Source organism: Ambystoma mexicanum, chromosome 2q (assembly GCF_040938575.1).
Source record: "Ambystoma mexicanum isolate Mex_15411 chromosome 2q, UKY_AmexF1_1, whole genome shotgun sequence".
Taxonomy (NCBI): domain Eukaryota; kingdom Metazoa; phylum Chordata; class Amphibia; order Caudata; family Ambystomatidae; genus Ambystoma; species Ambystoma mexicanum.
This window is the reverse complement of record NC_090924.1, coordinates 817,861,291-819,014,723: the sequence shown is the minus strand read 5'-3', so window position 1 is coordinate 819,014,723 and position 1,153,433 is coordinate 817,861,291. Positions and strand designations below refer to the sequence as shown.

Genomic DNA, 1,153,433 nt, shown 5'->3' with positions numbered 1-1,153,433 from the left:
GCAGATCTAGAAAGTACCTAATAAAGATTATATACAGATTATTCACTAACTTCATTATGCGCAAACAGGGCACATGGTATTTGCCTTATATGTTGCATATAAGGCATACACCATGCCTTACAAGCATAATGCAGACACAACTTCAGTACTTCCCTATCAGGTAGGTAGGTCTAGATCAAAGTTTCAGGTGCGTACCAGAGCAGGTGATAGGCTTCTCAAGAGTTCCCCTGCACACGTTTTGGCAATGCCAGCAGGTTGGTCAACAAATGTATTTTTAAATCACCTTTGGAGTCAGAAGGTAGGTAAGGATTCTAGCGGTGCACTATCCATCCCACCACACTTAGGGTTACCCTGGGAGATCTTTAGCTAGAACTATACCCAAAACAGCTAGGCAAGAGAGCGTTAGGGAGTGGGCATTGTGCCCATGCAATCCCTATGGTGGGAGGGGAACACAAAAACAGGTAACTACTCCGGTACCCCTTATTCCTATACTCTGAGTGACCACTCCCAGGGTCTCAGAGCCACTGGGAATAATTACTTCTGCCATATGTCTACTTGATGAAGGTGTCGGAATCACAGGTGCAGTAGTAGAGGATGGTGTCGGTATTGGGTCTCGCTACACAGCAGTTCCAATCTCTGGTTCTGGGATGGCTCTGACACACCTGCAGCGGGATAGGCCAGATATCTCTGGACAACAGCTACAGTGGGATCCACAACGTGAAGATACCTCAAAGACACAGCAAGTCAGCAGTGAAGAAACCCCGGCCAGGGGTCAGCATGCAAGCTTCGTTATCGGAGGACGACCTTACCGTGCTCTTCTGCGTCCAACGAGCAGTGAAGAGGTAAAGCTGACCCCAGTCAGAAGCCACCCTGTTGCCCCTTGAATAGAAGCAAGGAGTTAAACAGAGGAAGTCGTCCCGATATGTGGGAGAAAGTGGTGATGTAAAAACCCTGGAAGGAGTTGGCCGTCTCCAGGGAGAAGACAGTAGCCGCATGGGACAATCCAGCCATCAGGACAGAAGGCAGGCAGCAGTAGCAGGGAGGGAGACCCAGCACGCAGTAAGTGAAAGCAATTTGGCAACAGGACGAGAGAGAGATACACAGGTAGAGATCTGTAATCAGAAAGATGTAAACAGGGAGGAGGCAAAGGCAGACAGAAGGAGACAGGGCGAGAACAGTGTCTTAGCCAGATGCGGTAAGAGTGCTTGGAACGTAATGTACACCATAACCGGCTAAATATGAGACAGCACAGCTATGTTCTTGGAGAATGTGATGGTCCCTCCATGGCAGATTGCAGAATGCCGAAGTAACCTCTGCCGCGGGGGCAGTCACCAACGATTCTGTCAGAGCGGTCCATGACATTTGTTGTGGCAGTAAAGATGCAGCTCCAAGAAGACCCCTCTTCATTCACGAGAGCTGCAGCTGTAGGCGAGACGATCTGGGCCATCAATAAACTACCTACCGAGTCCCAAGCTACAGCTCTTAACAGGGACAGCAGTGCAGAGGTCTTTGCAAAAGATGAGCAACCTCCAGGATGGTCCCAATCCAACATCCTGTGATTGTGGCCTTCTAGTGCACGGGTCTGGATGTATTCGTCCCACCAGCACAAGGGTTGAAGTGTGGTTCTTCTAGGTTTGCAGCAAGAGCAGTAGGGCTTCACCATGAGGTGGATTTGGCAATTCTGGTTGTCTGTAGCAGCAGTCATCCTGATCTTCAGCGCAGACACCTCTTGTTAGGCAGAAACCTGTGCAGTTCCCTTAGGGACCACTGCAAAAAGTTTAAGACTACAGGTGTTAGCAGTAAACCCAATTGGTAGCAGTCTGTACCACCCAGATTTACCTGGTAGCTGTGGCTGAGCAGTCGGACTTCTCTCAAGAAGAGTTAGGCAGTATGTAGAGTATACACAATAAGGCTCAAAATACAGTAGCACAAGCAAACACTGACCAGAGCTTTGGTATACAAGTATATAATTATTTATTTAAAAACACATTTGTAAAAATACACTGGCACTAATATGTCAAGCAAGTTCAAACACAGTCACTAGAAATATATACACCTCCCTAATTAATTATTTGACAAGTCTAGGTTAAGGCACCACTTATTTAGCAAAACAGAGGTGAGCGCGTAACCATAGATGGCACTCCAATAATGATTTAAAAAGGGAGAGAAAAGGCAGAAATAGGAAAACACACAATACCAACACTTTTAAAGAACCACAGCAAGTCAAGAAAGGCAGGGTCTACTGTAGAGCAAAAAGTTCATAGGCCAGGCCCACTCTGGGAGAGAGCAAGGCGAAATGTGCCCAAGATCACACAGTTGAAGTACACTTTAAAAGTCTTTGCAGATAGTTCAAAAAGGAGTTAGATCAGTTCAGAAAAGTTATTTAACAGGTCCGAGGTCACCCCAGGATAGAGAGTCAAGGGTTTGCGGGACACCTTGAACAGTCTGTTGCAAGGGAGTCGAGGCGGGACACAGTACCTGAAATGGCGAGAAAGCTCCAGTGGGGGCAGTTGTTCCTGGAAGCGGGTGGAAGTCAGGGCTTCATCCAGGGGAAGAGAAGATCTCGACGTGGAGGAAAGCTGGAGGTCGTTGCACTGCCAGGGAAGAAACCAGCCGCGGAGTTTCCCGGTTAAAAGGTACTACCCTTTTATTCGCGGTAGTGGTGAAGCGTGGCTATCCGGCTGCCAGGGTGCTTGGCACGGGCGATTCGACCACGAGACGATCCAGGAGGCAAAAAAGGCGCACTGGTTAACCCCACCAGCTCAAAGGAAGAAGACTCTCCTGGAAGAAGATCTTCTCGCTCGTTGGGAAGTGGTGATTTCGGTTCAGCAGGGCTCCACCGGTGGTGTAGTCGTTCCAGGTCGGCTCAGCTTCTCCCTCTTCGGATTCCTTAGGTCCTGTGGCGACTACTGAAGTTCCAGTCCCCAAAGCCCTGCTTTTATGCAGAAAACCCCCATTCACCAGTCCTAGCTGTCACTCAAACATGCTAAGTGGTGAGCCGGGCAGCTCACCACTGGGCCAATCACACAAGAGTATGACTTGAGTTGCCGAGGCAACTCAGTCGAGGGTGCCTATTACCCCCTCCCACACATCCTGTAGACCCAGACAGAGTGGCACCACTTTTGGAGGCTTCTGTGCAGAATCCCGCCAAAAGTGGAACAAAGGGCTCGACTTGGGTTGGAGTTACAGAGGCGAACACAAACGCCATTTTAAAACCGAGTCCTGGCAAAAAGACCCAACCGGGGAATAAATATTAAATAAATAACACAGCAGTATCTTTAACATTGCACCAAAAAAGTGGGGCGTTAAAATGAATGGGAAAATCCCATAGGAAATATTCCTGTGGAATATTTCGCATGGTAATCACTGCCACCAGCCAGAAACTCGACAAGGGGGGACTGGACAGTGCCCCCTTGAAAAACAGACCCAGGGGCAATCGAATTACCCCTACCAATATTTCCACAATATGATGGTTTGTACTGGTTCTGTCACAATTTAATACTAGTAAAGTCAATGGTGACTTTACATGCCCTGGGAGACAGTAGTCAGTCCCAGGGTATGGAGTTTATGTTTGGGGGCCACTATGACGCCCCTGTGTTACTGCACTGAGGGTGCTGTGTAACACACTTACCAAAAACACATGAAGCCCTATGGAGTAAAAGACCCCATAGCCCATAAAACACATTACAAAGTCAAAGGACATTCTCAAATCATGCATAAGAGTGGTATAAAAAGAGTCTCACTCTTCGCAGGAGAAAAAATTAAACTCCAAAAATCCAGCAAAGCTGCTGGGGGACTCTCTAGGTTTGGGAAATTAGCCTTTATAGAGAATTCTCCCTAACACCTCTTCATAGTGGCCTTGGCTCCAGTGGCTGAACTAATAAACAGCTGCAGGGCTGCTCTTCCTATCTGGAATGCCCCAGCCCACCAATTGCAAGGAACTGGATCAATCCAACAGGTAATGTCTGTCCAATTCTGGACATCCTCTAACACCATATCTGCCCAGCAAAAGACATGATCTTGCAGGGATAGTGATTGAGACTAGACAGCCCACACCTACATTTACGAGAGATCAGATACACACAGCACTTTACCCAGGAATCCAAGCCTGATCCCATGAACGTGCATATCTTACTGTGACTTCCCATTCACTTATGGCGCATGTGCGAGCCTCGTTTGGGCAGCGCTCATGCGCAGTTCAATAAAGTACGTCCGTGCGGGCAGTTGCTGCCGGGACGCGTAAGAGGCAACATCGCGTCCCGTGTCTCTGTGTGCGAATGCTTGTATGCATGCTGAGTGTGGCCCACCCGAGGCACGGGTGACTACACAACAACTGGCGACGAGGCGGGACACCAGCGGAGCGTTCGCTTGACAAGTGCTGCATGTCAACATTAGCAACGCTACACCGTGGCGAGTCAGGGACCCGGCGGGAGCAGAATCACGGTGTTTTAACATCCGGTATGAAGCAGTAGCGGCCTGAAAAGGTGCTTGTGCGCTACTCATACCACAAGCAAAAAATTTTTGGAACTTTGGCAGTCCTCACCATCCCAGAGGACAGCCCACAACTGGTAGCTACCACACAAAAGGTGGCTGGAAAGCAAAGCAGGCACAAGGGAAGACACTCAACATTGGAACATCCCAAGGGTATGCTGAATTCCACCGTACAGTGACTCAAGGTACGTGCACTGCCCACCCAAGTCAGGTTTGCGGCCTCTGAGCCACAAGGAGGTGCCTGTGCGACCTGTGAACATGGCGGAAAGTGACAGAGAGGCAGGAACAGCAACAGTGGTGGTAAAGGCACAACAGGGGGCTTTGCTACCCATGCAAGAATTTGAGACGTCAGGCCCCCCTTCGAAACTGGGCCCAAGATGGTTGCTGTGGATAAAAAAACTCGATATGTACTTTACGGCAACGGGGATAACCAACGACAATGCGAAGCGTGCCACCCTCCTGTACTCGGCTGGCATGGATGTTCTACGCATCTATGAGTCCCTTAACCTGCAGGTATTCACCTACGATGCTGTCAAGACTGCTTTAGAAAATCACTTTATACCGCTCTCCAACATTGATTATGAGAGGTTTCTGTTCTGTGGTGAAAAGCAGCGGGAAGAGGAGTCGCTTGATCAGTTTTGCGCTCGATTGCGACTAATGGCCACGACTTGTCGATGGGACAATGAAGAATCCATGATTAGGAATCAAGTAATTCAAGGGTGTGGCTCAGGCAAGCTACGTAGACAAGTGTTGAGGGAACCGGGCTGGACCCTGCAACAGATATTGGACAGTGGTAGAACTTATGAACTGGCGGAGTCGAGAGGTGCCAAAATGGACGCGGCAGTGCGTCTGGGAAAATCGGAGGAAGCGGTTGCGGTTGGTAAACAGATGACGTTGAAAGACAAGTGGGGTCAGAAATGGCAGGAAGCTCGTCCTCTGACTGGGACGGGGTCTATTTGCCAGTATTGCGGGTATGACTTGCCGCACTCTGAAAAATGTCCGGCCAAATCGAGGTCATGTGGCAGATGTAACGGACCCGGACACTACGCCCGGATGTGTCGTACCCCCGCTCCGGTGTCTGTGCAGAGGGGCCCGGCCAGGGTACGTGGTGGTGGTTCAAGGAGGCAGAGGAGCATTGCGGCGTTGGAACAGGAGATGCAGAGGCTTCAGATGGCTGAGGAGGAAGAGGAAGACGAAGTATTCTTCATTTCAAGCATCGCCACAGGGGTGAAGAGTAAGAGACAGCCCAAATGTGTCGTAGACATTCAAGGGGTGCCGACACAAGTGCTGATTGACACGGGGGCCTCAGTGTGCGTGCTTGCCTCTGAACATTACCAGAAGATTCCGGGACCACCCGCGCTGGACATTGCAACGGCGAAGATCTTTACTTTTGGCGGAGACACTCTGCTTCCCATCAAGGGCGTTTTTGTAGCGCCCGTGTCCATGAGGCGGAAAGACCATAAAGGCCCGATTTTTCGTCACAGACGTGAGCCCCCACTCTCCGCTCAGCTGTGCGGCATCGAGGCCTTGAGCCTAGTACACTTTGCGTTGGAGGTCTACCAGGTGGACATTGAGAAGCTGTTGGACAAGTTTTCTGGCATTTTTGTAGGAGTTGGAAAACTCCCCCGGTTTTTGTAGGAGTTGGGAAGGCTCCCCCTGGTTCGTCTGCACATTGATGACACAATCAGGCCCACGGCTCTCAAGCATCGGCGGATCCCATTTCACCTTCGAGAAAAGGTGGAGGAGGAGCCCCGTTCACTCGTTAGTATGGACATTATTGAGAGGGTGGAAGGCCCAACACCCTGGGTTTCACCCATCGTGGTTGCCCCCAAGCCAAAACAGCCTGGAGCGGTGCGCATTTGTGTAGATATGCGCCTCCCCAACGCCGCCATTAAAAGGGAGAGACACATTACCCCGACCCTTGATGATATCATAGGAGAACTGCAGGGTGCAGAAGTCTTCTCGAAATTAGATCTACGAGCAGGCTATCACCAGCTTCAGCTCCACCCGGACTCTACATTCATCACGACTTTCACAACGCATGAGGGCCTATATCAATTTAAGCGTCTGAGCTTTGGCATTTCATCGGCTGCCGAAGTCTTCCAGAACACTATAAGGGGGGCGCTGGCAGGTCTCAAAGGCGTTTTGAATATGAGTGACGACATTTTAGTGTTTGCCGACTCGGAAGCAGAGCACATGAAGAGACTCGAGGGCACGCTGAAAAGGCTGAACGATCTGGGACTTACCCTGCACCGTGAAAAGTGCGAATTTTTCAAAGACCGGATTTATTTTTCACACTGCCGGTGTGTCGCCTGACCTAAGATCAAGGACATTCGTGAGGCCGCGTCGCCACTGTCCCCCACGGAGGTAAGGAGCTTCCTGGGGATGGTGAATTACTGTGGGCGCTTCATCAAGGGTTTGGCTTCCTTGTCTGAACCCCTCAGGGCGTTGACCAGGAATGATGCCGTGTGGAGGTGGGAAAGTAAAGAACAGGAGGCATTTCAAGCCCTCAAGAATGCCCTGTCCGATGGGGACACCATGGCGTATTTTAACCCTTCAGTAGAATCGGAGATTGTTGTTGATGCCAGTCCCGTGGGTGTTGGGGCAGTGCTGCTGCAGCCAGATGAGAGGGGGGACTTATGCGAGTAAGGCTCTCCCCAATACCGAAATGCGATATTCGCAAATTGAAAGAGAGGCTCTGGCCATTTTGTGGGGCTGTCACCATTTTCATCTCTACATCCTGGGCAAGCCTGTTGTGGTAGTGACCGACCACAAGCCGCTGCTGCCCATACTGGCGGGCGTGTCTTCAAAGCCGCCGCCCAGAATTGAGAGATGGATGTTGGCCCTAATGGAATATGGGGTTCGGCTAATATATAGACCGGGAATCAACAACCCGGCGGACTATCTTTCACGACACCCCAATGCGGAGAACACGGACAAGGACGAGGAAGTGTCGGATTGTCAAGGGCTGCTCTGTCATGTGGTAGATGGGGCATTACCAGTGGCGCTATTGAGGCTTGCCATAGCAACTGAACCATCCAAGGATGAGGTTTTCCACATCATCAAAGCAGCGGTGAGAAGTGGCGATTGGAGGGAGGTACTGCAAAACAACTCCCGGCGACAGTCTGATGCCCAAAAGGACCTTCAGGCACTCTGGAGGGTAAGGGATGAGCTATCCGTCTCTGATGATGGACTAATTCTAAGAGGGCGGCAGATTGTGATCCCGCAGGCATTAAGGATTCGTGTCCTGGAACTGGCCCACATTGGGCATCAAGGGGTTGTTAAGACCAAAGCGAAACTCCGGCCCAAGGTATGGTTTCCTGATCTGGAGGGGATGGTAGAGCGTTTTGTGAGAAGGTGTTTGTCATGTCAAGCGGTAACTGCAGGGGACAAAGCCCCACCGTTAAGCTCCATGGAGCGGAGCGAAAAGCCATGGGGAACTGTCCATGTAGACTTTGGCTCGACTGGTCGGGGCACGTATTTCCTAGTTGCGGTGGACCAATGGTCAAGGTATTCCGAGGTGGAGGTGGTGGAATCCACAGCGACGGAGTTTGCCGCAAGAGCCCTGGACAAAATGTTTGGGACACATGGATTCCCGGAAGTAATTTGCTTGGACAACGGACCTCCGTTTACCGACAGCCAGTTTGCCCAATATCTCTGAGAAAGGGGGATCCATCACCGCAGAGTATCCCCGCTATGGCCTCGCGCCAACGGAGAGGCCGAAAGGCTAATGCGTACTTTAAACAAAGTGCAAAGGATTTCCGCCAATGGGGGTGAAGATCTTCTGAAGAAGCTCGTAGAATTCCTGCGAGAGTACCATACCACTCCACACCAGTCAACGGGGGTTGTCCCCGCGGAAGCACTGTTTGGGCGCTGCCCTCGGGGCCTAATACCGAAAATGGAAGGCCGGGAACCAGGAGTCATAGACAACGAAAAAGTTTGAGAGGAGCGCGCCATGCGCAATCAGAAGGAGAGAGACGAGGTCTGCAAGACAAGGAGGTGTGTGTTGGCGATTCAGTGTTAGTTCGGAACTGTCACCCAGAGGGCAAATTGACTTTGCCATACGAACCTCGCCCATGGACGGTCACCCACGTAAAAGGGACCATGGTGACGGCGGCCTGTGAACGTGGCACGGTCACCCGCAACAGGTCTTTCTTTAAAAAAGTGGACACGTCAACAGAGACCGTTGATCGGGAGGAGATACCCCACCATGAGGCGATTCCTGAAGTTCCAGTCGAGGCTACCACGAAGGCCGTCGTCCCTGCTGAAGACAGTCCCAGTAGAGCAATGCAAGGCACTTTTCGAGGTATCCAGTGCGAAGGGATCGTAGACTGCCTGGTCACCTCAAGGACCACGTTCTGTAATCAGGAGACTGAGTCGTGGTCACAACGGACCCTCATTTGTGTTGGGGTAATCAGTTTATGTTTACCAGTTTGCATTTTTGTTGCACCATAATGTTATGTTGTGTTGTTGATAAAGAAAAAAAGGGGATGTGACGTCCCAGTCACTTATGGCGCATGCGCGAGCCTCGTTTGGGCAGAGCGCATGCGCAGTTCAATAAAGTACGTCCGTGCGGGCAGTTGCCGCGGGGCGCGTAAGAGGCAACATTGTGTCCCGTTTCTCTGTGTGCGAATGCTTGTATGCATGCGTGAGTGTGGCCCACCCGAGGCACGGGTGACTACAAACACTTACATGGTCTTTCTGGACCTCAGAGGACAGGAAGAAGACCAAAGAAAAAGATTGTCAAAGGGCAGTGCTTAACCTGCGTGGCATGGCCATTTTGAGTATATGGTTCTCAAATTGGCCTTGTGGTGTAGAAAAGGATGGTACACAGAAGTGCACTAGAAAAAAAAACAACTAGAACACGGTTCACTACACCAGTCTATCCTAGGAATATCCCAAAAGGTAAAAATATGTTACAGAAAACAAAAGAAAAAGGAATACTAAGTACCTTTGAAGCACTCCAATGTTAGGTTATGTGTGGTATATTATAAAAACACAGGAATTGCGAAAGACGACACAATCCCTCAGCACTAGTAACCATAAGGGCAGACCAGTGCCCCCAAAATAAATGACCTGAGCAAGGTAAGTGAAGCAAAAAGGCTTTACTTACCTCAGTAGTCACATCAGGGTTCCAGGCATAGCAAAATAGCTGGGGTTCCATTAATGTCGATGGAAGGAAAGTTGCAAAAAGAAAAATCTGTCTTAACACGTATGTTTTGCCTATTTGTTTTTTGGTAGCACGCTCTCAAATTGTTTTTATGGCCTATTATTGGTCAAACAGGCTGTGAATCCGGCAGCTTTCTTCATGTGCCTAGAACATGGACGATTCGCCCATGCTTATATATTTCTCAGGTTGTTTATTTATTCAGTTTTCCAAGGTACAACATCAGTATACATGAAATCAAACATATTAAATCAGACTTCCCCAGCATCCTGGCACAACCCAAACTCTTTTCGAGAAAACAGAAAATGAAGAAAGAAAAGGTTTAATAAAGATGATTTTTCTTCCCTTGCACCCGGGTCCCTGCCAGCTCCCCCCCAAACCATACTCGAGGGCCTGTCAAAACACACTATGTGTTGTGAATATTCAATCACACTGTGTTGGGAATATTCAATCAATAGCATCACCATCGCTACTGATTATCAAATACCGTTGTTGACCGGCTACCCAGGCTTACACTATTCTTTTTTAGGGCCTTAAGGTATTACCTCCAGGGCATTCTCGTATCTATTCACTCCAAACACCAGACCCCAACAAGACCCACAAATTGTCTCCCCCAGAAACAATGATGGAATGAACAAGTAGAGTTGATCCTATGGGGGTCCTGGTTGGGCTAGAGCTTTATTTTGTCTATAATAAGACAAAAAAGGAAGCCATTTCATATCGATGCTGTTATGGCACTCTGAGAGCGCCACCATCAGGCTCTCCATGTCATAAATCTGATATGCTTTGTTAAGCCATTCCCTGTGTCTGGGTGGGCATGATCCCTTCCAATATATTGTTACACATGTCCTAGCTGCTAACAACAGATCAGCCTTCATGTGGGTAAATCTAGTGTCTGTCTCTCCATCCTCACTTAACCCAAAAAGAAGCAGTAATGGGGTCAGGGATCTCTCAATTCTATCGATGTCCTTCACCCAGGCCAGAAACTCTTTCCAAAATATCTGCATTGCCAGGCAGTCCCACCAGACATGCCAGTAAGTGCCAATAGTACCACATCCCCTCCAACATACAGGGCTTGTGCCCGGAAACATTCTGGCGAGCCGGTCCCGGGAAAACTGCCACTGTTGCAACAATATATAACCATGCATCTTGTATTGCACACCCATTGAGGCTGACCATGTTTATCGACATATGGCTGACCAGGGGTCCCTGTCGGCTGGGAAGGGACAGTCCCATGCCCAGTGCTGTCTGGCCATCTGTGGTTTCCGTGCCATGGCCTCTACTAAAGCTAAATAGAGTTTAGAAATGAGTCCTCTAGACCCTGTGTGTAAAATTAATAATCTGCTTGAATGCTGTCAATAGCAGATTCAAAACATTCTGCAAGGATTGATATATCAGGACTCCCTTCAATTGTGAGTACATACAATTGGACATTGGGTCTCCTCCCAACTTTTTGTCTAAGACAGGTCAGGCGAGAAAGGATCCATCATTCCTTAGTTGTCCAACCCTTGTCAGGCCGCTCTCATAAAACGGCTGAAATTGGAACGGCTTGTGGATCATATCCCTAATCGGAGGGGCCCACAGACAACTTAGGGGGGGAAGGCCAAGTCATTATCTCTTTGGGTAATAAGGTCTTTCCCCATAACGCCCACTGTGTCACCAAAACTTAGTGTCTCCTGACTCTTTTTTGGTAACTGCCTATTCGGCACCCATAACAACTCCCCTATAGTTACTGGGGTCATCAGATTATTTTCGAGAGCTACCCACTGTTTTTCCTGGCTTCCCCTGAGGTGATCCAAAAATATCCTCAGCTGTGCAGCCCTATAATATTCCCATAAATCTGCGAGGCCCGCCCCTGCCTGTCTTGCGGTAAAATCAAAGTGCTGTAGGCTACGTGTGGTTTCCTTCTTTCCTACAAGAAATTCCCAAAAATCCTTTGTATTTCTGAAAAGAAAGTTTGGGGTACCTCAATCAGCAGTTCCTGTATTAAAAACAACAAACGTGGGAGGACATTGATTTTGATAATGCAGTAAAGACGCCCACGAGGTAACCAATGTTTTCCATCTTACCAAGTCAATCTTAATAACAGACCACAAAGGGGAGTAGTTTGCAGTGTGTAGTTTTGCCAGATCCCTATGTAGACGCCAAGATATCTGAAACCCTTGGTTTGTGTATGAAATCTATTCTGTACTAGTCGTTCTATAAAATCCGGTGCTGGGTCAGTCAAGGCCAGAACCTCACATTTAGGGAGATTTATATTAAATTCCTGAGCACCAACCATATTCCTCCACTATTGCGACCAGCCCAGTGAGGGAGGTTTCCGGGCTAGTCACATATGCTAGTATATTTTTTATTTTATTGGTTTACATTCAAACCTTTAAAATACAAACAAAACAAACATTAATTCATTCATTCCGCTTCAATCCATCTCTTTGTGCTCTGCTTTGTTACTGGGTCCACTGCATCTGTGTGCCTGAGGAGTAATTAGCTATTACAGCCTTACTGTGAACACACCTTTAATGATTTCTCAGGATCCAATAGATATTTCGCGTCCTCACTTATTTGCATATACACTTGGAGGTGACAGTCGATTTTCAATTATCGCCAAAAAATGTGTTAAAGGTAGAACTAACTTCATGTCTTTCCCATTAAACATTTGTTGCCACCATTCTTCAGCATTAAGAGCCGGGTGCAAATCACTCCAGAAGCCCAGGAGACGCGTTCTTTCCGTGCGTAAACTACTGCAGAATAGCACCAAGTGTTTCAAAGTTTCGGTTTCTTGTGAGCAGCCACGACACAATGGGTTCAAGCTTGCAAATGTTGACCAGGCTCGTAGCCTCTCGAGGGTTTTAAACCCATTCAGTCTAAACTGCATAAACAGCCTTCGTGCGTTCGGGTCAGGGAATAAATTGATGTATTTTTGTGTGCTGTTATATGCCCAGGCTTCAGTGGGGCCTCGCACAAGGCCTTTAAGGACAGTCGTTCCGAGCATGTTAAATCCCAATCTTCTCGCCAGATTTTTATTTTTGCTGCATTCGGGTTACCTTGGAGCAGCTCAGGCCTGATATCATACTCAGACATTAGGTTTTCACAATGTTTCATCCACATTGACATGACGTCTGATCCAGATGAAGTAGCACCATGGAAGATTCCAAATTGCGGGACTCCTTCGCAAGCTTTTGTTTTGCGGTAAAGTGATAACAAGCTCCAGCAAACTCTCGCGTGGATTGAAATTAGAGATTATTCATATTTTATGGATGTCGTTGCGATTCCTTTCGGTAAGTTAAGTACTTTAGTCCAAAAGATATTCTCGGACACGGGCCACGCCTCCCATGTGCAGCCCAATGCATTTTCTGCCCCATACGTTGGTATGGGTATAACCTATTGTCATAAAATCGCAAGACTGCTTTCAAGGAGAATTTCCCATATCTATTTTTTATCACAAGAGCTTGGCATGCCAGTTGCTTACATTTCCGTTTGGTCTCTATCATCCACGGGCCGTCATTTAGACTGGAACTGACCGTCATTCCAAGATATTTCACACTAGGAGAAATTGTCAGTGTTTCTTGACCCACTCTTTAAAATCTGCAAGGAGCTGGCCAACCCTGCTGCAGTCTCTACCTCTCCTGTCCCCTCCCAGGCCCTTTGCACTGCACTGGCCTCGCACTTCATCTCAAAAACTCAGGACATCCTGTCCTCGCTCTCCTCCTCTCACCTCCCTCCCTCTCTTCCCGGCTCTTCCTCTTGCTCTCTTGCAGCCGCCCCTCCGCCCTCCTTCTCTGCTTTTCCACCTTTTTCTGCTGATGAGGTTTCCAGACAAGTCCGATCTATGAAAGCCTCGTCTAAACAGGTTCACCCCTGTTCCTCCAAAACCATCAAGGACCACATCGACTCCCTGGCTCCTGCCCTGGCTGACTTTTGCAACCACTCATTCGCCTCTGGAGTCTTCCCATCCCCCCTCAAGCACTCCCTTGTGCACCCCCTCCTCAAGAAACCCTCTTCCGACCCCTCCTGCCCGGCCAACTATCGCCCAATCTCCATTACTCCCTTCCTGGGCAAGCTCCTGGAGAAACTGGCCATCTCCCAGCTTAACCTCCATGCTGAATATGTTGGTAACCTTCATGACCATCAATCCGGCTTCAGAGCGGCCAGAAGCACGGAAACTGCTCTCCTGAACATCCGTGATGACCTGCTCCTGAACCTCGATTCCAACACTCCCTGTGTTCTCATTCTGCTCGATCTCTCCTCTGCCTTTGACACTGTCAACCATTCCATCCTGCTCAACCGTCTCCGTGATAACCTGGGTATCACTGGTCAGGCTCTGGCATGGCTGACCTCTTTCCTTTCCGGTCGACCCTCCCAGGTCCAAATGGGCTCCTTCCTCTCCGACATCTTTTTCTCCACCTGTGGTGTCCCCCAGGGATCCAAGCTCTCTCCCTGGCTTTTCAACCAGTATCTGGCACTCCTTGCCCACCGCATCGCCGCTCTCTGCCCCCACTTCCAGTGCTATGCGGACGATACCCAGCTCATTTTCAGGCTACCCTAGGCCTCCTCCTCTTCTTCCCTCATCTCCGACTGTCTGTCTGCTATCCAGGAATGGTGTGCCGCCAATGACCTCTGCCTTAACGCCAGTAAGACTGAGATTCTACTCATCGGCACACCCACTCCCTCCTTCCCTGCAGCTCTCTGGCCGGCCTCCCTTGGCCCCCTTCCTGCCCCTACCTGCAAGGCTAAAAACCTTGGGGTCATCTTCGACTCCACACTCTCCTTCTCTCCTCATATATCTGACGTCTCTAAGAAGTCACACTACCAGCTGCACCTCCTCAGAGGTATTCTTCCCTTCCTCTCCTTCCCCCAGAAGCTCACTGTCTCCCGAGCCCTGGTTCTCTCAAGGCTGGATTACTGTAACAGCCTCTATCTTAATCTGCCTGCCTCCACTCTCCGCCCTCTGCAACTTATCCAGAACAGAACTGCGAGACTTGTCCTTGGCCTCAAGCCCAGGGACCGTATCTCTCCAGGACTGAAATCTCTTCACTGGCTCCCAGTGGCTGCGAGGATTAAGTTCAAAACCCTCTGCATTGTCCACAAGGCCTTCTGCGGCCTGGGGCCTAAATACCTTCAACTCTCTCTTCCTAAATATCTTCCTTCACGAGCCCTTCGCTCATCCGTCTCCAACTCCCTCATGGTCAGCCGCTTCTCGAAGCAACGAGCTGGGGGTAGATCTCTCTCCGCAGCAGGGGCCTCCCTCTGGAACAGCCTTCCTGCCTCCCTGAAACTTGAGGAGAACCATCTCCGGTTCCGGAAGCACCTCAAAACCTACCTCTTCGCTTCTGCCTTCTCTCTCCCTCTCCCCTGCTAAACCTGCTTAACTCCCCACTGAAATTCTGCACTAAACCTGCATCTTGGCCACTCTCAGCGACCTCGGTCCAGGGCCCAGCCACTCTCCACTTGCACTGCCTCCCTGGCTCCCCCTGCACTGTGGGACTGTCACTGTATCCCTACAGCCCCCTTCCTAGCACTTGCTCTGCACTTACCTCGCACTTGCCACCAGCTGGCCCTTTTATTTATTATTTATTATTTTATTACGCTACTTACCGTGTACTGCACTTTCCCCCCCACCTCCTCCCCCTGCACTTTCTCCTTTTCCCCTTACCTCTGCACTTGCCCGATCTGAATGACACCTGGCCTAGTAGGATCGTTTGTCTGTCTTCCCCTTGTTTCCCTCCCTCCCTGCCTCGTCGCGCCTTGAAACACTTGTGTATAGGCGCGTTACAAATACCATATCATATCATATCATATCATGAACCATGCAACTCTTTTTGCATGTCTTGTCCTGCCGCTTTTCAGGTCTCTCAGAACCAAGATTTCGCATTTCTTTGTGTTGACAAGCAGCTGGTTTTCGGCCACATATTGTTGGATTGCATTGATTTTCCTTTGTAGGCCAATGGATGTTAAATCCAACAAAATCAGGTTGTCGGCGTAAAGAAGCCAACTCAGCCGTGATTTATGCATTTTCGGTGAAAAGGAATTTATTGCCTCAAGGGAATTCCCAACGTCAGAAATAAACAGGCTAAATATGGCAGCCGCCATTGGGAAGCCCTGCTTCACTCCCTTAAAAGTGTTGATCGGTCGGGATAGCGTGCCTGCTTGATCCAAACGCACTCTGATTGATGTTCCCGTGTGCAGTTCTTTTATTGCAGCCAGGAGATCTTTCGGGCAATCCCATGCACACATTTTGTCCCATAAGAGTGCGCGATCAATCGCGTCGAACGCGTAGGAGAAGTAAATGAAGGCGAGGTATACCACTGTTTGAAATCTAATTGCCTCCATTTTAAGTAAATTCAACAGCAACAAATTCAACGAGCAGCCAACCTGCTTAACAAAGCCTGATTGCCTTACGTCTACATGTTTTGATTGCATTGCCCATTTTACCAATTTGTGCTGTAGCACGGTTGCATACACTTTCCCTACTACGTCGAGCAGAGCAATGGGCCGATAATTTTTAGGGCATGATCTCTCCCCCTTTTTGAACACTGGGACAATTATAGCAGATTTCCACGATTGCGGGGTCTGTCGTTGTAGATTTATTCTCTTAAAGAGAGACACGCAGAAATCTGCCCACAGCTCCGGATGTTGCTTGATCGTAAAATTGGTCACGCCGTCAGGCCCAGGAGCTCTTCAGTTTTTGGCTTTATTGATTATATTCAGAATGTCATCTGTAGGAAATAATAATGACCAATTTAGCGTGTTATGGTTCTCTGAGATAGGAGGACTTCCACTTGCCTTGTATAGATCTTTAAAGTGGACTATCCATGCTGCTTCGGAAACCATTAAGGTTTGTAAAGCTGTCTGCGGTGCTTGTGTATCATTAATGATCTTCCAAAATTCTCTGGTGTTGTTGTTATGTAAGCTTTTTAACATACATTCTGAATCTCTTTGAAACATTATTCTTTTATGCGATTTAATCCAATTTCTGTATCGTTGCTTCGTCTCTCTTATCTTCAAACCACATGTCGCTATATCGGCTGTTCGAGCTCACCGAATTGAACTCCTCATTTGACATTTCTGTTTTAGTATGGCTAAGTCAAAACAATGAGTCCGTTTCATCATCATGTGTTTGGATCCACCATTCAGAATTTTGAAGTTAGCTAGTAGGTGAGCATAGTCTAGCGTCGTTGTGTCACTGTTGAATTGATGCACTATTTGCTCAACTTCGTTCTCCGCTACTCGTAGGCGGACCCTACTTGCTCCTACTTCAATCTTTAATTGCCATTTTGGTTTAAAGTCAACGGGAGTGATCGCAAATTCCATCTTTAGCATTTCATGGTCACTGTTGGAATTTTGCACTACTTTTAACGTTGTCACTCGTTGATGGAAATTCGCCGTTACAAATATATAATCTATGATGGACCCTTGATTTGCCCGGTTCCACGTCGGGGCAGGCGGTATATCTCCCGGCGTACAGCCATTGAGCAACTGTAGGTTTTTTAATTCCATTTCCTTCATCCATTGTGTTGCCAACTATTTTTTCTTAAGCGATTTTGTATTGAAGTAGTCTATGTTCAAATCGCCACAAAGTATTATTTTAGACCCGTCATGAGTAACCAATAGACGATCTATAATCCTTGAAACTGTGTCGATGAATGTATGTGTTCCCGCCCTCGAGTGGTTCCAATATAAGTTTAATATGGTCACTTGGTCTTTAAAGCTAGAGTGTTTCTCCAATTTAACAATTGTTGTTTCTTGAATGAAGGGTGAGTGATTTACCGAATTGAAGATGTTATAACCAGACGAATGTCGTACTAAAGTTATAAGGCCTGCCATTGGTCGACCCTTGTCTAGTTTTATGGCAGGGTTTAATGCTATCTCATAATCCGGTATAACAGGGGTATCACTTAGCCAAGTTTCTTGTAGACATGCAATGGCTAAGCCACCCAACCACTCAGTGTTCAACAAGTGAATAAAACCACGTGTGTTCCAGGATCCAAATACACAATGCTGCAAATCAGCATCCTTCTGGCATTATTGATGAGAGTTGTTATTTATAGTTTCGGCCAACCATTGCCAATCATGTGTTGACTCGTGAGTATGACTAGTTTTTTGCTGGTTTGGTGCCGCTACATCTGGTAGCATTTTACCCTGTATAGTTATGGTAAGTCTCTCACTCCCATCCATTAGTGCCGGGCTTTGTTCTTCAGCAAACGAGACCCGTTTCTTTCCATTTACCACTATTCTGTTTTTTGGACCATCTTTACTAGGCTTAATACATATTGTCGTCGTTTGACCTGTCAGCCACTTTGAGCCTTTTTCGGCTGATGGAACTGATTGGTTACGTAAAGTTGAGGGACCAGGTACAGAGTGGACATCGTCATTCTGGTCCGTAAGGGGAGGCACAGCCTGGCCAACGTTCAGTTTATAGACCTCAAAGCCCAATGAGAAGAGAGACACATTCACTTCTAGAATTGAAGCCGCAACTAAAGTAGAGGTGACGTGCAGTACCACTTTATCATTCTTGCATTCGTCAGGAAATTCGATGATCTTCAGGCCGTTGGTGGTAATAGCACGTAAACTAGGTACGTGGTGCAGTAGGTTAATGATGTTTCGCCTGTTTAAGATCAAGTTGTCAGATGAGTTTAACCGCTCGACCATTAGTCTGACCAGAGGACTGTGGGCGACTCCTTTAGAGGATTTAATCATTGGCTCTGTGTGGGGGGGCCCTTTGGCTGTCGTTTTGAATGATCATTCTTGTATTTGTCATTTTGGTTTGTACGCTGTGTGGCATCGAAATTAACACTTCCATGGATAAAATTCTCATGAGGGTCATTCGCACCCTGCACATCAGAGTCCTGCATTGCATGGGGCTCAGAACAGTTTCCACTTATCTTATTTCTTTTTTCCTGCAATGTCTGAAAGATCGGACTCATTGGGTTCTTGATCGTAAGCTCTGTTGGCGTTTGCCTTTCATGCTTTTCGAGTGAACGGGACAAACTTACAAGTGGCTGACTGTTTCAGTCGTACGTACGGCAGGAATACTTGTCTTCAGTGCTTGCTTGTCAAGAATGACAAGTCTAGCGTCAGTCCGACCCTTTCCCTCACCGTCTTCTTGTACTTTGAGTGTGTCCTCGCCAGCAGGAACAGGCTGGCCCTTTCCACCTTGTTGTACTTTAAGTGAATCTTCACTGACAGGGGAACTTGCCTTCTGTGCTTGCTTGTCAAGAACGACAAGTCTAGCATCAGTCCGACCCTTTCTCTCTTCTTGTACTTTGAATGTATCCCCTCTGATGTTTTGAGCTTCAGCGAGAGAGGCAGTGGACACAGCAATGTCCTCATACTCAAGGTCGTCGTAAGTTGACATATTTAGCAGTTCAGATGATATTTCAAGCGGCACTGTACTCTTGTTACTTAAACCTCCTGTTAAGTCAATTATAGACAAAGGATCTACAGGCAGGTTTTTTTTTGTTGTAGTAGGAACAGATTTAATCTTTTCATTGGCAATCACATGTACCACTTTAATATTCCGAAGGAATTTACGGGCACCATTCATTTTATTCCCCTTTTTTGCCGGTAGATTTTTTGTTTTTTTTGTTTTTCTTTCTTGCTGGGCATTTGGCTGTTCGGGAACAACGTTGGCACCGGATTTAAAGCAACTATTTCATCGCTTAAGTCGACACCCTTCAATTGAGTGTTACTATTTAACGTGGATTCAGCTTGAAATACACCAAAAGCCAAATTCGCAGAGCTTCGCGCTTGCTCAAAAGCTGTATGAAAGGACACGTCCGTGATTTCCACAATCGGCACTATCACAGGATTTAGATTTCCAGTATTTTCTGACGTGTTTAGAACCATTAGTTGACTATTACTTGGTTCATTAGTACTCGAACTCTGAACCAAGTGGGTCGTAAGTTGCAATTGAGAGTTGGATTTCACGGTTGCAGTCACTTATTTATTCATTTGTGGCATTGTACATGTCATTTGTGACAGGCAATTCGATACACCTATATTACCTTCAATTGAAGGCGTTCTTTGGGTGTTCCGATTTATGGACAACAGTGAGTTCTCGTCAAGTTTCGCACTTGGCTCAGCGTTTCCAGAATTTCGTCCATCCTTTTTAAACAGTGCGAGTGCTTCTTTGGTGACTTCGGCAAACAGTCTTTTGTCTATTATGTCATTTTTTCTTTGTTCATTTAACAGCTTGTAGGATTCGTCTAGTCTTTTAAATCCCTCATGTTGTTTGCTATTCGTGGTTCCACAAATTTGTTCTAACTTTGCCACTTTGGAGTTTAGTAGGGCCACCACAGCTGTCAAATCACTGGTTGCTTCGTTTAAGTGCTCATATAGTTTCATAAATGGTGCCAGAGAAATAGTTAATGATGATAGAAGCAACGCTTGTAGCTCCAATGAAGGCACGGCTATAACTGTCTCAGCTTCATTTGCCAATCCATTTGTGCATTTAGGCAATTTATCTGATCTACCTCTATTATGCCTAATTTTGGGAAACGGTCGTTCCATGAAAGACGAGTCGGTTGTCTCTTCCAAATCAGGGTCATCAATATTTGATAGTTGGGATCTATTACTATTAATGACACCACCATCTGCCTGGTGTTTTCTGCTGTTATTCAACCTTTTCTGCGATGAGATCGGTAAGCCGGAGATATCGCGTGAGTGAGGCTGCGACGCACCCTTTTCAGACATTTTTTATCATTTATGAGGCACATCAAGCATAGAACGCTCACAAGGATCATTTAGTGCGGTGTTAGTGCGCTTCAAAGTTGGTTTTGGACAGCCTTCACTATTTATAGGAGTAGTCACACTTACTTTCTTCTTACTGACGTTAGTCATTAAAAGTAAGTTCTGTAGCACATTGTTGGCGATTTCCAGCGAATCACGTCGCAGGTTGAAGCTTGTTATTACTGGCATCTGTGAAAAAACAGAGGGCATGACTTTGTTTGGAGCGGCAACAATTTCTTCACACCATCCTCCTAATATGGCGTCTATTGGTTTTGACTTATTTAATCCTTCAGGGGCATTGAAGACGCCAGTGAGCGACTCTGTTTCGATGCATTGGGAATGAGTCACTAAAGCGCAGGCACCAGGTGAGCTAGCACTTAGCGGATGCAAAGGACAAGAGACTGCATCGATTGTGCCGCTTTTTACCGTTTTAGTCTCAGAGACCAACATTTCTCGATTCGCAGCCCCCACAGCCCTCCGCGCATAATCCTGCAACGACGGAGGTAGCCCCCCATCCGCGATCCCCACGGCGGGACCACCCATCCCGTCGTTCCCCGAGGGCACCCCACGGACAATTGGCACCACAGTGTCAAACCCCTGCCCAGAACCTAAAGGTGAGTTGCCAATGTTGGCTGAGCGTCGGTTGACAGGCTTTGAAGTTTCTGTGTTTTGTGGAGAGATTATAAACTCATGGTGGGACCCATGCTGAGACTTTTCTACCTCTGTGTATGTCAGTGGTGGCATCCTGGGAAGCGTGGGCGATGCATTACAAGGATCATGCTCGCCATACAGGTCCATGTTATTAATACAGCTAGCGTTGCACTTTCTAGAATCATGCCAGACGGGGGTGTTAGAGTTATTGGGTAACGATCCTGTGGAAAAGACCTCGTCAGTCTCATTAACATTCTCAGCTCATGGCAATTGAGCTACTGTACTATAAGTTTGTAAAGCTGGCATTTGAGTAGACGACACAGTGATAGTATCACTTATGGAGTTACATGAAATATAAGTGCTTACTTTGTTAATCCGTATGCGTTTAGGCACAGCGATCGAAGAATTTTCTCCAGTACAATCACATCTCTTCTGTGCACGCGTTTTTGCAATTGACTGACTCGACATGTTATTTGGTTGACTTGATTGCATTGTACAGAGCCTAAGCTTGATTTCACAGCCAAAGTTTTTTTCGTCGCCAGTCGCCACACAGCCAAACAGCCCAACAGCAGTCGTGAGTCAGCCCTTCTCTCCTCAGGGCTTAGTGCCGCAAGGGCGGCGGAGGCGGCCTCTTGACCCTTGACCCAGCTGACCAAGCAGCTGCAAGGGTTAAAGGCGCAGGCGCACGCACCTCCCAGGAATCTCCGAGTCTTGGTAAGAAAAACGAACGGAAAAGATGCAATGCTTTTAAATCCAGCAGAAATGGGCAGAAATGGGCACTCGCCACAGCCACAGCCCAACAGCAGTCGTGAGTAAGCCCTTCTCTCCTCAGGGTTTATGCTAGTATATCATCAGCAAAGAGCACTACATTTGTATTCTCTCCCCCGTCTTACCAGACCACAGAGGTTTTGTCTCTGTGAATAAGTTCTGCAAGTGGTTCCAGGGTCAAGGCAAAGAGGGGGGAGAGAGATGACAGCTCTGTCTGGTACCTGTGAGGAGTCAGAAATGAAAGTCGGACACAAAGTTGCTATGTTTCTGATTAAAGACTTTTATTAACAGAAATGGGTTGGGAAAATGCTCTGTGACCCTGCTCTAAGAGGAACGTCCCTACCTAAAACAAAAAACTAAGGCTATGTCCATGTCAGGATGTCAAAATAGAAACTGCCCTTGTGCCCAAACATTCCATGAGGGATTCAGCCCGTCTCCTATGGGAGATGATGTTCTAGCTGATCGTATCTTCTCAGGAAAAGTCTATCTTCCCCATATGTAGTGGGAATATTGCTCAAAGCGGAAATTAGGACATTTTGGGATTGAGAAACTTCACAGTTTTCTGTCTCTGAGGGACAGGAAACTTTCCTAGTTGCTTGGGAATCAGGAAAGCTGTTATTTTCCTAGTCGTATATCCTGACTAAAGAGACCTCTACTGGCAGTTCAGAGGTTCTAATATTCTCTGGGGAAGATAACATAGTGACTGTAATTTCAGAAGTGTTATAATTTTCTGTTTTCAAGGGAAGAGGGATCTCCCGTGATATTTGGGTATCAGGAGCTGTTCTCTCTTCCCCTTGAGTCTTAACTCAGTCTGTTCGTAACTAGAGTCAGAGTTTTTCTCTACCTCCAGCTTTGAGCCATACAAAAACAAATCTTGTTCACAGCTCCCACCAGACTGCTTCCATGGGCTCTCTCCATCTCCCTTCCTAATGTCACACTTGGACAGAAGTTCCCATGGGGTATCATGCACCAAGAGTCCCACCAGCTCACCCCTCTTAATCTGCATCAGACTGTAAGACAAGTTCAACAGGGCTATTTATATCTTCTCCCCACTGGACAGGAGAGGCAATACCTTTAATCTTCCCTTTTACCTAGTTCCAGCCAGGGGCATAAGATAAATAAGCTATGGGGAAACTATTATTTTGTCCCTAAAGGGGATTTGGTATTCATGAGGCAAGAAAAGGTTATAAGTGTTAGCCTCCACATTTTTACTAGTGGGAAAAATGGCTTGGGAGGGCAAGGGGAGAAAGCAGACTCCTACTCTTTGGCCCAGATGGTGGAGGGACTCTCATGATCTTTCTATTGGTCCCAGCCCACTGGTAGAAAAGAGGACCTGTCTAGATCTCTCCCCAGGTACAACAGTAATGGAACGGCAACCTGGCTTGGTCTCGCTTGGGTGCATGATCCACTAGTGGGAGAGGGGATGTTAACCAACTCTTTCCCAGATGTAGACATTACAGGGCTATAGTTTACTATACTATATGTTATACTATACTATATACTATGCTGATGTAGGATCACCAGTTTATGTCAACTGAGCCCGATCCCACTTCTGACACCATATGGGAGGAGTCAGAAATGAAAGTTGGACACAAAGTTGCCATGTTAAAGACTTTTATTAAAAGTAATTGGTTGCGAAAAAGCCTCCCTGACCCTGCTCTAAGAGGAAATTCCCTAAAACCAAAAACAAAGTATCTGTCCGTGTCAAGACGTCAAAATCCAAACATTTCTTGTCTCCACACTTCTATCCTGACCCTCACACTACAAACCAAATCATAAGGTGAAAAGGGAAATGTCTTTAACCTGGTGATTGCAAAAAGAGTTCCTAAAGAAAAATAGAACAGCGCCAACATACATTTTCTCCAAGTTAAAATAACCTTGGCTCCAAAGGGTTATTCCCTTCCCCTGGATTATTCAACACTATGCCAATGTGTCTTTCTTGGTGTAAAACAATTCTTTTTGTTACAAAGTTCCTTACCGTTGTAGTTCTTTCTTTCAAAAGTTCCTTCTTTGATTTAACAAACACAGTGCTTTCTTGGGATTCCCTGTAGATTTGCAACTGCCTGGTCTACTCCCCTGCCAGGACTTCTTATACACTTTTGACTGCCTGGTGTACTTGCCTGCCAGGTCTTCTCACTCTCATGGGTAAACAGTTCCTGTTTTAATTCCACAATTGCTTATATCTTCTTTAGTTCTGTATATCTGGTTGTTTCAACATTGACCTTGGTTTCCCACAAATCTGCATTCCTACCCCTACGCTTGTTCCAGAGCTGGCCCACCACACAGCCCTCCACTACTGCCAGTGCCCATCATAAGATCACTGGACGCACGCATGGCAGTAGCTCGATGCGATGCGCCTGATGCAGGAATGCCTGCAGGGAGTCCAAAGGGTGCATGAGAGCAATGAGGTAGCCTCTGCCACAGCTGAGGCCAGAAATCACAGCATCTAATTGACCCTGCATTACATGCGGGTCAAGGATCTGACCCATTAACCTCCATTAACACCAATGAGGGCTCACAGCCTGGAGCCCCACGACGCCGCTCCCAAGCAAAGAGCCCTTCTGCGAACAGGCTCCATATGGACTGTACTGTCAGTGTGCATCACTCGGTGTGTGGAGAGGGCAGGGGGAGAGCAGTCTGTGAGCAGGGTTTGGGAGGTGGGTGGGGTTGGGAGGTGGGTTGGGAGGGAGAGAGAGGGTGTTTGGGGTGGTGAGGTGAGAAGCAGGAGGTGTGTGGGGAGGGGGATTGGGATTGCCACTGTTCATGTTACAATACAAACATTTCACTTGAAGCAATGACTGGACATTCCTATTTTCAAACAAGTGTTTACTGTAATGTTGCATGATATTTACAAAGGTGTAAGGGGTGTGCACAGTGGAGAGTAAACTCAAAAAGAAATTCTTGCCTCGCCATGCGTCCTCCATGCACGCAGTGTGCACATGCATGGGACCTGCTGGTGCTGCATCATCATCTTCTAGGGGAGGCATGTCCAGATCGGGGGCAGGGGTGTGTTGCGCCTGATGCAGATGTTATGCAACATTGCACAGGCCATGACTATCTGTCCAACCTTGTCTGGCCTGTACATCAGTGCAAATACCAGGGTAGTGAGGAGCACACTTAAATTGAATATGTGTAGGTATGGTTTATGGCTATAGAGGGTGCAAGAGAATTACAACCTTGGCAGTGCCCACAATCTGTGGGACAATTGCGTCTCCCGCACACCTTTTGCGACTGGGTACCAGTCAAGTGTTCAATAAGAAATGATGAATTTTAATTAAACATCAGTGCACCCCAAGACCAACGTAGGCATCTGAATCAGGCCTTCAAGAGGCTGAAGGTCTGCTCAATGGCCACCCTGGTCCTCACGTGGTCCCTGTTATGTGCCATTTCCTGCCGCGTCTGTGGATTCCTCAGAGGGGACATCAGCCATGGAAGCAGTGGGTATCCAGAGTCACCTACAGGGGGGAGAGATACATGTGTGACTCATGATGCCTGGCAGTGGTATTGCATGTCCCACAGCATCGCAATGGTCAATCTGTGCATGCATGTCCCATTTCACATTGTAGAAAGAGAGGGGCTTGTGGCCCTTCCCTGATCTCCCCAGGTCAGTCAAACTCTGTATAAACAATAGATCAGGGCGACCCGGTTGTACAAAAACACACACAATTATATAATGGTTTAGACATCAAAATCTTATTGTGTATTACAAATCAGCGAAAAGGTCACCACAGGTGATTGAACCCAGTACATCCCCTATAAAAGAAACAAATGCATCACTTTACATACAAATGAACAAATAATATCATTGTTATACATCCCCTTGTGTATTCTGTGGGGTTTAACATTGGTGTAGATACAGACCAGGGACTACTTGCCAAATGTCTTACACAAAACAAACTAGATATCATTAACCAGAGGAAGAAAAAACTGATCCAGACAGAAATGTACGGGAGGTTTATTTATTTATTTTATTTATTTGTATTTGTAAAGCGCACTAACAGCCCACAGGCATTGAGGTGCTGTTGCAGGGATTGTGCCTCATTACGAGTAGTGCGGTAAAAACGGGGTCATCACCAGCATGGCGGAATGAGCGGGTCTGTGCTCGTATGGCGCCGGTAATGGCCATACCGGCATGCTGCAAAAGGCCCTTCAACCCCCCAATAGCGCCATCACGGGACCTGCCGATACCGCCACCGCCTAGGAAGAACCCCTAAATACCGACCTGGTAATACCAACATGCTAATACCGGGCTCGTAAAACCGGACCCGGAAATAACGTGCTCTGTGCCAATACTTCAAGAATGTCTAAGGCTACCCGAAAGACCACCCCCCAGCTGCGGAAACAGCGCTTTTCCGATGCCGAATTAGAGATGCTAGCGGACACCCTTGCTTCACACGCTGATGTCATCAAGTCCCAGAACCTGAAGTGTGAGGTGCAGCAGCAGAAGAAGGACATCTGGCAGGAGGTAGCCTGCAAGGTGTCCACTGTGGGAACCACCCCACGCATTATCAAGGACTGCAGGAAGAGGTGGGACGACCTGTGCCTGAGGGTGCGTAACATCATTGCCAGGAACAGGAGGGAGGCCATGGCCACAGGCGGGGGGTTCCCACTCCCCTACCAAAATGACCACCTGGGAGGAGACCGCAGCAACCTTCATCAATCCAGAGTCCATCGAGGGATTTGGGGAGATGGAGATGGGTGCGGCATCATCACCAGAAGGAGGTGAGTTACCCTGCAGATCCCTGTAGGGGGAACCATGACATACCACAAGTGATGTGGAAGAGAGTCTAGGCAAGGCAATGCATTTTGCAACACCCACATGAACATATCCAAGTCCAGATGGAGGGCCAAACCGTGCCAGACAGAAATACATGCTGATTGCCAATCCCATAACCAACACACAGCCAGCACACTTGGACCGTGCTCATGTAATACATCACATAAACCCCAAATCAACAGCATGTCACCTGCCATGCAGCGAATGCCAAAATGCCCCCTCAGAATACCCTGTGTGACACACCTGTAAGACATGAATGCATGATTAAATGAATAATGAACAGCACCATTGTATGCTTCTGGCATGTAACACCATCACTGATGCCCTGCATCTCTTCTACCTCCCAGGTACCGATGAGGAAGATGCCAGCCAAGACACCAACGCGAGGGCATCCACGTCCCACCAAAAGAAAAGGGCTATCGCCACCACCACCTCTGTGGCAGCCAAGCAGACCACACCCACAGCCAGTGTGCCTGACCGAGCCGAGACACAGCCAACAACACCTGCTGCCAGTGTGCCTGACACACTTGAGACCCAGCAGCCCACACCCACACCAGTTGAAGGGGAGTCCCTACAAGCACTGGCCACCACTGAGGATGACTTGGAGGACAACGTGGACCAGGAGGGAGTCACGGAACTGACAAAGCCACCGACCCCAAGCCCCGTGTCCACCCCCCCGCCCCATATCCAGCTCTCAGCCACTTGCAGCAGTGCTGATCCCTGCCTCCATGATTCGGACCTGAGCCCCTTCCAGGAGGACAGCACCAAAAATGCAGGCCCGCAAGTGCACCACCCACCACTCCAGCTCCCACCAACACCCTCGAGTCACGTCTGTCGAGGGTGGAGGTCCGACAGGAGTCCATGTTGGAGCTCCTGCGGCAGTCCATTGCGGATGGAGAGGACACCAGGCGGGAAATCGCCACTGCCATTGCAGGGACCACAGCGGCCATTACAGCAAACACAGCCGCTGTGATGCCTCGGCTGTGTTGATGAGGGACTGTCTGGGGGCCATCACCCAGGTATTAACGTCCATCCTGCTGCACATGCAGCGTCTACGACTATCAGCAGCCGCTGAAATCCCCACAGACTCCTCATCAGCCACAACATCTGCTTCCTCAGTCCCCACAAGCCCTGTGCGTCAGACCAGAAGGAGTGCCAGGCACACAGAAATGCTGCCCGGACAGCAAAAAGTCCCACAAGTAGTGTGGGCAGACAATGGGAGTGGGACACATGGTTGTGGGTGAATGGGAGCATTTAGGGGCGTTAATTGGGTGGGTTAGGGAGTTCACTGGGGGGTTTTGGAGTTTATTATGGGGGTTTGTATTTAACTGGGGGGGGGGGTTTGGGAGTTCACTGGGGGTTTGGTGGGGGTTGTCACATTTTTGTTGTTTGAACCAATATACCCGTTCTGAGAAAAAACATAATGCCTGGACATTGTTCATTTAGTGTGTATCCATTTAATGCATGACGGTGTTCAATGCCCAAATCCCAACATTCCCTGTCTGCATGTCCACACGGACCCGGTGTACAATGTGTTACTGACACATATCTATCAACGTCCCTGTGGGTCAGAAGTATTCGTCAATTAGTGATTGGCGTACTGCACGGCCATCCTGTGCATCACATACTGGCAGGGGTGCTGCTTCTCCTCCATCTTCATCCTCATCATCCTCACCTGGTGCATGCATGTCAATGTCAGGTGGCAGTGGTACATTTCTCCAGACGCACATGTTGTGCAGCATGACACAGGCCATGGTGATCTTTGCCACCTTCTCAGGCCTATATAGGAGTGCTCCACCAGACCTGCTTAGGCAGCTGAACCGCGCCTTCAACAGGCCAAAGGTCTGCTCAATCACAACACAAGCACAGGTGTGTACCCAATTGTACTCCTCTTCATGGCTGTTCTGCGGGTTCCGCACAGGGGTTAGTAGCCACGCCTTCAAGGGATATCCTCCATCACCTGCAAGCAAATACAAATTGGTGTGTGTCACTGTGAGCTGCCACCTTCAGGAATCACACTCATGGCCGCAGCTATTTGGTGTGGACATGCACATGTCCCTGTACGTAGGCACAAATGTCATCTAGATGCATACTACACTGCTATGAGGTGTGGTAGTCCGGATGGCGTTCAATAAATGATGCAGGGTGAAATTATTCATTCTGAGGCAGATTTACTGTGGTTCTACGACAATGTTTAACCTCACATTTATGCTGTGTATACTACTCTGTGCATGGTCACACTAGCCACATTGGCACATTTGCAATCCTGTTTAGTCATGCATTGTTTGACATACACATGGTGGTCAGGTTGTGCATCTTACATGTGGTCATTGATATGCGTTAATGGTCAGATGTGTGGCAATGATGCGTCCTGTTGGGGTTGGGGGTGTTCAGGTCAGGTGTCATTAGTTCTGCGTGCATTCTCCACTCACCGTCCATTCCCACCCAAGTGGGGTATGCATCGCAACACATCCCTACCCCAATGCACTGGCATGGGCCATTCAGGCAACTCACCAAGCAGCCAGGCACATGGTCCGGCATGTCGCTCCATGTGACGGGGTAGCGTGGAGTTCCGCAGTACCATGGCATCATGTGTTGATCCGGAAAATCGGGTGCAGCAATGTGTGATGATCTTGCTGGAGTCACATACCATCTGCACATTGATGGAATGGTATTGCCTGCGATTGCGGTACACCGCCTCTATGGCATGGGGGACAACCAATTCGACATGGGTGCAGTCCAGGGCACCAACACAATTGGGTATGCCTGCCAGTGCATGGAAGCCTACTTTAGTGTTGGCTATCTCCTGGGCAGTCCATGGTAGGGATATGTGTGTGCTAGCGTGCTTCAGGAGGGCATCCAGCACTTGGGTCAGCATGCATGAAAATAGTGGTTGTGAAATGCCATGCAGCTGGCCCACTGTGTGCTGGTAGGTGCCTGTGGCCAGGAAGTGGAGCACAGACACCACCTTTAGAAGCGGGGTATGGCAGTGCGTATTTCTATGAGGCTGGCAATGTCGTTGCGTATCATGCCCAATATGGTGGTGATGGTGTCCCGGTCCAACCAGTACAGGGTGTGGATCTGCTCAGGGGTTAGATTGAATGGACTGGGTCTGGTGCGAGGGATTGGCGGCTGCCTACGAGGGACTACTGGGTGCACTGGTGGTAATAGCTGGGCCTGTGTCACTCTCCTTGTCCTCCTGCGTCTCCTCTGTACTGCCTGTTGTTGATGCTGTTGTTGTTGTTGCTGTAAATGTAGCAGTATAGACATGTCCTCCAGTGCCATGATTGCAACAGCTAGTGGTAGCACTTTGGTGTAGGAAGGGGTGTGGTGTGTGGGTGTACTCCTTTTATACTAGGCCAGACTATATTGGGTCCACATGTGGTGATTGTGTGCACCTGTGGCAGTTGGTTTGATTGCGGATTGCTGTTTCCGGGTGGTCCGCGATGCCTGTATGGCCGCCATCGTGCAGCCCCTGATTACCGCCTTCGGGATGCTGGTATTTGCATCTTCGCGTGGGTTGTGATGTCCTCCTATTATCGGCATGCCGGTATTTGCTCCCCGAAGGGGCGCGTGTACGTGCACATGCCGGTATGATGGGGCATGGTACGGGCGGTGCCGGTATTGGCGGGTTGTCGGGTCGGAATGCCCCGGACCCGTTAACGATGCCACTATTACCATTCCGCCTTCCCTTTTTCATTACCTCCATTCTCATAATGAGGCCCATTGTCTTGTTTGCACATATTTGTTTTAGTTACGTAGGTATGCTTGACTCTTGTTTACAGTGAGCATGAAAACAATATTGCCTTGGTTGCGTGGGGAGATCTTAGTACAGGAACATGATTTAGCTCTTGGTTACAGTGAGCTTGATATAGTTCTAGTGTACTGTACAAAGGTAGGCTGATATGAGAAACAGCAACATTCACAGGGTGAGGAGTTTTGGTGAACAGCAGGGCTTTGATTAGTTTCCTAAAAGCAAGGTGAGATTCAACCTTTCTGGCTTGGGGAGGCAGGGCATTCCAATGTGTCGCTGCCAGTACTGGATAGCTAGATCCTCCTGCACACACTCTCCTAGTTTTAGGAACAGAGATCCTGTTGGCATAGACCATTCTGGTGGGTCTGGTGGGTACCTGCTTGACAACCCTTTGAGCCAGGTATAGGGATGCACGGTTGTGAACACATTTGTGTGTTAGGGCGAGGGCTTTAAAGACTATCCTCTCTTTGATGGGGAGCCAATAATCTTGCTTTCTGGTCTCGGAAATGTGTTCCCTTTTGGAGATGCCAGTGGCTGCCCTAAGGGCATTATTCTGGACTGTCTGTAGTTTGGAGAAGTTTTTGTTGGAGGTCCCTAGGAAGAGGGCATTGCAGTAATCTAATCTGGATCCGATTGTGGCTCTTGCAATGGTAAGACAATTTAGCTTTAAGAGATATGGTCTTGCAGCGTTGATAAGTTTGGAGTGATAGGCAGAGGTCGAGGCAATGGCATTGACCTGCCTGTTCGTAGAAAGGTCCGAGTCTAGGTAGACACCCAAGGTCTTTACAGCTTGTAATACTGGGATAGACGAGTGGTCAATTTTAACCCATTAAGTGCCATGGGTATTTTTTACCCCCAGTGCCAGGGCCTTTTTTGGTGATTTTGGTATGTGGCCATTCAATGTTTTGTAACTTTTTTGTTACATGAGGTATCTCGACCAAATTTGGCTCCTTTTTTTTCCGACATGTAGGCGGTCGTAACGCCACCCAGGAATCTTAGGTTGCTGTAGGGGGGTGAGAGACAATAAGCAAAAAGGGGGAACATTTTGGGTTTTTTCAGAAAATGCCAATACAATGATGTACAAAGAAGCCTTTGTTTTTTTCCTTGTAAGAGCTAGGAACGAATGGTTTGCTGGGTTGAATTCCCCAGTTTCCTGGCTTTCAGGAAAAGGTTGAGTGGAAACGAAAATAAATTATTTTGATGTGGCTATCAACTGTTTTGTGAGAGGTAGGCGATTTTTGCCATTTTTGCCAATTGGACGTGCATGGACGGAATGGGAGAAAAGGGTAGGAAGCCGAATTGGAGTACAGAAAGGCATATATTTCTGAAAAGTAGATAAAATTCCAAGTTTAGGAAGGGGTGATTTGCGTAGGTCAGGCAAACACTAGGTAGGGGAAAATGCCATAGATTGGGGGAAAAGCGGGAAAATGACCGAAAAAAAGGTATGTGTTTGACATGGTTGGCTTGGTACAGCAATGCCTTCGATGAATTTTGAGAAAAGTAATGCTCTGCTACATTCCCCTGACTCTTGCAGTTAGGAAAGCACACATTTTTGTTGTAGTGTTTTACAAAACAAGCAATACCACAAGCCAAACACTGAGCCATGGTACACAGGAGTTTTACGCTCAAGGCATGAACAGACGCACTTAGCATGTGTAAATCGGGAAAACTGATGTGGTGAGGAATGGCAAGCACACATTTTTTGAAAGAGCACAGGCAGACCTTTTCAAGGGTAGGTGACATGTGCAGGTTACAAAAGTGCATGGTGTCTAAAGCAGCGGCTAAATGTAGGTCACATTTGGGAAATGAAAGGGTTGTGTGACAAAGGGCACCAGCAAATGGGTCAAAACGTTATGAAAACTACACAAACACAACAAATGTTATACCTTCCCGCGTTCCCACAGGTGTGCCGATGAAAACGGTACCTCACATGTGTGGGTGCACCTACCTGGGCGCCAAGGGAAAAGCCTAAAACACAACTAAACCCAAGTCTGTTTACACACCTGAATTTCACACTTTCTCCAGACAAGCGCAACATACAGATATGGGCCTCGGGTGCCCAAGCCACCAAGGAAAACAGGGATCCCCATGCATTTTCGAAAAGAGGACACCCGTGGGAATCTGCAGAGGTATGATTTGCGCAAATCGGCCCAGAATTTATTACCCAGACACCCAGCAAAGTCCGAAATGTGGGGAAAAAAACGCATTTTCCGCACATTTCACTCGGTGCACCCATCGAAACACACCACCAACAACACATGGCCTACCGTCCTGCATTCCCACAGGTGTCCCGATGAAAACGGTACCTCACATGTGTGGGTGCACCTACCTGGGCGCCAAGGGGAAAGCCTAAAACACAGCTAACCCCAAGTCTGTTTCGACACCTGAATTTGACACTTTCTCCTGACAAGCACAACATACAGATATGGGCCTCGGGTGTCCAAGTCACCAAGGAAAACAGGGAACCCCATTCATTTCTGAAAAGAGGACACCCGTGGGAATCCGCAGAGGTATGATTTGCGCAAATCGGCCCAGAATTTATTACCCAGACACCCTTGAAAAGTCCAAAATGTGGGGAAAAAAACGCATTTTCCGCACATTTCACTGGGTGCACCCATCGAAACACGCCGCCAACAACACATGGCCGACCGTCCTGGGTTCCCACAGGTGTCCCGATGAAAACTGTACCTCACATGTGTGGGTGCACCTACCTGGGCGCCAAGGGGAAAGCCTAAAACACAGGTAACCCCAAGTCTGTTTCGAAACCTGAATTTGAATTTTTTTTCCAGACAAGCACAACGTACATATATGGGCCTCGGGTGTCCAAGCCACCAAGCAAAACAGGGAACCCCATGCATTTCCGAAAAGAGGACACCCGTGCGAATCCGCAGATGTATGATTTGCGCAAATCGGCCCAGAATTTATTACCCAGACACCCTTGAAAAGTCTGAAATGTGGGGAAAAAACGCATTTTCCGCACATTTCACTCGGCTCACCCATCGTAACACGCCACCAACAACACATGGCCGACCGTCCTGCGTTCCCACAGGTGTCCCGATGAAAACAGTACCTCACATGTGTGGGTGCACCTACCTGGCCGCCAAGGGGAAAGCCTAAAACACAGGTAACCCAAAGTCTGTTTCGACACCTGAATTTGACACTTTCTCCAGACAAGCACAACATAGAGATATGGGCCTCGAGTGTCCAAGCCACCAAGGAAAACAGGGAACCCCATGCATTTCCCAAAAGAGGACACCCGTGGGAATCCACAGAGGTATGATTTGCGCAAATAGGCCAAGAATTTATTACCCAGACACCCTTGCAAAGTACGAAATGTGGGGAAAAAACACATTTTCAGCACATTTCACTCGGTGCACCCATCGAAACACGCCGCCAACAACACAAGGCTTACCGTCCTGCGTTCCCACAGGTGTCCTGATGAAAACTGTACCTCACATGTGTGGGTGCACCTACCTGGGCACCAAGGAGAAAGCCTAAAACACAGCTAACCCGAAGTCTGTTTCGAATTTGACACTTTCTCCAGACAAGCACAACATACAGATATGGGCCTCGGGTGTCCAAGCCACCAAGGAAAACAGGGAACCCCATGCATTTCCGAAAAGAGGACACGCGTGGGAATCCACAGAGGTATGATTTGCGCAAATCGGCCCAGAATTTATTACCCAGACATCCTTGCAAAGTCCGAATTGTGGGGAAGAAAACACATTTTCCGCACATTTCACTGGGTGCACCCATCGAAACACGCCGCCAACAACACAAGGCCTACCGTCCCACGTTCCCACAGGTGTCCCGATGAAAACTGTACCTAACATGTGTGGGTGCACCTACCTGGGCGCCAAGGGGAAAACCTAAAACACAGGTAACCCCAAGTCTGTTTCGACACCTGAATTTGACATTTTTTTCCAGACAAGCACAACATACAGATATGGGCCTCGGGTGTCCAAGCCACCAAGCAAAACAGGGAACCCCATGCATTTCCCGAAAGAGGACACCCATGGGAATCCACAGAGGTCTGCCTTGCGCAAATTGCTCCAGTTTTTATTAGCCACAATCCCTTACAAAGTGTGATATTTGGTGGGGAAAAAACACAATGTTCACTTTGTTTGGGGTTCTGGGTAATACATTCTGGGCCGCTTCGCGCAAGTCAGACCTCTGTGCATTCCCACGGGTGTCCTCTTTTGGGAAATGCATGGGGTTCCCTGTTTTCCTTGCTGGCTTCGACACCCCAGGCCCAAATCTGTAGGTTGCCCATAATAACAAATTGTGCTGTGGCGAAGGGCTTGGGGTTACCAGCGGGTTACCCTTTTCCTTCTGCGCCCCCGGTAGGTGCACCCACACATGTGAGGTACCTTTTTCGTTGGGACACCTGTGGGAATGCGAGAAGGTATGACATATGTTGTTGGCGACGTGTTTCGGTGAGTGGACACAGGGAAATGTCTCTGAAATTGTCTGGAAATGAAGACAATTCTCAGACATTTTGCTCTGGCCACCCACCGAAACACACTGCCATCAACACATGGCCTACCTTCCCGCGTCCCCACACGTGTACCGATGAAAACGATACCTCACGTGTGTGGATACACCTACCGGGGGCGCAAAAGGAAAAGGGTAACCCACTGGTAACCCCAAGCCTTTCGCCACTGACCATTTTGTTCATGTGGGCAACCTACAGATTTGGGCCTAGGGTGTCGAAGCCAGCAAGGAAAACAGGGAACCCCATGCATTTCCCAAAAGAGGACACCCGTGGGAATCCACAGAGGTCTGCCTTGCGCAAATTGCCCCAGTTTTTATTAGCCACAATCCCCGACTAAGTGTGATATTTGGTGGGGAAAATACACAATGTTCACTTTGTCTGGGGTTCTGGGTAATAAATTCTGGGCCGCTTCGCGCAAGTCAGACCTCTGTGCATTCCCACGGGTGTCCTCTGGGACAGATAAATTGGGGGGCTGTCCTGCACTCCTCCCTGGGCTCAGGCGTCCCTTCCTAGTAACAGATATCTGGTCCCAGGGAGGGCTGCATGGCATGGCACCCACTCCATTGCAGGTGGGGGAGACGGGGTCACTACCCCGTTCCATTAGAAAATTCCCCATCCCTTTGGGGGGCCCCACAGCCCCCCCTAAAATGCGTTCCACCATTTTCAATTTTTTTCTTTGTTTACGAAACTTGCCTTGCCGCAGAGGGGCCCCTTGGTGTGCCAACCTGGCCCTGGGGTGCCCAAACCTTACTGCCCCACCCACTGGGGGGCCTGTCCCACCATTTTTGGGGGCCCTCTCCCCCCTCACCCCAAATGGGTGGTGGGGGCACCTCATGCAGGCCTCCCTGGGCCTCCTACAAATGTCTGCGTGAGGTACACCCCCCTCCATTTGGGGTGGAGGGGAGAGGGCCCCATAAATGGTGGGACACGCCCCCCAGTCGGAGGGGCAGTAAGGTTTGGGCACCCCGGCACCAGATTGGCACACCAATGTGCCCCTCTGCGCCAAGGCAAGTTTCATAAACAAAAAAAAAATGGAAAAGGTACACTACACTTTAGGGTGGGCTGAGGGGCACCCTAAACCACCAGGTAATTTTCTAATGTACTGGGGGGTGACCCTCTTCCCCCCACACCAAATGCAGCAGGGGGCATCTCATTCATCCCTCCCTGGGGGCAGATAAGAGGGGGGCATCTCATGCAGCCCTCCCTGGAGTCAGATTCCCCTTCCTAGGAGCAGATATCTGCCCCCAGGGAGGGCTACAAGGGGTGCCCCCGTTTCCCCTTGGGGTGAGGGTGAGAGGGCCACCACCCATTTCTGTAAAATATATCCTTATGTACTCCTGCCTGGGGCCATAAATCTGCCCCCAGGGAGGGCTACGAGGGGTGCCCCCCTTTCCATTTGTGGGAGGGGGAGGGCCACCACCATTTCATGGGTGCAAAAAAATCCCAGGTCCACCACCTCCACCCCCCCATCTCCGTTTTTTATTTTTTGCCCCCCTTCCCTGGGGGCAGATGATCAGCCATCTGCCCCCAGGGTTGTGCACATATGTGCCCCCATGCTTTGGGGGCCAGATGGGGAGAGGGCTGCTTACTTGAAGCAGCCCTCCTCCCCCCACGTCACAAACATTTCCATGTTGGTTCAGTGGGTTGCTGATCACGGATCGGCCTCATGTAGATGGTGTCCTTGGAAAGGGGAGAATCTCCCCTTTCCAAGGACACCATTTTTTTCTATATCCCTGGTGGTCTAGTGGGCCCCAGGATCCCAAACCCCCTTCCACCTCCCCCTTCCCTCGACTTTTCTTTTTTCTTTCTTCTTTTTCACCCCTGGGTGCAGTGATCATCGGCCCCCAGGGGTCTCCAGCACTGTGGCCCCATGCTTTGGGGCCACGGGGGAAGGGGGCCACTTACCTAGTAAGCAGCTCCCCCTCCCCCGCGTCACAAACGGATCTGTATTGATCCTGTGACATTGCTGCTCACGAATCGCGCGCCCCGCGCCCTATCCGTGAAATGCCACATAATGGGTATCGTTGGAAAGGGGAGAATCTCCCCTTTCCAACGATACCCGCCTCGATATCCGGCTTGAAATACAGCCGGAGATCGACGCAAAGAAAGAAGGGCTCTTACCTTCTTTCTTCACTGCCGCAGTGATTTTACTTTCAGTTTCACGCCGACGTGCTTTACGCACACCGACGTAAGGTAATCCAGCCCCCTGGCAGTGGGGGGGACCGCCCCCTCACATAACCCGGGGGTTCGATTACAGTTTTGTGTGATCCCTTCTTTGCTTTGCACGGATCACACAAAACAAGGTGCCAAAAAGGACGAGCTATCTCGTCCTTGGCACTGCGTATGCACTTCCAAGGACGAGATATCTCATCCTTGGAACTAAAGAGGTTAAAGGAACTGTATTGTTTGTCCATTTTCTTGAGCGTGGCCGGTGATCCAATTATCAGAATCTCGGTTTTATCCCCATTGAGGCATAACCAGTTTTCTGCCATCCAGGTTTGGATAGTGGAGTAGCTGGACTCAAGGGTAGCTGAATCGGCTTCATAGTCTCCTGTAAGGGGGATGGGGACCTGTATGTCATCAGCATAGTTGGTGTATGTGATGCCCAAGGCATCCAGGATCTGGAACAAAGGTCTAGTAGACAGGTTATAGAGGGTGGGAGATATGCAGGATCCCTGTGGGACTCCACATTTAATGAAGCTTGGGTGGGCACAGGCTGAGTCAGAAAAGACTTTCATAACCCTTTCCTGAAGAAACGAGGTGATCCAAGCTATGGCAGTGGGGGAGAAGTTAGCGGCAGTGGAGAGGTGGTGACAGAGAGCATTGTGATCCACTAGGTCAAATGCCGCTGATAAATCAAGGAGCAGAAGGAGAGCGGGTTTGCCCGCATCTCTCAGATCGTCCATTTGATTTTTTAAATCTAGGAGAGCAGTTTCGGTGCCGTGCCCTGGACGGAATCCCGACTGCCTAAGGCCAAGCACATTGTTTGCCTCCAGGAACTTTTGGATTTGCAGGTAAGCTGCCTTGTCAAGAATTTTTAGAAGGAAAGGGACTGTCGTAATGGGTTTATAGTTTCCCGGGATAGTCGGATCAAGGGTAGGCTGTTTGAGGAGAGGGCGTACCCAAGCTTCCCTGAGACTAGTGGGGACATGGCCAGATTGGAAGGAGGCGTTAATGAACGCTGTGAGAAAAGGGGTAAGGGGGAGGGCACAATCTTTAATAAGTTGAGCTGGGCTGGCATCCCCCTTGAAAGCAGACAGTTAAATTGAATTCTGGAGAGTGATAACCTCTTGTTCGCTCATGTCCTTAAACTCAAATGATGGGGAGTCACTGCTAGCACTGGTCTGTGATTGGGATATCTGGTGACTAAGTGCTTGTTGATGGACTAGGATTCTGTCCTGGAGCATGTTAAGTTTGTCCATCATAGCCGTTTGGATTTTATTGCACCAGTCTTCATCCGTGTGGAGTGTTGGTAGAGGTCTGTTGGGTGTTTCCAACTCCCTGAAAATGGCAAAAATGGCCTTGGTATCGGATTTTGCATTTGCTATCCTTGAGTTGAACGAGGAAGCTTTTGCTTTAATGTTTGCTGTTTTATATTCTTTGGATACAGTCTTAAAAGTTGACTTAGTGGCGTCATTGGGGTTTGCTTCGCAATGGGAGAGCGCTGTCCTTTTCTTAGCCCTAAGGTCATAAAGTTCTTTGGAGAACCAGGCGTTAGAAAGCTTGGTCCGCTTGGCCTTTTTCAAGGTAAGAGGGGCGATAGCATCAACTGCCTGAGAGATGACTGTTTTTAACATTTCAGCAAGAGTTTCTGGGTCATTGGAACCGGGAGCCTGGAGGGCAGGTACTAACAGGTGAGGTGTAAGCCTTTCTTTAGTTAGTTGCCGGACACTTCTGTCCATAACTGCAGGTATGGGGATTTGTTTGAGTTGGCCCCAAACACCTTAATTTCAAACAGGATAGAGTGGTGATCAGACCAGGGGATAGGAGAAACGTCAGTGACTCTGATGGTGCAGTTATGGTGAGCAACCCAGTCGAGGGTGCAGCCTTTGCTATGGGTGGGTACTTTGATGACCTGAGTGAACCCTAGAGGGGATAATGCTTTACTGAGGGAGTCTGCCTGGGTATCATTAGGGTCGTTGAAGCCCAGATTCAGGTCTCCTAGGAGAATGGATTGGGAGGTTTTCTTTACATTATCCGAAAGAGCATGTATCAAGGCATCTTGGAAGTCTGACACTGGCCCAGGTGCTCTAGAGATGATATGGAGTGCAGTGGTAGAGTTATGCTTGAATACCTAAAAGCTGGGATAATTCCTGAGGCGCTACAAGTTATGAATTTACCAAGAATTTTCATAGATAATCCCAAATTTAAATTATATTTTAACAGAGTTGGGAATTGGTGCAGCAGAGATTGGTTGATCCTGGTGGTAGACATCGCAGAAGAAGAATGCAAATTGCAAGGAGAACAGCAGGCGGCACTAGAAAAACAATTCTTGGAAAACCTCACAATCAAAGATGCAAAAAAAGCTAGAAATCTTAGAGGAGGAAATCCTCAAATTCAAACAAATTACAGTAGACAAAAAGGTACTCAAACAAATAAAAATATCTATTTAACTACAAAGAAGAGAAAACACATCCCTATTTAAGAGAAGGGTACTATGCAGAACAGCAACAACAAGGAGGAAACAGCAGGCGGAATAGATTTGTCACTTTCTCACCCTCAGGTTCATCGAGCGACAGCGACCAGGGTGCCCAAACATCAAGAGGAACTTTTTTAGGCCCACCAATACAACTGCAATTGTTTTCAACGAGGAGGACACAGGGGATGCAGCAAAAGACAAACACAGCCCTCAGGACAGAGGATGAGAACCCGACGATGGTACTCCAACCAATAAGTGAGGAAACCATATCTATATTCAACCTGTCGTCCCACGCACTCACCAACATGGGGGTACAACTTTTAAATAAAGGGCTTTCCTTTGTACATGCTACAAAGGCAAAAGCCTTCAAAACTGAAATAGAACTGAAAAGGTTCTTCAGGAACATCGGACTTACATTTTTAAAAATGTTTATATACTTTAACACCAAGGAGAACGGGAAAGCATGGAGATGCCGAACAAAGAGAAGAACCTCACAGATTTTTAAATGAAATCCTCGTTTGATCCTCCACCTTACACCATTCCAGCAGAATTCCCGATCTTTGAGAACATGGCCACTAAAAAAGATCTAGATACCATCAAAAAGGAGAACTATTACCAGGATAATCTCACCAGGGAGGAAAGGAAAACCCTCACAACACTCAGTACAGATAACAACCTCACAATAAAACCAGCGGACAAAGGTGGTGGGATTGTCATCCTGGACACATGTGACTACAATACTGAATGCCTACGACTACTTTCCGAAACCAAGGCATACCGAGAATCAGACATTAACCCCACTGCCAGGCTCAAAGAAGATATAAGAGACCTCACTTCACATGCAGAAGCCCAGGGATGGATCTGCAGTGAGGAAATAGTTTTTCTCAATATAATCCGTCCCATGACACCAGCATTTTACATACTTCCAAAAGTACACAAAGACCCAAAGAAACCACTGGGACGTCCGATAGTATCGGCTTTCAATTCACTCCTTGAACCGTTATCACTTTAGACAGATTTCTTTTTAAAACTGTTTGTGACCCAGTTGGCCTCAGGCCTAAAAGACATGACGCAAACCTTAAACATACTCAAGACCATTAAAGTAGGTCAATCTTGTATTCTAGTGACAATGGATGTTGAAGCTTTATACACTTCTATACCCCAAAGAGAATGCCTGGAAGAAAAAAGAGAAGACACAATCTCTGTCCCAACAGCTTTTATTCTTGAATGCAGTAGACTTACAATGACAAAATGTATTCCTATTTAAGAACAAATACTTCAAACAAATAATCTCACCAGGGAGGAAAGGAAAACCCTCACAACACTCAGTACAGATAACAACCTCACAATAAAACCAGCGGACAAAGGTGGTGGGATTGTCATCCTGGACACATGTGACTACAATACTGAATGCCTACGACTACTTTCCGAAACCAAGGCATACCGAGAATCAGACATTAACCCCACTGCCAGGCTCAAAGAAGATATAAGAGACCTCACTTCACATGCAGAAGCCCAGGGATGGATCTGCAGTGAGGAAATAGTTTTTCTCAATATAATCCGTCCCATGACACCAGCATTTTACATACTTCCAAAAGTACACAAAGACCCAAAGAAACCACTGGGACGTCCAATAGTATCGGCTTTCAATTCACTCCTTGAACCGTTGTCACTTTAGACAGATTTCTTTTTAAAACTGTTTGTGACCCAGTTGGCCTCAGGCCTAAAAGACATGACGCAAACCTTAAACATACTCAAGACCATTAAAGTAGGTCAATCTTGTATTCTAGTGACAATGGATGTTGAAGCTTTATACACTTCTATACCCCAAAGAGAATGCCTGGAAGAAAAAAGAGAAGACACAATCTCTGTCCCAACAGCTTTTATTCTTGAATGCAGTAGACTTACAATGACAAAATGTATTCCTATTTAAGAACAAATACTTCAAACAAATAAAGGGAGTCAGCATGGGAGCTACTTTTACCCCGGATATTGCAAATTTGTTAATGGCAGATTATGAAACCAAGTACATCTACTCAGACACAAATCTATACAAACCATGGATAATAACACAGTGCCGATATATAGATGATGTCCTTTTGATTTGGACAGACACTGAAAACAAACTGATGGCATTCTTTGAGTGGCTCAACCAATAAGATACCAACATCACATTTACCATTACATGGCCCAACGACGCAGTAGACTTTTTGGATCTGCACATTTACAAATCAGGGGCTGGCCTCAAAACTGAACTATTTCGAAAAAGCCACAAATCGAAACAGTCTCCTGTATTTTGATAGCTACCATCCGGTAGGACTGAAACATAACCTCCCATACGGACAATTCCTTATCAGAAGAAACTGTGCAGATTAAGAAACATTCATAAAACATGCAGAAGGACTTTAACAACGACTGGTACAAAGAGAAAAGTTAAGCGCACACAGAAAAGAGCACCGAACACACCAACAGAAACCTGCCTCACCAAAAATCCCAAAGAACGCTTGCAAAGATTTGTCTGCATAACCACATTCAGCCCAATTAGCAACATTTTGAAGCGTACTATCAATAAACACTGGCACCTCATAAAACACACGTGCACCCTGTCCAAGAAACCAGTGTTTGCCTTTAAAAAGAATCGGAACATAAAAGACCATCTGGTACACACCTACCGAGGAACCAAACAACTAACCACAATTGAGAGGACCTGGAGTCTTCCCCCAGTGAAAGGACACCAAAAATGTGTTAAATGTGTGGCCTGTCAGTTCACAGAGAAGAGACTTACATTTGACCACAACAATATCCACTGGAATTTCAATCACCACACTAATTGTAACAGCAAAATGGTCATCTATGTCATCTAATGCCCCTGCGGATTGATCTATGTGGGCAAAACCAAAAGACCCATCAAACAAAGGATCTCTGAGCACCGCTCCTGTATGAGACATCTAGTAACAGATACAACGCTTGTTAAGCACTACAAAAAACTCAAACATGCAGACCGTGATCTACACTGGCTTGTGCTACAAATGATCAGTACAAACATCAGAGGAGGTGATAGTGAGAAATGACTCAGGGCACTGGAACAGCGTTGGATCTATAAACTAGACAGTGTGCGGCATGGTTTCAATGGTTTGGATATTGATATTTTATTTGTATCACGCTCATAAACAAGTGTTTCAGAGTGCGACGAGGCAAGGGAGGGAAACAAGGGAGAACAAACACAACAATCTTACTAGACCCAGTGACATTGAGAACATGCAAGTGCAGGGGAGAGTGAAGGGGGGAAAGTGCAGGGGAGAAGGAAGGGGGAAAGTGCTGAGCAAAGGAATAAAAAACAACAACAGTGGTAGTGCAGCCAGCAAGTGGCAAGTGCTAGGTTTAAGGCACATACAGGGGGTGTCTGTAGGGTTACAGATACACACCCAAGTGCGTGGGTTGGCAGGAAGCAGTCCGGGTGCGTAGCAGGGTGAGCAAATGCCTGGGCCCGAAATCAGAGGTTTACCAGGTATACGATGCCGAAGCAGAGCAGATCAGATCAGCAGGGGAGAGGAGGAGCGGAGGGCAATGTAGGAATTGAATGGAATGGTCTCATCAACCAATAACTCTGACATTTAAGATCAAGGTCCACCATGCGCCCTTACACGGAGTAATCACAGATATTATGCCTTTTTATCTAGACAACACAACAGTACTTTCCTGAACAAATGTTGCCATATACCGTGATGTTTTGCAAATTGATTTTGATGATTCTTGTGTTGCCTCTCCAAGAACTGTGGTTCAACTCACTTCCACAATACAAACGTATCTATTGCCATATATTATTGGTAGTGTTCCAATCAATATATGTATAACTCGTATGATCATTTGCTATGTGTAGCCAGTAGGTCACACCAATGGTTAAGTCCGCCCCTCGCTGAATAGACATCTGGGCTAAATGGATACATAATGTGATTGAATGTCCTTCACTTGTTTGATCAATTTTAAAAGCATTTTCTCGTTGAACTAATGCTCAACTTCTTTAACATGTATATAGGGGTAACATGGCACCTGCTGTGACAGAGATACAAGTGGTGCATCCAATCCACGTCACTCAGTCAAAAATCCTTAGACCTCTCCTCCCAGCTAGGAATCTGGGTAGGTGTGTACATACACACGTACTAGCAAGACGCAACACGTATACTGTTCCATTCACTCAATGATGAATCGATTCTAATTCACAAGTGGGAGGGCAATTGACATAAAGCATCTAAGAGCACATCAGATTGTGATTAACAAAGAGTAGGCACACAGTTGTTATTGACTCTGTCTCGTATGATACCTCAGACCCTAGCAGGTACACATATACATTATATCTTATGTATATTTAGAACCCTCCTGGAGCACCAAAAACCTTACTTAACAGAGGTATATGTACATAGGAACACTTTAGTTTGTTCCAAGATGGCAACTCCAAATAGCAGGCCCTCTAGACTTATTGTTCGCCGCTAGAACGTGTCGCCGTAGGAACAGACGCGGCAGCATTTTACTTCTAACTGCAACCCGCACAGCAGCCTTGTAACAGATGCAGAATGGGCCAGGACTAGCACCTCACACTTGATTAGCAAGGTAAGAGGAACTGCATACAATGTTCTTGCCACTAATATCATATGATCGCTTGATGAGATGAGTCGCACGCGATCCTGTGTCATTCGAAACAAGCCTCATGAAAACTATTTATACTTTCACAGGACCTATCCACGCCGTTCCGTGGGACCAGAGAGGACACAACCATCTCCTGTCCCGATATTCTGACTGGGGTAAGATTTGTTCCCTACACAAATCAAATGTTTAGTATTTTGACTGGAAACAAAAATAACTGGGCAGCACACACGAAGCGTTAACATACGAGGGGCAAGGCTCTCACGAGCGTGTGGCAAGGTTTGTTCTGTTCAAGGGAATTTCCCCCGAGAGGAGCTCTAGGGGACGCGTTCGTAGTGGACTGGGAGTTCCCACTCCTTTACGCGTTTCCACCAGTCCCTGTTATTCCTCAAATGATCAGGAGGTTGAGAAGATTCCGGAAAACCATGATCCATCCTAATTGCCCCGGACTGGGCCAGGAGAACGTGGTACCCGGACCTTCTAGATATGTCCATCTGTCCTCCAATCCGTCTTCCACTCAAAGAGAATCTTCTCTCACAGAAGGGAGGTCAGGTTCTCCATCCAGACATCAGAACCCTCAACCTTCACGCTTGGCTTCTGAAAGGATGAGGTACAAGGATTGGGACCTCCCTGATGACGTCATGGAGGTGTTGCTTTCGGCCAGAAGGCCAGCAACAAAGTCTTTATACCGCTGCCGTTGGAACACATTTTACAGCTGGTGTAGAGAAGAGAATATCGACCCTTTTTCATGTGGTACACCAACGGTGTTATCGTTTCTACTCTACTTGGCAAACTCAGGCCTTCAGGTTGGCACTGTAAAAGGCTATCTCGCAGCGCTATCAATCTTCAAGCGCACTGCGGAGGAACCATCGTATTTCAAACTACCCCTAGTAATACAATTTCTCAAGGGATTAACTAATGTTTATCCTCCAGGACCATTCCAAGTTCCCTTATGGGACTTAAATTTACTCTTAAATTTCTTAATGGATACTCCCTTCGAACCACTCCAGTCTTGTTCGCTGAGATTTCTCACTCTTAAAACTGTCCTATTGGTAGCACTAACATCTGCTAGGAGGGTGAAAGAATTACAAGCTATTTCTTGTAAACCCCCCCATACAATTTTCCATAAGGACAAAGTTGTCCTACAGGTGAAGCCTAATTTCCTCCCAAAGGTGGTTTCTGAATTTCACATCACTCAGAAAATTACCTTACCTTCGTTCTACCCTCCTCCCCATCCGGGGAAAGAGGAAGAAAGGCTACATAGGCTGGACACAAGGCGAGCTCTAAGCTTTTACATCAGCAGACTGGCTAGGATTAGGCAAGCAGACCAACTGTTTGTAGGATACTCAGGTCACAAGTTGGGACTACCCATAACAAAACAGACCATTTCCAGGTGGATTATTTTGGCCATTCTGGAATGTTACAAAATCTTAGGGCTCATTCAATCAGGGGTATCGCAGCCTCTTCGGCCCTCCAAAGAGGGGTACCGGTCCGAGACATATGTGCGGCTGCCACATGGTCGTCCGCACATACATTCACAAGATTTTACAACCTGGATTCCTCCACTAGTCAAGAGACCAGATTTGGCAAAGCCGTATTACATTCGGTTCATTCCTAAAAGGGATACATGACATTATTACTCCCACCTCCAATTACATGCCACTGCTATGGGAGTCTATCAAAGATAAGGAATATGTCGGAGGACACAATCCTTTCGAAGAACAAGTTACTTCTTACCTTGTAACGTTCTTTCGATGGGATGTTCCTCCGACGTATTCCTTATCGCCCCTCCCATCCATCCCCGCAGTAATACTTCCCTTGTGGTTGCAACCTACGCTCCTTCAAGGTCAATAACCAATTCAGGCATGACTTATCTTACGCTACAAAACGGAACTGAGCAACCGACACCGCGCGTGGCTATTTATGGGCATGGTGACGTCAGCGCCGATACAGTGGCTGTCAAGGGACATCGACTCGGCGGACGTCGACGCGCAGCGCCCTCTACAGAGAAAAAATTTCCGAGGCCAGCAAGCTGGAGACGAATTATCAAAGATAAGGAATACGTCGGAGGAACATCCCATCGAAACAACGTTACAAGGTAAGAAGTAACTTGTTCTTCTAATTGCTTGATAACAACTAAAACTATATGCATTAGTAGCAGAGACAGTGTGAATCCACACATGTGTTAAAGGCCTCCTGGTGTCTTTATTTGTCTCACAGGCACCACAACGATACCAGAGGTTATATCATACAGAGTCCAAGCTAAAGGGCCACATGGACAGAGCTTAAACATGACTGTGTCATGATAGACTGTGCCACTAAATTGAAGCATGGCAAGTCTCGCTATGGGGACACTTTCCCAGCTATTAATATAACTTCATACACATGTTCCCCCGGACATACACGCTAAATTGTTTCTATTTGATTTATGTTTTAGAGTCACACCACAGAAAATGGTGTCAAGAACCTGGAAAACAATTCCCAGGCCTGATGAAGGCTGTTGTTTGTAATAGCTTGTTTAACTGCTATAGGCCGAAACACAGACGTGTTGACTGTTTATGAATGTTTGTGTCCGCTGCAGACAGTGGATACAAACATTTCTACTGTTTAGTTCTACACCAATGTTAAACCCTACAGAATACACAAGGGGATATATATTGTCATTTATCTAACGTGATGTTATGTGTTCATTTGTATGTAAAGTAATGTATTTGTTTCTTTTATAGGCAATGTACTGGTTCAATCACCTGTGGCGACCTTTTTGCTGATTTGTAATACACAATAAGATTTTCATGTCTAAACCATTATATAATTGTGTGTGTTTTTGTACAACCGGCGTCGCCCTAATCTATTGTTTTTATACCATTTCACATCGTGCCACACTGTTTCACGTTCCAGTCCTTGCAGGCTTATTCCAATGCCAAGCGGGTTGTCCAATCTGACATGGAAATACTTGTACACTGTGCATGGCCAACAAACATTGCATTTTGGTATCTGACTGTGAGGACGCCATGTCATGGAGGGTTCGGGGGGGGTCTGGTCCTGTGCATTGCCACCATGTGTGGTACCTGATGGGCGTCTGGATCACATGTGAAGGTGGTCTGTCTGGCATCCATGATGGTGTGTGTCATTATTGTGTATGAAGTGTATGCCAGGTCTGATGGCAGGATAGTGACCCTCAGTATTTGTTTGGCAGTGTCTCATCCCATGTATTTGGGTGTCATTGGGTGGCACAAATTACAGCTTCGCCAGGGGCAACATTGTTGTTTGTGGACCCTGCACCTAGTCTTGGCTTGTACCCTAGAGCTGGTTTATGTGGGCCTGGGCCACCTGTTGTGGTTATGTGTATGTCATTGGATAGGCAGAGGTAATCTTGCATCACTGTAATGTGTTGTTCCGTGTGACTGTACGTAGACCTTGGCCTTTGCTGTTGTTGCTTTGTCATCTCCAGGCTTGACACCGGGCTATTGCGCGTGCCCCTGGATGCACATTTGATTCCCCTATGTAGCCATGTCAGTTTATTCAATGCCATAGCATGGGGGAGTGTTGCATTCTGGTACCTGTAGTTCATTGTGTCAGGTTGTCCTGTTGGGGTTGAATAGGCCTGGTCAGTGACTGATGCATTCCCACTCATGTGCTACTCCTGTGTGTTGTGACCTGTCATTTGAGGGGTGCGCTGGTGGGTCCTGCATGTACAGGGACCATTCCGGACATTCATTTGTGACATTGTTGCCCCCCACCCTATTCCTGTCACTCATGCTGCAAGGTAGAAGGGATTGGATTTGTATTCACCCAACCAGGTCCTTTGTCCTATGTGACACTCAATTTAGGCCAGCAACATTGTGTTGTGGTTTGATCCTGGGAATCAGTCACAGCAGTGCATGATGGTAAGGTTTGCATCACATTCAGGGAATGGAAATGCTTCTGGCTCCTTTTAGACCTCCTCTGAGGCGTGCGGTGGTACTAGCACTACGTGCATGCAGTTCAATGCTGCTACCACATTGGGCATGCCCACAATTGCATACAAGCGGGCGTTGGTAGTGCTAAGCTGTGCCTGGTTGGTGGACAAGAAGATGTGCTGGCCCACATAGTGCAGGAGGCACCTGCACGAGCACTCTGGAGAAGGCAAACTGCAAAATGCTGTGCAGCTGGCTCACAGAGTGCTGGAACGTGCTGCTGGCCAGGAAGTTGTTACGCTCACCTGGTCTCTGCGGAGGCATTGGGGCACGGTTGCAGTCCTCCCTGAACATGAATCACCCCCCTCAGGCCTCTCCCTCAGTAGAAAAGCTGTGAGCAGTGGTACGTGGTGATACTGCTCCTGCGTGGAGATAAGAGTGTGTCAGTGTGCCAATCTGTGATTCTTCACCCCAAAGTATGGTTTCGGTGAGCATACGCCGGTCCAAAAAGCTCACCTGTGAATTACGGAAGATAAGCTCTCCGTCCTGCTGCTTCTGGCAGGGGCGCGTTGAATGGGATCTAGTTCCTTCACTGATCCCTGATAAGGATTAGTCCAGTCCAGCTGTGACTATGCTTCTCCTTATGATTGGTAAGTCTTTCATGAGCTCTTGTGATGCTGTTCCTTCTGTTTAATGTCTTTATATGTTGCTCCTATTTATGCCCGCAATAATGTCGCTCTTCTTTTTTCTTCCCTTAGATGGAAATGCGGCCTCAATGCAGCTGCGAGACATGAAATGCGGCCAGATGGAAGATGGATGCTACTGCAATGTTCGACAGCAGGTAAGTGATGATTTAAGGAAAAGCGCAAAGTATGGGAAAGCACAACCTTAAACTGACTGTTTTTTCGATTTCTAACCTTGTCTTCTGTTTTTCCTTGCAGGCGCTGCTGTCGACGATGGAGCGTGTCGTGCTGCGGTGCCAAGATGAAGACTTCCGCGTTCCGGAAAGCGTCGAGATGAATACTTGGTTTGCCGAAGAGATGTACAGGTAAGAACAGCTTCCCCCAGTTGGTAAGTATGCTGGAAGGAAGCAGGATGTCCAGGAAGCAGGATCTTCAAAGGTAAGTCTGACCTCAGGCGACGGTGAGCGTTACTCTGCTTGCAAGTGCAGAATAACGTGAAGCGTCTGTCTTGAGGATCGAGGCAGCATATATAGGTGAGATCGTGGGCACTGTAAAGACTGATAGGGGGTGTCTGTACTTCCGCTCTCTGTGTGGTAGAGGAGAGGCACAGAGGACCCCATCCAAGATTCTCTATTATTGGTACGTGGTCGAGCAATCAAGGCCTAGCTTCTCAGGAGGTGATGCAGGCTGGTTCGTAAGTACAGTGTAGTCCCCGAACCCCCACAAAGGAATGTCCACACACTGTATACTGAAAACACAGTCTTTATATAATTAATATTCTCCAGCATTGGATCTTTCATGGATTCACATGCTTTGAATATTCCCCGTCGTCAGGCTGGGAATCCCCGGTACATTATATAGACCCTTTCCCGTAGGAAAACTTTTTCGACGCTTATGCGTCCTATCCACCTCGTTTTGTATCATGCGTGCCCGTGCCGTCAGGACGTCATGATATAAATACAGGCCCCGCCCCCGCGCTCCCTCAGATTTCAACCGTCTTTCAAAGCAGTGGGATCTTCGTGTTACTACTAGTGATAACTAGATTGTTTTTTTGTCTGTTTCGCGTAAGCGAAGTTCAAATCTGGAGAATTATGTCTGGAAAGGCGTTATTTCGCCCATGTGCAACCTGTGGCCTCAAAAAGGTTTATGAAGGAGACGGCCACATGGACTGTATCTACTGTCTCCACCCGCACCACGCGGCGGATACATGTGAGATATGCCAGGGTTTCTCCCAAAAAACCCTTAAGGACCGTAAAAGAAGGCTGGTCGACTGGCTTAATGACGGAGCGGGTGCCTACCCGGCTTCGGAAGTTGGCTCCACGGCCTCCAGGAGCAAGTCGGAGCCTCCATCGAAGAAGGTGCGGCCAGCAGAAATTCGCCCTGAGGACAAGCATAAGGGGAAACATGCTGGATCCTCCTCATCTCATAAAAAGCCCTCCTCCTCCTCATCATCTAAGACGGAGAGGCTGGCGCTGTCTAAATCCTCCTCAGGGGACCGTCCCAGGTCTTCCGTGAGTCGAGAAGCTTCAGCCGGGAAGTCGGCATCAAAATCGACAACGAAGTCTAAAGGCTCGACGACGACGACTTCCTCGTCGACCTCGGTGTCGTTGACGATGCCTATTACCGTTCAAGCAGCAGCGGTTGGGATTCCTTCGTCGACGGAAACTCAGTCTATGGCTTGGCTGCCTGAGGTCTATGACCCGATCCCCCCTGAGGTCTTACTGCAGCCAGACACGGCCTGCTCGGCGGAAGGGGAAGGTGACATGGTTCTGCAGCCATTGGATTTAGGCTTACGGCCTTCCACGTCGACGACGACGGCGACGAGTGCGAGCGGGGGTATGGTACCTATATCATCCACGTTGCTGAACCCCCAGACAGTTTTGTCTCTGGATGTGCTTAATACTCTTCAGAAGCTACTACAGCGGCTGGATACCCAGTTCCCTCAACCTGGGACGTCATCGTCACTTCTGTCTGTACCTTCCGTCGACGAGCAAACTTGTACGGCTCGCTCGTCGACGAATCACCCATCGGCTCCCCAGGCGGTAAAAGATCGTCCTCGAGCTCAGGAGGAGGGTGAGTTGTCGGAGTCCGACTCTATACATGATGACTCTGGGTCAGACATCTCCCTGTCACCGTCGAGGGACCCGACATGGAATTCGGATGTAGAATTGGAGTCTACGAGGAGCCAGACACAGCCATCTCCCCCTGATGATGTGGGAGCCTTCCATGCAATGATGGGGAAAGCGTGTTCCGAATTCGGCTTGATTCCTGAGGAGCAGAGGAAAGACTGTTTCCTTTTTGACCATATGGGTCAAAGGAGAAAATCGGTATTTGCCATCCCAATCCTTGACCACGTGTGGCAAGAAGGTCTCAAAACGATGCGCCATCCGTTCTCGGAACCAGCCATAAAGGGACGGATCGAGAAAAAGTTTAAAGCTCCTGAGTCCACTCCAAAATGTCTAACATCACAGCCTTTGTCTGACTCGGTGGTGTCGGCGGCAGCAGCTAGGAAGGCCAGGGTCCAGCAGAAATGTTCAACGCCACCGGAAAGCGAGGCTAGGAGGCAGGACGCATTTGGAAAGAAGGTGCTCTCGGTCGGAGCGACGACAGTAAGAGCAGCCAATTCCTTAGCGATCGTGTCACGATATGATAGGGAAATGTGGCACAAATTAGCCCCTATCCTAGAACACCTGCCAGACGAACACCGAAAAGCAGCTATGTTACTGGTGCGGGACGGCGAGGAGGCCTCGAACCACGCTATTAATATCGCAGTGGACCTAGCAGAGTCTGGTTTCAAACAAATCAACCATGGAGTAGTGCTTCGTCGACAAGCGTGGCTCAAATGTACTACTTTCCGTCCTGAAGTACAGTACAAAGTCCTGGACATGCCATGCGAAGGGGAGCACCTGTTTGGCGAAAAAGTTGATGAAGCGCTGAAAGGGATGAAAGAAGACACGGATACTGCTAGGTCCCTCGGCGCCCTTCAAACGGGTAGAAATTTTCGCTCTTTTCGCCCTTTCAGAGGTGCTTCTGGAAACTCCCGCTTTGGAGCCTCGAGGGACCGTGGATTTAACAGGCCCTCGTACTCTTCACAAGGGTTCAGACGAGCGTCCCAGTCGGCACGTGGAAGCAGGGACTATCAAGCCTCCAGGCGGCGAGGCTCAGGTCCGTCGTCAACGAAGAACAAGCAAACCAGCAACCAATGACGGCCTTCGGAACGTCCTGGGGGGTCGAGTCTCTCATCACTTCGACCGATGGAAATGCATCACCAAAGATCGATGGGTCCTAGACACGATTCGCATGGGTCATGCGCTGCAATTCAAAGACAAGCCTCCGCGTCTTCCTCCTTTATTCTCGACACAGCCCCACCTCCAAATCCTACGACAAGAGGCGGAGCTTATGTTGCGAAAAGGGGCGGTAGAGAGAGTTCCTGTGGCACAGGAAGGCCAAGGAGTTTATTCCAGGTTCTTTGTTGTCAAAAAGCCAAACGGCAAATGGAGGCCCATTCTCGACCTGAGGGTACTCAACAAGTGGCTAAAGAGCCAAAAATTCAAAATGCTAAAACTCCAAGAGGTTATCAGATCGGTGCAACCCATGGACTATCTCTCTTCACTAGACCTTCAGGATGCTTATTTTCACATCCCAATACGCCCACGACACAGGAGATATTTAAGATTCGTCGTCGGGAGAAAGCATTTTCAGTTCAAGGTCCTCCCGTTCGGGCTCAAGTCCTCCCCCAGGACGTTCACCAAGTGCTTGGCCCCTATAGCGGCCCATTTAAGGAAGGATGGTCATCATGTCTATCCATATCTAGACGACTGGCTAATCAGAGGGTCATCCAAGGAACAAACACGAGACAGTCTACGAGCCACAATGTCCATCTTACAGGAACTGGGCTTCGCAATAAACTTCAACAAGTCCTCAGTAGAGCCTTCGAGGACCTTGGTCTTTCTAGGAGCGGAGTTTCATACGCACACAAGCCTGGTGAAACCATCCAGCGAAAGAATTCAGAAACTTCAAAACAAGGCGTCGGAATGGAGCGGCGGTACCAGAGTCTCTGTGCGCAAGTACATGTCCCTGCTAGGGACCATGTCGTCCTGCATTCCGTTAATAAACAACTGCCGTCTGTTTATGAGGCCTTGCCAGGAATTTCTAGCGGACCGTTGGGCACAGAGCAGAGGTCGCTGGTCCGACAGACTGGTCGTCGACGAACAACTAGTTCAAGCACTCGGCTGGTGGAAAGTGTCTACTCACCTAACGAGAGGGATGCCTCTACTGGAACCAGAGTTCCAAAAGACGGTGGTGACGGATGCATCGCTGAGCGGATGGGGAGCTCATCTGGATATGTTACAGGTACAAGGCCAGTGGTCTTTGCAGGAGTCCTCCCTGCATATCAACCTGCTAGAACTGAGAGCAGTGCGATGGGCTCTGAAGTCTTTTCTTCCGCAACTGAGGGACTCGGTGGTGCGTGTCATGACGGACAACACCACTACGATGTTCTACTTGAGGAAACAAGGAGGGACACGTTCCAGGTCCCTATCGACAGAGGCACAGAAAATCTGGCATTGGGCCCTTCAACACAACATACAAATCTTAGCATTTCACCTACCAGGAGTGAAAAACGTGGAAGCCGATGCCCTCAGCAGAGAAATGAACGAAGTTCACGAATGGGTGCTGAACGACCAACAACTTCAACAAGTATTCAAGGAATGGGGACACCCTTCCATAGACCTGTTTGCAACGAAGAACAACAAGAAATGCCATCAGTACGCAAGCAGATGGCCTCAGCAGGGCTCACTGGGGGATGCGTTCTCATTCCCATGGACGAACAAATTCCTGTACGCATTTCCTCCTTTTCCCCTTGTCAGGAGGACGTTGCAATGGATCCTCAGGTACCCATGTCGGGTAATTCTGGTGGCCCCATACTGGGCCAGACAAGTGTGGTTTTCAGACCTACTACACTTAGCGGCGGCGGAACCGATGAGATTCCAGAAGACCCCCGACCTTCTGTCTCGACAGGAGGGTGTCGTTTGGCATCACGACCCGGACAGCCTCAAGTTGACGGCCTGGCTCCTGACTTCGCCGAATTTGGTCGGCTAACGATTCCGGAGGACTGTCGACGTATCCTGCAAGCGGCAAGAGCACCTTCCACAAACGCCTCATACGCGTACAAATGGAAAAGGTTCTGTCAATGGTGTGAGGATCAACCAGGTTTGGCCCCGCAATCGATTAGGCCGGAACAGCTCCTTCCATACTTGCTGTTATTAGCTCAAATGGGCCTGTCGGTGTCGTCAATAAAAGTACACCTAGCAGCCATTTCCAGGTTTACTCGTCGACGGCACTCGGCACCATTGTTCAGCGACCGCCTGATTAAGCACTTCCTTAAAGGCCTCTTTCGGAGTTTCCCTCCAGAGAAGAAATTTCCACCGGAGTGGAGCCTCAATCTGATCTTAACGTCTCTTATGAAACCTCCGTTTGAGCCAATGTCATCATCGTCTCTGAAGTTTCTGTCGTGGAAATTGGCCTTCCTGGTGGCCATCACTTCAGCCCGACGTATCTCAGAAGTTCAGGCTCTAATGGTGGACCCACCATACTTACGATTTTTCAAGACCAAGGTAGTCCTAGCCACTAACCCACAGTTCATACCAAAAGCTCCTTCGGTGTTTCATAAACACTCTTCTATCGTGTTGCCTACGTTTTTTCCGGAGCCATGCTCGGGAGCGGAGCGCATGCTACACACATTGGATGTAAAAAGGGCTCTCAAGTTTTATCTTCATCGTACGCAACCGTTCAGAGAAACGAGACAGCTGTTTGTGGCCTATGGGTTGGGTGCTAGAGGAAAAGCCATTTCAAAGCAAGGACTTTCAAGATGGGTGTCATCTACCATCTCGTACTGCCATTCCAAGGCAGGGAAGCCTCTTCTACGACGGCCAAGAGCTCATTCAACTAGAGCAGCGGCATCGTCGACGGCACTGTGGGCCGGAGTCCCTCTAGGGGACATCTGCATGGCGGCTACCTGGGCGACTACACACACCTTTACCCGCCATTACTGCCTGTCGCAGCAACATGCCGAAGACACCCGGATGGGACAGGCGGTGCTTCGACACCTATTCCAGTAAGGTAAGCCCCGGCTGCGGGGTGGCATCCTGTGGAATTTATGACTGTATGTGGTCCGTTTTTTCCCTATGTAAACTATTACTGATGTATACATAATCTTAGGGAACGGCCTTTTGCGAAGAATGTATAGGGGTTTGCATGCACACCTCCTCTTGGGGGTAGTACTGCTATGTAATCTATTCAAAGCATGTGAATCCATGAAAGATCCAATGCTGGAGAAGGGAATAGTTTCTTACCTGTAACTCCATTTCTCCAGCATTGGTATCTTTCATGGATTCACATGCGCCCACCTGCCTCCCCTGATCATGCAAACCGGTTCCCCCACTACTTTGGGGGCCGAAATCTGAGGGAGCGCGGGGGCGGGGCCTGTATTTATATCATGACGTCCTGACGGCACGGGCACGCATGATACAAAACGAGGTGGATAGGACGCATAAGCGTCGAAAAAGTTTTCCTACGGGAAAGGGTCTATATAATGTACCGGGGATTCCCAGCCTGACGACGGGGAATATTCAAAGCATGTGAATCCATGAAAGATACCAATGCTGGAGAAATGGAGTTACAGGTAAGAAACTATTCCCTTCAAGGGTATGTACACGATCACAATAACGCACTTTGTACTTGGAAGTCAATTATGATAAATATATACAATTCTAAAGTGGTACCACTAGTGTTATCGAATCTCATTAAAGTGCATCAACTGTACTGTTAAAATGTCACACAGATTAATAACAAGGAAACCAGCAATAGAGATAGGCAGGAACGTAAGATGGTTGGAACAATAGGCAGAATACTGACCCCTACCGCTAGGCGCAGTTCTGAGTGGAGATCCCCCCACCTGGGCAACCTGTAAATAAAGACATATAGTACAAGCCCTGTCCATATGCTCAATAGTCTTACTTCCTCCTATTAAGGTTTTACCCCCCCCAATGTACCTGGTGGAGTAGAGTTCTCCGACGATGCGTCGACCGATCCTTCTTGAGTGACTCCCTTTAAGGCAGGAGCCACGGATCATCGAGAGGTGTCGAGGAACTCGGCGTTCGGTGTCGGGGAATCGACGGCCCTTCTTGAGTGCCCTAACTTTAAGGCGGAGTCACGGGTCGTCGAACGTCCGACGGTGAACAGGTTGAATTATGGCCAAGAAGTGGCAGCTTCGTTCCTAGCGGTGCTCGTCGACGACAGAGCGTTGGCTTCCTGCAAGGAAGAGGCGTGCGGGGAACCTCAGTGACGATAGTTCTGGACCGCAAAAGAGATGATGAAGAACTGTGGCCCAGCAAGGGTGTCGAGTCGTCGGCGTCTCTGCGGTCCTTAGGTGGCGGGAAACCCTCCTTGGCGCGTCGACAGTCGGGCCTTCTCCAGCGGGAGACAAGCGGATGACGATGCAGGCGAGAGCGTCCGATGATCAATTGAAGTTCTTAGGCAAACGGGAGCACGGCGGCTCCGGTCGGCAACGGCGGTCGTCGACAGTGGCGGACCACAGTCCGAGTGCTTCTCCTTGGAGTTCCGCAGCGTATCGGGTCGGCAGCCTGTCGTAGGTCTGTCTACCAGGGAGCGTTGGCAAAGATCAGCTGTGCACGATGGTCCCTCGTAGCTCGGGAAGAGGGCGCCTTACCAGGTCCTCTCTGGGTCAGTCCTTGGAGGTGCAACAACTTTCAGATTGTGAAGCAGAGCAACAGCAATTCTTCTCGTCCAGCAGGGCTTCAAGGTCAAGCGTCACTTACTCCAGTTACTCGTCGTAGTGGACTTCAGCTTCTGAACACGTTTCCTAGCAGTGAGAGGTCCCCAGATATACTGTTGATCTCCCATTCATTCCGCTGGGTCACACTCAAGCATCCAATCACGACTACGGGCATTCATGCAGGCAAGCAGCCAATCAGGCACACGAGGTATTCAGGCCATTCACTTCTCTCCAGACACTCACAACAAGTTATGTGTATTGGGACAAGTACCGAGCCATTCAACACTCCAAGCTGCATTCATACCGGTTTCGGGCAGGGCTGTCTCAGTCATTGTGTCAACCACCAGATACTAGACATCCACAACACAGAATGCATATTCGTCACACACTCTATTCACCCGGGTCCCACCCACAGGAGGTACCCACAACATACATCACCGGGAAGGCTCCAGCTAGTCTGGCCGGGCCTTCACAACAACACCATATATGGAATTTCCACCCAACAGCCAGTCAGAGGGAAGGGACAGAGTCAGGGCTTCCCAGGACTTTGGGAAAACAAGGTAATGGGTAATAGAAAGCAAGAGGCCACCGGGGCCATCTTGTTTTCCATCAGGAATCAACTGATCCCAATGGCAGGGCCGGGGTATCCCAAAATGGAGGATACTCCGCGCACCTGTCAAATTCAGCATGGAGCTGCCACCATCCCATACCCTGCTCTGCGGGCCACCCAGAGGTGCCCAAAAACATACACTAGGGGCACAGGGTTGTACCCCCACCCATGGGTGCCATAAGGGTGTCCCACGGGTCCGTTCACCAAACCAAAAGAAAGAGAGCTGCACCGCCAGGAGTCCCACATGAACTCCTGCGCGGAAAACACGACAGAACACACGATAAAAAGCAGTAAAGACAACGATACGGAGGCCCTGTCCCTCCAATGCATTTCCAGCATCACAGGCACACCCATTAGGGCCGGCTTACCAGCCACACACCGCCACTCCTAGAGAGTGAGCACGTGCGAAGGCAATCCATTAGCAGCCACACCCAAGAATGCACTTGGGGCTGCTTAATGGATGGAATGTTCAAGGTTAATGCATCCTGCTTAATGGATGGAATGTTCAAGGTTAATGCATCTGAAATGCTATGTCTATAATAAAATCTTTTTGGTGTTAAACGGATGTTCTTGTTTACTTTTGTTCATGAGCCCAGGTCTCCTGTGCATGCGACCCCTGCATGCTGGTGCCCCTGACTTCTCCAGCATTGGATCTTTCATGGATTCACATGCTTTGAATATTCCCCGTCGTCAGGCTGGGAATCCCCGGTACATTATATAGACCCTTTCCCGTAGGAAAACTTTTTCGACGCTTATGCGTCCTATCCACCTCGTTTTGTATCATGCGTGCCCGTGCCGTCAGGACGTCATGATATAAATACAGGCCCCGCCCCCGCGCTCCCTCAGATTTCAACCGTCTTTCAAAGCAGTGGGATCTTCGTGTTACTACTAGTGATAACTAGATTGTTTTTTTGTCTGTTTCGCGTAAGCGAAGTTCAAATCTGGAGAATTATGTCTGGAAAGGCGTTATTTCGCCCATGTGCAACCTGTGGCCTCAAAAAGGTTTATGAAGGAGACGGCCACATGGACTGTATCTACTGTCTCCACCCGCACCACACGGCGGATACATGTGAGATATGCCAGGGTTTCTCCCAAAAAACCCTTAAGGACCGTAAAAGAAGGCTGGTCGACTGGCTTAATGACGGAGCGGGTGCCTACCCGGCTTCGGAAGTTGGCTCCACGGCCTCCAGGAGCAAGTCGGAGCCTCCATCGAAGAAGGTGCGGCCAGCAGAAATTCGCCCTGAGGACAAGCATAAGGGGAAACATGCTGGATCCTCCTCATCTCATAAAAAGCCCTCCTCCTCCTCATCATCTAAGACGGAGAGGCTGGCGCTGTCTAAATCCTCCTCAGGGGACCGTCCCAGGTCTTCCGTGAGTCGAGAAGCTTCAGCCGGGAAGTCGGCATCAAAATCGACAACGAAGTCTAAAGGCTCGACGACGACGACTTCCTCGTCGACCTCGGTGTCATTGACGATGCCTATTACCGTTCAAGCAGCAGCGGTTGGGATTCCTTCGTCGACGGAAACTCAGTCTATGGCTTGGCTGCCTGAGGTCTATGACCCGATCCCCCCTGAGGTCTTACTGCAGCCAGACACGGCCTGCTCGGCGGAAGGGGAAGGTGACATGGTTCTGCAGCCATTGGATTTAGGCTTACGGCCTTCCACGTCGACGACGACGGCGACGAGTGCGAGCGGGGGTATGGTACCTATATCATCCACGTTGCTGAACCCCCAGACAGTTTTGTCTCTGGATGTGCTTAATACTCTTCAGAAGCTACTACAGCGGCTGGATACCCAGTTCCCTCAACCTGGGACGTCATCGTCACTTCTGTCTGTACCTTCCGTCGACGAGCAAACTTGTACGGCTCGCTCGTCGACGAATCACCCATCGGCTCCCCAGGCGGTAAAAGATCGTCCTCGAGCTCAGGAGGAGGGTGAGTTGTCGGAGTCCGACTCTATACATGATGACTCTGGGTCAGACATCTCCCTGTCACCGTCGAGGGACCCGACATGGAATTCGGATGTAGAATTGGAGTCTACGAGGAGCCAGACACAGCCATCTCCCCCTGATGATGTGGGAGCCTTCCATGCAATGATGGGGAAAGCGTGTTCCGAATTCGGCTTGATTCCTGAGGAGCAGAGGAAAGACTGTTTCCTTTTTGACCATATGGGTCAAAGGAGAAAATCGGTATTTGCCATCCCAATCCTTGACCACGTGTGGCAAGAAGGTCTCAAAACGATGCGCCATCCGTTCTCGGAACCAGCCATAAAGGGACGGATCGAGAAAAAGTTTAAAGCTCCGGAGTCCACTCCAAAATGTCTAACATCACAGCCTTTGTCTGACTCGGTGGTGTCGGCGGCAGCAGCTAGGAAGGCCAGGGTCCAGCAAAAATGTTCAACGCCACCGGAAAGCGAGGCTAGGAGGCAGGACGCATTTGGAAAGAAGGTGCTCTCGGTCGGAGCGACGACAGTAAGAGCAGCCAATTCCTTAGCGATCGTGTCACGATATGATAGGGAAATGTGGCACAAATTAGCCCCTATCCTAGAACACCTGCCAGACGAACACCGAAAAGCAGCTATGTTACTGGTGCGGGACGGCGAGGAGGCCTCGAACCACGCTATTAATATCGCAGTGGACCTAGCAGAGTCTGGTTTCAAACAAATCAACCATGGAGTAGTGCTTCGTCGACAAGCGTGGCTCAAATGTACTACTTTCCGTCCTGAAGTACAGTACAAAGTCCTGGACATGCCATGCGAAGGGGAGCACCTGTTTGGCGAAAAGGTTGATGAAGCGCTGAAAGGGATGAAAGAAGACACGGATACTGCTAGGTCCCTCGGCGCCCTTCAAACGGGTAGAAATTTTCGCTCTTTTCGCCCTTTCAGAGGTGCTTCTGGAAACTCCCGCTTTGGAGCCTCGAGGGACCGTGGATTTAACAGGCCCTCGTACTCTTCACAAGGGTTCAGACGAGCGTCCCAGTCGGCACGTGGAAGCAGGGACTATCAAGCCTCCAGGCGGCGAGGCTCAGGTCCGTCGTCAACGAAGAACAAGCAAACCAGCAACCAATGACGGCCTTCGGAACGTCCTGGGGGGTCGAGTCTCTCATCACTTCGACCGATGGAAATGCATCACCAAAGATCGATGGGTCCTAGACACGATTCGCATGGGTCATGCGCTGCAATTCAAAGACAAGCCTCCGCGTCTTCCTCCTTTATTCTCGACACAGCCCCACCTCCAAATCCTACGACAAGAGGCGGAGCTTATGTTGCGAAAAGGGGCGGTAGAGAGAGTTCCTGTGGCACAGGAAGGCCAAGGAGTTTATTCCAGGTTCTTTGTTGTCAAAAAGCCAAACGGCAAATGGAGGCCCATTCTCGACCTGAGGGTACTCAACAAGTGGCTAAAGAGCCAAAAATTCAAAATGCTAAAACTCCAAGAGGTTATCAGATCGGTGCAACCCATGGACTATCTCTCTTCACTAGACCTTCAGGATGCTTATTTTCACATCCCAATACGCCCACGACACAGGAGATATTTAAGATTCGTCGTCGGGAGAAAGCATTTTCAGTTCAAGGTCCTCCCGTTCGGGCTCAAGTCCTCCCCCAGGACGTTCACCAAGTGCTTGGCCCCTATAGCGGCCCATTTAAGGAAGGATGGTCATCATGTCTATCCATATCTAGACGACTGGCTAATCAGAGGGTCATCCAAGGAACAAACACGAGACAGTCTACGAGCCACAATGTCCATCTTACAGGAACTGGGCTTCGCAAAAAACTTCAACAAGTCCTCAGTAGAGCCTTCGAGGACCTTGGTCTTTCTAGGAGCGGAGTTTCATACGCACACAAGCCTGGTGAAACCATCCAGCGAAAGAATTCAGAAACTTCAAAACAAGGCGTCGGAATGGAGCGGCGGTACCAGAGTCTCTGTGCGCAAGTACATGTCCCTGCTAGGGACCATGTCGTCCTGCATTCCGTTAATAAACAACTGCCGTCTGTTTATGAGGCCTTGCCAGGAATTTCTAGCGGACCGTTGGGCACAGAGCAGAGGTCGCTGGTCCGACAGACTGGTCGTCGACGAACAACTAGTTCAAGCACTCGGCTGGTGGAAAGTGTCTACTCACCTAACGAGAGGGATGCCTCTACTGGAACCAGAGTTCCAAAAGACGGTGGTGACGGATGCATCGCTGAGCGGATGGGGAGCTCATCTGGATATGTTACAGGTACAAGGCCAGTGGTCTTTGCAGGAGTCCTCCCTGCATATCAACCTGCTAGAACTGAGAGCAGTGCGATGGGCTCTGAAGTCTTTTCTTCCGCAACTGAGGGACTCGGTGGTGCGTGTCATGACGGACAACACCACTACGATGTTCTACTTGAGGAAACAAGGAGGGACACGTTCCAGGTCCCTATCGACAGAGGCACAGAAAATCTGGCATTGGGCCCTTCAACACAACATACAAATCTTAGCATTTCACCTACCAGGAGTGAAAAACGTGGAAGCCGATGCCCTCAGCAGAGAAATGAACGAAGTTCACGAATGGGTGCTGAACGACCAACAACTTCAACAAGTATTCAAGGAATGGGGACACCCTTCCATAGACCTGTTTGCAACGAAGAACAACAAGAAATGCCATCAGTACGCAAGCAGATGGCCTCAGCAGGGCTCACTGGGGGATGCGTTCTCATTCCCATGGACGAACAAATTCCTGTACGCATTTCCTCCTTTTCCCCTTGTCAGGAGGACGTTGCAATGGATCCTCAGGTACCCATGTCGGGTAATTCTGGTGGCCCCATACTGGGCCAGACAAGTGTGGTTTTCAGACCTACTACACTTAGCGGCGGCGGAACCGATGAGATTCCAGAAGACCCCCGACCTTCTGTCTCGACAGGAGGGTGTCGTTTGGCATCACGACCCGGACAGCCTCAAGTTGACGGCCTGGCTCCTGACTTCGCCGAATTTGGTCGGCTAACGATTCCGGAGGACTGTCGACGTATCCTGCAAGCGGCAAGAGCACCTTCCACAAACGCCTCATACGCGTACAAATGGAAAAGGTTCTGTCAATGGTGTGAGGATCAACCAGGTTTGGCCCCGCAATCGATTAGGCCGGAACAGCTCCTTCCATACTTGCTGTTATTAGCTCAAATGGGCCTGTCGGTGTCGTCAATAAAAGTACACCTAGCAGCCATTTCCAGGTTTACTCGTCGACGGCACTCGGCACCATTGTTCAGCGACCGCCTGATTAAGCACTTCCTTAAAGGCCTTTTTCGGAGTTTCCCTCCAGAGAAGAAATTTCCACCGGAGTGGAGCCTCAATCTGATCTTAACGTCTCTTATGAAACCTCCGTTTGAGCCAATGTCATCATCGTCTCTGAAGTTTCTGTCGTGGAAATTGGCCTTCCTGGTGGCCATCACTTCAGCCCGACGTATCTCAGAAGTTCAGGCTCTAATGGTGGACCCACCATACTTACGATTTTTCAAGACCAAGGTAGTCCTAGCCACTAACCCACAGTTCATACCAAAAGCTCCTTCGGTGTTTCATAAACACTCTTCTATCGTGTTGCCTACGTTTTTTCCGGAGCCATGCTCGGGAGCGGAGCGCATGCTACACACATTGGATGTAAAAAGGGCTCTCAAGTTTTATCTTCATCGTACGCAACCGTTCAGAGAAACGAGACAGCTGTTTGTGGCCTATGGGTTGGGTGCTAGAGGAAAAGCCATTTCAAAGCAAGGACTTTCAAGATGGGTGTCATCTACCATCTCGTACTGCCATTCCAAGGCAGGGAAGCCTCTTCTACGACGGCCAAGAGCTCATTCAACTAGAGCAGCGGCATCGTCGACGGCACTGTGGGCCGGAGTCCCTCTAGGGGACATCTGCATGGCGGCTACCTGGGCGACTACACACACCTTTACCCGCCATTACTGCCTGTCGCAGCAACATGCCGAAGACACCCGGATGGGACAGGCGGTGCTTCGACACCTATTCCAGTAAGGTAAGCCCCGGCTGCGGGGTGGCATCCTGTGGAATTTATGACTGTATGTGGTCCGTTTTTCCCTATGTAAACTATTACTGATGTATACATAATCTTAGGGAACGGCCTTTTGCGAAGAATGTATAGGGGTTTGCATGCACACCTCCTCTTGGGGGTAGTACTGCTATGTAATCTATTCAAAGCATGTGAATCCATGAAAGATCCAATGCTGGAGAAGGGAATAGTTTCTTACCTGTAACTCCATTTCTCCAGCATTGGTATCTTTCATGGATTCACATGCGCCCACCTGCCTCCCCTGATCATGCAAACCGGTTCCCCCACTACTTTGGGGGCCGAAATCTGAGGGAGCGCGGGGGCGGGGCCTGTATTTATATCATGACGTCCTGACGGCACGGGCACGCATGATACAAAACGAGGTGGATAGGACGCATAAGCGTCGAAAAAGTTTTCCTACGGGAAAGGGTCTATATAATGTACCGGGGATTCCCAGCCTGACGACGGGGAATATTCAAAGCATGTGAATCCATGAAAGATACCAATGCTGGAGAAATGGAGTTACAGGTAAGAAACTATTCCCTTCATGACCATGACAGAAGTACAGTACCGACACCAGCTTTCCAAACGGTCATATGGCTGACCTGATGCTGATCCTGCTACCAATGTCCACCTGAATGTGGGTCAGGAGGTCAAGTATGGTAACCCTGTTTAGTCACTACAGGGATAGTATCTGCCTGTAAGTGAGGGTCCAGGGTGTGGCCCTTGTGTGAGGGATCACTGCACACCTCTGCCTCGCCACCTGCACTCCCATCATCCTCATCCTCATTCTCCTCTTCCTGGACTCCTGTTACCTCTGCTGGTACTCAAGCCCCTGTAGCTGTAGATTGGTAAGCAGCGCCTCCAGCTCCATTTTTGCAACAATGACTGGCAGCCAGCCTGTGTTGTGAAGTGTTTTTTGGGAAGGTGTGGCCCTTTTGTACTCTTCCTGTGTGCATTGTGTGCACCTGGGTGGATTGGTTGAACCTGTGGCCTTATTTCCTTCACCTGTGTCCATTTACAGGCTGCTCTGCAGTGTTATCTCTGCCTTGGTTTTACCGGTAATACCGGCAGATCCATTCTCGTGATATACTGGTGATACCATTGTGCCGGTATTACCGGCACAGGTTTCCGGTCCGTCTGGTATTTTCGTTGCTGGTACACCGGTGCTGGTAATTCCGGATGCGGTGATACTGGTGCCGGTAATTCCAACACCTGTGTTCTGGCAAAATCGTACTTGGCCAGACCACCACATTTACTGTATACCGGCAAACTTGTAATGAGGGCCTATTACTGCTTTTAACCCTAAGCCTTTGTCACCAAAAAGAAAGAATCATTAGTAATAGCCATGAACAATGGAAGACATGTTAAAGGGAATTCCTCGCATTTCAAGAAGGTCTCAGAAATGTCTGTCAGAACAAACATGCAAGAGAATACAGATTCCAGTGATGAGGACTCTGATGTCTCTTACATGGGTGACAGTGAAGCTTCAGAATCTGAACATATTGACTTGTATAGACCAATGAAGGATGCGCACATACAAAAACCTTCCATAGAACGGCCAGGTCGACTAATTGAAGAGATAGAGTGAAGGAACTGTATATTTAAGAAAGGGGAAAGTTGTTATGTTGTTATATTACTGAATTACCAAGGCAGTACTCATTATGTTACAGACAGGACCATGTTTAGATTTTAAGGCGGTAGGGTGGAGACAAGAAGGAGGGGTTAGGGAAGGATTGGCAGTTGGAGAATGAACACAAATCTATTGTGAGAGATTATGTTCCATGATTCAATTAGTCACTGCATAACAGCTATGATTTCGACAAGACGCTTGAGCGGTGTGGCTCTGCTCTACTGTGTAATACTGACTTTGTCCCTCCATTGGTAAGTGCTTGTAGAGGTTTGGGTCAACTCCGTAGCACAACAGTTCATCCTGGATTGCTGTGTGCTGTGTGCCTATGGAGTTTTCGACTGGGATTTGGCCCTTTTATTTTTATTTATTTTATTTGTATTGGTTTTTTATAATGCGATTAATACCCGAGTTTGGTTTCTAAACGCGGATCCGGGATTAGAACCTCTGTTGCTCTGCTGGTCTTGCTTACAAGACCAGCACGTTGCCCCTGTGCTATCCTACATTCTCCATCCTCCATAATACGCCCAGCTCTGCTTATACACTAACCCGCTCTACCTGGCTGTGAGTCTCCTGATGTCCAGAATAATTAAATCAAAATACTCCACTACAGCAAGATAATTAATTTGCAACTGTTTGCTTATCAGGCGGAGGAAGCCCCAGGCAGGATGGCTGCACAGTCAGCTAATACCCGGGAGGGAGATGTTTAGCTGGCCAAGTTACATGAAATTCTAATCTGAGTTTGGGAGTAGTCACAAGAAACTGTTAAGCCTGGTTGAGCGCATTGAACTCAGAGTGGATAACACTCAAGCCAAGCTTGCTGAATTGTCTGAGCACACTAAGACGGCTGAAGGCCACATGGATGCAATAGTGGAAGATGTTACAAAACAAAGGACTGGAAAAGAAATTGAGCTTGAACAAAAAACATTTGTTGGCAAAGTTGAGGATTTGGAGGGGTGCTCGCGTAGATGCACTGTGCATATTATTGGGTCGAGGAAGGGTTGTTAGATTAGCAAAATGGAGGAAAACATTGAAAATCGTATACAATCAGTGTTTCGTAAAGCGCCCTTACTGAAATAATTTGTATTGTATTGTATTGAAACCTGTAGAGCACAAACTAAGGCCAGAGTCATCTAGGCTCTAAGAAGACTGCGGTAGAGACTGATACAGCCAGGAATTAGAACAAATGAGTCTTCAAAGTCTTCTGATGTGTTACAAAGATTTAGTGGAAGAGAGTTCTAGAGTGTTAAACCAGCACCGAGAATGATCTTCCTACAGCACGAGTCCCGCGAAACCTAGGAATGCTTAGAAGGAACTGAGAGGAAAAGCATAAAGATTTAGCAGGGTTGTAAAGAGTCAGCTTATACCTTAAAACCTCAGCGCCAGAGTTATGGATGGCACGGTGCACCAGGCAAAGAGTCTTGAACTTGACCCTACTCCTAATCGGAAGCCAGTGAAACTGGTGCAGCAGGTCTTGGGAGTGATGAAGTCTAGGAGCTCACAGAGCCAGGTGGGCGGTTGCGTTCTGGAAAATCTGAAGACGCTGCAACAGCATCTCAAGTTATCCAAGATAGATGCCGTTGCAGTAGTCCACAGAGCCCATAATAGAAGATGTAACCACCTTAATCCTGGACTCAGGATGGAGAAAAGATAAGATCTTTAGAACGTTTAGTTTCACAAAGCTGGATTTGCAAACTGAGGAAATGTGGGCTTCTCTATATCTGCTGGCCATTAGTTTAATACCTAGGCTTCTTACTGCAGAAACTGGCTCAGGACAAGAACCGATAGAGGTAGGCCAGAAGTAAGTAGTCCACAGTAGTCCAGAGTGTCCCATGGGGTGTGATCCAAGCAAAAGGACCTCCGATTTGTCTCCAATGAGTCTGAGCCAGTTCTTGGCCATCCATCTGCCAACTGAAGACAGTCCTTCAGTCTAGAGGGAGAGTCAGAAGCAGGCGAATTTAGACAAAAAAAAATCTGTGTGTCGTCGGCGTAGGAGTAAAATTGTACCCCGTGGTCAGCAATTAACTCAGCCAAAGATCGCATACATAGATTAAACAGGAGGGGGGACAGGGCCAACCCTTGAGGAACTCCATAGTCTGAGGTGATTGAACCACTAAATCTGATGCTCCCCTGGCCTTATATACTAAATATCTGAACTTCCATGACTGAGACACCAACGTGCAGCTGCCAACAAACAAGGGAAATTTACATTTCAGCACATGATCATGTAGTCTTTTCCGGATTGTAGTCTGTTTGCCCTGCGAGTAAATAAGTCCTTTTATGTCACTAAGAAATTCCTATATGACAAGAACATCACTTTCTAATGGATTGTATCCTACCATGAATTCCTCATCTTTGATATTTATTTATTTATGTATTTCCATTTATAAAGCGCACAACTGCCTTAGGGCCTCGTGGCGCTGTTACAGCATATTCACTTAGGTGCAGGCAAAATCAAGGGTACAGCTCTTAGGTACAAGTTCATTACAGCTTAGACAATATTCATGGTCCTTGGTTACAGTGGAACAGCAAAGTGGATACGAACTATTTGAACAGTATGGTTTTCAGAGCCTTTCTGAAGGATAAGAGGGAGGTTTCTTTTCAGAGTTTGGGTGGTAGCGAGTTCCATGATTCTGGTGCTAGCACTTCAAAGCTGACCACGCCGGCTTTGGCTCTGTTAAAGGCGGGAATTGTAAGTTGGTGAGAGTATAGGTCCCGCTTAGGTCTGAGTGATTGTACATGGTGTATTCGTTCAGCTAAGTAGGGGGGTGCTGATTCGGATAGACATCTGTGTGTGATTATGAGTACATTGAACAGTATGCGTTCTTTGATAGGGAGCCAATGGGCATCTTGTCTGGCCTGAGAGATATACTCTTTCCTGGGGATACTGAGAGCAGCTCAGAGAGCATTATCATGCGTGATTTGTAGCCTGTTAATGTTTTTGGCGGACCTACCTAGCAGGAGGACATTGCACAGTCCAATTTTGCACCTAGGGTAGCTCTAGCAATGTTGAAACAATTCTTGGAGGAGAGGTGGGGTTTTACAGCATTAATGATTGTTGTGGTGAGGGCTGCTGATGACGACATATAACTAACTTGTCTGTTCATAGAGAGGGTGGAGTCTAGAAAAACTCAGAGAGTTTTTACAGAAGCAGAGACTGTGATGACAGTGTTCTCGATGCTGAATTACTGTATTTGCTGTCTAGTTTTTTTAGGGTCTCCTTGGGGCCTACAAGTAGCATTTTCGATTTATCCCCATTGAGACAAAGGCCATTGGCCGCCATCCACGCCTGGATGATTGCATATATCTGCTGTAAAGTTTTGAGGTCCTCCTCATAGTCACCATATAGTGGTAGGAGAATTTGTGTGTCATCGGCATAATTGGTAAACGTAATGCCGAGACCTTCTAGGTCATTAAACAGTGATAAGGTGAAGAGGTTATAGAGGGTAGGGGAGGTGCACGAACCTTGTGACACCCCACAGATGATGGGAGATGGCGCGGCTGATGCCTGGTCTGAGAAGACCCTCATGGCTCAGCCCTCCAGGAAAGAGGTTATCCAGGTGGTAGCTTCTTGGGAAAAGTGGGCGGAGTCTGTAAGATGTTTCCCTCGAGTTTTGTGGTCGACCAAGTCGAATGCTGCCGACAGGTCGAGGAGCAAGAGAAGCGCAGATTTGCCCTTGTCCATGTTTTCTAGAAGCTGATATTTTATGTCTAGCAAGGCTGACTCTGTGCCGTGCCGAGGGAGAAAACAAGATTGCCCCTTGCCCAAGATGCTGTGCACTTCCAGGTAGTATCTGTAAGTAAGCAGCCTTGTCAAGAATTTTCAGCAAGAATGGCACAGTGATAATCAGTCTGTAATTGTTCGGGGAGTCTGGGTCCAGTGTGGGCTTTTTTAACAGACCCACGCTTCCTTAAGGGAAGATGGTACAGTGCCAGAGGTGAATGAAGCAATAACAAAGGCTGTAATGAAGGGGGCTAATGCTTCAGCACAATCTTTGATTATGCTTGCAAGGCAAATATCGCCCTTACACAGTGATGGTTTTATGTGCTTCATGATTGGTAGGACCTCAGGAATGGTTACTTCTCTGAAGGCAAAAGGTGTCAGGGGTCTTGAGTCTGGGGAGGTAGATGCATCTGGCTCAGCGCCAGTGTGTGTTGGGGCGCAGCCTTGGGCAGGCTATTGAAGTTGGCTTTAATTTTCTTCTCTTCGAGTAAGTTAATCTTGTCTAACGTAGCGTGTTGGATGTCGTTACACCATTTTTCATCCTTTACGGTCTGATGTGTAGACGTGGGGGGAACAACCAGTTTATTGAAAATGGCAAATCATTCCTTGGACTGGGATTTTGCATTGTCAATTCTGGAATTGTAGGCAGTGGCTTTTGCTGTGGCGATGGCATTTTTATATTGCTTAGCGATTGTGAGATATGACTCACATGTAGGGGCAGAGGGGCAAGATTGCCATTTATTCAGGGCTTGTCTTTTGAGAGCCTTTAAGTCAAGTAGGTCCTGGTTGTACCAGGAGTAGGAATGTTTGATGCTTTTGGCTCTTTTTATTTCTAGTGGGGCGATGGCGTCAACCACATCTTTGAAAACTGTGTTGTAGAGCTCAGCCAGTTCTGTGGGGTTGTTGGGAAGAGGTGGTGCTAGGGCTGATGCTTCTAGAAGGGGGAGAATTCTTTCTTTGGTGAGCAGTTCTTTTGAGCTGGCTAAAGTGGCAGGCATTGGAGGGTTTTTTTGCGCAGGTATTTTGGACGGCATGAGGAAGTGCAGAAGATGCTGGTCAGTCCATGGGCAAGGGGTGTGGGAACTGATGTGAACTCCACAGTTGTGATCGGCTAGCCAATCCAGTATACAACCTTTGATGTGGGTTGGGCTGTCCACTTTTTGAATAAAGCCCAAGTCCAGCAGAGACTTAGTGAAGGCTTTACTTTTTTTATCTTTATATATCGATATCCCGCTTGATGTCCCAGAAACTTTTTTGACAGCAGAGGATGCTGTGCGGCATCAAGTCGATGTTCCTTCAACAGTATCTATCCCTGGGCTTGGACATGATGTTAATGATGGTATAAATAGCACACACTGCACCCGTGTCCTCAGTTCCAGTTTTCTGCATGCAGAGCATGCTCTCGGAACGGTTCGACTCACCTCAGCGATTCCTTCTACGTATTCTTTGAATTCTTCTGCGATGGTCTATTCCAAAGACAGGTTTTAAGATGTGTACGACTGTGACTCGAAGATGTCGGTCACATATCCGCACAGATCATGCCTCTGTTGCCTTGGAGTCACTGAGTGTGGCTCCTGTCAGTCGATGACTACCAAGGCCTTGAAAGTGAGAAGCTCGAAACTTGCTCTAGGTCAGTCGGTTTTTAAGTTTCCATCCACTAGTCCTTTGAAGATGAAATCTTCTGAAGGCAGAAGTTCGTAAGGTGAGAAATCATCAGAGAGGCCTAAGAAACACTCCAAACACTTTCATCATTCTTTGTTCTCGTCTTTACCAAAAAGATCAAACAAGAGACACCATCGTTCTCCGTCTTCTGACTCCTCGCCCAACCAAGAGACAAGTACGTTTCCCAGGTAGGTTTGCCTCGGCAGCCCATTGGGAAAGGTTCAGTCAGAAAATGGACTGCCATTTTTTCAAACGTGGTCACTTGTGGTCCCTCGAAAGAGCCAAAAAAGGCTAACGACCCCACTGCGCCTTCAAAAGCGTGCAGGGAATCGTCGAATGATACGACCCGTGCGCCCAAAAGCCCGAGTCAGAAGGCCTTTGAGATGCTTAATCGAGTAGTGTTGACATTGTCGACCACAGGGATAGCATCTAAGCCAAAAGCTTCAGTCTCTTCAGTAGCGAAGTACTCAACATCAAAATCATCTACACCTGACATAACTGCTCATCCAAGTATGGCATACGGGGGGGGGCATGGCCTGGGCTCATGCAGTGAGGCGCAGCAGTTCAAAAGCTCCTGCTGAGATCCTGTATTAAGATCCTATCCGCAGCACTGAGTATAATTGTTTTGAAGTCGAAAGCTACCTCCAGACGGAAGACACTGGTGCCTACACACACAGCACAATACCAGCGAGAATCAGAGACAGGAAGGCCCCAAAAATAGTGCCTAAAGCTCTGAATGTGTGATTCCAAGATGACGGCCGTCCCAACTTCGGAGGATTCTACTCTCCTATTACGGCACGGGTAGGAGGGGGCGTTATGATCTCGGATTGCCCGGCTTCCCCCACTGACTACGACATGCCAGGCATTGCGATTGAGTAGCTGGCTGCATGGGAAGCACAGAGGACGGCACCTGCGAAGCCCTGTCCTCGACCTGATGGGCCCGGTGCGTGGACCGCGCACATCAAGGACCGCGCACATCAAGGTGAATGCTACTGCTGACTGGGAACATCTGCTGGGAACAGAGGGCCCCCGGATTTAATTTAGCAATCTCCTACCTACGCTTTCCCCTCCGCTAGATGCAGTGTGCTCTGTTGTGTACTGGACCCTGGAGGATGCCTGCATTACTACCCCGGATTATGGGCGCAATGAATCCTGGCCCATATTAAGGCTCTCGGCTGGTGGATTTGCTTGGGGGAACTGTGACTGCGAGTAAAGGGGGCTCCAGATGCGAATTTGGTTCCCCCTCTGGGTAACAACTGGCAGGGTTCTCCGTGACCTGCACTGAATCCACACTGCAAGTCCCCTGGCGCTCACAGATTCTGTACCGCAATGGGAAAACCTTATCCCTGCCTCTGCTTTCTTCGTACCGGCCCATGCTCACTGGGGGCTCCCCACTACGGACCCCCCCGTCTACTGGTCTGCATATCCGGCGTCCTCTCCTGACGTTGCTGCTTCATTGACACCTTGGCCAATATACTTGATGCAGTATTAGTGCACAGACACTGAGCACACTGCGACTGGCGAATGCGCCCTGCTGGAGTTCGGTGCCCCAATACTCTGAAAAACATTTTTTAAGCCAACCCCAACACTTGCTAAAGACCTTATTAGTAAGCGGTATTCCCTACGTTTTGACGACCCTGAAGTCGCCACCTCCCTGTGGGCATTACCCAACACTAGTGATTATAGCCAGTACCCACTGGATCCTTTGACACCTATTGGTTGAGTTGTTCAGGTTAGGCCCTCAAGACACTACAGCATACTCATTGTTTCTCTATCTGAACATGCTACCTGACATGTCACCCACAGGAAATACGAACAAGGGATCGATAATGGATTCCTTTGCGAATCAGGCCAAACATCAGGGTCCCACCCAGAGTCTGACTACTGATACAACAGACACTTTGCTGCAAAAATCAGACTCACAGGAGAACAAAGTCCTTGATGCTATTGCCGCCCTTAGAACCTCACTGCAACATAAGATCGATGAGGTCAAGGTAGGTGTAGGTCACCATAGAATCACTATTGAATGAGACCGCAACTACGACAGGGAAGCTCACAACGCGAATGAAGGCCCTAGAGGCGCGGAACGCAACCCTGGAATGGGTTGCTCAGGATATATCTCGTAAGAACAATATCCGGGTGCTCAGACTCCTGGAGGTCACGGAGGGCTTGGTCCCGACCGCCTATATTGAGAACTTGCTACTCCAGGAAATGGGCCCTAGTAAACCGTCACAGGGATCTGTGGTGGAGAGGGCCCATCGAGCACTTCAAACACCCCCACACCCCCAGGGATCGCACCCTAGACCAGTTATAGCCAGAATACTCAACTTTAGAGATAGGGAGGTAATCCTGCAATTCTGTAGAGATGGTGGTGTGATACGGAGGGGCACTTCAAAGATCGCTGTATATCCAGATTATACACCTGCTGTCCAGAGGGCGAGGAGCACATTTGTGCCTACTAGACTCAAGATAATTGAGGCTCAGATACATGCTCATATATCCAGCTAAGATGAAGGTTTTGTTTAACAGGAGATCCAGGGACTTCATTTAGGGGTTGCCAGGGGTCGCAAATGCGACACCTGAGGTCTCCCTTGCTACCCCTGTGGTCTCCTTGCTGCCCCTAAAAAAATTACAAAAAACACCATGGAAGCTCCTGGGCTGGGGCCAGCACCATGTGGCTCTTTCTTTCTGGAGTGGCTGGCTTTCTTGTCCAGGCCTCTTAAAAAAGAACGGGCTTTCCACAAGTGTACCACTTTGAGCCGTGACCCTAAATAAGAAAGAATAGGAATAACAAATAATTTGCCTTTCTGGAAATCTATGCAATAATTGCTATACTCATTAAAGGTTCATTTCAGGCACACTTCTGGGGGTGAGTCACTTATTTAGTCTGTTCTTAAACACCTCAAATTCACAATGCAGACAGAAGCTTCCAAAAAGCATTTAGATTAGAATAAGCATCCATTTCGGACTTAATATTTTGCTTTTTGTTCTTGTCTCTGTTATGATCATCACAGGACATTCCATTCCCGGTGTCCTTGGTCACTTGACAAAATCCTTGTGCCTAAAAGCTTGTCGACAGTGTAGAAATGTTTCACCATAGCACATAAAGTGACTCTTGATTTCATTGTGCAACAATGAATGCCTTGTTGTAATGTGTCTATCTTTCCTATGTGCATGGCATGCTGTTCAGGACGTTTGTTTGCATGTATGAGGTACCGAGGGCCCAGGGTACGGGATGCCGTGTGAGGCCAACATCTGAAGCCTGAAAAGTAGATCCTCGCAGGGTTCAACATGCAGCCACTTTGCACCAGACCTGTTAATGAACTGGCCTGCTGTTAAATCTGTTACCAGTTTAATGGTATCCACTACAGAGTGTAATTTCTTTCTGACTTTGAGAGCGATCAAACATGTAATTGCTCATTTTACTATAGCCGGTTAGATAGCTATAGCCGGTAAGATAGCTCAGTGGGTTGAGCGCTTGGTGCAGCAATGTGAGTGTTATAGGCAGGTTGCAGGTTCGAATCCCTGCAAGGCCAATTCGGCCTTTCCTCCTTCTGAGGTTGATAAATGAGTACCAACACAGGTTGGGTGATATTGTATGTATATTTGTTCTATATAAAGTGCATCCGTTTTTGCCTGAATGGGGAAAAACCGAGATCCTTCTAGTCAGTCCCACTCAATAGTCAATACACCTCCTTCACAATTGATAACACACAGATTCGTGTCTCATCCTCCGTTAAGACTCGTTGGGTCCACCTCGACGCCACGCTCTCAATGTTACGCCAAGTCAACGCTAAATCCTCTTCAGCGGCGTAGTCTACTAAGCTGATTAATGCAGCCAAACCTTTCCTTTCTACTGAGAACTGTTTCTCCATTGCCAGAGCTACAATAGGTGCACAACTGGACTACTGCAATGTCCTCTTCACTGGCACCTCAGAAAAAAACTTAAATAAACTCCAAATAATTCAAAAACAACACCCTCTGTGCTGCCCTCAACATACCCAAAAGAGAACACATCTCAGCAGCCAGACGCTCAGCTCACTGGCTCCCCATCAAAGAAAAAATCATATTCAAAACTCTTGCCATCACGCATAAGTGTCTCACTCACACAGCCCCCCATACCTTTCAGCGAAAATAGTTAGAGATGGCTCTTCCAGGCCTAACAGAACACCCTACCCCACCAACTCACCATCCCCATTGTGAAACGAGCCAAAGCAGGCGCTGCCAGGTTCCCTTTCATTGCTGCTAGACAATGGAACGTTCTGCCACCCACCCTCAGAAATGAACCGTCACACCTTGCATTCTGCAAAGCCCTCAGAACCAGGCTGTTTAACTAACCCACACGCCTGTCTCTGCTTTTTCCTCATATGTATGCGCGCTCTCTGTAACCTGAGGACCGTCATTTAGCGTTTTGTTCTATGTTTTGCTCATGATGTACCAGGTTCTACTGTAACCCCACGAACCTCGTACACTGTTGTGTCTCACCTCTGTAACTAAGTAACGTTCATACCTGTGTAACAGTGCCACGATGCCCACGGGCTGTTTGTGGATCATACAAATGAAAAAATAAATACATAATTATCAATTGGCCTTGGACGTCTACTTGCATTCACAGGAAATTGGTATTATAGGCCTATTCACACGGATATTAACGATACATATGGTGATCCATACTTGTATGAAATGTATATCACATTACAGTGATATTGTAACCATATTTTTCGTAGTGTACTTATGAACACTGATATGTGATGCCACTTCCTGTTTTGTAATGGTGTGAAAGATCATGTTCCATCGCTTCCTGTGATGTCACTTTGGGCTGGGGTCAAATGACATCATTTTCTGTGATGTCATCAGAGGTCAAGGGTCATGTAAGTCACTTCCACTACCCCTGGCATTTCGGTCAAATGACGTCCCTGGGCAGATCACACTTTTTTGATAGTCCGGAAGATACGAATATGTGGATTGAACACAATAACAACCAGTAAAGGTGACAGTGACACCCCGGAATATAAGGGTGTTGCCCCCTAGAATTTATATGAGGAGATATGACTTATGGTTTTGCTACTGTTTTGGAATCTACCAACACTTTCCTCCATTACAATGGTGCCTGGAAGTCGGCTTGCTGATTGAACTCTATATTATGTAGGCTGCTATGTTGCAACTAGCTGTCACACGAGTCTAGCGACGTATTGGTCCTGAGATTTCCTAGACGATGTTGTATTAAATACACAATGCTGCACATGACATTTCTTCACACTCAGTGAGGCTGAAGATCCGTTGTCCACTGAGTGGACTCAGCCAACCTCGACTTGGTGGTTACTTGGCACCAGCCTGTTGTTGGTGCTTTACCTGGTCCCCGTTGGCTATGGTGGCCTTCAGAGGTACGGGTTCGTCTATACAGAATAGCTCTGTTAGACCATGTTCTGTCCCCAGGCTCGGGGAATTGGTGTTTAGTTGTTATTTAGTTATTGTTGAAAGGTGTTAGGCAGAATTATATGCAGTACCCTTTGGGAACACTACACACAATTAAGACTACAAGTGACAGTACAAGTTCACCTTTGGTACAAGCCTGTACTACACAGTTATAGTGGTAGCAGTAGCGGAGCAGCCAGACTTATCTCAAGAGTAAGTGAGCAGTACAAGATAGTTACACAAAGGACAGCAATTACTATGTTTCAGGCAAACACTGACTCAAGGTTTCCAAGTAAAAGAATATATATTTATTTACTTATCAGTTGTATAACAGTTCACCTTTCTAAGCAAGTTAAAAATCACAATCATAAATACACCACACCACTTCCCTTTAATTCCAGACAAGTTAAGCTCACAAAATGAAGTGGGAGCAAATTGGCACTCCAGCAATTTAAAAGGGAGGGAAAGACAAAGTTATTAGAAATTAGGGAACACCAACAGGTAAGTAATCGTAGCAATTGAACAAGAGAGGCTACAAGGTTAAAATCAGATAGAAAAGGCTTAGGGCCAAAGTCATTGGTTCAAAAGTCTTTTTCTCAAGATAATAGGTTCAGTGTAGATCGCGGTAAAGTTTGTATCACAGATTCCGGACGAGGTTGGTTGGTTGGTAGGAAAGATAGTTCAAAGAGAAGAGAAGGACAAGCCCTCAGATTGGAGAAAGATTTCAAACACTTTCACCGCGGCTGAGCGAAACGCACAACCGGATTTGCACAGTACCTTAAAGCGGAGAGGGGGCTGTAGCTGAGGCAGACGTTCCTGGTAGTTCCTGCAGGCTCACGGTTCCTGAAGCGACTGTCGGACTGATCAGAACTATGAAGACTGGAGGGTCCTGCACTACCCAGGGATGAAACCAGCAGCAGCGACAAACAATGAATAAAAGGTGCGCTCCTTAAAACCCAAGCAGGGTCCGACCTTTCTGGCTATCCGGCCCACTGTAGCTCTGCACAGCGAATTCGACCAGAGGAGGGGTCCTGGCTTGTAGTTTGGGCAAACTGGTTGGTCCCACCAGCTCAAGGGAAGAAGTTTCTTGGAGCATCTTCTCTGTCGTCGGATTTGGAGATTTGGACCTGAGCCGGGCTTCACCGGGCGGTTCAGTCGTGGTAGGGGTCCTCTTCTTCCAGTTCTTTGTTGGTTCTTTCGTTCCAGTGGCAACTCTGCCTTTCCAGTCCCAGAGACCTGCTTTTTATGCAGTTTTCCCCCATTCATACAGCCTGGCTGTCAATCACACAGCAGGGTGGCTGGCCTGGCAAGGCCAGTCCCCTTAGCCAATCAGACAAGAGTGCGACTTGGGTTGCTAAGGTAACCCATGGCAGGGGTCCGAAGATCCCTCCCTCACATCCTGCTCCTCTAGACTACCAGGCGCCTTAAGGAGGGCTTCTGTGCAGAAGCCCGCGAAAAGACAGCAAACAAAGGAATCATCCCCGGTTTGGCGCGCAGAGTAAAACACGAGAAAGACTTTAACAAAAAGAAATGGTGAATAAACTCAGCCGGAACCAAAATAAAATGTATTTGGTCAAGCGGGTTTATGTTCGAGGCTAATATAATAGCCTAAAACTTTACCACGTTTATAGAAGATCATCGCGGTAGAAAAGTTAGGGTAGATACCACTGCCACCAGCCAAGTCAAAATGTTAAGGGAGCGAAACAAGGCTCCAATAGGCACAGACAAAAAGGGGTAATAGTTAACACTTTCCAATACTCCATGTAGGATGGGGTGTACTGGGTCTGTGGTTTAAAGTGACTATATAAAGTTACTGGCAACTTTACCTGTTTCTGGGGGACAGTAGTCAGCCCCAGAAAAATGGAGTCTGTGGGAAGTCTGAAAGACAACCCTGTGTCACTGCACTGAAGGTGCTGTGTAATACACACAAACAGTGGTGCACATGGAGTAGGTGAGGCTCCAGTGCCCAAGATCACACAAACAGTGAAATTACACACAATAAAACACATGTAAGAGTGGGAAAAAAGGCTCACACTCTTACCAGGTGGAAAAAATAAATCCTAGAAATCCAGCAAAGCTGCTGGGGGACTCACTAAGTAAGGGAAATCAACCATTTATGAGAATAAACAAAAGGCTTGATGGGGTAGATGCACTGGAGATGTGGCTATGTACTAAACATGCTTGCACCGTCCTGGTGGAAGGCTGATGTCTAGGATAAAAATGGAATCCCTTCGGGCTAACATGGTTGGGTGCGGGGTAGGCCACTTGGGAACCAGGGTGGCAGGAGGGAAGGCAATCAAATTATGCCACATGATAAGGTGTTGACTTGGAATGTGAGGGGGTTGGAGTCGTATATGCGTAGGAACAGGGTAAAGTCCTATCTGACCCAGAGGAAAATCTGTATAGCCTTACTGGCAGAAGACCAAGCTGCACTCATAAACCGCTGTGGGGGGATCGGGTTACGATGCTCCTTATTTTAAATTTGCACGAGGGGTACTATATGGGTAGACGGTAAATCACCATTTCAAGTGCTAGAGGTGGTAGGGGATGAGGAAGGGAGATATTTGATTCTTCGAAGTCACCTTAAACACAGGGAAAATGCATGGTGAACTCTTACTTTCAGAATTCGAGAGGACCAGATCTGTGTTTGCTTTGTGGTCATATTGCCTCCTGACGAGATGTCTTCTCTATATGGGGTGGTGATTTCTATTGTGTGAGGAATGCTGAGCTCGATAAACCTCTTTTCCTTGCTGTGGCCCTTCTCCAGCTACTAATGCCCTCAATGAGACGTTGTCCGAAATTGACTTGGTAGATGTGTGGAGGGAGCTGCACCCAGACACTAGGGCCTACTCCTTTTACTCTTCCCCGCACAAGTTGCACACTAGGGTTGATGACCTCTTTATTGGTACCGAAAAAATTGACTGAGTTTGTTAATGCAGAATATATGGGCCGCACAATATCGGATCATTCCCCCCTGGGGATTACATGGGTGGTCAGAAACCCCAGACCCCTATCCCGATGTGGCGTATGCCCACAGAGGCTTTGGGAGATGTTATATTCAGGGATAAACTCCAGGACGCTTTAGTTAACCTTTTGAAAGATATTGTTCGCAGTGTGAACAGCTGGGGTATTGTTTGGGAAGCTATGAAAATAGTGTTTAGGAGTGAAATTATAGCCAGTTGTTAAGGATTTCAATCAGGCGACACACATTGGTCTAAGCCTAGAATGTAGCGTACAACTGAGATGCCTTTCTCTTTACTTTATGCAGATTCAATTTGAGATGGTACACAACTCGTCTCACGCCCCGTTTTTCAAATACCCCGGGTCACAATGGACCATGAACCAGCCGGTTGGTGAAATTGCAATATTTATTTATTTTTAAAATTCAAAAGAAATCATACAATTTTTAATATGGGGCAGCAATCACCAATGGGGTGATAATTACAATGAAAATGGAAGCAATTACTTGGTTAAACTTTTAGTAGAACATATACAAAGCACAAGTGAATAGGAGCACTTTTTGAATTAGGATAGATAGCACCCAAGTTAGGATTTCACCCGGAATGTTCCCGCAACCCACAATTAATCAGATAGAAAGAAGCAGCAGGTAGTCAGGAATTAAAGGCAGCAAACAGAATCAAAATCCAACTTTCCCTTGCAAAATAAGAGGAAAATTCCCTTTGCAATAGCTTGAAATGACACTCGGAAATGGCAAATAAATAATTAATGTGCGATTAAAACTTTGAGGTAAATATGATTTCTCACAAAGGCAGTAATATATAAACACTAGCAATCACAAGGCATTGGATCACCAAGAGCATACAATTCGAAAACGAGTGAAAAGTTTAAACAACTGCAGCCGAATGACACATGGGAAAATTGCATTTAATTTCAATTCCCGTTTACAATGACCCACATTTTTTTTATAAAAACGGGGGAAATACTGAAAATCGCAATGCAGTGTTTGGTCTGGGGGATAGATGTATATCACAGGGACAATATCAAAGTGAAAAAATTGTGGTAGCTGAAGATTTGAATGACATTTTTCTGGGTGGAATGGGGTCCAGTTTTATGAAAAATAGAGCAGTTAAAATTAAAACTTTGGTTTTGGAAGAAAGGCAAATGTTACTTAAACTAAATTATCTAGACTATATTGTTAAAGAGGAACACAGTAAGCTCCAAGGTTGATATGCAAGGTCAACCTTATCTCCCCAGTTCTCAACTGTAACTGGGAATTAGTTTGATTACTCAAAATATAACTAAGGGATGGTGGAGGTTGGTGCACAGCATGCACCATTCTTGGGCACCATCTCAGTGACATGCCGATCCCCGCGCAGATCACTGCAGCGCTCTATCACTTTGGCGGCACTCTCGTCCTAGCAATGCCCCACTCACCTCCATAAGCAGTCTAGGGCGCACTCACATGCGCCATAACTGCACCCAGTAGGCACCAAACTCCACCATGCGATTATCCGACCAGTCATGTTATATCCACGGAGTCTTCACTCCATTTTAGACACACGGCACCACACAATACCACCCCAGTGGGACCGTGCTTTAGGTCTGTTCCAACTATCACAACAAGGACCTTCACTCTGACCTCCATCTGCCTAGCACTAACCACAGGCTTTAGAGGCACTACACTAATTTTGCACCCAAACCAGTCATTGAACCTTTCCTCATCCCTTGATAGGAACGACCGCGCTTTCTTCACAAGATGAAGATTCCTTCGTGGAGAAGTAGATTTTGACACTTCCCAGCCCTAGCGAATGTGCTCCTCGGATTCTGTAAGCTCCGGCATCCTCCTCTTATAGTATTTATTTACACATCTACTGCTAGATTCTGTCGACCTACTATATCCTGACACGCTCTCTGTCTGTTTCATTCCAACAGACGACATAGGATACTTCACTCCGAAGAAACTCTTGTCCTGATGAAGGCCTACACCACTAGAGCTCACCTAGCTCCACTCAAAATGGCTGAAACACTGTTGTGTTGACATGTTATATATGTTTTTGTACAACTCATGATTGTGCCCACACCTATTGGCCAATTTACCTGATTATGCGTCTACTAAATTCTCTAGCTTCCTTCCCAAGGAACCTCTAGAGTATGAACAAACATAAGAATTTGGTTGTTCAAATATTTACCATGTGATTGTTAAAACTCAGGTACTATACTGTGTACGTTTTAAATGTTGAATGTCCTATGTTCTTCAAAGTTACGGTGTATTACTACACCAACTGCACTCAAAATAAAACTGTAACTGCAGAACACAGATTTTGTGATAATTCTGTGTCCACCCACACATAGGGTGACCCACCCAGGATTGTAATGGTCGATTTGCAGCAGGTAGATTTACCTGACCTTGCTCACTGGCTTACTTGACACCCCCTCCAGCACCGGGGTGGGAGATCTTTGTACATCTTGGAGAGGCGCAGGGGGGTTGGGTGCCATTGCATCAAGATCCTACAGTTGTGCATCTTATATTGCACCGCAATGGAGGATTTCCATACTGCCCTGTATATGGCGTCCCACCCCTGTTGGTCACCCTCCAATACTAGTTCTGTGTCCCATTTCGCCATTACGCTTGGGGCGGGGAGGTGGCCTCTAGCGATGAGCGCATTATATGTACTGGATATTAGGCCTTTGGAACCCAATTGGGAATTCAATACCTGCTCAAAGGGAGTGAGAGCACGTTGTAATTGGCCTTTCCATTTCTTGTCCATTAGAACCCCTTTTTAACTGTAGATATGGTAGAGGGTGAATCCGGAGGCCCTCCTGAGTTTCCTATAACTCCTCCATGGTCAAAAACTGCCCATCTGTCCACATCTAATCCGCCCTCACCAGGCCCTGGTCATATTGGGGCTGGAACCGAAGCAGCTCCCAAATAGCGTTCCATATTCTCATGCCATATTTCCCTGAGGGCCGCTAAAACTGGATGCTGCCTAGCCCGACACAGAATAGCCTTCCGCGGCACCCAAAGCCACTCCCCAAGTGACACGGGAGGAAAGAGGCAGTTCTCCAAGTTGACCCACTGTTTTGACCTCGACTCTCTCAGGTGGTGTACCAAGACACGTAACTGGGCTGCTACGTAATACGCAGAGATGTCTGGATAGGCCACCCCCCCTTCTCTTTTGGAAGAATTAGAGTATTATAACCAATCCTTGGTCTCTTGTCTTCCCAGAGAAAGGCCAACAAGGCTTTTTTAGCCGTGGGCAGGAACTCCTTCGGTAAGACTATAGGGAAGGACTGAAACAAGAAAAGAAGGCGAGGCAGAACATTCATATTGATGGCCACTAGCCTGCCAGCCCATGACAGATTCAGCCTCTTCCATTTGTTTAGATCCCGTCTGATAGCGGACCACAGCGGTTTATAATTAGCTTGGTACAAGCTGCTAAGACTCCTGGTAATCGTTATCCCCAGGTATCGTAGTCTGAACTGCTCGATCTGTAGACCCCAGGTCTGAGGGGGCCCCTCCCCTTGGGAAATGTCTGCTCTAAGAGGGAGGACCACTGTTTTGTTCCAATTTATACACAACCGTGCCCTTCTACCATACTCCTCAAGCTCCGGCAACAGCGCTGGGATTGATTGTATTGGATGGGTGATGTAGGCTAGCACGTCGTCCGCAAATAATGCCAACTTATATTCGCCGCTCTGCCTAGAAAAGCCCTTAATCGCACTATTACCTCTAATACTCTGAGCCAAGGATTCCATGACTAAAACGTAAACGAGAGGAGAGAGGGGACACCCTTTCCATGTCCCCCTGGTCAGTTTAAATTGGGCAGAAGCTACCCCATTTACTACTACTTTGGCGCAGGTGTTTCGGTGCAGTTCTTGCACGCCCCTTACCCAGTCTGCACCCAAGCCCGCTTTGGCCAACACGTGTGCCATAAAGCTCCACTCAACCCTATCAAATGCCTTCTCGGCATCAACCGAGACCAGGATCGGGTCCACATCTTCATCTGATATAGAAGCCATTAAATCCAATGTTTTACGAACGTTGTCTGCCCCTTGCCTCTCAGTGATGTACCCAGCCTTGTCACTATGAACCAGCAACGGAAGAACCCCTCATAGCCTACTCGCCAGGATACTCGCATAGATCTTCGCGTCAACGTTTAACAAAGGATTGGCCTATAAGAGCTACATTCCGTTTTCTCCTTAACCTCTTTTGGAATGAAAACAATTCTAGCCTCTGTAAAGGTTGGCGGGGCCTCCCAGGTCTCTAAAATGTCATTAAAAAGGAGCGTTAAGAATGGCATCAGCGCCCCACTGAATCTTTTATAGAACGCTGACATGAATCCGTCCGACCCCGTAGCAGAGCCCGCTCTAAGCTTGGATATTGCAGACTTCACCTCTTCTGCACTGATTGGGCTATTCAATCGATCTCTGTCTGTCTCCGACAGAGCTGGGAAGGATATTTTAGTCAAGTATGGGTCTGTACTCTCCGTGGGGGGATGCGCATCTGCAGTGTACAACTGCTCATAATACTGGGCAAAGCAAGCTGTTATATCTACTGGGTTGACCAAAAGCTCATTGGTGGCCGATTTTATCTTGGGCACTGCCGTATCTGCCCTCTCCTTCCTGAGTTTGGCTGCCAACAATGTATGGGCTTTATCTCCCTTTTCAAACAAATTTTGTTTAACAAATCTCAAGTGGGATAGCGCCTTCTCCTTCCATATTTCCTTAAGCTCTGACCTCAGTTTTTGAATCTCTGCCCTGGCTTCTACCGCCCCTCTCCCCTTCCCCACCAACGCTGGTTCTTTAGCCTCTATAGCTCACCTTACTTGCTTCTCTTTCAGGAGTTTCAGCCTCTTTACTGAGGATCCCTGCGAGATTATGAGGCCCTTTATTGTCGCCTTCGTAGCATCTCACACTGTCTGGAGAGGGACCCCTCCTCCCCCACCTGATTTCTTTCAAAAAAGTCCCTGATCTCAGTATCCAGCGACTCTCTAAAGAGGGGGTCCTTAAATAGCGTGTCATTGCATATCCATCGTCTATCAGTTGGTATGCTTCGGCCCAGGTCAAGATCTAAGGTAACCATATCATGGACAGACCAACCCACTACTTCAGATGCTCCAATCCGCTTTCCAAAAAGATGTAATCTATCCTAGAATGAATTTGGTGCAGGGGAGAGTAGAACGTGTAAGCCTTGCTATGTGGGTGCATGGACCTCAAGGTATCTATTAGGTGGTGACCAGAGAATAGATTTTGGAAGGCATTGTTAACTGTAGGGCAGACTGCTCCCACCCTGTATGACTTCCAGTCACACACCGGGTTCACAATTTGATTAAAATCCCCTCCACAAATCATTGGCCCAGTTCGCAGACCTTCCAGGGTTGCAAATAGCTCTTGTGTAAATGACAACTGTTGAGATTTGGGGGCATATACTGAACACTACATAATCGACATCGGACCAATCGATCCCTGTAACACCAACGATCTCCCTGCAGGGTCTCTATTTATGTGTGATATTTTGAGACCTAATGAGGAGCGATACAAGATGCCCACACCTCCCTTCTTTTCCGACCCTGAAGCCCAGATTGCACCCCCTAAAATTCTGCCTCGCAAGTCAAATTCCTTGCCCTGTTTGAATTTTGTTTCCTGGACAAAAAGGATGTCCAGGTTCGCCTGCTTGAAGGTTTGAAATAACATGGATCTCTTCTGCGGTGAATTTAAACCCTTGACGTTCAGGGATCCGATTCTAACAGGTCTACCCCCATCCCTAGGACAAAGAAATCTTTCCTTTCTTAGCCGATGACCCAAAAAGGACTCTGTTCGTCCTAATAAGTGTGTCTCCTGCTCACTTTGCACATATGTCCCAAGCCTTTGCAAAACCCCAGGGAGACCACCCTCCCCCCCTCCCAAAAAGGAAAAAGAAGTAAGTAGGTCAGTGTTAAGCAGAAACCTGTGCAGTTCCCTCTGGGACCACTGCAAAAGATTTAAGACTACAGGTGTTGGCAGTAAACCCACTTGGTAGCAGTCTGTACCACACAGATTCACTGTGGTAGCTGTGGCTGAGCAGTCAGACTTCCCTCAAGGAGAGTTAGGCAGTATATAGAGGATACAGGATAGGTACAGAGGCACAGTAGTACAAGCAAACACTGACCAGAGCTAGGTGTAAAAGTATATACTTATTTATTTTAAAGGCACACTCATAAATTACACTAGCACAGAAAAAGGTAAGTAAGTCAAAACACAGTCACTATTACTTATATGTACATCCCTAGTCATTTGTTGGACAAGTCTAAGTTAACACCACTTATATCCAAACAGAGGTGAGTGCTTAACGTCAGATGGCACTCCAACAAGTTATTAGAAAAGGGAGGGAAAGAAACAGAAGTAATGAAAGCAGCAAGGTAAAACACTTTTCACATAAGGTTAGAAAAGGCAGTCAATTGTGGAACAAGGAGAATTGGTTTGTGGCCCGCTTTAGAGAGAGCCAGGCGAAAATATGCCCAAGATCACACAATGTCACAAGTCTTTGCAGGTGAGTAGAAAAGGTTTTACTGAATTTAGAAAAAGTTTAGTTAGGGTGTCCCAGGCTTACCCAGGTTCGAGAGCCGAGGGCTAAATCTACCCCGTACAATCGGTGGCAAGGGAAGCCGGGCGGAACACAGTACCTTTAAAAGTGGAAAGGATCCTCCAGCGGTGGTAGTTGTTCCTGGTAGTGGGTGCAAGTCGCGGCGTCGTCCAGAGGAAGAGGTGATCTCGACGTGGAGGAAAGCTGCAGGTCGTTGCACTACCAGGGATGAGACCAGCCGTGGAGTTTTCCGGTCACAAAGGATTTTACCCCTCTTTCGCGGTTGAGGTAAAAAGTGGTATCCCGGTTGCCGGGGTGCTTGGCACAGGCAAGGCGGCCACGAGATGCTTCGGGACGGCGAAAAGAAGGCAGCAACTGGTTGTCCCCACCAGTTAAGGGAAGGAGACTCTCCGGCGGGAGATCTCCTCTGTCGTCGGAAAAAGTGGTGAGACGGTTCTGCAGGGCTCCACCGGTGGTGTCGTCTTGGCAGGTCGGCTCGGCTTCTCCCTCTTCGGCTTCTTAGGTCCTGTGGCGACTTCTGAAGAACCAGTCCCAAAAACCCTGCTTTTATGCAGTAAACCCCCATTCATACAGCCGAGCTGTCACTCAAACATGCTAAGTGGTGAGCGGGGTGGCTCACCACTTGGGCCAATCACACCAGAGTGCGACATGAGTTGGCAAGGCAACCCAGTCCAGGGTGCCTAAACCCCCTCCCACACCCCCTGTGGTACCCAGACAGGATGGCACCACTGTGGAGGGCTTCTGTGCAGAAGCCCGCCAAAAGTGGAACAAAGGCTCGACTCGGGTTCAGGGTTACTGACGTGAACCTAGACGCCATTTTGGCGGCGAGTTCTGGCAAAAAATCCCAACCGGTGAATTTATATTAAATAAATAAACCGGCGGTATCTTTAACATTGCACCAAAAAGTGGTGCATTAAAAACAATGGGAAATCCCATTGGGGAATATTCCGGTGGAATATTTCCGTGGTATCCACTACCACCAGACAGAACTCGGCAAGGGGGGACGGGACAGTACCCCCTCGACAACAGACCCAGGGGCAATCTAATTGCCCCTACCAGTACTTCCACAGTAAGATGGTTTGTACTGGTTAAGTTCCTAAGTTAAGACTAGTAAAGACAATGGTGACTTTACAGACCCAGGGAGACAGTAGTCAGTCCCAGGGTGTGGAGCCTATGTTTGGGGGTCTCTATGACACCCCTGTGTTACTGCACTGAGGGTGCTGTGTAACACACATTCAAAAACCAATGATAGCCTATGGGGAAAAAATACCCCCTAGCCCATAAGCACATAGCAAGTCACAGAAACACTCTCAAGTCATGTCCAAGAGGGAGGGTAAAAGAGTCTCACTCTTGGCAGGAGAAAAAAAATAAACCCCAAAAATCCAGCAAAGCTGCTGGGGGACTCACTAGGTTAGGAAATTCAGCCTAAACAGAGAATTCTCCCTAACACTCGCCCCCCCAGACTAAGGGACAGGAGGATGTAATCCACTCCTGGATGAACCTCATACCTCTAGTCGATGACATACATCCTAGAGAGTCCATCAGCAGTTTGAATGTCACACCCTGACCTGTGCTCAGTGGTGAAATCAAACCCTTGGAGGAAGATTGACCATCTCAATAGTTTTGGATTTTCCCCTTTCATTTGCATTAACCATCTCAAGGGTTGGTGGTCAGTCTGAATGACAAAAGTAGAACCATACAAGTATGGCCTAAACTTCTTCAGTGCCCACACAATAGCAAAGCATTCTCCTTCGATTGTTGCCCACCTTGTTTCAGGGTCCTTCAGTTTTCTACTGATGAAGCAAATGGGGTGTTCCCTACCCTTCTCATCCAGTTGGCTAAGAACTGCACCTATACCTACATTGGAAGCATCAGTCTGTACAATGAAAGTTTGGTGGTAGTCAGGAGCTCTGAGTACTGGAGCTTTCTTCAGGTTTTCAAAGGCCTGATTGCATTCCTCATTCCATTTGACCTTTTTAGGGAATTTTGGAGAGGAGATCACATTCAGAGGAGAAGCTATGGTCCCATAGTTCTCAATGAAATTCCTGTAGTACCCAGTGAGGCCTAAGAAGGCTCTCACCTGGGTCTGAGTAGTAGGTGTTGTCCAATTTTGCACAGCTTCAATCTTGCTGAGCAAAGGCCTTATTTCTCCACCTCCTACCTCATGTCCAAGGTAGACCACTTTACTCTGTCCAATTTGGCATTTGCTTGCCTTTATGGTCAGATTGGCCTGCTCAAGAGCCTGCAAAACATGTCCTAAGTGGGTCACATGTTCCTCCCAGGAGTGGCTGAAGACTGCAATGTCATCCAAGTATGCCATGCAGAAGTCTTCCATCCCAGCTAGAACTTGGTTCACCATCCTTTGGAATGTTGCAGGTGCATTTTTCAGTCCAAAAGGCATAACCTTGAATTGGTATAGGCCAACTGGGGTAGAAAATGCAGTTTTCTCCTTGGCATGGTCTGTCAGAGTTATTTGCCAATAGCCTGACGTAAGGTCCAGTGTGCTGAGGTACTTGGCTGCACCAAGTTTATCCACCAACTCATCTGTCCTTGGCAAAGGGTGGGCATCAGTCTTGGTGACTGCATTAAGAGCTCTATAGTCCACACAGAATCCCAATTCTTTGGATCCTGCCTTTGGTACTAACACCACTGGGCTAGACCCTGGACTAGTAGAGGGCTCTATTACCCCGAGATCAAGCATCTTCTTGACCTCACCTTTGATGTGGGTTCTGACATGTTCTGACATTCTATATCCTCTGCTTTTGACTGGCAGACAGTCACCAGTGAGTATATCATGCTGTCCCAAGGGGTCAAGCCTGGTGAAAGTGAGAACAGGGGGGCAAACTGATTTAACATCGCTTTGCACTCCTCCTGTTGCTCAGGGGTCAGATCTGAAGAGAGATTAACTCCTTCAACCTTTTCGTCCAAAGGTAAGCCTCTCAGGAGGTCAGGTAGAGCTTCACTCTCCTCCTCCTCTTCTGATGAAGCTAGAAGCAAGGCTCCTACTTCTGGTCTAGAGACATAGGCTTTGAGGCGGTTGGTGTGGAAGACTCGGGGAGATTCCCTGGGTTTGCCCAGATCCACCAGATAGTTGACCTCTCCAAGTTTTCCCACAACCTTGAAGGGTCCCATCCATTTGTCTTGCAAGGCCCTCTGCCTCGTTGGAAGCATAACTAGAACTAGCTAGTCTTGAGTAAACTCAACCATGTTAGCCTTCTGATCATGCCAATGTTTGATCAGAGCTTGGCCAGCTTTCAAGTTGTCACTTGCTTCTGCCATCATGTGTGACATTCTCCTTCGGAGACCTATCAGATAGTCAGTCACTCTGACTGGCTTGGGGGAAGGAGCACTCTCCAACCCCTCCTTAATCAGGGCCAAGGGGCCTCTGACTGGATGGCCATAGAGAAGTTCAAAGGGAGAATAACCTACTCCCTCCTGAGGGACTTCCCTATAAGCAAATAGAAGGCATGGCAGTAGAAGGTCCCACTTCTTCTTAAGGGGTTCTTCTAAAGCACCTATCATGCTCTTCATAGTTCTGTTAAACCTTTCTACCAACCCGTTTGTCTGAGGGTGGTATGCGGTTGAGAACTTGTAGGTGACTCCGCAGGTTTTCCACATGGCTTTCATGTAGTTGGACATAAAATTTGACCCCCTGTCAGATATCACCTCCTTAGGAAACTCAACCCTGGTAAATATACCAAGGAGGGCCTTAGCCACAGCCTGAGCTGTAACAGTCCTCATAGGAATTGCCTTAGGGTACCTAGTAGCATGGTCTACTACAACAAGGATATACCTGTTGCCTGAGGAGGTTGGAGGATCAAGGGGACCAACAATGTCAATCCCTACCCTCTCAAATGGGACTCCCACAACTGGGAGAGGCACTAAAGGTGCCACATTCTTGGAACCAACCTTACCAGACGTCTGGCAGGTATGGCAGCTCCTGCAATATCTATCTACTTCAGCCCCCATCTTTGGCCAATAAAAGTAGAGGGAGAGCCTTTCCTTGGTCTTCTTGAAACTCAAGTGACCAGCCAAAGGAATCTCGTGGGCTAGTTGCAAGAACTGTTGTCTGTTCTCTTGGGGCACTACCAGGCGTTGGTAGGCTCCAGGTTCAGATTCAGTGGGTTCACTGTAGAAGAGGTCATCTTCCCAGTGTAACCTATACTTCCCAGGCTCTTGCCCATCAGCCTGAGAAGCGGCCTGTTGGCGGAGACCCTCCAGAGTTGGACATTCTCTTTGTCCCTTACGAAAAGCTGTCCTGCTGGGTCCACCTTCTGCCAGTAAAGACTGCAGCTCAGGATGGTCAGCCGGGTCCAGGTCTCCAATAAGTTCTGGGCCTCCTACTAGCTCTTCTTCAGAGTCTAGTTCAACCAGACAGGGTTGTACCTCCCTCTCAGCCTCAGCTGGAGGTGGAGTTACAGGTGTAACTTTGGACAACCTCGGGGAAGTCCTTGTTGGAAGCACTGGCGTGCTTGCTGTAGGCTTTTTCCTAGGAGTCTTGGGTTGCCCCTTTGGTCCTGATCTGGTAGTTACTGCAATAAGTTGCTCCAGTGGGAGAGGAGTAATTTCTGTCATCATCTCCTGAGATAAACCTCGCAGGGTTTTCTCTCTTGCAGGTTTGGTGAGCTCCTGTAACCTTTTACTAGGAGGTCTGGGGGTATGTGACACAACTCCAAGAGCTTTCAGGTAATTTCCCAACAGAACCCTTCCTGGCACTTCACATTGTATACTGACAGGTATCTTCACAGCCATATCATTACACTGGATGAGCACTGGTAACTGGGGACACATCTGCCAGGTCATTTCCCAACAGAACCCTTCCTGGCACTTCACATTGTATACTGACGGGTATCTTCACAGCCATATCATTACACTGGATGAGAACTGGTAACTGGGGACACATCTGCACAGGCCCTCCAGCTAACTTGGTGAGGCATTTGGGTGCCTTAGCAACATCCTCTGCCTTGAAAAATGATTCATCCACCACAGTTATGCTGGCCCCAGTGTCCCTGATGGCAGGAGTCTCCTGACCATTCACATGGACACTGCCCTTATAATACTCTTTAGTATTATCTGGGATAGAATTATACACATCTAAATTATGTTATTCCCACAACCCCAGAGAGACTAAAGAAACACTGGCTGAGACTCCAGTGGGTTCATCAGCCAGTAGTAGAAAGTTTCCACTTGCCATAGTGACTTCCTCCTCTGGAGCGAAGGCTAAGGAGACAAGCTGGACCCCTGAAGGTTTACCCTTACATCTGGGATCTCCTTTCACATGGTCAGTAGCCTTACAAACATAACAGGCCCCAAAGGTCCTTTGGAATGGAGGCTTGTTCTGACCTCCTTCTGGTTTAGCACCAGAAGGTATACTACTCTGCTGTGGTTTCCCGGGTGGCTTACCTTTATGGTTTGGTTTGGGGCCCTCTTTGGAATTAGAATTATTAGAATTCTCTTTGGAGTCTTTCTTAGGCTGTCTTCCCTCATCCTTCTTCTGAGTTACCCCAGAATCCTTGTGAGTAGCCCGGTTGGCAACCCACAAGTCAGCAGCCTTAGCTAGTTTCCTAGGATCTAATTCCCGTGAATCAGCCAAGTGCTGTCTGAGCTCAGGAGAGCAGGCATCATAAATTGACTCCATCATTACAAGATTCCTCATTCCTTCATAAGTGTTCACTTTGTAACCCTTAATCCATCCCTCTAAGTTTTTCAACCCTTCACACACCCAGGTAGCCCAAGGGGCACCATCATGCTTTTTGAGGCTCCTAAACCTCTTAAGATACTGGGAAGGGGTCTTCCCAAACCTAGCTATCAAAGCTAGTTTCACACATTCATACTCTTTCCTATCCTCCTCCCCCAACTCCATTACCGCATCAGTTGCAACAGGGGGAAGCCTAGAGAACAACCAGGTGAGTAACTCATTACCTGTGATGTTCTGGAGCCCATGATTATACTCAAACATAGACAACCAATCCAACACATCCAACTTAGGCTCATACATACCAATCAATTCCTTAGGCATCCGGGGTCTTTTAGGACTGGAACTTCTAGAGGAGCCAGAGAGAGAAGCATTCTCAACAGACAATTTTTTCATTTCTAGCTCATACTTGAGCTCCATTTCCCTTAGCCTTAGTTCTTTGTCAGTTTGAGCATTAAGTTTCTTGTACTCTAATTCAAGTTTCATTTTCTCCAGTTCAAAGTATTGAGGGTTAAATGTGGGACCTGGCAAAGGTCCAGTAGGTACAGCTGGTAGAGCAGACAGAGGCCTAGAGGGAACATCTACAACAGTTTCATCCTCCTCTTCTGGTTCTGACCCAAGATCATCAATACTTTGTTCAATATCAATATCATTGCTGTTCTCTACATTTGCTGGAGTGATAGGTTCCTCTGAACCATCATCCAGATTTTGGTTTTCTAACAACCTTTCTATTAGCTCCATTTTCTTTCCTTTAGTCATGAGATTCTTATGCTTACAGAGAAGTCTTAGACAATCAGCAGTTTTTGTAGCAAGGGATTCTTGACTATAACTTTCCATAGTAGACAGGTTAGAAAATGACTTTTTCTTTCTTGTGCTTAAGCTTTGTGGTTAGTGGCACTAAGGTATCTCAAAAGTACACTAAAGTGTATACTCAATACAAATCCCACCGCTGTACACCAGTGTTAAGCAGAAACATGTGCAGTTCCCTCTGGGACCACTGCAAAAGATTTAAGACTACATGTGTTGGCAGTAAACCCACTTGGTAGCAGTCTGTACCACACAGATTCACTGTGGTAGCTGTGGCCGAGCAGTCAGACCTCCCTCAAGAAGAGTTAGGCAGTATATAGAGGATACAGGATAGGTACAGAGGCACAGTAGTACAAGCAAACACTGACCAGAGCTAGGTGTAAAAGTATATACTTATTTATTTTAAAGGCACACTCATAAATTACACTAGCACAGAAAAAGGTAAGTAAGTCAAAACACAGTCACCATTACTTATATGTACATCCCTAGTCATTTGTTGGACAAGTCTAAGTTAACACCACTTATTTCCAAACAGAGGTGAGCGCTTAACGTCAGATGGCACTCCAACAAGTTATTCGAAAAGGGAGGGAAAGAAACAGAAGTAATGAAAGCAGCAAGGTAAAACACTTTTCACATAAGGTTAGAAAAGGCAGTCAATTGTGGAACAAGGAGAATTGGTTTGTGGCCCGCTTTAGAGAGAGCCAGGCGAAAATATGCCCAAGATCACACAATGTCACAAGTCTTTGCAGGTGAGTAGAAAAGGTTTTACTGAATTTAGAAAAAGTTTAGTTAGGGTGTCCCAGGCTTACCCAGGTTCGAGAGCCGAGGGCTAAATCTACCCCGTACAATCGGTGGCAAGGGAAGCCGGGCGGAACACAGTACCTTTAAAAGTGGAAAGGATCCTCCAGCGGTGGTAGTTGTTCCTGGTAGTGGGTGCAAGTCGCGGCGTCGTCCAGAGGAAGAGGTGATCTCGACGTGGAGGAAAGCTGCAGGTCGTTGCACTACCAGGGATGAGACCAGCCGTGGAGTTTTCCGGTCACAAAGGATTTTACCCCTCTTTCGCGGTTGAGGTAAAAAGTGGTAACCCGGTTGCCGGGGTGCTTGGCACAGGCAAGGCGGCCACGAGATGCTTCGGGACGGCGAAAAGAAGGCAGCAACTGGTTGTCCCCACCAGTTAAGGGAAGGAGACTCTCCGGCGGGAGATCTCCTCTGTCGTCGGAAAAAGTGGTGAGACGGTTCTGCAGGGCTCCACCGGTGGTGTCGTCTTGGCAGGTCGGCTCGGCTTCTCCCTCTTCGGCTTCTTAGGTCCTGTGGCGACTTCTGAAGAACTAGTCCCAAAAACCCTGCTTTTATGCAGTAAACCCCCATTCATACAGCCTAGCTGTCACTCAAACATGCTAAGGGGTGAGCGGGGTGGCTCACCACTTGGGCCAATCACACCAGAGTGCGACATGAGTTGGCAAGGCAACTCAGTCCAGGGTGCCTAAACCCCCTCCCACACCCCCTGTGGTACCCAGACAGGATGGCACCACTGTGGAGGGCTTCTGTGCAGAAGCCCTCCAAAAGTGGAACAAAGGCTCGACTCGGGTTCGGGGTTACTGACGTGAACCTAGACGCCATTTTGGCAGCGAGTTCTGGCAAAAAATCCCAACCGGTGAATTTATATTAAATAAATAAACCGGCGGTATCTTTAACATTGCACCAAAAAGTGGTGCATTAAAAACAATGGGAAATCCCATTGGGGAATATTCCGGTGGAATATTTCCGTGGTATCCACTACCACCAGCCAGAACTAGGCGAGGGGGGACGGGACAGTACCCCCTCGACAACAGACCCAGGGGCAATCTAATTGCCCCTACCAGTACTTCCACAGTAAGATGGTTTGTACTGGTTAAGTTCCTAAGTTAAGACTAGTAAAGTCAATGGTGACTTTACAGAACCAGGGAGATAGTAGTCAGTCCCAGGGTGTGGAGTCTATGTTTGGGGGTCTCTATGACACCCCTGTGTTACTGCACTGAGGGTGCTGTGTAACACACATTCAAAAACCAATGATAGCCTATGGGGAAAAAATACCCCCTAGCCCATAAGCACATAGCAAGTCACAGAAACACTCTCAAGTCATGTCCAAGAGGGAGGGTAAAAGAGTCTCACTCTTGCAGGAGAAAAAAAATAAACCCCAAAAATCCAGCAAAGCTGCTGGGGGACTCACTAGGTTAGGAAATTCAGCCTAAACAGAGAATTCTCCCTAACAGTCAGCACATAGGTAAAAGAAAATTTTGTGCGACCTTTCCCTTCCCCCCCTTCCCCTTCCCCCTGAAGAACAAAAGACAGGAAGAAAGTAGAACCGAGAAGAAAAGACTGTAACAGTCAAAAACATTTCCAAACATGGGAGAAGCCCTAGGTGTAAACATAGGGCCACTCAACAGGTGGGGCCCTGGAACCTAGTGCACAACTAAAGAAAAATCAACGCTCAATTTGGCTGATTGCTCAGAGACAACATATTTTTGTGCCCAACCTGGCTTGCTTTCCCAACAGCGAGCTGAATTGAGGAAAAACCATAGGGGCCAGTCAGGAAGGACTCCCATCAAGTTTCTAAGAAGTAAAGCCCCATTCTGCATCCTCTCAGTATTAACTACTGATCTACCCCAGGAAGCCTCAATTTCCTAGAACAGGTTAAACTAACAGTGGCTATCACAGAGTATTCAGTTTTGCAAATTTCCTCCCTTTCTTCGCACGGTTTTTGTGAAGCCACGGACCAGAAGGCTTCCTGCTAGGCTCCGACGATGATGGTGTATCTTCTCCTGCCTCGGATGTCTCTCCTCCTGCCTGTAAGCCTCGCAACACACTCGAGGCCTCTTCCGCCGTGACCACTCGATATTCAACCTCGTTATGAGCTAAGGTGAGAGCGAAGGGGTGGCGCCATCTGTAACAAATGTTTCGTTCCCTGAGCCAAGCAGTTAGCGGTCTGCATGCCCTTGTTTTTGCCAAGGTCTCTGCGGAGAGGTCCTGATAGATACAAACCTTTGAGCCTTCAAAGTCAATGGAATCTCGCTCTCTGGCCAGCCGTACTATTTCTATCTTATGTTTGAAGTAATGACACTTGGCCAATACTGATCGGGGTCCTCCCGGGGGACCTCCTGCCCGATGCACGCTTTCAAATACCAGCTCAGGGGACATCGGCTGTGGCAACAGGGTGCTTATCAAGGCTTTGACTCTACTCTCCAGAGTGGCAGGAGATTCGTTTGGGAGTTCCTTCATACCGTGTATCCGAATGTTCGCTCTCCTTTCTCTGTTCTCCAAGTCATCCAGTTTGGCCTCTAAGTCTAAGTTTCTCTGCTCCAAATCTTGCAGACAGCTCTCTGTCCTCATTTCTACCAGGTCAACTGACTGCTGATTATTTTCCAGGGCTTCCACCTTATACTCGATCCTGTGGACTTTCTCCTGAAGTGCTGATACCGTGGCAGTCATGCTCATATGAAATGCACAGATCTCATCCAAGAGGAGACAAATATCTGCCTTGGTCGAGATCTCCTCCTGGGACCAAAGTAGTATCTTGGAGGTGCGAGGCTGACATATTTGGTTGCAACCGTTGAAATCCTGTAGCTTCTGCGCGGTCCCTGGGTCCATACTCCCCTCCCCGCGCGTAGTGCCCTTCGGGGTGTCTCGACGTGTGTCACTTACTGCCTCCAAGCAAATGTGCCAAGCTCTGCAGCGACCCAACCCTAGGCCAAATCACTGACCCGCCAGGAGAGACGGGGGAGTTCCTTGCCCACCCGGCTTGACCAATGGTGAGGGGCACAGACCTCAAGACACGCCGGTACCAAAGTAGTATCTTGGAGGTGCGAGGCTGACATATTTGGTTGCAACCGTTGAAATCCTGTAGCTTCTGCACGGTCCCTGGGTCCATACTCCCCTCCCCGCGCGTAGTGCCCTTCGGGGTGTCTCGACGTGTGTCACTTACTGCCTCCAAGCAAATGTGCCAAGCTCTGCAGCGACCCAACCCTAGGCCAAATCACTGACCCGCCAGGAGAGACGGGGGAGTTCCTTGCCCACCCGGCTTGACCAATGGTGAGGGGCACAGACCTCAAGACACGCCGGTATCTCCTTAGCTGACTTTCCGCTGTGTCTTGCCCCCCACCCCTCTGTCCATTGGGGCCACGTTATCTGGACCCAGCATTCACCCTCACCCCAGTTCTACTTCGCCCCCCCAAGCCGGCACCAAAGAGTCTGTCTCGGGGGGAGGGGGGAGACCCAGCCGCGCCACCGCTCCTCTCGTGAGTTTCTTATTTCAGTCAGTCCTCAAATTGTTCTGTGCGCACTCAACAACGGGAGGGAGGCGCAGTGAACACCTCCCGTCTGATTTACAATTGCACTGTGGGAGAAGGGGCACTCCCAGCCTCCACCTGGGCCCCAGGCTATCAGTGCCTGGGGCTGGCCAAGCCACGCCAGGCCCCTTCTGTCTCTCTGTGGATGCCTGAGGAGTCAGGACAAGAGGGGGCCCAGCCACCGCTCTCAACCCCTCCACCTCACCAGAGCCCCAGAGGCCTCGCAACACTCCCTCCAGGGAATGGAGTTGGCCTCGCAAGGAGGGGGCGCGCACCTCCGCTCCTTACCTCCCTCCGGTATTGGCGCAAGCCCAAGGTGCCTCCGCTACTTGCGGTAGTCCGTAAGTGCCAGAGCAAAAGCCGAGACCACCCGAGCTCAGCAGTCCGCGGGGTAGTCGGCTCCACGCTCCACTGCAGACTACAGTCCACTCCCGCCGAATCTCCCCACCGCTCACGTCCGCCGCCACTCCAAGCTGGGGGAAGTTGTTCTCTCACCGCTCCCTCGCTCTGGCCGAAAGCACCAGCTCGCCGCCGAGAGTCACAACCACCATCAGGGACCTTCAGGCCCCACCGCTGAAGCTGCCGCCTCCTCTCGCTCCCGACCGTGCTGCGGCCTGCCAACACGTACCCGGTGGGGCAGAGGCGAAATCTTCCGGACAGTCTTCGACCACTTTCTCCCACCAGTTTTCACCAGTAAAGCACCAGCTGGGTCCCCCGACCCCGTCTACACTCCAGTACAACTTGGGACACTTGCGGGTTTGGGCAAGAAAAGTTTTTCTGCCACTTGCTGTCGGTCCCGACAGATCTCAATTGCTCAGGAGGCCATTTCGCCTGCGCCCCCTGGTGGTCTCCCATTTCGCCCCTCTAATACTTTGTAGTAATTTTGAGTATGAAATATTCGGCCTAAAATTCTGTAACTTTACACGTGTGTCTGGATTATCGTCAGGCATGTAAGTATTAAAATTCATAATGGCATCACGGATACTTCCCTTATAATACCCAATTCTCTGCCATTTCTATTCCCCATGTGTCAGTGAAGTCTATGACATCTTAAATTAAAGCCCAAAAAATCATATTCAAATGGTTAACTTTTCACATTTTTGGAAAGTCCTGATGCAGAGATAAAAGTCTAACATTTTTATTAATAAATAGTCCTTGGAGGCAAATGTCAGTCTGTTCCCCACATATGGGCATGCCTTTCCAAGGCTACCCCATCAAATCAGGGTTGTCACAGAGATTTCCTTTGAAGCTTCCTATAGGAGTCACGAGTAGGTGTGATTTTTCACTTCGCACATCTGTGTCCTAGAATTTCCATTGTAAAATGGCTCAGTCCAGACCCAAGTCTAATTAGTATGTGAAGTTTCTTTGTCTTGGTCAGTCAAAGTTTTCCAACCTAGCAATTATCAGCCAGGTGTCCTGGAAGTTTATGGTGGTTCCCTTTTGGGGGAAGTCTTAGCTTGACCAACTGGAATACCTTGTTTTGGGAGCTTGCAAAATCCAGCTCATGCAGTTTAACAGTTTTATTTGTATTTTATTTTGTCCTGAATCAAAACAAGCCTGTTGAATAAAACAGCCTATATATGTTTCCCCAGCAACAAACCCCTTTACATTGCTAGGCACGGACAAGCTTTCATTCAACATTGTACTTTTTAAAACAGGCATTTTTCTTCTCTGGTTTGTAAAAGCCCATTCTGACACATGTGGAGAAAGCTGGCATATTTCTTTCAAATTCGGTTTTGCTCTTCCATTTGGATTCCCACATGGTTTTGTAGCTGTAGTCAGCTTGTTTTACACAATAGTATGTACAAGGCAAAAGTCTTCATGAAATTGACATCTGCGCAGAGAGCTATGATTTTCTTTTCAAGCAGTGATTTTTGACATTTTGTAGCAATATTTAAGCGTTTATCTGAAGGAAAGCTTTTGTTGATTTTCTCAGGTTTGGCTGGCACAAACTGTCATTCAGGAATAAGGCTCTTTTCTGATAGAGCACACTGTGTATATGGCTGGGCATGACAGGGTCTTTTTGATAAAAGCAGTCTGATGAAAACGGGGAAAAATAGCATCAGCGCGGCATCATTATAAAGGTGAAATAGTCCCTTTTTCAATAGGAATTTTGGGCTTGCAGCAAAACAGCGCTGCTTTTTCACTGCTTTTTCACTCCATTTCTTTAAGACAAACAAGAACACACCTGTCATGATGCCTACCCCCGGGGACCCAGACCAAGTCCAGCAACCCCGGAAGCAGGCATCAAGTTACCCAGAGCAAGCCTAACAACCCCCGCTAGGGGCTATTTGTGTGCAGTCCTGGCGCCTATGGCGCCAGGCTCATGTGGAGTGTCAGTCCTGGCGCCATAGGTGCCAGGCTCATAGATTAAAACTTACCTGATGCAGACCATGCTGCAAACTTACCTGATGCAGACCATGCTGCAAGAGCTCCAAGCCAAACGAGGCTTGGAAGGGACTATTTTACCTAGCGACTATTTTTTTACTCGGGTGGGGCTGGGGAGGAATACTTACCTGGGACTACTTTGGAGGCCATTTAAACCACGCCCGAAGAGCAGCACACGCTTCGCGTTATTTTGCATCCAGCAGCGTAACGCTCACTGTGCCTGCAAGTCTGCATCCAGTCTTCTGCCACGCCCGCCTCGAGTTTGGAGCGCCTAGAAAAAGGGAGGAAGAAAGAGAAAAGGTTAGAACAAGAGCAATACCTTTGATCCTTACCTGAATTCCCAATCCATCGTGCCTTTGAGCTGGAAGAAAGAAGTTATTTTATGCGTGTCGTGTCGCCTGCTGCAGCGCCGCGCTGAACTCACCGGCCTTCGCAGCATCTTCACATTTCACCGCATCCTCCTGCATGTTACCGCCGCACTCTGGCACCTAAGGACAAGACAAGAGCAGCAAGGTGAGCCAAGGGAATAGACAGAGGAATACCCCCCATAGACTTACCTGATTTTACCACCGGGGTTACTATTCTTCTTCACGGGTCGGCGCAGCTTCCACTGCATCCTAGCTGAACCCCGGCCCCTAAGGGGAAACAAAAGGACAGCAAGGTGAAACAAGGGACTAACAAGGGAAACCCTCATCACCACAAAAGACACCTGATTTTACCGCCGGAGGCATTATTCCCCGAGATTTCATACTTTCTCTCAGCGCCTGAATAAGGGAGAAAGCAACAGGTTACATATGGACATTATTTTATCGAACTGTGTTGGATAATACAAATCCTTACCAGAACATTACCGGTTGCCACGAGGAACTCTTCAGTAGGATCAAGCTGCAACATGCAAGGAATCGGACAAGAGTGAAAGTCAGGCATTTGAACTCTTACGAACTACAAACTTACGGCGTCTTGCCTGGAATATCAGAGTTAATATTGTCCTGGAACTCACCAATTCCTTCGAGCCAGTGAAGCAACTAGTTATCTACGCGCCCCTGCGCTCAATGCAGGATGGAGAGCTCATCTTTTCAAATCATCAGATGAGACTATAAGAGGGAACATCCAAGGTGATCAGTGGGGAGAACAGCGGGGTGGGGGGATTTACGCTCAACTCCACGGGTGGTTAATTCCCTTTCTTCACTTGCAGAAGAATATTCCTACGGGCCAAGCAAACCGGGGTGCTCACCGTTCCATCTTGCCCAATGACGCTTGGCAAAACAGTGCAGCCATCCTTTTGTCGCTGCAAAATGCAGTTTGGGTGCAATGGTGCTCACAGGAGCCAGCACAGCCATTTTGCTGGTTCTGCTGAAGTGCAGCTTGGTGATGTGGAGAAGTACTGCTGAGTGGGTAATTATATCAGGAGGCATTTGCAGGCAACTGCAGGAAGATTTAGATGCCATGGAGAACAGTATAAATACACTGGAGGCCATGCACCCCGGACCAGGGTTGGTCGAGAGTGAACTAGCTCTAAAGCATTCTCAATGTCTGCTGGCATGGGAGAGATTGTCTAAATTCAATAACGCTACCAGTGTAACCCGCGCCCATACGGAGGGAGATAAATCTGGGAAGACTCTAGCTTGGTTGTGCAAGCGTGAGCGGCCAAGACTCTTGACTACTTTACTAGATGATGACTGCAGTGACCTGGGGCGCTCCCAGGCCACAATTAATGACGTCTTCACAACCTTTTATACTCGCTTATACAGTCATGATACTTTAGTGCCCCCAAACAGGATAGCCGAAGTACTTTCCTTGGTCTGACGCCCGAAACTTACTGCTTACCAGATTGCCTCCCTGATTAACCTATCACGGTGGACGAAATCAGTGAAGCAATCAGTGAAGCAATCACCTCTCTCTTCCACTAGTAAAACGCTGGGAAGTGATGGTTTCCCAGAAGAATATTATACAGAATTTGTATTTATATTTATTTATTTGTAGAGCGCAGCCTTGCCCTGAGGCATCTGGGTGCGTAGTTACAAGAAGGTGGTTACAAGCAGGCATAACCTGTTACGACAGTGGACCAGTCTTAACAAAGATAATACAATAAGGCTTAAACAGAACTTAAAACATCACGGTACAGGAAACACATAATTACTCCAAGAGCATACAAAGGAAACCGAAGCTGGCGTATGGATGAAAATTGGAAAGGTGAGCAGTGCTAATGTAGTTAATTTTGGTGCCTATGATGAAAGTGTAGTAGGCTCATCAAGCTTGTGAAGCCAGAGTTTGGTTTTGGTTTTGAAGGAGAGGAACATGGGTTCTGATCTGAGAGTAAAAGGGGTGGTATTCCAGAGTTTAGCTGCAAGGACTGGGAAACTTGATCCCCCAGCAGACTGCAGCTTAAATTTAGGTATGGCGAGTGTGTTGACATAGGCTGATCTCAGCGGTCTGTTTGTGGCATGCTGTGAAAAACGGCTAGTCAGATATGCTGGTGCTGGGTTGTTCTGAGCATTGTAAGTTAAGGCTAAGGTTTTGAGCGATATTCGCTGCACGACGGGGAGCCAGTGAAGGCTGCGTCTGATGTCTGAAATGTGAGATCTTCTAGGGATGTTGAGGGCCACCCTGATGGCGTTTATTCTTCCACCCCACCCCGATCCCAGCGTTATTAAAAGTCTTTGAGGAGGCATACGCAAGGGGAATTCTCCCAGCCAGCATGAAGGAAACATTAGTGATACCTATCCTTAAACCCAGAAAGCCGTTGGAGAGGTGTGACTCTTATCGCCCTCTAGCAATGTTGAATTGTGACGTGAAATTACTCACGATGGTCTTAGCTGCCAGGCTACGTGAGAATATTAATTCTATCATATGCACAGATCAAACTGGGTTTGTGCCAGGGCGTAATACAACCCTGAAACTTTGCCGTCTACAACATGTCATTGATCAAACTAATCTCTGAGATGACAGCTGTGTAATTGCATCTCTTGATGCTGTCAAGGCCCCCAATTCAGTTTACTGGAAGTGGGTGGTTGCTGTTTTAAGGAGCTTTGAGTTTGGGGATGGTTTTATTCGCTGGGTGACACTACTTTACTCTTCTCCAACGGCCAGGGTGAAATCGGGTAGGCAAATATCGGCCTCCTGGAGCATACATAAGGGTACTCACCAAGGATGCCCACTTTCTCCAATGTTGTACATACTTGCTTTGGAACCTATAGCTGTGTATCTACGTCAGGAATACCTGGAGGCTGGCATCAAGGCAGGCGGTCTCACGCATCTTATATCATTGTATGCTGACAACGTACTCCTTTACCTTTGTTAACCTCAACATAACTTGCCTATTGTTTCAGAGGTTTTGGGTGATCTTGCTGTGTTATCTGGGATCTCCTTTAATAAACAAAAGTCCTTTCTTTTCCCCCTGGCTGGGCTGCGTGGGAGGGATAGTGAGACTCTCCCTGGCCAGCACTTACAATGGGAGTTGCACTCCTTTAGATGCGTGGGCATTCACATCACACACATGCCACGGAAAATGCATAGGTGTAATACACTTAAAGCAGTAGATGGTATTAGGAACTCTATGGCCTTATGGTCTAGGCTCCCACTCTCCTTTATGGTTAGGGTTGCCACAGTCAAGATGATCATTCTCCCCAGGTTGTTGGTCTTTTTAACCAATGTCCACTATTGGAAGCTTTCTTCTGCTCTCTAAATGTCCTGCTGAGAGATTTCTTAAGGGGCTCCAGACGTCATAGACTGGCAATGAATGTGTTGTGCCTGTCTTACAAAGATGGCGGGGTGCAGTTACCAAAACTTGAACTTTATTATTTGGCAGCCCAGTTTAGCTTTGTTGCAAATGGTTGTCCAATAGTTTTACAACTGAGACTGAATTGCTCCAGACACTGGTGAGACCTTCCTGTCTTAAGGGGATTCTCTGGCTCCCGAGAGGATGTATCAATCCCTGCATTTATTTGTCAAATAAGGCATTTCGATCTGGACTAGGGTGTTGAAATTACTTGCAGTGAGTCATCCTTGTTCACCAAATGCCCCGATAGTTACGAGCAAGGGTACAAACGTGAGTGATCTGAACGCTGTAAGATGCTGGGAAGCTTTGGGTATATCCACCTGGGGGGATATGTATGACAACGGGACATTTAGGGATTTGGGCAGTCTGTTGTTGCTGGAAGATCTCCCTAAACTCTATATGTAATCAAGGAGCTCTGATGTGCCCTACTACACTGCCACATCCACTGGGATCCCCCATGCTACAATGATCACTGATAGACTGTACCGTACATGCAAGCCTAGCTGTCTGTTTAAGGTTTTTGTTAGCTGGCGTTGCTTATACTGAGATGATTGGATTGTACTATGATTTACTGTGATTGTTGAAATGCCAATACATGCATTTTAAAATTAAATCCAAGTGCAGCATATAGGACAGTTATGAATAGGGTTACCCTTTCATTCAGCTCCCAAGAACACCATCTCAGAGAACTGGCAAAAGGCTGACACCACTCCTGCTGTGAATAAGGAGTTGGTAAGGAAATGTAGACCCTCATCTGTTGACTCTGACTTCCTCTCCAGGCACCCTAGTCCAGAAAGTCTGGTGAAGCAGGCAGCTGCTTCCACTTCAAGGGCAGCTGCTTACCCAAACATCCCTCTTGATAGTGATGACAAAAGGTATGATGTGTTGCCAAAAGGGATGTTCTCTGCTGGGAGCATGGCCTTCAATGCCATTAATGCATCTTGTGCCTTGGTGAAACATACATAGTCTTTGTAATGTAATTTCCCACGCAGTAGAGAACATACCTGAAGGAAGGATGAGGGATGGTTTTAATAACATCATTAGTGATGGCAAGGAGGTAGCATGCCAGTCACTTCAATCAGGTCTTGATGCTTCGGACTGTGTTGTTCGTTCTATGGGCTCAAGTGCAGTCATCAGGAGATTTGCATGGCTGCGCAAGTTTGGATTCGCTCCGGATGTCCAGTCGAGGCCTTTGGACATGCCCTTTGATGGGTCCAATCTTTTTGGCTCAAAGGCTGATGATAGCTTAGAGAAGCTTCAGGCTTCTCAGGCGATGCAAAATCTTTGAGAGCAGCCATCCGTCAGCCACAACAGCATTTGCATCCACCTTCCCAGGCTTGGAGATGGCATTCCTTTCCCTTCTACTCTTCTTTTGGACAAAGAGGTAGAAGTAAGGCTGCCCAAAGAGGGCTAAGGAGATTTCCACTTGGCTATTGAGGAAGGACCGCTTAGGCAGTACCCTCCTCACTACCCTATGCTGTAGCCACAGCCCCAGAACCTGAGAGCGCTTTGCGCACTGGACTCTGGTGGGAGCAGGTTGACCCAGCATCTAAAAGAATGGTGTTACATTACTTCCGATGCTTGGGCACTTCAGACAGTGGCTCAAGAGTACAGTCTCCCATTTCTTAAAAGGCCCCCAGATGGTACCTGGACCCACCAATCTCTTGGGGAACCAGACCTGCTCCTTTTGCAGGAGATTCTCTCCCTGCTGGACAAAGGTGCAGTGGAAAGGGTACCTTAAGTGGAGCAATACCAAGGTTGGTACACCACCTATTTTCTGGTTCCCAAGAAAGACCGAGGACTGTGACCGATCTTGGACCTGAGACACTTGAACATGTTCCTCAGGAAGGACAGATTCAAGATGGTCATTCTTTCGCAGATCCCCCAGGCCCTTCAACTCCAGGATTGGATGCTGCCACTCAATCTTCAGGATCCTGTAAGGGTGTAGAAGTATGTAATACGTAAGCTTGACGCGCCAAAGAGCACACTTTAGTGTGAAGAGCAGTTCCCCAATCACGTCCGTCTAAAGCAGTATTAATCCATACCCCTAGATATTTCATCTTTTGTACTTGTGTCAACTTAGTTAGGCCCAAGTAAAGGGAAAAATGCTCTTTACGCTGCCCTTGACGGTTAGAGAAAGACATTGTTTGGGTTTTTGTGGAGTTGATGTTTAGCCCATTGATTCCCAAGTAGTGAACAAGTGCATTTAGACTGCATTGAAGACAAATCAGTGTTTTATCCAACAACACAAGGTCATCTGCATATCTCATCCAAGGCACAGCAGTGCCGTTTAGGATTGGTGTAAATGTTCGTACATCTAGTTGGGAAGTATTCAGATCAGAGATATAAAGTTGAAAAGAAATGCGGTGAGTAGGCAACCCTATTTTAGTCCATTACATGTGTTGATTGTCTTGGACAGTGCACCTTAGATAGCCTGACCTGAATTGACCTGGCAGAGTACAGTTCCACATCCCTACCTTCAGCCATAATCTCTGATGGTCGACACTGTTGAATGCTTGTTTTAAATCTATGAAAACAGCATAGATTTTCGTTTTCGCTCTCATTACTTCCAATTTTAGGAGATTTATTAGCAGGAGATTGATGTTGGTTCGTGTGCCTTTAACAAATACGGTCTGCCTAGGATCTGTTCTATTGGCTTGTTTTGCCCAGCGTGTTAGTTGTCTGAGCAGTACAGTAGCAAAGAGCTTTCTCAATGGATCTAACATGGCAAGCGGACAGTAGTTATTTGGTGAAGCTCTATCTCCTTGTTTGAATATAGGAATCAGTATCGCAGTTTTCCATGAAGATGGAATCTGGTTTGTGTCCATTATTGTGGAAAACAAGGAAGCGCAGAAGTCAGCCCGGGTTTAGCTTCAAGGTATTACTTGACAGTCCATCTGGCCAAGGTGCTTGTGAGGTATTGAGTTGTTTGATTTGCATCAGAATATCATCCTTATCCCATTCGATGTTCCATCTTGAGATTTTGTTCCTTTTCAGTAAGGGTTCCCGGCATGGGGGCTTGACAAACAGGGTGGCAAAATGCACAGTCCGCTTTGCTTCTGAAACTGCCGCTGTCAGTGCCGAGGCAATATCTTGCTGGTCATTCAGTAATGTCCAAAGTTCACAAGTGTTCTGTTTATTCAAAGATATGAGCATTTTTACTTCATCTAATTGGAGGCGTTAAACTCTTTACATCAAGATCCAGTTTTTATATTTCTGTTTTCGTGTCAGTGTTTCACGATCTAATGAAGGTACAGACTTGAGTTTTTTTAAGTCTGCTCTGTATCTTTTTCTATACTCGACCAACTTGAGATTAAATACATGGGTTCTAGAGGCGGTTGAGGCTTTATTTTGGGGTATATTAATGTTGAGTTTTGGTACCTTGTTGTCATTTCAAAAACATTGCTACTGCATATTCGCGATCAGATTATCTTGCTGTTCACCATCAAGGGCAGATGGTTGGTCAGCATTCGTCCCCCTTGTTTCTCTTTCCAGGTCAAAATGAGCAGCCGGTGGTCGCTTTTTAAAGTAGGCACCAATTTCAAGGTGTTTAGTTCCAAACACAATTCCTACGAAGCAAAGCGATCATCTAGGTAAGCCAGAGAATTCCCTTTATGTCACGTCGGAATCGGAGGCATGTCTTCTGTTAGTTGTCCATTTAGCAGCAAGCTGGATCTTTCTTCTAGTTCCTTAACCCAAATTTGGGATTTTGCCAGTAGGATCTTAGTTATTTTTCAGTAAGGGTTCTCAGGATGGGGGCTTGGCAAACAGGGTGGCAAAATGCACAGTCCACTTTGCTTCTGAAACTGCTGCAGTCAGTGCAGAGGCAATATCTTGATGGTCATTCAGTAATGTCCCAAGTTCACTAGTGTTCTGTTTATTCAATGATATGAGCATTTTTTCTGCATCTAATTGGAGGCGTTGAGCTCTTTACATCAAGATCCAGTTTTTATATGTCTGTTTTCGTTTTCGTGTCAGTGTTTCACAATCTAATGACGGTACAGACTTGAGATTTTTTAAGTCTGCTCGGTATCTTTCTCTGCTCGACCAACTTGAGATTAAATGATTAAATTCATGGGTTCTAGAGGTGGTAGCGGCTTTATTTTTGGTATCAGTGACTTGGCAAGGTATCAGCATCCAATCATAATTCAGCCTATCGTGGGCAGTTAATGTTGAGTTTTGATAACTTGTTGTCATTTCAAAAATATAGCTACTGCATATTCGTAATCTGGTTTCTTGCTGTTCACCGTCAAGGGCAGATGGTTGGTCAGCATTCGCCCCACCCTTGTTTCTCTTTCCAGGTCAAAATCAGCAGCCAGTAGTCGCTTTTTAAAGTAGGCCCCAATTTCAGGGTGTTTCATTCCAAAAACAACTCTGCCGAAGCAAAGATATAATCTATGTAGCCAGAGAATTCCCCTTATGCCACCTCGGAATCAGAGGCATGTCTTCTGTTAGTTGTCCATTTAGTTCCTTAACCCAAATTTGGGTTTTTGCAGGTAGGATCTTAGTTATTTTCAGTACTCCTTCCTTGTCAAATAGATGGCTAGTCAGATCACTGCAGATGATGGTTTGGATTTTTCTGAAGCAAAGCTGATACCCGTCAATTGCAACTAGTGTTGTATCAATCATCTGCGCCTCTGTGATGCCTGTGGGGTTCCAATATATGTTGCAAATCAGTAAAAGAGTAGTCAGATTTCCAATTTGGGCCATTCTCTTAATTAGCAAGATTTTCAGATAAGGATTTTGATTCAGCTCCTCAAGAACATCCAGGTTACGGGCAGGTTCTGTCAGAGTAAGGAGTCCTGAGAACGGGCCACCTGTTTTGCCTCTAAGGGCTGGATTTAGGTATGCAATGTATCCGTTGCATGCCGGTGGAGTCTGTAGCCAGGTTTCTTGAAGGCAAATTATGTTGCACGACTGCAGTTCTGATTCCGATTTCGAGAACAGATGAGATAATCCACAGGTATTCCAGCAGCAGAATCTAAAAGGGGACAAAGTCCAGGTTCCTGGTTGCTAATCTACAGAGTATGACAACGATCTTTGTTCAGCATATTTATAGTCATTTTTATCATTTCTACTAGCTGGATTTGTATCCGTTAACATCACAGACCTTCAGGACCCCCTGGTCAGTTGACTCCAGGTTCACTTGTAAGTTGACAGTCCCTTTGCTTTTGTTGCTCTGCTTCTTTAGTCGTGCATCACTTTGTGAACTGGGAGATTCTTCTTGAGAGGTCCGTTGTCTTGAGCATTTTCTCTTTTCTTTAATTTTTTCTTTTCTCCTTCCCCTTCCAGTTTCTGCAAGGATTATAGATTTCATCTGAGATGAATAAAGATGAACTATGACCCAGTCATGTTTGGATTATTCTACAAACTGGTTTCCCAATACTTTTCACAGTACCAGGAAGGATGACTTCCTTCTTCTGGCCTTTACAGTGCAGTTCACAATGTCAGGGGGAATGATTCCCTTCCCCTGGTCTTTCTTGTGATTCTCGCAATGCCAAGGAAATGACTCCATTCCCTCGGCTTCTGACACAATATTCACAAATACTAGGATGGTATGATTCACCTTTCCCTGACCTTTCTCTGACTCTTCACAAGGCCAAGAGAATGACCCCCTTCTCTTGGTTTCTTTCACACTGCCCATCAACACCAGGGGGTCCTCCCTTCCCTTGGCTTCTCTCACAGTGTTCATCAGCACCACAGGGAATGACTCCCATTGCCTGGCCTTTCTCAGGCTTTTCAATGACAAGAGAATGAGTCCCTTCTCTTGGCTTCTCTCACAATGTTCATCATTGAAAAAACACAAGTGTCTTGTATTCATAAATGTCCAGTTCACTAGTGTTAGGGACATGGCACCCTTCCCTAACCTTCTCGGGTTCTTCAACTTTTTTCACAATATCAGGGGTAATGACGTCCTTCCCCTGATTTCTTCTGGCTTTACCAAACACAGCTCTGAATGCCATGGGGGATGCATCTCTTCCCCTGTGCTTTTTAGACTTTCTTTCAGCAATTAAAAATGCCTGGAGTAATGGCTACTTTCCCTGGCCTTTCTCAGCTTTGGAGAATTCACCATGCCAGGGGGGTGGCTGCTTCCTCTGACCTTTCTCAGCTTTCTAGGCACAGTCGACCTGGTTTACTCCCCTGCCAGTTACTGTGACTATGAAAAACAAGGATGCTTCTTGTTACTTTTATGGGTGCGGGTCCCAGACTCCCACTTTATGCTTTCTCCTTCTATCTGATAGACTTGGTTCACTATCCTGCCAAGTACTACTGTGCTTTTCCCAATAGGCAAATGTTCCTTTCTCTCTATCAGGGTCTCGGGAGGATAGCTCAGGGGCAACATCTTCGCCTTGGAAGCATGATGACATGGAGCACCACAGGTTTGTTCCCGGAGTCTGCGCTTAGAAACCTCTGGGTATTAAGCGCGTTATAAATAACCTATCATATCATGTCACCTAGATTCTTGTCTTCTTAGTCCTCTCAGGTTCCTCAACCACTTTCTTGGGGCCCTGGCACCTCCCCTGCCACCCACAAACCTTTCCTCGCAGTCTGCGGTGGTCCTGGGTCTTTCTGGATGCCTGCACTCTGCCGTGGGGTTTCCCCATCTATCTGCGTCTCCATTCAGTCTGCGGCAGCTCTGCAGGGGAGACTGTCCTCTGGCTGCCGTAGCTCTAGCTTCCCATTCTTGCCAGACTACAGTGACACCAGGAGCTGCTTCTTCTCGGCTCGTCGAGCGGTCCATCCTCACTGGACCTGCTTCGCATCGGCTTACTCCTGCCTCAGCATCCCGGTCTCCCTCTTTCCTCGACCGTGCTGGCTTTCGCGGTTCCTCCAGGGAGGGCTCGATGCTACAATGAGCCCTTCCTCTCTTTATCTCAGATAGTTGCTTTCTGATCTTGAAGCAACTTGACAGTTCTTTCCAGTTCTGCATGGCCATCGGTATGGCTCTGTGCCTCTTCTTCATTCCAGTCCTCAATGGATCATCATCTCTTAAGGAGTCCACCTTTTTTGCCATCCCAGTACTTACTACCTTACTGGTTTTAATTAAACAGATAGGAATACTAGGGATGGTATTGGAGGGAGGTGGTGAGGAAGGTGCGTTAGGGTAAGGTGGGCTATGGGGATACTGCGTTCTCCCAAGGTTATCACTAATCCCATAGGGGCCTTCCCTCCCCATGAGATCCACCTGCTGAGTACCACGCCCAGGGGGACTATCGGGTAGCAGCCTCACCTCTCTGGCCTCATGGGAAGGGGCTCCCCATAGGGGAGAAGTGACGACATCTGGGTTGTCGTCACAATACTTACTTTCAGCTGCTCTACTCCTCTATCTCTTCTACTCTTGATGTTCTTGCCCCTGTCATGAGGATCCATTTGAAGTCCAAAGCCAAGTGTAATTCCTGGTATGACTCTGATCTATCTACACTCAAATGCAAGTTTAGGGCGGCTGAGAGGAAATGGAGGGCTTACTGCTCATCCTCTGACAAACTGGCCTGCCGCCTGCTCCAAAGGCAATACCGTCTCTCTGTCCGCTCAAAGAAGAGAGATCACATTCAAGCCTGCGTCTCTGCGGCATCTAACAATTCAGCCAAACTCTTTAAAATGTGCTGCAGTCTCCATCCCCCTCTTGCCTCCCAGGCTCTTTGCAATGCCCTTGCCTATCACTTTCATTCCAAAACCCAAGACATCTTGTCCACCATCTCCTACACCTCGCCTCCTTTCCACTCTCCCTCCTGGCTTGCTGACCCTCTTTCAGCCATCCCCCCTCCCTCTTTCTCCACCGTTCCCCTTTTCTCCCCAGATGAGGTTGCTAGACAAGTCCGATCTATAAAAGCCTGATCAAAACAGGTCCACCACTGTTCATCTAAAAAAATTAAGGACCACATTGATACCCTTGCTCCGGTCCTTGCCAATTTCTGCAACCATTCTTTTGCCTCTGGATCTTTCCATTCTCCCCTCAAGCACTCCCTTGGGTATCCCCTCCACAGCTGATCCAATTTCCATTACTCCCTTTCTGGGGAAGCTCCTGGAAAAACTGGCCATCTCCCAGCTTAACCTTCTTTCTGACTCGGTTGGCTCTCTCCATGACCACCAATCTGGATTCAGAGCTGCCAGAAGCACGGAAACTACTCTCCTGAACATCCGTGGAGACCTGGTCTCTAACCTTGACTCTAACATTCCCTCCGTCGTCATCCTTCTTGATCTCTCCTCTGCTTTCGACATGGTCAACCATACCATCCTGCTCAATCGTCTCCGTAACAACCTGGGTATCACTGATCAGGCTTTGGCCTGGCTGACCTCTGACCTCTTTCCTTTCTGATTGACCCTCCCAGGTAACACTTGGGTTCTTCCTATTTTTTTTTATTTTACTGTGTTTGATTCATCATAGAAACTTTACAATTTAAACATTCATTTAGAAAAAGTATATAAAATTTAATTTCTCTTTTTAAAATACTTGCTAAGTCATACACAAATTTACAGAACAAAAGATAAGTTTGATTAAAACAGATAAAACACTATAATAAAATCAGAAATTCAAATCATTTAGAGCTGCAATTCGTTGAGCTAACATTTTGAGAAAGTTCGTTACACCGATGAGTAGATTAATACTATTCCCCCACATGCATTTGTTCCATAGTGCAAGCCTCGAGAGTTCCGAGCCAGAATGCCAATGGCTCCCAAAATACTTAATTCTAAGCTCCTCAAAATAAGTACAATACATCACCACATGTTTCAGAGATTCAACTGTGCCTACATCATGACAGAAGCGACATTCCATGCCTGGGTCCCCAAATTTTTCCTTATATTCAGCCCAGCTACTAATACGTTCATATGTGCAAAACTGATTTAAACGAAATCGCATATATAGATTTCTTGCAGCCAAACACGGAAATTGAAGTATATATCTGGGCAAGTCACCCATTCTTCTTCTAAATACTGCATATTCCTTATAGGCTTTATAATTTCCTATGCGATCTGATTGCAAGCACCAGGTCAACAATTGGAATTTGCGCTTATTGGCAGGTAAACATAATATGAGATCTTCATTAGATATATTTGTCCCTTCAAGGATCAAGAATTAACGAATTTGGATAGATCAGGAAGAGATCTAAGATCAATCATTTTGTTCAGATCCACATAGAGAGAATTTCTGGGGGTGCTCAACATTTTCCTGTAATTATTTAGTTGCCTTCAATTACGTTTGGCCGAAAGAGGTAATAATCCCAATTTGTGCCGAATTATGTCGTTAGAAATAGATTTTGCTAGACCCAATACCTTTTTCCACAGTTTACCTTGAGTCATATCTAACATTTCATCCAGCTCTACAGTGCATATTACACAGCCACGGTTGTGTCTGTGTAGTTATGGTTAAGTTGCTGTTTCCATAGGAAGAGCACTTTTTGGGCGGTTTATAACTCCGCTCCCCCTGGACAAATCCTCACCAAACTTTGCAAAAAAAGTATATGGGCCACTGAATTGTTTTGCAAAGTTTGGTGATGTTTGGTCTGGGGGGGAAACGTATTTTTTCCCATAGACTGAATGGGGGAAAAACTTTGCGCATGCCTACAGGCCAAACCGCTGGATGGATTTTCACCAAATTTGTGGCAGCGGCAGGGGCGTGGTCCCGAAAGCGTGCTTTTGTAAATTTGGTGACAATCCGTCCAGTAGTTTCTTTTAAAACGACCAAAAAGTAGGCCTAAAAAAATTAGTGATATCTATGTCCGCTCTGTGGTCACACTGATAGCGATTGGCTAAGGGGCTGGCGTCATGACCGCAGACACACAGCATCTCCGCCGATTGGCTGCAGTGAGCCATGATGTGCGTCAGATTGTTTGGATGTGCCCGACATCTTGGATCCGCCGACAGCGCAGCAGCGACCAGAGGCGAAATGCTGTTTCGGAAACTTTTTTGGTGTGTCAGAGTGATTGGGGAGGTTCAGAGAGTAAGAGATGGGTGAAATACTGTATTTGGTTAGGCGGCAGGTGTTAATGATGTATTCCCTATGCCCGCCTTGTGCGGGATGTTTGTAAGTACTAAAAATGAGGGGTCTCATAAGGATAGTACTTCAGTCCGTGCTGTGCGCAGGCAACTTGAAACTGTTCCAAGGACACGCATGGTGTTAGCGAACATTAAAATTGAGTACATGCCGTAGTTAACATTTTTGTTTCTATGGGTGTGCTATTGATTTATACGCCGCCATGGGTGTGATATGCTGCAGTGGTTGTGGCCTAGGGCCTACAGCCAAAGGCCATGCACCCAAGAACAAAGTTATAAGCACTGGAGTTATAAGCCACTATGGTTTTTATATACTGCACACCCATACATTCAAATTTCAAAGGGATTGTGTCCTCCAACGTATTCCTTATCTTTGATAATACGTTTCCAGCTTGCTGGCCTCGGAAATTTTTTCTGTAGAGGATGCTGAGCGTCGACCTCCGCCGAGTCGATGTCCCTTGACGGCCACCGTATCGGCGCTGACGTCACCATGCCCATAAATAGCCACACGCTGCGTCCGTTGCTCAGTTCCGTATTTCCGCGCTTCGTGGGGCCTCGGAACGTCATTGCTCAGTTCAGTCAGGATAACCCTCTATATCTACTCAAATAAATACCAACTCGTTCTCGATGGCATCTTCATCGGAACCGACGACGCCGCGATCCGGCTTCAAGAAATGTCGAGACTGCGGTAAAAAAATGTTGATAACGGATCCACACAGGATCTGCTTGTGGTGCTTGGGAGCCGACCACCATTGTTCAGAGTGTGAGGACTGCATGTCCATGACGGCGAAAGCCTTGAAGGAGCGCTAGGGGAAGCTCGAGAGAGGTAAGTCAGTCAAAACCTCCTCGAAGGTTTCTTCAGCTGAGTCGAGGCATTCGTCTCCTCGCCGTCGAAAACATTCCCATTCTAGATCTCGAAGTAGCTCCCACCATTCGTCGAGATCAAGACACTCAAAGAAGAGAGGTCGAAGATCCCCTTCCTCGTCGTCTTCTGTTTCCCCGGAAAGGGTCTCCTGTCCCACAAAACACAGCTCTCAGGCTGAGTGGGAGGAATTCAGAAGGAAAATGTTAAGCGTCTTTGAGGAAGCGGCCTCGACCCCCTCGAAGACAGCTGAGGGTGATACCTTCGACGCATGGATCTGCGCCATCGACACCGTTGTCGAAGGGCTCTTCGACGCATCAGTCGATCGACTCGACGCCAACGTCGACGCCGACATTGACGCCGATGAAAGAAAAGACCAAGGCTACTCCACAACCAACGGTGATTCCAAGGGCCTCCGGCATGATGCCGAGACCGTCGTCGACATCCTTGAGTAGGATTCCGATCCTCTCGAGTTCTTCGAGACCTCTTCCAGTTTTCTCGACGCCGTTCTCGGCGCCTTCGAAGCCTGTCACATCGGCGTCGACAACATCGACGGTTTCTCGCCCAATAATGACGAGTTTGGCTCCTTATGCCTTAGAGATGGGTTTCACACCATTTCAGAGGTCAGAGTACCCTGAACTATCTTCAATTTATGAAGAGGGGGAAGATTCTGACCAGGAAACCTTTGGGTTGCAGAGGACCACACTGCCTGTTTCAGAGGATTTCACCTCTGAGGAAAGAAGGTTGAAGGACCTACAGGAGCCACTACATGAGGCAAGTGGGCTGGACACTTCCCCAGAAGTGGAATTTTTTTAAGCCAGACCCAGGGGAATTTGCCGAAACACCCTATAGAACCCTTATGGCAAGAATTATTGAATTTATGGGTTGGTCTGCGCCTTCGCCTGTTTTTCAACAGGATGACCTGACAGACATATTAGACAAAGGTCCACAGGAGGATCCTGTGGTCCCCTTCCATGCATCTTTACAAAGGAAAATTACATCTAATTGGGAAACTCCTGAGGTTATCCCTGCGGTCAATAAAAGATTGTAAGCCAAGTATAGGGTAGCGGCTGCTGACCCTAAATACTTATCAAAACACCCGACTCCAGAGAGCCTGGTGGTCCAAGCGGCAACTTCATCTAGCAGTAGGACCGCTTACCTTACTGTCCCAAAGGATAGAGATGACAACAGGTACGATTCTATGGCGAAGAAAGTCTTCTCTGCTTGTAGTATGGCATTGAAGTCCATCAACACCACCTGTGCGCTCGCCAGGTTCAGTCACACACTGTGGGAGTGTGCTTCATCAGCGGCTGACTGCATACCCGAAGGAGAGGAAAAAGAAGCCTTCCTTAACATTATTAAAGATGGCAAACATGCCATGTGCGAGTCACTTCAAACTGGCATCGATTCCGCTGACAGTATCAGCAGGGCCATGGCGGCAAGTACAACAATCCGCAGGCATGCGTGGTTGCGAAAGTCTGGCTTTGCTCCAGATGTACAGTCCAGACTTTTGAATATGCCCTTTGACGGCTCTTCATTATTCGGAAAGAAGGCTGATGACAGTCTGGAAAAGTTGCAAACATCTAAAGCAGCGGCAAAATCGTTAGGACCTGCAATCCGCCAAACTCCTTTTCGCCCCTCAGGAACCTCTGGAAGAGGAAATTCCTTTCGCTATTATTCCGCATTCGGGAAAGGCAGAGGACAGCCGGCTCAAAGAGGCCAAAGGAGATCCACCCGAGGTGGATGGGTCAAAAGTACTAAGGCTGCAGCAGAAGCAGGTGCCTCTTTATCCTCGGCATCTGCATCAGCCGGCCCCAAACCACTCTGAGGTCTTTCCAACCAAGACACCTGTAGGGGGCTGGTTAACTCACCATCTGACGGAATGGCAGGCTATAACGTCAGATGCTTGGGCATTGGAGACAGTTGCCCAGGGTTACTGCCTACCCTTTCTACACATCCCTCAGAGTCATCCACCAGAGCACAGCTCTCTAAAAGTTCTAGATCCGCTCCTCTTGCAGGAAATTATAGACCTGCTAGAGAAAAGTGCCATAGAACCAGTACCTGTAGCGGACAGGAACAAGGGCTGGTACTCCCCATACTTTCTCATACCAAAGAAGGACGGAGGACTGAGACCCATCCTGGATTTACGAGAATTGAACAAGTTCCTCAGGAAGGACAAGTTCAAGATGGTAACTCTCTCAGATCCTTCAGGCCCTCCAGCTCCAGGACTGGCTGCTATCCCTGGACCTTCAGGATGCTTATTTCCATGTGCCTATCCATCTCAAACACAGGAAATACCTGAGGTTCGCAATTGGCGACTCTCATTATCAATTTCGAGTTCTGCCATTTGGGCTGACCTCCGCCCCGAGGGTCTTCACCAAGCTAACGTCGGTCGTGGCTGTGAGTCTAAGGAGGGAAGGGATCCACGTCTATCCCTACCTGGACGATTGGCTGATCAGGGCTGTATCTTCGGAACAAGCTCAGATCCAGCTAAATTATGTCTGCCACTTCCTTCACAAACTGGGCTTCTCCCTCAATTTAAAGAAGTCACAGATGATACCATCACAGAGACTCCAATTCATCGGAGCAGTCCTGAACACTTCCCTGGGAAAAGCCTCGCCACCAGAGGTGAGGGCTCAAGATATTCTGCAGATGGTCAACAAGTTTCAAAATGCCCAATGTCTCCCAGCCTTCGACTTTTTGAGGTTGCTAGGCCTCATGGCATCCTGCATCTTCCTTGTGCCAGAGGCTTGTCTGAGAAAGAGATCCCTTCAGTGGGCACTGAGAACTCAGTGGTCGCAATTCTCAGGGAGAATGACAGATCTCCTCCGGATTCCGGACAAAGTAGCCCGCGACCTTCAATGGTGGGCCTATCCAGAGAACATCTTGAAAGGAGAACTGTTTTGGCAACCATGGTCGGAGATAACAGTATTCACAGATGCCTCACTCACGGAGTGGGGAGCCCATGCCAATGACTTGACCATCAGCGGTCGTTGGTCTCCATCGGAGTCCAGACTACACATCAACCTCTTGGAGCAGAGAGCGATCAGACTAGCGCTGAAAGCTTTCCTGCCATCAGTACAGGGGAGAAATGTCCTGATAATGACGGACAACACGGTGGCCATGCACTACCTCAACAAAAGAGGAGGCGTAGGATCACTGCCACTGTACAGAGAGGCAATGCAGCTCTGGTTTTGGGCAATTCGGGAAGGAATCTCTCTATCGGCAGTCCACCTAGCCGGAGAGAAGAACTTGACAGTGGATGCTCTGAGCAGGCAGAGCACAGTCTCCCACGATTGAGAGTTAGCTCAGGAAGTCCTTCAAGAGATTTTCACCCTTTGGGGAACCCCTCAGGTGGATCTGTTCGCCACAAGCACAAACAGGAAGTGCGATCTGTTCTGTTCAAAGGAATTTCCCCTGAGAGGAGCTCTAGGAGACGCGTTCGTAGTGGACTGGGAATTTCCACTCCTTTACGCGTTCCCACCAGTCCCTGTTATTCCTCAAATGATCAGGAGGTTGAGAAGATTCCGGAAAACCATGATCCTAATTGCCCCGGACTGGGCCAGGAGAACGTGGAACCCGGACCTTCTAGATATGTCCATCTGCCCTCCAATCCGTCTTCCACTCAAAGAGAATCTTCTCTCGCAGAAGGGAGGTCAGGTTCTCCATCCAGACACCAGAACCCTTAACCTTCACGCTTGGCTTCCGAAAGGGTGAGGTACAAGGATTGGGATCTCCCTGATGACGTCATGGAGGTGTTGCTTTCGGCCAGAAGGCCAGCAACAAAGTCTTTATACCGCTGCCGTTGGAACAAATTTTGCAGCTGGTGTAGGGAAGAGAATATCGACCCTTTTTCATGTGGTACACCAACGGTGTTATCGTTTCTACTCTACTTGGCAAACTCAGGCCTTCAAGTTGGCGCTGTAAAAGGCTATCTCGCAGCGCTTTCTATCTTCAAGCGCACTGCGGAGGAACCATTGTATTCCAAACTACCCATAGTGATACAATTTCTCAACGGATTAACTAATGTTTATCCTCCAAAACCATTCCAGGTTCCCTTATGGGACTTAAATTTAGTCTTAAACTTCCTAATGGGCACTCCATTCGAACCACTTCACTCTTTTTTGTTGAGATTTCTCACGCTTAAAACTGTCCTATTGGTAGCACTAACATCTGCTAGGAGGGTGAGCGAGCTACACGCTCTCTCCTGTAAACCCCCACATAGAATTTTCCACAAGGACAAAGTTGTCCTACAGGTGAAGCCTAATTTCCTCCCAAAGGTGGTTTTGGAATTTCAGAAAATTACCTTACCTTCATTCTACCCTCCCCCCATCCGGGGAAAGAGGAAGAAAGGCTACATAGGCTGGACCCAAGGCGAGCTCTCAGCTTTTACATCAGCAGAATGGCTAGGATCAGGCAAGCAGACCAACTGTTTGTAGGATACTCAGGTCACAAGTTGGGACTACCCATAACAAAACAAACCATTTCCAGGTGGATTATTTTGGCCATTCTGGAATGTTACAAACTGGCAGGGAAAGAGCCACCCCAAAATCTTAGGGCTCATTCAACCAGGGGTATCGCAGCCTCTTCGGCTCTCCAAAGAGGGGTACCGGTCCGAGACATATGTGCGGCTGCCACATGGTCGTCCGCACATACATTCACAACATTTTACAACCTGGATTCCTCCACTAGTCAAGAGACCAGATTTGGTAAGGCCGTATTACATTCAGTCCATATCTAAAGGGATACATAACATTCTTACTCCCACCTCCAATTACATGCCACTGCTATGGGAGTCTATCAAAGATAAGGAATATGTCGGAGGACACAATCCCTTCGAAGAACAAGTTACTTCTTACCTTGTAACGTTCTTTCGACGGGATGTTCCTCCTTATCACCCCTCCCATCCATCCCCGCAGTAATACTTCCCTTGTGGTTGCAGCTTACACTCCTTCAAGGTCAATAACCAATTCAGGCATGACTTTTCTTATGCTACAAAACGGAACTGAGCAACGGACACAGCGCATGGCTATTTATGAAATATTTATGATTATGGTGACGTTGGCGCCGATACGGTGGCCGTCAAGGGACATTGACTCGGCGGACGTCAACGCGCAGCGCCCTCTACAGAAAAAAATTCCGAGGCCAGCAAGCTGGAAACGTATTATCAAAGATAAGGAATACGTCGGAGGAACATCCCATCGAAAGAATGTTACAAGGTAAGAAGTAACTTGTTCATCTATGGCCTTACACCCAAGACTCTAGGCTCTGGCCACAACCACTGCAGCATTTCACAGCTATAGATACACCCGTAGTATCAAACATCAATCAGGTGGTTGTGGGGAGGGCCTAGAGTCTTGGGTGCATGGCTGAAAGCTGAAAGCCATGCACCCAAGACCACATTTATACGTAGTGAAGGTACAAGCCACAATGGGTGCGATATGCTGTGGTGGTTCTGGCCAGGACCTAGAGTCTTGGGTGCATGGCCGAAGGCTATGCACCCAAGAACAAAGTTATAAGCACTGAAGTTATAAGGCACCATGGGTTTTATATAGTGCGGTGGTTGTGGGCAGGACGTAGAGTTTTGGGTGCATGGCTGCAGGCCGTAGGCCATACACCCAAGAGTGTAGACCCTACCCACAACCACTGGAGCATATCACATTCGTACATCACACCCATACGATCGATTATGTATCTGGTAGGTGTGGGCATGGCCTACAGTCCTGGGTGCAAATTGAGTGTATGCTGCAGTTAAAATGTGTCATTCTATGGGTGTGCTATTGATTCATAAGCCACCATGCGTGTGATACACTGCAGTGGTTGTGGCCAGGGTCTAGAGTCTTGGGTGCTTGGCCGTAGGCCATACTCCCAAGACTCTAGGCCCTGGCCACAACCACCGCAGCATATAACAGCAATAGATACACCCATAGTATCGCATATTGATGAGGTGTTTGTGTGGAGGGCCTAGAGTCTTGGGTGCATGGCCGGATGCCATGCACCCAAGACCAAATTTATACATAGTGAAGTTTTTTAGCCACAATGGGTGTGATATGCTGTGGTGGTTGTGGCCAGGACCTAGAGTCTTGGGCGCATGGCCAAAGGCCATGCACCCAAGAGCAAACTTATAAGCACTGCAGTTATAAGCCACAATGGTTGTGATATGCTGCAGTGGTTGTGGCCAGGACCTAGAGTCTTGGGTGCATGGCCAAAGGCCATGCACCCAAGACTGAAGTTATAAGCACTGAGGTTATAAGTCAGCATGGGTGTGATGTGGTGCGGTAGTTGTGTGCACGACCTAGAGTCTTAGGTGCAGGGCTACAGACTATGCACCCAAGACCAAAGTTATAAGCAGTGAAGTTATAAGCCACCATGCTTTTGGACCTACAGTCTTGGTTGCTTGTCTGCAGGGGTAGTTCGTAGGTTATACTTCCAAGACTCTAGGCCCTGCCTACAACCACTAGACCATATTACTGCCATAGATCAGCCGTATGGATTCGAATATGCATGACATGTGTGAAATGATACTTACTGTTTACTTTGTTGAGATTCGATATATTTCTTACATGACTTTAGTACTTGGCGGACATATCTTTTTTAATTTCTGTAATAAAAGAAAAGAGCATGTTGGTGTTTGTATTTTCTAAAGACTTATTACATTGTACAATAGACATTTTAGCTTTTTCTTCCCTCATATTTAGTTTACAAACCAGTGTACTGTGCATTTTGCTCAGTTTCTGTGTTTGTTTTTCAAATCCTTGGGTCTGGGGGAAAAAATACTTGTCGGATTTAAAAAACCCTTTGTTTGCTATGCTACAAACTATGTCTTTGTTTCCTTTGAGTGTTTACTTGTTGTTTCTGATTAATGTTATGCATGTTGGCTTGTTACAGATTTTTTAAACAGTTAGATACCTGTTGGCGTATTCCAACTATGTAGTTTTTGTTACGGATCTGTGGTATTCATTTATCTGTGTGGTTGTTATACACTCTTGGGCAGTTAGATACCTGTTGGCGTATTCTAACTGTTTATAGTCTTTCACTTGAATTTTTGTTAATGTTGAAGTACCCATTAGTTATTAAATTTTGGCTTTAAGAAGATTAAATACGCGTTTGTAAGATTAGCTGGCAATCTCTGCTTTAGAGTAATGGTCCTATCATTACATTCGAACCATCCACATTTCTTTTTAATATATGCAGTGTAGTGACCTGCATTGGTTATGGCTCCTGCGTGGTAGATAATACCTATTGTTGTAAAGGTTTTCTTACCAAGTGACACTTGACTGTGGGTGAATCCAGTCAGCTTGCAGTTGTTTTTGGTACCATCTGCATTGTAACGTAGTGTTAAGCTGTGCGTCTCTGGAGCGCTGCGTACCTGAAGTTTCAGTTGCTGGTCTCGCCGGTGACGCCAGACTGGTAGACCGTCAAATAGAATGCAGAAGTTGAACCGCTAGGAAGCGACCCCGACCCAACCCTAATGGAACAGGGATGAATTGGAATGACCTCCCGACGCCACTGGCTCACCTCCCTGCGGATTAAAGTGACGCCGGGACAGTGCAAGCACTGACAGGGAGGTGATGAGGTGTTGAGCTGGTATGGTCCGGTAGAGGTTCACAAACTGGAGGATTGAGAAGGTCTTCAAAGATATCCAGGCACGATCCTCCAAGGCAGTTGATAATCAGGAGGGCTGGCACCCAGAGCCAAACAGACAAGGAAGATCCAGGCAAACAAGGAGATCAGTAAGAGAGTGGAACCCAGGGAACAGGAAGGCCCAAGGAGAGGGGAGAAAGCCAGGAGGGGGGACCCACAACCTCCTAAGGGCCACAGAGCCAAGGGAAACTAATCCCAACTGAAATGAACCCAGGAGGAGAGGGGAAACTGGAAGGCAGGAACCACAAGGAAGGGACCCAACAGGAGCTAAAGCAGCCCGAGAGGCCAGAGAACCGGACAAGGAAGCAGGAGCCAAGGAGCAGGAACCTGATGCAAGGGCACCAAGCGACGGTAAGTGGGGAACAAACCGCGTTAAGACGCGATCTGTAGAGGGCCGGACGCTATTTACAGCGTCCGTCACGAAAGCGAGGCTTGGAACGCTAGCGGGGCTGCGCATGCGTAGTGGCCGAGCGGGCACCAGAACGAGGCTTGGAACACAAGCTTGTCTGCCCGTTCCTGGTTACCCGCGAGGTTCGCGCATGCAAGCGAAGGTGTCGAGCGCCGTCCCGCTGCCCACAGCCACGCTTCCCAAGCCGGTAATATGGGTACAACTGCCACGTCCGGGGACGGATGCGACGAGAAGGCCAGGTAAGTGTCCTAACACGTAGAAGCATAAGTATTATGTAGTTACTCTGTGTTTGTATCAGTAAGGTGGAGCGATTATCTGAATTGCAGATACATAATCTGCCATGGTTTGCATTCTGTAGAAGTTGCTGAAATGGGATGGATTCACAATTAGGTATAGATACATACACAAATCGCTCATTTGGGATTTGTTCCTGTGTCACATTGTTACAGAGAGTGCATGTATGTTTCCACGTGTATGAAATCTGGAAGATTTCATTTATAGGTATGTTTTTGTTTTCCAGTACTTGTAGCAACTAGATTAGAAATTCTTGTGGATCTTCTTGTGAGTTTATAGTGAATCTCACCATTCCAGCACAGTAGTCCAATTCTTGTCATATTCCGTGAACACTATACGTGTTGTCAGGATTGTTTGCTGCATTTCTATGAAGGACTAACATTTGCAAACACAATTGGTCTGTACTGTGTAAGTAAATATTGTTAACAATTGGTTGCAATTGAAATAGAATATTCATTGCTACATTTGCGTAGCAACTTACACTAGTTTCATTTGAAAATTTGAATGGACCAGATAGTTCTGTCTCTGGGTGATTTTTTAGGAGTTTCTGTTCCTTCTTTGAAGAAGTACCTGATTTACTTTCCCTAATAGGTTCTTCTTTGCTTGTGGTAATTGATGAAGTTTTAGCTTCTTTTGTTTTCTTTGAAGGATTTGCCGTCAGATTCTGTTGCATTTCTGTTTCAATTAGTTTTCTTTGACCACGTTTTCATTTTTGTGGAACAATATATGATTTCAGATGGGGGGTGTAAAGTGAACGCAGTTTATTGCATTCTAAAATGCAAGGAATATCAGCATTCACTTGCATCAAAGTTGATTAGTAATAGACCGTCAAGTGTACGTAAGCGTGATAGTGCTACGTAGCTCATGCTTTCTTTAAAGACTGTGTTTCCTATATCTATCAATGCTTTGTCTAGGGTAAGACCTTGGGATTTATGAATGTGACTGCATATCCAAGAGTTAGAGAAAATTGTCCTCTACGTACATACATGCTTTGAAGAGAAGGATTCGAGCTGTTGAGCGCCCTATCCTTTTCACTTCTGAAAGTTTGTCAAAGCGAATATTGACAAACTGAATGTTGTCACGTGGGTATGTTTGAAAGCCAACAACTGTACCCAGTGCCCCATTAACTAGCTCTTGTTCCACGTCAAGGTTACGTTTAAGCATTACCCTACAATTTAAGGATCATTTTAATATTTTTTCCAACCCAGCTGTGTTGGAGATCTAATTTTCTAAGGTATTTAGTCTTGTTGTGGCTTGCTGACACATGGGTAGTGTCATACCATGTACGTCCAGTTTGTCTGTGGAGAAAATTTCCATTATTGGTTGCATTTCTTTTTTTAACTTGTTTCATTGAATTTGAAACAGCTTGCAAGAGTTGGCATTAAGGCCATACAATTGACATTTTTGTGCGCTAATTGTTCCATAACATCAGTAGCACATGCGTTATCGGCATAAAGTGCATGAATGTGCCTGTTTTTCAATATTGCTTGTGCTTCTTGAGATAGTACACCAACTCTAATACTTTTTAAAATGTTGGCTTAAGTGAGATCTGCAGATTGACGCATGTTTTCTGTTAATTCTCTGTTTTGGAAATGTTGCCAAAGGTTGACATTTCCTATGCTGCCAACAGTTTTACGGCAGAGTTTGTGTCCTAAGGTTTTCAAAATAGGTTCACCTTTCACTGGTGTCAATTGTAGAAGATCTCCGAAAAAGATAATGTGTTTCCCTGCAAAGAGTTCTTCATACTTTGTTTTAAGTACTTCTTGCAATCTAGGTGAATCAAAGCCAACACTAGGTGGGAGACCATGCTCACTTCATCTATTAGTAGCATTTTCATTTGTTTTAATACTCTGCGTAGTTCCATTGCAGCTTTTGCAGAAAGTTTGTAATAGTCTAATTTGTTTTGTGTTCTACTGAAAGGAGTAGTAATTAGTGTAAAGTGACACCACCTATGTTGTAGGCAGCTAAACCTGTGGGGGCAGTTACAACAGCTGACAGTTTGTTGTTTGTCAATTGTTGAAGGAACTTGCTGATGATTTTGATTAAGAATGCTTTTCCTGACCCAGCTTCACCACTGACATACAGCAGTGTAGGTTTTTTAATTTTGGCAGGTACATTCTTTAGTTTCGTGTTGTACACCATGTGCAATTTCTTTTGTTACTTCTTCAAAAATGGTGCGTTGATCTTTGTTAAGTTTTGATTGTAGTACAGTTAAGTCTTTTGTATCTTCTTCATAGTGACACATGGTGTTTTCCACTTCTGTCATATCTAATTCTGCCTCATTTTCTATTAGTGGCTGTCCTAGTGGTTATTGACTTCCTGTTACAGAAGGTTGACTACTGTTGGAAGTGTCCTTATCTAGTTGGGCCTGAAGTTCTTCTTCGTGTTGCTGTTCATTGTGCAACATTGTTTTGTACTGCGTAAATTTCACATCGGTAATAGTGCTTTCATTTGCTTTGAAAGCATCTTCATACCAGTCATACTTATCTAGTATCTCTTCTTCTGTTCTCCATGGTTTAAAAAGTTGTAGCAGGGACATGCAATATAGTTCTTTCTGTTGAGGAGTTTTTAATGACAATTTGACATGATTAATTAAGCTTTGTTTGGTAAGTTTCACTAAGCTGCCTTCGCAATCTGTCACTCTATATCCACCTTTGCTTTCATCGGGTTTCTTATTATTTTTGTATGCAAAGTTTTGAGCTATGTGGTATAGACACATGGTTTCCAAAGCGGTACTCCTGTTTGGAGGGCTTCATTCCGACTCAGGCGTTAAGGGGTTTACGGCGCCGTAAACGGCGCCGACCCTTAACGCCTGATTACAAGGTCCCTTAGTGCCATGGTGATTTTAACGCCTGCTTTTTGCAGGCGTTAAAATCCATGGCGCTAAGGGACCATGGAGCTAATTACGCCACCGTAATTTACGGTGGCATAATTAGCGCCTTCCCGACTCCCATTATGCCCTATGGGGCAAAAATGGGAATGGGGAAGGGTAAATGGGAAATGGGGATTTACCGCCCCACTCACCTCGGAATGGGGTGGTAAGTCCGCCAACCACCATGGCGTAAACGTAGTTTACGCCATGGTGGTAAAGGTACGACCCAGGTGGTAACTTACCGCCTGGGTCGTAATGAGGCCGTATGTGTCCAATAAATTGTTTTTTAAAATGTCTTGGCTGTTGGGATAATTTTTGGCAATTGTTTCTATGTCCTCATGTGATTTCAGAACTCTTTTTCTAGACTTAGCAGGACCAAGACTTAGCCATACTATGTTTTCTGATTTTCCATACAAAGCAGTACCAGTTAAACGATCTGCAGCTTCATAGGTGCCACATTCTCTATGAGACAGCATTTTTATTCCTAGGCTGTACAATTTCTGAGATAGTGTTTTGTCTGATGATAGCTCATTTCAGAGGTCTTGAAGCTCTGTTTTTTCTGCTTTTGTTAAGTAGGCTGTAACATATCGTGCAACTGCAGTGGAATTGTCTGCAATGTACTGCACATTTATGTGTGTATTCCATAAGAGGGCAATGATTTCATTGTAATCATTGATATATTTTGATTCTTCTTTTCTTTTTATGTAATACGTGTTTTTAGGTGATTTACCTTTAACACTATGTCGAACTGAAGACATGAAGTTGTTCACTTCACCTGTGTCAGGCTTTCTCAAATCTGATGTTGTCCCCGGAAGCTGCTGAACCCCCGCGGTCCCCTTTGGATGCTAACATCTTAACTGGTATCAAACAGTTCAGTTGAGAGCACCCCCAAGGGAAAGGGGGAAAATGGGACAAAATAATAAACTTCAGGTTTTGCTCAACAAATTCACTTTAGTCACTAACCTTTGAATTCCTTGGCTCTGACTTCTCTTTATAAATTTAAGTAAATAAACACGCCACCATACCTGATTATCCTCTGTGAATAACGTAGAGGACGTGTGTGAATTCTACTGAATTCTACTGAAGAAAACATAAAAATAGAGTCTCAGATGTTCTTACTAATTTCTTCAATTGGGTTTTGAAAAAACTGCTAATCTCTCTCAGTTTAATGAGTTAATCTTCAAGCAGTTCAAATGTCTTTTACCCAAACAACCCGCTGGAAATATTATACATGTAGTTTGTATTGGTTTCTAGCTTCAACACAAATTCCAAGAATGACACTCTGGCTATTCAATTTAAAATTGTTTGTTTCCTGAATATATAAAAGTGTTCATTAATTGGATCTTTTGCTTGCAAAGAAGATCGCTCATAAAAGAAGCGTTCCTTTAACCAGAATATGCACATGCGTGAAGATATTGTTTACTCCTTCTAAAATGGAAGCACACATGAACAAGGAATTGAGTTCAAAAATGAAACTGGCATGGGCGCATGCGTAAAGGAATAGTATTCCACTCTTCTTAATATAAATTGTTCAAACATGAAAGAAGAAATTCCTCAGTTCCGGACACTAATCCTTGAAGAGGCAGCCCAGTGATGATCATGCGCCAGGTTAGAATGTTAGTAAATTAAACATAACGCCTCGGAGACGCGTGGCTACCACACTGTCACTTGCGCAGACAGTGTAAGATTTCTAACGCTAGTCCGACGCTAAGAAAAGCACTGTTACCGTCAAATGGTACAATACTCAATAATCTTTTATACGGCCGAAAAAACACACAACGCTAAAATGATAAACAGACCTCCACACTCCAACTTGCCAGGTGCAAAAAATGTGACGCAGTTCAATAAATTTAAATACAGTTCTAGAGGTTCAAAAATAAATTCTTGAAAGAACGAAATGAACTACTATTTAAACAAAAACTAAGAAAAACAGGAACAAGTTAATTAATGGTATTGATATTTAACTCCTGCTTGAAAATCATGAAATTCCATAAAAGATAATGAACTCACTTAGCTTGCTTCTTTCTTTCACCGGAACGTTTTCTAAGTTTCTTCTTAATTCTCCAACACTTTCCTGGTCCAAATAACTAATTTTAGGCACAAAGGCCTAACTAAAGTTTTTAAATCTTAAGAGCTTCAAACATAAGACCTTCCAGCTGGGCTTCTGACAATGAAAGGCGGTTTAGAATGTTCCAACAATGCCTTTCTTTTACTTCTGACCAATCACTGATCCTTTTGTAATTCTCCATTTTGACTTGGGAAGCTCTCCACACTCTGCACAGAAAGTTAAGGCCCAAACCATACTTTATGTTAATCATATCCTCATTCCACCACATTCATCCAAATCCCACGAAACCTGACAACCTGTTTCTGTAACTGGTCTAGGGAAACCAAAGCAGCATTTGGTGTAGTATTTCCCTTTGCTTTTGTATTTGTGATGACAATATTTGCCACATTTGTGTCTTTGAAATTGTAAAATCTGTCTATGAAGGTCGCTATGTGTCCGTTGTGAAGGGATTTCACAAGTGACATATTTTTAGATAAACGGCAAAACAGTGGCATCACTGTCCTGACCAAATTTAGGTGCACCTTTGATCCATAAAAGCATGTGAATATGTGGTGCTCCTCTGGCTTGGTATTCTTTTCTCCAAAAGAAGTGTTGTACTTCTCTGAGGGGAGGAACAGTTCTATTACAAATAAAGTGTAGCATAGCAATGAAATGATGATGGAAATATCTTGACACATTAACAGGATCTAGAGAGCAAAGTTCTCCAGGTGTTAGTATATCTATGTTGGTTTTGTAGTTGTTTGATATGCTTAGGAAATCATGTAAATCTTCTCATGCATACTCTGCACAACTTAATGTAACAAACCAAGTGGGCAGTCCAAGGTTTCTGATCATACAACGTACATCTCCGTGCCGTCAGAACCAGTATGTTTTTTGTTTGCAAACAGATTTGTTATACTTGATTGTAAAACCTCATCTTTTTCTTGCACTTTTTGTATTAATTCCGTAGCTGACATATTTTGAAAGTGGGTTCCAGATTTCAATATGTATGCAACTCCGTAACATAGGGTTGCTAGTTCACTTTCAAAAAGTAGGTGGAATATGTATTCTACATTTTGTCTAAATCTGGGATCTTGAGAATACATTCGTAATTAGCTGTATTCTGATGCCGTAATCTGAGTGGGTCTATCATCGTATCTTCCACCTTTGCCAGTAGGAAATAGCAGTGGAAAAGCACGTGCTTCTATACTTTTTTCCCATATGCTCATTGGTGACCCTTTGGTTTGTCGCATTTGGTAAGTTTCTAGTGCATCATCTATGTTCTCATTAGAGTGCAATGGATGAATTGTGTAATGGTCCAAAATAGTGGATACTGCAGCAGGATCCAGAAGTTCCAATTGACCAGTTTCTGATGACTCTTGAATTATTTCAGTTGTTACCCTTAAGCTTTCTTCAATATTTATTTCTTTGTAGTATTCGTTATTGTCTTTTAGATATTGCAAGGCTTGTCTAATTTTATGTAAGTCCACCAGTTGTTGGCAAATATTTTTGTCTTTTGTTGGTACACCATTTACTTAAGACAATTAAAGAATGCTCTATTGGTGTTACGCTCACCTGGTTCCACGGGGACGCCACCCAGCAGTTGGGACTCAGGTATCCTTCTCTTCAGTTCCCAGGTGTGACCAGCAGGAGAGTTCTGCCTGGAATACAGGTGGGCAATGTTCAAGACTGGGCAACTGGGCTAAACAGTCCACCACCACCCTGTATACCCACGGCCTCACTGGACCTCTCCTCACCTTGTTTTCAATGCAGGTGTGTTCTCCGTCCTGCCTTCTTGGCAGGGGCACGTTGTGCTTGGTGGGCGTTTGCGATTGAGTTACTTCACTGATGCCGGCCCGCTTTGAGTCTTTCAGGTAGGTCCTATTGCTGTGCTATATTATTGTCTTTGCATGCCTTTCCCTAATGTCTCTTCTCTTCCTTAGGTGCACGGAAGTCCAATATGTGGCATAGACTGAATTGGGTCTCGCCGGTAAGTAATGGTGTTTTTAGAGCGCCTTGATGCAGTGAGTAGGCGCTAAGCGCAGCGCTTTGATGCCTTGCCTCTTGCTAACCTGTTGTCTTGTCTTCCCACAGGTCGCGGTGCTTACCCGGTGCATGGAATTCCTGAGGCGATGCTGGTCGAGGAGCGGCTTGCGAGGGAAGCTTTTCGGCACCATTCATTAAATTGTAAAAATGTCTAAAGCCTTGTTTCTTCCCTTTTTGCAGATCTGTTGGTTCGGGAGGAGCGCTGGTTCCAGGATGCTGATCTCAAGAGCCGTGGACAGCTAATGATGAAATTACAGGTAAGCTGCTGCTGTTAACGATGTCCTTTTTCTCCTTCACAGATGCTGTTCTTCCGAGGTTCACGGGTGCAGCTGAACACGGTGAGCGTCACGTTGCAGTATTGCAAAGTAACGCGAAGCGTGTTATCCCAGTCGGGTGTGGTTTAAATAGCTTCAAGAAAGTAGTCCAGGTAAAATAGTTCCTATGGTACCACACCCAAAAATACTATAACGCATAGCTTAGTTCCGAGGAGCCAAGCTATGTGGATGCCTCCATGTTGATTGACACTGAAATAAAGTAGTTCCCAATACAAGTCCTTTATCAAGTATGAGCCTGGCGCCAGAGGCGCCAGGACTGGCCCCAAGGAGGCCTAGGCCAAGGATGCCTGGTTTTAGTGGAGACCCTTCCTGGCCCATGGGCTTGCCATGGGGTCTTATAGATGGGGGTCGTGACAGTTGGATATTGCACTCCTAGAGTGTGTACATTTTCTGTCAGATCTAATGGCAAACAAACTACTTTGCCACAAATGCCTTTCACCAATTCAGAGGGAGGTAATTTTGCTGTTTTTGGTTGAAGGCGTATTATTGCTTGAAATGGGTGAACTGTTTGAATTATGATGCTCTCATACAAATTGAGTTATTGCAGGGGTTTTGGTAGTGGGAATAATTCCAAATTATTTGTGATAGCACGTGAAGGAGTTTGGTTGTTATCCAGTTTTGTAGTGCAGTAACTGCAACATATTAGGGATTCACTTATTTGGTATTTGTTTACTGCTAAAAGGTAGAGAGCAAATTCAAAACATTTGGAATCTTAATTGTCTTCTATTTTGTATGTTACGTCTATAGTTTTTGTGTTCCTTTTGTAAAACGTTCTGCGGCAACACACACACACATGGTTTAGTACTTCAGCCGGTGTACTAATTTTAGTATTTCTTTTTTGTATGTGTGTAATAGAAGGTTGCTATGTGCAGAATTGTTGCTAGTCTGCTCCAAATCTATTGCATTTTGTAAGTGGCTTTCACTTCCAAAATATTTTCTCTGGATACGGTTGATTTCTTCTTGTAGGTATTTGGGTGTACCATGCAGAAGAGTGTTATTTAAATTGGCTAATTCTAAAGCTGGACTTTTAGCATATTACAGTTTATACACTAGATTTCTTACATTTGAATGATGTATTGATATCCTTTTGATATCATGGAAGGTGCTTTTGCAAATAGGTCCTGAAATGCAGGCTAATGAATGTCCTTGTAGTCCTGTGGATTTGTGCACTGGACAGATAACCATATTTTGCAGCAGTTTCATTTTGATTTTGTCTTTACCTTTCACATACTGATTGAGGAACTGACATAAAGATTTGAAAGATTTGTTAGGAATGTCACACATTGACGTGTACGGCCATTTGTATACTGAACAGTCTGGTTCAGTCGAATGGAGAGGTAATTCTGAGTTTTCAGGGGATACTTTTGTAAGCAGTGTTTCTTGTTCCATGATGGTATTTTTCATACCCTCGTCCACTGCTGTGGATGGCAATTGTGTTTGTTTGATTTTGTTTGTATGCTTCTTCATTAAAATATGGTTCTGTGATTGTTGTGTGACTCCATTCACCTGCACAAATATTTAAGAAGTTATTTTTGTTGACATTCCGTTTATTGAGAAGTTTCTTTTATAGTTTAGCACTTCGTTTTGTTAGTGGTTTCATCCTATTTAACACTAAAATAAATAACTTCCTTTTGAGAAGGATTGCACTGTCTACGAGAGCTTGTAGGATTCATTTTCTACGGTAGGTTTTCAGGGATGAGGATGATTTTGCTCCTCTTCTTATTAGATTCTGAAGGACGCTGTGGTGAAACATTTTTGCTAAAATACTTTTTTTACTATGGGTTCTTGCTACTATATCAGGATTCATAGCAGCATTGTTAGCAGTATTGGTAGCCGATTTTTTGTAAAGCGTTTTCTTTTTCGTGCCACATTTTGATAAAGGAGCCAAATTTTCGGTAGTTGAAGCTTCCTTTGTTTCGCTAAATGACTGTATTAGCTGTTTTTTTTCAACGTTCTGTACAAACTCTGCTAGAGATGGATATTTACTTTGGACACTTTTATTTTCATTTGCTCTATTTCTGCGTTCCTTTCGATAGACTTGCTTTTTGGTAGGCATTCTTTGGGGTCTGTTGAAAAAAAAGAAGGCATGGTTTGGTCTGTTTTACAATGTATGTGTGCTGTGTGCATGCGTGCATGAGTTTGATGTGGAACCTGTTTGTGGTGGTGTGTGAATGTGCATTGGGCAGTTACAATGAGTTGGGAAGGCTATTTTTCTGTTTGTATATTTCTACACTGTGCTTCAGATGAGATTAGAAAGTGGACTAGTGGTGAGGAGAAGCATTAATAGTAAATGTAATGGTATAAAATTAAAACAGCTATTTGTTTTGTAGTACGAACATTCTAAGGCTTCTGTATGTTATTTGTGTTCCAAAAACACAGGGGTTCGTGTGCCATTCTGCCTGTTATTCTTGGTTTAATAAATGGGGATTTGTGGGTAAAATGGTTCAGAAATCAATGTTTTTTTTGGTGCGCAAATTACATAAATAACCCACACAGTCTCTTTGAGGAACAGTAAGACTATAAAGGTAGTACTGTGCTTACTTTTTTTGGTGGAATCACCAGGTTTCTTTGGATATGTTGTTCGCAGTCTAGATGCTGTTGATTTTCAGGAGAGTAGTCTTCACTGCAATTGTAAAAGGAAGAAGTTAGTAACGTTGTGTGTTTAACACAGTGATGTTAATGTACACGTTCATTTTGCATCTTTCGTCTGAGTATTCTCCTTTGATATCTCAACACAGTGCATGTGTGCATTTGATTTCCCTATGTGCAGCCTTTATGTGTTATTTGCAGTCTGTTAGTTGAACCTGCAATGCAAATGAGTACAGTTTTCAGTTCCTGAAATTCCCTTCTTTTTTTTAATCTGTGTTGTCCATAGCAGAGAGGTTTATAAGTGATAGGTCATTATAGTAGATGCGAAAAATGTGACTACTTTCATATTATAAGTACAAATGCGAAAAATCGGGAGAACCTCAGAGGGAGATGTCACCACAGCAATCGGGAACGTTTATTTTTCTCATACGATCGCATTGGAAGTAGCATTAATTTAGGCGGATGACAGTAAAAAATTGTGACATTTCCTAATTGAAAATCGAGTTTCCCACCTAAATCGGAAGGGTTGTTACGTATGTATATGTTATGCGGGAGACAGTAAGAAGTAGTGTGGTTTCACAATGGAATATCAGAAGTCTTGCACTTAAAGGGGGAGCGTCGGTATGTATTGGCTATGCAGATTTAGTGGCATTAATTTGTTTAAATTAAATCATAAGGGTTGCACATGTTTTCTGAATAAAATATGCATACCTGTACTTTGTACTCATGCATGTGCGTATGCATGTAGCTGTAAGTAGAAATCTGCGACACTTGCACAGTAATTTTTGAAGTAGGTGCTTTGCAATGATAGGGGACATGCATTCATAGTGATCAACAGTACATTTGAAGAGCGGAACTCTGATGACGGAGTTAGATTTAGAGATCTTGAATGTGATTGGTGGATGGTTGTGTGACTGCTTAGCTGTTTCCAATGAGGGAATGGATTCGCGAGTGATGTGGAAAGGGTAGAAGGACTGGCTAAGAGTTACGTGCTGCACAGACACAGCGCTTGTCCGCGGGTAGGGCGTGCCACATACAGGGTTCTACTGGAAATCCAGCATGGAAAGGGGACTGTAGACATCAGCCAATCAGATGTTCACATTGTTCATTTGTGTTGAAAGACAGTGCGTGTAGTGAAGATGGCAGAGGTGGAGACAGTCAGGGTGTTGGTGCTCGGAGAATGTGTGGGGGCCTACACCGTTCAATTCATAGTTCCATTGTTATACTGAGAAAGGCGGCTCTGAAAAGAGCCTTTTTTGTAATTTTAGTTGTTTTCCATTTTTTTATTTTTTTACACACGACACACTAGGAGAGGAGGGTAAAGTAGGGTAAGGAAGGGATACCAACCGCGGGGACAAAAAAGGGCAGGTGGAGTGAGAAAGATATAGGGTGGGCTTTACTTAGGTAGGGAGCAGTTCTTCTGGTGCTCCGTGGCCGTAGTCTCAAAAGCACTTCAAAGACTCTCCCCCCTGCAGAGTACTGCGTCGCAGTACATACACCATATTGTGACCCTCGCAAGGTAAGGGTCAACAGCATTGCGAATGGCCTGTGAGGCAGCTGGAGAGATGCGCTCTCCCACAGGAGTGCCTCTTGTGGTGAGAGGATCGGACACAGAGGATGCTGCGGAGGAACTCAACCTACTACGTTCTTCACATGGTACCACTGTGCGAATGTCCGCACTGTGGAACGAAGTTAGGTGTCGCTTAATGGTTGTCGTACCAAAGCTCTATGCACCGGGTCTCCCGCGACTCAACACCAACTTGCACTGGTTACACCTGACCTGGTTCGCACATGCTTTTGGTACGTTTCCAAAAACGGTAAACCGCAACACCCACGGCTCCCGGCGAGTGCTTGTACTGCGGAGTTCCTCCACCTCATTCTCTTCTTCCTCGCTCTCTACATCCTCACAAGTATTTCCCTCTGCAGGCCCTTGGGGAGGTGATGGCGGTGGAGGGTTTGGGGGTGGTGCTGAGGCTAATGAAGCAACAGCAGCCATGGATGCCATTAGGGTTGGTCGGCTAATCTTGGCTACAGCAGTAAAGACAGCAAAACTCAATCTGCTATAGCCAGACGTACAATGAAGATGAGCTTGGGGGTGTGGCCTTTTATAGCGGTGGAGGGGTGTGCCTCGTGACCATATCGATCACTCAAAAGCGTTGCAAAAATTCTAAACAATACGTTGAAAGGTAGGGCCATTGTATGGGACATGTGAAATGGTGATTTTATACTGTAAAATAATTTCCCATGTCTGTATAAGTTCTTTTGAAATGTTGCGGAAGCAGACAAACTGCACAAATTAGGCCACACGCTCAGCGTGGGTGCGGTCACATGATGATGTGAACACATCCGCGAAGGAAATGGGTGCCCGCTGGACACCAAATGCATAGTAACGGACGTGCGCATGCACGTAGGGGTTCTACGGACAGTGTTCGGGTCCTGAAACTAATTAAAAGTGCGACACAAGTGAGACGGACAGTTACGGAAAGGCGCGATGTTCGCAGTATTATGGGTGTGGAGCGCATGTGCGTAGATGTTCGGCTGACTGTACGGCCCGGTACAGTGTCCTTAGGACACCTCTATTTTGTTTGACTACGGAAATGCCGGCCACCGCGCCTGTTCTACGGACAGTTCCATCTTGGCTGCGGACGGTACGGACAGGAATAGTGTCCTTAGGACACTCCCATTCTGTTCATTTGCAGACATCCCGGGCACCTGGTGTGTTCTAAGAACATGATTTATCTTGGTTGTGACCAGTATGGAGAGGTATAATGGCCTTAGGACGCCCCCATTCTGTTCATTTACGGACAACTTGGACAGCTGGTGCATTCTAAGATCAGTTCCATCTTGGTTGCGAATGGTACGGGTAGTTGTATTGCCCTTAGAACATCCATATTATATTGATTACGGCCAGCTCGAACAGGTGCACTGTCCGTGGATATTTGAACTCTTTAAAAAATGTTTTTGATCCAAACCATTCCACTACAACTAACATAAAAAATGTTTTAATACACACACATACATAAATCAAGAGAAATACAGGGGAAGCAGATACTGAAACAAATATAGGGGGTTTAACATGGGCTGGTTGTGAGGGGATGAAGGGATGGATGTTTTCGTCAAAATGCTATGCTCTTCTGGAGGTTTTGGGGATGGTTCACTAGGAAATGGAGAAGGGGGACAGGTACAGGTTGGAAAGTGATATCTTATTTTTCCTCTCACGTATTCCTCCACAAATTGCCTTAACCCGTTAAAATTCTCATTTAATATGTCCATTTTCTCTTCTATCCGTTTGAGGCTGTCTTGCTCTGTGTCCTTTGGTGGACTTTGTTCTTTTTTTACCTGGTCTGTTAAAAATAAATATATAAATGTGAAATGCCCATAAAATACTGACTGTTAATTTGCTTATGCAGAGAAGTGTGTACCATTATTATCGCTATCTTCCGACATTTACCCATGCAGAAAATTCTCCTCCAGCCACTCCAAAGTACTGCACGCTTCTGTGTCAAAACAACAGAAATACATTATTTTTTCTGCACCTCATACAAAAAAGTACACACACATATAAGAAAAATGAAGTTCACTTACTATTTTCTTGTAATTTGTCTTTGTTGTGTGTGTGTGTCTACTGTCGCTCCTGGCTGCACAGTTTCTGTGAGGTAATTACGTTGGAGGCACATCTTTTTTTGTTATGGTATAATCCATTTCATTCTACATGGTAATTAAATGCATGGGTAATGTTTGAGACGTGTAGGTTCAATTGTTTACTTATTAGTACTTATAATGTGTTTATGTGTTCTTTTTTAAACTTGTGCATTTTTCATATGGCACAATAGTACAATTTCAGATACCCCCTGACTGTTTGGGTACTGCTGATCTCATCCGCGCCCGTCCGCAGACAGGCGCTCAGTCTGTGCCTTTCAAATATCATTAGCGAGGGGGTACCGTATGTTCTATGTTACATGTATATAAAGTAAGGGAATTATAGTACATATCTCCCAAATTCACTTGATGAAAGTGTTTATTCAGTAAAAAGACTTTGTTAACGGGATGTTATGATTAAGTTGCCCTACTAAAAAACTATGAAATTCAGTAAAAAAAACTTTGTTAAAGGGACGTTATGGTTAAGTTGCCCTACTAAAAACCCGTAAAATTCACTAAAAAAAACTTTGTTAAGGGGACGTTATGGTTAAATTGCGCTACTAAAAACCTGTGAAATTCACACAAAAAATCTTTATAAACGTCACATTATGGTTCGAAGTAAAACCGAAAACCCCCTGAAATTCGCCAGTTATGGTAGGCTAAGCAACCAAAACTGCCCGCACCACTGTGCACTGCGTTTATAAAGTTTTTTTGGGTGAAATTTACAGGTTTTTAGTAGCGTAACTTAACCATAATGTCCCCTTCACAAATTATTTTTAGTTTATCAAGTATATATAAAATACATGGTTCAATTTTTAACAGGTAGAATTGAATAATAGAGATTAAAGAAAAGGAACAATATTTTCTGTATAAAATACACATTTGCGATGTCAAAGGTTTCATTTTCGTCTCAAGAAGTCCACCAAGTTTTGGAATTCTGGTCGGTAAGTGTGTATCCAAGATAACGTATATCCTTGACTTCCATCCCAATTGACCAATTACATTTCTTAATTCTTTTCTTTCCATCAGCAAGGATTAAAATCTTAGATTTAGCCTGATTTATCTTTAAGTTATGATCCTCTGCAAAGAAATGGAAGGCATCCAACTTGTTCTGCAGCCCGAACAGAGTTCTATCAAAAAATAATAGATCATCCGCAAAGCTAATGTAGTTCAATTTGAGATGTCTGAGACCTGCAGGATAAGACATTAAGGGGCCGATTCATGGAACAAACGTGCGCCGAAAATATACGCGCAAGCAGGCGCAAGCAGGCGCAAGCAGGCGCAAGCGGAAAAAAACAGGCGCACGCGCACGCGTGCGATTCATGGAAGTCCCTGCGCATGTACACCCCGGGATGTGTGCCAAACCCGTGCATGGCGCACAAGTCACAGCAACATCCCGAAAGGCGTGCGCGACGCGCACAGTGAAAGCGCACAACCTTTTTCACGCGATCGGGCCTGGGGGAGCGGGCTACGTGTACTTCAGGGGTTCGCGTGAACTTTTTCACGCGATCGGGCCTGGGGGAGCGGGCTACGTGTACTTCAGGGGTTCGCGTGAACTTTTTCACGCGATCGGGCCTGGGGGAGCAGGCTACGTGTATTTCAGGGGTTCGCGTGAACTTTTTCACGCGATCGGGCCTGGGGGAGCGGGCTACGTGTATATCAGGGGTTCGCGTGAAGTTTTTCACGCGATCGGGCCTCGGGGAGAGGGGTACCACTCACCGTCTGCCTTGCGTGTAGAAGTACGCGTAGCCAACACCCGCTGTGAAGTAATAGTGTGTGAACCCCAACGGATGGAAAACACACGCACCGCACGAAAAGCACGTACAGAACAGTGTAAAGGCACGCGGGATCTCCAAGCCCTGCCAGGGCAACGCCCGTGCGCAAAACGTCACAGATGCGCTTACACTGTAAGGGCCTTTGGTCCAATGAAATCGCGTACGCGTGCTGACGCGCTTACGTGCTAAGGGCCTTTCCTCGATTTTCACGCTGACGTGCAGGATTTTCACGTGCCAAATCACTCCGTATCAAGCTGGCCACGCGAAAACACACGGAAGACCACGCTCCTGCCCAGAAGGCCGAATTACTGCCCCCCAGTGCCCCGAGCAGCCTCCCACGTGCCATCTGCTGCTGCCTGCCTGCCTGCCTGCTGCCACCGTGCCCTGCCATTTGGTGCCTGCACATCAGCAGGGTCCAGTTGCTGTGTCCACCCCTGCTGGAACAGAAGACTCCCGACTCAGATAACATCGCTCCACAGCCCAGCCCCAGGACCCAGTTGCCCACCCACTCCTGCCCCTGGGGTTGCCATGTCGGGCACATCCACATCTGGCACCAGTGGCAACCCCCGGCCAGAGGGGCAGAGGGGCACCAGCTTCACTGCCACCGAAGTTGGTGTCCTGGTGGAGCAAGTCCTGGGGCAGTATGATGCCCTCTTCGGATCGTCCCGCGCCAACAAGGAAGGACGGGAGAGGATCTGGCCCGACTGTGTGGTTGCCATCAACGCGGAGGGGGTGGCAACCCGCACCATCCTGAAGGTCAAAAAGCGCTGGGAAGACATGAGGTCCAGGACCCTCATGAAGGCCCGGCGCCTCGTGGAGGGGGGCCGGGGCCGCATGAGTTCCATCCAGATGGGGGTCCTGGAACGCGTACACCCAGCGCTCCACGCCCAGGTCCTTGAGAGGGAGCCCCGTCTGGAGTTGAGCGGTAAGTGGGCAAGCATTGCTGTGTGAGACAGGGCATGTTGCAGTGTGCTGGTTGTCTGATACTTGCCTGTATGTGTGACATAGGCCATGTACGCATGTATGTGTGCAGGGACATCATGGTAATGCATGTGCGACCAGTAATGTGTGAACCGCATGGTTGTTGCATGTGTTTAAATGCGACATGGGGAGCCCTATGCAGATTGTACACATGAGAGCATGGCAGTCTCTGTTCCTGGACATGGGTGGGGGTGAGGGATGGGTGCTGATGCCAGGTACATACATGGTGTCCATGTCTGTGTGCCTGACCTGCGTGTCTGTGACTTGTGGATGCCATGGATGCATGACACATGTCTGTGACAATGTACAGATTCACTGATGCAGCCTAGTCATCCTTGTATCCACTGTGATTGGGGTGTACGGGGCCAGATGGATGTGACTGAGATGAAGTGTGTGCATGTGATAGGCATGACCCATGATGCATGTGAGTTCCATTACATTGTATGTTTCGAGAGTCCATTGGACATGTATGGAAATGTCCATGGCATGCACCATGACTGTCACTGTGTGTGTTTTGCCTGGACTGACACATGTGTTGTGGAGGGACATGATGGAAGTGTACTTTGACAGTGGCACTCATCTGCTATTGCTTCCTGTCTAGGGGACCATTGTACAGTACCCTGATGCTTGTGTTCTATGTCTCCCTCTACGCAGCGGCTAGTGAAGAAGAGGGCGGAGACGGCGCTGTGGAGCAAGGCGGCGGGGATGCCCCCACCGCTGCAGCGGAAGGGGTGGGTGAGCCCCCACAGGGGCCTGCTACGGCGGAAGACGGTGAGGAGCCATCCAGGTTGGTGGTTTCCACAGAGGAGGAGGAGGCCTCCACTGAGGCGCACATGGGGCCTGGTGGGGGCATCCCTGCTGGTGCAAGTGGTGCAGTCCAGGGGCAGGGGCAGGAGGCAGCACAGGTCACCGTGGAGGGGCCTGTGCATGTCGCTGTCCCTGACCCTGTGGGTGCACCACCATGCACCAGCAGGGATGCCCCGTCCCAGGCTCGTTTGCAGGTAGAGGGGATGTCCATGTCATCTGACTCCCCTCCACCTGCGGACGAGGGGACCCCTGGCCGTATGGAGAAGGTCCTGATTGGGGTCGCGATGTGCATGGCTGTGATTCGTGATGCCGTGCGTGCTTCCCAGGAGGAGCACGCACGTCATCACGAAGAGCACCGTGCTGACGTGGCCCAATTGGGATCGTCCATGTTCGGGGGTTTCCTGCATGTGTCGGCCAATCTGTAACGCTCACCTGATTCCCGTAGAGGCGCCGGTCTTGACTGGGCGTATACCGTATCTTCAAAGGTGATGTTTAACACACGGCTGGCTCTTTGGGCTTGACCTCTGTGCTCTGTATGTCTGACTCGAAGGGTAAGATGTCTTAGGTAAGTGAACGCCGTGCTCTCCATCTGCCTCGGGGCAGGGTGCTGTAACCAGTTTCTTCACTGGATAAGGGGAGCAGGCCTCTTGACTTCAGAGGACTGCTGTCCGTCGTTTACTGCACGAACGGTAAGTTTCGAGTAATTCTAATGTCTTTAAAGTCTTTAGTAATGATGTTTCTTGTTTTGCAGGGTTCCGGCGATGGCGGATGACGGGCTGAAGTGAGTTGAAGATGGAGCCTGTGTGATGAATAGAAGTGCCTGGAAGCACGTAAGTAAGCGCTTGTTGCCTGCTTCACTATGCGCTCTAACTGTCTTTTTATTTTGCAGGTACAAGTTCGGAGCGGCTGCAGGGTGCCGGAATACCCACTGGGTTAGATGTGGAAAGGAGTAATGGCACGTGAGTATTAAAGTTCCCCAATGTCTTTAAACGCACCTTGTTTTGTCTTTCAGATGCGGGATGCAGCGCCGAAGGCCTCCGGAGCGTGCGAAGAGTTGGTAAGCCTTTGTCTTTCAGATGCCGGAATGCAGCGCGAGGCGTTGGTGACAGCCGATGGACCAGGTAGGTGAAGAGCTGTCACTGAAGACCGTAATGCTAACCTGTTCTTTCTTGTCTTTATAGGTGTTGCTGAAGACTGGATTCAGGATGGTAAGCCTTTTTCCTTAGGCCCAGGATCAGATGCAGAAGACACGATGAGCGTTCTGCTGCAGAGGATGCAGAATAACGCAAAGCAAGATTCATCCATCGGGTGTGGTTTAAATAGCCTCCTGTAGTGCTTAGGTGTCTCCTTCCACAGCCACGCCTAGGTAAGAAAAGAGTTCCTGCTTTCCAGAAGAGTTCCAGTGTTCTGAATCTAGGGAGTGGCTCCTGCCCCACCCAACAGGAAAAGTAGTTCCAAACAGAAGAGGGTCAGAGGCTCAACTGGCAGGCAAGTAAGCAGCATGGTCTGCTGCAGGTAAGTCCACCCAAGCATTATGAGCCCGGCGCTTCCAGCGCTGGGACTGGGCATATTTATGAGCCTGGTGCCACTGGCACCAGGACTGGGTCCAAAAGGTCCCAATTGGGACTGGTTGGCACTCGGAACCTGGGTTATGGATCTGCTTCCAAGGGAGTTGGGAAAACCCTGACCTTTTGGAAGCAGAGATCATGACACAATCTGGCGGCCCTCTCCTCCTCTGTGGAGACTATACGCCAGTCATTCTCCTTGCCGTCTTCCGGCCCAGATGCCACCAGGGCCCCCTGTGGACCTGCCCTGACCAATGCAGCCAGCTCGGTGGGGATCCCATCCCTGCCACAGTCGGGAGTCAGAGGTCCAGCAGGGGTGGACACCGCAGCAACTGTACCCCAGCAGATGGAGGATGTGCTGGCATCATCAGGCAGGGCACGTGCACGACGGCGTCGGTGGATTCCATCAGCCTGGATGCCGTCGTGCTGGCAGAGGCAGTGGCATCGGAGGCAGCAGCGGAGTCAACGTGGGAGGCATCATGGCTCGGGGCCATCAACATCGGAGGGGCAGGCATCGGCCGGAGGGCAGGAGGACCCAGGATGGGAAGTGTCTTCCGTGTGGCAGCGGTTGGGCCAGCATATAGGTGCGGAGCGGCGGCGGGCGGAAGAGGCGCGGCTCACAATGGTCAGGGCGGAGAACTCCATGCGGAGGGCCCTGAGGCGGGCCGAGTGCCTCGAGGCAATCCGCAGGGGGTTAGAAGAGCAGAAGGCGTCGTCCCTGCGGACCCTCGGGGCCATGGAACAGGATCGCCTCCGGGACATAGACGAGGAGTTTGATGATGCCCTGGCCCGGAACACCACGGAGTGAGCCGCTGGACTTGCCCGCCGCCTTTGTATATAGTTCTTTAGTTTTAGGTTTCATTTGTTTCTTCTTATGATTTGGAGTCGACGGACACAGCTTCACTTTTTGTATATAGTTGCATTTTAGTTAGGGTTTTTTGTAGGTTTCCTTTGTTCAGTTGGGCTCATGGACCCTTGGATGTTTTGTACATAGTTCTTCATTCAATTGATTTTATTTTTAATGTGACTTTGAACAACTTTTTTTTGGATTTGGATTTGTAGTTTTGATTTTTTTGGACGGACATGCAGCTTATCTTTTTTTCATTGCCATTGTAGTTTGTTTCATTTCATTCAATTTTTTTTAATACAATTTTGTTTTCATACTTCACTGTGTGGTATCGTCTCATTGGTTTCATGCATGTCATGTTGGGTGTTTTCCCATTCATTTGCAACCATTGTGTGTGACGGACATGGGTTCATTTGCTTTATGAACATTGGGGGTGTAACATGTAATTTCCATTTCCATGTGGGTGAATGGGTTACTTGGTAGGGCCTTTTGGCTGTGGAGGCTGACCATAACGCACATGATTGGGGATTGTGAGGACCTGGGTGCAGGGGGACATGAGTGGGGGCCTGGTGGAGGCTGCCCCTGGTGACTGGGGGGGTGGGGGTGGTGGGAGACATGGGTGGGGGCCTGGTGGCAGGTGCCCCACAGTGCTGGGGGGTCGGGGGGTGGGGAACATGAGTTGGACATGGGTGGGGGCCTGCTGGCAGGTGCCCCACAGTGCTGGGGGGTGGGGGGGTGGGGAACATGAGTTGGACATGGGTCGGGGCCTGCTGGCAGGTCCCCCACAGTGCTGGGGGGTGGGGGTGCTGGGAGACATGGGTGGGGGCCTGCTGGCAGGTGCTCCACAGTGCTGGGGGGTGGGGGTGCTGGGAGACATGGGTGGGGGCCTGCTGGCAGGTGCCCCACAGTGCATGGGGGTGGGGGTGCTGGGAGACATGGGTGGGGGCCTGGTGGAGGCTGCCCCTGGTGGCTGGGGGGTGGGGGTGATGGGAGACATGAGTGGGGGCCTGGCCTGGTGGAGGGTGCCCCTCAGTGCTGGGGGGGTGGGGAGTGGGAGACATGAGTGGGGGCCTGGTGGAGGGTGCCCCTGCACTGCTGGGGGGTGGGGGTGCTGGGAGACATGGGTGGGGGCCAGGTGGAGGCTGCCCCTGGTGGCTGGGGGGTGGGGGTGCTGGGAGACATGGGCGGGGGGCCTGGTGGAGGCTGCCCCTGGTGGCTGGGGGTGGGGGTGGTGGGAGACATGGGTAGGGGCCTGGTGGTGGGTGCCCCTGCACTGCTGGGGGGTGGGTGTGCTGGGAGACATGGGTGGGGGCCTGTGGAGGGTGCCCCTGGTGGCTGGGGGTGCAGGGGAACATGCGTTGGTGGGCAGTAGTGCAAGTTGACATGTGGGTTGGCTGGGGGGCATGGCCATGGTGGATGGGGTGCCTGCAGGACATGTGCAGGGTAGGCCCCTGTGGTGTGAGCCACCTGCAGGGGCCGTGGAGGGTGTAGAGGGAACACCTGGGAGGACCCACACGTGCAATTCACGTGTGGTGCTCCCCGCGCACCCCTGAAATACGCGTACCCTGCTCGCACGGGCCCAATCGCGTGTGGAAATTCCTGCGCACCCCTGAAATACACGTACCCTGCTGTAATCGCGTGTGAGACTTCCCCAGCACCATGAAATACACGTACCCTGCTGATATCGCGTGTGGAACTTCACGCGCACCCCGAAATAAACGTACCCTGATGGAATCGCATGTGGAACTTCCCGCACACCCCTGGTATACACGTACCCTGCTGATTTCGCGTGTGAGACTTCCCCCGCACCCCGTAATACACGTACCCTGATGGAATCGCGTGTGGAACTTCCCGCGCACCCCTGAGATACGCGTACCCTGCTCGCACGGGCCCAATCGCGTGTGGAAATTACTGCGCACCCCTGAAACACACGTACCCTGATGGAATCGCATGTGTAACTTCCCCTGCACCCTGAAATACACGTACCCTGCTGATATCGCGTGTGGAACTTCACGCGCACCCCTTAAATACACGTACCCTGCGGAAATCGCGCGTGTAACTTCCCATGCACCCTGAAATACACGTACCCTGCTGATATCGCGTGTGGAACTTCACGCGCACCCCGAAATACACGTACCCTGATGGAATCGCGTGAGGTACTTCCCGCGCACCCCAGTGATACACGTAGCCCACTTGCTGTGCTGGTACAGGGTTAGCACAGCCCTTTGCGCTGGATTGGGTATATTGATGGCTTTTCCCTGCACGAGAGGCGTTCTTGGGGGCGTAACTGGCACTGCTGCAGGGTCACTGCGCCACTGTGCGCCACGGCTGGTTTTGGTGGCTGGAATCCATGAATACGCTGTGCGCGGAATTGGATTTTAGCGCACGCGGCTGGCACAGGGATTCGCACGCGCACACTGTGCGCCAGCCGCGTGCGCCACTTGTGCGCTGGATTCTATGAATTACCCCCTAAATCCTTCCATAAGATATCTATGTTTGAAAGATATATATTAAATAAAACTGCAGCCAAAGAGCAGCCTTCTTTCAGCCCGATTTCTGTTGGAATCGGTTGCGTTAGGGTCCCTATTTTGTTGATACGCACCCTGTAGAACGTATTTGAGTGGAGTAATGCTATCAAAGCCACTAAATGCACAGTGAATCATTATCTTCCAAAGTTTACATCTTATTACAGTGTCAAAAGCAGCGCCATGATCAAGTGCAGCCATATATACTGCTCCTGTTCCCTTCCTTTTCGTTTGACACTGTAGAAACGATAGAATAGTGTCATTGAGAGTGCACCCCATAGCTTTCCCAAAACCGATCTGAAATTTGGACAGGATATCATTCATAAGAAGAAAATCCTGTAATTGCTTTAAGATTAACTGAGAGAAGATCTTAGAGGAGGCATCAGTTAGTGCTATAGGTCTAAAATTCTGGGGGTTATTCATTGGGCCCTTCTTATAAATGGGCACTATGGTGGCGGAACACCATGAACTAGGAATTTGTTTGGTGGTGAATATTGCGTCAAAGTTTAATGTGAAATCCTAGCCCATAAATGCGGATCTAGTTTTATTGCGCATGAGGGGATCCCATCTGGTCCAGATGCTTTAGATTCCCTTAGTTTCGCTATTGCATCAATAATGTCTTCGACAGACCAAGGACAATACTCCAAAATGACCTCTGAATACTCCACAGTAGATTCAATGTAAAATAATTTTGGTAATTCGAATTTTTTAGTAATGTAATCAACCCAAGTGGAAGCTAAAATAGATGGCTCATTTAAGGTATCAGGGGCATTCAGAGTTTTGATTAGAGTCCATATATTTCTTGTGTCATGAGCCAAGATGTTATGCATCATGCGTTGGTTGTCCTTGAGGGCAATAACATGCCTGAATTCTTTAATCCGATTTTCTTGTGTGCTCGAATATTACGCCTCTTTTCAGTACAATATGCATCTTGACCTAGATTCAATCTCGTTAGTTTCCTCAAATTGCAATTTTTTATGATTTTAAGATTGTGAATCCTTAGGTCAAATGCATGTTTATGCTCCTTTGAAGTTGGAATTGGCCTATTATCATGAGCAATTTCCAACAAATACGCCTGAATGTTGTTGCTTAGCTTTGCTTCAATTCCTGTGTTCATGTACAAGGGATTCCGACTGATAGATTCAAAGAGCGGATCCTCCTTAATTGTATTAATCAGTCTCTTACAGATGTGCCTGTTCCATCTTATTGACAGACCCGATCTGTCAATCTCTATTAGTTTATGCGCTGGCTCAGTGCCAAGACTCAAATTGCTGATATTTATACTAATGGAGATGGCAGAATGGTCCCCATACCCAAAGTTCGAAATTTCAGTAGGTTCACAAATATTACACATAAAAGTGGATATGAAAAAGTGATCAATATAGGAGCTAAGATCACCCCGCCTCCAAGCAGACAAGTGTAAACTTGGTTCGGGTGCCACCAATCGCATGTCCCATCCCAAAAGGTATCTCACCCACTTTTGTCCAAGTTTGATCGTCAAGGTACCTTATTCCTTTCCGTACACACTCTAGAGCACTTGTGCTTGTAGCAAGTGTTAGGCAGAAACCTGTGCAGTTCCCTTAGGGACCACTGCAAAAGATTTAAGACTACAGGTGTTTGGCAGTAATCCCACTTGGTAGCAGTCTGTACCACACAGATTCACTTGGTAGCTGTGGCTGAGCAGTCAGACTTCCCTCAAGAAGAGTTAGGCAGTATACAGAGCATACAAAGTAGGTACAGAAATACAGTAGTACAAGCAAACACTGACCAGAGCTTGGGTGTAAAAGTATATAATTATTTATTTAACACACACTTATGAAACACACTAGCACTAAATTGGTAAGATAAGTTCAAAACACAATCACTATTTTTGTTGGACAAGTCTTAGTTAACACCACTTATTTCCAGACAGAGGTGAGCGCTTAACGTTCAATGGCACGCCAACAAGTTAAATAAAAAGGGAGGGAAAAGCAGAATTATGGAAGCCTACACACTAAACACTTTTTAAAGTACCACAGCAAGTTAGGAAGGCACAGTCTACTGGTGAGCAAGGAAGTTTAGGGGCCAGGCCCACTTTCAAGGGAGCCAGGCGGAAGATGCCCAAGATCAGACAGTTACACAGTGTCTTCAAAGTTTGTGGAGGTAGTTCGAAAAAGGTTTAGTTCAGTGCAGGAAAGTTAGCTAAGGTGTCCCAGGCTAACCCAGGTTCGAGAGACAAGGATTTAATACACCCCATTCAAACGGTTGCAAGGGAAGCCAGGCGGAACACGGTACCTTAAATGGAGAGGATCCACCAGCGGGGGCAGTTGTTCCTGGCAGCGGGTGCAAGTTGCAGCGTCGTCCAGAGGAAGAGAAGATCTCGTCGTGGAGGAAGGATGAAGGTCGTTGCACTGCCAGGGAAGAAACCAGCCGCTGAGTTCTCCGGTACAAAGGTACTACCCTTTCGGTTTGCGGTAGTGGTGAAAACGTGGTAACCCGGCTGCCGGGGTGCTTGGCAAAGGCAGGGTGGCCACGAGATTCTCCAGGAAGGTGAAAAGAAGGTAGACTGGTTATCCCCACCAGTCGAAGGAAGAAGACTCTCCGGGCTGGAGATCTCCTCTGTCGTTGGGAAAAGTGGTGAGACGGTTCAGCAGGGCTCTACTGGTGGTGTCGTCGTTGCAGGCCGGCTCAGCTTCTCCCTCCTCGGATTCTTAGGTCCTGTGGCGACTTCTGAAGTTCCAGTCCCCAAAGCCCTGCTTTTATGCAGCAAACCCCCATTCATTCAGCCTAGCTGTCAATCAAACATGCTAAGTGGTGAGCCGGCCGGCTCACTACTTGGGCCAATCACACAAGAGTGCGACTTGAGTTACCAAGGCTACTCAGTCCAGGGTGCCTAAACCCCCTCCCACACCCCCTGTGGTACCCAGACTGTAACGCTCACCTGGTTCCCACGGGGGCGCTGGTCTAGTCTGGATTGCTGTGGCCTCTTCTAGCGTGATGCGCAGGACCCGGAACACCGATTGGACAGGACCTCCAAATCGTGCTTGCCTGGCCCGTAGGAATATCCTTCTGCAGATGAGAAAGGGGATTAACAGTCTGCAGAATAGTGTGCTAGCTCCCCCCTTTCCCCCTTCGTTCCTCTCTAACTTCCTCCAAACCCCGGTTTAAGCTCACCTTATGGTTTGGAAAGATGAACTCTCCATCCTGCTTCTGGTGCAGGGGCGCGCGTTCGTCCAGTTACTTCACTGGTTTTCAGAATGGCGCTGGCAAAATCCCCTTGACGTTCCTGAGCGATGCGCCGTAAGTATGAAAGTTCAAAGTTCAAGTGAGGCCCCCTTTATGTTGTCTTTCTAACCTGTGATCTGTCCTTTATTTCAGGTGCAGAATGAAGGCGATGCGTCGAGGGGTTAAACTGCCGAGGTGAGTAGTGATGAGGGCGATCCCTCTAAATTTCCTTATCATTCCCCAGAAATGTCTCTTGTCCTTTCCCCATAGGGGCCGGGGTACGGTACCTACCAACGGGGCGGCGCTGACCCGAAATGTGGAAGAAAAGCCGTTAAGTATTATGGCTGTTAATCAGGCTTTCCTTCTGTGTTCCTTCTGCTCACCTTTTGTTTCTTCCTCTCTCCCCTAGGCGCAGAGATGTGGCGTCCAATGCTGACAGCCGCGATGGAGCCGGGAGATGTCTCGAGGACAGGTGAGTGAAGCGTGGGGCTGCAGCGAGCAACGCAATGCTTTTAAATGGAAGTCTTTCTTCAGGGATGCTGGCGAGAAGATTCCGGATGCAGGTAAGAAGTTTGAAATAGTCCTTGGTTTTCACCTTTCTCTTCTCTTCCTTCCTTGCAGGTCTTCCAGGTTCAAGGCGGGCGTGGCTGGAGTCCAGGAGCAGGAGCAGACACGGTGAGCGTTAAGCTGCAGGAAGCAGAACAACGCGAAGCATGAGCTGCTGTCTGGGCGTGGCTTAAATAGCCTCCAAAGAAGTCCCAGGTATGTATCCTTCCCCAACTAGGTATGTGTCCTTCCCTGACCACGCCCGAGTGAAAAAATAGTCCCTATGAAAAAATAGCCCCTTTCAGGTCTCAGGGAGGCCTGAAGCGTGCAGCATGATCTGTATCAGGTAAGTGCACAAAACACCTCCCTTTATGAGCCTGGCGCCTATGGCGCCAGGACTGATGTCCAACATGAGCCTGGCGCCAAAGGCGCCAGGACTGAGTCCAAAGAGCCCCTATAAGGGGCCGCTGGGCTTTTACCCGAGGGCATGATGCCAGGGTGCTGGGCCTGGCCTGGTGCTCCAGGGGTAGGCATCATGACAGCACTCCCCCCCCCCCCCAAGGCCCCTCCCAAGGTCGTTCCTTCTGGAGGTTTCGGTTTGTTTGGGAAATTCCGATGGAACCTTTTTACCAGCCGATGTGCATGTACGTGATCACTGGGTTCCCAAGACCTTTCCTGAGGCCCGTACCCTTTCCAATCAATTAGATAGAAAAGTTTTGATTTTGAGCTCTTAGAATCCAAAATGTTCTTCACCTCGAATTCAGGCTCCCCATCTATCTGAATCGGTTCTGGTGGCTTTGTTAATCTGGTTCCTGGGTGCACTGGTTTCAAAAGTGACACATGAAAAACGGGGTGAATCCGCATGTTAGCTGGTAGATCGAGCTTGACTGCCACTGGGTTGATTATAGCTTTGATCGAGTAAGGGCCTAAATACCTTGGATTAAAAGTTCGAGGCCCCTTGAGTGATAGGGGATCAAGTATGGTTGGCTACCAAACACCTATTTGGTATGGAGGCGCCTCTCTTCGATGCAGATCCGCATTCTTTTTGTATTTCCCTTTCGCATGTTGCAAATGTGCAGTTGCATCCTTGAAGGCTTGAGTAATCGTAGAATGCAAATGGTCCACTGCGGGCATTTCAAGGCTCAGAGGTGAGTCCAAGTCTGAAGTACGAGGGTGATGTCCATATAGGGTATAAAAGGGGCTCTGACCAGTTCCAGAGTGTATCGAGTTATTGTATGCATATTCAGCCACCCATAAAATGTCCTTCCAATTACCCTCCGATTGGTGCAACATACATCGTAGATATTGTTCAAGGGTCTGGTTCGTTCTCTCCGTCTGACCATCGGTCTGTGGGTGGTGGCTGGTCGAGAGTCTTACGTCGATTTGTGCCAGTTGACAACACTTTTTCCAAAAATGAGAAATAAACTGGCTTCCCCGATCAGAGACTAGTATGGACGGGAATCCATGCAAACGGATGATATTTTCAAGGAATTCCTTGGCAAGAACAAAGGCTGAAGGTAATCCTTTCAACGGAATAAAGTGGGCCATTTTGGAAAATATATCCACCACGACCAGAATAGTATTGTAACCATTACAAGAGGGCAGGTCCATGATAAAATCTAGTGACAGGGTGTGCCAAGGTGCTGGTGGAATGTCTAAGGGCTGAAGAAGACCGGCGGGTCTTGTCTTTTGACCTTTGTTTTGGGCACAAACTCCACAGGACATCACAAAAGATTTAATATCCTTTCGCCAGGAAGGCCACCAGAATTGTCGTCTACCCTTTTCCTCTGTTTTGGCAATGCCAGGATGTCCTTCCATCAGGGTATCATGATGACGGGAAATAACCAGTTCTTGGAATTCCTTTTCTGGCAAAAATAAGCGTCCTTGGAAGTAAGGTAAGCCATCCTTGATTGAAAAGTTAGACCCCCTTTTGATCCAATCCTGCAAGGCTGAAGAGTCCAGGAATTGTTTCACTCGTGCTTGAATGTCTTCAAGGGTTTGTAAAGTGGTTATCCCCAAAATTCTTTGTTCGGGAATTATCGGCACAGGTTCTGAGTTTGTGTCTATTTCTTCCATTCCAATTCGGGATAGAGCGTCCGCCTTACCATTCTTATAGCCGGGGCGGTAGGTGATTACAAAATCGAACTCAGCAAAGAACAAAGCCCATCGGAGCTGTCGAGACGATCGAGCCTTGGAAGTTTTTAAATATTGTAAATTTCGGTGATCAGTGATCACGGTGATGGTATGCCGGGCGCCGAGGAGATAATGCTGCCAAGCCTTAAAGGCGGACTTAATGGCTAATAGTTCCTTATGGTTGATCGCATAATTTATCTCCGGCGGCGAGAACTTTCTGGACCAAAATGCTACGGGGTGCAGTTGGTTGGTTTCAGGGTCTCTGTGACAGGACAGCTCCCATGGCTAAGCTGGACGCGTCGGTTTCGACTATATATGGGAGATCGGGACGCGGGTGCTTCAAAATAGGTGCGGACGTGAACTTAGCTTTCAACTCCTGAAAGGCCTGTTCGGCTTCCTCGGTCCATTCAAAACGTTTATTTTTTCGCAAGAGTGCAGTGATGGGTTGCACCACACGTGAAAACTCCGGGATAAACCTGCGGTAAAAGTTGGCAAAACCAAGCATGCTTTGGACACCTTTCACCGAACTAGGTGATGGCCATTTGGGGATGGCATCCACTTTCCGTGAATCCATTCAGACCCCTTTAGGTGTCAGGATGAATCCGAGAAACTCAACTTTGTGGTATGGAAAACACATTTTTCCAGCTTGGCAAACAGTTTGTGCTGGCGCAGTTTCTCTAGGACGGCCCTGACATGCTTTCTGTGATCAGATTCCGAAGAGGAGTACACAAGAATGTCATCGATATACACGACAACACAGACATCGATGAGTTCCCGAAGGACATCGTTCATGAAGAATTGGAAGGCTGCTGGCGCGTTGCACAACCCGAAAGGCATCACCTGGTATTCGAATAGTCCATATTTTGTACGGAAGGCCGTTTTCCATTCGTCGCCTTCTTTTACTCGTACCAGATGATAAGCCCCCCGGAGATCTAACTTGGTGTATACGCAAGCGTCCTTCACCTGGTCAAGGAGTTCAGGGATCAGAGGCAGAGGGTAACGATTTTTAACAGTTATCTGGTTCAATGCGCGATAATCGATACAAGTTCTAAGGTCGCCTTCTTTTTTAGGCACGAAGAACAAAGCTGAGGATGCCGGGGACTTTGACGGGCGAAGGAAACCATTGGCGAGGTATTGATCTAAATATTGTCTCAAATGCAGATTCTCTGGTTCATTAAGGGTGTAAATCCTGCTACAAGGGGGTTGTGCACCGGGCACCAGATCGATTTGGAAATCGTATGATCTGTGGGGAGGTAACGTGTTGGCCTGTTCCTTTTGGAAGACGTCCTGAAAGTCTTGGTACTCTGGAGGTAGTTGCACGGGGACAGAGGTTACTGATGCTAGATTAATCTTTGGATTTTCTGGGTAGCAGGTTTGTGCACAATCCGGGAAGGTTATTCTCTTCGCTCGCCAATCAATTCGAGGATTATGTGTCTCTAACCAAGGGATTCCGAGAATAAGCTGAAACTGTGGAGCCTTGATTACATCAAACGCAACTGCCTCCCGATGGCCATCCGGACCTACAAGTGTCACCTCAGCTGTGGAATGTGTTACCGGTCCAGAGGCAATTTCGGTTCCATCTACTGTGGTGATGACATCTTTGTTGGTTTTAGGACGCAGAGGGAGGTTTATCCTAGAGACCAATTCTCGATCCACATAGTTTCCTATAGCCCCGGTATCGATGTATGCCTTTATAGCATGCAACTGTTTAGGCTGCTCACGATCTACGAGGACCATTGGCACAATGAAATGCGAGGTCTGAGAGTTAGTTTTCAAGCTCGGCAAGCGGACCCCTACGCTTGCCGGGCGTGGTCGTTTCCCGATACAGAGTTTCAATGGATTTTATCAGCGGCTCCTACCACCTTCTTTTGCGGCTTAACCGGGCAATCTCGTAGAAAGTGTCCAGAGGACCCACAATAAAGGCATAATTGCATCTGTCGTCTTCTTTCCCGTTCTTTTTGAGTTAGGGGTCCTTTAACCCCTCCGATTTGCATAGGCTCCGAGCCATCAGTCCCCTTGGGGTTAGCGTGGGTCTTGGCCAACACCCGGGTTTCAAACTTGGACCGATCTGCTTTTCTGTTTTGCAGCCTGTGATCCAATTGGACCACTAAGTCTATATATTCAGTGCATTCTTGGGGCGGATTTACAACCTGTGCCAGGACATCTTTAAGTTCTCCGCGTAGACCTCGATAGAATAACGTGATTCTTTTATCCTCTGGCCAACCAGTTTCCACAATTAGTCTATTGAAGGTTGCAATGTAGGATAGAAGGTCTTGATTGCCCTGTCGCAGAGATAAAAGTTCGTCATCCAGAGCCTGTCCCTGGGAGTGTCGAGCAAATAACCTTTCCATGCTTGTTTGAAATCCTTGAAAATCACGAAGAATCGGGTCATCTTGAGTTACCAGTGGGACTGACCAATCGGCAGCACAGCCGTTGAGATATGACAACACAAAGGCTACCTTGGTCTGATCATTAGGGAAGGCCCCCGGTCTGCATAAGAAGTGCAAACGACACTGATTCATGAATACGGCAAATCGTTTGGGGTCCCCAGCAAAGCGTTCAGGTGGGGCCAGCGGCATGTTTCCAGGTAGATTAATCTGCACCGGGTTACTGGAAACCACAGGAGCAGGGTTCCCCCGGAACCGGGTAAAGGAGTTTGTCCAGCTTGACCTTGCAAAAGCTGTCTAGCCAGGTCATCAGCTCTATCCTTTATTACAATCACTTCCCTCCTGAGGGCACTAGTCTCTTGACGAGCGGCGTGTACTTTGGCCCGTAATTCCCCCAGTAATTGGGCCAACTGGTCAGTTTCGGAAGTTTCCATAGCGCCTGGGTGGGAATTTGTAGGAAGGCTTTGCGTTCTGTAACGCTCACCTGGTTCCCACGGGGGCGCTGGTCTCGTCTGGATTGCTGTGGCCTCTTCTAGTGTGATGCGCAGGACCCGGAACACCGATTGGACAGGACCTCCAAATCGTGCTTGCCTGGCCCGTAGGAATATCCTTCTGCAGATGAGAAAGGGGATTAACAGTCTGCAGAATAGTGTGCTTGCTCCCCTCTTTCCCCCTTCGTTCCTCTCTAACTTCCTCCAAACCCCGGTTTAAGCTCACCTTATGGTTTGGAAGGATGAACTCTCCATCCTGCTTCTGGTGCAGGGGCGCGCGTTCGTCCAGTTACTTCACTGGTTTTCAGAATGGCGCTGGCAAAATCCACTTGACTTTCCTGAGCGATGCGCCGTAAGTATGAAAGTTCAAAGTTCAAGTGAGGCCCCCTTTATGTTGTCTTTCTAACCTGTGATCTGTCCTTTATTTCAGGTGCAGAATGAAGGCGATGCGTCGAGGGGTTAAACTGCCGAGGTGAGTAGTGATGAGGGCGATCCCTCTAAATGTCCTTATCATTCCCCAGAAATGTCTCTTGTCCTTTCCCCATAGGGGCCGGGGTACGGTACCTGCCAACGGGGCGGCGCTGACCCGAAATGTGGAAGAAAAGCTGTTAAGTATTATGGCTGTTAATCAGGCTTTCCTTCTGTGTTCCTTCTGCTCACCTTTTGTTTCTTCCTCTCTCCCCTAGGTGCAGAGATGTGGCGTCCGATGCTGACAGCCGCGATGGAGCCGGGAGATGTCTCGAGGACAGGTGAGTGAAGCGTGGGGCTGCAGCGAGCAACGCAATGCTTTTAAATGGAAGTCTTTCTTCAGGGATGCTGGCGAGAAGATTCCGGATGCAGGTAAGAAGTTTGAAATAGTCCTTGGTTTTCACCTTTCTCTTCTCTTCCTTCCTTGCAGGTCTTCCAGGTTCGAGGCAGGCGTGGCTGGAGTCCAGGAGCAGGAGCAGACACGGTGAGCGTTAAGCTGCAGGAAGCAGAACAACGCGAAGCATGAGCTGCTGTCTGGGCGTGGCTTAAATAGCCTCCAAAGAAGTCCCAGGTATGTATCCTTCCCCAACTAGGTATGTGTCCTTCCCTGGCCACGCCCGAGTGAAAAAATAGTCCCTATGAAAAAATAGTCCCTTTCAGGTCTCAGGGAGGCCTGAAGCGTGCAGCATGGTCTGCATCAGGTAAGTGCACAAAACACCTCCCTTTATGAGCCTGGTGCCTATGGCGCCAGGACTGATGTCCAACATGAGCCTGGCGCCAAAGGCACCAGGACTGAGTCCAAAGAGCCCCTATAAGGGGCCGCTGGGCTTTTACCCGAGGGCATGATGCCTGCTTCCGGGGGTGCTGGGCCTGGCCTGGTGCTCCGGGGGTAGGCATCATGACACAGACAGAGTGGCACCACTTTTGGAGGCTTCTGTGGAGAAGCCTGCAAAAAAGTGGAACAAAGGGCTCGACTTCGGTTGGAGTCACAGAAGAGAACACAAACGCCATTTTAGAATCGAGTGCTGGCAAAAAATACCAACCGGCGAATTAATATTAAATAAATAAACCGGCGGTATGTTCGAGGCTATAGGAATTAAATAATTAAAGTTGGTAGCCTCGAACAATGGGAAAATCCCATAGAGATATATTCGCGGTCGAATATAAAAAGTAGTATCCACTGCCACCAGCCAAAACTCGATCAGGGGGGACGGAGACGTGCCCCCTCGAACAACAGACCCCGGGGCAATCGAATTGCCCCGACCAGTCGAATTGCCCCGACCAGTGCGTCCACAATATGATGGTTTGTACTGGTTTCTGTTCATAATTTGGGACTAGCAAAGCCAATGGTGACTTTACATGCCCTGGGAGACAGTAGTCAGTCCCAGGGTATGGAGACTATGTTGGGGGGTCGCTACGACACCCCTGGGTTACGGAACGGAGGGTGCTGTGTAACCCACATCAAAAAAACACATGAGACCTTATGGAGTAAAAGACCCCATATCCCATAAAACACATGGAAAGTTAAAGGAACACCTCAAATCATGTCTAATAGTGGGAGCAAAAAATTTCACTCTTAGCAGGAGAGAAAAAAATAACCCCAAAAAATCCAGAAAAGCTGCTGGGGGACTCACTAGGTTTGGGAAATTAGCCTTACAGAGAATTCTCCCTAACAGCAAGAAAAATTAAAATCCCCACCTATTATAATCCCAACATGTTTAATACTTACAAATAATTCTTTCAGAATTCCATCTAGTATATTAACCATTTGGTCCCAAGTAGTTTGAACCTTGTTCCAATATATACATATGAATACCAAAACTAGATCATGTGTTTTGCATGAGTTCAATTGTAATACCATTAAACTTGCATCTTTATACAATAGCACAGCCTCAAATTTACATCTATTGCTTACAAGTATTGCTAAACCACCAGAGGGCCTACCCTTTAGCCCTCTAGTAGCATCCATCGAGTAGCAACTATATCCTGCAATATTGAAGGAAGACATATGCATCATCTCTTGGAGAAGAATGATTCCATGACATTTCACTGGATCTTTTTTACCAAACCACTGTAAGATATTCGCCAAGCCACAACAATTCCATGATGTGACTCTAAAAGGACCCTTGCTACGCTAACGCATCTTCATTAGTCTTCACAGTTTTACTTGCTGTTCCACTTGGACCTGGTGTAGCCCCATTCAATGCAACCACTAGTGCTAGCAATTGCTTCAGCGTATCTGCACTAATGTTAAGCTGTGGCACCGTTTGTAGAGTCACTTCTTTTTGCTTTCAATTATAGGGGGAGTTTCTAAAAATTCCTCTGCATCTTTTACATTCTTGAAAACAAATGGGACGAGACCAAGTGCTATAAAGTTCTCCCTTTGTTCCCAAACCATCTACATGATTATCATATACTGGAAACCACATAACATACAATGGTTACAATTATCAGCAAGTCTTATCCAATCCAGATCATCAGAGCGGAGGGTTCTTAATGGGGGAATCGCTTGGAAGGTTTGCAACATAAGTGTTCTATTGAAGCTAGTTCTACCATTCATTTGCACATTGCTTTCCCATCCCATAATAACCGGCATTCTTGAAACTAATTTCTCCTCATAGGTCTCTTTATTGATACCTGACTCCAATTTTTTTTTCCTCTTTATACACTTCTTGTTTTACTTCCTCCTCATCCTCTTTTGGTGTAGGATTGGGACTCATCATATCACTGAAGGGTTGCTTCCTTGACTTGTTTTTCGGTCTAATCCCTACCTCAGGGGATACCACCTCTTCTCCATCCACAGAACCCATCTTTTCTTCCTCTCCTTGATTATCTCTACCAACCATTCCTAACATTCCAGATTCATCCGTCAGCTCACTCCTGGCAACATTCTTGCTACAAGGATTGATGTTCTTAGATGGTTTTTCAATTTTTTTTTCCGTTTATTTATTATTTACTGGGTAGAATTGGTAGAATACCAAATGGTACAAGCTGTCCCTTTTTTGAGGCTGGGGATTACATTCATTACCAAGACTCTCGCCAACATGAACAGATCCTACATTCAGGTGTTTAGTCTTTTGTGTACATTTTTTCGGAGGCTGGGGAATTTTTTCACAACCCTCTGAGATCAGGTCCAAATGAACCTTAGACTCCTCATCCAGTTGGTGGCGATCAACACCATTCTCCTCATCGTGGTTATGTGCCACTGCTTTCCGTGAGTTCGTATGTACAGTCTCAAAGATATTTTTAAATTTTGCATTTGCTTTTTTTTCTCTTTTCTAGCCTTGTTATTCTTCACCTCGCTTTTCTGTGCACAAGCACAGTTCTTCTTTCTCTCCTTGTTAGCACCACAGTCCGCTTTTCACTCTCACTTTCAGGATCAGAACAACCAATTGTGCTTCCACACATACCTTCCTTTTGATCATCAGATAGATCAATCAGATCTAGAAGCACTGAGGGACTATCAGATTTTTTCTCTAAAGCATCAATTCCTGCTTCAGTGAATGTGGGCACTCAATCCCGTTCTTACTTTCACCCAAAATGGATTTCTTAACTACCTCAATGTCTAATTGTATCTGTTGAATAGCTCTGCCCAAAGCTCCTATTGATTCTAGAGCCTGATTATTAAATTGCATGACAGAGTTCGAATGACTGCCTAGGGGTACGTCCGCCATTTCAGCAACTGATTTTATTTCTACATTTACCATTCCCTCATCTCCAGGAGTCTGTGTAGAGCTGTCCTTAAGGGATACTCACATTTTATTGCCCACTATTAAAGTCGACACAGCATCACAAGTAAATAAAAGACCCTCTACTTTATTGATCTTACATAGTAGTTCGATCATATTTACTCTTAAGTCAGTTAATTCACAATGAGTTCTTTCATGGCCTTTATCGAGCAAGTCTAGGATCTTGGTTAGAAATGGAAAATCCACACCAAAACCCGGGGCATCCCAGGCACGTAGATCCAACTCCTCATCCTGCCTAGCATCTTCATGCACTTCCACTATGGGGCAGCTACCTAAATTTTGTGCAAATAGGTCAATCTGTTCAATAGGATTCGTAAAGGGATTATTAGTTGTTGGAGGAAGGGTAGAATTAGCCAACAACTTCTTTTCGTACATATATCCTTTTTTATTTTTATCATTGCATACCATATCCTCAGTCATATCTCCTGAAAAGGAATGAAAACTACAGTTATATTGAGCCGGTAGACTAAACATATGGACATCCTCTCTTCCAAACGCTCTTTTAGAGACTGGTGTGGAGTATGATATTTGTATCTCCAGCTTGCTGGCCTCGGAAATTTTTTTCCCAGTAGAGGGCGCTGTGCGTCGATGTCCGTCGAGTAGGTGTTCCTCGACAGCCACCGTATCGACGCCGACGTCATCATGCCTATAAATGGCCACGCGCAGCATCCGTTGCTCAGTTCCGTTTTTCCACGCTTCGTGTGCCTCGGAATACCGTTGCTCAGTTCGTCAGTCGAAATATATTCATATTGCCTCGAGAAAACCGATTCGTACTCGATGGCTTCCTCCTCCGACCTGACGACTCCTCGGTCTGGTTTCAAAAAATGCCGAGACTGTGGGAAGAAAATGTCGTTGACGGATCCTCACAGGATCTGTTTGTGGTGTCTGGGAATCGAACACCAGTGTTCAGAGTGTGAGGAATGCCTATCCATGACGGCGAAAGCCTTGAAGGAGCGTAAGGGGAAGCTCGAGAGAGGTAAGTCAGTTTTAACTTCCTCGAAAGTTTCCGCGGTAGAGTCGAGACATTCGTCTCCTCACCGTCGAAAGCATTCTCGGTCTAGGTCTCGAAGTGGCTCCCACCACTCGTCGAGGTCTAGACACTCAAAAATGAGACGTAGAAGATCTCCTTTGTCGTTGTCTTCTAGTTCCCCTGAAAGAGTAAATTGCCCCACAAAACACAGCTCTCAGGCTGAGTGGGAGGAATTCAGAAAAAAGATGCTAAGCGTCTTCGAGAAAGCGGCCTCGACCCCCTCGAAGTCAGCTGAGGGTGATACCCCCGAGCCGCGAGCCGACGCACCCGGCGAAAGAGTCGACCCGAAAGCGCCAGGAGCCATCGGGAAGTAAATCATCTCCGACGCCATCTTCGAAAGCCTCTTCAAAGCATAGATCGGCGCCATCGACGCCGTTATCGAAGGGTTCTTCGACGCATCCGTTGATCGAGTCGATAAAAGAAAAACCCACGGCTAATCCACAGCCAACGGTTACACCGAGAGCCTCCGACATGACGTCGAGAACGTCGTCGACATCCTCGAGCAGGATTCCGATCCTCTCGAGTTCTTTGAGGCCTCTTCCAGTTTTCTCGACGCCTTTGTCGGCGCCTTCGAGGATTTTTACATCGGCGTCCACGACATCGACTTTTTCAAGGCCACTGATGATGGCTCCCTCTGCTTTAGAGATGGATTTTATACCATTTCACAGGCCAGAGCATCCCCCCTTAACTTCAATTTATGAAGAAAGGGAAGATTCTGATCAAGAAAGGCCTTTTGGGCTGCAGAGGACCACATCACCTGAACCAGAGACTTTTGCCTCTGAGGAAAGAAGGTTGAAAGACCTTCAGGATGCATTACAGGAAGCAAGTGGCCTAGACACTTCCCCAGAAGTGGAATTTGTCAAACCAGACCCAGGGGAACATGCTGAAACCCCTTATAGAACCCTAATGTCAAGAATTATTGAGTTCATGGGTTGGTCTGCGCCTTCACCTGTTTTTCAACAGGATGACCTCACAGATATTCTGAATAAAGGTCCACAGGAGGATCTTGTGGTTCCCTTTCATTCTGCTTTACAAAGAAAGATTTTAACTAACTGGGAAACTCCTGAAGTTGTCCCTGCGGTTAACAAGAAGTTGTCAGCGAAATATAGGGTATCTGCTGCTGACCCTGAATACCTATCTAAGCACCCTACTCCAGAGAGTCTGGTGGTCCAGGCTGCAACTTCATTAGGCAGTACATCTGCATACCCCACTGCTCCACAGGATAGGGATGATAAAAAATATGATGCCATGGCTAAGAAAGTCTTCTCTGCCTGTAGCATGGCTTTAAAATCTATTAATGCGACTTGTACGCTTGCTAGGTTCAGCCACACTCTTTGGGAGTGTGCTTCATCAGCGGCTCACTGCCTCCAGGAAGGAGAAGAAAGGGACGCATTTTTAAATATCATCAGAGATGGTAAAGATGCAATGTGTGAGTCCCTTCAAACTGGCATTGATTCTGTTGACAGTATCAGCCGGGCCATGGCGGCAAGTACCACAATCCGCAGGCATGCGTGGTTGAGAAAGTCTGGCTTTGCTTCTGACGTACAGGCCAGACTTTTAAATATGCCCTTTGACGGCTCTTCCCTGTTTGGTAAAAAGGCGGATGACAGTTTGGAAAAACTGCAAACATCTAAAGCAGCTGCCAAGTCACTAGGAGCTGCAATCCGCCAAACTAATTTTCGTCCCTCAGGATCCTCTTGGAGAGGGAGGTCCTTTCGCTATTATTCCTCATACGGAAGAGGCAGAGGACGGCCGGCTCAAAGAGGCCAAGGAAAATTTACCCGTGGTGGACGGGGTAAAGGAAAGAAAGCCACATCAGCAGGAGCAGGAGCCGCTTTACCTTCGGCAACTGCATCAGCTGCTCCCAAACCACTCTGAGGTCTCCCATCACAAGACACCTGTAGGGAGCAGGTTAACTCACCATCTGACGGAATGGCTGGCTATTACGTCAGATGCTTGGGCATTGGAGACAGTTGCCCAAGGTTACTGCCTGCCTTTTCTACGCATCCCTCAGAGCCATCCACCGGGGAACAGCTCTCTGAAAGTGCCGGATCCGCTCCTCTTGCAGGAAATTGTAGACCTGCTAGAGAAAGGTGCCATAGAACCAGTACCAGTAGCGGACAGGAACAAGGGCTGGTACTCCCCCTACTTTCTCATACCAAAGAAAGACGGAGGACTGAGACCCATCCTGGACTTACGAGAATTGAACAAGCTCCTCAGGAAGGACAAGTTCAAGATGGTAACTCTCTCTCAGATCCGTCAGGCCCTCAAGCTTCAGGACTGGTTGGTATCTCTGGACCTTCAGGATGCTTATTTCCATGTGCCAATCCATCCCAAGCACAGGAAGTACCTGAGGTTTGCAATTGGCAACTCTTATTATCAATTTCGAGTTCTGCCATTTGGGCTGACCTCTGCCCCGAGGGTCTTCACCAAGCTAATGTCGGTTGTGGCTGCAAGTCTAAGGAGGGAAGGGATTCACGCCTACCCCTACCTGGACGATTGGTTGATCAGAGCAGTTTCTTCGGAACAAGCTCGGATCCAACTAGATTATGTCTGCCACTTCCTTCACAAGCTGGGCTTCTCCCTCAATTTAAAGAAGTCACAGATGATACCATCACAGAGACTCCAGTTCATTGGAGCAATCCTGGACACGTCCCTGGGAAAAGCCTCGCCACCAGAGGTGAGGGCTCAAGATTTTCTGCAGATGGTCAACAGGTTTCAAAATGCCCAACGTCTCCCAGCCTACGACTTTTTGAGGTTGCTAGGCCTCATGGCATCCTGCATATCCCTTGTGCCAGAGGCTCGTCTGAGAATGAGATCCCTTCAGTGGGCACTGAGGACTCAGTGGTCACAATTCTCAGGGAGGATGACAGATCTCCTCCGGATCCCGGACAAGGTAGCCCACGACCTTTAATGGTGGGCCTCTCCAGAGAACATCTTGAAAGGAGAACTGTTTTGGCAACCATGGCCGGAGATAACAGTAGTCACAGACGCCTCACTCACGGGGTGGGGAGCCCATGCCAACGACTTGACCATCAGCGGTCGGTCTCCATCAGAGTCCAGACTACACATCAACCTGTTGGAGCTGAGAGCCATCAGACTGGCACTGAAGGCTTTTCTGCCGTCTGTACGGGGGAGAAACATCCTGATTATGTCAGACAATACAGTGGCCAAGCACTACCTCAACAAAAGAGGAGGCGTAGGGTCACTGCCACTGTGCAGAGAGGCGATGCAGCTCTGGTTTTGGGCAATTCAGGAAGGAATCTCTCTATCGGCAATTCACCTAGCCGGGGAGAAGAACTTGACAGCGGACGCTCTGAGCAGGCAGAACACAGTCTCCCACGAGTGGGAGATAGCTCAGGAAGTCCTTCAAGAGATCTTCGCCCTCAAGTGGATCTGTTCGCCACCAGTATCAACAGGAAGTGCGACAGATTTTGCTCAAGAGAATTTCCCCCGAGAGGAGCTCTAGGAGACGCATTCGTAGTGGACTGGGAGTTCCCACTTCTGTACGTGTTTCCTCCGATCCCTGTCATTCCTCAAATGATCAGGAGGTTGAGAAGGTTTCGGAAGACCATGATCCTGATTGCCCCGGATTGGGCCAGGAGAACGTGGTACCCGGACCTTCTGGACATGTCCATCCATCCTCCAATTCGTCTACCGTACAGAGAGGATCTTCTCTCGCAGAAGGGAGGTCAGGTTCTCCATCCAGCCATCAAGACCCTCAACCTTCACGCTTGGTATCTGAAAGGTTGAGGTACAAGGATTGGGACCTTCCAGATGACGTCATGGAGGTGTTGCTTTCGGCCAGAAGGCCAGCAACTAAAACTCTATACCGCTGCCGTTGGAATAAATTTTGCAGCTGGTGCAGAGAAAAGAATATCGAACCCTTTTCATGTGGTACACCTGCGGTGTTATCCTTCTTAATTTATTTGGCAAATTCAGGCCTTCTCGTTGGCACTATTAAGGGCTATCTCGCAGCGCTATCGATCTTTAAGCGCACTGCAGAGGAGCCATTGTATTTCAAATTTCCATTGGTAATACAATAACTGAAAGGTCTAACTAATGTTTACCCTCCAAGACCATTCCAAGTTCCCTTATGGGACTTAAATCTAGTTTTAAACTTCCTAAAGGGTGCTCCTTTTGAACCACTCCACTCTTGTTCATTGAAGTTTCTCACCCTCAAAACTGTTTTATTGGTAGCATTAACATCTGCTAGAAGGGTTAGAGAGATACAAGCCCTATCTTGTAAACCTCCTCATACAATTTTTCACAAGGACAAAGTCGTTCTACAGGTGAAGCCTAACTTCCGCCCAAAGGTAGTTTCTGAATTTCACATTACTCAGAAGATTACTTTACCTTCATTCTATCCTCCTCCCCATCCGGGGAAAGAGGAAGAGAGACTACACAGGCTGGACCCTAAGCGAGCCTTGAGTTTTTATATCAGTAGACTTGCTAAAATTAGACAAGCAGACCAACTCTTTGTAGGTTACGCAGGACATAAGTTGGGATTACCAATAACCAAACAAACCATCTCCAGATGGATTATTTTAGCCATTCTGGAATGCTACAAACTGGCAGGGAAAGAGCCCCCTCAAAATCTAAGGGCTCATTCGACCAGGGGTATCGCAGCCTCCTCAGCTCTTCAAAGAGGGGTACCAATTAGAGACATATGTGCGGCTGCCACATGGTCGTCCGCACATACCTTTACCAAATTTTATAGCCTGGATTCCTCCTCTATTCAAGAGACTAGATTTGGCAAAGCTGTGTTACACTCTGTTCATTCTTAAAGAGTAATATTGCATCTCTTACTCCCGCCTCCAATCACATACCACTGCTATGGGAGTCGTCGGAGGACACAATCCCTTCGAAGAACAAGTTACTCCTTACCTGGTAACGTTCTTTCGATGGGATGTTCCTCCGACGTATTCCTTATAGCCCTTTCCATCCATCCCCTTGTGGTTGCAACTTACGCTCCTTCAAGGGTAGTAACCATTCATGCAATAACTACCTTACTCTACAAAACGGAACTGAGCGACGGACGCTGCGCGTGGCCATTTATAGGCATGATGACGTCAGCGTCGATACAGTGGCTGTCGAGGAACACCTACTCGATGGACGTCGACGCACAGCGCCCCCTACTGGGAAAACTTTTTCCGAGGCCAGCAAGCTGAAGATACAAATATCATAGATAAGGACTACGTCGGAGGAACATCCCATCGAAAGAACGTTACCAGGTAAGTAGTAACTTCTTCTCTTGCCCACTTCAGTTTCTATTGTGGGGCCGAGGATAGAACAATCATTCAAACCACCCATCGCACTTTTAGTAAAGTCCTCAGGGTCTAGCTTTTTCCTCATCCATTCATCGATCTCAACCTCGGTTTGATTCAGAGTAGCTGGTAAGGTGAAATCATTAACTTCTTTAACATTGTATTTAATAGGTGAGGATGCAAGAGTAATGGACGCCCTTCCATTTTGCTGTTCAATCTTTGTAGCATCCAAAATTACCTCTTCCTAATTAATACTCTGTAACAGGGGTACATTGCCAAGACTATGTTCACTACATTCAAATTTAACAACCTCATCATGTGAGGTGCTTTGATTCACTAGATCCTCATTAAGGGATCTTTCATTCAACAGCTCCATGGTCGCTGCAACTGGACTTAGCACCCCTGTAAGTTTCCTACCGCTCCTGAGTCCATTAACCATGTTACCTGGACTCACCTCGCAGACTCACTACAGTTGTAAACAGGTTAGCAACGTTATCAAGTTTCAAGGACAGATTCAGCAATTAAGCTCCCACAAGGAAATTAGTCGAGTAAGTAGAATTAACGAGCAGAGCCAACCATAATCGCATCAACACAAAATGCAAACGATATGCAGCTAAGCAGCAACTTGCGCCCCCGCCACCCTACCAAACAGCCTAACATACACTTCTGATGGCACTTCACGATGCGCGCGCGCGATGCGTGCGCAGCCCACAATTATAGGCTGTAACGTAAGGGAGGGGGCAGGCAGCGTGAGCGGCGTGCAGTGGAGGTGAAGGGGAGGAGCTGCAAGAGAAGACAAGTACGTGTGTGAGAGAATATTCACGAGTAATAATAGAGTATAGAATTGCCGCGACAGAGCCCTAGTGATTCAGTAACAGTTAAACACATAGTCCAATGAAATGATTGTTATTACTTTAGGCAATGTCCAATGTCCAAGTTACGGCTAAATCGGTCACGCAAGCTTCCTCTTGCCGACGCAGCCCTCTGCACTGTCCAGGGAACAGGAGGTTGAGGAGGTCGAGGTGCCCAGTCCTTCCAGCCTAACAGCCACTTCTGATGGCACTATCTGCTATCTCCCTCTCTACCTGTGGTGTTCCCCAGGGGTCTAACCTCCCGCCCTTGCTTTTCAACTAATACCTGGCAACTCTCGTCTACTGCATTTCCATTTTCTGCTCAAACTTCCAGTGCTATGCTAATGACACCCAACTCATTTTCATGCTTCCTTCAGCCACCTCCTCGCCTTCCCTCATCTCTGATTGCCTATCCGCCATTCAAAATTGGTGTGCTGCCAACGATCTTTGTCTAAATGCCAACAAAACTGAGATCCTCCTCATTGGGACACCTTCACCATCCTTTCCCCTCACTCTCTGGCCCGGCCTTCCTTGGCCCTCCTCCTACCCCTACTTGCGAGGCTAAGAACCTCGGGGTCATCTTTGACTCCACACTTTCCTTCTCCGCACACATCTCTGACATCTCTAAAAAGTCAAACTTCTTACTGAACCTCCTTAGAGGTACTCTGCCTTTCCTCTCCTTCCCCCAGAAGCTCACAGTCTCCCAAGCTCTGGTTCTCTCGAGGTTGGACTATTGTAACAGCCTCTTCCTAAATCTACCTGCCTCCACCCTCCGCCCTTTGCAACTTATCCAAAACAAGACTGCAAGATTTGTCCTCAGCCTCAAGCCCTGGGATCGTATCTCCCCAGCTCTGAAATCCCTTCATTGGCTCTCAGTGGATGCCAGGATTACATTTAAATCCCTCTGCATTGTCCACAGGCTTTCTGGGGCCTGGGACCGAAATACGTTCAACTATCCCTCCGTTAATACCTCCCTTCTCGAGCTCTTTGCTCCTCTACGTCTAATTCCCTTAGGAATGGGCGTTTTTCAAAGAAACGAGCTGGGGGCAGATCTGTCTTCGGCTGGGGCTTCCCTTTGGAACAGCCTCCCGGCCACCCTGAAACTTGAGGAGAACCATATCCGGTTCCGGAAGCACCGCAAGGCCTTCCTCTTCGCTTCTGCCTTTGCCCCTCTTCTCCCCAGTTGATTTGTTTCTCTCTCTCTCTCTCTGCACCGTGCACCTGGCCACCCTCTGTCCTTCGGGCCCAGGTACCTGCGCACCCTGCCTCCCTCCTGCACTGCCTCTGAGCCACCCCTGGCACTGGGATCTGTATCTGTACCCATACAGTCCCCTACTCTTCCTCTGAACTTATCAGATATACCCTATCTGACTAATCATGCACTTGCCACGTGTCTGGCTGCACTACCTTTTTGTCTGCATTTATTTATTTATCCCACTTAATATTTATTCTGTTCTCTCCTCTGTCCGCACTTTCCACTTCTCCCCCTCCACGCACTATCCCCCTTTTTCCCTTTTCCATGCACTTGCGCGTTCTTAATGTCACTGGGCCTAGTAAGATTGTATTTTTTTTCTCCCCTGTTCCCCTCCCTTTGCTTGGTCGCGCTCTGAAACACTTGTGTATGAGCGTGATATAAATAAAATACCATATCATATCATTCATGTACCTATGCATCCCAAGCACAGAAAGTACCTGATGTTCTCCAAGTTGTCACTATTAGTTTCGAGTACTATCATTCAGGCTAACCGCCGCCCGAGGATCTTCACCAAGTTGATGGCAGTGGTGGCACCGAATCCAAGGAAACGAGGGATTCACATATTTCCCTTACCAGGGGTAAGTAATTTGTTCTACTCAGTGATTTATATGACAGGGCCAAAGGTTTGACCCTGACAAGGTGGGCTAAGGACCCCCCCTATGCCTGGGATAGGTGGCCCACAAAGACAAGGCCAGAGCTAGACCTACACCAGCAGTCATGTGGGGAAGTTGAGGGGGATCCCTGTCCAAGGATCCCCAGTATGCATGGAGCCGTGTATGTACATTGCTGCCTCTGTCTCTTTCCCAATGCTTATCAGCCCTGTCCTTGCCAAGTATATTTTTCTACTCTTTCAGAAGGTTCTCAGGAAACTAAAATTACCAGCTTACACCAGTCTCTACAGACCACTGGGATGGACGATTGTTCCGGGGAAGCACTGCCGTCCAGAGTAAAACTACATGTACCACAATGCACAGGGATCCAACAAACAAGATCTGGCCTGGCACAGAAGTAACAGATTGTTTCCCCACGTGGGAATGATCTAGGCTTCCCTCTTCAGAAGCTGAATAGGGCACTAAACACCTACCTCCAAAACCCAAGACTGGCTATAGGAGAGCAGTGAAGCAGCAGTGGAGGAGCCTGGACCAGGGAGCTGCGTCAGAAGCGGCTGCTACAGTCACAGTGAGATTGCAGTGCGGCTTGATGTGTTTTCTGGGTCTTTTCCTCTGATCGTCCAACCCTAGGGGCATCGACTCGCTGAGGAACCCTGCGAGAGCATCTGAGGTGCTGTACAGGAAAGCCTTCTCGAGAAACTGATACTTTCTGGTCCAGGTGTCAACGTGCTGCGAGGTGCTCTGTGCAAGCATACTTTCTGGTCCAGGTGTCAACGTGCTGCGAGGTGCTCTGTGCAAGCAGGAACGTCATAGGAACAGGTGCAGAGGTAGGTGTGTTCCTGTACCCCCAGTGACTGGCCCGCTGCTTGTCCAAAGTTGCAGCGGCCTCTGTGTCCCTCTACACCCCCCTCCCCCTCCCTTTTGGCGGAAGGGAGAGGATTCTCTGCGTCCTCAGTAGAGTAGTGCATGGCGGTATGGTAGCTGATAAGGGTGTAAGGTGTACACGCTAGCTTGTGCCAATGTGGTTTTGGTTTTAGAACATACATACAGAGCTCCAATAGCACCGGTTGAGCCTGTTCTTTAAACCTTAAAACCTTAAAATATGCGGATTTCTCCTAAGCTCTGATTTCTCTCTAAGTGAGCCGAACGACTCAACTAACACCAACCCTGTCTGAGAGAGGAGACAGTCCAGTGTTTGCAGTTGTAAGGTGCAAGGTGCACTTGGAAGTGGGCTGCAGAAGTCCATTTTATCACATAGAGGCCGCATAGTCTGCTTAAGTTTATTTACGTGGGGCAACAGTATAACAGCAGTTTTCATTGCTGAACCCACTGCTGTTTGAGTTGCTGTTTTTCAGCTGGTATAACAGGTTGCCTGAAGCATAGCAACGTTAAGCTACGGCAAGCGTCAAGCAGCAAAATAAAGCAGGAGAGTACTTGTGCAACTCATAGTTAATGATGGGCAAAACAAGTGATGTAACCGGAACAAACAAGAAAGCCACGATACCAGCCAGGAATACAAAATGTCCTAGGTGCGCAAGGAGTGCCCTTAACCTGATTGGCAAACGAAGCGACATTTTAAAGCAGTCAATAATCAATTGGGCTTTACGGAGCAAGTCGGTCATTAATCCTGCTGCATCCCCTCAAAGGATTTTCATTTCCACGGCCACGTCAGCCTTTGCTGTCAACGGCTGAACTGCCGTTTATATCCGAGCGCGTGAATGAATCCCCTTCACCCTGTATTCAAGAACACCCCTCTTACCCATGGCTTTAAGCAATGCCCTAAATGTAGAATGGACCCAGTCTTTTGTAGGTGTGGGATTGGGCAGCAGCCCGGGTGGCCTGCAATCTGGGGCGTGGTCAAACGCCTAAAATATTTTAAATATTTCAGTACTCTATCCACCTCCTTCCTCAGAAAGGTCGGGCAGAGCTACTCTTGAGGCATCAATCGATCGTCACTACAGGAATTGTGTGCGTAGGCAGTCTAGAGACTTTACCAAGAATGTTTGCAGAGTAGGGGATGAGCGGCTAAATGCAGACTTTTGGCTTGGTTGACAATACTGCATTAACAACTTCCAGCAACGCAGCATCTCCATACTCCCCTTCCCTTACCTCTGGCCCTGCAGCATTGTCTGTGACTTCCCATAACAAGCCTCTAAATGTGTCAGCTGCTCTAGACTCTGCTCAGCCTCTAATGTTCATTACCTCTGTTTGCGAAAAAATGAACCGCTCTTTCCTGGTCCAACCGGAGCAGCTGGACCTTTGCACTGATAATTCTAGAGCACAGTTCGAGGTATCTGACTCTGCAAATTATAGTGGCCCGGCAAGAGTCTTGGGCAATTCCAGTTTTTTGGAAGACTGTGTTAATGTTTAATAAACGCCTAGTCTGAGATGAACAGCTCTTTACAAATGCTGGTTGATCAGAAAGTGAAAGATGTTGCACATATGGATAAATGTTTTGACATAATCGCCACATTGATTCACATTTTGGAGGGATCTTATAAGTATCTGATCCTGTGGGGCAGCTTGTGCCTCCGACAGTTCCTAAAGCTGTCGGGGCTAGTTCTATTTTCAATGCAAGGCAAAATGGCAGGACTGAGGGAGTTGGTTCCATCGTACCAGGCCCGCATGCAGGCTCTACTAGTGACCAGGGTGCTGTACTCAAGCCACATGTCTTGAATCATTCATTGTAAAAGCAGGTCGTTTCTCTACCCCCCTCTGATCATGGTGATTGGAAACACCAGGTGGATTCTGGCTCTCAGCTGGCACAAACCACAGTGCTGGAGTTGGCCTGGAGGAGTACCAGGATTCATCTTCCAAAGCCTAAGTGTGCATCGAATACTACTGGAACGATACAAGTTGAAGACCCTTTGACGGATTGGAGAGAGAACAATCTAATGTTGTTCTTCAAGGGTCTGTAAGGGAGGCATGGTATCAAAGCAAGACAGACACAAGTGATCACAGTTCAAGGGTGTTTATTAAACTCTAAAATGAGTGAAATAAACACCTAATCTAAACCTAAATCTAAGATGGGGGCAAGCTACGACCATCAAATCATAATAATACAGTCCTAGTGGAGTCTAGTCAACTAAAAAGGGCCTATACTAAAAAACCTATTGCCAATCCTTACCGCTATGTTACAAAATTGTGTGGGGTAAGGTTTCACAAGAAAAGAAAGAAGTGTTTACCAAATGATAAGTCAGGAGATTATGGCCGGGACCTCCCTTCCCCACGTTTTTAGCACGGGACAATGCGGGACTCTTGAGCACAGCACGCTCTTGGGATTCTCCAGCACGAGCGTATAGTTCCTTTTCCCTATATCTGGGCCATCTGCGTTTAAGTCTCTTCTCGTGCAAAGTCTCTTGTTTCAGAGGGCCTGATATGCCAAAAACAACATAACAAACAGTTTCTTCTGATAACCTTCATGTTGGGTGATTATTCTTCACCCTAGGATCCCCATCAGCCAGGCTCTGATCCTTCTTGCCATTCGTCAGCCCCCCTCAATCGGGCTCAGACCAACCATTCACTGTGGATATCCCTCAGTCTGGTTCATACTTGTCGTCACAATGTGGTTCACTTCACAACGTTTCTCTTGACGTCCCTCAGTCGGGTTCACTGTTGCCTTCCAATCACAATTTCCTTATTTGTAATATTCAAGAGTCTCAATGTCTTTTTAAACAACCACCTTTTAGTTAGGTCCCCTCATCGGGGCTCAGACCTTACACAGCATTTGCCAACCTTAAACAAAGACTTCTGATGGGCAATCACGTCTCGCTGGGTCACTCTGCCAGCCTATGGCAAGGGCATGTCCATTCACAATAACCAGTTTGTATGGCATTCCCCTCCACCGGGTGCAAACGCCTATTTCACAATTCCCTCAATCGGGTTATCCTAGTTATCCTACTGAACAGTATGGGGAAACGGTTTCATAAGGAGGGTGATACCGCGTCTCACCCTTCAGTGTGCCATTTCCACTCCCCGAAGACCCCCCATCCAGGTGATCCTCCTGCACTGGACCACCCCCAGGAACTGGATCCAATAGCGATGGCCATGTACTGGCCACCTGGATGCCAGATCCCCGGGGACTAGCAAGTGAGACGCCTTCAGGTTTCTCACAGGTCTTACACATGGAAACAAAAACTCCTATAAGAGAATGTTAGTCTGAGTTGTGTCAGATGTTCTAGGAGTTAACAACATTTCTTTTAAATTGTTTCTCTGTGTTCATATCCTCTCCTATTGTATGTATTGCAAGGGTTGTAATGTTTGTTTCTCCTTGCAAATGCATACCTTCGCTCGTGTATCTTAAACTGTCATGAGGTGTTGACAGGCAAAGGGATCGAGGTGCATTAAGATGTAAGGGCCCTAGTCTGCCCTAGTCTGCCACCTTCACAACTCCTGCCATACTTTTAGTGACCTGGTAAATCCTGTTGGCTGCTCCTTTTCCTTAAGGCCATAACTTAGTACACTCCAACTGCCCGAACGGTCTAATTATAGATCTGACAAGGAAAGAATTAAAGCACAGACTGGCTCATACATCTTCTGTAAAGATTAATATATCTAAACAAGCTAAGGAGAAAGTGTACAGCTTTGCACAACAGAGCATGCCTGTTGGGTCTCTTTAGCTGTGGCTAAATCAGTGCTGAGTTGAACTACTAAGGATGTGCTTAACCTTGCAGAGCCCAGTGCTAGTATTAGCAGGAGCAACTGCAATGCACTTTGCAAGAATAAAGGTCTGTCTAGTCTCTGTCCACCTGTAGTACACCTGCTTAGCTGTAATGTGCCTGGCGTTGGTAATAAATTAGATGATCCGGAATGGCTAAATTGGGTAAGAAACTACGATATATTGTGTTTTCAAGAGACAGTGGCTCTGCAACAGTTCTCTGCTGGTGAAATTCTTCCCCGAATCTTGGGTAATTATTTGCCTGGCCATCCGGGACGGGGTCGATAGGCCCCGCAAGGGCCTTTGTACTTTGGTCAGTAGGACTTGTGATTGGAGCCGAGTCCATATCCCTGTCCTCTCAGGCCAAATTCTATTAACGTCCATCACCCAGGGAAATAAGGCAGATGGCAGGCTCCTTATTATCAAATATCTACCTGCACCCAAAAGAGGATTAAAAAAATATATTAACTCCAAACGGGTGGCTGGCGGATCTTCTAATATCCGAGAGTGAGTCAAGTATAGCTATTGTGGGCAACTTCAATGCTAAACTGTCATGTCTCAGGGCACCCTCGGATAGGCTTCTTCTACAAGCAGCTTATGGGATCCCCAAGAGAAATCAAAATGTACTTACTGATGATCCATGGGGGGCTCTATTGGATTCTATTTTGCATGCTACTGCTCTTGTTGAACTGAATGAGAGATGTCTGGGAGACGATACTTCAAAATACACCTGTAGCCTAGTCGGCAGAAATTCCTGAATCGACTATTGTTTGGTCGATTGTTATTCCTTTTGGAGGGTGCAAAATTTCGAGATATGTCACTGCCCCGACAGTGGTCATAACCCCTTAATCATCTATGGCATTTTCACTTACTGGTTTAACTGATTTTTCCAATCGTGATATTTCGCTTATGGTACCCCGTCCGAGAAAGTTGCCTAAAGATAAGCTGGCAGACATGTTGGCAAATGCAGAGACTGTGAGAGTAAACTCTTTTGTCGCAGGCACTTGTAGAAGACATGTTGTCCATTTTAATGGCGAGCGAGAAACTAATTGGGATAATTTCTGAAAAGTGTATGCATCCCTGTATTCCCTCTTTTGGCAGTTGCACAGGAGTGCATAATGATGCTCCGTGGATTGATGCGGTATGTCACAGAGTAAAGTTTGGTTTGTGGTTTGCTGCTAGGATCAAAAAGAATACATCTGGGTTTAGGCATATGCTTAAGCGTGACTCTAAAAAACCCCTGAGATTGAAGAAAAGATTGTTCTTTGAATCACAGTGGGAAAGGCTAGAAGAGACTATACATGATAGAGATGTAAAAGGCTTTTGGAATTTTGTGGCAAGTTGTTTCCACAAGGGTGCCCAGGACGGCATCTGCCCAATTTCAGATCCAATTTTGCTTGAAGATGGTGCACCTTCTACTTTTTTTTATCTAAGTGTCCCTTTAATGATAATACAAACCTTATCTTCTCAGCAAGCAAGGTGTTGATGGCTATTACAGGTGCTAAGCCAGGCAAGGCACCAGGTCCGGGGCGGCATTAGACCATAAATATACAAGTGGTTTCCTGAATGGTGGAACCGGTCTTGCTAAGGGTGTTTAATTCTATTGCTGCATCTTTCACTATTCCAAGGTCCTGGACACTAAACATAATAAAACTGATTTTTGAAACGGGCTGTCGGTTGGATCCTCACTGTTACCGCCCTATATCATTACTGGACAGTATGTTAAAAATGTTTACTAATTGCCTGCTGGTCAGGCTAGAGACATGGGCCGGGGAAAGAAATATACTTCCCATATATCAGGCAGGGTTCAGAAAAGGCTTCTTTACATTGCAGTATGTTTTTGTGCTCATGACCATCATTGACAAATATGTGAGGTTAAGAGGGGGCATAGTATACTCAGGGCTTTCGATTTTAATAAAGGCCTTTGTTTCTATTGATCACCCCTTTCTCTGGAACAAACTCCAGAGAATGGGCATCCCAACCCCCCTTCTTCAACTCATTGTCTGCCTATACTCTAACACCAGGGCTTCTGGTAGCGGCCATTCTAGAGCGGGGCCTACTAGTGAGTGTTCAACTAATAAAGGCATGCGCCACGATTGTCCACTGGCTCCGCTGCTGTTTATCATCTTTCTATCAAACTTTGTCTGGCCCACTTCAAATAGGTAGAATTCCTCTGTGCTTGAATGCGGTCATGTACCCTGTACTGCCCTGAATCGCATTTATTAGATTTATCAGAGAAAGTTGTTGGGCTTCATTTCCAGCACCCCCTGGGCTTCCTCTTGCTTTTGAAGCCTGGGTTTTAAATATTGGTGTTCGGGCTGAACTTGGGTTCCTTGAGTATTTTTGAAAGCTACACGTGTGACCTTTGGCGATCCTAACATCATGAATGTGATGGAAGAGTTAGCAAAAGCCAAGACCTACGCCTTGTATAAGAAACTACATACTCCTGGTATAAGAAAAGCGCCATATTGCGTAGAAAGTGGGGGATATATTTTGACGAACTGACTGGGCTTGATGATAAAAAAAAACTGCTGAATATGAAAGCTAGAAGTAGAGATTTTGATCTTGCTATAAACAGGATGAAAAATCGTACATTCACTGGGACACTTAATAGTGACACGTCGCATCTACCACGAGAATTTCTCAGTGAATTCTATTCCTTCACCGGTGCAGAGGCGTATAATGGCTATGGTGTGACTGAATGTTTTACCATTAAGGCCCCGGATGTCGTGGCAGTTCAATACCAAGCTTTGTACGTGCGGTAGTGGGTCTGTAGAGGATTTAAATCACTTTCTATTTATCTGTGAACATTTTTTGGATTTGAGACGTCAGCGCTTGAGAAGACATTTTATTGCTAACAATATTAAGCTTGTCTCTGATGCATTGAATTTTGTTTTGTCTTTTGTTGATGCTTGGTTTGTTAACAATTTATGTTGATGCTCGCTTTGTTAACGATTTATGTGACTTGATTATCGCTTCTTTTAAGCACATGGCAAGGACATTTAAGTTTATATTCGTCTTCTTCTTATCAAGTCCCGCCCCCAATAGTTGTACTGTATATTTTAAACATGACTGTTTTAATAATGTATTTTATCTTGTTTGTAAATGGTGAGAACCGAAATAAAGTTTTATCTATCTGGTACTAAAGCTTCCCAATTGCATGTCAGCAGCCGTAATACGATGTGAGTTAGGAATTAGATCCCTCCAGGCACTGGCTAGATGGAGGTTGCTGTGTTTTCACAGAAAGATACTTGTTCCTGCAGCAGATTCCTTCTTCATAGATCTGACTGTAGTACTTCTCAATGTGAGGATGACCGCAGTTGTTAAATGTGCACACCACTGTGAGTCATTCCTAAAAAGCATACATTTATTCCAGGAGCAATTGATAAGTTATCCAAGTGTGCTAAAACAGTTTATGAAATGGATTGGATAGGCACAATGGATAAAAATGCATAGTTATTCTTTGTACAGCCAACTGCCGTTTCAAGATAAGAAATTAGGTGTTCTCGCCCCATATTTGAAGAAGTACCCTTTAAGAGCGATGGCTTCCGTTTTGATGAGAATTCGGTTCAACTTGATACAAACAAAAGAGATAGTATGTATTCGAAAGGCCATAATGTATAATCAAGCTTTTTGTTAATATTGTGGGAATAAGAATAAAGCGGAAACAATACAACATGTAATACTAGAATGCCCTGAACTGATACAACATTGTTTAGTATATTTTAGTAAATTCTTACATAGAGAGGATTGTGCAAATAATATGAACTTTTGGAATTGGTTATTGAGTGGATCATGTAATTCCTTAGATATAGCGGTTTTTAAATTTAAGGTACAAATTAATTTATTGTGAAGTCTGTTACAAACTTTTTTTTGTGTGAATTTATATTTTAGGATTTAATCAATGGATTTTATGTGGACAGATATTGAATATCTGAACTTTTTATGTGGATAATGGCCCTCATTACGAGTCCGGTGGTAACCCTGCCAGTGTTTCCAGCGGGTTGCAGCCGGACTCGTGACATTTTACTGGCACCAGTAAATGTTGTTCCCCATTCCTGTAGAGTCCCATTGCTAACAGTGTCGATGCTTCCTTGAAAAGTCTGCCTACCATAGCTGCCGTGCCCGGCAGGGCCAGACCTATCGGGGTAATTTGCCGGTCCAGAAACAAGGGAGCCGATAAGCCTACTGGCACCCTTGTTTCTGGACCGGGAAAGTCGTAATGAGGCCCAATGTGTTTAGTAATATGATGTTTTGTAATGCTTGTCAATTGGCATGTTTTAATATTTTGTAAAGTTTAACTTTTAACCAAAACCCATTTTTTAAAAAAAGTACTCTGTGATTTGATCACAATGTATACGGCGAAAACAAGTTCCATGAGATGTACGGACTGTGATTCGAACATGGCCATCACTGATCTGCATAGGACTTGCCTCGGCAAAGATCATTTAGTCATTGAATGCGGCTCCCACCAATCGATGACCAGTAAGGCTTTGAAGGAGAGAAGATCGAAGCTCACCGTAGGTTGGTTGGTTTCAAAATCTCCATGTTCCACACCTTCGAAAAGAAAATCTTCTGAATGTAGTAGTTCAGCAGGAGACATGTCTCCTGAAAGGTCAAAAAAATGCTATAAACATTCTAAACGATCGAGATCCAGGAGTGATTCCCATCACTCTTTTTCTTCGCCACGGAAGAAGAATAAGAAACTATGCCATAGTTTGTCATCTTCAAAGTCATTGCATGACCCACGTTAAGTATGTTTACCCAGAAATACTGCCCCAGCGGCTGAATGGGTAACTTTCCATGACAAAATGATGTACGTGTTTTCAAAGGCAGCCCCTCCTGGTCCCTTGAAAGAGCCGAAGAAGGCTATTGATCCCACTGCATCCTCCAAGACAGGCCAGGAAACAAGTAAGGCTTTGACCCGTGTGCCCAAAAGCCCTAGCCGTAAAGTCTCTGAGGTGTCTTCTCCAGTGGCATTGATAGCATTGACCGCTGAGATAGCAACAAAGCCAAAAGCTTCAGGGACTTCCTCCTCAAAGGAATTGAAGTGGAAGGGACCTTCGATGTTGACCTTGGAGTCGACTTCCAGATTCAACCCCAAGTCTGTCTAAAACAGATTTCTTCAAATCCTTTGGGTCCATTTTCAAGGAAGGTGATGAGGAAGACGACGTCATCCCCTTTGGAGATGAATGTTTTTGAACTACTAATGTTCCAGAGGAATTGATTTCAGATCAATCCCGTGTTTGAAGGATGTCAGTGCTGGTTTGGATATCACCTACCATGAGGTTGAATTATACACACCAGATGTCCACTGTCACCAGATGCAGCCAAATGACTGTCATGAAGAGGGTGATAGAATATTTGGGATGGGGCCGTCCTGCAAAGGACATTACCCAAGTTGATATGACAAACATCTTAGATAGAGGCTCTCCTAAGGAGCCTGTGCTGCCTTTCCATCCAGCACTAAAGAACCCAATTATGGAATAATAGAAAATATGAGACACCACTACGACTGTTAATAAAGAGTGGGTGAAGAAGTACAGAGCTTCTTCTGTGGGCCCCGATTTCCTTTCTAGGCATCCAACCCCAGAGAGCTTAGATGTACAGGTGGCAATCACAGCTTCAAAAGCTGCAGTTTATCCAACAGCCCCCTGGATAGGGACGATAAGCGTTATGATGCCCACGCAAAAAGAGTATTTTCTGCTGAAAGCATGGCTTTAAAAGTCATCCACGCAGCTTGTGCATTAGCAAAATAAAATACAGCTTTACATTGTGGAATGTGATTGCCCAAGTTGCGGAAAACATTCCTGAAGGTGAGATGCGAGAAAGGTTTAATAATTTGTATTAATGATGGAAAAGAGGCTTCCTGTCAGTCCCTTCAATCAAGCCTAGACACAGACTGTCGGCAGATGCATGGGGTCTAGCGCATTAGTCAGGAGGTTTGCTTCGCTACGAAAATCTGAGACTGCCCCCGATGTTGAGTCAAGGCTCCTGCCCTTTGATGGGTCCAATCTATTTGGCCCCAAGTCAGACAACAGCCTAGAGGATCTACAGGCTTCAAAGGCTGCAGCAAAATCTTTAGGATCAGCCATTCGTCAGTCGCAAAAACACCCACTATCACAGACCTGGAGAGGGCAGTCCTTTCACTATTACTTCTTCTTTAGCCAAAGGGGGAGAGGTAAAACAAGCCAGAGGCAAGGGCAAAGAAGGCTCTTACACATGCCCTTAGAGGCTGTGCAGGAGAAACTGCGCAGGCAGCAACCTCCTCCTTGCCCTCTCTGAGCTCGTTGACCCCAATGGGAGGCAGGCTGACCCAACATTTGCAAGAGTGGCATCTTATTACTTGAGATGCATGCGGTCTACAACAGTGGCTCAAGGGTACTGTCTCACATTTCTGCAAAGGCCCCCAGATTATCCCCTGAGTGAACAATTTCTTCCGGAATCCAGATCCGCTCCCCCTAGATGAGATTCTTTACCTGTTGGAGAAATGTGCTGTGGAGAATGCACCTATAGCAAAGCAAAACCATTGTTGGTACTCCACCTTTTTCTTGGTCCCCTAGAAAGATAGAGGACTGCGACCCATCCTGGACTTGAGGCGCTTGAACAAGTTCCTAAGGATGGACACATTCAAGATGGTCACTCTTTCACAGATCCTCCAGGCCCTTCAGCTCCAGGGCTGGATGGTGCCACTCGATCTACAAGATGCTTTCTTTCATGTGCCTATACATCCCAGACACAGGAAGTACCCAAGGTTCCCCAATGGCAGTTCTCTCTATCAAATTCAAGTACTGTCTTTCAGGCTCACCTCCGCCATGAGGGTCTTCACTAAGTTGATGTCGGTGGAGGTAGAAAATCTAAGGAGAAGGGAGGGATTCACATCTTTTTGCATCTAGAGGATTGGCTGATCAGAGCTCGTACTCCTGAACCATCCAGTGCTCTGTAACATCTCCAAAGATCCTGCCACTCCCTCCAAAACTGGGCTTCTCCCTCATTTTGAAGAAGTCCCATGTGACACCTTCGCAAACGCTGCAATTTATTGTAGCAGTCCTGGACTCAACTCTGGGGAAGGCTTCACCTCCCAGGTTAAGGGCTCAACATATCTTGCAGATGGTAATGAGATTTCAGGATGCCCAATATCTGCCGGCATTCTACTTTCTAAGGTTGCTGGGCCTCATGGCATCCTGCATTTTCCTTGTACCAGAGGCCCGCCTGAGTGTGAGGTCTCGCCATTGGGCCTCAGATCCCAGTGGTCACAGTTCTCAGGCAGCATGACTGACCTTCTTCAGGTCTCGAACAAGGTCTCATTAGATCTCCTGTGGTGGGCCTGCAAAGAGAACATGATGATATGGGAACCTTTTTGGCAACCCTGGCTGAGATAGCTGTAGTGACGGATGCTTCCGTCACTACAGCTATCACTCACAGGTTCGGGAGCTCACATGAGTGATCTGACAATGAGTGGGCATTGGTCCCCTGCAGAATCAAGCCTACACATAAGTCTTTTAGAGCGGAGGGCAATCAGACTAGTGGTGACAACCTTTTTCCCTTCTCTCTAGGGAAATAATGTCTTGATAATGTCAGACAACACAGTGGCCATGCAGTACCTCAACAAAAGATGAGGTGTAGGGTCACTACCACTGTGCAAGGAGGCAATGCCGCTCTGGTTTTGGGCTCTACACAACAGGATTTCTCTGTTGGCTGTTCATCTAGCTGGGGAACAGAATACAACAGCGGATGCTCTGAGCAGGCAGAGCACACTCCTCCACGAGTGGGAGTTGGCTTCCAAAGTCCTTCTAGAGATCTTTGTATTTTGGGAAACCCCTCAAGTGGATCTGTTCATGTCCCATATCAACAAGAAATGCAAACTATTCTGCTTCAGGAAATTTCCTCAGAGAGGAGCTCTGGTTGATGCGTTCAGAGTGGACTGGGAATTTCCACTCCTGTACACGTTCCCACCAGTCCCCGTCATCCCTCATGTCATCAGCAAGTTGAGAAAGTTTGGGAAATCTATGATCCTGATTGCCCTGGATTGGCCTAGGAGGACAAGTTACCTGGACCTTCTGGACATGTCCATCTGCCCTCCATTCCGACTTTCCCAGAGAGCAGATCTACTCTTCACCAAGGGATCAGAACACTAAACCTTCACGCTTGGTTTCTAAGAGGCTAAGATGCAAAGATTGGGACCCCCGGTAAGATGTTATGGAGGTGTTGCTTTCAGCTACAAGATGAGCAACAAAAGCCATATACTGCTGCCATTGGCCAGCACCTGTTTTGTGCCTGTTCGGTGCCGTGACTGACGTCTGCCAGACCCCCTGACCCTCCGCATACAAGGTACTCTTCCATCCCTTTTCAGACACTGCACTTCCACAGTAGCCCAAAAACTTGTCTCGGTGTACATACGTGTGACCACTCTTTTAACATCAACTGCCTATGCCTATGCAGCCGACCATGCCCTAACCTGAATCACCTACTCCCACTGCCAAATGTGTCTTGTGGGTGATCTCTCTGCATGTCTTGTTATAATGGTTTTCTCGCCCTACTGTTTCATTTAGTGCCTACTGCTCAGCAGTACTATTATACTATGTACTTTATCTAGGGTGTACTACGACATTCAATGGCTGCATCGCACCCAAATGTATCTATATTTAGCATCAACTAGCCTAGAGGTGCCCTGAATTGCATTTAGCCATTTTGTATCTGCATTGACTAGCCTAGAGGTGCCCTGCGCCCTGAATTGCATTTAGCCCTTTTGTATCTGCATTAACTAGCCTAGAGGTGCCCTGCGCCCTGAATTGCATTTAGCCCTTTTGTATCTGCATTGACTAGCCTAGAGGTGCCCTGCGCCCTGAATTGCATTTAGCCCTTTTGTATTTGCATTGACTAGCCTAGAGGTGCCCTGCACCCTGAATTGCATTTAGCCCTTTTGTATTTGCATTGACTAGCCTAGAGGTGCCCTGCGCCCTGAATTGCATTTAGCCCTTCTGTGGTGTGCTACTGCCCCTGCATTCATACTGTTGCTTTTCATACCCAGGTGCCTCACGGCTGTATGCTAACTCGCCAACAACCACCCTGCACCTATCCTATCCTATCTACGTACACAATGTATCTCCATACGCTCTATACTGTGATACTTAGATCACTTCTTTATACTATGAATATCTAATACCCGACCATGATACCAAACTCACCCACACACGAGTCCCCACCGAATTTCCACAGACCAACTGATATGATCTCTGCACCCTGCACTGTCCTCCAGAGGAACCTCAAACTATGTGCAAGGCTCCCAAGGCTTTATGACCCCTTAACCAAATCAGCCCACAGCAAGGCTATTACTAGCCCCCACAGACCCTCCCAGCACCCTCTTCAACTAAACAGCAGACTATCGTGAACCTATCCACACCCAGAAAGACACACATAAATCCTCACTACCACCTTTTAAAACCAGTACAACCCGAGACCAAGGGAGCACTGATAAACGCCCGCTCCATGGTAGCTCACGCTACAGACATTGCTGACCTACTCCACAATGAAGACTTGGACTTCTTAGCCGTAACTGAATCCTGGCTACATCCAACAGCAGGCCCCGCAATTATGTTAGCCATACCAGATGACTATACTCTACTAAGACTTGATCGTACCGCCTCTCGAGGCGGAGGTCTTGCCATTATAGCTAAAACTAAACTCCCTCTGACCATTGAGTCACCAGCCAACATAGGATCTTGTGAATCCTTAACTGCAAAGTTAACCTTATCTAATACACAATCCATCTCTATTCACCTTATTTACCGTCCACCTGGCCCCTTAGAACTCCTCACAAAGTATCGTATTAGGAGACTTTAACCTTGGTTTTAGTGACCCCGCAGATTCTAACGCCACAATAATTAATAATACCTTAGAGGAACTGGGCTTCACCCAGAGGATCACTGTGACCACTCATACCAAAGGTAGAACCCTGGACTGGCTAGCTGTACACAATTGCCCAGTCTTGATCTCTTCTATACTTCCACAGCCCTGGACAGACCATCACCTGATCTCATTCACCTTAGAGCCGACACCAGCGCAAATTGACAACATAGCTCCAGCTGTTCAGAGTAGAAATATAAAGAAAATCACCCCTGAAAATTTGATCCCATTAATCGTACCAACCTTGAATGCCATCCTGGACCACTTAGATCCCTTAATGATGGTAGACATATACAACAGAGTCATGCTCTCATCTCTTGATGTCATAGCCCCACTGAAGTCAAAAAAGAGCAAACCAAGAAAACACATCAACGCCTGGTTTTCTCCTCATCTTAAAGCCCTCAGACAGGAAAAGCGACGCTGTGAAAAAATTTGGAGCGCACTTCCCTCAGAAAAAAGAAGAAAAACTTGAGTAGACTAGCCTCTCATTATAAAAAAAGAAATCATCCTAGCCAAACATACGTCCTACAGCACTCGAATCTCACAAGCCAAATCCAACACCAGAGAGCTCTTTACAATACTAAAAGAGGTTGAATCTCCCATCCAAGCTCCTGACTCGTGTCTCAAGGACAAAAACTGGTGCACAGATATACAAAATGCCTTAGCTAACAAAATCTCCTCTCTCAAGACAAAGATAAACATTAAAAAGGGCTCCCTTCTCACTTCTACTAAACCCAACATCCCCACCCCTAAAAAGATACACCCAATTCAGACACACCCCCCTGTGCACATTCCCCATTTCAACTTCCACAGAGTATCCACCAAAGAGGTAGAAAAGTTCATTCTCACCCTCAAACCTTCGAACTGCCACGGGGACCTATGCCCTGCACAATTGATAAAGGATGCAGCTCGTGATCTCGCACCATTTATTACCAAACTAATAAATGCGTCATTCACATCAGGCAGCGTACCTAACAATCTGAAACAATCATGGGTCCTCCCCCTGCTCAAAAAAACGAATTTAGACCCCTCTACTCCAACTAATTACCGCCCCATCACCACAGTACCGTTCCTTCTTAAAATCCTCGACAAAATAGCATACCAACAAATCCAACATTACCTTGAGCACTTCCACCTCTTAGGAGTCAGACAATCGGGTTTAAGGCCTCAACACGGCACCGAAACCGCACTCATAGATCTTAAGGCACAGATAGATGAGCTGAGAGATCAGGGTAAGGTGGCACTACTGCTACTTCTTGATCTCTCGGCTGCCTTCGACCTGGTCGACCACGAGATCCTATGTGACCACCTTCAAAAAGCCGCGCACTTCTCTCAAGAGGCAACTGACTCGATCCAATCCTTTCTAAATAACCGCACGATGAGTCTTTTCCCTACTAGCAGCAGCCGACCCTACACCCATCACCTGTGGCGTGCCGCATGGATCTTGCGTCTCCCCGACCCTGTACAACATCTTCACAAAGCCCTTTTTGATGATCTAGATGGTCTGGGTATCACCTACACCAACTATGCCGATGATACCCAGATCCTCATCCCGTTGACGGGGGATTATGACAAGGATTTGGCCTTCGTCAACAAAGTATACCTCATTATCCAGGCATGGATGGCCTCACACGGTCTATGCCTGAATGACGACAAAACAGAACTCCTCATTCTAGGGTCCTCACATAACCTTAACAAACTAGACCAAAACTACTCCTCCTTCGTAATTGACAACAATAAAATCACGGTAGCCAAGGAGGTTAAAACCCTTGGTTTCTACCTAGACTCCACTCTCACCTTTAAAAACAAGTTAATGCTATGGCATCCGCCACATCTTATACATGCAAACTCATCAGAGCAGCCACACCTTTTCTCTCCCCGTCTAACTGTAACCCTAGCCAGGGCTCTGATCCTGTCCAAGCTGGACTATTGCAACGCACTTTATGTAGGATGCAACAAATATATTACAAACAAAATTCAGATCCTCCAAAACAACGCCCTAAGAGCGGCCCTCAGTATCCCAAAGAAAGTCCACATCTCTGATTTTAGAAGGTCTGTCAACTGGCTTTCTACCAACAAAATATTCCTCAAATCGGTTTCCCTGACCCACAAATGCCTCCACCAAGCAGCCCCTCAATACCTTATAACTAGATTCACCAGAACTACCTTCTCTCGCCCCTCTAGAATGGCCAACTCCAATCTCCTCCTGGTGCCCAGGTTTAAACGTTCTATGTCGGGTGGAAACAGCTTTCCTGTTAAAGCAGCACAATACTGGAACTCCCTTCCACCACCTTGCAGAGAGGACCTCCCCTACCGCCTATTCAGAACTAAGACAATCCATTGGCTCAAGACTCACGACACATAACAACCTCTTGCTCTCTTGCTACCCTAATGCTCCACCACTGTGATTGTAAATATGTACATTTAGGTTGTCAACTGCTCAGTGTAGTCGAGACAACAGCTTTCATGAGACAACCAATTTATTGTATATAGTATTACTTATATTGTATATTTCTGTAACTCATGCCTCATCGGCGTGCATTGTTTTTTTTTTACGCATCCTAACCTATGCCCTGCACAATTGATAAAGGATGCGTTTCGTGATCTTGCACCATTTATTACCAAACTAATAAATGCGTCATTCACATCAGGCAGCGTACCTAACAATCTGAAACAATCATGGGTCCTCCCCCTGCTCAAAAAAACGAATTTAGACCCCTCTACTCCAACTAATTACCGCCCCATCACCACAGTACCGTTCCTTCTTAAAATCCACGGCTGGACTTCATTCCTTGTATGTAACCAAGCTTTGCATTCCTCTTGTTGCCTCTGCGCCTTGCTACACCTCTATGGGTTAGGTGCTCAATATAAATAAATAAATAAATACTAAATAGGAACACGTTTTGCAGCAGGTGTAGAGCTAAAGATATCAATCGTTTCTCTTAAAATACACCTGCAGTGCTTTCTTATTTACTGCACCTAGCCCATCAGGGGCTGCAGGTGGATACCATTAAGGGATACTTGGCAGCGTTACTTTAAGATGCCTATTGTGACACAATTCTTGAAATGTCTTACGAATACATTTCCACCGGTCCCTTTTCTGGTTCCGTCATGGGATTTAAATCTGGTACTTACATTTTTAATGAGAGCGCCATTTGAGCCGCTTCCCTCCTGTCTTCTCAGGTTACTAGCATGGAAGACCATCTTTTTATTAGCTATAACTTCTGCTTGTAGGGTGAGTGAGCTACAAGCCTTATCATGCAAATCACCTTTTACTGTATTCTCGAGAGAGAAGGTAGTTTTGAGGGTTCCTCACTAATTCCTTCCAAAGTTGGTATATGAATTTCATCTAACACAAAGATGACATTGCCAGCTTTCAGCCCTCCTCCTCGCCCTTCTAAGGATGAAGAAAGGCTCCACAGGCTTCACCCAAAAAGGACTCTTAAATGTAAAAGCTAACGAATGTCAGCAATCAGACAGGATGACCAACTATTTATTGGCTACAGTGGTCACAAATTAGTCCAAGAAGTGACCAAGCAGACACAATGGATCATTTTGTGCATTTCAGAGTGGTACTACATTGCTGGAAATTATTTTCCTGAGTACGTAAAAGCCCATTCCACCCAGAGGAGTGGCAACTACTTCGGCTCTGCAAAGAGGTGTACCAGTGCAGGTCATTTTCAATGCCGCAATTTGGTCACTACTCCATACTTTTTCGAAGCATTACTGCTTAGACACTCTGTCGGGCCAGGACGTTCGCTTTGGAAGAGTGGTTCTGCACAATATTATGTGCTAATCAAAATTGTACAAAAATCCATTCTCCCACCTCCATCTCCAAAACTGCTCTGGGAGTCTATCTAAGATATTCCACCTGGCTGAGCGGGAGACCGCTGCTGCAGCTGCCCCTCCTGTGCTGGTGAGCCCCTCTTGGGGATTTTGTGCTTTTAGGGCTAATTCCTTGTTTGCAGGTGCCCGTCGGCCCGCTTGTTCTCCTTCCCTCCCCGATCCGTTGCTGTTGTTCCCCGCCCTCCCTCCTCCCGCCCTGCCCGCCCTCCACCGTGATTGGCCAGTGCCGTGGCCCTGCTTCCTGTAGCAGCTAGCGGTGCTCCACGCTCGCCATTTTCACCTGGCTGAGCGGGAGACCGCTGCTGCAGCTGCCCCTCCTGTGCTGGTGAGCCCCTCTTCGGGATTTTGTGCTTTTAGGGCTAATTCCTTGTTTGTAGGTGACCATCGGCCCGCTTGTTCTCCTTCCCTTCCCAATCCGTTGCTGTTGTTCCAAGCCCTCCCCTCTCCCGCCCTGCCCGCCCTCCACCGTGATTGGCCAGTGCCGTGGCCCTGCTTCCTGTATCAGCTAGCGGTACTCCACACTCACCATTTCCACCTGGCTGAGCGGGAGACTGCTGCTGCAGCTGCCCCTCCTGTGCTGTTGAGACTACCAATAGTCTCTCAAACTCAGGGTTTTTCCCCCTATTTGTATTTGTATAATATTCACTGGATCAGTATTTAAAATTGCATTGTGAAACCTAGGCCTTTTCTCCCTCCATTCAGGATTCTCAAACTTAGGTGTGTGTTAGGCAGAAACCTGTGCAGTTCCCTCTGGGACCACTGCAAAAGATTTAAGACTACAGATGTTTGGCAGTAAACCCACTTGGTAGCAGTCTGTACCACACAGATTCACTTGGTAGATGTGGCTGAGCAGTCAGACTTCCCTCAAGAAGAGTTAGGCAGTATGCAAAGTATACACAATAGGCACTCAGATACAATAGCACAAGCAAACACTGACCAGAGCTTTGGTATCAAGGTATATAATTATTTATTTAAAAACACACTGATTGAAACACTCTAGCACTATTATTGTAAATCACTCTCAACACAGTTACTATTATTATATATACATCCCTTATTCCTTATCAGACAAGTCTTAGTTAACACCACTTATTTCCAGACAGAGGTGAGCGCTTAACTATAGATGGCACTCCAAAAAGTTAACGAAAAAGGGAGGGAAAAAGGCAGAATGTAGGAAAATACACCACACTAATCTTTAGGAACTCTTAACCAAGGCAGAAGAGCAAAAGTCACTGGTGAGCCAAAGTCCATAGGCTGGGCCCACTCTTAGAGAGAGCAGAGCACAAATGTGCGCAAGATCACACAGTTACACTAGGCTTTGAAAGTCTTGCAGAGAGTTTGAAAAGAGTTTAGAGAGGCTCAGAAAAGTTTAGCCAGGGTGTCCCAGACTAACCCAGGTTCGAAAGCCGGGGGCTAAATCTACCCCCGTACAGTCGGTGGCAAGGGAAGCCAGGCAGAACACGGTACCTTAAGTGGGAAGGATCCTCCAGCGGTGGCAGTTGTTCCTGGCAGTGGGTGCAAGTCTTGGCGTCGACCAGAGGAAGAGAAGATCTCGACTTGGAGGAAAGATGAAGGTCGTTGCACTGCCAGGGAAGAAACCAGCCGATGAGTTTTCCGGTTAAAGGTATTACCCTTTATTTCGCGGTCGTGGTCAACCGTGGTATTCCGGTTGCCGGGGTGCTTGGCACGGCAAGGCGGCCACGAGATGCGTCGGGAAGGCGAAAAGACAGTGAAACTGGTTATCCCCACCAGGCAAAGGAAGAAGACTCTCCGGCGGGAGATCTCCTCTGTCGTTGGGAAAAGGGGTGAGACGGTCCAGCAGGGCTCCACCGGTGGTGTCGTCGTGGCAGGTCGGCTCAGCTTCTCCCTCGTCGGATTCTTAGGTCCTGTGGCGACTTCTGAAGTTCCAGTCCCCAAAGCCCTGCTTTTATGCAGAAAACCCCCATTCACTCAGCCTAGCTGTCACTGAAACATGCTAAGTGGTGAGCCGGCCGGCTCAACACTTGGGCCATTCAGGACGGAGTGCTACTTGAGTTGTCTAGGCAACTCAGTCCAGGGTGCCTAAATCCCCCTCCACCCCTCCTAAGTACCCCAGACAGAGTGGCACCACTTTGGAGGGCTTCTGTGGAGAAGCCCGCCAAAAAAGTGGAACAAAGGGCTCGACTTGGGTTGGAGTCACAGAAGAGAACACACGCCATTTTAGAACCGAGTTTTGGCAAAAAATACCAACCGGAGAATTAATAATAATTAAATAAACCGGCGGTATGTTCGAGGCTATCGTAATTAAATAAATAAAGATAGTAGCCTCGAACAATGGGAAAATCCCATAGAGAAATATTCGCGGTCGAATATAAAAAGTAGTATCCACTGCCACCAGCCAAAACTCGATCAGGGGGGACGGAGACGTGCCCCCTCGACTAACAGACCCCGGGGCAATCGAATTGCCCCGGCCAGTACGTCCACAATATGATGGTTTGTACTGGTTCTGTTCAGAATACAAGACTAGTAAAGTCAATGGTGACTTTACATGCTCTGGGAGACAGTAGTCAGTCCCATGGTATGGAGTCTATACTGGGGGGTCACTATGACACCGCTGTGTTACTGCACTGAGGGTGCTGTGTAACACCCATCACAAAAACACATGGAGCCCTATGGAGTAAAAGACCCCACAGCCCATTAAACACATCTAGAGTCAAAGGAATACACTCAAATCATGTCCAAGAGTGAGGGTAAAAGAGTCTCACTCTTGGCAGGAGAAAAACATAAACCCCAAAAATCCAGCAAAGCTGCTGGGGGACTCACTAGGTTAGGAAATTCAGCCTAAACAGATAATTCTCCCTAACAGGACACAATCCATTAGAAGAACAAATAACCTACTCCTGGTAATGTTCTTTCTGGTTGATGTTCCTCCCACGGATACCTCATCACCCTCTCAGCCTATCCCTCTGACGGTGAGCACATTTTTGTACTTCTCTCTCTTTACAATCATGTTGGTTATTAAACTCCTCAAGACAGCTGAGCAAAAAGAGGGGAAAAACTAGGAACTGAGACAACGGGCACGGTGTGCGCTATTTATACTATCATCAATGTCACATCCAGACGTGGGCAAGGTAACTGTCGAGGGACATTGACGGTGATGATGCACAACACCCCCATCTGTTTTTTTTTTTAGAGACTGCAAAGCAGGATACATATTATCGAAGATGAGGAATCCGAGAGAAGACCATCCATCAGAAAGAACATTACCAGGCACAAGTAGTTTGTTTTTTTATAGTAAAAACTCAAAAAGTAATGGGTTGTCTTGTGACTCATTGAGCACCTTGTCACATTTATCTGGCAAAACTACATATTTTTTGTAAGGGTAAGACACATTTCCATTTGGGCCAGGAAACTGTGATACAATTCAAAGAGTCCGCACCAAGACATGACTTGCCAAAACACTGACTTGCCCCTGATTAACATGACAAGTAATACCTGACCGACTCAGACCAGCACAATAACTTCTTAAGGCATGACTTGACGTGTATTGCAATGTGAAAGGTGATTTGTCACTATAAGTATGATGTAATACTGTGCTTACAGTTCCCTTTAGCACTTCATATCTGTAAGATTTAATACTATTTTTGTTATACTCACACTACAAAGATGATGCTAAGAAAGAAATACAGAGACAAACATGCTGAAAGCGGTGCCCTAAATGACTCTGATAAATTGATCTTGAGTTTTCGATGTTGATCATTTCAGATAATAATGCAGGGGTGGGGTTATATCTCTGAATAGTTGTTGTGGTCCTTATAGTTGGGGAGGTCATTTATGATGATTATGTTTAAAATAAAGAGAAGCCTTGTCACTCTGGCCTGTGCTTGTGTGCAAAATAGATGATTAACAGATACGCACATGACTTGATTGGCAATGAGCTTAGGTTGCTATGGTGGACTATACAAGGTCTAAATCATTTTCAGAAAATCAGAAATGTATAAACATTTGCGGCAGACATAACATCAATATTCTGTTTCTAGAGGAAACACATCACCTAAGGAATTGGGTGGAGAATGTTGTGATGGCCTGGTGGCCAGCATTTACTTTTGCCCTAATTTTAATTATTAGTTGGGCATGGTAATCCTCATTCATAAATCATTAAAATGTGTGCACACATGCTCAATTGCTGATCCTGACGGTCGATATATTTTTGTGATAGGTACAATAATTAACCTTGACATACAAAATTGAATATATTCTTGCCCCAAATACAGGCACATCTGATTTTTTTTTCAATGGTTGTTGATTTGTTGTTGTACAAGCTGTACACATTATCTATATGGGCTGGACATTTTTAACAATACATGAGACACATCTGCAGACTACATACATTGTGCCTCGTTACAAGTTCGGCTGTAATTCTGGGAAGGCTGCCACGTGGGCCACTTTCAGGGACAAGGTCTTGACAGTGGGCATTGGCCCACAGGACAGTGAAGACTGCCGCAAGAGGTGGAATAGCCTGAAGGCCAGGGTCCGCAGCCTCATCGCCAGGCACAGGTGAGCGGCATCAGCAGGAGGAGGTGGCACTGTGGAACCCCTCGGCCTGACTCCATGGGAGAAAAAGGCCAGCTCCATCCTCCACATGGAAGGGATAGAGGGGATCGGGAGCACCGAAGTCGGAGCAAGCAGTCAAGGGAATGGTGGTGAGTCTTTCAATTCCCACTCCCATATTTTTTGGAGGGGTCCCCCCAAACCTCCATTTCCCACCCCTAAAAACCCACCTCAACCGTTTCCCCATAAGATGTAACCATTTACCCTACCCCCACTAACATTTACGTTATGTTTTTCTTTATATCATTTTCGTTATACATTCATTCGTTATAACATTTTCATTATGAAGACTGTGGGCCTCATCACAAGTCTGACGGTAGGCGTGCCGGTAAATCCGGCAGGCTGCCGCCAGACTTGTGAATTTTTCCGGCGCCTGGCTTCACGAAAACACCAGGGGATTATGACCCCGGTGTTACTGGAAGTCAGGCGCCGGAAAATCCTATTTGAGTCCCAATGGGAATGAGGATGACGGAGGCACCGGCACCGTTTATAACGGTGCCGGTGCTTCCGTGAAGGTCTGCGGGCGTGTGCCGTCCTGCCCGCCAGATCAGATCTGGCGGGTGGGATGGCAGCCTCCCTCAGACTCGGAGTGTGCCGGTCTGGTAACAGTGCCGGTAAGACTACCGGCACTGTTGTTACCAGACCGGCACACTCGTAATGAAGCCCTGTATACCATATATGGGTGCACTGGTGAAACGCATGCGTCTCCCAGTATAGATGAGCACAATGGTCAAAGGAATGGGCAACCACATGGCAATCTAAACAAAGGCACAATGACGACATGCATGGGCCAGGGAAGGTGGGATACTATTGTATTGCACATGCACTGTCGGGGAAATGTTCATGTGATGCCATGGAACCATGTGAAGCACCCATGTGTGCCGTGACAAAGTTAACACCCTGCACCACCACAACAAGCCATACTGGCAGGCCAACAGGCAATTTGCACATGCATGTGCCGTGTACACCCGCAGGAGTAACTACTCCAACCTTGCATTAGCTGAACTCATTAGCCTGAAACCAACCCTGCCCATGATAAAAATAAATGTGTATAGGAAGATCAGACTTCCTTTTGCCTGAGTGTCTCGCTAGCCCACTTACTAGTATACTTGATGATGACAGCCTGTCATCCACCCAACAGGTTCACAGTCAACACACTGTGTGAGAGGCAGGGCCCTCCATTGCTCAGGGGACCTCAATTTCTGGCAGTGCATCTACTTCCACCCCTGCACAGGTCGGCCATGGGAGTAGCCGGAGAAAGAGCAGGAAGGAAGCACCACAGCCACATGATACCAGCACTGAGTCAGCCATACTAAGCGTGGAGACACCCAGTGTCCCCACATCTGTGCCTAGTGACACCTCTACCAGCTCTGCAGATGTAATAGGAGGTGCTACACATGCTGCTGTAGGTGCAGCACCCCTGCAGCTGTGACTGCCACACCACAGCCGGCCTCTGTGGAGATCACCAAGGAGTAACATGGTGCCACTCTCAAACCTCCACCCACCCATCTACCCCCAGAAGCCCATTTTTCATTGTGTCAGACAGGCATTACCAGCACCAGGCGGGGTCAGACACAGGTACTGATGACATTCCAGATGATGAGGAGGAAGCCATGGGGTTCGGTTGCCCTGCTCCAGCCTTGGCCTGCTACAAAGGCCCCAGGCTGTGCCACAACAGTCACTGGCTGCAACCTGGGTAAGGCTGCACGCCATGGAGCACCGCCGGTGACATTTACGAACCTTGTGGAGCTGCAGGTGCAGCACCTGCAGGCCATCGGGGACAGTGTCCAGGGATTGTCCAAGAGGATTTCCAGGTCCTTGGACCACCAGTGCCGGCAGCTGTCCATGTCGTCTGCTGCCATCACTACTGTTGGGGAGAGGTTGAGGGAGCAAACGAAGGGCCTGTCGGCCTTTGCCAAATCCATGCATTCATGTATTCTCCTCACACTGCAACACAGTCCGGGCCAGGAATCCAAGCCCTCCACCTACGTCACTCCCATGGAGGGGTAATTGCCTGGGACCCCAAGTCGAGCACTCATTTCAGAATCTGACCCGAACAGTGCCTAAGCAGACTGGCAAGGGCAAGAGGCCATGAAGGTGACATGACACTAATTTGCTAGGCACAAGGGAGGCAGAAGTATGATGCCTGTGGAAATTAAAGTTACTAGAAATAATGTTCAATGAGTTCCTGATACACCAGGCATCCATTCCTGGCTTCCTCGTGCTCACTGTGAGGTGGAGGTGCATCAGAAGGCAGTGCTTTGTCATCTGCTGGGGACATTACGCCTGAGGGATATGTTGTGCAGCAGGGCACAGGCACAAATATCTGGTCGACCTCCTCAGGCCTTTACGTGAGGGCCCCTCCGGTACGGATCATGCACCTGATTTACTACAGTGTTCCATATGCATTGTCACTTTGAGATACACTGTGAACACAGCTCACACACCAGTTGTGCCAGACATGGCCTGTGATGGTGTTTCCAATGTACATGTTGTTTCTATTGATGCTGCTCTGTGCTATCAAGCATGTGCCCTGCTGGGTGATTGTTTCTTTTTGTGCTTGTTTGTGTTGCCTGCGTTCCTGCCGCTGTAGAAACACATACATGGTTTGCAGTATAGATGCCTCACTGTCTGGCAGTGTCGCCTTTTCATTGTGCAATGGTGAACTGTTCCTTTGGCTGTGTAGGAATGTGTGCCCAATGCATTATGGTTCCCTGTATATCCATGTTTGGGTATGGTGAGTTGCTGTGGCAATATGCATTGCTTGTATTCTACTGCATAGTCCTGTTGGGCCTAGTCCTTTGGGTTGGTGGATGGCATGTGCTGGATGAGAGGGCAGGTCCTGCATGTACATGGCCTTGACAGGGCATGCATTGATCTGTATAGTGATGTACCCTCATTCACATACCATTCAACTTGAGCTGCAAGAGTGCATTGTGTAACCTAATTTGTACTCGCCCGGACTCATGTGCGTTGGCCTTCGTGCCTCTCCATGTACGCTGGCAGGGTGCTATTGTCCAGGATAATGGCGTTGTTGGTGGATCCAAGAAAGCGTGCACAGCAGTGTATGATGGTCAGGTCAGCATTGCACGTAACCTGCGCATTCAGGGAGTGTAAGTGCTTGTTGTTGCGGAATGCCTCTTCTGGTGCTTGTGGGACAACCAACGCCATATGGGTCCAGTGGAGTGCCGCACTTACATTGGTCATGTGGGCTGCTTCATAGAACCGTTCCTTTGTGGTTTTGATCTGTGCCAGGGTGGTGGGCAGGGAGGGGTGCCAGGATGCATGGCACAGGAGTGCCTCCAGCACCTGCCCAAGCACAATTGAGAAGACGGGTTGGGACATGCCATGCAGCATGCCCACAGTGTGCTGTAAGGTGCCATGGAACACGAAATGTAGCATTCACTAGCTTCAGCAGAGGAGGCTGGGAAGACCTGATATTGAGTCTGCTCGTTATGTTGTCATGGATCATGGGCAGTACCTCAGCTATTGTCTCTCTGTTCAGCCGGTACGGAGTAATTAGGTGGGCATCAGTCAATGTCCTAGGCAAGGAATTGACACAGGGAATGTGTGCTTGCCTTGCACAGCGTCTCCTCCTCCTCCTCCTCCTCCTCCTCCTCTCTGCACCATGTGCTGCTGTTCCTGCCTCTGCAGATCATTATAGAGCATGAGGTACAGCATCTCCCAATTTGGTCTGCTAGTGGCAGCATGGGTGGGAAAGTATTTGGGTGAGGTGTGGGCCTTATGTACTCCTGAGTGGGTTGGGTGCACCTGTGACTTGATTACCACCACCTGTATTCATTTACCTACACCTTTTAGGTAAGGGAAACTTCACTGTGTTTTTGGCGGGATTACTGTCCATTTTCTGCAATATTTCAACTTGTAATACCGCAAAAATACAATTTTGAATCTCTGTAATTCCGCCATGGAATTAGCGCTGATGCTAATTCCGCCTGATGTTGGCGTTCATTCCACCAGCAAGCATTACGCCAGGGCTAATTCCACCAGCGGAATTAGCACCAACTCCTAATTCATCGGTATGGTAAAAGTGGCGGTAATTCAGTTACTGGCATTTTTACTCGTAATGATGCCCATAGTCAGCTCCAAGCCACTTCTAGATCTATACATTCAATGAAAATGAAAAGTGATGTAGTCATTTATAATTTCACATATTTATGGAGAGCGGTGCACCTGATAAGAATTCACACATTACTCTTGTGTGAACAAATCCTCAACTAGAATAGATAATTTTTGTTGTAATCTGGGCAGTTTAGAACTTTTTTTATTAAAGCATCAAGAGAAAAAGATTTGATAATCAAATTGAAGAACTGCAAAGTCAGAGTTACGGAAGTCGTATATTTAGGCCACACTAATAGTCATGAAGGAATCAAACCAAAAATAAGATGAATTGAAACAATAGAAAAAAATACCAATTCCAAATAATAGAGATTAAACATGATTTTTTCTGGGTATTGCGGAATACTATTCAAAGTTCATACAGGATTTTACTGACAAAACAAAGAGATTTGATGAAAGAAACACTAAGGGCCCGATTCAGGGAAACCGGCGCACAAACGGTGCAAGGGCTGTGTATCCTGAGAAGGACCCTGCGCGAGCCGTGGCGCCGAAAATATATTGCGCACCATGCGTATTCATAGATTACAAGACGCATTACTGGCCGTCGCACAAGTCACAACAGCTGCGCGAGAAACGCCTACAACACGCCTCCACGCACACCTAAAAGCAAGCCAAAGGACTAACATGGCACAAGCCTCAGCGCCACCCCTGGCCCAGCATCCAGTACCCCAGCGAAATCGTGAGCATCACCTCGCAATTCCAGGCCGCATCCCAGAAAAAACACGTGCTCTCCCTCGCAAGCCCATGCTGCACCCCAGCAAAATCGCGCATCTCACCTCGCAATCCCAGGCCGCACCCCAGAGAATGCGTGGCCTCCCTCGCAAGCCCAGGCCGCACCCAAGCAAAATCGTGTGCCTCACCTCCCAATCCCAGGCTGCACCCCAGAGAAAATGCGTGCCCTACCTCGCAAGCCCAGCCCGTACCCCAGCGAAAACATGTGCCCCTCTTAAGTGTCGGCTACACCCCTTACAAAGACGTGATTCCCCCCTACATCCTCAGGACCCATCCTGTCCACATACCCCCCTACTGCACATGAACCACTGTAGTCCACTTCCCCAGCTCCCCTCAACCGGAGACATCACCCACAGGGAGCCCGCTCCAGACTGGACATCACCCACAGGCAGCCCACTCCAGACTGGACACCACCCCAACCCCCTCACCTGTGACACCCCCCACATCACAGGCAGCCCCCTCCACACTGGACACCCGCCACAGACAGCCCCCTCCGGATTGGACACCACCCCCAGCCCCCCTCACCGGTGACAGCACCCACAGACAGCCCCCTCGAGACTGGACACCACCTCCTAAACCCCCCTCACCTGTGATTCCCCTCACAGGAAGCCCCCTCCAGACTGGGCACGACCCCCAGGCCCCCTCAATTGTGATGCCCCCCACAGGCAGCCCCCTCCAAACTGAACACCCCCCACAGACAGCCCCCTCCAGACTGGACACCACCTCCTAAATCCCCCTCACCTGTGATTCCCCTCACAGGAAGCCCCCTCCAGACTGGGCACCGCCCCCCCAGTCCCCATCACCTGTGACGCCCCCACAGGCAGCCCCCTCCAGACTGGACACCACCTCCCAGCCCCCTCACCTGTGACACAACCCACAGGCAGACCCCTCCAAACTGGACAACACCCACAGGCAGCCCCCTCCAGACTGGACACCGCCCCCAGACCCTCTCACCTGTGACACCACCCACAGGCAGCACCATGACAGTATGACACATTACCAGTGCAATGCATGTCTGTTGCTCACCTGAACTTCCGTGGTCTGACAGGACCATGAATTGCAACACCAACATGTATTTCTGCAAATCCGACCAAATGGAATCACCAGAGGTCCATCCATAAGTGGAGCATCTGCTCACACACCCTTCCAGGTCTTAATCATCCCCCGCCCATAAACATGTGACAAGTGAGTGCAAAAATATGTGCATGCTGCCCATGCAACATTGCCAAGGCATCAAGACGCAGTGACAGAATGTGTGCCCACGGCAGAAGCAAACATACCAAAAATGGTTGCAAGATCCACAAACAATGGGCAGGCATGTCACAGCCTGAGCATGAGTGAGCTGGGTGGCAAAATACCTGTCAGGGAACAATCACATGACAGGTCCATGCATGGGTGATGGTACGGCAGTCAGAGAGAGCATGACTCACAGAGACTGGTGAATTGTGCAGCCAATCAGGAAGAACAAATATGGGTTACTACTGCATTCCAGTGGTAGAGGTTGAGCAACACATGAGAGAAGGCATTGTCACTACTGAAGAAGTAGCTGATATCATTGCTGGTCTGAAACCCTCGAGATGCCAGGGAGACACTTGCCTAGCCCCAATTATTAAGAAAGGAGCAAAAGAATTAGCGCCGTTCATCACCTCCCTGATTAACTCATCTTTCAAAAGCTGCTCAGTCCCTAACAATCTTAAAGAGGCATGGGTTATGCCTCTCCTCAAAAAAACAAACTTAGATCCAAACATACAGACTAATTGCATACCTATAACAACAGTCCCATCCCTCCTAAAAATACTAGATAGAGCGGCCTATCTCCAAATACAAAAACACCTAGTGGATAACAACCTCTTAGGCTTGCGTCAATCCGGTTTTCGACCTAGGCATGGCACTGAAACAGCCCTCCTTGATCTAAAAATTTAAATTGATGAGGCTTAAGACAAAGGCAACCTATCCATCCTCCTACTGCTGGACCTTTCAGGAGTATTTGATCTCGTTGACCACCAGATCCTTACCAAACATCTGACCACAGCTGCCTCGTTCTCTCCGAACTACGCTAGCTGGATTCAATCCTTTCTATCGAACAGAACAACCAGAGTTGTTGCACCCACAGCATCTGCCGATCCATTACCCATTACTTGTGGAGTCCCACAGGGCTCGTGTGTAGCACCCACTCTTTACAATATATTCACAAAGCTCCTCTTTGATCACCTTGATAGCTTGGGTGTCACCTACACGAATTATGCAGATGACACCCAAGTCCTCATCACTCTCACTGGCTCCTATGACAAAGACTCTAAAATGCTAAATGAAATCTACCTTCACATTCAGGCATGGATGGCCTCCCATAGCCTTTGTCTAAACAATGATAAGACTGAGCTACTTATCATAGGTTCCCAAGCTCACCTAAACAAACTAGACATACAGTACAAAGCATTCAACATTGATGGGAACATCATCAAAGTCGCCAGTGAGGTCAAGACACTTGGCGTTTATTTAGACTGCACTCTCTCCCTCAAAGGGCAAGTCAATGCCACAGCCTCAACCACAGAATATACCATCACATTCAGGCATGGATGGCCTCCCATAGCCTTTGTCTAAACAATGATAAGACTGAGCTACTTATCATAGGTTCCCAAGCTCACCTAAACAAACTAGACATACAGTACAAAGCATTCAACATTGATGGGAACATCATCAAAGTCGCCAGTGAGGTCAAGACACTTGGCGTTTATTTAGACTGCACTCTCTCCCTCAAAGGGCAAGTCAATGCCACAGCCTCAACCACAGAATATACCAATACATTTATCAATGCCTGCAAACCGTACCTATCTACCAATAGCTGCATTACACTCGCAAGGGCTTTGATTTTATCCAAGCTAGACTATTGCAACACTTTACTCAGAGGCTCCTCCGAAGTTCTACAGAATAATGCTCTCTGATCAGCCTTAAATATCCCACAATCCAACCACATCTCTGCCATAAGACGAGGTACACACTGGCTCCCAGTGCGCAATAGAATCTCTCTGCGCATGTTAGTAATCGCACACAAATGCCTTTCCAACTCAGCGCCCAAATATCTGGCTGACAAATTCTCCAGGAACCAATCCACGAGACCTACCAGATCCTTCTACTAACACTGCCTCAACATTCCTAAGTTCAACCTGAAAACTGCAGGTGGGGCCAGCTTCCCAGTGCTGGCAGCGAAGCTCTGGAACTCCCTTCCGATAGCTCTAAGGGCCGAACCTTCTTTCTGTGCCTTTAGATCCAAAGTAAAAGCATGGCTCTTCGCCCAGCAAAATTAAATTCAGCTCCGACCGTCTCCAAGTTTGGGAATTTTTTCCCACTTATAAATCTGACTGCTCTTCGTCTGTCTGTACTGATCGAAATTAATTGTAACTGTATAGATGTCCTATTCCTCTCTGTATACATTTCCTATGCCGGCTTGTTGACCAATATGTAACACATGTCATCGGCCAACTGTCAATTGCTCCTTTGTTATTGTACATGTAACAACTATCTAAGCTTAAGCGGCCAGATACCTCAGTGGTAGGTGCGCTCTACAAAAATAATAAACTAAACTAAACTAAACTGAAAATAGAATGAATAGAAAACAGAATTGGCAAACAGGCCGGCCCACAGATGAACTGCACGAAGCGTGGAATCTAACAAACAGAAGGATGTATATTAAATAAATATGTACAAAAATAAAAATAATTTCTTTAAGCCTAAACAACTATATACAATAAAAACGGGGAAGGAATGTCTGAAAAGTCTGGGTAAAATAATAAAGAAAGAAAGGAAACCTACACCTAAATAACTATGTACACAGGCAGTGGGCTAGTCCAACTCCTCCTCGCCAATCTCACCTAGGCTATCTACCAGGGCTGAGTCCAGCGCCACGTCCTCACTCAGGCCACTGTTCTTGCCTGGAAGGCTTGTAGGGTCTCCAGCATCTGTGTATCTATCACCTCGGCTTCCCTGCAAGTGGCCTCCAGGATGGCAGCCCGCCTCCTCACCCACGCTTCGCAATCCCAGCCCTGGCCAACACAATCCTCGCATCCCGAGCCTGCTGCCTCTCTGCTCCGATTTGCTGCCCATATCTCCGGAACACGGCAGACATCCTGTCCCTCAGGTCCACGTGTGCTTCCCGCCTCACACTGGGCATCTGCCCCCTTTGGATGTTCTGCCTTGAGAAATGTATCCTCCTCCTGGTTGCCAGCTGCGCCCGGTGCCTGCTTTGTGTGTACGCCCTCCGAGCTGATGACACTACCTGGGGGCGTACGGCCCATGCCCTGCTTCTGGGTGGCTGCTGTCCCTCCATTGTCAGTGACCCTGTTGGTGCCTGGGTACGCACAGTGACCACCTCAGCTAATTGACCTTGGACTCCCAACTCTGGGAGGGATGTTGGCTCCACCAGACTAGGCAATGTGGGTGAGACTGGTGCACAGGGGGCCCTAGTGGTATCTGGGCTGGAAGGCACCCCGGAGGATGACTGGCACACAGAGGTGGAAAACGAGGAGGGGGTCGCATCAGTGAACAGCCTATGCAGCACACCACGGAACAGGTATGTTGCAAGCCAGGTGATGAGACGGCATACTTCACTGTGATGATGTGCAAGCAGACTACGTGTGGCCTGCACATCATCACGGACGACGGCTGTACACCTCGCCACCCTGACCTGCAGGGATATCACATAGTCCCAGAAGGCAACACCAGATGGTAAGGGGGTGTTGGTCTGGGTGGACACATCAGCCGACACTCGGTGGTGGGTGTGGGTGGAGGCATCCCGACAGGGGCATACCGCTGCATCCGATGGCCCAGGGACTAGAATTTGCATAGGCACCTCCAGGGTGGCCTGCACAGCCTCATGCCCCTGGGACAAGACTGCAGTAGGCACGTCCACATCAACAACCCCACCAGACCCCATGGGCTGTGCTGCAATGGCCACCTCTGCCCCGCCAACCTGGATGACGCTGGGGCATCTTCCGCCATGGATAGCCCCTGTGTGGCTTCACCTGTCCTCAGTACTGCTGACCACTCTCACCTTCACCTTCTTGAACACACCCCCAGCAGCCATGGCCGATGTCACCGGCGTGGCCACAGTCACATTGCTCCCCGAATATGTGCTTTCATGGGGGTGTGGCTGGGCCTTGCACCTCTGCCTGGTGGCGGCATCCTTGCTGCCGTGCTCCACAGCACTGGTTCCGCCCTCTTCATCAGATGCAACTGTGGAAAAGTAGACACAGATTTGTGCGTGGCAGTACCAACATTCACATGAACATGACTAGTCAAGGGAACAACCATCAACCTCAACCCCCAAACACATGGACATGCAATCCACATCCATGCAGATACATGCCTGGCCATCACTCCAGACATTTACATCCGGCTACTTGCTACGGTCACGACCAATCAATTGTGTATGCTCCACAAACATGCATCATGTACACATGTACATGTCAGCATGCCACAGCAACAAGCACATACACATGTTATGGACACACATCAACTGCGAGGCCACAAGCAGTGTGGTGAGCAATCACATCAGAGTCTTGTTGACTGTAATCCCTCTACATGACTACGTCAGGCATCCAAATGCACGTGTTGCATCCAGACGTGAGTGATGGCCAGTCACACATTCACATCTTTGGCACATACACATGAACATCATGCATGCACATGACGCAGGCAACACTACCTCAACTGTCGCACTTGCCACACCGGCACGTCTCAGACACAAGTAACAGAACAAGTTGTTACAACACACAATGCAAGTAATATCTCATTCAAAATACATATTGTCTGAATGCACACATGGAGAGCAATGTCTGGGGCATGCATGCAGACATCTGTCTCAGAGGCATACTTACCGCAAGCCTAAGGGGCTCACTGCCAACAAGCAGCAACATGCACATGCACCGTAGAGCATAGCAACACATGCATACTCACCAGTTGACTCCAAACGTTCATGTAACTCGCAGACCTGAGTGTACAGCACCGGGTAAAACTTCTCCAGGACCCGCATGTTGGTATTTGACATGCGGCACCTGCGCGCATGTTGCCACTCCGCGGTGGCACCGGCCTGGATGTAGCACAGGGCCTTGCTGTGGGTCCTGGATTTCAGGTCCTCTCAGTGCTTGCGCACAGTTTTGAAGGTGCGGGATGCCACTCTCTCCACGTTGATGGCATCCATTAACCCGTCCCATATCTGCTAACGTCCTTCATTGCCGCCTGGCATCACTGGGTTGAAGAGGGCATCATAATTCTCCAGGACCTTCTCCACCGGGACGTCAACTTCCCTGGCAGTGAAGTTGACAGCCCTTTGCCCCACTGCCATGGGGTTGCCGCTCTGGTCTGAAGATGACAGTGCACAGATGGCAACCCCCGAGGCAGGTGTGGGCGGGGCAAGGTTGTCCTGGAGCTGGTATGTGGAGCAGTGGTGGTGGTATGGCATGGTGGGAGTCTGATGAAGCAGCTGAGGTGGTCACAGGGCCAAGGACAGGTGCATTGCCAATGGCTGGACTGCAGGCACTCCAAACGCAGTGCAGGTGGGCAGCAGGCACACACACTGGACAGGCAGCAGCAGATGGCTAAGTAGGAGGCAGCTCAGGGCATTAGGAGGCAGGTAAAAAAGGCACAGAGGCAGGAGCGTGGGTCTTCCGTGTATTAATCGGAGGGCAGCCGGAAACAGAATGACGGGACTTTGCATGAAAAAAATGAGCGTGGAAACGTGAAATCCGAGGAAAGGCCCTCAGCATGTAATTTACGTGGCACGCTCTGTGCGCTTGCGTTGTGTACGCCAGAATCAGGGATACATCAGTACACGTAGAAGCAACTCCGACCGTACGTGCGAAGGGGAGGAGACGGACTAGTGGAATACTGCGAATTTTGGGATGCCACGCAATTCGGTCACTTCAGGGATCGTATGAACTTATTTTGGTGGGGGATTTGTCTCAGCGCATATGCGTGTCTACTTTTGTATTTTCAGAGGCTAACGGAGAGTCGCGTATGCATTTTTCCTACTCTGGGTGCCCCTGTGTATCATAAACCTCTATTCTTACGCATTTTTTGTGTTGCTCGGTGCCACTGCGCCAATGCTTTTTCTTTTAATGAAAGCTATCCTGGTCTTGCATACGTAATTTGTCATTTTATGGGGTGCTTGTGCGTTACACATCCCGTATTTTTGTCACCTGGGGTACTTTTGTGCCTTGCTGAACCATAGAGGTACGTCTTCCATCACATACACTGCCCTCTCACTCTGCCCAGGACAATTGCTTGGTGTGCCTTGCATTGTTCACTGCATTGTTCACTTACACCTGGAACATGAGTGGGACTCCCTGCGGAAGCAGCTGTCCCAGTCCCAAGAGACCAGGGACGTCCTGTGGAAGCATCTGTCCCAGACCCAAGGGACCAGGGACCTCCTGCATACAATTCTGACTCTTTGGACTCCAGTATCTCTGATGCTGAACCGAATGTGAAGTTCTCAATGCTGGCGGAGGTGAGTGCAGCAATTGTTGGAGCAGTTGGGGCCTGTGAGTCTGCAGGGGTTCAGGTGCCGTCACAAGGCCTGTCAGTGCTGTCAGGGCTGTCTGTGATTGTTACGGATGCAAGGCTACGTTCCCATGTATTGGTATCTGGTCCTGGGGCAGATGTCCAAGGGAGGGTTGCAGTCCTGCAGCCAGAGACAGCGGCATCACTGCAAGGGCCATGCTCCCTTTGGTCATGCAGGCATAGGCCCCGCACATGTGGGAGGACGTGTGCAGCCTGGGCAGGCCGAGTGGGAGTAGCGGATGTTGCTTTCCGCACACCGACAGGGTGCTGCCTATGTTTGGCTGAGGGCATGGATAGGGTGGCCAGTTCCATGATTCCACCAGCAACACAGGTGGAGCAACAGCTGCAGGTGTGGTCCACATGCCACTCCCACAGGCTGCACATGGAAGCACAAAGGGAAGCCCTGAGGAAAGAGATGTTTGCCCACAGAGTCTCAATCCGTGAGGAAAAGCCAGCCACCAGGGGGCTGTTCCAACAGGAGATGCTAACATTGAGTCATAATATCTCGGAGGAACTCCCTACATACCGTGAGGTTGTGCATGGTGACCTCCAAGTCCTCAGTGTGCTGAGGAATATGAATGTCACGCATGGCCGCTGCCACTGAGGACCAGGCCAGGGCACTGCGTGGTCAGCCTCAAGCACCACTACCACCTTCTGATTTAACCCAGGATGGTGGTGCCAGCAGAGACATGCCTTCCGGTCCACCATAGCCATGTGGTCCATGAGCCCATGGAGGGTTGTTTCTATTTTCTTTTATTTTTTTACATCCACCTATGTGGAAGTAGACATGCACCCATCCACCTTCCCCTTCCCCCTCCTTGGTGGATCCCCCTCCACCCCCAGTCCATGATAGACCTTTTTTATTTTTTTGGGATACTTTTGTTCACCCCATGCCCAGATGTTAACATTTTATTTTTGAGTTGCCCTTTCCTGGTTTATTTTTTATTATTTTACTTATTTTCCTTGAGGTGTGCTGTTAACATATTGAGGACATGACGTTTGCATAGTGAGGTCAACTTGCATGTTTGCATGGTGGTGCACAGGATGGCATGTGCAGGTAACTTTGGTTTCTGCGTTCCCTCGCACATGTCTGCTGTGTGAATGGTAATTCACTATGCCTGTTGTAATGTCTTCTCCCATGTTGTTTCAGTATTCCATGATCTGGTGGTGACTGCTGTCTAGGGGGAGACACCCTGCGCCCTTTGCCGTCCATGCTCCCCATGCCCTCCACCAGGCACTGTCCCTCCTGTACCTAATTTGGAGACAAAGTTCAGGGTGAAGGTGATGTGGGATTCACACCAACGCATTCAGCTGGTAAGCATGAGCACTGTCTTGCATGTTGAACATGTGTGATTGGTCACCAATTTTGCTGCATGTGTTACTTAACTTATATGTGCTTTGCATGCTAACATGGTGGTGTGGTTATTTAAGTGGTACTCGTGTCACTGTGTTACCTACCCTGGTCTGTTCATCTATGGCTGCACCTACTTTGGTGTAGAGCATGTCATTGTCCATCTCCAATCCAGTCAGTGTAGTCCTTGATGTGGCATTTCCTTGGGCTTCCCTCTCAGTGTCACTCTCTCTCCCTCTCACTGTTGTGATACGCTGCACTCCTGGGCAGGTCACAATATATGTCCTGTCACTCTCTTGCAGTCTGTGGTGCTCCTGCAGTGGGTGCGCTCTATATATTTTCGGTATCAAATCATGTGTTTTCATGGATGTGCATGTTGTTTCTGTTGTTGTTACTATGCATGTGATTTCATTTAGGGTAAGTGTCTGCTGATGGTGTGCATTGTATGAAAGGTGGGTGGATAGCCTGTACAGGTAAGTGGAGGGCATTAGCAGACGCTTGTGTGGTGTTTTGCATGGGAGTCTTGCACTGTGTGTGATCACTTGGGAGTGACTTGTCTTGTGGGACGACAGTACTTCTTCATGGGTGCTTGTTTCACAGGGTGTGCTTCTGGTGATGGGTTTGGGCATGGTGTTGTTTCAATGGATTGGTGGGGCCACTGGTTTCATATTCTAAATTGTGGGCATTAAAACTGTGTGGGCCTTTCATAGGTGTTTGGGAGTGGGTTGCATGGCCGGCTGTTTGTGACCTGTGACAAGTGTTGATCATTGTGCTGCTGTGTTTTTCATGGCACTTTGAGCATGTGTAATGAGTGGCACTTCACATCCCTTGCAATGTTTGTGGGGTTATGGATCGATGGCACTTTTGGGCTGTCTTGATTATGGATCAACCATTACGGGGTGCAGCAGCAGTTAAGAGCAACACACATGTGGGTATTTATGCACATTTTTGGAATGCTATGTTGTGTCCAAGCACATTAGGGTTAGTGGTGTTGGTGCTTTCTCATGCATGTGCCATGCATGCTGCACCATGGTGTTTGCAGCTTCAACTTGACTACAGCTGGTTGCATGGTATTGCTACATTCGATTGAATGCAGTATTTGACCAATTCTATGCTGTGACAATGACGTCTGCATTGACCATGCAATTTTTGTGTGCATCTTACATTTTGCATGCATTTATCCTTGCTTGCTGTATCACATTGCTTTGTGTTGTCAGCTTATGTGTTCCATGGCAGTTGCCTCGGTGGCCAGCCTTCCATTGTGACATCGGTTTCTGTGAATGTATGCATCAAGCATGATCCTGCCGAGAGTGCAAGAGGTGAATATTTGTGTACTTGCATTCTTATGGTTTGCATCACGGCTACACTCTACAAAATGTAAAGCCAACTTGCCAACCCACCCGCAGTATCTTCTGCCCCTACTCCTTCCCAGTCCCGTAATGCACTCACATCTCACTTATTTTCGAAAAGCCGGGACATAGTGAACATCTGTGTGACATGCTCTTCCAACACAACCCTCCCCCCACTATCCCCTTAACACTCACCCTCCTCATTCCTCCTTCTCCTCCTTCACTCCTGTCTCCCCCTGAAGAAGTCACCAGAGTTGTCGACTCCATGAAAGTCTCTTCTAAAGAGGTAGGCCCATGCCCATCCAGAACCATCAAGGGCAACATCTCCTCTCTGGCCCCTGCTCTTGCTGATCTCTGTAACCACTCATATGCTGCTGATTCATCTCCATCCTCCCTCAAGCAGTCCCTTGTACGACCCTTCCTTACAATGCCATCTGCAGACCCTTCCTGCCCAGTCAACTAACACACCATCTCAATCACCCCCTTCCTGGGGAAAATGCTCGAGCAGTTGGTCCTCCCCCAAATCAACACCCATAATGTACTTGTTGGCAGTCTACATGTACACCAGTGTGGATTGAAAGCTTCCTGAAACATGGACACTGCACTCCTGAATACCAGTAAAGAACTGCTTGCATCCTTCCATTCCTAATCCCCTGCTGTCCTCATCCTCCTTGATATCTCCTCTGCATTTGACGCAGTGAACCATCCTATCCTCATAACAATGCTCCATGAAACACTTAATTATCTCAGAGCGGGCAGTGTAGTGGCCTAGCTCATTCCCAACCAACCATTCCTACAAAACCATTCTTGGCCCTTTCTCCTCCCCTACTTCCTCCTCCACCTGTGGGGTCCCTCAGGTCTCCATTATTTTGCCCTGCGCCTTTGACATATACATTTCCCTGCTGCAACGCTTCATTGCCCAACTCTCCCACAAATTCCAGTGCTATGCTGACGACACACAACTCTTCAGCAAAGTTCATACTGACACACTTGCACCTTCATTTATCTCTGACTGCAACTCTGCCATCCTGGCCTGGTGCACTGCAAATGACCTTGGCTTGTATGCCTTCAAAAACAAGTCTCTCCCTATTGGATCCCCTGCAGCCCACTCAGGGGAGTTGCTAGGTCTGGAAAATACCCGGGGCTAAGCTGATGTTGGAATTGTTTGGACTGGGGGCTAGCTAGTCTTTTGGCTGTAGCTCCTGAGATTCTATCCGGGGCTACAACCAAAAGATCAGGGGCTATAGCCCCCTTAAACCCCCCCTAGCAACGCCCCTGAGCCTACTTCTTCCCTTCACTCTGGCCTTCCTCCATGGGCTCACCCTCTGCCCCCTCCTACGAAGCCTGGAATCTTGGAGTCATCTTCAACTCCACCTTTTCCATCATCCCTCATATTCTGGACATTGTCAAGAAGTGCCTCATTCAGCTATTCCTTCTCAAAGTAACTGCACCCTTCCACACCTTCCCCCAGAGACTCAATGTTACCCATGCGCTGGTTCTCTCAGGCTACACTATTGCAACAGCCTCTTCCTTAATCTTCGTTGGTCAACCCTGCGACACCTCCAGTTTACCCAGAATAGGGCAGCAAGACTTATCCTTGGCCTCAGGCCCAGGGACTGCACCGCTCCTGCCCTACAAAGCCTTCACTGGCTCACGGTCTCAGCACGGATTAAATTGTAATCCCTCTGTATCATCCACAGAATTATCTGGGGTCGGGTACCACCCTATCTTCAACGCTTCCTAATCAAATACTCCCCTTCCAGACTCCTGCGTTCCTCTGGAAACAACTCCCTTTGTGTGAAGCACTTTGCCATAGAAAGGGGTGTTGGTCGATCTGTTTCCTCAGCAGGCTGCCTTCAGTGTAATAGCCTCGCTCTCCCTCTGCGTCTTGAGCAGGACCTCCTTTAGTTCCCAATAAACCTCAAGTCCTTTCTCTTCTCCTCTTTCTTCTCCTCCTCTCTTCCATGCTGATCATACAGTAGCTTGACAGATGTGCAGGGCCCTTATGTTTTCCCGGGGCCCTGACCCCCCACATCTATCATCCAATCCACTGTGTATATACTGCACTTGCTCACGCTCAGCCTCAACACAGGAGGTCGCACTTACGTTTATCTTTTCTTTTCTTAGCACTTCACCACAAGCAGTTCTCCATGAACAACTCAGAACCTTTCCCTTACCACCCTCCCCTGTACACTTGCACGTTGGGAACACTCACAAGGCATAGTAGGTTTGTCTCCCCTCCCAGTTATAGTTATGATTTGTTTGTAATATTGATTCCATTATTTCTCAAGCATTGGATCTTTCATGGATTCACATGCTTAGAATATTCCCCATCGACAGGCTGGGAACCCTTGGTACATTTATAAAGACGTTTCCCATAGGAAAAAATGACGACACTTTTGTGTCCTATATATGTCGTTTTGGGCCGCTTATGCCTGCGCCAATAGGAGGTAGCGGTATAAATATCCCCGTCCCCGCGGCTGCCTTCAGATTTCAACCGTCTTCCAAAGTAGTGTGATCACCTCGTGTTATCTGCTATTTTACAAAGTTGATTTTCGTTTTCTTTCCCAATGTCTGGGAAGGTGTTATTCCATCCGTGTGCTACATGCGGATTCAAAAAGGTTTCCGAGGGAGATGGGCATATGGACTGCCTGCATTGTCCCCATCCTCATCATTCGGCGGACAGTGGTGAAATTTGTAAAGGCTTCTCACAGAAGACCCTGAAAGACCGAAATAGACATCTGGTGACGTGGCTGAATGACGGAGCGGGAGCGTACCCTCCCTCGGAGGTAGGCTCTACACATAGTTTGGCCTTGAGAGCTAAATCTCCGGTGGTCACCCGCCGCTCTGTATTTGCGGAGCCGTGGCGAAGAAGCCACGTTCGACAGAGAAACGTTCCTCTGAGAAACATTCTATGAGGGAATCGTCATCAAAAGGAAAAGCTTTGTCTTCTTCCTCCTCATCAAAAAAGGAGAGAAAAGATCTGTTAAAGACCTCCTCAGGGGACCATCATAGGTCATCCTCGATTCGAGATTCGTCAAAGCATAAGTCAAGCTCAAAAAAGGCGGGAACGCCTCAGGATTCTGGGCCACAGCCGCAGTTTTCGTCGACGGGAGTTCTATCGTCGACGCCCTCATTACCATCAACGCAGGGGATTCCTGCAGTAGTTCTGTCGATTCAGTGCATGACGGTTGAGAAGTTGGCATCGTCGACAGTGGCCCCTCCAGAGGGCTGGCAGCCGGAGGTGTATGATCCGATCTTGCCAGAGACCCTGTTGCACCAGGAGACGGCTTTTTCCATATCATCCGTAGAAGATGATCGTGAACCAGTGGTTGGTCCAACAGAGCTTGGGTTACAGGAGGTCAACTCGTTGACAGTCTCGAGTGGGCGAAGTATTCCAGTTACAATGCCTTTACTGAATCCCCAGGCAGTGTTGTCCTTAGAAGTATTGTCCACATTGCAGACTCTAGTGAGCCGGTTGGACGCGAAGTTGCCTCACGTTGGTGCTCCGACAGTGGTACATGCTATGCCAGCCGACGAAGAGCCAGGTCCAGCCCCCTGGTAAATGGCCAGGGTACCAACGGCCCTTCCGGTTAATGAAGATCCTCCCTGCTCACACCCGGAGGAAGGAGAACTACCAGAGTCCGAGTCGAAACAAGGAGAGTCTTTTTCAGACATATCATCATCCCCTTCAAGAGACCCGACATGGGAGTCAGAGGCTGAGATGGAAGCTTCAAGCAGTCCGGCACAACCATCACCGCCGGATGACATTGGTTCCTTCCACACAATGATGGGTAAGGCATGTACCGAATTTGGCCTGGCCCAGGAGGAGGAAAAGAAAGACTGCTTCTTGTTTGATCGTATGGGGAAGAGGAGGACGTCAGTGTTTTCGGTCCCCATTTTAGACCACGTCTGGCAAGAAGGGTTACGAACCATGCGCCATCCGTTTTCGGAGCCTGCGGTTAAAGGTAGACTGGAAAAGAAATGTAAAGGTCCTGAGTCTACTCCACAATGTTTGTTTTCTCAGCATTCTCCAGAATCAGTGGTATCGACAGCTGCTGCAAGAAAGGCGAGGTGACAACATAAATGTACATCCCCCCCAGACAACGAGGCCAGGAGACAAGATGTCTTTGGCAAGAAGGTGTTGTCGATAGGAGCAACGACAGTAAAGGCAGCCAATTCTCTGACTATGATGGTGAAATACAACAGAGAGATGTGGCATCGTTTAACTCCCATACTGGAACATCTACCGGACGAGCACAGTAAATCTGCTATGTTGCTGGTGCGTGAGGTGGAAGAGGCGTCGAACCACTCAATTAATATCGCCATAGACCTGGCAGAATCAGGTTTTAAACAAATAAACAATGGAGTGGTTTTGAGGAGGCAAGCCTGGCTCAAATGTACGAACTTTCGACCAGAAGTACAATATAAAGTGCTCGATATGCCGTTTGAAGGAGAGCAATTATTTAGGGAGAAAGTGGATAAGGCCTTAAAAGGCATGAAAGAAGACTCGGACACAGCATGCTCTCTTGGAGCCCTTCAAAGTGGCAGAAGTTTTCGTTCTTTTCGTCCCTTAAAGGAGCATCAGGAAATTCCTGTTTTGTGTCATCCAGGAACCGGGGCTTCAGTAGGCCATTGTACTCCTCTCAAGGGTACAGGCGGGCTACCCAAACGGCTTGAAGAGGACGAGAATATCAAGCTTCAAGAAGAAGAAGAGGAGGTTATTCTTCGTCCACGAAAGACAAGCAATCAAAGACCCAACAATGACGAGCTTCAGGACGTCCTGGGAGGCAGAGTGTCTCACTGTGTCGACGAGTGGGAGAAAATGACATCAGACCGGTGGGTATTAGAGACAGTGAAACTAGGCCACTCGTTGCAGTTCAAAAGCATTCCACTGCACATTCCACCTGTGTTTTCGGTGCAACCCCATCTTCAAATATTACAACAAGAAGTGGTGCTTATGCTAGAGAAAGGGGCTATAGAATTGGTCCTGATGGCTGAGAGAGGTCAGTGAGTTTACTCCCGGTACTTCATTGTCAAAAAACCCAACGGCAAGTGGCGCCCCATTCTAGATCTTCGAGATCTCAACAAGACACTAAAAAATCTGAAGTTCAAGATGCTTATGCTTCAGGAAGTTATCCGATCTATCCAGCCGGGAGATTTTCTGGCATCGTTAGACCTGCAGGTCGCATATTTTCATATACCAATGCGTCGACGACACAGAAAATTTCTGAGGTTCGTAGTCGGACAAACCCACTACCAATTCAACCTACCAATTCAAAGTACTCCCATTCGGACCAAAGTCATCTCCCAGGACGTTCACAAAGTGTTTGGCTCCAGTAGCAGCTTGGTTAAGAAGACAAGGTCATCATGTTTACCCTTATCTGGACGATTGGTTGGTAAGGGGGTCGTCTCCAATAATAGCGCAAGCAAGTCTAAAGACCACCATGCAACTTCTGCAAAAGTTAGGCTTTGCAATCAACTTCGACAAGTCCTCCTTAACTCCCTCAAAGAACTTGGTGTTTTTGGGTGCGGAGTTCGAGACGCAGTCAGGATTGGTGAAGCCATCTGTGGAGAGAGTTCACAAACTCAGGCTCCAGGCAAAGGAGTGGAAAGTCAACACCAGGGTGTCGGTAAGGAAATATATGTCACTACTAGGGGCCATGGCGTCGTGTATCCCCTTAGTAAACAACTGTCATCTCTTCATGAGACTAATTCAAGAATTTCTGGCAGACCGATGGTCCCAGAGTCGGGGATCTTGGTCAGACAAATTGACTATCAACAACAAGCTTCTGCGAGTACTGCAATGGTGGCAACACTTCGAAGATCTATCGAGAGGGATGCCCTTGCAGGAACTGGAGTTTCAAATGACGGTGGTGACGGATGCTTCTCTGACGGGAAACAAGTGCATGGCTTGTGGTCGTCGGAAGAGGCAACCCTTCATATCAACGTACTGGAATTGAGGGCAGTATGTTGGGCCCTCAAGTCCTTTTTACCACACATAAAAGGATCGGTCGTAAGGGTATTGACGGACAATACGACGACAATGTTCTACCTGAGAAAGCAGGGAGGTACTCGTTCCTGGACTCTCTCCACCGAAGCTCAAGAAATATGGCATTGGGCTCTCGAACAGAAGATAAGTATATTGGCCTACCACCTGCCGGGAGTAAAAAATGTACAGGCGGACTCTCTCAGCAGAGAGATGAATCAACTTCACGAATGGGAGTTGAACGCCCAACAACTGGCGAATGTTTTCAGAAAATGGGGCCAACCTTCTCTGGATCTCTTTGTGACGAGAGAGAACAAGAAGTGCGCACAGTATGCGAGCAGGTGGCCAGAACCCGCTCACGGCGGAAGCATTCTCCTTCCCGTGGACTAGCAAGTTTGTGTACGCATTTCCCCCGTTTCCACTCATTTGATGAACTTCTACAATGGATTTACAAATACCCATGTCGGGTGATCCTAGTGACCCCTTATTGGGCGAGACAGTCGTGGTTCTCCGATCTGCTCCAGTTATCGATAGCGCTACCAGTGAGGTTCCAGAAGATTCAAACCTTCTATCTCAAAACAAGGGGGCAGTGTGGCATCACAATCCGGACGGACTCAGTCTGACAGCCTGGCTCCCGACTTCTCCTGGCTAACCATTTCATCGGACTGTCGTCAAATTTTACAAGCCACGCGGGCTCTGTCCACGAATACTTTGTATGCATGTAAGTGGAGGAGATTCTGCATGTGGTGTGAGGATCAACTAGTACTGGAACCCCTGCATATCGCGCCGGAACAGCTTCTTCCATACTTGCTGCACTTAGCGGAAAGGGGTTTATCTTTTTCTTCGATAAAAGTTCATCTGGCAGCCATTTCAAGATTCACCCGTAAAAGACATTCAACACTGCTGTTTAGTGATCGGTTAGTTAAACACTTCATGAAAGGCTTATTTCAAACTTTTCCCCCAACCAAAATGTTCCCACCGAACTGGAGTCTTAACCTGGTTCTGGCAGAACTAATGAAAGCTCCTTATGAGCCTATGTCATTGTCATCTTTAAAATTCTTATCGTGGAAATTGGCTTTTTTGGTGGCTATTACTTCGGCACTACAGGCGTTAGTCATTGATCCGCCATATTTGAGATTTTTCAAAGACAAAGTGGTATTGGCAACCAATCCTCATTTCATACCAAAAGTTCCAACTGTCTTCCATAAACATTTGTCTATTATACTGCCGACATTCTTCGCAACTCCTTCATCTGTCGCGGAAAAAGCTCTCCATACATTGGATGTGAAAAGAGACTTAAAGTTTTATCTCCTACGTATTCAATATTTTAGAGATACAAGACAACTATTTGTGGCTTATGGACCTTCGGCAAAGGGAAAAGCAATCTCAAAACAGGGACTGGCTTGTTGGGTTTCGTCGACGATTGCTTTTTGCTACACGAAGGCAGGGAAGCCGCTAGAAAAGCGTCCAAGAGCCCATTCAACGAGATCTATTTCGTCTTCAGCGGCATTATGGTCCGGGATCCCGCTGGGAGATATCTGTCAAGCGGCATCCTGGTCAGTGCCACATACATTTACCCGGCACTATTGCCTCGAGCGACAACATGCAGAAGATTTACAGATGGGACGAGCAATTCTACGTCATCTGTTTCAGTAAGGTAAGCCCCATGCAGGGGTATATCCTTCTATCAATGTATCTTAATGTGTGTTTTAATGTTAACGTACAACGACTAAATGTTTTTTCCATTGCAAAAGGCATGTGTGGCTATGATGGCATTGGTTTGCATTACACACCTCCAAATTAGGAGTACTGCTATACAATCTATTCTAAGCATGTGAATCCATGAAAGATCCAATACTGGAGAAGGGAATAGTTTCTTACCTGTAACTCCATTTCTCCAGCATTGGTATCTTTCATGGATTCACATGCGCCCGCTGGCCTCCCCTGTATGCAAGCAGTTATACCCCATACTACTTTGGGGGGTTAAAATCTGAAGGGAGCCGCGGGGGTGGGGATATTTATACCACTATGTCCTATTGGAGCAGGCGTAAGCGGCCCAAAACGACGTAGATAGGACACAAAAGTGTTGAAATTTTTTCCTATGGGAAACGACTTTATAAATGTACCGAGGGTTCCCAGCCTGTCGACGGGGAATATTCTAAGCATGTGAATCCATGAAAGATACCAATGCTCGAGAAATTGAGTTACAGGTAAGAAACTATTCCCTTCCTTCTGTTGTAATTCATTGTCTACCTTGCCTTGTCACCGCCCTGTTGCCCTGTGTGCACTTAGAGACATGGTGGGTAATTGTATGAGTGCCTAAAAAGTGACCAATGCATAGGTTGTAAAAAAAAGTGCTCCCATGACTGTGTTCTGTGTACTGTCCCAATACTACACAGGTGAGGACATGCCTTATCATGTCATTGGTAGTCTTCCAGAGGTGTTCCTGCTTTTTTGTGGCATCAATTATCTACATATGCAATGTCTTCTCATTTTCATGCAGCATGTGCACTGATACGTGCATTCTGTATGTGCCATCGTCTAGTGGTGGGACAAATGTTGATGGTTGTCTTGTGAGTTATTGTTTGCATGTGTTGTACCTCACTGAGGGGTGCCTGTGGGTCTTGAATTTTTTGGTGCAGGGATGTGTTAGCTGCACTATGTTTAATTGTGTTCAACTGTATGCTAAGGGAACAGGTAAGATGTTAATTTAGATTGATTGTTATGGGATGTTGAGGAACTTGTGGGGCAATACTGCACTGCTTTTCTACACACCACAATAGGGACATGTGTGTGCGCATCATGCACAATCTAGCACATGTGTGCAGATATTTCCAATTGTGCCTGTTGAATTTTGTGACCACGTAAATAGTTGAGACAATGTATGACTTGCAGGTCAGACATGAAGTGTCAGGATTTATCGATGCTTACACATGTGAACGGTATGTTAGTTACTCAGATCCACCAGAGCAGAAGGGGACCACTACAGTGGGTATGGTGCACGGTATACATATCCTTTTACATTACATATGGGATGGGTTTGGTGACACAGAGGTGATTGAATTGAATGGTTGGTATGGTGGTCGTGGTGTTCTCCTTCTTCAATGTGTTTCTTTTGGAAACACAAGATGAAATGTCTTTTAGTTCCAAGGGATGCACACAATTTAGCACTTCCAAGGGCACTTTCTCAGGGTGGTTTTGTGGGCACAGTGGATTGGCCTATTTTCATCATTCATTGAATGGCACCTGGGATGTAGCGGGATTGTGTGCACTCCACAGGGGAGGGATTTTAGCCGAAATACGATTGCACAAGCTGGGTACGTGGAGCCTCTCCAGTTGCCTTTAGCCCAGCCATACGTAAGCGGTGGGCCTGTGGGTGTGCATGGGGTGCCACCACCATGTCCACCGAGATATTGCGCTGTTTTGCAACATTGTGCAGGACACCTGCTGCCACAATGATCCTGCAGACTACTGGTGGTGCATATAGCAACACTCCACCAGTGTGGTCAAGGGAGCGGAAACGTGACTTGAGCACTCTGAATGTGCGCTCCACTATGCCCTGAGTTGCAAAAAAGGCAGTGTTGTATCTTACCTCGGCAGGTGTGTTGGGGTTGCATATGGGCGTCAGAGGGTAGGCACTGTCCCCTGTAGAGGTGAGAATGGTTGTCATTGTCATTTGTTGACAGTGTCTATTGGTCTGTGTGCAACATGTATACATGTTCATGGCCATTCATACTCACCAATGAGCCATGTGTTGCTATGCTCACCAGCTTCCAGGGCCCGGTGTATAGGGGACATCCCGAAGATGTAACTATCACGGTGCTGCCAGGATAGTTGGCATACACTTCAGTAATGATGCCCTTGGCATCACACACAACCTGAACATTGATGGAGTGCCAGTGTTTCCGGTTGCAGTAGATGCGCTCTGTTGCTCGAGGTGGACGTAGAGCAATCAATGGAACCTAGCATGTTTGGGAAGTGTGCCACCCCATACAAATCCTGGACCACTGATTGCCTTTCTGCAGGTGTTCTGGGCATATAGATATGCCGGCAGACAGAAGGACGTGCAGTTATTATTGCCAACACCTGGTGCAGGCAACGTGACTGTTTGGCCTGTGAGATGCCACCGACAATGGCGGTGGTCTGCTGGAATGAGCCTGTGGCCAAAAAATGCAGTACAATGAGCACCTTTTGCAAGGGGTTCAGTGCTTGAGAGCACATCGTGGGTGATGTGAGGCCATCTTCCCACTCCGTGACTAGGACTAGGAGAATATGGGGGGAACCTCTACCTATCATAGACCTGGTCGTCCGGCATCCCAAAAAGGCTGGTCCTTGGGTGGAAGATCCGGGCACTGGCCATCCTTCCCCTCCTGTGGTGTCCCAGGATATCTGCTGCAACAAATGGGGCATTCATTGTGCCTGTATACGTGTGTTTGTTGATTGTGCATGCTTTTTATGTATTTGTTTGTGTGCGCGTTGTTTGCGCCTGCTATCACGTTGCGTAGGTGTTTCGGTGATTGAGCATGGTTTTTCTCGCGCCAGCGATCCCTGTTCAATTCCATGAATACTGTTGTTTTGCGCGCATATGGGTGCTGCGATTGTTTGACGGTGGAACGTCCCTCGTAACACCCACATTTTCACTTGTTCTTCCTCATTCCATGTGTTCCGCACCCTTTTTAGGTGGCTGCGCTGGCCTGGCTGTCCCTTCCCTTGGAGTCTCGAGCAAGGTGTTTGTGGGGTCACAGTGACGTGTTAGACCGCTGCAGATTCCTCACAAGTCCCATGTAATCCCAGCACATTGTGTTCCAGGAATCGACAAACAAGGACTTGCATGCGATTTTGCGCACAAGTCCCGTTTTTGCAGCGCAGATTATTCCATGAATCGGGCCCTCTGTTTGAATGTCAGATGAGTGCAGAGAGTTTTCAAAAGAGTTAAATTGGATATCGAGCAAACCCCAACACTGAAATTGTTTAAACCAACTGCAGTCATTGTAATCACTGTAGATGCCAGTGATGTGGGTATAGATGGAGTATTAAACCAATTTCAAGATGGTAAGGAAATAACAACAGCCTTTGCTTCACGAACACTTCAGGGTTCAGAATTGAATTACTCTACAATAGAGAAAGGAGCTTTGGGAGTTTTTTTGGGGGGGCGTCAGACACTTCAACACATTGATTTGGGATTTACTAATAGAAATGTGAACTGACCACAAGCCCTTGATTCACGTAATGAGTACTGAAGGTTTAATTTTGGCATCACCAAGAATTGGTCAGTAGATGGTGGAGATGCAATGATAATCTTTAGGCCAGGAAAAAGAAATATAGTGGTTGATTGCTTATCCCGATTACAATGGCATGAAATACAAAGACAACGAGGACAAGGTAAAGTTCCAAACAGAAGAGGAACACAAATCCATAGCAGCTATTGTTCAACCAGGAATATCCAACTATGAATAGATATGAGGTGCCAAAGAGGACGAGGAAACAAGCATTTTACTTAAAGGTCTACAGGTTCAGTGGGATAATATTGCGCAAAAAGTACAAGAATATTCACAAAGGTTTCAAGAAATAATAGAAGACTCTGGATACATTCTTAGAGGACATTGTTTGATTTCATCATACTCATTGAGACATACGATTCTTCAATTGGCACATGAAGGACACTTGGGGAGAAGTTTAAAAAAAGGTTGCATCAAAGAAAGATATTGATTGCCGAAGGTGCTAATATAGGAGAACTTGTGAGAGATTGCCAACCTTGTGCACATAGTGCCAAGACAAAAAATATATACACAGCTCCTCTTCAACCAATGGAGATATGTGGGTCTGTATAGAGTAAACATTTAATGGATATAGTGGGCCCGTTTGAAACACTGGAGCCACAAAAATATATATTGTAGTCTAAATAGAATATAAATCCAAATAGGTAGAGGGGAGAGTAGTGCAAGCTACTGTATCAAGAAAGGTAGTTCCAATTATCAACACCATATTCAACAGAGAAATCATTGCCAAAGAGACTGTTAATCATAATGGTGTGCAATTCATCTCAGAAGGGATGCAAGAGTTTTCGAAAGACCACAGCATCCTACGCACATCATTATATCACCCAACATCAAACTGATTAGTAGTAAAAGGATGAAACACTTTATCAAAGGCACTATACTGCAATCTATAGAGTAGTGGTCTTCAAACTTTTTTGGCCTGGGCCCCCCTGAGCAAAATTTGGGCAGGCTGGGCCCCCCCAAAAGTGCCAGATGGACAGTATGTAGAAATCGCTATAAACTTTTGCGTGCCATCACTGCACCCTACTCCCAGTACAGACCCTGGGCTCTCCCCACCATGCTCCCACCACTATCCCAGTGCTCCCACCCATCTTGCTCCCACCACAGTTCTATAACACAAGCATACACGCATCCATACACATATTTAAATAAAAATTAAATCACCATAAACGTACCTTCTGCAGGGGCCTGTGCGTGGTTGCTAAAATGCCCCGCTCCAGGTTGCTCTGCCCGTATAGATGTGCGAGGAGGTGCAGGAGCACCCCCTCGCACATACATACATGCAGTGCCCCAGCCAGCATTTCCAATGAGCTATGCAAGGCTGGCGAAGCAAAACGCCCCCAGCGTTGCATGGCTCAGTGATCATGTGCGGCTGGGGCGCTGAACTGTCAAAGGCAAACAGTGTTTCCCTTTGACAGTTCAGCCAGCCCAGGAGCACTCCCTCAGCTGGAAAAAGCAGCTGAGGGAGTGCTCAGTGTTTCACTGGACTGGATCCTCTGCTCCTCCATAATGGGTGAGGGGGCCAGTGGGCGGACGCCCCTTCACCTATTATGGATGAGCCGCCAGTATAGAGAGACTCATTTAAGGAAACATTAGATGTATACAGACTCACTCCAGATTGAACTACTGAGGTGGAGGCATTTGTTCTGATGAGGGGCAAATTGGTATGTAATCATTTGAAACCACCACGGGTGAATAGGAACAAACCTATTCCACTGCTGCCAACATACCATCCCCCCTGAGCACTTATGTTTGGCAAGGGCATATGCACGCTATAAGAAATCATCCTGTGCCAATAAGCGACCCGGGTGGTGAACCGTTTGAAAGGAATAGGGCTGCAGAGAAAGAAACCATCTTAACATTCAGGGATTGGTATCCTTGTTTCTAGACAACCAGACCAATGGTGCATGGTCTGTCACCAAAGTGAAGTTTCTCCCCAGGTGATAGTACCTGAGAGGTTCCACCGCCCATTTGACAGCCAGACACTCCTTTTCAATGGTTGCATACCTTAGCTCATGAGGGAGTAACTTCCGACTGATAAACATGATGGGTCTCTCTGCTTTGCCCTGACTTTGGAATAAAACGCCCCCCAGTCCTGTCCCTGAGGCGTCTTTATGTAAAAAGAAGGGTTCACTATAATCAGGGCATTGTAGCATGGCTTGGTTGGAGAGAGCATTTTTAAGGGCATTGAAGGCTCCTTCTGTCTTCTCGTTTCGCCACTCCCTTTTTGGAGGGGCTGTTGACTTTAACATGTCTGTTAAAGGAGCTGCAAGCGTGGACAAATGAGGGATGAATCCCCGAGTACCCCACAAATCCTAGAAAAGCTTGAATCTGCCTGGTGTTAGCAGGGAACCGTAATCGTTGTATAGCTTCCACCTTCTCCCGTTGAGGCCTGATGATACCCTGTCCTACAAAATATCCCAGATGCTTTGTATGGAAATTCGCCAAATTAATATTCTTTGGGTTGATGTGTAAACCTGCTTGTTGTAGGGTCTTTAACACACACTCTAGATGAGTCATATGGACCAACCAAGTTTGACTGTAAACAATGATAATCAACCAAGTATGCTCCTACATATTGTTCGTGACCTTTGATTAAAGAGTTCATTAGCCTCTGAAAAGTAGCAGGGGCCCCGTGGGTTCCAACAGGGAGTACCGTGAATTGATAGAGGCACGTTGGCATTGCAAAGGCTGTCTTCTCCTTATCAGTAGGCCATAGGGGTATTTTCCAGTAACCCTTCGTAAGGTCGATAGTAGTTAGATATTCTGCCTTCCCCATCTTATCCAACAAGTCTTCAATCCGGTGCATAGGATATGCATCAAACTTAGACACTTCATTTAATTTCCTAAAGTCCATACAGAACCGGGAACTTCCGTCCGGTTTGGGCACTAGCACCACGGGAGAGCACTGTGCCTTGTGCGAAGGTTTGATCACCCCCAACCGGAGCATCTCTTGCAATTCCTTGTTGATAGTCTGTATCCTAGCCTCAGGTATCCTATAAGGGTGTAGGTGTACTGTAGTTCCCGGTGGAGTGTTTATGTGATGATATGCCAGAGTGGTCCTCCCGGGAATGGAGGAAAATACCTCTGCATAACTGTCAATCAACGACGAAAGTTCTGACCTTTGACCTGAACTCAAGTCTTTATTGATGTTTAACGCTTCTTTCCCAACATTCTCTGATCCCTGGGGTAAGTGTTCATTTGACACTTCTCAACTATTGATCATTGACATCGTAGGCGAAGGCTCAACCGACTTTTTTAATAGGTTCATGTGGTACGTGTGAAGAGGCACTTTTCTATCTGGTTGGCAGACCCTACAGGACACAGGACCCACAACATCTTCCACTGTATAGGGACCTCTCCATGTGGGCAGCATCTTAGTCTCAGAGGTGGGAAGAATAACCAGTATTTTGTCTCCTACTTGAAACGTTCGCATTCAGAAATGCAGATTATAATAACGTTCCTGACTTCCTTGTGCCTGCAATAGATTCTCTCGTGCTATCGAGCGAAGATTCTCCACTCTTTCTCTCAGTTGGGAAGCATACTTGGTAAGACTTATTTCTTGGTCTGGCTGTGCCTCCCATCCTTCTTTTAAGATGTCCAATAAAGTACGGACTGGTCTGCGAAAAAAAAGGAGTTCAAAGGGGGCAAACCCAGTCGATCACTGGGGTGTATTCCTGAGTGTCATCAATATCCAAGGTAGTAAGCGATCCCAGTTCCTTTCTCCTGGAGTGGTAGTTTTCCTTAACATTTGTTTGATAGTCTGGTTATACCACTCGACTAAACCGTCAGTTTGTGGATGATAGACGGCAGTCTTAAGATGTTCTATATGTTAGTGTCTCGCACACCTGTTTTATCACGCAGACATGACATTACTTCCTCGATCCGTCACAATTTCCTAGGGAATTCCCACTCAGGCAATGAAAGGAACTAACATGTCACATATCTGCTGTGCATTGGTAGATTTCAGCAGAAAAGCCTCGGGATAGCAGGTGGCGTAGTCGACTATCACTAATATGTATTTGTGTCCCCGACTTAGTGGGATCCAGGGGACCAACTATATCCATCCCTATTTGATGGAATGGTTCTACAATTAGAGGCATAGATTGCAAAGGTGCCTTGGGGACCACGGCCTTATTCTTCCTCTGACACTCTGAACACTGCTGACAGAATCTGGCCACTTGTCCATACACTCTGGGCCAATAGAATCGGGCCAAAATCTTTTGTGTTTTTTTTCTCTGCTCCTAAGTGCCCTTCGCCCACTTGCACATGAGCCACTTCCAAAACAGGTCTATAATATTTGCTGGGAACCAAAAGCTGCCTGACCGGTTCAACCCCTGAACCCTGTGTTACATGATAGTATAGTCTGCTATCCTTGATGAAACTCAGGCTCTTCCCATATTGACTCCCCCCCCCCCTACATTTTCTCGGGCATGTCTCAAAACAGGTTCCAACTCCTGAGCCACTCAGAAACTGTCCCCTTGCTCGTCCAGCCTCCAATATACTGCAACAGGGTACATATTTTGTTCAACCCACTCCTTCCTGTCTTTCCGGCGGTCCGCACTGCTTTTCTGCTCCTTTAGGGATGGGGCAACAATTTCCTGGTCATACAAGGGAGCAGTTTCCAACCAATTTTTCTCTATGGTTCGAATTAAGCGAGGGAGGTCAGGCACAACTGATGCGACCAGGAGGGATTCTGGTAACACCAGCATCACGGCAGCTCTCACACCAATTTGTTCACCCGCCACCTTAATCCTGATCTCTTTAGTGGGATACCTTTTCACATCCCCATGCACACACCTTATAGGAATGCTAACACTCAATTCAGGCACCTCACCTACCAGGTCAGCAGTGACTGCGGTTTTCAGGCTACCGGAGTCAATCATGGCCCGCGTTTGGTGACCCTCCACCTCGGCATCACATGTGTAAACATATGGAGATTTCGGGAGCTGATGCGCTTCAGTAACATCACCTTCTTTAGGGATTTCAAAAGTTCCAACGTCCATCGGCTCTGTTTTGCCTCGCTTGGGATAGAGCCGTGCCAGATGGCCCCACTCCCCACATTCAAAACATTGAGGGCCTTTGAAGTTCATGCTGGGTGGCCTCACTATGGTCGATCCGGGGATACCTTCACTGCCAGGACGGGATCTGACCCCTTCCCAATCCGACCTCCGCATCATTGAATTTGGCCATCTTGGGACATTCGCTGGTCTGCTGGCTGCGGCTGGGGTACCATTGGCATTCCTGCTGGCTCCAGAGTATGTCATCATTCTGCTTTGACCTGCCTTTTGGTATGCTGAGGCGATGGTTACTGCTTCCATTAAGCTAGGTCGATGGTGCTGTCTAACTCAGCGCTGTATGGGTAGCGGTAGTGCTTAGACAAACTGTTCTAACACAATCTTCTCAGCCATTTCTTGAGTCGAGGTAGTAACGGTGTGCAACCACTTATCCCTTAGCTCTTTCACTCGGTAATACAGTTGTCTGGGAGTTTCATCACTTTGTAGCTTGGTTTCTCTAAACTTAATCCGATAGGCTTCTTCATTGTGTCCCAGCCCCTCAAACACCACTCTCTTCATATCCACATAGTTGTTGTCACCCGTTGGATTGGCCGCTTGATATGCACTCTGCATTTCCCTTGTCATCAGGTGATCAATGTAATGACACCACCTATCGGTTTGCCACTGGGCGTTTCTTGCAACCCTTTCAAAATTTACAAAAGAAATGGACCGGATCTTCCCTAGGGCCATACTTCTGCAGAACGGAGGCAAGTACCTTTGAGTGCCTTCTTAGATTAGTTGCAACGATTAGCTGAGCTTGTTGTATTTGAAAAGCTTGTTGGAATGCTTGGCGGTCGGCTTGTGCCTGTTGGCTCTGTAACTGGAGCGCTTGTTGCAGAAGATGTTGCCCCTCGCTCAAAGTCTTGATTAAGGCTTCCATGGTGTTCTCCCTTATCCCACCGCTGCCACCAAATGTCAAAGTTCTAGGTGGGAATAAAGGCCAACACTCTTATCAGGAGGGCAAACTGTAACTTTTATTAAACAATTGGCTCAACAAAACAACAGGAGACTTGCAGCGCTCCGGGGTCTCTGGCGTTGTTCCTTCTCCAGGATTTTAATGAGAAAAGGCACTGGGTCAGTCTTGAACTGTTCCCAAATCGTGACCAGTCTCTTTATAAATGTTCCCAGGATTTTGGCTTTATTTGTTACTCAGGAAGCTCCCTGGGGGGCCAGAACAACATACTCCACTTCTTTTCTTTTACAGGGTTTCTCACTCTCTCATAGGCAGAGTAAAAAGCACTCTTGGGACCATGTTTACTTCTAACACCGTGGACAGGATTACGTCCTGTTTTCACAGCTGAAGACTCATGTAAATAGTTTCATATACCGAGGGTTTACCGGCATTTTCTTTTCCTACAGTACATTCAGGTTTTACAAACAGATATTATGGTCTTTCTACAACGTAACTTTCGTTCTGCTGATTGTCACTCAATCTCTTCCCTTCCTTTCAAGAGCGGTATTCTTACTTGCATTACAACCGTCTCTCCGGCAGAGGACCTCTCAGCTCTGCAGCCGCCGGTAGTTTGTATTACCAACAACTGATTCGGGCCCGGCTGACAGCGGCTGACGGCAGACAGCACAAGTAACGCCCCTTCAACGAGGATCTTGATCTTCGGAAGGCTGGAAACAACGAACCTCGTCAGTTTCAGAAGCGGTTTCTCTTATGACAATACGAAGAGTGCCTCTTCTCCGCTTTACTCGCCTCAGCTCTACAGTTCCATCGCTTACAGTCTCTCAACTTCAGGGACTTGTCACAACAGCGCTTTATCAGAAAATAACTTGTAACATTTCAATAAACTTCTTCACACACTGCTTGCTCTCATTACGCCCACTCGTAATGGATGTCTTCTTCCGCCTCAGCCGTTACCTGGCAACCAAAAACAAGGAAACCCAGCCAGCTTAGAATAAGGAACCTTCAGCAGAAACTCTTCTTCTGTTTGCTAGGCAATCTATCCCTCACATGCCCAGGGACCACCTCCTGACATTCATCCTTTAGGCCTTCCACTGCCGTGACACCTGATGTTAGCAGACAGACCCATCTGGCTTGCCTTCCTGGAGTCAACCCTTTCACATATGGACAATGTGTTAGAGAAGATAAGGCGTAAACAATTAAAATATAAAGAATACTATGACCTCAAAATGCCACATCTGCAGTAACAATAGCAGAAAGAGACTGGGTGAGATTAAAAAATCCTTGCAAGATGCTAAAGGGACTGTCAAAGTACAGATCACCACAGTGGGTTGTAAATGTAAGGAAGAAAAATATGACTTTAAAAAACGGTGAAAGATGGTCCTTGAATGATGAGGTGAAATCTAGAGATTTAATTTTATTGTTTCATAGTCAAAAGAAGACTGTTCACAAATACTTAAAACATTTTCTCCCCTTTAGTTCTTGCCATTATCCCCTTTATCTCCCTGGTAGGTATAACATTCATCCTAAATCTTAGGAATTCTGTTTACCACCTAGATTTAGGGATTCGGGATGGATAAGCCGGTAAGATGCCTCTATGCTTATCCTTAACGAGTGGGAGGGAGCAATAGTTGAGCGCATTATTTCTACAGTTCTCGCCCAATCACAGCCCAGGATTGCTTTCTTAACGCCCACTGGATTTACTTTAACATTCTCCAATGGCCTATTAATGTTAAGCAGTATCTTATTTACAATGTCCCGCAATTGGGTCAGCACAGAGGGAGTCCCCATCTGCACTTGCAGGGCTAGATCCTCATACAGGGACTCCCTCTCCGGTACTAATATATGCCTGTAGAATAGGATGAGTCTGCTATCCGAGTGTGCTGCTAGAGATGTTAGACCAACTCATAACGCAGACTGGCCATTGGAAGGGATGTGGCAGACTCAATACTCTTTTTTTTTAAGTGCGCCCCTCTATCGTCACCCAATCTACAGACCATGAGCGTGGATCTATCTCCAGGTCGTACAAGATTTTTGGTATAACTTTGAGCTATAAAATCTAATCGGGGGAAGTATAAAGAACCTACAGTATCAGATACTTAATTTCTTCATTTGGCAACAAAGCTGGTCTGCCATACGATCCATTCTCTCCACAAAAGGGACCATGGTAATGCTCAAAGTGAGCACAAATCCCAGGTGTTTAACCTCGGGGACCACAGGGACAGTTATTTCCGTTCATCTGCCAGTCAAATTTTGGGACGCATTTCCCTCACTGGTGTAATCTAACTACATTTGATTTAGTAGGGTTTATACTTAGTTTATTTTCAACTGCATATTGGCTAAAGGCATCCAACTGCCTATGCGAACCCAAAGGCTTATAGTCCGATAGGGCTATATCGTCCGCGTATGCCAGCCACAATATATTCCTATACCCAATCTCGAGGGTGGACAGAGCAGTTGTGGATAATGCCTGACCAACATCCGACAGGAACAGGTTAAAAAGACAGAGGGCCAATCTGCATCCCTGCCTTAGTCCCTTGCCCGTCAGAATTGGTCTTGATAGATGTCCCTCACCGTCCAGTCGTACCTGGATTTAAGAATTAGCGTGAAGATGAATCAAGATGGTTAACAAGCCCTGAGGAATGCTCCAGGACAGCAATTTGCTCCAAAGACACCCTCGATTTATTTTATCAAAGGCAAGGGAAAGATCCAACCATGCCTTGTAAAGAATTGGACCTCCCTTCTGCCATGATCTTCCTATAGCCAGATTCACGATCACGCCATTTAGTGAGGTAGAAAGGCCCATCCTAAAGCCTATTTGCTGTCTATGCAGGTTACCCCTTTCTTCCGCCCAGGCCTCAAGTTCCCCCAAGTACAACACCTGCAAACATTTTACTCTCTGCATCTAGCATAGCTATAGGCTGATAATTGACCAGCAAAGTTTGATCCTCTTGTTATAGATTGGGATAATTCGTGCTGTTTCCCACGAGACTGGGAACTCCCTACACTTTAAGATGTTATTAAACAAGTCACACAGAATCCCAGATCACAACGGTGCACCTGCCCTCATGGGTTTGTCAGCCCGTTAGGCCCTGGAGGAAGATGCCTTCCTTATCAGATCCTCAATGGTTTCCTGAGATAAAAAAAAGTAGAAAATATGAATGACATTTGGAATGGACCACAACATGATGCAAAAAGCATTGGATATACCATCAGTTTGGGCGTTTGTGTAGGCATAGGAAAGGCACTTACCAGAACTGCCATAGTGGTAATAACTGGCCAAAATGGTGCAAGTACCTAAGCATTTAATAGATGTGCCTGACATATGCCAAATACCTATACACAAGCCAAAACTGTTGGCTTAGCTAATGCTTGTTTTAACAGGACTTCAGTGAAGGACACACTTAGTGCTTATAAATCGAGTGGCTGAAGGCAGACCTGGTTATGACATTTGTATTACCCCAGTATCACATTTACAGCCCCAATTAAGTAATTAACTCTCAGAAGACTGCTTTGACAAAATCCTGGCAGGCACTTAAAGTTACAAGTTTGATAGTAAGGCTTGTTTAATCGAGCACAAAGAGTTCCCATGAGGAGGTGTTTTGGGCGGGGAGGGGCAGGAACTGCATGGGAGGCCATAGGGAGCATGGCCATTGGCAGTCACTGGTTGGGCTCAAAGCCAAACAACACCTGTAGACCGTGTGTCCTTCCTCATATGTCATTCCTGTTTCCCTCCTCATAAACTATTCCTCTCTGTCTGTACTCTATTGTAATAGTTTAGACTTATATGTGTCACAAGCGACACGTAATAGCCAAAGCTAAGTGTTAGACCTGAAGGCAATAATAGACTGCATACAGGAAGGTGGCAATTTAGAAGGAATACATGACGTATACCAAACATTAGAAATGAATTTGTATTAAGTTGAATTATCATGCTTAATCAACCATCCTCCTATCTTATTCCAATTTCCTGTCTTTGTGAAATGTTCACATCCCTATAAAGGGAGATGTTGTGTATTGTAACTTGGTTCTGCTTTTCAACCTTGCTTTTCTCTGGAGCGGATTCCGGAGCAGAATTGAGTTTGGAATGTGGTTGTGAAAATGATCTGTTGATGTAAGGGAAGACGAGAGGCAGCTCAGTGATGGCGTCTTCCAATAAATAAATGTACAGAAACCAAACGGTGTGAGTTGAGTCAAATCACTACATCCCCTTTGGATGTTATACCTAGAATACAAGATTCTTGCAAAAGTCAAGACGAAGAACTAATTGAGACTAGTACCTCCTCAGTCAATATATCCAGGCCAGTATGGATTTTTCCCGAGGTCAACTCAGCTAAACCTCTGTATGTTTTATGCCACAATAGCACCTTTGGATTAATCGCTGAATGTAGTGGCAACTGTTTTGGATGCCGAAAATGCCTTTAACTTCATATAGAGTGGGACTTTATTTTGAAAGTGTTAGCTAAAATGGCAATGTGCTGTGCTGCGATTTGTTGGATCAAGTTGATAAATATGTCCTGCAGATATGAGTCATCACAAACTCCGATATATCATCCAGTTTTAACATCATAAGAGTGCCCATTAATCCCTATGATATTCACTTGTGTCATTGAACCACTCGGGCAGAAACATAGGGCCTCATTACGACTCAGGCGGTAAGGGTTTTACGGCGGCGTAAACAGCGCCGACCCTTACCGCCTGAGTACGAGGTCCCTTAGCGCCATGGCGGATTTAACACCTGCTTTTAGCAGGTGTTAAAATCCATGGCGCTAAGGGACCATGGAGTTAATTACGCCACCGTAATTTACGGTGGCGTAATTAACGCCTTCCCCACTCCCATTATGCCCTATGGGGCAAAAATGGGAATGGGGAAGGGTAAATGGGGATTGGGGACTTACCGCCCCGCCAACCTCGGAATGGGGCGGTAAGTCCGCCAACCACCATGGCGTAAACGCAGTTTACGCCATGGTGGTAAAGTCACGGCCCAGGCGGTAACTTACCGCCTGGGTCGTAATGAGGCCCATAGTCTATTGTGGGCTAAACTGGTGTGTGATGTCACTTTATGCTGATGGCATGACATTATATGTCATTGACGCACAGCTCAATCTAAAGCCAATGTGTAACCATGTTATTCATTACTTGCATTAGGACTGGGGATAAATTGGGGTAAATCAAAGCTGATCCTTCTTATGAAGAAGGCTTCAGAGAACCCTATTTCGGGGTGAGATTAGGTGTGTTGTGCACAGATGGTTACGTACTTCGGAGTATATGTGGTATCTGGTCTTGATACATAAATATAACTGCACACCCATAACTACACAGCTGTAACAGAGAATTTGCCGATTGATCTCTTTGCCACTTTCTCTAGCTGGCAAAGCCTCCAAAGTTAAAACTATCATATTTTCGAAATGTGTGTACCTTTTCCAGGCGACCCCCATATATCTACCACCAATCCTATTTAAATGGCCGAAGACTTAGCTGGTTTTGGGATAAACAAATACGCCTACGCTCGGAATTCCTCTCTAAGACGTATGGCACATAGTAGTTCAAGCACACTTTGCTGTATATTGGTCTAAGGATGGATTCAGGAACAGATCCACACATATAACTTGAACAAATACTGTCAGGCTGAGCACCTTTGTCTAAACTGAGAAGACCCTTTGTCTCCTATGGACTAACCCTGATTCAAAGCACCCACTGGGCATGTCAGAAAATGAGCTTGCTGATGAATTACACTATGCTGTTTTCCCTCTGATTCCACTGTTGAGAGGTAAAATATCTAAATGCTCCACATGGCCCATGCATGTACAAAATGCGGAAGGGGCTGGTATTACAGAATGGGCAGAGATGATAACTAATGCAAAGGTTTCATTACCCGCATTTTTATCACTGTCTGGAAACTCCCACAGAAATGTATTTAGGTACTATGGAATGAACTCTGCTCTCGAAAAGCAAAGGATGCATGTCCCAGTAATAATTAATGGTCATTAGTTAGTACGAATCGTGGCTGACTCCGAGACCTTCTGAGCTTAATTTCCAGGATGTACTCATATATAGATCTAAAAGAATAGTTGCTTTACATTTAGTTTTTGTTAAATGGAATGCCTGATTAGCTGGCACTTTGGATACAGACAGAACATTGTGCCCAGATGGTTACATGTGTTAAAATCGCGACATAAATGGCCCTTTACACAAAAATCTGCGGCAAAAAGGCTGTGGTTTTGCCGCTGTAATCTATGTAATGGATGTGGGGGAGACCCCAGCAACCCCCGGACCCATTATACCATTTAACAGGAGCAGGGATACCCTCGCAACCCACGTGTTATATCCGCCCTACGTCCCGCAGCGCGGTGACGTAGGGCAGCTGAATAAAAGCCCCGCCCCCTCGAGTGGGAGGCAGTTCCGGGCAAAGCGAAACCAGCGTGTGTGTGTGTGTCTTTTCAGCGCTCCTGCCTAGGCCGCGCTCCAGCCCACGCGGCCTCCTGGACCGGAGCCAGCCCCTTCGTGCTGGGCCTCCGGAGAACGCAACAATGGCGACGAGGTGAGCGAGCATCCACGCGCTCCACCACGACCTTCCACGCGGAAGCCACACGGACGCTCCGTGTGAATTTTTGGACACCCGGAGGGGGCCCCCACGATCACGTGACCCCCACCCACAAAAAAAAAAATAACATTTTTTTTTTTTTTTTTTTCATTCCCCTCCCACACCTCATCCGCAGGGGGTGAAAATTTGTTTTTTTTTTCTCTGCTCTTCTCGTGTCATCCCGGTCACCACCTGCAAAACGTCTCCTGCATGGCACACAGGCCACGAAGCGTCAATCCATCGGAGTACAAGTGCCGGTAGGACACTGCCCTAACACAGGGCGCGCACGAACCCAGAAGGCAGTGAATCGGTGATCAAGCGCACGCCACACCATGGCGACTGGGTCATCGACCCCTGGACCCTCCACACCGTCCAGGATGGCTGCAAACCTGTCCATGGCGTCACCACCGCCCCGCACGCAGGGGAGTTCGTCGACGTTGATCCAACCATTCGACCCATTCACAGACCCATCGTCCAGTGGGCCCAGATGGCAGCTATGGCTACAGAAGTTTGAGATGGCCATGGAATGTAAGGACGTCCCGTCATCCAGAAAAATGAAAGCTCATCTACTCCTCAGTGTGGGCGACGAGGTGCTGCGCATTTTTAACTCTTTGGATGTGGATGACGGCCAAGATGCATACCAGAGTGCGAAGGACGCTCTAACAGCACATTTTCTCCTGCAACTAAATCCAGACTATGAAACCTTTATCTTTTGCACAACCATCCAGGCCACCGATGAGACTCTCGACGCCTACCACACGAGGCTGAGGAAGCTGGCCATGTCGTGTGAGTTTACGAACACTGAAAGGGAGATCAGGAGGCAAATCATAAATGGAATCCACTCGGAGAAGCTGAGGCGTCTCGTGCTCAGTGAAAAGGGCATCCCTCTACAACGCATCCTGGAACTGGGTCGACAGAGGGAGCTTGCCCACTCCAGGGCCGCCAACATGGAAGTGACCCTACAAAAACTCCAGCCGTCATTTTCCACAGGGATGGTTGCTCAAATCTCGGACAGACAATCAACGAGGAGCGAAAGTGGCAGCGGCTACACCCAGAACAGGGGGCAGCCTCGAGCACCAGGACCAACCGAATGTGGATGGTGTGGCGGTCAAAGGCACGGAAGGCGGAACTGCCCGGCGCAAGGCACCACGTGCGGAGCATGCAGCAGGAAGGATCACTACGCGAAAGTGTGCAGATATGTGAATACGCCGCTACAGCCTCCACAAGGACCCCAGGAAAAAGGGTCATCGAAAAAAAAGAAACAAGCCAGGGCGAGGAGGGTAGCGGTAGTCAACTCCTTGACGGAAGAAGAAGGGGATGACCTCTCAGCCCTACGACAAACAGCAGGCACTGAGAACGAAGGAAAGGGCCGAAAGGTATACTTAGTATCGACACTAAACCAAGGGCCAGCACCGTCGAAAAGAACCGCCAGGCGACGAAAATGCATGGTCAACATACAGGGCCAGGACATACAAATGACCATTGACACGGGGGCCTCGGTAAACGTCATGCCAACCACCGTTTTCCAAACCCTCGCACCACGACCCGAGCTAAAATCCACAGACACTCGGCTATTTGCCTATGGCAGTCGGAAACCTCTACCAGTCATCGGGAGGTTCCGCACCACTCTTGGGCATGGCGAACAGAAATTATGGTCGAAGATCTATGTTGTCAAGGCGAAAGCCTGCTGAGCGGAGATGCGGCTGAAGACCTGGGCGTGGTCAAATTCATATGCCACGTTGACGACACATCCGAGGTTGAGAACTTCCTCAGGCAACACCCCAAGCTACAGAGGGGGATAGGCTGTCTCAAAGGAAAGACCATCAAACTACATATTGATCAATCAGTCCAACCACGCGCGGTAAGACACCGAAGGACACCCTTCCACATGAGGGAACAAGTTGAGAAGGAGCTAAGGTCACTCGAAGCCGCTGGCATTATTGAAGAAGTCACGGGACCAACACCGTGGGTTTCCCCGATGGTGGTCACCCGGAAGCCCAAACAGCCGGGAAAAGTTCGGATCTGCATTGACATGCGCCTGCCCAATGCAGCCATCAAAAGAGAGCGACACATAACGCCTACAATTGATGAAATCATCACTGACCTCACTGGATCGTGTGTGTTCTCGAAGGTAGACCTAAAGGCGGGGTACCACCAGCTGAAGCTACACAGAGAGTCGCGCTATATCACCACGTTCTCAACCCACCTAGGTCTGAGGAGGTACAAGCGCCTGAGTTTCGGCATATCGTCGGCCGCGGAGGTTTTTCAATAGACCATCCAGGAGGTCATCAGAGGCATACCAGGAGTATTGAACGTGAGCGATGACATCCTAATACATGCACCGGACACCAAGGAACACATCATGAGACTCAAGACACTACTGGGCAGGCTGGAAAGCGCCGGACTCACAATCCATCGAGAGAAGTGCGAATTCCTAAAACCGGAAATAACTTTTTTTGGATACAGGTTCGACCGCACCGGCATATCACCGGATCCCCAGAAGGTGGCGGACATACAAGCTGCCAGCCCCCCCACGACTCCCACTGAGGTGCGCAGTTTCCTGGGGATGGCCACCTACTGTGGCAGATTCATTCGGAACTTAGCAACCCTATCCGAACCGCTGCGGGAACTAACAAAGGCCAGCACCAAGTGGGACTGGGGGCCCGAATGCCAGCAAGCATTTGAGAGCATAAAAGACTCCCTGTCGACTGATACAAAGATGGCCTACTACGACACGGACCTCCCGACCAAACTATTTGTGGACGCCAGCCCTGTCGGACTTGGAGCAATCCTGATGCAGATCACGAAGGAGGGCACTAAAAGGTCGATTGCATATGCATCCAGGGCGCTCACAGCAACGGAACAAAGGTACTCCCACATAGAAAAGGAGGCAATCGCCGTTCTATGGGGGTGTCGACACTTCCACATGTACCTATACGGGCGTAAGTTCACGGCGATCACCGACCACAAGCCCCTACTACCAATCTTCATTGGGTCATCGGCACACCCAGCAGCCAGAATCACCAAGTGGTTACTACACCTCCAGCAATATGATTTCGAACTTGTCTACCAACCGGGCAGTGGCAACCCCGCGGACTTCCTGTCGAGACACCCACGACCAGCCACCCAGCAGGAAGTGCTAGTCGCCGAAGAAACGGAGGAGCACATTTGTCAAGTAGTCCACACCATGAAGCCCAAAGCAATAAACATTGAGGACATTGCAACAGAAACCCAGAATGACCCCTGTTGCGATCTGGTAAAAGATGCCATCATGTCAGGGAACTGGAAAGACTTCATGTCGCACACACACAACAGAACCGAGAGGGCCAAGGAGTTCCTAGCAGGCATGTTCACGGTTCGGCAAGACCTCTCAATCACGGAGGGGGGGCTCCTGCTAAGGGGCGACCGCATCATCATACCCCCGAGGCTGCAGGACAGGATAGTGGCTCTAGCGCATGAAGGACACCAAGGGCTTGCAAGAACAAAGGCACGGATCAGACACAGGGTATGGTTCCCTCACATCGACGATCGTGTTGAGGACCTAGTGAACACATGTCTACCCTGCCAAATAACGAGTGGACCACCAGACCCAGAACCGATCCTATCGGCCGAGCGTGGCCGGGCACGATGGGAAGCCATCAGCATTGACTTTTGCAAAATCAGAGAGGGTCTACATCTACTGGTGGCAATCGATGACCACTCACGCTATCCAGAGGTCGAGATAGTGGAGTCCACCGCCGCGGAAGTGGTCATCCCGGCAATAGAAAAGATGTTTGCCACCCATGGCCTGCCCACGACCATTAAGAGTGACAATGGACCCCCATTCACAGGGGAGGAATTCAGGTCGTACCTACAGGAACTGGGCATCAAATATCATCACATCATGCCAAGGTGGCCACAAGCGAATGGGGACGTCGAGCGATTCATGAGGACCATCAACAAGGTACTCCGAGTATCAAAGGCAAACGCCAGCCCGTGGAGGGTCGACCTATTCCGGTTCCTAAGGAACTATCGGGTCACCCCCCACAGTACCACGGGCATACCACCTGCTGACCTTATGTTCGGAACTATCATCAACTCGTCGATCCCCCAACATCCAAACAGAACCCCTGACGACGTCGACCATGCACGCGTGGAAACGAGGAGAACACGTGCCAATGCTCACATGAGCGCCAAGAGAAGAGCAAGGCCCTCAAACCACAGAGTGGGCGACCAAGTCATCATGTTGCGAAATCCCACGAAATCCAAGTTAGACACCAGGTATGAGGAACTGCCATGGACTATCAGCAACCGGCGTGGGACCATGATAACTGTCACACGGGGAGGTCGGGAAGTGACAAGGAACGCCTCCTGGTTCAAGCCCGTGCCCCAGCACCTCTGGACGGACTGCGAGGGGCCTCACGACGACAACGAGCAACAAAGCAGTGACGTGCCGGCGCAAGACCCCGAGGAGGAACACACAGGGGATTGCAGCTGGCAATCACCGAGACTGCCCAGCAGTGAGGACACATGCAGCGAAGGTGAGCAGACTTACGAACCGAGCGGGGACAGCCCCCACGCGAAGCGGTACAGTCTGAGAAAGACCACGAGACCGCCTACGAGGCTGAATGACTATGTATGCTAAGCCAACAGCAGTGGCAGGAGTTTATAGTTGAGCATGTTGCTTATGTTTGTTTTGTTAGGTTATTTTGAAATAAAGGAGGAATGTTATATCCGCCCTACGTCCCGCAGCGCGGTGAGGTAGGGCAGCTGAATAAAAGCCCCGCCCCCTCGAGTGGGAGGCAGTTCCGGGCAAAGCGAAACCAGCGTGTGTGTGTGTGTGTCTTTTCAGCGCTCCTGCCTAGGCCGCGCTCCAGCCCACGCGGGCTCCTGGACCGGAGCCAGCCCTTTCGTGCTGGGCCTCCGGAGAACGCAACACCACGCTCCCCTTAAATTGTGTAATGGGTACACCTTTACTGTGTCAAACCACAGTGATTTTTTTTTTTTGACAGACAACTTTTTTGCTGCAATTTTATTACTGCACACCGCTGATACCCCTGGCTTTCCGGTTGCAGACTCTTTCACCTCCTTTGCAACCCCTAAAACACACAAACAGTCCAGAGCCAGTGCGAGCAGGAGAGACACAAATTGTCGTTGGGACAGGGCACAGAGCTGCATCTGAAACAGTAAAAGTGATGTGATGTGTTTTGTTTACTTGGAGCTGGAGTAAACTGGGGCCAGCCAAGCCATACTGAATTTTGAAAGGTATTCCCTCTCCTGCTCCGATTCTAGGGTGCACTTCTATGACCTGACAGAACAGCTGAAAAGGCAGGCTGGACTGGTTGAAAACATCTTGGTATATATTTATTTGAATCCTTTTTATTTGTTTTCAACCAAATGATACAATAATCGGAAATAAATTAATTCTAACTTCCTTCAATACAAATATACAAAACAATACACAACATTGCTTCAGTTGACTTCCTGCCACAGATTTTGTTGTCAATTCCACTCCATAGTTAACCTACGAACACATAGCACAAAACGGTTGTTGTTTCCCCATTATGGAGGCATCATATACCTAGTAACTAATCTCCCGGATATAGGCATCCTTCACAGTGGTAGATCGTCGAAAGGATAGAACAGGGATTTTAGCAATGCGTTCCAGGCCACCATATTATCATTGCATACGCATTTCTGTACCACATCTTAATTTCAACCATGGACCATCCTTTTAAAATCTTCCAACCATAAAACAAACTGCGGACCTGCAGCCTTCTGCCATGCCATGGTCACCCTTCGCTTTGCTAGCAAAGAGGCCATAGCAAATAATTTAGTCACAAGTCTCTTAGTCTTAGGTCAGGAATATACCTAGCCGGCATGTTTCTGGTACCCATTTAAGGCTAGTAACCCCAGCGGCTTCTATTTTCTGGCAAATATCTTCTCAGAACTGTTGCTTCAATGGACAAGTCCAAAACATGTTTATCAAGTCTGCTTTGTCACACATGCATTGGGGGAAACCCAGGGACATATAGGTCCTATGTAAAACATGTAGTTGGATAAGTTTGTGTCTGGAATTTCTGGAAACCTTCTGCACGTATATCGGTGCCTTATCCCAATCCTGATCTATTATGTTTCTGCCAAGATCATGTTCCCAGAGAACCTTCACTTTAAGTGTCCCCTTATGCAAACTCGATAACAAGGTCTTTTACAGCCTAGACACATGTTTTCTGCACTCCAACAGCTCGTACAATAATGCAAGTATCCCGTCAAACTCCGGCTCGCCCGGGAGTTCCAGCCACCAGTACTCCACAGATCGCACTAGCCTCATATACATCAAGAGGTGACCGGAGTGTAAACCATATTCAGAAATCAATTCTGTACATTGCAATAACACCCAATTCCTGAACATACCTCCAATATGGCAACTCTCCCCATATGTCTTCGCAACATCTCCTTATAAGGCAGAATGCTACAGTGCCATGACACAAAGCTGACGTCAACAGGATATTTGGTGAGTATGCAACCCCCTTTCCCGTTAATTTTAATGTCCTCCACGAGATTGTTTTACCAAGTTCCAAGGGGTAGGGGCAGCAAGGAAACCATTTATAATCAACCCATAAACATTCATTATGCATAATTGGATATATCACGGGTTGCAGCAATTCTGTATCTAAGGTAACCTCGTCCGATAGCCACCAATAGACAAACTGCATTGAACCCACCAGGTAGTATAGCTCAAACTGTGGCATTAGTATTCCACCATTCGCATAGCTTAAGCCGAGAGCGAAAATGACTTCGAATGGATTGTGTCCTTCCACATATTCCTCATCTTAGATATAGTCTTCAGCTTGCTGCTTCTTTCAGAAATTTTTTCGCCAGAGGGCGTTGTGCTCGAGGCCACGTTGCTTGGTCCCTCATAGGCCGCCGTCGAGCGTCGACATCATCCGTCGTATAAATGGCTTGAGCCACGCCCGTTGGTTCAGTTCTGTTTTTCGAGCTTCTGCTTCATGTATCAAAAACGGCACATCAGTTTTTCCTCATCGAGAAATGTCTTCTTCCTCAACCCCGACAACACCCAAGACGGGTTTTAAAAAGTGTCTCAGATGCGGAAGAAAGATGTCCATTACGGATGCTCACCGCAACTGTCTTTGGTGCGTTAGTCCTGATCACCGGGTCGACGAGTGCGGGTCGTGTCAGGTGATGTCGAACAAGGCTCTTAAGGAACGCCAAGGTAAGCTAGCGGTGGGGGAAGAGTCTTTCAAGTCTGCTAAAAGGCTAAAAGACTTGAGAGAATCGAGATCTAAATCTCGTCATGAGTCGAGGCGATCGAGGTCGAAAAGTCGCTCGAGGAAGTCCTCTTCCTTGTCATCGAAAAAATCAAAAAAGCAACGTCCTCTTCTTCCTCGCCCGACAGAAGGTTAATTTCTTGTCCTTCAAGGATGATCCCCCAAAGAATTGGGATGCCTTTAGAGCTTCAATGCTAGACATTTTTTAGAAGGCGGCCCCACCCCCTCAAAAAAGCTGCGTGAAGAGCATGCCCCTATCCACTCTATAGGTGACAGAGGGAAATCCAAAACATCTCACACTAAATCCGACAAAAAGTCGAGGGCGTCCTCGGACGATGATTCTCCAGCACCTGATGAGACTGTACAGAAACCTTTGGTGCATAAATCGAGGTTGTCTGAGGCGTCCTCATCGTCGAAGTCAGCTATCGACTTGACGCGTCCTTCGACGACACCATCGAAGCTAAAAATGGCGTCAATACCTTTGGCCTCGGCGTCGAAGCCTTACTCGACATCAAAGCCATCCTCGATGAACTCGGGGATTCCTTTGAGTATGTCGAAGCCGGTGTCGATTTCCGTCGACGCCGTCAACGCCTTTGTCTGGGAAATCTTTCATACTGGTTCCCAAGATGACAACTATGGCTTAGGCTAGGTCTGTTCCACCTTTACCAGAAAAAAATGTCCTCCCTCAGCCCAGGCAAGAATTATTTAAATCTATGCCTGCTATTTTTGAGGAACAAACCTCTGATGAGGAAATTAGCTGGTGTTCGATTTGGGACAAGAGAAGTCCCTGAGGAACTGGTAGATCCTAATTCAAAAATGTCAGATCTTTATGATTGCCTACAATCGGCCAGTGGCCTAGATACCTCACCTGAGGTAGATTTTGAAAGGCCTGACCCCACAGACCAGGCTGACCTGGGTTATAGGAACCTCATGGGAAGAGTGATAGATTTTATGGGGTAGAAGTCAGTGTCCCCAAGATATGACCAGGCTGACTTAACAGACATGATTGATGAAAGACCTCAGTGTTAGGGAGAATTCTCCTTCTAGGGCTAATTTCCCTCACCTAGTGAGGCCCCCACAGCTTTGCTGGATTTCTGGAGTTTATTTTTTCCACCTGGTAAGAGTGTACATCTTTTTCCACTCTTACATGTGTTTTGGCCTATGTGTTTTTACTCATTGTATGATCTTGGGCACTGGAGCACACCACTCCAGGTGCCCCTGTTCTTGTATGGATTACACCGCACCCTCAGTGTAGTAACCCAGGGTTGTCTTTTGGACTTCCCTCTGACTCCATTTCGCTGGGGCTGACTACTTTCCCCCGGAGAAAGGTAAAGGTGCCATTTACTTTACATAGTCATTTTTACCACAGACCCAGTACACCCCATCTTACATGGAGTACTGGAAAGGGCTAATCGGTACCCCTTTTCTGTCTGTACCTCCCTGAGCATTGTTTTGCTCTTTTAACATTTAGACTTGGCTGGTGGCAGTGGTATCTACCCTAACTTTTCTACCGCGATTATATTAGATAAATGTGGTACAGTTCTTGGCTACTATATTAGCCTCAAACATAAACCCGTTTGACCAAATTGTCTTTCTTTTGGCTCCGGTTGGGTTTATTCGCCATTTCTTTTTGTTAAAGTCCGTCTTGTGTTTTACTTTGCGCTGCAAACTAGGTTTGCCTTCTTTGTTCACCGTCTTTTTGGCGGGCTTCTGCAGAGAAGCCCTCAAGGCGCCTGGGTGTCTAGGCGGGCTGAATTTGAGGGTGGGGTGTAGTCACCCCCCTTTCACAGGGTATCCTAGGAAACCCAAGTTGCACTTTGCCATGATTGGCTGAGGTGGTTGTCCCGGCTGGACAACCCCCCCTGCTGCGTGATTGACAGCCAGGCTGTGTGAATGGGGGGTTTTGCGAATAAAAGGCAGGTCTCTTGGGCTAGACGTCAGTCGCCTCTGGAACTACAAGGAACCGAAGAGAAGCGGAGAGAATGACGGCTGCTGCAACTACCCCGTCCCGGTGAAGCCCTGCTGCAGTCCTGAGCTATCTACCCTTCGACGACTAAGAGAAGATCCAGTCCGGAGTCTTCTTCCCTTGAGCCTGGTGGGGATAACTAGCTCATCTTCTTCAGTCAGAGATCTCAGCCGTGGTCGAAATCTGCTGTAGTGGTCCGGATAGCCACCTGCTGAGCCTCTCCTGTTTTTAAGGAGCACACCTTTTCATTGTCTCTGCTGCCGGCTTCATCCCTGTGTGGTGCAGACCCCCTTAAGACGTCCTCCTTCACAACGAAGCTCCAGGAATCGTGGTTCTGTGGGAAACCAACAGGAACAACTGCCAGGGCTCCAGCTGCATCGTGGAAATAAGGTACTGTGTTCTACTCCAGAAAACTGGGTGAACCCCTTTTCTTCATCTCCAAGGCTCGTCCTTGTCTTCCCTCCTTCTTATAACTTTTGCCTCCGAAAATTGGCAATATTCAAGTACTCTTGGGCTATATGCAATTGTGAACTGTCTAACGGTGTGATTTTCGGCACAGGCCTCCGGCGTCATCTAAACCTGGCTCCGACCCTTTGACTTTTGAACTCCTTTTTCTGAGTGTTTTTCGATACTGTCTGCCTAACCTAAATATTGCCTGTGATTATTGCCTCCAATTCCCTCTGGGTATCTCAGGTGCTAAGTGTGTTTTTGCCCCGGTAGCATTTCATGTGACGGATACGCGTTTATTTAGTAGACCGAACTTTCAAAAAGTGATTATCGTGTTTTGTTCATAACACTGGTTCATTCAAACACAGGGTACTTACCTTGAGACTTACTGTACAAAGTGAATTGGTTAGTTGTAGTATATTTAACGTGTGGTTTTGTTTAAAGTTTATTAGAGATGTTGTGTTTATAACTGATGGTTTAAGAATAAATGTACTTATATGTTTTACCTGAAACCGTGAGTCAGTGTTTGCTTGAGTCACAGTAATTGTGGTCCCCTTGTGTAATCTCTGCTCATATACTCTTGAGATAAACCTGGCTGCTCTGCTACTGCTACCACTATAACTTAGTAGTACAGGCTTGTACCAAAGGTAAAACTTGTATTGCCACCTGTAGTCTTAATTGTGTATAGTGGTCCCTAAGGGCACTGCACAGGATTCTGCCCAACACTCAGAAAGACCCAGCCCTTCCCTTCCACAAAGCTCTTCAAAAGAGAATTATGACAAATTGGGAGACACCTGACTCTCTACCAGCTTTAAATAAGAAATTTGTAGGAAAGTATAGACCTGCGACCTCTGATCCAGAATATTTATCTAAGCATCCTTCGCCTGAAAGTTTGGTCATTTAAGCTGCGACTGTGAATAGACAGTCAGCTTATCCCTATATGCCCCCTGACAGGGACGATAAAAAGATTAATGCCTGGGCGAAGAAGGCTTTTACTTCTAGTAGTATGGCCCTTAAGTATGCTAATGTGACTTGTACATTAGCTTGGTTCACTTACACCCCGTGGAGCTGTTTAGATGCAGCGGCTGATCACATCCCGGAGGGTGAGGAGCGGGATGGTTTCCTGGCGATAGTAAAGAATGGGAAGGAGGCTATGGAGGAGTGCCTGAAGTCAGGTCTGGATACTGCAGAGAGTATAAGCAGATCCATGGCATCTAGCGCAGTCTTGCGTAGATTCGCATGGCTAAGAAAATCTGGTTTCGCATCTGATGTACAATTCATGTTACTTAATATGCCCTTTGACGGCTTGAGGTTGTTTGGCGGCAAGGCGGACGAGAACTTGGAGAAGCTGCAGACCTCAAAAGCGGCAGCAAAATCACTCAACACCGCTATAAGGCAACCTCAACAGCACTCTTACGCAGGGTCATCTTCCTGGAAGAGTCGCCCTTTTTGCTTCTATTACTCTTTTGGAAAAGGGAGAGGGCAGGCCAGTCAGAGGGGACAACAAAGAAAACCCTTTTGTGGTGGAAAAGGGAGAGGTGCTAGATCAGCCACAGCAGTGGTTACTACCTCCCCAGCCACTGCTGCAGCCCCTGCAAAGCCACTTTGAGGCCTTAACCCATAAGACCCCGGTGGGAGGCAGAATCACTCAGTATCTGAACGAATGGTGGGGCATTACATCGGATGCCTGGGCACTAGACATAGTGGCCCATGGTTACTGTTTTCCTTTTCATCAAAGGCCTCAAGATCATCCACCGGGAGCCAACTCTGTAAAAATTCCAGACCCGCTCCTTGTGCAGGAGATTTTAACCCTGCTAGAGAAAGGTGCAATATAACATGTACCTGTAGCGGAGAGGAACAAGAGTTGGTACTCCCCTTATTTTCTCATTCCCAAAAAGGACGGAGGATTGAGACCCATCTTGGATTTGAGAAATTTGAACAAATTCCTCAGGAAGGACAAGTTCAAGATGGTGACCCTTTCTCAGATCCTTCAGGCTCTTCAGCTTCAGGACTGGCTGTTTTCATTGGACCTTCAGGATTCATACTTTCATGTGCCAATCCATCTCAAACACAGAAAGTACCTGAGGTTCGCAATTGGCGGATCTCGCTATCAGTTTTGAGTTCTGCCATTTGGGCTGACCTCCGCCTGAGGGTCTTCACCAAACTAATGGCGGCAGTGGCAGCGAGTCTCAGGAGGGAGGGGATTCACATCTACCCTTATCTGGACGATTGGCTAATCAGGGCAAGTTCACCCAAACTGGCCCAGGGACATCTGGCCATGACCTGTCACTTCCTACACAATTTGGGCTTCTCCCTCAATTACAAGAAGTCACAAATGATTCGAAGCCAAAGACTCCAATTCATCAGAGCAGTCCTGCACACCACCTCAGGGAAAGCCTCGCCTCCGAGGAAAGAGCTCACCACATTCTGCAAATGGTAACAGAATTTCAGAATGCCCAACTTCTACCGGCGTTCAACTTCCTAAGGTTGCTAGGCTCATGGCATCCTGCATTTTTCTGGTGCCAGAGGCTCGACTGAGGATGAGATCCCTTCAATGGGCCCTCAGGACTCAGTGGTCCCAGTTTTCAGGGGAGATGTCAGATCTTCTACAAGTCCCGTCCAAAGTGGCTCAAGATCTCCTTTGGTGGGTTCACAAGGAAAATATCCTCAGAGAGGAACCTTTTTGGCAACCATGGCCGGAGATAACTGTAGTAACGGACGCCTCACTCACAGGGTGGGGAGCCCACACCAACAACCTGACAATCAGCGGTCGTTGGTCTCCATCGGAGTCCAAACTACACATCAACCTTTTGAAGCGGAGGGCAATCAGACTGGCGCTGAAGGCCTTTCTGCCCTCTGTACAGGGAAAGAATGTCCTGATAATGACGGACAACACAGTGGCCATGTACTACCTCATCAAACGAGGAGGCAGTGGATCACTCCCACTGTGCAGAGAGGCAATGCAGCTCTGGGCAATGCAAGAAGGAATCTCTCTGTCGGCAGTTCACATAGCCGGAGAGCTGAACACGGTGGCGGATGCTCTGAGCAGGCAGGGCACAGTCTCCCACGAGTGGGAGCTAGCTCAGGAAGTCCTTCAAGAGATCTTTGCCCTTTGAGGAACCCCTCAAGTGGATCTGTTCGCGACCAGTGCCAACCGGAAGTGAAAACTGTATTGCTCAAGGGAATTTCCCCCGAGAGGAGCTCTAGGGGACGCGTTTGTAGTGGACTGGATATTTCCACTCCTTTACGCGTTTCCTCCAGTTCCTGTGATTCCTCAAGTAATCAGGAGGTTGAGAAAGTTCAGGAAAACCATGATCTTCATTGCCCCGGATTCGGCCAGGAGAACGTGGTACCCGGAACTTCTGGACATGCCCATCTGCCCTCCAGCACGTCTTCCACAAAGAGAGGATCTTCTCTCGCAAGAGGAAGGTCGGGTTCTCCATCCAGCGGTCAAGACACTCAACCTTCACGCTTGGCTTCTGAGAGGGTGAGATATAAGGATTGGGACTTCCCGGATGACGTTATGGAGATTTTGCTTTCTGCCAGAAGGCTAGCAACAAAATCCTTATACCAGTGTTGTTGGAAGAAATTCAGTAACTGGTGCAGGGATAAGAATGTGGATCCTTTTCATTGTACCACTCCCATGGTGCTTTCCTTTCTATTACATTTAGCCAACTCAGGGCTCAAAGTTGGAACTATTAAAAGGATATTTGGCAGCGCTATCCATCTTCAAGCGCTCCTCAGAAGAAGTTTCATATTTCAAAATGCCTTTAGTTATCCAATTTCTTAAGGGTTAACAAATGTGTTCCCTCCTACACCTTTCCAAGTTCCCATTTGGGATTTAAATTTAGTTTTAAAGTTTATGTGTGCCCCTTTTGAGCCTTTACATCCTTGTCCTTTAAGGCTCCTAACTTTAAAAACGGTTCTACTAGTGGCTCTAGCTTCAGCCCGCAGGGTGAGTGAGTTGCAGGCGCTCTCTTGCAAGCCTCCTCACACGGTTTTCCATAAAGATAAAGTTGTTTCAAAGGTCAAGCCTTTTTTCCTACCTAAAATAGTTTCGGATTTCCATCTGTCACAGAAAATCACTTTACCGTCTTTTTATCCTCCTCCGCTCGCTAGTAAAGAGGAGGAAAGATTTCACAGACTAGACCCTAAAAGGGCTCTCAGTTTCTACATATTCAGACTGGAAAGTTTTAAACAAACAGATCAGTTGTTTGTCGGGTATACTGGACACAAATTGGGCCTTGGTGTGTCCAAACAAACTATATCTAGATGGATTATTCTAGCAATATCTGAATGTACAAATTGGCTGGGAAGGAGCCTCAAGATGGGTTAAGGGCCGATTCAACCAGGGACATAGCAACTTCCACGGCTCTTCAGAGCAGTGTCCCAGTGCAAGACATTTGTGCTGCGGCCACTTGATCATCAATGCACACTTTTGCAAAGCATTATTGTTTAGACACCACTTCTTACCAAGGAGATCTTTTTGCAAAAGCCGTCCTTCATTCTGTGCATAATTAAAGAATTATGGTACTCTCTATTCCTCTAAATTACAACTGCTATGGGAGTCTATTTAAGATGAGGAATACGTGGGAGGACACAATCCATTCGAAGAACAAGTTACTTACCAACTGTAACGTTCTTTCGACTGGATGTACCTCCCACGTATTCCTCATTGACCCTCCCAACCTACCCCTCCGTACAGTTCTTATGCTTGTTGCACTTGTACTTCCTTAAGAGCCTGACATCTGCCGACACAAAATACCACTGATGCAACCATTAACATCGAAAAAACAGAACTGAACCAACGGGCGCGGCTCCAGTCATTTATACGACGGATTATGTCGATGCTCGACGGCGGCCTTCGAGGGACCAAGCTACGCGGCCTCGAGCACAGCGCCCTCTGGCGAAAAAATTTCCGAAAGAAGCAGCAAGCTGACGAATATATCTAAGATGAAAAATATGTGGGAGGAACATCCAGTCGAAAGAATGTTACAGTTGGTAAGTAACTTATTCTTCTCTTGCAAAAAGGGTGCCCAGTCTTTTTAACTCACCCTGTACCAACTGGGAAATTATCATACACACAAAACAATAGAACCAGGTCAAAATTGCTCTCTGCCTCACAGAAAAATCTGTGCAAACGACCTTACAAATAGTCTAAAACACCTACTATAAATGTACAAATACTGATTTATGAAATATCCATTACAAAAAAACTATTAATATAAAAAACAGCCATCCATTCAATTATTACATCTAAATATACATTTACATTAACTTCATTTTCCCAACTGTGAAGGCATCATGAGTCATTACCCTTTAACCGTTGAAAAGGGCAAGTAACCATGTGTTATCAAAAAATACATATATTTTAATGTTTGATCAAAACCATTCACTGATCACAGTGCATTAATATAAAAACAGCCGCATCATGAGAATTCATTCTGACAATGACATATACGTGCAACTCGTATTATAGAAAAGAAGAATACATTTCTATTAGGCATCATCATTACCCGTAGACATATAAATACTTAAGAATATTTATTTATTCCAAACAATCTCAAGGGAGCCGCCATTGCTCTACACTTTGTAATTCTTTGTGTCATTTCACTGATTATTACTCTCAGACTTATGTTGCAAAGTACCTTAATCACTGCTCCTCGTGTTTTACAGGTACTGAAAATCACCTGTAATTTTCTTTATTCTTTTAAGGAACCTCCATCGGTACGAATCCCCTTGTTGCCAGCTTAGTTCTAAATATCGAAGGAAAACATATAAATATATTTTCCCGATATTATACACAAGAGGGCGGACTGTCTCTATTAGTACCTTTTTAATATGCCCCACATTTGTGCTTACCCAGCAGCACTTGCTTGAAACAAGATCCCTTCTCATGTTTCTCAGAGCGCATGGGGTGTTTGACTTTTCATGTCGCTGCAACTGTTCGCGGCCGCATCTAAACCTTCCCGCAGGCCTATTTAAATAACCATAGGGTAGGTGTCAGTCAAAGGGAACAGTATGGAACCCAACGTTTGCTCCCGTGAAAAACCAGCACTCGAATCTCACCTGGTGAATCGTGTCTCCTACAAGACTGTCTTTCTTTTTCTCAGCTCCGCGTAGCTTCGTTCTGTGAAAAACAGAATGTTTCCGGATCTCTCACGTGACACTTAAAAAGCGTCCTATGCGGTGACGTATAGTGTATCCAATTCAATCTGCACGTCTCTGCGGCCGCCATCTTAGAAGGTTGTACGAACACCTGACATTAATGGTATGCATTTGTTTCTATCTGATGATTAAGAAATAGAAACAATGGTTCAGCATACCCTGTGATCAAAACAAACTAATATTACACCGTGAATACTAAATCGGGGCACAAAGGCTCCACAATTATCTTGCCCTCAAATCGATTGAAAATTGCAGATGGCCTTGCACTTCCTTGTTTTCAATTGTTTGTTGATTATATGTGATCAACAAAAAGGGGCCCATTCAGAGGTGCCACAATTATCTTGCTGATTTCAGTGTATTTTTTTCTCAAGTCGATCCCAAATGGTATAGTTGAGAACTGCAGACGGCCTTGCATTTCCCTGTTTTCCATTATTTATTTATTTTTTGTGATGGACAAAAAGGGCCCATTCGATGGAGATATTTAAACCGTCTTTCACGATATTTAATGAATAAATCAATTTCTGTTCAGCCTGCCTCAGCTTGAGGTCTCTGTTGCCCCCTCTGGGTTGGGGAAGAATCATTTCGATGATAAACCAATGGATATCATCTACCCTATTATGTGCCGACTTGGAATGTGCCACCAGAGGCTTTTCTGCTACGCAGTTCTTCACAAAAGATCTGTGTTCACAGATCCTTTGCCATATGGGCCTCTTTGTTTTGCCTACATACAGCAATCCACATGGACATTTTATGCCATATACAACCCATTTCAAGTTACAGTTGGTAAAACTCTTTAAGTTCCAAATTCTGCCTTTCAGATCCACACTTTTCATATCTGTTGTTAATTTACATACGGAACATTTTCCACATCTGAAGTGGCCCACTACTGGTGGTAGATTGCAGAGTGTTGATTGATTATTGACCCTGGTCCCTTACACATGGTCCCTTACACATGTAAGGAAGAGAAAATTACATGTGTCTCCACATTTTCTCCCATAAGTAACGATCTGTGCAGATGCATACTTAAACACTGGAACATGATTAACACCGAAGATTTCACCCTAAATAAGCCACGTTTTGCATTCCGCCGAATGCCTAACTTGAGGGACAAATTGGTCCATACATGTAGAGCACCAGGGACCAGGGTCAATAATCAATCAACACTCTGGGATCTACCATATATCGGGAATATATATATATATATATATATATATATATATATATATATATATATATATATATATATATATATATATATATATATATATATATATATATATATATATATATATATATATATATATGTATATGTTTTCCTTTGATATTTAGAACTAAGCTGGCAACAAGGGGATTCGTACCGATGGAGGTTCCTTCAAAGAAAAAGAAAATTACAGGTGATTTGCAGTACCTGTAAAACATGAGGAGCAGTGATTAAGGTACTTTGCAACATAAGTCTGAGTGTAATAATCAGTGAAATGAATGACACATAAAGAATTAGAAAGTGTAGAGCAATGGCGGCTCCCTTGAGATTGTTTGGAATAAATAAATATTCTGAAGTATTTATAAGTCTACAGGTAATGACGATGCCTAATAGAAATGTATTCTTCTGTTTTGAAAGAGCTAAAGGTGAAGATGAATAGATTGCCAGAATAGACATGTCATGCGGAAAGTTGTAATAACCATGTTTTTAGGTAGAATTGTCTTTTTAAGGTAGAATTGTTTGTTTGTTCTTTTAGAAAAGTACGAATACGGCTAATACTATGTGAAGGCATACGAAGAAATGGGAACATAGGAAAAAGATTAAGTGCCCTGAAGAAAGCACCAAAAGGAAATGCAATTGAAATTGATTTATGTGCATTTCTTGTATAATCATCTTTGGTCCTAGAAACACATTTTGGAAGTGTAGGCACATGTTTTTTGCCCTCACAAACCAAGAGGGTATTACTAGAAGGGAGTGGTAGGGATAGAGATTATCCGCCCACTCTTGTACAAAAGAGCCTGAATTGTATGCTTTTTCTGTAATACGAGTGGCACATATATGTGTATATGTCATTTTCAGAATGCGTTTTCATTATGCGGTTGTTTTTATATTAATGCACTGTGATAAGTGAATGGTTTTGATCAAACATTATATTATATATTTTTTTTTATAACACATGGTTACTTGCCCTTTTTAATGGTTAAAGGGTAAATATGAATAGGTCTATTGGCATCTAAAAACTCACCATAACAGAGGAATAAAGGAAGCTGGTTTGTGGGTGTTTGTATATTTTGTGTCGACCAGTCCTCACCCACACAGCCCCTAAAAAGAGGACACATAAGATCTAGATAGCTGATGGCATCATGAGTCAGACACAGACAACAGGTTCAAGTTTCTTAACAAAGTTTTATTTAACTTAAAAGGAATGGTGGATGAATGCCTAACTTGCCCTCTGCTAAGGTGGGATTTCCCTACCTAAAGAAAACTGAGGATAGTCTACATCAGGAAGTACAAACTAAAACATCTGTGTCCGAAACCAATATTTGCCCTCACAACTAACTTCATATAATGTGTAGGGATTACAGCATCAAAAAGGAATAGTGTTCAAGTCAAGTTCAAAGCTTCACCTAGCTTGTTGGCTTGTAATCAGCTCCCCTTCCCCAAGTTCAAAGTAGTTAATCAAATACAGGGGTTCCTTTGCCAAAAGTTCAAATCTTCCAGCTTTCAAAACAATACTTGACTTAAATATCACAACAAGGTCTTTGCACAACGCAATCTTCTTCAGAGGTGTTTTCAGTGGCTTTTCCATTCAAGGGCACCCAGTCTAGGGACAGTTGTCGGACCACACGGTCGGCCCATTACAGATCACGCAACCAGTACCCTTCCTTGACTGCTTTTCCTTTGACACCAGTCCACTGCTTCTCCTCAGCAGTGAGGTTTTCCTCAGTCACATGTGTCACAATCTACTTACTCTGTATTGTGGCCTTTTTAACCGCCTTGAACCTCCTCATTTCCTTGGCTCTTGCCCTTGCTTGTTTCCTTATCATACACAGTTCTTTTCACTCTCTTGGCTGTGGCCAATGTTAGATTCCTCATATCCTGCATTGAACTCTTTGTGCTCTCCTGGCTTTGCTAGCACTTGTTGCAGTTAATGCAGTTTATTATTTCGATGCAGTTCAAAACTTTCCTTTCATTACAGTTCACAATCTTTCTTTCACTCTTTCAAGAAGCCAGAGTGTTGCCAACTTGCTTTCAATTTGTCCTGTAAATGCATTTCTTTCATTTCGTTCAATATTCATAACACATTACATCTACTTTAACTTCATTTCGTTCAGCATTCAAAATGCCTTGTCTTCCATCTTATTCAGTATTCAAAATCTGCTTTAATGTGCTTTAATTTTGTGTCTATCACTGCCTGCCAGCCCAGGTGTTCCCCCCCTTTCTGGTTTCACTCACCGGTCAGTGTTATGACTCCTAGCAAGGCCTGCCGCTGCCATGGTTTCTGTTTCTCTGTGCAGTCACTTGCGTCTTCTCCCGGTGGTATTCTTGCGTCTTGCGCACACCCAGCAGTGTTTCCTCAGTGCAGCAGGATACATACAACCGCTTCCCTCGGTCCTGCCGGCCTCCTTCTCACGGATTGCCACTGGCCTCGAGCTTCTTGTACATCTGATGCATACACTCTGCACTGCTTCACGGGTCTCCAGCACTCCTCCTGACATGCCACCTCATCGGAGAGGTCTCCCCCTGCACACACCGTTGACTGTGCTCCTGCAGCTAACACCATTCGTTCTGGGCTCCCAGCTTTTAAAGCTCCTGCCTCCATTTTCATTACAAAAAGGATTAGACCGCTCACCATCAAAGCGGTAGACCTGCTTTGCTCTTGTTGTCCTCTTCCTTGTCCCAGTATTTAGATGGGGCTGATAATTGTTTGTTTTCACAAAATGAAGATGTGTTATTCTAGTTGTCCTCTTCTTTGTCCCAGTACCACATTGTTGCAATTTGGGGACTATTTTAGGGGAATCACAGGGAAAGAGTTGACAAAAGGCTATGCAGGCTTGAGGGATGGAGGGTTTGTGGTGAAAGGGAAATGGGGGATGCCATGTCTCACCTAAGGTTGTCCTCTCCCCACTTCCCAAGTATCCTCTCCCAGGTGATCCTCCCTCGCATATCCACCCCCAGGGTAGGGATCCAAAAGCAATGGCCTTTCCCTGGACCCCTGAGAAGAGGATACCGGGGAAAAAGCAGTGAAGATGTGCCTCAGGTTCCTCACATACCCTTACCCTGTGCAGGTTTGACCTCAATGTTTCACAAGGAGACCGAACAGAAAGACGACGTTCCACTGGTCTCGACCCTTCCAGTGTTACACTGTGAAACAGTAAGGTTGGAGGTCTAAAAACCACTGCATAACCCTTGGGCTTGTTTCCTTCCATTGGCTGATCCACACTAAAGGGGAATGATCAGTGACTATTTGGAATTTGCGTCCCAGTTATTTTCTTTGGGAAGCAATTTTCTACTGATGTAGAGTATGGGGTGTTCCAGTCCATCATGATCGTGAGAGAGGACAGCTCCTAAACCCATTAAAGAGACATCTGTTTGCAGGATGAACTCTTTCGAGAAATGGCAAAGAATATCTTTTAAGGTTGTATAGCAAAGTTGATCTTTCTCATCCCACTTGATCTTTTGAGCCTCATTGCGTTTTTCAATTTATCCGTATGTTTGGCAATCTTGCTTGAGAAATTTGGGATGAATCAGCGATAGTAACCGATCAAACCTAAAAAGCCTCCAAGGTCTTTCTTTGTTCATGGTGTGGGGGGGGGGGCGTGCAAATACTATCTTAACCTTTTCCTGTTGGGGTTGTACACCCATTACCCACATAAAATCCTAAGAGGGTAATTCATAGAATTCCGCAGAAAAGTGTCGCAAGCGGCTGGCGCAGAGTGTCCACGTGCGATTGTCTGCGCCAGGCACGTGCGCCAAAACCGATTTCCGTGCACAGCGTATTCATGGATTTTAGGCTCCCAAACCAGCCGTGGCGCAGAGAATCGCAGCGACCCTGCAGCAGCGCCAGTAACGCCCCCAAGAACGCCCTCGCGCAAGGAAAAGCCATCAAAATCGCTAAATCAACGCAAAGGGCTGCGCTAACCCTGGACCAGTTCACCGGGCTGGCAAACAGCAAACGCCAAGCGGAGAACGTGTATTTCAGGGGTGCGCGGGAAGTTCCACACGCGTTTGGCCCCGTGCAAGCAGGGTATGTGTATTCCATGAGTGCGCGGGAAGTTCCACACGCGATTTCAGCAGGGTACGTGTATTCCAGGGGTGCGCGGGAAGTTCCACACACGATTTCAGCAGGGTACGTGTATTTCAGGGGTGCGCGGGAAGTTCCACACGCGATTTCAGCAGGGTACGTGTATTCCAGGGGTGCGCGGGAAGTTCCACACGCGATTACAGCAGGGTACGTGTATTTCAGGGGTGCGCGGGAAGTTCCACACGCGATTGGGCCAGTGCGAGCAGGGTACGTGTATTCCATGGGTGCGCGGGAAGTACCACACGCGATTTCAGCAGGGTACGTGTATTCCAGGGGTGCGCGGGAAGTTCCACACGCGATTCCAGCAGAGTACGTTTATTTCAGGGGTGCGCGGGAAGTTCCACACGCGATTGGCCCTGTGCGAGCAGGGTACGTGTATTCCATGGGTGCGCGGGAAGTTCCACACGCGATTTCAGCAGGGTACGTGTATTCCAGGGGTGCGCGGGAAGTTCCACATGCGATTTCTGCAGGGTACGTGTATTTCCGGGGTGCGTGGGAAGTTCCACACGCGATTGGCCCAGTGCGAGCAGGGTACGTGTATTCCATGGGTGTGCGGGAAGTTCCACACGCGATTTCAGCAGGGTACGTGTATTTCAGGGGTGCGCGGGAAGTTCCACACGCGATTTCAGCAGGGTACGTGTATTTCAGGGGTTCTGGGGAGTACTACACGTGAATTGGCCGTGTGGGTCCTCCCAGGTGTACGCTCCACAACCTCCACAGCCCCTGCAGGCAGCCCACACCACGGGGGACTACCCTGCACCCCTGCTCATGTCCTGCAGGCAGCCCATCCACCATGGGCATGCCCCCTAGCCAACCCACATGTCACCTTGCACTACTGACCAACAATGCATGTCTCCCACCACCCCCACCCCCCAGCAGTGCAGGGGCAGCCTCCACCAGGCCCCCACACATGTCTCCCACCACCCCCACCACCCAGCCACCAGGGGCACCCTCCACCAGGCCCCCACCCATGTCTCCCACCACCCCCACCCCCCAGCAGTGCAGGGGCACCCTCCACCAGGCCCCCACTCATGTCTCCCACCACCCCCACCCCCCAGCAGTGCAGGGGCAGCCTCCACCAGGCCCACACACATGTCTCTCACCACCCCCACCACCCAGCCACCAGGGGCAGCCTCCACCAGGCCCCCACTCATGTCTCCCACCACCCCCACCCCCCAGCCACCAGGGGCACCCTCCACCAGGCCCCCACTCATGTCTCCCACCACCCCCACCCCCCAGCAGTGCAGGGGCACCCTCCACCAGGCCCCCACTCATGTCTCCCACCACCCCCACCCCCCAGCAGTGCAGGGCACCCTCCACCAGGCCCCCACTCATGTCTCCCACCACCCCCACCCCCCAGCAGTGCAGGGGCAGCCTCCACCAGGCCCCCACTCATGTCTCCCACCACCCCCACCACCCAGCCACCAGGGGCACCCTCCACCAGGCCCCCAGTCATGTCTCCCACCACCCCCACCACCCAGCCACCAGGGGCCCCCTCCACCAGGCCCCCACTCATGTCTCCCACCACCCCCACCCCCCAGCCACCAGGGGCAGCCTCCAGCAGGCCCCCACTCATGTCTCCCACCACCCCCACCCCCCAGCCACCAGGGGCAGCCTCCACCAGGCCCACACTCATGTCTCCCACCACCCCCACCCCCCAGCCACCAGGGGCAGCCTCCACCAGGCCCCCCTCATGTCTCCCACCACCCCCACCCCCCAGCAATGCAGGGGCACCCTCCACCAGGCCCACACTCATGTCTCCCACCACCCCCACCACCCAGCCACCAGGGGCAGCCTCCACCAGGCCCCCACTCATGTCTCCCACCACCCCCACCCCCCAGCCACCAGGGGCAGCCTCCACCAGGCCCCCACTCATGTCACCCACCACCCCCACCCCCCAGCCACCAGGGGCACCCTCCACCAGGCCCCCACTCATGTCTCCCACCACCCCCACCCCCCAGCCACCAGGGGCAGCCTCCACCAGGCCCCCACTCATGTCTCCCACCACCCCCACCACCCAGCCACCAGGGGCACCCTCCACCAGGCCCCCACCCATGTCTCCCACCACCCCCACCCCCCAGCAGTGCAGGGGCACCCTCCACCAGGCCCCCACTCATGTCTCCCACCACCCCCACCCTCCAGCAGTGCAGGGGCACCCTCCACCAGGCCCCCACTCATGTCTCCCACCACCCCCACCCCCCAGCAGTGCAGGGGCACCCTCCACCAGGCCCACACTCATGTCTCCCACCACCCCTACCCCCCAGCAGTGCAGGGGCACCCTCCACCAGGCCCCCACTCATGTCTCCCACCACCCCCACCACCCAGCCACCAGGGGCACCCTCCACCAGGCCTCCACTCATGTCTCCCACCACCCCCAGCCACCAGGGGCAGCCTCCACCAGGCCCCCACTCATGTCTCCCACCCCCCAGCCACCAGGGGCAGCCTCCACCAGGCCCACACACATGTCTCCCACCACCCCCACCCTCCAGCAGTGCATGGGCACCCTCCACCAGGCCCCCACTCATGTCTCCCACCACCCCACCCCCCAGCAGTGCAGGGGCACCCTCCACCAGGCCCCCACTCATGTCTCCCACCACCCCCACCCCCCAGCCACCAGGGGAAGCCTCCACCAGGCCCCCACTCATGTCTCCCACCACCCCCACCCCCCAGCAGTGCAGGGGCACCCTCCACCAGGCCCCCACTCATGTCTCCCACCACCCCCACCCCCCAGCAGTGCAGGGGCAGCCTCCACCAGGCCCACACTCATGTCTCCCACCACCCCCACCACCCAGCCACCAGGGGCAGCCTCCACCAGGCCCCCACTCATGTCTCCCACCACCCCCACCCCCCAGCCACCAGGGGCAGCCTCCACCAGGCCCCCACTCATGTCTCCCACCACCCCCACCCCCCAGGGGCACCCTCCACCAGGCCCCCACTCATGTCTCCCACCACCCCCACCCCCCAGCCACCAGGGGCAGCCTCCACCAGGCCCCCACTCATGTCTCCCACCACCCCCACCACCCAGCCACCAGGGGCACCCTCCACCAGGCCCCCACCCATGTCTCCCACCACCCCCACCCCCCAGCAGTGCAGGGGCACCCTCCACCAGGCCCCCACTCATGTCTCCCACCACCCCCACCCCCCAGCAGTGCAGGGGCACCCTCCACCAGGCCCCCACTCATGTCTCCCACCACCTCCACCCCCCAGCCACCAGGGGCAGCCTCCACCAGGCCCCCACTCATGTCTCCCACCACCCCCACCCCCCAGGGGCACCCTCCACCAGGCCCCCACTCATGTCTCCCACCACCCCCACCCCCCAGCCACCAGGGGCAGCCTCCACCAGGCCCCCACTCATGTCTCCCACCACCCCCACCACCCAGCCACCAGGGGCACCCTCCACCAGGCCCCCACCCATGTCTCCCACCACCCCCACCCCCCAGCAGTGCAGGGGCACCCTCCACCAGGCCCCCACTCATGTCTCCCACCACCCCCACCCCCCAGCAGTGCAGGGGCACCCTCCACCAGGCCCCCACTCATGTCTCCCACCACCTCCACCCCCCAGCCACCAGGGGCAGCCTCCACCAGGCCCCCACTCATGTCTCCCACCACCCCCACCACCCAGCCACCAGGGGCACCCTCCACCAGGCCCCCACTCATGTCTCCCACCACCCCCACCCCCCAGCCACCAGGGGCAGCCTCCACCAGGACCCCACCCATGTCTCCCACCATCCCCACCCCCCAGCAGTGCAGGGGCACCCTCCACCAGGCCCCCACTCATGTCTCCCACCACCCCCAACCCCCAGCAGTGCAGGGGCACCCTCCACCAGGCCCCCACTCATGTCTCCCACCACCCCCACCCCCCAGCAGTGCAGGGGCACCCTCCACCAGGCCCCCACTCATGTCTCCCACCACCCCCACCCCCCAGCCACCAGGGGCAGCCTCCACCAGGCCCCCACTCATGTCTCCCACCACCCCCACCTCCCAGCAGTGCAGGGGCACCCTCCACCAGGCCCCCACTCATGTCTCCCACCACCCCCACCCCCCAGCAGTGCAGGGCCACCCTCCACCAGGCCCACACTCATGTCTCCCACCACCCCCACCCCCCAGCAGTGCAGGGGCACCCTCCACCAGGCCCCCACTCATGTCTCCCACCACCCCCACCCCCCAGCCACCAGGGGCCGCCTCCACCAGGGCCCCACTCATGTCTCCCACCACCCCCACCACCCAGCCACCAGGGGCACCCTCCACCAGGCCCCCACTCATGTCTCCCACCACCCCCACTCCCCAGCCACCAGGGGCAGCCTCCACCAGGCCCCCACCCATGTCTCCCACCACCCCCACCCCCCAGCAGTGCAGGGGCACCCTCCACCAGGCCCCCACTCATGTCTCCCACCACCCCCAACCCCCAGCAGTGCATGGGTACCCTCCACCAGGCCCCCACTCATGTCTCCCACCACCCCCACCCCCCAGCAGTGCAGGTGCACCCTCCACCAGGCCCCCACTCATGTCTCCCACCACCCCCACCCCCCAGCCACCAGGGGCAGCCTCCACCAGGCCCCCACTCATGTCTCCCACCACCCCCACCACCCAGCCACCAGGGGCACCCTCCACCAGGCCCCCACCCATGTCTTCCACCACCCCCACCCCCCAGCAGTGCAGGGGCAGCCTCCACCAGGTCCTCACAATCCCCAATCATGTGCGTTATGGTCAGCCTCCACAGCCAAAAAGCCCTACCAAGTAACCCATTCACCCACATGGAAATGGAAATTACATGTTACACCCCAATGTTCATAAAGCTAATGAACTCATGTCCGTCACACACAATGGTTGCAATTGAATGGGAAAACACCCAACATGACATGCATGAAACCAATGAGATGATACCACACAGTGAAGTATGAAAACAAAATTGTATTAAAACAAATAAGAATGCAAAAGAAGTGAAACAAACTACAATGGCAATGAAAAAAAGATAAGCTGCATGTCCGTTTAAAAAAATAAAAACACCAAATCCGAATCCAAAAAAAATGCTGTCCAAAGTCAAATGAAAAATAAAATCAATCCAATGAAGAACTATGTACAATACTTCCAAGGGTCCATGAGCCCAACTGAACAAAGGAAACCTACAAAAAACCCTAACTAAAATGCAACTATATACAAAAAGTGGAGCAGTGTCCGTCGACTCCAAATCATAAGAACAAACAAAGGAAACCTAAAACTAAAGAACTATATACAAAGGCGGCGGGCAAGTCCAGCGGCTCACTCCGTGGTGTTCCGGGCCAGGGCATCATCGAACTCCTGTTCGATGTCCCAGAGGCGGTCCTGTTCCATGGCCCCGAGGGTCCGCAGGGACGACGCCGTGTCCTCCTCCAACCCCCTGCGGATTGCCTCGAGGCACTCGGCCCGCCTCAGGGCCCTCCGCATGGAGTTCTCCGCCCTGACCATTGTGAGCCGCGCCTCTTCCGCCCGCCGCCGCTCCGCATCTATGGCGTGGCCCAACCGCTGCCACACGGAAGACACTCTCTGTCCTGGGTCCTCCTGCCCTCCGGCCGATGCCTGCCCCTCCGATGTCGAAGGCCCCGAGCCTTCATGGCTCCCACCATGTTGCTGCTGCTGCTCTGCCTCTGCCCGTGCACTGCCTCCTGCTGCCTGCACATCCTCTGCCGGCTGGGGTGCAGTCGTAGATGTGACCACCCCTGCTGGATGTCCAACTCCCGACTGTGGCAGGGATGCCTCCTCCACCAGCCTGGCCGCACCGTCAGAGGCAGCTCCACAGGGCACCCAGGTGACTGATGGGTGGGAAGATGGCACAGAGGACGACTGGCGCGTAGGGGGTCCAGTTGAGGAGGGGGTCGGAGCAAGCCCCATCAGACGGAGGAATCCGGCCTGGGTGACCTGTCCCAGCAGGCTGACGTGGCCAACGAGCCATTCGAGATGACGTGCAGTCTCTCCATGAAAAGACTGCAGGTCACCTTGCATGGCCCGTTGACGCAACGCCACACCAGCCAGGACAGGCTCAACCCGGACCTGGATAGCCACGTCCGCAGGCAGAGGAAGGCCAGTTGACGTCAGCTCATCCCCTGCCTGAAAATGGGTCTGGACGTAGGCATCCCTGCTGGTGCAGGATGATGCAGGGACAGGATCGAGGACAGGAATGCACACAGGCACCTCCGCGGCGGCCTGTGCTGCCTCCTGTCCCTGGTCCTGCACTGCACCACTAGCACCAGTGGGATCCCCACATCCAGACCCAGTCTCTGGTGCTTGCACGGCCTCCTCCTCCACCAAACCCCCCACCAACCTGGATGACTCTGTGCCATCTTCCCCTGTTGGGCCCTGTGGGGTCCCAGCTGCCCCTTCTGCTGCCGAGGAGTCCAACTCCAACCTCCGCCTCTTGGACCTCCCCCCGGCAGCTGCGGCCTGGGACGCGGCACCGGACTCCTCACTCCCCGACGAGATGACAACACGGGAGGGGAGCCGGGCCTTGCGTCTCCGGCTGGCGGTGGGATCCCCGCCGCTGTGCTCCACAGCACCTTCTCCGTCCTCTTCATCAGTTGACGCTGCAGACAGGGAGAAACAAAACACAGGCATCAGGGCACTGTACAATGGACACATACACACATGACAGTTGCACATGAGTGGCATTGGCAAACCTCAGACATGTCATCACAATCCCCAACACACATGTCATTACAACTCGCACACATGAGCCATACCACAGCCATATCGCAACTGCCACCACCATCCCTAGACATACAACAGCATGAGCAGCCAAAGGTGAGCCCGACATCACATGCAACACAGTGCATCTGGGGCAGCAAGGTCATCTGCTGCCCCAAGTAGGCAGGGCGGAGAGGCTGCAGGGGCAGCTGCGGCTCCATCCACCCCAGCTCTCACACACCCAGCCAGGACAGTGTCGGTCCTAGTCCATCCTGCTGACATTCCCCCTGACACCATTACACTTGAGCCAATGCCTTCACCAACTCCCATGCTGAGTGTGCAATCTCACACTCCTGATACAGAGTCCACCAGGGCTCCTACCCCTAGTGTCCAGAGCGGCGCAGGACACTCAGGATCACCACCACCTTCCAAGCGGAAGAGGAAGAGTGCTCGTCCGGCACAGGCTGATGCCCCAGACACGGCTACACAGTCCGGCCCGTCGAGGAAGCCCAGCTTCACGGATGACGAACTGAATGCACTTGTCGAGTATGTGTCCGCACATGATAACGAGATGGTCATTGTTGCAGGATCCAAGACCACACCTGCACAACGCCAGGCACACTGGCAGACCGTTGCGGACATCGTAAGTGCCCTTGGAATCGTGAGGCGCACAGCCAATGATTGCTATAAGCGCTGGAATGACCTAAAGCGCAGGGCAAAGAGTAAGCTGGCCTCAAGTCATGCCGCAACTCTAGTGACTGGAGGTGGGTCTCCAGTAGTAGACATGGAACTCACTCCACATGAGTCAGTCGCTGGGACCTACGTCACAGAGGAACAGATCCAAGGCGTGGGAGATCTGCCTGATTACGAGGCATTGTCCGGTGAGTGCACATGCATGTGTGTGTCATCCATGTGCATGGTGTGTGTGTGAGGGCTTCTGTTTGTGTGCCAGGTGAGAGTGTGTGCGCCTGAGTCGTATGGGTCAGCCATGTGCTTCATGCAATACATCCTGCGCAGCTGCATTTGGCCATAACAGTATCCCTTCTGCCAACAATAGACATCTAGCCCAACTGCACGCCAGTTGCCCTTGAAGTGTCACCTTGCCACAACATTGTTGCTTATTTTTCACTGTTCATTCAGTCAGATTGTTTGCATTCCACCACTTTTACTAGGCATTTCGCAGTCCTCTAGTCACATGTCTGACATGGCTATGGTAAAGTGGAGTGACTTTGTTACCTGGATATCAGTTGTTCACACATGTCCCTGTGCAATTGGACCAATTTGGACTGGCAGCTACAGGTGAAAAATCTGACCTGTTTGAATTAGAAAAGCTATTACATGCGGGAACTGGACTGAATGAATAGGTGCTGCCCTCCTCTCCATCTTCACTCAATAGCAATGGTACATGCCATCTGTATGATGGCATGTGTGTTTCACCTGGCAATCACAGGCCAATGTGTGATGCCACTGCCAGGCAGCATGCAGAAAATGTGTTCATCTTCCATCTTGGTGTCATCAATGTGTGCCATTTGCCTCCCCTTCATAGGCAGTGAGGGTGCATGCATGGGAGGGTTTTAGTCATGTGGGACATGTGTCAATCAAGTACTGGTTCTCTTGCTTCTCAGCCCTCATTGTGTGCCATGGTGCTAATGCCTGTTTCCATTTCTTTGTTTTTATGTCTTTGCAGGGGAAGACGCACCTGATACTGCTGGGGTTGTGGAGATGGTGCAGACCCAGGAGGGGTCCGAGGGCCGACCAACCATCAGTGAGGGACGTGGTGTGGTGGTGGGTGAGAACCCACAAGTGCTGCAGGTCATGCTCTCAAGGGGTGTCTCTGGCTGCACCTCCCCCGAGCTGTACTCAGGTGTTGATTCGGATGATGAGACCTATGTGCCGTCGCAGGTGAGTGTTCCAGGGAGGGATTCTGTTCTGTCCCACCCACCTGCACCAGGGTCAGAACCCTCAATGGGGATGTCAGTGTTGGCAGCTTTGGTGGTTACGGATGCACGGTCACACTCCGCGACATCTGATCCTGTTCCTGGGCCAGCAGATCAGAGGGGGAATGCAGTCCTGCAGCCTCAGGCAGTGCCGGCACAGCAAGGCGCAGTTCGCCTTGCCCCAGACAGGTGTGGTGCCCGCCGACGTGGTGGCCGTACGCCACCTGGCAATACCGCATGGGAGCAATCCATTTACGGTATGGCAACCCAACAGGCAGCATCATCCGAGAAGATGGCTCAGGCCATGGATAGGGTGGCCACTTCCATTGTCCCCCCTGAAAGGCTGATGGAGCGACTACAGCAGGCAACCGACTCCATCTGCCAGTCACACAGGGAGGACATGTTGGCGTCCAACAGGGACAGGCGGGCGGCACTGGCGACTCTGCAGGAGGCCATCTCCATAGAGTCCTAGGGCCACAGGGAAGCCCTGAGGCAGGAGCTCCTTCACCTCAGGACGACTCTTGTTGAGCTTGAGGCTTCAACACACCAAAGGACAGAACAGCAGCTGGAGCGTCTCACCCGTACGCTCTCAGCTGAGATGTAGGCAACGAGGGCGGAGGTCCGGGCATCCCGTGAGTTGTTGCATGGGGACCTCCGCACACTCATCCTCCAGAACGAGACCTACCACACCCGCATGCTTGCAGCCATGGAGAAGCAGACTAGGGCCTTGCGTGGGCTGCCTCCCATAGTGCAACCACCTCCGGATGCAGCTGCACAGGGTGATAATAGTGACAGCAGTGATACTCCCACAATAGGATAGCCATGTGGGCCATGAGCCCATGGAGGTGTTTTTTTTCCCAGGATCCACACAGGTGGGTTTTGGTGTGCACCCTGTCCTCGGACCTCCTGGGTGGCCTCCCCAACCCCCCCCGGGCCCATCAATGGCCATTTTTTATTTTTTTTTATTTTTATTTTTATTTTTCCCAATTTGTTTGGGACAATTTGTTGCCTTCCGTGGTTCCTGTGGGCATACGCTGCATTGTGGCTGGGCACATGCAGGCTTGTCATGTATTTGGTTCAGATGCTTGGGTTTGAGTCACACACACCCCTCCTGCTTCCCGTTTCCATGGGCTTGCAAAGGGTGTGCCCAAGTGACATTGACGTACATGGTGAGATTGGACTCCCACTACATGTGTGGGTAGTCTAGTCAATACTGTGTATACATTCCTAGTGCATATTGCTGTTGTGTTGTACACTGCATGTTGCATTGATGTGTAACTCATCATCTGTGTCTACCTCCCAATTTGCAGGCCCCTTCCTCATGTCTACACAAGGCCATCTAGTTTGGAGATGGGGTCCATGTTGGCAGCAGTGCACCTACAACTCTACATGGCTTCAACACTGCACAGTTGGTAGTGGTGGGAGTGCAGGCATTTCCAGGTGGTGAGACTACTAATTTATTACATTTGTGATGTCATGTTAATGGTAGTACCTGCTCAAGTTTGTTGTTGGTCCTGCATTACTGTGAGCATTTCAGGTGTTGCAAGTTTCAATTAGGGACACTGTACATTGTGACACTAGTGTCATGTTGTGGGGATTACTTTGTTTACCTGCAAATAGCATGACATGGCACGGTGTGTCGTGTGGCGGTGCTGGGGATGGGTTGGCTGACATGGCACTGTCCTCTTGTTGCATTTTGCAAGTGGGTATTCATTTTAGCTGCTTGAATGTGTTTCTTCACAAAACTGCATTGGTGGTGTCTGTGTGGGTAGGGATGCACACATTGTAACACTGCCAGGTGAACAATCTCAGGCTGATATGGTTTTCACGGTTGATTCTCCAGACATTCAGGATCAGTGTCAGGTTGAGTCATCATTGATTGTCAGATGGAATGTGCCAGGGCAGCGTGCACTCCACAGGGGTGTAATTTCTATGTGAAGTAATTAGCCACTAGCTGTGTACGGGCTGCCTCCCCCCGTGCCCTTTCCCCTCCCATGCGCAGCGGCTGTGCATGTGGTTGGGGATGTGGGGCCACCACCATGTCCACGGCCAGGCCCCGGCGTGTTGCAACGTTGTGCAGGACACATGCTGCCACTATGATCCTGCACACTACTGGGGGAGCGTACAACAGCTGCCCGCCAGAACGGTCAAGGGAGCGAAAGCGTGACTTTAGCACTCCGAATGTGCGCTCCACTATGCCCCGGGTTGTAATGTGGGCTGTGTTATATCTTACCTGGGGTGGCGTGGTGGGGTTCCGAATTGGCTTCATCATGTGGGGGCTGAGAGGGTAGGCACTGTCCCCTGTGGAGGTGGTGATTGGTATCATTGGTGGGGTTGTGACCTTGCTCAGTATCTGACATGCATGCATGTGCAGTGGCATTCATACTCACCAAGCAGCCATGTATCGCCATGCCGCCCAGCTTCTAGGTCCCGGCTTAGGGTGGACATTCGGTAAATGAAGCTGTCGTGGGTGGAGCCGGGATAGTTGGCATATACTGAGGTGATGATTCCCTTGGCATTACATACTACCTGCACGTTGATGGAATGCCAGTGCTTGCGGTTCCTATAGATGTGATCTGATGCCCTGGGGGGACGTAGAGCCACATGGGTGCAGTCGATGGCACCTAGCACTTTGGGGAATCGTGCCACACCGTAAAAATCCAGGGCGGCAGCATGCCTTTCTGCAGGTGTTCTGGGCAGGTATATGTGCCTGCGGACTGATGCGCGTGCAGTGATGATGTTCAAGACCTGGTGTAGGCAGCGTGACTGGGTGGCCTGTGATACCCCACCCACTATGGTACTTGTCCGCTGAAATGATCCAGTGGCTAAGAAGTGCAGTACATTGAGGACCTTCTCCAGGGGGCTGAGTGCTTGGGAGAACAGGGTGGGTGATGTGAGGTCATCCTCCCACTCACTCACCAGGTCCAGTATTATGTGTGGTGGAAACCTGTACCTCCCCTACACCTGGTCATCAGGCATCCCGAAAAGGCTGGTTCTGGGTGTGAATATTCTGCCTCTGACTATCCTCCTCCTCCTCCTTTGGTAGCCCACGGCCACTGCTGCTAGGAACGGTATGTTCATCCTGGGTCTGAGCTTGTTATTTTGTTAGCGCGCAAATTTATGCGTTGCGCGTGTTGTAGGCGAGCGTGTGACCCGCGCACCCCTGAAATCCAGTACCCAGTCCAATAGCGTGTGGAAATTCCCTCGCACCCCGGGATACAGGTGCGCTGACGTACTTGCGTGTGTAAGTGCCCGCGCACCCCTGATATACACGTACATAGGCCAATCGTGTGTACGCGCACTTTTGTCCAATTACACGCGATGACACTCTGACGTGCTGTCCAATTACACGCGATGACACTCTGACGTGCAGTCTTTCCACGTGTGCTCTGTCATCACGTGCTGTGTTGGAAACACCCGTGCGGGTCACATCACAGACGCGCTTACGCGCTGAGGGCCTTTGGTCCAATAGAACCGCGTATGCGTGCTGACGCGCTTACAGGCTAAGGGCCTTTCCTCAAATTTCACGCTGATGTGCAGGATTTTCACGTGCCAAATCACTCCGTATCAAGCTGGCCACGCGAAAACACACGGAAGACCACGCTCCTGTCCAGAAGGCTGAATTACCGCCCCCCAGTGCCCCGAGCAGCCTCCCACGTGCCATCTGCTGCTGCCTGCCTGCCTGCCTGCCTGCCTGCTGCCACCGTGCCCTGCCATTTGGTGCCTGCACATCCGCCATCTGCAGGGGTCCAGTTGCTGTGTCCACCCCTGCTGGAACTGAAGACTCCCGACTGGGATTACATCGCTCCACAGCCCAGCCCCAGGACCCAGTTGCCCACCCACACCTGCCTCTGGGGTTGCCATGTCGGGCACTTCCACATCTGGCACCAGTGGCAACCCCAGGCCAGAGGGGCAGAGGGGCACCAGCTTCACTGCCACTGAAGTTGGTGTCCTGGTGGAGCATGTCCTGGGGCAGTATGATGCCCTCTTTGGATCGTCCCGCGCCAGCAAGGAAGGACGGGAGAGGATCTGGGCCGACTGTGTGGTTGCCATCAACGCGGAGGGGGTGGCAACCCGCGCCGTCCAGAAGATCAAGAAGCGCTGGGAGGACTTGAGGTCCAGGACCCTCGTGAAGGCCCGGCGCCTCGTGGAGGGGGGCCGGGGCAGCATGAGTTCCATCCAGATGAGGGTCATGGAACGCGTACGCCCAGTGCTCCACGCCCAGATCCTTGAGAGGGAGACCCGTCTGGAGTTGAGCGGTAACTGTGAAGCATTGCTGTGTGAGACAGGGCATGTTGCGGTGTGCTGGTTGTCTGATACTTGCCTGTATGTGTGACATAGGCCATGTAGGCATGTATGTGTGCAGGGACATCATGGTAATGCATGTGCGACCAGTGATGTGTGAACCACATGGTTGTTGCATGTGTTTAAATGCCACATGGGGAGCCCTATGCAGATTTTAGACATGAGAGCATGCCAGTCTCTGTTCCTGGACATGGGTGGGGGTGAGGGATGGGTGCTGATGGCAGGTATATATATATGGTAGCCATGTCTGTGTGCCTGACCTGCGTGTCTGTGTCTTGTGCATGCCATGGATGCATGACACATGTGTGTGACAATGCGCAGATTCACTGATGCAGCCTAGTTACCCTTGTATCCGCTGTGTTTGGAGTGTATGGGGCCAGATGGATGTGACTAAGGTGAAGTGTGTGCATGTGATAGGCATGACCCATGATGCATGCGAGTTCCATATCATTGTATGTTTCAAGAGTCCATTGGACATGTATGGAAATGTCCATGGCATGCACCATGCCTGTTACTGTGTGTGTTTTGCCTGGACTGACCCATGTGTTGTGGAGGGACATGATGGAAGTGTACTTTGACAGTGGTACTCATCTGCTATTGCTTCCTGTCTAGTGGGCCATTGTACAGTACCCTGATGCTTGTGCTCTTTGTCTCCCTCTACACAGCGGCTAGTGAAGAAGAGGGCGGAGACGGCGCTGTGGAGCAAGGCGGCGGGGATGCCCCCACGGCTGCAGCGGAAGGGGTGGGTGAGCCCCCACAGGGGCCTGCTACGGTGGAAGACGGTGAGGAGCCATCCAGGTTGGTGGTTTCCACAGAGGAGGAGGCCGCCACAGGGGCACACATGGGGCCTGGTGGGGGCATCCCTGCTGGTGCAAGTGGTGCAGTCCAGGGCCAGGGGCAGGAGGCAGCACAGGTCACCGTGGAGGGGCCTTTGCATGTCGCTGTCCCTGACCCTGTGAGTGCACCACCATGCACCAGCAGGGTTGACCCGTCCCAGGCCCGTCCGCAGGTAGAGGGGATGTCCATGTCACCTGACTCCCCTCCACCTGCGGACGAGGGGACCCGTGTCCGTATGGAGAAGGTCCTGATTGGGGTTGCGATGCGCGCGGGTGCAATTCGTGATGACGTGCGTGCTTCCCGGGAGGAGACATGAGTGGGGGCCTGGTGGGGGCTGCCCATGGTGGCTGGGGGTGGGTGGGAGACATGAGTGGGGACCTGGTGGAGGGTGCCCCTGGATGCTGGGGGGTGGGGGTGCAGGGGGACATGAGTGGGGGCCTGGTGGAGGGTGCCCCTGCACTGCTGGGGGTGGTGGTGATAGGGGACATGAGTGGGGGCCTGGTGGGGGCTGCCCATGGTGGCTGGGGGGTGGGGGGGCAGGGGGGTATGAGTGGGGGCCTGGTGGGGGCTGCCCATGGTGGCTGGGGGGTGGGGGTGGTGGGAGACATGAGTGGGGGCCTGGTGGAGGGTGCCCCTGCACTGCTGGGGGGTGGGGGTGGTGGGAGACATGAGTGTGGGCCTGCTGGAGGGTGCCCCTGCACTGCTGGGGGGTGGGGGTGGTGGGAGACATGAGTGGGGGCCTGGTGGGGGCTGCCCATGGTGGCTGGGGGGTGGGTGGTAGACATGAGTGGGGGCCTGGTGGAGGGTGCCCCTGGATGCTGGGGGGTGGGGGTGCAGGGGGACATGAGTGGGGGCCTGGTGGAGGGTGCCCCTGCACTGCTGGGGGTGGTGGTGATAGGGGACATGAGTGGGGGCCTGGTGGGGGCTGCCCATGGTGGCTGGGGGGTGGGGGTGGGTGGGAGACATGAGTGGGGGCCTGGTGGAGGCTGCCCCTGGTGGCTGGGGGGTGGGGGTGGTGGGAGACATGAGTGGGGGCCTGGTGGGGGCTGCGCATGGTGGCTGGGGGGTGGGTGTGGGTGGGAGACATGGGTGGGTGCCTGGTGGAGGCTGCCCATGGTGGCTGGGGGTGGGGGTGGTGGGAGACATGAGTGGGGGCCTGGTCGAGGGTGCCCCTGCACTGCTGGGGGGTGGGGGTGGTGGGAGACATGAGTGTGGGCCTGCTGGAGGGTGCCCCTGCACTGCTGGGGGGTGGGGGTGGTGGGAGACATGAGTGGGGGCCTGGTGGGGGCTGCCCATCGTGGCTGGGGGGTGGGGGTGGGTGGGAGACATGAGTGGGGGCCTGGTGGGGGCTGCCCATGGTGGCTGGGGGGTGGGAGACATGAGTGGGGGCCTGGTGGGGGCTGCCCATGGTGGCTGGGGGGTGGGGGTGGGTGGGAGACATGAGTGGGGGCCTGGTGGAGGCTGCCCCTGGTGGCTGGGGGGTGGGGGTGGTGGGAGACATGAGTGTGGGCCTGCTGGAGGGTGCCCCTGCACTGCTGGGGGGTGGGGGTGGTGGGAGACATGAGTGGGGGCCTGGTGGGGGCTGCCCATGGTGGCTGGGGGGTGGGAGACATGAGTGGGGGCCTGGTGGGGGCTGCCCATGGTGGCTGGGGGGTGGGGGTGGGTGGGAGACATGGGTGGGGGCCTGGTGGAGGCTGCCCCTGGTGGCTGGGGGGTGGGGGGAGACATGAGTGGGGGCCTGGTGGAGGGTGCCCCTGCACTGCTGGGGGTGGGGGTGGTGGGAGACATGAGTGTGGGCCTGCTGGAGGGTGCCCCTGCACTGCTGGGGGGTGGGGGTGGTGGGAGACATGAGTGGGGGCCTGGTGGGGGCTGCCCATGGTGGCTGGGGGGTGGGGGTGGGTGGGAGACATGAGTGGGGGCCTGGTGGGGGCTGCCCATGGTGGCTGGGGGGTGGGAGACATGAGTGGGGGCCTGGTGGGGGCTGCCCATGGTGGCTGGGGGGTGGGTGTGGGTGGGAGACATGAGTGGGGGCCTGGTGGAGGCTGCCCCTGGTGGCTGGGGGGTGGGGGTGGTGGGAGACATGAGTGGGGGCCTGGTGGAGGGTGCCCCTGCACTGCTGGGGGGTGGGGGTGGTGGGCGACATGAGTTTGGGCCTGGTGGAGGGTGCCCCTGCACTGCTGGGGGGTGGGGGTGGTGGGAGACATGAGTGGGGGCCTGGTGGGGGCTGCCCATGGTGGCTGGGGGGTGGGGGTGTGTGGGAGACATGAGTGGGGGCCTGGTGGGGGCTGCCCATGGTGGCTGGGGGTGGTGAGAGACATGAGTGGGGGCCTGGTGGAGGGTGCCCCTGGTGGCTGGGGGGTGGGGGTGGTGGGAGACATGAGTGGGGGCCTGGTGGAGGGTGCCCCTGCAGTGCTGGGGGGTGGGGGTGGTGGGAGACATGAGTGGGGGTGGGGGCCTGGTGGAGGGTGCCCCTGCACTGCTGGGGGATGGGGGTGGTGGGAGACATGAGTGGGGGCCTGGTGGAGGGTGCCCCTGCACTGCTGGGAGGTGGGGGTGGTGGGAGACATGAGTGGGGGCCTGGTGGAGGCTGCCCCTGGTGGCTGGGGGGTGGGGGTGGTGGGAGACATGAGTGTGGGCCTGGTGGAGGGTGCCCCTGCACTGCTGGGGGGTGGGGGTGGTGGGAGACATGGGTGGGGGCCTGGTGGGGGCTGCCCATGGTGGCTGGGGGTGGGTGGGAGACATGAGTGGGGGCCTGGTGGGGGTGGGTGGGAGACATGAGTGGGGGCCTGGTGGGGGCTGCCCATGGTGGCTGGGGGGTGGGGGTGGGTGGGAGACATGAGTGGGGGCCTGGTGGAGGCTGCCCCGGGTGGCTGGGGGGTGGGGGTGGTGGGAGACATGAGTGGGGGCCTGGTGGAGGGTGCCCCTGCACTGCTGGGGGGTTGGGGTGGTGGGAGACATGAGTGGGGGCCTGGTGGAGGGTGCCCCTGCACTGCTGCGGGGTGGGGGTGGTGGGAGACATGAGTGTGGGCCTGGTGGAGGGTGCCCCTGCACTGCTGGGGGGTGGGGGTGGTGGGAGACATGAGTGGGGGCCTGGTGGGGGCTGCCCATGGTGGCTGGGGGGTGGGGTGGGTGGGAGACAAGAGTGGGGGCCTGGTGGGGGCTGCCCATGGTGGCTGGGGGGTGGGGGTGGTGGGAGACATGAGTGGGGGCCTGGTGGGGGCTGCCCATGGTGGCTGGGGGGTGGGGGTGCAGGGGGACATGAGTGGGGGCCTGGTGGAGGGTGCCCCTGGATGCTGGGGGGTGGGGTTGCTGGGTGACATGAGCAGGTGTGCAGGGTAGTCCCCTGTGGTGTGTGCTGCCTGCAGGGGCCATGGAGGGTGTACAGGGAATACCTGGGAGCACACAGCCAAATCGCGTGTGGGACTTCCCGCGCACCCCTGAAATCCACGTACACGGCCAAATCGCGTGTGGAACTTCCCGCGCACCCCTGAAATCCACATACCCTGACAAATCGCGTGTGGAACTTCCCGCGCACCCCTGAAATCCACGTACCCGGCCAAATCGCGTGTGGTACTTCCCGCGCACCCCTGAAATCCACGTACACGGCCAAATCGCGTGTGGAACTTCCCGCGCACCACTGAAATCCACGTACCATGACAAATCGCGTGTGGAACTTCCCGCGCACCCCTGAAATCCACTTACCCGGCCAAATCGCGTGTGGGACTTCCCGCGCACCCCTGAAATCCACGTACACGGCCAAATCGCGTGTGGAACTTCCCGCGCACCCCTGAAATCCACGTTCTCCAGCATGGGGTCTGGCATGGATTCACATGCTCATATTCCCCGTCGTCAGACTGGGAATCCTCGGTAAAGAAAAAACCAGTATCAGTTTCGTTTCTGATCTGTCTTTCGTAGTAGTAACCAATCACTGGTCTCTGCGTCATACTGACCACAGCCAATGACTGCCCTCTACCTAAGCAACCATCTTCAGATTTTTACCGCACGTTCATGTGTTGGGATCCTCGTGCTATTGCTCTCGAGCGTTAGTGCTATTTTTCACGTTTTCTGCTCAAAAACTTCGTTTTTTCGGTCAAAAGAGCCTCAAGCTCCACCGACTCTCCATCCGATCAACGGGGACCCGTGTCGGATTCGTCTGCGCCCCTCACGGGTGAAGATTTCGTCGAGCTACTCTTTGGAGGACTCCAGAAGCTTCTCAGGCCCAGACATGGCCCAGGAGAAGGGAAGCTCAACGCCCGGAAAGCTGTTCAGGGTCTGCCCTGGATGCCAGCTGCAGAACGTCTTTAAGGAGGACGAACACTCCTTTTGTCTCTACTGCCTACATGAGGACAAGACGCACGTGGAGAAGGACTGTGCGTCTTGCGGCATTATGTCGGAGCGGACCATGAAGGACCGCCATCAACGTCTCGCCAACTGGCTGGAAGGGAAGAGCCCGTCAGGCGAGAAGAAGAGGAAGAAATCCGAGCGGTCTTCTAAGACCTTTGAGGACGCCCCGGCGACGGGGGTCCAACACAAGGCCAAGCACCGTGAGTCCGCTGGCACTGGGAGCGCCGAATGGTCGGGCTCTACGGGCGCCAGGCAGGGCGCACCCTCCCCGGCACCTTCAACTACGAGCCAACGCTCTGGGTCGGGTAAGAGGAAGGGCGAGCACCCGGCGAAGCTCCTGGAGAGGCCCCGGTCGAGCTCGAAGGCCCCATCGGAGGGGGAGCGAGGCAGTGTCCTCCCCTCAAGGATAAGGCGGTGAGCGCACCTAAGGTGGTGAAGGCCTTAATCCATCCGGCCAAGCCCTCTATCGATACTGTCGCGGCGACCCTGGCTCAGCCTGTGGAGGCTACACCAGTGGTGGCGACCTCGGGGCTCAGAGTCTCCCTGCCACCTCGGAGGGAGTCCTCTTTTGTGCCCATCGATAGGACCCCCGTGAAATTCCCGGCGGGGAAGAAAAAGGGGGGGCAGGGCGTCGTCGTAGATTCGGCTTCAACCTCGGAGGAAGAGCTGATCGAGGTCTTAAGCCACGGCCTTGGCGTGGAAGAAGACCGGCCCGTCGGGATGGATCCCGACGTGGGTGACGACGACGTCGTCGAGGGTGCCGACGGGGCCACTGATCGTCCGTCGGGTTCCCCTCTGCCAGCGCCGCAAGACAACTCGACGGCCATTTTGTTGGCTATACAGTCCTTATGCACAGAGATAAGGACGAGACTACCGTTGCCGACGGAGGAACCTCTCCCGTCGGGGGATCCTGAACCGGGACCTTCTGGCGTTCCCCCGCCCAAGAAAAGAAGGATTCACCCTCCTCCTTCTTTTCAGCCGTCGCGCACCGTCCAGCCCTCCTCCCCGTCCACCCAAGGGGATGATACGGGGACTGACACGGCAGCGACGGGTATGGACGACGAGGTATACGACGAGGATCTACCGTCGTCACCTCCCACCAGGGCTTCTCCACCCGACGAGATTGGTTCGTTCCACTCCATGGTCGCCAGGGCATCAGAGCTTTTCCAACTCTGCCCTGAGGAGAAGAAAAAGGAAGGATTCCTTTATCAACGGCGCGAGGCCAAGAGGAAGACGGTCCTCGCGGTGCCTCTACTGGACGACATTTGGGATGAGGGCCTCGCCCTCCTCAAGAACCCTTCCACTACGCCAGCTAGAAGAGACCGGTACGAGAAGAAGTACCGGGTCCCGGACGCGGCCCCCCTGTGCCTCCGGGCGCAGCCTACCCCGGACTCCGTCGTCTCCGCGGCGGCCAGGAAGAAAGCGGGGGGGGTGCGGCCTCCACATCGACTTCCCCACCGGACGGCGAGGGAAAGAAATTGGACACTATGGGACGCAGGGTCATCTCGTCTGCAGCGACAACGATTAAAGCGGCCAACGCCTTGGCTATCGTGGCCCGCTACGACAGGGAGCTATGGTACAAGCTGGCTCCCCTGCTGGACTTTCTACCGAACGACAAGAGGGCGGATGCCCTGGAGATCCTACAGGAAGGTGAGGTGGCGTCGGACCACGCCATCACTATTGCGACGGACATCGCCGACACTGGGTTTCGCCAGCTGGGCAACGGCGTGTGCCTTAGGCGGCATGGATGGCTCAAGGCTACGGACTTCCGTCAAGACGTACAGACCAGAGTCCTGGACATGCCGTTCGACGGGAACAACCTGTTTGGGAAAACAGTGGACGATTCCCTCCAGGCCATTAAAGCGGACACTGAGACGGCCCGGGCCCTTGGGGTTCTGCAGCAAAGACGGACGCCCTTTCGGAGCAGCGGAGGCAAGGGCGCCTCCAAAGGTTCCGGCGGCGGTTTCTCCACCTACCATCAAGCGGCCCGCTCGTCGTCTCAGGAGGCCTACAGAGGACGAGGCAAGTCTGGCGGACCCCGCCGTCGTCGCCAAGGAGGTCAAGGCGGCAAAGCCTCGTCGAAACAGGATTGAACCGACCGTGGGGTCGGGCCCCCACCGATGCACCCCGGTGGGAGGCCGGCTGGCGAGCTTCGTCAGCGTGTGGGAGTCCATCTCCACCGACCGTTGGGTGCTGGACGCCTTAGCCCGGGGCCACGCGCTCGAGTTTCAAAGAAGGTGCCCGCGCGTCCCCCCCTTGGCCAGAAAAGAGCTTCACGTCCCTCAGCTTCTCCTGGAGGTAAGGGCGATGCTCAGGAAGGGCGCCATCAAACTCGTCCCAAAGAGGCTTCGGCTTTACTCGAGATACTTCCTCGTGAAGAAGAAGACGGGAGGATGGCGCCCCATCCTAGACCTGCGACGTCTGAACAAATTCATCAAGGCGCAGAAGTTCCGGATGGTCACCCTCCAGCACGTCCTGGGTCAGCTGGAGGAAGGAGACTTCCTGTCGTCGTTGGATTTGGAGGATGCCTACTTCCATATTCCCATCCTAAAGGGGCACCGAAAATTCCTCAGGTTTATGGTCCAAGGGCGTCACTACCAGTTCAAAGCCCTCCCCTTCGGACTACGGTCGGCACCCAGGGTATTCACCAAGTGCCTTGCACCGGTGGCGGCGCAGCTGCGCCGCGAGGGGATCCACGTCTCCCCCTACCTGGATGACTGGCTCATCCGGGCCAAGACGAGGGAGCTCGCCGTGGAGCACACGGCAAGGACCGTCCAACTTCTCACGGACCTGGGATTCTCCGTGAACTACGCCAAGTCCCACCTGGTACCCGCGCAAAACGCACTGTTTCTGGGAGCGAAGCTCGACACAGTGTCCCTTCGGGCCTCCCCGTCGGAGGAAAGGACCAGGTCCATCCTGGGCAAGGTACAGCGGATGTTGGCTTCCGACGCGGCCAAGGTGAGGTCCATCAAGTCCCTCCTCGGAATGATGTCTTCTTGCATCTACCTCATTCCCATGTGCAGGCTCCGGATGCGCCTGTTGCAGGAGTTCCTGGACGCGCGCTGGATCCAAACGACGGGCGGCTTCGAGGAGAGGATCACACTCGACGAGAGTTTCCGCCGCGCGGTCCGGTGGTGGGGCACCCGCGCGCATTTGACAGCGGGCATGGACTTCCAGACCCCAGACCACCAGGAGACAGTGACCACGGATGCCTCCCTGGAAGGGTGGGGAACGCACACCGAAAATCTACACGCGAAAGGCCTTTGGCTCCCGACGGAGAAGTCCCTCCATATCAACGTCCTGGAGCTCCGTGCAGTGTTCTGGGCCCTCAGGTCCTTCCTTCCGTCCCTCAAGGGCAAGGTGGTGAGGATCTTCACCGACAACACCACCACCATGTTTTACATCAGGAAACAGGGCGGAACCAGGTCCCCAGCACTGTCCAAGGAGGCGCAGGACCTGTGGCATTGGGCCGTCGCCCAAAGGATGTTTCTGGTGCCGTTTCATCTGGCAGGGATAAAAAACACCATCGCCGACTCACTCAGCAGGGAGCTGCGCTCGTGCCACGAGTGGGAACTACGGCAGGATCTAGTGGATCGCCTCTTCTGACGGTGGGGCACACCCCAGATCGACCTGTTCGCGACGGCGACGAACTCCAAGTGCCGGAGGTTCGCCAGCAGGTTTCCCCAGGCGAGGAGCATGGGCGATGCTTTCTCGTTCCCCTGGGAGGGCCTGTTCCTCTACGCGTTCCCTCCTTTGCCACTGCTAATCCGGCTCGTCAACCAGCTCAAGAGGTCACGGTGCAGGATGATCCTCGTAGCACTTGCGTGGCCGAGGCAGATATGGTTCCCGAACCTTCTGGACTTGTCAACGTCCCCGCCAATCAAGCTGCCAGTGGACGCGGATCTACTCTCCAGGGAAGGAGGTGCCATCCTCCACCACGACCCGAAATCGCTGAACTTGCAGGCCTGGCTCCTGCAGCGCTAGAGTTTGGAGGATACGACATACCGGCCGATTGCAGAGAGGTTCTTGCAAAGGCCAGGGCGTCCTTGACTCTTAAATGCTACGGACACAAATGGAAGAGGTTCTCTGTCTGGTGCCACGCACAGAAGATTAACCCTCTACGGATTACGGCTCCCCAGGTACTGCCGTACCTGCTGACGCTGGCCAAAGCTGGACTGGCACACGCGTCCATCAAGATTCATCTTGCTGCGATCTCCCGATACACCAGAACCACGGGGCGGACGTCCTTGTGGTCTCATCGTCTGGTGAAAGAGTTCATGAAGGGACTGTTCAGATCGTTCCCGCCGGTGAAGGCTCCGGCCCCAGCGTGGGAGCTCAACGTGGTGCTGACCAAGCTCATGGGACCTCCGTTCGAGCCTCTGCACTCGGCCCCATTGAAGTTTCTGTCGTGGAAAACAGCGTTTCTTGTGGCCATCACCTCCGCACGACGGGTGGGAGAGATCCAGGCCCTTTCCGGCAAGGCCCCGTACTTGACTTTTCACGACACGAGGGTAGTGCTCAGGACGCACCCCTCCTTCATGCCCAAGGTACCGTCGGACTTCCATCTCAACAAACCCTTGGTGTTGCCTGTGTTCTTCCCGTCGCCTTCGTCGCCGGCTGAGAGGACTTTGCACTCGCTGGATGTTGCTGGAGCGCTGAAGTTCTACGTGGACCGCACAAAGTGTTTTCGGAAGACGTCACAACTCTTTGTGAACTTTGGACCTGTCAATCAGGGGAAGGCTCTCTCGAAGGCTTCCATTTCCAGATGGCTCTCCGGCTGCATCATGTACTGTCATCGGTTGGCAAACCGACCGCTGCCTGGCCGTCCGAGAGCCCATTCCACCAGAGCGATCGCAGCTACCACGGCGTTCCTTTCTGGTGTGCCCCTGCTGGACATCTGCAGGGCTGCTACGTGGAGGTCGACGCACACCTTCACGAAATTCTACTGCGTCGATCGGGATTCCAGGGAGGAGTCCAGGGTCGGCCAAGCAGTGCTGCGCAACCTGTTCGCCTGAGGTGAGCCTGGTGAGGAGGTAAGATGCTTAATGTTGAGTTTGATGTAATGCTTAATGTTGAGCGTTTGCCACCTCCCGTGGTTGTGCATGTGTGTACTGCTATGTATTCTTTATTCATGAGCATGTGAATCCATGCCAGACCCCATGCTGGAGAAGGAACAAGTTACTTACCTGGAACTGTTGTTCTCCAGCATGGGTCTGGCATGGATTCACATGCGAACCCTCCCGCCTACCCCTCTGCGGCTCTTCACTTGCTCATACTGCCACTTCACGTGCTTCCAAATCTGAAGATGGCTGCCAGAGGCGGTGCTTAGGTAGAGGGCAGTCATTGGCTGTGGTCAGTATGACGCAGAGACCAGTGATTGGTTACTACTACGAAAGACAGATCAGAAACGAAACTGATACTGGTTTTTTCTTTACCGAGGATTCCCAGCCTGACGACGGGGAATATGAGCATGTGAATCCATGCCAGACCCATGCTGGAGAACAACAGTTACAGGTAAGTAACTTGTTCCGACCCTGACAAATCGCGTGTGGAACTTCTCGCGCACCCCTGAAATCCACGTACCCGGCCAAATCGCGTGTGGTACTTCCCGCGCACCCCTGAAAACCACGTACACGGCTAAATCCCGTGTGGAACTTCCCGCGCAGCACTGAAATCCACGTACCCGGCCAAATCGCGTGGGAACTTCCCGTGCACCCCTGGAATCCACATACACGGCCAAATCGCAGTTGGAACTTCCCGCGCACCCCTGTAATCCACGTACCCTGACAAATCGCGTGTGGAACTTCCCGCAAACCCCTGGAATTCACATGCCCTGCCAATTCGCGTGCGAGACTTCCCGCGCTCCCCGGTATACACGCACACGTATTTTTTGTCAGCGGGTGTCCGTGTTTGTGGGTACCCCTTTGCACGTCATTTGTCCTGGTGGGCCACAGTATGAGACATTCATTATGGCAGTATATAGGTGCTATTTGTTGGCGCACCTTTTGGCGCACATTTCTTCCAGGCGCAGAGACGCTACCGCCTGCTTTCTTGTGGCGGTCGTGTTTGTGCCTGTGCGCTGGTTTGAGCGTGCGCTTTTTTGCCCTATTCTATTCCATGAATACGTGTTGTAGGCGAGCGTGTGGGCGTTCCGCGCACTTGTACCCTGTACTTCCCCCGTGACGCCCACATTTTGGCAAGTTGTTCCCCATTCCGAGTGTTACGACCCCTGTTCCGCCTACTTTTGTAGCGTGCGCCGCGCTATGTGCGATCTTCGCTGTGGCCTGTGCGATTTTCGCTGTGACCTGGCGCACGCAGTTAGATGGCCTGTGCGCCAACGTGCGCCGCGCACTTTATTATCGCACATCCGATGGTTTTCTCGCGCGCGGCCTTCCATGAATCGATGTGCGCTGCTTTTCGTGCGATTTTCGCACTTGCACTGCGATTTTCGCTATTCCACTGCGATTCGCACGTTTTTGGCCACTTGCGCCGCGCTAATTATTCCATGAATCGGCCTGTCAATATCTGGACTGCTGACTCAGCCAATTTTTTTTTTTTTTGATTCGCTGTTAAGCCTGCATTTCTCAGTGTTCTCATGACTGCATAGAGATGATAGACGTGATCTTCCCAAGTTTTGGGACCCCATGTAGCCCAAACGGGAGTACTTTAAACTGCAACAGACCAATGGGTGTTGCAAAGGCAGTTTTTTCCTTGTCAGGACCATATAACAAAACATGCCAATAGCCTTTCGTAAGGTCTATGGTAGAGAGACAGACAGCGTTACCCAGTTGATCAATTAAATCATGAATGTGAGGCATTGGGTACGCATCAAAAGCAGAAATCGAATTAACTTTTCTAAAATCAATACAAAACCTCCATCTCTCATCAGGTTTTGCCACCAACATGATGGGGAGGAAAAGGGGCTAGTAGATGGTTCAATAATGTTGGCCTCAAGCATTTGATTGACTTCCCGGAGGTTGGTTGCCTTTTCTAGATTCCAATAATCTATATGGTTTAAACAAATGTACCACTGCCTTCCAGAGTGCGGATATGATGGTATATATCCTTCACTCTCCCTGGTTCTTCTCCAAATGCATCAGGAAACTGAATTATAAGGTCAAAGAGGTCTTGCTTTTGGTTATTTCTGAGTTCGGGTGGAATCAGGACCTTGTTATCAGAGTTGTCAGGTAACAGACAGGATAGAATAGTGGCAGTAGACTCTGTGGGGTTTTCCTTCCATTCTTTTAATAGATTCACATGATATACGTGTGTCTTTAATCGTCCGTCAGTTTGGGAAATGTTATAGTTCTAATACCTCATATGGTCCATGCCACTTAGAGATCAATTTATTTTCAGAAGTGGGCAACAATGCCAGGACTTTTTGGCCTATGGAGAAAGAGCATAAGGTAACCATTTTGTCATATGAGGTTTCTGCATTTCATGGGCCTTGGCCATGTGGGTTTAAACTAAGGACCTGACTACCTGCAGGTGTTCTTTTATGTCGGTTTGCAGTTCGGGAGAGTGGAATTGGGGCTTCTTCCCTTTCTTCCCAGGTTTCTCTCCACATATCTAGGATATCTCAGGGTCCCCACCCATAAATTAACTTGAACAGGGATAATCCTGTAGTAGCCTGGGGTGTCTTTCTTACCGCAAAGAGAGCCCAAGGTATCATCTGATCCCAATTTCCGCCATTCTGTTGTACTAGTTTTCTTAACATGGTTTTCTGGGTCTTGCTAAACCTTTCGACAAGGCCATCTGTTTGTGGGTGATAAACTAAGGTTCTTAGAGTGGTGATGTGTAGCAGTTCTTTCTCTTCCCCCATCAGTTTGCTCATGAATGTAGAGCCCCGATCTGTTAAGATTTCTTTGGGAAACCCTACTTGTGAAAAGAAAGGGAGCAGGTGTTTCAGAATATGTTGGGTGGCATTAGCTGTAAGGGGAAAGGCCTCCGCATAACGGGTTGCATAATCAACTATCACCAAGATGTACTTGTTCCCTAACTTTGATGTTTAATGTCCATGACAATCCTTGAGAATGGAACTTCAATGATTGGAAGTGGCTGTAAGGCGATTGGGTGGTTAATGTGTACTGGTCTTTTGACAGATTTCGCAGGACTGAACAAAGATCTTAATGTCAGCATAAATCCAACCCAGCAAAAGGTATTCAACATTTGGACTTGAGTTTTTGTCTGTACGAGAGGACGTCCTGTCAGATGGGAAAGCGCTATTTCTAGAACCACCTGCTTATGACTTTTAGGGATGACTAACTGGGTTTTTAGTATGCCCTCTGATGTGGTGTCTCCCCGTATAGTAATCCATGTTTCAAAAAGAAAAAAGGCCCTCTTTTTTCACGCCCCTCATGCTCAGGGACAATCTGCAACAAGGCTTCAGCCAACAATGCATCGTTCCTTTGGGCAAAGGCTAGGTCGGGATGGGTTTCTGTTTGCTCTTCTTTGACACTTCTGGGCTCAGGGTCTTTATTGGGTGTCAGGTGTTTTATCAGCCTTCCCAAAGCCTCTGGTACCTCGATCTGTTAACTCCTTCCCAGCCTCCTCTTTTACCCTTCGCAACACTGCTCTCTCGTGCACCCCTTGTACAATTGTATCCCCTTGGTGGATTTTGAAGGGATTCTTTCCATGATTCTGTAACAACACTTTAATGTCACCCCTGAAGTCTGGATCTATAACCCCTGCTAATACATCAATTCCGAACCTCCATGCAAGTCCTGATTTGAGAGCTAATCTGATGTAAGTATTATAGGGTGGAATCAGATCAGTGGGTATTAGTCTTCTTTCACCTGGGGGAATGATCTCTTCCCTACTGCTGCAGATATCACACCCAATAAAGCCCTTTGTGGGTACCGAAGGGTTTGACGTTCTGGGACTTAGCTTCTCAAATTTTAGGGATCCCAAACTTGTATCGGTTGAGCCACAACCCCCTCCTGACAGCATCATGAGTCATATACAGACAACAGGTTAAAGTTTCTCAACAACGTTTTATTTAACTTAAAAAGCAGGGTGGATGAATGCCTAACTTGCCCTATGTAAGGTGGTATTTCCCTACTTAAAGAAAACTAAGGATAGTCTATGTCAGGAAGACCAAAGTAAAACATCTGTCTGTGTCCGAAACCTATATTTGCCCTCAAAACTAACTGCATACAATGTGTAGGGATGTCAGCATGAAAAAGGAATAGTATTGAAAGTAAAGTTCAGAGCTTCTTCTAGCTCTTTGGCTTGCAAACAGCTCCCCTTCCCCAAGTTCAAAGTAGTTAATCAAATACAGGGGTTCCCTTCCCAAAGAGTTAAAACCTTCCAGCTTTCAAAACAATACTGAACTTAAGTATCACAACAAAAATGTCTTTACACAGGGGCGCTGTTGAGCAGCCCAGAAAATGGCTGCTTAGCCTGTGTGCTCCGTTCCTGCCCGATTGAATCTGCTGAGTATCAGCGCTAATCCTCATTTTCCCCCAACAATACTGCCACGATCCGTTTACTGATACCTTCCCCTCCGTTTGGCCGAAGTTTGGAACGGATTCAGTGCCTGGGGCTATTGGAGGGACACTTGGGCCCGCGACGGCCTGCAGATTCCCTTGCCGGGCCACCATTGCCATTTCGTTGCTGCCTGCTGCGTCCCGGCCGGGAGGTGCTACCCCGTTTCTAGCCCAGGCATCGCCTGCCGCAGGCTCCCAGCGGCGCTTCCTTGTCGGGGAGATCTGCTCTCCCGCTGGTGCCCGGTGTGGTGAGACCTCGAGCCATCCACCGCCCTGCCCGAGGACGTGCGGTGGGGCGGCCCGGTGCGGCTGCTCCGACGGCTGCGGTGACTGGCCCTGCGGCCTTCCGGCTCCTGCTGCCGCGGGCTGGGCTGGAACCCCTCCCCGCCCATACATGTACGCGGCCCCCTGATCTGGAGGTGCAGGAGGCATGCTTGTCCCGCGCCGGGGCGCCGCAATAACAACTTGCAGATCTGCGAACATCACGCATGTGGGGCCCCTCATCTCCCGGCAGCCCAACTACTCGAGCGGCTGCATCTGCGGCTGGCGGCAGCCGCGGGGCACGGGCGCTGCCCCCTGTGGCTCCCTGCATGCACAGGCCGCGGCCCCATCGAGGATCCTCCAGCTTGGCCCCCCAGCGTCGTGCCTGGGTTGGGAGGCACTGGGACAGCGACGTATCTTGCTGTTGTGGAGCCTGCGACGCTGCCCTGCGCTCAGCCGGGGCCTCCATGCCTCTTTGGCCCCAGCCTTGGCCTAAGGGAGTGGGGCGCTGACACCTGAGGGTGCAATCTCACGCCGGGACACACGGGTCCAGCCTACAAGGTGGGTGCTCTAAGCTACACTGTAACCCTCCGCTCCCCCCTGGTGGGGCCCCCTACCCTCCCCAATACTTGCATATCGACCAGCGTGCTTGGTACATCCAAGGGTGACTGCATACACAGGTGCCTGCTTTGCTCCCCCCAACCCTCGCTATCCACTGTTCCTGTGGCGGCCCACGTGACCACCTCTAAGGGTCCCGAGTCGACGTCTCCCTTAGCCCCCTCGCCTCAGTAGTATTCACGTAACTACGGACTGGGGATCTCCCACTGCGGAACTGAGACTTAGAGGGGACCATCTAAAGGAGGAATCACCCCACTCTATCAACGCACATAGCCGAGAATAGTGTCTCCTCCTCAACCTGCGGGGGGCCCCCCACTCAACCCACTAGCAGTTCTAAGCACAGCGGGCCCACCCGAACTCCAAAGTGACACTAACCACACAGGGCTCGCTCGACTCCCCCTGGCTCTCTCCACTCAGTGCCTACGGCCACCTCGAGGCACCTGCGAAGTCCAGTATTATACAGCCCCATCTGCTACTCTCCGCCCACGGCTTCTCCTCCATTACTGCCCAGCTGCAAACTGCCCTCCTCCATACCCGTGGGGAAGTACCAATACTGCTGTACTCAAGCTACTGACACGCCGCTCCCGTTGGTCTGCAGCCACCCCCTCTACGGGTGGCCGTCCTGTGGCCACCATTTACCCTACCAATTTGGAGTTCCCCCACCACAGCGATGCCCAGCAGGGCGGGGGTGCTAGCAAGGTAGGCGCCATGGATAAGTTCACCAAGGCGGCACCCAGGGCAGACCAGTCATCCTCCTCTGCAGCACAAGAAGATAGTGAGGCTCTACCGGACCCCCCGCACCCAGATTTAACCTCCATGATGGAGTCCATGGCTAAAAACTTTGCAGCTTTCCATGAAACGCTTGACGGCATCAACGCAAATGTAGCCTCCTTAATAGCTAAACTAGATCAACATGGGGCCAAAATCACTGAGGCAGAGCAAAGAATGGGAACCAATGAGGACAACGCCCACATTGAATCAAGGTCACGCAGGAATAACATGCATAGTGGGGGTTCCCGAATCTGCGCTAAAAGGTCGCATGGACGTCGCGGTTGAACAACTCCTCAGAGACCTCCTTAACAACCCTGAGCTCTCACCACTTTTCACAGTTGAAAGAGCACATCGCTCACTGCCACCCCCGGCCCAAACCAGGAGACTTCCCCAGACCAATAATTGCAAAAATATTAAGTTACAAGGACAGAGACCACATACTTCTACTGACCAGAGAGAAAGGGGAACTAAGGCTGGACTCACAAATCATCAGGATCTTCCCTGACTTTTCGGTGGGGGTGCAGTTGGAGAGACGCTGATTCGAAGGTGTGAAAAAAAAATGCTCAGGGACAGGAAAATCAAGTACGTGATGCTCTTCCCTGCTCGCCTAAAATTCACTCATCGCAATAAACTCTATTTTTTCACGCTCCCTGATGAGGCAGTCAAGTTCATCGTGGCACATATCCCACTGGTGGATCCTCCAGTGGAACCTATGGACGACAATTGATACAAGGGCCCTTGGCCCCCACTGTAGTCCCCAGCAGCTGTGGCCAACCTATGAACTGACCCCCGATGGGCTGATGGTCCCGCTCCCTTCGTCCCACTTCGGGCCCAACATAGCCCAGACAGCAGCTTATCAAGATCATAGCTTCTTGGAGGGGGTGCACCATGAATCCGCCCGACTATAACACCACACTCTGGGCCCGAACTTCGGTTGCCAGGCCTTACTGTCATACACTGGCCTAAGGAAGTATCAGCCTGGATCTCGCTATGCTAGATCATGTGTATCCTTTTTTCATAACCTGTGTTTTATCAGCCGTTCAAAAGATGAATGATGTTTCATCATAAAATATATTTATAAATGTGGGTCAGACGGCAGCGGCAGCCCCCACTGCAGCTGTAATGCCTTTTACGGCGAAGTGTTCACGTTCAAGCCCCGGTTGGGCTTTTGATCAGGCGTTGCCGTGGGGATGGCACATCGTGGCTTGTTCTGGGGGTGGGTATCATCACACTGCTAGTTTGTACCGGTGGGTGAGGAAGGGGGGAGGGGACGTTGGGGAATGTTTTACAAAAAATGGCAGGATGGTTGTGACTGGTCTTACGGAGAGGCATTTTCGCACCATCACGGCGCACATGGAGATGGTCAGAGACGGATTCTACACCCGGGATGTCCCATAAACTGTCCGCATGGCTATTAGAATAATGACATGGAATGTTCGGGGATTGACAAACTTTACTAAGTCTTGTAGGATCACGGCATATGCACAAAGACATGGGGTCAAGGTACTTCTATTGAAGGAGACACACGCTATGAAACTCCTATCATCAAACCTAGCGCAGACCTGGGGCCCCAACAGATAATATACCCAATACTCCACTCAAGCCAGGGGAGTTCTTACTCTCATCCACAAGTCGGTGAAGTTCGCACTCCACACATCCCACATCGACACAGAAGGTAGATATGTAATTCTCCATTGCTCTCTAGCCAACAAAGAATGCTTGCTGGTTAATTCATACGCACCCAACATCGATTCCCCCGAATTTATAGACGCAATGACCGCCATCCTTATGAGATATGTGGAAGTCCCCAATTTATGGGGAGGAGACATGAATCTTATACTTGACAACGTCCTAGATAGAACGACTACTACTCGCAGGCCCACAACTCGAGCTGCCAAGCGACTTCTGGAGCACACGAGTTCCCTAAATCTACACGATGTGTGGAGAACGCTCCATCCCCATGAACATGACTATACATTCTATTCTACGGTACATGACAGCTCCTCAAGAATTGATTTGTTCCTTCTGTCCGGGAACCGGGTGCGCAGGGTTTTGGATGTCAGGATCCTTCCACGCACGCTCTCTGACCACTCCCCGGTGCTACTGCAGATCCAACTGGGTACTACACTGGCGGCCCGACCCGCCTGCCGATTTAAATCTGGCGCTCTATCCGGCATCGTCTTTAAAGCCGAGATCCTAGCGGACATAAACACGTTCTTTGAAAATAACAAAACGCCCGACACACCTGAGGGGACCCGTTGGGAGGCATTTAAGGTATACATCAGAGGGATGTGCATTTCGAGGGAGGCCGGGGTCCTCAAAGCCATAAAACAAGCCATAGACAACTCCGAAACAAAGCTCAAAACCCTAGAAACAAAGTATGTTTCCACACCAGCTCCAGTGACCCTAGCAAAGATTAGAACAGAACTAGAATTATTTGAGTCTCACGCCCTAAGCGAGGTGCGGTACTATGCTTGTCCCATGGCTGCCCGAAGGTACGGTGAGGGAGACAGGCCTGGGAGAACCCTGGTCAAATTGGTGCGTGCGGAGGGAGGCAGGACCCGAATAGATAGCATTATTGATGAAAAGGGTTTGAGACACTGGTCAGACCAAGCCATCATTCACACCTTTGCTAGCTTCTATGCCAACCTATATGGCCCCCAGCCGGAACACACTGCCCAGGACCTGGACGACCGGCTAGAAAGCATTCCTATGACCCTCATCTCCCAGAACACCAAGGAGCAACTTGACGCTCGGTTCACATTGGTTGAGATAGTCCAGGTAATTTCCAACCTTCCTAAGAATAAAGCCCCGGGCCCCGATGGTCTCACATCTGAGTTCTACCAGGAACATGTTGCCATTTTAGCACCCGTATTGCACGGGGTCTGGACAGAATCACTCCGATTACACACCCTCCCTCCCTCCTTAAGAGAAGCCCTAATAACAGTACTCCCTAAACCAGGGAATCCCCCAGACGAATGTGGGTCCTACAGGCCCAAGTCCCTCATCAACACAGACATGAAAATCTTCGCCAAGATAATTGCTAACAGGTTCCTCCCATTCATGCCCCATCCGGTCCACGTGGACCAAAGTGGATTTGTTCCCGGTCGCTCTATCCATAAGGCATTTGACATGGTTTCTTGGCAATACCTATGGGCCGTGCTGGAAAAAATGGGTGTAGGACCAAATATGATCTCATATATTAAACTACTATATAGGACCACTGGCCAGGGTGCTAGTCAACTCTGTTACCTCCTCCTCCTTTGCGCTATACAGAAGTACCCGTCAGGGGTGTCCATTCTCCCCCATCCTGTTCGCGCTGGCCATTGAACCTATGGCTGATCATGTCAGGGATTGTCACATTCGCAAGGGCATTCGCCTACAGGACACGCCAGAAATCATCTCACTGTACGCAGATGATGTACTCCTATATGTCAGAAACCCCTTCATATACCTAGACCCGATCATCCGAGACATAACCAAAATAGGCACGTACTCCGGTTTCACCATCAACTATTCTAAGTCTGATATTTTCCCTCTCACTACAGCAACCCAGCAACCGGCATGCAAGTTCCCCCTACGCTGGTCCCCAGATGGCATTAAGTACATCGGTGTGCAAGTGTCTCTAACTAAAGCTTCCTTACTGGCGGACAACTACAAGACAACGGCACGGCTCATTGAATCCAAAATGCTTAAATGGTGCAATCTCCCACTGTCCCTCGCGGGTAGACTGTCCCTGATAAAAATGATAGCGGTCCCAAAGCTCCTCTATATCTTTGCCAATGTTCCGGTGTGGCCCGGAAAGCAATACTTCAAGAGGCTCCACTTGGCGTGCGCCCAATTTCTCTGGCACTCCGGAGCAGTCTGCAAGAAGTGGCAACATATGACATTACCCTTTAAAAAGGGGGTTCCACAGCCCCAGACCTAACTCTATACTGGAACGCGGCACAGGCCCAACATGCTACTCACTGGTACGCACACCTGAACCCGCCCCCTCACGTCAAATTTGAGAAACTGGCAGGTGATGGGACTAACATCATGACCTTACTATTGCACCGTACATTCCAGACGGACGCCACTGCAGACCCTGTGGCCACCACAATCAGGGCACGGAACAGTATTCTGCACTCTAACCAAGAGCAAGGCCCATACTATAAATGGCTTCCCATTTGGCAATTCCCTGGACTTACTCCCACATATGACCAGCACTTCTCGCAACACTGGGAAAACCTGGGTTACCGGGCTCTAACTGACCTATACCCTGCTGGCATATTGATCACCCCTCAAACATGGCGGCCCGAACACTCCAACTCCGCGCTTGAGCTACTACAATACTGCAGACTGAGAGCGGCGGTGCGGGTAATGTGGCCCGCGTACCCAGACAAACCCCCAGATTCACCTGAAGTTCAATACATGGCAAACTCTGCAAGGAGCAGGGGCATAATATCCTCTCTGTCTAAAATGCAGTTGGGAAAACTAGAGGATGTAGTCCTCAAACCACGGGAAGCATGGGCCAGGGAGCTTGAGATGGAAATCACTGACGAATTGTGGAGCAAAATGTGTGTACACACGCGTAAAGTCTCCCTTAGCGCCAGATTCCGCTGCATACCATACCAATTCCTCAACAGGCTTTATTACACACCGCACAGGGCAGCAAAATTCTCACATACCCCGGCTCACACATGCCCGAAATGTAAATCTGGAGAGGCAGATCATGTGCACGTTTTGGTCCTGTGCTGTACTAAATATGTTTTTGATGGAAGTGACAAAGGCGCTCTCAGAGATAATTGGGTCCCCAGTAGACTTGGACCCATTAGCCATGCTGTTCGGAATTTGGCTGATGAAAATGAAAGAAAAATGGCAAAATTTCTAAATGTAAGTGCGATTGTCGCCAAAAGATGTATATTGCAATGTTGGAAGCGCCACCCTTCCCCCACCCCTCGAGATGTGGCTGAAAGCCCTCACTTGGGTACAAATGTGTGAAGAAGAGTATATCGGATCCTTGCCCATACCATCCCGCCCCAAAAATGTATGGGTGGAATTCTGCAGCTATCTGAACAATAGAGACTAGGTTGAGTGGAGTTCCACCTCCCCATCAGGCCCGCCTAACTCGCCATAGGAACTGAGTAATTTGCAATCCTCTGGACTGTCCAAACCCGCCCCTCCCCAGTCTGTATTGCCTGAAATAACAATGACTTACTGCTGTCATGTGATACTGTGTTGTTAGCTTGTCTCTGTGCACTCTGTACTGTACCTGTCTTAACTTTCTGCCAATAAACAAAAGTTTTTTTTTAAAAAGTCTTTGCACAACACAAGCTTATTTATAGGTGTTTTCAGTGGCTTTTCCATTCAAGGGCACCCAGTCTAGACGCAGTTGTCGGACCACACAGTCCACCCATTGCAGGTCATGCAACCGGCACCCTTCCTTGACTGCTTTTTCTTTGACACCAGTCCACTGCTTCTCCTCAGCAGTGAGGTTTGCCCCAGTCACATATGTCACCCTCTCCTGACACTGTACTGTGGCTTGTTTAACCGCCTTGCACTTGTTACACCTCCTTAGATTTCCTTGGCTCTTGCCAATGCGTGTTTCCTTATTATACACACTTCTTTTCACTCTATTGTCTGTGGCCAATGTTCGATTCATCATATCCTGCATTCAACTCCTTGTGCTCTCCTGGCTTTGCTAGAACTTGTTTCAGTTAATGCAGTTCAAAGCGCTATATAAGATTAATAAATACAAATACAAATTATTTCAATGCAGTTCAACATTTTCCTTTCAGTAAAGTTCACAATCTTTCTTTCATTCATTTCCAGATGCCAGAGCATTTCCAACTTGTTTTCAATGTGTTTTGGTATTCAAAATGCCTTGCGTTCATTTCGTTCAATATTCAAAACACTTTATCTGTTTTGACTTGTTTTCATTTCGTTCAGTATTCAAAATGCCTTGCTTTCATCTTTTCGGTATTCAAAATGTGCTTTAACGTGCTTTCATTTCGTTTCTATCACCGCCTGTCAGCTCAGTGTTCCCCCTTTCTAGTTTCACTCACTGGTCGGTTTTACGCTCCTAGCGAGGTCTTCCGCTGCCACGGGTTTCCGTTTCTTTGTGCGGTCGCTCGTGTCTTCTCGCAGCGGTCTTCTTGTGGCTTGCGCACACAGAGCAGTGCTTCCTCAGCGAAGCAGGATGCATTCAACCGCTTCCCTTGGTCCCACTGGCTTCCTTCCCACAGCTTGCCACCAGCCTCCAGCTTCTTTTTCTTCCTCTTCCCACTGCATACACTCTGCACTGCTTCATGGGTCTCCAGCGCTCTTCCTGCCACGCCGCCTCGTCTGAGCAGTCTCCCTGCACACAGCTGATTGTGCTCACATAGCTGACACCATTTGTTTGGGACTTCCAGCTTTTTAGGCTCCTGCCTCCATTTTAATTACACAAAGGATTAGACCGCTTAACAGAAAAGTGGTAGTCCTGCATTGCTCTTGTTGTCCTCTTCCTCGTCCCAGTACTTAGCTGGGGCTGATAATTGTTCGTTTTCACAAAATGAGGATTTGTTAGTCTAGTTGTCCTCCTCTTCTTCCCAGTAGCATACTGCTGCAATTTAGGGGAATCACAAGTAAAGGGCTGGCAAAAGCCTATGAAGGCTTGAGGTATGGAATGTTTGTGGTGAAAGGGAAGTGGGGATACCATGCCTCACCTAAGGACGTCCTCTCCTCACTCCCCAAGTCTCATCTACCTAGGTGATCCTCCCTCGCATATCCACCCCCAGGATCGGGATCCAAAAGCGATGGCGTTTCCCTTGTAGAAATGGCAGTACCCATGTGTCCCTTGTTTACTGTGGGTTTTCATTTTACCAATGTATTGCAAGACTTTCATGTTTTCCAAATGTATTTTCCACCTTGCGCTTAATATGACTGTATATTCGGTGCACTGTTTATGCTCAATGTTTATTTTTGTCAAGTGCTTGCATGTTCCCCGGTGTGTCCCTTTTCGTTAAGTCCACTCTGTCCCCTGCACCTGTATGTGGGGGGCTTGTGGAATTCCTCCAGCCAAAGAAAACCAGTTAACCCAGTGTCGGGTCGCCGCTCGCTACCGCAAGCGGGCCGGCCCCTTGACTACTTCAATCACGGCGAGCGTGAATAACGGGCAGAGACGGAGTCGTGGTCTCACACGTCTTTTTTCATGCTCGTTCCCATCAATATTGCTTCTTTTATTTTACGTGGCCTCCCGCCCCCAGAACTGTATCTGTCAACATGACGTCCCACCCCCAAATTAAACAGTTGCATGAGTCTTGCACGATGCTCTCACCCCATCTCGCCAAAGAGTTGTCGTGGTGTGTTTCTGGCCCGCTGTGGCTGTTCTCTCTCCCTTTCTCCCTGCTCTGATAGTTCTGTATTCGTCGGACTCTCTTCAGCATCATTGGACTCTTCTCCATCCCCTTGGTAGGAGTCATCCAAAGAGTAGCAGTCACTTGGCTCGTGACTGAAATGCGTCCAGTGTTGTTTGTTAAGGGGTAGTCTTTTGAAATATGAGGATTTTCGTGTAATGTGTCGATTTTCTCGGCAGTAATCATCGACCCATTTCGGGCTGTTATGATAAGCAGGTCTTCACGGTACACGGCCAGGTGTTTGCTAGTCTGGGGCTGCTGTACTACCACCACTTCTCCCATCTCCAATGACGATTCCTTTGCTCTTGTTCTTGTGTCTGCTTAGTCCTTCATTTTCTGTTTGGCTTGCCTGTCCTTGCTCCTCATTTCCTCATCCCCCGGGTGGCCTTGCCTTGGGGGGCTCATACGGTGGCAGCCTCGTGCAAACATTCTTCCCGAACATAACTTCTGCAGGGCTTTTCCCGGTGGAGCTATGTGGGGTGCTCCTATAGTCCCACAGCAGTCGATGGAGCAATTGCTCGTAAGGTTGTCCAGTGAGGTGTGCCACCTGGAACGCTTGCTTTAGGTTGGCCATAAACCGTTCGATTATTCCGTTGGCCTGAGGCCAGAGGGGAGTTATCTTCCAATGCCGGAATCCCATGTATTCACCGAACCTCTTGAAGTATTGACACGTGAATGGTGGACCATTGTCAGTTTGCACTTGTCTTGGTATTCCGTACGCTGTGAATATGCGGTCAAATACCGGGAGGACGTGATGGGCAGCCGGGAGGTCACTAGTTGGGCCTCAGGGAAGCACAAGTATTCGTCCATTACTGCAAGCACGTATATCCCCCCCTTCAATGGGCCCGATGAAATCGGCTGCCACTAATTCCCAGACTTCTCCTAGCAATTCTGACATGTTCAGCGGTTCGGTATGCCTATTTGATGCAATGAGGCAACATGTGGGACATTCTCCGTAACATCTCTTCTACTACTGAGTCCAACTGCGGGAACCAGACTTTTCGCCTCTGCATCCATTTGGTGGAGACAACACTTCTGTGTCCTTCGTGTGCAATGTCCACCACCTTCCTTTTCATGGTGGTCGGAATCACGATTATGTGTCCCTTAAATAGTAATTGTTCCTCTGAGAGGGCCAGTTGTTCTTTCCCCTGTAGTAGTCTTTCCACCTCCTGTCTCACATCATCGCTCTCCAGTCTGCTCCTTTCCTTTGCTCTTCGCCACTGCCCAGCTCATAGCCCTTCAATGATGATTTGTCAGGCAAAGTATTTTTCAAACTCCTGTGTCAATATGGTAGAATCTATTCCTTGGGGGATGGCCTGTTGTACAAGATATCTGTATCGGCCCATCACCGATGGCTCGGGCGAATTCCCAGTTCTCGGGTCTCCTGATAGAAAATCTGCCGGGTTTTCCTCTTTCCCCGGTCCGTGAATGATGTTGAACGCATAGTCCTGTAATCCAAGTCCCCTCCGGGCTATGCAGTGTGGCATTTTGGCCTGGGGGTTGCCATATATGAAAAGTAAAGCCTGGTGATCAGTGATTATTTTGAATGGTTTGCCATACAGAAATAGGTGGAAATATTCCCAAGCCCATACGACCACTAGCATCTCCTTTTCGGCCTGCGAGTAAGCCTGCTCCATTGTCGACAGGCTCTGGCTTGCGTATACCACGATGTGCCTCTGGGTTGAGTTGTCCTTTTCTTTCTGCGCAAGGATCGCTCCAAGCGACACCAGGCTCGCATCATCCACCGTCAATTTCGACTCTCGCTCAGTGTCAAAGTAGGCCATGTTCTTCGCCTGGGCAACACGACTGCGGATGGTCATGAAGCCTTGCTGACATTCCTCCAACCAGTGAAAAGCTGTGTGCTGTTTGATCAGGGCTCGTAGTGGTAAACTAACAGTGGTAAAGTCCTTGATGTACCGGGTGCAGTAGCTTGTGAGCCGTAGGAAGGATCGGAGCTCCAAGATGCTTGATGGTGGCGGGATCTCGTTGAGTGCCATAACCTTGTCTGGGTCCTGGTCATGCCATTCTCCGAAAAGATATGTCCAAAGAATTTAAATATTATTTTTCTGAATTCACATTTGTCTTTAGTTAAAGTAAGTTTGGCTGCTTCAAGGGCCATGCACACTCTCGATAAGGTGTTGTCATGCTTTTCAACATCTGTGCCAAATACCAGAATGCCATTGCTGTAATTGATGCAGTTTGGAATATGCTTGATTACATTAAGTATCTCCGCCTGGAATATTTCCGCTGGGCACGACAAACCAAAGCTTAGTCTCTTATATCTGTACAAACCCAGATGCGTCACAAAGGTCACGAAGTTCCTGCTCTCTGGGCTCAGGACCAGTTGATGATATCCTTTTTATAAGTCCTGTTTGCAGGACACCTTAGCTCCGTTGATAAGGTGTATCATGTCCGTGATACGTGGCGCCACGTGTCTCACCCTTTTGATGGCCTGATTAGGCCTCCTCATGTTGATGCACAGTCGAATGGCGTCTGACCTGTTCTTGGGGAACAGATTGATGTGGGAAACCCACGTGGTGAGCCCGGTAGCAGGCTTGATGATATCCTTTTCAAGCAACGTGTGTAGTTCCTCTTCTACCTTCCCTTGTGTGTTGACAGGGATTCCTCTGTAATGTTGTACCACAGGTGGAATCTCCTCCCAATGTGTAGTTTCATTTGCCGGTTGCGTAGCTTACATATTCCTTTAAACAGAGTTGGATGTAGTTCTTTGATCATCTCTACGTGGTCTACGTATTTATGAACCATCAGCTTGTATAACACATGGATGAGCCCATTTTTCTTGCCATTGGAAGCTTAGAATGCACCCAATCTCGATATTGTGGAGATCACGTATATGGGAATCTTCTTCTTTTCCTGTGTTTTGTACCTACATTTGCCTTTGAATTGTCCTAGGCATTTTTCAGGGGTCTGGGCTCCATATGGGTACATGTCCACACTGGTTTGTCTGTGTTTGTGCATCAGCGGCAGTTCCTTGTAGATTTGTTCGCTAATGACATTTACTGTCACGCCGTGTCTATCAGGAATTTGGTCGGTCTCTCGTTCCGACCCATCATTAAGGTGGGACTAAGTTCGGTTGCCACTGTGTTTCCTAGTGCGTACAGGTATCCTTTTTTTCTTTGTTCTCCTTCTGACGAGCTCTACTCAGTCTCTGATGGGAATTGTTCTACTGGGTATCGGATGTGTCACTTGGATCATCATTCTGGTCTCGCTTGCACCACGTGGTATCTCCGTCTGTCTCTCCTTTCTCTACTTGGCTTCTCATTGCCTGATTCCGAGTCGCGTTCCCCACCTTTATTTGGCTTGCCGTGTATTTGAGCTGTCGCTTGGAATACTTGGGTTGCTGTGGTGCTGCCCCTTGGTTTGTATCTGCTTGCTGTCCCTCTTCCTCCATATCGTCCCCGTTCCCGGGCTATTAGACATGCTGACTTGAAGTGTCCTTCCTCTCCACACGCAAAACACTGTTGACTGATAGCAGGGCATGCCCCATATGTGGCAATTCATAACCACACTTGTAGCTGTAAGGTTCCCTGTGAGCGCTCTGCTCATTCTGTAACCTGTGAATCATTTCTGGGTGTGTTGCTGATCCCTTTTCGGTATTGACTGCTCGAGCTGGCATCAGAATTTCATCTAATGTCCTGGACATTTGTAGCAATTTTCATCGGGATGCTTGAGATTCGCACCCTGCTATAATTTGCAAACTTAATGCCTGTGTTCGAGTAACTTCCAAAATTGTAGTGTTTCATTTTTATTTGCCCCTGCATGACGAAGGCATCCATTGTTTCACCTTTGACCTTTTTCGTACTATGAAATATGTGTCTTTCATAATCTACGTTTGTGTACGGCATGAAATACGCAGCAAACGTCTTCATCAACCCTTGTTTAGTGTCAAGGGTGTCCGCAGTCAGTTTGTCTATGATGTCCCTTGTGGCGATTCACACTGCTAGTTTTAGCAGGCACTGCTGTCGTGCATCTTCCACGGGATCTGTGGCCCCCAAAATCCCGAATCCACCTCGCACACCATGGGCCCATGTTGCTAGTGTCTGATGCATCAAATGTTCCAGGCAGTTGAACCGCTAGGGAGTAAGGAATTCGATGTGCGCCTTGTGTCAGGGGCGTCACTGGCAGCGTGGCCGGAACATCCTCTTCTGACATGTTCGTTGTGTGGGATTCCCACCCTTATGTACTCTTTAACTTCCTTGGGTTACTCTTCTTCACCCTTTTTGTGCACCGTGGTACTGGGCATGGTGAGGCCCCTTGTGGAGCAATGCGGCCGCCTGAAGGGCATGAGCACCACAGTGTGTGTGTCCCTTGCTTTCTCCCCACTCACAGCTGCAGCCACTGGTTGTTTCCTGCATCGTCTTCCGGCTCAGGTCCTCCTTGCGCACTTCCGAGCTGGTGGTGCACCGTGCAACCCAGTGTACACGCTCTACATACAGCACACCAGCTGGTCCCTGAGGTCCTTCCCCTTTGTCGCCAGTGTCAGGTCACTGCTTGCTACCGCAAGCATGCTGGCATCTTGACTACTTTAATCATGCCAAGTTCGAATAATGGGCAGAGACGGAGTCGTGGTCTCTCACGTTTGTATTCATGCCTCTTCCCTTTTATGTCACTTCCCACCCCACTGAACTGTTTCTGTCAACTTAACGCCCAATCGTTAAACATGTGTCCCGTCCAGTGTCCCGTCCAGCTACCAGAGCCCTGCAAACCAGTTCCACTTGTGTCTCTCATGGGTGGGGTGGGGGCTATGGAAAGCTACCTGTACCACACTTGACAATTACCTCCCCTTGGGGACCCAACTGCTCTTCACTCTATAATTTCATCTCCCATACCCTACAATTAACCTCCCCTCTGGGCTCCAACTGCCAACCCCCCTGACCTGGGAATCAGACACCCTACACCTGCTGTACACTGCGCATGCTACTTCAACTGTGTGACTGCACCTACACTGCCCCTTGTTGTTATGCTTCTATCATATGTGGCTCCATGCCTATACAATTAGGTACCCTGCCTCTAGTGGTGGGGCACTACATCAACCTGTTCATACCTGCACCCCGCTAGCATCGGAACGCTACCATTCGGATACAGCGCACCTCCCTGCATCCCCAATCCACATAGTCAACTTAGTGCCCTAGCCGTGCTCTCCACCTCATCAGGCATTCCTCAACGATTGGCACACCCACTCGCATAGCCCAACTAAAATCGACGCTAGTTGCACCTCCTCACGGGCATACGCATCACACACCACCCGCTCGCATGTACCCATGTAGCCTATACTAATTACCTCTTCACCATACTCATTGCCATAGTCTTAACCCCGCCTATGGTGAGCTTATTCCACCTCCACGCAATACACAATATGCATCATACTGCTGGTACCTACGCTCCCCACCCCACCTTGCAGACTTGCGCACCTAAGCCGGCTCACCAGCCCGCGCTACACCTTGCCACACACCGACTCATCACTGTCCAAGTCCTAACCGTGTCACTGCTCGGCACTAACATCCTGCATTTACCCTCACTTAGGAACACAACATTAACCGACCAACTGCTTGCTAACACCATGATGGACCCCAACCCCTACTTTAACTCGCCAGCCCTTTGGATACGTCACTTCGCCACTAAACCCACCCCCAATAAGCCCTGCACTACCTGCGCTAGAAATTCGAGGTTCGGCTCACGCCTGCGCTACCCTCTTCAGCTTAAACCTATTTCTACCGTCAACACAGCCACCAACACTAGCCACCACACTTTGTGCAATGTTGGTCTACTGAATTCGACCGCAAGACATATCTCCAAGCGGTCACAGGCTCACACTACCACCCATTGCCTCACACACGCTCACCATAACATGCCACCTGCTACTATCCCCCCTAGCCTACCATGTGCATTAACGTTCAGGAACCTAAGACTAGCCTTCAGATGTAGTCATTGGTCCTATCACACCAACAGTCATACAACGCACAAAATCCTCAATATCAGCACTAGCACAACACAGCCACGCTTGGCTATATCGAACACCCAGCCACACGACAAAACCATTGCTTCTAAACTCAAAGGTGCGCTCACGAACGAATGCTCTGTCCCAGCTCATGCCCTCGACATTGCAGATCTCATTGTTTCTGAAAACCTAGACTTCCTTGCAGTTACAGAAACTTGGTTGCATGCAGCTTCCAGTCCTACACTAACACTGGCCATCCCAGACAACTATTCCTTAATTAGGTGTGACAGGATACCAACCAAACTAAAGGTGGCGGCCTAGCCGTCATATTCAAGAGCTCGCTTAATATTAGAATTGCTAATAGCCTTCAGCTACCTTCAGCTGAATCACTATCTCTCAAACTGCCTTTGTCTCCGAATCACACAGCCACAATCCATCTCATCTATAGGCCTCCTGGCCCAACCTCTTCATTCGTAGAAGACATCCACTCTAGCAACTAGCTCTAAGCCTGGCTCTCAAATCATTATTCTGGGAGACTTCCACTTGGGCTATCATGACAAGAACGATGTCAAAGCTGCTGACCTAGCTAATGTACTGTCGGACTTCGGCCTCACACAACATATCAATGAGCCCACCCATATCAAGGGTCGCACTCTTGACTGGGTCTCTGATATGAATTGTGATCTCAGCAATATCGTTATAACCCCTTGGCCTGGTCTGACCACCACATAATCTCATTCTCCATTAACTCTAGCCTACCTGTAGACAAACCTAGCCTCGCCCCTCCTACATACACATGGAACAAAAAAGACATCACAGCTGAGAAACTTCTACCTCTCATACTCCCTTTAATGAACTCAGCATCTGAGACTTGCTCTGACCCCACAGCGTTAGTAGATACCTACAACCGCATCATGTTAAAAGCTCTCAACACCATTGCCCCATTCAAATTGCGCAAACAAAAACCACAGACCCATCTGAATTCATGGTTCACGCCGCAACTACGCATCTTGCGCAAAGAAAAGCAAAAAGCTGATGCTCTTTGGAAAAGCTTGCCTTCCCTAGTAAATAAAAATTACCTTACTTTAGCATCACATACCTACAAAGAAGTCATTTTCAATGCTAAAAAGGAAGTATACAATAATAGAATCACCCAAGCACAATCCAACGCCAAGGAACTATTTAAGATACTCAAGGAACTTGAGTCTCCTATTGCTCCTCTCAACACGTGCACGCCGGACACTGTTTTGTGCGCTAATATTCAAAAAGCTTTGCTGGACAAAATTGCCATGCTCCAAGCCAAAATTAACGCAAAAAAAAAAAACTACCTCTCAGACGCCACTAGAGTCACCCAGAGCCATAAAATCCCCACTCCCAAACACAACTTTAAACCATTCAGCTTCTCACCCCTTACTATCAAGGAAGTTGAAAGCATCATAACCAAGCTTAAATCGTCCAACTGCCTCATAAAGGAGGCCGCACCTGAGCTCGCCCCATTCATCACAGCGTTCATAAATGCCTCCTTCTAGCACTGTGCCCGACAACCTCAAGGATGCGTGGGTTATATCTCTAATTAGAAAACCTAATCTTGACCCCAGTAATCCTTCCAACTACAGGCCCATCACTACGGTGCCCTATTTGCTCAAAATCCTCGATCGCGCGGCTTACCTCCGAATTCAGGAATATCTCGAACTCAACAATCTACTAGGGCTGAGACAATTTGGCTTCCGCCCCAGGCATGGCACAGAGACAGCATTACTAGATCTAAAAACCCACATCGAGGACCTGAAAGACAAGGGCAAACTGGCGCTCCTGCTCCTTCTGGATCTTTCAGCAGCCTTTGACTTGGTCGATCATCAAATCCTTTGCCACCATCTCAAAATTGCTGCCCACTTCTCTGACGCAGCAACTTCTTGGATCAGCTCATTCCTTGCCAAGAGAACCATGAGGGTTTTCTCTCCTCTAGCTGCAGCCGATCCAGCCCACGTCCCCTGTGGAGTCCCTCAAGGATCTTGTGTATCTCCCACTCTTTACAACATGTTCACAGAACCACTTTTTGATATCTTTGACTATCTGGGTGTCTCTTACACAAATTATGCGGATGATACCCAGATACTCATCCCTATCACTGGCGATTACGTAACTGATTCCAATTCTCTTAACACCATCTACACCGTTCCCAGGCTTGGATGGCTAATCATGGGCTCTGCCTCAATGATGATAAGACCGAGATAATCATCCTTGGCACGCAAACTAAACTCTCTAAACTTGATCCAACTATAAATCCTTCTCCATTGACGGTAATGATATTAAAGTGGCCAATGTAACTAAAACTCTAGGTATATACCTTGATTCCACGCTATCCCTCAATCGACAAACTAATGCAGTTGTATCTGCGTCATCCTACACTTGCAAATTTATTACAGCCTGCCGGCCTTTCCTGACGACGGACAACTGCCTGACACTCGCTAGAACCCTCATCATGACAAAAACGACTATTGCAATGCCCTATACTTAGGGACCAGCCAAAGAAACCTTGACAAACTCCAGATTACGCAAAACAACGCCATAAGGGCAGCACTCAACATACCTAGACAAAGTTACATATCCAATACCAAACGTAACCTACAGTGGTTACCCATCTCCCACCGCATCTCTCTCAAAGCTCTTGTACTTGCTCACAAGGCGCAGAATAACACAGCCCCTGCCTACCTAGCATCTCGCTTCACACAACATACGGCCTCAAGACCTCCAAGATCCGCCCAGGCATACACATTGGATATCCCTAGCTTCAAGCTCCGCTCACCTGGAGGATCAAGCTCCCCCATCCTGGCCGCCAAGCTGTGGAACTCCTTGCCCAATGTCCCAAGGAACATTCCGCTTTGCCACACATTTAAAGCCAACACTTAACTTTGGCAACGAAAACAGGATGCTTCTGCAGCAACCCCGGCATCTCTTAGCTGCTAGAGCCGCTGTGAGATTCCGACCGCACTCCGCTGACTTATCAAATGGCTATACTTATCTCAGATGTGCACGATCTGCACAGGTGCATCTCCCTAACTACCTCGATGTAAATATTGCCTGAAAATGGCAGCTGTAGTGCTTCTGTGTATATTTTATACCGTACCTGTATATGTACTCTGCTTGTTATCGTTATTCTTAACTATTAACCACTGATCTTGATGTTTTTATAACCTGCAATTGTATATTGTGCCATATTTGCTGCAACCTGTAACTTCCATAAACATGCGCCCGTAAGCCTTTGGGCAAGGTGCGCAATACAAATAAATAAATACAAATACAATACCTAAAGGTGTGTGCCCCATGTCCCCTGGAACCGCCTGGCAACAACCAAACAAACACTTGCCTGAGTGAGGGGACCTGGCCCTGGAAGGGTGGAGCAACAGAATGTGTCCTGGCAACAACCAAACAAACACTTGCCTGGGAGAGGAGGGCTGGCCCTGGAATGGGTGGAGCAACAGCCTTATATAACCTGTAGAGAGAGAGGGCTGCGTCTTCTTTTTGGCTGCTGGCCGTGTGGTGTGCTGACCGTGCGGGTTGGGAGCAGAGGCTACAGAGGCACTTTCCCTTCTAGCAGACACCCTTCCCCACTGTCTGGCCTTATCCTTCTCCCTGGTTCCTTTCCTCCCCAACCTGCTCTATTGTTCCTTCTCTGCTCTCACATGCTTCTCTCTCCTGGCCTCTTAGCCTCCGTCCCCCCCTGCCTGCCTCTCTGTGCCTTTCTCCCTCTCTGCTTCTCTGTCCCCCCTGTGTCTCTGTGTCTGTCTCCCTGTACCCCTGTCTCCCTCTTACTGTGCCTCTCTGCGCCTTCCTCTCTCTTTCCCCCACCCCACCATATCTACCGGCCCCCTGCCTCCAACTCCCCCTCTAACCCTTCGCTTTCTCCCTTGGGGTTATGTCTCCCCCATGCATTCAAGGGTACTCGGCAGGCCCCGGGTTCCATGCCATTGGGTGTGCCTAGCTAATCCAGTGTGTCTCATGTATCCTGCTGGCAATTAGTTTACTCCTCTTCCTGTAATAAATCTGTTCCTGGTTCCTACAAAGATTTTGGTGCCTTCATTGTGTTCCCACTTTTCAGTGCAGCCCAGAGGCGTTGCTAGGGGGGGGCTAAGGGGGCTTATGCCCCAGGACTTTTGGTTGTAGCCCCTGATAGCTTCCAAAATGCTAGCTATCACCGAGTCCCACCAGTGCCGACATTAGCGTAGCCCCTGATCTTTTCCAGACCTAGCAACACCCCTGACCACTGCAGCCTGCCTGTTATTGCCAGAAGGGAAACCCAGTCCGTCTACATATACCACCCCCCCACTAGGCGTGTTGACTCCCTGGTCCCAAAACAGTGGCTCTGATTGTTGTCTCCCACATGCCCTCCCCCATTTTGGCCTGCCTCCCACTTCCACACCCTGGCCACTTGAGAAGAGGATACCGGGGAAAAAGGAGTGAAGATGCCCTCAGGTTCCAAACACAACATATATAGGGCAAACTCTATCTTCAATTGTATGAATAGGTTTTCTAGTGTCCAGGGTAGTATTTGCTGTAGTACCACAGGATAAACCGCTTTTCCTATATCATAACTGGTAAGTATTAGTATTGTCTTTTTTTCCACACAGATCTGTTATGTCTGCCCCAAGTTGCGCATGTTTCTGTCCACTTGGCTAGTCAATACAGGACATTCTTCAGAGGGTATCGACAACGTTCTTTCCTCTCACTACAGTCCACTTTACCTACTAAAACTCTGCAAAAAACAAGTACACAAATGAATGCCTCCCAATGAGCTCTTATAATGCTTAAAGCTACTATTTTATTATTCGATTTATGTTTTTTATATTTTATTCACATCATTTTATCAAACAAGTAAAATAGTTCTACCTACCCTTACTCACTATGTGCCCCGACTAGTGGCTCCATTTCTAATTGTGTCCTACACGTTTTTGGTGACGCAGCGTCATCTTTTTTAATTGTGATCTCTGGCAGAAAAGAGAAGTATTCAGACTGATGCCTCAATGCATTTTCCTGCATACATAGAAAATAGAGAATGCTCTCTGTACTTACTGTTGCTCAACAGCTCACACATCAATCCTCTCTGTCTTCATGGGGTCTGTTTACTGGTTACTGCTCTGATTACTTACTGGTAATGTTCATTACTCCTAGCCCTACTCTTCCTCGTCAGAGTACTTACCTCTGAGGCCCGCCTACATGCAGGAACCCCTTTTCACGTTCTTTTTCCTCAGAGATATAATACCTTCCATGGGTCCAGATGCCCCAGTTCAAAATGTCCTGTGCTCGGCCATGTGTTCTCTTAGCTAACTGTGTGTGTGACTTGTCCGGGGAGTCATAAGGCAGTTAATTACAAAGTATACAATATTTTAAAGAAAGGGGTAACTGCCAGACACGCTTGGAGGACCTAGAGAAGGCCAATTATGAGCTAAGTTCCACGATTTTCTGGTCCTGCATTAGCATGGAGGATCAGAGGCTTCCCCATTACAGGCTATATTCAGATAGTGTTTGACACCCTGCAAAAGTATCTTGGGCAATACCTCTGTCAGATAAAGTATGTTAGACTGAAAAATGATAGACTCTAAATGCTGCTTTCCACTTGGTCAATAGAGTTTTGCTATGGTACTGGTGATGGTTGTCCTTTGATCCTTGCAGACGGGGACATTTGCATGAGTACGTTTGGAGCAGAAGAGGGCGACCATTACTGGCAACCTCTAAGCCAATAGAATGCTCAAAATGCAGTCAATACCTTCTAGAACTGACTTCTTACCAAACAATCAGATTTTAGAATCAGACAGGAAAACAACAGAATGCAGTTCACTGCATTCAAGAAACAGCAATGCAATGTCCCAGTGAGATTTCTGAAAGAAAAAACACTATCTGCAATATTTTCCACTGCACTTTTAACACCCCCAAAGTGATATGAAATGGCATTTCGAAGGGATTGTGTCCTCCGACGTATTCCTTATCTTGATAGGTTACTTCCAGCTTGCTGGTCCCGGAAATTTTTTTCAGTAGAGGGCGCTGCGCATCGAGGTCCCTCGAGTTGGTGTCCCTCGACAGCCTCCGTATTGGCCCCGACATCATCGTGTGTATAAATAGACTCACGCAGCGTCCGTTGCTCAGTTCCGTTTTTCTGCGCTTCGTGGGCCTCATAATCGTGTTGCTCAGTTCTTTATTCAAATATATTCTTATTATTCCTCGAAGAGATCTTCTTCATTCGATGGCTTCCTCTTCCGAACCATCGACCCCACGGTCCAGCTTCAAAAAGTGACGGCGAAAGCCTTGAAGGAGCATAATGGGAAGCTAGAAAGAGGTAAGACTCCTAAAACTTCTACTTCAAAAGTTTCCTCGGCAGAGTCGAGACACTCGTCTCCTCGCCGTCATAGGAAACATTCCCGTTTAAGGTCTCGAATCAGTCTTCGGGGATCTAAACACTCGAAAAAGAGGCGTCGTAGATCTCCCTCTTCTTTCTCTTCTTCCACATCCCCGGAAAGGGTCACCTGCCCCACGAAACACAGCTCTCCAGCTAAGTGGGAGGAATTCCACAAATAAATGCTTAGCGTCTTCAAGAAAGCGGCCTCGACCCCCTCAGAGACTGCTAAAGGTGATACCCTGGGTGAAAGACCCGAAAAATCAAAACGCCGCGAGTCGTTGCACCTGGCGAACGAAACTGCCCGAGAGTGTCATGAACCCTCGAGCAAAGGCAGTAAGACCGCGTCATCTACGCCGTCGCCGAAGGTTCCTTCGACTCATAAATCTGCGTCATCGACGCCTTTATCGAAGGGCCCGTCGACACACAAATCCGTTGAATCGACGCCGTCTTCGATGCCGATAAAGGACAGATCTACTGCTGTTACTACATCTCTGTCAGTAGACGTACCAAGGGCTTCGACCATTACCTCGAGGATGTCGTTGAAAACCTCGATGACTCTGAGTAGGATCCCGATCCTCTCGAGTTCTTCGAGGCCTCTTCATACTTTTTCGATGCCTTTTTCAGTTTCATCGAAGCCTTTCACTTCTGCGTCGAGAAATTCGACATTTTCTCAACCGGTGACTACAATTTTGGCCCCTTCTGCTTTAGAAATGGGTTTTAAACCATACCCAAGGTCAGATTATTTCAGATCTTTGTCCTTTATATTTGAGGAAGGGCAGGATTCTGACCATGAAAGACTCTTTGGGTTACAGAGGACCACTACACATATACCAGAGGAATTTATCTCTGAAGAGAATAGATTGAAGGACCTTCAAGACTCTTTGCATGAGGCAAGGGGTTTAGATACTTCTCCAGAAGTAGAATTCGCTAAACCAGACCCAGGGGAACATGCTGAGACCCCTTATAGGGTCTTAATGGCCAGAATAATAGAGTTCATGGGGTGGTCTACACCTTCACCTTCTTTTCAACAGGATGATTTTACAGACATTTTACTTAAAGGCCCACAGGAAGATCCTGTGGTTCCCTTTCATACTGTATTGCAGAGAAAAATATCTGTCAACTGGGAAACCCCTGAGGTTATCCCGGCAATTGACAAAAAACTATTTGCCAAATATAGGGTATCTGCTTCTGACCCTGAATATTTGAGCAAACATCCAGCCCCAGAGAGTTTGGTTGTACAAGCAGCAACTTCATCGAATAGTAGATCTGCATACCATACTATTCCACAAGACAGGGATGATAAAAGGTTTGACGCTATGTCAAAAAAGGTCTTCTCGGCATGTAGCATGGCACTTAAATCCATTAATGCTACTTGTACGCTCGCAAGATTCAGCCATACACTTTGGCAGTGTGCTTCATCTGGGGCTGACTATCTCCCGGAAGGAGAGGAAAGGGAAGCATTTCTCAACATCATTAAAGATGGTAAAGACGCAATGTGTGAGTCCCTTCAAACTGGCATTGATTCTGCTGACAGTATCAGCCGGGCAATGGCGGCAAGTACTACAATCCGCAGATTTGCGTGGTTGCGAAAGTCTGGTTTTGCTCCAGATGTACAGGCCAGACTTTTGAATATGCCCTTTGACGGCACTTCTTTGTTTGGTAAGAAGACTGATGACAGTCTAGAGAAGTTACAAACATCCAAGGCAGCAGTGAAATCTCTTGGAGCTGCAATCCGTCAAACTCTGTATCGCACCTCAGGAACCTCTCGGAGAGGTAAGTCCTTTTGCTTTTATTCAGCGTTTGGAAAAGGCAGAGGACAGGGGCCAAAAACGATTCACCCGCGGTGGACAGGTTAAAAGTACAAAAACCGCAGCAGCAGCAGGTGCCTCCTTGCCCTCGGCATCTGCGTCAGCTGCCTCTAAACCACTCTGAGGTCTCTCCTCTCAAGACACCAGTATGGGGCAGGTTAACTCAACATCTGACGGAATGGCAGGCTATTATGTCAGATGCTTCGGCATTAGAGACAGTTGCCCAAGGTTACTGCCGGCCTTTTCTACACACCCCTCAGTCATCCACCGGGGAACAACTCTTTGAAGTTTCCAGATCCGCTCCTTTCGCAGGAGATTCTAGACCTGCTAGAGAAAGGTGCCATAGAACCGCTACCTGTAGCAGAGAGGAACAAGGGTTGGTATTCCCCCTATTTCCTAGTACCGAAGAAGGACAGAGAACTGAGACCCATCTTGGACTTATGAGAATTGAACAAATTCCTCAGGAAGGACAAGGTCAAGATGGTGACTCTCTCTCTGATCCTTCAGGCCCTCCAGCTTCAGGACTTGCTGGTATCTCTAGACCTTCAGGATGCTTATTTCCATGTGCCAATCCATCTCAAACACAGGAAATACCTGAGGTTCGCAATTGGCAACTCTCGCTATCAATTTCGAGTTCTGCCATTTGGGCTGACCTCCGTCCTGAGGGTCTTCACCAAGCTAATGTCGGTAGTGGCTGTAAGTCTAAGGAGGGAAGGGATCCACGTCTACCCCTACCTAGACGATTGATTGATCAGAGCAGTATCTTCGGAACAAGCTCAGATCCTGAAGGGGCCCCTGAGGGACCCTCGCGTATAGAAACAAGGCACAATCACCACACACAAACTGATACGCCAGACACAAGGTTGCATTCCCAAAATCTAGGGTTTATTGCAAAGCAAATGGTCTCAGTTGACCAACTGGTCCCACGCTCCGTGACGTGTGTCTACCAGACCTCGGGGGACGCAAGAGAGAGAAATTTGTACAACAGTTACATATATACAAAACAAGCATCTAGTAATCAGTAGTGTCACAACTTATACCGCCCCTATTGCATTTCCTTTGAATTAGGCACGATGATTGACAATGGTGACGAGTTTGACACCTTCAAAAATTAATTTTGTAACAGTTTGCAATTTTGTAAGCCCACAGAGATAAGGATGTGTTTTAAAGAACACAATGCTTCTGTTTCTGCAAGCAAGCTGTGCGTAGGGAGAGACACATTCCAGGCCTTGCTATCTCCTAGTTTCTATTCGTGTGCCGGGGGGGGTCAACTTGCTCTCCAGGACTCTACCGGGCTCAGGGAAGGGGGGCCGCAAAGAAGAGCATAATTCAAGTCTTTTAATGTTCGCTCTAGTATTTCTACTGTGCTTACCGAGACTAGCTGGCACCTGCTGTACTGATTAGAATGCCTTGCTGCTCACTCTACAAGGATATGCGAGGGAGGGGACCGGGCATTTCTGTCTGGGTTACTGCGTTATGTTTCAACATGCCACTCGCGGCCTTGCATTGTGTACCAGTGAAGCAGAATAATATTTCAGCAAAGCAGTTTTACATGAGGCAAAAAGGCAACGTTAGAGAAAACAAGATGGCGATTTCAGTCGCTTTAAAATGGCCGCACCTTAGTCAAGCTTATGGCTATATATTTCTAATACTAAATGCATGAGACGGTTGGTCTTCGGCCAACATAATGCATAGCCTTCTGATCGAGGGGTGTCTATTTTTCAGATCCAACTAGATTATGTCTGCCACTTCCTTCACAAACTGGGCTTCTCCCTCAATTTAAAGAAGTCACAGATGATACCATCACAGAGACTCCAGTGTATCGGAGCGGTCCTGGACACTTCCCTGGGGAAAGCCTTGCCACAAGAAGTGAGGGCTCAAGATATTCTGCAGATGATCACCAAGTTTCAAAATGCCCAACGTCTCCCAGCCTTCGACTTTTTGAGGTTGCTAGGCCTCATGGCATTCTGCATCTTCCTTGTGCCAGAGGCTCGCCTGAGAATGAGATCTCTCCAGTGGGCACTAAGAACCCAGTGGTCGCAATTCTCAGGAAGAATGACAGATCTCCTTCAGGTCCCGGACAAAGTGGCTTGAGACCTTCAGTGGTGGGCCTGTCGGGAGAACATTTTGAAAGCAGAACTGTTTTGGCAACCATGGTCGGACATAACAGTAGTCACGGATGCCTCACTCACGGGGTGGGGAGCCCATGCCAATGACTTGACCATCAGCAGTCGTTGGTCTCCATCGGAGTCCAGACTACATATCAACCTGTTGGAGCTGAGAGCTATCAGACTAGCGCTGAAGGCTTTTCTGCCATCTGTACAAGGTAAAAATTTCCTAATAATGACGGACAACACAGTGGCCATGCACTACCTCATCAAAAGAGGAGGCGTAGGATCACTGCCACTGTGCAGAGAGGCGATGCAGCTATGGTTTTGGGCAATTCAAGAAGGAATCTCTCTATCGGCAGTTCACTTAGCCGGAGAGAAGAACTTGACAGCGGACGCTCTGAGCAGGCAGTGCACAGTCTCCCATGAGTGGGAGATAGCTCAGGAAGTCCTTCAAGAGATCTTCACCCTTTGGGGAACCCCTCAAGTGGATCTGTTCGCCATCAGTATCAACAGGAAGTGCGATCAGTTTTGTTCAAGGGAATTTCCCCCGAGAGGAGCTCTAGGGGACGCGTTCGTAGTGGACTGGGAGTTTCCACTTCTGTTCGCGTTTCCTCCAGTCCCTGTCATTCCTCAGATGATTAGGAGGTTGAGAAGATTCCGGAAGACTATGATCCTAATTGCACCAGACTGGGACAGGAGAACGTGGTACCTGTACCTTCTGGACATGTCCATCTGCCCTCCGATTCGTCTTCCACACAGGGAGGATCTTCTCTCGCAGAAGGGAGGTCAGGTTCTCCATCCAGACATCAGAACCCTCAACCTTCACGCTTTGTTTTCTGAAAGGTTGAGAAACAAAGATTGGGACCTCCCAGATGACGTCATGGAGGTGTTGCTTTCGGCTAGAAGGCCAGCAACAAAGACTTTATACCGCTGCCGTTGGAACAAGTTTTGCAGCTGGTGTAGAGAAAAGAATATCAAACCCTTTTCATGTGGTACACCAATGGTGTTATCTTTTTTGCTCTATTTGGCGAATTCAGGTCTTCAAGTTGGTACGATCAAGGGCTACCTCGCAGCGCTGTCGACCTTCAAGCGCACTGCAGAGGAGCCATAATATTTCAAATTACCCCTAGTAATCTAATTTCTGAAGGGGTTGAGTAATGTCTATCCCCCAAAGCCGTTCCAAGTTCCCTTGAGGGACTTAAAGCTAGTCTTAAATTTCCTGATGGGTACTCCCTTTGAACCACTCCATTCTTGTTCATTAAGATTTCTCACCCTTAAAACAGTCTTACTAGTGGCTTTGACATCTGCCAAAAGAGTGAGCGAATTACAAGCTCTATCTTGCAAACCTCCTCATAAAATTTTTCACAAAGACAAAGTTGTCCTACAAGTGAAACCCAATTTCCTCCCAAAGGTAGTCTCTGAATTCCACATCACTCAGAAGATAACCTTACCTTCATTCTATCCTCCTCCCCATCCTGGGAAAGAGGAAGAGAGGCTACATAGGCTGGATTCAAGGCGAGCCTTAAGTTTTTATATCAGCAGACTTGCTAGGATTAGGCAAGCAGACCAACTGTTTATAGGTTATGCAGGACACAAATTAGGATTGCAAAACAGACCATTTCCAGATGGATTATTTTAGCCATTCTAGAATACTACAAATTGGCTGGGAAAGAGTCCCCTCAACACCTTAGGGCTCATTCAACCAGGGGTATCGCAGCCTCTTCGGCCCTCCAAAGAGGGGTACCGATTCGAGACATATGTGCGGCTGCCACATGCTCGTCCGCACATACCTTTACAAAATTCTACAATCTGGATTCCTCCTCTAGCCAGGAGACAAGATTTGGCAAAGTTGTGTTACACTCTGTTCATTCTTAAAGGGAAATATTTCAATTTTTACTACCACCTCCATTTGCACACCACTGCTATGGGAGTCTATCAAGATAAGGAATACGTCAGAAGACACAATCCCTTCGAAGAACAAGTTACTTCTTACCTTGTAACGCGCTCTTTCGATGGGATGTTCCTCCGACGTATTCCTTATCGCCCCTCCATCCATCCCCTTAGTAAAAATGTCTGTTGTAGTTGCAGCTCCTTCAAGGTCCATAACCAATTCATGTAAAACAACTGTTAACGTCAAATACGATATAGAGGTCGTCGAGGGACATCGACTCGAGGGACGTGGACGCGCAGCGCCCTCTACTGAAAAAAGAATTCTGAGGCCAGCAAGCTGGAGATGATCTATCAAGATAAGGAATACGTCAGAGGAACATCCCATCGAAAGAACGTTACCAGTTAAAAAGTAACATGTTCTTCTAACGCGCCTGTACACAAGTGTTTCTTGGGGCTACAAGACAAGCAGGGAAACTGAGAGGACAAAACAACGATCTTACTTTGCCTTATGTCATTCAGATTGTGCAAGTGCAGGGAAGTGGAAGAGGAGAAGGGCTGTGGGAGGTAAGGGGTGAAGTGCAGGTAACTCAATAAGTGCAGCCAGCGAGTGGCTCATAAGTGCAAAGAGAAGGGACTATAAGGTTGCAGAAACAGACCATAAGTGCTGGGGGTGCCCGGAGGCAGTGCAAGGGCAACTGGACATGCAGGAGCCTGGGCCCGAATTCAGAGGGTAGCAAGGTGACCTGTGCGTGGAGACATCCGGACATCAGCAGGGGAGATGAATAGACAAAGCTGAAGTGAAAAGGAAGGTATTGAGTTGCTTTCATAACCAGAGGTGGTTCTGCTCAAGTTTGAGAGATGCCGGGAGGCTGTTCCAGAGGGAGGCCCCAGCCCAAGAGAGAGGCCTGCCCCCAAATCTCTGATTGGAAAAGCGTCTGACCCTCAGAGAGTTGGAAGTGGATGAGCAGAGAGCTCAGGAACTGAGATGTTTAGGAAGAGAGAGTTGGAGGTAGTGCGGTCCCAGGCCCCAGAAAGCCTTGTGGATGACCAAAGGCTCTTGAACTTGATTCTTGCTGCCAAAGGGAGACAGTGAAGAGATTTCAGAGCTGGAGAGATCCGATCCCTGGGCCAAGGAAAAGTCTTGTCCTGTTCTGGATAAGGTGTGGAGATTGGAGAGTAGAGGCAGGCAGGTTTAGAAAGAGGCTGTTGCAGTAGCCCAGCCTTGAGAGGACCAGAGCTCAGGAGACAGTGAGCTTCTGGGGGGAAAGTGAGGAAAGGAAGAATCCCTCTGAGGAGGTGCAGCTGATAGTTTGACTTCTTAGAGACGTCAGACATGTAAGGAGAGAAGGACAGGGTGGAGACGAAGATGACACCAAGTTTCTTAGCCTCACAGGTAGGGTCAGGAAGAGGGCCCAGAGTGGGCAGCCAGAGAGTGAGAGGAAAGGAGGGAGCTGGTGTTACGATGAGGAGGATCTCAGACTTACTGGCATTAAGGCAGAGATTATTAGCGGCACACCATTCCTGAATTGCGGCCAGACAGTCTGGTATGAGAGAAGGGGAAGAGGCGGCTGAGGGGAGCCTGAAAGAGAGCTGGGTGTTATCTGCATAACACTGAAAGTTGGAGCAGGAAGTAGCAATGCAGTGGGCAAGAGGTGCCAGGTAGTGGTTGAAAAGTTAGACCCCTGGGGAACACCACAAGTAGAGAGAGAGATAGAAGAGAGTTCTCATTGATGTGCCCCTCCCAACTATCAGTCCCTTTCTCCATGACCGCACACGAAAGAACCAACTCACAGGAATGGTAATATCCTCAACCTCATCATCACCACACTGCCCACCCTTCATCACAGCTCTCTTATTCCGCTTGACTAGTCGGACCATCTGCCAATCCCCTTTGAGATTAGTCACACCACTTCTTTCAAGCAAACCCATTGCAAACCAAGCAATCAAGCTTTCAGATCCTTGAAAAACTTCCCACTGGGGGCTCTCACAGAAGAAACTCCACCTCACATGGGCTGATGTACCTCTGACGGACCAGGACTGCAACTCGCTTCTCCACAAACTCAAACCCACCCTCACAAACAACATCAACCACGATGACCCAGTGAAGCAGGGCACCCTCAAGCCTAGACCTTCAGCACCCTGGAACACTCAAGAACTCAACTTCAACAAATGAAACATCAGAAAAAAAGAAAATAATTGGCGAAACTCCTGCAGCGCATCAGACCTCGCCATGCTCAAGGAACTCCATGCTACAAACAGGCGACTCATCAACACTGCCATGAGCAACCTCTACTAAAATACCATAGCCAAGGCCAACAATGAAAGCAGAGCCCTCTTCAAAGACATCAAGCATTGCATCAACCCACCTATAGCACATTCCATCCAAAAATCCACTGCCATCAACTCTTTCTTCAACAAGATCACCATGATCTGCCAAACACATAGACCAATGCCACAACTGACAGCACACTACACACTCCTCCCTTACCTGACAATCGTCAATAGCTCCCTAACTCAAGGAACTTTCCCCTTGACCCTCAAGACTGGACAAATCCTCCAACTTCTTAAGAAACCAATACTGCATCCTGGCGATATCAGCAACTACAGCCCCATTACCCATCTTCCCTTTCTAGGTAAGACCCTTCAGAAAGCAGTAGCCACACTACTCCTCCAACACATCGAAGCCAATAATCTCCTTTAGTCCTACCAATATGGCTTCAGACCCAGATGCTGCATAGGAATGGTTACCATCAAGGTTATTGACGATGCCCTTCAAATCCTTGATGATGGCCATCCTTGCCACCTAGTTCTCCTTGACCTCTCAGCAGCATTTGACACAGTAGACCACCAGACACTGACAATCTACATCGCTGCATGGAGATCAACAAGATCGTCCTCAGGAGGTTCAAATCCTACCTTGCGGGCTGCAAACAGTTCATACAAATGGATTCTTCCAGATCACCAACTCTACCCATCACTGGTGGCGTCCCGCAAGGATCCACCCTGTCCCCTGTGATCTTTAATATTTACATGGAACGGCTCGGAAACCCTGCTCTCTCCACACAACATCAACATTCAGCAATACGCAGATGACATGCAGATCTACCTCAAGATATCCTTCATCGAAGACATCCACAGGCTCAAGGCCTGCCTCACATTGATCCATTCCTGGATGTCCAGTGGTTACCTGAAGCTCATTCTCTCCAAGACTGAATTCCTACTGCTGACCAACAACTCCGAACACCCTGACATCTAGACCTGGATCTCTGCAATGACCTCGAGGGATTCACACCCCAGCTGGCCCCCTGTGCCAAGTCCCTCGGGTTCGACTTTCGACAGACACCTCACGTTCAAACAGCACATATCAAGGAAGACACAAACGGTCTGGTACCAACATTCTCTCCTGCAGAAAATCAAGCCCTTATCATAGAAAACAACTTCAGATCTGCTCTCTAATCCTTGGCCCTCTCCCTTCTGGAAGGCTTTCCGGCGACTAGCCTGGCACTCCTGAAATGTGTCCTGCATGCTGCAGCAAGACTCATTAAAGAACTCTGCAAATTCCACCATATCACCCCGACCCTCATCAAACTGCACTGACTCCCACTGCAAGCCTGTGTCATCTTCAAATCCTATTGCATCATCTACATGACTGTCATCCAGAAGTACCCAAGCTACAACACTGAGAAACTCAGCATCTCCTGAGGTCTGCGATCCACCAGAAGTAAGGACATGTGCAGACTTGAATTACGACAGTGCAGGAAGGAAAGAACCAGAAGACAGGCCTTTTCTGTCTACACTACAAGACTCTGAAACCTCCTCTCCTTTAACAATAGACTTGCCCCATTACTTCTACAGTTAAGGGAAGAGCTCAAGACTTTCCTCTTCAAGGAATGGTTCCTCCTTAACAACTAGGTCCACACACCCTGAACTCCCCACCCTACCTGAGATTTGGTGCTCTGCTCTCCACTGTCTCCCCCATACTGCCAATTGCCCACCCTCTCCTGTTAGCTCACTAGTTCTTTTTTCTCTGCTTCCATCACTGTGTTCTTCCCCATTTGATTGTAAAGCACTAGCTTCCCAAAGCTAGTTCCACGCTCAATAAATACCGTAATAATAAAAATACTAGTAATAATAATGACAGACTCTTCAAATTGTCTACGCCTATGCCCAACGGCTTCAAACATTGTGCAGGTTGCCCTCAGAGGTTTTCCTCTGCTGAGCCATAAAACCTATGTTTTTTTGTACTGGGAGTCTCACATGCATGGCGACTTTGCATTGCATGTGACTCTCTTTCAGGTCTTTCGCCAGAGGCTTGTGCAGTGTCCTTCACAGTAAACCTGTGACTTTATTGCATCACAATCAAAGGTTATTGAATGTCTTTATGCAAGAGTTACTCGTGGGGATATCTTGAAAGATCTCCATCTGCAATAAAAGGGGTTTCTTTGACAGTTTCCTTTCCATACAGGTAGAAAACACTGAAATCTGGTGTGAGGTGCCACCTGGACGTGTGCTCCCGTGCTTCATTGAGTCTTTAGCTTGGAGCAATTGAACATTGTAACTAAGATAGACCAAAGGAACTTACCCCCTGCAGCAGCCACAGGATTCTGAGGGCGAACAATTCCTCAAAAGGCTTATTCCTCAGTGCCCCTTCACATAGGCAACCAGGAAAGACTACACCCTGTGGCGACTCCTGTAAATCCACATGACCCTCTGAGGGAAGTACCGAGCAGTCACGTCCACATACCATGCAATATGGCAGAGCAGTGCAGGAGTAGGCCATGGAAAGTACAGAGCATGTTTTCGGCTGCTTAGGTATTTTGGATGGACTTGCAAGAGCTGGCTAGACACCCTCAAGATCTGGTAGTAAGGAAACTCCAGTGCAACCAGAGCGAAACCTACAAAACAGCACTGGCGGTGCCGGTGGGGAGGCCATGTATGCCATAGAAAGGAACATTATTGCCAATAGTGCTTTACATCTGTGTCCGGCCAATTCTGATAACATCTTTGCTGCCTGCAACAGTAAATTCTGGAGAAACGTTGCAGACTTTGCAACATATTTTAGCGGTCAATACAGATAACTATTTTGTGCAGGTCTGATGGACGCAAAGACAATAAAACAGGGCATGCTTAAATCGGCTGCGGGCCATGTACATTGCAATGACTTTAATCTATAGAATATATCTTGAGGTTTGAAGATTCTTTTTCTGCATAAACATCCTCCCATCTAACATCCCCACCACGACTATTCCGTGCAAATATCTGGGACAAGAAACAGGCTGTTTTTAATCTGAATGCTCTGTTTCATTTAAAATAATAAATCACTATTGAAGGTGGCCCCCTAACTTTGAATGCTGTGGAAGTCTTCCATGATATTCTGCACAAATACAGGCAGTTTGTTTACAGAAAAGAAACACAACCTGCCTGCTATTATCTCGCTAAAGTTTACATTGACAATGCACACACACATACATTCATATGAAATCAAAACGGGATAACTATTCTGGACAAAAATATACCCCAATATGAACATTCAAATTATCAACACTTCTCAGCATCTCATTTCAAAGAAAACACAAAAAGTTCTGATGATAACTTTACAATATATAATTTTCTCTGACACCATCGACATGTAACTGCATCAAAGAAAAACAGTGGACCCACAAATAACTTTCTTATTCTAGGGTGGATTCGACTCTTAATGTTGGGCATTCTTGGGTTCCAGTGTAAGGAACTCATGGTGGCAACGGAAAGACAGACAGAAGTGATCATAGTTCAAGGGTGTTTATTAAACTGTATGAAAAACGCCTAATCTAAACCTAAAGCTAAGCTGGGAGCAAGCTACGACCATCAATTTATAATAAGGCAGTCCTAGTGGCGTCTTGTGAAATAAAAAGGGCCTATACTAAAAAAGACTATTGCCGTTCCTTACCTCTAAGTTACAAAATAGTGTGGGATAATGTTCACCAGAAAAGAAAGACGTGTTCACCAAATAATAAGTCAGGATGGTATGCTTGGGTATGCTTCCCCACGTTTTTAGCACGGGACAAGGCAGGACTCTTGAGCACAGCACACTCCTGGGCCTTGCCGGCACGAGGCTACAGTTCCTTTCAGCAATATTAGGGCCTTCAGTGGTTAAGTCTCTTTTCTACAAAGTCTCTTGCCTCCGAGGGCCTGATGTGTCCAAAATAACAAAACATTGCCCTGGCACATTTCTGAAAGTATGGGGCAGATGGTCCGGCACTATATGACTCAGGATGTCTCACTGCCTGCCTTGAATCTATTGTATGTGTTTCTTGCCCCACCCCCCGGGGGAGCTTCCCTCCCGTCAGCCCACCTCTCCCAGCGAACTGGCTCACGGCCACCCAATTCATGATGACCCGGCCCTTTTGACCACTGTCGATAAACACGTAATGTTTTTGTTAATTTTGGTTGATCGACTCTGTCTGAATGTGTTAATCCTGTTTATGAATGTTGTTGGACGACGGGTATGCCCGCCTTGTTGCTGTAAACCAATAAAAAGAATTTCTCAAAATAACAAAACAAAAAGTTCCTTTCTGTATGCACGTTGGGTGATGACTCTTCACCCTTAGAACCCCCATCTTACGGGCTCAGACCCTTCTCGAATGTTAGCCTCCCTCCGTCGGGTTCACTATGGCCTTTTACTCAGAATATCTCACTTGTTGTATTCACGAGTTTCAATGTATTTTGAAACAATCTTTCACCGTGGACATCCCTCAGCCGGGGACACTTTTGTCAACACAATGTTCACAGGGTTATCGTACTTCACCCCGTTTTGCAGGCATCCCTCAGCCAGGTGCACACTTGCCAGTTACACAGTACCCTTTGCTTCACACAGTGCAGGATTTACTTTCTTTAGCTTTCCTCTTGGTTACGATACTCTCCCTCTTTTGGGCTCAGACCATCAATTCACTGTAGACATCCCCCGGTCGAGTTCATTCTTGTCATTCTCTTGTGAGAGCTCCTAGGTTCATTTCTCACCTAAGTCCGGGTTTTGGCCCCCAGTCTGGCTTCACGTATTTCAATATTCTTGGGGTGTTAGTGATCCCCCTAATTCGCAGGCATCCCTCTGTTGGATTCCCATTTGCCACACATACAGTTCATTTGGTATCTACAATGGGTGAAAGACTTCTGATTGTACAAGGGGTTTTACTCAGTCATTGTATGGCCACTTTGACCGCTTGCATCGGCTCTCTTAGGGCTTGCTGGGATCTGTAGTTTCAACAACAGGGGGACCAGTCAGAGTCTTTCCAATGGGCGCTCCCATGTGGCGCCAGACCATTCTGCATCTGGTCTTTCCTTATGCTATTAAAGTTCAGTAACACACCAGGTCTTTGTTCACAGGTTCTTTCATATCATTTTGCCATTTGCAACCTTCGCTCAACACAGTTCGGTTTACTATCGGCTCTCCCTCCGACTCACCGGCTGTGATGAACCGCTTGGCTTTTCTTGTCTCTGGAGTCAAGGACAGTTGCATGGTAGCAAGTGTCTCTACCCTCCTTGGTTATCAGTATGGGAGGGCCCTGTGCACCATTGACATCTGTTTCACCACATCTACCACACGCTAGCTGTAGTACCCGGTCTTATGATTCCTTTCACAGAGGCTTTGCGGACCTGGGTCGAAAAGGGCAAGGGCACTTCCCTCCTTGTCGTCCTTTTAGCTCTTGCCGCCTTTCTCCTCCTTTTGAACTGCAGTCCTGGAATAGCTGCTTCCTCGTGCGGTTTGCCTTGCTCAAAGTGTGCTCTCGTGCTCCACCTTTTAACCCTGTGGAGAAGGGAAAGGGCAGTCAGGTGTGTGTAGTTATTGTCAATTGCCTGACTCTGACTAACCCTTGTGTTGGGACATTTCAGGTAAACAGCTCTGGTGTTAGTCCGTTGTATTTCACGGTGTAAGAAAGTGTTCCTGTCAGAAAGGAGGGGGTGTAGGGCTTCAAAATATCCTACAGGGTAGGATGGGGAAAAGGTGTTATAAGTAAGGGGGTACAGCGTCTCAACCTTTGGTGTCCCACTTCCACTCCAAGAGGACCCCTCATCCAGGTGATCCTCCTGCAGGAACTGGATCCTATAGCGATGGCTGTGTCCTGGCGACCTTGATGATAGATCTCCAGGGACTAGTAAGTGAGACACCTTCAGGTTTCTCACACCAGTTTGAACATAGATAAAGAATACTGGGTAGGGCATGTTTGGCTACTTTGTCTACAGGCTTGTTTTTAGGATAGATGCTTTTACTTGGAGAACGAGATATCTAGATTTATTTAAAGGATGATACAAGCATGAGAGTAGACATCCGAGCTAGAAAGGTAATCAGCACTTCATTTCAATTGGCAGTAGGGGTCCAACTAAGGCAGATTTCTTTCTTTTCTGGGCAGTGTTAATTTGAGAAATGACATTGGTTATTTAAATTGAAATTATATTCTTGAGACTAAAGGGAGGACAATAGCCTCCTTCCTATTCCACTTTAAGGGGTATAAGGCTCTGTTCAGGATTATATTATGGAAACTATGGTTTTCATGGGTAAAGAGGTCTTATCAATTCCTGCACATCTATCAATCATGTTGTAACCCATGGTCACAAACCCAGATATAAATTGCCCCTGTCAAAACTCAGGGATTAATTAATATTTGAGAATAAAATGCCCTGTGCATTCATACATGTTAGGGCATTCTTTTTTAACTATACTTCCACTGAGTGTCCCTTACAGGCCGAGTCTCCATTTAGTGGCATGGCTTGTACAGGGTTCCCACAAAAGACTACATTTCTAGCTGGGGTATAACTAATTCTTGGGAAATATAATCAAAATGCACAGGCGTTGTTGTACTCGCTTTTGGTTTGGCTGTTAAAGGCTTAGGACAGATAGGAACATCAACAGGTACAGGCAGCTCCAGTAGGTAAACTTTGCTCTCAATCAGTCCCATGCTTCTAAAATCCCTCTCAGGCAATCTGGTTCAGTCTTGGGAAAGGCTTCTGTATTTTGCTCCCTCTGGAAAAGGCTTTCTTAAGAAGAATTTCCATCAGCATTGCCCAGGTAGAACCCCAATCAGCATGTCTCCTATCGGACTAGCTCCTTATCTCTGCAGTTTTGCAAAGAACTCTCCAAACTCCCTGCAGTTTTGACCTGAAATATTTGACTAACCCCATTCATGCAGCATCATTTGATGAAGCAATTCCTGATTGGACGGGGCATATGATAGCTTCCTTTTATAAGATAACACACCCAACAATACTCCCCTTTGATTTGATTGGCCCAATGTTTTCTCCAAGTGCTGAGGGGATGTATTAATCCCCTCCCCTATGGAACTATGACCGAATTGGGCTGAAATATATTTTTCTTTTATAATGTATTGGATGGACCTGTACCGTTATTGGGACCTATATATTCAGAATCACAAGAAAATACTGACTTCGTAGACATCCTTCATATTCCATATGCACATGGCAGTCCCTTCCACCTGTATGTAGAATTGCCCCAAAAATTGGCAAAAAGGCATTGCTCACTGTCTTCACGTTGTAACAAGGTTTCCTCCACAACTTCCAAAGTCGCTATACGAATATCCCTCAACGAGCCACTTTGGAAGTTGTGGAGGAAATCTTGTTACAACGTGAAGACAATCACCCTGTGAGCAATGCCTTTATTCTATGGTGTGCTGAAACAGCCTTGGTCAATACGTTTTTGGGGCAAATCTACATACACGTGGAAGTGATTGCCATGGGCGCAGCCATGGCCCCGAATCTGGCTAATTTGTATGTTGATATGGTGGAACAAACTGTGACTTATTCTGGCATTAATCCATTTAAACATCAAAAAATACAATGGTTGAGATACATCGACAACGTCTTCTTGGTGTTGCATGGGTCGATGGATGAAGCAAACAACTTTTTGGTGTGGTTGAACAATCAGAATATATACCTAAAATGTACGGCGTCCATGAGGTCCATTGAAGTTAACTATCTGGATTTGACTATATGGATTTGACGTTCTATCACAAAGATAACCAACTGTGGGTCAAATCATTTGTAAAAAGTACTGACAGGAATGCACTTCTTCATTATAAGAGCCACCATGGCAAGCATGTACGCAACAACTTGCCTTTTGCACAATTTTTACGTCTTAAACGTAATAGTAGTACAAGACATGATTATGAAGAAGGTGCTAATATACTAATGGACAAATTGATTGATAGAGGTTACCCTGCTAAAATTGTTAAGCAATCGGCAAAGCTAGCATTTAATAACAACTGTGAAGCGCTCTTCGAAAGGAAAAGTAAAGACAAACAAGAGATTCCCTTGGTATTTATTAATACTTTTAGCAATCGGTTTTACAAAGTCAAGAATATCATTTGGAGTAACTGGAAAAAGATCATGACTACTTCGCCACCATTAGTGGCTTTCAAAAAAAGTACCAACATTCGCAATCTGGTAATGAAAAATGACATACAAAAGATGGTCAATTCGGATGTCACACAAAGTACATTGTGGGGCTTACCTCGAGTAGTGGGACATCATCTTTGCGGTGAATATGTAATGTGCCCTTTAACACGCAAAATGACTTCTGTGAATCTTGGTTTGAATTCAGAGTGGTCATTGACGGAACATACTAACTGTAAAACAGAAAATGTAATTTACATGATTAGATGCCCTTGTGCCAGGTTGTGTATAGGAAAAACTAACAGGAAGTGCAAGACCTGCATGATTGAACAGCAACACAACGGATGGGTTACCCCTTACTCGCTGACAGAGGGGAAGCAATAGACAATATTCAAATGGGGGTCATGTCAGCGGAATGTAGCAGTACTCGATCAAAGAGACATAACCGACAAAAAATGAAAAGAAAGGACCCCCAAGTCCACACCACAGATCAACCTTACATAGAATCCAAATTCATTATAAAAAACATTGTTTAATTTTTCATCAATATTAAAATGCATATTAAATCATCATGACCTCATATTCAATATGAACTTGATATGTCAAGAAATAAAGTACATAATCATGAAGTGCTAATTTAAATAAAAAAACAAGAGAAAGGGCCATTTAATTGGTCCATGTCGCTAGTCCACAGGTGCAATGTCGGGAACCCCGAATGAGTGAAGGAGATCACTCAAAGGGGGGACCGGCAGTCACCTGTGGAATATTTAGTGAAAGGACAATATAAAACAGTCTCACAGTATTCAAAAACACACAAAGGCTAACCATGGGATGCCGTGCGTCAACTACTAGAGTGTCAAGGCAGTAAAATACATGCAATAAGCCTGGCACTATTTAGAAAATAGTAGATTTGATGGTGTAGTGCATCTAACTTTATTGTAGTTGATGCCTATCTTCTACAGGACGAAGCATTCCCTTAAGCGTCATGGTCCCTTGACATTTCATCTGTGCCTTTGTTGCAAAGATTTAAAAACTAACAATATAGACTTGCATATTAAAAGCAGTAGTCATACCTAGAACAAAAGCAAACAAGAAGAAAAAGAGGAACAAAACGAACAATCAGTAACAAGTTAAAAAATGATGATCTGTGCGTGTAAAGTGGGGGAGCTTCTATCATACTCTTAAGTTCAGATAAGTCATGAGACATAAATGGGGACAAATGTAAATTACCGTTATCTCAACCCGAAAGGCTGGTCCCAGAGGCCTGTAAATGAATCAAGGAATGTATATATGGGCAGTGCCAGAAAAAGATCGCAATGACTTTGATCTACAAAAACAGCAAGGACATGCACTTAAATTATATGACCATGAATAACATAGTCAAAAACATCTCCAAAATGTAAAGCCGGAGAGCCCAAAGGGCCACCAATACCAACAGTCCCAATAGCCCAAGACCTTGGGACATTCAAACCATTAAATGCAAGCCGCAAGGTACCAGAATAACAGTACCATATAAGCTGCACAAAATCTAGATGGCGACTCACCTGTAGACAGTTACTAGAAGGTGCCAAAGGTGGAACACTTCCATCGTTTAGGTATGGACAATATAAGCGGTACTGGAGTTGTTAGCCCACTATCAATGGTCAAATTTTGCCAGCAAAATATTGCCAGAGAAGTTAAAGCGCTGTTTCCAAGTCAAGAAGTACCGCGCCGTTCGGGCAACCACATAAACTAGAACAGCGCAGAACTATATGAAGGGAAGAAGAAAGATGAGAAACACTTCATTAGAATAGCTTGACATAACTAACCCCTTTTCTTGCATATATGAATAACAATCATATATTGCATCGTGAATAGTGTTCAATGCTCAGCAGAGCGATGTCTATTAATCAACAATCAAATCACTTGGAACGTGTTCACAGGCTCATGAATACGTTCACATAACCGCAGTATAACCCGTTCTGTGTGGCTTAGCTCGCCTAAAGTGGCGACTCTCCCGAACTTGCAATGCTTTAAATTGGCAAGTTGCTAAAAGCAATGAAAGGAGGTTCCTAAAGTATTCCCAAAGCAGGTATAGCAAAAATAAACATAAATCAAAGAACCTAGCTATTGCCATTCCTGCAACAGATTGTCCTTCCAGAGCAAATCCCAACCATACGTCCGCAATATTCAGGAAAGCTTCTGTGTTGAGAACGACATAAAGAAATAACGTGCCCCTGGCTTACCTTCCGTACACAATGCCAAACCGCACATGGAGAAATGCAGAGCAGCAGACCCAAACGCACATCAGTGTGTCAAGTTTAAATACACACACTGTGCGTGATACGTGCTGAGTTATGCTTACAGTCTGAGAGCTGAAATGCTCACCCTGCGTCAGACGGTGCGTAATGGCAATCCGGCCATCTTAATGGGCGAAAGCGTGAAAATAATTACAATTGCCTAGCGCTCATTGAATGCATCGTTTGTAGACGCAGCTGTGCCTTATCTTTGCCGAACAGGTTGTTAAAAGATTCAAAGGTCATGCATGCGGCCTACGGGCTAAAGTGCTTTCCCTGCATAGGACGTAATAGCAGTCCGGCCATCTTTATGGTCCACAGGGCGAAGGCAATTACGATTGCCTAGCGCTCGTTGTGAACATCACTTGTTTACACAGCTGTACTTGATCTTATCCGAGCAGGCTATCATAACATTTCCTCAAAGCACTGCCATGGTCACAAGATGCTATAGAAGGGATAGGTAGCTAACAAACCAATTTGTAAAAGCATAGAACATGTGCAGCAATAAAATGCTGTTTAAAGCAGCAAGAAAACGCAAATAGAAAGCGCCTTCACTGAAAGACATACGCAAGATCACAAAGGCATAATGTGTGTAGGACTACAGAGCCAGGGTACCCAATACATAAAGGCCCAAGTGCACTAAATAAGCAAAACCTGGCATAGCATGGCAGTCTCTATTCTGAAGAAAATATGTATATATAAATGTGTATAAACAATGTATACACATTTAAAGAGTAGAGCAATGGAAACGAACCAAGCCATCAAAAGCACCTATAGAGGTTAAAGACTGTTTTCCATTCGTCCTGGGCATTCAGACCCACCATGTGGCTTTGGGTGTTATAAATCCACCAATGTTCTCGTGTGGAAAGTCTGTTGGCAACGGCATACTGATCCGACCCTCCTACGCGTTCAAGGGCCCACCACCGTAAGTCATCACAACTATGGTTATGTACTATGAAATGAGCAACTAAAGGCGAGGACAAGTTACAAGTCCTAATCCTGGATTTGTGTTCAGTGATCCTTAACTTTATAGGTCTAGATGTTTTTCCTATATAAGTCATTTCACATGGACACCTCACAGAATATATGACGTTCTTAGAGTTGCATGTGGTGTGCTCCCTGAGATTCCAGGGCTTGTTGTTAATAGAGACAATACTGGTGGCAGTTGTCGACCCGCACTGGCATCAGTAGCCGCATGGAAAGTGGCCAGTAACCTTATCCATCCCCCACATTTCGGTGATGGTTTTGGGTGCCTTTTTGGCTTGTGACCTATCTGCCTTGGGTAGCCAGTTCTTAAGATTCTTTCCCTTTTTAAATGCATACATAGGACGGTCCAAGTCCATATTATTCAGTTGTAACAGATGCCAGTGTTTGCTGATGGCCTTCTAGATCTCCGAATGATATGTGCTGTAAGTCATCGCACAGACCATGCGTGACTTATTCGAACTCTCGCGAATATTTTTGGACAGAAGCACCTGATGATGTTGGTGACGCGCCCTTTTACGAGACTGTCTCAATATATGATGGGGATACCATCTATGAGACAATCTGTTCACTACGGTGTCCGCCTGTGCTGAAAAGTCTTTTTTGTCTGTACAGTTGCGCCTAGACCTTAGAAATTGAACGTAAGGGATACTCTCCCTTAAGGATTGGGGATGAAAGCTATCAAAATGCAGGATCGTATTTCGATCAGTAGTTTTCCGATATAGGTCTACCACGATGGACCCATCCTTAACCTTCAACAAAAGATCCAAAAACGGAATAGACGTATTATCGGCGGATATAGTAAACAGCAGATGTTCGTTTAAGGAGTAAATCCATGTCAAAAATTGCTCATGGTCTCCTTTGGTTTTGTCCCAAATAATGATGATATCGTCTATGTATCTTTTGTAAAAAGTAATGGATTGCAAGAAAGGATTAGATTCATCAAAAATGGAAACTTTCTCGAATGCCCACATGAATAAGGTGGCGTAATTCGGGGCAAAGGAGGCACCCATTGCAGTGCCCTTTATTTGTAAATCAAAGTCTTCTTTGAACCTAAAATATTTCTTTGTTAAAGCGATCTCCAAAAGGTCAATAAAAAAATCGCTAGTAACTAGTTGCGGGTCGCTTCTAAGGTCCAAGAAGAATTTGATAATGGGCAGAGATTCTGACTGTGGAATGTTAAAGTATAAAGATTCCATGTCTGAAGTGATGAAAAGATTAATCGTGGGGTCAAAGGGTAGACCTTCCAGATGTACGATGGCATCTGTAGTATCTGCCAGGTAGATAGGAGTGTAGGCAGCCAAAGGTTTAAGAATAAAATCAAGATATTGACCCACAGGCTCCAAGATGGAACGACATAAAGACACTATTGGTCTGCCTGGAGGATTAGACGTGTTCTTATGCACTTTAGGGAGAATATAAAATAAGGGAACTCTCGTCCCAATGGTAGCAAGGAATTGAAATTCTTTGTGACTCAAGATATCAATGTCTGGTGCCTGTGTGGCAAGGGCCAGAATCTCATTTCGTATACCCTCTGTGGGGTCCCCTCTAAGCTTGAGGTAAAAAGTGGTATTGTCTAACTGTCTCAACACCTCAGAGTCGTAATGGGTGGAGTCACAAACAACAACCCCTCCGCCTTTATCGGCCTTTTTGATAATGATAGAGGGATCTCCCTTAAGGTTTTTTAGGCATTCCCATTCCCTTCTGGAAAAGTTGTGACACTGGTTGTGTTAAGCATCTGCTGAGGCAGCAAAGATGGAATGAAAATCTCAAAGGACAGCCCGCTCAAGACCATTTGAGAAGTTGGTGTAAATGTAGACTTCAATTTGAACGGTGTGTTTTCTTTGTCTAGATCAATACTGTTAGTCCCGAAATGATCTCGTAAACGTACTTTACGGAAACAATTCTCCATTTCCAGTGCCATTTGCCTAGGATCTCACATGGGAATAAATGAGAAGCCTTTCTCCAGGATAGAGGTCTCATCTTGGGTAAGTGTTGATAAAGCAGTTATCGCCGGTACGCCGGTATGCTCTCCTCCTGGTCTGAAATATGTTTTCTTTTTGTGGTGGTCCTGCATCAGCTGGAGGAAAAGGAAGATTGGGCGGAGGAAACGCCGGGTACGGGCCCTGAGGTACGTACATTGACATCTGCATGTACTGTTGATAATGCCAATTTTGGCGTCCTCTCCTCCCGCTGTGTTGGCCTCTGTTCCATTAGCGGCCTCTTTGACCATATGTATTTTGGTTGGGGAATGACCCGCTCCCGTCAGAAGAACTATCCGAAAAGGTAACCCTTTTCCTGAAGTTCTGTTGGCCGGGGTTGGAGTGTGAAGGATCATTCCATTGGCCCGGGCCAGCATAATCTGGGCTCAAGTAGGAATAAGCATTCTCTTTAGAGAAGGCAGCAATGTCTTTTTAATGTTTTTCCATCTATTTAGTCGTAGTTAGCTTAATAAACTCTTTAGTATGTTTGTCTATAAGATCAAGCTTTTCTTTAATGTTTAAGATGGTAGTATTAAGCACAAAGACAGCCTCTGCTTCATCTATCTCATTGCCGACTAACATGCTTATTTTTAGGGCGGTGTTGATGGTAAGTAACAACCAATCCTTACTGCATTTAGTGCCTACACCAGAAAAAGCTGTTTTGTATTCTAAATCGTCAATAAACAGACAAGGTTCATTCCTGACCAGGAGTCCTTGTGGGATAATGTTTTTCTTGAGATATTCTGTAAGCAGTTGTCCGTGCATCTCGGTTCTAAATTTCTTTTTCCTCAACTTGAGGATGCCTTCACTAGTAAAACCTGAACTTGACTCATCTCCAGATGTCTGCGTGAGAGAGTCAAAGAAGGAAGGAACACGAATCGCCTCAGCCAGTTGTTCTTCACTGAAGGAATAAATCAGAATCAGCCATGTTCAATAGCTGTTAGGCAAGTATCAATGTTGCAAGACTAATTGCAAATGTTGGATCAAACCAAAGGTAGCCACAAAAGGCTCTCTCTGCTTCACAAAACCCAATTAAGTTTGGAGAGATTTTGTAAAGACCTTGCACAAAAATGTATATAACCCATGCAGTGAAACACTGCACTAATACAACAACACGACGGATGGGTTACCCCTTCCTCGCTGACAGAGAGGAAGCAATAGACAATATTCAAACGGGGGTCATGTCAGCGGAATGTAGCAGTACTCAATCAAAGAGACATAACCAACCCGCATGATTGAGCATAAGAGATGTTTAAAGAAACATATAGATAAAGCACCGCTAGTAAAACACTATGATGAGATGGGTCATTCTTTCATGGAATTTGAATGGTGTATCCTAAAGAAGGTGAAGGGGAGAACACAGGAAGAAATCAATAGAAAACTAATTAATTTGAAGCAAAAACCTATCTTTTTAACAAACAGCCGTGTGGCAGGGCTTAATGAAAACATCGAGTGGCATAATATTAAATAAGTACTGTAATGTTAGCCCGTTGCTCTTTGGTAGACGGATTTTTGCACTTCCTGTCATGATAATCTAATTAACTAGACATCATTATGTTGCCAGTGATGAGAGCTAATGGACAATATATTGTAACGGCACAACATTTATTTACATTCTGTACTCGGGTATTTTTCTGTGTGCAACAATTTGTGGCTGTTGCTGGTGTTAACGATTTGAAATAAGAGAAATAGGAGGTTTATGACCAGTATTCCTCTGCTCTGAATCTGGGCACTTAGTAGGCTAGACTAAGATAATGCCCCCAATGTATTTTGTTTGTTTATTTAGTATTGCGCGCCAAACCCTTGGGTAGCTGGGCGCAGAAGGATAAGATAACTTAAGCTTAGTTTACAGAATGTATACAAAGAATGCATATACATATACAAACAGATGAAATAGAGTTACTGCCAGTCCGGTTACAGTGGAGTGGTACATTACAGTTTTGTATATAAATATGACAAGATGCAGACAATGAGGCATGGTTAGGGACGAACAAAAAGAAAACAGTGGTAGTGCAAGGTGCAGATGTGGCAAGCTATCGATCATTAGTTTGTAGCCATTTAAGTACATTAAGTCTAAATTTGGGATACAGTTCCTTTCTGAGGTCAGGCGGGAGTGCATTCCAAGTTTGTGCCACTATAACTGGGAAACTAGATCTACCAGCTGTGACTCATTTAAATCTAGGCGTCTCTAGAGTGTGGGCATTGGCCGCTCTCATTGGACGGGTGGTGGATCTTCTGTTTATCCTTTCGGCAAGGCAGCGGGGTGCTAAGTTGTTCAGGCATTTGGAGGTAAGAGAGACTGTTTTCAAGAGGATCCTGTTAATGGTTAGGGCGTGATTGAGCAGCCCCTAACAATACCTGAGGGCAGGTTTTGCTTATTTGTGTAGTAATAACTTACTTGGGGTGGATAAATGAGGCGTGACGTCATCGCGTAACGTACAAGGCAATGACGTCATTGCGTTGCGTGATGACACAATGCGCTCGTTTTTGTGACCGCAGCTGCTGGTCACATATAGTTACATACTGGCGGATTAGTGGAGATGCGTTTTAGATTCCTGCATCCACTTATGAAAGGTAAGAGAGAGGCTAGAGCTAGTCTGGAACTAGCATCGCTTTTTTGGAGTTAATGATATTTTCTTGATGGATGCCATGTGATGGCTAATATATCCTTTTGGGGTATGTCTTTCTGGACTTTCAGGCTGAGTTAGTGAAAGTCTTGGCCTGTATTTATCTACATGGAGTGAAAGGCATTTGAGACAGTCTGCCCCTGAGTGGTGTCATTTCTTTATGACTGAAAGAGAACAGTCAGTACGAGCAAGGTAAGGGATTGGGGGTTACAGAGGATGTAGGTGTATCATCTGACATAGACTTTGAATTTATCAAGTGCCTTGTTGTCCCTCCCCATTCCCCCCCTCTCTCTTAGAAATCAAAACGTCTGTCACTGAGGGATGGCAGCTTACACTTGAAGACTCCCCAGTTACTTTTCTCTACGAGAAGAGACACCTTTACGTTTACGGGTGAGGTTAAAGTGTGTGTGTTTTTTGTTCCTAATGGGTTGGTCTAATTTATGAAGGAAATGGGAAGTATATACCATTTTCTTTACTAAGGTTAGTTTCTTGCAATTGATTTCAGGTACCCGTCTCATAGAGTGAACCCTCTAATCTACTGAAAAAGTGAAGAGCAGGAATTGGAATTGCTAGGAAGTTTGAAGATATTAATTTCTACAGACTTATGGTTCAGGTATATTATTAACTGTATACCTTTCCACCCTATTGGTGATTAGGGTTTGGCTGGGTTGAATAAGTAGACCTATAATGCCCATTCAGTAATGTGTCTGTCTTTATATGTACTCTTAGATACAGGAATCTGGTGTGTAGAGGAATGAAAAAGATCTACCAGAAGCACAAGAGAAATGTCTTCCCCTGAAGAATGTCCAGTTATTTGCAACATTAAGGACAGCAACTTATATAAGTTGGGCTATGTTTGGCTATGTTGACACAGTGGGGAACAAGAGAAATTAAGTTGCCACTGGGTTGTTATATCAAGCATTTGTGAACTTGATTTGTTGAAGTGGAATAATGTTATTATTGTATACTGCTATGTCGTGTATATGTGTTTTTATTGTTATTTGTGCTTGAATAAGGAAATGATTTAAATTATGAATGAAAACTATGAATTTTTAGGAAATATCTTGTTTGTTATTGATTACACGGCACGCAGCCCATATTTGTTAAGTGTTGTCGTCAGTGCTCCAGATAAGAAGGTGGGAGTATTTTACGCATGATTTTTCAAATTAGAGAGTAAGTGCAATTTCAAGAGAGTAAAAATGAGTTTTCTCCTCTGCAAGAGAGTAAAACGTATCCCACATAAACCCAATGCATATATAAAATCAGACCTGTGGACCAAAGGAGTTGTAGATCAAAGTTGGCTGGCTTGCCTTTAACCATTTTATTACACTTTTGGAAAATATTCTGCCATAAAATAACTTGTAAGTATGTGTTGCATACACAGCTTCATTTTCAAAATTCTGGACCCTAGAAACTCTGTTAAGAACTACTATTGATAGAGACTAATGTATAGCTTGCAGAGGCAACGTGAGTAAGGAAGTGTTAGCATATGATTTAATTACAGGAACTTGGACACATAATATCAGCAACAGTCACAACCTGCTAAGCTACCTTCCCTGATGTCTGCTGCAGGAAATTAATGTGGATCCCCACATTGTGTACAAAACCAAAAACATGATTCTGGCAATTAAAGTTGGGAAGACATGCAGACAAGTGCATAACTTGCAGACTGGTCCCAAATCCCTGCTTCAATACTAAAGTGTGTGATCCTGGGCAACTAATGTTGCCACTGTGCCTTTTTAGCAAAAACAGAAATGTCTATAACAAGTGATTTATTGCCAACTAGGTACTACTCAAAAAAGCCTGACTGACCCCCCCCTTCCACTGTTTGAACTATACCATAAATAATAGTGACCATTTATATAATGCACATGACAAAGGGCCTAATTCATTGAGCGTTTTCCAATGGGGTGTTGCCATTATAAAAGGTTTCTGTAAATTAGGCCCAAAGTGGATATGTCTCGTGGCTTACTCCTTGCTGCTTCTTTAATATAAATTCACATGAACTCCTCGAGTATTAATAACTCGCCTGTACCTTCCCCCATCTTCTACTTCCATCATAGGTGAGCAGTCTTGATTGCCCGATAGGTTTCTTCCAAGATAGTCAAGAATCTGCATCTCTGGCATGGCGCACATCACAGCCAATTTAGCCCGTAATCGCTAATCACATCAGGGGGATTAAAGAGTGGTGGAAGTGGAAAAAAATGAACTACTGGTACTCTGGCTGCATCCAAAAAGGAGGGAGTGGGGTGGCCAGACAGGTGGGGCTGGTAGGCTAGGGGGGAGTGTGGGACGGGACCAGCATCACAAACCTTGCCTGAACTGTGACGCAGGGATTTTAATCCACTATGCAAATTTGACTGCATAGCTTCCAAGGTTTACTTGGTACAAATAGTTTGGATTTCAAGGCCAACAGTAATGATGTTTTATAGAGTTTACTTACAAAAAACACAAATTGCATAATAACGCCACATGATAACATGTAAATCCTTACAGCTACGTGTTAAGCCAAAAGAATATCATTGTGGCTTTAATGTTCACATCCTGAATGGTATACTATAAGTACCAGAATGCAAGATAATGTCACCCTGAAAGATCTAGTTAACCCCACAGTACTTTCAGTGATTTAAGACATGTAATAAAAGATGTTGTATAGTAAACTCAGATGTGGAGATTATTTGCAACAAACCTCCAGCTCATTGTTATTCATGATGTTGAAAACATTTGATTAGTGACTTAAAGCAACTTTGTTTTTTCCGTGTCAATCTAGCAGACATCATAGATATATAAATCACCCATTTAATGAAGTGTTAATACAAACACATAATTAAATGGGCGCTTTGGGTTGCTCACTTTAACTATCAATCATATGAAATGCTCTGCCACTGATAAAAGAAATGTGTTTGCTGGTGCAGATCCAAGACACCTTTTGCACTCTGGTGCCATCTAGTGGAGGAAAGTATGCTTTTTAATGAAAATAAATAAAGCGTAAACGGTACGCAGAAGAAAATTAAATGCTCTGTAATGGCCATAATTACATGTGTAAAATGGCCCTACACGCAGATAATCTGGAAGGCTGGGTGTCGTAAAATTACTTGTTATCTTAGGGTATATTGTTGTGTGTCATTTATAGTATGTGTATCCCTTCCTTTGGCTGGGTGTATTTACATGAACAAGCAGCAGGGAACAAAGTCCCGCTCTCACTGTTATATGAACCTGGAGATTGGAGTCTGGATGACTCTATTTCCAGATATTTTCACACCTGGCATGGCTGAAGAATGTGATGGTAGATATCTGAGCAGACAATCCCATGCCTCACATAAATGGAAAGTTCACATGGAGGTTCTGGAGCCTATTTTCAAAACCCCTGCATTCTTTTTAGCAAGCAAGTTAATAGAATAAGAAATGTATCCCAGGGGGACAGACAGACACTGAATGAATTTCCCCTTCCTCTCTTGACAAATGTTTTGCACAAACTGAAACGATATCTGGGCTGTCACCTCATTCTGGTAGCACCAAATTGGCCAAGGAGAATTTGGTGCTTGGATATCCAGAACCTGAAGAGCAGACTGTCCTAACTCTACCCAATACAGAATAACCTACTCTGACAGCATGGGGGGCGGGTCTACTACCCTTTCCTCTATTGCTTGCTGTCCTTAGCAGCCTGGTCTGTAAACACTTGGGTTTTTATAGACAACTCTAGACATTGTCATGGTCTCAAGAAGGAAATCCACCATGTTGCAGTATACAAGAAAATTGACCAGTTTCTGCCATTGATCTCTTGACATGGTCATCAACCCACTGTAGGCGTCAATGGATAACGTGCTGTCCTTCATTCCCAACAGGAGAGGGTTTCTATTGATACTTGCAGAACTTATTTATCTGGTATCAAGGCATGCTTGAATGCAAGGTTATGATCAATCTCACTTTCAAACCCAATTGTCTGAAGACTCTTCGATGGCCTTAGGAGGCTATTCCTTCCAAGAAGGAAACACCATCCTCCTTGAGATTTTAATGGTGTCATTTCTGTTTAATGCAACAACCCTTTCAACAAATTTCTTCTTTGGACCTCAGGTGCCCCTCCCCCTTAAAACAACTTTCCTTGTGGGCATCACCTCACCTCAGCCCACAGGATATGTGAGATACAGGCCCTCTGCTCTGATGAGCCCTTTATGATTTTCAACAGGGAGAATGTTGTACTTAGGATGCATAATTCCTTCCTTCAAAAGCTAGTGATACATTTTAACATTAACTAGAGATGTTGTTGTCTGTTTTTTCAAATCTTACGTCAGAGGCTGACAGGGGGCTACATTCCCTATATCTCAAGTACTGAGGTTTTATCTTCAAAGAACAAGAGGAATTGGGAAATTCACACATCTTTTATTATGTTTGGAAGGGCCTTGCCAAATTCGGCGGTGTTGAAGGCATTGAAGGTGACAATAGCCCACTGGCCGATAACTACCATCCTAGAAGTCTATAAATTATAGAAAAAGACGCCTGCAGTGGGCCTTCATGACCATTTATTGAGGGAAAAATCGGCATCTGTTGCCTTTCAAAGGCACATGCCATTAGAGTAGATTTTCAAAGTGGCTACCTGGGTCATACCTTCTTCAGACACTATGCTCTAGATTTCAGCTCAAGAGCAGATGCAGAGTTCGGGCAGGCAATATTGGGAAAACCTTTTTTGGCAGATCATTCGCCATCTAACCACCATTCTCTGATGAGAGATGCTTAGGAATCTTTCATGAATAAGGAGGCAATGAGATTGGATGTAAGAGTAACAAAACGTCACTCTCCATAGTTACTACTGTACTCTTTTTCTATATTTCCCTTTCCTCAATACACCCATCCATCATCCCCACTTAAAAAGTCAAAGTCCAATTCGACAAAGGGAGTGGTGGTTAGGAGGGGCATGTGATGTGGACCCGAAAAGAGCATTGCCATGCATCTATGTGAGGGAAATTCTAGAGCATTTATTTTCTACTGATTGGCAAAAGGCTCCTTTCGACCCCTGTTCCTTAGACATCTCATGATTTAAAAGTAGAGAAGTCACTATAGTGAGAAACTGTCTTTTTACTTCACTGACACAACTCCAAAACCTATATTGCTTTCGCCACTTTCTGCAAGCAGCCTTCTAGACCTTGGGAGGGGTAATAACTCTTCCTCAACCTATGGCCCTCAGCCTCACCTCGGCCCATAACTTGAAAGTGGGTCATTATCTATGGATAATGACCCCTCCAAGCGCTAAAAGGCTACATTATTTCCCCATCACAAAGGGCAGTGGGCAAAGGTGTATAAAAGACCTTATACTGTTTAACAAGTTTAACGATTTCAACAGGGCTTTAATGGAAATGGATGCAGACGTTCCAAGTATGAAAGAATCTTCCCATTCCCATAGGCTTATTCAAAGATGATATGATATTTGTCCCCAAAATGACACTCTAATGTCAGAGCTATTGAACAGATTTATTGGTTATATATTCTCGTGTCATGATGGCAACATCACAGTTCGGGTTAAAAGTAACTTAACATTCAAGATGGCTGCCCGTGGGAGTTAGACGTTCCTGCGGAGCTCCCAGTTACCAACACGGGAGGCGGCCCACCACCCGATGTTTGCAGCGTGATTTGGAGGTGAAATCTGGGCTCCGTGGTGCCGCTGAGATAGGAGAACCACTCGTTTTGCAAACGGAGGAGACCGTGAGCCCTCGGCAAGTGCGGAGGCTTGGTGGCGGCAGGCGCCGGAGCCGTGGGGTCTGCCGCGTGAGCTGCAGAGCATTGGCGGGTTAGTCGGAGACCCGTGAGGAGGGCAGTCGCCTCTGAGAAAGGGCCCATCAGGAGGAGGCCTGCCCCGGATTGAGGAGCAGAGAGGCGGCGGGTTGAGTGCCCCGCCTCGGGCCCGCTCAGCGCAGAAGCCTTGAGTAGTCTGGCGTGCGCCGACCGAAGGAGGAAGAGTGTCGGAGAGCGGCTCGGGCGGAGCGGAGGCGGAGTGGAGCTTGGGCGGCCCCGGCGCACGGGCAGCGTGAGCCCGGCGGGTGCCGTGTGCACAGCGCTTGACCCAGCCTGAGGGGCTGCGCGGCACTCCCTGTGCCGGAGGCGGAACTGCGGGGAGTGGCAGAGCGGGCCCCGTGCGGGGGCGGTGGGTGGCTTGCGGTTAACTGGGCTTTGCCGGTTCGGTGCCTGCCCTCAGTGGAGGGGGGTGCGGCCCAGAAGAGGGCCCTACATCGACCAGAGGACAGTCCCGCTTGGGGGCTGGGTAGCATAGTCCCCCTGGCATTGAGAGGAGTGCCCCCGAGTGGGGGAGGAGGCACCTGCGGCAGGGTCTCTTTTGGAGGAAGTGTAAGGGGATCAGGTCAACGAGAGAAGACTCTGGCTCCCCGGCCCCGGGGGATCGAGAAAGGAGCTGTTCTCCTGGGCTGGACGTGTGCAAGTGCTCAGCACAAGTTGGAGAGGCCTCCCCCTCACTACCACTGCTGCTGGTGAGTCCCCATATAAATCACAGGAGGTGGAATGGCACCTTAGTAGGCAACAAGATCACGACATTGGAGGACAGAATTTAAGGTACGCTGTGTCCCCTGTGTGTGTGCATCTGGTGGTGTGCTACGCTCTCAACCCCCCCCCCCGTTAATATGTCCATGTGTCAGTCTAGAAAAATGGATACCTCTACTATGTGACCGCAAACGTATTTGATGGCCGTGGGCCAACCGTCTCATGCATGATGTGACAAAATATAGGTTTCCGAGTTTGCCAATGAACGGCCATTTTGATGTAACAAGAATCGCCATTTTGTTTTCTAACCATTGCTCATTGCTTTCTGTTCTTATTGCTTCGCAGTACATTTTTCTGCTTACACTGCTCGACTGTAAAACATTGTTGTCTGCACGTAAAAGGACAGGGCCGCGAGGATAACAAGAGTTCGTTGAAACACAACGTAGTCAGCGCCAGGAAGAATGTCCGGCTCCCTCCCGAATGTCGCCTTGAAGCAGAGCTACAGAGTATTTAATAATTTTGCAGCTGCCAGCCAGTCTTGTTACATGGTAGAATATGTTAGAATAAAGCAGCTAAAGGCTTGAATTATGCTCTTCTTACGGCCCCCTTTGCTGAGCCCCGTTAGAGCGTGTCGGCTCCCAGGACACGAATAGCACCTCATAGATAGCAAGGTCTGGAATGCAACTCTCCCCCTGTATGAAGCTTGCTTCCAAGAACAGAAGCTCTGTGTTCTGTTCAACAACTGAAAGATGCCTCCGCACTCACAAATTGCAAATTGTTACTAGAATAGATGTTTGAAGGTGTCATAGTTGTCGAAAATGTCCATCATCACACCAAGTTCAAAGAAACCCAAAAAGGGGGGTGTTAAACATGTCATAGCTGATTGTTTGATATGCATTTTGTATATATGTAACTGATGTACATAATTCACTCTCTTGCGTCCCTCGAGGTCTAGAGATACACGTCGCGGGGCGTGAGACCGAGTTGGCCAACTGAGACTTTTGCTTTGCAATAAAACCTAGCTTTGGGAATACAACCTCGTGTCTGGCGTATCTATCGTGTGTGGTGACTCGCCTTGTTTCCATAGACGTAAGGGACCCCTAGGGGCCCCTTTCACATGAAGAATAAAGGCAAAAGAGGGAGAGTGCAGTCAGAGCTCGGCGAGGCCCGGGAGACTCTTCCTAACATCTGGTCGGTGCAGGAGGCGAGGGGCTCGACTAGGTCCTCTGGGGAGGACCTGTCCAGGAGTGTCTCTCCGTCAGAAGAGGATGGCGCAGCTACAATTTCGAGGCAAGATTTCAGGGGGGAGATGCACTCTTTACACACTAGTTTAACAAAAACCTTTTAGGGACAATTCCAGCTCCTCAGGTCTGACCTGAACGTGGCTATGGGGGAAATAAAGCAGGAGCTGCGGCAACAGGATGAGAGGACGGATCTTCTGGAGAGAGGCCTGCAAGACTTGGCTAACGAGGTGACGGCCAGTGGTGAAGCTATTGAGAGGCTCGACACAGCCATGCACAACCTGGAGATACAAATGGAGGATATGGAAAATAGATCTTGTCGAGTCAACATCAGAATCAAAATGCTTCCTGAATCGGCCCAGGACAGAGACTTAAAAGGAGTAGTCCAATCCATCTTTGCAGAGATTTTGGGGATTGCGCCCCCGGAGGAGATTGAGCTCGACAGCGTCCACAGGGTGGGCAGGGGCAACGCAGGGTCTCAATCAAGGCCCAGGGATGTTTTGGCAGCATTTACTAGGTATGCCCAAAAGGAAGCAGTCCTCCGGGAGGCAAGGAGACAAGAACCAATTAAATACCAGGGGGAGTGTATAACCCTGTTCCAGGATCTGGCGAGCTGGACGCTCACGAAGAGACGGCAAATGGGTCCGGTCCTCAAAGCTTTGAATGGGAAAGGCATTAAGTATAGATGGACCGGCCCATTTGGTCTTGTGTTCGAGTGGGAAGGAGCTCAGAGGCGCATAACGTCCTTGCAGGAAGGAGCAAGCATATTGCGCCTGGACCTAGAGGACGCTCCTACTGGATCGGGGAGGAGGGGGGCAGTATCTGGCCCGGAACCAAGGCCTTGGGCCTGGTCAACGGCGGGAGAGAAGAGGAGGAGAGCAAAGCTAAGTCATAAACCACCCGCGGGGAGCGGCGGGCAGCCCCCTGGGAAGGTGGGAGGGTCTGTACAAGAAGGATCCTAATCCCCCGTTTGCTTTAAGGGTGGTGGGCCACTGACGGGTGAAATTGGCGGGGGGAGGGAGCATCCATCCTTGGGGGGGGTGGATTGGGAGGAGGGCGAGGGAGGGGGAAAGGGCAGCGGAGGAGAGGAGCATGAATCATGGCTAAGTGAGCAGAGGCTCTGCTTATCGATGAGCGAGGTGAAGGGGATGCAGGAGGGCCGGCTGCAAGGCATCGGCCCCCGACGACGCAGGCGGATGGTGCTGCGGGTGACCGCAGTGTACTCAGCTTACCGAAATATTGTTCCCCATGATAAAGTGGCTAACGCATAACGTCAAGGGGTTTGAATACCCCCCTTAAGAGTAAAAAGTTAGAATAATTTACAAAAAAGGAAAATCCTGACATTTTGGGGCTGCAAGAGAGACATCTTAGACCTAAGGATCAGGGGCGCCTTAAATTACGGGGTTTTGAACAGATTTTCCATGCCTCGGGCGGGACTAGGGCAGGGGGAGTGGCACTGGCTATCAAATCCTCAGTGGGTGTTAGGATCGCTGAGGTTATACGGGACAAGGAGGGCAGGTACATAATTGCTAGAGGGTTGCATCAGGGTAGCCCTTATACCGTAGCAGTGGTCTACGTGCCCAACGTGGGCCAAGAACACTTTTTGAAGCGTGTCCTGGTTAAGCTTGAGGACCATGCCCAGGGCCCAATCATCTGATTAGGTGACCTCAAATAGCCTGGAAAAAAGGCCGGGACCGGCCTGGACACTTGGATAAGGGAGGGAGGGCAGTGATGTCCTCGGATTTAATAAATAGGATTCGTGGAGCAGGGTTGAGGGACGTCTGGCAGGAGATCAAGGGGGAGAAGGAAGGGTACACTTTCCTGTCAGGGGTCCATGGATCCCAATCTAGAATTGACTACATCTGGGCATCTTCGAGCCTGATAGGTCGGGTGCAGGAGGTGGTGACGGCCCCAATTGGCCTAGCGGACCATAAGGTGGTTTCTATGATTATGGATTTAGGGCCCAGGGAGAGAGGGGTCTGGACGTGGAGGTATCTAGGACACTTACTCAGAGACCCGGTATTCAGGCAGGAGATCGAGGAGAAGATTAGGGACTTCTTCCTCTTAAACCAAAGGGGGGATACAAGAGAAGAGGTCAGATGGGACGCCTTCAAGGCCACACTGAGGGGGGAATTAATAGCAGCAGCGACGCATAGAGAGAAGCAATTGAAAGCGTTGGAGGCCCACCTGGAAGAGGAAGTCGAATTGGCGAGGCAGAAGGCGGGAACAACCCCGTCTAGGCTTGCTATGAGGGAATATCGCAGAGCACTGGGCCAGTTGGAGTTACTTAGGACCAAGAGGGCTGAGGGAGCTCTCTTGCGGGTGCGCCAACATTTTTATGCCAAGGCAAATAAGGTAGATACTCTCCTTGCGAGGCTGCTCAGGGGCGCGAGATCCAAAAACGTGATCACGGCCTTACTTACCGATTCGGGGAAGAGAGTAACAGAGGAGGGGGAGATTCGGGAGGCCTTGGTGTCTTTCTACAAAACCCTGTACACGTCGCAAACCCCTCGGGACAGTTTTCAGGAAGAGTTCCTAAGTAAAGTTGAGTTGGAGCGGTTGGGGAAGGAGGCTGCAGAGAGGTTGGATGGGGAGATCAGGGAAGAAGAGGTACTAAAAGTGATTAGGGGTTTTCCTATGACTAAAGCCCCAGGCCTGGACGGCTATACTGCGGCGTTTTACAAAACCTTTGCAAACGTTTTGGTCCCACATTTAACTACCCTTTTTAATACGTTTGGGGCCACAGGGACAATAACCCCCTCCATGGAAGAGGCCAGGCTTTCCCTTATCTTGAAACCCAACAAGAACCCGGAGGAGTGGACGTCCTACAGGCCTATCGCGTTGATTAATATCGACGCCAAGATTTTCACGAAGGTGCTGGCAGCTAGGCTGGAGGGCTTCCTGCCGGAACTGATCAATCCGGACCAGGTGGGGTTTATAAAGGGTCGGCAGACCGCAGATAACATACGGAGGGTGGCCCATCTGGTGGAAAAGTCTCATAGAACGAACACTCCCGCGGTCCTTTTATTTCTGGATGCCGAGAAGGCTTTTGACCGTGTGGAGTGGTCCTTTCTGTTCAAAGTGATGAGGAAGATGGGTATTGGGGGGGGGGGGGGTTTGCGTATGGTACAAGCTAATTATCAGACTCCTAGCATGAGGATAGCAGTGAACGGAGCTATGTCCACGTCATTCAGAGTGGGCAGGGGTACTAAGCATGGTTGCCCCCTGCCCCCTTTGCTTTATGCAATTTATCTCGAACCCCTCTTGCAGGCTATTAGGGAAGCGGAGGGGATTAAGGGTATCCCATTTGGGGGGGTGGACCAAAAAGTAGCAGCATTTGCAGATGATCCCTTGCTAACCTTACCGGACCCAGTGGAGTCCATCCGAGTGAGTAGGGAACTGCTGGAGGCCTTTGGTGAGGCCTCTGGTCTCAAAATTAATCTTACCAAATTGGAACTTTTGAACCTAACTATGAAGGAGGTAAAGCACAAAATGCTAAGGGGGGCTACCCCTTTTCTGTGGAGTCCGGGGGGAATCCAATACCTAGGAGTGAGAATTACTCCGACCCTGGCAGGGTGGTATCGAGCTAATTACCTACCTTTGCTAAAGGACATCGGACGGGACTTCCGCAGGTGGAGGAGCCTCCCGATCTCGTGGCTGGGCAGGGTGGTGACAACTAAAATCGTAACTCTCCCGCGCCTGTTGTATCTTTTCCAGGCAATACCACAGGCAGTCCCCATGATCTTCTTTAAGAAACTAGAATTTGTGTGGAATGGGAAAAAAACGCGGGTTAGTAGGCAATTGTTGATGGCTCCGAAACGGGAGGGGGGCTTGGCCCTACCTAATTTTTTACGTTATTACAAGGCGACGCAACTACGGGTCGTCCGGGATTGGTTACGGTAGGGGGAGGTCACACAGTCTAAGCATTGGGTGGCAATGGACAGAGCAGTGGCGCACCGCAGTCTGGCTGAGGTCCTATGGCTCCCGAAACAGCATAGACCCAGGCATCTGTATGAAAGTACCATCACATCATTAAGGGCAGAGAACTAGTGAAGGCTAAGGGTATCACGACCTTTCCCTCTCCCTTCACGCCTTTGTTTGGCAACGGGGAGTTTACCCCAGGGATGGAGCGAGGTGCCTTTAAGCAATGGCAGGAGGGTGGATGTAGATGGTTGGGAGATCTGTTTCGGGGGGGGGGGGAGATTCTCTCCTTTGAGGAGCGCAAGGGGGAATTTGGTGTAGGGGATGGGGAGAGGATACGATATGCGCAGTTACGCCACTGGGTTCTACACTCTGGCCTGCGAACAAACAAGCCGCAACGAGGGAGAAAACAGGGGTTTGAGAAGTTTCTTCTCTCGAATGACAGATTCAAAGGTCTGATTTCCAACCTATACAGGATCTTGGGCGAAACGCCTGACAGGCGCCCATGGAAATACATGCTTAGTTGGGAACAGATCCTGGGTAGGTCGATTGGGCGGGAGGAATGGGACAGATTATGGAAGAAAATCCCCAAACTGGTTAAAGCCTCCCAGCTGCAGGAGATGTGGTATAAGGTTCTGTTTGGGTGGCATTACACTCCGGCCCGTCTAAAGGAGATACACCCCAATACCTCTGGGGTCTGCTGGAGAGGGTGTGGGGAAGAGGGAACAGCGCAGCATATCTGGTGGTCCAGCCCAAAAATTCGGTCTTTTTGGATGGAGGTCCACAGGGCTCAGGAACAAGCGTTTTCTTTGTTGTATATTGGTCACTTGGGAGTTTTGATTAATGGTTTAAATGAACTACGGACACGTCGGAGCTGCCTCTGGGAGGGTTGGAGGGGTGGGGGGGAGTTGGAGAATGTTCTTTATTTCTTTCTATGTTGTAAAACCAATAAAAAGAAGTTACAAAAAAGAAAATACCAAAAAAAAGTAACTTTACATTGGAGCATTTGACCACACCCATGAGCATTTACTATATTTGGCAAGAAAGTGGATTGGCAACCTCTGAACACACATGTCAAATTCTGTGAAATGTATTGAATGCGATATTGAAAAGGAGGATGTAACAAAAGGTATTTATGCCAATGAGTTTTCAATAGGTCAAAGAAAAATGCAATTCTGGGTCCTATATCCAGATGAATGCTTTGATTTTCAGGATTTTTGGTATATCCCTAAGCCTTTTGTGTAATAGGTACATTCCACATAAGCATGCAAAATCTTGTGAGGCAAATTCAACATATTCAATTTTGTGAGATTATGGAAATGTATCTGTCAGCCATGAACAGTGAAGCTGCATACACACAAACAAGTATGAGTATAGATGAGAAAAGCACAATTATACACAAACGTATGACTGAGGCTATGCACACATGCACAGATATTGCATATGCAAAACACACACATTGTCACAGATGGCAAAAGAATGACTCCAAGCCTTTAGTGATGGTTCAATTGTTTTTATTGATTTCATAATGGGCCCTATGGCCATCCCTCTATCTCGTCTTTAAAAGCACCGCCTCCATAATTCAGGTGTCCCGTATCCCAGGTTTGTAGATAGTGAATATTGACCCCTGCTGCCTAAGGTCTATATTGCACTGGATATGAGGATCTACAGGTAGGATGCCTTCTCTAACTAAACTCCTTCACAGACTTCCTAAAACTATCCATGCTCCATCCAGTGGTTAGTGTTCTACAGAGGTAGGGGGTTGTACCTTGCAGACACCCTGCTTATTTTGATATTCCATCAACCATCCTCACTTTCGCCACTCCCTCTTTTTTTATCTTTCACTATATTCCTCCAACATTCCTTCTAGACCTCGCCTCCACATTTTGATGTTACTCCTCCCTCCTGCGCACTTCTACACCTCCTCCGCACTACTACTTCCTCCTCCGCACACCACTCCCTTCTCCACACTACAAGTCCTTCCTCCACACCAAATCCACCAACCTCCTAATCAGACACCCTCTTTTCACTCAGTCCCAAACACTTCACATTCACTCACAATACAGTAACATTTGCACTCAAAAACCAATACCTCACCTTCTCAGGAAATTACCTCCACACTCTTCTGTTCCTTCCTTCCTCCTGTTGGTCTCTTGGTCTGTTACCCCCCTGCTGGGGCCTCATCTGAAAAACCCACACCTTCCTGTATCTTGCTGCTCTTTTTATCCCCCCTCCTACAATTGGTTTACTTGCCCAGGGCAATCCACCCCTCCCTTCCCAACCCATGAGGCGCTTCAAAGCTTTTAAATAGGGGTTTAAGCTCTCCCCCTTTCTCTGCGTGGGTTTACGGCAGAGCAGTGATGGCGATGTTGGGAACAGAATGCCAAAGTCCATATTAGGGAGCCTTGCCCTTCCCTGGATTAAGTGCAGTTTGTGTAGGGGGTCAGTACCCTGTTGATTTATTCGCTGCAGTTCTGGGGTGCTGACCACCGGCTACTGGCATTTGTTGCCAGCGTCAGGAAGGATACTGTGACTTATCCTGAAGCCAAGTAGTGTTTATATTGCTGGATCCATGGGCCAATGAGAGCGGTCCCATCCCCTCTTGACAATGCCCGATTACTGGCTTTGTCACACCATACAACCAAGCAACAGATTATACAGGGCATGTACCTGGATAAAACACACACAGAAACACCAACAGGGTTTGTTCAGACATATGGGTACATTGGTAATACAACTGCAAATCACACACATACAAGCAACCACTGGATTTATTTGGGCATGCACACAAATAAAGATAGTGGACCTCGTTACAAGTGTGGCGCCTGGAAACAAGGGTGCCGGTAAGCTTACCAGCACCCTTGTTTCCGGACTGCCACATTACAAGTCTGCCTCCTGGGGGCGCTCTGCCTTACAGGTGTGACCCTGCCAGGGGCTGCCGCATCGGCCCCGGAAGGCACAGTCATCACCGAAGCACCGGCACTCTTAGCAACAGTGTCAGCGCTTCCTCCTCCGACTCTGAATGGGGAATTACAAAATCTGGTGCCTGACCGGGAAGTCAGGTGCTGGATTCGGTGTTACGGGGTTAGTTGCAACACGCCGGTTACCGCCAACCTTGTAATGAGGGCCAATGCATCTGCAAAATACAAACACATACCACCAACAGCTATCTGCATTTGGTTATGCTCACAGATGCAAATAACACACACACACACACACACTCACACACACACACACACACACACACACACACACACCACCGCCCCCCCGCACACACACCCCCCCACCCAGACACCCTCCTTTCACTCAGTCCCAAATACTTCAAATTCACTCCATCCGGACATTTTCGAACTTAGGCACAAGTACGGATAATGGATATGCTATTAAGCACAGCATGCTGAAGAGTTGGCAAGTCATACATACCTATACGAACATGGATACAGTGTGACTGGATCAGAGACCCCTCTCAGCTTGGGCTAGGATGCCTACCAGGTTTTTCACCAGTGCCGTCCTGCCCCGGAGGTGAGATGTGGGGTTTGGGAGGGCCCCAGTCCCTGTCCCTTCTACATGTGCCTGCATGTATAAAATTGCCCCATGCCTGTACTGCACAATGCTGGCCAGTATCGTTCTTGTCCTGCAGTACTTCAACATTCAGCATGCCTACTGCTGGAAGAGCAGGCAAGCAGCCTGACCAGGAGAGCGACAACAAGGAACCGCCATACCACACAGCAACCCCAAATGCAGAACAACTGGCAAACCCTCTACGTGACTCAGACCAGTGTGAGAGATGTGAAGGTGACGACGAAAAGCGCCACAAAAATGGAGGAGGCGCCCCCGATAACCCGGGCAGTGTCTCTGGCATGTCCTCTCCCCCTCGCTGGAGAAGGGGGAGGCGCCGTGCTCAGCGCGGCAAACGGGGGAAAAGCCCGCAAATCTGGCAAGCGCGGCAAAACGCTAACGAAGCCCGCGAAAGGGCAAACAAAGGGAAGTGGGAGAGGTCTTTCCCTTTATAATGGACAGGATCTGCAAAGGAAAGCAGCATCCAGACTCGGCACGAGGACTCGCGACCAGGGGTTTCAGGAAGGAATTTTCGTTTGGAGAGAGCCGAGCAGGAGGAGTTGCCCGGGACGCCTAGCAGCTGGGAGCGGCACCACGGCGAGGTGAGAAACTTCGGAAGGTTCGTCCAAAGGCAGGCAGAGCTGAGGAGATCGGGCGGAGCTCTACGGAAGAGCAGCCAACGGACCCGGAACAGCGACGCTGGGCTGATCGGCAAGGGTGAGAACGAGACGGAGAGGACGCGTCGGAAGGCAGGCGTGAGCTGAGGAGATAGAGCAGGGCGCAGGGGAAGACCCGCAGCAGCCACCAGATGGACCGGAACAGCGACGCAGTGCTGATCGAAGGGGGCAGAGCTGGCGGTGAAGAGGACACGAAGCAGCCGGTACGTGCTGGGAGGGGCGAAGCCTGAGAGGGTGCAAGTTTGAAAAAGCATACAAGGAGGCACACCTCCTCCATCGCAAGGAGCGGGGGGCACTCGAATAGTGACGCCCACACTTTGAAACATTTGGGATACTACCACGCCGCCAACCGAACAAAGGACTAGGGCACTGGGTGCTCGCTGTGCTATTGTGCCGCGCGGAGTTTGCGGGGAGCCAAGGCACGTATGAACTTTGGGACAGTTGGCCTGTTGTTGTCTGGCGAACCGAACGGAACTTAAAGAGCGCTGGAACGCTTCGCGTGATAGCCGCTTAGGCATTGGGAGCGGTGACTGAAGGGCGGCACGATAGTCGGAGAGTGCCCCTGGGTGAACACGTGTGCACTGAATCATAACAACCTCACACAGCAGCGAGCATGGACATGGAAGCATTCATCGCAATGGCCGAACTGGCGGTGGCCAAACATGGGAGCAAGTGGATGGAGTCACTGTCTAGTCAGCCAGAAGAAGAGCAACCGGGTACAAGTGAATGCCTGGAATCGCCGCTGATGTTTCAAAATGAAGAGGACATTCAGGATCTGGAAGGAGAAGGACAAGAGGAAGAGGAAGAGGAGCCATCCGGGAAGAGGAAGCGAGTGATGACTCAAAAGGCTTTGGCAAGCAAGGAACAGGCAACCAGGAACAAGAAGGCCAAAGTGACTGGGGCAAAAAGCAAGGGAAGGACACAGGAGGTTGTGGCCGTACCGGCACCTGAACCTGTGGAAGCACCTAAGAAGCAGGGAACACCCAGCAGGCCTGCAACCAGACCGGTGGCTGCGAGGGAAGAGGGTCCCACGTCTATGGAGGCGTTTAAAGGTATGGTGATGCAATGTATGCAGGCCTGGGGGAGTGGGGCTAATGGTCAAGTGTTAAGCGGGAATGTTAATGCGTTTAACCAATTGGGGAATGGGGCAGCGGTATTGCAACAGAATGGTGTGGCTACAGGGACGGGGCTGGGAACCCGGGGGGTATCAGCAACCGTGCAACCTTTATAGCGGGGGGGTTCTGGGGCCAGGGAACCAAGGGCGGGGAGTATGGGCAGCACAGGTGTGTCCCTCTACATTGGGAGTGCTGGTGTCTGGGAGCCAAGGGATGGCCTTGTGGGCAATGCCAACAGCGGTGAATGCGGGAACACAGCAGCCAAATAGTCAAGGGGGTGGCATGGTGGTGAATACCAGTACTGGAGATCCCAATGCAATGCAGGTTGCACAGATACAACAGCCCATATCACCAACGGGCATGGTTACAGCAGGCGGGGGGCCCCCGGGGTGTCAGCCAGGGTTAGCGGCAGGGGGGGGCAGTACAGCCCGCAACATGGTGGGTACAAGGTATGGCTAACACAGGGGTACTTCCAGGGTCCGGTCATAGTCCAATGGTCAACCAGGATGGAATGTGGGGGACAATGACACAGTATGGAAGGGTTATGCCAGGGTTTGCACCAGTTAGGGTGGCGGTTAATACCTTATCTTGGCACATACCATTGTCAATCAAGGAAAGGGTATGGAGGAAGGAATTCATTGAAATTCTGGAGCTGGTGGGGATAGAGCCTTTAGGGAACGGGCTAAAGGAGCTGTCAGAAAAAGAAAGGGAGAAGCGGGACAAGGAAACACCCAAGATAGAGGCTACAATGCACAATTGGTTGAAAGCGTTTCTGGTATACACTTCAATAATGTTGGAAAAATACCCTCAGGATGCCTTAGCAATGCTAGCCTATGGTCATTACATTCAAGATATCTACTTAAAAAAGGGGGGGTGAAGGGTGGTTGCAGTACGATCGGGCATTCCGGCTAAAGATGCAAGTGTGGCCGGCCCTGTCTTGGGATGAAATGGATGTGGGTGGTATAGTGGACAAACTGGTACTCACAGGAGAAGGGAGCGAGAAAGCCGCGATTGAAAAACCCCAGGTTTGGAGGGATGGGGGGGGTCCAATCGGCGCGGGAGGGCGTCTTTTCATGGGCACTCCTCCTGGAACAGCAGAAGCAGCTACCAGGGGGAGCAAGCAGAATGCTGGAGGGTCAATTCAGAAGAAAGCTGCCCGTTTGGTAAATCCTGCAAGTTGAGGCATCCCCTAGGAGGCTATGGCAAAGACCGCAACACCACTTCCAGCGAGGGGAAACGCAGGAGCAGCCCGAAAGGGAAAGAAACAGTCAAAAAACAATGAAGCTTTACTTTTGAACCAGCCCTCAAAAGAAAATGTAAAGGTTTGATTAAAATCGGGTTGCCAACCCCGATCAATTTGCAAGCAATGACTCCATGGTTAAATGTCTATCATAACTTGAGTGACGCCAGAATGTTGTGGGAAGGTTTCAGATGGGGGTTCAAGATCCCATGCGCAGAGGTAAAAAAGGGCGTGGAAGCGTGCAATCTGCGCTCTGCCTTGGGGATGCCGGAAGTGGTTGAGCTAAAGGTGGCTAAAGAGGTGCTGTTGGGCAGGGTGGCGGGGCCCTTCAGGCAACCACCAATGCAAACTTGGTGATATCACCACTGGGCTTGGTGCCCAAGAAAGAGGAGGGCCAGTACCGCTTGATCCATCATCTCTCCTTTCCCGAGGGGGAGTCAGTCAATGACGGGATTAGTAAGGAAAGGGCCAGGGTGCAGTATGCTTCCTTTGAGGATGCTGTAGAGATGGTTAAAGCAGCAGGGAAGGGAGCCCTTATGGGAAAGTCTGACATTGAGTCAGCCTTCCGGTTACAAATGTAGGGGAGGACTGGCCGCGAGGCCCTCCTCACCTGCAGCCTTCTCCCCAGGTGAGGACCATGACTCGGTGGCCGTCCCCTCATGCCACCCGGGCCCAGGTGGAGGAGGGGTCACCCGCCGACGACATTGCCCACACATATCCGTTCCCTGCATATACCAAAATTCAGTTAGGCCTAGAAGCCATCTTGTTTAGCAAACATGGCGTGAGTTCAGCACACTGTAACACCTTTGGAGGGCCTTTCATGCATCTCCGCCGCCGCAGTAGCCCTGGTAGATCCGCTGCGAGCGCGTTCCCATGAGAAAGTCGGGTATGAGCTAAACCGAGATGCTAACACTGTAACATTTTATCGTTCACAATGTAACATTGCACCCCGCATGACCTGGTCCGCGAGGCCGGGGTGACGGGAAAAAAGCTGAAGCATCACTATCTGAAGAAAGTAGAAAATAATTCAAGTATTGGTATCAACGAACTACCTCTGTTTAAACAGATCCTGTAAACTGTGAATAAACCATAAAGATGTAACGTTACATGATACCACCCCAGGTCTGGACTAGTGCTGCTATAACCACAGAGAAAGATGTCGACCAAATGTATAGCCTTTATCTGTATAAGTGTTCTTACAATTTTATGTAGAAACCTGAACTCATATATGTTTTCTTAATCACCTAAAGCAGCGAGCATCAATTTCTGTAGGCCATAACCTAGAACTACCTCGTGTAACGTCTAATGTACATAAAATAATCACACCATGTAGTAAATATAATGTTAGGTAACGAAAAGGTACTCGGACCGACTGTATTAAAGAAATGTGTAACGAAATTGAAATATATATGTGTGTTTAAATAACATCAAAATAAGGCGGAACATTATATAAGTTCTGCATTCAAAAGTTAGCAACGCACGAGGAAAAAACCTTTGTGAATATATGCAAGGCCATTCTCCCTCCCACCCTACCAAGCCTGCCAGATAAAGAAGCTAAGGCCTGTGCCGCGCTCCCTCACCTCCCCCAACCAAGCTGGAGCCGCTTCAGAGAGTCAGAGGCCCCGGTACCGCACCCAAGGCCACAGCCCGCCACCTGTGTTATTTACAGCACGGTAATAAACCCACGTTTAAATCCACTGATCTACCAGCACCCTCTCGTAAATTCCACAACCCCCCCTAGACCACCCCAAGAATCATGACCCCGTGCAAAGACGACCCCCATCACTGGGACAAGACACAGAGACCCATTTATATAATAACTTCTAACGCGGCAGACAGACATGTATCATTCGGCTCAGGCCCCAGAGCCCAGCCCCTCGACCTAAAATACCGGTCAATAGGACACAGGTAAATCTCACCCCAACCGACAACCACCGGACCTCTCACGAGGTGCATTCCTCATGTGTTGCGTTTATTTTATAAGACAAACTGCTGAGCGATTTATTGATGAACTTAGATGTCGTTTCTTGAATAACTGCAGTGTGCATGGCCTAGGGCAAACGAGTCAGGAAAGGTATTCATCTTTGTCACAGGCTGCCCCAGCATACCAACACCGCTCAGATGACCTCAAGCTGGCCTGCCAGGCCCAACCCAACCCACGAGGCTGACCAGTGACGTCCTCACGCCAAGACCAACCACGCTGCAGCAACACCTATAGTTAGTCGACGCCACCCAATCCCAATTAACTTGTGCCCCCTATAGTGTGTAGGTTCTGATGACGTTTTTTGTATTAGAAATACGCCTGTCTTTGCTATTGTCAGACAGAGCGCTCTCGGAGGTTGCAGAGTTCTTTGCATGCCCTATTCTTTGGATAAACTCCCACTTACGCTCACCCGCACTCTGTCTTGGTCTTATTCCCACTACGGGAGAGTCCCTTATTGTCTCTCATTGCGGGGAGGATCGTGCTGAAATTGGGGGCGCTTCCTTTCAGTGGTGACCCCGACGTGATATCTCCAAATTATTTTTCCTAACTCCTTTTTAACGACCCCCTTGTGGCACGAGAATCTCCGGTCGAGAAGGGATACGCACGGTGAGCCGGCTCCGGGAGGCTGCCCGCCAACGGCGACCGGCACAATAAGAAGTGCGCACTCAATGAGAAAGGGTACGGGATCCCGATTGGAAAAAAATCCCCTTTGAGTGCCGCTCGCCGGAGCCAGGGGCTGACCGTTGAGTTACCGGTGACACTGCCTGGACGGACCCAGTTTCGGAGACTATCGGTTCAAGACGGGCACGTGAGTACTGAGTGCGAGCGATCGTAAAGGGGAAGGGAGGGGAAATTGTGAACAGAAGAACGGGGACAGGTAGAGGAGAAGAATAACGGGGGTCTACTAAAGACGGGTCTTGAAACTTTCTTTATCTTTTCTTTGCATATGGCCATTAGGAGTAAGAAATAAGTGAAGTGGTAGAAGTGACGGAAACCTAGCTCCGAAAGGGGGTGGAAGGCGGCGCCGCATAGTGCTATCTAAATTAGTACTGGGAATATATGAAGAAGTAAGAAATAAGTTATTGGTGTCTGGCAAAGGGAGACACCGGGAATATTTTTTAGTGATTGCTACTCTCTCTATTTCTTTTTTCCATTCCACGGGCAGGGGGAGAAAGCGAAAAGGGTATAAGGTAAATATACTCGTAGAAGAACTATAAAATAGGGAGCACATTTGTAGGAGAGGGGATTAAGTAGTGGCACGTACAGACGTGAATATAGTAACCTTAGCAGAAAAACAGGGACAGCTGGCCAGGGAGGAAAGGGAGGAAAAAAAAAAAAAGACGAGGTGTGAGTGGAAAAGCATTGTGAAGGGTGCGCGCACCGTGTGAGTGTTGGAGACGACCGGTTGACCGCGAGGTGGCGCCAGAGAGTGTTGACCATAACTAGTACTTGATCAGTTGCAAGCGGAATCACATGAGAGTGTATGGGAATGGGAAGGAGATGAGCTATGGTGAGTGAGAAAGGATTTGCGCAGTGAATAAAATTGGGTGATAATTTTTGAGACGTCCGCTCTTGTCTGTGCCATAAAGGTATACATACACATATCTACACCTAACTAAAAGTAAAGAAGGTGGACACGGCTGTGTTAGTGATTTAGAGGATGGGGGCCGAAACTCCCTTGTCACACATTTGTAAGAGCTTACCGGGATACGCTGAACGAATAAATAAATATCACGATCAATGGGTAACAGAATTGAAAGGGGAGGGTCTGCCCCAGATTTGGCCCGAGGGAGGGTCTTTTGACAAAAGCGTTCTTGATATGGTACGAGCATGCATTAGCCTCAAGTATAAGGGGAAACAATGGCAAAATAGGAAGGAGATATTAGACCTCTGGAGATTGTTTGAGGAAGTACCCCCACCCAAAGCTCTGGCACCAAATATTGATCTACCTTCCACCACAGATAATCCACTGATGATTCCAAGAGAGGAAAAGGAACAGCTACGTACAGAACAACCTGCGGAGGTGATTAGTTTGTACCCGATATTGCCTAAACCAGCCCCCGCAGCAGGATATAGCGACCCTACTTATGTGCCTCCCCCCACAACTGGTACACCACAAAGACCAACAGCCCCCCCGCCATACGAAAGCACCAGAGAGCGCGCCCAGGGAAGCACACAGAGGGTGGATATAGAGAAGTTAACGAGTGACTTAGAGTCGAGGCTTACTGTGGCAAGGGATGAACTCTCAAGAATAAAAGACATATGTGAGCGCACGGCGTGCGCCCCTACACAATCAGGACGCACGTCTAGAGCGTCGAGCGAAAGTAGACAAATTGAGGAAGGATGGAAAAAGGGGGAAATACTGTTCAGAATTGAGGAAGAGCCGACACGAATAATAGAGGTAGGAGCAGTAGAAGGGAGCATTGGTGATGTATCACGAGAGAGAGGGATCAGAGAGGACTTGTTATGTGATGTCAGAGGAGGGTTGGATGAGAGTGATAGGTTGAGTATGGCAGTAGGAGGGGAAAGCGAGGAGGTGGACGGTGCATGTTCGCTAGGGACTATAGACGACGAATGGATGGGACGACTAAGAAATAGGGTGGGGAAGATGGCGTCATTGGAGTCAGCAGCGACTAAGGAAAGGGAGGGTGCAACCGCAAAAGGGAAGTTACAACTTCCATTGATACACAGAGGGGGGGGGAGACCAAACTATATACCATGGGCTCAGATGGATAAGGCTAATTTAATGAAATTATTGCCCCAGCTGTCAGGAGGGGCGAGCAAGTGGATATATGCATTTGAGAAACATACCGCCGGCATACCGTTGGCAGTAGGCGATGTGAAAAGCCTACTAGTAACCGCAGTAGGAGATCAAGCGGACAGAGTATGGGCTAAGGCTGGTTTCCCGGCCGTGACGTTGGACTGCGATCGCCATGATGGGGCTTCCTTTAATACAGTACGAGCAAGGGTGTGGGACGCACTGCGGGAGACATTCCCAGATACCCCTGATTTACAGTCAGTAATGCAATGTACAATGAATGACGGGGAGGATGCTATGGATTACATTCTCCGGGTGCAGGAGATGTGGAGAGCGGAAACGGGCACGCCCTGGCACCAATCCACATCTCTATTTTATTTTATCATTAAGAGAGGGCTCCCAAAAGAGGTGCAGAAGGCACTCGATAAAATAGCGGGCGTTGAGGCAAAGGGGTGGCCAGAGATCCAAAGTATAATAGTGCACCATTGCAAAAGGATCAAAGAGAGAGAGAGGGAAGTAGCACAGAAAAGGTTGGCAGACGAGGCGAAGTTGGTACAATCAAAACTGGTGAAGGTTGCAGCAGCGGTAGCAGGGCTCCCACTCATGAGGGAGGGAGACGAAGGAGAGGAGGGGCAAATAGCAATACAAGGAAGAATAGCAGCAAATTGGGCAGGACAAGGACAACGACAGTGGACTGAGCAGGAGCAGAACGGAGGTCCAACGTGGCAAGAGTGGGCCCCAAGAGGGGGAAGAGGTGGGTACAGGGGCCGAAGAGGAGGACAAGGGTATGGAGGAATGGGAGGAAATGGGTGGCAGGGTCCCAGAGGTCCACAGGGGAGCTGCTGGAATTGTGGGAGATGGGGGCACTACTCAAGAGAGTGCAGGAGCAGACAAAACAACGGGTTCCAGGAGACAGAACAGTACGGTCACCCCCACCCAGGAAGCCCCTACGGCCTCCCCATGGGACAATACCAACAACCAGAAAATGTAGGACAAAGAAGTAATGCACAACTACACGGACATCAGTACAGAACACAAAACCACCCACAGAATAATGACAATATGCAATACACGCCAGGTAACACTTTCGCCACAGTAGCTAACGGAGCGCCTGCTCCCGCACCTTACAGCGGGGTGTCAGTAGTTTCGGGGAACATTTTTGATCAAGGGGGGGCAATGAGACACCCCGCATAGGACAGCCCACAGAGAGCACTTGCGTGTCCAGTACTATCTACGACCCACAATGCATCAGAGGAACCATTGATAGGAGCGCAGATAGGAGACAAGCAGTTCATATTCATGGTGGATTCGGGAGCGGAGAAATCATGCATTAGAGAGGGCCGGTTCCCGTTATCTAATAGAACGTTAGAGACGCAGGGGTTCTCTGGGGCTGTAATTGAAGTTCCTTACACAGAGGCATTGGATGTGACAGTGGGGGGTAAAACAGTGAAAGCACCCTTACTGTACTATGAACACTCTCCCATCAATTTGCTGGGGAGAGATCTCTTAAGCAAACTAAATATGACAATATCATTCACAGGGAGCGGTATCGTATGTTCGACGCCAGGCATATGCCCCCTCCGCATATTAGCAGTAATACACGGCCACACAATCATGCAAGAGATCAGAGGGTTACCAAGAAACGAGGAGATGTTTGTTGAGGGCATGAGAACATTGGCTCTCATAGTACCAGAATTAAAAAGGATGGATTGGAGGATTCCAGCCGAATTCCTCTTCCGCCCCATAGCAAGCCCCGACACTGCTCCCGGGTCAGTGCTATCGTTGGATTTACACGCAGTACACGTGTCAGCAAACAGAATATGTGTGATTGGCGTTGACATGGAAGGATGTGAGTGGCGGACAGTACTGTGTACAAATGCAAATATCCCACTGAGGGAGCTCTCGGACGAGGAGCTATTTTCTGACACTGAGACAGATGGCGAAATAGTGATGGAACTAGCAATGCCGTGTGACATTGTAGTTACAGCCAGAAAAACTCAAGTTGAATTAATGGCAGTAGTAGGAGCGCCACATGCATTTTTTGATGACGACATGAGGTTAGTACCCACTAACATATGGACAAATGGCCCCCATGATGTGGGGTTATTACATGGGGTTCAGCCTGTGGTAATAAAACTGAAACCGGGAGCAATTCTACCCCGGGTAAAACAATATCCATTGTCACGCGAAGCAGAAGAAGGGATCAGAGAGACACTAGATGCACTGCTAGCACAAGGAATAATAGTGCCCTCAAACTCCCCATGCAACACATGCATTTACCCGATTAAAAAGGCGAAGGGAGGTTCGTGGAGGATGATACAAGATTTACGCCCACTCAATGATGTGATTCAGAAGGAGTTCCCTTTAGTCCCGAACCCGGCGACAATACTGTGCAACATTCCGAAAACGGCATCCCACTTCACAGTTATTGACTTAAAAAATGCATTTTTCTCGATTCCCTTAGCAGAAGAGAGCAGGTACTTAACAGCGTTTACACTAGGGGGGAGGAGGTTCGAACACTGCAGACTACCACAAGGATATTGCGAGAGCCCAAGCATATTCAACAGGGTACTACATGAAGATCTGGGGAATTTGTCTGTAGAAAGCACAGTGATTCAGTACGTTGATGATTTATTGATCTGTGCACAAACTGAGGAAGAGTGTAGAAGGGACTCAATAACACTCCTGACATTATTGGCCAATAAAGGGTACAAGGTGGACAAGGGGAAGTTACAATACTGTCTGACAGAGGTCCTATACTTGGGACAGCTGATATCAAAGGATGGCAAGCGGATCATACCAGACAGGGCACAGGCGATTAGAGCAGTTGGGGAGCCCAAAACAGTAAAAGAGATGCAGAAATTTCTGGGTATATGCAACTATTGCCGAGCATGGATATTGGATTATGCAGCATACACAAGGCCCTTGTTACAGGCACTAAAAGAGGCACAGCAGGAAAACAAACACATAGAATGGACAGAAGAGATGAACACAGCATTTAACTCACTAAAAGAGCTGATATCAAGCGCTCCAGTACTGGCAAATCCAGATTATGGGCGCGAATTCTTCTTATTTTCACACTGCAAAGGAACACTGATGACAGCAGTACTGACACAAAAGACATCGTTAGGGCACAAACCACTGGCTTACTATAGTGGCACCCTAGACGCAGTAATGCAAGGTCATTTCGCGTGCGAGCAATCCCTAGCTGCAGCCGCGTTCGCGATTGAGAAAAGTGCCACGATAGTGATGGGCTGTCCTGTGACACTGTTTGTGGAACACTCACTATTTGCAATATTAGAGCGATCAAAGAGCACATTGACGACACAGCGCGCCACAGCATATGAAATAATACTGTCCAGCGCAAACATCCACATAGTAAGATGTAAAACAGTGAACCCGGCCACATTCATCACAGAGGCGTGCACCGTAGAGGACATGCAGAACCACAACTGCGCTACGTACACAGGTGACGAAGGTCAGGATCAAGTGATTTTTGAGAATGCCCTGAACGAGGGAGAGGTGTATTTCGTGGACGGGTCAGCATCAATAGACATGGAGACAGGAGAGAAACATGTGGGTATGGCAGTTGTACGATTAGAGGAAGATGAATACGAGACACTAGTGCAACACCGCCTCCCATCACACTATTCAGCCCAAGCAGCAGAACTAATAGCGCTAATAGAAGCATTGCATGCCGCCAAGGGGTGCGCAGTGACAATATATACCGACTCAGCATACATGACAACAACAGTACACGGCGGGTTGGCACGGTGGGGGCGGAGAGGGTTTCGACGAGCAGATGGAACACCGGTTCAGCATGCAGAATTATTGAAAGAACTGATTGAGGCCCTGCAAGACCCCACGGCAGTGGCCATCGTAAAATGCCAAGCCCACACCACAAATACAGATTTTATATCTTTGGGGAACGCGGCAGCAGACGCCGCTGCCAAAGAAGCTTCGTATTTACAGAAAGGTGAAGTAGGAGAGTACATGTTGCACCACACAGCAAGCCAAGAGGTCCCCACAGGATACAACATGATGCCCACACAGGAAATAATAGAGCTGCAAGAGGGAGCTAGTGCAGAAGAAAAATTGCTGTGGACTAAGAGGGGATGCAGCAAATCGCCGACTGATTTATTGTGGCGACAAAAAAGTTCAGGAAAAGCGGTAATGCCAGTTACATTGTTAGAAATAGCATTTCAACAACTACACTTTCCCGCACATAACGCAAAGCAACACATAATGGCGGACATACAAGAAGATTGGTTTGCACCTTGCCTCCATGAACACATCACAAGGCTGGCTTTAGAATGCACGACATGTCAGATTTACAACTCAGGTATGACATTGCGCACACTGAGAGGAACGATACCAAAACCAAATGGCCCATTCAGAGAGCTCCACATTGATTATGTAGACATGGGAGAAAGATGTAACGGGGCTCGCTACATGATTGTGGTTGTATGTCCATTTTCGAGGTGGGTGGAGGCAGGCCCCTGTGCGCGCCCTGATGCGAAGGGCGCCGCGAAGTTCCTAGTGCGGGAAGTGTTCCCGCGCTGGGGGATTTGCGAAGTTATTCGCTCAGACAACGGCACGCATTTTGTTAATGAACTATTCAAGGAAGTGACTACGCTACTGGGAATAAAGCACAAATTATGTTCGATTTATCATCCTCAAAGTAATGGCGTAGTGGAAAAGATGAACGGTCTGTTAAAAAGCAGATTGTCAAAATTGTGTTTTTCCCTTAAAAAGACCTGGATGTACTGCCTGCCTTTGGCCCTGTTTGAGTTACGAAATCAGCCAAGTAAAGACCACCATTTGTCCCCGCATGAGATCGTCACGGGAAGGAGAATGCACACAGCGCATTCGCCTCTCCGTGAACGTTCTGATGCACACAGAAGTGCAGCGATATTGGGAGAGGAGTTCACAGAGTACTTGAAAAAACTGACACGGGCAGCGCGCGTAATTGCGAAGCAACTAGCCCCCCCCTCTACAAGAGAGGAGGGGAACACAACAGAAACAGAGACACTGCCTGAAAAACCATTACAACTAATGCCTGGTGACCTCATATATGTCAGAAGTTTTGTGCGAAGGTGGAATGCGCCACGTTTCCATGGCCCTTATGAGGTAGTGTTTTGCACACCCACAGCAGTAAAGGTGAAGGGCCTACGATACTGGGTACATTTGACAGACGTACGCAGAGCCTATAGCGCCGTGGAAGGTGAGGTACAGGACGAGGCACAGGCAACTGCGGACAATGAAGTTGTGCAGAATGAATGATGGGAATTTTGTGTGCATTAAGTGATGAACCTTGAACGCGACTGGCGCACGACAAGTGTACTGAAATAAATATGTGTATATATACATATAATTTTTTACAACTTTTGAAGGTTTTTGTGGTTTTTTTTTGGTTTTGGAGAAGTTTTTTTTTCTCTCGACTTTCCTCTTTATATATGAAATAATGTACGGATAGTAATGATTGTAAAGTTACCTTGTCTGTGGACACACCCCCTCCCTCACCCACTCCCATACTTTGTCGAAAAAATGTCACAACGTTATAAATGTTTACATGCTTGTACTTAATGCACTTTTATGTTTCAAACAGGATTTACTATGGCATCGAATGGGCAGCCTGCAACTAATAGATTTGTTAGATTTAGAGAAATGTTAGTAGATAGATTGACATATTCATACGAATGTGGTTTATCAATGCGTGTTATTGTGTTCTTCATCTCAATATTTTGCCTAGTGACATATTGGGTCATAGCGTTCATCTCTACCGAGATGAACGAGGGGGGAGGGGGGAGTAACACCACCCTTGCCCCTGCCACGAATTCAATTACAAGTATGAATATTAAAGAAGGTGATTTTTTGGTCTGGGATGGATCACGCCTTGTATGGGGTTACTACACTGCACCACCCACTGCTGCCCCGTCACAATCAAGATATAAAGATATGGAAAATGACACAATGCCCCTACCTGAAATATATAACAGCCCCACTACCCTTCCCGCCCCGATACAAAACAGCGATTTGTTGTTTATTGAGGAAAATGGAAAAGTAATTACGATGACAGAACACAAGCTCCTATATGAGGAATTGGAAAAGGGGGGTGGGAATGAGAGAGGGGGGCCTATTATTTCACCTATCGAAACTAAAAGGTATAGGAGGGGGGAGAGAAGTAGGCGAAGAAGAGAGACAAGCAGGAGGGGGTATGATGAGTATTATGGGTTAGGATTAGACAAGATGGAAGACCCACGACACCCCCACCAAGCAAATAAATGGTATGCAGATATGAGTACAACAGCTAAACAGACAACCAATGAAAGCTGCTATGTCTGTTCGCTCATCCCCCATGCATCAGGTACACCCAAAGTGTTGTTGCCAAGAGAATTGCCCATTGTGGATGCCCAATGTCTCCTTCATCTCACACTGTGTAGAATAAAGAACACCTTCCAAGCACACGATGTCTCTTTCAAAATGATACAGGACAACAAAACGTGCTATTCAAAAGCGTCTGGAGTGGTCTGTCTTAAAGAACCTTTCTTTGCAATACAAGGGACGCTGTTTTCCGAAAACAAATGGAAAGATGAAGAAGTACTGTGCAAAGCGGAAGCACTGAGAGGTGTCCAACCAGACAAGCTGCGGTGGATGGAAAAAACGTGCTTACCAATATGGAAAGAACACATCTCTAAACTAACATGGGTAACAGCGATGGAGAAACCCTTCAAGCTACAAAGTGAAATACAAAACGAACTATGTTTCAAGGGAGAAGGAAAAGTGGCAATGGGAACGAATAAAAACTGTAACAAAACTCTCACCATCCCAGACATGAAAAAAGGAACAGCAGCACTAATGGACACATACTGGGTATGCGGGAATCAGGCTTACTTGCACCTTCCCCAGGCATGGAGTGGCAGCTGCTCAATGGCCACTTTGCATTCGGCCCTAATGGTGATTCCAGAAAGTCACGTCGACGAAAATAAAAGGACGCAAGGAAACGTGAACAAGGATGCGACGTCTCCCACTGCAGAAGCGCACCTCTATGTCCTGTCCTCCGGAGGGAAAGAAGAGGAGCTATCACGGAACAAGCGAGCATCAAACTACATATCACAAGCATCATCCGATTTATTGGCACAGATCCCAGACAGGTATCGCCTGTTCAGCTCCGTGGAAACATTTTTTGCTTCACTAGTTTCAAGTGTCCAAGCAAGAGCAAATGCAAAATGGCTCCAGATCACACGGTGGGAACTGATTCAGCTGGCCAATGACACTGAAGAAGGGTTCAACATAATAAAGGTGGAACTACGAGCTCTGCGACTAATGACCATGCAGAACAGGTATGTTCTGGACCTGCTAACAGCGATCGATGGAGGTGTTTGCCGAAAAATAGGAAGTGCGTGCTGCACGTTCGTACCTTCTGAAGACGCAGAAAATGGGTCCCTGTCCCACGTCATTGAAGCAGTACATAACCTGGGAGAGAAGATGAAGCTGGAAGGTGGGGCTAAAGATAGCTCATGGTTCGACAATATCTTCTCCTGGGTTCCCTCATGGCTTGGAATGGCGATGAAGTTCTTGATACCAGTTGTGGTGGTCCTCCTCGTGGTGTTCTGCCTGTGCCAGGTGGGCCTCCGATGTTGTGCTAACGCAGTCCCTAACGGTGCAATGATGATGGTGACAATGGGCAACTCTGGTGGTACGATTAAGGCGACACAAGAAGTACATGTACAGACAGGAACAGATAACACTCCCAGATACCAGTTAGTGCCTATGTGCCGTGATAAGTACATAGTAGATAAACTATGGCACACCACTATCAAAGAACCCCGAGACGTGGAACTGGAATGGTATGAGGAGGTCTGGGTAGACTTGGAAGAAACTGGTGACTGTATATATTTAACATGTACACCAGATGAGTATGCTAGGAGAGGTGAGAGCTTGAGGGGGGTATGCAGAGCCTGGATGCCTAGAAAAGGAACACCCGCATGGGATGATGCAGTGATAGAGGAGCAAGAATGTAGAAGATTAGAAGAGCTAAAGAATTCAGGGGAGGACTGGCCGCGAGGCCCTCCTCACCTGCAGCCTTCTCCCCAGGTGAGGACCATGACTCGGTGGCCGTCCCCTCATGCCACCCGGGCCCAGGTGGAGGAGGGGTCACCCGCCGACGACATTGCCCACACATATCCGTTCCCTGCATATACCAAAATTCAGTTAGGCCTAGAAGCCATCTTGTTTAGCAAACATGGCGTGAGTTCAGCACACTGTAACGAGGCCCCCACCTTTGGAGGGCCTTTCATGCATCTCCGCCGCCGCAGTAGCCCTGGTAGATCCGCTGCGAGCGCGTTCCCATGAGAAAGTCGGGTATGAGCTAACCCGAGATGCTAACACTGTAACATTTTATCGTTCACAATGTAACATTGCACCCCGCATGACCTGGTCCGCGAGGCCGGGGTGACGGGAAAAAAGCTGAAGCATCACTATCTGAAGAAAGTAGAAAATAATTCAAGTATTGGTATCAACGAACTACCTCTGTTTAAACAGATCCTGTAAACTGTGAATAAACCATAAAGATGTAACGTTACATGATACCACCCCAGGTCTGGACTAGTGCTGCTATAACCACAGAGAAAGATGTCGACCAAATGTATAGCCTTTATCTGTATAAGTGTTCTTACAATTTTATGTAGAAACCTGAACTCATATATGTTTTCTTAATCACCTAAAGCAGCGAGCATCAATTTCTGTAGGCCATAACCTAGAACTACCTCGTGTAACGTCTAATGTACATAAAATAATCACACCATGTAGTAAATATAATGTTAGGTAACGAAAAGGTACTCGGACCGACTGTATTAAAGAAATGTGTAACGAAATTGAAATATATATGTGTGTTTAAATAACATCAAAATAAGGCGGAACATTATATAAGTTCTGCATTCAAAAGTTAGCAACGCACGAGGAAAAAACCTTTGTGAATATATGCAAGGCCATTCTCCCTCCCACCCTACCAAGCCTGCCAGATAAAGAAGCTAAGGCCTGTGCCGCGCTCCCTCACCTCCCCCAACCAAGCTGGAGCCGCTTCAGAGAGTCAGAGGCCCCGGTACCGCACCCAAGGCCACAGCCCGCCACCTGTGTTATTTACAGCACGGTAATAAACCCACGTTTAAATCCACTGATCTACCAGCACCCTCTCGTAAATTCCACAACCCCCCCTAGACCACCCCAAGAATCATGACCCCGTGCAAAGACGACCCCCATCACTGGGACAAGACACAGAGACCCATTTATATAATAACTTCTAACGCGGCAGACAGACATGTATCATTCGGCTCAGGCCCCAGAGCCCAGCCCCTCGACCTAAAATACCGGTCAATAGGACACAGGTAAATCTCACCCCAACCGACAACCACCGGACCTCTCACGAGGTGCATTCCTCATGTGTTGCGTTTATTTTATAAGACAAACTGCTGAGCGATTTATTGATGAACTTAGATGTCGTTTCTTGAATAACTGCAGTGTGCATGGCCTAGGGCAAACGAGTCAGGAAAGGTATTCATCTTTGTCACAGGCTGCCCCAGCATACCAACACCGCTCGGATGACCTCAAGCTGGCCTGCCAGGCCCAACCCAACCCACGAGGCTGACCAGTGACGTCCTCACGCCAAGACCAACCACGCTGCAGCAACACCTATAGTTAGTCGACGCCACCCAATCCCAATTAACTTGTGCCCCCTATAGTGTGTAGGTTCTGATGACGTTTTTTGTATTAGAAATACGCCTGTCTTTGCTATTGTCAGACAGAGCGCTCTCGGAGGTTGCAGAGTTCTTTGCATGCCCTATTCTTTGGATAAACTCCCACTTACGCTCACCCGCACTCTGTCTTGGTCTTATTCCCACTACGGGAGAGTCCCTTATTGTCTCTCATTGCGGGGAGGATCGTGCTGAAATTGGGGGCGCTTCCTTTCACTACCCATTCATGCGGAAGCCACCACTTGTTGGGTTTTAAGGTGGGGAATCTTTACTACTATGACAAGTGTCTACCAATGGGCTGCGCCATTTCCTGTGCCTATTTTGAAACATTAAGCTCTTTTTTGGAGTTCACAGTGAAGCGGGTCTACCCAGCAGGGTCGATGGTGCATTATCTCGTTGATTTCTTATTTATCGGGAAAGAGGGGTCTGCAGAGTGTAAAAACCTTATGGGCGCATTTGGGAGGTTGATGGAGGAAATGGGGGTCCCATTGGCAAAAGAGAAAATGGTGGGCCCAGTCACTTGCCTTACCTTTCTGGGAATTGAGATTGATTCAGTAAAAGGGGAATGAAGGCTACCACAAGACAAAGTGGTGAAACTGAAGGGAATTATCAAAGATTTGAAGGGGAAAAAGAAGGCGACCCGGAGGGAACTCCAGGTCCTGGCAGGCTCCCTCAACTTTGCAGGGAAAGTCATCCCGGTGGGCAAGAGTTTCGCCAGGAGCGTTGAACTGAAAGTAGTAGGGTTACAGCACGCAAATCAGCACGTTAGGCTCGGGGCTGAAGTCCAGGGGGACATGTGGGACTCTTTTCTGGACAACTTTAATGGGGTGTTAATTTGGCGTAACACAGATGACGGTGAGGGCAGGCGTAAATTGTTCACGGACTCATCAGGAGCATGGGGGTTTGGGGCAATCCTGGACAATAAATGGTGTGGGGTGGCATGGCCAAAGGAGTGGCAGAAGAAAGGTATCACCAAGGACATCACGCTCTTGGAGCTCTTCCCCATTGTGGTAGCCTTTAAACTTTGGGGGGGAACAATTGGCGAACAGTAAAATCATGCTCTGGTCGGACAACTTGGCGGTGGTCCAAATCATTAACCAAGGTTCCGCCACGGGCAGTAGGGTTTTGCGGCTTTTAAGGGAGCTGCAGCGATGCATGTTGACACAAAACATAGAGGTACGAGCCAGGCACATTCCCGGGGTTTTGAACACAGCGGCTGATGCTCTCTCTCGTTTGCAGTGGGGGAAATTTCGAGAGAGTTGCCCGGGAGCGGAGAAGGTGATGTCCCATTCAAGGCTCAGTGATGGGATATGATTGGGGTGATCTGAGTACCCTTATGCAGACGGCGCTCGCACCTGGCACGACAATAAGATATAAGGCTTGCTGGGAGCGGTACCTGAATTTCAAACGAGAGGTACTGGGGATAGATCTGCAAGGTTCACCAGTAAGAGCCTTTGTTGGCTGGGGCTGGCGCGAGGGGAGATCCAGGTCTTGGATCGCCCACCATCTCGCGGCCATCGCTCACTTCAGCAAACTTAACGGGGAGAGTGACCCTACCAAAGAACACTATATTTGTATGGCAATGAAAGGATGGGCTAAGCAAGGGACAGCTAAAGGGGATGAAAGGAGGCCCATAGACGTGATCAAGCTATAGAAGGTGGTGGTGTATATGGGTCAAGTTTGCCATGGGGATTATGAAGCAGCATTATTCAGAGCTGCCTTTAGCTTAGCCTTCTTTGTGGCATTCCGGGTTGGGGAACTGGTACCTGAGAGCAGAGGGGAGAAGGGGACAAAGTTTTTACTGATTCAAGATGTGCAGTGTACAGAGCAGCAGGTGACTCTATGGTTGAAAAGCTCAAAGACTGACCAAGAAGGCAAGGGGTGCACGATAACATTGCAGCTCATTCCGGGCAGTATTGGGTTATCTCATACAAAGACCCCCGTCGGGCAAACAGGCCCCACTACTCATCCACAAGGATGGCTCGGCCGTAAGTCGCTTCCAATTTAAGAGAGTGATGGAGTTGGCTTTAGAAGGAATCGGGGTGACAGTTGGGGTCTTTGGGACACATTCGTTTCGGATAGGAGCAGCCACCTCAGAGGCAGCAATGGGCATGGGTGAAGTGGCCATCAAACGGATTGGGAGGTGGCGATCTGGCTGTTTCAGAAGATATATTAGACCTGAAAAAATTTGAGGTTTCAGTGTTTTCTCCTTCTTTTTCACCAGTGCCTGCCCGGAGAAGGAGGAGATCTGTATGGGTGGTAGGACACTCTTTTGTGTCTAGAGCAGGGGCACACTGGAAAGAGGAGCAAGCGAAACTGACGGCAGGTGAATTCAGGATAGGTTGGCACGGGATGCCGGGGATGAAATGGGCTCAATTGCACGGGCAAATGCACAATCAACTAAGAAACAAAGAAAAACCTGACATATTGGTTATCCATTTGGGGGGCAATGATCTCACAACCCTGTGGAGAAGGGGCCTTGATGCGTGAAATAATGTCTTCATTACAGAAGTTGGCGGCGCAGTTAGAGGAAACAGAAATTGTCTGGTCTGAAATCATTCCGAGGCCGGAATGGCGAGGTGCGGAGAAACACGCAGCAGTGGAAAGATCCAGGAGAAAACTGAACTGCGCAATGGCAAAGTTCTGCAAAGGGAGGGGCTTTGGGCAGATTAGGCATGGCCTGATCAACCTGAGATCCCCAGAGTACTTCCACAAGGATCTTGTACATTTGGTCCTGCGGAGCATGGAGCTGTTCTTTTGGAACATCTGCACGAAATTACTGGAGCTATAAGGGGGAAGGGGGAGCCACGGTGGGCGGTAACCCACTCGTGGCGTGGCGGTGTTTGGCCGGACAAACACATGAGACGGACTCCGGAGGAGCCAGGAGTAAGGAGGAAGGGTCTTCGCTCTTCTTAGACCCAGCACCCTTTGGGAGCCCAAGCGGCAGGGGCATTGGGAAGGAACAACTAAGGCTCAGCTTCCCCCAAGGAAACAGCACTCTCCCCGCCCAGGAGCACCTGCAGGGGCAGGGGAGGCTCGGACGCAAAGGTTGGGAGAGTTGAGCCTACTCGGAACACTTGGGGAAGGAAAGGGGAAAGCCGTCATTCTTTGGACACGGAGCAGTCGCCGCATCTTATGAGTCATGTTCCACAAATGTGTGCAGTGTCATTTTGGTTTGGTTTTGTGGAATAAAATCTGCGGCTCTTTATGCCAAAAACAAACAGGTCTCAGTTTACACTTTTCGGGGGGAAAAGGTAATGAGATAGGGGTATGTTGGTTACCAATAGACAGATGCCGGGGTTATGAAGGTGACGACGAAAAGCGCCACAAAAATGGAGGAGGCGCCCCCGATAACCCGGGCAGTGTCTCTGGCATGTCCTCTCCCCCTCGCTGGGGAAGGGGGAGGTGCCGTGCTCAGCGCGGCAAACAGAGGAAAAGCCCACAAATCTGGCAAGCGCGGCAAAACGCTAACGAAGCCCGCGAAAGGGCAAACAAAGGGAAGTGGGAGGGGTCTTTCCCTTTATAATGGACAGGATCTGCAAAGGAAAGCAGCATCCAGACCCGGCACAAGGACTCGCAACCAGGAGTTTCAGGAAGGAATTCTCGTTCCCACCCACCAACCCTACGAACAGAGACAAGCAGACAGGCCTGGTCGTCGACGTCGCAGGACGACAAGGCGGTGTGGCGGTGTTTGGCCGGACAAACACATGAGACAGACTCCGGAGGAGCCAGGAGTTAGCAGGAAGGGTCTTCGCTCTTCTTAGACCCAGCAGCCCTTTGGAGCCTAAGCGGCAGGGGCATTGGGAAGGAACAACTAAGGCTCAGCTTCCCCCAAGGAAACGGCACTGTCCCCGCCCAGGAGCACCTGCAGGGGCAGAGGAGGCTCGGACGCAAAGGTTGGGAGAGTTGGGCCTACTCAGAACACTTGGGGAAGGAAAGGGGAAAGCCGTCATTCTTTGGACACGGAGCAGTCGCCGCATCTTATGAGTCATGTTCCACAAATGTGTGCAGTGTTATTTTGGTTTGGTTTTGTGGAATAAAATCTGCGGCTCTTTATGCCAAAAACAAACAGGTCCCAGTTTACACTTTTCGGGGGGAAAAGGTAATGAGATAGGTGTATGTTGGTTACCAATAGACAGATGCCGGGGTTATAACTTTACCTGCAGCATGCATGCAGAGCGGTCCACACAGCAACCTAGCAATCCTGGCGCTCTATGCAGTATCCACAGAGACAGTTACCTTATCTATAGGAAAGCCACGGAGCAGTCCCTGCATCAATCCGGCATACTGAATGCTCCAACAAGCCCTCACACGAACAGAGACATTGATTGTGATTGTAGCGGGCCACCATTTCCAAATACAGGAGGGCGCGCATACGAGAACATGGTGGGGCTTCAACCCGTATTTATGTGTTATGTGTTTGAACCAGTGAATCCTCCCCTGGTGAAAGGAAAGTCAGTGGTTGGCCGGGGAACCTGGTGAGTAAGAGAGTGAATGGAGTAGGAGAGGTAGAAAAAAAGGAGGGATAGGAAAAAGGAAAGTGTGGGATGTTCGGGCGAGGTCAAGGGAGGAGGAGGATCAACAGACCAAGTGGTGGAAGGACGATTTAACAAAGCATGGGGAAGGTTTGTTGGAGTGTGCAAAGTGGTACTAGTCCCTAACTACATTGGGGAATCTAGGTTAGGGCCTCCTATGTTGTTTCCTGAAGTAGATAATTAGAAAGGGTGCTTGCCCTTAAGCCATCATTATCAAGGAGGCAGAAATTTAGTCAGTAAGGCTACCGATCTGTAGAGACCAAAACAGGGTTGAGGCACACCTGGGCAAAGGAGTGAACAGCCCGCACTAAACGAGAGAGAAAGGAAAGACCCTTAACAAGACCCTTTTTGAAACTTTCAAACAAAAACCCTTCAACTGTCTTCGAGTGCTAAGGCTATCTTGAGGCCATCTGTGACACAAGTGGGTCACAGCCCTGCAAACATACACATGCCCCACACAGCAAAGCGATGGCGCAATCCAGTATCAGCACAAACTTATGGATAGATAACAGAACACAAGAAGGTTGGCGAGGTAAGTACTCAGCTTTCTCTCTCACACACTCACAAACTCACACACACACACACTTTGTATTACTTCAGAAATAAACAGTAATATCAAATGGAAATGCATTAATAAACAGATCGTAAACAGTACACAGATGGATACAAACACAGCATACACTTATATACATTTACAGGATAATTCGCAACGTAATAAAATCAAAATACAAGATATACTCTTACAAATATACACAGCCATGTCTCACCTATTTCATAGAATGTAATAACCAAACAGAATATATGAACACATGCCCATCCGGATGCTAAACATCAGAAATACACAAGTACACAAATATCCCAACACAAGTATACAAAATACGATAGACAATGTTACATATACAAAGGCACATTTCCTACCTCATCACAGGGACTCAAAGAACTGTGATGAAAAAATCCAAGTTAGACAGGATCACCCACATTACATTAAGTGCATATGCACACATACTAGTTTGATAAGTGTTTTCCTACACCCCAACACATTGACATCCACTGGCTCATGTGTGGCAGTATGGTACACGATAACTGGGAGTTCACACACACAAGCTCCTCCCAAACTAGTCTAAAAACAACTGAACAACAATCCCTAAACAAAATGAGCCTGATTACACAAAAACACTTCGTCAAGAATAACAGACTATTTCTACAACAGAATTCCAGTCAAACACAAATCAAAAAGTCAAAAATAAACCGAGAACTCAATTTTATATTTTTCAGATAAAAAAGCCAAACAACCAGCCAACAAAAAAGGGAAGAACAAGACAGAATAAAGGAAAAAAGATAACACCATCATAAAAAGCATCAACACAATCGATGTGTGTCAAGATAACCCCAATAAAATAGATTCTGCACGAACATGGAACTACTGCGTCTTAAATTCTCACATTTTAATACACTAACATGTATTCTCAAAAACAATTTACAATAACAACTTGTACTGTGGGGCGACAGGGAAATACTGACACAAAGGACCATATAAAAATTGATTAGTGCACACATTTCTTTTGTGTTTATAAATTTCAGATCCTGACTGTAAACAACACCTTTTTGTGACCATTATACATCCGCCCATGTACACATTTGTTCCTAATGCTCCTACTGATTTTAGAGCATCATGTAACTATACTGATAATGCTTTGGCACTGCCAGATCAAGTACACTAGTTCAATATAGTGACAGATGAAACTGTTTTTGCCATTCATGAGATCTACTGCCTTCATTGCCTCTGAAGCATGCTGCATTTCCCATGGGCTTGTAGCACTTTGTCTCATTCAGAAATCTGCATTTTTTTATGTCCTACATATAGGATTAATATTTGCCATGTCTTTGCTTAAAAGGCACATATTGTTCAGAATTATTCTGTTTCAAGAAGTACTGGTCTATGATATATGAAGAGCATAGTACATTCCCTATTGACGTTACCTTGGTGGTAGGTAAAGATAGATTAACGTTATCATTACAAGAATAATAGTAATGTTAGTAATGTTTTTCACTGAAACAGAACTGAGCAGCTGCAATCAAATTTGGTTGTCATGTTGCCTTTATTCTTGGAATCATTGTACCCCTGATATAATGCATAGCCTTTTAGTCTTTGAACAACAGGTGTTAGACCAGATATATGAAGGATAGTCTAAATACATTTCATCTAGTGTCTGTTTTGGCAGATTCCAATCATGATCCTTTTCAGATCCACTAGCTGCTTCTCTTCAACATATATTGACCTCCCTTTCCTGGTAGCTCTCATCAGTAACACAGGCGCCACATGCTTCAGCTAGCATTGGGTGCGCTTGGCCGTCTGAGAACTGATTGCGGCAAACTGATCGAAAAAAACAGCCCGCATGCGATCAGTTCTCAGAGGCTGAAACACACTCAAAACAACCCACCCTACCCCTAACCACCTTCCCACTTCCCCACTTACCTGATTACTGTCGCGTGGTCCACTTCAGCCCTACGGCATCGGATCCGTCCCTCTAATGCGGGTCGGCTCCGACGACGCATGGCCCCTTTTTCTTTTTTTTCCCCGTCCCCCACCTCCAATATCGAGCAAGCATGGGACACCCCTGCAACTCCCCAAGGCCAATACACACCGATCATGGGGAGCGAGTGGTCGAAGTGTATGAAAAGAAGTAGTGGAAATATGTTCCCTGCTGGGCGGCCCCGCACCACCACAAACTCCATCCCAGTGCCCACTCCCACACACAATCCAAACATCCAAACAAGCCCACCTGCTATTTATGGGAATGTACAGTGCAGTGCACTGAAGTGCAAGCTTCAACTTCTTCCTACACTTTTATTTTAAAACTAAACCATTCCAGAACGGTTCCTTTTTAAAATAAAAGTATAGGAACTGTAAAACTTAAAAATAAAAAGTATGGCAGCACCGCTCCCACCAGCTTCGACCTCTTCCCGCACCCTCCGCTCCCCATGATCGGGGTGTATTATCCAATTTGTTCGAATATATTCGGTTGACTGGTACAGGCCAAATTCGGTCAAATGTACCATTCGGATAAATATATTCTAACAAATTTACTAATACCTTCAGCTATAAAGACCATCTACAAACGGACAAATGACTGAGCAACGGACACACCGGACCTCAACACATGTCCTGCACAGGTGGACTCTTGAATGACCTCTAACAGACTTAAACTCAACCCATCCAAAACAGAACTCATCATCTGCGGTGCAAAACCACCCTAAGCGATCTGCTGGCTGGCCGTAATGGGCCCTTGCCCATTGCCCTTTTCTACTGTGGTGAACCTTGGAATCACAATGGATAGTGTCAGTATGCTTGAACCACAGGTAGAAGCTGTTGTAAGGAGCTGCTTCTTCAAACTCCAGAGTTTAAGATGCATCATGCCCTACTTGACATTAATGCACAGGACTATGCAGTTATGATAATAAAACCCCACTATCGATCTAGGGACAATGCTCACCTAACCTGGGGTACTATGCCATTTTATCTGCTGAAATAGCCACAGTATCACCACAGAAACTAGACAATCATTTAACCAAGAGAGAGAATATACCAACCCACTATGACTACCTGATACATAAACTAAACTACAGGGATTATGAGACATATAACTCACTAACCAAAACCTCTAATTTCTGCTTATTTAATTCACACAAAACCAACACAACCACCTCTCTCACAGCAAACCGCACAGACTTCACCACACCGCAACAACAAATGACCAACACATAGATCGCAACAACAGCACGCAAGGTCCTGCTTCGATCCTATTTGCACACCCAAGCTCTGCGCACGGTGAAAACCGAACTGAAGCTGCCAACAGTACACCATCTCTCACTTTCCTACGCCCTCTTCACCCACTAACCCACCCCGTCCACCTTTCTTTACAGATCCGCCTGGAGACCAACTCGGTTGGTGACGGTGTGCTATATAAATACCTTTAACATTAACATCTCCGGATACTTTCAAGACTTGACTGCGCCAACAGCCTTTACCTTGGACTCCCATAATCGCTACTAAATGACTTACAAAGAGTTAAAAACATGGCAGCCAGATTAGCGCTAAAGTTGAAAAGATTCGAATAAATCACCCAGGACTGCACACGCTTCACTGGCACCAATCAAAAGCTGATCAACTTGGGGGCACTGCTAAGTAGCAACTGCAATCGGCACCTGAATGTAAGGCTCCTCACTCGGCAAAATCCTGTATTTGACAAATCCTACATTCTGCCTGTTATTCTTGGGACAGAGAACAGTGGAAATTGGTGTGAAGGGTGGAGCGGGTCGGGCCGACTTTGGAGGGCGGCAGTGTCCGCACTCTGAAGATATCCTTCAGCAACCTGATTTCGACTTTCGCACTTCACTCTGAGGCGAGTGCGGCTACAGGCTCCTGGCAAGCACCTCAATTTGGCTCTGCAGAGTGACTTGGCGGACATGCAGGTGGGCCGGGAGGTTAGATCCCCAGTGAGAACATCAGCCCGCATGCCCACTGGGTGGCCGCCGGCAGGGAGCTGTTAGGATCCTGCAGTCCTCTGTCGTTCCGGCCTCCCACTGCCTGCTCTGGGCTTGATTGGTGTATCCTGACACCCGCGGGAATGGGAGGCGCCGCACAGGATTCATGGGCCTGTGGCTTGCCGCATTGCTGGAGGCAATTTTATTTTCAAGACCTCCTTACTTGGGGTACTGGCCCGCCTCTATTTAGGGCTCCTGACACCTGTCCACTTTTGTATATGCAGCGCTGCCGGCGTTGCAGCTGGAGCAAAGTTATTGGTTTTTGTGGGTCAGCTACCCCACCTTAGTGCTAGACATCACATGTGTGGAGAAAGTGGGGAGAGGCCGTATTTTTACATTGTGGATTTGGGGCTCAGCACCTACCAGTATAGCGCCTGATTGTCAGTTCTGGAGGTGTGTGGTGAACTGGACCTGACTGGTTTGGAAGCTGTCTGGACTGGTCGGGGTGGTGTGGTGCAGACTCTGGTGAATTGAGTGCACCTTGGAAATACTTGCTGCCGTGCTACATTGTGGTGGAACATACCTGCCTGAGTGAAGTGCATGTTGGAGAATGATTAAGGGGGCTGCCAAAAAATGTGAACCAATGAATTCCTTTGCCAGTACTCCTGGCAGAGAAGTGAATACCTCCACTACTACAGAGATTGCCCCTATGAGTGCAATGGTGGCACCTGTGAGAATGGAACCCCTGATAGCGGTGATTCAGTCTGGATTTGCCTCTTGTTAACACTAAGCTGGACGATATTGTTGGCAACATTAGCTCCCTGAAGGCTAGAATGGACAAGCAGAGTAGGCGCATCACCGAGACTGAGACAAGGAAATGGCACTTTGCAGATACAGTCCTCTCTCATGATCAGCTACTGGAGGGGGTCATGAAGGAGCTCACTGCCGTCAGGGTGAAGTATGAAGACCTGGAGTCGTCCTCTCGCCGAAATAATATTTGCATTGTGGGAGTTTGAGGCAGCGGGGAAGGGGGCCTATGGAGCAATTTGTGGCAGTTCTCCTGAAGTCCTTGTTTGCAGAGGTTGATATTTCAGCACACTTCTTGGTGGAACGCGCACATCGGGTGCTGGTGCCTGCCCCTAAACCTGGAGCACCGCCTCCCACGATCATTGCACGGCTATTAAATTACTGTGATAGAGATTACATAGTGTGCCTGTCTAGAGAAAGGGGCTTGCTTACATTTAAACCCATGTGTTTCCAGACTTTTCTTTTGGGGTCCAGGCTGCCAGACGATCTTACAACATGGTCAAGTGGCTGCTGCTGGAGCAGCAGATACAATATGCCATTCTTTCTGCGTCCAGGCTGAGAATTCTGCAGGGTGGCAGCCCATTTCCTTGAGACTCCGGGGGACGTTCTACAGTATATCGAGGCTTCCATTCACCCGCTGGGGTGGCCAGCCTCGGACATATGTGATGCTATATTGCTCCTGCACTGGTGATATTCATTGAGTACCCTCCGGTTGTTTTATGGTTTCAGGTCCTACTGTCATTCTGCCTTAGGGCATTTGTGTGTGTTGGCACATTGATGTTTGCTGATACGACTTGTGCATTGTTCATGGGCTTATGAATGTATTTTCATTCTGAACCAAGTGGTCCTCCTATGTTGTGTAGAGTTGCTGCTCGCACTGTTTTTCTTGAAGTTTCAACATGGGATGGTTGCGGGGTGACACTGTCTAGTTGGGGTGGACTGTCTGTGTGGGGTGGGGAGGTGGGGTGTTAAAGTTAAAGGCTTGACAGACAAAATGGCTATTGCGCTGTAGTGACATGGGGTGCTGTGCGGGGTGAGATGGGGTAGCCACAGTTATTATACTAATTATTCCTCTCAGGCTAGGGGTGTCCTCACCCTTGTCCACTGCTTGGGCCCGTTCCAGGTCACGAGTAGTAAAGTTGACCCAATGTACCGCTATGTGATAGTATGAGGGAAGCTGTATGGTAATGATGTGGGTGTCATTAACACCTATGGCCCCAACATTGACAACCCTAGCTTTTACAGCTCTGTCTTTGAAATACTCTCCCGATCCACTGATACCCCCATCGTCTTTGGAGGGGGGATTTTAATGCCATCCTTAATGATGTACTTGATAGGTCCTCCAGAGCCCCTCGGGTGGGGTCCGACACTACACAATCACTTCTTCATATTATGCACCAGTTGCAACTTTCTGATGTCTGGTGTTGTCTAAATCCTGAGACTAGAGAGTATACTTACTATTCAACTGTGCCTGACATGGTGTCCAGAATAGACTGTTGGTTTCTGTCTGCTGAGTTGGTTCCCAAAGTGTGAGGATGTGAAATTTTGCTGCGTACGCTGTCTGACCATGTTGTGTTGTCCATACTTCTGAACATACATCCGCAACCTCGCCCTCTGTGGTGAATACCATCATTTATGCTTCTGGACCCTGGGTTGACGGCTACCTTTCAGGACAAATTCAAGGACTTCTTTAACGTGCATGTGAAACCTAGGCATCTCTCCCACTATAAAGGACTCTTCTAGGTGGGCATCTGAATTTAAGCCTCTCTCCCACTATACAGGAACCCTCTAGGTGTGGATTTGAAACTTAGGCCTCTCTCCCACTATATAGGACCCTTCTAGGTGGGCATCTGAACTTGGGCCTCTCTCCCACTATAAAGGAACCCTCTAGGTGTGCATTTGAAACTTAGGCCTCTCTCCCACTATATAGGACCCTTCTAGGTGGACATCTGAACTTGGGCCTCTCTCCCACTATACAGGAAACCTCTAGGTGTACATTTGAAACTTAGGCCTCTCTCCCACCATAAAGGGCCCTTCTAGGTGGGCATCTGAATTTGGGCCTCTCTCCACTATACAGGAACCCTCTAGGTGAGCATTTGAAACTTAGGCCTCTCTACCACCATACAGGAACCCTTTAGGTGCACATTTGAAACCTGGACCTCTCTCCCACTATACAGGACTCTCCAACTTGGTGTGTTCCCCTGTACCAAACTGCCTAGTGAATCTTGGGCCTCTCTCGTACTGTACAGGACCCTCTAAGTGTACTCCGCTGTATTTGAAACCGCAGCTGAAATTACATTTGAATACATTATTTGAAAGCTAAGCCTCTTCCCACCATACAGGACTTTCTAATCTCAGCGTGCTCTCCTGTAATATATTGCACTCTGAGGCCTAAGCCTCTCCACCTCAATACAGGACCCTCAGTTCCAGGTGTACTCTCCTGTATCAACATACACTTTGAGGCCTCAGCCTCTCCCTCACTGTGCAGGACTTTCAAGACTAGGTGTCGCCTCCCACACCAAGTTGAATTGTAGAACCTAGGCCTCTCCCACTACACAAACTCACACCTGGGTGTGCAGAACCTAGGCCACTCTCACTACGCAAAACTCCCATCTGGGTATGTTCTCCTGTACCACTACACCTAAGTGTACTCCCCTGTGCCTGAACTGCACTGTGAAACCCGGGCCTCCCCACCACCATACATGAAAGACAACTCTAGTTGTCCCAACCCCCTTCTCACACCTTAAACCTACTACACTGTGAGGCCGGAGCTTCGCCCGCTATCCAGTTACTCCAGTCTAGGTGTTCAATTGCTGCCTAGGTGTTACCAGTCTAGGTGTTCAATTGCTGCTGGCCACTCTGAGTGGCCTGAACCTTCCTCCCGATAACTAGGTGTCCAAAAAAAATTATAATAATAACTGGACATTTATTACCACCCACCTCCCTCAAACCTAAACCGCCCCTGTCACCAAGCGTCCCCAATCTGATACTTGATCACCTCTTAACATCTGCGAAGCCATAACCCTTCCCGGTAGCTAGATGTCCCACTCTTGATCATTGCCTGCCTTGTGGAACCTGACCTGCCCGCTGCTGTCCAAAGATCAGAAATCAAGCTGTTCAATAATCTTTTGGCTCCCACCGAAACTTACATCCCTTCGGACATCTGATACCCCATACCCAAGAATACAATTTCTTTGTAAACCACCTACAACATCCTAAACTCTCCACCCCTTGCTTCTCATTCCTGTAGATATTATCAGTACCTGCTACAATTGAATCCTAGGAACCTGACACCCAGTAAGCACCAATAGCAGCAACTACTTCCATAACCCTCACCCCATTTACCTGCACCCATAGCCCAAATCCAGGCGCCCTTTGTTAGGCAGAAACCTGTGCAGTTCCCTCTGGGACCACTGCAAAAGATTTAGGACTACAGGTGTTTGGCAGTAAACCCGCTTGATAGCAGTCTGTACCACACAGATTCACTTGGTAGCTGTGGCTGAGCAGTCAGACTTCCCTCAAGAAGAGTTAGGCAGTATACAGAGTATTCACAATAGGTCAAGAGAACACAATGGAACAAGTACACACTGACCAGGGCTTGGTGTAAAAGAGATATAATTATTTATTTAAAACCACATCTAGAAAAAAACACACAGGCGCTAATAGTAAGCAATTCAAAAACACGGTCACTAAAAGATATACACTCCCTTAAAAGAATATTAGACAAGTCTTACGTAAAGCCCCACTTATTTTCAGAGAGCGGTGAGCACTTAACGTAGATGGCACTCTAATAATTTGTTTTAAAAAGGGAGAGAAAAGCAGAGAATAAATTGAAACAGATCCCAACACTTTTTCACGAACACAACAAGAGAGGAAGGCACAGTAACACCGTGAATTCAGAGTCAGTAGGCCGGATCCGCTTTAAGAGGATCAAAATGAAATGTGTCCAAGGTCACACGGTTGCAGTGCACAAAAGTCTTGTAACGGTTCAAAAAGGAGTTGGACCAAAGAAAGGGACCAGTTAGAGGGTCAAGGTGGCCAGCCCAGTCCAGAAGGTTAAGGGGTTATTATTACCTTGTAGCAATCTTTAAAAAGGGAGGCCTGGCGGACACGGTACCTTAAAGTGGTGAGAACACTCCAGCGGGGGCAGTTGTTCCTGGCAGCGGATGCAAGTCAGTGCTTCGTCCGGGGGAAGAGAGGATCTCGTCGGAGAGGAGGACAAGAGTCCGTTGCACTGCAAGGGAAGAAACCAGCCGCAGAGTTTCTCAGGTACAAGGAGCGGTCCGTTGATTCGCGGTCCAGTGGTAAGTGGCTATCCGGCTGCCGGCGTGCTTGGCACGGGCAGTTCGACCACAAACCGGTCTGGGGTGCGAAGAAAGAAGGTAAACTGGTTGTGCCCACCAGTCAGGAGAAGAAGCCTCTCCAGCCGGGAGATCTTCTCTGTCGTCGGGAAGTGGTGAGTCGGTTCCGCAGGGCTCCACCGGTGGTGTCGTCGTGGTAGGTCGGCTCAGCTTCTCCCTCGTCGGATTCTCAGGTCCTGTGACGACTTCTGAAGTTCCAGTCCCCAAAGCCCTGCTTTTATGCAGCATACCTCCATTCACTCAGCCTAGCTGTCAATCAAACATTCTAAGTGGTGAGCCGGCTGGCTCATCACTTGGGCCAATCACACAAGAGTGCGACCTGAGTTACCAAGGTAACTCAGTCCAGGGTGCCTAAACCCCCTCTGATACCCCCTGTGGTACCCAGACAGAGTGGCACCACTTTTGGAGGCTTCTGTGGAGAAGCCCGCCAAAAAGTTGGACAAAGGGCTCGACTTGGGTTGGAGTCACAGAAGAGAACACAAACGCCATTTTAGAATCGAGTCTTGGCAAAAAATACCAACCGGCGAATTAATATTAAATAAACCGGCGGTATGTTCGAGGCTATGAGAATTAAATAATTAAAGTTGGTACCCTCGAACAATATGATGGTTTGTACTGGTCTCTGTTAATAATTTGGGACTAGTAAAGCCAATGGTGACTTTACATGCCCTGGGAGACAGTAGTCAGTCCCAGGGTATGGAGTCTATGGTGGGGTGTCACTATGACACCCCTGTGTCACTGCACGGAGGGTGCTGTGTAACAGACATAGTAAAAACACATGAGACCCTATGGAGTAAAGGACCCCATAGCCCATAAAACACCTTAACAGTCAAAGGAACACCATAAATCATGTCCAAGAGTGGGAGAAAAAGAGTCTCACTCTTGGCAGGAGAAAAAAACAAACTCCAGAAATCCAGCAAAGCTGCTGGGGGACTCACTAGGTTAGGAAATTCAGCCTAAAGAGAGAATTCTCCCTAACAGCCTTCCCACCAACGTACAATACGCCCCAGGACAGATCTCCCATTGTAAGAGGAACACCCCTACCCAACTGACTGAACAAAGACACTCCCTCGAAAAACATCCAGACCGAACAATTTAAGAGGATTAAAATCAACACTAGCATGGCACGAGGCACCAGAGTTAGAAGACTGCCATATAAACCCAACTCCCAGACCAGCTTCTCCCACCAAAGTGCCCCAAAGCAGAATTGGACGCAGACAAAGAGAAAAGGAACACGGTACAAATAATATGGATACACAAGCTCAACCGCCCCCAGCAGAAGACGCCTTCAACACAGAACACACCCCGAAAATAATACCATCGACAGAACAAACATTGCAAGAGAAAAATCCCTGTACCTTACACCGTACTTTGCACCAACCAAAGAACCTAGATACTTTAACGACACTGAAACTTCCAGATGAATAAAAAAACAAACAAACAACGGAACAAAAGAAGGGTGGACCCACAAGCGAATGGGATGACGCCAACCCCCTTACTTCCTACATCACAAGAACAGAAGGGTCCTATCGATACCCACTTCAAATGACAAGAGATGAAGAAACAATGGAAGTCAGCAACCCAATCATCAATCTCACAGATCGATTCAACGACGAAGCTGCCTTCACAGAACCTCAGCTGCTCGGAGCCAATATAAAGGCACCCCAACTGAACACCGACAAATCAAAACCGGGAACAAAAAATAAACCAAACTAGACCAAAAAGATCCACTGCGATCTAATTAACGCAAGATCAATGTCCAAACATGCCACCAAAATCTACGACCTCCTAAGTGACAGAGGCATCAACATCCTTTTCGTAACCGAAACATGGCTAGATGACAACTACAAGATCACCCTCTATAACTCCCTGCCCGATACCTTCAAGTGCATCCAAGCAAACAGAAAAACCAAAAGAGGTGGTGGACTGGCAATCATCTACAAGGAGCACTTAAAAATCAAAGCGGAAGACCCATTAAACATAAAAAAAATGTGAATCCTGAATCAAATCCCAGAACAAACCTGAAATTCATACTGGTGTACAGACCACCAACGTATGATACGGCCTTCGTAGACAACGTCAGAGAAGCAATCACCAGCCTAGCTATCGGGCGTAACCATCTGATTATCCTCAGAGACTTCAACATCTGGTTCGATGAAGAAACCACAACCTCACAAAAATCCCTTAACAGCCAACCAACAACAATGAAACTACATCAGCTGGTCAAAGGAGCAACCCACAGGGCAGGACATACAATAGACATAATCTTCGCCAACAAAAAACATATTACCAAAGCACCACTGATTCAGATCCTCTGGAGCAACCACCTCATCATCCCCTTCGTAATCATACTACACTCACCAATAACCAAGAAACAAGAAAATCTACCGACCGTCATGAAAAGAAACTGGAGAACCATAAAAAACCCCAACTTAATGGAACGACTGGAGATCACCAAACCACAAACAGCCATGGGCGAAGCTGACCTAGACACTAAAATAGATATATTTCACAACTGCATCACCACAACAATCGACGAGATTGCCAAAGAAAAAAAACCTTTCAATCCATCCCGCAAAAGAGCAACAGCAAAATGGTTCACCACACTACTAAGCGACATGAAAAGGAAATACTCCTACGTCCCGTCCCCTTTCCTCCATACTTATGGGACATCTCTCCGTCCTGTGGGACGGGACCGGAGCACTTTATAAAAAGCACCCACTTTTTCCAAAAATGTGTCCTTCCTCTCTTTCTTAAGAGGGCCCGGCATGTGGCCGTAACCCCGCCCATCTTGGCTCCGCCCCGCGCATCGCCCATCAGTCCTTTTCTCCGCTCGATCGGGGCCGGACGCACTTGCATCCTCAGAAGTTTTTCTTCCCTTTTTTCCTCTCTGGCTCTCGCTAGTGTTCGTTTACTGGTCTGTACTTTGCACCAACCAAAGAACCTAGATACTTTAACGACACTGAAACTTCCAGATGAATAAAAAAACAAACAAACAACGGAACAAAAGAAGGGTGGACCCACAAGCGAATGGGATGACGCCAACCCCCTTACTCCCTACATCACAAGAACAGAAGGGTCCTATCGATACCCACTTCAAATGACAAGAGATGAAGAAACAATGGAAGTCAGCAACCCAATTATCAATCTCACAGATCGATTCAACGACGAAGCTGCCTTCACAGAACCTCAGCTGCTCGGAGCCAATATAAAGGCACCCCAACTGAACACCGACAAATCAAAACCGGGAACAAAAAATAAACCAAACTAGACCAAAAAGATCCACTGCGATCTAATTAACGCAAGATCAATGTCCAAACATGCCACCAAAATCTACGACCTCCTAAGTGACAGAGACATCAACATCCTTTTCGTAACCGAAACATGGCTAGATGACGACTACAAGATCACCCTCTATAACTGCCTGCCCGATACCTTCAAGTGCATCCAAGCAAACAGAAAAACCAAAAGAGGTGGTGGACTGGCAATCAGCTACAAGGAGCACTTAAAAATCAAAGCGGAAGACCCATTAAACATAAAAAAAATGTGAATCCTGAATCAAATCCCAGAACAAACCTGAAATTCATACTGGTGTACAGACCACCAACGTATGATACGGCCTTCGTAGACAACGTCAGAGAAGCAATCACCAGCCTAGCTATCGGGCGTAACCATCTGATTATCCTCAGAGACTTCAACATCTGGTTCGATGAAGAAACCACAACCTCACAAAAATCCCTTAACAGCCAACTAACAACAATGAAACTACATCAGCTGGTCAAAGGAGCAACCCACAGGGCAGGACATACAATAGACATAATCTTCGCCAACAAAAAACATATTACCAAAGCACCACTGATTCAGATCCTCTGGAGCAACCACCTCATCATCCCCTTCGTAATCATACTACACTCACCAATAACCAAGAAACAAGAAAATCTACCGACCGTCATGAAAAGAAACTGGAGAACCATAAAAAACCCCAACTTAATGGAACGACTGGAGATCACCAAACCACAAACAGCCATGGGCGAAGCTGACCTAGACACTAAAATAGATATATTTCACAACTGCATCACCACAACAATCGACGAGATTGCCAAAGAAAAAAAACCTTTCAATCCATCCCGCAAAAGAGCAACAGCAAAATGGTTCACCACACTACTAAGCGACATGAAAAGGAAATACTCCTACGTCCCGTCCCCTTTCCTCCATACTTATGGGACATCTTTCCGTCCTGTGGGACGGGACCGGAGCACTTTATAAAAAGCACCCACTTTTTCCAAAAATGTGTCCTTCCTCTCTTTCTTGCGAGGGCCCGGCATGTGGCCGTAACCCCGCCCATCTTGGCTCCGCCCCGCGCATCGCCCATCAGTCCTTTTCTCCGCTCGATCGGGGCCGGACGCACTTGCATCCTCAGAAGTTTTTCTTCCCTTTTTTCCTCTCTGGCTCTCGCTAGTGTTCGTTTACTGGTCTGTACTTTGCACCAACCAAAGAACCTAGATACTTTAACGACACTGAAACTTCCAGATGAATAAAAAAACAAACAAACAACGGAACAAAAGAAGGGTGGACCCACAAGCGAATTGGATGACGCCAACCCCCTTACTTCCTACATCACAAGAACAGAAGGGTCCTATCGATACCCACTTCAAATGACAAGAGATGAAGAAACAATGGAAGTCAGCAACCCAATTATCAATCTCACAGATCGATTCAACGAGGAAGCTGCCTTCACAGAACCTCAGCTGCTCGGAGCCAATATAAAGGCACCCCAACTGAACACCGACAAATCAAAACCGGGAACAAAAAATAAACCAAACTAGACCAAAAAGATCCACTGCGATCTAATTAACGCAAGATCAATGTCCAAACATGCCACCAAAATCTACGACCTCCTAAGTGACAGAGACATCAACATCCTTTTCGTAACCGAAACATGGCTAGATGACGACTACAAGATCACCCTCTATAACTGCCTGCCCGATACCTTCAAGTGCATCCAAGCAAACAGAAAAACCAAAAGAGGTGGTGGACTGGCAATCAGCTACAAGGAGCACTTAAAAATCAAAGCGGAAGACCCATTAAACATAAAAAAAATGTGAATCCTGAATCAAATCCCAGAACAAACCTGAAATTCATACTGGTGTACAGACCACCAACGTATGATACGGCCTTCGTAGACAACGTCAGAGAAGCAATCACCAGCCTAGCTATCGGGCGTAACCATCTGATTATCCTCAGAGACTTCAACATCTGGTTCGATGAAGAAACCACAACCTCACAAAAATCCCTTAACAGCCAACTAACAACAATGAAACTACATCAGCTGGTCAAAGGAGCAACCCACAGGGCAGGACATACAATAGACATAATCTTCGCCAACAAAAAACATATTACCAAAGCACCACTGATTCAGATCCTCTGGAGCAACCACCTCATCATCCCCTTCGTAATCATACTACACTCACCAATAACCAAGAAACAAGAAAATCTACCGACCATCATGAAAAGAAACTGGAGAACCATAAAAAACCCCAACTTAATGGAACGACTGGAGATCACCAAACCACAAACAGCCATGGGCGAAGCTGACCTAGACGCTAAAATAGATATATTTCACAACTGCATCACCACAACAATCGACGAGATTGCCAAAGAAAAAAAACCTTTCAATCCATCCCACAAAAGAGCAACAGCAAAATGGTTCACCACACTACTAAGCGACATGAAAAGGAAATACTCCTACGTCCCGTCCCCTTTCCTCCATACTTATGGGACATCTCTCCGTCCTGTGGGACGGGACCGGAGCACTTTATAAAAAGCACCCACTTTTTCCAAAAATGTGTCCTTCCTCTCTTTCTTGCGAGGGCCCGGCATGTGGCCGTAACCCCGCCCATCTTGGCTCCGCCCCGCGCATCGCCCATCAGTCCTTTTCTCCGCTCGATCGGGGCCGGACGCACTTGCATCCTCAGAAGTTTTTCTTCCCTTTTTTCCTCTCTGGCTCTCGCTAGTGTTCGTTTACTGGTCTGTCTATGTCTTTCAAGCTAGACTTTCCTGATTGTTCATCGTGTCACCGTCGCTTCGCGACGGCGGATCCCCATCCTTTTTGTTTAGAGTGTTTGGGTCCGGATCACCATTGGGACTCCTGTTTTTACTGTGACTCACTTTCGGTCCGGGCACTTCAACGTCGGTTGGAGCGGTGGGAGGAGTTGTTCTGACGAACTCCTCCACATTTTTAGGCGTTCATCGACGAGAAGAAACGCCCGGTAAGTTCTTTACTTTTCAGAGCACCCCGGCCTGGGGATACTTTCCCGGGTTCCTCTCGGGCCGGGAGGGGCGTTGATCGCTCTGTCACCGGGGTTCGCCCTGAGGTGCCCTTCGGGCCTAATAATTCTACCAGAGTTTTCTCCGAGGGTCTCCGTAAGGGGCCTGTGAATACCAGAGTACGCTCCGAGACCCCTCCTGTGGGGGCTGTTTGTAGACCCAGTTCTACTGAGTCGTGGGGTACCGGAGCTCGCTCTGAGGCCTCTCTGTCGGCTTCCCTCAAAGATAAGATCGGAGTTCGCCCCGAGGCCTTGGCTGTTCTTTTTGTTACCTAACGGATGTTCGAGGCCTGCGCAGATAAGGCTTGTACCGGGCCTGGGACTGAGGTCCCTCGTTCAGAGGCTAAAGCTACCAACAGTTCTGAGAGGCCGGTCAAGGCTTTGTCGGTGAAAGCTGTTGCTCACCGTTCCCGCTCTTGTGGTGACACCAGACCTGTTGATTGGAACGCCCGGGTGCCTCTTCCGCACAATGTTTTATTGCCCGCGGGGGCGACACCTTTGATTTATGTGGATACGTCGGTGGAGGGACCGGTGTGGCACCCTTCCCCGCTACATCCTTGGATTTGTCCACCTCATGAGAGGCCTCCTCAGGTTCTGAAACAGTCTACGGAGGATGCCATTTTCGGTAAATTTCAAGTGCTTATGCGCACCGACCCCATGAGGGAATATTTCAAAGGGCTTTTCAGGGAGATATGTCCACCTACGCCTTGCGCTCCACCCGTTCCTCCGGTGGTTCCGCCGGGGCCTCCCTTGCCCGTGGTGCCTCTCCCGGCTCTTCCGCGTTTGCCTCCATTGTCCCCAGTGGACAAGGCAGTGCCTGACATGGATCAGCAGGATCCTGACCTGTCAGATGACCCTCAAGGCGATCAGGACAACAAGGACCTTCCCCGCTCTATCAGAACTTTTCATGACCGGGTACTGGGCATGATGAGTTTCTTCGATGTTCCGGTGCCCGAAGCACCCGCTCCGCAGGAGGGCGTGCTTTCTGGGGCATTCACCTTGTCTCCCTTGGAGCGTACCGGCCTGTTCCTGCAGAAGGATGTTCTGGCCGAGGTCCGAAGAGTCTGGGAAAAGCCATACTCAAGACTTTTTGTCAATAAGAAGATTGACGCGAGGTACAGGCTACATTCTTCGGAAGAGGTGGCCCTTTCGTCTTGTCCGCCTCCCTCCTCCACAGTGGTGGCTACGGCCACTTTGCAATCCAGTCCTGCAGCATCCTTGTCCACGACGGCTACTCCGGTCCTGAGTAAGGAGGACAAGCCCCTTGACTCCCTAGGGAGGAAAATCTTTTCCAACTCGGCCTTGCAGCTCAGGCAGGCCAATGCCGAGTTGATATTAGCGGGGGCTAATATGCAGATGTGGAAAGGTCTGTCAGAGTTTGAGGAGCACATCTCGGTCGAGAAGTTGGAAGACTCCAAGGGTGGCCTATCCGATGCCAGGGTCTTGGCCCAGGATCTGCTGGAGGCTGCGGCTCATCACGTAGACACCTCGGCTCGGGGCCTTATGCTGGGGGTTGATACCTCACGGCAGGCGTGGCTGCATGCCACTAAATTTTCAAAGAAAGTGCAGGAAAAGGTGTTGCACCTTCCGTTCGATGGTAAGGAGCTCTTTCATTCTACAACAGATGTAGAGCTCACCAAGATGAAGGATAGCACTCAGACAGCTAAGTAATTGTCTGTCCTGGTTAAGGCTCCTTTCAAAACCCAGAGGGCCTCATTACGACCCAGGCGGTAAGTTACCGCCTGGGCCGTGACTTTACCACCATGGCGTAAACTACGTTTACGCCATGGTGGTTGGCGGACTTACCGCCCCATTCCGACCTAGGCGGGGCGGTAAGTCCCCAATCCCCATTTACCCTTCCCCATTCCCATTTTTGCCCCATAGGGCATAATGGGAGTGGGGAAGGCGTTAATTACGCCACCGTAAATTACGGTGGCGTAATTAACTCCATGGTCCCTTAGCGCCATGGATTTTAACACCTGCTAAAAGCAGGTGTTAAAAGCACCATGGCGCTAGGGGACCTCGTAATCAGGCGGTAAGGGTCGGCGCTGTTAACGCTGCCGTAAACCCCTTACCGCCTGAGTTGTAATGAGGCCCAGAGACTGTTGTCACAAAGTCAACCTTCCTCTGGTTTTAGGGGCTTCCTCGACCGCAAATCTCACAGAGTGGATACCCCTCCTGGGAATAACCGCCGTAGGCAACAACGGATGTGGTTTTTCTCCCGCTCTTCAGCCTCCTCCTCAGGTTCAGGTGGCACCACCACCGATAACCTACTAAATGAGGGTTTTCCGTGCTCGCACGAGACCCCGGTGGGAGGACACATTCTGTCTCATTGGGAGGCGTGGCAGGCCATCACAGAAGACAGATGGGTCTTGTCAGTCGCTCGAGCGGGCTTCCGCTTACCTCTACCCCCTACCCCACCCCGCAACCCTCCTTTTCAGATGCCGGGCTCGCTCTCCCTCAAAGCCGAGGTTCAGAAACTTCTGGACCTCAGAGCTGTGGAACCCGTTCCCCTCAGGGAGCGAGGGGAGGGCTTCTACTCCCGGCTGTTTACGGTGCCCAAACCCAACCAGGCTGGCCTGCGCACCATCCTTGACCTTTCCCAGTTCAATCTTTTCCTACCCCAAGAGAAATTCAAGATGATTACGCCCAGCAAGATACGCTCCTCCTTGCAGACGGGCAACTGTCTCAGCGTTGTGGATCTTCAGGACGTGTACATGCATATCCTGATTTGGAACCCACACAGGAGATATCTCTCCTTCTCTTTGGGAGAGGAGCACTTCCAGTTTCGAGTGCTTTCTTTTGGCCTCAGCTTGGCGCCGCGTGTCTTTACGAAGATGATGTCGGTGATTGCGACCTATCTTCGTCTCCAGGGTATCCATGTGTATCCATATTTGGACGACTGGTTCTTACGCAGCTCTTGTCCGCTGGCAGCACCGGGCAGTCTCTCCTTCAGCTCCTGTTCTATCTTGGGCTGTCAGTGAACTGGCGGAAATCTTCCATGGCAGTCTCGCAGGACCTGATTTTCCTGGGTTTTCGCTGGAACACGATCAACTGCAGAGTGTACCTGACCGGGGACAGAATGGCGGATCTGTTAGCCACGTGTCAGATGTTTGCACAGTCGGAGAGCATGTTGGCCTGGTGGTTCCAAAGGCTTCTGGGCCTCATGGCCTCGTGCGTGCTGGCTCTTCCTCTTGCTCGTCTCAAGATGAGACGGACCCAGATGGCTCTTCGGAGTTCCTGGCGTCAGGCTGTGGACCCGGATTCCAAGCGGATAATGATTCTGGATTCCATGAGAGGGGATCTGGACTGGTGGTCATCTCTCAGCAACCTGTCGGTGGGTGTGGGGTTTCAGGACCCAGCCCCCACAGTGACGATCACGACGGACTCCTCCCTTCTGGGGTGGGGTGCGACGTTAGATCTTCTTCAGGTCTCGGACCTCTGGTCACCTCAGGACAAGCTCCTGCACATAAATCATTTGGAGCTTCTGGAGATCTTTCTGGCGCTCAAGGCGTTCAGACCGCTCATTGCCAACAAGGTGGTCCGCATAAGCACAGACAATGTGGTGTCAATGTATTACATCAACAAGCAAGGGGGATGAAGTCTCCCCCCCCTCGTGGACTATCCAGATATGGGAGTGGGCCATGCTTCATGGTGTCCAGCTGCTTGCAGTACACATCCCGGGCCAGCTGAATGTCACAGCGGATGCCCTCAGCCAGCAGACAGTGGTCAGCTACGAGTGGTAGTTGAAGGCAGAGGTACTCTCATGGATTTTCTCACGTTGGGGCACACCGGAGGTGGACCTCTTCGCTACGGCGGTAAACAAGAAGCTTCCTCAGTATGCCTCCAGAGGGGGGCTGGGAGCCTCCTCTCTGGGGGATGCTCTCGAGATTCCATGATTCCACTTTTTGTCAATAAGAAGATTGACGCGAGGTACAGGCTACATTCTTCGGAAGAGGTGGCCCTTTCGTCTTGTCCGCCTCCCTCCTCCACAGTGGTGGCTGCGGCCACTTTGCAATCCAGTCCTGCAGCATCCTCGTCCACGCCTTCACGCCTCTGCCTCTAGTTCACCGGGCAATTTGGAAGTTGAAGAATTCGGTGAACTGTTCCCTTCTACTCATAGCCCCGTGGTGGCCGGCCAGGTTTTGGTTCTCAGAGCTTCAACACCTGTCGGTGTATCCGCCGATCAGGTTACCAGTAACTCCCGATCTTCTTCACCAAGGGGAACAGCAGCTGTGGCACCCCTCCCCTCAATCGCCCAGCTTGGCGGCATGGTGCTGGAGTTCAAGTCTTTAGAGCATCTGAATTTGTCTACGGATAACATGCGTATTATCCAGGCAGCCAGGAAACCCTCGACCAGATCTCAATACAAGAGTAAATGGCTCAGGTTCTGTCATTGGTGTATGGAGAAGAAGTTGGATCCAAGGGTGGCCACGGTTGACACGGTGCTGTCCTTCGTGTCCTCCCTAGCAGAGTCAGGGGTTCATGTTCTGTCATGCAGGACTTATCTCTCAGCGGTTTCTGCTTATCTTTCTACAGACCAGTATTCTTATTCCCTGACTAACCCAGTGGTGAAGAGGCATTTTGCTGGCTTGACACGCCTCTACCCTCCGGTTCGTAATCCGCACCCGCCGTGGGACCTAAATGTGGTCCTGACGGCGCTGTGCCATAAACCCTTTGAACCAATGGCTACTGTAGACCTCAAGTACTTGTCCTGGAAAGTGTCCTTTTTGGTCGCTGTTACGTCAGCAAGGAGAGTGAGTGAGCTCCAGGCATTGTCAGGGGAGCATCCTTTCTTGGTCTTTCACAAGGACAAGGCAGTCCTTCGGACAAACCCGGCCTTTCTGCTGAAGGTTGTGACCGAATTCCATCTGAATCAGTTGATTTCCCTACCGGTCTTTTTTCCGAACCCTGCCTCTGAGGCTGAGAGGGTTCTACACTGTCTTGATGTCCGAAGAGCTCTTAAGTTCTACCTGGACAGGACTTCCGAGGTTAGGAGTTTTTCTCAACTTTTTGTGACCTTCGGTAACCCTCAGGGAAAGCAGGCATCTAAGGCAACTATTTCTCGGTGGATCGCTGCCTGCATCACTGAGTCTTTCACCGTCCAAGGGCTGAAACCTCCTAAAGGTATTCATGCACACCTGGTGTGGGGAAGGCAGCCGCGGTTGCTTTTCAGAAATATGTCCCCTGGGAGTCCATCGCTAGGGCAGCTACTTGGGCCTCCCCATCTACTTTCTGTAAGCATTATTGTCGTTTCGACATGAGCTCAAGGGCTGATGCTCAGTTTGGTCAGGCTGTGCTGACGAACCTGTTTCAGTGAGGGGTATTTCCATTCACCCGTAGTTTCTGTAAGGAGTGCTTGGGAATCTCCCATAAGTATGGAGGAAAGGGGACTGGACGTAGGAGTATTACCAGGTTACTCACCATAGTGACCACCTTACTCCTAGTCCATAGTCCCCTTTCCTCCATACGCCCGCCCGCCGTCCCCTCTAATAAGGTTCCTCTGTTATTGCTAATGGGTCTTTGACCTGGCGATAGAAAAGGACTGATGTGCGATGCGCGGAGCGGAGCCAAGATGGGCGGGGTTACGGCCGTGTGCCGGGCCCCGGGCAAGAAAGAGCGGAAGGACACATTTTTGGAAAACATTTGGATGCTTTTTACAAAGTGCTCCGGTCCAGTCCCACAGGACGGAGAGATGTCCCATAAGTATGGAGGAAAGGGGACTATGGACTAGGAGTAAGGTGGTCACTACGGTGAGTAACCTGGTAAAAACGAAAACTAGAACTAGAATGGAGGATCAATAAAGACTGCAGAAACAAATTCAAACTTCAACAACATACCTGTTCATACAAAAAGCAAAAAGAAAATAGTTGAGTGTCGGAAGTGGCTGTGCACTGAGGTGTTTGCGCGATCAGTGTGTACAGTGCGTCTTGACACAGAAGCGTCTCTTTGACCCTAATGTCCTTTCCTCTACAGCAGGCCCTGCGGGCTCAGGCACACAGTCGGGCAGAGCCGGGCAGACACACATGGTTTCCTGACAGCCGGCTGCACTGAAGCTGAAAGTAGCCGCGGGCCCTTCCCATATAAAGCGCGGCAAAATATTTTTAAAAAAGGGGTTCAATCTGCTTCTTTATAATTGATGCCAGACATACCAGACATACCGCTCGATTTATTGCTCGGAGACTGCGGAGTGTTAGGGAGAATTATCTGTTAAGGCTAATTTCCCAAACCTAGTGAGTCCCCCAGCAGCTTTGCTGGATTTTTGGGGTTTATATTTTTCTCATGCTAAGAGTGAGACTCTTTTTCCCCCACTCTGAGGCATGATTTGAGAATGTCCTTTGACTATGTAATGTGTTTTATGGGCTATGGGGTCTTTTACTCCATAGGGCTTCATGTGTTTTTGGTTTGTGTGTTACACAGCACCCTCAGTGCAGTAACACAGGGGTGTCATAATGACCCCCAAACATAGACTCCATACCCTGGGACTGACTACTGTCTCCCAGGGCATGTAAAGTCACCATTGGCTTTACTAGTCTCAAATTGTGAACAGAACCAGTACAAACCATCATATTGTGGTAGTACTGGTAGGGGTAATTCGATTGCCCCTGGGTCTGTTTTCCAAGGGGGCACTGTCCAGTCCCCCCTTGTCAAGTTTCTGGCTGGTGGCAGTGGATACCACGCAAAATATTCCACCGGAATATTTCCTATGGGATTTTCCCATTCATTTTAAACTCACCATTTTTTGGTGCAATGTTAAAGATACCGCGGGTTAATTATTTAATATGTATTACCCGGTTGGGTCTTTTTGCCAGGACTCGGTTTTAAAATGGCATTTGTGTTCGCCCATGAAACTCTAACCCAAGTCGAGCCCTTTGTTCCACTTTTTGGGAGGCTTCTCCACAGAAGCCCTCCAAATGGTGCCACTCTGTCTGGGGCCTACAGGATGTGTGGGAGGGGGATTAGGCACCCTGGACTGAGTTGCCGTGGCAACTCAAGTCGCACTCTTGTGTGATTGGCCCAGTGGTGAGCCGCCCGGCTCACCACTTAGCATGTTTGAGTGACAGCTAGGCTGATGAATGGGGGTTTTGCTGCATAAAAGCAGGGCTTTGGGGATTGGAACTTCAGAAGTCGCCACAGGACCTAAAGAATCCGAAGAGGGGAGAAGCTGAGCCATCTACGACGACGACACCACCGGTGGAGCCCTGCTGTACGAAACTCACCACTTTCCCGACGACAGAATAGATCTTCTTCCAGGAGAGTCTTCTTCCCTTTGAGCTGGTGGGACCAACCAGTTCACCTTTTTCGCCTTCCTGGATCGTCTCATGGTCGAATCGCCCGTGCCAAGCACCCCGGCAGCCGGATAGCCACACTTCACCACTACCGCGAATAAAAGGGTCGTACCTTTTAACCGGGAAACTCCACAGCTGGTTTCTTCCCTGGCAGTGCATCGACCTCCAGCTTTCCTCCACGTCGAGATCATCTCTTCCCCTGGACGAAGCTCTGACTTGCACCCGCTGCCAGGAACAACTGCTCCCGCTGGAGCTTTCTCACCATTTCAGGTACTGTGTCCCGCCTGGTCTCCCTTGCAACAGACTGTCCAAGGTGTCCCGTAAATCCTTGACTCTCTATCCTGGGCTGACCTCAGACCTGCTAACATTACCTTTCTGACTTGATCCAACCTCTTTTGACTTTTCTGCAAAGACTTTGAGTGCATTTCCACTGTGTGATCTTGGGCACATTCCGCCTTGCTCTCTCCAAGAGTGGGTCAGGCCTATGAACTTTTTGCTCTACAGTAGACCCTGCCTTTCTTGACTTGCTGTGGTTTCTTAAAAGTGTTGGTACTGTGTTGTTTTCCTATTCTGCCTTTTCTCTCCCTTTTTAAACCAATTATTGGAGTGCCATCTACGGTTACACGCTCACCTCTGTTTTGCTAAATAAGTGGTGTCTTAACCTAGACTTGTCAAATGATTAACTAGGGAGGTGTATATACTTAAAGTGACTGTGTTTGAACTTGCTTGACATATTAGTGCCAGTGTATTTTTACAAGTGTGTTTTTAAATAAATAATTATATACTTTTATACCAAAGCTCTGGTCAGTGTTTGCTTGTGCTACTGTATTTTTAGCCCTATTGTGTATACTCTATATACTGCCTAACTCTTCTTGAGAGAGGTCTGACTGCTCAGCCACAGCTACCAGGTAAATCTGGGTGGTGCAGACTGCTACCAATTGGGTTTTCTGCTTACTCCTGTAGTCTTAAACTTTTTGCAGTGGTCCCTAAGGGAATTGCACAGGTTTCTGCCTAACACGGGGCAGGACAACCCTTTGATCCGATTTGCAGTTATTTGCAGTTATTCCCTTACTGGAGCTTTTAGGAGCTTTTTCAGGAAGCACTAGCTGTGCATGCTTATCAGTATGTTCGGCTCAATCTAGCAAGGAACCTCCGGTTCGGAGACGGCAGGGTTAAATAGCCCTTTGATCCGTTCTGCCAGGACTCTTCCTTTTGCGTCAAGCCTAAAGCCCAGTACATTAATTTAACGGGGATAGCTATCAGAACTGTAGAAACCAAATAAGGCCAACATACAACAGTACTGGGCTATTCTTGAGAGACATTTCCAACACATTTTTATAAAGATAGCAATTCCTTGTAATCTACGTCAACTTTCCACTGCTATAATAAACTTTTTTTACCAAGGTTCAGAAAACCAAGTATGCTTCCCAGATACAATCTGAGAAGTGGCCCAGGAATAGACGAACCGAGAGTCCCTGGTTGGGAGGAATCTCCTGTTGACATACCTTGCAGGCCAGAATTCCACCAACAATCGCACCTGCAACAAAGCATGCCGGCTGGAAAAACTATTTCCACCCAAGTTCAATTGCATAACGTAGATAATGACTCTACATTTGACACAGGCTTAGGAGAAGAGTCATCCATACAAGATGGCCAGGGGGCAGCCATCAAAGACTTTACTCTCACAGCGACGACCATGAAGGGTTCAATTAAACCTCTCCTGGCGCTGCCATCTTTCTCAGCTATGTAACTGGACTACCAAGACACTCCTACCTTCCTCTCCTGGGCTCAGCTCCCTCTTCCTTCTGCCTACACTTTCTCTTCCCTTCCTGAACCTCACTCTCCCCTCTCCAACCTTTCTCTCGGCTCTGCTCTTAATTGCTCTCATTCCAACACTCTCCTCTACTCTTACATCATTTCACTTACCTTTGTCACACCAGCCTATGCCATTGATTGTCAAATCTGGGTGTGTTTTTGTAAGCAAATTTGGGTGTGTTTAAAAAGTCAAATCTGAGTGTGATTTTGTAAGCAAATTTGGGTGTGTTTTAAAAGTCAAATCTGGGTTTGTTTTTGTAAGCAAATCTGGTGTTTTCATTTTTGTTTAATCTCATTTTGGACCTAAACTGTAACCTGCTAGCCCAGTGACTGTTCCCCACCGCTGTACTTGCATTTCTCTCCCACTGCACCCTCTCTACCTGACCATGGCACTATCTGTCTCTTCTATCTACTCAAACTGCTACATTATCAACTATCCTTCCCATCTCACTAAGTCTGGTAAGAAGAAATTCAAAAAGGATATCCTGGCCTCCAACCCCAGACTCCCCATTGCTGATACCTATTCCAGCGCTTCTGCCAGACAAACCCTTACCGACATCCTCTTTGTCGTTCCTCTGCCAGATCTGTGGACACCTCATATGATCTCTGTGCTCTGTTCTGTCTCCTCCTCTCCCATTAATGGTGGCACCCGCTGGGAAGTGCGTATGGATTCCTTCGACTACTCCAGAGTCATCATAAATGTCTACCTAAATGGCACTGTCATGGTGCAAGGCCAATCTCTGTCTCTTTGATAGGCAGTTCCCTCGCCTCATTAACTTCATCACATCTCCTGCTGTACCCTACTCCTCTCCCTTGGCTACCTTGCCCTTTTCTCCTTCATCCTCTGCCCATCTCACACTCCTTCCACACCTCTGCAGAGCGTACCTCTAATATGTACTCCTCCCCGGAAGGTCTTTAAGGCTGGCAACCTTCTTCATCTTGCCACCCTCAATCCTCGCTCCGCTGTCAAACACTTGTCTGACATCTGCCACCTCCTTGAAGAACTTGACCTTGATGTCCTCGGTCTTACCGAGACATGGTTCATGGCCAGCTCTGTCACAAGTTTTGACACCCTCCTCCCAGATGGCTACAAGATCTTCTCCGCCCCCAGATCCACCCAGCCTGGAGGTGGTGTAGCCCTGGTCATCCCTCAGTGGATTCCTGCCTCTATCATCCCCACTCAGACTTACTCCTCTTTTGAATGCCTTGTCTGTAGGCTCTCTCTCTCCAAGTCACTCCCTTATTGTTGCTACACTCTACCGGCCACCTGGTCAATTCACCTCTTTTCTGTCGGAGTGGGCAGATCTCTCCTCTGCCCTCCTGGCCTCTACCTCTCAACTCCTCCTCCTTGGTGACCTTAACATCCATCTTGATTCTCCCTGGTCCTCATCTGTGCTCTTTCGCGACCTCTGCGATTCACTCTCCCTTTCTATCCTCCCCTCCGGCCCGACTCACTCTGCTGGCCACACACTGGATGTCATGATCTCCTCTGGCCTCCCCCTATCTACTCCCCTCACCACTCCTCTTTCCTGGAGCGATCACTGCCTCCTCTCCTCTAATTTTCCCAACTCCTCCCCTCAAGCCAAGCCTACCCCAAGACTGCCACACACCTTCTTGGACATCCGCCCCATGAAACGTGTGTCAGTCGAGGCTTTCGCTGCACCTTCTCTCCCCCTCCTCCACTCCTGGCTGACTCACACCCTGACACAGCCCTGTCTCTCCTCTACTCCTCTATTTCTGATACTCTTGATGCTCTTGCCCCTGTCATGAGGATCCGCTTGAAGCCCAAAACCAAGTGTAATTCTTGGTTTGACTCCCACCTAGCTACACTCAAAAGTAAGTGTAGAGCCGAGAGGAAATGGAGGGCCTCTTGCTCATCCTCTGACAAACTGGCCTGCCGACTACTCCAACGGTAATACCGTCTCTCTGTACATACAAAGAAGCAAGTCCACATTCAAACCCGTATCTCTGCGGCATCTAACAACTCAGCCGAACTCTTTAAAATCTGCAAGGAGCTGGCCAACCCTGATGCAGTATCCACCGCTCCTCTCGCCTCTCAGGCACTTTGCAATGACCTTGCCTCACACTTTATCTCTAAAACCCAGAATCTTGTCCTCACTCTCCTCCTCCACCGCTCCTCTCCCCTCTCCCTATCTGCTTCTTGACCCACCCTCAGCTACCCCTCCTCCCTCTTTCTCTACCTTTCCTCTTTTCTCCCCCGATGAGGTCGCTAGACAAGTCCGATCTATGAAAGCCTCCTCAAGACAGGTCCATCCCTGCTCCTCCAAAACTATTAAGGACCACATTGCTACCCTTGCTCCGGCCCTTGCCGACTTCTGCAACCTCTCCTTTGCCTCTGGATCTTTCCCCTCCCCCTGAAGCACTCCCTTGTGCATCCTTTCCTCAAGAAACCCACAGCTGATCCCTCTTGTCCGGCTATTGGCCAATTTCCATTGCTCCCTTTTTGGGTAAGCTCCTGGAAAAGCTTGCCATCTCTCAGCCTAACCTTCACTCTGACTCAGTTGGCTCTCTCCATGACCACCAATCTGGCTTCAGAGCTGCTAGAAGTATGGAAACTGCTCTCCTGAACATCCGTGAAGTCCTGCTCTCCAACCTTGACTCTAACATTCCCCCTATACTCCTCCTACTTGATCTCTCCTCTGCTTTTGACACGGTCAACTATACCACCCTGCTAAATCGTCTCTGTGACAACCTGGGTATCACTGATCAGGCTCTGCCCTGGCTGATCTCTTTTCTGTCTGATCGACCCTCCCAGGTACAACTTGGGTCCTTCCTATCCCCGATCTCCCTCTCTAGCTGCGGTGTTCCCCAGGGGTCTAACCTCTCACCCTGGCTTTTCAATCAATATCTGGCAACTCTCGCCTACTGCATTTCGATTTTCTGCTCAAATTTCCAGTGCTATGCTGACGACACCAAACTCATTTTCAGGCTTCCCTCGGCCACCTCCTCTCCCTCCCTCATCTCTGACTGCCTAATCGCCATTCAAAATTGGTGTGCCGCAAATGATCTTTGTTTAAACGCCAACAAGACTGAGATCCTCCTCCTTGGTACACCCCCTCCATCCTTTCCCCTCACTCTCTGGCCGGCCTCCCTTGGCCCTCCTCCTGCCCCTACCAGCGAAGCTAAGAACCTTGGGATTATCTTTGACTCCACACTTTCCTTCTCCGCACACATCTCTGATGTCTCCAAAAAGTCTAACTTCTTACTGCACCTCCTTAAAGGCACTCTTCCTTTCCTCTCCTTCCCTCAGAAGCTCCTCGTCTCCCAAGCTCCGATTCTCTCTAGGTTGGACCACTGTAACAGCCTCTTTCTAAATCTACCTGCCTCCACTCTCTGCCCTTTACAACTAATCCAGAAAAGGACTGCGCGACTTGTCCTTGGCCTCAAGCCCTGGGATTGTATCTCTCCAGCTCTGAAATCCTTTCATTGGCTCCCTGTGGTTGCAAGGATTGTCCACAAGGCTTTCGGGGGCCTGAGTCCAAATTACCTTCAACTATCCCTCCGTAAATACCTCCCCTCTAGAGCCCTTCGCTCCTCTACCTCCAACTCCCTCAGGGTCAATTGTTTCTCAAAGAAACGAGCTGGTGGTAGATCTTTGTCTTCTGCGGGGGCTTCCCTCTGGAACTGCCTACCTGCTACCTTGAAACTTGAGGAGAACCACCTGCGGTTCCGGAAGCTCCTCAAGACCTTCCTCTTCGCCTTTGCCTTTCCCCCTCTTCTCCCCTGCTGATCTGCTTTCTCTCTCAGTAATGCTGCACCTAGCCACCGTCTGCCCTTCGGGCGTAGGTACCTGCTCACCCTCGCCCTCCTGCACTGCCCTCTGGCCACCTCTTGCACTGGGGCCTGTATCTGTACCCATACAGGCCCCCCCACTCTTTGTCTGCACTGATCATATACTCCCTATCTGACTAACCTTGCACTTGGCCTGCACAGGCTGCACTACCACTGTTTCTGATCACTGTATTTATTTAGTTATTTCACTTATAATTTATCTTGTCCTCTCTTATGCTCTGCACTTTCCAATTTCTCCTCCCTCCCATGCACTTTCTCCCTTTTCCCTTCCCCATGCACTTTGCGTGTTCTCAATGTCACTGGGCCTAGTAAGATCGTTGTGCTTGTTCTCTCCACTGTTCCCCTCCCTTTGCCTGGTCGCGCTCTGAAACACCTGTGTATGAGCATGATATAAATAATTATCATATCATATCAAACACTACTTTCCAAGCAAAAGGCATGGGAGGCTGACTAATTCCCCCTTTAATTTGCACTCAAGTCTGCCAATGGGGCAGAGGTATACCAACGGAGGGGAGGAAAATGAGCAAGTACCCCTAGCATCGGATCCTTCCTCTAGGCTGATGTTATCACTGATTTCCCCAAACAATACTCAGAATCCCAGATCAGCCAGAACACGATAGATCAACAAAGAAGAAACTTATCTCTTCCAAAGGTGGTCAGCCACCAAAGGGATAGGGATTTTAGTCCCCCTGTAAGGGAGACGCAAACATCTATTGCGAGTGAAGCAACACTGGCTGGCCTAAATTTAGTTCTCAGATCACTTGTCAAAGCCTTTGAAAATATCAAAGGCGAAGTACAGACTCACACGGGTATCCTAATGGAAATTTCCAAAGACATAGATCAGTTTGATTCGACGATAGTGGCCCTGAAAAAATGTAATCAATAACACAGCCTCATCAGCTTTACAGTCCATCGCACAAGCTTTGACACTACAAAAAGAAGAGTCACAACATATAAAAGATGCATTAAGGGATTTAAAAACAGAAAGTTCTGAAGTCAAACCTCTTTTCATGGATTTTGTTAAACAAAAAACAAACAATCAAATCATGACACAGGGAAAACAATCAACAGGAGCCTCCCCAGAGGTCACCATACCTCCTCCATCTCTAACATCTGACTACCCCTCAACATTTGAGGATACTGCCCTCTCCGAGTCAATCATGGATGAATTCTGCCATCTGGCTCAGTTGGCGGATACTATTCCTGAGAGCATATCCCCTATTCCAGAGGAACCCTCCAACCAACAAGGTCATGAAGGGATCGTAGAGTTGGAGGAATGGAAGGATGGCTCGCAACAAACCTCTAGGCGCAGGAGAAGACTGAGAAAAAAGAAGAGGGGAAGAAAGGACAAAGTATCCGAGCCACTGAACGCCGAAGGGAAAAAGTCAAAAAATAGAAAGATCGGAAATCCGGGTAATAATAAGATGAACAATTTTATAAAAGCCTTAACTAACCCAGTGGCAAACTCTAAAGCCCAGGAGAAGAAGGGAAAGGATAGTCAGATATCTACAAAGAGTCAATCTGGGCTGCAAAGGTAAAAACAGGAAAAAAGAAAGGTCGCAAAGGAGAAACACTCACCATTAAGTAAAGAATAAAAAATTGCATCAATAACCATAGGCGTACAAACTGATTCACCAACAAATAACCCCGAAAAGGGGAGCAGTCAGGTCCCGGAAGCCGGGACTATGCCATTAAATGGAGGGAAGCAAATGAAGTGGGCTCTGATCTTTCTTCCAAAAAAAAAATACTCCAAAAGTATCAATCCAAATTCAAGAACCAACTTTAAAAATTAAAATAATAATACGAGGGGATCTAGTTCTTTTAGAAATTCGGAGATCAAAATGGAAGTATTTGGGGGCAATGACTTGATCCTTTTTCAAGAAACCTGGTTAAGGCACGCGCCAGAACTGGAAGGCTTCACAATGGTGAGTCAAGCAGCAACAACAATGGGGATGGGTAGACCAAAAGGGGGGCTCCTTATGGCCTGCAGATCATATTTTTTTTAAAAAGTTCAAAGAATACCAAGTAACCAGGAGGGCATCCTAGTTGCAAAATTGGAGGTACCATCAACCACTGGCACGAAAGATCTGATGGTGATTAACCTTTATTGAAACCCTGCATGTACAGAACTATCGGTCTACCAAGATTCCTTGAGTGAACTTCTCATAAATATTAAAGCCACTTATCCGGACTCATGTATTTTGGTCTCAGGGGATCTAAATTCTCAGTGCGTTCAATACAATTCTGGGAGTCACTTGCACAAAGCAAGAACAATAAGTGCAAATGGCAAAAATGGTGCTCTTTCTTCAAAGAATGTGACTTAAGGTTCCTGAACGGCAATGTAGAGGGAGATGTGCCACCAGTATACACCTGGTCACGTGGGAACACCAGATCCACCCTGGATTACATTGTTGTATCGTCCAGTCTATTCCATCTGTGCGACAAGCTAGTAGTGGGTGATTCCAATTCCAGTGATCACGAATGCTAAAAGCTTCATTCTGCTGGAATTCCAAACTAAAAGCAGCAGTATTACACAATAGTTTAAAGGTAAACAATCAAAGGAATAGAGTGTCTAAATACAGAAACGAAGGCCATCGGTTGAATAAGGAACTCATGCATTATGCTACAGTCTCAGGTCCTGAATTCTGGGAAGGAAATTGTCATCTGCAGCACATTCATAATTTTCTTTGGACAATAGGTGAACCACAAATTGTACCTCCTCAAAAAAACAAACTAAATACACGTATTTGATGAAGAATCAATGAGGAAAAAGCGGGAAACTCGTCATTCCATCGCAATAGCAAAGAAAGAGATATTGGATAGCACCACCCTATGGAAAGAAATAAAACTCATTAAAAACTCATATAAAAATTGGTCCAGGCAGCAGCGTCTTAAATGCATGCAGGAGGATGGAGAATCCATGCTAAGAACTTTGTCAGATAACAACTCCCGCAATTTTTGGTCCCTGAAAAATTCTCAAGGTCACGTTCAAGAGGCGATCCAAACAAACTGCGTGCCGGAAACTGAATGGATTAACCATTTTTCAGAAATATATTCGAAGTCAGACAAAGGCCCTTTGTTTACCTCCTCAGACTCCTCATGGGCATTCGAAATCACAGAGGAGGACGTACTCGAGTTAATCAATAAATCATCCTCATCTAGAGCCGCAGGACCCAGTGGACTCACCTATCAGGTTCTAAAAGCTAATCAAGATCTGTGGGCGAGAATATTGTGCCAACTCTTCCGTGAAATCTTGAGGACCAAAATCATTCCACAATCCTGGAAGACCGCCCTAATAATACTGATTTACAAAAAGGGCGACCGAAAAGATCCCAGTAACTATAGGCCTATTACATTACTGGATATTGAGAGTAAGATCTTCGCCGGGCTACTATTGAAAGAACTCGAGAAATGGGACAAAGTGAAGAATGTCATACCAAAACAACAAACCGTCTTTAGAAGGGGTCACTCAACGGGCCTGAATGGCATTACTCTGGCAACTATCTGTTACGGGAAAGTAACAACAAACCCACCAAAGATATTTGCAGCCTTCATTGACTAATCCAGTGCCTTTGACTTAGTTGACAGAGAAAGACTCTGGCTGAAGCTTACTGCTAAGGATGCTCCTAGGCACTTAATAAATATTCTAACAGAGCTTCATGAAAATAACACAGCCGTTGTAAGGCTGAATTGCGAAGGCCTTTTGTCAGATCAAATCGAGGTGAAAAGAGGAGTAAGGCAGGGCTGCATGGTGGCACCATTCCTTTTTGATTTCTATCTTGCCGACTTTGGTGAGGAAGTAGACGCAGCAGACCTAGTAAGTGCAAAGTTTGGACAGGTAGCAATCAAATGGCTCATGTATGCAGATGACATCATGCTCTTAGATAAAACACTGGTGGGCCTTCAAAGGATGCTTCTGCCCTCGAAATTTACATGAAAAAAAAATGATCTCATAGTCAACCCAAATAAATAAAAAATAGTCTTTGGCGGCAGCAGAAAGGACGACCGATTCCCTTGGAAGATAGAAGGCCATAACATCCCTGTGGTAGACGAGATCAAGTACCTAGGACTTGCATTGTATGCCAAACCAAGAAGAGCACAAATACTATCAGACATTATATGTGCAACTAAACATATGTGCGACTAAACAGCTAACCGCGCAATTGCAAAGAATTGTTGGCCAATATTGTAAATTCTCACTAATTCCAGCACTGAGATACTATAAAGCGTAGATCATCCCAAATGTGCTATACGGAATAGAGGCCAAACCCTTGGCCTGGGACTTGGACTGGGATAAAATCGAAGGTTCCATTTGGAAAAAAAATCGAAATCTTCCCAAAAGCCTGCCAATTTCTCGCCTTCGCTTTGAGCCGGGTTTAAAATCTTTAAAACACAAATGGACTGGAAATTGCTTTCATTATACAGACTCATGTTATCCCCTCTACGAAATTCACTGTATGAAGATCTGAAAAAGCATCTAGAACAGCACCCGCCAATCTTGCTCAAACTCACAAATCTGGTAAAAGAAATTGCGATAGTGATGAAGATCTCCTGGTGTTAAACCCGATGAAGACAAAGAAACAGATGGAAATAGCAGATTGGATCAAGTCAATTCGGGATATGAGAGCATTATCATTTTCATCCTCTCTATCACTACATGAAAAAAAATTGGGTTCTTTGCCGAGATATCTAATAAAATTTCCAGATCACAAAATAAGACTTAATTTTTTCAGAATGTGACATAACCTAGTTCATACAGGAACTGTTCAAGCTACAAGGGGTCTAGAAAAACGTGGCAGATCATTATGCTTGGGCTGCAGAGACTTAAAATATCAGACATTAGAACATCTTCTGAGACACTGTCAAGGCACTTTAAATGCCAGAAAAAAACACTTGGGAAAATTTGTCTCTAATTCAGCTGTAGAGACAGGTCTTTTATCACAGATGTTCTGGAATAGACTGATCTCTGGGCAAGAAACGGCATTGACGATAAATGTAATTTGAGTTCTCGAAGAAATGGAATTCATTTTACCTAAATATTGTTGACATTTAAATAGACATGTCGTTTCATATATTTTTTTTAATTCAAAAAATAATTGTATGAATTGTTTTGCTAATAATTGTAAGATTCTTCTGTTCTTTTTTCTTTTAGATGTTCTTCTTCTAATATTATCTCTTTTTTGTGAAAAATCAAACTTTTGATTATAACACAATAAAAAATAAAAAGAATACTATGACAACAGAATCCTCAAAGCACCAAACACCCAAAAAGAACTATTTTTTTTAAAAAATTTTTATTACTTGATTTAATTGTTTAAAACAATTTTTACAAGATTTGGATCCTTAGAGTCAGAAGGACAAAAAAAAAAAAAAAAAAAGAACCCTTGATGATAAAGGGATAGCAAAGTCAAAGAAGAGACAAGGAGCATTAGAAGAAGACGAGGAGGATAGAGGCGGAGAGGAGGACGAAAATCCTGCTTATTTCTCCTTACCTCCCGCAAGAGTAGTAAAGAGAAAATTTCAAGCCGTGGTTTACATTTACTTTCCCCTCCTTATTGAGTTATTAGACCAATATCACGAAAAAAGCCCACCACTGCTATAACCCAAGACGTCTTTTCTCCGCTGATTAAACAACACCACCATGTAACGCTCACCTGATTCCCGCAGAGGCGCCGGTCTTGACTGGGTGAATGCCGTATCTTCAAAGGTGATGTGTAACACACGGTTGGCTCTTTGGGCTGGACCTCTGTGCACTGTATGTCTGACTCGAAGAGTAAGATGTCTGCAGATAGAAAATATGGGATTAATGAACTGGGGTTATTGGGTGCCTCTCTCCTCTTCCCTTTCTCTTCTCCTGTAGAACCCCAAAGGTTAACGCCCTCACCTTAGGTAAGTGAACGCCGAGCTCTCCATCTGCCTCGGGGCAGGGTGCCGTAACCAGTTTCTTCACTGGATAAGGGTGCAGGCCTCTTGACCTCAGAGGACTACTGTCCGTCGTTAACTGCACGAACGGTAAGTTCTGGGTGCTTCAAATGTCTTAAAAGTCTTTTGTAATGATATCTCTTGTTTTGCAGGGTTCCGGTGATGGCGGATGGCGGGCTGATGAGAGTTGAGGATCGAACCCGCGTGAGGAATAGAAGCGCCTGGAAGCACGTAAATAAGCGCTTGTAGCCTGCTTCACGATGCGCACTAACGGTCCCTTTTATCTTGCAGGTACAAGTTCGGAGCTTTAGAGAAGCTGAAGGGTGCTGGAATACCCACTGGATTCGGCGTGGGAAGGAGTAATGGCACGTGAGTAATAAAGTTGGCCAATGTCTTTAAACGCACCTTCTTTTGTCTTTCAGATGCGGGATGCAGCGCCGGAGGCCTCCGGAGCGTGCGAAGAGCTGGTAAGCTTTTGTCTTTCAGATGCCGGAATGCAGTGCGAGGACCTCCGGAGCATGCGAAGAGTAGGTAAGCCTTTGTCTTACGGATGCCGGAATGCAGCGCGAGGCGTTGGTGACAGCCGATGGACCAGGTAAGAGATGCGCTGCCACTGAAGACCGTAGTGCTAACCTGTTCTTTCTTTGTCTTTACAGGTGCTGCTGAAGACTGGATTCCAGGATGGTAAGCCTTTGTTCCCTTAGGCCCAGGATCAGAAGCAGAAGACACGATGAGCGTTCTGCTGCAGAGAATGCAGAATAACGCAAAGCAAGATTCATCCATCGGGTGTGGTTTAAATAGCCTCCTGTAGTGCTTAGGTATCTCCTTCCACAGCCTCACCTAGGTAAGAAAAGAGTTCCTGCTTTCCAGAAGAGTTCCAGTGTTCTGAACCTAGGGAGTGGCTCCTGCCCCACCCAACAGGAAAAGTAGTCCCAAACAGAAGAGAATCAGGGGCTCAACTGGCAGGTAAGTAAGCAGAATGGTCTGCTGCAGGTAGGTCCACCCAAGCATTATGAGCCCGGCGCTTCCAGCGCTGGGACTGGGCATCTTTATGAGCCTGGTGCCACTGGCGCCAGGACAGGGTCCAAAAGGTCCCAATTGGGACTGGCTGGCACTCGGAACCGGGGTTATGGGTCTGCTTCCAAGGGAGTCGGGCAAGTCCTGATCTTTTGGAAGCAGAGATCATGACAGCACCCCCCCTCAAGGCCCCTCCCAAACCGGGCTTCTCCGGGGGTTTGGGCTTGTTAGGAAATGTTCGATTAAATCTTTTGATTAGACGAGGCACGTGGACATATTCTGCAGGTTCCCAGGATCTTTCTTGGGGACCGTAGCCTTTCCAGTCAATCAGGTAAAATAGTTTAGATTTGGAGATCTTGGAATCCAGGATGCTTTTGACTTCAAACTCGAGTTCTCCATCAACTAGAATAGGTTTTGGAGATTTAGTTAGTCGGGTTTGAGGTTGCACGGGTTTTAATAGAGAGACGTGGAAGACCGGATGTATCTTCATGTGAGAGGGCAAGTCCAACTTGACCGCTACTGGATTTACTATGGTAGTGATGGAATAGGGACCAAGGTATCTTGGGTTGAATGTGCGTGGTCCTTTTAGAGGTAGATATTTGGTGGATAACCAGACTTGATTTCCTACTTGATATTGGGGGGCTTCCTTCCGATGTTGGTCTGCTCCTTTCTTGTATTGTTCTTTAGCCCTTTGAAGGTGAGAAACGGCTTCCTTAAAGGCTTGGTTGATTGTAGAATGCAGGTGGTCTACTGCTGGTGTTCCAAGATCTTGGAGTGGATCCAACTCCGAGGTTCGAGGGTGACTACCGTATAAAAGAAAAAATGGGGTCTTCCCAGTTCCCGAGTGGACAGAGTTATTGTAGGCATATTCGGCTATCCAAAGGATATCTTTCCAAGGTTTTTCAGTTTGTTGTAGCATGCAGCGCAAATACTGTTCCAGAGTTTGATTGGTCCTCTCGGTTTGTCCATCGGTTTGAGGGTGGTGGCTGGTCGAAAGTCTCACATCAATTTGAGCCGACCGACAGCAACTTCGCCAAAAATGAGAAATAAATTGACTACCTCGATCCGAAATTAGAACTGAAGGAAAACCGTGCAGTCGGACGATGTTTTCGAGAAATTCTCGGGCCAGAGTTGCTGCTGTTGGTAAGCCTTTGAGTGGAATGAAATGCGCCATCTTGGAGAATAGGTCCACGATTACTAGGATCGTATTGTATCCGGAGCATGGAGGTAGATCGGTGAGGAAGTCCATAGAAACCGTGTGCCAAGGGCGAGGTGGGATGTCAATAGGGCGTAAGAGGCCGGCTGGTTTTTCCTTTTGACTCTTGTTTTGGGCGCATACTCCACAGGACATTATAAAGTCTCTGATATCTTTTTTCCAAGACGGCCACCAGAAGTAGCGCTTGATCTTTTCCGAGGTCTTGGTCATACCGGGATGTCCTTCCATTAAAGAATCGTGATAACAAGAGATTACCTTTTTCTGTAAATCTGTGCTGGGCAGGTATAACCGTTCTTGGAAATATAATAGGTTGTCCTTCACCGTAAAGTCCTTTCCCTGCAGATGCCAATTCTGTATGTCTGCTGGAGTTACCAGTAGCCTGGCTTTATCCTTAACTTCCTCTATGGATTGTGTGGCGATTACACCTAGAATTCTTTGTTCGGGAATGTTAGGTACAGGTTTAGGATTGATCAAATGTTCTTCCACTCCCATCCGAGAAAGGGCATCAGCTTTACCGTTCTTTGTACCAGGTCGATAGGTAATTATGAAGTCAAACTCGGCAAAGAATAGTGCCCAACGGAGTTGCCTAGAGGATTGAGCTTTTGCGGTTTCCAAATATTGCAGGTTTCGGTGATCTGTAATCGCAGTAACGGTGTGTCGGGCCCCCAGAAGATAATGCCGCCAAGCCTTAAAGGCGGACTTGATAGCTAGAAGTTCCTTATCAGTAATAGTGTAATTGATTTCAGGAGGCGAGAATTTGCGGGACCAAAATGCCGCGGGATGCAACTGATTGGTTACTGGGACCTTTTGTGATAGAACTGCCCCCATGGCAAGGCTCGAAGCATCAGTTTCAACGATGTAGGGGAGTTCTGGGTGAGGTTGTTTTAAGATCGGTGCAGAGATAAATCTAGTCTTCAAATTCTGGAAAGCTTGTTCCGCCTCGGTAGGCCATTCAAAACGTTTGTTTTTCTTTAACAAGGCGGTGATGGGCTGGACTATTCGAGAGAATTCGGGGATAAACCTGCGGTAAAAGTTAGCGAAGCCTAACATGCTTTGAACACCTTTTATGGAGGATGGCGATGGCCATTTGAGAATTGCATCGACCTTCTTTGAATCCATACGCACTCCGCTAGGTGATAATATGAATCCCAAGAATTCAACTTCAGTCACGTTGAAAACACATTTTTCCAACTTAGCGAAAAGTTTGTGTTGACGCAATCTCTCGAGGACCATTTTCACGTGTTTCCGATGTTCAGTTTCCGATGAAGAATAAACGAGGATGTCGTCAATGTAATCAACAACACACACATCTATGAGCTCTCTGAGGACATCGTTCATAAAATATTGAAAGGCGGCCGAGGCATTGCAAAGTCCGAAGGGCATGACCTGATATTCAAATAGCCCATACTTGGTGCGGAAGGCCGTCTTCCATTCATCGCCCTCTTTTACTCGTACCAAGTGGTAGGCTCCTCTAAGATCCAGCTTTGTATATATGCATGCTTTTCTGACTTGGTCCAGGAGTTCAGGGATCAAAGGTAACGGATATCTATTCTTAACAGTGATCTGGTTCAGGGCGAACGAAGAACAAAGCTGAGGAAGCAGGGGACTTGGAAGGACGAATAAACCCATTTGCTAGGTATTGATCCAGGTATTGTCGGAGGTGAAGATTCTCAGGCTCGGTGAGGGCATAAATTCTACTACAAGGAGGAGTAGATCCAGGTATCAGGTCTATCTGGCAGTCATAAGACCTATGAGGAGGTAGAGAGTTAGCCTGATCCTTCCGGAAAACATCTTGGAATTCTAGGTATTCAGGAGGTAACTGGGGAGCCTCCGAGGAAATTTCTGCCAGTGCAACACCAGGTCGAGGGTGAAAAGTAGAGACACATTCTGGAAAATGGCCCGTTCTTGCTCGCCAATCGATCTGAGGATTGTGCTTCTCTAACCAAGGAATTCCTAGAATAATCTGGAACTGAGGGGCCTTGATCACATCGAACACGATCTTCTCATGGTGTCCGTCTTGACTTACTAGCGTCACTTCTTGGGTGGTATGCGTTACTGGTCCGGAGGCTATCTCCGTACCATCCACCGTAGTAATGACGTCCTTTACAGCCTTTGGACAAAGAGTCAGATTCATCCTCAAAACCATTTCATGATCCACATAATTGCCGATGGCACCGCTGTCGACGTAAGCTTCAATTGCATGTAATCGATCCGGATGTTCAGGGCTAATGAGGACCATAGGTATCACGAAATGCGAGGTCACGGAACTGGTTTTAACGCTCGGCAAGAGGACCTCTATTCTTGTCGGGCGAGGTTGTTTCCCTGCTCAGAGTTTGTGACACTGGTAACTGCAGCTTCTACTGCCTTCTTAGCTGGTTTCACCGGACAGTCTCGAAGAAAGTGCCCCGAGTTTCCGCAATATAGGCATAATTGCAGCTGTTTTCTCCTTTCCCGCTCCTTTTGTGTTAGTGGTCCTTTCAGGCCCCCTATTTGCATGGGTTCCCCGGAGTCTACTCCTTTGGTAGGAGTTGTTGGTTTGGAAAATACTCGAGCATCAAACTTGGAACGATCGGCCTTCCTGTTCTGCAGTCTGTGGTCAATTTGAACGACTAAGTCAATATAGTCCGAACAGTCTTGCGGGGGATTCACTACTTGGGCTAACACATCTTTGAGCTTTCCACGTAGACCTCTATAAAACAGCGTAATCCTTTTGACCTCAGGCCATCGCGTTTCCACTATCAGTATGTTGAAAGACGCAATATAAGCCAAAAGGTCTTGATTACCCTGTCGCAATGAAAGGAGCTCATTGTCCAAGGCCTGCCCCTGTGAATGTCTTGCAAACAGTTTTTCCATACTGAGCTGAAAAGCTTGAAAATCATGGAGAACCGGATCATCTTGATTAACTAGAGGGATCGACCAGTCTGCCGCATTGCCACTAAGGTACGAAAGCACGAAAGCTACCTTAGCTTGATCAGTTGGAAAGGCTGCTGGCCGGCATAAGAAGTGCAACCGGCACTGATTAATAAATACTGCAAACCTCTTTAGGTCACCAGAAAATCGTTCGGGCGGAGCCAGAGGTACATTCCCAGGTAGGTTGATCTGCACTGGGTTCGTAGAGGATGTTGAAGGAAGATTTGCCCCTGATGCGGGTAACGGAGTTTGTCCGGCTTGTGACTGTAGCAATTGTCTAGCGAGATCGTCTGTTCGCTCCTTGGAAATAATCAGTTCCCTTCTTAGAGCATTAGTTTCCTGACGGGCTGCATGCACTTCTGCTCTTAGTTCCCCAAGTAACTGGGCTAGCTGGTCGGTATCCGAGGTCTCCATAGCGCCTGGGTGGGAGTTTTGCGGTAGGGTTTGCGTTCTGTAACGCTCACCTGATTCCCGCAGAGGCGCCGGTCTTGACTGGGTGAATGCCGTATCTTCAAAGGTGATGTGTAACACACGGTTGGCTCTTTGGGCTGGACCTCTGTGCACTGTATGTCTGACTCGAAGAGTAAGATGTCTGCAGATAGAAAATATGGGATTAATGAACTGGGGTTATTGGGTGCCTCTCTCCTCTTCCCTTTCTCTTCTCCTGTAGAACCCCAAAGGTTAACGCCCTCACCTTAGGTAAGTGAACGCCGAGCTCTCCATCTGCCTCGGGGCAGGGTGCCGTAACCAGTTTCTTCACTGGATAAGGGTGCAGGCCTCTTGACCTCAGAGGACTGCTGTCCATCGTTAACGTCACGAACGGTAAGTTCTGGGCACTTCAAATGTCTTAAAAGTCTTTTGTAATGATATCTCTTGTTTTGCAGGGTTCCGGCGATGGGGGGTGGCGGGCTGATGAGAGTTGAGGATCGAACCCGCGTGAGGAATAGAAGCGCCTGGAAGCACGTAAGTAAGCGCTTGTAGCCTGCTTCACGATGCGCACTAACGGTCCCTTTTATCTTGCAGGTACAAGTTCGGAGCTTTAGAGAAGCTGAAGGGTGCTGGAATACCCACTGGATTCGGCGTGGGAAGGAGTAATGGCACGTGAGTAATAAAGTTGCCCAATGTCTTTAAACGCACCTTCTTTTGTCTTTCAGATGCGGGATGCAGCGCCGAAGGCCTCCGGAGCGTGCGAAGAGCTGGTAAGCTTTTGTCTTTCAAATGCCGGAATGCAGTGCGAGGACCTCCGGAGCATGCGAAGAGTAGGTAAGCCTTTGTCTTTCGGATGCCGGAATGCAGCGCGAGGCGTTGGTGACAGCCGATGGACCAGGTAAGAGATGCGCTGCCACTGAAGACCGTAGTGCTAACCTGTTCTTTCTTTGTCTTTACAGGTGCTGCTGAAGACTGGATTCCAGGATGGTAAGCCTTTGTTCCCTTAGGCCCAGGATCAGAAGCAGAAGACACGATGAGCGTTCTGCTGCAGAGAATGCAGAATAATGCAAAGCAAGATTCATCCATCGGGTGTGGTTTAAATAGCCTCCTGTAGTGCTTAGGTGTCTCCTTCCACAGCCTCGCCTAGGTAAGAAAAGAGTTCCTGCTTTCCAGAAGAGTTCCAGTGTTCTGAACCTAGGGAGTGGCTCCTGCCCCACCCAACAGGAAAATAGTCCCAAACAGAAGAGAATCAGGGGCTCAACTGGCAGGTAAGTAAGCAGCATGGTCTGCTGCAGGTAAGTCCACCCAAGCATTATGAGCCCGGCGCTTCCAGCGCTGGGACTGGGCATCTTTATGAGCCTGGTGCCACTGGCACCAGGACAGGGTCCAAAAGGTCCCAATTGGGACTGGCTGGCACTCGGAACCGGGGTTATGGGTCTGCTTCCAAGGGAGTCTGGCAAGTCCTGATCTTTTGGAAGCAGAGATCATGACACACCATTCCTCTTCATCATAGAACTGCAAATTTCTGAAAAGAGGACCGAGATGTAGTGCACGTGCAGCCAGCACAGCCGGGCAGTTCATTAGCAGATGTTTGATAGTTTCCACCTCATCCCCAATTTCGCAGAATCTACACCCTTTTTCTTCTGACTTATTCCATCTTGACAGAACTTCCTTAGTGTGAATAATGTTCAACCGAATTCTCAGGAAAGACTCTCGTACTCTCTTGTCAGGACATTTCGACAGATACTGTTTTGTAGAGTTGGCTTTCTGCCAGATCAAAGGCAGATCAGATATCAATTTCGAAGTCGATGCCTTCTCCAATGTGTCAATCCAATCTTTTTCCATAATGCGCGCTTTCACCTTTACCAGATTTAAAATCATAAACGAAAATTAAAAACCCACCCGGCTGCAACAACGCTCCAATACCATCAAAGAAATTATGCAGTGACCTTGCAGACCACTACAAAAATAAAATCATGACCATCCAACAGACCAAACAAAAGAGACCATGCAGCCACAACAATGAAGACACCCACTGATGCAAGAAACACCAGAACAAACTCTGAAACGTCCTGCACATATCCGTGGAGACTGTCATCAAACTGGTAAATCAAAGCAACAATTCAGGCTCTCCCGCGGATCCCTGCCCCCCTGACATCTACAAATCAGTCCTCTCACAGGGAACACCAATGGAATACTACAGGAATGTCCTCAACCAATCAATCTCAACAGGGAGAGTGCCAGAAGCCTTCAAATCAGCATACATCAAACCACTCCTCAAGAACACAGCAGGAAACATAGAGGACCTCTCCAACTACAGACCCATCTCCAAAATATCCTACCCAGCTAAACTCCTGGAAACACACATGTATAGAACAACCCAAGAATTCATAGAAGAACACCGCCTATTAAACCTGGCACAAGTAGGCTTCAGACCGATCAGAGGAACAGAAACAACACTTATTTCAATCTAGGATGATCGAAAGGCAAACACAGACTCAAACAACAGCACTGCTCTGATACTTTTAGACCCCTCCGCAGCATTCAACACAGTTAACCAACACATCCTCATCATGAGAGTGGAAGAATTTGAATCACTGACAATGCCTTACTTTGGATCAGATCCTTCCTAACAAACAGAACAGAAACAATATGGATGAAACCTTACAAATCAAGCCCACGAGAATCGTCATGTGGAGTCCAACAAGGATCATCCTTCTCGCCACTACTATTCAACATCTACCTGTGACAGCTAATTAAAATCATCAAAAGACATGGCCTCACCTGTTACAACTATGAGGACACACACAAATAATCTATAAAATACAAGACTCACAAGAAGACAACTCAACACTAGAGAACTGCCTCAGTGAAAGGTACAACTGGATGAACTTAAACTACCTCAAACTCAACCCAGGCGAAACAGAAATAACGATCATCACAAAAAGCAAAGAAGACGACCTCTACATCCCATGGCCAACTGAACTCGATGAAACCCCCGCCCCATCATCGATTGTAAAAAAACCTGGGAGTCCTGATGGACAACAAACTCACTCTAGTGCTCCAAGTATACGCCCTAATCAAGAAATGCTTCTTACTCCAGCGAGCGGCTAAAAGGATCCTACCATTCCTCTTGTTCACCAACAAAACAACTAGCGTAATCGCTCTCATCATGTCCAGATTAGACTACGCCAACAGCTTATATCTAGGCATTCCTGAAAGACTCCTAAATAAACTCCAACGCATACAAAATGCAGTGGCCAGATTGCTCCTTAAACTACCTCGAGGGGAACCCATCACACCAGTGCAGAAAACGCTACACTGGCTACCCAACAAACAGCGGATCAAGTTCAAATAAATGTGCATAACAAACAGAGCACACGACCAAGGTGCAGAGTTCCTTAGAAGAATACTAAGCGTACATCTCACTACAATGCCACTCAGATCCAGCAGTGACATCCGTTTGAAACCCAAATCATACAACAAGAGAAAACTCAGAGGATCCTCTTTCTCTCACCTCGCCCCAAAAACCTGGAACGAATTACCAAAGAACATACAGAACACAAGAGATCACCTGCAATTCAGGAAACTCCTCAAATCATGGCTCTTCACCCCATAACCAGAAAGAATGCCCATATGACATACATAACGGAACTAGGCTGAGAGAGGAACCTACCCCAACTCCATAAGCCATTGACCCTTAAAAGTAGTAAGGATATGGAGACCACCAGGGGGCGCAGACGTGATGGTCGCATAAACCACTGTCTCCCTCTTCAAGCCCGAAAAATGTCAGCGTTTTGTGCTGTGCGAGGAGTGATGACCACCTAACGAAGTGCTGAGCGGCACCAGAAGACGACTGAGCGACAGCAGGTGCAACGGCATTGAGAATCGTGCAGTGGAGACGCAGACATTCGCATTGTTGCTAAGCCCCCCAATGCAGTGAAAACAGAGAGCGCAGGCCGGGGAAGGAAAATGGTGCCCGTGGCAGACACCAAGCGCCCTTGAAGCTACTGCACATCCCACTTCGGAAAAACCCACAAAGCTGTAGCGGAGAGCGCAGTGGGGAATGAACGTGAGGCAGAAGATTGACCCGACTCCGGACGGAACATCAGAGCAGGAATGAGGAAGCCCGGACTCTGCGTCGGCTCATCAACGCACTCCCCTCATCCACTGGGAGGAGCTCCAGCCGAGGAGGCAAGCGCTGGTGCAGGCGGCCTAGCGGAGGTAGGCAAATATCAGCAACAGAAGCGCTGCCCCTCTTCTGCCTTCCGCTGAGGTGCGCCCGAAGCCTCCATTGCCGAAGCTGCATTGAGCTCCCCAGCTGCACCGGGTCGCGCGTAAGGGTGAGCCCCTCATGGACCAGGGGTGCCGAGTGGTGCCACCACCTACTCTCAGGCGCATCGGCCCCCCACCTCCATGGTGGGTTTGCCCCCCTGACCCCAAGTGGCAGTGCCAGAGCAACGGGGGGAGGCTCAGGGAACCTCCAGCAAAAACACAGACTTTTGATAATACCAGCGCAGGACGGCTGTCTTCCCTTGAAAAGTGCGTTTCACTTTTGAATAAGGAGAGGGGGCCTACCCTCATACACACTTAAACCTCCAAATCCTGACCCTGAGGTCCAGGCAACACCAGCTCCTCACCAGACCAGAGGAGGGTCGAATTTTGAAATCGGGGGGCAAAAATCCATGTGAAACAAAGAGACGTATACACAGTCACAAGAACCCAGTGTCCGGGTTCCATACCAAGCACCTGAGAATATTATCCGACCTCCCCCCCCGACCCTGGCAACCATCAGCGTCTCTTCATCACCAGCTGTCTGAAACGCACATAACTAAGAGGGCATGAGGGCTAACAGACGCCATCCAAGCCCGGTAGGAGTTCCTGAGCCACTCATAGTACCCTGCAGGGGAAAATTCGAATAATACTACAAAGGCCGCATCGCAGAGGACTGCGCCCGCTCCGAAGGAATCCAGCAGAGGGGCTAAGGGGGGAGATACGGGTGACAGAAAGTGGGGCCGCAAGGATCGAAGAAGTAAGTAGTGTCATTGGTGCAACTTCACTGGACTGGGAGTCACCGAAGTAGCTGGAGTGTAGAGTGCAAGTCCCCCCACTGAAGAGTGAGCACAGCAACACAAGGCAGAAGAAGCACGACCCCCTAGTCTATTGGCTGTTATTGCAGTAACAGGAGTCTAAAGGCTCCGCCGGGGACAAGGCTGGACCTGCACACCCTGGCCGCCTTGCGGAAGTTTAACCTCACAAATCCAACTATGGAAGCGGATGTAGTCCAAAGCTCATCGGACATACCAGGCAACGAATGCGGTAGTGCAACCAAATCAGACATTCGCCTTCTCCTCTGTGAAATCAGGTCAATGAAAAATAGCCTCACAGAAACAGACTTACTGTTAGGGAGAATTCTCTGTTAAGGCTAATTTCCCAAACGTAGTGAGTCCCCCAAAAGCTTTGCTGGATTTTTGGGGTTTATTTTCTTCTCCTGCTAAGAGTGAGACTCTTTTTCTCCCACTCTTAGGCATGATGTGAGTATGTCCTTTGACTTTTATGGGCTATGGGGTCTTTTACTCCATAGGGCTTCATGTGTTTTTGGTATGTGTGTTACACAGCACCCTCAGTGCAGTAACACAGGGGTGTCATAGTGACCCCCAAACATAGACTCCATACCCTGGGACTGACTACTGTCTCCCAGGGCATGTAAAGTCACCATTGGCTTTACTAGTCTCAGATTGTGAACAGAACCAGTACAAACCATCATATTGTGGAAGTACTGGTAGGGGTAATTCGATTGCCCCTGGGTCTGTTTTCCAAGGGGGCACTGTCCAGTCCCCCCTTGTTGAGTTTCTGGCTGGTGGCAGTGGATACCACGCAAAAAATTCCACCAGAATATTTCCTATGCGATTTTCCCATTGATTCTAAACGCACCACTTTTTTGGTGCAATGTTAAAGATACTGCTGGGTTATTTATTTAATATTTATTCCCCGGTTGGGTCTTTTTGCCACAACCCGGTTTTAAAATGGCGTTTGTGTTCGCCTCTGAAACTCTAACCCAAGTCGAGCCCTTTGTTCCACATTTTGGCGGGCTTCTCCACAGAAGCCCTCCAAATGGTCCCACTCTGTCTGGGACCTACAGGATGTGTGGGAGGGGGATTAGGCACCCTGGACTGAGTTGCCTTGGCAACTCAAGTCGCACTCTTGTGTGATTGGCCCAGTAGTGAGCCGCCCGGCTCACCACTTAGCATGTTTGAGTGACAGCCAGGCTGATGAATGGGGGGGTTGCTGCATAAAAGCATGGCTTTGGGGACTGGAACTTCAGAAGTCGCCACAGGACCTAAAGAATCCGAAGAGGGGAGAAGCTGAGCCATCTACAACGACGACACCACCGGTGGAGCCCTGCTGTACGAACTCACCACTTCCCCGATGACTGAGGAGATCTTCTTCCAGGAGAGTCTTCTTCCCTTTGAGCTGGTGGGACCAACCAGTTTGCCTTTTTCGCCTTCCTGGACGTCTCGTGGTCGAATCGCCCATGCCAAGCACCCCGGCGGCCGAATAGCCACGCTTCACCACTACCGCAAATAAAAGGGTCGTACCTTTTAATCGGGAAACTCCGCGGCAGGTTTCTTCCTCGTCGACATCATCTTTTCCTCTGGTTGAAGCCACGACTTGGACCCGCTGCCAGGAACAACTGCCACCGCTGGAGCTTTCTGACCATTTCAGGTACTGTGTCCCGGCTGGTCTCCCTTGCAACAGATTGTCCAAGGTGTCCTGTAAATCCTTGACTTTCTAAATGGGTTGACCTCAGACCTGCTAACTTTGCCTTTCTGAACTGATCCAACCTCTTTTTGACTTTTCTGCAAAGACTTTGAGTGCATTTCCTCTGTGTGATCTTGGGCACATTCCGCCTTGCTCTCTCCAAGAGTGGGCCTGGCCTACGAACTTTTTGCTCTACAGTAGACCCTGCCTTTCTTGACTTGCTGTGGTTTCTTAAAAGTGTTGGTACTGTATTCTTTTCCTACTCTGCCTTTTCTCTCCCTTTTTAAACAAATTATTGGAGTGCCATCTACGGTTACGCGCTCACGTCCGTTTTGCTAAATAAGTGGTGTCTTAACCTAGACGAATAATTAACTAGGGAGGTGTATATACTTATAGTGACTGTGTTTGAACTTGCTTGACATATTAGTGCCAGTGTATTTTTACAAGTGTGTTTTTAAATAAATAATTATATACTTTTATACCAAAGCTCTGGTCAGTGTTTGCTTGTGCTACTGTATTTTTAGCCCTATTGTGTATACTCTATATACTGCCTAACTCTTCTTGAGAGATGTCTGACTACTCAGCCACAGCTACCAGGTAAATCTGGGTGGTGCAGACTGCTACCAATTGAGTTTACTGCTTACTCCTGTGGTCTTAAACTTTTTGCAGTGTTCCCTAAGGGAACTGCACAGGTTTCTGCCTAACACTTACAAAGATGGTGAAAGTTGAAGATCGCTTAGAGGCAGTCGAGAGTAATTAGCAATCGGGGGACGTCGTCACCATGCAATACGAAGCCAGAATCATAGAACAAAAAGAACGCAACATGGAATCCAAGGTCGATGACCTTGAAAATCGAGAGCGGCGATCCAAAATTTGCATAATGGGTCTGGAAGAAGAACAGGGTGAGACCCCCTCCAGCTTGGAAAGCAAAGTAAAGTGCTTAATCTTGACCCTATCCAGTGACACAAATCCTCCTGAGCTCAAATTTGATAGAGTACACAGGGCGGGTGGCCCGTTAAAAGGGCCACGCACAGTCCTCGTCAAATGCCACTATTATGTACAGAGACAAGACATTCTACAGAAGGCGAGAGAGTGAGAAAAAATAGAATTTCAAGGGTCGAAAGTAAGGCTCTACCAGGACCTTTCAGCAATGACGCTAGCGAAAAGAAGAGGATGTCGTCCCCTCACGGGTTGGCTGCAGGAAAAGGGAGTGAGGTACTGATGGGGCCACCCCTTTTCCCTCACGTTCGAGTATAACGGAGAGGAGTACAGGATAACCTCTGTGGAAGAAGCTGAGCAAGCCCGCTGTCACCTCCAAGGCCCTGCTACAAGTTCAGACACTGACAGCCGGAGAGAGCCCACGGGCCCACATCGAGAACTGGCCAATAAACCCCCAAGACGGGGCAGAGCACAATTGAAGTGGAAATGCAAACGATTAAATACTCCCTAGGGAGTCTGCGTCGCTCCTTCTAGCTGGGTTATATTATGGAGATCTGTCTCCTCCTAAATCAGACACTGCAAAGTTCTAGAGCAGTCTGTCAGCTGTTGTCTAACAGAATGAGGCCGAAGCTGTGTTAACCTCCAGGTGTTCACTACGCAATGTTCTTTATTCATACACAAGTTCTTTCCTCCTTGCACAAATGTTACAGTTCTAATTAGGGCCCGAAGATGTGTCCTCCCAGAGTGGCCCTTTTTGATCTAGGGCGTCTCTTTTTTCTTTTGCTCAAAGGAGAATACTCTCGGTAGCATCTTGTACAGAGGGAAAGGGGGGCATGGGGGAGATCCACTCTTCCATTCAAGACATTCGGTCTAAATCACATTAAGATTCTGCGCACACACCCCGCTTCACTGCGACTAAGCTATCACCTTGCCGCAAAGATTAGGGCCCAAACACTGTGCAACGCTCGAAGCAATGGGGCAGAACTTGCTATTCTCCCAAGTAGGCATGGCTCGCTCTGATAGCATAGTCTTCGGTTCCCTAAATGTGAAAGGCTTGAACTCCCAGCAGAAAAGGTCAATGCTAGCGCGACAGTTTGATCAATCCAAACTTAATGTCCTTTTTATACAAGAGTCAAAATACACTAGTGGGGGAGAGAGGAGAATCACAGGAAGAGGGTTCAGGGAAGCGATTTGGGCATCTGGCCCTCGGAAGAAGGGCGGAGTGGGTATTCTGTTAAGAAGGTCCTTGGGGGTCCAAATAGAACGTGTATATAGAGACACTCAAGGGTAAATTGAGAACCCGTCCGATCACACTCTGCTCAACCTACGCACCCAATCAGGGACAATCTAGCTTCTTCGAACCCCTGTTTGATTTTCTAGAAAATTGGAGGGAATGCACACTGATTGTGGGGTTGACTTTAACATAGCAGCAGACCAAGAGCGAGACTGGCACCCAGTACAACAAAACACTTTCCCCCCAAGCAGCCTCCAAGGAAATAGATTCCTTAGCCAGCTGAGGGAACACCACTTAATAGACACTTGGCGCACAACACACACAGAGGGAAGGTCCTTTATCTTCTTTTCACCACCATACTGTACTTTCTTGAGAATGTATTATCCCTTGTTAAGAGCGGAAAATGAAAATGATGTCCTCGGAACATCCATCCAAGTAGTAGCCTGGCCCGACCATGATTTATGCACACTGGATCTAGACTTGGGCCCCCTCCCAACTCCTGATCAGAGGTGGCGGTGCAACGACTTCTTGTGTAGAGTCCCAATATTTAAAGAAACCCTTTCCGAAGCCATCAAAGATTATTTTGAAACCAATGACACAGACGGAATGTCGTTGAACACGTTTTGGGAAGCTGGGAAGGCCACGATAAGGGGGGTCTTAATATTGGAGGGGGCAGCCAAGAAGAGGCTCAGGCTGCTCAGGCAGGGAGAGCTAAGAGAGGGCATCAACCGGTTGGAGCAATCCTTGAGGGAACACCCTACCAATAACAAAGACACAGTTATGAAAATAAAAAAGATGAGGGAAGAATTAAGGGATACATGGAACGGCAAAGCAATTACACAACTTAAATATCTTAAGCAAAAATTCTTCTAGAAGGGGAGAAAACTCACACAATGTTATCCAACAGGCTCTGAAAGCAAAGAGCAGATAGAGCAGTATTTAAAATCAATGACGAGTCTGGTACCCCACTTACAAGCCCACAAGATATCGTTAACCGCTTCTCCAGATATTATTTGAAGCTGTACACGGCTAAGGACAGCGGTACCCCCTCAGCAATTGAAGAATACTTGGCCACCCTTCCCCGCCCACTTATTGCTGAGGAACACTTAGATATGCTCACCGCAATAGAAGTGCAGGGAGTAATCTCGGCCCTTAAGGCCGGCTCCTCAATAGGGCAAGACGGACGGATATACACCAGCCTTCTATAAATCCAACTCCAATACACTCTCCCCGTTTCTCGCTAAACTGTTCAATTCAATCCTGGTGTCTGGACAGGCCCCCAGGTCTTTAACCGAATCCACAATTATCGTTATCCCCAAGGACGGTAAAGATTCCTCAGAGTGTGCATCTTACCGGCCAATCTCCCTTATAAATGTGGACGCTAAGACCTAATCCAGCATCCTTGCGGCCCGTCTACCTCTAGTCCTTCCCCAACAAGTTCACTCTGATCAGGTAGGATATGTGAGAGATAGGCAAGGAGTAGATAACATTAGAAAGACCTTAGACCTTATGGCCACACTCCGAGTGGGAGATGACCCCCTCCTACTATCAGTAGATGGTGAAAAGGCATTTGACCGCGTAGAATGGCCATTCCTAAGAGCAGTCCTGAAATGGGTAGGGCTGGGGGCCACCGGGATACAAGGAGCGAAAGCGCTCTACCAATCGGCCCAAGCTAAAGTATCTATTAATGGAATCTCCTCAACCCCTTTCAACCTCATGTGAGGCACAAGGCAGGGATGCCTTCTCTCACCCCTTATCTACGCCCCTGGTTGTGGAGCCTTTTGCTCTAGCCATTTGGTCTAACTCCATGATTAGAGGAACCCCTGAGGAGGTAAAGTATATAAGTTAGCTATGTTTGCCAACGATATCCTCCTGTACCTTACCCAACCATTAGACTCCATCCCTGCCTTCTTCCGAGAATTGTCACGCTATGGCACCCTTTTGGGCTTTTGGGCCAATCTCCAGAAAATTATAGCTGTCCCATTGAAAAAGAATGTTGATCTACTGGACCTCTTGAAAATGAACTGGAGCTCTAGTAATGCGAGAGAAAGAATATACTTACCCAGTAGGATAACCTGATACATAAAACAAACTACAAGGATTAAGAGGCATATAACCCACTAACCAAAACCTCAAATTTCTGCATACTTAATTCATACAAAAACCCACACAACCACTTCTCTCACAGCAAACCACACAGACTTCACATCACCCAACAACAAACAATCAACACATAGTGCGCAACAGCAGCACACAAGGGCTCGCTTCGATCCTATATCCACACCCAAGCTCAGCACACAGTGAAAACCGAACTGAAGCTGCCAACTCACTTTCCTACACCCTCTTCACCCACTAGCCCATCCCCCACCTCTTTGTTTACAGATCCCCCTGAGCGCCTGGAGACCATCTCAGTTGGTGACGGTGCGCTATATAAATACCTTTAACATTACCACGGGTTCAGTGCCCCAGTATTCCAGGATGTGGGAGGCATTTAAAGTTTGGATACAGAGTGAATTGTTGTTGGTTACAGTGGAGACCCTTAAATCAGTTAAGACTGAGTTGAGTGAGGTGGAACGGCAACTAAGGCAGCTGGAAAACAAATATGGTACGTCCCAAGACACCCTTGGTGTCATTAAGGGGAATATGTTCAAGTTTGAAGACCTTGCTGATAAGGAATTAAAGCACATGGCAAAGCCTATGAGGGCTAGAGTGTAAAGGAGAGGCAGAGAGACCTGAAACAGTGCTGGCCCGGGTGGTTAGACTTTAAAGGGGGTGTGCGAAACCTGAAGGTGTCTCACCCACTAGTCCCCGGGGATCTATCATCCAGGTGGCCAGGGCACAGCTATCGATTTTGAATCCAGTTCTTGGGGGTGGACAATTGCGGGAGGATCACTTGGATGAGGGGTCCTCTGGGAGTGGAAGTGAGACACTGGATGATGAGATGCGGTATCCCCTTCCCTGTAACACCTTTTCCCCATCCTACCGGGTAGGATACCTAGGAACTCAACACCCACCCCTTCCCCGACACACTTTCTCACAGATGACTCACTGTGAGTGACAACGGACTAACACCAGAGCCGTATACCTGACATGTCCCAATACAATGGTCAGGCAAGGTCCGGCAATTAGTGACCATTACACACACCTGACTTTCATCACACTTCCCCACACGGATAAAAGGCGGAGCACGAAAACACACTCTGAGTGAGGCAAAACACACAAGGAAACAGCAGTTACAAGATGGCAGTTTAATATGAGGAGAAAGACTGCGAGACCAGAGGGAGTTGACGTTTATAGACCATTACTTTTGTGAACCTTGGAAAGTAAGAAACCTAAGACCAGGAACTAAAGCTGGTAAAACCTGCACTGTGTGTCAGAGGTACCTGGGACTCTCCTGCATCAATAACCAAAGTGGGGAGGAGCGATTGCTGGTGTGGTACTGTCCTTGGCTCCTACAACAAAGCAGCATCAGTAAAGACAGCACAGCTGGTGGGTCAGAGAGACTGATACCAAACCAGCCTGTGTTTTGAAACAAGGTTGCAAGCAGCAACATTGTATGAAGAAATCCAAAGAGAGAAGTGTATGATAGGTATGTGATGAGCGACGCATATATAATTGGAAACCAAAGTAGTGAATGAACTTTGGGAGGCCAAGAAAAGATACAGTAAACAGAGTCGTCCGCCGCCACGTGAGTGCTCATTCGAAGGTCTCCGTTAGCTATCCAACTGATGCTATGTATGAGAAAAGGGAATCTTGAGATCCAAGTGGTCTTGCAAAGGGTCAAACTAAACCCTGTGCACATTCGAAAGTCTTCGATAGTTTAATGTACACTGAAATTGGTCTGAGCCTGGCTGAGGGAGAATAATTGGGTAAACGAAAGGGATCTGAGCCAGCTGAGGGGGATCCAGGGTGAACCGTGAGTGACCCGAGAAAGAATATTCTCTGAACATTGTAATAGGGGGATCTGAGGCCAGAAGCGGATGATCCAGGGTGAACATCCACGTTTTAATACTTGTAAGACGAAAATAACTTTTGCATCTTGTTTTTGTACATCAGATCTTCTGAGTCAAGAGACTTATGAGAAGTAAAGAGACTTGGACACAGAAGGTCCTGATGCTGGTAATGCAACTGTATCATCATGCCGCAGAAGCCAGTGTGTGTGCTTTGCTCTAGTGAAACGCCTTGCCCCGTGCTGAAAACGTGGGGAACGGAAGCCAACGGCCCGAACATCCTGACATATCATTTTGTGAACACTTCTTTATTTTTCTTGAACACTACCCCACATTATTTGTAAATTAGTGGTAAGGATTGGCAATATTTTTTATTTAGTATAGGCCCTTTAATTTTGACATGACTCCTCTAGGACTGCATTATTATTATTTGATGGTCATAGATTTCTCCCATCTGTAGAGTTAGGTTTAGATAGGCGTTTATCACACCCTTGTGAAAGTTCAATAAACACCCTTGAACTGTGGTCACTTGTCTGTCTTACTGTTGATACCATGCTTTCCTTACAAGAGGCACAGGTTTTTACTGGCATTCGCAGTCCAGCAATGGTGAAAATAGGGTATTTGAAGATTACTATGCTGAGTTGTATGCCAACGCTGATGCATGTACTGCCGTGGTCTTTGAGGAATACTAGTCTGATATAGATCTTCCGGAGTTTCCACAGGAGGGTAGACTAGCCCTAGAAAATCCAATAGCGGCATTGGCTTCCGTTAAGGCACTTGAGTTGGATGGGCTTGGGGTTGAGTAATACAAGGAGTGTAAGCTAATGTTGGCACCTCAATTCCTGCTGGTGTGGGAGAGGCAATGGACACAAGGGATTTACTGCCCTCCCTCTGGGAGGCCATCATTACTGTCCTATTGAAGCCCAACAAACCGCCGGCGGACATTGGCCTTTGTCCTTAATGTTGACACAAAGATTTTTGCTGAGATACTTTCCCCCCAGCTGCTCCCATATATGGCCCACCTGGTGCACCCAGATTAGTCCAGGTTCATACCAGCAGGTCCATGACACTGAATCTCAGGCAGGTGTTTTGTATTATGTCTCAGATTAACCATCGTTCGTTGGCGGTGGCATCCTCCCTGGATCCTGAGAAAGCCTTTGATTCAGTGTGGTGGAAGTATTTGTTTACGGTTCTGCGGCACAATCAGTTTGGGCATTATTTTATAAATTGTGTATGTCTGCTATACACTGGGCCCCTGGCCAGGGTTCGTACTGACAACAATATCTTGCAGGTGCTGCAGTTGGCAAGGGGTATGCGGCAAGGTTATCTGCTGTCTCCCCTGGCTTTTGTTCTCACCATAGCGCAACTGACCGCACATATCAGAACATTACATGGGAATAAGGGTATCCATATATCGGACCCCCCACAGATCATCTCACTATATGCGGATGATACTCTCCTGTGTGTCTGGGGCCTGGAGGTTAACCTGGGACCCATGATGGACACAGTCCATGAGTTCACCAGGTATTCGGATACAGGATGAATAGGTCTAAATCAGAGCTTTTCCCACTTACGGATGCTATGGTCATTATGCCAGATCTACTGGGGTTCATCGATCTTTGTATGCTGATAATCACGCTGAATACCTACAGGCACTTGGAGCTAAAATGAAGATATGGTCCAGGCTTCCTCTTTCACTATATGGTAAACTCTTGTTGCTCTACTGTTTCTGTAATCTTCCCATATGGCCAGGGAGGGAGTTCTTTACAAGGAGGAGGTTGCTTGCGCTGGAATTTATTTGGACAGGTGGGATGGCTGGGATTAGCTGGGAGTGGCTGGTTGAGCCCTGTGTGCACAGAGTATTGGCTGCGCCAGATTTTGAACTCTGGTAGCACAGGCGCAATTTGCTGGTTATTGGTACTCCTCTGGGAGCAGGGCGGTTCATGCATCCCTGGAGCAATATGGAGTGGCTCCCACTCACTTATCAGTGATTTTTAGTGGTTGGTATGTAGATTCATGTTCATTTGATCCTGTATGCACTACAGTGAATGTATGGGCAAGAATATATTGCAGGTTGGCGCTCACCGCTCCTTACAATAGGCGGGTGCCACTATGGAACTACCCAGGTCTGCCCCAACATATGAAGTGGAAATACATAGGGCGTGGGGGGTGGAGGAACAGTTGGCGGTTGGGGGCCTGTTTCCTGATGGATGATTTTTGTCTGTGGAAGACTTTCATGCCAAGCTGGGCAATGGCTTTTTTTTTTTCAACATATATATTTTATTGGTTTTTTAAACATGGTAAACAACAGACATCAGCATTTGCAAATCAATTGATTATCTGCATGGCGCTCTGGTTGTTCGGAAGTTGGGGGAGTGGGTCTCTCCCTCCTGGGGAGATGCGATCCCTGCGTGACAGAAGTCCCTAGCCGCACAGGTCAGTCCAACCAACGGGTAAGTGGGGGCCTATGCATGAGTCCGGGGAAGCGTTCTGCGTGGTCCATGAAGGGGGCCCATGTGTTCCAGAAAAGGTTTATGTTACCCAGATGGAGTGCTGTAACCTTTTCCGCTGTAACAATGTCCCAGTACCTAGACCACCATAATGGTATGGAGGGTCCCTCGGGATGCTTCCAAAGTCTTGCGAGGGCTATTTTGGCAGCTGTTAGTAGTTGAGTACATAGGCGGGCCATGTTGCCCGACAGAGGCAAGTCCCCGTCCCCTGTGTTCCCCAGAAGAACAATCCTGGGGTGCCAGGGGATGGAGAGTCCGGTGATTGATTGGATATGGTTCAGCACACCCTTCCAATAGCTTGCTGCTTTTGGACATTCCCAGAGGAGGTGGAAGAGTGATCCCTCCAGGGAGCATCCTCTCCAGCAGTTCAGGGAGGGTCAGAGCCAGATTTATGCAGCTGCACCGGTGTAATGTGATACCTGTAGCACACCTTGTACCCTCCCTCCCTGTTGGTGATGCATTGGGTACTTTTGTGAAGCCTTGTCCATATCCTGTTCCACGCAGATGGGTCCAGAGGGCGCCCCAAGTCCTTTTCCCAGTTGGTCATGTATCTCTCCTTCACTTCCGGGTTTGATTTTTCCAGGTGTTTATACAAAGTGGGGACTTTTCCCTTAGGAGGTGCTGTTGTTAGGGTGAGCTCTAGGGGTGTTAGGTTTCTGGAGCCCTGTTCTTTGATAACTCGCTAGGAGATCCACTAGCGGATCTGTGAATAATGGAACCTTTCCTCCTCAGAGATCTTGAACTTTGCTTTACAGTCCTCGAATGTGAGGGGATGGCCTCCCTCGAGGGAGTCAGAAATCTTCCAAAGGCCTGTGGCCTTCCAGATAGCGAAGCTGAGGTTGGCAGAGACCTGTGGAGAATCCTGGATTGTCCCATTCTGGCATCAGTGGGCCCAGCAAGCTCATAATTCCCCATTTCCTGGTGGCTGCTTTCCAGCTTTCCACTGTATTACATGTTGCCGGTAGTGGGTTTAGGGTAGGGGGGCTTTCCAGGTTTGTATGTGCGGTAGGTCGGACAGGGGTGGCTTACACCATGCCTCCTCTAACTGCAGCCAGCATGGGCGATCTGTGGTTCGGGACCAAGTGAAGGCATGCGATAGTTGGGCCGCTCGCCTGTATCGGGATATGTCCGGGGCTCCCAGGCAACCCAAGCACCGGCTGCGGGTCATGATTTTCGTTGTGATTCGGGGTCTTTTCCCCCCTCCATATCAATTTCATGATCTCCCGCTGTAGGGAGTTGAGATCCCCCTCTGGAATAGGAGTTGGGAGCGCTAGGCACTGATAGATTAGCGTGGGGAGCAGGTTCATCTTTACCACCGCCAGTCGGCCCTGCCAGGAGATCTCTTGGTTGGTCCAGCGATTCAGGTCCATCCGGAGGTCCTTGAAGAGCTGCGGAAAGTTGTGTTTATAGATCTGGCCACTGGATTTGGAGATGCGGACCCCAGCCCATGGGATGGTGAGTTCAGGGCTGAGTGTGTCCCTTTTATGTTTTGTTAGGATGATCAGCAGGGCTGAGGACTTATCATAGTTCACCCTAAAGCTGAATACCGCCCCAAAGGCTTTGAGCTCCTCCAGCAGGGGTTGCATGGAGGTGTCCGGGCTGGTGATGGTCAAGAGCACATCGTCCGCATACAGTGCAGCTTTATATTCTGTCCCTCCCATAGTGAGCCCTTTGATATTTGGGTTTTGCCGGATCCTTTCGGCAAATGGCTCCATGGACAGAGCAAACACCAGGGGAGACAGAGGGTAGCCCTGGCGTGTGCCTCTAGATATGGGAATCTTACGCCATTAATTCGGAGCTGTGTGAATGGGGTGGTGCAATTTGCCATAGTCCATTTTATAAACGTGTGGCCCAGCCCCAAGTGTGTGAGGGTGTTTTGGATATAGTCCCGGTTTACCAGATTGAATGCTTTATGTGCGTCTAGGGAAAGGATCAGGAACTCTACCCCCAATCTATTGGCAGATTCTATAAGATTTACTGTTCTCCTGATGTTGTTGTGTGTGCCTGTGCCCGGTATGAAGGCTGTCTGGTCTTTGGATATTAGTTCGGGGAGAACCCCTCCCAGTCTGGATGCTCACACCTTGGAGTAAATTTTCCCTTCGTGTTCATAAGCGTTATAGGTCTGTATGAGGTCGCTTGCTCAGTCCTTCCCTGGCTTTTGGACAAACATGGTAATTGATTCAGCCATGGATTTTGTCATTCTCTCAGTGTTCAGGAAAGAGTTAAATGGGAGAGTTAGCTGGGGGGGCTAGGATTTGTGCGAATGTTTTGTATAATTTAGTCGTCAGCCCGTCAGGGCCTGGGGCGGAACTCTTCAAGGATTTTATACCCTCTAAGACCTCCTGTTAGGGAGAATTCTCATCTATGGCTAACTTCCCTCATCTAGTGAGTCACCCAGCAGCTTTGCTAGACTTCTGGTGTTTATTTTTTCCACTTGGTAAGAGTGAGAGCTTTCCCCCACTCTTACCTGTATTTTGCTATGTGTTTCCATCTGTTTTTGTGATTGTGGACTCTGAAGTACACCACTTCAGTAGCCCCCTTCTTTGTGTGTGTCACACAGCACCTACAGTGCCGTGGCACAGGGTTGTCTTTAAGACTTCCCTCGACTCCATTTTTGAGGCGACTACTGTCCCCCAGAAAAGGGTTAACATTAACTTTACTTAGTCAATCTACCACAGATCCAGTACACCCCATCTTCCATGGAGTACTGGAAAGGGTTAATTTGTATCCCTTTTTATCTGTACCTCTGAGAGCATTGTTTCGCTCTTTTAACATTTAGACATGGCTGGTGGCAGTGGTATCTACCCTAACTTTTCTACCGTGATTATATTAGATAAACGTAGTACTGTTCTTGGCTATTATATTAGCCTCGAACATAAACCCGCTTGACCAAATCGTCTCTCTTTTGGCTCCGGTTGGGTTTATTCGCCATTTCTTTTTGTTAAAGTCCTTCTTGTGTTTTACTTTGCGTGGCAAACTAGTTTCGCCTTCTTTGGTCACCGTCTTTTGGCGGGCTTTCTGTTCAGAAGCCCTCCACCAGGTGCCTGGGTGCCTAGGTGAGCTGAATGTGAGGGAGGGGTGTAGTCACCCCCTACACAGGGTATCCTAGGAAACCCAAGTCGCTCTTTGTCATGATTGGCCAGGGTAGTTGTCCGGGCTGGACAACCCCCCTCCTGGGTGATTGACATCCAGGCTGTGTGAATGGGGGGTTTTCGCATAAAAGGCAGGTCTCTTGGGTTAGAAGTCAGAGAGTCGCCACTGGAACTACAAGGAACCGAAGAGAAGCGGAGAGAACGACGGCTGCTGCAACTACACCGTCCCGGTGAAGCCCTGCTGCAGTCCCGAGCTATCTTCCCTTCAACGACTCAGAGAAGATCCAGTCCGGAGTCTTCTTCCCTTGAGCTTGGTGGGGATGACCAGCTCATCTTCTACAGCCAGAGGATCCACTTCCTTGGTCAAAATCGCTGCACACTGCTGTAGTGGTTCGGATAGCCACCTGGAGAGCCTCTCCTGTTTTTAAGGAGCGCACCTTTTATTTCTTGTCGCTGCTGCCAGCTTCATCCCTGTGTGGTGCAGACCCCCTTCAGACATCCTCCTTCACAACGAAGCTCCAGGAATTGTGGGTCTGTGGGAAACCAACAGGAACAACTGCCAGGGCACCAGCTGCACCACTGGAACAAGGTACTGCGTTCTGTTGAGGAAACTGGGTGAATCCCTTTTTCTTCATTTCCAAGGCTTGCCCTTGTCTTCCCTCCTTCTTATAACTTTTGCTTCCGAACATTGACAATATCGAAGTACTTTTGGCTACGTTGAATCGTGAACTGTCTGACTGTGTGATCTTCGGCAACAGGCCCCGGTGTCTTTCAACCCTGGCTCCGGCCCTTTGACTTTTGAACTCCTGTCTCTGAGTGTTTCTTGATTCTGCCTGCCTAACCAAAATATTGCCTGTGATTTTTGCCTCCAACTCCCTCTGGGTATCTCAAGTGCTAAGTGTGTTTTTGCCCTGGTAGCATTTCATGTCACGGATACGCGTTTGTTTAGTAGACCGAACTGTCAAAAAGTGATCGCAATCGTATTCGCGGTAACATGTTTTTGTGCCTAACACCGGTTCATTCCAACACAGGGTACTTACCTTAAGACTAACTGTACAAAATGATTTGGTTAGTTGTAGTATATTTAATGTGTGGTTTTTATTGAAGTTTCATAGAAGTGTTGTGTTGATAACGAATGGTTTAAAAATAAATGTACTTATATTTTTATACCTGAAACCTTGAGTCAGTGTTTGCTTGAGTCACAGTAATTGTGGTCCCTTTGTGTAATCTCTGCTACTGCTCAGATACTCCTGAGATAAGCCTGGCTGGTCCGCCACTGCTACCACTCTGACATAGTAGTACAGGCTTGTACCAAAGGTAAAACTTGTATTGCCACCTGTAGTCTTAATTGTGTGAAGTGGTCCATAAGGGCACTGCACAGGATTCTGCCTAACACCTCCTCTGAGGATATTGGGGTCTCCAGGGATTCGAGGGAGCTGGTGATGGAAGGGGAGCGGCAGGGCTGGAGATAATGGCGCTGCTGGGCTAACTATTCCAGAGATGAGGGCGGACCTGCCATAATAGATATGTGGTGGTCCACTAGGATCTCTGTTATGTCTGGGGTAGTATATCTAACTTTACCGTCCAGCCCCTTCAGGCGAACGATATTATTTCGACTGTGCGTCTTCTGCAATTTATATGCTAGTATGCGGTTTGCCTTATTACTTTTGTGGTAATAAAACTGTTTCGTGTAGGCGAGCGCCTTAGCGGTGCGATCGGCCCAGTGCATCTCCAGGACTCTCCTGGCCTTTTTTAGCTCCCTATCTGCCTTCCTGGAATAGTGGGCCTTTAGTTCCTTCTCTAGGGTAGTAACCCTGGATTCTAGGGCTGGTGTATGGAGCTTGGAGATCTGAAATTGTTCGGCGGCAGAACTGATGAGCACTCCCCTTATCACCGGCTTCATAGCCTCCCATACTGTCGCTACTGGGGTTTCGGTGTTGGTGTTTTCCTTAAAGCAGTTGGTTAGAGCTTCTTCCACCTCTCCCCTAATCACCGGGTCTAGTAGAAGGGAGTCGTTAAGCTTCCAATAGCTAGGGGGCGGGCTGGGGGAACCCAAGATCGACAGGTTGGCAGAGTCTGGGGCGTGGTCAGATACCATGCGTGTGTGAATTTTAACCTTGTTTAGGCAGGGGAATAATGCACTTGTGGTTAGAAGGAAGTCGATTCAGAAGTGTTTCCCATGTACATTGGAGTAGTAAGTGTAATCGTGGTTCTCTGGATTAGCCACTCTCCAGGCATCAACGGTGCCTGATTCCCTCAGTAATCTGGCTAAGGCCAGAGCCCTGGTGAAGTCCAGAATGGACGGGGGCAGGGTTTTGTCCCTCGGGGGGTCAGGAACTGTGTTAAAGTCTCCCCCGATGAGAAGGTATCCCCTAGTGAAGGTTAGTAGCGTCAGGAGTAGCTCCAATAGGAACTTGTCCTGGCCTGTATTGGGGGCGTAAATCCCTGCAATGGTGATTGGTTGATCAGCGATTTGTCCTCGTAGGAGGAGATATCTGCCTGCAGAGTCCTTTTCGACTGAGGGATTGGTTAGAGGGAATTCGTCTCTTAAGAGGATCGCCACCCCCGCTTGTTTGAAGCATTTAAATCTGACTCGGTGCTCATCAGTTGCCAATAGGTGGGTTTCCTGTAGGATTACTATGTCGCTGTTTAGCGCAGCAAGCCTGTTCTCCACCGATTTGCGCTTCCTAGGAGAATTGAGACCTTGGACATTCCAGGTCAAGATGCAGACGTCCCTAGCGTTGTCTGGACCCATGAGCTATAGGGGTGAGTTTAGCTTGGAGCATCAGCGCAGTTATCAAGGGGCCTCAGAAGAGTTCTCGTGTATAAATGTCGGTGTGCCGTGTCTGTCGATGTCTGTGTGTAGAATTTGGTTATTAACAAGGTGATCCGAGATTCTGAACTGTTCCCGGTCCCCTTAACTGTTGCCCCCTACCCCCCTCCCCAAAAACATTAAGGATGAAAGAAAGCTCATCTACAGGGTTGCTGACCAACCCCGCCGTCTACTAATTGTGGCTTGAGAGTAAGAGAAACTACATCTGGAGCCCCAATGGCAAAGAAGATAAGCTTGGCCTGCGCTCCGGGCAGGGGGAGTGTTATAGGCGAGGTTAGTGTATTTTTGGGCACCCTGGTGCACGACTGGCGGTCCCTCCAGTGGGTAAAGGATTGTCTCTGCAGGGTGGGTCAAGGTTCTGAGAGCCATTGGAAGAGCGCTCGGGCACTGAGGGGATGTGCAGAGGGATATGGCACCAACCTTCCAAAGGAATGAAGAAGTGATCATCAGGCCCAGCAGTGCCAACTTGGGTCAGGACGCTGCCGGGGGCCGCGGATCCTGCGACGTCTGCTGGCCCGCGACCAAGGGCCGGATGAGGATGATCTGATTTGTGTTTGAGGTTGCGTGTCTGGCTCAGAGCCCTCGTCGGTTGATCCCTTTCCCAGGAAGCAGTCCGCCTCTTTTGGGGTGCAAATCTGTCTTCCCTCCCATGTGAAGTTCAAGGCGGTGGGAAAGCACTTTCCGCTCTTGCAGCCATTTTGTGAGGTTTCAGAGGGCTTTGCACTTCTGGAGCGTTGCATTCGCTAGGTCTTGATACAGGGAGCTGGTTGCTCCGCTGAAGATGATTTGCTTTGAAGATCTAGCTTTCCTCATTATCTCTTCCTTGACTTTGAAGAAATGAATTTGGGTGACGACGTCCGGCGGTGATGTTGTTGCTTATCTTGGCGCGGTGCGATGAACCCTGTCAATTTCTAAGGGAGAGCTGTCCGTAATGTTAGGATAAACCTGAACAGGTCTTTAGTGAAGCCCTCGAGCTCAGGGTCGGTTATTGCGGTGAGTATCCCTCAAAGACCGATATTATTTCGGCGACAGCGGTTCTGTGCATCCTCCTGCTTGGCTTCGAGTGCATCGCATCTGGCTTCTAAAGCTGCAATCCTGTCCAGGACGCGCTCCAGATCTAAGGCGTTGTCCCATAGGCTGTTCTCAACCCCTTCAGTGCACTTTTCCACCTCCTCGACTCGCTTGTCCAGTGAAGAGATCTTTCTGGTAACCTCATCAGTGCCTTTTTGGATTTCTTTGGCGAGTGCTGATAATAGATCTTTGAGGTCTGATTTGGTGGCGAATTGGCAAGCATCTGGCTCCTCCAGGGTGTGGGCACCCCCTACCACCGGCCCCGCTGATTGGTCGGGCCTCCCCGCTTTTCCTTGAGTGGGGTTGCCCATCATTGTTGCAATATCGCCATGGCGCCCCCAGGGGGAAAGTGAGCTGACTTTGGCGGGAAGGGGTTTCCAAGGTGACAGAACTAGCACTGTTCGCAGTGAGGGGGGTTGGTGTTGAGGCTCAGGCGCCTATCTGGATCTTCTCGTAGCACTCTCTGAGGTGGAAATAGTACTAATGCTGGTTGCTGCGCGGGCTCTGAAGCTTAGCCTCTACCTGTCCCGGCAGGTGTTTCTGTGTGTTCTTGCGGCTGTGGTAGGTAGGGTAGGGATATATAGGCGCTGATATTACCCCGCTGGCCCCAGAGCCACGCCTACCACTCAGCTCGGGTCCCTACTCCAGGGAGCCCGGGGTTAGAAGCAGATTCGGGTTCACTGGGGTGGGGCGAATTCTCAGGTGATGGCAGTCTGGGTTCACACAATGGGGCCCCCGGGCCCAGCCCCCAGATAGTGCTCCAGCCATCCTAGGGTGGAAGGGTGGGTACTCTGCCTGCTCCAGGTCAGTCCGATCTTTAGTGGTGGTGTGGATGCTGACTGCCGCTCGCCCGGGTCGACCACTGCGTCTGCTGATGAGGAGTGGGCTGCTCCTTGGGGCCCTAGGTGTGTTGGAAGGGCTGGCGGCGCTACAGGAGGCAGATCTACGCCGGGCACAGACGGTTCTCGGTGACTGGCGGGCCTCTCCGCCTCAAGGCGTGCTGCTGCTGGGTCAGCGGAGCCGGGGCTTGGAGGAGCTCCTGGACCCAGATCTCACAGGGTCGGGCTGACGGTGCAGCTGCAGGGCCGGACGGGTGATTAGGTCTTCCAGGTAGCCGGCGCTGCACAGTGCCTCCCGGGCACTCGCCTGATCGTGGTTGTAGAGGATGTGCTCCGACTGCGAGCGGTGAAGCGGGAGGTCCAGAGGAGCCTCAGAGGGCCCGCGGCTAAGGAGGACGTGCATGGGGATGGGGTGCGCCCCCCAGGGACTGTACCAGCTCCAGGCGGCGAGCCCGATTTCCAGAGCCCACGGGGGATCCTACTTTGGTGTGGCGCTCTCCTACCTGAGCGGCCGGTGCCCGTCTAGGAGTTCAGCAGCCAGATGGGCATATGTGATGATTTAGCGATCCCCGGGCAGCCATCTGCAGGGGCTCACTCGGAGCGATCGGCAGCATTGGGTTTAGTTGCACTTTCTCCCCTGGGGACGGGCTTAGACGCCGCCAGCCTGGTGGGACCTCGGGCTGTTCAGGGGAGTGGGACCCCCCCCACTGCAGCCCGCTGGGGACGGTCGCCATCATGGTTCTTCCTCTTCGCCCGGGGGCTCTGCTTTCGCTGCTGATTTTGGGGAGCAGGTGCTAAATTTCAGGAGCGGAGCCCAGGCGATTCAGGTGCAGTGCTCTCTTTGAGGAGATTCACCGATCAATTTGGCGGCTCCAGACTGTAGAAATACGTTCCGACGGCAGGGCTGGGCAGGAGCATTCATGGAGCCATGCTTCTTAGTCGGCTCCCAGCCATGCCCCCCTCAGACGATGGCTTTTTAAAATGACTGCACTATTACCGGATCCAGTCTGTCGCCAGTCGGTTGTGGCTCTCCTTTCCGCTTGAGCCTGAGAAACATGCATGTATTACAGCAATTAATGATGGGAGTGAGAATAGATTTATGGTTTCCAAACTTTACAGCCTGGTGCAGGCAGAACAGGGGTGTAAAAACAAGGCCCACCAGAAATGGGAGCGGGATCTAGACACTGAATTCACGGATATACAGTGGAGTTGGTATCACCTGCTTACCAAAGAAGTATCTATGAATGCAGTGTACCAACTGATACAGTTCAAAATACTCAATCAAGTACATTATTCCCTGCTAAAATTGCTAAATTCTCCCCAGAGGTGAGTGGGGCATGCATGAAGCGTGGTTTCTCTCCTGCTAACTCCTACCATATGTTCTGGTAGTGTCCCCCCGTCACTTTATATTGGCAGAAGGTGGCTGATATTTTGTATAACATTGTTGAGGTTCCTCCCGTTATGGCTCCTTTAAAATACCTGCTGGCGGATATAGGTAAAGTAGCAGTGGTTACTAGAAGAATGTTTAACCTTGCTTGTATTGTATCCAAAAAATGTATCCTCCGGCATTGGAAGTCAGCACTTGCCCCAGCATGTGAGGAATGGCTGAAGGACTTGGTGTACAAGAATGAGAGGGAGGACGCATTCTTCGAATGGATTTGTCCTCCCACGTTTTCCTTATATTTTGATAAATCCACTTCCAGCTTGCTGGCCTCTGAAATAATTTTCACAGTAGGGGGCGCTGCGCATCGATGTCCCTCGAGTCGGTGTCCCTCGAAGGCCTCCGTATCAGCACAGATGTCACCATAAGTATAAATAGTCTCACACAGCGTCCGTTGCTCAGTTCCGTTTTTCCGCACTTTGTGAGCCTCGTAGATGCAACGCTCGGTTCTACACTATTCTTTGAAAAATCTTCGAAATTCATCGGAAATCTAAAATTTCTATGATGGCATCTTCGTCCGAACCATCAACGCCATTATCCGGCTTAAAAAAATGTTGAGATTGTGGAAAGAAGATGTCTCTAAAGGATCCTCACAGGATCTGTTTGTGGTGCCTGGGATCCCAGCATCAGTGGTCGGAATGTGAGGACTGCATGTCCATGACGGTGAAAGCCTTGAAGGAGCGTAAGGGGAAGTTAGAAAGAGGTAAGGCTGTTAAAACTTCTACCCCTTCAAAATTGTCCTCGGCTGAGTCGAGACATTTGTCTCCTCACCGTCAAAAGAAACATTCCTGGTCGAGATCTCGAAGCGGTTCCCATCACTCTTCCAGATCGAGACACTCTAAGAAGAGGTGTCATAGATCTCCCTCTTCCTCTTCCTCAAATTCCCCAGCAAGGGTCACCAGCCCCACTAAACATAGCTCTCCGGCTAAGTGGAAAGAATTTCATAAAAAGATGCTTAGGGTCTTCGAGAAAGCCCCCTCGGAGATGCCTAGAGGTGATACCCTGGGTGAAAGACCAGAAAAGCAAAAACGCTGCAAGTCATTGAACCCAGCGAGCAAAAATCCTCGAGTAAAGGCAAAACATCATCTGATAAGACTGCGTCATCGACACCATCAATGAAGGTACCTTCGACGCACAAATCTGTGTCATTGACGCCGTCTTCGACGCCGTCGTCAACACCGTCGTCAACCCCAATGAAGGAAACATCCTCGAGGCCTCAAACCTCAACTATGCAACTATGATTCCGGTCCTCTCGAGTACATCAAGGCCCTTTTTGATGTTTTCGACACCTTTTGCGGGTTTGTCGAGCCCTAGAACGTCTACGTCGACAACCACAATGTTTTCACTAGCAGTAACCACCAATTTGGCTCCTTCTTCTCTGGAAATAGGTGTTAGCCCTTATCCAAGATCTGATTATTTCAGAGCTTTATCCTCTATATATGAGGAAAGGGAGGACTCTGACAATGAGAAACCTTTTGGGTTACAAAGAACAACAGTACCCATCCCAGAGGAATTAATTTCAGAAGAAAATAGATTGAAAGAGCTACAAGAGTCTTTACAAGATGATCTTACTGTTACCTTAGATATAGGGCCCCAAGAGGACCCTATCGTCCCTTTTCATGCTGCATTGCAGAGGAAAATATCCACAAATTGGGAGACACCTGAAGTTAACCCTGCAGTAAATAAAAAACTCTCTGCTAAATGCAGAGTGTCCGCTTCAGACCCTGAATATCTAAGCAAGCACCCAACTCCAGAGAGTTTAGTAGTGCAGGCAGCGACGTTGTCAAGTAGTAAGTTGGCATACCCCACTATACCAAAAGACAGAGATGACAAAAGATTTGATGCCATGTCAAAAAAAGTATTTTCGGCATGCAGTATGGCGATTAAGTCTATCAACGCCACTTGCACGCTAGCGAGATTCAGCCACATCCTTTGGGAGTGTGCTTCATCAGCTGCTGGCTGTCTCCCAGAAGGGGAGGAACAAGAAGCATTCTTGAACATCAAGTATGGGAAGGATGCGATGTGTGAGTCCCTCCAAACAGGCATCGACTCTGCTGACAGAATCAGCAGAGCCATTGTGGCGAGTACCACAATCCGCAGATTTGCGTGTTTGCGGAAGCCTGGTTTTGCTCCTGATGTGCAAGCCAGACTTCTGAATATGCCCTTTGACGGCACTTCTTTATTTGGCAAAAAGGCTGATGACAGCCTGGAGAAATTGCAGACATCAAAAGCAGCAGCGAAATCACTTGGGGCTGCAATCCAGCAAACTCCAAATCGCCCCACAGGTACATCCTGAAGGGGGAAGTCCTTTCGTATTTACTCCACATTCGGAAAAGGCAGAGGACAGCCAGCTCAAAGGGGCCAGAGACGATTCACCCGTGGTGGACGGGTCAAAGGTACCAAACCCGCATCAGCAGGTACTACTTTACCCTCAACATCTGTGTTAGCCGCTTCTAAACCTCTCTGAGGTCTCCCCTCACAAGACACCAGTAGAAAGCAGGTTAACTCAACATCTGACAGAATGGCAGGCTATTATGTCAGATGCTTGAGCATTGGAGACAGTTGCCCAATGTTACTGCCTGCCTTTCCTACAAACTCCTCAGAGTCATCCACCAGGGAACAACTCTTTGAAGTTTCCAGACCCGCTCCTTATGCAGGAGATTTCAGACCTGCTAGAGAAATGTGCCATAGAACCGGTACCTGTAGCGGAGAGGAACAAGGGTTTATATTTCCCCTATTTTCTAATTCCGAAGAAGGACGGAGGATTGAGACCCATCTTGGACTTGAGAGAATTGAACAAATTCCTCAGGAAAGACAAGTTCAAGATGGTAACCCTTTCTCGGATCCTTCAGGCCCTCCAGCTTCAGGACTGTTTGGTATCTCTAAACCTTCAGGATGCTTACTTCCATGTGCCAATCCATCTCAAGCACAGGAAGTACCCGAGGTTCGCAATTGGCAACTCTCATTATCAATTTTGAGTTCTGCCATTTGGGCTGACCTCCACCCGAGCGTCTTTACCAAGCTAATGGCGGTTGTGGCTGCAAGTCTAAGGAGGGAAGGGATTCAACCATACCTGGACGACTGGTTGATCAGAGCAGTGTCCCCGGAACAAGCTCAGATTCATCTAGATTACGTTTGCCATTTCCTCCACAAGCTGGGATTCTCCCTCAACTTAAAGAAGTCACAGATGATACCATCACAGAGACTCCAGTTCATTGAAGCAGTCCTGGACACATCCCTGGGAAAAGCCTCGCCACCAGAGGTGAGGGCTCAAGATATTCTAAAGATGTTCACCATGTTTCAAAATGCCCAACGTCTACCAGCCTTCAACTTTTTGAGGTTGCTCCGTCTCATGGCATCTTGCATTTTCCTAGTGCCAGAGGCTTGCCTGAGGATGAGATCTCTCCAGTGGGCGTTAAGAAGCCAGTGGTCACAATTCTCAGGAAAGATGTCAGATCTCCTACTAATCCCAGAGTAGCTCGAGACCTTCAGTGGTGGGCCTGTCGGGAGAACATCTTGAAAGGAGAACAGTTTTGGCACCCATGGCCGGAAATAAAAATAGTCACGGATGCCTCACTCACGGGGTGGGGAGCCCATGCCTACGACATGACCATCAGCGGTCGTTGGTCTCCATCGGAGTTTCCGGACTACACATCAACCTATTAGAGCTGAGAGCGATCAGACTAGCACTGAAGGCTTTCCTGCCATCAGTACAGGGAAAGAATGTCCTGATAATGACGGACAACACAGTGGCCATGCACTACCTCAACAAAAGAGGGGGGCGTAGGGTCACTGCCTCTGTGCAGAGAGGCAATGCAGCTCTGGTTTTGGCAATTCAAGAAGGAATCTCTGTATCAGCAGTTCACCTAGCCAGAGAGAAGAACTTGACAGCGGACGCTATGAGCAGGCAGAACACAGTATCCCACGAGTGGGAACTAGCTCAGGAAGTCCTTCAAGAGATCTTCGCCCTTTGGGGAACCCCTCAAGTGGGTCTTTTCGCCACCAGTATCAACCGGAAGTGAGATCAGTATTGCTCAATGAGAGGAGCTCTAGGGGATGCGTTCGTAGTGGATTGGGAGTTTCCACTCTGTACGTGTTTCCTCCAGTCCCCGTCATTCCTCAAATGATCGGGAGGTTCAGAAGATTCCGGAAACCCATGATCCTAATTGCCCCGGATTGGGCAAGGAGAACATGGTACCCGGATCTTCTAGACATGTCCATCTGTCCTCCGATTCATCTTCCGCAAAAAGAGGATCTTCTCTCGCAGAAGGGAGGTCGGATTCTCCATCAGGATATCAGAACCCTCAACCTTCACGTCTGGTTTCTGAAAGGCTGAGATACAAGGATTGGGATCTCCCGAATGACGTAATGGAGGTGTTGCTTTCAGCCAGAAGGCCAGCTGGTATAGAAAAAAGAATATTCAACCCTTTTCATGTAGTACACCGATGGTGTTATCTTTTTTGCTATATTTGGCAAATTCAGGTCTTCAAGTTGGCACAATCAAGGGCTACCTCGCAGTGCTGTCAATCTTCAAGTGCACTGCAGAGGAGCCTTCATACTTCAAATTGCCTATAGTGATTCAATTTCTGAAAGGGTTAACTAATGTTTTCCCCCCAACTCCTTTTCAAGTTCCAATGTGGGACCTAAACCTAGTCTTGAAATGTCTAATGGGTACTCCATTTGAACCCCTTCATTCCTGTTCATTAAGGTTTCTCACTCTTAAAACAGTCTTTCTAGTGGCTTTAACTTCGGCCAGAAGAGTGAGCGAATTACAAGCTTTATCTTGCAAACCTCCACATACAATCTTTCACAAAGATAAGGTTGTTCTCCAAGTGAAGCCAAATTTTCTCCCAAAGGTGGTCTTAGAATTCCACATCACACAAAAGATAACCTTACCTTTGTTTTATCCTCCTCCCCATCCAGGGAAAGAAGAAGAGAGATTGCACAGGCTAGATCCAAGGCGTGCCTTGGGTTTTTACATTAGCAGAATTGCGAGCATTAGGCAAGCAGACCAATTGTTTGTGGGGTATGCAGGGCACAAAATAGGTTTACCTATTACAAAACAAACCATTTCAAGGTGGATTATATTAACTATTATAGAGTGCTATAAATTGGCAGGAAAACAGCCCCTTCAACATCTCAGGGCTCATTCAAGAAGGGGTATCGCAGCCTATTCAACTCTCCAAAGAGGAGTTCCAATTAAGGACTTATGTGCAGCTGCCACATGGTTGTCTGCACACACTTTCACTAAATTCTATAGTCTTGATTCCTTCTCTAGCCAGGAGACGAAATTTGGAAAAGCTGTGTTGCACTCTGTGCATCTTTAAAGGGAAACATTTCACTTTACTCCCGCCTCCTCTATATACTACTAGTATGGGAGTCTATCAAAAGATAAGGAATACATGTTACGCTCACTTGATATCCACGGGGACGCCACCCAGCCCTGGTTGGATGATTTGCACTCTCGCACCCTCTCCCAGTCCCTTGGTAAGGCCTCTGGTTAAAGATGGGTCTGCAATATAGGAGAGCTGGATTCAATACCAGATTGTCTTTGTTTTCCCACCTCCCTTGGCCTCAACTCCTTCCTCCCCCTTGGGCCCTCTCCTCACCTTAATATTGTAAAAGGTGGATTCTCTGTCCTGCTCCACGTGGCAGGGACACATAGATGTGGGGGGCGAGCAGCGACCAAGTTACTTCACTGGTGCAAGCCCCCCTCCTGTGGGAATCCAGGCCTGCTGCGACTCCGTAGGTTTGCTGCTTTACAGTCTTTATATGCAGTTCTTATGTTCCTGTTAGTTCGAATAATAATATCTTGCTTCTTTCCTTTTATGTATGAAAGGTATTTTGGTGTTGTCATGCAGTTTGAAGATGAGCATGGGCCGGTAGACGAAAGCGCGGTGTGCGCGATGCTGTCCGGTGAGTAATGTGCGATGCGCAGCGCTGTTTCACCTTTTATATTGCTAACCTGTGTCTTTTCTCTTCTTGCAGGTTGCAATGTTCCTCGCCGAGCACCGTAATGTTCCAGCAATGATACTGGCCAAGAGATGACTACCTAGTTAAGAATTGTGTGGCTTGCTTCGTGAGTAAACGCTTACTAATGCTGTCTTTCTTTCTCCTTTTTCCAGGTCATGGGATGCCAGGATGCATGCGGTGCCGGATGATGGAGTTTGTACCTTCAGGTGAGTGGAACTGAAGTCGGCGATGGATTGAAGACAGGATACTGTTCCAGATAAATTTTGTAGTGTTCTTTTTGTCTCTGCAGGTCCTTGGTTTCAGGTAAACTGGCATCAAAGAACTGGACACGGTGAGCGTTACGCTGCCCACAGCAGAATAACGCAAAGCATGTTCTGCTGTTTGGGTGTGGTTTAAATAGTCTCAGGTAAAGTAGTCCAGGTATAATAGTCCCAGGCCTGCCACACCCAAAGTAGTCCAGGTAAAGTAGTCCCAGGCCTGCCACACCCAAATGACTAGACCGCATATCTCAGTTCCTTGTAACTGAGCTATGTGTGTGCCTCCATGTTGGCTGAACCCCCCCAAGTTAAATAGTCCCATTACAATTAAGCGAGGTGCATGGATGTATTCACTAGGTTCCCATGAACTGTCTTGAGGGCCGTACCCCTTCCAATCAACTAAGTAGTATAGTTTGGATCTGGTGTATTTTGAGTCTAGGATATCCTTTACTTCAAACTCCGGTTCTCCGTCAACTAATACTGGTTTTGGTGGTGTTGTAACCCGAGTACCGGGTTGTACCGGTTTCAGGAGTGATACGTGAAACACAGGATGAATCTGCATAGTGGGTGGTAGGGCTAACTTAACCGCCACTGGATTTATTATGGATTCAATAGAATAAGGTCCCAGATATCGGGGACGAAAGGTCCGAGTCCCTTTTATGGGCACATATTTTGATGCTAACCAGACCTTGTCTCCAATTTGAGTCAGGGGCTTTACTACGATGTTGGTCAGCGAATTTCTTTTGTCTATTCTTGGCTTGGAGTAAATGTTCTGCTGCTTCTTTGAAGGCCTGGGAAATAGTCGTATGTAGGGTTTTAACCGCTGGCATTTCCAAAGGGGTTGGGCGATCCAATTCTGAAGTACGTGGATGTCTACCATATATAGTGTAGAAAGGGGTTTGTCCAGTGCTGGTGTGTAATGAATTATTATAGGCATATTCAGCTATCCATAACAAGTCCTTCCAATTTCTTTCCACTTGATGTAACATGCAACGTAAGTATTGCTCGAGGGTTTGGTTTGTTCTTTCTGTTTGGCCATCTGTTTGAGGATGGTGACTTGTGGATAGTCGAATGTCAATTTGGGCCATTGAACAGCATTTCCTCCAGAAGTTGGATACAAACTGACTACCTCGATCTGAGATCAAGACGGATGGAAAGCCATGTAGCCGTACGATTTCCTCCAGGAATACTTTCGCTAGATTGGATGCATTTGGAAGACCCTTAAAAGGAATAAAGTGTGCCATTTTAGAGAACAAGTCTACAACAACTAAGATGGAGTTGAATCCTTGACTGGGATGTAGATCTGTAATGAAATCAAGAGACAGTGTGTGCCATGGTGCGGGAGGAATTTCCAATGGTTAGAGAAGACCAGCTGGTTTCTGCTTTTGGGACTTGTTTTGTGCACACACACCGCAAGATTGGATAAATTATATGATGTCTTTACGCCATGTGGGCCACCAATAGTTTTGTTTTACTTTAGCTAGAGTTTTGGCAATTCCAGGATGACCTTCAATCAGGGAGTCGTGATAACCCGAAAATAACCTGCTCTTGTAAATCTTTACTTGGCAAGTATAGACGGTTCCTAAAATATGGTAACTGGTCTTTAATGGTGTAATGTTCTCCTTGAGTACACCACTCTTGTGAGCAAGTGGGATCCATTAAGAGTTGGATCTTGTTTTGGAGTTCACCCTGTGTCAATGTTGTCATAAGACCCAGGAGTTTGTCTTCTGGAATGATGGCTACTGGATCTGGAGTTATGTATACCTTTTCATCAACACCCATGCGGGACAAGGCGCCAGCCTTTCCGTTTCGGACTCCTGGCCGATAGGTGATCTCATAGTCATATTCAACAAAGAAAAGAGCCCACTGCAGTTGACGGGATGATTGAGCCTTTGCTGTTTTTAGATATTGCAGGTTTCGATGATCAGTTATGACCGTGACAGTATGTCTAGCACCAAGGAGATAGTGTTGCCATGCCTTGAAGGCTGATTTTATAGCCAAGAGTTCTTTTTCTGTGATAGCATAGTTGAGTTTGGGAGGTGAGAATATTAGTGACCAGAAAGCCACAAGGTGTAACTGGTGAGTTCCTGGGTCCCTTTGTGAGAGAACAGCTCCCATAGCCATGCTAGAGGCATCTGTTTCAACTATATAAGAGAGGTCTGGGCGAGGATGCCGTAGAACTTAGCAGAAGTGAATTTTTTTCTTAAGTTCTTGAAAGGCCTTCTCTGCTTCTTCGGTCCAATGGAACTTTTTATTGTTTTTTCTCAATAGTGATGTAATTGGATGCACTATTTGGGAACAATCTGGGATGAATCGGCAGTAAAAGTTTGCAAAGCCCAACATACTCTGGATTCCTTTAAATGAAGTTGGTGACGGGCAGTTAAGAATGGCATCTACCTTCTGCTATCCATTCTGATACCTTTTGGTGTGAGGATAAAACAGAGGTACTCCACTTCGGTGACATAAAAAGAGCATTTCTCAAGTTTAGCATAAAGTTTATGTTGGCGGAGTTTAGTAAGGACGGAGCAGACATGCCTGACATGGTCTTCTTTTGTAGCAGAATACACTAAGATGTCATCAATGTAAACCAGGGCGCAACCGTCGATTAACTCCCGCAAAACATCATTCATAAAGTACTGGAATGCAGCAGGAGCATTGCAAAGTCCAAAAGGCATTACCTGGTATTCATGCAAGCCGTATTTGGTACGAAAGGCTGTTTTCCATTTGTCTCCTTTCTGCACACCAACAAGATGGTATGCCCTCCTAAGGTCCAGTTTGGTATAGATTTGGGCGTCTTTGACTTGATCTAATAATTCGGGAATAAGGGGCAGTAGATAATGTTTTTTTACTGTGATCTGGTTTAATGCGCGATAGGCGATCCAAGTCCTCAAATCTCCTTCCTTCTTTGGTACGAAGAATAAGGGACTGGCTGCCGGTGATTTAGATGGGCGGATAAATCCATTTGCCAGGTTCTGATCAATATAAGATTTCAAATGGAGGTTTTCTGGTTCAGTAAGTGCATATATTCGACCACAAGGAATTTGCGCACCAGCTATGAGGTTGATCTGACAATCGTAGGGCCTGTGCGGTGGTAGAGTATTGGCTTGTTCTTTCTGGAACACGTCTTGAAAATCTTGGTATTCATTTGGTAGAGTACTAGTCACACCTAGTACAATCCCCGCCGTACTGGCAGTAGCAGATGTACATAAGTCTGTTTTCCCCTTTTCTTGGTAATAACAGGTGCAAGCACAATCATCGAAAAAGGCCAACTTCTTGGCACGCCAATCTATTAGAGGGTTGTGAGGTACCAACCATGGCATCCCTAAGATTAGTCGAAACTGAGGAGCTTTGATGAGATCGAATGCAATAGATTCTTGGTGTCCATACGGACAAAGTAGGGTTAGTGCTGCTGTGCATTGGATTACTGGTCCGGAAGCTATTTCTGTCCCATCAACAGTAGTAACTTTTTCAGTAGTCAACTTAGAGCATAAAGGAAGCCCCATCTCTGCTGCCAGATCTTGGTCTACATAATTCCCAACTGCTCCGCTGTCTACGTATGCTTCAACAGCATGCATCCGAGACGGTTCTTGGTGATTGATCAAAATTACTGGTAATGCAAAGTGTGAGGTCTGTGGCTCATCCTTCTCACTCGACAAGCGGACCTCTACGCTTGCCGGGCTTGGTAGTTTTCCGACTCCTTGTTATTATCTTCCTTCTCTGTGGCTCCAACAGTTCTCCTTGGTGGTTTTACTGGATATTCTTTGAGGAAGTGGCCTGATTTTCCGCAATATAAGCATAATTGCTGTTGCCTTCTCTTGTCTTTTTCAGTTTTAGTTAAAGGGGGCTGTACACCTCCAATTTGCATGGGTTCTACCGTGTTTTCCAATGTACGTGGAACATTATCCTTTGACCGGACATACACCGCTCAAGTGTCTAACCTTATCCGGTCTGCTTTTCGGTCTTGTAATCTGTGATCTAATTGCCCAACAAGGTTGATCAATTCTCCACAGTCTTTAGGTGGGTTAACCACTTGAGCAAGGACATCCTTTAGTTCCCCTCGAAGACCCCGATTAAATAGTGTGGTCCTTTTTTCCTCAGGCCACCCAGCTTCAACGACTAGTCTGTTAAATGTTGCTATATATGTAAGCAAGTCTTGACTTCCTTGACGGAGTGACAAAAGTTTGTCTAATGCTTGGCCTTGGGTATGACGAGCAAAGAGTTTTTCCATTTCCATCTGGAAACCGCCAAAGTCATGTAACAACGGGTTATCCTGACTTACCAATGGTACCGACCAATCCGCAGCACTGCCACTCAGATATGACAAGACAAAAGCAACCTGTGCTTGTTCGTTAGGAAAAGCCCCAGGTCTGCAAACGAAATGAAGACTACACTGGTTCATGAATGTTGCGTACTTCTTGGGATCCCCTGTAAACCGTTCAGGTGGAGCTAAAGGAACTGCCCCTGTAAGGGTTATTTGTACTGGATTGGTGGAAGAAGTTGGTACAGGTGCTGGCGGAATGTTACCAGGCAATGGGATCTGTCCTGCCTGTGATTGGAGCAATTGTCTACTTATTTCGTCGGTACGATCCTTAGTAACAATGAATCCCTCCTAAGAGCATTGGTTTCTTGCCTGGCTGAATGTACTTCAGCGCGTAATTGTCCCAACAACTGAACTAACTGGTCAGTCTCTGAAGTCTCCATGACGCCCAGGTGGATAATACTATTGAGGCTTTGCGTTCTGTTACGCTGACCTGGTATCCACGGGGACGCCACCCAGCCCTGGTTAGATGATTTGCACTCTCAAACCCTCTCCCGGTCCCTTGGTAAGGCCTCTGGTTAAAGATGGGTCTGCAATATAGGAGAGCTGGATTCAATACCAGATTGTCTTTAGGTTTTCCCACCTCCCTTGGCCTCAACTCCTTCTTCCCCCTTTGGCCCTCTCCTCACCTTAATATTGTAAAAGGTGGATTCTCCATGATGCTCCTCGTGGCAGGGGCACATAGATGTGGGGGGCGAGCAGCGACCAAGTTACTTCACTGGTGCAAGCCCCCCTCCTGTGGGAATCCAGGCCTGCTGCGACCCCGTATGTTTGCTGCTTTACAGTCTTAATATGCAGTTCTTATGTTCCTCTTAGTTCGAATAATAATGTCTTGCTTCTTTCCTTTTAGGTATGGAAAGGTATTTTAGTGTTGTCATCCAGTTTGAAGGTGAGCATGGGCCGGTAGGCGAAAGTGCGGTGTGCGCGATGCTGTCCGGTGAGTAATGCGCGATGTGCGGCACTGTTTTGCCTTTTATATTGCTAACCTGTGTCTTTTCTCTCCTTGCAGGTTACGATGTTCCTCGCCAAGTGCCGTAATGTTCCAGCAATGATACTGACCAGGAGATGACTACCCAGGTAAGAATTGTGTGGCTTTCTTCATTCGGGAGGAAACGTGAGTAAACGCTTCCTAATGCTGTCTTTCTTTCTCCTCTTTCCAGGTTATGGTATTCTAGGATGCATGCAGTGCCGGATGATGGAGTTTTCACCTTCAGGTGAGTGGAACTGAAGTCGGCGATGGATTGAAGACAGGGCACTGTTCCAGGTAAATTTCGTAGTGTTCTTTCTCTCTCTGCAGGTCCTTGGTTTCAGGTAAGCTGGCATCAAAGAACTGGACACGGTGGGCGTTACGCTGCACACAGCAGAATAACGCAAAGCATGTTCTGCTCTTTGGATGTGGTTTAAATAGTCTCAGGTAAAGTAGTCCCAGGCCTGCCACACCCAAAACGCTAGACCACATAGCTCAGTTCCTTGTAACTGAGCTATGTGTGTGCCTCCATGTTGGCTGAACACCCCCAAGTTAAATAGTCCCATTCCAATGTTGGTCTTCATGATGGTCATGAGCCTGGTGCCAAAGGTGCCAGGACTGACTCCAAGAGAGTCTTGGAGGATGTTTTAAGGCCTTTGACCTGGCCCTAACTGGAAGGCTGACTTGCCAGTGAGGGCCAGGGGCAAGGGTCATGACAATACATGGGAGGACACAATCCATTCGAAGAACAAGTTACTTACCAACTGTAATGTTCTTTCGACTGGATGTTCCTCCCACGTATTCCTTATCGCCCCTCCCATCCTTCCCCGCAGTAAAACTTCCCTTGTAGTTGCAGCCTACGCACCTTCAAGGTTATTAACCATTTCATGCAAAGCAAAACAGCACCTCCAAATGTAACTGAGCAACGGATGCTGCGCAAGACTATTTATACCTAAGGTGACGTTGGCGCCGATACGGAGGCCTTCGAGGGACACCGACTCGAGGGACGTTGACGCGCAGCATCCTCTACTGTGAATTTTTTTTCTGAGGCCAGCAAGCTGGAAGTGGATTTATCAAAAGATAAGGAATATGTGGGAGGAAAATCCAGTTGGTAAATAACTTGTTCATCTCTATGGTGATGCAGCCTGTCAGCCTAAGGACATTTGGGCTCCATTCCGTGCACATCTGGCTCGTGAGTCAATCTGATGAGCAGTGCGAAGTGCATGGGGCAAACATTCTAATGGACCTCATCTCATGTGCGGTAGCCGTGTGACTGGTCTGTGCTACTGGTCACTGTACTGATCCCACTCATGTCTTGTTGCTACTTGTATGTATTAACGTTTGACAATGCCATGCTGTCTGTCTGTGTTTTTGTTGAAAAGAAAATGAAAAGAAAACAAAAAGATCCACTTAATAACTCTATACATCTGTCACTGTGCCAAGCATGGCAGGATCCTGGAATTGATCACAAGGAGATTCTCACATCACACACCTTCAAGAAACCATGGTCCAGCAATGGTACCAAACCTCCACTGTTAACAGCATGAGGGATCCTCCTACAACTTTGGAACTCAAACGAAGTTCACCTAACCTTCAAGAACAGCCACCAGGCTGCTATTGAACTGATTCCAGCACAAGGCCAGAACCTGAACCCTTCCATGTATACTTCTACTTGCCTCAACCTCATTCATGGAAGGCACCCATTGAACTAAGAAAAACACAGTGAACCTACATGCAACCCGCCAACAATGATTAACAACAGACATGCTGGAACACAACACAACCAAAATGGAATGAAAAGAGCACTACAACAAACCTAAAATTACATCTCTTTCACTCTGCTGGGTGGTACATAGTACTCCACTCCTAGAGGACCACCTACATATACTCTTCCCACTCCAAAACGCACCGACTGTGTTCTACTACCTGCCTCTGTCCAACTAACCTACTACCCTTTTAAATCTACCACCTTACACAAATCATGGATGCAACAGGCCTAACCAATACCACTTGAACCTTTATCGGGCAATGGCTGTCAGAGAAACCAGGCTAATGCATCAGTTTCGGGTGATGCCAAACAGAGGCATCTTTATGTGCTGCCTTGCAAGCCAAGGAAAAACAGGATCATACATCTAACGGGAACTAAACAAAACCTAAGAGCATTCTAGAACCATCACTAAGTCTTCCAACACACCCATCTAGCCTCCCATCAAATACAAGCGACTCTTTGATTACCTTACAGTCCCGCTCTATTGCCTACTTCCAGTTACTGTGTCGCATGAAAATATCCGGTCTGTCGATTTCCGCCAAGAGGCATAGGACATCCACCCCCATGAAGACTTCTGCCTGCTTATTACCAGACCCATTGTTTACTCTAGATCAAGCAGCTTTGGGCAATCACATGAGCACCACTGACCTTGGCACCAGTTATCGCTGACCAGCACTTTTCAGTTCAACACAAAGGGCTCAATTAGGTTAGGTCCGTGAAGGAAAAATGTGTAGCAAAGTAAATGGGCTATTATAATACACAGGGCTTCTGGTTGCGGCACTGCTCTACCCAGGTGGGTGAACGTTAAACATACACAAATGAGCAAGGTCATAGAACCCAATACACCCACTCCTATTATGGATTACCACATAGTACCGATGGTTGTTGTTTAGCAAATTTAATACATGAAGTGAATTAATATTCAATTTACAAGCTGTCACAGGAGACTCAACAATTTATATACAATATCTATACATGATACAATTCACGCTCACCCATGGTCAATACCTTAGATTGTGATTCAAAACAAATACATTCCCTGAGATCACATCAGGATTAACATGAGAGACAAATGTACAAAAACAATACAAGGTGCTTTGATGCACTGACATAGACAGTGTATGGGTTAGACACTGGGACTTAAAGTCATATCGTCAACACGACTGTGTTGAGGCCTAATAGAGCTGAGTTATGTAGCTGCTGTTGTGCCCCCTTCATCAGGACAGAGCATGTTTATAGAAGGAGTATCCTGTGGACTCTGTCGGGGAAATCAGCCAATGGTGTGCCGTACCAGCGTGTACATGCTTAGACAACAGTGATAGAATAGTGTGACTAGCACCTAATCCCAAGTCAGGCTACGTGGCACATTGGCTGTGTGAGCCCAGAGAGAAACCATTAAACTACATCCCGGGAGATGGAATGCTTACCTATTGTCATAGGGGTCCTGGTATGAGTCCAGACCCTGGTGTGGAGGAGGCTCCGGCCATTTGTTAGAGTAAGAGTCAGGTAGTCATGACTACAGTGATATTTATGGCAGTGGCCATTTTGTAAACGCAGACGTGGCAGCCCGAGTCAGACCCGTGGCGCGAGTGCATAGCATGTCTTGTATAGAGTAAAAGTACAGACCAATTAATTATGGTGTATGAGGGGGCTGAACAGTGAATTTAGGCACCCTGATAATTAAATGTTATTACGGAGTGCCATGGCAACCACAACGTAGTTCATCGGAATAAAACGATGGCTAATATAGGAAAAGTGATTAATTCCCCTGGTACATGTGTGTCTAATGGATGACGCCCGTGGTGGAACGAATACCAGCGTTTCATTCTGCCTAATCAGATACTAAATTGTCATGGAAACTAGACAATCAAAGTGCGTCACCAGTCTGGAATTATTGTGATTGTGTGCGACTCTAGCGGTCGTGTAGAGTGGCTATATATGTGATGAGCAGACGTGTAGTTAGACGCTACATGGTGCCTAACAGTTGTATCTCGTGATGGCATTCCTACAGTGCCACTAGTATAGAGGTATCTGCAAGTACTAACCCATATGCGGAAACAGTTATAATGACATTACTTCAACAACTGAGGTACTCATGCCACATGGGCTCGTTGCCCCAAATGGATATCAAAGAATAAACTGTTTCAATTGGTATTGCGTCAACATTCAAATCAATCTGATGCACTAGTGTGGCTCCTAGTCCACTACATAAACCAAAAACATTGTATGGTATTTATGTATAAAGCGAGTGAATACAATCATATAAATACATAATCGAACTCCTTATTTCCTCACTCATCTTTTCCCGCCTCTTCTACTGCTCCTCCTTAATCTTTGGATTTCCTGCATCTCAACTTGCCCCCCTTAAATCTATTTACCACTCTGCTGTTCTTACCTCCCGTGACTCCATCTCCTCCTCGCTCTCACCTTCGCTGGCTACCTTTCCACTTACAGCTAAAATTCTGCTTTCTCTGCCTTGTTTTCAAATCCCTACATGGCCTTGCTCCTCCTTATCTCTCTTCCCTTCTCACCTTTTACTGCCCCTCTCGCTCCCTTCGTACCGCTGACCATTTCCTCCTCACTGTACCTCCTTCCCCCTGCGCTTCCTCCCGGTTCCGCTCCTTTGAACTCCTTGCTCCTCTGTACTGGAACTCACTCCCCCTATCAATCCGCTCTTCCACGACCCTCCCCTCATTTCGCAAGTCCCTTAAATCCCTCCTCCTCCATTCTCCACCTTGAAAGCCCCCCCACCCTCTCTTCTCCCCCCCTTCTTTCCCTCTTCTTATTCCTCTCTCTCCTCTCCTATTTCACTCTCCCTTCCATTTTCACTCGTTCTATCCTTCTCCTGCCCCCCTCACCAATCCTATTCCCACTCCACTTCCCCTCCCCCTCAGTTAATTGCTCTTTGCACTGTTTTGTTGTAGAATGATTCAAGATGTAATTTTTGCTCCCAGTGTTTTTTGGTTCTTTGTATTAAGTTGTTCCATTGTACAGCGCCTTGGTGTAAGGTGCTCTATAAATAAATCAATCAATCAATCAATCAATATATGGATATCAAGTGCTGCGTATGGTTACACATCTCACAAGGTCCAGGTGGGTGCACATGAGTGTCAACACTTTGCCAGTTATTGGACAGTTCTGTGGCTTAATGTGGCATTCATATGCTGTGACGCACCAATACATTTGGTCTGATAAGGAAGAGTGGGGTAAGATTATTTACCTTATATGCCATTGTTTAATTTGAACTCCCTATTCGCTAGATTTGGCATTAATACTTCTGGCCCTTATCGACAGATTGGACCCACATTGGATCACTGAATCCTTTTGTCTGGACCATATGGACGCCCAGACACCTCCACTTCCACACTGATTTCAACAAAACACAGTAAGATCCCCAGGATCAGTCTCTACATTGAGACCTTCACTACGTAATTAAGCATACATTGCTATTGATTAATTAGTTTGCATTTGATCTGGAACCCTACACACTGCTGATTTGCCTCTCCGTCTGATTTCCCCGACAGAGTCCACAAGATACTCCTTCTATAAACTTGCTCCATCCTGATGAAGGCCGACAGAACAGCAGCTACATAACTCAGCTCTATTAGGCCGAAACACAGTTGTGTTGACTATATGACTTTAAGTCCCAGTGTCTAACCCATACACTGTGTATATTAGTGCATCAAAGCACCTTGTATTGTTTTTGTACATTTGTCTCTCATGTTAATCCTTATAGGATCTCAGAGAATGTATTTGTTTTGAATCACAATCCAAGGTATTGACCTTGGGTGAGCACGAATTTTATCATGTATAGATATTGCATATACATTGTTGAGTCTCCTGTGACAGCTTGTAAATTGAATATTAATTCACTTCATCTATTAAATTTGCTAAACAGCAACCATTGTTACAATGTGGTAATCCATAGTAGGAGTGGGTGTATTGGGTTCTATGACCTTGCTCATTTGTGTATATTTAGCAAAGTAAATGGGTGTGGGCATCTCTAAAATGTCAGCCAATAAGGAAACCTAATGGGCTTGTTATTGTTAGTATTGTTATTTGGCATTTATAAAGTGCTCTATATATCATTGGCATGACCTCAAAGCACTGGTGGGTTGAACGCCCTCAGAGACCGTAGTCCAGGTCAGTCGAGAGCGTAGGGTATTATAGGGTGCTTGGGTGCACTCAGTATGTGAGCAGCTGATGCGATTGCTTGATGGTAGCTGCATCCTAACATTAGGTGTGGTGTTATTGAGAGATCAGTTGAATGTGTGCAGTCTGGTGGTTTGTCTCCCAGACTGCATTCTGGCGGCTTTAGGCCTGTATAAGACGCTTATGTGTGCAGCTAGGACGATTTTCCGTGGGGTATAGCTGTGTTCTAGCAGGATGTTGAAGTGTTCCTGGAGTATTGTTCGTATGTGATCAGCTAGGCCAAAATTGATTGAGGGGTGTAGCTGCACTCTATTGTGTGTTGGTGTATAGTAGAGAGTGAGCATAGCGATGGGAGAGGTGAGTGTCTGGAGTGGAAGTTTTATACTTACGAGCCCACTGTTCTGGATTACATTCACGCGTTTCGCGATAGCCGCACTCAGAGGGAAAGAAATGTGGCCAATTTTCTTACTTCAATAGACTGGAACATACTTTGATTAAAAATAGACCTTGAATAACATATACCCTGAAATACAAGCATGGATGGTCTCCAATTTGCTTGCACTTAACAATGCGAAGACAGAGCTTCTCATTGTTGCATCTGGCCCCCACTTAAAGAAACTTGAAACCACGTACTCCCATTTTCCCCATCATGGGCAATTGCATCCCTGTTAGTAAGACAGTTAAAACACTAGTTGTCATTTTTGACTCTGAATTGTCTATGAAACACCATGGGGGTCATTCCGAGTTTGGAGGTAAGTAACGGTCCTTACCGGCATGGTGTAAATAGCATGTACGGGCAGTCATTAGTCCGCTTCGCGGGCACGAGCTTTGCGCAATGCCGGTAAGGTCATTACCGCCATGCCGTTAAAGGCACGAAAAATGCCCTTAGCGGCATCATGCATAGCGCAGATAGCACTACCGGCATGGCCCAATGCAGCATTAGCGGTGACCGTTATTAGCGGTGACCGCTAATAACGGTCACCGCTAATAAGCGGAACCGGAAGTAGTGTCATCGCACAGGAACGGGAAGGAGCACGGCGGCCATCTTTAAAAACACAATCCATTGCCATTGCCATTCTCACCACACAGGACCGGTAGGACTCTGCTGTTGTTCAGAAAACATTTTCCAATCACACCACTATTCCCAAGGCCCTTAGGAAGGGAGCTGCCCGCCAGCGCAAGGAGAGATTTAATGAGGATGAGCTGGAGATGCTGGTCGGGACACTGCAGGAGCATGCTCGGATAGTCTTTTCCAACAACATGAAGAGGGAGGCAATTCTGAAAAAAAAGGAGATCTGGGCACTTGTTGCTCATAAAGTCAGTGCTGTTGGAAACACCCCACGCACCACCAAAGACTGCCGTAAGCGCTGGGACGACCTGCGACTCAAGAGTTAGAAATATACTCTCAGTGAACAGGAGTCAGGCAATGGGAACAGGAGGAGGTCCCAGCTCATCAATCAAGCTGACCCCATGGGAGGACATCTGCGCCAGCATGATCGGAATGGAGGGGATAGAAGGTGTTGGCGAGATGGAGTGCGGCGCCACAACATCGGGCGATGGAGGTGAGTGTCCTAAGAAAACACTGTAATGCCGAGTCTGATGAAAGTCAACCAATATGTCAGTCCAAGAGTCAAGCCATGGCCCAACACACACACACTCCCAGCAAAGTAGGCGGACGCATCACAGACACATGCAGATGCCTGCTGCAAGGCAATGCCGTACCTGACACATACCACACAAAGATGTAAATGCTGTGAGTCACACAGCGTGCAGGCCCCAAATAATATACACGTCAGATAGCATAGCTCTTGGCCAACATGAGTGATGCCGACGTATGCCTGCATAACCCACCCATGTATCAAACAACGTGCTCATCCAAACACAAATGCTTATTACCCCCAATTGTGTGGATGATCAATTGTCCAAATGTATGTATGATGCCTATCAAAACATCACTCATGCCGTCCCTCTCTTCGACCCCCACAGGCTCTGACCATGACAGCGATGGGCAGGACGCAACCCCCGCAAAGACCACACCCCAGAAGAGGTCCTGGGTTGACACCAACCGCCCTTCGACCTCGAGGGGACAACTCAGGGGCCGCCTTGCACCAACAGGCAAGACACCCCAGGTTGCCAGTACACCGGTGCCGCCAAGGGCCGTAGAGGCCGAAGCACACCACCCATTGGAATCAGGCGAGGCACCACATTCTGAGGAGTCCAGTTTGGCTGGGGAGGTGGCAGCCGCAGCACCCCTGGCTGTGGAGGACCCACAGGATGACATATGGGTGCCCGTTGAGGACGATGCATCGGAAGTGGTCTGTACGCCCAGTCCACCGACATCCCCCCCTAATATCATCCCTCGAAACTGACAACGCCACCACCCCGGAGAAGTTTGTTCAGGAGAAAATGGAAGGGTACTTCAGTCCCATTGTGACAAGTGTAGAGGCTGAGCTGGACAGCCAGGGACCATCAACCTCCACAGGTGCACCCGCAGGGCCGCAGGGGTCAGAACAGCTGACTGTCCTTGTGCGGCAGTTTGTTGAGGATAACACACTGGCCAGACAGGAGTGGCGCGAGAACTTTGCCTCTCTAGGCAGGTCCATCACGGAGAACACCGCCTCCATGGCCAAAATCTTTGCAGATAACACCAACCGTCTCTGCGAGGAGGTCTCGGCCCTCCGCCAGGTCTTAAGCTGCATAGCCGATGCCATGGAGGCAGGGCATCCGGCTACCCAATCCCAGCAGGCGGCCACACCGTCATCATCTAGTACGACCCAGACGTACCCGCTCCGCAGGTCAGCACATACCCTGCACTAGCAAGACCTGCCGCCACCTGGACCAGGGAGTGCCAATTGATAGTCAGGGCAGCCTCATGTAGGCATTGGAGACGTGTGTGGGAGAGTTGTGGTGGAGGGGGACGGGGGTGAGGGTGTGTGGGGGAGTTGGTAGGGGAGGGGGTGAGGGTGTGTGGAGGAGTAGTGGGGGGAGAGGGGGAGGGTGTGTGGGGGCGTTATGGGGGGAGGCAGAGGGGGAGAGGGTGGTGGAGGGTTTTTGCACTTTCGTTATCATTGTTATAATACACCCGTTGTGTGAAAAGCAAGAACTGAGTGGACATTCATCATTGCGCATATTTAATTTACTCATATATAGTACATAGTGTACATGTACCCCCACACCCTGTGCCCTCTGTCCAACTATCATGTCACCCTCTGCTGCCATGTGTGTCAGAAATATTGTACAATCACTGACTGGCGCACAGCACGTCCCTCCTGTGCACTGTGATGATGTCCAGCCACATCATCTTCATCATCATCAGCAGGTGGTAGCAGTTCATTGTCAGGGGGCAGGGGCACGTTCCAGCGGATACACATATTGTGCAGCATGACACATGCCATGATGATCTTGGCCACCTTCTCATGCCTGTAGAGGAGTGCCCTACCAGACCGGCTAAGGCAGCAAAATTGTGCCTTCAACAGGCCAAAGGTCTGCTCGATGACCACACGGGTACGGGTATGGGAACAATTGTAGTCCTCCTCGTGTCTGCTCTGTGGGTATCGGACAGGGGTGAGGAGCCACGGCTTCAAGGGTTAGCCACTATCACCTGCATGAGAGGCAATAAAAGGTAAATGTTAGTCGATTCATGATGGACAGCTGTACTAGTCACGCATGCCTACAGAGTATCGTTGGCCACATGCACATGTCCCTGGATGTATTTACGCCTTTTTCAGTCCCTCATTGTGTCCTGTGCCATGGACTTATGGTGTGGGTTGCATCTTCAAGATGATACATGGTGTGCACTGACGCCTTGTTGCACATGCATCGTGTACGCATACAGCTGTGTTTGTGTCAAATTTGTGTTGTGTTCTGTGAGATTTACTTAGAGGGAGCGTTGGCAGTAGTCTGTGCAATATTAGGCAATCAGCGCTGATCATTCCCATAGTGACATGCAGCACTCCTGAGGGTGTGGCGGCCCTGTGACAGACAGTGGATTCCCTAGTTGGTTCAGTTCAATGCACTCCCAGGGATGCTTGTCCTGTGTGGTGATTTGCTGGAGACAGCAACATAGTGCATATGCACTGCATGGTGCTGGATGGCGTTACAGAGGGTGAGGGCCGCTGATGAGTGGTGCACGTGTTGTGGGATGTGGGGTGGTTTACTGTTAGTCATGTAGTGATAGGTGTGGACCTTACTTCATTCCTATGGGATTTGGGTGTCATGTACCGTTTGTGATGCTTTGGGGCAGTGTTCGGTGATGTGCACATCGTGCAGTCACATCAACATTGGCAGCATGGTGGTGTGTGCATCTCTCCCCCCATTTCAATGCCATGTTCCAGTCATGCAACTTACCAAGCAGCCAGGCACGTCGCCCAGCATGTAGCTCCATGAAGCGTGGTAACGTGGAGTTCCGCAGGACCATGGAGTCATGAGTTGATCCGGGATATCGGGAACAATAATGTGTGATGATCTAGCTGGCGTCGCATACCATCTGCACATTGATGGAGTGGTATTGCTTGCGGTCGCGGTACACCACCTCCATGGCATGTGGGACCACCAACTCCATGTGGGTGCTGTCGAGGGCACCTACACAATTTGGCATGCCTGCCAGTGCATGGAAGCCAACTTTTGTATCAAAAATCTCCTGGGGAGTCCGTGGTAGGGATATGTAGTCCCCGTGTGCTTGAGGAGGGCATCCAGCACTTGGTTCAGAATCCGAGAAAATAAGGGTTGTGATATGCCGTGCATGTGCCCCACTGTGTGCTGGTAGATGCCTGTGGCAAGGAAGTGGAGCTCAGACACTACCTTCAGTAGAGGGGGGATGGCGGTGCGTATTTCAGTGAGGCTGACAATGTTGTTGTGTATCATGTCCACAATGGTGGTGATGGTGTCCCGGTCCAGACGGTACAGGGTGTGGATCTGCTCAGGGGTTAGGTTGAAAGGACTGGCTCTGATGCGTGGTAACGGTGGCTGCACTAGTGGGGCATGCTGGGCCTGTCTCACCCTCCTCCTCTTGCATCTCCTCTGTGGTGCCGGCTCTTGTCGATGTTGTGGCAATGCAAGCATGGCCTCCAGCTCCAGTAATGCTACTACTATTGGAATCATCTTGGTGTGGGAGGGGGTATGGTGTGTGGGTGTGCTCCTTTTGTACTGGGCCAGACACCATTGCCTTCACCTGTGCTGATTGTGTGCACCTGTGGCAGTTGGGAACACTGCACATGGGATTTTACGGTTGGTCGGAGATGCCAGTATTTACTGCATGCCTGTAACCACTTTTAACACCTTCATGATGCCGGTATTTGCATGTCCGCTTCACTTGTGATCTCATCCAGTTTACGGCATGCCGCTATTGCCAGCCTGATGGCCCGCGTGCCCACGCCATGCTTACCGTAACATCACAGGCCAATCTATGCCGCCTCCAGACCACCCAGAATGGTGCTGTCAGAGCTATTTTTGAATTAACAAAATCTGATCATGTCTCTGATTCTAGAAGGTGCCGATCAAACAGAGAATCAGACATAATTGTTGTCCCTTACCTACAAAGGTCAGAACTCAGTGGCCCCTCAGTATCTGATAAAGAGACTCTCAGTTAAACAACCAACAAGAGTTTTGTGCTCTAATGACCACCACTCTTCGGTTCAACCTCATTTTGAATTGAAGACAGGTGGCACTTGCTTTGACACCCACGCCCCACAAGAATGGAATGTTTTTTCCTTGGCAACAAGGTCCCTTTCCTCTTTAGCTGTGTTTAAGAAAGCGATCACACCTCTTCTTTTCAACTCAGCGGAATAACTTCTGCCCAGTAATCGGTCAAATACCCCTGACTTCCCACTGTGTAATTCCAGCTCTCGTTTTATGTTGTCTTTTACATGTGTGCTCTGAGGCCCACGGCCTATAAAATAAATAAATAAAATAGATACATTTTTTTAAATTCATGAGTGTCATCCATCTGTATAATTCATTTAGCTTTATTGTTTATTTAATGTTCTGCAGTTTGCTCTCACATAACGGAGTGTCCTCCCTAGTTTGAGCTCGTTTTCCCATATTAATGACCAAAAGCACTTTTAGCCTTAGATATTGGGTTCTCTCATCGAGATAATGTGCTCCCAGGTATTTCTGCCAAATCCATAGAACCTCACCGGCACACAGGACCCGGGTATTTCGAAAGTGCTCCCGATCAACACACGGGGTTTGCACCTACCTCTTCCACTATTCCATAATAACCACCCTTTTCTTGCAGAGCCATGTGCAGTAAGGCCAAACATATTACAGAAGGGCGCTCTACAAGATCTCTTTACTTTATATTACCTTATCTTTCTTCTTTGTAATTCAAAATAAATAAAGTTGTGGCCATTTATTAACACTTTTGGAAAACAGTCAACATAGGAAATCAGTCAATCAGGTTTTATATCACCACTTTTTGATTATTTCACTCAGACTCTAGTTTACACAACATGATTTAAGAGAGATATACGGTTAGGGATGACAAGTGGAAAAGGAATTTTAAGACACATGTGGACGTTTTGAGCCCTTTGCTCTGTCAACATTTATGTGATTCATTATTTCAAGCAATAGCACATAGTGGTAATAGCAATAAAGGCTTTGGCATGACGGAGGGGGAAGCATAACACGTTCTTTTAACAGTAAGTTAAAAAAAAACATGCCAGTAAATTAAATGTGGCTTAATATTTTAGTATTTAAATATAAAGGGTGCTTTTATAAGCAATCATTTTAATTGTAAGCTTGCTGACCTAGAATTCTTTTAACGTTAGCCTGCTGAAGGTGTAATTGAAAAGCATGTTTTAGAATGTTTGCATTAAATCGGATTTCACTTGTCATTCTGCATTTATTGAGCTGGTGCAAGTGGATTTAGGTCGCATGACCTCTGCCCTACCCATCTTCTAATTACTGCCCAAAATCACTCCTCATAATCACTGCAAAAGAAAAGAGTTTTTGAGTCAGATTAAACAAGGAAAGAAAGGAGTAGTGTTAAGAAAAAAAGTGCCATAAAATCGGCACCAAATGATTAGCAATAATTAGACGGTGGGTGGGGCAGAGGTCACATTACCCAGTTCCACTTACACCAGCTAACTAACTGCAAAAGAAAGTATGCTGGACGATATAAAACAGCTTAAGTAGGGAAAGAAAGGATGCAAAAGGGCACCAAAAACGAGGCACCAAAGGTTTAGCAGTGGTTGGGTGGTGAGCAGAGGTCATGTGACCTAGATCCACTTACACCAGATCACCAACTGCAAAAGAAGAGAGGGGGTTCGCTCTCCTGTTTATTTTCCGGGGGGCTTGTCCTTGCAGTTCTCTGTCATTCTCTGAGGGCTTTCCTCCTGGGGGTGGCGACTGGTGAAATTTTGCAGACGGCTTGGAAGAGGTCATCACCGCATTGCAGCGCATTGTTGTCCCAAGGCTGAGCATTTGACCGGTGTGGTAATACTCATATCCACATCGGAAATAGGTGACCTCTGAGCGTCTGCCTGGTTGATTTGGTGTAGTAACCACTTTGTTGACAGCGTAGGTGGAGATCTTGCCTAGGTTGTCCAGTTGTGATTCAACCGCGGTCTCCAGTGCGAGCTAAAGCCAAGATTTCTTCCAGCGACCGCTGTTTTTGGAGGAGTTTCTTTCGAAAAGTTTGTGATTCATAGCTGGCTATGACGTAGGATCGTAGGGCCTCTTCATTTGGATACTGGTGGAATTTGTACTATTTCAGTTTTATTCGAAGCCTCATAACAAAGTTGTTGAGCGATTCCCCTTTGTCTTAACTTGTCATATGAAAGATATGCCTCTAATAGTCAATGTTGGTATGGGGTGCAAAGTATTCCAACAGCTTTTCATGTAGGTTTCAGTATGATGCCGTTTCCAAATTAAGCAGTTCACCTGCTATGTCTCTGACGGCAGGTCTAACTGCCATGGACAGGGTCTTTTTAGCGGTGCATCGTCCGTGAGCCCTATGGCTTCGACATAGAATTTGAAGTCCCTTTACCATGTTGCCCATCGAAGCCTTAGGTTGCTGGTGTCGCGAATATCAAAAGCGTGGGGCAGTTGTAATTCTTGTGAAGCAGCCCCAGAGGGGTTGGCGGGGCCTGCTGTGCTCCCTGACTCGCCCTCTGCGGACGTGGATGAGACATCCTTATCTGACATGGTGGGTGTCCACTGAAGCCTTGGGTGAGTCTTTGCTGTGGGTAATTGTGGTGGTCTCCCCTCCTGGTGACACACATGGTTGATGGCAGCCATGGGCTTGTGGTTTTTCAGTCCTTTTCTTTCCCAGCCCTATTATACGCTTACGCCTTCTTCCCTTTCCTTAGTCCCCGACTGGTGTCTTGGAGGTGTGGGACCTCCTTAGGCAGGGCTGCCTGCAGTGTGAGGGGTCAGCAATGCTGCTTCCTGGCAGCCTGCATGTCCTGGGTGCTGCTGTTATCAGCCTCGTGTTCGTGGTGGGTGGGGAGGGGGCTTCACCTACCCATGTTGTCGCAGCCGCATGTTGCAGAGGCAGCTGGAGACATTGTGGTGTCACGTGTCCCGAGAAGCAGGGTCACGTGACACACTACAGCCGGATGTAATAATAAAGGTATCACCGGAACTGGCGGTCTAACGCCAGTGCGGGTTTAGGCACCTATGAACGTGGTCGTGTGCATTATTGCTGCGCCGCCCCCGCGCACTGCGACACCAGCGCAACCCCCGCGCGAGGGCCTCGCTCCACGTCCGACTCGTCTGCCGAGTCCGGCAGGCCTACATCACACTGGCGACGAGGCGGTAAGTGGGTTGCGAGCCCCGACAACAACGGAGGTCTTCGCACCCACGGACCCGCACGTACACACTCGCGGAGCCGGCAGGACAGCGACGCCGGCCCCGCCCACCATTGGAATCAACGTCCAGCAGCGGCGAAGAGGGGCCCCAGTAACCTAGGGCCCCAACACAGAAAAAAAAAAAAAAATAAAAAAAAAAAATTGTCTTCTCTTCACATCTAACAACAACCCTGGCAGCTGCATCCAGCAGCAAATCACTACCCTACGACGAGGGAGAAGCAAGACACGCAGGCCTACCCAGCCAAGGCACCGCACGTGAGACCACGCGCTGCACGCCCACCAGGCCCAACTATCACCACACGGTAAGCTGCAACTCAGCGCCGTAACACCGCACAACACAACATGTCCGACCCAACGTCCAGCCCATCAGAGACCAGCGCTAGGTCCACGTCGAGGAGGAGCCTCACCGAGGAACGCACAGACCCCTCGCTAACCACGTTCATGCCGCCTTTCGACCCGTTCACCAACGGAGCGGCCATCAGATGGGAAATATGGATACAACAGTTCGAGATGCACCTCGACGCGAGAGACATCACTGCGCCCAAAAAAATGCGCACCTTTCTCCTCCTCAACATAGGATCTGCCGCCCTGCGCCTATTCAATGCCACGCCAAACAGAGGTAGTGACGCCAACTACGCTGCAGCAAAAGCCGCCCTTTCCAACATGTTCAAGCCAGACCTCAACCCCGATTACGAGCGGTTCCATTTCTGCATGGCGAGACAACGGGAAAAGGAGACAGTGGACAAGTTTCACGCTCGCCTTCGCGAAATGGCCGTGGGCTGCGAATTTCCAGATGAGGAATTCGCCATCCGCCTCCAAATCATCAACGGTATCTCATCCGAGAAGCTGAGGAGGGCGATACTGTCAGAGAAGAATGTACGGCTATCACGCATCCTCGAGATGGCAAGACTCCGCGAGCAAACAGAGGACCAAGCAGCAGTAATGGAAGCAGCCATTCAGAAGCTTCCGCTGGACAACCCAGGACCAACAGAAGACGTAGCAGCCATCTCCCGACACCAGGGCACCCGCCCGAAACAGAACCCGAGAATGCAACCACCACCAAGGCGTGACCAATCGTGCAAGTGGTGCGGAGGCCCATGGCATAAAGGGGATTCCTGCCCAACATGGGGGTCGACATGCAGAAAATGCAACCGCCTGAATCACTACGCTGCAGTATGCCTAAATCCACCGAACAAGAATGACCGTGACGCAGACCCGCGGCCACCACAAGAACCACGCAGGAGATTCGCGCCCAAGGAAACCCGCCAACCAACGCGGAGAGGAAAAGCTAGGGCAGTCGACGAATCACAAAGATCCCAAACCACGAGCGAAAGCGACGAAAGTGACAGCGACTCATCCCCTGAAAGGCAAGGCAAAGAAAGGAGAAAGAAAGGGAAAAGGCGAACACACCGAGTACACCTAATATCAGCAGTGGACCCACGGAAATCACGACAGAAGAGGAGACCAACATGCACTATCCTCTCCAATGGAAACCCACTGAAAGTTATCATTGACACCGGTGCCACAGTAAATGTCATGCCAGTGACGGCATTCAACAGTCTCAACCCCAGACCAGAGCTCCTCAAGAGGAAAGTCAGGCTATACGCCTATGGATCAAAGAAGCCCCTGCCGGTGCGAGGATCGTTCAAATCCAGCTTCGCCCACAGTAACGCCAGCTGCAGAGCCCGAATATATGTAGTAGACGCCGGGTGTGAAACCCTCCTAAGCTGCAAAACAGCCGAAAAGTTGAAGCTGATACACTTCGCATTCATTGCGCAACACGATGAACTACACGACCTTTTGGGGCAACACAAAAAGCTGTTCCAAGGCATCGGGCGCCTAAAAGGGAGAACAGTCAAGCTACACATAGACCCCACCATTGAACCCAAAGCAGTTCGGCACAGGCGAATCCCATTCCACCTGAGAGAGGCCGTAGAAAAGGAACTACTCAAGCTCGAAAGCGCAGGGATCATCGAGAAGACGTCTGGACCAACCCCGTGGGTTTCGCCGATGGTAGTAGCCCAAAAGCCAAAACAACCAGGCGCCGTAAGGATATGTATCGATATGCGGCTCCCCAACATAGCTATCGGCCGTGAGCGCCATGTCACTCCCACCATCGACGAGCTCATTGTAGATCTCACGGGAGCGACGATCTTCAGCAAGCTCGACCTCCGGTCCGGCTATCATCAACTAAAACTATCGAAAGAATCCAGATACATCACAACATTTTCTTCCCATCTTGGCCTGAAGCGATACAAGAGACTCAATTTCGGAATATCATCGGCGGCGGAAGTATTCCAGCATGAGATCCGGAAAGTCATCACGGGCCTCGAGGGAACCACTAACATCAGTGATGACATCCTTGTATATGCATCGAACAAAGACGACCACCACCGACGCCTAGCAGCAGTCCTAAAGCGACTCGAGGATGCTGGACTGACCCTCAACGCAGACAAATGCGAATTCAACAAAAAGGAACTCTGTTTCTTCGGATACATCTTCAGTGCAGCCGGAGTGTCCCCAGACCCATCAAAAGTACAAGACATAAAAGACTTCGAACCACCAAAATCAGCCTCGGAAGTGAGAAGTTTTATGGGAATGGCCACCTACTGTGCACGGTTCATCCCTGATCTTGCAAGCATCGCCAACCCGCTCAGGGATCTAACCAAGAAAGATCGACAGTGGGAGTGGACGGAAGTTCACCAACAGGCTTTTCAACTGATAAAAGACTCCCTGTCCGCCTCCACCACCATGGCGTTCTTCAATGTAGACCGACAGACCGAACTTCTTGTCGACGCCAGCCCGGTCGGCCTAGGGGCCGTGCTGACCCAAACAGATAAAGATGGCACGATATTTCCAATCGCGTTTGCCAGCACAGCCCTCACCAAACCTGAACTAAATTATGCACATATCGAAAAAGAAGCCCTGGCCATTCTGTGGGGGTGTCGCCACTTTAAAGTCTACCTGTTGGGGAAACAGGCGAAAGTTTTCACCGACCACAAGCCCCTGGTCCCGATATTCCGAGGCTCCGCCCCACACCCTCCTGCCCGCATTGAAAAGTGGATGTTGCAGCTGCAACCCTACAACATTGAAGTAGAATACCGCCCAGGATCGGATAATCCGGCGGACTACCTGTCCCGCCATCCGCGGCCAGCCACTGACAAAGAACAGCACCATGCAACAGAAACGGACAAACACGTCTGTCACGTGATAGCTTGTGCCCGACCACGAGCATTGACACTGCAAGAAGTGGTACAAGAAACAGCAGAAGACACAGTCCTGAAACATACAGCCGCAGCCATACAGTCAGGCAACTGGAAAACCTACCTCATGTCAATGTCTCACCAACAACCACTGCCCAAGCCAAACTCAGGGCCCTGTTCGGTATCAGACATGAACTATCGGTAGCACCTGAAGGAGTCATACTGAAAGGACACAGGATCATATTACCAGAATCCCTCGAGGCCAGGGCGCTCAAGCTGGCCCACAGTGGTCACCAAGGGATTGTCAAGTCGACCGCTTACCTAAAGTCCCGAATGTGGATGCCAAACATGCACCAGAGAATTTCGGAGATCGTAGAATCCTGCGCAGCATGCCAAGCATCACAGAGACCAGCAAACCCTGAACCACTCAGCTGCGCCCCCCGAAGCACGAAACGATGGGAAGCCGTCAGTATGGACCACTGCACCATCGCCGGAGAAGGATACCTGCTAGTGGTAATAGATGAATTTAGCAGGTACCCAGAAGTAGAGCACGTGGCCTCGACAAACACAGAAACCACCATCCTCACACTAGAGAAAATATTCGCAATTCACGGCATCCCCAAGAAAATCAAAAGCGACAATGGCCCATCGTTTGCCAGTCAAGAACTAAAGGAATTTTTCAAAGAAGTCAACGTTAAACATCAACGCATCACCCCAGGCAAACGGTGACGCAGAGCACTTCATGGGATCACTGAACAAGATCATCAGGATCGCCAAGAATCAAGGACACCCCTGGTTTAAGGCGGTATATCAGTTCCTGAGGACACACCGACAAACCCCACACTCAGCCACAGGGGTCAGTCCGGCAGCCCTCATGTTTGGAGTTCCCATCCAGGCGGAGCTACCGATACACCCAGACTGGACAGCACCAGACCCGGACATCGTCGAGATGGAAGCAAGACGGGAAAGACACAACGAGCGAGAGAGCATTGCTCGACGAGCACACCACAGAGAAATAAACCCGGGGGACACAGTCCTCGTCAAGAACCGGGCAACACCAAAGAAAATGTCCCTCAATTTCGAAGCACGCCCGTGGACGGTCACGACCACCAACCACAGCATGATTACGGCAACCCGCGGAAAAGAGACAGTAACCAGAAACGTCTCCCACTTCAGGAAAGTACCTCAAGAAATGTGGGAAGAACAGAGGTCGCCCCAGAGGGGAGAAGTGACACACTCACCCCAAACGCCCATACCACAGCAGACCACCGAAGTGCCGGAAGAGGCAAATGGTGAAGTGGAGGCCGCCACGGAAGATGCGCCACGAGAAAGAAGCACCCGATACAGCCTCAGAGAAAGGCCCAGACCGTCTTCCCGCCTTCAGGGGTATGTAGTAGACGAAATATGCCAAAGAAGACAGCGGCAGAGACAGAGACATTCACCCATTCAGAAGTAAGACTCAATGTAAAATGTCATGTTAACACGGGGGAATTTTGCCTCCAACTTGGGGAGGAATGTGGTGTCACGTGTCCCGAGAAGCAGGGTCACGTGACACACTACAGCCGGATGTAAAAATAAAGGTATCACCGGAACTGGCGGTCTAACGCCAGTGCGGGTTTAGGCACCTATGAACGTGGTCGTGTGCGTTATTGCTGCGCCGCCCCCGCGCACTGCGACACCAGCGCAACCCCCGCGCGAGGGCCTCGCTCCACGTCCGACTCGTCTGCCGAGTCCGGCAGGCCTACATCACAGACATCACTGTCTCGTTGGAAGCTTGCGGGGGCGGCCTAGCAACGAGACGCGCGCTGACACGCTTTTTTAATGCCCGACAGCAACCTCCAGAGGCACGCTGCTGGCGGTGCCCGGGCGTGGCCGTCCACAGCCACGTGGGAATACAGGCTGCTCGAGCTCACCGCGACCGGCAGCTTGTGCAGTGCAAACACGTGCAGGGTCCACCTGGCTCATTGTCAGTGTAAACTCAGAGCCTCGGAGCTTCAGGGGAAAATGCTGATCTCGCATTCGACAAGAACGATCACACGAAAAAATAAGCAGAAATAAGCACAAGCTGCTTTATTAGCTTCACTAGCTCTACTGCCCCGGGCCCGCCCCTTTCCCTAACCCCAACGTCACTTCCCCAGTGTTTCAGCCCGAACGTGGGCCATCCCCTCCAAGAAGCCGGAGGGCTACAAGTCGGTGGCCCTTTCGATATGACAGAAGGCAGCTTAAATGGGGAAAGAGTAAGAGTTAAGGCATGCAAAAAAAGAGGTACCAAATGATCAGCAGTGAAGAGAAAGCTGGTGGGGTGAAGGTCACGTGACCTAGATCCAATTGCACCAGCACGCCAATTGCCACTAATGATATTGACTGCACTCTAAACATTCTGGTTTCAGAAGCAGAGAGGGAAATGACCAAGCATTTCACTGCATTCAAGGATTAGCAATGCAATTTTTCAGCACGATTTCTTCCAAGACTTTCATTGTGCTTTCAAAATGATAAGTAGCAACCAATATAATGCAAACATTCTAAACATGAAAAAAATATTCAGTTACACCTACAGCAGGTGAACCTTCCGCTTTCCTCGTCTAATTGTATCATAAAGATACATTTTTATCTGGTTAGACCTCCTCATCCTTTGTGGGATTTGAATGTGGTGCCAAACTCCTTGGCTCACAAACCATGTGTACCAATGGCATTAGTGGAGCAAAATGTTGTGTTTTGGAAGACAGCATTAGACAGCATTAGGCTCCAAGATGGACCCAGCTGTTTTTCCTATGGTGGTTTTCAGTTTTCATATTAACCTGAAAATGTGCTTGCCAAATTTCATTATGAATTCTTCATCAGAGGCAGAAACAAAGCTCCACTCCTTGGATGCCAAAAGGGCACTGAAAGTTGACCTAGCTAGAACTTTCCAGTTCAGAAAATCCACTTGGCTGTTTATCACTTCTGGGCTGGCGGATCAGGGCAACCAGGTTTACGAAATTCACTATTGACAGATGTATCATTATGTGTGCATTGAATGCTTACAGATGCCAGGGAAATCTTTCCCAAAAGGACTTCATGCCCACTCAGTGAGGGCTAAGGCTGCATCTGTCCCCTTTCGGAGGATTTCACTCCATGGACCTTAGCTCTAGAGCTGATGCCAAGGTCGGGCAATCAGCATTCCTTCTGTTAAGACCATTGCTGCATAACATTCCCACAAGTATGGATGAAAGGGGGCATACATTAGAATATTTTAACTTTACTCACTGCAGTGACTACTCTACTCATTGTTTATAGTCCCTTTTCCTCCATGGACCCACCTCCCATCCCTACTATATCAGTATTTCATCCTGGCATAGGACACTCTGGGGGCTGAGCAACAAAGGGCGGAAATACGCTCTGTGCATGCGCTCATCTTTTTCAAGCCAAAAAAGATGTTTTGCTGCACAAAAAGGCGCCAGTCCCATCCCCATGCAGGGACATTCATAAGTATTGAGGAGGGCAGTCTAAGGTAAGTAACCTTGACCTATTATTGCAACCCATCTGTGAGATGGCCTAGAATGTAAACATTCGAAAAACACACTGCCTTTCTCCTATTGAAAATCAAGTGCAGACAAGTCTTTGTTCCTTTTGAACAAATCAACTCAATGTGAATGTAATTTATAGTCAGAAAACTAGTAAGCCGTGATTAATGTTTTTTCAAAACCAAATAATGCTTCCAATCAAGTGTGCGGAGGCACACTAAACAGGACAACTGGTGCACTGTTCTCTGCCTTCCACACTCTCTTAACCTTGTTGCATCAGCCCTGGCCCCTTTTAGATTGCATGAAGTGCCACCCAGACGCAAAAGCTAACACATGACTAGTGTAATTTCTTCCTTTAATGTACTTTGACCTTTTAGTTTTTGCTTGAAGCACAGATGGTCCTATTCATTTCTTGAACTCCTGAAGCTAGCTATTTTTCTTTGACAGATATATACAATATTGTAATTATGTTTGTCTTGTTTCCTTTACACTTGAAGTTGCAATCGCTCAGGGTGGAACTATTCAGATTGCCAATCCAGCGTCAGATGGTGTTCAGGGACTTCAAACATTAACAATGACCAATTCAGGAACACCTCAATCAGGTGCAACCATTGTACAATATGCAGCCCAAACAGCTGATGGTACTCAGCAGTTTTTTGTACCAGGCAATCAGGTTGTTGTTCAAGGTAAGGGTATTTAATCTACTTTAATGTTTTCTGCTGCAGTTTTTTCAAGGAAACATTATGTATTTTGTAGGTGTTCCATCTCCACAAAATGCTACATTGCACCTAACATTAAGATTTGCAATGTACCTCTAGAAGGATTTCAGTCCCAGAGAAACAAGATTAGGCTATCTCTTTTAAATACATTGGGCCTCATTACGAATGTGGCGGTACAGTGACAAAGGCGCCGGTAGTGCTACTGGCACCGTTGTTACCGTACCGCCACATTACGAGTTCTGCTTGCAGGTGCCGCTCTGCACGCTTAGTTAGACGAGGCGTGCAGAGCGGCACCCGCAAACATAACTCGTGATTGCACCGGCAGCGTTATAAACGGTGCCGGTGCAACCATGCTCCCCACCCCCATTCTGCCCTATGGGGCAGAATGGGGATCGGGAGCCTGCCCACACCAGCACCCGCAAATGGGCAATTACCGGCCCATTCAGCTCATAATGGGCCGGTAATGGCCCATTTGCTGGTGCCGGTAGCGAGTTTGTCGGTAGCCTACCGTCGAACTCGTAATGAGGCCCATCGGCCCTCTTTACAAGTCCGGCGGTAACCGTGCCGGTAAAACCGGCAGGTAGCCGCTGGACCCATAATGATTTACTGGCACCTGACTTGCCTGAAACACTGGGACATTACAACCCCGGCGGTCCGGTAAGTCAGGCGCCAGTAATTGTAAATTCCCATTCCCGTTTGAGTCCAATAGGACTCAATGGGAATGGTGACCACCGAAGCACCGGCACCGTTAGTACCATGGCCGCTGTGTCCGTCAGGGTCTGCCCTGTCGGGCACAACAGCTTCGGCAGGCAAACCCGTAGTGTGCTGGTCCGGAAACAACAGTTGTTTCCGGACTGGTACACTTGTAATGAGGGCCATTATTTCCTTTCCTTTGCCTCAGCCCAGATCCCTTCTACTCTTCAAAAATAGCCTATGTATATTCTAGAGCCTATATGTTAAAATGTCCCCTAGGAAAAAGTTGCCAGGTAGGTGATTTTATGCCCTGCACCACTAAATGGCCTCCCATAAATATTCTAGAATGTGTATTATTTATTATTATAACTCTGTCCTAAAATATTTGGGAAAAGTGCTTGATTTTCTTCGGAGGGTAAATTTGGGGGAAATGTCACCCACAAGCAATCTTTATCCAGGCAACTTTATCACTGGATACCATTGTAGGTGATTTCACATTTTATTCGGTCACCAAAATTGTAAAGATTCTATTGTCTCATCTGTTACTACTGTCTATATATCAAGAACAGAGCTATGTGGTCACAACGATAATGTATCCTGTATTATTTGTTCTTCCTTTTTTCTCAAGCCCACAAAATCCCATATTATTTTTAAAACCAACCTGATGACAAGGTAACATTTTGACAGTGACTGAATGCATAAGTTAGAGAAAGTAAAAGCTAAGGTAAAGTCATGCAGATTCTGTGTTTTTATCACCATTTTCTGTTCTGGTCCTTTTTACCATTGGCCATTGCAGCTGATTTTCTTTTAGTAGTGGAGCAAAAGCCGTAGTTGATCACCCTTTTTTTATTCAGGAATCACATGACATCATTTGAGTTTCTAATATCCTGCGTGGGTGAGTCATAGTAGACCAATTTTCATAACTCAACCACAGGATTACTTTTATTGGCTGTATTATCTTTCTGCTTTTATGGTTGGAAGCATTCTGATATACTCTCAGAGAGGCCCACTAGACTGCCGGAACATTTAATTATAGTTGAGGGGCATCTGTTACAATTACCTAGTTCGTGGGATTTTGAATGAAAGTATGGTATGCCTACTGGGGATGCATTGATAATGAAGCCTACAACCATGTACTACCAGATGTTTTGTCTATATTTGTGCCAAAGGGCCTGTGTGACGTCATTAATCCAAGATTGCTGCTGTTACGGATACTAATTTAGATGTTTTTAATTCTTTTATTTATTGGGTTTTCAGATTTTCAAAACAAAAACAAAATAAAATCAATTTATCCCCCCTTGAACTTCCCCTCGCCCTCCCTTTCCCCTACCCTGTACACAGGACGACAAATCTTCTATTAAGTTCAGAGAATATCTAGTATTCTTAGATTCTGCAGGCAACATTGTTCCATATAGTCCCCATGCATAAAATTCAGAATTGAGGCCCACTCCGATGAAAACTTGCCTTGTTCCCTTTGAATCAAATAGGTGACCCATTCCAAAGCTACAAAATTGCATAGTTTGTGATACCAGTCTTTGATGTGTGGAGGCTCAGCAGATTTCCAGTTCTCAGCCAAAACCAAGAGGGCCACCAACTGAAGTATAAAAAAAGCTTTCCTCTTGCACTTTGGCCATAGTAGATAGTCCTATTGAGTCATACCTAACAGGGTTTCTCCTAGGCCTCTCTCTGTCCCAAAAGCAAACATTCCCTTCATATTCCTCTGCACCTTCCTCCAAAATTGAGACAGCTTCGGACATGACCACCAAGCGTGCAACAAGTCCACTTTCCCCCCACAACCCTTCCAAGAAGAAGCTGAAACTGATGGAGCCATTCTATGTATACGTTCCAGGTCTAATGCCATTGGAACATTCATTTAAACCAAAATTCCCTATATAAACCTAGTCATTTTTGTGATATCTGACCATAGTTGGGACTATCCGTCATCTGTTGGTATGCACCCCAGAGTCTTTACCCAAGCGTGTTGATAAGTAGATGGACTTGATGGGGGTTTGGCTATTAAAAACTTGTAAAGTTTAAAAATCAAGTGTTTATCTCCTGTATTTGAAATCAGAAACTGCTCAAATGGAGTAAGTGATCTTATAGCCGCTAACTTATTAGACGGAGCCATCAACCAGTGACAAACTTGAACGTATTTAAACTGCAGCCTCTCCTGGAGGGCATGTTCCTCCTTACACAAAGCAAAGGACTTGATGCCCTGTCCCAAGAACATGTCTCGGAACTTAGAACAGCCAGCCGTTTTCCATTCAGAGAAAGAGTTAGCAGGCAGTCCCGGAGTAAATTGTGGGTTTGCGAACAGAGGAGTGAAGGGGGAGGGAAACAAGGTGATATGATGTTGCTTAATAGCCTGGTCCCAATTTTCCTCCACTAGCCTGGTAATCTGGCTTTGGTGTATGTGCGGAGGCCTATCCATCCTAGGCAGCCACAGTTTCTCTCCCATTATGGGCCCCACTATAGCTCTTTCCATATGACACCATCACGTATTGGAACCCTCCCAGAACCATTCCTTTATCACTCACAACTGTGCAGCTCGAAAGTATTCTCTAAAATTAGGATGTCCTATTCCTCCCCTGTTTCGGGGGAGCATTAACGTTTTCAGTGCAACTCGGGTAGGTTTGTTGTTCCATATAAAATTCGATAATGTCTTATGTAATAAACGAAAGAAAGCGTCTAGACCCCTAATCGGAATGGCCTGAAATAGATATAATATTACCCTGTATTGTTTGGGCTGCTATTTTCTGTTTCAATTGTCTGGCTAACATTCTGTCTGCTTTATTAGCCTTTATGGCCTTTATATATGCCCTTTGCTTTATATACAATGCAAATACTTGTTGATGCATATTAAATCCAATCTGCCCCGTGTGCTCTGGTATTGCCTTTGGAGTTTTAATGATGTGTCTACCTCCATTTGTTTTAAAAGATCTTTTACCTTCACCTCCAAAACTGTTTAGAATTCACGCCTTAGCTTCCCCCTATGCGCTTGTATAGCAATAAGTTCCCCCCTAAGAGTTGCTTTAAATGCATCCCAAACCATATCTAAACTTGCGTCCCCTCCAAGATTGGATGTAAAGTAATCAGTTATTTTGTTGTCTACTTCGTCGCATAGGACCCGGTCTGACAATATCACTTTCAGGAATCTCCAGCTCCAAAGTGTGGGGATATATTTAGGGAGGTCAAGGTCAATCGTCTGAGGGGCATGATCTGAAATGGTAATGGGGTCGGTATCAATCTGTATCACTGTACCTATAAGTCTAACTGAGGCCCAGAAATAATCAATCCACAAGAAGGATTTGTGAACATGGGAATAATAAGTGTTTGCCCTTTCTTCCCCTTTCAGGGTAGGCCAAACATCTTTAAGCATCAACTGGTCACATTTCTGTCTGAGCGTTAGAGAAGGCGGGGACGAGCAGTTCTGATGATAGAGCTTCTATTTCGTACTGGGTCCCATGAGATGTTCAGATCCCCCATCAGAATCGCCTCACCCTGAGCAAATTGTTCCAAATTGGCTTTTAATGTCTTCAAAAAGCCCTCCTGACCAGTTTTGGGGCATACATGGAAGCTAATGTTAAAGTCAAGGATCCCATCTGTACCAAAAGGAAGAGTGACCCTTTGTCAGCCTGGGTTTTCAAAATAGAGATCCGCATGCCCGCCCTAAAAGCGATTAATACACCCACCGATTTGTCCTTAGCGTTGGCCTGCCTAAGCATTGGAAACTGCTTTAGTTTCAACTTACAACGGTCTTGATACTTAAATATACATTTTCTGCAGGGCAATGAGATCAGGGTGATATGTGCTTAATACCCGTTCCAGTTTCCTTCTCTTAACAAGGGAATTAATTCCCCTAATATTAAGTGTTCAACATCTAAATCACTGCCCAGGGGATACTTCTTATAGCCCAACATTATAGGTCTCAGATTTCCATCCCATGTACAGTCCGTACTCCCAAGTTTTCCTCACCAGGCTGGACTGCAATAGCCTCTTTCTAAATCTGCCTGCTTCTACTCTCCACCCTCTGCAACTCATCCAGAACAGGACTGCAAGACTTGTCCTTGGCCTCAAACTTTGGGATCGTATCACTCCAGCCCTCAAATCTCTTCTTTGGCTCACAGTGGCTGCAAGGGTTAAATTCAAGACCCTTTGCTTTGTCCACAAGGCTTTCTGGGGCATGGGTCCTAAATACCTTCAACTCTCCCTCCATAAATATCTTCCCACCCGAGCTTTTTGGTCCTCCATCTCCAACTCCCTCAGGGTCAGTCGTTTCTCCAAGAAACGAGTTGGGGGCAGATCTCTCTCCTCAGCTGGGGCCTCCCTCTGGAACAGCCTCCCTGCCACTCTGAAACTTGAGAAGAACCATCTCCAGTTCCGAAAAGCACCTGAAGACATTCCTCTTTGCTTCTGCCTTTGCTCTGCCTCTCCCTTGATGATCTGTTGCTCCTGCACCGTGCGCCTGGCCAACCTCTGATTTTGGGCCCAGGTCTCTTGCCCACCCAGCCACAAACCCGCACTGCCTCCTGGCAACCCTTGCACTTGGATCTGTATCTGTAACCCTACAGCCCCCTTACCCGCACTTATCAGACACCCCCTTTCTGCACCTCAAATACTTCACTTGCCACCTGGGTGGCTTCAATACCAGTTGTTGTTTTTATCTCTTGCTCAGCACTTCCACTACCCCCTCTCCCCTGCACTTTCCATCTTCCATCTCCCCGCACTTGCACTTTGTCAATGTCACTGGGCCTAGTAAGATCATTGTTTTGTCCTCCCTTGTACCCCTCCCGTGCCTTGTCACGCTCTGAAACACTTGTGTACGAGCATGATACAAATACAATATCATATCATATCAACCCCCAACTTGTTCCCTCCCCACCCAACGCATCCCCAACAACAATCCCCTATCCCTGGTGTAGACCATCTTTGCTACACTCTCTTTGGACTACGCCCTTAGAGATGGCCCACCACCTAAACCGGGATACATGCAGGGTATCCTAAAACCCACTGTACAAGTATTTTAAAGATTCCAAGATGAGCTTCCACTTACATAATTCTTTCCTATTCTGAGATAATGTACCTTATATCACCTTGTCTTTTCATCCACATAAGTTATCACCTTCTTAATCCGTCAGCGTGCTGGGGGTTGTTTCTCTGCCAAAGAGGGACCCTTTTGGACTTTAGATTGGGGTGTCGAACAGTTGTCCATTCCCAGTGTCTCAGGCCTCGAGGGACATGTGCCCCAATCACAGTGGTTTGATCCTCCTGATCTTCCAGGTTGGAATGTAGAATACGTGCCCCGTCATCCTTGGTTGTGATGTGGTTCTGTTTGCCCTCCCAAGTAAATATAAGACCAAATGGGAAGGTCCATCTATATGGCGTTTTTTGTGTGTGCAAATATTGCAGAATTTCTCGCATATCTCTTCTTTTTTGCAGTGTAAGTGGGGAGAGATCCTGATACAATTGAATATCGTTCCTGTTGAGTGTGATCTGTGTCCCTTTTCTGGCTTTGCGTAAAATGTGTTCCTTTTGGGGGTAACTTGCCAATGCGACCAAGGTATCCCTGGGTTGAGCAGCCGGATCTTGATGCTTTGCACCGTCACAATCCGACCCTGGAGTGTATGGGATCGTTGGAGGGCGTTCTAACAGTTCCATCACGTCTTTCACGTTACAGGAGGTAGCGATCTAGTTTACCAACATGGCTGCCGCCGATTGCTATTTCCTTCTACCTGTATTCCAGTTTGGCGCGCTGCAACCTTCTGGCATGTTGATCGACACTGTTGTGCTGAACAGTGTTCTGTTGCGTGCAGTCCTCATTGCTGTCTTTTGTGCATGTTTTTTCCCACTTTCCCGCTTCCACCTTGCATCCTGTCCTTTCCGCGTCTCGCGCGGAACCCTACCTGCTTGCTGTCCTTTCCGTGTCTCACGCCAAGACTCCTTGCTTCCTGCATGGATGCTTCATTGATTCTGCTTGGTTGTGTGGAACAGGCTTACCTCCTGGTGAGCATACTTCTCGTAGTGGCCCATTGGCCCTCTTTATGAGTCCGCGGTAACCATGCCGGTAAAACTGGCAGGTAGCCACCGGACCCGTAATCATTTACTGGCACCTGACTTGCCTGAAAAAGTGGGACATTACAATCCCGGCGGTCCGGTAAGTCAGGCGCCGGTAATTGTAAATCCCCATTTCCATTTGAGTCACATAGGACTCAATGGGAATGGTGACCACCGAAGCACCGGCACCATTAGTACCATGACCGCTGTGTCTGTCAAGGTCTGCCCTGTCGGGCACAACAGCTTCGGCAGGCAAACCCGTAGTGTGCCGGTCCGGAAACAACAGTGCCCGTAGGCTTACTGGCACCGTTGTTTCCGGACTGATACACTTGTAATGAGGGCCATTGTTTCCTTTCCTTTCCCTCAGCCCAGATCCCTTCTACTCTTCAAAAATAGCTTATGTATATTCTAGGGGCTATATGTTAAAATGTCCCTTAGGTAAAAGTTTCCAGGTAGGTGATTTTATGCCCTGCACCACTAAATGGCCTCCCATACATATTCTAGAATGTGTATTATTTATTATTATAACTCCCATCCTAAAATATTTGGGAAAAGTGCTTGATTTTCTTCGGAGTGTAAATTTGGGGGAAATGTCAACCACAAGCAATCTTTTTCCAGGCAACTTTATCACTGGATACCATTATAGGTGATTTCACATTTTATTCGGTCACCAGATTCTATTGTCTCATCTTTTACTACTGTCTATATATCAAGAACAGAGGTATGTGGTCACAACGATTATGAATCCTGTATTATTTGTTCTTCCTTTTTTCTCAAGCTCACAAAATTCCATATTATTTTTAAAACCAACCTGATGACAAGGTAATATTTTGACAGTGACTGAATGTATAAGTTAGAGAAAGTAAAAGCTAAGGTAAAGTCATGCAGATTCTGTGTTTTTATCACCATTTTCTATTCTGGTCCTTTTTACCATTGGCCATTGCATCTGATTTTCTTTTAGTAGTGGAACAATATCCGTAGTTGATCACCCTTCTTTTATTCAGGAATCACATGACATCATTTGAGTTTCTAATATCCTGCGTGGGTGAGTCATAGTAGACCAATTTTCATAACTCAAGCACAGGATTACTTTTATTGGCTGTATTATCTTTCTGCTTTTATGGTTGGAAGCATTCTGATATACTCTCAGAGAGGCCCACTAGACTGCCGGAACATTTAATTATAGTTGAGGGGCATCTGTTACAATTACCTAGTTCGTGGGATTTTGAATGAAAGTATGGTATGCCTACTGGGGATGCATTGATAATGAAGCCTACAACCATGTACTACCAGATGTTTTGTCTATATTTGTGCCAAAGGGCCTGTGTGATGTCATTAATCCAAGATTGCTGCTGTTACGGATACTAATTTAGATTTTTTTTAATTCTTTTATTTATTGGGTTTTCAGATTTTCAAAACAGAAACAAAATAAAATCAATTTATCCCCCCTTGAACTTCCCCTCACCCTCCCTTTCCCCTCCCCTGTACACAGGACGACAAATCTTCTATTAAGTTCAGAGAATATCTAGTATTCTTAGATTCTGCAGGCAACATTGTTCCATATAGTCCCCATGCATAAAATTCAGAATTGAGGCCCACTCCGATGAAAACTTGCCTTGTTCCCTTTGAATCAAATAGGTGACCCATTCCAAAGCTACAAAATTGCATAGTTTGTGATACCAGTCTTTGATGTGTGGAGGCTCAGCAGATTTCCAGTTCTGAGCCAAAACCAAGAGGGCCACCAACTGAACTATAAAAAAAGCTTTCCTCTTGCACTTTGGCCATAGTAGATAGTCCTATTGAGTCATACCTAACAGGGTTTCTCCTAGGCCTCTCTCTGTCTCAAAAGCAAACATTCCCTTCATATTCCTCTGCACCTTCCTCCAAAATTGAGACAGCTTCGGACATGACCACCAAGCGTGCAACAAGTCCACTTTCCCCCCACAACCCTTCCAAGAAGAAGCTGAAACTGATGGAGCCATTCTATGTATACGTTCCAGGTCTAATGCCATTGGAACATTCATTTAAACCAAAATTCCCTATATAGACCTAGTCATTTTTGGGATATCTGACCATAGTTGGGACTATCCGTCATCTGTTGGTATGCACCCCAGAGTCTTTACCCAAGCGTGTTGATAAGTAGATGGACTTGATGGGGGTTCGGCTATTAAAAACTTGTAAAGTTTAAAAATCAAGTGTTTATCTCCTGTATTTGAAATCAGAAACTGCTCAAATGGAGTAAGTGATCTTATAGCCGCTAACTTATTAGACGGAGCCATCAACCAGTGACAAACTTGAACATATGCAGCCTCTCCTGGAGGGCATGTTACGCCTTACACAAAGCAAAGGACTTGATGCCCTGTCCCAAGAACATGTCTCGGAACTTAGAACAGCCAGCCGTTTTCCATTCAGAGAAAGAGTTAGCAGGCAGTCCCGGAGTAAATTGTGGGTTTGCGAACAGAGGAGTGAAGGGGGAGGGAAACAAGGTGATATGATGTTGCTTAATAGCCTGGTCCCAATTTTCCTCCACTAGCCTGGTAATCTGGCTTTGGTGTATGTGCGGAGGCCTATCCATCCTAGGCAGCCACAGTTTCTCTCCCATTATGGGCCCCACTATAGCTCTTTCCATATGACACCATCACGTATTGGAACCCCCCCAGAACCATTCCTTTATCACTCACAACTGTGCAGCTCGAAAGTATTCTCTAAAATTAGGATGTCCTTTTCCTCCCCTGTTTCGGGGGAGCATTAACATTTTCAGTGCAACTCGGGTAGGTTTGTTGTTCCATATAAAATTCGATAATGTCTTATGTAATAAACGAAAGAAAGCGTCTAGACCCCTAATCGGAATGGCCTGAAATAGATATAATATTACCCTGTATTGTTTGGGCTGCTATTTTCTGTTTCAATTGTCTGGCTAACATTCTGTCTGCTTTATTAGCCTTTATGGCCTTTATATATGCCCTTTGCTTTATATACAATGCAAATACTTGTTGATGCATATTAAATCCAATCTGCCCCGTGTGCTCTGGTATTGCCTTTGGAGTTTTAATGATGTGTCTACCTCCATTTGTTTTAAAAGATCTTTTACCTTCACCTCCAAAACTGTTTAGAATTCACGCCTTAGCTTCCCCCTATGCGCTTGTACAGCAATAAGTTCCCCCCTAAGAGTTGCTTTAAATGCATCCCAAACCATATCTAAACTTGCGTCCCCTCCAAGATTGGATGTAAAGTAATCAGTTATTTTGTTGTCTACTTCGTCACATAGGACCCGGTCTGACAATATCACTTTCAGGAATCTCCAGCTCCAAAGTGTGGGGATATATTTAGGGAGGTCAAGGTCAATCGTCTGAGGGGCATGATCTGAAATGGTAATGGGGTCGGTATCAATCTGTATCACTCTACCTATAAGTCTAACTGAGGCCCAGAAATAATCAATCCACGAGAAGGATTTGTGAACATGGGAATAATAAGTGTTTGCCCTTTCTTCCCCTTTCAGGGTAGGCCAAACATCTTTAAGCATCAACTGGTCACATTTCTGTCTGAGCGTTAGAGAAGGCGGGGACGAGCAGTTCTGATGATAGAGCTTCTATTTCGTACTGGGTCCCATGAGATGTTCAGATCCCCCATCAGAATCGCCTCACCCTGAGCAAATTGTTCCAAATTGACTTTTAATGTCTTCAAAAAGCCCTCCTGACCAGTTTTGGGGCATACATGGAAGCTAATGTTAAAGTCAAGGGTCCCATCTGTACCAAAAGGAAGAGTGACCGTCCCCCTTTGTCAGCCTGGGTTTTCAAAATAGAGATCCGCATTCCCGCCCTAAAAGCGATGAATACACCCACCGATTTGTCCTTAGCGTTGGCCTGCCTAAGCATTGGAAACTGCTTTAGTTTCAACTTACAACGGTCTTGATACTTAAATATACATTTTCTGCAGGGCAATGAGATCAGGGTGATATGTGCTTAATACCCGTTCCAGTTTCCTTCTCTTAACAAGGGAATTAATCCCCCTAATATTAAGTGTTCAACATCTAAATCACTGCCCAGGGGATACTTCTTATAGCCCAACATTATAGGTCTCAGATTTCCATCCCATGTACAGTCCGTACTCCCAAGCTTTCCTCACCAGGCTGGACTGCAATAGCCTCTTTCTAAATCTGCCTGCTTCTACTCTCCACCCTCTGCAACTCATCCAGAACAGGACTGCAAGACTTGTCCTTGGCCTCAAACTTTGCGATCGTATCACTCCAGCCCTCAAATCTCTTCTTTGGCTCACAGTGGCTGCAAGGATTAAATTCAAGACCCTTTGCTTTGTCCACAAGGCTTTCTGGGCCATGGGTCCTAAATACCTTCAACTCTCCCTCCATAAATATCTTCCCACCCGAGCTTTTTGGTCCTCCACCTCCAACTCCCTCAGGGTCAGTCGTTTCTCCAAGAAACGAGTTGGGGGCAGATCGCTCTCCTCAGCTGGGGCCTCCCTCTGGAACAGCCTCCCTGCCACTCTGAAACTTGAGAAGAACCATCTCCAGTTCCGAAAAGCACCTGAAGACCTTCCTCTTTGCTTCTGCCTTTGCTCTGCCTCTCCCTTGATGATCTGTTGCTCCTGCACCGTGCGCCTGGCCAACCTCTGATTTTGGGCCCAGGTCTCTTGCCCACCCAGCCACAAACCCGCACTGCCTCCTGGCAACCCTTGCACTTGGATCTGTATCTGTAACCCTACAGCCCCCTTACCCGCACTTATCAGACACCCCCTTTCTGCACCTCAAATACTTCACTTGCCACCTGGGTGGCTTCAATACCAGTTGTTGTTTTTATCTCTTGCTCAGCACTTCCACTACCCCCTCTCCCCTGCACTTTCCACCTTCCATCTCCCCGCACTTGCACTTTGTCAATGTCACTGGGCCTAGTAAGATCATTGTTTTGTCCTCCCTTGTACCCCTCCCGTGCCTTGTCACGCTCTGAAACACTTGTGTACGAGCGCGATACAAATACAATATCATATCATATCAACCCCCAACTTGTTCCCTCCCCACCCAACGCATCCCCAACAACAATCCCCTATCCCTGGTGTAGACCATCTTTGCTACACTCTCTTTGGACTACGCCCTTAGAGATGGCCCACCACCTAAACCGGGATACATGCAGGGTATCCTAAAACCCACTGTACAAGTGTTTTAAAGATTCCAAGATGAGCTTCCACTTACATAATTCTTTCCTATTCTGAGATAATGTACCTTATATCACCTTGTCTTTTCATCCACATAAGTTATCACCTTCTTAATCCGTCAGCGTGCTGGGGGTTGTTTCTCTGCCAAAGAGGGACCCTTTTGGACTTTAGATTGGGGTGTCAAACAGTTGTCCATTCCCAGTGTCTCAGGCCTCGAGGGACATGTGCCCCAATCACAGTGGTTTGATCCTCCTGATCTTCCAGGTTGGAATGTAGAATACGTGCCCCGTCCTCCTTGCTTGTGATGTGGTTCTGTTTGCCCTCCCAAGTAAATATAAGACCAAATGGGAAGGTTCATCTATATGGCGTTTTTTGTGTGTGCAAATATTGCAGAATTTCTCGCATATCTCTTCTTTTTTGCAGTGTAAGTGGGGAGAGATCCTGATACAATTGAATATCGTTCCTGTTGAGTGTGATCTGTGTCCCTTTTCTGGCTTTGCGTAAAATGTGTTCCTTTTGGGGGTAACTTGCCAATGCAACCAAGGTATCCCTGGGTTGAGCAGCCGGATCTTGATGCTTTGCACCGTCACAATCCGACCCTGGAGTGTATGGGATCGTTGGAGGGCGTTCTAACAGTTCCATCACGTCTTCCACGTTACAGGAGGTAGCGATCTAGTTTACCAACATGGCTGCCGCCGATTGCAATTTCCTTCTACCTGTATTCAAGTTCGGCGCGCTGCAACCTTCTGGCATGTTGATCGACACTGTTGTGCTGAACAGTGTTCTGTTGCGTGCAGTCCTCATTGCTGTCTTTTGTGCATGTTTTTTCCCACTTTCCCGCTTCCACCTTGCATCCTGTCCTTTCCGCGTCTCACGCGGAACCCTACCTGCTTGCTGTCCTTTCCGTGTCTCACGCCAAGACTCCTTGCTTCCTGCATGGATGCTTCATTGATTCTGCTTGGTTGTGTGGAACAGGCTTACCTCCTGGTGAGCATACTTCTCGTAGTGGCCCATTGGCCCTCTTTATGAGTCCGCGGTAACCATGCCTGTAAAACTGGCAGGTAGCCACCGGACCCGTAATCATTTACTGGCACCTGACTTGCCTGAAAAAGTGGGACATTATAATCCCGGCGGTCCGGTAAGTCAGGCGCCGGTAATTGTAAATCCACATTTCCATTTGAGTCACATAGGACTCAATGGGAATGGTGACCACCGAAGCACCGGCACCATTAGTACCATGACCGCTGTGTCTGTCAAGGTCTGCCCTGTCGGGCACAACAGCTTCGGCAGGCAAACCCATAGTGTGCCGGTCCGGAAACAACAGTGCCTGTAGGCTTACTGGCACCGTTGTTTCCGGACTGGTACACTTGTAATGAGGGCCATTGTTTCCTTTCCTTTCCCTCAGCCCAGATCTCTTCTACTCTTCAAATATAGCTTATGTATATTCTAGGGGCTATATGTTAAAATGTCTCTTAGGAAAAAGTTGCCAGGTAGGTGATTTTATGCCCTGCACCACTAAATGGCCTCCCATACATATTCTAGAATGTGTATTATTTATTATTATAACTCCCATCCTAAAGTATTTGGGAAAAGTGCTTGATTTTCTTCGGAGTGTAAATTTGGGGGAAATGTCAACCACAAGCAATCTTTTTCCAGGCAACTTTATCACTGGATACCATTATAGGTGATTTCACATTTTATTTGGTCACCAGATTCTATTGTCTCATCTTTTACTACTGTCTATATATCAAGAACAGAGGTATGTGGTCACAACGATTATGAATCCTGTATTATTTGTTCTTCCTTTTTTCTCAAGCTCACAAAATTCCATATTATTTTTAAAACCAACCTGATGACAAGGTAACATTTTGACAGTGACTGAATGTATAAGTTAGAGAAAGTAAAAGCTAAGGTAAAGTCATGCAGATTCTGTTTTTTTATCACCATTTTCTGTTCTTTTCCTTTTTACCATTGGCCATTGCATCTGATTTTCTTTTAGTAGTGGAACAATATCCGTAGTTGATCACCCTTCTTTTATTCAGGAATCACATGACATCATTTGAGTTTCTAATATCCTGCGTGGGTGAGTCATAGTAGACCAATTTTCATAACTCAAGCACAGGATTACTTTTATTGGCTGTATTATCTTTCTACTTTTATGGTTGGAAAAATTCTGATATACTCTCAGAGAGGCCCACTAGACTGCCGGAACATTTCATTATAGTTGAGGGGCATCTGTTACAATTACCTAGTCCGTGGGATTTTGAATGAAACATTGATAATGAAGCATACAATTATGTACTACCAGATATTTTGTCTATATTTGTGCCAAAGGGCCTGTGTGACGTCATTAATCCAAGATTGCTGCTGTTACGGATACTAATTTAGATTTTTTAAATTCTTTTATTTATTGGGTTTTCAGATTTTCAAAACAGAAACAAAATAAAATAAATGTATCCCCCCCTTGAACTTCCCCTCGCCCCCCTTTCCCTTTCCCCAAATTCCTCCCTCCCCTGTACACAGGACGACAAATCTTCTATTAAGTTTAGAGAATATCCAGTATTCTTAGATTCTGCGGGCAACATTGTTCCATATAGTCCCCATGCAGAAAATTCAGAATTGAGACCCACTCCGATGAAAACTTGCCTTGTTCCCTTTGAATCAAATAGGTGACCCATTCCGAAACTACAAAATTCCATAGTTTGTGATACCAGTCTTTGATGTGTGGAGGCTCAGCAGATTTCTAGTTCTGAGCCAAAACCAAAAGGGCCGCCAACTGAAGTATAAAAAAAGCTTTCCCCATGCACTTTGGCCATAGTAGATAGTCCTATTGAGTCATACCTAACAGGGTTTCCCCTAGGCCTCTCTCTGTCTCAAAAGCAAACATTCCCTTCATATTCCCCTGCACCTTCCTCCAAAATTGAGACAGCTTCGGACATGACCACCAAACGTGCAACCAGTCCACTTTCCCCCCATAACCCTTCCAAGAAGAAGCTGAAACTGATGGAGCCATTCTATGTATACGTTCCAGGTCTAATGCCATTGGAACATTCATTTAAACCAAAATTCCCAAATAGACCTAGTCATTTTTGGGATATCTGACCATAGTTGGGACTATCCATCATCTGTTGGTATGCACCCCAGAGTCTTTACCCAAGCGTGTTGATATCGTCTATTAAAACTTGTAAAGTTTAAAAATCAAGAGTTTATCTCCTTTGCGCTTGTATAGCAATAAGTTCCCCCCTAAGAGTCGCTTTAAATGCATCCCAAACCATATCTAAACTTGTGTCCCCTCCAAGATTGGATGTAAAGTAATCAGTTATTTTGCTGTCTACTTCGTCGCATAGGACCCGGTTTGACAATATCTCTTTCAGGAATCTCCAGCTCCAAAGTGTGGGGATATATTTAGGGAGGTCAAGGTCAATCGTCTGAGGGGCATGATCTGAAATGGTAATTCGGTGGGTATCAATCTGTATCACTCTACCTATCAGTCTAACTGAGGCCCAGAAATAATCAATCCACGAGAAGGATTTGTGAACATGGGAATAATAAGTGTTTGCCCTTTCCTCCCCTTTCAGGGTAGGCCAAACATCTTTAAGCATCAACTGGTGAAATTTCTGTCTGACCGTTAGAGAAGGCGGGGGCGAGCAGTTCTGATGATAGAGCTTCTTTTTCGTACCGGGTCCCATGAAATGTTCAGATCCCCCATCAGAATCACCTCACCCTGAGCACAAATTGTTCCAAATTGGCTAGTACTGTCTTCAAAAAGCCCTCCTGACCAGTTTTGGGGCATAAATGGAAGCTAATGCTAAAGTCAAGGGTGCCATCTGTACCAAAAGGAAGAGTGACCGTCCCCATTTGTCAGCCTGGGTTTTCAAAATAGAGATCTGTGTGCCCGCCCTAAAAGCGATTAATACACCCACGTATTTGCCCTTAGCGTTGGCCTGCCTAAGCATTGGAAACTGCTTTAGTTTCAACTTATAACGGTCTTGATACTTAAATATACATTTTCTGCAGGGCAATGAGAGCAGGGTGATATGTGCTTAATACCCGTTCCAGTTTCCTTCTCTTAACAAGGGAATTAAGCCCCCTAATATTAAGTGTTTGTTAGGCAGAATCTTGTGCAGTGCCCTTAGGAACCGCTACACCTGATTAAGACCACAGGTGGCAATACACGTTTTACCTTTGGTACAAGCTCGTACTACTAAGTTATAGTGGTAGCAGTAGCAGAGCAGCCAGGCTTATCTCAAGAGTATATGAGCAGTAGCAGAGATTACACAAAGGGACCAGAATTACTTTGACTCAAGCAAACACTGACTCAAGGTTTCAGGTAAAAAAAATAAGTACATTTTTTTTTAAACCATCAGTTATAAACACAACACCTCTATTAAACTTTAAACAAAACCACACGTTAAATATACTACAACTAACCAATTCACTTTGTACAGTAAGTCTCAAGGTAAGTACCCTGTGTTTGAAGGAACCGGTGTTATGAACAAAACACGATACCGCGGATATGGTTGCGATCACTTTTTGACAGTTCGGTCTACTAAATAAACGCGTATCCGTGACATGAAATGCTACCGGGGCAAAAACACACTTAGCACCTAAGATACTCAGAGGGAGTCGGAGGCAAAAATCACAGGCAATATTTAGGTCAGGCAGACAGTATCGAGAAACACTCAGAAACAGATGTTCAAAAGTCAAAGGGCGGAGCCAGGTTTAGGTGACACCGGAGACCTGTGCCGAAGATCACACCGTTAGACAGTTCACGATTCAGTGTAGCCAAAAAGTACTTGGATATTGTCAATGTTCGGAAGCAAAAGTTATAAGAAGGAGGGAAGACAAGGACGAGCCTTGAGGATGAAGAAAAGGGATTCACCCAGTTTCCTCGAGTAGAACACAGTGGGCCTCATTAGGACCCAGGCGGTAAGGGGTTTACGGCGGCGTAAACAGCGCCGACCCCTACCGCCTGATTCCGAGGTCCCTTAGCGCCATGGAGGTTTTAACACCTGCTTTTAGCAGGTGTTAAAATCCATGGCGCTAAGGGACCTTGTTGTTAATTACGCCACCGTAATTTACGGTGGCGTAATTAACGCCTTCCCCACTCCCATTATGCCCTATGGGGCAAAAATGGGAATGGGGAAGGGTAAATGGGTTAATGGGGACTTACCGCCCCACTCACCTCGGAATGGGGCGGTAAGTCCGCCAACCACCATGGCGTAAACGTAGTTTACGCCATGGTGGTAAAGGTACGACCCAGGCCGTAACTTACCGCCTGGGTCGTAATGAGGCCCAGTACCTTATTCCAACAATGTAGCTGGTGCCCTGGCAGTTGTTCCTGTTGGTTTCCCGCAGACCACGATTCCTGGAGCTTCATTGTGAAGGAGGACGTCTGAAGGGGGTCTGCACCACACAGGGATGAAGCCGGCAGCAGCGACAACGCAAAGGTGTGCTCCTTAAAAACAGGAGAGGATCAGCAGGTGGCTATCCGGACCACTATAGCAGTGTGCAGCGATTTCGGCCACGGCAGAGATCTCTGGCTGAAGAAGATGAGCTGGTTATCCCCACCAGGCTCAAGTGAAGAAGACTCTGGACTGGATCTTCTCTTAGTCGTCGAAGGGAAGATAGCTCAGGACTGCAGCAGGGCTTCACCGGGACGGGGTAGTTGCAGCAGCCGTCGTCGTCTCCACTTCTCTTCGGTTCCTTGTAGTTCCAGAGGCGACTCTGACTTCTAGCCCAAGAGACCTGCCTTTTATGCGCAAAACCCCCATTCACACAGCCTGGCTGTCAATCAGGCAGCAGGGGGGTTGTCCAGCCGGGACAACCACCTCAGCCAATCATAGCAAAGTGCGACTTGGGTTTACTAGGATAACCTGTGGAGGGGGTGACTACACTCCTTCCCCACATTCAGTCTACCTATACACCCGGGCGCCAAGAGGAGGGCTTCCCTGCAGAAGCCCACCAAAAGACGGTGAACAAAGAAGGCAAACCTAGTTTGCCGCGCAAAGTAAAACACAAGAAGGACTTTAACAAAAAGAAATGGCGAATAAACCCAACTGGAGCCAAAAGAAAGATGATTTGGTCAAGTGGGTTTATGTTTGAGGCTAATATAATAGCCAAGAACAGTACCATGTTTATCTAATATAATCGCGGTAGAAAAGTTAGGGTAGATACCACTGCCACCAGCCAAGTCTAGATGTTAAAACAGCGAAACAATGCTCAGGGAGGTACAGATAGAAAAGGGGTACAGATTAGCCCTTTCCAGTACTCCATGCAAGATGGGGTGTACTGGGTCTGTGGTAAAAATGACTATGGCCCTCATTACGAGTTCGGCGGTAACCATGCCGCTATTGGCCTTGAGGGACATGTGCCCCAATCACAGTGGTTTGAGCCTCCTGATCTTCCAGGTCGAGATGTAGAATACGGGCCCCGTCCTCCTTGGTTGTGATATAGTACTGTTTGCCCTCCTAAGTAAATATAAGACCAAATGGGAAGGTCCATCTATATGGCGTTTTTTGTGTGTGCAAATATTGCAGAATTTCTCGCATATCTCTTCTTTTTTGCAGTGTAAGTGGAGAGAGATTCTGATACAATTGAATATTGTTCCCGTTGAGTGTGATCTGTGTGCCTTTTCTGGCTTTGCGTAAAATGTGTTCCTTTTGGGGGTAACTTGCCAATGCGACCAAGGTATCCCTGAGTCGAGCAGCCGAATCTTGATGCTTTGCACCGTCACGATCCGATCCTGGAGTGTATGGGATCGTTGGAGGGCGTTCTAACAGTTCCATCATGTCTTTCACGTTACAGGAGGTAGCGATCTAGTTTACCAACATGGCTGCCGCCGATTGCTATTTCCTTCTACCTGTATTCCAGTTCGGCGCGCTGCAACCTTCTAGCGTGTTGATCGACGCTGTTGTGCTGAACAGTGTTATGTTCCGTGCAGTCCTCATTGCTGTCTTTTGTGCATGTTTTTTCCCACTTTCCCGCTTCCACCTTGCATCCTGTCCTTTCCGCGTCTCGCGTGGAACCCTACCTGCTTGCTGTCCTTTCCGCGTCTCATGCCAAGACTCCTTGCTTCCTGTCCTCTCTGCTTCCTGCGTGGATACTTCATTGATTCTGCTTGATTGTGTGGAACAGGCTTCCCTCTTGGTGAGCATACTTCTCGTAGTGTGTTCTGCTTTCATGTTCTGAGGTCATACTCCGTATCCCAGCTGTTACCGCTTCCATACCAAGAACCAACTTCTTCCTGGTGCATGCTGGATCTCGTAGTGCATGTTCCGGAGGTTAATAACACTCAAGGATTACCCACCGGAGTCACATCAGTCCTCACCTAGGCAAGTCATTTGGAATCTATCAAAGACCGTCTTCAGTCTCAACCTATGCAAGTGTCATCACCAGGGTTTTTCAGCATCTGCTTTTCCCTGGTCTGGGGTGGGCTCCACGGAGTCCCCGCTGCCGGGCAGACTGCTTACTAGGCAAGGTGGCCTCCGGGGGAGCCTGACCTTATCTCGTCAAGCCGAAAGAAAAGAAAGGAAAGAAGAACACTGTCAGAGCCTGGAGAGAGAGAAGAAGGGACATTTCATTTGAAGAATCCAGGGAAGACCTTTCAGAGACCTCAGGTGAGGAGTGGGCTAGTGAGAGGGGTATTGAGCTTGTCACCAAACCTGTTGAACGTGAGAGTTTGCAACGCCCTGAAAATATGGCAAGTTTAGAACAATACCAAGAACTTGTGAACACCATTCAACGACTCACAGTAGAGGTCCAGACCTTGAGAGCTGACAACACAGCCCTCAGGCAGCAAGTTCATCAGATGGATGAACACAGAGGTGATCTGCCTCTCTTATCTTTGCCATGTGGCAATTACAATGGCAATCCACAGAAGTTGAAGGAATTCCTGGACGTGTGTGTGTTATTTACTTCACCTTTTGTCCTAAAGCATACGAATCTGACCGTGCCAAGGTAGGATTCCTCATCTCTAATTTAGTGGGCAATGCTTTGGCATGGGTGACCCCACTAGTAACCAACACGGATCCATCCCTTAATGATTACGGTAACTTTGTTCAACAATTCTGGAACAGGTTCGAGAGACTAGAAGTATTATATTCAACTAATGAAAACCTCCTCGACATCAGACAAGGAACGCCAGATTTGCAGATGTACGTATCGTGTTTCCAGAAGGTAGCCACAGAAGCAGGCTGACCAGATACGGCACAATAAATGTTTTGGAGGAGTTTACAAGAGGAGATAAAAGACGAATTGGCTAGAGTAGCCCGACCTATGTCTTTTCAGGATCTAGTGGCTTTGTCATTACAGATTGAATTCCGACTGATGGAAAGAAGGGTGGAGAAAAGGAGACCTAGGCTCAATGTGCCACTTCTCCCTAGCCTGCCCTCACTACCCGAAAAGCCAAGATCTGATTAACCAATGCAGATTGGAACAGCAAAAGGTTTGCTTACTGGCACAGAATGAAAGAGGCGTAAAGACGTTGGTCTTTGCATGTACTGTGGCTCAGACACACATCTTCTACGTAATTGCCCTAAAGTTCCCCCCAGGCGGCAGGTAAATGACAAACCCCGACCCTGAGCAGCGACAAGGAAGGAGTATCTATAACCAATCCCTGTGATGCTACGCAACCCAACGCTCCAGACACGTCATGCCATCTCATGGTTTTCAAGGTGTTTCTAGAGTGGGAAGGAGGAGTCCCAGTGGAATGTCTGGCTGTGCTTGACTGCGGAGCAGCAGGTAATTTTGTGGATGACGAGTGGGCCAAGCACCTTCAGATCCCAAGACGGCCCAAGGCGAGACCCATTCCTGTAGAAGGGGTAGATGGCACACTGTTAACCTCAGGACCCATTGTTCAAGAGACCCAAGAACTAGGAGTCAAGATGGCATCACACCAAGAGTATCTAACCTTCGATTGATACGTGCTGCTCACTTCCCAGTTATATTGGGTATTCCGTGGCTTAGGAAGCACAACCCAAGCATTGATTGGGAGCTCAATGCAGTACAGTTCTGTTCCCAATATTGTCGGTTATTAACGGGCCCGTTATTAGCTCCCTCCCCATTGCCATTGAGCCCTATGGGGGCTCGAATGAGAATGGGGATGGGTTCCCTGAATGGGGAAATACCGGGTCCCCCAATGGTGGAATGACCCAGTAAGTCCCCATTCAGGGAACCCGGACCCGGTATGCGGTAAGGGGGTAACCATGGTGCTAATAGCACCATGGCTACCTCCAACCTCGTAATGAGGCCCATAGTGCGACTACGTGGTCTACCGCACACTATTTGTATTTATTATTTTTATATAGCGCCTTAATCCAAGGCGCTTTACAGTTTAACAACAAGAATACATTGAACATCAACAGTAGAAGCAATAATAATATACATGAATCAAACCTGAAAAAACAGTATGTAGAACAATTTGCATATGAGGATCAAGAAGAGAGGAGCGGGTTGGGAAGGAAGGAAGAGGGAGAAAGAGTAGGGAGTAAAGTGAGTAGTAGGAAGAGAGGAGAACTTAGGAGAAATGGGGGAAGATAAAGAGAACTATGACAGGGTATTAGAGGGGGAGAGAGAAGGTGAAAGGGGAAAAGGTGTCAGGGAGGGGAGTGAAGAAGGAGTGATTTCAAGGAGGAGCGGAAGTTGGAATAGGTGGGGATGGAGCGGATAGAAAGAGGTAGGGAGTTCCAGTGTAGGGGGGCAAGGAGCTGAAATTAGCGGGAACGAGAAGAGGCACAAGGTGGTGGGGAGATAGAGAATAAAAAGAGATCTGCAGAAAAGAGCGGACTTTACGGATATTGAAGAGGTGGTAGAAACACGCGCGAGAAGTAAGGGAGATATGATGGGTAAAGGAGAGGGAAGAGTCAAAGTAAATGCCTAGATTACGAGCATGGGTGGAAATAGGAAGATTAAAAGGGGGAAAATGAATAGAAGGATGGGGAATACTATAGTATCAGATAGAGGAACACAGTTTACCTCCAAGTTCTGGACAAATATTTGCAAGCAACTGAAGATCCAACGTGCGCTTTCATCTGGTTTCCATCCAGAAAGTAATGGACAGACAGAATGTTTGAATGCCACACTGGAACAATACATCAGATGTTTTTGCAACCAAGAACAGAGCGACTGGCTTGGACTCCTTCCCATGGCAGAGTTCTCATATTGTCAGGCTCCAACCGTCAAGCGCAGGAGTGGCACGAACCAACCACCCCCTCCGCGGTCCGAGTGCCTGCAAGTCACAGCTTACACAGACCTCCGAGACCCCGGCGGGGAAAGAGGGTTAGGGAATCAATGGTTGGACAGGAACTGGTTTTCAGGATAACCGGAACAAGGTTTAGGAGAGGGAAGGTGGACAGGACTGGGGGTGATAGGGTAAATACAAACCAACAATTAAACATGCATACCTAACCTGCAAACACCTTACATGCCCACATTACAAACTGTCATCAATGAGGCAAGTAGAGCAAAAGGACTTATCTCTGTTTTTGAGTGCTGGCCTCCTGCCTGCGCACTCTCAGGTCCGGTCTCCGGAGCAGATAAATGCTGCAAAGAGAGTTATGAATTACTACCTTGTGAGTGTTTCCTCACACACACAACAGTTGCATCAGTGGGTAAACGACATTCCTTCATGCACCCCCACGTTCTAACTCGTTTGCCCCCGTGAGTGGGTTCACCCAAATATGCGGTTAGGCCGCACGTGGCCCCGCAATTCTTGCTGATCCACATGTTAATATTCACACGTAGATTAGATAACAAAACGTGCCGCTAGCCGCACGTGGCGCAGTGCGACTTCTGTACAAGCCACGCCGCTGTGCTCCCAATTGCGGTTCCCTTAGCTAGTGCACATGGTTAATTATGCATGCAAATAACATGCACTGCTCGCGGGATCGCTGCGCTTCGGTGCGAGTCTTGCGTGAGTCTTAGCTTTGGTTCTATGCTGGACTTATCTTTTGCCGAACAAGGGGACTGATGAGTCTGGGCGATGCCCCCTTGCGTGTGCCCCGCTTCGCGTGAGGGAATCCTTACTGTTCGCCCCTGAACGCGGCTTTGTTACTCAAGCGCGTTTTTCCCAGCGTGTGCTGTAGCTGCTCCCCTGCGCTTGCTGTACTTATCTCAGGCGTGTGAGGGGCCCGGGTGATGGCTGGCTGGGGTGTGGCCCCTTGCGTGTGTCCCCTTCCTCGGAGCTGCAATGAACACGTCCTCTTCATTCGGGAGTTCAAGCACAAGCCTCGTGCTAACGTGGGCGCGCGCATGCGCGGATGTGCTCCACCCAACGTGGGTGGGGTTTTGTAGTTTCTGGCCCAGAGCCTGCTGGGAGTTGAAGTTTGTAGGCCTTTGTTCCTGCAAAGAGGGCACAGAAGCCTTCGATAAGGCAATACCCGTTTGCGCTGGAGTTTTTTGTATTTGTCTATGTGTGGACCACGTCCACAACTCACTCCAGACTCCCCTTTACACAATCCCAAGGCCTGCACCTTGACAGTACTCCCCTCCGCACAGAAGGCTTTGGGTTTGGGTTTTCCTGGATAATCTCGATGAAACGCTCTAATCAACCTGGGCGCATGTACATTGCAGGCCGGCTCCCAAGACCGGTCCTCCGGGCCATATCCCACCCAATCAATAAAGTAGTACAAACCATTCTTTCGATGCTGAGAATTCAGAATTGCTCTAACCTCATATTCAGGATGTCCCTAGACTAATATTGGAGGTGGTTTCTTGGTAGGGACAGTGGAGGGTGCAGGTTTCAACAGGGATACGTGAAAGGTGGGGTGGATCTTCATTTGTTTTGGCAAGGCCAGCTTTACTGCCACCGGATTAATTACCGCTGAGATGGTGAAGGGACCCAAATATCGTGGTTGCAACTTTCGTGGGCCGGACATTTTAATATTGCGTGTGGATAGCCAAACGCGGTACCCTTGTTTATATGGAGGGCTTTGTCTTCTCTTTGAATCGGCATAATGTTTGTATGTTTGTTTTGCAGCTTCTAAATTTTCTTGTATACTAGTCCAGATTTGTTGTGCGTAAACATGATGCCCCCTAAGTGCGGGTATATCCTCTAGGGATGGGCTGGGAACTGTGGGCAAAACTCTAGGGTGGAAACCATAAACCCCGAAGAACGGAGTATGCTTTGTGGAACTATGGAGTGTATTGTTGTACGCAATTTCTGCCAACCATACATACTGAACCCACGAGGTTTCAGTGTCTGCAGTGTAGCAGCGTAAGTACTGTTCCAAGCCCTGGTTCACTCTCTCGGTTTGTCCATCGGTTTCTGGGTGGTATCCCGAGGACAAACTTACTTCCATACCGGTTAACTGGCAAAAGGCGCGCCAGAAACGGGAGGTGAACTGTGGACCACGATTAGTGATTACTCGTGTTGGAAGTCCATGCAGTCGCACTATGTTTTGTAAGAATAGCTCCGCCAATTCCCCAGCTGTGGGTACCCCTTTACATGGAATAAAATGACCCATTTTTGAGAGTGAATCAACCACTACCAAAATGGAAGTGTATTTTTGGACAGGTGGCAAGTCCACAATTAAATCCATGGTAACAGTGTGCCATGGGGTGGGGGGAGTTGGCAAGGGCTGTAGTAATCCCGCCGGTTTTTGATGGCTGGACTTTTGTCTTCCACAAACGTTGCATTCTGTCACTTATTTGCGCACATCCCGTAGCAGTGTAGGCCACCAAAAATGCCGAGTAACATTCCGCTGGGTTTTGGCTACACCTGGATGACCTGCGGTAGTGGCATCATGGCACCATTGCATAACCTCCCTTCTGAGCTCTTCTGTGGGCAGATACAATGCTTTTGCATAGTAGGGTAGCCCATTCACCAGAGAATGATGTGAACCCTTCCCACACCAGTCTTGTAACTCTTGTGTAGTCATGGCTGTTTGCACATCTTCAAATATGTTAGGCCGACCGACCATCCCGATAATTCGCGGAGGAGGCACAATAGGCCGATGTTCCATACGTTCCTTATCATCCGAATCAGGGTATCGCGACAAGATATCCGCTTTTTTGTTGTCAGCTCCAGGCCGATAAGTAATCAGAAAATCATAATCAGCGAAGAATAATGCCCAACGTAGTTGGCGTGGACTAAGTGTCTTAGCTGTTTTAATGAACTGTAGGTTCCGATGATCGGTAATCACAGTCACGGTATGATGAGCCCCCATGAGGTAATGTCTCCATTCCTCAAAGGCCGCCTTTACTGCTAGCAATTCCGGATCAGCTATGGTATAATTAGCTTCGGCAGGGAGTAACTTGCGAGAATAGTAGGCAACAGGATGGAGCATTCCCGTCTGCACCTCGCGTTGCGAAAGAACTGCACCGATGGCGTAGCTGGAGGCATCTGTCTCGACCACGAAGGGCTGAGCTAGATCGGGATGCTTTAGCACCGGAGCAGACGTGAAAGCCTCTTTCAATTGTTGAAAGCTTAGTTCTGCGGCTTCGTTCCATACATAAGAACGTCCTTTTTTTAGCAAGGAGGTAACGGGGGTCACCAATTCCGAGAAATTTCGGATAAATCGTTGATAGAAGTTAGCGAAGCCCAGGAAGGATTGCACTTCCTTCACCGATTTCGGTGCTGGCCAGTCTAAGATCGCTTGCAATTTTCGTTGATCCATTTGTACCCCAGACGGGGTCAAAAAATACCCCAGGAATTCCACCCTAGAAGAGTGAAATTCGCACTTCTCCAGTTTAGCGAACAAACCATGTTCTCGTAAACGCTGGAGTACTGCCTTGACATGTTTGACATGTTCGTCCTTGTTTTGTGAGTAAATTAAGATATCATCGATGTATACCACCGCAAAGATATCCAGAAATTCACGTAGCACTTCATCCAGGAAATGCTGGAAGGCAGCTGGGGCGTTGCACAGACCGAACGGCATCACCTGATACTCGTACAGGCCAAACTTAGTCCGGAACGCTGTTTTCCATTCGTCCCCAGCCCGCACCCGTACCAGGTGATATGCCCCTCGAAGATCTAGCTTAGTGTATATGGTTGCCTTCCGCACTTGATCCAGTAAGACCGGAATTAATGGTAATGGATACCGATTTTTGATGGTGATACGATTTATTCCGCGATAATCGATGCATGTTCTTAGGTCTCCGGTCTTTTTCGGTATGAAGAACAATGGCGAGGAAACTGGAGAATTAGAGTGTCTAATAAACCCACTTCGTAGGTTAGTGTCTATGTATTCTTTTAGATGTTTCGTCTCATCTTCCGTGAGCGCATACACCCTACTACAGGGTAAGACTGCTCCTGGCTCTAGATCTATTCGGCAATCAAATGGCCGATGAGGTGGCAGGGTTTCAGCCGCTTGTTTATTAAACACATCGGCATATTCCGCGTACTCGGCAGGTAAGGCACTTATGTCTGTGGGTTCCATTGTGGCTATACATGGCTTCTTTTCAGCTTGTATGCACTGTGCGAGGCAAAAGTCAGATGAGAAGCTCACCTTGTTTTCTGACCACACTATCTTGGGGTTGTGTTTGTAAAACCAAGGAAGGCCCAAAATAATCCCGAATTGTGGTGCTGCAATTAAATCAAATTGGATATCTTCCAAATGATTTTGACAACGTAGGGTTACCACTTGTGTGCTTTGGATGACAGGTCCAGAACATAATACAGTTCCATCGACAGTCCTGACGGATTCCGGAGTAGATTTACTACACAAAGGAAGCCCCAGCTTGTTAGCATACGCAACATCAACAAAATTGCCGGTGGGTCCTGAATCCAAAAACAATGTAACCATAACCTCCTGGTGCAGGAAACCTAACACACCAGACAACGTGACATGCGGAGCATAATTGCTGAAACCAACTGCTGGGGCAATCTCCACGACCGGGCTCGACTGTACCACCCCTACTACTGCCGAGCCAAGGCGTTTCCCTGCGGCTTAGTTTTGCACTCTTTTACAAAGTGCCCCGAGATACCACAGTACAGACATAGTCCTTCCTTGCGTCTACGCTCCGTCTCCTGTTTAGTGAGAGGACCGCGAACAGCTCCTATCTGCATAGGCTCGTCTCCTGTCACTCTCTCCACAGATGATGTGGGAGGACGGGAAGTCCCAAAACGGTCCAACCTAGCTATGGGACGTGGGTCCCCACGCTTCTTGTCTCCGCGACGTTCAGCTTGCCTATGGTCCAGTCTTAATGTTAGGTCAATCATTGACGGACAATCTTGGGGCTGTGGATCTACCTGGGCTATGAGATCTTTTAATTTGTCACGTAACCCTAGGTAAAAGAGAGACATTTGCTTTTCTCTTGGCCACTCAGCTTCAGCGACCAACCTATTAAACTGTGTGACATATGTCACCAGTTCCTTGCTACCTTGACGTAAGGTAAGCAGTTCCCTGTCCCTACACGTGGCGGCTGCCTTCCGGTTGAAGATCTTGCCGAATTCCAGCTGGAATTCATCCCAATCGTACAACACCCCATCATCCCTATGCACCAAAGGATTTGCCCAAGCTGCAGCGTCCCCGGTTAGATAAGAAATTACAAAAGCGGTCCGGGCTTGGATGGTTCGAAAGGCTCCTGGTTTCGTAAGGAAGTGCAGCTGGCATTGGGTCATAAAGGTCTGGTATTTCTGGGGATCTCCAGCATACCTCTCAGGTGGAGCTAAGGGTACTACCGGTTCAGGAGTGACCTGGACTTGTACGGGCGTAGGGCGCATAGGTTCTGTAGGGAGGGGGGCTGCTTGTGCAGATAAGCTGCGCACTTGCGTAGCTAACACAGCGTAATCCTGTCGGGTGGCAGCAAGCTCAGCCTGGAGGCCCTGCAAGGCCTTGGTAAGCTCCTCCATGACAGGCTGGTTCGCACCACTCAGTCGCCTGTTACACTTGGGCTTGTGCTTCTGTCAGGCTCCAACCTTCAAGCGCAGGAGTGGCACGAACCAACCACCCCCTCCGCGGTCCGAGTGCCTGCAAGTCACAGCTTACACAGACCTCCGAGACCCCGGCGGGGAAAGAGGGTTAGGGAATCGATGGTTGGACAGGAACTGGTTTTCAGGATAACCGGAACAAGGTTTAGGAGAGGGAAGGTGGACAGGACTGGGGGTGATAGGGTAAATACAAACCAACAATTAAACATGCATACCTAACCTGCAAACACCTTACATGCCCACATTACAAACTGTCATCAATGAGGCAAGTAGAGCAAAAGGACTTATCTCTGTTTTTGAGTGCTGGCCTCCTGCCTGCGCACTCTCAGGTCCGGTCTCCGGAGCAGATAAATGCTGCAAAGAGAGTTATGAATTACTACCTTGTGAGTGTTTCCTCACACACACAACAGTTGCATCAGTGGGTAAACGACATTCCTTCATGCACCCCCACGTTCTAACTCGTTTGCCCCCGTGAGTGGGTTCACCCAAATATGCGGTTAGGCCGCACGTGGCCCCGCAATTCTTACTGATCCACGTGTTAATATTCACACGTAGATTAGATAACAAAACGTGCCGCTAGCCGCACGTGGCGCAGTGCGACTTCTGTACAAGCCACGCCGCTGTGCTCCCAATTGCGGTTCCCTTAGCTAGTGCACATGGTTAATTATGCATGCAAATAACATGCACTGCTCGCGGGATCGCTGCGCTTCGGTGCAAGTCTTGCGCGAGTCTTATCTTTGGTTCTATGCTGGACTTATCTTTTGCCGAACAAGGGGACTGATGAGTCTGGGCGATGCCCCCTTGCGTGTGCCCCGCTTCGCGTGAGGGAATCCTGACTGTTCGCCCCTGAACGCGGCTTTGTTACTCAAGCGCGTTTTTCCCAGCGTGTGCTGTAGCTGCTCCCCTGCGCTTGCTGTACTTATCTCAGGCGTGTGAGGGGCCCGGGTGATGGCTGGCTGGGGTGTGGCCCCTCGCGTGTGTCCCCTTCCTCGGAGCTGCAATGAACACGTCCTCTTCATTCGGGAGTTCAAGCACAAGCTTCGTGCTAACGTGCGCGCGCGCATGCGCGGATGTGCTCCACCCAACGTGGGTGGGGTTTTGTAGTTTCTGGCCCAGAGCCTGCTGGGAGTTGAAGTTTGTAGGCCTTTGTTCCTGCAAAGAGGGCACAGAAGCCTTCGATAAGGCAATACCCGTTTGCGCTGGAGTTTTTTGTATTTGTCTATGTGTGGACCACGTCCACAACTCACTCCAGACTCCCCTTTACACAATCCCAAGGCCTGCACCTTGACACATATAGTAACACCAAGCACTCTGCCATTGGTATGAGCCCCTTCTCTTGCACGTATGGATACGACCCAAGACACATCCCACTATCTGGTCCTCTTTCCTCTAAAATACCTACAGTGAATCATCTCTTGGACACTCTAAGACAACTAGACAAGCAAGCACAACACAACTTGCAAGTGAGTCGTCAGGGTTATAAGAAGTGGGCAAATAAGAAAAGAAGACCAAACCCAACCTGGGACACTGGAATGAAGGTCTGGTTGTCCACCAAGTTTTTACCCCGGTGGGTTCACCCCGGAAGGTTCACACCCCGGTACATCGGTCCTTTCCAAGTTGAGGCCAAGATCAATCCAGTAGCATTTCGACTGTTGCTGCCAACCCGACTAAGGAGGATCCATCTTGTGTTCCATTCTTCACTACTCAAAACCTATTTACCAGATCCTTATACCAGAAGGATCAAAAAGACTATGCGCTCCAGGACACTGCTGAGGAATACGAAGTGTCCCGTTTACTCGATTCAAGATATAGGAATGGGGGACTTCAATATTTGGTGAAATGGAAAGGATATCTAATGTCAGAATGTTCATGGGAACCCGTCAGAAATATATTGCTCTCAGACTCATCAGGCAATTCCATAGGCTGTGCCCCGGTAAGCCAGAAAGGGTGGCTTTGAGAAGGGGTTATACTGTCACTATCCGACCCTGGAGGGTATGGGATCGTTGGAGGGCGTTCTAATAGTTCCATCACGTCTTTCATGTTACAGGAGGTAGTGGTCTAGTTTACCAACATGGCTGCCGCCGATTGCTATTTCCTTCTACCTGTGTTCCAGTTCGGTGCGTTGCAACCCTCTAGGGTGTTGCTGACACTGTTGTGCTGAACACTGTTCTGTTCCGTGTAGTCCTCATTGCCTTCTTTTGTGCATGTTTTTTTCCCTCTTCCCCGCTCCCACCATGCATCCTGTCCTTTCCGCGTAAACCTACATGCTTGCTGTCCTTTCTGCGTCTTGAGCAGAGACGCCTTGCTTCCTGTACTCTCCACGTCCCGCGCGGATACTTCATTGATTCCGCTTGGTTGTGTGGAACCGGCTTCCCTCCTGGTGAGCATACTTCTTGCAGTCTGTTCTGCTTTCATGTTCTGAGGTCATATCCAGTATGCCAGCTGTTACAGCTTCCATACCAAGAACCAACTTCTTCCTGGTGCATGTTGGACCTCGTAGTGCATGTTCCGGAGGTTAATGACACTCAAGGATTATGCAACGGAGTCACATCAGTCCTCACCTAGGCAAGTCATAGCAAATCTATCAAAGACAGTCTTCAGTCTCAACCTATGCAAGTGTCATCACCAGGGTTTTTCAGCATCTGCTTTTCCCTGGTCTGGGGTGGGCTCCCCGGAGTCCCCGCTGCCGGGCAGACTGCTTACTAGGCAAGGTGGCCTCCGGGGGAGCCCGACCTTATCTCTTCAAGCTGAAAGAAAAGAAAGGAAAGAAGAACACTGTCAGAGCCCGGAGAGAGAGAAGAAGGGACATTTCATCTAAAGAATCCAGGGAATAACTTTCAGAGACATCAGGTGAGGATTGGGCTAGTTAGGGGGGTATTGAGCTTGTCACCAAACCTGTTGATCGTGAGATGCACCTACCCTGTGGCTTCTTTCTATGGGAATAGTGACCTTCGGTTCCGCGTTCAATAGATCTTTGAAGACTTCTGTAACTTCCTCCTTCAGTGCCAAGTCATTCACCGACTCTGGGATATTTCGTATGCAAATGTTGGACCTTCTCAATCTGTTCTCCAGATCCTCACATTGCAGCTCCAGATTGTGTGTTGCCCGTGCCAACTGCTCAAGGAGTTCTTCTGACTGTCTGGATTCCTGGGCCAGCTCTTGCAGTGCCTTCTCATTAGTATCCGTTCTCTCTTCAAGAGAGGCAATGTCTTTTTGTATGTCAACTAAGGCAGATTTAAATTCTGTTGTAAAATTATCAAATTGCATTTGTAGAGAGGAAGAAAGTTTGTCTTAAAATACTTGGAAGCACCGTTCTACGTCTTCTTTCGAGGCCGCCATGTTGGTCTATGTAATGTTACTCTGATGATTCACTTGAGTGCTCTGATTGTTTATGGGCGTCTGCCAACTTGAGCCAACAGGTTCTAATAGGAGGCTCTTTGGGTGTGAGTGTAGAGAGACGCTCACTTCTTTTCTCCTTAGGCCCTGGCATTGACTAAATGCCCCCCCATAGTTGCAGTTACTATTGAATGATAGTTATGATATGTGTGTTCATTTCTCTCACCTGCACTGTAGCGCCAGGCCTTCCTGAGAGTGTCCCACAAAGCCAATGCAGGAGAGAATTACCCCCTATTGTCTCAAAATGTCACACTGTATCTGCTCGTGGATTGCTTCTTCTTCGAGCCTTGCGTTGTCAGTGCCGGCAAAATTATCTCTTTACCGTAAAAGAGTTTGCACCAATACCCTGTGCGGATTATCATGGCTCAGATGGCTATTTATGTACAATGCCAGTCACGCTGTGGTATAAAAGGTTTGTTCCCAATAATATTTCCAGCTAGGGGTCATATAGCCAATGCGTGACAGTACTTTCCGTAGTTGGGCGCTCTGTCACAAGCTACCGATGTCAGCCCCTAGCCCTCCTGTCAGGCCCACTGACGATCTGAATATGGATGCAAACCCTAACTACAGGATATGCCAGCTGTGTCTGGATGCTGCAGTGAGTCAGATCCTGCTGCCTTTGCACCGTTAATGGTAGTTAATAGAACATAGGCGCTTTACCTATCATCTCTCTCCCAAGTGTCTGCTCCTCCCAATTCTGAATATGTCCTACAAAGGTGAAAGATAAAATTACCGGCCAAATGATTTGCAGAAACCACTCCTCTTCTAAATATAGCTTACTTCTCCCCTGAGGTGTTTCGTGCAAATGCAGGGGCCGGTTGTACCGAGCGAAGGTCGCTCACCCAGTACATATAGCTGGACCACGCCCGCTGCCGATATATTCAACGAGTCCCAACAGGGGTGCCCCGGAGTTTCGAGTGGTGTTACCTTCACAGTTTTATGTTCTCTCCCGCTGCCTAGTAAACATCTGAGCTTTCTCCGAGAATGTCAGGGCCTCTCCTTCCTAGTTCAAGGAAAGGGGAGAGACTATAGCTTCCCGAACCGCCATGAGAGGGCTTGCAAGTAGTGCGGCTCCCGCTTCAAGGCTGCAACTCCCTGACTTTGTCAAGGGGGTAGTCCTCACCTCCAGTGTCGCCTTGTTTCCATGGAGGAGATTTCTGATGCTTAGTATGTTTAAAAGAGCTTTCGCAACATCACTAGGCTTGCAATGGGGCACAGAGGTCTAACTACCGTGTCTGCAGTCAGTGCTTGGCGGCCATCTTGTAATCCCTTACTTTTGGTTTTGAGACGTAACTGCTTTTATGGTGGTTCTATCAAAAATGTGCTAAGTAGGTTTTTTGTTAAACATGATCACAAGAAAAGAAAGTTAATATAAAGGAATTTATTTACATCTTTTATGTTTCCGAGATATAGCCTCGTAAATGATTGCCAAGTACTGCCATGAGTATTGCTGTGTTTCCTTTTTTTAGATGGGGGTATATGTTACCATCCCAGTTCGTGAAATCTTTCTCTCAGGTATCCCCTCTTTCTCGTTTCCACTCAAGGGTTTGGTTTTTGTCCTGCCCTTGTTACTTATATAGGGTATTGGTTTACTGCCTTCTGAGTCCCAATACCCTCTTGCATCCCCACCAGCCAGCTTGTATATCTCTGTACCTTTTGGGATCTTGTTGGCGGGCTATGGTCTGCTCCGGGGTTTCAATTTACCTTATTTGCTTCTGCATCTGGATCTCTCGCTTTGCCAGCTCCACGGCTTCGGACACTGTTCCCTTGCCGCATCTGCCTCATACCGTACGGTCTCTGCTTTTCCACCATTCGTTCCGCTGCTTCCTTCGGCTAGGCCCTAAATCGTTAGACCTTCTAACAATGCCCTTGAACGCCATTGTGATTACACAATGATTTATACATGCACAACTTTAAAATAGGGAATGCATTACTGATTAAATGTATAGGAAATAATTGGCTTTCTGCTCAAATGGGGTGAAGACTGGAATTTGAATAGATTAATGGCTATCTGGGAAAGAACAGGCTTGGCTTACCTTTCATACCATAAACCCTTTAATATTCATATGATGAAGAAACATCTGTGAAAGTCCCGTGGGGAATGGGCTCCTCCCACCCACATTCAAGAGGCTATTGTTAATAAATACATTTTTTAAATTGCAGCATGGCTTGATCCACCCTATCCTGAGCTGATTGAAATCTGAACTCTTTACATGGCAACCTGTCCTGTGAAACCAGACGCAACATCAAACAAAGATGATTACACTTACACAGTCACCTGCTGACATCCTTTAATGCAATAACGCTGACTGCGAACTCTCAAGTGGTTAATAACCACTGAACAGGTTATCAGGCCTTGTTCTGTCGAGAGAGGGGCGCCCGCTACCTTTCAAACTAAATTTCAAGGAACCTGGGATTGGTAACCCTAGGTCTCCTGGGGGCAACCAGACGTGGTCTCCCTCTCACTGTGCTTAGAGAGGCATCAGCTTCACCTCACTGATGATCCCCAACAAGGGTGAAACACGTGTATGGGGTTGCTGGTGGTACTCTCGTTCAGGTTGGAATTGCCATTGCATTTCGGTGCTGGACTGCCCCTGGGCAGGACAAAGATTGATATGCAAATGGATATTTCCCATCTGTGAAAGGCAAAGTGAGTAAAAGCAGTGGCTGCGAACTCTCAAGTGGTTAATAACCACTGAACAGGTTATCAGGCCTTGTTCTGTCGAGAGAGGGGCGCCCGCTACCTTTGCAAACTAAATTTCAAGGAACCTGGGATTGGTAACCGTAGGTCTCCTGGGGGCAACCAGACGTGGTCTCCCTCTCACTGTGCTTAGAGAGGCTTCAGCTTCACCTCACTGATGATCCCCAACAAGGGTGAAACACGTGTATGGGGTTGCTGGTGGTACTCTCGTTCAGGTTGGAATTGCCATTGCATTTCGGTGCTGGACTGCCCCTGGGCAGGACAAAGACTGATATGCAAATGGATATTTCCCATCTGTGAAAGGCACAGTGAGTAAAAGCAGTGGCTGCGAACTCTCAAGTGGTTAATAACCAGTGAACAGGTTATCAGGCCTTGTTCTGTCGAGAGAGGGGCGCCCGCTACCTTTGCAAACTAAATTTCAAGGAACCTGGGATTGGTAACCCTAGGTCTCCTGGGGGCAACCAGACGTGGTCTCCCTCTCACTGTGCTTAGAGAGGCATCAGCTTCACCTCACTGATGATCCCCAACAAGGGTGAAACACGTGTATGGGGTTGCTGGTGGTACTCTCGTTCAGGTTGGAATTGCCATTGCATTTCGGTGCTGGACTGCCCCTGGGCAGGACAAAGACTGATATGCAAATGGATATTTCCCATCTGTGAAAGGCACAGTGAGTAAAAGCAGTGGCTGCGAACTCTCAAGTGGTTAATAACCACTGAACAGGTTATCAGGCCTTGTTCTGTCGAGAGAGGGGCGCCCGCTACCTTTGCAAACTAAATTTCAAGGAACCTGGGATTGGTAACCCTAGGTCTCCTGGGGGCAACCAGACGTGGTCTCCCTCTCACTGTGCTTAGAGAGGCATCAGCTTCACCTCACTGATGATCCCCAACAAGGGTGAAACACGTGTATGGGGTTGCTGGTGGTACTCTCGTTCAGATTGGAATTGCCATTGCATTTCGGTGCTGGACTGCCCCTGGGCAGGACAAAGACTGATATGCAAATGGATATTTCCCATCTGTGAAAGGCACAGTGAGTAAAAGCAGTGGCTGCGAACTCTCAAGTGGTTAATAACCACTGAACAGGTTATCAGGCCTTGTTCTGTCGAGAGAGGGGCGCCCGCTACCTTTGCAAACTAAATTTCAAGGAACCTGGGATTGGTAACCCTAGGTCTCCTGGGGGCAACCAGACGTGGTCTCCCTCTCACTGTGCTTAGAGAGGCATCAGCTTCACCTCACTGATGATCCCCAACAAGGGTGAAACACGTGTATGGGGTTGCTGGTGGTACTCTCGTTCAGGTTGGAATTGCCATTGCATTTCGGTGCTGGACTGCCCCTGGGCAGGACAAAGACTGATATGCAAATGGATATTTCCCATCTGTGAAAGGCACAGTGAGTAAAAGCAGTGGCTGCGAACTCTCAAGTGGTTAATAACCACTGAACAGGTTATCAGGCCTTGTTCTGTCGAGAGAGGGGCGCCCGCTACCTTTGCAAACTAAATTTCAAGGAACCTGGGATTGGTAACCCTAGGTCTCCTGGGGGCAACCAGACGTGGTCTCCCTCTCACTGTGCTTAGAGAGGCATCAGCTTCACCTCACTGATGATCCCCAACAAGGGTGAAACACGTGTATGGGGTTGCTGGTGGTACTCTCGTTCAGGTTGGAATTGCCATTGCATTTCGGTGCTGGACTGCCCCTGGGCAGGACAAAGACTGATATGCAAATGGATATTTCCCATCTGTGAAAGGCACAGTGAGTAAAAGCAGTGGCTGCGAACTCTCAAGTGGTTAATAACCACTGAACAGGTTATCAGGCCTTGTTCTGTCGAGAGAGGGGCGCCCGCTACCTTTGCAAACTAACGCTGACAAAAAGTCCACTAATGAAAATAAATAATTCAAAGACATGTAAATTAAGGATGTAACCATGCTTCTGAAACATTGTTAAACACAAAAGTGATGGGTGGAAGGTTTTGAATGAATCTGAACCACTGGCATTGCTCTGGGCAACCTTCCACACCACCGTTTTTTAGCCCAAAAGGGGTCCAGCCACATGCAATTCGGTCAGGTACTGCCACCAATGATTGCAGCCCAGCCCAAACTGCTAAGCCAGGTCCCCTCTGCATGGAAACACAAGCAACCCCAGACATATTTCGGCCTTGTTTGGCCTCCTCAGTGAGGTGCAGCTTGGTTCCCTCTGGCGCAGCAAGCAATTGGGGTGGGACCAAGCCTGATTTGCATATGGTCTTTTCCAATTCTGTAATGGCTTGGCAGGCGAAGAACGATGGTCTGGTGGGTTGCCCAGAGCAATGTCAGTGGTTAAGATTCAGTCCAAACCTTCCAGCCATCACCTCTTTGTTTTTGCTTTGTCACCCTGAGTGCGACGGGTATGCCCAGACGTGGGTCCTGTGCCTGCTGGCCCTAGAGACCCAAGCTACTCCTCACTGATGAGGCCCAAAAAGGCCAACACATATTTGCAGATGCTTGTGGTCTTGTGCAGAAGGGATGTGACCTACCAATTCGGGCTGAACTGCCCCTTTTGGGGTGGGACCAAGCCTGATTTGCATATGGTCTTTTCCATTCTGTAATAGCTTGGCAGGCGAAGAACGATGGTATGCAGGGTTGCCCAGAGCAATGCCAGTGGTTAAGATTCAGTCTAAACCTTCCAGCCATCACCTCTTTGTTTTTGCTTTATCACCCCGAGTGTGACAGGGATGCCCAGACGTGGGTCCCATGCCTGCTGGGGCTAGAGACCCAAGCTACTCCTCACTGATGAGGCCCAACAAGGCGCCAAAACATGTTTGGGGATGCTTGTGGTCTTGTGCAGAAGGGATGTGACCTAGCTATTCGGGTTGGACTGACACTTTTGGGGTGGGACCAAGCCTGATTTGCATATGGTATTTTCCCTTCTGTAATGGCTTGGCAGGCAAAGAACGATGGTCTGGAGGGTTTCCATAGCAATGCCAGTGGTTAAGATTCAGTCTAAATCTTCCAGCCATCACCTCGTTGTTTTTGCTTCAGAAATAAGGGGCCATTAGAATTATTATTATTCATGCATGTAAAAATAATTGTGCCCTTAAAACCACAACCATGTGACTTAGAATCAAATTGGAAAGTGTGTTATGACTGTCCGAGTTTCCTCTATCAAATGACTCAAAAACCAAATTGCCTATGGTTTTAAATAATTGATAACATTATGAATATGAATAACTTCATGAAACATTATTGCACATACTCAATTTGCTTGTACCTATTTATTTATTTTTGCATTCCTCACAGCACGCTGAACTTTGGGTATCTGGGCACAAGTTACATTGTTAGATCAGGAGAAAGGAACAGCAGAAGAAGAGAGATGTTAGGTGGGTACAAGGAAGGTCATGTCAAGTACAATGAGACAAGGTTGGTGAATGATCGAGTCAAGGAGCGTGGTGCTCTAAGTAAGCAGCCAAGTCTTTAGTTTGTTTCTGAATGTCTAGTAGGAAGGCTCCTTCCTCAAGTCAATGGGGAGGTTGTTCCATAGATTTGCGTTCACAACAGGGAAGCTGGATCCTCCAGCGCATTTACGTCTGAAGCTGGAGATTTTGACTAGGTGACAGTTTGCAGATCTGAGTGGGCACACAGAGGTGTATATTTCTGCACGGTGTGAGAGGTAGGCTGGGGCAGTGTTGAAGAGGAATCTGTGCATGATGGATAAGGATTTGAATGTAATCCTCTTGTGGAGCGGAAGCCAGTGGGCGTCTCTTCTAGCTTCAGTGACGTGGTCCTGCTTGGATAGACCTGTGGCAGCACGTAGGGCATTGTTTTGGATAGTTTGTAATTTTCTCAGATTATGCTCAGAAGTTCCTGCAAATAGGGCATTGCAGCAATCCAGCTAAGCACCTGTGATTACTCTTACTATAGCCAGACGGTTTGGGGTGGAGAGGAAGTGCTTGCTAGTATTGAGCAATTTGGCAGTGTATGCAGCGGATGGGGCAATGGAGTTTTCTTGGCGAGAGAGGTCAAGAGTCGAGTCAAGGTAAATGCCCAGTGTTTTGGCTGCAGTTCAGTTGGGGATCAGGTTACCATCAATGTTGAACACCTTGTATGCTGGGTCCATGTTTCAGAGCATGGAGTGGGAGCCAGTGATGCGGATTTCAGTTTTATCAGCGTTAAGGCATAACAAGCCTATGTCTGTATGTACCACGCAATTCCAGAAATCCATATTTCATTGACGTGCCATATTGCCACAAAGAAATATGGAACAAAAAATATGTTGAATTCAAAAGTACTCAGAGCATGTAGCCCCAACCTTTTCTTATGTAATTGAAAATATGATCAACCTATGAACATTGGTGGTGTATTCTCTGGCAGTGTCGGACTATTAATCAAGCCAATGGAAACACCTGACTAATCAAACAATTAGAGGTCATGGTGACGTAAGTGTGGGAAACATTACCATTATAAAAGTAGAAACATAGGGCCTCATTACACGGATGGCGGAGAACCATGGCGCTATTAGCGCCATGGTTCATGCCGGTAAAATACCAGCACCGCCTTGGCGGAAAGGGGAATTACCGCCCCATTCCAAGGTTGGCGGGGCGGTAATTCCCCCTTCCATCATTGCCCTTCCCCATTCCCATTTTTGGCCCATAGGGCTCAATGGGAATGGGGAAGGCGCTAATTACGGTACCGCAAATTGCGGTACCGTAATTAGCTCCCTGGGTCCCTTTTGCGGGTTGGTTTTTAACGCCTGCAAAAAGCAGGCGTTAAAACCCCCAACCCGCAAAGGGACCTTGTAGTAAGGCGGTAAGGATTTACCGGTACCGGTATTTTACTGGTACCGGTAAATCCTTACCGCCATCCGTGTAATGAGGCCCATAGAGGGAATAGATGTCAAGAACTTGATCGCTAGGATGCTGCTTACCAGATGCTGGCTGTGAAAATCTTTTCCCTTTCTTCTTGGAGGCACTGGTTGCAGACCGTCCAGGATGAACCAGGGTCAGTGCAGGTAGGAGACTCAGCCCCCTTCCGTCCCAGGCGGATGCTAACCTAGGCATGGTCGGGGACTAGTTCCCCCGCACCACAGGATTTGCTGCTTCCCACAATTTACATGGTGCAAAGGCAGTAGAACTACAAGGGTCTTACTGGGCCGGGAAGTGCTTGTTGATGATGGTAATCCGTCAGAGGAGTCACCCTCTGGCCGAGGTCTCACAGACAGAAAGGAATTGGAAGGAGTGAGAGCAGGGGCAAGGCAGATGAACAAAGACTGGATAGTAGTCAATGAGGGAGAAAGCAAGTAACGTAAAAAACGAGTCCAAGCAGGCAGATTGCAGGGAGCAGAGAAGAAAACAAGGCAAATTTACCTGAGGCAGACTTGCTTTCCTGGAAAATGGAGAAAGAGACCAGTAGGGTTTATTCCATTGCATTACGTTTCCCAATGAATATGTTAATTGGTCATATAATTGATTCCAGTGTAACAGTGTAACAGCTCATATAAGCCATTTTAGAGATTCCCACCTTATTAGTGTCTAATGTAATTTTAAGATATATTATCTACTTATGATTTGTCCTTAAACTGTAAAGATAAATAAATCTTGCATGCATAAAGCAAAAAAACGGCAGGTTCTACATTTTTCATTCTTATTTACTCCTACGTCCCGTCCCCTTTCCTCCATACTTATGGGACATCTCTCCATCCTGTGGGACGGGATCGGAGCACTTTGTAAAAAGCATCCAAAAAATGTTTTCAAAAATGTGTCCTTCCTCTCTTTCTGCGCGGGGCCTGGCATGCGGCCATAACCCCGCCCTCCTTGGCTCCGCCCTGCACATCGCCCATCAGTCCCTTTCTCCGCTCGTTCGGGACTGGACGCACTTGCATCCTCTGAAGATTTTCTTCCCTTTTTCCTCTCTGGCTCTCGCTAGCGATCGTGTACTAGTCTGTCTATGTCGTTCAAACTAGACTTTCCAGATTGTTCATCGTATCACCATCATTTCGTGAGGGCGGATCCCCATCCTCTTTGTTTAGAGTGCTTGGGTCCGGATCACTGTTGGAACTCCTGTTTTTACTGCGACTCCCTTTCGATCCGGGCACTTCAACATCAGTTGGAGTGGTGGGAGGACGCGTTCCGATTAACTCCTCCTTCACATTTTCAGGCGTTCATCGACGAGAAGAAAAACATGCCTGGTAAATTGTTTACTTTTCAGAGCATCCCAGCCGGGGGATACCTTTCCAGGTTCCTCTCGGGCCGGGAGGAGCGGCGATCGCTCTGTCACCGGGGTTCGCCCTGAGGTGCCCGTTGGGCCTAATAATTGTACCAGAGTTTTCTCTGAGGGTCTCTGTAAGGGGCCTGTGGATACCGGAGCACGCTCCGAGGCCCCTCCTGTGGGGGCTGTTTGTAGACCCAGTTCTACTGAATCGTGGGATACCGGAGCTCGCTCTGAGGCCTCTCTGTCGGCTTCCCTCAAAAATAAGACCGGGGTGCGCCCCGAGGACTTGGTGGGGCTTGCTTTTACGAAACGGATGTGCGAGGCCCGCGCGGATAACGCTGTCACCCTCTTTCAGAGGCTAAAGTTACCAACATTTCTGAGAGGCCTTACTGGTGAAGGCTGTTTCTCACCGTTCCCGCTCTTGCGGCAATACCAGATCTGTTGAGGGGGCAAAGAAGGAAAGTTCTTCCTTTACCGGCAGTGCTGAGGTCCTTCCTGGGAAGGCTGATTTGGCGGTTGGTATGTCGCAGAAACATTCCACGCCTCATAGTACCGGCTCTGCCGAGGTTCCTTATGTTAAGGCTAAAGTTAAGACCCCTGATCCATCGACGGGGACCCCTACCTCACTTCCTCACGTGCCGCAGTTCCCCTCAGGCGCTGACAAAATGGCGCCCATTCCCGTCACGACCGCAGTGGCCATTTTGATTGCTACCCCTACAACTACGCCATCGGCCTCGGGTGTAGGACTTGGTTCCTTGGGTGAACATAGAGTCCCTTGTGCGCAGCCTTATCGGCCAGTTTACGTTTGGAACGCCCGGATGCCTCTTCCACACAATGTTTCGTTGCCTGCGGGGTCGGCACCTTTGATTTATGTGGATACGTCAGTGGAGGGGCCTGTGCGGCACCCTTCCCCGTTACCTCCCTGGATTTGTCCACCTCGTGAAAGGCTTCCTCAGGTTCCGAAACAGTCCCCAGAGGAGGCCTTTTTTGGTACATTTCAAACGTTAATGCGTACCGACCCCATGAGGGAATATTTCAAAGGGCTTTTTAGGGAGATATGTCCACCCGCGCTTCCGGCTCCACCCGTTCCTCCGGTGGTTCCGCCGGCACCTCCCTTGCCTGCGGTGCCTCCCCCGACTCTTCCGCCTTTGCCCCTATTGTCCCCTGTGGACAAGGCAGCGCCTGACACGGTTCAGCAGGATCCTGACCTGTCGGATGATGCGCAGGGCGATCAGGACAACGAGGACCTGCCCCGCTCTATTAGAGCTTTTCATGACCTGGTACTGGACATGATGTGCTTCTTAGAAGTTCTGGTGCCCGAGGCACCCGCTCCGCAGGAGGGTGTGCTTTCTGGGGCGTCCACCCTGTCTCCTTCGGAGCGTACCGGCCTGTTCTTGCAGAAGGACGTTCTGGCCGAGGTCCGCAGGGTCTGGGAAAAGCCACACTCTGGACTTTTTTTCAATAAGAAAATTGACGCGAGATACAGGCTGCATTCTTCGGAAGAGGCGGCCCTGTCGTCTTGTCTGCCCCCTCCTCCACAGTGGTGGCTGCGGCCACTTTGCAATACAGGCCTACAGCATCCTCTTCCACGGCGGCTACTCGGGTTCTGGGAAAGGAGGACAAGCTCCTTGACTCCCTTGGGAGGAAAATCTTTGCCAACTCAGCCTTGCAGCTCAGGCAGGCCAACGCCGAATTGGTGTTAGTGGGAGCTAATATGGAGATGTGGAAAGATCTGTCAGAGTTTGAGGAGTTTATCCCGGTCGAGAAGCTGGAAGACTTTAAAGGGGGTTTATCCGACGCCAGGGTCTTGGCCCAGGATCTCCTGGAGGCTGCGGCTCATCACGTAGACACCTCGGCTCGGGGGCCTTATGCTGGGGGTTTATACCTCACGGCAGGCGTGGTTGCATGCAACTAAATTCTCAAAAGAGGTGCAGGACAATGTGTTGGATCTTCCGTTCGATGGGAAGGAGCTCTTTCATTCTACAACAGATGTAGAGCTCACCAAGACGAAGGATAGCACTCAGACAGCTAAGTCCTTGTCGGTCCTTGTTAAGACTCCTTTCAAAACCCAGAGACCTTTGTCCCAAAGTCGACCTTCCTCTGGTGTTAGGGGCTTCCTCGACCGAAAATCACGCAGAGGCGATACCCCTGCGGGGAACAACCCCCGTAGGCAACAACGGACGCAGTTTTTCTCCCGCTCCTCAGCCTCCTCCTCAGGTTCAGGTGGCAACACCACCGATAAACCTACTAAATGAGGGTTTAGTAGGTGGGACGCATTGCGTCTCATTAGGAGGCGTGGCAGACCATCACAGCAGACAGATGGGTCTTGTCAGTCGCTCGGGCGGGCTTCCACTTACCACTACCCCCTACCCCACCCGTCAACCCTCCTTTTCAGCTATCGGGCTCGCCCTCCCTCAAAGCCGAGGTTCAGAAATTTCTGGACCTCAGAGCTGTGGAACCCGTTCCTCTTGGGGAACAAGGGGAGGGCTTATACTCCCGGCTGTTTACGGTGCCCAAACCCAACCAGGCTGGCCTGCGCACCACCCTAGACCTTTCCCAGTTCAATCTTTTCCTACCCCAAGAGAAATTCAAGACGATCACGCCCAGCCAGATTCGGTCCTCCTTGCAGATGGGCGATTGGCTCAGTGTGGTGGACCTTCAGGATGCATACATGCATATTCTGATTTGGAACCCACACAGGAGATCTCTCCATTTCTCTCTGGAAGAGGAACACTTCCAGTTTCGGGTGCTTCCTTTTGGCCTCAGCTCGGCGCTGCGTGTCTTCACAAAGATGATGTCAATGATTGCGGCCTATCTTCGTCTCCAGCGTATCCATGTGTATCCATATTTGGACGACTGGCTCTTACGCAGCCCAAGTTGCAAATAGGGCATTGCAGCAATCCAGCTAAGCACCTGTGATTACTCTTACTATAGCCAGACGGTTTGGGGTGGAGAGGAAGTGCTTGCTGGTATTGAGCAATTTGGCAGTGTATGCAGCGGATGGGGCAATGGAGTTTTCTTGGCGAGAGAGGTCAAGAGTCGAGTCAAGGTAAATGCCCAGTGTTTTGGCTGCAGTTTAGTTGGAGATCAGGTTACCATCAATGTTGAACACCTTGTATGCTGGGTCCATGTTTCAGAGCATGGAGTGGGAGCCAGTGATGCGGATTTCAGTTTTATCAGCGTTAAGGCATAACAAGCCTATGTCTGTATGTACCACGCAATTCCAGAAATCCATATTTCATTGACGTGCCATATTGCCACAAAGAAATATGGAACAAAAAATATGTTGAATTCAAAAGTACTCAGAGCATGTAGCCCCAACCTTTTCTTATGTAATTGAAAATATGATCAACCTATGAACATTGGTGGTGTATTCTCTGGCAGTGTCGGACTATTAATCAAGCCAATGGAAACACCTGACTAATCAAACAATTAGAGGTCATGGTGACGTAAGTGTGGGAAACATTACCATTATAAAAGTAGAAACATAGGGCCTCATTACACGGATGGCGGAGAACCATGGCGCTATTAGCGCCATGGTTCATGCCGGTAAAATACCAGCACCGCCTTGGCGGAAAGGGGAATTACCGCCCCATTCCAAGGTTGACGGGGCGGTAATTCCCCCTTCCATCATTGCCCTTCCCCATTCCCATTTTTGGCCCATAGGGCTCAATGGGAATGGGGAAGGCGCTAATTACGGTACCGCAAATTGCGGTACCGTAATTAGCTCCCTGGGTCCCTTTGCGGGTTGGTTTTTAACGCCTGCAAAAAGCAGGCGTTAAATCCCCCAACCCGCAAAGGGACCTCGTAGTAAGGCGGTAAGGATTTACCGGTACCGGTATTTTACTGGTACCGGTAAATCCTTACCGCCATGCGTCTAATGAGGCCCATAGAGGGAATAGGTGTCAAGAACTTGATCGCTAGGATGCTGCTTACCAGATGCTGGCTGTGAAAAACAGTTCCCTTTCTTCTTGGAGGCACTGGTTGCAGACCGTCCAGGATGAACCAGGGTCCGTGCAGGTAGGAGACTCAGCCCCCTTCCGTCCCAGGCGTATGCTAACCTAGGCAAGGTCGGGGACTAGTTCCCCCGCACCACAGGATTTGCTGCTTCCCACAATTTACATGGTGCAAAGGCAGTAGAACTACAAGGGTCTTACTGGGCCGGGAAGTGCTTGTTGATGATGGTAATCCGTCAGAGGAGTCACCCTCTGGCCGAGGTCTCACAGACAGAAAGGAATTGGAAGGAGTGAGAGCAGGGGCAAGGCAGATGAACAAAGACTGGATAGTAGTCAATGAGGGAGAAAGCAAGTAACGTAAAAAACGAGTCCAAGCAGGCAGATTGCAGGGAGCAGAGAAGAAAACAAGGCAAATTTACCTGAGGCAGACTTGCTTTCCTGGAAAATGGAGAAAGAGACCAGTATGGTTTATTCCATTGCATTACGTTTCCCAATGAATATGTTAATTGGTCATATAATTGATTCCAGTGTAACAGTGTAACAGCTCATATAAGCCATTTTAGAGATTCCCACCTTATTAGTGTCTAATGTAATTTTAAGATATATTATCTACTTATGATTTGTCCTTAAACTGTAAAGATAAATAAATCTTGCATGCATAAAGCAAAAAAACGGCAGGTTCTACATTTTTCATTCTTATTTACTCCTACGTCCCGTCCCCTTTCCTCCATACTTATGGGACATCTCTCCATCCTGTGGGACGGGATAGGAGCACTTTGTAAAAAGCATCCAAAAAATGTTTTCAAAAATGTGTCCTTTCTCTCTTTCTGCGCGGGGCCTGGCACGCGGCCATAACCCCGCCCACCTTGGCTCCGCCCTGCACATCGCCCATCAGTCCCTTTCTCCGCTCGTTCGGGACTGGACGCACTTGCATCCTCTGAAGATTTTCTTCCCTTTTTCCTCTCTGGCTCTCGCTAGCGATCGTGTACTAGTCTGTCTATGTCGTTCAAACTAGACTTTCCAGATTGTTCATCGTATCACCGTCATTTCGCAAGGGCGGATCCCCATCCTCTTTGTTTAGAGTGCTTGGGTCCAGATCACTGTTGGAACTCCTGTTTTTACTGCGACTCCCTTTCGATCCGGGCACTTCAACGTCAGTTGGAGTGGTGGGAGGACGCGTTCCAATGAACTCCTCCTTCACATTTTCAGGCGTTCATCGACGAGAAGAAAAAAATGCCTGGTAAATTGTTTACTTTTCAGAGCATCCCAGCCGGGGGATACCTTTCCAGGTTCCTCTCGGGCCGGGAGGAGCGGCGATCGCTCTGTCACCGGGGTTCGCCCTGAGGTGCCCGTTGGGCCTAATAATTGTACCAGAGTTTTCTCTGAGGGTCTCTGTAAGGGGCCTGTGGATACCGGAGCACGCTCCGAGGCCCCTCCTGTGGGGGCTGTTTGTAGACCCAGTTCTACTGAATCGTGGGATACCGGAGCTCGCTCTGAGGCCTCTCTGTCGGCTTCCCTCAAAAATAAGACCGGGGTGCGCCCCGAGGACTTGGTGGGGCTTGCTTTTACGAAACGGATGTTCGAGGCCCGCGCGGATAACGCTGTCACCCTCTTTCAGAGGCTAAAGTTACCAACATTTCTGAGAGGCCTTACTGGTGAAGGCTGTTTCTCACCGTTCCCGCTCTTGCGGCAATACCAGATCTGTTGAGGGGGCAAAGAAGGAAAGTTCTTCCTTTACCGGCAGTGCTGAGGTCCTTCCTGGGAAGGCTGATTTGGCGGTTGGTATGTCGCAGAAACATTCCACGCCTCATAGTACCGGCTCTGCCGATGTTCCTTATGTTAAGGCTAAAGTTAAGACCCCTGATCCATCGACGGGGATCCCTACCTCACTCCCTCACGTGCCGCAGTTCCCCTCAGGCGCTGACAAAATGGCACCCATTCCCGTCACGACCGCAGTGGCCATTTTGATTGCTACCCCTACAACTACGCCATCGGCCTCGGGTGTAGGACTTGGTTCCTTGGGTGAACATAGAGTCCCTTGTGCGCAGCCTTATCGGCCAGTTTACGTTTGGAACGCCCGGATGCCTCTTCCACACAATGTTTCGTTGCCTGCGGGGTCGGCACCTTTGATTTATGTGGATACGTCAGTGGAGGGGCCTGTGCGGCACCCTTCCCCGTTACGTCCCTGGATTTGTCCACCTCGTGAGAGGCCTCCTCAGGTTCCGAAGCAGTCCCCAGAGGAGGCCTTTTTTGGTACATTTCAAAAGTTAATGCGTACCGACCCCATGAGGGAATATTTCAAAGGGCTTTTTAGGGAGATATGTCCACCCGTGCTTCCGGCTCCACCCGTTCCGCCGGTGGTTCCGCCGGCACCTCCCTTGCCTGCGGTGCCTCCCCCGACTCTTCCGCCTTTGCCCCTATTGTCCCCTGTGGACAAGGCAGCGCCTGACACGGTTCAGCAGGATCCTGACCTGTCGGATGAGGCGCAGGGCGATCAGGACAACGAGGACCTGCCCCGCTCTATTAGAGCTTTTCATGACCTGGTACTGGACATGATGTGCTTCTTAGAAGTTCTGGTGCCCGAGGCACCTGCTCCGCAGGAGGGTGTGCTTTCTGGGGCGTCCACCCTGTCTCCTTCGGAGCGTACCGGCCTGTTCTTGCAGAAGGACGTTCTGGCCGAGGTCCGCAGGGTCTGGGAAAAGCCACACTCTGGACTTTTTGTCAATAAGAAAATTGACGCGAGATACAGGCTGCATTCTTCGGAAGAGGCGGCCCTGTCGTCTTGTCCGCCCCCTCCTCCACAGTGGTGGCCGCGGCCACTTTGCAATCCAGGCCTACAGCATCCTCTTCCACAGCGGCTACTCAGGTTCTGGGAAAGGAGGACAAGCTCCTTGACTCCCTTGGGAGGAAAATCTTTGCCAACTCAGCCTTGCAGCTCAGGCAGGCCAACGCCGAATTGGTGTTAGTGGGAGCTAATATGCAGATGTGGAAAGATCTGTTAGAGTTTGAGGAGTTTATCCCGGTCGAGAAGCTGGAAGACTTTAAAGGGGGTTTATCCGACGCCAGGGTCTTGGCCCAGGATCTCCTGGAGGCTGCGGCTCATCACGTAGACACCTCGGCTCGGGGGCCTTATGCTGGGGGTTTATACCTCACGGCAGGCGTGGTTGCATGCAACTAAATTCTCAAAAGAGGTGCAGGACAATGTGTTGGATCTTCCGTTCGATGGGAAGGAGCTCTTTCATTCTACAACAGATGTAGAGCTCACCAAGACGAAGGATAGCACTCAGACAGCTAAGTCCTTGTCGGTCCTTGTTAAGACTCCTTTCAAAACCCAGAGACCTTTGTCCCAAAGTCGACCTTCCTCTGGTGTTAGGGGCTTCCTCGACCGAAAATCACGCAGAGTGGATACCCCTGCGGGGAACAACCCCCGTAGGCAACAACGGACGCAGTTTTTCTCCCGCTCCTCAGCCTCCTCCTCAGGTTCAGGTGGCAACACCACCGATAAACCTACTAAATGAGGGTTTTCCGCGCTCGCACGAGACCCCGGTGGGAGGACGCATTGCGTCTCATTAGGAGGCGTGGCAGACCATCACAGCAAACAGATGGGTCTTGTCAGTCGCTCGGGCGGGCTTCCACTTACCACTACCCCCTACCCCACCCGTCAACCCTCCTTTTCAGCTATCGGGCTCGCCCTCCCTCAAAGCCGAGGTTCAGAAACTTCTGGACCTCAGAGCTGTGGAACCCGTTCCTCTTGGGGAACAAGGGGAGGGCTTATACTCCCGGCTGTTTACGGTGCCCAAACCCAACCAGGCTGGCCTGCGCACCATCCTAGACCTTTCCCAGTTCAATCTTTTCCTACCCCAAGAGAAATTCAAGATGATCACGCCCAGCCAGATTCGGTCCTCCTTGCAGATGGGCGATTGGCTCAGTGTGGTGGATCTTCAGGATGCATACATGCATATTCTGATTTGGAACCCACACAGGAGATCTCTCCATTTCTCTCTGGAAGAGGAACACTTCCAGTTTCGGGTGCTTCCTTTTGGCCTCAGCTCGGTGCTGCGTGTCTTCACAAAGATGATGTCAATGATTGCGGCCTATCTTCGTCTCCAGCGTATCCATGTGTATCCATATTTGGACGACTGGCTCTTACGCAGCCCTTGTCCGCTGGCAGCAGCGGGCAATCTCCAGTCTCTCCTTCAGCTCCTGTTCCACTTTGGGCTGTCGGTGAACTGGCGGAAATCTTCCATGACGGTCTTGCAGGACCTGATTTTCCTGGGTTTTCGCTGGAACACGATCGACTGCAGAGTGTACCTGACCGGGGACAGAATGGCGGATCTGTTAGCCACGTGTCAGATGTTTGCGCAGTCGGAGAGCATGTCGGCCTGGTGGTTCCAGAGGCTCTGGGCCTCATGGCCTCGTGTGTGCTGGCTCTTCCTCTTGGTCGTCTCAAGATGCGACGATCCCAGATGGCTCTTCGGAGTTCTTGGTGTCAGGCTGTGGACCCGGATTCCAAGCTGATAATGATTCCGGCTTCCATGAGAGTGGACCTGGAATGGTGGTCATCTCTCAGCAACCTATCAGTGGATGCAGGGTTTCAGGACCCAGCTCCTATGTTGATGATCACGACAGACTCCTCCCTCCTGGTGGGGTGCGACGTTAGATCTTCTACAGGTCTCGGACCTCTGGTTGCCTCAGGACAAGCTCCATCACATAAATCATCTGGAGCTTCTGGCGATCTTCCTAGCGCTCAGGGCTTTCAGACCGATCGTGGCCAACAAGGTGGTCCGCATATGCACGGATAATGTGGTGTCAATGTATTGCATCAACAAGCAAGGGGGAACAAAGTCTCTCCCCCTCGTGGACCTGTCCATCCAGATTTGGGAGTGGGCCGTGCTTCATGGTGTCTGGCTGCTTGCAGTGCACATCCCGGGCCAGCTGAATGTTACAGGGGATGCCCTCAGCCGGCGGACAGTGGTCAGTTACGAGTGGGAGTTGAAGGAAGAGGTCCTCTCAGGGGTCTTCTTGCGTTGGGGCACACCGGAGGTGGATCTCTTCGCTACGGCGGTGAAGAAGAAGCTTCCTCGGTATGTCTCCAGAGGGGGGCTGGGAGCCTCCTCTCTGGGGGACGCTCTCGAGATTCCATGGCACAACATGAGAGCTTATGCCTCCCCGCCTCTGCCTCTAGTCCATCGAGCAATAGCCCACTGGTGGCCGGCCAGGATTTGGTTCTCAGAACTTCAACACCTGTCGGTGTATCCGCCGATCAGTTTACCAGTGACCCCGATCTTCTTCATCAAGGGGAACAGCAGATATGGCACCCCTCCCCACAATCGCTCAGCTTGGCGGCATGCTGCCTGAGTTCAGGTCTTTAGAGCATCTTAACTTGTCTACGGATAACATGCGTATTATCCAGGCAGCCAGGAAACCCTCGACCAGATCGCAATACAGGAGTAAATGGCTCAGGTTCTGTCATTGGTGTTTGGGAAAGCAGTTGAACCCAAGGGTGGCTACGATTGACACTGTGCTGTCCTTCGTGTCCTCCTTAGCAGAGTCAGGTGTTCACGTTCTGTCATGCAGAACTTACCTTTCAGCGGTCTCCGCTTATCTTTCTACCGACCAATGTTCCTACTCTCTGAGTAACCCAGTGGTTAAGAGGCATTTTGAAAGCTTGACATGCCTCTACCCTCCAGTTCGTAGTCCGCACCCGCTGTGGGACCTAAATGTAGTCCTGACGGCGCTGTGCCATAAGCCTTTTGAACCCATGGCCAAGGTGGACCTCAAGTACCTATCCTGGAAAGTGTCTTTTCTGGTCGCCGTTACCTCAGCAAGGCGGGTGAGTGAGCTCCAGACCTTGTCAGTGGAGCATCCCTTCTTGGTCTTTCACAAGGACAAGGTAGTCCTACGGACAAACCCTGCCTTTCTACCGAAGGTGGTAACTGAATTCTATCTGAATCAGTCGATCTCCCTGCCGGTCTTTTTTCTGAACCCTACCTCAGAGGCAGAAAGGGTTCTGCACTGTCTCGATGTCAGAAGGGCTCTTAAGTTCTACCTTGACAGGACTTCCGAATTTAGGAGTTCTTCTCAACTTTTTGTGACTTTCGGTAACCCTAAGCGTAAGCAGGCGTCTCGGTGGATCGCCGCCTGCATTACGGAGTCTTTCACCGTCCAAGGGCTGAAACCTCCTAAGGTTATTCATGCACACCTGGTGTGGGGCAAGGCAGCTGCGGTTGCTTTTCAGAAATATGTCCCCTGGGAGTCCATCGCTAGGGCAGCTACTTGGGCCTCCCCATCCGCTTTTTGTAAGCATTATTGTCTTGACATGAGTTTGAAAGCTGATGCTCAGTTTGGTCAGGCTATGCTGAAGAACCTTTTTCAATAAGGGGTATTTCCATCCACCCGTAGTTCCTTTTAGGAGTGCTTGGGAATCTCCCATAAGTATGGAGGAAAGGGGACGGGACGTAGGAGTATAACCAGGTTACTCACCGTAGTGACCACTTTACTCCTAGTCCATAGTCCCCTTTCCTCCATACGCCCGCCCGCTGTCCCCTCTAATAAGGTTCTTCTGTTATTGCTAATAGGTCTCTGACCTGGCGATAGAAAAGGACTGATGGGCGAAAGAAAGAGATGAAGGACACATTTTTGGAGAAAAAAAATTGGATGCTTTTTACAAAGTGCTCCGGTCCCTTCCCACAGAATGGAGAGATGTCCCCATAAGTATGGAGGAAAAGGGACTATGGACTAGGAGTAAGGTGGTCACTACGGTGAGTAACCTGGTTAATTTGCTATACTGAAAGGTTAAATACTATATTTGAGGTCAATGTATATGCAAATGTGTTCACATGCAAATAGATATACACGATTAGAGAGCTTGATGATTTTTTTAAATACACCACCTATAATATTGGTGATTTCTTTTAGGCCTTATCCTTGTCACAAAATGTGTTTAACAAATTGATATTAGTTGGTTAGGTAACCTATAAGGACAGATGAGAATAATTTGAATTCACATTAGTAGGCATATATAGTAGGCGGTAGCGGGCGTGTAGTTATGGATAAGTTGCTCATTTCATAGAAAGAGCACTTTTTGGGTGGCTTAAATTTCGCTCCCCCTGGACGAATCCTGACCAAACAAAAAGTATATGGGCCACTCTGAATTTTTTTGGGGAAGTTGGGTGAGGTTTCATGAAGGGTGCTTTGCGGCCTCTGGTGGTGGGAAGAGGGTATGGTAAGGGTGGGGGAGTGTAAAGTGGTTCATATGATATATTTGTTTAGGTGGAAGAAGACGGTGGTGTGCGAACAGTGTCCGCGAGTACTGCAACAATTCGCGGGTAGGTCCTCAGGCGACTAGCTTCTGTGGTGACTGCAGGGAGGCTCCATTGGGGATGGGGAGTGCATTGCAGATGATATCAGGATATTTGCATTGGGTGTAGTATACTGTGTTGAGTGTGGTAAGCACCTAGCGCCTTGGGTGCATGGCCAGAGGCCTTGCACCGAAGAGTATGCCCAGTGGTTGCAAGTAAGTTTCCCACCGTTGGCTTGTGTGTGTCATTTGTGCGCATTGTACATATTGTTGGTCGCATGGCTGTGGTGATTGTTAGCACGTGCTACAGGTTTTCGGTCCATGCCTGGAGATGATGGAGTCAGTAGTCCTGCAGTGTGTCCACTGGGTGAAGTGTTTCAATAAACTGTGTGTATAGAAGTGGATAGGGTTCCAGTGGATGGTTTATGTGTTTGGGTTGTGCCCATTGGCCAGATGAGAGAGTACTTTACTGTATTATGATGTATTGGTTATCAGTACTTAATACAGTCTTGGGTGCAGGGGCAATGTTCAGAAGATTTTGTGGTTTGGTTGGAAGTAGAATAATAGTCTGTGATCGCAAGTGCGTAGGGGTGCCACAGGTTGTGCTATGTTTGTGGGTTCTGGTAAGTGGCTACATGTTTGCATGCAATGCTGTATTATGATGCGGGGTTGGGTAGGGGTGCTGGTGGCTGTGTTACGCTTGTGGGTATGGTAAGTGGCCACATGTTCCCATGCATTGCTGCATTGTGTTGCGGTGGTTGTGGCCAAGGCCTATCCTCTTGGGTGCATGGCCAGAGGCCGTAGGCCTCTGCATGCACCCAAGAGGCTAGGCCTTGGCTGCAACCACTGCAACGCAATGCAGCCATGCATGCAAACAGTGTAATACTGGTATATGGATTGCACAAATATGCATAAGAAGTGCATTTTCTTTTCCTTCTCTCCTTTGGGTAAGTTGTTATAACCATACGTTGGTCCATCGTTGTTAAGATGGATTTCGGAACTCTGTCCTGGAGGCGCAGAGGTTCATAAGGCCAGCCTAGTTTCTTGGAACAGGGTAACCTCTGGACAAGCCAGACCAATCAAGGTAGCGATCGCGGCGGTCAAGACTAGGTCTCAAGAGGGGTGAGGGTAACTGAAAGCCCGCAATGAGCACACAAAGCAAGGACGCTTACAAATTACTCCAAGCAGGTGTTATATTAAAAATATAGACACATTTATTACAAGGCCTTTGTAACATTGACCATAGTAAAGAATCACAATAAAACTCAAGTAAACCAACACATCACAATCAAATACAATATATATACAATTACCGAAGGGTCTAAAGAGTTAGAAGCACGAAATATGCAGACCACCTAGATGGGGAGGAAAACAGGCAGTGCAAGTAATCGTTAGACCCATTTCGCCTTCAGAGGCCACCTAACTAGAAGGAAGTCCGAGCCCTACGAAGAGTGGAGCCTTGTGCTCAAAAGTACCTGCACACGCTGGTGCTGATGGGCCAAGGGGAGACTCTTCAAGGAAGTCAGGCAGGTCACAGTGGTGAACAAAGGAGGGCAAACAGATCTCCGCTACTCAAGCGAGGCCTCCACTTGCGGGCAGAAGCAGAGCGTGAGTGCGAAAAAGGTGTGCAGTTCAACACAGCGAGGAAAAGCTACGTGCTACTGCAGGAGGTCGACCAGTTCCTAGCGTTGCTACTCTCCGGTCCCCGAAGCAGGCAGACCCAGGCTTCTCTGCGTCAGTTTCAGTGCTGGCAGGTTCAGATACAAGCAGGGGACGTCTCGGCGTTGTGTAGATTCCGCGGCAGCAGAAGTTAGAGTTGAGGATGTCCCAAACGCAGTGAACCCGCACAGATTGTTACCACAGCAGGGCAACAAAGCGGCTGTGTGTATTTCAGCCCAATGCACACTTCTCACTTCAGACCTGGGAATGCCAAGTGTACGAATCGTGTGAGAGTGCTAAGGACTCGGAATACAACACAACCTGACGGCAGTAACAGAGCAAGACTCCTGTGTAGGCTGGTCAGTCCACTGGATGGCCCAGGGACGCTTCTGAAGGCTTACGTGCAGGAGATGCTGAAGATGCTGAGAATAGTTGTTCCCACTATTCCAAAGGGTCGAAGTACCAGTACAGGCCTTCTCGTTCGATCAGAGGCAGAATGGTGTCACAGGGCGACAGCAGTGCAGAAGAGCAGTCCTTCAGCGGTTCACCAGCGATTCCTCGGTTCAGCCTCTTAGTTGCAGGATACTTGGCTCCTGTATCCGTCGTTCGTGAGAACTCAGGAGATCGACATGGTAGTGGTGTTTCCAGCCTCCTCTTATCCAGAGTTCCCTTCGCGCCAAAACGGAGAGGCCCCAATGGGAGATCTGCTCACAAAACTCTCACACCATATGTAGACCTATCACGAACCACGGTGGTCCCAGGCATTCAAGACACTAGACTCTCTGGCACCCAGGATGTGTATTGGACCCAGACATCCCAGCCCACATCCTGGAGGCACACACAAGGCCTGTAGAAGCCCGCGAAAGCATCTGTGTTTCGCGGGAAAGTACATGCCCAAATAAGGAAGGCCCCGGGTCGGCTCGACCTGGGGAAGGTGAAGGGGGCAAGACGGTCAGCGGGCAGGACAAAGAGCCTCGTGGTCTGGCCATTTTGGGAGCCAGGCCACCATTTTGGGCTAAGCGCGAGAAACGCGCTTAAACAGCCAAAAGGAGCTCAAAACACAAAGAAACGATTGCTGCCACCAGTCCCGTCCGTGATTCACTTGCACCGTTCGTTGACAATCCAAAGACAGTGTCTAGGGCCTGTAGAGTGACTAGAGACCCAAGAGAGCAGTAACTTAGCTTACAGTGCCCTCTTGTGTCATGTTGCGCGAAAGCTGCAAAATGATAAAAGAACTACGGAAAACAACGTTTCCCGGTACTGGCTGTCTTAAGGGCATGTCAGTTTCCCCGTAAGAATGGAGCGAAAGCCCAGAGGAGTGCGGCGGAAGGCTGCCCTTCTCTGGCAAAGTCTAGATCAGGGTGAAAACAACAGCAAAAAGTTTAGGGGTTGCCACATGGAAGGAAAATTACCTACAATTAAGAAATCTTTCCTAACACTCGCCCCTCCCAGACTATGGACAGGGGGAACTAATCCACCCCTGGGTGAGTCTCTTGTTCAGGTCGGTTAAACATTCTGGACAACCCATCAGCATTGCTATGTTGGACACCTGGCCTATGCTCAATAGTGAAGTCAAAGCCCTGTAGACTTATGGACCACCTAAGCAACTTTGGATTCTCTCCCTTCATGTTCATCAGCCACTTTAAGGGCTTATGGTCAGTTTGCACAGTGAAGTGGGTCCCATAGAGGTAGGGCCTCTGCTTCCGTAGGGCCCACACAACAGAGAAACATTCTTTCTCCACTGTGGACCATCTGAGCTCTCTGTCCTTAAGCTGGCGACTAATGAAACCAATAGGGTGTTCCTTACCCTTCTCATCTACTTGCGATAGTACAGCTCCTATCCCAGTGTCAGAGCCATCTGTCTGCACAATAAAAGTTCTTTGATTATCAGGGGCCCTGAGGACAGGGGTCTGGCACAAGGAGTCTTTTAAGCCGTTGAAGGCCTTCTCATACTCGTCGGTCCAAATTACCTTCTTGGGTTTCTTCGGAGTGGTGAGGGCAGTCAGAGGGGCAGCTATGGTGCCATAGTCTGCCATGAAGTTGCGGTAATATCCAGTGAGTCCTAAGAAGGCTCTCACTTGGGTCTGTGTAGTGGAGGTAGGCCAGTCTTGTACTGCGTGTACTTTACTGGGCAGAGGCTGTATCCTCCCTACACCAACTTCATGGCCAAGGTAAACCACTGAGCCTTGTCCAATCTGGCATTTACTAGCCTTTGTGGTCAAGTGTGCTTTCTGAAGAGCCTCTAGAACAATCCCGAGGTGTTTCACATGGTCTTCCCAGGTGGTGCTGAAAATTGCTATATCATCCAGATATGCAAGACAGAATTCATCCAACCCATTCAACACATCATTCACAAGCCTCTGGAAAGTGGCAGGTGCATTTTTCAACCCGAACGGCATTACCCTGAATTGGTAAAGACCGTCTGGAGTGGAAAACGCTGTCTTCTCCTTGGCATGTTCTGCTAAGGCTATTTGCCAATATCCCGTAGTGAGGTCAAATGTGCTGAGGTACTTGGAGGCACCCAAGGTATCCACCAGCTCATCTGTTCGAGGCAATGGGTGTGCATCTGTTTTGGTGACAGCATTCAGAGCCCTGCAATCCACGCAGAACCTCAATTCAGAAGTGCCTGCTTTTGGAACCAAAACCACAGGGCTGGACCAAGGACTACTAGAGGGTTCAATCACCCCAAGATCTAACATTTTGTTGACCTCTGTCTTAACATAAGACCGTACTTTGTCTGACATCCTGTATCCTCTACTTTTGGTAGGAACGCTGTCTCCTGTGTCTATGTTATGTTTGCACCAAGGTGTCAAACCAGGGGACTGCGAAAACAGGGGAGAAAATTGCCTAAGCAAACTTTTCACCTCAGCCTGCTGATCAGAAGTCAGGTGAGGGGCCACTCGGACACCCTCAAAGGAGCTATCTGAAGGACCGCTTTCGAACAAGTCGGGGAGAGTTTCAGACTCCTCTTCCTCAACATCTGAAGCCAGTAGCAGTGCTGCGATTTCGACTCTTGGGACGAAAGCCTTCAGCCTATTTACGTGGAACACTTTTGGAGCCTGTCCAGGCCTTCCAAGGTCCACTACATAGTTAACCTCACCCAAGGGCTCCACCACTGTGTAAGGGCCTGACCATTTGTCCTGTAAAGCTCTAGGCCTTATGAGATTCATGATCAGGACTTGCTGACCAGGTGTAAAGTTGATGAGGGAAGCTTTCTTGTCATACCAATGTTTCACCAGCGCTTGTCCTGCCTTCAACTTGTCACTAGCTAGACCCATCAGAAGTACCATCCGTTTTCTGAGCCCTAACACATAGTCGACTACGTCGGTAGTAGGCACCTCCCATCCCTCCTTGACTATGGCTAACGGTCCCCGAACAGAAGTTCGAAGGGGCTGAAGCCAACACCCTCCTGTGGGTCCTCTCGGTAGGCAAACAGTAAGCATGGTAAAAGAAGATCCCATTTTCTTCTCTGAGGTTCTTCCAGAGCCCCAATCATGCTCTTTAACGTTCTGTTGAAACGTTCCACCAGACCATTGGTCTGGGGGTGATATGCAGAAAAGAACTTGTAGGTGACCCCACATTTTTTCCACATAGCCTGCATATACTTTGACATAAAGTTGCTGCCTCTGTCAGACACAACTTCTTTAGGGAAGCCAACCCTAGTAAAGATGCCAAGTAACGCTTTTGCAACTGACTTGGCAGTTACAGTTTTCAATGGGATGGCCTCAGGATATCTGGTAGCATATTCGACTAGCACCAGGATAAACCTATTGCCTGAGGATGTCTGCGGGTCAAGGGGACCAACGATGTCGATCCCTACCCTTTCGAATGGTATTCCTACAACTGGGAGTGGAACCAATGGAGCTTGGATTGTTGAGCCACTCTTACCAGATAACTGGCAGGAGGTACAACTCCTACAGTGACTTTCTACTTGCACCCCCATCTTGGGCCAGTTGAAGTGCATGGATAACCTTTGGTTGGTCCTCTTAATACCAAGGTGACCAGCAAGGGGAACTTCATGCGCCAGCTGCAGGAGGAAGGGCCTTACAGCAAGGGGAACCACCAACCTCCTATGGTCTCCTTCTGTAGACTCTGTGGGCTCACTATACAGGAGTCCACCTTCCCAATAAATCCAATGCTTCCCAGGAGGTTCACCCTCAAGCTGGGAGCAGGCCTGTCTCCTTAGGCCTTCCAGAGATGGGCACTCACGTTGGCCTTTACTGAATTCTTCCCTGTCAGGACCACCTTCTACTAACAAGTATTTTAGTTCAGGATGGTCATTGGGGTCAAATACTTCAGGTATCACCGCCTCCTCGTCAGGCCCGGGCGATTGACCAACTTCCTCCATCGCAGTGGTAGGTGAGTTCGGGGGAATATTTTCTTTCCCTCGTTTTGGTTTCTTTACTCCTTTAGCCTTGGGTTTCCCCTTTGGCTGGGGCAGCGCATTGGTCTTGGCCAATGCTGCCCGTGTTTGAGACGTGTGCAGTTTCTGTCAGCAGTGTCTCCCACAAGCCCTAAAGCTCTGAGATTGTTGCCCAACAAGACCTTTCCTGGGACGTTTCTCTGAATGCTCACTGTAATCCTGACTGCTGTACCATTTAAAGTAAGATTTACAGGTATTACTGGAAACATGCGAGGTGGGCCGTCAGCCAACTTAGTAGGCATCAGAGTAGCTCTGGCAACTTCCTCTGAGTCTACCAAGGTAGAATCCACTACAGTTCGACTGCACCCACTATCCCTAAAAGCTGGAGTATCTACTCCATTGATCAGCACACTGTCTTTAAAGTAGTGCTTGGTATTATCTGGAATCCTAGCATAAGCCTCTGCGACTTTAGGCTCCCAGGAATCCAGGGAAACTAAAACTACCTCAGCTTCTATCCTACCAGGGAAGGAGTCTGAGGAGAAGGATGCTCCTGTAATCTCTTCTTCCTCGTAGGGGGAGAAGGCCAGATTAGCGGAGTGGACCCCGAAAGGTTTAACCTTACACCGGGGATCCCCCTTCACGTGGTCAGTTGCTCCACAAGCAAAACAAGATCCATTGGGTCTGTTTACATAGGGAGGCTTATTGTAACCAGAGTTCTGTTTCGGAGGCTGACCTCCACTACCCTGTGAGTTCTCTTGTGTCTTACCCTTATTTTTCTTTGTGTGGCCCTTTTGGGAAGAAGATTTATCAGATTCTCCACCCTCCTTATCTTTGGACTTTTTCCCTTGCTCCTGCTTACCAGGATGAGTTTTGTCCTTATGGGACACTCGATGTGACACCCATAAATCTGCTGCAATGGCAAGCTTCTTTGGATCTATCTCCTTAGAATCCGCCAAATGCTGCTTAAGCTCAGGGGAAGAAGATGCAAAAATATGTTCCAGCATGACAAGACTTATCATGCCTTCAAAGGTAGAAACCTTATAACCTTCGACCCAGCCAGTCAAGTTTTTTAAGGATTCGGTTACATAAGATACCCAAGTACCACCTTCTTTTTTCTTATACTCTCGGAATCGTTTTAAATATTGGGCAGGAGTCTTTCCAAACTTTAAAATGAGAGTTTGCTTCAACATTGCAAAATCTGCTCGCTCAGCCTTCGACATTTCCATAATGGCACTACAGCCAGAATGGGGCAGTCTGCTGAGTAACCAGGCAATCTTATCAGCATTGTCAACTTGTTGAACTTCACATGCATACTCAAAAGTATTCAGCCAGTCCATAATGTCATTCTTTTCCTCATACACACTGAGCAGATCTTTTGGAAACCGTGGATGAGAGGAGGCCCCAGACCCATGTCCAGGACCCTTGGATCCATTTGCAACCTGAAGCTTGGCCAGTTCCAACTGGTGATCCCTGTCTTTCTGTTTTTCTGCCTTTTCGATTTTTAGTTTGGCCATACTGAAATCAAGCTCCTTCTGCCTAAACAACAGCTCTTGCTTCTTGAATTCAAGCATGGCCTCCCCATCGACACTGGCAGAGGAAACCTTAAACATCTCATCCTCCCTGTCCTCATGGTCGCGGTGGACCAGTGCAGCGGCAGAACCGTCGGTTCTACCAGTGAGAGCAGCCCCACCTCCTCCTGCACTGTCCTCGGAAGCTATTGCGTCAAGCTGAGCTTCTTGCCACACCATGATTCTTTGGATCATATCCAATTTGGTGCCTTGAGAGGAGACACCTCTCTCCGCACACATCTTTTTCAATGTTTCGGATTTAGAAGCATTTAAAGTTCACAAGGTATTTGTTTCCATACTGTTAGATAGGACTATGGCCTTTTAAAAGTTATACTACGACAATTCACTACGTGTCCTGGTAGGAATAACTTGAAATGCCTTTGCTCGTGCGCAACACTGGATACCTTCAGTCGTATCCCACCGCTGTACACCAATTTTTAAAGATGGATTTCGGAACTCTGTCCTGGAGGGGCAGAGGTTCAGAAGGCCAGCCTAGTTTCTTGGAAAGGGGTACCCTTTGGACAAGCCAGACCAATCAAATCAAGGTAGCGATCGCAGCGGTCAAGACGAGGTCTCAAGAGGGGTGAGGGTGACTGAAAGCCCGCAATGAGCACACAAAGCAGGGACGCTTACAAATTACTCCAAGCAGGTGTTATATTAAAAATATAGACACATTTATAACAAGGCCTTTGTAACAATGACCACAGTAAAGAATCACGATAAAACTCAAGTAAACCAACACATCACAATCAAATACAATATATATACAATTACCGAAGGGTCTAAAGAGTTAGAAGCACGAAATATGCAGACCACCTAGATGGGGAGGAAAACAGGCAGCGCAAGTAATCGTTAGACCCATTTCGCCTTCAGAGGCCACCTAACTAGAAGGAAGTCCGAGCTCTACAAAGAGTGGAGCCTTGTGCTCAAAAGTACCTGCACACGCTGGTGCTGATGGGCCAAGGGGAGACTCTTCAAGGAAGTCAGGCAGTTCACAGTGGTGAACAAAGGAGGGCAAACAGATCTCCGCTACTCAAGCGAGGCCTCCACTTGCGGGCAGAAGCAGAGCGCGAGTGCAAAAAAAGTGTGCTGTTCAACACAGCGAGGAAAAGCTACGGGCTACTGCAGGAGGTTGACCAGTTCCTAGAGTTGCTACTCACCGGTCCCCGATGCAGGCAGACCCAGGCTTCTCTGCGTCAGTTTCAGTGCTGGCAGGTTCAGATACGAGCAGGGGACGTCTCGGCGTTGTGTAGATTCCGCGGCAGCAGAAGTTAGAGTTGAGGATGTCCCAAACGCAGTGAACCCGCACAGATTGTTACCACAGCAGGGCAACGAAGCGGCTGTGTGTATTTCAGCCCAATTCACACTTCTCACTTCAGACCTGGGAATGCCAAGTGTACGAATCGTGTGAGAGTGCTAAGGACTCGGAATACAACACAACCTGACGGCGGTAACAGAGCAAGACTCCTGTGTAGGCTGGTCAGTCCACTGGATGGCCCAGGTACGCTTCTGAAGGCTTACGTGCAGGAGATGCTGAAGATGCTGAGAATAGTTGTTCCCACTATTCCAAAGGGTCGAAGTACCAGTACAGGCCTTCTCGTTCGATCAGAGGCAGAATGGTCTCACAGGGCGACAGCAGTGCAGAAGAGCAGTCCTTCAGCGGGTCACCAGCGATTCCTCGGTTCAGCCTCTTAGTTGCAGGATACTTGGCTCCTGTATCCGTGGTTCGTGAGAACTCAGGAGATCGACATGCTAGTGGTGTTTCCAGCCTCCTCTTATCCAGAGTTCCCTTCGCGCCAAAACGGAGAGGCCCCAATGGGAGATCTGCTCACAAAACTCTCACACCATACGTGGACCTATCACGAACCACGGTGATCCCAGGCATTCAAGACACTAGACTCTCTGGCACCCAGGATGTGTATTGGACCCAGACATCCCAGCCCACATCCTGGAGGCACACACAAGGCCTGTAGAAGCCCACGAAAGCATCTGTGTTTCGCGGGAAAGTACATGCCCAAATAAGGAAGGCCCCGGGTCGGCTCGACCTGGGGAAGGTGAAGGGGGCAAGACGGTCAGCGGGCAGGACAAAGAGCCTTGTGGTCTGGCCATTTTGGGAGCCAGGCCACCATTTTGGGCTAAGCGCGAGAAACGCGCTTAAACAACCAAAAGGAGCTCAAAACACAAAGAAACGATTGCTGCCACCAGTCCCGTCCGTGATTCACTTGCACCGTTCGTTGACAATCCAAAGACAGTGTCTAGGGCCTGTAGAGTGACTAGAGACCCAAGAGAGCAGTAACTTAGCTTACAGTGCCCTCTTGTGTCATGCTGCGCGAAAGCTGCAAAATTATAAAAGAACTACGGAAAACAACGTTTCCCGGTACTGGCTGTTTTAAGGGCATGTCAGTTTCCCCGTAAGAATGGAGCGAAAGCCCAGAGGAGTGCGGCGGAAGGCTGCGCTTCTCTGGCAAAGTCTAGATCAGGGTGAAAACAACAGCAAAAAGTTTAGGGGTTGCCACATGGAAGGAAAATTACGTACAATTAAGAAATCTTTCCTAACAATCGTACACACTTTTAAATATGCATCTCTCCTGGGGGAGTCACCTTTTCATAATGGTTGTGGACATTTTAGACTTGCTACAGCACCAGAGGTGAGCTGAAATGCATGCACTTCCATATGATGTACTTCATTGCACTTGTTGCCCATTAAGTAGTGTCATGCCACCATTTGCCACCATTTGCCTTTGCAATGGTTTATCCCTGATCACACCGTTTCCTTAGCGAGTGCAGTAAGATATTGCGACATGAAAGGATTCCCTTAGCATCACACATTTACAATATGGACAATGTACGCAGCTACCCACTTATAATTGATTCTCGGGTAGCTCCACAGGCGACTAGCTTCTGTGGTGAGTGCAGGCATGCTCAATTGGGGATGGGGAGTGGATTGCAGATGATATGAGGATATTTGCATTGGGTGTATTATGCTGTGTTGTGTGTGTCAAGCCCCTAGTGCCTTGGGTGCATGGCTGGAGACCTAGCACCGAAGCGTATGCCCACTGGTTGCAAGTAGGTTTCACACTGTTGGCTTCTGTGTGTGGTTTGTGCGCAGTATACACCTTTCGAAGGGATTGTGTCCTCCGACGTATTCCTCATCTTAGATATATCTCCTTCCAGCTCTGCTGGCCTCGGAAATTTTTTTCTCTAGAGGGCGCTGCGCGTCAACATCCTCTGAGTCGATGTCCTTCGACAGCCGCCGTATCGACGTCGACGTCATCCTGCCCATAAAGGCCGCGCGCAGCGTCCGTTGTTCAGTTCCGTTTTTCCGCGCTTACTCAGTGCCTCGGAATACCGTTGCTCAGTTCTTAGTCAGATTAATCCTATTTACCTCGAGTTATTCGATCCGTACTCGATGGCTTCCTCGTCGGAACCGACAACTCCTCGATCCGGCTTCAAGAAATGTCGAGATTGTGGAAAAAAGATGTCGTTGACCGATCCTCACAGAATTTGTCTGTGGTGTTTGGGAGCTGAACACCATTGTTCAGAGTGCGAGGACTGTATGTCCATGACAGCTAAGGCCCTGAAGGAGCGTAGGGGGAAGCTGGAGAAAGGTAAGACTTTTAAAGCTTCTTCTTCGTCGACGAAGTCGAGACATTCGTCTCCTCGTCACCATTCGCGCTCCAGGTCTCGGAGTGGGTCTCATCACTCCTCGAGATCGAAGCACTCGAAGAGGAGACGTCGAAGATCCCCTTCTCCGTCTTCCTCTTCCTCTGTTTCGCCAAAAAGAATCCCTTGCCCCACGAAACATAGTTCCCGGGCTGAATGGGAGGAATTCCGAAAAAATATGATGAGCATCTTCGAGAACGCGGCCTCGACCCCCTCGAAGACTGCCGAGAGCGATGCTCTGGTCGAAAGACCCGAAGGTCAAAAACGCCGCGAGTCGCAGTACCGGGCGAAAGAAACCTCTCGAGCGCGTCTCGAACCCTCGCGCAGGACTATGACCTCCAAACCTTCCTCGAAGGTTCCGTCGACGCCGTCGACGAAGGTTCCGTCGACGTCGAGGTCGATGTCTTCGACGCCGTTGTCGAGGGGACCTTCGACACACAGGTCTGTCGACTCGATGCCGGCTTCGACACCGGCGTCGACGCCAAGAAAAGTCACGGTTACCACACATCCAGTGACTATCCCCAGGCCCACGACGTCGATGGCTTCGATATTGTCGAGTAGAATTCCAATTCTGTCGAGGTCTTCGAGGCCTCCGCCTCTGTTTTCGACGCCACGCTCGAAGCCTTCGACATCGGCGTCGACGACATCGACGTTTTCGAGGCCAATAATGACAAGTTCGGCACCCTCTGCCTTGGAAATGGGATTTACTCCCTTTATGAGTTCAGAACAATTGAGAACTTTATCCTCAATTTTAGAAGAGGGTGATTTGTCTGAACAGGAAGACACATTTGAGTTACAGGGACCTGTAACCCCAGTTAGAGAGGAATTTTCCTCTGAAGAGCGCAGATTAAAGGATCTTCATGATTCTTTACATGAGGCAAGTGGGTTAGACACTTCCCCTGAGGTGGAGTTTGCTAAGCCAGACCCGGGGGAGCATGCTGAAACCCCCTACAGAGCCTTAATGGCCAGGATTACAGAGTTCATGGGCTGGTCTCCATCTTCACAATCTTTCCAACAAGATGACCTCACGGATATTCTTGACAAAGGCCCACAGGAGGATCCTGTGGTGCCTTTTCATAAAGCTCTTCAGAGAAAGATCATGACAAACTGGGAAACCCCAGATGTAGTACCAGCAGTAAATAAAAAACTGTCTACAAAGTACAGGGTATCTTCTACAGACCCAGAGTTTTTGTCTAAACACCCATCCCCAGAAAGTCTAGTGGTACAGGCAGCATCCTCTACCGATGTCAAGACGGCTTATCCTACCGTCCCACAGGACAAGGACGATAAAAAATATGATGCTATGGCAAAGAAAGTCTTTTCAGCATGTAGCATGGCGTTAAAATCTGTTAATGCTACTTGCACCCTTGCTAGGTTCAGCCATACACTTTGGGAGTGTGCTTCTACAGCGGCTGACTGCATCCCGGAGGGAGAAGAAAGGGATGCGTTCCTGAATATTATACAGGACGGTAAAGACGCTATGTGCGAATCCCTCCAGCCGGGCATTGATTCGGCTGACAGTATCAGCAGAGCAATGGCGGCAAACACATCAACCAGGAGATTCGCTTGGTTGAGAAAGTCGGGTTTTGCCCCAGATGTGCAAGCCAGGCTCTTGAACATGGCTCTTCTTTGTTCGGGAAAAAGGCGGATGACAGTTTAGAGAAACTGCAAACTTCAAAAGCAGCAGCAAAATCCCTAGGAGCTGCAATCCGTCAGACTCCTTTTCGTCCCATAGGAACCTCTGCGAGGGGCAAGTCCTTTTGCTTCTAGTCCGCATTCGGAAGAGGTAGAGGACGACCGGCTCAAAGGGGTCAAAGAAGAACTACCCGAGGTGGACGGGGTAGATATTCAAAATCCGCAGCAACAGCAGGTGCCTCTTTACCATCGGCATCTGCATCAGCCGCCCCAAAACCACTCTGAGGACTTCTCTCACAGGACACCTGTAGGAGGCAGGTTGACTCAACATCTGACGGTATGGCAGGCTATCACGTCAGATGCTTGGGCATTGGAAACAGTTGCCCAAGGTTACTGCCTGCCTTTCCTACGTATACCTCAGAGTCTTCCACCGGGGATCAGCTCTCAGAAAGCTCCAGATCCGCTCCTCTTGCAGGAAATGTGGGACCTGCTAGAGAAAGGTGCCATAGATTCGGTACCTGTAGCGTAGAGGAACAAGAGCTGGTACTCCCCTTACTTTCTCATTCCAAAGAAAGGTGGAGGAATGAGACCCATCTTGGACTTGCGAGAATTGAACAAATTCCTCAGAAAAGACAAATTCAAGATGGTCACTCTTTCTCAGATCCTCCAGGACTGGTTGGTATCTCTGGACCTTCAGGACGCTTATTTCCATGTGCCTATCCATCTCAAACACAGGAAATACCTGAGGTTCGCAATTGGCAACTCTCACTATCAATTTTGAGTGCTGCCATTTGGGCTGAACTCCACCCAGAGGGTCTTCACCAAGTTAATGTTGGTAGTGGCTGCAAGTCTAAGGAGGGAAGGGATTCACGTCTACCCCTACCTGGACGATTGGTTGATCAGGGCTGTTTCTCCGGAACAAGCTCAGATCCAGCTAAATCACGTGTGCCACTTCCTTCACAGACAGGGCTTCTCCCTCAATTTAAAGAAGTTACAAATGATACCATCGCAGAGACTCCAGTTCATAGGACCGATCCTGGATACATCCCTGGGAAAAGCCTCGCCACCAGAGGAGAGGGCTCAAGATATTCTACAGATGGTTACCAAGTTCCAGCATGCCCAACGTCTCCCAGCCTTCGACTTTTTGAGGTTGCTAGGCCTCATGGCATCCTGCATTTTCCTAGTGCCAGAGGCTCGCCTGAGAATGAGATCCCTCCAGTGGGCACTGAGGACTCAGTGGTCACAATTCTCAGGGAGAATGACAGATCTTCTTCAGGTTCCCGGCAGGGTGGCTCGAGACCTTCAGTGGTGGGCCTGTCAGGAGAACATTCTGAAAGGAGAACAGTTTTGGCAACCCTGGCCGGAGATAACAGTAGTCACGGATGCCTCACTCACGGGGTGGGGAGCCCACGCCAACGACTTGACCATCAGCGGTCGTTGGTCTCCATCGGAGTCCAGACTACACATCAACCTGTTAGAGCTGAGGGCCATCAGACTTGCGCTGAAGGCGTTCCTGCCAGCTGTACAAGGGAAGAACGTCCTGATAATGACGGACAACACGGTGGCCATGCATTACCTCAACAAAAGAGGAGGCGTAGGATCACTACCCCTGTGCAGGGAGGCGATGCAGCTCTGGTTTTGGGCAATCCAAGAAGGAATCTCTCTATCGGCAGTTCACCTAGCCGGAGAGAAGAACTTGACAGCGGACGCTCTGAGCAGGCAGAACACAGTCTCCCGCAGGTGGGAGCTAGCTCAGGAAGTCCTTCAAGAGATCTTCGCCCTTTGGGGAACCCCTCAGGTAGATCTGTTCGCCACCAGCCTAAACAGGAAATGCGACCTGTTCTGCTCAAGGGAATTTCCCCCGAGAGGAGCTCTGGGAGACGCATTCATAGTGGACTGGGAGTTTCCGCTTCTGTACGCGTTCCCACCGGTCCCTGTCATTCCTCAAATGATCAGGAGGTTGAGAAGATTCCGGCGAACCATGATCCTAATTGCCCCGGATTGGGCCAGGAGAACCTGGTACCCGGACCTTCTAGACTTGTCCATCTGCCCTCCAATTCGACTTCCACTCAGAGAGAACCTACTCTCACAGAAGGGAGGTCAGGTTCTCCATCCAGACATCAAAACCCTCAACCTTCACGCTTGGCTTCTGAAAGGCTGAGGTACAAGGATTGGGACCTCCCTGATGATGTTATGGAGGTGTTGCTTTCGGCAAGGAGGCCAGCAACAAAGTCTTTATACCGCTGCCGTTGGAACAGATTTTGCAGCTGGTGTAGAGAACAGAATATCGACCCTTTTTCATGTGGTACACCAATGGTTTTGTCCTTCCTACTATATTTGACAAATTCAGGCCTTCAAGTTGGCACCATTAAGGGCTATCTCGCAGCGCTATCCATCTTTAAGCGTACTGCGGAAGAACCATCCTATTTCAAATTACCCTTGGTAATACAGTTTCTAAAGGGGTTAACCAATGTTTATCCCCCAAGACCATTCCAAGTTCCCCTATGGGATTTAAACTTAGTACTAACTTTCCTGATGGGTACACCTTTCGAACCTCTCCATTCTTGTTCGTTAAGATTCCTTACCCTTAAAACTGTTTTATTAATAGCACTTACATCTGCTAGAAGGGTGAGCGAATTACAAGCTCTTTCTTGTAAACCCCCTCATACTATATTTCACAAAGACAAAGTTGTCCTGCAAGTGAAGCCTATTTTCCTCCCAAAGGTGGTTTCTGAATTCCATATCACTCAGAAGATTACCCTACCATCTTTCTATCCTCCTCCTCACCCGGGGAAAGAGGAAGAGAGGTTACACAGGCTAGACCCTGGGAGGGCTTTAAGTTTTTACATTAGTAGACTAGCCAGGATAAGACAGGCAGACCAGCTGTTTGTAGGTTACACAGGTCACAAGCTGGGGTTACCAATAACTAAGCAGACCATTTCCAGATGGATCATTCTAGCCATTCTGGAATGTTATAAATTAGCAGGGAAGGAGCCCCCTCAAAACCTTAGGGCTCACTCGACCAGAGGTATTGCAGCTTCATCGGCCCTCAAAAGAGGCGTGCCGGTTACAGACATATGTGCGGCCGCTACATGGTCGTCTGTCCATACCTTTACACGTTTTTACAATCTGGATTCCTCCTCCAGTCAAGAGACTAGGTTTGGAAGGGCTGTACTGCATTCTATTCATCAATAGAAGACAGCGTGAAGTCAGTACTCCCTCCTCCGATAATAGAATACTGCTATGGGAGCCTATCTAAGATGAGGAATACGTCGGAGGACACAATCCCTTCGAAGAACAAGTTACTTCTTAACTTGTAACGTTCTTTCAACGGGATGTTCCTCCGACGTATTCCTCATCAATCCTCCCATCCATCCCCGCAGTTCTACTTCCCTTGTTGTTGCAGCTTACGCTCCTTCAGGGTGATTAGTTAGTCCAGAAAGTATTATTGTGGGCTACAAAACGGAACTGAGCAACGGACGCTGCGCGCGGCCTTTATGGGCAGGATGACGTCAACGTCGATATGGTGGCTGTCGAAGGACATCGACTCGGAGGACGTCGACGCGCAGCGCCCTCTAGAGAAAAAATTTCGGAGGCCAGCAGAGCTGGAAGGAGATATATCTAAGATGAGGAATACGTCGGAGGAACATCCCGTCGAAAGAACGTTACAAGGTAAGAAGTAACTTGTTCTTTTGGTTGCATGGGTGTGGTGATTGTTAGAACGTCCTACAGTTTTCAGTCCATGCCTGGAGCTGATGGAGTCAATAGTCCTGCAGTGTGTCCACTGGGTGAAGTGTTGCAATACTGTGTATATACACGTGGATAGGGTTCCAGTAGATGGTGTATGTGTTTGGGTTGTTCCCATTGGCCAGATGACAGAGTACTTTACTGTATTATGATGTATTGGTTGTCAGTACTTAATACAGTCTTGGGTGCAGGGGCAATGCTCTGAAGATTTTGTGCTTTGATTGGAAGACGTACAATAGTATGCGAACAGAAGTGGGTGGGGGTGCCAGAGGCTGTGTTATGTTTGGGGGTTCTGGTAACTGGATAGATGTTTGTATGCATGAGTGTATTATGTTGCGGGGGTTCTGGTGGGGTGCGGGTGGCTGTGTTACGTTTGTGGGTTGTGGTAAGTGGCCACATGTTCGCATGCATGGCTGCATTACGTTGCGGTGGTTGTGGCCTTGGTCACACCCACTGCAACGTAATGCAGCCAATCCATGCGAACACTGTGATACTGGTATATGGATTCCACCAACATGTTTATGGATTGCATTTCTTTTTCCTTTGCTCATTTGGGTAAGTTGTTGTAAGCATACGTTGCTCCATCCTACACACTTTCAAATATGCATCTCTCCTAGGGTGCTCACCATTACAGAATTGTTGTGGAGGACATTTTAGACTTGGTAGAGCATCAGAGGTGACCTGAAATGCGTGGACTTGCATGTGGTGTACTTCATTAGACTTGTTGGCCTTTATGGAGTGACATGCCACCATTTGCGTTTGCTATGGTTTGCCCCTGATCGCACCCTTTGCTTAGGGAGTGAAGTAAGACATTGCAACATGAAACAACTTCCTTAGCATCACACATTTAAAATATGGATAATGTACGCAGCTACCCACATATACTTGAAGGTCTACTTCACATACGTATGTATGAAATGTTTTCCGTATAGAAAAGCTTTGGAAAGAAAACATATCCCATTACAAGAAAAGGAGCATTTAGCAATGATATAACCTTGTACTATATAATTGGACATAGAAATAAGTTCAGCGAAATCAATATGCGGTTATTCTTTTCACCCCCATCCAGCATGGAAGGTACAGCAGTATTAGACACACTACTGTGGGAGAGAAAAATGTACACTTCACTCTGAAAATGACAGTCTTACTTGACAGACAACATGCTGCACTGCCGCTTGTCATCACTCCGAGTGCACATTTCTTAAGGGAGAACAGTCCTTGCTAATAACCCCCTCTGTCTCCAATTGATGTTTATCTGCTGCCATTGCAGTGCTCTGTTTACACAGAGCAACATCTTCAAATGCCACAAATCCTGGGACACCTCCCCTACTGCCTTTCTGCCCTGGCGTTCAATTATCACACAGAAGTGTAAGCTCAGGGCACAAAAGGTTTTACTGAGGCAGTGGGTGAAGGCAAATGCGGCATGTTTACGGGTCCACAGATAATGCTAGCAAATCACGGGACAAAACCATGAATGCGGGTAAGTCCCGCAAAAATATAGGATGGTTGACCACCTCACTATTACCTTTGTTTTGTGTACTTCTTGAGAGGCGCAAAGAACGCGCTCGGCATTGCCATTCTGTGCTATTATGTGTGCATTGCTTGCACTAACTTTACCTGAGGGCGCGGCATAACATCACAACACTCGCCTCCATAGCTGACATTAGCTGTTGACAGTAGTTGCTCAGACCGCGCACTCCAGGTATTCTCATAACATGCGTGACCAGCGTAGCCCAACGTGTCACATGAGGAGCTAGGTCTGAAAAACAGGAACATAAACAGAGGCTATAGCAGACATGCGCACACAGAGCGTACGGTTGAGGTCTTGTTGTACACAGTAGTTGCTCAGAGAATATTTGAATAATTTACGAACAACACTGTGTACTGTTGCAAGTGATTTTATTTTTTATAGAATGTTCACAAGAAAGTGTACGCTGCCTGAAACGACCACTTTTTTGATTTTGCTGGTAAATTCCAGCGTAGAATGCGGTCTGTGCTTTTCTGTACTTCTTTTGCCGTCTGGAAAAGTAGCAAAAGGATTACTTTATGGTCTTTGGTGATTTGTGTGGGAGAACACACTTTCTTTGTAAGTTAGGAAAGGTGACAGCTGTTGTCTTTATGATGCCTTACATCATAAAGATTTGCATGTTGCTTATTATTGCCGGAAATGCAAATGGACATACAGGGCCATAGCGGTCGTCCCAGATAACAATGAGCGAAAACACACCACTTATGGTAATCTTGTAATGATTTCTCCACCATCTGTCTGTTGGGATGTGGAAGTGGTGACACGGGCAGTAAGTTGCAAGGTATCTGCGAACAAAGCGGAATAAGAATACATTTAAGTAGCCTTCATCAGTGGCATTGTAAAGGATAAGGGTCTGCAGGAAGGATGTCATACACGGGCCCTATGTGGCCGGGTCATGGACCTTTTGGTGATCTACTGTCTGTTATTGAGTAGCATTGGATGTTCACCCACTGCCTTGCTCTCTGTTTTGTAGGTACCACTCTCCTCCTACGGCCACACACATGCAAATCGTCTTTCAAACGTTGCCTACACACCCTCCTTTCATGTGTTTGCTTTTACAAAAGATGTCAGTGCCAGAGAGAGTCGTCAGACCCACGGCACAGTCTCTCTGTGTGTGTCCAAATGAACATTAAAAGAAAAAACTCATGGGGGTCTCCTCCGATTGCAGGACAATGCAGGAACTGTTTTGCCAAAACATGCAACACTACAATATTACCTGTCAACGATTGTGTGCCGGCCGAGTGGCATATGGGCCTTTGGCCGTTATTAATTTTATAGAATGAAGGCGCACACAGTTCTAGTGGATACATTTAATCACGCCATGCTAATTGCCCTTAACACTGTTGCACTGCTAAAATTGCACAAACAAAACCTCACCCTCACCTCGATTCCTGGTTTACTCCACATCTCAGAGACCTATGCAAAGGAAAAAGAAAGGCTGAGGCATATTGGAAAAGTATACCGTCACAAAAATAACCTAACCGATGCTTCCTATACTTATAAAGAAGCCTTACCTGCAGCCAAAAAAGACGTTTACAATAAATGTATCTTGCGAGCACAATCAAACACAAAGGAACTCTTTAAGATCCTAAAGGAATTAGAGTCCCCTGTATCCCCTCTGGATACATGTACCCCTCATACTGCTTGGTGTACCAATATCCAAAAGGTACTTTTAGATAAAATCTCTATGCTTCAAACTAATATTAATGCTAAAAGAAGCAACCTCTCAGACTCAACTCCCTGTCGCACAACCTCCCCACTCCTAACCACACCTTTAAACCGTTCAGTTTTGGACCTCTCTCTATTTGGAAAGTTGAACATATTATCAAGAAGCTCAAACCCTCAAACTGTCAAGGTGATTCATGCCCTGCTCCTATGATCACGGAGGCTGTGCATGATCTTGCGCCTTTTATCACCACCATCATAAATGCCTCATTCAAATCTGGTATTGTCCCGGAAATCTCAAGGATGCTTGGGTCATCCCATTAATCAAAAAGCCCACCCTTGACCCGAGTAACCCATCCAATTATAGGCCTATTACCACTGTGCCATACTTACTAAAGATCCTGATTCGCGCTGCCTACCTACAAATTCAGGACTACCTCGAAACAAATCAACTATCGGGTCTCCAGCAATCAGGTTTCCGACCCAGACATGGGACAGAAACCACCTTGATTGACTTAAAAACACAAATTGAGGACCTAAAAGATAAGGGCAAGTTGGCACTGCTACTTCTTGATCTTTCAGCAGCTTTTGATTTGGTAGATCATCAAATTCTCAGTCACCACCTCAAAATAGCTGCTCATTTCTCAGACGCTGCCACTTCTTGGCTAACAGAACCATGAGGGTTTTTTCACCATCTGCCGCTGCTGAACCAGCACCTGTCCCATGTGGAGTCAGACAAAAATCTTGTGTCTCTCAATGTTTTTACAAAGCCGCTCTTTGACATACTTGACTATCTGGGTGTCTCCTACACCAACTATACTGATGACACCCAGATACTCATCCGCATCACAGGCGACCATGTAATTGACTCTAAAGCTCTCAACGAAGTCTACACAGTCATCCAGGCTTGGATGGCTCATCATGGGCTCTGCCTTAATGATGAAAAAACAGAGTTACTTGTCCTCGGCTCTCACATCAAACTTACTAAACTAGACCCTGCCTACAAATCATTTACCATTGATTGGAATATTATTAAAGTGTCTAACGACACAAAAACACTTGGTATTTATCTAGATTCGACACTATCTTTCACCAGACAAACAAATTCTGTTGTATCTGCTTCGGCTTACACCTGCAAACGTATCACCGCCTGCAGACCTTTCCTGACGACCGATAACTGCAATATCCTCGGTAGAACTCTCATCATGGCAAAAATTGATTACTGTAACGCCCTCTATTTACAAGTTACAAGTTACTCAGAATAATGCCATCAGTGCTGCCCTTAACTTCCCAAGGAGATTACACATCTCTGATAGAAGATGCAATTTACATTGGCTCCCCGTTGCTCACTGAATATCGCTCAAAACCCTTGCTCTAACATACAAGGCACAGAACAATCTGGCACCCGCATACCTGGCCTATCGCTTCACGCGGCACACAGCCAACAGACCCCTGAGATCAGCCCATGTCCACACACTGACTATACCTAGTTTCAAGCTTCAGACAGCCGGGCGATTAAGCTTCCCAGTCCTCGCGGCCAAACTATGGAACACAATACCTACTACACTCAGAACCGAACCGTCCGTCCACTCCTTTAAGAAAAAAACAAATCTCTGACTCTATGAACTTGACGCATCTGCCTCATCCACCTAACCGCCTTGTCCTATTATGGCAATGTGTTAATATCAGTTTCTTAGTCTTCCTCTGCACTTGTAACGTCTATATATCTTCTGTACTCTAGTATACTTTGCAGTATGCCCCAGAAATACTACTAGAAATGTCTATAGTAACCGCTGTAACGATGTACTTGTCTGTAACATGTGTTGCCTTAAGATCAGCATTTTCATTATTAAGATTTGTTTTTTCCCCCTGGGAAATTTATTTTCTTGTGTGTAACCATTACCTTTGCAAAGTATGCGCCCAGATGCCCCAGGGCAGGGTGCGCAATACAAATAAAATAAATACAAAATAAATACAAAAAGTGTTTGAAAGGTGGTCATTGTAAGGACAATACAGGCAATCTAGCAGCACATGGTGTGCTGTTTCAATGGACGGGTTGCGTTCACTTTCAGTGTTGTGCTTTATGTATACGTTTGCATGGGCTGGAGAAGCAGGTCAACAAAACCAACAACAATCATAACTGTCATTTACGCTGAACGGTGCAGATATGGCACTGAAACGCAGCGTAACCAATGCTGTTACAAACCCCCGTACAGTGCACACAGACAAAATCTATGGGATGGTACCTTCATAATTATGCATACAGAACTGTATCCTACTAAATTTTAATCCCTATAAACATGTAATGTAAAGATGTACTTACATTACTTCTGCAAATTCCATGGTTATACTGTGTGGACAGGAAATTGGTCTGTACGGCGTATGGAACAGTTGCAGAATACCTCTGCGGAGTATGTGCGCAGCGACTATACTGTAAGTTATCTTTGATTTTTTAAATTTATTTCATACAATGTCTGCCCTCCAAGCAATTCATGCGTACCTCTCAAGGCTGTTTTACAATGGGCATTTGTCCCATTGAAAGAGAGGTATGTTAGGTTTTGCTTTCCGGCGACCATGCGTGTAAAAAATAAAAGATTCAGGACAGCAACGTGTTACGAATTCACTGTGCATTTCCGGATGTCAGTAGTGTAGTTACGTAGAAGTTAGTATGCCGTACATGGAGAGATGATGGTACCTTATACATGCTGCACTGAATGCACAGATGACACTATACATAAATGTACATTAACAGCCCCTATGTACTATTTATATGTGCAGTGTCTTATGAAGCAACAGTGTACGTTGGCAGACTGTGTGTGCAATGGCTCCACATACATGTGTGGCAGGGCCATCTTACATAGTTTGGTGTCTTTCAGCACAGAGATATTTGGGGCTCTCATTCATGAAACAAAGGAATTACTTAACACCTTCTTCAGACATCGTAAGGGAAGTATGGTTTTCAAATTGTGTCTCCATTACACATTAAAAACGAGAAGCAGAAGTTTGAAATTTTAAGGAGTCCAGCAGAGTTTCAAATATGGTTGTCGAGTTGTGCACCATGTGCTTCAATCTAGTGTGTGTTCTATACCTTACAGTCAAATGGTGTACATAACAAGAAAGATGAACTAATGCCCTGAATGATGCCAGTGGCATGCAATGAGGCAAATCTTACAGAACATAGGACAGTAACGTAAGACATATGGATGCATTTTTGTGTTTGGTTTGTTGTGATTGTGCGGATTATTGGGTAGGTTACTCTACTACAGTGCATTGAATGTGTCCACTTATTTCAGGCTGGGGGGAACAGGGCATTCAGCAAAGAGGTTGTCCATTGTTTCGAAGTAATGTAATACAATGTGAACTGAAGTGGCTAAGGGGGAGGTGGCTCTCTTATGTGTTGGTGTTTGTGGTAAGTGGATAGATGTTTCTATGCATGGTTGTCCTATGCTGTGGTAGTTGTGGCCAGGTTCTCCAATATTGAGTGCATGGCTGGAGCCCGTACACTGTACAGTGTGTAGTGAAGCGTGTAGGCCGTGGGCACAAGCAGCACAGTGTAATATAGCTGTATATTGAACATCGTGCCATTGGTATGTGGATTGCAGAAATATGTGGATACATTACACTTTGCAGGTTATAAAGATGTATGCCACCAATAATTTCATGCTTACTGTTTCTATTGTGGAGGGCCAGTGCAGTTTTTGTGTATGGGATGTGAAATGTTGTAGTCATCGTTGCTTCATTATCTGTGGAAAAAGAGAACATAATATGTTAGAGCAGGTATTTCGTTATTTTGCAGTTCATTACATTGCAGATATTTTTACACTCTGTGGACCCTCATAATTAGTACTTCATAAGTACTATGCTTTAAACAAATGTACTGTGCAATGTGCGCAGTTCCTGTGTTTCCTTGCATAATCATTGGGTCTGTGGGGAAAATAAAATCTGTGCTGGATTAAAAAAAACCTTCCAAATGTATTTGATGTTATGTTGCACAGTCCATCACAGTAAGGTTTGCACTGATTATAGCAATGTTTAGGGTGCACTGTTTCAGTAGGAGAAATTTCAATGGTGTACGATTTCTGTTTTCTACGTGTTGGTGGTATGGTTGCAGTTATGTAGCAGTTGGTGTATTCTAACTGTTTACCTCCTTCCTTTTTTTTAACACTATTTCTTTATGCGTTTGGTTGCTGCTGATGTTTTGCAAGTATTGTGCCACTGCACTGTGCTACTGCAGAATTGTGAGAGCAATTACGTACCTGTTGGCGTACTGTAACTGTTCATAGTTTGGAAGTGTTTCAGGATATGTTTGTAGCACAGTGGTTGCCGAGGGTTGAGTTGGGCAGTTTCAATGCTGCAAGTAATGTTGAAGTATTCTGGTTGCAGTTAGATACCAGTTGGCGTATTCTAACTATTTACAGTTTCCCATTTTTATAGGGTACGTTTGGAAGCTTGTGCATTTCTGTTGGTAGTTTCACATCTTTCCACATTCTGAAGTGGTGGTGCACCATTATGGGTTTACGTAATGATATTTGCATATGTTTTGAATGTGTATGGGCATTGTTAGAGAGGTGGTGACTCATTTGCGTATTTGGTGGTTTCAGAGGTTACTGAGGATAGTTTGGACCCTCATACTTAGTAGTTTTTCTTTTATGTATCATGTAGGAAACAATATTAGTGGGATTCTTTTTTACACTTTATTGATTATCTGGATGTAATAATTTGGTTCATTGCGGAAACTATTGTAGAACAGACACACTGATGCATTTGTTGGATAGTTACTGTATGCTAAGTTTTTCTAGTTCCATAGTGTAGAAGGTAATTATTTTTTTGTGGAATTAGGTAGGTACTGGCGGGTGTTGGGGAGTAGGGTATTCTAATGTTGTACATCAATGAGTATGTTTTGGCTTTAAGAATATTAAGTATGCATTCCAACCATGACCATTGCTTTCTAATGTATGCAGTATAGTGGCCTGCACTGGTTGTGTCGCCTGTGTGGTAGATTATGTTGTGAAGGTCTTCTTGCCAAGTGATACATGTCACTGTGTAGAGGTAGTAAGTTTGCAGTTATTTTTGGTTCCATCTGCATTGTATCTTAAAAGCATTACAATTACATATTGACTATGTGATTGTATATGTAACATCGAACGATTATCGGAATTGCAAGAAGTACACAATATGCTATGGTTTGCATTTTGTACCAGTTGCTGAAATGGAATGGATTCACAGTTAGATATTGGTACATAGAGAAAGCGCTTGTTAGGGACTTGTTCCTGAATGACATGGTTGCACAGAGTTCATGTATGTTTCCACATGTAGGAAATCTGAAAGATTTCATTTATGAGTATGTTTTTCCTTTCCAGTATTTGTAGTAAGTACATTAGAAATTCCTGTGGATCTTTTTGTCTGTGAAATGTGAATTTCACCATTCCAGCACTGTAGTCCAATTCCTGCCTTATTCCTGAAACACGGTAAGTGTTGTCAGGATTATTTGCTGCATTTATGTGAAGGATTAGCATTTGTAAACACAACTGGTCCGAGCCATTTAAATAAATGTTTTCAACAATTGCTGGCATTTGGAATAGAACATTAATTGCTACATTTGCATAGCAATTTACACCAGTTGTATTGGAAATTTAAATGGACCAGGTAGTTCTGTGTCTGAGTACTTTGATGGAAGTGCACGTGGTTTCTTTGAAGAGGTACTTCTCTTTGCGTGTGGAGTTGGTTATGTGTTGTCCTTTTCAGTCCATTTTGCTGTGTTTTTGGTAGTTGATGCAGTATGAGCTGATTTTAATTTCTTTGGTGGTACTGTTGGGAGATCATTTAGATCTTCTAATTGCGTGAGTTTTCTTTTAAAACCTTTGCGTTTTTAAGGTACAGGGTACATTTTGAGATGGGGTGTGTAGAGTGCATGTAGTCTATTGCACTCTATGATGCAGGGAATGTCAGCGCTGGCTGCACTTGCATCACAATTGACTAGATATAGTCCTTCAAGTGTACAAAGGCGTGCCAGTGCTACATAACTCATGCCGTCTTTAAATACTGTGCTGCCAATATCAATTAATGCTTGATCTAAGGTTAGACCTTCCGATTTATGAGTGGTCACTGCAGAAGCTAGCGACAGAGAAAACTGTTCTCTGCATACATACATGTCTTTGAAAAGAAGGAATCGCGCTGTTGTGCGTCCTATCCTTTTAACTTCTGAAAGTTTGTCAAATTGTATGTTGACAAAGTGAATGCTGTTGTCACGTGGGTATGTCTGGAAGCCAACAACTGTACCAAGTGCTCTATTAACTAAACCTCGCTCTACGTCAAGGTTACACTTTAGCATTACTCTACAGTTAACACATAATGGTAACATTTTCTCCAAACCAGGTATTCAGTTGTGCTATGGATTGTTGACACACAGGTATTGTCATACCATGTACGTCCAGTTTGTCTGTGGAGTGAATTTCCACTAGTGGTTGCATTTCTTTTTTCAGCATTGTTGCATTGAATTGTGCACAGCTTACTAGAGTTGGCATTAAGGACATACCGTTGACATTCGTGTGTGCTAATTGTTCCATGACATCAGTAGCACATGTGTTATGCCCGTACACCTCATGGTTGCGTCGGGTATTTAGGGTAGACTACACTTCCTTCGATAGTACACCAATCTGCATGTTTTTTTAAATGTTGGCGGAGGTGAGGTCTGCAGACTGATGCATGTTTTCAGTTAGTTCTCTGTATTGGAAATGTTGCCAGAGATTTACATTCCCAATGCTCCAAGACTTATGGCACAGTTTGTGTTCTAAGGTTTTAAAGATAGGTACAACTATCACTGGTGTTAATTGAAGGGGATCTCTGAAAACAATGACATGTTTTCCTCCAAAGAGTTCTTCGTAGTCTGTTTTGAGTACCTCTTGCAATCTGGGTTGAATCAAAGCTAAAATTAGGTTGGAAACCATGCTCACCTCATTTTTTAGGAGCATTTTCATTTGTTTCAAAACTCTGCGTAGCTCCATAGCAGCTTCTGCTGAAAGTTTGTAGTACTCTAATTTGTTTTGGTGTTCTACTAGAAGGAGTAGCAATCAGTGTAAAGTGACACCACCTATGGTGTAGGTAGCTAAACCTGCAGGGGCAGTTACAACAGCTCAAAGGTTGTTTGTAAATTGTTGGACGAATTTACTGATCATTTTTATTAAGAAAGTTTTCCCTGAACCAGCTTCACCACTTACATATAGCCGTACAGGTTTGTAGTGTTCACAGGTACAAGTTTTCGTTTCGTGCTGTATACCATGTTCAATTTCTTTACTTCCATAAAATGGGTACGCTGCTCATTGTTTATTTGGGATTTTAGTGCAGCAAACTCTTCTGCAGATTGCTGATACTGACACATGGTGGTCTCTACTTCCGTCATGGCTACTTCTGCCTCATTTGCTATAAGTGGCTGTCCAAGTGGTTCTTGACTTCCTGTCACAGAAGGTTCACTGCTTGCAGAAGTGTCTATATTTAGTTGTGCTTGAAGTTCTTCCTCTTGTTGGCGTTCATTGTCCAATATTGTTTTGTACTGTGTAAAGTTTATATCTCTTATGGTACTTTCACTTGCATTGAAAGCATTTTCATAGGAGGTATGGGTGGCTAATCAATCTTCTTCTTTTCTCCATGGTTTGAAAAGTTGCAGTAGAGTCACGTAGTACAGTTCTTTATGTTGAGGAGTTTTTAATGACAGTTTCATATGATTAATCAGGCTGCGTTTGGTAAGTCTCACCAGGCTGCCTTCACAACTTTCGACTCTGTATCTACCTTTTTTCTCATCTGGTTCAATGTTATTTATGTATGAGAAGTTTTGGGCTATGTGGTACAGGCACATGGTTTCTAAAGTAATACTCCTGTTTGGGTAGTATGTGTTCAATAGGTTGTTTTTCAAAATGTCCTGGCTGTTCAGATCATTTTTGACTATTGTTTCTATGTCTTCGTACGATTTGAGAACTCTTTTTCTGGATGCAGCAGAACCAAGGCTTAGCCACACTATGTTTTCAGATTTCCCATATAAGGCGGTGCCGGTTAAACAGTCTGCGGCTTCGTAGCAGCGACATTCTCTATGGGACAGCATTTTTATGCCAAAGCTGTACAATTTCTGTGACAGTGTTTTGTCAGATGTTATGTCATCCCTGATGTCTTTGAGCTCTGTTTTCTCTGCGTTGGTTAAGTAGGCTGTGACATATCGTGCAATTGCAGTGGAATTGTCTGCAATGTACTGTACATCTACATGTGCATTCCATATGAGGGCAATTATTGCATTGTAATCATTGATGTACTTTGATGCTTCAGTTCTTTTTTTATGCAGTATGTGTTCTTAGGGGATTTCCCTTTCACACTGTGTCTTACCGAAGAGATGAAGCTGTTTACTTTAGTATTTGCCTTTGTTCTTATATTTGCGCCGATAATACTTGCCACACTTATGTCTTTGAAACTGCAAAATTTGTGCATGTAGGTCACTATGTGTACTTTCTGAAGGGATTTCGCAAGTGACATATTTGTGTATGAACTGCAAAACAGTTGCATCACTGTCCTCAACAAATGAAGGAGCATTTTTAATCCACAAAAGCATGTGGATGTGTGTTGCTCCTCTGGTTTGATATTCTTTTCTCCACAAGAAGTGTTCCACTTCTGCGAGGAAAGGAAGTGCTTTTTGCAAATCAAGTACAACATAGCAATGAAGCGATGATGGAAGTACCTTGATACATTTACAGGATCAAGAGAGCAAAGATCTCCTGGTGTTTTCATGTCTACACCTGTTTTGTTTTTGTTTGCTATGCGTAGGAAAGTGTGCAAGTCTTCCCATGCATGCTCTGCACAACTTAAAGTGACAAACCATGTGGGTGGGCCAGGGTTGCCTAGCATAAACCGTACATCTGCTTCCCGTAAGAACTAGTACTCTTTCGTACCACGCATGTTTTCCAAGAGATGTTTTATACCTGACTGTAAGATTTGCCTCATTGCATGCCACTGTAAAACTTCATCTTTGTGTTGCACCTGAAGTAGATGTAGCAGACATGCTTTGAAAATGGGAACCTGTTTTCAATGTGTGTGCAACTCTATAACATAGCGTTGTTAGTTAACTTTCAAAGAGGAGGTGAAATATGTATTCCACGTTTTGTCTAAATCTATGGTCTTCAGAATACATTTGTAAAGAGCAGTATTCTGATGCTGTTATTTGTGTGCATCTTTCATCGTATCTTCCACCTTTTCCAGTTGGGAAGAGTAGAGGAAAGGCTTGTGCTTCCATACTTTTTTCCTATATAATGGTTGGCGATCCTTTGGCTTGCTGCATTTGATATATTTCTAGTACATCGTCTATGGTATCTTAGGAGTGCATTAGGTGAATTGTATAGTGATCTAAAATATTGGAGGCTGCAGTAGGATCTAGAAGTTCAAATTGGCAAGTTGTTGAGGAGTCCTGAATTATTTTGGTGGTTTCTCACAGTGTAACGCTCACCTGATTCCCATGGAGGCGCTGATCCCGGCTGGGCTGCTATCGTTTCTTCAAATGAGATGCATAGAGCTCGGACGACTCTCAGGACTGGGCTTCCTCTTATCGAATGTCTGACTTGCAGGGTACGTTTTCTGCAGGTGAAAGAAAAAGGGTTAATCACCGTTTGATGGGATTCCTTCTCCCACCAATCGCCAGTTTCTCCCACAGCCTAGCTTTCTACTTGTCTCGGCGAGCTCTCACCTTAGGCGTATAAATGCTGAGCTCTCCATCCTGCGTCTGGTGCAGCAGTGCGTGGATTCCAGTTACGTCACTGGATGAGTTCAGTGTTGAGGCTCAAGTCTTTTGCGGCCTTAGTTGTGGCACTGGTGCTGGGATGCCGAAGAGCGATGCCGCTGTTACTGCACGAGCGGATGCCTGTAAGTATACTGTAGTCTTTAGGCTTTAAAAGATGGGCACCTCAATAATGTCCCTTTTCCTTTGTTTCAGGCCTCGGGATGCTGTGGGTGTAGTCTTCCGTTGCCGCTGCACGTGCCGATGCACGTAAGTATAATGTTCGTTGGCCGCTTTTAATGGCACCTCTAATAATGTCCTTTTTCTAGTTTTCAGGTGCCGGGATGCTGCGGGCTTTATATCCGTTGCCACTGCACGTGCCGATGCACGTAAGTATAATGATCGTTGGCCGCTTTTAATGGCACCGCTAATAATGTCCTTTTTCTAGTTTTCAGGTGCCGGGATGCTGCGGTTGATGCGGCCGCTTCTGCGCGTGCAAAAACCGGTAAGTTAAGATGAATGCGACTGCCTTCACCCAAACCCCTTTTTAATTATGTCCTTTGCCTTTCAGGTGCAGAGAAGCTGCCGAAGAGAAGGCCGCGGTTAGCTCCGTTGCAATCACGGATGGATCAGGTAAGCGGGCGCGGCTGTGAGCGAGTTGCACTTTTCTAACCTTATGTTTATTCTTTGCAGGTTTTGCCGGTGACTGGATTCTGGGATCTGGTAAGTATTGTTCTGTGTCTTTCTTCATCCACAGGTTGCTGCGCGGAAGCTGAAGATGACTCTGGACCTGGAATGCAGGAGCCGACTCGGTGAGCGTCCTGCTGCTGCTGCAGAATAACGCGAAGCACGTGTTTTCCATCGGGCGTGGTTTAAATAGCAGAGAAGTGCTTGCAGTGTGTGTTCTTCCACCGGTTCCACCCAGGTAAGAAAAGAGTTCCTGAATGGAGGGAATAGTTCCTCCCAGCCCTGATGGCTGGGGACTTCAACCAGACTGCATTGTTCTGGGTAAATATGCAGCATGGTCTGCCTCAGGTAAGTCCACCCAAGCATTATTACACTGTTTATCAATATGACCCCGGCGCCCATGGCGCCGGGACTGAAACCCTTCATGAGCCTGGCGCCAAAGGCGCCAGGACACGGTCCAAAGGGCCCCTGTAGGGGTCTGCTGGGTCCGGAGTAGTGGAAGACGGGTCTGCTTCCGAGGGCGCTGGGCCAGTCCAGGCCCCTAGGGAGTAGCGCCCATGACAGCACCCCCCCTCAAGGCCCCTCCCAAACTTGTCCTCCCCGGGGGTTTTGGTTTATCGGGAAAGGTTCGTGAAATTTCTGGACTAGACGAGGAGCATGGACGTGGTCATAGGGTTCCCATGACCTTTCCTGAGGTCCGTAGCCTTTCCAGTCGATTAGGTAGAATAGCTTCAATCTGATGATTTTAGAGTCCAAAATGTCTTTTACTTCAAATTCGGGCTCCCCATTCACTTGAATGGGCTCTGGAGGATTGGTCAATCTGGTTCCAGGTTGCATGGGTTTCAAAAGAGATACGTGAAATACAGGATGTATTCTCATATGGGTTGGCAATTCTAATTTAACGGCCACTGGATTAATTATGGCCGTAATTGGATATGGTCCCAGGTATTTGGGGTTTAAGGTGCGAGGCTCTTTAAGCGATAAATGTTTGGTGGACAGCCAGAGTTGATCCCCAACCTGGTATTGAGGGGCATTGCTTCGGTGTTGATCTGCTCCTTTTTTGTACCTCTCTTTAGCTTGTTGTAGATGTGCAGTCGCTTCCTTAAAAGCTTGGGTAATAACGGTGTGCAATTGATCCACGGCGGGTGTTCCAAGATCTTGAGGTGGATCAAGGTTGGAGGTTCGAGGATGAATCCCATACAAGATGTAGAAGGGATTCTTCCCAGTACCCGAATGAACTGAATTGTTGTAAGCATATTCAGCTATCCAAAGGATGTCCTTCCAGTTACTCTCCGACTGTTGTAGCATGCATCGTAAATATTGCTCGAGAGTCTGGTTTGTTCTCTCGGTTTGCCTGTCAGTCTGGGGATGATGGCTGGTCGAAAGTTTTACATCGATTTGGGCTAATCGACAACAGCTACGCCAAAAGTGGCTCTCCCTATCTGAGATTAGTACTAACGGGAAGCCGTGTAGCCGGACGATGTTTTCAAGAAATACTTTGGCTAGGACTGATGCTGAAGGTAAGCCTTTTAGCGGAATGAAGTGGGCCATTTTAGAAAACAGGTCCACAATAACAAGAATGGTGTTGTACCCGGAACAGGAGGTTAAGTCTGTGATGAAGTCCATGGAAAGGATATGCCAGGGACACGGTGGGATGTCTAATGGTTGCAGAAGACCAGCCGGCCTCTTCTTCTGACCCTTGTTTTGAGCGCACGCACCGCAGGACATCACAAATTCCTTTATGTCTTTTCTCCACGAAGGCCACCAGAAGTGTCTCTTCACCTTTTTTGTGGTTTTGGCAATGCCAGGGTGACCCTCAATTAATGAATCATGATAGCAGGAGATTATCTGTCTTTGTAAATCAGCGTGTGGTAGGAACAATTGTCCTTGGAAATAAGGCAAGTCATTGGTGAAATCTTTTCCTTTTTGTAACCAGTTCAGTAAGTATGGTGAGGTTACAAGTTGTTTAGTTTTTTCTTCAATATCCTCAATGGATTGTGAAGAAATCAGACCCACGATCCTTTGTTCAGGAATTATTGGTACAGGTTCTGGATTGGCAACGTTATCTCCCATTCCAATTCGGGAAAGAGCATCCGCTTTGCCGTTCTTGTTGCCGGGGCGATAAGTGATCACAAAGTCAAATTCAGCAAAGAATAGAGCCCAGCGAAGCTGTCTGGAGGATTGAGCCTTGGCGGTTTTCAGATACTGCAGATTTCGATGATCGGTGATCACTGTGATGGTGTGTCTGGCCCCGAGGAGATAATGCCGCCATGCCTTAAAGGCTGATTTAATCGCTAGAAGCTCTTTGTCTGTGATGGTGTAGTTGATCTCAGGCGCCGAGAACTTCCGAGACCAGAATGCCACAGGATGCAGTTGGTTAGTCTCTGGATCTCTTTGTGATAGGACTGCTCCCATTGCTAAGCTGGAGGCGTCGGTTTCAACGATGTAAGGGAGGTCCGGGCGTGGGTGTTTCAGTATTGGCGCCAAGGTGAATTTAGCCTTTAGCTTTCGGAAGACTTGTTCTGCTTCTGCGGACCATTCAAAGCGTTTATTTTTTCTTAAGGGGGCGGTGATGAGTTGTACCACTCGTGAAAACTCTGGAATAAAACACCGGTAAAAATTGGCAAAGCCTAGCATGCTTTGAACGCCTTTCACGGAAGTAGGAGACGGCCATTTGAGGATAGCGTCTACTTTTCTCGAGTCCATGTGGACTCCTTTGGGTGTCAGAATAAATCCCAAAAATTCGACCTCAGTGACATGAAAAACACATTTTTCGAGCTTGGCAAAAAGTTTATGTTGGCAAAGTTTTTCAAGGACCGCCCTAACATGATTTCGATGGTCAGCTTCTGAAGATGAGTCCCCAAGAATGTCATCTATGTAGACGACAACGCAGACATCAATGAGCTCTCTGAGGACATCATTCATAAAATATTGGAAGGCGGCCGGTGCATTGCATAGTCCAAAGGGCATCACTTGGTATTCAAATAGCCCATACTTAGTGCGAAAGGCCGTCTTCCATTCATCTCCTTCCTTGACCCGTACCAAGTGATAAGCTCCCCGGAGATCAAGCTTAGTATAAATACAGGCGTTTTTTACCTGGTCAAGGAGTTCCGGGATCAGAGGTAAGGGGTACCGTTTTTTTACTGTTATCTGGTTCAGAGCATGATAATCTATACAGGTTCTGAGGTCACCTTCTTTTTTTGGTACGAAGAACAGAGCCGAGGATGCAGGGGACTTCGACGGACGGATAAAGCCATTGGCCAGGTACTGGTCTAAATACTGTCGCAGATGAAGGTTCTCAGGCTCGGTAAGGGCGTAAATCCTACTGCAAGGGGGAGTTGCACCAGGTAGCAAATCTATCTGACAATCGTATGATCTGTGGGGTGGCAAGGTGTTAGCCTGTTCCTTTTGAAAAACATCTTGGAACTCTCGATACTCTAGAGGTAATTGTGGAGCGTCAGCCGTTACTGACGCTAGGCTAATGTTGGGTCGTGGATAACAAGTTGGTGTGCACTCTGGGAACTTTATCGTCTTTGCTCGCCAATCAATCTGAGGATTGTGTTTCTCCAACCAAGGAATCCCTAGAATTACTTGGAATTGAGGAGCCTTGATCACGTCGAACACAATTACCTCCTGATGCCCGTCTTGGCCTAGTATTGTCACTTCAGTAGTGGTATGGGTCACTGGTCCGGAGGCGATTTCCGTCCCATCCACTGTGGTAATGACGTCTTTAACCACCTTTGGACAAAGAGGTAAGTTCATCCTGGAAGCCAATTCGCGGTCCACATAATTTCCAACTGCTCCGCTATCAATGTATGCCTTAATTGCATGCAAACGATCCGGTTGCTCTGGGTTTACGAGGACCATTGGCATTATGAAGTGCGAGGTCAAAGAACTGGTTTTTACGCTCGGCAAGCGGACCTCTACACTTGTCGGGTGAGGTCGTTTCCCGGCTCAGGCTTTTCAGAACTCTTATCAGAAGCTCCCACTGTCTTCTTAGGTGGTTTCACCGGGCAATCTCGAAGAAAATGTCCTGAATTTCCACAATAGAGACATAGTTGCATTTGTCGTCTCCTGTCGCGTTCTTTCTGGGTTAGGGGACACTTTACAACCCCAATTTGCATAGGTTCGACGGCTTCAACTCCTTTGGTGTGACTTTGAGGCTTAGGGAACACTCGTGTTTCAAACCTGGATCGATCTGCCTTTCTGTTTTGTAGTCTGTGATCCAATTGGACCACCAAATAAATGTACTCTGAACAATCCTGAGGAGGATTCACTACCTGGGCAAGGACGTCTTTCAGTTCGCCACGCAAACCCCTGTGAAAAAGCGTGATTCTTTTGTCCTCAGGCCATCTGGTTTCCACGATTAGCCTATTGAATGATGAAATGTAGGCCAAAAGATCTTGATTGCCCTGTCGTAGGGAAAGGAGTTTGTTGTCCAGGGCCTGCCCCTGGGAATGCCTTGCAAAAAGTCTTTCCATATTTGCCTGGAAGGTCGGGAAATCACGAAGGATCGGGTCATCCTGTGTAATCAGAGGGATCGACCAATCAGCGGCACAGCCGCTAAGATACGAAAGCACAAAGGCTACCTTAGTCTGGTCAGTCGGAAAGGCTGCAGGTCTACAAAGAAAGTGCAATCGGCATTGATTTATAAACACTGCAAACCTTTTAGGGTCACCAGAGAAGCGTTCAGGCGGTGCCAATGGCACATTTCCGGGTAGTTTGATTTGAACAGGATTGGCTGAAGCCGCTGGGATATAGCTCCCTCCTGAATTAGGTAGCGGGGTTTGCCCCGCTTGTGTCTGTAATAACTGTCTGGCGAGATCATCAGTTCGTTCTTTTGATATTATCAATTCCCTCCTAAGGGAATTCGTTTCCTGGCGGGCAGCATGAACTTCAGCTCTTAATTCCCCTAATAACTGGGCCAGTTGGTCTGTGTCAGAAGTTTCCATAGCGCCTGGGTAGGAGGTTATTGGTGGGCTTTGCGTTCTGTAACGCTCACCTGATTCCCACGGAGGCGCTGATCCCGGCTGGGCTGCTATCGTTTCTTCAATTGAGAAGCGTAGAGCTCGGACGACTCTCAGGACTGGGCTTCCTCTTATCGAATGTCTGACTTGCAGGGTAAGTTTTCTGCAGGTGGAAGAAAAAGGAATAATCACCGTTTGATGGGATTCCTTCTCCCACCAATCGCCAGTTTCTCCCACAGCCTAGCTTTCTACTTGTCTCGGCGAGCTCTCACCTTAGGCGTATAAATGCTGAGCTCTCCATCCTGCGTCTGGTGCAGGGGTGCGTGGATTCCAGTTAGGTCACTGGATGAGTTCAGTGTTGAGGCTCAAGTCTTTTGCGGCCTTAGTTGTGGCACTGGTGCTGGGATGCCGAAGAGCGATGCCGCCGTTACTGCACGAGCGGATGCCTGTAAGTATACTGTAGTCTTTAGGCTTTAAAAGATGGGCACCTCAATAATGTCCCTTTTCCTTTGTTTCAGGCCTCGGGATGCTGTGGGCGTAGTTTTCCGTTGCCGCTGCACGTGCCGATGCACGTAAGTATAATGTTCGTTGGCCGCTTTTAATGGCACCTCTAATAATGTCCTTTTTCTAGTTTTCAGGTGCCGGGATGCTGCAGGCTTTATATCCGTTGCCACTGCATGTGCCGATGCACATAAGTATAATGATCGTTGGCCGCTTTTAATGGCACCTCTAATAATGTCCTTTTTCTAGTTTTCAGGTGCCGGGATGCTGCGGTTGATGCAGCCGCTTCTGCGCGTGCTAAAACTGGTAAGTTAAGATGAATGTGACTGCCTTCACCTGAACCCCTTTTTAATTATGTCCTTTGCCTTTCAGGTGCAGAGAAGCTGCCGAAGAGAAGGCCGCGGTTAGCTCCGTTGCAATCACGGATGGATCAGGGAAGCGGGCGCGGCTGCGAGCGAGTTGCACTTTTCTAACCTTATGTTTATTCTTTGCAGGTTTTGCCGCTGACTGGATTCCGGGATCTGGTAAGTATTGTTCTGTGTCTTTCTTCATCCACAGGTTGCTGCGCGGAAGCTGAAGATGACTCTGGACCTGGAATGCAGGAGCCGACTCGGTGAGCGTCCTGCTGCTGCTGCAGAATAACGCGAAGCACGTGTTTTCCATCGGGCGTGGCTTAAATAGCAGAGAAGTGCTTCCAGTGTGTGTTCTTCCACCGGTTCCACCCAGGTAAGTAAAGAGTTCCTGAATGGAGGGAATAGTTCCTCCCAGCCCTGATGGCTGGGGACTTCAACCAGACTGGATTGTTCTGGGTAAATATGCAGCATGGTCTGCCTCAGGTAAGTCCACCCAAGCATTAATACACTGTTTATCAATATGAGCCCGGCGCTATGGCGCCATGACTGAAACCCTTCATGAGCCTGGCGCCAAAGGCGCCAGGACACGGTCCAAAGGGCCCCTGTAGGGGTCTGCTGGGTCCGGAGTAGTGGAAGACGGGTCTGCTTCCGAGGGCGCTGGGCCAGTCCTGGACCCTCGGGAGTAGCGCCCATGACACACAGGTTTTCTTCAACGTTTATTTCTTTGTAGTATTCATTGTTTTCTCTGAGGTATTGCAAGGCCTTCCTAACAGTGTTTAAGTCCACTAGTTGCTGCCAATTATTTTTATCTTTTGTAAGTACACCATTTACCAGGATAATCAAAGATTGTTCTATTGGCCTTTGCACTCGTAGAGTGTCTACATTTTCTTTCAGATCTAATGGTAAATAAACTACTTTCCCACGAATGCCTCTTAGTAATTTGGTCGGAGGAAATTTTGCAGGTTTTGGTTGAAGTCGTATCATTGCTTGAAATGGGTGTACTGTTTGGATTATAATGCTCTCATACAAATTAAGCTGCTGGAGTGCGTTTGGCAGTGGAAATACTTTTTGGGTTATTGTCAACTTTTGCAGTGCAGTATGTGCACAGTATGGAGGTGTTAGTAATTTCGTATTTGTTTTCAGCTATAAGGTGCAGAGCTAATTGAAACCATTGGGATTCTTCATTGGGCCTCATTCCGAGTATGGCGGTAAGGGATAGCGGCCACCGGTAACAAGACCGGGGACGGGGGGGAACCCCCCATTAAAAAAAAATCGACATTTTTTTCTCAACATTATTGATTCGAAATTAAAGCTTTGGAAATTATTGAATTCAAAATTATCACTATAAACCGTGCAGCCCTTCGCGGTAGTTGGGGAAGCGAACGTGCCACATGCTGTCCTTCTTACTATGCTTGGCATGGAAATGGGACTGCAGATTATCCTATCAGGTGTTGAGGGTGTGCTTAAAATGAAGGGATGGTAATACTTTTTTTTTGCTGTGTTCCATAATGATTGCAGAGATGCAGAGAGAGTGCTCATCGTCCGTGATTCGTTTGTGGGTGAACTGCACACATATGCCAAGTGTAGCAGCGTTGATTAACATTTTGGGTAGAAGGATTTGATGAAAGCAGAGCTGTGCCTTTTTCCCACTGCAACAGCAACAATCCTGATGTACTTTCTTCCGAGTTAGAGAAGGAAAGGTGTCTTGTAAATGGCGGTATGGCTGCATTACTGTTCGATGCTGGGATGTTCTTCTGTGTCAATGAGAATCTCAGTGCTTCTAATGTGAGGTTTTTCAGTGGAGCTGATTTTTTTTTTGTCCCCCATTGAAAATGCTCTTGTGTTCCAGAATCTAAAAGCTATTTTGACAGCGCTTGTGTAATAATTTGAGGGGAAGAAGACCACAATCCCCAACAAATACAAAAATAAAAACACTTTTCACAGCTACCAATAAAGAGGGGATCCTCTACCCTGGTTGAAATGTGTTCCTGCACCCACGCACAAAGGACAATATCTCTGCGGACACCGCAGCATTTGGAGGTGCGCACATGCCACATGCAGGTCTTTTCAGGGTGGCTGCTATGGAAATGGGACTGTGCAGGTGTGGGGATTGGTCAAAAAGGTTTCCTGAGTGTGGTGTGCAAGGACAGATTGTGCCAGATGGTGTGTTTTCATCTAGGAGTGCACATGGCTATGTCTATGGCTGAGCATTGCCGGAGGCAGAGTGTATGGCTTTTGGGCGACTCCTGGATACATTGGTTGAAAGTGTATGCAGAACGCTGTGGAGTGGGTGCACACCTTGGGTTCCACCATGTGGATGTCCACTGGTAAGGAGTACGTGGGATGAAGTGGCTGCATGTGGGTCCTCTTTGTGCCGCTTTGGTGACGCTCAATCATCCAGACATTATTATTATTCACTGTGGAGTGAACAGTTTAGGACATGTTACCGGAATTTCACTGCAGTTTGCAACGAAGGAGACACTTTGGCAAGTCATGGAAATATTTCCAAAGTCGTGAGTAATTTTTTCTCACATTGCCCAGAGACAGATGTGGCTGCGTTCTTCCTCATTTGGGCTGCAAATGGAGAAAGTGAGGTGCAACGTGAACAAGGCTGTTGCGCCTTTTTGCAAGACTTTGGCATGTTCTCCTTCCACAATGAAAACATTACGTTTCGTACTACCAACATTTTTCGTACAGATGGAGTCCATCTTACTGATGCAGGCAATCAGCTGTTTTAGCATAATATACAAAATGCAGTACAGCGCTTCTTGCAAGTATAGCAAGCATTTCCCCAGTAGGTGTTGACCACTTCAAACCTTCCAAACACAAACGGCACAAAAAAGGCTCTTTTCAGAGCCACCACTTTCTTTAGGAAATACGTGCAATGTTTGTGACGGATCCACGCCTCGCATTTTTTACCACGCTGTCTGCGACGCTTATAGGCTGTGCGGCAGCCTGCGTCCTTTAATTGCATTTCTATTTTTTAACTGGGAAAGGTGGCTCTGAAAAGAGCCTTTTTTTCCTTTATGGTTGTTTTGTATTTCTCCTGTTCTTGCAACACACGACACAGAAGGAAAAGAAGGGAAAGGGCACCAACCACAGGGATAGGAAAGGGCAAGTGGAGAGAGGAAGATGTTGGGTGGCCCTTACTAAGGTAGGGGGCAGTCCTTGTCATGCTCCTGGACCGAAGCCTCGTAAGCACTTTGAAGTTGCTCTCCCCTGCAGAGTACCTTTGAAAGGTAAGTGTCTGCTGCGGTGCGTATGGCCTGCAAGGCTGGTTTAGGGATCCGCTGCCCCACTGGAGTGTCCCTAGTGGTGGTAGTAGCAGATGCAGAGGATGCTGTAGAGGAAATTAACCTACTGCCTTGTTCAAAAGGGACAACCCTCCGAACTGCTGCCGTGTGGTTCGATTTGAGGTGTCGCTGCATGGAGGTGGTGCCATAGCTGTACAAGCCAGGTTTTCCACGACCGAGTACTTTGAGGCACTCAGTGCATCTCACCTGGTTAGCACAAGATTTAGGCATGTCTCCTACGGTGGTAAATAGTTTCCACACCCAGGACTCGTGCTGGCTGCAGGCAATGGGGAATTGCTCTACTTCATCCTCCTTCTCCTCTTGATCTCTTGATCTCTTATCTACATTACCACGCCTGTTCCCTTCTCCAGGCCCTTCGGAAGGAGGTGGTGGTGGTGGTGGTGAGGGTGAGGGTGTGGGTGCTGCTGAGTTAGAGGCAGTAGCAGCAGCCATGGTTGCCATTAGTTGCAAAGGTAATAGAGCACAGCAGAATTGCTCACAAAGCAATTTCAGTATGAAGCAATGTGCACAGCTGCTCTGTTCTGGAAAGCCAAACACACAATGCAGAGCAACTCTGGGGTGTGGCCTTTTATAAGGCTGCTGTGGAGAATTTGGAACCAAAAAGAGTCCCTAAATCTTTCCCAAAAATAGTTAGATGTACAAGGGCAGAGTGTGGGACCTCTGTAAGGGTGCACTTTCACAGTAACACTCCATACATTACAGAAAACAGTACTTTTTCGATGTCCAGGGGCCCGAGTCGTGTCTGGCAAATAAGGGCCAACCCGCAGCATGGGTGCGGTCCCATCATGATGTCGTGAATGTTCTCAAATGGGACAGCTGTCCGCAGGATGCGTATTGGACGGAATACTTTGTGCGCATGTGCATAGGTGTCCTACGGACACCGTTGGGATCCCCGGACTAATTAATAGTGCGCCCAACATTTTGGAACAAGCTGGGTGTTTCTAGGTTACAGCAGGTGGGATGTTCATGTCCACAGCTATCTGTAGGACGTGGGTGGACGCCTCAAACTACTAAAAATATGTCACAAGTTTCTTCGCATATGCTGCACAGGGGCAGTGTTACCAGGACACAGAGGAAGAGATACGCATGCGAGTAGTTGTATAATGGATAAACGTGCGCTCCCACAACTAATTATAGATGGATCACAAGATGCGGACACGCGGCTTGTAGTGGCGTCCTACGGATGCCTCCATTGTGATTGCGGATAGGCCAGGCAGGTGCTGTGTCCGTAGGACACCTCCATTTTGCTTAATTGGGGTCATCCCCACTAGTACTGTGAGCTGCAGAGTCGTAACAGGATTTTAAAAACAAAGGAAAAGCCACATATACACTTAGCAACAATTTACATATAAACCTTTATTTCCACACATTCATAGATAGCATTAGGAAAGGGAAGGGGTAGCAGAAATGGATACATATACAGGGGAATTGGGGATTTGTACAAGTTGGTCATGAGGGGAGGAAGGGATTGAGGTCTCATCGTAACGTCTCTCATCACACAGAATATGCGGGGATGGCGGGCTGGGAAATGGGGAAGGGGTACACATGCAGGTGGAGCAGTGGTATTTTATTTTCTCCATATGTCCTTGTACGAAATCTTTTAAGGCGGCAAAATTGTTCAACAATTCCTCCATTTTGGCGTCCAAGCTGTCCAGTTTGCTATTTACAGAGTTTCCTTCACTTCCTGTGTCCGTATGCTGTTGTGGAAGAGGTGATGCTTGTGGTGCATTCTTTCATTTCCAGTATGTTCTGTTAAAGAAAATAAAATCTGTTAGGTGTAGTCCGTGACCACTGTGCCCATTAACATGGAGCCAGCGGTTTCAGTATGTTGTACGGTACAAGGGTATCCTGGTAAAAATCTATGAAATTCAGTGAAAAAACGTTGCTAATGGGACGTTATGCTTAAGGTACCCTACTAAAAACCCATCAAATTCAGTGAATTGTTTGTTTTGAGGGGTTTCGATTTTACTAGTAACCATAATTTGGATAGGTTGTTATTAGTTCAAAGTAACTATAATTTCCTTTTAAAAAAGCTTTTGCACTGAATTTAATAGCTTTTTATTATGGCAACTGAACCATAACGTTCCCTTAACAATGTTTTTTCACTGAATTGATATATATATATATATTATATTCAGTAAAAAAACTTTGTTAAAGGGACGTTATGGTTCAAAGTAAAACCGAAAACCCCCTGCAATTCGCTAGTTATGTAAGCTAAGCAACCATAACTCGCGCCACCACCGTGCATTGCTAAGACTAACACCCAGGACATGGGGTCCATTTCTGTTTTTCACACAGAAATGTGCAGTACTTTGGAGTGGCTGGAAGGCAATTTTCCACATGGGGAAATGTCTAAAGACAGTGATAATAATGGTAGACACTTGTCTATACAAGGAAATTAATCATCATTACCTAATGTGTAAGTAATGTATGTTTATTTTTTAGACCATACAAAGATTGAAAATGTGACTCCAAAAGACACAATGGAAAAGACTCTCCAACGCATTGAACAGAAAGTGGACATGTTAAAGGGAAATTTCAATAGCTTGAAACAGTTAGTAGAGGACCACATCAAAGAAAAAATTAAGTACCATTGTCCCACCTGTACCTGTGCCCCTTCTCCATGTAACAGTGAACTATCCCCAAACCGTGAACAACAAAATAGATGTTTTGATGAAACTTCCATCCCTTCATCCCCTCCCATCCATCCTCTCCAAACCCCTAAATACCCTATTTTTGTATCAGATTCTGCTTCCCCCTCTCTTTCATAATTTGTATGTATGTATATAATTTAAAAAAATGTTGTTTCTTGTAAATAAATTCTTTGTATCTTATTTTGTTTTTAAAAAGCAGGTAAAATGTCAGCAGACAGCGCGCCTGTCCAGCCTGTCCAGCCTGTCCGTAATGAACAAAACGTGGATGTCCTAAGGACACTACACCTCTCCGTACCATTTGCAACCAAGATGGAACTGTTCTTACAACACACCAGCTGTCCGGGATGTCCATAAATCAACAAAATGGAAGTGTCCTAAGGACACTATACCTCTCTGCACCGTTCGCAACCAAGATGAAACTATTCTTAGAACACACCAGGTGTTCGGGTTGTCCGTAAATGAACAAAATCGAAGTGTGCTAAGGACACTATACCCGTCCGTACCGTTTGCAACCAAGATGAAACTGTCCGTAGAACAGGCGCGGTGTCCGGGATGTCCGTAGTCAAACAAAATGGTGGTGTCCTAAGGACACTATACCTGGCCGTACAGTCTGCAGAACATCTACGCACATGCCACCATACCCGTAAGTCCTGCGAACATCGCGCCTGTCCGTAACTGTCCGTCTCACTTGTGTCACACTTTTAATTAGTTTCAGGACCTGAACACTGTCCGTAGAACACACGTGCGCATGCGCACAACCGCTCCTGGGCATTTGCTGTCCTATGGACACCAATTCCCTTTGCGGACGTGTTCCCTGCATCATCATGTGACCGCACCCACGCTGAGCGTGTGTCCTAATTTGCAGACTCTGTCCGGATGCCCAACATTTAAAATAACTTATTCAGACAATCCAAATTATTTTACAGTAAAAAAATCACCATTTCACATGTCCCAGACAAAGGCCCTGGCTTTCCACATATTGTTTGTAACTTTTTGAATGCTTTTGAGGGTTTGATATGTTCTCGAGGCGCACCCCTCCACCCCTATAAAAAGCCACACCCCAGAGCTGATCTTCATTGTACTTCTGGCTATTGCAGATTGATGTTTGCTGCCTTTAGTGCTCTAGCTGAAATTACCTCACCAACCCTAATGGCATCCATGGCTGCTGTTGCTACATCAGCCTCATCACCACCCCCATACCCCACAACACCACCACCTTCCAAAGAGCATGCAGAGGGGAATACGCTTGAGGATGTAGAGAACGAGGATGAAGAGGATGAAGAGAATGAGGTCGAGGAACTCCCTACTACCAGCACTCGCCGGGAGTCTTGGGTGTGGCGGTTGTTTACCGTTCATGGTAACGTACCAAATGCACGTGTGAAGAAGGTCACCTGTAACCAGTGCAAATTGGTGCTGAGTCGTGGGAGACGTGGTTTGTACAGCTTTGGTACGACATCCAGGAAGCAACACCTAACTTTGTTCCACGGTGCGGACATTCACAAGGTTGTACCTTGTAAAGAACGTAGTAGGTTGAGTTCCTCCACAGCATCCTCCGTTTCCGATCCTCTCACCACAAGAGACCCTCCTGTGGGAGAGTGCATCCCTCCAGCTGCTTCACAGGCCATTCGCGATGCTGTTGACCCTTAGCTTTCGAGGGTCACAATATTGTGTATGTACTGCGACACAGTACTCTGCAGGGGGCAGAGTCTTCAAAGTGCTTTTGAGACTACGGTCACGGACAACCAGAAGACCTGCTACCTACCTAAATAAGGCCCACCCTACATCTTCCTCTCTCCATCTGCCCTTTCTTATCCCACATGGTTGGTGTCCCTTCCTTACCCTCCTTTCCCCTCCTCTGCTAGTGTGTCGGGTGTAAAAAAAGGCAAAAAAATATAAAACAACAAAAAGTTTAAAAAAAAGGCTCTTTTCAGAGCCGGCTTTCTCAGTTTAAAAATAGAACTATCAAGTAAATGGTGCAGGTTCCTGCGCATTTTATAAAAGTCTGCGGACAGTCCTAGGAAGGATAAAATTTTGGGGTGCAACCCTAGCAAAACCAATGCACTTTTCTCTGGGAGTTGTTAGGGAGAATTCTCTTCTAGGGCTAATTTCCCTCACCTAGTGAGTCCCCCAGCAGCTTTGCTGATTTTCTGGAGTTTATTTTTTCCACCTGGTAAGAGTGTACATCCTTTTTCCACTCTTACATGTGTTTTGGCGTATGTGTTGTTACTCATTTTGTGATCTTGGGCACTGGAGCACACCACTCCAAGTGCCCCTGTTCTTGTATGGGTTACACAGCACCTTTAGTGTAGTAACCCAGAGTTGTCTTTTAGACTTCCCTCTGACTCTATTTCGCTGGGGCTGACTACTGTCCCCCAGAGAAAGGTAAAGTTGCCATTTACTTTGCATAGTCATTTTTACCACAGACCCAGTACACCCCATCTTACATGGAGTACTGGAAAGGGCTAATCTGTGTCCCATTTTCTGTCTGTACCTCCCTGAGCATTGTTTTGCTCTTTTAACATTTAGACTTGGCTGGTGGCAGTGCCATCTACCATAACTTTTCTACTTCGATTATATTAGATAAAATGTGGTACTGTTCTTGGCTATTATATTAGCCTCGAACATAAACCCGCTTGACCAAATTGTCTTTCTTTTGGCTCCGGTTGGGTTTATTCACCATTTCTTTTTGTTAAAGTCCTTCTTGTGTTTTACTTTGCGCGGCAAACTAGGTTTGTCTTCTTTGTTCAACGTCTTTTGGCAGGCTTCTGCAGAGAAGCCCTCCTCTTGGCGCCTGGGTGTCTAGGTAGACTGAATGTGGAGAAGGGTTATATTCACCCCCTGCACAGGGTATCCTAGGAAACCCAAGTCGCACTTTGCCATGATTGGCTGAGGTGGTTGTCCCGGCCGGACAATCGCCCTGCTGCGTGATTGACAGCCAGGCTGTGTGAATGGGGGTTTTGCGCATAAAAGGCAGGTCTCTTGGGCTAGAAGTCAGTCGCCTCTGGAACTACAAGGAACCAAAGAGAAGTGGAGAGAACGACGGCTGCTGCAACTACCCCATCCCGGTGAAGCCCTGCTGCAGTCCTGAGCTATCTACCCTTCGACGACTAAGAGAAGATCCAGTCCGGAGACGTCTTCCCTTGAGCCTGGTGGGGATAACCAGCTCATCTTCTTCAGTTAGAGATCTCTGCCGTGGTCGAAATTGTTGCACACTGCTGTAGTAGTCCGGATAGCCACCTGCTGAGCCTCTCCTGTTTTTAAGGAGCACACCTTTGCTTTGTCGCTGCTTCATCCCTGTGTGGTGCAGACCCCCTTCAGACATCCTCCTTCACCACGAAGCTCCAGGAATCGTGGGTCTGCGGGAAACCAACAGGAACAACTGCCAGGGCACCAGCTGCATCGTGGGAATAAGGTACTGTGTTCTACTCGAGGAAACTGGGTGAATCCCTTTTCTTCATCCTCAAGGCTCATCCTTGTCTTCCCTCCTTCTTATAACTTTTGCTTCCGAACATTGACAATATTCAAGTACTTTTTGGCTACACAGAATCGTGAACTGTCTAACGGCGTGATCTTCGGCACAGGCCTCCGGTGTCATTTAAACCTGGCTCCGAGCCTTTGACTTTTGAACTCCTGTTTCTGAGTGTTTCTCGATACTGTCTGCCTAAATTAAATATTGCCTGTGATTTTTGCCTCCAACTCCCTCTTGGTATCTCAGGTGCTAAGTGTTTTTGCCCCGGTAGCATTTCATGTCACGGATACGCGTTTATTTAGTAGACCAAACTGTCAAAAAGTGATCGCAACCGTATCCACGGTATCGTGTTTTGTTCATAACACCGGTTCAATCAAACACAGAGTAATTACCTTGAGACCTACTGTACAAAGTGAATTGGTTAGTTTTAGTATATTTAACATGTGGTTTTGTTTAAAGTTTAATAGAGGTGTTGTGTGTATAACTGATGGTTTAAAAATAAATGTACTTATATTTTTTACCTGAAACCTTGAGTCAGTGTTTGCTTGAGTCAAAGTAATTGTGGTCCCTTTGTGTAATCTCTGCTACTGCTCATATACTCTTGAGATAAGCCTGGCTACTCTGCTACTGCTACCACTATAACTTAGTAGTACAGGCTTCTACCAAGGTAAAACTTGTATTGCCACCTGTAGTCTTAATCAGGTGTAGTGGTCCCTAAGGGCACTGCACAGGATTCTGCCTAACAGGAGTAAGTGGTGGCTCTGAAAAGAGCCTTTTGGTGGTGTTTTGTGCGTTTGAAAAACTTGGATTCGTCAACATGTAATGCAAAATAGATGACTATACTTCTAAAAAAGGTTGCAACGCATTTTGTACATTTCGAAGAAAAATCTGATTGCCAGCATATGTAAAATGGACTCCATCTCTGCGAAAAATGAATGTGCTACGAAACATAATATTTTCATTGTGGAAAGAGGACATGCCAACATCTCTTAGAAAGGCACAAACAGCCGTATTGACATTGCGCCTCGCTTTCTCCATTTGTGGACCAAATGAAGAAGAACGCAGCCACATTTGTCTTTCCGCAATACGAGAAAAAATTACTTGGGAATTTGTAAACATGTCCATGACCTTCTGAAGTCCAGACACATGTCCTAAACTGTTCCCTCCACAATGAATTATAATTATATCAGGATGATGCTGTCTGTAAAGTAGCACAGAGAGGTACCAAGTCCAGCCACTTCATTCCACGCACTCCGTGCCAGAACACTTCCATATGAGGCAATCCAAGATCTGCAGATATACCACAACGTTCTGCATGTACCTCCAACAAATGTATCCATGAGTCTCCCGAAATCCAGATAATCTGTTTTCGAGAACACACAGCCATAGCTATCTGTTCTTCTCTCAGGAAAAAGACGTCCTCACTAAATCTCTCCGTACACAACACACCCACTAAACTTTACTGACCAATCCCTAGCTCAGCTCATTCTCATTTGCATGCCTCTCCACCCCAGAATCCCCGTATGTAATACGTACTATCCACAGACTACTGTCATGTCCGCGGAGATGTAGAAGATCTGAGCGTGGCGAATGTACATTTAAATAGTGTTCCCCATTTCCCCTTTAAAGTGGGCTCTGAAAAGAGCCCTTTTTTTGTAGATGCCTGACAGACACCTGTTATATTGTATTTTTTGGGGTTTTTTTCTTCTTATTTTACTACTAAAATCTTCACATAACCTGTTCCAAAGCAACCCATACATTCCAAAAGAGCATGGCATTTCCCAAAAAAGATAAAGAAACACCATCTGCTTCAAAATAAGCCGCAGTATTCAAAACAATATTCTCGTTGTTACAGAAAAACATCCTAGCTCTTAGCATGAAAGCATGCATGCCTCGATTGATTGCACACCTAGCAATGTTTTGCTGAGGAAAAAACAGAACTGTTGTTCCATATTGCTTTAGGTAGTAATCCAGAAAAAATTACTCGCATTTGGAAGGATGTTGATTACTGCTTGAACCAACTGTTCCAAATCTCACGTAGCCCAAATGGAAAATACCATAGCGCAAAACTACCACATGGGGACTGTTCATCCTACGCATATCTCTACAAACTTGGAGAATTGCCTCTACATTGCAGTCAGTCACAGCGCTCCACACCACCTCCACTCCTCTAACATTGAAATGGTTTAACACATGCCTGCATTGAGAATACTGCTGTAAACCATGGACAAACATATCTATGAGCACCAACACCCTGACCTTCTCCACCTCTGCCATCTTCACTACACACACTCTCTTTCTACACAAATCAACAATGGCAACATCTGATTGGCTGATCCCTACAGTCCCCTTTTCATGCTGGATTTGCTAGAAAACCCTGTATGTGGCACGCCCTACCCGCGGACAGCCGCTGTGTCCGCGCGGCACGTAACTCTTAGCCAGCCCTTCTACACTTTCCACATCACTCTCGATTCCATTCCCTCATTGGATACAGCTAAGCACTCACACAACCATCCACATCCAAGACCTCTACATCCTACTCCATCATCAGAGTTCCGCACTTCAAATGTACTGTTGATCACTCTGAATACAAGTCTGATATCATTGGAAAGAACCTACTACAAAAACTACTGCACAAGTCTCGAAGATTTCTACTTGCAGCTCCATGCATATCCACATGCATGATTACAAAGTACAGGTATGCATATTTTATTAAGAGTACATGTACAACTCTTATGTAATGCCACTAAATCTCCATAGCCAATGCATACATGCCATCGCTCCCGATTTAAGCACGAGACTCCCGATTTTTCATTGAAAAATGTCACTATTTTTTACTGTCTCCTGCATAGCCTATACATACATGCCAACCCTCCTGATTTACGCGCGAGACTCGAATTTTCATTGAAAAATGTCATAATTTTTTACTGTCTCCCGCCTAAATTAATGCTAATCCCAATGCAATCGTATGAGAAAAATAAATGTTCCCGATTGCTGTGGTGAAATCTCTCTCGCAGGTGCTGCCGTTTGTTCGCATGTCTAGTTACAATATGAAATTATTCAAATTTTTCCCATCTACTATAATTAACTATCACTTCCAAATCTCTCTGCTATCTACAACACAGCTGTAAAAAACCAAATGAATTTAATGAACTTAAAATTCTACTTATTTGCGAAGCATGTTTAACTAACATACTGTAAAAAACATATAAAGGCTGCACATAGTGAAATGAAATGCATGCATACACTATGTTCAGATATCAAACAAGAATACTACCACAAAAACATAAAATCAACGTGTACATTAACATCAGTGCTATAAACACACAAAATCACAAACTTCTTCCTTTTACAATCGCATTGAAGACCACTCTCCTGAAAATCAGCAGCATCTAAACTACAAATAACATATCCAAAAAAACCTGCTAATTCCACAAAAAAAGTAAGTACAATACTACCTTTATATTCTTACTGTTTCTCAAACACACTGTGTTTCACTCATGTAATTTGTGCACCCAAAAAACATCGATTTCTGAACCATTCTACCCACAAACCCCCATTAATTAAACAGAGATTAGCAGGCAGAAAGGCACACAAATCCCCGTTTTTTTAGAACACAAATAACATACTCAAGCCTTAGAATGTGTAACGCTCACCTGGTTCCCACGGAGGCGCTGATCTAGTCTGGATTACTGCGGCCTCTTCTAGCGTGATGCGCAGGACCCGGAACACCAATTGGATAGGACCTCCAAATCGTGCTTCCTTGGCCCGTAGGTATATCCTTCTGCAGATGAGAAAGGGGATTAACAGTCTGCTAAGTGGTGTGCTAGCTCCCCCCTTCCCCCCTCTGTTCCTCTCTATTCCTCCAAACCCAGTTTAAGCTCACCTTATGGTTTGGAAGGTTGAACTCTCCATCCTGCTTCTGGTGCAAGGGCGCGCGTTCGTCCAGTTACTTCACTGGTTTTCAGAATGGCACTGGCAAAATCCACTTGACTTTCCTGAGCGATGCGCCGTAAGTATGAAAGTTCAAACTTCAAGTGAGGCCCCCATTATGCTGTCTTTCTCACCTGTGATCTGTCCTTTATTTCAGGTGCAGAATGAAGGCGATGCGTCGAGGGGTTAACCTGCCGAGGTGAGTAGTAATGAGGGCGATCCCTCTAGATGTCCTTATCATTCCTCTGAAATGTCTCTAGTCCTTTCCCCATAGGGGCCGGGGTACGGTACCTGCCAACGGGGCGGCGCCGACCCGAAATGTGGAAGAAAAGCCGGTAAGTATTATGGCTGTTAATCAGGCTTTCCTTCTGTGTGTCCTTCTGCTCACCTTTTGTTTCTTCCTCTCTCCCCTAGGTGCAGAGATGTGGCGTCCGATGCTGACAGCCGCGATGGAGCAGGGAGATGTCTCGAGGACAGGACAGGTGAGTGAAGCGTGGCGCTGCAGCGAGCAACGCGATGCTTTTAAATTGAAGTCTTCCTTCAGGGATGCTGGCGAGAAGATTCCGGATGCAGGTAAGAAGCTTGAAATAATCCTTGGTTTTCACCTTTCTCTTCTCTTCCTTCCTTGCAGGTCTTCCAGGTTCAAGACGGGCATGGCTGTAGTCCAGGAGCAGGAGCAGACACGGTGAGGGTTAAGCTGCAGGAAGCAGAACAACGCGAAGCATGAGCTGCTGTCTGGGCGTGGCTTAAATAGCCTCCAAAGAAGTCCCAGGTATGTATCCTTCCCCAACTAGGTATGTATCCTTCCCTGGCCACGCCCGAGTGAAAAAATAGTCCCTATGAAAAAATAGTCCCTTTCAGGTCTCAGGGAGGCCTGAAGCGTGCAGCATGGTCTGCATCAGGTAAGTGCACAAAACACCTCCCTTTCTGAGCCTGGTGCCTATGGCGCCAGGACTGATGTCCAACATGAGCCTGGCGCCAAAGGCGCCAGGACTGAGTCCAAAGAGTCCCTATAAGGGGCCGCTGGGCTTTTACCCGAGGGCATGATGCCTGCTTCCGGGGGTACTGGGCCTGGCCTGATGCTCCGGGGGTAGGCATCATGACAGAATGTTAGAACTTCAAAGCAAAGAACTGTTTAAATTTTATACCATTACGTTTACTATTAATGCTTCTCCTCACCACTAGATCACTTTTTACTCTCATCTCAAACGCAGTGTCGTAACATACAAACAGAAGAATAGCCTTCCCAACTCATTGTAACTGCCCAATGCACATTCACACACCACCACATACATCTTCCCCATCAAACTCATACACGCATGCACACAGCACACATACATTGCAAAACAGACCAACCCATACCTTCTTTTTTTTCAATAGACCCCAAAGAATGCCTACCAAAAAGCAAGTCCGTAGAAAGCAATGCAGAAATAGAGCAAATGAAAATAAAAGTGTCCAAAATAAGCATCCATCTCTACCAGAGTTTGTACAAAATGTTCAAACAAAACAACTAATGCAGTCATTTAGCGAAACAAAAGAAGCTTCTAGTACAGAAACTTTGCCTCCTCTATCAAAATGTAAAACGAAACAGAAAATGCTTAACAAGAATTCGACTACCACTACTGCTAAAACTGCTCCTATAAATCTACATATACTAGCAAGTAACCATACTAAAAAAAGTATTTTAGCAAAAATTTTCCGCAACAGAGTCCTTCAGAATCTTATAAAAACAGGAGCGAAATCATGCACAACCCTTAAAACCTACCGTAGAAAATGTATCCTAGAAGCTCTCGCAGACAGTGCAATCCTTCTCAAAAGGAAGTTATTTATTTTAGTTTTAAACAGGATGAAACCACTAACAAAACTAAGTACTAAACTACAAAAAAACTCTATAAACGGAATGTCAACAAAAATAACTTTTTAAATATCTGTGGAGGTGAATGGAGTCACACCACGACCACAGAACCATATTTTAATGAAGAAGCATACAAAAAAAAACAAACAAACACAATTGCCATCCATAGCAGTGGACGAGGTTATGAAAAAATGAATAATACCTTATGGAACAAGAAACACTGCTTACAAAAATATCCCCAGAAAACTCAGAATTACCTCTGCATTCGACTGAACCTGAACGTCCAGTATACAAATGGCTGTGTACGTCTGTTAGGCAGAATCCTGTGCAGTGCCCTTAGGGACCAATACACACAATTAAGACTACATGTGGCAATACAAGTTTTACCTTTGGTACAAGCCTGTACTACTATGTTAAAGTGGTAGCAGTTGTTAAAGTGGTAGCAGTAGCGGAGCAGCCAGGCTTATCTCAAGAGTATAAGAACAGTAACAGAGATTACACAAAGGGAACACAATTACTGTGACTCAAGCTAACACTGACTCAAGGTTTCAGGTAAAAAATATAAGTACATTTATTTTTAAACCATTTGTTATCAACACAACACTTCTATTAATTCAAAAACCACACGTAAAATATACTACAACTAACCAATTAATTTTGTACAGTATTACTCAAGGTAAGTACCCTGTGTTTGAATGGACCAGTGTTAAGAAACAGAACACGTTACTGTGAATACAATTGCAATCACTTTTTGACAGTTCGGTCTACTAGATAAACGCGTATCCGCGGCAAGAAATGCTCCCAGGGCAAAAACCCACTTAGCACCCGAGATACCCAGAGCGAGTTGGGGGCAAAAATCACAGGCAATATGTTAGCCGGGCAAAAACCCACTTAGCACCCGAGATACCCAGAGCGAGTTGGGGGCAAAAATCACAGGCAATATGTTAGTTAGGTAGACAGAATCGAAGAACACACATAGACAGGAATTCAAGAGTCAAAGTGCCGGAGCCAAAGTCAAATGATACCGGGTGCCTGTTATCGAGGATCACACAGTCGGACAGTTCAAGATTCAACGTTGCCCAGAGTACTTTGATATTGTCAATGTTCGGAAGGAAAAGTTTTAAGAAGGAAGGAAAAGTAAGGACAAGCCTTAAAGTAGAGAAATAGGGATTTCACCTAAAATTCCTCAAACAGGACACAGTACCTTTCTCATAGAACAAAGCTGGTGCCACGGCAGTTGTTCCTGTTGGTTTCTCGCAGACCCACGCTTTCCTGCAGCTTCAGCACGAAGAAGGACGATGAGGGGGGTCCGCACCACACATGGATGAGGCCGGCAGCAGCGACAATGAATAAAAGGTGCGCTCCTTAAAAACAGGAAAGGGTCTTCAGGTGGCTATCAGGACCACTACAGCAGTGTGCAGCGATTTTGACCACGAAGGCGACCTCTGGCTGAAGAAGTTGAGCTGGTTATCCCCACCAGGCTTAAGGGAAGAAGACTTCGGACTGGATCTTCTCTTAGTCGCTGAAGGGTAGGGAGCTCAGGACTGCAGCAGGGCTTCACCGGTATGGTGCACCTCTCCTCCACTTCTCGTCGGTTCCTTGTAGTTCCAGTGGCGACTCTCTGACTTCCAGCCCAAGAGACCTGCCTTTTATGCAAAAAAAATCCATTCACACAGCCTGGCTGCCAATCACCCAGCAGGGGGGTTCTCCAGCCAGGACAACCACCTTGGCCAATCATGACAAAGTGTGACTTGGGTTTCCTAGGATACCCTTTGCAGGGGGTGACTACACCACTCCCGCACATTCAGCCCACCTAGACACCCAGACGCCTTGAGGAGGGCTTCTAGGTAGAAGCCCGCCAAAAGACAGTGAACAAAGAAAGCAAACCTAGTTTGCCGCGAAAAGTAAAACACAAGAAGGAGTTTAACAAAAAGAAATGGCGAATAAACCACACCGGAGCCAAACGAAAAAGGATTTGGTCAAGCGGGTTTAAGTTTGAGGCTAACACAATAGCCTACAATATTACCACGGTTAGATAAGATAACCGCAGTAGAAATTTACAGGGTAATTCATAGAATTTCGCAGAAAAGTGTCGCAAGCGTCTGGCGCAGAGTGTCCGCGTGCGATTGTCTGCGCCAGGCACGTGCGCTAAAACCGATTTCCGCGCACAGCGTATTCATGGATTCTAGGCTCCCAAACCAGCCGTGGCGCAGAGTATCGCAGTGACCCTGCAGCAGCGCCAGTAACGCCCCCAAGAACGCCCTCGCGCAAGGAAAAGCCATCAAAATCGCGAAATCATCGCAAAGGGCTGCGCTAACTTTGGACCAGTTTACAGGGCTGCCAAACAAGGAACGCAAAGCGGGTAACGTTCATATCAGGGGTACGCGGGAAGTTTTACACGCGATTAGCCAGGGTACGTGTATTACAGGGGTACGCGGGAAGTTCAACACGCGATTGGCCAGGGTACGTGTATTACAGGGGTACGCGTGAAGTTTTACATGCGATTAGCCAGGGCATGTGTATTACAGGGGTACGCGGCAATTATCACACACGATTTGGCTGGGTACGTGTATTACAGGGGTATACGGGAAGTTTTACACGCGATTTGGCTGGGTACGTGTATTACAGGGGTGCACGGGAATAATCACACGCGATTTGGCCAGGTACGTGTATTACAGGGGTGCGCGAGAATTATCACACGCAATTTGGCTGGGTACGTGTATTACAGGGGTGCGTGGGAAGTTAAACACGCGATTAGGCTGGGTGGGTCCTCACAGGTGTACCCTGTACACCCTCCATGGCCCCTGCAGGCCGCCCACACCACAGGGGACTACCCTGCACACCTGCTCATGTCCCCCTGCACCCCCACCCCCCAGCAGTGCAGGGGCACCCTCCACCAGGCCCCCACCCATGTCCCCTATCACCCCCACCCCCCAGCCACTAGGGGCACCCACCACCAGGCCCCCACTCATGTCTCCCACCACCCCCACCCCCCAGCCACCAGGGGCACCCACCACCAGGCCCGCACCCATGTCTCCCACCACCCCACCCCCCAGCAGTGCAGGGGCAGCCTCCACCAGGCCCCCACCCATGTCTCCCACCACCCCCACCCCCCAGCAGTGCAGGGGCACCCACCACCAGGCCCCCACTCATGTCTCCCACCACCCCCACCCCCCAGCAGTGCAGGGGCAGCCTCCACCAGGCCCCCACTCATGTCCCCTATCACCCCCACCCCCCAGCCACCAGGGGCACCCTCCACCAGGCCCCCACCCATGTCCAACCCATGTCTCCCACCACCCCCACCCCCCAGCCACCAGGGGCACCCTCCACCAGGCCCCCACCCATGTCTCCCACCACCCCACCCCCCAGCAGTGCAGGGGCAGCCTCCACCAGGCCCCCACTCATGTCCCCTATCACCCCCACCCCCCAGCCACCAGGGGCATCCTCCACCAGGCCCCCACCCATGTCTCCCACCACCCACACCCCCCAGCAGTGCAGGGGCACCCACCACCAGGCCCCCACTCATGTCTCCCACCACCCCCACCCCCCAGCAGTGCAGGGGCAGCCTCCACCAAGCCCCCACTCATGTCCCCTATCACCCCCACCCCCCAGCCACCAGGGGCACCCTCCACCAGGCCCCCACCCATGTCCAACCCATGTCTCCCACCACCCCCACCCCCCAGCCACCAGGGGCACCCTCCACCAGGCCCCCACCCATGTCTCCCACCACCCCACCCCGCAGCAGTGCAGGGGCAGCCTCCACCAGGCCCCCACTCATGTCCCCTATCACCCCCACCCCGCAGCCACCAGGGGCATCCTCCACCAGGCCCCCACTCATGTCTCCCACCACCCCCACCCCCCAGCCACCAGGGGCACCCACCACCAGGCCCCCACTCATGTCTCCCACCACCCCCACCCCCCAGCCACCAGGGGCACCCACCACCAGGCCCCCACTCATGTCTCCCACCACCCCCACCCCCCAGCCACCAGGGGCACCCACCACCAGGCCCCCACTCATGTCTCCCACCACCCCCACCCCCCAGCCACCAGGGGCACCCACCACCAGGCCCGCACCCATGTCTCCCACCACCCCACCCCCCAGCAGTGCAGGGGCAGCCTCCACCAGGCCCCCACCCATGTCTCCCACCACCCCACCCCCCAGCAGTGCAGGGGCAGCCTCCACCAGGCCCCCACTCATGTCTCCCACCACCCCCACCCCCCAGCCATCAGGGGCACCCACCACCAGGCCCCCACTCATGTCTCCCACCACCCCACCCCCCAGCAGTGCAGGGGCAGCCTCCACCAGGCCCCCACCCATGTCTCCCACCACCCCACCCCCCAGCAGTGCAGGGGCAGCCTCCACCAGGCCCGCACCCATGTCTCCCACCACCCCACCCCCCAGCAGTGCAGGGGCAGCCTCCACCAGGCCCCCACCCATGTCTCCCACCACCCCCACCCCCCAGCAGTGCAGGGGCACCCACCACCAGGCCCCCACTCATGTCTCCCACCACCCCCACCCCCCAGCCACCAGGGGCACCCACCACCAGGCCCGCACCCATGTCTCCCACCACCCCACCCCCCAGCAGTGCAGGGGCAGCCTCCACCAGGCCCCCACCCATGTCTCCCACCACCCCACCCCCCAGCAGTGCAGGGGCAGCCTCCACCAGGCCCCCACTCATGTCTCCCACCACCCCCACCCCCCAGCCATCAGGGGCACCCACCACCAGGCCCCCACTCATGTCTCCCACCACCCCACCCCCCAGCAGTGCAGGGGCAGCCTCCACCAGGCCCCCACCCATGTCTCCCACCACCCCACCCCCCAGCAGTGCAGGGGCAGCCTCCACCAGGCCCGCACCCATGTCTCCCACCACCCCACCCCCCAGCAGTGCAGGGGCAGCCTCCACCAGGCCCCCACCCATGTCTCCCACCACCCCCACCCCCCAGCAGTGCAGGGGCACCCACCACCAGGCCTCCACTCATGTCTCCCACCACCCCCACCCCCCAGCCACCAGGGGCACCCACCACCAGGCCCCCACCCATGTCTCCCACCACCCCCACCCCCCAGCAGTGCAGGGGCACCCACCACCATACACCCCACCAACCTGGATGACTCCGTGCCATCTTCCCTCGTTGGGCCCTGTGGGGTCCCAGCTGCCTCTTCTGCTGCTGAGGAGTCCAACTCCGACCTCCGCCTCTTCGACCTCCCCTTGCCAGCTGCGGCCTGGGACGCGGCACCAGACTCCTCACTCCCCGACGAGATCACAACTTGGGAGGGGATCTGGCCCTTGCGTCTCCGGCTGGTGGTGCGACCCCTGCCGCTGTGCTCCACAGCACCTGCTCCGTCCTCTTCATCAGTTGACGGTGCAGACAGGGAGAAAGAAAACACAGGCATCAGGGCACTGTAAAATGGACTCATACACACATGACAGTTATACATGAGTGGCATAGGTAAACCTCAGACATGGCATCGCAATCCCCAACACACATGTCATTTCAACTTGCACACATGAGCCATACCACAGCCATGATGCAACAGCCAGCACCATCCATTCACATACAACAGCATGTGCAGCCAAAGGTCATCCACACATCACATGCAACATAGGGAGTACACTACACATGCACACACAACACCAAACCTGCATGCATGTGTACACCTCCGCCAACTGTCGCAGTGTCTCCATCGACATCCATGTCACACCTGACAATCATTCCTCCACATCCTGTGCCATGCAAGCCCACACACACAAGCACCATCCATGTGTCACACATGAGACCCCTCGCATGTGTCACCCTCACAGCCCTGTACACCCCCCCTACTTGGCCACATAAAAATACATGTTCAACCTGCACACTCCTGGCACACCACCACACGCACAACTTACTATCAGTATGCATGTACACTTACCGCTCGACTCCAGACGGGTCTGCTTCTCAAGGACATGGATGTGGAGCGCAGGGGATATGCTTTCCAGGACCCTCATCTGATCTTCCGACAAGTGGCCCCGCCCGCCCCTTAGCATCTGCTGCCATCATGAGGCGCCGGGCCTTGTTGAGGGTGCTGGACCTGAAGTCCTCTCAGCGCTTCCTGACACATTAGTAGTCGCGGACTGCCACCTCCTCCGCGTTGATGGCAGTCACGACGTCCATCGGCGCGCAACCTTCCGAAGAGGGCATCATACTGCCCCACGACATGCTCCACCAGGACAACAACTTCCCTGGCACTGAAGCTGGTGCCCCTCTGCCTCCTTGGCCGGGGGTTGCCACTGGTGCCAGATGTCGTAGTGCCCGACATGGCAACCCCAGAGGCAGGAGTGGGTGGGCAACTGGGTCCTGGTGCTGGGCTGTGGGGTGACAGTCGGGAGCCTTTGGTTCTAGCAGGGGTGGTCACAGCAACAGCACCCCTGGCTGATGTGCAGGCAGCAAATGGCAGGGCACATGGCCAGCAGGCAGTCAGGCAGCAGCAGATGGCAGGTGGGAGCGTGCTCAGGGCTCTGGGGGGCAGTAATTTGGCCTCCTGGGCAGGAGCGTGGTCTTTCGTGTGTGAACGCGTGGACAGCCTGATAGGGAGTGATTTTGCACGTGAAAATCCCACACGTCTGCGTGTGAATCGAAGAAAGGCCCTTAGTGCGTAAACCCATCAACAGCATATGCGCGTCCATGAAGTCACGTGCACGTGCAGGAAAATGTTGCGTGACACATCCGAGTGTCAAAGCGTGTGATTGGAGAAAATAGACCTACACGCAGAAGTCACAAAGCGTGTAAATGGTTAAAATGGACCTACACGCAGAAGTGACAAAGCGTGTGATTGGTGAATATGGATCTACACGCAGAAGTGACAAAGCGTGTGATTGGTGAAAATGGATCTACACGCAGAAGTGACAAAGCGTGTGATTGGTGAAAATGGGCCTAGCACGTACACGCCGCGTAAGTGACGCTGTACGTGTGGGCCTGTATATAAGGTACGTGTAGAACACCATTTCCTTGTACGTGCTTTTCGTGGAGAGCAAGTGGGTGAATTCTGTACTTCTTGTCGTTTCACACGCGATTTACTTCACGGCGTTTCCAGTTCGTACTCCCTGTTACCTCTGACAGCTTTTTCTCTTTTTTCTCTCGTACTGGTTTACCTGGGCCTGTTCCCTCAAACAGTGTCCCCTTCTACTGTTGTCCTGTCTCCTCAGACAGTGTACATATCTTCTTTTGGCGGGGGTGTTGCCAACCAAACGCGCTCATTTTTCACGCTCTTTTACCTGGCAGACGATGAGTCACGCACGTATCTAACTTCTGTGCTTGCCCCGTGTGTAGCCTACCCCTTCAGAGGTCATTCTAGGCTGCGTGTGACACGCATACGTTCATTCTTGTGTTACTGGGTGCCACAGCGTAGTGCAGGTTTTTCTTTCTGCACACGTGGTCTAGGAGGGGTTGCGTGCATGTCATCTCCCTTTTTTGGGCCTCCTGTGCGTTGCGTGACCCGTCATCTTTCCCCAGGGGTTACAATCAGCCTTGCTAGAGCACTAGGGTACAATTACCATCTGGTACCCAACCCCTTTGACCCCCAATTGCCCAGGACTATAGTCCACAGCCACTCCCATACGCACATTAATATCAGTGCCATGGCTGGGAGGCGAGGATTCCGTAAGGGTGGCAAAGGTGGAAGAGCCACAAGTGGTGGCCGTGGTGGATCCGGTAGGGGACGTGGTCGTAACTTGCAGGGTGAGTCTGTCCCCCCATGTGCGGAGGACCAGTCAAGGGCACCCATTATCCCCCCCCTCCCCCCCTCCCCCCCTCCCGTTGAGGCTGATGTGGCTGACACCATCCATGCTCAGCCCTTGTTGGACCAGCCCATTGTGGCACCACACCTGGCTGACTCCATGGCTGACTTCCAGGTCAGCAGGGCTACCACACGTGCGCTGGTGCACGTTGATGCCATCATGCCACGTGGATCTGGGGCAGCAAGGTCATCTGCTGCCCCAAGTAGGCAGGGCGGAGAAGCTGCAGGGGCAGCTGCGGCTCCATCCACCCCAGCTCTCACACACCCAGCCAGGACAGTGTCCGTCCTAGTCCATTCTGCTGACATTCCCCATGACACCATTACACTTGAGCCAATGCCTGCACCAACTCTCATGCTGAGTGTGCAATCCCACACACCTGATACAGAGCCCACCAGGGCTCCTGCCCCTAGTGTCCAGAGCGGCGCAGGACACTCAGGATCACCACCACCTTCCAAGCGGAAGAGGAAGAGTGCTCGTCCGGCACAGGCTGATGCCCCAGACACGGCTACACAGTCCGGTCCGTCGAGGAAGCCCAGCTTCACGGATGACGAACTGAAAGCACTTGTCGAGTATGTGTCCGGACATGATAACGAGATGGTCATTGTTGCAGGATCAAAGACCACACCTGCACAACGCCAGGCACACTGGCAGACCGTTGCGGACATCGTAAGTGCCCTTGGAATCGTGAGGCGCACAGCCAATGATTGCTACAAGCGCTGGAATGACCTAAAGCGCAGGGCAAAGAAGAAGCTGGCCTCAAGTCATGCCGCAACTCTAGTGACTGGAGGTGGGTCTCCAGTAGAAGACATGGAACTCACTCCACATGAGTCAGTCGCTGGGACCTTCGTCACGGAGGAACAGATCCAAGGCGTGGGAGATCTGCCTGATTACGAGGCATTGTCCGCTGAGTGCACCTGCATGTGTGTGTCATCCATGTGCATGGTGTGTGTGTGAGGGCATCTGTTTGTGTGCCAGGTGAGAGTGTGTGCGCCTGAGTCGAATGTGTCAGCCATGTGCTTCATGCAATACATCCTGCACAGCTGCAATTGGCTATTGCACTATCCCTTCTGCCAACAGTAGACATCTAGCCCAACAGCACCCCAGTTGCCCTTGAAGTGTCACCTTGCCACAACATTGTTGCTTATTTTCCTATGTTCAATCAGACAGATTGTATGCATTCCACCACTTATACTAGGCATTCCTCAGTCCTCTAGTCACATGTCTGGCATGGCCATGGTAAAGTGGAGTGACTTTGTTACCTGGATATCATATGTTCACACATGTCCCTGTGCAATTGGACCATATTGGACTGGCAGCTCCAGGTGATAAAGCAGACCTGTTTCTATTAGAAAAGCTATTGCATGTGGGAACTGGACAGAATGAATAAGTGCTGCCCTCCTCTCCATCTACACTCAATAGCAATGGCACATGCCATCTGTGTGATGGCATGTGTGTGTCACCTGGCAATCACAGGGCAATGTGTGATGCCACTGCCAGGCAGCATGCAGAAAATGTGTTCATCTTCCATCTTTGTGTAATGAGTGTGTGCCATTTGCCTGCCCTTCATACGCAGTGAGGGTGCATGCATGGGAGGGTCTTAGTCATGTGGGACATGTGTCAATCAAGTACTGGTTCTCTTGCTTCTCAGCCCTCATTGTGTGCCATGGTGCTAATGCGGGTTTCCATTTCTTTGTTATTATGTCATTGCAGGGGAAGACGCACCTGATACTGCTGGGGTTGTGGAGATGGTGCAGAGCCAGGAGGGGTCCGAGGGCCGACCAACCACCAGTGAGGGACGTGGTGTGCTGGTGGGTGAAAACCCACAAGTGCTACAGGTTGTGCTCTCAAGGGGTGTCTCTGGCTGCACCTCCCCCGAGCTGTACTCAGCTGTTGACTCGGATGATGAGACCTACGTGCCGTCGCAGGTGAGTGTTCCAGGGAGGGAATCTGCTCTGTTCCACCCACCTGCGCCAGGGTCAGAACCCTCAATGGGGATGTCAGTGTTGGCAGCTAGGCCTTTGGTGGTTACGGACGCAGGGTCACACTCCGCGACATCTGATCCTGTTCCTGGGCCAGCAGATCAGAGGGGGAATGCAGTCCTGCAGCCTCAGGCAGTGCCGGCACAGCAAGGCGCAGTCCGCCTTGCCCCAGACAGGTGTGGTGCCCGCCGACGTGGTGGCCGTATGCCACCTGGCAATACCGCATGGGAGCAATCCATTTACGGTATGGCTACCCAACAGGCAGCATCATCCGAGATGATGGCTCAGGCCATAGATAGGGTGGCCACTTCCATTGTCCCCCCTGAAAGGCTGATGGAGCGACTAGAGCAGGCAACCGACTCCATCTGCCAGTCACACAGGGAGGACATGTTGGCGTCCAGCAGGGACAGGCGGGCGGCACTGGCGACTCTGCAGGAGGCCATCTCCATAGAGTCCCAGGGTCACAGGGAAGCCCTGAGGCAGGAGCTACATCAACTCAGGACGACTCTAGTTGAGCTTGAGGCTTCAACACACCAAAGGACAGAACAGCAGCTGGAGCGTCTCACCCGTACGCTCTCAGCTGAGATGCAAGCAACGAGGGCGGAGGTCCGGGCATCCCGTGAGTTGTTGCATGGGGACCTCCGCACCCTCATCCTCCAGAACGAGACCTACCACACCCGCATGCTTGCAGCCATGGGGGAACAGAGTAGGGCCTTGCGTGGGCTGCCTCCCACAGTGCAACCACCTCCGGATGCAGCTGCACAGGGTGATAATAGCGACAGCAGTGATACTCCCACAATAGGGTAGCCGTGTGGGCCATGAGCCCATGGAGGTGTTTTTTTTTCCCAGGATCCACACAGGTGGTTTCTGGTGTGCACTCTGACCTCGGACCTCCTGGGTGGCCTCCCCAACCCCCCCGGGCCCTTTAATGGCCATTTTTGATTTTTTTTTATTTTTATTTTTATTTTTATATTAATTTTTATATTTTTCCCAATTTTTTTGGGACAATTTGTTGGCTTCCGTGGTTCCTGTGGGCATACGCTGCATTGTGGCTGGGCACATGCAGGCTTGTCATGTATTAGGTTCAGATGCCTGGGTTTGAGTCACACACACCCCTCCTGCTTCCCGTTTCCATGGGCTTGCAAAGGGTGTGCCCAAGTGACATTGAAGTACATGGTGACATTGGACTCCCACTACATGTGTGGGTAGTCTAGTCAATACTGTGTATACATTCCTAGTGCATATTGCTGTTGTGTTGTACACTGCATGTTGCATTGATGTGTAACTCATCATCTGTGTCTGCCTCCCAATTTGCAGGTCCCTTCCTCATGTCTACACAAGGCCCTCTAGTCTGGAGATGGGGTCCTTGTTGGCAGCAGTGCACCTACAACTCTACATGGCACCAACACTGTTCAGTTGGAAGTGGTGGGAGTGCAGGCATATCCAGGTGGTGAGACAACTGATTTATTACATTACTGAAGTCATGTTAATGGTAGTACCTGCTCAAGTTTGTTGTTGGTCCTGCATTACAGTGAGCATTTCAGGTGTAGGAAGTTTCAATTGGGGACACTGTACATTGCAACACTTGTCATGTTGTGGGGATTACTTTGTTTACCTGCACATAGCATGACATGGCACGGTGTGTTGTGTGGCGGTGCTGGGGATGGGTTGGGTGACATGGCACTGTCCTCTTGTTGCATTTAGCAAGTGGGTATTCATTTTGGCTGCTTGAATGTGTTTCTTCACAAAACTGCATTGGTGTTGTGTATGGGTAGGGATGCACACATTGTAACACTTCCAGGTGAACAATCTCAGGCTGATATGCTTTTCACGGTTGAATCTCCAGACATTCAGGATCAGTGTCAGGTTGAGTCATCATTGACTGTCAGATGGAATGTGCCAGGCCAGTGTGCACTCCACAGGGGAGTGAATACTATGTGAAGTAATTAGCCACTAGCTGTGTACGGGCTGCCTCCCCCCGTGCCCTTTCCCCTCCCATGCGCAGCAGCTGTGCATGTGGTTGGGGATGTGGGGCCACCACCATGTCCACGGCCAGGCCCCGGTGTGTTGCAACGTTGTGCAGGACACATGCTGCCACTATGATCCTGCACACTACTGGGGGAGCGTATAACAGCTGCCCGCCAGAACGGTCAAGGGAGCGAAAGCGTGACTTTAGCACTCCGAATGTGCGCTCCACTATGCCCCGGGTTGTAATGTGGGCTGTGTTATATCTTACCTGGGGTGGCGTGGTGGGGTTCCGAATTGGCGTCATCATGTGGGGGCTGAGAGGGTAGGCACTGTCCCCTGTGGAGGTGGTGATTGGTATCATTGGTGGGGTTGTGACCTTGCTCAGTATCCAACATGCATGCATGTGCAGTGGCATACATACTCACCAAGCAGCCATGTATCGCCATGCCGCCCAGCATCTATGTCCCGGCATAGGGTGGACATTCGGTAAATGAAGCTGTCGTGGGTGGACCCGGGATAGTTGGCATATAATGAGGTGATGATTCCCTTGGCATTACATACTACCTGCACGTTGATGGAATGCCAGTGCTTGCGGTTCCTATAGATGTGCTCAGATGCCCTGGGGGGACGTAGAGCCACATGGGTGCAGTCGATGGCACCTAGCACTTTGGGGAATTGTGCCACACCGTAAAAATCCTGGGCCGCAGCATGCCTTTCTGCAGGTGTTCTGGGCAGGTATATGTGCCTGCGGACTGATGGGCGTGCAGTGATGATGTCCAAGACCTGGTGTAGGCAGCGTGACTGGGTGGCCTGTGACACCCCACCCACTATGGCACTTGTCCGCTGAAATGATCCAGTGGCTAAGAAGTGCAGTACATTGAGGACCTTCTCCAGGGGGCTGAGTGCTTGGGAGCACAGGGTGGGTGATGTGAGGTCATCCTCCCACTCACTCAACAGGTCCAGTATTATGTGTGGTGGAAACCTGTACCTTCCATACACCTGGTCATCAGGCATCCCGAACAGGCTGGTTCTGGGTGTGAATATTCTGGCCCTGACTCTCCTCCTCCTCCTCCTTTGGTAGCCCACTGCCACTGCTGCTAGGAACGGTATGTTCATCCTGGCATCTGGCTTGTCATTTGATAAGTGCGCAAATTAATGCTTTGCGCGTGTACTAGGCGAGCGTGTGACCCGCGCACCCCTGGAATCTAGTTCCCAGTCCAATAGCGTGTGGAAATTCCCACGCACCACGGGATACAGGTGCGCTGACGTACTTGCGTGTGTAAGTGCCCGCGCACCCCTGAAATACACGTACATAGGCCAATCGCGTGTAAGCGCACTTTTGTCCAATTACACGCGATGACACTCGGACGTGCAGTATTTTCACGTGTGCTCCGTCATCACGTGCTGAGTGGGGAACACCCGTGCGGGTCACGTCACAGATGCGCTTACGCGCTGAGGGACTCTGGTCCAATAGAATCGTGTATGCGTGCTGACGCGCTTACGCGCTAAGGGCCTTTCCTCGGATTTCACGCTGACGTGCAGGATTTTCACGTGCCAAATCACTCCGTATCAAGCTGGCCACCCGAAAACACACGGAAGACCAGGCTCCTGCCCAGAAGGCCGAGTTACTGCCCCCCAGTGCCCCGAGCAGCCTCCCACGTGCCATCTGCTGCTGCCTGCCTGCCTGCCTGCTGCCACCGTGCCCTGCCATTTGGTGCCTGCACATCAGCCATCTGCAGGGGTCCAGTTGCTGTGTCCACCCCTGCTGGAACTGAAGACTCCCAACTGGGATTACATCGCTCCACAGCCCAGCCCCAGGACCCAGTTGCCCACCCACACCTGCCTCTGGGGTTGCCATGTCGGGCACTTCCACATCTGGCACCAGTGGCAACCCCAGGCCAGAGGGGCAGAGGGGCACCAGCTTCACTGCCACCGAAGTTGGTGTCCTGGTGGAGCATGTCCTGGGGCAGTATGATGCCCTCTTTGGATCGTCCCGCGCCAGCAAGGAAGGACGGGAGAGGATCTGGGCCGACTGTGTGGTTGCCATCAACGCGGAGGGGGTGGCAACCCGCAACGTCCAGAAGATCAAGAAGCGCTGGGAGGACTTGAGGTCCAGGACCCTTGTGAAGGCCCGGCGCCTCGTGGAGGGGGGCCAGGGCCACATGAGTTCCATCCAGAAGAGGGTCCTGGAACGCGTACGCCCAGAGCTCCACGCCCAGATCCTTGAGAGGGAGGCCCGTCTGGAGTTGAGCGGTAAGTGTCCAAGCATTACTGTGTGAGACAGGGCATGTTGCGGTGTGCTGGTTCTATGATACTTGCCTGTATGTGTGCCATAGGCCATGTATGCATGTATGTGTGCAGGGACATCATGGTAATGCATGTGCGACCAGTGATGTGTGACCCACGTGGTTGTTGCATGTGTCCAAATGCGGCATGGGGAGCCCTATGCAGATTTTGAACATGAGAGCATGCCAGTCTCTGTACCTGGACATGGGTGGGGGTGAGGGATGGGTGCTGATGCCAGGTACATATATGGTAGCCATGTCTGTGTGCCTGACCTGCGTGTCTGTGACTTGTGCATGCCATGGATGCATGACACATGTGTGTGACAATGCACAGATTCAGTGAAGCAGCCAACATACCCTTGTTTTGGCTGTGTTTGGTGTGTTTGGGGCCAGATGGATGTGACTGAGGTGAAGTGTGTGCATGTGATATGCATGAGCCATGATGCATGTGAGTTGCATATCATTGAATGTTTCAAGAGTCCATTGGACATGCATGGAAATATCCATGGCATGCAGCATGCCTGTTACTGTGTGTTTTGCCTGGACTGACCCATGTGTTGTGGAGGGACATGATGGAAGTGTACTTTGACAGTGGTGCTCATCTGCTATTGCTTCCTGTCTAGGGGACCATTGTGCAGTACCCTGATGCTTGTGTTCTTTGTCTCCCTCTACGCAGCGGCTAGTGAAGAAGAGGGCGGAGACGGCGCTGTGGAGCAAGGCGCCGGGGATGCACCCACGGCTGCAGCGGAAGGGGTGGGTGAGCCCCCACAGGGGCCTGCTACGGCGGGAGACGGTGAGGAGCCATCCAGGTTGGTGGTTTGCACAGAGGAGGAGGAGGCCGCCACTGGGGCACACATGGGGCCTGGTGGGGGCATCCCTGCTGGTGCAAGTGGTGCAGTCCAGGGCCAGGGGCAGGAGGCAACACAGGTCACCATGGAGGGGCCTGTGCATGTCGCTGTCCCTGACCCTGTGAGTGCACCACCATGCACCAGCAGGGATGCCCCGTCCCAGGCCCGTCTGCAGGTAGTGGGGATGTCCATGTCACCGGACTCCCCTCCACCTGCGGACGTGGGAACCCCTGGCCGTGTGGAGAAGGTCCTGATTGGGGTCGCGATGCGCACGGCTGTGATTCGCTTCCCGGGAGGAGCACGCACGTCATCACGAAGTGCACCGTGCCGACGTGGCCCAATTGGGATCGGCCATGTTCGGGGGTTTCCTGCATGTGTTGGCCAATGTGGCGGCCCTCTCCTCCTCTGTGCAGGCTATCCACCAGTCGTTCTCCTTGCCGTCTTCCTGGCCAGATGCCACCAGGGCCCCCTGTGGACCTGCCCCGACCAATGCAGCCAGCTCGGTGGGGATCCCATCCCTGCCACAGTTGGGAGTCGGAGGTCCAGCAGGGGTGGACAACACTGCAACTGGACCCCAGCAGATGGAAGATGTGACAGCATCATCAGGCAGGGCACGTGCACGACGGCGTCGGTGGTTTCCATCAGCCTGGATGCCGTCGTGCTGGCAGAGGCAGTGGCATCGGAGGCAGCAGCGGGCTCGACGTGGGAGGCATAATGGCTCGGGGCCATCAAGATCAGAGGGGCAGCCATCGGCCGGAGGGCAGGGCAACCCTGGGATGGTGGTGTCTTCCGTGTGGGAGGAGTTGGTCCAGCGGATAGGTGCGGAGCGGCAGCGGGCGGAAGAGGAGCGGCTCACCATGGTCAGGGCGGAGTTCTCCATGCGTCGGGCATTGAGGCGGGCTGAGTGCCTCGAGGAAGCTTGCAGGGAGTTTGAGCTGAACATGGGGTTATCCCTGCGAGACCTCGGGGCCAGGACAGAGTCCCGCCTCCAGGACATCGACATGGAGTTCGATGATGCCCTGGCCAGCAACATCAACAAGTGAGCCGCAGGACTTGCCCGCTGCCTTTGTACATAGTTATTTAGTTAGTTAGTGTTAGGTTTGCTTTATTTTGTTTTATTATTTTGGACCGCTCGGACAATGGCCACTTTTTTGTATATATTTTTTAGATTAGGTAGTAGTAGGTTTCATTTATGGTGTTGGGCTCATGGACCCTGGAACATTCCTGTATATAGTTTGCTTTTTGTAGATACTTCTTTTTCATTTCTTATTGTGTTCACCATAAGGAAATGGTTTTTCATTTTTTTTCATACTACATGATATTGCTTTGGACGACAATTATTTTTTATTCCTGTTTTTTTGATTATGACTTTTGTTCTCGGACATGGACCATTAATTTGCTTATCCACATAGTTGTATGTTTGATTTGTTTACTTATTTTTAATCTATAATACATTTTTTATTTTTACTTTCACTTGTGTTATTTTCTCATTGGTTTCATACATGTCATGATATGTGTTTTGACATTCACTTGCACCCATTGTGTGTGACGGACATGAGTTCATTAGCTTTACATTGTTGCCATTGGGGTTGTATCATGTAATTGCATTCACTATGTGGGTGGATGCTATCCTTGCCTGGGTGTTTGTGCTGGGTATGCTGCCCATTACTGCCATGATTGTGTATCGTCAGGACCTGGGGCCAGGGGGACATGTGTGGGTGCCTGGTGGAGGTTGCCCCTGCACTGCTGGGGGGTGGGGGTGGTGGGAGACATGAGTGGGGGCCTGGTGGAGGTTGCCCCTGGATGGTGGGGGGTGGGGGTGGTGGGAGACATGAGTGGGGGCCTGGTGGAGGCTGCCCCTGGATGGTGGGGGTGATAGGGGACATGAGTGGGGGCCTGGTGGAGGGTGCCCCTGGATGGTGGGGGGTGGGGGTGATAGGGGACATGAGTGGGGGCCTGGTGGAGGGTGCCCCTGGATGGTGGGTGGTGGGGGTGATAGGGGACATGAGTGGGGGCCTGGTGGAGGTTGCCCCTGCACTGCTGGGGGGGTGGGGGTGGTGGGAGACATGAGTGGGGGCCTGGTGGAGGCTGACCCTGCACTGCTGGGGGGTGGGGGTGGTGGGAGACATGGGTGGGGGCCTGGTGGAGGGTGCCCCTGGATGGTGGGGGGTGGGGGTGGTGGGAGACATGGGTGGGGGCCTGGTGGAGGGTGCCCCTGCACTGCTGGGGGGTGGGGGTGGTGGGAGACATGAGTGGGGGCCTGGTGGAGGCTGCCCCTGGATGGTGGGGGGTGGGGGTGATAGGGGACATGAGTGGGGGCCTGGTGGAGGGTGCCCCTGGATGGTGGGTGGTGGGGGTGATAGGGGACATGAGTGGGGGCCTGGTGGAGGTTGCCCCTGCACTGCTGGGGGGTGGGGGTGGTGGGAGACATGAGTGGGGGCCTGGTGGAGGTTGCCCCTGGATGGTGGGGGGTGGGGGTGGTGGGAGACATGAGTGGGGGCCTGGTGGAGGCTGCCCCTGGATGGTGGGGGGTGGGGGTGATAGGGGACATGAGTGGGGGCCTGGTGGAGGGTGCCCCTGGATGGTGGGTGGTGGGGGTGATAGGGGACATGAGTGGGGGCCTGGTGGAGGTTGCCCCTGCACTGCTGGGGGTTGGGGGTGGTGGGAGACATGAGTGGGGGCCTGGTGGAGGCTGACCCTGCACTGCTGGGGGGTGGGGGTGGTGGGAGACATGGGTGGGGGCCTGGTGGTGGGTGCCCCTGGATGGTGGGGGGTGGGGGTGGTGGGAGACATGGGTGGGGGCCTGGTGGAGGGTGCCCCTGCACTGCTGGGGAGTGGGGGTGGTGGGAGACATGAGTGGGGGCCTGGTGGAGGTTGCCCCTGGATGGTGGGGGTGGTGGGAGACATGAGTGGGGGCCTGGTGGAGGCTGCCCCTGGATGGTGGGGGGTGGGGGTGATAGGGGACATGAGTGGGGGCCTGGTGGAGGGTGCCCCTGGATGGTGGGGGGTGGGGGTGATAGGGGACATGAGTGGGGGCCTGGTGGAGGTTGCCCCTGCACTGCTGGGGGGTGGGGCTGGTGGGAGACATGAGTGGGGGCCTGGTGGAGGCTGACCCTGGATGGTGGGGGGTGGGGGTGATAGGGGACATGAGTGGGGGCCTGGTGGAGGGTGCCCCTGGATGGTGGGTGGTGGGGGTGATAGGGGACATGAGTGGGGGCCTGGTGGAGGCTGCCCCTGCACTGCTGGGGGGGTGGGGGTGGTGGGAGACATGAGTGGGGGCCTGGTGGAGGCTGACCCTGCACTGCTGGGGGGTGGGGGTGGTGGGAGACATGGGTGGGGGCCTGGTGGAGGGTGCCCCTGGATGGTGGAGGGTGGGGGTGGTGGGAGACATGGGTGGGGGCCTGGTGGAGGGTGCCCCTGCACTGCTGGGTGGTGGGGGTGGTGGGAGACATGAGTGGGGGCCTGGTGGAGGCTGCCCCTGGATGGTGGGGGGTGGGGGTGATAGGGGACATGAGTGGGGGCCTGGTGGAGGGTACCCCTGGATGGTGGGTGGTGGGGGTGATAGGGGACATGAGTGGGGGCCTGGTGGAGGTTGCCCCTGCACTGCTGGGGGGTGGGGGTGGTGGGAGACATGAGTGGGGGCCTGGTGGAGGCTGACCCTGCACTGCTGGGGGGTGGGGGTGGTGGGAGACATGGGTGGGGGCCTGGTGGAGGGTGCCCCTGGATGGTGGGGGGTGGGGGTGGTGGGAGACATGAGTGGGGGCCTGGTGGAGGCTGCCCCTGGATGGTGGGGGGTGGGGGTGATAGGGGACATGAGTGGGGGCCTGGTGGAGGCTGCCCCTGCACTGCTGGGGGGGTGGGGGTGGTGGGAGACATGAGTGGGGGCCTGGTGGAGGCTGACCCTGCACTGCTGGGGGGTGGGGGTGGTGGGAGACATGGGTGGGGGCCTGGTGGAGGGTGCCCCTGGATGGTGGGGGGTGGGGGTGGTGGGAGACATGGGTGGGGGCCTGGTGGAGGGTGCCCCTGCACTGCTGGGTGGTGGGGGTGGTGGGAGACATGAGTGGGGGCCTGGTGGAGGGTGCCCCTGGATGGTGGGGGGTGGGGGTGATAGGGGACATGAGTGGGGGCCTGGTGGAGGGTGCCCCTGGATGGTGGGTGGTGGGGGTGATAGGGGACATGAGTGGGGGCCTGGTGGAGGTTGCCCCTGCACTGCTGGGGGGGTGGGGGTGGTGGGAGACATGAGTGGGGGCCTGGTGGAGGCTGACCCTGCACTGCTGGGGGGTGGGGGTGGTGGGAGACATGGGTGGGGGCCTGGTGGAGGGTGCCCCTGGATGGTGGGGGGTGGGGGTGGTGGGAGACATGGGTGGGGGCCTGGTGGAGGGTGCCCCTGCACTGCTGGGGGGTGGGGGTGGTGGGAGACATGAGTGGGGGCCTGGTGGAGGCTGCCCCTGGATGGTGGGGGGTGGGGGTGATAGGGGACATGAGTGGGGGCCTGGTGGAGGGTGCCCCTGGATGGTGGGTGGTGGGGGTGATAGGGGACATGAGTGGGGGCCTGGTGGAGGTTGCCCCTGCACTGCTGGGGGGTGGGGGTGGTGGGAGACATGAGTGGGGGCCTGGTGGAGGTTGCCCCTGGATGGTGGGGGGTGGGGGTGGTGGGAGACATGAGTGGGGGCCTGGTGGAGGCTGCCCCTGGATGGTGGGGGGTGGGGGTGATAGGGGACATGAGTGGGGGCCTGGTGGAGGGTGCCCCTGGATGGTGGGTGGTGGGGGTGATAGGGGACATGAGTGGGGGCCTGGTGGAGGTTGCCCCTGCACTGCTGGGGGGTGGGGGTGGTGGGAGACATGAGTGGGGGCCTGGTGGAGGCTGACCCTGCACTGCTGGGGGGTGGGGGTGGTGGGAGACATGGGTGGGGGCCTGGTGGTGGGTGCCCCTGGATGGTGGGGGGTGGGGGTGGTGGGAGACATGGGTGGGGGCCTGGTGGAGGGTGCCCCTGCACTGCTGGGGAGTGGGGGTGGTGGGAGACATGAGTGGGGGCCTGGTGGAGGTTGCCCCTGGATGGTGGGGGTGGTGGGAGACATGAGTGGGGGCCTGGTGGAGGCTGCCCCTGGATGGTGGGGGGTGGGGGTGATAGGGGACATGAGTGGGGGCCTGGTGGAGGGTGCCCCTGGATGGTGGGGGGTGGGGGTGATAGGGGACATGAGTGGGGGCCTGGTGGAGGTTGCCCCTGCACTGCTGGGGGGTGGGGGTGGTGGGAGACATGAGTGGGGGCCTGGTGGAGGCTGACCCTGGATGGTGGGGGGTGGGGGTGATAGGGGACATGAGTGGGGGCCTGGTGGAGGGTGCCCCTGGATGGTGGGTGGTGGGGGTGATAGGGGACATGAGTGGGGGCCTGGTGGAGGCTGCCCCTGCACTGCTGGGGGGGTGGGGGTGGTGGGAGACATGAGTGGGGGCCTGGTGGAGGCTGACCCTGCACTGCTGGGGGGTGGGGGTGGTGGGAGACATGGGTGGGGGCCTGGTGGAGGGTGCCCCTGGATGGTGGGGGGTGGGGGTGGTGGGAGACATGGGTGGGGGCCTGGTGGAGGGTGCCCCTGCACTGCTGGGTGGTGGGGGTGGTGGGAGACATGAGTGGGGGCCTGGTGGAGGCTGCCCCTGGATGGTGGGGGGTGGGGGTGATAGGGGACATGAGTGGGGGCCTGGTGGAGGGTACCCCTGGATGGTGGGTGGTGGGGGTGATAGGGGACATGAGTGGGGGCCTGGTGGAGGTTGCCCCTGCACTGCTGGGGGGTGGGGGTGGTGGGAGACATGAGTGGGGGCCTGGTGGAGGCTGACCCTGCACTGCTGGGGGGTGGGGGTGGTGGGAGACATGGGTGGGGGCCTGGTGGAGGGTGCCCCTGGATGGTGGGGGGTGGGGGTGGTGGGAGACATGAGCGGGGGCCTGGTGGAGGCTGCCCCTGGATGGTGGGGGGTGGGGGTGATAGGGGACATGAGTGGGGGCCTGGTGGAGGTTGCCCCTGCACTGCTGGGGGGTGGGGGTGGTGGGATACATGAGTGGGGGCCTGGTGGAGGTTGCCCCTGGATGGTGGGGGGTGGGTGTGGTGGGAGACATGAGTGGGGGCCTGGTGGAGGCTGCCCCTGGATGGTGGGGGGTGGGGGTGATAGGGGACATGAGTGGGGGCCTGGTGGAGGGTGCCCCTGGATGGTGGGTGGTGGGGGTGATAGGGGACATGAGTGGGGGCCTGGTGGAGGTTGCCCCTGCACTGCTGGGGGGTGGGGGTGGTGGGAGACATGAGTGGGGGCCTGGTGGAGGCTGACCCTGCACTGCTGGGGGGTGGGGGTGGTGGGAGACATGGGTGGGGGCCTGGTGGAGGGTGCCCCTGGATGGTGGGGGGTGGGGGTGGTGGGAGACATGAGTGGGGGCCTGGTGGAGGCTGCCCCTGGATGGTGGGGGGTGGGGGTGATAGGGGACATGAGTGGGGGCCTGGTGGAGGTTGCCCCTGCACTGCTGGGGGGTGGGGGTGGTGGGAGACATGAGTGGGGGCCTGGTGGAGGTTGCCCCTGGATGGTGGGGGGTGGGGGTGGTGGGAGACATGAGTGGGGGCCTGGTGGAGGCTGCCCCTGGATGGTGGGGGGTGGGGGTGATAGGGGACATGAGTGGGGGCCTGGTGGAGGGTGCCCCTGGATGGTGGGTGGTGGGGGTGATAGGGGACATGAGTGGGGGCCTGGTGGAGGTTGCCCCTGCACTGCTGGGGGGTGGGGGTGGTGGGAGACATGAGTGGGGGCCTGGTGGAGGCTGACCCTGCACTGCTGGGGGGTGGGGGTGGTGGGAGACATGGGTGGGGGCCTGGTGGAGGGTGCCCCTGGATGGTGGGGGGTGGGGGTGGTGGGAGACATGGGTGGGGGCCTGGTGGAGGGTGCCCCTGCACTGCTGGGGGTGGGGGTGGTGGGAGACATGAGTGGGGGCCTGGTGGAGGCTGCCCCTGGATGGTGGGGGGTGGGGGTGATAGGGGACATGAGTGGGGGCCTGGTGGAGGTTGCCCCTGCACTGCTGGGGGGTGGGGGTGGTGGGAGACATGAGTGGGGGCCTGGTGGAGGTTGTCCCTGGATGGTGGGGGGTGGGGGTGGTGGGAGACATGAGTGGGGGCCTGGTGGAGGCTGACCCTGGATGGTGGGGGGTGGGGGTGATAGGGGACATGAGTGGGGGCCTGGTGGAGGGTGCCCCTGGATGGTGGGGGGTGGGGGTGATAGGGGACATGAGTGGGGGCCTGGTGGAGGTTGCCCCTGCACTGCTGGGGGGTGGGGGTGGTGGGAGACATGAATGGGGGCCTGGTGGAGGCTGACCCTGCACTGCTGGGGGGTGGGGTTGGTGGGAGACATGGGTGGGGGCCTGGTGGAGGGTGCCCCTGGATGGTGGGGGGTGGGGGTGGTGGGAGACATGAGTGGGGGCCTGGTGGAGGCTGCCCCTGGATGGTGGGGGGTGGGGGTGATAGGGGACATGAGTGGGGGCCTGGTGGAGGGTCCCCCTGGATGGTGGGGGGTGGGGGTGATAGGGGACATGAGTGGGGGCCTGGTGGAGGTTGCCCCTGCACTGCTGGGGTGTGGGGGTGGTGGGAGACATGAGTGGGGGCCTGGTGGAGGCTGACCCTGGATGGTGGGGGGTGGGGGTGGTGGGAGACATGAGTGGGGGCCTGGTGGAGGCTGCCCCTGGATGGTGGGGGGTGGGGGTGATAGGGGACATGAGTGGGGGCCTGGTGGAGGGTGCCCCTGGATGGTGGGGGGTGGGGGTGATAGGGGACATGAGTGGGGGCCTGGTGGAGGTTGCCCCTGCACTGCTGGGGGGTGGGGGTGGTGGGAGACATGGGTGGGGGCCTGGTGGAGGCTGACCCTGCACTGCTGGGGGGTGGGGGTGGTGGGAGACATGGTTGGGGGCCTGGTGGAGGCTGACCCTGGATGGTGGGTGGTGGGGGTGGTGGGAGACATGAGTGGGGGCCTGGTGGAGGCTGACCCCGGATGGTGGGGGGTGGGGGTGGTGGGAGACATGAGTGGGGGCCTGGTGGAGGGTGCCCCTGGATGGTGGGGGGTGGGGGTGATAGGGGACATGAGGGGGGCCTGGTGGAGGTTGCCCCTGCACTGCTGGGGGGTGGGGGTGGTGGGAGACATGAGTGGGGGCCTGGTGGAGGCTGACCCTGCACTGCTGGGGGGTGGGGGTGGTGGGAGACATGGGTGGGGGCCTGGTGGAGGCTGACCCTGGATGGTGGGGGGTGGGGGTGGTGGGAGACATGAGTGGGGGCCTGGTGGAGGCTGACCCTGGATGGTGGGGGGTGGGGGTGGTGGGAGACATGAGTGGGGGCCTGGTGGAGCCTGACCCTGGATGGTGGGGGGTGGGGGTGGTGGGAGACATGAGTGGGGGCCTGGTGGAGGCTGACCCTGGATGGTGGGGGGTGGGGTGGTGGGAGACATGGGTGGGGGCCTGGTGGAGGCTGCCCCTGCACTGCTGGGGGGTGGGGGTGCAAGGGGACATGAGCAGGTGTGCAGGGTAGTCCCCTGTTTTGTGGGCTGCCTGCAGGGGCCGTGGAGGGTGTACAGGGAACACCTGTGAGGACCCACCCAGCCTAATCGCGTGTGTAACTTCCCACGCACCCCTGTAATACACGTACCAAGCCAAACCGCGTGTGATAATTCCCGCGCACCCCTGAAATACACGCGCCCAGGCTATTCGCGTGTGGAAATTCCCACTCACCCCTGAAATACACGTACCCTGCTGTAATCGCGTGTGGGACTTCCCGCACACCCCTGAAATACACGCGCCCAGCCTATTCGCGTGTGGAAATTCCCGCGCACCCCTGAAATACACGTACCCTGCTGTAATCGCGTGTGGAACTTCCCGCGCACCCCTGAAATACACGCGCCCAGGCTATTCGCGTGTGGAAATTCCCGCGCACCCCTGAAATACACGCGCCCAGGCTATTCGCGTGTGGAACTTCCCGCGCACCCCTGAAATACACGCGCCCAGGCTATTCGCGTGTGGAAATTCCAGCGCACCCCTGAAATACACGCGCCCAGGCTATTCGCGTGTGGAAATTCCCGCGCACCCCTGAAATACACGCGCCCAGGCTATTCGCGTGTGGAACTTCCCGCGAACCCCTGAAATACACGCGCCCAGGGTATTCGCGTGTGGAAATTCCCGCGCACCCCTTAAATACACGCGCCCAGGCTATTCGCGTGTGGAAGTTCCCGCGCACCCCTGAAATACACGTACCCTGCTGTAATCGCGTGTGGGACTTCCTGCGCACCCCTGAAATACACGTACCCTGATGGAATGGCGTGTGGAACTTGCCGCGCACCCCTGAAATACACCTACCCTGATGGAATCGCGTGTGGACCTTCCCGCGCACCCCTGAAATCCACGTACCCGGCCAAATCGCGTGTGAGACTTCCCGCGCACCCCGGTATACACGCACACGTATTTTTTGTCAGCGTGTCCGTGTTTGTGGGTACCCCTTTGCACGTCATTTGTCCTGGAGGGCCACAGTATAGGACATTCATCATGGCAGTATATGGGTGCTATTTGTTGGCGCACCTTTTGGCGCACATTTCTTACAGCCGCTGAGACGCTACCGCCTGCTTTCTTGTGGCGGTCGTGTTTGTGCCTGTGCGCTGGTTTGAGCGTGCGCTTTTTTGCCCTATTCTATTCCATGAATACGTGTTGTAGGCGAGCGTGTGGGCGTTCCGCGCACTTGTGCCCTGTGCTTCCCCCGTGACGCCCACGTTTTTGCAAGTTGTTCCCCATTCCGAGTGTTACGCCCGTGTTCCGCCTACTTTTGTTGCGTGCGCCGCGCTATGTGCGAATTTCGCTGTGGCCTGTGCGATTTTCGCTGTGACCTGGCGCACGCTGTTAGATGGCCTGTGCGCCAACGTGCGCGGCGCACTTTTTATCGCACATCCGCTGGTTTTCTCGTGCACGGACTTCCATGAATCGACGTGCGCTGCTTTTCGTGCGATTTTCGCACTTGCACTGCGATTTTCGCTATTCCACTGCGATTCGCACGTTTTTGCCCACTTGCGCCGCGCTAATTATTCCATGAATCGGCCTGATAGGGTAGATACCACTGCCACCAGCCATGTCTAAATGTTAAAAGAGCGAATCAATGCTCTAGGAGGTACAGCTAAAAAGAGTTAAGAGTTAACCCTTCCAGCACTCCATGTAAGATGGTGTGTACTGGATCTGTGGTTATATTTGACTAAGTAAAGTTAATGGTAACTTTACCCTTTTCTGGGGGACAGTAGTCACCTCAGAAATGGAGTCGGTGGGAAGTCTGAACGACAACTCTGTGTCAATGCACTGAAGGTGCTGTGTGACACACACAAAGAAGGGGGCTACTGAGGTGGTGTACTTCAGAGCTCACAATCTTAAAAACAGGTAAAAGACACATAGCAAAATAGGTGTAAGAGTGGGGGAAAAGCTCACACTCTTACCAAGAAATAACTCCAGAGATCCAGCAAAGCTGCTGAGGGACTCACTAGGTAAGGGAAAATAGCCATAGAATGAGAATTCTCCCTAACAACGTCAATGTGTAACATTCCCAACAAATCTTTCAAACCTTTACGCTAGTTTCTCAATCAGTATGTGAAAGGTAAAGACAAAATAAAAAATGAAAGTGCTGCAAAATATGGATACCTGTCCAGTGCGCAAATACACAGGACTACAAGGACATTCATTAGCCTGCATTTCAGGACCTATTTGCAAAAGCACCTTTCATGATATCAAAATTATATCAACACATCATTCAAATGTAAGAAATCTAGTTTATAAACTGTACTATGCTAAAAGTCCTGCTTTAGAACAAGCCAATTTAAATAACACTCTTCTACATGGTACAACCAAATACCTACAAGAAGAAATCGACCGTATCCAGAGAAAATATTTTGGAAGTGAAAGCCACTTACAAAATGCAATAGCTTTAGAACAGACTAGCAACAATTCTGCACATGGCAACCTTCTACTACACACATACAAAAAAGAAATACTAACATTTAAAAGTACATCTGCTGAAATACCAAACCATGTGTGTGTGTGTGTTGCCGCAGAACATTTTACAAAAGTAACACAAAAACTATAGACGTAACATGCAAAATAGAAGACAATGAAGATTCGAAATGGTTTGAATTAGCTCTCTATCTTTTAGCAGAACACAAATATGAAATAAGTGACCCCTTAATAGTTTGCAGTTACTGCACTACAAAACTTGACAACAACCAAACTCCTTCACGCGCTATCACAAATAACTTGGAATTATTCCCACTACCAAAACCCCTGCAATAACTCAATTTGTATGAGAGCATCATAATTCAAACAGTACACCCATTTCAAGCAATAATATGCCTTCAACCAAAAACAGCAAATTACCTCCCTCTGAATTGGTGAAAGGCATTTGTGGCAAAGTAGTTTATTTACCATTAGATCTGACAGAAAATATGCACACTCTAAGAGTGCAATGTCCAATAGAGCAATCTTTAATTGTCTTAGTAAATGGTGTACCAACAAAAGGCAAAAAATGTGGCAACAACTTGTGGACTTACATAAAGTTAGACAAGCCTTGCAATATCTGAAAGACAATAATGAATAGTACAAAGAAATAAATATTGAAGAAAACTTAAGGGAAACAACTGAAATAATTCAAGAATCACCAGAAACTGGTCAATTTGAACTTCTGGATCCTGCTGCAGTATCCAATATTTTAGACCATAATACAATTCATTCATTGCACTCTAATGACAGCATAGATGATGCACTAGAAACGTACTAAATGCGACAAACCAAAGGTTCACCAATGTGCATATGGGAAAAAAGTATAGAAGCACATGCTTTTCCTCTACTATTTCTTACTGGCAAAGGAGGAAGGTACGATGATAGACCCACTCAGATAACAGCATCAGAATAGCGCTCATTACAAATGTATTCTTAAGTTCCCAGATTTAGGCAAAATGTGGAATACATATTCTACCTACTCTTTGAAAGTGAACTAGCAACTCTGTTACGGAGTTGCACACATATTGAAATCGGGAACCCACTTTCAAAATATGTCAGCTACACAATTAATACAAAAAGTGCAAGAAAAAGATGAGGTTTTACAATCAAGCATAACAAATCTGTTCGCAAACATGCGTGGTATGAAAGAATACTGATTCCGACGTCACAGAGATGTATGTTGTATGATCAGAAACCTTGGACGACCCACTTGGTTTGTTACATTAAGTTGTGCAGAATATGCATTGGAATATTTACATGATTTCCTAGGCATATCAAACAAAAACAAAACAAACATAGATATACTAACACCTGGAGAACCTAGATCCTGTTAATGTTTGAAGATATTTCCACCATCGTTTCATTGCTATACTACACTTTATTTGTAATAAAACTGTTCCTCCCCTTGCAGCAGTGCAACACTTCTTTTGGAGAAAAGAATACCAAGCCAGAGGAGCACCACATATCCACATGCTTTTATGGATTAAAGATGCTCCTAAATTTGGTGAGGACACTGATGCCACTGTTTTGCAGTTCATCCAAAAATGTGTCACTTGTGAAATCCCTTCGCAAACGAGACATAGTGACCTTCATGCACAAATTGTACAATTTCAAAGACACAAATGTGGCAAATATTGTCATAGTAAATACAAAAACAAAGGGAAATACTACACCAAATGCCGCTTTGGTTTCCCTAGACCAGTTACAGAAACAGGTGAAGTGAACAACTTCAGGTCTTCAGTTAGACATAGTGTTAAAGGTAAATCACCTAAGAACATGTATTACATAAAAAGAACAGAAGAATCAAAATATATCAATGATTACAATGCAATCATTGCCCTCTTATGGAATTCAAATATAGATGTGCAGTACATTGCAGACAATTCCACTGCAGTTGCAAGATATGTTACAGCCTACTTAACAAAAGCAGAAAAAACAGAGCTTCAAGACCTCTGGAATGACCTATCATCAGACAAAACACTATCTCAGAAATTGTACAGCTTAGGCATAAAAATGCTCTCTCATAGAGAATGTGGCGCCTATGAAGCTGCAGATCGTTTAACCGGTACTGCTTTGTATGGAAAATCTGAAAATATAGTATGGCTAAGTCTTGGTCCTGCTAAATCTAGAAAAAGAGTTCTCAAATCATATGAGGACATGGAAACAGTAGCCAAAAATGATCCCAGCATCCAAGACATTTTGAAAAACAATTTAGTAGACATATACTACCCGAACAGGAGTACCACTTTGGAAACCATGGGCCTCATTACGACCCTGGCGGTAAGGGGTTAACGCCAGCGTTAGCTGCGCCGACCCCTTACCGCCAATTACGAGGTCCCTTAGCGCCATGGCGCTTTTAACACCTGCTTTTAGCAGGTGTTAAAATCCATGGCGCTAAGGGACCATGGAGTTAATTACGCCACCGTAATTTACGGTGGCGTAATTAACGCCTTCCCCACTCCCATTATGCCCTATGGGGCAAAAATGGGAATGGGGAAGGGTAAATGGGGATTGGGGACTTACCGCCCCGCCGACCTCGGAATGGGGCGGTAAGTCCGCCAACCACCATGGCGTAAACGTAGTTTACGCCATGGTGGTAAAGTCACGGCCCAGGCGGTAACTTACCGCCTGGGTCGTAATGAGGCCCCATGTGTCTATACCACATAGCCCAAAACTTTGCATACAAAAATAATATAAAACCAGATGAAAACAAAGGTAAATATAGAGTAACAGATTGTGAAGGCAGCTTAGTGAAACTTACCAAACGAAGCTTAATTAATCATATCAAATTGTCATTAAAAACTCCTCAACAAAAATAACTATATTACATGTCCCTGCTACAACTTTTTAAACCCTGGAGAAAAGAAGAAGAGATACTAGATAACTAGGACTGCTATGAAGATGCTTTCAAATCAAATGAAAGCACTATCACCGATGTGAACTTTATGCAGTACAAAACAATGTTGCACAATAAACAGCAACACGAAGAAGAACTTCAGGCCCAACTACATAAGGACACTTCCGACACTAGTCAACCTTCCGTAACAGGAAGCCAAGAACCACTGGGACAGCCACTAATAACAAATGAGGCAGAATTAGCTATGACAGAAGTGGAAAACACCATGTGTCACTATGAAGAAGATACAGAAGACTTAACTGTACTACAATCAAAACTTAACAAAGACCAGCGCACCATTTTTGAAGAAGTAACAAAAGAAATTGCACATGGTGTACAACACGAAAGTAAATAATGTACCTGCCAAAATTACAAACCTATACTGCTGTACGTGAGTGGTGAAGCTGGTTCAGGCAAAACATTCCTAATAAAAATCATCAGCAAGTTCCTTCAACAAATGACAAACAACAAACTGCCAGCTGTTGTCACTGCCCCCACACGTTTAGCTGCCTACAACATAGGTGGTGTCACTTTACACCAATTACTACTCCTTCCAGTAGAACACCAAAACAAATTAGACTATTACAAACTTTCTAGAGAAGCTGCAATGGAACTACGCAGAGTATTAAAACAAATGAAAATGCTACTAATAGATGAAGTGAGCATGGTGTCTAATGTTGGCTTTGATTGACCTCAGATTACAAGAAGTACTTAAACAAACTATGAGGAACTCTTTGGAGGAAAACACATTATCGGAGATCTTCCTCAATTGAGACCAGTGAAATGTGAACCTATTTTTAAAACCTTAGGACACAAACTCTGCCGTAAAACTGTTGGCAGCATAGGAAATGTCAACTTTTGGCAACATTTCCAATACAGAGAATTAACAGAAAACATGCGCCAATCTGCAGACCTCATTTACACCAAAATTTGAAAAAGTATTAGAGTTAGTGTACTATCTCAAGAAGCACAAGAAATATTAAAAACCCAGCACATCCATGCACTTTATGGCGATAAGTCATGTGCAACCGATGTTATGGAACAATTAGCGCACAAAAATGTCAATTGTATGGCCTTAATGCCAACCCTTGCAAGCTGGTCCAAATTCAATGAAACAATGTTGAAAAAAGAAATGCAACCAATAATTGAAATTTGCTCCACAGACAAACTGGACGTACATGGTATGACACTACCCATGTATCAACAAGCCACAACAAGACTAAATACCTTAGAAACTTCTATCTCCAACACAGCTGGGTTGGAGAAAATATTAAAATTATCTGGAAACTGTAGAGTAATGCTTAAACGTAACCTTGACGTGGAGCAAGGACTAGTTAATGGAGCACTGGCTACAGTTGTTGGCTTTCAAACATACCCACTTGACAACAACATTCAGTTTGTCAATATTCTCTTTGACAAACTTTCAGAAGTAAAAAGGATAGGGCGCTGAACAGCTCGATTCCTTCGCTTCAAAGACATGTATGTACGCAGAGAACACTTTTCTCTAACTCTTGCATATGCAGTCACCATTCATAAATCCCAAGGTCTTACCCTAGACAAAGCATTGATAGATATTGGTAACACAGTCTTTAAAGAAGGCATGAGCTATGCAGCACTATCACGCTTACGTACACTTGAGGGTCTATTTCTAATCAACTTTGATGCAAGTACAGTAAACGCTGATATTCCTTGCATTTTAGAATACAATAGACTACGTTCACTATACACCCCCATCTAAAATCATATCCTGTTCCGCAAAAATCTTCCAGATTTCATACATGTGGAAACATACATGCACTCTCTGCAAAAATGAGACACAGGAACACATCCCTAATGAGCGCTTCGTGTAAGTATCCATACCTAATTGTGAATCCATTCCATTTCAGCAACTTGTACAAAATGCAAACCATGGCAGATTATGTACTACCTGCAATTCAGATAATCGCTCCACCTTACTAATACAAACACATAGTAACTATGTAATACTAATGCTTCTACGTTACAATGCAGATGGTACCAAAAACAACTGCAAGCTGACTGGATTCACACACGGTCAAGTATCACTTGGTAAGAAAACCTTCACAACAATAGGTATAATCTACCATGCAGGAGCCACAACCAATGCAGGTCACTACACTGCATATATTAAAAAGAAATGTGGATGGTTCGAATGTAATGATAGTACCATTACTCTAAAGCAGCGATTACCAACTAATCTGTACTTCAACATTAACAAAAATTCAATTTAAAAACTATAAACAGTTAGAATACGCCAACAGGTAGCTAACTGGCCCAAGATTCTATAACAACCAAAGAGATAAATAAATACCACTAAATTGTAACACAAAATAGACAGTTAGAATACGCCAACAGGTATCTAGCTGCTTCAGAAATCTGCAACAAGCCAACAGATAGAACACTAACCAGAAACAAGTGAACACTGAAAGGAAACAAATAGATTGTAGCATAACAAAAACATTTTTTTTAATCCGACAAGGATTTTTTTCACAACAGACCCAATGATTCGCAAAACAAACACAGAAACTGAGCAAAATGCACAGTACACTGGTTTGTAAACCAAATATGAGGGTCCAAAAAAAAAAAAAGCTGAAATGTCTATTATGCAATGTATTAAGTCTTTATAAAATACATACACTAACATGCTCTTTTCTTGTATCACAGAAATTGAAAAAGAATATTTCCTCCAGGTACCAAACTCATGTAAAAAATATATTGAATCTCAACAAATCAAACAGTAAGTATAATTTCAAACATTTGATAGATTTTCGAATCTATAGGTCTGATCTTTGGCTGTGATATGGTGCAGTGGTTGTGGCCAGGGCCTAGAGTCTTGGGTGTATAGCCTACGGCCTACGGCCTGCGGCCATGCACCAAAGACTCTAAGCCCTGGCCACAACCACCGCAGCATATCACAACCACAACCACTGCACCATATCACACCCATGCTACCTTATAACTTCAGTACTTATAACTTCGGTCTTGGCTGCATAGCCTAAGGCCATGCATCCAAGACTCTAGGTCCTAGCCACAACCACTGTAGTATATGAAAGCTATGGTGCCTTATAACTTCAGTACTTATAACTTTGGTCCATGCACCCAAGACTTTAGGCCCTGCTCACAACCACCTGATAAATATTTGATTCTATGGGTGTATCTATGAGAGTGATATGCTGCGGTGGTTGTGGCCAGGGCCTAGAGTCTTGGGTATATGGCCTACGGCCTGCGGCCAATGCACCCAAGACTCTAGGCCCTGGCCACAACCATTGCAGCATATCACACCCATGGTGGCTTGTAACTCATTATCACACCCATAGATTGAACATTTTTAACTGCGGCATATACTCAATTTGCACCCAAGACTCTAGGCCCTGCCCACAACCACCTGATAGATATTCAATTCTATGAGTGTGATCTATGGGTGTGATATGCTGCTGTGGTTGTGGCCAGGGCCTAGAGTTTTGGGTGTATGGTCTACGGCCTACGGCCTGCGGCCATGCACTAAAGACTCTAGGCCCTGACAACAACCACCACAGCATATCACACCCATGGTGGCTTATAACTCATATCACACCCATAGATTGAACATTTTTAACTGCGGCATATACTCCATTTTAAAGTTCGCTGACACCACGCGTGTCCTTAGAACAGTTTCAACTTGCCTGCGCACAGCACGGACTGGAATACTATCCTTGCGACACCCCTCATTTTCAGTAATTACAAACATCCCGGACAGCGCGGGCATGGCTAATACATCAGTAGCACCTGCCACCAAACAAATAGAGTATTTCACCCATCTGTACCTCCCTAACCCTCCCCAAGCACTCCTGCACACCAAAACACTCCCCAAAACTGCATTTCACCTCTGTTCGCGGCAGCGCTGTCGGCGGATCCAAGATGGGGGACGCATCGGAACAATCTGACGCACATCACGCCTCACTCCAGCCAATCGGCGGACATGTCGCGTGTCCGCGAACATGACGCAAGGCCATTAGCCAATCAGTGTCCTGCCCGCGGATCGAACAGGGAAGTGTCTCCGCGGAGCGGACATAGATATCACTAAATTTTTTTAGACCTACTTTTTGGTCGTTTTAAAGAAAACTACTGGACGGATTTTCACCAAATTTACAAAAGCACACTTTCTGGACCAAACCCCTGCTCCTGCTGCAAATTTGGTGAAAATCCGTCCAGCGGTATGGGCTGTAGGTGTGCACAAAGTTTTTCCCCCATTTAGTCTATGGGAAAAAAAGAAGTTTTGGTACCCGCCCCCCTATAACTTTTCCCGCCCTGGACCAAACCTCACCAAACTTTGCAAAAAAAATTCTCTTCCTATGGAAACAGCAACTTAACCATAACTAATGGTGTAATGCTGATCAATCAACAATTCATGGATTTACTTTTCAATTATTCTGGGTAGCCCTGCAATTGAAGTAGGGGTAATGCATGTATTCTCATTTATTTCATAATTGAATGTTCTTTCAATAAAAAAACCAGACACCTGTGAAAAATGTCATAAAATATATCACGTTGTTTTAAAATTAATAAATTGTAAAGTGTACATGTCATAAATGTATGTATGAGATAGTATTTTTTTTCTTTTTTTGAACACTTTATTTAATTATGCAATTACAATAACACATCAATAAAGCCATACATAAGAATAACAACCAGAATATAAGTTAATTAGCATTTCTAGAATTAAAAAACACAGGAAAGAAATTGAATAAATGCAACAATAAAAACTAATAAAATATCTGCAGATCTGATTGACAAATAACAATTTGATGACATATCATCAGAAGCATACATTAGTTTGGCATAAACACAAGACGCTAGATACGACAAACAACAACCCCCCTACCTACCACTCCACCTCGCCCCACCATAAAATATTAAACAAAATCATACATGCTCTGGCAAAGTATCAAGCATAAAACTCATTAAATACACTACATTTCTCCTTGTAGGCATCCTCTCTATGCAATTTACCAAATGTAATCTTCTCAAAGCTCGAAAGAAGCTGTACATGCACTAGCTATTCCTCAACACACAGCTTTTTCCTGGTTTTCCAGACTCGTAGTATTTGCCTGGTACCCACCAGAAGAACTTTATTAACCCAGCAAAATGTTACATAATCAAGGTGCCGAACACAACTCTGGGACTTCAAAAGCACAGCCAACGGTGTTCTTGGAAGAACAATATTCAATACCATATCAATCCTATCCAGGACATAATTCCAAAAACTCTTCACTTTTGTACAATTCCACAGCATATGCAACATGGTGCCCCTTTCCTTCAAGCATCGTAGCATTTATCATTATCACTGAATCCCAACCTACTCATCCTATCCGGGTCCAAAAAAAGATGCCAAAAAATCCTTTGTTGGATGTAGCGCAGATTCGGGTCAGCTTTTACCTTAATTGGAACCTTCCACATACCCTCCCACTCCTTCATTGATATAACCTCACCTAATTCTTCAGACCATGCAAATCACAAATTATCCCATGATACTACAAAATGGCTCTCCTACGGGAAGAGCTTCAAAAATCTCGATACCATATGCGGAATAATCTTAAGAAAATCACACCTCTCAGGCCTCTGCATAAAAGGTACATCCAGCATTTGTCGCCTCTCAGATATCAACGCATTCAACAAATGATATTTGAATTCCCACTTGTGTAACCCAATTTCCTCCTCAAAATTTCAAAAGTTGGCATTTCTCCATCGCACCAGATGTCTCCCAACAACAATATACCTCTGTTAATCCAGCTCCTCCAACATACCATCCTGTTATTAATCTAATCCTGGATTATGCCATATGGTAGCCTCCCTATACATATACAATAGTTGCCCACCACCCAATATTAGTGAGGTGATAGCATCCTTAGTGGCAATCACTGCTTGCAAACTAGCCACTTGCCTAGGTAATTTGCCAAAAGAGTATAAACTCTCAATTTGAAACAGTTTCATTTTACATTCCTCAGTCTGAGCCCAAAATGGAATCACTGACCTGTACATAGTAAAATAAGTAACCGATTTTTTTAACAAACAACCATTATAGTAATTTTCAAGAATAGGGGATATCGAAATACCCCATCTTGTACACCACGAACCATAACATAGCGCGGTATTTTAGGTCTTTTCCCAACACCCCATAAAAAGTCTTGCAAAACTTTATCTACACAGCCCAAAACCTTTTTTGTAAATCTCAAAAGAAGTGACTGAATAATATATAGAACTTTAGGCAGGAGCACCATCTTGATGGCATTCACATTTGCCCAAATAGTCAAAAGGAGTCTCTCCCACTTACGGATATATTTACAAAGAATCACTATCCACATTAACCCCAGCCATTCCCTTTACACCTCTGGTGAGATATACCCCCAAATATTTCACATAACTACTTTCCCATTTACACTACCAGGTTATCAATTGATCACGTATAGGAGTAACCCGAACTGGAAATACTAATGTTTTCTCCCAGTTAATTTTATCACCTGAAAGCCTACCCACCTCCTCAACCATATTTCGCAAAATGGAACCCCCCTCCTTTTCAAGAACAATCGTAACATCATCCGCATAGGCCACTACTTTAATTTCAATCTCCCCTACCCTGAAACCTAAAAGACTTTGAGTTTGTTGAATATAAATCAAAAATGGCTCCAATGCCAAATTAAAGAGGTAAGGCGATAAAGGACATCCCTGATGCGTGCCTCTAAACAGTTTAAAAGAAGCCGATAGGCCCCCATTCATCCAAACCCTGGCACTAATATCCAACTGTAACGCTCCAGCGGCATTAATAAATAATCGACCAAAACCCATCCTCATCAGTGTGAAATTTAAGAAAGTTCAGTTTACACTGTCAAAAGCCTTCTCGGCGTCTAAGTAAATCAGAAGTAGACCATCTGCTTCTGAATCTGACAGATTCAAAACATCTAGAAGAGTTCTAATATTATCGTAGCCATAGCGTTGTTTCATAAATCCCACTTGCGTTCTATCTATAAGATCACCTATATATTTATCCAATCTGTTGGTCAGAATTTTTGTAAAAATCTTCACATCCACGTTAAGAAGAGATATAGGGCGGTAGTTACAACACTTAGATGTATCTCGCCCCACCTTGGGAATCACTGTAACAACAGCTTCTTTCATCGAGAGACATAAAGTACCTTCCATTAGAAATCGATTATAAAGAGCACATAGTCCTGGTGCTACCTGATCATCAAATGATTGATCAAATTCAACTGGTAGTCCATCCGGACTCAGTGACTTCCCAGTCCTCAATCCTATAAAAAATTCTTCGAGTTCACTTTATTTTTTTTAAAAACTTTATTTATTGATGGTCCTGACAGTTACAGATGGCATACTCCAATACAATCCTTAATAATATGCATTTCCGAAAATTATACATAGTTACATTTTAAACATTTGGTATAGTCCTAGGAGAGGCTTCATCGTCCAATACCATATCACACAAGTACATCCTGAATGGAGCCCAAATGTTCTTTGGGCGACTAGTTTTTGGTATTATTAACACATATTTACAAACGCCAATTCCCGAAGGAACTGTTCTGATTTCGGCGCCAGGTGGCTCTTCCAATTTTGCAGAATACATTTTTTAGCTATTATACAAGAAACATTAAAAAGTCTTCTGGTAGTTTCTGCAATTTTTCCAGTATCTCAAAACAAATATTTCTGTGGGGTGAGAGAAGCTGGTATTTGTGTTATCTCTTCAATGATATCTGCCACATCCCTCCAGAATCGAGCAACCACTGGGCATACCCAGTACATATGGAATGATCCCACCTGTGATTTCCCACATTTTGGACATTCCCCTGTGCAATCTTCAGTAAATGTGGCTATTTTGGCAGGTGTATAGTGAAGTCAGTTTAAAACCTTGAATTGGATCAGACAGAGACCTGCATTCAGCAATACGGCTTTGGTAAGTTGACAATATTTGGACCATTTCTCCTCTGTTATTGTCCCTCCATGTCCCTCTACCATCTAGTTTTGACGTCATTCAACGTCGGAGTATGTGTCTGTATTAATGAGTATAATGTAGAGTCTCTGGGGCTTCCACCAGATGTCACCTCTGGCAAGCATGCATGTGGGGGGGCGTTCATTAGGGTACTTTGGCCATCTGGCATTGAACGCGGCTCTCATACGATGATATTGGAGTGCCCTTAGTGGTCCCCCGCCAATTGTATTTCTAAACTCGGTTATAGTTACATGTCTTGCATCTTAATTTCTTTATTTGGGTCCCAGGTTTTTTTGAGTGCTTCGTCGAATGTGGGGGAGATCACCGGGATCACCGGGAAGTTCCATAGTGGGACTTCCGGGTCATGGGGTGTCTCTATCTGCAATCTTCTATAGATCGCCCTCCAAGCCTGCACCGTCACACTCACTGGGTCAAATTGGCAATGGTGTCTGTGGCGTGAGCTGACCAGAACAGACCGGAGATCAACCGGGGATGCTGCATAGCGCTCTATACATATGTGGGGCGCAGTATCTGCTGGATTTTACCAATGCTTGACAAATTGAGCCTGTGCAACTAAATAGTATAGCTCAAAGTCCGGTGCTGCAATGCCCCCGGTACTATATGGTTCCACCATCTTCTCCCACTTCTTCCTACCTGTCTTTCCATTCCATGCGAACTCAGAGACCATAGAGCTGAGTTTCCCAAAGAAAGTTCTGCCCGGCCATATGGGTATGTTGCTAAAGAAATAAAGGAGCTTGGGGAGAACCACAATTTTTAGGATGGCTATCCGGCCATATAGTGAGATGGGAAGTCTGGTCCATATCTGAAATTTCGTATGAAAGATTACAATAATTGCTCATGGTTGTCTGTATATAGCGTATGCTTTTCTCTGGACACCAATATACCCAGGTATTGGATATGTTGCATAGAACACTTAAGCCCACAGGTGTTTTCCGGGCATTTCGTGGTTGGGGTCAGTGGTAATATCTCGGATTTGGAATTATTAATTCTATACCCTGAGTATTCAGCAAATTCATTTATGTCTGTCATAATAGGTGCCAGGTTTGATTCGATGTTCCGGATATATAAAAGTGTGTCATCGTCATAAAATGATATGGATTGGGTCGGACCTGTCATTCTTATGCCCCTATTACCATGTTTTGTCTTATAAATGCTGCCATTGATTCAATGGTTAAAGCAAATAATATAGGGGAGAATGGACAGCCCTGTCTGGTAACCCGTCCTAGCAAAAACATTTCAGACATCGTTTATTTCGTGAGAACCCTAGCTCCAGGTGCCGTGTATAATAGTTGAACACATTTAATAAATTAAGGGCTCACTCCAAATGCTTTTAGTACCGCAAACAGGTATTACCATGATACAGAGTCAAAAGTCTTTTCAGCATCTAGGGAGATCACAGCAGCACTTGCACCCAGATCTATTTGTGCTATGACCCTGAACAGTCTGCGCCGGTTCAAGACAGTGGATTGAGTTGGTACAAACAAACACTGGTCTGGATGCACCAGGATCGGTACACTGGGTAGCAGCCTGGTAGCCAGCACCTTCACAAATATCTTGGCATCGGAGTTGATTAATGACAGAGGTCGGTAGGAGGACATTTCCTGTACAGGTCGTCTAGGTTTTAATAATACAGTGATTACGGCCTCTCTCATAGATTCCGGTAGTATATTACATTCCAATGCCTCCTCCCACACCTTTAGCAATACAGGGGCAAGCTCAGTCTGGAACTCTTTGTAGAGCTCAGCTCCCAGTCTGTCTGAGCACAGGACCTTAATCAATTCAACTATTTCTTCACAAGTAGCCGGTTGTTCGAGAGCCAATTTGACCAGTTCCAACTCATTAAGATAATTGTGTATTCCTGCAATGGATTTAGTGTCCTGATTAGAGTACAGTTTTGCATAAAACTTTGTGAATTCCTGGTTTATCCTATCCACCCTTGTAATTTCAGTGCCATCTGTAGCCAAGATGCTCGCAATTCAGTGACGCTGCCTTTCCGTTTTAATTAAGTTGGCCAAAGACTGTCCTGCTTTATTTCCCTCCCCATACCTATGTGCCTTCACAGGGGCTGTGATGTATTGTATTTCCCTGAAAGCAAGTTTATTGAACTCATGTAGCAATTTATTGATGTCAGCTAGCGTGTCTTTATTGTGGGTGTGACTGTAAGCGATCTCTAGGTTGCGCAGCCGTGAATCGAACCCTGCAAGTTCTAGTCTCACATATTTCAAAATGCCTGCAGTTTTAGACAGAAGGACCCCTCTAACCCAGACCTTAAATGTCTCCCAGAGCGTGGTGTGAAATACTGAGCAACCGACCCCTCATTGTTAGTAAAGAATTCTGCAATCTCAATGTGCAGGGATTCCGCTATATTAGGGTCATCCAGGATATTTGCGGGCATCTGCCATCTTCTAGCTGGTTTGGGAGATTCACACAGCTTCAGAGCTAGTGCTATCGGGGAGTGATCAGAGATTGTGCGGGGGTAAATATCACATTTCACCAGTGAATTCAGAATAGAGGAGGAGAGGAGCCAGTAGTCAATCCATGATTCCGAATCGTGGACAGAGGAATAGTATGTGTATTGTTTCTCATGTGGGTGTAATGTTCTCCACGCATCGATCAGCGATAACTGTGTCTGTATCTGTCTAAGAGTAATGGCAGCTTTAGTGGGTGGCCTTTTAACCATGGAGGATCAGTCACATGTAGTATCCAACACTGTGTAGAAGTCCCCAACCCATATTATCCATGCTTCATCTAACATGGTGAGTATGTCAAGGATAGCAAGGTAAAAGTTTGGATTGTCTATATTAGGGCCATAGGTATTAACTAGGGTGATAGGCTGCCCTGCTACTACACCCCAGACCACCACATATCATCCCTGGGTGTCTGTTTTGCTACCTGCACATTGAAATCCCAGCGATGGATGTATCGGAATGAGTACCTCTCTGGTCTGTGTAGAGTAATCTATGTGGTAGCGTTATCTGCCCCATTTCGGGAGAATGTCAGCATTGGTTTTCCCTTGTGCGTGCGTTTCCTGCAACATTAGTACATGTGGGAAGTGTCTGGTGATGTAGGAACCAATTTTCCTGGTTTTTGTTGAATTGTTAAGCCCACGTACATTCCAGGACAACAAATACATTTTTAGTCCATCGCCTGTCGGTGATCTGCGTGTTATTGTATTCAATATATACCTCTGTGTCTAAGTACCAATTCTTGAAGGAGGTGCCCTCCACACTGACATGACCATATATTTTAGAACCTTTAACTCCCACAACTTGGATTAGAATTTCCATCCCATTCGATCCCCACCTGAAAACCATAAAGAGAACCCCCTCCCCACCCTCACCCACCCACCTCCCGCATCATATTCCCCAACTAGACGATGGTCCTCTTCAAACTTGTGGAACTTTCCAGAGGTTACCATGTTGCTGCTACATGGCCTCCCCAACCAGGGCCCCGGACCCAGTTCTAAGGGTCATTTATAGAGCCACCTAGTAAGAAGTAATTCAACCAATGTAAAGGATATTGTCATTTAAATTGTTCAATCCGCCAGCTCTCGTCTTTCCTATTCAGGTCGAGGACTCCTGTTCTCATCCGGTCTGCGGTCTCTGGTGGGGGGGTATAGAGGCCTCAATGTAGGCCATAGCAGCAGCCGGTATCTCAAACAAGTGTGCTCTTCCCCCGTGTTGGATCCTCATTTTAGTGGGGAACATTAGGGTGTAGGGTACCTGGCGCGGCTGAAGTAGTCACTTGACTGGCTCATAGGATCTTGCAGCGAAGACAGGATATATGTGTATACGGTTCTCCTCATAATGTAAGGTGCCCTGTTCCCTAGCCATTTTAAGTATCTTGTCTCTGTCTCTATAGTTGAGGAGGTGAGCAATGATCGTGCAGGGCGGCGCCCCAGGCCTGGGCACAGGGGCTAGGGAGCGGTGGGCCCATTCGACCAGGAAATGTTCCGAAAAGAGTTCTGCACCAAAAAGAGATTTAAGGACAGATTCAACATGGACTTACATTGCGCCTTTGCCAAACTGTTTTGATACACCTACTATACGGATATTGTTTCTTCTAGCTCTAGATTCAAGATCATCGCATTTATTTTTCATCTTAGAGAGGTCTCCTTTCAATTGTGCGATGTCTCGCCTGTGTTGGGTAATCGTGTCTTCATTGGAGCTGATTCTGCCCTCCGCTTCCGTAATGCGTGAGCTTTCCTTGTCCACCCTAGCCTTGAGGGAGCCGATGGTAGCGACAATGTCGTCTAATTTCACGTTAACAGCTAGGAAACCGTTCTGTACAATAGTTGTTAGGCGATCATCCCTGTCCCCCCCTCCCTTTTCAGTTTGGGTGTTGGCTGCATTCAACGTTTCTGCCGTGGAATCCTGTACCTGGGTGCTTGTAAACAAGTCCATTGGCCCTTTCTTCTTTGCACCTGCTCCCTTCATCATTGTTTCTGTCGTAGCACACTCCTGTAGCTTTTACTACGAAATAGGTGGGCAGTGGGTTTTTCAGTATTAATTATTTCTCCGTCTGGCAGTGCGTCCTGCCAGTGCCACCCGTACTCCGCCGAAAATAGGATCTTGTCCCAATTAGATTTGCCTTCTATCAGCAGGCAGATATTACCAGTGTTAGTGGACTAACCGCATCTCTCTACAATCATAACCAGTGGTGGTTACAGCGTGGTTTGTACAGCAGCCTGGGATTGTTTATGACCATCTGGATTCTGCCAATATGTGTTGTCATCAACTCAGCATTCTGCAATGCCCATTCGAACACAGGGGTCTATATTAAGAGGTTCAGTGTTGTCAATGAATGCGTATTGTGAATCAAGGGCCTTCTGCAGTGACCCCGTGTAGGCACTCGCCACACGCTTGGTCTATCGTGGTCTGAGGCGTATCCTCTCTATTTCCAGGTTTGAAGTATGAATTGTATTCTCCCACGTCACGTGGCCACCTAGTTTTTATTATGTGTGTGCGCCACAATGTCTAGTTGCTTTCTCGTGGCTATTTCTGCACCCTTAGTTGTCATTGATTTCCAGGATATTATGCCGTAGGTCACCACACTCCTCGTATTTACTGCCGTTGCTTCAGCGCTACGCGTTAGCAGCCTCAAGTGTATCAATCAATGTTATGCTTCCTCCCTACCTGTGGGGATTAGCCAGTTAATCAGGTTGAGGCCCAGCCAGGGTTTCCCGGCGTATTCAAAAACTTTTATTTGGTGCTTGGTTGTCTTGAATACTGAAGGTTTATTATGTGTTTAGTCGGGCGTAGCATACAACCCAACCGTCGTTTCAGATCTGAGGACAGCCTATGTCCCTAATGGTATTGTAGCCTGTGTGGAAGGGCTGATCCGTAGTCCCCCTCACCAGTGTCTAGGCTCGGCTCCAGCGAGTTTCACGCCCCATGTCTTGTTTGTTTCTCGCACAGGAGATTAGGGTTGTTCGGGCAGTGTCTGTATTGCAGTATCACAGTTTGCAAGAGTTTATAATACAAGTATGGCAGTAGGAGTACTTTACCATGTGTGGTTTTTGCTCTCTTCTATGCGCCTGGGCCCCACCAACCACCACCGTTCCAGCAGTCCGCAGCCAGGTAAACCGATGTTGTGTTGGGGTGCCGGGAGTCCACAGGCACCCGTAGAACGAGGCCCCGGCTTCGGCTCTTCAATGATGCCGCTGCCGCCCTCCTCCTTACTTGGCTGGGCCGCTGTGCCGACGGTCACCGTGCATCTCCCCTCACACCGCACAGTGGGATACGTTCGGGCCACTTGGTGCCGCCAGTTTTGGCTGTGTTGCTCCAGCAGCGGGTCGGCCCATCTAGGCACTAGGGCGCAGACCAGCACGGACACCGCTTCGTACACCTATCCCGGGGGAGGGGGAGTGCCACACAAAGATTTCTTTGTTCTGCTGATTATTGTTGCCAACGGCCGGTGCCACCCTGGTAATGTTCACCATTTCTAATGTGGCAGCCCAGGCGATTAGCCGCGCAGCAAAGTTGGCGTTGCCACTTGCTTGTAGCTCCTCCCCCGTACGGCCTGTAGCCAGGCTCTCTCAACGGCCGCTGGTACTGCACCGTCTGGTTCTCGCAGGTGGATCGTGTTACACCACAGGTCCGGTCAATTGTTTTCACTGAGTTTCTCGGTCGTACCTCTTAGTTTTTCCCCAGGATTTCTGCACGTTGTTCTTCGGGTTCTCAGACACTAGTGCATATAAGATTTTAGTTTGTAGGTGGCTCCAAAGCAGGATAAATGTTAACAGGATTAATGTCGGGTCGGAGCTCCGAGAATCAGGCAGCCATCAGATCAGTGCGCAACAATGCCCCCCCTTTCGAATTCACTTTCTAACGGAACACGATCCTCAGCATACAAATTAGCATAAAAGGAGCAAAAAACACTTACTTATTTCCTCCCTCCTAACCATCACACCACCCAAACCATTTTCAAGTTTTTGAATAAAATATCTCTCGCAAAGATCCCTCAATCTATTTGCTAGAAACCTATCACCACAGTCCCCACCTTCCCAATAACGCTGTTTTGTATAAAAAACACACCACAGTCAGCTTGAGCATCAACTTTACATCTCAACAATTCTTTCACCTTGTCCATCTTAATGCGATCTTCTACAGTTCTAGTACAAGCAAAGGTAGATTATAATTCTCCCAATTGCAGCTCAAGATCCCTCAGTTTGGCTTCTCTCCTCCTCCTTACCCTAGCAGTCCAGTTCATTAAATCACCCCTAATTGAGGTTTTGAAAGAATCCCATACCAATAGACTATCAGCAGATCCGTTATTCTCAGCAAAGGAATTCGCAACAGAGCTACTTAGCGCTTTTAAAGCATTTTCTTCCTTCAGGATAAAGAGTTTGAGTCTCCACCTGCAAGAATCTCACCTATTCAGACCAAAATGCAATTTAATTTCAACTATCGAATGATCCGAGAGATGTTGTTCACAAATATTTGCCTCAACCACAGCCTCAACTAATTTGTCAGAGATAAGCACATAGTCGATTCTGGAAAGAGAGTCGTGAAGTGGAGAATAAAACGAGAAACCCCTCTCTCCCTGATGTAAATATCGCCAAGCATCAACCAAATCAAATACTTCCATGAATTCCTGAAATTCTCTACTCTATTTCTGTCCCGTAAAAGAACATGTCGAGGATCTATCCAACTTGAAATCTAAAATGCAATTGAAGTCCCCTCCTAAAATAATCAACTCCCCCCTCATACCACGCAGCAGTTTGGTTAGGGAATCGAAAAAGTTTCCTCCAGCAGCACATGGGCCATAAATAGAACTTATGGTGATAAGCTTATCCTCATATTTCAAATCAACTAAAATTATACGACCCACGTCATCCATAACCACTTTATCTACACATAACCCCAACCCTCACTGAATCAAAATCCTAACACCTCTTGATTTAGAAGAAAAACAATGTAGCCATATTCTCGTGTATTTCGAGTCAGCAAGGAGACTCCCAGTACCTTCCATAAAATGTGTATCCTGTAGAAAAATCACATCAATTCTCCCTCTCCAAAACCTAGACAACACTTTCTTCTGTTTTATTGGACAATTCAAGCCTTTCACATTCCATGTTCCTACTGTTAACAACCCCATAGTATCTAACGTATCTAGACTTTCAAATTTAGATTTCGGTACGCCACCATCATGAAAGGATTAATCCCAACAAATAATAAATGCATACACATAAAATAAATGGCAACAAATAAAGCCAGAGTACAATATATCATAACCTCCCCAACCAAGACAAACATAAAGACACCACCCAAAAACATACAATACCTTTGATTGAAAAGAGTTTGACCGAAGTCAGGCTCAATTTAAGTTCTAATATTTACATAGTTAAGCCAAATCCTAACTATACCACCTAGAAACCCATGCCTTCATTATGACAATTATATTCAATCCCTCCCACCTTCAACAACATGAGGTGAAGTAAGTAAAAAACAAGAAATTATAAAGAGTTACAAGCTTACAAATATTATATGGTCAGAACGATATCCAACCTATATCTAGAAATGTATTGCTACTAGTGAAGCATAATCATAAACAGCCAAGCATACCCACCGGAGTTAACCAGGTTAAATAGGTAATAAAGCGACCTCTGGCGACCTGCAAAAGGTGGCACGTAATTCAGCAAAGAAATGATTTACCTATAACTATGGGCACAATCACTTATATTGTATGGGCAAAGTATTAGTAGAGTACGAGCACCCCGAAACATGCATCATCAAATAATATAGAAGATAGTTCATTAACCAGCCCAAAGCATGTGGTGAAATCTCCAGGCCAATAAGAGAGGCCGCCAAGCAACTAATACACAATACATTTATACAGTCCTAATTGTGAGAATTGTAACCAAATCATCCAGGGATGGAACATCAACTATATGTCACCAATCCCAAACATTCACCCAACTCATGTTACATCCCATCACCCAAAACGATCCATCACGCACTTCAGGCAGTTGCCACCTATAGAGCATAGCACAAATAAGATTTAGAATATCAGAATCCAGCAAATAAGGTATACTGCCTCGAAGAGAACCCCTGTAGTTGCTCAATAGTACAAGTCAGGGGCCATGTCTCGAATGGAAAAAGCACCCAATGACAAACAGTAGAGCCCCACTACTGCACTTCACATTAGATAGGCTTGTCTGCATGCTGTATTTTAATACGAGGCTAACGTGACAAAGCAGCATTTTCCATTTCAATGAAGATGAAATAACCTTATTGTACTCGCAGGCCTGAAATGTATGTCAAACAGTTCAATGTGGCCTTTAAGTTTCATGTGGATGAAAAGAGGTCTCAACTGTTTTCACAAAGTCAATAGAAAATGTCCACCTGTAAAGACGAAACCTGTGTAATTTCAATACGCCATCATTGCGCTCGTGTGAAATCAAAGGCACTGCACTACAGAATATAAAGAATCCTGGTTGGGATAGACATAGTAACAAATAACATGTTTGACCTGTTTGCGGAAATGTAGGTCCCTTTGGCGTAAATGACATATACAAATGCTTTGTTTAGCATCTCAGAATGCAAATCCAACTGGATGGGCTCATTCCAGTAAACCACAAATCAAATGAGACTTGTTTAATAGCCTTCTGGTTCTAAGGTGATCCACACAGTATTTATGTATTTATTTGACAAATAATATTGTCATGCAGGAAACTATAGTAGTGTAAGCATAAAATCGTTAACTTTACCATAGAAACACCAGGTAATATCCCGCATCTACAAAGTAGTAAACCAAATGTACTTATTGGCAAATAGTTTACCTTAGATTCGACTAGATGCATCGCAATGAAGCAAATGACTAATATCTGAACCCAACTAAGCAGTCAGTTATTTTGTTTACAGCAGTTCATTAATAAGTGACAGCCTCTCGAGTTTACTCTGTTGCCTTTAAGCATCTGCTCAGCCAACTGTGGCAGGTTCTAATGCTATTATATGCCGCGTTATACATTATACGTGAGGCTTTGACCAGATACAGGCAGTCCCATTTCCTCCACAGACCGTCACAGTACAAGGACCGCCAAGTCCGGCATTCAAGCAGAGATTCCAGAAACCTTTCCATCATGCACCGCCACTCCTTAGGGTCAGAGGAGCATTTGTGAGCGTTCCAGCCCCTACTGGTCCATAAAAAGCTGACTGTGATATGACCATACCGCAGCCCCGGTCACGGAAGCCATCATCCGTTCTAACCAGGTAGTTTCACTGCCATGACACTGCTCGTAATTACATTGAATATGTGAGGCCGCATTTGAATAGGTGCCTTCCTCTAATAAACACTGCTCGATCAATATCAAACCAAAACAATTCTATGGCATGACAGGAGGCTTCATATTATGCATTTCAATCTTTACTCTGAAACCACAGCAGCAAAGAAAAAACGTTTACAAACAAAAAAGTTTCAACAACAGAACTAGATAGAGTTCAATATCAATGCATGGGGAACTCCCCAAACCATCATGGAGGACAGGTCATGCCCTGCAGGGGACCGATGAGCAGGGACCCTCCTCTATATATGTCCTTTACTCGAACCCCAACTCCTCTTTCTTTGCTGCTTTCACCACAGTTAAGTCACACCTTTTTGTTGTGCCTTACATGCTAGTCAGTAGTTGGCATATGCATACTATATATTTAAGTTATATGACAGTGTTAACTTTACAGTAAGGCTTACTGCTTCCTACTTGGGAAAAGGTGTTTTCCTTATGTTAAATGTTATTGTGTTGTATTGGTCTTAATGGGTCACGTACGACCGGCACCTTGTTTATGGTGTTTCCTTTGGGAAGCGAACATTCCGCTTCTAGTGAAGCTTTTTCTTCTGTTTATCTAACACGTGCAGGCCTGTTTGAAGCTCTAGCTTCAGGTCCGGCACGCGTGGGTTTGAGGGTGCCTGGCAGTGCTGTGTTCTGTGTTTGTTTTCTTCATGCAATTAGTGTGAGCTCCGCACAGGTTTTGGTTGTGTTCCGTCGCGTGCAGCCCCCTTTAGAAGCATTTGCTTCAGGCCTGCCACGCGACGGTTATGACTGTATTTTTTTATGGAGGTGGTCCGCTGTGACGCGCGGGTCTTTTGAAGCATTTGCTTCAGACCTCACGCTCACAGGCTCATGTTTATGCTTCCCTCTGTCGCAAGGCCCCTTTTGGAAGCTTTCACTTCAGGCCCGTCGCGCAGAGGGAAATCTACTTAATGGACATTATTCCTGGCTGTCCGCCTGCTGGCCCCTCCTTCCCAGTTACCTTGCGCACGGGTGTGGAAAGCTTGGCTTTACACCCGACGCGTGGGGGGGCTAGTGATGGGATTTTTCCCTTATATGCTGCCCCAGGCCCAGGAGTAGGTCTGAGCAGCGCTCGAATACCTGCGGGTTCGTAGCGCTATATATATACATATATATTTATAAAGGTCTTATTATGAATGCTAAATTATTCAATTTATACCCAATGAGGTTCAAGTGTGATGGGAGTTTTCCCTTCTTATATGCTGCGCCATGCCCAGGGGTAGGGTTGAGCAGCGCTTTCATACCTGTGGGTTTGTAGCGCTATATAAGTGTTGGATTTTGAATGCTAAATTATTTAATTCATACCCTAGGAGATGTAAGAAAGGATCCCTTTCAAGGACACCTTATGGGAAAAGTGCAGGTTTTCCACATATGAGCCACCCACTTCAATCCCCATGCATGCCCTGGCTACAGTTTTGCTTACTGATGCACAGCTGAAGGCAGCGCCATGTATCATCTCCTTTACATTTTAGAAATAAAATACAAGAAATGGTGTCTCTCACTATTTTGGCAATACAGGTATATTGCGTCAGAATTTCGGCCCATGTCTTATGAGTGCCGCTGCCTGCTCGGCTTCAGGATTCACCTGAGTTTGGATGCAAGGGCTGTTCCCTGGCGGGCTACTGGTTTCCATACCGTGCTACGGTGAGCAGCTTGTGGTGCGGTTGCTCAGCATATTCCTTTGTTACAGCCATGGTTAAGCTGTGTGTGAAGCAGTAACGCTTCCCTTTTTGTTAAAAGAATTATTTTGTTTTATTTATTTTCTCATTTTATCCTTCAAAGAAAAAGACAGGGGTTGGTGGAGGTGGTCGTTAAATGACCTAGAGGGGGCTTGGGCCTTCCTATCCAGCCATCATGCAGGCACAATCCTGTACTAGTATGATATTTCATGTCCCTTTACGGGGGAAAAGAAATGTCTGCTTAGTTACCCCGCTCTCTCTTTTTCCATTAGGTAGGTTCAGGACAACTCAGTCTGTTTACTTCCTTTAGGTTCTCCTCCCCTGAAGAGGCAGGTGCGCAGGTTAGGGGGAGTACCCACAGTTCTGGTCTGTTCCTCATAGCATGTTTTCTTAGTATATATCTTCACTACTGCATGGTCCTTGTTTCTGTGACAGATAATTTGGAGGACCCTACTTGCCTTCATGAGGCGCTAAGGACCTTAGCCTTTTCCCCATCAAGGGGACGGTCCTGGGAGGCAGTGCCATCCTCTTGTTTTGTGAGCTAACCCGCTCGACATTGATTGCATAGTCCTTGGTATCCTTCTTTGCCCTAAGGGAAATAAGGGGAAGGACCCTACGAAGGAAGAGTGGTAGCTGTGTATTTAAGACATGTATAACCCAGTTTGCTCAGCTGCCTAAAGAGGCATGTAACCTCTATTTTCACTATTTGATGTGCAAGTCCTGGGCTACTTGATTGAGATCTGTTTGCCTGCTTGGCAACATTGACGCTTATGCTCTTACGGAGCGGCGTAATTACCCCTCTTGTGAGGAGGGATGGCTCAAGGGCAACGCATTCCTCTGAGAGATTAATCAATGCAATCCGGGTTCGGATTTTAATACTAGCACTTGAAAATGTGCGGATCATGAAGGGCTGGATTATAAGAGCAGTTGCCTGCTCGGCATCAATGAAATACCTTCATGGCCACAGGTTGACGTAAGCCCTTTCCCTAAGTCTACCTATCCGGTAGAAGGTGCATCAAGGGGTCTGCACAGTTACTCCTCTGCTAGAGGGGCTTGGGCACGGTGTTTTTGTTCCTTTGAAGGGATTGTGTCGACAGGAGTCCTGCTAGTCATAGGCTATCTCCTATAATACCTCTGGTGTTCACCAGGTTTTTCGTAAATGATGTTCACCTCAAATCCCTGGGGGCGCCTGTAGGTTAACAAGGATCCAATTTGCGCACTTCCTCTGTCAGTTTTCCCTTGCCCTCATTTTTAGAAGGGGCAATGATAACAGCCTCCCTCACGGTTTCTCAATTATGAATGAGATAAGTTTAAAAAGGCTTCTCCACACCTCAAATGAACGCCACACTGGGTATTTAGGTAGGTTGATTTATTGTATTAAATTGAAAAATGTCCTTTACAGATGACACGTGTTTCGACACACCAGTGTCTTTTTCAAATCAGGGCCAGTGGCAAAGCTGATAAATGGCATAGAGAAAATGAACGTAAAGCAAAATTTGACGAATATGCATTACAATCATATGTCATAATAAATCAAATTGCACAGAAACCATAGCGAGAAAACACAAATCATGATGTGGTATAGTCACAGAGAAAGGGGGCGGGGTGAAGGGTAGGAGGGTCAAGGGTAAGTCATATTGAGAAAAAATACAATAAACAAAAACAAATGACAAAAAACACAAAAAATGTTATTAGCAAGTGAATGATCAAGTGAAAAAAGGGACAATTGCTTAAATTATTGATACTTTTAGAGATTTTGCCCTTGTTGGCCTTACCTAAATCTCAAGTCAAAAGGTTTCAATTGGGTGTAACACACAGTCATGGGCTAAATCCCCCTATGAGAAATCATATCAAAAATAGCATAAAAAATAACACATAGTCCATATGTGTGATTTGAAAAGCCTAAGCTTGTAATTAGTAAGAATTTGTGTTGATGTAATGTGATTTACTCAAACTAAAATATGCACCAAGAAAATTGGAGTGTGTCCGACATCACCGGTTTAAATCACCGTAATATGCATAAATGTAAATATATGGGTTGCCGAGCACTAATTAAATCATTTTACTGAACAGTAGGGAAGTTAGAGTTAAGCATCAACGAACGCGCCATGTGGCGGCAGAAAATCTAGGTCGTATTGCGTCCAAATGCAGTAGCGCTTGTGACATGATATGATTGTATCTGATAGAAAGATAGTGAAATGCTGAAGCCTACCTCTTAGTCCGCTGAAGCCTGCTGCCGTCTGCATTGTGCAGAACGCTGCACTGGCACAGTTTACATAGGTTGTCATGGCAACCCAAAGTCCTACTGCTATTTCCATTGAGCCTCATCTAGGAAGTCAGGCAAGGAATAAACGAGTGCCATGTTTTGGGCTCATGACCAATGTAAATGTTAACAAAGACACCGTGAAGTGATATTTAGGTGGTTTCTCAAGGGCTGATTGGTTACAATATAATTCCAAACTATTTTAGTATCAAATACAGATAGCAGGTAGAGAACTGTACACAAAACCTATACTACGTGTTATCCGTTATTAGTCTGTCATTATACGTTATTTCCTAATGAGCTACAAATATCAGGTTTGTGCAAAAAATCTGAGTAAGGTGTGAAACGGAGTGTTGACAGGGCGCTTAGTTAACATAAACTCCCTGTCATAAAATTATGCTGAATATTGTATATTTGTAAACAAGATAAACAGAAAATAAGAACTTTAAAGAAAATGCGCCATCTCGTGGTCTCGGTTCAGACCATACTCCGTCGCTCTGAATTTACATATGATGCGGGCTTCACACTGGCGAAGGAGGGTTTCCAGGTCTCCACCTCTCTCACCCAGGGAAGCCTGTCTGAGTCCGATGAACCTGACATTCATTTTGTCATCCTGTTGATGCTGGGTTTGCCAATGTTGGGCAAGCGGTAATGTGGAGTCAACTTTACTCATAGCATAAACATGTTCACGTATTCTATATCTGAGTTCACGTATAGTGCTGCCAATGTATATGCACGCACATGTACAAATTATCGCATGTACAATATATTTGCGGCGGCAATTGATGCTATCCTTAATTAAAAAGGTTGTTCCTCTCGAATCTGTGAAGGTCTCTGTGTTAGAGTGCGCTAATTTGCACATGCTGCATGATACACATTTCCTGAATCCTGTGGGTAAACCAGGTAACCATAATTCTTGTCTCGGTGTGGGCAGATTCGGGAGTAGGGATGGGCTAAGTATGCTTTTCAAGGATCTTGCTTTTTTGAAAATTAAATTGGGTCGATCATCAATGATGTCTTTGAGGTGATCATCAAGTTTGAGCAAGTGCCAATTTTTGTTGAGTATTTTTCTGATTTCAAAATTGTCATGGGAGAACGTTGTGATGAAGCTTACTCTATTTTGTTCCTCTGTTCGTTTGTAGTTCTTGGGTTAAAGAGTTACATTCCTATCGATCGCGACAGCTTTTGCTTGTGCCACATCTATGCACTTTTCCTTATAACCTCTTTGGCAGAATCTGTGCTTCAAAAGATGGCATTCCTGAACAAAGTCGTTATCATTGCTACAATTTATGCAAGCTCTTATGAATTCCCCTTTCGGTATGTTCTTAACCACTGTTTTCAGGTGACAGCTTGTGGCAAATAGGGTTGAGTTGGCCTCTGTTGGTTTGCGAAAAGTTTTAGTCAAAAATTTTCCATCCATCACGTATATAGTTAGATCAAGAAAATCTAGGCTGGTGTTACTCGATGGTCCTGAGAGTGAGATCCCTTCTGCATTATTATTTAAACGACCCCTGAAGTCAATTAGATCTTCCTCATTGCCATTCCAAATAAGTAAAATATCATCAATGAATCTGGTCCACATCACAATTTTGTCTTTTGCATACAGATCCGTGTATACATACTTCTCCTCAAATCTGCTCATAAATAAATTTGCAAGAGCTGGTGCGTATTTTACGCCCATAGCTACTCCCTGTTTCTGCTGAAAATATCTTTCGTTGAAGGGAAAAATGTTGCTATCCAAAGTTGTTTTAAGCATTTCTTTGAGCATGGTCACGTAGTGGGAGTGTGAAGCAGTTTCCCCACGAAAAGTGTAGTCTATGGTTTTGATGGCTGCCTCGTGTTTAATCGAGGTATATAGGGCTCAAACAACCCATGTAACCAGTTTGTATGTGTCTTGCCAGTCGATCGATTGAAGTTTCTTAATGACATCAGTAGAATCTTTGCAAAAGGCTCTGGTGTCTGGTACATGGGGGCTCAATATATTGTCAATGAACTCACTGATTTTTTCTGTGGCCCAACCAATACCACTAACAATTGGTCTTCCTTCCGGAATTTTGTTGAAGGATTTGTGCACCTTGGGTAAAAAGTAAATGGTCGGGGCCACAGGATGTGGAACAATTAAGTAAGCTCGCTCTTTGTCTGTGATAAGGCCTTTCTTTCCCACATCATGATTTGTTCCAATATCTGGTTTGATATTTGGGCAGTTTGATTTGTCCTGAGTTCCTCATAACAAAGGGGGGTAGTCAGGTGATTCTCGGCCATCTGTATATAGTCAGCACGATCCATAATAATAATTTTTCCCCCTTTGTCGGCTTCTTTGTTAACGATGGATTTATCCATTTGAAGATTTTTTAGGGCTTTTGCCTCCTCTGGAGATAGATTGTTGTTTTTGGTTTGGAATCTATTTCTGGATTTACTCTTCCTTTCAATGAATGAGATAACTCTGCTCCCACTAATTGGGAGGGGGCATATGGGGTACTTCCAATAATAAGTATTTTGCAAGTTTTAACATCTATTTGTGGCACCTTTTAAATGGAAGTGTTGTTGTGCCCATTGTTTCCTGTCTCCTGGCAGATGGTATGGTCAGGTTAGACCTCGAGTATTAGTGCTGGGGGTTCCTCCATTTTTCCTCCTCTCAGGAGTTTCTGCTTCAGTTCCACTGATGGGTTCACTATTATCAATGTCCCTCCCTTTTGGCCTTTCCCATCAGCCCCTGGTGTTTACCAAGTTAATGAAGAAGGTGATAACTCACCTCAGTTCCAAAGGGTTCTGGTGAATATATATGTATTTTTTGTTTCTTGGATACAGTTAGAGATGTCCCTTCCACGACCACAGCGTTTGTTCTTGGTCTTAGACACAACATTATAACTCTGCATCTTATCCTTTGGGATGATAGACTGTACTTAAGTAAGGAGTTAGCCGTCTTCTCCCCTGGAAAGGGAAGTTTTTTTCCTTAGCTAGCTAACCTAGATGGGCAGATGGCCAGCTCCTTCGTGTCATTGTTCCACGCATCCTCGCGAGAATCGTTCTCGCATTTAGATCAGCCTTCGGAATTGTTACCTAACTCTGTTGCACTCAAGAGCCTTTCTCTAAGATGAATTCCAATTAGCTTCAAGACTGGAGCAACATATTGTCAATCAGGATGGCGGTCCGATAACTCAGCAAGTACAACACTCGCTTTGACATCTGTGCAGAGCCTGCTGATGCAGGATCCAATCTCGGCTGGGCCAAACTCAACCTTTCATCCTTCTGAGATCGATACATGAGCACCACACACTGTGTGCTATAACAAGCAGGGCTCAGATGCCTGATGGTTTGTAGCACTTTATGAAAGCTACATTATTAGCTCTCTTTGCCACGATCTTGTACGGTTGGAGTTCCGATTGAGTGATCTCTTTTCCTTGTGAGAAGTTGGATGCTAGTGCACTGACTTCGGACGGTTCCTCTGGGATTGGTCGGTACCTTTTGGGTGTGTTTCCTCCTGTGCTAGGATAGCAGGGGTTGCGAGTTTGGCTGCGCAAGCAGACGACGAAGCTAGTGTTGGCCTTCTCGGGAGGGGGGTGGATCCCATCCCTATAGGATTTTACAGTGCATATTGTCTAGTATCATCCCTATCCACCTGTGTCTATCTCTGCCCGACAGCTTTCTCTTATGGTTCCTTCAAGGGTTCCTCTCTCTTATTCATTAGAATATATTTTCATCTCTTCCTGGGGCTTCCGAAGTTCTTTTCGCAGTGCACTATCTGTGTCATCAAGGACTTTGGGAAAGCCTTTAATAAGTCTGTTTTCTTTTAGCTGGCGGCTATTCAGTGAATGGGTATGTGACTCAAATTTCGCTTCTGTTTCTCCCTTAACAGAAATAAGTTTTTCTGGTACGGTCTACTAAGGGTACATTACATGCCAATGATTTCATTTTACTGCCATTATCTCAGCGAGACCTTCAGGTCCATTGGTTTTGGGGTTCCACCTTGACTAGGTGTTTCTTATAGGCTACGATTATATCGTATTGTATTACCGCATCTTTGTCTTTTCAAGGAAGGATTGTCTGTGCTACAACTGTTTTTCAAAGTTATCCATGTGGAGTTTCTTTCCTGTTAAGTGCACCTCCTGTATCAGTCCTTTAGATGTGGACAGTGGATTGTTCTCCCGGGGGGGCACCAAAAATCACTTTTTTATTGCCAGAATGGGTACCCGTAGGGTTTCCTCCATCTATTATCCAGGTCTCAGGGACATTTTCTAATGTATAAGTTATTAGGTGTTTTAAAATGCTAAGTTGGACTTAACCCCTAAATACCTCTCAGCTGCTTTCCTGTGGGAACACTATTGCGGAGTCTCTTACCCTTGGGCCATATGGATTAAGTAGATTTTGCAGAGAAAGGGAGTCCATTGCTCCTTTGGTCCTTCAATGGAAGATGCTATAGTGTCCCTGTGGGGAGGGAATTATCAAAGCAGCTGTTTGGCCATGGGAATAAGATTTGGAATAATTTTATTTTATCACAAGTGTATTGCTCAGGTTGGGATTGGGATGCAAGGACTTTGAACTTGCATAATATGAAGCCTCCTGTCATGTCATAGAATGGGAAATCCCTGTCACTAACGTGACAGGGGGTTTAGATTCTATTAAAGACAGGAGGAGAGTATTATCCCACCCACCCTCCCTTTGTATTGGCGTTCTTGTTCCACCCACCCTGTTATATTTCATATTGTTTCAGATTCCAGTTTCGCTGAATCCTTTCTCCGCGCTACGCAGTTGAATTGTTACATTGGGCTTCTGATGCAAGACAGCTGCAGAAAGAGGAGTTGGGGTTCGAGTAAAGGACATATATAGAGGAGGATCCCTGCTCATTGGTCCCCTGCAGTGCATGACCTGTCCTCCATGATGGTTTGGGGAGTTCCCCATGCATTGACATTGAACTCTATCTAGTTCTGTTTTTGAAACTTTTTTGTTTGTAAAAGTTTTTTCTCTGCTGCTGTGATTTCAGAGTAAAGATTGAAATGCATAATACTCGCCTCCTATCTTTAATAGAATCTAAACCCCCTGTCACGTTAGTGAGGGGGATTTCCCATTGAAAGTTGAATCCGTTTAAGTTCACGGTTAAACAGGGACATCAACAATTTTATGAGGAAATCAAGTTAATGAATCCAAAAGAAAATCCAAATGGAAAAATAATGTATATATAAGTAAAACCAAGTATGAAACACCACAAAATACTCATTTATCTCGCTTCTTCTGTTGTGCTGACTTTTGGGACACTGATGCTGCCTCCATAGGTTCAGTGTCCAGGTCTGTCAAGAAGGCTTCAGCTTGTTTGTGCTCAGTGAATGAATGTACCTGGCCCTCCACAATAATGCGCAAAATTGCTGGACAAATCATATAATACTTCAGATGTTTGTTTCTTGCCATCTCTTTTGCAGCATTAAAGCATTTCCTTTTTTCCATGACATCTTTGCTCAGTTCAGCAAACACCATTATTTTGCTCCCTCCCCCGGCTAGATCACCAATTTCACAGGGTTTCTTGAGGATTAGCTCTCTGGTTGGGAATCTTAGGACCTTAACAATAAAATGTCGGGGTCGCTGCCCAGGGCTGGTTTTTGGCCCAGTGACCTATGTACCCTCTCTATTTCAAGAGGAATTTTAGGGTCCAATTTAAGCATGGAAGTCGAGGCTTTTTCTAGGAAGGAAATAGGGTTTCCAGGCTCAGCATTTTCGTGAAATCCGGCAATCCTCACATTATTCCTCCTAGAAAAATGTTCTTTCTCTGAAAGCTTGTGGTTGAGCCTCTCATTCTCAACCCCCAGATGTCCCACTTGATCCGCAAGCCGTATGGTCTTATTATCGACTGTATTAAGGTGCTCCTCCACAGAGACCACTTTAGTGGTTTAGTGGTAAGACCCAGGTACCTTTCTTCAGCACTAATCAGTTTTGCCTTAATAACTGCTATATCTGCTGCCATCCTGATAAGCAGGTCCAAATGTTTATCATCTCTCTTCTCTTCTTCACCATTCTGTCTTTTGGCAGGTTGAACAGTCCCAACAGAGCATGAATCCTCAGCTATTATAAAGGAGGGATAATATCCAGACCAGTAGGCACAGGAGCTCAGCCTGTAAGCAGCCATCTCTGAAGCTGGCAGTTCTCGAATCATTTTTTTATTTTTGTAAACCTTTATTTATTGGTTTTATAGCAACACATACCAACAGCAACATAACAAACATAACAAAACAATTCAGATTGCCATCACTGCAAAATAACAAAATGCTTGTCCACATCCGCTTCTGGTTTCTCAACATAAACTTGCCCATTGTTCCTATAGCAGTCTGGTGAGACCACCTCTAACATGCATGGGCCACACTCATCTCAGTGCCCAGCACCACCATTACACCCAAATAAGAAGGGACCCCCGATCATCCATCGTCATGTACTGCCACCACAGTCCGGTACGACCTGAGTTCTCCCCTCAGCCAGCAAGAACTGTACATACGGATCTCACAGATTTGGAGGACAGGCATGCAATGGTAGATTTCGAATGTATGCCATCTCAACATGATAGAAGTAGGCGATATCCTCCAGCCATTGTGCTCTCTTAGGCTCTGGGCACTTCCACCATGCCATTGCTTCCCTCCTCTGGGTTAGGACCAGTAGCAAGCCTGCAAGACGCTGATATGGCCGAACCAGGCTTGTGGTCAGGTCCAGTAACGGCAGCAGGAGGTCCATTGCCACTACCTATTTGATTATTGTGGTTAAAGTGTCAAACACCTCCCCCCATAATTGCATGATAGGAGGACATCTCCAAGCGAGATGTACAAAAATGGCCTCTATCGCCACACAATGGGAAAACCGCCCAGATAACTCCCCGTAATACTTTTGCAACTTTGATGGAGTACAATAGGTCTGGTGCACATAGTTAAAGTGTATTTGTTTATATTGCGCATTCAGTGACACCCTCCGTGTTTGGGCCTTGATGTAATTCCATGCCTCCTCCCCAATCTCTATCCCCTGTGCCCTCTCCTATCTCTGCTTTGCGTTATCCCCTGTCTGCGGCATGGCAGCTCTTGACCTCTCATAAATCTGGGAGATCAACCTCCCCGTCCCCTGTGCCTCCATCACTTCGTGCAATATGAGGAAGGTGGGTGGCTGCTGTGGGTACGAAGGGCAAAAGGCCTTGAATTAATTCCTGATCCTAAAGTATAGGAATATATCTAGAGAGGTCCCCCCCTTCCATTTAAGTTCCTCTAGACTTAAGAAAGTATTGTCTATACACCAATCCCCCATCTTTGTTACTGCCAGTTTATCCATCAGGGCGGCATACACTTGCTCACTGATGATCCCCAGGCCCTGCATATGCTTCACTGGGAGTGCCGGCGAGTACATCATTACAACCCGCATTTTGGCAACCATCTTCCTCCGTGCCACACACATGCTAGCAGCCACCCCTGTACCTCCTTTCCACTGGCCTGCCTTTCCCAAAATCACCACCCTCAGTAGGCGCAGGCTGCTATCGCTCCCTCAATCTGGACACGGGGCCTGCTGGGTCTTGTGTCACACCAGAACAATAGGAAGTGGGCCTGCACTGCCTAGTAGTATTGTTCAAAATCAGGAAGTGCTAGGCCCCCTCCCCCAGAAGATTTTGTGAGACTCTGCCAACGTACTCTTGGGACCTTACCCACCCACAAAAAGCCCACTAGCCGTCCTTGTTGCCATTTTAAAAAGAATTTGGGGAGAATAATGGGACGATTATTGAATAGGTAGAGGAATTTGGGCAACACCACCATCTTGATAACTGCCACATACTCCATCAAGGCAAGGGGGAGACCCCTCCATTTAACCAACTGTTCTTGCAGTCTATCCACCGCCCTGCCATGGTTTTCCCTGAAGAGCACCTCCGGATCCTGAGATATTTCAACACCCAAGTATCTAACATTATTGAGTTCCCATCTAAAGCCATAATCATCATCAAATGGTACCACCCCAGCCACAAGGGAAAATATCACTGACTTGTCGTTGATTTTTAATCTGGACATTTCTCCAAACCGTATAATCTGTCTCATCACTGGGTTAAGATTGTCCCTCTGATTCTTCAGAAATCATGCGATATCATCCGCATGTAATGAGAGGATGACCTTATGGGGAGTCGAATCGGATACCGCTCTTCAAATACCATTGTCTGAGCGGTGCAGCCAATGGCGAGCGTGTCTAGTATAAAGGCTCCTTTCTCAAGTGAATGGGGAGGTTGTTCCATAGTTTGGCGGCCACGACAGGGAAGCTAGATCCTCCAGCGGATTTGCATCTGAAGCTGGGGACTTTGACTAGGTGGCAGTTCGCAGATCTGAGTGGGTTGGGTTTATCTTTCCACATGGTGAGAGAGGTAGGCTAGGGCAGTGTTGGAGAGGCATCTGTGCATGATGGATACGGTTTTGAATGTAATCCTCTCGCGGATTGAAAGCCAGTGGGCGTCTCTTCTAGCTTCAGTAATGTGGTTGTGCTTGGATAGTCCTGTGGCAGCACGTAAGGCATTGTTTTAGATAGTCTGTCATTTTCTCAGATTATGCTCAGAAGTTCCTGCAAATAGGACATTGCAGTAATCCAGCTTGGCTCCTGTGATGGCTCTTACTATCGCCAGACTGTTTGGGGTGAAGAGGAAGGGCTTGCTGGCATTGAGCATTTTGGCTGTGTATGCAGCGGATAAGGCAATGGAATTATTTTGGCGAGGTCAAGAGTCGAGTCAAGGTAAACGCCCCATGTTTTGGCTGCAGATGAGTTGGGGATCAGGTTACGATCAATGTTGAACACCTTGTATGCTGGGTCCATGTTTTGGAGCGTGAAGTGGGAGCTAACAATGAGGATTTCAGTTTTGTTATCGTTAAGGCGTAACAAGCCTATGGGGCATCATTACACGGTGGGCGGTAAGGGGTTAACGGCGCCGGTAAAGCTGCCGGAGCCGTTAACCCCTTACCGCCCTATTACGAGGTCCGCTCGCGGGACCCGCTCTGGATGCCTGGTTTTACCAGACATCCTTAGCGGGTCCCGTGAGCGGCCTAGCATGCTAACAACGAGCCCGTCATTAACGGGCCCGTTGTTAGCATGCTCCCCATTCCCATTGAGCCCTAATGGGGCTAAAATGGGAATGGGGATGGTCCGGGTCCGGGTTCCCTGAATGGGGAAATACTGATCCCTCCAAGGTCGGAATGGCCCGGTATTTCCCCATTTCGGGAACCCGGACCCGAGTTTGGAGGCAGCCATGCCCTTATTATTTTTATTTTTGTTTTTCTTTTTCTTTTTGGCTCTCTTTCCCTGTCTCTGCTTCACTTGCCGATTTACTCTGACTTTGAGGGATGTACCAGGGGAGGAAGGGGCTGGGCCAGACTCCATTGTGGGCTGTTTTTCTTTCTTTCTCTCTCCTGTCTCCCCTGGTATGTAATGGCCACTGGAGATATATCCATTGAGAAATGCACCTAGCTTCCAGGAATATCTCCTAGAGCAGATTTGTATTACCTGAGGGGAATTAGACTTAGAGCTCTGTTCGTACCTTACCAATTACGTTTATCACTAATGCCCTAGAGACTGAGGGTTCGACTTTGGGAAGGAAGGATAGGTCTGAGCCCATACGATTTTCTCATGGTTCTCCTTTGTAACCCTTTCCTACCTTATTTCCTGTTTATCTTTTTCTTCTTTTTCTATGCAGGATCTGGTCTGCACAAGATTGCCAGGTGATGGGATTTTTTCTCCCCATCTAGCCTGAACTATTGTGCACCCTGATAAGACTCAAAGGGTGTACCACCAAGAGACCTTTTCTCTACTTTGATGGTTACTTTTGGATACACTCAAAAGGAACTTCTCCCTTCGAAGGTATGGAAATGCAACTTGTCTATGTATTGTACTGCCGGGATGCCTCTCACTCTGCATTCTAGTTTAATTGCCACCGGGATGGTAGTGGATTCTCAGATTGACTCTGGCTTCCCTCTCCCTATGCTGCCAGGATGGACTACATAATCCTATTAGTATATTCACGGCACAGACATAGGGATAACATGCCGTTTTGTCACTTTCTCTCTAATTTATTTGGGTTTCCCCTTTTCTGATTTATGAGTAGATTATGGGGTTTACCCTGGATTATTACTAAGGGTACCAGGATCTCTAACTGCGTGGAGGGTGCTACATGTGGGGTTGCTAGATCGCTTCAAGGAATGTTTTTAATTATGTAATTTTTATGTATGCCTTTGATTTATGTGTTGTCTTATATCTGTTTTTTCCCTTTTTTTCTTCTTTTTTGGTTTTTTGTATATTCCTCTTCGAAGTAGCCCTAATTTCTGAACATTATTAAGATGGAATACATTGAACATCCGGGTGAATTAAGGAAGAACCATTTGATGAAGATTGGACACATGGAATAATTTCAAGACACTTTTTTGTACTGTGTGGCCATAGATGGCTCTTGAATATTTAAATGTAGAGAATTTGTATGTTTAGATTTTAGAATTTATCATCTAATCTGCCCTGTCCTGAGGAAGACGATTGTCAAGCTTTCTCTCTCTTGCTATGGTGAGAGACAGAGAGCTTAGACACTGTTATTCAATCGTCGAAACTACCTGCGTTAGATACCAGTACAGCCCACGATACGGTTGGGAGCTGTACTAGGTACTGGTTGTTGACTACTTTGGTCAGATTGGAGACAAGTATAGGTTTTGCTGTAGTATATATTGATGCTACCCCGCTTGTCTGTTTTCAATAATGAATTGGAGGGCTTGATTAAGTTACAACCTTCTTTATCCCGCAGAAAATACTGATTATTTTGATCTGCGTGGTTGTGTTGCCTTGTATAACTCCTCAAGCCTCTCTAATTAATTTTTGTATATATTTTTTCCCCTTTCCCCTTGCCTGCCTTAATTTTGGTTAAAAATATCCCTTTGTTTGAATACAGATTGGGTACCAACTGGGGATTTTTGCTGTCTACGGATGTTATGTACTTTAGAATTATGTTATGTACAGTGCACTTATGCTTACATCCTAGGATGGCTATTAAAATAATATGCACTTTAACTGGATACGTTCAGCATTGATTATGTGTTTTTATGCTGTTTTTATCATGTGTATGGTAATTGAATATGTGCTTATTAAAGATTGATTGAATATCTTCCTATGTTCCTTGACCTGGTCTATACCCACATTTAGCTCCTTCACAGTGGGCAGTATATTCCATTGATCCATTCTATGGTTTCGTTCACATGAACCCTCTTTCCCCTGTGGTGGGCGTGCTTTGTTTTGGTTTTCCCCTGGGTTCATGGTGTTGGGGACGCCTATTCTGGATTACATGCCCTTATTAAGGGCATGGCTGCCTCCAAACTCGTAATGAGGCTCTATGTCTGTATGTACCACACAATTCCAGAAATCCATATTTCATCGATGTGCCATATGGCCACAATCAAATATGAAACAAAAAATATTTTGAATTCAAAAGTGCTCAGAGCATGCAGCCCCAACCTTTTCACATGTAATTGAAATATGATCAATCTATGAAAATTGGAGGTGTATTCTCTGGCAGTGTCTGACTATTAATCAAGCCAATGGAAACGCCTGACCAATCAAACAATTAGAGGTCATGATGACATAAGTGTGAGAATAATTACCATTATACAAGTAGAAAGATAGAGGGTATAGGTGTCAAAAACTTGATCACTAAGACACTGATTACCAGATCTTGGTTGTGAAGAACATTTACCTTTCTTCTTGAAGGCACTGGACCACAGACCGTCCAGGATGAACCAGGGTCAGTGTAAGCAGGAGACTCAGCACTCTTCCGTCCCAGGCAGCTGGTAACATAGGCAGTGTCAGGGACTGGTTCCCACACACCATGGGCTGTGCTGCTTCCCAGAAGTTATGTGATTCAAAGCCAGTAGGACCGCAAGGGTCCCACTGGGCCTGGAAGTGCTTGTCGACCATGGTAATCTGTCAGAGGAGCCACCCTCTGGCAGAGGTCTCACAGACAGAAAGGAATCGGAAGGGGGCAAGGCCGATGAACAAAGACTGGATAGTAGTCAATGAGGGAGAAAGCAAGTAAGTTAAAAATGAGTCAAAGCAGGCAGATTGCAGGAAGCAGAGAAGAAAAAAAGCCAGTAGACAAGGAGCAAGGAAGTGCTCAGAACGGACCATGGAGAGTCAAGGAAACTGACCTAGTCCATAGCATTGATAAGACGCACTGAGCGGAGACACTGTCAGCCTTAAATGTTGTGCGGAGAACAACCGACATCAGCGGTTGCCTAGTAGACAGGACGCAGCAGGCCGGCAGTCATGTGAACTGAGCTTTGAAGACCACGCTCTGAAGTAGGCACGGTGCGGTCCTGACCCTGGAAACATCCCACACGACTGTGGCACCATTGCAGAGCATGGCACCAGTGGCCCTTGTGACTGTAGGCCTCCCAGGAACTTTGAATGCCGACACGCCCGCCCTCCCAGGGACACAATCACCAAGAACTAACAAGTATGTGGTGCGGGCGGCGCAAGCGTCGGACGCGGCAATGTGTGACACTCTGCCCCCCCGGGGGGTCTCAGGAGAACAGGCTTCCAGGGGAAATGAAGGCAAAACAACCAGACCAGGCACGGTGCAAGGCCCAGGGACGCTGGCTCCCAGGTACGATCAGCTGGGGCATAGCCTTCCCAGTCCACCAGATAGTACAGACACCACCTACGAAAATGGGAATCACAAATGGAGCGAACCATGTACTCTGGAAAACCATTGATGTCCATAGGATCAGGCCGGACAGGCAGATGCCTGTAAGGATCAGATACAAATGGCTTCAATAAGGGTACATGAAACACAGGATGCATGAGCCAAGTGTTACGCTCACCTTGTCTCTGCAGGGGCGTCAGGCGTTGGGCGTGGAGCATCTGCTGGGATGCTGCACTGTCTGGGATGCTGCGTGCACTTGCATTTGGGGATCAGCTCCTATGGCGGGGAAACTAGCGTGATGAGCGAGACTGCTGATGCCTTTCACCCACGACTCCCCTCCCCAGCTCCTTCAAGTGTGGGTCCCCCTTGCAAGGCGCTCTCACCTGGGATTTCGGGTTGATGGGTTCTCCTTCTTGCTTAATTCCAGCAGGGGCACATGTATTGCAGGATCCAGTTGCTTCACTGATTCCTGCGTGTCGAGTAGCCACCCATGCCAGCTGTGGCAGCCTCATGTTGCTCGGGCGTTCTGCTTCCTATGTTCAGTTCTGTCTGCCCTTGTTCGTTTTCTCCTTTGTCCTGTATGTCTTACTTAATTTTTCGCTTTATTGTCCTTTATGTTGTCCTTGGTCACGTCACATGACTCTGTTGTCTGTGTTTGTTTCTTCCTCAATGTTCTTTTCTGTCTTTCCTTTCTATTGTCTGTGCAGTTTGTTTCCTTTGTTCTGTGCCTTTATAGCAGGGCGTGTGGGGAGAGAGCCGCGGGCTTGGGAGCGGTGTCGGCGCGTAAGCAGCGTGAGCCCGGGGTGAATAAGGCTTACACTAACCTCCTGTTCTTTCCTTCCTAGGTGCCCAAACGATCCACGGCAAGTGCTGTCAGGATGATGGTTGAAGAACGCGGGGAGCCTGCAGTGATGTCTTTGCTTGTTGCTGAAGCCGGCGGGGAACAGCTGATGACTCAGGTAAGTGTTATGTCCGTTGCTGATGCCGGCGGGGAACAGCTGATGACTCAGGTAGTGTTATGTCCGTTGCTGAAGCCGGCGGGTGACGACTTGCGAGTTCTAGGTAGGTGTCTCAGGTAAGCGTTGGTTTCTTAGGCTTCCCTTGCAGTTGCAGATGTCTTCAAGATGAAAGCGGGTCGCGGGCAGGAGTTCCACGGGAGCGTTACGCTGCTAACTCAGCAGATTAACACAAAGCATGGTTTCAAGCGTGGGAGTGGTTTATATAGCCAACAGGCCTGCCACACCTTGCTCAACCACACCCTGTCTTGTCACACCCCTTCTTCCAGTGATTTTTGAGCCTTACTTCATGAGCCTGGCACCATAGGCGCCAGGACAGAGTCCAGGGGGTATTTCCTTGCCTACTCTTGGACTTGATCCGGCTAGGGCTACAAATCTGCCTCAAGGCCCCCAGTGTTGTGCTGTGAGTGGGTTTTCCCAGACTGGCACCGCTAATCGTGACACCAAGCAGCAGGCAACTGGAGTTTGTAGGCCACCGATGAAATCTTCTCCATAACCGAAATGGGGCCCAAATACTTAGCAGCCAATTTGACAGGTAGGTTATGCAAGGGTAGATTCCTAGACGACAACCAAACTTGGCCCCCTTTTTGCTATGGAGGTCCCGGGTGGCAGCGTTTGACTGCTTGCTGTTTGATACAGGCTTTGATGATTTGCAGGATGGAATCCGTGAGCAGATGAAGCCGTTGAACGTGTCGCACCATGGCATTTGCCGGGGGTACCAGAACAATCCGTGATGCATTCCATGGGTGATAGATGGGGTTGTTGACCATAAGTGACCATAAAGGGTGGATTCAGGATAGAAGAATGCCAGTAATTGTAGGTATCTCCAAACGAGAAGACCAATTGTCCTGAGTGTCGGTAGCATACCAACGTATTGCTCAAGTGTCTGATTCGTTGTCTCAGTTTGGGCCGCCTGAACTGAGTCCCTTCTGTATCTTAAGATATTTGCAGAACTGTGTCCAAAAATGAGGATGAATTGTAATCCACGGTCTAATATGATCTTGGAGGGCAAACCATGTAGACGATAGACCTTGTGGAGAAACACATTGGCCATTTGCCTGGCTGTTGGCAAGCCCTTCATAGATAGAAGTAGGCGATATCCTCCAGCCATTGTGCTCTCTTAGGCTCTGGGCACTTCCACTATGCCATTGCTTCCCTCCTCTGGGTTAGGACCAGTAGCAAGCCTGCGAGACGCTGATACGGCCGAACCAGGCTTTCAGGCTGTGGTCAGGTCCAGTAACGACAGCAGGAGGTCCATTGCCACTACCTATTTGATTATTGTGGTTAAAGTGTCAAACACCTCCCCCCAAAATTGCCTGATAGGAGGACATCTCCAAGCGAGATGTACAAAAATGGCCTCTGTCGCCACACAATGGGAAAACCGCCCAGATAACTCCCCGTAATACTTTTGCAACTTTGATGGAGTACAATAGGTCTGGTGCCATAGTTAAAGTGTATTTGTTTATATTGCGCATTCAGTGACACCCTCCGAGTTTGGGCCTTGATGTAATTCCATGCCTCCTCCCCAATCTCTATCCCCTGTGCCCTCTCCCACCTCTGCTTTGCGTTATCCCCTGTCTGCGGCATGGCAGCTCTTGCCCTCTCATAAATCTGGGAGATCAACCTCCCATCCCCTGTGCCTCGATCACCTCGTGCAATATGAGGAAGGTGGGTGGCTGCTGTGGGTACGAAGGGCAAAAGGCCTTGAATTAATTCCGGATCCTAAAGTATAGGAATATATCTAGAGAGGTCCCCCCTTCCATTTAACATTATTGAGTTCCCATCTAAAGCCATAATCATCATCAAATGGTACCACCCCAGCCATAAGGGAAAATATCACTGACTTGTTGTTGTTGATTTTTAATCTGGACATTTCTCCAAACTGTATAATCTGTCTCATCACTGCGTTAAGATTGTCCCTCTGATTCTTCAGAAATCATGCAATATCATCCGCATGTAATGAGAGGATGACCTTATGGGGAGTCGAATCGGATACCGCTCTTCAAATATCATTGTTTGAGCAGTGCAGCCAATGGCAAATGTGTCTAGTATGAAGGCTCCTTTCTCAAGTGAATGGGGAGGTTGTTCCATAGTTTAGCGGCCACGACAGGGAAGCTCGATCCTCCAGCGGATTTGCATCTGAAGCTGGGGAGTTTGACTAGGTGGCAGTTCGCAGATCTGAGTGGGTTGGGTTTATCTTTCCGCATGGTGAGAGAGGTAGGCTAGGGCAGTGTTGGAGAGACATCTGTGCATGATGGATACGGTTTTGAATGTAATCCTCTCGTGGATTGAAAGCCAGTGGGCGTCTCTTCTAGCTTCAGTAATGTGGTCGTGCTTGGATAGACCTGTGGCAGCACGTAAGGCATTGTTTTAGATAGTCTGTAATTTTCTCAGATTATGCTCAGAAGTTCCTGCAAATAGGACATTGTAGTAATCCAGCTTGGCTCCTGTGATGGCTCTTACTATCGCCAGACTGTTTGGGGTGAAGAGGAAGGGCTTGCTGGCATTGAGCATTTTGGCTGTGTATGCAGCGGATAAGGCAATGGAATTATTTTGGCGAGGTCAAGAGTCGAGTCAAGGTAAACGCCCCATGTTTTGGCTGCAGATGAGTTGCGGATCAGGTTACGATCAATGTTGAACACCTTGTATGCTGGGTCCATGTTTTGGAGCGTGAAGTGGGAGCTAACAATGAGGATTTCAGTTTTGTTATCGTTAAGGCGTAACAAGCCTACGGGGCCTCATTACACGGTGGCGGTAAGGGGTTAACGGCGCCGGTAAAGCTGCCGGAGCCATTAACCCCTTACCGCCCTATTACGAGGTCCGCTCGCGGGACCCGCTCTGGATGCCTGGTTTTACCAGACGTCCTTAGCGGGTCCCGCGAGTGGCCCAGCATGCTAACAACGAGCCCGTCATTAACGGGCCCGTTGTTAGCATACTCCCCATTCCCGTTGAGCCCTATGGGGGCTAAAATGGGAATGGGGATGGTCCGGGTCCGGGTTCCCTGAATGGGGAAATACTGATCCCTCCAAGGTCGGAATGGCCTGGTATTTCCCCATTCAGGGAACCCGGACCCGAGTTTGGAGGCAGCCATGCCCTTATTATTTTTATTTTTGTTTTTCTTTCTCTTTTTGGCTCTCTTTCCCTGTCTCTGCTTCACTTGCCGATTTACTCGGACTTTGAGGAATGTACCAGGGGAGGAAGGGGCTGGGCCAGACTCCATTGTGGGCTGTTTTTCTTTCTTTCTCTCTCCTGTCTCCCCTGGTATATAATGGCCACTGGAGATATATCCATTGAGCAATGCACCTAGCTTCCAGGAATATCTCCTAGAGCAGATTTGTATTACCTGAGTGGAATTAGACTTAGAGCTCTTTTCGTACCTTACCAATTACGTTTATCACTAATGCCCTAGAGACTGAGGGTTCGACTTTGGGAAGGAAGGATACGTCTGAGCCCATGCGATTTTCTCATGGTTCTCCTTGGTAACCCTTTCCTACCTTATTTCCTGTTTATCTTTTTCTTCTTTTTCTATGCAGGATCTGGTCTGCACAAGATTACCAGGTGATGGGATTGTTTCTCCCCATCTAGCCTGAACTATTGTGCACCCTGATAAGACTCAAAGGGTGTACCACCAAGAGAACATTTCTCTACTTTGATGGTTACTTTTGGATACACTCAAAAGGAACTTCTCCCTTCGAAGGTATGGAAATGCAACTTGTCTATGTATTGTACTGCCGGGATGCCTCTCACTCTGCATTCTAGTTTAATTGCCACCGGGATGGTAGTGGATTCTCAGATTGACTCTGGCTTCCTTCTCCCTATGCTGCCAGGTTGGACTACATAATCTTGTTAGTATATTCACGGCACAGACATAGGGATAACATGCCTTTTTGTCACTTTCCCTCTAATTTATTTGGGTTTCCCCTTTTCTGATTTATGAGTAGATTAGGGGGCTTACCCTGGATTATTACTAAGGGTACCAGGATCTCTAACTGCGTGGAGGGTGCTACATGTGGGGTTGCTAGATCGCTTCAAGGAATGTTTTTAATTATGTAATTTTTATGTATGCCTTTGATTTATCTGTTGTCTTATATCTGTTGTTTCCCTTTTTTCTTCTTTTTTGGTTTTTTGTATATTCCTCTTCGATGTATCCCTAATTTCTGAACATTATTAAGATGGAATACATTGAACATCCGGGTGAATTAAGGAAGAACCATTTGAAGAAGATTGGACACATGGAATAATTTCAAGACACTTTTTTGTACTGTGTGGCCATAGATGGCTCTTGAATATTTAAATGTAGAGAATTTGTATGTTTAGATTTTAGAATTTATCATCTAATCTGCCCTGTCCTGAGGAAGACGATTGTCAAGCTTTCTCTCTCTTGCTATGGTGAGAGACAGACAGCTTAGACACTGTTATTCAATCGTCGAAACTACCTGCGTTAGATACCAGTACAGCCCACAATATGGTTGGGAGCTGTACTAGGTACTGGTTGTTGACTACTTTGGTCAGATTGGAGACAAGTATAGGTTTTGCTGTAGTATATATTGATGCTACCCCGCTTGTCTGTTTTCAGTAATGAATTGGAGGGCTTGATTAAGGTACAACCTTCTTTATCCCGCAGAAAATACTGATTATTTTGATCTGCGTGGTTGTGTTGCCTTGTATAACTCCTCAAGCCTCTCTAATTAATTTTTGTATATATTTTTTCCCCTTTCCCCTTGCCTGCCTTAATTTTGGTTACAAATATCCCTTTGTTTGAATACAGATTGGGTACCAACTGGGGATTTTTGCTGTCTACGGATGTTATGTACTTTAAAATTATGTTATGCACAGTGCACTTATGCTTACATCCTAGGATGGCTATTAAAATAATATGCACTTTAACTGGATACGTTCAGCATTGATTATGTGTTTTTATGCTGTTTTTATCATGTGTATGGTAATTGAATATGTGCTTATTAAAGATTGATTGAATATCTTCCTATTTTTCTTGACCTGGTCTATCCCCTATTTTAGCTCCTTCACAGTGGGCAGTATATTCCATTGATCCATTCTATGGTTTCGTTCACATGAACCCTCTTTCCCCTGTGGTGGGCATGCTTTGTTTTGGTTTTCCCCTGGGTTCATGGTGTTGGGGACGCCTATTCTGGATTACATGCCCTTATTAAGGGCATGGCTGCCTCTAAACTCATAATGAGGCTCTATGTCTGTATGTACCACGCAATTCCAGAAATCCATATTTCATCGATGTGCCATATGGCCACAATCAAATATGAAACAAAAAATATGTTGAATTCAAAAGTGCTCAGAGCATGCAGCCCCAATCTTTTCACATGTAATTGAAATATGATCAATCTATGAAAATTGGAGGTGTATTCTCTGGCAGTGTCTGACTATTAATCAAGCCAATGTAAACGCCTGACCAATCAAACAATTAGAGGTCATGATGACATAAGTGTGAGAATAATTACCATTATAGAAGTAGAAAGATAGAGGGAATAGGTGTCAAAAACTCGATCGCTAGTACACTGATTACCAGATCTTGGTTGTGAAGAACCTTTACCTTTCTTCTTGAAGGCACTGGACCACAGACCGTCCAGGATGAACCAGGGTCAGTGTAGGCAGGAGACTCAGCCCTCTTCCGTCCCAGGCAGCTGGTAACATAGGCAGGGTCAGGGACTGGTTCCCACACACCATGGGCATGCTGCTTCCCGGAAGTTATGTGATTCAAAGCCAGTAGGACAGCAAGGGTCCCACTGGGCCTGGAAGTGCTTGTCGACCATGGTAATCTTTCAGAGGAGCCACCCTCTGGCAGAGGTCTCACAGACAGAAAGGAATCGGAAGGGGGCAAAGCCGATGAACAAAGACTGGATAGTAGTCAATGAGGGAGAAAGCAAGTAAGTTAAAAATGAGTCAAAGCAGGCAGATTGCAGGAAGCAGAGAAGAAAAAAAGCCAGTAGACAAGGAGCAAGGAAGTGCTCAGAACGGACCATGGAGAGTCAAGGAAACTGACCTAGTCCATAGCATTGATAAGACGCACTGAGCGGAGACACTGTCAGCCTTAAATGTTGTGCGGAGAACAACCGACATCAGCGGTTGCCTAGTAGACAGGATGCAGCAGGCCGGGAGTCATGTGAACTGAGCTTTGAAGACCACGCTCTGAAGTAGGCACGGTGCGGTCCTGAACCTGGAAACATCCCACACGACTGTGGCACCATTGCAGAGCATGGCACCAGTGGCCCTTGTGACTGTAGGCCTCCCAGGAACTTTGAATGCCGACACGCCCGCCCTCCAGGGACACAATCACCAAGAACTAACAAGTATGTGGTGTGGGCGGCGCAAGCGTCGGACGCGGCAATGTGTGACACTCTGCCCCCCCGGGGGGTCTCAGGAGAACAGGCTTCCAGGGGAAACGAAGGTGAAACAACCAGACCAGGCACGGTGCAAGGACCTGGGACGCTGGCTCCCAGGTACGATCAGCTGGGGCGTAGCCTTCCCAGTCCACCAGATAGTACAGACACCACCTACTAAAACGGGAATCACAAATGGAGCGAACCATGTACTCTGGAAAACCATTGATGTCCATAGGATCAGGCCAGACAGGCAGATGCCTGTGAGGATCAGATACAAATGGCTTCAATAAGGGTACATGAAACACAGGATGCATGAGCCAAGTGTTACGCTCACCTTGTCTCTGCAGGGGCGTCAGGCGTTGGGCGTGGAGCATCTGCTGGGATGCTGCACTGTCTGGGATGCTGCGTGCACTTGCATTTGGGGATCAGCTCCTATGGCGGGGAAACTAGCGTGATGAGCGAGACTGCTGATGCCTTTCACCCACGACTCCCCTCCCCAGCTCCTTCAAGTGTGGGTCCCCCTTGCAAGGCGCTCTCACCTGGGATTTCGGGTTGATGGGTTCTCCTTCCTGCTTAATTCCAGCAGGGGCGCACGTATTGCAGGATCCAGTTGCTTCACTGATTCCTGCGTGTCGAGTAGCCACCCATGCCTGCTGTGGCAGCCTCATGTTGCTCGGGCGTTCTGCTTCCTATGTTCAGTTCTGTCTGCCCTTGTTCGTTTTCTCCTTTGTCCTGTATGTCTTACTTAATTGTTCACTTTATTGTCCTTTTATTGTCCTTGGTCACCTCACATGACTCTGTTGTCTGTTTTTGTTTCTTCCTCAATGTTCTTTTCTGTCTTTCCTTTCTATTGTCTGTGCAGTTTGTTCCCTTTGTTCTGTGCCTTTATAGCAGGGCGTGTGGGGAAAGAGCCGCGGGCTTGGGAGCGGTGTCGGCGCGTAAGCAGCGTGAGCCCGGGGTGAATAAGGCTTACACTAACCTCCTGTTCTTTCCTTTGTAGGTGCCCAAACGATCCACGACAAGCGCTGTCAGGATGATGGTTGAAGAACGCAGGGAGCCTGCAGCGATGTCTTTGCTTGTTGCTGAAGCCGGCGGGGAACAGCTGATGACTCAGGTAAGTGTTTTGTCCATTGCTGAAGCCGGCGGGGAACAGCTGATGACTCAGGTAGTGTTATGTCCATTGCTGAAGCCGGCGGGTGGCAACTTGCGAGTTCTAGGTAGGTGTCTCAGGTAAGCGTTGGTTTCTTAGGCTTCCCTTGCAGTTGCAGATATCTTCAAGATGAAAGCGGGTCACGGGCAGGAGTTCCACGGGAGCGTTACGCTGCTAACTCAGCAGATTAACACAAAGCATGGTTTCAAGCGTGGGAGTGGTTTATATAGCCAACAGGCCTGCCACACCTTGCTCAACCACGCCCTGTCTTGTCACACCCCTTCTTCCAGTGATTTCTGAGCCTTACTTCATTAGCCTGGCACCATAGGCGCCAGGACAGAGTCCAGGGGGTATTTCCTTGCCTACCCTGGGACTTGATCCGGCTAGGGCTACAAATCTGCCTCAAGGCCCCCAGTGTTGTGCTGTGAGTGGGTTTGCCCAGACTGGCACCGCTAATCGTGACACCAAGCAGCAGGCAACTGGAGTTTGACAGGTAGGTTATGCAAGGGTAGATTCCTAGACGACAACCAAACTTGGTCCCCTTTTTGGTATGGAGGTCCCGGGTGGCAGCGTTTGGCTGCTTGCTGTTTGATACAGGCTTTGGTGATTTGCAGGATGGAATCCGTGAGCAGATGAAGCCGTTGAACGTGTCGCACCATGGCATTTGCCGGGGGTACCAGAACAATCCGTGATGCATTCCATGGGTGATAGATGGGGTTGTTGACCATAAGTGACCAGAAAGGGTGGATTCAGGATAGAAGAATGCCAGTAATTGTAGGTAAACTCGGCCATCTACAAACGAGAAGACCAATTGTCCTGAGTGTCGGTAGCATACCAACGTATTGCTCAAGTGTCTGATTCGTTCTCTCAGTTTGGCCGCCTGAACTGAGTCCCTTCTGTATCTTAAGATATTTGCAGAACTGTGTCCAAAAATGAGGATGAATTGTAATCCACGGTCTGATATGATCTTGGAGGGCAAACCATGTAGACGATAGACCTTGTGGAGAAACACATTGGCCATTTGCCTGGCTGTTGGCAAGCCCTTCATGGGTACAAAGTGGGCTAATTTAGAAAAGCAGTCTACTACCACCATTATGCAGGTGTTGTTATTGGATTTGGGGAGTTCCATGAGGAGCTCTACAGCGATGTTATGCCAACGTCTGGCTGGTTTTCGGTGGGTTGTAGAAGGCCAATAGCTCTCTGGCATGACGATTTAGATTGAGCGCATACCGGACAGGATTCTACATAGGTAGACTGTTTGTTTAATCCAGGCCACCAAAAGGTTCAACAGATCAGTTCCAAAGTGGTTTTCAGACCCCTATGTCTGGCCTGTGGTGCATCGTGGCACCCAAAAAGGATCTGTTTCTGTAGGTCGAGAGTGGGTACATACAAGCGTTTACGGTGGAACATTAAACCATCCTTGGTATGCACATCCTGCTGGTTCAGAAGACTGGGTACTGTGGGATCGGCAGCCGTGGCAGAACGGACGTGATCGAAAAAGGATTGAATAAGGTCCACAAAATGCTTTTGATGCAGAATGGTGCAGGGTACTCTCCGGGAGTAGTGTCCAGGGATCTGGATAAGGCGTCAGCACGGACGTTGGAGGTTCCCGGAGATGTGAGTAAGGACAAAGTCATATTGTGAATAAAAAGAAAGGCTTCCGGGCCTGTCGGCTGTTCTGGCATGGTAGGGATTGCAGATCCTTGAGGTTACGGTGATCGGTACAACAGTCAAGGTGCGTTGTGCTCCTTGTATTTGGTGTCTCCATTGTTCATAGGCTCCTTTGATGGCCAAGAGTTCCTTCTCAATCACTCAGTAGTTGACTTTACTGGAGGTTAATTTGCGGGAGTATTAGGAAATGGGATGTTCTACCAAGGATTGGACATCCGTTTGTAGTAATGCCGCCCCAATAGCCCTGTCAAAAACATCAGCTTCGATGTAAGAAGGGGCAAAATTGTTGGGATGCTGAAGAATGGGAGCAGACATAAAGGCCCTCTTCAACTTCCGGAAGGCTGATTCGGCTGGTAACCCCACTGAAAAGCTTGATTGGTGTGCAACACCTGAGTTATGTCCAAGGATGACTGGGCGAAGTCAGCAATTAAATCCTGGTAATAGTTTACAAAGCCCAGGAAGCATTGTGTCGCTTTACGGTTGTTGAGGCTTTGCCAATCCTTAATGGCTTGAACCTTGCTTCCATCCATCTGAATACCACGATTACTGATGGTATGTCCCAGGAGGTCTATCTTCTCCTGGCGGAACAAGCATTTGGTGGTTTTAGCATATAAATGATTGGATTCCAAATGCTGTAAAACCTGAGCCACATGCTTCTGGTGTTCCTCGATAGCGGGGGAAAAGATGAGGGTATCATCGATGTATACCCACATGGTTATTCCGATAAGGTCTGTGAAGATGGAATCCATAAATCGCTGGAAGACCGATGGCACGTTACAGAGCATGAAGGGCATCCCTCTGTATTCAAAGTGGCCCTGGGGGGTTTTGAATGCCATCTTCCATTCGTCCCTCCTCTTGATCCGGGCCAAGTGGTAGGCACCCTGCAAGTCCAATTTGTTGAAGTAGCGGGCACCCTTCAGGGACTCTAGGATGTCTTGAATGAGGGGCAGGGGATACTGGTCCTTCAAAGTGATGCTGTTCAACTCCTGGTAATCGCTACAAGGTCACAAGGTACAAAGAACAGAGGTGCACCTACAGGAGACTGGGAAGGCACAATATATCCTTTCTGAAGACATTCCTTCAAATACTGCTGGAGTTCCTGCCGTTCACACGGTGACAAGAAGTAAATCATTCCATGAGGAACAATCTTGTCCGATAAGAGCGATATGAAGCAGTCAAAAGGTCGGTGTGGTGGAAGAGGAATGTCTTTGGGGTTCGGCGAAGAGTCTCATAAATTCTGAGTACACTGCAGGGACTCCATGAATAGTACACTGTGACACTGTTGAAAGCAAGTATTGTGGAAGACATACAAGTATCTCTGGACTTTTGAACACAACACTGAGTAATGCACATATCTGATCCGAAAATGATGGTTTGTGTGGCCCAATTGATGAATGGATTATGGCTGGTTAACCAGGGGAGACCAAGAATCAAAGGAAACAACAGTGTTTGCAGGACATCGAAGGCAATCAATCCTGATGTTGGTTGATGCGTATACCAACAGGCACTGAATAATAGGTAACAGGGCCTGAAGAGATCAATGACCCATCTATCAGGGCTACAGCTGCTGGGCGTTCCTTCTTTACCAACAGGATGTCATGTAGGGTTGCAAATGTCTGGTCGATATAATTGCCTGATGCTCCTGAATCGAGCAGTGCTGTGGTGGTGATTGTCCGGCGTGTGTCAGTATTGAACAATTGGATCTCCAGGACTAGGAGACGTGAAGCAGGCATTAGCCCCTGGCCACAACCACGCAACATATCACAGCAATGTAGTATCGCTTATCGATCAGATGGTTGTGGGGAGCGTGTACAGACTTGGGTGCATGGCTAGGGCCATGCACCCAAGAACAAAGTTATAAGCACTGGAGTTATAAGCCACTGCACACACATACATTCAAATATCTATGGCCTTACACCCAAGACTCTAGGCCCTGGCCACAACCACTGCAGCATATCACAGCTATAGATACACCCAAAGGCCATGCACCCAAGACCAAACTTATACGTAGTGAAGTTACAAGCCACAATGGGTGTGATATGCTGTGGTGGTTCTGGCCAGGACCTAGAGTCTTGGGTGCATGGCCAAAGGCCATGCACCCAAGAACAAAGTTATAAGCACTGAAGTTATGAGGCACCATGGGTTTTATATAGTGCGGTGGTTGTGGGCAGGAAGTAGAGTTTTGGGTGCATGGTGTAGGGGAGGACTGGTCCAAGAGACCCCCCTCGCCTGCGTTTTCTCCCCAGGTGAGGGCTATGGCTCATTGGGCGTCCCCTCATGCCACCCGGGCCCAGGTGGTGGAGGGTTCACCCGCTGGAGACATTGCCCACACGTATTGATTGCCCAACACATATTGACTGCCCACATGTATTAAAATTTAGCTAGGCCCAGAAACCATTTTACTTGGTAAAGATGGTGTGAGCTCAACGCACTGTAGCGCGGCCCCCACCCTTGGAGAGTCTCAGTCATCCCTGTCGCTGCAGCACCCTGGCAGATCCGCTGCGAGCACCTTCCCACGAACAAGACGGACATGAGCTAGCGTAATACACTAACATTGTATCAGTTCACCTCCCGCAGTGTATCATCGCTCCCAGCATGACCCTGCCAGCAGGCCTGGGAAATGAAAAGAACAGTAAAATGGTCATCAGATGGCAGACAGTCTTTATATATTAATGTCAAGACCACTCGCAAAGTATGCTTTCGTCCACAAAACCCCTTATAGCCTGTAAAATGTATAAACATAAGAAAGCATGCTTCCATGATATAAGCGATGGCGAGCCCACACCATTGCAGTTGGGTGCTAATAACAAAGGAACGCACCAGGGATCTATTTGTTACATGTATCACTGGGAAACTTACACTCTATGGGCTTGCGCCATAACTGAACTAATGCTGCTAGAGGACACGAGAAGATGAATGTAACCATACAGAGGGCTTATGTGAAGGATGCACGAGAAGGCGCTTGTCATGTGTGCATGTCTAGGCCCCACATGTGCCACCACCGTCACGAACAGTGGCGGGTTATTTTCTGTGTACTCCACCAATTCTAATTCTACCTCACTTACTGCAAATATATATGCATATAACTAAATACTGTAGTTGTCAAAACATAATGTATGAATAAGGTGCTCAGACTGGACATAATCGAAACGCATCCAGCAAAGTTTAAATGCATGTTTTGTATTGATTTGAATAAGTATCATAGAGTGTTCAAATGTTTGTGATGTCTTTACCTAAAATCGGCAACACACGAGGGGGATACCTTTGTGAAATGCGGGCAAGGCCATTCCCCCTCCCACCCTGCGAAGACTGCCAAGGCATGAGAACAAAGACCGCGCCGCACTGCTTTACCTCCCCCAACCAGACTGGAGCCGCTTCAAAGAGTTGTAATCCCCTCTGTAGCACCCAAGGCCGCGGCCCGCCACCTGCATTATTTACAGCTCAGCAGTAAACCTCTGCCTGAACACACGCGCCCCCTTGTAAACCCCACAACCCACCGGACCATCTCAGACTTATGGCCCTGTGCAATCAGGACACCCAACACTTTGACAACACACAGAGGAACATCCATAACAACTTCTAACAAGGCAGAAAGACCTGTACCGCCCGTCCCAGGCCCTGAAGCTTAGCCCCTCGACCTATGGCCCCGGTCAACAGGACACTGGCAACCATGTCCTGACGTATTACCTCCAGACCCCTCACAAGGTACATTCCTCCTGTGTTGCATTAACCTGTAGTATAACCTATTGGAAGATTTACTAAAGAGAATAATATTGAAATGACTGAATGACTGCGGTGTGCATGGCATAGGGCAACCAAGTCAGGAAAAGACATTCATCTCTGACACTGGCCACAATGGCACAACAACACCGTCCGGATGAACTCAGCCGACCTGCCAGGCCCAGCCCAACCCACGAGGCTGACCAGTGACGTCGTCCAGCCGAAGCCAACCACATCGCAGCAGCACCTATAGTTAGTCGTCGCCACCCAATCCCATTAAACTTGTGCCCCCTATAGTGTGTAGGTTCTTATGACGTTTTTTGTAAATATATACGCTTGTCTTTGCTTTTTGTTAGGCAGAGCGCTCTCGGAGGTTGCAGAGTTCTTTGCATGCCCTATTCTGATTGATAAACTCCCATTTACGCTCACCCGCACTCTGTCTTGGCCTTATTCCCATCCTGGGAGAGTCCTTCATTGTCTCTCATTGCGGGGAGGATCGTGCTGTTTGGGGACGCTTGCCTTCAGTGGTGACCCCGAAAGCGTGATTATTATTATTATTTCCCGATCCAACATTACCGTCCCCTTTTGGCACGAGAATCTCTGGTCGAAAAGGGATACGCACGGTGAGCCGGCTCCGGGAGGCTGCCCGCCAACGGCGACCGGTACACTAAGAAGTGCGCACTCAATAGAGAGAGGGTACGGGATCCCGGTTGAAAAATCCCCTTTGAGTACCGCTCGCCGGAGCCGGGGCTGACTGTTGAGCTGACGGCGACACTGCCTGGACGGACCCAGTTTCGGAGACTATTGGTTCAAGACGGGCACGTGAGTACTGAGTGCGAGCGATTGTAAGGGGAGCGGGGAGAGAAGTGTAGGACAGGTAACGAAAAGGGGGTACGCAGATCTACTAAAGATCATCTTAAACTTTCTTTGCTTTTTCTTTTGCATATGGCCATTAGGATTAAGAGGTGAATAAGAGATAAAAGTGACGGGAACCTAGCTCCGAAAGGGGGTGGAAGGCGGCGCCGCATAGTGCTATCTTGACTAGTACTGGGAATATATGAAGAAGTGGAATATGAAATAAAAGTGTTCAGCAAAAGGGGGCACTGAGAATATATTAGTGATCGCTATTCTTTCTTTTCTTTTCTTTAGGGGCAGGGGGAGAATAAAAAGTGAGATTAACACAAATTTAGGGGAAAAGTAAGAGAAAAAGAGTCCTATTGGAAGGGGGGAGAACAGGCTAACATATATATATATACATGCGCATCCATAGATTCAAATAAGAGGAAAGGGACAGCCAGCTAGGGAGGAAAGGGAGGGCAGCTTGAATGGTGAATTGAGTGGTACCAAGAGGTGTGTGCACCTCGTATGTGTCAGAAGACAATTTGATGTTGCGAATGTGTAAAACGGCTATAAATGTATAATAGTTAAATGGTCATGGTAAGTGTGACCGGATAAAACTTTTTTTGAAGAAAACGTTGATACAGTGAAGTGAGTGGGTACCTTTTGATTTCTGGGTTGAAATTGTCAAAATAAATGATGGGTTGCTCTTGTATGTGCCCCCCAAAGAGAACAGAGTAGAAACTGTGTACAGTCAGTTTTGTATTGTGCAGTCAAGGGGGGGAGAGCCCAAACGAGCCTAACATTGAATGTGAAGTATAATATAAAAAACAATATTGATATTACATTTACATTGTAGTTGCAGACACACAGAGACACACAAGCACTAGGAGGGCACAGAGATGGGGGCTGAAACACCCTTATCACATATTTGTAAGAATCTCCCAGGGTACGCAGAACGGATTAAGAAATATCACGACCAATGGGTAACTGAGCTGAAAGGAGAGGGGTTACCCCAGATATGGCCAGAGGGAGGGTCATTTGATAAGAGTGTTCTGGATATGGTGACCACATGCATTTGTTTGTAGTACAAAGGAAAGCAGCTGCAAAATAGGAGAGAAATAGTAGATCTTTGGAGGTTATTTGAAGAGATACCACCGCCCAAAACACCAGCATTAAATACTGATCTCCCATCCACCACAGACAATCCACTACTGATACAGAAAGATGTCAAAGAATTGCCAAGTGTAGCGCCACCAGTAGAGGTAATAAGTTTGTACCCGATATTAAACAAGCCTGTACCCGCAGAAGGATACAGTGACCCCACATATGTGCCTCCCCCGACAACTACTACACCCCACCGGCCTACGGCACCCCCACCATATGAAAGTACGAGAGAGCGAGGCCAGGCGAGCACACAAAGGGTGGACATAGAGAAGCTCACAGATGATTTACAATCAAGACTGTCAATAGCAAAAGATGAGCTCTCAAGGATAAGGGACATGTGTGGGCAAACAGCACTTAATGCGCCTAGATCAGGGCGCGCGTCTAGAGCGCCAAGTGAGAATAGAAAACCTGAAGAGGGGTGGAAAAAAGGTGAGATACTGTTCAGAATTGAAGAAGAACCGACACGAATAATTGAAATAGGGACGCGAGAGGAAGATACTGACAATGAAGAAAGGCCTATGGGGGACAGAGAGGAATTGCTATGTGACATAAGGGACGAATTAGAAGAAAGCGACAGGTTGAGCATGGCAATGGGGGGGGGAAGCGAAGGGGGGGATGGTACGTGTTCGATGAGAACACTGGACGATGAATGGACGGGGCGATTAAGGAACAGAGTGGGGAAAATGGCATCACTGGGAACATCAGCAGGTAAAACGGGTCCGGATGGAACGACGAAAGGAAAGCTACAGCTCCCGTTGATACACAGGGGAGGAGGGAGGCCTAACTATATCCCATGGGCGCAGATGGATAAAGCCAATTTATTAAAGCTATTGCCCCCGTTATCAGGAGGGGCAAGTAAGTGGATATATGCCTTTGAGAAACATACTGCTGGGGTACCCCTAGCTATAGGAGATGTGAAAAGTCTGCTCGTATCAGCAGTGGGCGATCAGGCTGAAAGAGTATGGGTAAAAGCCGGTTTCCCGGGAGTAACGTTAGACTGTGACCGCCATGATGGGGCCTCCTTTAACACAGTGCGTGCCAGGGTGTGGGATGCCTTACGCGAAACATTCCCAGATACGCCAGACTTACAGTCAGTAATGCAGTGTACAATGAATGACGGGGAGGAGGCTATGGATTACATTTTTCGGGTCCAAGAGATGTGGAGAGCAGAAACGGGCACGCCCTGGTATCAATCGACATCTTTATTTTACTTCATTATAAAAAGAGGGCTCCCAAAGGAAGTGCAGAAGGCGCTCGACAAGATAGCGGGTATTGAAGTAAAAGGGATGGCCAGAAATTCAGAGCATAATAGTACACCATTGTAAATGAATTAAGGAGAGGGAGAAGGAGGTGGCGCAGAAAAGATTGGCAGACGAGGCGAAGTTAGTACAGACAAAGTTGGTGAAGGTTGCAGCAGCAGTAGCCGTGCTCCCACACAGCAGAGAAGGAGATGATGAGGAGGAGGGGCTGATAGCACTACAAGGAAGAGTGGCAACTAATTGGGCGGGAACAGGACAGCGGCAGTGGAATGAGCAGGAGCAAGGCGGAGGTCCGCAGTGGCAAGAGTGGACCCCTCGAGGGGGACGAGGTGGGTACAGGGGCCGAAGAGGAGGTGGACCGGGGTACGGGGGAATGGGAGGAAATGGATGGCAGGGTCCTAGAGGTGCACAAGGAAGTTGCTGGAACTGCGGGCGGTGGGGGCATTACTCTAGAGAGTGTAGAAGCAGACCCAACAACGGGTTCCAAGAGGTAGAACAGTATGGCCATCCCCACCCGGGAAGCCCATATGGCCTTCCGATGGGACAACAGCAACTGAGAAACCCAGGCCAGGGTAATGCTGGCCAGCAACAGGGACCCCAGTACAGAACACAGAACCACCCCCAAAACAATGACAGCGTGCAATACACGCCAGGTAACCCTTTCGCGGTACATGTAAACGGGGCCCCCGCGCCAGCACCTTACAACGGCATGTCAGTGGTTTCCGGAAGTGTATTTAATGAAGGGGGGGCAATGAGACACCCCGCATAGGACAGCCCACAGAGAAAACCTGCGTGTCCAGTTCTATCCACCACCTACAGTGCAGCAGAGGAACCATTGGTAGGGGCGCAGATAGGAGACAAGCAATTCATATTCATGGTTGATTCGGGAGCGGAGAAATCATGTGTCAGAGAGGGCCGATTCCCGTTATCTAACAGGAAGTTAGAGACGCAGGGGTTCTCTGGGGCTGTAATTGAAGTTCCTTACACAGAAGCATTGGATGTAACAGTGGGGGGTAAAACTGTAAAGGCACCCTTACTGTACTATGAAAACTCACCAGTAAATTTATTAGGGAGGGACCTCCTGAGTAAACTTAACATGACCATATCATTCACCGAGAGAGGAATAGTGTGTTCTACACCCGGGATATGCCCCTTGCGTGCGATGCTGGTAGTGCACGCCTACACAACCACACAGGAAATACGAGGGCTGCCACAAAATGAGGAAGTGTTCATTGAAGGGCTAAATCTTTGGCCCTCATAATTCCAGAGCTAAGAAGCATGGACTGGAGGATTCCAGCAGAATTCCTCTTCCGCCCCATAGTATGTCCCAACGCAGCACCAGGATCAGTGGTATCATTGGACTTGCACGCTGTACAGGTATCAGCGAAAAGGATCGCTGTGATTGGGGTGGACGGAGAAGGATGTGAGTGGCGCACAGTGCTGTGTACAAACGCCAACATCGCCCTACGAGAGGTAACAGATGAGGATCTCTTTTCTGACACAGAAGGGTATGGCGAGGTAGTGATGGAAATAGCGATGCCCTGTGACATTTTAATACAAGCCAGGGAGAGCCCCGTCCAATTAATGACAGTGGTAGGAGCACCGCCGTCATTTTTTGATGACGACATGAGGATCGTACCAAACAATTTATGGACAACAGGCCCCCATGATGTAGGGCTGTTGCACGGAGTACAACCTGTGGTAATAAAACTAAAGCAAGGAGCAATTTTACCCCGAGTTAAACAGTATCCATTGTCCCGTGAAGCTGAGGAAGGGATAAAAGAAACAATAAATGCACTACTAGCACAAGGGATAGTAGTGCCTTCAAACTCCCCTTGTAACACATGTATTTATCCAATCAAAAAAGCAAAAGGAGGGTCTTGGAGGATGATACAGGACTTACGCCCCCTCAATGATGTAATTCAGAAGGAGTTCCCTCTAGTCCCGAACCCTGCATCAATACTATGCAGCATCCCGAAAGCAGCATCACATTTCACAGTAGTAGACTTGAAAAACGCATTTTTCTCAATACCCCTGGCTGAAGAGAGTAGATACCTTACCGCCTTTACACTGGGGGGTAAGAGATATGAACACTGCAGACTACCACAGGGATACTGTGAGAGCCCGAGCATATTCAACCGCATATTGCATGAAGACTTGGGAAACCTATCAGTTGAGAGTACGATTATTCAGTATGTAGACAATCTATTAGTGTGTGCACAAGACGAAGCAACAGGTAGAAAAGATTCAACAACGCTCCTGACTTTACTGGCCAACAAGGGATACAAGGTAGACAAGGAGAAGCTACAGTACTGCCTGACTGAGGTCTTATACCTGGGACAGCTCATATCAAAGGATGGAAAAAGAATAATTCCTGACAGGGTAGAAGCAATAAGATCAGTAGGAGCACCCACAACAGTGAAAGATATGCAGAAATTCTTGGGGATGTGCAACTATTGCCGAGCATGGATATTAGATTATGCAGCATACACGAGGCCCCTCCTACAAGCACTCAAGGAAGCACAACAGGAGAATGAAAAAATACAATGGTCAGAAGAAATGAGCGAATCATTTCAATCATTGAAAGAGCTAATTTCAAGCGCTCCAGTACTAGCAAACCCCGATTATGGACGCAAATTTTACCTATTCTCACACTGCAAGGAAACACTCATGACAGCAGTACTGACACAAAAAACATCCTTAGGACACAAGCCATTGGCTTACTATAGTGGTACTTTAGATGCCATGATGCAGGGCCATTTCGCGTGCGAGCAATCACTCGCTGCAGCCGCGTTCGCGATTGAGAAAAGTGCCACAATAGTAATGGGTTGCCCGGTGACATTGTTTGTGGAACATTCATTATTTGCAATACTTGAGAGATCAAAAAGCACACTGACCACACAGCAGGCGACCGCCTACGAGATTATATTGTCCAGTGCCAATATCCATATAGTGAGATGCAAGACAGTGAACCCCGCCACATTCATTACAGAAGCGTGCACACTGGAAGACATGCAGAACCACGATTGCGCAACTTACACAGGAGAAAGAGGGGAGGACACAGTGGTGTGTGAGAACGCTCTAAGCGAGGGGGAATTGTACTTTGTGGATGGGTCTGCATCAATTGACGTGGACACGGGAGAAAAACACGTTGGCATGGTAGTAGTGAGGTTAGAAGATGGTGAGTATGAAACACTAGTACAATACCGCCTCCCATCACATTACTCCGCACAGGCAGCAGAACTGATTGCGCTCATAGAAGCTCTGCATGCAGCAAAGGGTTGTGCAGTGACAATATACACAGACTCAGCCTACATGACGACGACAGTACATGGAGGGCTAGCAAGATGGGGGCGTAGGGGATTTAGACGGGCAGACGGAACACCAGTACAGCATGCAGAATTGTTGAAAGAGCTAATTGAGGCCCTACAAAACCCTACTGCAGTAGCAATAGTAAAGTGCCAAGCACATACATCCAACACAGATGTTGTGTCTTTGGGGAACGCGGCAGCGGATGCTGCCGCCAAGGAGGCTTCCTATTTTCAGAAATATGACACAGGTGAGTACATACTAAAGCACAAAAGAAACGAAGAGCCCCCAGAAGGATACAACATGATGCCCATCTCACAAATACTAGAATTGCAGGTAGGAGCTAGTGCAGAGGAAAAATTGATGTGGACAAAACGGGGGTGCAGCAAGTCGGGAACAGACCTGCTGTGGCGGCAAAATAACTCAGGGAAAGTGGTAATGCCAATACAGTTACTAGAAATTGCATTTCAACAGTTACACTTCCCTGCACATAACACCAAACAGCACATTGCAGCAGAAATACAGGAAGAATGGTTCGTGCCCTGTCTCCAAGAGCATGTGTCTCGGTTGGCAATGGAATGTACAACATGCCAAATATACAATTCAGGAATGACATTACGTACTCTCCGGGGAACAATTCCTAAACCCATTGGCCCATTCAGAGAGCTGCATATAGATTATGCAGACATGGGGGAAAGGTGTAATGGCGCGCGGTACATGATCGTGGTTGTATGCCCATTTTCAAGGTGGGTGGAAGCAGGACCCTGTGCGCGACCTGATGCCAAAAGCGCCGCCAAGTTCCTAGTAAGGGAAGTGTTCCCGCGCTGGGGAATTTGTGACGTGATTCGCTCAGACAACGGCAGCCATTTTGTAAATGAGCTTTTCAAGGAAGTCACTGCATTATTGGGAATAAAACATAAATTGTGTTCAATTTATCATCCTCAAAGTAATGGCGTAGTGGAAAAGATGAACGGACTGTTAAAGGGCAGGTTATCAAAACTATGCTTTTCATTAAAGAAGAATTGGATTTACTGTCTACCCCTTGCGCTATTTGAATTGAGAAATCAGCCAAGCAAAGACCACCATTTGTCCCCGCACGAGATCGTGACTGGGAGACGAATGAACACAGCACACTCTCCACTGCGCGAACACTCAGATGCTCACAGAAGCGCCGCAATATTGGGAGATGAGTTCACAGACTACTTAAGGAAATTGACAAGGCCAGCGCGCGTGATATCAAAGCAACTGTCCCCACCCTTCACTAGAGAAGAGGGTAACGTCACAGAATGTGTCACGGAGCCAGAGCAACAGCTACAGCTGATGCCAGGCGACTCAATTTATGTCAGAAGCTTTGTGCGTCGGTGGAATGCACCACGATTCCATGGCCCATACGAGGTAATATTTTGCACGCCCACGGCAGTCAAGGTGAAGGGCTTGAGGTACTGGGTGCACTTGACCGATGTACGGAAGGCATATAGCAATGTACAAGAGGAGGTAGATGAGGAGGCACAGACAACAGCAAACGATGCAACTGAGCAGAATGACTGAATATGAACTTGTGTGTGTATATTGGTACTAGATTTGAATGGGAGAATAACTGATAAGGATACTTAAGAAAAAAGAAAAAAAAAATTGTGTGTTTTCTCTTTTTATCTTGTTGATTTGTATATACTTAATGAAATGACCAAATTATGGCCTGTATACACCCTTGTCTGTGAATACCCCTCCCCGCATCCCTACCCGCCTCCATTCCCTGTCAAGTATATATTGGCACTGATGGTGCTAGCAAAATGTTTACATGCATGCACTTAATGCACTTTTATATCTCAAACAGGAGCTTCCATGGCATCTAACGGGCAGCCTGCAACGGATAGAATTAGTAGAATGAGAGAATTAGTACATGAGAGATGCAGATATTCGTATGAGTGTGGATTATCTGTATGCATCACATTGTTTTTTATGTTAATGTTTGGTCTGGTTACATATTGGTTTGTAGCGTTCATCTCTATCGAGATGAACGAGGGGGGAGGGATTAACAGCACTACTGGGCCCAATACAACTACAAGGGCCAATACAAGGGAAGGTGATTTTTTGAGATGGGACGGAACTAAACTTGTATGGGGGTATCATACCACACCATCCAGTGCTGTCATCGTACAAAGAAAAAAGCCACAAGGTGGAATTCAGAACAACACAGTATCTCCACCAGGGGTATCTAATTACAATGCCCACAGTTTAAATGACCGAAACCCGTCTGCCATATCGTGGTTGTATAACACCCCCACCAGCCAGCCTGCCCCCATATTAAACAACTACCTGCCAGATAATGTCAGGAAGGAAGAGGAAAAGCTGCTAGCAATACACAAAATATTATATGATGCATGGGCCAAGGGGGGCGGGAATGAGAAAGGGGGGTCTAGTTTGTCCCTTGCCCAGGGAGTTGGGAAGTACATGAGGAACAAGAACAGCAGACGGAAGAGGGAAGCAGGGAGGAGGAAGTATGATGAGTACTATGGGCTAGGTCTAGATAAGATGGAAGACCCACGACACCCCCACCAAACAAATAAGTGGTATGCAGATATGAGTGCCACAGCTAAACAAACAACAAACGAGAGCTGTTATGTTTGCTCCCTCATCCCTCACGCATCAGGTACACCCAAAGTACTGTTACCCAAAGAGTTGCCAATTATAGATGCCCAATGTCTCCTTCATCTCACGTTATGCAGAATTAAGAACACCTTCCAGGCACATGAAGTGACTTTTCAAATGCTGCAGAACGAGAAAACGTGCTACCCAAAACCGGCAGGGGTGGTATGTCTGAAAGAACCATTTTTTGTAATTGAGGGGACACTTTTTTCTGATAACAAGCAGAAGGATGAAGAAGTAGTGTGCAAAGCGGAAGCGCTGAGAGGTATGGCACCGGAGAAATTGCAGTGGATAGAAGAAACATGTACACCAGTATGTAAGGAACACATTTCAAAACTAACTTGGGTAACTGCCATCGAAAAACCTTTCAAACTACAGAGCGAAATGGACTATGAACTGTGTTTTAAAGGAGAAGGGAGAACCTCCATGGGAACAAACAAGAGCTGTAACAAGACCCTCACCATCCCAGATCTAAGAAAAGGGACTGCGGCCCTTATGGACACGTACTGGGTATGCGGCAACCAGGCATACCTACACCTCCCCCCGTCATGGAGTGGCAGCTGCTCAATGGCCACTCTGCACTCAGCCCTAATGGTGATACCCGAAAGCCACATCGATGGGAGCAAAAGGACACAGGAACGCATGCAGCAAAGTGTGGCTCAACCAACTGCAGAGTCACACATGTATGTCCTGTCTTCCGGAAGCAAGGGAGAGGTGCTGACCCGTAACAGACGAGCATCAAATTACATATCAAAGGCATCATCAGAACTATTGGCTCAGATCCCAGACAAATATCGATTATTCAGCTCAGCAGAAACATTTTTTGCCTCTCTCGTCTCAAGTGTCCAAGCAAGGGCAAACGCAAAATGGCTCCAGATAACCCGCTGGGAATTGATTCAGCTGGCAAACGACACTGAAGAAGGGTTCAATATAATAAAAGTGGAACTAAGAGCTTTACGACTGATGACCATGCAAAACAGGTATGTCCTGGACCTGTTGACGGCGATAGACGGCGGTGTTTGCCGAAAAATAGGAAGTGCCTGTTGCACTTTCCTACCTTCCGAGGACGCAGAGAACGGCTCCCTATCCCATGTGATTGAAGCAGTCCACAACCTAGGAGAAAAAATGAAAATGGAAGGTGGAGCAGAAGACAGTACATGGTTCGATAACATCTTCTCCTGGGTCCCCTCATGGCTTGGAATAACTGTGAAATTTTTGATGCCAGCTGTGGTGTTCCTCCTTTTAATTTTTTGCCTGTGCCAGGTGGGTCTTCGAGTTTGTGCTAACGCAGTACCAAATGGTGCAATGATGATGGTGACAGTGGGCAACTCACACGGTACAATAAAAACGATGCAAGAAGCACAAGTACAAACAGGGATAGATAACACACCCAGGTACCAACTGGTGCCTATGTACCACGATAAGGATATTGTAGATAAGTTATGGCACACTACCATCAAAGAGCCCCGTATACTAGAATGGTACGAGGAAGTTTGGGTAGATTTAGAAGGAGACGGTGGATGCATATACCTAACGTGTACTCCAGATGAATACGCCAGGAGAGGTGAGAGCTTAAGGGGGGTGTGCAGAGCATGGATGCCCATCAAAGGAACTCCTGCATGGGATGAGGCAGTGATGGACGAAGCAGAATGTAGGAGGATAGAGGATTTAAAGAATTCGTTACTTAAGTAATGAAAGGGGGGAAATGTAGGGGAGGACTTGTCCAAGAGACCCCCCTCGCCTGCGTTTTCTCCCCAGGTGAGGGCTATGGCTCATTGGGCGTCCCCTCATGCCACCCGGGCCCAGGTGGTGGAGGGTTCACCCGCTGGAGACATTGCCCACACGTATTGATTGCCCAACACATATTGACTGCCCACATGTATTAAAATTTAGCTAGGCCCAGAAACCATTTTACTTGGTAAAGATGGTGTGAGCTCAACGCACTGTAGCGCGGCCCCCACCCTTGGAGAGTCTCAGTCATCCCTGTCGCCGCAGCACCCTGGCAGATCCGCTGCGAGCACGTTCCCACGAACAAGACGGACATGAGCTAGCGTAATACACTAACATTGTATCAGTTCACCTCCCGCAGTGTATCATCGCTCCCAGCATGATCCGGCCAGCAGGCCTGGGAAATGAAAAGAACAGTAAAATGGTCATCAGATGGCAGACAGTCTTTATATATTAATGTCAAACCACTCGCAAAGTATGCTTTCGTCCACAAAACCCCTTATATTACAAAAGCCTGTAAAATGTATAAACATAAGAAAGCATGCTTCCATGATATAAGCGATGGCGAGCCCACACCATTGCAGTTGGGTGCTAATAACAAAGGAACGCACCAGGGATCTATTTGTTACGTGTATCACTGGGAAACTTACACTCTATGGGCTTGCGCCATAACTGAACTAATGCTGCTAGAGGACACGAGAAGATGAATGTAACCATACAGAGGGCTTATGTGAAGAATGCACGAGAAGGCGCTTGTCATGTGTGCATGTCTAGGCCCCACATGTGCCACCACCGTCACGAACAGTGGCGGGTTATTTTCTGTGTACTCCACCAATTCTAATTCTACCTCACTTACTGCAAATATATATGCATATAACTAAATACTGTAGTTGTCAAAACATAATGTATGAATAAGGTGCTCAGACTGGACATAATCGAAACGCATCCAGCAAAGTTTAAATGCATGTTTTGTATTGATTTGAATAAGTATCATAGAGTTTTCAAATGTTTGTGATGTCTTTACCTAAAATCGGCAACACACGAGGGGGATACCTTTGTGAAATGCGGGCAAGGCCATTCCCCCTCCCACCCTGCGAAGACTGCCAAGGCATGAGAACAAAGACCGCGCCGCACTGCTTTACCTCCCCCAACCAGACTGGAGCCGCTTCAAAGAGTTGTAATCCCCTCTGTAGCACCCAAGGCCGTGGCCCGCCACCTGCATTATTTACAGCTCAGTAGTAAACCTCTGCCTGAACACACGCGCCCCCTTGTAAACCCCACAACCCACCGGACCATCTCAGACTTATGGCCCTGTGCAATCAGGACACCCAATACTTTGACAACACACAGAGGAACATCCATAACAACTTCTAACAAGGCAGAAAGACCTGTACCGCCCGTCCCAGGCCCTGAAGCTTAGCCCCTCGACCTATGGCCCCGGTCAACAGGACACTGGTAACCATGTCCTGACGTATTACCTCCAGACCCCTCACAAGGTACATTCCTCCTGTGTTGCATTAACTTGTAGTATAACCTATTGGAAGATTTACTAAAGAGAATAATATTGAAATGACTGAATGACTGCGGTATGCATGGCATAGGGCAACCAAGTCAGGAAAAGACATTCATCTCTGACACTGGCCACAATGGCACAACAACACCGTCCGGATGAACTCAGCCGACCTGCCAGGCCCAGCCCAACCCACGAGGCTGACCAGTGACGTCGTCCAGCCGAAGCCAACCACATCGCAGCAGCACCTATAGTTAGTCGTCGCCACCCAATCCCATTAAACTTGTGCCCCCTATAGTGTGTAGGTTCTTATGACGTTTTTTGTAAATATATACGCCTGTCTTTGCTATTGTCAGACAGAGCGCTCTCGGAGGTTGCAGAGTTCTTTGCATGCCCTATTCTGATTGATAAACTCCCATTTACGCTCACCCGCACTCTGTCTTGGCCTTATTCCCATCCTGGGAGAGTCCTTCATTGTCTCTCATTGCGGGGAGGATCGTGCTGTTTGGGGACGCTTGCCTTCAATGGCTGCAAACCGTAGGCCACACACCCAAGAGTGTAGACCCTGGCCACAACCACTGCAGCATATCACAGCTATAGATACACCCATATTATCAAACATCAATCAGGTGGTTGTATGGAGGCCCTACAGTCTTGGGTGTATGGCCTACGGCTTGCAGCCATGCTCCCAAAACTCTACGTCCTGCCCACAACCACTGCACTATATAAAACCCATGGTGCCTTATAACTTCACTGCTTATAACTTTGCTCTTGGGAGCATGGCTGCAAGCCGTAGGCCATACACCCAAGAGTGTAGACCCTGCCCACAACCACTGCAGCATGTCCCATTCATACATCACACCCATACAATCGATTATGTATCTGGTAGGTGTGGGCAGGGCCTAGAGTCCTAGGTGCAAATTGAGTACATGCTACAGTTAAAATGTATCATTCTATGGGTATGCTAATGATTTATAAGTGACCATGGGTGTGGTATGCTGCAGAAGGCCATGCACCCAAGAACAAAGTTATAAGCACTGGAGTTATATGGCACTATGGTTTTTATATACTGCACACCCATGCATTCAAATATTGATGGCCTTACACCCAAGACTCTAGCCTCTGGCCACAGCCACTGCAGCATATCACAGCTATAGCTACACCCGTACTATCGAACATCAATCAGGTGGTTGTGGGCTGGACCTAGAGTCTTAGGTGTATGGCCGCAGACCATGCACCCAAGACCAAAGTTATAAGCAGTGAAGTTATAAGCCACCATGGTTTTGATATGCTGCAATGGTTGTGGGTAGGACCTACAGTCTTGGTTGCTTGGCCGCAGGGTGTAGGTCGTAGGTTATACATCCAAGACTGTAGGCCCTGCCCACAGCCACTGCACCATATTACTGCCATAGATCAGACATATAGATTTGAATGTGTATGACATGTGTGAAATTGTACTTACTGTTTACTTTGTTGAGCTTGGATATATTTCTTACATGACTTTAGTGCTTGGCGGAAATATCCTTTTTCAATTTCTGTGATTAAAGAAAAGACCATGTTAGTGTTTGTATTTTATGAAGACTTATTACATTGTACAATAGACATTTTAGCTTTTTTTTACCCTCATATTTAGTTTACAAACCAGTGTACTGTGCATTTTGCTCAGTTTCTGTGTTTGTTTTTCAAATCCTTGGGTCTGGGAAAAAAAATCCTTGTCGGATTAAAAAAAACCTTTGTTTGATATGCTACAAACTATTTCTTTGTTTCCTTTGAGTGTTTACTTGTTGTTTCAGATTAATGTTATGTATGTTGGCTTGTTGCAGATTTTTTAAACAGTTGGATACCTGTTGGCATATTCTAACTGTGTATTTTCTGTTACGGATCTGTGGTATTCATGTATCTGTGTAGTTGTTATACACTCTTGGGCAGTTAGATACCTGTTGGCGTATTCCAACTGTTTATAATCTTTTACTTGAATTTTTGTTAATGTTGAAATACACATTAGTTATTAAATTTTGGCTTTAAGAAGATAAAATATGCGTTTGTAAGATTTGCATTCGAACCATCCACATTTCTTTTTAATATATGCAGTGTAGTGCCCTGCATTGGTTGTGGGTCCTGGTGGTAGATTATACCTATTGGTGTAAAAGGTGTTCTTACCAAGTGACACTTAACCATGTGTGAATCCAGTCAGCTTGCAGTTGTTTTTAGTACCATCTGCATTGTAACGTAGAAGCAAAGGTATTATGTAGTTACTATGTGTTTATATCAGTAAGGTGGAGCGATAATCTGAATTGCAGATAGTACATAATCTGCCATGGTTTGCATTCTGTAGAAGTTGCTGAAATGGAACGGATTCACAACTAGGTATGGATATGCTCATTTGGGATGTGTTCCTTTGTCACATTGTTACAGAGAGTGCATGTATCTTTCCACAAGTATGAAATATGGAAGATTTCATTTATAGGTATGTTTTTGTTTTCCAGTACTTGTAGTAAGTACATTAGACATTCTTGTGGATCTTCTTGTGAGTTTATAGTGAATCTCACCATTCCAGCACAGTAGTCCAGAAGTCTTATTCCGTGAACACTATATGTGTTGTCAGGATTGCTTATTGTGTTTCTATGAAGGACTAACATTTGCAAACACTATTGGTCTGTACTGTGTAAGTAAATATTGTTAACAATTGGTGGCAATTGCAATAGAATATTCATTGCTACATTTGCGTTGCAACTTACACCAGTTTCATTTGAAAATTTGAATGGACCAGCTAGTTCTGTCTCTGAATGATTTTTTCGGAGTTTCTGTTCTTTCTTTGAAGAAGTACATGATTTACTTTCCGTAATAGGTTCTTCTTTGCTTGTGGTAATTGATGAAGTTTTACCTTCTTTTATTTTCTTTGAAGGATTTGCTATCAGAATCTGTTGCATTTCTGTTTGAATTGGTTTTCTTTTACCACGTTTTCCTTTTTGTGGAACAGGATATGATTTCAGATGGGGGGTGTACAGTGCACGCAGTCTATTGTATTCTACAATGCAAGGAATATCAGCGTTCAATTTACTTGCATCAAAGTTGATTAGAAATAGACCGTCAATTGTACGTAAGCGTGATAGTGCTACGTAGCTCATGCCTTCTTTAAAGACTGTGTTTCCTACATCTAGCAATGCTTTGTCTAGGGTAAGACCTTGGGATTTATGAATGGTGACTGCATATGCAAGAGTTAGAGAAAATTGTTCTCTACGTACATACATGTCTTTGAAGAGAAGGAATCGAGCTGTTGAGTGCCCTATCCTTTTCACTTCTGAAAGTTTGTCAAAGTGAATATTGACAAACTGAATGTTGTTGTCACGTGGGTATTTTTGAAAGCCAACAACTGTACCCAGTGCCCCCTTAACTAGCCCTTGCTTGACGTCCAGGTTACGTTTAAGCATTACTCTACAATTTAAGGATAACTTTAATATTTTTTCCGAACCAGCTGTGTTGGAGATTGAATTTTCTAAGGTATTTAGTCTTGTTGTGGCTTACTGACACATGGGTAGTGTCATACCATGGACCTCCAGTTTGTCTGTGGAGCAAATTTCCATTATTGGTTGCATTTCTTTTTTAACATTGTTTCATTGAATTTGAAACAGCTTGCAAGAGTTGGCATTAAGGCCATCCAAGTGACATTTTTGTGCGCTAATTGTTCCATAACATCAGTAGCACATGCGTTATCGCCATAAAGTGCATGAATGTGCCAGTTTTTCAATATTGCTTATGCTTCTTGTGATAGTACACCAACTCTAATACTTTTTAAAATGTTTGCGTAAGTGAGGTCTGCAGATTGACGCATGTTTTCTGTTAATTCTCTGTATTGGAAATGTTGCCAAAGGTTGACATTTCCTATGCTGCCAACAGTTTTACGGCAGAGTTTGTGTCCTAAGGTTTTAAAAATAGGTTCACCTTTCACTGGTGTCAATTGTAGAAGATCTCCGAAAACGATAATGTGTTTCCCTGCAAAGAGTTCTTCGTAGTTTGTTTTAAGTACTTCTTGCAATCTGAGGTGAATCAAAGCCAACATTAGGTTGGAGACCATGCTGACTTCATCTATTAGAAGCATTTTCATTTGTTTTAATACTCAGTGTAGTTCCATTGCAGCTTTGCAGAAAGTTTGTAATAGTCTAATTTGTTTTGGTGTTCTACTGGAAGGAGTAGCAATCGGTGTTAAGTGACACCGCCTATGTTGTAGGCAGCTAAACATGTGGGGGCTGTTATAACAGCTGACAGTTTGTTGTTTGTCAATTGTTGAAGGAACATGCTGATGATTTTGATTAAGAATGTTTTTCCTGACCCAGCTTCACCACTGACGTACAGCAGTATAGGTTTGTAATTTTGGCAGGTACATTCTTTATTTCCGTGTTGTACACCATGTGCAATTTCTTTTGTTACTTCTTTAAAAATGGTGCGCTGATCTTTGTTAAGTTTAGATTGTAGTACAGTTAAGTCTTCTATATCATCTTCATAGTGTCACATGGTGTTTTCCACTTCTGTCATAGATATTTCTGCCTCATTTGCTCATTTGCTATTAGTGGCTGTCCTAGTGTTTCTTGACTTCCTGTTACAGAAGGTTGACTACTGTTGGAAGTGTCCTTATCTAGTTGGGCCTGAAGTTCTTCTTTGTGTTGCAGTTCATTGCGCAACATTGTTTTGTACTGCGTAAAGTTCACATCAGTGATAGTGCTTTCATTTGCTTTGAAAGCATCTCCATAGCAGTCATAGTTATCTATTATCTCTTCCTCTTTTCTCCATGGTTTAAGAAGTTGTAGCAGAGACATGTAATATAGTTCTTTCTGTTGAGGAGTTTTTAATGACAATTTGACATGATTAATTAAGCTTTGTTTGGTAAGTTTCACTAAGCTGCCTTCACAATCTGTCACTCTATATCTACCTTTCCTTTCATCGGGTTTTATATTATTTTTGTAAGCAAAGTTTTGATCTATGTGGTATAGACAGATGGTTTCCAAAGTGGTACTCCTGTTCAGATAGTATGTGTCCAGTAAATTGTTTTTTTTAAATATCTTGGCTGTTGGGATCATTTTTTTTTTTTCAAATTCACTTTTATTAATTTTAACATTAGAAGTGAACAGTTGGGTGGATTCATAATCAATCATAGATGGTTACTACTCAGGACTCCTGCATCTCACCCTGACAACATTTTAACAATAAAATATAAGTCACTTTCTGATGGACGAACAGTATAATTCCCTTTTCCCTCCTCCCCCCTCTTGTCCTTGTTCGTATAAGTTCCAGGTTGTGGCGTTCGATATAACAAACTTAAGTGGACGGTGTGACGTAGCTCGGTGATCATTGTTGGTGCCTTGAGGTACAGGTGTAGTTTGTGACAGGCATGGTTAATTGGCGGTTTGCTGTTCAGTATTGCATTCCTGATTGGGCAGGGCGGCCAGCACTTTCAGTGTCGTGGTGAGTCGTCCGCGGCCGGACCCATGATATAGTGGCCCACAAAGTCGCTCCGGGCTTGTTCATGTCGTGCGGCTTTGTGATGGAGGGCCGCAGTTATTTTCTCCATTGTGTATATGTTCATGGCAATTTTCAGCCAGTCCTTTTCGTCGGGTAGTTTTGGGGATTTCCATTTGATAACTAGGCCTGCTCTTGCTGCCAGTAGCAGGGGGGACACCAATCCTTTCACCCGCACCAATTCGTCGTCAATTTCTTCAAGGCCAAATAGTGTCAAAAGGTGGGATGCCTCTCTTTCTATGCCGTCTATTTGCTTAATCCATCCCAGGACCTCTTGCCAGTAAATGCGCACTTTAGGACATTTCCACCACATGTGCCAATAATCGGCAACCATACCACATTGCCGCCAGCATCTCGGGTTAGAGGTTTGGAACATCCTAGACAACCTGTGGGGATCGTACTGCCAACGATGGAGTAATTTCACAGCAAGCAGTTTATACTGGGTGACGATTGATATTTTGGCTGGCGTTTCGCAAATCTTGTCCCAGGCTTTTTGATCAAATTCTCTATTAAAGTCTCTTTCCCATTTTTCTTTGAGACGGAGGCTGGGAGTTTGGGCTTTAGTGGTTAGAGCCTTGTACATGCGGATTATTAGGCCTTTGGTCATGTTGGTTGTGTCCAGAATTGTCTCGAATGGCGTAAGCTCTCTGCGCGTGGTGGCCTTCCATTCTCCTCTCGATAGCACCCCCTTCAATCGTAGGTACAGGAAGATCGGAATCGGGTGAATTTGGATGGCTTCTTCTAGTTCCGATATTGAGATGAATTTCCCTTTCCTCCACAGTTGGCCAACTCTCTCAAGTCCAGCATCGAACCAAGTTTGATATCTGGCGTTTTCGGGAATTTCTTCTCGAATCTCGGGGGACCAGAGATGGCTTAGCGGGGAGGCCCACGTCGTAACTCCAGTCATCTCTTTCCCTTTCCTCCAGATATTCCACATAGTACCCAATATTGGGTGGTCGCGTAAGCGTCTCGTAAGCCTCGATCCGGGGACCCATAGCCACTCTGTAAGGGTTAGATGGACCAAATTATCATTATCTAGCTGGACCCATTGAAGGTCTTTTCTATCGCGCAGGTGTGGGATCAGGATCCTCAGTTGGGTTGCCTGGTAACATCGTTTCATGTCCGGTAGGCCTACTCCTCCCAATTCTTTCGGGAGTATCAGGGTATCATACGGTATTCGGGGTTTCTTTCCCTCCCATAGGAAGTCCAACATGACCTTGTTGACCTGTTTGAAAAATTGTTCCGGGATTGTTATAGGCAAGACCTGGAAGGGATATAGGAAGCGTGGAAGGCTCACCATCTTGATCACGTTTAGGCGTCCCATCCAGGAGATTGTGAGAGATTTCCATCTTGTAAGATCAGCTTTGAGGGTGTGTAGAAGTTGTGGGAAATTTGCTTCGTAGAGCTGTGTCAGGTCTCTTGTTATGTTGATTCCTAGGTATCTCAATGTGGGGCCCCCAATAGTGTGGCCAAGGCGCTCCAGCTCTGCCTGGTGTTCTGGAGAAGGTTCGTGGAGTGGGAAGAGGATAGATTTGGGGCCTCATTACACGGTAGACGGTAAAAATCGCCAATTACCGGCATGGCGTAATTAGCGTGTCCGCCCTCGCAAGAGGCTGCAAATTGCGTGCCATTACGAGATCGCGGGCACAAGCCTACCGCCATGCCGGTAATAGCCTACCGCCATGTCGCAAAAGTCCCCAAAAAGTCCCTTAACGGCATAGTCAAAAGCGCTGTTAGAACTTCCGACCTGCCGCCACATGCAAATAGCGGTCATCGCAAATAGCGGTTACCGTAATTTTGCGGAACCGGAAATAGCGTCATCGCATCGGAACGGGAAAGAGCACGGCGGCCATCTTTAAAAACACAATCCATTGCCATCCTCCTTATCCAGGACACCTTACCAGGAACCACGTTGGAAAATACACCAAGGACACCGTTAAGATGCCCAAGGCCGTTAAAAAATCGTCTGAGCAGCAAAGCAAGGAGAAATTTAGCTAGGAGGAGCTCCTTATGCTCACGCAGACACTAGCAGACAATGCTCAGGTGGTCTTCAATAACGACATGCATCGGGAGACCATTGTGAAGAAGAAGGCCATCTGGGAAGAGGTAGCCCACAAGGTCAGCGCGGTAAGCACCACAACCCGCACAGTCAAACACTGCCGAAAGAGGTGGGATGACCTCCGGCTCCGTGTGCGGAACATCCTATCCGTTAACCACAACGTGGCAACGGGCACAGGAGGTGGCAGTGAATCGCCAATCAAGCTCACTGAGTGGGAGGAGACGTGTGCATCAACTATCGGGGTGGAATCCATCGAGGGAGTTGGACAAATGGAGCATGATGTGGCCATTTCGTCCGATGGAGGTGAGTGTATGCATCAAACAATGCACAGTGAAGTGTGATGTTCCCCCCAATCATGTGTCCATATGAATGCCGTGGATCCAACCACAAACAAACATGCATGCATCACCACATACCCGTACAACACAGAGCCATTCATGCATGACCCACCCAACATCCCCATTACCTGCACCCACACTAAAGAGCCCTAAATGCATAGAACGGCATGACGTATTCATTTAGCTCAAGGCAGGTCGACCATGACTGATGGTTTTCAACATTTCTCACCCGTACAGGATCACACACTGACACTGAGGAGGCACGCACTTCCACACCTGCTCCTACATCCAGCAAAAAAGCCAGGAGGGATGCCACAGGGGACACCACCACATCCGCAAGGGCAGCCAGGACGAGTGACCATGACCACAGGGACAAAGGCAGCCGGAACACCAGTTGCACGCATCCACAGGCCATGCCTGCTCCCGTCGTGGCACCCACGGAAGTGTTTCTCCCAGCAGGTGAGGGCAGCATCGAGGGAATGCACTCTGCTGCCACCAGCTCAACGGGTGAGGCAGCAGCCACTGCCCCACCTTCAGATGAGGAGGAAACACCTGCCATTGATGCTGATAGCCAGAGCCCCAGACCAACAAGCCCCTTACTGGCAAGCCCGAGGTTCTCTTCAGGTCCCGGTAGTCATGGAGAATCACCCACCCCTGAAGGGCCATGGAGCCCCCAGATATCCTCTCCTGATGCAAGTGCAATGGGTCCAGGTGCATCAGCCATCCCACCAGCACCCACCATGCAACATGACCTCTCGTCCATCTTTCAGAGGCAGACCGAGATGAGTGGCCTAGTAGGGCAACATGTGGCAGAGACAGCCCGCCTGAGGGAGGACATTGCTACACTTGCACAGCAGACAAGGGAGGGCATGGAGGCATGCACCAACCGAATCTGCAGTGAAATGGCCCAACTGCGGCAGGCCATGAACCGCATAGCAGACGCTATTGAGCGTCGGTGCCCACTCACGGCCCAGGAAGAACCAGGACCCTCCTCGTCTGGGAGTTCACGACATTCCACCGGCACTCATCCCCAGCCACATCATACTCTTCTGGTGGTTGCATGTCAATTTCAAGTGGCATAGGCACATTCCATCATATGCACATTTTGTGATGCTCTACACATGCCATGGTTGTCTTTGCCACTTTGACACGGCCGTACAGGAGTGCCACACCCAGGCCGCTTAGGCAGCGGAGCACCGTCATTGGAAGGATGTGCAATATTGTTGTCCTCTTCCTGATGGTTCTGTGGGTTCCGTACAGGGGTTAGGTGTCACGACTCGCTCCCTTCGCTCCCGTTCCCACCATTTGGGGGCATGAATTGGGGTTTATTCCCTACTGGACTTTTCCTCCGAACTTTATGCTACAGTGCTGTGATGATTTGGGAGCGCTAAATCCCTATTTTCCCAGCTACTTCCCTTCCGGATCCATTCCAGGTTTTTGGCAGCCAGCATGCTTCTTTAACCAAATGACTATGCTTCCCAGAATGCCTGGCCCACTGCTCCACCTCCACCCTTGCAACACAAGGTTGGGTGGAGGATAGGTAACAGCTGTGGCGGCAGGTGCAGCAATCAGCACACCCGAGGCGTGTGCTCGTTAAGCAGCTTTAAAAGCCTCAGTCTTACTTCAGTCCAGCGCTGGTCATCGTTTGCAGTGTTCCTGTTTTTTGACTAGTCCCTGGTTCCTGGTTCCTTGCCTTTGTACCTACTTCCTTGTTCCTGTTTTCTTGTTTCCTCCGCCCTGAATTTCGGATTCATGCGCTAATTGATTTCTGCTCCCTTGATTTCCCTTTTTGTCTTCCTCTGTTTGCAGGCAGCAATTCTCAGTGCTTTCCCCTTTTAGATGCAGCCCAGTTTGTCTGTGTTCTATATTTCTTTGACTCTGTCCTTTGCTGCTGTTACCCATTTGCCTTAGCCTTCCTCTTAGTTTAGTTTCCTGTCTTTTCCTTGGAGAAGTTTGCATAGGTTATTTCGTTTTTCCCTGCTCCTGATCCTTACTTTCTAGAGGATCCATTCCATGTTTTCCACTGCACTTCTGTATTTATTTTCCCTTTGATTATTAGGTGTGGTGTGCGGTAGTAGCTAGCTCCTGTGTGAATGCTTATGTTTTCCTCACTATTTTGTAAACACTATTCCCACTTAGGTATTTAGTTTTCCTTCCATTGCTGTTCTAGCCTTTCGGGGTCCCAGTTTCTACAACAGGATTCGTGGGCTAGCTGACATTCAAGAGGTTTATCTCGTCCTCGTGAGTACAGTTCTTAAGTTCTCTTATGTAATACCATCAAGAGTGTTAGTACACAGATCCTGTCATTGCTTGCCCTCCACGTGGGTTTAGCGCTGTCAGTACCTGTAACAGCAATTGGGGGTAAGGCGCTTGCCGACTTTCCTCGCGGTCAGGTGCTTACCCCACATCCCTTTTCATATATTGGTTTTGATGTCACACTCTATTTGCACTCCTGGGTTCTAGCATACCTGAGTCGTAGTTCCTGGGTGCACATTTCCCTTGCCATATTCGCTGCCTTTGTACTCGCCTGACTAATCTTGACAGAATGACCAGCCCAAATTCCCATTGAATATGGCAAGTTTAAGAAAGAAAGGCAGCAAGGCCTCTAACAAGTTTGTACAGAAAGCTTCCCCTACATTAACCTGTGTCAATCAAATCACTAGTCCTGACTCCAATGAACTCCTTGTCACGAATGGGCATCTAAGTGCAAAGTATTTTTCCCATAGGATGGCACATCCTACATGGCCTGATCCTAGTTCTATCTTTGGTTTTGATCCTGATTCTATGTCAGCACAAGCCTTAGCCGCAGAAAACAACACACTGTTAGACTTATTATACGAGAGTACCTCTGTTGTTGAACCCCATGATTCCAGTTGTGCTTCACCTCAGATAGAACAGTTTCATGATACCAACATAAAGAATGGAGGGGTTTCTTGCATAACTTCTGTTTTCTACCCTCAGTCTAACGCATACTCCGTTGCACAGGTACATACTGTAGTCCCTAATGCCAAGAGGTCTAATGTCAATAGTTTGTTTAAGGGAAACACAGACCAAGTTGGAAAGATAAACTATAAATCACAGAACCTGCAAGCAGTAGAGGACAATGTACAATCGATGCACATCCAGATTGCTAGTGCAGGATCCAGCCCTGATGCCACTATGCTTCCCCCTGTGCCTACTGATAGTGATGTACAGTTAATGCAGGGCATGCTAAGAGCTAAACTTGAGGAGTTAAGACAAGAACTCATTTCTGCACAAGAGGAAAATAAAACCTTACACTCTTTACTGAATACACCTCAGACTTTATCTGTTGATGTGGAGGAAGTGAACACTGTTCAGCCCCTGAGTGCAGAGACTTTGGTAAACCATGATATTTGTCGATATGTTAGATCTATTGGGAGTGAAGGTCTTTCGTCTAGCACAGCGCTTAATCTAGGCACAGGTTCTAACAATTGTTCTGCTGTTTATCAGGGATTGCAGTTAGCTGAAGAGTTACAAGCCACTCCTTTACCAAAAATACCCTGTGTAGCAGTTTGTCATAATTCTGAGCTATTCTGATTCTAAGAGGCGTGTGCTCGTTAAGCAGCTTTAAAAGCCTCAGTCTTACTTCAGTCCAGCGCTGGTCATCGTTTGCAGTGTTCCTGTTTTTTGACTAGTCCCTGGTTCCTGGTTCCTTGCCTTTGTACCTACTTCCTTGTTCCTGTTTTCTTGTTTCCTCCGCCCTGAATTTCGGATTCATGCGCTAATTGATTTCTGCTCCCTTGATTTCCCTTTTTGTCTTCCTCTGTTTGCAGGCAGCAATTCTCAGTGCTTTCCCCTTTTAGATGCAGCCCAGTTTGTCTGTGTTCTATATTTCTTTGACTCTGTCCTTTGCTGCTGTTACCCATTTGCCTTAGCTTTCCTCTTAGTTTAGTTTCCTGTCTTTTCCTTGGAGGGGTAGGGAGAAGTTTGCATAGGTTATTTCGTTTTTCCCTGCTCCTGATCCTTACTTTCTAGAGGATCCATTCCATGTTTTCCACTGCACTTCTGCATTTATTTTCCCTTTGATTATTAGGTGTGGTGTGCGGTAGTAGCTAGCTCCTGTGTGAATGCTTATGTTTTCCTCACTATTTTGTAAACACTATTCCCACTTAGGTATTTAGTTTTCCTTCCATTGCTGTTCTAGCCTTTCGGGGTCCCAGTTTCTACAACAGGATTCGTGGGCTAGCTGACATTCAAGAGGTTTATCTCGTCCTCGTGAGTACAGTTCTTAAGTTCTCTTATGTAATACCATCAAGAGTGTTAGTACACAGATCCTGTCATTGCTTGCCCTCCACGTGGGTTTAGCGCTGTCAGTACCTGTAACAGCAATTGGGGGTAAGGCGCTTGCCGACTTTCCTCGCGGTCAGGTGCTTACCCCACATCCCTTTTCATATATTGGTTTTGATGTCACACTCTATTTGCACTCCTGGGTTCTAGCATACCTGAGTCGTAGTTCCTGGGTGCACATTTCCCTTGCCATATTCGCTGCCTTTGTACTCGCCTGACTAATCTTGACATTAGGAGCCACCTCCTCAGTGGATAGCTGTCATCGCCTGTATAGTGTGAGGAATGGGTACCTGTTACGGCTCACCTCTGGTGCTGGCTGTTGTTGTTGGTGCTGCACTGCTATCATGTACTCCAGCCCATCATGTCATGCTGCTGCTATTGGGACCATCTTGGTGTGCGAAGGGGTGTGGTGTGCTCTTTTGTGCTGCCTGTCTCCATTGCATACACCTGTGCTGATTGTGTCCACCTGTGGCAGATGGGTACACTGCTCAGGTCTCTTAACGGGTGCTTTTCGATGCCGTTATTTGCGCCATGCCGGTAAGGGGTTTTTAGGTGTTTTCCATGCCGCTAATGCCATGTCCGCATGGCTTGTGATGCCCTGGTATTAGCGCCATGGCACTAATTCCGGCATGGGGGTCGCGCGCACGCGGACCTGCCGCAATTAGTGTCACCGTAATTAACGGGTGTGCTAATAGCGGTGGGACCAGGTCGTGATTGGCTTGGGAAATTACCGGTACCGGTATTCCCTTACCGCACACCGTGTAATGAGGCCCTTGGTCTTGTTAATTTTGAAACCCGAGAGTGTTCCGTATTCCTCTATGAGGCGTATCGCCCGTGGGATTGATGACAGTGGGTTCAATACATGGAGCAGGATGTCGTCTGCATACAGGACCAGTTTATATTCTCTATCATTTACTCGCATTCCTTCCACAGCGATGTCCGCTCAGAGGGCTCGGGCGAGTGGTTCTAGGGATAGTGCAAAGAGTATTGCCGAAAGGGGGCAGCCTTGTCTCGTTCCTCTACTGAGCGGGAACCAGCGTGAGAACTGCGAGTTCACCATTACAGAGGCTTTTGTGGTCGTATAAACAGCTTTGATTGCTCGTCGAAGGGTAGGGCCCAGGCGTAGTTGCTTCAGTGTAGCCTCCAGGAAACGCCATTCGACTCTATCAAACGCCTTCTCGACATCAATCGAGAACAGTGCTGGCATGCTTGGCGATGTTCTGGATTCATGTATCAGGTGGAGGGTCTTGCGAGTAGAGTCTGCTCCCTGTCTGCCCAGGATGAAGCCTACTTGGTCATTATGGATTATCGCAGGCATGTGTGATTCTAGGCGTGCAGTGAGAACTCTTGTGTAAATTTTGGCATCAATGTTCAGGAGGGATATCGGGCGGTAGGAGGCACACTGCTGAGGGTCCTTTACCTCTTTGGGGATAACTGTTATTAGCGCCTCTGAGAAGGATTCGGGTGCCACCCCAGATTGGAGGATATTGTTGAAGAGGTCAACCATGAAAGGGAGTACGGCGTTCTGGAAGGTCTTATAGAAGCCTGTCGTGTGTCCGTCGTTCCTGGGAGCCTTCCCAGCTGGAAGTCTTTTGATCGCATCCTCGATTTCCTCTGCTGTGATGGGGGCGTCCATGGCTTGTGCAACTTCTAACGGGAGGGTTGGCATGGATACTTTAGGCAAATAGTTTGTAATCGCCTCTGCGTGCGGTGCGGCCTGCGTGGTGTACAATTTCTCGTAAAAGTTGGCCAAGGCTTCGGGGATATTGGGGGGGCTATGATCGAGGGGCATTTCTGCGTCGTGGACCGTGGCCACCCAGCACTCTCATCGTTAGCCGCGGAGTCTCGCAGCAAGTAAGGCCCCGGCTTTGTGTTGGGATCATTTTTGGCAATTGTTTCTATGTCCTCATATGATTTCAGAACTCTTTTTCTAGATTTCGCAGGACCAAGACTTAGCCATACTATGTTTTCTGATTTTCCATACAAAGCAGTACCTGTTAAACTATCTGCAGCTTCATAGGCGCCACATTCTCTATGAGAGAGCATCTTTATGCCTAGGCTGTACAATTTCTGAGATAGTGTTTTGTCTGATGATAGGTCATTCCAGAGGTCTTGAAGCTCTGTTTTTTCTGCTTTTGTTAAGTAGGCTGTAACATATCGTGCAACTACAGTGGAATTGTCTGCAATGTACTGCACATCTATGTTTGCATTCCATAAGAGGGCAATGATTGCATTGTAATCATCAATATATTTTGATTCATTTTATGTAATACGTGTTGCTAGGTGATTTACCTTTAACACTATGCCAAACTGAAGACATGAAGTTGTTCACTTCACCTGTTTCTGTAACTGGTCTAGGGAAACCAAAGTGGCATTTGGTGTAGTATTTCCCTTTGCTTTTGTATTTGCGCCGACAATATTTGCCACATTTGTGTCTTGGAAATTGTAAAATCTGTCTCTGAAGGTCACTATGTGTCCGTTGTGAAGGGATTTCACGAGTGATATATTTTTGGATGAACTGCAAAACAGTGGCATCACTGTCCTGACCAAATTTAGGTGCACCTTTGATCCATAAAAGCATGCGAATATGTGGTGCTCCTCTGGCTTGGTATTCTTTTCTCCAAAAGAAGTGTTGCACTTCTCCGAGGGGAGGAACAGTTTTATTACAAATAAAGTGTAGCATAGCAATGAAAGATGATGGAAATATCTTGACATATTGACAGGATCTAGAGAGCAAAGTTCTCCAGGTGTTAGTATATCTATGTTGGTTTTGTTGTTGTTTGATATGCGTAGGAAATCATGTAAATCTCCCCATGCATACTCTGCACAACTTAATGTAACAAACCAAGTGGGTGGTCCAAGGTTTCTGATCATACAACGTACATCTTCATGCCGTCGGAACCAGTATTCTTTCATACCTCATCTTTTTGTTGCACTTTTTGTATTAATTGCATAGCTGACATATTTTGAAAGTGGGTTCCAGATTTCAATATGTGTGCAACTCCGTAACATAGGGTTGCTAGTTCAATTTCAAAGAGTAGGTGGAATATGTATTCCACATTTTGTCTAAATCTGGGATTTTTAAAATATATTTCGTAAGGAGCGGTATTCTGATGCCGTAATCTGAGTGGCTCTATCATCGTATCTTCCACCTTTGCCAGTAGGAAATAGCAGTAGAAAGCATGTGCTTCTATACTTTTTTCCCATATGCTCATTGGTGACCCTTTGGTTTGTCGCATTTGGTAAGTTTCTAGTGCATCATTTATGCTCACATTAGAGTGCAATGGATGAATTGTGTAATGGTCCAAAAGAGTGGGTACTGCAGCAGGATCCAGAAGTTCAAATTGACCAGTTTCTGAATTATTTCAGTTGTTTCCCTGAAGCTATCTTCAATATTTATTTCTTTGTAGTATTCATTATTTTCTTTCAGATATTGCAAGGCTTGTCTAACTTTATGTAAGTCCACCAGTTGTTGCCAAATTATTTTGTCTTTTGTTGGTACACCATTTACTAAGACAATTAAATAAACTACTTTGCCATGAATGCCTTTCACCAATTCAGACAGAGGTAATTTTGCTGTTTTTGGTTGAAGGCGTATTATTGCTTGAAATGGGTGAACTGTTTGATTATGGTGCTCTCATACAAATTGAGTTGTTGCAGGGGTTTTGGTAGTGGGAATAATCCCAAATTATTTGTGACAGCTCATGAAGGAGTTTGGTTGTTGTCCAGTTTTGTAGTGCAGTAACTGCAACATATTAGGGGTTTACTTATTTGGGATTTGTTTTCTGCTAAAAGGTAGAGAGCTAATTCAAACCATTTGGAATCTTCATTGTCTTCTATTTTGTATGTTACGTCTATAGTTTTTGTGTTCCTTTTGTAAAACGTTCTGCGGCAACACACACACACATGGTTTGGTACTTCAGCCGATGTACTTTTAAATTTTAGTATTTCTTTTTTGTATGTGTGTAATAGAAGGTTGTTATGTGCAGAATTGTTGCTAGTCTGTTCTAAAACTATTGCATTTTGTAAGTGGCTTTCACTTCCAAAATATTTTCTCTGGATACAGTCAATTTCTTCTTGTAGGTATTTGGGTGTACCATGCAGAAGAGTGTTATTTGAATTGGCTAATTCTAAAGCTGGACTTTTAGCATAGTACAGTTTATACACTATATTTCTTACATTTGAATGATGTATTGATGTCCTTTTGATATCATGGAAGGTGCTTTTGCAAATAGGTCCTGAAATGCAGGCTAATGAATGTCCTTGTGGTCCTGTGTATTTGCGCACTGCACAGATATCCATATTTTGCAGCACTTTCATTTTGTTTTTGTCTTTACCTTTTACATAGTGATTGAGGAACTGACGTAAAGAGTTGAAAGATTTATTAGGAATGTTACACATTGACGTGCACGGCCATTTGTATACTGGATGGTCTGGTTCAGTCGAATAGAGATGTAATTCTGAGATTTCAGGGGATACTTCTGTAAGCAGTGTTTCTTGTTCCATGATGGTATTATTGATTTTTTCATACCCTCGTCCACTGCTATGGATGGCAATTGTGTTTGTTTGATTTTGTTTGTATTCTTCTTCATTTAAATATGGTTCTGTGGTTGTTGTGTGACTCCATTCACCTCCACAAATATTTAGGAAGTTATTTTTGTTGACATTCCGTTTATTGAGAAGTTTCTTTTGTAGTTTAGTACTTAGTTTTGTTAGTAGTTTCATCCTATTTAACACTAAAATGAATAACTTCCTTTTGAGAAGGAATGCACTGTCTACGAGAGCTTGTAGGATTCATTTTCTACGGTAGGTTTTAAGGGTTGAGCATGATTTCAATCCTCTTCTTATTAAATTCTGAAGGACTCTGTAGCGAAACATTTTTGCTAAAATACTTTTTTTACTATGGATTCTTGCTACAATATCAGAATTCATAGGAGCATTGTTAGCAGTACTGGTAGCTGATTCTTTTTGTCAAGGGTTTTCTGTTTCGTGCCACATTTTGATAGAGGCGCCAAATTTTCAGTAGTTGAAGCTTCCTTTGTTTCGCTAAATGACTGTATTAGCTGTTTTGTTTCAACGTTCTGTACAAACTCTGCTAGAGATGAATGCTTACTTTGGACACTTTTTTTTCATTTGCTCTATTTCTGCGTTCCTTTCTATGGACTTGCTTTTTGGTACGCATTCTTTGGGGTCTGTTGAAAAAAAAGAAGGCATGGTTTGGTCTGTTTTACATGTATGTGTGCTGTGTGCATGCGTGCATGAGTTTGATGGGGAAGCTGTTTGTGGTTGTGTGGAAATGTGCATTGGGCAGTTACAATGAGTTGGAAAGGCTATTTTTCTGTTTATATATTACTACACTGTGCTTCAGATGAGAGTAGAAAGTGAGCTAGTTGTGTGGAGAAGCATTAATAGTAAACGTAATGGTATAAAATTAAAATAGCTATTTCTTTTGTAGTACTAGCATTCTAAGGCTTCTGTATGTTATTTGTTTTCCAAAAACACAGGGATTTGTGTGCCATTCTGCCTGTTATTCTTTGTTTAATAAATGGGGATTTGTGGGTAGAATGGTTCAGAAATCAATGTTTGTTTTGGTGCGCAAATTACATAAATAACCCACACAGTCTCTTTGAGGAACAGTAAGATTATAAAGGTAGTACTGTACTTACTTTTTTTGCCGAATGACCAGGTTTCTTCGGATATGTTGTTTGCAGTGTAGATGCTGGTGATTTTCAGGAGAGTAGTCTTCACTGCAATTGTAAAAGGAAGAAGTTAGTAACTTTGTGTGTTTAAAGCAGTGATGTTAATGTACACGTTCATTTTGCATCTTTCGTCAGAGTATTCTCCTTTGATATCTCAACACAATGCATGTGTGTATTTCGTTTCACTACGTGCAGCCTTTATATGTTATTTGCAGTATGTTAGTTGAACATGCTTCGCAAATGAGTACAATTTTCAGTTCATGAAATTGCCTTGTTTTTTTTAAGCTGTGTTGTCCATAGCATAGAGGTTTGAAAGTGATAGGTCATTATAGTTGATGGGAAAAATTTGACTACTTTCTTATTATAAGTACGAATGCGAAAAATCGGGAGAACCTCAGAGGGAGATGTCACCACAGCAATCGGGAATGTTTATTTTTCTCATACGATCACATTGGAAGTAGCATTAATTCAGGCAGAAGACAGTAAAAAAGGTGACATTTTATAATGGAAAATAGAGTTTCGCCCCTAAATCGGGAGGGTTGTTACGTATGTATTGATTATGTGGAAGACAGTAAGAAGTAGTGCGGTTTCTCAATTAAAAATCGGAAGTCTTGCACTTAAAGGGGGAGCGTTGGTATGTATTGCCTATGCAGATTTAGTGGCATTAATTTGTTTAAATGAAATCATAAGGGTTGCACATGTTGTCTGAATAAAATATGCATACCTTTACTTTGTACTTATGCATGTGCGTATGCATGGAGCTGTAAGTAGAAATCCGCGACATTTGCACAGTCATTTTTGAAGTAGGTACTTTGCAATGATATCTGAATTGCATTCAGAGTGATGAACTGTACATTTGAAGTGCGGAACTCTGATGAAGGAGTTAGATATAGAGATTTTGAATGTGATTGGTGGATGGTTGTGTGACTGCTTAGCAGTGTCCAATGAGGGAATGGATTCGCGAGTGATGTGGAAAGGGTAGAAGAACTGGCTAAGAGTTACGTCCCGCTCGAACACTGCGCTTGTCCGCGGGTAGGGTGTGCCATATATGGGGTTCTACAGCAAATCCTGCATGGAATGGGGACTGTAGGCGTCAGCCAATCAGATGTTCACATTGGTCATTTGTGTCGAAAGACAGTGCGTGTAGTGAAGATGCCAGAGGTGGAGACAGTCAGGGTGTTGGTGCTCTGAGATATTTTTGTCCATAGTTTACAGCACTATTCCGAAAGTGGGCATGTGGCACACAATTTTGATGTCAGAAGAGTGGAGGTGGTGTGTAGCGCTGCAACTGATTGCAATGTTGCGGCAATTCTCCAAGTTTGCAGAGATATGCGTAGGCTGACCAGTCCCCATGTGGTAGTTTTGCACTACAGTGCTTGCCATTTGGGCTACGTGTGTTCACCTACTTTGTTAGAAGATTTGCAACAGTTGGTGCAAGCAGTCATTAACATCTTTCCAACTGTGAAAGTAATTTTTTCTGGCTTACTCCCTAGAGGAAAATGGGACAACAGTTCTGTTTTTTGTCCTCATCAAAGTATTGGGAGGTGTGCCATCAATCGCGGCATGCATGTTTTCATGTTACGAGCTGGTATGTTTTTCTGCAGCCACGAGAACATTGTTTCCAGTAATGCGGCTTATTTTGAAGCAGATGGTGTTTCGTTATCTTTTTTGGGAAATGCCATGTTCTTTTGGAATGCAAGGCTTGCTTTGGAGAAGGTTCTGTAATGAGCGTAGGAGTAAAGTAAGAAGAAAAAAAAATACAAAATAACAGGTGTCTGGCAGGCATCTGCCAAAAAAAAACAGCTCTTTTCAGAGCCCACCTTAAAGGGGAAAAGGGGAATACTATTTAAATGTACAGTCGTCACGCTCAGATCCTCTACCTTCCTTAGAATTTAATTGCATCTTATGATGTACATTTGTAGGGGAAGAAGCAGGTCTGAAACACAGCAATCATTTGTGTGCGTGAATACAATCATGTAGATTATACACAGTTGCTAATGATACTGCCTGTTGTTGCTTAATTTACTCTCTATATATAAGCCCCATATTGTATGTATTGTAGTCTATTTGTGTTTTGTGTGTATTATTAGAAATATGTAGTGATGGATTATTAGCAACTTAGTACATGTTTCACAAACCAGAAAAGTCTGACACAGAAGCATTCACCGTTTTATTATACAACTTTGGAAAGTACAAATATAGCACCTATGTGGTGTATGCTGCAGCCAATACCTACAATTCTGTATGAGTAGGTTCCTATACTAGAAAGAACACTGCAATGGAATTTTCTTTAGAACACTACATTGCGTGATGAAGTGCGTAGTTTAATACACATGTCCCGATAATCCCTGATACTTTTTTGTCAATTACATTCACAACTCCTTGTCTGAAAAGTAAATGCACATGTGATGTCATGAGTGATGCCATCAATGACATTTGTGGTGTCATCTTTGATGTCCTGGGTGTTAGTGTTAGCAGTGCACAGTGGTGCGTGTAGTTATGGTTGCTTAGCCTACCATAACTGGCGAATTTCAGGGTTTTTTGGGTTTTACTTCGAACCATAATGTCACGTTTATAAAGTGTTTTTTAGTGAATTTCACAGGTTTTTAGTAGCGCAACTTAACCATAACGTCCCCTTAACAAATTTTTTTTTAGTGAATTTTACGGGTTTGTAGTAGGGCAACTTAACCATAACGTCCCTTTAACAAAGATTTTTTTAGTGATATAAATAAAAATAGTCTCCCCTGACCAAAAGGCATGAGCCTAAATTGACCAAAAGGGGAACAAACAAAGCCCACACACTTAAAACCTTATTGGATTATCAAAACGTAATATATTCTTATTTAAACATCACAACAATAAAAGCCTTTTATTGGGATATTCCCAATTTAGGCAGACCAAAGGTAGAAGCACTTACCCCTGCCGGTAAAAAATACCACGTGTTCCGCTCAATCTAGAGCTTCCTCAGGCAAAGTTAAATTCATTTACTGTTTGCATCCCGTTGATTTAAAAGCAAAAGCGTCTCCCAGGTTCCGCCCTTCATGTGTCAAGTCAGATGACCAATTCTCATGTGACCAGCCAACAAGCTGCAGACTGAATAATGTGGCCATACTGAATTGGTAAACACCTAACGAAATTGTTATTCAAACCCACATGGGTCCATAATGGCAAATTAGATGTAAGTGTAGTATTTCATTAATACTATTAAGGCCGACCTCTTGCAAATTCAGTTACAATAATGGGAGCTTTGCATACTAATGTACAGATAGATTTTAAAAGTTATGTATATACCAAGACAGATGTAACATGCCCTGCAAGAGCAAGAGAATTCACAGCCAAACATTATGAGCAGCAGCTATTCTATCGGCAATGACACAGCGCCCGCACCAATGGTGCCCTTCATGCTATGCACTTCATGATTAGCTGACGTCCCTGTCGGTACGCTATTGATATATCTTCTCAGTCTTCACTTGACACGTCTAGTGACGTGGACACTGGTATCTAACCAGTACCATCTAGTGACCAACCATGGATATCAAACTGTGTTCGACTAGATTGCTACATCTAAATAGCCATTCTGCATATGTAAACTGGTAAACATTCAACTTGATGAATCATAATTTGTGATTTGTAGTTTGACCATAATCTAATCTCCAGTGAAATAGTGCAAAAATGCTCAAGCATTGTATGTTTCATCATGGCAGCTTCACATATACCACAAAGTTAAACGAGATGTACAAAAACGGCCTGTCGCCACACAACGGGAACACCTCCCAGACACCTCCCAGATGCCTCCAAATTCGATGGAGTACAATAGGTCTGGTGCACATAGTTAAAGTGTATGCACATAGTTAAAGTGTATTTGTTTATATTGTGCATTCAGTGACACCCTTCAAGTATGGGCCTTGACGTAATTCCATACCTCCTCCCCAGCCTCTATTCCCTGTGCCCTCTCCCGCCTCTGCTTTGCGTTATCCCCTGTATACGGCATGGCTGCCCTTGACCTCTCATAAATCTGGGAGATCAACCTCCCCCTCCCCTCTGCCTCCATCACCCCGTGCAATAAAGAGAAGGTGGGTGGCTTCTGCGGGAACGAAGGGAAAAGGGCCTTGAATTCATTCCTGATCCTAGAGTATAGCAATATATCTAGAAAGCCCCCCTTCCATTTAAGTTCTAGACTTAAGAACGTATTGTCTACACACCAATCCCTCATCTTTGTTACTGCCAGTTTACCCATCAGGGCGGCATACACTTGCTCACTGGTGATCCCCAGGCCCTAGCTATGCTGTACCGGGAGTGCCGGAGAGTACATCATCACCACCCCAATTTTGGCCTTCATCTTCCTACATGCCACTCACATGCAAGCAACCATCACTGTACCTCCTTTCCACTGGCCTGCCTTTCCCAGAATTGCTGCCCTCAGCATGTTCAGGCTGCTATCGCTCGCTCAGTCTGGACGTGGCGCCTGCTTGGTCTCATGTCATACCAGAACGATAGGAAGTGCATTGCCTAGTAGTATTGTTCAAAATCAGGAAGTGCTAGTCCCTCTCCCCCAAAAGATTGTGTGTGTATCTGCCAACATACTCTCAACACCTTACCGACCCACAAAAAGCCCACTAGCATCCCTTGTTGCCATTTAAAAAAGCATTTGGGGAGAATTATGGGAAGATTCTGGAATAGATAGAGGAAGTGGGCAACACCACCATCTTGATAACTGCCACATGCCCCATCAAGGCGAGGGGGAGCCCCTCCATTTACCCAACTGTTCCTGCAGCCTACAAACCACCCTGCCATAGTTTTCCCTGAAAAGCACCTCTGGATTCTGTGATATTTCAACACCCAAGTTTCTAACATTATCGAGTTCCCTTCTAAATCCATAATCATCATCAAATGGTACCACCCCAGCTGTAAAGGACAATATCACTGACTTGTCGTAGTTGAGTTTTAATCCGGACATTTCTCCAAACTGTATAATCTGTCTCATCACTGGGTTAAGATTGTCCCTCGGGTTCTTCAGAAATAGTGTGATGTCATCCGCATGTAATGGGAGGATGACCTCATGGGAGTACAATTGGATACCTCTCTGCAAATACTGTTCTCTCACTGCTGCAGCCAATGGAGAGCGTGAATAATATCGGCGAGAGAGGGCAGGCTTGCTGCGTCCATCTCACCAGTTGTAGGGGCGCCGACCGTTCACCACTAATGGCTACCTGTGCCGTGAGGGAGGCATACAACAAGGCCACATTGTCCATAAACTGGCGACTCAAACCCATTTGCCGAAGCGTGGCGAACATAAAAGGGCATTCGATCGAGTCGAACGCCTTCTCTGCATCTCAGAAGACTGCAATCGCTGGGATGTCCCAGTCCATTCCCTCAAGCAGGCCGAAGAACCATCGCAACCCATAGGTGGCGTTCCTCCCGGGTATGAACCCTGATTGATCCGCCAATACAAGTTTCTGCATGAAGTGAAGGAGTCTATGTGCCAGGAGTTTGGCCAGGATTTTATTGTCTAGATTAATAAGAGATGTGGGCCTATAGAAGGCTTCCCCTCTTTATGTAATGTTATCGTGGCCTCCCGAAGTGCTGGTGGGAGGGCGCACCGCCACCTAGTATACCTGGAGCAGATATGGGGCCACTGCATCACTGTAGGCTTTGTAAAATTCAACAGGAAGGTCATCTGGGCCCGGTGATTTGGCCACAGGCAACTCCTTAATCACCCCCTTAAATTCTTCCACAGTTACATCCCTATCCAGGTATTGCCTCTGTTCCGGTGACAGCCAATACAATGCCACCTCCCCAAGGTATCGCTTCATGCCATCCATAACGTGCACCCCCTTTGACATCTATAGCATGCTGTAGTATTAACGGAACAACTCCCCAATGTCGGCTGTCTCAAAGACAGATTCCACTTTGGTGTTCAATATATGATTCACCTGAGTGGGTCGCCGGTCGACACTGAGGAGCCGTGCCAGGAAGGCACCCATCTTCTGCCCCTGCCCATACTGTCTAATCTGCACAGAGCGGTACAGATAGCGAACCTCCCTCTCTGCATTCGCCTGGAATGACACTAACTCTTGGCTGTTGTCTACTGGTATAGCCCTCTCCCCCGATTCTTGATACTGGTGCTCTAAACCTTTCAGTCTAGTCTCATCGGCCTCCAGTTCGGTTCTGATCAGCTTTAATATCCCTGCCTCCTTCCCGACGCAGATCCCACAGCATAACATTTAAAGGTCTCCAATAGTAGCCCGGGAGAGTCGACTGTACCACTATTGGTGTCAAAAAAGGCCTGCCTATCCGCCAGCAACTCCCTGTAGAACACAGTATCCCTGAGCGCCTCTGACTTGAACCATCAGTTTGTCCCCTTCCCCACCACCCCGGGAAGAAGACACTCCAGAGTCACTTGCGAGTGATCCAAGAGTGTTCTTGGCAGGATCTCACTTGGCTACAGATGTACTCTTGTTTGCTTGGAGACTAAGATGAAGTCAATCCTAGACGCCATCTGATGCATCTATGAGTGAAATGTATAGTCCCTGACATTAGTGTGCTGCATCCGCCACACATCCACCAAGGCATAAATAGCACAAATATCCAGCACATAAATAGCACAAATATCCAGCACCCTCAGGCTAGCCCGTGACTGCCCTGGCATCCCCCCAGTGGACCTGTCCAGGCCATCATGTAAAGTCACATTGAAGTCCCCCCCAAAGGACGAGGAAATCTGGTATCGGAAACAGATGAGACGTAACCCCCTCAAAAAACCCAGGGTCATCAGTATTCATAGCATATGTGTTCAACAGTGAGACCTTTAACCCCACCAAGTACCCGGTTAATAACAACGCCCTTCCCTCCAAGTCTTTGGCCAAACCTAAGGGAGCTGTGAATCAGAATGGCCACCACTATCGCATAGGAGGAGTACAATGAATAATATCAGTGACAGCACGATTGTGCTGCCCACTTACTTTCACCCTGACCTATTAGGTGGGTCTCTTGTAGAAATTGAATTTTTAATGCCTCATATATATGAAACCTTTCCTCACCTTGACAGGGCGCCCGCCTCCCCATATGTTCCAGGTAATCATTTTAAAGCGTTTCGGCCCTCTCTCTCCACCACTACCAAACGTCATTGAGGACACCATTCACCCATGACCCGATTCCCCAGAGAGGTTGATCCAGTACCAACTGACCCCACCAGGTCATCCAAGCTCCACCACATGATTCACCAATGACAACATAGCAGCTGACACTCTGAAAAACAGAAACATATCCTCAAACTCTCACCCCCGACACCCTCTTTCCCCACCGAACAACCACCCCAACTTGTCCAGAATATCTTTCCCACCCCCATCCAAACTGAACTTGGTGGAACACACACAGGGGCCTCGCCCCTCCACCAGCCATGATCCTCATAAACGATAACTGCTCCTAATATGGGGCCACCCTCCAAATTGGTCCTCAGTGGGGCATCTCCCTTCAATTATTACCTTTGTACCAGACCTTCTGCGGGATTGTCCATGTTCCCAGCCTGAACTCGCCCTTTTGAGCGGTGTCCCCTATCCCGCACTCTGACTGTTGACTGGCCTTCTTAAGGATCCAAAAGGAGCAACCCATGCTCAGGTTTATCATACAATGCCCCCCATAGTAGGGCCAGGGATCCCTCCAGTCATCATCAGTCATCATCGCACCATCCTGCCATGTACTCCCCGACCAGCTCCTCTATACTCCTGAGTGTCAAGTCTGATAACGGGAAGGCCCAGCCTGCTTTGATCAACGCCACAAGATGACCGGCCCCCTCCCAGTCCTCTCTTTGGGTGTCCACCCAGAAACCGACTGGCCTCCTCCGGGGTAACAAAGAAGTGTGCCTTCCCAGTATACTGGCTCCTGAACTTGGCCGGGAACATCATTGCGTATCATATGTCGTGGTCTCGAAGCCTACGTTTCACTCCCACAAAAGTCCTTGTTGCTGCATGCACTGAAGCCGAGAAGTCCAGGAAAAACTGTATTCGGTGTCTGTCGAAGGTAAGGTCCCCCTTCTCCCGTTAGTTGAGGAATTTTGCAATTAATGGATGGGGAGGGGCCGCCGGTACAGGGCGTAGGGCTGGGATTCTATGGGCCCTCTCCATGATGAACATCAGCGATAGTTCCTTGTTCCCGAAGAGTGATGTACAAAGCTTTTCCAAAAAGTCTTCCATGCGGCTCGTCACCTGCTGTTCTCAGACCCCCACCAAGCGAATGTTACGCCTCGCTCGGCCCTCCAGGTCCTAATTCTTAGCCCTAATGACCTTGACTGCTGTCTCCAGTGCGGCCAGTCTGGACGGGACAGATACCACTGCGTCCTTGAGGCTGGACATTCTGTTCTCCACTTCATCCAGCCACCCTGTTTGTCAAGCTGGAGCTGTATCAGGTCCACCTTGGTGTCTAGGGCATCCAATTTGGTATCCAGTTTCCCTATGCCCTCTTTGAGGTGCAGAAGGATGTCCCTCATGTCCAGGTCTGCACCTTCCGCTGCCCCTACTGCTCCTTTGGACTCTCCAGGGTGTGCTGTTTTATATCACCTTTCACCATCCTGGCTCCTCTAGACCCCTTCAGGGCCTCACAAGCTCCTTCTCAAGATGTCTCCGCCAGTCTCCACTACTCGGACCTTACGGGTTGTAGTAAGGCTCCACATGCTGTCCTCTGTTGGGCTACTCCGGGGTCTCCTCCAGGATGGGCCCCCTACCTGACTCAGGGTTCCTCCTCCAATTAGACCAGGTCACAAGGATATGTGCTTCTTCCCCCTTTGCCAGGCCCCAATCTCCTCTATACCTCAGAGGGCACCTCAGTCTCTCAGTAGCCAGCTCCTGTGTTCACCTTGTTGCACAGGCTCCTGCCTGTTGCAGAGGGCCTGCAAGATTCACCAGCGCTGCTATCTTGGGGGGGGGGTTTGTATGTGCGGGGGGCGGCCGTCAGCCGTCACACATGCATGCAACCACACGCACCCATGCACGCAGAGAACACACGCCGGAGACGTGTGATGGCTCCGGTCTCCGGCGCGAACTGCCGGGCACCGCCTTTATTCTTATAACGCGCATGCGCGAGCTCCGTAGAGGCTCGCGCATGCGTACCTCGTGTACGCAGTACACAACAGGGGGTGGTGCTGTAATGTAATGGCAGTATATAATGTGCCACTGTACTCCAAGGCCGTGCTGTGCGCAGGGCAGCTCCTCGCCTGCAGGTGTACAAGCATTCCCGTTCTCCTTCCCCTCCCGGGCTCGGGAGAGCCTCCCGAGAGGTCTGCAGTGATTCAGGTAGGGGTCCATCTCCCCGTATGCCGGCCTCGTTGGGATGCCTGGTCCTGCAGCTTCGTCGTGCCCAATTCACTCGCTGCAGCACTGGTCTGCTCTCCTTCCTGTCAGGCTCCGGGTGAGAACTAACTCCTGGGGCTACATGCATACCCGGCCTCTGCTTGCCACCACTGCTGGTCTCACCGCCAAGGCCCCTCTGGTATGTGCTATCTGGCCCCCGTTCTCTGATTCGGGCAGCTCCGCCCACGTCTACCACTGGCAGCATGTTGTTAGGCCAGGGAACAGGTCTGTACGTCTGCTCACCGTCACATTAACTTTCTTCCTGACCCCAGCCTCCAATCTGGTTAAAAGTCGTCAGGTACACTCTATGTATATTATGGGGAGAATGCCCCAAGTTTCACGATTCATACTTTCACTGGAGCTTCAGGATGTCAGGATCAGGGGCAGAGCCATGCTGCTTGGGCTCGTTTTATTAGATTTATAAAGCATGCATCTAGCTGGGAACAGAGCACAGTACAAAGGGAAAGCACTCTGTGTTACAAGTATCGTGCAGGGACAGTAGAGGAGCTGTGAACGATAAGGTAAGCATGGGATGGGGGACTCCAGAGGGGAAGTAAGGGTTGCGTGAAGCTATCAGTGTTTGGTGAGGTGGCTTTGAAGGGTAGGGTATTCAGCTACTTCCACAATTGTAGAATGGAGGGGGGCATTCTTATATGCATCATTAACTTGTTTCAGAGACAGCGTGCATAGCAAGAAAAGGCCTGTTCCTGTTTTTTTCCCTTCTTGCACAAAACTCAATGGTAACAAGTCAATTGTAACAATTAGACATTAGTCTTTGACTGAACTAGAGCTCAACTCCTGTTCTACAACTTCATATGACATGTACTACTATTCAGATATACGCTTTTGGTGAACATACTCCCCTACCCATCCAAGGGGTATTCGTAGCCCCAGTGACCCATGACCAAAACAGCATCAAATCGAGGTTTTTTGTAACCACCGTAAGCCCGCACTCTCTTTTAAGCTGCGCAGCATCTGAAGCACTCAACCTCGTTCATTTCACTTTTGCTGTATATCATACAGATCTGGACAGCCTGCTAACACGCTTTGAGAGGCTCTTCAGGGGCATAGGGAAACTGAAGGCTGAGCCAATAAGGCTCCACATTGATGAGTCAGTCAGACCAACGGCGCTGAAACATTGTCGCATACCGTTGCATCTGAGGGCTCAGGTGGAAAAGGAGCTGCAAGACTTAGTGGAACGAGATATCATTGAAAAGGTGGAAGAACCCACCCCGTGGGTCTCTCCAATTGTAGTGGCCCCAAAGCCCAAACAGCCTGGGGCTGTACGGATTTGCATAGACATGAGACTTCCTAATCTGGCCATAAAAAGAGAACGTCATCTCACTCCCACTCTGGATGACATTGTTGGAGAACTTCAGGGTGCAAAATTCTTTTCGAAACTAGACCTGAGAGCGGGTTACCACCAGTTGGAGCTCCACCCAGAGTCTAGATATATTACGACCTTTACAACACACGAAGGACTGTATCAATATAAAAGACTCAGTTTTGGAATATCTTCGGCGGCAGAAGTCTTCCAAAATGCTATCAGGGGGGCTCTGTCCAGACTAAAAGGAGTAATAAACATGTCAGACGATATCCTAGTCTTTGCCAAATCTGAAGCAGAGCATGTCAAGCGTCTGGAAAACACTTTTCACAGACTCCACAGCCTCGGCCTGACGCTGCACCAAGAAAAGTGCGAAATCCTGAAGGACAGCCTAGAGTTTTTTTGGATTTGTCTTCCATGCGGGAGGCATATCTACAGATCCTGAGAAGGTAAGGGACATTCGAGAGGCGTCACCTCCCACGTCCCCGGCAGAAGTCCACAGCTTTTTAGGGATGGTGAACTACTGTGGGCGTTTTATTCGAGATTTAGCATCCCTTTCTGAACCCCTGAGAGCACTGGACTGGAAAGGAACAGAGAGCATTCACGGCCATCAAGGATGCTCTGTCTGAACAAGATACCATGGCATATTTCAACCCAGCCCGGGAGTCTGAAATTATAGTGGATGCCAGTCCAGTGGGACTTGGGGCTGTTCTCATGCAGGCGGATCAACAGGGATCCATGCGACCCGTTGCATACGCCAGCAAGGCACTCACAGACACAGAGAGAAGATATTGAAAGGTCTTCCTGTCAAAGGCAAGAAATCAGAAATGATTGATAGACTGTTAGAAAACCAAAGTCTGGGTAGTGGTGCTGTAGGGCTTTCTACTCCAGCAAATGTAGCAAACATTGAGGATGATAATGTTAAAAATGTTATTGTTGAAGCAGATGAGGAAAAGGAGGATAACAATGTCACCCCCTCTGGCCCACTGCCAGCTAAAAGGCCTCAGCCTGTGGCTACTGGACCCTTATCAGGTCCCACATTAAGTCCTGAATTTATCACTCTAGAAGAAATTAGACTTGAGCTAGAATTCAAAAGAATTAGTGCCCAAACTGAACAGAGACATCAAGAACTAAGGCTCAAAGAATTAGAGCTCAATCACGAGATTGAGATGAAGAAATTGTCTTTGGAAAATGGTTCTCTCCCCGAATCCTCTAGATCTTCCAGTCCCAAAAGACCCTGGATGCCTAAAGAGATTGTGGGTATGTATGAACCTAAGTTGGATGTATTAGATTGGTTAGCTATGTTTGAATATAATCATGGGCTCCAGGATATCACAGGGAATCAGTTGATCCCCTGGTTATTCTCTAGGCTCCCCCCGTTGCATCTGATGTGGTAATGGAGTTGGGGAGGGGGGTGGATAGGATGGATTATGAATGTGTGAAACTAGCTTTAATAGCTAGATTTGGGAAGACTCCTTCCCAGCACCTTAAGAGGTTTAGGACCCTCAAAAAGCATGATAGTACCCCTTGGGCTACTTGGGTGAATGAGTGTTTGAAGAACTTAGAGGGATGGATTAAGGGTTACAGAGTTAACACTTATGAAGGAATGAGACATCTTGTAATGTTGGAGTCTATCTATGATGCCTGCTCTCCTGAGCTCAGACAGCACTTGGCTGATTCAAAAGAACTAGATTCTAAGAAGGTGGCTAATGCTGCTGACTTGTGGGTTACCAACAGGGCTACTTAGAAGGATTCAGGGGTCACTCAGAAAAAGGATGTGGGAAAGCAGCCTAAGAAAGACAACAAAGAGAATTCAAATAATTCCAATTCCAAAAGAGGCCCCCAAACAAAATTCTAAGGGTAAGCCCCGAGGGAAACCTAATCAGGCTAGTGTACCTTCTGGTCCCAGACCAGAAGTAGGTCAGAACAAGCCACCATTCATAAAGACATTTGGGAAATGTTATATTTGTGGCTCTACTGATCATGTGAAAGGGGATCCCAGATGTAAAGGTAAACCTTCAGGCGTCCACACTGTCTCCTTAGCCTTCGCTCCAGAGGAGGAAGTACATATGGCCAGTGGAAACTTTCAACTACTAGATGAAGACCCCATCAGAGTCTCAGCTAGTGTATCTTTAGTATCCGTAGGGTTGTGGGAACAACAGAATTTAGATGTGTATAATTCTATTCCTCCTGATACTAAAGAGTATTATAAAGACTGTGTCCTACTAAATGGTCAGGAGACCCCTGCCATTAGAGATACTGGAGCCAGCATAACTGTGGTGGATGAATCTTTTTTCAAGGTGGAGGATGTTGCTAAGATGTTGCTAAGGCACCCAAACGCCTCACCAAGTTAGCTGGAGGGCCTGTGCAGATGCTTCCACAATTACCAGCTCTCATCCAGTGCAATGAAATGACTGTGAGGATACCTGTTAGTGTGCAATCTGAAGTACCTGGAAGGGTTCTTTTAGGGAATGACCTGAAGGAACTGGGGGTTGTGTCCAGCACTCCCAGACCTCCCAGCAAAAGATTGCAGGAGCTCACCAGACCTGCAAGGGAGAGGACCTTGAGGGGCTCTCCTGAGGAGATGATAGAAAAAGAAATCATTTCTACTCCACTAGATACTAACTATTTCCAAGCAACCAGAAGCAAAGGGGAAACCCAAGCCTTCAAAGAAGAAACCAGCAGAAAGCACTCCAGTGCTTCCAACCAGGAAATCTCCTCGGTTGTCCAAAATCACACCTGTGATTCTTCCTCCAGCTGAGGCTGAGAGTGAGGTACAACCCTGTGTGGTGGAACTAGAGCCTGAGGACTCAGATCTAGTAGAAGGCCAGGAACACATTGGAGATCTTGACCCTGTGGACCATACTGAGCTGCAGTTTTTACTGGCAGAAGGTGGCCCCAACAGGGCAGACTTCAGTAGGGGACAAAGAGAATGTCCAACTCTGGAAGGTCTTCGCCACCAGGCAGCTTCTCAGCTTGTAGGGCAAGAGCCTGGGAAGTATAGGTTACACTGGGAAGATGCCCTCTTCTATAGTGAACCGACAGAATCAATCCCTGGAGACTACAAAATACTTGTAGTGTCCCAGGAAAAAAGAAACTCCAATTCTTGCAACTAGCCCCTGAGATACCTTTGGCTGGTCACTTGAGTTTCAAGAAGACCAAGGAAAGGCTCTCTCTCTACTTTTATTGGCCTAAAATGTGGGCTGAGGTAGATAAGTATTGCAAGAGTTGCCACACTTGCCAAACTTCTGGTAAAAGTGGCTCCAAGAACGTGGCACCCTTAGTGCCTTCCCGGAGGTGGGAGTACCATTTGAGAGGGTAGGAATTGACATGGTTGGTCCCCTTGATCCTCCAACATCTTCAGGCAACAGGGTTATACTTGTGGTAGACCATACCATGCTACTAGGTACCCTGAAGCAATTCCTATGAGGACTGTTACAGCTCAGGCGGTGGCTAAGGCCCTCCTTGGTATTTTTACCAGGGTTGGGTTTCCTAAGGAGGTAATATCCGACAGGGAGTCAAATTCTATGTCCTTCTACATGAAGGCCATGTGGAAAAACTGTGGAGTTACCTACAAGTTCTCAACAGCATACCACCCTCAAACAAATGGGTTGGTAGAAAGGTTCAACAGAACCATGAAGAGCATGATAGGAGCTATAGAGGATCCCCTTAAGAAAAAGTGGGATCTCCTACTGCCATGCCTTCTCTTTGCATATAGAGAGGTCCCTCAGGAGGGAGTGGGTTACAGTCCCTTTGAACCTCTCTATGGCCATCTGGTCAGAGGTCCATTGGCCCTGATCAAGGAGGGGTTGGGGAGTGCTTCTTCCTCCACACCAGTCAGAGTTACTGACTATGTGATAGGACTCCGGAGGAGAATGTCACACATGATGGCTGAAGCAAGTGATAACTTGAAAGCAGGTCAGGATCTGGTGAAGCATTGGCATGCCCAGAAGGCCAACATGGTTGAGTTTGCTCAAGACCAGCTAGCTCTTGTTATGGCCTTGCAGGACAAATGGATGGAACCCTTCAAGATTGTGGGAAAACCTGGAGAGGTGAACTATCTGGTGGACTTAGGCAATCCTAAGGAGGCTCCTAGAGTCTTTCACACCAACCGTCTAAAAGCTTATGTCTGGAGACTGGGAGCTTTGCTTCTAGCTTCAGCTCTTGAGGAGGAGGAGAGTGAACCTCTACCTGACCTCCTCGGAGGCAAACCTTTAGATGGGAAACTAGAAGGAGTTAATCTCTCTTCTAATCTGACACCTGAGCAACAAGAGGAGTTCAAAGTTTTGTTAAATCAATGTGCCCCTTTGTTTTCTCTAGCACCAGGCTTGACCCTTTGGGGCCAGCATGATATCAATACTGGTGACTGTTCACATGTCAAAAGCAGGGGTTACAGGATGTCAGAGAATGTAAGAACCCTCATCAAAGCAGAGGTCAACAAGATACTTGATCTCGGGGTAATAGAGCCCTCTACTAGTCCATGGTCTAGCCCAGTTGTGTTAGTACCAAAGGCAGGATCCAAGGAGTTGAGATTCTGTGTGGACTATAGAGCCCTAAATGCAGTCACTAAGTCTGATGCCCATCCTTTGCCAAGGACAGATGAGCTGGTGGATAGACTTGGTTCAGCCAAATTCCTCAGCACATTTGACCTCACATCAGGCTATTGGCAAATAGCCCTGACTACCATGCCAAGGAGAAAACTGCATTCTCCACCCCAGTTGGCTTATACAAGTTTAAGGTTATGCCTTTTGGATTAAAGAATGCACCTGCTACATTCCAGAGGATGGTTAATCAGGTTCTGAATGGGATGGAGGACTTCTGCATGGCATACTTGGATGACATTGCAGTGTTCAGCCCTACTTGGAAAGAACATGTTGACCACCTAGGATATATTTTGCAAGCTCTTGAACAGGCCCATCTGACCATAAAGGCAAGCAAGTGTCAAATTGGACAGAGTAAAGTGGTCTTTCTTGGGCATGACATAGGAGGAGGTGAAATAAGGCCTTTGCTCAGCAAGATTGAAGCTGTGCAAAAGTGGACAATTCCTTCTACTCAAACCCAACTGAGAGCCTTCCTAAGCCTCACTGGGTACTACAGGAATTTCATTGAGAACTATGGATCTATAGTTTCTCCTCTGAATGTAATCGCCTCTCCAAAATTCCCTAAAGAGGTCAAATGGAATGAAGAGTGCAATCGGGCCTTTGAAAGCCTGAAGAAAGCCCTTTGTCAAGCTCCAGTTCTCAGAGCTCCTGACTACCACCAACCCTTCGTTGTGCAGACAGATGCTTCTAATAGAGGTATAGGTGCAGTCCTCAGTCAACTGGATGAGAAAGGTAGGGAGCACCCCATTTGCTTCATCAGTCGGAAACTGAAGGAACCTGAAACAAGGTGGGCAACTATTGAGAGAGAGAATGCTTTACCATTGTGTGGTCTTTGAAGTAGTTTAGGCCATACTTGTATGGATCTACTTTCATTATTCAAACAGACCACCAACCCTTGAGATGACTGATGTAAATGAAAGGGGAAAACCAAAAACTGCTAAGATGGTCAATCTGCCTCCAAGGGTTTGATTTTACCATTGAGCACAGGTCAAGATGTCACCACCAAAATGCTGATGGTCTCTCTAGGATGTTTATAACCGACTAGAGGTAAGAGACTCATCCAGGTGTGGATTAGATCCTCCTGTAGCTTAGTCTGGGGGGGCAAGTGTTAGGGAAAATTCTAATTTCTATGGCTAATTTTCCTTACCTATAGAGTCCCCCAGCAGCTTTGCTGGATTTGAAGGGTTTGTTTCTTTTTCCTGCTAAGAGTGAGACTCTTTTTCCCACTCTTAGGCAATTGCTATGTGTGTTCTAGGCTATTTTTTGTGTTTAATGTCTATGAGGTTTATCTCACCCTCATAGGAACCATCTTTTTACACATGGGTTAGACAGCACCCTCAGTGCAGTAACACAGGGGTGTTGTAGCGACCCCCAAACATAGACTCCATACGCTGCGACTGACTACTGTCTCCCAGGGCATGTAAAGTCCTAATTGACTTTACTAGTCAATTTTTATGAAATAAACCAATACAACCCATCTTACTATGGAGGTACTGGGAAGGGTTAATAGTTTTTCCCTGGTGTTCATTTTCGAGAGGGTACTGCGTTCCTCTTAGCCACTGCGTTAGATATTGCGAAGAATCTGCAGGATTTGATTGAGGTCTTGCCAATATCCCCCAGCAAGTATTTCAGTGGGGTTGCCGGTATTTGTGTGTCTAGTATCTCATTCACCATCCTGGCTACCTCTTCCCAGAATTATCGAACCAGTGGGCATTCCCAATACATGTGAATGGAGTTAGCTGCAGGGGCATTGCATTTAGGGCAGAGCGCTTGCCTGGAAGCGTCGAATTTGGCCATTTTGCTGGGCGTGATGTGGAGATGATTTAGGATTTTGAATTGTATTAGTCTATGATTGGCGTTCATTGAGATGGCTTTGGTATACTGGCAGTACTTGGACCATTGTAGGTCACTTATGCTAATATCTAGGTCTCGTTCCCATTTCTCCTTCATCTTATTTGTGGATGGAGTATGCGCCTGCACAGCTTTGTATAATGTAGATATGCCTCCTTGGAAACCCTCCGGTGTAAGGGTCGCGGTCAGGAATGCATGTGTGATCGGCTCGGCAGGGAATGTCGGCCATTTCTTTTTCATTGCTGCTTTTAGGCGATGCTATTATAGTGCTGTGGTGAGGCCCACGCCTACCTTCTCCTGGACCATCTTCAGCGATGCAAACCTCCCGTCTGGATATAGGTCTCCTAACTTAATTTCGCATTCATGGACCCACTTTCTTTGATGCGTCATGTCAGTTGAGGCTGTCAGGTTCGGATAATGCCACAAGGAAGTGTGTGGCCACTATGGGTCTGTGCATCCAACTCTTTGGAACAAGTGTGCCCAGGCTCTCACTGTGGAGTTTAATGGATCTATATCCACCATGTACTTTTTGCCTCTGGCGAATATCATGGATTGCATTTTATTTGGGGAGGCTGCACATTTCTCCGCCTGTATATCTGCGTATCGTTCGGTGGTTTCATTCCAGTATTTCGCAAAGTGTGCTTGTGCGGTGTAGTAATATAGCAATAAATCTGAGGCCGACACCCCTCCCGTTTCGTACCTCTCGCACATCCTGGGCCATCTGTGTCTCATGGTGCCTCCTCCCCACACAAACGTGGAAGCTAGTTTCTGTCGTAGTATGAAAACGTATCTGCCAGGCCAAATTGGTATGTTGCTGAATAGTTACAATAGTTTTGGAACTATTACCATTTTTAACAGAGCAATTCGGCCATTTATTGAAATTGGGAGTTTGTCCCAAACTTTTAGTTTCTGCTCCAGTAGTGTTAGGTATGGTTCGTAGTTGTTTGAGAAAAGTGTCTGACTGACTGTGGACATGATGATGCCTAGGTAGCGCACTGTATTTGGGGACCAACGGAACTGGGCTGTGGATGGAGACTGTGTGGTGGTCCGTGTAAGGGGAATTATTTCAGATTTTTGTCTATTTATTTTGTATCCAGAGTATTCTGCAAATGTCGTGATGTCTTCCATTACGGGTCCTAAGTTGGTGTCTGGGTTTCTGAGATATAGCATCGTATCATCTGCATAAAAAGAAATAAATTGTGGGAAACCTCTTATACGTATACCGCACCATGCATGATTGTACCGGAGTCTAGCCGCTATCCCCTCGATGGTAAGCGCAAAAATGAGGTGGGGGGAGTGGGCAACCCTGCCTCTTTGATGTGTAAAGTCTGCCGACAGTGTGTTATTAATTCTAACTTTTGTTTTGGGGTCTTTGTATAGTAATCGTATATATCTCTGGAATCCAGGGCCAAACCCCAATTTTTGGAGGATGGAGTACATGTATCTCCACGAGACAGAGTCAAATGCTTTTTCAGCATTGAGGGCTACTGCCATAGCTTTTGCTTCCGGATCCAGCTGCGAGGCTATTGCGAAGAACCTTCAGAGGTTTAGAGAGGTGGAACGAGTTGGGACAAAGCCTCATTGTTCTGCGTGTATTCATTTATTCATGTAGGGCAGTAAGCGATTTGCTATTGTTTTTGCGAAAATTTTAGTGTCAACATTAATCAAGGAGAGGGCACGGTAAGAGGTGGGGTCTTGCAGGGATTTTTGGGGCTTCAGGAGCACCGTTATTACAGCTTCCCTCATTGTGGTCGGCAGCACCCCGTTCCCCAAGGCTTCCTCCCATACTTCCATAAGGCTGGGGGCAAGTTCATCTTTGATAATTTTGTAGAAGTCTGCTGAGATTCCATCTGAGCCCTGCGCTTTGCCGGATTGCAGTTCCTTGATTGCCTGCGTTATTTCCTCTGTGGTCAGTGGGAGGTCTAGTGTCTCCTTGTCTATTAGGCTCAATTCAGGTAGCGGGAATGAAACCATGTATATTTGGAGCTCTTCTTGGTCAGTGTTCGAATATAGTTTAGTGTCAAATTCCAAGAATACCTTGTTTACGGCTTGGGCGTCCGTGTGGACGGTATCCTCCGCGTCCACTATACTCGTGATCTGTCTTATCCCTCGTTCAGCTTTGATTAGGTTGGCCATAGTGCAACCGGCTTTGTTTCCCTCCCCATATCTTCTGGCCTTTATTGGTTGCACCATATAGTATACCTCCCATTCCGCCAATGCCTTAAATTTGACCATTTGTTCTTGTAACGGATGCAACATGTTCTTCCCTGGTGCCTGAGAGTGGATGATTTATAGACTTGGCAATTCCTGCTCCGTCTGGTTGAGGTCATTCCGTATTTCTTTAAGCGTGCCCACTGTCTTTGATATTAAATGACCTCTTAACTAAACCTTAAAGGTTTCCCATACTGTGCCTGACGATCGCACTGACCCTGTATTACGTTCGAAGAATTCTGTGATCTCAGTCCTCAGTGATTCTATTATTGAGTCATCTTTAATCAATGTTGGGGGCATCCTCCAAGCTCTTGGGCCGTGTTGTGTGTCGCACATCTTTATTTCTAGTAGGACCGGAGAGTGGTCTGATAGCATGCGTGAAATTATCGTGCTATCTCGCAGTTTTGGTATATATTCAGGTGAGCACAGCCAGTAATCAATACGTGAGCTAGATCCTTGCACATATGAGTGAAACGAATATTCCTTGGATGTAAGTCCCTCCATGTGTCTGCTAAGGGTAACGTTGCCATCATCTGTAATATAACTGATGCAGCTTTGGTGTGGGTCCTCTGCCCTGTGGTTGAACGGTCTAGTGAAAGGTCAAGGATTGTATTGAGATCACCCCCCATAATATTTTGGCATAATATTTTGGCAGAACCCGCTGGTGTCACCTGTGGCAATACCTGTAAGTAGAAGTCTGGCGAGTCTGTGTTTGGACCATAGGTGTTGATTATTATTAACTCTTGACCGAGCATCACTCCCCATGTTATGATGTTTCTATCCTCTGGGTCTATTTCCGCCTTGGATATCTGGAATGCTGTGCGTCTATGAACTAGCGTAAGCACGCCTCTGGCTTGTGACGAGTAATCCGTAGCAATACGTATCTAGCTCCAGTTGAGTGCAAATGTTTCAGTAACCTTTTTGATCGCATGTGTTTCCTGTAAGAGCAGGATATCCACTTTATGTCTATTCGCGTAAGCTAGTATTTTCCTAGCCTTGACAGGGTTTGCTAAGCCGCTGATGTTCCATGATAAGAGGTTCAGTCCATGGGCTTTATCCTTTGCAGTCATGAACTAGACGGGTCATGTTCCACAGGATGATCTGGAACTCGCATGAGGTGGCTGTAAGTCATGTGTTCAACAGTTTTTGTTGTACCCCAACATTGAACTCCCCAACTTCCCATCGGCAACTGGCCTGTTCCAACCCCACCCCCCTCGCTCACTACCCCCCCAGCTGGACAGTGTACTCCCATATGCGAACTGCAACTTTTGCTTCAGTGGGGATCTCTGTCCTGCCATTTCCTAACTTAACAGATCGCCCCTAGGAGCCCATGCGCTACATTTTTAGTTTGTGTTTTGTATGATTGTCTTATTTCACCTGTGTTTTCCTCCGTCGTCAGGTATAAGGTCTGCTCATCTGGCCCTTCTTGCCTGGGGGGAGCGGGATGTTCAATTCTATGTAGTTTAGTGCTTCTTCGGCTGTCTCAAAGAAGTGCGATCTTCCTTTGTGTTGAATACGAAGCTTTGCCAGGAAGAGCATAGCGTAGGGTATGGCTCTTTCTCTGATTGCCTTTTTAACCTGGTCGAAGGTGCGACGGGCCGTCTGGACTCCTGTAGAGAAATCAGGGTAAACATGAATCCTCGCAGAGTCGTATGTCAATGTGCCTTTCTCCCTGGATAGGCGAAGGATGAGATCTCTATCACGGTAGTTTAATAGTCGCGCAATAACCGTGCGTGGTGGTACTCCGGACTTAGGCTGTGGGGCCAGGGATCTATGGGCCCTCTCGATCAGGAATTCTTGAGAGAACTGGGCTTCAGGTAGGATAGTCCGAATCACGTCTTCCAAATTAGTTTCCATGGACACATTAAGCATTTTCTCGGCCAGGACAACCACCCTGATATTATTTCGCCGGGAACGAGATTCCAAGTCCTCACACTTGGATTGGACTTGCTTCAGAGATTACTTTATCTCCTCAATATCTTTGACCTGTTTTGTGGAAGTGTCTTCCAGTGCTCCTATTCTTGTTTCTGCTTCAGACACTCTCGTATTCACTGTTTGTAGGTCCGATCTGATGGAGGATATATTACTGACTATGTCATCTAATCTACTGACCGATGCAAATCCTGCCTGTAGTGCCACCATGTATGGGTCTGTGCTGGATTTGGCCATTGGTGCGGGGCTAGAAAATTCTGGTGGCGAGGATCTCCTGGTATCCTCCTCCATAGTTGGATTAGTGAAAGCGTCCATGGGGCCTTTCTTAAGGTCGCTTGTTGCCCCTAGGCATGGCCTGGGGTTAGGATTGAGGTGTGTTATACAGCAAGACAATTGAGGTCTCAGCTCCACAGTTCAAAATATTGGAAGAGCACGAAAAAGAGCAGCCGAAGCCGATACTCCAACAATGGAGACTGAATTGCAAAAAGATACTACAAGAGCTAGGAGATGAGGAGAACCAGCTGACCACCAATCCAAACGCTGTGAAAAAGAAAGTAATGGAACACGACTGGATCAAAACAATTGAGAAAAGAAACTCCCACAAATGTATGACAAATCATCCTGGCGAAGCAAAGGGAAGAGTGCAGACACTACAATATCTGGAAATGTTTCCATGCAAAATTCTAAGAAGATCTTACCTAAGATTTAGGTTGAATTTGTACGAAACAAGAGAAGTGGAAATGCACAGAAAGAAACTGCTGAACAAGGATTTAAAATGCCGCTTCTGCCAAATAGAGAATGAATCGCTGAAACACTTGATCCTGTATTGCAGTGAACTCAAAGCTCTGAGAACGAAATATTTGGCTACTGAAAGAGATTTAGTCGCAACATATAGCGAGGAAGAGTGGTGGTGCCGCTTACACTGTAGTGCACATAAAAAATTGTCGCTGGGACTCACATTGTTTCTACGCAGATGGAAATCAAGATGCGAGAAATGGAGTAAGAAATGTAGGAAATCGCACGTTGCCACAAGAAATAGGTTGAAGCAGGCGAGATCCCCAAAAGGGCAAAGCGGCCCTAGACAGACTCTGATGGAGTGGAGTGAAAGGGAGCCGCTTCCGATGAACTTGTAAAATGTTTTAGAAGAAATAAATACTAAAAATTTTAGAAACTAAGTCTGCTAGGGAAGAGCATGATAACGATAATGTGAGAATTTCCTCTTTTTTCAAAAAAAAAAAGAGGTGTGTTATTTATGCCCGGTGGCGGAGGCGGACTCTCTGTATGCATCCGGAATGTGAAGTAATTCTGTTGCGTGGGGTGGTGTTAGCCGCTGCCTGTAATAGTAATGATGGCTAATTAGTCTATCTTAATCCGTAAGGATGATTTCCGTTTCCTCATTTATCTGAAGTGGTTCTGGGCATGGGCGGCGTAGCCTGCACTTTCTGTCCCCCAGGGTATCTCTTGCAGTAATCCTGCGTGGCCCCCGGTTCAGTAGCTCACGTGAAGGTTATTGACTGGACTATGAGTTCTGGTAAGCCTTTGATTGCAGATTAGTTCGTGGAGCTGCATAAATTCCAGCCCTACTTCTTTGTATTGGTGCCTCACGTGGTGATCAGTCTATGCTCCTCAGGATGTATCACATATGCCTTGTTCAGGACTTTTTTGAACGGTGCCTGGCGCTGCTGTGCTTATTAGGGCCCCACCCAACCCCACTGTACGTTGGCCTGTTTTCAATATGAATGGGCAGGCTGGGGGCTGAAATGGGTCTCAGTATCTTAGTGATTATCTCAAGGGGGTGTGGCCTGGGCTCATGGCTTAGGCCACGTTTAAGAGAAGCTCCTGCCGAGATCCTCCATGATCCTTGAAAAGACGCGAAAATACAAAAATCCAGACACCCATGAGCATATCTGCTGAAACTACAACCACCTCTGTTAAGGATTTCAATCAGGCACACACCCAGGTCTCGCCTAGCATGTAGTGCGCAATGGAACCCTTATTTATTTGTGTCTATAAGTTCAATATTCTGAATGATATGCCACTCATATCACACCTGTCTCAAAATACCCCACAGGTCACACTGAACCAGGAATCAGGCTAGTTTGTAAGGGTAAATATGTATTTTATTTATTTAACATTCAAATTACACATACATTTAATATATATACATATATATATGGGACAGCAATCACCTAATGGTGACAATGCAATTCAGAAAATGGGCAAAGTAATTCAATTCACTTATGATAATGCAGAATAGAAAACTCAGGAAAAAGAACAGTTTTGGTTTGTGAACAGATAGCGTTTAGGTTAATAGTTCCCGCTGCAAAGTACTGAGGTACAAATGAGCAATCCTACACCAATGTGAGTAATCAGCAGGTATTCAGGAATGAAAGACAATGGGCCTCATTACGACGCTGCCGGTCCGGAAAGAACGGTGGTGGTAAAACCGCTGCCACCGTTCTTTCCAGACGGGCTGATTAAGAGTCCTGCAGGCGGGAGGTGTCACTTCCGCCAGGTCTGACCTGGCGGCTTTAACACCAGCCGCCTGCAGGCGGACATGGAAACACCAGCTCTGTCATAGACGGAACTAGTGTTTCCATTGTCCCCATCCCCATGGAGTCCTATGGGGCTCCATGGGAATGGGGACTTACACAATTCCGCCTCCGGAATTCCCGGGTCACCAAGGTTGTAATGCCCCAGTGATTCCGGGAATCACGGAGGCGGAATGGTAATACGGGTCTGGCGGTAACCTGCCAGTTTTTCGAGCTCGGTTACCGCCAGACTCTAATGAGGCCCAATGTCTAGAGTTTAAATGCAATCATCCCTCCCCAAACCGTTTTTGAAAAATGACACTTTTGAACATGCAGGTGAAAATTCATTTGTAAAATAATGCAAAAGGGTGCAAAATGCTTAAATGGAGAGAAATTCAGAGGAAAGCAACACTAAACAGGTCCTAACTCACATGAGCTATAATATAAACAACAATACACACTTTAGCTCAGAATGGAATTGAAGAAGCACTTTGAAATGGGGAAAAAGACATGTGTAAGCTTTTGGAAACTGCAAATTTGCAGCAAACATTTACTATCAAATACACTGTTCCGGTTGTGGATGTAGCTAGGGTTCTTGGGTATCAGTGAGAGTTGAAATTTTATTTCTATCTTTAAAATTGAAGAAGTTATAGAGGTATTAGTTAGAGGTGTTTTTGCAAAATAGGCACGAAAAGGCACGAAAATGAAACAGGAATTCGGTTTTAAAAATGACAGATAGGTTTTATTACACTATATTAATGACTATTAAAAAGAGGAGGCCACACATGAATCTTCACAGTTACGTGACCAGCGCAACCATTCACGTGGTGGATACTCAATTTCTTTCTGGGATTTACTTAGTTACTCAAAATCACTAAGGACTTATGGTTTAATAACACAGATGAGAGAAAAATCAGCGCAAAATGGTTCTACCACTATTGGGGTTCTGAATTTAAAGATGGGATGGGTTGAGATTGGGATAATACAATGCAGATATACTATGGGTCACTGTTCTTCCTATTAATACTTACAGTCCTATGTAATTAAATTGGACCGTCAGCTCTGGTCATTGGATCGGGTCAGGTCTTTCGACAGCAGGGCACCTCTGGAGGGATTGGGTCAGTGGTGCGGTTCTGGTCAATTTTGGACTGCACCTCAGACTGGATTTGGATGGGCCCTTCTGGTCACTGGACGCAGTAGATTACAGGATGCAAGTTTCAGCGGGCAAGCCTTAATGGTAGCAAGCAAAGCTGAATCAGAATTATTATTTTAAGTTTGGATGTTTGAAATTGGGTCTAGTTAGCAAGAGTTCAGCAATGCTAGATCTGGATTCTACCAAGAAATCTGGATCTTCAAAGAAGTCTGGAGTCAGCTACAAGATGAAGAGTTCTGCAACAAGGTGCTGCACGGAAAACTGGATGGGTTCTGGAAGCAGTGTGTCCTATGTGTAGTGAAACTCCTAGATTTATCCATCACAAAGTTTATGAGAACTTCAAAACACACCCCCACAGCTTTGAGTGGCTGCAGGCAGGTGCTTTGTTTTGGTTGGCATTCAGAACAGAACTGTCATCTTTACGATGGGATTTAGGAACTCCCACATTGATTTTTACCAGAGCATACCTTTTGCAGAAATGTACATTTCGAAGGGATTGTGTCCACCGACGTATTCCTTATTTTAGATATCTCCTTCCAGCTCAACTGGCCTCGGAAAATTTTTCTCTAGAGGGCGCTGCGCGTCGACGTCCTCCGAGTCGATGTCCCTCGACAGCTGCCGTATCGATGTCGACGTCATCCTGCCTGTAAAGGCAGCGCGCAGCGTCCGTTGCTCAGTTCCGTTTTTCCGCGCTTACTCAGTGCCTCGGAATACCGTTGCTCAGTTTTTGTCAGGTTAATCCTATTTACCTCGAGTTATTCGATACCGTACTCGATGGCTTCTTCGTCGGAACCGACAACTCCTCCATCCGGCTTCAAAAAATGCTGAGATTGTGGAAAAAAGATGTCGCTGACTGACCCTCACAGAGTTTGTCTGTGGTGTTTGGGAGCTGAACACCATTGTTCGGAGTGCGAGGACTGTATGTCCATGACAGCTAAGGCCCCGAAGGAGCGTAGGGGGAAGCTGGAGAAAGGTAAGACTTTTAAAGCTTCTTCTTCCTCGACAAAGTCGAGACATTCGTCTCCTCGTCACCATTCGCGCTCCAGGTCTCGGAGTGGGTCCCATCACTCCTCGAGATCGAAGCACTCGAAGAGGAGACGTCGAGATCCCCTTCTCCGTCTTCCTCTTCCTCTGTTTCTCCAAAGAGAATCCCTTGCCCCACGAAACATAGTTCCCGGGCTGAATGGGATGAATTCCACAAAAATATGATGAGCGTCTTCGAGAAAGCGGCCTCGATCCCCTCGAAGACTGCCGAGAGCGATGCTCTGGTCGAAAGACCCGAAGGTCAAAAACGCAGCGAGTCGCAGTACCCGGCGAAGGAAACCTCTCGAGCGCGTCTCGGACCCTCGAGTAGGACTATGACCTCAAAACCTTCATCGAAGGTTCCGTCGACGCCGTCGACGAAGGTTCCATCGACGCCGAGGTCGGTGTCTTCGACGCCGTTGTCGAAGGGACCTTCGACATACGGGTCTGTCGACTCGACGCCAGCTTCGACACCGGCGTCGACGCCAAGAAAAGTCACAGTTACGACACACCCAGTGACTATCCCCAGGTCCTCGATGTCGATGGCGTCGAGATTGTCGAGCAGAATCCCAATTCTGTCGAAGTCATCGAGGCCTCCGCCTTTGTTTTCGACGCCACGCTCGAAGCCTTTGACGTCGGCGTCGACGACATCGACGTTTTCGAGGCCGATTATGACAAGTTCGGCACCCTCTGCCTTGGAAATGGGGTTTATACCCTTTATGAGTTCAGAACAATTGAGAACTATGTCCTCAATATTGGAAGAGGGTGAATTGTCTGAACAGGAAGACACATTTGAGTTGCAGGGACCTGTAACCCCAATTAGAGAGGAATTTTCCTCTGAAGAACGCAGATTAAAGGATCTTCATGATTCCTTACATGAGGCAAGTGGATTAGACACTTCCCCTGAGGTGGATTTTGCTAGGCCAGACCCGGGGGAGCATGCTGAAACCCCCTATAGAGCCTTAATGGCCAGGATCACAGAGTTTATGGGGTGGTCTGCACCTTCACAATCTTTCCAACAAGATGACCTCACGGATATTCTTGACAAAGGCCCACAGGAGAATCCTGTGGTGCCTTTTCATAAAGCTCTTCAGAGGAAGATTATGACGAACTGGGAAACCCCAGATGTCGTCCCGGCAGTAAATAAAAAACTGTCTACAAAATACAGGGTATCTTCTACAGACCCAGAGTTTTTGTCAAAACACCCATCCCCAGAAAGTCTGGTGGTACAGGCAGCATCTTCTACTGATGTCAAGACGGTTTATCCTACCGTCCCGCAGGACAGGGACGATATAAAATATGATGCTATGGCAAAGAAAGTTTTTTCGGCATGTAGCATGGCGTTAAAATCTGTTTATGCTACTTGCACCCTTGCTAGATTCAGCCATACACTTTGGGAGTGTGCTTCTACAGCGGCTGACTGCATCCCGGAGGGAGAAGAAAGGGAGGCGTTTCTGAATATCATACAGGACGGTAAAGACGCTATGTGCGAATCCCTCCAGACGGGCATTGATTCGGCTGACAGTATCAGTAGTAGCAGTACAACAACCAGGAGATTTGCTTGGTTGAGAAAGTCTGGTTTTGCCCCAGATGTGCAAGCCAGACTCTTGAACATGCCATTCGAGGGCTCTTCTTTGTTCGGGAAAAAGGCAGATGACAGTTTAGAGAAACTGCAAACTTCAAAAGCAGCAGCAAAATCCCTAGGCGCTGCAATCCATCAGACACCTTTTCGTCCCACAGGAAACTCTGCGAGGGGCAAGTCCTTTCGCTTCTACTCTGCATTCGGAAGAAGTAGAGGACGACCGGCTCAAAGGGGACAAAGAAGAACTACCCGAGGTGGACGGGGTAGATATTCAAAAGCCGCAGCAACAGCAGGTGCCTCTTTACCATCGGCATCTGCATCAGCCGCCCCAAAACCACTCTGAGGACTTCCCTCACAGGACACCTGTAGGAGGCAGGTTGACTCAACATCTGGCGGAATGGCAGGCTATCACGTCAGATGCTTGGGCATTGGAAACAGTTGCCCAAGGTTACTGCCTGCCTTTCCTACGCATACCTCAGAGTCATCCACCGGGGATCAGCTCTCAAAAAGCTCCAGATCCGCTCCTCTTGCAGGAACTTTTGGACCTGCTAGAGAAAGGTGCCATAGAACCGTTACCTGTAGCAGAGAGGAACAAGGGCTGGTACTCCCCTTACTTTCTCATTCCAAAGAAAGACGGAGGACTGAGACCCATCTTGGACTTGCGGGAATTGAACAAATTCCTCAGGAAAGACAAATTCAAGATGGTCACTCTTTCTCAGAATCCAGGCCCTTCAGTTCCAGGACTGGTTGGTATCTCTGGACCTTCAGGACGCTTATTTCCATGTGCCTATCCATCTCAAACACAGGAAACACCTGAGGTTCGCAAATGGCAACTCTCATTATCAATTTCGAGTGCTGCCATTTGGCCTGACCTCCGCCCCGAGGGTATTTACCAAGCTGATGTCGGTAGTGGCTGCAAGTCTAAGGAGGGAAGGGATTCACGTCTACCCCTACCTGGACGATTGGTTGATCAGGGCTGTATCTTCGGAACAAGCTCAGATCCAGCTAAATCACGTGTGCCACTCCCTTCACAAACTGGGCTTCTCCCTCAATTTAAAGAAGTTACAAATGATACCATCGCAGAGACTCCAATTCATCAGAGCGATCCTGGACACTTCCCTGGGAAAAGCCTCGCCACCAGAGGTGAGGGCTCAAGATATTCTACAGATGGTTACCAAGTTCCAAAATGCCCAAAGTCTCCCAGCCTTCGACTTTTTGAGGTTGCTAGGCCTTATGGCATCCTGCATTTTCCTAGTGCCAGAGGCTCGCCTGAGAATGAGATCCCTCCAGTGGGCACTGAGGATTCAGTGGTCACAATTCTCAGGAAGAATGACAGATCTTCTTCAGGTTCCCGACAGGGTGGCTCGAGACCTTCAGTGGTGGGCCTGTCAGGAGAACATTCTGAAAGGAGAACAGTTTTGGCAACCCTGGCCGGAGATAACGGTAGTCACGGATGCCTCACTCACGGGGTGGGGAGCCCACGCCAACGACTTGACCATCAGAGGTCGTTGGTCTCCATCGGAGTCCAGTCTACATATCAACCTGTTAGAGCTGAGAGCCATCAGACTTGCGCTGAAGGCGTTCCTGCCAGCTGTACAAGGGAAAAATGTCCTGATAATGACGGACAACACGGTGGCCATGCATTACCTCAATAAAAGAGGAGGCGTAGGATCACTACCCCTGTGCAGAGAGGCGATGCAGCTCTGGTTTTGGGCAATCCAAGAAGGAATCTCTCTAACGGCAGTTCACCTAGCCGGAGAGAAGAACTTGACAGCGGACGCTCTGAGCAGGCAGAGTACAGTCTCCCACGAGTGGGAACTATCTCAGGAAGTCCTTCAAGAGATCTTCGCCCTTTGGGGAACCCCTCAGGTGGATCTGTTCAACACCAGCGTCAACAGGAAGTGCGATCTGTTCTGCTCAAGGGAATTTCCCCCGAGAGGAGCTCTGGGAGATGCGTTCATAGTGGACTGGGAGTTTCCGCTTCTGTACGCGTTCCCACCGGTCCCTTTCATTCCTCAAAGGATCAGGAGGTTGAGAAGATTCCGGAGAACCATGATCCTAATTCCCCCGGATTGGGCCAGGAGAACGTGGTACCCGGACCTTCTAGACTTGTCCATCTGCCCTCCAATTCGACTTCCACTCAGAGAGAACCTACTCTCACAGAAGGGAGGTCAGGTTCTCCATCCAGACATGAAAACCCTCAACCTTCACGCTTGGCTTCTGAAAGGATGAGGTACAAGGATTGGGACCTCCCTGATGATGTTATGGAGGTGTTGCTTTCGGCAAGGAGGCCAGCAACAAAGTCTTTATACCGCTGCCGTTGGAACAGATTTTGCAGCTGGTGTAGAGAACAGAATATTGACCCCTTTTCATGTGGTACACCAATGGTTTTGTCCTTCCTACTATATTTGGCGAATTCAGGCCTTCAAGTTGGCACCATTAAGGGCTATCTCGCTGCGCTATCCATCTTTAAGCGCACTGCGGAAATACCATCCTATTTCAAGTTACCCTTGGTAATACAGTTTCTAAAGGGGTTAACCAATGTTTATCCCCCAAGACCATTCCAAGTTCCCCTGTGGGATTTAAACTTAGTCCTAACTTTCCTGATGGGCTCACCTTTCGAACCACTCCATTCTTGTTCGTTAAGATTCCTTACCCTTAAAACTGTTTTATTAATAGAACTTACATCTGCTAGAAGGGTGAGCGAATTACAAGATCTTTCTTGTAAACCCCCTCATACAATCTTTCACAAAAACAAAGTTGTCCTGCAAGTGAAGCCTTATTTCCTCCCAAAGGTGGTTTCTGAATTCCATATCACTCAGAAGATTACCCTACCATCTTTCTATCCTCCTCCTCATCCGGGGAAAGAGGAAGAGAGGTTACACAGGCTAGACCCTAGAAGGGCTTTAAGTTTTTACATCAGTAGACTAGCCAGGATAAGACAGGCAGACCAGCTGTTTGTAGGTTACACAGGTCACAAGCTGGGGTTACCAATAGCTAAGCAGACCATTTCCAGATGGATCATTCTAGCCATTCTGGAATGTTAGAAACTGGCAGGGAAAGAGCCCCCTCAAAACCTTAGGGCTCATTCGACCAGAGTTATTGCAGCTTCATCGGCCCTCAAAAGAGGTGTGCCGGTTAAGGACATCTGTGCGGCCGCTACATGGTCGTCTATCCATACCTTTACACGATTTTACAATTTGGATTCCTCCTCCAGTCAAGAAACTAGGTTTGGAAGGGCTGTACTGCACTCTATTCATCAATAGAAGACAGCGTGAAGTCAGTACTCCCTCCTCCAATGATAGAATACTGCTATGGGAGCCTATCCAAGATAAGGAATACGTCGGAGGACACAATCCCTTCGAAGAACAAGTTACTTCTTACCTTGTAACGTCCTTTCGACGGGATGTTCCTCCGACGTATTCCTTATCGACCCTCCCATCCATCCCCGCAGTTCTACTTCCCTTGTTGTTGCAGCTTATGCTCCTTCAGGGTGATTAGTTTAGTCCAGAAAGATTTATTGTGGGCTACAAAACGGAACTGAGCAACGGACGCTGCGCGCGGCCTTTATAGGCAGGATGATGTCGATACGGCGCCTGTCGAGGGACATCGACTCGGAGGACGTCGACGCGCAGCGCCCTCTAGAGAAAAATTTTCCGCGGCCAGCAGAGCTGGAAGGAGATATCTAAGATAAGGAATACGTCGGAGGAACATCCCGTCGAAAGAACGTTACAAGGTAAGAAGTAACTTGTTCTTCTAACATTATGTACCTTAATAAAATTGGACACATACATTTCATATTTGATTGTCTATATTCACATTCAATCCCCATCTCTGTGCGATCTGTCTTTCTCATTCTATAGAATTTTATCAATTTTAAACATAACAGTTTAGACCAATAATTTCTAATTCAATACATATCTGGGCGATGACCTCTGGAACATGGGTATACAATCTCATATTTGCACCATTAACATTTTTGCCACAATCAGGGTTTTGGTGTATCTTTGGTTCTTTATGTAGTAAGAACTCCTACCAAGTCTTCAACTGTCTAGCATGAGTTCAGATTTATAAGTTTGTATTTTTCACTTGTTTACTTATTTTGGCTGCCATGTTAAATGTCATAAGTTCTGAGGCAAAATAAGTAATTTTCATTCAAAATCCAGGGCAGGTTTTTTTTTCTTACCTCCCATGTGAGCAAATGGCCAGTCCTTTGAAGTTCACTGAGAAACCTCCTCCACATCCTGCCCCTCTTCTTAGGAGGATGGGTGTCCAAGGCTTCCTTTGTCTTTGGGTCAGCCAAGACGCATGGCTAATGCGGCCTCATTGTGCCCCTTTTTGTCTTTATGCGGGAACTATTAGGCTTTCTGTTTTCAAGGGAGTGTCAAGCTGATATGTCAACATTCCCAGGCCATGCATTGCCCAATCACCCACTGGGTTACTGTAAGATTCACAATAAAGTCTTTTCTTTAACACATTTAAAATAAGCACAGCTTATAAGGGATTTGGACATTAAAAAGAATTAAGCCCTTCACAAACATGCTTTAAATAGGCGCATTTTGCAATTTCTTCCAGAAAAAGAAACACCTTTAAACTGGGTTTGACAGCTAATTTCCTTAAGCAGCTGTCAGGCAGGGAGGCCTGGATTCCTCTGACTGCCTGGAGAATCTATGATTTTAGCACACTTTCCTTTCAATAATTCACTGGGAAAATGACTGAATTTTTAAGGGCATTTTCGGATTTTAGCCCTTCTGTGGCCTTGCTTCAGGTGACAGGTGACAGCAGTGATTCCCGTTTTTACACCAACTTTGCCTTTGTGTGGCAGGGTGTGCAGTTCTTTAGTGGTTTATGAACCATGTGCAGTTTTGCAGATTTGGCGCACAAGGGGGTTATCGCCTCCATTTTTGGCAGTTTCTTTCCCCCATTGGTAAAGGGGTGTGGTAGGGCGCATTGGCATGGGTAAGAATATTCCACCCCCCCCGACTCCGCCGTGATGCCAGTCGTGGGGGAGTGGGGCATGTGGCATTATTTTACCTTCGGTCCATGTGAAGAAATCCGGTTGCTTCTCCCGTCAGTGATGGATGCAACACGCTCTCCTTGCTGGTTCTGGTTGGAAGTGTGGAGCGACACTCCGGGCTCTTGTTTTTTTATTCTCCTTGTCCCCAAGGAGGTCCTCCTTGGTGATTAGGTGGTTTTTAGTTCCAGTACTAGAAAACCGAACATAGCACGGTTATGATAATTTCCCCACTACTGTTCCCCAAGGGGCGTAGGGGGCGGATGCATGCATTTAATAACAATTTACAATATTCCCTTCCTAAATTCAATAATGGTTTTAACATTCTTTCCTTGTACGCACTCAATGAACATTTGATATTTCTTTTTAGATCTCAGCATTTTCCCCGTCTGGGTTTTCGGCATGCTCTTCTATTTGCCATAAATTATGCCTGTGATGGCAACTCTTTAGCTGGTTTATGTTGTCTTCCCGCTATGGCAAATTTCCCCTGGGGATGCGGATGACTGGTGAAATTTTGTCCACAATTTCAAAAGGACCCCGCCAACTTGGGAGGAATTTGCGCTCTTTGGCTTGGTTCCTTTGGCAATTGTATAAGCAGACCGTGTCTCCTACTTGATGTTCCTTTTTAGTTGTTTTAAGGTCATAGTGGGTCTTTATACTGTCTGCAGATCTTTCTAGATTCCGCTGAGCATACGCAAAAGCATGTTGAAGGTGTTTTCTCAGATTCTCAGCATACTCATGAGTTGTGGAGGCATTTATCAATGCCTGCTCTTGGGTTCTGTAGAGCAGATGCTGGGGTAGCACCATCCTTTGCCCTGTCATCAGCTCAAATGGAGACATTTTTGTTGCAGAAGAAGGGGTAGATCTGATGGCCATCAGGACAAGGGGTAATCGAATATCCCAACTTGGCCCAGAATTTGCCACAAATGTTTTTAATATGCTCACAATAGTTTTATTGTACCTCTCAACTCCGCCACCTAGAGGACACGTGGTATGCAATGTGTAGTTTCCTTTTTACCCGAAGTATCTTTGTCATCACTTCGCTGGTGAAGTGACTACCTCGGTCTGACTCAATCCTTTGGGGTAGTACAAAACACGAGAAGATGTGATTGATCAGCAGGGCAGCTGCTTTTTCTGCCTTGCAATTTGGGGCCGGGAGACATTCCACCCATTTAGTAAACAAGCATGTTACGGTTAACATGTACTTGTTCCCCCTAGAGGAGTGAATCACAGGCCTGATGAAATCGACTTGCAAATCTGACCAAGGCAGTGTCATCCCCCTCTTTTGGAGGGGAGCACGGTGTAAGAGTGATGTTGGCTGAAATTGTGCACACACATGACACCCCTTCAAGTATTGGTCGAGGTCCAGCCCCATGTGTGGCCAGTATTCAACCTCTCGCAAGATTTCTAATGTTGTATGAAACCCCCAGTGACCGGCTGTGGCCGCATCATGGCCATGACTTAGCATCAGGTTTCGGAATGAGGTAGGGACCACCCACTGGTCATGGCCAGATATGGATCTCCTCACCAATTCGGAACATTTTTGGACATTTCATCAACACTCTGAGGTCCTCTTTCCCAAAGCAACCAGTATCCGTCAGGGGAAAGTTCTCAGGGTCCTCAATGTGTTGATAAAACTTACCAATTATTGGATCCCCTTTTTGAGCCATTATCAAATCAGCATCTGTGGTCTCCTTACTCCACTGGGCTGTTGAGAGTTTATTGTGAGCATTTGTCTGTCACCTAGTGATAGCAGTGACCTAGATTTCCCCCAACAGGGACTCGATCTCAAGTAGATCCCCTTGGATGGCTCTGGTTTTGGCCAGCTGATCAGCTAAGTAATTTCCAGTTTTGTCTGGTCCCTCTACTTTAGAATGACCATTGATCTTTTTCCAGTAGATGGTCATTCCACTAGAGGTGACCAGATCATCAAAATTCTGGATTAGTTTTCCATGTTTTAGTGGTTTATTGTTAGCACAGAGCATGCCTCTGGTTTTCCAATTAACCAGGTGCTCCACAAACCCGTTCCTGACATAATCTAAATCAGTGATTATGACCAGTTTGTGGAGTTGTTGTTGTATAGCAGTGAGGATGGTTTGATGCACAACCATCAGCTCTGCCACGTGACTACTGCGGGGACCGATTTCTTTACCCAGCGGAGGGCCCTAGGGCATCATTCACCCATGCATTCCCCACGCCGGCCACAAGTTCCTTTTCCCCGTTGTCAATATGGTAGGAGCACCCATCCACATAGACAGTGGGCATTCCCTCACACTTGTCTTCTTCATAGACTTTGTGTGGGGAATTAAGGTACGCCTCCATGTTGTCCTTGGTTTTAAGACTTTCGTCCTCGAGACAGTTTTCTCTGGCACAATCATGCAAGTCAGCCAGACCTTGCGCTAGGGGACTCTTCTTGTTTTGGCCATATCTGACCTTTACAGGAAAGCTTTGCGTTGACAGAATCCAGGAATTAATTTGGGAATTACTCACATTTCCGGGCCGGATTCTGTCACTTTGAAGATATTGCAGAGGCTGGTGTGGAGTCTCCACTATGATGTGTTCACAGAGGATAAAGTCTTACTCGCATAGGAGATGACTTTATTGACCTTGTCATGCTTTTGGTATAATACTGCAGTCAAGCATTTATTTGAGAACCCTGTTTCCAAGAAGAACTCCTTGTTTTTGACAGGGTAAGCTAGGCAAGGCGCTTGTGAGAGGCTTCTTTTGAGTTGTCTTACTGCCTCGGCTTGTTCTGGACCCCACTCTGACTTGACCACCCCTTCAACAGATGGATCAGAGGTCTTGTGATCTCTGCGTAATCCTAAATGAACTTTCTGCTGTAATTAGTCAGTCCAAGGAGGCTCCTTAGTTCACTCAGAGTTGTGCAGTCTTTTAGTTTCTGGAGTGCTTCTACTTTCTTTTACTGGGGACCGAGACCCTCAGGAGTTATTTCATGCCCCAAGAAATTTACACGGGTCCTGCACCACTGAGCCTTTTGGAAATATAGTTTTGCTCCGGCATCCTTCAACTGTGTCAGAACATAACAGATCTCCGCTATGTGTTCCTTCACAGTTGAGCTTTTGATTAGAACATCATCTACATAGGCCAGGTTACCCCTTTCACCCAAGTCGGGCATGGCCTTATGCAAGAAGATATTAAATTAATTGCCGGAGATGATGTATCAGAAGGGAGTCCGGGTCCAAGTGTACTGCTGCCCCCCGAAGGTAAAGGCCAGCTTGTATTCGTCCTCCCTACTGACAGGTACAGTCCAGTACCCATTGGTCAGGTCAATCGCAGTGAATACCTTTGACCCCTGGATCTGGGCCAGCCCTAGGTCATTGTAGGGAAAAGGCCATAGGGAAGTGTTGACCCATTTGTTTAGCTCCCTTAGGTCAGCACAGAGTCTCCACTGGCCGTTTGGTTTCCAAATCCCCAGCACCGGATTATTGAAGGTGCTGTGGACTGGACGAATTATCCCACGGGACTCAAGGTTTTTAATTATTTCTGTGAGGGACTCCATGGATGCAAGAGGCAAGCGGTATTGCTTCACAAACACTGGCGTCATGCCAGGGTCCGTGTTAATTGTTGTTGTATGGATTTCAGTGCGACCACAGTCATATGAGTCCACTGCAAAGAGATCCTGAAAATCTAAGAAAACTTGTTTCAATTTTTGCTTTTGCTCCAGAGTCTCACAGGCATCAGCTAGATTGACTCTCTCTTCAACCATCTGTCTGAAGCCTGGAAAGACTTCTGGTTTGGCTATCTCAGCGGCCTCCTCCAGTTGGGTGGTGTCATGATCTCTGCTTCCAAAAGATCAGGACTTGCCCGACTCCCTTGGAAGCAGACCCATAACCCCGGTTCCGAGTGCCAGCCAGTCCCAATTGGGACCTTTTGGACCCTGTCCTGGCGCCAGTGGCACCAGGCTCATAAAGATGCCCAGTCCCAGCGCTGGAAGCGCCGGGCTCATAATGCTTGGGTGGACTTACCTGCAGCAGACCATGCTGCTTACTTACCTGCCAGTTGAACCCCTGATCCTCTTCTGTTTGGGACTACTTTTCCTGTTGGGTGGGGCAGGAGCCACTCCCTAGGTTCAGAACACTGGAACTCTTCTGGAAAGCAGGAACTCTTTTCTTAGGCGTGGCTGTGGAAGGAGACACCTAAGCACTACAGGAGGCTATTTAAACCACACCCGATGGATGAATCTTGCTTTGCGTTATTCTGCATTCTCTGCAGCAGAACGCTCATCGTGTCTTCTGCTTCTGATCCTGGGCCTAAGGGAACAAAGGCTTACCATCCTGGAATCCAGTCTTCAGCAGCACCTGTAAAGACAAAGAAAGAACAGGTTAGCACTACGATCTTCAGTGGCAGCGCATCTCTTACCTGGTCCATCGGCTGTCACCAACGCCTCGCGCTGCATTCCGGCATCTGAAAGACAAAGGCTTACCTACTCTTCGCATGCTCCGGAGGTCTTCGCACTGCATTCCGGCATCTGAAAGACAAAAGCTTACCAGCTCTTCGCATGCTCCAAAGGCCTTCGGCGCTGCATCCGGCATCTGAAAGACAAAAGAAGGTGCGTTTAAAGACATTGGGCAACTTTATTACTCACGTGCCATTACTCCTTCCCACGCCGAATCCAGTGGGTATTCCAGCACCCTTCAGCTTCTCTAAAGCTCCGAACTTGTACCTGCAAGATAAAAGGGACTGTTAGTGCGCATCGTGAAGCAGGCTACAAGCGCTTACTTACGTGCTTCCAGGCGCTTCTATTCCTCACGCGGGTTCGATCCTCAACTCTCATCAGCCCGCCATCCGCCATCGCCGGAACCCTGCAAAACAAGAGATATCATTACAAAAGACTTTTAAGACATTTGAAGTGCCCAGAACTTACTGTTCGTGCAGTTAACGACGGACAGCAGTCCTCTGAGGTCAAGAGGCCTGCACCCTTATCCAGTGAAGAAACTGGTTACGGCACCCTGCCCCGAGGCAGATGGAGAGCTCGGCGTTCACTTACCTAAGGTGAGGGTGTTAACCTTTGGGGTTCTACAGGAGAAGAGAAAGGGAAGAGGAGAGAGGCACCCAATAACCCCAGTTCATTAATCCCATATTTTCTATCTGCAGACATCTTACTCTTCGAGTCAGACATACAGTGCACAGAGGTCCAGCCCAAAGAGCCAACCGTGTGTTACACATCACCTTTGAAGATACGGCATTCACCCAGTCAAGACCGGCGCCTCTGCGGGAATCAGGTGAGCGTTACAGAACGCAAAGCCTATCGCAAAACTCCCACCCAGGCGCTATGGAAACCTCGGATACCGACCAGCTGGCCCAGTTACTTGGGGAACTAAGAGCAGAAGTGCATGCAGCCCGTCAGGAAATGAATGCTCTAAGAAGGGAACTGATTATTTCCAAGGAGCGAACAGATGATCTCGCTAGACAATTGCTACAGTCACAAGCCGGACAAACTCTGTTACCCGCATCAGGGGCAAATCTTCCTTCAACATCCTCTACGAACCCAGTGCAGATCAACCTACCTGGGAATGTACCTCTGGCTCCGCCCGAACTATTTTCTGGTGACCCAAAGAGGTTTGCAGTATTTATTAATCAGTGCCGGTTGCACTTCTTATGCCGGCCAGCAGCCTTTCCAACTGATCAAGCTAAGGTAGCTTTCGTGCTTTCGTACCTTAGTGGCAATGCGGCAGACTGGTCGATCCCTCTAGTTAATCAAGATGATCCGGTTCTCCATGATTTTCGAGCTTTTCAGCTCAGTATGGAAAAACTGTTTGCAAGACATTCACAGGGGCAGGCCTTGGACAATGAGCTCCTTTCATTGCGACAGGGTAATCAAGACCTTTTGGCTTATATTGCGTCTTTCAACAGACTGATAGTGGAAACTCGATGGCCTGAGGACAAAAGGATTACGCTGTTTTATAGAGGTCTACGTGGAGAGCTCAAAGATGTGTTAGCCCAACTAGTGAATCCCCCGCAAGACTGTTCGGACTATATTGACTTAGTTATTCAAATTGACCACAGACTGCAGAACAGGAAGGCCGATCGTTCCAAGTTTGATGCTCGAGTATTTTCCAAACCACCAACTCCTACCAAAGGAGTAGACTCCGGGGAACCCATGCAAATAGGGGGCCTGAAAGGACCACTAACACAAAAGGAGCGGGAAAGGAGAAAACAGCTGCAATTATGCCTCTATTGCGGAAACTCGGGGCACTTTCTTCGAGACTGTCCGGTGAAACCAGCCAAGAAGGCAGTAGGAGCTGCAGTTACCAGGGTCACAAACTCTGAGCAGGGAAACAACCTCGCCCGACAAGAATAGAGGTCCTCTTGCCGAGCATTAAAACCAGTTCCGTGACCTCGCATTTCGTGATACCTATGGTCCTCATTAGCCCTGAACATCCGGATCGTTTACATGCGATTGAAGCTTACGTCGACAGCGGTGCCATCGGCAATTATGTGGATCATGAAATGGTTTTGAGGATGAATCTGACTCTTTGTCCAAAGGCTGTAAAGGACGTCATTACTACGGTGGATGGTACGGAGATAGCCTCCGGACCAGTAACGCATACCACCCAAGAAGTGACGCTAGTAAGTCAAGATGGACACCATGAGATTGAGAAGATCGTGTTCGATGTGATCAAGGCCCCCCCAGTTCCAGATTATTCTAGGAATTCCTTGGTTAGAGAAGCACAATCCTCAGATCGATTGGCGAGCAAGAACGGTTCAGTTTCCAGAATGTGTCTCCACTTGTCACCCTCGACCTGGTGTTGCACTGGCAGCAATTTCCTCGGAGGCTCCTCAGTTACCTCCTGAATACCTAGAATTCCAAGATGTTTTCCGGAAGGATCAGGCTAACTCTCTACCTCCTCATAGGTCTTTTGACTGCCAGATAGACCTGATACCTGGATCTACTCCTCCTTGTAGTAGAATTTATGCCCTCACCGAGCCTGAGAATCTTCACCTCCGACAATACCTGGATCAATACCTAGCGAATGGGTTTATTCGTCCTTCCAAGTCCCCTGCTTCCTCAGCTTTGTTCTTCGTTCCAAAAAAAGAAGGGGACCTTAGAACTTGTATAGATTATCGCGCCCTGAACCAGATCACCGTTAAGAATAGATATCCGTTACCTTTGATCCCTGAACTCCTGGACCAAGTCAGAAAAGCATGCATATATACAAAGCTGGATCTTAGAGGAGCCTACCACTTGGTACGAGTAAAAGAGGGCGATGAATGGAAGACGGCCTTCCGCACCAGGTATGGGCTATTTGAATATCAGGTCATGCCCTTCGGACTTTGCAATGCCCCGGCCGCCTTTCAATATTTTATGAACGATGTCCTCAGAGAGCTCGTAGATGTGTGTGTTGTTGTTTACATTGACGACATCCTCGTTTATTCTTCATCGGAAACTGAACATCGGAAACACGTGAAAATGGTCCTCGAGAGATTGCGTCAACACAAACTTTTCGCTAAATTGGAAAAATGTGTTTTCAACGTGACTGAAGTTGAATTCTTGGGATTCATATTATCACCTAGCGGAGTGCGTATGGATTCAAAGAAGGTCGATGCAATTCTCAAATGGCCATCGCCATCCTCCGTAAAAGGTGTTCAAAGCATGTTAGGCTTCGCTAACTTTTACCGCAGGTTTATCCCCGAATTCTCTCGAATAGTCCAGCCCATCACCGCCTTGTTAAAGAAAAACAAACGTTTTGAATGGTCTACCGAGGCGGAACAAGCTTTCCAGAATTTGAAGACTAGATTTATCTCTGCACCGATCTTAAAACATCCTCGCCCAGAACTCCCCTACATCATTGAAACTGATGCTTCGAGCCTTGCCATGGGGGCAGTTCTATCACAAAAGGACCCAGTAACCAATCAGTTGCATCCCGTGGTATTTTGGTCCCGCAAATTCTCGCCTCCTGAAATCAATTACACTATTACTGATAAGGAACTTCTAGCTATCAAGTCTGCCTTTAAGGCTTGGCAGCATTATCTTCTGGGGGCCCGACACACCGTTACTGTGATTACAGATCACCGAAACCTGCAATATTTTAAAACCGCAAAAGCTCAATCCTCTAGGCAACTCCGTTGGGCACTATTCTTTGCCGAGTTTGACTTCATAATTACCTATCGACCTCGTACAAAAAACGGTAAAGCTGATGCCCTTTCTCGGATGGGAGTGGAAGAACATTTGATCAATCCTAAACCTGTACCTATCATTCCCGAACAAAGAATTCTAGGTGTAATCGCCACACAATCCATAGAGGAAGTTAAGGATAAAGCCAGGCTACTGGTAACTCCAGCAGACATACAGAATTGGCATCTGCAGGGAAAGGACTTTACGGTGAAGGACAACCTATTATATTTCCAAGAACGGTTATACCTGCCCAGCACAGATTTACAGAAAAAGGTAATCTCTTGTTATCACGATTCTTTAATGGAAGGACATCCCGGTATGACCAAGACCTCGGAAAAGATCAAGCGCTACTTCTGGTGGCCGTCTTGGAAAAAAAATATCAGAGACTTTATAATGTCCTGTGGAGTATGCGCCCAAAACAAGAGTCAAAAGGAAAAACCAGCCGGCCTCTTACGCCCTATTGACATCCCGCCTCGCCCTTGGCATACGCTTTCTATGGACTTCATCACCGATCTACCTCCATGCTCCGGATACAATATGATCCTAGTAATCGTGGACCTATTCTCCAAGATGGCGCATTCATTCCACTTACCAACAGCAGCAACTCTGGCCCGAGAATTTCTCGAAAACATCGTCCGACTGCACGGTTTTCCTTCAGTTCTAATTTCGGATCGAGGTAGTCAATTTATTTCTCATTTTTGTCGAAGTTGCTGTCGGTCGGCTCAAATTGATGTGAGACTTTCGACCAGCCACCACCCTCAAACCGACGGACAAACCGAGAGGACCAATCAAACTCTGGAACAGTATCTGCGCTGCATGCTACAACAAACTGAAAAAACTTGGAAAGATATCCTTTGGAAAGCCGAATATGCCTACAATAACTCTGTCCACTCGGGAACTGGGAAGACCCCGTTTTTTCTTTTATACGGTAGTCACCCTCGAACCTCGGAGTTGGATCCACTCCAAGATCTTGGAACACCAGCAGTAGACCACCTGCATTCTACAATCACCCAAGCCTTTAAGGAAGCCGTTTCTCACCTTCAAAGGGCTAAAGAACAATACAAGAAAGGAGCAGACCAACATCGGAAGGAAGCCCCCCAATATCAAGTAGGAGATCAAGTCTGGTTATCCACCAAATATCTACCTCTAAAAGGACCACGCACATTCAACCCAAGATACCTTGGTCCCTATTCCATCACTACCATAGTAAATCCAGTAGCGGTCAAGTTGGACTTGCCCCCTCACATGAAGATACATCCGGTCTTCCACGTCTCTCTATTAAAACCCGTGCAACCTCAAACCCGACTAACTACATCTCCAAAACCTATTCTAGTTGATGGAGAACTCGAGTTTGAAGTCAAAAGCATCCTGGATTCCAAGATCTCCAAATCTAAACTATTTTACCTGATTGACTGGAGAGGCTACGGTCCCCAAGAAAGATCCTGGGGACCTGCAGAATATGTCCACGCGCCTCGTCTAATCAAAAGATTTCATCGAACATTTCCTAACAAGCCCAAACCCCCGGAGAAGCCCGGTTTGGGAGGGGCCTTGAGGGGGGGTGCTGTCATGATCTCTGCTTCCAAAAGATCAGGACTTGCCCGACTCCCTTGGAAGCAGACCCATAACCCCGGTTCCGAGTGCCAGCCAGTCCCAATTGGGACCTTTTGGACCCTGTCCTGGCGCCAGTGGCACCAGGCTCATAAAGATGCCCAGTCCCAGCGCTGGAAGCGCCGGGCTCATAATGCTTTGGTGGACTTACCTGCAGCAGACCATGCTGCTTACTTACCTGCCAGTTGAACCCCTGATCCTCTACTGTTTGGGACTACTTTTCCTGTTGGGTGGGGCACGAGCCACTCCCTAGGTTCAGAACACTGGAACTCTTCTGGAAAGCAGGAACTCTTTTCTTAGGCGTGGCTGTGGAAGGAGACACCTAAGCACTACAGGAGGCTATTTAAACCACACCCGATGGATGAATCTTGCTTTGCGTTATTCTGCATTCTCTGCAGCAGAACGTTCATCGTGTCTTCTGCTTCTGATCCTGGGCCGAAGGGAACAAAGGCTTACCATCCTGGAATCCAGTCTTCAGCAGCACCTGTAAAGACAAAGAAAGAACAGGTTAGCACTACGGTCTTCAGTGGCAGCGCATCTCTTACCTGGTCCATCGGCTGTCACCAACGCCTCGCGCTGCATTCCGGCATCTGAAAGACAAAGGCTTACCTACTCTTCGCATGCTCCGGAGGTCTTCGCACTGCATTCCGGCATCTGAAAGACAAAAGCTTACCAGCTCTTCGCACGCTCCGGAGGCCTTCGGCGCTGCATCCCGCATCTGAAAGACAAAAGAAGGTGCGTTTAAAGACATTGGGCAACTTTATTACTCACGTGCCATTACTCCTTCCCACGCCGAATCCAGTGGGTATTCCAGCACCCTTCAGCTTCTCTAAAGCTCCGAACTTGTACCTGCAAGATAAAAGGGACAGTTAGTGCGCATCGTGAACCAGGCTACAAGCGCTTACTTACGTGCTTCCAGGCGCTTCTATTCCTCACGCGGGTTCGATCCTCAACTCTCATCAGCCCGCCATCCGCCATCGCCGGAACCCTGCAAAACAAGAGATATCATTACAAAAGACTTTTAAGACATTTGAAGTGCCCAGAACTTACCGTTCGTGCAGTTAACGATGGACAGCAGTCCTCTGAGGTCAAGAGGCCTGCACCCTTATCCAGTGAAGAAACTGGTTACGGCACCCTGCCCCGAGGCAGATGGAGAGCTCGGCGTTCACTTACCTAAGGTGAGGGTGTTAACCTTTGGGGTTCTACAGGAGAAGAGAAAGGGAAGAGGAGAGAGGCACCCAATAACCCCAGTTCATTAATCCCATATTTTCTATCTGCAGACATCTTACTCTTCGAGTCAGACATACAGTGCACAGAGGTCCAGCCCAAAGAGCCAACCGTGTGTTACACATCACCTTTGAAGATACGGCAGTCACCCAGTCAAGACCGGCGCCTCTGCGGGAATCAGGTGAGCGTTACAGGTGGAGAAGTCCCTGGTTAAAGTACTAACTTGGACTGATGGCTTCAGGTGGGGAAGGCAGTCCTGTTGGACTTGAAAGATCACCACATCCCTCCTGAAGTCACAGGTTACCTCTTCCTTACCATAAGGGCAGGATGAGTACACCAGGAAATTCCCCCCATGCCGGGTGAAGATCCTGTTGTCATGATGCCTACCTCTAAGGAGCCAGGCCGGGCCCAGCAACCCCAGAGGCAGACATCATTTTCCCCAGGGAAGTCTCAGCGGGCCCAAGTCGGGGCCCTTTGGACTCAGTCCTGGCGCCTGAGGCGCCAGGCTCATAGCGGACCCCAGTCCTGGCGCCTTAGGCGCCAGGCTCATAGAAGAGGATATGTGTTTAATTGCTTGGGTGCACACTTACCTGATGCAGACCTTGCTGCTTCATCCAGGCCCTCTTGAGGCCTGAATGGGACTACTTAACCTGTAGGACTACTTCACCACCCGGGTGTGGTCAGGGAAGGATACATACCTGACTGGTGGAAGGATACATACCAGGAACTTCTTCCAAGGCTATTTAAACCCCACCCGAACAGCCACACATGCTTCGCGTTGTTCTGCACCTAGCAGCTGGACGCTCACCGTGTCAGCTCCTGCATCCTGACTTCAGCCACGCCTGCCAGCACCCTGGAACACCTGCAAGGGGAGAAAGGAAGAGAATAGGAGAAGAAAAGCCCTTACCTGCTAAATCTGCATCCCGGAGTCATTTCTCCAACGGCCCTGAAAAGGAAGACATCATTTTAAAGGCATTTCGTTTCGATCGCTGCAGCGCTGCATTTTACTCACCTTTGCAAGGCGCTTCCATCTTCAGCAGCGATCTTCCGGATTCAGCTACGCCCCGGCGCCTAGAGGAAAAAGACAAGAACAAAGGTGAGAGGGAGAAAAGGAATAAGGAAAGCTCAGTTTCCTTTTAAGTCTTACCTGTTGGATTATTCCCACTGCATTTCGGGTCCTGCCGCTTCCTGGCATCTCCGGACCCCGGCCCCTATGGGGAAAAAAGACAAAGACATTGAATGAGCGAATGCAAAGACATTACCTGAGCGCTCATCCAGAACTGTTTCACTTCGGGTCGGCGCCATATCTCCGGCACTCCGAACCCCGGCCCCTAAGGGGAAAAAGACATAAGCATTAGCGCTTGCTGCAATTAGACAACAAACATTATTATTAAGCTTGAACTTTTGAACAGAACTTTTACAGCGCCTTACCTGAACAGTCAAGCTTACCTGAACTCCCATCAATCCTCAATCCAGTGAAGTAACTGGGTTTCAACGCGCCCCTGCATCAGAAGCAGGATGGAGAGCTCATCCTTCCAAACCCTAAGGTGAGGCTTCACGGGGAATCGTGGAGGAGGTATCGTGGAGGGTTGGAAGGGAGTGGGAGGCTTGAGCATTGTTCCACAGTTGGTAATACTCCCTTTTCACGCACAGGAGGGTATCCAACGAGCCAGGGAAGCCAGAATAGAGGGGCCCTTCCTGTCCATCTTCAGAGTTCTGCGCCTTCGACGCCGCGCCTCCGTGGGAACCAGGTGAGCGTTACAGAACGCAAAGCCTTACCACAATTTCCCACCTGGGCGCTATGGAGACTTCCGAGACAGATCAGCTGGCCCATCTTTTAGGGGAATTACGGGCAGAAGTGCACTCAGCCCGCCAGGAGACTAATACTCTCAGAAGGGAACTAATCCTATCCAAGGAAAGAACTGATGATCTGGCCAAAAGGTTATTGCAGGGCCAGGCAGGGCACACTCCTTTACCTGTTGCCGGAGATATTTCTACAACAATGGGTTCGAATAACCCGGTACAAATCAATCTACCTGGACACATGCCTTTGGCCCCGCCGGAACGTTTTGCGGGGGATCCCAAGAAATATGCTGTTTTTATGAACCAATGCCGTTTACACTTTTTATGCAGGCCCGAGGCCTTCCCCAACGACCAGACCAAAGCAGCCTTTGTACTATCTTACCTCAGTGGCTGTGCTGCCGATTGGTCTATTCCATTGGTAAATCAGGATGATCCCATTCCCCGGGATTTCCAAGGCTTCCAGGCCAGCATGGAAAGATTGTTCGCTCGACACTCGCAGGGACAGGCCCTTGACAACGAACTGCTATCCTTACGACAAGGTAATCAGGATCTTTTGTCCTATATCGCTACCTTTAATATACTAGTTGTGGAAACCGGATGGGCTGAAAATAAAAGGATCACATTGTTTCATCGAGGCCTTCGCGGAGAGCTTAAAGATGTTATAGCTCAGATAGAAGATCCACACCAGGCCTGCGCAGACTACATAGACTTAGTGGTTCAACTTGATCACAGACTTCAAAATAGAAAAGCAGATCGGCTCAAGTATGAAACCAGAGTACCTATCAAGACCCACGTTAACTCCAAGAGTACTGACGTTTCCGAACCTATGCAAATTGGCAGTGTTAAAGGACCATTAACGCAGAAGGAATGAGAGAGAAGGCGACAAATGCAACTTTGTCTGTATTGCGGAACTTCCGGTCACTTTCTTCAAAGTTGTCCAGTTAAACCACCCAAGAAGGTGGTTGGAGCCACTGATAACGAGTTATTGACACCTGGTTCGGGAAACGACCTAGCCCGACAAGCGTAGGGGTCCGCTTGCCGAGCTTGAAAACAAACTCTTTGACCTCGCATTTTGTCATGCCAATGGTGCTTGTGAACCCAAAACAGCCTCAGCAGTTGCATGCTATAAAAGCATACATAGACAGTGGAGCTATTGGAAATTACATAGAGCGTGAATTGGCTTCCAGGATTAAGCTTCCTCTCTGCCTGAAAGTAACCCCAGATGTAATTACTACAGTTGATGGAACCGAAATAGCCTCAGGGCCTGTAACGCATTCCACAGTTGAAATCACTCTGGTGGGTCAGGACGGACATCGGGAAGCAATCGTGTTTGATGTGATCAAGGCCCCACAATTTCAAGTACTTCTTGGAATCCCTTGGTTAGAAACACATAATCCGAGAATAGACTGGCGAGCAAAGAAGATAACTTTTCCTGATTGTGAACCAACCTGTTACCCAATGAATCCAGTTATGGGTCTAGCCTCTGTAACTTCCACCCCTGTACAGCTACCATCTGAATACCAAGAATTCCAAGACGTTTTTCAGAAAGAGCAGGCTAACACCTTACCTCCCCATCGATCTTACGATTGCCAAATCGACTTGGTACCCAATGCACAACTACCTTGTAGTAGGATTTATGCTCTTACTGAACCTGAGAACCTGCATTTGTGCCAGTATTTGGATCAATACCTGGCCAATGGTTTCATTCGCCCATCAAAGTCACCGGTCTCTTCCGCTTTGTTCTTCGTACCTAAAAAGGAAGGAGACCTTAGGGCCTGTATTGACTACCGCGCCCTAAATCAGATAACGATTAAGAATCGTTACCCTTTGCCCCTGATACCTGAGCTTATCGACCAAGTAAAAGATGCTCGTGTGTACACCAAGCTAGATCTCCGAGGAGCTTACCACCTGGTACGTATAAAAGAGGGCGACGAGTGGAAGACTGCATTCCGCACCAAATTTGGGTTCTTTGAATATCAAGTAATGCCCTTCGGTTTGTGCAACGCACCTGCCGCCTTTCAGTACTTCATGAATGATGTTCTTCGGGAACTTATCGATGTTTGTGTCATCGTTTATATTGACGACATCCTGGTGTATTCCTCCTCAGAATCTGATCACAGAAACCATGTTAGGGCAGTTCTTGAGAAATTGCGCCAGCACAAATTATTTGCCAAGCTCGAAAAATGCGTTTTTCATACCACAGAAGTGGAGTTTCTCGGATTCATCCTGACACCTCAAGGAATCCGAATGGACTCGCGGAAAGTGGACGCCATTCTCAAATGGCCATCTCCTATCTCTGTGAAGGGAGTGCAAAGCATGCTTGGCTTTGCCAATTTCTATCGAAGGTTCATCCTGGAATTTTCTCGAACTGTTCAACCCATCACAGCTCTCCTAAAGAAAAAAAACGCTTTGAATGGACTCTTGATGCTGAACAATCCTTTCAGGACCTGAAAACGAGATTCACCTCTGCACCTGTATTGAAGCACCCGCGCCCAGATCTCCCTTACATCGTGGAAACCGATGCATCCAGTTCGGCCATGGGAGCTGTCCTGTCGCAAAGAGACCCAGAAACTAACCAACTACACCCTGTAGCCTTTTGGTCCAGAAAATTCTCTCCACCTGAACTCAATTACGCAATTACCGACAAAGAACTACTGGCTATTAAATCAGCTTTCAAGGCTTGGCGTCACTATCTTCCCGGTGCAAGACACACCATCACCGTAATTACGGACCACAGAAATTTGCAGTATTTAAAGACGGCCAAAGCTCAATCTTCACGACAACTCCGATGGGCTTTATTCTTTGCGGAATTTGATTTTGTAATTACCTATCGCCTTGGCTGCAAGAATGGTAAGGCAGATGCCTTATGCCGGATAGGCATGGAAGAACCCAATTCGAGTTTAGAACCTGTGCCAATCATACCGGAACAAAGAATTCTGGGCTTGACTTCATTGCAAACCATTGAGGACATCCAAGCTCAAGTAAAACAGCTTTTTGACTCTTCTGCCTTACTGGAATGGAGTCAAAAGGGTCCTCACTACACCGTTAAGGATGATTTACCCTACTTCCAAGAGCGGTTATTTCTGCCAAGTAAAGAATTGCAGGAACTTGTCATTACCCGTCATCATGAATCATTAATGGAAGGACACCCCGGTATCGCGAAAACAGAAGAAAAGATCAAACGCCACTTCTGGTGGCCTTCTTGGAGAAAAGACATAAAGTCATTTGTGTTGTCTTGCGGAATCTGTGCCCAAAATAAGAGTCAAAAGAAAAGGCCAGCCGGCCTACTTCAACCTTTGGACATTCCACCAGCACCTTGGCACACCTTGTCAATGGACTTTATAACTGACCTGCCTCCTTGTGGTGGTTACAACACGATTCTCGTAAGAGTGGATCTATTCTCCAAAATGGCCCATTTTATCCCTTTAAAAGGATTGCCGTCAGCTTCCACCTTGGCCAAGGAATTTATGGAAAATATAGTGCGGTTACATGGTTTCCCTTCCATATTAGTCTCAGACCGTGGAAGTCAATTTATCTCCCACTTTTGGAAGAAATGTTGCCAACTAGCACAAATAGACGTGCGGTTATCCACCAGCCACCACCCCCAGACCGACGGACAAACCGAGAGAACCAATCAGACTCTCGAGCAATATCTGCGGTGCATGTTACACCAATCCGAGTTGAATTGGAAGGACATCCTTTGGATTGCAGAATATGCATACAACAATTCAGTGCATTCTGGAACCGGACAGACTCCTTTTTATACCCTGTATGGTCACCATCCTCGGACCTCTGACCTAGATCCACCTCTGACCCTGGAGATGCCTGCAGTAAATCACCTACATTCCACAATAACCCAAGCCTTCAAAGAAGCTACAACCCACTTACATCAAGCCAAGAAAAAGTATAAAGAAAATGCTGATTTGCACCGAAGTAAAACTCCTCCTTACCAAGTAGGAGATCAGGTATGGCTAGCAACTAAACATCTACCCCTCAAGGGTCAGCGAACTTTTAATCCCAGATTTATTGGGCCTTACCCCATCAAAGCTATTATCAACCCAGTGGCCTTTAAACTCGATTTACCATCCAACATGCGGATTCATCCCGTTTTTCACGCATCTCTTCTAAAACCAGTACAACCTGGAACCAGACTGTCTGAGCCCCCAGGCCCTGTCCAAATTGATGGAGAATTAGAATTCGAAGTGAAAGACATTTTAGATTCCAAGATAGTTAAGTCGAAACTCTTCTATCTTGTTGATTGGAAAGGATATGGACCTCAGGAAAGATCTTGGGAACCCAGTAACTATGTTCACGCACCACGATTAATTCAAAGATTCCATCGAAGATTCCCACACAAACCAAAACCCCCGGAGGAAAAGACCTTGGGAGGGGCCTTGAGGGGGGGTACTGTCATGATGCCTACCTCTAAGGAGCCAGGCCGGGCCCAGCAACCCCAGAGGCAGACATCATTTTCCCCAGGGAAGTCTCAGCGGGCCCAAGTCGGGGCCCTTTGGACTCAGTCCTGGCGCCTGAGGCGCCAGGCTCATAGCGGACCCCAGTCCTGGCGCCTTAGGCGCCAGGCTCATAGAAGAGGATATGTGTTTAAGTGCTTGGGTGCACACTTACCTGATGCAGACCTTGCTGCTTCATCCAGGCCCTCTTGAGGCCTGAATGGGACTACTTAACCTTTAGGACTACTTCACCACCCGGGTGTGGTCGGGGAAGGATACATACCTGATTGGTGGAAGGATACATACCAGGAACTTCTTCCAAGGCTATTTAAACCCCACCCGAACAGCCACACATGCTTCGCGTTGTTCTGCACCTAGCAGCTGGACGCTCACCGTGTCAGCTCCTGCATCCTGACTTCAGCCACGCCTGCCAGCACCCTGGAACACCTGCAAGGGGAGAAAGGAAGAGAATAGGAGAAGAAAAGCCCTTACCTGCTAAATCTGCATCCCAGAGTCATTTCTCCAACGGCCCTGAAAAGGAAGACATCATTTTGAAGGCATTTCGTTTCGATCGCTGCAGCGCTGCATTTTACTCACCTTTGCAAGGCGCTTCCATCGTCAGCAGCGATTTTCCGGATTCAGCTACGCCCCGGCGCCTAGAGGAAAAAAGACAAGAACAAAGGTGAGAGGGAGAAAAGGAATAAGGAAAGCTCAGTTTCCTTTTAAGTCTTACCTGTTGGATTATTCCCACTGCATTTCGGGTCCTGCCGCTTCCTGGCATCTCCGGACCCCGGCCCCTATGGGGAAAAAAGACAAAGACATTGAATGAGCGAATGCAAAGACATTACCTGAGCGCTCATCCAGAACTGTTTCACTTCGGGTAGGCGCCATATCTCCGGCACTCCGAACCCCGGCCCCTAAGGGGAAAAAGACATAAGCACTAGCGCTTGCTGCAATTAGACAACAAACATTATTATTAAGCTTGCACTTTTGAAAAGAACTTTTACAGCGCCTTACCTGAACAGTCAAGCTTACCTGAACTCCCATCAATCCTCAATCCAGTGAAGTAACTGGGTTTCAACGCGCCCCTGCATCAGAAGCAGGATGGAGAGCTCATCCTTCCAAACCCTAAGGTGAGGCTTCACGGGGAATCGTGGAGGAGGTATCGTGGAGGGTTGGAAGGGAGTGGGAGGCTTGAGCATTGTTCCACAGTTGGTAATACTCCCTTTTCACGCACAGGAGGGTATCCAACGAGCCAGGGAAGCCAGAATAGAGGGGCCCTTCCTGTCCATCTTCAGAGTTCTGCGCCTTCCACGCCGCGCCTCCATGGGAACCAGGTGAGCGTTACACCTGTCTGGTGTTGTGTCATTGTCGCTATCACTGTCAAAACAGTCATTGGGGACTGGTCCCATCAGTTTATTAGCTAAATCTATGGAAAGGTGTTGGTCATCAACCTCCATTCCAATAATGGTACCTGCGCCCAGAGTGATACTCCTAAGGTCGCTGTTATCCACCACTATTGGAATGGTGTTGTGTTCTGTATTGACTAGTGGTGTTGGCGTTAACCCGAACCCTTGCTGTTGGAAATGGGCCTTGAGGTGAACATATGCGTCAGGATTTTGCAGTTTCTGTCTTCTTTTAATTTTTACTTCAAGTGGGAATTGTCAGGTCCGTCCTGGGATGGCGACTTCCTCTCCAATCTGAACTTCAACTGCATATGGCAGCAATTGATATGACCGAAATGCTTTCTCTGGATCATCAAAGTCCATGGGATTACCCGCTAATCGGGACCAGGCTTTGAAGTTTATTAGGTCCAAACTAATGGCAAAGCGATTGAGAATGTCACTGCCTAAATAAAATGCAGCAGGGACATCTCGCATCACCCAACAATTATGGACTATGCTCTTGTTGCCTATGGCCATTTTGAGCATACACCTGCTAGGCAGGAGATGTTTGGAATTGGGTGTTTCCAGGTCCATTTCCCATTTGTCTATCAATTTAAATGTGGGGATGTCTGGATCTTTTGGGGGTTTTCAGAACATGACTTCGCTGATGAAGCTCTTACCGTTGTTCACGCACACTTGGGCGAGAACAGAGTCCTTCCCCTCATTTAACTGAATAGGGATGCACGACTGTTCTCCAATTTTCTGAATGTCAGCAAAGCTTTGAGCTGGTTTCTCATCATTTTGGACTATAGAAGTGGGATTTTCTGATTGTGAATTGGTATAGAATTTCATAATATTTCCTTCCAGTGTGGAATGCCACATGACACTAGAAGGAAGGTTGATTTTCAGAAATAGAGAGGTCTTCCCATCACCAGTTTGTTGCCCTACTGCAATTACTGTAACATCAGGGATTCTGTTGTTTTGAAAGTGGAATTCAATTTGGTCAGGTTTTTGTTCAACCATGTGGCATGTGCCATTTAGACTAACATGGTTGACGCTATGTTTTAATTTTATTGGTCGGTTAGTCTGGGTCCAGAGGACCTTGTTTACACAATCTATTAGGGGAGACAATCTACGCAGGATGTCATTCCCCAGTAAACATGGTGTGCCCTCTGGAGTCACAACTATGACCAGGTGTTTCACCTTGTGTCGCCCAATTTTAATGTCTAAATCCGCAGTCCCCTCGACGGGAATTTCATTCCCATCGAAGTTCTGAAGTTGTCCAGCAAGAGGGGTGAGAGGGATCTGGTATCTCTCCCCCTTGCTGAATTCAGCTGATCAAAGGCCCTCTTTGACAGAAGGGTGGCTTGGGATCCAGTGTCCATCAGTACCAAAAATGTACATTGCCCCTGTATTTGGAATGGGGCATAAAATCTTCCCTCCTTTTCCTCAAGGGGGCAAAGATAATGTGCATTTTGGGCCAGTTGGTGGGTTAATTTCTTTACTCTTGATTCTGACACAGGGGTCGTTTGGGCAGAATTCTGTGTAGGAACGTGGGGATCTGTAAGAAAAATGTGGCAGTTGGATATTGGGGGAGTTTTGAACTCCCCTGGTTCTGATTCTGGGCCGCCCCCCTCACCTTTTTGGAGGTAGTCGCCAGAATTGGTTTGGGCAAGTTGATTTTCTGGCTTGTCATTCTGGGGTTCAATGGTGGGCATTTTTAACTCCGTCCCCACATTTACCCAGTCTGGATTAGGATCTCTCGGGACCCATTTTTCTTTGGGAGGAGTTCCCCCATCACTGAAGGGAGAAGATCCTGTTCCCAGAGTCCTCTGAGGACCCCTCTCCTTCAAATTGGAAGACTCTAACCTCCTCCACAAAATGGGTCTTTTTAGGCCCTTTATTTCTCCTATCCGCCCTCCATTCCTTAGGTTGCAGGCTTCCGGGGGCAGGAGATTCTGGTTCCGATTCCTGGGTTTCTAGGGGCTTTTCACAAGTGGGGAAGGAAGCTTCCTCTACGGCTGTACTCCCCCTCCCCCCTGTGCCTCCTCCCTGGGAACCGGTGGGTTGTCGGGGTTCTCTCCCCGTCATTGCTCTGGAGTACCAGACCCTTGGTTTGAAGGGTTCTGAGTCGCCATGCTCATCTGAGTGTTCTTCTGAGCCCTCAACATGCGACCCAGATCCTGTGACAAGTTCTGAACTTGGCACTGCAGTTGGGACACACGCTCTGGCCGGTACGGGGGTCTCTGGTCCATCCTAGGTGGATCACGGGAAGGGTAACTGTCTCTTTTCCCATAATACCCTTGCTTGGGATAGTTCTGGTAACCCTCCACCCTTGGCCTCCCCTCTCCCGGATTGGGCTGTCTGGGCTCAGGAAAGTGGGGAAAGAAAGAAGGGTTGTTTTGGGGGTTGATGTTTGGCGGGTACCGGGGAAAGAAGCTCAACTCGGCATTTGGGGGATTACTGCCCTCCTGGGGAAAGTTAGGAAGGAACTTTCCTGGGTTGGTCGCTACCTGGTTGGATTCCCCACCCCTTGGGCTGGGGGAGTCCACACATACCCCAGGATGGGTCTGTTGCCCTTGTAACAGTGGCTTATATAATATGGGGAGTTAGGGGTCCCATTTGTGGGGTTACCTCCCTGACTACCTGTCTGGGATTGGCCCGAGTGCCTTCCGGGTTTTTGGTTAGAAGGATTTTGCACAGGAATATTTTTAGCCCCCCCATCTCCAGATCTAAAATGGGGGAAACCTTCACCTCCGCCACCTTAGCAGCAGCAGGGGTGTTGGCTGGTTTGGGTGTTTTATTTGTATTTTTATTCTCTACCGGTTTCTGCACTTCATAAATACGAGTTGCCTGTTCAATGACCCAGTCTAGTGATCTCTTCTCGTGAAAATCCCTCACCAGCTGGGTAATGATGTATTTAGGGAGTGCATGAAAGAAGGTATTAATGAACTCCCTACTGTCTGTGTGCACCCTAATGGTGGTCTGCGCAAAGGCACGTTTTAATTCTTGCACACATTCTTGTGGGGTCTTGTCTTCCCCACATTGTAGATTGTAGGCCGCCTAGTGGGCCTCTTGGGGGTTCCTATGTACAGAAACATGTTTTAAGATGGCCGCCCTATAGGTGGACCATCTTGAGTGGTTCTGATCCTCCAGCCCCGCAAAGAAGCTGGAGTATTCAGGGGAAAATTTCCATTTGACATATTGAATGTAACTCTGGCTATCTTTCAAATGGAAAGTATCCATCATTTGCTCGTATAACTCGAGGTGCTCCCAAACTGAATACTTGGCATTTTTATGATAGGGAGTTATGACGCTCCCAATGGCCTTGATCTGTTTCAGGGGATCGTTTAGGATAGTCTTCTTAATTCTGTTGGCCTTTTTAGTCTTAGTCACCCGTTTCCACTCATCCTCTGACTCAGAGCAGAGCATTGCAACCACGCGCAACAGAGCTGCACCAATGCAACTCGCGGCTAACAAATTGAGCACCTAGACCTGAGGATACCCCATGTGAACAACTAGGTGCCGGGGGCCCCCACCAATATGGCACCTGTGATGCAGTGACAACCCGGAACAATAGGAAGCACACGCAAAACAGAGAAGGTGAGCAGTGACACCGCAAAACAAGACAGAGATCCTGAAGCCCGAGTAAGAACCCCCCAAAACACAAGGCGCACGTACACACAATCAACGCACTTTATTAAGGGGTGCCAGATAGGCCTAAGGGAACCTGCAACGGTGGGAGAGCAGCAGGAACTGGAAGCGAGTGCAACAGCAATACTACAATCCTAACACTACCAGGTGACAACAAAATAAAGCCCACAACTAAGAGCAAGAAAGAAGACACGATCATGGACTCCTTTCATGCCGCCAAACAGAAAGGCCAACCGCACAGCAACCAAGAAACACCAACAATGCAACCAAACAAGGAAACCACCACTGGCGATGGACAAGTGCTGGAAGCAATTGCAGAACTAAGAGCTTTCATAGACACCAAAATAGAGGAGGTTAAAACTGATGTACAGCTGATGCGGCAAGACGTCCGCAACCTCACGGAAAGGGTCACAAATGCTGAAATGGAACTGAAGGAAACAACAGACACTACCAAAGACCTAGACAAGCGGCTGACAGAGCTAGAAAGGAAGAACGCGCCATTGGAGGCCCGGGCGGAGGACGCAGAAGGACGCGCCCGGCGCACAACATATGCCTGCTGGGGGTTCCAGAAGGAATGAAGGGGTCCAAACCGACGGACTTCATGGAAAACTTGATCCTGCAAGAAGTTGGGGCAGAATCACTGTCACAAGGGGTTGTGGTAGAGAGGGCGCACAGATCCCTGCAGAAGAGACCACCACCGGGATCACATCCACGCCCTATGATAGCAAAAATACTAAACGTTCGCGACAGAGAGCCCATATTAAAGTTCTCCAGAGAAGGAGGGGAGATCCATCGGGACAATGCCAGCGTTGCTATATATCCGAACTACACAACGGCGGTACAAAGGGCAAGGAACTCATTTGTTCCTATCAAGTCTAAACTCAGGAAACTGAATCTCAAATACACGCTAATGTACCCGGCCAGGCTCAAAGTGCTCTTACAAAGGACGCGCCGTTTTTCTGGAAAAGCCGGATGCGGCCACAATGTGGCTAGAACATAATAGCCTGGACGATGGTCAAGAGGCGAATACATGAACAACAGCTGACCCATGAGAAGAGCGGGAGCAGGTCAGACTCGTCAACAGCAATTCCGGGGGTGAGCGACATGGAACAAAGACATTTTTGTATCATCAAACGGCGGAAGCAAGACTCCACTCTCGAACGGAGCGAACAGACACACCCCACGAATTGGTAAGCGTCAGCCAGTTGCTGACGTGCCACAGCTGTTAGGGAGAATTCTCTGTTTAGGCTGAATTTCCTAACCTAGTGAGTCCCCCAGCAGCTTTGCTGGATTTTTGGGGTTTATTTCTTTCTCCTGCCAAGAGTGAGACTCTTTTACCCTCACTCTTGGACATGATTTGAGTGTGTCTCTTTGACTCTAGATGTGTTTAATGGGCTATGGGGTCTTTTACTCCATAGGGCTTCATGTGTTTTTGTGATGTGTGTTGCACAGCACCCTCAGTGCAGTAACACGGGGTGTCATAGTGACCCCCCAGTATAGACTCCATACCCTGGGACTGACTACTGTCTCCCAGGGCATGTAAAGTCACCATTGACTTTATTAGTCTCAAATTCTGAACAGAACCAGTACAAACCATCATATTGTGGCCGTACTGGCCAGGGCAATTCGATTGCCCCGGGGACTGTTAGTCGAGGGGGCACGTCTCCGTCCCCCCTGATCGAGTTTTGGCTGGTGGCAGTGGATACTACTTTTTATATTCGACCGCAAATATATCCCTATGGGATTTCCCATTGTTCGAGGCTACCAACTTTAATTATTTAATTCCTATAGCCTCGAACATACCGCTGGTTTATTTATTTAATATTAATTCTCCGTTTGGTATTTTTTGCCAGAGCTCGGTTCTAAAATGGCGTTTGTGTTCGCTTCTGTGACTCCAACCCAAGTTGAGCTCTTTGTTCCACTTTTGGGCAGGCTTCTCCACAGAAGCCCTCCAAAGTGGTGTCACTCTGTCTGGGGTACTTAGGAGGGGTGGAGGGGGTTTAGGCACCCTGGACTGAGTTGCTTAGGCAACTCAAGTCGCACTCCGTCCTGATTGGCCCAAGTGGTGAGCCGGCCGGCTCACCACTTAGCATGTTTGAGTGACAGCTAGGCTGAGTGAATGGGGGTTTTCTGCATAAAAGCAGGGCTTTGGGGACTGGAACTTTAGAAGTCGCCACAGGACCTAAGAATCTGACGAGGGAGAAGCTGAGCCGACCTGCTACGACGACACCACCGGTGGAGCCCTGCTGAACCGTCTCACTACTTTTTATATTCAACCGCGAATATATTCCTATGGGATTTTCCCATTGTTCGAGGTTAATACTTTTTAACATAGCCTCAAACATACCGGCGGTTTATTTATTTAATATTAATTTACCGGTTGGTATTTTTTGCCAGAACTCAATTCCAAAATGGCGTTTGTGTTCGCTTCTGTGACTCCAACCCAAGTCGAGCCCTTTGTTACACTCTTTGGCCGGCTTCTCCACAGAAGCCTCCAAAAGTGGTGCCACTCTGTCTGTGTTCCACAGCGGGTGTGGGAGGGGGTTTAGGCACCCTGGACTGAGTTGCCTCGGCAACTCAAGTCACACTCTTGTGTGATTGGCCCAGTGGTGAGCCGGCCGGCTCACCACTTAGCATGTTTGAGTGACAGCTAGGCTGAGTGAATGGGGGTTTTCTGCATAAAAGCAGGGCTTTGGGGACTGGAACTTTAGAAGTCGCCACAGGACCTAAGAATCTGACGAGGGAGAAGCTGAGCCGACCTGCTACGACGACACCACCGGTGGAGCCCTGCTGAACCGTCTCACCACTTTTCCCAAGGACAGAGGAGATCTCCAGCCCGGAGAGTCTTCTTCCTTCGACTGGTGGGGATAACCAGTCTGCTTCCTTTTTCGCTTCCTGGAGCATCTCGTGGCCGCCTTGCCTGTGCCAAGCACCCCGGGAACCAGGATACCACGTTTTACCACTACCGCGAATCAAAGGGTAGTTAGTACCTTTAACCGGAAAACTCTGCGGCTGGTTTCTTCCCTGGCAGTGCAACGACCTTCATCTTTCCTCCACGTCGAGATCTTCTCTTCCTCTGGACGACACCGCGACTTGTAACTGCTGTATGGGGTAGATTTAGCCCCCGGCTTTTGACCCTGGGTTAGCCTGGGACACCCTGGCTAAACTTTTCTGAAACCTAATTAAAACCTTTCTGAACTCCCTGCAAGACTTTTTAAGCCTGTTGTCATTGTGTGATCTTGGGTGCATTTGTGCCCTGCTCTCTCCAAGAGTGGGCCCGACCGATGGACTTTGGCTCACAAGTAACTTTTGACTTTCCTGCCTTGCTTAAGAGTTCCTAAGTATTAGTGTGGTGTATTTTCCTACATTCTGCCTTTTTCCCTCCCTTTTTCTGAAACTTATTGGAGTGCCATCTATAGTTAAGCGCTCACCTCTGTCTGAAAATAAGTGGTGTTAACTAAGACTTGTCTGATAAGGAATAAGGAATGTATATAAAATAATAGTAACTGTGTTTAGAGTGATTTACAATAATAGTGCTGGAGTGTTTCAATAAGTGTGTTTTTAAATAAATAATTATATACCTTCATACCAAAGCTCTCGTCAGTGTTTGCTTGTACTAGTGTATCTGAGTGCCTATTGTGTATACTTTGCAACACGGCCTAACTCTTCTTGAGGGAAGTCTGACTGCTCAGCCACAGCTACCAGGTAAATCTGGGTGGTACAGACGGCTACCAAGTGGGTTTACTGCCAACACCTGTAGTCCTAAATCTTTTGCAGTGGTCCCCAAGGGAACTGCACAGGTTTTTGCCTAACCACAGCCCACACACCAAAGCCCACACGGACTGAGCAGATGCGGGGGCGCTCGAGCGCCATGGTTGGAAAGTTGCAACTGAGCGCAGTTTGTTAATTTTAGTTTGGTTTAGAAGTTGTGACGGTTGGAATCCTACACGGAGCGAGGTATGTGTTAAAAATTGCGTCAATGTGGCTTTACGCAGTGGGGCAGGGGTTGGGGCCATCCGGGGAATGAAACAATTGGTAGAATTGGGGAGAGTGGCTAGAGACCATGAGGGCGGGAGGGTGGAGGGGGAACCCACACATTACAATGGCCAATGAACTCAGAGTGATAACGTGGAATGTCCGAGGTTTGGGGACATACATGCGCAGAAATAGGGTGAAATCCTTCCTTAACAGAAAGAGGGTGGCCATCGCACTGCTACAGAAAACCCACCAGACCAAGAAAACCATGGCCGCAATAGCTGAACACTGGGACGGGCAGTGCTATGGTGCCCACTACTCTAAATACGCCAGAGGGGTGCTCATATGGATAAACCCGGCAACTCTGTTTAAACTACTGGGCTGGGAGACAGATCCGGAAGGCAGGTACATAATAGTGAGAGGATGCATTGAGCTGGTCGAGGTCTGCATAATAACCTCATATTTCCCCAACCATGGGATCCCAAAACACCTAGACATGCTGGGGGCTAAATTAGCCCAATGCCGTGAGAATTTCTTCATATGGGGAGGGGACCAAAACTGTGTCAGGGACTGGGAACTAGACAGGTCGAAACCAGCAGAGACCAAAAGTGACGCAGCAACTGGGGCACTGAATACACTAGTAGATGCCGTAGATCTAGTAGATGTGTGGAGGGAGCTGCGCCCCATAGACAAAGGTTACTCTTACTACTCATCACCACACTCACTTCACACAAGAATAGATTACATATTTGTGGCCAAGGGGCACCAAACACAAATTGAATCAGCACAATACTTAGGCAGGTCAATATCAGACCACTCGCCGCTGCAGATCAACTGGGGAACACGGGGACCTAGAACACCCATACCACTATGGCGCATGGCACCAGCCGCCCTAACAGACCCGGCCTTCACGGAAGGGCTGCGGGACAAAATAGAGGAATACATTGAAAAGAATGTAGGTAGCGTTGAAAGATGAGGCACAGTGTGGTAAGCGATGAAGGTAGTGGTGAGGGGCGAGGCAGTCGCGGGAGCGGGAGGCATACGGAGAACACTGAGAACTGAACTGGAGAAACTGGAGAGGGAGATAAAACACAAAGAGTCAGACACAAGGGGGACAAGAGAAGAGGAGGTTGAACTAACCAAGATACGAGGGGACTGCCAGGACGCATGGGGGAGGCTCGCCAAATTTCACTACTCAGTGAAGACTGCAAAAAAACACACGCTGAGGTTGACAAACCAGGCAGGTTGCTGGCCTGGCTGTGTAGGAGAGAGCACTCACGATCTCAAACTACGGAGATCAAAGATGCCACGGGCACAACACGCAAAACGCAGCAGGAAATTAATGACACTTTCCGGGAATTCTACTCCCGCCTGTACAGTCACGACCACCAGGTGCCACAAACTGATATATTAGACACACTGGACGAAATTGGCCTTCCCAAAATAGACCCAACACAGAAGGAATCTCTAGAGGCTGAAATGATAGGGGAAGATATCACGGAGGCAATACGATTGCTCGCCTCCAGTAAAACACCGGGAAGCGACGGACTCCCCCCAGAGTTCTATAAAACATACGAGACAGCCCTCGAACTGGTTCTGCTTGAGGTTTTCAGGGAAGCATACACCAACGGGGAACTGCCAGAATCCATGCCCTCACACCGGTTCTGCTTGAGGTTTTGAGGGAAGCATACACCAACGGGGAACTGCCAGAATCCATGAGGGAGACCCTAATCATACCAATACCTAAACCCAGGAAACCAATGAATATCTGCGACTCATATCGCCCACTAGCGATGCTAAACTATGACGTCAAAATCCTAACTACCATATTGGCCAAGCGCCTGAATAAAATAATGGGGGTCTTGATGCACAGTGATCAAAATGGCTTCATACCAGGGCGTAGCACAAGGCTGAACTTGCGCAGACTACAACATATACTCAAGCAAACAGTGGCATCCCAAGAACAGTACTTGGCCACAAAATCGTTCGACTCGATATTTTGGGAATGGCTGCTGGCAACACTGAGGGAATTCGGTTTTGGGGAGGGATTCATTCGATGGGTGCAAATACTATACACGAACCCAAAGGCCGTGGGTAAAAACGGGGGAGGTTGGTGTCAGCTATCTGGGACATCAGGAGAAGGACAAGACAGGGGTGCCCACTATCCCCGATGCTGTATGTTCTGGGTCTCGAGCCCATAGCAGTGTACCTTAGGAAGCAACATCTGGTCGCTGGTATCTGGGTTGGGGGGAAGGGACATCTGCTGTCGCTTTATGCGGACGACGTGCTGCTGTACGTGAGGGACTGAACGTACCAGTGATCCTCGACATACTCAATAACTATGCGAAAGTATCGGGATCCATTTCAGCAGAACCAAATCCTGCATATTTCTGCTGGCGGGGCAGAAGGGGCAAAATGTTGAGGAGCTACCAGCGGTGGGACTCAACTGGGAGGTGGACATGTTTAAGTACATGGGGGTGCACATCAGACACACACCGGAACAAATGCATGAATACAACACGGCCAAGGTGGTGCCGGGTTTAAGGAAGTCCATGAAATTCTGGTCGAAACTGCCACTGTCGCTGTTAGGCAGGGTAGCCATCACTAAAATGATTATCCTCCCGAGGTTCCTGTACTTCTTCAACAACGTGCACTGCTACATACGGGCATCCTTTTTTCGTTCCCTAGAGAGTCTGCTCCAAGAATTTACGTGGGGCACTGCTCGCCACATACTTTCATTAGCAATATTGTACTTACCATTCGATAAGTGCGGGGTGAAACTCCCTAATCTGGAAAGGTACTACCTGGCGGCTCAACTTAGTCATGTAGTTAAATGGCTAGCAGACGAACCCACCTTGGAAACGGACCTACTACAACACTTAGTGGCTCCCACCCAACTGAAATAAATACTATGGGTTAAACTTGATGGCCCACAACACACACCGTTACTGATAGCACTTGGCAGGAAGGTTTGGAAGAGAGCACACAATCTACTAAACTGGTAAACCCCTACTCACCAGAGGTGCCGATAGCGACTGACACATGCAGGGATAGCTCAGACATGGCAGTAGTGAGAAAATGGGAAGAGATGGGGTTATATTCATGGGGTGACGTATATGAAGACGGGGTCTTCCAGGAATTTGTTTCATTACAAGAAAAAGAGGGGCTACCGAGCGGGCAATTCCTCTGGTACTGCAGAGTCCGGGAAACTGCCAAAGGAAAATGGGAGGGTTAGCCTGAGGAATCAGAAGAGAGCCTGCTACTGACCCTAATGTACAATTTGAATGACGGCTGGAGACCGACATCTAGGCTGTACTGTATACTGATAGACACACCCAACCCCAAAGGCACAGTGCTGAAAGAGCAATGGGAAAAAGACCTAGGCGCAACCCTAACAGAGAAGGAATGGGAGAGAATATTGGGCTTTCCTAAGGCTGTATCCAGGAACCAACGCTTCAAACTAATACAATTAAATGTGCTGTACCGCAAATACATGACACCACACAGAATAGCCATGTTTAAAAAGGAAGCGAGTTCCCAATGCCCGTCGTGCAAGGGTGAGAATGCTGACATGCTACATATGTCCTGGGAGTGTGTGCGGGTGTGTAATTTCTGGGTATGAATAGAGCAAGCATGCAGAGAAGCGGGAATACAGAGGTATGAGTGGTCACTGAAGGAATGCCTGCTCGGCGCCTATCCCCGGATCAGCAAACACAAGCACGTGGCCAGGTTCATGGACCTGGCATGTATACTGGCCAAAAGAACCATTGCCATGGCCTGGAAAACACCCGCCGGGTCGCAATACGGAAAATGGTGCAAAGAATTTGAAAGGTGGGCAGAGGCGGAGACCAAGGTATGGGTGGAGGGAGCGACCAGATCCGAACCAGATGGCATTGACAAATGTGTTGCATGGAAAGCACTACTCTGGGACATGTTTCACCGTCCGACGATGAGCCCCCATGAACGCTCCCACTGAAGCAAATAACACCTGAAAACCGCTCACTCAACCACAGCCCTGCGATAAGCGGCACCCCCCAACTGTGATAAGGGTTAGGAAACTTACCACCCCGAACTCTGGAGCGCTTGCCTCAAGGACATCATGCGGAACACAAGCATGTGTAGGAAGTTGTTGTTAAAGGTTATTTGTTGTTGTTGGCAAACGTAGGCATGTGATGTGGAAACTGAAATGCATGACTGTAACTAAGCAAATGGCAATAAAAACATTCAAAAATAAATTAGTGATTATCCCAACAATCACTGGGCGTCTGCGTTTCACGTACCTCATCTCGGGCTTTCAATGGCACCAGGGTCTTACCCCTGCTGCTCCCCCCTGCCTGCTCGATCGCTCTTCAGCGCACACTGTGGCACAGTGGGAGAGCCGGGGTCCGTCACCGGTCTCAGAGCTACGTGTCTGCGTGGTGGCTGGCCACTCCGGCCTGATCGCTTCTTTGTGTCCTCCGCCTCTGCACTCCTCGTCACTGCCGGGGCGAACCCTGTATCGCCGCACTCGGAGGTCTCCTCACCAGTTCAGTGGCCGGCGCTGCTTCTGGGCTTGATTCCGCGTCACCTCTCCCAGCGCCCTGCCTCCCACTGCCCAGGCCACCGCACCGCTGGGGGAGGGGCAGTCCGTAGGATCTCTTCGCTCTGTCTTCTCTTCCCCGCGCAGCGCCAGGCTCGCACGTCCAGTGACAGGTTTTCGGTTGCGCAATGGACCGGCAGCTGGCTGTATTTGTTCTATGAAACCTCTCATGCATTATTCCGCAAAGTTCCCCCAGTAGAATTACACCACCTCACAGGATTTTTTCATTTCAGGATGTCTAATTTGTGCAGCTCAAAGACTAGGAGGCCCTCTTAGCTGGCGTGCAACAGCGCCCCCTACGTGTCTGTATGTTAACAGGTTTTTCTGGCTCCTTGAGTCATGTCGGATATTTAAAATAATTTTGCCATACATTTCCACATTCTTGGTTCATATCTGCCACACCTTCTTCTGAGAATCCCTTTATGCCTCCAGCTCTGCAACTCTCCCCCTTGCTCCCATCGGTTGTTCATGTTAATGACCCCTTTTAAATTTAACTGTACAATGCACATTCTTCTTTTCATTACGATCTGTAGCTGAACATTCGTTGTCAAAAGGTAAAATAGATTCTGTGACTGATTGCCCTTGAAACTGTCTCCAGACCCTGCACAGAGCTAGGTCCAGTAGACACAATAGGCCTCATTACAAGTGTGTCGGTCTGGAAACAATGGTGCCAGTAAGCTTACCGGCACCCTTGTTTTCTGGACCGCCACACTACGAGTCTGCCTGCTGGGGCCGCTGCGTCCAGTAGGTCAGACCCTGCCGGACGCAGCGGCCCCAGTAGGCAGAGCTGCCATGGAAGCACCGGCACAGTCAGCGACGGAGCCGGTGCTTCCGAGTCCCCATTCCCATGGAGTCCTATTGGACTTACAAGATCTGCTGTCTGACTTCCCGCTCTGCCAGATTTCGTAATGTCCCGGTGGCACTGGGAAGCCAAGTGGGGGATCTGGTTTTACAGGGTTACCGCCAACCTCGTAATGAGGCCCAGTGTCTCTGCTAACTCTATTTCATCTGGGATAAACACCAAAGGGACCCCAGAAGCATGCTGGATGAGAGAGCAGATTTAGCAAATGCATACAGATCTCTCTCTCCCCACTCTTCTCATATGGTTATACCATACATTGTCTGCTGCAAAACCATGTGCATCTACTATCTAAATTTACATCATCTTCATTGCCCAGGAAATCAGAGTCAAAATTCCTTTGTGACCTCAATAGTATGTCATCAAATTCTATAATACTAGATACATTTAAATAATTCACATCCATATTGTTTCTCACCTTTGAACATGATAGGAAGAAAAACAAGAAAGACACATAATCCATCATTGAGAGTTTGTAGAGGAACATGCGTCTGAGCTACTAAAGATGCTGCAGGGGTCTTGTGAGGCCGGCGTGCTCCCTCGGTGCCTTAGGGAATCTGTTATTATACCAATACTAAAGCCAAATAAACCCCGGGAGGAGTGTTGCTCCTATAGACGCCTGTCCATGGTAAACCTCGACAGCAAGATTCCTACTGCCCTTCTGAAAAAGATACTGAAGGGTGTGCTGGGAGGCCTCGTACATCCGGACCAGGCTGGGTACATTCCAGGAAGGAATACCTCCTGGAACCTGCAGCACCTACACTATATAATTGATCTAACTAAATCCATGAGTGAACATTATGCAGTGGTATCATTAGATGCTATCAAAGCGTTTGATTTGGTTAATTGGGATTGGCTATATGCCACCCTCCAGCAATTCGGCATAGGACATGAATATATAAGGTGGGTGAAGCTTATATATACCACTCCTATGGCCAGAATAAAAATGGGACGCCACATATCGGAAAGCTAGGCAAGGGCACTAAACAAGGCTGCCCATTGTCCCCAATGCTCTTTATCCTCGCACTCGAACCAACTGCGGCATTCCTAAGGGAGGAATATGCAGATGCAGGGATATGAATAAATGGCATCACGCATGTGGTTTCCATGTACGCTGACGATATGCTGCTTTATGTGCAAAGGCCAGAAGAGAACTTGCAACATATGCTGGATGTACTCAATCACTTTGCTGAACTCTCCGGGATTACCATCAGCCGAGATAAGTCTTGTTTGTTCCCTTTGGCGGGATTGAGGGGTAGAACAGCAGAGCAGCTCCCGACCCCACAACTAAAATGGCCTAAAGACACCTTTAGATACCTGTGCATAGACGTATTCCATGACGTCAAAAAAGAGCACGATCGGAACACACCTTGGACAGACTAACAAGGTCAATGGAATTCTGGGGTAGGCTGCCTTTGTCAGCAATGGGCACTTTTAAAAAATAGCTGCCATCTCACAGTTATTATACTTTTTCACAAATGTGCCTTAGGATTTCTCTAGATACACTTCAAATAGCGTACGAAGCCGGAGGGATTAAAGTGCCACACTTTGAATTGTATTTCCTGGCTGGCCAGTTGCAGTTTGTGGTTGCATGGCTGGTAGACGACCCAACAATAAACCCTACACTCTTGCAGCCTTGCTTGTAATGTCATTACATGAAAGAAATGTGGGTGTGCACCACTCACACAGAACAAACCCCACATATATGGCGCAGGGCTTGCAGAATGCTTACGGTCACAGACCCCTTCTCACGGCAGATCCCTCTCGCTGCCATAATAGCAGATAGGCTATAACATGTATGGAGTGTTCGCAAATACTGGGAGAGCTTTGGCATTATTACTGTCGGGGACTTGGCTCCGAGAGGAGAGCTAGCTGAGTTTGGGGTACTTGCTGAGCAATTTGGTTTACATAAGGGACAATTTCTGTTATATCACAACATAAAGCATACACTTGTAGAAAGGTGGCCTGATCTGCGCGAGGGTGTGGTGGGGCTTGCAAGTGGAGACAATATATGACATGACAGAAGGCGGACACGTTCAATTACTTCTGGGTGGTTTAAACTCTTCTGACTTGGGAATACAAGCTAAATGGCAGATTGATCTTGGGAGGCCCATCACAGATGCAGAATGGACTAGAGCACTCCTATACCTGAGGAGAGTTTCTAGGAATGCCCAGCTAAATCTCATGCAATTCTGTGTGACCCAGAGGGCGTACCGGACCCCCTTAAGGATCTTTCAGTTCAAGGGCGCTGGTAGACAATATTGTCCTAGATGCAAGGAGGAAAATGGTGGGTTGGTTCACATGTTTTGGTTATGCAGGATACTACAGTTGTACTGGGCAGAAATTGTGCAGAGTGACTAGAGGTGGGATAAACTTAGACATCTCATCTCTGGAGGTGTGTCTATTGGGTATGTATGCAAGTAAACGGGGTGATGCGCACACAGTTAGAATGAGGAACCTTATATATGTACTGGCCAAGAAAAGAATTGCAATGTCTTGGAAATGCACCGAGGCCCCTAGAATAGAAGGGTGGTGGATAGATTTGCAAAGATAGTCAATGGCCGAGACTGTGGTCTGGCACCGAGCTGTATATAGGCGCATGAGAGAGGTTAGTGATAACGTCACCTCATGAAACGCTCTTACACAAATGATGTTTACACCACAGGAAATACATCAGCAGAGATTAATCCTGAATTGATACTGGTACACTAGAATGCAAGCTGGATAGGATCAGTAAATTGGCATGCCCATGGACCGCAGGATCGGGCAGGAAATGATGGGCACTCCTGGGGTTGGGGGGCTAGAGGGAGGGTGGGAACAGAGACATGTTTGTGTACTTTTGAGACTATGCTATGTACAACGTATACTTGGAACACAATGGGCCTCATTGTAACTCCCATAGGACTCAATGGGAATGGGGAGGACGGAAGCACCGGCACCGTGTGCAACAGTGCCGGTGCTTCCGTCAAAGTCTGCAAGCAGGTGCCGTTACGCCCACCAGGACAGATCTGGCAGGGTCGTAATTAGGCCCAATGTAATGAAACTGTGAAAGAAACAGTTTTAAAAATATATATATATTATCCATCATTCTGATTGCAAATCCAAAGTTTCTTCTCATTTATAAAAATGAAATTACTGTTTTTTGTTTGCTCCCCCTTTTCTACTGGAATGAACTGCGAATCCTTAGGGCATACGCAACTTTGAGCCTGCTCCTCTAATGGTTGGAGGGGCGCCGGTATCCCTTCATACGTCACTGATGTGGACCCAGCTCTTGCTTCCCTCCACCTTCACAGCAGTCAGAGTTGCGAAAATGACACGGTACAGCCCATGGAAACACCACTCATTCCAGTGTCGCACAAAGGTGCAAGCGAAGACCAGGTCCCCAATGAGTAGTTGTTGCTGGTGCAGATCATCAGATTCTTTGCCACTTCCTCCTGTAGGCTGTTGGTGAGAAGATACAACCTGTGAAGATATCATTCTGACACTTTTGGTTAAGGCCCTATGGTACTCCCTAAACTCCTCACCCAAGACCTGTGCTGATTTATGTGCATCTGATGCTGTGTGTGCAGGTGAGAGCAGTGGGTGTAACCTATGCCCAGTCACAATCTCATGAGGGCTAAGGTGGTTTCCCTGGCTGACTCCTCAAATAAAATAGAACAATTGGTAGGCAATAGTGCTAGCTTTTATGCAAATCACTAAATATTTTCGACAATCGAGACTTGAGAACACCATTTAGTCTTTCCACTATTAGCCTGAGGGTGGTACAATGAACACAACGTGTGCTTAATCCCCAAGAATGAAGTAATCTCTTGTGAATAGGGCATTAAAGAAATGGGTCCCATTGTTGGATTCAGGACCTTACAAATTCTTCACTGTGGAAACTGTACCCGCCGGGGCATGGTTTCCATTTTCTAGGGATCTGGGAATGGCAAATATGCGGCTTCTTTCGCCGCCCTGTCTCCGACATCATTTACAAGTGCTTTTGGTTTAGTACAATTAGTAAGCGCAGCAATTTTTGCAATCCCTACCACAGTGGACTGCTGTAGCGCTTTGATTAATCTGGATAGCAGAGCAGCTTGCTGGGCAGGGGTCATGACAGATCTCCTAAACCCTCTTCTCTGCTACCTTGACAAGCCTGAACGCACAGTGGAGGTTACATATGGAGAGCCAGAATAAATAGTGACTGCCTACCCCTTACTCATTTTTAGCACCTCTTTAAGTGCCACTAGTTCTGCAGCTTGCGCAAAGTAACGCAAAGGCAACCGTTTTTTCAGTCTGACCTGTTATTCCCCATCTACAAGGGCACAGCGGCTGCACTCGTATGCCTCTCACCAGTGTCCTGATTGATTTTCGAGGACTTGTCAACAAAAAGTACCTCACCTCCCTCCAAGACATCCTACTTAACACTCAACCTCTCTTCCTCTTCTCCCTCATACATTGCACAATCATGGACAATATCATCCTGTTTCACTGGCTGGGCTACAAATATCGCAGGATTGACTAGGTGACACTGTAAGGGATGTATAGATGCCTTAAATAGAATAACCTCATACCCCGAGACTTGGATTTTTCCAAGATCGCAAAGACTGCATGCTTCACGTACAATGTCACCGGGCACCCATAGTAATGGATGAAGACTTTTGAATTGCAAAAGCCGCTGCTGCTAAAGCTCTTGCTTCACTGGGTGTAGAAGTCCACTATAGTATGCTAAAGGTTTATGGCCTATGGCCCAGCAATGTTTGCTGGGCCAGGATCGTTGTCATTACTTGCCCGCTCCAGTGAGAAAACAGATAATTGTACTTCAGGGTAGCCAAGACCGGAGCAATGCTGATTGCGCCCTTGAGTTCCCGTAAGCAAGTCACCATCTCCTCAGACCATTCTATCGGACCTGTTGCCTTTTGCGCTTGCTTAAGCCCCTGCAGTTAAGGGCCTTGTGTAACTAGAGTAGTCAAAAATCCATGATGTACAATAGTTACAGAGTCCCAAAAACTGCTGCATTTGTTTCACCTCGACTGGCTGGGGCGTATTCTGAACTGCATGACTCTCTCTGGCATTACCTTCCTTCCTGCGGGTGATATCACTTACCACAAATATACTACTTCTGGCTCGCAGTCTTGCAATTTTTCTTTGTCCACTTTGTACCCCTTCTCAGCAGGGTGAGGAGTGTTATTTAATCTCCTCGTCACTGCTCTTCTGAAGTGCTACAAACTAGTAAGCTCTCCATGTACTGAATCACTGTACTGGACACATGTAAAATTCCCCAAATCCTTTTGAACCATCCTGTTGAAAACACTCATGCAGTATGCCTGGGGCAACCCCTATGCTGATATCTCTGACCACGATACGTAAACACTGTGAGGTACTGAGAATCGGGTGTAAGGGGAACCAAGAAAAATGCATTCTTCAAATCAATCACTGTGAAGTGGGTCAACCCGGTAGGGATATTACAGAGAATGGTAGCAGGATTTGGTACCACTGGGAATTCTGCCTCAACAATATTATTGAGAAGGTGCAAATCCTGGGCCATCGTCCATCTGGACCCCTTCACTTTCTTCACAGGGTAGATGACTGTGTTACATGGGTAAACGAAGGTTTCATTATGTCTTGCTTCAACAACGCCATCATGGTCTCATAAATCCCTTTGTCCGGCTCGCTAGACATGGGGTACTGCTTAACCCATGGTTTGATCGCACCAGATTTCAATTTTATCCGTACCCCTCCAACATTTTTTGACAGACCCACAACATGAGGATTGCTGGTCCATAAATAAAAAGCCCCCCCAATTCTCAAAACCCATCTCTTCTGTGTCTTCGAACAACTGCTCGTCGGACACATCCCTTAGTAATAAGGTCGGATCTATGCACAGAACTGTGACCCACTCTCTGCCTTCCTCGTCAGTGCATGAGAGAACTACCCTGTTCTTCTTAATGACTATTGCTTGTAGGAGAACCATAACAATGGTGCCTGGTGTTACCTCCTGCGGTATAGCAGGCCGAAACAAAAATTAAATCAGTACCCGCCATGCCTGATCTCTGATTCCTGGGACCCAACTGAACAAAACCATTACCCCATAAAGAAACAAAGTGCAATGTACAGGTACCCCCCTTATTGTGCTACACTATGCATGCAAACGTGCAGCTTCTCTTACTGGATACAAACCTGAAGTCGAGCATACTATACCTTCCTCCGTTAAAGCGTTCAACATGTGAGATTCACTGGGGTATCTGTGCAATCCAACAAAGGAGCAGATACATTTTGTGTACCTACCATAGTACGTAGATCTTCAGTATAAGGAACTGACAGGATAGCACCTGATAATCCCTGTGTGTCCATTGTTTTGCTTGAGAAGAGCAACTCTCCTTCCTTGATGCAAGATGTTGTAGCCGCTGTATCGACCATAAATGAAAAAGTTTGGTCACCTACCTGCACACCTATCTGGGGTTCCTCTTCTGGATTGAGGGTAACAAACAGGACTGGGCACATCAGAGATCCCTGTGGGGTGTCCTAATCCTGGTACATATTAGCACCAGAGAGTGGGACAGGATTCCCTCCGAAAACACTTACTCTAGTTTAATGAGTGACTGTTCTTTGGGGTAAAGGATTTTTCTCCCATGTCTGGCATGGCACGGTCAGTTCAATCATGTAGGTCTGTGCAGCCCCAGTTGCTGGGTTGTGTTTAACCCGTGCCTACTGCGATTACACAGAGCCTGGGGAATATGTCATGGTTGGGGATTGCATTTGCTGAACTCCTACGTTATAATACTGTGGCCTGCTTCTGCTCCAGCGATCTCGTGCCACGTATCCCATCTTTCTGCATGACCAACACTGAATCCCATACAACCCTTGATATTTATTTCCCAATGGCCCATCAAACCGGGGCCCCATTCCTCCGAATACGCCAAATTACCAATTTTCTTGTGGAAGTCCTCCCCTACCCCTTGGAAACCCTCTCATTTGCCTTGGACCAGCAGCATACCCTTCCAATATGTGCCTGAAATTCCTACCAACTCTTGGCCTCCATCCCTACTACCTTGTCTAGATCGTGCTGGACTTCCTTAGGAAGTCCCTTTTTTAGCATGTGGTAAAAAATGGCCACGTTCTTATCCCACGCTTCTCCTATCTTTGCCCTCCACATCTCCTGAATTAACTGGATATGTGCGGCAGGATCATTCTCTTGGCCAGCATAGAATAGAATTGATATCTGGCGTATCAGGGTACATAACCCGCAGGGTCCCCCATACTGTAGAAATGTAAATGCAACTATGCCGTCTGATTATATATAGGCCTAAGCGCACTCGTATCACTTTTGTATCATGAAACAATGTTGCAACATGTGAACCTGAAACCATTGCTTGAGAAGCCATTTTGTGTAAGGATGGCCATTTTGAGCTTTTGTTCTGCTCTCTGCTCATTGCATGTATATATATTCTGGTTTTCAGCTTGAGCACAGTAACCGACCGCTGCTTGAAGTTTGAGGTGCTTACATAGTTAGGATTGCCAGGCTGCCACATGATTTGTTTTGTCTTATAATGAGAGAACCTTGAAGCTGAACATAAGCACGAGTAATCTGCAAACCCAGGTGCCGTTCTGTCTAGTTAGGCCATTATAGCAGGCAGCTAGAAAGAATTATACATAGCTGTATGTGCTCCCCCGCGGGAGTTGTTATTCACTTCCCATACAGACACCGGGGTGCGTCCCGAGGCCTCCGTTGAGGCTTTCTGTATCGAACCACGGTTCAAGGCCCCTCTCGGGGGAGCTATAAAGACCGGATTCCGTTCCGAGGTTCCTCTCATCAAGGCTAAGATGTGTACCAACAGAACTGAGAGACCTGTTAAGGTCTTGTCTTTGAGGTTGAATCCTTACCTTTCCTGCGCTTGCCATGTTACCGGTTCTGTTGAGGGGGCACAGGGAGAGGTCGCTGACCGCATCTCCTCTGTTACTGACTTTGCAAGGTTCCTCTCTTAGAGGCTAATTCAAGGGGTCACGTCAGGATGTCCAGTAAACATCCAAGTTGTTAGGCAGAAACCTGTGCAGTTCCCTTAGGGACCACTGCAAAAGATTTAAGACTACAGGTGTTAGCAGTAAACCCACTTGGTAGCAGTCTGTACCACCCAGATTTACCTGGTAGCTGTGGCTGAGCAGTCAGACTTCCCTCAAGAAGAGTTAGGCAGTATGCAAAGTACACTCAATAGGCACTTAGATACAATAATACAAGCAAACACTGACCAGAGCTTTGGTATCAAAGTATATAATTATTTATTTATAAACACACAGTGAAACACTCCAGCACTCTTATTGTAAAATATTCTAAACACAGTTACTATTATGATATATACACCCCATTTTCCCTTATTAGAAAATCACAGTAAGACACCACTTATTTTCATACAGATCGGAGCGCTTAACTAGATTGCACTCTACTAAGGTTGTGAAAAAGGGAGGGAAAAAGACAGAATATGTAGGATTACACCACTCTACGATTCAGGAACACTATTAGCGAGGCAGAGAGCAAAAAGTCCAAAGAGAGAACATGCGCCCAAGATCACAGTTACACTAGACTTAGAAAGTCTTGCAGAGGGTTCAGAAAAGAGTTTAGAGAGGCTTAGAAAAGTTTAGCCAGGGTGTCCCAGGCTAACCCAGGTTCGAAAGCCGGGGGCTAAATCTACCCCGTACAGTCGGTTGCAAGGGAAGCCAGGCGGGACACGGTACCTTAAGTGGGAAGGATCCTCCAGCGGTGGCATTTGTTCCTGGTAGTGGTTGCAAGTTGCGTCGTCGTCCAGGGGAAGAGAAGATCTCGACGTGGAGGAAAGATGCAGGTCGTTGCACTACCAGGGCAGAAACCAGCCGCGGAGTTTTCCGGTAAAAGGTGGTACCTTTATCTCGCGGTCATGGTAAAACGTGGTATCCCGGTTGCCGAGGTGCTTAGCACGGGCAAGGGGGCCACGAGATACATTGGGAAAGCGAAAAGACGGTGAAACTGGTTATCCCCACCAGTCAAATGAAGAAGACTCTCCGGCAGGAGATCTCCTCTGTCTTTGGGAAACGGTCCAGCAGGGCTCCACCGGTCGTGGTGTCGTGGCAGGTCGGCTCAGCTTCTCCCTAGTCGGATTCTTAAGTTCCAGTCCCCAACGCCCTGCTTTTATGCAGCAAACCCCCATTCACTCAGCCTAGCTGTCACTCAAACATGCTAAGTGGTGAGCCGGCCGGCTCACCACTTGGGCCAATCAGGACGGAGTGCGACTTGAGTTGTCTAGGCAACTCAGTACAGGGTGCCTAAATTCCCCTCCACCCCACCTAAGTACCCCAGACATAGTGGCACCACTTTGGAGGGCTTCTGTGGAGAAGCCCGGCAAAAAGTGGAACAAAGAGCTCGACTTGGGTTGGAGTCACAGAAGAGAACACAAACGCCATTTTAGAATCAAGTTTTTGCAAAAAATACCAACCGGAGAATTAATATTAATTAAATAAACCGGCGGTATGTTCGAGGCTACCTTAAATAATTAAATAAAGATAGTAGCCTAAAACAATGGGAAATCCCATAGGAAAATATTCGCGGTTGAATATAAAAAATAGTATCCACTGCCACCAGCCAAAACTCGATCAGGGGGGACGGAGATGTGCCCCCTCGACTAACAGCCCCTGGGGCAATCGAATTGCGTCCACAATATGATGGTTTGTACTGGTTCTGTTCAGAATTTAAGACTAGTAAAGTCAATGGTGACTTTACATGCCCTGGGAGACAGTAGTCAGTCCCAGGGTATGGAGTCTATACTGGGGGGTCACTATGACACCCCTGTGTTACTGCACGGAGGGTGCTGTGTAACACACATCACAAAAACACATAACACCCTATGGAGTAAAAAAACCCATAGCCCATTAAACACATCTAGATTCAAAGAAACACACTCAAATCATGCCCAAGAGTGAGGGTAAAAGAGTCTCACTCTTGGCAGGAGAAAAGAATAAACCCCAAAAATCCAGCAAAGCTGCTGGGGGACTCACTAGGTTAGGAAATTCAGCCTAAATAGAGAATTCTCCCTAACACAAGTCCCCATAGTACTGGCTCTGCCGAGGATCCTTGTGTCAAGGCTAAAGTTTTGATCAAGTCCCCTGACCTGTCTGTGGAGTTACTTGCCTCCTCCACACATGTGACACAGTTCTCCTCAGATGCTCACAAAATGGCAGGGCTTCCCACGTGGTCTACGGTGGCCATTTTGGATTCTTCCCTCACACCCACGCTATCGACGGCGGGTGCTGGGAACCTTCCTTTTGGTGGACAACTTTTTCCACGGGACAGTGTGAATCCGTTCCGCCCCTCCTATGACAGACGCGCTCGGATGCCACTACTGCATACGGTCTTGCTTCCTCCTGCTTCTGTCCCACTGGTCATGTAGACCCGTTGGTGGCGGGCCCTCTTGGCAGCCTTCCTCACTACGTTTGTGGGGGTACGCCCCTCATGAGCAGCCTTTGCCCATTCCACTACCTAAAGTTTCAGCAGAGGATGCCTTCTTTGGGAAGTTTCAGAGTCTTATGAACACTGATCCCATGAGGGAGTACTTTAAACATCTTTTTAGCGAGATCTGCCCTCTGGCGCCATATCCTGCCCTGGCAGTTCCAGTCACAGCACCTGTCGCCCCAGCAGCGATACCAACTCTACCTCCCGGCCCACCTCCACCTCTTCTGCCTCTACCTCCGTTGTCTCCGGTTGAAAAGACCACAGCAGAGCAAGGCGTCAATTTGACGCCGGTCGCACCACAACCGGCAGATCCTGATGTTCTGGACGACCCTCAGGCAGACCAGGATTGTGAGGACCAGCCCCGCTCTGTCAGAGCATTCCATGACCGGGTACTGGACATGTCACTCCTTGACATACCAGTGGCTGAGGCACCCGCTCCGCAGGAAGGGGTACTTTCGGGGGCGCTCACCTTGTCTCCACAGGAGCACACCAGCCTGTTCCTTCAGAAGGACGTTCTGGCCGAGGCCCGCAAAGTCTGGGATAAACTCCACACTGGGCTACATTTAAATAAGAGAATCGGCGCCCGTTACAGGCGTCACACCTCCCAGGAAGTAGCCTTGGCGTCATGTCCGCTCCCGTCATGTCCGCTCCCTTCCTCAACGGTGGTTGCAGCCGCCACTCTGCAATCCAAGCCGGCCTCTGCGACCTCTGCTGTCGCGGCTCAAGTTCTGGTCAAGGAAGACAAGTTGTTTGATTCCTTGGCCAAGAAGGTTTTTGCCAACTCAGCGCTGCAATTGCGTCAGGCAAACGCGCAGCTCAATTTGGCAGCGGCGAATATAAAACTGTGGAGGGATTTGGCGGACTTCCAGAAGTTCATTCCTGGTGACAGGCTGGAAGACTTTAAAGGCGCTTTGTCAGACGCCAGCGTATTGGCGCAGGATATACTGGAGGCTGCAGCACACCATGTCGACACCTCAGCTCGAGGCCTCATGTTGGGGGTGGACACCTCTCGTCAAGCTTGGCTTCATGCAACAAAGTTTTCGAAGGAGGTCCAAGATAACATTCTGGACCTGCCTTTTGACAGCAAAGAGTTGTTTCATTCTTCAACAGATGACGAGTTTACAAAGACTAAGGTGAGCATGCAAACTGCCAAGTCTCTGTCGGTGCATGTGAAGCCCCCAGTCAAAGCTCAGAGATCTGGATCCCAGTCTCGGTCCTCCTAAGGCTTCAGAGGGTTTCAGGACCGCAGGTCATGCAGAGCTGATCCTCCGACAGGTAGCTCCCGTCGGATACAGCAGCGGGTTGATTTGTCTCTCGGTCTTCAGCCGCCTCTTCATGGACAGGTAGTCTCTCAGACGAAAAATCTGCAAAATTATATTTTTTGGCGCTCGCACGAGACTCCGGTGGGAGGACAAATCTAGTCTCATCTGGAGGCATGGCAAACCATCACCGAAGACCGGTGGGTTTTTTGTCCATCGCTCGGGTGGGCTTCCGCTTGCCCATCCCCGCAGCCCCACCCTTCAATCCTCCCATTCAGCAGTCAGGAAAGCCCTCCCTCAGAGCTGAGGTCCAGAAGCTTCTAGATCTCAAGGCGATGGAACCCGTTCCCTTAGTGGAACGAAGGGAGGAGTTTTACTCTCGTCTGTTCACAGTGCCCAAACTCAACCAGGCTGGGCTGCGCACCATCCTAGACCTTTCCCAGTTGAACCATTCTGTTCCCCAAGAGAAATTCAAGATGATCACGCCCTGCCAAATGAAGTCCTCTCTTCAGAAAGGCGACTGGCTCAGCATTGTAGACCTTCAGGATGCGTATATGCATATCCTGATCTGGAGCCCGCATCGGAAATATCTGCGCTTCTCCCTGGGAGAGGAGCACTTCCAATTCCGAGTGATCCCTTTTGGTCTCAGCTCTGTGCTGCATGTCTTCACCGAGATGTCAGTCATCGCAGCTTTTCTTCGGCTACAGGGTATTCATGTGTATCCATATTTGGACGACTGGATTCTGCACAGTCCTTGTCCAATGAAAGCCTCAAGCAATCTTCAGTCTCTCCTCCAGCTCCTGTTCTGCCTTGGGCTGTCAGTAAACTGGCGGATATTCTCCATGACGATCTCTCAGGACCTGATATTCCTGGATTTCTGTTTGAACACGTTCGACTGCAGAGTGTAACTGACTGCAGACAGGATGGCGGATCTGTTAACCACGTGTCAGGTTTTCATTCAGTCAGAGAGCATGTCGGTCTGGTGGTTCCAGAGGCTTCTAGGCCTCATGGCCTCGTGCATGCTTGCTCGTACCCTTGCTCATCTCAAGATGCGACTCACGCAGATGGCTCTTCAGAGCACCTGGCTTCAGGCAGTGGACCCGGACACCAAAATGATTCCTGTTCCACCCTGAATGATGACAGATCTCCTATGGTGGTCATCTTCCATTAATCTGTCAGTGGGTGCTTGTTTTCAGGAGCCCCCCCTCAAACGACCATTACAAGTGACGCCTCCCTGATTGGGTGTGGCGCGACATTGTCTCATCAGGTTTTCGACCTATGGTCGCCACAGGACAGACAATTCACATAAATTGTCTGGAGCTTCTGGCACTTTTCCTGGCGCTCAGAGTTTTCAACCAGTGATTGTGGAGAAAGTGGTTTGCATCCGCACAGACAATGCAGCAACCATGTTTTACATCAACAAGCAGGGGGTAACATGTCTCCTCCCCTTGTAGATCTAGCCATTCAAATTTGGGAATGGGCCATTCAGCACGGTGTTTGGCTGCTGGCGGAGCACATTCCGGGCCAACTGAATGTGACTGCAGACTCTCTCAGCCGACCAGCGGTGGTCAGCTACGAGTGGGAACTGAACACGGAGATCCTCTCTGACCTTTTTTTGCCATTGGGGCACTCTAGAAGTGGACCTCTCTGCGACATCATCAAACAGGAAACTTCCTCTTTATGCTTGCAGGAACGGACTCTGAGCTTCTTTCCTGGGGCATGCTCTTGAGATTCTGTGGCACAATATGAGAGGCTACGCATTCCCGTCTCTTCTTCTGATTCAATGGGCGCTATGCAAGCTCAGGAACATGACGAATTGCACTCTCCTGTTCATAGCTCCTTCGTGGCCAGCTAGATTCTGGTTTTCAGAGCTTCAGCATCTGTCGGTCTGCTCACCGATCAGGCTTCCGCTGATTCCCGACCTGCTTCACCAGAGCGATCAGCAGATGTGGCACTCCTCCCCACAATCATTCAACTTGGCGGCCTGGTGCCTGAGTTCAAATCCTTAGAAAGTTTCAACTTGCCCGTGGATAATTTATCCAGGCGGCTAGAAAACCTTTGACAAGGTCTCAGTATAGGAGCAAGTGGCTCCGGTTCTGTCACTGGTGTTTAGCTAAGCAGCTGGACTCCAGAGAAGCTACCATCAACATGGTCCTGTCATTCATTTCTCATCTGGCATCTTCAGGCATAAATGTCTTGTCTTGTAGGACTTATTTGTCGGCTATCGTCACTTACCTGTCCACTGACTCCTGCTCTTTTTCATTGACAAACCCTGTCATTAAAAAACACTTTGCAGGTCTATTGCATCTTTATCCACCTGTGCGCAACCCGCTTCCAAAGTGGGAATTTACTGTGGTCCTCACTGCCTTATGCCATAAACGTTTTGAGCCCATGGCTACGCTGGACTTGAAGTTCTTTTTCGTGGAAAATGGCTTTTCTGATTGCAGTGACTTCGGCAAGGCTTGTAAGGGAGCTTCAGGTCTTGTCTGTAGAACATCCGTTCCTCACCTTTTATAAGGATAAGGTGGTGCTCCGGACTAATTCTTCTTTCCTTCCAAAGGTGGTATCCAATTTTCATCTGAACCAGTCTCTTTCCTTACCCGTCTTCTTTCCATACCCGGCCTCAGATGCCGAGAGGGTATTGCATAATTTGGATGTCAGACGAGCTCTTAATTTTTATTTGAACAGAACATCTAAACTTAGGAGCTCTTCCCAGCTTTTTGTGACCTTCGGAAATCCGAAAGGAAAGCCGGCCTCGAAAGCCACTATCTCCCGCTGGATTGCTTCCTGTACTTCAGAGACGTATACCGTTCAGGGCCTTCAGCCTCCAAAAGGAACCCATGCCCATCTTGTACGGGGCAATGCAGCTGCCATTGCCTTCCAGAAATATGTTCCCTGGAAAACCATTGCCAGAACAGCTACGTGGGCTTCCCCATCAGCTTTTTGTAAGCATTACTGCTTAGACCTGAGCTCCAGAGCCGAGGCTCAGTACAGGCAGGCTGTTCTTAAAAACCTCTTTCATTAAAGGAGTTCCATCCACTCGTTTTCCTGTGAGGAGTGCTTGGTAATCTCCCAAAAGTATGGAGAAAAGGGGACAGGACATAGGAGCATAACAAAGTTACTCTCCGTAGTGACTACCTTACTCCTAGTCCATAGTCCCCTTTCCTCCATACGCCCGCCTGCCGTCCCCTCTAATCTAATAAGTATTCTCTATTATTGCTTAATTGTTTTCAGAACTGGCGATAGAAAAGGACTAAAGGGCGATACGTGGGGTGGAGCTAGGAGGGCGGGGTAATGGCCACGTGTGGTACCCCACGTAAAAAGAGAGGAAGGACACATTTTTCAATTTGATGCTTTTTTACAAAAGTGCTCCGTTCCCGTCCCACTGGACGGAATATCCCAAAAGTATGGAGGAAAGGGGACTATGGACAAGGAGTAAGGTAGTCACTACGGTGAGTAACTTTGTTATTCTCAACCCCCTTCATCTAGTCTTCTGGTTGCCGGCCTCACTCTCTCTTGCTCCTCCACCCTTAATCTCTCTGCTAGCATAGCAGTTGTGGGAGTTATTCCCCATACGCTCTCCATTCTCAACCTTTCTGCAGCCTAGCCATTAAAGGAGTTACCCTTCCACTTTCCTCAGTATCCCATTTTTTAGGAATCGTAGCTGATGGAGGCGTTACCTGTGTCCATCTCACAACCACTGGAGTGGCCGCTGGCGAACATGGGGGTTGAAACTCAGGGTCTGTATACGGTTCTGCAGGCGATAAAGGATAGCACCCATATGGGGGTGCTGTGGAAGGAATTCCCACAGCCTCCTTTCTCAGCCCTTGCTCTAGGACTTTAACATTATGGGCCTTCCAGCCTTTCTCATACATCCTGCATAGCTGTAAGATGTTTAACCACCTCTCTAACTTCAAAACGTGTGTCTTGCAACTAAAAAAGTATGCAGGTTTTTCAATATCCCATTATCACAGGTCCCCTCAGTAGGCCAAGAATTGAGCATTTTACCCTTAGTTTCCCGCAGCTCTTCCTGATGGTACCTTAAAATCTTTAACTTATAGCCAGGAAGTACCCGACACAAATGATTCAGCAGAGTCTCCATACTCTAACCCGATCTAACCGAAACAATTTCACTTTAAAATACATGACTTAAAACACTGAAACCGAACCCGCTGCACAATATTTCAACCCAAGAAAACTCTATTTTTCCCCTAACGGTTTCTTAGGGCCTCATCAGGAGTCTGGCGTTATCCCGGTGGTAAAACCACTGCGATACCGCCAGCGTAAATAGTGTTTAGCTTTTAATGCTGGATCGTGAATAGCGGTATAACGGTAAGTTCCCATTCCCCATTGGGTCCATTGGGTCCATTGGCCCCAATGTGGTTGGGGGGTGCTATTACCACTGGTGGTGATTGCGGCGGCAGTAATAGCTCTGAAAACATTCAAAATCGGGCGGTAAGGGGACATTAGTAAAACCTCCAGTTAACGCCCGACTCATGATTGGGCCAACCCTTAAATGTGGCGGTAATAATGTTACCACCACATTTAAGGGTTAAGGCCCGACTCATGTTGAGGCCCTTAGTCTTCTCCCACAAACACTCACCTTGCTCGATTTCACCACAATCACCTTGCTTAGCTATTCACACTTCTCACTTTTACACAGAAGACAGCATCTTAATCCAAAAAACACACGCCAGCCAATATCTCAGAGATATTTCCTTCACTCGAACATAGAAGGAGCACAATGTTTTCATCTACAACACTGTTGCTCTTGCTCCCTTCATTACTAGTCCGGTATTCTTGACTACAATTCTGTCTTTCCCTGACTACAGGAAGATTCCCATCACTACTTCGACTAACCAGGAAAAGCGAGGCGAGGGCTCTGTCTGCACAGCCAAAACAAAATGAAGACTCCAGAAAGGTATCCATGGGTGGATTACCATAAAATACCACCTCACCCCTAGGTGAGGGCTCCAGCAAACCAGACAAGCAAACTAAAGGGTATCAGGGCAAAATTCACAATGGACGTGCCTACATCTCAAATATGTACAAAGGACTTACAAAATAAAACAGTTCACTAACTCCTTCAAAACATTCACCCTTTCAATCCCCGTAATCTTGTCTTATCCCACACACTCACTCCGTTTCTACCCTTACCAAACCCTAAAAATGTTATGCCCTATAACCCCCTTGCTTTACCTGCCATAAGTGCACTCACATGAACCTGAAGTGGTGGTCCTTCAATTCACCCTGCACAGCTGGACCACGGTACCCCGCCTACGGGAAACAGATAGGCCTCTAACCAATATGGCGCTTGTGGACCTCTCCTTTTATTGTGCACAAAAGACTGGTCCCTGCAGAGAAGCGCCACAGCCGAGTTGTGCATACGGGAAACACCCAATGTCTCCGACAGCCTGGGCTCCTGTCTGGCTCCCCAAATGTGCAGATGGGTCTCTTATCACCTTAATTCAAAATAGGCCCACCAGTTAAGAAGTGCACTTTGACCGGAAAGCACGTTTTTGTTCAATCAGCTGGGACGGGTGGATGACGCTGCAGAGTCAAACTAACCTGAGTCTCCCTGAACCACACAAACACTCCACATTATATACATTTTGCAACAGTTAAAACACTCACACATATTTTATTACAAATCATCCCCTCACACATGAATGGTCAAACCTATACAAAAGAAATACAATCTTCTCAAATTCCCACATTCTTATTGGTTACATTTATCTAACTACCATCATCAGCTCCTATTTACAGCACGCCCATTTCTGGGATTTTTCCGTGGTAGGTCATGACATCATCACATAGTGTTAGGCAGAAACCTGTGCAGTTCGCTTAGGGACCACTGCAAAAGGCTTAAGACTACAGGTGTTGGCAGTAAACCCAATTGGTAGCAGTCTGTACCACCCAGCTTTACCTGGTAGCTGTGGCTGAGCAGCCAGACTTCTCTCAAGAAGAGTTAGACAGTATATAGAGTATACAAGATAGGTACCAATATACAGTAGCACAAGCAAACACTGACCAGAGCTTTGGTATCAAGTATATCATTATTTATTAAAAGACACACTTAGAAACACTCTAGAACTATTATTATAAGCAAGTTCAAAAACACAGTCACTATTAATATATGTACATCCCTTATTCCTTATTAGAGAAGTCTTAGTTAACACCACTTATTTCCAGACAGAGGTGAGCGCTTAACTAAAGATGCACTCCAATATGTTTAAGAAAAAGGGAGGGAAAAGGCAGAAATTAGGAACAGCACACAACACAATACTTTAGAAGCACTCAGCAAGGCAGGAAAGTCAAAGTCTACTTGTGAGCAAAAAGTTCAGAGGCCAGGCTCCCTCTTGGAGAGAGTAGAACACCAATGCGCCCAAGATCACACAGTTTAAAAGGCTTGGAAAGTCTTGCAGAGAGTTTAAAAAGGAATCAGTTCAGCTCAGGAAAGTTCAGTTAGCCAGCCTAGGGCCAACCCAAGTGGTAAGTTGAGGATTTAAGAGATACCCCACACAGACCGTTGCGAGGGAGGCCAGGCGGACACAGTACCTTGAAAGTGGAGAGAATCCTCCAGCAGGGACAGTTCCTGGCAGTGAATGCAAGTCGCAGCATCGTCCAGAGGAAGAGATGGTCTCGACGTGGAGGAAAGCTGAAGGTTGTTGCACTGCCAGGGAAGAAACCAGCCGCTGAGTTCTCCGGTTAAAAGGTACTACCCTTTTATTTGCGGTAGTGGTAAAACGTGGTATTCCGGTTGCCAGGGTGCTTGGCACAGGCAAGGCGGCCACGAGATGATCAGGGAAGGCGAAAAGGCGGGCAAACTGGTTATCCTGACCAGTCAAAGGAAAAAGACTCTTCGGGATGAAGATCTCCTCTGTCGTTGGAAGAAGTGGTGAGTCGGTTCAGCAGGGCTCCACCAGTGGTGTCGTCATTACAGGTCGGCTCAGCTTCTCCCTCTTTGAATTATTTGTTCCTGTGGCGACGTCTGAAGTCCCAGTCCCCAAAGCCCTGCTTTTATGCAGAAAACCCCCATTCATCAGTCCTAGCTGTCACTCAAACATGCTAAGTGGTGAGCCTGGCGGCTCACCACTGGGCCAATCGGACAAGAGTGCGACTTGAGTTGCTGAGGCAACTCAGTCCAGGGTGCCTAAACCCCCTCCCACACCCCCTGTGTGGGAGGGGGTTTAGATAAAGTCAAAGGATATCTCAAATCATGTCTAAGAGTGGGAGAAAAAGAGTCTCACTCTTAGCAGGAGAAAAAAATAAACCCCAAAAATCCAGCAAAGCTGCTGGGGGACTCACTATGTTTGGGAAATTAGCCTTAACAGAGAATTCTCCCTAACACATAGTTACACATTTAAAAACAAACATAAATTCATTACAAGTTCCAGCTGGCCTAAGGCCTTCTAACCCCGGATGTAATCTAATCTAATGACTACCAATTTAACATGAATGGCCTCCAGATACAATCTGAGAAAATAATCAAAACCCTTAAAGTATCAGTCAACTCTGCCCATAGATGTCTCTTCACCCCAGGTTTATTGCTGGGTCACACACAAATGGCTGGGTTCCCCAGGACAATAAAGAACAAGCTCCCATTCACTTAAAAAGATTGCATCTACTTTCCATAATACTGCCAAGTCGTAAAAACCGTGGGCCTGCCCGTATGTGACCACCAGACATTGTTGCAGCTGCCTCGTCCTTTAATCCTTGCCAAACCAGTTTTCCCAGTCACACACACAGTTCTCCTCGCAAGCCTTGGTTGCAGGGTCTTCCCAGACTATGAAAGAGCATGCGGAATACAGATTGTACATATTCACCATGTAACACAAACTGTCCTCAACATATATCCCTTGAGACCCCTATGTATGTATGTCATTGCATTCATGTTTTAGAAATACTGCGTCCTCTTCACAATGGTTTGTTTGTGACAAATCCCATTTGTTTGCATGTGGACTATGAAGCTTCTCGTTGCCCAGCATGTAGATGCTTCGTGGCACACCGTACCCATATTGTATTTATATTTCATCTGCGATTTTGTATTGGACGCAGTGGCATATTGCCAGTTAATGGATGAGCGTCAGAGGGCCTCTAACACTGGAGCCGTGATCGGCACATGTGTTATGGGGGGCAGATTGCCCTTTGTTATTATTTCCTTCTGTTGTTGTACTTTGCTATTATTTTTTATTTTCGGCGGACAGCATGCCCATTAGTCTTCCAGGAGCCGGGATCGCGGACACGGGGATCGGTGGGGTGGGTGGATTGCCCCTTTATACTTCTTGGAGCCGGGATCGGCAGACGCTGGGATCGGCAAGGCGGATTGCCTTTCTATACTTGTAGGAGCTGGGATCGGCGGACACCCTCTTCTTTTGATGCAGCGGACTGGTGTCTTCTTTTGGTGTGCCAGACTGCATCTTTTGTCGGTGTGGCGGACTGCCCTCTTCAGTCAGTGCGGAGTAAGCTAGGGGTATTGTGGGTAGGGGTAGAGAGAGAGTAGGTAGGGTGGGTAGGTGGGGATAGAGAGAGCATGGATAGAGTGGGTAGGTGGGGTAGAGAGAGCGGGCGTATTTTGGGTGGGGGTAGAGAGGGTGGGTAGGCATAGAGAGGGTGGGGTAGAGAGAGTGGGGTTTTCGGCAGAGGTATCGGGTAGGGTTGAGTGGCGCAGGGTGGGTAGGTGAGTTAGAGAGAGAGGGGGTTACATTAAGTATGGGGCAGACTTATTATTGCACATGGTTATAAACAGACCATAATACCAGATAGTTGTTCAACGTAGTTATGTTTAAACAAAATCCCTTTTAGAATTAAATGCATATTATGCTATACATTATATACGGTGTGCATCCACAAATGAAAGCGCCCTTCCAATGCCGTGTTTTCGAACTGAAATACTGATTGCTCCTTCTGTCTAGCAGCACAGCTTATCAATAATCAAACCATAATCATGATCCCTGATAGAGGAGGGCCAATTCTAAGCTGACGCACCCGGGACCATTCTGTAACATTGCGTGATTCCCTCTCGCGGTCTTAACCCTTGGAGGCAACATTAGGCTGTGGCACAGATTGCAAAAGACAACTGCACCCCGTCCTTGAGAAAACCCAGGCTACGGGAGGAAGAATGCAGTCGAGGAAAGCGCGGGGGAAGGGACAAAACTTATAGACTAAGGTAGCTTGTTTATAGATGGGCATCTGAAGGCGGACTAGACTGCTCTGGGCTCCGCTCTCTCTTATTTAAGCGCTCCCATTTACTACAGAGTGCATAGGATCTGGGTTTGCCAGGCTTCATGTCGATGATGGAAAGGTCTGCAAAAGATGTAATCAGTTCCACTGTCCCTGCTCTGTAGTAAAGTCAAAGAGATTAGTTTTATACTGCTGGCTCTATTTTATTCAGGGCTCGGGAAGGTCTGTGTGATGTCACGTGTCATAGGAGATCGGGTCAAATGCCGGGGGTGGGGCCGGAAGTATAAAGGAACCACCGGAACTGGCGTCTTTGCGCCAGTCCGGGTTTATGCAGTCTACCCAGTGGTTGTGTGTCATTATTGCTGCGTGAATGCTTGTAGGCCTGAGCGGACCGGTATGCTGCGTTCACCTCCCTGCTTCACCTGAACCGGGAGGCAACAATCAGAACACTGGCGGCGAGGATGGAGGCCCACAACGTGTGCCTTCCAAGTGGGGAAGCTGATCACACGGCCCGTCCTCACCGCGCATCATACCGGCAGAAGGATTTTCTTGCGAATATTCTCATCGCTCCGGTAAGCACCAGGAGACGAAGCCCACATCATAAGCTGCACAAAAGGGGATCAGAAGCAGTGCCCAGCGCCCCGGAGAGTTCCTCTTCACACGTGGCTACCCGCTGCAATGCCCAACATACCACGTACCTCACGCCGTACACGTGGGAACACCCACTGAACATTCCAAGCAGCCAAACACATAGCATACAGCGTATCCTACGCAGATTCAAAGTCCTAAATGGAATACTTTCACCGCTCTCTAAATTACACACGCGAGAACTGTGTCAATGCTCCTCCAACGTTCCAGAAAAGCACAAATGTTCCTTTTCACTCGCGCATGCTCGCGTGAAGAAATTCCAAGCAGTAAGGAGCACCAGCTGCCATCAGGGCACAATACTCATGTGTTTTGAGGACACCACCCAAGTGCAGCCACTCCAGAACCACACCACACAGCAGGGCACAGCCCATGCTGACCTGGAGCACTGCTGAAAACCGCCTGCAATTTAACAAACCAGCACATGCTCCCTTGTGCACAGAGGTAGCAGACACTAGAGTCCCGCGGAATAGACTTTTTACTCAGCAGCACCACGATATCAAGTGCGAATGCAAGCCCATCAAGGGCAGGATCAAGCCCCTCAAACAGGAGGAGAATCAAGCCCAAATGCCAAGACCCTGCTCTTACTACCCTCATGATGCCATTCGACCCGTTTGCCATGGGTGTGGCCATCCGCTGGGGCCTCTGGCTACAACAATTCAAAATGCACCTCGAAGCCAGGGAAATCACCACGGACAGAAGGAAGCGCATGTTCCTTTTACTCAATATTGGCGTGGCGACATTGCGCCTTTCATAAACGGAATCTCCTCGGAGAAACTAAGGAGAGCCATTTTGTCGGAGAAGAACATAGTGCTATCACACATCCTTGAAATGGGACGTCTTCGTGAACGGACAGAGGACCAGGTGGCAGTGATCAAAGCTGCAATCCAACGTCTGCCTCTAGACAACCCCTATAAAAACGAGGAAGTGGCTGCCATCATGAGAGGCCAAAGCAACCGAGAGCAAGGGGCCAAGGTGAAGGGGCCCCTGAGGCACCCTCGAATGTGGAAACAAGGCAAAGTCACCACACACGAACTGATACGCCAAACACAAGGTTGTATTCCCAAAAGCTAGGGTTTATTGCAAAGTAAATAGTCTCAGTTTGCCAACTGGTCTCACGCCCCGCGACGTGTGTCTAACAGACCTCGGGAGACGCAAGAGAGTGAGACACAAACATCAGTTACATATATACAAAACTAACATCTTACAATCAGTAGTGTCACATCAAAAACCGCCTCTTGCACATCTCCTTTGAACTGAGCACGATGATTGACAATTGTGACGAGTATGACACCTCAAACATTTGTTTTTGCAACAGTTTGCAATTTTGTAAGGCTGCAGACATAAGTCTTTATTGAAAAGAACAGAATGCTTCTGTTCTCGCTAGCAAGCTGCATGTGGGGGGGGGGAGAGCCACATTCCAGGCCTTCCTATCTCCTAGTTTCTATTTGGGTCGTGGGGGTGAACTCGCTCTCCAGGACTCTACAGGGCTCGAGAAGGGGAGCCGTAAAGAAGAACATAATTCAAGCAATTTAATGTTCGTTCCAAGTATTTTCACTGTGTTTTAGAGACACACTGGCACCTGTGGGTTAATTAGGATGCCTCGCTACCCTCTTTCAAGGACATCGCACGGGAGGAGACTGGGTATTTCTATTAGGGTTGCTACGTTATCTTTCAGCATATTTCCCTTGGCCTTGCATTGCACACTGGTAAAGCATAATATCATGTATTCGAAGCATTTAGAACAGAAAGCAATAAGCAAACGTTAGAGAAAACAAGATGGCGATTTCTTTCACCTTAAAATGGCTGCACTTCGGTCAAGCTTATGATTATGTATTACTAACACTAAGAGCATGAGACGGTTGGTCTTCGGCCAACATAGTACATTTCCCCATGATCGAGGGGTGTCTGTTTTTCTGGATCGACAAAGGGTCCCAATCCATCCCGACCATACACACCTCCAGGGCGAGAAAACTCCTGCAAATGATGTGGAGGCCCCTGGCAACGGGGGGAGCAGTGCCCCGCATGGGGTTTGACATGTCGGAAGTGCAACCGCCTAAATCACTACACTGTGGTCTGTCGGCGGCATCCACCAGGTGGTTGAGACCGGGAGCAAAAGCCACAACAACCGCAAGAACCCCGAAGAAAATTAGCCCCACGGGAAACCCATCGCCAGCCAAGCAGGAAGGGGAGGGTCGAGAGCTGTAGGACATGCGCAAAGATCAAAAGACAGCAGCTAAATTGGTGAAAGTGACGGCAGCGTCTCGCCCGAAAGGCACGACAAAGAAAGACGGAAGAAAACAAGCAAAAAGGTACACCACGTGTATTAGGCAGAATCCTGTGCAGTTCCCTTAGGGAGCACTACAGAAGATTAGGACTACAGGTGAGAGCAATAAATCCCCTTTGGTATCAGTCTGTACCACAAAGATTTAGTTGGTAGCTGTGGCTGAGCAGTCAGACTTATCTCAAGAGGGAGATGAGCAGTATTCAGGCTTTACACAATAGGCCTACAGTACTATGATGCAAGGAAACACTGACCAAAGCGTTGTATTAAAAAGTAGATATATATTTATTTTATACACTTCTAGTAAAACACATTTATCACAGTCATCAAGCAAGTTAAAATTAAGACAAGGAAAAATATACACACTCCCTAGTTAGATTGTAGACCAAGTGAACCAGAGTGAAAACTGAGCAAAACGGCACAGTGAAAACCACACACAAGGGATGCTCTAGCAGTTTCTCACAAGGGAGGGAAAGCACAAGTTATATAGAAATAGCTTCTTACACACCCTAGCAACACTTCCCATAGGTTTGTGAACCAATTTAAGCAAGATAGTGCATCAGTATAGAATATACTTAAATGAAAATTGCGCAAAATGGCATTTCACAAGGTTTAGAAATGGGAAGAAAAGGGTAGTTATCAGAAGCAGGTGCACCAACACAGTTCGAGTTGAGAATCAATCTAAAGAAGGCAGATCTAACAAATGTAGCCAGAGTCAGTAGGCCTGTGCCAGAGTCAGTGGTACAGGGCAAGGGCCCAGGAGCAAAATGTTCTTGTAGCTGCAGTCAAGTCTTTGGTTAACGATTTTGAAAAGGTGGATGCGGAAAGCGAAAGACAATGTTAAGAGAGAGGGGCGGCCAACCCAACAGGTAGGTAAAGGATTTAAAACACCTTTAGGGCTACCGCGAAGAAAGGGCGGCCTGGCGAAACAATGTACCTTTATAATGAAGAAGTGGCTCCTGCGGTGGCGGTTGTTCCTGGTAGTTCCTGCAGTTCGAGGAATCCAGCAGAGGAAGAGAGACTCTCGTCGTGGAGGAAGGTTCGAGTTACTGCACTACCCAGGGATGAAACCGCCCACGGTGCTGCCTGACGAATAAAAGATACACTCCTTTAAATCGCATTGCGGGTGGACTAGTGCCTGGCTATCCGGCCTCCGAGTACAGGGTACTGGCGATTCGACCAAGGCAAGTCCAGGAAGGCGATTGGCAAATTGGTTGGCCCCACCAGCTCAAGGGAAGAAGGCTCTTTCAGATGAAGGTCTTCTCTCGTCGTGTGGAGAAAAGTGGTGAGACGCTGCAGCAGGGCTTCACTGGTGGTTCAGTCGTTGCAGATGTCTTTGGCTTCTCTCCTCTTTGGCTTCTTAGTTCCAGTGGCGACGTCTTGCTCTTTCATTCCTCAGGACCCTGCTTTTATGCAAAAAGAACCCCATTCATACAGCCTAGCTGTCACTCACACAGTGGAGTGGTCATCTTGGCTGGAGACCCTCCAGCCTATCAGGATAGAGTGTGACATGGATTGCGGAGGCAACCCTGTCCAGGGGTCCTACTCCCCCTCCAACACAATGGACCCACCCCAGACTCAGTGGTGCCAAAAGGAGGGCTTCTTTGGCGAAGCACGCCAAAAGGACTAACAAAGGGTCCCGACCTGGGTTAGGAGTTTAGAGAAAGACACGAGAAAGAATTTATATTAAAGTTCTGGCAAATAAAACCTACTGGAGTAAAGTTAATATAAAAATAAACCGGCGGCATGTTAAAGGCTGTCAGAAAAAGTGGTAGCCTCGAACAATGGGAAAATCCCATAGGGAAATATTTGCGGTCGAATATTTACGGTAGTAACCACTGCCACCAGCCAGAAACCTTAGAGAGAGGGACTGTATGGTACCTCCTCGAAAATGAACATAGGGAAAAAACTATTAACCCTTTCCAGTACCTCCATAGCAAGATGGGTTGTACTGGTTTAGTTCATAAAAAATGACTAGTAAAGTCAACTGGGACTTTACCTGCCCTGGGCGACAGTAGTCAGTCCCAGGTTATGAAGTCTATGTTTGGGGGTCGCTACGAGACCCTGTGTCACTGCACGGAGGGTAAGGTGTAACATGTGAATAAAGATGGTTCCTATGGGGGTTGAGAAAATCCCATAGACATTAAACACAAAAATAGCCTAGAACACACATAGCAAAGATGTCTAAGAGTGGGAAAAAGAGTCTCACTCTTAGCAGGTAAAAAGAAACAAACCCTTCAAAACAGCAAAGCTGCTGGGGGACACTATAGGTAAGGGAAATTAGCCATGAATTAGAATTTTCCCTAACACTCGCCCCCCCAGACTAAGGGACAGGAGGATCTAATCCACTCCTGGATGAGTCTCTTACCTCTAGTCAGTTATAACCATCCTAGAGAGACCATCAGCATTTTGGTGGTGACATCCTGACCTGTGCTCAATGGTAAAATCAAACCCTTGGAGGCAGATTGACCATCTTAGCAGTTTTGGGTTTTCCCCTTTCATTTGCATCAACCATCTCAAGGGTTGGTGGTCTGTTTGAATGATGAAAGTAGATCCATACAAGTATGGTCTAAACTTCTTCAAAGCCCACACAATGGCAAAACATTCTCTCTCAATAGTTGCCCACCTTGGTTCAGGTTCCTTCAGTTTCCTACTTATGAAGCAAATGGGGTGCTCCCTACCCTTCTCATCCAGTTGGCTGAATACTGCACCTATACCTATACTGGAAGCATCTGTTTGTACAATGAAGGGTTGGTGGTAGTCAGGAGCTCTGAGAACTGGAGCTTGACAAAGAGCTTTCTTCAGGCTTTAAACGGCCTGATTGCACTCCTCATTCCATTTGATCTTTTTATGGAACTTAGGAGAGGAGATTACATTCAGTGGCGAAGCTAGGGATCCATAGTTCTCAATGACATTCCGGTAGTACCCAGTGAGGCCTAGGAAGGCTCTCACCTCGGTTTGAGGGGTTTGAGTAGAAGGGGTTGTCCAATTTTGCACAGCTTCAATCTTGCTAAGCAAAGGCCTTATTTCACCACCTCCTACCTCATGCCCAAGGTAGACCACTTTACTCTGACCAATTTGGCATTTACTTGCCTTTATGGTCAGATGGGCCTGTTCAAGAGCCTGCAAAACATATCCTAGGTGGTCAACATGTTCTTTCCAAGTAGGGGCTGAACACTGCAATGTCATCCAAGTATGCCATGAAGAAGTCCTCCATCCCATTCAGAACCTGATTAACCATCCTTTGGAATGTAGCAGGTGCATTCTTTAGTCCAAAAGGCATAACCTTAAACTGGTATAAGCCAACTCGGGTGGAGAATGCAGTTTTCTCCTTGGAATGGTCAGTCAGGGCTATTTGCCAATAGCCTGACATGAGGTCAAATGTGCTAAGGAACTTGGCTGAACCAAGCCTATCCATCAGCTCATCTGTCCTTGGCAAAGGATGGGCATCAGTCTTAGTGACTGCATTTAGAATTCTATAGTCCACACAGAATCTCAACTCCTTGGATCCTGCCTTTGGTAGTTACACTGGGCTAGACCATGGACTAGTAGAGGGCTCTATTACCCCGAGCATCTTGTTGACCTCTCCTTTGATGTGGGTTCTTACATTTTCTGACATCCTGTAATCCCTGCTTTTGTCAGGTAAACAGTCACCAGTTTGGATATCATGCTGGCCCCAAGGGGTCAAGCCTGATGCTAGAGAAAACAGAGGGGCAAATTGATTTAACAAAACTTTGCACTCCTCCTGTTGCTCAGGTGTCAGATTAGAAGAGAGATTAACTCCTTCTATTTTCTCATCTAAAGGTTTGTTTCGGAGGAGGTCAGGTAGGGGTTCACTCTCCTCCTCCTCTTGAGCTGAAGCTAGAAGCAAAGCTCCCAGTTCTGCTCTCGAGACATAAGCTTTTAGACGGTTGGTGTGAAAGACTCTAGGAGCCTCCTTAGGATTGCCTAAATCCACCAGATAGTTCACCTCTCCAAGTTTTCCCACAATCTTGAAGGGTCCCATCCATTTGTCCTGCAAGGCCTTCTGCCTTGTTGGGACCATAACAAGAACTAGCTGGTCTTGAGCGAACTCAACCATGTTGGCCTTCTTGTCATGCCAATGCTTGACCAGAGCCTGACCTGCTTTCAAGTTATCACTTGCCTCAGCCATCATGTGTGACATTCTCCTCCGGAGTCCTATCACATAGTGAGTGACTCTGACTGGTGTGGGGGAAGGAGCACTCTCCAACCCCTCCTTGATCAGGGCCAATGGACCTCTGACCGGATGGCCATAGAGAAGTTCAAAGGGACAGTAACCCACTCCCTCGTGAGGGACTTCTCTATATGCAAAGAGAAAGCATTGCAGTAGAAGATCCCACTTTCTCTTAAGGGGGTCTTCTAAAACTCCTATCATGCTCTTCATGGTTCTGTTGAACCTTTCTACCAACCCATTTGTCTGAGGATGGTATGCTGTTGAGATCTTGTAGGTAACTCCACAGTTTTTCCACATGGCCTTCATGTAATGGGACGTATAATATGACCCCCTGTCGGATATTACCTCCTTAGGAAACCCAACCCTGGTAAAAATACCAAGGAGGGCCTTAGCCAAAGCCTGAGCTGTAACAGTCCTCATAGGAATTGCTTCAGGGTACCTAGTAGCATGGTCTACTACAACAAGTATAAACCTGTTGCCTGAAGAAGTTGGAGGATCAAGGGGACCAACAATGTCGATTCCTATCTTCTCAAATGGTACTCCCACCACAGAGAAAGGCACTAAAGGTGCCACGATGTTGGGACCACTTTTACCAGCAGTTTGGCAAGTGGGGCAACTCTTGCAGTACTTATCTACCTCAGCCACCATTTTAGGCCAATACAAGTAGAGAGAGAGCCTTTCCTTGGTCTTCTTGAAACTCAAGTTACCAGCCAAAGGTATCTTATGGGCTATTTGCAAGAATTGGAGTCTGTTCTCTTGGGGCACTACAAGTCTCTTGTAGTCTCCAGGGATGGACTCTGTCGGTTCACTATAGAAGAGGCCATCTTCCCAGTGTAACCTATAGTTCCCAGGTTCTTGCCCTTCAAGCTGAGAAGCTGCCTGTTGGCGAAGACCTTCCAGAGTTGGACATTCTCTTTGTCCCCTACTGAAGTCTGCCCTGTTGGGGCCACCTTCTGTCAGTAAAGACTGCAGCTCAGGATGGTCTACAGGGTCAAGATCTCCAATGAGTTCCTGGCCTCCTACTAGATCTGAATCTTCAGGCTCTAGTTCAACCACACAGGGTTGTACCTCACTCTCAGCCTCAGCTGGAGGAGTAATCACAGGTGTGAATTTTGACAACCTAGGAGATTTCCTGGTTGGCATTACTGGAGTGCTTTCTGCTGGTTTCTTCTTTGAAGTCTTGGGTTTCCCCTTTGCTTCTGGTTGCTTGTAAATAGAAGTTAGTAACTCCAGTGGAGTAGGAGTGATTTATGTTTCTATCATCTCCTCAGGAGAGCCTCTCAAGGACTCTCCCTTGCAGGTCTGGTAAGCTCATGTAATCTCTTACTAGGAGGTCTGGGAGCACTTGACACTACTCCCAGGTCTTTCAGATCATTGCCCAACAGCACCCTTCCTGGTACTTCAGATTGTACACTCAGAGGTATCCTGACAGTCATTTCATTGCACTGGATGAGAGCTGGTAATTGCGGAAGCATCTGCACAGGCCCTCTAGCTAACTTGGTGAGGCGTTTGGGTGCCTTAGAAACATCCTCCACCTTGAAAAAAGATTTGTCCACCACAGTTATGCTGGCCCCAGTGTCTCTAATGGCAGGGGTTTCCTGACCATTGACTAGGACACTGTCTTTATAATACTCTTTAGTATTAGGAGGGATAGAATTATACACATCTAAATTATGTTGTTCCCACAACCCTAGGGATACTAAAGATACACTAGCTGAGACTTCAATGGGGTCTTCAGCTAGTAGTTGAAAGTTTCCACTGACCATATGTACTTCCTCCTCTGGAGCGAAGGCTAAGGAGACAGTGTGGACCCCTGAAGGTTTACCCTTACATCTGGGATCCTCTTTCACATGATCAGTAGAGCCACAAGCATAACATTTTCCAAATGTCTTTATGAATGGTGGCTTGTTCTGACCTCCTTCTGGTCTGGGACCAGAAGGTGCACTAGCCTGATTAGGTTTCCCTTGTGGCTTACCCTTAGAATTTTGTTTGGGGCTCTCTTTGGAATTGGAATTATTTGAATTCCCTTTGTTGTATTTCTTAGGCTGCTTCCCCTCATCCTCCTTCTGAGTTACCCCTGAATCCTTGTGAGTAGCCCTGTTGGCAACCCACAAGTCAGCAGCCTTAGCTAGTTTCTTAGAATCTAATTCTTTTGAATCAGCCAAGTGCTGTCTGAGCTCAGGAGAGCAGGCATCATATATAGACTCCATCATTACAAGATTTCTCATTCCTTCATAAGTGTTAACTCTGTAACCCTTAATCCATCCCTTTAAGTTTTTCGAACACTCATTCACCCAAGTAGCCCAAGGGCTACTATCATACATTTTGAGGGTCCTAAACCTCTTAAGGTACTGGGAAGGAGTCTTCCCAAATCTAGCTATCAAAGCTAGCTTTACACATTCATAATCCATCCTATCCAACTCCCCCAACTCCATTACCACATCAGATGCAACATGGGGGAGCCTAGAGAATAACCAGGGGGTTAACTGATTCCCTCTGATATCCTGGAGCCCATGATTGTATTCAAACATAGCAAGCCAATCTAATACATCCAACTTAGGTTCATCCATACCCACAATCTCTTTAGGCATCCGGGGTCTTTTTGGACTGGAAGATCTAGAGGATTCGGGGAGAGAAGCATTTTCCAAAGACAATTTCTTCATCTCAAGCTCATGATTGAGCTCCATTTCTTTGAGCCTTAGTTCTTGATGTCTCTGTTCAGTTTGGGCACTAATCTAATTCTTTTGAATTCTAGTGCAAGTCTCGTTGTTTCTAGTGAGATAAATTCAGGACTTAATGTGGGACCTGGTAAAGGTCCAGTAGCCACAGGTTGAGGCCTTTGAGCAGGTAGAGGACCACAGGGGGTGACATTGTTATCCTCCTCTTCTTCATCTGTCTCAACAATAACATCTTCAACATTATCCTCATTACTGTTTGCTACATTTGCTGGAGTAGTGGGCACTACAGCACCACTATCCAGACTTTGTTTCTCTAACAGTCTATCAATCATTTCTAGTTTCTTGCCTTTGACAGGAAGACCTTTCTGTCTACACAGATCCCTTAAATAATCAGCAGTATTAGTAAGGAGGGTCTCCTGGCTGTAACTTTCCATACATTTGACTTTGTTTTTAAAATGAACTTTTTGTGATAGTTAGCCTTGTGGTTATTTGAACCAAGGTACTAGCAGAACTCTAAAATGTAAATACAATACTTTTATCCCACCGCTGTACACCAGTGTCAGGCAGAATCCTGTGCAGTTCACTTAGGGAGCACTACAAACACTATCTATAGACTAGGAACCAATTTAATGACGTGGTGACCAGGTTCCTGAATACGAATTTGGGACAATCCTAACACAAAAGGTCAAACCACGTCACTCTGTTACTACCTCCTATATCCCACAGGTCACAACCCGCCAAGTGCTTTTAACAAATAGGCACTTAGTCACAAACATAATTCATAGATCATAATTTTAATTTCATAAACACCACATAATTGGATTAAAATGTGCAAAAATACATAAAAACCTTTTTACAAAAAATTCAGATAAAACAATTCTCATATGTAAATCACCTCTAACCTGTTCACCCTTACATCACCTGCCTATACAAAACTTAATAATGTACAACAATTCGGGTGAAAACTCACTCTAAAGAGATCAAATGGTCAGTAGCTCGTTAGTTCCCTATAAATCAAGGATACTAATATCCAAGACTTCTATCTTTCAGGTATGCTCCTAACCCCATCTGTGCTACCTTGGGGAGGATAGGTATCCGAAAAAAATCAGAAATACTGTTTAACTTGTCACTCAATCACAATATACTCTATTGCCCAACATGTTTCGTTCAGAGCTTTTTACTTTGACCAAGTGTAAAAGAACTTCATCAGGGGGACCATCTGTACCCTTCGCCAAACTCTCTTCAAATGAGGTAGATCAAACCTTAAAAACAATATTATTTTTTGTCTTTGTTGTGCACTACTAACTCTGTGCCACAAGAATCATGACCTGGGGAAACACAAGGAGGGAAGACAACAAAGAACAACAATCAGTATCAATAAATTCACTGTCATTCTTCCTAGCCAGTACCTCAGTTAACTGTAACTAGGGCTTACCGTGTTATTCTTTATCAAAATTACTTCAACAACGGTTTCGGTAGGGGAGTTCGCAAACACATATGTATGACTGCTCAAATCCTGAAAAACACGAGAAATGCCAAACAACTCAAGCAGGTGCATAACGTCACATATGGACTAAGTCTCAAACACTTTCAATGCAGAATGTGTGTCAAACATACTGCTCATGAGGAAGATCAAAACATACATTCATTTTACTTCCTCTCTCCATCACCTTCCTATCATGTTGGTCATGCCAAAACACTACCCTCTAATCAAGTTACTTTCTTTCCTAATTCAATCTAACCAAATGTTAGCAAACATTTCACTACATTACTTTAAAACTGGCAAATTTACAGGCATAGTGCTCTGTTTTGTCGTTCCCTAGGTGTCACCTTAATAGTACAGTAATTACCTTTGTATAGGCGGCCAAAACAGAACAGAACTTCCGGCAATCACAATCTCAATTTTTGTGTTGTTAGTCCCGTGTAAAGTAGTTCTTCCATCCGCGTGGCGGCGTTACACCAACCGCTGTTTTAAATCAGTCTACTACGGGAAACCTGTGCAAAATGAAACCAACCATTACGTGAGTGGTTTCATATATCACTGTGACGCCATTCGCACGCATCGTTGAAGGCAGTGGCAGCGCTACACAATCCGCTGCTTTAAATCAGTCTACTCCGGGTGACCTATGCAAAATGAAACCAACCATTACGTGACTGGTTTCGCATATGACTGTGCCGGCATTCACACACCTTGTTATAGACTATGCCACGTATCTGGAGTTACATACAGAAAAGCTTACCCCTTCTGCGATTCAAAAGTGTATCCGTTCTTCATTCAGCATTTCGTGCAAAGACGCTCTCCACATACTCAGTATTCGAGACGTCTATTGGTCTTTCCGTACTAGTCACATGACCAATCTACTATCACGTGAACACATCACGTGGTTTTATCCGAATCCAACACTCGTTCTTCGTAACTCAGGTATCGTTTTGAGAACAAAGTATAACCTTGACGACACGTGACTAAATCCGTTCTCACGCATCTTCAATTATACTATTAACCGTATGACCAACTCATGTATAAATATAGCACGAACCTTGCACGTTATACTGTCAGCAGCTGTCAGAGCAACGCCTGACAGTGGACAGCCATGTTTTACAACTGTGAATACATATGCCCCAGGAGGTGTCTGTCCTAATTAAATTAATGGCCTCACTCCTCTGTGAACGACACACCACTAGGACTACCTATAGTATGAGCCATCAAGATGATCCCAAAACGAGACTATAAATCAATACTAGATGCATTTGTCTGGGAATACGAACCTCTGTGCAAACCAAACACGACTGTAACTACCTGTACACGTAAATCTATGGAGCAGGAAAAATCAATGTCTCAAATTAATTTCTTCATTGAGTCCTGTAAACGTTGATTTTGTAAGAAAAATCAACCATTGTTCTTTATACTGCAATTTTTTTAGGTCTGCTTCGGCATTCCTGGTCCTATCTAGTCGCCACAAAATAGTCCATTTTAACTGATCTGGATCGTGATCCATTACCAAAAAATGACTAACCATCGGTGCCTGTACATTCCGGTTGCGAATGCAACTCCTATGTTCACCGATCCGTATGGTGACCCTGCGTTCCGTCATTCCAATATAAATTATTTGGCACGGACACCATACTGCATACACAACATGTGATGTGGTACAATTAGTCAGACTGGTTTGTTGCCATAACTTTGTAAGTCCCAACTCCACTTCTTTTGTTCTACTAGTGTATTTACAATGAACACATTTACCACAGGGTGCGTGTCCTACTGCTGAAGGTAGGCCCCACGCTTTTGTGATGCTGATCTGCTCTTTCCCTTTTAGGGCAATATCATTTTTGGTCAATAGTTCTTTTAAATTAGACGCTCTTTTATAGGCACAAATAAGGCTGTCCAACGGGCTCTCGCCTCCTGCCAGAACGTGCCAATTTTTCTTAATATTTTTAATTACTTCTTTGGTTTTTTCATTAAAAGTGCTCACAAACACAATGTTATTGCTGTCCTGATTTCTAGACTGATATTCAAGCAGTCCTTCACGATGGTTGTTAATCGATCTTTTAAATGCTCTTTTAACGATTTTCTTAGGATAGTGTATGTTGATCAACTTCACTTTCAATTGGGCAGCTTCTGTGTGGAAGGTAGAGTTCAGAGTACTATTTCTCTTAAGCCTAATAAACTGACCGAATGGTAAATTTTCACGAGTGTGCCTCGGATGAAAACTATTAAAGCTCAACAAGGCATTCTTGTCAGTTTTCTTATGGAAGGGTTTGACTTGTAGTATTTTCTGATCTTTGTCCACCCAGATTGTTATATCTAGAAAATCAATTTGTTCAGAGCTATAAGTACATGTGAACTGTAAAAATCGATTCTGTTGATTAATTCACCCAAAGAACTCTAAAAATGAGTCGACTGTGCCATCCCATATTATCAGGATGTCATCGATAAATCGACGCCACAAAGAAATCTTCGAAAAGTACTTAGGGAGCACTACAGAAGATTAGGACTATAGGTGAGAGCAATAAATTCCATTTGGTATCAGTCTGTACCACAAAGATTTAGTTGGTAGCTGTGGCTGAGCAGTCAGACTTATCTCAAGAGGGAGATGGGCAGTATTCAGGGTTTACACAATAGGCCTACAGTACTATGGTACAAGGAAACACTGACCAAAGCTTTGTATTAAAAAGTAGATGTATATTTATTTTATACACTTCTAGTAAAACACATTTATCACAGTCATCAAGCAAGTTAAAATTAAGTCAAGGAGGGGGGCGTGGCATGGAGCAGCCGCGAGCGGCATGTCTTCTTAGGAGCTCCTGGCTGGCCCGGTGCACAATATATGAAAACGCCGTTCCTGGCCTCTGTTTTTCTATGACAATAAGACACAGCGCGGGGGAAGGCCCGCAGCAGCTACACAGCAAGTGATTCCTGGAGCAGTGACTGAATCTGTGAGTTCGGACCCAGTTTTGGATCCGGAGATCACTCGGCGGCAAAATGGCAGCCGAGCCTCTAATCTACGCGAAGCTGCGTTGTGGGGGAGGTGCAGGTGTCGGATATCCACCAGCACAAGCCGCCGAACAAACCGGATCTAATCAGCCCGCGCTGCCCTGATGTATGCTATCCCCTGCCCGTAGTCTAACTGTGGGTCCCGGGGGGATTGCGGCTTGGTTTGCCCGGACCCACGCCTGAGGAGGAGCGCAGCGGAGCTCTGCTGCGGTGCAGAGGAGGATACATGGTGCCCGATCTCGGGGTGCTTGGTGAAACTCTAGGGCCCGGCTCCTCACCGGGTCCTGTCTCCGACGTTAATTAATTCTCCCAGGACATGGAAGCCTAATGAGAATCGAGAGAGGCAGTCCTCAACGCGTCGTAGGTGTCCCATGCGTGCCACAATCCGGGACTCATTGGCGTGCATCGCATCCCCGGCGCTGGATCGCTCTGCTCCTCCGAGCCTTGCTCACATCTGGGGAGCCCTCGCCTCGGAGTGTGCAGGGGAGATCCGGGTGAGGCAGTTCGGTCCCCTTATTGGAACTCAGCGCAGCAAGGAGTTCATAGGCTCACACGTTCAAGCGACCGGCAGCCACGGATAACTCATCGGAGCACTCGCAGCACCGGAGGCAGACTACCATCAAACCTGCAGACCGGCTGACATTAGGTGAGAAGTGGGACATCGAATTAAGCAGTACCCCTTCACATAAACCCCACTACGGGGTCTGAGAGACCATCAACAGCAGTTGGGGGATCCAGATAGAGAAGCAGCGTCTCACACGCTCTCTGGTGCATTTAATCGAGCAGCCTGGCACGCGTTTGCACACACCAACGCTTCCGCATCTTTAGAGCCATACAGCTATCAAACGCTGCCGTAGTATCTCCACTGGCACAGAGCACTAAAGAGGGAGCGTTACAGTCATGGCCATCCTATCACAGACCAAGGAGCGGGATTTTCTGAATACACCTCTGCACTGGTAGCCCATCAAGTAAAACCCCTAACCAGCAACACTGCGAACATAAAGGCGTACCTAGCTTCTGCATCCAACGGGAGAACAAATAAACGAACACACTCTTAAGGGGGAAGAGCATGAAGTAGGCGTGAGCAGGAAATGGCTAGAAGAGGGAAGATGTCCAAACATACAGACATTGCAGCATTAATGGCCAGCGCCTCGACTGAGCGCTCAAAAAAGGGGAAGCGTCTGAAGGTCTCTCCAGCGAGGACGCCCACACCATTGCAACATCAGTTCCTATCCCGTCACAAACTGTAACCAAGGCTGACTTGCAGGAGCTACTCACTGCGCTGACAAAAGAATTTCAGAAGAGTACAGAAGAGGTGACGAAGAAAATAAACTCCTTGGACAAAAGAGTAGTGGAGGTGGAGAGGAGAACGGCAGAGCTTGAATCAGAGGTATGTGACCAGCGATTCGAAGATGAGCTGGACAGAGACAGAATCAAAGCTCTGCAAGCGAGATTTGACCTCCTAGAGACTAAACAAGAAGATGCTGAGAACCGGTCAAGAAGAAATAATAGTCGCATCAGGGGGATTCCATCATCTATACCAGATGCAGAGCTAAGAAGTTACGTCTCGGAGCTGCTCAGGTTTATCATAACCCTACCGGATGGGGCACCTTTGGAGCTAGATCAGGTACATAGATCAGTTCCGAGATCAGCATCCAACCTTCCCCCAGATGTTCTGGTAAGAGTTCATTTCTACCAGGTCAAGGAAGAAATAATGCATGAAGCAAGACAAATGGGACAAATCACATTTCAATGTTCCACAATATCGCTGTATCAGGATCTAGCAAACTCCACGCTTCAGAAGCGAAGATCCTTGCGAACATTCACGGAATGGCTTCGGGGTAAAAAGATTGCATATCACTGGGGCTTTCCACCTCGGTCAGGTTCATATGGGAGGGAACTCAGAGACAAATCCAGTCACCGAAAGAAGCCGACAAGTTTATGGGCATCGGAAGGCCAGGGTGGGGCTCAGATTCCGAAGCACCATCCCAAACTCAGCACGGCAAAACCTCCGACGGACCATGGTCGAAAACAACCCGACGGTGCAGACCGCGAGGCCCATCCAGGAAAAACAGCAATCCGGGATGATCAGTTCAGTGACCTATCAATGTCGGCAGGTCGCAGATATCAGATAACGGAATAAGTGGGTATGCGATGAATGCGACGGATGGATCTACCCGCACTGAAGACGGCGAGAGCCTCACATCTGATCTATCTGTCATCATAATCCAGCGATCAATGTCCTGGCGGTGGGGGCATACTGTTCCAGCTCTAATTTACATCTAGTTCGGCGGCCCAGTTGGCCATGATAAGCGCATCGGTGCCACCAGTACCCCAGTGGCAGTAGGGTGCTGTTTTTCCTACACGTTCATTTCAAGGGGGGTGGAGGTGAGGGAGGAGTTTACCGAAAGGCAAATACATGGCCTGAGCCTTGGAGCTCCGTTTGCTCGGCCCAGTGTATAATCTTACTTCATGACATACCAACAACACCATTGTAGCTTCACTATCGCAATGAGGGAATCTTGGAAGGGGGCGAGCAGGATCGGCCGGCGGACATAAGTCCAAGCTTAGCCAAAATTGGACTTGGAGACCATGGCTGATATAAGCGAAATAACAATCCTATCGTGGAATGTGCAAGGACTTAACTCGCCAAGGAAGCGGAAATCCGTCGAACACAGGCTAGGGCAATTATCCAGGGACATTGTATGCCTCCAAAAAACTCATCTGCTGCAAATAGATGAACACAGAGTCAGATTTAACAGGTACAAAAAAGCATACTTTGCTTCTTCTAGCCAGAAGAAAAGAGGAGTGGCCATTCTTCTGAGCGACAAAGTCCCACTAACAAAAATTACGATAAAAAGAGATCCAGAGGGGCGCTTTCTCCTGCTCAAGGGGCTATTTGAAGAGCTCCCCATCACCATTGTTTCAATATATGGTCCCAACTCCGCTCAATCCAACTTCATCACAAACCTAATCCCAACTATTTTAGCATTCCAAGAAGGGTACCTCATCATGGGCAGGGACTTCAACTTGATGCCAAATCCCCAAATGGATAAAACTCTTCCATCCACCAAATCTGACTTTACACAAGCACTATCACTAGCCAAGCTCTTAAGGGAAACGGAAACCGTAGATGCCGTAAAGGGAGGCTCTTTAACGGAACTGCAAGAGACTATACCCATTATTCCCAGGTACATAAAGGCTTTTCGAGAATTGATCTCCTATTGGTCTCAGGGGCCCTTTATCCATGCTTGGATGCAACGTCAATACACACCTGCATGATCTCGGATCATGCCCCAGTGACTACAAAATTAGCTATATCAGGGCAAAAACGGCCAGCCCAAAAACAGAGGAGAGTGAATGACTCTCTGTTACTGGATGAATGCATCAACATGGAAGTTGAGAACACAATAATCAACTACTTTAATGAAAACACGACCGGGACCTCCCCTATCAACATTATTTGGGATGCAATGAAGGCAGTTGTCAGAGGCTCACTGATCAGCGCAGGGGCTGAACAACAAAGGGTCTCGGCCATAGCGGCAGCCAGGTTGGAGGAGAAGGTGAACCAATTGGAGATCGAACTGAAAAGGCGACATTCCAGAAAAACAGAGAGAGAGCTAAGAAAGGCCAAAACAGCCCTGGAAATGCACTGTGCAGATCGGACTGCCAAATCCTTAGCCTTCACAAGGCAGTTTTATTACATGAAAGGGAATAAAGCGAACAAAGTACTAGTGCAAAAACTACCAAAAATTTGAAGCAGAAACAACATCCTTCTACAATGAGGCGGATAAAATCGACGAGTTGTCGAGACATCACACAGACATAATGAATGGGTCCCAACAGCAATAGACGATCTGCCAAAATACTTGCAGTCAATACCCAAGCAGAGCCCGACGCAACTGGAGCACCTTGAAGCACCCATCTCGGCGGAGGAAATAATCGAAGCCATCAGGTCCCTAAAATCCACAGCTCCTGGCCCAGACGGCTTATCCGCAGCCTTCTATAAGAAATATTCCAGGTTCCTAGTCCCTCAGCTGATGACATTATTCAACTGCTTTCTGGTCTCGGGCTCTGTCACCGGATCAATGGTGGAGTCACTAACTGTCCTATTGCACAAGCCCGGGAAGGAACCTGAACTGGTCTCCTCTTATCGTCCGATCACACTTATGAACAAGGATGGTAAGATTTTTGCTGAAGTGCTAGCGGGCAGGTTGGGAGCAGTCTTAACAGGCCTTATTAAAAATGACCAAACTGGGTTTGTGCCGGGGAGAGGGACTCATGACAACATCCGGAGAACAATAGACATTATCGAGCATGCACATAGATTTGGGGTGGGAATGGCCTGGGGGTACCTTCGCACAATTTTAGAGCACTTCGGATTCGGTGCAAATTTTATCACATGGGTAATGGCCAATTACAAAATCCCCACGACACAGCTGCAAATCAACGGCAGGAGATCCAAAACAATACAGATATTAAGAGGTACGAGACAGGGGTGTCCACCCTCTCCTCTGATTTTCGCTCTCTCAATGGAGCACTTCGCAACCAAAGTCAGGCAGAACAATAGGATTGGGCGGATCAGGGTGGGAAGCCGGGAGTATAAAATCGCATTATATGCTGACGACGTACTAATAACAGCGTCTAATTTGGCATCATCCCTCGAATCCCTATGGAAGGAAATTAATGATTTCGGAAAGGTCTCAGGGTTCAAAATTAACCTAGACAAATCATCAGCCCTGGCGATCAATATGATCATGAGAGAGCCACCTTCAGCCCCCTAATGCCGATCCCATGGGCGAAGGAAGCAATTGAATATCTGGGGGTGCACATCACTAAGGATCCATCCCGTCTACATGAGGCCAACTTCCCACAACTCATTACGAACTTTAAGAAAGACTTAAAGAACTGGTCTTCTCAGGAAATTTCATGGTTTGGGCGAATTGCGGCCATAAAAATCAATTTACTCCCTAGGTCGCTATACTTCTGCACAGCAATACTGACCCGTATCCCGTGCCCGGTACTGGTGGACATGCAAAAGAAACTGTTGGTATTTGTCTGGGGGGGGGAATCCTCGCATTAACAAGCGAATAATGACCTGGGACAGAAATCAGGGAGGGTTGGGAGTGCCAGACATAACTAGATACACCCTAGCAGCCCAATTATCGCACGCATTCTCCTGGGTGCAAGAAGAGGATGCGCCGAAATGGACACAAATCGAGGAGGTGTTACGCTCACCTGGTTCCCACAGGGGCATCTATCGGACCCGGACAGCAGCGGTCTCCACCAACATGATGCCTAGTGAAGAGATGACAGTCTGGACTGGCCCGCCTAATCTTGTCTGCTGGACTCGTAGAAGTATTCTCCGGCAAGTGGAGAAAGGGATTTAGCCACCCGTGGACTTTAGTGATTGCCTCCTCCCAACTGTTCTCGTCTCCCCACTAATCACCTCCGATATCCCCTCTTGGTAACCTCAACTTATGTTTTTAAATGATGAGCTCTCCATCCTGCATGGCATGCAGGGGCGCGTAGATACCAGTTACTTCACTGGTTTGAAGGTACTGGAGGAGTTCCGGAGGAATATTGACTCCAGTGTCTATAAAGTTCAAAGAGTTCAATATGTCCAATGTTCACTCTTGTTCCATTCCCTCGTTAGGTTGCAGCTGGGTCCAAAAGAATATTGCCTGGAGGCAGCTGATGGCGTTCAGGTAAGAGTATGTATTACCAAACACTGGGCCTCATTCCGAGTATTGCGGTAAGGGATAGCGGCCATCGGTAACGAGACTGGTGGCGGTAATCCCTTACCGCCATACTCCGAGTTCCCTTTGCGCCCTCGCCCTTAACGCCTGCTTTGAGCAGGTGTTAAAGTCGAGGGCGCAAAGGGGCCTCCAAGCCAATAACGGTGACCGTAATGAACGGTCACCGTTATTTGCATCTTCCCCATTCCCATTGAGCCCTATGGGGGCTCATTTGTGAATGGGGAAGAGCCTTGGTGAATGGGGAATTATCGCCCCGCCAACCTTGGATTGGGGCGGTAATTCCGCCATCCACCAAGGCGCTGCCGGTCCGGGTACGGCGTCAACCAAGGTGTCAATAGCACCATTGGTTAGCGCCATACTCGGAATTAGGCCCACTGTCCGGTAAAAGTTGCATGAGTTTAACTTGCTGTTTTCTCTCCCTTTATAGGTGCGGCATAGAAAGATGCGGCGAATTAAAGGATAATGTCTCCGGTGGTAAAGCAGGCAAGCCTATGGTGGCAAAGAGATTGTCTCTGTCGGTTTTCTCGGCTCACCTTGTTATTCCTTTTGTTTTCCCCCCAGGTGCTGGGTTTCGACAAAGAAAATGATGGAGGCAGCGCCGAGTTGAAAGATGCAGTGGACTGGTGAGTATAACCCGGCGCTGCTGCTGGCGAAGCAACGCGTGCTGAAGTAATGTCCTTTCCAGGCTCGGAGATGTGCTGGGTCCGGAATCAGGTAAGGAATCAAATAATGTCCGTGATCTAACCTCTTCTCCTTTCTTTTCCTTTTCTCTAGGAGCTCCGGATTCGAGGCGGGCGTGGCAGAAGACTGGATGCTGACTTGCAGACACGGTGAGCGTTACGCTGCTGGATGCAGAATAACACGAAGCATGAGCTGCTGTTTGGGCATGGTTTAAATAGCCTGCAAAGTAGTCCCAGGTAAGAGGTTCCCCAGAAGCACACCCGAGTAAAAAATAGTCCCTGTAATAAAATAGTCCCATCCAGGCCTCACGTTGGCTTGGGACTCATTTGCAGCATGGTCTGCATAAGGTAAGTAAAGTCTATGAGCCTGGCGCCTATGGCGCCAGGACTGATTTCTATGATGAGCCTGGCGCCTAAGGCACCAGGACTGAATCCAAACAGCCCCCAGCCTGGGCTGTTGGGGTTTTAATGAGTACCTGGATGCCTGCTCCCGGGGCTGATGGACTCGGGTAGGCATCATGACAGCACTCCCCCCTCCAAAGCCTCTCCTAAAGTTGTTCTTCCCCTTGGCCCTGGCTTGTCTGGGAAGTACCGATGGAATTTTTTCACCATTCGAGGAGCATGAACGTGGTCACTAGGTTCCCATGACCTTTCTTGTGGTCCGTAACCCTTTCAGTCGATTAAATAAAAAAGTCTTGATTTAACAATTTTAGAGTCCAGGATGTTTTTTACCTCGAATTCAGGTTCTCCATCTATTAGGATGGGGTCAGGTGGCTTGGTTAATCTTGTCCCGGGTTGAACTGGTTTTAGAAGTGAAACATGAAAGACAGGATGAATCCACATATTAGAGGGTAATTCTAATTTGACGGCCACCGGGTTGATAATGGCCTTAATGGTGTAAGGTCCCAAATATCTAGGATTAAAAGTCTGAGTTCCTTTCAGAGGTATATGTCTTGTAGCCAGCCAAACTTGGTCTCCGATTCGATATGGTGGGATCTCACTTCTATGTTGATCAGCATTTTTCTTGTATTTCTTTTTTGCTTTTTTCAAATGTTTTGTTGCCTCTTTAAAAGCTTGTGTAATAGTAGAATGCAGATGAGTTACTGCCGGCATTTCTAAATGCTGGGGCGAATCGAGTTCTGAGGTTCGAGGATGATGTCCATACATGGTATAAAAGGGGTTCCTGAATGTACAGAGTTATTGTATGCGTATTCAGAAATCCATAAAATGTCCTTCCGATCACTTTCGGTTTGGTGGAGCATACAACGTAGGTATTGTTCAAGAGTCTGGTTGGTTCTCTCCGTCTGACCATCGGTTTTGGGATGGTGACTGGTTGATAACCTTACGTCGATTTGTGCCAACTGACAACACTTCTGCCAAAATTGCGAAATGAACTGACTACCTCGGTCAGAGATCAATACGGAAGGAAATCCATGTATTCGAACAATATTTTCGAGAAATTCCTTGGCCAAGATTGAAGCAGAAGGTAATCCTTTTAAAGAAATAAAGTGGGCCATCTTGGAAAAAAGATCCACAATAACTAGAATGGTGTTGAATCCATTACATGGCGGTAGATCTGTAATAAAGTCTAAAGACAAAGTGTGCCATGGTGTGGGTGGAATATCTAAAGGTTGTAAAAGACCAGCTGGTTTCTTCTTTTGACTTTTGTTCTGGGCGCAGATGCCACAAGACAGTACAAATGACTTTACATCTTTTCGTCAGGTGGGCCACCAGAATTGTCTTTTAATTTTAGCTTCAGTTTTTGCAATACCTGGGTGCCCTTCCATCAGAGCTTCATGGTAATTGGAGATGACTTGTTCTTGTAGTTCCTTGTGTGGTAGAAAGAGACGCCCTTGATAGTAAGGTAGGTCATTGACAACTGAATAATCTGGGCCCTTTTTAACCCAGTCCTGCAGGGCTGCTGAATCGAAAAGTTGTTGGATCTTTAAATGAATATCTTCTAAGGTCTGTAGAGTAGTTATCCCAAGGATTCTTTGTTCAGGAATTATAGGCACCGGTTCCGGGTTCGAATATGCTTCTCCCATCCCAATTCGGGATAAACCGTCTGCCTTACCATTCTTACAACCTGGTCGATAAGTGATCACGAAATCGAATTCGGCAAGGAATAAGGCCCATCGAAGTTGACGCGGTGATTGGGCCTTGGCTGTTTTTAAATACTGCAAGTTCCTGTGATCGGTGATTACAGTAATGGTATGCCTGGCACCGAGAAGATAATGCTGCCAAGCCTTGAAGGCGGATTTGATGTCTAACAACTCTTTATTGATAACCGAATAGTTTAATTTGGGGGCCGAGAATTTTCTGGACCAAAATGCTACTGGATGAAGTTGACTGGTTTCCGGATCCTTCTGGGACAGGACAGCCCCCATGGCTAAACTGGATGCATCGGTTTTAACTATGTATGGGAGCTCGGGCGTGGATGCTTTAAGACAGGTGCCGACGTGAATTTCAATTTCAGTTCGTGGAAGGCTTTTTCAGCCTCTTCGGTCCACAAGAAGCGTTTGTTTTTTCGTAAAAGTGCTGTGATGGGGTGTACAACATATGAGAAGTCAGGAATAAATCTGCGGTAGAAATTATCGAATCCAAGCATGCTTTGCACCCCTTTAACTGAACTGGGTGATGGCCACTTGAGAATTGCGTCCACCTTTCGAGAGTCCATTCGGACTCCTTTTGGAGTCAGGATAAATCCAAGGATTTCAACTTCTGTAGCATGATAAACACATTTTTCCAATTTTGCATATACCTTGTGCTGGCGTAGTTTCTCAAGGACTGCACGAACGTGCTTAACATGGTCTGAGGAGGAGTACACTAGAATATCGTCTATGTATACGACAACACAGGCATCAATGAGTTCACGAAGGACATCGTTCATAAAATATTGGAAGGCTGCTGGTGCATTGCGCAACCCGAAGGGCATCACCTGATATTCGAATAATCCGTACTTGGTGCGAAAAGCAGTCTTCCATTCGTCACCCTTCTTTACACGTACCAGATGATATGCCCCTCAGAGATCTAATTTAGTGTAGATGCAAGCATCCTTTACTTGGTCTAGTAGTTCGGGGATCAGAGGCAATGGATATCGGTTCTTCACTGTGATCTGGTTTAATGCGCGGTAGTCTATGCACGTTCTGAGGTCACCTTCCTTTTTGGGCACGAAGAATAAAGCTGAAGATGCAGGGGACTTAGATGGACGAATGAAGCCATTAGCAAGGTATTGGTCCAAGTATTGTCATAGATGACGGTTTTCGTGTTCCGTAAGGGCGTAGATCCTACTGCATGGAGGTTGTGCACCAGGTATGAGGTCGATTTGACAATCGTATGATCTATGAGGTGGTAAGGTGTTTGCCTGTTCTTTTTGGAAAACATCCTGGAATTATTCATATTCCTGAGGTAACTGCCTGACTGGATTAGCGACTGTGGCCAGGCTTTTGTTCAAGGTTTTTTCCCGGTAACAGGTGTGTGCACACTCCGGGAAGGTTACGCTCTTCTCTCACCAATCAATTCAAGGATTATGTGTTTCCAACCAAGGTATCCCCAGTATTATTTGGAACTGCATGGCTTTGATTAAGTCAAACACAATAGTCTCTCGATGCCCATCTTGACCCAACAGTGTCATCTCTGTGGTGGAATGAGTTACAGGCCCAGAGGCAATTTCAGTTCCATCGACTGTGGTGATAACATCCGAAGTGGTCTTTTTGCAGAGAGGTAGATTCATCCTAGAAGCCAATTCGTGGTCCACATAGTTTCCTACGGCCCGCTATCAATGTATGCCCTAACTGCGTGCATATGTGCTGGCTGCCTTGGATCAATAAGGACCATTGGTATGATTAGGTGCAAGGTCTGAGTGTCCTTCTTTAAGCTCGGCAAGCGGACCTCAATGCTTGTCGGGCGTGGTCGTTTCCCGAATCAGGCTCTGTTTGATTTCTATCAGCAACTCCGACTACTTTCTTGGAATGTTTTTATAGGGCAATCCCGTAGAAAATGTCCTGAGGCCCCACAGTACAGACACAACTGCATCTGTCGTCTCTTTTCTCTTTCTTTTTGCGTTAAGGGTCCCTTAACCCCCCCGATCTGCATTGGTTCTGATGCATCTGTTCCTTTGGGAGTAACATTGCGTTTAACCACTACCCGATTCCTGAACTTAGCTCGATCAGCTTTTCTATTCTGAAGTCGGTGGTCTAGCTGGACCAATAAGTCTATATATTCTGCGCAATCCTGAGGTGGGTTCACAACTTGGGCCAAAACATCTTTGAGTTCACCCCGAAGTCCACAATGAAATAATGTAATTCGCTTTACCTCTGGCCATCCGGTTTCCACCACCAACCTATTGAAGGTTGCGATATAAGTTAGCAGGTCCTGGTTTCCTTGTCGTAGGGATAGAAGTTCGTTATCCAGGGCCTGTCCCTGTGAATGTCTGGCGAATAGTCTTTCCATGCTCAATTGAACTTTCTTTATTGGTTTTCGATAGATTAACAAACCATAAACTTTATGGTATGCTGCATATGTAATACACATCCACAATGTTCCCTTTTCCCACCCTCCTTCCCCCCTTCCCCCAAGACCAAAGTCCACTTAACAGTCCAAATCAAGCCGGTTTAGTGGCCGGGGCTGATCGATCCCTCTGAGGGGTCGTCTGCTGCTCTGGGATGGATTAATGGTACAGTCAGTGACACCCAGCGGTGCAGTTCCTCACTGGAGTCCAGCCTCTGTTCGTGGATCGCAGTTTCCCATGCTCCGGTCTCGGCAGCTATCCACTTCGTGAGGTCACCCCACCACTGCGCTTCGATCGGGCCTCTGGGGCTCTTCCAATCCATGGCTATGCTTCTTTTCGCAGTGATATAAATTAGGTCCCTGAGTCTGTTTAGAGGCTTGTTTTTGTGATTCCGCCTGTATCTGCCCAAGATACAGGCCGTGGGATCTTGCACTTCCAGTTCGATGTCTGCTTTTGCCACTCTTCCATGTACCTGTGTCCAAAAGGTGCGTATCACTGGGCAACCCCAGAACATGTGAGTCATTCCCGCCCTTGGCTCGTTGCATTTGGGGCATAGCTGGATTGCAGCGCCCTTGAAATTTGATATTGTTTCCAGAGTTAGGTAAGCCCGATTGGTGATGTACAGTTGGATGAGTTGTAAGCGGGCGTTTCTGGAAATTTTCTTGTGGTATAGGGTTATCTTCTCCCAAACATTGTCCTCAAATTCTAGGCCTAGTTCGTTTTCACACTTTCCTCTGCTTCTGAGCTCATTCCTGGTCGTGCCTGACAATAAGGCTTCATAGAGCCGTGAGGTTTCGTGGCCACCTTCGGCAGTGTTTAGCATTGTTTCGATGACCTTGTTGTGTGTTGCTAGGATGTCGGCCACTGGCCATCTGTCCTTCATAGCCTGCGTCACAGCTCTGTGGAGTAGGAATTGGCCTGCTGGTAGCCCCGTGGTCTCACTGAGGTCGGAGAATGTTAGGATTTCTTGGTCCTGAACCAGATCTCCTAGGGTAGCCACACAGTAGGGTTCCCATTGCGCCCACGTTTCCAGTCGACCCCATGGGCGATGGGCCATGATAGTCGCTATGGGGATTTGAGGGGAATATGGATCTACGGACCCCACTGTTCTGCAAGCCCTTTTCCAAAGCTGGGTGTCGAGGTTGGCTAGGTATGGGTAGTGCCTTAGGGCTCCCTCCCTGGCCCAGAGTAGGTCTCTGAGTAAGAGTCCGGACAGAGCTGGTTGGAGGAGTCCGGTGTCTGTAGTGAACTCATCGGCCATCCATCGCATCACGTGTCTTAGCTGGCTTGCGAGGTAGTACAGTTCGAAGTTGGGGACTTTCAATCCCCCCCTTTCATAGGGTCTTTGGAGTGTCTCCAGCGCCACCCTGTGCCTGCCTCCCTGCCAGAGGAACCACCTGCATAATTTATTAATATCTCTAAAGAAGGAGGGGCGGATGTTGTAGGGGACGTTGGTAAAATTGTGTAGGAGGCGGGGAAGTGCTACCATCTTGAGGAGACCCGCTCTTCCGGCCACAGAGAGCGGGAGCTTCCCCCAGAAATCCATGGATTTTGTCAGGGTATCTTTAGCTCTAACCGTATTGAGGATATGCTCTGTGTATGGGTTTCGGTGTATAGTGATTCCCAGGTATTTAAAGGAGGTCACCTGCCATTGTAGATCTAAGGGGGGCAGGGATCTAAAGTCTTCTCTGTATAGTGCAGCTAGCGGGTAGAGGCAGGACTTGTCTTTGTAAATCCGGATTCCCGTGTAATTGTAGAATCCTTCTAGGGTTTCTAGGATGAAGGGCAGGAGGTGTTCGGGGTTGTGTAAATATAATAGTGTATCGTCAGCGTACGTGGAGACCAGGTGGGTCACCCCGTCTATCTCAATGCCCCCATCTCCATATTCCTGTCTAAGGTATGCGGCCACGGGTTTGGTGGCGATGATATAAAGCATCGGGGACAGAAGGCATCCCTGGCGGGTGCCCCTGTGGAGGGACCACGCATCAGAGTAAGTCTTGTTAGTTCGCACCCTGGCGGTTGGGTTGGTGTAGACCAATTTGGTCCATTTCAAAAAGACTGGTCCTATCCCCATTTTCACCATGGTGGAGTCGAAGGCTTTGGTGGCATCTAATAATGATTTCTGAGGCCTCAGTTCTGTGCTGTAAATAACGTGGTGCAACCTTCGCAGGTTCTCCGTTATGGAGCGCCCGGGCAAATAGCCTGTTTGGTCCTGGTGGATTAAATATGGTATTACCTTACGCAATCTGATCGCTAGGAGGGAGGTTAGGATCTTGTTATCAACGTTGAGCATGGATAGGGGCCTGTAGGAGCCGCATCCGTTCCTTCTTTGCCAGGCTTGAGGAGGGGGATGATTACGGCTTCCCTCATGGTGTCAGGGAGGGTGCCACGCTAAAATGCTTCATTAAACACCTGGGCCAACAGAGGGGCTAAAGTCTCCTCATAAGACTTATAAAACTCCCCAGGGAGGCCATCAGTACCTGGGGCTTTTCCAGATCATAGGGATCCAATGACTACCTTTACTTCGTCGGGAGTGATGGGTTCGTCTAGTATTTCGGCCATCTGTGAGTCCAGTTTAGGTAGCTCAATGATGTCCAAGACATCTTGAATGCCGGTATCAGGTACGGGTGGGGACTCGGAGTATAGGTTGTGATAAAATTCGGAGAAAACAGAGTTGATTCCCTCTTGGGTGTGTGCGGTGGTGCCATCTGGCTTAAGAATTTGGCAAATGGGTGTACGGGGGACTGTCTTTTATAAAGCCAGGCTAGGAGTTTCCCGGGTTTGTCTCCCAGGGCGTGGGTTCTTTCGGTGTGTTTAGCGTAACTCAACTTCCCCAGAGATTCCCAGTGTGTTAAACAGGTTTGCTTTAGGTCAGTTATTTTATGTAGGAGTTCTGGGGTTGAGTCAGCCAGCTTTCCAATTCTCCCAGTTCCCGCTCCGAGCATTCTAAAGAGGACAAGATTGATCTACTGGCTCCACCTATGGACGCAATCTTTTCTCCTCTCATGACCACCTTTTATGCCTCCCATGCAGTGCCTATATATTTGACGCTATTCAGATTCCTTTCCCAGTAATCCTCAGTTCTATCACTTATGTGTTCTCGGAAGACACTTATGTGTCTTGAAGGGCTTCGGCTCTGAGCTTCCAGGTAGGGATCGGGGGTCTGGGCGGGAATACTTCCCAGGTGGCCAACAGCAGGGAGTGGTCAGACAGCACCCTGGGTAGGTAAAGGGCGTTACTAAACATAGCTTGTTGTTCTTGACTCATGAACAGATAATCCAGCCTAGTATGGACAGCATGAGGTGGGGAGTAAAAAGAGAATACCCGTTGTTCAGGGTGTAGTTCTCTCCACAGGTCTCGGAGTAACAACTGGTGGGTCAGTTTGGACAAAATGTTGGCCGGAGGGGATGGGCGGGTATATTTATTATCCGATCTATCCTTAAGGGGGTCTAGAGTGAAATTGTGATCGCCTCCCCAGATCATGACGCTGTCCCTGTGAGTCCATGCTCAAATGAAAACCCTGAAAATCCCGAAGAAGAGGGTCATCCTGGTTGACTAATGGAATTGACCAATCCGCTGCGCTGCCACTAAGGTATGACAGTACAAAGGCTACTTTGGCTTGGTCATTTGGAAAAGCTCCTGGTCTGCATAAAAAGTACAAGCGGCATTGGTTCATGAACACGGCGAACCTTTTCGGGTCCCCAGCAAAGCGTTCGGGTGGAGCTAAAGGAATGCTCCCTGGTAGAACCACTTGCACAGGGCTGCTCAATGAAACGGGGGTTGAATTCCCCCCAAGTCCAGGTAGTGGTATTTGCCCGGCTTGGTTTTGCAGCAGTTGTCTGGCAAGATCATCAGTGCGCTCCTTTGACACAATCAGTTCTCTCCTGAGGGCATTAGTTTCTTGGCGCGCGGAGTGCACTTCTGCCCTAAGTTTTCCTAACAATTGGGCTAGTTGGTCGGTTTCTGAGGTCTCCATTACGCCTGGGTGGGGATTTTTAGATAGGCTTCGTGTTCTGTTACGCTCACCTGGTTCCCACAGGGGCGTCGATCAGACCCGGACAGCTGCGGTCTCCACCAATGTGATGCGTAGTGAAGAGATGACAGTCTGGACTGGCCCGCCTAATCTTGTCCGCTGGACTTGTAGAAGTATTCTCCTGCAATTGGAGAAAGGGATTTAGCCACCCGTGGACTTTAGTGATGGCCCCCCCAACTGTTCTTGTTCTCCCCACTAATCACCTCCGATATCCCCTCTTTGTAACCTCACCTTATGTTTTTAAATGATGAGCTCTCCATCCTGCATGGCATGCAGGGGCGCGTAGATACCAGTTACTTCACTGGTTTGAAGGTACTGGTGGAGTTCCGGAGGAATACTGACTCCAGTGTCTATAAAGTTCAAAGAGTTCAATATGTCCGATATTCACTCGTTAGGTTGCAGCTGGGTCCAAAAGAATATTGCCTGGAGGCAGCTGATGGCGTTCAGGTAAGAGTCTGTATTACCAAACACTGTCCGGTAAAAGTTGCATGAGTTTAACTTGCTGTTTTCTCTCCCTTTATAGGTGCGGCATAGAAAGGTGCGGCAAATTAAAGGATAATACCTCCGGTGGTAAAGCAGGTAAGCCTATGGTGGCAAAGAGATTGTCTTTGTTGGTTTTCTCGGCTCACCTTCTTATTCCTTTTGTTTTCCCCCCAGGTGCTGGGTTTCGAAGAAGAAAATGATGGAGGCAGCGCTGAGTTGAAAGATGCGGTGGACTGGTGAGTATAATGCGGCGCTGCTGCTGGCGAAGCGACACGTGCTGAAATAATGTCTTTTCCAGGCTCGGAGATGTGCTGGGTCCGGAATCAGGCAAGGAATCAAATAATGTCCGTGATCTAACCTCTTCTCCTTTCTTTTCCTTTTGTCTAGGAGCTCCGGATTCGAGGCGGGCATGGCAGAAGACTGGATGCTGACTTGCAGACACGGTGAGCGTTACGCTGCTGGATGCAGAATACCACGAAGCATGAGCTGCTGTTCGGGCATGGTTTAAATAGCCTGCAAAGTAGTCCCAGGTAAGAAGTTCCCCAGAAGCACACCCGAGTAAAAAATAGTCCCTGTAATAAAATAGTCCCATCCAGGCCTCACATTGGCTTGGACTCATTTGCAGCATGGTCTGCATAAGGTAAGTAAAGTCTATGAGCCTGGCGCCTATGGCGCCAGGACTGATTTCTATGATGAGCCTGGCGCCTAAGGCGCCAGGACTGAATCCAAACAGCCCCCAGCCGGGGCTGTTGGGGTTTTAATGAGTATCTGGATGCCTGCTCCCGGGGCTGATGGACTCGGTCTGGATGCCCGGGGGTAGCCATCATGACAGGAGGCCTGGTGCCAGGGCAACCCGGCGGATCTTCCGCACCTGCCAGAAAAGCAAGTGCAAAGGAATAAAGCCCCCTATCCGCCACAGTTGCAATTGTCCGAAGCTGGAAGACAGTAGCTCGGAAATTGAGTATCCGGGGCACTTTGGGCCCCCTAACCCCTGTCTGGAACAACCCAGAATTCTCACCAGGTTGGTGCTCCGATAGATTCCAGTCTTGGAAGGAGGGAGGCCTACTCGAAACGGGCGACTTTATGGAGGAGGGTTACCCCATCTCATTTGATAGATGCAAAATAAAATGTGGGGTAGATGAGCGGGAGAGATTACATTATACCCAAATAAGGCACTGGCTGTCCCACAAGGCGGTTTGTGAGAAATGTGCCAGAGAGCTGACAGCTTTAGAAGCTTCCCTCATAACTCCAACAAAAAGAAGCAGAATCTCTGCCCTGTACCGCCTTCTGGACAGGGCTGACCCCACGAAAAAAGAAAGATACATGGTTGAGTGGGAGAAGGACCTTGGTCGGGAAATAGAGGTAGAGGAATGGGTTAAGATTTGGGCCACATTACATAAAAGTTCACAATGCATTACAAACAGGGAGGGAGGCTACAAGCTCTGCTATAGATATTATGTGACCCCAGTCCAGATCCAAAGAGCTAACCCGAATCTTTCTGACCGCTGCTGGCGAGGCTGTCCCACCCCTGGCTCCCTATTTCATGTGGTATGGATCTGCCCAAAAGCAGAGACATATTAGAGGGAGGTGATTAAACACATTAAGGACATCACTGGTCTCACCATACCCTGGGATCCGGGAATTATCCTACTAGGGGAAACGGGGGAGGGAGCACTACCAATTTCAAGGCACATCCCCCCACTTGTGTACGCACTTACTCCTTGCAGCAAAAATTGCTATGGCCCGCTTATGGAAAAATGAAGACGGCCCCTCCGTAGCTCTATGGTGGTCCAAGTGTTGGGACATTGCGGTTGCCGAAAAGGTGACTGCAATCCGAACTAATAATTTTAACAAGACCATGAACATTTGGGACCCATTCATGGAATATGCAACTAGATTCCCGGTGCTGTCCAGAAGGCCACCAATCACTAGATGGCTGCAAAGCAGCCCCCTCTATTAACCAAACCACAGGCATCAACAGTAGACACTCTACATGCGTGCAGCGATCCGCATAACTACCAGGAATGGGTTTTGCATCGGACAATGGAGCACTACAGATCATCAGCTGATCCCTCGCCATTCCTATGAACATATTTCAATGAAATGTGGCAATCATTAGCTATTGTGTTGTTGTCAATGTCATGTTCATGTGTAAAACATAATAAAATGTTGTCATGAAAAAAAAAATTAAGTCAAGGAAAAATGTACACACTCCCTAGTTAGATTGTAGACCAAGTGAACCAAAGTGAAAACTGAGCAAAACGGCACAGTGAAAACCACACACAAGGGATGCTCTAGCAATTTCTCACAAGGGAGGGAAAGCACAAGTTATATAGAAATAGCTTCTTACACACCCTAGCAACACTTCCCATAGGGTTGTGAACCAGTTTAAGCAAGACAGTGCATCAGTATAGAATATACTTAAATGAAAACTGAGCAAAATGGCATTTCACAAGGTTTAGAAATGGGAAGAAAAGGGTAGTTATCAGAAGCAGGTGCACCAACATAGTTCGAGTTGAGAATCAATCTAAAGAAGGCAGATCTAACAAATGTAGCAGAGTCAGTGGTACAGGGCAAGGGCCCAGGAGCAAAATGTTTTTGTAGCTGCAGTCAAGTCTTTGGTTAACGATTTTGAAAAGGTGGATGCGGAAAGCGAAAGACAATGTTAAGAGAGAGGGTCGGCCAACCCAACAGGTAGCTAAAGGATTTAAAACACCTTTAGGGCTACCGCGAAGAAAGGGCGGCCTGGCGGAACAATGTACCTTCATAATGAAGAAGTGGCTCCTGCGGTGGCGGTTGTTCCTGGTAGTTCCTGCAGTTCGGGGGATCCAGCAGAGCAAGAGAGACTCTCGTCATAGAGGAAGGTTCGAGTTACTGCGCTACCCAGGGATGAAACCAGCCGCGGTGCTACCCGACGAATAAAAGGTACGCTCCTTTAAATCGCAGTCCGGGTGGACTGGTGCCTGGCTATCCGGCCTCCGAGTACAGGGTACTGGCGATTCGACCAAGGCAGGTCCAGGAAGGCGATTGGCAAACTGGTTGGCCCCACCAGCTCAAGGGAAGAAGGCTCTTGCAGATGAAGATCTTCTCTCGTCTTGTGAGAAAAATGGTGAGACGCTTCAGCAGGGCTTCACGGGTGGTTCAGTCATTGCAGATGTCTTTGGCTTCTCTCCTCTTCGGCTTCTTAGTTCCAGTGACAACGTCTAGCTCTTCCAGTCCTCAGGACCCTGCTTTTATGCAAAAAGAGCCCCATTCATACAGCCTAGCTGTCACTCACACAGTGGAGTGGTCATCTTGGCGGGATACCCTCCAGCCTATCAGGATAGAGTCCACACAACGGACCCACCCCAGACTCAGTGGCACCAAAAGGAGGGCTTCTTGGCAGAAGCCCGCCAAAAGGACGAACAAAGGGTCCCCGACCTGGGTTAGGAGTTTAGAGAAAGACACGAGAAATAATTTATATTAAAGTTCTGGCAAATAAAACCTACTCGAGTAAAGTTAATATAAAAATAAACCGGCGGTATGTTAGAGGCTGTCAGAAAAAGTGGTAGCCTCGAAAATCCCATAGGGAAATATTCCTGGTTGAATATTTACAGTAGTAACCACTGCCACCAGCCAGAATCTTTAGAGGGAGGGACTGTACGGTACCCCCTCGAAAATTAACATAGGGAAAAAACGATTAACCCTTTCCAGTACCTCCATAGTAAGATGGGTTGTACTGATTTAGTTCATAAACATTGACTAGTAAAGTCAATTGGGAGTTTACATGCCCTGGGAGACAGTAGTCAGTCAGTCCCAGGGTATGGAGTCTATGTTTGGGGGTGTTAGGGAGAATTCTCTGTAAAGGCTAATTTCCCAAACCTAGTGAGTCCCCCAGCAGCTTTGCTGGATTTTTGGGGTTTATTTTTTTCTCCTGCTAAGAGTGACTCTTTCTCCCACTCTTAGACATGATTTGAGGTGTTCCTTTGACTTTGTATGTGTTTTATGGGCTATGGGGTCTTTTACCCTATAGGGCTTCATGTGTTTTTGGTATGTGGGTTACACAGCACCCTCCGTGCAGTAACCCAGGTGTGTCGTAGCGACCCCCAAACATAGACTCCATACCCTGGGACTGACTACTGTCTCCCAGGGCATGTAAAGTCACCATTGGCTTTACTAGTCTTAAATTGTGAACAGAACTAGTACAAACCATCATATTGTGGACGTACTGGTTGGGGCAATTCAATTGCCCCGGGGTCTGTTGTTCCAGGGGGCACTGTCCAGTCCCCCCCGACCAAGTTTTTGCTGGTGGCAGTGGATACTACTTTTTATATTCGACCGCGAATATATCCTTATGGGATTTTCCCATTGTTCGAGGCTGCCACTTTTTAATATAGCCTCGAACATACCGCCGGTTTATTAAATTAATATTAATTCACCGGTTGGTATTTTTCACCGAAACTCGGTTCCAAAATATTCCCTTTGTTCCACCTTTTGGCAGGCTTCTCCACAGAAGCCTCCAAAAGTGGTGCCACTCTGTCTGGGTACCACAGGTGGTGTCGGAGGGGCTTTAGGTACCCTGGACTGAGTAACTCAAGTCACACTCTTGTGTGATTGGCCCAGTGGTGAGTCGCCCGGCTCACCACTTAGCATGTTTGAGTGACAGCTAGGACTGATGAATGGGGGTTTTCTGCATAAAAGCAGGACTTTGGGGACTGGAACTTCAGAAGTCGCCACAGGACCTAAAGAATCTGAGGAGGGAGAAGCCGAGCTGTCCTGCAACAACGACAGCACCGGTGGAGCCTTGCTGAACCGTCTCATCACTTTTCCCGACGACAGAGGAGATCTCCAGTCCGGAGAGTCTTCTTCCTTTGACTGGTGAGGATAACCAGTTTGCCCGTCTTTTCGCCTTCCTGGATCAACTCGTGGCCGCCTTGCCTGTGCCAAGCACCCCGGCAACCGGAATAGCACGGTTTACCACTACAGCGAAGAAAAGGGTAGTACCTTTTAACTGGAAAAATATGCGGCTGGTTTCTTCCCTGGCAGTGCAACGACCTTCATCTTTCCTCCACGTCGAGACCTCCTCTTCCTCTAGACGAAACACTGACTTGCACCCGCTGCCACGAACAACTGCCCCCGCTGGAGCGTTCTTCCCATTTCAGGTACTGTGGCCCGCCTGGCTTCCCTTGTGACAGATCGATCGGGGTGACAGTAAATCCTCGACTTTCTAACCTGGGTTAGCCTGGGGCCTGTTAACTAAGTTTTCCTGACTTGATCTCAATCTTTTGTGAACTATCTACAAAGACTCTTTGGGCATAACCCCACTGTGTGATCCTGGACACATTTTGCTTGCTCTCTCTAAGAGTGGACCTGGCATTTGAACTTCCTTGCTCTCCAGTAGTCCTTGCCTAACCTGCCTCACTGTGGTTCTTTTAAAAGTATTGAAATTGTGTGCTTTCATAACTCTGCCTTTTCCCTCCCTTTTTTTTAATAACTTATTAGAGTGCCATCTTAGGTTAAGCGCTCACCTCTGTCTGAAAATAAGTGGTGTTTCTCACTAAGACTTGTCTAATAAGTAATCAGGGTTGAATATCTATAATAGTGACTGTGTGTGGAATTTACTTACCTTTTTGTGCTAGTGTAATTTACAAGTGTGTCTTTAAATAAATAATTATATACTTTTACACCAAAGCTCTGGTCAGTGTTTGCTTGTGCTACTGTATCTCTGTACCTATTGTGTATACTCTATATACTGCCTAACTCATCTTGAGAGAAGTCTGACTGCTCAGCCACAGCTACCAGGTAAATCTGGGTGGTACAGACTGCTACCAATTGGGTTTACTGCCAACCACCTGTAGTCCTAAATATTTTGCAGTGGTCCCCAAGGGAACTGCACTGGTTTCTGCCTAACAGGGGGTCGCTACGACACCCGTGTCACTGCACGGAGGGTACTGTGTAACACATGTAAATAAAGATGGTTCCTATGGGGTTGAGAAAATCCCATAGACATTAAACACAAAAGTAGCCTAGACCACACATAGCAAAGATGCCTAAGAGTGGGAAAAAGAGTCTCACTCTTAGCAGGTAAAAATAAACAAACCCTTCAAATCCAGCAAAGCTGCTGGGGGACTCTATAGGTAAGGGAAATTAGCCATGAATGAGAATTCTCCCTAACAGCGTTCATCTCATCTCCACTGTTGAACCACGGAAGTCCAAACAGAGGAAGAGGCCCTCCTGCACCGTAATCTCAGACAGCCGACAAATGAAAGTGGTCATCGACACAGGGTCAACTGTCAACGTAATGCCAACAATGGCATTCAACAAGCCCAGCCCGAGGCCGAAGCTCCAAGACAGGAAGCTATGACTTTTCACCTACAGCTGCAAGAAACCGCTGCGGGTACAAGGATCATTCCGGTCCAACATACCTCACAACAACACGGCCTGCCGAACCAGAATCTACGTAGTTGACGCCGGTTGTGAGACTCTCCTAAGCTGCAGGACCGCTGAAAAACTAAGGCTGATCCAATTTTTATTCAGCATCCAACATACCGAAATAGACGACCTACTCAAGAAACTCCACCAAGTATTCCAGGGTATCGGCGGTCTGAAAGGCAGATCCATCAAGCTGCACATTGGCCCCACCATTGAACCCAAAGCTGTATGACATCGACAGGTACCTTTTGACATGAACAAGGCCGTAGAAAAATAATTTGAAAAACTAGAGAAAGCCGGGATCATAGAGAAAACTTCAGGACCAACTCTGTGGGTGTGCCCCATGGTAGTAGCTCAAAAGCCCAAGCAACTAAATGCCGTAAGAATCTACATTGACATGCGGCTCGCAAACGCAGCAATCGGGAGAGAGCGGCATCTCACACCAACTATCGATGAACTCATCGTCGACCTGACAGGTGCCACACTGTTCAGTAAGCTAGACCTCAGCTCGGGGTATCATCAACTCCGACTAGCAAAGGAGTCGAGATATATCACCACATTCTCCTCCCACCTTGGTCTGAGGAGACAAACGCCTGAACTTTGGATATCGTCGGCTGCCGAGGTATTTCAACACAAAATCTGGAAAGTCCTGAACGGCCTAGAGGGAACAACTAACATCAGTGACGACATCATTGTATATGGAACCAACAGCAGAGAACATCACGAACGTCTGGTGGCGGTATTACAGCGGCTCGAAGAAGCAGGGCTCACACTGAATGCAGAAAAGTGTGAGTTCGGCAAAGAAGACCCTGTTTCTTTGGCTACATCTTTAATTTGAAAGGAGTGTCACCGGATCCGGTGAAGGTGAATGACATCAAAAGCACCAAAGCTCCACAATCTGCCACAGAAATAAGAAGCTTTATGGGCATGGCAACGTACTGCGCAAGGTTTATCCCGGACCTTGCCACCCTAGCAAGACCCCCCCGCAAACTCACAAAGAAGGACCAAAAGTGGGAATGGTCAAGTACGCACCAGCAAGCGTTCCAACAAATCAAGGACTTGCTGTCCACCTCCACATCAATGACTTTCTTTGACATTGAGAGGGACACAGAACTCCTTGTCGATGCAAGCCTGGTGGGCCTAGGGGCTGTACTAACTCAAATCGACAAAGAAGGCAACCTGCATCCCATCGCTTTTGCCAGCCGCGCATTGACAAAAACCGAACAGAACTATGCGCATATAGAAAAAGAGGCGCTAGCCATCCTCTGGGGATGCAGACACTTCAAGGTATACCTAATGGGCAAGACAGCAAAGGTGTTCTCGAACCACAAACCCCTTATCCCTATCTTCAAGGGCTCTGCACCACACCCACCAGCACGTATTGAGAAATGGATGCTACAACTTCAGCCCTACAACATCGAAGTCGAGTATCGAACCAGGGCCAACAACCCCGCTGACTACCTATCCCACCACCCGCGGCCTGCCACCGAACAGGAGAGGCAACACGCCGCAGAGACAAATGAACATGTATGTCACATTGTCGCCTGCGCCCGATCACAAGCCCTCACACTGCAGGAGGTGGCGGAAGAGACCAAGGTGGACACCATCTTGACTTGAACCACCCAAGCCATCCAGACGGGGAATTAGAAGAACTTCCTGGCCATGGCGGCCCAGTGCACAAAGTCAGCCCAGGAGAAACTACAGGCCATATTTGGGATCCACCACGAGCTCACCCTAGCCCCCGAAGGAGTGTTACTCAAGGGACACTTAATCGTGTTACCAACAGAGCTAGAGGAAAGGGCGCTCAAATTAGCCCACAGTGGGCACCAAGGAATTGTAAAGACAACCTAGTATTTGAAGTCCAGAATGTGGATGCCCCACATGCAACGGGTGATTGACCTCGTAGAATCGTGTGCAGCCTGCCAATCCACCATGAGAAGGGCAACACCAGAGACAATTATCAGCGCCCCAAGGAGCAACAAAAGGTGGGAGTCCGTCAGCATAGACTACTGCACCATCTCAGGAGAAGGATATCTGCTGGTCCTAGTGGACGAGTTCAGTCGCTACCCAGAAGTCGAACACGTAGCGTCCAACAATGCAGAGACAATGATCCTGACGCTTGAGAAAATATTTGCGACACATGGAATCCCGACCAGAATCAAGAGCAACAACAGCCCTCCATTCACGAGCCAGGAGCTCAGACAATTCTTCCAGGACCTCAATACACGGCACAAGAGGATCACCCCATACTGGTCGCAAGCCAACGGAGACGCTGAACGATTCATGGCATTGCTCAACAAAGTGATCCGCATCGCAAAGAAACGCAATCACTCATGGCTAACTGCTGTATATCAATTCCTGAGGACTCACTGCCAGACCCTGCACTCATCAACAGGCATCAGCCCCGCAGCCCTCATGTTTGGGGTGCCAATCCAGGCGGAACTCCCAGTACACCCGAACTGGGTCGGCCCAGATCCGGACATCCCCCTCATAGAGGCAAGACGAGTTAAGCGAAATGAACAAAAGAGTCACACCCGACGCGCCAGCCACCCGGAGTTGCAGCCAGGAGACATAGTGTTGGTCAAGAACCCAGCTCTGCCCAAATAGATGTCAGTAAACTTCGAGTCCGACCAAGGACAGTAAGCACCACAAACCACAGCATGATCACAGCCACACGAGGGAGTGAAACCGTGACCAGAAACATATCACACTTCTGAAAAGTCCCAGCGGTAATGTGGGAAGAATGGCCGGGGAGTCCACGAGAAGAACCAAAATCACCAGAGCGAACATTGGGCGAGAGGCCAACAGAGGAACACAATGCATCCCAAGAACCCTGAGCACCGACACCGCACAAGGGCAACGTCTGAATAGACACCACCCGAGAGGAAGAGACGGAGAGGACACCGCCCGCTACCATCTGAGGGAAAGGCCACAACCGTCATCCTGCCTCCAAGAATACGTTGTACAGGGAGTCTATCACTGGTCGAGCCCGGCGAGATCGCGTACCTAAGAGACTAGAATGGACTGAGAGACCGTTATAAAATGTTACTATTTGTTGTTGGAAAAGCATTCTAAGTTTGGGAAGAATGTGATGTCACGTGTCACGGGAGACCGGGTCACGTGCCGGGGGCGGGCCGGAAGAATAAAGGAACCACCGGAACTGGCGTCTTCGCGCCAGTGCAGGTTTATTCAGTCTACCCAGTGGTATTGCTTGAATGCTTGTAGGCCCGAGCTGGCTGGTATGCTGCGTTCGCTTCAACTGAACCGGGAGGCCACAATCCGAACAGTCTGGAGAAATCAATTGCGCGTTTATGTGATTGCAGATAAAAAGAGGAAGTCTTAGAGTAAGCTGCAATAATGTTCTGGACTGTGTCGGTTGTTTTAGCCAAAGCGCAAATAATCAACAAAAGCAACATTGTTTACCGGCGCTGTATATGAGTAGCTATAACACTATCTGCAGGAAGCCGGCTGCTTTCCCTTGCAAGCACTGTATGGGTATCTTTAATAACACTGGCCCCCAGTATCACCGCTATTCCGGTAGCGCCTTTATAAGGCAGGTCCAGCCCCGAAATTCACAACCTGTTTCTTGCTCATCGTGGTCAGAGTCATATTTGTGAGCCATGCAGGAGCTGCGGGGAACAGCAGGAGTGCTCCACTCACAGGCCCAGCCTCGAAGAGATAATGGAATCCAGTGACTGCCTGCCTCTGTGTGCACATGCAGCGCTGCAGGCTGCGCACAGACTGCACACAGCACACTGTGCGCACGCCACACATCTGTTAAAAGGAAGGCTCCATTCTTATTTAATTACTGTTACTTCGTTTGTAACGGTATGGAATCGGTAAATCGTTGCAAACAAAGTAACTGTAATTAAACAAGAATTTTACGACTCACAGTATTTTTACCGGTATACCGTTTCATGCCTACCTGAAGGTGGAGTGAGTTAGCAGCACTTGCCCACCAGCTATGCTATTTACACCACAATTCGGTTAAAGAAAATGGCTACCTTGCAGAAAAAATATGTAACATGACTTAAAAGGTGTAGTTAATATTTTTAAAAGCATCAGTCAAGCCAAATAACTTTTAAACAACATTAACAAATGGCGGCCACCATTTTGGAAGTAAAAATGGCTGACAAATTCACCACACAGTAGAAATTCCGGCAAAGAGTGCAACAAGAGATGTGGTTGGAGGTAAAATGGGTGGGAATGGGAAGAACAACCTATAGATTTAACTTAGCAATGTGTGTAAATGGGTGGGACACATAGCCAAACTACATCAATCCATCCTCATATGTCAACCTGCATTGAAAAGCATTGCACACCTACATTCAAAGCCCCTATTTCAAGCTCTCATGTTAAAGCTCTTATTTTAATAACAATAGTTTTGGCTTTATAGGTAGCGCTTTCAGCTCCGCCTAATAGCCAAAACGAACAATGAAGTCACTAATAACGCAGAGCTAAGGCAAACATTCACTTATCTGCTGAAAGAGCACCAAAGAGGAGGTGTACATTCAGGCAGACTGTTGTCATAGAAGACCCTGTTATGGAATTGGACAAGAAGTGTAACTGATTATAATGCTTGTGAATCCAAGAAAACTACTGGATGATGCAGAGGTTTCCTGGTGATGTAGTTGTAAAGTAAAGGAAGTGAAGCCTAATACTATCTTCAATGTCTTTAATAGAATCAGAGCTGTTTTGTTATTCAAAATATTTTTCGAAAAGCACATCCACAATTCATAGTGGTATTAAACACCTCTGAGGTTGTTTTATATTTGCAAACTGTAATTTTCACTTGGCTGGAAGGGGCTGCAACGGTGACAACTGGGGCAGTGATGTCATTGTGAAGTCAGCGCTAGAGCTAATCCTTTTAATACTGGTTGCTTTGGAACAGTTCATGTACAACACACCCGTGGACGGGAAGAGTAAACGACAGCAGTGATATGGTGAATATTTCCGCAACAACCTGGAACCGGTAGGAATGTATTTGAATCAGGCTGACGTAGAAAGTGGTGTCCGTATTTAGCAGTGTAGGATCTATGATAAAGGGTTACTTTGTTGTGCGTCTTTTAGTTGATTCATGTATGTATTGCGATGGTGAAATACTATGAGATTTATATATGTGCAACAACCCCGCTTTAACGCAATGAACTACTTGACCACATATTTGTCTTACCAGTCGCTGCTATAAATGAATGAAAGACAACCATTGTTTCTATAGTTCAGCAATGAAAAGTAACGCTTCCAAATACTACCTTAAAAACTGGTTGGTGCCTCCTCCCCGTAAAATGGTTTATTCCAAGCTAATTGTGTTGAAAAGGCTGACGTCACTGGATTTCCTGGAATCGTGTTACAGCAGGCAAATGGAAATGTTAAACTCCAAACAAGCTGCACATTGACGTCAGCGCAACTTCGTGCTGCGTCTGAGTCAGTTCCTTTCTGATTCATCACGCACCGCTGGCAGTGTGGTGTGCCAGCTAGCTTGCAGCCTGTCTCTACGCACATACGACCTCCGCTGTAACGTATTTATTTATGTTAAGATTAAAGAATGATGGGGTGTTACGTACTGTGAATTTTGCCAACTTGTACTCTAAACCCAAAGGTTGCAGTTTAGCATATGTTTCAGTGTGAATGGCGTAGAAAGGTTCTGTTGCTTAACTGTAGGTAGCATGTGGCGTGAGTCGGAACAGAGCGATCGCTTTGTAGAGGGTCTGTAGAACTAGAACGCAGAAGTGAAGAGGCAGTGGACAGACAGGTGTTCAGAGCAGAAGGTTGAAATGCGGATGTGTCAGATGTACTCCGTTAACATGTGGTACTCTTCTTTTCATTACTATTATTTTTATGTTACCACCCTTTCAGTGTCTGGTAATTGTTTGCGTTAAAACGGCAAATGATTTTCTAACGGGATGCAGTTTCAAGTTTCAAGTTTTGAAAGGTGGCTGTTCTTTCTTTTTATGAAGTTCTTAACTTTAACTCGGGCATGTGAAACCAGTGAGTCTGGACATTTCTAGAGTGTATTTTGGTTCTGTTCTTCGGATTTTTGTTCATCGTGTTGTTTACAAAGGACACGGAAAAGGATTATTGCACTGCACATTTTTTTTTCAAACTTTTTACGTCCAAGCTTCATTCTAGCTTTCTTTTAAATCTGCTGTCGCATATGTTCACATTCAACAATGGTAGTTTGATAGATGTATCACCATGCTACACTATTTTCTGAGTTTAGGCAATGACACCTCATACAACTGAAGGCAAGCTTGTATATAGCAGTGTCACCCAAATGACCCAAGTGACCCCCTTTTGTAGAAAAACCTCAGAAGCATCAACCTATATTCAAAGCTGGTTTTCCCAATTAAGAATCATTATGCTCAACATATGTACACATCAAAGAGTTATTTCAGCATGCTGAAACCCTTTGCCTATTTGCATTCCACTACACTGAGTGTTGTGTCATAGGCTAAGAATGCTATGTCTGCATTCTCTATGATATCAGGAGCAACCAAAGTACTAAACATACTAGTTAACAAGACCAAACAAGTATGTTTGGGAAACTACATTTTTATTAATCTTTAAGCGTTCGGATTGCCCCACATTTCATTCTCTCTATGCAACTTTTAGTTTACACTTTTCAGAATGTCCTTTGGGAACTTCTGTGCACACACTTTTTCACAATTTCACATTTTATGATAAAGGTGGTTTATGGAAATCTTTGCTTTTAAAATTAGCGGTGTACCAATCTTCGGCTTTGAGTAAGTATTCTGGCTGAAAAACAGCTATTCTGCTACATACCAACATTTTCTTGCTATTCAGCACCTGACAAAGATCTGGTGTTCATATTTCAATGCTCTGAAAGAACTCAGAAAGGCAAAAATGGAGTGCAGATGCATAAGAGAATGCAGTTGTACATTGACAGCATTCCTTATTAAATATACTAAGGTGCAAATGGTTGTGTATTGGAGTGATGAGGGCAAGCAAGAGTTGAGCATGGTTTGTTCATATGGGAAATGGCTATGGAGAAACTTTAAGAATTCGCAACAGGTAGATGAGGTAGTCAATTATATGTCAGGTAAAGTGAAGTGCCTCTCAGAGGAACTACATGTTAGGAAATCTCTCCAGTTCCCCTGTAGACCAGTCTCCCAGACAGGCATATATGGAGGTAGGTGTGAGGAGTCTGTTTCTATGGTTCATGGTCAGAGGGCTAAGCTCTCTTAGTGAATTTGATATGAAGGGAGGCTGTGTGGAAATCAGACTTCCCAACAGGTGGATGCCTCTTGGTTAAAAGGGCTGGGAATGAGACAGTTGCAAAATGCAGCTGATATTTCACAACCCGTATTGGCCAATTGGAAGCTCTTGTTTATTGTGAAATTTCTTGATTTACATTGTAGGCCAGATTGCTCCAACAGGTAAGGTGTGAGAGTTGAGTTCACTTTTCTGTGTAGACAGAGATGGATAGAGAGCACTTTATATGTTGGTGTTGTGCGGTGGACAGTTGAAGAGGTGAGAGACATAGAAAAAGCTTTAGTGCTTTGTATCCTCTAGTGTTGTGGGAAGCAGGTCAGGTAAATGCACATGGATTGAGATTTGGTGGAATTAAGCGACTGCCCAATAGGCGAGTGCCTTCTTAGAATTTGCAGCAGTTTAGCAGATTCAGTCATAGGCTTTCCAATTTGAGATTACTCCTACTGCATCCCTATCAGCCTCTTGTTTGACCTATTAGGGGAAGAGGGGGAAATAGTCAGGAGGTGGAGTCTATTCTTCTCATATGTACCCTCAACTAATGTCTTTCATGAGTGAACAGAAATCCATACAATTCTATGTGAGCTGCAAGGACAGTATTGAAGTCACTTTCCACCTAAGGAACAGTGCAACTCACAGGCAAATGTAATATGTGTTCCGTGATTCCCAATAGCAATTACAAATTGCAACAGCCAGTTCATTCTTTGCAACCAAGCACTTTGCAGGTATGAAGGCTAACACTTTAAGTAGCACTGGTTTTGCTTTCTTAATATCCTTCTGTACATTATGTCCATGCTTCTTTTGTTAATCTGTACTTTTCTAGCTTTTATTTTTTTATTAAACTTGTTTTTATTTTATTTTCCAAATACTTGCACAAATTGAGCCCTCCTCTCCTCCCTCCTACCCCCACCATCCACACGCCCTGTACATTGTAATTTGCATGCATCTAGTTTTTCTCTCGAATAGCTTCTTTCTTACATAATGCTCTACATTTTCAAGTTTTGGGGGCACCATTGTTGCACATAATCCCCTCTGAGGAAGTCCAATATCTCGTGCCAATGATTTCGGAATTTGTCCCTTTCACCTTGAATAACGTATGTTACCCATTCCACTGCCACAATATTCCAAACTTTGTGTAGCCATTCAGTGTGCATTGGGGGAGGGGCATCTGTTTCCATTTCCTAGCAATTACAAGCCAGGCCGTTATAACCAGAATTATGAAAGCTTTACATAGTGGGTTTGTGAGGATTTGAAGATCGTGATCCATTATTCCACACCACCATTCTTTAGAGGTGAACTGCAGAGGGCCCTTGATCATCTGATGTATCTGGTTGCTCTCCTCCCCCCAGAAGGGAACCAATACTAGGCATTCCCACCAAATGTGTCTCCAGTCCCCCTTCCCGAGCATCCTCTCCAGCGCTCTTGGGTTGTGCCTGGGTATATACTATGTAGCCTTTCCGGTGTATAGTACCATTGTAACATGACTTTGTACTAGGCCTCCCTGGTCTGTATGGATCTCTTTAGTTTGGTAATGGTGCCCCGCAGGTGGTCCCAATGTGTCCCCGGTATTTCTTCTCCCATCTATGCATATATGGCCATGCTGAATCCTGCCCCTCCCCCATCAGGATTAAATATAAATGTGAGATTAGATGTTTCTCCCCAGAGTGTGTCGTTATGAATTTCTCAAAAGGTGTGAGAGTTATGGACGTCGCTGTTTTGAAATTCGGCTGTTTCAACCATTGTAACAATTGGTAATATTCTAGTCTATCCCTTTTTGTCAGGGCCAGGTTAGTCTTACTCTCATCAAATGTCATAACTCCCCCCCCCCCCTCACCAAGTCTCCTACTTTCACATAGCCCTGTACTCTCCAGCCTCAGAAAGTCCCCTGTCTCGTTCCCGGAGAGAATTTTGGGTTATCAAAGAGCAGGGTGAAGGGAGGACGCATCAATAAGTGCCCTTTCTTTAATAGTCAATCTCATATATTGCACGTAACCAACAGTATCTGACTCTGCTTTACACTATGGGGTCGGTCCTGCTTCTCCAGCCACAAGAGTCCAGTGAGTGGCGTGGTTGCCACTGCGTAATCCATTCTTACCCATTGCCTTGTCCTATCTTCCGAAAGCCATTCCCTTAGTACCCAGAGTTGGGCTGCCTCGTAGTATTTTATAAAATTCGGGAGTCCCAGTCCTCCTCGTTGTTTGGGAGCCATCATTTTCCATTGCTAATCTTGGTTTTTTGGTTTGCCATATAATTCTATTGAGTGAAGTGATTTAAAGAACGTCTTTGGTATAGCAATCATTGTTTCCATTGCTAGTCTTGGTGTTTTGGTTTGCCATATTGATTCTATTGAGTGAAGTGATTTAAAGAACGTCTTTGGTGTAGCAATGGGAAGCGCTTGGGAGGGGTACAATAATCTTGGTAGCATGATAATTTTGATTGTTGCTATCCTTCATAGCCATGAGATTCGTAAGGTGGTCCATATCGTCAGGTATGCCTTGATTTTGGCTAGGAGCCCCGGGTAGTTTGCTTCATATAGTTCAGAGATTGACAGTGTCAGTTTTATACCTAAGTAGGTAATGAAGCCCTTTACCACGTTCAATGGCCCTGACAGTACTTGTTCCGGGGCTTGGGTGCGCAAGATCCCCAGCCACATGAGCTCTGATGGATCTTTAACCAGAGACCTTTTCCACCACTTCCAACTCTAGAACTAGGGTCGGGATTGATATGTCCTGGTCCGTCAGGGTCTGCAACATGTCATCGGCGAAGGCCATTATTTTATGTTCCCCCACCCCAAACCTTATTCCTTGAATCAATGGGTTACTTCTGATTGATGCCAAGAGTGGCTGTATGTATATAGCGTACAATGTGGCAAAGGTGGGCAGCCCTGTCTCGTACCTCGTGTGATGGGGATCTTATCAGATAGACAAGAGTTGATTGAGAGCCTCATTGAGGGGTCTGCATAATTCGCCTCCACTTTCCGTATAAAATTGCGGCCTAGTCCCATCTTGTGCATTGCTTCTATTAGAAATGGCCATTCCACCCGGTCAAAGGCCTTTTCTGCGTCAAGGGCTAGTAGAAATTCCTATTCCCGCCTCACCCCCACCTTCTCTATCAGGTGTGTCACTTGTCTAGTGTTGTCCCAGGTGTGTCGTCCTTTTATAAAACCCAATTGGTCTGTGCCTATAAGATCCAGAAGGAGAGGCGCAGGTCTAGCTGCTAGTATCCCCGTGTATATCTTGACGTCCAGATTCAGGAGGGCTATTGGGCGGTATGAACTACATGCCGTCAAATCCTTCTTGGGTTTCCCGAATACCACCACTTTCGCTTCCGTCATTGAGCGTGTCACTATTCCCCCCACTCTATAGAGATGAAGAGTTTTGCTAGTATTGGGCTTAATTTCTGGCTATATTTCTGATAAAAGCTCACCGGGAATCTGTCGGGGCTTTGTATCGGGGAATAGCTTTTATTACTGCCTCCACTTTCTCCTTGATGATATCCTTCTCTAGGAGCGCCGTACCTAAGGGAGTAATTTTGCATAAGTGGAGGTTCCTAAAATAGTCCTTCACGGCTGTTTGGTAAGGGTAGTCGGAGGAGTATAGCTTCCCATAAAAGGTTTCAAAAGATCTCACTATTGTCTCTGTGTCCTTCGCTATTGTCCCGTCCTTCTGCGTAATACCTGCTATAGTACGCTTCGCCTCTACCTTCCTCACTTGTCTCGCTAGGAGCCTACCTGCCTTATTGGCACTGACATAATATCTCTGGCGTGTATGTAGGAGGGCTTTCTCAGCGTTAGGGGTCCTTAGCAACTCTATCTGGTGTCTTATCTCTTTCAACTGCTTCATGGTAGCTTTGTTCTTTTTCTTTGATACCTCTAGCATTGCCATCTTTAACTAAGCTTCCAATTCCTCTTCCATCGCCTTTCGCATTTTGCGTTTCTGAGCCTGACGCGTAATAGCTTCCCCTCTCATTACTGCCTTAAGGACGTCCCAGATTCCTTCTTGCGAGGCCTTCTGATTGTCATTATGCATAAAATACTCCTTTATTTTTACCCTCCTAGTGGCCCCCGCAAGCCACCCTGTCCTTTAGTATTTCCCAAGGGAGTGCCCATGACCATAATCCCCTATGCTGTTCCTTTTTTACACCATCATCGGCGCGTGGTTCGAGAGCGCAATCACCCCTACCTGGATGTCCGCGACCTCCCCCGGAATGGTGTCATCCACGCATAGTCTATTCTTGATAATGTTTGGTGAACATGGGAAAAACAGGTGAACCCCCCTTTCCATACCCTTTCTATGTCGCATGTGTCGTTTAAGGCGAGATTGTAGAAAGCTTCTCTCAGGATCCTAGATGTGAGTCAGTCCCCCTGGCTTCTACCTGCACTTCTATCTATCACGGGATCCCATGCTATATTTAAATCCCCTGTCAGAATAACTAACTTCCCCTGATGAAAACCTTTCTAGTTGCTGTAAGGTATCTCGGAGGAATCTTTCTTGGCCCATATTATGGGAGTATAGCGTGTCTAGGGTCACATGCCTGCTATCTATCTGTGTTCTTAGGAAAACATACCGCCCTGGGGATCTTTCGTGATCTACTCAACCTCCGATTGCAGTGAATCTCTAAGCTCTATCATTACCCCTGCCGTTTTCCTTTTTGCATTTGCCTGGTATAATTGTGTGAATTGGTAGAAGTGTTGGATTGATTTGTCCCCTCTTTTTATATGGGTTTCTTGTAGCATTATGATATCGGCCTTCATGCGTTTCACCTGCCCTGCCACCTTTTTTCGTAGAACAATATTGTGAAACCCATCTTTCCTTCTATGTTTATGGCGCGTGTTGTCTCTCATTACCAGTGTTTTACGTGCTCTGGTCTCTCTGGCATGTGGAAGCTCCTCGCCCCGCCCTCTACTCTTCCCTAGCCCACCTCTGACTCTCACCCCTTTCCCCACCCAACATTTCCACAACGCCCCCTCCCATCCTGGTCAGGGCCTGTGGTCCAAAAAACCTCCCCAGCTTCTAATCTAGTTACTTGTTCAAAGGCCTTGGAGCCCCTGTGGGCTTCTTTCTCTACTGGTTCTCCTTCACATTCTAGAGCATTCCCAGGTTATGTTTATGTTCAAAACTGACAAATCCTCTTCGCCCGTGGCCACCCTCTGTTGTCGACCCTCCCGTGTAAAGAGGAGCCCGAACGGAAACGTCCATTCATATGGCATATGTTTAGCCTTGAGCACCGTCGTAACTGGTTGTATCTCTCTTCGTTTTTGTAGGGTGGATAGCGCAAGAACCTGGAAGAGTTGGACGGGGGATCCATTCACTGTAATATCTGTGTGGGTTCTAGCCGCCTTCAATATGTTTTTCCTTTATGGCATAAGATGTAAGTTCAACCAGGACTTCGCATGGCTTCAGACCTGGCCCGTCCTCTTTGTGCCCACTCTATGTATGCAGTCAATTAGGACATCCTCCGGGCGAGTGTCCGTCAGTAAGCTCCAGAAGCCTTGCTGCATTATGCTCCTCAAATCACCCTCTAGGATAGCTTCGCTTATGCCCTTCACGCAGATATTTGATCTTCGTGACCGGTTTTCGAGGTCTTCCGCCTGTATTTCCAGGTTGTGTGTCGCTTTGGCTACCTGTTCCAGAATCTCACTATCCTGCCTGACTGCTTCTGAAATGTTCGAAAGGCCTTGTTCCGTCCCATCCACTCTGAAGCCCAGGTCATTGATGTTGTGTCACACTTCTTGCAGGGAGCTGTGCAGGTCCTCTTTCATCTTTGTAAGTTGGTCATGAAGGGAGTTTACCCATCTTTCTTACATGCCCTTTAGGCATTCCATTAGGTCTTCTTTATTAAGGGCCACAGTGTGGGGGTATTCTCCCCTGTTCTTCTCCCTTGGGGGGGCTTCTGCATCTCTGTGGGGCCCTTTCTTCTGGTGTTGGCCCCAGCAACATTCTAGTTGACCCACTTGAGGGCCACCGGTCAATTTGTTTTTGGTAGTTAGATTTTTGCCATGAGCCCCTGGCATTTGGAGGGATTCTGCCCCCCTCCCGCTCCTTGCTGCTTTGTTGCCTTGATGAGCGGTCCTTGGGCTTAGTCCTGTTGGTTTGGGCTATTGGGCTTTTCCTTGCTGTTACTTGGCCACTTCAAATAATTCGAGTGGGGGGGGGGGGGTCACTGCTGTTCCTCTTTCATGTCGTATCTGTAGGTGGCCTGGATTCTCTCCCCTATTAATGTATCCCCACCTCCACAATCCTTTTTCTATCCTTTGTTGGATCTCCCTTGATGGTGAAAAGCTGTAATCGGCTTTGCTGATCCCCAAGTGTGCTTGCTGTTGGGGGCACCTGTATCTGGGCTTCTTTAGCCTCTTTCCCTTAGCCCTTCCCCAATGTCTGCTCGTATAGGAGCTGATTAGACTCCCTCCCTTCCCCCTCCTGGTATTGTATTTATTTATGTTATAAGAGGGAGGTCCTCCCTCCTTCACATTTATAGCCTTGCAGTGCATAGGAGGGGGGTGTAGTTTCCCCCTCTCCTTACTGTACTGGTCTTCCGCTCCCCTCAAGCTGTGTAGCTGTCCTCCTCCCTTGTTTGTCGTCTTGTGAGGACGCTGCCTCGCCAGGACCAAATTCACTTTTCACTGTGCAGTCCTCCAGATAAGATTTGGAGGTGGGAGTATTTTACTCCCGGTTTTTAAACTTTGAGAGTAAATGTGATTTCAAGAGAGTAAACATTACTTTTCTCCTATGCAAGAGAGTAAAATGTATGTGACATCCATCTGACCTGTGCAAACAATGTATAGAAACCATTACCAGGCGGCAGCCTTCTGCATTATGACAGAATACACCTTTCATTAATTCTTTAAGGTCTGGCCATTTGATCTCTCCTTTATATATTTAAATGTTGAAAATACAAAAACCTAGCTAATTATATAGTAAAGCAAACATGAATTGTATTGTGTGTTTTGAGGTTCAATAGCAGAAATATATTTTTGATGTTTAATGAACATACTCATTTCCTGGAGCTATTACTACCTAATGGAATGCCAATGTAATGATACAACAGTGCAGATAGGCATGGACTCCATGCTAAATTCTATGCCTAATTTTATGTGTGAATTGTTTATGTATATAGCGCTTTTAGCAAAGCGCTGTACACAGAACACATTTATCATGGTTCTATGTTCTTTCATCGCCTGTCATTTCAACGCCTGGCATTTAAACGTGGAAAGAATTACAAAAATGGTCATCAAGCCTTTTTTTGGAGGGGGGCCCCGATATACTCCCCCACCTATTTTTACCTATTTCCCACCCCCAAACCCTTATCTGCCCTTTCCCACCGCCCCCCCCCCCCCTAAAAAATGTTGCTTACCATTTTCATAATTCTTTCCACGTTTAAATGTCAGGCGTTGAAAATACTGGCGATTAAAGGACGTCATATCATTTATCATAATTATCACCAAACCGAAGTCAGTGCTCCTTTATTGACCTCGAAAGAATGAAAGGCTGAGTTGGCCTTGCCGTGATTCGAACCTGCAATGTACAGATCACGCACAGATCGCAGCAACTGAGCTATCTTATTGGCTAACGTCCTTCAGAGGTCAGTAAACTGAGTATCAACTGAGGTGTAATAATCACAGTGCCTAGATGTTGGATGGACCATGTATGAAGTGCTACATAAAGTTAAATACCTATCTGGATTATCAAAGGGACAGGATTTGCTGAGTTTTTATTTCAATTACAAATGTCATTTTCATTTGTTTGTTTTTTAACAACACTTGCACTTCCTGGAGAGTCAGGTGTTAGATGCTTTAATTGTAGTCTTGAAGATTAGAGAGGCTACAACACCTGTGATTGGTGTAATGGCAATCAATCACCCTTGAGCAAAGACTCTGCTGCCACTGACCATGTACAGTAATGTACCCCATTGACTGCGAGGTTGAATGAATGTAAACTAGACCATGCATACTCATCATTTTACATCCTGTTTTTATAATAAGAGTGTACATTAAATTATAAGTGTAAAAATGATCTGCCTCTTCATGGTTATGCACACAGTACAATTTTGCAATACTAGTTCGCTTTCACTGGGGGAAAAAAAGCACAATTTGTTACAAAAGATTATTCTCAATTGCAACTTAGTTTTCCATCTAATTAATTATAGAATCCTTAAATGCTAGGAAAATAATATGCACGGTGCTTCTGTTTGCCCCATGAGCATCTACACACAACACAGCAGAAGCTGAATGGAAATAAACCATTCCTTGTATCAAAGTGTACAGTTTCTTTTTTTGAAAGGCTTCAGAGAAAACATTCTGTTTCAGAGACTTTTCTCCATGCCTTGCAATTACATCCATGTAGATAAAAATCAAAAGAAGCGTTCTGGTTTCTGTCAAGTAACCTGATCTTTGCACTGCCCTCTGCTGTCGCATTTACAAGATTTTCATGCATAAAAAAAGGCCTACTACAAACCTTATCTGGAGGCCTGATCCCGTGCCAACGGGCATCCCAGCAATGCTGAGGAGCGGGTCTTCATCCTGACCGTCTAATGTAGCTGGGCGTCTTGGGGGGCGGGTCACCTCCTCGTTCTCCTGCCTCACGATCCCTCGGCTCTGGCCTCAGCTTCCCTATGCTTCTCTGCTTCCCCCTGTGGAGTTGCACGCCTCCTTCGTGCTGTGTGTAGGTGCCTGGGGAGTGTCTGTTGATCCGTGTCTCGCCTGGGAAGGGCTCTGGCTCCCTCCTTCAGCTGCACCCCGGCACCACCTCCTCCAATGCCCAGGTGGAGCCCCACAAGCTTCCGACACTCCACTGGTAGCTACTGTGTTTAACGCGGTCTGGCTCCGTTCCTCATCCGCGTACTACCAATGCAACGTATTATCCTGATGTGGCCAGGCGCTCCCTTCGGTACACGTCCCTGGGACTCTTTGCACTTCGGCTGGGGGTGGATATTGATACTAATGAATAGCCCGAGGTCGTGCTGATTTTAGGCCAGGCCGGAGGATGTGACCTCACAGAGCGGCGGCCATCTTGAAATCTAGCTTCTATCTTTTAAACAATGTTGATTGAAATGAAGAGAAATAAATAAATACGGGAACACATATTTAAACTAGTGCTTCAATTAAATACGTACTTCAAGTTTGGAACATAATTTATTAAATAAAAATACAGCAATGGCTGAACACTCGTCAACCTGTTCACCCCAATCCTAAATATGCTCTTCAGTAAATCCCTATTAAATACAATGACCAACCGCATGGACCTATCCTCAAAATCAAACTTTATTCTGGCCTACAAGTCACAAACAGCATTGGTTGAGCTACTCACATGCCTGGTGTGTAACACTTAAAACACTTATTACCGTGAGCCTTTCTTTTTCTGGAATCAGAAGAGAAGACTTTCATGAGCTTTTTTTCATGAGTGTTCTCCCTGGTCAGAGTCGCTGTACAAATAACACTTTGGAGATTTATTTTGTGCCAATGTCAATTTTAAAATCTTTATATAGTTTTTCAACTCCTTTCATCTGATGGGTCATACAAGAGAGTGAGTGTGGAGAATCAAATGGAATAGGTTCTGATGATCACGTCTATGCTCTGTTTTGTATGAGAGGGCAGGGGTGCTGCATTACCCATGTAGTATCTGGGGCTCGCAAATTAATGTTCCCCATTTGATTCTCCACTCGTTCCCTCGCACACGAAGCAGAACATAGACATAGACCTCTGCCACTGGAAGTAACGAGAGGATGACCGTGCCACTGCTCTTTTCCTGCTTGCTCTGCTCTCTGACCCCAGAAGTTTTAACTTCCTTGCAGTGGAAAGTGGGTCCCTGGGCATGTGATGGCTGTAATTGTCAATAGAGTGAGTATCTACACTTTTGAAGAGAATACTTGGAAATGGCATGACTTGATAACTTGGTTTTTGATGATAATAAATGCAGTTACTGGCAATAATATGTGAGTACTTGCACACGTTATGGTAATGCTTGCTAGTGGCTTACATGCCTTAAATGGCAGTTTATGACAATGTTGTTGGTTCCAGAGCATTCTGTGTGATTGTGAGTACCTGAGTAGTTGATGACAGTCCCTGGAAACTGTGTTAGTACCTGGTCATTTCAAGGTAATAACTGGGAACAGATGTGAGTACCTGTGCATTTGATGGCAAACTTTGTTAATGGTGGGGGTAACTAGCCATTTGACAGAAATCATTTGCTCTGATGTGAGTACCTTGGCACATGATGGCAATATCTATCAATGATGCGAGTATGTTGGCTTTTCAAGACAATATACAGCAATTGTGTGCTTATCTGGAATTTGATTATCATACCTAGCAAACAATGTGAGTATTGCAAAATGATGGCAATAATGTAAGTATCTGTTTCGGTCCTAAAATATACCTTATACATGCCTGATCTAACTTTATGGGACATCTATAATTTTGTCACTGTCTGTTCCAATATCATTAGTCAAAGTTTCTGGGTGTGGCTCGCAACACAGATGCTCACCATTTATATTGTATTGCTTATTTCGGCCATGTAACAAATATATGAGTTACATGCTGAGTTTGAGCCTTGGAAAAACATTATGGATAGCCCATAAGATTTACTATTATAAACAACTGGAATATTTATTTACTTGTCCAGCTCTTTATTAATAAATAATGCATTGCAATATGGAGGTATTCAAAATATTATTTCTCAAGATAAAGCTCTATATTATCAATGCTATCCATTAATTATATTTTTAGTCCGGTCAATGATATAGTTCAGCATGGCATTTTATTATAGTTACATACTAGAGAGCTGGTACATAAACATTTCATGCATATTCAAGAAGAGCATACTTGGCTTAAAGGAACTGATTGTCATCAAAAATGTCATCATGAGTCGTATTTCAAATATGTCCCTATCTCAATTCCTTCTACATGACCAATGCTGTTGCCATGGGACGCGTGAAGTTGAAGGGCAGCATTATAAATCGAAATTCGTATATATAATCCCCCATTTTGGCACTCTTTGTGATCGTTTGAGTCTGTTTGCACGAAATGCACTCCACACAGACTTCTTCAGCATGTTAACTTTATTGTCATGTTTATACATATATTTCATATCAGAAGATACTCGTATAGCTATTTTTTACTAGCCCTTATCCTTTAAGGTAGAGTTGCCAAACTCTAGTCCTTGATGGACGCAATTATTTCAGGTTGTAGGATATCCCGTAGTAATATCAATGAGATACATTTACATTGATGGAGTTTAAATGCATCACTTATCTCATGAATGTTTATGAAAACCTAGCACATTTGGTGCCATTGAACACCGACGATGTACACTCCTGTTGTAAGGGTAAAATGGGATCTCTTGTATTGGAAACTTTGCTTAAATATAAACTCATTAAAGCTCTGAATACTCGCTGTTCATCAGTCCCATCCCCCGCTCCATAACCATCGCCTAGCTTTGCATATTTAGGGGGAATAGTGGTGATCAGCAGTCTCAAAAGCCTCAGTAATAACCATGAAGTTCTCTTTGCATTTTCCGTTTGGGGTGCAGGCAGCAATGGCCATGATTTGTATCTCCTTGTCATTCAACAGTGATCGAACTATCTGCACATATATTGCCAATCCACATTGCACATAGGTACACTATTCGAGTGGATTGTGTCCTCCAACGTATTCCATATCTTAGATGTATTCCATTCAGCTTTGCTGCTCTTCGGAATTTTTTTCGGCAGAGGGCACCGTGCGTCGATGTCGTCGAGTCGATGGTCCCTCGATGGCCTCCGTCGAGGGTGACGTCATCGGGTGTATAAGTAGCATGCGCGGCGCCCGTTGTCCTCAGTTCCGTTTTTCCGCAGTATACGTTGCTTCGGACATTCGGCGCGCCTCGAGTTCTGTGAAGTATAATATACAAAGAAGAAATATGTCCCCATCATCGACGCCGACCACAACCCTGAGATTCAAAAAGTGCAAGTCGTGCGGCCCAAAAATTTCGATCACGGAGCCACACCGTGAGTGTTTGTGGTGCCTCGGAGAAGGCCACGACATAGAGGCCTGTTCGAAGTGTCAGGCGATGACGGGGAAGGCCTTGCGAGAAAGTAGAGGAAAGCTAAAGGTAGGTCGAAAAACCGATCAAAAAGCCTCTAGCGTCGAGTCGCGACCCCATGAGGAGAAATCTCCTCGACGCGAAAGGGATCGATCTAGGTCCCGAAGCGATTCTAATCGCTCATCGTCTTCGTAAAAAAAAATTGAAGAAACGATGCCACAGGTCTCTCTCTACCTCGTCGTCAGACGAGTCTCCGAAAAGGATGAAATGCCCCACAAAATATTCGTCATCCGAAGAGTGGGAAGCATTCAGGGTCAAAATGATGGAGGTGTTTGAGAAGGCGAAGCCTCGGTCCGCGCCTTCTTCGGAAGCCGGCTGGGAGCGTCATCGCTCCGACACTCGCACCCCACGAGCCCGGGTGATCGAAAAAGGAAGGATAGGGGCCCTTCCAGGACACCGAGCGAAAAACGCTCGAGTCGACCGTTCAAGGTCACCGAAGCGGTCCGAGATCTATCACACCTCGAAGGGAAAATCGTCGAAGAGCGCCTCGATGCCCTCGAAGCAGACCCTGTCGACGACCACTATGTCGTTGGCGCCTTTATCGACGTCGACGCCGAAACCTTCTGCGCCAAAGGCTCCAGCCAAGCCAGGGAAGCCAGAAAAAGAGGAGAAGGTTACAAAACATGTAATTTCCTCAGAGCCTGGTACTATACCTCTTCCTCCTCCTCCTCCCAGAGAAGGTTTTCAAGCCTCTCCCTACGAAGGAGTTTTTCAAATCCCTGACCTCATTTTTTGAGGAATAGGAGAGATATGATGAGGAAAATGTACCTTTTGGGTTGGAATATGGCACCCCAAATGTCCCAGAATGCTTGATCTCAGAGGAAAGCAGAATGAGGCATTTGGTGGAGTCTTTACACAATGCAAGTGGCATTGACACATCTGAGAATGACCTTGGTAGACCAGATCCAGGAGAGCATGCCAGTCCATCACACCGTCAGTTAATGACCAAGGTGGTAGATTACTTGGGATGGGCTAAACCACCAGCCCAATTCGTCCAAGATGATTTAACAGACATATTGGACCATGGTCCCACTGAAGACCCAGTACTACCCTTTCATGTAGCCTTGCAAAACAGGGTGGCCAAGAATTGGGAAACTCCGGATTCTATTCCTCGGGCAAATAAGTCCCTCGCATCAAAATACCGCCCGGCCAGTAGCGACCCCCGCTATCTGTCAAAACATCCAACTCTCGAGAGTCTGGTCATACAGGCAGCCACAGCTTCCAACAAACTTGCGTAACCTTCTATCCCTCCAGACAGGGACGATAAGCGTGTGGATGGTTGGGCATGGAAGGTATTTTCAGCTGGAAGCATGGCATTAAAATCGGCAAAATTTTCGTACACTCTGTGGGAGTGCATCGCAATGGCGGCGGTGCAAATACCAGAAGGGGAAGAAAGGGAAGGTTTCCTAGCCATCGTTAGAGATGGAAAGGAAGCCATGCAAGAATCCCTTCAATCTGGATTGGACACTGCAGATAGTGTATGCAGGTCCATGGGCACTAGCACAGTAATGCGCAGATTTGCGTGGTTACGGAAGTCGGATTTTGCACCGGACGTACAGAACCGCCTTCTGAACATGCCTTTTGACGGGTCTCACCTTTTTGGCAACAAGGCTGACGAGAGCCTTGAGAGGTTGCAGACCTCAAAAGCAGCTTCCAAATCTTTAGGAGCTGCTATTAGGCAACCTCAGCCTTTTCGTGCGTAAAGACAGTCATGGAGGGGACGATCCTATCGTTATTACACCTCATATGGAAAGGCGAGAGGAATGGCCAGTCAAATGGGCCAGAAAAGGGCCACTCGCGGTGGACGAGGAAAACGTGCTAAGCCGACTCCAGCTGCAGCCTCTCTGCCATCAGCGGCTGCAACATCCGCCACAAAACCACTTTGAGGACTTGCATCACAAAACACCTGTAGGAGGCAGGCTGTCACAGCATCTGCAAGAATGGCGAGCCATTACTTCAGATGTTTGGGCTCTAGAAATAATAGCCCAAGGCTACTGCCTTCCCTTTCTAAAGCAACCTCAAAGCAATCCACCAGGGAGACACCTGTTGAAGTCTTCAAACCCACTCCTACAGCAGAAAGTTTCAACCCTGCTGGAGAAAGGTGCTATAGAACCAGTACCTGCAGCAGAGAGGAACAAGGGATGGTACTCCCCGTATTTTTTGATCCCCAAAAAGGACGGTGGACTGAGACCCATCTTGGACTTAAGAAACTTGAACAAGTTCCTCAGGAAGGACAAGTTCAAGATGGTTACCCTTTCTCAGATCCTTCAGGCCCTTCAACTTCAGGACTGGTTGGTGTCATTGGACCTCCAGGATGCTTACTTTCATGTGCCGATTCATCTCAAACACAGAAAATACCTGAGGTTTGTAGTTGGCAACTCACACTATCAGTTTTGAGTCCTGCCAGTCGGGTTGACCTACGCCCTGAGGGTCTTCACCAAGTTAATGGTACAGGTGGCAGCGCACCTCAGGAGAGGGGGGATTCATGTCTACCCCTACCTGAACGATTGGTTGATCAGAGCGCGTTCTGCCGAGCAAGCACTGGATAATCTGAAAGTCACCTGCCACTTCCTCCACACACTGGGCTTCTCCTTCAATTTCAAGAAGTCACAAATGACACCTTCCCAACAGCTTCAGTATATAGTAGCTGTACTAGACACATCCTTGGGAAAGAGCTCCCCTCCCAAGGTGAGGGCTCAAGACATTCTTCAGATGGTTTCCTTATTCCAAAATGCCCAAAATCTCCAGGCTTATGACTTTTTAAGGTTGCTCGGCCTCATGGCAACCTGCATCTTCCTGGTGCCAGAGGCACTCTTGAGGATGAGATCCCTTCAATGGGCTCTAAAGACTCAGTGGTCCCAGTTCTTGGGTCAAATGACGGATATTCTTCAGATTCCGAACAAGGTCAGACAAGATCTGTACAGAAAACATCCTAAAAGGAGAACCTTTTTGGCAACCATGGCCGGAGATCACAGTAGTGACGGACGCCTCACTCCTGGGGTGGGGAGCTCATGCCAACGATTTGACAATCAACAGTCGTTGGTCTCCATCGGAGTCCAAACTATACATCAACCTTTTAGAGCTGAGGGCAATCAGACGAGCGCTGAAGGCCTTCCTGCCATCTGTCAGGGGAAAGAATGTCCTGATAATGATGGACAACACAGTGGCCATGCATTACCTAAACAAAAGAGGAGGTGTGGGATCACTACCCCTGTGCAGAGAGGCAATGCAGCTCTGGTAGTGGGCAATTCAGGAGGGAATCTCTTTAACAGCAATTCATCTAGCCGGGGAAGAGAATATGACGGCAGATGCTCTGAGCAGGCAGAGCACGGTGTCCCACGAATGGGAAACTGGCTCAGGAACCCATTCAAGAGATCTTCGCCCTTTGGGGAACCCCCCAGGTAGACCTGTTTGCAACCAGTACCAACCGAAAATGGGAAAGGTATTGCTCAAGGGAAATTCCCCCGAGAGGAGCCCTTGGGGACGTGTTCGTGGTGTAGTGGAATTTCCCACTATTGTGCGCGTTCCCTCTGATTCCCGTCATTCCTTAGGCCATCAGGAGGCTGAGACGCTTCGGGAGCCGCATGATCCTAATTGCCCCGGATTGGGCCAGGAGAACGTGGTACCCGGACCTTCTAGATATGTCCATCTGTCCTCCAGTACGCCTTCCTCAGAGAGAGAACCTTCTCTCTCAAATGGTGGGTCAGGTTCTCCATCCAGAGGTCAAAACACTCAACCTTCATGCTTGGTATCTGAAAGGCTGCGATACAGGGATTGGAACCTTCCAGATGATGTTATGGAGGTATTGCTTTCGGCAAGAAGGCCAGCAACAAAGTCTCTATACCGTTGCCGCTGGAAAACGTTTTGCAATTGGTGTAGAGAAAAGAATGTCGATCCTTTTCTATGTTCTATTCCGGAAGTGCTATCTTTCCTTCTGACCCTAGCACATAGAGGTCTAAATATCGGAACAATAAAAGGTTACCTTGCAGCGCTTTCCATTTTCAAGCACTCATCGGAAGAATGCTCCTACTTCAAAATTCCTTTGATAACACAATTCTTAAAAGGTCTCACTAATGTGTTTCCTCCTCATCCATTTCAAGTACCGATTTGGGATCTCAATTTAGTCCTAAAATTCTTAATGTGTGCTCCTTTTGAGCCTATGCACACGTGTCCATTAAGATTACTAATGTGGAAAACGGCCTTCTTAGTTGCTCTAATATCAGCAAGAAGAGTGAGCGAATTGCAGGCACTGTCTTCTGTGCCACCCTATACTGTGTTCTATAAGGACAGAGTTGTATTGAGGGTTAAACCATAATTTTTACCAAAAGTAATATCTGATTTTCATTTAAGTCAGAAATTGTTTTACCCACATTCTATCCTCCACCCCATCCTTCTAAGGAGGAGGAAATATTACACAGACTGGATTCAAAAGAGCTTTAAGCTTTTACATTTGTAGACTTTCCAGACTTAGAGTGGACAACCAGTTGTTTATAGGCTACACAGGAAGGAAACTGGGTCAATCGGTGACAAAACAGACAATTTCATGCTGGATCGTACTTTGCATTTCAGAATGCTACAGACTAGCACAAAAAGACCCACCCGAAGGGTTAAGGGGTCATTCCACCAGAGGGATCGCCTTTTCGACAGCCCTTCAAAGAGGTGTTCCAATAAGGTCCATTTGCGAAGCAGCAACTTGGTCTTCACTACACACCTTCTCAGACTTCTATAGCCTGGATGCTTCCCAGTCTAGGGAGATGACTTTTGGAAAAGCAGTGCTTTATTCCGCCATCTAAAGGCATTGGAAAAAATATGACCCCTCCTCCAGAGAAAGTATGAAAAATACTGCTTTGGGAGTCCTATCTAAGATGAGGAATACGTTGGAGGACACAATCCACTCGAAGAACAAGTTACTTACCAACTGGTAACGTTCTTTCGATTGGATGTTCCTCCAACGTATTCCTCATCGCCCTCCCAACCTACCCCTCTGTAGATTGTTCCGGGTTATTGCCATCTCAAATCTCGCAAGGCTGATACCTGTCTGCCGGCACAATCTACACAGTACAAGATCACAGGCAAAAAAGGGGGAAAAACAGAACTGAGGCCAACGGGCGCGGCGCGTGCTACTTATACACCCGATGACGTCACTCTCGACGGAGGCCTTCGAGGGACCATCGACTTGACGACATCGGCGCCCTCTGCCAAAAAATTTCCGAAGAGCAACAAAGCTGGATGGAATACATCTAAGATGAGGAATACGTTGGAGGAAAATCCAATCGAAAGAACGTTATCAGTTGGTAAGTAACTTGTTCTTCTCAGGCATATGAGCATTCAGGCACCTTTCATAGCCACAGCATTGATGGATGAAAAAAATTAAAAGACGAGCATCAGGGATGTATGTAGGGTGTGATCATGAGGAAAGACATTTTGAATATTTGCATATTAAGATGTACTATTGATAAAAAGTGGAATATTTTCTATTCCTCCCACTCATTGGTAGTAAAGCATCTTAACATGGGTGTATTCAAAATGTTCTGTTTCTTTTACTCCACATAGACTTCTGCGACTGATGGTGACTTTATTTTATGTTTCACTCATTGGCAGTTATCTCAGATACAAATACTCTCCCTAAATGTGTGGTTGCTGCTGGTCATCTGACTCCTCCCCTACAATGGAGCTAATATTACATGAGCAAATACACATAGGCAGCTACCCACAGCCAAATTTTGGTCCTTTGCACTGCTGAGTACAAATGTGTAGCGCAAAATGCTGCTCTGCGTGCATGGCAGGCAGTGTTTACAATGGATCCCTATGGAGTCCACCTGCTTTATGCTGACGCATATGATATGATATGATGTGATAGTTTATTTTATTATATAGTGCCTATACACATTGTGTATAGCGCTTCACGACAAAGGAGCGAACAAGGGAAAAATACAATTACATTCTTACAGGCCATGAACAACAAGAATGTGAAATTAACTATTGTACTTGGCCTGGCGACATTTCAGATAGAGCAAGTGCAAAGACACAGATAGGAAGGAATGGCAAACAGACAGGCGACTACCATACTAGGCCTGATGGCATTTCAGGTAGAGCCGGAATTTTACAAGAGGAGATGCAGAAGGGATGAGAAGGAGGGAGAGGAACAAAGCAAGCAACTACCCTACTAGGCATGAACACATTTCATCTGAAACACTTGTGTATAGGCGCGTTATAAATGCCATATCAGATAGCGCTGGATAGTGCTGGAAGGGGCATAAAGCCGGCGGGCTCGATAGCGATCAGGAGCAATTGCGCCAACATGAAAATGCTTTCCTGCGCAAATGCTGGGTCATTTGTATGGCAGAGAGGAAGAGAGCCAGTGGAAACGCAAGTTGCGTTCCACGCCTCTTCTCTGCGTATGATGCGGGTAATTCGGTCAAATTGTCATGGTCCTGTAATAAGACGTGCTGCAGCCTGGTGGACTGCTCAAGCGAGCAGCTGGGAGCCTTGTCAATAGAGCATTTCCCTCATAGATGTGCACGATCACGAGGGCCTGCACTACGATCTGGAAGTACTGCAGCGGGATGAAGGGTTTGATTTTTCAAAGGGTAGAGATTCTGAGCCAGGCTATTTGGGCCTGCTTGGCTATGTGTTTCTGGAAGGACAGGCTACTGTCAATGTTGAAGCCTAAGGAATTTTCTGGGTGTGAGAGTTGTGGCTCAAATCCTTCTAGGCGTATATCATGAAGCCATTGTTGAACAAGTTGTTTTTTAGCGGGCGGACCGATGAGGACGAATTCAGTCTTGGATGGGTTTAGTTTCATGGAAAGGCAGTCGACATCCAGGACTCATCCCAGAGGCTAATGATGTCCTGTGCGCTATTTACTCTCATGTACAACTGAGTATCGTCTGCGCATTGGTCAATGGCTATATTGGGATCTTTGAGGAGAGTGCCCAAAGACTCCATGTAAAAGTTAAAAAGGATTGGTGAGTGGATGGAGCCTGCTGGACTCTGCAGGAGACCTGGAGTCAGTTAGAATGCAACAAGTCTCATGATTGTGGACCAATTGTTTTCAGGGACGTGCAGATGTTGAACATCATTTAGCTCTGTGATTATCTCTGCTTGACAGCCATGAAGGATTGATGCATTTAAGGTTGGGCTTGCGGAATGTATTGAACCAGGTAAAAAAAAGGATTTTGGTGGCATTGGTGATTGCACCCTGGAGAGCTGGAGAGAATTATTCCATTCATCACATAGCCAAAGTTCCACTCTAGATTTGCTCCATAAACAGACGTGCACATTTAGATCAATATTGTGATTAAATTGTAGTGTAACAGCACAGTAACAAAAAACATAGGCCAGGCCAGCATTTCTTGGTTAAGAAGTTAAATGACCATATCATTGTTTAAAATTGTAGGCCATGACAGAACATTTTTGACTATAGCTTTTCACCGTAATAAAGCAGTGTTGCCATAACAGTTTGAACCCAGCTCCCACACATGCTCCCTTAATTGTATGTTGAAACCTCTACACTCCCAATGCTGTGCCGTAGAGTGCATCCAGTCCGCCATTCAGGCATAATGTGCAGCTAATGATCTCTGTCTTAATGCCAGTAAGATGGAGATCCTTCACATTGGGACACCTGCACCCTTTTTTTCTCCTACCCTCTGGCCACCCTCTTTGGGCCTTCTACCCCAGCATCCTGTGAGGCCAAAAACCTCAGTGTCGCCTTCGATTCTGCTCTCTCCTTCACCCTTTGCATCATGGTCCTTACTAAGAAGTCCCACTTCCAGCTCCACCTCCTCAGAGGCCTTCCTCCTTTCCTCACCTTCCCCCAGAAGGTCAATGTCTCGAGAGGTTTGGCCCTCTCTAGGATGAACTACTGCGACACACTCTTTCTCAAGCTCCCTCTTTCCTCCCTACGCCCCCTCCAGCTAATCCAGAATAGGGCTGCAAGACCTATCCTTGGCCTGAAGCCCAGCAACCTCATCTCTCCTGCCCTAAAATCTCTCCACTGGTTCCCGGTGGATGGAAGGATCAAATTCAAGACCCTCTGCATCATCCACAAGCCCTTCTGGGGTCTAAGACCACACTGTCTCCAACTTTCCCTCCCTAAATACTCCACTGCTGGAGCCCTGCACTCCTCTAACTCCAACTCTTTGACTGTCAAACGCTTTTGCAAGCAGAGAGTAGGGGGCATGGCTCTCTCTTCGGTTGGCACCTCCCTTTGGAACAGCCTCCCTGATCCTCTCAGACTTGAGCCGGACCTCCTTAAGTTCCAGAAACTGCTAAAAACTGCTGTTTTCTACCTCTTTCCCTTGCCTGTTAATCACCCCACTGCCGCTGTCACCGGTGGCCTGATCTCCCTTAATCTCACAGGATTCCAGGCCCTTCTTCCCAGTCGATACCCTCCTGGGCCCTTCACCAGCACTTGACCGCTCCCCCTATCCTCCCTCCTTATCTCCTGCGCTTCTCCTCACTGCACCTGCACATCTGAATGCCTAGTAGGACCATGACTGTATTTGACTGTTTTTGCCATTGTTTTTATTTCCCCTGTTCCCTTCCCATTTAGCCTTGTGGCGCTTGAAACACAATTCTGTTGTATAGGCGCCTAACAAATGTTCAATAAAATAAAAATGAAAGACAAACATATATAAGGTTAATCTCAGCATAGTAGGTAACTGTGGTGCATTTCGAACCATCTTGGGAATGGCACTGAGTGGCTTCTCTGCATGACAGTAGATAATATTTACATGTTGGATAAGACTAAAACCTTGCACATGGGCAGTGTGGTTTGCATCTAGTGCCACACAGTAGAGAGAATGGAGGGGTGAAGTTAATTTGCCTTTTGGCCTACCAGTGATGACTTGGGAGGGGGGGGATAAATGTGTTTCAGGTTGCTCACTAGTGTGGCGGACCTTGTCCTGGTGAGGCCCAGTATACACAAACAGACACAGACACCAGAATGCTTACAACGGGTCCTGTGCTCCAACTGGCGCATGCCCATCAGGGACTCACCTTTATTCATTACAGCTCCATGTGACATCCTCGTCACGCTAGCCCTTAAAGGGGCACAGTACACTCCTCCTTTTTCATATTTTGAACGAACACCAAATAGAATGCATGCTATATTTTGTCACACAACATAACTGTATAACTCAAACAAATAGGTTCAACAACACCACATGATAACTGCACCACCAGGTGCTGTCAGCGATCGGGGGGGATCTACTTCAAAGTCACGCAGGTAGGTGGGCTACCTGCAGCGCTCTCGGACAGGGTAGCGCCTCTCCCAAACCAGGATTGTCATGTGCAGAGTCCTCCTTCATCGGTCGGGCCCTCTTCCCTGCTGCAGGGTACTGATCCTCCTGGGCTGGTGTCATCTCTCTCCAGACTCAGCCACCTCGGCAGATGCACAGCCCTCGGTCGTCGCTCGGGACTCGATTCTGGCGACGGTCCCATCTTTCGGAAGAAGCAGGAGTTCCTTGTCACAGTTGTGTTCCCATCCGATGTTGTCACCATCAACCCCTTAGTATCCATCACTCTGAGTGGGGTCGGTTCGTGGGGCAAAGACAGTTTTCCTCTGGCATTCCTGTTTCTCACTAGCACCCGGTGCCCTATCTCCAGATGCTCATGTAGCAACCTTGTCCGATCGCTTTCCCTTTCGTTGGCTCTTCTTTTTTCGTACAACACAGCATAATCGTCAATGAATCACGGTGCTCGTGGCGAAAATTCTGGCACAACCCCTTGAAGGCATCGTTGGAACAGTGCTTCCACGGGTAACAATGAGGGGTGGTCTGATATTCAGACAGGAACTGATACAGGGCTCGCTTCTCACATTCTCCCTGTACATGGGCTATCCTGAAGACTTTATTCAGTGTCCGCATCAGTCTTTTTGCCTCTCCATTTGCCCTTGGCCACAGCAGCGTGATCTTCCGGTGTATGATAAAGCGGTCTCACAGGTATTATGCAAACCCTCGGTCCTGGATTGGGGGCCCATTATCGGAGCATATCTCAACTGGAAGGCCATGAGTGGCAAATGCCTTCTCCAGTGCTGGTATAACATCCTCCAGAGTGGAGCTGACAAGCTCAACCTCAGGGTACCTTGACCACTGGTCGACCAGGACCACAAAGTGATTGTCCCAGCAGGTCGATCTGAAGTCCATGTGCACGGTCCCCCATGGCACACAACATCCTTTCCATCGCCTCAATGCGTGGTTCCGGTCTGTGTGGTAACTCCGCCTGGCACCCCACACAGCTGCAAAGTCCTCCACACGCTCCTCCAGGCCTGGGAGCCATACCTTTAGTTGGAGACGCGCCTTGGTCTTGGCGACTCCTTGGTGCCATTTGTGCGCTAGTTCCAAAGACCTTTCCATGAGGCTGGCAGGGATTACCATCTTTGAGCCCCTTAACACCAAATCTTCTTCCATGACCATGAGCTCTCCTCTCACTCTCCACATCTGCTCCAGCACCATCCTCGCATCCATCGTGCATTTGTCCAGTTTCTCGAGGACTCTCTGCCGCTCTCCTTGGGGTCGCCGACTCTGCCAGATTATGCAGGTATTCTTATGTTTCCACCTCTTCTGTACTCCCTTTTCCTTGACTAGGGTGGCGTGACAGATAGTCCGCTGCGTTGGTGTTCCCCGGGTGGGAAATTAAGTCAATGTCATATTCCTGCAAGGCAAGTAGCTACTTCTCGATCCTCGCCAGGGCTTGGATGAAGACCCAGTTATGATCGGTATCAGGGGTTTATGATCGGTAATGACCCTCACAGGCTTGCCGTAGATGTACAGGTGAAAATGTTTGCAGCCCCATAGCACCGCCAGGGCCTCCCTTTGCGAATACTGCTGTTCAGTCGCCGACTGCGCCCTGCTGGCGAATGCCACTGGTCGATTCGACCCATTCTCATCGGACTGCATTAACACCGCCCCTAGGCCAAATGGGCTGGCGTCCACGCTGATCGTCAGCTTTTGCTCCAGGTTGAAAAACGCCATTGTGTCATCTGCTGTCAGGGTGTCTTTTTTGGCATCGAACGCAGTTTGCTCCAGTGCAGTCCACCTCCATGCACACTCCTTTTATCCGTGAGGCTCCTGAGTGTTTCCACCAAGGTGGCCAGGTTCCGTATGAACCTGCCACAGTACATGGCCATCCCCAGGAAACTACGCACCTCCGACACATTCACCGGGGCACAAGCCTTGCTTATGTCATTTGCCTGCTCCGGGGATATGCCCCCTTCCTTGAACACGAATCCAAAGAATTCAATTTTTCGTTCCATGAATGCACACTAGGTGTTGGATGCGCTTCAGGACATTCTCCAGTATCGCCAAGTGTTCCTGTTCAGATTCAGTGTACACCATTATATATCGTCACTGATGTCTATTGCTTCTTTCAGGCCAGCGAGCGCCCCCCTGATTGTATTCAGGAAGACCTCTGTAGCCGATGATATGCCAAAATTCAGGCATTTAAACCTGTACAGGCCTCTGTGCGTAGTGAACGTGGTCACGTAGTGGAATTCGGGATCCAACACCAGCTGATGGTACCCGGACCTGAGGTCCAGCTTGGAATAATAGTACGCACCCCGGAGGTCTGCTAGGATGTCATCCAGGGTGGCCGTTATGTCGAATGACCCTATTCGGGAGGCGCATGTCCACACAAATGCGTATGGCATCAGGCTGTTTGGGATTTCTTGTGACCACAATGGGGGAGACCCACGGGGTCGGCCCTTCCACCATCTCAATTATGTCCAATACGGACAGATTGTCCAGTTCTTGTTCCACTTTCTCCCTTAGATGGAATTGCACTCTCTGATGCTTTAGCGCGATAGGTTGTACTGTGTTGTCAATGAGCAGCCTCACCGGGTCACCCACCAGCTTCCTGATTCCTGTGAAAACATTGGCATATCTGGTGAGCAGGTCCTGGATGTCCTCGCAAGTATACTCCAAATGCAAAGTTTACTTTTTGCAGTGTCTTGGCTGTAGCGCACCCCAAAAGGGTCACCTTGCTCACCTTGGTGACAAAGAAACATGCTCTTATGGACGTGTCCTCATGATGGACGCGGGCCATGAACACACCCTCCAGGGGCAATGGGTGTTTCCCTCCGAACATGAAGATGCGTACGTTGGCCGTACTCAGGGGTGGTGCATTGTTCAGCTGTCTGTAGTGGACATCTGCCATGACACTTACTGATGCCCCGGTATCGATCAACACGGGGACTGGAGAGTCACAAATACAGACCACGCACTTGGGCTGGCGTTGCCTTGAACTCTGCAGCACTGACACACTTGAAATGAAGAACACATCCTCTTAGTCTTCATCCTGTTCATCAGGCATGTCTTCCTCCGCCGTGGGCTGCTCGACTTGGGCCACCTTGCATTGCGGTCTCGATGCAGCTGGCCTCCGGGATGCCTGTCCGCTCGAGTGAGTTGATGGTGCCGGTGCCTTGCAGACACACACAAAATGGTTGCCTACGCCGCAGCGTCCACACACATGGCCCTTCGCTGGGCATTCCTTGGCATTTGGCATGGGGCTGGCCATAACCGCAAATGAGGCATGAGGTGGTCTCCCCCACCCTTTCTTCCTTCCTGCACATGGCTGGCGCTTGTCTCCTCTCTGGAACTGCCCCCTCCCCACAGCGCATGCGTCCTCCCCCTTAACAGCTTTCCTTGCCGAACACATTTTGTCTGCCCTGACATCTGCCAGCCCGTGGGATCTCCCCGGTTCTAAAATGCGTGCCAGTGTGATTATGGGCTTGCGCAGTATCTGGCGTCTCATTTTGACTGACAAGCAGCCTTGTATGAGTTGTTGGCGCATTTCGTACTCTATATCAGGCCAGGCGCACACCACCTTCTATGGATAGCGTCAAGAGACTCCCCTACTTTCTGTAAGGCAGTCCTCATGAGGAACCTCTTGTAGTCCAAAGTCGCCATGGGCGCAAAATGCTCTTGAAGGGCTACTTTAGAAGCACCAAATGAGTTGTCTGCGGGCTTCAAAGTCTCAAAAATGTTATGAACACCCGGACCAGCCGAGTAAAGCTTGATGGAAGTCAATGTTTCATCACTGTCCTCAACTGTGGCCTTGAAGAACATATCCAGTCTTTTCAGCCACGCTATTCCTGTGGGGGGGCAAGGTGTGTAGATGGACGTGGCATCGTGACAACGACGGGTGCCTCATCTTCTTCCCCCATGCTTCAACGCGGCTGAGTCACAGCTGGCATCGCCAGGCGCAGTAGGCATGTCCAATATGGGCACCGCAGGTGCCTGGCCAGTGTTGATGCACCGGCATTGGTGGGGTCCAAAGGCGCACACCCACTCCCCTGTGGAGCTGCTACTGCGTGAAACCTCATGCTACCACCATCCAGGGCTGTGGCAGCCTGTTTGAGCACACAAGCACTCTACTGAGGACCTGCAACCCAATCAAATACACAGTAGCACATAGTGTTGAGAGTGCAACAATCCGGTTCCTGCCACGTAGCATGCGTACCAATGGGCATGCAAAACAAATGGAAAATTATCTGCACAAGTCTTGTTGTGTATGTCTCAGTTTGAAAGAATTTTTGTGTTTCTTACTTTTAAGCCCCGCTCATGGAATTGGAGTGGGATGATGCCTCCCCTTCATTCAACAAAAGTGCTTTTTTTTTCTTAATTTCTGCTCTGGGAGCCGAAGCGGGATAATGGTCCTCCCCTCAGTGCCTGCCAAACGCCAAGTCACAGCACACGGCCTGGGCCGTGAGGCGGGGGTGGAGGGAGTGGCAAGAGCGAGTTCATGCACGCCCAATCTACCGGCGCAAGTGAACACACGTAGGGTGCTCCGGAGCAGTCGGTGCAGGCCGGCGGGCTGGGCACCTGCAGGAGGCAGATGGGAGCTGCCAGCGCACTTACAGGACTTTCCGCCTGGTCTCCAGTTTGGTGGGGCTCGTCATTGTGAGGCCCAGTATGCAAAAACAGACACAGACACCAGAAGTGCTTACAACAGGTCCCGTGCTCCAACTGGCGCATGCCCAGCAGGGACCCACCTTTATTCGTTACAGCCACATGTGACCTCCTCGTCACGCTAGCCCTTAAAGAGGCAAACCACAACTGGTATGCAGCATCTCACCTTACAGTAAAGGGTACTTGCATGTTGGATGATTTTACAAATCTCGATTACAGGTACTGGCCATTTGGCAGAAACCCTTTGCTATTCTGTGAGCATTTTGGCATTCAATGGACATTTTTAACAATGGTATGAGCATGTCTGCTTTTGATGAAAATAGCTGGCATTCTTTTAGTTACTGGACATTTGATAACAATACGTGACAAGCATTGTGCACATCTAAGCAAACGATGTCAGTGTCGGTCAAAAGATGTGTGCAGGTGGCCAAATGATGTCAATGCCTGGCAAACAGCGTGCATAACTGGGTGTTTTGACAAAAGCACGAGTTGAAGAGTAGGAAATGGAGACGGGTGACCATAGAAGGACGCAAACTCCCACCCACTCTGTGTTGCATGTCCTGGCAGAGGTTTTTGATGGACTCCCCAGGCTCCCAAGTCCATACCTTAACCTGTTTGTACGCCTAAAATTGCTCTCCCTAACATTCCTTCACAGAATAGCAAAATGCTACCTAATAGGGAACATAGCAGTGTTGGGGCAACAGACATTGTGGAGCTGTCACAGCAGCATTCCATGAAATGTGCTTTTCTGTGCGTGCTGTTCATGCATCCCTTCATAGTAGGAGACCCCTCTTCCTGCAATCCTTAGAAACACCACACGCAAGGAGCATGCATCCAAGATGGTGGGTGGATATTAAATGATGTCTGCCAGTGGAGCTGCAGTGTGGATTGCTTGACGAATTCCAGAACGTAATGCATTTGAATTTCATATAAATAGGAGGCAACCCCCAAGCACACTTACTCCTTCCTCACACTGGTAGCTACTTGATCAGTTTGACTCTCTTCGGTTCAGAAAGAGTTAGCGTTCAGTGGGGCAAGCAGCAAAGGTCGAGAGATAAGAAAGCAGAAGTGCTGAAGGTAAAGAGGAGAGTGGAGGAAAGATAAAGGAGAGTGGTGGTGGGAAAGAAGATCTGAAGAAGAACAGGGAGGAGCAGAAGTGGTGTAGAGTAGAGTGGAGGCAGAGAGAGAAGAGATAACCATGGAGTGGAATGAGAAAGGGAGAGTAACAGAGGTTAAAGAGGGAGAAATAAGAGCATAGACGTTTGAAGCAAAAAAAGATAAGACCAGAGAGATGGGTGAGGCAGAAGAATAAAGGACTGAAAAAAGTGGAGGAATGAGGACAACTAAAGAAAAGCACAGAGGCCATAGGAAGAAATATAAAGGAAGGGAAGGAGAAGGAAGAGGAGGAGATTAAGAACAAGAAAAGGGAGGAGGATCATTGAGTAATCTGCAAATGCTAGTAATTTTGCCATACTATATCTGAAAATGTAGGTCATTGAGCTATATATTGATATTGATGTCTGCTTTGTTTCAAAATAAAGTTAAAAAAAAAGAAAAGGGAGGAGGAGGAGGAAGTCCAAATACTGGAGAGTTCAGTGGTGAGGCAGAAGAGGTGGAGAGTTAAGGAGTAACAACGATTAGCATGGCAGAGCGATGAGCAGGCCAAAAAGTGGAGCAAAGGGAGACAGGTGAGGATGAACAAAAAGGGAAGTGAGGAGCGAGGAATGAAGCGGAAGACGGAAGGAGTAAAACGAAGAGTAGATGGGAGGGAGACAAACAGTTCCCAGACTCTCATCCCTGTGCAGAATCATTCAGTGGTGGATGAAGGCCTTCAAATATACCCAGGTGAAAGTGACCCAAACTGCAAATAGCAGGCAAGAGAAGTGTCACTTCCACGGTCCAAAGCCAGCCAAAGGGTCTGACGTCCGATGTCAGGTTTGGCTGGCCAGGTTTGGGCAGACAAACTCAACGTCGTGGCATGTCCAGCCAAGACAAAAAGAGTTCCACAACTTGCCCAGAAAGAAGTACCTGCCACTCAAAACCCTAAGGACTGTGAGTGAGGTTTTGCCACTGTGAAGGATGAGTTGTTGAGGGGAAAGAGGAGTCCTAAAGGAAACTCGCCCAATTACACCTATTCCAGATACCCTCCCCATGGGCTATGACAAACCCAATTCCCTGATTTTCCGTTCTGTCTAGTAAGGAAAAGTGAACGTGTGCTTTTGCTTAGATATGTCTGCTGTTCTCAAAGCCGTGACAGTGTTTACTTGCAATACTTGATAGATAGTGTGAATAGCTAGACACGAAAGTGGCATATGGTTTGAGTACCAATTTTATGGCATTATTTGGCAATGGTAAGAGCCTGGTCTTTTAACTGAAATACTTGTCATCTTCGTGAGTATCTAGGACCTTGGTGGCAACACCTGGCAAAGATGCAAGTACTTGATCTTTTAACGCAGTATCTGTCAGCGTTGTGAGTACCTAGTCTCCTGATGGCAATTCATGGAAATTGTGTGAATACCTCGGACTTTGATGGAAGTACCAGGCAACAGTGTAAAATACCTGGTCTTTTTTATGGCAATCAAACTATCAGGGTTGCTTCCCTTTACAATCTAGTGTCTGCTTGAGAAACATCTCAGAGAATATCCTCTTGGGGTTTTTGGATAACTCATTACTATCAGTGGAAATGGACAATGCAATTGTTGTAGTAACCCGGTAAGATAGCTTAGCAGGTTGAGCACTCACTGCTGCGATCTGTGTGTCATCTGAAGGTCTCAGGCTCGAATCCCAGCAAGGCCAACTCAGCCTTTCATCCTTCAGAGGTCGATAAATGGGTACCAACTTCAGTTGGGTGATATTGTATGTAAATATGTTCTATGTAAAGCGCTTTGGCGAAAGTGCCATATAAATAACATATTACCATTAGTAATGCTTGATTTATCATTAATGTTCATCACAGTAAACCACACTGCACTACTCTACAAAACATCTTTAATTATACTCCCATGCATCTAAAAAAAAGTGTATGACTGTTTTCTTCCTTAAAGACGGGACCCAGAAGTACAGATGGGCCTGTTTTGTTCCACCATCTTCATTGACACTTGTGTGGTTCTCAAAACACATATTTCAGATACAGCAATCAATATTACCTTTAGTCGTCAGGGACATCAATGGGGGCCATAATGGGCTCATTGTATGCCAACTGCTTTATGCTGAAGTTCAAAACCGAACATTTACTCACTCACCCAGTCTGGCAGAAATAGCTGTCCTACTGGGGTAAATACATTGACCACATCTTTGTTATTTGGAAAGGCCCGAGAGCAGATCTTGAAAACGTTTTCACACACCTGAATGCTATAGATATCCGCATACAGTTTCAGCATTCGTAGACAATCTGACCATTCATTTCCTTGATGTGGAGATCACCCCAGATGAACTTGGTCTACCAGCCACTATTTTCCGTAAACCTACAGAAAGGAATAATCTGCTCCATCATTTGAGTTTCCATCCAGTCAGTTTTATTAAGCATCTACCATATTGCCAACTGCTGAAGGTGATACGCATAATCAGCGATAGCGATATATGCTATAAGAAAATCGAACACATGCCCAGAAATTCAGTGCAGGGGGATATCATGACGAGGAAATCCCGACAGCCCTTGATAAAGTATTAACACTACAGTGTGAATCCGGTGTAAACACCACTACCGCCCGTAAAAATAATCCTTTGTTGTATATTTCTAAATTCTCTACACAAAGTCATAAAATCAAGAAATGTATGTTGAAAATATGGGAGATTCTTAAGTGTGTGTGTGATAACAGGGTTATGGACTTATTCCAAGACACTCCCCTATTTTCATAGACATGGGGCCCAAACCTAAGAGACTGTCTTGTCAGAATTGCTGTAAAACAATCTAAGAGGTTGATTCATAAAATAGTGGGCAGTTTTCCTTGCATTCTCTACTCTAAAAGAACCTATGTCACTAAAGGTAATTTTAATTTCTCCAGGATTGGATCTTTCATGGATTCACCTGCTTTGAATATTCCCAGCCGACAGGCTGTGAATCCTTTGTAACATTTTATTATAGCTTATAGTAGAGTTTTTAAGCTCACGTTAGTAGCCCATCCATGTCATTTTGGGTGTATTGCGTCTCAGCCAATGGGACGTTGAGTGACAAGCCCCACCCAGGAGGCCATCTTCAGATTCTAACCGCACATCGTGCTGCAGAGTCCTCAAGGCTTTCTCTCCTGGAGAAAAAAGTCAAGAACCAACAAAATCTTTAAGTATTTCTTCACAAATTTGCAAATACATCATCTAGGCAGATAAGTGCTCCATATTTCTTAATATGGAGGAAAGACGAAAGGCTGTTTTCAAGGCATGCCAGTCATGTGGCATTAAAAACTATTTTGAGGCTGATAAGCATTCAGAATGCATATACTGCCTCTATCCTAATCATATTCAGGAAGATTGTGAGATCTGTGCTACTTTTAGCACAAACACCCTCAAGGATAGGAAGAGAAGATTGGCCCTTTGGCTCAATGAAGGCAGATACTCCCCTTCAGAGGCAGTATCCTCTAAAAAGTGTGATGGAAGGCAAATCAGATAGGCCAAAAGCCTACAAAAGGGCCAGATCAGAGGAGAAAATGACATCTTCGTCTTCATCTGCGACCCACAAAAGGAAAAAGGAGGAAAAAACGGGCCGTCCATCAACGACATCGGACGACAAAAACGGCGACGAAGTCGACCTTATGGTGCCCCATCAACGAAGGTCGCCAAGAAACCACCGCCGATGGCATTCCGACGGTCCACGACAAAATCGTCAACAGCAAAACCATTGTTGTTGTCCTCATCATCGTCAACGAACATCAAACCACCACCATCATCGTCGACGACTGCAAAACCATATACGGCGGCCTCGTCATTGTCGATTACACCATCGTCATAGACCTCGTCGACGGGTAAAGAGGTGAAATCTTCCTAGACGACGATACCGTCCACACATCCATCAACGACACTCGCCCCATCAATGAGAACTTCCTCCCCGTCGGCGGACACATCAACGGGAAACAAAGCGGCATCACTAGCAGTACAAGGGAGGTCACCAACACCTTTCCTGTTTATGCCATTTATGGGGTGGGGGGACAAAAAAGGTAGCAAGGCGTCCACGTCTACAGGCACACACAAGATGTCAATAACAGGAAAAACTAAAGTTTTAGGAAAACAAAAGCACAAACGCAAGTCGGACAGCAAGCATGTGCCAAATAGGAAGGAGCAAGAACAAATACAGGTCTCTGCATCATCCCGAGGTCCGATAGTCCTAAAATTGCCTATTAAGCACCTGCATTCGCCTAACATCATGGACGAGCAGGATATAATAACAGAAGTGGGGGAACATTCTTCACTTCAGTCACCCGGCGAGAACACTGATGACCCAATAGCAACCAAGGGCCAACACTGTCGTCGGTCTCGTCAGTTCTTCCAGATCAGATACTGGGGCACCACATTGATTCAGAGTTTGAACAGGGGTTCTCACCCCAGTCATCTGTAGAAAGACAATATTCATCACGGAGAACACCAATGGAGCCATGGCTACAAGAGTTACTCCAACCAACATTACCAACCCTGACTGCTTCTATACAACCAACAGAACCACTACCCAACCCACAGTCCCTGTTATCCTTACAGGTACTATCTACTCTTCAGGACCTACCTCAAACATTTGAGACCAGGCTACCAGTAAACCAGCCCCTCACGCAAACACCAGTCAAAGCGCCAGGCCCTTTGGGGTACCCCAGCAGACTTGGCAGAAACCGGATGAACGAACCAAGCGGACCGCCATCAGGCCTATGAGGCACAAACGACCCAGCAGGCTCAGCAGCCCCATTAGAACACGAAGGGCCTCACCAGGACCGCACCATTCCCCATACAGTCATGAGGAAGGAGAGCTCCAATCCTCTACCACCGTCGATGAGGAAGGTAACAGACACTGCTACCCCAACCTTAAAATCTACACAAACAGATAAATGGGAGGACAGAGACTTGGGTTTGATCCAAGATTCTGAAGAACCGTCATGTCAGACATAACAGTTTTCCACAATACCGTACAAAATGCTTGTGAAGAATTTGGCCTAATACCATCGGAGCAGAACAAGGATTGCTCCCTTTTTGATTTAATGCACAAACACAGGAAGGCGGCATTGCCCACTCCCATCCTAGACCACGTTGGGGAGGAGGGGGCTATTACTCAGAAAACCTTTCTCAGAACGAGCATTCAAAGGCTGCTTGGAGAAATAATTTAAGGAACCTGAGGTGTCCCCAAAATGTCTTACATCCAAGCCGACACCTGATTTGGTAGTATCGGCAGCAGCGTGTAAAAAATCAAATGCGCCAGGTTAAAAAGGCACAGTACCACCTGACAATGACAGCAGAAAGAAAGATGCTTTTGGTAAGACAAGAACCACAGGAGCCACGACAGTAAAAGCAGCTAACTCGCTTGCAATAATCTCGAGGTATGACAGCGAGATGTGGAACCCGCTCACACCGCTGTTAGAAAACCTGCCATAAGACAAAAGAAAACAGGCCCTGGACACCCTGCGAGAGGGTGAAGAAGCATCAAATTACGCTATCAACATAGGAGTTGACATAGCAGAAACAGGGTTTAAACAAATTAGTAATGGAGTAGTACTTAGAAGACAGGAGCGCTAAAATGCACAGACTTCAGAGCATCAAAGGTGCTAGACATGCCTTTTGAGGGAGACCATCTCTTTGGTCCTAAAATTGATGATGTCCTAAAAGCAATAAAAGTAGACACAGACACGACGATATCGCTCACCACACTGACGGGGAGGCACAATTTTCACTCCTTTCGAGGGGCCTCTGGTCGTTCTACAGCGACAAGTAGAGGAGGAAATACATACCAAAGGACATCCTCATATTCGCAAGCGTATTACCTGGGATATTGCCAGTCGTACCTTTATAAGCAAAAAGACTACCGGCAAGCTCTAAGAAGGCGACAAGCGACATTGGCCCCTAAGGGCAGGCAGCAAAAGCAAGTATGGCATCTCTTGGACACACACACCCACGGTCCAACTGCAGCAGGTAGGGGGCAACTTGCAATACCATCTACAGCAGTGGCAACAGTTAACAACAGACAGGTGGGTGATAGACATCATAAAAAATGGTCACGCCATAGAATTCCAGGGAACTCCCCCTCCAATGCTCCCAATATTTCAGCACCAACCGCACCTAAACATCTTAAAGGGCGAATTGGAGAAATTGCTCATGAAAAAAGCAATCGAAAAAGTCCCTCAGCATCATAGGGGCAAAGGAGCCTACTCCAGATTCTTCATCGTCAAAAAAACAGACGACTCATGGCGACCAATTCTGGACTTAAGAAATCTCAACAAATATGTCAAGAAACAAAGGTTCAAGATGGTCACCCTGACAGATGTCATCAAGCCAGTAAAGGAGAATGACTTCCTAACTTCACTAGATCTCAAAGATGCATACTTCCACATCGCCATTCACAGAAATCACAGAAAGTTCCTAAGATTCGTAGTGGACAGAAACCACTACCAATTCAAAGTTCTCCCATTCGTCCTTCGGCCAGCCCCGAGAACATTCACAAAATACCTGGCACCTCTAGCTTTGTCGCTCAGAAAAAAAGGGTACCATGTATATCCACATCTGGACGATTGGTTAGTACGAGCAACATCGCACAAAGTGGCAGCAAGAGCGATCCAGCAGGTGTCCAGCACCCTCTTGTGCCTCGGCTTTGCAGTAAATTCAAGCAAGTCCTGCTTCAAGCCATCAAACAAGTGAGTGTTCCTAGGGGCGCATTTCAATACCAACGAGGGCCGAGTACGTCCCCTGATAGAGAGGGCCACGTCAATACCCCGTCTAATCAGAAAATTCTTTCCGGGCACCAAAATCACTGTCAGATCTGTTATGCAACTCTTAGGCACCATGTCGTCATGCATTCCCCTAATACAACATTGCAGGTTACAAATGAGGCCGCTACAAGAAATCTTAGCAAATTGGTGGTCCCAGCTAAAGAGAACATGGAACGACAAGCTGGCAGTAACAAAGTCGCTCACAAACTTAGTGGCTACACTGCAAGGGTCCACCCAGGACTGGTCGAGCGACCAGGACTCCGCTGAGAACGCAAAAAGGGATACCCCCCAAGAAGAACTAGACACTGATCGTGAAGCGAAGTAGGCTCGAGTTGGGGGGAGGGTATGGGGTAGGCAGTAGACATTGATTGATATATGTAAACTCTGTAATAATTATGACGTACTGCAAGTTTATTGTTTGTTGAAAAATGTATAAAATGTTTTTTTTAAAACAAAGTCGCTCACAGACAACTTGCACCAAGTGGATCTCCTATTCCGCCGATGGGGCAGTCCCCAGATCGACCTGTTCGCGACGCCGGCAAACACCAAGCGCCGGAGGTTCGCCAGCAGGTTTCCCCAGCCAGGGAGCATGGGCTATGCACTATCTTTCCCCTGGGACGGCCTGTTCCTGTACGCGTTTCCCCCCCCCCGTTGCCGTTGCTTCTGCGACTCATCAATCAACTCAGACGGTCCCTGTGCAGGATGATCCTTGTTGCACTGGCGTGGCCGAGGCAGATATGGTTCCCAGACCTTCTGGGCTTGTCAGCGTCCCCCCCAGTCAAACTGCCGACGGACGCGGATCTTCTCCCCAGGGAAGGAGGCGCCATCCTACATCACGACCCGAATCGCTGAACCTGCAGGCCTGGCTCCTGCAGCGCTAGAGCTCGGAGGCTACGATATCCCGGCGGACTGCAAGGAGGTACTTGCAAAGGCCAGGGCGTCCTCGACTCTGAAGTGCTATGGACTTAAGCGAAAGAGGTTCTCTGTCTGGTGCCGTGCACTGAAGATCAACCCTCTACGGATTACGGCCCCTCAAGTGCTGCCGTACTTGCTGTCGCTAGCCAAAGCGGGGCTGGCGCATGCCTCCATCAAGATCCACCTGGCAGCTATCTCCCGCTACACCAAAACTCTGGGGCGGTCGCTGCTGTGGTCTCACCGCCTGGTGAAGGAGTTCATGAAAGGACTGTTCCGCTCTTTCCCGCCGGTGAAGGCTCCCGGCGTGGGAGCTCAACGTGATGCTGACCAGGCTCATGGTTCCCCTATTCGAGCCCCTACACTCGGCACCGCTGAAGTTCCTATCGTGGAAGACTGCTTTTCTTGTGGCCATCACCTCCGCACGATGAGTGATAGAGATCCAGGCCCTCTCCTGTAAACCTCCGTACCTGACATTTCACGAGACGAGGGTAGGGCTGAGGACGCACCCCTCCTTCATGTCCAAGGTGCTGTCAGACTTCGACCTCAACGAGTGTTAGGCAGAATCCTGTGCAGTGCCCTTGGGGACCACTACACACAATTAAGACTACAGGTGGCAATACAAGTTTTACCTTTGGTACAAGCCTGTATTACTATGTTAAAGTGGTAGCAGTAGCGGGGCAGCCAGGCTTATCTCAAGAGTATATGAGCAATAGCAGCGATTACACAAAGGGACCACAATTACTGTGACTCAAGCAAACACTGACTCAAGGTTGCAGGTAAAAAAATATAAGTACATTTATTATTTTTAAACCATTTGTTATAAACACAACACTTCTATTAAATTCAAAACCACACGTAAAATACAATACAACTAACCAATTCACTTTGTACGGTATACATCAAGGTAAGTACGCTGTGTTTGAATGGACCGGTATTATGAAACAAGACATGTTACCGTGAATACAGTTGCGATCACTTTTTGACAGTTCGGTCTACTAAATAAACACGTATCCGCGGCAAGAAATGCTACCGGGGCAAAAACACACTTAGCACCTGAGATACCCAGACGGAGTTGGGGGCAAAAATCATAGGCAATACATTAGTTAGGCAGACAGAATCGAAGAACACTCATAGACAGAAATTCAAGAGTCAAAGGGCCGGAGCCAGGGTCAAGTGGAGCCGGGTGCCTGTTGTCAAGGATCACACAGTCGGACAGTTCACGATTCAACGTAGCCAAGAGTACTTTGATATTGTCAATGTTCGGAAGCAAAAGTTATAAGAAGGAGGGAAAAGTAAGGACAAGCCTTAAGGAAGAGAAATAGGGATTCACCCAAATTCCTCAAGCAGGACACAGTACCTTTCTCAAAGGATGAAGCAGGTGCCACTGCAGTTGTTCCTGGTAGTTTCCTGCAGACCCACGATTCCTGGAGCTTCGGCTCGAAGAAGGACGATGAGGGGGTCTGCACCACGCAGGGATGAGGCCGGCAGCAGCAACGATGAATAAAAGGTGCGCTCCTTAAAAACAGGAGAGGCTCTTTAGGTGGCTATCCGGACCACTACAGCAGTGTGTAGTGATTTTGACCACAAAGGGATTCCTCTGACTGAAGAAGACGAGCTGGTTATCCCCACCAGGCTCAAGGGAAGAAGACTCCGGACAGGATCTGCAGCAGGGCTTCACCGGTACAGGATCATTGCAGCAGTCGACCTTTCCTCCGCTTTTCTTCGGTTCCTTGTAGTTCCAGTGGCGACTCTCTGCCTTCCAGCCCAAGAGACCTGCCTTTTATGCGAAAATCCCCCATTCACACAGCCTGGCTGTCAATCACACAGCAGGGGGGATGTCCAGCCCGGACAACCACCTCAGCCAATCATGAAAAAGTGTGACTTGGGTTTCCTAGGATACCCTGTGCAGGGGGTGACTACGCCCCTCCCTCACATTCAGCCCACCTAGACACCCAGGCGCCTAGAGGAGGGCTGCTTGGCAGAAGCCTGCCAACAGACAGTGAACAAATAGGCAAACCTGGTTTGCAGCGCAAAGTAAAACACAAGAAGAAGTTTAACAAAAAGAAACGGCGAAGAAACCACACCAAAGCCAAAAGAAAAAGTATTTGGTCAAGCAGGTTTAAGTTCGAGGCTAATACAATAGCCTACAATATTGCCACGTTTACATAAGATAAACGTGGCAGAAAAGTTAGGGTAGATACCACTGCCACCAGCCATGTCTAAATGTTAAAAGAGCGAAACAATGCTCTAGGAGGTACAGATAAAAAGGGCTAAGAGTTACCCCTTCCAGTACTCCATGAAAGGTGGGGTGTACTTGATCTGTGGTTAAATTTGACCAAGTGAAGTTAATGGCAGCTTTACTCTTTTCTGGGGGACAGTACTCATCCGCAGAAATGGAGTTGGTGGGAAGTCTGAACGACATCCCTGTGTCACTGCACTGAAAATGCTGTGTAACACACAAAAGAAGGGGGCTACTGAAGTGGTGTACTCCAGAGTCCACAATCACAAAAACAGAGGAAAAGACACATAGCAAAACATCGGTAAGAGTGGGAAAAAGGCTCACACTCTTACCAAGTGGAAAGAAATAACTCCAGAGATCTAGCAAAGCTGCTGAGGGACTCACTAGGTAAGGGAAATTAGCCATAGACTGAGAATTCTCCCTAACACTTGCCTCCCGTCCCCCCAGACTAAGGCACAGGAGGATTTAATCCACTCCTGGATGGTTCTCATACCTCTAGTCGGTTACAAACATCCTAGAGAGACCATCAGCATTTTGGTGGTGACTTCCTGCTCTGTGCTCAATGGAAAAATCAAATCCTTGCAGGCAGTTTGACCATCTGAGTAATTTTGGGTTTTCCCCTTTCATTTGCATCAGCCATCTCAAGGGTTGGTGGTCAGTCTGAATGATGAAGGTAGATCCATACAAGTATGGTCTAAACCTCTTCAGTGACCACACAATAGCAAAACATTCACATTCTATTGTTGCCCACCTTGTCTCAGGATCCTTTAACTTCCTGCTGATGAAACAAATGGGGTGTTCCCTACCTTTCTCATCCAGTTGACTAAGGACTGCACCTATACCTACATTAGAAGCATCAGTTTGTACAATGAACGGTTGGTGATAGTCAGGAGCTCTTAGGACTGGAGCTTGACAAATGGCTTTCTTTAGACCTTCAAAAGCTTGTTGGCACTCCTCATTCCACTTAACCTTTTTAGGGAATTTGGGAGAGGAGATGACATTCAAGGGAGAAGCTATGGTCCCATAGATCTCTATGAAGTTCTTGTAATACCCAGTGAGACCTAAGAAGGCTCTCACTTGGGTTTGAGTAGTAGGGGCGGCCCAGTTTTGTACAGCGTGTACTTTGCTAGGCAGTGGCCTTATCCCACCTCCTCCTGCCTCATGTCCAAGGTAGACCACTGTACTCTGACCAATTTGACATTTGCTAGCCTTTATGGTCAGATGGGCCTGTTCCAGAGCCTGCGATACATAGCCTAGGTGTTCAATATGTTCTTTCCATGTAGGGCTGAACACTGCAATGTCATCCAAGTATGCCATGCAGAAGTCCTCCATCCCATTCAGAACTTGATTGACCATCCTCTGAAATGTAGCAGGTGCATTCTTTAGTCCAAAAGGCATTACCTTAAATTAGTAGAGGCCAGCTAGGGTGGAAAATGCAGTTTTCTCCTTGGCATGGTCTGTCAGGGCTATTTGCCAATAGCCTGACGTTAGGTCAAATGTGCTGAGGTACTTGGCTGCACCAAGTTTGTCTACCAGCTCATCTGTCCTAGGCAAAGGATGGGCATCAGTCATGGTGACTGCATTGAGAGCTCTGTAGTCCACGCAGAATCTCAACTCCTTGGATCCTGCCATTGGTACAAGCACAACTGGGCTAGACCATGGGTTAGTAGAGGGATCTATTACTGTTACGCTCACCTGGTATCCACAGGGACGCCACCCAGCTGGGTTACTCGCTGGTATGCGTCTCAGCTTTGCCCTTATGTGGTCTCCGGGGAAGGTTCTGCCTGAAAATACAGGAGGACTGTGTTCAAGACTGACCGACTGGGGTAAGTATCCTCCCTCCACCCCTGTATGCTTTCAGTCCCTCTGGCACCCTCTCCTCACCTTGTGGTAGAATTAGGCGTGCTCTCCGTCCTACCTTCTTTGCAGGGGCGCGTTGTCTTTCATGGGCGAGTGCGGTCCAGTTACTTCACTGACGCTGGCCCGTTTGATATTGTTCAGGTAGGTCTTATTGCTGTTCTTTAGTTTTGCTGCTATCCTGCATGCCTTTCTTTGTTTAAAATTTCTCTTTTTTCTCCCTTAGGTATGCAGAGCTTCAGCGCTGCGAACTGGCTAGGTTGAGCCCCGCTGGTAAATGATGGCGCATTAAGAGCGCTATGATGCGGTAAGTAAGCGCTACGCGCAGCGCTGCGAAGTCTTGCCTTTGCTAACCTGTGTTTTCCTTCCTTGTAGGTTGCAGTGTTCTTCAGCGCGAGTGGAATGTCCGGAGTGGTGCCAGCCAAGAGGCGACCAGCCAGGTAAGCCTTTTCAGCAGTTCGTAATTTGTAAATGTCTCTACAGCTTTCTTTAATGTTGCCTCTATCTTCCTCTTTCAGGTTGTTCTGTCCGGGAGGCGTGCAGATTCAAGGAAGCTGTTCTCAGTAGCTGCGAGTGTTTAAAGATGAAGACTGCAGGTAAGATGTTGCTGCTAATGATGTTCCTTTTGTCTCCTTGCAGGTTCTGCTTCTCCGAGGTTCGAGGGAATAGCTGGACACGGTGAGCATCAAAGTAACATGAAGCATGTTCTGCAGTCAGGGTGTGGTTTATATAGCCCGGGTAAAGTAGTACCAGGGAAAGTAGTTCCATGCCTGCCACACCCAAAACACTAGACCGCATAGCTTGGTTCGTAGGAACCAAGCTATGTGGATGCCTCCATGTTGGCTGACAATACAATAAAGTAGTTCCCAAGCACATGGTTGTCATGATGTATGAGCCTGGCGCCATAGGCGCCAGGACTTGCCGCATGAGGGCTTTTGAAGAGGATGCTAGGCTCTAGAGGCCCGAGTCCTGACTCCACCGCGCCAATGGGTTTGCCAGAGGGGGTTTTGGGCGAGGGTCGTGACAATTACCCCGAGATCAAGCATCTTGTTGACCTCATTCCTTATATGGGTTCTTACATTGTCTGACATTCTGTACCCCCTGCCTTTGACAGGCAAACTGTCACCAGTGAGGATATCATGCTGGCCCCAAGGGGTCAAGCCTGGTGAAAGTGAGAACAGGGAGACAAACTGATTCAACAGTATTTTGCACTCATCCCGCTGGTCAGATGTGAGACTGGAAGAGAGATTAACTCCTTCCACTTGCTCATCTAAAGGTAAGCCTCTGAGGAGGTCAGGCAGAGGTTCACTTTCCTCCTCCTCCTGAGCTGAAGCTAGAAGCAGAGCTCCTATGTCAGGTCTGGAGACATAAGCCTTTAAACAGTTGGTGTGAACGACTCTGGGAGCCTCCTTAGGGTTGCCTAAATCCACCAGATAGTTTACCTCTCCAACTTTACCCACAACTTTGAAGGGTCCTATCCATTTGTCCTGCAAGGCCCTCTGTCTTGTGGGGATCTTAACAAGAACAAACTGGTCTTGAGAGAACCCAACCATGTTATCCTTCTGGGCATGCCAATGTTTGACCAGAGCTTGACCAGCCTTCAAGTTATTACTTGCCTCTGCCATCATGTGAAACATTCTCCTCTTTGAGACCTTAGAGACCATAGTCACTCTGACTGGCTTGGGGGAAGGAGCACTCTTTAACCCATCCTTAATCAGGGACAATAGACCTCTGACCGGATGGCCATAGAGAAGTTCGAAGGGACTGAATCCTACTCCCTCCTGAGGGACTTCTGTGATGCTGGAAATGCATCTGAGGGACAGGGCCTCTGAATCCTTGTCCTTTTACTGTTTTTTACCGTGTGTTCTGTTATGTTTTCTGCCCCGGAGTCCATGTGGGACTCCTGGCAGTGCAGCTCTCTCTTTTGGTTTGGTGAACAGACCCATGGGATACCCTTATGGCACCCATGGGTAGGGGTACAACCCTGTGCCCCTAGTGTATGTTTTTGGGCACCTGTGGGTGGCCCCAGAGCAGAGTATGGGCTGGTGGCAGCTCCGTACTGAAATTGACAGGTGCTCCTGGTGTCCTCCATTTTGGGATACCCAGGCCCTGCCATTGGGATCTGTTGATTCCTGGTAGGAAACAAGATGGCCCCTGTGGCCTCTTGCTTTCTATTGCCTGTTAATTTGTTTTCCCAAAGTCCTGGGAAGCCCTGTCTCTGTCCCTTCCCCCTGACTGGCTGTTGGGTGGAAGTTCCATATATGGTATTGTTGTGAAGGCCCAGCTAGACTGACTGGAGCCTTCCCAGTGACTGTATGTTGTGGGTACCTCCTATGGGTGGGACGTGGGTGAATGGAGTGTGTGACCAATATACACTCCTTGTTGTGGTTGTCTGGTTTCTGGCATGAGAGACAAAGACTGAGACAGCCCTGCCCGAAACTGGCCTGAATGCAGTGTGTAGTGTTGAATGGCTGGGTACTTGTCCCAATCCACATTTCTTGTTGTGAGTGTCTGGAAGGGAGGAGTGTGGCCTGAATGCACTGTGTGCCTGATTGGCTGACTGACTGCATGAATGCCCTTCTATATGATTGGCTGCTGAGTGTGTGCCAGCAGTGTGGATATGAGACAGGATAGTATATCTGGGGACCTCTCACCACTGGAAAAGTGTTCAGAAGGAACCATTGGTTCAGACGCAACCATTGGTTCTGAAGCAGCCAGGTGTTCAGGAACGTTCAGAAGCATCCTGGAGTGGAGTCTCCACTCTAAGAGTAACTGGAACTGCTGACCCTCGACGTCCAGCTGGAAGAAGAAGACTTGCTGTGGCATTTGCTTCGACTGATCCGAAGGCTGTCGAATTCGTCGAGGGCTGACCCGAGAGAGGACCTGGTAAGGCGCCCTCTTCCCGTGCTCCGAGGGACCATCGAGCACCGCTCCATCTTCGCCAAAGCGCCCTGGAAGACAGACCCCCGAAAGGCTGCCGACCCGAGACGGGACCGCCGAGGAGATCGAAGTGAAGCACCCGGACATCAACGTCGTCGAAGTCCATTGCCGTCGACCAGGGTTCGCAAGTTTGTGTAACCGCTGGAGGCCCGTCGAAGTTGTGTTGCCCAGCCGTGGGAACCACTTGACGCCGTGCCGCCGACGACCGGAGCCGTCCGCTCCTTTGCCTAAGAACATTCAATCGAAGGACTCTCTCGACCGCATCGTCGACCACTTATCCTGCCGGAGAAAGTCGAGGACGACCGACGCGCCGAGGAGAAACCTGCCGGTGAGTTTCCCGCCACCCGAAGACCCCAAAGACACGAACGACTCGACGCCCTTGCTGGGCCTCCGTCTCCACAATCTTTGCGGTCCAGAACTATTGTCACCGAGGTGCCCCGCACGCCTCTGCCTTGCAGGACGCCGACGCTCCGACGCTGACGAGCACCGCTCGGACGAAGCTGCCGCCTCATCGACACCGTTCTACCTTGTTCATCGACGGACGTTAGACGCCCCGTGCCTCCCGCTTGAAAAGGAAGGCATTCAAGAAGGGCCGTCGATTCCTCGTCACCGAACAGCGAGTTCCTCGACGTTTGTCGACGCCTCTTCAAGGAACTCGACTCCACCAGGTACATTGGGGGGGTAAAAACATTATAGGAGGGAATAAGACTTACAGAACAATATATGGACTGGGCGTGCGCTATATCTTTGTTTTACAGGTTGCCCAGGTGGGGGGATCTCCACACAGAACTGTGCCTAGTGGTAGGGGCCAGTATTCTGCCTATTGCTCAACCATCTTATTCTCTTTCCTCTTTCTATTGCTGGTTTCACTCTATTGATCTGTGTGCCATTGTTACAGTATTGTTGATGCACTTTACTAGGATCTAGTACAAAGGGTGGTACCACTTTAGAATTGTATATATGTGTCATTGTTGATTTTCCGGAGTACAAAGTGAGTTATTGTGAGAAGTGTACATAATCTTGACTATTGATTATATAAAGACTGTGTTCTAACCAATACAGTGAGTGGACATTCCTTTGTGGGGGCTTGGGAACTACACTGTACTTAAGAACCAGCCCGCATCACCTCCTGAGAAGCTAGGCCTTGATTGCTCGCCCATTGCTACCGTATCAGAGAATCTTGGCTGGGGTCCTCTGTGCCTCTCTTCCACCATATAGGGAGCAGAAGTACAGACACCCCCCACCGGTTCGTTGCACTGGTGGCCAGCGGTGGGATGCTTATGGTTTTAAGAATCAGTGTATAACCGTGCCACTTACAAAGGATATCTGCGCTTTATTAAATTGAGGTTTAGTTGTGTACAAGATAACTGCATTACAAACAATGGAATCTATTGCAAATGGCAAATTGACTCGGATGAGCTTGGAGGCTCTCCAGAGTGCTTGTGAAGCCAGGGAGTTAGACTTTGTGGATAAGTCTAGGGCGGAGCTGATAGCTGCCCTGGTGGACTACCAGACTGATAGCGAAACTCTTGATGAGGGGGGGAATGCAACCAATGAGGACTCTGCCCCTGGGGTTTCTGCTGAATCCGTTTCTGGGAATGCCGCCATTCCTGCTGCCTCTGTTCTAAACCCCAGCAATTCCTTGGAGCTTGAGTTATTAAGGATGAAATTGGCCTTTCAATACCGCAAGTTGGAAATAGATGCTGAACTTAAGAAAGAGGAGTTGGCTCAACAAGTGGAGCTCAAGAATAGGGATCTTGAACTCAGAAATAAGGACCTTGAACTCAAGAGCCAGGACACTGAATGTCAGAGGATCCAGCTAGAGAAAGCTAGAGTGGAGACTTCAGCTAAAACCAGTGAGAGTGTCAGGTCCCCAGCCACCAAGTTTATGAAAGATTTGGTTGGTGTATTTGTGGAGGGTTCAGATATCCTCCAATGGATTGAAGCGTTTGAAATGGCTTGTGCGATTCATGATGTTGATAAAAGAGATTGGGCTAAGTGTTTGTTAAGCAGAGTGCCTCAAGCTGGATATGACTGTATTCTGAAGCTGAGTGTGGAAGAAAGGGGTCAGTATGAGTGTATGAAGTCTGCTTTGATTGCCAAGTTTGGCAAGACACCTACCCAATACCTTAGAAGGTTCAGGGATTTTAAGAAAAGAGAGAATGTGTCTTGGGTTGACTGGGTGAGTGCTGCGCACATGAACATGATGGGGTGGATCGATGGATACAAGGTTAAGACTTTTGTTGAATTGTCCCACCTCTTGTTTTTTGAGCATTTTCCTGAAGCCTGTTCACCAGAGCTGCGTCAGTATGTGGCTGACCAGAACATTCTGGACCCCTTTAAGCTGGCTAGGTTGGCTGACAAGTGGGTCTCCCACCGGGTGTCCCCTAAGGACTCCAGTGGGAAGGACAAGGACAAAGAGAAGGGGGCCTCTCAGAAAGCTGAGGAGTACCCCAAGCAGTCACAGTCGGGTAAACCAAAACCTTCCTCTCCTAAGACCCAAAAATCTAGTGGGGATAAGTCATCTGGGGGTGGGAATAAGAGTAGTGGTCCACCTGCTGCAAAGCAGGCTCCCAGTGGTTCCAGTACCGTACCCCGCACTCCTGGCGCTTGTTGGGACTGTGGGGCTCTGGATCACAAGATGGGTGACCCCAAGTGTAAAGGTAAGGCACTTGGAGTACAGGCTGTCAGCCTGACCTACCCTTACCCCGTGTCTGAGGTGGAGGCCACTGTCCTCCCCTCCTCTGCCGGGATCACATTTGGTGCTCCGGTGGAGATTTCCTTAGTGTCCCTTGGGGCCTGGGACCAGTATGCAGAAGTACTGGCGACTATCCCACAGAACACCCGTAGGTTTTTGAGAAGTGTCCTCTTGAATGGCCAGCCTTCTACTGGTTTGAGAGACACTGGGGCAAGCATGACAGTGGTGGACAGGACCCTGCTCAAGCCAGAGGACTATGAAGGTGCTCCTCTGCAAACCACCAGGTTAGCTGGTGGGCCTCCCAAATTATCACCTGTAGCCTTAGTCACACTCATGATTGGAGACAAGACGGCAAAGCTTCCTGTCCTGGTTCAGGACAATGTCCCTGCTAACATTCTGTTAGGAAATGATCTAGTAGAGTTGGGATTGATCTTGGATGGTCTTCCCATGACTGCTGCTGCAGTCACTAGGTCACAGGTGACACCGGGTCTGGCTGTGGGTCAGGTACCCAAGCCAAAGGCGAGGCCTAAGGCAAGAAGAAGGAAGACCAAGAAGGCCACCTCTGTGGAGGGAGCATCTTCTCTTCCTGCTGTTCCGACAGCACCCATTGGGATCCATGCTCCGGACGGGCTGGGTCCAGTGGGAAACCCAAACTCAACTCCTGTGGGAGAAGAGACAGAAGACTCTCCTGTGGGAGAGGCTCTCAACCCGGAGGATCATCCTGACCTTCAATGCTTGTTAGCTGAAGGGGGACCCTCCCGGGCGGACTTCTGTAAGGGACAGAGAGAGTGCCACTCTCTCGAGGGACTGAGGAAACAGGCCCTGGCCCAGGCACAAGGAGAAGTGCCTAGGACATTCCGGATTTATTGGGAGGGTGAGCTCCTTGTTAGTGAGCCCACTAAGCCTGAACCTGGTGCCCGCAAGAGGTTGGTGGTACCCCAGGTTTATAGGCCCTTCCTACTGCAGTTGGCGCATGAGGTGCCCTTGGCTGGTCATCTTGGGACCAAGAAGACTAAGCAGAGGCTCTCTGCCCATTTCTACTGGCCACGGATGGGAGTAGAGGTGGAGTCCCACTGCAGGACCTGCCCAACTTGTCAGTTGTCTGGCAAGACTGGAGGCAGTGTCATTGCCCCACTGCAGCCATTGCCAGTGGTTGGCACCCCATTTGAGAGGGTGGGGATCGACATCGTCGGTCCCCTTGACCCTCCCACTTCAGGTGGACATCGGTTCATCCTGGTCTTGGTAGATCATGCCACCAGGTACCCTGAGGCGATACCCCTTAGGACTGTTACCGCCAAGGTGGTTGCCAGGGCTCTCCTGGGCATTTTCACCCGTGTTGGATTCCCCAAGGAGGTTGTCTCTGACAGAGGATCCAACTTCATGTCTAGTTACATGAAAACCATGTGGAAAGAGTGCGGGGTAACCTACAAGTTCTCCACCTCTTACCAACCCCAGACCAATGGTCTGGTTGAGAGATTTAATAAAACTCTCAAGGGCATGCTAGGGGCTTTGGAAGAACCCCTAAGGAGGAAATGGGATCTCCTCCTGCCATGCCGGCTGTTTGCTTACAGGGAGGTACCTCAAGAGGGTGTTGGTTTCAGCCCCTTTGAGTTACTCTTTGGACATCCCGTGAGGGGGCCCCTCGCCTTGATCAGAGAAGGCTTGGAAGCCACCCCTCCGGGTCCCACCAAGCAAGTGGGGGACTATGTGTTAGGCCTCAGACGGAGGATGACACAGATGATGGGTCAGGCAACAGCAAATCTCAAGGCCAGCCAGGAATTGAATAAGTACTGGCATGACCTTAAAGCCTCGCAAGTGGATTGGACCCCGGGACAGGAAATCCTTGTGATGGAGCCTACCAAGCCTAGAGCTTTGGCAGACAAGCGGACTGGACCCTTCAGGATCATCTCCAAGATGGGCGAAGTCAATTATCTGGTTGACATGGGAGCCGCTGGGGTAGCCCCTCAGATATTCCATGTCAACAGGCTCAAGCCTTTCCACCGGCGAGCAGAAGTCTCATGTCTCTTGCTAGCTTCCGGGCAAGAAGAGGATGAGTGTGAGCCCCTTCCTGATTTGCTGCATAGCAACCCTCAGGATGGCTCAGTGGAGGGAGTACATCTCTCTCCAGATTTGACAACAGAGCAACAGAGGGCCTGCAGGGCTTTGCTCCAACAGTGTGCCTCTCTGTTTTCACTGAAGCCAGGCCTTACACCGTGGTGTAAGCATGAAATTGACACTGGCGACAGTGTACCTGTCAAAAACAGGTGCTACCGTATGTCAGATACCGTCAAGAACCACATCCAGGCTGAGGTTGCCAAGATGTTGGATCTGGGTGTTATTGAACCCTCAACCAGTCCCTGGTCCAGTCCAGTGGTCCTTGTCCCCAAGGCAAGTTCCCAGGCGGGTACCAAGGATTGGAGGTTCTGTGTGGACTACCGAGGAGTCAATGCCGTCACCAAGACTGACGCGCACCCATTGCCCAGGGCTGATGAGCTCGTGGACACCATAGGTGCTGCCAAATTTGTGAGCACCTTTGACCTTACCTCAGGCTATTGGCAAATAGCTCTGACGGACCATGCCAAGGAAAAAACGGCCTTCTCAACACCTGAGGGACTCTACCAGTTTAGGGTCATGCCTTTTGGGTTGAAGAATGCCCCTGCCACCTTCCAGAGATTGGTCAACCATGCGCTCAGTGGGCTGGAAGCCTTCTGCGTGGCTTACTTAGACAACATTGCCGTCTACAGTTCCACCTGGGAAGAGCATTTGACACATCTGGATAAGGTGTTGCAGGCCTTGAAAAGGGCTAACCTCACTATCAAGGCCACCAAGTGCCAGATAGCTCAGGGGAAAGTTACCTATCTTGGTCATGAGGTAGGAGGGGGTCAAATCCAACCTCTCTCCAGTAAAGTACAGGATGTACAGAACTGGGAGACCCCCACTACTCAAACCCAGGTGAGAGCCTTTTTGGGCCTCACTGGGTACTATCGCAATTTCATGGCAGACTATGGAACCATAGCTGCCCCCCTGACAGCTCTAACATCACCCAAGCAGCCTAGGAGGGTTAATTGGACCGAAGACTGTCAGAGGGCCTTTGATGGCTTGAAAGAAAGTCTGTGCAGGGCACCTGTGTTGTGTGCGCCTGACTACAGCCGACCCTTTATCGTCCAGACGGATGCCTGCGACACCGGAATTGGAGCTGTCTTGTCCCAGTTAGATGACAAAGGGAGAGAACACCCTATCATATTCATCAGTAGACAACTCAAGGGTAGAGAACTTAGGTGGGCTACTGTTGAAAAGGAGTGTTTCAGCCTAGTTTGGAGCCTTAGGCGTTTTAGGCCCTACCTTACGGGGTCTACCTTCAAGGTCCAAACAGATCATAAGCCCCTGAAGTGGCTTATGCAGATGAAGGGTGAGAATCCGAAATTGCTCAGGTGGTCCATTAGCCTGCAAGGGCTAGACTTCACCATAGAGCACAGACCAGGGAAGAGTCACGATTATGCAGATGGCCTTTCCAGAAGGTATGTTGACCGTCTGGATGAGGGTGTCTAACCCGTGGGAGATTAGACACCCTCCACCTCAGTCTGGGGGGGGCGACTGTGATGCTGGAAATGCATCTGAGGGACAGGGCCTCTGAATCCTTGTCCTTTTACTGTTTTTTACCGTGTGTTCTGTTATGTTTTCTGCCCCAGAGTCCATGTGGGACTCCTGGCAGTGCAGCTCTCTTTTGGTTTGGTGAACAGACCCATGGGATACCCTTATGGCACCCATAATTGTTTTTGGGCACCTGTGGGTGGCCCCAGAGCAGGGTATGGGCTGGTGGCAGCTCCGTGCTGAAATTGACAGGTGCTCCGGGTGTCCTCCATTTTGGGATACCCAGGCCCTGCCATTGGGATCTGTTGATTCCTGGTAGGAAACAAGATGGCCCCTGTGGCCTCTTGCTTTCTATTGCCTGTTAACTTGTTTTCCCAAAGTCCTGGGAAGCCCTGTCTCTGTCCCTTCCCCCTGACTGGCTGTTCGGTGGAAGTTCCATATATGGTATTGTTGTGAAGGCCCAGCTAGACTGACTGGAGCCTTCCCAGTGACTGTATGTTGTGGGTACCTCCTATGGGTGGGACCTGGGTGAATGGAGTGTGTGACCAATATACACTCCTTGTTGTGGTTGTCTGGTTTCTGTCATGAGAGACAAAGACTGAGACAGCCCTGCCCGAAACTGGCCTGAATGCAGTGTGTAGTGTTGAATGGCTGGGTACTTGTCCCAATCCACATTTCTTGTTGTGAGTGTCTGGAAGGGAGGAGTGTGGCCTGAATGCACTGTGTGCCTGATTGGCTGACTGACTGCATGAATGCCCTTCTATATGATTGGCTGCTGAGTGTGTGCCAGCAGTGTGGATGAGAGACAGGATAGTATATCTGGGGACCTCTCACCACTGGAAAAGTGTTCAGAAGGAACCATTGGTTCAGACGCAACCATTGGTTCAGAAGCAGCCAGGTGTTCAGGAACGTTCAGGAACGTTCAGAAGCATCCTGGAGTGGAGTCTCCACTCTAAGAGTAACTGGAACTGCTGATCCTCGACGTCCAGCTGGAAGAAGAAGACTTGCTGTGGCATTTGCTTCGACTGATCCGAAGGCTGTCGAATTCGTCGAGGGCTGACCCGAGAGAGGACCTGGTAAGGCGCCCTCTTCCCGTGCTCCGAGGGACCATCGAGCACCGCTCCATCTTCGCCGAAGCGCCCTGAAAGACAGACCCACGAAAGGCTGCCGACCCGAGACGGGACCGCCGAGGAGATCGAAGTGAAGCACCCGGACATCGACGTCGTCGAAGTCCATTGCCGTCGACCAGGGTTCGCAAGTTTGTGTAACCGCTGGAGGCCCGTCGAAGTTGTGTTGCCCAGCCGTGGGAACCACTTGACGCCGTGCCGCCGACGACCGGAGCTGTCCGCTCCTTTGCCTAAGAACATTCAATCGAAGGACTCTCTCGACCGCATCGTCGACCACTTATCCTGCCGGAGAAAGTCGAGGACGACCGACGCGCCGAGGAGAAACCTGCCGGTGGGTTTCCCGCCACCCGAAGATCCCAAAGACACGAACGACTCGACGCCCTTGCTGGGCCTCCGTCCCCACAATCTTTGCGGTCCAGAACTATTGTCACCGAGGTGCCCCGCACGCCTCTGCCTTGCAGGACGCCGACGCTCTGACGCCGACGAGCACCGCTCGGACGAAGCTGCCGCCTCATCGACAACGTTCTACCTTGTTCAACGACGGACGTTCGACGCCGCGTGCCTCCCGCTTGAAAAGGAAGGCATTCAAGAAGGGCCGTCGATTCCCCATCACCGAACAGCGAGTTCCTCGACGTTTGTCGACGCCTCTTCAAGGAACTCGACTCCACCAGGTACATTGGGGGGGTAAAAACATTATAGGAGGGAATAAGACTTACAGAACAATATATGGACTGGGCGTGCGCTATATCTTTGTTTTACAGGTTGCCCAGGTGGGGGGATCTCCACACAGAACTGTGCCTAGTGGTAGGGGCCATTATTCTGCCTATTGCTCAACCATCTTACGGTAGCAATGGGCGAGCAATCAAGGCCTAGCTTCTCAGGAGGTGATGCGGGCTGGTTCTTAAGTACAGTGTAGTCCCCAAGCCCCCACAAAGGAATGTCCACTCACTGTATTGGTTGGAACACAGTCTTTATATAATCAATAGTCAAGATTATGTACACTTCTCACAATAACTCACTTTGTACTCCGGAAAATCAACAATGACACATATATACAATTCTAAAGTGGTACCACCCTTTGTACTAGATCCTAGTAAAGTGCATCAACAATACTGTTAACAATGGCACACAGATCAATAGAGTGAAACCAGCAATAGAAAGAGGAGAGAGAATAAGATGGTTGAGCAATAGGCAGAGAACTGTGCGAGGGAATAGCTGGACACGGTGAGCATCAAAGTAACATGAAGCATGTTCTGCAGTCAGGGTGTGGTTTATATAGCCCGGGTAAAGTAGTACCAGGGAAAGTAGTTCCATGCCTGCCACACCCAAAACACTAGACCGCATAGCTTGGTTCGTAGGAACCAAGCTATGTGGATGCATCCATGTTGGCTGACAATACAATAAAGTAGTTCCCAAGCACATGGTTGTTCATGATGTATGACCCTGGCGCCATAGGCGCCAGGACTTGCCGCATGAGGGCTTTTGAAGAGGATGCTAGGCTCTAGAGGCCCGAGTCCTGACTCCACCTGGCCAATGGGTTTGCCAGAGGGGGTTTTGGGCGAGGGTCGTGACAATTACCCCGAGATCAAGCATCTTGTTGACCTCATTCCTTATATGGGTTCTTACATTGTCTGACATTCTGTACCCCCTGCCTTTGACAGGCAAACGGTCACCAGTGAGGATATCATGCTGGCCCTAAGGGGTCAAGCCTGGTGAAAGTGAGAACAGGGAGACAAACTGATTCAACAGTATTTTGCACTCATCCTGCTGGTCAGATGTGAGACTGGAAGAGAGATTATCTCCTTCCACTTGCTCTTCTAAAGGTAAGCCTCTGAGGAGGTCAGGCAGAGGTTCACTCTCCTCCTCCTCCTGAGCTGAAGCTAGAAGCAGAGCTCCTATGTCAGGTCTGGAGACATAAGCCTTTAAACAATTGGTGTGAACGACTCTGGGAGCCTCCTTAGGGTTGCCTAAATCCACCAGATAGTTTACCTCTCCAACTTTACCCACAACTTTGAAGGGTCCTACCCATTTGTCATGCAAGGCCCTCTGTCTTGTGGGGACCATAACAAGAACAAACTGGTCTTGAGAGAACCCAACCATGTTATCCTTCTGGGCATGCCAATGTTTGACCAGAGCTTGACCAGCCTTCAAGTTATTACTTGCCTCTGCCATCATGTGAAACTTTCCCCTCTTTGAGACCTTAGAGACCATAGTCACTCTGACTGGCTTGGGGGAAGGAGCACTCTTTAACCCATCCTTAATCAGGGACAATGGACCTCTGACCGGATGGCCATAGAGAAGTTCGAAGGGACTGAATCCTACTCCCTCCTGAGGGACTTCTCTATATGCAAAGAGAAGGCATGGCAGTAGAAGGTCGAACTTTCTTCTAAGGGGTTCTTCTAAAGCACCTATCATGCTCTTCATAGTTCTGTTAAACCTCTCTACCAATCCATTGGTTTGGGGATGGTAGGCAGTTGAGAACTTGTAGGTGACGCCACAGGTTTTCCACATGGGTTGCATGTAGTGGGACATAAAATGTGATCCCCTGTCAGATATCACCTCCCTAGGAAAACCAACTCTGCTAAAAATACCAAGTAGGGCCTTAGCCACAGCCGGAGCCGTAACAGTCCTCATAGGTATGGCTTCAGGAAATCTAGTGGCATGATCCACTACAACCAGGATAAACCTGTTGCCTGAAGATGTGGGAGGGTCAAGAGGACCAACAATGTCAATCCCAACCCTCTCAAAAGGAACTCCCACCAATGGGAGAGGCACCAATGGTGCCACATTCTTGGCTCCACTCTTGCCAGAGGTTTGGCAAGTGTGGCAGCTTCTGCAGAATTTGTCTACGTCTGAACCCATTTTAGGCCAGTAGAAGTAAAGAGAGAGCCTTTCCTTGGCCTTCTTAAAACTTAAGTGACCAGCCAAAGGTATCTCGTGGGCTTACTGCAGAAACTGGAGTCGGTTCACTAGAGGTACTACAAGTCTTTTGCAGTCTCCATGGGTTGACTCAGTTGGTTGACTGTAGAAGAGGCCATCTTCCCAGTGCAACCTATACTTCCCTGGCTCAGTCCCATTGAACTGAGAAGCTGCCTGTAGGCGAAGACCTTCCAAGGTAGGAGATTCTCTTTGTCCCTTGCTGAAATCCTCCCTGTTGGGCCCACCTTCTGCCAGTAAAGACTGCAGCTCAGGATGGTCAACAGGGTCAAGATATCCCACCAGAGTAAGATCTTCCTCTAGATCTGATTCCTCAGTATCTAGATGAACCATACAGGGTTGCACCTCACACTCAGCCTCAGCTGGTGGAGGGGTCACAGATGTGACCTTGGACAGTCTCTGAGATGTCCTTCTGGGCACAGGAGTCCTTGCTGGTTTCTTGCTGGCAGACTTGGGTTTCCCCTTTGTCTTTTCCTGACCTGCAATAGCAGTAAGTAGGTCCTGCGGACTTGGGGTGATTGTTTTTTCTATCATGTCCCCAGGAGAGCCTCTCAAGGTTCTCTGTCATGATGCCTACCCCCGGGGACCCAGACCAAGTCCAGCAACCCCAGAAGCAGGCATCAAGTTGTGCTAAGCAAACCCAACAACCCCTGCTAGGGGCTATTTGGGTGTAGTCCTGGCGCCTCTGGCGCCAGGCTCATATGGAGAGTCAGTCCTGGCGCCATAGGTGCCAGGCTCATAGATTAAAACTTACCTGAAGCAGACCATGCTACAAACTCACCTGATGCAGACCATGCTGCAAGAGCTCCAAGCCAAAGGAGGCTTGGAAGGGACTACTTTACCTAAGGGACTATTTTTTTACTCGGGTGGGGCTGGGGATGAATACTTACCTAGGACTACTTTGGAGGCTATTTAAACCACGCCCAAAGAGCAGCACACGCTTCGCGTTATTCTGCATCCAGCAGCGTAACGCTCACTGTGCCTGCAAGTCTGCATCCAGTCTTCTGCCACGCCCGCCTCGAGTCCGGAGCTCCTAGAAAAAGGGGAGAGAAGGAGAAAAGGTTAGAACAAAAGCAATACCTTTGATCCTTACCTGAATTCCCGATCCATCGCGCCTTCGAGCTGGAAGAAAGAAGTTATTTTATGCGCGTCGCCTCGCCTGCAGCAGCGCCGCGCTGAACTCACCGCCCTTCGCAGCATCTTCACATTCCACTGCATCTTTCTGCATGCTCCCGCCTCACTCAGGCACCTAAGGGGAAGACAAGAACAGCAAGAAGAGCCAATTGAATGCACAGAGGCAATATTAGTTATCCCCCATAGACTTACCTGATTTACCACCGGGGGTACTATTCCTCTTCACGGGTCAGCGCAGCTTCCACTGCATCCTTGTAACGCTCACCTGACTCCCACGAGACGCTGACCAGGTCTGGACTGCTGCGGCCTCTTCTAAGGTGATGCGCAGAACTCGGAAGACCGACTGGACAGGACCCCCAAATCTCGCTTGTCTGACTCACAGGAGAATCCTTCTGCAGATGGAGAAAGGGGATTAACTACCTGCGGAGTAGCGCGTCGGCCTCCCACTTCCCTCTTTCACTCTCCTCAAACCACCTCCGAAATTCCCCGTTAACTCTCACCTTAAGGTTTGAAAGGACAAGCTCTCCATCCTGCTTCTGGTGCAGAGGTGCGATTATATCCAGTTACTTCACTGGTGTTCGGATTGGTGAGGATCCAAGCTTACTTGACTTTCCTGGCAAGGTGCCGTAAGTATACTGTTGTAAAAGTTCAAGAGTTGGCCTCCTTTTCTATTTGCCTTTATATTCAGTAGTCCGTCTCTATCCCTTTTATCACAGGTGCTGAGTGAAGATTTCGCGTAGTGGAAACAATTCGCCAAAAGTAAACTCAGGTGAGTTTATGATGGGTGGTTCCTTTAATGTCTTTATATTCACCCACTAATGCGTGTGTCTTTTTTCCCCATAGGGGCCGGGGTACGGTACTGCCGAAGAAGCGGCGCCGACCCGAGATGAGGAAAGATTCTCCCAACAATAATCAGGTAAGTCTTATGGCGAAAATCTGGCTTTCCTCAATATGTTCCTTTTGCTCACCTTTTGTTCTTCTCTTCCCCCTTAGGCGCAGGTCTGTTGCGGATCATGCAGATGGTCGCTAAAGAGCACGGAGATGCCTCGTGAACAGGTGAGTGGAACGCGGCGCTGCAGCGAGCAACGCGATGCGTCTTTAAAATAAATGTCTTCCCTTAGGATCGCCGGTTTGATGACTACGGACTCCGGGTAGAAGCAGGTAATGTTCACCTTTTCCCTTCTCTTCTTTCCTTTCAGGTGTTCCAGGATGGAGGCGTGGCTGGAGTCAGGATGCAGGAGTAGACACGGTGAGCGTCCAGCTGCTAGGTGCAGAACAACGCGAAGCGTGAGCTGCTGTCTGGGCGTGGCTTAAATAGCCCCCAAAGTAATTCCAGGTACGTATTCTTCCCCGGCCACGCCCGAGTGGTAAAATAGTCCCACAGGTAAAATAGTCCCTTTCAGGCCTCAAAGAGGTCTGGATCTGGCAGCATGGTCTGCATCAGGTAAGTTCACGTAAACACTCCCTTTATGAGCCTGGCGCCTATGGCGCCAGGACTGAGGTCCAAAATGAGCCTGGCGCCATAGGCGCCAGGACAGTGTCCAAAGGACCCCTACTAGGGGTTGCTGACCTTTTCCCCGGGAACATGATGTCTGCTTCCGGGGACGCTGGTCCTGGACTGGTTCTCCGGGAGTAGGCATCATGACAATCCTCGCCGAAACCCGGCCCCTAAGGGGAAACAAAAGGACAGCAAGGTGAAACAAAGGGACAAACAAGGGGAACATCCTCACCACAATAGACTTACCTGATTTTACCGCCGTAGGCATTATTCCCCGAGACTTCATATTTTCTCTCAGCGCCTGAATAAGGGAGAAAGCAACAGGTTACATATTGACATTATTTTATCGAACTGTGTTGGATAATACAAATCCTTATCTGAATATTACCGGTTGCCACGAGGAACTCTTCGCTAGGGTCAAGCTGCAACCTGCAAGGAATCGGACAAGAGTGAAAGTCAGACATTTGAACTCTTACGAACTACATACTGACGCCGTCTTGCTGGGAATCTCAGAGTCAATATTGTTCTGGAACTCACCAATTCCTTCGAGCCAGTGAAGCAACTGGTTATCAACGCGCCCCTGCGTTCAATGCAGGATGGAGAGCTCATCTTTCCAAACCATCAGGTGAGACTATAAGAGGGGACAACAGCGGGAGTGGAGGAGGGTTAACGCTCAACTCCACGGGTGGTTAATTCCCTTTCTCCATTTGCAGAAATATATTCCTAGGGGGCAAGCAAACAAAGCTAGGTAGGCCAGTCCAGTCCGTCATCTCGGCACTACGCGTCACATTGGTGGAGGCTGCAGCTGTCCAGTTCAGATCGACGCCCCTGTGGGAGCCAGGTGAGCGTAACATTCTCTCCCTTGCAGACCTTGTGAGCTCCTACTCCCTTCTGCTGGGGGGTCTGGGGGTACTGGACACAACTCCAAGAGTTTTAAAGTCATTACCCAGCAGGACCCTCCCAGGTACGTTATTCTACACATTTACAGGTATTCTGACAATCATGTCATTACACTGGATGGGAGCTGGTAACTGGGGAACCATTTGCACAGGGCCTCCAGCTAACTTGGTTAGGTGTTTGGGTGCCTTAGCAACATCCTCCACCTTGAAAAAACATTCATCAACCACAGTTATGCTGGCTCCAGGGTGTCTGATGGCAGGGACCATTCACAATAACACTATCTTTGTAATACTCTTTAGTATTATCTGGGATTGAGTTATAGACATCTAATTTCTGTTGTTCCCAAAGACCCAAGGACACTAAAGAAACACTAGCTGAGACTCTCATGGGCTCATCCGCTAGTAACTGAAAGTTTCCACTGGTCATAGGTACTTCTTCCACTTGGTAGAAGGCTAAGGAGACAGTGTTGACCCCTGAAGGTTTACCCTTACATCTGGGATCTCCTTTCACATGGTCAGGTAGCCCACAAACAAAGCATTTTCCAAATGCTTGCTGGAATGGGGGTTTGTTCTGACCTTCATCTGGTTTGGGACCAGATGGTACACTAGCCTGACTCGGTTTCCCTTGTGGTTTACCCTGGTTATGTTTGGGGCCCTCTTTTGGATTGGAATTATTGGAATTCTCCTTGTTGTCTTTCTTTGGCTGCTTTCCCTCATCCTTTTTCTGAGTTGCCCCAGAATCCTTGTGAGTGGCCCTGTTGGCAACCCGCAAGTCAGCAGCCTTAGCTAGTTTCTTAGGATCTATCTCCTTTGAATCAGCCATCTCCAGAAGAGCCATCTGCGTCCACCTCATTTTGAAATGGGCAAGAGGAAGAGCCAACACACACGAGGCCATGAGGCCCAGAAGCCTCTGGAACCACCAGGCTGACATGCTCTCCGACTGCGCAAACATCTGACTCGTGGCCAACAGATCCGCCATTCTGTCTCCGGTCAGGTACACTCTGCAGTCGATCGTGTTCCAGCGAAAACCCAGGAAAATCAAGTCCTGAGAGACCGTCTTGGAAGATTTCCTCCAGTTCAAAAGGTGGAACAGGAGCTGGAAGAAAGACTGAAGATTGCAGGCGGCTTTCAAAGGGCATGGGCTTTGCAAGGGCCAGTCGTCCAAATACGGATACAAATGGATACCCTGCAGACGAAGATAGGCCGCGATCACCGACATCATCTTCGTGAAGACACGCGGCGCCGAGCTGAGGCTAAAAGGAAGCACTCGAAATTGAAGTGCTCCTCCCCCACAGAGAAGCGGAGATATCTCCTGTGTGGATTCCAAATTCGAATATGCATGTACGCATCCTGAAGGTCTACCACGCTGAGCCAATCCCCCAACTGCAAGGAGGACGTATCTGGCCGGGCGGGATCATCTTTAACTTCTCTTGGAGTAGGAAAAGATTGAACTGGGAAAGGTCTAGGATGGTGCGCAGGCTAGCCTGGTTGGGTTTGGGCACCGTAAACAGCCGGGAGTAGAAGCCCTCCCCTCGTTCCCCAAGCGGAACGGGTTCCACAGCTCTGAGATCCAGAAGTTTCGGAATCTCGGCTTTTAGGGAGGACGACCCCAACTGCTGGAAAGGAGGGTTGAAGGGCGGGGCAGGGGGTAAGGGTAAGCGGAAGCCCGCCCAAGCATCTGACAAGACCCACCTGTCTTCGGTGATGGTCTGCCACGCCTCCCAATGAGACGCAATGCATCCTCCCACCTGGGTCTCGTGCGAGCGTGGAGAACCTTCATTTTGTAGGCTTTTCAGTGGTGTTACCACCTGAACCTGAGGAGGAGGCTGAGGAGCGGGAGAAAAATCGAGTCTGTTGCGGCCTCCGGCAGTTATTACCCAAAGAGGTATCCACTCTACGAGATTTCCGGTCTAGAAAATCTCTAAAATCAGAAGAGGGCCAGCTACCTTAAAGTCTTCCAGCTTCTCGACCGGAATGAACTCCTCGAACTCCGACAGACCTTTCCCCATCCTCATATTCACCCCCGCTAACACTAGTTCTGCATGGGCCTGCCGGAGCTGCAAGGCCGAGTTAGCGAAAATCTTACTCCCACGGGAGTCGAGGAGCTTGTCCTCCTTCCCCAGAATCTGAGTAGCCATCGTAGAAGTGGATGCTGCAGGCCTGCACTGTAAAGTGGCGGCAGCCACCACTGTGGAGGAGGGGGTGGACACGACAACAGGGCCACCTCTTCCAAAGAATGCAGCCTGTATCGCGCGTCAATTTTCTTATTGACGAAAAGTCCAGAGTGTGGCTTTTCCGAGACCCTACGGACCTCGGCCAAAATGTCCTTCTGCAAGAACAGGCCGGTATGCTCCAAAGGAGACAGGGTGAACGCCCCAGAAAGCACATCCTCCTGCGGAGCGGGTGCCTTGAGCACCGGAACATCCAAAAAGCACATCATGTCCAGTACCCGGTCATGAAAAGCTCTAATAGAGCGGGGCAGGTCCTTGTTGTCCTGATCGCCCTGCGCCTCATCTGACAGGTCAGGATCCTGCTGAACCGTGTCAGGCACTGCCTTGTCCACATGGGACAATGGGGGCAATGGTGGAAGGGTCGGGGGAGGCACCGTAGGCAAGGGCACCACCGGAGGAGCGGATGGAGCCGGAGGCGCGGGTTGGCATATCTCCCTAAAAAGCCCCTTGAAATATTCCCTCATGGGGTCGGTACGCATGAGCGTCTGAAATTTGCCGAAAAAGCGTCCTCCGAGGACTGTTTTGGAGCTACCGGAGCAGGCCTCTCATGAGGAAGATAATTCCAGGGACGCAACGGGGAGGTTGCCACACAGGCCCGTCCCCCGAATTGTCCACAAAAATCAAAGGTGCCGACCCCACAGGCAAAGAAACATTGTATGGAAGGGGCATACGAGCGTTCCAGTCGTAAACTGGGCGAAAAGGATGCGCAAAAGGAATTTTATGTTCACCCACAGAACCATGCCCTACACCTGAGGCAGATGGAGTAGTTGTAGGGGAAGTGCCCAAAATGGCTGCCGTGGTCGTGGCGGGAATGGCCGCCATTTTGCCATCACCTGAGGGGAACTGCGGCATGTGAGGAAGTGCGGCAGGGGTCCCTGTCGATGGATCAGGGGGTCTTAACTTTAGCTTTACGTAAGGAACCTCGGCCGAGCCAGTACTATGAGGCCTGGAATGTTTCTGCGACATACCAATAGCCAAATTAGCCTTCTAAGGAAGGACCTTGGCGCTGCCGGTAAAGGAAGAACTTTCCTTCTTTGCCCCCTCAACAGTTCTGGCGTCACCACAAGAGCAGGAATGGTGAGAAACAACTTTCACCGATAAGGCCTTGCCAGGCCTCTCAGAAATGTTGGTAACTTTAGTCTCTGTACGAGGGACCTCGGTCCCAGGTCTGGTAACAGCCTTACAAGCGCGGGCCTCGAACATCCGTTCGGTAACACCAAGCCCAACCAAGGCCTCGGGGCGCACCCCTGTTTTATTTTTGATAGAAGCCGATAAAGAGACCTCAGAGCTAGCTCCGGTACCCCACGACTCAGTAGAACTGGGTCTGCAAGCAGCCCCCACAGGAGGGGCCTCGGAGTGTACTCTGGTATCCACTGGCCCCTTATGGAGACCCTCAGAGAAAACTCTGGTACAATTTCTAGGCCCAGAAGGCACCTCAGGGAAATCCCTGGTGACAGAGCGACTAACGCTCCTCCCGGCTCGGGAAGAGCCTGGAAAGGTATCTCCCAGCCGGGGTGCTCTAAAAAGTAAAGAACTTAGCAGACGTTTCTTCTTTTCATCGATAAAAGCTTGAAAATACAAGGGAGGGGCACGTCGAAACACCTCCTCCCAGCGCTCCAACCGACGTTGAAGTGCCCGGACCGAAAGGGAATCACAGTAAAAACAGGAGTCCCAACGGTGGTCCGGACCCAAACACTCGAGACAAAGAGGATGGGGGTCCGCCCTCGTGAAGTGTCGGTGACACGATGAACAATCTGGAAAGTCTAGTTTGAACGACATAGACAGACTAGTACACGATCGCTAGCGAGAGCCAGAGAGGAAAAAAGGGAAGAAAATCTTCAGCGGATGCAAGTGCATCCAGTCCCGAAACGAGCAGAGAAAAGGACTGATGGGTGATGCGCGGGGTGGAGCCGAGATGTGCGGGGTTACGGCCGCGTGCCGGGCCCCGCTCAGAAAGAGAGGAAGGACTAAAAATGTTTTGCTAAATTTTTGGATGCTTTTTACAAAGTGCTCCGGTCCCGTCCCACAGGACGGAGGAATGTCCCATAAGTATGGAGGAAAGGGGACTATGGACTAGGAGTAAGGTGGTCACTACGGTGAGTAACCTGGTTATTCGCACTGTTTATTTGTATTGTGCCAAGACGGTTGTTTTGAGTGTTGAGCCATAGGCATCGTGCATTGCCGGAGGTTCCTGTGCTCTTCTGGATACTCATTTACTTTCCTTTTTGCATTTTACCACATGCAGTTCTGCAATTTTTGAACCTCCAGCCAGACACCTAGGACAAGACTAGTAGGCTTACTGGAGCTTTTGGTACAAATTGCCATATTGCAAATGTGACACTTTTTTATTTTACTTTTTCATTTTATTTTCGATCTATCAGTAGTTAGCCTTATTTTTATGCGTAGAATGTTTGGTCCATTTTTTGACATGATCACTGATGATGCAGACCCACAGTAAGAGATGATACAGGTATGATAGTTTGCATTGGGTCTACACTGTGACACCGTCACTTCTCTCTCAACATGTGAATACACCTGGCTGATTGGTTTATGTTTTTTCTCTCTTATTATGTCTTTGTGTATATAGATTAGACCATGATGATGGACTCAGTCCGAAATGCATTGGCTAAGCTGATTGTATCAGTTCTCCTCGCTTTTTATGTTTACTTGCATTAAATCCCTGAACCAACACTGTTATGAACGTGTTACCATTATTCAATATTTTCTAAATTGATTTATAGAATAACTTGTCTATAATCCTTGAAGAGTCTTTTAGACTCATTTGGTGAGCACACCGTACCTAGGGAGATGCTCTGGGTATATGACTGCACTTGTGTGGTTCCCTCTTTACCCAGTTCTCTTAACTCTCTTCAGCCTATACCACTTCATAACATCTTGTGTTATTCCTTACTTGCACAATCATAGGCAGATGATGCAAAGATTTATGTGGTATTTGGGGCAGAACTTAATTGTATTCCTGCCCGAATATAATCTCAACTTGGACTAAAAACCACCATCTCACATTAAGCTGAGATCAAATGGAACAGATTTTGTGATGTTATGCTTTCAAGGCATTTCTGTCCAACCCCCGTTAAGGCACATTCTGCCTCTGAAGAACAAAGTTAACAATCTGGGCCCAACCTTTGATGCCGTAAGGACATTCTCACTGCAGGTTAACTCAGGGGTAAGCAGCAGCCTTTCCCAACTTAAACTGTTAAAAATATTATTGCCTTTTCTCTCCTTCAAATAAGTCCTAGTAAATGGAGTGCCAATCAACTAATGGCTCAACTGAACCAGTCCACCATACTTGGGCCTCACTCTTTGCAAAAGCTCCAGAAAGTCCAAACTGCATCTGTTTTTTTTATCTGCATGCATGGCAATGCCTCTGAGGCTAGACATTCTATTCACTGTCTAATGATAACATTTCAGACGGGCCTGTCTTGCTTTTAAGTGCCCTAATACTTTAGCACCTCTTATCTAAAGGACAGACTTCACCAGTACGTTCCCAGCGTGCATTAAGAAGCTCAGATCAATTGTTGCTTTATCCAATGTTTTGAACTCTCTTCCCAGTGGGCGCATTGGTTTGCTGTCTAAGGGCCTCATTACGAGTAGCGCGGTAAAACCGTGGTCATTACCGGCATGGCAGAACGAGCGGGTCCGTGCTCGTATCACGGTGCCAATAGCGGGTGAATACCAGTGCACGAGCACGCGCGAACCCCCATGCCGGTAATGGCCATACCGGCATGCCACAAAAGGACCTCCAACCCCCCCAATAGCGCCATCACGGGACCCGCCGATACTGCCACTGCCTAGGAGGAACCCCTAAATACCGACCCGGTAATACCAACATGCTAATACCGGGCTCGTAAAACTGGACCCGGAAATAACGTCATTGCGTCTGAACGGGAAATGGGCCGGTGGCCATCTTTAAAAACACAATCCATTGCAATCCTCCCAAACCACCAGTTGATTCCTGTTGTGCTCTGTGGCAATACTCTGAGGATGTCCAAGGCTACCCGGAAGACCACCCCCTGGCAACGGAAACAGCGTTTTTTTCCGACACAGAACTGAATATGTTGGCGGACACTCTCGCTGCACATGCAGACATCATTAAAGCAAATGATATGAAGCGTGAGGCCCAGCTGAAGAAAAAGGAAATCTGGCAGGAGGTAGCCCGCAAGGTATCGGCTGTGGGGACCACCCACCGTACTGTCTGGGAATGCCATAAGAGGTGGGACGACCTCCGCTTGAGGGTGAGAAACATCATGTCAAGCAACAGGAGGGCGGCCATGGCGACAGGCAGGGGTCCCCACTCACCAGCAAACCCCAAATCAACGGCATGGCACCTGCCATGCAGTGAATGCCAAAATGGCCCCTCAGAACACACAGTGTGACACACCTGTAAGACATGAATGCATGAATGAATGAATATTGAACAGCACAATTGTATGCCTCTGGCATGTGGCACCATCACTGATGCCCTGCATCTCTTCTACCCCCCAGGCACCGATGAGGAAGATGCCAGTCAAGAGAACACTGCAAGGGCATCCAAGTCACACCAAAAGAAAAGGGCCACAGCCACCACCACCCCATGGCAGAAAAGCAAGCCACACCCATAGGCAGTGTGCCTGACCGAGTGGAAACACAGCCACCAACACCTGCTGCCAGTGTGCCAGACACACATCAGACCCAGCAGCCCACACCCACACCAGTTGGAGGGGGGTCCCTTCCTGCGCCGGCCACCACCGAGGATGTCTTGGATAGCAATGTGGACCTTGCGGGAGTCACAGTAGTGACTTGTCCACCCACCCCAAACCCCCTGCCCACCCCCCGCCCCATATGCAGCCCTCAACCACCTACAGCAGTGATGATCCCTGCCTCCATGACTCTGACCTGAGGGATTCGGACCTGTGCCCCTTCGAGGACAGCACCCAGGATGCAGGCCCCGTGAGTGCACCACCCACCACTGCACCACCCACCACTCCAGCTCCCACCAACACCCTGGAGTTACATCTGTCGAGGGTGGAGGTCCGACAGGAGGCCATGTTGGATCTCCTGCGGCAGTACATTGCTGATGGAGAGACACAAGGAGGGGAATCGCAACTGCCATTGAGGGGACCACAGCGGCCATCGCAGTGAACAGCCGCTGTGAATGCGTCAGCTGTGCTCATGAGGGACTGTCTGGGGGCAGTAACCCAAGTACTCACTTCCATCCTGCTCCACGTGCAGCGGCCACGACTTAGAGCAGGCGTGGAACCTGCCTCGGACTCATCATCAGACACCACACCTGCATCCTCATTCCCCGCAAGCCCTGTGCGCCAGACCCGGAGGAGAGCACAGCGCTCTGAGATGCCACCCGGGGACAGCAAAAAGTCCCGGAAGTAGTGTGGCCAGACAATGGGAGTGGGACACATGGTTGTGGGGGAAGGGGAGCATTTCATGGAGTATATTTGGGGTCTTTTGGGGTTTGTTGGGTGGGTTGGGAGTTCACTGGGGTTTTTTGGGGGTTTTTTGGGTGGGTTGGGAGTTCACTGGGGGTTGGGGGCAGAGTGGTCACATTTTTCCTGTATGAACAAATACACCCGTTGTGTGCAAAAACATTCTATGGCTGGACATTGTTCATTTTGTGTACATCCATTTAATGTGTAACGGTGTTCAGTGGCCAACTCCCAACAACCCTTGTGTGCATGTCCACATGGACCCAGTGTGTCACTGACACATGTCTATCATAGTCCCTGTGGTTCAGTAGTATTCGTGAATCAGTGCTTGGCGTACTGCATGGCCATCCCATGCATCACGTACTGGCAGGGGGCTACTTCACCTCCGTCTACATCCTCATCATCCTCACCCGGTGCATGCATTTCAATGTCAGGTAGCAGTGGTACATTTCTCCAGACGCACATGTTGTGCAGCATGACACAGGCCATGGAAATCTTTGCCACCTTCTCAGGACTATATAGGAGTGCCCCACCAGGCCTGCTTAGGCAGCAGAAACGCGCCTTCAACAGGCCAAAGGTCTGCTCAATTACAACACGGGTACAGGTGTGAACACGATTGTACTCCTCTTTATGGCTGTTCTACGGGTTCCGGAGGCAGAGTCATGGCCGCAGCTATTTGGTGTGGACATGCTCATGTCCCTGTACGTATGCAAGTATGTTTACTAGATGCATACTATACTGCTATGAGGTGTGGTAGTCTGGATGGCGTTCAATAGATGATGCAGGGTGATATAATGCATGCTGAGGCGGATGTACTGTGGTTGTACAAGTTTAACCTCCCATTTATGCTGTGTATTATAAACTGTGCATGGTCGCACCAGCCACATTGGCACAGTTGCAATCCTCTTCATTCATGCATTGCTTGACATACCCATGGTGGCGTGGTTGTGCCTCTTACTTGTTGTCATCGATATGCATAATTGGTAAAATGTTTGACAGTGATGTGTCATTTTGGGTTTGGGAGATTCAGGTCAGGAGTGTCTAGCTCTCCATGCATTCTCCAATCACCGTCAATTGCCACAGAGGTGGAGTATGCCCCCCCTTTTCCCACCCAGGTGGAGTATGCCTCCCCCCTTTCCCACCCAGGTGGAGTATGCCTGCCTACACATCACTAGCCCATTGCACTGCCATGGCCCACTCCGACAATTCACCAAGCAGCCAGGCACTTGGTACAGCATGTCGCTCCATGTGACGGGGTAGCGTGGAGTTACGCAGCACCATGGAATCATATGTTGATCTGGGAGATCGGGTGCAGCATTGTGTGGTGATCTTGCCAGAGTCACATGCCATTTGCACATTGATGGTATGGTATTGCTTGCGATTGCGGTACACCGCCTCTATGGCATGGGGGACTACCAATTCCACATGGGTGCAGTCCAGGGCACCAACACAATTGGGCATGCCTTCCGGTGCATGGAAAGCTACTTTGGTGTCGGCTATCTCCTGGGCAGTCTGTGGTAGGGATATGTGGGTGCTTGCATGCTTCAGGAGGGCATCCAATACTTGGTTCAGCATTTGTGGAAATAGTGGTTGCGAACTGCCATGCAGCCATGCAGCTGCCGCACTGTGTGTTGATAGGTGCCTGTGGCCAGGAAGTGGAGCACAGACACCACCTTTAGTGGCGGGGGGATGGCACTGCATATTTTTATGAGGCTGCCAATGTCGTTGTGTGTCATGTCCACTATGGTGGTGATGGTGTCCCGGTCCAACTGGTACAGGGTGTGGATCTGCTCAGAGGTTAGGTTGAATGGACTGGGTCTGATGCGAGGGATTGGTGGCTGCCTACGAGGCTCTGCTGGCTGCGCTGGTGGTAATTGCTGGCAGTCTTACCCTCCTCCTCCTGCGTCTCCTCTGTGCTGCCTGTGGTTGCTGTAGTTGTTGTTGTAGTTGGTGTTGTTGTTGTAGTTGTAGCAGTATAGGCATGTCCTCCAGCGCCATGATTGCAACTGCTAGTGGTAGCATTTTGGTGTAGGAAGGCCTGTGGTGTGTGGGTGTACTCATTTATTACTGGCCCAGCCTCCATTGACTCCACCTGTGGTGATTGTGTGCACCAGTGGCAGTTGGCTTGATTGCTGTATGGCCGGCATTGTGCAGCCCCTGATTACCGGTTTCAGGGATGCCGGTATTTGCAAGTCCGCGTGGGTTGTGATGTCCTCCTGTTACCAGCATGCAGTATTTGCTCCCTGAAGGGGCGCGTGTACGCGCCCATGCCGCTATTATAGGCACTGTTATTTAGGGTGCCGCTAATAGTGGGTTGCATGGACATAATAGACTGGAGCGGTAAGCGATGCCGGTAATCCTTTACCGGCATCGTTTTTCCATTACTTCCAACCTCGTAATGAGGCCCTAAGCTTCCAACATCTGGAAAACATCCTCTGTGTTGTGATAAAAAGCTCCCTTGGGATTTCACAGAGTGTGGCAAAAAGAATGTTTCGCCCTTTCGTGGGCTAATACAGGCGAAAGCCACTTGTATTGTTAAAGCGAATGTGTCTGGTTTGTTTTCTGTTTGTATTGTGATTAGATGGATGCATTTTGTGTGTGTGGTTGCAATTTATGTGTTATGGTACATTTGTACAACATGGAACATCAATGTTGCAGTGTACGCATGGCAACACATGACAAGGTAGTGCCAATATATGTGTAGGTAGAATACTTGCCTATTACCTCAATATTTGTTATTTGGATAAAATGGGCCTATGTAGAGCAGGTACTCATACCATATATCAGGTATTCCCAATACATATACCAAATTGATGTTCCAGCTTACGCAGCAATACAAACTTTAAAAACACATGTATTCATCGTGTATAAATCTATAACATATATGAGGCAATAATGACAATACAATCACATTTATAATTAATAAAGACATATTAGAGTAACCCACAGTAAATAAGTGCAAGTGCATCCCTGAGTAGTTCACACCTAAAGTGCTAGTGTATATTTCCACAATTATATTCAAAAGCAACATTCAAATATAACAATTTCACAAATATCCTAAAAACAGCATCTGACGATACACATACATTTAATGTAACCATATTTAGTTAAAGTGTTACAACTAGTAATTACTTTTGTAAAAAGATTTTCCAACTATGACTCTTTAATTCTAAACAGATCCCATCTGGTAACCCCAAGTCCCCAATGTGGAGCAGAATTATTCGGAAAAGCAACTTTCAAATATAATCGTTTCACAAGTATACTAAGAACAGAATCGGACGATACACATACGTTTAGTGTAAGCTTATTTGGTTAAATTGTTACAACTAGTAATTACTTTTTTAAAAAACTTTTTTCAACGCTGACTCTTTAATTCTAAACAGATCTCACACGGTAATCCCAAGATCCCAATGCACCACATTTCTCTGTTCATCTCTGAACCTCCCATTTATCAGTAATATGATTTCTAAGAGAAAGTAAGCACTGGGCACAGTAATTTAATTTAAAGATGTGTATTAACTTGTCATTGTAGATATAGACTGCTGCTAATAAAAATGCATGGACAGTGATCATTATGCACATTTTAAAAATGACATCATTTGAATATCGTCCTTTCTGATACGCATCCAGGCTGAGAAAATCTAAGTCTAAAGGAAAAATACTTTGGTGTGTTTGTTACAATGTTTATGAATGAGTTAACATTGTTTTATATTCCAGATGTAATTCATGGTGGTATGATTTGTAGCATTTCAAAGCAAGCAAATTGGATTATTAGCAAATCTGATGGATGACAACAAAAACATTTTCTTTAGTATGGCAACTCTGGTGGCATGGTGTTATATGTTTTCCAATTGGTTGTCTTCTAACGACGGCTAATTCTTTTTACTCCTACGTCCTGTCCCCTTTCCTCCATACTTATGGGACATTCCTATGTCCTGTGGGACCGGACCAGAGCACTTTGAAAAAAGCATCAAAAAAATGTTTAAAAAATTGTAGTCCTTCCTCTCTTTCTAAGTGGGGAACGGCACGCAGCCGTAACCCCGCACACCTTGGATCTGCCACGCACGTCGCCCATCAGTCCTTTTCTCTGCACGTTCGGGACTGGACGCACTTGCATCTGCGGAAGAATTTCTTCCTTTTTTCCTCCTCTTTGGCTCTCGCTAGCGATCGCGTAATAGTCTGTCTATGCCGTTTAAACTAGACTTTCCAATTTGTACTTTGTCAGCGGCGCTTCGTGAGGGCGGACCCCCATCCTCTTTGTTTAGAATGCTTGGTCCCGATCACCGTTGGGACTCCTGTTTCTATTGTGATTCCCTTTCGGTCCGGGCACTTCAACGTCGGTTAGAACGGTGGGAGGAGGTGTTTCAGAGCACTCCTCCTACGCATTTTCAATCCTTCATCGACGAAAAGAAGAAACGCCTGGTAAGTTCTTTACTTTTCAGAGCACCCTGGCTGGGAGACTCTTTCCCGGGGTCTTCCCGGTCCGGGAGGAGCGTCGACCGCTCTGTCACCGGGGCTTGCCCTAAAGTGCCTTCTGGGCCTAAAAAATCTACCGCAGTTTTCTCTGAGGGTCTCCGAAAGGGGCCTGTGGACACCGGAGTACACTCCGAGGCCCCTCCTGTGGGGGCTGCATGTGGTACCGGAGCTCTCTCCGAGGCCTCCTTATCGGCTTCCCTCAAAAGTACTGGGGTGCGCCCCGAAGCCTCGGCTGGGATCGGTGATACCGAACGTATGTTCGAGGCCTGCTGTGAAAAGGCTTCTATAGGACTCGGGTCCGGGGTCTCTCGTTCAGAGGCTAAGGCAACCAACAGTTCTGAGAGGCCTGAGGAGGCCTTATCGGTGAAGGGCGTTTCTCACCGTTCTCACTCTTGAGGTGACGCCAGAACCGGTGAGGGGGCAAGGAGTGCGTTTTCAAACCAAAGTTCCTCCTTTACCGGCAGTGCTGAGGTCCTTCCTGTGAAGGCTAGTTTGGCTAGTGGTATGTCTCAGAAACATTCCAGGCCACATAGTTCCGCCCTTGCCCCCGTTGTCCCCGGTGGACAAGTTGGTGCCCGACGTAGTTCAGCAAGACCCTGACCTGGGTGATCAGGACAGCGAAGACCAGCCCCGCTCTATTCGAGCTTTCCACTACCGGGTGCTGGACATGGTGAGTCTATTGGACGTTCCAGTGCCCGAGGCACCCGCTCCGCAGGAGGGTGTGCTTTCGGGGGCATTGACCTTATCTCCTTCGGAGCGTTCCGGCCTGTTCTTACAGAAGGACGTTTTGGCTGAGGTCCGTAGAGTCTGGGGAAGCCACACTCTGGACTTTTCGTAAATAAGAAAGTTGATGCGCGATACAGGCTGCATTCTTCGGAAGAGGTGGCTTTAGCTTCTTGTCCGCCCCCCTCCTCCACGGTGGTGGCTGCGGCCACTTTACAGTCCAGGCCTCCAGCATCCTCTTCTACGACGGGTTCTCAGGTCCTGAGGAAAGCGGACAAGCTCCTCGACTCCCTTGGGAGGAAAGTTTTTGCTAACTCGGCCCTGCAGCTCCGGCAGGCCAATGCAGAACTTTTGTTAGCGGGGGCGAATATGAAAATGTGGAAAGGTCTGTCGGAGTTCGAGGAATTCATTCCAGTTGAGGAGTTGGAGGACTTTAAGGCGGGATTGTCCGATGCCAGGGTCTTGTCCCAGGATCTGCTGGAGGCTGCGGCCCATCACGTCGACACTTCGGCTCGGGGCCTTATGTTGGGAGTTCATACCTCTCGACAGGCGTGGTTGCATGCCACCAAGTTCTCAAAGGAGGTGCAGGACAAGGCGTTGGATCTGCTGTTTGATGGTAAGGAGCTTTTCCATTCCACAACGGACGTGGAACTAACCAAAACGAAGGACAGCACCCAGACAGCTAAGTCCTTGTCCGTCCTGGTTAAAACTCCTTTTAGAACCCAGAGACCGTTGTCGCAAAGTCGGCCTGCTTCTGGTTTCAGAGGTTTTCTAGATCGGCAATCCCGCAGAGCGGATGCCCCTTCAGGTAATAACCGCCGGAGGCAGCAACAGACTCGGTTTTTCTCCCACTCCTCAGCCTCCTCCTCAGGTTCAGGTGGTAACACCACCGAAAAGCCTGCCAAATGAGGGTTCTCCGCGCTCGCACGAGACCCCGGTGGGAGGACTCATTGCGTCTCATTGGGAGGCGTGGCAGACCATCACTGAGGACCGGTGGGTCTTATCAGTCTCTCGGGCGGGCTTCCGCTTACCCTTACCCCCTACCCCATCCGTCAACCCTCCCTTCCAGCAGTCGGGGTCGTCCTCCCTAAAAGCCGAGGTTAAGAAACTGTTGGACCTCAGAGCTGTGGAGCCCGTTTCCCTTTGGGAGCGAGGGGAGGGCTTCTACTCCCGGCTGTTTACGGTGCCCAAACCCAACCAGGCTGGCCTGCGCACCATCCTAGACCTTTCCCAGTTCAATCTTTGCTTACCTCAAGAGAAATTGAAGATGATCACGCCCGGCTATATACGGTCCTCTTAGCAGATGAGCGATTGGCTCAGCATGGTGGACCTTCAGGATGCATACATGCACATTCTGATCTGGAATCCACACAGGAGATATCTCCATTTCTCTGTGGGAGAGGAGCACTTCCAGTTTCGAGTGCTTCCTTTTGGCCTCAGCTCGACGCCACGTGTTTTCACGAAGATGATGTCAGTGATTGCGGCCTATCTTCGTCTACAGGGTATCCATGTGTATCCGTATTTGGACGACTGGCTCTTACGCAGCCCTTGCCCGCTGAAAGCTGCGTGCAATCTTCAGTCTCTCCTCCAGCTCCTGTTTCTTCTTGGGCTGTCTGTGAACTGGCGGAAATCTTCCATGACGGTCTCGCAGGACTTGATTTTCCTGGGTTTTCACTGGAACACGATCGACTGCAGAGTGTACCTGACCGGAGACAGAATGGCAGATCTGTAATCCACGTGTCAGATGTTTGCGCTGTCGGAGAGTATGTCGGCCTGGTGGTTCCTGAGGCTTCTAGGCCTAATGGCCTTGTGCGTGTTGGCTCTTCCTCTTGCTCGTCTCAAGGTGAGGCGCACACAGATGGCTCTTCGGAGCTCTTGGTGTCAGGCTGTGGATCCGGACTCCAAGTCAATATTGATTCCAGCTTCCATGAGAGCGGACCTGGAGTGGTGGTCGTCTCTAAGCAACCTGTCGGTGGGTGCGGGTTTTCAGTATCCAGCCCCTATGGTAACGGTCACAACGGACTCCTCCCTTTTGGGGTGGGGTGCGACGTTGGATCTTCTTCAGGTCTCAGATCTGTGGTCGCCTCAGGACAAGTTCCTCCACATAAATCATCTGGAGCTTCTGGTGATCTTCCTAACGCTCAAGGCGTTCAGACCGATCACTGCCAACAAAGTAGTCCGGATCCGCACGGACAATGTATTACATCAACAAGCAAGGAGGTACCAAGTCTCCCCCTCTTGTGGACCTGTCCATCCAGATTTGGGAGTGGGCGGTTCTTCATGGTGTCTGGCTAGTTGCAGTACACATTGCGGGCCAGCTGAATGTCACAGCAGGTGCCCTCAGTCGGCGGACGATGGTCAGCTACGAGTGGGAATTGAAGGCAGAGATCCTCTCAGGGATTTTCCGGCATTGGGGCACTCCGGAAGTGGACCTCTTTGCGACAACGGCAAACAAGAAACTTCCTTTGTATGCCTCCAGAAACGGACTGGGAGCCTTCTCTCTGGGGGATGCTCTCGAGATTCCATGGCACAACATGAGGCCCTATGCTTTCCCGCCTCTGCCTCTGATTCATCAGACGATTTGCAAGCTGAAGAACACGGTGAAATGTTCCCTTCTGCTCATAGCCCCTTAGTGGCTGGCCAGGTTTTGGTTCTCAGAACGTCAACACCTGTCGGTGTATCCGCCGATCAGGCTTCCGGTGAGTCCCAACCTGCTTCACCAGGATCAGCAGCTGTGGCATCCCTCCCCACAATCGTTCAGCTTGGCGGCATGGTGGCTGAGTTCAAGTCATTAGAACATCTGAACCTACCTGTCTGCTGATAATATGCGCATTATTAAGGCAGCCAGGAAACCCTCGTCAAGGTCTCAGTACAGAAGCAAATGGCTTAGGTTCTGTCATTGGTGCATAGGCAAACAGCTGGACCCAAGGGTGGCTACGATTGACACTGTGCTGTCTTTCGTATCCTACCTGGCTGAGTCGGGCATTCACGTTCTGTCTTGCAGAACTTATCTTTCGGCGGTATCTGCCTACCTATCTACGGATCAATGTTCTTACTCTCTGTCTAATCCAGTGATTAAGAGACATTTCGCAGGTTTGACGCGCCTTTATCCCCCAGTTCCCAAACTGCACCCGGCGTGGGATCTGAATGTGGTCCTCACAGCGTTGTGCCATAAACCATTTGAACGAATGGCCACGGTAGACCTCAAGTACCTTTCGTGGAAGGTGTCTTTTTTGATTGCCGTTACTTCAGCAAGGCGTGTGAGTGAGCTCCAGGCTTTGTCGGTGGAGCATCCCTTCTTGGTTTTCCACAAGGATAAGGTGGTCCTACGGACAAATCCTTCTTTCCTACCAAAGGTGGTCTCTGATTTCATCTGAGAAGCAGAAAGGGTTCTGCATTGTTTCGATGTTAGAAGGGCTCTTAAGTTCTAACTAGACAGAACATCCAAATTTAGGAGCTCTTCTCAACTGTTGGTAACCTTTGGTAACCCACAACTTGCCTCTAAGGCGACTATTTCCAGACTGATTTCTGCCTGTATTACAGAGTCTTACACTGTCCAAGGACTGCAGCCTCCTAAAGGTTTTCATGCACACCTGGTGCGGGGCAAGGCAGCCTCAGTTGCCTTTCAAAAATATGTCCCCTGGGAGACCATCGCAAGAGCGGCTACTTGGGCCTCCCCTTTGGCTTTTTGTAAACATTATTGTCTAGACCTGAGCTCCAGATCTGATGCTCAGTTTGGCCAGGCTGTGCTGAAGAACATTTTTCAATAGGAGTTTTTCCATCCACCCATTGTTCCTGTTAGGAGTGCTTGGGAATCTCCCATAAGTATGGAGGAAAGGGGAAAGGACCTAGGAGTATAACCAGGTTACTCATCGTAGTGATCACCTTACTCCTAGTCCATAGTCCCCTTTCCTCCATACGCCCGTCCGCCGTCCCCTCTAATAAGGTTCCTCTATTATTGCTTAAAGGTCTGTGACCTGGCGATAGAAAAGGACTGATGGGTGATGCACGGGGCAGAGCCAAGGTGGGCGGGGTTACAGCTGCGTGCCGTTCCCCGCGTAGAAGGAGAGGAAGGACTACAAAATTTGACATTTTTATTTACTGCTTTTTACAAAGTCCTCCGGTCCCGTCCCACAGGACGGAGGAATGTCTCATAAATATGGAGGAAAGGGGACTATGGACTATGAGTAAGGTGATCACTACGGTGAGTAGCCTGGTTATTCACAGCAGTTTTATACTTGCATCGGCGTAAATAACTAACTATGTAGAGGCAAACAAGCGTTTGAGGGTCCATTGTCATCACTAACAGCAGTTGGCCATATAGCAAGAAATATTACTGAATTGTTCTCAGGGATGTCATTTAGGGGTCACCAGGGGTCGCAACTACGACCCCTGTGGTCTCCTTTGCTACCCCTAAAAAAATATTTTTAAAAAAACACACAAAATGCCCGTCCTGGGCTGTGGCCAGCGCCATGTTGCTCTTTGCTTCTGGAGTGGCTGGCGTACTTGTTCAGGCCTCTTAAAAAAAGGAAAAAAAAGAACAGGGGTTCCACAAGTGTAACCATTTCAGCAGTGACCCTAAATAAGAAAGAATAGGAATACCAAATAATGTGTCTTTCTGGAATTCTATACAATAATTGCTAGACTCATTAAAGGTTTATTTCAGAGACACTTCAGGGGGTGAGTCACTGATTTAGTCTGTTCTTAAAGACATCAACTCGGCCTTTCATCCTTCTGAGGTCGATGAATGAGTACCAACACAGGTTTGGTGATATTGTATGTGTATTTGTTCTATATAAAGCGCTTAAGTGTAAGTGCTATGTAATAACACCTCAGTATCATTTGGCCATTGGCGTCTGCTTGCATTCACAGTCATTTGGTAATATGGGCCTATACACACTGATCTTAATGATATATATGGCGACCATTCTTGTATGAAATGTATATCACATTATAGTGATATCGTAACCATATTTTTCGTAGTGTACTTAACAAACAATGCTATGTGATCCCACTACCTGTTTTGTCAAGGGGTGAAAGGTGGTCCATCACTTCCTGCAATATCACTTCGGGGTGGGGTCAAATTACATCATTGCCTGTGATGTCATCAGAGGTCAAGGTTTGTGTGATGTCACTTCCGCTACCCTTGTCATTTTGGTGAAATGACGTGCCTGATTGTTCCTGGAGACCCTGTGGGCCTTACAATATGACAGTGACACAAGTAATTCTGCAGAGAGTATCTGTCGAAGATTATAACATAACAGCAGTTAGCCCATAGAACCTCTTCTTGTTCCAATCCCTAAACAAATCCTATACGTCATTTATGAATATTTAGTAGCTCCATAAGTAGCTGTGTGTCAAGCCTGACACCTCAAGCCAGTCTTGGACTTGCTATTGCATGCCGGGACTTGTAGACCAATAACTTCAGTGGAAAAAAACGAAAGTACAAGTACCAGCATGAATTAAGAAAGACAAGAACTAGCTTGAGGTGCCACGCATGAGAAAGGGCTCCTTTGCACCCAGGGTATGCATGTACTAACCAACTGTTTTCTATTGCATATTTTTCATCGTATCTTTGTTTTTTAAAAGACTTTGTGACTGTGCTATGATACACAACACAAATATTGGTTTTCTGTATTTTTTTTTCTGTGGCGCCTGCCGGCTCTGAACACTTTCACCAATTACTTGACAGAAATGTTTCTAGTTCTCATATCCCTGTGCCTAAAAAAAACACCTTTTCAGTCGTAATAATGTTTACAGTTCTTATATTATTTTCTGCAATCCCTCCCTACTTGTGCTTAGTTGGCTTGCTTGGAATTCCAAGGACACTACAGATATAAAGAACTCCCACTTTTCTCCAATGTAAAAACATTCTTGCAACTACAAATGTCAACCCTTTCCATTGACCAGCGAGAAATTCTATGAGCACATTGTACATTTAAATGTTTTTTTTGCTTCCTAGTAGTGTTTCATTCAAATTATATCCTTCATTAGTAAGAACTGGGGGCTTTGAGAACTTTTGTCTGCTGATTTAATTAGTGGGAGCACAAAGCATGATGCTCCACCAGCCTCATATATGTAGACCTGTTGATTTCGGGTTAAGAGGGCATGGCTTCGACCCCACTTGCTACCATTGCCAGAAGAGCTACTGAGAGTTTCAATTAGTTTTTTCTTAAGCATCTGCTATGTCGTGACTATTCACAACAGCACCTTTTGGGCAAAAGCCTAAGGGAGCACCTGTTCTGCATTCAAGTCCATAGAGACTCAAGAGACGTTTCAGTAGTCATTTTAGAATAGTACAAACACCAACATACACACAAAATACAGACTAAAAAAGGCACACTTTTGTTATAGTGGGTTTTCCATAATAGATCAAAGGAACCATTTGGTTTGTTATTTGCAACATATCACCAGTCAGCATTGTAATATGTGAAGCAACTTTATAGGGTGATGTTTTTATGATTTTCTAACCTGGGTAACGTTTTGACTCACAAGTGATCACTATTTTGACATATTATGTGAGTTTCAATTGAGACAGGTTGTAGACCATGTAGCTGAATGAGTAGCACATTATCATTATCATACACTTTGGTTCGGAGGTGAAGATGGCATTTCAGTTTATTCAGCTAAAGGCCAGGTTACCCTACCATTCTCACAGGTCTTGTTAGTAAAAGGCACAATTTGTCATTTGTTGCTTTAATACTTAGCAGTTTGGTAGATTTGACATTTAAACTACACAAATCACAAAATAACCGATTTGAATGCTATTGTTTATTTTTTTCAGTGTCATGGCTACAGGACAATGAATGTACCTTTGCCTCTTGCTAAATCTAATAAAGTACAGTGGCGCCCAATTGAGCCTACAATATCTCATCTGAGAATGACCACTGTGTTTCTAAGTTTTAAAAACACTTGACACATATTTGAGGAATGTTATTCATTATGTTCAAAAGAAAGTTAGAAATACTACACAATATAAACTGTTGCTTGTGTTGAATACATAGGCATGCCAGATGCCACTTTCATTGTGTTAATTCTGCCATACCCAAAACCCCTTCCCCTCAAATGACCTATGTGGACGAAAATGATCAGGCACTGTGCGTTAAATTTCAGTCAAAAAGTGAGTGAACAAACCTCTTCAAAGACCTCATAGTACTAGACTATGCGATAACATGATTTTAGCATGTTCATTGTATCATCAATAACCTCCTTGTCTGTCTCCCTTTTCACAGCTTTCTGTAAGTGGTAATTCCTCACCCAGGAGATAGGTGCTTGACAATCCCAATATAAAAAAAAGCTTTGCTCTTACCATTTTTTATACTCCTCCACTAAGCTGGGTATAAAAGCATCTCAGACCCACTAACATTTCCTGTTTGATTACCGCGCAGTAAAAACCACAATGAGTCTCTGGATGGAGTGATGTGTATGAATATGACGAGGAAGACTTAGAATCTGATTGTTGAACATTACCAGTATGTAATCGGGCCATAAGCAAAACATACATATGGGTTTCAACACTTTTGGTACAGTTTTGAATGTTTCTACGTCTGCACAATTAAATGCACATGCGCTTGGTTGCAAATGCATGATAATTTAAACTACAATCCAATAGAGGAACAGAGCTCTAAATCTTCAATATACTTATGTTATTTTACATTCTAAAACATGTGCAATATGTTGCAGGCAGCGGTGGACAGTGAACCAAAAGTGTGCTTAGAGATGTTTTTCAAAGAGACCATATATTACAATGTGTCAGTAAATGATTACACAAAGCATGGACCACGCTTTCTGTATTGGTTTCCAAACGTTTCCTATCCCATAAGTGTGTACTGTAATATTTTCCCCACCTGTATGTTGTCTGTTTATGTGACATACAAATATTCTCTATGAATTCAATGGCTTGCCAACTATGATTTCATATTGATATATGTCCACATAAACAAGGATCTGCCTGCTTACCAGGTCAAATCCAAACCTAGTACCGTAATTACCATTTTGAATTGATTGTGCTCTCCCACGTATTCCTCATCTTATGTTATGATATCTTCTTGCTTCCGCTGCTTCGGGATTGTTTTTCGGTAGAGGGCGTTGTACGTCGATGCAGTGAACTCGATGTCCCTCAAGGGCTTCCATCCCGGAGTCAACGTCATCATTGGTATATATAGCACATGCTGTGCCCGTTGGCTTCAGTTTCTTTTCTCCGCGATAGCTAACGCTTTGAAGAATGATGACACGCCTCTATTTTTTCTTTGAGAAAACTTTGTTAGAGTACGATGGCCTGGTCTTCAGAACCTTCAAACCCCAAAGACCGGGTTAAAAAAGTGCTACAAATGCGGTGCCAAGATGTTCTCACGGATCCCCATCGGGTGTGTCTGTGGTACTTTGGCGTCGAGCATAGGACCGCAGACTGTGAATCCTGTCAGTCTATGACCGGTAAGGCTCTGAAAGAGCATAAGTGGAAACTAGCGACGGGTAGTCCCCCTACTAAATGCTCTTTGATGACGCCATTGAAAAAACTATCACCTCAAAGGAAAAGGTCACGCTCCAAGAGCGGGTCCCACCATTCCTAGTCATCTTCCAGGAAGTCGAAGAAAGGGCATTATAAATCGCCCATTTCCATTTCATCTGATTCCTCTCCCGAGAGAAGTATAACCTGTCCAACTAAAGCCTCTAGTCCAGATGAGTGGGAACATTTCAAACAGGAAATGTTGAAAATATTTGAGAAAGAGGCTCTGACCCACTCGTAGGAGAAGGTAAAAAGCCATGCTCCTGTCAAGCCACATAAGTTAGACAAGGAAAGGCTTAAGGCTACATCACGCGCGCTCTCGAGCCTGGGACGTAAGCTGGAGACCTTTCGAGATTTCGACACAACAAGAAATCCTCAAAGCCTTTTCGAGTCGAGGGTTTAAGCCCTTTGACAGCTCCGTCGAAGACAAAATTGATGGAAAAGTCATTGAGGACCTCAACGCTGTTGGTGTCGAGATCATCGACGCCTTTGGAAATCAATTGACACTTTTACCTTCTAAGCCTAAGGAAATTCAGATATCTTACAAACCACTACCAAAGAAAGATTTCTTTAAGTCTTTATTATCAATTTCTGAGGATTTTCTGAGACCACGATACTCCACCATTTAGCTTGGATTTCAGCACACCTAACATCACAGAAAGCCTTGTTACAGAAGAATCCAGTCTAAAGGATATATATGAAAATTTGCAATCAGCTATTGGGGTCGACAATTCACTTGTGATGGAATTTGGCAAGCCAGACCCAGCAGACCATGCTGATGCCCCTTATAGGCACCTGATGACTAGAGGCATTGGCCCTCATTACAACTCAGGCGTTAAGGGTTAACGCCACTGTTAACCCTTAACGCCTGATTCCCACCTTAACGCCTGCTTTTTGCAGGCGTTAAGTTCCATGGTGCTAAGGCACCTTGGTGCTAATTACGGCACCGTAATTTACGGTGCCGTAATTAGCGCCTTCCCCACTCCCATTATGCCCTATGGGGCAAAAATGGGAATGGGGAAGGGAAAATGGGAAATGGGGATTTACCGCCCCACTCACCTTGTAATGGGGCGGTAAATCCGCCATCCACCATGGTGTAAACGTAGTTTACACCATGGTGGTAAAGTTGGTGCACTTAGCACCTCAGTTGTAATGAGGGCCATTGACTTTCTGGGATGTGGCAGACCTGCACCACCGTTTGAGCAAGTCGACCTAACAGTTATTCTGTATAAAGGTCCACAAAAGGATCCATTACTTCCTTTTCATGTAGCTCTCCAGAAAAGGGTTATGGCAAATTGGGAGGTCAAGCCCAGCAGTGAACAAAAACCTCACCAAAAAATACAGCCCATCTAGTAGCGACCCCAGCTATCTGTCAAAACACGCAATTATGTCTACCTCGAAACATGCTGCATACCCTACCATTACACCAGATAGAGCTGACAATCGTTTCAACGCTTGGGCAAGAAAAGTATTTTCTGCTGGAAGGATGGCGCTTAAGTCTGCAAATGCCACTTGCGCTTTAGCAAAATTCACATTCACCCTATGGGACTGTGTAGCTATGGCGGCTGACTATATTCCCGAAGGGGAAGAGAGAGACTGCTTCCTGAGCATTGTAAGAGAAGGCAAGGAGGCTATGTGTGAGTATCTACAATGAGGATTGCACTCAGCTGATAGCATCAGCAGAGCCATGGCGGCAAGCATGGTAATACGCAGATTTGCGTGGTTGATAATGTCAGGTTTTGCACTGGACGTGCAGTCCAGGTTCCTCAACATGCCCTTTGACTGTACCCAGCTGTTTGGTAGCAAAGCTGATGAAAGTTTAGAGAAGCTGCAGACCTCAAAGGCAGCGGCCAAGTCTTTTGGAGCCGCCATCAGACAGCCACAACCACCTCATCCCGGTGGATCATTTTGGAGGGGTAAGTCCTTTCACTTCTACTTATCAGTTTGCAGGGCAAGAAGACTGGCTAGTCAAAGGGGTTATGGGAGATACCCCCATGGTGGACGAGGGAGAGGTGCAAAGCCCGCCCAAGCAACGGCTACTTTACCATCAGCCGCTGCTTCAGCCGCCTTGCAGCTTCTCTGAGGCCTTAACCCACAAGACCCTGGTGAGGCAGACTCTCACTGCATCTGAAAGAATGGCGAGGCATTACTTCAGATGCATGGGTGTTGGAAACAGTAGCCCAGGGTTACTGCCTCACCTTTCTGAAGAAGCCTCATGACCATCCACCGGAGAGGCAGTCTTTCAGAGTTCCAGATCTGTTCCTTGTGCAGGAAGTTTTGAGCCTGCTAGAGAAACGTGCAATAGAACCGGTGCCTGTGACAGAAAGGACAATTGGTGGTACGCTCCCTATTTCCTAACCCCCAAGAGAGACAGGGGATTGAGACCCATTTTGGACCTGAGACGCTTGAACAAGTTCCTCAGAAAGGACAAGTTCAAAATGGTCACACTTTCTCAGATCCTTCAGGCCCTCCAGCTCCAGGATTTGATGGTGTCATTGGACCTTCAGGACGCTTACTTTCATGTGTCTTTCTGTCACAAGCAGAGAAAGTACCTGAGGTACGCAGTAGGTGGTTCCCATTATCAGTTTTGAGGTCTGCCATTTGGGCTGACCTCCGCCCCAAGGATTTTCACTAAGTTGATGGCGGTGGTGGCAGCGAGTCTCAAGAGAGGGGGGATTCAAGTCCACCCCTACCTGGACAATTGGCAGATCAGGGCTTGTTCTCCCAAACAGGCCCTAGAACATCTCAGCATAACCTGCCACTCTCCACAGACTGGGCTCCTCCATCAATTACAAGAAGTCCCACATGATACCATCTCAAAGACTCCAAATCATTGGAGCAGTCCTGGATGTATCCTGGGGAAAAACCTTGTCACCCGAGGTAAGGCGCAACACATTCTGCACATGGACATCAAATTCCAGAGTGCCCAGCTTCTTCCGGCCTTCGACTTTTTGAGGTTTCTCAGCCTCATGGCATCCTGCATTTTCCTGGTGCCAGAGGCTTGCCTGAGAATGAGATCCCTTTAATGGGCCCCCCGGACACAGCAGTCTCGATACTCCTCCGTGGACAATATTCTGAAGGGAGAACCTTTTTGCCAACCATGGCCGGAGATAACAGTAGTTACGGACGCCTCACTGACGGGATGGGGAGCTCATGCCAACAGCAGTCATCGACCGTTTGGTCTCCATCAGAATCCAAACTACACATCAACATGTTAGAGCTGAGGGCTATCAGAAGGCCTTTCTGCCCTCTGTACGGGGAAAGAATATCCTGATAATGACAGACAACACAGTGGCCATGTACTACCTCGACAAGAGTGGAGGCGTAAGATACCCACTGTGCTATTCAAGGAAGAGTCTCCCTATCGGCATTTCACCTAGCCGGAGAGGAGAACACAGCGGCGGACGCTCTGAGCAGGCAGAGCATAGTCTTCCACGAGTGGGAACTAGCACAGGAAGTCCTTCAAGAGATCTTCACCCTTTGGGGAACCCCTCAAGTGGTTCTGTTCACGAGCAGTGTCAAGCGGAAGTGCAAACTGTTCTTCTCCAGGGAATGTTGCCCAAGAGGAGCTTTAGTAGACACGTTCGTAGTGGACTATATATGCTATATATGCTTTTCCTCTATTCCCGTCATTCCTCACGTGATCAGGACGTTGAGAACATTTGGGAAATCCATGATCCTAATTGCACTGGCTTGGGTCAGGAGGACGTGGTACCCGGACCTTCTGATCATGTCCATCTGCCCTCCAATGCATCTTCCAGAAAGAAAGGACCTTCGCCTGCGAGAGGAGGGTTGGGTTCTCCATCCAGAGGTCAAGACACTCAACCTTCATGCATTGGTTTTTGAGAGGTTGAGATATAAGGATTGGGACCTCCCAGAGGACGTAATGGAGATGTTGCTTTCGGCCAGAAGGCCAGCAACAAAACTGTTATACCGCTACCGTTGGAACAGATTCTGCAGCTGGTGGAGGGAAAAGGATGTGGACCCTTTTCAATGCAATACACCCATGGTGTTGTTTTTTTTTGTTAAATTGGCTAATCTGGGACAAAGGATTGAGACCATTAATGGATACCTGGTGGCGCTTATAATCTTGAAGATTACCTTGGAAGTGGTATCATATTTCAAAATAGCCTTGATTATACAATTTCTGAGAGGGCTCACTAATGTGTTCCCTCCTACGCCTTTTCAAGTCCAAATTTGGAATCTTAATCTTTTATTAAAATATCTGATGTGTGCTCCTTTTGAGCCACTCCATTAAGACTGCTAACATTTAAAACCATTCTGTAAATTGCGTTAACATCAGCTTGAAGTGTGAGTGAGCTGCAGGCCCTATCTAGTAAACCTCCATTTGCCATTATTTACAAAGATAAGGTTATCCTTAGGGTTAAACCTTTTTTTTTTGCCAGAAATTGTGTCGGATTTTCATTTAGCCCAGAAAATTGTGCTTCCAACTTCTATCTGCCCCCTCATTCTGGCAAAGAAGAGGAAAGGCTTCTTAGGCTTGATCCCAGAACGGCTTTCAGCTTTTACATTTCTTGAATGCCAAATATACGTCAACATCACCAGCTTTTGTGTTCACTGGACACAAACTGGGTCTTCCAGTTATAAAACAAACTTTGATGGATAATTCTGGCTATTTTATAGTGCTACAGATTGGCTGGAAAAGATCCCCCATCAGGCCTAAGAGCTCATTCCACAAGGGACATGGCAACATCTTCCGCTCTTCAAAGAGGGGAGCTGATAAAAGACATTTGTGCGGAAGCCACTTGGTCTACCATCCAGACTTTTACAAAGCTTTACTATCTGGATTAATCCTCTAGGCAGGAAGGAGGATTTGGGAAAGCAGTCTTATACTTAATCTATGACAAATCTCGAAACTGAAAATTCTTACCCCCTCCTCCAAAACCTAAAACTGCTTCTTTGGGAGTCTATCATAAGATTAGGAATACATGAGAGGACACAATCTATTCTAAGAAAAATAGAAAAATCAAATCCCACATCAGGGATACATAGAGTTATCATTTCCGCAGATCTGTGCTCATGCCCATTGTGCTTTTTCTTTTGTTAACAAAGTGAATGGTCTAGAGATTAATGTGAACACAGAAAACAATGCAAGCTAAATGGATCAGATAGAAATGTACTTGTCAAAAGCAGCCATGCAGCACTGGCATTTAATCATGACGTTATTCTTTGGCAATAAAATATGTGGCCATTCTGTGCTCTAAAACAGGCAGGCATGTAGTGCACCCTCCCAATTTCTGGGCATAGAGCATGTGTGTTAGGCAGAATCCAGTGCAGTTCCCTTAGGGAGCACACACCAGATTAGGACTAAAGGTGAGAGCAATAAATCCCCCTTGGTATCAGTCTGTACCACAAAGATTTAGTTGGTAGCTGTGGCTGAGCAGTCAGACGTATCTAAAGATGGATATGAGCAGTATTCAGGGTTTACGCAATAGGCCCACTAGACTATGGAACAAGGAAACACTGACCAAAGCTTTGTATTTAAAAAGTAGATATATATTTATTTTATACACTTCTAATAAAACACATGTATCACAGTCATCAAGTAAGTTAAATTAAGTCAAAAGAACGAAATATACACACTCCAAAGTTGAATTATAGACCAAGTGAACCAGAGTGAAAACTGAGCAACCATACACATGGGATCCTCTAACAATTCCTCACAAGTTATCTAGAAATAGTTTCTTATACACCGTAGCAACACTTCCCATCAGTTTGTGAACCAGTTCAGCAAGACAGTGCTTCAGTATAGGCAACACCTAAAATGAAACTGAGCAAAATGGCATTTCACAATGTTTAGGAATGGAAAGGAAAGGGTAGTTACAAGGAATAGGTGCACCAATACAGTTCTCATTGAGAATCATTCTAAAGAAAGCAGATCTAACAAATGTGACCAGAGTCAGTAGGCCTGTGCCTACTGTGTCCTCTTCGGCTTCTTAGTTCCAGTGGTGATGTCTTGCTCTTCCAGTCCTCAGGACCCTGCTTTTATGCAAAAAGATCCCCATTCATACAGCCTAGCTGTCACTCACACATTGGAGTGGTCATCTTGGCGGGAGACCCTCCAGCCTATCAGGATAGAGTGCGACATGGGTTGCGGAGGCAACCCTGTCCAGGGGTCCTACTCCCCCTCCCACACAATGGACCCACTCCAGACTCGGTGGCGCCGAAAGGAGGGCTTCTCGGTAGAAGCCCGCCAAAAGGACGAACAAAGGATCCCCGACCTGGGTTAGGAGTTTAGAGAAAGACACGAGAAAGAAGTTATATTAAAGTTCTTGCAAATAAAACCTACGTGAGTAAAGTTAATATTAAAATACACCGGCGGTATGTTAGAGGCGGTCAGAAAAAGTGGTAGCTTCGAACAATGGGAAAATCCCATAGGGAAATATTCACGGTTGAATATTTATGGTAGTAACCACTGCCGCCAGCCAGAAACTTTTGAGAGAGGATCTGTACGGTACCCTCTCGAAAATGAACCTAAGGGAAAAACTATGAACCCTTTCCAGTACCTCCATAGTGAGATGGGTCGTACTGGTTAAGTTCATAAAAATGGACTAGTAAAGTCAATTGGGACTTTACATGCCCTGGGAGACAGTAGTCAGTCCCAGGGTATGGAGTCTATGTTTGGGGGTCGCTACAACACCCCTGTGTCACTGCACTGAGGGTGCTGTGTAACACAGGTGAATAAAGATGGTTCCTATGGGGTTGGAAAGATCCCATAGGCATTAAATACAAAAATAGCCTAGAACACACATAGCAAAAATGCCTAAGAGTGGCAAAAAGGAGTCTCACTCTTAGCAGGTAAAAAGAAACAAACCCTTCAAATCCAGCAAAGCTGCTCGGGGACTCTATAGGTAAGCGAAATTACCCATAGAATGAGAATTCTCCCTAGCACTCGCCCCCGCCCACCCCCCAGACTAAGGGACAGGAGGATCTAATCCACTCCTGGATGAGTCTCTTACCTCTAGTCGGTTATAAGCATCCTAGAGAGACCGTCAGCATTTTGGTGGTGACATCCTGACCTGTGCTCAATGGTAAAATCAAACCCTTGGAGGCAGATTGAACATTTTAGCAGTTTGGTGTTTTCCCCTTTCATTTGCATCAACCATCTCAAGGGTTGGTGGTCTGTTTGAATGATAAAAGTAGATCCATACAAGTATGGCCTAAACGTCTTCAAAGCCCACACAATGGCAAAGCATTCTCCCTCAATAGTTGCCCACCTGGTTTCCGGTTCCTTCAGTTTCCTACTGATTAAGCAAATGGGGTGCTCCCTACCTTTCTCATCCAGTTGACTGTGTACTGCACCTATACCTATATTGGAAGCATCTCTTTGTACAATGAAGGGTTGATGGTAGTCAGGGGCTCTGAGAACTGGAGCTTGACAAAGGGCTTTCTTCAGGCTTTCAAAGGCCTGATTGCACTCCTCATTCCATTTGATCTTTTTAGGAAACCTAGGAGAAGAGATTACATTCAGTGGAGAAGCTATGGATCCATAGTTCTCAATGAAATTCCTGTAATACCTAGTGAGGCCTAGGAAGGCTCTCACTTGGGTTTGAGTAGAAAGGGTTTCCAATTTTGCACAGATTCAATCTTGCTGAACAAAGGCCTTATTTCACCACCACCTACCTCATGCCCAAGGTAGACCACTTTACTCTGACTAATTTGGCATTTGCTCACTTTTATGGTCAGATGGCCCTGTTCAAGAGCCTGCAAAACATATCCTAGGTGGTCAACATGTTCTTTCCAAGTAGGGCTGAACACTGCAATGTCATCCAAGTATGCCATGCAGAAGTCCTCCATCCCATTCAGAACCTGATTGACCATCCTTTGGAATGTAGCAGGTGCATTCTCTAATTCAAAAGGCATAGGGCCTCATTACACGGACGGCGGTGGACCAAGGTGCTATTAGCACCTTGGTCCATGCTGGTAAAATACCGGCACCGCCTTGGTGGAAAGGGGAATTACCACCCTATTCCAAGGTTGGTGGGGCGGTAATTCCCCTGTTCGCCATTGCCCTTCCACATTCCCATTTTCGCCTCATAGGGCATAATGGGAATGGGGAAGGTGCGAATTACGGCACCGCAAATTGCGGTACCATAATTAGCTCCCTGGTCTCTTTGCGGGTTGGTTTTTAACGCCTGCAAAAAGCAGGTGTTAAATTCTCCAACCCGCAAAGGGACCTCGTAGTAAGGGGTAAGGGTTTACCGGTACCGGTGAAATACTGGTACCGGTAAACCCTTCCCGCCTACCGTGTAATGAGGCCCATAATCTTAAATTGGTATAAGCCAACTGGGGTGGAGAATGCAGTTTTCTCCTTGGCATGGTCAGTCAGGGCTATTTGCCAATAGCCTGATGTGAGATCAAATGTGCTGAGGAACTTGGCTGAACCAAGTCTATCCACCAGCTCATCTGTCCTTGGCAAAGGATGGGCATCAGTCTTAGTGACTGCATTTAGAGCTCTATAGTCCACACAGAATCTCAACTCCTTGGATCCTGCCTTTGGTACTAACACAACTGGGCTAGACCATGGACTAGTAGAGGGCTCTATTACCCCGAGATCAAGCATCTTGTTGACCTCTCCTTTGATGTGGGCTCTTACATTTTCTGACATCCTGTAGCCCCTGCTTTTGACAGGTAAACAGTCACCAGTTTGAATATCATGCTGGCCCCAAGGGATCAAGCCAGGTGCTAGAGAAAACAGGGAGGCAAATTGATTCAACAAAACTGTGCACTCCTCCTGTTGCTCAGGTGTCAGATTAGAAGAGAGATTAGCTCCTTCTATTTTCTCATCCAAAGGTTTGCCTCTGAGGAGGTCAGGTAGAGGTTCACTCTCCTCCTCCTCTTGAGCTGAAGCTAGAAGCAAAGATCCCAGTTCTGGTCTCGAGACATAAGCTTTTAGACGGTTGATGTGAAAGACTCTAGGAGCCTCCTTAGGATTTCCTAAGTCCACCAAATAGTTCACCTCTCCAAGTTTCCCCACAACCTTGAATGGTCCCATCCATTTGTCCTGTAAGGCCCTCTGCCTTGTTGGGACCATAACAAGAACTAGCTGGTCTTGAGCGAACTCAACCATGTTGGCCTTCTGGTCATGCCAATGCTTGACAAGAGCCTGACCTGCTTTCAAGTTATCACTTGCCTCAGCCATCATGTGTGACATTCTCCTCCAGAGTCCTATCACATAGTCGGTGACTCTGACTGGCGTGGGGGAAGGAGCACTCTCCAACCACTCCTTGATCAGGGCCAATGGACCTCTGACCGGATGGCCATAGAGAAGTTCAAAGGGACTGTATCCGACTCCCTCCTGAGGGACTTCTCTATATGCAAAGAGAAGGCATGGCAGTAGAAGATCCCACTTTTTCTTAAGAGGGTCCTCTAAAGCTCTTATCATGCTCTTCATGGCTTTGTTAAACCTTTCTACCAACCCATTTGTCTGAGGGTGGTATGCTGTTGAGAACTTGTAGGTAATTCCACAGTTTTTCCACATGGCCTTCATGTAGTGGGACATAAAATGTGACCCCCTGTCGGATATTACCTCCTTAGGAAACCCAACCCTGGTAAAAATACCAAGGAGGGCCTTAGCTACAGCCGGAGCTGTAACAGTCCTCATAGGAATTGCTTCAGGGAACCTAGTAGCATGGTCTACTACAACAAGTATAAACCTGTTGCCTGGAGAAGTTGGAGGATCAAGGGGACCAACAATGTCGATTCCTACCCTCTAAAATCGTACTCCCACCACAGGGAGAGGCATTAGAGGCGCCACGTTCTTGGAGCCACTTTTACCAGAAGTTTGGCAAGTGTGGCAACTCTTGCAATACTTATCTACCTCAGCCCCCAAAATTAGGCCAATAAAAGTAGAGAGAGAGCCTTTCCTTGGTCTTCTTGAAGCTCAAGTGACCAGCCAAAGGTATCTCATGGGCTAGTTGCAAGAATTGGAGTTGGTTTGCTTGAGGTACTACAAGTCTTTTGTAGTCCCCAGGGAGTGACTCTGTTGGTTCACTGTAGAAGAGGCCATCTTCCCAGTGTAACCTATACTTCCCAGGCTCTTGCCTTTCAAACTGAGAAGCTGCCTGGTGGTGAATACCTTCCAGAGTTGGACATTCTCTTTGTCCCTTACTGAAGTCTGCCCTTTGGTGTCCACCTTCTGCCAGTAAAGACTGCAGCTCAGGATGGTCCACAGGGTCAAGATCTCCAATGAGTTCCGGGCCTCCTACTAGATCTGAATCATCAGGCTCTAGTTCAACCACGCAGGGTTGTACTTCCCTCTCAGACTCAGCTGGAGGAGGAATCGCAGGTGTGATTTTTGACAACCTAGGAGATTTCCTGGTTGGCAGCACTGGAGTGCCTTCTGCTGGTTTCTTCTTTGGAGCCTTGGGTTTCCCCTTTGCTTCTGGTTGCTTTGAAACAGCAGTTAGTAACTCCAGTGGAGTAGGAGTGATTTCTTTTTCTGTCATCTCCTCAGGAGAGCCCCTCAATGTCCTCTCCCTTGCAGGTCTGGTAAGCTCCTGTAATCTCTTACTAGGAGGTCTGGGAGTACTTGACACTACTCCCAGGTCTTTCGGGTCATTGCCCAACAGCACCCTTCCTGGTACTTCAGATTGTACACTCACAGGTATCCTGACAGTCATTTCATTGCACTGGATGAAAGCTGGTAATTGGAGAAGCATCTGCACAGGCCCTCCAGCTAACTTGGTGAGACTTTTGGGTGCCTTAGCAACATCCTCCACCTTGAAAAAAGATTCATCCACCACAGTTATGCTGGCCCCAGTGTCTCCAATGGCAGGAGTTTCCTGACCATTGACTAGGACACTGTCTTTATAATACTCTTTAGTATTAGGAGGGATAAAATTATACACATCTAAATTCTGCTGTTCCCACAACCCTAGAGATACTAAAGATACACTAGCTGAGACTCCAATGGGATCTTCAGCTAGTAGTTGAAAGTTTCCACTGACCATATGTACTTCCTCCTCTGGAGCAAAGGCTAAGGAGACAGTGTGGACCCATGAAGGTTTATCCTTACATCTGGGATCCCCTTTCACATGATCAGTAGAGCCACAAACATAACATTTCCCAAATGTCTTTATGAATGGTGGCTTGTTCTGACCTCCTTCTGGTCTGGGACCAGAAGGTGCACTAGCCTGATTAGGTTTCCCTTGTGGCTTACCCTTAGAATTTTGTTTGGGGCCCTTTTTGGAATTGGAATTATTCGAATTCTCTTTGTTGTCTTTCTTTGGCTGCTTTCCCTCATCCTTTTTCTGAGTTACCCCTGAATCCTTGTGAGTAGCCCGGTTGGCAACCCACAAGTCAGCAGCCTTGGCTAGTTTCTTAGAATCTAATTCCTTTGAATCAGCCAAGTGCTGTCTGAGCTCAGGAGAGCGGGCATCATAGATAGACTCCATCATAACAAGATTTCTCATTCCTTCATAAGTGTTAACTCTACAACTCTTAATCCATCCCTCTAAGTTCTTCAAACACTCATTCACCCAAGTAGCCCAAGGGGTACTATCATGCTTTTTGAGGGTCCTAAACCTCTTAAGCTACTGGGAAGGAGTCTTCCGAAATCTAGATATCAAAGCTTGCTTTACACATTCATAATCCATCCTATCCACCTCCCCCAACTCCATTACCACATCAGATGCAACATGGGGAAGCCTAGAGAATAACCAGGGGATGAACTGATTCCCTGTGATATCCTGGAGCCCCTGATTATATTCAAACATAGCAAGCCAATCTAATACATCCAACTTAGGTTCATACATACCCACAATCTCTTTAGGCCTCCAAGGTCTTTTTGGACTGGAAGATCTAGAAGATTCGGGGAGAGAAGCATTTTCCAAAGACAATTTCTTCATCTCAAGCTCATGGTTGAGGTCCATTTCTTTGAGCCTTAGTTCTTGATGTCTCTGTTCAGTTTGGGACTAATTCTTTTGAATTCAAGTTCAAGTCTCATTTTTTCTAGAGAGATAAATTCAGGACTTAATGTGGGACCTGGTAAAGATCCAGTAGCCACAGGTTGAGGCCTTTGAGCAGGTAGAGGGCCAGAGGGGGTGACATTGTTATCCTCCTCTTCCTCATCTGTCTCAACAATAACATCTTCAACATTATCCTCATTACTGTTTGCCACATTTGCTGGAGTAGTGGGCACTACAGCACCACTATCCAGACTTTGTTTCTCTAACAGTCTATCGATCATTTCTAATTTCTTGCCTTTGACAGGAAGACCTTTCTGTCTACACATATCCCTTAAATCATCAGCAGTATTAGTAAGGAGGGTCTCCTGGCTGTAACTTTCCATACTTTTGACTTTGTTTTTAAAATAAACTTTTTGTGAGTTAGCCTTGTGGTTAGTTGAACCAAGGATCTAGCAGAACTCTAAAATGTAAATCCAATACTTTTATCCCACCGCTGTCCACCTGTGTTAGGCAGAATCCAGTGCAGTTCCCTTAGGGTGCACTACACCAGATTAGGACTACAGGTGAGAGCAATAAATCCCCTTTGGTATCGGTCTGTACCACAAAGATTTAGTTGGTAGCTGTGGCTGAGCAGTCAGACTTATCTCAAGAGGGAGATGAGCAATATTCAGGGTTTACACAATAGGCCCACTAGGCTTTGGAACAAGGAAACACTGACCAACACTTTGTATTTAAAAAGTATATATATATTTATTTTATACACTCCTAATAAAACACATGTATCACAGTCATCAAGCAAGTTAAGTTAAGTCAAAGGAAAAATATACACACTCCCAAGTTGAATTGTAGACCAAGTGAACCAGAGTGAAAACTGAGCAAAACGGCACAGTGACAACTACACACAAGAGATCCTCTAACAATTCCTCACAAGGGAGGGAAAGCATAAGTTATATAGGAACAACTTCTTGCACACCCTAGCAACACTTCCCATCAATTTGTGAAACAGTTTAAGCAAGGCAGTGCATCAGTATAAGCAATACTTAAATAAAAACTGAGCAAAATGGCATTTCACAAGGTTTAGAAAGGGGAAGAAAAGGGTAGTTAGAAGAAGTAGGTGCACCAACACAGTTCTCAGTGAGAATCAATCTAACAAAAGCAGATCTAACAAATGTGACCAGAGTCAGTAGGCCTGTGCCAGAGTCAGTGGTACAGGGCAAGGGCCCAGGAGCAAAATGTTCTTGTAGCTGCAGTCAAGTCTTTGGTTAACACATTTGAAAAGGTGGTTGCAGAAGTTGAAAAGACAATGTTAAGAGAGAGGGGCGGCCAACCCAACAAGTAGGTAAAGGATTTAAAGCACCTTTAATGCTACCGCGAAGAAAGGGCGGCGTGGCGGAACAATGTACCTTTAAATGAAAAAGTGGCTCCTGCGGTGGCGGTTGTTCCTGGTAGTTCCTGCAGTTCGGGTGAGCCAGCAGAGGAAGAGAAGCTCTCGTCGTGGAGGAAGGTTCGAGTTACTGCACTACGCAGGGAAGAAACCAGCCGCGGTGCTGCCCGACGAATAAAAGGTACGCTCCTTTAAATCGCGGTCTGGGTGGACTGGTGCCTGGCTATCTGGCCTATGGGTACAGGGTACAGGGGATTCGACCAAGGCAGGTCCGGGAATGCGATTGGCAAACTGGTTGGCCCCATCAGCGCAAGGGAAGAAGGCTCTTGCAGGTGAAGATCTTCTCTTGTCGTGTGGAGAAAAGTGGTCAGACACTGCAACAGGGCTTCACCGGTGGTTCAGTCGTTGCAGATGTCTTTGGATTCTTAGTTCCAGTGGCGACATCTTCTTCTTCCAGTCCTCAGGACCCTGCTTTTATGCAAAAAGATCCCCATTCACACAGTCTAGCTGTCACTCACACAGTGGAGTGGTCATCTTGGCGGGAGATCCTCCAGTCTATCAGGATAGAGTGCGACATGGGTTGCGGAGGCAACCCTGTTCAGGGGTCCTACTCCCCCTCCCACACAATGGACCCACCCCAGACTCAGTGGCGCCGAAAGGAGGGCTTCTCGGTAGAAGCCCGCCAAACCGACTAACAAAGTATCCCGACCTGGGCTAGGAGTTTAGAGAAAGACACAAGAAAGAAGTTATATTAAAGTTCTGGCAAATAAAACCTACCAGAGTAAAGTTAATATTAAAATGCACCAGCGGTATGGTAGAGGATGTCAGAAAAAGTGGTAGCCTCGAACAATTGGAAATTCCCATAGGGAAATATTCGAATATTTATGGTAGTAACCACTGCCACCAGCCAGAAACTTTTGAGAGAGGGACTGTACGGTACCCTCTCGAAAATTAACCTAAGGGAAAAACTATTAACCCTTTCCAGTCCCTCCATAGTAAGATGGGTTGTACTGGTTAAGTTCATAAAAATTGACTAGTAAAGTCAATTGGGACTTTACATGCCCTGGGAGACAGTAGTCAGTCCCAGGGTATGGAGTCTATGTTTGGGGGTCGCTATGACACCCCTGTGTCACTGCACTGAGGGTGCTGTGTAACTCATGTGAATAAAGATGGCTCCTATGGGGTTGAGAAAATCCCATAGACATTAAACACAGAAATAGCCTAGAACACACATAGCAAACATGCCTAAGAGTGGGAAAAAGAGTCTCACTCTTAGCAGGTAAAAATAAACAAACCATTCAAATCCAGCAAAGCTGCTGGGGGACTCTAAAGGTAATGGAAATTAGCCATAAAATGAGAATTCTCCCTTACAATAAATATACCTCTTTAGGACGGGCCGGGATCTGGACTCCCAGGTATGGGATAGATGTCTACTCCAATGGATCGGGCATAGGGGCCTCAGGCCCTCCCGTTCCTCTGGCTCCAAGCCTAGTCCCAAGGCAGTCGATTTACCATAGTTGATGGCAAATCCTGAAACCCTCCCAAATCTGTTGAGCTCCTGGAGAGCTGAAATCAAGGAGGGACGGATATCTGTTATAGATAACAGTACGTCACCAGCATAAAGTGAGATCTTGTGCTGGGAGGTGACAACAGGGAGGCCTTTGATGCTTGGATCCATTCGAATCAGCTGGCCGAGTGACTCCATTAGTAGCGCAAACAAAAGGGGGGACTATGGGCATCCCTGTCTGGTCCCACAGGTCAGGGAGATCGGTTCGGAGAGGTAGTGATTAACCCGGAGAAGGGTCTTTGGGGACTGGTAGTTGGCCAGGTCCAGTTTACAGAAGCTTCGGCCAAAATGAAAAGCTTCCAGGGTGAGTCGTAGGAAGGTCCAGTCTACTTTGTCAAAGGCCTTGGTGACGCCCAGCACCAGCAGGGCCAATTTATGAAAATCTTGGCCCGCTATGTCCACTAAGTTTAGGGCTCTACGGATGTTGTCTCCAGTTGATCTATTCAGTATGAACCGCGTCTTATCTGAATCGACCAGCATGGGCAAGGCGGAGGCCAGGGAATTCGCCAGAACTTTAGAATAAATGTTAGTATCAATGTTTAGTAGGGAGATGGGCCTATATGAGCTTTTTTCACTGGGGTCTTTGCTGGTTTTAAGGACAAGCATGGTTATGGATTCTTGATATATGGGGTGACAGAGCCAGAGATGCCAAATGAGTTAAAGAAGGCTGTTAATGGGGTCACTAGCTGGGGGCGGAACAGTTTGTACAATTTTGTCATGAACCCATCGGGGGAAGGGGCTCTAGGCTTCAGAGACTTAATGACAGCCTCCACCTCCTCACCTGTGATCGCTGCGTCCATTCCCTCCCTGTTGGGCTCTTCAAGTCGTGGAAGGGTGGCTCCCTGCAGGTATTTTGTCTGTTCTGCCTTGTCTCGTGGCGCTGTCGACATCGTTTCGGCAAGATGGGTCGCTGCCAGTTGTAGTTTATCCCTATCAGCGTATTGGACCCAGCCCTGGGGATCTCAGAGGCCCACTATGGTGTTCTTTCGCTTTGTCTTAGCCAATTTCTCCCCAAGGAATGTGTTTGCTTTGTTGTTTTTAGCGTAGTAGGCTTGGTTGGACTTGGCCAGCAAGTGTGCTGTCTCCTCCGCATAATAGGCCTCCTGCTTCTTCCAGGCTGTCTGTAGAGCGCGTTGGGTCTTTTGGGACCGTCCCTTTCCTTTGTGATGGGCCTCAGCCCTTTGGACCTCCTCTTCTAGCTTCATGCGGGCCTGCTGTTTGCGTTTGTTATGCAGCCCCCTGTGGAATTAACTCTCCCCTCTCTACCGCTTTCATGGCCAGGTATTAGCAGGGGACGGGTCTTCCAGGTTTTCCTAAAAGAAGTTTCCGATCATTTTAGCAATGGAGTCCCTCAGCGGCATCTCATTCAGGATGGGATCGTATAGGGTCCAGCAGCGTCTCAGAGATGGATCAGGATTGTGGGCTCGAAGCATCAGTTTGACCGGGGCATGATCCGAGAGCACCTTGGTTCCAATGGCTACTTGATCTACAAAGGCGAGAATTTGTGAGGAGGTCAGCATAAGGTCTATTCGGGAGGATGTCCTGTGAACATATGAGAAGAAGGAGATGTCTTTTTCGCCTGGGTGGAGCTCCCGCCATGAGTCTACCACCCCTAGTGTCCGGAACAGGTGGAGCAGTTTTATGGCGAGTTTAAAGGCCGGGAGGTGCGATCTGTCCCATAGGAGTTCAGGGACCCCATTAAAGTCTGCTCCTGTGATTATCTGGCCCTCGACAAAGGGGAGAAGGGAATTGCCAAGAGTCTCGTAGAATACTTCCTGATCCTTGTTGGGGGCATAGACTGAGATGAAAGAATAGAGCTGTCCATATACAAAGCCTTTGATGCTGTGAATCGCCCCTCCGGGCACAGTAGTGTCCCCAGGGCCTTGAACTGGACATTCCTGGCGGATAGGATGGTGGCGGTGCCCCCCCTTTTGGTCCCATTAGAAGCAAGGTACTGGAGCGGAAAGTGACCACTGTGAAGGCGAGTGAAGTCCAGCAGCAGCAAGTGTGTTTCATGTAAGAAGAATTGCGGATTCCCGTTTGAAGTGGGAATTCAGGCCCTTTATGTTTAACGAGATAAAGTTCAACATCTGATGTGGTGGGGGTTCCTTGGGGGTCTTTATGTTCTGCGGGTGAGGGGCAGGAACCGGGCGTGACTCAGCCGCCATCCATGTCCTTTCTCATCCTGCCTCTGTAGTGCAACCAGGGTTTTAACTTAAGCTTCCAAGGTGAAGCCTTAACAGTAAACTTATGGGAAGCCAACCCTTCTTTGTTAATGACTTCCCAAATCAACTGAAGCAAATTGGTTTGGAAATCACTCCAAAGGCTTTCTGGTGTCATCCACCTTGGAGTTGGGCATGGGCCGTGAGTAACCTTATGCAGGTAAGCCGTTACTTTGCGTTCTTTTGTGTTCCAGAGTCAGCTGGACTGACTTTACGAGATCAGAAGCTCATGGAAGAGACGATCTTCAATGCTGCGGCAGCTCCTTGTTTTTTAGCTCGTTGGGTTCCGAATGGAGGTCACATTGCATTCCGGCCTTTCTGCACCTTTGTTCAAGACATGCGTTTTGGTTTACGGGGGGACTTCTCAGTGCCACCTCCCTGTGAGTCAGGCGAGACACCACCCGCCCCCCCAGGTGAGTTGGGACGTAGGATCGATTCTGTGTCTTCCAGTTGTCCGATCGCCCGGGATACCCCTTTGTAAGAGAATTGGAGCGCAGTTGGGAATAGCCATCGGTATCTAACATGTTGGTCCCGAAGAAATAATGTTAAGGGCCTTAAAGCCCTCTGCTTTTGTATTGCCACCATGGCCAGGTCCTGGACGATCTGGAGGGGGGGCCCCTGCAAAGTTAATTTGTCTCGACAAATCGCCATAATAGCCTCCTTCGTTGTATACAAATGGACCCGGGTGATGACATCTGGGGGGGGAATCCGTATCCACCCCTCGTCCGGGCCGGAGTCTATGGGTTTGGTCCAGCATGAGTTGAGATTTATCCAGGTGTGGCAGCAAGGACTGAAAAAGGTTTCATTGCGCCCTGTTCTCAAGGTCCTCCTGCTTATATTCTAGAATCTCATTTCTGTTGATTAGGGTCTGGATAGTGTGTTGTACCTCCAGGAGAGTCGTTGAGTGTTATTGGGCTAAGTCCTCCACTTCCCCCACTCTTTGTTCCACCTCCACGACCCTCTGCTCCGTCTGTTCCAACTTAGTAGAGAACTCCGCCATACAGGATCTAAATTCGGCTATAATGTGCAGCATAAAGGCTTGAATGTCCCCCTTGATTGCCAGTTGGCCAGCACCATCAGAGGACGTTTGCGGCGAGGACTTCTGTGATTCAGGCTTTTTCTCCTTTTCAACCGGGAGCAACATAGTGGTGATGTCAGCACTTTTGGAGGATTTATGTCAGCACGTTTGGACATTGTTGCGGGATCCCAGTGGGATTTGATGTGTTGCCCTCAGGTGTGGCGAATGGGAACACCCAAGACTTTTCTTGCTCAGAGTGAGGGGGCGGTTGTCCCTTCCAGTTCCTGTGGAGTAGGCTCTTAGAGGCACAGGCCAAACATAGCAGAGGTTAGAATGAGCTTCAGCTCCAGGACATCCACTACTGCAGGGAGTGCTGCTTCTTTTGTTAGCAAGAGGCCTCTCTGAATTCGGAGTGAGCAGCTAGGCCAGCTGGTTCTTGGAGCTGTGTCAGGAGCGGTTAAGATGCCATTGAGGGTACAACCTTTCTTTCCTCCCACTGGCAACTGGGGGGGGAGGCAAGGAGAGCAGCTAGAAATCCAAGCTCCCAGTTCAGTGTGCCTTAGTTAGGTGAGGGTATTCCTTCCCCGGGCCCAAGATTATCCCCTAGTTAGATTACCGTGCTTCTGTCGGGACCGAATGATCCTGCTACCAGGTTGGCGCAGTACCTCCAGCAAGCAAATGGACATAGTCGGGGACTGGAGTCAGGCAGTGGAGCTCAGAGAAGTTGCACCCATCATGTTCGCTTTAGTTAACCAGTTCCAGTGGGGTTCCTGGTCTTTGGGGCAGAGAAGTAGGGTCGGTCTAAGCCAGCTGTCTAACACGCTTAGGGAGCGGGGATTGCATCGCCATGTGGCGCTGAGTACTGGTAGCTCCCTTCTGCTCCATTGCCAGCAGCGGTAATACAGCAAAGAAATGAGGTCCAGAGCGGGCTGGGCAGTACATTTAATGAAGGAGGCACCCTCTTAAAGGTTAGCTGCGGATCGAAGAGAGGAGCTCAGCGGTATTTGGGGGAGGTAGGTTCCGGTCACCCGTGGTGCCTGGCGACCGGGGAACATCACTTCATATGCTGCGGGAGGCCGGGGGATCACTGTCCATGTCCTCAATGCTCTTGATAATGCCGAGGTTGCCACAGTTGCAGCAAGAGACCCGCAGCCGAGAAGACACCCCACTGCCGTGAGCGACGTGAAGCCTATTTGCGTTGTAAACGCTGCAGTGCGAGCTCGCTGTTTGACGAGGGGCCGGGGATCTGAAGCCCTCACTCCCCGCCGTGAGACCCGCACAGGAGCCGAGGACAGTGGACTCACACTGCGCAGGGCAATTAAGCGCCACACCTCCCTCCCACAAAGCCAGATGAAGCTTCAGCTCTTCCTCAGCTGTGGTGGCTGGTCCTGGAAGACGATCCGTCGATTTGTAGACTGCAGAGCAAAGGTAGTTGCCTCTCGGTTACTCCTCAAGCCAGGTTAGCCAGACATGAAGGCGCAGCGTCCTCTCCCCTCCAGCTCATGATGGCCGCCCGCCATTTTGGGATTTCTCAAAGGCGGGCCCTCCGGGAATCCGCTTCGGCTGGGAGAATGGATGAGCGTTAGGAACTCAGCTCACTCCTCACTGCGCCCAAGGCATTCTGCTCCTTGAACATTCTTCTCTCCGGGTGATTTGGACACGGAAACTGCAGCTTTTTAGTTGAAAATTGGGCTTCTCATGGAGGCCAGTAGAGGAGCAGCCACATCGATGGCGCTCCAGGCCACGTCCAGCAATTGCTATGCTTTTTAAGAACTGTCCCCAGTTGGTGCATTATTAATGAATCTAATTATTGTGTGGTACCACATAGAGTATATATATTTTTGCCATTATTAGAACTGCCTGAGTACAAAGTGTATTATTATTTTTGTATATAGTATCTGAACCTTATTTTATATAAATAAGCTGTTTTATCACCTATCACGGTGTGTGGATATTCCTTTGCGGGACCTTGGGGTATCACTGTACTTAACAACCAGCCTGCATCACCTCCTGAGAGCTTATGCCTTGATTGCACGTCCAAGCTACCATATAGAGAACCTTGGCTGTGCAGCTCTGTGCCTCTGTACTTCTGCCCTCTATATGGTTGTGGAAGATACCCCCTCCAGTCTTTACAAAAGTGCTGGGTCAGTATGACAGGATTTGACCATTGATGGAAGATTGCACACAAGCCAATGAAGTAAGTGCTTTACTTGCTGAGCTAGATTTTTTTTTAATACAATGGGCCTCATCAGGGTTGCTGTCTGACTGTAATACCGTTTCCAGCACGGGTGCTTCCATGACAACTGTGCCTACCGGCGTCATTGTAACCGGGAGGTCAGACCTGTGGCACACAATGGCGCCGGCAGGCACAGTTGTAGTGTGCCGGTCTGGAAACAGTGCTGGTATGTTTCTACCGGCACCCTTATTTCCTTATTTCTCGCCCCTGGTTCCTGCCGGGTCAGAGCCCCACCCTGTGGATCCTGTAGAATTGGATCTCTGGGCCTGCTTCCGAATCCAACAGGCAGCTGAAGATGCTATTGAGTACCTGGGTTAGGTCCTGATCTTGCGTCTCCTCTGTTAGGCATTTGACCCGTATATTGGATCTCCTGGATCTATTCTCTAAGTCCTCTGCGTGCAGTTCTAGGTTGTGGGCAGCGGCCGCCAGGGTTTCCAGGAGGATGTGACCATTCCTTGCATCTTCGGTCAGTTCCTCTATGGCACGTTCGTTGGTGTCCACTCTTTCCTCTATTTTGTTAATGTCTCTTCTTATTTCCTTTATTCCCTCTGCCAAGTCTTCCCTCACAGTGCTGTAAGGGGAGGGCTTAGACTGCTGTTTGTGGTGCTTCAACACATTTGCGGGTCGGGAGCTCAGTGCCGCGGTGTTCACAGGTGCATGGCCATCTTGGGTCTCCCCAATTCAATCTTTGATTGTGTATTTAAATTGTACATTAAGTCATCTCTAATGGGTAATCCCCACGAGTCTAAATTGCCCCGACTACTCATGAGCCAGTCTTTTAATCTCCCCAGCTGCATTTGAGGACAGGAGGAGGTTCCTTCAGTAAGCCCTTAGACTCATCCAAATCAGCAAAAAGATATCATTATGCCACATGCCCTACTTTTTCAACCCCACTGAGGATGGCCCCTATGGGTTTCCAGTTACAAAAGATAGTGTATTGGGTGCAGTGGGAATGGCTTATGGAAACGCTCCATCAAGGGAAGGCCAAATCCACTCCTCTTGATGTCCATGATCAATACTTTCCAAGAAACCAAATATTTATTTCCTTTATCCCAATGGGTGATGTTAATTGATTTATAGAGGGCTCTGTAGTCTCTAAAGCAGATCCTTAGCCCATACGGAAAGATTCCCAGTGAATAAAGTCCATATCTAGTTCCAAAACGAACTACTCAAGTTATAGGATTCCAGTTTCTTCGGATCTCTGACAAATTGGGGTCCCAAATGTTTCTCACCCACTTTTAACATTTCCCACGCCCTCAATTTTTGAAATTCGCACTCTAACTGTTCACAGACAGCTATTGTGCTGATCTACACAGTAATCTTCGAGAGGTCAACACCCATGCCCCAGTGTTGGTCATTATTTCTTTTGTTCATAGATTCACACTGACAACCTGACCATGAACTCCCAAACCTCTGTTGGCCTGCAACAGTTACTCTCTAAACGTAGTGTAATTAAATTCAAGGTAACAATGGGGATGCGGGGGAGGCTGAGCCAAAAACAAGTGTTTTCGAATCACACTAACATTGCAACTCTAGCACATTTTAAGTGTTATGGTAAGAACTTCATGCATCAATGATCTTAGGATCCCAAACTTTCATGTCAGTGCACCAACGCATGATCAGATATTTTGGGAATCGTGCATTATAAGTGCAAATATGAGAATCGTGCACTCATACTGATGAAAAAGATATTTTAAGCAAAGCTTTTGTATTGCACACTGATCACTATCATATCATATCATATACATCAAAACAAGTAATTTACAATGAGTTGGATCTTTCGGGCTGACCTACTTCTCCTTCTCACATCTGGACTTACCATATGGGGTAGGGTACTCTGGCTTTCAAAGCTTTAATTCTTGAGATTTGTGATTTCGTTTTTAAACGCACATGTTGAGAAGGGTCTGGGTGATTTTTTTTAAATCACCTTGGACCCTTTGTTTTTCATTTTGGAAACAACCCAATTGCAATCTCAATATACCTGGTCTTTTGTTGTATGACTTTTGGTCATGTTTGTGTGGTGTGTCGTAGGACAATATGGCATAGATATGCATTTTAAAAGTAAAGCAAATACAAAAACAAATGTATGCATAGGCAATGCAATTACTCCATCGTCTTGGGACATTATTTTATTGATGTTCCCACCTTTCATATTTTCTGGACTTTATTCATACATTTGTCTGAGTAACATTATATTGACACATTTCTCAAACTTAGCATCCTAAGATAACTGTAACAAAGTAGGTCTATCCTTGCAATGTGTAATATGTGGATACTTTGTCTTGTGTAATTTTGGTAAGCATTTCATATCTGACTTCACAGGACGCAATATAATACAGTTTGGGCATTTCTCATTATGTGACCACTTCACAAGCATACAATATGTGTGGACTTTAGAATGGTGGTCAAACTAACATTGTTACAAACCATTTGTTATGTTAAAAGAATTATGGGTCAGCAACAGGTATAATGTGGGCTGAATTCTTGCTGCAGTGTTTCAATAACATTTTATGCACAAATAAAATAAGAGTTTCTGTTACAGCTGCCACTGGAGACATGCCAACGTACCAAATTAGAACTCCTTCAAGTGGATTGCCACAAGGGGTTGTAATGGCTGCATCACCTGGAACAATGCACAGTCCTCAGCAACTAGCAGAAGAGGCCACGAGGAAAAGAGAACTACGACTTATGAAAAACAGGTATATAATATTTAGATATACCATATGTTAAATGTTTCATTTCAATTCAGTGTCGTTAGGATTGTGAACATCCGCCATGGACATCAAACCTTCCTGTGTTTCTTACTTTCACTGACTGACAGAGTACACATATCAAATATTGTAAAGCAATATGTGATGATGGGGCAGTATGCAAATACCATGTATCTTGATAATTTCAAAACCAACGGTAATTGTGTATTAAAATGCTACTAAACAAAGAACTTGTTTTCATAGTCCATAAATAAAGCAAAATATGACCACCTTCTTTATTTTCTCATTATAACGTTGGTGGTAACAATAAAAATAGATGGTAATTTAACTACTGCTTGTTTTTACCATCTACCAAATAAAAACTGTGAGGTGAAATACCTCACAGTTTTTATTTGGCAGATGGTAAAAGCAAGCAATATTTTGTGAGAATACTGCATGTAGTAAATACTGCATGATTATGAGGTGAAGCACTTCATAAAAAATACTCCAATTTTTACTTTTATCCAAATGGTAGAGGTATTACTTGAAAAACCTGCAGTGTTCAAATAGTTCTGTGGCCTTGTGAAGGGATGTGTCCACACATTCCTTCAACTTGGGAACAAACATTTGCAGGAGGACATCCAAAAGGGGTGGAAATGTCAGCATCATTGATGCCCACGTTTTCACCAACTTTCCCATTTAACACACAGTATAGCTACTGCTGGCCCTGCTTTACATTATATATCTAGAACAGAAGCAGTATGATCTAAGATTGTTGCTGTCCTGTGCGGCCTGACTGAGGTGTGGGAGCTGCAGGATGCCCGCAACACTATGCAGTGACCCGACCCCAGGCTTGTCCTTGCCTCGGACCACACAACCGTGCGGATTGCAGCAGCGTCCCGGCTGACACCATTGCAGGGGCCGTGTGGAGCTCACCTACCCCTTGACGGCCGGGTCTTCTGCGCTTTTCAAGTGTGCCGCGGCCTGGGCCATTGGACTGCTCTTGATGTGAGCCTGATGGTTTTACACATTCCCGGAACAGCGGCGGTGACGGGGAGTGCGGTCTGTGTTCTGGGGCAACAGCGTTTTCCTGGCCGTCCGGCAGCCAGCTCTGCAGCGAAAGACAGTTGGATTACTGGCACAGTGTGGTGCATGCCCGCCGGCGAGCACCGATACCACTACTATAACGCACTTGGTGGGGGAAGCCTTGGTGAGCGCTGATTCTCCATCATGGGGCAGTGTCATAAGACTACCACAGGTGCTTTTTGTATCCCACTAACAGAGGCCCCTTAGCAGCCTAAACCTGGTTGGATGTTCGTGCTGCTGCAGCACAGTGTGGTGTTGTAGGTGGTAGTCTCACTATGATCACTGCTGCGGGAGTGCAACGCCCCTAGCGTACCTGGAAGGTACTATAGGATCCTTTTGCAAGGCTTGCACTACTTTCCTGGTTCTGTTACGTTGGGATACCGGAAAATACATTCACTGTGGGACAGACCTGCTCCTGACACACAGAGGGGGGGGGTCATCTGACTAAAGTCACTGGCAGCAAAAAAGGGTTGGGGTTTGGACCGTTTTTACAAATGCCACTCCTAGATCTACGGATATGATTAGGCAGGCGGTGGCAGGCTGCTCTCCGCCCCCACCCAGTGTGGAGTCCTTAAATATGCAGCAGCTAACAGACACAATGCAAAAGGTCTTCTGCTCCATTAAAGATAACCTGGATGACATTACTTCCAATGTCACGTAGATATGTGCACAACTGGAAAAGGAGACACAAAGAATCACGGCTACGGAGGGCAGAATCAGCATGGCGGAAGATACCATAGGGTCATTGCAAAACACTGTGTCTTTGTCCAGGGATATGAAAATGATGAAAGCTAAATGCAATGACTTGGAGTCCAGGTCCAGTACGAATTACCTGCGCATCATAGGGGTGTCTGAGGACGCGCTGCAAGGAAATATGGAGATGTCGCTTGAGGAGCTGTTCAAGAAACTACTAGACGATACAGAACTGTCACTGCATTTCACTGCGGAGCGGGCTCATAGGGCGCTGGTGGCAAGACCCTGACCAGGAGAATACCCCCGATCCATTATCGCACAAATCCTAAACTAAAAGGACTAGATTTTACACCGGGCTAGAGAGCTGAAAGAATTGCGGTTTGAGTGTCATAGCATTCATATATATCCTGATTTCATTGTCACTGTACAACAAGAGAGGCGCATCTTTGCCGGCGGTAAAAAAACTGCTCCGTGAAAGAAATTCCCTGTATGCAATGCGGTTACAATGAGGCTTAAGCTCCAACATAATAACAAAACCTTTTTTTTCATAGTTCCAGCAGAAGCCATATCCTTTATTGAAGCTCAAATCCTACTGCGTGTGCCCAGTCCTGGGAGTAAGCCCTCCTCCTAATGCTTGCCTGACTGTACTTGGTCATTATGTGTCTCGTTTATATGTGTTCATTGCAATTATGGTGTGCACAGGTTCAATTTGTGTATTAGGCAATATGATACAGCTCTGTCTGCTCCCCCACTGTGGATGGTAACAGTAGTATACCATTGCGAGTGCAAATGTTTGATGGGGCATTGATATGTTGTTGTGGGGCGGGGAATGACACTGCTGAAGTTAGGGGAGCAGTGAGGGTGGGTGGTAGGTGAGGGTTTCTTTGGGATGGGGTATACATAAAGTGCACTTGTGGAGTTGGTTAGAGGCGACAGGCGGGGTGCACTGGTGTGCCCCCCGAGCTACATTACACACATGCACTTTTGGCATAGGATGCAAAGCTGAGACAAGCAGTTACGCTCCTGAGCTGGAATGTCCGGGGGCTTGGTAACCTAACTAAGGCCTAGAAGATAATCGCATATGCTAAGAAAAAGGGGGTGAAGATATTGTTTTTGCAGGAGACGCATGCTCAGGGGAAGCAAGCACTTAGTCTTGCGCCGAGTTGGGGGCCGCAACGCTATTACACATCCTACTCTACAAGAGCCTAACCTAGATGACCCGTCCATTTACAGATTTGTGCAATATACCCATTGGCAGATATTATTTGCGGGGGAGACTTGACCACCATCCTAGAAACAATGCTTGACCGCACTGGCTCTTCCACTGGGCCATCAACTAAGGCGACATGAGTTATACCCACGCCGCGCAGACCTTGGGATTGCTAGACCTGTGGAGAATATTACAACCTATGGAGAGGGAATACATGTTCTACTTCTCAGTTCACAACATGTATTCATGCATAGACACATGGCTGCTATCCAGCACGCTGCTTAACACTGTAGAACAATGCACAATCCTGCCCTGAACCTTCTCGGACCACGCTCCGGTGCTTGTAACACTGCAGCTGTCAGTAGGAGGTGGCTCTCCCCCACCCCTGGCAGTTTAAACCCACAGCCCCACTTGACACAGCATTTGGGTTGAATGTATGTGTGCATGTGTCCTCCTTTTTTTAAAATAATGTTGGGTTGGTTGCTTCCACCTCAGTCCTATGGAAGACTTTTAAGGTTTACATAAGGGGAGGGGCCATGGCCACGGAATTTGGGGTTCTTAAAACTTTGCATAGGGAATTGGAGGCCACGGAGGCTTCGTTCAAACTTCTACAACAGTGTTGCAAACACCACCATATGCCAGGGCTGCGTAATGACATTAATACCATACTGGACGCTTTTAGAGATCTAGCACACATGGAGATAAAATTCATGGATAAACTCATGCTTGCCAGAAGATACAGTGAGGCAGATAGACTGGAGCACACTCTTACACGATTACTGAAGTCTGACTATGGCACAAGGCACATTTCACACATCAAAGACAGGATGGGACGGTGGCATACACCAATGAAGACATAAACAGAATTTTCTATGACTTTTACTCATCATTGTATCAGCCAAAGGGTTGAGTCACGACCGTTGAGACTGAGCAGTACTTAAAGGGCATACTAATCACTTTTCTGTCTAGAGAGGCGAGTGAAGCCCTTGAAACCCCACTGACAGTGGAAGAAATTGCAGCTGCCATAATGGATTTGCCGAACGGTAAGGCGTCAGGCTGAAATGGGTTGGGAGCAGAATTTTATAGGGAATATCGGGATACAGTGGCCCCTCACCTGTTACAGATGTGGGAAGAAGCTCTGTCATTGGGGCAACTGCCAGAGACAGTGCGTGAGGCCATCATAATACTTTCATCACAAAAATTAAATAACACACTCAATATTCATATCTTAAAAAATGCTCAGTCTTTTACCCACATCAATCATACCCATTCATACCAAGAATCTCTCTAGCATTGTCAATACATGGTGTCATTGTCAATATCACCATATCATACAGTTGAATTCATACAATGTTCTTGCACCCTTTCAAATGCAGATGTGTCTTTCTGTGTCTACTACAGAAGATTTAGAAGTCAACACGTGTTTCGGTTGGTTTAAACAGGGTGTAACATCTCTTGCCCTTCTGTTGATCAGGACTGAAGCAATATAACCTGTATGTCTTGCTTCACGAATGGATGGGTGGGCAACATCATCTATAAAAACGCAATAATATCACTTATTACCATCTTCGTACATCTTTGTCATCTTCACTTATTTAATTTACACCATTGATGTGAATATGTAACTTTCTGTGTTGTTACTAATATCATACTCACCTCCACTATAGAATTGTTGGAGGGAGTACAGATGTTCTGGCCAATGTCCCATATATGCTCTATCAGTTGCATCAACTTTTTCTTTAGCATAAAGAAAAATGAGGACCAGGTTTGTAAATAACCCTTTGTTTACTCTTTAAGTAGATTAACTTTGATCACACGCTCCTCTTTTTACAAGGAAAGTGTTTAGTTACTCACTTCTTTGTGTAATAGGAGCCCGGAATTTCATATTGGAATGTTCAGTTGATAATGGCACAGGTTGCAATAGATACATACAGCATCCTGCAGCAGGCCTGATGTTTTCCTTTTTTATAATTTGTTGTGGTCAATCTGGTCCCCGTGGACACGTGCACAGCGTGCACTTGTTTCTTATGTCAAAGCTAAAACAAGAACAGGGTATGTTTCTTGTCACCAATTAGTTATTCTTTATCGAATATGGATAACAACAATTTCCACGATATAGCCCTTCTTTATTTAGATTGACTGATTGTGCCATATGTTTTCCTTACTTTTCTTATCCCCGCAATTTCTTATTGTTATCCTCCAACGATCTTGTTACAGCTAGCTGTTTTGGCACAGCATATGGCGTGCCTTGAGTAAACCTTTCACCCCAAGTCTTCCATTTGCTTACCTCTAGTTACTGTTTTCACAATTCTTCTGCGGGCGTTTAACTTTTGCTCCGCTATCCGCGACTGCTGTGTTGTGAGTTCTCGCATGAATCGTTTCTGGGCGTTCAAGATTACGCTCGTAATCAAAGCACCTGGTATGACAAGTACCTCACGACCATGACATAAAAACTACAGAAGTGGGGGCATGTAACAATGTCATTAGCAGGCCGGCTCTCATTGATACAAATGATAATATTACCTTAATTATTGTACATGTTCCATAATATACCTATGTGGCCAGGCCGTGCTAATCTTGTGGCTTAATAAACTGTGCACATCTTTTGTTTGGTCTAATGGACAGGCGCGCATGAAGTAGGTAGGCTTGGCACGACCCCATGAAGTCGGAGGAATAAATGCCCCAGATCTGGAATTGTACTACCTCGCTGCTCAAATACATTACACAACATATTGGGCTATGAGCAAAGCTGTTTTGCTGCACGTTCGCCGGGAAAGGACACAGATATGCCCCACCCACCCCGTTGCTGTCGCTCCTAGCAGGAAGTCAATCCCAACCAGTTCACCCACTAAAACCAGTGGGAGCTACTTGGTCTGCATGGGGGAAACTCAACAAGAGATTGGGTATCACATCCCATATGAAGGACTACTCCCGTTATGGGGGACGCATGCTTCGTCTCCTGCCACAGATGCTCACGTTGAGAGGGCCTGGTATCCTTTGCATGGGGGATCTATGCAAGAAGGTTCACTTTGCTGATTGGAAAGACTTGAAACCTCACATAACCGACAACCAACTGCAGTATTTATTTATTGGTCATTTATAATGCGCCTATACACAATTGTTTCGAGGCGCAGCAAGGCAAGAGGGAGGGGGGATATGGAGGACAAAAAAGTAGTGATCCTAATAGGCTTTGTACATACAGATGGTGGGGAGTGTCCTAGGTACTACGGGGGAATAGGACAGGAATCATAAACAATAAAACAAGAGTTCCACTGTGATGAAGAAAAAAGTTCAATAGATCTCAAAAGTAGTTCTTTTGTTACATTGTTATAGTTATTTCACTGGGGTTCTGATGCGGGCCAAATCAAAATTATGTAAGCCAACAAGTAATTTTATCGTAAAAAATATAAATATATTCGATTATACATAAGGAAAACTTTTATGACGGTACAAATTAGTTAGAGAAAAAGAATTATCCAGCATTGGATCTTTCATGGATTCACATGCTTAGAATATTCCCCATCGGCAGGCTGGGAACCCTCGGTACATTTATAAAGATGTTTTCCATAGGAAAAATTTCGACACTTCTGTGTCCTATCTACGTCATTTTGGGCCGCTTACGTATGCCCCAGTAGCACGTAGCGGTATAAATGCCCTGCCCCGCGGCTCCCTGTAGATTTCAACCGTCTTCCAAAGTAGTGGGATCACCTTGCGTCATCTACTATTTTTGCTAGGTTGTTTTTTCGTTTTTCCTAATGTCTGGAAAAGCTCTTTTTCGTCCGTGTGCTACATGCGGATTAAAGAAGGTGTATGAAGGGGTGGTGGGTGGCTTGGTTGAACGACAGAGTGGGTGCGTATCCCCCTTCGGAGGTAGGCTCCACGCATAGCTTGGCCTCAACAGCTAAATCTCTACGGGCCCCCCGCCGTTCTGTATCGGCTGAACCTTCGTCGAAGAAAGTGCTTTCAATGGAGAAAGGCTCATCGGAAAAACATTCCACGAGAGAATCTTCGTTGAAAACTAAAACCTCGTCGTCTTCCTACGCGTCAAAGAAGGAGAGAAAAGACCTGTCAAGATCCTCCTCAGGTGATCATCATAGATCATCCTGGAGTCGAGATTCTTCAAAACACAAATCAAGTTAAAAAAAGCCGGGAACGCCTAAGGGCTCTGTGCATCCACCAGCGTCGTCGACGGGAGTGCGATCGTCGATGCCCTCACTACCATTGATGCAGATCTTCTCTTCAGGGGTTCCGCCGAGTCAGGTGACGATGACGATGACGATAGAGAAATTAGCCTCATCAACGGAGGCTCCACATGTCCATATCCTCTGTTGATGACGAGCGTGAGCAGGTGGCTGGGCCTGCGGAACTTGGGTTGCAAGGGGTTCGCTCTCTGACTCTTTCGAACGGGGCGAATATCCCGGTTACAACTCTGTTACTTAATCCTCAAACTGTTTTATCCCTGGAAGTTCTGTCTACATTACAAAACTTGCTGAAGAAATTAGATGAAAAGTTACCTCAGGTTGCTGCTCCAGCGAGACCAGTCGACGAAGAGCCAGGCCCTTCCCATTGACCGACTCCTATGGCGTTGACGGCGGCGCCGGTCCATGAAGGCCTTCCATGTGCGCGCCCGGAAGAAGAACTGCCAGAATCCGAGTCAGAGAGAGAGTCTATATCTAAGCACAGCTACAAATTGCAAAACAAGCAGATTTGACTTTCCTAGAAAAGAGGAAAAAGCATACTTCTAAACACAGCCATCAATTGTAAGAGCACACAGATTTGACTTCCTACAGAGGAGTAAAAAAGAATACTTCTTAACACAGCCAGCAATTGTAACAGCACAAAGATGTGACTTTCCTAGAGAAAACGAAAAAGCATACTTCTAAACATAGCCAGCAATTGTAAGAGCATATCTCTAAACACAGCCTGCAAGCGCAAAGCATGCAGATTTGACTTTCCAGAGAAGAGAAAAAAAGTATACTTCTAACACAGCCGGTAATTGCAAAATACACAGAAATTTGAATATTCTGGAATCCGTAACATGTTACAGCCTAATATGAGGAAGGTGAGGGGCGACTGCGAAGTGCAGGTAGATAAATCCAAGATACAGATCAGGATACAAGGCCTGTGTGGAGGAAGTCAGTATAAACGATGGAGCCAGATGCTTAATTATCTCTGCATGAAAGCAGCATACACGTCACACTGGCCTACATTCCCTGAAGATCCACCCCCCCGCATGCATGCATGCCTATGCTACATTTTGCATCACTCGCTGGGGAAGAAAAGTATCTCCATGCTTTATAAACTGGGCCAAAACATGGACACTCACATAGTTCTGAAGGCACATGCCAAATGGAGTGCCGACCTCCAGGTAGACTTCACAATGGAAAACTATATGCAACTCGATGAAAGGTGTGTGCCTGAACTGTAAATACTGTCTTATACACTTCAAGGTTATCAACAGGTTATGTTACTACTCCTCTAGAACAGGGCTATTCCAAGCTGGCAGGGTGGCAGGGCAGCCGAAGAACAATGGTCTGGAGGGTTGCCCAGAGCAATACCAGAGGTTAAGATTTATTCTAAACCTTCCAGCCATCACCTCGTTTGTTTTGCTATTGTCACCCAGAGTGGGACAGGTATGCCCAGACGTGGGTCCCGTGCCTGCTGAGCCTAGAGACCCAAGCTACTCCTCACTGATGACGCCCAACAAGGCAGAAACATGTCTGGGGATGCTTGTGGTCTCGTGCAGAAGGGATGTGACCTAGCAGTTCGGGCTGGACTACCCCTTTGGGGGTGGGACCAAGCCTGATTTGCATTTGGTCTTTCCCATTTTGTAATGGCTTGGCAGGCGAAGAACGATGGTCTGGAGGGTTGCCCAGAGTAATGCCAGAGGTTGAGATTTATTCTAAACCTTCCAGCCATCACCTCTTTTTTTTTCCAGGGTGGCGGAGTGTCCCAGATGCCATACTGCAAATGCTACTTTATTACATGCTAGCAAAAAGTACCCATTCTCTGAACGGGTTCTGTGGACAGACTTGACAACACTCATCAATTGCTGAAAATCAATGATCCTGTAGGTCGCTGTTCTGATTTGCTTACCGGCTGATGTGCTTTGCACTCTGAAGTAGACTGCACTGAGAATGGGCATGTGTGGCTGGCTGACATACCTCAGAGCAGGCGTTGGAGGAGGCGAGAGTTGGTGTGCTGCTGCATACTGGAACCTACTGTGCTCTCTCCTCACCTGTTGCCTCACCCTTGCATGTTGCAGTTTGTTGTGGTGCATTGCACTGCAAATGTCCCAGAAACCGTGCATGCTAGGGTTGAGGAATGGTCCACATTGATGTTTTGCCGATTTCAGTAAACCATCTCATGTGTGAAGGTGCTGAAATCCAGGGAAAGGGGTGAGGTGTTCAAATATTACATAGCCAGTAATGTCTGGAGGGACCTAACAGGTAACTATGAAATGTGGTGCAGATTGATGAAAGTGTGTGCAATTGGATAAGGAACAATGCTTCGCCAAGCCACATATCTACATAAACATTTTGACTTTTGCTGAAATCCGGGGGACGGGGTGGGGTGTCCAAATGTCATGTAGCCAGTATTGTCCGGAGGGTCCTAACAGGTAACTTTGCAAAATTTGGTGTACATTGGTGGAACAGTTTGGAATTGTATAAGGAACTACACTTTGCCAAGCCTCAAACCCACCCACAAACCCACATATTTTCACTTTTATAAATATAGATGTTTTGGGCATTGTCACAATTGCATGAGTATTGGCGCTTGTTCAGGGATGTTCTTGCAGATGTCATACGTCAGCGGGTGCCACTTAGAGCACGTGATTGCATGCTGGGTTATACAAAAAAGATGGAGACCTGGTGGTCAGATTCAGATTTCTGAATCTGGGACTACTCTTAGCCAAATGAGCAATACTAATGAAATGGGCTCAGAAGGAGCCGCCTATAAGAGAGGCATGGCTGCAGGATGTTATTTGGACGAATGACAATGAAGAACTGTATATTACTTTGCTGCCAAGTACTAGTCGCCCTAAAACATTTGCTCTGACTTCTGAAACACTTGTGTATCTGCGCATTATAAATGCCATATCATATCATATCATTTAGCAAACGCTGCACAGGTATAGACCATCCTTATGCTAGCGCTCTAATGTTTGATAATCTGCAATTTTGTACCTGATCGCTTGTTGTGGGTCTCGCCCCGGCCTTGTGTGGTTGTGCCGATTGCATGATGTCTGTACACTGTAGTGTCTGTTTATCAACAAGTGTTGCAAAAATAAAGAGTTTCAAATTTGGGTGTGGAATCTGCACATTTGCTTTTTCAAATCTTGCTGGGCTCCCACCTATCCTTTTTGTATATTATGGATAAAAGCCAGGTTTTCCTTGTGCAGGCCATGTATGCATCATTACTCAGTTAGGGATCCTCACTCCCTTTGTTTGGAGTGACTTGGTCCCGACCACTTCTGGTGTGGGTGCACTGCCTATGACGCGCTTTTGCTCCTGACTCTGAGAGAGTGGTTCCAAGGCAGGTAAGACTTCTTCCAGCAAATTCACCCAGAGCACCTGTGTTGCTTTGTGGAAAACAGAGGTGATAAAGTAAGTGATACCATTTTTTCAAAGGTGTTCCAATGTGGAGACTCATGAAAGGAAAGACCTACCAATGCTCACACCACCGGCTCATAAGGATTTTCTATCGACTGAGGGCCCTTTGGGGCCTACCTCATATATTTGTACAGAGGTTTGACGCTCCAAGGGCTTCACACCCTACTTTCGGTGCTTGTGTTAAGGTCTCCATTGTCTCTGTAGAGCCCGGTCTGAAGGGGTTTGTGAAGACTAAGGTGGTAGGTGCAGGGAAACCTAAAAAATCCCTTAAACTTTCAAGTATTTCCCAGGCCACAGATAAGAAAAAAGGCAGCTCACACAGAGGAAATGTTCTGTACCATCTTGATGTCCACATATTTGGCCCCAACGTTTTTCTTTACCACAGGACTGAGAGGCTTCCTCTCAGGATCTGTGGCATGAGTCTTTTACTCCAAGAAGAGATTTCAGCCCAGTGTGGTTTCCACCCGCAGTGTCTGGGGGTTTGTTTGTTACTTGAGTCGAGTTGTTAGAGCTTATCCAGCTTCAATTGTGCGCCCTCAGGTTTTCTGACACTTTAGTCGGGGCACCATAGACAACCATATTAAGGGTGCTCAGGGGGGTTGAGAATTTTAGGCAGCCCCTCTTCCTCGTCAGGGTCAGGGGCTTGGCCAACTACCGCCACTTCAGTGGCAAGCGAGTTAGGGGGAATGTTCTCTTTACCTCTCTTTTGCTTTTTGACTCCCTTAGCCTGGGGTTTCCCCTTTGGCTTTGGCTTAGCTTGGACTTGGCCGTTCTGCTGTATCCCCCACAAGACCTAAGTCTCTGAGGTCATTTCGCAGCAGAACGTTCCCAGCGATCTGCCTCTGTACACTCACAGGCATCCTAACTACTCCACCATTCACAGCTAGAGTTACATGCATAACTGGCAACTTGAGCGGGGTCCCATCAGCCAACTTGGTGGGCATCCGAGGAGCTCTGGCCAGTTCCTCTGGGTTTACCAATGTGGAATCCATCACAGTCCTGCTGACCCAAGTGTCCCCAATGGCAGGGGTGTCTACATCATCTAGAAGTACACTATCCTTAAAGAAATGCTGTGTATTATCAGCGATGGAAAGTACAACCAAAAAAGTGATGGGCGGAAGGTTTTGAATAAATATGAACCACTGGCACTGCTCTGGCCACCCTTCAAAAACACAATTTTTTAGCCCGTCTATGCCATTGCAAAAGGGGTCCAGCCATATGCAAATCAGTCTGGCACTGCCACCAATGGGAGGAGCCCAGCCCGAACTGCTAGACTACACTACTTCTCACTGATGACACCCAATGAGGCCAAAACATGTCTGGGGAAGCTTGTGGTCTTGTGCAGAAGGGATGTGACCTAGCAGTTTGCGATGGACTGCCCCTTTGGGGGTGGGGACTCAAGAGTTGGTCGCCTGTTAGGCCTGTTAGCCCGGCAACTGACACTTATGAGGTCAAGTACAAAGGACATACAATGAGTACTTCTAGATAGGAGCTCTATAATGAAGTTAGGAGTCCATCTTCAGAATGTAATATGGATGCCTCTCATGAATTATTTCATATATTTTGTATATTCGTATATATTCTGTTTCCTAAATACTGTCTCCTAAATTTAAATTATGTCAATGTACTTTACACTATGATATGCACATCTGATGTTTTATAAGGCATGTACTGTTCATGCTGCACTTCTATATAACCACTTTTGAAGTAACTTGCCGCTTCTTGTTTGTCTGAACTTTTATGAGAAAAAGAGAAAATCATTATTTTTTTTAAAACTGATCACGATGGAAAAAATAAATGCTGAAAAAAGTTTCTTTTAAGAACTATTTATGTTGAATGGTGTTTGCTAGATTAAATTGGCAACTACATCCACATTTCCAGTGTGGACGAGTTAGGGCAAACTAATAGCTGCTCTACCATTACAAAATATTTAAGAAATTACAGAAAAGCCTATACACATAAGAGCTAGGCTAAGATAAGAACAACCAGTGGCAGGAAGCCCTTTGTTTTCCTCCTTTAGGGGTGGGACCAAGCCTGATTTGCATATGGTCTTTCTCCTTTTGTAATGGCTTGGCAGGTGAAGAGTGATGGTCTGGAGGGTTGCTCAGAGCAATGCCAGAGGTTATGATTTATTCTAAACCTTCCAGCCATCACATGTTTTGTTTTGCTATAATTAGCGTTGGAGGCATATGTCTCAGCTACTCTAGGTTCCCAGGATCCCAGGGAATCAAAGACTACTTCAGATGCTATCCCAAAGGGGAAGGTTTCTGAAGAGAAGGATGCCCCTGTGAGTATCTCATCCTCATCATGAGAGAAAGCCAGATTCATAGAGCAGACCCCCAAGGTTTTGACCTTACTCTGGGGTCCCGCTTCACATGGTCACTCGTTCCACACACCACACACGATCCACTGGATCTTGAGACATAAGGAGGCTTAGAGTAACCAGAGTTGTGCTTCAGGTGATTAGTCCCATTACCCTATACATGGGCTTGTGACATACCCTTTTTAAACCTTTTGTGGCCCTTCTGGGAAGAGGATTTCTCACATGTCCCACCCTCTTTCTCTTTCTGCTTCATCCCCTCATCCTGCTTACTAGAAACAGGGTTGTCCTTATGGGATACCCAGTGGGAATCAGCTTCAGTGGCCAACTTCTTAGGAATTAACTCCTTAGAGTCAGCCAAAAACTGTGTTAGCTCAGGGGAACATGATGCAACAATGTGCTCTAGCATGACTAAATGGACATACCCTCAAAAGTGGTGACCTTATAACCTTCCTTCCAACCAGTCAAATATTTCAAGGATTCAGTTACATATGTGACCCAAGTACTACCTTCTTTTTTTGTACTTTGTAAATCTCCAAGTATTGGGCAGGAGTCTTCTTCCCTAAATGTAAACCATAGTGGAGTAGTCGACTGAGCAAACATGCAACCTTGTCAGCATCCACTACTTCTTATACTTCCAAGCATACTCAAATGCAGTCAGCCCCACTGAGCAGATCTTCATGAAACCTAGGATGAGAAGAGGGGCTAGATCCATTCCCAGACCCTCTGAAGGAACCATTGGTAAGCCTGTAACTTGACAAGATCCAATTGGTGATCCCTGTCTTTCTGTCTCTCTCGTCTCCGACTCTGGCTTGGCCATGCTGAACTCAAGTTCTCCGAACCTAAACTTCTTTCTCTCAAGCTCCACCATGGTTTCTGCTTCACTGGACCCAGATAAAACATTGGACAGGGGATCCTCCTACACCTCCTCTTTCTCAATGATGGCAGCAACAGCAACAATCAACAGAGGGTAGAGGTGCAATCCTACTTTCTTGCCAATCTATAATATTTTGGATTATTTCAGCTTGTCTACCAGAGGTAGACATACCTCTTTCTATACACAGATTTCCTACCTTTTCAGTGTTGGAAGCATTTAAATCAGTGGCAGTGATTGTTTTCATATTATTAGTTTTGCAGGTGATTAAAAATTAGCAAGCAATAAAAAATCCCAGTGTTTGTGTGTAACTATAATTCAGGCACTACACTAGTCTGCCTAGTCTGCAACACTAGAGTACCTCAGAGCTCATCCCACCCCAGCCACCAATTTCTTAGAATGGATTTGTATACTCTCGCCTGGTGGACAGATGTTTCAGAGGCCATCCTTGTTAGATGAACAGTAGAACACTTCTGGGAAGATAGCTAAACCAATGCACAGTAGCTTGGAGAACAGTCAAGGTTAAATCTCAGGAGAAGTGAGGGTGATTGGGGGTCTCCAATGAGCACACATGGCGAATACCAAAAATTACAATTAGACAGTAGTATACCAAAAGATACTTTCAAATTGATTGTGTCCTCCCACTTATTCCTCATCTTATGATAATATATCTCTCCAGCTTTGCTGCTTCGAATTAGTTTTTCGACAGAGGGCGCTGTATACAGTGTCGTTGAGTCGATGTCCCTCGAGGGCCTCCGTCGACAGTCAATGTCATCATCGGCATAAATAGCGCATACAGCGCCCGTTGACTTCAGTTCTGTTTTTCCGAGCTTACGCTTCCAGGGAATTACGGCGCGCTTCAGTGACAGATTTTCATGAGGGAATGTCTTCTTCTTCAACTCCATCGACACCCAATTCGCGTTTCAAAAAATGCCAAGACTGCCTGTGGTGTCTGGGCTCCGGGCACCATACTACCGATTGTGGGTCCTATCAGGCCATGTACGAGAAGGCTCTCACGGAGCACAGAGGTAAACTGGCGGTAGGGAGGTAGGCATCGAAGTTAACTTCGAAGAGGGAGAAAAAGACCGGTGAGTCGAGAGATTCTTCTCGGTGCAAAAAGTCAAAAAGCTCCTGATCGAGGCGTCAATCGCGGCACTCTTCATCTCCTTCCTCTAAGAAGGCAAAGAAGAGATGCTATAGGTCTCCTTCAACCTTGAGTGATTCCTCCACAGACGTAATCAGATGCTCTACAAAATCTGATTCCCCTTCAAAGTGGGACGCATTTTGTAGTGAGATGATGGGAATTTTCGAGAATGTGGCCTCAACCCCCTCGAATGAAACGCAAAAGAGCCATGCCCCGGTCACTCCGGATAAGGACAACAGAGTGAAGTCAAAGGCAAAATCTTCGAAGCCGAGCTCAAAGCCGGCGTCACATCGAGAAAGTTCTTGATCTGACGAGAAGTCGTCAAGAGTATCGACGAGTCGAGAACAGAGTCCAACTATGGTTCCGGCGAAGCAGCACAAAGCGTCGAAAGTTTTGACGTCTTTGCCAACTCTGTCAGAGTCAGAGCTGTTGACACCGAAGTCGACGCCGATTAAACCAGCGCCTTTTTTCAAAGCAGTCTTCAACATCTACTTAGACATTGTCAAAGCCATTGACAGTACACGAAAAGGTTTATAAGCCTTTATCTAAACAAGACTTTTTCAAGTCTCTGTCTGTGATATATGTGGAAGACCAACCCTCTGATGACAGTTCACCACCTTTTGGTCTACAGTTTGGCACCCGCAATATGCCAGAATAATTTACTTCGGACAAATCCAGAATAAGAGATTTGTATGATAATCTCCAGTCAGCTAGTGGCTTGGATACCTCTCCAAAATTAGAGTTTGGCAGGCCTGACCCCTCTGAGCATGCTCACTCATCCTACAGAAAACTGATGGGAAGTAATTTGCCCTCATTACGAGTTCCGGCGGTAGCCGTGGAGGTAAAACCGCCAGGCTGCCGCCAGACCTGTAGTGAATTACTGGTGCCAGACTTGTCGGAATTTACCAGGGTATTACAACCCCGTTGGTCCGGTAAATCAGGCGCTGGTAATTCTGTTAATCCCCATTCCCGTGGAGTCCGGAATGGGGACCGCGGAAACACCAGCACCATGTCGTAATGGTGCTGGTGTTCCCGTGCATTTCTGCGGCCGGACGCCGTTGCGCCCGCCAGGTCAGACGTGGCGGGTGGTACGGCACCCGACTGCAGAACTCGTAGTTTGCCTGTCCGGAAAACGGTGCCGGTATGGTTTTACCAGCACCAGCACCGGCAAACTTGTAATGAGGGCCATTGAGTTTATGGGATGGAGTAGGCCTACTCCATCTTTCGAACAAGATGATATTACTGACATCTTGGACCAGGGTCCTCAGAAAGACTTGATTTTACCATTCTGCATAGCTCTACAGAAAAAAGTCTCTGCTAATTGGGAGACCCCTGAAACTGCAGCTGCAGTTAATAAAAACTTTGCAAGGAAGTACAGACTTACCAGCAGTGACCCGGAATATCTTACCAAGCACCCCACTCCTGAAAGCTTGGTGGTTCAGGCGGCTACGTCAACCAGACAGTCAGCTTAGCCTTCCATCCCCCCGATGGGGATGACAAGAGGGTAGATACTTGGGCACGTAAAGCTTTCACTGCAGGTAGTATGGCTTTGAAATCCACTAATGTGACTTGCACATTACATTGTCTAGATTTACATTTCTCTAGCATTGGCTCTTTCATGGATTCACATGCTTAGAATATTCCCTGTCGTCAAATGGTACATTTATAAAGACGTTTTCCATAGGAAAAAATTTCGACACTTTTGTGTCCTATCTATGTCGTTCTGGCCCGCTTACGCCTGCGCCAATAGGACGTAGCTGTATAAATATCCCCGCCCCTGCGGCTCCCTTCAGATTTCAGCCGTCTTCCAAAGTATTGGGATCACCTCGTGTCATCTATTTTACAAGGTTGATTTTTCGTTTCTTTTCCAATGTCTGGGAAGGCTCTATTCCATCCGTGTGCTACATGCGGATTAAAAAAGGTGTACGAAGGAGATGGACATATGGACTGTCTGTATTGTCTCCATCCTCATCATTCGGTGGACAATTGTGACATTTGTAAAGGCTTCTTGCAGAAGACCCTGAAAGACCGAAATAGACGTGTGGTGATGTGGCTGAATGACGGAGCGGGTGCGTACCCCCCCTTAGAGGTGGGCTCTACACATAGTTTGGCCTCGAGGGTTAAATCTCCAGTGGTCTCCCGCCGTTCTGTATCTGCAGAACCTCCGGCGAAGAAGTCGCGTTCGACGAAAAGTTCCGCTGAGAAACATTCTGTGAGGGAATCATCATCAAAAACAAAAGCCTCATCTTCTTCCTCCTCATCAAAAAAGGAGAGAAAAGACCTGTTAAAGACCTCCTCAGGTTACCATCATAGGTCTTCCTCGAGTCGAGATTTGTCAAAACACAAGTCAAGCTCAAAAAAGGCGGGAACACCTCAGGATTCTGCGCAACATCCACCGTTGCCGTCGACAGGAGTTCAATCGTCGACGCCCTCAATTCCATTAACGCAGATTGTTCCTGCAGTAGCTCCGTCGATCAAGACAACGACGACTGTTGAGGTTGACATCGTCGACGGTGGCCCTGCAGGAAGGCTGGCGACCGGAGGTGTATGATCCGATCTTACCAGAGACCCTGTTGCAACAGGAGGCTTTTTCCATATCTTCCATAGAAGATGACCGTGAACCAGTGGTTGGACCTACGAAGCTTGGATTACAAGGGGTCAGCTCGTTGACGGTTTCGAGTGGGCGAAGTATCCCAGTTACAGCTCCTATACTCATTCCCCAGGCTGTGTTATCCTTGGTGGTACTGTCTACATTACAGACTCTATTGAGTAGATTGGATGCGAAGTTGCCTCAAGTTGGTGCTCCGGCAGAGCTACATACTACGCCAGCCGACGACGAGCCAGGCCCTTCCCACCGGCCAATGGCTACGGCATCAACAGCCATTCCGGTTCATGAAGATCCTGCACGCTCGCGCCCGGAGGAAGGAGAACTACCAGAGTCTGGGTCGGAACGAGAAGGGTCTTTATCAGACATATCATCATCCCCTTCTAGGGACCCGACATGGGAGTCGGAGGCTGAGATGGAAGCTCCAAGAAGTCCGGCTCAACCGTCACCGCCGGATGACATTGGTTCCTTCCACACGATGATGGGTAAGGCATGTGCCTTATTTGGCCTGGCCCAGGAGGAAGAAAAGAAAGACTGTTTCTTGTTTGATCATATGGGGAAGAGGAGAAAGTCTGTATTTTCGGTCCCCATTTTAGATCATGTATGGCAAGAGGGGTTACGAAAAATGCGCCATCCATTCTCGGAGCCTGCGGTTAAAGGTAGATTGGAAAAGACATTTAAAGATCCTGGGTCTACTCCAAAATGTTTGTCTTCTCAACCTTCTCTGGAATCGGTGGTATCGGCAGCTGCTGCAAGAAAGGCGAAGTCGCAACATAAATGTACAACTCCTCCGGATAGCGAGGTGAGGCCAGGAGACAAGATGCCTTTGGCAAGAAGGTAGTGTCGATAGGAGCAACAACGGTGAAGGCAGCCAACTCTCTGGCTATTATGGCGCGATATGACAGAGAGATGTGGCATCGTTTAGCCCCCATACTGGAACATCTACCGGACAAACATAGAAAATCTGCTATGTTGCGTGAGGGAGAAGAGGTGTCAAATCACTCAATAAATATCGCCGTAGACCTGGCAGAATCAGGTTTTAAACAAATTAACAATAGAGTGGTTTTGAGGAGGCTCAAATGCACAAACTTTCGACCAGAAGTACAGTATAAAGTGCTTGATATGCCTTTCGAAGGGGAACAACTATTTGGGGAGAAAGTAGATGAGGCCTTGAAAGTCATGAAAGAAGACTCAGGCACGGCACACTCTCTTGGAGCCCTTCAGAGTGGCAGAAGTTTTTGTTTGTTTCGCCCCTTTAGAGAAGCATCAGGAAATTCCCGATTTGTGTCATCCGGACCAGACCTTCAGTAGGCTGTCATACTCCTCTCAAGGCTACCCAAACTGCTTGAAGAAGTCGAGACTATAAAGTTTCAAGAAGAAGAGGAGGTTATCCATCATCCACGAGGGACAAACAGTTAAAGAACCAGCAATGACTAGTTTCAGAACGTCCTGGGAGGCAGGGTGTCTCGCCGTGTCGACGAGTGGGAGAAGATAACATCAGACCGGTGGGTATTGGACACAGTGAAGCTAGGCCATTCTTTGCAGTTCAAAAGCAGGCCATCGCACATTCCACCTGTGTTTTCGGCTCAGCCCCATCTGCAAATATTACAACAAGAAGTAGTGCTTATGCTACAAAAAGGGCTATAGAATTGGTCCCGGTGGCCGAGAGAGGTCAAGGAGTTTACTCCCGATACTTGGTTGTAAAAAATCTTGGAGATCTCAACAAGACAATAAGAAATCTGAAGTTCATGATGCTCACACTTCAGGAAGTTATCCGATCTATCCATCAGTGGGATTTTCTGGCGTTGTTAGATCTGCAGGATGCATATTTTCATATACCAATGCGTCGACGACACAGAAAGTTCCTGAGGTTTGTAGTCGGACGGACCCACTATCAGTTCAAAGTACTCCCATTCGGACTAAAGTCATCTCCCAGGACGTTCACAAAGTGCTTGGCTCCAGTAGCAGCTTGGTTAAGAAAACAAGGTCATCATGTTTACCCTTATCTGGACGATTGGTTGGTAAGGGGGTCATCCCCAATAAAGGCACAAACAAGTCTAAAAGCCACCATGCAACTTCTGCAACAGTTAGGATTTGCAATCAACTTCAAAAAGTCCTCCTTAACTGTTTTTGGGTGCGGAGTTCGAGACTCAGTCAGGGTTGGTGAAACCATCTGTGGAGAGGGTTCACAAGCTCAGGCTACAGGCAAAAGAGTGGAAAGTCAACACCAGAGTGTCGGTAAGGAGATATTTCACTACTAGGGGCCATGGCGTCGTGTATCCCCTTAGTAAACAACTGTTGTCACTTTATGAGACCAATTCAAAAAATTCCTGGCAGACCGATGGTCCCAGATTCAGGGAATGGGAATTTAACGACCAACAGCTGGCGAAGGTTTTCAAAAAATGGGGGCAACCTTCCTTGGATCTCTTTCCGACGAGAGAGAACAAGAAATGTGCACAGTACGCGAGTAGGTGGCCACAACCAGATTCACTGGGGGAAGCATTCTCCTTCCCGTGGACGGACAAGTTTGTTTACGCTTTTCCCCCATTTCCACTCATACGATGGACTCTGCAATGGATTCACAAATACCCATGTCGGGTGATCCTATTGGCTCCCTATTGGGCGAGACAGTCGTAGTTCTCCGACCTGCTCCAGCTATCGATAGCGCAATCGGTGAGGTTCCAGAAGATTCCGAACCTTCTGTCTCGGGACAAGGGGACAGTGTGGCATCACGATCCGGACGGACTCAGCCTGACAGCCTGGCTCCTGACTTCTTGGAATTTGGTACCCTAACCATTTCATCGGACTGCCGTCGAATTTTGCAAGCCGCACGGGCTCCGTCCACGAACACTTGTATGCATGTAAGTGGAGGAGATTCTGCATGTGGTGCAAGGATCAACCAGGTTTGGAGCCCCTGAGTATCGTTCCGGAGCAGCTCCTTCCATATTTGCTGCATTTAGCAGAAAGAGGTTTGTCTTTTTCATCGATAAAGGTTCATCTGGCAGCCATTTCGAGATTCACTCGTAAAAGACATTCAACACCACTGTTTAGTGATCGGCTAGTTAAACACTTTATGAAAGGTTTATTTCGTACTTTTCCCCCAACTAAAAAGTTTCCTCCGAACTGGAGTCTTAACCTTGTATTCACAGAACTAATGAAAGCTCCTTTCGAGCCTATGTCGTCTTCATCTTTAAAATTCTTATCATGCAAGTTGGCTTTTTTGGTCGCTATCACTTCGGCACGACGACTCTCGGAACTACAAGCATTAGTCATTGATCCTCCATACTTGAGATTTTTCAAAGACAACGTGGTGTTGGCAAACAACCCTCATTTCATACCAAAGATTCCAACTGTCTTTCATAAACATTCGTCTGCCGGCCTCCCCTGTATGCAAACAGTTATACCCCAGACTACTTTGGGGGGTTAAAATCTGAAGGGAGCCGCGCGGGCGGGGATATTTATACGGCTACGTCCTATTGGCGCAGGCGGAAGCGGCCCAAAACGACATAGATAGATAGATCACAAAAGTGTCAATGTTTTCCTATGGAAAACGTCTTTATAAATGTACCGAGGGTTCTTAGTCTGACGACGGGGAATATTCTAAGCATGTGAACCCATGAAAGATACCAATGCTGGAGAAATGGAGTTACAGGTAAGAAACTATTCCCTTACCCTGTGGGACTGTGTAGCTATGGCGGCTGAGCACATCCTGGAAAGCGAAGAAAGAGATGGTTTCCTGCCGATCATTAAGGATGGTAAGGAGGCAATGAGTGAATGTCTCCAGTCCGGTTTGGATAATGTAGACAGCATCAGCAGATCCATGGCTGCTAGCACGGTATTACACATATTTGCGTGGTTGAGGGAGTCAGGGTTTGCATCAGACGTGCGGGCAAGACTAATCAACATGCCCTTAGACGGCTCGAGGTTGTTTGGCAGCAAGGCGGATGAGAGTTTGGAGAAGCTGCAGACCTCAAAGGCGGCGGCTAAATCCCTTAGCGACGCCATTAGACAGCCTCAACAACCCTATTTGGGCTCATCTTCCTGGAGGGGTAAGTCCTTTCGTTTCTACTCCTCAATTGGAAGAGGAAGAGGATAAGCTGGACAGAGGGACCAGAGAAGATTCCCTTGTGGTGGACGAGGAAGGGGTGCCAAATCAGCCCCAGCAGTGGCAACCTTGCCCTCAGCCGCTTCTAAGGCACTCTGAGGACCCCGGTGGGAGGTATACTTTCTCAGTATCTGAACAAATGGTGGGGCATTTCTACAGATGCGTGGACACTGGAAATGGTGGTCCAAGGTAACTGCCTTCCTTTTCAAAAAAGGCCTCTGGATCATCCACTGAGATACAACTCTGCCAAAATTTCAGATTCGCTCCTTGTGCAGGAAACTTTGACCCAGTTAGAGAAAGGTGCAATAGAACATGTGCCTGTAGCGGAAATGAACAAGGGTTGATATTCCCCTTATTTTCTGATTCCCAAAAAGGAATGAGACCCATCTTGGACTTGAGGACCTTGAACACGTTCCTCAAGAAGGACAAGTTCAAGATGGTTGCCCTTTCTCAGATCCTTCAGGCCCTCCAACTCCAAGTCTGGTTGGTATCATTGGACCTTCAGGATGCTTACTTTCATGTGCAAATCCATCTCGAGCACAGAAAGTACCTGAAGTTGGCGGTTGGCGGTTCTCATTATCAGTTTTGAGTTCTGCCATTCTGGCTGATCTCCGGCCCAAGGGTTTTCACCAAGTTGATGGCGGTGATGACAGTGAGTCTCAGGAGAGGGGGGATTCACGTCTACCCCTACCTGGACAATTGGCTGATTAGTGCTTGTTCACCCGATCAAGCTCAGGAACATCTCAGTGTAACCTGCCACTCTCTTCACAAACTGGGCTTCTCCTTCAATTACAAGAAGTCGCACTTTATACCATCCCAAAGACTCAAATTTATTGGAGCAGTCCTGGATACTTCCTCAGGAAAAGCCTCGCCACCCAAGGTGATAGCTCAACACATCTGCAGATGGTTACCAAATTCGAGAATGCGTAGCATCTTCTGGCCTTTGATTTTCTGAGGTTGCTTGGTCTCATGGCATCCTGCATTTTCCTGGTGCCAGAGACCCGCCTGAGAATGAGATCCCTGCAATGGGCTCTCAGGACCCAGTGGTCCCAGTTCTCAGGCAAGATATTGGACCACCTGCAAGTTCTGGGAAGAGTTGCTCAGGACCTTATGTGGTGGGCTTGCAAAGACAACATTCTCAAGGAAGAATCATTTTGGCAACCATGGCTGGAGATAACGGTAGTGACGGGGTGGGGAGCCCACACCAACGATCTGACAGTCAGCGGTCGTTGGTCTCCATCTGAGTCCAAACTATATATCAACCTTTTGGAGCTGAGGCCTCTGTACGGGGAAAGTATGTCCTGATAATGACGGACAACACAGTGGCCATGTACTACCTCAACAAGAGAGGAAGTGTAGGGTCACTAACCCTGTGCAAAGAGGAATTGCAGCTCTGGTTCTGGGCAATACAAGAAGGAATCTCTCTATCGGCAGTTCACCTAGCCGTAGAGCAGAACATGGCGGTGGAGCTGTGAGCAGGCAGAGCACAGTCTCCCACGAGTGGGAACTAGCTCAGGAAGTCCTTCAACCTTTGGGGAACCCCTCAAGTGGATCTGTTCATGACCCGTGTCAAACGGAAGTGCGAACAGTATTGCTCCAGTGAAATTCCCCCAAGAGCTCTAGGAGACGTGTTCATGGAAGACTGGGATTTTCCACTCCTGTATGGATTTCCTCCAGTCCCCGTCATTCCTCGTGTGACCAGGAGGTTGAGAAAGTTTGGGAACCCCATGATCCTAATTGCTCTGAATTGGGCAAGACAACGTGGTACTTATGGACTTGTCCATCTGCCCTCCAATACATCTTCCACAAAGAGAGGATCTTCTCTCACAAGAGGAGCGTCGGGTTCTCTATCCAGAGGTCAAGACAGTCAGCCTTCACGCATGGTTTCTGAAAGGCTGATCTACAAGGTTTGGAACCTCCCGGATGACGTAATGGAGATTTTGCTTTCGGCCAGAAGGCCACCAACTAAATCTTTGTATTGTTGCTGTTGGAACAAGTTCAGCAACTGGTTCAAGGATAAGAATGTGGATCCATTTCTATGTGACACACCTTTGGTGCTCTCTTTTCTGTTACATTTAGCCAGATTGGAACCAATAAGGGCTACCTAGCAGTGCTTTCCATTTTTTTCAAGCGTTCCACAGAGGAGGATTCATATTTTAAGATCCCTTTGATTGTGCACTTCTTGAAGGGCCTTACTAATGTATACCCACCAGTTTAATTCAATGTACCTCAATCTGTAGTTAACGTTTTTAACATGTATTCTCTTTTTTTTATCACTTTATTTATTATTTCAGAACAAATCATACAAAAGAAAGGTAACATCAACTTCTCCAGCTTGGGGTCTGGCATGGATTCACATGCTCATGAATATTCCCCGTCGTCAGGCTGGGAATCCTCGGTAAAGAAAAAACCAGTATCAGTTTCGTTTCTGATCTGTCTTTCGTAGTAATAACCAATCACTGGTCTCTGCGTCATACTGACCACAGCCAATGACTGCTCTCTACCTAAGCACCGCCTCTGGCAGCCATCTTCAGATTTTTACCGCACGTTCATGTGTTGGGATCCTCGTGCTATTGCTCTCGAGCGTTAGTGCTATTTTTTCACGTTTTTTTCTCAAAACTTCGTTTTTCCGGTCAAAAGAGCCTCAAGCTCCACCGACTCTCCATCCGATCAACGGGGACCCGTGTCGGATTCGTCTGCGCCCCTCAAGGGTGAAGATTTCGTCGAGCTACGTTTTGGAGGACTCCAGAAGCTTCTCAGGCCCGGACATGGCCCAGGAGAAGGGAAGCTCGACGCCCGGAAAGCTGTTCAGGGTCTGCCCTGGATGCCAGCTGCAGAACGTCTTTAAGGAGGACGAACACTCCTTTTGTCTCTACTGCTTACATGAGAGAAGGACTGTGCGTTTTGCGGCAATATGTCGGAGCGGACCATGAAGGACCGCCACCAACGCCTCGCCAACTGGCTGAAAGGGAAGAGCCCGTCAGGCGAGAAGAAGAGGAAGAAATCCGAGCGGTCTTCTAAGACCTTTGAGGACTCCCCGGCGACGGGGGTCCAACACAAGGCCAAGCACCGCGAGTCCGCTGGCACCGGGAGCGCCGAACGGTCGGGCTCTACGGGCGCCAGGCAGGGCGCACCCTCCCCGGCACCTTCAGCCACGAGCCAACGCTCTGGGTCGGGTAAGAGGAAGGGCGAGCACCCGGCGAAGCTCCTGGAGAGGCCCTGGTCGAGCTCGAAGGCCCCATCGGAGGGGGAGCGAGGCAGTGTCCCCCCCCTCAAGGATAAGGCGGTGAGCGCACCTAAGGTGGTGAAGGCCTTAATCCATCCGGCCAAGCCCTCTAGCGATACTGTCGCGGCGGCCCTGGCTCAGCCTGTGGAGGCTACACCAGTGGTGGCGACCTCGGGGCTCAGAGTCTCCCTGCCACCTCGGAGGGAGTCCTCTTTTGTGCCCATCGATAGGACCCCCGTGAAATCCCCAGCAGGGAAGAAAAAGGGGGGGCAGGGCGTCGTCGTAGATTCGGCTTCAGAGGAAGAGCTGATTGAGGTCTTAAGCCACGGCCTTGGCGTGGATGAAGACCGGCCCGTCGGATTCCCCTCTGCCAGCGCCGCAAGACAACTCGGCGGCCATTTTGTTGGCTATACAGTCCTTATGCTCAGAGATAAGGACGAGACTACCGTTGCCGACGGAGGAACCTCTCCCGTCGGGGGATCCTGAACCGGGACCTTCTGGTGGTCCCCCGCCCAAGAAAAGAAGGATTCACCCTCCACCTCCTTTTCAGCCGTCGCGACCCGTCCAGCCCTCCTCCCCGTCCACCCGAGGGGATGATACGGGGACTGACACGGCAGCGACGGGTACAGACGACGAGGTATACGACGAGGATCTCCCGTCGTCACCTCCCACCAGGGCTTCTCCGCCCGACGAGATTGGATCGTTCCACTCCATGATCGCCAGGGCATCCGAGAGTTTCCAACTCTGCCCTGAGGAGAAGAAAAAGGAAGGATTCCTTTATCAACGGCGCGAGGCCAAGAGGAAGACGGTCGTCGCGGTGCCTCTACTGGACGACATTTGGGATGAGGGCCTCGCCCTCCTCAAGAACCCTTCAACGACGCCAGCTAGAAGAGACCGGTACGAGAAGAAGTACCGGGTCCCGGACGCGGCCCCCCTGTGCCTCCGGGCGCAGCCTACCCCGGACTCCGTCGTCTCCGCGGCGGCCAGGAAGAAAGCGGGGGGGTGCGGCCTCCACATCGACTTCCCCACCGGACGGCGAGGGAAAGAAATTGGACGCAATGGGACGCAGGGTCATCTCGTCTGCAGCGACGACGATTAAAGCGGCCAACGCCTTGGCTATCGTGGCCCGCTACGACAGGGAGCTATGGTACAAACTGGCTCCCCTGCTGGACTTCCTACCAGACGACAAGAGGGCGGATGCCCTGGAGATCCTACAGGAAGGTGAGGTGGCGTCGGACCACGCCATCACTATTGCGACGGACATCGCCGACACTGGGTTTCGGCAGTTGGGCAACGGCGTGTGCCTTAGGCGGCGTGGATGGCTCAAGGCTACGGACTTCCGTCAAGACGTACAGACCAGAGTCCTGTTCATGCCGTTCGATGGGAACAACCTGTTTGGGAAAACAGTGGACGATTCCCTTCAGGCCATTAAAGCGGACACTGAGACGGCCCGGGCCCTTGGGGTTCTACAGCAACGACGGACGCCCTTTCGGAGCAGCGGAGGCAAGGGCGCCTCCAAAGGTTCCAGCGGCGGTTTCTCTACCTACCGTCAAGCGGCCCGCTTGTCGTCTCAGGAGGACTACAGAGGACGAGGCAAGTCTGGCGGACCCCGCCGTCATCGCCAAGGAGGTCAAGGCGGCAAAGCCTCGTCGAAACAGGATTACACCGGCCGTGGGGTCGGGCCCCCACCGAAGCACCCCGGTGGGAGGTCGGCTGGCGAGCTTCGTCAGCGTGTGGGAGTCCATCTCCACCGACCGTTGGGTGCTGGACGCCTTAGCCCGGGGCCACGCGCTCGAGTTTCAAAGAAGGTGCCCGCGCGTCCCCCCCGTGGCCAGGAAAGAGCTTCACGTCCCTCAGCTTCTCCTGGAGGTAAAGGCGTTGCTCAGGAAGGGCGCCATCGAACTCGTCCCAAAGAGGCTTCGGGGCTCCGGAGTTTACTCGAGATACTTCCTCGTGAAGAAGAAGACGGGAGGATGGCGCCCCATCCTAGACCTGCGACGTCTGAACAAGTTCATCAAGGCGCAGAAGTTCCGGATGGTCACCCTCCAGCACGTCCTGGGTCAGCTGGAGGAAGGAGACTTCCTGTCGTCGTTGGATTTGGAGGATGCCTACTTCCATATTCCCATCCTAAAGGGGCACCGAAAATTCCTCAGGTTTGTGGTCCAAGGGCGTCACTACCAGTTCAAAGCCCTCCCCTTCGGACTACGGTCGGCACCCAGGGTATTTACCAAGTGCCTTGCACCGGTGGCGGCGCAGCTGCGCCGCGAGGGGATCCACGTCTACCCCTACCTGGACGACTGGCTCATCCGAGCCAAGACGAGGGAGCTCGCCGTGGAGCACACGGCAAGGACCGTCCAACTTCTCACGGACCTGGGATTCTCCGTGAACTACGCCAAGTCCCACCTGGTACCCGCGCAAAACGCACTGTTTCTGGGAGCGGAGCTCGACACAGTGTCCCTTCTGGCCTCCCCGTCGGAGGAAAGGACCAGGTCCATCCTGGGCAAGGTACAGCGGATGTTGGTTTCCGACGCGGCCAACGTGAGGTCCATCAAGTCCCTCCTCAGAATGATGTCCTCTTGCATCTACCTCATTCCCATGTGCAGGCTCCGGATGCGCCCGTTGCAGGAGTTCCTGGACGCGCGCTGGATCCAAACAACGGGCGGCTTCGAGGAGAGGATCACTCTCGACCAGAGTTTCCGCCGAGCGGTCCGGTGGTGGGGCACCCGCGCGCATCTGACGGCGGGCATGGACTTCCAGACCCCAGACCACCAGGAGACAGTGACCACGGATGCCTCCCTGGAAGGGTGGGGAGCGCACACCGAAAATCTGCACGCGAGAGGCCTCTGGCTCCCGACGGAGAAGTCCCTCCATATCAACGTCCTGGAGCTCCGTGCAGTGTTCTGGGCCCTCACGTCCTTCCTTCCGTCCCTCAAGTGCAAGGTGGTGAGGATCTTCACCGACAACACCACCACCATGTTTTACATCAGGAAACAGGGCGGAACCAGCTCCCCAGCACTGTCCAAGGAGGCGCAGGACCTGTGGCATTGGGCCGTCGCCCAAAGGATGTTTCTGGTGCCGTTTCATCTGGCAGGGATAAAAAACACCATCGCCGACTCACTCAGCAGGGAGCTGCGCTCGTGCCACGAGTGGGAACTACGGCAGGATCTAGTGGATCGCCTCTTCCGACGGTGGGGCACACCCCAGATCGACCTGTTCGCGACGGCGACGAACTCCAAGTGCCGGAGGTTCGCCAGCAGGTTTCCCCAGGCGAGGAGCATGGGCGAAGCTTTCTCGTTCCCCTGGGAGGGCCTGTTCCTCTACGTGTTCCCTCCTTTGCCACTGCTAATCCGGCTCGTCAACCAGCTCAAGAAGTCACGGTGCAGGATGATCCTTGTCGCACCTGCGTGGCCGAGGCAGATATGGTTCCCGGACCTTCTGGACTTATCAGCGTCCCCGCCAATCAGGCTGCCGGTGGACGCGGATCTACTCTCCAGGGAAGGAGGCGCCATCCTCCACCACGACCCGAAATCGCTGAACTTGCAGGCCTGGCTCCTGCAGCGCTAGAGTTTGGAGGATACGACATACCGGCCGACTGCAGAGAGGTTCTTGCAAAGGCCAGGGCGTCCTCGACTCTTAAATGCTACGGACACAAATGGAAGAGGTTCTCTGTCTGGTGCCACGCACAGAAGATTAACCCTCTACGGATTACGGCTCCCAGGTACTGCCGTACCTGCTGACGCTGGCCAAAGCTGGACTGGCACACGCGTCCATCAAGATTCATCTTGCTGCGATCTCCCGATACACCAGGACCACGGGCCGGACGTCCTTGTGGTCTCATCGTCTGGTGAAAGAGTTCATGAAGGGACTGTTCAGATCGTTCCCGCCGGTGAAGGCCCCGGCGTGGGAGCTCAACGTGGTGCTGACCAAGCTCATGGGACCTCCGTTCGAGCCTCTGCACTCGGCCCTGTTGAAGTTTCTGTCGTGGAAAACAGCGTTTCTTGTGGCCATCACCTCCGCACGACGGGTGGGAGAGATCCAGGCCCTTTCCTGCAAGGCCCCGTACTTGACTTTTCACGACACGAGGGTAGTGCTCAGGACGCACCCCTCCTTCATGCCCAAGGTACCGTCGGACTTCCATCTCAACGAACCCTTGGTGTTGCCTGTGTTCTTCCCGTCGCCTTCGTCGCCGGCTGAGAGGACTTTGCACTCGCTGGATGTGGCTAGAGCGCTGAAGTTCTACCTGGACCGCACGAAGTGTTTTCGGAAGACGTCACAACTCTTTGTGAATTTTGGACCTGTCAATCAGGGGAAGGCTCTCTCGAAGGCTTCCATTTCCAGATGGCTCTCCGGCTGTATCATGTACTGTCATCGGTTGGCAAACCGACCGCTGCCTGGCCGTCCGAGAGCCCATTCCACCAGAGCGATCGCAGCCACCAAGGCGTTCCTTTCTGGTGTGCCCCTGCTGGACATATGCAGGGCTGCTACGTGGAGGTCGACTCACACCTTCACGAAATTCTACTGCGTCGATCGGGATTCCAGGGAGGAGTCCAGGGTCGGCCAAGCAGTGCTGTGCAACCTGTTCGCCTGAGGTGAGCCTGGTGAGGAGGTAAGATGCTTAATGTTGGGTTTGATGTAATGCTTAATGTTGAGCCTTTGCCACCTCCCGTGGTTGTGCATGTGTGTACTGCTATGTATTCTTTATTCATGAGCATGTGAATCCATGCCAGACCCCATGCTGGAGAAGGAACAAGTTACTTACCTGTAACTGTTGTTCTCCAGCATGGGTCTGGCATGGATTCACATGCGAACCCTCCCGCCTACCCCTCTGCGGCTCTTCACTTGGTCATACTGCCACTTCACGTGCTTCCAAATCTGAAGATGGCTGCCAGAGGCGGTGCTTAGGTAGAGGGCAGTCATTGGCTGTGGTCAGTATGACGCAGAGACCAGTGATTGGTTATTACTACGAAAGACAGATCAGAAACGAAACTGATACTGGTTTTTTCTTTACCGAGGATTCCCAGCCTGACGACGGGGAATATTCATGAGCATGTGAATCCATGCCAGACCCATGCTGGAGAACAACAGTTACAGGTAAGTAACTTGTTCCATATCCATTACATCAGGGATTTGCACTGAAATTGTAAAATACATATATTTGTTAAGCAATCAAACATAGTTTTAAGATTCATAAAATTAAGACCTTAATAAACTACTACAAAGCTCTATTCCACAGTAACATTTCAAATATCCTACTACAATAGACAATACGACATCAACAAACACAACACACAACACCATATAAAAATCACAATAATCCCCCAACTATTTCATACAGAAACTAATGCATGTTGTTAATGAGCATCAGCTGTATACTTCATTAAAAGAACCCCAAATTCGAAGATAATGCTCCTCTCGTTTTTGTTTCATTAGCATTACTTCCTCATAGTTAGACAAGGTGTGGACATCTAACAGCCAATCATCTACATTCGGCTTTTTCCTTGATTTTCAGACTTTTAATATTTGTTTAGTCGCCATTACCAATACCCTATTGATCCAATCTGTTCTCACTTTGGCCTTGTCTCCTCTCTCTCTGTTTGATAACACAATCGTCTAGTACGATGTACGTGGGAGTGAGTCCCCCAATATAATGTCTAATCTATTAAAGACTTCACTTCAATAGGTGGATACCCTTGAGCATGTCCATATCATATGGATTAAGGTGCCCCCATTAAGACCACAACGCCAACTGGTATCGCTATTCAACAGTCCTGGCTTGGCCATTCGAGCAGGTGTCCAATACAATCTACAAATAATTATTTGTCTGATATACCTTAGTCCTAGATCCAAAGCAATACGAAGCAGATGTTGCCATTCCTCTATAGGAATGTCCATACCAAGTTCCTCCACCCAAGCCCGGCAAAGTTTTTCCCATGCTTCCACATGTGAATTTTCTATCGGCATTAGCTACATGTACGTTAACACTGTACATGGGACAGAAGGGATAACCTCACAGACCGTGGGTCTCTCTATCATGGGATTCCCCTAGCATTCCCTGCCGGTCTGTCAAAAGAAACTTTAGGTCCCTATAACGGTCACGTGCCCTACCCCCTATCCCGAAAGATTCTCTAAGATGTTAGAAGGAGATCACATGATCGCCGATCCAGACATTGTGTATCTTAAATATGCTTTTTTTGATCCAGCTTTGCCAGCATAAGGTCTTGTTCACTATTTGTAGCCCTGCATTATGCCATAGAGATGCATCATAGTGTATCCAGATGTTTTCCCCTCTGGCTGCCATAACATTTTGTAAGGCCCCTAGTAGTATTCATAGTGGGTAATCTCACAGTAGAGTTTGGCATTTTAGACATTGAGTACATGTCATATAGAGCATAAGGCGAGAATTGTTCATTCTCAATGATCTGCCAGTAGAGGACATATTTGCTAAATTCAGAACAATAGAACGTTGATTTTTTTTAGAACAAACCCAGTGCAAAAATTCGTTAGATTAGGGTACCCAAATCCCCCTTCCTTCACAGAGCGTGTTAAAATGTGCTTAGGAATCTTAGGTCTATTACCTTCCTCCCCAGAAGGAACTTTTGAAAGACCTTATCAATACTAGCAATGACCTTCTTGGTGAATTTCAAGGGGATAGATTGGACAATGTAGAGCACATTCATTTTTTGCCCATAGTCCCAGCGTTAAGCGACCCCATTTTAATATCTCTCCGGATTGTCTCTAAAATATTTGAAATATTATATTCTGCCATCTTTTTCAGGTCACTAACCAAGTAGATTCCTAAATACTTCATCGTTCCCGTCTCCCACTGACAATTCAAAGAACCCATAGACCTCCTTGGTTGTCTAAAATCTAGAGGAAAAACCACTGTCTTTTCCCAGTTTATCTTATGGCCAGATTATTTTAAAAAAAAAACTTTATTTATATTTTCTTATACAAGAACAAAGACAGTTACGAGTTCATAACTCGCTCAGCCCAACAGTGGGACATGTAACGTGCACCGTATCAACCTTGCCTTCCCCTCCTCTCCCCCCACCGCATCACTGCCTCTCAACAATATACTTGAATAACTGGTATTGTTCGCACTGAAACACTTCTCCTACACTGACTGCCCATTGGTGCCCCGCCAACGATCCAACCCGGGCATGAGGCGGATGAGGAATCACGCTTGGAGCCCATCAGCTATGCTACATATGGCCCCCAGATGTCCGGTGGACGTGCATGCAAGGGCAGTGTTTTAATGAATTCGGTCTCCCCGTCTTGACAGTAGAGCACATCTTTGTGCCATCTTGCGATAGTGGGAGGGGTGCCTTGGCCCCATGCCATGGCCACCCTTCTACGTGCAAGGATCAGCAGAATGATTGCTAGTTTCCTTACTGCAGGTGACAGTCGTTTTGTCATCCCCAGCAGTGCAACCGCCGGAATAGGTGTTAGTTCCTCCCCAATGATCGCCTCCGTTTCTTGGGTGACCTGAGCCCAGAATTTGGACAGTGCCTGGCAACTCCAGGCCAAGTGAAAGAAGTCTGCTTCCAGGCACCCGTACCTTTCACATTTTGCTTCAGAGTCTGGGTTATGCTTGCATCTCTTAGCTGGAGTGTAGTAAGTCTGATGCAGGTAGGGAAAGTGTATAAGTTTGAACCTCGAGTTCAGCGCTAACCTCTGAGTTTGGTTAAGTATGTATGACCACTCTTCATCCGGGATGGGGGTCTGCAATGCTTTTTCCCACCTCGCTTTCGTGTGTGTACTTTCCGTTGCTGTCTGTTAGGAGGGATCTGTAAATTGAGGATACCAGTCTACCGTCCCCTTGTGCTTGTATGGTATCATGGAGTAGCGGCCATGTTGGGGGTTGCTGTGGGAAGGATGGGAAAATACCCTGGATGGCATAGCGAAGCCTAAAATATATAAATACATCCAGAGAAGAGGTGCCGCCTTTCTCCCTGGCCTGTTGGGGGTACAAGAATGTTCCTTCAACAAAGAGGTCGCCAAGTGCTTGAATTTGAGTTTTATCTGCCCATTATAGGAACACTTTCTCGTTCGTCAGAGGTATCCCTGGAATGAACTTAATGGGTAGTAGCGGGGAGTATCTGACTGTCATTCCATATTTTTGGGCAATTTTTTTCCAGATTGCGTACGTGGTGAGCACCCCATTTAGTGTGAAATGTGGCACTGGTTGTTGACTAATTATCACTGCTCTCAATAGATTGGGTGACGCCAGCGCTCACTCTATTTGTACGTACGTGGGGTCTGATGAAGTGAATGGAATACCAATAGCTGAGAAAATGTGCATGTGCAGCCCAATAATACCGTTCTAGGTCGGGGAGCGCTAGCCCGCCCCTAGTAGTCGGCAGTATGAGAGTCGAATACGCCACCCTCGCCGGTTTGCCAGCCCAGATTAGCTCTAGAATGAGGCTCTTTAGTTTTCTCAGAAAGTGCTGAGGGAGCAGGAGTGGTATGTTGGTGAACATGAAAAGGAGTTTAGGCAAGATCACCATCTTCACTAGAGACACCCTGCCCCAGAGTGTCAGTGGGAGTGACTTCCATCTGGCCACTTTCTCTTGAAGGGATTTAAATTTGGTTTCGTAATTATCCTGGAAAATTTCTCTGTGATTCAGAGACAAGAGGATCCCCAGATATCGCACGTGCGTTGGAAATAGACAGGTTCAGATTTCGATGAGCCTAAAATGGTGGTGGATTGGGGTTTATTGTATAGTAGGGCTACTAGTTTTATAAATTGGTTTCCCAGACCGTGTTGCCTGAGCACCGCAAACATGAAGGGCCATTCGACAGAGTCGAAGGCCTTCTCGGCATCTAAGAGGACTGCCGCAGCCTGTTGTGTGGGCTCTACTGCTGCGATGGCTCCGAACATCCTCCTGATGCCGGATGTTGTGTGGCGTCCGGGAATAAAACCGGCTTGGTCGGGAAGGATCAGTGCCGGCATCAGAGGGATCAGCCTGGTGGACAGAATCTTGGCCAGTATTTTATTATCTAGACTTATTAGGGAAATCGGTCTGTAGGAACTGCATTCCTCGGGGGGTTTGTCTTTTTTGTGCTGTAGAATTACGTTTGCTTCTCTTAGGGTCTGTGGGAGAATGCCTTTCTCTGCTGCTTCTTCATAAACCTTCAGCAGGAGGGGGGCTACCAGTGGGGCGAATGATTTATAAAATTCTCTGATGAGGCCATCCAGACCAGGGGCTTTGGTGTTGGGCAGGCACTTTATCGCTTTGAGGATCTCTTCCTGCGTGATGGGGTCATTTAGTGGTTTGCGTAGTTCGCGCTCCACCCAGTATAGTTCAGTGTCTGTTAGGTAGTTGTGTAGATGTTCTGATTCGTTTGAGTAGTGTGTGCTATACAGGTTTTGGAAGAAGGCGCAGAAAGTGTCAGTTATTTCTGGTTCTGTATGGACTAGTGTCCCCTGTGAAGTGCGGATTCTTTCCACCAGGGTGGGTTTCTGTCGGCTGTGATTAATCGGGCTAAGAGCGCCCCAGGGGGTTGCCCCTCGCCATATTGGCGGATCTGGTGGCCACGGCGTAAGAACATCAGCTCTCGTTCTGCCAGCGCACTAAATCTGATTAGTTCTTCTTTGAGTTCTGCCTGGGTGCGCTTGGAGAAAGCAGCAGTGTTCTGTTGTTCTAGGACTTTCAGACACTCTTCGCTGATTGTTAGCTCCCGACGTATTGTTTTTAGGATTCCGTTTACCTTGGCGATGCACATGCCCCTTGTAGCATTTTAATGTCTCCCACATCGTCCCTGCTGAGGAGACAGAGTCCTGATTGGTTTCTACAAAGGATATGATCTCCTCACGTAGCTCATCTGCAAATGCTTGGTCTGTCAGGGATCCTGGTTTGAAGCGCCAGTGAGGCGCAGTTGGTTTTGTATTGAGGAGGTTGCATTCAAGTGTCACTGTAGCATGGTCTGAAATAGTTTTTGGAAGGATCTGACGACAATCCCATTGGAATATGCTTTGAGTAGAGACAAGCAGGTAGTCTATACGTGAGTTAGAGTGGTGAACTTCGGAGTGGAATGTGTATTTGCGTTTCTCCCAGTTTCGGTGCCTCCATATGTCCACCAGGTTGAATGCCTTGCAGATCTCTTGCACTTGAAGGCTTGCTTTAGATGTCTATGTAGCAGTGGTCTGTGATTTATCTTTTTGCGGGTCCAGATGGGTGTTGAGATCGCCGCCCCAGATGATGGTTGCTGGATCGCTCTGTGTGAGTCGAGAAAGGACGCAATCAAATTTGTTTGCACTATCCACATTGAGCAATGACACCTTGCACCCGAAGGACCCTGCCCTCTCTATCTCTCTCTACTTTCTTCATGCGAAAGCCAACTTGGGATTTATGAGGGTGGCTACTCCCCTGGCATACGACGAGTAGGATGAGAAGTAGCAATGACAGCCACAGTTGCGGGCCCAAAGACGTTCTTTTTGCGGGGTAAGGTGCGTTTCCTGAATCATTGCCACGTCTACTTTGTGACCTTTGAGAAAATGCAGGATCTTCCTTGTTTTTGCGGGGATGTTGCTTCCCCTAATGTTCCACGTTGCTACCTTGAATTAGGTGGGAGGAATTCTTGTTCACGGTGCTTGGGCTGGGAGCGGCCCTGAGGTAGCTCATGGTAGAACATAGGTCTGTCTGTGGCAGCGGGTGTATTCGTCGGGCGGAAGCAGCTTGCGGCGGCGTAGGGAAGAGTCGAGTCGGGATCCGCAGGTGCGTTACTTTAACAACCTTAATAAACAGTACCCTGCACGAACAACCTCCAACTTGTCCATTTGGTTTCCCCCCCAAAATGAACATGTTGCTGCTGTGCGTGGGGCGCCATCGACCTCCCAGGAGAAGGTGCTCCTTTTCTTTGGTATGTTGGATCCCGGCTTTTGGCATTGGTCATCTCACTTTTATTATGACGCTTCTGTGGGTCATGGTGGATTTCTTTCGGCGCGCTCCCTTCGGGGTATTGCCCGGCTACCATTTGAGGTTTTACAGCTTTGCTCATCTAGGAACATGGTGGTCTCTTCGGGCGAATTGAAGAAGTGGGCTTTTCCTTCAAACTGGATGCAGAGTTTTGCCGGGAAAAGCATCGAGTATGTGATTTGGTTCTCAGCAACCTTTGTTTGACCGCGGTGAAGGATCGTCTTTGGGCTTGAACTGCTGGGTAGAAGTCGGTGAAGAGTTGTATTGTGTCTCCGTCAAATTGAAGCTTTCCCTTCTCCCTTGCCAGCCTTAGGATGGTATTGCGGTCCTTGTAGTTCAACAGTTTGGCTATAATCGGACGCGGGGGCGCTCCGGGGACTGGTTTAGTATTTGGGATCCTGTGAGCCCTTTCAATTACAAATAGTTGCAAGAGCACTGTGTCGCCAAATAGATCTCTGCACATTTTCTCCACAAGTTCTTCCATTCTTTTGGGGGTTGTTTGAATTCCTATCACTCTTATGTTATTTCGACGGGAGCGCCCTTCTAAGTCCCCGTTCTTAGCCACCACGGTTTTCATTTGGTTTTCAAGGGTGGTTACTCTCGTGGTTAGTGATGCTGCGCCATCGTCTAGGTCTGAGATTCTCTGTTCGGCGTTATCCAGTCTGTCTTTGTGCTTATCCAGGCGGTGTTGCAGAAGATCAACCTTGGACGACAGCATGTCCATTTTGCTGTCTAGATTCCGAATCCCTGATTTGAGCTCCAGGAGGATCTCACGGATGTCGACCTGCCGCTGTTGTTCGTCTTCCAGTTCGCCATGGTTGAGTGGAGACTCTAGACAGATTCCTTGTCTTGGTGTTTTTGATGCAGGCCCGGCGTCAAAATTGAGTTTCCGCTGTGATTTGTCGTGTTTGCCCATCTTGGCGCTTGTCAATCCGGGAGTCAGGCATGCCTCACACCCCTAGAGCAGGTGAGTAGGCGAAGCCGGGCTGTCTGGTGCTCTGTCTGCAGGAGAGTCTGTTCTGAGGGGTGGGCTTGGATTTAGGCGTTGCCTTCCCCGGCTGGGGGAGACGGCTGGTCACATGGTGCTATAAGATGATTTACAAGATGTCGGAGCACTTAATGGTGGATGGGCACAGTTCTGCAGTTTCTCCCCCTGATTGTATGGAGCTGGACACTGACAGTTTGCTTTAAGGCACTTCCACTGGGCTTGGGTGAAAGGGTCTTGCCGGTTGCCCCAGTGTGTTCCTGAAGAGGCCCAGTGTGCTGATTGTTGTTTGGGGGATAGCCTCATGGTTCGTGCCAATCATCCACTGCAGGGTGGGCACCAGATTCCGCCGACTGCCTTCAGGGCAGCCTACTTGTGTGCAACTTGGAGCAGGTTGTGAGGAAGGGAGCCGCACGCTCCTAGCTCTCCCCCATGAGCTGAGACCAAGTGTCTGTGTGCAGGCGAGCGTGGCGGATCGCCGCGGGGAGGCTGCTCACTCCTGCCTTCAACCCGCTCTGCCGCCACACTCTGATGGCCTTTCCTGCACACCTCTGCCCCGGCCTGTGATGTCTTCGGGGCCCCCGTCGCACTCCTTACCTTTGGCGAGCAGCCCTCGCCAGCGTCGGCTGTTGACCCTGCTGGCTGGCTCCTCCTCCTCCGCGGCGCCACTGCAGCGAAGCTCCTGGGGCTGCCGCAGGGGTGCAAGCAAGACCCACGTCTCGCACCAGAACTCAGGGCTCAGCTCCTCCTCACTGGGTCTGCAGGGCAGCCAGCACCCGCGTATCGAGAGTCCGGCACAGCGTTCTTCTGCACCTCCCAAGCGGTGGGGGATGGTGCCGGTCTCGGCTCTGTGTTGCTTGATTCAGCGCGGGCCGCGCAACCATGTACAGCTGAGTTTCTCGGGTGATTTTCGGTGCGGTTCGATGCAGCTTTTGGCAAAAACCGCTCAGAGTTCCTAGCGTCATGCATTTGTTAGAAATGTACGCCAATTAGTCTGGATTGCAGCAATTCGACAGGATTTATTCAGAGCCCCTGGTGAGCTCACAGGGGAGCTGCCATCTTGGGTGGTCCTCTGGCGCCCTCGCATCTTATGGCCAGATAATAATCCCACCTCCTTGAACATGCATTTTAGCTTTTCGCTCCCTTCCAGCGGGTTTGTCAAGATGATAGTCATGTCGTCCGCATAACACAAGATTTTAATGTCACTATCCCCAAATTTGAGCCCATGAAGGCTCTGCTCTTGTTTTATATATGCAATCAATGGTTCTATTGCTAAGTTAAACAGGTATGGTGACAACGGACAGCCCTGTCTGGTACATCTTGACAGGAGAAATGGAGAAGACATAACACAATTTACCCAGACTCTAGCACTGATAGATGAGTTCAGCATTATAATAACTTGTATAAATGTGTCCCCAAAACACATTTTCCTAAGTGTGTGATCCAAGAAGGCCCAACTGACCCGATCGAAGGCCTTTTCCGCATCCATAAAAATTAGAAGTGTATTCTGAACCTTTTCCTTTGGGAGTCCCATTATATCTCTTAGTGTCCTTACATTGTCATACCCATATCTGCCCCGCATAAAGCCAACCTGGGAACGACTGAGCAGATCACCAATGCGCTTATCAAGCCGATTAGTCCTTATTCTAGTGAATAATTTAAGACCAAAATTTAATAACGATATCGGTCGATAGTTTTCACATTTTTTATGGTCTTTGCCTGGTTTTGGGTTCACCACAACGCAAGCCTCTTTCATCGTAGGACATACAACCCCATCGGACATGAAACCGTTGAATAGGGTACATAAAAATGGCGTCAAATGGCGTCAATACATGACCCAGCGCCCGGTAGAACTCAACCGGAAGACCGTCTAAACCTGATGATTTACCTTTATTAAGCTGTTCAATGGCAATCAGTATTTCTACCCCCGTGATGGGTCCATCAACAGTTGTAGCTTGGTCATCAGACAGCCGTGGCAGAGTAATTTTATCAAATAACCTATCCATATCCTCAGATGCTGGGAATTGATCTTCCCTTTATAGTGATTTGTAAAATGTCCTGAAACGTTCACATATCTCATCTTTCTTAACTTTATATTCTCCACCTTCACCCTCTATTTTCTGGACAAAGGAGTTATCAATTAAACCACGCAGCCTATTTGCTAATAGCCTTCCATTCTTATCTCTATGTTCCCAGAATTTCTGCCTTATGAAAAACATGCCTTTCTCATACTGGGTGTCCATCTCCTGTTTAAGGTGTTCCCTCAATCTCTCCACATCAGCCTTATCCTTGCTACTCCTTGTCATTTGGTATTTCCTCTGGCCTGTACCTAATTCACTCTCCAACATCTTAAGTTCAGCCATTCCCTTTTTCCTCATGCGGGCTGTGATGTTCATCAGCTCCCCCCTAATTGCTGCCTTGAAGCTGTCCCAGACCATTATGTTCGATGCAGAACCCTTGTTTATATTAAAGAAACTCTTAGTAAACTCTTGTAGGGACTCAATCCTTGTTCCGGTAATATATATGTTTTCAGGCACCAGCTAGAAGATCCAGACCATTCCATTCCCTATTCAGTTACATCGTTTTCAAGGAGTGATCCAAAATATCTCTTTCCTTAATGTCTACATTGGCAGCCTTTTCAACAAGACTATCCGAAATCAGGAAATAGTCAATCCTTGAGTACGAATCATGGACCGGCGAAAAGAAGGCAAATTCTCTCTTCCCGGGGTGATCTCCAATCATAAACTAAGTCTAGACTATGTAAGAACTCATTGAACACTTTGCTTGTGCTCTCTGCTGTGTATCTACAATGGGCAGAACGATCCATTCTTCCATCGAGAACACAATTAAAATCGCCCCCCAGGACTGAGTATTCTCCATTCATCTCCCTTAAAAGTGTCAACATCCTCTTAAAGAAACTGCTCCCTCCTGTACACAGACCATAAATAGTAATTAATCTACCTTCATATTTGGCATCTATCAGAATTGCCCTCCCATCCTCATCCATTACTACTTTCTCCACGCTCAAATTCAGACCCTTACGTAATAGTATTCCCACTCCCCTCGATTTAGAACTATGACATTTTAACAATACTCTAGTAAACAGGGGGTTTTAAGGAGGTGCTTGGATTCTTCCAATAGGTGAGTTTCCTGTACAAGAGCAATATCAATATTCTCTCTCTTCAATCTAGTCAGAACTTCCCTCCTCTTCCTAGCAATGTTAAAACCTGTAACATTCCACAAACAGATGTTTAGGTCACCCAGCTAGTGTCATTCTCCAAGATGTATCCAACCACCTATTTCAATTTTCCTCCTTTGGGACAGGATATGAGGGGTTAGAAAGTTTTCAGAAGTATTAGAGGATAGCATTCCCAGAGATGCAAGCCTGAGACGGAAGTACAGCTGCACCACTAAACCCAACTTTAATCGAGTATCGAAACATTGGAGGGTTACGTATCATGACAGCATATATAGAACAACACACATAGACAAACCACATTGACACATCAATTGAATGTAAAGCACTACACTTTGCAACCTAGCAAAGTGATTCTGAGACACAATATATACAAATTCATCACTATTACGAACTATAGCTACTCCACAGTATTTATCTCCACTCTACTACTATTAACAGTTCCTTAAGATGGTCAGGGTGCGTTGGAATATATTAAGACCAATCAGACAATAAAATTACTAGAGTCATCAATTCCAGAATATCACAACAGAGTTGTTTAGATTATAGAATTACATCTATAACCTTTGTATATTCTGCTTTTCCGTTTTACAATACATAGCGCAACTCTATATGAGTTTGCATGATCCCTTACAGACAGTTAGATTTCGCTAGCTGCTTATTTGCTTAGTACAGCCATTCACCCTCAGTATGTATGGATTGTCGCAACATTCATAAAACATGAAGGCCATACCATCAGAACGATTCTACAGATGTTATTTCTGCGTATAACTTAGTGTTGTGCCAAATCCATTATCTTATGACTAACACGTGCTGCCATTTAGGCAATTAAGTATGCGCACTTTAAATCGATTTTAAATCTACCCACCATCCAAAGACCAGCGGCATATCAATGGTAAACACCATTTGTCTACTTTCCCAATAAAACCACATTGCCCAGTCAGTAGTTTTTCATTTTCCAGTTCGCATGTAGGGGTATCATGTCATGCACAATACCAAAGTGAACCTATCCCAACAGATTATGTAAATGGCCAAGTCCAGGCAGTGCCAAACGGAAACCAGTCCCAATATAACAACGCGCTTTGCAATTTCGTTGACAGTGTAGTGCTAGTGTGCACTATATCCACAAACTGTCTCGGGCAACTTGACTGACAATATGTGTACATTCAACAATCTGAAACCAATATATTTAGTAAGGATTATCCCATCGACCACCCTAGTACTCCTCCAGTTCATGAAGAAGTAAACAACACTCAATATTTATTGCACAGACATGCAAACATCATGGCATTTCGAAGGGATTGTGTCCTCCGACGTATTCCTTATCTTAGATATCTCTTTCCAGCTTTGCTGGCCTCGGAACATTTTTTCTCTAGAGGGCGCTGCGCGTTGACGTCCGCCGAGTCGTTGTCCCTCGACAGCCGCCGTATCGACGTCTATGTCATCCTGCCTATAAAGGCCACGCGCAGCTTCCGTTGCTCAGTTCCGTTTTTCCGTGCTTACTCAGTGCCTCGGAATATCGTTGCTCAGTTTTCGTAGAAAATTAATCTAATTTCCTCGAGATATTCGATCCATACTCGATGGCTTCCTCGTCGGAACCGACGACCCCTCGGTCCGGCTTTAAAAAATGCCGAGACTGTGGGAAAAAGATGTCGCTGACTGACCCTCACAGAGTTTGTCTGTGGTGTTTGGGAGCTGAACACCATTGTTCAGAGTGCGAGGACTGTATGTCCATGACAGCTAAGGCCCTTAAGGAGCGTAGGGGGAAGCTGGAAAAAGGTAAGACTTCAAATGCTTCTTCTTCCTCGAGGAAGTCGAGACATTCGTCTCCTCGTCACAATTCGCGCTCCAGGTCTCGAAGCGTGTCCCATCACTCCTCGAGATCGAAGCACTAGAAGAGGAGACATCGAAGATCCCCTTCTTCGTCCTCTTCTTCCTCTGTTTCTCCTAAGTGAATCCCTTGCCCCACGAAACATAGTTCCTGGGCTGAATGGGAGGAATTCCGCAAAAATATGATGCGCGTCTTCGAGAAAGCGGCCTCGACCCCCCTCGAAGACTGCCGAGAACGATGCTGTGGTCGAAAGACCCGAAGGTCTAAAACACCGCGAGTCGCAGTACCCAGTGAAGGAAGCTTCTCGAGCGCGTCACAAACCCTCGAGTAAAGCTATGACCTCGAACCCTTCTTCGAAGGTTCCGTCAACGCCGTCGACAAAGGTTCCGTCGACGCTGAGGTCGGTGTCTTCAACGCCGTTGTCGAAGGGACCTTCGACACACAGGTCTGTCGACTCGACGCCATCTTCGACACCGGCGTCGACGCCAAGGAAAGTCACGGTTGCGGCGCACCCAGTGGCTATCCCCAGGTCTTCGATGACGATGGCGTCGAGATTGTCGACATCCTCAAGCAGAATCCCAATTCTATCGAGGACCTCGAGGCCTCCGCCTTTGTTTTCGATGCCACGTTCGAAGCCTTCGACGTTGGTGTCGATGACATTGACGTTTTCGAGGCCGATTACAACAAGTTTGGCACCCTCTGCCTTGGAGATGGGTTTCACACCCTTTGTGAGTTCAGACCAATTGAGAACTATGTCCTCAATTATGGAAGAGGGAGAACTATCTGACCAAGAAGAGACATTTGAGTTGCAGGGATCTGCAACCCCAGTTCAAGAGGAGTTATCCTCAGAGGAACGCAGATTAAAGGAACTCCGTGATTCCTTACATGAGGCAAGTGGGTTAGACACTTCCCCTGAGGTGGAGTTCGCTAGGCCAGACCCGGGGGAGCATGCTGAAACCCCCTATAGAGCCTTAATGGCCAGGATCACAGAATTTATGGGGTGGTCAACACCTTCACATGCTTTCCAACAAGATGACCTCACGGATATTCTTGATAAAGGTCCACAGGAGGATCCTGTAGTGCCTTTTCATAAAGCTCTTCAAAGGAAAATCATGACGAACTGGGAAACCCCAGATGTCGTCCCGGCAGTAAATAAAAAACTGTCTACTAAATACAGGGTATCTTCTGCAGACCCAGAGTTTTTGTCCAAACGCCCATCCCCTGAAAGTCTGGTGGTACAGGCAGCATCTTCTACTGACATCAAGACTGCTTACCCTGCCGTCCCACAGGACAGGGACAATAAAAAATATGATGCTATGGCAAAGAAAGTTTTTTCGGCATGTAGCATGGCGTTAAAATCTATTAATGCTACTTGCACCCTTGCTAGATTCAGCCATTCACTTTGGGAGTGTGCTTCTACAGCAGCTGACTGCATCCCGGAGGGAGAAGAAAGGGAGGCGTTCCTTAATATCATACAGGACGGTAAAGACGCTATGTGCGAATCCCTCCAGACGGGCATTGATTCGGCTGACAGTATCAGCAGAGCAATGGCGGCAAGTACAACAACCAGGAGATTCGCTTGTTTGAGAAAGTCTGGTTTTGCCCCAGATGTGCAAGCCATGCTCTTGAACATGCCATTCGATGGCTCTTCTTTGTTTGGGAAAAAGGCGGATGACAGTTTAGAAAAACTGCAAACATCAAAGGCAGCAGCAAAATCCCTAGGCGCTGCAATCCGTCAGACACCTTTTCGTTCCACAGGATCCTCTGCGAGAGGCAAGTCCTTTCGCTTCTACTTCGCATTCAGAAGAGGTAGAGGATGACCGGCTCAAAGGGGACAAAGAAGAACTACCCGAGGTGGACGGGGTAGATATTCAAAAGCTGCAGCAACAGCAGGTGCCGCTTTACCATCGGCATCTGCATCAGCCACCCCAAAACCACTCTGAGGACTTCCCTCACAAGACACCTGTAGGAGGCAGGTTAACTCAACATCTGGCGGAATGGCAGGCTATCACGTCAGATGCTTGGGCATTGGATACAGTTGCACAAGGTTACTGCCTGCCTCTCCTACGCATACATCAGAGTCATCCACCGGGGATCAGCTCTCAAAAAGCTCCCGATCCGCTCCTCTTGCAGGAAATTTTAGACCTGCTAGAGAAAGGTGCCATAGAACCGGTACCTGTAGCGGAGAGGAACAAGGGCTGGTACTCCCCTTACTTTCTCATTCCAAAGAAAGACAGAGGACTGAGACCCATCTTGGACTTGCGAGAATTGAACAAATTCCTCACGAAAGACAAATTCAAGATGGTATCTCTTTCTCAGATCCTTCAGGCCCTTCAGTTCCAGGACTGGTTGGTATCTCTGGACCTTCAGGACGCTTATTTCCATGTGCCTATCCATCTGAAACACAGGAAATACCTGAGGTTCGCAATTGGCAACTCTCATTATCAATTTCGAGTGCTGCCATTTGGGCTGACCTCCGCCCCGAGGGTCTTCACCAAGTTAATGTCAGTAGTGGCTGCAAGTCTAAGGAGGGAAGGGATTCACGTCTACCCCTACCTGGATGATTGGTTGATCAGGGCTGTATCTTCGGAACAAGCTCAGATCCAGCTAAATCACGTTTGCCACTCCCTTCACAGACTGGGCTTCTCCCTCAATTTAAAGAAGTCACAAATGATACCATCGCAGAGACTCCAGTTCATCGGAGCGATCCTGGACACTTCCCTGGGAAAAGCCTCGCCACCAGAGGTGAGGGCTCAAGATATTCTACAGATGGTTACCAAGTTCCAAAATGCCCAACGTCTCCCAGCCTTTGACTTTTTGAGGTTGCTAGGCCTCATGGCATCCTGCATTTTCCTAGTGCCAGAGGCTCGCCAAAGAATGAGATACCTCCAGTGGGCATTGAGAACTCAGTGGTCACAATTCTCAGGGAGAATGACAGATCTTCTTCAGGTTCCCGACAGGGTGGCTCGAGACCTTCAGTGGTGGGCCTGTCAGGAGAACATTCTGAAAGAAGAACAGTTTTGGCAACCCTGGCCGGAGATAACAGTAGTCACAGATGCCTCACTCACGGGGTGGGGAGCCCACGCCAACGACTTGACCATCAGCGGTCGTTGGTCTCCATCGGAGTCCAGACTACATATCATCCTGTTAGAGCTGAGGGCCATCAGACTTGCGCTGAAGGCGTTCCTGCCATCTGTACAAGGAAAGAATGTCCTGATAATGACGGACAACACAGTGGCCATGCATTACCTCAACAAAAGAGGAGGCGTAGGATCACTACCACTGTGCAGAGAGGCGATGCAGCTCTGGTTTTGGGCAATCCAAGAAGGAATCTCTCTATCGGTAGTTCACCTAGCCGGAGAGAAGAACTTGACCACGGACGCTCTGAGTAGGTAGAGCACAGTCTCCCACGAGTGGGAACTAGCTCAGGAAGTCCTTCAAGAGATCTTTGCCCTTTGGAGAACCCCTCAGGTGGATCTGTTTGCCACCAGTGTCAACAGGAAGTGCGATCTGTTCTGTTCAAGGGAATTTCCCCCGAGAGGATCTCTGGGAGACGCGTTCAGAGTGGACTGGGAGTTTCCGCTTCTGTACGCGTTCCCACCGGTCCCTGTCATTCCTCAAATGATCAGGAGGTTGAGAAGATTCCGGAAAACCATGATCCTAATTGCCCCGGATTGGGCCAGGAGAACGTGGTATCCGGACCTTCTAGACTTGTCCATCTGCCCTCCAATTCGACTTCCACTCAGAGAGAATCTACTCTCACAGAAGGGAGGTCAGTTACTCCATCCAGATATCAAAACCCTCAACCTTCACTCTTGGCTCCTGAAAGGCTGAGGTACAAGGATTGGGACCTCCCTGATGATGTTATGGAGGTGTTGCTTTCAGCAAGGAGGCCACCAACAAAATCTTTATACCGCTGCCGTTGGAACAGATTTTGCAGCTGGTGTAGAGAAAAGAATATCGACCCCTTTTCATGTGGTACACCAATGGTTTTGTCCTTCCTACTCTATTTAGCAAATTCAGGCCTTCAAGTTGGCACCATCAAGGGCTATCTCGCAGCACTATCCATCTTTAAGCGCACTGCGGAAGAACCATCCTATTTCAAGTTACCCTTGGTAATACAGTTTCTAAAGGGGTTAACTAACGTTTATCCCCCAAGACCATTCCAGGTTCCCCTATGGGATTTAAACTTAGTCCTAACTTTCCTGATGGGCACACCTTTCGAACCACTCCACTCTTGTTCGTTAAGATTTCTTACCCTTAAGACTGTTTTATTAATAGCACTTACATCTGCTAGAAGGTTGAGCGAGTTACAAGCTCTTTCTTGTAAACCCCCTCATACAATCTTTCACAAAGACAAAGTTGTTCTGCAAGTGAAGCCTAATTTCCTCCCAAAGGTGGTTTCTGAATTTCATATCACTCAGAAGATTACCCTTCCATCTTTCTATCCTCCTCCTCATCCGGGGAAAGAGGAAGAGGGGTTACACAGGCTAGACCCAAGAAGGGCTTTAAGTTTTTACATCAGTAGACTGGCTAGGATAAGACAAGCAGACCAGCTGTTTGTAGGCTACGCAGGTCACAAGCTGGGGTTACCAATAACTAAGCAGACCATTTCCAGATGGATCATTCTAGCCATTTTGGAATGTTATAAACTGGCAGGAAAAGAGCCCCCTCAAAATCTTAGGGCTCATTCGACCAGAGCTATCGCAGCTTCATCGGCCCTCAAAAGAGGAGTGCCCGTTAGAGACATATGTGCGGCTGCCACATGGTCGTCCATCCATACCTTTACACGGTTTTACAACTTGGATTCCTCCTCCAGTCAAGAGACTAGGTTTGGAAGGGCAGTATTGCACTCTATTCATCAATAAAATGAAGCATGAAGTCAGTACTCCCACCTCCAATAACAGAATACTGCTATGGGAGCTTATCTAAGATAAGGAATACGTCGGAGGACACAATCTCTTCGAAGAACAAGTTACTTCTTACCTTGTAACGTTCTTTCGATGGGATGTTCCTCCGACGTATTCCTTATCGACCCTCCCATCCATTCCCGCAGTACTACTTCCCTTGTTGTTGCAGCTTACGCTCCTTCAGGGTGATTAGTCTAGTCCAGAAAGAATTATTGTGGTCTACAAAACGGAACTGAGCAACGGACACTGCGCGCGGCCTTTATAGGCAGGATGACGTCGATGTTGATACGGCGGCTGTCGAGGGACATCGAATACGTCGGAGGAACATCCCATCGAAAGAACGTTACAAGGTAAGAAGTAACTTGTTCTTTTATGTAATTATAGATGGTGAGTACAGAAGCACAAGACCGTGCTTTGATGCACTTTTCTCCCTGCCGTTGCACCACCTTTGGTTCTCACACCTCCTCTCCCTGATGCCTGGTATTACGGCCTTTTGAAAGTATATTCCGGTGAAGAGTTAAAAGGGATCCGGGAATGCAGAAACGCATTAGTCACTGGCAGGCATGAGGGTTGCAGGACTGGAGGCAATATGAGAAAAAATGGGCCGCCAGAATCATAAGTTTGAGCCCACAACGGGGATCGTAATTTCCCTCTGAATGGCCCGCTCAACCTGGTCAGTGGTTCCAGTGTTGCGATTGCACATGAAAGATTGGGATCTCCCAGTCTCGGGGAACTGAGCTCCCGTTCTCAGAATCTTTGCCAGTCAGCATAAAGAAAATGCGCTCATCGTTAGCCATCCGCGATTACAGCGGGAGGAAAGGTGACCCCGCCCCCATGGAATGCAGCCCCCTTACCGTTCGTATGTCGCCATACAAACACCATCCGGATTGCTTTGCCTTCGCTTGTTCATAAACCCGGTCGTCGCAGTTCCGGATTGACCTGTTTGTACGCGTACATGCGTAGCTTCATTCTCCTTCCAGCTGTACGTCATAGACGTAATTTGCTTGGACTTTGCTAGGCCCTTCCTCTAATGCGCTCGAGCGACAAAGTTTGCTGAAAAACAAGCAAAACGAAAATAACGGCTGCAATACTGCTTAAAGAAAAACCAGAACGAAATTGACATTAAAAAACATGGGAAATGTAAAAAAATGAACTGAATGGTAATAAAGATTTTTTTTTTAAATCATAAAGAGCCATACAATCTTGATTATCTTTTCTTCTTTGATAATGAAGACCTTTGTGATGTGGATGTAGTGGCCTCCTTAGGCTCCTGTTCCTTTTCTAAACCACTAAGGCAAGCTTCCGCATTTTTGCTATCATTGAAAGAAAACAGACGACTATCCATAACCACACGAAGAATTGCCGGATAGACTATATAATATTTATGATTTTTAGCTCTTGCTTTTTCCTTTGCAGTGTTAAATTTATTTCTTTTGTCAAGCACATCCTGGCTTAAATCACCAAATATCATCACCTTATGGCCACCCAGAGAGAGGTCTTTCAACTCCCTTGCTTTTCTCAAAATCAAGTCCTTCATAGGGAATCTTAGAAACTTAACCACAAAATGCCTGGGTCTTTGACCCGATTTTGGTTTAGGTCCTAGACTCCTGTGTGCCCTCTCCATTTCCAGATGTATTTTCGGATCCAGCTTAAGCGAGGAAATCAGGGTTTTCTCGATGAACTCCATAGGTTTGCCTCTCTCTATATCTCCAGGAAGGCCAGCAATCTTTACATTGTTTCTCCTAGAAAGATGTTCCTGTTCAGAGATCTTGAAGGATAATTTCTCATTTCTGGTTTGCAAATCACCTATTTGGTTCTCCAGTTTAAGTACTCTGTCATCCTTTTCATTTAAATGAGTCTCCACCTTGTTGAAATTTGAAGTAAATTCCACATATCTTTCTTCTGCCTTGGAGACCATCTCCTTGATTTCAGATATCTGATGTCACTTTGGTCAGCAGATCCAAAATCCTGTCCTCTCCTCATCCCCCTTCTGCCATTTAGCTGGTTTCTTTTGGTCAGGTATGCCAACATCAGCCATTGTAGAGCAGTGATTCAGTGATTCAGCTTAGGTGCAGGAGCTCAGCCTTCAGGCAGCCATCCCTGGAGCTGGCAGTTCTAGAATCATGTATTCCCTTTGAGTCCCTACACTCATGTCCTTTAAGACTCTTGACATTAAAGACAGTTTTGCTTATTGCAATAATATCAGCCCGCAGGATAAGCAAGTTGCAGGCTCTTTCTTGCAAACCTCCTCATACCATATTCCCATATTCTATAAAGACAATGTCAATCTCAGGGTAAAACCTTCTTTTTTACTGAAGGTAGCCTCCGACTTCCACTTGTCACAAAGAATTACCTTACCAACATTCTACCCACCTCCTCATCCAGGAAAGGAGGAGGAGAGGCTACATAGACTGGACCCAAAAAGGACTCTCAGTTTTTACATATTGTCAAGGCGAAGTCTTGTCCAGCGCAGAAGCAGCACAAACTCCTACCTCCCTTTGGCGGTCTTGGTATCTGGAGTAGATAAACACAGGCCACCGTGAACCCCACGGGAAAAGAGTATTACGGTCCACGGATTGGGTAGGTTGGGGGGGTTGTAGGAAGACCGGATTGAGGGTTAGGGTGAGGTAATGGATAGGTGTGGGGATTAAAGGGGAAGTATGCTCCTTGGCTCTTGATCCGTGATTCTGTACTGCAGGTAGTATGTTGGCAAGCCTCCTGAACAAGGCCCAGTAACTCTATGGATTTACCTGCGCATTCTCTCTGCAACACATACATACATTCACACTCAGAAACTTAGCTCTCAGTTATCAGCACTCAGCTATTTCCCTGAGGTGTTGCACTCAGTTAACAGCACTGAGTTGTGCCTCTCTGGATTCACAGTGGGTAATACAGTACCCCCACAATCATATGCGGTATAGAGAAAGTCATAAAACACATGTGCAACATCACATTAGCAAACACACACCCTAGTGCAGAATATAAGGCAATTCAAATATTGGAATGCTCCTTTTCTGGGAGCTAACACAATTATCACTGTACACAGATAAGCAAAAGAAAGCACTTAGCTCTGGCTTTCCACTCGTGCGTTCTGTGGATTGTCCTGCTGTCTGTCTGCAGCCCGTGGATACCTGGGCTTGTGGGGCGGTGCGCGCGCCTGTCAAAAAGGAACACAGTTAGCGTGTGCCTTTAAGTCCTAACACTCTGTTGGGCTCGTGCAGGTTCTCACAAGAGCAGGCATGACATCCGCATGCAGTTAGTATTAGTCTTTTAGTTTTAGTAAGTCTCTGCATATCAGGTTCCCCTATGCATTTTACGCAACTCGCAGGCTGTCACTGTGGCAACCGGAGCCTCCCCGGATGAAAGTAAACACCAATAGGGACGTTAGTAACATGCAGCGCCTTGCGCTGAATAAGAGAAGCACTTATCTTGTTGGCATGCAGGGCCTGAAGGTACTGATTCGGGCAAGGGTCTTGCCCCGCGTTGGGCTTGTACTCGGGAGCTCACTGCAACACGTCCGCTTGGCAGAAAAGTCGAGTGCGAACAAGCGCTCCGATCCAGCGCATGCGCGTGTGTTCCTCCGCGCATGCGCGTAACTTGGGCGTTGGCCTGGCCGTCTCCCGTTAAGTTTACAGGCACTGTGTGCCTGGTTTGTTTAGTAGCGGTTCCCGGGCTGCTGGGACTGTAGTTCTGCAGCCGGGCTTGCTGGGAAACGTAGTTTTCCTTTCTGGTCCTGTTCTTTTTGGAGTTCTCATACTTTTTACCAGCAGATTCCAGCCTGCCACACTTCATACATCTACAAGAAGGGCAAAGATGGCATCTGCTGAGTGAAAGTGCCCCCACAATGCCCACAACCACCCCTTGCCTGCACCTTATGACACATATCCAGGATGGCTAAATTTCACCAGGTTGATCAACTTTTTATTGGATATACTGTCCCAAATTGGGCATTGCGGTCATCAAAAAAACAATATCCAGATGGATTATCCTGGCTATTGGCGAATGCTACAGACTAGCGGGTAATCACCCGCCGGAAGCCTTAAGGTCTCATTCCACAAGGGGCATGGCAACCTCTGCAGCTCTTCAAAGGGGTGTCCCAATAAATGATATTTGTTCAGCTGCCACTTGGTCATCTATCCATACATTTATACATTTGTAAAACATTACTGTCTGGATTCTCCCTCCAGTCAGGGAGGACGTTTTGCGAAAGCCATCCTCCATCAGGTCCGTGATTAGATCTAAATTTAATTGGTACTCCCACCTCCAAATTGTTACTGCTTTGGCAGTCTATCATAAGATGAGGAACATGTGGCACGTATTCCTCTTAGCCCCTCCCAGCCTATCCCACCATACAATTTATGTGTTGTTACACTCTATGCTTTCAGTGAGCCTAAGGTCTTGGGTACGCCTGGTAATTCCTCTTCGGAGGTGGAAAAGAAAAACAGAACTGAAGCCAACAGGCGTTGCATGCGCTATTCATGCTGATGATGACGTCGACTGTCGACGGAGGCCCTCAAGGGACATCGACTCGACGAATCTGCATACAGCACTCACTGTCAAAAAATAATTACGAAGCAGCAAAGCTGGAGAGATATATTATCATAAAATGAGGAATACGTGGGGGGAACATCAATCGAAAAAAGAACGTTACCTGGGGTAAGTAACTCGTTTATTTATTATAGGCCCAATAACAACATACACAAATAAATAATTAAATGCAATAGCAAAACACCACACAAGCAATTCACTATGTAATATATATACACTTACTGGATTCAGTATGGTAAAGTTAATAACTCCATCAATGCTTGCAAAGGAAAAGAGATGAATAACTCTTATTGCACCAACGTTCTACAGAGATGGCAACCCTAACTTTATAAGTCCAGCCCTAAGATGAATGGAGCCTTGTGCTCAAATGTAGCCGGTCAAGTGGCACAGCGAGTAGAGCGCTCGCTTTGACATCCGTGCAGAGCCTGCCGACGCAGGTTTGAATCCCGGCAGGGCCAAACTCAGCCTTTCATCCTTCCGAGGTCAATAAATGAGCACCACACACCGTGGGTAATAATAAGCAGCACTCCGATACCTGAGGGTTCGTAGCGCTATATAAATGCCAAATTATTAATGTTCAAAGCGCTTGAAAAATCACTGTGTGTGTGTGTAAAGACCAGAGGGGAGGTCTGTACTTCTGCTCTCTATATGGCAGAGGAGAGGCACAGAGGACCCCAGCCAAGATTCTCTATTATTGGAGGTGATGCAGGCTGGTTCTTAAGTACAGTGTAGTCCCAAAGCCCCCACAAAGGAATGTCCACCCACTGTATTAGTTAAAACACAGTCTTTATATAATTAATATTCAAGGTTATGTACACTATCACAATAACTCACTTTGTGCTCAGCAGATATATAATGGCAAATATATACAGTTCTAAAGTGGTACCACAATTATCATCAGATCTCATTAAAGTGCATCAACTATACTCTGGTCAAATGTCACACAGATCACTTAATAAAGGCAACCAACAATAGACATAGGAGGAAAGCAGTTGGTTAGAACAATTGTCAGAATACTTGCCTCTACCGTTAAACACAGTTCTGTGTGGACATCCCCCACCTGGGCAACCTGTAAAGCAAAGATGTATCACAAGCCCAGTCCATATATTGTTCTATAAGTCTTATTTCCTTCTAGAATGTTTCTACCACTCCAATGTACCTGGAATAGCAGTGTTCGACGTCGGGTCGTCGATGGATCCTTCTTGAGCGGCTCCCTTTAAATCAGGAGCCGCAGATCGGTGAGATCCCTCGAAGAAAGTGAACTCTGGCGTCGAGGCGGCAGCTTCGGTCCCAGCAGTGCTCGTCTACGGCGGAGGTAAGATGTCCTGCAAGGAAGAGGCGTGCGGGGCACCTCGATGACGATAGTTCAGGACCGCAAAGAGTTTGAAGAACTGTGGCCCAGCAAGGGTGTCGAGTCGTCCGGCGTCCCTACGGTCGGTGGGTTGTGGGAAAACCACCGGCGGATGCTCCTTGGCACATCGATGGCCTGGCCTTCTCCCGCGGGATAAGTCGGGCGGCGGTGCGGACGAGCGCGTCCGTGAATGAAAAGTCTTAGGCAAAGGAGCAGGTTAGCGGTGCTCGATGGTCCCTCGGAGCACAGGAAGAGGGCGCCTAACCAGGTCCTCTCTCGAATCAGTCTCGACGGCTTTTGGATTTCGGCAAAGGGAGACAGCAGTCAACCTTCTTCTTCAGGCTCGGCTTCGAGATTAAGCATCAGTTTCAACTTCAGCTTCTGAACAATTTCCAGTGGTGAGAGGTCCCCAGATATACTATTCGGTCTCTCATCCACACTGCTGGGTCACACTCAGCAGCCAATCATACAGAAGGGCATTCATGCAGTCAGTCAGCCAATCAGGCATACAGTGCATTCAGGCCATACTCCTCCCTTTCAGACACTCACAACAAGGAATGTGTATTGGGACAAGTACCCAGCCTTTCAACACTACACACTGCATTCATACCAGTTTCAGGCAGGGCTGTCTCAGTCATTGTGTCAAACGCCAGAAACCAGACATCCACATCAAGAAGTGCATATTGGTCACACACTCCATTCACCCAGGTCTCACCCACAGGGTGTACCTACAGCATACATTCACTGGGAAGGCTCCAGCCAGTCTGGCCTGGACTTCACAACAACACCATATATGGAACTTCCACCCAACAGCCAGTCAGGCGGAAGGGACAGAGTCAGGGTTTCCCAGGACTTTGGGAAAACAAGGTAACAGGCAATAGAAAGCAAGAGGCCACAGGGGCCATCTTGTTTCCTATCAGGAATCAACTGATTCCAATGGCAGGGCCTGGGTATCCCAAAATGCAGGATACTCAGAGCACCTGTCAAATTCAGCATGGAGCTGCCACCAGCCCATACCCTGCTCTGTGGGCCACACACAGGTTCCCAGAAACATACACTAGGGGCACAGGGTTGCACCCCCACCATGGGTGCCAGAAGGGTATCCTATGGGTCTGTACACCAAACCAAAAACTGGAAGAGCTGCACTGCCAGGAGTCCCACATGGACTCCTGGGCAGAAAACAATACAGAACACAAATGTAAAAGGACTACAGGACAAGGACAGGGAGGCCCTGTCCCTCCAATGCATTTCCAGCATCACAGTGTAAAGTTCCCAAAGTACTTCTTAGAGAGCAGGAAAAAGTTAGTGGAAGAATTCTGAAGGGGTGAAACGGGTTCCAAGAGTCAGGAGGGGCTTAGGAAGCGAATACTACCCAAACCAACAGCAATTTCAAAAATAATATTCTATACGTAAATGCATTTGGATGAACAAAGGGCCACAGGTAAGCAACCTCACAATTCACTGCCCTTAGCTTGGTTTTGGTCCAGACTTTGTAGGTCTAGAGGTGGTCACCAGAGGTACGATTTCCTGCCCTCCATTCGGCTTCTAGCTGCTCTGGCACTGCAGGTGCGGGTACATGTCCGGTATGGCACAGGAGCTGTAACTCTTGATTTGGATGAAGAACGAAGAAAACACTGATGCAGGGCACTGGAAAGAATGTGGTGGATGGATGCCTCCTGTCCCCCCTCTGGACACTATCGCGACCTCTGCGACTCTCTCTAACTCTCTATTCTCCCGTCTGGGCCGACTCATTCTGCAGGGCACACTCTTGATGCTCTGATCGCTTCTGACCTTACCCCTCTCTGTCCCTCTCTCCACTCCTCTCTCCTGGAGTGATCACTTTCTCCTATCCTCCCACCTCACCTTCCCTACCCCTCAGGCAAAGCCACCTTCATCACTGCCACCCTCCTTCTGGGTTATTCGACCCATGAAGCGCGAGTCACTTGAGGCTTTCGCCGCCCCATCCCCCTTCGGCTGACTCCCACCTTGACACAGCCCTCTCCACTCTACTAAATCTGATACTCTTGATATCCTTGCCCCTGTCATGAGAATCCGCCTGAAGCCCAAAGCCAAATGTAACTCCTGGTATGACTCGGATCTCGTCACCCTAAAATGCAAGTGCAGGGTGGCAGAGAGGAAATGGCATGCTTCATGTTCATCCTCTGACAAACGGAAGAAAGGGAGGTCAGGCAGGACAGAGTACCTTAAAGAGAGAGGAAGCTCCAGCGGTGGCAGTTGTTCCTGGCAGTGGTTGCAGTTCATTGTTTCGACCAGGGGAAGAGAGGATCTCGTCGAGGAGGAAACATGGAGTCGATGCACTGCACAGGGATGAAAACAGCCGCGGAGTTCGTCGGTAAAAGGTGCGTTACTTTTATTTGCGGTCAAAGTGGTGAAGCTTGGCTATCCGGCCGCCGGGGTGCTTGGCACGGGCGATTCGACCAAGAGACATCTTTGGAAGGCGAAAGGGGCGAACTGGTTGGTCCCACCAGCTCAGAGGAAGAAGACTCGTCCAGCAGAAGATCTTCTCTTGTCGTTGGGAAAGTGGTGAGTTCATTGCAGCAGTGCTTCACCGGTGGTGTCGTTGTTGCAGATGGCTCAGCTTCTTCCCTCTTCGGATTCTCAGGTCCTGTGGCGACTTCTGAAGTTCCAGTCCCAAAGGCCCTGCTTTTATGCAGAAAACCCCCCATTCAACAGCCTAGCTGTCACTCAAACATGCTAAGTGGTGAGCCGGGCAGCTCACCACTGGCCCAATCAGAACAGAGTGCGACTTGAGTTGCTAAGGCAACGCAGTCCAGGGTGCCAATTCCCCTCCCCACACATTCTGTGGAACCCAGGCAGAGTGGCACCATTTGGAGGGCTTCTGTGGAGAAGCCCGCCAAAAAGTGGAACAAAGGGCTCGACTTTGGTCAGAGTTACAGAGACGGACACGAACACCATTTTAGAAAAGAGTTCTTGCAAAAAGACCCAACCGTTAATTTAATATTAAATAAATAAACCAGCGGTATCTTTAACATTGCACCAAAAAGTGGTGCGTTTAAAATCAATGGGAAAATCCCATAGAGAATTTCCGGTGGAATATTTCGCGTGGTAACCACTGACACCAGCCAGAAACTCGACAAGGGGGAACTGGACAGCGCCCCCTTGGAAACAGACCCGGGGGCAATATAATTAACCCCTTCCAGTACTTCCACAATATGATGGTTTGTACTGGTTCTGTTCACAATTTAGGACTAGTAAAGTCAATGGTGACTTTACATGCCCTGGGAGACAGTAGTCAGTCCCAGGGTATGGAGTCTATGTTTGGGGGTCACTATGACACCCCTGTGTTACTGCACTGAGGGTGCTGTGTAACACATACACAAACACAGATGATACCCTATGGAGAAAGAAACCCCATAGCCCATAAGCACATACAAAGTCAAAGACATACCTCAAATCATGCCTAAGAGTGGGGGGAAAAGAGTCTCACTCTTAGCAGGAGAAAAAAACAAACCCCAAAAAAATCCAGCAAAGCTGCTGTGGGACTCACTAGGTTTGGGAAATTAGCCTTATAAGAGAATTCTTCCTAACAATTTGCCCATCAGTGGGGGATGCACACTACTCCATGCGTGCTCACTAAGCACATGTCAGCAGTTAGAGCTCAGCTCCACCTGGAAGGCACTCACATTTACCAGTATTTGAACGACTGACTGCTCAGTGATGCATCGACAGAGGAGGCGTTGGCAGATCTACAGATGTGATTTGATCTGTTCTTCAGGTCGACTGAAAGACCTGTTTTTAATACGTCACGGCTGGTTTCCAAGCCATCCATACAGTTCATTGGCCTCCTCTGGCATTCCACCAGAGCCCTTGCCCATGCTGAGACTAACTGGCCTCCCAGTTTTACAGAACTACCCACTGTATCGTCTAAGTCCACAGCAACAGGTCTACAATGTGGACTTCTTAATACCCTTTTGCTTGTGGCTCATGCCCCTTACTGCCATGAACTGCTAATGGATTCCCAGCTTGATCTCCTGTTCCTCACGGAAACCTGGCTGAGGAAGATATCTGGACCAGCTCTTGTTCAGGTTCTGCCCCCCAACTATACATTGGCCCATGTCGATCGGGTATCGGCTCATCCCGGAGGTGGATTGGCCATTATCCATAAGGCTTTCTATAAAACAGTATGTACAGTGCCTACCCATGCACTTAAAATGGAGTGCTGCCTGGCCCGGATCTCTGTTTCTTCCTTATCCACGCTTACTATCTTACTGGTATACCGTCCCCCTGGTACGGATGCCGTGTTTTGCAGTAATTTCCCTGACCTGGAACCTGAGATCCAGACCAAGTATCCTAATTTGTGGGTTATTGGAGATTTTAACTTTCCGGTCACCACCTCTTCCTCTAGCCAAGTCACCAATTTCCGTTCCTTAATAGTGGATCTTGGCTTACCCCAGTTGATTCTGGAACCCACCCACCAATTGGGTAACATTTTAGACTTTATCTTTGCCACTTGTTTTGCCATCCTGGTCTCTTCTCTCTCCCTTCTTCTCTGGTCTGACCACTTTTTGATCTCATTCTCCACCCGGCTGCAGGACTCCAAGCCTTTTCCTATTAAATCTGCTATCTTTAAGTGCAATTAGTGGAAAGTGAATAACCTTGAACTGGTTGCTTCCCTCCAGGCACAGTTGACTACTCATAGTCCCTGCTCACTTAGTTCTCTGTGAGAGTCTTTTTCACCAGTTGCCGATCTGTTAGATCCACTTAGGCTCTGTTAAATAAGGAACCACACTTCGGAGCCAAGGTTCTCTGATGATCTCAGAGCTCTTAAACTCTGTTGCAGACGAGCAGAGAGGAAATGGCGTGCGGGTTACTCTTATGTATTAAAAATGTGCGTTCCGCATCACTCTGTCTGCATACCAAAAAGCTATCAGCGCTGCCAAAAAGTATTTTTCCAGCCAAAAGGTGCAACTTGCAGTTAATAAGCCCAAGGCATTATTTGAACTCATTCATTCCATGTCCACCCCTAGCGCAACTGGCTCTGCTATTACGCCATCCCAAGCCCTCTGCAACTCTCTGTCATCTTTCTTTCAGACCAAGATCAAAACAATTTGCAGTGGTATTAGAGTGGTGGCCAGTCATTCCTTACCAACATTGACCCCCCTTGTACCTTCTTTGCCCAAGTCTACTTGTTCCTCTTTTCCGGGGTGTTCTGTAAATCTGCTTTTCTGGGGGCTATTCAGCACCTTAAATCAGCCTCGCTAGCTGACCCTATTCCTCTCACTTTGTTAAAGACATCTCAGGCGAAGTGCTCTCTCATATTACCGTGGCAGTTAATGCCTCGTTTCTGGAGGGATTTATTCTCAGTCCACTGAAACATGATCTGATAATACCTCTGCTAAAAAAAACCTTGTTGGACCATGGGATGCTCGAAAACCTTCGCCCCATTTCTCTTCTCCCCGTTTTAATGAAGGTTATGGAGGCCCTGGTCTCCCCGCTGCTGTCTTCCTTTCTGGAATCCTCAGGGTGTTTTGACATCTTTCAATCAGGGTTTCGTCCAGTAAGGGGCACTGAGTCGGTTTTACATTCTTTTCTAGACGACCTTGCCCACTGCACCATTGGTCAGTCAGTGTTCCAGAGCACAGACGGGCTGGTGACTCGAGGCTGGACGTGAGGCAGAGCAGCAGCTTCAAATGAAAACGAGCTGCAAGGATGGTTGGTGGAGAGAGCCAAGGAAGGAGGCTGTCGTCAGTGGGGCTCATATCATCCTACCTTTTATCTCTTCCTCAAAATATATACTCATATTATATAGCAATAAAGCTTTTCCCAATACTTATCCAGTCGGCTTACTTGTTATATTACAAGTGGCGACGAGGATCCGCACTGAGAGCCCCACTGCACCGCGACCCAACTATACATGGCAGCGTGTTTCTGGAGGTGAGAGCTCGTTTTTCCTCTGCAGCGCCGCCTAGCATTTAGCGACGGTGCCACATTTAGACCGCACACATCACACTTGTAAATAGAAACCGGAACACTGCTGCAAAACTTTTCATTATGTCTTGAACTCATGTTGACATTGAGCGTTATCATACCTGACAGGGAAAGGCCATCTGCATGTTACAGAGGCACATTGCATCATGAATGAAATACCGTATACCATGGATTAGAGGTGCAAACAGCTACCTGAAAGCTACCAATAACACATAATATGCACATAATTTGAAACCCAGCTTCCTACTTTTCAACATGCAGCAAGCCCGTTGCAAGTGACCAGATCTCAACTACTAAATGGCCACATTGTGTCTCTACAGCCTATTTTAACAACACAAGGAATACAAATCGCAGTGTGTACGCATATATATCTACATTTAATCACAAACTTTGCTCCAGCCAGGTATACATTTTATCATCATTCCAGCAACCTCTGCAGCACCATTGTCATGCACACGTCCTCACTAATCCCTTCTTGTAGGCTGTCTGTATCCCGGTCCCGGCCCCTCCATGGCAAGCACACTGCATTCCCCTATGGGCGTCATGCCGCTCACCTGCAGCACCAGAGGTATGGGAGGGTACGCCTACGTTGCCAGATGGGATTCCGCCCGTGGCAACTTCCCTGGCGCTTGTATACACGAGGGGCGATTCAGCAGGGACCCGTTGCGGCAAGATTCATCAGGAGCGCCAGCCCTGGCAAAGGAACAAATGACATACCGCCGCGGAACGCGGCACTTCCACGTCCACTTCCATGACAACAACAGGCATTTAAACGCCAGCTTCTATGCATTCAGTGCTTCTTAGCTGTATTCACGGCGTTTGGCGTTCTACTTCGTTGGACCTTGCTTTTTGTTGCCTTGACCACGGACTTCGTTTTTCTTGGATTGCTTTGCTTCTCCCTTCTGGCTACGTTGCATTCGGACTGATCTTTTCTGGCTTTTGATCACGGACTGCCTTCCTGGATAGTTACCGCCTAGCCCTTCTCTGCTTATCTAAATCCGTTCTTCTTTACCCACAGACTGCTTCACGGATTGCGCATTGGATTCCCATTGGTTTTCTGGACTGCTATTTGTCTCCACGAGCCCCAGTAAGACCGGTCTTACGGATTGCTACTACATCTACTCAGGTGCTGCAGACGAGCTGACTGGGCTCTTCACGACCACCTCCCTTTGTTTTCCATCCACCCAGGCTCACCCCCTCAACAGGAACTATAGTGCGGACCCCCAGTCCATCACTTTCATTACACTGACCAAGCTTCCATCCTCCGGTAGGTGCATTGTGGTATCTCAGATTCAGGTAGTGAGACTTATTTTGACCAGTAGCTTAACCTGCTCATTTTCCTTTCAGCAGCCATCTGGAGGACCTGGTGTTCCTGTTTTCTTCACCTGTGGCCCTAATCCTCGAACAGCGAGTATTTTGTGTCTCGCTGTTGGTTGCTTAGGGACGGAGGTATTCATACTCCACGCTACTCTCAAGTCTTGACAGACTGAGAAGCCTTCTAGCCTGGAGTATGGATCCCTCTGCAGGGGACCCAGTGGCTGCTCTAGCCCAAGCCATTTCTGTACTACGAGCGGACATGGCGGCCACCACGGCGGCGATCCATCAACGCTTAGATACAATACAGAGTGAGTGCCATGCACTACCGGCAGACCCTGCGTTTGATCCACAACCTCAACCCAGTGCTTCTTAGGCAGATCCTCCAGCCCCTACACAGGTTTATGGTCCCACTCCATTTCCCCTGGCTGCTCCCGAGAAGTTTCAGGGACACCCCTGCAAGTTCCGAACATTCCTAAACCAGTTCAAATTACACTTCCTGTGCAGACCACAAGCATTCCTGGATGCTACCACCAAGGCAGTCTTTACCTTATCACAGCAGGTGGCATCGCTGCCACCTGCGCCAACCCATTGCTTGCAAACCACAGCCCCACTCTGTATGATTTTGATCTCCTGGTGGCAGAGATGACGAAGGTCTTTGACATTCGGCACAAGGCACAATCCTGATACCTTGAGCTCCTCAACTTATCCCAGGGCAAAACATCACTCCTTGAATATATCACCCGATACAACCAGTTGGCTGTCGAAACGGCTTGGCCCGAAGATAAGAAGGCCGTGGTTTTTTACAAAGGCCTGACTGACGCCATGAAGGATGCTCTTGCTGTGGTCCCTTCTTTGCCTGTCCAATACCTCAAGCTTGTGGATCTGACTTTACAGGTGGATGCCCGACACTCTGAACGTAAGGCAGAAACCTGTTTTGCACCTACTCGTTCCCTTTCTGTACACAAATCACCAGGAGAGCCCATGCAAATCGGCGGGATACGTAGTCCAATCACGGCCATAGAAAGGGAGCGAAGGAGAACTGCCAACGCTTGTTTCTATTGCGGCCTTAACGGACACTACGTCAAAGAATGTCCTTGTCGTCCAAGCTCAAAACACAGGGTTTTTCCGAAGGCCTGTCCCTAGACTCGGGGACACAGACGGGCCCGGTTCCGACCCCCTTCATCTATGGAGCCACGAAACCCATGGCAATCCAGGCCAACCTGTTCCTTGCTCCTGATATCAAACATCTGGTCCACCCCGTTATGGACTCTGGAGCTACCGGCAATTACATAGACATCACCTTAGCCACCACCCTCAATTTACCGCTACTTAACAAAAACAGACCAGAGCCAGTACAAGCGGTAGACGGTACCTCCCTCATCTCAGGTCCCATCAGACAACAAACGGCCCCATTTTACCTAGTAATCCAAGAGACACATACGGAATCTATTACCTTCGACTTAATAACCACACCTCAATACGGTCTCATTCTTGGAATACCATGGTTACGTACCCACAATCCAGTTATCGACTGGACTTCAGGTCGCTTGTTCTTAGAGTCCGCTCACTGTTAAACCTCCTGTCTCACACACCCTGACGGTACTGATACACCATCCCAAGTACTTGGAGCCATGGCACAGCTCACGCTCACTGATTCATCACCTATGGATGTCGATCTGCCTCGGCATGTAGTTGGAACCATTGCAACAGGGATCCCAGCCGAATATTTAGATTTTCAAGAGGTGTTAGACAAGGGATGTGCAGAGATCCTCCCACCTCATGGGCCCTATGATTGCCCGATAGATCTCTTACCCGACACAAACATACCTTCGGGGCGGATTTATTCCTTATCCCCCACGGAGGATCTGGCTCTTAAGGAATACATACACACAGCCTTATGCCTTGGTCACATCAGGCCTTCTGCGTCACCTGCAGCTAGTCCTATCTTCTTTGTCTCGAAACGGGAAGGGGATCTACGTCCATGTATCGACTACAGGCGATTGAACGCCATAACGATTAAGGACTGTTATTCAATACCACTTATAGGCCCTTTGTTAGACCGATTGACCCATGCCTCCGTGTACACCAAGTTGGATCTCAGAGGTGCCTACAACCTGATCCGGGTGCGCGAGGGGGATGAATGGAAGACGGCTTTTTGTACCAGGTACGGGTTATCCGAATACCTAGTTATGCCGTTCGGCCTATGTAACGCCCCTGCCACGTTACAAAGGTTTATGAATAACCTCTTCAGCGATATCCTGGACGTGTTCATCGTCGCATATTTGGACAACATATCGGTTTATTCCCCGTCCATTTAAGAGCATGTGAGTCATGTTCGAGAAGTACTTACTCAAATCCGTAACCATGCCCTGTTTGCGAAGCTTGAGAAATGTCTGTTTCATGTTGATCAGGTTGACTTCTTGGGCTTTCATATAACTCCATGGGGTTTAGCCATGAACACCTCTAAAATCCAGGCATTCTTGGATTGGCCGGTTCCTGCTACATTAAAGGCACTTCAGTCCTTTCTTGGTTTTGCCAATTTTTATAGGCACTTCATTTCAGGTTTTTCCACTATCACAGCTCCACTCACCTCTCTCACCAGTTCACGGGTTCCTTTTGTCTGGACGTCGCTACAACAAGAGGCGTTCGAGACTCTGAAAGCTGCGTTCACGTCAGCCCCTATCCTTCAACATCCGAACCCAGAAGCACCCTTCATAGTGGAAGCTGATGCTTCCTCATTCGCGATGGGAGCAGTCCTTTCTCAAATCTGCACGGCCATAGGCCGATTACATCCTGTGGTCTATCATTTGTGCAAGCTTACAACAGTGGAAACACACTATACGATCACTGAGAAGGAGTTACTAGCAATAAAGAAGGCTTTCCAGGTGTGGAGACACCATCTCCTGGGAGCCTCCCACCAAATCACTGTGTATTCCGATCACCGGAACCTACAAGATTTGGCATCTATGAAATGTACTAATAGCAGACAGGTCCGTTGGCACCTGTTCTTCTCTGCCTACGATTTCGTCAAAAGGCATAGACCTGGCAGCACGCATGGCAAAGCTGATGCCTTGTCCCGTTCCGCGTGGGGTGTTTCTTTTTCCGATTTACCCTGACACGTTACTAGATAAAAAACCTTTTTTTTGCCTCTGAACACCCCCACCCGATATGCTGTCTTCCATCCGCAGTTGGGTGTCTCATCACCCAGAACGACTGACTGAATGGGGTTTACTTGTACACGACGGTCTGCCCTTTTTTGAGGAGAAGCTTTACCTTCCTACTCCCGATATGCATAATCAGGCCTTAGAATGGTCCCATGATGCCCCCATCCATGCACACCCTGGGCAGAAACGCACTTTGGCTCTACTACAATGCTGGTGTTGGTGGCCCTCGATGTATAGAGATGTCAAAGCATACGTTAACACTTGCTCTGTCTGTGCACAATGCAAAAACAGAAAGGGTCACCCTCTAGGCTTGCTTCAGCCATTACCCGTACCACCCAGGCCATGGCACACACTCACGATGGACTTCATCACAGATCTACCTAAAGCCAAAGGGTTAGAGACTGTATGGGTAGTGGTTGACTCCTTCACGAAATTGGCACGTTTTGTGCCTTGTTCGAGCATTCCCACAGCCCCTCAACTGGCAGGCATGTTTTTCCGGGAGATGTTCCTTTTTTTGGGTTACCCTCTGTTGTCATATCCGACCGGGGCCCTCAGTTCACATCCAAGTTCTGGCGGTCCTTAACACGTTTACTCAGAATCGATGCCTGGTTCTCTTCCGCATATCATCCAGAAACAGACGGCCAAGCCGAACGGGTAAACCAAGTTATGGAACAATATCTACGTTGCCTCTCCCTACAGAACCAACACTCCTGGTACCAGGCACTGCATCTTGCAGAATTTGCTTACAACAATGCCTCTCATTCCTCCACAGGCTGCTCCCTCTTCTATGTCCTATATGGCCAACATCCACGCACCCTTCCCTTCCCTGTTCCAACAGTCTCACAGCCCCCTGCCACTTCTGCTTGCATTAGGGACCTGGCCTTGATACACTCACAGATTCACACACATCTGCAGTAGGCTCAGGAAGTAATGAGCGCTGCTAACAAAAGATGTGCTTCAGCCCCCGAGTATGCAATTGGAGACCAGGTCTGGTTGTCCACCAGACATTTGCATCTACCTGGTTGTCGTAAGCTGCTTCCAAGATTTGTGGGTCCTTACAAAATTCTCAAGGTGACAAACCCCGTAGCATACCGTCTTTCCCTTCCTGCTTCCTGGCAGGTTCACCCCGTCTTCCACACCTCCCTACTCAAGCCCTTTCTCAATGCCACAAGACTGGTATTACCACCTACTCCAGTAGTGTGAGGTGATTCTGAGGAATACGAGGTCAATGCCACATTGGGTTCTCGTGTCGTCAGAGATCGCTTACGCTACCTCATTGACTGGTTAGGGTATGGTCCCGAGGAGAGGTCCTGGGAGCCCGCTTCTACTGTTCATGCTCCCCTCCTTGTCTCGCGTTTCCATTGGGATAATCCATCTAGCACACAGGGTCGTGAGCCCTTGGGGATGGGGGGGGCCTGTCATGGACATGTCCTGACTAACCCCTTCTTGTAGGCTGTCTGTGTCCCGGTCTCGGCCCCTCCATGGCAAGCACACTGCATTCCCCTATGGGTGTCATGCCGCTCACCTGCAGCACCGGAGGTATGGGAGGGTACGCCTACGTTCCCGGATGGGATCCCGCCCGTGGCAACTTCATGGCACTTGTATGCGCGAGGGGCGGTTCAGCGGGGGCCCGTTGCAGCAAGATTCATCAGGAGCGCCAGCCCAGGCAAAGGAACAACTGACATACGGCTGCGGAACGCGGCGCGTCCACGTCCGCTTCCATGACAACGAATCATGCTGCCATCACGTGACCGCAACATCAGGCATTTAAACACCGGCTTCGATGCATTCAGTGCTTCTCAGCTTTATTCACGGCGTTTGGCGTTCTACTTGGTTGGACCTTGCTTTTTGTTGCCTTGACCACTGACTTCGTTTTTTCTTGGATTGCTTTGCTTCTCCCTTCTGGCTACGTTGCATTTCGGACTGATCTTTTCTGGCTTTTGATCACGGACTGCCTTCCTGGATTGTTACCGCCTAGCCCTTCTCTGCTTATCTAAATCCGTTCTTGTTTACCCACGACCACGGACTGTTTCACGGATTGTGCATTGGATTCCCATTGGTTTTCTGGACTGCTATTTGAAACTACGAGCCCCAGTAAGTCTGGTCTTCCGGATTACTACTGCATCTACTCAGGTGCTGCAGGTGAGCTGACTGGGCTCTTCACAACCACCTCCCTTTGTTTTCCATCCACCCAGGCTCACCCCCTCAACAGGAACTATAGTGAGGACCCCCAGTCCATTACTTTCATTACACTGACCAAGCTTCCATCCTCCGGTAGGTGCATTGTGGTATCTCAGATTCAGGTAGTGAGGCTTATATTGACCAATTGCTTAACGTGCTCATTTTCCTTTCAGCAACCATCTGGAGGACCTGATGTTCCTGTTTTCTTCTCCTGTGGCCTTAATCCGCGAACAGCGAGTATTTTGTGTCTCGCTGTTGGTTGCTTAGGGACAGAGGTATTCATACTCCACGCTACTCTCAAGTCTTGACAACCATAAATCAACATGGCATTTAGTAGTGTGCCGCTATCTGCATTTTTCTTGCCCGGAGTGGGTGAACCCATTATACCATGGAAAAGTTGTTTGAACATTATGCATATGTGGTCTGTTGACAAAATTGCAGTGTGGAGAGAAGGAAATCTCTTCTTTTACACTGTCTGGGTTCAGCAGGACAGGAGAAATTTGAAGAATTACCAGAACTTCCAGAAAATGAAGGAGAGAATCTTAATGAATATGAAAAAACAGTGGGAAGAATCACCAAGCACTACGAAAAGAAACTCAGTGCCATTTGTGAAAGCTATACATTTGGGAAGAGGATACAAGAAGAGGGTGAGACTGTAGAGCAATACATTACTGGTCTAAGGAAGTTGGCAAGAACCTGTAATTTCAAGGAACAACTGGATGAGCGACTCAGGGACCAGTTTATGCTGGAATGCAGTAACCACAAAGTAAGAGAAAGATTGTGGTCGCAGGATGACCCATCATTGGACATAGCACTACGAGTGGTGAAAGAAGTGGAGCAAACGGATATGATTGTCAAGATGCTAGAGAGTAGAGTGAAGAGCACTGATATCCGTATTGATGAGGCCAATACAAATGTCTTGCATGAAAATTCTCCAAGTGTCAGTGAGAATGTCAAGCCGGTTCAAGGTACCTCTGGGAGAAGACGATACCATGATAGGAGGCGTAAAGCAGGTCGAAGGAATGACAGGAGAGGAAGAATGTCATTTTGTGGACGGATGACTACCAGTCCCAACAGGAACAGTCCCAAGTAGATGTTACAGATGTGATAACATAGGTCATTGGGCAGATGATCCTGAATGTCCTGCTCTGAGAATTATTTGCAAGTTGTGCAAGGGAAAATGACACTTATCAAAGTGTTTCAAAGTAAAGAAAATGTCCACTAACTATGTTGATGATGAACACAGTGAAGGAGAAGCGGAAGAGTGTGTATACATGATTTCTGTATATGATGAGGATGAAAAGGAGATTGAAAGTCCAAAATCACCAGTATTCATAGATGTCACAAAGATAAGCATGATGATAGATGTGAAATACACACTGCTGCCGCAAAACAATTTGGATCAATCCAAGCACGAGTTTCTTCACGAAACAGACATCAAACCCAGGGCGTATGGTGGTGTGGCGATTGACATAATAGGATGGTTCTGTGGCATTTTAAAATTTAAGGAGAGAACAGCTAAGGGTAAGATCTATGTAACACATAAAGGGAAGACCCCTTTATTGAGTTGGACTCATCAGCAGAAACTCAGAGTGAGACTCTAACCCAATGCAACAGAATCAGAGTTTGCTGTGGAGGATTACAGCACACAAAGAAGTGCCAATGCAATGCAATGCAATATGCAAAGGAAAGTGTCTTTTGCGATGAAATAGGATGTCTGTGCGGATTTGTTCACAGAATCCAAATGAAGAAAGATAATCAACCAGTCGTGCAAAAGTTACAAAGTATTCCCCTATCCACAGAGATGAGGTAAAGGCAGAATTAAAGAATTTGGAGGAGCAGGGCATTATCGAGAGAATAGATGCCAGTGAATGGGTTTCATCCCTGGTGGTCTTAAGGAAGAAGACAGGGAAACTCAGAATATGCGTCCATATGTGGGAGCTCAACAAATGTGTGATCCCGGAGAGGTACCCATTACCTAATTTTCAAGAGATGGTATACAGGCCCTGAAAAGTCAGACGATAAATGCAAAATAGCTATCCAGACCTTTGCTATGGGAAAAATTGAAAAGCGCAGGATGTCCAGAATATTTGATTAATCTAATCCAGCAGCTATACACGGGAACATCTATACATACAAGTTAAATTGAATAAAGAGGGTCTCCTTATAAAAGGAATTGAAACCAATGTGGGACTGAAGCAAGGTTGTTTATTAGCTGCTACCTTGTTTAATTTTTACATCAGTGGCATAAATAATTATTTCAGAAAGATGAGAGCTAACCCTTCCAGATTAAACAAGATACAGATTAAATATATGTTATATGCGGATGATTTGATAATATTTGATCAGACATCTATATGATTAGACCGTATGATACAAGCTTTGGAAACTCATGCTAGGGAGAATAAATTGCAGATTAAATCAGATAAATCTAACATCCTGATCATTGGTGGTAATCCAATATCTAAAAGAAAACTTGAGAAAAGATGGAAAAGTGGTGAAACATTATAGTATCGTGGTGTGAATGTAAATGATTCCAATACGGATGGCCCCTACAAAGAAGAAATTAAGGAAAACATGAATAAACTGTGTTCACAAGCCAAATTGATACCAAAAAAATATGGTAAATTTACTAGTATGCCTATAATTACATATTACCGGCAGAAAGTCATACCTATGATTACGTATGGTGCAACATGTAAAAACTTGAAAGAACAACCTAATTGGGTGCAAATAGAAGGGAGATATTGGAAGAACATTTTGAATATTCCCAAAAGTTTTCCTATGATAGTGATACGACTGGAATTAGGTCTACCTTCCTTGCAATCATTTATTGACTGGAACTCCTTGAATCTGTATGCAAAATGCATTAGTACAGGATGTTATCCGAATACAGTAATTGAAAATATGAATCAGACGATATCAGGAAAGGAAAATGAAACAATGTATAACTGGAAAAGCAGATGTCAAAATAATATGGATGAAGCTGGTATTTCTGAAGAATTATTGTTAACTAACCCAATGAAGGCCAAACAAAAGATGATGTGGGGGGGCAGAATAAGAACTAGATCAGAGTGGGCTAAATATAAGTGTTTTCGAAATGGTGTCTTTTCACACACAAAAACTAATGAGATGCCTAAGTATATGATGAACTATCCAAATCAGCAGTATAGAAGTGAAATAATGAGATTCAGATTTAATTTGATACCAACTAAAGCAGTCCTTGTCAAATGGAACAATGATTATCAATAGTGATAATAAGTGCAGATTCTGTGAAATGCCTGAAGAAATAGAGACGTTACATCATGTGATGTTGGATTGTAAAAATCGTATTGAAATTAGAAAATAATGTTTTGCTCAATGTTTCAATGATCACAGTATTAACAGAGAAAGTGTTTGGGAAATGATGTGTAATGCTCAGCAGATATCCTTAAATTTAGCAATAATCAGATATCTGATTAAACTAAACATATTAGAGCCGCAGGCCATATATGCTTATTAGATTAATTTAGATGTTAGAATTTGGTTTTAGTAATAAGATTTGGAGGGATGTATGTAGTTTAGTTATGCAATGTTATAGTTATTGTGGATGATCTTTTCTTTTTTCTAATTTTTGTATTTTTCTTTTTTTTTCTTTTGTCTCTTTCGTTTTTTCTTAAGTATGGTTTTAAACAAAAGTTGTGAAAATTAGTACCATTCATAATTTTAATTTGTTCCTTAGCTTGGATGAAACAAAAGAAAATGTTATATGATAATTGTAAAAACTGTATTTGGAAAGAAATGTGTCATCTGTTTTTAAATACATAAATATATTTGTTGAATTTTTCTATTAAATCAAATAAAAAAATAAAAAAAGTATTCACTATTGGCCCAAGCAAATTTTTCTCCACGTTAGATTTGATGTTGGCGTATCATCAAGTTAAGCTACATCGAGAATCGAGAGCACTCACTGCGTTCATTACCCCAGACTTATTATTCCAATACATGAGGATGCATTTTGGACTTGTTTCTGCGGCCTCAGTCTTCCAAAAGATCATGCATACATTGTTTGATGGTGTACATGGAATCATATCCTTCCAAGATGATATAATTGTACATGCTGACAATCTAAGACTTCACAATGAAAGGTTGAAACATGTGTTTAATAAGATCAATATTGCAGGTATGACCCTGAGCAGATAGAAGTGTAGAATTAACAGAACAGAGATTGAATACCTTGGTCACATAATTTCAGCAGGGGGAGTATGTCCCAAGAAACATTTAACTGATGCCATAGAAAAGATGTCCAGACCCATTTCAAAGGATGAGGTGCGCACTTTTATAGGCATGGCCGAGTACTATTCGAAATGTATTCAAAACTTTGCAGAACACACTGCATACATATGTGTACTCATCAAAGGGAAAAGCATTTTTGCATGGTCCAAGGAATGTGAAGATGAATTCTTGACCATCAAGTCAGCTTCAGCTGGAGCTCCAGCTTTTAAAAAAAAAACTTCGAGGAGATTGCAAGACAGTTATTACCACTGACGCCAGTAATGTAGGTTTGGGTGCCGTCATCACACAAGAAGACAATGATAGAGTTCCTCATAGCATTTGCGTCTAGACTGAGAAGCAGCATTAGCCATCAGATGGGCAGCTGACATATTTTAGAATATTTATATGGGGTACAGAATTTGAATTTCGCACTGATCACAAACCTTTGGTAGAGATTTTTACATCTAAAGGTCTGGATAAGGTGTCGGGCCGAATCAGGATATGGGAAATGCAGATGCAAGTGTTCAATTTTGTGGTCAAATATGTACCTGGTGTCAGGAACAGATCTGCAGATTGTTTATCCAGACTTGCAAATGTAGTAGAATCTGAAGTGGAAGATCTTGATCAAGATGTAGGTTTCAACATAGACTCTTCACCGATCCCACGAGAAGAATGGGACGAAGCGATATGGGAAGACAAGTCTCTCAAGATGAAAGACGTATTGCAAGATAATGATGCACGAACAAAACATTATTTTAAAAAATCGGATCTAGCGCCCTATTTGGAATCATGATGGATTGTTGATGCGTTGAGGCAAGATTATTCTGCCTTCGAATGTACGACAAAGGATCATAGACTTAGGCCATGAGGGGCATCAAGGAATTATCAAGACAAAGCAAAGGATAAGGAACGACTCTTGGTGGCCTGGATGTGACCTCCAGATCGAAAGATCAGTTTGAAATTGTATCCTTTGTTGTAAGAGTGATAAGGCGGGTGCAAGTTCAAATTAACCTATGGTGTTGACTGATGTCCCTGAGAAACTGTAGGATAAGTTGGGTTTGGATGTGTTAGGCCCTGTGTGTAGTAATGGTGGACATTTTTTTTTGTTTAGTAGTGATTGATCTATTCACTAGGTGGACTGAAGTGTTAATCAAACCACTCAACACTGCAAAATCAGTTATTGATTTTCTAGATGAGATCAGTGAACGTGAGGGATAGAGTTATAGTTACTGATAACGGCACTCAATTTCGTTCGAAGATGTGGCTGACTACTGTAAGGCACATTCGAAGGGATTGGTTCCTCCAACGTATTCCACATCTATAACAGGTAACCACCACAGCTGTGCTGCTGCGTAAAATAATTCGGCACCTGCGTCGATGACGTCGATACGCTGTCCACGAGGGCCTCCGTCGATCTGACGTCACCGGATGTTATAAGTAGGACGCACAACGCCCATAGCCTCAGTTCCGTTTTTTCCGCGAACCTGTTCGCTTCGGAGATCTCGGCGCACCTCTGTTCTTCTGAGTTGGTCTATTGGTTCTTCAAACTTGTTCGTTTGTGAAGATATCATGTCTTTGTCTTCTTCCACCCTGCGGTCGGGATTCAAGAAGTGTCGAGACTGCGGTTCCAAGATGTCGCTTACGGACCCGCACAACGCCTGCCTCTGGTACCTCGGTGAGGACCACGCCATGGATGATTGTGACGATCGCCAGTCGTTAAAATCGAAGGCCTTGCAGGAGCGGAAGAAGAAGCTTTCTGTTCGTAGGGTTTCCAAGCCCTGAAAATCAAAATCCGCTGGGCTTTCAACCGACGATACGAGAGGCGACTCTCCGCATCGTCGGCGTAAGTCCAGGGGGTCTCGGTCCCGGAGTGGGCCCTGCCATTCCTCTCCCTCTTCGAGGTACTCACGGAAGCACCATCACCGGTCGCCTTCCCCGTCCTCGTCTGAGGGCTCCGCCCGTCGGCGGGTTGCTTATCCCAACAAGCACTCTACTCCTGCGGAATGGGATGCATTTTGTACGGAGATGATCCCGATTTTCCAGTCGCAGGGCTCCGTTCCATCCGCGCCTTCGAAAGAAGCTGGCAGGGAACGTGCTAGGGCCACCGCTTGCACGCCTTCGGGCTCGTGTGGTCGGCGCGATCATCTGGAACCTTCGAGGGCCAGATCAGACAAGGTGGATCGCTCTAGCCATGCCCATTCCAGGTCCCGGTCCTCGACGCCCTCGAGACCGTCGGAGCCTGTGAGGTCTTCGAAGAAGATGTCAACGCCATCGGTGCCATGTCCGTCGAGGGACTCTCGAGGCTCTGCCTCCGAGGAAGTCATCAATGCCATTGGCGCCGAGGCCGTCGAAGGCCATGCTCGGGGCTCTGCCCTCGAGGCCTGTGGCGAAGCCATCGGCGCCACGCTCAGCACTGACGCCGATTCTGTCGACGCCCTCGACACCTTTTGTGGAGGCTTTAACGGAGGTACCCCATGCTTCGGTGGATACTCCGAGGAAGGCCCTGAAGAAGTCATTGAGGTCTATATTTTAGCCCTTTTCTGTGCCCTCTTCCAGGGAATTGTTCCAGTCTTTGGATTACATTTCTGAGGTGGAGGAAGGGTCTGAGGAAGGTTTGGTTCCTGATGAGGTTCCTGACGAACTGTTATCTGATCATAGCCAGATGGAAGACCTCCGTCAGTCGTTGCACGATGCCAATGGTCTGGACACCTCTCCGGAGGTGGAGTTCGGTAGCCCTGAGCCTGGCACGCACGCCGAGTCCTTATACTGGCTGCTGATGTCGAGGGTGACAGAGTTCTTGGTGTGGTTTGTGCCACCAGTGGATTTTCTGCAGGATGACCTGACCGATATCTTGGACCAAGGTCCACCAACTGACCCTGTGCTGCCATTCCATATGGCCTTGCAAAGAAGGGTGGCAGCGGCTTGGACTGCTCCGGAGAGTTTCCCGGCAGTGGGTAAGTCGTTGCTGAAAAAGTGGCGACCCCGGCTACTTGTCCATGCACCCTACTCTGGAGAGTTTGGTGGTGCAGGCAGCTACGGCCCCAGCAAAACAGGCGTCGTATCCTACCATCCCTCCAGATAGGGACGACAAACGTTTTGACGGTTGGCCAAAGAACGTCTTTTCTTCAGTGGGTATGGCTTTGAAAGCAGCCAACTCTGTGTGTGCCTTAGCACGTTTCACTCACACTCTGTGGAATTGTGTTTCATTGGCGGCTGAACATATTCCCGAAGGGGAGGAACGGGATGGCTTTCTTGCCCTTGTACAGGACGGCAAGGATGCCATGTTTGAATCTGTTCAGTCGGGTCTGGACGTGGCAGACTGTGTCAGCCGGTCCATGGCGGCGAGCACTGTGATACGCAGATTTGTGTGGTTGCGGAAGTCGGGGTTTGCTCCGGATGTGCAAGCCCGGCTTCTCAACATGCCCTTTGATGGTAACCATCTTTTTGGCAGCAAGGTTGACGAGAGCCTTGAGAGGTTGCAGACCTCCAAAGCTGCAGTGAAGTCGTTGAGCGCTGCAGTTCGCCAACCTCTGCCTTTTCGTCCTAGGGGACAGAAATGCAGGGGAGGTTCCTTTCGATACTACTCGACCTTTGGTAGATCGAGGGGAGCTGCAAGTCAAAGATGCCAACGTAGGAGTACTAGAGGTGGAAAACAAGGTACTCGAGGTGCCAAGGCCACTCAGGCAGTTGCCTCTTTTCCTTCAGGCACCGCCGCAGCCGCTTCAGCTCAGTCATGAGGCCATGTCCCATGGTTCACCGATTGTGGAAAGGCTGACGCTGCATCTTGTAGAATGGCGTGCCATTGCTTCAGATGTGTGGGTTCTGGAGATCATAGCCCACGGCTACTGTCTTCCTTTTCAGCAGAGGCCTCACGAGAATCCACCAGGGAATCTCTCTTTGAAGAGTTCGGATCCGCTCCTTGCGCAGGAAATCAAATCCCTGTTGGAGAAAGGCGCCATAGAACTGGAGCCTGTAGCGGAGAGGAACAAGGGATGCTATTCCCCATATTCTTTGATCCCAAAAAAAGAAGACGGGGGATTGAGACCCATCATGGACTTGAGTGGATTGAACAAGCTCCTCAGGAAGGACAAGTTCAAGATGGTTACTCTCTCTCAAGTCCTCCAGGCCCTTCAACTTCAGGACTGGTTTGTGTCTCTCGACCTCAAGGACACTTACTTTCATGTGACGATTCATCCCAAGCACAAGAAGTACCTGAGGTTCGCGGTTGGTGACTTGCACTCAATTTTGGGTCCTGCCGTTCGGATTGACCTCCGCCCCGAGGGTTTTCACCAAGCTCATGGTGGTGGTGACAGCGTATCTCAGGAAAGGGGGGATTCACGTCTACCCCTACCTGGACGATTGGTTTATCAGGGCGCGCTCTCCCGAGCAAGTCCTGGATCCATCTGTCAGTCACCTGCCACTTCCTTCACAGGCTGGGCTTCTCCCTCAACTTAAAGAAGTCCCACTTGACACCAACCCAGCGGCTCCAGTACATCGGAGCAGCGCTCAACACATCCCTGGGGCAGTGTTTCACTCCCCAGGTGAGGGCTCATCACATTCTGCAGATGGTTCACAAGTTTCAACATGCCCAGAGTCTCCCGGCGTTCGAGTTCTTGAGGTTGCTAGGCCTCATGGCATCCTGCATTCTTCTGGTGCCAGAGGCCAGGCTGCGGATGAGATCTCTGCAGTGGGCTCTCAAGATGCAGTGGTCACAATCCTCCGGGAGGATGTCGGATCCCATTCAGGTGCCTCCCTCGGTCGTTCAGGATCTCCGGTGGTAGGCCGTCAAAGGTAATCTGATGAAGGGGGCTCCGTTTTGGCTACCCTGGACGGAGGAGACGATCGTGACGGACGCATCCCTCACGGGATGGGGAGCTCATGCCAACCAGTTGACAGTCAGCGGTCTTTGGTCTCCTTCGGAGTCCAGACTCCATATCAATCTGTTGGAGCTGAGGGCCATCAGGCTTGCCCTGAAGGCTTTTCTGCCGACTGTGCAAGGGAAGAATGTCCTGATTCTGACGGACAACACAGTGGCCATGCACTACCTCAACAAAAAGGGAGGGTCAGGGTCACTTCCTCTGTGCAGAGAGGAGATGCAGCTCTGGTTCTGGGCCATCCAGCAGGAAATTTCGATCTCTGCAGTTCATCTGGCCGGAGACGAAAAACGAGGCGGCGGATGCTCTGAGCAGGTAGAGCACGGTCTCTCACGAGTGGGAGCTGGCTCAGGAGATTTTCCTGGAGATCTTCGCCCTTTGGGGGACCCCACAAGTGGATCTCTTCGCCACCAGTGTCAACTGGAAGTGCAAAGATTCTGCTCCCAGGAATTTCCTCCGAGAGGAGCTTTAGGGGATGCGTTCGTAGTGGAGTGGTCCTTCCCACTGCTGTACGTGTTTCCTCCAGTCCCCGTCATTCCGCAAGTGCTGCAGAGGTTACGGAGGTTCGGTTCCTGAATTATCCTCATTGCTCCGGCATGGGCCCGGAGAACGTGGTACCCGGACCTTCTAGACATGTCCATCTGCCCTCCACGCTGTCTTCCCTACCGAGACGATCTGCTCTCCCATGAGGGGGGGTCAGGTTCTCCATCCAGAGGTCAAGTCCCTCAACCTTCATGCTTGGCTTCTGAAAGGTTGAGGTATAAGGATTGGGACCTCCCTGAAGACGTGATGGAGGTGTTGCTTTCAGCCAGAAGGCCTGCAACGAAGTCCCTGTACCGTTGCCATTGGAGAAAGTTCTGCGACTGGTGCAGGGTTAAGAATGTGGATCCTTTTTCATGTGCCATTCATGTGGTTCTGTCTTTTTTGCTTTCGTTGACCCACAAGGGCCTGCAAGTGGGTACCATTAAAGGTTACCTGGCGGCGCTGTCCATATTTAAGGGCTCGTCTGAGGAGTGTTCTTATTTTAAGATTCCTTTAATTTCTCAGTTTCTTAAAGGGCTCACTAATGTGTTCCCACCGTCACCTTTCCAGGTACCCGGTTGGGATTTGAACCTGGTTCTAAAATTCCTAATGGGTACTCCATTTGAGCCTTTACATTCTTGTCCTTTGAGACTGTTGACCTTAAAAACTGTATTTTTAGTTGCGGTTACTTCCGCTTGTAGAGTGAGTGAGTTGCAGGCACTATCTGCTAAGCCACCCCTCACTGTGTTTCATAAGGACAGGGTTGTCCTTAAGATTTATCCTTCTTTTCTTCCGAAAGTTGTGTCGGAATTTCATTTAAACCAGAAGGTCATTCTTCCGGCATTCTATCCTCCTCCACATCCTGGTAAGGAAGAGGAGAGGCTCCATAGGTTGGATCCTAGGGGAGCTTTAAGTTTCTACATCTCACGCATGTCCCGGGTCAGAGTGGACGATCAGCTCTTTGTTGGATACAATGGAAGGCGTTTGGGGCAAGCTGTTACTAATCAGACTTTGTCTAGATGGATTATCTTAACAATTTCTGAATGTTACCACTTGGCGGATAAGGACCCTCCGGTAGGTTTACGGGCCCATTCTACCAGGGGTGTGGCTGCCTCTACTGCTCTGCAGAAAGGTGTTCCCATTCGTAACATTTGTGAAGCAGCCACATGGGCCTCTGTCCATACTTTTGTAAAACACTACTCCCTGGATTCTATCCATTGGCAAGATTTGGCCTTTGGCAAGGCGGTCCTTTATTCTGCAATTTAATTGGACATTCTAAAATTCCAAATTCTAAATTGTTTTCCCACCCCCATACGTTGGTACTGCTTTGGGAGTCTGTCATAGATGTGGAATACGTCAGAGGAACCAATCCCTTTGTAGATCAAGTTACTTTCTTACCTGGTAACTTTCTTTCAATGGGATGTTCTGACGACGTATTCCACATCGTACCCTCCCAGCCTGCCCAACTACAGAATTTCTTATGCGATTGCAGCTTACGCTTCCGCAAGGCTTTCTGTGGGGCATACTGCAGAAGATTGGTGCCACACATTCTTGGAAAAAACTACAACTGAGGCTACGGGCGTCGTGCGTCCTACTTATAACATCCGGTGACGTTGGCTCGGCGGAGGCCCTCAAGGACAGCGTATCGGCGTCATCAACGCAGACGCCGAAAAATTTCCGAAGCAGCACAGCTGTGCTGATTACCTGTCATAAATGTGGAATACGTCGTCGGAACATGCCATCGAAAGAACGTTACCAGGTAAGAAAGTAACTTGTTCTTCTGTAGAACACAATTATAGTGCCATTTATCACCCCCTCGTGGAGAGGTTCAACCGAATCCTCAAGAAGGCCATTCGCTGGACGTGGTCCAATGGACAGGAATGGAAATAAGAGGTGAGGGATACCATTGTGGCTCATCATTTTACACCACATTGCACAAGAGGTATTTCTCAGTTCAAACTCAATCGAGAACGAAAGGCTAATACCAAGCTGGTACCACCCTGGTGATGAAGGAGTACTGACACAAAAGGGAGACCCAAGGGTGTTGTGGAGCGCATCAGGAGAGTTCAGCTTAAACATAAAACGGCTCATGACATGGTGGGTGTAATGAGGGCCAAGAACATATCACCCGTTGTAGGGGACACAATAAGAATCAAGCTACCCCCTGCTCTTAGGAAGGGACTATGCAGATGGTCTAAACCTATAATTGTAGCTAAAGTGTTTAAACATGCAGTGAGGGTAGATGACGGGCGAGTGTGGAATATGGAAAGAGTTTGTGTGGTGAAAAGCGGGGTGAAGGATATGTTTCAGGAAATGAAGAAGAGTTGGAGTGTGTGTAATTGGGATGTGCGGACTGAAGGAAATCGGAGATTGAGGTGTGTGTGTGTCAATGAGGGTAATAAACAGAAATCGGACATTTCCTTGGCTAGTGAAAATTCAGGAAGTCTTCGCCAGTCGAGATGTGGGAGATCTTATCGTAGACCGCGACGGCTAACTGAGTATATGTGTGACTGAAAGGAAATTGCCAAAGACTCTATACTATCCGGATGAAGGGAGGATTTGTAGCATTAGCCTCGAGTCAGTGTTCAAGAGCACAGATGGGCTGGTGACTCGAGGCTGGAGCGTGAGGCAGAGCAGCAGCTTCGAACGAAAACAAGAGCTGCAAGGACAGTTGGCGGAGAGAGCAGAGGAAGGAGGCTGCTGTCAGTGGGGTTCATATCATCCTACCTTTTATCTCTTCCTCAAAATATATACGCAGATTATATAGCAATAAAGCTTTCCACATTACTTACCCAGTCGGCTTAATTGTTTATATTACACCCCGCCTGGTTGACCAGGGCAGAGTGGGAGCGGTACTCCTGTTGGACTTATCCATGGCGTTTGACGCGGTTGACCACACCATACTTAACTCCTGGTTGTCGGATGCTGGGATATCGGACAAAGTCCTAAACTGGTTCTCAGCCTTCTTGGCCGATCGTTCTCAATCAGTCTCCCTTGCCCCTTTCTGCTCTGAACCGGTAAGGCTTACTTGTGGGGTCCCTCAAGGATCTACACTGTCGCCTATACTTTTTAAGATAAATATTAGATATCTCCTTCTTCTTATCCGGTCACACGGATTTAGATATTACTCCTACGCCGATGACACCCAGTTGCTGGTTCATTTGGACCTCACTCGCCTAGACACTGTATCTCTGCTGAGGAGCTGTCTTGAGGATCTGGGAGCATGGATGGCGCTGAACTCACTCAAATTGAATGGATAAGACAGAGGTCCTTGTTGTGGGCACCACCTGCCCCCTTTCTTTTTGGACTTCTGACTTTTGACCCACCTCTCTTGACCTCTTTCCTCTTCCGTCCGCTACTGTGAAAAATCTAGGGATTAAGCTATCCTATTCCTTATCAATGGCTGATCAGGTTGCGTCTGTTAGCAAATCTGGCCATTTCAAGCTTTGTGTGCTGAGGAAGGTTCTTCCTTTCATTCCTACCCAATTTCATGCTCTTGTGGTTGCTGCACTGGTTCTCAGTGCAGTCAACGACGGCAATTCGCTCTATTTTGGCCAACCTGTCTATCTCATAAATAGACTCCAACTGCTCCAAAATGCCGCAGCTAGAGCAGTTCTTCACCCTCCCCCATGGGCTCACATCTCCCCTGTGCTCAGACAATTTCATTGGCTTCTGGTGGAGAAGCAGATTTTTTTCAAGTCACTTCGCATTCTTCACCGTGCCTTCTATAAACAGGGAGTGGAATATCTCCAGAAAAATGTTTCTCAACACTTTCCCTCACGCGCTCTCCGGTCTCAGTCTGCTCTCCTGCTTTTGGTCCCACGGGTCAGACTGTCTCGGATAGGAGGTTGTGCTTTCTCTGTGGCGGCTGCGAGGTCCTGGAATAAACTTCTGCTTACTTTGCAAGCCATTGTTGACCATCTTTCTTTTAGTCACTCACTGAAAACATTGCTCTTTTAGGTACTCTGTATCCGTCACTGATCCTCCCTTTGCCCTTAACGCCAAGATCCCCTTGAGCGATCGTGCAATGTTTAGATAAATGTAACGTAACATAACAATTCAGTGGCTTCTGAGGCTTATAGCATTATGCACTCTGGCAATACCTTTCAAAATGAGGCAGACATAGCTGGATCTAGCATGTTCTTGGGACCAGACGCAGGATCTACAGATATCTGAAATTACCATTATGGAAATTCTTTGTCAGGATATCCTGTGGTGGGACAAAGAGGATAATCTTTTTGGGTTGTGCTGGTTTTGGATCCACTTTATAGACTACAGATAGGCTGTTGCAAATGTACACCATATGGTTTGTAACAAAATAACTAACAAAACAGATTTTCTAATTGAAAAAAACCACAAAAAATAGGACCACTATTAAAAAATTGAATTGACAAAATTAATTTGTATCAGTAGTCGAAATATTACATTAGTAAACCAAATATGAAATTGTTTATATTCAAGGCATTCATTTGTGTTAATAACATCCACATTGATTTGATTTGTATTAACGTCCACATTAAGTTCATATAATCCTTTGAGGGTAATAAAACATACAAGGAAACATAACATACATGTATAATTTCAATGAGACATCAATCTACATAAACACTTAACAGTGCAAGGAGGGCTAACAAATATATCAAGTTTCAAAAGAAGTTAACAAAACATGTAGACAAAGTAGTACAGTAGCAATAATCAAATCGTTTTTATGTATTTTTTCAATGTTCCCTACTACAGCCAAATTCTGATTCTTCTTCAAATTTAATTTGCATGGCTTCACATCATATCGTTCATATATGATGTACAAAATCTACTCAACGTGTTTCTGTTCATCTGTACGTAAGTGTTGAACATTCTTCAGGAGTTTAAATGTTGATGATGGAAATCCTTGAGTGTAAAAAAACGTATGCTTCCTTTAAGTATTCTAATTTCCTTGTCTGTTATTATAATGTTGCCGCAACTATCTTGTTTAAATTTCTTCTGCATGTCCTTTAAATGAATTCCTTTGTAAACTGGAAATTTCTTTATGGATTTTACAGCAAGACTTTTTCATTTGTGTGTGACGGTAGGCAAATGAAAGCTCAGCACAGGATTTCAGCGGTGACTATTGTCAGGAATTTTAACCGTTGTTCTTTCTCGTCTATCGCACTGCCTTAGTGCTCCGTGCTTGTTGAGAAAATGGTGTTTCCTCGCAGACATGTTTCTGTTCATCTATATGTAGGTGTTGAACATTCTTCAGGAGTTTAAATGTTGATGTGAGAAATCCTTAAGTGTAAAAAACATATGATTCCTTAAAGTATTCTAACTTCCTTGCTTGTTATGATGCCACAGCCATCTGTAAATAAACCACATTGGTTTATTATCAACAGAAAATGTTCACTTGATAAAAATTATTTATCTTTAACAGTTAATATAATTTAGAGATAGGATTGCTAATTAATTTAAAATATTCTGCCCATATGTGCCAATTACCTTATTTAAATTTCTTCTGCATGTCCTTCAAATCGATTCCTTCATACATTTCTCTGTGTTGAAAAATAAATGCGAATTATATTTTTCATCCTACAGGGTATCTATGTATTGTCCATTTCACTGTTATGTACAAAGAACACAGTTATTACATTTGTATTTGTAGCAGTTGCGAGCTAGGAGAGGAAGGGTGCCTAGAGACATATATTTCTGCTCGCCTGGATTTTCCAGTGAAACCTTTTAGTTTTTGTGTGTCAATAGGCAACTGAAAGCTCAGGCGGGATTTCGATGGGGACTATTATCATGAATTCTAACTGGTTTTCTTTCTAGAACAAACACATTTTTTGGGAGAATTAATTTAAATGTATTTTTCTAGGAGGTGTGGAGTTAAATAAGCTCTTCATATTTAAAATAACATTGGTTATATGTTGTTAGTTTCCCAGAACATTATAGAGCAAGGGGAGCTGGCCTCATCTATCGCGCTGCCCTAGTGCTCCTTGCTTGTTGAGAAAACCTTGTTTCAGTGCGAGACATTGAACGCCATATTGTACACGTATTCTTATAAGGAGAATGTATCACGTCTAGTCATGTGATTACATTCCAATGCGTGATTCTTCCTTTATCCCTTAGTGCCATCTTTAGTGAGGCTACCTCCATTTCAGCACTGAAAACTGTCAGTTAAGCTTTTTAATAGAAGCATTAGTATACAAACAGCTTCAAACGCCATCTTAAATGAGGCTACCTTCGTCTTCCGCACTGTATTAGATACACCAACCTTTATAATAGTAAAGGTAATATGAAATCAGTCACAAATCTAATTGTATATGTAAATGAGATCTCACTTGTTACGATGTGGCCATATTGAAATGCATGTGTTTGCGTTTCACATGATTTTATTATGTTCACTTGCATATGTTTGTATATCAAGCGCGGCATCTTAAGTGAGTGGAAAATCATTCCAATTAAAGTATGTACCTTAATCTAAGTGCAACTATTAATGTATTTATACATACAATTATCTAACATGGCCGTGTTTAGTGATGTTACTTTTCAAATTATATATTTTTTCTTTACTTCAATTCTCATCAGGAAACAACTAATAGATTAAGCATGACAAAAATAGTAATTACATTGATCCTATTTATGCCATTCTGCTTCTTCGTTGAGCCCTGTGCACCAGCTTTTTGTAAGGAAAATAAAGTCATGTTCCCTTTTGAATAATTTTTCTTGGATCTGTTAATGATTATGGCCATTTACTCTTTTGGCTTACAGTACATCTAAAGTCATCGGATTTGTTAATTAGTGTAGTAAAATGTTTCACCATTGATGCATTTTCAACTTTGTTTTTGAGACAACTTCTATGTTGAAAAATATGCATTTTTATTTTACAAATCGTCTTACCCAGAAATTTAATTTCAGACCACATGGACATTGTTAAGACGGATTCCTGAACTCTGACCTGGTGGGCAGATGTTCAGAAGGCCAGCCTAGTTTCTTGGAACAGGGTAACCTCTGGACAAGCCAGACCAATCAAGGTAGCTATGGTCTGCGGTCAAAACTAAATCTCAGGAGGGCTGAGGGTGGCTGAAGGACCTCAATGAGCACACAGAGCAAGGACACTTACAAATTGCTCCCAGACAGGTGTATCTATCAAAAATATAAACGCATTTATTACTAGGCCTTTGTAACTCAACACACAGTAAAAGAATCACAGCAATACTATCAAACCAACACAACACAATCAAAACAAGATATATACAAGACCATTGGTGTCTAAAGGGTTAAAGGCACGAAATATGTTAACAACCTAGAGGGGAAGGCAAATAGGCAGTGCAGATAGTCTTTAGTCCCCTTCAACATCAAGCACACACCTGACTAAGAGGCAGTCCAAACCCTAAGAAGAGAGGAGGCTTATACTCAATAGTACATGCAGTGCAGGCACACTCGGTTGTTCCAATGGGCAAAACGGAGTCTCTTCAGGGGTCTCTAGCAGCTCAGGAAGGTGGGTGAGGCGATGAAGTGGAAAGGAGAGGGACCCCCAGAGGCCACTCGTGCGTAAAAATGGATGGTGGCGCTTGCGGCCACCGGTTAGGGTTACTCAACGGCCCCAGGCGCACTCCGGACCAAACTTCGCCAGTCGAGTCCACTTCGGTTGCAGGTTCAAATGCGGCAATATGACGGCTGTGCGACTTTCAGTTCCGACGATACAGTGATGATTCCCAAACGGGACAGTTCCAATTTCTCTGCTCCTGATGGATGGATCAGGCCAGTTTCACTGCAGCAGGCTTCAGGGGCAAGAGGTTCACAAATGCAGCGCACCTGCAAAGATCGTTGCCGCGGCTGGGCAACACAGTAACCGCGTTTACTCCGGTCCTGGCGCACTCGTCTCACTTCAGACCTGGGAATGCCAAGTGTTCGGAATTCGGTGTGAGGGTGCCGGGGACACGGAGCTAGCAGTATACCAAGTTTAGTAGGCCTCCTCGAAACGATGGCGGAGACAGAACAAAGGTCCTGCGTAAGCTGATCAGTCCACTGGCTGGCCCAGGGACACTTCCGAGAAGGCTTACTTGCAGGTTTTGTTGAAGGTGCCGAGAATAGTTGGTCCCACTATTCTAATGGGTTGAAGCGTTTTCGCAGACCTTCTAGAATGACCAGATGCAGGGGGGGCCCACGGGACGACAGGGGGCTCAGGGTGCCAAACCTTCCATCGGTTCACCAGCGGTTCCTTGACTCGGCTTCTTAGTTTTCAGGATACTTGGATCCTATCCTTCATTCAGTGAGAACTCCAGAGATCGATATGATATGGGTGTTTTCAGCCTCCTCTTATCCAAAATTCCATTTGCGCCAAAACAGAGAGGACACAATGGGAGATATGCTCACAAGCACACACTCCATACGTGGACCAATCATGGACCACAGTGGTCCCAGGCATTCACAGCACTCCAGACTCTCTAGCACCCAGGATGTGTACTGGGGACAGACACCCCAGCCCACATCCTGGAGGCACACACACAAGGCATGCAGAAGCCCGCGAAACGCCAAGCATTTGCGGGAAACTTCATGACCAAATAAGGACTGACCCGGGTCGGCTCGACATGGGGAAGGCAAAGTGGCAAGATGGCCAATGGACAGGACAAAGACCCTTGTGGCATTGCCATTTTGGAGCCAGGCCACCTATTCGTGCCAAACGCGGTTAACACGGTTTAAATGGCAGGAAAGGGTTAAAATTATATGAAAAGATAAGCTGCCACCAGCCCTGTCCATGACACATCTGCACATCTCCTAAAATGTTCTACGAGAGTATATAGGGTCTTTGGAAATGACTATGAGACCCAAGTGCACTGTACTGTAAGGTACACTGTGCACTTGTTATATGTTGCAGAAAGGTTGCAACATTGGAAAAGGACTAAGGGAAACAAAGTCTCCCAGTACTGACTGCCTTAAGGGCATGTCACTTTCCCCATAAAAACGTGAGCAAAAGCCCAGAGGAGTGCAGCAGAAGGCTGTGCTCCCCTGGCAAAGTCAGACTAAGGTGTTTAAACAGCCGCAAAAAGTTTGAGGGTGTACAACTGGAGGGAAAATTACATATAAAATGAGAACTTTCCTAACAGACATGTAATCATATAGAGTACATTTCCTGAATCACAATTAGTTCATTGTTTTTGAACCCATGTCTTTTTAAGACATCTGTCCTCTTCTTTTGTCTTTTACGTTAGTTGTACAAGCTCCTTATTTACCACATGGGTGATGGCCTGTTATCGAGGGTGAACCCTATTTTACAGTAAGACTAATTTGATTCATAACTTGTTTGGGCTGTCAATTTCTCATGACAATATCTCTGATGAATTTACTCTTTTTGAAAGCATGAATAGGGCGATCAATTGTCTCTCGTTAGTGAAAAATTCTCCAATGTCAATGATTCCCTTAATTTTCAAATATAGGTTAGTGAACGTGCTCACTCAGATCATTCTGTTTGTCGCAGCCTTCTTCTCATTTCCTCCCCAAAAATATTTTCTATTTTATTTTTATTTAAGCTTGTTTTTCGGATTTTCTGATAATTATGAATGGGGTATCCTCTTGCTTCATGTATTGCTCTTGCTTCATTTTTTTTGCTTAAATAGTCAGCCTCTTCTTCATATGAATCTATAATGCTACTGGGAGGATAGCTCAGCGGCAGCGTGCGCGTCTTGGAAGCAAGACGACACGGAGCAACAACAGGTTCGATCCCCGGGTCCGCGCTTAGAAACCTTTGGGTGTTTAAGCACGTTATAAATACGTAACTAAGTAAAAAAAAAACACACAATTACGCAACTAAGAAAAACAAAAAAGACAATTCCTGTAACAGCGCCTTGATGCCTGCGGGCTGTGTGAGCGCTTTATAAATGTGAAATAAATAAAATAAAAATAAATACTGTTTCTTTTTAATCTGAGGAATTGTCCAAATGGAAGGGTATCTTGAGTGTGTTGTATCTGTAACTTTATGAAAAGGTTTGATCAACACGTTACATTGATTTTGACAGATCGTAATATCCCAAAAGTTAATTTCTTCACAACTAATAGAGTAGGTCGATTTAAAAAATCAATTTTGGACATTTACCCATTCTAAAAATTCAAGAGCTTTTTCATGTGTACCTGTCCAAATGACCACTATATCTTTGATATAGCACTTCTGCATTTTGATGTAGTCCTTGTATGGGTTAGTGTCCAAATATGTTGCTTTTTTCAAAAACTCTATAAACAAATTAGCAAGGCTGGGAGCCATAGTGGCTTCCATTGTTGTGCCCTCATTTTGTTGATAAAAAAAACTGCAAACTCAAAATAGATTTGAGTATGGGCCAAATCTATGCACCAAAATATAAAAGAATTAGGGACTGGGTCTGTTTCCTGTCAGGCCCACAGGCATTCTTCTACCACCTCTAGTTTTGCCTTTTGGGGAATCTTGGTATCGACATATAATATACATTCCAATGAACAGATTTGTTTTTGGGATCAAAATCCATAATTTTGAATGTTCTAATAACATCCTCTGTGTATTTTATGTAGGAGTTCATTTCTATAACAGGGCCTAAGGTAATGGTCTGCACATTTAGATATAGAAACATGGTATTGTAGGAGATCAATTAATCAAAAAATATGTTTTTTGTGTGAAGATCCAATCCCTTTCAGGCACGTTGGATACCTTTATTTTAATAAGCGCTAGTAGTTTCTCGGTAGGATTTTGTTCTAATTTCACATAGCTCATTTAATCACTTAACAATCTATTGCATTCTTGGATGTAGTCATCTTTATTAAGAATAACAATAGCTCTGCCTTTTGGAGTATTATATTTTCATTGTTCAAAAATCAATTTAAGGCTTTCCTTTCTGAGTTCTTCAAATTATGAAACACTTTAGTTTTCTTACTCTCAAATGTTTCCATTTCTTCTAGCACTTTTTTCTTAAAGGCCAATGGTTCGGGACTGAAAGTTTGTGCTGATGGTAAAGAAGTAATGGTTTTCTCAAACCTGGTGGGTTTTTCATAGTATCTGTTCCCAAGTTACTGAAATATTCTTTAAAGTGTATCATTCTCATAAAATTTAAATTCAATCCGAAACTCAAAGCGATCATGTTGCTTTGTCAGCTCAAAATCTAGATCTATCCTTCTTGAGTTCTGATACTCTGTAGTGTGAAATCTTTATTACCAGCGATTCCCACTCCTTGTTATTTTGCCTGCTTCTCAGGCTCCTCTGTTCTGGCCTTGGTTCAAAAAAGATCTACGTGATCTACATCTGTTTGTGCTACCTCGACCGCCTCTATAATTGGGATCGTCTCTCATTTCCCTACTGACCTGCTGGTTACAACAAGAGCCTTCATTAGTAATTTCATGATCACTACTATCATTTATGCGACAAAGGTATCTCTAAAATGAACTCGTTGATTTATTTTTTTAGCATTATCTATTCTATCAGTAATACAGTCAGTTTTGTATCCTTCTTTTATATAGGGTAACGAGTTTTCATGGTGACATTGTTCAAGTCCTTTAATCTTTTTAATCTGTCGGCAGTGGTTGTTGCTTTGAAATGTATCCTATCTTTCATTCTTGTAATCTTTTTTGAAAGTGTCTAAAGATGTAATCTGTTTAATCTCTTCTTCAATTTTGTTTAAATCTATTTCTATTTTCATAACAACTTCTTTTAATGTGTACATTATTAGAATTAGCCAATCCCTTCCACATTTGTTACCTATATAAGTCCAATTCATTTTGAATTTCTCATTGTTGTTTCTTACAATATGACCCTGTGGTAAATACTCAGCATGATTGCTCCATGGAGATCTGTGCTTATCAATGTATTTCTTAACTGTGTTATTTCATCCCAATCATTGTCACTGGAGATGGGTCCATCTCCTGCCTCTCCAGTCAAAAAAGAGACTGTGGCCATTAACTAATTTGTGTTGCATTTTGGGGAATCTCGGTATAGAGAGATATAAAATTCTTACCAATTAACAGATTTGTTTTGGGATCAAAATCCATATTTTCCAATGTTTTAATAACCTCTGTGTCTTTTATGTAGGAGTTAATTTCTATATCAAAAGGCCTGAGGTAATGGTATGCACATTTTGATAGGGATTCTAGAATTGAACCAATGCCCGAAACAATCGGGGCGACCTTGTGGATGTCTTACGTTCTTGTGGCTTTTGGGCAAGATATAGAAAGCAGGGATTGTACTTAATGCTAAATTAATGTGGATGTTATTAATAGAAATCAACTTAATGTGGATGTTATCAACACAAATGAATGCTTTGAATTTAAACAAGTCAAACAACTCAATTCACCAATAGTGGTCCTCATTTGTGTGTTTTTCTTTATTAAAAAAAACTGTTTTGTTTGTTTTTTTTGTCACAACCCGTATGGTATAAATTTGCAACAGCCTACATGTAGTCTATAAAGTGGTTTGAGTCCGGGTGAGGTCGCTGAATCTATTTTCCGAGGTTCACCCCCTATTTTGATACAGGTTTTTTTCAGATCTACCTCAGAATGTTGTGATTTCCGCAGACTTGTCACTGTTGGGTTGGGGTCTACCCTCCAGGGATGCTTGATTCATGGTCTTTGACCAGTCTCGAACCAGTTAGATCACACCAGCATTCCAGTGCTCAGGGTAGTGTTTCTGGCAAGCAGTACGATTTGTATGTATTAAATCAACAAGCAGGGTGGCACCAGGTGTTCCATAGTATGCAGGCTAGCATGGAAATCTGGGAGTGGGCCCTCCACTGGTCTCCTTAACAGTGGCTGAACACATTAAAGAATTCTCTGGTTCAGGTTTTGTCTTTCATCTCACTTTTATTGGAGTCCGGCATACATGTATACTCTTGCTGTTCTTACTTGCTATCTGTGCATACATGAATACTTCTGAACTATTGTTGTCAACCTTCAATACTGTAATTCACTGTAATTTCAAAGGTGGTGTGCTCCTCTTCTTGCTGTATACGTTTAGGTGCAACTCTTTGTGTTTCCCCTAAATCTAGTATTCTCAGCTATTTCGCAAAAAGCGCTTGAGCGCATTGCTTCTGCAAACATATTGATTACATGGAAAGTTACCTTTTTGGTGGCACTGTCCTCAGCTAGGCATATGAGCAAAATCCAGACCCTCTCAGCATCTGAGCCTTTTTCTGTATATCATAAAACAAATTATGCTGCAAACTCACCTGAGATTTCTTCCCAAAGTGTTTCTGTTCTTCCATGTCAACCAGGAAATGTCACAACCTATGTTATTCCCTAATCCTCAGTCATACATGGAGAGGGCACTACTTTACTTATATATGTGCAGAGCTCTGAAATTCTGTCTGGATAGGACTAGAACTTTCAGGAAGGACAGCAATATTTTTGTGAACATTGGAGGCTCCTAGCCAGGCAGGAAAGCTTCCAAGACATCTCTTACAAGATGAAGAGAGTCTTGCATTTCCGAATCTTATTTTGTAAATGTCAAGTTCCCCCTAGGGACATGGATCATGTTGTCAGGTTCAAGGATGCAGCTCTGCCATTCCAGAGACACATTCCTTGGGACATCGTACCCAAAGCTTTCACCTCTGTCAGAATTCTGTAACAATTACTGCATGGACACAGGCACAAGATCTGATGTTAGGTTTAGTCAGCCTGTCCTCCAGAATCTCTTCACCTAGTGTGGTTCCCCCTATCTCCCCGGAGAGCAGTGCTTGGCATTCTCATATGAGTATGGAGAAAATGAGATCGGACATAGGAATAAGTACATTTTACTTACTGTTTGTTCTCCTGGTCTAAAGCACCCTTTCCGCCAAACGCCCGCCCCAACACCCTAATAAGAGTTAGTTCCATAGCCTGTTGAATGCAGCTTAAAAGTACAACTGTCGAGAAATAGAGAGAAAATGTTCATGAACACGAAAAAGAGGATTCTAGATGGATATATTTATGCAGGAAATTGAAAACGATTTTGCTGAATCACAGGCACAGAGTGCTTACATTTAAATACCTTCATATGCTTGATTATACGCTGATGAAGTTAGGAAATTTGACCCAACCACCACATCGGCATGTCCCCAATGTAAACTAGAAGATGCTAATTTCCTACATTTACTTGTGGTCTTGCAAGTCGATTGCTGTGTTTTGGAATCATGTTGCTATCAAGCTCTCAGAGATTATGGAACTAAATATCCCAATGACTCCTTTGACATGCCTATGCATTTTTGTACATAGATTTTCCTAAAGGTTGTTAAAGGTTCCTTGCCATAGCACTATTCATTGCTAAGCAGTTAGTTGTGATCTACTGGTGTTCTACATCATCACGCTCTATGGAAAGATGGGTGAAAGATTTGGTGTGGTAAAACATCCAAGATAACATCTGCAGAGAGTTGGTACACCTTTCATCTAAACCAATAGTTTACTAGCGAGTGAAATTCTACCTTTGGAAAATGTATATCATATGATGTTACTAGAAGACCAGTGTATTGTTCTTACCTGAATGTATTACTGTGTCCACTCATGCTAAACGTGTCCTCAGAGGTTGAGTATGAACAATTTTATAGGATGTACCATGACAAATGACATCCAGCGTGCTAGCTCTAAGGCTCTGTTTAAGACATATCATTGAAAAGATCTATTACTTTGTTGATTCTCTGTAAAAATGTTGAATAAACATTTTTGTAAAAGTGGGACTGGTGGGCCTTGCTAGTGGGCAGAGACAGCTAGTGGGGCTCCACCCCAACATTTGAAATTTGATGGACAATTTTGATGTGCAAATGCACCGGCCTTGTCCCAATGGGAAGGACACACTCGGAATACGGAGGAAATGGGGACTTTGGACATGGAGTACAGTAGTCACTACAAGTAGCATCACAGTAATAATTTTAAAAACATTCTGTTCTTAATCTTCATGCCAAAGGCCCTGGAACAACATTTTTGCAGAGTGTGGCGCATTACAAATCATCAATAAATATACAAGTAGTTAAGCTTCCTTACCTACTCAGTGGTCACAAAACACAAATAATGCCAACTTCATGTTTTACTATTTTCAGGTTCCTGGGTTGTAGTTCTCATCTCCATTATCCATGGTTGTGTGAAACAATGTGTCTATTTTCAGTTAGTCAAAGTCTGTGCTTCATACTTATAGGTGTCAAGAATTTCCCTTTTACACTTTTGTGTTGCTCGGGAGGCACAGAGACAAAGGTGTGGGAGTGGCAAGCCCCGTCAACTCCACCCACCGGCCACACTCGTCAGTCCTTTTTTTGGCATTGATGGGACTAGAGGCTTTGCATAGCATGCAATTTATTACTGTGCAATGGTTTTGCTAGGCCACATTTTTGGCATTTTCAATTGGTTATTTTGCCCCCGGCAACTTCAGTCGGCCTTTTGTGATGGGTGTCAAGGTTTCACAGGCTGCGCTTCATGCGGCGGGGATTTTGCAGCAACATATTCCCCCACACATTGCCTGAAGTGTCTGGGCTCCAGCGCATGTTGGTGGCCTGTTACTCTTCTCATGCGCATTCACTGGGTGCTCTTCGACGAAGATTATCGCGGTGGATGGAAGTATTCAACGTGTTGCCTCCATATGATATAAAGGAGTTTGTTTCTTCAGATTTGGTGAGACACCAAGTAAGTCAGGCACCCCACGCATTCGGGAGGGACGACAGTCCTGCAGCGGTTAGCTACAGCCACTGCATTAATGGAGTATGCTTTGAGACAGAGTTGGCTTCTACCAATATTAAGAGCGCCGAGGTCCCTTCAGGGGCTTTCACCAAAGCTGTCTCTAAGGCCAATGTGGCTCGCAACGATGCAACCACGAAGGACCTTCTGAGGTCTGGTACTGGGCCATTGGAACCCGAGGTGACACCTTTTGTGTCAAAAATCTACCAGGCCTAAACAGAATCCCGAGGGTCATCGGCCTACCGAAGCAAAATCAGAGGATTTTCATTCCTTAAAAACTACTGAATCTCGTTCCAAGGGTCCAACGGGATCTCTGAAGAATCAGAGCTCCACATTCAGCAAGATTCCCTGCGTCTCTTCCCGAGCTTCAGATATAGGTTCCAAATCAAGAACGACCTGTGTGAAAATGTCTCTTCCTCCCAAGAAGGAGACAACATTACAGGGTCAGTGACTGACTCCCCTTAAAATGGCTGCTACGGACCACGCCAGACATACTGATTCCACTATCACGGTTTCCCGCTCAGCAGAAGACATTTCAGAAATGTCCTCTCCAGCGTCTGGACCATTGTTTCCCTCAAGATCTTCTCAGATCCTTCTTCCTACGACTGTTAGCAGGAATGATTTTGTAAGAGTTGATTGGTGTCCTATGTCGACCTGGTCAACCGCTTTACTCATACCATCCTCGTCCCTCAGATTTGGAGCTCCTCTAGTGCTCCAGCTCATATTCGGAATGCTCTCAACTAGGGAGACTGGTTGTGCGCAGTGGATCTAAAGGGCGCATATCTTCTTGTCTCAATATATGAGGCGCACAAGAACTTCCTCCGATTTTACCCTTGGCTAACAGCATTTTCAGTATCAGGTACACCCGTTCGGGCTCAATGCCGCTCACAGGGTATTTACGCAACTGATGGCACCCATAGCAGCGCAACGAAGAACGAAGGGCATTCGGCTTTATCCCTACTTGGATGACTGGCTCGTCATGCCGGAGACGTTCAAGGGAACAGCAGCCACTCTGCAACAGCTGCTACAGTTACTCTTCAGTCTGGGGCTCTCTGTCAACCACAAGAAATCTTGTTTTGTCCCAACTCAGAAAATCACCTTTATAGGATTCAGATGGAATACTAGAATACTACATTGTACATGTGTCCCACATTGAACAAAGAATACAGGGACATACAGCAGTCCATTTCACACTTTCTAGTGCAGAAAGCCACCTCTGTGGTGGTTTCAACACCTTCTTCGGTTCATGGCAGCATCTATTCTGGCCCTGCCTTTGTTTCACCACAAGATGAGGTCTCTCCAGCTACCTTTAGCGAACTGCTGATTCAAGAGAAGAAGCCTCAATCAAAGATGATTCAGATACACCCCAGCTTGAGACCATACCTACTGTGATGGATGGACAAAAGGGATCTACGGTTAGGAGTTCCCTTTCAAGCCTCTCCTCATCTACACACCATAACATCAGATTCAACTCTGATGGGATGGTGTGCCACATTGAGGCAGTTCCAAACTCATTTACTTTGAACTACAGAGGAATCCCTATGGCACATAAATATGCTAACGCATCTGGCGATTTTCAAGGCTCTAAAGTCTTGTCTTCCCTTGATTCAGAGCGCTGCAGTCTTCATAAGAACAGACAGCACGACAGCTATGTACTATGTAAATAAACAGGGCAGAAAAAAGATGCCCTCTGTTGTGTCCCCTAGCAATACAACTTTGGGATTGGGCTGTGCAACAATACATATATCTCCACGCTGTTCATTTAGCGGGAGATCTCAACACGAGGTCAGATATGTTAAGCCGTCTCTCACACTGCATCCACGAATGAGAATTAAAGACTCTGTTCTCCACCAAATCTTTCACAGATGGGGTCAGACTCAGGTGCATCTTTTTGCAACTTTTCAAAACCACAAGTGTCCACCTTCTGTGGCTCTTCTGGGCCAGAGTCAGCAATCCTTAGGGGATACTTTCCAAATCCCCGGGACAGCTAAGCGTGCAGTGCAGTTCCACTGATTCCTCTAATTCCGAGGATCCTCTTAAAACTCAGAAGGTCAATTTATTGCACTCTAATATAGATAGCACCAAACTTGCCGACCCACATTTGGTATTCAGATCTGCTTCTCCTCAGTGCTTGCAGCCCGTGGCTACTCCATGTGACACAGAATCTACTGTCTCAGCGCGGGGGGGGGAGTGTTCCACCCCTCCCGATATCTTTCAATTTAGCAGCCTGGTACCTGAGCTCCTAGTTTTGGCTGGGTTGGGTCTGTCAGATGATAACATGATTATTATGCAAACTGCAAAGAAACAGTCAATGAGATCCCAGCATAAGAGCAAATGGACTTGTTTCTGTTTCTGGATGCTGAAGTACTCTCTCAATCCTCTTCATCTTTTTTTGGATAACATCCTGCCTTTTGTGTCTCACTTAGCATTGACAGGAATAACCATGTAATCTTGTCATGCATACCTGTGAGCTATTGGTTCTTGTATCAGTTCTCCAGGACATACAATATCTACATCTAATCTGATTATCAAAAGGCACTTTGACGGTCTACTTAAGCTTTACCCACCAGTGTCCAAACCCCATCCAGTAAGGTATCTCAATGTATTATTGTCTGCAATATCCCATAGGCAATTCAAACCCATGTCAACGGCTGCTATAAAACTGGTGTTATGGAAAACCGCCTTCTTGGTAGCCATAACTTGGGCTTGAAGGATTGGCGAGATTCAGGCGCTATCCTCATCAGAGCCTTCCACGCTTTTTCATAAAGCAAAAGTTGTTCTTAGGACACATTTTAAGTTCTTACACAAGGTCTTGTCTGCTTTTTTATTATTTTTATTTTTTATTTTAATTGTAACATTTAGTTTGATTATGAACTTTAATTACAAATTCATCAAAATCGACTCTCCTTTACAATTTCATGGTTGAAACATTTCACAACTGATTTAAGGAAAAGAAACATCAATCGAGAACACTCAAAAGCAAGAAGAAAGGGTAAATATGTATTATTAGGTCCTCATATTCACTCTTTGCAGTGTGTCTTGGTCTATAGTATTTACAGTCTTTGTTGCATTTGACAGATTCTTCTCTAAAAAGTCAACTACAACACATGTCAAAGGAACGTGGTTGCTTGATAGCAGGTAGTACCACCACTCCTCCATATTGCCATTTATTGGAGCGTATTTCCCCAGAAACAGAGGTCTTGAGTTAGTTAGATCTTGACATTCCGTAATCAGATGTTTTAAGGACTCAATTGAGGACTTGCAAAACCTGCACCAATTGTCGGTAGTTTCTTTGTCGTGTCTATACCACAGAATCTCCTTCATTTTGTACGCATTCAGCCAAAGCCTTAGAAAATAATTGCGATGCAGTCTAGAAGGAAATTTTGCTAGATATTTTGGTAAGCGATCTAAACTATTTGCTGCCATTCCCATGTATATATATATATATATATATATAGACGTTGTCAGTTCGCTCTTCCTTTCATTGTTTTGCAACCAGTTCCATAATCTCAGTTTTATTTTTGCTGTTTGTGGGGTTGACATTACTGTTTCCCATTTTATCTCTGCACAGTCCAGGATGTTGTTTATTTTTGTAGCCCAAAGTGGTAGAATGCCAGTGTGCGGAAATGCTGCTGTCGAAGCCAATATCTGATAAGCAGGAGCTTGATCTGTCAAAGAAATTTTTCTCAAAGCAGGAATTGATCTCCATAGAGCTGTGCCATACATAGAGTCAATACCAAGCTTGTGTCTGATTGAAATCATGGAAACACTAGACGACAGCCTAAGGACACGTCTCCAGAATTGACCTTCTAAAACAGTCCACAAATGGTGACCAAGGTTCCAACCTGACTCTGCACCAAATGTGATGGATGGAATCTCCTTTTGAGTGTCGAAGGTCAGAACTGGTTTTATTGTGAATTTTCCATAATAAGCATTTAACTTGGCACCTTGAAGTGAAAATGTGATCATCCGATTTCTCAAGTCCATCACCCAATCTCTTTCTCTCACAGAGTTACTAAATTGAATGCCTAAAATTCGCCACTTAAAGATCTTATCTTTATTTTTTTTCATTCCACCAATTGCAAGAATCTTGGTCTTTCCTGTATTTATTTCAAGCTCATTTTCATTTAGATAGATTTGCAGCTTGGTTAGCAGTCTCTGTAAGCCAATCGGAGTGAAATCCAGGAGCACTATATCGTCGGAATATAGCGCCCAGCTAATCAATTGTCCATTTAATTTTGGCGGAAAGCAAGAAACTTCTTTTAGAGCCTCAGACACATCAGAAATAAACAACTTAAAAAGGAGCGCTGCCAAAGGGCACCCCTGTTTGACTCGGTCACAATTTCATCTGTAAGATCACCTTTTTCATTGATCCGGACTCTGATTGAGGTATTCACGTGCATTGCCATCATAGGTTGAAGCAGTTATGGCGGACAGGACGAATTGGTTCGCTTTTTTCATAGTTTGTCTCGGTTGATGGTGTCAAATGCTTGCCTCATATCGACAAATGCGAGAAACAATTTCTTCTTTTTTTTGATGGCTTCTAATTTTAATATATTAAGGGGCCGATTCATGGAACAAATGTGCGCCGAAAATCCATGCGCAAGCAGGCGCAAGGGAGCGCAAGCGTGAGAAAAGCAGCGCACGCGCACACGTGCGATTCAAGGAAGACGCTGCGCGTGTTTCCCGCTGTCCGTGCGCCCAATCCAGCCATGGCGCACACAGGCATCCATGGCGTGCGCTACGTGCACAGCAAAAGCGCACCTAGCGCGGCGCACACAACCAAAGTGGGTGGAACAGTGGGCGGAACACACGGAATGGGGAAACACGCGTGAAAAAGAAGGCGTAACTGGGGAAGTACTGCAGGGAACTACACGGAACGCCCACACGCACGCGAACAACCCGTATTCATGGATCCGAATACGGGAAACCCGCGCACGGCAAAAGACGCGCACAGGCATCAACGCGTCCGCCACACGAAGGCAGGCGGAAGCGTCCCCGCGCACAGTATAAAAGTGCGCGCAAACAACAAACGCGTATATACAGCTACGATGAATGCCCCATTTGTCGCAGCACTGATCGTGGGACACCGCAGGAGGAGGAGAATAGCCAGGGCACGCATTTTCGCACCACGGACAAGCCTTTTTGGGATGCCTGACGACCAGGTCTATGGCAGGTATAGGTTTCCACCCCATATCATCCTAGACCTGGTCAGGGAGTGGGAAGATGACCTTACATCCCCCACCCTTTGCTCCCAAGCATTGAGCCCCTTGGAGAAGCTGCTCAATGTCCTGCATTTTTTGGCCACTGGGTTATTTCAGCGGACCACTGCCATAGTGGGGGGGGTCTCACAGGCCACGCAGTCACGCTGCCTACACCAGGTAGTGGCAATCATGACAGCACGCCCCTCAGTCCGCAGGCACATATACATGCCCAGAACACCCGCAGAAAGGCAGGCCGTTGTCCTGGATTTTTTCAGGGTGGCACACTTCCCCAAAGTGCTCGGTGCCATAGATTGCACCCATGTGGCCCTACGTCCACTTGGGGCCACTGAGCACATCTACTGAAACCGCAAGCACTGGCATTCCATCAATGTACAGGTGGTATGCGATGCAAAGGGAATCATCACCTCTGTCTATGCAAACTACCCTGGCTCCACCCATGACAGTTTCATATACATAATGTCCGCCCTGAGCCGGGCTCTGGAAGCTGGGCAGCATGGCGACACATGGCTCCTAGGTCAGTACAAATGCCCTTGCACATGCATGCAAGTCACACACAGACAAATATCCAAACCATAATAATCTCAACTATTATCACCTCCCCAGGGGACAGTGCCTACCCTCTGAGCAACCACATGATGACCCCGAACCGGAACCCCACCACACCACCCCAGGTAAGATACAACGCCACCCATATTGCAACCAGGGCCATAGTGGAGCGCACATTCGGAGTGCTCAAGTCACGTTTCCGCTCCCTTGACCGCTCTGGCGGGCAACTACTCTATGCACCACCAGTAGTGTGCAGGATCATTGTGGCAGCATGTGTCCTGCACAATGTTGCAACACGGCAGGGCGTCCCGGTGGACATGGTGGTGCCCCCACATCCCCAACCACAGGCACAGGCGCTGCCCATGGGAGGGGACAGGGCACGTGGCAAGGAAGCCCGGACCCAGCTTGTGGCCACATTTTTCACCTAAACTCCCACCCCTGCGGAGTGCACACAGGACTGGCACATACCAGGTGACAATCGATGATGACAAAGAGACAGTCAACTGTCACAACCCTACCACCCTGAGATAGTTGCCATGGAAGTGCCACATCGTCTGCATCCCTAGCTACTTAAACACAAGCTATCCCGTGTGACCAAAAGGCACACATATGGCATATGACATGATATGGCCTATACACAAGTATTTCAAGGTGCGATGAGGCAGGGAGGATGGAACAAGGGAAGACAGACAACAGTACAACTAGGCCAGGTGTCATTTAGATTGTGCAAGTGCAGGGGTAGGGGGACGGGAAAAGTGCAAGGGGAAGGGGGGGAGTGCAGTACAGGGGAAGTAGACCAAAAAAATAATACATAGTTCGGCTGGTGGCAACTGCAAAGGTAAGTGCAGACAAGTGCTGGGAAGGGTGGGCTGTAGGGATAGAGAGACAGTACCGCAGTGCAGGGGTTGCCAGGGAGGCAGTGCAAGTGGAGAGTTGCTGGGCCAGGGACCGAGGTCGGTGAGAGTGGCCCAGTTGCAGCTCCAGTGCAGTTCCAGTGAAGAATTCCGCAAGGGAGAGGCAGAGAGAAAGCAGAAGCAAAGAGGAAGGTCTTGAGGTGCTTCTAGAACTGGAGATGGTTCCCCTCAAGTTCAAGTGAGGCAGGAAGGCTGTTCCAGAGGGAGGGCCCTGCCGCGGAGAGAGATCTACCCCCAGCTAGTTGCTCTGAGAAGCGGATGACCCGGACATGCAAGGTGTGCATCACACACACCTGCAAAACAGGCCATGGCCATCACTGTCATGTCACTCAAACCCTCCCAAACCACAACATAACATGGCAAGCAATACCCATACACCAACACAGTAACGATAAGGTACACATTGCCATGTCCTAAATGTACAGTGGCATCAGACAATGATGCCTGACCCGGAATCAGATGAAATGACAGACCAACAAAATCTCCCACCCAAAATAAGTCATTTCCAAATGCATCACAAGAGTTGTAGACGTAACATAACAATGAATGCTTGTCTACATGCACATTGTGCATTGCAAAATCAACACTGCAGCTCATGTGTGCCGTGTCCTACTCCTGCAACACACTGCTCAGCGCACAGCACAGTGAACAGCCATTGTGTGTGATGCACACCCTGAGCATCACATCTAAGTGACAGACCACATAAAACAGCAAATTAGGCATGTACAGGATGCATAATCGGTCACAGAACATGTGCTGCAGGGACACAGTGAGCACCAGAAGGCAAACAGTTTACACGTGGATATGCAAGGGTGGGAGTACATGTAGTGCATCAGAGTGCAAGTGTGTGGTTCTGCAAGGACATGCACTCCACATATGCATGTGCACTCAAGTGACCATTAGTGTTCTCTACACATCACATGTGAACATTCACCATGTGTACACCCCAGCATGTCAAACCACAACTATCCCCTCGCACCTGAAAGGGAAACACAACACATGAACAGGCATTGATCAGCAGAACACAACATGTACATAGGATACCACCATTACAATGTCAGAGTTCCCATCACACTGCAGGGCAAGGCAACTAGCAACAACAACCCCCCCTCCCTCACAAATGACCATGACCCACTGAACAACTGCATCTGGGTCATGAAGCCTTCAAACCTCAATTCCACCTGGCCACAGGATCACCTTTAGCCTTCGTCACCATCTCCCACCTTGTGTGTAAAAAGGTGCCTGAACCCTCATAATCCACAATCATGTCCAAAATCACAAAATCCAAGCCAGATAAACGAACCAGAACACCCTCCAGTAGATGACTTGACGTAGCAGTACCTCACAAAGGCCAAGTACTACCACAATGATGCAACAACCAAGGTAGCACAGTAAAACAATGTCACAACAGGATGTGAAACATGTGTGGTACATGACATAGGATGATGCACCTTGAACGGAATGTGTACTGTCACAGGTCCCCTGTACAGGCGCGGGAGTGTCACGAATCAACCACCCCCACCATGTCCCGGGTGCCTGCAAGGTCAAACTCACACAGGCCCATGAGACCCTGGTGGAGAAGGAGGTTCAGGGATATGCAGTCGGGACAGGTGTTGACACCCTGGATGACTGGAATGAGCGGCAGGAGAGGGGAGGAGGAATGACACATGAAACTAGGGAATGCACGAAAATGTACTACCTGCATGAACACATACACAATCCAAACAAACTTGGACATCATTGTCATGGCCTTCTGTAGTCCAGGCTCAGGAGTGGTACGAACCAACCATCCCCTCTAGGGTTTTGGCGCCTGCAAGTTCGGGGCTTACACAGGCATCCACAACCCCAGCGGGGAAAGAGGGTCAGGGAACGTTGCTTGGATAGGTACGGGAAGCAGGAACACCGGGTAGAGGGTACAGGCTTCAAAATTGCATAGGATTACGGGTGATTATAGAGAAAAAACATACCAAATTGAACCACACATACATCCATGCATTACTACACTCCCCAGCAAGCCTATGCAGAGCAGTTTGAAAGAAAAACAACAAGAGACTTAGCTCTGGTTTTGAGTGCTGGCCTCCTGCCTGCGCACTCTCAGGTCCGGATACAGGAGCAGTGCAATCCTGCAAAGAGAGCCACAGTCAACAACCTGTGCGTGCCAATTACACAAAAACACAACCCCAAACATGCCCCATAGCAACAAACTACTCTACAAACAGACAATCTGGTGTAGATGCTTCGTACCCATATATAACATGACCCCTGTGACGGGTCATACACAGTCAATGCAGTAAGTCAGCCGCCGGTGGGTGCGTGGCAAATGGAACACCAATGTGTCACAATTCACACAACATGCAATGTTCCCTGGGTAAGCAGACAGACCCATATAGCAAGCCATGACTTCTGAGAAAGTTGCATACCACCATGACCGAAACAAAGTTGGCAGTGCATTTATCATAAAGTACATGGAAAAGACATGCACTGCACCCGAGTATGTCCCTTGCTGTATGTCCCTGTGAGCGGCCCCTTTCCATGTCTCGGAAGGCTACATGGTTGATACAAGTGCCTCAATGGACCTTGGTGTACCGGAGGGTATGTGCCACTGCCCCTGCATGTGTCCCAGACAACCTTACTATCAACAGCCATCAGTCCACCAACACATCTGAGCTGCATTGTGTGCTTCAACACCAATGTTCGTCTAAGCTCACCCTCAGTGCTGTGACTAAGCCTGCATGTGCAACTCGCCTGGTGCAAGCTTTGCTGTGTCGTGACCCCCCTGTGCTGCTCACCTTGCCTGGAGTTCCTTGGAACATGTCACCAGTTCGAGGATGTGGGTCTGCAATCCCTGTGCCTCTGCTTGTGCACACATGTGCATGTGGGCACCAACAAACGTGTCCAGAATTCCGTCGTCCAATGGGCCATGTCTGCTGGCAAAGGTGCTCTGGAGGCTCATCCCCCTTCAGAAAGGGCATGAAACACATGATTAATGCTTCAAAGTCATCTGTGTGTGTCTCATCAGGCATCTCATTACTTGACCATGTCAGAGAGTCACATCACAAATCACACCATCAGTCCGTCTTTCACATCCAAAGTGTGGAACACTATCTACAGCATGAATTGCAACAAGCATGTGTACAGTAAAGATATGAAACATACTACACAATGCATAGCAATTAATGTACACATTAATCATGACACATGCCATCTAGCAAAAGCTGAACAGTGGACAATAACACCAAAATCATCCCAACGAGGGGTGTCAACACAAGTCACACAGCACCAGACATGCCACAGATATGACAGTCCAAAGCCCTTGTGTAAAATTCTGTAACACCGAACCATCCTTGCGAGCCCATGGATAAGGGAGGCAGGAGTGGCATATGTGAGTCAAGGACCCCAAGCAGCAAACACATACACAAGACAAGCCTGAAGGGCCCAGCTGGAACAGACAGTGGATGCCTTCAAAAGCCACAAAGCACCGCACCGTCACATGAAAGCACAATAGACTAGCAATTTTAAACTAAATCAACTATTAACTAATTACACTAACAATGGAAAACCTACATTACCTAATTAAACTAACTATCAAACAGAAACTTAACTAACTAAACTAAAAGAAAAATCAAAAATGGCCACATACGACCCGGGGGGGAGGGGAGGCACCCAGGAGGGGGGAGGTACAGGGTGCTGCTCAACATCCACATGCGATGATGCTGAGCCAAAAAAAACCCCTCCATGGGCTCAACGCCTGCACAGCCCGACCTATGTGGGAGATAGATGGTCGTCCGAGTCTGGCTCATCCTGTAAAGGAGGACGTGGCACAGTAGCCTGGCCACGCCTAGCCGCAGCTTGCCCCTCGTCGGCAGCAAGTCTGCCGGACGGGTGAGCCTGGTTCTGTGTGGCGATGTGACGTAGGTCTGCATGCAGAACCTCACGTGATACACGTGCTTCCTCTTGCAAGGTAGCACGTGTAACATGGAGTTCCTCCTGCAAGGCCTGGCTGGACAACCGCTGCACCTCCCGGCAAGCCTGTAGCTCAGCCGAGATGGTACGCTCAAGCTGTGCAAACCTCTCCTCTGCCTGCTACCTCTGGGACATCATAAGGACACCCAGAGTGGATCTGAGGGAAGCATACTCCTCCCTCAGGGCATCCATGTGTGCCTCTGCGTGAGCAGCAATTGCTTGACGCAGAGACGACATTTCAGCCTGGCGTGCCCTGTCTGAGGCCGCCATGCCCAGCCTGAGCGAGCGGGCCGTGGACCGTGCAGCTTGCTGCTGGAGAAGCACCTGCCTAGCAGGGGGGACCACAGATCGGGCCACACGCTCCATGCTCTCAGAGATGTTCTCCATTGCTGCCCCCTGCCGTTCGGAATTGGCAGTCATGTCTTGCTCCCACTCAGTATACTGCAGTTGCGTGCGGCGACCGCGTTGCCGGGCTTGACCCCTGCGGGACCCAAAGACCGGGGGTCATCGCTGTGTTGGCACCGCCCACGGCTGCACAACTACATGCCCCCGTCGACGTGATGTCCCAGGCACATCAGTGACTGGTGTGGAGGGTGACCCTGCGTCCCGATCCACCACGGGCGGAGGAACCAAGACTGTCTGATCCCTCAGTGCAGGGGTCGCAGACAGAGGAGTGTCCACATCAGAATCACTCACCCCTGACACATGGACTTGATGCTCATCCAACTCAACATGGACGTCAGAGTCGTCATCAAGGCTGGACTCATAGGCAGCCAGAGACAAGATGGACTGCAGCACTTGGGGGTTTTCGTGGCCTACCACCCCACGACCCCCACTAGTGCCGGGTTGATGTGGTGTTACCAACCCTGTGTCTGGCATGACAACACCATCCTCCGCCTCCATTGCATCATCACCTGAAAAATAGAGAGAAAAAAGGTCACTACACATGTCAGAAGCACACAACACACACACACACCGACAGCAAACGCATCCGGCAGACATATGACACACAACATATAACCTGGCATGCATGCTGGGTCAACTTTGAATAGCTTCTGTGATCAGACCTGTTGGAAGTGGGTCTATGCAGTGCAGAAAATGTGTACGCCACTCACTACCTACAAGTACAAGGACTCCATGGTGTGTGCCGTGCCAGGAAATGTGAAGGCAGTGCAATGTCAAATTCAGACATCACGTGCATTGTGCATTCAATGTGTACCATATCTAGAAGCCAAGCACCCCTCCAGCCCAGTACCAAAGCAGGGATGCCTAGCATGGCATCAAAAGGCTGACCATACACCTGTGTATTGACAGGCAGTGTTGACTGGCATCAACAGCTTAATGTGATTCAAGTGACAACACTCCAAATGATGCTGGGACAGTAGGCAGGACACATGATGAAAACTCTGGAGGCCGCCCACGTGTGAAGAAGACACAACAAGAGTTGGACAGAGTCATTGGCCATTGAACAGGCTGAGGCCTGTGAGCCACACAGATTGTCAGAGCCTAAACATGTGTGCAATGCAGGACTGAGCCACAGTTGACATGGGAAGGCTGATGAGATGGCAGGCAATGTATGTAACCAAGGACTTGTATTACAGTGATCATCCAGTCAAGGACACATAGGGGCATGCGTGCAATGCACATGGAGCATGAATGGGCACTCATGTCCCTGCAGGACATCTGACCCATGCACAGTACAAGTGAGATACCCTGCATCGAGTACTAAGGCTGTACCACACGGCATATGTTTGGCAGATTCTACGCTGGAAGTTAGCATCTACACAGGACACATGAACAAGAAAGTACACATTGGCAAGATTGAAGCAGACCAGTGCAAAGGTGGAACTGGGGTGCAGAGTGGCGGAGGAGGGGCAAGGGAGCATGCCTACATGGAGTCCCGCATGCAGGCAGAGGAGACATGCATGACGGAAGCATTGCATTACTTACACATCAGAACCATGTACACGTCACATGTAGCAGCAATCATGCACAACACATCCCAGAAGTGAAACACACATCCTCAACAAACACGCATCAACACTCACTGGACTGCGCATCAAAGTCCAGCATCTCTCCCACTCCTTCGACCAATTCAGGTGGTATGAACTCCGCAACGAGAGCCTCATGCGGAGAGAGCTCTTCCTCTTCTGGTGCAGGCCCACCGCCAGTCACCAGAGTCAAGTTGTAATTAGAGGCACGCTTAGCCTTAGTGCTGCGCTTGATGTCATTCCAACGCTTTTTGCACTCTTGCGCCGTGCGCACCTCATGGCCGAATGAACTGACATGTTCCGCAACATGCTTCCAGTGGGTGTCACGTTGGGCAGCCGTAGTCTGACTATTGGCACCCACTAGTATGTCACGGCTGTGGCCCCGCACGTAGTCCACGAGGAAGTCCAGTTCCTGCTTACAGAAAGGCTTCTTCCTCGACGTGCAGGAGGTCGTGGCTGTGTGTGGGGTCCCAGCCTGTGCTGCAGGTGCAACCTTCCTCCTCTTGGACTGTGGCGCAGACCCTGGCTGGCTAATGCTACCCTGACCAGTATGGCCAGTGGGTTCGGTGGATTGAGCCAAGGGAGTGGCAGGTGGAGGGATGACCAAAGGCCTGTCTTATGTCAGTGGCAGCTGGGTGCCCACTAATGGACCCTGCGCAGCAACATCAGCTGTGGCAGGGTCATTGACCGCAACGGTCCTGGTTGGCAGACTCACAACCGGGGTGCTGTTGGGTGCATCTGCCCCTGCACTTGCCAACACCCTGCTGTTCGGGGCAGCAGATGACATGACTGCCCCAGGGACACGTGTCTTGGTCTGAGCAGCCCGGCCTGCCCCTACGGTTTCCCCCCTGGCCTGTTGGAGATCTACCAAGGGCTCTTCAAGTGCCAACGCAGCCTGCGCTGGCAGACCCTGAGCCTGGGTGGCGGTGTCCACAGCTGCACCTGCAGCTACCACTACCCTTGGGCCCGTGGCAGTCGATGGAACGGACTGCCGGGTCAAACGGGTGCCAGTGCCAGATGCAGGAGCTGCATCCCCCGGAACCACAGGGGGTGGTGGCATGACTGCACCGACACATGGCACAACATTGTGCTCAAGTGGCGCACCCCTGCCTCTTCCCCCTCTGTGGCCGCCCTGGACACCCTGGAGTCCCCCTACTCCCTGGTCACCATGGCCACGTCCCCGACCACGCCCGCCACGAGGAGGACGCCCAGCTGAGGCGCCCCTCACCTTTGGTGGCCTCCCAAACATGGCACTGATGTAGTAGTGCTGGCACAGGTGGAGTGGTGCCAATGGGAGGTGTACACCACAATTGACCTGGGCAATTGGGGTGAAGGGGGTGGGAAGCAAGATGTTAACAGCCCCCCTGCACCTGCAATGCTGTATGTGACCCCGGTGATGTGGTGACAGGTCACGCAACGCTCAGGCACCTCAAAACTGCAGTAAAACCGTGCACGCAACCCTGCAGCCTACGTGCGTGGATTCAACCTCCCGCAGTACGCGGTGGCACCCAGTAATACGAATAACGCGTACGCGTGGGACACGCAGGCTACTATGACATCGAAAATGGGTGCGATACACAGGGGCACCCGCAGTGGGAAAAAGAGCGTGTGCGACTCACCGTCTGACTAGCGCGATGCAGAAAAACACGCGTAGCCAATACCCCCACCAAAAGAAGAGATACGTCCTTGATAGCTGTGAAGTTGTGATGGCGCGCGAAACAACAGGAAGCAGCAACACACGTCGGTCTCCACGAAAAGCACGTACAGCGAACTGCTGGGCCCGCTCACCTTTAACCCGTGCTGAGGGAAACGCACGCGCACATCACGTCACTTACGCGCATGGGCCCTTTCCTCGTATTACACGCGGACGTGCAGTTTTTCACGCGCACTGAAATACCCATGCGCGCCTGTACGCGTCACATCACAGGGGCGCTTGCGCTTCAGGGGCCTTCTGTCCAATGAAATTGCATATGCGTGCAGACGTGCTTAAGCGCTAAGGGCCTTTCCTCGAATTACACGCTGACGTGCCGAATTTTCACATGCCAAATCACTCCGTATCAAGCTGGCCACGCGTAAGCACACGGAAGACCACGCTCCTGCGCAGAAGGCCGAACTACTGCCCCCCAGAGCCCCGAGCACGCTCCCACCTGCCATCTGCTGCTGCCTGACTGCCTGCTGCCCACGTGCCCTGCCATTTGCTGCCTGCACATCAGCCAGGGGTGTTGTTGCTGTGACCACCGCTGCTGGAACCGAAGACTCCCGACTGGGATTCCATCGCTCCCCAGCCCAGCCCCAGCCCCAGGACCCAGTTGCCCACCCACTCCTGCCTCTGGGGTTGTCATGTCAGGGCAAACACCATCTGAGACCACTGACAACCCCCGGCCAGAGAGGCAGAGGGGCACCAGCTTCAGTGCCACCGAAGTTGGTGTCCTGGTGGAGCAAGTCCTGGGGCAGTATGATGCCCTCTTCGGAAGTTCCCGCGCCGACAAGGAAGGACGGACTCGGATTTGGACTGACATCATGACTGCCATCAACGCGGAGGGGGTGGCAGTCCGCGACTTACAACATGTCAAGAAGCGCTGGGAGGACTTCAGGTCCAGGACCCTGAACAAGGCCCGGCGCCTCTTGAAGGCAGCGGATGCCAAGGGGCGCCGGGGCCACTTGTCGGAAGAACAGATGAGGGTCCTGGAACGCATATCCCCAGCTCTCCACGTCCAGGTTCTTGAGAGGCAGACCCGTCTGGAGTCGAGCAGTAAGTGTACATGCATCCTGATTGTGAGCTGTGCGTGTGGTGATGTTTCAGTAGTGTGCAAGTTGCACATCTATTTGAATGGGGTCGAGTATGGGTGGGGGTGTACAGGGCCGTGGGGCTAACACATGCAAGGGCTGGAATGTGTGAGACATGGATGGTGCTTGTGTGTGTAGGCTTGCATGCCAAATGCAGTTGTGTGGGCACACATGTTTGGATGAATGTGTATGTAAGTAGACATGTCTGTGATGTCACGCATGTATGTTGTTTTCAGCTGCATGTATCAGCACTGTGTACATGTGCATCTGTGTATATTTGACAAGGGTGCAACAGTGATGCAACATGGATGCATGTGACAGCGGTATGTGGAAGCCTGATTGGCAGATGTGACATGGATGCCCATCTGAACACTGCAACACTTGGCAGAGGTGTACACATGCATGCAAGTGTGGTGGTGTGTGTACATGTGTGTTGCACTTCCTGTGTTGCATGTGATGTCTGGCTCACCTTTGCCTGCTCATGCTGTTGTATGTGTATGGATGGGCTGGCAGTTGCAATATGGCTGTGGTACGGCTCATGTGTGCGAGTTGAAATGACATGTGTGTTGGGGATTGTGATGGCATGTCTGAGGTTTGCCAATGCCACTCATGTACAACTGTCATGTGTGTATGTGTCCATTGTACAGTGCCCTGATGCCTGTGTTTTATTTCTCCCTGTCTGCAGCGTCAACTTATAAAGAGGGCGGAGAAGGTGCTGTGGAGCACAGCGGCGGGGATCCCACCGCCAGCTGGAGACGCAAGGCCCGGCTCCCCTCCCATGTTGTCATCTTGTTGGGGAGTGAGGAGTCCGGTGCCGCGTCCCAGGCCGCAGCTGCCGGGGGGAGGTCCAAGAGGCGGAGGTTGGAGTTGGACTCCTCGGCAGCAGAAAGGGCAGCTGGGACCCCACAGGGCCCAACGGGGGAAGATGGCACAGAGTCATCCAGGTTGGTGGGGGGTTTGGTGGAGGAGGAGGCCATGCAAGCAACAGAGACGGGGTCTGGAGGTGGGGAACCCACTGGTGCTAGTGGTGCAGTGCAGGACCAGGGACAGGAGGCAGCACAGGCTGCCGCGGAGGTGCCTGTGTGCAATCCTGTCCCTGATCCTGTCCCTGCATCATCTTGCACCAGCAGGGATGCCTACGTCCAGACCCGTTTTCAGGCAGGGGATGAGCTCACGACAACTGGCCTTCCTCTGCCTGCGGACGTGGCTATCCGGGTCCGGGTTGAGCCTGTTCTAACTGGTGTGGCGTTGCGTCAACGGGCCATGCGAGGTGACCTGCAGTCTTTTCATGAGGAGACTGCACGTCATCTCGAATGGCTCGTTGACCACGTCAGCCTGCTGGGACAGGTCACCCAGGCCGGATTCCTCCGTATGATGGGGCTTGCTACGACCCCCTCCTCAACTGAACCCCCTACGCGCCAGTCGTCCCCCATGCTATCTTCCCACCCATCAGTCACCTGGGTGCCCTGTGGAGCTGCCTCTGACGGTGCAGCCAGGCTGGTGGAGGAGGCATCCCTGCCACAGTCAGGAGTCGGACGTCCAGCAGGGGTGGCCACATCAACGACTGCACCCCAGCCGGCGGAGGATGTGCAGGCAGCAGGAGGCAGTGCACGGGCAGAGGCACAGCAGCAGCAGCAACGTGGTGGGAGCCATGAAGGCTCAGGGCCTTCAACATCGGAGGGGCAGGCATCGGCCGGAGGGCAGGAGGACCCAGCACAGAGAGTGTCTTCCGTGTGGCAGCGGTTGGGCCACGCCATAGATGCGGAGCGGCAGCGTGCGGAAGAGGCACGGCTCACAATGGTCAGGGCGGAGAACTCCATGCGGAGGGCCCTGAGGCGGGCCGAGTGCCTCGAGGCAATCCGCAGCGGTTTGGAGGTGGACACGTCGACAGCCCTGCGGACCCTCGGGGCCATGGAGGAGGACCGCCTCCGGGACATTGAGCAGGAGTTCGATGATGCCCTGGCCCGGGACATCCAAAAGTGAGCCGTCAAACTAGCCCGCTGCCCTTGTACATAGTTATGTAGGTAGTGTTAGGTTTCCTTTTTTTTGGGATTTATTTTGGACCTTTTGGACATTGGCCACATTTTTGTATATAGTTTATTTTATTAGTTAGTGTAGTTAGATAGGTTTCATTTCTTTTGTTGGGATAATGGACCCTGGCTTGTTCGTATGTACATAGTTCACTGTTGGATTGTATTTTTCTTTCACATTTTAACCATGGAGCAATGGCTTTCAATTTTATTTCCCATTGGATTTTGTTTTGTGGACAGTGACTTTGGACACCATTACCTTGGATTATGATTTTTGGTTTTGCTTTTTTCACGGACATGCTTCTTTTCATTTTTGTACATTCCCATTTCTGTTTCTTTATTTTTGATTAAATTTATGTTTCCTTTAATACATATTTTTCTATTGAACTTCAATGTGTAGTATCTCATTGGTTTCATGGATATCATGATATGGGTTTTGAGATTCACTGACACCCATTGGGTGAATGTGAGGGAAATGTGTTTGTTTCGGAACTTGCAATTGGTGTTCTGTCATGTAATTGCCAATTATGAGTGGGTGGATGCAATACTCGGGTGGGTGTTTTGCATTTGGAGGCTGACCATAGGGTCCAGGGATCTAGATTGTGATGACATGTTGGCTGGGGAACATGAGTTGGACATGGGTGGGGGCCTGCTGGCAGGTGCCCCACAGTCCTGGGGGGTGGGGGTGGTGGGGAACATGAGTTGGACATGGGTGGGGGCCTGCTGGCAGGTGCCCCACAGTGCTGAGGGGTGGGGGGGGGGGGTGGGAGACATGGGTGGGGGCCTGGTGGAGGGTGACCCTGCACTGCTGGGGGGGTGGGGGGGGGGTGGGGAACATGGGTGGGGGCCTGGTGGAGGGTGACCCTGCACTGCTGGGGGGTCGGGGTGGTGGGAGACATGGGTGGGGGCCTGCTGGCTGGTGCCCCACAGTGCTGGGGGGTGGGGGGGGTGGGAGACATTGGTGGGGGCCTGGTGGAGGGTGACCCTGCACTGCTGGGGGTGGGGGTGGTGGGAGACATGGGTGGGGGCCTGGTGGAGGGTGACCCTGCACTGCTGGGGGGTGGGGGTGGTGGGAGACATGGGTGGGGGCCTGGTGGAGGGTGACCCTGCACTGCTGGGGGGTGGGGGTGGTGGGGAACATGAGTTGGACATGGGTGGGGGCCTGGTGGCAGGTGCCCCACAGTGCTGGGGGGTGGGGGGGGTGGGAGACATGGGTGGGGGCCTGGTGGAGGGTGACCCTGCACTGCTGGGGGGTGGGGGTGGTGGGGAACATGGATGGGGGCATGGTGGAGGGTGACCCTGCACTGCTGGGGGGTGGGGGTGGTGGGGAACATGAGTTGGACATGGGTGGGGGCCTGGTGGCAGGTGCCCCACAGTGCTGGGGGGTGGGGGGGTGGTCGACATGGGTGGGGGCCTGGTGGAGGGTGACCCTGCACTGCTGGGGGGTGGGGGTGGTGGGAGACATGGGTGGGGGCCTGGTGGAGGGTGACCCTGCACTGCTGGGGGGTGGGGGTGGTGGGGAACATGAGTTGGACATGGGTGGGGGCCTGGTGGCAGGTGCCCCACAGTGCTGGGGGGTGGGGGGTGGGAGACATGGGTGGGGGCCTGGTGGAGGGTGACCCTGTACTGCTGGGGGGTGGGGGTGGTGGGGAACATGGGTGGGGGCATGGTGGAGGGTGACCCTGCACTGCTGGGGGGTGGAGGTGGTGGGAGACATGGGTGGGGGCCTGCTGGCAGGTGCCCCACAGTGCTGGAGGGTGGGGGTGGTGGGAGACATGGGTGGGGGCCTGGTGGAGGGTGCCCCTGGTGGCTGGGGGTGCAGGGGGACATGCGTTGGTGGGCAGTAGTGCAAGTTGACATGTGGGTTGGCTGGGGGGCATGGCCATGGTGGATGGGGTGCCTGCAGGACATGTGCAGGGTAGGCTCCTGTGGTGTGAGCCACCTGCAGGGGCCGTGGAGGGTGTAGAGGGAACACCTGGGAGGACCCACACGTGCAATTCACGTGTGGTGCTCCCCGTGCACCCCTGTAATACACGTACCCTGATGGAATCGCATGTGGAACTTCCCGCGCACCCCTGGAATACACGTACCCTGCTGATGTTGCGTGTGAAACTTCCTCCGCACCCCGAAATACACGTACCCTGATGAAATTGCGTGTGGAACTTTCCGTGCACCCCTGGAATACACGTACCCTGATGGAATCGCGTGTGGAACTTCCCGCGCACCCCTGGAATACACGTACCCTGCTGATGTTGCGTGTGAAACTTCCCCCGCACCCAGAAATACACGTACCCTGATGAAATCGCGTGTGGAACTTCCCGTGCACCCCTGTAATACACGTACCCTGATGAAATCGCGTGTGGAACTTCCCGTGCACCCCTGTAATACACGTACCCTGATGGAATCGCATGTGGATCTTCCCGCGCACCCCTGGAATACACGTACCCTGCTGATGTCGCGTGTGAAACTTCCCCCGCACCCTGAAATACACGTACCCTGATGAAATCGCGTGTGGAACTTCCCACGCACCCCTGAAATACACGTACCCTGCGGAAATCGCGTGTGGAACTTCTCGCGCACCCCTGAAATACACATACCCTGCGGAAATCACGTGTGGAACTTCCTGCGCACCCCTGAAATACACGTACCCTGCGGAAATCGCGTGTGGAACTTCCCGCGCACCCCTCAAATACGCGTACCCTGTTCGCACGGGGCCAATCGCGTGCGGAACTTCCCGCGCACCCCTGAAATACTCGTACCCTGCAGAAATTGCGTGTGGAACTTCCCGCGCACCCCTGAAATACACGTACCCTGCGGAAATCGCGTGTGGAACTTCCCGCGCACCCCTGAAATACGCGTACCCTGCTCGCATGGGGCCAATCACGTGAGGTACTTCCCGCGCACCCCAGTGATACACGTAGCCCGCTTGCCGTGCTGGTACAGGGTTAGTGCAGCCCTTTGCGCTGGATTGGGGATTTTCCCTGCGCGAGAGGCGTTCTTGGGGGCGTAACTGGCGCTGCTGCAGGGTCGCTGCGTCACTGTGCGCCACGGCTGGTTTTGGTGCCTGGAATCCATGAATACGCTGTGCGCGGAAATGGATTTTAGCGCACGCGGCTGGCGCAGGGATTCGCACGCGCACACTGTGCGCCAGCCGCGTGCGCCACTTATGCACTGAATTCTATGAATTACCCCCTTAGTATTATAAGGTTTACTTCTTTCCCCACTACTTTCGCAAATCCAGTCTGGCGGCTGTCCATCAGACCAGCATTTCTCGCCCAAGCTGAAAGTTTTAGTTGTAAAAAGGTTGCGAATATCTTTCCCATTATGTCCAACAAGGCAATCGGGCAATAGTTTGTCAGATCTTCCCGACTTCCTTTTTTAAATATGGGAATTATTATCGCTGTTTTCCATGAACTAGGTAGCTACATCGTGGTTGAAATCAGTTTAAAGAGTTCTTCTATGAATCTTGCCCAAAGATCTTTTTTTGATTTTAACATCACATTTGTTAGGCCATCCGGGCCTGCTGCAGGAGAGTTTTTCAATTGTTTAATAGCTAATGCGTTGTCTTCAGCAGATTCATTTACATCCCATTTATTGGTATGCAAAAGAACAGGTTTAGTTTGTGAGATCTCACCCTTCGAGAATACCTTTCCAAAATGTAGTTGCCAGTTCACTTTAGAGATTGCATGTTTGAATTGTGCCTCTTGGTACACTGTCTTGTTATTTATTATACCCCATATTTCTTATGTTTGATGACATGTGATAATTTTTAATATTTGTTCTGCACGTTCTTGATCTCTAGAAATTGCAAAGCATTTGAGCCAATTACGATAATTCATCTTTCGCTGTTTTATGAGGTAATCATTGTTCAATCCCGCATTCCTCTTCAACTGTCGTATATCCTTATTCATTTGTTTCTTCCGTTGGATAACCAAGGCACTAAATGCATACATTTTCTTATATAAGCACAACCTCAGCTGTGTAGGTTTTGTTTGGAATTGTGATAGAAATTCAGCATAGTTTATTTTGTTCTTGGTTGCAATAAAACCTGAGAGCATATTTTGTCTTAAAGTATTGATTTGGCATCCATTTATTTTTAATCTGTTGGCTCCTTGATTGATCTCGAGTGGTACGGGGTATTAGACATTTTGGGTCTTACTTGTCATCAGCCATGTCAATTGTAAGATATTATGGTCACTTCAAGATGATTCTCGAACCTTTAGATATTCCATTATAGACCACATTGTGTTTGACATCCAAATGCAGTCAATGATTTTCCTACTCGACTCCCGATGCCAGGTATAATTTGGCGGTATAGCGCCTTTTACACTGCCATTCAACATCTCACAATTTCTTGCTGCTAGTGCTGCTCTCAATAGTTGACCTCTACAAGGATTATGAGACCGGGTGTTCGATTTGGAGGATGATCTTTTTATCATTGTCAAACCATAAGAAATTCAAATCACCACATACAATCACTGTCAGATCGTTATATTTTATCATACTGGAGTCAATCAGAACAGTGATTGAGTGTATATACTGAGAGGTCGAGATCATCGTTGGATTCCAGTAAGTATTAATTAGTAAAAGCTGTTTAGAGTTGCCGAGATCTCTATTTTCTAGCTGGAGCTCTGTGCCTTAAACAAAAGGTTTGGGATTGAATGTTTGTACTATATTCCAACCATTGGTATTATTCACCATTGTGATCAGACCAGACTAAGGCCTTCCAAATTGTTTTTTTCCTTCAGGATTTAACAAAACAGAATAACCCTCTCTCAATGGTGCCTTTCGCAACCAAGTCTCCTGGAGACATATTGCAAAGTTATCATCTGATATGAGTTGGCAATTCTGGAACAAATGTATAAAACCTCTTGTGTTCCAGGATATCAAGACGTTTGAGACCTCGCTAATACACTGAGTTAGTTAGGCTGAATGAGATTTTTCATAAGTCACTGACTTAGTTTATGACTTTCTCGAGTCCTTCTGAGAATCCTCTTGATTAGCTCTGTTTTTTATTCTAAACTGGTTTCTCAGAGTATCACGTCTTATTTCATTTGTAGACCTTGTATCACAGCTTGATTTAGGACTTACTTGCAAGGCTTTATGGTGCTCTTTCTCCACAATTAAATCAAAGCCATATGTCAGAAGCTCTTCCTTTGCCAACATCAATGTGTTTTCAACTGCTTGAGAACTAATGTGTAATTACACCTTGTCTGAGCATGCTTCAGTTATATATTCAACGATCGCGATGTCTTCTGATTTGATCATTCTTAATGATGGGAAGTTGTGAAATAGATGCATTCTGTTACTTTGATTTAGGTTACCTTCATTATCATCTGGGAAGATGTTATCAACTCGAATTCTCCAGGTGTTTGACATCTTGTCCGATTTCCGAACTGGGAGGTCCTTAGGCTTGAGCCGTTGTTGTTTCTGCCATTGGGCTGCTGTCATTTTCAGATTTAAATTCGTAGAGAGTATTTTGGCAGGTATATTTGCTATTTCCAAGTTACTATGCCGATCAGTGTTTTTACTAGTACCAAGACTTTTGGCACCACTGTCCTTGACAGCAGTAGTTTTGATCATCTGGTGTTTGGTGTCAAAAATTGAAAGTTGACTGCTCTTTGACTGTGGTACTGATAGCACAGATTGCACTGGATTTCCGAGTTGAGTAGAGGCGTTGGGCTCTTCATCAGACTCGATAGAGTAAGTTGATAGCTCACATAAGTCAATTGAACATTCTGTCGAGCCAACTGAGCAGTCTTCAGACTCTATCCTTCTCCGTTTAGATGGGTTTCTTTGAGGCATCACTGCAGTTTTTGCAGTCACGTTACTTCTCATCGCACCTGTTGATTCATCTTCATTGTGTTATTTAGGGCCTTTATTTTCTTTGTCTTATTTTGATTTTGAGATATTTTTGTGGGTTTTAGTACACTAGGAGAGTCCTGTTTGCTCAGTAGGGTTTTTGCTGTCCCGGCATAAATTACAAATGTATTTAACTGGACTTTGGCAGCGATTACTTGTAGTTGTATGCCGAATGTTTCTTTGCTTAACTCAAGGCTTGGTCTTGGTCCTGTTGGCCTATTTAGATCTGTTTGATCAGCTGCGAGAGTTGGCAGCTATGAAAGGCCTACCGGAGTAGAATCCACATTTTCGACAACTATTTGCATTTGGTCTTTGCGACGACGGCTAAATTTTTCTTGAGGTCGTCTAAAGATATTTGTGCCTTTCGATGAACTGCTGGCGTATTTGAACTGGTCGTGAATATCTCCAGTCTGCTTCTTTCGGTGTAGGCAAAGCCATTTCAAGCAATCTAAAATTGCATCCATTAGATCAGCTTTGTCGGTGTGTTCTTTCATGGCTAGGTCTCCTAATCGATGTTGCCATTGGAGAGATATGTCCGATTCTCGTTCTAATTTTTGTTGCAGAAGAACATTGGTCTGTTCAATTGTCACCAATTTGGATGTTATGTTTTGCAGCTGTGTGCCTTGATCTTTCATGGTATCGCTTAGTGCCTCATAGTTTCACGAAAGGAATTAAGGCCAAGGATGTCGCTGCTAACACATTATTGTGGATCTGGATACCTGCCGCAACAGATAAGTTTGATTTATCGTTGGTGTCCTCAACAATGTCTTGATTATTCACACTTTTTGAAGTTGATAGGCAACTTTTTCGAAAGTCTACTCTATTTTATCAGTTGCGTCATTATTTTTCAAGTTTGAGCCTGCGTTTTGCAGGGCCTGGTGCTTCATTGTTGCTGTGGCCGGCATCTTTGATTTATTGCAGGTGAGAGAAGCTTTCCATTGCGGCGTGCATGTCAGTTCTGAATGCAATACATGCTCTACTGGCCACAATGTAGGTGTGCTTCAAATGGATTGTGTCCTCCCACGTATTCCCTATCTTTGATAAATCCACTTCCAGCTTGCTGGCCTCATAAAAAAATTTCACAGTAGAGGATGCTGCGCATCGACGTCCCTCGAGTCGGTGTCCCTCGAAGGCCTCTGTATCTGCGCTGACGTCACCATAGGTATAAATAGTCTTGTGCAGCGTTCGTTGCTCAGTTACGTTTTTCTGTGCTTCGTAAGCCTCAGAGACGCAACGCTCGGTTCTTCTACTCATCGAAAATTTTCGAAAATCTCTATATCCTACGATGGCATCTTCGTCCGAAACATCGACGCCACGATCCGGCTTAAAAAAATGTCGAGATTGTGGTAAAAAGATATCATTAACGGATCCTCACAGGATCTGTTTGTGGTGCCTGGAATCAGAGCACCAGTGTTCGGTATGTGAGGACTGCATGTCTATGATGGCGAAAGCATCCCTCATCCCTTACCCTCAGCATCTTCGTCAGCCGCTTCTAAACCCCTCGGAGGTCTCCCCACACAAAACACCAGTAGGAGACAGGTTAACTCAACATCTGATAGAATGGCAGGCTATTACGTCAGATGGTTGGGCATCGCAAACAGTTGCCCAAGGTTACTGCCGGCCTTTCCTACACAATCCTCAGTCATCCACCAGGGAACAACTCTTTGAAGATTCCAGACCCACTCTTTATGCAGGAGATTTCAGACCTGCTAGAGAAAGGTGCCATAGAACCGGTACCTGTAGCGGAGAGGAACAAGGGTTGGTATTCCCCCTATTTTCTAATACTGAAGAAGGACGGAGTATTGAGACCCACCTTGGACTTGCGAGAATTAAACAAATTCCTCGGGAAAGACAAGTTCATGATGGTAACCCTTTCTCAGATCCTTCAAGTCGTCCAGCTTCAGGACTGGTTGGTATCTCTAGACCTTCAGGATGCTTACTTTCATGTGCCAATCCATCACAAGCACAGGAAGTACCTGAGGTTTGCCATTGGCAACTCTCATTATCAATTTCGAGTTCTGCCATTTGGGCTGACTTCCACCCGAGGGTCTTCACCAAGCTAATGGTTGTTGTGGCTGCAAGTCTAAGGAGGGAAGGGATTCATGTCTACCCCTACCTGGACGACTGGTTGATCAGAGCAGCGTATCTGGAACAGGCTCAGATCCATCTAGATTATGTTTGCTACTTCCTCCACAAGCTGGGCTTCTCCCTCAACTTAAAGAAGTCACGGATGATACCATCACAGAGACTCCAGTTCATTGGAGCGGTCCTGGACACATCCCTGGGAAAAGCCTTGCCACCAGAGGTGAGGGCTCAAGATATTCTACAGATGGTCACCAAGTTTCAAAATGCCCAGCGTCTACCAGCATTCGACTTTTTGAGGTTGCTCGGCTTCATGGCTTCCTGCATTTTTCTAGTGCCAGAGGCTCGCCTGAGAATGAGATTTCCCCAGTGGGCACTAAGGACCCAGTGGTCACAATACTCAGGAAAGATGTCAGTTCTCCTATTAATACCGAACAGAGTGGCTCAAGACCTTCAGTGGTGGGCTACTACCGGGAGAACATCTTGAAAAGAGAACAGGACGCTTCAAAAGCTACCACAAACATAAATACAATGTTTTTAAAGCTGCAGTTTTAGTTCTAAGTTTTCCGGGCTCCTCCAGCCTGGAAAACTTAGAAAAAAACCGCAGATAGTGCTTATTTTTAAAAAATAAATAAATAGCACTTACCGAGATGCAGCTGCAGCTTTTCTGCCTGTAGTCTCCGGTCCGCCTCCTCCGAGTCCCGGCACCAATGAAGGAAAAGCCACCCAGTGGTAGCTTTTGTTTACTACAGCTGGCTGGCTTTTCCTTCATTAGTGCCGCAAAAGCCAAAGCGAGCACAGCGGCGGGCATCCATTTCACAAAATGGATGGCCCCATGTGCTATCTTTGAGCTTGAATTGGTCAAAATTTTACATAGGGACTTCGAAAAAAAAAATGCCAATCGTTTTTTTTTTTTTTATTGCCTATCTATTTTTGAAATAAAATGTTTTGGGCAAACCGCTCCTTTAATATTCAAGGTTATGTACACTATCACAATAAATCACTTTCTATAATGGCAAATATATACAGTTCTAAAGTGGTACCACAATTATTATCAGATGTCATTAAAGTGCATCAACTATGCTCTGGTTAAATGTCACACAGATCAAATTCATAAAGGAAACCAACAATAGACATAGGAGGAAAGCAGTTGGTTAGAACAATTGGCAGAATTCTGGCCCCGTTACCTAGACACAGTTCTGTGTGGAGATCCCCTCACCTGGGCAACCTGTAAAGTAAAGATGTATCACAAGCCCAGTCCATATATTGTTCTATAAGTCTTATTTTCTTCTATAATGTTTCTACCACCCCAATGTACCTGGAATAGCAGAGTTCGATGTCGGGTTGTCGACGGATCCTTCTTGAGCGGCTTCTTTTAAGGCAGGAGCCACGGATCGTCGAGATCCCACGAGGAAAAGGGTTGAACGACGACAGTGAGGCGGCAGCTTCGTTCCTAGCGGTGCTTGTCGACGACGGTGCATTGGCGTCCTGCAAGGAAGAGGCTTGCGGGGTGGTCTCTGTGGTCTTTAGGTGATGGGAAACCCACCGGCGGATGCTCCTCGGCGCGTCGGTGGCCTCGACTTTCTCTGGCAGGACAAAGCGGTCGACGGTGCAGGCGAGAGCGTCCTTGGATCAAATGTTACTTAGGCAAAGTTAGCACGGCGGGCTCCGGTCGGTGACAACGGTCGTCAATGTTGATGGACAACAGTGTCCAGGCGCTTCTCCTTCTCCTGATTCCGCGGCGGTCCCCGTCTCCGGTCGGCAGCCTGTTGTAGGTCTGTCTACCATGGAGCTTTGGCAAAGATCAGCTGGTGCACGATGGTCCCTCGTAGCTCGGGAAGAGGGCGCCTAACCAGGTCCTCTCTCAGTCAGTCCTTGGAGACACAGCAGCTTTCAGATCGACGAAGTAGAGCAGCAGCAAGACTTCTCTTCCAGCAGGGCTTCAAGGTTAAGCTTCAGTTTGAACTCCAGTTTCCATTCAGCTTCTGAACAATTTCCAGTGGTGAGAGGTCCCCAGATATACTATTCTGTCTCTCATCCACACTGCTGGGTCACTCTCAGCAGCCAATCATACAGAAGGCCATTCATGCAGTCAGTCAGCCAATCAGGCATACAGTGCATTCAAGCCATACTCCTCCCTCTCAGACACTCACAACAAGGAATGCGTATTGGGACAAGTACCCAGCCATTCAACACTAAACACTGCATTCATACCAGTTTCGGGCAGGGCTGTCTCAGTCATTGTGTCAAACACCAGAAACCAGACATCCACAACAAGAAGTGCATATTGGTCACACACTCCATTCACCCAGGTCCCACCCACAGGGTATACCTACAACATACAGTCACTGGGAAGCCTCCAGCCAGTCAGGCCTGGACTTCACAACAACACCATATATGGAACTTCCACCCAACAGCCAGTCAGGGGGAAGGGACAGAGTCAGGGTTTCCCAGGACTTTGGGAAAACAAGGTAACAGGCAATAGAAAGCAAGAGGCCACAGGGGCCATCTTGTTTCCTATCAGGAATCAACTGATTCCAATGGCAGGGCCCGGGTATCCCAAAATGGAGGATACTCAGAGCACCTGTCAAATTCAGCATGGAACTGCCACCAGCCCATACCCTGCTCCGTGGGCCACACACAGGTGCCCAAAAACATACACTAGTGGCACAGGGTTGCTCCCCCACCCATTGGTGCCATAAGGGTATCCCATGGGTCTGTACACCAAACAAAAAACAGGAAGAGCTGCACTGCCAGGAGTCCCACATGGACTCCTGGGCAGAAAACAATACAGAACACGAATAAAAAAGGGCTACAGGACACGGACCGGGAGGCCCTGTCCCTCCAATGCATTTCCAGCATCACAGTGGGGTATGCAGGGCATGAGTTATGTTTACCTATTACAAAACAGACCATCTCCAGATGGATTATATTAACTATTATAGAGTGCTATAAATTGGCAGGAAAAGAGCCCCCTCAACACCTCAGGGCTCATTCAACCAGGGGTATCGCAGCCTCTTCAGCTCTCCAAAGAGGAGTTCCAATTAAAGACATATGTGCGGCTGTCACATGGTCGTCCGCACATACTTTCACCAAATTCTACAGTCTTGATTCCTCCTCTAGCCAGGAGACGAGATTTGGAAAAGCTGTGTTGCACTCTGTGCATCTTTAAAGGGAAACATTTTGTTTTACTCCTGCCTACTCTACACATTACTGCTTTGGGAGTCTATCAAAGATAAGGAATAGATGGGAGGACACAATCCATTCGAAGAACAAGTTACTTACCAACTGGATGTTCCTCCCACGTATTCCTTATCGCCCCTCCCATCCCTTCCCGCAGTAAAACTTCCCTTGTAGTTGCAGCCTACGCTTCTTCAAGGGTATTAACCATCTCATACAAGGCAAAAACAGCACCTCAAAACGGACACCTACTCGAGGGATGTCGACGGGCAGCGCCCTCTACTGTGAACATTTTTTCACAGGCTAGCAAGTTGGAAGTGGATTTACCAAAGATAAGGAATACGTGGGAGGAACATCCAGTCGAAAGAACGTTTACAGTTGGTAAGTAACTTGTTCATCTGTCACATTTGGTTTGGCTTTTTTCTTGAATTGTTGTCTTGTCGGCTAAGGCAATGACAAAGGTATTAATGAGTTTGTCTTTGACCACCTGATAATCAGCTGTTAAACGTTCTGTTAGCTGGGCTTCACGACCGGCTAGATCAACACCTCTTATGGTGGCCACAGTTGTTTGCTGGTTGACCTTTTGTCTTTGTAAGTCCAAGTCCAATTAAATGTGTCACAGGAGAAAAAATAGAGTTTGCTGAGGCTGTCTTAAGACTTGGGTCACTCACTGGCGGAACAAATAGGAAATCACTATGTATCGACTTCCACAGTGGGTATGTTTCCGAACCCAACTGTTTTTTGACAGTTTAAATCCTCAACTCTCAGTTCGCTACACAGTTTATGTATTTTAATTTCTGAGGCCAATGCTCTCTCCGTGCTCAGTATTGTGAGATTTGTATCCGCGCCTCGCAGCTTGTCTTTAGTTAAGGCTGACAAGAGAGGCACGCGCCCATGAATGAGCATGGGTGTCGGCAATGTAGTAAACACTGTTACCATTGCTGAAATTACATTTCTTACCTCTGCCTCCGCCAGTGCCAATATAGAGGACACAGCAGACGCCGGCACTGCGTTCAGTGTTAGATCATTTTCGGAGACAAATGAAGCAGGCTCCACGTTGTTTACTGAGTCGACACGGCGTGCATGGAATGTTTTCTGCCGCGTCTGCAGCCCAATCACTGGCACCATATTCCGCTGCTCCACTGCGGATGAGGCGGACTGGGGTAGACTCGGTCTCTCACACGGACTCCGCGCGGCGCTCCATGCACGCAAACACCGTTTAAGGTGGAGTTCCGAAATTAAAGGGCCAGTCACAAAAAGAACACAGAGTTCACAAGTCGCTGCAGCTCCTCAATGCTCGAGAGACTGGGGCAGACTGGGACTCTCACACAGACTCCACTTAAACTCACTTAAACCAAGAAGTGGTTGTACACACGTTTTTTCCTTCAGTCCAGACTGAGGTGAGAGTCCTTCATTCTCTTGACGTTAAGTGGACACTAACATTTTATTTAACCCGCTCCAAGAAAAACAGGAAATCAGACAGCTTGTTCATATCCTTTAGAGATCAACAGGCTGGCCTTCAATCTTCAAAAAACACCATAGCTATGTGTATTGCCTCTGGTATTGCGAAGGCATGCATGCTTAAGAAAGAAACAGTTCCTAAAGGGTTACATGCTCATGATCTTCATGCTAAGGCAACAGCACTGGCATTCCAAAGAAACATTCCATGGAAAGTCATTAGTAAAGCAACTTGGTCTTCCCCTTCCGCATTCTGCAAACATTACTGTATGGATACTGCAGCCAGATCGGATGCTGGATTTGGTCAGGCAGTTCTGCAGAACCTTTTTGCTTGAAATTATTTTCTAGCCACTCAGACACTTTAATGCTTTATAATCTCCCATAAGTATGGAGGAAAGGGGACAGGACGTAAGAGGAATAAAAAGTTACCCACCGTAGTGACTTCAGTACTCTTAGTACATGGTCCCCTTTCCTCCATACGTCTGCCGTCCCCCTTTAAATATTAGTTAGACAGGTTTCCCGTCCTACTGACCCAAACACTGACAGATGTTGCCAGTGGGCAGAGTCGGTAGGGCTGGCTACTCCTACACCTTCAACTCTATGGCCCTCATTCCAACCCAGGCGTTAAGGGTTTAACGGTGCCGTCGGCGCCGTTAACCCTTAACGCCTGATTTCCACCTTAACGCCTGCTTTTAGCAGGCGTTAAGTACCAAGGCGCTAAGCGTCCTTGGCGCTAATTACGGCACCGTAATTAACGGTGCCGTAATTAGCGCCTTCCCCACTCCCATTATGCCCTATGGGGCAAAAATGGGAATGGAGAAGGGTAAATGGGGATTGGGGATTTACCGCCCCACTCACCTTGGAATGGGGCGGTAAATCCGCCATCCACCATGGTGTAAACAGAGTTTACACCATGGTGGTAAAGTGGGGAACTTACCACCTGGGTTGGAATGAGGGCCAATGCCTTCTGAGCAACACAAACAAATTAAAAGGGAAATTAATTGTGTGCTATGCCAAAAGTTTACCGGTCCTGTTCCCATAGGACAGACACCAATGATTATGGAGTAATGCGGACTACGGACTAAAAGTACAGAAGTCACTATGGTGAGTAACTTTTTCTTATTACCACATAGTCACTTTACTTTGTGCAATATTTTATCTGGAAGTTACTTGAGCGCTGTGCACTTTTCTGAAGATACAATAACGTTAATTTGCAGAAGCCTAGACATTTTTTTAAAAGAATGCAGTGAGTGCCACTGATATTACTTTGTAGTAGTACAGTTGATAGGTTTGACTTACACTCTATATTATAAATGCATACCATTTTTGTAACACAAGGGTAAATCTATATCAACCAGAAACAAATGTAGTTTTATTTTTTAATAGCCCTAATACTTATGAAAGCCCTGATCAAATTTCAGATAAAAGCACTTTAGATTCATGCTGCTTTTTTATTTCCCTTTCTTCTTTACTCTCTCCCCCTCACTCAGCCCATCTAACCATACACTTAAGTTTCAAATAAGAACTAGCCATGTACCTGAAACACAAACAGAAACACAGCCAAGTTTAAATATCGAAGTTGCTTGCATGTTCATGCTTACATAGCTAGAGCCTTTCTAGGACTTGAACTTGAGTTAATGATGCAGTATTTTGAAGAAAATAAATATCTTAGACATGTAAGCAGATATTTTGTCAGTATGTTTGCCTTCTTCCAGATGTGTACCACTTTTTGAGTTGCTCAATACTTTCTGGTGTATGTGCCTTCACTTTGGTGCCTTCCTGGTTGCCACTCTTTTTCCCTACATAAGGAGCCTTCCAGCCTCTTTTACTTTGCAAATGGGGAGCAGGTGCAAGTGGATCTAGGTCACCTGGCCTAAGCACCACCCACCTTCTTAGCCCTGCCGCTTCCTTTCTGCTCTTAACTCTTAGATCAAGGGCGTCACTCGCACGGGCGTCCAAAGCGAAGGGCAGATGAAGAAAAGGGCAATTCCTGTTTGGACCTGTTCGGACCAGGAGGTCCCATGGCCCGACCCCCTGCTCAGACAGCAGGTAAGCATGCACCAACATGTGTTTACTCCCTATGTCCCCACAGACGAACCCCATCCCCTCTGGTCCCCCTGTGATGTTCCTGTGTGCCCCCCCCTTCTCGCACACAGGTTTTGCCTGTTTTGCTCGATTCTTCTACCCTGCTCCCCCTCTCCTACTTCTGTAGGAGTCTTTGTGAGAGGTATAAATGTTTAAAAAATGGGGACTTTCCTTTTTACAAATCTCAATCAAATCCTGAAATATACATTCTGGTTTCACCATCACCGTCGTGTGGCCTGTGCTGGATTTTACTTTTATGGACTTCATTGACTCATGGTGCGTCACGCATGCTGGACTTCCTTTGCATCGTGTACTCATGGTGCCCCTGAATCATGCTGTTCCCATCTTCATTTTGTATCCTGGCTTGCAACATTATGTGTTACTACTGACTTCTGCAATTGTATTCGCTCTCCCCTATTGCTTCTCCACTCTTTTTGACAGCTTAATCTCTGTTCCTCCTCCTCTCCCTTTCGCCATTTTCCTATCTCCTCCCCTTACTTTCTTCTATGCACTCTATCAGAATTGTCCCTGGGCCTAGTATGATAGCAACCTTGTCTGTCTCCTCACCCCTCCCCCCTCCCTTTACTTGTTTTTTTTCCTCACTCCCCCCCAGCACTATCTGAAATGTTGTCAAGCCTAGTACGATAGTCACTTGTTTTGTTCCTCCCCTCCCTTTCTGCACCCCTCTACCTCACCTTTTGTTTTTTACAGCTCTAGCAGAAATGTCGTCAGGTCTAGTACGGTAGTCGCCTGTCTGTTTCCATTTCCTTCCCACTCTCCCCCTCCCTTCCTTATCTCCCTCTGGAATAGCCTTCCTGCCTCCCTGAAACTCGAGGGGGACCATCTCCGGTTCTGGAAACACCTCAAAATCTTCCTCTTTGCTTCTGCCTTTTCTGCCTCTCTCCCCTGCTGAAATTCCCTGCCAATTTTGCACCGGTTACCTGGCCACCCTTTCTGATCCTGGGGCCAGGTCCCGCCTTTTGCTCACCTGCCCTGCCTCCCTGGCAATCCCCTGCACTTGGGGACTGGTTCTGAAATCCCTTCAGTCCCCTTACCTGCACTTATGTCTGCTCTTACCTTGCACTTGCCACCATCAGGCTGTTTTTATTTATTCGTATTTTTTTATTTTTTTATTTTTATTGGATTCAATTGCACAAGCAATTTTTACAAAGATAAAAATAAAAAAAAGTCCAATGTGCCAAGTCACCGGTTTTTGTCCATTTCTGATTTTACACCAACCGGTCCTATTGGTTTCCTTAGATTATCCTAGTTCTACCTTAGGCCAATTTATGTTAAGCATCTTCTTTCTGTTATTTATTTAATCCGTTAGGAAGCTTCTCCAGGTTCACTTTGTTTTGGCAACTCAGGTTTTAAAAAGGCGGACTCAGCCATTGTAACATTTCAAGTCTTCTCCCTCATTAGTATCTACCGCACTTTGGAGAAGTGCAGGGTTCCTCATATTCCATTTAATTTGTCATCAACTCAATGTTTTTTAAAAAAGATGCCACCGCTATCACACATTTGGTGTTTTATCCTTCATTAAAGGCCGTCTACCAAGTATTCTCCGTTGGAGTAGTGAAGGATTGCATTATTTTTCCCAAGGAAATAGATCTCGATCTCCTCGTTCCTTCACATTCAAGGAGAAGATGTCGACTCGTTTCTACTATCTCAGCCGAGTTGCAATATCTGCACTTGTTGTGTGCTGACCGTTTTCTTATGACTAGGATTTCGTTAGTTTTTAGTTGATTTAACTGAAATCTCAGGAATGTTCTAGCCAAACTTTTATCCGGGAACTTTTTCAGATAGCTTCTTGTATCATATAATTTTTTAGGGACTGTTGAAAAATCTTTTGTCAGCTTATATGATCTTGCTATGTTCTCCGTCCTGATCCAGTCGGCTTCAAAAAGTCTTTTGGATATTTCATCTGGATTTGTTTCGAGTGTTTCTTCCGAGACATCAAGGTCTTCAAGTAGGCCTATGTTTCTCAGCTTCCAGTCTTTCAATACTAGGATTTTGCCAGATGTCATTTCTTTATTCACCAACTCTAATGCTTTAGGTTTATTCTCCAGCTGGACTTTTCGATATAGCATTAGCATATTTCTCCCCTGAATCGCCTTTAGTTATATGAGGCATAAGTCTCTTATTAAAAGTGGCATTGGTGTTGATTGTGCCAAATTGAGAACTTTCTTCCAGAAGTAGCTCTCGAGTTTGATCCAAAGGGTTTCTGGTACTAGGAACATTGCGTCTGCTCGTATTTATTATTCCTATATGTACTGCACTGCACTTTCCCCTCTCCCTTCCCCTTGCACTCTTCCCTTTTCTCCCTACCCTCGCACTTGCGCGATCTGAATGACACCTGGCCTAGTAGGATCATTGTTTGTCTTCCACTGTTCTCCCCTCCCTTTGCCTTGTTGCGCCTTGAAACACTTGTGTATAGGCGCGTTATAAATGCCATATCATATCATATCTATGTCTTAGCTCCTGCACTATCTGAAATGTCGTCAGGCCGAGTACGATAGTTAATTTCACATCCTTACTGTACATGGCCTGTAAGAATGTCATTGGGCCTCATTACGCCCCTGGCGGAATGGGTTTAACGGTGCTGGTAGAGCTGCCGGTGTCGTTAAGCCCATTCCGCCCTATTACGAGGTCTCCTTGCGGGTCCCGCGAGGGGACCAGGGAGCTAACAACGGGCCCATTATTAATGGGCCCGTTGTTAGCTGCCTCCCCATTCCCATTGAGCCCAATGGGGGCTCAAATGGGAATGGGGATGGTCCGGGCTCCCTGAATGGGGAAATACCGGGCCCTCCAAAGTTGGAATGGCCCGGTATTTCCCCATTCAGGGACCACGGACCCGGACCCAAGTTTGGAGGCAGCCATGCCCTTTGTAAGGGCATGGCTGCCTCCAAACTCGTAATGAGGCCCCTTGTATTTTCCCTTGTTCCCTCACTGCACTTAACTTTTTCTAAATGAATTTTATGTTTTCTTTTGCATTTAATTGTTTGTTTTTTCTATTTGCATTTATACTCATCAGTTTACAACTAATGTGATGTTTTGATGGAATATATATATATATATATGTGAACGACCTATACTTCTGTAAAGTTTTCGCTGCAGAAGGCTTTTTAGGGCTTTTGTTCCTAGAAAATGTTACTTGATTGCTCTTTTAAGCATCCAATTTTTTTACCTTGATTAAACCCTGGTGAATATATTTGTTGTAATAAACTTACACCATGTACAAATTTTGTGTCTACATGTACGAATGAATGTGCATTGAACCGCTTTCCCTGTTGGGATCCTTTAGACTTTGACACAAGTTCAGAATAGTGGTGACCTTTGCTAACACCAACTAATCCCCTTGTGTTTTGAATAATGGCATACAGCATTAAGAATATGCATTAATTACCGTCAGGCTGCTACCCCTGTATGTGATATATTGTGACAGGATTGTATACCATCATATCGGACTGAAGCCTTTTGTTCTTCACAGGTGTATTGAGTCCTAGTGAGGCGGGTTATTGTTACAGGTTTTTGGAGGCGGGAGGAATCTGGCATGAAGCACTATATGAAATGTGATTATTATTTTACTGAAGGCATGGACCCAAATATCACAGCATAATTCAATTGAACAGAACCTAAACGAAAACAACTATTTTGCCTTTTGTGTAGTCTTAACTGGACTTCAGCACAAGGACATGGATAATGCTTACAAATCAGGTGGCAGAAGGCACACACTTGATCAAGAAATTTATATTTCTCCAGTAGCACCTTTCTATATACAATTGAGGTATTAGCCTTCTGAAGAAATCCCACTGGCAGGCCTTCACCGCACAAAGTTGGATCTTACTGCTAGCTCAAACAGATCCCTGCAGGCTGTGTTTTGGGAATGGAGGAGCAGGTAGTGGGTGGAAATGACAATAAGAAGTAGCTTGGCAGTGGGCAGTCCATGGGTGGTGTGAGAAACCTCAAGGTGTCTCCCTGGCTAGTCCAGGGATCTGTCATCCAGGTGGCCAGGACATGGCCATATCTATTGGATCTAGTTCCTGGGGGTGTACCAGTGCGGGAGGATTACCTGGATGGGGGGATCTCTGGGAGTGGAAGTGGGATACCGATGGGTGAGGCGCGTATCCCCTTTCTTTCAACACCTTTTCCCCACCCTACCACGTAGGACATTCAAAATCATTGCCCCCTCCCTTTTCTGACACAAACACTTACACACGACACACCAGAGAACGGACTAACATTACAAGGGTCAGGCAAAGTCAGGCTATTGATCAGAATCACACGCACCTGACGACCCTTTCCCTTCCCCACAGGGATAAAAGGTGGAGCAAGAGAGCACAGTACGAGCAAGGCAGACCACACGATGAGGCAGCTATCCAGATCCGGCATTTCAAAAGGCGGCGAATATCGAGAGGCTGACAAGGAGGGACACAACCTTGTCGTTTTTGATGCAGACCCATCGAAACCTCTGCAGAGCAAATCGTGAGACAGAGAACAATAGCCCACGTGTGTTGCAGCAGATGTCAACAATACACAGAACGTGTCGACGCTGATAAGCGGGAGCGAGGGAAACTCCTGCTATCATGTTACCAGCCTTGACTCCAGTTGCTAGAGAAGCCAAGCGGTTCATCACAGCCAGTGAGTCGAGGGGAGAGCCGATAAGATCCAGGCTGTGGTGAATGAAAGACGCCAAGTGGCAAGTTGAACTAAGTTTAAAGAACAGTAAATGTTTTGAGGGGATACCAGCTGCAGATGGACTGGCACCACGTGGGTGCTAGCTCGAGCGACTGTGGTCGATCCCCGTTTGAATGAAACTACAGGTACCAGAAAGCCGTTGGACAGCCACCAAGGTAGGTCAAAGTGGTCATACAGGAGGTCAAGCAAAATCCCTGTACAGTCGAAAGCCTTTGACCTAAGAACTGTGGGAAATCAAGGGAAGAGAATACTGCAAACAATTATAAATGTGAAGTTGCCAAGAGTGAACCCGACCAAGGGATGCTGACGAGAAGGGGCAAGTCTAAAGTCACAAGAAACAGTGTGTTGACAAAAGTGAACCCGGCCAAGGGATGTCCACTGGAACTGTTTATAAAGACATTATGATTTATGAAGGAAGGAAAAGCCTGGTGGAGGGAGGCTGAGAGTAAAGAGGGGTCATTGCCCGGAAGAGGGAGACCCGGGGATAAAGAATCCTCACCCTAAGTGAAAGCAGGAAACAAACTTTCATTTGTTGAAGAAACTTTTGTTTTGTTGATTGAATACATCAGGCCCTCCAAGGCAAGAGACTTTCAAGTGAAACAAGACTTGGCCATCGAGGCTCCTGATAAACTGGAACAGAACTGTCAACTTGTGCTGGCAAAGCTTGAGTGTGTGCTGTGCTCCAAGATCCCATGTTACCCCGTACTCAAAACATGGGCAAGGGAGACCCAAGCTACCACATCCTGACATATTATTTGTGAACACTTCTTTCTTTTCTTGAAAACCATCCCACACCCTTTTTGTAGAAGTTTTAGGGTTTGGCAATAGGTTTCTTAGTATAGGCCCTTTTTATTTTCACACAATGCCACTAGGACCGCCTAATTTTCATTTGATGGTCAACGCTTGATTCCATCTTAGATTTAGGATTAATTTAGGCGTTTTTCCACCCTGCAAACATTGTTCAATAAACACCCTTGAACTGTGATCACTTGTGGCTGTCTTTACTGTTGCCACCATGAGTTCCTTACAGTGGGTAAATAACCAAACATCAATCTCAAGCTATGTGTCCCTCCTCACATCCCATATTCCTCCTAGCTGAACCACAATGTACTAGTTTCTTATTATAAGGCAATAGCCAAACTAAAAGCAGTTTGTTTAAACTGCATTTCCAGTAATCTTTTCATAGAGAAAGCAGATCCTTTGAAAAATATGTAAACAGTGACGTTGCCCCTTTCAAGGTCATAGACAGTTCTAGCGCCCATCATGTACCACAGTGGCAGTTGAAGTCAATCCCTTTTTCTGATCTGTGTGATGGACTGGGGAGCTTTGCACAACTCTTTCACCATTGACCTTCCCTTTTGCTCCACTGGAACCTCCCACATAATTACACCTGCATTTTTTCTGTGTCTCAGCCAGCATATACATTGGCCTTTTTGCCACATCAAGTATGGGGATGCAGGCTCACTTGGTGTCCATACCTGCGATGCCCCACTGTCTTCCACCGCTCCTACTCTAGAGTTGACACACTTCAGTGTGGAGACACAGATAGCAAGCTGGATATGGAGACACAAGCACATTACTATTGACTCTACCTTTGCATCAGAGTGTCTGGGAAATTGAAAAGATTAAGCTCTTTAATTTCTGCATGGTTTCTTCCTTCGTTGTACCCCATGCAATGTTTCTCCAGAACGTGAACACAGACAGCGTCTGACTGAATAACCTGCACCGGTCATGTTGCTTGTCCCTTCGTCACCCAACGCAGAATTCCAGAAATACCTCACTGTCTTCAGCCACTCATATGCTGTCACCTGCACCCCGTGGTGTGGACCCAACTACTTTAACTGAGTTCAAAGTAGACACTGATAACAAGTTGGAAATTGCGGAGGACATTCCTTCCTCATTGTGGGATTACCACAAAGGAGTGGAAGGGCTATGGGATTGTTGTGCCTAAGCCTTGCCAAGTCTCACCAAGAAACAGATGACTGACACAAATCCTCTCATTTGAGGCTAACGCAGATAGACATTGCACTTCAACTGATGCTTTGAAAAGGGCTAAAGACATATAGTAAATACCACAAAAGGCATCTGCATTAAACTAATAAATGTATATGCAAGCCATCAAGCCCAGCAACTTCAAAAATGTTATGCCTGCCATCCCAGAAAATCCACATTGTTGGCAGCCACCACAGTATTGGCAAAAGGTGTTCTTCCTCTACCACTGTCCTGTTTCAACAATACAAAATGTTCCTTAAGGCGGTTGGGAAGAGAATGAATCATAAAATCCCCTGCCACCTCTATCAGGTGAATTCAGACCAAATATTGACTGGCTGCATTTTGAAATTATGGAAGGACATTGCTGACCTTGCCCCATTGTCTTCCTCAAGAGCAGCAGATGTTTCTTTTGGTGTAGGTGTTGCTAAAGAAGCCCTGCTATACAGGCTTGAGAGAGCCCTCCATCCTGCCTATATGTATTGGGTTGCATGCCAAGAGCTGGGTGTGGGTACAGCCACAGAGATTTTCCAAGAGGCTATTGACAAGGTTCTTGACCTTCACTATTATGGGCATGAGCAGTTTCATGTTCTGACTGACAAAACACCTTGCGAAGGTAAATATTTACATCTAACCACAGAATCCTTGGAGGGCATAACTAAGCATCCACGTAAGGTCACTCAGGCTGAGTCTGGGTGTTATGCTTTCCTTTCTGGGTTTCGAGACGTGCAGGGAACGAGCTGACATGCTTGCTCTAACAACAGACAACTGATGAAACAACTTAAAACCGGCAAGTCCTTCTTCATCAGCATTCCAAAACTGACCCGCACTCCCAAAATTTGGCACACAAACTCACAAACTGTTGATGTTAAATGATACCTATAACTGGGTGGGGTCGCCATCTCACAGTCTAGAAATCATCCCCTAGCACTTGTGGCCTCTCTGTGTGGGGTGAGAGGTTATTGAATTCCTCTGTCTCTTCACAACTATCCCTCTTTCCTTGCTCATGGCATCTAGAAGGAGTAGGAGGGCAAGGTTGCCAAATTATGTGATATACAGCACTTTCAAAAGGTTGCCTTAAGGAAAGATCTCAACAAGAATCGCCTATGGATTTGTTGTGGTACAGAAACCACCAACATCACAGCGATACTGTATGGTAACGGAGGGTGTACCAGATTAACATACTCTTGTATTCTGTCTCCCAAATTAGTGTGTTGGGCCTTTGTTATGGGATCTTCCCAGTAAACAATCACATTGCACAGTCTCAATTCATGTGCACGTGTCGTGTGTCATGTTGTGATGCATGTCCTTCATGAATGGGTACTGACTAATGATGCAGTACGTCAACCTTTCGGAGGTTGGTTCAGCCTCAGGTAGATCTGTTTGCAATATGGTCAAACACATTTTATTTCTGGTACTCATCATGATTGGGGAGTGGTTGTTCTCTCTGGTTGACGCTCTTCTACTCCTCTAAGAGGACATATTTGCTTATGTTTCCTTCCCTCTTCCTATTATTATGGGAGTAATTTAAAAAAAACTAAGGAGGAACTGCATCTTATTAACCAATAACTTAAACAGTCCTGCAGACAGCCACTAGGGATTCTACTTGGATTTGTTTTTGTCATTGTTCTTTGGACAGACAGGTCAACACATTCTCCAGCTCTGCGGAAGACATTTTATCCTTTGCTACTAGTCTGGCAGGGTTTCCTGTGTAGGTGGGATCCTTTAGAAACTACAGATCTGCAAACGGGGCATACAGCAATTATGATACAGAATGTAGAAGTAGTCAATTTGTTAACACTGTAAATAGGGCTTGCTGTGGTGGGTGGGGGCTGTTTGGAGGGGGTGTTGGAAGTGACAATGGGTGGAGAGGACACATCTCTCTCAACTCGTATAACTACACCTGATTCAAACAGAGAAAGTCTGTGGTTAGAGTGGGAGGTTGCACTCAGTATAATGTGCAGGAATATTGGCCTGGGTAGCCTCCCATTTGGGTGAACAGGACAGGCAGTCTTAGCTTAGGAAGGCTGATATATTTGCCCTGCGGGAAATCTAGGCATTAACTCCTGTCTAAAAGGTTGATTATGCGACTTCCTATTTACCTGCTACTCCCTAAAGAAGAGACATTCAAAGGGAGGGATGCTTCTCGCCAAGGCTATTGAATAGTTGCCGGAAAATCAATACAGGATCCCCCAATGTTTGTTTGTCTTATTCTTCAATTTCCTGGCAATTTGGCTATGGTTTTGTATAGTATTTATAATGAGGGTTTGAGTAGAGACGGGACGTCTAAAACATGACTTGTTTTGGCAGACATTAAGGTTCGATCTGACCCCAAGACAGCACCTGTCGTCTTGATGGGGGCTTTACTGGGCAGTTGGTGCAGAAATCCTATGCACAGCTGTTATGGCGAGTGCTTTTCTCAGGGTCCCCCATTACGTTCTTCCACTATGACCATGGTAAGTATAATAGGATGGGTGTGCGAGCCTTAAATGATAAGTCAGCAGATTATTTGCCATCTGCATACACGTTTAGAGCCCAGCAAGAAGAAACACTTATAGATTGCTGTTTTAGTGTACTGGAATATTGGAGTTGTGTAAAGAATGTCCAGGTTGACCCAACAGTTGAAAATGATCACAACCCATTGTGTGTCAACCCTTCACTGTTATATTCATGAGTGCTCTATGAGGGCAGACAGTGGCTTTCACTGTTGGGTGACAGGGAATGGAAAAAACATGAATTGGGCATTGATTGATGCATATGGTATGTTCCCTGTGTTGTAAAATGCAATTCTGCCACACATATCGCTTATTTTAGGACAAAGCTGATCTCCAGGGTAAAGGTTGGCTATTTCTCCTTCAGAATCTGTACATGGGAGGATGGGGAACCTGGTCTTGCCGACATCTCGATACCCAGGGTTTGATAACGAGTGCAAGAAGGGGGAACAATGCCTCAAACTGGTAATTAGGAAAATCAGAACGGAAGGGTTTTCCCATCCTGTTGAACTACAAGGGGTGAGGCAGCAATATCGTGCCTTGGTAGAATGGAAAAAGAGGCTAACTAGATCAAGGGAATGGGAGGTAATGGAGGTTGCCTCCAAATCAAAGGTTATTTTTGGTCACTGGTATCTTGGGGGTTGAATGATTCCCTCCCATTCCCCCCCCCATTTAGGGATTAATTTAGCAGCTGCAGTCTGGTAGGGCCACCTTGCCTGGCTCTTTGGTAGGCCCCTGCTTCGTTTGTAAATCTAGGGGTGTTATCCTAAGGTCCCGAAGGAAGAATCTGGTGTTAGGTCAGACACAGGGTTTCTGATTTCCCCCCATTACGGTTGCAGAGGTTTGTATATGGATACATTGCTTGAATTCAGCATACGTCACAGGACCCACCCAGATATCAGTAGATCTGTACAAGTCTGAGGACTGCATTAGTGCCCCTATTCTCTGCAGTGTATTTAATTTAGTTCCATCAACTGGGAAATCCCCTCTGTCATGGAGCATTGCAGAAATTATTCCTATTTTTAAAAAGGTTAACCAGACTAACACATTTATTTTTTATAAAACATGTTTCATTGTTTTCTGCAACAATCACAACAAAACCAAGAACAACAAAAGTAAAAAGGGGGGGACTAGCATGCCCAATCATAGGTTGACATTAGTACCTGTATCACTAATCACCCAAAAGCATTGCCCATAACAGTCTACGTATTTGTTCAGAGTCTTACCACCTGTGTCTGTGTAGGGAAGGGGCCTTCCTCTTCCCATCTCCACCATATTTTGAAGGCCATGGTAGGGCAGCCTCTTGCGTTATATATTCTACGCTCTATCATAGCACATGTGTCCATGTCCATTACCCATTGTTCCAGCGTCAGGGACTCTAGGGCTCCCCATTTTTGTGCAATGTTGTGCTTCATCAATCCTGCTGCCATGGTCAGAAGCAGATTTTCCCACTTATTAAGGTCTTTCTCCTCTAGTATGCCCAGGAGTAGGACCCTTGGGTCCAGTGGTATGGTACGGGTGAGGATTCTAGTGAGTTCATTGCAGCATGTATTCCAGAAGGTTTGGATCCGGGGGCATGTCCATAAGATATGAAAGAAAGTCCCTTCTTCCTCTCCACATCGGAGGCAGCTCGGGTTCGAATCCCGTTTCCATCCGTATAGAGTCGTTCTTGGGTAATACACTCTATGTAGGATTTTTAGCTGCACCAGCCGGAGTCTAGAGGATATAGCGACCTCTCGCTGGTGCATTAGCACCTGAATCCAGTCTTCTGGGTCTATCACTCCTACATCCCTTTCCCACTTAACCTTTAAGCTCGTCAGTTCAGTAGTGGCGAAGGATGAGATGGCATTGTATAGAATGGAAGTGCATCTGGTGGGGATGTATGCTGGCAGCATGCTACGTACTATTGGTGTGTAGTCCAGGATAGTGGCATCTGCAGGTATATGAGTTGGGCCAATTGTATGTAGTGGTACTGTTCCATACCCGGGAGCTGGAACTTTAGTTGCATATCTACAAATGAGGTTAACGTCCTCCCTTCCAGGATGTCTTTGACTCTCAAAATCCCAGCTACCACCCATCGAGGCCATGGCTCGAGTTTCCCTATTTCCATTAAGTTGTTGTTTTGCCATAGGGGTTGTGCAGCGGTTATTTTATTTTTCCATCCTACAAACACGTGTGTTTGTCTCCAAACACTAATAATGTGCGCCGAGGTTGGTGGATCTCGTGGGAGTTTGGCATAATAAATGAAGTGGGTCCGGGTCGTGCATGGTGGCAAATTTCTGCCCTTATGTGGGGTAGTTCCTGGTCCCCATGAAGCAGGTCGTTGACCACTGCAAGTTGTGAGGCCCAATAGTAGGTTTGGAGGCGGGGCACCTCTATCCCACCCTCCTAGATCGATCTTTGAAGCGTGGTCAATGCTATACGTGGATGGCCTCCACCCCATATGAGTTCCCTGAAGAGGGTCTCCACCCGGTCAAATTCGGAGTCTGGTATCTTGAGTGGGGCGTTCTGTAAAACATATAGAAATCTTGGGAGGGTCATCATTTTAAAGACAGCAGCTCTACCCAGGAGTGTCAGGGGGAGAAGTTTCCAGTGGTGGACGTCGCTGACAAAGCAGTCAATGATCGGCTCGAAATGATGTGTTACATAGTTAGGGAGGTCCCCGGATATCCAGATTCCTAGGTATCGAAAGCCACTCTGCTCAATTCGGTATGGGCAGTCCTGGGGGTTAGCCAGAACTCCTCCCTTCACCGGATTTCCCCCAGTTAATTCTCAGTCCGCTGAACTCACCAAAGCGGATGAGCATCTGTGTTACTATAGGGCAAGTCCGGGCTGGGTCCCCCAGATATATCAGGAGATCGTCTCTATATCGAGAGACCTTATCCTCATGCCCCTCAGGCCATCTAAATCCTGTCCAGGCTGTGCACTGGCGGAGCCACAAGGCGAGTGGCTCAATCGTGAGGGTGAAGAGGAGGGGATAGAGGGGTAATCCCTGCCGCGTACCCCTGCCGAGAGGAAAGGACCGAGAGGGCCACCCATTTACCCTGACCTCTGCCTGGGTGTTGGTATAGAGTAGTTGTACCCATTTTATGAAGTGGTCCCTGAACCCCATTCGTCTCATAATTTCCCAGAGGCTGTCCCATCGGATCAAATCGAAGCCTTTTCAAAGTCAATTGCCAATAGGGAAAGAGGTGTGTCTATAATAGGAGCACGTTCTAATTCCAGGTGGAGCCTCCGCAGATTCATTCGAGTTGACTTGTGTGGCATAAAGCCACATTGGTCCGGATGGACCAGGGTGTGAACGACCAATTGTAGTCGATTAGCTAGGAGTTTGGCAAGGATCTTAGCTTCACTGTTAATTAGCAAGATGGGCCTATAGGAGGCGCATCTCTCCGGGGGTTTGTCTGTTTTGAGAATAACGAAGATGGTAGCCTTGCACAGGTCTGGTGGAAGGGTGCCCTGTTCACGGGCGTGAAGCAGCATTTTATGGAGAGGGGCGCAATTTTGTTCCTTCCTAGTTTATGCCAGGGTCTGGCCGGGAATCCATTAGGGTCTGGTGTCTTCCCCACCTGGAGTTGTGTTAGGACTTCAGCTATTTCTGTCTCAGAGAGATCGGAGTCTAATTGCTCTCTCTTTTGTGCTGACAGAGATGGGAGCGTTATATCGTCTAGCAGGGTTGGGTCTAGTGAAGAAATTGGGGCTTGGTATAGCTCGGGTGTAGAATTGGCCAAAGGCTTCCGCTATTTTGGCGTCTGACTGGCACCTCTCATTTCGTGAGGTGAACATTTCCTGGACATGGCGTTGCCCCTCATCTCTCTTTTCCAGCCAGGCTAGCATTTTGCCCACCTTGTCCCCAAATTCATATATTCTCGTTCTGGAATCCCAATGGGCTCGCTTAGCGTTATCCAGCACCATGTTTTGGCGGCGCTCAGTGGCTCGCTTAAGGGACCTTTGAGTCTCAGGGGTTGGGTTGGGTTGAGAGCGTGTTTGTTTTCCCACTGGGTCATCTCTTTTTCGGCTTCTTTTATCTTTTGGAATCTCTCTTTCTTTTTGTTCGCTGTCCTGGAGATTATCTCTCCCGCAGCACCGTTTTATATGCCTCCCATATTATTACTGGGTTGTTCGCTGCGGCTTTGTTGATTTCAAAGTATTCAGTGGATACTTCAGTAAGGCGATCAACTAGCTCAGGGAACCCAAGATAGTAATTGTTCAGTCTCCATGTTCTGGGAGGGGTTGTGCCGTGCATCCGCACTTCCACCGTCAGAGGCGAGTGGTCCAAAACCCAAATGGTAGCAGTCTGCACCACCTAGATTTTCCTGGTAGCTGTGGCTGAGCAGTCAGACTTCTCTCAAGAAGGCAGTACATAGAGTATACACAATAGGGCCAGAAATACAGTAGCACGAGCAAACACTGACCAGAGCTTTGGTATGAAAGTATATAATTATTTATTTAAAAACGCACTTGTAAAAATACACTGGCACTAATATGTCAAGCAAGTTCAAACGCAGTCACTATAAGTATATACACCTCCCTAGTTAATTATTCGACAAGTCTAGGTTAAGACACCACTTATTTAGCAAAACAGAGGTGAGCGCGTAACCATAGATGGCACTCCAATAATTTGTTTAAAAAGGGAGAGAAAAGGCAGAAATAGGAAAAACACACAGTACCAACACTTTTAAGAAACCACAGCAAGTCAAGAAAGGCAGGGTCTACTGTAGAGCAAAAAGTTCAGAGGCCAGGCCCACTCTTGGAGAGAGCAAGGCGGAATGTGCCCAAGATCACACAGTGGAAATGCACTCAAAGTCTTTGCAGGAAAGTCAAAAAGAGGTTGGATCAAGTTAGAAAGGTAATGTTAACAGGTCCGAGGTCACCCCAGGATAGAGAGTCAAGGATTTACGGGACACCTTGGACACTCTGTTGCAAGGGAGACCAGGCGGGACACAGTACCTGAAATTGTAAGAAAGCTCCAGCGGGGACAGTTGTTCCTGGCAGCGGGTGCAAGTCGGGGCTTCGTCTACGGGAAGAGAAGATCTCGACGTGGAGGAAAGCTGGAGGTCGATGCACTGCCAGGGAAGAAACCAGCCGCGGAGTTTCCTGGTTAAAAGGTACTACCCTTTTATTCGCGGTAGTGGTGAAGCGTGGCTATCCAGCCGCCGGGGTGCTTGGCATGGGTGATTCGACCACGAGACGATCCAGGAGGCGAAAAAAGGCGAACTGGTTGGTCCCACCAGCTCAAAGGGAAGAAGACTCTCCTGGAAGAAGATCTTCTCTGTCGTCGGGAAAGTGGTGAGTTTCGTACAGCAGGGCTCCACCGGTGGTGTCGTTGTTGTAGATGGCTCAGCTTCTCCCCTCTTTGGATTCTTTAGGTCCTGTGGCGACTTCTGAAGTTCCAGTCCACAAAGCCCTGCTTTTATGCAGAAAACCCCCATTCATCAGCCTAGCTGTCAATCAAACATGCTAAGTGGTGAGCCGGGTTGCTCACCACTGGGCCAATCACACAAGAGTGTGACTTGAGTTGCCAAGGCAACTGAGTCCAGGGTGCCTATTCCCCCCCTCCCACACATCCTGTAGACCCAGACAGAGTGGCACCACTTTTGGAGGCTTCTGTTCAGAAGCCCTCCAAAAGTGGAACAAAGGGCTTGACTTGGGTTAGGGTTTCAGAGGCGAACACAAACGCCATTTTAAAACCGAGTCCTGGCAAAAAGACCCAACCGGGGAATAAATATTAAATAAATAACCCGGCGGTATCTTTAACATTGCACCAAAAAGTGGCGCGTTTAAAATGAATGTGAAAATCCCATAGGAAATATTCCGGTGGAATATTTTGCGTGGTATCCACTGCCACCAGCCAGAAACTCGTCAAGGGGGGACTGGACAGTGCCCCCTTGGAAAACAGACCCAGGGGCAATCGAATTACCCCTACCAGTACTTCAACAATATGATGGTTTGTACTGGTTCTGTTCACAATTTAAGACTACTAAAGCCAATGGTGACTTTACATGCCCTGGGAGATGGTAGTCAGTCCCAGGGTATGGAGTCTATGTTTGGGGGTCACTATGACACCCCTGTGTTACTGCACGGAGGGTGCTGTGTAACACACTTACCAAAAACACATGAAGCCCTATGGAGTAAAAGACCCCATAGCCCATAAAACACATTACAAAGTCAAAGGACATTCTCAAATTATGCCTAAGAGTGGGAGAAAGAGTCTCACTCTTAGCAGGAGAAAAAATTAAACCCCAAAAATCCAGCAAAGCTGCTGGGGGACTCACGAGGTTTGGGAAATTAGCCTTTACAGAGAATTCTCCCTACCAAGCCGTCCTGCCTTTTCCCCTTGCTCATAATAAGAGGTCTGCATCCTAAAAAGGGAGTACTCTGCCTGTTGGCTAAAATATGTGTTCACCTCTTTGGACTTCCTCAGTGCCAGCATGGTCCCATCTTTGGGTTCTTTTTCATCTTTGCGCGTTTATTCTTTCACTTCTTTTTCCAAGCCTGTCAACCTCTCCATGCCCCCTTTATTCTTCCTAGCCCCCTTCCGAATCAGCATCCCCCATAGATACACATTCCGTGCAGTCCACAATGTATCAGCCCTCCCTATCGTGCCCTTATGACACACAAACACATCCTCTATCATGCCTTTCACTTCCTCTTTGTCCTTGGGGTTCTTCAATAAGCTAACATTTAACCCCCACCTCTTCGAAGCTTGGTTCGTAATTGCGGTACCCAGCACCAGAAGCACAGGGTCATGGTCCAATATCCCTCCGGCAGTATTATCCTGCACATTAACAGAGGCATCACCCTTCTGGACACTAAAAAGTAGTCTATTCTTGATGCACACAAGCTGTGAATGTATATTCCCTAACTGTGGGATTTATTAGTCGCCACGCATCTATTAACCTGTGGTCCAGTATGACCTGCTTTAAAGCTTTGCTTTCCCTCTTCAGCCCATCTACATGCTTCTCTGACTTGTCCAGGAAGGGGTCTAAGACTAGATTCCAGTCCCCCCCAGCACTATGTTGGCGGTATTCATCTCATTCAGCGTCCTTAGCGAGATACGTACAAAAGGGTTGCTTATCTGACGTGGGCACATACATCGACCAAACCACTAGTGTAGTATCCTCCTTGTGCGCTTTTATCGCCACCATCCCGCCCTCCCCATGTGTCCACCCATTACTAACCCTGGTAGGTATAGACGTTTTAATAAGTATGGCTACTCAGCACTTCTTCCCCCGTTCCCTGCAACTATAATACACTTTTCTCACCCATCCTGATGTAGCTTTTCGGCTTCAGTCTTCAACAGATGTGTCTCCTGTAACAGTGCCACATCTGCATCCTTTGCATGTAAATATTGTAACACATTCTTGCGCTTAATGCAGTGATTGAGACCGTTCATATTCAGCGAGATGACATTTAGAGGCCTACCCACCATCACCTCCCCCTCTGATATGCTCTCTGACCCCCTCACCTCCTATGATATAACCAGCAGATTTGTTAGGATTAATCTTTGCAACCGTCCTCCATTGCTTCCCTCCCCCATTCGCTCTCCCCAACCTAAGGACCTCAGGATAGTGTGCCCCAAATATGTGTTGAATCCCGTGCTGAGTAACTATATACATCCCCCCACTGCCTCCCAGGCCTTGCGACCTCTCCCCTCCCGCCCTCCTTTACTCTCAGTAATGACCCCAGAAACTCCCATTTGCAACACATTGTGGAACCTCCTCCACCTTTTCCTACCATACTTTTCCCCTAAGGGGGCGTGGTTCGCCTTGTGTGCTGATTTTCTTCCACCTCCTGACCCTGTGTGCTCTCTGTATCTCCAATGGCCTATTCAGCTCCAGTTTCAAGGCTGTTGGGATCTACTTCTCTAAAAACACTAGTTGGTCTCTCTCCTCCACGTTCTCTGGGAACCCAAAGAAGCGTATATTGCACCGCCTGCTTCTATCCTCCCACTCATTATGTGCTGCTTTCACTTCCAGTTGCGCTTATCACGTATTTATCTTGTCCGCCACCTCTTCCACTCACCCCACTCTCTCCGCCAACTCTGTAAGCCTACTCATCGCCGTCTTTACTGCCAACACCTCTGTGTCCTTGTCCCTTACTCTTGCGTCCATTCCTGCAATGGCGTCATTCAGCTTTGCAAATTGCTGCAAGATGAAGTCAAGTTTCCGCGATTCCATGTCCTCCTGCATGAAGGCCCCCGCCATCCCCAAGTTCTGCTCTGCGCCCTCCTTCCTCTGCACTGTTTTCCCCCTTTCTACCTGCTGGGAGTGTCGAATCCACGTTCCTCTGTTGCCACCTCCTCTCTCTCTGTCCTCCAGCTCCGTCCCTGCTTTCAGCTCGCTATCTTCTCCCCGCCCCCTCATGGCTCTCACCAGCATTTGAAGTCACCCCTGCCTGGTGCCAGTCGTCTTCTTTCCGTTTGCCGTCCTGACCCACCGGCTTTGCCGGCGACTAAGAAGCGCCGCCCTCTGGTTAGCTTCAGCCTTAATGTATAGCACCTGTTTGTCCCATGCCTCCAATGGTTAGTTCATCTCTTGCGCATGCTCCTTACTTCACCAGACACCCTCTCTGCTGTACTCAGAACAGTCTCTTCGTTGTTCCGTGTCTAGCCGTATCGTCCCTCACTCCTGCAGTATCTCTTTAGTAGTCCTGCTTACTCTGTGACATATTCCTCCTTAATTCCTCTACTCCAATGTCCCAGCCTCTCAGTACCCCCAGATTACTTCTTCTTGCAGCCCCGCGTCTGTCTTCTGCTCTGCCACTTTATTGGCACCTCCGGTGCTCATGCCCAGTAACTGCCCTGCTTCCTAGGGCTCTGTCTCCCTCCCACTGGGCTACAGTTGCTCCCTCCTGGCTTCCACCAATAATGGCTAGCGCTGTTACATGCACCGTCTGATCATGAAATTTTTTTTGTCATTCAGTAATCATTTGTATGCTATATGAGCTCTTGCAGACACCTGTCTTCCAGCTTATTTTTTGTACTTGTGCCTCGTTGCTGTCACTTTTACTACGCTGGGTCCCTCATTCCGTGGGCACCCAAAGCCCTTTTTCGGCCTCCTGGTTTCTCACAGAGAAAAGACAGCATTCCAATGCCGGAGCACCACCCGCTGTGACCGTCTCCGCTTTCTGCCTGCTCCCCTCCGTGGAGCCCGATTCTCCTCTGGCCGGCTTGCGTGGTTTCTATGCCGCGGGGGCACTCCGGCCTCTTTCCCTTCCCCGCTCACGTTCTTATATGGTGGGACGACACACCAGTCTCTCCTCCATCCACCGTCGCTGCAGCCGCACAGCACACCTCAGCAAGCACCGCTGACAACAGGCCCTCCGACACCTTCCTTCTTTCCAGCCGCCAGATCGCTCGCGCTGCTCACCTCGTTCTCTCCTGGGCAAGCTGCTGATCACGGCGACTTCCGTCCACCATTTTCTTACTCCCTGCCTGCATACCACTTGGCCTGCTGCTGCTTCACCGGTCTGGCTGTCCTGTCCTTTTCGACTTACATTATTAGCACCATATTATTCACTGGGACTTCTCTGACCTCCACTTGTGTTTATATCGTACAGCCCATTTCTCTTGACAGATTTCAGTCCGACGAAAGGGAAAGTTGGATCAGGAGCTCTGCGGCAGTGCAGCCATCTTACGGGCTGCAGGCCACACCCCCCCTGATGACAGATTTTTGTGGAAGTTTTCTTCATACAGGTTTTGGTTTTAGTTCATCACTGCATGGTTTTCTATAAAGGTCAGGGGAGTGATACTTAGGTTGTTGCTTGAAGTTACAATGTATTATACCATCTGCCTTCATTGCACTGCAGTACAATAAGCTGTCTAAGTCATTCTACTCCTCAAAATATATACAATATGTTCGCCTAGTTTCTCCAACAATACTCAGAATAACTTCATACTAGAAACAAGGGTTGGCTGGAAGAGGATCAAAGTCAAGCCATCAATCCTCAGTCCTGCCTATTAAAACTACACTTAATCATCTAAGAAGGCCCCTTCGTTGTCTGCAGGCTTTCCAAATAAAATAAGCTATTGTACAAAGCACATCCACACTGGAAGTTGAGCATGCCCAGATGAGTGCTTCTTGCAAACGCCTTATCTAAATTTAACTTAGAAGCTGACTTTTCAAAGCCTGCCTATAACATGCGTAGGGATTTCTTTTGGACATTTGTATGGTGCCTATAAAGAAGTGTTTCCAGGCACCACAATACAAAGGTGCAGGGGGCCATAAAAGAACACAAACGGTTATATTGGCCTTGTAACAATCCTACTGTGCAAGAGAATGCCAAAGGTGGTAAGTGCAAGGGGGAGGGGGTAGAGGGAGAAGTGCAGGAGATGGGTGCACAGAGGTTGGGCGCAGGAAAGTGCTAGGCGGGCCAAGACGGCAAGGGGAAGAGGGGGTAAGGGAGGATGAGTGCGGTGGACAGGGAGGACCAAGTAGGGCTAGTCCGGGTAAGGGAACCCGAGGGCAAGTGCTGGGGGGACTGGTAGGGAGGGTGGTCTGGCCCCTGTATGACTGAAGGGACCAGGCCCCAGTCGCAGCGGCGGAGGGAGAGTTAGCACAGGAGAGGGAAGGACGAGGAGAAAAGGAAAGTCTTGAGAAGTTTCCAGAACTTAAGAAGTTCCAGATCATGTCTGAGGGGGCAGGGAGGCTGTTCCAGAGGGAGGAACCAGCCAAGCAAAGTGATCTACCTCCCTTTCTCTGCTTGGAGAAACATTTGACCTGCAGAGAGTTGGATCCAGAGGAAAGAATGACTCTGTCTGGGAGGTATTTAGAGATGGAAAGCTGGATGCAGAGAGTCCCTGAGCCCCAGACAGCCCTGTGGGTGATGCAAAGGGTCTTGAATTTGATCCTTGCAGTTACCAGGAGCCAGTGGAGAGATTTTAGGGCCAGAGAGGTGCATGCTCCCACAGCCCATTTTCATAGAGGATGGTAGATGTATAGGCTTCAAGTGGAAGTAGAGCTCTGCCCGAATTTTACAGAGTCTCTTCCAGTTGAACCTAGGAATGCCCCCCAGAACCCTTAATGGGCATTGCGACTCCCAAAGCATTTAAACAATTTCTCTCGTTTTGGATGCATTTATCTCCAATCCTTTCACTATAGGCTAAGTCTCAAATTTCTCTAATTTCATCATCCGATTTTCTATCTGACTATAAGATGGCATCATCTGCAAACAGGAGAATGGAACCCTTGACCTCTCACATCCTTGATTGGGCAGCTCCAGCCCCATGTAACCAAGTGGCAATGGAGAGATAAAGCAGGGTTGGGGCAAATACACATCAATGTATTTACTTGCTTCTCAATGGATGAATCGCCTGCCACCTCTGACGGTCCAGGGCCTCACCCACCCGCGGAAGGACTAAATCACCATAATTACTTCAGAGTTCCTACCTTCTGCCTCCAGCACCTCCCACAAAATATTCCTTTATAAGACATCGAAATCAGCCTTCCTGTCAACAAAACACAAATAGTATGTACACCTCAACAAGCTTTGCCCTCAGCAGCAATAACCTGCGCCCCTGTTCCACTGTTCCTGGACCACCTTGAACTGGGGGAGGGGCAGGACAGAAGCCATGTCCATCCAGCTATGGATCTCCCAGTGTATCACCTTGCCAAACATCTTATACATAGCATCCAGGAACGGTATGGACTAATATTTTTCTGGTATGTTTTATTGATATTAGGCAAACTCTTATAATGTTGTATGTATTTTATTTCCTGTGTTGTAATAGCAATGTTGCTGATCAAATAAATTTGACTTGATAAGAAATGTTTGTCCTTATCAAGTCAAATTTGTTAGCCGCATTAACCCAGATTTAAAAGGACAGTTTAGGCTCAGATTCTAGACACAGAATTTCAAGGTGATTGGATGGTGTCACAAGACTTCTAGGAAGATTGCTAATCCTGCCAGCCTAGAGACAATAGATATGTTTTTTTTCCGCAGATCACAATTGGCAGTTCAAGGTGCTACCCTTCAGCTTGCCATCCACTCAAAAGATTTCCACCAAGATGTTTGCAGCCGTGCATGAGTACTTGCATCTGGCAGGTCTGGAAGTGTTCCCTTATCTCGACAATTGGTTGGTGAAATTGGTCAGTTGAGGTGGATTGCTGTTTACGCTTCAACAGCGCAGGCTGCTATTACATAATCCAGGTTTTCTCATGAGCTGGGAAAGGTCAAATGTGTACTCCAATGTCCCACCCCCTTTGCTCCATGCTGTATCTGAGTCCACCATAGGGGACAGGACTGGACATTGGCACCAGATATGTGTTTTCTCCTTTAAATTTGGAAGGCATGTGGTCACTGTGCGTCACTCCACCCCGCAAGCCCACCCCTCTGGGCCCAACTGTCAGTCCCTTTTTCCCTGTGGACGGGAACAATTACCCAACACCACGCTGCTCCATTTTGAGGTGTTCTTGATGTGCTTTCTCCCATTTTGTTTTGTTTTCAGTTCTTCCCCCTGCCTTTGGCCTTTGGTCCCCCGGTCCTCTGGTGCATGTCATTGTCTGCTGGGTTTGTTTGTTTGTTTATTTAATATAGCGCAAAACCAAACCCGCAGGTAGCTGGGCGCAAACATTACAAGGATACTTGAGAAGTTAGTTACAGTGACACACACAAAATAGGCAGTAGTACAGTTCAATAACATTACAGTCTGAATATACCTATGCAGGTAATGCCAGGTGTCGGAAGCATAAAAAAATAGGCAGTAGGACAGTTCAACAACGTTACAGTCTGAATATACTTATACAGTTAAAGCCAGGTGTCGGAAGCATAAAGAGCTAAGTAACAATCCACAGTTTGTAGTCCCGGTAGGATCCAGTGAAGTTCCTAGATACTAGCAATTGTAGTCGGAGGTCCCTATGGGGGGACAGGTTAACAATGGGCATAGTCGGGAGGTGTCACTCAGGACGAGTGGTTCTAGTAAAAGAGGGTGATCACATTAGATGTTGTTAGATTGTATCCATGAAAGAACCTTACGCCTCCACTGGGTTGTCTAGTTGCTCTTCCTGCAACAGTCCCTTACTGGATTTTGGCCAGATGACGGACCAGCATGCATTCTCTATATAGTGCCTCAGTGCCGAACACTGGTGAGACAGTTGCATCGTGCGTGACATATTTACACCTAGAGCGTTAAAGAATCAACTTCAATGCATGAGGGAGATTTTTTCCAGGTCCCCTCCATTGCACTTAATGCCATTCACACCGAAAGAAGGCACGAGCAGGGAAGGTAAGGGCTTATTCTTCCTCTAGCTCACGTCGGTGGAGGGAATCCTGTTAAAAGGCTTCCTCCGCTGAGAGGAGTCAGTCTTCTGACTCTTCAGTGAAAACTCCTCACTGTACAGGGTTTCTGCCGGGCAAGTCTCCAAGAGGCAAAGCAGCTCTTTTACCAGGCCAAGGTCTCAGGGGACACTTTTACCTACTGGCACTTCTGGAGCCTAGGACTCCAATGGCCTTCCGAGCACACACTGAAGGACTGCACTGCTTCCACCTGCAGTCTTCTGGAGGGCTTGGCAGAACCCGTGCACACTGGCTCAGAGCTGAGGTTTCCTGTGCACCCCAGAAAATCAATGCCTTTGCACCCTCCACAAATGTCTGCCAGATGTGAAAAGGAGACGGACCCCTGCATATCTTCATGTAGTTCTTCAACCTTGGAGATGGCTGCAGGTCCCAATGGATTACAATGTCCATGTACCCCTGTAAGGCTCCAGCCAAAGGTCTCAAGGCACACGTTCACCCCAAGTGTGTAATGATTCTCCATGCAGGGTATGTGCTGTTTGACCTGTGATTTCGCCACAGTATTTCAGCTCCGCTCGGTGCCTACCGTGCATGGGTCATCATCTGCCTCAAAAGCTCATTCTCCACAGAACCAGAGCCCGTCTTGTGAAGACAGATTTATTTCAAGATGTATGGTTCTAATGAGGTCTAGTCAGAAGACTGACTTACTTAAGTCCCATCAAATATGTTTTACCTTCTGCAACCCCTTTGGTGATGGTTTCGCCGACACCTGGGCCTGCTTCAACCCCTTTACAGTTGGCTCAGGTTCCTTTGGCCCTGATCTCGGCAGAACCGCGCAGGATTCCAAATCCTCCCCTTCTATATCATGCATCTGATAAAGCTCTAGAATCCCTGGCACATGTAGAGTCACCCGCAGCCTAAACAAGGGGACACAGACAATGCAGCAGAAGAGGAGGATATTCCCTCGTCTGCAAGGACCTTTCACAGCCATGTAGCTGGAGTTTCCTGTGTATTCCCCACCTCCTAAAACTGAACTTCAGGAGGGCCTGGTGTCTGATGAGATAGTCAGGGATATCAGACATTCCTTTACATAATAAAGTGCTTGCATTCGCCACCAAGAAATGTCAGAAACCGCATTCATGTCTGGGCACACATTTATTTTTAGCCCAGATATATGCAGGTTGTCACAGACTTGCATCAGCCTTCTGTTCATCCCAACCTCTTTCTTTGATATGGCTGCTGCTTCCCTGTATGGAAAACCTTAATTTACTTCCACATTGTCTAGATCTGCCTCTCTGCTGTCTAGAGGACAGGTTTTACAACCATTCATCTCCCGAATCCTATGTCAATGCATCTCTACAGTTAAGGCAAGCCAGTGCCGATTCTTTATATTGGCAGCTGCCAATCAGCGACTGTGGCAGGATATAGATAACTTTTTACTAGACCTTTCCCTGTGAAAAGCAGGCTGACCTTAGTCAGGACTATTAGAGGCAAAACAACTGGTGCAGGACTTCCCCGAATCCACTGTTCACCATATAGACACTGCTATTCGTGAGATCGAAATAGGTACAGATATGAGACTTTCCGCCTGGATGAGTTCAACTCGGTTCTCTCAAGAAGTGCAAGACCAAATTCTAGATCTTCCTTTTGACACTAAAGATGTGTTCCACTCCTCCACAGACAAGGAACAGAACAAAAAGAAAACCTGCTCCATCACGGCTAAGCCATTGGCTGTGTTAACTAAACCTCAGTCCAAACCTTACCAACTATCTCAAGCATAACTTTAGCTTTGCAACAGCGGCAAAGGCTCTTATGTTGCCCCTCCCCTTCAGCAGACTCAGAAAAAATTAGATATGCATCCAGGCCCATCAAACACCATTTGGCGGCAGATTGAACCTCTGTATTCATGCCTAGCATCCATGTTTTCTAAACCCCTGGATTCTTTCCCCTGTTTTCAGGAGGGTTTTCATCTCTCACTACCTGCCTGCCCCTATCGTCTCCACCTGATAAAATCTCCTGTACTTCTAGTGGAGATATCGAAACTCGTTTGGATGAAGTCGGTGGAACAAGTCCTTGCCCCAGAAAATGGCCTGGATTTTTACTCATCCATATTCTCAGTGCCAAAGAAGAAACAGGCTGGTCCGACCATCCTTTCCTCATTCTGTTCCTTCCGCTTGAAAAATTCAAGATGGTGACGCCAGCACTGATTGCCCAATCCTCATGCACAGGAGATGGGATATGTTCGGTGGACCTGAAGGGTGCTTACTTGAATTTGCAGATATAAAGGCCACATTACAAGTTCCTTGATTTTTGAGTGATGGATAGCATTTACAATACACTCTTTTTCAGCCTGTTCTTCTGTCCTTTAGCTTCAGTTCTGCTCCGTGAGTGTTCACAAAGCTTATGAATGCCATGGCAGCAATATTCAGATTGTGGAGCATGCATGTCTTACAATATCTGAATCACTGGTTGGCGAGGGGTTCCTCCCCAGAGGAAGCATCAATAGCCATTGAGGCCATAGTAGACCTTCAGTTCTAGTTGGGTTTTTCCATCCATCTCCCAAAGTCAAGTTTCTTTCATTTCAGACGCTGACATTCATCATCTTCAGGTGGGACACCATTTCTACAAGGGTGTTTCCCACACTGGAGAGAATAGACGACATTTGTGCATCAGTCTCCCAATTCCTAGCTAGAACAAACACCTTGCCTTGGTGGTTTTCTTGGACTTTTGGGCCTGCTGGTGTCATGGATACTTTCTGTTCCCTTTGCCAGGCTCAAGCATAGGAAAATACTAGTGCACCTACCTCAGTATTGGTTGCAAAAAATACAGCACAAAGAGATTCTATTTCAATCCATCTTCTGAAGGTGGCTGCAATCTCTGAATTTTGTGCAGGGAGCCCCTTGGAAACTTCTTTCATCAGTGGTGATCACCGCCAATTAGTCTCTGGAGGGATGGGGTGCTCCTATGGAGGACCTTTCTGTCCATGGCTTGTGGCTGGGCAAGGATCTGTCTGTTGTAAGGAATTCATGGTGCAACCGTAAAGACAGACACAAGTGATCACAATGCAAGGGTGTTTATTGAACTTTATAATGGGTGAGATAAACACCTAATCTAAACCTAAATCTAAGATGGGAGCAAGCTACGACTATCAAATAATAAGGCAGTCCTAGTGGAATCTTGTCAGATAAAAAGGGCCTTTATTTAAATAAAAAACTATTGCCAATCCTTATTGCTAAGTTACAAAAAGAGTATGGGATAATGTTCACCAGAAAAGAAAGAAGTGTTTACAAAATGATAAGTCAGGATGTTATGGCTGGGTCTTCCTTCCCCACGTTTTTAGCACGGGACAAGGCAGAGCTTCTAAGCACAGTACACTCCTGGTCCTCTCCAGCATGAGGCTCACAATTCCAGTTCAACGATAGCAGAACCTTCAGGGGCCAAGTTTCTTCTCTGCAAAGTCTCTTGCCTTAGAAGGCCTGATTGATCAAAACAACAAACAAGCAAAAGTTCCTTCAGCAATCTTGCACCTTTGGGCGATTGCTCTTTGCCCCTAAGATCTCCCTCTTCGGGCTCGGGTCCTTTTTGCAACTTCCCACTGCGGACAACCCTTGGCCGGGTTCACTCTTGTCAAACAGTGTTCACGGGTGTATTACTGCTCACCCCAAATGGCCAGCGTGCTTCCCCGCCTGTGTTATGAATGCGGGAGGCCTCCGTGCACCATTGACATCGGTTACTCCACATCGCAGCTGTACTTCCCGGTCTTGTAATTCCTTTTTCGGCGGCTTCGCGGGTCTGAGTTGAAAAGGGCAAGAGCAGTTCCCCCTTTGTCGACCTTCCAGGTCTCGCCGCCTTTCTCCTCAGTTTGAACTGCCAGTTTGGTGTAGCTGTTTCCTTGTGCGTTCAGCCTTCCTCGTAGTGTGTTCTTGTGCTCTGCCTTTTACCCCTTTGGGGAAGGTAAAGGGGCGTCAGGTGTGGGTGATTATTGTCAATTGCCTGACTCTGCCTGACCCTTGTGTTGGGACATGTCAGGTAAACGGCTCTGGTGTTAGTCCCTTGTCTGTTACAGTGCAAGAAAGTGTTTTTGTTGGAAAAGAGGGGGGGTAGAGCTTCTAAATATCCCCTACAGGGTAGAATGGGGAAAAGGTGTTACAAGGAAGGGGGTACTGCGTCTCAACCTTCGATGTGCCGCTTCCACCCATGAAGACCCCTTTATCCAGGTGGTCCTCCCCCACTGGTCCACCCCCAGGAACTGGATCCAATAGCGATGGCCCTGTCCTGGCCACCTGGATGACAGATCTCCGTGGACTAGCGGGTGAGACACGTTCAGTTTTCTCACACTGTCCATGTCAACATTTTGGCACTGAAAGTGATTTTCAGCGCAGTCAGGGCCTTTCTCGCCCACATTCAGAGCAAACATGCTTGTTCAGACTGGCAGCACAACCTGGATGTTCTATGTAAACAAGCAGGGAGGCACCAGATTCCTGGATCTGTCTCCTGGATATCTGCCTATGCAAGTGGGCCATCCATTCCTCACATCATATTTCCTATAGCATTACACCTCCCAGGAGATCACAACACAGAATCTGACGGGCTGAGCAGCTCAACGTCTGGAACCGTGAGTGGGAGTTCAGTCCTTCTAAACTCCAAGAGATCTTCACCCTATGGGAGTTCCCGAACGTTGATCTTTTTGCAATGGAAGGCAGCTTGAAATGCCCAGCGTTTGCATTCTGTCAGGCCCCAGTCAGGGATCACTGGGCGATGCATTCGAGAGAGTAGAATAATGGTATATGTTATACTTTCCCCCCATCCCCATTCCTCTTTTCCAGAGAATAGTCGCCAGGTTAAAAATGTCTCAATGCTGCACTCTAATATTAGTGGCTCTTCACTGGCCTGCAGGAATTTGGTTTTTGGACCTCCTTCATCTAGCACTGGAAGAACCATTCTGTTCCAACCAGTCCAGGATCTCCTGTTTCAATCACAGGGGACAGTTCTGCACCTTTCCCCTGCCTTAGCAGTTAGTTACCGAGGAATGAACTTTGGGTCATTTAGGAATTTCTCAAGATAATACATGAATAATCCAAGCAACCGGAAAACCTTCCACGCCATCACAATACACAGTAAGTGGATACACTTCTGCCATTGGTCACTGGACAATAGGTTAAATCCTCTTACATGGCACATCAACAATGTCTTATCTTTTTCATTCCATCTGGTACGGAGTGGTTTTCAGGTTGACACCTATGATGAATTTGGCAATGTCATCACTACTTCCATGGGGGTGAACCTCCTCTAATTGGCCTGGCTGAGGCAGACGCTCTCTTATCCGAACATTGGGGGTGGCTATTTGTAGGTGTATCACAGACGGGGAGACGACCTTCATGGGGGTAAGGATGACTTGCCAGATGAGACATGATATCCCCCTTTTTCTTTTGAGGATACCCCCCCCATTCCCCATACCTTAATGGCATATTGTCATACCTCCCCTCACCAGCCTAGGTAAGGCACTGTAAACACTTTCACAGGATCTGTATACAAGTCCTTAAAATCTGACTTGCCTTTCGAGACTCCTGAAACCACCTTTGCAGACTCTGCATACAAGTCCTCAAGAACTCACCTCCTTTTAGGATTACTGAAAACACTTTTTCAGACTTTGCATACAAGTTATCAGAAACAGACTACCATTGCCCTTAAAATGAAACTACTGTGACTAAGAAGATGAGCCGAGTAATGCAGATCACTGGAAGCCAGGAGCACACGCTCGCTCTAGTTGTTGCAGGAACAAGTCTGATGCTGGGACATTTAAACTGGCAGACCAGATGACAGGCAGACGCTGGCTGGAGAACGCTACTTCTCTCAGTGCTGACCAAGGGACCATGGGGCTGGTGCGGTGTTCGTGAATCCAACCGGCTCGCCGACAATGAAGAGAGGAGCAGACTACCAGCAGGAGCAAGCTGTGAGAATGCCAAACCCAAATGAAAGGCTTCTGGGCGTTTGCAGGTACTTGAAGGCAGCCTCCACACCTCTGAAGCCCAGAAAGACCCAGAACAGATGAGCGGTAGCCGCAAGAGGCAGAGAAGCGGAGAAGCAGAGGCTGCGAGAGGGAGCGGAATGCAGAAAGACCACCACCGGTTTGCCGCGGGAGAACCAACATAAGCCAGCAAGAGCCAGTGAGTCCACCCAAGGGAAGAGGGAACACTGGGGCGTATTGGAAACCCTGCCAACACCGATTAAACGTGAATGAAGTATATGAGAGAGAACGAACAAGTGAACATTTCTTAAAGAGGCTGAACAGAATAAGTATGAGAGATTGTCAAGTTTGTGAGTGTATGCTGTACACCTATAAGAGGAGCCATGGCAGGATAGTATACCAGGTGAATTCAAGACAAGACAGAACAAATATAAGAGACTATCAAGTTTGTAAGTGTGCGCAATGCACATATAAGGAAAGCCCTGCCAGCAGAGTATACCAGGCAAATTCAAGACAGAACAGAAGAAACATAAAGAACTATCAAGTTTGTAAGTGTGTGCAGTACACATATAAGGAAAAGCCTGGCAAGAAAGTACACCAGGCAGGCTAAAGCTGTAAGTGAGTATTTATGTATATATATAGATTTCTGAGGCTTGTGGAATCTGCTTAGATCACATGCTGTGCCTATGCCGACATCTAGTGGAAGCTGTGGAGTATTACAGATGTTATTTTCAAATTGAAAAAGGGACGTCGATGGGTCGTGCGAGTAATACTATCTCTAGTGAGACGTCCACTGTACCCATGGTCCTTCATGCGTCGAGGTCCCTCAGTTTGTTTTTTTCCGCCATTGTAGACGGACGCTATTTCACAGAGTTCTCCTTTCGGCTCATCAGCATTTATTATTACCAATTGCTGATAGTTTTTCTTACTATCCTTTATATTCACCAACTATCGAGACCATCTGACAGTGTTGAAAGAACGAACGTTGAAGACTCTCGTCGACGGAACCTTTCCAGCCTTGAAAGGCCACTTCGTGCTTCGCCCCACACAATAGGGAGAGTGGCGGGAGGACATTTTAGAATGTGTATACCCCTTTCTCCAGCATTGGATCTTTCATGGATTCACATGCTTAGAATATTCCCCGTCATCAGACTGGGAACCCTCGGTACATTTATAAAGCCGTTTTTCCCTAGGAAAACTTCGACACTTTTGTGTCCTACCCACGTCGTTTTTGGGGCTGTCCACGCATGCCCCAATAGGACGTGGCCGTATAAATGCCCCGCCCCCATGGCTCCCTTCAGATTTCAAGCGCCTTCCAAAGCAGTGGGATCACCTTGCGTCATCTATTGTTTTGTCAAGGTTGTTTGTTGTATTTTTTTCTGATGTCTGGAAAAGCTCTGTTCCGCCTGTGCACTACGTGCGGGCTGAAGAAAGTGTATGAAGTGGATGGACATATGGACTGCATATATTGTCTACACCCTCACCACTCGGCAGACAAGTGCGACATATGTAAGGGCTTCTCCCAGAAGACTCTTAAAGACCGGAGTCGGCGGTTAGGGGCCTGGTTGAGCGATGGAGCGGGTGCGCACCTGCCTTCGGAGGTAGGCTCCATGCGCAGCGTGGCCTCGGCATCAAAATCCTCAGGGGCCCCCTGCCGTTCGGCATCGGCCGAACCCCCGGTGAAGAAACCATGCCCGGCAGAGAAAGGGTTGTCGGGAAGCCATTCCGCAAGGGAGTCTTCGCTGAAGAAAACCTCATCATCATAACCATCGTCTAAGAAGGAGAGAAAGGAGAAGTCGAAATCCTCCTCCTCAGGTGATCACCATAGATCATCCTCGAGTAGAGAGTCTGAGAAACACAGGTCAAGTTCAAAAAAGGCGGGCACGCCTCAGGGAACTGCGCAGGCACCACCGTCGTCGACGGCGGGGAGATCGTCGACTCCCTCACTACCAATGACGCAGTTGGTTTTGTCGATTGTTATGCCACAGGTAGTGGCTACAACGACGGCTGGCCCAACCTTAGCCTCATCGACGGAGATCCCGCAGGAAGCCTGGCGACCGGTGGTATTCAACCCGGTTTTACTGGAGTCCTTGCTGCAGCAAAAGGCGGCCTTGTCGGTGTCCTCTGTGGAAGAGGAGTGTGAGAGGATAGCTGGGTCTGCAGAGCTCAGGTTACAAGGGGTCAGCAAGCTAACTCTTATTCCAGTTACAACCCCTCTTCTTAACCTGCAGTCTGTTCTATCACTAGAAGTTCTATATACATTGCAGACCTTGTTAAAGAAATTGGAGGAGATATTATTTCAGGAGGCAACTCCGGCCAAATCGACCGTCGACGAACCTGGCCCTTCCAGTCAGCCAACTCCAACGATGTCGACGGCTGTACTGACGCGTGAGGACCTCACCGGTGCACGCCAGGAGGAAGGAGAGCTGTCAGACGCAGAAGGAGGGTCCTTATCGGATGTTTCGTTATCCCCTCTAGGGATCCAACCTGGGAGTCGGAGGCAGAATTTGAACCCCCCCAAGGAGCCCAGCTCAGCCGTCTCCCCCGGACGACATTGGGTCGTTTCATGGCATGATGAGCAAAGCGTGTACCGAGTTCGGATTGGCTGAGGAGGAAGAGAAAAGATTGTTTTCTATTCGACCACATGGGGAAGAGAAGGAGGTCGGTTTTCTTGGTGCCCATCCTGGATCATGTGTGGCAGGAGGGTTTACAGACGATGCGTCATCCTTTCTCGGAGCCCGCAATTAAAGGTAGGCTGGAGAAGAAATTTAAGGCTCCAGAATCCACCCCCAAATGTCTATCCTCCCAACCAGCCCCAGACTCAGTGGTGTCAGCGGCGGCGGCGAGAAAAGCAAGGTCCCAGCACAAATGCACGATCCCCCCGGAGAACGAGGCCAGGAGACAGGATGCCTTTGGCAAGAAGGTGTTGTTGATGGGGGCGACGACAGTGAAGGCGGCCAACTCTCTGGCTATAATGGCCAGATATGATAGAGAGATGTGGCACCGGTTGGCACCTATACTAGAGCATCTCCCAGAAGAACATAGGAAGCGGCAATGTTACTCGTCCGAGAAGGTGAGGAGGCCTCAAATCATTCTATTGACATCGCTGTGGACCTCGCAGAATCAGGATTTAAGCAAGTCAACAACGGGGTGGTTCTACGTTGGCAAGCGTGGCTAAAATGCACCAACCTTAGACCTGAGGTGCAATACAAGCCTTTTGAGGGAGACCTTCTGTTCGGCGGAAAGGTGGATGAGGCCTTAAAGGTCATGAAGGAGGACTCTGACACAGCGCGTTCTTTGGGTGCCCTCCAGAGTGGAAGGAATTTTCGTTCTTTTCGCACCTTTAGGGGAGCATCAGGGAACTCCCAATTCTCAGCATCAAGAGACAGGCCTTTCAATAGGCCGACGTACTCGTCGCAGGGCTACAGACGGGCCTCTCAAGCGGCGAAGCGACGCCGAGACTACCAGACCTCCAGGAAGAAGACGGGCTACTCGTCGTCGTCGAGAGATAAGCCCAAAGACCAACAATGACGGGCGTCAGAACATCCTGGGAAGCAGGGTATCGCATTGTGTGGACGAATGGCAGCAAATAACCACGGATCAGTGGGTGCTGGACACCGTAAGGCTTGGACACACCCTGCAATTCAAGAGCAACACTCCACATGTTCCACCAGCGTTTTTGGCTCAACCCCACCTGAGCGTGTTGCAACAGGAAGTAGTGCTTATGCTACCAAAAGGGGCTATAGAATTCGTCCCTACATCAAAGGGGTCAGGGGGTTTATTCCCGATACTTCGTAGTGAAAAAGCCAAACGGAAAATGGTGTCCCATTCTCGACCTTCGCGACCTCAACAAAACGTTGAAAAGCCAAAAATTCAAGAAGCTCACACTCCAGGAAGTGATCTGGTCTGTCCACTAGGGGACTTTCTGGCATCTCTGGATCTTCAGGACGCGTACTTCCACATACCAATGCGTCGACGACACAGAACGTTCCTAAGGTTTGTGGTAGGATGGACTCACTACCAGTTCACAGTGCTCCCGTTTGGACTAAAATCCTCTCCCAGGACGTTCACAAAATGTTTAGCGCCAGTTGCAGCTTGGTTGAGAAAGCAAGGCCATCACGTGTACCAGTATCTCGACGACTGGTTGGTGAGGGATCCTCCCCTATGGCAACTGAAACAAGTTTGCAAGTCACCATGCAACTGCTACGATGGCTGGGGTTTGCAGTAAACTTCGAGAAGTCTTCGTTGACTCCTTCGAGAAACTTAGTGTTCTTGGGTGCACAGTTCGAAACCCAGTCGGGATTGGCAAAACCATCCATCGACAGAATCCACAGACTCAATCAGATGGCAGGTCAGTGGAGGTTCAATACCAAAGTGTCGGTGAGGAAATATATGTCGATTCTGGGCGCTTTGACGTCTTGCATTCCTCTGGTTAACAACTGCCGCCTGTTCATGATGCCAATTCAATAGTTCCTGGCGGATCGGTGGACCCAGACCCAAACCCAAGGTCTCTGGTCGGACAAACTGATCGTCGACGACGACAAGCTCCTACGAGTTCTTCGATGGTGGCAGAGCTTTCAGAACCTATCCAGGGGGTTACCCCTGCAGGAACCAGAATTTCGCGTGACCATAGTGACGGACGCTTCCTGACGGGCTGGGGAGCACATATGGGTACTCTCCAAACACAAGGTCGGTGGTCTCCCAGGGAATCGCTCCTGCACATGAACGTTCTGGAGTTGAGGGCAGTGCGCTGGGCCCTAAAATCTTTCCTGCAACACATAAAAGGCTCAGTAGTAAGAATATTGACAGACAACCCAACAGCAATGTTTTACTTGAGAAAACAAGGAGGCACGCGGTCCGAAACCCTTTCCACCGAGGCTCAGAAAGTATGGCATTGGGCTCTGAAGCACGATATAACCATCGTAGCTCACCATCTCCCTGGAGTAAGGAACGAGCAAGCAGACTCCCTCAGCAGAAAAATGGACCAGGTACACGAATGGGAGATAGACAGCCTTCAGTTATCGAAGATCTTCGAGAGGTGGGGGCAACCCCCCTGGATCTCTTTGCAATGAAGGAGAACAAGAGGTGCGAACAGTACGCCAGCAGGTGGCCACAGAGGGGCTCTCTGGGGGAAGCCTTCTCCTTCCCGTGGACGGACAAGTTTCTCTGTGCCTTTCCCCCGTTTCCTTTCATACGGAGGACCCTGCAATGGATTCGCAGATACAGGTGTCGTGTCATCCTAGTGGCTCCGTATTGGCCGAAGCAAGCATGGTTTTCCGACCTGCTCCAACTGTCAGTAGAGCAGCTGATAACATTTCGGAAAACCCCGGACCTCCTGTCCCGGGACAAAGGGACAGTGTGGCATCACGACCCGGACAGTCTCAATCTCACAGCTTGGCTCCTGACTTTTTGGAGTTTGGTGCCCTAAGCATTTCGTCGGATTGTCGGAGAATCCTGCAAGCCGCACAGCACATCGTATGCACCGCACATCGTATGCATGCAAGTGGAGAAGATTCTGTGGGTGGTGTCAAAGCCAGCCAGGATTGCACCCCTTGAATATAACTCCGGAACAACTTCTACCATATCTGCTGCATTTGGCAGAGAGCGGATTGTCTTTTTCGTCGATAAAGGTGCACCTGGCGGCCATCTCAAGGTTCACGAGGAAAAGACAGTTGTCTCCCTTGTTTAGTGATATGCTGATAAAGCACTTCGTCTGTGGTCTGTTCCGTACATTTCCTCCGATTAAGCGCTTTCCACCGACATGGAGTCTTAACTTGGTGTTAGCGGGGCTAATGAAAGCTCCCTTTGAACCGATGGCTTCCTCGTCTATGAAGTTCTTATCGTGGAAGTTAGCCTTTCTAATAGCTATTATGTCAGCTCGATGGCTCTCGGAGATACAAGCATTGGTCATAGATCTGCCGTACTTGAGGTTCTTTAAGGACAAAGTGGTGCTGTCGACTAACCATCATTTTATTCCGAAAGTGCGTACTGTTTATCATAAACATTTGTCAATTGTTTTACCTACCTTCTTTGCAACTCCTTCATCGGCTGCAGAAAAAGCCCTCCATACTCTGTACGTGAAGAGAGCTCTGAAATTCTACCTTCATCGGTCCCAGCAATTCAGAACTATGCAGCAACTGTTTGTGGCTTATGGCCCGTCGACGAGAAGAAAGGCAATCTCAAAACAAGGACTAGCTAGATGGGTCTCGTCGACGATTGCTTTTTGTCACTCCAGGGTGGGAAAACCGCTGGAAGGACGTCCGAGGGCTCATTCCACGAGATCAACTTCGTCCTCGGCGGCACTGTGGGCAGAGATTCCGCTGACAGACATTTGCCAAGCGGCGTCCTGGTCGGTGCCACACACGTTTACCCGCCATTACTGCCTTGAAAGGCAGAATGCGGACGATGTGCAGATGGGAAGAGCAGTCCTGCGCCATCTGTTTCAGTGAGGTAAGCCCCGTCCAGCGGGAATTACTATATATGTATATAGGCAAATATATATATATTTGTGCTTCTTTCCATATGTGTAGATATGGGTAAAGATATGTAGATATATGCTTATACGTAAGGGCAGGTAGTGTTTATGTTTGTGGATGTGTATATATGTATGCACATTGGTATATAAAAGATGTGCTAAAATTGATGTTAATTGCATTCACACCACCATATCAGAGTTACTGCTGTGCAATATATTATAAGCACGTGAATCCATGAAAGATCCAATGCTGGAAAAGAGAATAGTTTCTTACCTGTAACTCCATTTCTCCAGCATTGGTATCTTTCATGGATTCACATGCGCCCGCCGACCTCCCCTGAATGCAATGTACACACTGTATTCCCCCCACGCTGCTTTGGAGGGGTTAAAATCTGAAGGGAGCCGCGGGGTCGGGGCATTTATACGGCCACGTCCTATTGGGGCATGCGTGGACAGCCCCAAAAATGATGTGGGTAGGACACAAAAGTGTCGAAGTTTTCCTAGGGGAAAACGGCTTTTTAAATGTACCGAAGGTTCCCAGTCTGACGACGGGGAATATTCTAAGCATGTAAATCCATGAAAGATACCAATGCTGGAGAAATGGAGTTACAGGTAAGAAACTATTCCCTTTCGTACACTACACTCGCCTAGCTGCTGTGTCATTCCATTATGGATAGGACCCCTTTTAAATTGTGCCCTAAGTGCAACAAAAAGTTCCCGTGGGTCGACAAACGCCTTGTGTGTAACCTTTGTCTCCCTCTAGACCACGTCAAAGGTACCTGTCGAGCGTGTAGACTCTTCAAACCCAAGACAGTGAAGGACCGCTTAACTAAACGCTGGGCCCACCATGACAGGCAGGTCGAGGTCACCATGGAAGTGGAGGGAACCTTCATCAACGGCAGCAACGCTGCGGTATCCGCTGGCGAAGGCGACGGGATTACTACAGTTTCCCAAGCAAAGGCCAGCGACCCCAACAGAATGGCCCGGCGGCCTTGTTACAGGGACGACACCTGGCGGCGGAAGCGCTCTCACAACCCCCTCCACCAAATACACAACCCAGTGCCGAGACTCGCCACACGTGTTGAGCAAATGGAAAAGCACAACGTCTAGGGAGAGGTCGTGAGTCAGCTGACGAGACTTCGTATCTGCCTGTAGCTAAGATTCGACGTTCTGCATCAATATCTGAAAAAAAAACCATACAGGCCGGACTAGCCCATTTAGTTAAGAAGCACGTCCCAGAAGGCCTTGTTAAATCAAGGGAGTCTAAGAGCTCTTCTAAGACCCCTCATGGAGATAAATCACAGAAGGATAGGTCCCCTCACAGTAGTAAGGAACCTCAGGTACAGGATTCCCTGTCTTCAGCCTTCTACTGTAGTCCCAACCACTCCAGAAGATTTAGGTCTTCCACCTCAACCAGTGTTCATTCCTAGTTCTGCCCAATGGTCAGCTGAAGATATAGATGGGGTCATGAGAAGAATGTCCTTCATGGCAAATTTTTATGAGAAAAACCCTGACTACTTCACGAGTTTTCACTTCATCCCTCCCTCCCCCTACAACAGTGGCCTCTGGGTCTCAGAACCCTGTTCAACCCCCTGCTAAGAGGTCTCACCCCGGTGAGCTAGTGCAAGATCCCACTATCATTGACCTATATGACCTAGACACTGATCACCCGGACACTGATCGAAAAGACCCACAAAGCCGCAGACCCTTATTATGGGGATAATGAAGACGATGAGGGTGATCCAGATGCAGAAATGTACAACATGGACTCCCCTGTTAATCAGGAACTCCTTGTAGACTCACCCATAGATAATCAGCCTCTTCTAAACGAAGTACTCATCAAAGCGGCTGAGCATTTCCAAATAGCTATCCTAGAGGATCCACAGGACAAGGATTTCGTTGATGAAATTTTGGGAGATATAAAGGCTGTAACTCAATTTATTCCCCTACTGAAGTCTGTCCAGCGAAAAGTACAACCCTCGCTGGAAACACCCAATCAGATGCGGGCAGTGAACCCCCGCATAGAAAAACTTTTCAGACCTGCACCATCAGACCCACTGTACATCAGCAGGCAGCTGAAGCCTGACTTGCTCGTTGTTACTACAACAAGGAAAACATAAGGAACTCCCCTAGCCTCCTCTGAGACTCCTCCAGACAAAGAAAGTAAAAGGCTGTACACAATGCGCAGGAAGGTGGCCTCTTCCGATGCATTCCAGACCAGGATAGCTAATAACTCTACTATATTAGTTAGTTACAACTGCCATAAATGGGATGAGGACTCGTCTTTACTCTCGTCAGCCTCTGAACCCCTCAAGACTCAATTAGCACTGGTGGCTGCAGAAGGAAGGGCAGTTTCAAGCTGCTTGCTAAAAAGCAGTCTTGATGCCGCAGACAACGCCGGCAGAATCATAGCTGAGGGAACCATTATTAAGCGGCACGCTTGGTTATGCCAATCCCGGTTTAAGCCAGAGACGCAGGCAACTCTCATTAACATGCCCGTCGAGCCCAATGTACTCTTTGGCAAGGCCGTCAAGGACGCCTTGAAGACAGCCAAGGAAGAATATGATTCACTAAAATCATTGGGCCAATTGACCAATAAACCTCCTGGCCAGAGGGGAAACAACAATTTTCGTCACTCACACAGACAATTTTCCCAGAGGGGTTGCAACTATAATCAAAATCAGGGAATGGCCTGGGGGAAAAATCAAGGCCAAGCCTCTCAGAATTACCAGAGAGGACCGCGCAGATCACGTGGTCGGGGAAGGGGTCCCTCCTCCAGAGGTGGTTCCCCACCTCAGAAACAGTGACATCCCGCTTCAGGTGCCCTCCCATGCCTCTTCAGTAGGAGGACACATTTCCAACTTCACCCAAGCTTGGGAGGGAATCACCTCAGACAGATGGGTGCTGTCCACTATAGCAGGCTGATATTGTATAGAGCTCCTCGAGTAGCCCCGGAATCACCCCCCACGCCAGAAAACCCACTCCAAAGAAGAGCAACGCATCCTCCTCGAGAAAATCGCCAGGCTGCTCCAAAAGGACGCCAGAGATATCATCCCAGCCAACCAGGTAAACAAGGGTATTTATTCAACTTACTTCCTTGTGCCAAAGAAAGATCTGACAATGCACCCAGTATTAGATTTACGCCCTGCGAACAAATATGTCAGGCCACAAAAGTTCTGCATGACTACGCTACAAGAGGTAATCCCTCTGCTAAAAAAGGGGGATTACATGGCAACACTGGATATGAAAGATGCCTATTTTCATATTTCAATGTTCCCAGTGCACAGAAAAATCTTGCGTTTCAAGATGGCAAACTAGCACTACCAATTCAAGGTGCTGCCCTTCGGAATAGCATCTGCTCCAAGGGTATTCAGGAAGGTACTGGCAGTGGCGTCAGCACACTTGCACAGGGAGGCAATCTCAGTGTACCCTTACCTGGATGACTGGCTGATTACAGGGGAGTCTCCCCTAATTTGCAGGCAAAACCTTCAAAGAACTATCAACCTTCTCTTTCAATTGGTCTTCTCCATCAACGAGAAAAAATCAAGCCTAGTGCCAAGCCCAACCTAACAGTTCCTAGGAGCTATTATAAACACAGAAGAGGGGTTAGTCTTTCCGTCAGAGGAAAGAGTTCAAAACATGTTACTGCAAATACCGCATTATCAAGCCGGCCGCCAGATAAGTGTAGGCAAATCGATGCGTTTAATAGTCATGATGGCTTCTTGCATTTACGGTACCTCACGCGCTTGCGCATGTGACCCATGCAGGAGTGGTTGGCGAAACAGTGGTCTCAGAAGTGGTCAGTGTGAAGATCTAATGGTCGTTTCATCAACACTAGTACACAATCTTCGCCGGTGGACACGAGAAAATCTGTTGAAGGGGAGACCCTTCCACGATCCGGAAGTACAAGCGATTGTCACGGCTGCGCTTGCCGGATGGGGGACTCATGACCTTCATCACACAGCTCAAGGTCTGTGGTCTCATGCGGCGGCACAGAACCACATCAATCTGCCGGAACTACTGGCGGTATTCAAGGCCCTCCAGGCGAGTTTCACCTAGCAAAGCAATCTGTGCAAGTCCTGACAGGCAGCACTACAGGGATGTTTTCCATCAACTAACAGGGGGGCACTCGTTCTCCAAATCTGTCCAGGCTTGCGCAGCAAATTTGGAGATGGGCACTCAAACGGAAAATATGCCTATCGTCACAGCACGTTCCAGGGGAACTCAACTCTCTGGCAGATTCTCTGAGCAGAGATGCCCTACGAGAGGAGCACGAATGGCGACTACACGTAGGGGTCATAGAACACCTCTTCTCTCAATGGGGTTCCCCCACATTAGACTTGTTCACTACAAGTGAAAACAGCGAATGCCCAGACTTAGCATCCAGGATCCCCCAGCCAGGCTCCGAGGGGAAAGCCCTATGGATGAACTGGTCAGGGAAATTTGCTTATGATTTTCCCCAAACACCTCGCGTGAAGATAGTGGTGAACAAGATACACAAGGAACATATGCCGCTCATCCTAGTTGCTCCTATGTGGGCAAGAAAACCTTGGCATCCACATCTGCGCAAACTGGCGATGTGCGATCCCATCAAGCTCCTGTGCTTGACCGATCTGCTCACTCAGCACGGGGGATTAACAGTGCACCCTCAACCTCACTCAATGAACTTGGCAGCATGGCTCCTGAAGTCATAGGGTTAGGATATCTTAATTTACCACCGAGGTGTATGGATATCCTGAAGGAAGCACGAAAGCCTAACACTAGACACTGTTATTTCGACAAGTGGAGAAGATTTGTCATTTTGGTGCCAGTCTAAACAAATGAACCACATAGAATGTTCTCCATCCCACATTCAAAATTATTTGCTCCACTTACTAGACTCAGGGTTAGTATTCAACTCTTTAAAGGTCCACCTGGTGGCCTTTTCAGCATACACCACCACCCACAATAAGGTCTCATGGTGGGAGGTGCCCGTCATCAAGGATTTTATGGAGGGAGTAAAGAGACTCCACCCTCCCATTTCAATCCCGCCACCAGGTTGTACACGCTAAGCTCATGGGGCCCCCTTTCGAGCCAATGCACAAGTCAAGTCTTAAACATCTGATTTACAAGACTGCCTTCTTAGTGGCTATAAGAAATGTTAGTGAAATACAAGCTTTGTCAGTGCAGGATCCTTTCTTTATCATACATAATGACAAGCTGGTTTTACGTGCTCACCCTAGGCTCTTGTGATGCTGGAAATGCATCGGAGGGACAGGGCCTCCGTAAACTAGTCCTTTACTGCTTTTTATCGTGTGTTCTGTTGTGTTTTCCGCGCAGGGTGAACAGACCCATGGGATACCCTTATGGCACCCATGGGTGGGGGTACAACCCTGTGCCCCTAGTGTATGTTTTTGGGCACCTGTGTGTGGCCCACAGAGCAGGGTATGGGCTGGTGGCAGCTCTGTGCTGAATTGACTGGTGCCGTGAGCATCCTCCATTTTGGGATACCCAGGCCCTGTCATTGGAATCGGTAGATTCCTGATGGAGACAAAAAGGCCTCTTGCCTTCAATCACCTGTTACCTTGATCTTCTCGAAATCCCGGGAAACCCTGACTCTGTCCCTTCCCCTGACTGGCTGTTGGGTGGAAGTTCCATATATGGTAGTGTGGGGAAGTGCCGACCAAACTGGCTGGAGCCTTCCCAACGACTGTATGTTGTGGGTACACCTGTGGGTGGGACTTGGGTGAATGGAGTGTGTGACGAATATGCGCTTCTTGTTGTGGATGTCTGGTATCTAGTGTACGACACAATGACTGAGACAGCCCTGCCCGACACTGGTATGAATGCAGTGTGTAGTGTTGAATGGCATGGTACTTGTCCGAACCCACATTCTGTGTTATGAGTGTCTGGATGGAGAAGAATCGCCTGAATGCACTGTGCGCCTGATTTGCTGACAGACTGCTGAATGCCCTTCGTAGTGATTGGATGCTCGAGTGTGACCCAGCGGAATGAATGGGAGATCAACGGTATATCTGGGGACCTCTCACTGCTAGGAATCGTGTTCAGAAGTGTTCAGATCTGAAGTCCAAACTACGAAGAGTAACTGGAGTGAAACTGATGCTTGACCTTGAAGCCCTGCTGGAAGAGAAGAATTGCTGTTGCTCTCCTTCATCAATCTGAAATCTGCTGTGTCTCCAAGGACTGATCCAGAGAGGACCTGGTAAGGCGCCCTCTTCCTGGGCTACGAGGGACCATCGTGCCCCTGCTAATCTTTGCCAAAGCTCCCTGGTAGACAGACCTTCGACAGGCTGCCGACCCGAGACGGGGACTGCTGCGGAATCCCAAGGAGAAGCGCCCGGACTGTTGTCTGCCACTGTCGACGACCGCCATCGCCGACCGGAGCCGCAGTGCTCCCGTTTGCCTAAGAACTCTTGATTCAAGGACGCTCTCGTCCACATTGTCGCCGCTGTATCCCGCGGGAGAAGACCAGAACGTCGACGTGCCGAAGAGTATCCACCGGTGGGTTTCCCGCCACCCAAAGACCACAGAGACGCCGACGACTCACCGCCCTTGCTGGGCCACAGTTCTTCAAACTCTTTGTGGTCCAGAACTATCGACATCGAGGTGCCCCGCACGCCTCTTCCTTGCAGGACGTTTACGCTTCCCCGTCAAAGAGCACTGCTAGGAACGAAGCAGCCACTTCGCCATCGTAGCTCACCCTGTTCTCCGTCGGACGTTCAACGACCCGTGACTCCTGCCTTAAAGGGAGGACACTCAAGAAGGGCCGTTGATTCCCCGACGAGGAACGCTACAACGCCAGGTACTTTGGGGTTGCAGAACTATTGGGAAATCATAGGTGAACAATATATGGACTGGGCTTGTGATATCTCTTTATTCTACAGGTTGCCCAGGTGGGGGGATCTCAACACTGGACTGTGTCTCGGTAGGAGCCAGTATTCTGCCAATTGTCTTAACCAACTGCTTCCCTCTTACCTCTATGGTTGGTTTCCTTTACAAACTGATTTGTGTGCCATTTAACCGTACAGTTGATGCACTTTAGAGAGATCTAATAGTAATTGTGGTACCACGTAGAATTGTATATTTGCCATTATAGATAACCGAGTACAAAGTGCGTTATCGTGATATTGTATATTACCTTGAATATTAATTATATAAAGACTGTGTTTTAACCGATACAGTGTGCGGACATTCCTTTGTGGGTGCTTGGGGACTACACTGTACTTACGAAACAGCTTGCATCACCTCCTGAGAAGCTAGGCCTTGATTGCTCGACCACGTACCAATATTGAGAATCTCGGCACCGGTCCTCTGTGCCTCTCCTCTACCAGATAGAGAGCGGAAGTACAGACACCCCCTTCAGCGTCTTCACAGTTCTCACCTAGGTTCATCTCTAAATTTCACGTAAACCAGTCTATTGAGCTACCGGCTTTCTTTCAGAACCCCACCAGCTCAGCTGAGGTAAAACTCCACACACTAGTTGCGAGTAAGGCGGTCCTTTACTATGTAAACAAGACCAGACCACTAAGAAAAACAGACCAACTGTTTGTCTCCATAGCAGCAGGCAGAGAAGGAGACCGCATTTCCAAAAGTGCCCTCTCCAGATGGATAGTCAGATGTATACAATTGTGCTATTCATTATCAAACAAAACACTGCCTTTTGCGCCTAGAACTCGCTCCACAAGGAGCACTGGAGCCACTCTGGCTTTCATTGCAAATGTCCCTCTAGACAGCATTTGCAAAGCACTAAATGGAGCTCAATACACACTTTCACGCAGCATTACTGCATTGACACTCATTTCAAGACAGATACACAGGTGGGACAAGTGGTTCTAAGACATCTGTTCGCCCATGAACCTTCTCACATCCTACCACCTTCTCCTAACACTGCTCGCTAATCTGTGCACAGCATGTGATCTAAGCAGATTCCACAAGCCTCAGAAGGGATACATTACTCACCATAATTGTATTTCTGATGCTTGTATCTGCTTAGATTCACATATGCCCACCCTTCCTTCCCTCGTAGAGAAGACACATGGATGCTTATGAGCTTGTCTGATGCGTATCTGCTTGGATACAACTGTCCTCATGCTACACTTCATGCTACCTCATGTCAGAAAAAAACAATCTGAGGGACCTCGACGTGTGAAGGACCATGGGTACAGTGGACGTCACACTAGGGATATTGTTACTGGCACACCCTGTCGACGTCCCTTTTCGAATTTCGAAAACAACAACTGTAATACTCTGCAGCTTCCACTAGATGTCGGCCTATGCACAACATGTGAATCTAAGCAGATACAAGCATCAGAAATACAATTACATTGAGTAATCAGACCCTCCAGCTTATAGCGATTTTGCGATCCCGCAAAATGCCGCTCAAACGGCCGTTTTGCGCAAAATGACGCAAAAACGACCGTTTTGTGCAAAAACAGCATCTTTAAAAAAAAAAAATGTTTTTTTTTTAAACAAGTCTGCTAAAATTAGTTTAAAAACAAAATACTCAGGGTGCCAGGTTCTCTATTTTTTATGCCCAAAAAAAGATCAGCCCAATCCACAAAGGACACATGAATGGGCCATTTTATATGCGCGCCCATTCAGATGGACTTTTTCACCCCCTTGATCAAATACAGTGGCGGTTCTGCCAATTTAAAAGCGCATGCCTAATTTCTAAGCAAGATGCACTTTTAAATGTGCAGAAATTGTAGGCAACCCTATGCGCACAGGATGTGGGGGTGCCACTGCATGACATGGTCTTTCCTAACCCGGTCATGCATTTCTTTTAAGGTATGAACCGCTGCTGTGTCGCTTGCATTTCTGTTGCTCAAACAGGATAAAAATGCTTTTTTTGGGTCGCATTTTACAGTGGCAGGCCCCTGAGGGGCCTGTCCCTGTGTAAGGCGCCGGGAGCTTGCAGAACACTGTCGGGAGAGAGATTCTATTCAAGGTACTACCCATTTTGATGACAAAAAATCGAACCCATTTCGTCCAGTACTATTCAATCGATTTTTATAAATACCGAATATGTGTTGCGGGGGTGTCAACCGCTCCCCAAGTTCAGTATTTTTGGATTAGGGGGTTGCAGGGGTGTCCCCCACTTCCTCAAAATTGGAGGTGGGGACAGAAAAAAAAAGAAATTTATGAAAAGGGGACCCTGCAGACTCTGATCCGACTCGCGTTAGAGGGACGGATCTGACACCGCAGGGTTGCAGAGGAAGCGGCAGCGACCAAGCAGTTAAGTAGGGAAGGGGGTGGGGTGGTAGTGAAAGGTACATTTTTGGTTGTTTGCTTGAAATGCAAATTAATTTGCGGCAAAACTGACTACGGTCAATTCCGCCGCAAATAATTACACTTCGGTCAAACAACCCAGAACACCATTCAAGGCAGCTGGCCAGCGCACAATTTGCACTACAGCGCAAACCTGTGGAAATGGGCCGGTCATGGGCCGGTCACCTTTGAGAATAAGGTGACCTGCTCATTTCCAAAAATTGGTTGCCTAAAAATAGCATATCCTCGGCTCTATTTTAAAATGCCCCTATTTTAAAATGCCCCATTTTTTGAGGATCTGCCTCAAAATCTACATTAAAAAAAATGGTTACACTATGAGAGGGAAAGGAGAGATAGGAGAGTGATGGGTGAGATGTGAAGTGATAGGCAAGAAAGCAGAGGGAGAGCAGTGTGTCAGAGGAGGAAGTGGTGCACAAGAGAGCAGAGGAGGCAGTGATGCAGTGGGCCAGAAATCTGAGAGCGAGCAGAGGTACAGAAATTAGAGGGAGCGTGTGGTCAGTGAGCCAGAAAGCAGAGAGGAAGCGGTTGGCCGGAAAGAGGCAGTGAGCTGCAGATTGGGAAAAAGGATGAGGGAAGCGTGCGAAAGAATGGGAGAAAGGATGCAAGATGCAGAAGCAGCACAAAAGAATGAAGGACTGTATATTGTGGGAGGAATTGTAGAGTGTAAGGTGTGAGTTGGGAGTATGTTTTGGAGTGTGGGAGGGGCTGGGCAGAGTAAATTGTGACTTGACAGTGTGACATAGCATGTGAGTATTTGTTTGACAGAGTGAGAGGTTCAGGAATGAAAGTTGTGATGGGGAGTTCGTGAGATGTGTTGGTGAGAGAGGTGTGTGGGTGTTTGGAGGATTGGAGAACATAGAAGGGCAATATGTTCAGCATTACCACTGATAATGATCAATTTAGTTAATACTATTAAATAGGCAGGCACATTAAACCAAATATGTAGCCAAATCAAACACTGTTCTGCCAAGCCAGAGACATCTGGGACTCTTTCTATTAAATTAGTACAAAAGATACATAATAATGATACCCTGGCTCTCTTGTAGCCTTGCACTTTGCCTATTTCCTGCAGTGTGGCAATCTTACTCCCTCCAGTTAATACAAAATGTCCCGTACAAATGCTGCAATACATAAAGGTTTGTGCCGCAAAATTTGCCATTTCATGCCGCAAATTTTGCCATTTCATGCTGCAAAATCTTGGAAGGTCTGAGTAATGTATCATATATATAGGCCCTGGAATGAGAGTATACCACACAGACTCATGTCACAAGAGAAAAGCCCTGGCAGGAGAGTATACCAGGCAGATGCAAGTTGTAAGCAGGAAGGCTCACCAGGCATCGTCAAGTTGAACAGTGTGTAATATACAGTACCCAAGGAAGTCCTGATAAGGGTACATCAGGACTAGCAAAAGCCTTTGGAGACACATTAAAGAGGAGAGAAAACCTAGCAGGAGAGTACACCAGGTATCCCAACAAGGTACAGACTAACAGCCAAAATTTTTGTATACCAATTGTGTTTTGTTGATCAAGAGAACCTTAAGGAACTGATATTCTCGAATATAAGACTTAAGTGAAGAGACATCTAAGGTAAGGTAACCACCCTCTTAACAAGGAAATCTATCTTTCTGGATCTTTTTTGCATTTGAGTTACGCATTTCCTTTTTGAACATTTGTACACTACTAAAACCCAAAGACAGGTTCCTTTTCATCTAAGTTGATTTTTAGAATGTGAGGGCTCAGAATAGTACTTTGGACACAGGACATTTTGCTTTCTGACATTAACAGACCCTTAGTTTTGTTTGTGGTAGGGAAGAGTTTATGGTCTCTGTGTCTGTGTCTCATTCCTGGCTCCTCACACGCCTGTAGAACTTACTTAGCTGCCATTGGTGTTACAGAAATGCAGAGGACATGAATTTCTCATCTGCAAATCCCATTATTAAGCATCACTTGATAGGACTACTCTGAATGTTTCCTCTAATCAAGAAACCACACCATTCGTGGGATCTTAACGTTGAATTATCAGCTTTGGAGCAAAAACCTTTTGAACCAGTGGACGCTGCTGTTTTCAAGTTGGTCACTTGGAAGACTGTCCTTGTGGTTTCCCTTACTTCAGCTAGAAGGCTTAGTCAAATTCAGGCCTTTTCTTCTGCAGAACCTTTCATGATTTTCCACAAAGGTAAGGTGGTTTTGTGGGACGCATCCATCTTTTGTGCCTAAAATCAGGCAGGTTTATCTCTCTGCCTTTTTTCTTTCTTCCATTTAGCAGAGGCGACCCTTCACTGCCTTGCCTAGCGCAAGGCTATGTTTTTTGTGAATCAGAAACTCTTTTTGTCACATTTGGTAGTGCTTCACCCAGCAATCAAGCATTTAAAACAAACATTGGATGATGGATAGTTACAGCTATTCTGGAAGCTTACAAGATATAAAAGATCCTTCCTCCTAGTGGCTCACACGCTCATGCTGTGACGGCTAAAGCCACAGTGGTTGCTTTTCAAAGACACGTGTCTTGAGATACCATCAGCAAATCAACCACATGGTCTGTGCCTTCCACATTCTGCATGCATTACTTCATGGATGTTAGTTTGCGATCTGATACTGCTTTCGCCCAAGCAGTCTTGAGAAATCTGTCCTTAGTTCACTTCAGGTTCCTCCTCCCTCTGTGATCATGTGCTGGGTAAAGGCCCATACAGTATCAGGGAAAGGGGACAGGACCTCCATACACCCTCTGTCAAATCAGTTAGCTTAGGCCTACAGTGCTTGGACGCAGACAAAAGATGGACTGAGCGTTGTGCACCCATGCGCCCGTACAAAATGTAAAGGGGAAAACATTGTTGTGGTGCGAAAGGCTGCAGGGAATTCCGGACTAGGAATACAGAAGTCACTACTGTGACTAATTTATTCTTTCCTGACCATGCAGCTACAGTTCAAAGGAGCTAGAAATGACACAAACTAAGGCTTTTTCGCCTCTTTACATGTTTCAGGCTGACATAATTATTTGTATTTATTTGTAGTTAGTTTATTTATATTGCGCACCTGGCGCGGGGGCATCTGGGCTCATTTCTTACAAGGTTACAGATGGGATCATCAAATTACAGTACTCGTACGTCTCGTCCCCTTTCCTCCATACTTATGGGACATTCCTCCGTCCTGTGGGACGGGACCGGAGCACTTTGTAAAAAGCATCACATTTTTCAAAAATGTGTCCTTCCTCTCTTTTTACACGGGGTACCACACGTGGCCGTAACCCCGCCCTCCTTAGCTCCGCCCAGCGCATGGCCATCAGTCCTTTTCTCCGCTCGATCGGGACTGGACGCACTTGCATCTTCGGAAGATTTTTTCCATCCAGTGTCCTCCTCTCCTCCTCCGGCATAGCGTTCGCGAGTCCATCTATGCCGTTTCAGTTAGATTTTCCTACTTGTTCTTCTTGTCAGCGACGCTTCGGTAGGGCGGATCCCCATCCTCTTTGTTTAGAGTGCTTGGGTCCGGACCACCGTTGGGACTTGTGCTTTTGCTGCGACTCCCTTTCGGTCTGGGCGTTTCAACATCGTTTGGAGAGGTGGGAGGAGGTGTTCCAGCGCGCTCCCCCATTGCATTTTCGAACGCCCGGTGAGTTCTTTACTTTTTAGAGCACCCCGGCCGGGACTGGGGTCTTCCCGGTCCGGGAGGAGCATCAAAAGCTCTATTACCGGGGCTTGCCCTGAGGTGCCTTCTAGGCCTAAAAAGTGTACCAGAGTTTTCTCCGAGGGCCTTCTGAAGGGGCCTATTGACACCGGATTACCATCCGAGACCCCTCCTGTGGGGGCAATTTGTGAGCCCAGCTCTACTGTGGCGGCAGGTACCGGAGCTTGCTTCAAGGTCTCCTTGACTGGAGCTTCCCGTAAAAACACTGGGGTATGCCCTGAGGCCTCAGTTGAGGCTGTTAGTACCGAACAAAAGTTCGAGGCCCGTGGTGGGGCTTTAGATACCGGGCTTTGGTCCGAGGCCCCACGTTTGGTGGCTAGGGTGACCAACAGTTCTGAGAGGCCTGTTAAGGTCTTGTCGGTAAGGTGTGTTCCTCATCGCTCCCGTTCAAGCGGTGACACCAGACCTGTTGAGGGGGCACGGAGTGAGGTCTTGGACCGTAATTCCTCCATTACTGGAGGTGCCGAGGTCCTTCCGTTGAAGACTTCTCTGGCTGATAGTATGTCTCAAAAACATTCTTGGCCTCGCAGTACCGGTTCGGCCGAGGTTCCTTGTATCAAGGCTAAGATGAAGACCCCTGACCCACCTGTGGAGACCCCTGTCTCACTTCAACACGTGTCGCAGTTCTCCTCAGGTGCTGACAAAATGGCGTCCGCTCCTGCCAGAACTACGGGGCCATTTTGGATACCTCTCTTAAAACTATGCCATCGGCCCTAGGTGTGGGAAGTGTGTTTTCAGGTGAACATCGATTTCCTTGTGCACATCCTTTTCGTCCAGTTTATGACTGGAACGCTTGGATGCCCCTACCACACAATGCCTCACATCAGCGCCCTTGATTTATCTGGACTCCAGTGGAGAAGGGCCCTCTTGGCGTCCCTCTCCCTTGCGTCCCTGGAATTACACCGCTCATGATAGGCCTCCTCCAGTCGCGCCTAAATCATCGGCTGAGGACGTCTTTTTCGCCAAATTTCAAAGACTTATGCATTCTGACCCCATGAAAGAGTATTTTCTAGGCTTGTTTAGGGAGATATGCCGGCCTACACCGACGGCCCCACCTTTACCGGCTGTACCTCCCCCGACTCTTCCTCCCTTGCCTCCGTTGTCCCCAGTGTTCAAGTCTATAGTGGTGCCTGATGCTGTAAGGGTTAACTCTTAGCCCTTTTTATCTGTACCTCCTAGAGCATTGTTTCGCTCTTTTAACATTTAGAATTGGCTGGTGGCAGTGGTATCTACCCTAAACTTTTCTACCATGGTTATCTTATATAAACGTAGTAGTATTGTAGGCTATTGTAGGCTATTGCATCAGCCTTGAACTTAAACCTCCTTCTTGAGTTTCATTGTACACAGCAAACCAGGTTTGCCTTCTTTGTTCACTGGCTTTTGGTGGGATTCTGCCAAGAAGCCCTCCTCTAGGTGCCTGGGTGTCTATGTGGACTGAATATGAGGGAGGGGTGTAGTCACCCCCTGCACAGGGTATCGTAGGAAACCCAAGTCGCACTTTTTCATGATTGGCCGAGGTGGTTGTCTGGGCTGGACAACCCCCCTGCTGTGTGATTGACAGCCAGGCTCTGTGAATGGGGGATTTTCGCATAAAAGGCAGGTCTCTTGGGCTGGAAGTCAGAGTCGCCACTGGAACTACAAGGAACCGAAGAGAAGCAGAGGAGAGGTCGACCCGTACCGGTGAAGCACTGCTGCAGTCCTGAGCTATCTACCCTTCAACGACTAAGAGAAGATCCAGTCCGGAGTCTTCTTCCCTTGATCCTGGTGGGGATGACCAGCTCGTCTTCTTCAGTCAGAGGAATCCCTTCGTGGTCGAAATCGCTGCACACTGCTGTAGTGGTCCGGATAGCCACCTGAAGAGCCTCTCCTGTTTTTAAAGGAGTTCACCTTTTATTCTTTGTCGCTGCTGCCGGCCTCATCCCTGTGTGGTGTAGGCCCCCTCATTGTCCTTCTTCGTGCCGAAGCTCCAGGAATCGTGGGTCTGCAGGAAACTACCAGGAACAACTGCCGTGGCACCAGCTTCGTTCTTTGAAAAAGGTACTGTGTCCTGCTTGAGGAATTTGGGTGATTTCCTATTTCTCTTCTTTAAGGCTTGTCCTTACTTTTCCCTCCTTCTTATAACTTTTGTGTCCGAACATTGACAATATCAAACTACTCTTGGCTACGTTGAATCGTGAACTGTCTGACGGTGTGATCCTCGACAACAGGCAACCGGTGTCACTTGACTTTGGCTCTGGCCCTTTGACTCTTGAATTCCTGTCTGAGTGTTCTTCGATTCTGTCTGCCTAACTAAAATATTACCTATGATTTTTGCTCTCAACTCCCTCTGGGCATCTCAGGTGCTAAGTGTGTTTTTGCCCTGGTAACATTTGTTTCCACGGATACGCTTTTATTTAGTAGACCGCACTGTCAAAAAGTGATCGCAATCGTATTCACAGTAACGTGTCTTCTTTTGTGATACCGGTCCGTTTAAACACAGGGTACTTACCTTGATTTATACCGTACAAAGTGAATTGGTTAGTTGTAGTGTATTTTACGTGTGGTTTTGAATTTAATAGAAGTGTTGTGTTTATAACTGATGGTTTAAAAATAAATGTACTTATATTTTTTACCTGAAACCTTGAGTCAGTGTTTGCTTGAGTCACAGTAGTTGTGGTCCCTTTGTGTAATCTCTGCTACTGCTCACATACTCTTGAGATAAGCCTGGCTGCTCCGCTACTGCTACCACTTTAACAGAGTAGTCAGGCTTGTACCAAAGGTAAAACTTGTATTGCCACCTGTAGTCTTAATTGTGTGTAGTGGTCCCTAAGGGCACTGCACAGGATTCTGCCTAACAATACCCTGCCAAAAAATCCTGCCAAAAGCAGCAACGGAGTCGGTTTTTCTCCCCTTCCCCAGCCCCCTCTTCAGGGTCAGGTGGCGCTGCCACCGAAAAACCAGCTAAATGAAGTTTCTCTGCGCTTGCACATGGATCTCAGGGTGGTGGAACCCGTTCCCCTAGGGGAGCGAGGGGAGGGCTTCTATTCCCGCCTGTTTACGGTGCCCAAACCCAACCAGGCTGGCCTGTGCACCATCCTAGAAGTTTCCCAGTTCAATCTCTCTACCCCAAGAGAAATTCAAGATGATCACGCCCTGCCAAATAAAGTCCTCTTTGCAGAAGGGCGATTGGCTCAGTGTGGTAGACCTCCAGGATGCATATATGCATATCCTGATCTGAAATCCACATCAGAGGTACCTACGGTTTTCTGTGGGAGAGGAGCACTTCCAGTTCCGAGTGTCACTTTTGGCCTCAGCTCGGCGCCGCGTGTCTTTACGAAGATGTCGGTTATCGCAGCTTATCTTCGGCTTCAGGATATGCACGTGTATCCGTATTTGGACGATTGGCTGCTGCGCAGTCCTTGTCCTTTGAAAGCCTCAAGCAACCTTCAGTCTCTCCTCCAGCTCCTGTTCCACCTGGGGCTGTCGGTGAACTGGCGGAAATCCTCCATGACGGTCTCTCAGGACCTGATTTTCCTGGGTTTGCGTTGGAACACGATCAACTGCAGAGTATACCTGACCAGGGACAGAATAGGGGATCTGGTGGCCACATGTCAGGTCTTTGCGCAGTCGGGGAGCATGTCGGCCTGGTGGTTCCAGAGGCTTCTGAGCCTCATGGCCTTGTGTGTATTGGCTCTTCCTCTTGCTCGGCTCAAGATGAGGCGGACGCAGGTGGCTCTACGGAGCTCTTGGCGTCAAGCTGTGGATCCGGACTCCAAAATGATATTGATTCCAGCTTTCACGAGAGCGGACCTTTTGTGGTGGTCGTCTCTCGGCAATCTATCGGTGGGCATGGCTTTTCAGGACCCCGCTCTGCTGTTGACAATCACGATGGACTCTTCTCTTCTGTGGTGAGGTGCGGCGTTGGACCTTCAAGTTTCCGATCGCTGGTCGCCACAAGACAAGCTCCTTCATTTAAATCACCTGGAGTTCCTGGCAATCTTCCTGGCGCTCAAGGCGTTCAGGCCTGTCATTGTCAACCAAGTGGTCCGTGTCCGCACGGACAATGTGGTGTCCATGTTTTACATCAACAAGCAGGGGGGTACCAAGTCCCCTCCTCTTGTGGATCTTGCCATTCAAATTTGGGAATGGGCGGTGCAGCATGGCATCTGGCTGGTAGCAGTACACATCCCGGGCCAGATGAATGTTACTGCAGATGCCCTTAGCCGACGAACGATGGTCAGCTACGAGTGGGAATTGAAAGTGGAGGTCCTCTTACAAATCAGTGTTGGGACACTCCAGAAGTGGACCTCTTTGCAACGCCGGCCAACAGAAAACTTCCTCTGTATGCCTCCAGAAACAGACTGGTAGCCTCCTCTCTGGGGGATGCTTTCGAGATTCCCTGGCACAATATGAGGGCCTATGCTTTTCCGCCTCTGCCTCTGATTCATCAGACGATTTGCAAACTGAGGAACACAGTGAACTGTTCTCTTCTGCTCATAGCTCTATGGTGGCTGGCCAGGTTCTGGTTTTCAGAGCTTCAAAATCTGTTGGTGTGTGCACCGATCAGGCTTCCGTTGGTTCCCGACCTGCTTCACCAGAGAGATCGGCAGCTGTGGCACCCCTCCCCACAATCGTTCAGTTTGGCGGCATGGTGCCTGAGTTTAGATCTTTAGAGCATCTCAACCTGTCTGCTGATAACATGCGCATTATTCAGGCAGCCAGGAAGCCCTTCACGAGATCTCAATACAGGTGCAAATGGCTTTGCTTCTGCCACTGGTGTTTAGCCAGACAGCTGGACCCCAGGGGGCTACGATTGACACGCTCTCTCATCTAGCAGAATTCGGGCATCCATGTCTTGACATGCAGGACTTACTTTCGGCTGTTGCTGCATACCTATCCACCGATCAGTGCTCTTTTTCACTGTCAAACCCAGTGGTTAAAAGGCACTTAGCGGGTCTCATGCGTCTTTACCCTTCTGTTCGCAAACCGCATCCGACGTGGGATCTGAACGTGGTCCTTACGGCCTTGCTCCATAAGCCCTTTGAGCCAATGGCTGCTGTAGACCTTAAGCACCTTTCGTGGGAAGTGTCCTTCTTGGTCACTGTGACTTCAGTAAAATGTGTGAGTGAGCTCCAGGCCTTGTCAGTGGAGCATCCCTTTCTGGTTTTTCATAAGGATAAGGTTGTCCTGAGGACGAATCCTTCTTTCCTTCCAAAAGTGGTCTCTGATTTTCATCTGAATCAGTCAATCTCCTTGCCTGTCTTCTTTCCAAACCCAGCCTCAGAGCTTGAGAGGGTTTTGCATTGTCTGGACTTTAGAAGCGCTCTTAAATTCTGTCTGGACAGAACAACTAAATTTAGGAGTTCTTCTCAACTCTTGGTGACCTTAGGTAATCCACAGGGTAAACAGGCCTCCAAGACGACTATTTCCAGATGGATCGCTGCCTGTATTATGGAGTCTTATGCTGTTCAAGGTCTTCAACCTCCAAAAGGGGTTCATGCACATCTGGTACGGGGCAAGGCAGCTGCTGTTGCCTTTCAATAGTATGTCCCCTGGGAGACCATCGCGAAAGCGGCTCCCTGGTCCTCTCCATCGGCTTTTTGTAAACACTACCTTTAGATCTGAGCTCGAGGTCTGATGCTCACTTTGGCCAGGCTTTGCTTAAAAACCTTTTTCAGTATGGAGTTTTCCATCCACCCGTAATTCCTGTGAAGAGTGCTTGGGAATCTCCCATAAGTATGGAGGAAAGGGGACGGGACGTTGGAGTATAATAAGGTTACTCACCGTAGTGACCACCTTACTCCTAGTCCATAGTTCCCTTTCCTCCATACGCCCGACCGCCGTTCCCTCTAATAAGATTCCTCTGTTACTGCTTAAAGGCGATAAAAAAGGACTGATGGGCGATGCGCTGGGCGGAGCTAAGGAGGGCGGGGTTATGGCCACGTGCGGTACCCCGCGTTAAAAGTGAGGAAGGACACATTTTTGAAAAATGTGATGCTTTTTACAAAGTGCTCCGGTCCTGTCCCACAGGACGGAGGAATGTCCCATAAGTATGGAGGAAAGGGGACTATGGACTAGGAGTAAGGTGGTCACTACGATGAGTAACCTTATTATTCTTGGATGTGCGTAAAGGTACATATATCACATACATTAGAGCAGGTTAAGGGCTTAAAAGGGATGGTTAACAGTCGGTAACAGGTTATCCATTGTAATTAGGAAATAGGACACATTTGCCTAAAGTATATACAGAGGAAATCAACATGTAAAGTATTTACACAGAGTACATTGCAAAAATATGACCAAGATTTACATTTATACGATGGAGGAGGCTAGGTCCTGCTCAGTGATGAGTAGTTTGGCTTTGTTCTTAAATGCAAGGTAAAGGAGTTCAGTTCTGAGTGTGTTAGGGAGTGTATTCCATAGTTTGGAAGCAAGGAGTTGGAAGCTAGACCCCCCCCACCTTTTGTAGTTTAAATATGGGTATGGCAAGTGAATGGACTTGGGCAGATCTGAGTGCTCGGGTGGCCTTGTGCGCGGTGAAACGGTTGGCCAAATAATCAGGTGCGTGGTTGGCTAGGCACTTATGAGTAAGTGCGTTAGTTTTGTGTGATATTCTAAGTGCTAGTGGAGAAGATTTGTCCTTTGGTGCCAGTCTAAACAAATGAACCCCATAGAATGTTCTCCATCCTACTGTGAAGACTGCGTCTTTTGTCAGAGATATGATATTTTCTGGGGATATTGAGGGCTGCTCTGATAGCATTATTCTGGGTTAATTGTAGTTTATTAATGTTCTAAAGACTAGTCCCCAAATAGAGGGCATTACAATAGTCCACTTTAGCCATGATGAGCGTTCTTGCAAGGATAATGTAATTTGAGGCAGTGAGGAAAGGTCTGCAGGCTGTCAAGAGTTTGCATGTGTATGCTGATGCTGAGACCACCGCATTGACTTGTCTCGTCAGAGAGGGTAGTATCCAAATGTAAGCCGAGAGTTTTAGTGACATTAGACACCTTAATGTATTCCCGTCAATGCTAAATGCTTTAAAGACGGGGTCCAGTTTGTTAAGTCTAAGGTGGGAGCCTAAAATAAGTAACTCCGTCTTGTCATCGTTTAAACATAGTCCGTGATGTGCCATCCAAGCCTGAATGACTGAATAAATGTTGTTAAGAGCTTTAGAGTCAGTTTCGTAGTGTCCAGTGATGGGGATCAGTATCTGAGTGTCATCCGCATAGTTTAGTGTAGGTGACACTCAGATAGTCGAGAATATCAAATAGTGGTGGGCAGCAGTTTTTAGGTGATGGCAGTGGATTCGATGGTTTACCAGGTCGAAAGCTGCTGAGAGGTCAAGTAGGAGTAATAAGGCTAGCTTGTCCTTGTCTTTAACGTCCTCAATTTGTGTTTTTAGGTCAATTGAGAGCAGTCTCTGTTCCATGTCTGGGGCGGAAGCCTGATTGCCGTAGACCAAGGAGTTTGTTGGATTCGAGGTAGTCCTGGATTTGTTAATAAGCCGCTTGGTCTAAAATTCTCAGAAGAAAAGGCACTGTGGTGATGGATCTGTAGTTCGAGGGGTAACTTGGATAAAGGGTAGGTTTTTTGATGAGAGTGATAACCCAAGCATCTTTAAGTTTATCTGCGACAGTACCTGATTTGAACGAGGCATTAATGAAGGTGGTAATGAACGGAGCTAAGTCATGGGCAGCTTCCTTGATGACTGGTGCAGGACAGGAGTCGCCTTGACAGTTAGACGGTTTGAGCTTTTTAATGATATTTTCCACTTCCCAGATAGACAAAGAAGAGAAACTGAATGATTTGCAGGGGTGAGCAGGGGCTAAATGGTTAACATCGGGTGCAGTAGAGGGTGGGTCAGCAAGCAATCTGCATTTTTTATTATTAATCCGCCTGCAAGATGCGTTTGTTGTAAACGTCCTTTTTTGCTGTGAGTATCGCTTCCTTGTAGTTGGTAGAAGCGGTGATCAGCATACTTTTATTGGCGTCTGTTTGATGACTTTTCCAGTGTGACTCTGCATTTCTTTTGGAATTGCGTAGATCTCTCAGCTATGGTGTGAACCACGAGTTGAGGTGGGCGCGTGGTTTCGATAATTGTAGTTTTAAAGGAGCTATGGAATTTAATGCTTTTAGGATTGTTTGGTTGTAGATATCAATTAATGCTGTCGGGTCAGAACAGGATACTGCGGCCCTGTTGATAAGGGGAAGGATTAGAGGGAGTAGTTTCTCCTTAGTGATATCCATCTTATTGCGGGTCTGGATGGAGGGTGCAATACTAGATTTAGGATTTAGAGGTGTCGCTTTGACTGTGAAGGTTATTTTATGATGATCGGACCAGATGCAAGGTGTGACAGACGTCAGGTTAATATAGCAGTTCAGATCAATAAGCCAATCAAGGGTTCTCCCTTTGATGTGTGTAGGCTCATGAATGTGGTGGTTAAATCCTAAGTCACCCAGAGAGCTGGCGAGGTCGATGGCTTTTAGGGTCATTTGGGTCTTGGTAACCAAGATTGAGGTCACCAAGAAGTATCATTTTGGAGTTAGGCTTAGTGTTGACAGTTCCAAATGGGCTTCATTGTTTTATAGTTTCAGTAGGCTTTTCATGTGGATGCTTTAGTGGGGTTCAGGTGCACTCGGATGACTGTGCCTTTATAAGATAAACTTCTAGTGAAACCCACTTTGGTCAAGGGGCATGTGGTCCGGAATGTGTTCACTGGGGCACTCGTCTCAACAATCTGAATGTGAAAAAGAGAGGTGGTTAGATCAAGATGGAATGTTTCATTTCAACTTGTGGAATGTGAGGGATTCACCCGGTCCAGCAAGTTATCCAGTCGAAATTGCAGGGGCACAGATTAATGATTGTGGCAGACACCACCACTGCCTTGCACTATGTCATCAAGTGCAAGGTTATGGGCTTCCTCAAATTAAACAGAGAGGCCTGGATAGGGCCGATGTGACAGATTGCCAGTGGCATTCAAGTCCAGGCTTTTCATTTAGCATAAAAGAGCAACAACTCTCAGCTCACTGGTCAGTGTTGCAAAAGTGGTCTCTGCACCATTCAGCTGTGGATCATGTCTTTGAGATATGGAGACATCCACTAGTGGACTTTTTTGCCACCAATCAGAAACACCTACAGTTGTATTCACAAGGGGAGGGGTGGCTCTTCGATGCCTTCCTGATTCCATGTTTTTTTCAGTGATGTATGCATTTCCTCTTCTTCCCGTTGTAGTTGGTACTCGGAAGAGTCATGGGCCATAACACTGAATAAGCGTTGATGGTTCAGGAAAGTACATCTGCCGGATATAAACCTTGCTTGGTCACCATGGACTAACGAGGGCATCAGAGGTAGCAGTCTATTTGCTATAGTTTTGGCATATATTTTAGTGTCGAAATTCATTAGGGATAGTGGCCTGTACGAGCCACAGTCCTCACTGGGCTTCCCAGGTTTTAAAAGTACTATAAAAGTGGCTTCTCTGAGTGTCTCTGTGAGTTGCCCTTTCTTTTTTTTCTTTTTTTGCTTTATTGTTTTTGGTTTATTTAAACCTTTACAAAATGTTACTTAAGAAATATATTTTTTTACAAAAATTAAAATACACTGAAGTAGAAAAACAATAACAATCATACATTCTCAACTTTCTAATACAATACTTGGAATACCACTTTCATCTAAAACACTTTGTTGTCCTTTCTGCACAGCTTCCTCACATACCTTTAAGAGGTGGGGGGCCAAAATTCACCCATATTCCATATAAATTCAGCAGTGAGTCAGTCAGGATCAAGGGGCTTCTTTCTCAGAAGCTCTTATCACATTCAGTATCTCCTCTGCAGTGAAGGGGGTATTCATTTGTGTTCAAGCCCCCTCCGAGAGAATTGACATTGGGACGGATTCCAGTAATGCATTTAGATCATCTCCCTCATTGGCTTCAGACGCATGGTAAAGTGCCTCATAAAAGTCTGCAAACACCCGATTGATGTATCGATCATAGTATTTCATATGCTGGCGTAAGTCCCTGACATAGACTATATGGATTGGGCCTCTTTGCATTTGTTCAATTTCAACAGCGTCCTGTGAGGCCGTTCCCCCTCACCATACTGTCTAGCTGCAACTGGTTTGATAAAATATTTCACTTCTCTTTTTGCTTGTGCATTAAACAGGTCTAGCTGCATATTCATCATCCACCTCCTTAATTTTACTCTTGCTAAGGGCTATATTTCTTCGGATCGTCTTTAACTCGCCAAACTCCTTGGACATAGCCATACCACTAATGAATGCCTTAAACGATTGCCAGAGGGTACCCTGTGACACAGCCCCATTGTCATGATTTGGAAGAATGTACGAATATCCTCCTCTTCACCAACACGAAACACAAATCCTGCAGCGCTGCCGACTTAAACCGCCAACCTGTACGATCCCCGCGTCTCACGCTCCAGTTTAAGGCCAGCACTATTGGAGAATGGTCCAAGTAGGTACGGGGGATTCCCATTAGGCACTTTGAAGTCAAAAAGATGTGTATCTTAGATGACATGTTGAGCCGTAAAGTTGTAGGAGAATCCCGGTACCAGTGGGTGTAGTGTTCGTCATACATCACATAGATCAAGCTTATCCATCTGACTTAGAATGCATCGTGCCACCCTAGAGAGCGATCTACGGGCCCTGCCTGTTCTGTCCAATTGGATATTTAGTATAGTATTGATATCTAACTACCCACACTATGGGTACCATCGGGTAAATAGTCATGAGCATAACCAAAATTCGGGCAGTCATTAGAGATGAACCAACTGCGCACTTCTGAAGGGAAAACAAACCATTTGTTGAACAATTAGGATGCACAATGTTCACTAATGATGACAACGCAACTTTGCTAGCTAACACTATTGCTGAGTTAGACTTCTCCCACCACATCACCAACCTGACGCACAACAAAGGCAGTACCTTGGACTGGCTAACGGATTTAAACTGCAACACTAAGATCATCTCCATCACACCTTGCGCCTGGTCTGACCACAATGTCATCTCATTCTCCATTCAGGACAGCCAGCACTCTAACTCCAACAATACACAAGCACCACCTGCACTCACTAGAAATAATCGAAATATGACTGTTGAGAAATGACTGCCATTATTACAACTTATCATTCATCTACCTAAGACCACGACTATGGACCCATCCTCTCTTGTCAAACCGTACAATCACACACTACAAAGTAGCTCCGTTAAAAATGCGCAAAGCAAAACAACAAGCTCAACTCAATAAATGGTTCACATCTGACCTAAAAGCCTTACTCAGCATTAAAAGAACCACAGAATCAGATTGGAAAAAAATACCCTACTGACCTGAACAAAGAAAAATGTATAAAGGCCTCCAACCATTACAAAACAAGCATTTTACAAACTAAAAGTGACAACCGCAATGACAGGATTATGAACGCTAAATCAGGACCTAAGGAGCTGTTCTCTATCCTCAGAGAACTTGAATCTCCATCACAACCGATAGAATATTGCATCAAAGACAAGACCTGGTGCGCCAACATACAAAAAACGCTACTTGATAAAATATCTCTCCTACAAAACAAAATAGAATCAAAAAAGCTTACTGTGCCGACCGGTATACATTTCTCCAAGCCTCATGACCCACCATCCAAACTTTGCAAACCTTTTGAGTTTTCCCTGCTTAACAGCAGTGAAGTAGAAGGCATTATATTAAGCCTTAAACTATCAAGATGCCAAGGAGACTTGTGCCCTGCAACTGTGATTAAAGACGCGCCGAAAGAGTTAGCTCCGTTCATCACCACTCTAATAAAGGCCTCCTTCAAAACATGCACAGTACCAACCAACCTAAAAGATTTCTGTGTCCTACCACTTCTTAAAAAACCTAGCCTAGACCCAAACATTTCTATTAATTACAGACCAATAACTACAGTACCTTTTCTATTGAAAATCTTGGCTAGGGCGGCGTACTTACAAATACAAAGCCACCTAGAAAACAACAATCTTTTAGGCCTTAGACAATCAGGCTTCCGACCAGGTCATCGCACTGAATCGGCCCTGATAGATTTAAAAATCCAAATGGACGAATTAAAGGACAAAGGGAACATGGTCCTCCTTCTCCTGTTGGACCTATCAGCAGCCTTTGACTGATCATAAAGTCCTCACCAAACACCTTACCTCAGTAACCTCTTTCTCAGCCAGTGCTGCAGCCTGGATCCAGTCTTACCTCTGGCAGGACTATGAGGGTCTTTGCACCGACTGCGGCTGCAGAACCTGCCCCAGTCTCTTGCGGAGTACCGCAGGGTTCCTGCGGCCCTCCCACCCTATATAATATGTACACTAAGATATTATTCGACCATCTAGATGATTTGGGTGTCACCTACACTAACTCATCTCCATTACAGGCTCCTATGACACAGACTCTAAACTCCTGAGCAAAATATACCCAAATATTCAGGCATGGATGGCCATCCACGGCCTCTGCCTGAATGACGACAAGACTGAGCTACTCCTTATGGGATCTCAGAGCCACCTCAATAAGCTAGACAACTTATTCAAAACCTTCAGTATCGATGGCAACATCATTAAAGTTTCAAAAAGTCAAAACACTCGGCAACTATCTTGACTCCAGCCTCTCCTTTACCAAGCAAGTTAATGCAAAGGCATCAGCAACAGCCTACACTTCTAAATTGATGAATGCCTGCAGACCATTTTTGTCCACTTATAGCTTCATTACCTCTGCGAGAGCACTTATCTTATCAAAACGTGGCTATTGCAACGCATTATACCTAGGCACTAACAAACGTAATGTGAAAAAATTACAAATGCTTCAAAACAATGCCCTCATTGTGGCATTGAACATCCCGAAAGCCAACCATATTTCCTCAGCTAGACGTAACGCCCATTGGCTTCAAGTTCAGGACTCATTGGTCTGCGTCCGTTCCCAAAGGGCGAAGCTATAACGCAGGCCAGCCACAGCTCCAGGATGGTGGGGGTGATGTCCCTGGCCTTGGGCGGCTGTCCTCCATGTGGGCCGACCGTCCCCAAGTCCAGCGGCAGTTCCGGGGTCCTTCCCGGCGGTGACATCTGTAACACTGCACAGCCAGATGTGCAGCCTGGGCTTGCGGACAGTCAACCCACATGGGAGACAGCCGCTGCCAGGGAAACACCAATGTTACGCTGGCCTGGGGACCTATTTGTGGACTGACCCTGCAATTGTGTCCGAGTCCACCAAAATACCTCCCCAGACAGCCCACTCCCTCCCACACCACCAACAATCCAACCCCAGTACCACCCACCCCACTGACAATGGGCCCTAATCGTAGAATAATAAAAAATAGTACCCACATAACGTTGCAGCTGCTCACGTAGAAAAAGCTGTAAAGGAAACAAAAAAAGCATTTGTTACCTGTGGTCAGACTAGCAAAAACAAATCATTACTACTCTCCGATCACAGCACCCCTTTCAAGCCATCCCTGGTGGTCTACTGACCCTCACCCCCCATTAAAAACACATGTGCCCCTTCTAAGGGGCAGATTGCCAGATTGCACAAGCAATGTGGCCCCAGGGAGAGCTACATGAGAGCCCCCCTCCATTTTGGGTGGGGGGAGAGGGCCACCCCCCTTTCCATTATAAACGTGTCTGGGTGGACAGTCATAATATCGAAAAAAAATGTCGACAGACAAAAATGTCGACTTTCGTTTTTTTTAATTATATATTTATTTTAGGGGTTCGGGAGTTAAAAAAAGGAAAAATTAAAAACAAAATTAAAAAAGGGGGGTTGGGGGGAGAACCCCCCATTTAAAAAAAAAATGCATTGAAAAAAAAGTCGACATTTTTTTTTCGACATTTTTTTTTCGACATTTTGACTGTCGACATTTTTGTTGTCGACATTATGACGATAAACCCAAACGTCTGTGGTGGTTTAGTGTCCACCCACACCCCAACTAACTCATGTATATTTTTATAATTTTCTTTCTATTTTGCCCCTTCCGGTGGGGCAGATGGGCACATTAGTGTGCCCATCTGACCCCAGGGTGAGCAAAACATACTGCCCCATGCATTGGGGGCCATTCCAATGTGTTCTGGTGGTCCTCTCCCCCCCACCCCAAATGGATGGGCGGCATCTTATGTACTCCTTCCTAGGGGCAGATTGCACTAGCAATCTTCCCCCAGGGAGGACTACATGAGATGCCCCCCCATCCATTTGGGGTGGGGGGAGAGGGCCCCCCTTTCCACTAAAAACATCCATGGTGGTTTAGTGCAACCCTCAACCCCACCCAAAACAAATTTTCTTTATATTTTCTTTTTTTTGTTTTGCCTCTTCCCTAGGGACAGATGGGCACATTAGTGTGCTCATCTGCCCCCAGGGTGGGGAAAACGTACTGCCCCTGCATCGGGGGGCATTCCAATGATTTCTGGTGGTCCTCTCCCCCACCCATCCTAAATGGATGGGGGGCCATCTCATGTACTCCTTCCTAGGGGCAGATTGCACTAGCAATCTGCCCCCAGGGAGGGCTACATGAGTTGCCCCCCGTCCATTTGGGGTGGGGGGGAGAGCGCCACCCCCTTTTCATTATATATGATCACTGGTGATTTAGTGTTCCCCCCACACAACCCAAATCCTCTTTGTTTTCAACTTTTTGTTTTTGTTTTGCCCCTTCCCTAGGGGCAGATGGGCACATGAGCTGGAATGGTTGCCCCATATGGGAGACAGCCCATCAAGGCCAGGGACATTACCCCCCGACTATCCTGGAGCTCTGGCTGGCTTGCGTTGCAGCTTCTCCCTCCGGGAAAGGTCGGGGACGCTGCTGGGTCAGGCCAGTCTCCCATGCCACTTTATGCACCAGTGTGAATGACCCCCTCTTCTCTGCACCAACCACCATCCTAGTATGAAAAAGCACATAAACACCTGGTGGTGTCCAGTATTATACTAGTGATTCCTAAAATTGCTAGTGGCTGAGGGGTAATAACCCCTGCCTTAGCTATAGCACTGGTCGAATCTTCAACCTGAAGGAGAGTGACTACACTAATGAGCACCCAGAAGCTCAGTATTTGAACGGTCCCCATTGAGTCCTAAAGTAGCCATGCTTGTCTTGAGAGTTCAAACCAATAGCAATAGTAAACACAGACAGTTTCTGCCACATGCTTGCCAAAACATTTTAACTCCTCCCTCCTGTCCCCACGCCTTCATCTCCCACCCAACTAGGGCCTGGCAGTCCCCTCCAGCCGCACCTCCCTAACCACAACTCTGATAAATCCAATGTTGCTCCAGCAACCTTGCATAGGGGAACACAACTTAAACTTCAATCAGCCCCCAATTCCAACCCCCCCCCCACAGTATTTAGGATAATTTAAAAACAAAGTATCCCATATGGTTGCCCGCTACAGGTTTCTGACGGACATAATTCACAAGACACATTATATCTGCCCGAAATTGAGTAAGACACCACAGGCCTTAGCCAGCCAAGGGACCATCCTCCCACTCTTGCCACAATATTGTGTAGGCATATGTTCACTTGGAAGATGCTTCCATTTCCAAATCTCCAATAGCTTATTGTGGGTGTGAACAGGTATATTGACCTCTATGAAGGCCACAGCTTCCTCCAGTATAGTGAAAAAGAAAACTTGACCCCTATACTGTATGCGCAGCCTCGCCTGAAAAAGCATTGTGTACGGGTTGGACCTTTTTTTCCAAGCCTTTTTTAACCCCCAAAAACGATTTACGCGCCAGCTGCACAACACTAGAGAAGTCTGAGTATATATCGTAGTGTCCTTTTTCTCCCTTGCAAGCTGCAATATAGCGTCCCGATCTCAGTAGTTTAAAGGTTTTGAAATAAGAGGCGTAAGGGGGCCCACAGGTTTCAGCTTCCTTGTTGGCGTCCTATGTGCACGTTCTCTCACAAACGCTGTTAAAAAGTCTGGATTTCCAAGCAAGTCTTTGAGCAGGATCTCAACTTCAGTTTCCATAGGTCCATGTCCAAACTAATCCGGGAGGCACACTATGCAAACATTATTTCGAAGGGATTGTGTCCTCCAACATATTCCTTATCTTTGATAATACGTTTCCAGCTTGCTGGCCTCAGAATTTTTTTCTGTAGAGGGTGCTGCGCGTCGACGTCCGCTGAGTCGATGTCCCTCGACGGCCACCGTATTGGCGCCGACGTCACCATGCCCATAAATAGCCACGCGCTGCGTCTGTTGCTCAGTGCCATTTTTCCGCGCTTCGTGGGGCCTCGGAACGTCGTTGCTCACTCAGTTCAGTCAGGATAACCCTCTATATCTACTCAAATAAATACCAACTCGTTCTTGATGGCATCTTCATCGGAACCGACAACGCCGTGATCCGGCTTCAAGAAATGTCGAGACTGCATTAAAAAAATGTTGATAACAGATCCACACAGGATCTGCTTGTGGTGCTTGGGAGCCGAGCATCATTGTTCGGAGTGTGAGGACTGCATGTCCATGACAGCGAAAGCCTTGAAGGAGCGCAAGGGGAAGCTCGAGAGAGGTAAGTGAGTCAAAACCTCCTCGAAGGTTTCTTCGGCTGAGTTGAGGCATTCGTCTCCTCGCCGTCGAAAACATTCCCATTCTAGATCTCGAAGTAGCTCCCACCATTCATCGAGATCAAGACACTCAAAGAAGAGACGTCGAAGATCCCCTTCCTCGTCGTCTTCTGTTTCCCCAGAAAAGGTCTCCTGTCCCACAAAACACAGCTCTCAGGCTGAGTGGGAGGAATTCAGAAAGAAAATGTTAAGCGTCTTCGAGAAAGCGGCCTCGACCCCCTCGAAGACAGCTGAGGGTGATACCCTGGCTGAAAAACCCAAAAAATCAAAACGCCACGAGTCACAGCACCCGGCGAAACATTCCACCCAAGAGCGCATCAGGTAAGAATTACCGTCTTCGACGCCGTCATCGAAGATTCCTTCGACGCATGGATCGGCGCCATCAACGCCGTTGTCGAAGGGTTCTTCGATGCATCGGTCGATCGACTCGACGCCATCGTCGACGCCGACATCGACATCGACGTCGATGAAAGAAAAGGCCAAGGCTATGCCAACAGTCATTTCAAGGGCCTCCGGCATGACGTCGAGACCGTCGTCGACATCCTCGAGTAGGATCCCGATCCTCTCGAGTTCTTCGAGACCTCTTCCAGTTTTCTCGACGCCGTTCTCGGCGCCTTCGAAGCCTGTCACATCGGCGTCGACGACATCAACGGTTTTTCGCCCAATAATGACGGGTTTGACTCCTTCTGCCTTAGAGATGGGTTTTACACCATTTCAGAGGTCAGACTACCCTAGACTATCTTCAATTTATGAAGAGGGGGAAGATTCTGACTAGGAAACCTTTGGGTTGCAGAGGACCACACTACCTGTTTCAGAGGATTTCACCTCTGAGGAAAGAAGGTTGAAGGACAGGAGTCACTACATGAGGCAAGTGGTCTGGACACTTCCCCAGAAGTGGAATTTGTTAAGCCAGACCCAGGAGAACATGCCGAAACACCCTATAGAACCCTTATGGCAAGAATTATTGAATTTATGGGTTGGTCCGCGCCTTCGCCTGTTTTTCAACAGGATGACCTGACAGACATATTAGACAAAGGTCAACTTATAAGTCAAAATATATACCCAGAGATATAAAGGATCACGCAAGATACATGAAATGTGATAGGGGTTGTTCACGAACTGTGTGTAACGCTCACCTGATTCCCACGGAGGCACTGGTCTAGGCAGGAAGGAGTCTGTGACTCGAAAAGTGATGTGCAGGACTCGATTGGCTTCTGGGGCTGAGCCTCTTCGCACTGTGTGTCGAACTCGAAGGGTGAGATTTCTTAGATAGGTGAATGCTGGGCTCTCCATCTGCGTCTGGTGCAGGGTGCCGTTGCCAGTTCCTTCACTGGGTGAAACGTAGGCCTCTTAACATCAGAGGATCGCAACTGCCGTTAACAGCACGAGCGGTGAATTTCCGGACACCTTTTAGTCCATATAGTCTTTAGGTGAGTGGACACGTAAGTATTGAACAGGGCTCGGAATAATGCTTTGTTCTATTTGTTTTGCAGGGCTCTAGCGTTAGAAGATGGAATGAAGAGAGCCAAAGCTGGAGCCAGAGCCTTGGAAAGAAGCGCTTGGAAATGCGTGAGTAAATGCAAGCGCTTTAACTGTCTCTTTCCTTCACAGCTGTGAGTTCGTGCTGAAGAGGTGATGGAAAACGCCAGAGTAGTTGCAGGCGCTCTATTGTGGAGAGCGCGATGGGCGTAAGTAAATACCTGTCTAATGTCTCTTCTTTTGTCTTTCAGATGCTGGGTTGCAGTGTTGAAAACATCCGGAATTCGCGGATTGCCGGTAAGTAATAACTATGCTTTTGTCTCCACAGGCGCAGGTGCAGCGTGAAGAAATGGTCGCTGCCGATGGACCAGGTAAGGAATGCGTTGCATGTGAAGTTGTCGTGCTAACCTGTTGTTTCTTGTCTTTTACAGGCGCTGCTGAAGACTGGATACTGGAATGGTAAGTATTGTTCTTGCAGGTACAGGATCGGAAGAAGAAAAGCTGGAGCAGACTCGGTGAGCGTTCTGCTGCAGATGCAGAATAACGCGAAGCACGCTTCATCAATCGGGTGTGGTTTAAATAGCCTAGGAGTGATGAGGCGTCTTCCTCCACGGCCCCGCCTAGGTAAGAAAAGAGTTCCTGTTCCAGAAGAGTTCCAGTGTTGTATCCAGGGCGTGGAGCTTGCCCCACCCAGGTAAGAAAATAGTTCCGGCTTACAGAGGATTCCTATGAAGCTGGTAAGTAAGCAGCATGGTCTGCTGCAGGTAAGTCCACCCAAGCATCTTCACACATATTATGAGCCCGGCGCTTCCAGTGCCGGGACCAATGGCTTTGATGAGCCTGGTGCCACCGGCGCTAGGACAAGGTCCAAAAGGTCCCAGTAGGGACCGGCTGGTGCCTAGGCTTAGGATTAGGGGCCTGCTTCCAAGGACGTTGGGCTGGTCCTGGCTCCTTGGAAGCTGTGATCATGACACTGTGTTTCATATAATGGCATTATACTATCAAAAATGTTGATTTTAAGCACAAAAAAGTCACAGGATTTGATGTGTTAAGGTGAACTTTTAAAAGAACAGAAGGTCTGTAATTTATTTTTGGTCTTTTGTATTTTTGTATTTGCTTTTGAAAATAGCCCAGATTTGAAAAAGGCGGAACATGAACGCCGAAACACGTGTCATCCAATAGGGCTAAAACTTCTGATTTTCAAACAGAATAAGAATAAAAATGGACAAAAACAACTGATTGGAATAAGAACTTTTTCTTTCAACTATCATTGGCGCAAAGTAGTGCAGGCACATGTGTGTGTGTCTTTCAAGTTTACAAACGGAGTAGAGGAGCTCAATGTCTCCGTATCAGCCTACACTCATGCGACAAACAGCTACATAAGGAAAAAAAGAGATAAAAGAACAAATAATTAAGTGATAACTACAAGCAACACTTGTACAAATTAGGTCGCGAAGGTACAAATGCAAGATATCGATACGGAAAAGTTCCTCACAACTCAAGACTCAATTTAAACAAGTCACAGATAATTCCATCACAGAGACTCCAATTCATCGGAGCGGTCCTGGACGCTTCCCTGGGAAAAGCCTTGCCACCAGAGGTGAGGGCTCAAGATATTCTGCAGATGGTCAACAAGTTTCAAAATGCCCAACGTCTCCCAGCCTTTGACTTTTTGAGGTTGCTAGGCCTCATGGCATCCTGCATCTTCCTTGTGCCAGAGGCTCGCCTGAGAATGAGATCCCTTCAGTGGGCACTGAGAACTCAATGGTCGCAATTCTCAGGGAGAATGACAGATCTCCTCCGGATTCCGGACAATGTAGCCCGCAACCTTCAATGGTGGGCCTATCCAGAGAACATCTTGAAAGGAGAACTGTTTTGGCAACCATGGCCGGAGATAACAGTAGTCACAGACGCCTCACTCACGGGGTGGGGAGCCCATGCCAATGACTTGACCATCAGCAGTCGTTGGTCTCCATCGGATTCCAGACTACACATCAACCTATTGGAGCTGAGAGCGATCAGACTAGCTCTGAAAGCTTTCCTGCCATCATTACAGGGGAGAAATGTCCTGATAATGACGGACAACACAGTGGCCATGCACTACCTCATCAAAAGAGGAGGCGTAGGATCACTGCCACTGTGCAGAGAGGCAATTCAGCTTTGGTTTTGGGCAATTCGGGAAGGAATCTCTCTATCGGCAGTCCACCTAGCCGGAGAGAAGAACTTGACAGCGGACGCTCTGAGCAGGCAGAGCACAGTCTCCCACGAGTGGGAGCTAGCTCAGGAAGTCCTTCAAGAGATCTTTGCCCTTTGGGGAACCCCTCAGGTGGATCTGTTTGCCACAAGCACCAACAGGAAGTGGGATTTGTTCTGTTCAAGGGAATTTCCCCCGAGAGGGGCTCTAGGAGACGCGTTCGTAGTGGACTGGGAGTTCCCACTCCTTTACGCGTTCCCACCAGTCCCTGTTATTCCTCAAATGATCAGGAGGTTGAGAAGATTCCGGAAAACCATGATCCTAATTGCCCCGGACTGGGCCAGGAGAACGTGGTACCCGGACCTTCTAGATATGTCCATCTGCCCTCCAATCCGTCTTCCACTCAAAGAGAATCTTCTCTCGCAGAAGGGAGGTCAGGTTCTCCATCCAGACACCAGAACCCTCAACCTTCACGCTTGGCTTCTGAAAGGGTGAGGTACAAGGATTGGGATCTCCCTGATGACGTCATGGAGGTGTTGCTTTCGGCCAGAAGGCCAGCAACAAAGTCTTTATACCGCTGCCGTTGGAACAAATTTTGCAGCTGGTGTAGGGAAGAGAATATGACCCTTTTTCATGTGGTACACGAACGGTGTTATCGTTTCTACTCTGCTTGGCAAACTCAGGCCTTCAAGTTGGCACGGTAAAAGGCTATCTTGCAGTGCTTTCTATCTTCAAGCGTACTGCGGAGGAATCATCGTATTTCAAACTACCTCTAGTGATACAATTTCTCAAGGGATTAACTAATGTTTATCCTCCAAAACCATTCCAGGTTCCCTTATGGGACTTAAATTTAGTCTTAAACTTCCTAATGGGCACTCCATTCGAACCACTTCACTCTTGTTCGCTGAGATTTCTCATGCTTAAAACTGTCCTATTGGTAGCACTAACATCTGCTAGGAGGGTGAGCGAGCTACAAGCTCTCTGCTGTAAACACTCACATACAATTTTCCACAAGGGCAAAGTTGTTCTCCAGGTGAAGCCTAATTTCCTCCCAAAGGTGGTTTCTGAATTTCTTATTACTCAGAAAATCACCTTACCTTCGTTCTACCCTCCTCCCCATCCGGGGAAAGAGGAAGAACGGCTACATGGGCTGGACCCAAGGCGAGCTCTCAGCTTTTACATCAGCAGAATGGCTAGGATCAGGGAAGCAGACCAACTGTTTGTAGGATACTCAGGTCACAAGTTGGGACTACCCATAACAAAACAAACCATTTCCAGGTGGATTATTTTGGCCATTCTGGAATGTTACAAACTGGCAGGGAAAGAGCCACCCCAAAATCCTAGGGCTCATTCAACCAGGGGTGTCGCAGCCTCTTCGGCTTTCCAAAGAGGGGCACCGGTCAGAGACATATGTGTGGCTGCTACATGATCGTCCGCACATACATTCACAAAATTTTACAACCTGGATTCCTCCACTAGTCAAGAGACCAGATTTGGCAAGGCCGTATTACATTCGGTCCATCCCTAAAGGGATACATAACATTCTTACTCCCACCTCCAATTACATGCCACTGCTATCACACAATCCCTTCGAAGAACAAGTTACTTCTTACCTTGTAACGTTCTTTCGACGGGATGTTCCTCCGACGTATTCCTTATCGCCCCTCCCATCCATCCCCTCAGTAATACTTCCCTTGTGGTTGCAGCTTACACTCCTTCAAGGTCAATAACCAATTCAGGCGTGACTTTTTTTATGCTACAAAACGGAACTGAGCAACGGACGCAGCGCGTGGCTATTTATGGGCATGGTGACGTCGGCGCCGATACGGTGGCCGTCGAGGGACATCGACTCGGCAGACGTCGACAAGCAGCACCCTCTACAGAAAAAATTTCCGAGGCCAGCAAGCTGGAAACGTATTATCAAAGATAAGGAATACGTCAGAGAAACATCCCGTCGAAAGAACGTTACAAGGTAAGAAGTAACTTGTTCTTCTCCTAGACCCTGGATTTCCAAGTCCTTGCATTTCAGCAAGGCTTTTCAGATCCCTAGCCATCCCGGACTGTGTGGGATTTTTAAGGGCAAGCAGGTCGTCCTCTGCCACTCCGAATGCATGTTTCCACCTCCGTCACTCTTGTGTGCACCCACTCCATTTTACTACTCAGGGTGCCAATATTGGAAGTTATGACGTCCAGCTTATCCATCATGGAACATCCCCAGATGCATACTCTCCATTACATGCCGAAGGCTCAGGGAGTTCTGCTCCTATTCTCGTCTTGGCTGATCACTCGGTTCAGAGGGTGGCTCAGCTCGGGGTCTGTTGGAGTAGCATTTAAATGCCTCCAAGTTGCTCTGATTTTTGGTTGATCCCACCATTCGTCATATTGGCAGGGAGACGCAGCGCAGCAGCCTTGTGCCGTTTAAATGTCACGCAACTTGGCGCTACAAGGCCTTTCCCAGCTAGACACTTGCCCCAATTTGCTTCCACACCTCCTCCACCGACGCTATGTGCACTGATGTAGTCAGCAGCCACCCCTCGGTACAGTGCAGGCGACCACCTCTCAAAGTTTCCCCGCAGAGTAGTCAGTGGAACATGCCCCCCTCTTAAAGGCTCTGCGCAGTAAGTTTTGTTTTCTGTGGGCTCCTCTGTTGTTAATACTTGCAAGCTTCTTCAAATACCACCTGTGCCAGTGCAGGCTGAGGCCCACTTAGCCCTCCAGCTTTGCCAATCAGGATCGCCTCATGCATGCCAGTATGAATGCTATTTCCATACGGTCCCCATTCACTTCTGTGTCTCCCTCTCCTACACAGCGTCTACCATTTCCAGCTTTCATCCAAGAGCATGGGCTGGGCCATTCATGTTTGTCCGCCGGCTTTCCGGGACGCCCACGTCTCAATGCAGGCGGTGCAGCGCCACATGGCGGCCTGACATGCTCGGCCGCCGCCGGCTCCCCGCGGCTTCCACACAGCATCAGGGTCTAAGTCGCCCAAGCAGCTGTGGGGCACATCACGTAGGAGCCCTGCCTCACTTGAAAGGTCCTCTGTCCTTCACTCTACCCGGTACGATGGACACAGTTTCATAGGAGTGAGGGCCCGGTCTGCAGGTGCCAGTATGACTCTTCACTTGCGGGTCACCTATGCATCTCCTCTCGTTTCTGGCCGCAGCAGCTGCTCTCCCTGCAACTTCGATTCTTCATTGGATCAGCAGCCACAGCCTGCAGCTCTGAGCATGGAGTGCACCAGGCTTTCCGCCACTGTATTATCCGCTTCGAGACGCAGAGTTATGCCATTGTGGATGATCAGTGCACATTAATTGAGCAGCCATTTTGCAGGCTGTTCAGCAGCGCCTCTCGAACACCTGAGATTTTAAGGTCCTGATTTGTCAGACCAAGTTCTAGACCTCATGGTTGGTGCCAGGTGGCAAAGTACTAAAATGCTACACTCATGTAGATTGTATAAGACGGACCTCCAGACAATCAGACATGGAAAAATTGCAATCCTCTAGGGAAAAAAGCTTGATACACCTTTTGCAAGGATAACAAAAGTTTTAATTCTCAAAAGAAACTATACAGTCAGCAGGGGCATTCAAACCCTACTGCCACGGAGCACACTGGTTAGTTCAGAGCAAGCAAGACATTTTACAGGGCAGCAGCATCACTTGTGTCGCAAACAGTATACAGTAGTCTCTCCTTATTCTCATTGGTGGGCCCCTAAATACATATAGGCTGGTCTTTAGTGAACACCAAGTGATTGGATACAGTTTTTTGTGTCAGTCTTCATCCACATGGTCTTTGGCCTTGCTTGTTTTGCGCTCTCACAACACAATTAGTTGGTTACCTGAGTCAGCTTCTCTCCCCACATATCAACCACGTTATGTGCACTTGGTAATTGGACATAAGCTCAGTGTATACTCTCAAGGTCAAGATAGCTCTCTGAAATGTGAGGAGCTTCGTTCGATCTCAGAAACTCCAGCGTCCCCTCTATACCTCTCCATCATTGGCCTAAATGTGTTACTGTCACCCCACGTACCTCGCAGTACAAATCACAGGGCATTCTACTTGTGCCCCTCCCCTCCAACTTGACATCTGCCCTCTCAAGGGGCTGCCCTCTGTAGACACACCAATCATCGAACGCTGAGGGATTTATAGGCTCTGATAGTGGGCATCTGGTAGTTCAAATAAAATGCCTGTGGGTCTGGGTGCTCAGGTGTTCTAAATCTGGGAAAGGTGATCTGGCAGCTCCAGACATCTGCCCTGCCGCCCATGAAATCGTTCTTCAGGGACAGCTGCAACCCTTTTGTGCTTCGCTGTTCACATTGCTTTCACATTACGTGGGCCTGCAGTGTGAAACAATGAAGGGTTATGTTTTACTTGGTAGAATGACCTTCTAGTCTACCGCCTGAGATGGGACCGGGGATGGGACAGTGTATTACTGTTGGGGCTTACATCTATCAATCCCTGGTACTGGGTCTTGTCCATTCTGGGCCTAGCTTCCAAAAGGACAGCGGTTCAGTATATTTCACCACTTTGAATACCCAACTTCTACATATTCTTCACTGACTACAAGCTTCTGAATCCTATCGTCCCTTGTGTCCGCATCCCTCTTTCCCCATGCCACCTCATGTCCCTATTAACACAGACTCCTAGCGTATTGCTCTCAATCTAAATCGCTTGGGAGGACAGGGGAGCTGGGCATGCATCTGAACAATGGCTGTTTTTGCAGATGAAGCGATCAGCAACAGATCAACCTCAGATCAACCCCATCTCAACATCAGTTGAGAGGACATGTGGCCATATGATCTGTCCTCATGAGAAGGCCCTAACTGGGTTCTGCAGAACTTGGTATTCTGGTATCCTTAAGCGCTGTACATGGGGTGCAGTAGATTTTGAATTTGGTCTTGACACAACTGGGTACTATACATTTTGTGCTGATGCACAGCAGTGATTTTAAGTTCCTCACCCTAAAAACAATATTCCTGGTAACCATGGCATCTGTCAGGTGGTGAAAACTGCAGGCCCTATTGGCTGACAAGACTTCTACAAATATTTCAACGCATGAGGTGGCTGTCATTTCTACCATCTCCTGTTGGATTTTTAAATGCCTCATGATAGGCTATTTGTATTTGTTTATTATTTGTATCGCGCACCTAACCCTGAGGTAACTGGGCGCTGGAGAGCTTAAGATGTTGTAAGGGGATTCAATTCAACACTACAGCTAAGTCAGCGCCTAGTCTATAATACTGAATGAAAACCCTTATTGATATATCTTTAGGTCCAGTTCATGCGTTCTGGATGACTACCCCAATATAACACCCCTCTCTTGGAATCCCCCTGACCCCACTGAGCCAAGAAGTAGTTCTGTTTTGCAAGTTTAAAAGGTTTATTTGATAACTTAAACAATAGATATATATATGATACTTTATAATAAATTAATAATTGAATAGCACACTTAATCTGATATGATAAAGATCAACAACGGAGAATCTGGCACTAGCACACTTCTTATAATCACTAATGAGTTGACATGAAATGGATAAGGTAGCACACTGGTAAATAGGAACAAAAGTATAATGTGGTAGAGAATGCTTTATAGGGTTCAAGGAAATGCAAGGTTGAATGAATGAAATGCAGTATAGAAATACTCAATATGATTTCAACAAAACAATGTAATCACTTTTCTCTGGCAATTCCCTCCCCCCCCTTGATGCAAGGCAAGGAAATGGAAGGAAACACACAGTTCTCAGAAATGCAATCAAATGTGATTCAGTTCAATCCCAGCAAGCTTACAGAAAACAGATAGGAGTTTTGAAAACACAGGCCCAAATGCTTTGATATGTGCTAGCAATGGATGAGAAATATGCTGGAAATGCTTTTTAATTCCCTTTCAGAGGTTCAGGGTGAGTGGTATCTAGTTAATATTAGTCCAGACTCACCCTAGCAATGATGCAGGGATAGTTAGCAGGTTAAACGAATTTCTGGCAAATGGAAGGCAAGCAGCAGCTGATTTTACATGTGAAGAAATTTGCAAATCGCGGTAAAATTCGCGGATCTCAGCTTCCAAATAAAAGTTACTGCAAGTCTCTAGCACAAACGGTCGCGGAGATATGAGCGATTTAATAAAGGTCGTTTTTGGGTTTGCAAATTTCAAAAGCTCAAAATGACAAGTGCAGCTTGCAACTAGAAATGACAGGTGACAGCTAGGAGGCAGTTCTACTTAGGTTAAATAGATTGAATTAGATGAATTTAAACTAAGAGATTGGTTCTACACAGTTCTGCTGGGTACTCACACTATATTCTTGAATTAAATGGGCCTCATCACGGATCTGGTCAGGGTTTTAGACTCGCCTCTGGTCTCTGCACTTCACAGTGATCTGGGTCAGCTCTCTCTGCTGGTCTGGGTCTCTCTGGGTACAGCACTGCTTTCTCTCTGGGTACAGCACTGCTTTCTCCCTCTGGTCTGGTCTCTAGTTTGGCTTTCTGGAGGTTGATGAATTTGAAGTCTGGATCTTTCCGGCAGAGCGCGTTGCAGCAAATGGAATTGAAGGTCCCTATCTGTCCTGTCTGTCTGCTTTTATGTGTTTAGAATGTGGGTGTGTTCTAGCATCACTGACCCTACCTCTCTCTCAGCTTCTAATTGGTCAAACTTCCATTTATCATTTGATTGGGGAATGAACTGTGAGTCAGAGGGATGTCATTTTATGGCTTGCAGATAGGACACTCCTCTGTCAGATTGCACACATCCTATATTAGATAATAAAAGACATATTTCAGAGTTACACCGTTGTTTGAAATTACATATACATGGTGTGGCTGAATTTAGCCATGTCTCTGTCCAAATCTGCTGTTTCTAAGAGCTTGCATTCAGAAATGGCACATATTTCACTTTTTAACTGATTTTTCAATTTCTGACATTGACCCAACTTTACATACATGTGTGCAGGGAGTATGGACATTAACTGAAGAAGTTTCAGATTTTTAACATGCATACAGTTAGAGTAATATCCATTTTTCCGCTAAAACCCCCCTGAACATGCCACCGGGTCGAAAAACCTCTTAAAATGTGGGCAGAAAAATCACAAGAATTATGGTATCATTTATAAAATGTTCACATGTCCGCTCTATGAGTTATTCATCTTTTTAAAGTTATGTTCTGGCTCCAAAGGGGTGTGGTTTCCCAGGTCACATGGTATAGAAACCAGTCTTTCCAGTTTCTGCCAAGCCAGCTTGCTCTCACAGGCAGTGCTCCTCCCAGCTCCTGCCAAGAGGAAGCTACATTGTACGACTGCGGTAATAAAAACCTTTGCCTGAGTGAAGAGGGCTTTGTTCACTCTCTTGCAGAGCACAGGTAATTCAATTATCAGATAGATGGCATATCCTTAGTGTGGGCAGCAAAAGGAAGGTTGGCCTGGGAACACAGTGGTGACTCAAGTTTCCCTCCTGATGGGGGTAGTTGCCAGGCAGAATTCAGTTCCTTAAGCCGGGTTTTCAGCTACTGTCATGTTATTTGTTGCTTTTTAAATTAACTTGCAATTTTACACATGCAGCTAGAATGCTGATTCTAAGTTTAAAACTATGACATTTAAACAGTTACAAAGGCATGTGACACCAAACATAGCTCACTCATTTAATCTAAACATTTTCGATTTTAGTGTCTTTAAATCCAGTGCAACTTAAACTGCTGAAATCCACAGCGCAGCCAGTCTTGTTATAAACCTTGTCTTATGATCTTCATTTCCCAGATTTTGTAGGCACACAAAACTCCATTCTGCCAAATGTCTGCTGGTGTTCAGTAAATATTTTGCACATATTGCAATGTTTGAAAATAGGCATTTTGACTTGCCTTCAGGGAAACAGAGTGGTTTTAAAACGCCGGCTTTTGGATAGTGGTGAGTACTGGTACTGCACCCATTTTTGGGATTTAAGAAATGAATTCCCCACAATTCTAGGTTGCATTTGGCAATCAGCATTGCCATTCCCAATGGTTTCAGACTACTGTGCGGGTAGTCCAATGGTGGTTTTAGGCAGTGTCCTTCTGTGCCCATAACATCGGCAAAAATGAGTGGCAGCCTATTCTTCATGCATTTCCCTGTGCATTTTCTGGGAAGCTCTGGCCATCATGATGTTTTCCATGTCAGTACTGCACAGTTTTGAGGTAGGGCTAGGATGCATGGGTAAATACATCCCACAATGTTTACAGTCATAAATAAGTTACATACACAAGCATACATATACAGGTATATCAATAAGTGGGTCGACCAAGGTTACAGATAGGTCTGGGAGACAATAGGTACATAAAGGGCATAGCAAGTCGATCAGTGAAGGCAGGATACAGGTCCAGATGAAGTCATAGGCTTATATATTGGACTTGTCATTGAGCCAGGATTTTACTCTTGTTTTGAACACAATGAAGGAGGGTTCCATTCTAATGGAGGAAGGTAGGACGTTCCAAGATTGAGCAGCTTGGACAGGGAAGGTTGAATCTGGGAACTAGAAGGAGGTGTGTTTGGGAGGATCTGGTGGGTCGGGCTGGTTGGTATTTGGAGAAACTGTCTGATAAATATTTGGGGGCAGTGTTAGATAGACATTTGTGGCTAATTGCCAGCGCGCGGAGTAAAATGCTATCGTGCACTGGGAGCCAGTTGGATTGCTGCCTAAGATTAGATATATGACTGGATCTGGGAATGTTTAATGCTGATCTTAAGGAGTTGTTCTGTAAGACTTGAAGTCTATTGGGGTTCTGTGCTGAGGAGCCTAGGAATAGTGTGTTGCAATAGTCTATTTTGGAGAGCGCCAACACTCTCGCTAGTGTCATGCAGCTTGTGGGGGATAGGTAAGGTTTGCAAGCATTGATAAGCTTGTTGGTGTAGGCTGTAGAAGATGCATTAGAGTTCACATGTTTCTTTAGGGAGAGGGTAAAGTCGAGATTCCTAGAGTTTTTATCTCCTTTGCGACTTTGATCTTGTTCCCGTCGATATTGAAGGAAATATACTGCTCATCAAGCTTGTTGAGGCGAGCCTGCATGCCGACAATCAGGAGCTCAGTTTTCTCAACATTAAGGCAGAGGCTGTGGTCGGCCATCCATGCCTGAATCGGTTGTTGTATTTTAGCACACCAAGCTGCATCCTTTGTATAGGCCTCCATGGGTAGGGCTGGGGATTCCAGTTCCCTTAGGATGCTGAAAAGCCCTTTAGTTCTAGATCTAGCATTAAAGGCATGGTCTAGTAACATTTTTTATTGTCCCTACGGGTCGGCCATGTTTTTTTAAGCCTAAGTGGCTCGATTTTAGAAAACTTTCCTATGGACCTTACCCGAGTTTTTGTCCATTAAACGCACGCGAAAACAAGCACCAGGGAGCCGCCATTTTCTGATAATCCTATCTTTTCCCCCATCGCCCTGGCTGACCTGCTTTTGCGGCACTAAATCAATTCCCCCGCCCCTGAGCCAGCAGACTCGTACCGCCCATTTCCCAACGCCAAAGCACGTCTCGTGTCAACATTCGCTGCGCTTCAGCTAATGACGTGTCGCCATGGAAATGGCAGGAGGCCTCTTTGCTCAATAAATATAAACAGATCGTTTCACAAGACACAGCAGCAGATTTTCGATTCCATTCCTCTCTCTGTGTTACTTTGAGTATTCTGTGACTCGTTTCAGTGCTCTGGTCAGCTACCTTCGCAGCTTGTAGCCCATGTGAACACCTGTACCATCTCGGTAAATTATTTTACTCTGTTTACCACACAATGGCTACAATAATGCCCTACATGTACGAGCCCGAGTATACCGAGGAGGAACTACTGGAAAGGGAAGCACGCGAAAACGATGGGGATTCGGACGGCAGTTGGCAGGACGAATCAACAGATGAAGAGCCTGGGCCTAGTCGAATGGACAGCGTCTTCACCTGGTGAACATGCAATCGGTGCCAGCTAATGCCAACTGAGGACGAGAACTGCTGCTGCCGAGAAAACTCGGGATGCCTGGCCTACATTTCGGAAGGCGAGCCACGGCCGCAATGCATCACCGAGCTGCCAGACTTCAGGGCAGCCTGCCTCAGACGGGCCGTGTTGAGAATAATGATGGTGCTTATGCACGAACTTCGGGCAACAGTTCGTCCTCGTAATCCGAGTAACGAGTAAGTATACTCTGCTTGTCATGCCACTCCTATTTCATGATCTTCTACTGTATCCAAAATTACATCTACATATCATTGTAACGCATGTAAGTCGTTCAGCAGTGTGCATTGTCTAGATAACATTTGTCCGTGCAGAATGCCATTAGTTACAAGAATTGTCATTGACAACAAACGTTTATTAAACTTATCTTGGTCATTTAAAAACAGTTTGTTTCATTCCTTTTCACAGGTGGTACAGGCTGGTGGCCTACCGTTCCTTTACATGGTGGCTCCACGGGAGGCTTGGACAGCGCGTTCGAAGAGTGATACCCGCCTGTGCCGTTCGTGCCATTAGAGAAACGTTCCCGAGTGGCAGCGGTCAGCACAAGGGATTTTCTCTCGCTGTGCTGCAACCTGACCTGTATATATATAAGTATTGTATTTTTGTGTTATGAAAATAAGATACAAAATAAAACACCACATATATTTTAACAACGTTTGTTTCGATTTTTTAAATGAATCAAGTGTGTCCCCATTCAAGGATGGACGTCAGACATCTGTGCTCCGAATGGGTGAATGTCTGGTCGCTGTGAAGCAGGGTGGTCACTATCTATCTAAGCTAACATAACATATTCTCGATAATGCATGCACTAAATAACACTTGTTCAAAGTCTTTTAGTAGGTTATGTCTCTATAAAAGTCACACATATATCTATACTAACAATTACCATTGGATTATACAGGCCTTAGGGTCTTGACCACTATAATACACCGGTTGAAGTGTGGGTCTGTGCTCACAAGAATCTCCGGTATGTGGCATTTGTTATTGATAAGCAACGATATACTATCATTGATATAAAGGCGATATACTATATATTGATATAAAGGCGGTTCACGTCAGTGGATGCGCGCTGGCATGGGGGGCTGTAAGGGGCGCGAAAGGCCAAGGTGCCAAACTACATGTACAGTTCAAAAGGTGTCCCACGCCAAGGGGCCATTGTTCACATGGTCTCCTCAGACCCCGTCTCTCCAGGTAGGCCTCCCCTGAGCCAAGCCGCCCCCCTGCAATCCACATAAGTGTGTCTCCATTCAGCAGTCTTCCTGTGCCTTATCTGCACGCCCCAGGCCCTTCCATCCCACCCCCCTGTATCAAAGGCAGTTCACGCCGGTTTATGCGCGCTGGCATGGGGGGCTGTCAGGGGCGCGAAAGGCCAAGGTGCCAAACTACATGTACACTTCAAAAGGTGTCCCACGCCAAGGGGCCATCGGTCACATGGCCTCCTCAGACCCTGTGTCTCCAGCCAGGCCTCCCCTTGAAGCAGGCTGCCCCCCTGCAATCCACATAAGTGTGTCTCCATTCAGCAGTCTTCCAGTTCCTTATCTGCACGCCCCAGGCCCATCCATCCCACCCCCTGTATCAAAGGCGGTTCGCGCCGGTGGATGCGCGCTGGCATGGGGGGCTGTCAGGGGCGCGAAAGGCCAAGGTGCCAAACTACACGTACACTTCAAAAGGTGTCCCACGCCAAGGGGCCATTGTTCACATGGTCTCCTCAGACCCCGTGTCTCCAGGCAGACCTCCCCTGAGGCAGGCCGCCCCCCTGCAATGCACATAAGTGTGTCTCCATTCAGCAGTCTTCCTGTGCCTTATCTGCACGCCCCAGGCCCATCCATCCCACCCCCCTGTATCAAAGGCGGTTCGCGCCGGTGGATGCGCGCTGGCATGGGGGGCTGTCAGGGGCGCGAAAGGCCAAGGTGCCAAACTACATGTACACTTCAAAAGGTGTCCCACGCCAAGGGGCCATCGGTCACATGGCCTCCTCAGACCCCATGTCTTCAGCTAGGCCTCCCCTTGAAGCAGGCCGCCCCCCTGCAATCCACATAAGTGTGTCTCCATTCAGCAGTCTTTCTGTGCCTTATCTGCATGCCCCAGGCCCATCCATCCCACCCCCCTGTATCAAAGGCGGTTCGCGCCGGTGGATGCGCGCTGGCATGGGGGGCTGTCAGGGGTGCGAAAGGCCAAGGTGCCAAACTACATGTACACTTCAAAAGGTGTCCCACGCCAAGGGGCCATTGTTCACATGGTCTCCTCAGACCCTGTGTCTCCAGGTAGGCCTCCCCTGAGGCAGGCCGCCCCCCTGCAATCCACATAAGTGTGTCTCCATTCAGCAGTCTTCCTGTGCCTTATCTGCACACCCTAGGCCCATCCATCCCACCCCCTCTATCAAAGGCGGTTCGCACCTGGGGATGAGCGCTGGCGTGGGGGGCTGTCACGGGCGCAAACGGCCAAGGTGCCAAACAGCATGTACACTTCAAAAGGTGTCCCACGACAAGGGGCCATCGGTCACATGGCCTCCTCAGACCCCGTGTCTCCAGCCAGGCCTCCCCTTGAAGCAGGCCGCCACCCTAATACCACGACATACATACGTCATTCATTCACAAACACACCCCAGTTTCTAATGCTTTAAAAACCACTCGATATGTCTCATGAGAACATCTTTGTGCTTTGCAAGTCAACTCCTGAACGTGCTACCTGGGAACCACTGAGATCTATGCTAATCTGCTCGTTGTTGTGCTATCCGTGAACTTCTGTGACCGCTTCGAGCATACCCATCAGTGCGCTACCTGTGGCCATCCACCTTTTCTCCCGCAACATACTGCTCTGCTTGCTGAATCCAACTGTTTGTTGATCAAGGTAAGGCCATGTATCCTGGTCATATTTCGCAGATTTTTAAATTTCTATCTATTTGCGAGTAGAGTACCCAATAGTGCTATGTTCATTGGTCTCATTGCTATTGACTTGAATTACCATTGCTATGCTAACAATAGATCTATTTATTTTCATCTGTGTCAATTGTCATCGAATTGTATCCTTTGGGGGGTCCAGTCTATGATGTAAGCATGTTTCCTTCTGGTGCAATACAGAACATCCAAGGGATGAGTCACATGTTCAGTTTTTAGTCACATCATTTATACATTTCTGCAACTTATGCAAATACTAAGCCGCACATAATGAACTGGTATAGTTCCTACGACCAAAACAAACCTTGCATTGATCATTGTATGATTCATTTACTTTTGTATCAAATCTTTATTCTTGAAGATTGTATAATAATGTCTATTTACTTTTCAGATTTATCAACAATGCCTGCCTGTTCGATTAGCGGTTGCCCTTCGAAGACCCATGCGAAATCTGAAGGCACTACAATGCATGTTTTCCCGAAAACTGTTGATCGAATAAGAGAATGGGTCAGACATTGCGGATATCCACTGGATGAGCTAGAAAGTAGAGTCCAACAAGTCTTACAGGACAAGAGGGGTGATCGATACCGCATCTGCAGCCGGCACTTTTCCTTGGACATGTACACAACATCTTGGGTAACAAAGAAGAATAAACGGCGAACGACGCGGAAATTGCTCGAAAACGCTATTCCCACTCTATTCCTCCACATTCCGCCACCGGTGAGTCAAGTGTCCGGATTTAGCTTTAGGCCTTGCGGTAGTGTAGGTATCCGAACGGATAAATTGATATTGTAGGTGTTCTATCCCTTGTAATAATTTCGATATTGATATGATTGTATAGTTTTTTGAATAATGACATTTACCAATATATTCTTTTTCGATTTCATAACCCACAAACGCAATGTATATATATGGGAACAGGGAACTGTGCTGTATTGAGCATTTTACAAGTATTCTGTCGCCTTACATGGCTATTTTTAATATTGGCATTTCATTATCAATCATTAATTTACCTTTACAACTTCTTGACTATCCCTTGAATCTGAAGCAAGAACATTCTACATCCTTGATGTGGTGGCAGTTAGCAACCACTTCTAGTGCGTATCAGGTAATCTTACTAGGCTAATCCGCTACAGACCTGTTTTATGCATGTCAAGTAATATTTTTATTTTATCGTGTAATCATTTTACCGAATGTTTGGTTAGTGCTTTCCAATTGATATACACCTTAGTTATCATCCACTGGTGTTTGTTTTCGGTTATAATTAGTGTTATCTATACTAATGCAAGTACTGTCTTTCAGGGAGATGCTGAAGCGGCCGCCACATCTACAGCATTTCTAGATGTTCTTCAACAGCAGGAGGTATGGATACTAACAGCTCCATCGAGCGTCATCATCAGAGCTGGAATTCTTGTCGTTTGATTGTTCTACACAATGTTTCATTCGTGGTTAGCCGTTGATATGTACCTGTGCTGTCGACCCCAGGTGTGTTTTATGTTTTCACTATTGTAATCCTCACTAATGCAAGTACTATGTTTCAGGCAGTTGATGGAGCGCCAACCCCTGCACTTGATGCAGAGCCTGACATTCAAGTAATTCCAGGGGAAGTGGAAGCGGGACCATGCGTATACGAATCGGCGCAACAGCTTTCGGAAGTGCGCACTACATTTACAACATCCATAGATATTCTTCAGCAGCACGAGGTATGGATAATGACAGCTCCATCATGCGTGATCATATAACGTGATTCCATTTGCTATACTTTCTTCCCTATTAACGCAAGTGCTGTGTTTCAGGGAGACGACAAAGCTTCCACTACAATCACAACATCCAATTTAGATGATGCAGATGTAAATAAATCGGAGAAATAAGTCGATGAAATGTGATCATATTTAGATTTTCCTTGATTCCTTTGGACAATGCATCATTTGCCGTTATCTCTTTATATGTACCTGTGCGTTCAACCCCAAGTGTGTGTTAGGTTTCCAATATTGAAAACCATACTTATCCAAGTACTGTGTTTCAGGGAGACGACGGAGCTTCCACCACAATCACAACATCTCATTTAGATGATGCAGATGTAAAGGAATCGTTGAAATAAGTCGATGAAATGTGATCATATTTGGATTTTCCTTGATTCTTTTGGACAATGCATCATTTGTGGTTATCTCTTTATTTGTACCTGTGCCGTCGACCCCAAGTGTGTGTTGTGTTTCCAATATTGAAAAGCATACTAATGCAAGTACTGTGTTTCAGGGAGATGCGGATGCCTCCTCTCCAATACAACCATTCATGGCAGTCCATGCAGAGCCAGAGGTATGGATACTGACAGTTCCATCGAAATAGATCATCACTGGTCGAATACTTGTCGTTTGATTGTTGCACACAATGTTTAAATCGTGTTTGGCTATTGAGATGTACCTGTGTGGTCGTCCTCACGTGTGTTTTATGCTAACAATATTTTGATACATAGTAATGAAAGTACTATGTTTCAGGGAGACGATGGAGCCTCATTCCGTGCTGCCTATGCGGATACAGAAAATATAGTCGTTGCTGCGCAAGAGGAAGGGAGGACATGCTGAAACGAATCGGAGCTACAGCGTGCAGATGTTAAAGGTCGAGTGAAAAAAGTTGCAAAGAAAAAAAAACAAAAAAAGGTTAGTTACAAACAGTTCATAACTTTTAAAAAAATGTTGTGCTGGGGACTATTTTATGTTATTTTCCAGTCAATTCTACTACACCCCATCTTGTGTTTAAACTGAACATCCCTTTTCCAATCTCTCCTCCAGTTACCCGTGGGTGTCAGAACTATACACACACAGACAGTGAAGCGAATGAGAGATGTGGCTTGCCAGACCGTGTACACTATGGAGGAACTATTAATTGAGGCGAGGCGTGTTCAGGCTCGAGATGCTCATGTCCAATGGCCAGAACATGAATTAACTGTGTTTGGAGACTACAGCAAAGTTCCATTGGACCATAGCTACAGTGCGACCGCACCACCACAAGAAGATGTTATTGAATGTATTGAAGATAGCTCTGAAGTAGTTGCAGATCAATTTACACAATCTACACCCGCCAAAAATTTGCCACCAAAAAACCTGTCGACATTGTTGTGTTCTCCCATCAATGTTGAAGTAATAGATGTCGAAATGATAGAGAATGAACCAGCCGCAGCATCCATAGACGCATCAGAACTTGATATCAAGTTCCAATGTGTTGAAATCTCCACAGCGTCACAGGCCGAAACAACGTTGACGCTGGATGACAGTCTAATGAAAGAGAGCAAATACATTGTATTCGACAGTTGTTTGATGGAAATTATAAGTATGCTGAAATGTGTGCATTCCATTAGAGGGAAAGTATGTGGGAAGCTATTGATTAATGTGACTCGTCAAATAAAAGGCAGTAACATCAAAATAAATGCCGCCTGTAGATTAAATCATAGGTTCTCATGGTCTGCAAAACCGATGCTGGGGAAACTGCCACCAGGCAATCTACTGTGTGCGGCTGCATCACTTTTTAGTGGCTCCAGTTTTAGAAAGTTAGAGGCTTTCTTTCAGTTTGTGGGACTCCATTTCATTTCTAAAGCGCTGTACTACATATACCAACGTGATTATCTGTTTCTGGCCATTAGTGATGCTAGGAAAATTGAACAATTGTCTCTAGCAAGTACATTCGAAGGCAAACGATTCAGGCTAGCTGGCGATGGACAGTGCGACAGCCCTGGATTTTCGGCCAAGTACTGCACCTACCACTTACAGGACATGGATAGTAAGAAAATTGTGAGTTCGGTGGTCGTGCAGGTAACACAATGTACATCGTCAGTGGCCATGGAAAAACTAGGATTTATAAAATCAGTGGAATATCTACAATCAAGGGGAATGCACATCGACCTCATAGCCACGGATAGACACGTTTCAATTGCCAAGACAATGAGAGAGCAGTTCCCAAATATTAAACATCAATTTGACGTATGGCATCTTGCTAAATCAATCAATAAGAAAATCTCGGCTGCAGGGAAAAAAAAAAGGTTTTGAAAGTATTTTGCAGTGGTCACATTCTATTACCAACCATCTTTGGTGGAGCTCAAAAACTTGAGGGCTCAGTGGAAATACTACTTGAAAAATGGCAGTCACTGATGCACCACTGTACCAACGTTCACCGCTGGACAGCAAATTAACATTTCCACCAATGTGAACATGGCCCTTTGTCCCCAGAGGAAGCACGGAAGAAGAAGTGGTTGATTCCATCTTCACCGACACACAAAGCCATTGAGAAGATTGTTTTCGACAAAACTCTATCAAGAGATTTGAGAGGACTGACAGAATTCTGTCACACAGGAGATTTGGAGGTGTTCCACAATATGTGCCTGAAATACAGGCCAAAGCGCTTGCATTTTAGCTTTCGGGGCATGAAACATCGCACTCTACTAGCGGTCTTGGCCCATAACAGCAATGTCGGACGTGAACAATCTAGGACTTGGGGTAAAGTAAGGATGCCTCGCTACACTAAGGTGTTTTCAAAACAAAGTAAGCAATAGGTGATCAAACCAGTCTATGATGAAATGCAGTTCGACTTTGTGAAAGGCCTTATTGTTGCTGTGTTAGAGAAGCACAGATATGGAATTTTGGACGTTTCTGTGCAGAGCAGTGATCCATTGCCACCGAACATTGCGACTGTGCAATGCCCACCCGAAGCACAGCTGATTGTGAAGTACAAATCCCCGTTTAAATAATTGCAATACGATTGTTTTTTTGTAAATAAATGTTATTGTACAGTGTACCTGTAAACCTAACCCCCACCTTCACCATCATGGGAGGCAAACAAGCTGGGTGTCATCTTTGAATTCTCCCTATTCACCTCACATATGTGTATGTATATATTTTTCTCATGTCTCATCTCATGTTAATGTAAATGCTGCGCACTGTTAACGGAGGGGAGGCTTGCGTATTGCAAATAATAAAACAAACAAACAAACAATAAATCTCACTTTTAACTCAACTCCTGTGGTACTTTATACTTTCCCTGACCTTCCGCAAAAAATTAAATGTCTCAATTTGGGCTGCAAAGCTCGCAGACAACGGGGACAAAATTGGGGCACTTAGAACACGCCAGCCAAGCGGGCTGTGGCATTTGGGAGAGAAGCCAGTTCGCATTTGCACATTGAGGCGCACTACATAGACGGATTCTAAACTTCAAATTCTCACAGATGCCTATACTACGTGGTGTTGCAAATAAAGAATGCGAAGGACAGCGCCCAGATGAGGCCCACAAGTCGCACTGGAAGTATAAGGGTCTATTGTTTTTTGACCTTGAGACAGGGACCATGCCGAAAGAACTACATTTGAAGGGAGTGCGCAATAACGTAAGAGACGATAAGGCAGAAAATTCAGAAACTAGACCGAGTTTTATTTTAGTTCAGTATACGAAAAATCGTTGTCAAGAGCACGGTCCGTTTTACAGACTGCATTACGAAGAGACACAATGGAAATTTCAAATATAATGTAAGTAAATCTTTACACGCTTTTATACCGGAATGAAGATTTAATGAATGGATGCCTGAATAAATGAATGAATGAAGAGCTAGGAAAAGCAAGTAAAACGTGTTCGTAGTGGGCACATGGGCATGCAGGTCCACTGGTCTCACCGATCTCGGTCCTTGGCCCAGCCACTTTTCCCTGCACTGCCTACCTGCACTGTGGGACTGTCTCTGTATCCTTCAGCCCCTTCTCCCGGCATTTACCTTGCACTTGCCACCAGCTGGCCCTATTATTTAATTTTTATTCAACTAACCATGTACAGCCCTTCCCCATGCGCGATCAGAAAGACACCTGGCCTAGTAGGATCGTTGTCTGTCTGCCCTTGTTCCCCACCTGCCTCGTCAAGCCTAGAAACACTTGAGTATAGGCGCGTTACAAATGCAATATCATATATCATATCATTCCTCACGCATGTAGACTAACTGTCATTTATCATTGTGTGTTTGCCTCGATTTATCTCGTTACTTTTCGCATTGATTTTAGAGACGAACATACTCAATTGAACTATCCTTGCAAGCAAATAGTTTCTGATCGGCCGTAATAAATAAAATGAGTAATATTAATGAAGTTCGGCTAGCGAGACTAATTATAATTTTTTTGTTTTCATAACAGGTATTTGATCCCATTCTGCCACTGCCATCTGTTTGAGACACCGGCGGATGGATTCTTCAGCAGACACCTGCAGCTTCGTGTCAACAACTGGAGCACGATCACCATATTATGGGACGATCGCCAAGGGCCCACATGCCCTTACGCTGTACTAGTGGCTAGAAGCAACATATCAACCTTTAGGCTGGACTAGTGCCTAGTTGATGGAACAGCCTTGCGGTTCACCGTGCTTCCAAAGTGATTCTTTTTACGAAAATGAACACCCTGTGTACCATAAAGGGACAGCGCGTGACTCAAGATGAAACGGAACAGTTATTGCGGATACAGATAAAAGAAAATAAATGGCTTCCGGAGTTCATATGGCAATTGCTGAATATTCTCTAAACATTGAATGTCAAATAAATGTACTTTACCAAATGTACCGTGTTGCTGTTTCATTTTAAAGTACAGTTTCATATTCCGAATTGTGGCACGCTGTGTTGTGAGTTGATCTGTGTTGGTTTCCGGGTTCTGTGTGGAGTCGCGCAGAAGACGACTGGGCCCGTTTGCCTACGCAGCACAGTAAGGCACGGAGAGAGGCGGGGAATATGAATGTTTTGATAATGTCAGGCTCAGGGGCGGGGGAATTGATTTAGTGCCGCAAAAGCAGGTCAGCCAGGGCGGTGGGGGAAAAGATAGGATTATCAGAAAATGGCGGCTCCCTGGTGCTTGTTTTCGCGTTCGTTTAATGGACGAAAACTCGGGTAAGGTCCATAGGAAAGTTTTCTAAAATCGAGCCACTTAGGCTTAAAAAAACATGGGCGACCCGTAGGGACAATACAAATTTTTACTAGACCATGCCTTTAAGGATTTTGTTGTTATAGGTTTCTTTTTTGATGGTGAGAATGGCTGTTTTGTAGGAAGCGGCTACTGTGGTGAACAGTGCCTTGTTATTGATAGTGGGGGAGTTCCGCCAGGTGGATTCTGCCACTCTTTTTTTATTCCGCAGGATTTTTAATTCAGGAGTGAACCAATTTTTAAGGGGGGCAGTTGGTTTAGCCTTTTTTAGTTTTAGTGGTGCAACACTGTTCAGGGCTGACTCCAGAGCATTGTTATAGATGTCGACTAGATTGGAGGGATCTAGGTTGTTGTGCTTGGAGACGTCCAGAATGTCATTGATTAGCGGGCATAGATTAGGTAGTGTTATGTTACGAGGGTTCCTGGAGAGAGAAGGGGGCGATGTTAGGGCTCGGGGGAGAGATCCCTTGGATGGCAAAGGATATGTAGTAGTGATCTGACCAAGCAGTGAGTTTGTTCTGTAGTATAGTAATAGAGCAGTTGAGATCGGACAGCCAATCTAACGTGCGCCTCTTGACGTGTGTGGGCTCTGTGATACAGTGTTTAAAGTCAAGCTGGGAAATGGAATTTTCGAGGGCTTGGGCAATAGTGTCATTAGGATCCTGGAACCCCAGGTTGAGGTCTCCAAGAAGTATAATTTGGGAGCCTGGTTTTACATTGGATGTTAAGAGGCCTGTGATGTCTTTCTCGAAGGAGGAGCTGGAGTCTGGGGGGCGCTAGATGAGATGAATGAGGATGGTTTTGGTGGCTGTTAGCGGGAGTTTAACTGAGAGGAGTTCAGCAAATGGTAGGCCCGAGAGAGTGGTATCTCTAAGGCCCAAGTGTGTTTTTGACATAAAGGTGAGACCCCCGCCTCTGCCTGAGTTTCTGCCCACTCTGGTGATGGTGTAACCCTCTGGGATGGCTAAGGAGAGTGCAGGGCCTGCAGCTTGGTGCAGCCAGGTTTCTGTAACGGCGAGATAATCCAGGCTGTTTTCAGAGATGAGGACTGCCATATCAACTGCGTGGGCAACAAAGGACTGTGCATTAATCAGTGCGCCTTTAATGGAGGGTGTCCTTGCTGTAGGCTGAGGTTCAAGCAGGTTTTGTGAGATGGTGCGTGGTGGTTCCATAGTGGGGGTGGTGGTGTGAGTGGGTGGTTTGAGTATCTCTACAGGTACTGCCGAATGAGTGGTAGATGAGGACTTATTTTCTTTGGAGGTGGGTGAACTGGGATGCAGACTAATGTGGGAGGTATGGGTGATGACTCTAGATTCTAGTCTCTTGTTCCTCATATTTATAGGGCATGGTATCAATGGTGTAGGGGGAATGGTGAAACGTTGGATCCATTCTATGTGGTTGAGTTGGATAATGGTGGTGTCCCTGGGGTAGTAGTCACTGACAGGTGTGAAGTTCTTTACAGCCTCGAATGGTGGGAGGAAGTTAGTGGGCGAGATGGTGTGGACTAGGGGCAGGATAGAGGCCATAGTGGGGGTGACTCTATGGAAGGCCGCCATGAGGGTGGTAGGCAGTGAGACTGGCCAGAGCAGCGGCGAGTGAAAGGCAGGATAGATCTAGCACGGCCTGATGCACGAGTGGGACAACAGGTAAAAATGCATGTTAGCTAAGAAAGGCTAGGTCGAGTTGCAACCGTGGGTTGGAGTAACACAATTACTAGGATAGGCTTGTTCGATTTTGCTGTAAAAGGCATCACAAACAGGGAATAGTCTGGCTTGAAACTACTATAAAGGGGGTGTAACATCATCATTTGCTAGGCAATTGAGGCAGGGGCTATTTTAGCCGTTCAAATATGCGTGTGCCAGGACAGTGTATATAGTCTGTATTAAACAGTGCAATTGATGCAGTATCTAAATTAGCAGTTCAAATTATTCGTACGCCAAGACTGTGCATACAATCTGTATTTAGCAATGCAATTGATCGCCAGGACAGCGTATACAGGCGGACAGGCAGTCTGCAAGCGATATACTGTTGATAGTCATTAGGAATGAAGGATCTTGTTATACACTTGCTGCTGTGGAAAGTAGAGCGTCTGCAATGCTTTGTGGTGTGGGGTAACATTTCTGAGTTAACGGCCTGGCACTGAGCCGAAGGAACCGTCAACAAGAGATAGAGGACTTCTTACCCAAGTGGAGGGGTTATTCCCTTAGACCCTCCTGGCACAGACAGGCACAGACATGGGATGGCCTTGTTCAGTAGGCCTTAGTCAGGTAGGCCGGCTTCCGCCTACGGTCACCTAGTGTTGGGAAAAATGTTTTTCCCTGACAGTTGCTAAGCAACCAGAATAAACAAAATGATGGCGGGTCGGGCGGCGGCCATCTTGGGGAGCGGGCCGCTTCGTGCGGGCTCGGCGTGGCAGAAGGTCTGAATAATACTCACAAGACTTCAGAATGGGGTTGGACAGGCCAATTTGTGATAGATCAGGCACAACAGACACGATACAGCGCACCTATGAATTAGTGGATAAGACCCTCCTTCACCAGAATTGTGGCAGATTCTACTGTCATCTGATATACGTAATAAAACCATCACTTCAAATGGAGTGTGTCCTTCTACATATTCCTCATCTTTGATATATTTCAATATCCTGCTTGCAGCACAGAACTGTTTTTCCCAGTAGAGGGAGATGTGCGTCGCCTACATCGACCTTGTGTCCTTCAAGGGCCTCTATCCTCCTCAAGTGTGACGTTGTACACTGGTATAAAAGGCACGCACTGCGCTCGTCGCCTCAGTTCCTCAACAAAAAGATCAGCGAAGATAAACGTTTGAGAGAGAGGTCGCCAAGAAGCACAGTAAACGTGCTAACCGTTCGAGCTCTCAACATTCCTCCTCTTTTTCATCGAGGAGATCTAAAGAAAGGTGTCATTGCTCCAGATCGTCCTCGTCGGATTCCTTGCTTGATAGGAAATGGGTAAGCATTCCTTTAAAGCAGAATTGGAAAAGTTCTGTCTGTAATTGTTAAAGATGTTTGAGAAGGCTGTGTCATCAGCCCCTTCTATGAAGTGGAAACAGACTCATGACCATATCGTACCATTGGCCGACAGGGAGTCGGAAAAGACCATTGACGCACGCCCAAGAGCCCGGACATTAGGTCGTCGAAGGCCTTGATAGGCTCTAAGGCCTTGAAAGATTAGAGGGAGTCGAGGGCTTCAAGTGATTCGAAGACTTCAAAGGATTTAAAATCCTGGAAGGCACATTGTGCACCTCTCAGGGCCTCAAAGGGAAATGTCTCCTCCTATCCAATCGACATCGTCTAAGGAGTCGAAGTCGAGTTCTTCAATGTATTTTTCGGAAAGGTTTTTATGAAGAGTATGTGGAGGATGTAGACAAGGAAAGTTTAAATTATGGTTTTGTACTGCAGTATGGCACTCCTGGTGTTCCAGAGGAGTCGATATCCCAAGAATCTAGAATGAAAGATTTGGTGGACACCTTAAAAGATGAAAGTGGTATGGATACTTCTCCAAAAGTTGATTTTGGCATCCCCGACAGTTCAGGGCATGCTGATTTTTCATATAGATCAGTAATGGCAAAGGTGATCGATTATCTGGGCTCGGGAACTTTGCCTGTGGAGTATGAAAAGGATATCTCACAGATATTTTGGATAAGGGACCACCTAAGGACCCAATACTTCCTTTTCATACTGCTGTCAAGTACAAAGTCTTGGAAAAGTGGGTAAGGCCGGACACTACTCCTGCAGTCCACAAGGACTTTACAAAAAAATATAGGCCTTCTCCATTTTACCCTGAATTTCTTTCAAAACATCAAAGTCCACAGAGCCTTGTTGTACAAGCTGCCACAGATGCTTCTAAAGCAGCGGCCTATCCCACGATTCCTCCGGATAGGGAAGACCATAGGCTAAATGCTATTGGATAGAAAGTCTTCTCTGCAGGAAGTATGATGCTTCAGGCAGCCAATACAACCTGTGCATTGGCAAAGCTTACCATCACTCTGTGGGAGGTAATTGCTATGGCATCTGAACACATCCCAGCGGGTGAAGAAAGGAATGGTTTAATGAGACTGGTTCAGGATCGGGAAGGACGCTATGTGTCAATCTTTGTAGTCAAGTTTAGACACTACAGACTGCATTAGCCGATCTATGGCTGCAGGAACAGTACTCGGGTGATTCGCTTGGCTGAGAAAATCAGGATTTGCTCCCAATGTACAATCTAGACGGTTAGATATGCCTTTTGAAGGATCATATTTGTTTGGTCCTAAGGCAGATGAACGCCTCAACAAGATCAGACAGCTCTGACTTCCAACCAGGGATGGAAAAAAGCTTCTTTTTACACTTATTCCTCTCTTGAGAGAACAAGAGGGCAGTTTTCACAGCAGGGACAGAGAAGGCAACTGCAGGGCAGTAGAGGACGTAATGGAAGAGGATCTGCCACAGCAGCTGCTTCCTTGCCTTCCGCTCCAACCTGTGCCCCAAAACCGCTTTAAAGACTTAAAGCATCTGTCTACAGTAGGAGGCAGATTAACCCAGCGTCTGAAGGAATGGAAAAGTATTACGACAGATGCTTGGGCTCTCCAAACTGTCGCTCATGGTTTCTGCCTTCCCTTTCTAAAGAAACCTCCAAACTGTCCCCAGCGAAACCAGTCCTTGAAAGTATCAGATATGATCCTTCTACAGGAAGTTCAGACACTGTTAGAGAAAGGTGCAATTGAAGAGGTACCTGTAGCAGAAAGGAATCAAGGCTGGTACTCTCCTTATTTTCTGATCCCAAAAAAGGACGGAGGGGGGTGACCCATCTTGGACTTGAGATGCTTGAACAAGTTCCTCAGGAAGGATACGTTCAAGATGGTCACTCTTTCGCAGATCCACAAGGCCCTTCAGCTCCAGGATTGGATGGTGTCATTGGATCTTCAGGTTTTTAATGTTATGGTGCCAATTCATCTTAAGCACAGGAAATACCTGAGATTCGCTGTTGGCAGTTCTCATTATCAGTTTTGAGTACTGCCATTCGGACTGACCTCTGCCCACATCAAGTTGATGGCGGTGGTGGCAGCGAATCTACAGAGGAAGGGGATTCACATCTACCCCTATCTGGATGATTGGCTGATCAGAGTTTGTTCACCCGAACAAGCTCTGGAACATCTGGACAGCACTTGACACTCTCTCCACATTTCAAAGTGCCCCACGTCTTCCGGCCTTTTGATTTTCTGAGGTTGCTTGACCGATGACAGATCTGGTACAGATCCCGAACAGGGTCGCGCAGGATCTCCAGTGGTGGGCCGTCAAGGAGAATGTTTGAATGTCTCCTTCTGGAAACCATGGGCAGAGATTACAGTGGTTACATACGCCTCCCTCACATCTTGGGGAGGTCACACAAAAGGATTGACGATCAGCGGATGCTGGTGTCTTTCGGATTCCAAACTACATATCAACCTTTTGGAGCTGAGGGCAATCAGACTTGCGCTGATTGCCTTTCTGCCCTCTGTATGGGTAAAACATTTCCTGATAATGACGGACACCACAGTGGCCATGCATTATTTCAACAAGAAACGAGGTGTAGGCTCAGAGCTGCTGTGCAAAGAGGCAATGCAGCTTTGTTTTTGGGCACTGCAGGAAGGAATATCTATCAGCAGTTCACCTGGCCGGAGAGGAGAATACGGCGGTGGACGCTATAAGCAGGCAGGGCACAGTCTCCCACGAGTGGGAATTAGCTCAGGAAGTCTTTCAAGAGATCTTGACCCTTTGGGGAGCCCCCCCCCAAGTGGATCTGTCTGCATTCAGTGTCAACAGGAAGTGCGGCCAGTTCTGCTCGCGGGAGTTTCCTCAGAGAGGAGCTCTAGGGGACGCATCCGTTGTGGACTGGGAGTTTCCACTTCTGTACGCGTTTCTGCCAATCACTGTCATTCCTCAGGAGGCTGAGGAAGTTTAAGAAATCCATGATTCTGATTGCCCCGGATTGGGCCAGGAGGACATGGTACCCGGAATTGATGGAAATGTCCATCTGTCCTCCAATGCGTCTTACACAAAGGGAAGATCTCCTCTTGCAAGAGGGAGGTCACATTCTTCATCCAGAGATCAGGAACCTCAACCTTCACGCATGGTTTCGGAGAGGTTGAGGTACAAAGATTGGGACCTTTCTGAAGACGTCATGGAGGTGTTGCTTTCGGCCAGAAGGCCAGCAACTAAATCTCTATACAGCTGCTGTTGGAAGCTGGTGTAGATATAAGGGAATTGACCAATTTTGACCTATTTTTTTGTGACACACCATCGGTTTTGCCTTTTCTTCTACACTTGACCCATTAGGGGCTACAGCTTAATACAGCCAAGGGTTATCTGGCGGCGCTGTCTATTTTCAAGCTCTCTCCAGAACAAGGTTCCTATTTTGAGGTTCTGATTGTCATACAGTCCTTTTCAGAACTGTATGACAATCAGAACCTTAAAATAGGAACCTTGACTAATATTTTCCCGCTGGTACCATTCATTGTTCCGGTCTGGGATCTCCACCTGGTTTTAAGCTTTCTGATGGGTTCTCCCTTTGAACCATTACATTCTTGTCCGCTTATGATGTCGTTAAAGACAGTGTTGTTAATGCCAATTGCCTCTGCTCGCAGAGTGAGCGAGCTTCAGGCCTTATCTTCAAAACCACCATTTACGGTCTTCGACAAAGACAAGGTAGCCTTGGGGGTTTGTGCTTCTTTTCTACCTAAAATAGTTTCAGAATTTCATTTAACACAGAAAATTGTTTTGCCAGTTTTCTACCCTCCTCCTCATCCATCTAAGGAGGAGGAGAGGTTACACAGACTTGACCCTGGAAGAGCCCTAAGTTACTATATTAATAGGGTCTCTAAGATAAGACTGGACGACCAACTTTTTGTTGGTTATGCGGGCCACAGAATGGGACAAGCGGTTGCAAAACAAACGCTGTCAAGGTGGATCATAATATGTATTTCCTAATGTTACAACTTGGCTGGGAAAGAGATTCCTGAGGGTTTAAGGGCTCACTGAACTAGAGGTGTAGCCACTTATTTAGCCCTTCCACTGCAAGACATCTGCAATTATGCTACTTGGTCTTCCGTGCACACATTTGCAAAGCACTACTGTTTAGATTCCCTTTTGGGCCGGGAATTCACATTTGGAAAAGCTGTGTTACGCAGCATAAATCAAAATTAAACTCTTCTTTCCCACCTCCCACAAAGCACTGCTATGGGAGAATATCAAAGATGAGTAATACGTGGGAGGACACAGTGCACGTATTACTTACCCCAGGTAATGTTCTTTTGATTGGATGTTCCTCCCACGTATTCCTCATCGCCCCTCCCATCCATCCTGTCTGCCAAGAAGGAGTTTTCATGATTTACACTTTCCAATACCTCTCATCTTCGAGACTGCGGTGCTGGTGAGAGGAAAAACATGAACTGAGGCAACGGGGCGCGGTGTGTTCTTTTTTACCAGCGTACAACATCTCACTTGAGGAGGACGGAGGCCCTTGATGGACACAAGGTCGACGTTGGCGACACACAACGCCCTCTGCTGGGGAAAAAGGTTTCTGAGCTGCAAGCAGCATATTGAAGTATATGAAAGATGAGGAATATGTGGGAGGAACATCCAATCGAAAGAACATTACCAGGGGTAAGTAATTTGTTCTTCTGACTAATTGTTATGCAGGGCGACAAGGAACTGTTTTCTGAAATTTAATATGACCATTACCTTTCCATGTGCAGTTTGAAAAACATACTTATCATGCATTTGTGTTGCGTATTTCTTAGTATTCCAACAATTCTCTTTCTCTCACCATGGAATGTTCATATAATTTTGCCTACAACATGTTTCATGTTCCCTGTTTTGTTTCTTTGAACTTTTGAGACTGAATTGGATGACTCTGTGATTGGTAACATTACATTTCAGGATGTGTAAATCACGTCTATTAGTATCGGGAATATCACCGACCAAAAGATCACCAGGCAGCTTGAGGCACAAATAAAATTTGGAACAAAATACTTTATTCAGTTGAAATGCAGGGTTTGGAACAAGGATGAACCCAAAGTAGTATATAGCTCGATAAAATAGTGCAAAGTTGGGGAAAACTAAATAGGTCAAAGGAATGGCCAGTGAGAACAGTTTCGATCAATAGTAGGTCTGTGCTACTCAGTTCAAATGTTTCAATTTTTGACAGTTTATCTGAAAAAATGATAACCTAGTTTCTTTGAGACGCCTTGATCTTTCTGTAGAAGTCAATGACGAGGGTTGGCCTTCCTGTGTGTTGGTCGTGTGGCTTCTAGATGAAATGAAATTATATTTTATTTATATTGCGCTCGTACACAAGTGTTTCAGAGCGCGACCAGGCAAAGAGAGGGGAACAAGGGAGAACAAACACAACGATCTTACTAGGCCCAGTGACATTAAAGAACACGCAAGTGCATGGAAGAAGGGAAAAGGTGGAAAGTGCATGGCCTGGGGATAAAGTGGAAAATGCGGAACAGAGGAGATAAAAAGAATACATAATAAGTAAAATAAATAAATAATAAAGTCAATGGACAGTGACAGTGCGACCAGCATGTGGCAAGTGCAAGATTTTTCAGATAGGGTATAACTGATAAGTGCAAAAGAAAGTGGGGCACTGTATGGGTACAGATACAGACCCCAGCGCAAAGGGTGGGCCGGAGGCAGTGCTGGAGGGTGGCAGGGGTAGCAGGTACCTGGGCCCGAATGAACTGAGGGTGGCCAGGTGCACGGTGCCGAGAGAGAAACAGATCAATCAGCAGGGGAGAGGATGTGCAAAGGCACACGCAAAGAGGAAGGTCTTGAGATGTTTCCGGAACCGGAGATGGATCTCCTCAAGTTTCAGGGTGGTCGGGAGGCTGTTCAAAGGGAGGCCCCAGCCGAGGACTTGAAAAACGACTGACCCTGTGGGAGTTAGAAGTAGAGGAGCGAAGGGCTCGAGAAGGGAGATATTGACGGAGAGATAGTTGAAGTTATTTTGGACCCAGTCCCCAGAAAGCATTTTGGACATTGCAGAGGGTTTAAAATGTAATCCTTGCATCCACGGGGAGCCAATGAAGGGATTTCAGAGCTGGAGAGATACAATCCCAGGGCTTGAGGCCAAGGACAAGTCTGAGTCCTGTTCTGGATTAGTTGTAAAGGGCGGAGAGTGGAGGCAGGTAGATTTAGAAAGAGGCTGTTACAGTAGTCCAACCGAGAGAGAACCAGAGCTTGGGAGACAGTGAGCTTCTGGGGGAAGGAGAGGAAAGGCAGAGTACCTCTGAGGAGGTGCAGTAAGTAGTTTGACTTTTTAGAGACGTCAGAGATGTGGGCGGAGAAGAAAAGTGCTGAGTCAAAGATGACCCAGAGGTTCTTAGCCTCACAGGTAGGGTTAGGAGGGGGGGCCAAGGGAGGTCGCCCAGAGAGTGAGGGGAAAGGATGGTGATGGTGTACCAATGAGGAGGATCTCAGTCTTGTTGGCATTTAGACAAAGATCATTGGCAGCAACCAATTTTGAATGGCAATTAAGTAGTTCGAGATTAGGGAAGGAGAGGACGTGGCTGAAGGAAGCCTGGAAATGAGTTGCGTGTCATCAGCATAGCACTGGAAGTTTGAGCAGAAGATGGAAATGCAGTAGGCGAGAGTTGCCAGGTATTGGTTGAAAAGCCAGGGCGAGAGGTTAGATCCCTGAGGAACACCACAGGTAGAGAGGGAAATAGCAGATAGGAAGTACCCCAGTTGTACCTGGGAGGGTCGATCAGAGAGGAAAGAGGCCAACAAGGCCGAGCCTGATCAGTGATACCCAGGTTATCGCAGAGGTGATTGAGCAGGGTGGTATGGTTGACCGTGTTGAAGGCAGAGGAGAGATCAAGTAGGATGAGGACAAAAGGAATGTGAGCATCAAGCTTGGAGAGTAGGTCTTCACAGATGTTCAGGAGAGCAGTTTCCGTGCTTCTGGCTGCTCTAAAGACAGATTGGTGGTCATGGAGAAAGCCAACAGAGTCGGAATGAAGGTTCAGCTGAGATGGCCAGCTTTTCCAGAAGCTTACCCAAAAAGAGGGTCAATGGAAGTTGGGCGATAGTTAGCCAGACAAGAGGGATCAGCTGAGGGTTTCTTGAGGAGAGGGCGCACAAGGGAATGCTTCAGAGATAAAAGTTCATTTCCTCCACAACTGTCCTGGTCAATTGTCAGGCTGCATTCAGTGAGAAGCCCTTCACAAACTTCTGACTGACACTGCACTAGCCCTACCAGCCTCACTAAGGTAATGGCCCATTGCTATACTCACTCCAGCCCAGCCCTGTGAGCGCTCAAAAAGCCAGAGGCTCAAAAGCTTCCCAGCCACCCAGAGACCTGCTAGGGCCTCTGTCTCAAGTCACACGTGGGCCTTTACTTGTAATTGCAAACACAGTCTTGATGGCATATTTGATCCAAGTTTACCACACTGTCCAGGAGTCAAAGGCCTAACACATGGCTGGTTGTGCCTCATCCCTGTCATTCCTAGAGGCACTAGCCTGATATGTGGATGATTGTACCACCACTGATCTTGCAAACAAACCTGGCTGGACACAGAGTTTCAACTGGACTGCACCTACCATGACTAACACCATTCCATCCCCTCCTGCTTTCCTGAGAGCACTATAACAAGGTGGGCTGTGTTGCTTTTTTCACCTTTTTACTTTTCCTTCTCTTTAAATCCACAGACCCTTATCACACATAACTCAGTGTACCATTTAAACCTTGAGGACGGCAAGGTGTGTGGTGGGTTCAACAAGTAATTCATGCCTCTGCAAGCAAACTATAAATGAGGTACGCTGACAAGCACAGATAAGGAAAAAAGGCATCCTCGGAGGGGCTATGCATGCTGTAATGTTGCAATGTTTGTCAAAGGCTTCATTTCATCACTGCCTGAGGATGTGGTGAAAACCACAAAAGCTTGCAAATAAATTACTTTGGCCCTCGTTACAAGTGTGGTGGTCCGAAAACAACGTGCCGGTAATTTCCGATTACTGGCACACATTCCGGATTGTCGCACTACAAGAGGGAATGCTGGTATCAACAGTGCCAGTAACGGCATACACTGTGGTAGCTCAGGTAACGGAAATTGCGGGACCCACGTGATGCAGTGCCAGAAACTCAGCCTCCACGGAAAGAAGGTGGCATTACAACCCTGGATTTCCCGGAAACACTGGCACAAAAATACCAGTGCCACTGGGAAAACCATGCTGGAAACACTGCTATCGTGGAGCAGGCGGAACCAGGCAGGTGTGCAAGAACAGGCCACAGGTGCACCCAATTGACCCAACTGCACACAATGAGCACAGGGACTGCAGAAAAGGACCACCACACACACCCTCCAATGCAACCCTGCTGCCACTCATAGCAGCAGTCATGGACATGGAGGTGCTGCGTGCAGGAGTGCAGCATTATGAGTAGGAGGTGCAACAGTCGCAACAGGCCGACAGGCAGTGGAGGAAAAGGAGGATGCTGAGGAGCAATGGGCAGCAAGTCATGCCCCGGAAGCGTGCACCCATACCCCGCAGAAGGGCCACAGCCTGGTCCCTGACTTACGGGCAGATCCACACTCTTAACCGCCTGAACAGGGAGACTATCCTTGCAATAGTGGACCTCATCTTGAACAACATTCACAGCGTCATTGGCATCCATATTGCCAAACCCCATGTTGAAGGTGGCATCTCTGCTGCATTTCCTTGCCACAGGCGCATTCCAGCTGAGGAGCTGCATGGTATCTTGCAGCCTGCATTCTCAAAAGTGCTCTTGCAGGTCCTGGATGCCCTCCTGCGTCATGTGTCCCAGCACATTGTCCTGCCAACAACACAAGCACAGGTGAACGCCACCAAGGTCCGATTCCATGCCCTTGCGGGTATGCCTAATGTATTGGCTGCACTGGACTACACACACATAGAGGTGGCTAGCCATGCCACAGAGGAGGTGCATCGTAACAGAAAGATGTAAAACTCCATGAATGTGCAGGTTGTCTGTGATGCGGACCTGACGATCACTCACGGCTGCGCATGCTTCCTGAGATCAACACATGACTACATGGTCCTGTGCAATAGCACGCTGCCTGGGTACATGACGGGTTACGGTGGACAGCAGACCCGGCTATTGGGTGAGTCAAAGGATCAAAACACACACACTACATTGCATGTGTACTGGGGCAGGGGATGGGAGGATGTACACTGTCACCAGTGCATTGCCCACATGCATCATGCAAATGCCGGGACATATTCTGCATGCTAGAGTGGGTCCACACAACTGCCATGTACCAATGAGTACACAGAAGGAAATACCAGCATAATCTGGCCACAGATTGACAGGCACATGTAATGCACCATAGGTACCAGAATGCATTACTCCCATGTCACAAATCACAGCACATCCTCAGTATGCCCCACCCACCCCCACCAACCCATCCCTGGGAGTCAGATCCCACACATGCCTCGACCAACCTTACCTGTCACATGGTGCACTAAGGTGATTGATGGGCCACAAGCGCACAGACCCAGATGCATGTGTCACACATCCACATCACAACATGCATGCACTTCCCAGTCACCTGAATGACATGGCCTTATCTCCTGTGTCCCTCTCCATGCAGGGGATTCTGGCTACCCCTTACTACCATGGCTGTTGACCCCTGTGAGACATCCACCTAGCCACCGGGAAGCAGCATACAATCATGCACACATCTGAACAAGGGCGACAATTGAGCAGACATTTGGACTGTTGAAGGCACAGTTCTGTTGCCTTCACCGGTCAGGTGGGGCACTGATGTACGGGCCGGTGAAAGTGGAGAAGATAGTCCTGGCCTGTGCCATGTTGCACAATATGTGCATCTGATGCAACATTCCCCTGCCCCTGTACATGGACATGCCTCTGGCTGACGATGATGACAGCGAAGAGGATGCAGCTGCAGACATGCGACTACGCATCACAGGGATGACAGGGACGGGTGTGCAGCACACCAGGAACTCATACAGAACTACATCTGGCCACACAGCACCTGCACATGACGCATGTGAATCAGCGCACAAATAAAGCATTGCTATACACATAATGAATGTCTGGATGTGACTTCATATGCAGAACCAAGAAACGTGCTCCACCGCCCCCTCCCCACCTCACCACCAACTACAGAACTCCCCAACAAGCCCCCCAAGATCCCCCTCCAACTACCCCCTCCACAACTCCCCCCTCAACTACCCTCATCACCAACTAACCCTCCAAAAAACACCATCCCAAAAATACCACCTAGGCCAGTAACAGTGTCACATCCTGTCTGGAACAGGCTCACTTTTGTGTCTTCTTACCACCTGACCACAAAAGTGATGGGTGGAAGGTTTCAAATGAATCTAAACCACTGGCAATTGCTCTGGGCAACCTTCCACGCCACCGTTCTTTAGCCCGTCTGCGCCATTAGAAAAGGGGACCAGCCATGTGCAAATCAGTCGAAGGTTGCCCAGAGCAATTGCCAGTGGTTTAGATTCATTCGAAACCTTCCACCCATCACTTTTGTGGTCAGTTTGTTTCTCCTTGTGAGAGAGGGTATGCCCAGACGTGGGTCCCTTGCTCGCTGCGCCACAGGGAACCAGGCTGCACCTCACTGAGGAGGTCCAACAAGGCCGAAACATGTCTGGGGTTGCTTGATTTTCTGTGCAGAGGGGACCTGACCTAGCAGTTCGGGCTGGGCTGCTACCTTCGGTGGCGGCAGCTACTGACTGATTTGCACATGGCTGGTCCCCTTTTGCAATGGCTCAGACGGGCTAAAAAACGCTGGTGTGGAAGGTTGCCCAGAGCAATTGCCAGTGGTTTAGATTAATTCAAAACCTTCCACCCATCACTTTTGTGGTCAGTTCTTACCACCTGGCCTGCCCTTTTGAGGTGAGCCTGACAGGAGCATGGATCTGCGCCTCGGACTGCTCTGTTGACAGCTGGCAGACGTGACGGTTGAGGGTGGGTCTGAACCCACCATGTCCCTTCGCTCTAGTGCTGCCTGCAGGGAAAGGGTCAGGGACTCAGCCAGTGCAGGTATGGCCTCATTACCCTCCTGGACCATCTATGCAAGCAGGACCATTGTGCATGTTGACCATCCCAGGGCATGTGCACAGCACCAGCCGGTGGCCTGCACGCTATCCCGGATCAAGCTGGTCTCCTCCCGCATCAACCTGGCGTCCTCCAGGTGCTGGAGCCATGCCACAGAGGAGGTGCATCGTAACACCTCCTCTGTTCATGCCTTTCCTCAATGCACATGAGTCCAACACATTGTAACTGGACCTAGCTAAGGATGCATGAATGAATGCATGGATATAATGTGGGGTATTTAGGTTAACTGAAAATTATTACTGGCAATAGTTTCACGGTAAGACAAGTGATCCTTTGAGAATCCATTAGTAATTAACAACCAGCATAGCTTAGCTCCTGGCTTCTTGACCCATTGCGCCTTGGACTGTGTGATCTTGAGCATGTTATTACATGTGTAAACTGTCCACAGTTTGAATCAGTGTCCTTAAAAATAAAGCAATATGTGAGTGCCTTTGTTACCCACAGTGATTTTCAAGTGGAGGTCATCCAATTTGTACGTATGCTGTGCACTCAAACTTGCACCTTGAGGTATCATGCAGTATATTCTCAATTCTGTGAACCCTGACTGTGATGCATCAGCGGATTTCACAAGATTTCAGGCTTCCTGAACTCGGGGTTAGCTGTAAGCCTTCTCTTGATGTGTGTTAGGAAGCACGGGGGGATGGAAATCAATGCTCATGTTGTCATTCTCTACGCACCTGGACATAAATTCCTTATGCCATGTACTCCTGGAACCAGAGGAATCCATCTATTGTCTCTCCTGTGTAAGGTCCCAGGTTTGCGAGTAGGCATTTATCATCTCGTGTCTGACTTGAATCAGGTTTTGCTGCTGGAGGTTCAGCTGATTCCAAGGCTGTGGTTTTGGTTGCACTGGATGCATTTGGCAATAGTCTGAGTCGTTTTCGTCGTTCCCTGAGCATTTTACTCTGCTCTGGCATGTTCCCATGGCGAGGCGTGGCTTCCAGGGGGGTTTCAATGAAATCACAGTAGAGTACTTGTGGGAAGAACCTCTGGATTCTGCAAATGTCTCTTTGCACAGACAATGTTTTGGCAAGCCTGCTACACCGCAGCACAAGTCTGGATGATGAGACTTTGACTCCCACGTTTTTGGCAAGAAGTGATTCCTTAGCACACACTCCACATGTGGCAATGGCTGATACTGTAGACTTCTTGCTGATCAATGACAAAATGAAATGTTTTTGAAATTGAGCACACTGTTCGTAGCCAAGACATCTGCATAGTTCTGCTCTGAACCGTAAACGAGTTGATTCAAGGCCCTCCATCTTGCGATTTGCCATGACTCAGTGTATGCAGCAACAAACAAGACAGATTCCAAGTATTAGTAGCAGCCAGCAACCCCACGCACTCGAAGACATCAGTGTTTTAATGCCCATGTCCAAGGCAATGAACCCTTTATGCAGCGTTTTTGTGGCAGCTGCTGCAACCACAGAGAAACCAGTATTGACCCCACTTAACTGTGAACTGTCAATCAACGAGTGCATTGCCTCTTCCATTTTATCCTCCGAGGCTAGTAGAGATACAATCTGTTTGACCACAGCAGAGTGTGCATCGAGATAAGTATCTTCAGTGCTGCACACCTGCAGACGCATGTTTAGCAGCCGTGCCATATGTAAGCTCAATTTTGGGTACTCTAATCAGCTTAGCGTGAACCTAGGCCAGTGTACGAATTTCAATTCGGATTGCCTATGGGGATTCATAATGAACCCACAAAACCTAACTTGTGTATTAACAGTGACCAGATAGGGAACCCCTATTGCAAAATGACAACAGGATCATTGAACTGCACCAGATATGAGCCGTTAGATAGGCTGTGTACTTGACTGTGAAAAAATGCAATTGGTGTAACATAAAGTGTGCATTTACGGTCACAGGAGGTTAACTGGCGCTGCATGTGCACACACCATTCGTGTAGAGCCCTGCATTCACGTAATGAGTACAGTGTCATTTCAGGACTTGACTGTGAAACACATGCATCTGAATACGGCACAACATAATCTTCTCTGATCCACGTCTCATTAACCCAGTGTGCAGTACCCTATGAATGCAGTTCCTGACATACCATGGAAGGTGTTGTGTGAATGGGACTATTTAACACTCTATACAGGATCCAATTTGTTGAGCCTGGTATCCAGGCAGATGCTGCTGCAACACTTTGCAAGCACACTGAGCAACAAGAACGTGGAGCCTGACATTGCCTAACGTGTTGCAACCTTGGACAAGTTGAGTGCGTGTATTGGTCCTGGCCATGAAATTACATTCCAATCTGGGACCCCTCTACTGAGAGTGTCCAGAAAATCTGTTACCACAGAAAGACTTACAGCGGCTTCTTGGTTGCTTCTAATCATACATAAGTCATTTTGAACCAATCCCACTACATCTGTAATTACATCTCATAGCCATAGAACCCCTGCTCTAGCGCTTGATCATTAGAATCTGCAGCATGAAATCCTAGCTGCACTGCCTTACTTTCAGTCTGCAGAATTTGCATTATTGCTTGTGACCAAGTGTGAGTTCTACCTGTTATGGACGCCTGTCCCACTTCACAAGGTACTCTAGGGTCAGAGGTGGTGCAGCTAGCTGCTCTCCTGACACGCCTACTTTGGATATGCCTCAGGCCAGTAGCTGACTGCATGATAGCTGTCCAATTCTCTTCTTTTGAAGTTATCTAGAGATTGTATCACCTCAATCATGTGATACTGTGAAAGCATTCCTTGGCACAGCTTACCTACGGATATAGCTTGTGTCAGGGAAGTGTTATGGGAATTCCAAGCTCTATATGGGCCCACACTGAGTCCTGCTTTCCTCTTATTGCATTCATTTGCTTGAACCGCCCATAACACAGGTCTCCCTGATGCTTAAGTAATATGCTTGGTGCCGTTGCGTTCTTTTGCTTCTCTATAAGACGCACTCCAGAACTCACGATAGAAGCTCAAGTTCCTATTACTGCAAGTGGTCTGGAACTGCATATAATTTAAAAAATACATCAAATATGGGAATCTACATGCCATGTCTAACCGGGGAACACCTTTGATTTGCCATGCCTGTTGACCCCAAGTAGACCATAGGGGGACAGTTTCCCGCAATGTTTGTTCAGTCATGTTTGAAACGTATTCCCTGTCAAAAATGACTGATTCTGTAACATACATGTGTTGTGCATTATGTGGCTCTAGAGGGAATTTGTACTGATTTTCAAACCTGTAATCCCCTGCTTGGTATGGTCTCAGAGAGATATAAGGCAACTGTGCTTTGAATTCAGGACTGTCGGTTTGAAAAGGCACTGCACAGTATTCCCAGAAAGTGTATTTGGACCACAGGATGTGCTCACGTTTGCCAAGTAAAAAGGCATTGTAATATTGCACATAACACACATGGGGCCCCATTTCATGGAGATCCTCAACATCATCAAACACATTAAATAATGCATTTTGCGCAAATGTCTGCAGCCTAGTTCTTAACAGTTCTCTGTATGTTCTGGACACATAACTACTGGGTGCAAACAGTCTGAATCTATCAATCACAGAAAAGGTGTGAACTTGCAGCTGTGTGGCTGAGCCATTAAGTGTCTTAAACAATGGCGTCCACACATGACCCATAGTTAAAGGAAACATTTGTATTGAGGCTGGTGTTCCTGGCTCTTGGTGCTCTCTTTTCTCTAACATGTATGAAGAATTTAAAGGCTTTAGAACAACTTCTTCGCTTGCAGATGGAGTGGAAACCTTGCTCAGAAAATGCCTGGAAGTCAGTGAGATGAAAATCACAGTGTGGCTCAGCCACAGTAGGAGGAAATATACTGCCAGCATTTTATAACAGTGTTTCAGAAAGTCTGTACAATACAACTCTTTCATTACTTTAGCAACTAGAAAGGCTTTATATTTCCAAGTTGGCAGACATACAGTACTTCCCATAATTGTGGAATTGTAGTCAAAGGTGGCATATTCTTCCTCATCTTGAACGCCTATCATCATTTAGCGGATCTCCATCTCTTCATCTTCTGGGGTCTCATCACCTGAAAGAGGAGGATTGCATGGAAAAATTGCAGTAACCATCTGGAGTGGGTTTCTGGTGATCCACTGAAACTTGCCTGGTACCTCTCTTGAGTGGTAATGCGGTACGACAGCAGTTCTGGAACCTTTCACTCTGATTACTTGCACTGCTGGTCTGTAAGACGGGCCAAACAGAGTCTTATCATGGATCTTCTCTAGGACCCAACCACCTTCTTTGAGAGTGTTCTCAAGACTGGCTTCCGCAGCTTCCACCTGGAGGGATTCCCTCAGCAGCGTTGTCGCCAGCCGTTGCTCTTGCCTGGGTAGGGAGCTGGGGAGAGTGTGCAGATCAGGCATAAACATCTTTCTCCCAGACAAGAGTTCAAATGGAGTCCTACCATTGCATAGAGACTGGCGTGGTAAATTATTTAACCTTCTGATCACTAAAGGCATGTGGGCTGCCCAGTTACCTCCACGTGACAGAATGTATTTAGTCAGGCACACTTTTATGGACTGATTCGCCCTTTCTACAATTCTGTTAGTTTCCGAAAATTGCAGCTCTGTTCCCCACGCCTCTAATGCTTTTCTCAGAGACCGCCCCGAAAAAGCTGGACCATAATCAGCATGAAACATTTGAGTTGCTGTCATGGCTACTACACCCCTTAGCGCCTGTATGACTGATTTGCTTTCTTTTGAGGAATCATCCAGATGAACCTAATGCAAGAATCCACTATTACTAGAATATACGTGTACTTATTTATTGCTGGTAGTGGGCCTATATGATCCAGATATTGGATCTCAAAAGACGAGGTTGGTTTCCTTAAAGGATCCTCTTTAGGTTTTTTGCTTTGGTCCACAGATGTCTTCATACCTGTGTCACAGTTCGCTATATATATTTTCACCTGTTGCCTTAGCCCTGGCCACCAGCACCGGTCAAGGAGTATCTGTGCAATTGCACTCACCAAAATGGGTAGATGCAAGTCCAGTGTGTGTGGCTGCAATCAACTTTTCCCTGTCTGCTCTATTAGGGATTAATCTTTGAATGGGAACCCCTTTGTTTCATAGGAATTGTGACTTCTGCTTTGTTATTTTCAATATCATAAACATCATTACTTGGGAAACCTTTTGGCCAAGGTACAAAGCCTAAACAAGCCTCTTTTATTTCCTCATCCATTGCAGTTGCTGAGCGAGTTATGGCTGCTATCGTTTTTCTCACTGTGTGCTATTTGGCATATTTATCTGCCAATGCATTGCCTATACTATGAATGTGCCTTTTAGTATGTGCTCTTGTGTGCATTACCCATACCAAATGATAAGTCTGTTTAAGGTCCCAAACTTATTTCCAGAGTTGCCTGGAAGCAATAGTTGTATGCCTAATGTCTCTGAAGTCATTTTGAATCCACCAAGGCAAATCAGTGTTATACGCCCTGACAATGTTATCTGAGTCTGACACTAATAGTGTGGGCTTCCCCGAGTCTGCTTGGCGCAATGCAAGCAGTAATCCATGCAATTCAGCAGTCTGGGCAGACATGTCTCCCAGATGCTTTGTTGCAATATCAGTGTGTATAAATGCTTCTTCATGTGTAAAATGTCCTAACACTGCTGCGCAGGCGGCAGCATATTTGGAACGCCTCCCTACCGCTGGTATTGCAGAACCATTGCAGTAAACTACTTTGAAAAAATCAAACAATGCCATGTGAGGCCATGCGGTGTCGGGCTCTGTGTCCATTGTTCCAAGTCCATCCACTCATTCTTTGCAATTCTTCCTTATATTGATACTTTACAGCTGGAGCATGTTGAGATGCTGACCTTTGAATCCATCTAGTTTGTAATTCCTTTGCATTGGGCACACTAGCTTTTGTGGCACCCTCAAGTTGAGCTAAAGGTGTGTTTTTGTGTATAGTTCTATTTGCTGCTAAGGGCCTCTCCTTCTGAATGATCATCTGAACTGAAGCCAGAATTTTCTCCTCAGGTGTACATTTGAACTTGGGTGTGGAATATCCATGTGACTTATATGCAATTGGTTTAGTCTCCCCTAGATTGCATACTGTGTATGTGAAAGCAGTATCCCCCACTAACAGGTGTATCTCTAAGTCTTTGTCTGTATCTCTGTCCTGCAAAGCACCAGTTTGAGTCATTAATGAATACATATGGTGCAAAATGTGAGTGTGTTCTGGCAGCCAGTGAGCTGCTTTGAAATTCGGTTTTATCAAAGTATACAATGGTTTCACTAGCTCAGCAAAAGTAGATACATAAGATCTGCCAAACTTCAAAAGCCCTTAAATAGCCTGCAATTGCCTAAGTCTGGTAGGCGGCCGTATCATGGCACACTTCTCAAGACAATTTGCTGACAATCCTCTGCCCTCTTCTGAAAGAGGGAATCCTAAGAAGGTAACCTCACGATGAGCTATTCTTAATTTTTTTAAGTTAATCGGGATTCATTTTGCAGCCAATGTGTGAATGACTCTGTTTACTTGTTGCAAGTGTTCACTGAGATTCTCATGGGTAATGTAAATATCATCTACATATTGTCTGCGAGCAAGCTCTGTGTTCTACTTGAGAATGTGCTGGGTGAATTCTTATACCTCTGCATTATTCTAGTGAATTGGAAATATGTTCCTTTAAACGTGAATGCAGGGTATTTCTGGCTCTCTACACTTAAAGGTTGTGTTAAATACCCATTGCCTAGATCAAGGTTTGTTTTATATTTGCATCCGTGTAAGTTGGCTAGCAGTTAAGAACTGTGTTGGTTTTGGACTGCCTTTATCTTACAATGTTTGATTTTTTTTTTATTTTGAGTAATTTCTTACGTGCACCAGGCAAATAACTGCATTTGGGCGCAGGTGTTAACTAAAGTTTGAATATACCACTGTGGGAGCCTGAAGTCGCCCTAAAAGGATAGGTTCATTTAAATAGGAAGGTTTTCAGTTCTTTTCTGAACCTTGCCAATGTGGTGCATGAGCGGATGCCAAAGGGCAACTTGTTCCACAGCTTAGGCCCAAACACAGAGAACCTCCTGTCACCTTTGGAGGGGCGTTTTGTCCTAGGGACACGTATCAGGAGTTAGTCTCTTGATCGGAGGTCTCTGGATGGGTAATAGTGGAGGATTCTGGTATTTAAGTATCTGGGTGCCAGTTTGTGATAGCACTTGTACACCAGGCATGCCACCTTAAATTTAATGCAATCCTCCACCATCAGCCAGTGCAATGCTTTCCTGGCTGTGGACACATGATCTCTTTTACCCAGATGGGCCGTTATCCTGACTGCCGCATTCTGGGCCCTCAGTAGTCTTAACATTTGTTTCCCAGGGATCCCTGTCATGAGGCAATTACAGTAGTCAAGGTGGGAATTTACCAAAGCTCCCACAACCACTGGATGATCTTGAGGTATTAAAAAGGGGAGCACATTCCTAAGCAGGCGCAGGGAATAATATACTGCTTTTCCTTTGGCCCCACCTGGGGTTCTCTGGCCAGATTTTCTTGCCAGATACACCCGAGGTTTTTCACTTTCTTTGAGAACTGAATGCTCACACCCAGGATCTGTGGAGAGATATTTGTGTCTTCTTCTCTATTTTTCTTCTCCGATCTAAATAATATTACTTCTGTTTTGCCTGTATTAAGCTGTAGTTGGTTGCAGGCCATCCATTTATTTTTATATCTTGCATACATCGGTCTATCATCTCAAATGCCTCAGGCAGATTGTCTGTCTCCACATAAATCTGTGTATCGTCGGCATATGAGTGAAATCGTAGACTGTGTTTCCTCAAGATGTCGAACAGTGATCGAATATATAGGTTGAAGATCAGAGGTGAAAGTGCTGACCCCTGAGGGACTCCGCACTGCAGTTGTATTAACTCTGAGAGAAATGCTCCCAGTATCACCTGCTGAGTTCTATCCTGTAGAAAAGAGTCAAACCAGTCCACCACTACTTTGGCTGCTCTGCCAATGTTTCCGATCCGTTGCAGTATAATCTTATGGTTGATTGTATCAAATGCCGCCGACAGGTCAAGCATCAACAATATCGAATTGCCTCCCCTGTCTGCGGCTTCCAATAGGTCATCCAGGACTGCTAGTAGGGCAGTCTCTGTCCCATGGTTAGGGCGAAACCCCGATTGGTGTTCATCTAAGATGTCTCTACTGTCGACAAACTGCTGAAATTGATTGCAGACAATTTTTTCCAGGATTTTTGTGGGCCAGCATAAGTTGGCTAACGGGCGGTAGTTTTTAGGTACCATAGCGTCTAGGTTAGGCTTTAATAATAGAGGTTTTACCAACACGCCCTTAAGTGCGCGTGGGACATAACCCTCTGTGAGGCATTTGTTCACAAAGGTTGTTACAAATGGGGTAAGATTAGTTGCCAAACGGATGGCAGTATAGGCTGGCATAGGAAAAGCTAGATCTTTTGTAGGTTTTAGTTGAAGTATTAGGGCCTGTATAGTTTCCTTTTCAGTAGGCTGGAAACTAAAGATCTCCTCAATTTCCTGCTTTTCTATCCCTGCTTCCTCTTCTCCAAAATCTCTCCAGTCTTCTGCAGTCATTACTTCATTAATACTCCTCTAAATGTCCACGCTTTTTTGTTAAAAAAAATCGTTGATTTTATTAGCCTGTTCCTGTGAATTAGCGGTCGGTGCTGACATACATTTAGGATTCCTAAACATTGATACTACATCGAATAAAGCCTTGGACTGATTGCCTGCTAACTTAATTTCTTCTTGGAGGAAATCTTTTTTTGGCACAAAGATAGATTTTTTATATTGCTTTAAACAGACTCTCGCCTTCTCTGCGTCTTCATCTAATTTAGAGGACCTCCAAAGTTTGTTGGCCTGGCGAACCTGTTTACACATTAAGCTCAATGCTGGGCTAAACCAAGATTTAGAATTTTTGGCTGTCTTGAGTCTGAGTGGTGCATATTTGTCACAGATTTCCTTTATCAGATCTGTCCCTTTACTGAAGAATTCTTCACATGTCAGATTGGTATCTAGACATGCCAATCTGTTTTCAACTTCCTTCCCAGGGATTTTTTCCTAAATCGGACGCCTTCCGACACCAAATTGGTGTAGTCTCCCGTCCTTTCCCCCTCTGGTGTCCTGTTTCCCTAACAGTTACTTGTTGTAGGTAGTGATCCGACCACAGGAGTAGCTCCCCCTCTTGCTGCTAGGAGATCTAGACAGTGCCCTTTCTTATGGGAGGGTTCTCTAGTGATAAGCTCGTGGTTATCCAGGAGTTCCATCAGGGCAGCATAGTGTAAATGAGAATTATCTCCTTCTAACCAAATATTCCAATCTCCTGTACATAGTATGTCTTTATATTTAATGTGCATTAAAAATTCTAAAATCCAAAATAAAACGATAAGTATCATCAGGTTTTAACACGGGGAGCACTGGACTAATATGTGGGCTAGATTGCTTTATAATTACCCCCTGGTCCATTAGTTGGTCTACTATGGTTTGCATGTGAGCAACTGCTTGTGGCTTAAGTGGATACTGCCTCTGTGGTGCCTCTGTGGTGGGGGTGGTTTCAGTACTGGAATCACATGCACTGGACATTCCCTTAGTTCCCCACTCACTTCTTTTGAAAAAGCAGGCATACTACCGCTTCCCCCCCTTGGTGCTTGTCTGACGCGTAATGGTGGTGATCTTGACATGCTAACGGTCCTTTATATTGGATGTGTAAATGTGGCCAAAACAGTGCTTCAATCTTTTTGGGAGGTTCACCTTCCAGCTAAATGGTTACAAAATACACTTCGTCATTTGCTAATGTATGCCCAGTGGGTGTAGTTATATGTGTATTTCTGTGAGCTTTTATGTGCTCCAATCAGTGTGTTGCTTAGTCTTGGGAACGATTCGATGAATGCGTGGACTCTGCATTCTGTGAAACTTGCAGGGCTGATGTGTTTTTTCTCAACTTTCCCGTCCTTTCCCTCAGCTTTAGACCGATATGGCGTCCTTTCCTGTGAGGAAGGAGATGAACCATCATCAGTGCTATATTTTTGTGGACTTCTCATGTGTTTCCTGTCCCTAAAATCATAATCCGTAGGTCTAAAATGGGGCCCCCTTTCCCCCAAGCTTACCCCACAATCGTCATACATGGGAGTGCCTTGCCACTGCGGGGCCTGCCTATCTCCTGCAGCTTTTCCATTCTTTGGCTTGTGCTCAGGGTATTTTTCTTCCTCTATTGGCGATATCTGTCGCCTCTGTGGTTTGTTGCCCTTCTTACCATGGTCCGATCCTCGTCCTTTCGAGGGCCTCCCTTTGTGGCATGTTTCCTTGTCTGGCTTAACATCTTTGTTAGCTTTTTTCTGTGTCTCGGCAGGTCTCCTGCCTAAGTGATCCCTGCCTAGCAATTGATAAGTGGAGGTCACTATGTCCCCAAATTGCTCCCCTTTTTCTTGCTCATTCAATTGGGACAATTTTCTGTGGACTTCTAACCTTGCAGGCTCTCCTTTTAATAAGGGTAGAATTGTGCTCTCAACCATTTGATAATTATTAGATGCTATGGACAAGCCTAAATTCATGGCGACGGCAGCGCCTTGTGTTCCCATTATGTCTGTTTATATCAGTGCTAGTGATGTGATGGACGGTGTGCCTATCAGCTGTAAATAAAGCCAGCTATAAATTGAGATCCAGCTGTCACAGCTCGCTAAAGGCGTTGTGCAGCCAGATGGCAGGAACATGGTTATTGCCCTTTGTCTATGCTGTGGTGTAACCTGAGGATACGCGGCTTGCAGTTGTCCTAGTTTCTCTGAATACCACTTGGGTATGTCTTTATTTCTGGACGGGCAAGACCCTAATATAATTCTCAATGTCTGTAGTTGCACCCCTGCTGCGTCTATCTGACCCTGTGGTTGCTGAGCAGGTGCTGTGCCTTGCACTGTAGCATATTGCAATGCTATCTTGCGCACTGTGTCAAAATGTGTGGCTAGCAATTAATAGTCTGTTTGTAAATACGGGCCTCCACAGTTTGGATGAAAACGGGCTAAGAAGTCTAGTGACAGGTTGGCTATGGCTAACGGTCCATGACTAGCACTGGTTTGTGGGTAAACTAGATTGCCTCCAAACCAGTTGACATGATTTCTATGTGTTAATTTTATTTTTAAATGTTTTATTGGCATTTATACTGGCAGAGAACAGTTAAACATGGATGCATAGCAACATCCGGTATGTCACGAAATTGCCTGATAAACAGTACAAAACAATAACAAAAAACAAACAATAACTTAACCGTCCCGCCTCCCACCACCGTGCGGGTACCTGCCGGCCCCGCTTCAGGCCTCGCTTCAGACACCATCTAGTTGTCCCTTAAAGTCAGAGTCAGGGTTGTTGTGGATGTAGCTTTTAAATCTGTTTCGGGTCGACAGTCCATGGCAAGGGATGCACTCAAGGGGGCTTGAAGTCCGTCAGAAAGATCATGTCTCTCAGGAGGACCTTCCAGGATTCCAGTGTTGCACTCACATCTTCGCCTCCTCGGTTGTTCCCCTCCTCCCAGGCTTTGGTTTCAGCGCTGGTCCATCTCTCCATTTCCCTAATCCATGGTTCATATCTGGGGCCTCCGGGAGATTTCCAGGCCATTGCTATCGTTCTCTTCGTTAGGATGCACGCCATGTCCATTAGTTTCATTATATGCTTAATTTTACTCAGTCTGGGGTATGTGCACAGGAGGCACTCCTTAGGCGTCCACTCGTACCTTTCCAGTCCGGCTCCCCTGCAAGTCCTTTCGACAGCGGACCAGAGTTTCCTGGTTTTGGGGCAGGTACAGAACATGTGGATTAGGTCTGCGTGCTCGCTGGTGCACCATGGGCACACTGGTAGGGTTTTTCCGCTGAATGTGGATACCCTTTGTGGGGTCATGTAGGTCCTGTAGATGACATTCAGCTGGATGAGCCTGAACCTGGCGTTGCGGGACACTTCCTTCATGATTTCTATGTGTAAAACCAATTCAGGAAACTGGTATGGGCGATACTGGATGGTGTCTAAATCTCCCCTCACCAGGAGAGTTGCATATACATTATTTGTCTTGTTAGCTGAGGTTTTTTAGTAGGTAAAGAGCGATTCTGCTGGCATTCCACCTAGTTAAGCTACTGCTACCTTGAAGTTGGTATTCACTGGCTGAAAGTGAGCTGATTGAAGCCATTCGTACAGCGCCATTCTACAATGGATGGATGTTGATTTCCTGATGAGAGATCTTCTGTACTCACCTTTAACCTCTTTTTTAAAAAAAGCTTTTTAGAAAAAAAGGATTTCCCTGTCCTTTTGTTGTGACTGGGACATGAGGTTATTTAACTATTAGTAATGCTATGGGCATCTCTAAGACGTGCCATCTGTTACGAGTGCCACCTGTCATGATTGCCTGTGGTCAAGCCTGACACCTGGACCCTCAACTTGACCTCAGTTGAGGCTGTGGAAAGTTGACCTGAGGTCATTAGTCATGTTCCTGCTTATACACACCCCAGGTAGCGTCATAGCGCTAGAGGACAGCATGCCTGAGTGTGTGTGCTTATTAGCATGATTTAACCAATGCTGCCAGGAATGTGTGAAGTTCTTTAGATTCAAAGAGACACCATTCCATTCTAACACATTACTCTGAATTATGCACTTGACACTTGGGGTATTAGGTTAATGTTTTTAATATCACACCTATCTTCTACAAGCTCTAATTTGCAGTGCACATGCCAAAACAGAAGAAAATATAAAATAACATATTATCATACCTAGGAACAAAACTGCAATATGAGCGAAGAGCATGGTTGCATTAATGGAAAACAGAACAAGTGGTCATTTTAGTTTTACAGTTTGAGTGATCAGGGAGCTATACTCTGTTGTGCTATGTTATACGCCTTCTAGTCTCAAATGCACCCAGCAAGGCCCCACATTTAACTCACGCTTTAGAGCAGAATGTGCTGCACCTGAACCAATGCCTTTCAAGGTGCCACGGGTCCTGTTTAGCTGGGCCTGGCTACCTCTCTCTTGTCTCTGCTCTGGAATCTTTGGCAGACCTCCCATCAGCTCCTCCGGCTTGAGTGAATCTGCTGCTCGATTGGCAAACCTTTTTCCCTCAATTCAACTTGCGCTTTATATGTAAAAAAAAGTATCTGGTTTGCGCATCACATCTGCTATTTGGGTGGTTAAGGCCTAAACTTAGAGTATCACTTTGTTGAACATACAACATTCTATGTGCAAACTATAAAGACGGGTTCCGTCTGTGTTCAGTGACTATCTCCATTGCTTCCAATGGCTTTTGGTTCAGCAAAGGGGCAAACGGCTAAGGCCTGTCATCTGCTTATTGGCAAGAACGAACGTGCTATTTGCGCTATTCGTATTTCCTGTTCTTGACCCCTTATCAGAAGTAACAGCAGCTATTGCACCTGCTGCGTGCAGTTAACAAAGGAAGCTATCACTTGTGGTTAGGTTCCCTGCTAGAACAGGAAGACACGATGTCCTGGCCTTTGCCTTTCGCTAAAGCCAAAAAGAATATATTCCTTAAAGCAAGTCTATGCATCTGCTCTCTGTCGAAAGCATGTGCATTATATTCATCGAACATGTGTGCCAACTTGCCATTGACAATTAATACCTTTTCGCCATTGAATGTTTCACCTGCATGTCGCCTGATGTGTCCAAAGCTGTTTTACCAGACTCGTTATCCGTGACAGCGCCGTAGGTGTGCATCCATGTTTCTGCTGCTGGGGATGGGTGGTGGGGGTGGGCTGTGGATGTCAGAGGGGCTGAATGAGGTATGGTGGTGGGTGGGTGTCCGATGTGTCCCTGCCATCCTCTCCAGCATCGTCATCCTTAGACGAACCCATGTACATGGGAGGCTGGTGTGTGGGCAGTAAAGGCCATTCTGTTGGCGCCACTGTCTGGGCAGCAGGAGTTGCAATATGGGCTGCAGACTGTGCTTCTGTCGGGGCAGCAGGAGTTGTGACAGGTGCTGCAGGCTGTGCCTCTGTCAGGGCAGCAGGAGTTGTGACAGGTGCTGCAGGCTGTGCCTCTGTTGGTGCAGGTGGCATGCCCATGGGGCCTGTCTTGTGTGGCCGGTGCTGGTGTCGCCTTTGCCCCGATTTGATGTGGCGTGGCTCTCCCCCTCTGTGTGCTTGTCCGTGAGATGATGTGCCTGTGGGGGGTGAGATAGGCATGCCATTAGTCGTCTCTGTGCTATCCTATGGCCTTGCAACATGCAGTTCAGACAGTGTGTGACATGATGCCAGTGTATGGTGTCTGTAGTTCATTGCATTGATAAATCATATGGCGCATATGCGCAAGTGTTACCAGGCACCACCAGCAAGAAGGTTTTGGACAGAATAGGAGATACAGCCTTACTGGGCCTTGTGCCATTGTAACTGTGCATGTGCAGTGAATAATGTCATGCAGGAGTGAGGGTAACGGGATGGGAGGGGGTGTATTGTAGGGGGTGGCGGCCAGAGGGGACTGGGCACACGTTGATGGGAGCCACAGGGGCAGGTGCATGTGATGTGAATGGGGAGGGGAGTACAGTGTGAAGGATGGGGTGGGCCAAATGCCAGCTATTCCAGGGAAGGGTGGCTGTGGCCAAGTGCTGGTGAGGGATGCTGGGGGAGACTTGTCGAGGATGGGTTGCAACCAGTGTGACTCATGGGGGACAGGCCCCAGACAGCCTTTTGTATGGGGCAGGTGGTCCTGCAATTGGACCTTGCGGTCACAGGGAGCCTGTGCAGTGATTCCAGGGCTGGAGGGAAGCGGTCCCAGGGCTTGGGGCCTAGGTTGAATCATGCGTCACTATTCTGGATATGCGTGAGGGGGCAAATGGAGGTAAGGGCAGAGTCTGGGAAGGATGTTGCTGTTGTCAGGCCTAGTGGGTACCTGTGCACTGGAGGCATTGAGCTTCTGGGGGTAGGCGAGGTAGGGTTGGGTGCCTCTGAGGTGGTGGTGCTGTAAGTCAGACCTCTTGCCATGTTCTGTGATGTGCGGGTGCGAGGTGTGGGATGAGTCAAAGGTGACGCCAAGATCTGTGGGCTCTTAGCGGGGTGTGGATAGGTGTCATGGCCACAGACCCCAGAACACAAAAACCACACCATCTAGTGATGGAGGCAATGGGTCACTTGACTCACTTATGTCCCTTTGGGATTCATAAACACAGGGGCCCTGGCTGGACTCAGTCCTGGCGACTTTGGCACCAGGCTCATATAGAGATGTGAGCAGGAACACTTTATTTCAGTGCAGGAGTGCTTTTATTTTACTTCAGTGCAGGAGTGCTTTTATTTTACTTCAGTGCAGGAGTGCTTTTATTTTACAATAACTTTCCAGGTGCTGAAAGCCTTTATTCCAGAGAACATCCCCATGAGCTGACTCATCGGGCGTGGCTCCCTAGGCCTGGTCTTCAGGTGCTGACTCATCAGGTGTGGCCGGCAGGCTGAACCTGGTGGGCGTGGCTTCAGAAGCTCAGCTATATAAGCTGCGCCATCCTTAAGGCTGGTGCTTCGCATTACTGTGCACTCTCGTGCAACGTGATGCACACCGCCGCTTGGACCAGTTTACTTACCTTTGAAACCAGGCATTTTCCAGCATACTCACCTCCAGGAAACCAGTGCTTCATCGCTTCATCTGCAGACTCATCTCCTGACATCCAGTGATCTTGATCCCGATGCCGCAGCACTGCGCTCTGCATCCATGAACTCGGACCCTGTGAAGAAGAAGAAAGACAAGGTTAGAACATCCGTCCTAGGGCCGCGCCGCATTTGAACCCGCGTGCCCCCTAGTTAACAACTTACCAGCTACTGTACTGCTGCAGCTTCGTTCCTCGTTCCCTCCAGCTTCCACCTCGAGCTCCGCAGCTTCTGCCGGACCGGCAACATCACCTGCAAGGGAAGAAAGCAAAAGAGCAAACATCAAAAGTGGAACGGACAGCAATACAAGACAAACTTTACAATTCAACAAAAACAGATGAGAAAAGACAAAGGCAAACAGGAACACTTAGCTGAAGTATAGTGGCTTAGCCGCAGCTGGACATGACTACCATGTGCAAGGGACCAGTGAAGGAACTCGGTCCAGATCATACAAGCGCCCCTGCCAGAAGCAGCAGGATGGAGTGCTCGCCAAAGCAAATCAACAGGAGCAGTTCCGAGCGGCATCACCTATTACCACCAGTCACCACATAAGCGCAGAAGGCGAAGTCGGACCCGAGCGACCTCACCCCTGGAGGGCTGCAACCGTGCCCCAACGCCTCTGCAGAGACCAGGTAAGCGTAACAATAGGGGGCCCGTGGAAGGTGGCCAGAGAGTAGGTGAGTTACAGGGCACAGGTATCACAATCAGAGGCTTCTCTGTCTTGCTGGTATTGAAGCAGGCATCGTCAACAGAGCATGTTGCATGATTAGCAGCCATTCACTCATGTATGAGGGACAATGAAGTGGTAGTACAGGATGGGAGTTGATAGGTTGGCGGTGTCATCAGCATTACACTGGTAGTGGGGTGCAATGGTGGTGATCGAGTGGGCCAGAGGGGAATGGTAGGTGTTGGGGAGCCATGGCGATTGAATGGTGCCCTGTAGAACGACACAGGTGGGAAGTGAGTTGGAGGCGTGGGAGGGGCACAATTGCACTTGCAGTTGTCCTTCTGACAGGTCGGCAGTCAACCATGCCAGGGCCAGGTCCATCAGGAGGGATTGGATGCGTGCATGTGAGTGTGCCACGGATGCACATTGCACATGCATGCATGCCACCTGGGGGTGGGGGTGCGCCTCGTGTATATATTAGTTCTTATGTCGTCAATGCCTGCACATGTACAGTACTTATGTGGGCATATGTGTGTTTGGATGTTTAGGGGTGGATGTTTGAGTGCCCTTGGCCAACGGCCATGGTTCGTTGGCCACTATATTGGTTGGATGTGGTCTTGTGTCATGCAGTTGGCCATGTCTCCATGTGTTGTGCACTGCATTTTCCTGCCGCTGTGTTTTATTTTGGTGTTTTACCCACCACCCTCTCCAGGTGTCCCTGATCCAGCCTCCGCTGCTCTGACTCCCTCGATCCCTTCAAGGTGCTGCACACTGCTGCACTTCTCCCATGGCATCAGTTTGATAGGTGTTAAGGATTTCAATCAGGCGGCACACACCTTGGTCTCAGCCTAGTGTGTAGCGCACAACTGATGTCTTTATTTTATTCAAATTCAATTTGAGATGGTACACAACTCGTATCACACCCCCTTTTTAAAATACCCCGGGTCACAATGGACCATGAACCAGGCCGGTTGGTGAAAATGCAATATTTATTTATTTTTAAAATCAAATGAAATCAGACAATTTTAATATGTGGCAGCAATCACCAATGGGATGATAATTACAATGGAAATGTAAGCAGTGCACCTAATTAACCTTCTTCCAGAACATATACACTGCACAATGGAATAGGAGCACTTTTTGATTTTAGGAAAGTTAGCACCCAAGTTAAGGTTTCCCCCTGCAATGTTCCCGCAACCCACAAATAGAATTTGTGGATAGAAAGAAGCAGCAGGTAGTCGGGAATAAGAGGGAGAAAACAGAATCACAATCTGACCTTCCCTCACAGAATAAGAGGCAAAAACAGACTTTAAACCCTTAGCAAAGGCCTAAAATAACACTCGAATTTTACAAATAATTAATTAATGTGTGGTTAAATTATAATATACATATGTTTTATCACAATAGCAGGTATGTTATATCACTGGCACTCACAAGGCAATGGATCAGCAAAAGGCATACAATTCGAAAATGAGTGGAAAGTTAAGAGCATGCTGCAGCCAAAGGACACGTTGGAAAACTTGCAATTTTCTCAATTCCCGCTTTAAATTACCCAAACGGTTTTTAATAAAAACGGGTGAAATACTCTGATTTGGCGTGCGGTTTTCGGGCTGGGGAATAGATATATATCACATGGACAATATGGAGGTGGAGATAGGTCTCTAGCTGGTGAATTGAAAGAGAGAGAGATTTGAAAGGGAGAGTGAGGTTCATTTTTAGGAAAATAGAGCAATTAAAAGTGAGAAAATCGGTTTTGAAAGAAAGGAAAATGTTACTTACAATAAGTTTTCTAGGCACAGTAAGCTCCAAGGTTGATTTGCGAGGTCAACCTTGTCATCCCCGTGCTCAACCCCGTTGGATCCGGGTGCCGGAAGCGGTGCCACCAGATCCACAGAATCACCAGCAAAATACTGCCACACTTGTAATGAGGGCCTTTGTTAGCCTAATAATGGTATCGACTTGTTTTCTTTTTGATCAAAAATGTGTCCTATTGTGATTTAAATAGGCATCATGTGGATCTCCAGTTGTCAATGACATGTATGAATGTATTTATGTATGTAGGTATGTGTGTATGTATGTATTGTGGGTGATTCATATAGTACAAACCAAGCTAGAAAATAACAAAGTGCTGTACAAAAGAGGTAATGGTACATAGTGGTGGTGGTTTATCTTTTCAGTGTATGATTCTCATTTGTCAGAGCAGTGTTCCTCAAAGAACAGGGGTTCAGTTATTTCCTGAATCACAGGAGGGAGGGACCGACCTGATGTCAGTAGAAATGTTGTTCAAGAGCATGGAAATATATCATGCTTGTTTCCAGTCGCATCCTTCCTGCTCTTCTTGGATTCCAGTCTGGCGATATCTCAGCTCTTGGTGTTGCATCGTCTTCCTGAGATGATGATCCTATCAAGTAAATATGATGACACCTTGGACATTAAAGCTTTCTAGGTGATGCAGGCTCTTGAAGGTGATGTGAGCTTGGAGTGGCAACCAGTATAATTCCTTGTGAGCAGGGCAGATGTGCTTGAATTTCTTTAGTCCTACAATGAGGCGTCCTGCAACATCTTATAGAGGGGCAAGAGTTATGGTTGGGACACCTGCTAGGGGGGTGTTGCCGCCATTCAGATGAGCGAGCACAAGGGCTTGGATGACAAATCTGAAGTGTGAGGCAGGGATGAAGGGTTTGATTCAGCGCAGGAGTGAGAGCTGGTACTATGTTGTTTTTGCCTTCTTGGTGTAGTGTGTTTTGGAGGCGAAGTCACAATCAATGGTGAAGCTAAGAGACTTGGCACTAGGGGTGAGTTAGTGGGATAAGACATTGAGATTAATCTCTGGCTGCGAGCTGTGAACTTGGGGGCATTTGGTGGTGCCTCCGAGGAGGATAAACTCTGTTTTGGTGGGGTTGAATTTTAGGTAGGCACATGAAATCCAGGATTGAATGTTAGAAAGGTAGTGTTTCAGTTGGTGAATGTCATCAAGGCAGTTGACATTCAGGTATAGCTATGTGTCATTAGTATACTGGATTCTGATGTTGAATTTGGCCATGTGTGCCCCTACTGGCTCCATGTAGAAGTTTAAAATGACAGGGAAGCGGATGGATTCATGTGGGACCCAGCAGGTCACTGGGCATTGTTGGGATATACAGGTGTCTGTTGGGACAAGCTGCTGTCTGTTATCATCAAAGGGCTGTGGCTACGAATCCCATGTGGAGGACAAGGTGTTGAGAAGTGTTTTGTGGTCGACCATGTCGAATATGGCAAAAAGGTCGAGCAGGACCATGAGGAATGGATCTCCTTTGTCCATGGTCAGGAGTGTCTTGTCAATGAAGTAGATGGTGATGGTATCAGTGCTCCATTTTGGTCAGAAGCTGGACTAGAATTCTTGAAGTTAGTTCTGTTGAACAATCTTTTTGTGTTGTTGGAGCATGACAGTCTTAGTGTTAAGCTTGCCAATTAAGGCAAATGAGTGATTGGGGGGTAGTTGGCTATGTCAAACAGGTTGAGTGTGGCATTTCTTTAGTGCAGGCCCGACCTGACCAGTTTTTACTGAATCAGGTAAGATGCCTTGCATGAGTGAGGCATTGATATGGTGGAGGAGAGGAACGAGACCATTTTGCTGTGATGTTCTGTGGGATGGCGATACCCTTGTAGGAGGTGGCATTGAGTGATGTGGGATGCTTGCGCGTTGTTTTAGTATTAGGGCATTGAATTTTGCCATATCATCATGCAATTTCAGGAGTGTATATGGTGGGTAGGATGCCATACATGTGGCTTTGGAACTTATTGATTTTTTTTTCTTCTGTAAAGAACATGTTTATTGCATTGCATGTCTGCAGGGGCTGGTACAGGGTTGATGCTGTGCTTGATGGCCTTGAAGAGAGCTCTTCTCTTTAGAGGCTTTGGCCAAAGCACATTATTAGACAACAATCATAGCAGAAGTGATGAGGGTCCTGGGGCCTGAGCATAGGCTTTTCAAAGTGCTGAAATCCTCTTGGTAGTTGTACTTTCCTCCTGACCCTTTCTTGTTTACTGATGGCACACTTACTGGCAGCGAGATCCGATATGTAGCAAGGTGCAGATGGCTCAACTTGGCCGCTCCAGGAATAGTCATCAGGGTGGGCAAGTTTTGTGATCAGGGGGGCCCAAATTCCATTGGGTGTGGGTCTTGGAGTACCCTAAAAAAAGTGCTGGAGTTCATCCAGATTTGTGATCCAGCAGCAAATGGCTTCCCAGATCTGGAAGAATACATTTGCACCCCTCTATAAAAAAACAGTACAGAGCAAAAGGAGAAGCAAGGAAAATAGTGTGGCAGTATCAATCTACCTACCTTCCCTTCCCATCTGCTCTCCCCTTCCTAATATATCATATCCTCCTTCACCTTTCACCCCTCAGTCACCTTCAGCTCCTCTAACCAACATTCACATTTACCTCCTCTCCCACCTACTCTGACCTGACCAGCCCCCACCATGTCTTTCTTAAATGGCTCCACCTCATCTGAGAGAGCTGAGCAGTGAGACCTCGAGTCTGTGTACCATCTCAGATGTTGTTCACCCAACAGTGCCTTCCTGAACACTGTGGCTACTCCTAGCAGGCCCCAGAGGAGGTGCTTGTGGTCCCTCCATCTTATATGAAAGATAGACCCCACCCCCATCAGAATACTGAAGCAAGGAATAAGGGTTTTTTTTTGTTAGAAACATTATATTGCATTTTTGCTTCACATTTTAATTTAGTTGAGGGTGTGTGAGAGGGAGTGCTATCATGTATAAGAGAGTCTTAGGGCTGGGAGAGCTGCATCAGGAGGCAGACTGCACAGTTTGATGGGTTTCCAGCCTTCTGGTATCGCTCCTGGAGTGGGTGGCAGGGAGGAGAGGTCCTTCCTCCCCTGTCATGCCCCTGTACATCATTTTTATAATATGCAATTGTCCATGATCACTTTTTGTTTGATGCGTTTACTTTGATTTGCTATTGAACAACACAATTTTGTTCAATAAATGCAGCCTGATATTTTCAAAGAAAGGTGTGTGTGTGTTCTTGGCGGGTGCTAATGCCTGTGCTGGCCATCTATTAAACCATGAGTGGGACGTTTGGAATAGGTTATAATTCAAACTGAATCATTTCTTGGGTCACCTAATTTTAGCAGGTACAGCATAGTGAAATTAAATGACGTGTCCAGGATCGCACACTTTGGTTAAGTGATAAAGCCAGAATTTGATCCTAGCCTGAAATGTAGATACTTGACCATGCATCTTCCAAGCTCAACTTGGTACAAATATGTGTTGAAGTTTGGTTGTTAAATACCTAAAATAACAGTGGATCCTATACAGATTACTTTAAAAAAGCACAAGTCATATTATAAATCAACCTGACAATGTATTCATCATTTCAGAAACCTGTTGATGAAAAGAGTAAGGGGGGCATTTTGTTTTGAATCTAAAATTGCACAGGAAGGGGAAGGGACCACTCCTGTTTGCACTTTTTACAAAAGGGGCAATTCATTCATTGTAATTGTTTTGACCAAGTACTGGAAAAGTAAAGTGTAAAGCACAGGCGAAAATCACCTGTGTTCTTTACATTTCCACTACATGTCTAGGAAAGTGTATACCACTTCCACAATTAACAATTATGGGAGCCATCCACAATGGATTCGTTTGGAATCTGCCTGCTTTTACCAGGTGTAAATGTCAGGCGGATCCCATAGGAATCCATTGGTTTTCTGCCAACATAAAAATACATGCTGGTGGAAAACCAATCGGATTTGGCAGGGGGACGTCTGCTCTCCAACTTCACTTGCCAAATTCTACAAAATCCTGCAAGTCATAAAAAGGAGATAAATGCATTTTTCACCACTTCTTCCACTCTGGTTCACTTGGAAAATGAGCCCCTATGAGTGTAGCTTTTTTTCCCCATCCTGAATGGAAGCCTACAGGCTGACATAGACATTAATGAGAATTTGCAAAAAATCTCATCTAATCTCTTATCACCTTCTGTTATCACTTCCGGTTGTAAATAAGTTGCCTCTGAAACACGTTAAAAAAAAAATACGACCTCAGTGGAAGGGCCTGTGCAGCACTGGCTTGTTGTATTTGGGGGAGGTGGCATGGGCATTTTCGCTAATCCAAATGTTAAATCCACCTCTGATTGCACTCTTGGGAAATATTTAAATACTGCTTTTTAGTTTTAAAGAATGTAAACCTTTTATACTTTTCACGCAACATTATAGGAAACACTATTTTCTTGTGTTATATTGAAGATGTTCATGTTTCATTTCTGGTACTGACTAAACACCCTGCACCCAGGATTTATATTATACTTTCCAAACAAGACCCACAATACACATGCTGTATTCTGTTTGAATGCAAACTCTGTAAAGTTACTCAAACAGAATGAGGTTATCAAGTCAGCACTTATCAGTTTGAATAATGAAACGTTCCGGCCTAGGCTTCTACACAGAAAAAGATGCATTCTATTTAGGTCGGAACCCCACTGCTAAGTATGCATGAGAAGATCTGAAACTAGTCATACTTGCCATCCTAGTCTTATAATTTTTAGGCAGGACCTTGTTGGGCCAACTCAGTAAGGTGCAGCTTGATTCCCTAAGCATAGCAAGCAAGACACCCACATCTTGGCATATACATGTTTACTTAGGGAGACAAACTGAAGCCACCATGCATTAACAAAACCAACAGCTTGGGCTTTTGCTTAGGCATGGATAGGCATTTGCCAGGCACTGCCATAAGAGTACAACCTGGCCATAAGATGGGAACAGCTGGAAAATGGTACGAGTACCTGGGCATCTGATGGCATTGCCTGGCAAAAGTCTAATACTTGTATGCAAGCCAAAACTGCTGGCTTTGCGATTGCTTGTTTAAGACAGTACTTCAGTGCAAGGGACAGAGGCATTGGCAAAGATATTGCTTATAAAATCAACTGGCTGAAGACACACATTAAGAGATGTTTGATCATACCAGGAGCTCATTTACAGTGGCAGTTAAGTAATTCAGACCCTATAAAGCAACACGTTCAGTGTATTTCTTTATTTTTAATGCATATGGCTAAAAAAAAGCCTTTTGCATGTGAATCATCACACCAATTACATAACAATTATAAACAACAATTAAAATATTTTCACAGAAAAACATAATTGTTAAAATCCTTCTCCAATAATTCATGTACAACGAATTCAGATTATCATTCACTAGCAGGTACTTGTGCAGATTACATTATTACGTTTTGGGAGTGTGCACTAATAGCATACCTTGTATACGCTCCAAGTCATACATGGCAGCTGCAGTAATCACAAGTGACTCTGCCACCACAATCGTAGACCAAAAGTGGTCTGTTCCAGTTCTGCCTGGCCGTGTACAAAAGCGCACGTACCCCATGATATAAAGATCAGATAACCTCTTGCATGCCATCAAGATCTGCCTACTAGTTTCTGTATGTTTGGCACACAAACAACACGTTCTTTGTTCTCGTGTTATGTTCTGCCAACCACCACATTTGGTGTTACTTTGTGATAGAGCTTGCTTGAAGAGTTCCAGAAAGGTTACATTTTGGTGGTGAGGGCCAGGGAGTTGGTGGTAATGCCATATGCTTTAAAATAGCTATGGCTAGTCATTGGGTGGGTAAATGACCAAATACACCCATAAGATGTGTTTCTCCTCACATTTTATCTCCATCCTATCTGTGTTTCACTGCATGAGTTCTGGCTTGCACCTAATTGAACAAAAACTCTGAATCAATTATAACCACAGGCGTTGCTTTGGTCTTCCCTCTATACCATTGTTTGAAAATCAGCCTTAGCCCTGTCACTAATGTGAGATGCCCTTCCCAAACTGCTAGACCATAAGGCCTAAAAATGCATGTGGTGGCTTGTGTTCCAGTGCAGAGGGGTCATGGCCTAGCACTTGAGATTGAACTGCAACTTTTGATGGCAGCACCTATAGCCATTTGCTAATGGCTTGTCCCCTTCTCTAATGGTACATCCTGTAGAATGTTGGCATGGAATGTTGCGCAGAGCAACAGCAGTGGTAATGTTGAATTCAAAGCCTTGCATCAATCACTTTTTGTTTTACTACACTCTCCCCTGCAGAATTACATGTTTGTTATTTTCAACCTTATCTTTTCACTTATACTCAAGTAGTTAATACAGCAGAATATTTACGTTGAATGTAATTTTTAAGGTCCCCAGCCAGATGATGCACCTTCTTCAGAAAACTGTGTTCAAGCAACATCACCGGTTGTTTATTGTTTGATATAGTTTACCATTTTATTAAGCATGATTTTAAAAATCGCTATATTCCCACAAAAGATAAAAATACTTTAAATTACAGAAAGCAAAACTGATGATTTTAGGTTTGAGAAAATAGTTCTTGGCAGCCTGCTTGAGTAAAAGTGCTACCTCACTTATAGGTGTGAATGGCCCCCCCATCTCCTTGGTCATGTGTGCTTTCATGGCTGTGCGGCATACATTATTGTCTAGGGCAAGCAACCAAATCGTGGCCGACCTCCTGCAGTTCAGCCTCTCAGAATGATATCTCTGAGTTTGCTGCTGCATGTTTAGCGTGAAATCCACCCTCAGGCCCATATTCCCTCTGGCCCCACTGGCAAGGTCTCCTTTCTAGGCGGGCCAGAGGTTGGGCTTGGGGGGGCCTGGCCCCCATGCTGGAGCCGGGCATGTGGCTCAATATTTCTGGTTGAAAGTTTCAGTGGAGCATGGTTGTTGGTGGAGTCAGTTATTGTGTGGTTGAGCGGGTGGCAAAGGGTGTTGACTTTGGATGTAGGAGTGAGTTTGGAAGCCAGGTTGGTGAGGTTTTCTCCTAAAGTGTCCAGGGGAAGTTTTGAATGCACTCCAAGTTCTCTTTGTTGTTTTGAGTTGCTGTCGATGGATAGGTCGTGAGTGCTGGAGCTTGATAGGTATGGTGTGTGATCAGTCCAGCCGAGTTGTATGGTTTTTAGTATTGTATATGACATTTTGGAATGCTTGTGCTAGCATACACTAGCACTTGACATACACGGGGGGTGCTCTGTATGATGTGGCTTGGGAGTGGTTCTTGAAGATTGGTACCATTTTGTTATGTCTGTGGAGCTGCCAGGCTAACAGTTGTCCCTACTTAAAGTCTATAAAACAGTTGGGTAAGGTTGCCAAAACATTTTGTGACAAATCCCAGGGTATTGTCACTACTTCTATGGGGGAGTCCCCTTTCCATGATGCCCAGGAGGTGAGGCCGCTACCCGATAATCCCCCTGGTGGTGGAACTTAGCAGGTGGATCTCATGGGGTGGGAGGTCCTTCATGGGATCAGTGACGATGGCCCTGGGATAAAATGGTATTCACTTACCCCTTTGATACCCTGACTCTCCTTATCCCCCACTCAGGCCCCTGTGGTCCCCCATACCTCTGTATGTTATCGTAGAGTAGAAAGTCTCATTGACCATGCTGAGACGAGGAAGAGGGAGACTTAACCAAACTTCACTACAACTGAGACGAAGAAGAGGAAACAAGGAGGTAAATGCCCACAGCAGAACAAACACATGCGGTACAGTTGTCAAGAGGCAGCCTTAATCATAAAAATGAAAGAAGGACTCAATAGTCCGTCGAACCAGCCTTGGTGGAGCAAGGAATGAGACGCTAGTTCTATGGCAGGGAACCCAAAGGCTGGAAACCGGGACGCAGTGAGGCTTATGATGTATTTTATTTGTATTGCGCTCGTACACAAGTGTTTCAGAACGTGACTATCTAAGAGGTCCCAGCGAGGTGACCTACCCGGTGGCAGAGAGAAAGGGAGCCAGACCGCTGAAAACCAACTAAGAACGAAGACGTGAGCAGGCAGAGATGTAAGGGACAGTCTGGAGCAGTGGAGCCGCAAGGAAGAGAACGCTGAGTGCGACAGCAACAGAGAAGCTCTGCTCCACCTCCTGAAGAGACCGGAGACCGTGCAGAGACTTCCCAAAGGTAGGGAAAGGGTGGGATCAGTTGTTGGGGCACTGAGGGAGCTAGACACACTGAAAAGCTTGTGAATATATTCCACAGAGCACAAATGGATAAAAGAGGAATTGTACAACTTGATATGAACTTTGTATACCAGATAAACACATCCCAAAGTGCACAAAGAAATAGCAGACAAATCCTACATGCTGACACGTACGTTGTGAATAGTACCTGGCAGGAAAGTATACTTGGTCTGTCCAAGTGGACATTAGGTAAAGCAGGAACAGGGATCCTGCGGAGGTAGTCGAACAGGGTCTGGAACCCATATGAAAGTGAGGAAGCGCCACCAGTGTGCAACAGGGTCTGGTACCAATATGGCAGCAGGCAAAGGCCCGTAATAAAGCATATAAGGGTCAAATACCCAAGACAATGCAAATATACATGTAACCATGTGGGCTGGAGCCCAGAAGCAGTCGGGGAGAACCTGAGAAAACATACACAGATAAAACAGGAAACCAGTGAAAGAGCAAATGTCTTTGGAACTCAAAAGCTATGGAATCATTGAGAAAGTCTATGATCAGGTTTGGCAAGTTAGTGAACCAGTCCTGATAAAAGACTAGAAAGGTTCATTTTTGTTTCATAGACAGAGGAAGAGGATTCCTCCAGAAGATTTGGAGAACTGTGTTTTCTTTTTGTTGGTACAGAGGAAGAGGATTCCTCCAGGAGGCTTGGTGAACTGCGTGGAAGCCAAAACCAAGGAAGAGGTTCCTAACAAGTGAGTGAAATATGTTTTCTTTAAATTGGTCTGAACATTCAAACAGTGAACAATTAATTGCATATTCTTTCACAAGAACTGTGCTTTGGAGTCTACACCCAGAATGAGAGGGGCCTCCTTTTGGGTTAATGACACATCCTGCTTTCTTTAGTTAGATTGAAAGTGTAAGGTTTAGACACAGGACGGTGGACACGTTACGGACATCCTGACTGGGTCCTTAGTATTTCTGTTGAGGTAGGGCAACCCCTCATAGAAAGAAGGATAATATAGACTTTTCTTTTTCCTTCATTATTGTAAATAAAAGTCTCTGCCAACCAATTTACAAGAACTCTGTCAAGACTCATACTTCCTCACCCTTACAGTGTACATGATACCGCAACACACAAAATATCTCATAAGCCGAAAGGGGGTTAAACAATTTCAAAGCGTCATCAAGCAACTCATAAACTGAGCAAGAACTGGTAAAATATAAATGTACTAAGGCGAGGAACACTTTGAGTCGAACCATTTAATCTGAAAATAATTATTAGATGTTTGATTTACAATGATGGAACATTTTAATAAGGTTGGTAAACGTATGAACCACGGAGCATGAAAGACATTTCCAAAGTCTTTGATAAATGAATAGCTTTTGTGTTCTTTTTTTTCAATGATAATTTTTATCTCTTTTGTACATTCATGTTTGAAAAAGGCCTAAATGATACCATTTGTAGTTTTTAGTTTGCATTGTTCTATTTTCTAATTTTAACTAGATCATGCGTTTCCTCTGTCTGTTGGTTGAAATATCATTTCACCTTTAGAACTGTGTAGCATACAATGTAGGTTTTAGGGTAAGTGGCGTTTTTTCTTGCAGGCATGCAAAACAGTATACCTCTGTTGTAGACATGAACATGGCTTTCTTGCTTTCTTCTTGTAGCATACTGTGAAACCCTGTCTAATATTATTTCCAGTAAAATATGCTTTTAAATTCCCTCTGCTGTATCAGTAATATTTTCCTCTCATGCCTTCTTAGATTTGCCCAATTTCATAAATACATTGAACAGTGTCATTACTATACATGGTCTTCATTAACGTGGTTTTACGTATTAGTTGTTTGTGCTATTTCACTGTACTCTGCATGATCAAGAGCTTTTTTGTTGGTTAAGGTGTAATTATATTCTTGTATCAGAGATTGTAAAGTGTGTGTATATCAAAGTTGTGCTGAGGAAAAAATGGTTGTGACCATAAATCAGTTTTCATTATCTTAGCTTTTAAAATTCATTTTGAACTATGATAGAAATATGTATGAAAGGTTGCATTAAATAATAAATATGTGATACTATTTGAAGCTTGGGGTGCTGTTTGTAACATGTTGCACAGTTGTAGCTACTATATCTGCAAAGCAATTAATTACTAAGGAAGTTTCAGTTCTGTGGGATTGCGTAATGTTTCTTGGTCTCGGTCAGGTACATGGATTGTGTGGTGTTAACTACCCAATTTTGTAAAGCGAAGGATAAGTCCCTTGTAAGGCAAATGGGACTTTTGAATGATTTAGACATTTTCTTTGTGCATTCTCTCTGTTGGAGGTGGTGATGTTTATCTTTTGTAGTCACTTACAATTGTGTTGCTTCCAGGGAAGCTGCACGGGAATGTCGCAAGAAGAAGAAGGAGTACGTCAAGTGCCTTGAAAATCGTGTAGCTGTCCTTGAAAATCAAAACAGGACTCTAATTGAGGAACTAAAGGCACTCAAAGATCTTTATTGTCGTAAAGCAGAATAGGTGCCTTTGGACTGAACTTTTTAAACTTTGAACTCTAAGTAAGGCATGAGAGGAGGAAATTGCTATGTGGACTTCGAGAAAGGACCTTTGCGTGCTTGGAAAATTAACTTTTAGTGTTTAAGGAAAATACAGAGTTTTATTCCCAGCTGAACACAATCATGAATACACAGAAACACTGTAAAATGTATTCATCGTGTTTTTTAATGTCAGTTATTTTATATGTTTGCCCTCTCTGCTTCTGCTTTCTATAGGGAAGCTGCAAAAGAGTGTAGACGTCGGAAGAAAGAGTATGTCAAATGTCTGGAAAGTCGTGTTGCTGTACTAGAAGTTCAGAACAAGAAACTTATAGAGGAGCTTGAATCTTTGAAAGATATTTACTCTCCTAAAACAGATTAAAACTAGTATTTGCTTTGAATTAATAGCGACGTTCAAAAATGCACCTGAAGGTATAGCCACTGCAAATTATGCCCTTTTTCTTTTTTAAGTTGAATGTTTTCATTTGTAACATTCCAGCTTTATTGTAATATTTGGCTAATTGCTGCACCTTCACCTTTTCTTCTAAAAAAAATGTGTAAACATATCCTTATAACATCTTTGTGATTGATGTGCAAGAGTTATTCCGTTATCATACATTTGTTTGCACCATTTAAAATGTGTCATTGATACCTTGTTCTATACAATATATCATTTATATGTATTTTAAAAAGTAATCAGAGAATATATTGTACATTTCATGAAAAACATTTACCCACAGTACCTCAGGCAACAATTTATATGTAAAGTATGTTTATTATTACAAACATGTAATAGCACACCATTAATTTATAAATGAATTTATAACTTGTATATTTTTGTACCAGTTGCTTTGTGAAATTAGCCTTGCATTTCTGTCTTTGAATGCCATAGTTGCACAAAGTTTTTAATAGAACCATGTTGGTTACATATTGTTGTGTCTGTTGCTTGTATTATTATCTACTTGAACACGCTTGAAATGCCATCTTTTAAAAAAAAAAAACGTATTTATTGTGTTTTAGCCAAAAAAAGGAACATATGCAATTTTTAACACATCTTATACATAAACATCTCTTTAAATTAAATACCTTAAAACAAGATAACATATTGCTCAGACATATTAAAAGAGATAAAGAAGAAAGAAACCATAGGTATATAGATCATATCCTCACACAAACCATACACATAAATATACTAGCGATAGTATTCTGCATCACAATTAATCATACAGTTACTTCTCTCAAATCAAAAACAACACATCTCTAGGGCTTCGGGCTAGGCCAAGTAAAAGGAGGCAGAGGATCTTGCCAGGCTGGGGAACTACTATAGGACTTGATTGGACAGATAGTATAGCACTACCCGGTACCCTTGTTTAAGGGAGAGAGCGCCCCACCGATGAGAAACAGATTCAAGGGAACTGAAAAGAGAAATCCATTTAGTTTCAGCTGCTGTTCGACTCTGTTTCCCTTCTCCCTGCCAAGTTTAATTCCTTCAAAAGAATAAGAAATTCTGCAGTCAAAAAGGTTTCAGTACCCGATATTAGTCTCTCCCAAAACTCATCAGAGTTCAGCCAACATACATCATGAACAAATCTTTGGAGTCTTGCCACTCTCAGGTTTAACCTAAATCTCAGAAATTCTAATCTTGAGACTGGATCAGGTGATTTATTTAGATAACGGGGCAAGACTGACCCTTTTTTGTCAATTAATGTAAGTGAAGCTGATATTTTAGCAGCCCTCATTTTGCCAATCGTTCTTATCCAATCCATGCGTTTCAAACGCTCTTTTACTTTGCAGGGATTCAGGATAAGAAGGTTGACGGAGCCAGTATTTCACAGCACTTCAATCTTAACTTAATTAAAACCCTATTATCATCTGTTCGTATCAGTAAAGCCACATCCTCGTACAGGCAACCCTTTGGCGGTTCTAAAGTTAACCTGAACAAGGCAATCCATTTCCACTCCATCCACACCAACAAAGAGGTCAAACCCAATTCATACCTTACAGAAGCTATGGGGACACAATTGGGCAAATTTAGTGATCTCTTCCAGAGCTTAGCCTCAATTGTTTCCCACTCAATGTCAAAGGATAATGGGTTCGATTCTAGACCGAATAAGATAATAGGAACCACTTTTCCAATATAAAACCTTAGTAATGGCAGGATGGAGAATTTACAAAATTTCGAACAGATCCTTTTCATTTGTGACCCCAGATTTATATATAGACTTTATGTCAATGGTTGAGAGGAGAGGACTTTTGGTCGGGAAAGCTTTGATTTCAGCACCCAAGTAAGATAACTCCTTGATTACCTCAATAGGCCGCTTGTCCAGTTCCCACGTATAGAACTTAGTTACCCTTTGTGGGTGCTTAAAGATTAGTATCTTTGACTTGCTTGGGTTGATTTTTAAATCGTTCCTTAGGGCATAGCCCACCAGAGCAGACAATATACAGTGCAGTCCGACTTGTGAATGGTCCAATACCACAACATTGTCGTCGTACACCAACCAATTTATATTAGTGTTGCCAATTTTTGGGGTATTTAGACCAATCTCCTGCATCCATTGACATAAATCAGCCATAAAAATAATGAAAAGAAAGGGTGCAATCAGGCACCCTTGGTGCACTCCTCTTTCAATCTTAATAGGACCTGACGGTAATCCTGATCTTGAGATTCTAACTCTCATTATCGAGTTCTGGTGGAGTTCCATTAGGATTGATAATATTTTGGGCGGAAGACCCCAGGCGTTCAGTTTCTTCCATAGAAGATTTCTATTGATGGTGTCGAACGCCTGAGATAGGTCTATCCATGCTCCAAAAAGGGGAGTGCCACCCTTCAGAAAGGATTCCGATGTCACACCACTTAAGACTAGGCCATTTAGAGATATTGATAAGCCTCGCCTAAAAGCCGTTTGCTGTTTAGGCATTATGTCCTTTGATTTGGCCCAAGTCTCCAACTCACCAAGTATCAGACCCGCAAAAATGTTACTGTCAGCATCTAATAGTGAGATGGGACGATAGTTACTTAGTCCATTCGAACCCACCGCCCTCGAAGAGGAGGATTTCTTAATCAAGTTCACAATATTGTCACTAGAAAAGGCCAATGACCAATTAGAGATTACATTTGCTGTGGCTACCGCTGTTTCTGATGGTCCATAGACCTTAGAAAAATGAGTGATCCATACATGTTCCTGTATGATTGTTTCCTGATAGGTATCAGATATATTATTCAAAGACCCAACTATTGTCCAAACATTTCTGGAGTTTCTCATAAAGAGTGCACTTAGCATTTATTCTCCATCCTGCTGAAGAATCGTATGTCTATGAAACCGAATCCAGTTTCTGTATTTATTGTTTAGGGCTCTCAGTTCACCTTTATACTCATTGCTATCTTTTGCCATCTTTTTTTAATAGGGCCCTTTGTTGTCGATTATACCTCTTTTTTTTCCAAGATTAGTGGATCAAAAGAGTGTTTATTGCCAATTGATGTTTCTGCCCACAATTATTAGGGGGATTCAGGTCCCATAGAAAAGAGAGAAAGCTATCTGGCTCACAACGTACCGAAAGATGTTGGTCCGATAAATGCTTAGTTGTAACATCCAGTTTATTCGTAAGGGTTCGCCCCCCCTCTGTCAAACTTTCTTATCTGGTTACCAGCAAAATCTAGTTATACTTTCTGGGTATAGAATGAAACCATTCCATCTAACTCAAGCCCCAGAACAACTTTCAACATAGCGTGATCATCAGTGTTGCCCTCCCCAATATTGAAATTAGCACATTTATCAAAAAGATTTTTGGTAATTAAGAAATTATTGATCGTCGATAAGGAGCTTCTCCAGCATTGGATCTTTCATGGATTCACATGCTTTGAATATTCCCCGTCGTCAGGCTGGGAATCCCCGGTACATTATATAGACCCTTTCCCGTAGGAAAACTTTTTCGACGCTTATGCGTCCTATCCACCTCGTTTTGTGTCATGCGTGCCCGCACCGTCAGGACGTCACGATACAAATCCAGGCCCCGCCCCCGCGCTCCCTCAGATTT

The 1,153,433-nt window shown here is 47.7% G+C and overlaps 1 protein-coding gene across 7 annotated transcripts; it reads left to right on the top strand.

Annotated features, from left to right (window-relative positions):
- The first annotated feature begins 457,183 nt into the window (after positions 1–457,183).
- On the top strand, positions 457,184–1,150,325 carry LOC138569762 (cAMP-responsive element modulator-like). 7 transcript variants are annotated; one of them, XM_069648032.1, is made up of 3 exons: positions 457,184–457,345; positions 895,991–896,147; positions 1,149,633–1,150,325. In XM_069648032.1, exons 1-3 carry the CDS (start codon positions 457,234–457,236, stop codon positions 1,149,775–1,149,777), a joined length of 414 nt encoding a protein of 137 aa, XP_069504133.1. In that variant the 5' UTR covers positions 457,184–457,233; the 3' UTR covers positions 1,149,778–1,150,325. The 7 variants fall into 7 exon arrangements, with proteins under 7 accessions (XP_069504133.1, XP_069504131.1, XP_069504136.1 ...); XM_069648030.1 differs by having other exon boundaries at positions 457,211–457,345; positions 1,149,237–1,149,774; XM_069648035.1 differs by lacking the exon at positions 457,184–457,345 and adding an exon at positions 791,973–792,123 and having other exon boundaries at positions 1,149,237–1,149,774.
- The last annotated feature ends 3,108 nt before the right edge of the window (positions 1,150,326–1,153,433 follow it).

Coding starts and splice junctions, on each gene's coding strand:
- LOC138569762 (XM_069648032.1), top strand. CDS start 457,234: ATGACCAATTCAGGAACACCTCAATCAGGTGCAACCATTGTACAATAT. Junction 457,346..895,990: donor CAATCAGGTTGTTGTTCAAG/GTAAGGGTATTT, acceptor TTTCTGTTACAG/CTGCCACTGGAGACATGCCA. Junction 896,148..1,149,632: donor CTACGACTTATGAAAAACAG/GTATATAATATT, acceptor TGCTTTCTATAG/GGAAGCTGCAAAAGAGTGTA.